Source organism: Aegilops tauschii, chromosome 6, assembly GCF_002575655.3.
Source record: "Aegilops tauschii subsp. strangulata cultivar AL8/78 chromosome 6, Aet v6.0, whole genome shotgun sequence".
NCBI lineage: Eukaryota > Viridiplantae > Streptophyta > Magnoliopsida > Poales > Poaceae > Aegilops > Aegilops tauschii.
This window is the reverse complement of record NC_053040.3, coordinates 440,980,184-442,133,616: the sequence shown is the minus strand read 5'-3', so window position 1 is coordinate 442,133,616 and position 1,153,433 is coordinate 440,980,184. Positions and strand designations below refer to the sequence as shown.

Genomic DNA, 1,153,433 nt, shown 5'->3' with positions numbered 1-1,153,433 from the left:
AATGTATCAAGTCACGTTTTAGTATTAGATACATCCGTATCTGGACAAATCTAAGACAAGAATTTTAAGACGGAGGGAGTATATTTTAGTTAGCGTATAATTCTTTTTCTCACCCGTTGCAACGCACGGGCATGTTTGCTATAATATAAAAAGCGGGGAACCCTTTATTGTGGTCGTCGATTATCGAGCCTGTTGCAATACGCTGGCTACGTGTATGTGTTCCTTCGAGAGTAGATCAATCAACGTCCCCTCACAAAAAAGATCAATCAACGTCGTGTTAGCTAGCTACAGAAGTCAGCTTTCTACGTTTTTTTCGAAAAGGGGGATCGCCCCGGCCTCTGCATCAGAGTGATGCATACGGCCATTTTATTAACGAAATAAAAGGTTCCAACAAGGTTCCAAAGTCTCCGACTAAAAAGTATTAAAAAGACAGCTCACACAGAGCTAAAGAGGCTAGAAACACAGACTAGCCAAGATAAGACGCCACAACCGGCTGGCTAAAGATAGATAGATAAACTAATTGCCTATCCTATTACATGACCGCCATCCAAACCGGTTGAAGATATCCCGAGCTACCATCTCCCAGCGGATAGATCCAGTAACCAAATGCTCCCTGGCCTCCATCGGAGTGAGTAGCGACCATGAACAGATCACGGCCGTGGCTCGGAAAATAACCTGCAAAAAGTGAATACGTGATGTTCTGTTAAAAACCAAATCATTTCTACAAGTCCAGATAGTCCACAACAAAGCGCAAACTCCAACACGAATATGTCTCACTAAGTCAGGCTCAGTCCCAGTGAGCCATGTCCCAAATAACGTAGTGACAGAATTCGGTGGAGTAATATTAAAGGCAATGTGAACCGTCCGCCAAAGGACTCTGGCAAACGGGCAATCAAGAAAGAGATGTTTGATCGTCTCGTCCTGATCACAGAAGCTACACCTCGTAGGTCCTGTCCAATTACGCTTAATCAAGTTATCCTTGGTTAAAATAACCTGTTTATGGACAAACCACATAAACACTTTTATTTTCAAAGGAACTTTGACAACCCAAACATGCTTGGAGGTAGGAATGGAGCTCGAATTAATTACATCAATGTAGATTGATTTAACCGTGAATACTCCAGACCTAGTCAGTTTCCAGCGTAATTCATCGGGTTGTTGAGAAAGATGTACATCCATTAGCCTCCGAACTAGAAGGAGCCAATCTTCCCAACGATTTCCCACTAACGACCGTCTGAACTGAATATTAAGGGGGATAGATTGAAACACCGTAGCAACGAACACCTCACGTCGTTGAGCAATGCGATATAAAGACGGATATTGAATGGCCAAGGGTGTCTCGCCGAGCCAAGTATCCTCCCAGAAGCGTGTACTAGCGCCGTTGCCAATAACAACCTTTGTCCTATTAAACAGAGATTGTTTGACTTTCATCAGTCCTTTCCAGAAAGGCGAGTCAGTTGGCCTGACTGTGACCTGGGACAAGGATTTTGTCTGTAGGTACTTGCTGCGAAGGATTTGGGCCCACATGGCATCAGTCTCAAAAGAAAGCTTCCACAGCCACTTGCTAAGAAGGCATCTGTTCTTAACTTCAAGATTTTCAATACCAAGACCCCCTTGGTCTTTCGGTCTACAGATGATATCCCATTTTGCAAGTCTGTATTTTCTTTTTAGATCATCACCCTGCCAAAAGAAACGCGATCGATAAGAGTCCAGTCTTTTCCTAACACCAACTGGGACTTGAAAGAACGATAAGAGAAACATAGGCATACTCGTGAGCACCGAATTAATCAGAATTAATCGGCCTCCGTATGACATGAGCTTGCCCTTCCAGCAACTCAGTTTCTTCTCAAACCGGTCTTCGATGCACTTCCATTCTCTATTAGTCAGCTTTCGATGGTGGATTGGAATACCTAGGTAAGAGAAAGGTAAATCCCCCAAGTCGCACCCAAACAATTGCCTATAAGCCTCCTGTTCGTCTTTGGCTCTACCAAAGCAGAACAACTCGCTCTTATGAAAGTTAATCTTTAACCCGGTCAATTGTTCGAAAAGGCATAACAGCTTCGCCCAAAGTGCATCGGCCAAATAGCAGATTGATCACGAGCGATTCTAGTCAGCTTTGCTTCGTCGTCCTTCGTCTTTGTTGGTCATCATGCGTGGTCGGAAAGTATTCGGCGTCAGCACTGGGCCAACACTGGTCTGCCGCTAGCGTGTCCCTCTCCCGAGAATCGAACAACAGTACCGCATCTGCTTTGGCAGCCACGATGGCACTGACCACATCACATTGACGGACCCCGCCCTTCTCCTCCTCGTCACCCAGCCGCGGGTGCTCGACCTGGGTACTCAGCTCGCCTCCCTGTCCCTCACCAATGGCTTGATCTCGTACCCGCTGATTCACGCTCCTCTCAGCCGCCGCTGCCCAAGGCCCTCACCGCCAATGGATCTTGGACGAGAAGATGACCATGAACGACCTCATCGCTTGCCAAATCTGCGTCACCCTCCAAGAGACACTGCTCTGCTCTGCTCTGTGGCATCCTTTGACGGCGACACCGCATCTCCCCCGAACGGCCACACGCTCGCTGGTGCTGACGACGGAGTTCAGGTGGGTTGGTGCTGCAGGGGGCCGATGGAGTGGACGCGGTGGCGCAGCGTGGTATAGTCAGAGGAGGCTGTGTGCGGATGTGCACGGGGGATCGAAGAGAGCGACACCCTTATATACCTTTTTTTTAAACCACCTCATATACTCCCTCTGTCCGAAAATACTTGTCATTCAAATGGATAAAAATAGATGTATTTAGGACTAAAATACGTCTAGATACATCCCTTTTATCCATTTTAATATATATCTTGTTTTAAACCACCTCATATAAGAGTATTAATTAACCTTAGCTATTACAATCAGTCATTACAAAATTCATCACGCAGGACCGAACACTTACTAACTAAGATACCATCTGATCTATTATCAAAACTAAATTTAGCAATCATATGGGCCACCAGATTGGCCGAGCGATTGATCTTGAAGATCTTAAAACTAGATATAAGCTTGGAGATACTCATTCGCTTCCTTCTTCAAAATCCATCAATGATGACTTGTCAAAATTTTCATTTTTCAGGATCGCTACCACCACTGCATAGTCAATCTTTAAGATTATAGGATTTTGTAGAGTAATATCTATATAAAGACCGGCAATGCAAGCACGGAGCTCCGCCTCCTCTACGCTTTTACAAAGTCCAATGAAATCCCAGGAGGAGACTATGACCCTCCCAGAAGAGTCCCCTGCCACCACCCCCACACTCGCCGCACTAATACTCTCCACAAAACTAACATCGACATTGATCTTTATATAATTCAAAGAAGGGAGTTGCCATATCACCTGAGCTTCTGAAGGATTAGGAGTAGAACTTGATCCGGCCACCTGCCTTTTACCTTTATTTTTCGAGTCGGCCTTTGGGTATGAATGACAAGAGACAAACGATGCCCAATAATTATGAACAAAACTTGCAGAGGCTGAGATGGATTCCTTCCCCTTACCAAAAATCATGTCGTTTCTCAAATGGAAGCTCTCCAGAAAATGAATATAATTTGGTCACGCATAGTAGGGCTTATTGATCCAAAAGAATAAGGAACCAATCAGCCCCAGTATACTTAAGAGCCTCCTCCGCAGGCAAGATCCAAATATCCCTCGTGGCCATACACAGCGCATATGCCTTAGCGCATGAAAGGTACTTTCATCTTCCACTCCACAAATAGAACATGTACGAAGAGTGGTTTGGTAGTGGAGAACTCTATTTACCTGGACAGCCAAACTATCGGTAGCGATACGCCATGCAAAAATATGGATTTTCTTAGGAACATTGGCCTTCCAAATAATATCCCAATTTTCTCTCTCCCAACATTGCACCACTATATTGGCCCTCGTTATCTTTACGGTCCTTTAGACTAAGCGCAAGCTTATACGCGCTTTTAGCCGAGAACAACCCATTCTTCTCATGGTGCCAGGCAACAAAATCACCGTCCCCATGCAACTGAATCAGCAGACTTAGGATCTCTTCAGCATCATATGGATAAAACAGGTGCCTAATCAAATTCTCATCCCATCTCCGTTGTCCACTCATCATTAGATCAGAAACACACTTGATCCTGGTCATATTCTTCTTGGCGGTAACATTAAGGCCCGAGGCTCTTGAAAACTAGTTATCTCTCCAAATATTTATATTAGACCCATCACACACTCTCAAACTAACACCAGATTTAAGCACGTCCAATCCATGTAATATACCTTGCCAAGTGAGCGATGCCGCTTGGGGAAAAGTTGTGTCAAGAATATGCCCCTGGGATAATATTTTGCCTTCATCACCTTAGCGCATAAGGAGTCTGGGTTAACCACCAATCTTCAAGCCTGCTTAGCCAGAAGGGCTTGGTTAAATAATCTTACATCACGAAAACCCATGCCCCCCGCACTTTTGGGCCTAGTCAATTTATCCCAAGCCAACCAGTGAGTTTTCCTCCTATCCTCCTCGTCGCCCCACCAAAAGTCCCTTATAATATGCGATATATCCTCACACAGTGATGCCGGGAATTAAAAAATACCCATGGCATATATCGGAAGAGCCTGAAGAACTGATTTGATCAAAGTTTCCTTCGCCCCACAACACACATATTTTTCTACCCAGTCCGATAGAATTTTAAGAGCCTTTTCTTTAGTTGATTGGAATTTACGTGCCTTCATTCTAGCTTGAGGTACCGAAAGCCCGAGATATTTATCCTCAAAACCATCGGAGGTAATACACAATATTACCATGGCGGCCACTTGATCTTCTATGCTACACTTCTTTTCGAACATAATAGAGCATTTAACCAGGCTTAGAAGCTGACCAGTCCCCTTCTCATAGGTTGCTAGAATATTTTTAATAGTGAACGCTTGATCAATAGACCCCTTGAAGAACAACAAGTAGTCATCGGCAAACAAAAGATGAGAAATACCCAGAGCATGACTATTCACCTTGAAATCTTGCAAAGTTCTTTTAGCACACGCATCCTGTAATAACAAAGAAAGAGCCTCCGCCACAAAAAGGAATTAATACGGGGATAAAGGGACTCCTTGCCTGATGCCACAAGAAGGGGAGAACGACTCTAGGAGCTGACCATTAAAACACACTAAAAATTTGTGGCGTCACACAAGCCATGATCCAGTTTATCCAACCTGCTGCAAAGCCCAAAGCCCCCAATATGCTTTTCAGGAACTGCCAATCTACCCGATCATACGCTTTGGCTAAATCCAATTTATAAGCACAGTAATCGCCCCGCCTATCCTTAAGCGTGCTCAAATAATGTATACACTCAAAGGCATCAGAGCATTATCATAAATTAGTCTCCTAGGAATAAAGGCACTTTGGGTTGGAGAGATCATACCATCCAGTAACGGTCTCAGCCTGTCCACGAGGCACTTACAAATAATTTTAAAAATAACATTGCACATGCTGATAGGCCAGAAATCTTTAACAGATTGTGGGTTCTTCACCTTTGGAATAAGAACAATAACCATATCATTTACCAGACACGGGTATATACTAGGCAGAAGCGCCTCTTACAAAGGCTGCAAATGTTAATTAATTCGATTTTTCACATTATCTCTATTGCTTTTATTAGAGTTGCTCTAACCTTTGCGTCGCCAAATTACACAAATCTCATGAGTATATACAAACGGAGCCTCGAAACATACACAAATGCCCGGGCGGCCTACCCGGTCACTGTCCGGGCAGAAAATGTCATCCAATCTGACCTCACATAGTTAGCCCAAACATTTAGGCTGACTCGCAGTCCCCAAACCTATCCATATGGAAAGGATACGGGATGGACCAGGTCGTCCGCCACAAAGGACCGACCCACGTCGGCCCATGCCGTCCCCACATTGTCCCCACAAATACCTCACCCGAACCAAACCCTAGTCAAAACCTCACCCCTCTTGACTATTCCGCTCCACTGCTCATCTCCTGCCCTTCCTCTCCCTTCCCCTCCACCATGGCCGATAGCGGATTTGGCAGCCGGATCTGACTCAATCAACTAGGCAGCGCTCGTCAAAGAGGACTCCAACTCGTCCGCTCCGAACGATGAGGAACTCGCGCTCCGCTGGTCACCAATGGACAAGGCGGGAGCTTGAGCTCTACGGCATCCCCAGTGGCCCGGAGGAGTAGCTACAGCTCCAAGCTAGCCCGTAGTTGCACGTCGTGGTCTGGGCCTTCCTCGTCAGGTAGAAGGGTGACCGGTGGTGCCCGACACCTCTAGCTCCTCCTAGGAGGTGTTGGGTGCTCGTGCCCGCATCGCCGAGACCTCGGTCATGGCTGCCAGAGCCAAAGGCTGGCCTATCACCGCGCAAGGGAGAGGGTGTTGCGGTCCACCTCTAGCTTGTCCGGATGCGGGTCCTGCATATCCACGTCTGAGCCGCTTCCACCCGTCGTCGCCACTGCTGAGGTCCTCCACAATGTCATCCGTTGTTCCTTCGCCTGGGAGGAGACGGACGCCTGCCACCGTGAAAATCGGTGGCTATCCGCATCGGAATCGAGGGATCTTAGCGGCTCGCAAGGAAGAAGATAGCCGCCACGGAGAAAAACGCACAACTCACGAGGGAGTAGGTCGTGCCGCCCAGCATACGGACAAGATCCACTCCTCCTTCGGGAACCATGTCTGCCAATGATGTCGGTGCCACGTACCGGGGTTGACTTCCATGGGGAGCCCGACGACCAACCTGGCTATGGGCCCCTAAGGCCCACCTAGTAGGTGAAGACAGGAGGGGGTCCAAGTCGACCCATAAGCGTCTCTGGGACCTTCGTGGACTCCAAGCCAAGGAGGGCGGTAGGATAGATTGCATCTCCTTCATGTAAATCCTAGCTCCCACGGTGTATATAGGGGGAGGGGCTGGTGCTCTCGTCCGGATCCAATCTCTGATAGGACAACTTTCGATAGCCATCTCTTTATACATCATTGTATTCCCCGCATGAGGTATCCTCCACCATGAATAACAATAAGAAAGCAGGACATTGGGTATTACTCTTTAGAGCCCCGAAGCTTGGTAACTGCGTGCAGGGTCCGTCTTGGTACTTTCGGCCATGCCAGGCACCCTACCGAGGGTATTGATGCCCCTCGGACGGCTGACGCCTATGCCGAGGACTACAACTTCCACTCCGGAGACCCAAAGGGGAAGCATCTGATGAGAAAGTGGTGAAGTGTGTTGATATTCTTACAACTAGACAAGGTATGGGCATACTGGATCTCCTTGGCTTAACTCCCCTGAGGGTTTGAATTGCTCTATTTTGCATCCACTGAGCAATACTAAGAAAGAATCTCTACTAGCCATGCCCATAATAGGAGATATCCATGAATGTGCAAAGCCCAATTTATTCACAATGGAATGCAAATATTGTTGGAAATATGCCCTAGAGGCAATAATAAATTGGTTATTATTATATTTCCTTGTTCATGATAATCGTTTATTGTCCATGCTAGAATTGTATTGATAGGAAACTCAGATACATGTGTGGATACATAGACAACACAATGTCCCTAGTAAGCCTCTAGTTGACTAGCTCGTTGATCAATAGATGGTTACGGTTTCCTGACCATGGACATTGGATGTCGTTGATAACGGGATCACATCATTAGGAGAATGATGTGATGGACAAGACCCAATCCTAAGCATAGCATAAAAGATCGTGTAGTTCGTTTGCTAGAGCTTTTCCAATGTCAAGTATCTTTTCCTTAGACCATGAGATCGTGTAACTCCCAGATACGGTAGGAGTGCTTTGGGTGTACCAAATGTCACAACGTAACTGGGTGACTATAAAGGTACACTATGGGTATCTCCGAAAGTGTCTGTTGGGTTGGCACGGATCGAGACTGGGATTTGTCACTCCGTATGACGGAGAGGTATCTCTGGGCCCACTCGGTAATGCATCATCATAATGAGCTCAATGTGACTAAGGAGTTAGCCACGGGATCATGCATTACGGTACGAGTAAAGTGACTTGCCGGTAACGAGATTGAACAAGGTATTGGGATACCAACGATCGAATCTCGGGCAAGTAACATACCGATTGACAAAGGGAATTGTATACGGGATTGATTGAATCCTCGACATCGTGGTTCATCCGATGAGATCATCGTGGAACATGTGGGAGCCAACATGGGTATCCAGATCCCGTTGTTGGTTATTGACCGGAGAGGCGTCTCGGTCATGTCTGCATGTCTCCCGAACCCGTAGGGTCTACACACTTAAGGTTCGGTGACGCTAGGGTTGTAGAGATATTAGTATGCGGAAACCCGAAAGTTGTTCGGAGTCCCGGATAAGATCCCGGACGTCACGAGGAGTTCCGGAATGGTCCGGAGGTGAAGAATTATATATAGGAAGTCAAGTTTCGGCCATCGGGAAAGTTTCGGGGGTCACCGGTATTGTACCGGGACCACCGGAAGGGTCCCGGGGGTCCACCGGGTGGGGCCACCTATCCCGGAGGGCCCCATGGGCTGAAGTGGGAAGGGAACCAGCCCTTAGTGGGCTAGGGCGCCTCCCATGGGCCTCCCCCCTGCGCCTAGGGTTGGAAACCCTAGGGTGGGGGGCGCCCCACTTGCCTTGGGGGTTAAGTATCCCCCTGGCCGCCCCCCCCCCTTGCAGATGGGATCCAGGCCGGCGCCCCCCCTCCCAGGGGGCCCATATATAGTGGGGGGGAGGGAGGGCAGCAGGATGACAGCCTTTGGCGCCTCCCTCCTCCCCTACAACACCTCTCCCTCTCGCAGAAGCTTGGCGAAGCCCTGCCGAGATCCCGCTACATCCACCACCACGCCGTCGTGCTGCTGGATCTCCATCAACCTCTCCTTCCCCCTTGCTGGATCAAGAAGGAGGAGACGTCGCTGCTCCGTACGTGTGTTGAACGCGGAGGTGCCGTCCGTTCGGCACTCGGTCATCGGTGATTTGGATCACGGCGAGTACGACTCCATCAACCTCGTTCATTGGAATGCTTCCGCTCGCGATCTACAAGGGTATGTAGATGCACTCCTTTCCCCTCGTTGCTAGTATACTCCATAGATGGATCTTGGTGAGCGTAGGAAAATTTTAAAATTCTGCTACGAACCCCAACAAATATGACCATTCTACTCCGTCGCAGGCCTTCATCATGCCCAATTTTAATGCACAAAATCTATTATTCTTGGATCTAGTACGCTTCATAAAATGTAGATACTCATAAGAAGTAATAATGTTATCTGCGATTAGTCTCCCGTGCACAAAGACCGACATGATATAATCTCCCCAAAATCTTCTTTAGACGGTTGGGGAGAACCTTCGATCTAGTCTTGTAGAAGATGCGACATAAGCTAATAAGGTGGAATTGGGACAATAAAGTAGGATTTGATGCCCTGGGGATCAACACTAGAACTGTATCATTTATACTCTCTGTGCCTTCCTCTCCCCAAACTATGATGAGTACCACCTTAGTTATATTAGGACCACATATACCCCAATGGCACTAGAAGAAATGTGTTGGATACCCATCCGACACCAGGGCTTTGGTAGGGAACACCTGGGATACCACTTTCTTCACTTCTCCTCGAAATACTCTTTTGTAAGAATGCCGTTCATTTCCAGCGTCACTTTCCTTTGGACATGTGAAGGAAATTCATGTACCCCCTCCACCCCCTCGGATGTGTAGAGGTTTGATAAAAATCAGAAGCAAGCATTTTCATTTCCTCTGGAACTTTTGTGACCTGCCCATTTGGTTTCTTCAAGCCTTTCATCATGTTCTTCTTCTTGCATATTGATGCTCTGAGATGAAAAATGGGTATTATTATCCCCGATCGAGAGGCACTCAATGTGCAAGTGTTGGTGCCACATGAGCTCTTCATGATTCTATCAGACCATCATTAATTCTGCATCTCCTCCAGATCGTTCTCGAGCTTCTTAATCTCCCGCCGCACCCTGTCCGAATGAGGAGTTACTCCAGCGTCCAGGTCGGAGGCAAAAGTGATGCCAGTTTTTCTTGCACTTCCTCCACCATTGATGTTGAGCCGTTGGACTTCCATGCAACATCTATGATTCCCTCCAACTTTGAATGTGTATCCCACATAATTTCATACCTGAACCATCACTATCCCTAGCTACTGCTGCTCAACGGGTCCAAGGTCGGTAAGATCGCCAAGTGATCTGATGTTGCATATATCAAGTGGCTTGTCGTCACTAGTTGGAATTATGTGCACCAATTAGCAGATCCCATCGTCGTGTCAAGATACACTCGAGAGTAGAAGCCACCTGCAAGTTTCTTTTCGAGCGTCTAAAACCGGCCTTGAAAGCCTAAATCAATCCAGTTGCATAAATCAACAATATAAAGAGTAATACCCAACGTCCTGCTTTCAGCATTGAAAGAACTACCAATGACATATGAATTCCCATGGCCTAAAGTGCCAGCTAAACCTTCTACACTAGTTTTGCTAATTTGAGTTTTGACGATACAAAGCACGATAGGGGCAACTTTTCCCGTGATCTTGCAGATCTGCCGAATTGTAGTGGACAACACCACGACAATTGAATATATGGTACTCATTTGATTCCGACAACGCTCCTCGAGTGTTCCCCTAATAAAAGGCAAAGAAATGGGAGACCGGACCGCCTTACAGACTGGTCTCAGCATTCGGGTCTGCGCTGAACTTGTTGCTGCTTGGGTCTATCTTATTTGTATCGATACACGGCCGGGCGCGACTATTTGTCGTGTTACGCGACCCAGAAGCATTCGCTCGCTGAAGGAATCGCCCGACCGGGCCACAGATAGCCGGCCCAGCCGCGCGGGAGCTGCAGCCTTTTTTTCTTTTTGTTTTCTATTCTCATTTTTGTCATGTTTGTACTTTTTTATATAATTTAATATATTCCATATATATATATGTATATATTACAAAAAAACGCTCTTTAAAATCACATTTGAAAAAAATGTTGAATAAGTATTAAAGAATTTGAACAAGAATTTAAAAAATGTTGAATAAATATTTAATAAAATGTTGAACGAGTATTTGAAAAATGTTGAATGGGTATATGAAAAATGTTGAACAAGAATTTGGAAAAAATGTTGAACAAGTATTTGAAAAATATTCAATAAATATTAAAATTGTTGAACAAGTATTTAAAAAATGTTGAATAGGTATTAGAAAATGTTGAATGGGTATTTGAAAATTGTTGAGTAAGTATTTGAAAATGTTGACCAAGTATTTGAGAAAATGTTGAACACGCATTTGAAAAATGTTGAAATAGCATCCGGACAATGTTAAACGTGTATACAAAAAAATGTTGATCACTTGTTACAAAATTTGTTTTTGAGATATACAAAAATGTGGAGTGAAAACAAAAAACCACAAAACGAAATGAAAAATGGAGAAGAAAAAAGATAACCAAAAGAAAAAATTGAGAAGAAAGAAAACCAAACAAAAATGGAGAAGAACAAAGAAAATGCAAAAAAGAATGGAAAATAATGACAGAAGAACGGAGAAGAAAAAATAAAAGAGACAACATAAAATAAAAAAGGAAAAAATCTGGAAGAAAACGGCTTGAGTCGCCTCAAGTAGGTGGTGCATGTGGTTATTACCACGAAAGTATGTCGGGCGGTGTAGCTGAAGCAGCGTGTGTTAAACCTGAAGACCAGGGATTGAGTCCCCCTTCCAGCATTTCCTTTTTGTGAACATATGCATATAAATGGGCCGGCCCAAGACAACGCAAGGGAGAAAAAGCTTCAGCGAGACTTCCCCCGCGTGATCGCTTAATGCGATAAATAGCGTTCGCTTACACGGCCTATCCCCCGCAAAAAAGGTACAAGGCCCATTAACATGGCAGGTTTGCAATGTAGGAGAAGGTCCACGTCAAATGCTTGCAATGGTACGCCCACGCCCGCGTCTTCTATTTACCGCGTAGGGAAAACCCTATTTGACGTGTTTTGCGTCAAAATGTCGAGGCACCGCACACCCCCTCGACTTGAGTGGGTCGGCCTTTTTATTTCCTCTTCGTTGTCCCCCTTCCTTTCCTCCCTTGCGTGACTCGTTCGTAGCTCCACAGAGAAGTGTTCCCTTCCTCCCTCGTGCTTGGATCCCCTTTTCCTCCACTTGCGACTGCTACTTCATCTGCTTCCTCCGCTGGGATCCTACTCCGGCAAGAGACTGCCGCCCTCGTAAGCAGCCGCCGGGCCTCTCTACTCCCTATTCATCCACGCCATCGCATCAGATCTGGCTGACCCCATCACGTTGGATGTTTATTTTGCAGGTGGTCTGTGCCTCCGGCATCGGCTAGGGTTCCATCAATCTCGGCGTCGTCCAGGTCCCGGTCAAGCTCGGCGTCGTCTAGGTCCCCGTCAAGCTTCGCAGCTCGGCATCCACAAGGTAATGCGCCCAATTCCTCCGTTGTGTTCCTTCCTCCCTGTGTGGTACCGCGCGATCTAGGCGTTTTTGTTCCATTTTAGCATGTCCAGTGTTGCTAGGGTTTTGTAGGGGGCCTTGGTTGTAGTGGTGGTGCATTTTTGTATTGCTTTGGATGTTTCTAAGATTAGACAAGGGGTTTGTGTTCATAGATTTGGATTCAGGGTATGATTCAGCATGATGATGTTAGGGGCTTGTGTTCAGAGATCTGGATTCAGGGTATGATTCAACATGATGATGTTAGGGGGTTGTGTCCAGAGATTTGGATACAGGGTATGATTTCAGCATGATGTTGTTAGGGGTTGTGTGTTCTGGCACTTGGCCTTGGGATTTTTGTTTGTTTGTTGATGATGATAGGGTGATTTGTGTAGCATGGTGCAGAAGTTCTTCTCTATTGTTTATATGTTCTGTTTTTCCTGAATAGTAGCATCATGCTTCTTTGTTGTTCATATGTTTTGTCGTGTTAGGATGCATCCATCAACATTCTGCAGTTATGTTGCATTTAAGTAATTTATAAGCGAAGTTTGATATATGCTTAGGCAAGCATGATAAGTTGGTTGCATAAGTCACCGGAGCATCTATCAAAATATATGTATGGATTTAGGTACTTTGGTCCTTTTTTGTTGATTGTGGTTTAATCTGAAGTTATATGTAATTTTTATTTAATATGATGCTTACTACAATGGCTTCTTTTATTGTGCCCTTTTTTTGCACGAGAGAGATGTTATAAGGAATTGAATAGGGAATAGATAATAACATTAATGCATTCCCGGGGTAAGAGTGCTTGCTGTTTTCAAGGTTGTTGAACTTGTGACATATTTTTTTATGCATGATACCTGTTAATTCACTGTTTTATATTTGATTGGAGAATCACTCTTCTTTTCTTAATTACAATAAACCATGAATAAGATGTGTTCTTCTCTGTTTGTTAGAAATAAATGATTCGAAAAACATTTAGCCATAGTTTGAGAATAACTTTTGTGTGCTACCTTTTTTCACATATGTATGGTTCTGGTGCTAGTTTTGTTTTTTTAGACGAGTGTTATTAGGTAATGTGATATTATTCATATAGGATGTGATTGTAGTTTTTCATATATGATGTTAACCCAGTAATACAAGATGATACTTGGAAGATGTGGAACTTTTTACTTTGATTGTTTTTTTTATATTTTCATTTGCTTTTTGTTGTTTTTATTATTTTTCAGATGTGTTTACATGTTTTTAATTGTCATACTTTCTTCTGTGTGTTTAATTAGTCTTTGTTTCACCACCTTACTTTTTAAATTATTATACAGCTCTCCCTTAACTCTAAACATGCCTAGACTTTACAAATATCCTGCTGGTACTATCAAGCACATAGGTTTTCTACCATCAGGTGGCATAAGGCAGTTTCTGATTTAAGTGAGAATCATAAGTCGTTTGTTTCAAAATATGAGCTCGATAATCTTCTCAATATTCATCCTCACTTAATGGTTCTAATTCCAATTCTTCAATGGGTTGCGAACCACTTAAATTGCAATGGGACTGGAGTTTTCAGAAAGGGTGAGAAAATAATTCATCACAAAAGACATATGGTAATTCAGGTTTTTGGTATCTGTTACGGTTCTGTGCCTTTTCCTCTGGACAGCATAGATCCAGTTGTCGTGGCTAGAGTGTTACAGCTTAGGTCCCAGTATCTCGGTAATGGCCAGAAGAACATTCAATTTGATAATATTGTCACTATCATGAAGAATGACGAGACCGAGGAAGGTTTCATCCGGAGCTTCTTGTTTCTGTTCATAAGTTCTGTTTTCAGCCCAACCTCTTGGAATTATGCAAATTGGAAAATTCTTTATGGGCTCCACGACATTAGCAAGCTGAAGACCTTTGATTTGGGCCAACTTTTGCATTGATCACTTGAACAAGGAAATTGATAATTTCAGCACCAATCTATTCAACAGAACTGAAACTCCATCGAACAATTCAATCTATGTTCGTGGATGCTTACCTTTAGCTGCTGTAAGTTTTATAATTTTCCCTCCTTTTCATTTTTAATGTATTGTTAAGTTCTGCATTCTTCATTTATAGTCACTGATTTGCTATTTCATCTTCTCTTATGATTCCCAACATTCTTAGATTGTCTATCTGGACTTTGTGGACTTCACAAAAACTTCCACCGCGTAGGTCGACAGTCGTCAACCAAGCACATACTTCCCGTGCTCCCTACGTGATTTTGGGCCGGCCCAAGTAGCGAAGGATCGCTCTTTCGATTTTGGGAAGGTTATTTTTTCACTTTTGTTTTTTCTTTTCTTTTCTGGTTCCCGTTTCCTTTTTCTTTTTTTTTCATATTTAGTTTTTATTTTCTTTTTCCATTTGTCATTTTCTTATTTTCTTTTTCTTTCTTATTCTTCCCTTACTTTTATTTTCCTTTTTTTTCATTTGGCGAACATTTTTTCAAATTCGTGAACAATTTCTAAATCATGATCAAGTTTGTTCATCAAATTCAAATATTGTTTAGTGAATTCAAAAAATGTTCACCAATTTTCAAAAAAATCATCAATTTAAATAATGTTTGTCAAATTCATTTCTCAACGAAATCAAATGTTTTCCATCAAATACAAAAAAATATTCATAATATGCTTTTTAAATATTCATCAATTTCAAAAAATTATCGAAATCAAATTGTGTTCATCAACTACAAAAAATATTCATAAAAATTCAAAAATAATATAATAAGTGTTTTTTATTAATTCATCAACAATTTTTTGGATTCAGCGAATATGTCGTGAAATTTATAAACATTATTTGAATTACGACCATTTTTCCTGGATTAGTGTACATTTTTAGAAATTTGTATCAATTATAATAAAAAAATGAATTTTTTTTCAAATTCCTGATTATTTTTTAATTCGGTGTCTTTTTGCCAGTAGGTGCAGGATGCGGTAAGCAATTCGATCTTCCTGCCGTGGTCCACCGTGGAGCTCATATGTAGCAATTGACAAGAACACAAAAGAAGACATAAGGACAGCTCTACTTCCCTTGTTATGTCAGAAGCAAAACCAGTTAATACCTTTGTGTAAGCGATCTCACATCTTTAGAACAAATTTCTGCTAGAAAGGAAATTTGTGTACATTTTTTAGAAATCATGAACATTTTTTAAATCCCAAATTTTATTAAAAAAGGACAAAAACAGAAAAAGGAAACATAGAAATGCAAACGGAAAAACCAAAGAGGAACTCAAAAAAAAGGGGGGCTGGCCAAAATGGCCAAAATGCATAGAACCATCACTTTCGCGCCATAGTTATGGGAAAACCATCACTTGACAAAACATGACACTTTGCACCGAACCGAACGTGACAATTTGCACTGAAGTGAAGAATTGACAGTGACAAAAAACACTAATAAAAATGCTAAGTGTTTTGCTGACGTCACTAATTGGCCGGGCCCATCCGTCAGGCAGAGTTGGAAAAAACCCTGCCATGTAGGCGGTTGTCTTCTCCTTCTTCCATCTCGTTTCCCTCTGGCATTCTGACGAGCACCTCGCATGCGACGACTTCGAGTTCCTGCCATACCACGCCCGATCCCGACCGCCACCACATGGCCGGACCGCCGTCACAACCGGCGTCGCCGAACAGCCCAGCGACTACTCCGGCTCTTCTCCCCTCCCTCTACTCCTCCCCGCCGCCCGCACGACCGTGTACGCCGCGCCTGGTTACCACGCGGGCCAGCCTGAGCAGGTTCGACGCCGCCGTCCGGGCGCGTGACCTCGCGACTTCCTCGTGCTAGAGGCATGCCCTGTCTGGCGCCGCCGCATCAAGACCTCGCGCGCTCCCGCTCGTCTCGGCGAGCTACCGCGACGGTGTCGGGCGATGCGAGGCAAGGAGGAGTCAGCGGAGACGATGTTGTGGAGCTCGACGAGGAAGGTGCCGGCGTCTTCGGGATGCCCGTGCAGAACCGTGTTGTACTCTAACAGAGCCGAGCTCGCCACGGACGGTGCGACCTGCGTGCGTGCGTGCGTGCGTGGTCTGGGGGTCCTGCTTGTGAGCCCGAGCTAGCTTGCGGCTGCTAGCTTGATGCATGGTGCTGCTGTTTGTGTGCTGCCGCTGCTACTTGCCGCCGCATCCGCTGCTGCATGTGTGCAGCCGCTGGCCGAGTGTGCGCGTGCGTGATTGCTGCTGACTTGCGGCGAGCAATGATGAGGCCGCGTCCGCAGCTTGTCACGATTCGGAGCGCGCCCCGCCTCCCGCTCGTCTATGCCTGAGCAGATCGAGAGCAAGTGGCTCGGACGCGAGGCCACTGCGGCATCCGTCCCCCGCCAGCTCCGGCGTCCCTAGCGTCCCCCGCCGCCATCTCCGGCTGAAGCCACGATGTGCGTCACCACCGTCCATACCTGACACGACCACCCGCCGTTCATTCCTGTGACCGCGCACCTCGCCGCGCCTCCACTCCTCGGTGCCGCCGCCGCTGCTCCTACGGTCCTTCCTGTGACCGGTGGGGGGATGGAGGTTGTGGAGAGCACGTTGTGACGAGGAAAGCGCCGCCATGGGGATCGAGACCGGGATCGCGCAAGGGAGGAAAGAGCAGAGGATGACCCATGCATGCAAGGTGCTTGTGAGAATGCCAAAAAGGGAAATGAGATGGAAGAAGAAGACAATCCCAAGTGCTTGCATGGCATCTTTTTCCAACTCAGCCCGACAAATGGGCCCGGCCGATTAGTGACGTCATCAAAACACTTAGCATTTTGGATCAGTATTTTTTGCCACTGTCAAACTTTCAGTTCTATGCGAAGTGTCACATTTTGCAAAGTGGTGATTTCCTAAGAGTTATGACGTGGAAGTAATGGTTTTGTGCATTTTACTCGCCAAAATGGCATGCTGGGAGAGCGGGTGCGCGCTTCATGGCCTCCGATAGCGCTGGTCGATAAATAGGAGCTCCCGCCCACACCGGTATCTTTTCCTCGTAGGTTTACATGGCACACCCACGCGCGCGGCTACCCCTAGAAAGAAAAAGGAAAACCCACGCGCGCAGCTGCACTCCACTCCATCCCGAGATCATGAGATAGGGTGTTTGCTCTGCTCCACCCGGATCGCTAGCCGTCCCATCCTTCTTTCGTCTCGGCGCCGTCGCCACACGCTGCCGCGCGGGGCCGAATTCACTGTTTCGACCCTTTTTGTAAACTTTAGCATGATTTGACCTCGGTTCGAAAAATATTCGCGATCTGACCCTTTCCCTAACGTCATCGTCTTTAGCGGTAGGGTAACACAGCCTACCGCCGAGGGCTACGGCGGTAGGACTTACTGTGCCATTATGATCGTTTGATGTTGAAAATAACCTACCGCCACAGTCTTTGGCACTGGGGTACAGAAGATATAAAAAATCGTCTGTCGTGTAGTACTACTGAATCTCTCTGTTGACAAGTTGGCTAGGGCATGCAAGTATGCTTTGGTTGGTCTTGGGTTTGAGCCTTCCTAAGGCGATTTTTTTGTTTATTTTTATTTTGCCCAGTAAAAGATAAACAGTTTGTCCAATTAATATTAGGATATGGATTGTTGGTAAAAACAATTTTTTACTTATCTGTAACTGTTTTATAAAATTTCCGCAAAGATATAAACATGACGATTACTACAAATAATTGAGAAAGTCTTGTCCATCAGATCTTTCAAAACAAACTCAAGCCTGTCAACAAACTTATACTAGATATCGGAGACAGTAGCAAGCTAGCACTCTGATAATCTTTATTTACATGTAGTTCCTATGCGTACAGCTAATAGAAACCAGCACCCCTCCCTTTTCTTAACGAGTAACAGTTTTTTATGAGTGGCATAACTATGAACTACATATATGTTGCCATGATTGCGCCTACGCACTGTTGCGGTAATTTTGTTCTCTGTTTGCAATTTAGCGTGGAAACTGGAAAGATTATTACCAAGTATATTGTTCCATAGAAAATTATAGATGTTTCTGGATGTATATTCTCTGAAGTGTAATGTGATGAACACTCTACTAATAGCCTTTTCTTCTCCCATTGTTTTCGTTGGGTTGGAATAAGTTACAACGGGCAAATGTGATGATGTGCCACTCTCTGCTTTGTTTTGCGCCTAGATTTAATAATAATATATAAAGTTCCATGTGACTGATTTTCAGTAGGATCAAACCAGCTTGAATTATAAGAATATGTCAGGGTTGTCTCTGTGCTCTGGCTCATTGTCCACCCTTTGTGAGGGATTCTCTTAGCCTCCTTCACTGCTAGTACCTCACATGCACTGGTGTGAATGGAATGGCTGTCAAGGATACATCACTGAAAAACAGTCCCGACTCCCAACCATGACTATGAATTTCAGTATAGTGTTAGCAAATTTTAATGTACATTCCCAAAAATAATATTTAATAAACCATGCTGCTTTTGAGCACATTTATTTCCTTCCTCCTGGCGCAGGCAGCACTGGAAATGCATCGAGTCCAACTCAGCAAATTTGCTTATATGGCAATGAATTAATGAGGAGAGAGGTAGTTTGAGTAACTTAGCTAGTTACTGTAACTGTTGGGGAACACAGTATTTCAAAAAATTTACCTACGATCACGCAAGATCTATCTAGGGGATGCATAGCAACGAGCGGGGAGAGTGTGTCCACGTACCCTCGTAGACCGAAAGCGGAAGCGTTTAGTAACGTAGTTGATGTAGTCGAACGTCTTCACGATTCAACCGATCCAAGTACCGAACGTACGGCACCTCCGTGTTCTGCACACGTTCAGCTCGATGACGTCCCTCAAGCTCTTGATCCAGTTGAGGCCGAGGGAGAGTTCCGTCAGCACGACGGCGTGGTGACGGTTATGATGAAGTTACCGGCGCAGGGCTTCGCCTAAGCACTACGACGATATGACCGAGGTGTTAAACTGTGGAGGGGGGCACCGCACACGGCTAAGAGATTGTCTATCGTGCCTTTGGGGTGCCCCTGCCCCCGTATATAAAGGAGGGGAGGAGGAGGCCGGCCAACAAGGGGTGCGCCAAGGAGAGGGGAGTCCTACTAGGACTCTAGTCCTAGTAGGATTCGGCCCCACCTTTTTTTTCCTTCTTCCGGAGGGGCAGAAGGGGAAGGAGAGGGAGTAGGAGAAGGAAAGGGGGTGGCGCCCCCTTCCCAAGTCCAACTCGGCCTCCTCCCTTATGGGGGGCGCACCAGCCCCTTGTGGGCTGGTTAGCCTCCCTCCTATGGCCCATAAGGCCCATATCTTTCCCCGGGGGGTTCCGGTAATCCCTCCAGTACTCCGGCATGTACCCGATGCACTCCGGAACCCTTCGGGTGTCCGAATACTACCTTCCAATATATCAATGTTTACCTCTCGACCATTTTGAGACTCCTCGTCATGTCCGTGATCTCATCCGGGACTCCGAACAGACTTCGGTCATCAAATCACATAACTCATAATACAAATCGTCATCGGACGTTAAGCGTGCGGACCCTACAGGTTCGAGAACTATGTAGACACATCTCCAGTCAATAACCAATAGCGGAACCTGGATGCTCATATTGGCTCCTACATATTCTACGAAGATCTTTATCGGTCAAACCGCATAACAACATACGTTGTTCTCTTTGTCATCGGTATGTTACTTGCCCGAGATTCGATCGTCGGTATCATCATACCTAGTTCAATCTCGTTACTGGAAAGTCTCTTTACTCGTTCCGAATGCATCATCCCGCAACTAACTCATTAGTCACATTGCTTGCAAGGCTTATAGTGATGAGTATTACCGAGAGGGCCCAGAGATACCTCTCCGATACATGGAGTGACAAATCCTAATCTCGATCTATGCCAACTCAACAAACATCATCGGAGACACCTGTAGAGCAACTTTATAATCACCCAGTTATGTTGTGACGTTTGATAGTGTTGGGAAACGCAGTAGTTTCAAAAAAAATCTACGCACACGCAAGATCCATCTAGGTGATGCATAGCAACGAGCGGGGAGAGTGTGTCCACGTACCCACATAGACCGAAAGCGGAAGTGTTAAGTAACGCGGTTGATGTAGTCGAACGTCTTCGCGATCCAACCAATCAAGTACCGAACGCACGACACCTCCGCGATCTGCACACGCTCAGCTCGGTGACGTCCCTCGTACTCTTGATCTAACTGAGGGCGAGGGAGAGTTTCGTCAGCACGACGGCGTAAAGACGGTGTTGATGAAGTTACCGACGTAGGGCTTCGCGTAAGCTCTGCAACAATATGACCGAGGTAGAAATCTGTGGAGGGGGGCACCGCACACGGCTAAGACAACTGTCAACTTGTGTGTCTATGGGTGCCCCCCTCCCCCGTATAAAGGAGTGGAGGGCCGACCCTCTCTATGGCGCGCCCCAAGGGGGATTCCTACTCCTAGTAGGAGTAGGTTTCCCCCCTTCCCTAGTTGGAGTAGGAGAAGAAGGAAGATGGAGAAGGAGAGAATGAAAGGGGGCCGGCCCCCTCCCCAATTCGGATTGGGCTTGGGGGGCGCCCCCCACTTGGTCGCCTCCTCCTCTCTCCCACCATGGCCCATTAAGGCCCATTGACTCCCCGGGGGGTTCCGGTAACCCCCCTGTACTCCAGTAATTGCCCGAACTTATCCGAAACCATTCCGGTGTCCAAACATAGCCTTCCAATATATCAATCTTTATGTCTCGACTGTTTCGAGACTCCTCGTCATGTCCATGATCACATCCGGGACTCCGAACTACCTTCGGTATATAAAAACACATAAACTCATAATACCGATTGTCATTGAAAGTTAAGCGTGCGGACCCTACGGGTTCGAGAACTATGTAGACATGACCGAGACTCATCTCCGGTCAATAACCAATAGCGGAACCTGGATGCTCATATTGGTTCCTACATATTCTACGAAGATCTTTATCGGTCAAACCGCATAACAACATACGTTGTTCCCTTTGTCATCGGTGTGTTACTTGCCTGAGATTCGATCGTCGGTATCTCAATACCTAGTTCAATCTCGTTACCAGCAACTCTCTTAACTCGTTCCGTAATGCATCATCCCGTAACTAACTCATTAGTCACATTGCTTGCAAGGCTTATAGTGATGTGCATTACCGAGAAGGCCCAGAGATACCTCTCCGACAATCGGAGTGACAAATCCTAATCTCGATCTATGCCAACTCAACAAACACCATCGGAGACACCTGTAGAGCATCTTTATAATCACCCAATTACGTTGTGATGTTTGATAGCACACTAAGTGTTCCTCTGGTATTCGGGAGTTGCATAATCTCATAGTCATAGGAACATGTATAAGTTATGAAGAAAGCAATAGCAATAAACTAAACGATCATAGTGCTAAGCTAACGGATGGGTCAAGTCAATCACATCATTCTCTAATGATGTGATCCTGTTCATCAAATGACAACTCATGTCTATGGCTAGGAAACTTAACCATCTTTGATTAACGAGCTAGTCAAGTAGAGGCATTCTTGTAAGTGCATCTAGTGCCCCTTAGTGATTTTGGTATATTGAATACTTATAGGTTAAGGGACTGATGCTTTTATGAGTGTACACAGGTCTATAAGTCTATGAGGAGTTTGATATTTACAGAGAAAGTCGACCCCTAAAAATGAACGTCTTCAACTGAAGAATTTGGATTTCTGAAGACTTTCTGAAGACTTCGAAGATGAAGAAATTGGTGTGCCCATGATGACTTGATATTCATGCGAGGAACATGAAGCATGAAGACTTTTGTTTTCATAGTTTCTTTTTCTCTTTCTTGAGTCATAGGAAACACCGTACAGTTAAAGGGGGTCGAGGAAAAACTAAGGAAAAGTTTGCAAGTGATGCTCATCTCAAAATCCTACACCTACCAATCCCTTCGAGTGAAGCCATTGGAAATCTCATGCAGTCCAGTCAATTTCTTCAGTGACAGAGACGAAGATCGTCTGGTCTCTGAGAATTTGTTCTGACTGAGGAGTTAGGAATTTGCCAGTGCGGATTGCCTACAAGTGAGGAACATGATAGCCCTGAGGAATTTGATAGTCAAACTTCTGACTGTTGTTGTGCTACGCGCCAGCTGTCCCAAAACATCTACACACCTAACGGTCATATCATTGAAGGGCATTTATGTCTTATCATGTCGGGCTGCTCCCTAGGCTATAAATAGCCGCCCCCCTACAACCACTAGCTGGTTGGCTGCTCCGAGAGAAACTGACACTTGTCATTTAGAGCATCCCATCCTCCGAGGACTTTGAGCGAAAATCATCAAGTGAGGAAAACCCAAACCCAAACACCTACAAACCCAAAGTGATTGAGCATCACTAAAGAGATTGATCCTGCGTGGATCCGACACTTGTTACCTTTGAAGACTGTGCATCTTCCAGACGGTTAGGCGTCGTGGTCTAGAGCATCCAAGAGGAAATTGTGGATTGCCGACACCTGAAGACTTACCACGAGTGATTGGGCGAGGTCTGTGTGACCTTAGCTCAAGGAGAATACGGTGAGGACTGTGTGTCCAGGATTGTGTGTCCTCAGGTTTAAATACCTAGCCACTCCAACTAGATGTACAACTGTCACAGCAGTTGGAACTGGTCTACCAAATCATTGTCTTCACCGAGCTAACTGGTTCTATTTCCTCAACCCTTCCATTCCTCATTATTGTGTTGTGTGCTTGTTCATATCTGTTTGAAGACATTGACTGAAGACTTTCTCAATTTCCTCAGTTCAATTTCTTCAGTCTGTTTGTCTTCATCCTGTTTTATCCTGTGCTTACGCTTCCTGTACTCTGTGTCTGTTTTCATTTCATCATGATGTCCATGTTTATGTTATGTCATGTATGCATCTGAGTACTTATTCCGCTGCAAGTAGTTCTTCGGTTAGGAATTTCCTCACCCTGAAAGTCCTCTATGAAGAATTTGTAAAAATTGCCTATTCACCCCCCTGTAGTCGACTTAACACACTATCAATTGGTATTAGAGCAAGGTACTCCCTTGTTCTATGTGATTTTGGTTTAACCGCCTGGAGTTTTAGTTATGTCGACCGCAGGTATGATCAAGGTCTCTACTGGGTGTCCTACCTTCGATGGGACGGACTACCCCTACTGGAAGAATAAGATGCACATGCATCTTGAGGCAATTGATAACGATCTCTGGTATGTTGTGGAGAATGGTGTCCCCTCTATCACTCCTACCATCAACGCTGCTGACGTAAAGAGATTCAAGCAACTCGACTCTCAAGCGAAGAATATCATATGTGGCCATCCAAGCAAAGGGCAGTATGGTAGAGTGAGTGCTTTGGAGTCAGCTAAGCTTATCTGGGATAGGCTGTCCAAGGTTAATGAAGGAGTCTCAACACAGCGTGACTCCCGAGTTGACGTTCTTCACAATCTTTTCAACCGCTTCAAAAGACTCGACAATGAAAATGTTCAGCAAACCTTCGATTACCTCACTGACATCTCAAATGAGCTTCAAGCACTTGGTGCCACTGACATCACCGACCATGAGGTGGTGAAGAAATTGCTGAGATCGCTTGATTCCTCATTTGATACTCTGGCATTGATGATACAAGAACGTGGAGACTATAAGTCACTTGATCCCGCTGATATCCTCGAGAGGCTAAATACTCATGAGTTCCAGCTTGCTGAGAAGAGAGATCTCTATGGACAGAGCTATGGCAGATCACGTGCTCTGAAGGCCAAGGCAGTGTCTGAATCTGAAGATGAAGATTCTGGTAGTAGCCTTTGTGATCCTGAAGAACTGAGCCAGGAGCTAGCAATGCTCGTGAAGATATTCCAAAAGTTCTCAAGACGTGGTCGCTTTGGAAAATCCTCAATAAGTGATGATTCCTCATCCTGTGACTACAAAAAGAGACTATGCCACAAATGCAAGAAACCCGGTCACTACATTCAAGACTGTCCTCAGTGGGAAAAGGAATCAAAGAAAAAGAAATACAAGGATTACAATTCTGATGACTCTAAGAAGAAGAAGAAATCTTCAAAGTCCTCATCATCAAAATCCTAGAAGTCTTCATCTCACAGGAAGAGCAGCTCCAAGAAGGCTCGGGCATTCATTGGCAAAGAAATGGACTCTGAGGCTGAGTATGAGGAACATGAGGAAGATGAGGCATCTGAGGAGTCAGAATCTGGAGTGGCGAGCCTAGCCCTCGCTACTGCGTTCGTCAGCAAGTCCATCTTCAACACTGAAGAAAATGGCTTCCACAACAAGGCTGATGACGACGATGATGACTATGCTCCCACCTATTGCTTCATGGCAAAGGGTGCCAAGGTACTCAAATATCCCTCCTCTGAATCAAGTGAGGATGAATCTGATGAAAACCTCAAGCCTAGCTACTCTAAACTTGCTAAGATTGCTGTAAAACAACAAAAGGCTTTTGAAAAGGTTCAAAACATGCTAGACAAGAGCGATGATATGTTGGGTGAAGAAATGGATCGCACTAAAACCTTGATTGAAAATCTTCAGAGATTCCAGTCCAAGTTTGACAATCTTCAGAGTCATCATAACACTCTCTTATCTGATCATGAGAAGCTTTCTTATGAATTTCTTCAAAGAAAGCAAGATCTTGAGAAGCTAAGGGTGAGTTATGAAGATCTTCAGAAGGAGCGTGATTCATTACTTGCTCAACAAATCAGCGCTGCTCAGGAAGAATTTATTCCTCCATGTTTGAAGTGCATTGAATGTGAATCTGTTAATTCTTCACCTGAAAATTCAAATGCTTCTATTTCTACAAATTCTTCACTTGTCTCTGCTATCACCAATTCCTCATCTAAGGATATTACTAGTATCACTGAAAATGCAGGGCTGAAGGAATTGTATATGAAAGGCATGTACAAAAGCCTCAAAGGGCATCAGGCTCTTTGTGATGTGCTTAAAAAGCAGATCCTCAACAGGAACCCTAGAAAAGAGAGTATTCCCTTTGAGAGGAAAGTCAATGCTGATGGAACATACTGGAAGCCTGAGCAGTATCCCAAAACCTCATGGGTTGCTGCAAAGGGACCTCCAGTTGATCCATCTACTTTATCTGGCTTTACATGTGAATCTCCTCATTCTTCTGATGAGTCATTTGACTCCAACTATAAGCTATTCAAAAATCAGAATGGTGAAGTATTTGCTAGATATGTTGGCACTAACTGCAGGAACGGTTCCCCTATGAAGAAAATATGGGTTCCCAAAAGGTGTCTTGAAAGTCTTTAGGTGAATGTCATCATGACACCACCTGTGCAGAAATGGATCCCCAGATGCAATTCTTCATACGGACCAAATTCTTCATATGGATCCAAGTCCTCATGCGGACCAAATTCCTCACGTGGATCAAATTCCTCAAAAGGATCAAAGTCCTCATATGAACCTCATCGTGCTAATACTTTTGTTTCGCAGGGAAGATTTAAGGGCTATGAATATGAGCATTACTCTTCTAACTATTATGTTCATAAGTCCTTGAAAAATTTCTCTGCTTATTCATATGCTTACCCTAACTCCTCTTATGTGAAATGAAGTGGACTGGCTTCTATACCACCTTTCTCTTATGGAGCTCGCAAAATGATGAACACTTTGCCACCCCTTCAGATGTGGGTGGTGAAGAAAATGAACTAATCTCTTATGCAGGGTCAGGTCTCCAGACGAACTTAAACGTCTGAAGAATATGCTAGAGACTTGAATATGCTTGAAAGGACGCAAGCTAATCATGAAGAAATGAATTTTCATTTCTCACGTCCTCATATTGCTTTATCTGTACTCCTGCTTGATGAAATTGATCTGATGAATTTGATATCATAATCTTCACTGATGAAGTATATGAGTTCGTAAGTGCACTAATTCATCTGCAGGATGATCAACCCAAAGCCACTGAGTGGGTCCTTGATAGTGGATATACAAATCACATGACTGGTGACAAGAACTTATTGATGGATGCTCCCTTATCTCCATCACATCTGAAGCATATCACCTACGCTGACAAAGGTAAAAGCAAGGTATTGGGTCTAGGTAAGGTTGCGATCTCAAAGGATCGACACATGGACAAAGTCATGCTTGTCGAGTCCTTAGGATTCAACCTCATGTCAGTCTCAATGTTTTGTGATCTTGATATGGTTGTTATCTTTGTCAAGTATCGTTGTGTTGTGATCATGGAAGCTGACCATTCCAAAGTCTTCGAAGGCTTTAGGAGAGGAGACCTGTATATTGTTGATTTCTCTACAGGACCACAGCCCGCTGTATGCCTACTTGCAAAAGCTTCAGAAGGCTGGTTATGGCATCGACGACTCAGTCATTCTGGCATGAGGAATTTGCACACGCTCGCGAAGAAGAAGCATGTCATTGGCATTGAAAATGTCAAATTCCTCAAGGATCACTTGCGCAGTGCTTGTGAAGCTGGAAAGATGACCAAGGCCAAGCATCCAGCGAAGACTATCATGACTACCACTCGTCCATTTGAATTGCTTCACATGGATCTATTTGGTCCTAACCATTATTCGCATTCACTAATGAAGCATATCTGTATGGCTTTGTTATTGTTGATGATTACTCTCGTTACACATGGGTACATATCGTCACTTACAAACGTGAAGTGCAGGAAGTCTTCAAACGATTTTCCTCGAGGGCTTCAACCAACTTTGGTGTGAAGATCAAGCACATCAGAAGTGACAATGGAACTGAGTTCAAGAATACTGGTCTTGATGACTATCTTGATGAACTCGGTATTACTCACGAGTTATCTGCTCCTTATACTCCTCAGCAGAATGGCGTCATGGAGCGCAAGAACAAGACTCTTGTTGAGATGGCTCGCACTATGCTTGATGAATACAAGACGCCTCGTCATTTCTGGATTGAGGCAATTGATACTGCGTGCCACATCATCAACAGGGTATATCTTCACAAATTCTTCAAGAAGACTGCCTATGAACTCCTCACTGACAAGAAACCTAATGTGAGTTATTTCAAAGTCTTTGGTGCAAAATGTTGGATTAGAGATCCTCATCACAATTCTAAATTTGCACTGAAAGCACATGAAGGTTTTATGCTTGGTTACGGGAAGGACTCGCACACCTACAGAGTCTTCAACAATGTTCACCACAAGGTTGTTGAAACTATAGATGTGCGGTTCGATGAAACTAATGGCTCGCAAAGAGAGCACCTACCTCCTGTGTTAGATGAATAGTCACCTGAGGAAACAATCAAGTTCAAGGCTACTGAGGATGTGATTCCTACCGAAGAATCTGCTGAAGAAGTCATTCCAGACCGTGAAGAACATCGTGCTGATGCACCTGAGGAAAATGGCTCTGAAGAAAATGCTGAGCAAATTCCTCATCGTCAACCAGCTCATCCTCGCATTGCAAATGAAGTGCAAATTGAGAAAATCATCAGCGACATCAACGCACCAGGTCCTCTCACACGCTCAAAAGCTTCACATTTGTCTAACTTTTGTGGGCACTTTGCTTTCGTCTCTATCACAGAGCCCAATAAGGTAGATGAAGCAATTCTGGAGCCTGAGTGGATTCAAGCTATGCAAGAGGAATTGCATCAATTTGAGCTCAACAACGTCTGGGAGCTTGTGAAGCGACCAGATCCTCGCAAGCACAATATCATCGGCACAAATTGGATCTACCGCAACAAGCAAGATGAAAATGGCGTTGTGGTGAGGAATAAGGCACGGCTTGTAGCTCAAGGCTACACATAGGTTGAAGGAATTGACTTCGATGAAACTTTTGCACCTGTTGCTAGACTTGAAGCTATTCGCATATTACTTGCTTATGCTAACCATCATAATATCATCTTATATCAAATGGATGTGAAAAGTGCATTCCTCAATGGTAAGCTTGAGGAATAAGTATATGTTGCTCAACCACCAGGTTTTGAAGATCCAAAACATCCTGACAAAGTCTTCAGACTCAATAAGGCCCTCTATGGCCTCAAGCAGGCCCCTTGGGCATGGTATGATACTTTGAAGGAATTCCTCATGAAGAAAGGCTTCAAACCCGGTTCACTTGACCCAACTCTTTTCACCAAAACCTATGATGATGAATTATTCGTGTGTCAAATATATGTTGATGATATTATCTTTGGCTGTACTGACCAATGTTATAGTGATGAATTTGCCTATATGATGAGTGAAGAACATCAAATGTCTATGATGGGAGAATTGAAATTTTTCTTAGGTCTTCAGATTCGTCAATAGCGCAATGGCATATTCATATCTCAGGTCAAATACCTCAAAGATGCACTGAGGAAATTCGACATGCAAGATTGCAAAGGCGTCAAAATCCCTATGCCCACAAATGGCCATCTATGCAGTGATGAGAATGGTATTGACTTTGATCAAAAGGTATACCGCTCCATGATTGGCTCTTTATTGTATTTATGTGCATCTAGGCCGGATATTATGCTTAGTGTTTGCATGTGTGCCCGCTTTCAAGCTACACCGAAGGAATCACACCATAAGGCTGTGAAGCATATTCTTCGATATCTAGCTCACACTCCAACACTTGGATTATGGTATCCCAAGGGGTTGGCTTTTGATCTCATTGGAATTTCAGACTCTGACTATGCTGGTGATCATGTGGACCGCAAGTAAACATCAGGCACATGTCATTTCCTCAGACGATCCTTAGTCCGTTGGTCCTCGAAGAAACAGAACTGTGTATCACTCTCTACTCCTGAAGCTGAGTACATTGCTGCTGGTTCGTGCTGTGCTCAATTGCTATGGATGAAGCAAACCCTCAAGGACTATGGCATCAATGTGAAGAATGTGCCACTCTATTGTGACAATGAGAGTGCCATCAAGATTGCTCATAACCCAGTTCAGCACTCAAAGACAAAGCACATTCAGATTCGTCATTATTTTCTTCGTGATCATGTGTTGAAGGGCGACATCTCTATCGAGCACGTGAAGACTGAAGAACAGCTAGCCGATATATTCACATAGCCCTTGGATGGAAGAGATTTAGCAAGTTGAGGTGTGAGCTAAATATCTTAGAATCTTCGAATGTCCTTTGAAAAAAACGCACATTCTAACACTTATGCAAAATTGATGACTTAGATGTGCAACACACGAAGTAACGTTTTTCTTCAATCAATGAAGACTAACACTCTAAGTGTGAAGAAATTAACGAAGAATTTGATTCTCAGAGCCCTACGACAATTGTACGCGGTATCTGAAATCAGCATTCTTATACGGTGGGTTACGCCACCAACAAAACTTGAAAATCTTCAATTTGAGTTTTTCTTCAATTTTGAAATTCCTCAGTTGCCCAATTTCTTCAACTTTGCATTGTCTTCACTCTTTCCGTCATTTTTCTTCATTGGCGTCACGGGATCAGAATAATATTCTTATCACAACCTGAACTGCCTGAGTGATGCGCCTGAACTTCGCTCTGTACGAACCCGACCTTCGGGCTATCTTCACAACCGTGGCTTCTCCCGTGAATTATTCTGGTTAGTCATGTTCTATATGATGTTAGTGTAATCTAGAAACATTTTTAGCAACTAAATACCGGTTTTAAATAGGAATCTCGCTCATAGGCGGATTTTGCACTCGGGTCGTGATGAACTCGCGTTTTCTGCAATTTTACTGCCTGAGTTGTTCGACCTGAACTTCTCCCTGTGCTAGGTTGAACTTCCGCCAACTTTGCCCAAATTGGGCTTGCTATATACCATTGGAAAGCTATGGACACCAGTATAATGACCCAAGTTAAATTTTTGGCAAAATGTAAGCGGTTTAAGAGCAGTTCTGAAAACCGTTTTTTCTTCATACAAAAAATGTGAATCTTATTTTCGATCACATTTCTAAACTGTTTATCGGAATGAGGCAATTAATATGGCGTTGGAAATCTGCTGTAAAACCCCTCCTTCCACATGTTGAAAGTTTTCTCTAATTCCCTACGGTTAAAGAGTAATTTGGAAAATCATAAAATTTCGCAAACCGAACAGCCGAGTTCGTATTTTCTATGTCATTTCTAAACGGCTAATCCAATTGAGGCAAATGATATGGCGTTCGAAAGCTTATGAAAATGCACTACTTGCTCTTGTTGAAAGTTTTTTCTAATTTGAATGGTTAAAAAGTAATTTAGAAAACGATACAAGTTCTACCGAGTTCGTATTTTCGAGCTATTTTTTTAACCGTATGTCCGAATGCAGCAAATGATATGGCGTTGGAAAGCTTAAGGAAATGCGAAACTTTTTGGCATATATTATTTCTCCCAATTTATTACGGTTTTATGTCAATTTTGAAAATGGCTAAAAATGTATTCTCACCGTAATTTCTACAAACTTTATCGGAATGGGGCAAATAATATACCGTTGAAAAGCTACAGAAAATGCAAAACTTTTTCATGTTGATGGTTTTCTCTGATTCCTAACCGTTTTCAATTAATTTCGAAAATGGCAGGATCATTCGTTCTGCCTTTATCGAGAAACAGATTCTTCGAAAATGCACCGCGTGAAGAACCTGAACTTCTCGGCAGGTCTACTTGAACTTCACTCTGTTTTTTCACGTGCTTTTTTTGCCCGTAGCTCTCGATCCACTCACCAGAACACTCATCAGAATTGAGCAAGTAATAAACCGGTGGAAAGCTGATGTAAACACGCAACTTTCCCATGTTGATCTTTTTTCATACTCGCGACTATTTTAAAAGTTTTTCATCTCAAATTAATTCACTATCATAGTCGAACTTCCTGCTGTTTTCACGTTGAACTTCTGTGATGTTTTTTCGTTTTGTAATTTTCCCATCCATTTCGTCAGTGTTACACAAATGATATTCTTTTTGTACAAACCTCTCTCACAATATATTTTTTAACTTTCTCCGGCGGCGGACTTGAACTTATAACAACAAAACTTTTGGCTTTTGCTTTTTTATTCTTTTTAATACAAAATGCACACCGTGTAGTACGTGATCTTCTGGCAGTTATCAATCTGAACTTCTCTCATTACGTGAATATATCCGAGTTTTTTTATGAATTTTTAATCTGATTTTCTTAATCTTTTTTTATGAATTTTAGCGCTCTATTTTTAAAAGTTGAACTTCTTATTATTTTATTTTTGAACTTCTTGTTTCCATAATAACGAGGAAAATCTGAGTTTTCTATAATCATTGAACTTCTCCATCTTTTTAATATGGACTTCCTGGTTTTATTTCTTAGTCCTTTTTATGAAATTTTGAAGCGCTCTATTTTTAAAAGTTGACCTTCTTGTTTTTAATTTTTGAACTTGTTGTTTCCATTCTTTAATAATGAGGAAAATCTGAGTTTTCTATAATCATCGAACTTCTCCATCTTTTTAATATGGACTTCCTGGTTTTATTTCTTAGTTATTTTTTTATGAAATTTTGAAGCGCTCTATTTTTAAAAGTTGAACTTCTTGTGTTTTATTTTTGAACTTCTTGTTTCCATTCTTTAATAACGAGGAAAATTTGAGTTTTCTATAATCATCGAACTTACCGCTGTTTTCCCTTTGAACTTCTACCACGTATTTTTGTTCGTAATTTCTCACCCGTTCATCGGAGTTGCACAAATGATATACCGTGTCGATTACGTCTCTCACAAGAAGTTTTGAACTTTCCTGTGCCGAGCACCTAAACTTCTTGCAACTAAATTTTATACTTAACTTTTTATTCCCTTTTCTCATATAAAAACACACACCATGCAGTTCGTGAACTTCTAGCAGTTATGAATTTGAACTTCTCTCTGTTTCACTTTAGGAACAAAAAAATCTAAGTTTTTTATAGACATCGAACCGCTCTAACTTTTTTACTCGACCTTCTTTGTGTTTATTTAGAAATGTGAAAATTGGAGGGTTTTTTAGAAACATCAAACTTCTTCGTTATTTCGAATAGAACTTACTAGTTGTATTCTTTAGTAATCGGAAAAAACTGAATTTTCATATAAATATCAAACTGCTCCACTTTTTAAAATTAAACTTCTTGGTTTTATTCTTCAGTAACGAGAAAAAAATTGAGTTTTTTATATGAATTGAACTACTCCATTTTTTAAAATTGAACTTCTTGGATTTAATCTTTAGTATTCGCGAAAATCTGATTTTTTTTGTAAACATCAAACAATTTCATTTCTTTAAGTTGGACTTCTTGTGTTATTCATCAGTAACGGGAAAAGTCCTAGTTATGTAATAAATATCAAACTGCTCAATTAATTAAATTTGAACTTCTAAGTCTTTTTTAAAAAGAGGGAAAATCCTTTTTTATAAACTTTTTGAACTACTCTTTTTTAATTTGACCTTCTTGGTATTGTAATAAACATTGAACTTCTCTGTTATTTAAATTTGTAGCTCTAGGTTTTTTTAGAAATGAGGGAAATCCATTTTTCTGAAAAAATTGAATTGCTCTATTTTTTTAATTTAACCTTCTTGGTTTATTATTTAGTAACAAGGAAAATCCTAATGTGGTAATAAACATCAAACGACTTCGTTATATAAATTTGAACTTTTAGTTCTTTTAGAAACAAGGAAAATGAGGCTGCACAATATTTTTCCGAATGAACATGCAAAGTAAGATTATTAGTTTGTAATAATTTTTTTGGAACGTACAAAGTAAGATTATCAAGAATGGTACTTAAATTGTTGCGTCTGTTATCTTAAATGATTTGATTAAAGATGGTACATCATCTTAATAAAATATAGTAACCAATGTGGCCAAATACTTCCCTAAAAAAATGAGGCCAAATACTAATGCGTGGAGTTGCCTCAACCACATATTTTTGTTATCCTTCTCACCTCCGTACATGTTGCTCTCGGTACATGTTGTTTCGCTCTCTCTCACTCACCCAGATTTGCTTTTTGCTCTCTCCTTGAATTCCAAATTCCATTGTAGCCATAGTAGTTAGGAACAAATACAAAATGCAGAGCATGAACTTTTTACTCTCTCAGTCGCTCACCCAATCACAAAACGAATACAAAATCCTGTGTGGCAGAACACACCTGCAGCAAAACATATAAATTTAGAGGCTGTTCTATTCCCTGTAAGTAGTAGCAAAAATTCACAAACCAAACAGGCACAAGAAAAGAATGCCTCACCGACAAAAATTAAGCTAGTGTTGCATCTGATGGCCAAGGTCATGGCAATCCCAGGGGGCTTGTCACGGCGGCAAATGGGGTGGCGGTGAGTGGAGGCTGCCACGAAGAAAAAGGAATGATGCTAGCGATGAAAGATAGTATAAATTAAGGTTTGTCACTCTAGGAAAATGAATGAAAGTTTGCTTTGCATAGTTGCTCTAACAAAATCAATTTCTTCATTTCTCGTACCTACTTTTTGTAACGCAGGTTGAGTTCTAAGTAAAGGTATGCAATCATCCAAGAAGCAAAGTAGTACCTCAATCATGTAGCTCAAGTTCCGCAAACCACCAGTCCTCTGTATTTCCAGTGCAAGTGCATATTTTCGATTAAGCCATAAATAACTCATCTTTTTACCTGAAAGTGGTGAGGGAAACAAGACAAAAGGTTTGTATATGAAGTCCAAACATAACTGGGCCACTACAGGCTAGTGACCGAGCATATGTCCATGAAGAATTAACAACTGATCAAACAGCCACAAGCTCTAACTTGCTCTAGTTTCACTCCTCTGATAGCAAGCAAGCAGTAGTTCAAGATGAACACAGAATGAAGAATAAGACATCAGTTCTAAATTCTAACTAGCAAGAAGTAATTCACATGCTCCTTCTATGTGGGATCGATGGTAATTTTTCGCAGCCAGTTTCTTCGATTTTTGGATGTGAGTTGTACTCCTCGAGACGCTTAGAGACGTTCATGCGTATTGTCGTACTATAACTTTACGGCTGCCGGCATATTGCTGTGCTAGAACCTGCCACACCAGAACTTCATGGAACGTCTCTAAGCAACTCGGAAATTAGCTCAATGGTCCTAAAAGGAAAATATAGGAATTTTACGACAAATGCCTCGAATCCGCAGAAATACATGCCAGGAGACACACTCTTGTACCAGTGGAACATGTGAAGAATATTTGATATATATTTTCGGTGGCACTTGAGACTCGAGCATTTAGACTAATAGTCCACACGTCACCTGCAGTTCAATCTGTCGAGAGTTTGAAGTTCAGTTAACAAAACTGCAGAAACACGAGGGAAAATGCATCAGTTCTGGATAGAAGAAACACAAGATCTGGCAACCACTACTTGAGGCCGGCAACATTCGTTGTCGGAAAGAGATGCCCATGGCTAGTGGCAGCTCTAGATGCGGGGTGGCCTCCAACCATACTAAATGAAATGACATTCATCGTTATTACTCAACTTTCTTTGTTAAGAAAAAAAGCATTTGCACGTTTATGAATTTAGACCTAACAATAACTAGAACAATACAACAATTGTTTGTCTATTTTTTTTGTATAAACCAGTGTACTTTTTGACATGGAATGATCAATTCAGAAAAAGAAATTGAAACAACAAATCAAGCTAGTTGGCTGCATCCACCGCTACCCGACATGGCAGATCGCTCTCTGAAAAGAAACTTGCAGTGGGGGTGTCGTTCTGCAGTTTGAGGTGGTGAATTTTGGGGAAAATTTAGTAGTAGATGTTAGCTGAAATTAGTGATCCTCAAACAACCTCACCTCCCATATACAGAAACATATGTTGCTGTTAATTTTCATGAAAATTCAAAGAAGTCCAGATCCTCCCGAAGAGAACGTTCAGAGAAGACAGGGAGGAGGCGCAAGGAGCCAAACTGTCGCTGGGGTGTGAGCGCAGGAGCTTGAGGTCAGCGGCTGCAATGGAGGTGTGAGGTGCCCCACCGGAGTTTGGGAGGGGGCGAGGTGTCGCCCATGGAGCAGAAGGCCGAGGAGAAGAAGTAGCACCGGGGGTGGCCCTCCTGGCGGAGCAGAGGGATGCGAGGGGAAGGAGCCGGCGAGCTGGACCAAGCGTGGCGGCCAGAATGGCGTCATGGTGGCAGGGGCCGAGGTTGCCCGTGGAATACGGGGAATAAGTGCCGCCGCCGCGGTGGAATCAAGGCGTAAGGGAGGCCGCTGTTGCCGATGAAGGAGGGGGAGGACACAGCGGCGGCGCGGTTGGAGTTGGGGGCCTGGCGGCGTCGTTGGTGGTCGAGGCCCGGCGGCAGCGCTATTGGTGGCAGTGGACGGAGGCGACGGGGAACTGCGGCGGCGGCGGGTGGAGGTCCTGGGGAGGCGCGGTGGCCGTGGAAGGTGGTTGGAGGCTGCGCTGGTGGGGGAAGGTGGCTGGAGGCACGGCGGCTGGCGAAGGTGCGTGGTGGCCGTGGCGGAGGACAGCCGTGGGGGCCGGGGTGGCCGCGCACCGGAGCCAAGGGAGGCGGCGGTTGTCCTGGGGGGGTGGGGGAGGCGCTAGATCGGGGGGGTTGGGATCAGGGAGGGGAAGTGGTGGGCGTGGGGCGTTGCTTTTTTTATCTGCAAGTTCGGGAAGTTCGGGAGGGAGCTGTTGGGCCCTTATAGGGCTGGCTGTGATCCAAATAACTGTTCTAATCCCAGGATTAGAATAGTGTTGTCCTATATATATGTATGTATGTATGTATATAAAATTTATGTCCTCTACAGCATTCACTTATTGCTAATTCCTCAAGTTGCTTCTTCTGCTAAGTGAATGTGACCGGACCCTTCCCCCTCTATGCTAAACTCAACCCAAGTTTGTTCATAAATTCTTCATGTGCGTTCTATTTGAAACCCGTTCAAAATCTTCACTATGTCCTTGTCAGCTGAAGACTTTGCGAACGAAACCTTAAAATATTCTAATCTGAATTGTTGGCTTTTGCCGCTCAAACCGTTCCACATTCCAGGATAAGACTTATCTATTCACCCACGATCTCACACAATCTCCATCTCTCTATACGTGGGTGACACATGTCGCACGAATGAGAAGGGTCAGGGGTACGTTCGTCCATTTTCCTCGGGCGAGCGGGTTTTCATCTCGGCTATAAATACCCCTCGCCCTCCTCAGACTTTTTTTACTCTGCTCGACCTCACTCCCTCGCTCAAGCTCTCAAAACCTAGCGCTGCCACTACTTCCATCATCGCCGGTGAGGAAGAGCTTCGCTGCCTCGACCTCGTCGCCGTCGTACTCGCGACGGCCGCAGATTTCTTCACTCCCCCGCTGTCGTAGCTGTCTTCCTCTGCCAAGTTAGGGCGTGGAAGATCTGGACCGACGAGCTTCTAAATCTACACCTCTCAGTTCGTCGTGTTCTTCGTCAAGGGTAATTAAAAGTCATTTTTACTGTCCTTGTTGATTCTTATGATCTCTACAAAATCTTCAAAAGGTGTTTTATTCTTCAATCTTTACACTCTAAACACCTCACACAAACATCTGTTCATGATTTGTTTCTCTAAGCAACATTTTTCTTCAAGATTCCTCAATTGTGTGGATTTTCAATCTATACAACTCTGGAACCTAAGACAAAGAACGCTTAGTGAAATTCCTCAAGACACATCTGGTCAAATTCCTCGAACTTGTCCTTTTTTGCAAAAATTTCTGAGAAAGCAAATGACCTCTCCAAATTCTTCGCACCCATACTCTGTTCACAGGTACACATGTCCGCTCCTAAATCACTAGGTTCTCATCAACTTAACTCATTTGCAGCGTTCCTCAAAGAAAAATTGCATACTTCTTGAGAGAACTCAATTGTTCAGAATCCTCAGCTGAAGAAAATGGCTGATGGCAAGAAACCTCAGAAGGGAGGTGTCGTGGAATTGTCACGGCAGATATCCTCAGGCTAGGACTTAGTCGTGGAGCCATCTCCGCTAGGAAGCTTGAAGGGGTTAAACGGGGCAAGGAACACGAGGGTTTATACTGGTTCGGCCCCTTACGGTGAAGGTAAAAGCCTACGTCCAGTTGAGGTGGTATTGATTAGGGTTTCGATGACCAGGGAGCTTAACTGCTATGCCTGGCTCTCGACAAGATCTTTCTTTTTCTCAACCGCTACCGGGTCGTCCCCTTATATAGAGAGGTTGACGCCCAGCAGCTCTCAGAGTCCCGGTCGGCTCATAAGAGTGTCCGGCTCGGACTCTCAACTATTCTTGCCTTACACTACAAGTTCTACCATAATGACGGTTATAACTACGGGCCCTAAGCCATCTCCGGGTCTTAAGCCCATCTTTGGCCCACCGTCTTCAAGCTTGGCGCCGGGCTTCAGGTGATGACCCTTATGAGTAACCCGGCCCCACCGGGCGGGTGACTCTAAGGTTTATATCCTCAACATTAGGCCCCAGATTGATTTGAGCCGGCTCAAGTCAATCTTCAATCCTTTCGACAGAAAATCTCCGGCTTACAATTGTGTGAAGGCCATAACCCGGCGTGACGTCATCCTCTGGATTCCGGGTAATCCGCCGTGACGTCATCTTCCATTAAGTCCATTTTTACTCCACCATATCCGCAACGGATCTTATCTTTACTGCCATCCCGAAAATCGAGGCGTTTTTATTGTGAGATAACCGCGCCGTGGCCTCCTCATTTCTCGCGCCCACTTATGAGCCTTGCCTTATAAATAGCCCGGCCCGTTGAACCTCCAGCCACTCGTCTTCCTCCTCTCGCCACTGTTCTCCCGCTCGAGCTCCATCGTCGCCGCCGCCGCGGGTCTCCTCCTCCTCACCAACTCCGGCCGCTGCATCAACCTGTTGTGTCCAGAGAAAACGGCGGCGACCTCCGCGACTCACCAGCACTTGTAAGTCCTTGCTGCCCCGTAGAACAGATCTGCAGTAGGGTTTCTTCCTGTTCTTCCCGTGTTCTTCACCGTTCTTCGCGGGTTCTCGGTAGATTTGATTTTTACCACCCTTCTTAATCTTAGACTTGTATAGAACTGCTGCGGTAGCTGTTTCACTTCCATTCCCAATGTACATAGATCCCTTTTTACTGCATAGAGGCTCCGTTCGAACCCGCGAACTTCTCCTGCGTCTGTTTTAGGTCTAGAAACTTTCCTTTTTAGCCGACCGTTTTGATCCAAATTAGTTACTGCGATGTGTGAAACCTGTTTTCACCACACTTAGTAAAAAACTGCACCTGCTGAGTCATGGCGGTTTACATTTCCGGCTTAAAGAAGCCATGCACCGTAAAACCTTCCGGCTCAAAAGAAACCATGCGCCGTAAAATTTTCCGGCTCATTTGCGTCAAGGCTGTAGACAATTGAATTACTCTCAATACCTCCAGCGGCTTAGATAACCCGATGCACTTAGATATATGTCATTAGGCCCCTCCATAAGCCGCCACTTTAAACATTGAACTGTAAATTTCCTCCGGCTTATAATTAAACCGGACATTTCCTTTTACCATAGGCTTCCGACTTTCACCATGCCTCAAGCTCCCAAAGCACCCATCACATGCAATTGGATGAGGTCCAACGTCACCGACGAGACCTTAGCAGATTTCGTGAAGTCGGGTTAACTGCCCAAGAAGGACGTCATGTCCTACCGTGCCCCCGACCCATCAGAGGAGAGACCATAGCCAAGGGATGGGGAGGTGGTAATTTTTGCTGATCACATGAGCCGGGGCTTCGCACCGCCCGGCTCAAAGTTCTTTAGAGATGTGCTGAATTTCTTTGATCTGCGGCCACAAGACATAGGACCCAACTCTGTGTCGAATATATGCAATTTCCAAGTATTCTGCGAGGTCTACCTTGGAGAAGAGCCCAGCCTCCTGCTCTTCAGAGAACTCTTTTATCTGAACTGCCAGAACGAGTGCGCCAACGGGCCAAGCTTGGAACTTGGTGGAATCTCCATTCAGCGACCGAGAGACTGCCTTTTTCCTTACGCTGAGCCGCCAAGCCACCCAAAGGACTGGAACCAGACGTGGTTCTACTGCCAAGACACATCGCCGGCTGACGAGAGCCCGCTGCCTGGCTTTCGTCCTTCGCGTCTGGAACCAACTCACCCTCTGTCAGACAAGTTATCTCAGGCGGAGCGCCAACCTCTGATCCCCACCATCAACAAAATCAAGGCTCTCCTGGGAAATGGCCTTAATGGCATTGATCTGGTCCGAGTCTGGATCTCGTGGCGGGTGATCCCCTTAAGCCGCCGCCCCGGCTTAATGTGTGAGTACACAGGCCGGAAAGATGACCCCCTGCGACACAGCCGCAACGATCTTCCTAAAGACGTTGCTGAAGACATGACCAAGGCCCTCTTGAACGAGAGCTTGGCAGACTACGGGAGGACCGGCTTAAGCCCCTTCTGCAAGACCAACCCGGCCCCAGCGGTAAGCCGCTGATCTCAACATCTTATTTTCTTCTGTAGATAGCTTTCATCTGAACCTTAAGAAATCGTCATTGTATTTTTCAGGCTGATGACAAATTCTGGAAGGTCAAATATGACCATGAGGCGGCCAAGAAGGCCAGGAAGGCTAAGAAAGCCGCCAAGAGAGCCGCTCCCCGCAAGAAGGGAAGCAGGCCCACTGCCTCAGAGCAGCTTGAACTGAGTGACAGCTCCGAGTCAGAGGTAACCCCTGAACCTGTGAGCTCTTGTTGCATTTCTTGTTTATTTCTGTCCACCTTATCAATACTGTTCATCAACAGGATGACACCGGAGCAAGTAACCCGGTGGTTGAAGAGGTAATGACACTTTCCTCCGACTCGGAGCCCTTGCCATGGCTGAAAGTCCGAAGGGTAACCCGGAAAGTAAGATTTTCACATCCATTAGCTTATCAAGATCCTCAATTTCTTTTGAAGCAACAGATTCATGAGAGCCGGCGGCACACCCGGACCAACAAGGATGCTGACCTCTCCTCCGGCTTACCTGAGGCATCAAGGAAGCGCCGGTCCGAGGTTATCTCCAACTTATATCCTTTTCATCCTCTAGCGGGTGTTATACATCAACCTCTCAATTCTTCTGATTCAAATTATCAGGAAACGTCTCCTTCCTCTGGTGACTCAATGCAGTCGAATCTGCCGGCTTTCAAGACCGTACCCGGGTAATGATGATCATCTCTTGCTGTGCTTTATCTTTACTCATACTTTTGTACTAACCTTTTGTCCTTTCAATGCTCAAGCAAAGCTCAGTAAAAGAGCAAAGAAGAATAAGCCGACGGAAGAGTCGGTCGTGACGGAACCGGAAGTTTCCGCTCAAGAGCCGCCAGCCGCCTCTACTCCTGAAGCCACCACTCCCACTGACGAGCCAGCCATGGAGACCTCCACCAACCCGGATATCTCCAGCCCGGCTCAGCCGGCCCATGACTCGGACGTGGTAATCACCCGGACGGAGTTTGTTGAGCCAGGGAGGCCCACTGTGCTGGCCAAGTGCTCCGCCAAGGAAGAGTTGCTAGAGCGTAGCCGGGCCAATCTGGACCTCACCAACTATACGAACTTGAGCGTCGGAGAGATCGTCTCCGGCTATGTGAGTTAGGTGCACAAGAGCCGGGATTTGGAGATCAACATGGTGAATCAGATACAGCAGAAGTCTGAGGTACCACTCTACTGCCTACTGCATAGTTACCTTTACCATACTAGCCCCAAAGTCGACGACTTATGGTTGAATATGTTGTAGACTTAAGTTCCGGCTTATTTCCATGAACCGGTAATTTGTAGATAGAAACGTTCGACATGCATTAGCCCCCAAGTGCCAAGTGTCTTTGCTTGGAAAGCGCTTGGGACTTTAAATTTGCATAGTAACTGTTCATATTATAACTCAGAAATTGCGCAGGCTGCTTGCAAGAAGCTTGAGGCTGACATCTCTGATCTGAAGACCCGCCTGAGGACACAGGAAACTGAGACCCGGAAGGCCAACGCCAAATTTGTGTCCAGTATTGCCGCTCAAGAGAAGCTGAAGAAGAACTTTGAAGCTGAACGGAAAACTTGGGCCGAAGAGAAGGCTACTCTGGTGAGCCGGGCTGAACAGGCGGAGAAGGCTCTGACGGAGAGAACCGCCGAACTCTCCGGCTTAAAGCGCCACACGTCACAGATGGTCGCCGCAATCTTCGGTAAGTTATTCCACCGGCTTGCATCAAGTTTATAATCTTTTATGTCTCGTAACCCCCATCATTGCCAGCGGCTTATCTTACTCTGTTAAACAGGTCCAAGAAGCGCCAACCTCAACCAAAGTGTGCTGACCAAGTTGAAGGCCATGTACACTCTGGTGGAACAACTCTACACCGGGTCACAGCGCGCCTTGGCCGTAGTGGCCCTATCCAATGAGGTGCTGACTCACCTGGCGGAAGTTCTTCGCCGGCTTGCCGTTCTTCCTCAGCGTGTCGACGAGCTGGGACGGGTCTCAGCAAGAGCCGGAGCCATAGCTGCTTTGAGCCGGGCCAAGGCGTTCCTTCCCGAACTAGACCCGGCGGACATTGCCCTTGGCTACCCCAGCTTGAAGGAAGACGGCACCCCCTTCGACCAAAGGGACTTTGCAGCCTGCGTGAAGATCGTGCGCCCGGTGGCCACCCTGATTGGAAATGACACGGATCTGACCAAGTACCAGCCGGATTATGATGCAGAGAATCAGAGGATCCCCACTCCGCGTTATGAAGCCATCAGCCTAGTCCCGCCGACTCGTAAGCACACCTTTGCCCCGGAAATTGACCCGGCTGGGTTAATTGACGAGGAAGCTCAATTTGAAGCTCTGAGCGGCATTGACTGGAAATCGTCAACCTTCCAGGTCTTGGGAACAGACGGAGGAGCGGAGAGGGATGAGCCGGAAGCTTCAACCCAGCAAGCATCTTAACTCTGTAGGCGGCTTATTCAAACAATGCTTCACCCTTTTGGACTCGATGAGTCTTGTAATAGAATAGGACCAACATTTTAACTTTGTCGTGCCATCGTGCAGGTGCTGAATGCTTAATTCCATTGAAGTTGTTTCCTTATATTCCTCCGGGTCATAAATGATCATTCATGTTCCTTAAGCTCAAATAGTTGTCTTTAACAATCTTGCATAGAAAAACAAATCACAAGTCTCTAGGCGGCTTACCGCACTGAGAATCATAGTCTCATACATATAACCCGGAATATGAATCTATGTCACAAAAGACTGGTCCTCAATTATGTCCTTGATATAACCGTAATAACACACTTACCGGCCTTCAAGCACACTTCCGGTTTATATAACCCGGGTAATAAGGTTGGTACCTTAATTCCGGTTTACCAGTCTTAATAACGCCGATTGTGTTCGACTATCACTGTGAATCAAAGTTAAGCCAGCAAAGTGAGACCCGTCGTGCACACTATTGAAACAATCAGAATAACTCGTTGTAAATCAGAAAGCTTAGGGGCTTCCGGTTCGAATACGACCAGAGACCCGTCCCAAAGGGGTTATGCTAAGATTCGAATGCGATCATATAGCCCCCAGTGGGTGTGGCGATGCCAATCAAGAGGGTACCGACAGCTATGTTCTCTTTGGTTCGAATACGACCCATGTTTGAACAGGAAGCCCCCAAATGACCTTAGGAGTTGTTTAACGACGCTGATTCGAATACGATCCACGTCGGTTCCCAAAGGGGGTTGAACTATGATTCAAATATGATCAAAGAAAACTCCCCAATGAGCTCGGCACTTTGCCAATCAAAAGGGTATCGACAGCTATGTTCTCTTTGGTTCGAATACGACCTATGTTTGAACAGGAAGCCCCCAAGTGATTATATTGCATACGGCTAGATTCGAATACGATCATAAGCCGGATCCTCCTTCAAGTTATCATGTGATCTTGCAATGAAAACAACACGTTCACCTTTGGAGGAGAAAAAAGGACAGAGGTCCTGCTTTATTGCTTATCATAATATATACATGGCTTAGAGAAATATGTACATTATGAGAGCCGGTGGCTCAAGGGTAATAAGGCCGAAGCTGAGCTATGTTCCACGGCTGACGGGTCTCTTCCTCCGACTTACGTGAATCTTTGCGCTCCCGAATGTCAATGAGGTAATATGACCCGTTGTGCAAATTCTTGCTGACCACAAAGGGCCCTTCCCAAGGCGGGGATAACTTGTGCGCATCTGTTTGATCTTGGATGAGCCGGAGCACCAGATCGCCTTCCTGGAAGACCCGGGATTTAACCCGGCGACTGTGATAACGGCGCAGGTCCTCTTGGTAAATCGCCGAGCAAGCTGCTGCCACATCACGCTGTTCGTCCAACAAGTCAAGAGCATCTTGGCGCGCCTGTTCATTATCCGCCTCAACATAAGCCGCCACTCGAGGTGAGTCATGACGGATGTCACTGGGGAGGACTGCTTCCGCTCCATAAACCATGAAAAAGGCGTGAAACCTGTAGACCTATTAGGAGTAGTGTTGATGCTCCACAACACGGAGGGTAACTCCTCCACCCAACAACCCGGCGTCCGTTGTAAAGGAACCAAAAGCCGGGGCTTGATGCCTTTCAGAATCTCCTGATTAGCCCTCTCAGCTTGACCATTGGATTGAGGGTGAGCCACTGACGAAACATCAAGTCGAATATGCTCTCGTTGACAAAACTCCTCCATGGCGCCTTTGGATAGATTGGTACCATTGTCAGTTATAATGCTGTGTGGAAAGCCAAAGCGAAAGATCACCTTTTTCATAAACTGAATTGCCGTGGCTGCGTCACACTTGCTAACTGGCTCTGCTTCAACCCACTTTGTGAATTTGTCAACTGCCACCAAAAGGTGGGTCTTCTTATCCTTGGACCTTTTAAAAGGCCCAACCATATCAAGCCCCCAGACCGCAAAGGGCCAAGTAATTGGGATCATCCTCAGCTCCTGAGCCGGCACATGAGCCCGTCGCGAGAACCTTTGGCAACCATCACATTTACTGACCAAGTCCTCCGCATCAGCGTGAGCCGTCAGCCAATAAAAACCATGACGAAAAGCCTTGGCCACAAGGGATTTTGAGCCGGCATGATGGCCACAATCCCCTTCATGAATCTCACGCAAGATCTCTTGACCTTCCTCATGGGAGACACAACGCTGGAATGCTCCCGTAACACTACGGCGATGCAGCTCACCATTGATAACAACCATTGACTTAGACCGCCGGGTTATTTGTCTGGCCAGAGTTTCATCCTCAGGCAAATCTCCCCGGGTCATGTAAGCCAGATAGGGCACTGTCCAGTCCGGGATGATGTGGAGAGCCGCCCCAGTCATGCCTCCGGGTCAGGGACAACCAAGTCTTCCTCTGTAGGCAACTTAACAGAAGGGTTATGCAGGACGTCCAGGAAAGTATTAGGTGGCACCGGTTTTCGCTGAGAGCCCAGCCGGCTTAAAGCATCAGCCGCCTCGTTCTTCCTGCGATCGATGTGCTCTACTTGGTAACCCTGAAAATGCCCAGCAATGGCATCAACTTCAGGGCGATAAGCCGCCATGAGAGGGTCCTTGGAGTCCCACTTTCCTGATACTTGTTGAGCCACCAAGTCTGAGTCGCTGAAGCACCTTACCCGGCTCAAGCACATCTCCTTAGCCATCCGGAGACCGTGGAGCAAGGCCTTGTACTCAGCCGCATTGTTAGTGCAGGGAAACATCAACTGTAGCACATAATGGAACTTTTCACCCTTAGGGGAAGCCAACACAACTCCAGCCCCCGAGCCCTCCAATTGCGTGGACCCATCGAAGTGAATAGTCCAATATGTGTTATCCGGCTTTTCTGTCCAATCGTTGATGAAATCCACCAAGGCTTGAGATTTAACAGCAGTGCGTGGTACGTATTTCAGACCATGAGGTCCGAGCTCTATAGCCCACTTAGCCACTCTCCCTGTGGCCTCTCTGTTTTGAATGATATCTCCAAGGGGGGCAGAACTGACCACAGTGATGGGGTGACCCTGGAAATAATTCTTAAGCTTCCGGCTTGCCATGAACACACCATAAACAAGCTTCTGCCAATGTGGATACCGCTGCTTGGACTCGATGAGCACTTCGCTGACATAATAAACCGGCCGCTGAACCGGATGCTCCTTACCCTCTTCCTTGCGCTCCACCACCACAGCTACACTGACGGCTCGTGTGTTAGCAGCCACATACAGCAATAAAGGCTCCTTGTCAACCGGAGCAGCAAGGACTGGGGGCTCTGCCAGCTGCTTCTTCAACTCCTCAAAAGCAGTATTAGCTGCATCATTCCAGACAAAGTCATCAGTTTTCTTCATCAACTGATATAATGGCATGGCCTTCTCACCCAAACGGCTTATAAACCGGCTTAAAGCGACGACGCGGCCCACCAAGCGCTGGACATCGTTTATACACGCCGGTTTAGCCAGGGAGGTGATGGCCTTGATCTTCTCCGGGTTAGCTTCAATGCCTCTGTTAGAAACCAAAAAACCCAAGAGCTTGCCTGCAGGAACACCAAAAACACACTTGGCCGGGTTAAGCATCATCTTGTAGACCCGGAGATTATCAAAGGTTTCCCTCAGATCATCTATCAAGGTTTCCTCCTTTCTGGATTTAACCACAATATCATCCACATAAGCATGAACATTGCGCCCAATCTGGTTATGAAGACAGTTCTGCACGCAACGCTGATAAGTCGCCTGTGCACTCTTGAGTCCAAAGGGCATAGACACATAGCAGAAGGCTCCAAAGGGAGTGATGAACGCCGTCTTCTCCTGGTCCTTAACTGCCATTTTAATCTGATGATATCCAGAATAAGCATCCAAGAAACTTAAGCGCTCACAACCCGCCGTAGCATCAATGATTTGATCAATACGGGGAAGGGAAAAGGATCAGCCGGACACGCCTTGTTTAAGTCTGTGTAGTCCACACACATCCGCCAGGTGTCGTTCTTCTTGAGCACGAGCACCGGGTTAGCTAACCACTCTGGGTGAAAGACTTCAACAATAAACCCGGCCGCCAAGAGCCGGGCCACCTCTTCACCAATAGCTTTCCGCCTCTCTTCATTAAACCGCCGAAGGAATTGCCTGACCGGCTTGAATTTCGGATCAACATTGAGAGTGTGCTCAACGAGTTCTCTAGGTACACCTGGCATGTCAGAAGGTTTCCATGCAAAAATGTCCCTATTCTCACAAATGAACTCAATGAGCGCGCTTTCCTATTTTGGATCCAGATTGGCACTGATGCTAAACTGCTGAGATGAATCACCTGGAACGAAATCAACAAGTTTAGTCTCATCAGCCGACTTAAATTTCATTGCCGGCTCATGCTCCGTAGTCGGCTTTTTCAGAGAGGTCATATCTGTTGGGTCAACATTGTCCTTGTAAAATTTTAACTCCTCTGTTGCACAAACAGATTCTGCATAAGCTGCATCGCCTTCCTCACACTCCAAGGCCACCTTCCGACTGCCATGAACCGTAATGGTCCCATGAGACCCGGCATCTTGAGCTGCAAATACACATAACACGGCCGTGCCATGAACTTGGCGTAAGCCGGCCACCCAAATATGGCATGATACGGGCTTCTTATCTTGACCACCTCAAAGGTCAATTTTTCCACCCTGTAGTTGTGCTCGTCTCCAAAGGCCACTTCCAACTCGATCTTGCCGACTGGATAAGCCGACTTACCAGGTACCACACCATGGAAAATAGTGTTTGACTGGCTGAGGTTCTTATCAATCAACCCCATACGACGGAAAGTCTCATAATAGAGGATGTTGATGCTGCTGCCTCCATCCATGAGCACCTTAGTGAACTTATATCCTCCCACTTGAGGAGCCACCACCAAGGCCAGGTGACACGGATTATCCACCCGGGGAGGGTGATCCTCCCTACTCCACACGATAGGCTGCTCAGACCATCTTAAATAGCGTGGAACCGCTAGCTCAACAGCATTCACAGCCCTCTTATGAAGCTTCTGATCTCGCTTACACAGACAGGTGGTAAATACATGATACTGTCCACCGCTAAGCTGCTTTGGATTGGTCTGATAACCCCCCTGCTGCTGTTGATGACCCTGGCCAGACTGCTGATTGAAGCCCCCTTGACCATTCTAAGGATTAGAATTTGAGCCGCCGCCCGGGCCATGAAAGCCGCCGGCGCCTGAGCCACCGCCCGGGCCATTGTTGCTGTTAAAGGCGTTGGAATTCTTAAAGGCCTTCATGATTGCACAATCCTTCCATAGATGAGTAGCTGGCTTCTCTCTAGAGCCATGCCTTGGACAGGGCTCATTCAACAGCTGCTCCAGCGTCGGGCCTGACCCGCCGGCTCGGGGAGGGGGCCTCCCCTTGCGTCTCTGGCTATTACCCTGTGAGCTGGCGTTGGCTACGAACTCTAGGCTGCCGTCGGCCTTACGCTTGCCACCTCCTTGGTTCCCCGGGTTATGCTGAGGACCCTTGCCATTGCCGTTCTTCTTTCCCTTCCCCGTCCTTTCATCATCTGAAGCAGGGTCCTTGGTACTATCAGAATCGGCGTACTTGACGAGAGCCGCCATCAGCGTACCCATATCATTGCAGTCGCGCTTAAGCCGCCCGAGTTTCATCTTCAGGGGCAGAAAACGACAATTTTGCTCCAACATTAAGACTGCAGAGCCGGCATCCATCTTATCCGATGAATGTATGATCTCTTTGACCCGGCGAACCCAATGTGTTGTAGACTCACCCTCCTGCTGTTTACAGTTAGTCAAATCCACTATTGACATAGACTGCCTACAGGTGTCTTTGAAGTTTTGTATGAACCGGGCCTTCAGCTCCACCCAAGATCCGATGGAATTCGGCGGTAGCCCTTTCAACCAAGTGCGGGCAGTCCCATCTAGCATCATGGTGAAGTACTTGGCCATCGCCGCTTCACTGACCTCCAGCAGTTCCATGGCCATCTCGTAACTTTTGATCCAGGCTCCGGGTTGTAAGTCAGCCATGTAATTAGGCACCTTCCTAGGGGCTTTGAAGTCCTTGGGTAGACGTTCATTGCGGAGAGCTGGCACTAAACAAGGGACACCTCTAGTCCTCGTAGGGATACCCACGTCGACAGAAGCCGTCGGATAAGCCGGGGGAGTCTGGCAAGCCGTCAACTGAGGCACCTGCTCCGCCTCTTGCCGCGCTCTGTCTTGGTTTGCTGCGTGAAAGGCTCCGTTATGAGCCGAGCCATGGCCAGGGGGCGGGTCATGGCGTCGGACATTACTTGAGCCGGTCACTGAGACCATGTGTCTGCTATAACTCGGGCTCCGGCCTGGACGAGGGTTCGAGTGGATCCTGTCCCGGCTGTAAGAGTACGCCTCTTGCTGCGCCAGCGCTGTCTGAAGGAGTTCCCTGACCCGGCGGGTTTCAATAGCCGTTGGAGAGTCACCGTCAATTGGGAGGGCCGCCAGCCGTGCTGCTGCGGCGACCATGTTCTCCAGCGGGTTAGCATAATGACCCGGTGGTATTGGCACATACTGAGGCGGGGCAGGGTTCACCCGGGGAGGCCCCATCACTTGTGGCTGAACAGGGGTCCCAGACCCGGGCACTATGATCCCTGGCGGGTTACTAGACCCTGCACCTGGCGTGTTGAAGAGGTTTCGAGGATCGTAGACCGGAGGGAGTCGAGATTGGGCCTTTTGATGCCTCCTTCTCATGACCTCATTGGACGCGTTCTGATCCATCGTGAGCCGGAAGGACTGCGCCTGAATCAGCTGAGTTTGGGCGTCGAGAGCCGCCCTCTCCGCAGCCATCCTGATCCCTTCCGCTGCCAGATCCTCTTTGGCTTTCACTAGATCTAACTTTAACTGTGCCACCTCCGCGTCATGCTGAGCTTGATCCGCCGGGTCAACCGCAGCGGTCAACAGGGTCGTCATCTTGTCCGTGAGATCCATCAGCACCTGAGCCGGCGAGGGCACCAGGTTTCCCGCCCCAGCAGCAGGGTTCTGAACAGGCTGCGCACCGGCCATGAAGATTCCAACCCGGCTCGGCGGCTCAAAAGGGTCCGGAATACGGTCACCATCGGAACAACCCATGAGCCTGCCATCTTGAAGTTGATACAACGAGTTTGACTCATCTGTGGATGATTCGCCGTCAGAGCCGGCGGCTGTCTCATCACCAAATCCAGATCCATCAGAGAGCCCTCCATGGATACATCCCACAAGAGCATGCTTCAAGGCAGGCAGGGCCCGGGCGGGTCGTGCGCGCTGAGCCGTCTTGATGAGATCGGCGCAGAGATCCGGCTCAGGGCCCGGCTCACCAATCTTGCTGATGAAAACATGAATTCCGCCGAAGGGGACCCGGTATCTGTACTCAATTGAGCCGGCGTCGGGGCCCCAGTTTGCATCGTCGATGTAGAGCTTGCCGCGATGACTCTTGGTCATCCGGCCCACAGCGTATCCCTTGAGCCCTTCGAAGCTGTCCTCCAAGAACTCAAATCCACCGTGCGCTGGCCCCACGGTGGGCGCCAACTATCGTGGAATTGTCACGGCAGATGTCCTCAGGCTAGGACTTAGTCGTGGAGCCATCGCCGCTAGGAAGCTTGAAGGGGTTAAACGGGGCAAGGAACACGAGGGTTTATACTGGTTCGGCCCCTTACGGTGAAGGTAAAAGCCTACGTCCAGTTGAGGTGGTATTGATTAGGGTTTCGATGACCAGGGAGCTTAACTGCTATGCCTGGCTCTCGACGAGAGCTTTCTTTTTCTCAACCGCTGCCGGGTCGTCCCCTTATATAGAGAGGTTGACGCCCAGCAGCTCTCAGAGTCCCGGCCCGCTCATAAGAGTGTCTGGCTCGGACTCTCAACTATTCTTGCCTTACACTATAAGTTCTACCATAATGACGGTTGTAACTACGGGCCGTAAGCCATCTCCGGGTCTTAACCCATCTTTGGCCCACCGTCTTCAAGCTTGGCGCCGGGCTTCAGGCGATGACCCTTATGAGTAACCCGGCCCCACCGGGCGGGTGACTCTAAGGTTTATATCCTCAACAGGAGGCAAGAAACTAGAAGTCAACACAGCGTTTGAGGTCCCTGAGGACATTTATGAAGAATATTGTACTCCTGATGAAGCCAAACATGGCAAGGAGAACAAAAATTAGCGCAAGGTGCGCATACAGAGGATAGAGAGGAGATGGGCCAGATAATGGAGGGAATACAAATATGTCACTCCTAAGTACATGAAGAAATTTGCTCTTCACCCTCCTTGCCCAAGACCTCCATTGGCACCTGGGCAAGTAGCTGATCCTAGCAGCCTCAAGCGCGGTGAGGACTATCCTGATGAATGGGCAAAGCGGCAAACCAAGTTAGCCAAAATGGCTAAGGAAGCAGTGATGAAATTTAATGAAGACTCTGCTGCTGCTGCTGAGGCCTCTGCTAGCAAGCCTAAGAAGGCCATGGCCAAGAAGGCCGCACACAAGCCCAGTGCTTCTGCTTTAATGCCCTCACGGCCAAGCACCTCAGCAATGCCCTCACGGCCCAGTTCTGCAAAGCCCTCATAGCCAATTCCTCATGCTGCTCCAGCTCCTTCCAAGTCCTCAGCTCCTCCGGCAAAGTCCTCAGCACCTGTGTATCTTGCCTCGTGTCAAAGGACCATAGGCAAATCAATTGCCTCAGGAGCCTCTCCAAGTTCTTCAGCTCCTCTGCATTCCTCAACAGGTCTCACTCTGCTGAAGACCAAGGCCACTGCTGGACGAGGCACTAGACCAAGTCCTCACAAGAAGCAGGTCGCCTTCCAAGTACTGTCCAGTGATGACGAATCTGATGATGAGGAACTCGCCGAAATCATCAGAGACAGACAGCAGAGGGCTGCTAGAGCCAAAGGCAGCAATGTGCCATTGATGTTGGATCCAAAGTTGACCCTCGACTTCATCGACCTATGGCATAAGGACGCCAACACACCTTTGCCTAAGATGAACCTCACTCTAGTCAAAGTCATATGTTGACTACCTTCATTGGTGAGGAAAAATGGAAATATGAGAAGGCCACGCAACTGAAGAAAACCCAATACAAGAAGGAGTGCCTTCTGAAGAAAAATGTTGTCCATATGACAACTGATGAACTTGTAGCTCTGCAATCAGAGATCAAAAATCTCAGTGATGAATTTGATCGCTACTATGTTGACTGGCTTGGAGCCAAAGTCATATTTGTGAAGTTAACTAAAAAATTCACTTCTTCACTGAATCTCCTCAAGGTGAAACATCTTCTCAGCCCACTGAAGAACATACCAGCACCGCTGATGAAAATCAGGCTGCTGATGAAACTGCTAGTACCAGGGCTGATGACTCCATTCTAGCTGCTGATGAAATTGCCAGGGCAACCACTAGTGTTGCGCCTGAGGAACAATCCAGGCAAGCTGAGCCATCAACCGCTGAGCCTGAAGAAACTGAAACAACCAGGCCAACTGCATCAGTTGTGCCTCAGGTAAATGTACCAATTTCCTCTGCTCCTCCTACACCAACACCAAGTCCAGTTCTTCCTTCTGCATCAGAAGCGAAGAAAACCAAGGTTGCGGAGTGAGCAGCAGTGAAGAAATTAGGTGAAGAAGATGAAGACGTGGACATTGGGAGCACCACGCCTGTGATGAATGATGACTTTTGGGAAAGTCGGCACCCCAACTCTCCTTTGTTCACGCCACTGCAACAAATTCCTCAGTCCCCAGTGCACACTGAAGTTCAAATGGGTTTTGAATAAAACCACACCACTCCTTCCATTCTTGAAGATATTCCAGCCACTAGTGTTGATGCTAATGTTAATGAAGAATTGAAGACCCAGACTGCTACTGATGCAGAAACTAAAATTCCTCAGCCTGTAGCTCCTGACAATGTGATTCCTGAGGCTGTGATGACTTTGACTGACACTCCTCTGCCCAAGCCGAAGAATACCTTCTCTAAGAAGCAAATATTCAAGGCTGATGATTTCTTCCATGAGCATGTATTCTTCACAGATTACAATCCTTATGACTTTGCATGTCTGCGAAGGAAGCGTTTCTGGACTGCCAGCCAAGCAAACTTCTATTCTTCACTACTCTTCAGTAAGGACAAAGTCTTCGACCATGAGCATATTCCTCACGTGGACATGGAATCACTGCCTTGCTTCACGCCAGTCCTCAGTGTTCTCCATGATGCTGGTCTGCTCAACCTCTGCACTGATATCTATGATTGGAATGAAGAACTAATTCTTCAGCTCTATGCAATGCTGCACATCACAGGAAATGCTGCCGATGTGAACTCTTGGGTGTTGGATTGGATGACAAAGAATACTCGCTTCAAAGCACCGGCCTCTGAATTGCTTCATGCCCTGCCTGTCAGTCCTCCCCTTGAAGGTGCTCATTGTATATATCATGAACCTGAACTTACTGACCACTATATGCAAGTGTTGATGAAGCCGCTGAAGCCCGGTCAAGCACCAAGGACCAAATTCCTCATGCAGGAATTGATGTATGTGCCACGGACTGTCTATCACATCTTGACCAAGACTTTGAGTCCAATCAAAGGCCATGACTCTAATGAAGAAGAGGTCGTTGGTATCCTGCAGAATCTGCTATTCAACATCATTCATGGCGTTCCTGTCAACTACCATGATTTCTTCATGAGGACTCTAGCCAATGTTGCATTGTCGCCTTTTGAATTGAAGCCTTATGCTCCCTGGATTATGAGATTCCTCAGATCAAGGTCTTCAATAAATTACAAGGCTGATACACTCAACCATGGCAGCTACTTGCCCCCCATTGAAGTCCTCAAGCGGACATTTTCCTCAGCTGATGAAAAGGGCAAGGCCACTTGTTGTGGAATTGTCACAGCAGATGTCCTCGTGCAAGGACTTAGTCGTGGAGCCATCGCAACAAGGAAGCTTAAAGGGGTTAAACGAGACAAAGGACACGAGAGTTATACTGGTTCGGCCCCTTATGGTGAAGGTAAAAGCCTACTCTAGTTGAGGTGGAATTACTTAGGGTTTCGATGACCAGGGAGCTAAACCGCTATGCCTGGTTATCGATCTGATGTTGCCTGTCCTGAACCGCCGTCGGGTCGTCCCTTTATGTAGAGAGGTTTACGCCCAGCGGCTCTCAGAGTCCCGGCCGGCTCATGAACAATGTCCGGCTCAGACTCTTAACTATTCTTGCCTTACACTACAAGTCACGCCATAACGGCGGTTTAACACTATAGGACTTAAGTCGCCTCTGGGCCTTAGGCTCATTACTAAACCGCCATCCTTAATCTGTCCTTGGGCTTCTGAACGAAGAGCTGTCGCAACGTAACCCGGCCCATCCTGGGCGGGTTACACCGGTAGCTATATCCTCAACATTAGGCCCCAGATTGATTTGAACTGGTTCATGTCAATCTTCAATACGTTAAGAAAAAATCTTCCGGCTTCTGTTTGCGCGAAGGTTATAACCCGCCATGATGTCATCTTCTGGATTCTTGGTAACCCGCCGTGACGTCATCCGCCATTAATGCACGTTCTGCCCAACGTATCTCAATGGATCCTTATCTTTAATAACTATCCCGAAAACCGAGGCGCCTCAGCAGGTGGATAATCATGTCTTCAGCCTCCTCATTTCTTGCGCCCACTTAACAGCCGTCCCTTATAAATAGGCCCGACCGGGTCCTCTCTCACTCCTCCCTTTCCCTCGTCTTCCTCCTCTCAACGCCTCAGAGCCCGAGCTCCGCCGCCACCGCCGCGCCTCCCGTCTTCCTCAGCCTCGGCCGCTACATCAACCTAAGCTAGTCCAGAGAACGGCGGCGACTCTCCGCAGTGAACCTGCAACTGTAAGTCCTCTTCTTCTCAAACGTCAGATCTGCATGAGGGTTCCACGTTCCTCCGTGTTCTTCGTAGTTCATCTCTGTCCTTTGATAGTTCTTCCACCACGACTTCTTTTGATTCGAAAAACAGTACAGAACTCCTGCGGTAGTGGTTTCGCACCCATTTCCAATACTAGCAGATCCCTTTTGCTTGCAAAAAGACCTCATTAGAACTTATGAACTTCTCTGTGCCAGTTTTTAGGTCTAGAAAATTTTCCTTTCTGGATGACCGTTTGATCCAAAATAATTACTGCAACTTGTGAAACTTGTTTGTGCAACACTTAGGCAAAAATTGCATCTGTTAGCTATGGCGGCTCATATCACCGGCTTAAAAAAGGCGATGCTTCATGAATATTCCGGGTCATCCATAACAAATTCAAATAACTTAATTGCTCTTGATATCCATAGCGGCTTAAATAACCTGACACAATTAGCTATATATCATTAGGCCCCTTCATAAGCCGCCACCTTAAATACTGAACCGAAATTTTCCTGCGGCTTAAATTTGAACCAGAAATTTTACTTTGTCATAGGCTTCCATCCTTCACAATGCCGCCCAAGGCTCCCAAGGTGCCCATTACATGCAACTGGATTAGATCCAACGTCACTGATAGCACTTTAGCTGACTTCGTGAAAACGGGTTACCTGCCCAAGAAAGAGGTCATGTCCTATCGCGCTCCTGACCCGTCCGAAGAGAGACCTCAACCCAAGGATGGAGAGGTTGTCATTTTTGTTGATCACATGAGCCGGGGCTTTGCTCCTCCCAGCTCAAAATTCTTCAGAGATGTCCTGCACTTTTTCGACCATAGAGAAGAACCCAGCTTGCTACTCTTTAGAGAGTTATTCCATCTGAACCGCCAAAATGAATGTGCCAATGGGCCCAGCCTGGAGCTCGGTGGAATCTCAATCCAACGACGGAGAGATTGCCTCTTTCCTTATGCTGAGCCGCCAAGCCACCCGAAAGATTGGAACCAGACATGGTTCTACTGCCAAGACACTTCTCCGGCTGATGAGAATCCTCTGCCCGGCTTTCGCGCCCTGCGTCTGGAATCAAATCACCCCTTACCAGATAAACTATCTCAAGCTGAACGTCAACCACTTACTCCCACTATTAACAAGATCAGAGCTCTTCTGGGGAACGGCCTGAATGGCATTGATCTGGTCCGGGTTTGGATTGCTTGGCGGGTGATTCCTTTAAGCCGCCGCCCCGGCTTGATGTGCGGTTACACGGGCTGGAAGGATGATCCTCTTCGGCACAGTGCCGACGACTTACCTGAGGACGTCATTGATGACATGACCAAGTCTCTTCTGAACGAGAGCCTGGCGGATTGCGGGAGAACAGGCTTAAGTCCTTTCTGCAAGGCTAACCCGGCCCCAGCGGTAAACTACTGACCTGAACACCTTACCTTCCATTTTAACGATTTCGTCTTAACTTCAAAAATCTTTGTTGTATTTTACAGGCTAATGATAAATTCTGGAAGGTCAGGTATGACCATGAAGCTGCCAAGAAAGCCAGAAAGGTTAAGAAAGCCGCCAGGAAAGCCACTCCCCGTAAGAAGGGGAGTAAACCTAGCGCCTCGGACCTGCTTCACCTGGAAGACACCTCCGAGTCAGAGGTAGCCCTTGACTCTTTAAGCTCCTTTTTAACCATCTTATTGACATGGATTATTAGCAGGAGGACACCGGAGCGAGTCATGAACCGGTTGAAGAGGTAACTACAATTTCCTCCGACTCCGAGGCTTTGCCGAGACAGAAAGTCCGAAGAGTAACCCGGAAAGTAAGATTTTCACATCCTTTAGCTTATCAAGATCCTCAATTTCTTTTGAAGCGACAGATTTATGAGAGTCAGAGGCAGACCCGGACCAGCAAGGATGCAAACCTCTCCTCCGGCTTACCCGAAGCATCAAGGAAGCGCCGGACTGAGGTTATCTCCGACTTATATCCTTTTCATCCTTTGGCGGGTGTCACTCGTCAACCACTCAATTCTTCTGACTCAAACTACCAGGGAACTTCACCTTCCTCCAGCGACTCAATGCAGTCCAGCTTGCCGGCTTTCAAAACCGCACCCGGGTAATGATGATCAGCTTATTTTGTGCTTATCTTACTCATGTTTTTGCACTAACCCTTTGACTTTCAGTGTACAAGTAAAGCCCAGCAAGATGGCAAAGAAAAATAAGCCGGCCGAAGAGCCGGTCCTGACTGAGCCTGATGCTTCTGCTCATGAGCCGCCGTCTGCACCAGCTCCTGATGCCGCCACTGCTCCATCTGATGAGCTAGTTATGGAAGGTTCTGATAACTCGGAGATCCCCAGCCTGGCTCATCCAGATGATCCGGACGTTATAATCACCCGGACCGAGTTTGTCGAACCGGGAAGGCCTACCGTATTGGCTAAGTGCTCTGCCAAGGAGGAACTTCTGGAACACCGCAGGGCCAAGCTGGACATCACTGATTATGCTCATCTGAACATTGGAGATATTGTCTCTGGCTATCTTAATCAAGTGCACAACAGCCGGGACCTGGAAATTGATATGGTGAAGCAAACACAGGAAAAGTCTGAGGTATGACTCTCTTGCTTACTCCATAGTTATCCTTATCATGCCAGCCCCCAAGTCTATTACTTATCATGAAATATGTTGTAGACTTAACACTGGCTTAATAATCACTGCAAGAAAACCGGCTTACCTGGTAACACCCGAGGGCCAGTTTAAATAGCATAGTTGAACCGGTCCTTACCTTATTTTAATCAAGTAGTTGAACAACTTTACGCATTAGCCCCCAAGTGCCAAGTACCTTTGCCTGCAAAGTGCTTGGGACTTATTTTCATGAACCGGCACTGTAAATAGAGCTTTTTAGCATACATTAGCCCCCAAGTACCAACTGTCTTTGCTTGCAAAGTGCTTGGGAATTAATGTTGCATTATAATCACCCTAACTGTAACCCGGAATTTGTACATGCCGCCTGTAAGAAATTTGAATCGGAAATCTCTGATCTAAAGAACCGCCTGAAGACTCAGGAAAGTTAAACCCAGAAGGCCAACTCCAAATTTGAATTCAGTGTATCTGCACAAGAGAAACTGAAGAAGAAGTTTGAGGCAGAAAGAAAAGCCTGGGCGGACGAAAAAACTGCTTTGCTCAGCCGGGCCGAAGATGCGGAGGCCACTCTTACTGAAAGAACCGCCGAGCTATCCGGCTTAAAACGCCATGTATCTCAGATGGTCTCCGCAATCTTTGGTAAGTTACTCTGTAAGTTTCTAACTAGTTTACATCGTTCATTTCCCATAAGTATCTCAATTGTCATCAGCTCACCTGACTTTGTAATGCAGGTCCCAGGAGTTCCAATCTCAACCAGAACGTGCTGACCAAGCTGAAGGCGGTTTATACCTTGGTAGAGCAACTTTACACCGGGTCACAACGTGCTTTAGCCGTTGTGGCTCTGTCAAACGAAGTTCCCACTCATCTGGCGGATGTACTCAGGCGGCTTGCCGTGCTTCCCCAACGCTAACAAGAGTTAAGACGAGCTTCTGCAAGAGCCGGAGCCATAGCCGCTCTAAGCCGGGCCAAGGCGTTTCTACCGGAGCTAGACCCGGCCGACATCGCCCTTGGGTATCCTAGCTTGAAGGAAGATGGCACTCCCTTTGACCAGAAAGACTTCGCCGCTTTCGTGAAGAGCATACGCCCTGTGGCCACTTTGATTGGTAATGACACAGACCTTACCAAATATCAACCGGGCTATAACGCGGAGAATCAGAGGATCCCAACACCACGTTATGAAGCAGTCAGCCTGATTCCTCCGACTCGTAAGCATACCTTCGCCCCTGAAGTTGACCCGGCCGGGTTAATTGATGATGAAGCTTAGTTTGAAGCCTTGAGTGGCATTGACTGGAAATCATCAACCTTCCAGGACATGGAAACAGCCGGAGGAGCGGAGAGGGATGAGCCGGAAGCTTCAGCCCAACAACACCTTTGATTTCTTAGGCGGCTCATGGTTATGTCTTAAAAACAATGCCTCACCTTTTGGACTCGGGGAATCCTGTAATAGAGTAGGACAAACACTTACTTCTGTCGTGCCATCGTGCACGTGTGTAGCGCTTAACTCTGTTTAAGCCGCCCTTTTATATTCTTCCGGGTTATGTTTGGTCCTCAGCTTTCCTTAAGTTTAAAGATCTGTCTTTAATTGTCCTGCATAGAAAACAAATCACAAGTCCCTAGGCGGCTTACTGCATGGAGAGTCATATATTTTCCATATAACCCGGAATATGAATCAAAGTCATAATAAACCGGCTCTCAATTATATCTTTCAGGTAACCATAACAGCATACCTGCGAACCTTCAAGTACACTTCCGACTTATGTAACCCAAATAATGAGGTTGAGAACTCAACTCCGGTTCATCAGCACATATAATGCTTATTATGTGCTATCAACGTTATTAATAAATGTTAAGCCAGTGGAATGAGAACCACCCTTGAACACTTGTGATATGATCACAAGAACTTGTTTGCAAACCAAGAGATCTAAAAAATTTAGGGGTTTCTGATTCGAATATGACCAGAGAACCGTCCCAAAGGGGTTAAGCTAAGATTCGAATGCGATCATATAGCCCCCAGTGGCTTCGGCGTTGCCGATCAAGAGGGTACCGACAGCTATGTTCTCTTTAGTTCGAATACGACCTATGTTTGAACAGGAAGCCCCCAAATGACCTTGATAGTTCTTTAACGACGCTAATTCGGATACGATCCACGTCGGTTCCCAAAGGGGGTTGAGCTATGATTCAAATATTGTGACACCCAAAATTTTATTTTTTTTGGCCTTGTTTTGTTTATTAAAATATTGCCAGGAAATAAAACTTTTCCCAATTGTCAAGTTTTGCCTTTGGTGATATTTGATTTTTGCCTCTAGTGGGAGAAACCCTCAAAGGTATTGTTGGACTTGATTTCTCTCTATAATAAAACAATTATTTTATCAGTGGATTTAAATGTTGCAAGATTTATTTATTCAAAAAGCTTTCTTTCTTTAAAATGATTTCCTTTTGCATTTGGGGCCTATTTGCACTACAACCACTTGACAAATGCTTTTAAAAATTCCACCAAAATTTGGGGATGTCATGTGATGGTTCCACATCACTTTTATGCAAAAATACCTCTTGGCCATTGGAGATTTTGAGCTCTACACCAACTTTTCCAATCTGGTCCAGTAGGCACTTTTGCACTGCAACCCATTTAAATATTTCTTCAAAAATTCTTCCAAGTGTTTGGAGATGACAGTGGATGCATACAATTCATCTTCAAGCAAAAACCCAATGATGTTCTTTGGAAAATTTGAGTGGATCAACCTCTTTTGCATTCTGGTCCAATTTGGTGATTTGTACTGCAACCATATTTTTCCATGCTCTAATGACCCTGAGCTTTTTCCTACTTGTAGCCCTCCCTACCAAACTCTTAAGTCCAGGAGATTGGGCTCATTGGAGGTATTGAAGTGCATGTTCTAAACCCCTTTTCTTTCTGCCCAAAACTGGAGTTTTGCAAAACTTGCACTATCAACTTTCTGTTTTTGCCAAGCTGACCCTACCACCATCTCCTGTGTCTAAGGAGGCACTGATCTGGAGTTTTTGGCCACTCCAGGAGTTTCCTATGTGCATCTGGCATTCTGTCGAACACCTGGTGTGCACAGTCATTTTTGGCAAGCTCCCTGGTTTGCATTGTGGACTTGTACCCCAGCCCTATCAACCTTGTCCACTGAGCTCCTAGCCACCCCTACCCTCGATCTGTGCTTTGCCAGCTCCACCCTCGTGCTCTAGACCACGCTGGCATTCCGTCGAGCACCTGCCGTGCGTGCTCTGGGCGCGCCCAGAGCGCACGTTTTGCACGCGCGCGCACTACGCCGACACGCCGCACTGCCGCGCTCGACGCGACCCGACCCTGGCTCCCTCTGCATCACTGAGCCACGCACTAGCCGCCCCCCTGCTCCACGATCCCTCTGGCGTCCTGCTGCACCGCTGGCCGCGCCCTTGGCGGCACGCCGGCGTCGGCAGTGGATTCCGCCGCGGACGGCGCCGCCCAAACCACCAGCGCACGCCAGCTGCCCCTGTGAATAGCTCATGCTTATCCCCCCGCTCGTCGGAACGCGTTCGTCGCCGCCACGATGCCCTGCAACTACAGGAAAGCGGTCGCCGGCGATCTTATCTGCTGCCACCGCGGAGCCAGCCTCGTCACGCTATATAAAGGGTCCCCGAGCCCCTCCGAGCACTCACGCGACTTCAGACTTCCCCCGTAGAGCTCCCCGCGCAGTAGATCGACCGGAGAGGACCGTTTCCCCCAACTCCGGCCAGCTCGGCCGCCGCCAAGCCCCAGCGCGATTCGTCGCCGCCGGCCACCCTTTTGCTAATCCAGCGCCACCAAGAACCTCCCCGTAGTCTTGCGGAGCTGCCCAGCTACCCAGCTTCGGTCGGAGGCCACCGGAGCAACATATTCACTTCACCACCGTAGCCTCCCTCCGCCGCGGAGCTCGCCGCCGGCGATTCCTGCCACCTCCGTCGACCCTTCAACCACCCAAAGGACCGCCTCGGTCTAGCCGTTCCATCCCCGCCCGCAGATGCCCTCGAGGAGCCGCCGTCCGTCGCCGGCGATCACCGGAGCCCCGCTCCCGTCGGGCAGAAGAGAAGAAAAGGAGGGAGAGGGAGAACGGTCAAACCTGACCAGTGGGCCCTCTGGACCCACTGTCAGTGACCCGCGCAGCGCCCTCTCTCTATTTAAGTGGAGGCGCAAACCCCCGAGTGCGTTTCCTCTGCTGCGAAAGCGTATTTCTGCTGAAGTGTTTTCCTTTTTTCTGGTTTTATTTAAAAACAGATTTGACCAAACTTTGACTGGCTATAACTTTTAAAATAAAACTCCAAATGAGTTGATTCTTTTTCCTAACTCTCTCAAATTTCATCTAGTTTATTTTAAGATTTATTTCAAAAATATTTGAGACAGGTTTTGGTACTGTGTTTGAAATATATGTATTTGTGTATTTTGCAAAATAGGATTTTGGAGGAAAAGGAAAGCTTCCAATAAGTGCATCCTTTGCATACTCTTGAAGGCAAGCATTTCTGAACTCTGGCATACTATTTGTTGTGGTGTTTGGATACGATCACATCACCTTTTGTCTTGGAGTATAAGTGACAGTTTATGTAACGATGTAGTCTCGTGCATGAGTGCACTTTGGAGTTGTTTGTGGCCAGCAATGGATACCCTGAGGATTTGGATCGCCCTCGTGAGCTTCTCTTGCACACCGGTAGGAAGCGGTAAAGTCGTGGTCTTGGGTAGACACGAGCTTGTCCCTAATCCCTCGTTGTGACGAGTATGCCCGGCATAGCATGGTGAGGCTCGAGGAGTGGTGATTTATTTCACTAGTGGTAATATTGTTGGTGGATACTTGGATCACCTGAGTCGGTTGTAGACCGAGTCTTGTTCAGTAGCTTCCTTTTGTCGGTACCACCACTTGTCCCTGCAGGGGACAGGGTATGGTTCAGTAGGTTGTCAACCCCTTTCCAAAGCACACACCGTACAGAGAGGCCGTGATGAAGGTCCCGTGGCCACGGATTAAAGCCTGTCATTCGGTCCGGGGGCATGGGTGTTTTCGGTTGTAGCCGAAGGGGATAGCTTCCCCAGTTTCCGCGCGGTATAAATTTTGTGATCCCATGCTACGTTGAGGTTGTAGCCTCCCCACTTAGAGTTTTGCTTGGCAGGTGTCGTGGGTGATTCCAGGCACTGGTGAGTTAAGCTGGTGTGTGCAGGTCAGGCGTGTTTTCAATCAAAAGACCGTAGACGGAATTAGTCCCGAGGGACTGAGTAATCCCGTTACTCGTGGAAAATGGTACTCCCTCTGCAGAGGATACATCCTGTTGGATAGTCATGTTCTTGAGTATAGGACCACAGTCTGGGTTAAATCTTGATAACGGTATTCGGATGGAGAACGATTTAACTAGAACTCTGTAATGGTATTCGGATGGAGAACGGTTTAACTAGAGCTCAGTAGCGGTATTCGGATGGAGATACGACTTGACTGAATTATCGGTTTTCGGATGGAGAAACGACTGTACTAAATATTGTTTATGATTATGGCACCTTTGGATTATGATCTTTATTATTATGGACTAACCATTTATTTTATGTATATTATTGAGTATCCCTGGGACGGTCCTACCTCCTGGATATTCACTGTGATTATTCTCTTATAAGCCCTTTAGGTGGTGTCGCCCCGACGCCCGACTGCGGCATTATTATTTCTGCATTTTCCGCTCGAGTCATTCAGACACTCGTTTGGCACCAGTATTATTATTTCTGCATTTTCCGCTCGAGGAGTCATTCAGACACTCGTTTGGCACCAGTATTATTATTTCTGCATTTTCCGCTCGAGGAGTCATTCAGACACTCGCTTGGCACCCAGTATTTTTCCTTTGAATTATTTTTACCACATGGGTGCATCTTGGTCTTTCGTATTCTTCGTGGCAGATGCGTGATCTTTTATTTAACCCGGAGCATGTTTGATATATTATACCCGTGTTCTTAATGTTTGCGAGTACATTCAAACGTACTCACTGGCTTGTCCCTGGCTATTGTCTTGGCCAGATTCCTTGCTTGGAGTTAAGCATCGCGGTGACAACCTCGGAACCCACGCTGTTGACGTTTGCAGCCTCGCGAAGATAGGAGTTATCCTGGTCAGCTGTTCTTGTGGGAAATGGAGTCCCATAGACGCAGATGTTTCCAACCGCTTCCGCCCTCAACTATTAGAAACCAAGTGTTGTACTCCCAGGCCTAAATGGTCTTGTACTACATATTTTTGTTCCTTGCTTGGAATTCTTGTATCAAGTTGGTACCTCATCAGCTAACAGTAATCCTGGGGCTGGTGAGCACACAGGCCGTTTTTCTGGGATTTTATATCCCAAAAATCCGGTCGTGACAGACTTGGTATCAGAGCCAGGCTGACCATTGGCTAATCCTATCTTAGCCAGGTCAATAAACCCAGGTTATCCCAAACCATCAGACCTTAGCCTGACCCCGGTCAAGCTTCCCGCGTAAGGTAGCTCCACAGTGACCCGACGCCTTTTCGGCGGACGGTGCCCAACCTATCAACCTAGCCCGTCGATCACGCGCCAGTGATCGACGTCCAACCCGTCTCTATCGCAAGCGTGCGGAGGAAGACTCCGTCCCCTTTTCCTATAAAAAGGGCACGCTAGCCACGGCACAACACAGCCTCTTTACGCAAACCCAGCCACGATGCCTGGCCCCATTGTTCACAATGAGACCACAGCGACCAACCTTGGAGGTTTTGTGACCGTGCTCGCAAACCTCACCCGCCGTGCCTACGCGTTAGAAGAACCTCCTGAGTATGTTGTGTACCAAGGACCCATGTACGGTGAAAGCCGTCAGTACTGGGCCACTGTGCACATCTACGGTAGGGGTCTGTCGCCAGAACGCCCCTACAGGTTCACTGGAAGGACAACTTCCTTTGAGCCACAAGCCATCCAACTGGCAGCCCGAGAAGCTATAGTTCAACTCCGGCACTTGTCGCCCAGAGTTAACTGTCGCTCGTTCTACTACTACCCCAGTGGTGACGGGTATGTTAGGCCGCCCCAAGTTGCCAACGGAGACCACGAGACGGATCCTGCGCTGCTGCATCTGGTGCGCTATGTAAGCGCACTAGAGCAACTGTTCGACCAGGTCACTCTGGACCTGATCGCAGCTCGTGGAGAGCTGGTTCGCCGAGCCCCGGCAAGGAGAGAAGCGGAGCCCGACACCGACAACCCAGTCGTGCTGTTCGGACACCCGATCGATCCCCCGAGGTCTGCTCCAGCCATCCACCAGAGCACTTTGGTGACCCCAGAAGCGCTTCGTCGCCTTTTGGAAACTCATTCCAACGGGATTTGGGCCAACAACCCTCGGGATGGTCATCACCATCTCCCCGACCCTGCAGCACCTCAGCCTCAACCAGCAAATCCCGACGGTGAGAACCGTGGAGAAGCATCGGCGTCCGCAAGGCCAGCCCATTTGGACATTAACGAAGTAGACTAAGTCGCTCAAAGTTATATCGAGCCTTAGTTTCCCTACGCTTTGTAATGTGTGGCCTTGTATCGCTTTTGTTGCATGCTGTCTGTTTGAGCGCTCTTTTTTTTGGAGTAGTAGCTATGCATGTGTACGTTGGCGTACAATTGCATTTTTTTTATTTTCTCGGGCGCAGCCACCTAGACCAACCCCGTCAACGCCCACAGTAATGCGTCACCTTTATGTGATATGTATATCTGTGGCTTTGACCCGAGTACAGGATCGTCAGCCAGTCGCCTTTCACCCCGGTAGATACCCCAGCCCCGGTGCTATATAAAGGCCGCTCCGTGACCTTGCCGAGCACCCCTCACCTTGTGCGCAGCACCCACAGCCATTCCTTGCCATGTCGACCCCCAGTATTTATCTGAGAACCCCAGACGCAACCCCCGGCAGTTTTGTCAAATTATTGTGGGACTTTACCTGCAGTACTATGAGCGCCACCCGTCCACCCCAGTACGAGTTGCTCAAATCGAGGATCACTCCATCCACCTCGAAATATTGGGCAGTGGTGCACATCCCTCCCGCCTACCCAAACCAAGATCCAACGGAAGTCTCCTTCGTGGGGAAATCCATGCCGACTCCACAGATGGCCATAGAAGCTGCTGCGTACGAGGCGCTCACCCGCCTTCGATTCGCGGTGCCCTACGCCAGTGAGCGAGGGTACTATTATTTTCCGAGCCGTGCAGCACCCGGAGAAGTTGCATCTTTCCCCGGTGGGCGCATTGAGAGAGATCCAGTACTGGCCAACCTTGCCCAGTACGTCATCGCCCAAGAGCGTTTAACTCAGCGGGTAATGGGTTATCTCCAGAGCCTCGCTGATTTAAATCCTCGGATCGCCATTGGCAGACCACTGAGGCCTGACCAAGAAGGGCGCATTCATCGTCTGGTCAACCCGCTTCCCCCGATAGAAGAGGAGTGTGCCCCAGTGCCAGAGGCGTTTTCTCAGGACCCTGTCGCTTTACCGTTTTCCATGTAAACGCCTCCGATATATTTATTTTCCAGTACTTGTATTTATGTGTTGCAGCATGTTCGTAAAATCCTCGTGCGACGGATCCGACTTTCTTTAGTTCCTGTTTTATGAGCAGTGTTACTGCTGTTAGCCTTGTTTTAATTACTTCTTCTCTCGCAACATATTTTCAAGGATATTTCTTTTCCCCGAGTTATTGCTGCGTATATATGCATTTTCCCGGCATAGACCTTTTATTCGCGCATCATCGTTACAACTTTTAACAAATCTCGAGGACGAGATTTTTTCTTAAGGGGGGTAGTGTTGTGACACCCAAATTTTTTTTTGGCCATGTTTTGTTTATTAAAATATTGCCAGGAAATAAATCTTTTCCCAATTGTCAAGTTTTGCCTTTTGTGATATTGGATTTTTGCCTCTAGTGGGAGAAACCCTCAAAGGTATTGTTGGACTTGATTTCTCTCTATAATAAAACAATTATTTTATCAGTGGATTTAAATGTTGCAAGATTTATTTATTCAAAAAGCTTTCTTTCCTTAAAATGATTTCCTTTTGCATTTGGGGCCTATTTGCACTACAACCACTTGACAAATGCTTTTAAAAATTCCACCAAAATTTGGGGATGTCATGTGATGGTTCCACATCACTTTTATGCAAAAATACCTCTTGGCCATTGGAGATTTTGAGCTCTACACCAACTTTTCCAATCTGGTCCAGTAGGCACTTTTGCACTGCAACCCATTTAAATATTTCTTCAAAAATTCTTCCAAGTGTTTGGAGATGACAGTGGATGCATACAATTCATCTTCAAGCAAAAACCCAATGATGTTCTTTGGAAAATTTGAGTGGATCAACCTCTTTTGCATTCTGGTCCAATTTGGTGATTTGTACTGCAACCATATTTTTCCTTGCTCTAATGACCCTGAGCTTTTTCCTACTTGTAGCCCTCCCTACCAAACTCTTAAGTCCAGGAGATTGGGCTCATTGGAGGTTTTGAAGTGCATGTTCTAAACCCCTTTTCTTTCTGCCCAAAACTGGAGTTTTGCAAAACTTGCACTATCAACTTTCTGTTTTTGCCAAGCTGACCCTACCACCATCTCCTGTGTCTAAGGAGGCACTGATCTGGAGTTTTTGGCCACTCCAGGAGTTTCCTATGTGCATCTGGCATTCTGTCGAACACCTGGTGTGCACAGTCATTTTTGGCAAGCTCCCTGGTTTGCATTGTGGACTTGTACCCCAGCCCTATCAACCTTGTCCACTGAGCTCCTAGCCACCCCTACCCTCGATCTGTGCTTTGCCAGCTCCACCCTCGCGCTCTAGACCATGCTAGCATTCCGTCGAGCACCTGCCGTGCGTGCTCTGGGCGCGCCCAGAGCGCACGTTTTGCACGCGCGCGCACTACGCCGACACGCCGCACTGCCGCGCTCGACGCGACCCGACCCTGGCTCCCTCTGCATCGCTGAGCCACGCACTAGCCGCCCCCCTGCTCCACGATCCCTCTGGCGTCCTGCTGCATCGCTGGCCGCGCCCTTGGCGGCACGCCGGCGTCGGCAGTGGATTCCGCGGCGGACGGCGCCGCCCAAACCACCAGCGCACGCCAGCTGCCCCTGTGAATAGCTCATGCTTATCCCCCCGCTCGTCGGAACGCGTTCGTCGCCGCCACGATGCCCTGCAACTACAGGAAAGCGGTCGCCGGCGATCTTATCTGCTGCCACCGCGGAGCCAGCCTCGTCACGCTATATAAAGGGTCCCCGAGCCCCTCCGAGCACTCACGCGACTTCAGACTTCCCCCGTAGAGCTCCCCGCGCAGTAGATCGACCGGAGAGGACCGTTTTCCCCAACTCCGGCCAGCTCGGCCGCCGCCAAGCCCCAGCGCGATTCGTCGCCGCCGGCCACCCTTTTGCCAATCCAGCGCCACCAAGAACCTCCCCGTAGTCTTGCGGAGCTGCCCAGCTACCCAGCTTCGGTCGGAGGCCACCGGAGCAACATAGTCACTTCACCACCGTAGCCTCCCTCCGCCGCGGAGCTCGCCGCCGGCGATTCCTGCCACCTCCGTCGACCCTTCAACCACCCAAAGGACCGCCTCGGTCTAGCCGTTCCATCCCCGCCCGCAGATGCCCTCGAGGAGCCACCGTCCGTCGCCGGCGATCGCCGGAGCCCCGCTCCTGTCGGGCAGAAGAGAAGAAAAGGAGGGAGAGGGAGAACGGTCAAACCTGACCAGTGGGCCCTCTGGACCCACTGTCAGTGACCCGCGCAGCGCCCTCTCTCTGTTTAAGTGGAGGCGCAAACCCCCGAGTGCGTTTCCTCTGCTGCGAAAGCGTATTTCTGCTGAAGCGTTTTCCTTTTTTCTGGTTTTATTTAAAAACAGATTTGACCAAACTTTGACTGGCTATAACTTTTAAAATAAAACTCCAAATGAGTTGATTCTTTTTCCTACCTCCCTCAAATTTCATCTAGTTTATTTTAAGATTTATTTCAAAAGTATTTGAGACAGGTTTTGGTACTGTGTTTGAAATATTTGTATTTGTGTATTTTGCAAAATAGGATTTTGGAGGAAAAGGAAAGCTTCCAATAAGTGCATCCTTTGCATACTCTTGAAGGCAAGCATTTCTGAACTCTGGCATAATATTTGTTGTGGTGTTTGGATACGATCACATCACCTTTTGTCTTGGAGTATAAGTGACAGTTTATGTATCGATGTAGTCTCGTGCATGAGTGCACTTTGGAGTTGTTTGTGGCCAGCAATGGATACCCTGAGGATTTGGATCGCCCTCGTGAGCTTCTCTTGCACACCGGTAGGAAGCGGGAAAGTCGTGGTCTTGGGTAGACACGAGCTTGTCCCTAATCCCTCGTTGTGATGAGTATGCCCGGCATAGCATGGTGAGGCTCGAGGAGTGGTTATTTATTTCACTAGTGGTAATATTGTTGGTGGATACTTGGATCACCTGAGTCGGTTGTAGACCGAGTCTTGTTCAGTAGCTTCCTTTTGTCGGTACCACCACTTGTCCCTGCAGGGGACAGGGTATGGTTCAGTAGGTTGTCAACCCCTTTCCAAAGCACACACCGTACAGAGAGGCCGTGATGAAGGTCCCGTGGCCACGGATTAAAGCCTGTCATTCGGTCCGGGGGCATGGGTGTTTTCGGTTGTAGCCGAAGGGGATAGCTTCCCCAGTTTGCGCGCGGTATAAATTTTGTGATCCCATGCTACGTCGAGGTTGTAGCCTCCCCACTTAGAGTTTTGCTTGGCAGGTGTCGTGGGTGATTCCAGGCACTGGTGAGTTAAGCTGGTGTGTGCAGGTCAGGCGTGTTTTCAATCAAAAGACCGTAGACGGAATTAGTCTCGAGGGACTGAGTAATCCCGTTACTCGTGGAAAATGGTACTCCCTCTGCAGAGGATACATCCTGTTGGATAGTCATGTTCTTGAGTATAGGACCACAGTCTGGGTTAAATCTTGATAACGGTATTCGGATGGAGAACGATTTAACTAGAACTCTGTAATGGTATTCGGATGGAGAACGGTTTAACTAGAGCTCAGTAGCGGTATTCGGATGGAGATACGACTTGACTGAATTATCGGTTTTCGGATGGAGAAACGACTGTACTAAATATTGTTTATGATTATGGCACCTTTGGATTATGATCTTTATTATTATGGACTAACCATTTATTTTATGTATATTATTGAGTATCCCTGGGACGGTCCTACCTCCTGGATATTCACTGTGATTATTCTCTTATAAGCCCTTTAGGTGGTGTCGCCCCGACGCCCGACTGCGGCATTATTATTTCTGCATTTTCCGCTCGAGTCATTCAGACACTCGTTTGGCACCAGTATTATTATTTCTGCATTTTCCGCTCGAGGAGTCATTCAGACACTCGTTTGGCACCAGTATTATTATTTCTGCATTTTCCGCTCGAGGAGTCATTCAGACACTCGCTTGGCACCCAGTATTTTTCCTTTGAATTATTTTTACCACATGGGTGCATCTTGGTCTTTCGTATTCTTCGTGGCAGATGCGTGATCTTTTATTTAACCCGGAGCATGTTTGATATATTATACCTGTGTTCTTAATGTTTGCGAGTACATTCAAACGTACTCACTGGCTTGTCCCTGGCTATTGTCTTGGCCAGATTCCTTGCTTGGAGTTAAGCATCGCGGTGACAACCTCGGAACCCACGCTGTTGACGTTTGCAGCCTCGCGAAGATAGGAGTTAACCTGGTCAGCTGTTCTTGTGGGAAATGGAGTCCCATAGACGCAGATGTTTCCAACCGCTTCCGCCCTCAACTATTAGAAACCAAGTGTTGTACTCCCAGGCCTAAATGGTCTTGTACTACATATTTTTGTTCCTTGCTTGGAATTCTTGTATCAAGTTGGTACCTCATCAGCTAACAGTAATCCTGGGGCTGGTGAGCACACAGGCCGTTTTTCTGGGATTTTATATCCCAAAAATCCGGTCGTGACAGACTTGGTATCAGAGCCAGGCTGACCATTGGCTAATCCTATCTTAGCCAGGTCAATAAACCCAGGTTATCCCAAACCATCAGACCTTAGCCTGACCCCGGTCAAGCTTCCCGCGTAAGGTAGCTCCACAGTGACCCGACGCCTTTTCGGCGGACGGTGCCCAACCTATCAACCTAGCCCGTCGATCACGTGCCAGTGACCGACGTCCAACCCATCTCTATCGCAAGCGTGCGGAGGAAGACTCCGTCCCCTTTTCCTATAAAAAGGGCACGCTAGCCACGGCACAGCACAGCCTCTTTACGCAAACCCAGCCACGATGCCTGGCCCCATTGTTCACAATGAGACCACAGCGACCAACCTTGGAGGTTTTGTGACCGTGCTCGCAAACCTCACCCGCCGTGCCTACACGTTAGAAGAACCTCCTGAGTATGTTGTGTACCAAGGACCCATGTACGGTGAAAGCCGTCAGTACTGGGCCACTGTGCACATCTACGGTAGGGGTCTGTCGCCAGAACGCCCCTACAGGTTCACTGGAAGGACAACTTCCTTTGAGCCACAAGCCATCCAACTGGCAGCCCGAGAAGCTATAGTTCAACTCCGGCACTTGTCGCCCAGAGTTAACTGTCGCTTGTTCTACTACTACCCCAGTCGTGACGGGTATGGTAGGCCGCCCCAAGTTGCCAACGGAGACCACGAGACGGATCCTGCGCTGCTGCATCTGGTGCGCTATGTAAGCGCACTAGAGCAACTGTTCGACCAGGTCACTCTGGACCTGATCGCAGCTCGTGGAGAGCTGGTTCGCCGAGCCCCGGCAAGGAGAGAAGCGGAGCCCGACACCGACAACCCAGTCGTGCTGTTCGGACACCCGATCGATCCCCCAAGGTCTGCTCCAGCCATCCACCAGAGCACTTTGGTGACCCCAGAAGCGCTTCATCGCCTTTTGGAAACTCATTCCAACGGGATTTGGGCCAACAACCCCCGGGATGGTCATCACCATCTCCCCGACCCTGCAGCACCTCAGCCTCAACCAGCAAATCCCGACGGTGAGAACCGTGGAGAAGCATCGGCGTCCGCAAGGCCAGCCCATTTGGACATTAACGAAGTAGACTAAGTCGCTCAAAGTTATATCGAGCCTTAGTTTCCCTACGCTTTCTAATGTGTGGCCTTGTATCGCTTTTGTTGCATGCTGTCTGTTTGAGCGCTCTTATTTTTTTTTTGGAGTAGTAGCTATGCATGTGTACGTTGGCGTACAATTGCATTTTTTATTTTCTTCGGCGCAGCCACCTAGACCAACCCCGTCAACGCCCACAGTAATGCGTCACCTTTATGTGATATGTATATCTGTGGCTTTGACCCGAGTACAGGATCGTCAGCCAGTCGCCTTTCACCCCGGTAGATACCCCAGCCCCGGTGCTATATAAAGGCCACTCCGTGACCTTGCCGAGCACCCCTCACCTTGTGCGCAGCACCCACAGCCATTCCTTGCCATGTCGACCCCCAGTATTTATCTGAGAACCCCAGACGCAACCCCCGGCAGTTTTGTCAAATTATTGTGGGACTTTACCTGCAGTACTATGAGCGCCACCCGTCCACCCCAGTACGAGTTGCTCAAATCGAAGATCACTCCATCCACCTCGAAATATTGGGCAGTGGTGCACATCCCTCCCGCCTACCCAAACCAAGATCCAACAGAAGTCTCCTTCGTGGGGAAATCCATGCCGACTCCACAGATGGCCATAGAAGCTGCTGCGTACGAGGCGCTCACCCGCCTTCGATTCGCGGTGCCCTACGCCAGTGAGCGAGGGTACTATTATTTTCCGAGCCGTGCAGCACCCGAAGAAGTTGCATCTTTCCCCGGTGGGCGCATTGAGAGAGATCCAGTACTGGCCAACCTTGCCCAGTATGTCATCGCCCAAGAGCGTTTAACTCAGCGGGTAATGGGTTATCTCCAGAGCCTCGCTGATTTAAATCCTCGGATCGCCATTGGCAGACCACTGAGGCCTGACCAAGAAGGGCGCATTCATCGTCTGGTCAACCCGCTTCCCCCGATAGAAGAGGAGTGTGCCCCAGTGCCAGAGGCGTTTTCCCCAATGAGCTCGGCAATATGCCAATCAAGCGGGCGTCGACAACTATGTTCTCTTTGGTTCGAATATGACCTATGTTTGAACAGGAAGCCCCCAAGTGATCATATTTTTAACGGCTAGATTCGAATACGATCATAAGCCGGATCAACCTCCAAGTGACCATGTAATATTACAATGAAAATAACAATGACACATTTAACTTTGAAGGAAAAAAGGACAGAGGTCCTGCTTTATTATTTATCACAATATATACATGGCTATAGAAATATGTACATTATGAGAGCCGGTGGCTCAAGTGTAATAAGGCCGAAGCTGAGCTATATTCCACGGCCGGCGGGTCTCCTCCTCCGACTTACGTGAATCTTTGTGCTCCCGAACATCGATGAGGTAGTATGACCCGTTGTGCAAGTTCTTGCTGACCACAAAGGGCCCTTCCCATGGTGGGGATAGCTTGTGTGCATCTGTTTGATCCTGGATGAGCCGGAGCACCAAGTCACCTTCCTGAAAGGCCATGGACTTAACCCGGCGGCTGTGATAGCGGCGCAGGTCTTGTTGGTAAATCGCCGAGCGAGCTGCTGCTACGTCACGCTGTTCGTCCAACAAGTCAAGAGCATCTTGACGGGCTTGCTCATTATCCGCCTCAACATAAGCCGCTACTCGAGGCGAATCATGACGGATGTCGCTAGGGAGAACCGCCTCAGCTCCGTAAACCATGAAGAAAGGCGTGTAACCCGTAGACCTGTTAGGAGTAGTATTGATGCTCCATAATACGGAGGGTAACTCCTCCACCCAACAACCCGGCGTCCGTTGCAAAGGAACCAAAAGCCGGGGCTTGATGCCCTTCAAGATTTCCTGATTGGCTCTCTCAGCTTGACCATTGGATTGAGGGTGAGCCACTGATGAAACATCAAGCCGAATATGCTCTCATTGACAAAATTCCTCCATGGCGCCTTTAGACAGATTGGTACCATTGTCAGTAATAATGTTGTGTGGAAAACGAAAGCGAAATATCACCTTTTTATAAACTGGACCGCCGTGGCTGCGTCACACTTACTAACTGGCTCTGCCTCAACCCACTTTGTGAACTTGTCAACCGCCATCAAGAGGTGGGTCTTCTTATCCTTGGACCTTTTGAAAGGCCCAACCATATCAAGCCCCCAGACTGCAAACAGCCAAGTGATTGGAATCATCCTCAACTCTTGAGCTGGCACGTGAGCCCGTCTTGAGAACTTCTGACAACCGTCACACTTACTGACCAAGTCCTCTGCATTAGCATGAGCCGTCAGCCAATAAAAACCATGACGAAAAGCTTTGGCCACAAGGGATTTTGAGCCGGCATGATGGCCACAATCCCCCTCGTGAATCTCATGTAGAATTTCTTGACCTTCCCCAGAGGAGACACAACGCTGAAAAACTCACGTGACACTGCGATGATGCATCTCGCCATTGACAATTACCATTGACTTAGATCGCCGGGTTATTTGTCTGGCTAAAGTTTCATCCTTAGGCAATTCTCCCCGGGTCATGTAAGCCAAGTACGACACTGTCCAATCTGGGATAACGTGGAGAGCCGCCACCAACTGTGCTTCTGGGTCAAGAATAGCCAAGTCTTCCTCTGTAGGAAACTTGACAGAAGGGTTATGCAGAGTATCCAAGAAAGTATTAGGCGGCACCGGCTTTCGCTGCGATCAATATGCTCTACTTGGTAACCCTGAAAATGTCCAGCAATGGCATCTACTTCGCGGCGATAAGCCGCCATGAGGGGATCCTTTTAATCCCACTTGCCTGATACTTGTTGGGCCACCAAATCTGAGTCACCAAAGCATCTTACCCGGCCTAAGCTCATCTCCTTAGCCATCCGAAGACCATGGAGCAAGGCCTCATACTTAGCTGCATTGTTAGTACAGGGAAACATCAACCGTAGGACATAACAAAATTTGTCACCTCGAGGGGAAGCTAGCACGACTCCAGCCCCCGAGCCCTCCAATTGCCTGGACCCATCGAAGTGAATAGTCCAGTATGTATTATCCGGTTTCTCTTCAGGCACCTGCAGCTCTGTCCAATCATTGATGAAATCCACCAATGCTTGAGATTTGATAGCAGTGCGTGGCACGTACTTTAGACCATGAGGCCCAAGTTCTATGGCCCACTTAGCAACTCTTCCTGTGGCTTCTCTGTTTTGGATGATATCTCCTAGGGGAGCCGAACTAACCACAGTGATAGGGTGGCCCTGGAAATAATGCTTAAGCTTCCGGCTTGCCATGAACACCCCATAAACAAGCTTCTGCCAATGTGGATACCATTGCTTGGACTCAATAAGTACTTCACTGACGTAGTAAACCGGCCGCTGAACCGGATGTTCCTTACCCGCCTCCTTACGCTCCACCACCACAGCCACACTGACGGCTCGTGTGTTAGCGGCTACATACAACAACAAGGGCTCCTTATCGATAGGAGCAGCAAGGACTGGCGGCTCAGCTAGCTATCTTTTCAAATCCTCAAAAGCAGCATTAGCAGCGTCATTCCAGACAAAGTCATCTGTTTTCTTCATCATTTGATATAGTGGCATGGCTTTTTCGCCCAACCGGATTATAAACCGACTCAAAGCAGCGATGCGACCCGCCAGACGCTGGACGTCATTTATGCACGCCGGCTTAGCCAGAGAGGTGATTGCCTTGATCTTTTCCGGGTTAGCCTCAATGCCTCTGTGAGAAACCAGAAAACCAAGAGCTTGCCTGCAGGAACACCAAAAACACACTTGGCCGGATTAAGCATCATCTTGTAGACCCGGAGATTATCAAAGGTTTTTTTCAGATCATCTACCAAGGTTCCTTCTCTCTGGATTTTACCACAATATCATCCACATAAGCATGAACGTTGTGCCCAATCTGATTATGGAGACAATTCTGCACGCACCGCTGGTAAGTCGCCTGTGCACTCTTGAGCCCAAAAGGCATAGACACATAACAGAAGGCTCCAAAGGGAGTGATGAACACCGTCTTCTCTTGGTCCTTAACTGCCATTTTGATCTGATGGTATCCAGAGTAAGCATCTGAAAAACTTAAATGCTCACAACCCGCCGTAGCATCAATAATTTGATCAATACGGGGGAGACCAAAAGGATCAGCCGGACAAGCCTTGTTTAAATCCGTATAGTCCACACACATACACCAGGTGCCGTTCTTCTTGAGCACTAGCACCGGGTTAGCTAACCATTCTGGATGAAAGACTTCAACGATAAACCCGGCCGCCAAGAGCCGGGCTACTTCCTCACCAATGGCTTTCCGCCTCTCCTCATTAAACCACTGGAGGAATTGCCTGACTGGCTTAAATTTTGGATCAATATTGAGAGTGTGCTCAGCGAGTTCTCTTGGTACACCCGGCATGTCAGAAGGTTTCCATGCAAAGATGTCCCGGTTCTCACGGATGAACTCGATGAGCGCGCCTTCCTATTTAGGATCCAGATTGGCACTGCTTCTGAACTGCTTAGATGAGTCACCTGGAACAAAGTCAACAAGTTTAGTCTCATCGGCCGACTTAAACTTCATTACCGACTCATGCTCCGTGGTTGGCTTTTTCAAATACGTCATATCTGCCGGGTCAACATTATCCTTGTAAAACTTCAACTCCTCTGTTGCACAAACAGATTCAGCGTAAGCAGCGTCACCTTCCTCGCACTCCAAGGCTATCTTTCGGCTGCCATGAACTGTAATGGTCCCATTGTGACCCAGCATCTTGAGCTGCAAGTATACGTAACACGGCCGTGCCATGAACTTGGCGTAAGCCGACCGCCCAAATAAAGCGTGGTACGGAATTCTTATTTTAACCACCTCAAAGGTCAGTTTTTCCACCCTGTAGTTGTACTCATCTCCAAAGGCTACTTCCAGTTCGATCTTACCAACTGGATACGCCGACTTACCGGGCACCACACCATGGAAAACAGTGTTGGACTGGTTGAGGTTTTTATCAGTCAACCCCATACGATGGAAGGTCTAATAATAGAGGATGTTGATGCTACTGCCTCCGTCCATGAGCACCTTAGTGGATTTATACCCCCCAACCTGAGGAGCCACCACCAAGGCCAGGTGACCCGGATTATCAATCCGGGGAGGGTGATCTTCCCTACTCCATACAATAGGCTGCTCAGACCATCTCAAATAACGTGAAACCGCCGGCTCAACAGCATTCACAGCCCTCTTATGAAGCTTCTGGTCTCGCTTGCACAGACTAGTAGTAAACACATGATACTGTCCACTATTGAGCTGCTTTGGATTGGTCTGGTATCCCCCCTGCTGCTGCTGATTACCCTGGCCAGATTGCTGATTAAAACCCCCTTGATTACCTTGAAAATTCTGAGAATTGGAATTTGAGCCGCCGCCCGGGCCATGAAAGCCGCCGGTGCCTGAGTCGCCGCCCTGCCCATTGTTGCCATTAAAAGCATTGGAATTTTTGAAGGCTTTCATGATTGCACAGTCTTTCCATAAATGAGTGGCCGGCTTCTCCCTAGAGCCATGCCATGGACAGGGCTCATTCAACAATTGCTCAAGCGTCGGGCCTGACCCGCCGGATCGGGGAGGTGGTCTCCCCTTACATCGGTGGCTGTTACCCTGCGCATTGGTGTTGGCCACAAACTCCATACTGCTATCAGCCTTATGTTTGTTACCTCCTTGGTTCGCCGGGTTATGCTGAGGGCCCTTGCCGTTGCCATTCTTTTTTCCCTTCCCTGTCCTTTCATCATCAGACGTGGGATCCTTGGTACTATCAGAGTCGGCGTACTTAACCAGAGCCGCCATCAGCGTACCCATATCATTGCAATCGCGCTTGAGCCGCCCGAGCTTCATCTTCAGGGGCGCAAAACGACAATTCTGCTCCAACATTCAGACTGCAGAGCCGACATCCATCTTATCAGACGAATGCATTATCTCTTTGACCCGGCGTACCCAATGGGTTGTAGACTCGCCCTCTTGTTGCTTGCAGTTAGTCAAATCCACAATTGACATAGATTGCCTGCATGTATCTTTGAAGTTTTGGATGAACCGGGCTTTTAGCTCTGCCCATGACCTGATCGAATTAGGTGGCAGTCCTTTCAACCAAGTGCGGGCAGTCCCATCCAACGTCATGGTGAAGTATTTGACCATTGCCGCTTCGCTGACCTCCAGCAATTCCATAGCCATCTCGTAGCTCTCGATCCATGCTCTGGGCTGTAAATCCGCCGTGTAATTAGGTACCTTCCTAGGTCCTTTGAAATCCTTGGGCAGACGTTCGTTATGGAGAGCCGGCACCAGACAGGGGACACCTCCGGTCCTCGTAGCTATGCCTGCCTCGATAGAGGCCGTTGGATAAACCGGGAGGGGTTGGTAAGCTGTCAGCTGAGCCGCCTGCTCCGCCTCTTGACATGCTCTGTCTTGGTCTACTGCGTTAAAGGCTCCATTATGCGCCGGGCCATGGCCAGCTGGCAAGTCATGGCGCCGTACGTTGCTTGAGCCGGTCGCTGAAACCATGTGTCTGCTATAACTTGGGCTCCGTCTTGGACGAGGGGTCGAATGAATCCTGCCCCGGCTATATGAATATGCCTCCTGTTGCGCCAGAGCCGTCTGAAGAAGTTCTCTGACCCGGCGGGTTTCGACCACCGTCGGAGAGTCGCCCTCAACTGGGAGAGCCGCCAGTCGCGCCGCCGCAGCGATCATGTTTTCCAATGGATTAGAATAATGACCCGGTGGTATTGGTACGTATTGAGGTGGGGCAGTATTCACTCGGGGGGCCCCATCACTTGCGGCTGAACCGGCATTCCAGCCCCGGGTGCCGTGATTTCTGGCGGGTTACTGGGCCCTGCACCAGGCGTGTGGAAGAGGTTTCGAGGATTGTAAACCGGAGGGAGTCGAGATTAAGCCTTCTGATGCGTCCTTCTCATGATCTCATTGGATGCGTTCTGATCCATCGTGAGCCGGAAAGACTGCACCTGAATCAGTTGAGTCTGGGCGTCTAGAGCCGCCCGTTCCGTAGCCATCCTGATCCCCTCCGCTGCTAGATCTTCCTTAGCTCGTGCTATATCCAGTTTCAACTGTGCCACCTTCGCATCATGTTGAGCTTGATCCGCCGGGACGACCGTGGCGGTTAGCAGGGCAGTCATCTTATCCGTAAGATCCATCAGCACCTGAGCCGGCGAGTGCGCAGGGCCTCCTGCCCCAGCGGCGGAGTTTTGCACAGGTTGCTGCCGGCCATGAAGATTCCAACCCGGCTTGGCGGCTCAAAGGGGTCTGGAATACTGTTGCCATCGGAACAACCCCCGAGCCTGCCGTCTTGAAGTTGATACAACGAGTCTGTCTCACCTGTGGATGATCCCTCATCAGAGCCGATGGCCGTCTCATTGCTAGATCTAGATCCTTCAGAGAGTCCTCCGTGGATGCATCCCACGAAAGCACATTTCAAGGCGGGCAGAGCCCGGGCAGGTCTCGCATGCTGAGCCGTCTCGATGAGGTCGGTGCCGACGTCCGGCTCAGGGCCCGGCTCACCGATCTTGCCGATGAACACGTGGATTCCGCCGAAGGGGACCCGGTACCCGTACTCGATTGAGCAGGCGTCGGGGCCCCAGCCTGCGTCGTTGATGTAGAGCTTGCCGCGACGACTCTTGGTCATCCGGCCCACGGCGTATCCCTTGAGCCCTTCGAAGCTGCCCTTCAAGAACTCAAATCCACCGTGCGCTGGCCCCACGGTGGGCGCCAACTGTCGTGGAATTGTCATGGCAGATGTCCTCATGCAAGGACTTAGTCGTGGAGCCATCGCAACAAGGAAGCTTAAAGGGGTTAAACGGGACAAAGGACACAAGAGTTATACTGGTTCGGCCCCTTACGGTGAAGGTAAAAGCCTACTCCAGTTGAGGTGGAATTACTTAGGGTTTCGATGACCAGGGAGCTAAACCGCTATGCCTGGTTATCGATCTGATGTTGCCTGTCTTGAACCGCCGCCGGGTCGTCCCTTTATATAGAGAGGTTTACGCCCAGCGGCTCTCAGAGTCCCGGCCGGTTCATGAACAATGTCCGGCTCAGACTCTTAACTATTCTTGCCTTACACTACAAGTCACGCCATAACGGCGGTTTAACACTATAGGCCTTAAGTCGCCTCTGGGCCTTAGGCTCATTACTAAACCGCCATCCTTAATTTGTCCTTGGGCTTCTGAATGAAGAGCTGTCGCAACGTAACCCGGCCCATCCTGGGCGGGTTACACCAGTAGCTATATCCTCAACACCACTGTTGTTATTGATGAAGGCATTCGTCCATTGGATGGTCAGTTCCGCAAAGCTGCATCTTACTCCACCAATGATGACTCTGCCACTCATGACTCTGCCGCCAATGCCTCAAAGCAAAATCCTCAAGGCACAGCTCCAAGGGTGATGACTGATCGTGAGCTTCTCCTCAGTCTTCACCAGAAGATTGATCATAACCACAAATGGGTTAAGCGCCAGTTTGGTTCCATTCTTCACAACATGACTGCTTCACATAATGCAGTGAAGAAGAACCACTTCTACCTCCATGAAGTATTCAATTGCGCCTAGGCTGTTCTGTCTCATCTTTATGGTGAAGAAGATCTGAAGCAAATGGGTCTCAAGCAGGACTTTGACTTGTCTCAACCACCAGCGAAGAAATTCAAGAAAGTCAAAGTTCCTTCCTTAGTGGCCAGCTCATATTCTTCACCGCGCGATACTGATGAGCATGAAGATTTGGACGACACTGCGGCAGGCCCTATGTAACGCCCCGGATCAGATGCGCCAGGTGTCTTCTAGTTATTCGTCGTTGTTGCCATGTCATCTGCTTGCGTGTTGCATTTTGCCATGTCATCATCTGCTTTTCTCTGCATGCTTTTCAAAACTTGCATCCGGTCCTTTTCCCCGTTGTCCGTTTCGCGATCCGACACTCTCGCCGCACCTGTTGCACCCCTCTGTTTTTCTTTTCGTGAGCGGGAGAAAAACGTTCTCGGAATAGGTCGAGATTTGCCGAGTGGCCTTGGTATAGCACCGACAGACCGCCCGTCAAATTTCGTTCCATTTGGAGGTCGTTTGATACCCCAACGGTTAACCGCGTAGCCCGAAACCCCTCTCTCTTTGCAGTCTTCACCACAGCCCTTGAGCCCATCCAAACCCCCTCCATGCTCTCGGTCGTTCGATCACGATCATGTGGGAAAAACCGCACCTCATTTGGACTCTCCTAGCTCCTCCTACCTATATATTTGTGCTCCCCCCGGATTTCGCGCATTCCAAACCCTAAAACTCCTCCCTCACCGCGCCGGACATGTCCGCCGCCCACCGGACGAACCGCGCCACCGCCCCCGCGCCAATCCCAGCGCGCCACATGGCGTTCCGCCGTCCTCCGCCGCCGCGGCCCGCGGAGCCCATCCGGGGCCCGCGCGGGCCCATCCGCCGCCGTCGCCCGAGGCGCCCCGTGCCGAGCGCCTCCCGCCGGCTCCCTCCGCCCGCCGCTGAAGCGCGCCCCGCCGCGTCGACCTCCAGCCGGCCGCGCCTCACCCGCCATCGCCCGCCGCCTCCACTCCGGCGAGCTCGCCTCCGCGTTGGAGCCCGCGCCCGTCCGCGCCACCGGCGGCCGCGCCTCGCCCCTGCCCGGATCCGGCCGGCCTCGACTCCCTCCGGCGCCTCCCCCCGACCACGCCGGCCGTTGTCTCCCTCTTCTCTGGCCATCCTCGGCGACCGCGCCGACGAACCCTCCAGATCCGGATCCCCGAAGGTTGACTTTCCCCTCCCTTTGATTTCTGCTAAGTCCCGAATTGTTGCATTATGTTGCCCTATTCATCATGCCATAACTTCGTGCTCGGTGCTCCGATTCATGCATATAATATGTCGAAATGTTCACTGTGAGATGCTCATCATTTTGTTCCATTGTACCATGCTTGTTTGAGATTATCTTGATGCCCTTATCATCATTGCAAGAGTGCTATATGATGTTAACTGCTGTCTGTTATCATAACTTGGTGATTTGTCTTTTTCATTGCATTTTATGTGTGCATCCTATGAGCATGATCTCTATAGGTGTTTTGAACTACGCCACGCCATCTATACAGTGGTGCTTGTCTTGTATTTTTGTGATCTATGTGGTGACTAGCACAAGCATGCAAATTAGCCTCCATGATGTTGCTGATTTCTGTGACTTGGTCATTTCTGCTAAGTCGGAGTCTATTGTGTTGTGATGCCATGTAAACCTGCTGCTACATGTCATTCTATGCATGATCTGGAGATGTTCACTAAGGGTGTTTTGTTATAAATGTTATGCTCTATCCATCCATACCCTTGTTTGCATTTATGGCATGTTGTAGCTTGTTGTTATCTTGCTCTACGTTTGCTATAAAATGTTCCTGGCAGATTGTTTACATGTTAATCAATTTTGCCATGGTGGTTACCAGTGATCGATGCACCCTATGACTATGCGATTGCCATGCTTAGCTTCATATTTATGCCTTCTTACTGCTGGTTACCTTGCCATGCCATGTAATGATCTGTAGTGAGTGGTTCGAGCTCACCAACATGCCTACTTATCGTTATTTCTGCCATGCTCTGTTTTTTTCTAAGTCTGAAGCTGTTAATAAAACTTGCTATGTTTACATGGGTGCCATCATATCTTATGTGCCTTTTTGGCTCGTGATCAGTAAGGGACTTTTGTTATATGCAATTAGTTGATTCATTCCATGCCTTTGTTTCCTATGATCTGTTCCTGTAGCATGTTGTTTGATAGCTCCAAACTTTGCAACCTGATGTTAGTTCTGCCATGTCCAGTGATTTCTGCCAAGTCTGTGAATCTGTTATTATTTGCAATCTCGCCATGTCCTTTTGAGCATGTTCTATTGATTTCTGGAGATAGCTCAGTGTTCATGTTTTGTCATGCTTTACCTGTACATCATGTACATGCCTTTTGTTTTCATGTTGAGTTGCTGTAGCATTTTTTTTGATGCTTGCTAGATGCCTAGTTGCTGTTTTGGACAGATTGTTGCTATATCTTGTTTGGAGTGTATGTGTTGCACCGTTGCTCTGTTTTGAGCATGCTCTATATGAAACTTGCTTAGTTTTGCATGTAGTTTCATATTCCCTTGTTGCATCCTTGTTTTGAGGTGTTTGCTTGATTTTCGAATGCATTTTGCATCAATGACATGTTTAACTTGTTTTGCTCATATCTTCTAGGCCATAGCTCCGAATCTAATGAACTTTATATGTAACTTGACTAGAATTTCGTGTAGATCATCTTGGTGCATTTTAACTTGCTGTTTAACAAATTGAACATAAGGTTATTCAGATCTGGACCAATTTCGAATTTTGCATATGAGGACTTACCGGAATTGTTATATGTTGTTTCCGGCCTCATTTAAACTTGCTTTGATGTGTTGCTCTTGTATGCATCATCTCTTGCCATGAGTAGCTTCATGTAGCTTTGTCATGCATCATGCTTGGTTGTGCATCATGCCTTGTTATGTGTTTACCTTGTTGTTGTACTTCTTCTCGATAGTTCCCGTGTCGTTGCGATCGTGAGGTTTCGTTCGTCTTCGTGGCTTCATCTTCTTCATGGACTCGTTCTTCTTCCTAGCGGGATTTCAGGCAAGATGACCATCACCTTGGATCTCATTATTATCATTGCTATGCTAGTTGCTTCGTTCTATCGCTATGCTGCGCTACCTATTCACTTGCTCTTCAAGCCTCCCAAATTGCCATGAAACCACCTCTAACCTTTGTCACCTTTCCTAGCAAACCATTGTTTGGCTATGTTACCTCTTTTGCTCAGCCCCTCTTATAGCGTTGCTAGTTGCAGGTGAAGATATAAGATTGCTCCATGTTGGTTTATGTTTATGTTGGGATATCACAATATCTCTTATATTATTAATGCATCTATATACTTGGTAAAGGGTGGAAGCCTCGGCCTTATGCCTGGTGTTTTGTTCCACTCTTGCCGCCCTAGTTTCCGACATACCGGTGTTATGTTCCTTGATTTTGCGTCCCTTACGCGGTTGGGTGATTTATGGGACCCCCTTGACAGTTCGCTTTGAATAAAACTCTTCCAGCAAGGCCCAACCTTGGTTTTACATTTGCCTCACCTAGCCTTTTTCCCTTGGGAGTCGCGCTCCCGAGGGTCATCTTTATTTTAACCCCCCCGGGCCAGTGCTTCTCTAAGTGCTGGTCTGAACTGAGTAGACTGCAGGGCCCCCTTGTGGAAACTCGAGGTCTGGTCTTACTCGTAGGATGTCTCATCCGGTGTTGCCCTGAGAACGAGATATGTGCAGCTCCTATCGGGATTGTCGGCACATCGGGCGGCTTTGCTGGTCTTGTTTTACCATTGTCGAAATGTCTTGTGACCGGGATTCCGAGACTGACCGGGTCTTCCCGGGAGAAGGAATATCCTTCGTTGACCGTGAGACCTTATAATGGGCTAAGTTGGGACACCCCTGCAGGGTACTATCTTTCGAAAGCCGTGCCCGCGGTTATGTGGCGGATGGGAATTTGTTAATGTCCGGTTGTAGAGAACTTGACACTTGACCTTAACTAAAACGCATCAACCGCGTGTGTAGCCATGATGGTCTCTTCTCGGCGGAGTCCGGGAAGTGAACACAGTTTATGGGTTATGTTTGACGTAAGTAGGAGTTCAGGATCACTTCTTGATCATTGCTAGTTTCACGTCCGTTCCTTTGCTTCTCTTCTCGCTCTTGTTTGCGTAAGTTAGCCACCATACTTTCTTAGTCGCTGCTGCAACCTCACCACTTTACCCCTTCCTTACCCATTAAGCTTTGCTAGTCTTGATACCCATGCTAATGGGATTGCTGAGTCCTCGTGGCTCACAGATTACTACAACACCAGTTGCAGGTACAGGTTTTGCGATGATCATGACGCAGGAGCGATGTTTCTCGTTTGGTGTTCTTCTTCTGCCTCTTCTTCGATCAAGGGATAGGTTCCAGGTCGGCAGCCTGGGCTAGCAGGGTGGATGTCGTTGGAGTTTCTGTTTGTGTTTCATCCATAGACGGATGTTGATCTTATGCTTGATGTATTGATGTATTCTTGCGGCATTTGTATGCCTTGTATGTATCCCATCTATTATGTAATGTTGATGTAATGATATCCACCTTGCAAAAGCATTTTCAAGATGCGCTTCTATCCTTGGTGGGACCTTCGAGTTCCTTTAGGATAGGGTCGCATCTTGGGTGTGACATTGCGGCAGGCCCTACTTCTACAACCGACCCCAACAACACTGGCGCTCCTCCATCAACTTCATGATGTTATTCTTCAGGGGCGTTAGTCCTCACTTTTCGTCCCTTTTGGTCATTTGATGACAAAGGGGGAGAAATTTGAGTTAGTCTTCAAGCGGGTCTCTATTTATGGGCATTTTTTTGCTAAGATACAACTCTCGTTCTTTTGAAGACTTTGTTGGATCGAGTTGTAAACTTAAACCCGATGGTGGTCTGATACTTTTGCTTTGTTTTTTTGCATGCTATTTCCTCATATATGTCAAATGCACGCATGCTGAATTACATCAGTCACCATTTTTCATCGTGCATTTCAAATTCTTCAATATCATATGTTAAATGCGTGTATGAATTACAAGATATAGGGGGAGATCTCCATGATTCTACTCTTCAAATGTGCATTGCTTCAAAAGCAAATTCCTCACTATGCACATCTTCAGGGGGAGTTCTTCTATATCTTGCAATCAAATTCCTCAATATCAGTATTTACACTTCATATGTTTATCCCCATTGAAAACTTAACCTATATTGTCATCTTACCAAAAAGGGGGAGATAGTAAGTGCATCTAGTGCCCCTTAGTGATTTTGGTGTATTGAAGACTTATAGGTTAAGGGACTGATGCGTTTGTGAGTGTACACATGTCTATAAGTCTATGAGGAGTTTGATATTTATAGAGAAAGTCGGCCCCTAAAAATGAACGTCTTCAACTGAAGACTTTGGATTTCTGAAGACTTTGAAGATGAAGAAATTGGTGTGCCCATGATGACTTGATATTCATGCGAGGAACATGAAGCGTGAAGACTTTTGTTTTCATAGTTTCTTTTACTCTTTCTTGAGTCATAGGGAAGACCGTACTGTTAAAGGGGGTCGAGGAAAAACTAAGGAAAAGTTTCCAAGTGATGCTCATCTCAAAATCCTACACCTACCAATCCCTTCGAGTGAAGCCATTGGAAATCTCATGCAGTTCAGTCAATATCTTCAGTGACACAGACGAAGATCTTCTGGTCTCTGAGGAATTTGTTCTGACTGAGGAGTTGGGAATTCGCCAGTGCGGATTGCCTACAAGTGAGGAACATGATAGCCCTGAGGAATTTGATAGTCAAATTTCCGACCGTTGCTGTGCTATGCTTCAGCTGTCCCAAAATATCTACCCACCTAACGGTCATATCATTGTAGGGCATTTATGTCTTATCATGTCGGGCTGCTCCCTAGGCTATAAATAGCTGCCCCCTACAACCACTAGCTGGTTGGCTGCTCCTAGAGAAACTGACACTTGTCATTTAGAGCATCCCATCCTCTGAGGACTTTGAGCGAAAATCATCAAGTGAGGAAAACCCAAACCCAAACACTTACAAACCCAAAGTGATTGAGCATCACTGAAGAGATTGATCCTACGTGGATCCGATGCTTGTTACCTTTGAAGACTGTGCATCTTCCAGATGGTTAGGCGTCATGGTCTAGAGCATCCAAGAGGATATTGTGGATTGCCGAGTGACCAAGTTTGTGAAGGTTTGGAAGTCACCTGAAGACTTACCACGAGTGATTGGGTGAGGTCTGTGTGACCTTAGCTCAAGGAGAATACGGTGAGGACTGTGTGTCCTTAGGTTTAAATACATAGCCGCTCCAACCAGACGTACAACTGTTAGAGCAGTTGGAACAGGTCTACATCATTTTCTTCACCGACCTAACTGGTTCTATTTCCTCAACCCTTCCATTCCTCAGTATTGTGTTGTGTGCTTGTTCATGTCTGTTTGAAGACATTGACTGAAGACTTTCTCAATTTCCTCAGTTCAATTTCTTCAGTCTGTTTGTCTTCATCCTGTTTTATCCTGTGCTTACGCTTCCTGTACTCTGTGTCTGTTTTCATTTCATCATGATGTCCATGTTTATGTTATGTCATGTATGCATCTGAGTACTTAGTCTGCTGCAAGTAGTTCTTTGCTTAGGAAATTACTCACCTTGAAATTCCTCTGTGAAGAATTCATAAAAATCGCCTATTCACCCACCTCTAGTCGACTTAACGCACTTTCAATACTAGTGACACTCTGTTTGTCTATGTATTCACACATGTACTAAGTTTCCAGTTAATAAAATTCTAGCATGAATAATAAACATTTATCACGATATAAGGAAATATAAATAACAACTTTATTATTGCCTCTAGGGCATATTTCCTTCAGTCTCCCACTTGCACTAGAGTCAGTAATCTAGATTACATTGTAATGATTCTAAACGCTGCTATCTCTTGAGCATGCGTTGGTTTTCCCTTGAAGAGGAAAGGGTGATGTAGCAAAGTAGCGTAAGTATTTCCCTCAGTTTTTTAGAACCAAGGTATCAATCCAGTAGGAGACTACACGCAAGTCCCTAGTACCTGCACAAACAATCAAGAACCTTGCAACCAACACGATAAAGGGGTTGTCAATCCCTTCACGGCTACTTGCAAAAGTGAGATCTGATAAAGATAATAAGATAAATATTTTTGGTATTTTTGTTGTATAGATTGGAAAGTAAAGATTGCAAAATAAACTGCGGCAGAAATATCAAATTGATAGGAAAATAATATGATGGAAGATAGACCCGGGGGCCATAGGTTTCACTAGTGGCTTCTCTCAAGATAGCATATTCTACGGTGGGTGAACAAATTACTGTCGAGCAATTGATAGAAAAGCGCATACTTATGAGAATATCTAAGCATGATCATGTATATAGGCATCACGTCCGTGACAAGTAGACCGAAACGATTCTGCATCTACTACTATTACTCCACACATCGACCGATATCCAGCATGCATCTAGAGTATTAAGTTCATAAGAACAAAGTAATGCATTAAGCAAGATGACATGATGTAGAGGGATAAACTCAAGCAATATGATATAAACCCCATCTTTTTATCCTCGGTGGCAACAATACAATACGTGCCTTGCTGCCCCTGTTGTCACTTGGAAAGGACACCGCAAGATTGAACCCAAAGCTAAGCACTTCTCCCATTGCAAGAAAGATAAATCTAGTAGGCCAAACTAAACCGATAATTCGAAGAGACTTGCAAAGATATTTAAATCATGCATAAAAGAATTCAGAGAAGAATCAAATATTGTTCATAGATAATCTTGATCATAAACCCACAATTCATCGGATCTCGCCAAACACACCGCAAAAAGAAGTACATCAAATAGATCTCCAAGAAGGTCGAGGAGAACTTTGTATTGAGATCCAAAAGAGAGAGAAGAAGCCATCTAGCTAATAACTATGGACCTGAAGGTCTATGGTAAACTACTCACACATCATCGGAGAGGCTATGATGTTGATGTAGAAGCCCTCCGTGATCTATTCCCCCTCCGGCGGAGCACCGGAAAAGGCCCCAAGATGGGATCTCACGGGTACAGAAGGTTGCGGTGGTGGAAATAGGGTTTCGTGGTGCTCCTGGATGTTTTCAGGGTATATGAGTATATATAGGCGAAAGAAGTAGGTCGGTGGAGCCACGAGGGGCCCACGAGGGTGGGGGCGCACCAACCCCCCTGGGCGCGCCCTCCTACCTCGTGGCCGCCTCGTTGCTTCCTTGATGTCCACTCCAAGTCTCCTGTATTGCGTTTGTTCCAAAAATGATCCTCGCGAAGGTTTCATTCTGTTTGGATTCCGTTTGATATTCCTTTTCTGCGAAACACTGAAATAGGCAAAAAAAACATCAATTTGCACTGGGCCTTCGGTTAATAGGTTAGTCCCAAAAATAATATAAAAGTGTATATAAAGCCCATTAAACATGCAAAAGAGATAATATAATAGCATGGAACAATCGAAAATTATAGATACGTTGGAGACGTATCAAGCATGGCCAAGCTTAATTCCTACTCGTCCTCGGGTAGGTAAATGATAAAAACAGAATTTTTGATGTGGAATGGTACCTAACATAATTTTCATAGTAATTCTCTTTGTTGTGGCATGAATGTTCAGATCCGAAAGATTCAAGATAAAAGTTTAATATTGACCTAAAAATAAGAATACTTCAAGCATACTAACTAAGCAATTATGTCTTCTCAAAATAACATGGCCAAAGAAAGCTTATCCCTACAAAATCATATAGTTTGGTTATGTTTCATTTTCGTCTCACAAAAATGCTCTCACCATGCACAACCCCGATGACAAGCCAAGAAATTGTTTCATACTTTACTAATCTCAAACTTTTTTCAACTTTCACGCAATACATGAGCGTGAGCCATGGACATAGCACTATGGGTGGAATAGAATATAATGTTGGGGGTTATGTGGAGAAGACAAAAAAGGAGAAAGTCTCACATTGACGCGACTAATCAACGGGCTAGGGAGATGCCCATCAATTGATGTCAATGCAAGGAGTAGGGATTGTCATGCAACGGATGCACTAGAGCTACAAATGTATGAAAGCTCAACAAAAGAAACTAAGTGGGTGTGTATCCAACTTTCTTGCTCACGAAGACCTAGGGCATTTGAGGAAGCCCATTGTTGGAATATACAAGCCAAGTTCTATAATGAAAAATTCCCACTAGTATATGAAAGTGACAAAATAAGAGACTCTCTATCATAAAGATCATGGTGCTACTTTGAAGCACAAGTGTGGAAAAAGGATAGTAGCACTATCCCTTTTATTTCTTTTTTGGGCCTTTTTTGGCCTTTCCTTTTTTTCTTTATTTTTTTATTTTTTTGGGACAATGCTCTATTAATGATGATCATCACACTTCTATTTATTTGCAACTCAACGATTACAACTCGATACTAGAAAAAAATATGACTCTATATGAATGCCTCCGGCGGTGTACCAGAATGGGAAATGGATCAAGAGTGACATGTATGATAAATTATGCATGGTGGCTTTGCCACAAATACGATGCCAACTACATGATCATGCAAGGCAATATGACAATGATGACGCTTGTCATAATAAATGAAACGGTGGAAAGTTGCATGGCAATATATCTTGGAATGGCTATCGAAATGCCATAATAGGTAGGTATGGTGGCTGTTTTGAGGAAGATATAAGGAGGTTTTTGTGTGATAGAGCATATCATATCACGAGGGTTGGATGTACCGACGAAGTTTGCACCAACTCTCAAGGTGAGAAAGGGCAATGCACGATACCGAAGAGGCTAGGAATGATGGAAAGGTGAGAGTGCGTATAATCCATGGACTCAACATTAGTCATAAAGAACTCACATAATTATTGCAAAAATCTACAAGTCATCAAAAACCAAGCATTACGCGCATGCTCCTAGGGGGATAGATTGGTAGGAAAAGACCATCACTCGTCCCCGACCGCCACTCATAAGGAGGACAATCAAAGAAACACCTCATCCTTCATATTTGTCACACAACGGTTACCATACGTGCATGCTACGGGACTTGCAAACTTCAACACAAGTATTTCTCAAATTCACAACTACCCAACTAACATGAATCTAATATTACCATGTTCATATCTCAAAACAATCATCAAGTATCAAACTTCTCATAGTATTCAATGCACTCTATATGAAAGTTTTTATTATACCCACCTTGGATGCCTATCATATTAGGACTAATTTTATAGCCAAAGCAAACTACCATGCTATTCTAAAGGACTCTCAAAATAATATAAGTGAAGCATGAGAGGTCAATAATTTCTATAAAATGAAACCACCACTGTGCTCTAAAAGATATAAGTGAAGCACTAGAGCAAAACTGTCTAGCTCAAAAGATATAAGTGAAGCACATAGAGTATTCTAATAAATTCTGACTCATGTGTGTCTCTCCAAAAGGTGTGTATAGCAAGGATGATTGTGGTAAACTAAAAAGCAAAGACTCAAATCATACAAGACGTTGTCGGTGTACAAAAGTAGGGGCACTCCTTTTTACCCCTTTACTTGTGCACGGGCAGTCAGAGACGCGCCCGCGGCCACACCTCGCGAGGCAGAGGAGGGGGGCCAAAGGCATAAGGCGACCAGAGGCAACGCCAGGACTAGAGAACGCAAAAGAGCAAGAGGGAGAGGTGGACTCCCTCGGCAAGACCCTTGCCGAGGCAGCCTCCGCAGCCCCGGCAAGAGCCTTGCCGGGGCAACTTGCCCGACGCCAGCAGAGCAAGCCACCCTTGAGCCCACGGGTTCCAACACCACCAACTAACCACATTAGAACCAAGGCTCGGGAGGCACCTCTATGGTGGCATGCAGATCTTCGTCAAGATAATAAGCATATGAGATCAGATGAGGACCAGAAGATGGCGATCGTCGGCGTGATCCTAGCCGAGGAAATCCACGAGACCCCCGACAAGATACTTGCCGGGGAAGACCATGGAACCGCGGCAAGACCCTTGCCGGGGCCCCGGCAAGGCCCTTGCTGGAGACACTTACAGGATGGCAGCAGGGCCCGCATCTGCCATAACTCCACCGCCATCCATGCAACTGCCAGCTCGACCAGCCGAGCAGGCACCTGCGTCGCAACGAGCGGCCTGCACAACCAACTCAGCAAGCACCTGCGTGGTGGCATGCAGGTCTTCGTGAAGGCTCCACCACCGCGCCAGCCCAGTAGCCGGCCAACATGGCGCCAGGACGCCTCATCAGCTCGAACACGTGTCAAGGCCAGGCGAGGCGACGATAGCTGGGACATGCTTCCTTGCCGTCCCCGATAAAGCAAGGGGGGCATGTCGGCAGCGCATTAAATGCATTTGTCCGACGGTCGCAAAGGATAGGCTTATCAATTGTAGACCTTTCCACCTCCTGTGTGCCACTGTGGCAACCCCCTTTGCCTATAAAAGGAGGCCCGAGGCGGCCAGGAGAGGGATTCGGCTCTTTTGGGCAAGTTGCACCCCGTAGCATGCTCAAGAACAGAAGAACACTCAAATACATGCACCAAAGCAGGACTAGGGTATTACGCATCTTCGTGGCCCGAACCTGGGTAAACGATCCGTGTGCTTCCTGTCAGACCCGCTCTTTACACAACCTCACGCCCGCCAACCGTAGAAGGGATCCCAGTGATTCCATAGGTGTCGTTCCCACCGACATCTTTGGCGCGCCAGGTAGGTGGCGCAGTTGTGGAATCTGGTCTAGCAGTTAGCCTAGCTGTTCTTCATCGCCATGGATCCCAAGAAGAAGACGATCATGGCGATCGGCTCATCGGGAGCCGAACGGCCCGTGCCAGTGCGGGCGAGCAGCGCGCCGGTCGCGGACAGAACCCAAGCCGCGGCCCGCGAGCACCAACATCGCTCTTGCAGTCAGAGCCTGGCGAGCGGCGTCGTTCGTGCGCCAGACGACGGGCTGCACACCGCAAAATCCAAAGACGGGGCTGGGCCCCCACAGGCGGTGCTGGGCCCTCCAGGGGTGTCGCTGTGCCACATACGGGCGGCGCAGCAACCTCTAAGATGCCTACACCGGCGCCCACGACACGCTCTTCCCAGCGTGTGCGCGACGAGCAGCGTCACCATGCTGGTGACCCTGGATGCCGCCGTGGGAAGAGTCCTGTGCATCACTCGCGGGATGGAGGAGGCCAACATGCCCACCAAAGTGCTGGCGAAAATGGCGCGCAGCCGCCGGGCCGTGATAGAGCTCCTTCTAACATGGTTAGAAGTTGGAGCACGTCACGGTCCACGCAGCTTTCGCTGCCACCCATGCCAGCAGAAGCTTTGGCGTGCGTGCAGCTGCTGCTCGACTTCCCTCCTGCCACGGAAAAGCTCGATGAATGGAGAGCCACCATCCGGAGCCTCGTCGCTGTCGCAAACAAAGATGAACCGTGACCGACGGGGCCCTCGGGCCGGCGCTCCGTCGAGCCACCGCATGCTAGCGGTGGAAGGACCGAGGGAGCTGTAGCCACGGTGCACTCTCCTCCCCCGCACCAGTTCCCGCTGGTGCCAGTCCGTCGTGACGACGCTCGTGATAACATATCCATAGCGTCGTCCGACCCACGGACCCACCACGATCAGCGCCCAGTTCTTTGAGAACGAGCCCATGAAGACGATCAAACCACCATCGAGCGCCGGCGCGACACACGCCACCAGTCAGATAAGCGAGCGGGGCCCGCTATGGACCACCCAGCAACGGGAGGCTCCGGCGGCCTACCTTACGAGGTGGGTTGCCCAGCCTTTACCCGTGAGCTGCGGCAGTTCCAGTGGCCGTCCCACCGCATGTTCAAGCCCGACGTCGGCGGGAAGTACAACGGCAAGACCCATCCGTCAGAGTTCCTCAGCATCTACACCATCACGATGCAAGCTGCTGGAGCTCGCGACGACAAGGTGCTTGCCAATTACTTCCCGTTGGCGCTGAAACCCAATGTCATGTCTTGTTTGATGCACTTGCCGACGGATTCCATTTCTTCTTGGTCGGATCTATGCCATGAGTTCATCGGTGCCTTCACTGGAGGCCACCAAGCTCATGGCCAGGCTAGTGATTTGCATAACATTCCCTAGAACGAAGGGGAAACCCTGCGCAAGTACATATAGAGGTTTAGCCGGGTGCAGTACAACATCCCAGATGTTCATCCCGCCGCCGTGATTAGCGCGTTCCATCAGAACGTGCGCAATCGCAAGATGCGTGAAGAGCTGGCGATGAACAAGGTTAAAGATGTGGCCGAACTTTATGTTCTGGCCGATAGGTGCGCCCGAGCTGAAGAGGGAAGGAAGTACCCCGGCGAGGATGCCGGCGCGGAAACCGACTCTACTGATGAAGACATCGCCGACCCGACGAAGAAGGGTCGGCGTCGCAACAGGAAACACAAGGGCAAGGCCGTGCTTGCCGTCGAGGGATCCGACGACACCGGCTCTGCCAAGAAGGCCAAGGCAGACGACCCCGACAAGGAGATTGCTGGGTGCGCCGCCTGCCGGGCCTTGGCAGCTGCCGACAAGCCAGAAGGCTCCGACAGGCAGTATTGCAAGATCCACCGCACCAAGGGCCACGACCTCTAGAACTGCCGACAGGTCGAGCTGCTTGCCGAAAAGCAAACGGCCGAGTATGAGAGGCGGGACAAGGAGAAGGGTCATGATGGTGCCGAAGGATCCGGCAAGAAGCGTGGCGGCCAAGGAGGCCACCGCGGCAAGGATAACCAGCAAGAGAGGCCCGCTCGGGGCCGTGACAAGAAGCAGGAAGACGATGATCATGACGAGGATGACGAGTCCGGCGAGCAAGAGTTTCAGAAGGCTACGGCGGCCATGTGCGTCGATGGTGGTGCCTCGCTGCACACTTCCCACCGCCAGCTCAAGCAGTGGGCGCGTGAGATCACAGCAGCGGAGCCATCGTTCGATGCTCAGAAGCCGCTGAAGTGGTCTAGCACGCCCATCATTTTTGACGCCGAGGATCACCCTGATCGCACAACTGCGGTCAGGTGTTTGCCGTTGTTGGTTTCACCAACGATACACAGCCTTAATGTGAAAAATATGCTGGTTGACGGCGGGGCCGGTCTGAACTTGATCTCACCCATTGTGATCAAAAGGCTGCAAATTCCCGACGGAGACCTCAAGGAGACGGGCACGTTTCAAGGGGTCAACCCAGGAAGGATCCAGCCGAAGGGGAAGGTCATGTTGCGTGTGACGATTGGAGGCGAGTTGAACTACAAGACGAAGAGGATTGTCTTTTATGTAGCCGAGATCCCCTTGCCCTACAATGGGATCCTCGGCCGCCCAGCACTAGCCAAGTTGATGGCGCGTCGCATTACACCTACAACACGCTGAAGATGCCTGGGCCGATGACCATCATCACCGTCCCCTGCGACAAGAAGGACACGCTGATCTGCGCTGACCTACTCTACCGGGAAGCAGTTGCAGCAGCTGCCGCCAAGGCACTTGCTCCTGCCGCTGAAGCCCCGGGAGGGAAGAAGAAGACCGGCAGGACCTCCCGCACCACTCCAGCAAGCGCACCTCTTTGGAGTGTTGCGCTACCGTCAAGGACGTGCCAGAGAGCTCCACCGGCAAGAGCAAGAAATCCAGAGCTGCACCGCCAGAGACCAAGAAGGTGTCCATCAAGGAGGATGGCACGAGAGGGGCTTTCACCATAAGCTCCACGCTCGACAGCAAATAGGAAGGCGCGCTCCTCACCTTCCTGCGGGCGAATGTCGATGTGTTTGCATGCCAAGCATCCGACAAGCCCGGCGTTCCCAGGGAGGTGATTGAGCACCACCTTGCTATCTGTCCTCATGCGCGGCCCGTCAAGTAGAAGGTCAGGAAGCAGGCTTTGGAAAGGTAAGAGTTCATCACAGAGGAGATCAGGAAGTTGGAAGCGGCAGGCTTGGTGAGAGGAGTGCTCCATCCGACGTGGTTGGCCAATCCAGTGGTGGTACGCAAGGCAAACGGGAAGTGGAGGCTGTGTATTGACTACACAGATATCAATAAGGCTTGTCCCAAGGACCCTTTCCCGTTGCCGCACATAGACCAGATTGTTGACTCCATGGCCGTGTGTGATCTGTTGTCATTCCTTGACGCCTACTCAGGGTACCATCAGATCTTCATGACAAGAGAGGACGAAGAGAAGACATCATTCATCCCCCCATGTGGTATGTATTGCTTTTTACGGATGCCTTTCGGGTTGAGGAGTGCTGGCTCAACGTTTGCAAGAGCAGTCCAAATTGGTTTTGAGCCCCAGCTACATAGAAATATGGAAGCATATATGGATGACATAGTGGTCAAGACCAAGGACAGGGCAACACTTGTGCAAGATCTGGAGGAGACGTTTGCAAATTTGCGCAAGATCAACCTTAAGTTGAACCCTGAGAAGTGTGTCTTCGGAGTTTCGTCCGACAAACTTCTCGGGTTCTTTGTGTCATAGCGTGGGATCGAGGCGAACCTAGACAAGATCAAGGCTATTGAGCAGATTGAGGCGCCCAAGCGGATCAAGGATGTGCCTCGGCTCACTAGCTGCGTTGCCGCCATGAGCCGATTCATCTCCAAGTCTGCCAACGCGCCCTTCCCTTTTTCAAGATTTTGAAAAAGGCGGGCCCAATGGAGTGGACCCCGGAGGCCGAAGCAGCACTGCAGGACCTGAAGAAATACCTCTCCTCTATGCCAGTATTGGTGGCGCCTAAACCACAAGAGCCGTTGCTGCTGTATCTGGCGGCAACGAATCAAGTGGTCAGCACCATGCTGGTGGCGCAGAGGGAGGTCGATGAAGAGGTAGTGGCAACGGCAGGACCGGCGAATGGCGAGTTAGAAATTCCCCCGACAGGGCCTGGTGCCGGCAAGGCGGGGCCCCCGGCAGGGTTTGACATTGACAGGACAGGGCCTGCGTGACCAAGAGAAGTGATGCAGAAGAAGAAGATGATGCAGCACCCGGTTTATCTTGTCAGCTCCATCTTGCAGGGGGCTAGGTCAAGGTACTCTGGTGTGCAGAAATTGCTCTTCGGCCTCCTCATGGCCTCGAGGAAGCTGCGTCATTACTTCCAAGCACACAAGATCACTGTCGTCACCCGCCTCCCGTTGCACGAATACTGCATAATCCAGACGCAACTGGGAGGATTGTGGTGTGGGCCTTGGAGCTGTCGAGCTTTGGTTTGAAGTTTGAAAGTACTTCGACGATCCAGAGCAGAGTACTGGCGGAGTTCATTGCGGAGTGGACCTCAACGCCCTATGAATAAATCTGGGAGACCGCTCTCCCCGACAAGGAAGCAAGTCGCAACTGGATCATGTACTTTGATGGGGCTTTTTCGCTGCAAGGCGCCGGTGTCGGTGTGCTGCTCGTCGCACCCACTGGAGAGCACCTCAAGTATGTAATCCAGATGCACTTTCCCACAGAGATGTCCACAAACAACACTGCCGAGTACGAGGGGTTGCTTGCCGGTCTCAGGATTGCAGCAGACCTCGGGGTTAAGAAGCTCGCCGTCAGGGCTGATTCACAGCTTGTCGTCAGGCAAGTCAACAAGGATTATCAGAGCCCGTTGATGGAGGCCTACGTAGATGAGGTGAGGAAGCTGGAAGAGCGCTTTGACGGTATACAAGCAGAGCACGTTCCCCGAGCGGAGAATGACATCGCCGATTACCTGTCAAAGCGCGCTGCCTTCAAGCTACCTGTGGAACCAGGTACTTTTGTGCTTCGGCTAACTCAACCATCCGTCGAACCATCAACGGAGCAGAACAAGCGGAGGAAGTCAGGCCCCGGCAAGTACTTTCCCGCCGAGCCCCCTGGGGCCGCCGGCAAAGGTGATACCGTGGGTACTGAGCCTGCCGAGGGGCAGCTGGCTCCGGCAGGGCACCAAGCCCTGGCCGTAGAGACGGCCGCTCCCATTGTCGGAGTAAATGGCCACGGGTAGCCTAACCGACACCCCCTGGCTCTTCGAAAAATTATCAGGCCATTCGAGCCTTCAAGCATCCAGAGCATAGGGCCGCCTTCCCCTGGCCGGCTATCCCCAGGGCCGACTACCAGAAGGCGACCCGGCCTCAGAAACCTTCCCAAAGAAAGCTACGAGATGGCCGACTCCAGGAAGCCGGCCCAAAGAGGACCGACTCCCAGAAGCCGGCCATGAAGAAAGCCAACTCCCAGATGCCGGCCAAGACTGCATCCACATAACGGTGATAAGATGGGGTGTGGCCGCAGTACAGCCCACTACCCCCAAATCCCGGAACAGGCATGGCCACAGGGCGCCGTACGGGTCAGCCATCTCCCGTCCGTCGCGGCACTATAGCCATGTTGACCTCGATGTCACCCACGACAGGCGCCAGTACTGCCCGCGGGCGGCGGGCCCCTTTAGCCAGAGAGACGCTCGAAGGCGACCCGGCCTCCCCTAGTCGGCCGAGGGCGTAGCCGGCTCCCAATAGCCGGCTACCTCCCTCCCTCGAAACATGTGCCTCATTAAGGAGACAAGACAAGGTGAGGCTACAGTGAGAGCCCGCAAGATGGCGGCACTGTAGCCACGCTTACCTCGACAAAGCCCTCGTCATCAGAGGCGAGGCGACAGTAACCAGCCGCCGACAAGGCCCCCAAGCGGTGGGGCCGGCCTGTCGGCCAAGAGGCCGGCAGCCGGCGGGACCCACTAGTCTGCGGGCCCCAATGGCCGGCGGAGAAGCCGGCGAGCACAGACACTGACGGCTGGGACCCGCGCCCAGCCGGATTACCATTGTACCCCTCGGGGTAGGCCTATATAAACCCCCCGGGACACCCATGCAAAGGGTTGATCTGATAGAGTTTCACACACCACATAGAGAGAAAAGGAGATCTAGCCTTGCCCTTCTTCTTCCCCTAGCCAAACAGCTCAAGGAGCACTTGTAGCTACTTGTATTGATCTAGTGATCATGCGGAGACCCTGCAGAGCAGGACTAGGGGTGTTATCTCCACGGGGAGCCCCGAACCTGGGTAAGATCCGCCGGCGTGCATGTCTTCGCCTTATCCCGTTTCCAGGCACCGGCGATGTCTTACTGGCTCCCACACTGATAAGCCACCCGTTGGCATATGTCGCACCTACCACCCGACATTTGGCGCCCACCGTGGGGCCAGGTGCACCGTCGTCCGGAGACCTGTTCTGGACGGGAACCCTTTTCCTCCCCCGCGAGCGTAGCCAGCCTGCTACGCCCGATGGCGCTTGCCCTGACGCGCTGCAAGGCGTCGACGATGCCTACGCGGCGAGCTGCCTCGCCGACCTTCTTGGCGAGTCTCGCATCTCTGACAAGCTCGCGTCCGACGCGGGCACAGACTACCCGAGAGTCGCCTCGTCAGCCTCCTCGACCAGCTTCACGTCTCCAGCGAGCTTGCTGTGCACCTGGAGTCGGTCGGCTCCACTGACCCGATGCTTGTCGACTACGACACGGCATCGCTTGACGCCTTCCTCACCGACGTGGTGATCTTCGACGACCCTCTCCCTCGAGCCGACAGTGGCAGCAGTGCTGTCACTGAGGTGCTGGTCATCAGCCACGGAGCCGACTCGGGCGAGAACGCCCACGACGCCCTAAAGCGGCGATGCACGACTTGTCCGTCCCCCATCCCGGCCGACGCCGACGCCGAGACTCTGGAGGCACGCCGCCTCGCCCTCATCGCGGAGGGCCAGAAGATAGCCTCCATGAGACGCCTCACTGAGGCTTACCAGCGCGAAGTCGACCGCGCTGCCTTTGGTACGCCGCCTCATGGCGGGCCGAGCCGAGCCGGCCTTGTTAAGAAGCGTGGCGCGGCCATCGCCAGCATGCTGGGGGCAGACCGCCCAGTCTACGCCACACTGCTCGAGAATCTGCGGGCCGCTCAGGCGGCCGCAGAAGAGCTGAACGGGCTGGGGGCTGATGAGCTCCCCTACATGACAAGGCGCATCCAGCAGCTGATCGACGCGGCCGTAGAACAGCATGAAGCCGGCGCCCGCGCTGAGAGTCCTCCCCCACGCCGAGAACACGCCGCGACATGCCGGTCGCCGACTGCGAGTGGCGCCCGCGCAAGGAAAGACAAGGAGCAGGCTGCTAGCCGCAGCTGGACTCGAATCACCATTGAGCGCGACGCAGAAGGCCGCCCCTGAGCGGTGGAGCACCAAGGCAATCCGCCTCCTCCCCCGCCTCGTGGGGAGAGATATCCCACCCCGCCGCCGGTCACGCTCCGACTCTCGATGGCCGACTAGGCCACCACGAAGGAGTCGGCAAGAACGACGCCCGCCACCGGATCGACCGCCTAGCACGATCCCTGGCGCTAGAAGAAGACGATGTTGGCCCGCCTTGCTTTGGCCCCCGCATCCGCGACGAGCCTTTCCCCAAAGGGTTCTCGCTCCCCAGAGACACGCCCAAGTACAAAGGCTCCGCTAAGCCGGAAGATTGGCTGACCGACTACTCTACCGCTGTCAGCATAGCGAACGGCAACAGGCGCGTAGCCGTGAAGTACGTCCCTCTCATGCTTCAAGGCACGGCACGCACCTGGCTGAGCTGCCTCAAGCCCTACAGCGTCAACAGCTGGCTGGACTTCACGGAAGTCTTCGTCCGCAACTTCACCAGCACGTACAAGCGGCCACCCAAGCCCCGCCAGCTCTCCTTATGCGTCCAAGGGCCCAGCGAATCGACTCGCGACTACCTCACGCGGTGGGCTGAGCTCCGCAACTCCTGCGAGCGGGTGCACGAGGTTCAAGCCATAGAATACTTCACCGCCGGGTGCCGAGAGGGCACCCTCCTCAAGCACTGACTCCTCTGCGATGAGCCGGCTACCCTCGACGAGCTGCTGGTCATAGCAGACAAGTACGCCACAGCCGACTCCTCGATGAAGACCGAGCTCCGAGTGGACGCTTCTGGAAAGGTGCTCGCTCCGGCTCCCAAGACGCCGGCTGGCGACTCCAACCGACGCCCCTACCAGAACGACCACAAGCGCAAGGCCCCTATGCTGCCTTCCACCAGTCGGCAGGTGGCCACTATCGAAGACGAGCAGCATGAAGAGCGGCCCGCTCCCAAGAAGAAGGGCGGCAGGCAGGCTTGGCAGCCAGCCTTCTCCTACGAGCAGACTCTCGATGCCCCCTGCAAGTTCCACAGTGGCGCGAAGCCGTCCAACCACACGACCCGGAAGTGCCACTGGCTCACACGGATCTCCAAGGGCGAGGGGTTGGTGCCGCCTCCACCTCCCGGCCCGCCGCCTCCAGCCCCTCAGCAGCCGGCTGCTCGACCAGCAGTCGGAGCCATTCAGGATGAGTTCCCAGAAGAGCACGCCGCCTACGTCGTCTTCATGATCCAGGTTGAGGACCAGCGCAGCCGGCGCCGACAGCACCAAGAGGTCAACGCAGTCGCCTCCAGCAACCCCGAGTTCATGCATTGGTCAGAAAGGCCTATCAGCTGGAGCCGGGTCGATCACCCAGAGGTGATGCCGTCTCCTGGCTCCTACGCATTGGTGTTGGGCGTCACCCTCGCGACGGAGAGGCGAGCTGCCCGATTCTCCCGCGTGCTGATTGATGGCGCAAGCAGTATCAACATACTGTACCGCGACACCATGGAGAAGTTGAACCTCAAGGCGAAGCAGCTCATGCCAAGCCGGACCGTGTTCCATGGCATCGTACCCGGCCTGTCCTGTTCCCCAATCGGCAAGATCAAGATGGATGTTCTCTTCGGAGACAAGGATCACTTTCGCCGAGAAGCAATCTGGTTTGAAGTAGTGGACCTAGAGAGCCCTTACGACGCCTTGCTTGGCCGACCTGCCCTGGCCAAGTTCATGGCTGTGCCCCACTATGCCTACCTCAAGATGAAGATGCCGAGCTCGAAGGGTCATCCTTGTAGCCGGCGACTACAAGAAGTCCATCGAGTGCGCTGCAGCCAACAGCCGACTGGCCGAGTCCCTTGTGGTTGCAGAAGAGAAGAAGATGCTGGAGCGAGTTGTGGCCATGGCCGGCAAGCAGCCGGCCCTGTGCCCCAACCCCAAGGAATATGATGCTCAGGGCTCCTTCCAGCCGGCCAAGGAGACGAAGAAGATACCTCTGCACCCGGAGAACCCGGAGAGGTTTGCTGTCATTGGTGCAAACCTGGACAGTAAATAGGAAGGCGAGCTCGTCGACTTCCTCCGTGAGAATCAAGACATCTTTGCATGGTCCCCAAAGGACATGCCGGGTGTTCCGAAGGATTTCGCCGAGCACAAGCTACACGTGCGAATGGACGCGAAACCAGTCAAGCAGCCTCTCCGCCGACTGTCGGAGGAGAAGAGAAGGATCGAGGAGAAGAGATAGCCCGGCTCCTGGCCGCCGGCTTCATTATGGAAGTGTTTTTCCCAGAGTGGCTTGCCAACCCGGTCTTGGTGTTGAAGAAGAACAACAAATGGTGTATGTGTATAGACTACACTAGCCTCAATAAAGCCTTCCCCAAAGATCCCATTGCCCTACCACGGATTGATCAAGTGATAGACTCCATAGCCGGATGCGAGCTGTTGAGTTTCTTGGATGCCTACTCAGGATACCACCAGATCAAGTTGGACCCAGCTGACCGTCTGAAGACCGCCTTCATCACACCATTCGGAGCTTTCTGTTACCTGACTATGACATTCGGCTTGAGGAATGCCGGTGCCACTTTTCAGCGTTGCATGCAGAAATGCCTCCTCAAGCAACTCGGCAGAAATGCCCACGTCTACGTAGACGATATTGTGGTGAAGACGAAGAAGCGCGGCACCCTGCTGGAAGACCTCAAAGAAACATTTGCCAACTTGCGCCGATTCCAGATCAAGCTCAACCCCGAGAAATGTGTGTTCGGAGTACCAGCCGGCTAGCTTCTAGGCTTTCTGGTCTCCGAACGCGGCATTGAGTGCAACCCTGTGAAGATCAAGGCCATTGAGAGAATGGAGATTCCCACCAAGTTGCGAGACATTCAAAAGTTCACCGGGTGCCTGGCCTCCCTAAACCGCTTCATCAGCCGGCTAAGAGAGAAGGCTCTCCCCCTGTACCGACTCATGAAGAAATCCACCCACTTCGAGTGGAACGACCAAGCAGACCAAGCCTTCCATGAGTTAAAGAAGATGCTGACCACTCCACCTGTCCTGGCGGCGCCGACTGAGAAGGAGCCCATGCTCCTCTACATTGCCGCGACTAGCCGAGTGGTCAGTACAGTCATCGTGGTCCAGCGCCCAGAAGAAGGCCGAGCCCAGTTAGTCCAGAGGCCGGTATATTACTTAAGCGAAGTACTATCCACCTCAAAGCAAAACTACCCGCACTACCAGAAGATGTGCTATGGAGTGTACTTCGCCGCCAAGAAGCTGAAGCCCTACTTTCAAGAGCATCCCATCACGGTCATATGCACTGCCCCGCTTGCCGAGATCATAGGCAGCCGGGATGCATCCGGCCGGGTGGCTAAGTGGGCCATTGCGCTGGCTCCTTACACGATCTTCTACCTGCCCCGCACCGCCATCAAGTCCTAAGCATTGGCCGACTTCCTCGTCGACTGGGCCGAGACCCAATACCTACCACCGGCTCCCGACTCCACTCATTGGCGGATGCACTTCGACGGGTCCAAGATGTGCACCGGCTTGGGAGCCGGCATCGTCCTCACCTCTCCCAAAGGCGACAAGCTCAGATACACATTGCAAATCCATTTTGCCGCCTCCAACAATGTGGCTGAGTACGAGGCGCTCATACACAGGCTCCGGCTAGCCAAAGAACTCGGCATACGCCGGATCCTGTGTTATGGCGACTCGGACTTGGTGGTCCAGCAGTCATCTGGCGACTGGGACGCCAAGGACGCAAACATGGCGAGCTATCGATTCCTCGTCCAGCAGATCAATGGATACTTTGAAGGGTGCGAGTTCCTCCACGTGCCACCGGCCGACACGACCAAGCAGATGCCCTGGCACGGATCGGCTCCACCCGACAGGCTATACCAACCGGTGTCTCTCTCCAGCGCCTCCTCAAACCGTCTATCAAGCCGTCTCCAGAATCAGACTCTATCTTCGTACCGCCTGCCCCTGATGTAGTCGGATCCGACTGGAGGAACCCAACAGGCGGCTCGGGGACTTTGACAAGCGGCCCGAGGACTGCCGTAGTCGCACCCGGCTCGGGGACTTCAGAACTCGGCCCGGGGACTGCAGCAGTCGGCCTAGGGACTGCAGCGACACAAGAGGCGGTGGCCGACTCCAACTCTCCACCACCCAACCCACCCACCCGGTTCACAATGGCCGTACTGACAATAGAAGAAGTCACAGCTCCATCATGGGCCCAGCCCATCCTCAACTTCCTAGTCAACAAAGAGCTGCCGACTGATGAGATCTCGGCAAGACTAGTGCAACGCCGAGCTGGAGCATACACAATAATAAACAGAGAACTTGTCAAGCATAGCATCACTGGTGTCTTCCAGCGCTGCATCGAGCCACAGAAGGGCATAGCAATCCTCAAGGATATCCACCAAGGCGAATGCGGCCACCACGCAGCCTCAAGATCACTTGTCGCCAAAGCTTTCCGCCATGGTTTCTTCTTGCCGACCGTAACACCCCAAAAATTTAACCATATTATGTTTATTAAAATTTTGCTAGGAATTAAATTTTTCTTTTCTGTATTTATCTTTTGATTTCAGAACCTCTCTTTTCTTTGATATTGTGAAGTTTTTACCCCAAGTGAAAACCTTCCAAAAATATTATTGGACTTGTATACCCTCTCAAGAAAACATTTCTTTTATCAGCGGGTTTATTTGCACAATTATTTTTCCTGAGCTTTATTCTTCTAAAAATAATTTTTCATAAGTTATGGAGCCTCTTTTGCACTGTAACCCTTTCGAATACTTCTTTAAGATTTCAACCAAAATTTGGGGATGTCATGTGATGTTTCCACATCACTTTTATGCAAAAATATCTTTTGGTCATTGGAGATTTTGAGCTTTACACCAAATTTTCAAATCTGGTCCAGTTGGTAATTTTGCACTACAACCTATTTAAATATTTCTTTAAAAATTCTTCCAAGTGTTTGGAGAGGTCAGTAGATGCATATAATTCAACTTTATGCAAAAACCCATTGGTGTTCTTTGAAAAATTTGAGCAAATCATCCTCTTTTGCTCTCTGGTCCAGTTTGGTATTTTCTACTGCAACCATATTTTATCTTGCCCTATTACCCATGATTTTTCTCCTGCTTATAGACAACTCTACCAAACCCTTAAGTCCAGGAGATTGGACCCATTCGAGTATTTTTGGTCCATGCAATAATGCCTTTCATTTTCTGTCCAGAACTGAAAATTTGCAAAACTTGCACTAACAAGTTTCTGGTCTTGCCAAACTAACCTTGCCACCCTCTTTATCATCCAAAGAGACTCTGATCTGGAGATTTTGGCCACCAGAAGAGATGCCCAGATGCCCATGGCATTCTGTCGAGCACCTTATGTGCATGGCCAGTTTTGGGCATAGTTTTTAGTTTACATTGTGGACTTGATCCCCTGACCCAGCAGCCATGTCCACTAATCTCCTAGCCACCTCTAACCTAAACCTGTTAATCCCCAGCCTCATCCAAGCCTCCGGGCATGCCTTGGCATTTCGCCGAACACTTGGCGTGCGTGCTCTGGACGTAGCCAGAGCGCGCGTTTTGCACGTGTGTGCGCCCAACATGTCGCGTCTCACTGCCGCCTCCCCGCGCCCGTTCTGATCCCTTCCCACCCATAGCCATCGCGCCCCGACCCCTCCCTCATCGCAGAGCCGCCCTGGCCACCTCTTGGCGCCCTACAGCACCGCTGTCAGAGCTCCCTTGGCGGCACGCCGGCGTCCGCAGCAGGCTCCTGCCATGGACGGTCCCGCCCGAGCCACTCCAGCGCGCCAACTCGCCCCTGAACAGCCCGAGCTTATCTGCGAGCCCGTCGCCGCCACTTCACCCTGCTAGCAATAGAACGGCGGTTCACCGGCGTTCTTATCCGCAGCCGCGGGGACCGACCTCCCCGGGCTATAAATAGCCCTTCCAATCACGCCTAGGCTCGTCAGCAACCTTGTTCGAGTAGTAGGAAGCCCCCCTCCTCCCCAGTTGGCCAGAGGCCATTCTCTCTCCCATCTCCGGCAGGTTCGGCCGCCGCCACGTTGCGGTAAAATCCGGCCAAGGCCGAGGCTTCTAACCCCCCCGTGCTCCCATTCTCCTCCCCTCGACCGTGCGGAGCCACCCAACACCTCAGCCTCGACCGGGAGCCACCGTCGCCCAAGCCCCCAATTGCTCCCGAAACCACCGTCCGCCGCGGAGCTCGCCGCCGGCGACCCCCGCCAGCCTATCAACCACTGGGAGGACCGCCCTGGACCAGCGGATCCATCCCTGCTCTCGGAATCCCGTGGGGAGCCGCCGTTCGTCGGCGGCAATCGCCGGAGCTCCGCCTCTGCTCGGCCAGAAGAGAAAGAAGGCGCGGGCGACTGGTCAAACCAGACCAGTGGGCCCGATGGACCCACTGTCAGTGACCCAGCGACGACCCACGCTGGCGTTAGTGGAAGCGTAAAACCCAGAGTACGTTTCCTCCTGTTCGAAAATGTATTACTCCCCGAACCGTTTTCTTTTTCTAATTTTTGTTAAAAACAGAATCTTGACTAAACTTTGACTGGCTATAACTTTTTAAATATAAGTCCAATTGACTTGATTCTTTTTCTGTTGTTTCTCCAATTCTGTCTAGTTTATTTTCATATTTATTTGAAAATTTGCCAAACAACTTTTTTGTACTGTTTTGAAACTATGTGTTAATTTGAATTTTCTCAAAATAGGATTTTTGAAGGAAGCAACTTTCAAAAAAATGCACCCCACTTGCATACTCTTGAAGGCAAGCATTATTATGTGTGTTGTTTGATACGGTTACAACACCACCTTAACACGAAGTATTCGTTATTTTATGTGATGATATGATCATACTCATGAGTGCATAATGAATTTTCCTTGTTGTTGGAATTTGATATGCTTGTGATAGTAATCACCCTCGTATGCCTTTCATGCCTACCGGAAGGAATCCGGGAAAGTCTCTGTCTTGGGTAGACACGAGCTTGTCTCCAGTCTTCGTCGAGACGGTTGTGTCCGGTACGGCATAGTGAGGTATGATGAGTGGTGATTTTGTCTGTTGGTTGAAACATATTTGTTATGCTAACCATGCAGGGAATACTTAAACCTCCTGAGTCGACCATAGATTGAGTCTTGTTCCAGTAACCCCCATACTTGTTTCGTACTACCACTTGTCCCTGCCACAGGTAGGGTACGGTTCAGTAAGTTGTCAACCCCTTCCTAGCACACACCGTACAGAGAGGCCATGGTGGAAGATACCGGAGGCCCCCGGTAGGCATGCCACCTGGTCCGGGGGCATGGGTGTTTTCGGTTGGAGCGGAAGGGGTAGCTCCCCTAGTTTGCGCGCGGTATAAATTTTGTGATCCCATGCTAATCGAGGTTGTAGCCTCCCCACTTAGAGTTTCGCTTAACGGGTGTCGTGGGTGATTCCCGACACCGGTAAGTTAGGCTGGTGTGTGCGGTTAGGTGTGTTTTCAATTAAAAGGCCGTAGACGGAATTAGTCCCGATGGACTAAAGAAATCCGTTACTCGTGGGTAAAGAGTACACCCTCTACAGAGATTATATCTATTCGAATAGCCGTGTCCATGGTTAAGGACTACAGTCTGGGATGGGTCAAGTGTCGGTCTTCGGAGGAAAAACTGCTAAACCAGAACATTGATTATGACCTATGACACATGAGGATTATGATTATTATTATTGTGGACTAACCATTTACATTATTTGAATTATTGAGTATCCCTAGGACGGTTCTACCTCCTGGATACTCACTGCGATTATTCTCTTATAAGCCCTTTATGTGGTGTCGCTCAGACGCCCGACTGTGGCATGCTTGTTATTTAAATTACTTATAAGCCCTTTATGTGGTGTCGCTCAGACGCTCGACTGTGGCATGCTTGTTATTTAAATTACTTATAAGCCCTTTATGTGGTGTCGCTCAGACGCCCGACTGTGGCATGCTTGTTATTTAAATTACTTATAAGATCTTTATGCGGTGTCGCTCAGACACCCGACTGTGGCACGCTTGTTATTTTAAATTATTTATAAGCCCTTTATGTGGTGTCGCTCAGACGCCCGACTGTGGCATGCTTGTTATTTAAATTACTTATAAGCCCTTTATGTGGTGTCGCTCAGACGCCCGACTGTGGCATGCTTGTTATTTAAATTACTTATAAGCTCTTTATGCGGTGTCGCTCAGACAGCCGACTGTGGCACGCTTGTTATTTTAAATTATTTATAAGCCCATTATGTGGTGTCGCTCAGACGCCCGACTGAGGCATGCTTTATATTATTATCCTTTCGAGGCATCGCTTCAGACACCCGATCGGTGCATTCTATTTCTGCTCCCTTATTGCATATTCATATGAACAACCTGCTTGCGTGCATCATGGATTTTTATTTCGTGGCTGACGTTGTGATCATAGAATATTTCAGAGCATGATCATCATTTGTTATATTATACCTGTGTTCATAATGTTTGCGAGTACATTCAAAGTACTCACTAGCTTGTCCTTGGCTATTGTCTTGGCCAGATTTCTTGCGTGGAGAGGAGCGTTGCGACGACAGCCCCGGAACCTACGCAATGATGATAGCAGCCTCGCGAAGATAGGAGTTATCCTGGTCAGCTGTTCCTATGGGAAATGGGGTCCCATGGCCACTGATGAACCACAAACCGCTTCCGCCATCAACCACTAGAAACCATTTGTTGTACTCATAGGCCAGAATGGTCTTGTACCACATATTTTGTATTTTGCTAGGAATTTCTGTATCAAGTTGGTGCCTCACCAGCTAACACTAATCCTAGGGCTGGTGAGCACAAGGACCATTTTTGGGAAATTGATACCCCGAAAATCCGGTCCTGACACCGACTGCTTTGGAAGATGCCAAGGAATTAGTCAAATGCTGCAAAGGATGCCAAGTCTTCAGTTCCAAGCAACACCTGTCTGCTTCTGCACTCAAGACCATCCCCTCACCTGGCCCTTTGCCGTTTGGGGGCTGGACATGGTGGGCCCATTCAAGACAGCCCGCGGCGGCATGACACATCTGCTTGTCGCCGTGGACAAATTTACCAAGTGGATTGAAGCGAAGCCGATCAAGAAGCTGAACGGGCCGACTGCCGTGACATTCATCGCAGACATCACTACTCGGTATGGTGTACCACACAGCATCATCACCGACAACGGCACAAATTTTGCCAAGGGAGCACTGGCACGTTTCTGCGCGACACAGGGCATCCGACTAGACTTAGCGTCCATTGCCCACCCGCAGTCAAACGGCTAGGTCGAGCGAGCAAACGGCCTCATCCTCTCCGGCATCAAGCCCCGACTGGTCGTACCACTGGAGCGTTCGGTCGGCTGCTGGCTCGATGAGCTACCGGCTGTCCTCTGGAGTCTGCTTACTACCCCAAACAAGTCAACCGGCTTCACTCCGTTCTTCCTTGTATATGGTGCCGAGGCTGTCATCCCAACTGGCATCGAGTTCGACTCGCCTCGGGTCACCATGTACACGGAGGCGGAGGCCAAGGAAGCGCGAGAAGACGGTGTCGACCTGCTGAAGAAGGCTGGCTGTTAGCACTCAGCCAGTCCGCCATCTACCAGCAAGGTTTGCGCCGTTACCACAACCAGAAGGTCAAGCCAAGATCCTTCCAAGAGGGCGATCTTGTGCTCCGGCTGATCCAGCGAACAGCCAGCCAGCACAAGCTCTCGGCCCCTTGGGAAGGCCCTTTCGTCGTCAGCAAGGCCCTAGGCAACGACTCCTACTACCTGATCGACGCACAGAAGCCAAGAGCACGCAAGAGGGATGATTCCGGCAAGGAGTCGGAACAACCATGGAACGCCAACCTCGTGAGAAGATTTTACAGTTAAAAGCAGTATGTATCATGCTACCTTTTTGTATTAAGTACGAGACAACGGCCCCCCCGAGGCGCAATCGGGGACTGCCCTCCTTTATCTATGAATGACGAGTGTCATACCCATGAATGTATTATTACATTTGATTTTCTATCTGGCACCGGGTTCGACTAGTCGGCCCGGGGACTTGTCACCTTAAGTTATATTAAAAAGTTCTACCTGAAGCCAGACAAGTAGTGTGCCAGCACCCGAGCCCTCTCTTGTTGTAAGTCGCAGCACGAAGAACCGACTGTCCGACTGGCAAGAGCCAAAGGCAGAAAGGATGCCCACACAAAAAACGGCTAAGGACTAACGAACTTATATAACACAAGCCGGCCTCCAACCACGCCTACCGGCTGTCAAAACAGCCGGTTGGCTGGCTTCCCAGTCACTTTGCTACAATCCAACAAATCTAGAGTACTTGCCCTCCCAACCGGCCAAGCACTTCTCCAGCCACAGACTGCAAAGCAGCTGTCCGGCTGGGAAGGTGGCAACCAAGGGAGGGCGGCAAAGGAAACAGCCGAAGGATGAAAAGCAAAGAACAAGGGAAAGCCAAATGCATGCATGATTATATTTACACATAAGGCCTTCAACAGGCCGGCAGTCAATATAGTTCGAATACACCCCCAATGGGTGGAACTGTGCAAACTTAACAAAATCCTGTTCCAAGAGTAATAAAACAGGAAAGTAGAGGCATCAGACTAGACTAAGGGCGCAGCAGGGGAGCCGGGCTGGTCGTGGAGATGGCAGCGCTGGCTGGAGGAGTGGCCGGCTGGCGAGTCTCGGCTTGATCATCGCCCGTTGCAGGCGGTGCACTCGCACGCACCTTGTTGCTGGAGGCACGGTCAAGCTGAGGCTGACCGGCTGCTCCACCATCTGGCGCGGCGCCTTCACCCTCCTCCTCCTCCTCGCCCTCGTCGCTGGAGTCGATCTCCTCTACCGAGTCCTCGCCATCTGCCGGGTTCAGCCCGAACCATTCCTCCGGCTGGGCAACACCGTTGTCGTCCACCTCAGGAGCAAAGGCGCTGGTGTCGGTGTAGTCGGCGATCGCCGAGGCTCGCTGGATGTTAGCCGGCCGCACCGGCTCCAGCTCCGTGTTGGCCTCCTGCCGCTAGGTGGCCAGCTGGTCCAAACTCAGCTCGGGATACCAGGCCTTGACGAACTCCAGCGCCCGCCTGGCGCCTGACCGAGCCGCAGAAGCCTTCCAGGCCTCGAAGCGGCCGGCCGCCACCTCCAGCCAGTCAGCAGTCCGACTGGGAGTGCGGGGAATCACCTCGCCGGGCCAGAGAGCGGCCAGCACCTGCGCCCCAACACACTGAAGCCGGCGGAGCATGCGGTGAGCCGGCTGAAGGCGGGCTTGAATCGCCAAGAGCTGTTCCTCCAGCGACCGGCGAGCGTTCGGCGCAATCTTGGTGCCAGCCTGCCTTTGCGCCTCGTGGTGGGCCTCGACGACCTGGTTGGCGGCAGTAGAGTAGCCAGGGAAGTACTCTACGCAAGAAAGAAAGAGAAAGAAGAGAAAAATACCAAGTCAGAAAATGAACCAAACGGCAAGCGACAAGCAAGGGACGAGGGCGGCCTACTCTGACACTGTGTGTCATATGCATGGGAGACTTGGTTATGTTATTCCTTTATGAATAATATCTGTAGAAACTGGAATGTCCTGTGCTGGAACGTCAGGGGTTTAAACTTTGAGGCTAGGCAACGAGCTATTAGACAAAAGATTGACGAAAGTCACTGTGCTATTGCTTGTCTGCAAGAAACGAAATGTGCTTCATTCGATTCCAGAATGCTTAAAAGTTTTTGCCCCAAGAGATTTGACTGCTTTGCTTTTTCTCCTTCCTTGGGGGCCTCTGGTGGAATTCTAGTTGTTTGGAACTCGTCTATTTTTGGTGGGACTTTATTGCAAGTCCAACAATTTGCAGTGGTGATCGAGTTTGTTTCCAGGCAAAACAATGAGCGGTGGACTCTTGTGGTGGTTTATGGTCCTTGTCAGGGGGAGGCTAGGGACAATTTTGTATCCTGGCTATATCACCTGAACATTCCTGTGGATGAGAATTGGCTGTTACTGGGGGATTTTAATTTCTTACGTTCTATGGATAACAGAAATCTACCTGGGGGTGATTTGAATGACATGTTCATCTTTAATGAGATTATTGGACACCTCGGCCTTTTGGAATTGCCCATCAAAGGCAGGTATTACACTTGGTCCAATATGCAGGATTCTCCCCTCCTTGAGCAGCTTGACTGGTTCTTTACTTCTGTCGATTGGATATCTGATTATCCCATGACTGAAGTGATACCTCTTGCCAGAACTGCTTCTGACCATGTGCCATGTATGGTTACAATTAAAACTTCTATTCCCAAGTCTAACATCTTTAGGTTTGAGAATTATTGGTTGGAGTTGGAGGGTTTTATGGACTGTGTTGATTCCGCATGGCAAAAACGCTCCAGAAAGGGCCATATTACTGCCAGGATAGCTGACAAATTTATGTCCTTGAGGATGTGTCTAAAGAGATGGCAGAAGAACATCTCCAAGCTGAAAACTCTAATTTGTAAATAATAGTGTTATCTTGCTCTTGGATGAGCTTGAGGAATATAGACCTCTCTACAGGCATGAATCTAATTTCAGGATTGTGGTCAAAACCCATGTTGAGAAATTACTTCACCTTCAATGTCTCTATTGGAAGAAAAGATGTACTATCAGATACATAAAAGTGGGTGGTGAGAACACCAAGTTCTTTCATGCTATGGCCACAGAGAGGTATCGAAGGAATTCTATTGCTAGCCTAAAATTGTCTGATGGTACAGTGGTGACAGATCATTCACAAATGGAGGGTATTATCTGGAATTGTTTTAAGAACAGAATGGGTTCTTCCAGGGGAATTAATATGGGTTTTGATCTTTCTTCCCTCATTGAACCAGTTGTGGGATTGGATACTCTCACTAAGCCTTTTGAGAAGGAGGAAATGGACATGATTGTCAAGCATATGCCAGTTGATAAAGCTCCAGGTCCAGATGGTTTTAATGGTCTTTTCTTCAAAAGGTGCTGGCACATTATTTCACATGATTTTTATGAACTGGCCCAGGCTTTCTTTGAGGGTACTGCTAATCTGGAAAATATCAATGACTCCTACATAACTCGGGTGCCTAAGAAGCCCTCCCCTGAGGAGGTGGGTGACTTCAGACCTATCTCCTTAACTGGAATGGGTCTTAAGTTCTTGTCTAAGATGGTTGCCAATAGGTTTCAGGAGGTGATTATGCAGTGTGTTCACAAGAACCAATATGGTTTCATTAAAACTAGAACAATTCAAGATTGTATTGGATGGACCTTTGAATATTTGCACCAATGCCATCAATCCAAGAGACCTATTGTGATTCTAAAGTTGAATTTTGAAAAGGCTTTTGACTCCCTTGAGCATGAGGCCATTGTGCAAATTTTGAAATATAAGGGCTTTAATGACAAGTGGATCCTCTGGATGAAGCAACTTCTATCCACAGGTACCTCATCAGTTTTGCTAAATGGAGTCCCTCGTAGGAAGTTCAGGTGCAAAAAGGGTGTCAGACAGGGTGACCCAGTCTCTCCCCTCCTTTTTGTCCTAGCTGCTGATCTCCTGCAGACTGTAATTAATGACATGTTCAGAAGGGGCATTCTTCAGTTACCAATTCCTTGTCATGATCAGGATTACCCTGTGATTCATTATGCTGATGACACTCTTATCATCTTGCCTGTGGACAAGGACCATCTCATAGCTCTCAAGGAAATGCTCAGGGTCTTTTCTGTGTCCACTGGTCTGGATGTGAACCATCATAAATCCTTCATTATTCCCATCAATGTGGACACTGTTGCCTTGACTGAATTAGCTTCTGCTTTTGGCTGCCAGATTGGGAAAATGCCTTTTACTAATCTTCGGTTGCCAGTGGGTACTACTAGGCCCAAAATGGTGGATTTTATGCCATTAGTTGATTGCATGGAGAGGAGAATGACAGCCAGCTCATCCTTTTTGAATCAGGGGGAAAGGCTACAGCTTCTTAACTCTGCTCTGTCATCTATGCCAATTTTCTTTCTGTGCAGTTTGGCTGTCCCAGCTGGAATCCTTAAGCAATTGGAGAGAATCCAGAGACAATGCCTCTGGAGGAGGAATAGAGGTCAGCCTGCCCCATCCCTAGCTGCGTGGGACCTTATATGCAGGCCAAAAAATAGGGGAGGTCTTGGTATTCTCAACCTTGGCTCTCAGAACGTTGCTCTTTTGATCAAACATGTGAATAACTTCCTTAATAAAAAGGAGGTCCCTTGGGTTTCTTTGATTTGGGATTCTTACTATCATAATAGGGTCCCCCAGGGAACTTCTGATTGTGGATCTTTCTGGTGGAAGGATATTTGCAAGGTCATGCATCATTTTAGGGAGTGTGCTTGGGTTCAGATTAATGCAGGGGACACTGCTCTTATGTGGTCAGATAATTTGCAATTGGATGGTCAGGTGTCTACCCTCCAACTTAGATTTCCCAGGCTCTATTCCTATGTTAAGGACCCCTGGATCACTATTCTTGAGTTCTTGGACTCTCAGGACATTTTCCAGCACTTCCACCTTCCTTTGTCCAGCCAGGCTTTCGATGATCTGAATATTCTCCAGTCCATGTTGGGTGGCCTTAATAGAACACCCGGGTCCAAGGATATTTGGTTTTGGAAGGGCACTGCAAAGGGATACTCACCAAAGTTGTTTTACTCTCACACTTTTGCTTCAGCATCTTTCAACCCTTTGACTGCTTGGATCTGGAAGTCCTCTTGTACAATGAAAATCAAAGTTTTTGCTTGGATGCTTATTATGGACAGGTTGAACACCAAGGACATGGTGGATAGGAGACACTGGCATTTGGAGGATGGAGTAAACTGTGTTCTTTGTCCTTTGCAGACTAGGGAAACCAGGGATCATCTGTTTTTCAATTGCAACTTTAGTGTCAGAGTTTGGAACTATCTGCAAATTGATTGGGCTTCTGGTGACTCCATGGCTCATCTGGCTCTGAATGCTAGCAGGAGTTTTAGGAAGCCCTTCTTCACTGAAGTGGTGTTCATTGCTTGATGGAATATCTGGATCATCAGGAATGCTAAGGTCTTCAGGCATGAGAGGGCTAGATTTAATAGATGGAGAACTGCTTTCATCCGTGACATCACTTTAATGCAATATAGAGTGAAAGCTGCCTTCAAAGATGATCTTCTTCGCTGGATTTCATTTCTGCCACCTTGAGGCCAATAATTTGTATCTTTTTAACTTGTACCTTTTAACTTGTTTTTTCTCCTTCTTCCCCTAGTTACTTTGATTACCTCTTGTAATCCTCCTTTGTACTTGTACTGTAACTCTTTTACTCAATAAAGTGATGATATGTTGTGGGGGTTTCCCCTACAGTTCCCAGTCAAAAAAAAGAAGAGGGCGGCCTAACGTCAACCAAGTCTTCGATCTGGCCGTAGCCGTTGATCAACAACTGCCTCGTCTCGGCCCAGCTCGCCGCCTCCGTCTCATATTCGGCTTGGAGGGCGGCCTCGCTGTCCTGCACCGCCTTCAGGGCCGCCTTGTGGCTCTCCTCCTGGTCGGCTAGCTTCTTGGCCAGGCGGTCACGCTCCTGGGCCAAGGCGTCAAACTCGGCTTCCTTAGCGCGAAGGGCGGCCTGAGTCCCACCCAGCTGCTCCCTCAGTTTGGCGTTGGCCGCTGCAGACATGGCAGAGAAGAAAGAAGCAATAAGAAAGAAGTCATCAAGAAAGATCCGACCCGACTGCTCAGCAGTCAGCCTGAATCTCGGGGACTACACCCAGTGGGTGCGCTGACGTGCCCCCACATGAGATAAAAGATGAAGCACTTACCCCGGCTCTTAGATAGATCAGCATTCTTCTGGGTCAGCTCCCGAGCCTGGGAGTTGAAGGCAGCCGTGCGGAGGTTGTGGTAGTCCTGCAAGACAGACGGAAAAGCGAATGAGAACAAGATAGCAAACAAAGCCCGCTAAGAAGTTCCAAGCCGTCTGCTCAGCAGCCGACTCAGAACTCGGGGACTACACCCAGTGGGTGCGCTGACGCGCCCCCACGGAAGAAACCAAGATCGAAAAGCAAAAACGGGAAGACTTACCTGAATAGCCGCCCGTGTTGCGAGGAACTCGTCATTGTATTGCCTCAGCACTGCGGCCTGGGACTGAAGCTGGTTCCGGACTTCTTGCGCCGCTAAATTCACCACGGCCGTCCCTCCACCCGGCGTCCACCCCGAGCTGGCGCTGGCCGCCTCCATGTCCTGGGCCGACGAGCTGGAGCCCGCGGCCTTCTGCGGGTCTGGAGCCGAAGTGGCCTTCCCCGCGCGCTGGCGCGACGCCGACTGGACCACCAGGTCCGTCCTCGCAGCCGGCTCGCCCCAGCCGATTGCGCAGGTGGCACATTAGGCCGGCTGCCTTGGGCCGCCCCAGTCGGCGAGGACGGTGCCGCCTCCCTCTCCGGGACGACGACGTCGTCCTCCCTCTCCAACCCCGGCAGGTCGCCGCCGGCTTCCTCCGGCGAGGGCTCCGGGACCTCGGGCGCCGCGATACGCAGAGGGGTGACAAGCAAGGCCCCCTCCGCTGTTGCCGCGGCCGCAGCCTCCACCTTGGCCTTGGCCTCCGTGTCGACATGCGCCTTCGCCGACTCCTCCTTCTCCTGTGCCGCCTTGGCGGCATCCGCCCTCAGCTCCTCCCCCTCCCGCTCCTCTCGCTCCTCCCGCGCATTTCGCTCCGTCGCCGCCTGAAGCTCGGCGCGGGGGTCCATACGGTGGGTGCTCCCGGAACCTCCCGGGGATCCAACCACGGAGACGGCAGCAACCCACTCAAGAGAAAGCGGAGCCCTGATTTTTGAGAAAAGACAAGGATTCAAAAATCAACAAGAAAAGATGAAAGAGTATGCAAAAGAATATACACTTACGCTAACACCGTCTGCGGCTGCTTCACCACCTTGCGGAAGCGGGCCGCCTTCGCGGCCGCCTCATCCCGCCTGGTCGCCGCCGCCCCGCCCTTGGGCTTCTTCGGCCGACTGCCAAACAAGTCCGACGCAGCCCGGCGCTTCTGCCTGCCGCCCCGAGCAGGCGGCGCGGCGGAGGAACCCGCGCCATGGCTGGACGCCGGCTGGCGGCGTGGGACGATTTCCGCCTCGTCGTCATCCGGCCAGTCGTCGAAGCTGGCTCCAAGCCCGGAGCCGCCTGCTTCGCCGCCGGCTTCGCCGCCTCCCGCCTCAGTGTTGTCGTCCATGGCGGCCGCCCCCAAGTCGTGGTCCTCCAAGTCATGCTCCGCCCGGTCGGGGAGAAATCGGCGATCCGCCCCTGACCCGGCTGCAGGTCAAAGGAGAGGGCTCTACCAAGACGTGCCGACTGGTCAGAGTCGGCCAAGAAAAACTCGACGACAAAACTAAGAGAAGAAAGGATAAAGAGAGCATACCGTAGGCGGGGGATGAGCACGGGAGTACGGCTCCTTGCCAAACCGCCACTCTGCGGAGAGCTTGCAGTTCGCAAGGTAATTCACCATATGGGCCACCTCGTCGTGAGGCATATCCTTGGTGCACATCCGACTCGGATTGAGTTGGCCGCTCATCTGACAGATCAGCTGAGGGCGGCTTTGAAGCGGAAGCACCCGGCGCGCAACGAAGGCCGCCAGCAAGTCGGACCCAGTCAGGCCCTCCGACTGGATCATCACCTGGAGTCGGGCGACGGCCGCGGCTCCAGCTGGCGACAGCGTCATGGCCCGATAGGATCACTGGGGCCGCCTCCCAGCCGGCGGGCCGGCTACGTAAGCCGGCAGGTTGACGTAGTCGCCTTGCGGGGTGACGTTCTTCATGTAGAAGTACGACTTTTGCCAGCGCTTCACCGACTGGATCAGCATGATGACGGGGAAGGGGTTGTCGGCTGCCGGGCTCCGCATCGCGATGAAGGCGCCGCTCTGAGCCGGCATGCCCTGCATGCGGGTGCCGAGCTTGGTTTGAAAGAATTCCCCCCAGAGCTCGAGGGTGGGGAGAACGCCAAGAAAGCCCTCGCACAGAGTGACGAAGGCAGACAGCAGCACCACCGTGTTCGGGGTGAGGTGGTGCGGCTGGAGTTGATAGAACTCAAGAAAGGAGCGGAAGAAGGCGCTCGCCGGCAGGCCGAGGCCGCGCATGAAGTGCGAGTGGAAGATTACCCGCTCGCCTTCCTCCGGCGCCGGCGTGATCTCCTTCTCCGGCGCGAGACGGACCCGCACCTGGTCCTTGCCGGGAAACCGCCGCATCTTGCGGAGGAAGTCGATGTGGTCCATATGGACGTTGGAGCCGTCCCAGTCCCCGCCGTACTGCATGATGGCGAGAAGCTGGTGAGAAAGGGTGCGGCAGCGGAGAGAGCACGGCCCCGCGGCGGCGAAGCTGCGGGGTGGTGCGAAGTTTGGTGGGACGATGCGGCACCGAGACGCTGCTGCGATGAAAAGGAGAAGGAAGAAGATGGCGGAGAGGAGAGGAGCATGCGAGCGTCTGCCGCTTCCCCTCCTCCCCTACTTATAGCCTCGTGCGTCGAAGCCGAGGAGGCGAGGCGTGGGGAGGAACGTGGGATTAACTGCGCCCCCTCCCCCACGTCCCACGATTATTGCGCCCTAACGGCGTGCGGAAACCGCCGCCGGAAGACGTGCGGACAGCTTTGGGCCACAGAGAATCAGCGCCTGGGCCTAGGCGTAGGAGTGGTGGGCCCCCGGCCTGCGGCGACGTCCTGTCGTGCGCGTGGGTTGCCAGGCTTTTTTCAGCCGGAGGATGCCACGTGGTTCGCGGGCGGCCCGCAGCCCGGCGCACGCGCCAACAGACTCCCGCCTTCCGACTTTAGAAATTTCGCCAAGACGGCGCGCCCAACCGAAGCCAGCTCCCAGCTGCTGGCTCGTCAAGATAAGAAGCTGACCGAGCTTCTCGACCTCCTCTCAGCCTCGAAGCCCAACCAGCTTCGGGGACTACTGTCGGAGTAAATGGCCACGGGTAGCCTAACCGACTCCCCCTGGCTCTTCGAAAAATTATCAGGCCATTCAAGCCTTCAAGCATCCTGAGCATAGGGCCGCCTTCCCCTGGCCGGCTATCCCCAGGGCCGACTACCAGAAGGCGACCCGGCCTCAGAAACCTTCCCAAAGAAAGCTACGAGATGGCCGACTCCAGGAAGCCGACCCCAAGAGGACCGACTCCCAGAAGCCGGCCGTGAAGAAAGCCGACTCCCAGAAGCCGGCCAAGATTGCACCCACCAAGACTGCACCCACCAAGACTGCATCCACATAACGGTGATAAGATGGGGCGTGGCCGTAGTACAGCCCACTACCCCCGAATCCCGGAACAGGCATGGCCATAGGGCGTCGTACGGGTCAGCCATCTCCCGTCCGACGTGGCACTGTAGCCATGTTGACCTCCATGTCACCCACGACAGGCGCCAGTACTGCCCGTGATCGGCGAGCCCCTTTAGCCAGAGAGACGCTCGAAGGCGGCCCGGCCTCCCCTAGTCGGCCGGGGGCGTAGCCGGCTCCCAATAGCCGGCTACCTCCCTCCCTCGAAACATGTGCCTAATTAAGGAGACAAGACGAGGTGAGGCTACAGTGAGAGCCCGCAAGATGGTGGCACTGTAGCCACGCTTACCTCGACAAAGCCATCATCATCAGAGGCGAGGCGATAGTAACCAGCCGCCGACAAGGCCCCCAAGCCGTGGGGCCGGCAGCCAGCGGGACCCACCAGTCGGCGGAGAAGCCGGCGAGCACAAACACTGAGGGCTGGGACCCGCGCCCAGCCGGATTACCATTGTAACCCTGGGGGGTAGGCCTATATAAACCCCCCGGGACACCCATGCAAAGGGTTGATCTGTTAGAGTTTCACACACCACATAGAGAGATAAGGAGAGCTAGCCTTGCCCTTCTTCTTCCCCTAGCCAAACAGCTCAAGGAGCACTTGTAGCTACTTGTATTGATCTATTGATCATGCGGAGACCCCGCAGAGCAGGACTAGGGGTGTTATCTCCACGGAGAGCCCCGGACCTGGGTAAGATCCGTCGGCGTGCATGTCTTCGCCTTATCCCGTTTCCAAGCACCGGCAATGTCTTACTGGCTCCCACACTGATAAGCCACCCGTTGGCATATGTCACACCTACCACCCGACACCCATGGCACAAGAAATGCCTTTGGTCCTTGTCGTCGAGCCCCAGGCTCCGGCATGGGCACAACATACCGTCTGTTTCCTCCAGACAGGGGAACTTCCTGAGGAGCAGGAAGAATCGGAAAGAGTAGCCCGTCGGTCTGCCTTGTACCAGTTCGTCGACGACGTCCTGTACAGAAAAAACCGAACGGTGTGAAATTGAAGTGCATCCCCCGGGAGGAAGGACTGGAGCCGTTGGCAGAGATACACGGAGGCATATGTGGCTCCCACATAGGGTCGAGGGCCCTTGCCGGCAAGGCACTCCGGCAAGGCTTCTTCTGGCCCACTACCCTCCAGGATGCGACGGCACTAGTAACCAGGTGTGAAGCGTGCCAGTTCCATTCGAAGAAGCTTCATCAACCAGCTCAAGCCCTTCAAACAATCCCTCTCTCCTAGCCGTTTTCGGTCTGGGGGCTCGACATACTGGGCCCTTTCCCTCGCGCCGTCGGGGGCTTTGAGTACTTGTACGTTGCGATCGACAAGTTCACAAAGTGGCCAGAGGTGGAGGCAGTGAGGAAGGTTCCTGCACAGTCAGCTGTCAAGTTCTTCAAAGTCCTAGTCTGTCGTTTTAGTGTGTGAAACAGGGTCATCACCGACAACGACATGCAGTTCACAAGCCACATCTTCATGCAATACATCCAAGACCTCGGCGCCAAGGTCTGTTTCGCTTCCGTGGCACACCCGCGGAGCAACGGCCAGGCGGAGAGGGCAAATGCCGAAGTTCTGCGAGGTCTGAGAACAAAGACTTTTGACAAGCTGCACAAGAGTGGAAGGCGCTGGATTGATGAGTTGCCGGTGGTTGTTTGGTCGATCAGAACGACGCCAAATCGAGCCACCGGCCAGACACCCTTTGCCCTGGTATACGGGGCAGAAGCAGTTCTCCCCACGGAACTCACATACGGGTCACCTCGAGTGCTCGCTTATGACGAGCTTGAGCAAGAGCAATTGCGGCAAGATGACGCAACACTCCAAAAGTGGGAAGGCCCTTATCGGGTAATACGAGTCACCAGGCCTGGCGCAGTCCGCCTGGAGACCAAAGATGCCATTCCAGTGAGCAACTCCTGGAACATTGAACATCTTTGCAAGTTTTACCCATACGGCGCGGTTGCCAGCCCCCCGGCAAACCACCTTCTGTACAAGCCTTGCCGACAAGGCATGTAACCCTCTATACAAAGCCAGGCGCAGACCCTGAGCATAAATAAATGAAGCGCACGGCGCCCTAAGTTATAGCATGCATGCTAGGTTGAGTCTCTCCCTCGGTTAGGGTTGATAGTGCTTAGCGGCGACTAACCCCTAGCATAGAGGTCGAGTCTGCGTTGCTCTGTTCCTTTCCATCCTCTTTGGTTCACATGGTACACAGACGCTCCTGCTGGGCTGTTTGGAAGAAAGAGAACGAGGCGGTGCTCTGGCCTCGGCAAGCCAAGGTTGCCGGGGGCTGCAGATACAAGAATCCAACCACGGCAAGCCAAGGCTGCCGGGGGCTGCAGATTCAGATAAGTCTTTCATCCTCTGCCGTGCGTTTCCGTATGAAGTTGGGGTGTATGAATCCTCGTTTTCCTCCTAGGCCACCGTGCTCCCCCTCTTTCCTGTACCCAAGTCCCTGGGTCGGAACCGGGTCGTAGTCGCATTGGCAAGGAAACAAACGAGGGGCCTCACTCTACTTCGCCCTTGCCTCCGCCAAGAGCGTGAGAATGGTAGGATGAAGTAAGGGGACGGCAAGGCCTGTTGCCGGGTGACAATGTTTATCGTGAAAAATAACAAGGATTTACTCCTTGGCGTGGGCCTCGCCCACGAACAAAGAACCCGTCAAGCACCCTTTTTCATTAAAAAATTGCCATCCAGGTACAGTTCATGCGGAATGAAAAACATGAGCAAGGGGATTACAAGTTTTAAATCTAAAAATTGCCCACAGGCTTACAAACTAAGAAGAGATAAGATGCCTGTGATCCCTTTCTTGTCCCTCTCCTCAGAAGGTGGAACAAGATAGCGGGAGGGCGAAAAGAGCGCCTAGGCGAGGTGCGAGGAGCAGAAGGCACCAAGAGAGCATCCCGGTGCCGGGAGAGGGAGGAAGAAGGGGACGGCAGTTCTGAGATTGGGGAAAGCACATAGGCTAAATGAGCAGCGCGCCCGCGGTTATTCCTTTTTACGGGGAAGGCACGGGCCGCCTCTTTTCCCATTAACTGCGATGTGACGCATGCGTGCGGAAACCGCCCCACGCATGCCCCCCATGTCACGCACGACCCTCCACGTCGCGCGTTCAACGCGGGTCGTGAAGAAGCACAGCGGACGAGAAGTTACCGCAGTAAAGATCCCGCCCCGCCTGCCCGCACACTGTTCTGGGCTTGGCCCAACAACGTGTCGCGCCTATGTGTGGCCCAAGCCTGGGGGCTCCTGTCGGTGTACAAAAGTAGGGGCACTCCTTTTTTACCCCTTTACTTGTGCACGGGTAGTCAGAGGAGGTGAGCCAAAGGCACAGGGCGACCAGAGGCAACGCCAAGACCAGAGAACGCAGAAGAGCAAGAGGGCAAGGTGGACTCCCTCGGCAAGACCCTTGCCGAGGCAGCCTCCACAGCCCCGGCAAGCGCCTTGCCGGGGCAACTTGCCCGATGCCAGCAGAGCAAGCCACCCTTGAGCCCACGGGTTCCAACACCACAAACTAACCACATTAGAACTAAGGCTCGGGAGGCACCTCTGTGGTGGCATGCAGATCTTCGTCAAGATCATAAGCATATGAGATCAGATGAGGACCAGAAGATGGCGATCCTCGGCGTGATCCTAGCCGAGGAAATCCACGAGACCCCCGACAAGATACTTGCGGGGGAAGACCATGGAACCGTGGCAAGACCCTTGCAGGGGCCCTGGCAAGGCCCTTGCCGGAGACACTTACAGGATGGCAGGAGGGCCCGCGTCTGCCATAACTCCACCGCCATCCATGCAGCTGCCAGCTCGACCAGCTGAGCAGGCACCTGCGTGGCGACGAGCAGCCTCCACAACCAACTCAGCAAGCACCTGCGTGGTGGCATGCAGGTCTTCGTGAAGGCTCCACCACCGCGCCAGCCCAGCAACCGGCCAACGTGGCGCCATGACGCCTCATCTACTCGAATGCGTGTCGAGGCCAGGCGAGGCGGCGACAGCTGGGACGTGCTTCCTTGCCGTCCCCGGTAAAGCAAGGGGGGCATGTCGGCAGCGCATTAAATGCGTTTGTCCGACGGTCCCAGAGGATAGGATTATCGACTGTAGACCTTTCCACCTCCGGTGTGCCACTGTGGCAACCCCTTTTGCCTATAAAAGGAGGCCCGAGGCGACCAGGAGAGGGATTTGGCTCTTTTGGGCAAGTTGCACCCCGTAGCTAGCTCAAGAACACAAGAACACTCAAATACATCCACCAAAGCAGGACTAGGATATTACGCATCTTCGCGGCCCGAACCTGGGTAAACGATCCGTGTACTTCCTAGCAGACCTGCTCTTTGCACAACCTCGCACCCGCCAACCGTAGAAGGGATCCCAATGATTCCATAGGTGTCGTTCCCACCAACAGACGCTCCAAGCAAAACACATATCATGTGGTGAATAAAAATATAGCCTCAAATAAAGTTACCGATGGACGAAGACGAAAGAGGGGATGCCTTCCGGGGCATCCCCAAACTTAGGCTTTTTTTGTCCTTGAATTTTATCCTGGGTGCCTTGGGAATCCCCAAGCTTAGGCTCTTGCCACTCCTTATTCCAAAATCCATGAAATCTGTACCCAAAAACTTGAAAACTTCACAACACAAAACTCAACAGAAAATCTCATGAGCTCCGTTAGTATAAGAAAACAAATCACCACCTTAAGGTACTGTAATGAACCCATTATTTATTTATATTGGTGTTAAAACTACTGTATTCCAACTTCTCTATGGTTCATACCCCACGATAGTAGCCATAGATTCATTAAAATAAGCAAACAACAGACGAAAAACAGAATCTGACAAAAACAGAACAGTCTGTAGTAATCGGTATCAAACATATACTTCTGTAACTCCAAAAATTCTGAAATAAATTGTTGTACGTGAGGAATTTGTCTATTAATCATCTTCAAAAATAATCAACCTAAAAGCACTTTCCAGTAAAAAAATGGCTGCTAATCTCGTGAGTGCTAATGTTTCTATTTTTCACAGCAAGATCATAAAGACTTCACCCAAGTCTTCCCAAAGGTTCTACTTGGCACAAACGCTAATTTAAAACATAAAACCACATCTAAACAGAAGCTAGATGAATTATTTATTACTAAACAGAAACAAAAATCAAGAAAGAAAAATAAAATTGGGTTGCCTCCCAACAGGCGCTATCGTTTAATGCCACTAGCTAGGCACCCAACACAAAGTTTCTGGAATCATGGAAATACTAGCACCCAAATCACACAAAGCATAGCATTCATGATCTTTAATTTTAATTTTAATAGTAGGTTCCCACTCATCATAAATTTTCTGGAATCGTGAAAATACTAGCACCCAAATCACACAAAGCATAGCATTCATGATAGAAACTTCTAATTCAAGCTTTTCTTCATAGGATTGCATTAAAGCATCAACGATATGTTTAGTAAAAGCTTTATTTTGATCATAAGCATGAGGAGAATTTAACACGGACTGCAACACGGAGCTACAATCTATCAAAGAGCAATTATCATAATTAAATTCATTGAAATCCAAAATAGTCGGTTCATTGCTATGTAAAGTTTTGACCTCTTCAATCCCACTTTTACCAATTTTCGCATCAAGATCTAAAAACTCCGAATCATTGGGATGCCTTTTAACTATAGTTGACTCATCAATAGTCCCATCTTTATCAAGATTCATATTGGAAAAAAAAGATTTAATAGGAGACACATCAATCACTTTTAGATCTTCATCCTTATTATCATGAAAACTAGAAGAACACGCTTTTACAAAGCAATTTATTTTAGCATGCATCCTAGCGGTTCTTTATTTGCACTCATCAATGGAAATTCTCATAGATTTGAGAGACTCATTGATATCATGCTTAGGTGGAATAGATCTAAGTTTCAAAGAATCAACATCAAGAGAAATCTTAGACAATTTTTCTTCAAGAAAGGCATTGAAATTCTTTTGCGAAATCATAAATTCTTTAACACTAGTCTCAAAATCAGAGGGCATCTTATTAAAATTTCCATAAGAGTTGTTGTAGGAATTACCATAATTGTTAGAGGAATTACGAGGGAACAGCCTAGAATTAAAGTTTCTCTATACGCATTGTTACCAAAATTGTTCCTACCAACAAAATTCACATCCATAGATTAATTGTTATTCTCAATCAAAGTAGACAAATACATATCATTAGGATCAGAATAAACACTCTTATTAGCAAACAATTTCATAAGTTCATCCATTTTTCCACTCAAAACATTAATATCTTGTGACACCCCAAAATTTTTGGCCTTATTTTGTTTATTAAAATTTTGCCAGGAAATAAAACTTTTCCAATTTGTCAAGTTTTACCTTTTGTGATTTTGGATTTTTGTCTCTAGTGGGAGAAAACTTCAAGGGTATTGTTGGACTTGATTTCTCTCCATAATAAAAACTTTATTTATCAGTGGATTTAAATGTTGCAAGATTTATTTATTCAAAAAGCTTTCTTTCTTTAAAATGATTTCCTTTTGCATTTGGAGCCCCTTTTTGCACTGCAACTATTTGATAAATGCTTTTAAAATTTCCACCAAAATTTGGGGATGTCATGTGATGTTTCCACATCACTTTTATGCAAAGATACCTTCTGGCCATTGGAGATTTTGAGCTCTACACCAACTTTTCCAATCTGGTCCAGTAGGCACTTTTGCACTGCAACCCATTTAAATATTTCTTCAAAAATTCTTCCAAGTGTTTGGAGATGACAGTGGATGCATACAATTCATCTTCAAGCAAAAACCCAATGATGTTCTTTGGAAAATTTGAGTGGATCAACCTCTTTTGCTTTCTGGTCCAAATTGGTGATTTGTACTGCAACCATATTTTTCCTTGCTCTAGTGACCCTGAGCTTTTTCCTACTTGTAGCCCTCTCTACCAAACTCTTAAGTCCAGGAGATTGGGCTCATTGGAGGTTTTGAAGTGCATGTTCTAAACCCCTTTTCTTTCTGCCCAAAACTGGAGTTTTGCAAAACTTGCACTATCAACTTTCTGTTTTTGCCAAACTAATCCCACCATCATCTCCTGCATCTAAAGAGACACTGGTCTAGAGATTTTGGCTACTCCAAGAGTTGCCTAGGTGCACTTGGCATTCTGTCGAACACCTAGTGTGCACAGCCACTTTTGGCAAGCTCTCTGGTTTGCATTGTGGACTGGAACCCCTGACCTATCCACCTTGTCCACTGAGTGCTTTGCTACCCCTACCTCCATCCTGTGCAGTGCCAGCTCCACCCTCGAGCTCTAGAGCGCGCTGGCATTGCGTCGAACAGGTGCCGTGCGTGCTCTGGGTGCGCCCAGAGCGCACGTTTTGCACGCGCGCGCACTACGCCGACACGCCGCACTGCCGCACGCGACGCGACCCGACCCTGGCTCCCTCTGCATCGCTGAGCTGCGCACTAGCCGCCCCCTGCTCCAGGATCCCTCTGGTGCCCGGCTGCGCCGCTGGCCGCGCCCTTGGAGGCACGCCGGCGTCGGCAGCGGCCTCTGCCATGTTCGGCACCGCCCAAACCACGCCAGCACGCCAGCTGCCCCGGAGCACAGGTCGTGCTTATCCTCCTGCCTGTCGGAACGCGTTCGTCGCCGCCAAGATGCCCTGCACCTACAGCAACGGCTGTCGCCGGCGATCCTATCCTCTGCCACCGCGGGAACCTGCCTCGAGCGCTATATAAAGGGTCCCCGAGCCCCTCCGAGCACTCACGTGACTTCAGACTTCCCCCGTAGAGCTCCCCGCGCAGTAGATCGACCGGAGAGGACCGTTTCCCCCAACTCCGGCCAGCTCGGCCGCCGCCAAGCCCCAGCGCGATTCGTCGCCGCCGGCCACCCTTTTGCCAATCCAGCGCCACCAGAAACTTCCCCGAAGTCTTGCGGAGCTGCCCAGCTACCCAACTGCGGTCAGAGACCACCGGAGCACCTAAGTCACTTCACCACCGTAGCTTTCCCCCGCCGCGGAGCTCGCCGCCGGTGATTCCTTCCACCTCCGACGACCCTTCAACCACCCAAAGGACCGCCTCGGTCTAGCCGTTCCAGCCCCGCCCGCAGATGCCCTCGAGGAGCCGCCGTCCGTCGCCGGCGATTGCCGGAGCCCCGCTCCCGTCGGGCAGAAGAGAAGAGAAGGAGGGAAGGAACGGTCAAACCTGACCAGTGGGCCCTCTGGACCCACTGTCAGCGACCAGCGCAGCGCCCTCTCTCTGTTTAAGTGGAGGCGCAAACCCCCGCGTACGTCTCTCTGCTGCGTAAGCGTATTTCTGCTGAAACGTTTTCCTTTTTCTGGTTTTATTTAAAAACAGATTTGACCAAACTTTGACTGGCTATAACTTTTAAAATAAAACTCCAAATGAGTTGATTCTTTTTCCTACCTCTCTCAAATTTCATCTAGTTTATTTTAAGATTTGTTTCAAAAATATTTGAGACAGGTTTTGGTACTGTGTTTGAAATATTTGTATTTGTGTATTTTGCAAAATAGGATTTTTGGAGGAAAAGGAAAGCTTCCAATAAGTGCATCCTTTGCATACTCTTGAAGGCAAGCATTTCTGAACTCTGGCATAATATTTGTTGTGGTGTTTGGATACGATCACAGCACCTTTTGTCTTGGAGTATAAGTGACAGTTTATGTATCGATGTAGTCTCGTGCATGAGTGCACTTTGGAGTTGTTTGTGGCCAGCAATGGATACCCTAAGGATTTGGATCGCCCTTGTGAGCTTCTCTTGCACACCGGTAGGAAGCGGGAAAGTCATGGTCTTGGGTAGACACGAGCTTGTCCCTAATCCCTCGTTGTGACGGGTATGCCCGGCATAGCATGGTGAGGCTCGAGGAGTGGTGATTTATTTCACTAGTGGTAATATTGTTGGTGGATACTTGGATCACCTGAGTCGGTTGTAGACCGGGTCTTGTTCAGTAGCTTCCTTTTGTCGGTACCACCACTTGTCCCTGCAGGGGACAGGGTATGGTTCAGTAGGTTGTCAACCCCTTTCCAAAGCACACACCGTACAGAGAGGCCGTGATGAAGGTCCCGTGGCCACGGATTAAAGCCTGTCATTCGGTCCGGGGGCATGGGTGTTTTCGGTTGTAGCCGAAGGGGATAGCTTCCCCAGTTTGTGCGCGGTATAAATTTTGTGATCCCATGCTACGTCGAGGTTGTAGCCTCCCCACTTAGAGTTTTGCTTGGCAGGTGTCGTGGGTGATTCCAGGCACTGGTGAGTTAAGCTGGTGTGTGCAGGTCAGGCGTGTTTTCAATCAAAAGACCGTAGACGGAATTAGTCCCGAGGGACTGAGTAATCCCGTTACTCGTGGAAAATGGTACTCCCTCTGCAGAGGATACATCCTGTCGGATTGTCATGTTCTTGAGTATAGGACCACAGTCTGGGTTAAATCTTGATAACAGTATTCGGATGGAGAACGATTTAACTAGAACTCTGTAACGGTATTCGGATGGAGAACGATTTAGCTAGAGCTCTGTGACGGTATTCAGATGGAGACACGGTTAACTGGATCGTAGTAACGGTATTCGGATGGAGATACGGCTTGAGTAAATTATCGGTTTTCGGATGGAGAAACGACTGTACTAAATTTTGTTTATGATTATGGCACCTTTGGATTATGATCTTTATTGTTTTGGACTAACCATGTATATCATGCATTTTTATTGAGTATCCCTGGGATGGTTCTACCTCCTGGATATTCACTGTGATTATTCTCGTATAAGCCCTTTCTGTGGTGTCGCTCAGATGCCTGACTGCGGCATGCTTGTTGTTCATTTATCTTTTATAAGCCCTTTATGTGGTGTCGCTCAGACGCTCGACTGCGGCATTATTGTTTCTGCATTTTTCGCTCGAGGAGTCATTCAGACACTCGTTTGGCACCCGTATTATTATTTCTGCATTTTCCGCTCGAGGAGTCATTCAGACACTCGTTTGGCACCCGTATTATTATTTCTGCATTTTCCGCTCGAGGAGTCATTCAGACACTCGTTTGGCACCAGTATTATTATTCCTACAATTACCGCTCGAGGAGTCATTCAGACACTCGTTTGGCACCAGTATTACTATTCTGCATTTTTCCGCTCGAGGAGTCATTCAGACACTCGTTTGGCACCCAGTAATTTATTTTGGTATATTTTTATCCATATGCGTGCATCATGGTTTCTCGTATATTTTCGTGACGGATGTATGATCGTCTATTAAACCCGGAGCATGTTTGATATATTATACCCGTGTTCTTAATGTTTGCGAGTACATTCAAACGTACTCACTGGCTTGTCCCTGGCTATTGTCTTGGCCAGATTGCCTTGCGTGGAGGTATGCATCGCGGTGACACCCTCGGAACCTACGCTGTTGACGTGTGCAGCCTCGCGAAGATAGGAGTTATCCTGGTCAGCTGTTCTTGTGGGAAATGGAGTCCCATAGACGCAGATGTTTCCAACCGCTTCCGCCCTCAACCCTTAGAAACCAAGTGTTGTACTCCCAGGCCTAAATGGTCTTGTACTACATATTTTTGTTCCTTGCTTGGAATTGTTGTATCAAGTTGGTGCCTCATCAGCTAACAGTAATCCCGGGGCTGGTGAGCACAAAGGCCGTTTTTCTGGGAATTTATATCCCAAAATCCGGTCGTGACAGACTTGGTATCAGAGCCAGGCTGACCATTGGCTAATCCTATCTTAGCCAGGTCAATAAACCCAGGTTATCCCAAACCATCAGACCTTAGCCTGACCCCGGTCAAGCTTCCCGCGTAAGGTAGCTCCACAGTGACCCGACGTCCTTTTCAGCGGACGGTGCCCAACCTATCAACCTAGCCCGTCGATCACGTGCCAGTGACCGACATCCAACCCGTCTCTATCGCAAGCGTGCGGAGGAAGACTCCGTCCCCTTTTCCTATAAAAAGGGCACGCTAGCCACGACACAGCACAGCCTCTTTCCCCCAAACCCAACCACGATGCCTGGCCCCATTGTTCACAACGAGACCACAGCAACCAACCTTGGAGGTTTTGTGACCGTGCTCGCAAACCTCACCCGCCGTGCCTATGCGTTGGAGGAGCCCCCTGAGTATGTTGTGTACCAAGGACCCATGTACGGTGAAAGCCGTCAGTACTAGGCCACTGTGCACATCTACGGTAGGGGTCTGTCGCCAGAACGCCCCTACAGGTTCACTGGGAGGACAGCTCCCTTCGAGCCACAAGCCATCCAACTGGCAGCCCGAGAAGCTATAGTTCAACTCCGGCACTTGTCGCCCAGAGTTAACTGTCGCTCGTTCTACTACTACCCCAGTCGTGACGGGTATGGTAGGCCGCCCCAAGTTGCCGACGGAGACCACGAGACGGATCCTGCGCTGCTGCATCTGGTGCGCTATGTAAGCGCACTAGAGCAACTGTTCGACCAGGTCACTCTGGATCTGATCGCAGCTCGTGGAGAGCTGGTTCGCCGAGCCCCGGCGAGGAGAGAAGCGGAGCCCGACACCGACAACCCAGTCGTGCTGTTCGGACACCCGATCGATCCCCCAAGGTCTGCTCCAGCCATCCACCAGAGCACTTTGGTGACCCCAGAAGCGCTTCGTCGCCTTTTGGAAACTCATTCCAACGGGATTTGGGCCAACAACCCCCGGGATGGTCATCACCATCTCCCCGACCCTGCAGCACCTCAGCCTCAACCAGCAAATCCCGACGGTGAGAACCGTGGAGAAGCATCGGCGTCCGCAAGGCCAGCCCACTTAGACATTAACGAAGTAGACTAAGTCGCTCAAAGTTATATCGAGCCTTAGTTTCCCTACGCTTTGTAATGTGTGGCCTTGTATCGCTTTTGTTGCATGCTCTCTGTTTGAGCGCTCTTATTTTTGGAGTAGTAGCTATGCATGTGTACGTTGGCGTACAGTTGCACTTTTATTTTTTCGGGCACAGCTACCTAGACCAACCCCGTCAACGCCCACAGTAATGCGTCACCTTTATGTGATATGTATATCTGTGGCTTTGACCCGAGTACAGGATCGTCAGCCAGTCGCCTTTCACCCCGGTAGATACCCCAGCCCCGGTGCTATATAAAGGCCACTCCGTGACCTTGCCGAGCACCCCTCACCTTTGTGCGCAGCACCCACAGCCATTCCTTGCCATGTCGGCCCCCAGCATTTATCAGAGAACCCCAGACGCAACCCCCGGCAGCTTTGTCAAATTACTGTGGGACTTTACCTGCAGTACTATGAGTGCCACCCGTCCACCCCAGTACGAGTTGCTCAAATCGAGGATCACTCCATCCACCTCGAAATATTGAGCAGTGGTGCACATCCCTCCCGCCTACCCAAACCAAGATCCCACGGAAGTCTCCTTCGTGGGGAAATCCATGCCGACTCCACAGATGGCCATAGAAGCTGCTGCGTACGAGGCGATCGCTCGTCTTCGATTCGCAGTACCCTATGCCAGCGAGCGAGGATACTATTATTTTCCGAGCCGTGCAGCACCCGGAGAAGTTGCATCTTTCCCCGGTGGGCGCATTGAGAGAGATCCAGTACTGGCCAACCTTGCCCAGTACGTCATCGCCCAAGAGCGTTTAACTCAGCGGGTAATGGGTTATCTCCAGAGCCTCGCTGATTTAAATCCTCGAATCGCCATTGGAAGACCACTGAGGCCTGACCAAGAAGGGCGCATTCATCGTCTGGTCAACCCGCTTCCCCCGATAGAAGAGGAGTGTGCCCCAGTGCCAGAGGCGTTTTCTCAGGACCCTGTCGCTTTACCGTTTTCCATGTAAACGTCTCCGATATATTTATTGTCCAGTACTTGTATTTGTGTGTTGCAGCATGTTCGTAAAATCTTTGTGCAACGGATCCAACTTTCTTTAGTTCCTGTTTTGTGAGCAGTGTTACTGCTGTTAGTGTTGTTTTAATTATTTCTTCTCTCGCAACATATTTTCAAGGATATTTCTTTTCCCCGAGTTATTGCTGCGTATATATGCATTTTCCCGGCATAGACCTTTTATTCGCGCATCATCGTTACAACTTTTAACAAATCTCGAGGACGAGATTTTTTCTTAAGGGGGGTAGTGTTGTGACACCCCAAAATTTTTGGCCTTATTTTGTTTATTAAAATTTTGCCAGGAAATAAAACTTTTCCAATTTGTCAAGTTTTACCTTTTGTGATTTTGGATTTTTGCCTCTAGTGGGAGAAACCTTCAAGGGTATTGTTGGACTTGATTTCTCTCCATAATAAAACCTTTATTTATCAGTGGATTTAAATGTTGCAAGATTTATTTATTCAAAAAGCTTTCTTTCTTTAAAATGATTTCCTTTTGCATTTGGAGCCACTTTTTGCACTGCAACTATTTGATAAATGCTTTTAAAAATTCCACCAAAATTTGGGGATGTCATGTGATGTTTCCACATCACTTTTATGCAAAGATACCTTCTGGCCATTGGAGATTTTGAGCTCTACACCAACTTTTCCAATCTGGTCCAGTAGGCACTTTTGCACTGCAACCCATTTAAATATTTCTTCAAAAATTCTTCCAAGTGTTTGGAGATGACAGTGGATGCATACAATTCATCTTCAAGCAAAAACCCAATGATGTTCTTTGGAAAATTTGAGTGGATCAACCTCTTTTGCTTTCTGGTCCAAATTGGTGATTTGTACTGCAACCATATTTTTCCTTGCTCTAGTGACCCTGAGCTTTTTCCTACTTGTAGCCCTCCCTACCAAACTCTTAAGTCCAGGAGATTGGGCTCATTGGAGGTTTTGAAGTGCATGTTCTAAACCCCTTTTCTTTCTGCCCAAAACTGGAGTTTTGCAAAACTTGCACTATCAACTTTCTGTTTTTGCCAAACTAATCCCACCATCATCTCCTGCATCTAAAGAGACACTGGTCTGGAGATTTTGGCCACTCCAAGAGTTGCCTAGGTGCACTTGGCATTCTGTCGAACACCTAGTGTGCACAGCCACTTCTGGCAAGCTCTCTGGTTTGCATTGTGGACTGGAACCCCTGACCTATCCACCTTGTCCACTGAGTGCTTTGCTACCCCTACCTCCATCCTGTGCAGTTCCAGCTCCACCCTCGAGCTCTAGAGCGCGCTGGCATTGCGTCGAACAGGTGCCGTGCGTGCTCTGGGCGCGCCCAGAGCGCACGTTTTGCACGCGCGCGCACTACACCGACACGCCGCACTGCCGCACGCGACGCGACCCGACCCTGGCTCCCTCTGCATCGCTGAGCTGCGCACTAGCCGCCCCCTGCTCCACGATCCCTCTGGTGCCCGGCTGCGCCGCTGGCCGCGCCCTTGGCGGCACGCCGGCGTCGGCAGCGGCCTCTGCCATGTTCGGCACCGCCCAAACCACGCCAGCACGCCAGCTGCCCCGGAGCACAGGTCGTGCTTATCCTCCTGCCTGTCGGAACGCGTTCGTCGCCGCCAAGATGCCCTGCACCTACAGCAACGGCTGTCGCCGGCGATCCTATCCTCTGCCACCGCGGGAACCTGCCTCGAGCGCTATATAAAGGGTCCCCGAGCCCCTCCGAGCACTCACGCAACTTCAGACTTCCCTCGTAGAGTTTCCCGCGTAGTGAATCGACCTGTGGTGGCCGTCTCCCTCAACTCCGGCCAGCTCGGCCGCCGCTAAGCCCCAGCGCGATTCATCGCCGCCGGCCACCCTTTTGCCAATCCAGCGCCACCAGAAACTTCCCTGAAGTCTTGCGGAGCTGCCCAGCTACCCAACTGCGGTCGGAGACCACTGGAGCACCTAAGTCACTTCACCACCGTAGCTTTCCCCCGCCGCGGAGCTCGCCGCCGGCGATTCCTTCCACCTCCGACGACCCTTCAACCACCCAAACGACCGCCTCGGTCTAGCCGTTCCATCCCCGCCCGCAGATGCCCTCGAGGAGCCGCCGTCCGTCGCCGGCGATCGCCGGAGCCCCGCTCCCGTCGGGCAGAAGAGAAGAGAAGGAGGGAAGGAATGGTCAAACCTGACTAGTGGGCCCTCTGGACCCACTGTCAGCGACCAGCGCAGCGCCCTCTCTTTGTTTAAGTGGAGGCGCAAACCCCCGCGTACGTCTCACTGCTGCGTAAGCGTATTTCTGCTGAAACGTTTTCCTTTTTCTGGTTTTATTTAAAAACAGATTTGACCAAACTTTGACTGGCTATAACTTTTAAAATAAAACTCCAAATGAGTTGATTCTTTTTCCTACCTCTCTCAAATTTCATCTAGTTTATTTTAAGATTCATTTCAAAAATATTTGAGACAGGTTTTGGTACTGTGTTTGAAATATTTGTATTTGTGTATTTTGCAAAATAGGATTTTTGGAGGAAAAGGAAAGCTTCCAATAAGTGCATCCTTTGCATACTCTTGAAGGCAAGCATTTCTGCACTCTGGCATAATATTTGTTGTGGTGTTTGGATACGATCACAGCACCTTTTGTCTTGGAGTATAAGTGACAGTTTATGTATCGATGTAGTCTCGTGCATGAGTGCACTTTGGAGTTGTTTGTGGCCAGCAATGGATACCCTAAGGATTTGGATCGCCCTCGTGAGCTTCTCTTGCACACCGGTAGGAAGCGGGAAAGTCGTGGTCTTGGGTAGACACGAGCTTGTCCCTAATCCCTCGTTGTGACGAGTATGCCCGGCATAGCATGGTGAGGCTCGAGGAGTGGTGATTTATTTCACTAGTGGTAATATTGTTGGTGGATACTTGGATCACCTGAGTCGGTTGTAGACCGGGTCTTGTTCAGTAGCTTCCTTTTGTCGGTACCACCACTTGTCCCTGCAGGGGACAGGGTATGGTTCAGTAGGTTGTCAACCCCTTTCCAAAGCACACACCGTACAGAGAGGCCGTGATGAAGGTCCCGTGGCCACGGATTAAAGCCTGTCATTCGGTCCGGGGGCATGGGTGTTTTCGGTTGTAGCCGAAGGGGATAGCTTCCCCAGTTTGCGCGCGGTATAAATTTTGTGATCCCATGCTATGTCGAGGTTGTAGCCTCCCCACTTAGAGTTTTGCTTGGCAGGTGTCGTGGGTGATTCCAGGCACTGGTGAGTTAAGCTGGTGTGTGCAGGTCAGGCGTGTTTTCAATCAAAAGACCGTAGACGGAATTAGTCCCGAGGGACTGAGTAATCCCGTTACTCGTGGAAAATGGTACTCCCTCTGCAGAGGATACATCCTGTCGGATTGTCATGTTCTTGAGTATAGGACCACAGTCTGGGTTAAATCTTGATAACGGTATTCGGATGGAGAACGATTTAACTAGAACTCTGTAACGGTATTCGGATGGAGAACGATTTAGCTAGAGCTCTGTAACGGTATTCGGATGGAGACACGGTTAACTGGATCGTAGTAACGGTATTCGGATGGAGATACGGCTTGAGTAAATTATCGGTTTTCGGATGGAGAAACGACTGTACTAAATTTTGTTTATGATTATGGCACCTTTGGATTATGATCTTTATTGTTTTGGACTAACCATGTATATCATGCATTTTTATTGAGTATCCCTGGGATGGTTCTACCTCCTGGATATTCACTGTGATTATTCTCGTATAAGCCCTTTCTGTGGTGTCGCTCAGACGCCCGACTGCGGCATGCTTGTTGTTCATTTATCTTTTATAAGCCCTTTATGTGGTGTCGCTCAGACGCCCGACTGCGGCATTATTGTTTCTGCATTTTCCGCTCGAGGAGTCATTCAGACACTCGTTTGGCACCCGTATTATTATTTCTGCATTTTCCGCTCGAGGAGTCATTCAGACACTCGTTTGGCACCAGTATTATTATTCCTGCATTTACCGCTCGAGGAGTCATTCAGACACTCGTTTAGCACCAGTATTACTATTCTGCATTTTTCCGCTCGAGGAGTCATTCAGACACTCGTTTGGCACCGAGTAATTTATTTTGGCATATTTTTATCCATATGCGTGCATCATGGTTTCTCGTATATTTTCGTGACGGATGTATGATCGTCTATTAAACCCGGAGCATGTTTGATATATTATACCCGTGTTCTTAATGTTTGCGAGTACATTCAAACGTACTCACTGGCTTGTCCCTGGCTATTGTCTTGGCCAGATTGCCTTGCGTGGAGGTATGCATCGCGGTGACACCCTCGGAACCTACGCTGTTGACGTGTGCAGCCTCGCGAAGATAGGAGTTATCCTGGTCAGCTGTTCTTGTGGGAAATGGAGTCCCATAGACGCCGATGTTTCCAACCGCTTCCGCCCTCAACCCTTAGAAACCAAGTGTTGTACTCCCAGGCCTAAATGGTCTTGTACTACATATTTTTGTTCCTTGCTTGGAATTCTTGTATCAAGTTGGTGCCTCATCAGCTAACAGTAATCCTGGGGCTGGTGAGCACAAAGGCCGTTTTTCTGGGAATTTATATCCCAAAATCCGGTCGTGACATCTCTTCTATCGCACGAACCTTTTTACTAGTAGATCTTTCGGTGTGGCATTGAGAATAATTAACCATAATATTATCTAGGAGTTTAGTAGTTTCTCCTCAAGTGATTTCCATAAAAGTGCCTCCTACGGCCGAATATAAAAGATTTCTATAAGCAAAATTCAATCCGGCATAAATTTTTTGTATAATCATCCATAAATTCAAACCATGTGTAGGGCAATTACGTATCATTAATTTCACCCTCTCCCAAGATTGTGCAACATGCTCATGATCAAGTTGCTTAAAATTCATAATATCGTTTCTAAGAGAGATGATCTTAGCGGGAGGAAAATACTTAGAGATAAAAGCATCTTTGCACTTATTCTATGAATCAATACTATTTTTAGGCAAAGAAGAAAACCAAGTTTTAACACGATCTCTAAATGAAAACGGAAATAGCTTCAATTTAACAATATCATTATCCACGTCTTTCTTCTTTTGCATATTGCAAAAATCAACAAAGTTATTTAGATGGGTAGCGGCATCTTCACTAGGAAGGCCGGAAAATTGATCTTTCATGACAAGATTCAACAAAGCAGCATTAATTTCACAAGATTCAGCATCGGTAATAGGAGCAATCGAAGTGCTGATAAAATCATTGTTGTTGGTATTGGAAAAGTCACACAATTTAGTATTGTCTTGAGCCATCATGACAAACAATCAATCCAACACACAAGCAAACAAGAAGCAAACAAAATGGGATGAACAGAAAAAGGGAGAATAAAATGGCAAAGGTGAAGTGGGGGAGAGGAAAACGAGAGGCAAATGGCAAATAATGTAATGCGAGGGAGAAGAATTTGTGATGGGTACTTGGTATGTCTTGACATGTGCGTAGATCTCCCTGGCAACGACGCGAGATATCCTTCTTGCTACCTCTTGAGCATGCGTTGGTTTTCCCTTGAAGAGGAAAGGGTGATGCAGCAAAGTAGCGTAAGTATTTCCCTCAGGTTTTGAGAACCAAGGTATCAATCCAGTAGGAGACTACACGCAAGTCCCTAGTACCTGCACAAAGAATCAAGAACCTTGCAACCAACGCGATAAAGGGGTTGTCAATCCCTTCACGGCCACTTGCAAAACTGAGATATGATAAAGATAATAAGATAAATATTTTTGGTATTTTTGTTGTATAGATTGGAAAGTAAAGATTGCAAAATAAACGGCGACAGAAATAGCAAATTCATAGGAAAATAGTATGATGGAAGATAGACCCGGGGGCCATAGGTTTCACTAGTGGCTTCTCTCAAGATAGCATATTCTACGGTGGGTGAACAAATTACTGTCGAGCAATTGATAGAAAAGTGCATAGTTACGAGAATATCTAAGCATGATCATGTATATAGGCATCACATCCGTGAGAAGTAGACCGAAACGATTCTGCATCTACTACTATTACTCCACACATTGACCGCTATCCAGCATGCATCTAGAGTATTAAGTTCATAAAAACAGAGTAATGCATTAAGCAAGATGACATGATGTAGAGGGATAAACTCAAGCAATATGATATAAACCGGATCTTTGTATCCTCGATGGCAACAATACAATACTTGCCTTGCTGCCCCTGCTGTCACTGGGAAAGGACACCACAAGATTGAACCCAAAGCTAAGCATTTCTCCCATTGCAAGAAAGATCAATCTAGTAGGCCAAACTAAACCGATAATTCGAAGAGACTTGCAAAGATATTTAAATCATGCATAAAAGAATTCAGAGAAGAATCAAATATTGTTCATATATAATCTTGATCATAGACCCACAATTCATCAGATCTCGACAAACACACCGCAAAAAGAATTATATCGAATATATCTCCAAGAAGATCGAGGAGAACTTTGTACTGAGATCCAAAGAGAGAGAAGAAGCTATCTAGCTAATAACTATGGACCCGAAGGTCTGTGGTAAACTACTCAGACATCATCGGAGAGGCTAAGTTGATGTAGAAGCCCTCCGTGATCGATTCCCCCTCCGGCGGAGCGCCGGAAAAGGCCCCAAGATGGGATCCCATGGGTACAGAAGGTTGCGGCGGTGGAAATAGGGTTCCGTGGTGCTCCTGGATGTTTTCAGGGTATATGGGTATATATAGGAGGAAGAAGTACGTCCGTGGAGCTGCGAGGGCCCCACGAGGGTGGGGGGCGCGCCTCCTTGCCTCGTGGCCTCCTCGCTTCTTTCTTGACGTCCACTCCAAGTCCCCTGGATCATGTTTGTTCCAAAAATAACTCTCCCGAAGGTTTCATTCCGTTTGATATTCCTTTTCCGCGAAACACTGAAATAGGCAAAAAACAACAATTTGCACTGGGCCTTCGGTTAGTAGGTTAGTCCCAAAAATAATATAAAAGTGTATAATAAAGCCCGTTAAACATCCAAAATAGATAATATAATAGCATGGAACAATCAAAAATTATAGATACATTGGAGACGTATCAAGCATCCCCAAGCTTAATTCCTGCTCGTCCTCGAGTAGGTAAATGATAAAAAGAGAATTTTTGATGTGGAATGCTACCTAACATAATTCTTAATGTAATTCTCTTTATTGTGGCATGAATGTTCAGATCCGAAAGATTCAAGACAAAAGTTTAATCTTGACATAAAAATAATAATACTTCAAGCATACTAACTAAGCAATCATGTCTTCTCAAAATAACATGGCCACAGAAAGTTCATCCCTACAAAATCATATAGTTTGGTCATGCTCCATTTTCATCACACAAGAATGCTCTCATCATGCACAACCCCGATGACAAGCCAAGCAATTGTTTCATACTTGAGTAATCTCAAACTTTTTTCAACTTTCACGCAATACATGAGCGTGAGCCATGGATATAGCACTGTGGGTGGAATAGAATATAATGATGGAGGTTGTGTGGAGAAGACAAAAAAGGAGAAAGTCTCACATTGACGCAGCTAATCAACGGGCTAGGGAGATGCCCATTAATTGATGTCGATGCAAGGAGTAGGGATTGCCATGCAACGGATGCACTAGAGCTATAAATGTATGAAAGCTCAACAAAAGAAACTAAATGGGTGTGCATCCAACTTGCTTGCTCACGAAGACCTAGGGCATTTGAGGAAGCCATTGTTGGAATATACAAGCCAAGTTCTATAATGAAAAATTCCCACTAGTATATGAGAGTGACAAAACAAGAGACTCTCTATCATAAAGATCATGGTGCTACTTTGAAGCACAAGTGTGGAAAAAGGGCAGTAGCATTGTCCCTTTTTATTTCTTTTCCTTTTTTTAATTTGGCCTTTTTTTGTCATTTTTTGGGACAATGCTCTATTGATGAAGATCATCACATTTACAACTCAATGATTATAACTCGATACTAGAACAAAATATGACTCTATATGAATGCCTCCGGCGGTGTACCGGGATGGGCAATGAATCAAGAGTGACATGTAGATAAATTATGCATGGTGGCTTTGCCACATATACGATGTCAACTACATGATCATGCAAGGCAATATGACAATGATGAAGCGTGTCATAATAAATGAAACAGTGGAAAGTTGCATGACAATATATCTCGGAATGGCTATGGAAATGCCATAATAGGTAGGTATGGTGGCTGTTTTGAGGAAGATATAAGGAGGTTTATGTGTGATAGAGCGTATCGTATCACGGGGTTTGGATGCACCGGCGAAGTTTGCACCAACTCTCAAGGTGAGAAAGGGCAATGCACGGTACCGAAGAGGCTAGCAATGATGGAAGGGTGAGAGTGCGTATAATCCATGGACTCAACATTAGTCATAAAGAACTCACATACTTATTGCAAAAATCTACAAGTCATCAAAAACCAAGCACTACGCGCATGCTCCTAGGGGGATAGATTGGTAGGAAAAGACCATCGCTCGTCCCCAACCGCCACTCATAAGGAAGACAATCAAAGAACACCTCATGTTTCAAATTTGTTACACAACGTTTACCATACGTGCATGCTACGGGACCTGCAAACTTCAACACAAGTATCTCTCAAATTCACAACTACTCAACTAGCACGACTCTAATATTACCATCTTCATATCTCAAAACAATCATCAAGTATCAAACTTCTCATAGTATTCAATGCACTTTTTATGAAAGTTTTTATTATACCGATCTTGGATGCCTATCATATTAGGACTAGTTTTATAGCCAAAGCAAACTACCATGCTGTTCTAAAGGACTCTCAAAATAATATAAGTGAAGCATGAGAGATCAATAATTTCTACAAAATAAAACCACCACAATGCTCTAAAAGATATAAGTGAAGCACTAGAGCAAAATTATCTAGCTCAAAAGATATAAGTAAAGCACATAGAGTATTCTAATAAATTCCGATTCATGTGTGTCTCTCCCAAAAGGTTTGTACAGCAAGGATGATTTTGGTAAACTAAAAAGCAAAGACTCAAATCATACAAGACGCTCCAAGCAAAACACATATCATGTGGTGAATAAAAATATAGCATCAAGTAAAGTTACCGATGGATGAAGACGAAAGAGGGAATGCCTTCCGGGGCATCCCCAAGATTAGGCTTTTGGTTGTCCTTGAATTTTACCTTGGGGTGCCTTGGGCATCCCCAATCTTAGGCTCTTGCCACTCCTTATTCCAAAACCCATCAAATCTTTACCCAAAACTTGAAAACTTCACAACACAAAACTCAACAGAAAATCTCGTGAGCTCCGTTAGTATAAGAAAACAAATCACCATCATAAGTTACTGTTATGAACTCATTCTTTCTTCATATTGGTGTTAAACCTACTGTATTCCAACTTCTCTATGGTTCATACCCTCCGATACTAGCCATAGATTCATCAAAATAAGCAAACAACACACGAAAAACAGAATCTGTCAAAAACAGAACAGTCTGTAATAATCTGGATCAAACGTATATTTCTGTAACGCCAAAAATTCTAAAATAATTTGGTGGATGTGAGGAATTTGTCTATTAATCATATGCAAAAAGAATCAACCTAAAAGCTGTAACAGACTGATTTTTGGCCCTTTCTTTTTCTTTTGATTTTCTGAGGTTTTTGCCTGGGTTTTCTTTTTCCGTGGCTATGTGGTGTAGAAACTGAAGAAGATGAACTCTCCTTTGCTTCCAGAGTGGCTTGTCATACCCAAATCCTTCCCTAGACCTTTCCATTTTCATCCTAGCCCAAATCCCAATATTCTTTTTATTGGGAATATTCCTTTTCTATTAAAGGAATAACTCAATTTGCCCTAGGTTGTGAAGCAACCTATATTTGCATCACTCCTTAAATTCCCAAATAATTCTCATAAATTGTTTGGGTCATATCTTCCTCAAATATTTCAAAATATTTCATTGGCCATGTTTCCCATCATGCTCAATAAATTCATTTCCTATTCTGTCCTGGATGGCAGATTGTGAAGCAAGTGCCATTTATCTTTGCCCAATTGACTCCAAACTTCTTGGACATCTTTTCATGTCCAAATAATTGCCTCATGACAAATTTCAACTTAATTTGCCTAGTAAATATTCCTGAGCAATTTTTCAAAGTTCCTATCTGAGGGAATTGGTTGTGAAGGAAGTACTAGCTAGGTTAATCCAATTGAGTTGAATTTTTGCATGGTCTTTCATATCATCAAATAAAAGCTCTCCACAAGATTTGAGCTCATGCAATGCATCCATGTGAGCACGGCTTCAAATCTTTGTTTCTGTCCAAATTTTCAGCTAGTGAAGCAAGTATATTTTATCTTGCTCCATTATGGCTGTAAATTTTCCTAGGCCTTCTCTTATCCATATAACCTATCTCCACCCAATTTGGGCATATTCCATCTAGCCAATTTTCCTCTAGAATTTTTGCGAGTTTCTGGTCAGTGGAAATGCTTGTGAAGCAAGTACCATTTTGGCTTGTCCATATGGTATGAAACTTTTACAGCATCTTCATATGGCCAAATAACCCTGCCTTGCCAAATTTTAGATCAAGTTGATACTCCACATGAGTGCATCATCATGATCAAGTTTCTGGACCTAATCTGAGGTTACAAAGCAACCCTGTTGTTTTGTGATCCATTTCCCCTCAAACTTAACAGGATCGTAGTCCTTCCTTATCTAAACAACCCAGACAACACCATTTGACTCAATCAAGTTCCTGTTGATCAGCAGTGCACGTCCATGTTTGATGCAGCAAACTTGCAGCGATGCCACACTCCTCTCCTTGGCTCCTTTTGTCGATCCATCAACTCCCTCAGCCTCAGTGATGCAAGGACTCATCACTAGAAAACTCGCAGCAGTCTCTTGCGTCCCCTCCTTGCCGGGCACAGTGGTGATCGCGTGTATTTTTGCCCGTAAACGCGCTCTGGCTCCATCTTGGCGTTGTGCTCATCCGTTCTCCCCTCGTCTCGACCCGCAGCCTTGTCCATTAGCCTCCTCGTGATCGACTGCGTCGCCCTGAGCCCTTGCCTCCTCCGTCTTCTTCCCCGGTGAGCCGTCCCCGTCGCCGAACAGTGAGTGTCCACGGGAGCGTTGTAGCCGACCGGCTCTGTCCACGCCTCGGCCGCTTCCTCCCCGTGCTCCCTTGGCCGCCTCTGCCCTCGTGAGCTCTCCCCTCTGCCTATTTAAGGCCACCCCGAGCGCGTTCCTCTTCACCAATCTCCCTCACGCACCCTAGCTGCCTCCCCGACCACCCGAACGAGCTCGAGGAGCTCTCAGTGTCCACCATCGCCACCATGGCCGCCGGACTCTTTCGCCTAAATTCGCTCATAGTCGAGCTCTTCCCACCCTCCTTCCACCACCAGTAGTCCACCCAGACCCCGGCGCATCTCCCCAACCCCTCAGTTCGGCGCCGGAGTACTCATGGCTGCGTGTCCCCCAAGATGGGCCGCCATCGTCGCTCTCTGCTTCCGGTGCGCCGCCGTTCCGCCCCTCCAGCGCCGGCCCTGGCCTCTGTCCCGCGCGAGTGCCGGCCCTGGCCTCTGTCCCGCGCGGGCGAGCGAGAGGAAGCAAGGAAGACGACGACACCCTTCCCCTTGCCAGTGGGTCACGCGCGTCAGCCTCACACGTTCACTGGGCCAGCCCGCTGACGTGGTTAAGTGGAGACGTACTCCACGGAGTACACTTTCCCTTAACCGAAAGCGCATTCCGTTTCTACTTTGGGCGTAAGTACGTTTTCATCTCTGGAAAGCGTATTTACTCAAAACCCGCTTCTGCATTATCCACTCAGGGACTTGTTTGTGATGTTATTTTTGCAGAAAAGTCCCCGATCTTCATCTCTTCACAACTTTTTACCCGTAACTCCGATTGAGGTGAATCCAACGCCCACTTCTTCGTCTCGTCAAACCCGTTCTGTTGGAACCATTTTCACGTCTTTCTTCTTTTCCATACACAAATCAACAAAGTTGTTTAGATGTGTAGCGGCATCTTCACTAGGAAGGCCAGATAATTGATCTTTCATGACAAGATTCAAAAAAGCAGCATTAATTTCACAAGATTCAACATCGGTAATAGGAGCAATCAGAGTGCTAAGAAAATCATTGTTGTTGGTATTGGAAAAATCACACAATTTAGTATTATCTTGAGCCACCGTGACAAACAACCCAACACATAAGCACACAAGAAGCAAGCGAAAAGAGGCGAACGGAAAAAGAGGGCGAATAAAACGGCAAAGGTGAAGTGGGGGAGAGGAAAACGAGAGGCAAATGGAAAATAATGTAATGCGAGGGATAAGAGTTGTGATGGCTACTTGGTATGTATTGACTTGACTTGACTTGGCGTAGATCTCCCCGGCAACGGCGCCAGAAATCCCTCTTGCTACCTCTTGAGCATGCGTTGGTTTTCCCTTGAAGAGGAAAGGGTGATGCAGCAAAGTAGCGTAAGTATTTCCCTCAGTTTTTGAGAACCAAGGTATCAATCCAGTAGGAGACTACACACAAGTCGCCTCGTACCTACACAAAGAAATAAGAACCTTGCAACCAACGCGATAAAGGGGTTGTCAATCCCTTCACGGCCACTTGCAAAAGTGAGATCTGATAGAGATAATAAGATAAATAAATATTTTTGGTATTTTTATGATGTAGATTCGAAAGTAAAGATTGCAAAGTAAAATAGATTGGATACTTATATGATGGAAAATAGACCCGGGGGCCATAGGTTTTACTAGTGGCTTCTCTCAAGATAGCATAAGTATTACGGTGGGTGAACAAATTACTGTCGAGCAATTGATAGAAAAGTACATAATTATGAGAATATCTAGGCATGATCATGTATATAGGCATCACGTCCGCGACAAGTAGACTGAAACGATTCTGCATCTACTACTATTACTCCACACATCGACCGCTATCCAGCATGCATCTAGAGTATTAAGTTCATAAGAACAGAGTAACCCATTAGGCAAGATGACATGATGTAGAGGGATAAACTCAAGCAATATGATATAAACCCCATCTTTTTATCCTTGATACGTCTCCAACGTATCTATAATTTTTGATTGTTCCATGCTATTATATATTCTGTTTTGGATGTTTAATAGGCTTATTTATACACTTTTATATTATTTTTGGGACTACCTATTAACCGGAGGCCCATCCCAAATTGCTGTTTTTTTGCCTATTTCTGTTTTTTGCAGAAAAAGGATATCAAACGGAGTCCAAACGGAATGAAACCTTCGGGAACGTGATTTTTGGAACAAACGTGATCCAGAGGAGTTGGAGTGGACGTCAAGCAACCAACGAGGCGGCCACGAGGCAGGGGGCGCGCCTACCCCCTAGGCGCGCCCTCCACCCTCATGGGCCCCTCGTGGCTCCACCGACCTACTTCTTCCTCCTATATATACCTACGTACCCCCAAACCATCAGAAGCAGCCACGAAAACCTAATTCCACCGCCGCAACCTTCTGTACCCATGAGATCTCATCTTGGGGCCTTTTCCGGCATCCTGCCAGAGGGGGCATCGATCACGAAGGGCTTCTACATCAACACCATAGCCTCTCCGATGATGTGTGAGTAGTTTACCTCAGACCTTCGGGTCCATAGTTATTAGATAGATGCCTTCTTCTCTCTCTTTGGATCTCAATACAAAGTTCTCCTCGATTCTCTTGGAGATCTATTCTATGTAATCTTCTTTTGCGGTGTGTTTGTCGAGATCCGATGACTTGTGGGTTTATGATCAAGATTATCTATGAACAATATTTGAATCTTCTCTGAATTCTTTTATGTATGATTGGTTATCTTTGCAAGTCTCTTCGAATTATCAGTTTGGTTTGGCCTACTAGATTGATCTTTCTTTCAATGTGAGAATTGCTTAGCTTTGGGTTCAATCTTGCGGTGCTCGATCCCAGTGACAGTAGGGGAAACAACACGTATTGTATTGTTTCCATCGAGGATAAAAAGATGGGGTTTATATCATATTGCATGAGTTTATCCCTCTACATCATGCCATCTTGCTTAAAGCATTACTCTGTTCTTATGAACTTAATACTCTAGATGCATGCTGGATAGCGGTCGATGTGTGGAGTTATAGTAGTAGATGCAGGCAGGAGTCGGTCTACTTGTCACGGACGTGATGCCTATATACATGATCATACCTAGATATTCTCATAACTATGCTCAATTCTATCAATTGCTCGACAGTAATTCGTTCACCCACCATAATACTTATGCTCTTGAGAGAAGCCACTAGTGAAACCTATGGCCCACGGGTCTATTTTCCGTCATATTAATCTCCCGTTATTTCCATTACTGTTTACTTGCTTTCTTTACTTTTACTCCTTACCATAAAAATACCAAAAATATTAACTTATCATCTCTATCAGACTCACTCTCGTAAGTGACCGTGAAGGGATCGACAACCCCTTTATCGCGTTGGTTGCGAGGTTCTTATTTGTTTGTGTATGTGCAAGGGACTTGAGCGTGACCTCCTACTGGATTGATACCTTGGTTCTCAAAAACTGAGGGAAATACTTACGCTACTTTACTGCATCACCCTTTCCTCTTCAAGGGAAAACCAACGCAGTGCTCAAGAGGTAGCAAGAAGGATTTTTGGCGCCGTTGCCGGGGAGGTGTGTGCCAAGTCAAGTCAAGACATACCAAGTACCCATCACGAACCCTTATCCCTCGCATTACATTATTTGCCATTTGCCTCTCGTTTTCCTCTCCCCCACTTCACCCTTGCTGTTTTATTTGCCCTCTCTTTTTCGTTCGCCCTTTTTTTCGCTTGCTTCTTGTTTGCTCGTGTGTTGGATTGCTTGCTTGTCACGATGGCTCGAGATAATACTAAATTGTGTGACTTTGCCAATACCAACAACAATGATTTTCTTAGAACTCCGATTCCTCCTCTTACCGAAGCTGAATCTTGTGAAATTAATGCTGCTTTGCTGAATCTTGTCATGAAAGATCAATTCGCCGGCCTTCCTAGTGAAGATGTCGCTACCCATCTAAATAGCTTTGTTGATTTGTGTGATATGCAAAAGAAGAAAGATGTGGATAATGATATTGTTAAATTGAAGTTATTTCTGTTTTCTCTTAGAGATCGTGCTAAAACTTGGTTTTCGTCTTTGCCTAAAAATAGTATTGATTCTTGGAATAAGTGCAAAGATACCTTTATCTCTAAGTATTTTCCTCCCGCTAAAATCATCTCTCTTAGAAACGATATTATGAATATTAAGCAACTTGATCATGAACATGTTGCACAAGCTTGGGAGAGAAGGAAATTAATGATACGTAATTGCCCTACTCATGGTTTGAACTTATGGACGATTATAAAAAAATTTATGCCGGATTGAATTTTGCTTCTAGAAATCTTCTAGATTCGGCCGCAGGAGGCACTTTTATGAAAATCACTTTAGGAGAAGCTACTAAACTCCTAGATAATATTATGGTTAATTATTCTCAATGGCACACTGAAAGATCTACTAGTAAAAAGGTGCATCGATAGAAGAAATTAATGTTTTGAGTGGAAAGATGGATGAACTCATGAAATTGTTTGCTAATAAGAGTGTTTCTTCTGATCCAAATGATGTGCCTTTGTCTACTTTGATTGAAAATAATAATGAATCTATGGATGTGAATTTTGTTGGTAGGAAGAATTTTGGTAACAACGCTTATAGAGGAAACTTTAATCCTAGGTCGTATCCTAGCAATTCCTCTAATAATTATGGTAATTTCTACAACAACTCTTATAGAAATTTTAATAAGTTGCCCTCTGATTTTGAGACTAGTGTTAAAGAGTTTATGAATTCGCAAAAGAATTTCAATGCCTTGCTTGAAGAAAAATTGCCTAAGATTGATGAATTGGCTAGGAACGTGGATAGAATTTCTCTTGATGTTGATTCTTTGAAACTTAGATCTATTCCACCTAAGCATGATATCAATGAGTCTCTCAAAGCCATGAGAATTTCCATTGATGAGTGCAAAGAAAGAACCGCTAGGATGCGTGCTAAGAAAGATTGCTTTGTGAAAGCGTGTACTTCTAGTTTTTATGAGAATAAAGATGAAGATCTAAAAGTTATTGATGTGTCCCCTATTAGATCCTTGTTTTCAATATGAATCTTGATAATGATGGGACTGGAGATGAGTCAACTTTAGTTAGAAGGCGTCCCAAAAATTCGGAGTTTTTAGATCTTGATGCAAAAATTGGTAAAAGTGGGATTGAAGAGGTTAAAACTTTAGATAGCAATGAACTCACTATTTTGGATTTCAAGGAATTTAATTATGATAATTGTTCTTTGATAGATTTTATTTCCTTGTTGCAATCCGTGCTAAATTCTCCTCATGCTTATAGTCAAAATAAAGCTTTTACTAAACATATCGTTGATGCTTTGATGCAATCCTATGAAGAAAAATTTGAGTTGGAAGTTTCTATACCTAGAAAACTTTATGATGAATGGGAACCTACAATTACAATTAAAATTAACAATCATGAATGCTATGCTTTGTGTTAGTTGGGTGCTAGTGTTTCCTCGATTCCAAAAACTTTGTGTGATTTGTTAGGTTTTCATGAATTTGATGATTGCTCGTTAAACTTGCATCTTGCGGATTCCACTATCAAGAAACCTATGGGAAGAATTAATGATGTTCTTATTGTTGCAAATAGGAATTAAGTTCCCGTAGATTTCATTGTTCTTGATATAGATTGCAATCCTGCATGTCCTATTATTCTTGGTAGACCTTTCCTTAGATCGATTGGTGCAATCATTGATATGAAGGAAGGGAATATTAAATTCCAATTTCCGTTAAGGAAAGGCATGGAACACTTCCCTAGAAAGAAAATTAAATTACCATATGCATCTATTATGAGAGCCACTTATTGATTGCCTACCAAAGATGGCAATACCTAGATCTATCCTTGTTTTTATGCCTAGCTAGGGGCGTTAAACGATAGCGCTTGTTGGGAGGCAACCCAATTTTATTTTTAGTTTTTTTGCTTTTTGGTTCTGTTTAGGAACAAATCCTTGATCTAGCCTCTGGTTATATTTGTTTTTGTGTTTTAATTAGTGTTTGTGCCAAGTTAAACCTATAGGATCCTCTTGGATGATAGTTATTTGACCTTGCTGAAAATTCCAGAAACTTTCTGTTCACGAAAACAATTGTTAAACATTACCAGAACGTGATATAATATTGATTCCAATTGCAGCAGATCAATAAACAAATTATTTAGGTCATCCTATTTTGGAAGAATTTTTAGAGTTCCAGAAGTTTGCGTTAGTTACAGATTACTACAGACTGTTCTGTTTTTGACAGATTCTGTTTTTCGTGTGTTGTTTGCTTATTTTGATGAATCTATGGCTAGTAAAAGAGCTTATAAACCATAGAGAAGTTGGAATACAGTAGGTTTAACACCAATATAAACAAAGAATGAGTTAAATACAGTACCTTGAAGTGGTGTTTTGTTTTCTTTCGCTAATGGAGTTCATGAGATTTTCTGTTAAGTTTTGTGTTGTGAAGTTTTCAAGTTTTGGGTAAAAGATTTGATGGAGTATGGAACAAGGAGTGTCAAGAGCCAAACTTGGGGATGCCCAAGGCACCCCAAGGTAAATCCAAGGACACCAAAAAGCCAAAGCCTAGGGATGCCCCGTAAGGCATCCCCTCTTTCGTCCTCATCCATCGGTAAATTTACTTGAAGCTATATTTTTATTCACCACATGATATGTGTTTTGCTTGGAGCGTCTTGTATGATTTGAGTCTTTGTTTTTTAGTTTGCCACAATCATCCTTGCTGTACACACCTTTTGAGAGAGACACACATGATTCGGAATTTGTTAGAATACTCTATGTGCTTCACTTATATCTTTTTAGCTATATAGTTTTTGCTCTAGTGCTTCACTTATATCTTTTAGAGCACGGCGGTGGTCGTATTTTATAGAAATTATTGATCTCTCATGATTCACTTATATTATTTTGAGAGTCTTAAACAGCATGGTAATTTGATTTAATTGTTAAATTAATCTTCCATATTGAGTTCATTAAATATCATGAGAAGTTAGATACTTGATAAGTGTTTTGAGATATAAAGGTGGTAATATTAGAGTGTGCTAGTTGAGTAATTGTGAAATTGAGAAATACTTGTGTTAAAGTTGGCAAGTCCCGTAGCATGCATGTATGGTAAAAGTTGGGTAACAATTTTGACAGATAGGTGTTCTTTTATTGCTTTCCTTATGAGTGGCATTCGGGGACGAGCGACGGTCTTTTCCTACCAATCTATCCCTCTAGGGGCATGCGTAGTAGTACTTTGCTTCGAGGGCTAATAAACTTTTGCAACAAGTATATGAGTTCTTTATGACTAATGTGAGTCAATGGATTATACGCACTCTCAACCTTCCACAATTTTCTAGCCTCTATGGTACCGTGCATTGCCCTTTCTCACCTTGAGAGTTGGTGCAAACTTCGCCGGTGCATCCAAACCCCGTGATATGACAAACTCTATCACACATAAGCCTCCTTATATCTTCCTCAAAACAGACACCATACCTACCTATCATGGCATTTCCATAGCAATTTCGAGATATATTGCCATGCAACTTTGCACCGTTCCATTTATTACGACACGCTTCATCATTGTCATATTGCTTTGCATGATCATGTAGTTGACATCGTATTTTGCGGCGAAGCCACCATTCATAATTTTTTCATACATGTCACTCTTGATTCATTGCATATCCTTTTTCCACACTTGTGCTTCAAAGTAGCACCATGAACTTCATGATAAAGAGTCTCCTACGTTATCACTTTTATATACTAGTGGGAATTTTTCATTATAGAACTTGGTTTGTATATTCCATGATGGGCTTCCTCAAAATGCCCTAGGTCTTCGTGAGCAAGCAAGTTGGATGTACACCCACTTAGTTTCTTTTGTTGAGCTTTCATATATTTATAGCTCTAGTGCATCCGTTGCATGGCAATCCCTACTCCTCTCATTGACATCAATCGATGGGCATCTCCATAGCCTATTGATTAGCTGCGTCAATGTGAGACTTTCTACCTTTTTTTTCTTCTCTCATAACCCCCATCATTATACTTTACTCCACCCATAGTGCTATATGCATGGCTTGCGCTCATGTATTGCGTAAGAGTTGAAAAGGCTGAAGCGCGTTAAAATTATGAACCAATTGCTCGGCTTGTCATCGGGGTTATGCATGATGAGAACGTTTGTGTGACAATATTGAAACATGGCCTAACTATATGATTTTGTAGGGATAAGCTTTCTTTGGCTATGTTATTTTGATAAGACATAATTGCTTGGGTAGCATGTTTGAAGTATTATTGTTTTTATGCAACATTAAACTTTTATCTTGAATCTTTCGGATCTAAATATTCATGCCACAATAAAAAGATTTACATTGAGAATTATGCTAAGAAGCATTCCACATCAAAAATTCTGTTTTTATCATTTACCTACTTGAGGACGAGCAGGAATTAAGCTTGGGGATGCTTGATACGTCTTCAACGTATCTCTAATTTCTTATTGTTCCATGCTATTATATATTCTATTTTGGATGTTTAATGGGCTTATTTATACACTTTTATATTATTTTTGGGACTAACCTATTAACCGGAGGCCCATCCCAAATTGCTGTTTTTTTGCCTATTTCAGTGTTTCGCAGAAAAAGGATATCAAACAGAGTCCAAACGGAATGAAACCTTCGGGAACATGATTTTTGGAACAAACGTGATCCAGAGGACTTGGAGTGGACGTCAAGCAACCAACGAGGCGGCCACGAGGCAGGGGGCGCGCCTACCCCCCTAGGCGCGCCCTCCACCCTCGTGGGCCCCTCGTGGCTCCACCGACCTACTTCTTCCTCCTATATATACCTACATACCCCCAAACCATCAGAAGCAGCCATGAAAACCTAATTCCACCGCCGCAACCTTCTGTACCCGTGAGATCCCATCTTGGGGCCTTTTGCGGCGTCCTCCGGAGGGGGCATCGATCACGGAGGGTTTCTACATCAACACCATAGCCTCTTCGATGATGTGTGAGTAGTTTACCTCAGACCTTCGGGTCCATAGTTATGAGCTAGATGGCTTCTTCTCTATCTTTGGATCTCAATACAAAGATCTCCTCGATTCTCTTGGAGATCTATTCGATGTAATCTTGTTTTGCGGTGTGTTTGTCGAGATCCGATGAATTGTGGGTTTATGATCAAGATTATCTATGAACAATATTTGAATCTTCTCTGAATTTTTTTATGTATGATTGGTTATCTTTGCAAGTCTCTTCAAATTATCAGTTTGGTTTGGCCTACTAGATTGATCTTTCTTGCAATGGGAGAAGTGCTTAGCTTTGGGTTCAATCTTGCGGTGCTCGATCCCAGTGACAGTAGGGGAAATGACATGTATTGTATTGTTGCCATCGAGGATAAAAAGATGGGGTTTATATCATATTGCATGAGTTTATTGTCATGACCGGCTTTTCAATAAAAATATTTATTGAGAAACCGATCCCTTTTACGGACCAGTAGAGAAGAAATTCCTCCTCACTGGTAGACAATGTCTTGATCACAGAAAAAAAACCAGGAGTACTAAATATAATACAAGGTTGAGCGAAGACTGCTCAACAATTTATTACAAGCATGCCAATAATACATAAAGGCGGATAGGGTGGCCTAACTACTAACTCACACTAAGAAGCGGTGATGGGTATATCACAGCGAAGCGGGTGACATGACTCCTGAAACTAACAGCTCTTCGAGCGTCGGAATGAGGCTCGAGGATACTTATTGTGGGTGGCGGAAGCGTATATAATACAAGTGACCAATATCAAGGATCGCAAGGGACTGACTGGGATTCCTCTACGCGTCGGACTCACTATCGAACTCTTCATCCATGAGATCGCCTTCATCAATATCTGGCCAAATCAACAAGCCAGGTGAGTACTATGAAAGTACTCGCAAGACAGTTCAGACATAAGATATAATAAATGTAAACATGATGCATATGAACAGATTAGCAAAGCGCACTCAAATAATAAAATAGCAATGCATGAAAGTAAAAAAAAGGAAGTCGGGCAGTAGTCCTCCCGAAATCCCAAAGTAATACTGATGGCCAATCGAGTGTCTAAAAGACTCCTCGGAAGGGTAGAAATGAAATAACAATGCCGCAGTCGGGCATCAAGGCGACACCACATAAAGGGCTTATAATGGAAAATAAATGACAGTGCATGCCACAGTCGGACGTCTGAAGCGACATCACATAAAGGGCTTATATTGAAAGTAAATGACAAGAGTGCCACAGTCGGACATCTGAGCGACATCACATAAAGGGGTTATATCAAAAGTAAATAACGGACATGCCACAGTCGGACGTCTGACCGACATCACATAAAGGGCTTATATTGAAAGTAAATGACAAGAGTGCCACAGTCGGACGTCTGAGCGACATCACATAAAGGGCTTATATCAAAAGTAAATAACAAGAGTGCCACAGTCGGACGTCTGGGCGACATGACATAAAGGGCTTATATTTCACAACTTAATAATTCAGTAGTTCATGAATTTAATTCACTTCACGGGAATATTCAAGATACGTGATAAAAATAAAGGTTAGTCCATCCACAGGAATAACAATTCAAACGAGTATACCACTCAAGCTGGTTCACCGGGGATTTACCATGGAGACTGACATAGATATGGATATACTGGCCATGGTCCTTTATCGCGGACACGATGACTCGGAAGGATTTGACTCTGCAGAGTTTGTACTTTAACCATAGCCAACGGATTTCAGTAGTCACAAGGACTAGTTCCATTTTTGGTGTTTTGGAAGAAACACATCTAACCAGTAGACACCCATTCAACATTCCGATGCCAGGAATCACCCTCGGCAGCGTTCAAGAAAAACTTTGAGACGGGGAGGCTACAACCTCGCGTAGCATGGGATCAAATTTATATACGCGCGCTCTAAGGGGTGCCCCCCTCTCGGTCCCAACCGGAAACACCCATGCCCCTGACCGGATGACTGGCTTTAATCCAGGGCCATGGAACCCTCATCCCGGCCCCTCTATTTGGTGTGTACAAGGAAAGAGGTTAACAACTTACTAAACCGTATTCTTTTCAAAAAACATGTGGCAGCACGGAAGGGGAAGAACGATAACGTGACTCAGTCCAGTTAACGTCGGAGTTTATCGGATGTCGTAAGGTTGGCATGCTACAATAATACCACCTTACTGCCTTTCATGTCACCACATGACAAGGCCATCTCCCATCAGAGATCACAGTAACTTCGGAACACACGGATAGTTGCCTTACATGCAACGAGATACTCACCGATGCTCATATGCCATGCACAAACCATTCAAGCAAACATGCAAAACACCTATCATATCAAAGGTTCAAACATGCTTGCCTAGTTCGGAGAAGTCGGAGTCTAGCTCGGCGAAGTTCGCGGCTCCGTCACCTCCTCCGGAACCTACGGTACAACGAAACCGCACACTAACGTAAAAATCATCGCGTGCATAACAATTGTTCCAAAAATATTCCAAATAAATACTATAAATAACTAGACAAAAATATAAAACTGACAGAAAAAGAATCAATCAAAAATCATCTTTTATTAAAAAGATATAAGGGTTTTAGTCCAGGGACTAATCTGTGATGAAACAGAAAAGAACCAGGGACTTAACTGAGAAAACAGAAAACGATTCGGAAAGAAATGCGCCAGCCCAAAGAGAAAGTGCATTTTGCCCGAAAGCGCTTTCAGAAAACGGTTCGAGGGAAATAAAAGAGAGGCTGACGGGGGGGTCCACACGTCAGGTTTAAAAACGGCCAACGGAGCTCACCGGCGCCCGAAGGCTGTGGCGGTCGCCGGCGTTGAACCACGGAGAGACAGAGAGATCGGAGGGTACCAAGAGGTTCAGTGTGTTCTTCCGCGTCGGTGGGTGGTGGACTTGGCCGTCGGAGAGCACCACGTCGACGACGACACTTTCTCCGGCGAATGGTGGTTCGGGCGATGGTGGAGAACTCCGGTGGGTGCTGCAAACTCCAAATTGAAGCGCAGGTCAGCAGAGTGGATGCACTAGAAAGCTACTGGCAAGAGCTGAGGGGCAGAGGTGCACGCACGGGAGCGAATCGAACTGGGTCCCGTGGCGGGCGGCCGGAGTTGGGGAAGAAGGCTCCCTCGGGGCTCTTCCAGTGGCTTGGCGTGGTATTGGTGGTGTGTAGAGGTGGTGTGGGTTCGAGTTCGAGCTCGGGGCCTCCTTTTATAGGCGATCCGAGGGGGTGGCCGTGAACGGGATTTCTCCGGCGAGCGATTACGGCGAGGCAGAGGTTGGGCAGGGGGTTCAGGGGGCTAGGCACCATCAGGGAAGATCACTGGTGCCGTTCCGCCGCTAAACCTCGGCCGGGCAAGGCGTAATGCGCCGATCCTTGACGGGGCGGCCGTACGGGCACGACGGCGGCAGAGAGCGCGCTCCACGCCTAGCAGTTCACGACGAAGGATGGCAGCGCGCACGAGTGAGTGGATGGCCACGCGGCGGTCTCCGGTGGCTTGGGCGGCGCAGGACGGCGCCGTCCACGCTGCGCCTCTCTCTGGCAGCCGCAAAGCCGCTGTTGCCATCGCTCACGGGGTGGCGCACCTCCTCCTGCTCGTCGCCGACGCCCGCAAACCTCCAGGCGATCGTGCGGCGCAGGGATAAGAAGGACGGGACAGGGAGCAAGGCGCCACCGCGGTACTGGCGAGATCGACGTCGGGCTCTGAAGAAAACGACAGCAGTTCCTGAAACTGTTTAACTGAACTCTGAACATTGACAGCAACAGTGTCCATCAGGTGTTCGACGAAATGATTTGGCATGAAGAAAAAAATTTCTGGAGCTGGGACTTGGTGAGGTGACCTCTCAATGCATCCAGAGGCTGCCTGAATTTTCTCAGATTTTTAGGAGGAGAAAACAAATGAATTTCATCAAATTTGGCAAATAAGGCCCAAACTTGCAGCAAGTACAATTTGAAATATTTGAACTGGAGACCAGTGGATCTTCATGGATCCTGGTTGAGGGCTCAAAGGACTAGCTAGGGAAATTGGTTTGGAGGCAAAACTCAAAGCAGAAAGGGTAGCTCCTTTGTAAATCCCCAAGAGCTAGAATAGAGGGTAGAAAATATTTTTGATAAGAATTAAATGGAAGAAAAATTATGGGGAGGTTCCACTTGCTGGATTTGAAGTATATCATGATCCAAAGATGGAGAAAGGCTTTTGGGAGAGGATTTCTACTTGGGTCATGGCAAGAGGGATTTTTTTGAAAGGGGCAAAGATCACTCCAAATGCCATAGGATTATTTAAAAGATTTTCAAAAATATTTTTCCAAGTGAAAACCCTTGAGCCAACATGGGATGAAAAACCTCCAAGACCAACAATCAAGTCTAGGGTGAAACCAAACAAACACTTGTCATAAAAAAGGAAATTTTTGAGAGGGAGAGTTCTTTAGAAGAAAATTTAAATACCCTCCTCAAATCAAATAAAAGATTTTGATAAAACCAAAAATAAAATTTTGGGTGTCATAACACCTACCCCCTTAGAAAAAATCTCGTCCCCGAGATTTCTGCTGATCCTCAAATAGATATGGATACTCTGCCTGGAGGAAAATCTTCCCTTTCCCATGTAGCTTCATCCTCGGTGTGGTTGCTCCACTGAACCTTGAAAAATTTAGTTGTTTTCTGACGGGTCCTCCGTTCAGACTCTTCCAATATCTTTACTGGCCGTTCTCTGTAGGTGAGATCTGGTTGCACATCAATGCTCTCATGAGATACATGTTTTTCCGGGTTACTCACACATTTCCTCAACTGTGAGACGTGGAACACGTCGTGGACGTCTGACAGCTCCTTGGGTAGGTCTAGTTTGTAGGCTACTGTGCCTCTTCGTGCAATCACACCGAATGGTCCAATAAATCTTGGGGCTAGCTTCCCCTTAATTTTGAACCGTTGTAGGCCCCTCATAGGAGATACTCGTAGGTATACGTAATCACCGGGTTCAAAGCTGACCTCACGATGTCTTCGATCGTAGTAGCTCTTCTGTCGGCTTTGAGCTGTCTTGAGTCTGTCCCTGATCTGTTTAACCTTCTCCTCGGCCTCCTTGAGTATGTCTGGGCCGAAGATACGACTATCACCTGTTTCTGACCAATTCAGTGGTGTACGACACCTCCGTCCGTACAATGCTTCAAAGTGTGCCATTTGTAAGCTGGCTTGGTAACTATTGTTGTAAGCAAACTCGGCATATGGCAAACTTTCTTCCCAACTGGATCCATAGGTGAGCACACAGGCTCTCAGCATGTCCTCTAGGATTTGGTTTACGCGTTCCGTTTGTCCATCCGTCTGAGGGTGGTATGCTGTACTGAATGCTAGTTGCGTGCCCAGAGCTTGTTGTAAGTGATCCCAGAATTTAGAGACAAATTGAGTGCCTCGGTCGGATATTATAGTCTTTGGGACTCCATGCAGACAAACTATACGGGATAGATAAAGCTTGGCAAGCCTTTGAGTGGAGTAGGTCGTCTTCACGGGAATGAAATGAGCAACCTTGGTTAGCCTATCTGTGATGACCCATATGGCGTCATTTCCACGTTGAGATCGAGGTAGTCCGACGATGAAGTCCATTCCAATTTCATCCCATTTCCATTCAGGTATCCTGTTTGGCTGTAGCAGCCCTACTGGCTTCTAATGCTCGGCTTTAATGCGCTGACATGAATCGCAACAAGCAATGAATGCGGCTATATCCCTTTTCATACCGTGCCACCAAAATCTCTCCTGAATGTCTTTGTACATTTTGGTTCCTCCAGGGTGGATCGAGTATGGAGCGGTGTGGCTTTCGGTTAGGATTTGTTGCTTGAGTTCCTCAATGTTTGGTACGCAAAGTCTGTCCCCGTACCATAATATTCCTTCATTGTCTGTGACGAACTCTGAAGCCTTGCCTAGGCTCATTTTTCTCTTTATACCTTCGATGCTGGGATGTCCCTGCTGAGCCTTCTTAATTTGTTCCATTAGGGTGGGATGTATCTCCAGATTTGATACGGTGTCCTCAGAGATTAACACCATGTTGAGTCTAGCGAACTCCTGCTGAAACTCGGGTCTCAAGTTCTGTGGACTGTCGTTGCCCGGGCTGGGGTTCCGACTAAGAGCATCTGCCACTACATTGGCCTTCCCTGGATGATAGTGAATGCCGACATCATAGTCCTTGACCAATTCCAATCAGCGTCGCTGCTGTAAATTTAGCTCTGGTTGTGTGAAGATATATTTAAGGCTCTTATGGTCCGTATATATTTCACAACGGTTTCCCAACAGAAAGTGCCTCCATTCTTTGAGTGCATGGATGACGGCTGCTAGCTCCAAGTCATGAGTAGGATAATTTTCCTCATGCTTCCGTAGTTGCCTGGAAGCATACGCGACAACTTTGCCATCTTGCATCAGTACGCATCCGAGGCCCTTCCGGGATGCGTCACAATACACTTCAAAACTCTTGTGTATGTCTGGCATGGTCAAAACTGGTGCTGTTGTTAGTTTCTTCTTGAGTTCTTGGAAGCTTTTCTCGCATGCTTCCATCCATACAAATTTCTTGTCTTTCTTGAGCAACTGGGTCATTGGTTTTGCCACAGTGGAGAATCCTTCAATAAACCTCCGGTAATATCCAGCCATTCCAAGGAAACTTCGCACATCTGTCACGTTGGCTGGTGGTTTCCAGTCAAGTATGGCTTTGACCTTTTCTGGGTCTACGGCCACGCCTTCTTGGGTCAATATATGGCCTAGAAAACCAACTTGTCTTAGCCAAAATTCACACTTGCTAAATTTGGCGTACAATTGATGTTTCCTTAATTCTCCCAAAACAATTTTGAGATGTTCGGCATGTTCTTCTGGTGTCATTGAGTATACCAGAATATCGTCAATGAACACCACTACAAATTTGTCCATGAATTTCATAAACACTTTGTTCATGAGGTGGACAAAATATGCGGGGGCGTTCGTCAGTCCAAAAGGCATCACTGTGAACTCATATAATCCGTATCTGGAGGTGAATGCTGTCTTAGGGATATCTTCTGTCCGTACTTTCAATTGATGATATCCCGATCTTAAATCAATTTTTGAGAACACCTTGGCTTGTGCGAGCTGGTCAAACAAATCATTTATCCGTGGCATCGGATATTTGTTTTTGATGGTGACCATATTGAGAGCTCGATAATCTATACACAGTCTCAGTGTCCCATCCTTTTTCTTGGCGAATAATACTGGCGAACCCCATGGTGAGGAGCTGGCTCGAATAAATCCTTTGTCTAGTAACTCCTTTATTTGCTTCTTCAATTCTACCAACTCTGAGGGTGCCATTCTATAAGGTTTCTTATAGATGGGAGTGGTGCCAGGTGCTAGTTCAATGCTGAACTCTATCTCTCGGTCTGGTGGCATGCCTGGTAGTTCTTCAGGGAATACGTCGGGAAATTCGCACACCACTGGAATTTTTCTCAATTCTGAAATGTCCACTTTGTTCAGCTTTGGTTGTCGTGACCGTGGTCTCTCTTGAGCTGTAACCTTTATTGTCTTGCCATGATGATGAGTGAGAATCACAGTCTGATTGAAACAATCAATAAATCCCTTGTTGGTGGTCAACCAGTCCATCCCTAAGATGACATCCAGTCCTTTATTTTCCAACACGATGAGATTAGCTTGAAACTTTAGTCCTTCGAACTCAATGATCACTCCTTGGCAGTAACTCTGAGCGGTCTGCTTATTCCCGGGGGACTTGATGATCATAGATTTTTCCAAGGGAAGTATCGGAAAACCATGTTGTAAAACAAAACTCTTCGAAACGAACGAGTGAGAAGCTCCAGAATCAAACAAAACCGTGGTAGGTACTATGTTGACAGGGAACGTACCGAGTATGATGTCTGGGGCATTCTGGGCTCCTTCCCCGGTCACATGGTTTAGGTGACCCTTCCTGTGATTGTTGCTGGGATTGAAATTGTTGCGCTTGGGGCCTGGATTGTTCCCACCATTGTTCGGCTTGGGGGCCGAGTTCCTTGGTTTTGGGCACTGTTTGGCATAGTTCCCTTCTTCACCACAAGCATAGCAAGTGACCCCTGGACGGTACGTGAAGTCCTTGTCCCCGGAATGAAACTGTCTGGTTGGCCTTAGATCAGTAGTCGTGGATTTTCTTGCTTCAATCCTCTGAACATCAGTCTTTCTTCGATTGTTGCGAGCAAGGGTCGTCTTGTCCCTTTCCCGCTTACGGATATCCTCCAGACTGCGGCGCTCATTCTCCAAGGTAATGGCCTTGTCAACCAGAGTTTTGAAATCCGGGAAAGTGTGTACGACCAGTTGGCATCTTAATGCTGGCGCCAGGCCGTCCAGAAATTTTTCCATCCTTTTGTTCTCAGTCATATGCTCATCGTAGGCATAACGAGATAGCTGGGTAAACTGACCGTTGTATTCCATCACGGACATGCTTCTTTGCTTAAGGTCATCAAATTCTCTTTTCTTGATTTTTATGATGCTCCTGGGGATGTGTGCCCCACGAAAGCCTTCCTTAAACTCTTCCCAGGTGATGTTGTGCTCACTGGGATGCATGTGTAGGAAGTTCTCCCACCATGCTGCAGCTGCTCCAGTAAGGTAGTGGGGTGCATAAAGCACCTTCTCATGATCTGAACACTGAGCAATAATCAGCTTTCTTTCGATGTCACGAAGCCAATCATCGGCTTCAAGCGGCCTATCAGTGTGAGCAAACGTTGGAGGGCGGGTCTTCTGTAATTCAGACAACTTGGAGTGGGGTTGATATGGCTCACGGTGGTTTCCCATATTGATGACGTGATTCATCATCTCTTGGTGCTGTTGCTGGCTTTGTTCGAAGAGGCGGCATACTTGAGATAAGGCTGCCTCACTGTCCTGTTGACTAGACTGTCCCTGAGTGAAATTGTTGCTGGTCTATGTTCCATAAACTTTTTCGGTTGGATTTGGCATGGAGCGGGTCCAAGGACGAGACATTTTCCACTCTGGGGTATTATTTTGCAAAAATCATGAGAAGAACTGTGTGGCACAAGGAAAATCTTGCAAAGACAAATTTAAACGACCTCAAGATTTTTCAAGAAAACATAAACGATTTCGCACGGAGAAGGACTGCTTAGTACATATCTTACACGCGATACGCAAACATACGATACATCACTCAGGATGTGCGTACACATTCCTGACATGTTATTAAGGCTAGCACACTCCTCCGGACTGCAGCGCACACAACTACTACAAACTTAAGTACACATAAAACATAACATACATGCAGGCACAACGCGCGGCTACTAAGCGCACTCAGTCGGAGATGGTGAAGATGTCCTTCCCCATGCCGAGGGCAAGACCCAGCGGTGCAGGAGACTCAACCTCCACCTCCTCCCTAGTAGGCTCCAGGCGCGTAGCACTGCGCTGAGGTGATGGCGCGGGAGCGACAGGCGGCAGTGCGGGTGCGGCAGGCGGTGCAGCTCTGACTGGAGTAGCAGCGATGACTCGGTCGAACTCCTCAGTGGTAGGCAGACGGCGAGCAGTGGCCAAAATGGCCGGTGAATAAGATGCCGAGGACGAGACGAATGTCAGTGGCGGTGCCATGTAGAGAAGCTCCTTCCTGCTGGCAGGACCGCCCCGAACTAAGTCCACGCGGGCAGCCACAAGATCGTCCACGAGGTTGTCGAAAGATTCCTCCAGAGCTTTGAGGTACTCGATAAGCATCTCGATAGCTTCATCCCGCTCTCCCCTATGGCAGGCGAATGCATAGTGACAAGTATATGGCACATGGCATGGGAGGTAGCGGTAGCGACGAGTCTTCATCATAGGAAGGATATCCCGAAGGCGAGCTATCGCCTCACGGGCAGCCATCTGCATGGCATGCCTCTCCGTAGGCATGGCCCTTCCCACAAAACGGAAGTGGCGTGACGCAGAACGTCCTCCCTTGAATTGCACCACGGCTTGGTGCATAGACACGTCGTTGCTGAGCTTGTGCTGGTAAAGCGTGAACTCCGGACGCGTCGCTGGCCCGATCACGAGCTTGGTGATGGAGACGAGGAGTTTGACAAACCCCTCGGGCATGTTAGTGAACACCCGAGTCTCGCAGTCGTTGCCAGCCATCTACAAAAGTAGGCAAAAATTCTGAGTAGTCAAATCATAAATTTATGATGACCAACAGAAAATAGCTACATTTGCAAAATGCTGAAAAGGCACCAAAGACGCTAATAACCGATTAGCGATCGCACCTAGTGGCTTCCTACAGTCAGCCTGGCTCTGATACCAAGCTTGTCACGACCGGCTTTACAATAAAAATATTTATTGAGAAACCGATCCCTTTTACGGACCAGTAGAGAAGAAATTCCTCCTCGCTAGTAGACAATGTCTTGATCACAGAAGCAAAACCAGGAGTACTAAATATAATACAAGGTTGAGCGGAGACTGCTCAACAATTTATTACAAGCATGCCAATAATACATAAAGGCGGATAGGGTGGCCTAACTACTAACTCACACTAAGAAGCGGTGATGGGTATATCACAGCGAAGCGGGTGACATGACTCCTGAAACTAACAGCTCTTCGAGCGTCGGAATGAGGCTCGAGGATACTTATTGTGGGTGGCGGAAGCGTATATAATACAAGTGACCAATATCCAGGATCGCACGGGACTGACTGGGATTCCTCTAGGTGTCGGACTCACTATCGAACTCTTCATCCATGAGATCGCCTTCATCAATATCTGGCCAAATCAACAAGCCAGGTGAGTACTATGAAAGTACTCGCAAGACAGTTCAGACATAAGATATAATAAATGTAAACATGATGCATATGAACAGATTAGCAAAGCGCACTCAGATAATAAAATAGCAATGCATGAAAGTAAAAAAAAGGAAGTCGGACGGTAGTCCTCCCGAAATCCCAAAGTAATACTGATGGCCAATCGAGTGTCTGAAAGAACCCTCGGAAGGGTAAAAATGAAATAACAATGCCGCAGTCGGGCGTCAAGGCGACACCACATAAAGGGCTTATAATGGAAAATAAATGACAGTGCGTGCCACAGTCGGACGTCTGAAGCGACATCACATAAAGGGCTTATATTGAAAGTAAATGACAAGAGTGCCACAGTCGGACGTCTAAGCGACATCACATAAAGGGCTCATATCAAAAGTAAATAATGGACATGCCACAGTCGGACGTCTGAGCGACATCACATAAAGACAAACGGATGTAGTCGAACGAATCCTCACAACTCCGGACGATACCAAAGCTAACGAGAGAAGCAACCCGGAAAGAAACAAACAACATAGTAAACAACCATCACATACACATGGCATGATGCCCAAACATGTATGATGCATGTCCGTTTTAAAGAGCATGGCATGGAAAAGTGCAACAAACAACACTACAAATTAAGTGGAGCTCAATATGCAACGAGTTGCATATTGACGAAACACCACATCAATTATTTAGTTCTCTCTCGGTTATGTACCCAACAATATTAAATGTTATTAACCATGGCAAGACGTGAAGCATATGGAAACTACCTATTTAGGCAAGTTTAAATGAGGCCGGAACAACAAACAACAATTCCGGAAAATCCTCAGATGCATATTTTGGATTTGGTACTGTTCTGCCCTAAACACAATTTTAATGTTGTTAAACAGCAAAATAAAGTGCACCAAGTTAATCTATGCATTTTTCTACCCCATTTACATAAGAAGTTTATTAAAATCCGAGTTACGGTTATTTAGTTATGGAATAAATCATTTTAGCATGTTATTTGAGCAAATTTAATCAAACAGCATTTTAAACATTTTAAACAAGGATGTAAGCAGCATATTATGAAACTAGATGAAATTCTGAGCATTTTACATGTTTGAATCATTCTAATCCGATGCACGGTTAAAGAGTTATTATATGCATGAACAAAGAGGGTGCAATCTGTAAAACTGTAAATCCTGGGATAATTGATTAAATTCGTCCGGAGGAAAAAAAACACTATAGGGGCCGAAAATGGCTGGCCCAAACTGCACAGGAGAGGGACGGGTGCTGCTCACTCATGGGCTTCGCCCCGGTTTGGTGGAGAGGCCAAGGCAGGTCGGATCTGGCTTGGGCCTTGAGAGGTTGCGGTGGCCCAGGCGGGCAGGTCTGGGCTTCGGGCGAGCTTGCGGCCCAGGAGGCTGGCCACGCTGGCGCTGCGCTCGGTCAACGCGCGAGCGAGACGAGCGGGCGAGCTGCTACTGCTCGTTTCTGAAGAACAGAAACAGCAGCACACCCATGGCGATGCAGAAGACGACAGCAGCGAGACTTGGGGCTTCGGTAGTGCCGGGAACATGAAGACGGGTCAGCTGTCGCCGAATCCGGGCAAACGGCGGCGCCGACGGTGGAGCTTGGGCGCGGCGGACGAGTAGCCCGACGGCTCTGTTACAGAGGAGACAGAGAGAGTCCGGTGAGAGAGAGAGAGAGATAGGAAGGAGGGGACGGAGAAGAGGTACGGCGACCTGCTGGTGGTGGGGAAACCCAGCGACGACGAAATGCAGAAGGCGGCCTCGTAGCGCTGGAGCTCAAGGCGAGGGGCATCTCCTCGAGGAGGAGGAGGAAGCAGGGCGCGGCGGTGGTCCTGGAGGTCGCTGTCGAGGCGGTTGACCGCGTGAGTAGATGAGGACGGCGGGGTTCGGACCTGCACTCGCAGGTGTGCTCGGGAGGACGGGGCCTCGGGTGCTCGCGGACGAAGGCAGCTGCAGGGCCGAAGGCCAGCGGGGATGCATGCACTGGTGCTGCTCGCGGCGGCGCGCGGGAAGCACGAGAGGATGCGGGGTTGCAGAGACGAGGCAGGTGCGGGCGACGGGGATCCGGGCGAGGATGGCGGCGGCGGAGCTTGGCGTACATGGCCGGGGCGACGAGGAAGGGGAGCAGCGCGGCTGCCGGCAGGGACGAACGGGCGATGGCGCGCACGTCGAAGACGCGACCATCGATGTGGTTCCTGCCCAGCGTAGAGAGAGCAGAGAGATGAATCGCAGAAAGAAGAAAAGGAAGTGAAGAGAGAACGAGGGAGACGGGGCGCGGCACGAGCCTACTGGAGGTGGTCGTCGGCTGAGACGGCGCAAGGGAACAAGGCCGAGCGCTCCTGCTCGGGGCCTCGAGCAGCTTCACGATCCATTCGGGATCGAGGGGAGAAGAGGTAGGCTTCGGGCGCCTGGGCAAGAAGCAGAGGAGGTCGGGGCGAATACGGGAGGCTGGTGCCTTGGAGGTGCTGGGTACGGGCGAGGATGGTGGTTCGCTGCTGCGATTTGGGCGGCGCTGAAAAACAGGGAGGGGGTCGGAGAGGATTTGGATCGGGAGGAGACGGGGAGTGGAGGCAGCCGGTTGGTTGGGAGAGAGATCGGGAGGGATCCCGAGGAAGAAGGTAGGTAGGTGGCGGCTGAGAGGAATCGATGGGACATCTCCCTAGATTCTAGGGTTGGGCTAGTTTATATAGGTAGGGGATTCGGGTAGGGTTTAACGTGATCCGTCCGATCGTAATCGGGCGGTCGAGAATAAGTAGGCTAAGGCGTCCAAATAACAAAACGGAGATATTTTGTAGATGTTAGGGGATGATCCGGACCCATAGGTAACAACAACCCGGGTCGGGTTCGGGACAGCTTCGGACACGGGTGAGGGGGCGATGCACTGTGCAAAGAGGGACTTCGGTTTAAGCAAGAGGGAGAACGATGAACAAGGTTGGTCTCGGAACGGTCACGAAAGCAAGGAGGAACGCGGCAACTACGAGCGGATGCAATGCAGATGATGCGATGATGAATGCAACACACAAATAAAACACAGCTGACTCGCAAAACAAGGAAGGCAATCGGAGCGTCGGTCTCAGGGCGTTACAACACTACACCACTACAAGAGGATCTCGTCCCGAGATCTAGGATGACACCGGAGAGAAACGGAAGAGGAAGAGGTAAAACAAAGTTGCTTCTTTTGACAAAAGAGTGAAACCAACGAACCTTAAGAGGTTGCAAACTTGAAAGAAGAATACGACAGAGTTGAACAAAATTGAGAAGACTCCGGTAGAAAAGAGAGACAAGGAACACCATGTGAACTTTGGAGTTTGCAAGGCTATGAATGACGAGAACAATGGACGAGAAGTATATGCAAGCACTCCGGTTGAAACGAGATGTACAAGGAACGATAAAGATCAATTACGGCAACACTCCGGTTAAACAAGATACACAAGGAATAAGAGTGATATAATTTGGGCAGCATTCCGACTGAAAATGGAAGGAATTGAACATGATCTTGACAAGAAGAGATGGCACTCGATGAATTTTAACAACACACTGCCTCCGGAACTATTGAAAGAATGGCACAATGGGTCAGAAAGATTTCAGACAGCACTCCGGTTGAGAAAGGAGGCAAAACTTGACAGAATGGGAAGAACTTAAAAAGAGGGCACGACACTCCGGTTGGAATGGATAAGAAAGGAAAAATTACATGATCTTGACAAAACAAGATGATTGGTCGAAGAGAGCAACATCACAAAGCCTCCTGAAACAATGCATGATAGTTAGATAGTTGGAGTGAATAGACCGAAGAATGAAACCAACATCTCCTACCATAAATGAATTTTAAAGAGCATCCTTACGAAGTAGGATTGAACGGAGTTGTTGTAAAAATCACCAACGAAAAGAACAAGCTTGTTGTGGGCATAAGGAAAACATCTCAAAAACTTGAGGTGAAATTCTGCTAACGGAAAAACAATAGATTGGATTGATATGAACAAGGAGACGAGAAACTTATTTCACCAGGAGGATAAATGAAGAACTTGGGTCATTTATAAGCACCATTAATAGCAACAATCGTTAGGGAAAGCTTTAGGTGAAAAATAACCCAAGATAACTTCAATGAAAAGATTGATGGGTTGAAAAGATCTCGTGAACGAATTGAAAATGATTGTTTTAAAATATGTCATTCCGGACAACTTGTGAATCGTGAACCAAAGGGAAATTTTCCAGAATGACATAGCACCACCTCAAAAGATAAGGTAGAAAGAATTGCACTTCAGAATGCAAGATGAAGAATGCTTGAACTCCTCAAGACAAACATGTGTTGAGCACCATGTTTATTTTAAAGTATAGCTTGGCGGATCATAACTTAGAGAGAATTCTTGAAGAACAATTGAAGAATGAAAAGAATCCTTGACGAAGCACCATGTAGAGCCTCCATGAAGAACTCCGGTAATAAAAGAATGATCCAACGAAAGGGAAAATTGAAAAGAACTCCGGGAGAAGCCTTGCAATGATTAGATGAAGCTTTGAAATGATATGACCTAGAAAAACTTGGAACTCCAGAAAGAAAAATGAACAAATGAGATCAAGCATTTGATGAATCTCCGGATAAGGAATTGAATTTACTCGATGAAACAAGAATAAGAATTACATTATGCTCATCCTTCATCAATTAAATTGATGACAAGCAATGGATTTGGCATACTACGTATTCTCGTAGAAAGGATTAAGATAGATATGGCGCAAACTTGGGAAGGTCTTCATCGAACCACCGGTAGGATTGAAACAACGAATAAATTGATATGATAACGAAGGAAGAGAAAATCTTGAACGAACCACCGCGAGAATTGAAAACAATTGAAGAAAAGAGGACGAAACACCGTAAGAATTAAAGAACGCGCGAAAATACTCGAGGGAAATTAGATACATGAGAACGAATAGATCACGAGCTGACTAGAGGATACTTGAACGATGCACCGGGAGAATATGGAGATGAACGAAGACACATCAATTTAGAATAATTGGAGAACAAAGCTGAAAACTTAGAACGAAGAAATCTTCTAAGATGATGGCCTTTGGATGATCAAGAAATGAAGATAACTCTGAAATGCTCCGGGTGGGTATGAGAAGAATTCTCACAATCGAAAACAATTATGAGAGGATGGCATAAGTTAGAACTATGAATCTTCAAGAGAACGGACCAAGATTTAGGAGAAATTCTTCTTCGGTCTTCAAATCTTGAGAATGACGATGAGAAACACCATGAATTGTTGAGGCACTCTGGAATGAAGAATATAAAGGTTGAACCAACGATGAAAAGAATTTGAAAAATCTTGGAGAAAGACATATGACTGATGACAATTCATTCTTACGTCAAACTTTGCAATGAATTTGAGAATAACTCCGGAAAGAATTAGAAGAGTTAGGTAAGATCCTGGGAAAAGACCTGTGGGTTAGGGCCCACTCAAAAGAAACACCGTTGAAATGATTACTTGAAATGGAGATTTCACCGGTTGAATTAAATGGCTTGAATGAGGTAACAACCTCGAAATAGTTAGAATTGATGCGGAGTGGAAACACGAATCTTCAAAGATATCTTCAGCACTCCGAAACAATTGAATAGCAAGCGGGGAATGATTAAGAGATATACCGGCATGAGAAAGCATTTGAAACAAGGAAAGGAATGTGACCAACATTGAAGGCTTGAATTTAGGCCACCGGAGGAGAAAAAGAATGAAGAATGATAAACTTGAAGAACATCTTCATGAGAACCACCGGGTAAGAACATTGATTGAAAAGAATGAAGGGACTTCACATGAATAAAATGGATACTTATTAAGAAATCTGAGTCCTTGAAGAAAGAGGGTGGGAGGGCAGGAAAAACAAAGGCACCTTGGGTCGGATGAAACGAACACCGTTGAGAAAAAGCTTAGAATTGATCTTGCGGATGGGGAGAATGATGGGATCATCTTGAAGAGAAACGCACCGGTTGGAAATAGAATTAAGATGGCAATCTTGATGGTTAAGAAGGATTAGTATCCACATAGGAATATGAGAACACCGCTTAGAATAAGGTATGGAATCAACACTTGTCATTGAAGCAACTCGAATACCACAAAACAAAACAAAACAAAGGATTGGCTTGCAGAATAAGACGGAACAAACATATGATAGAGATTTCGTCCGAAGTTTTCGTGGTGGGGCCCACACGGGCTCGATCGTACAGCACCATCATGTACAAGGCAGTGCACATGACATACGAAGCGTCCCCGAGTTGGCATAGCCAAGGACTCTTTCAGACACTACAAGACCACTGTAAAACCAACCGTGGAAAGGCGGACCACTAGACGTCGAACCCCAATCTCATATCATGCATCTGTCGGAAAGATATCCTAGGAGCTACTTGAATTCCCACTTATAAACTCCCAAAACTTTCTGGTTATGCAATCAGGTGTTGGGGATACAGGGGACACAAAATATCTCACCTAAACTAACAATACCTAGATCCAGCTGTATCCATCCTTCAACACATAACCAAGAAACCTTCGGAAATCATTTACCTCAACCTTCGAAAAGTATCCGTTATACCAGTTATGGCAATACTCCCGAACTCCCGCCCTAGTACTGGGTGGCGTCGAGGTGATCTCACCAACAACTGCATAAAAGAGTTTTTCGATGTCGGCGAAACTCGGGTATTCTAGAACTGCAACGATAAAATTGTGACGAGAACACCTCGGAGCTCAACTCCCCGGGACACTGCCACAACCCCTAAATGTCAGGAGGCACCAAGAACAATGTTCTCGTCACAAAACCATCGGAACGATTCCAAGATACCCGCGTGATCCTAAATTTTTTTTAGTGAAATTTGAGGGGAGAAGAGTCAAAACTTCTACGTCAGGAGGCCTCACCAGAGCGACGAAGGGACTGAGGAGTAAAAAGAATTCCTACTCTCCGATATATATAATCCTAAGACTCAAAACATTTTTGTTCTAGACTCAACAACGTCAGCGATTCGATCAAGCAGGGGGCTCCTAAGTCGGGGATGGCTCTGATTACCAAGTTGTAACGCCCACGATGCGGCTATATCTCCCACGTGTCGAGGCACGACTTAGAGGCATAACCGCATTGTGGTTTTGTCGCAAGAAGGGTCATCTTCACACAGTCCCATGTAATTAACAAGAATGGGATAAAGAGTTGGCTTACAATCGCCACTTCACACAATACATAAATAAATCATACATCATGCAAGATACACATAGGTCCGACTACGGAACCAAAATGAGAGAAGACAACCCAACTGCTAGATCCCCGATCGCCCCAAGTGGGCTCCACTACTGATCAACAGGAAAAGAAAACAACACAACAAACAAGACCTTCATCGAGCTCCCACTTGAGCTCAGTTGCGTCACCTGCACTGGTATCCTCGACACCTGCAACTGTTTGGAAGTATCTATGAGCCACGAGGACTTAGCAATCTCACACCCGCGAGATCAAGACTATTTAATCTTATAGGAAAAGATGGGGTAGTGAGGTGGAGCTGCAGCAAGCACTAAGCATATATGGTGGCTAACATACGCAAATAAGAGCGAGAAGAGAAGCAACGGAACGGTCGTCATCTAGTAGTGATCAAGAAGTGATCCTGAACCTCCTACTTACGTCAAACATAACCCAGAACCGTGTTCACTTCCCGGACTCCGCCGAAAAGAGACCATCACGGCTACACACGCGGTTGATGCGTTTTAATTAAGTCAAGTGTCAAGTTCTCTACAACCGGATGTTAACAAATTCCCATCTGCCACATAACCGCGGGCACGACTCTCAAAAGTTTATACCCTGCAGGGGTGTCCCAACTTAGCCCATTATAAGCTCTCACGGTCAACGAAGGATAAACCTTCTCCCGGGAAGACCCGATCAGTCTCGGAATCCCTGTTTACAAGACATTTCGACAATGGTAAAACAAGACCAGCAAAGCCGCCCGATGTGCCGACAAATCCCGATAGGAGCTGCACATATCTCATTCTCAGGGCACACCGGATTGTCCAAGCTTCCGATAGGCGAGCCCAGAGTTGCCCCTGGTGGCCACCGGCGACTGACGGGTTGGACCAACACTCAGAGGAGCACTGGCCCGGGGGTTTAAAATAAAGATGACCCTTGAGTCTGCAGAACCCAAGGGAAAAAGGCTTAGGTAGGCAAATGGTAAAACCAAGGTTGGGCCTTGCTGGAGGAGTTTTATTCAAAGCGAACTGTCAAGGGGGTCCCATAAATCACCCAACCGCATAAGGAACGCAAAATCAAGGAACATAACACCGGTATGACGGAAACTAGGGCGGCAAGAGTGGAAAAAAACACCAGGCATAAGGCCGAGCCTTCCACCCTGTACCAAGTATGTAGATGCATTAAAGAGATATTGTGATATCCCAACATCTCCATGTTCCAACAAGGAACAAACTTCATCTTCACCTGCATCTAGCAACGCTATAAGAGGGGCTGAGCAAAAGCGGTAACATAGCCAAACAACGGTTTGCTAGGAAGGGTGACAAAGGTTAGAGGTTCATGGCAATTTGGGAGGCTTGAAAAGCAAGTGGTAGGTAGCGCGGCATAGCAATAGAGTGAACAACTAGCAAGCAAAGATAGAAGTGATTTTGAGGGTATGGTCATCTTGCCTGAGATCCCGCTAGGAAGAAGAACGAGTCCATGAAGAAGACAAACGGATGTAGTCGAACGAATCCTCACAACTCCGGACGAAACCGAAGCTAACGAGAGAAGCAACCCGGAAAGAAACAAACAACATAGTAAACAACCATCACATACACATGGCATGCTGCGCAAACAAGTATGATGCATGTCCGTTTTAAAGAGCATGGCATGGCAAAATGCAACAAACAACACTACAAATTAAGTGGAGCTCAATATGCAACGAGTTGCATATTGACGAAACACCACATCAATTATTTAGTTCTCTCTCGGTTATGTACCCAACAATATTAAATGTTATTAACCATGGCAAGAGGTGAAGCATATGGAAACTACCTATTTAGGCAAGTTTAAATGAGGCCGGAACAACAAACAACAATTCCGGAAAATCCTCATATGCATATTTTGGATTTGGTACTGTTCTGCCCTAAACACAATTTTAATGTTGTTAAACAGCAAAATGAAGTGCACCAAGTTAATCTATGCATTTTTCTACCCCATTTACATAAGAAGTTTATTAAAATCCGAGTTACGGTTATTTAGTTATGGAATAAATCATTTTAGCATGTTATTTGAGCAAATTTAATCAAACAGCATTTTAAACATTTTAAGCAACGATGTAAGCAGCATATTATGAAACTAGATGAAATTCTGAGCATTTTACATGTTTGAATCATTTTAATCCGATGCACGGTTAAAGAGTTATTATATGCATGAACAAAGAGGGTGCAATCTGTAAAACTGTAAATCCTGGGATAATTGATTAAATTCGTCCAGAGGAAAAAACACTATAGGAGCCGAAAATGGCTGGCCCAAAGTGCACAGGAGAGGGACGGGTGCTGCTCACTCATGGGTTCGGCCCGGTTTGGTGGAGAGGCCAAGGCAGGCCGGATCTGGCTTGGGCCTTGAGAGGCTGCGGTGGCCCAGGCGGGCAGGTCTGGGCTTTGGGCGAGCATGCGGCCCAGGAGGCTGGCCACGCTGGCGCTGCGCTCGGTCCATGCGCGAGCGAGACGAGCGGGCGAGCTGCTACTGCTCGTTTCTGAAGAACAGAAACAGCAGCACACCCATGGCGATGCAGAAGACGTCGGCAGCGAGACTTGGGGCTTCGGCAGCGCCGGGAACACGTAGACGGGTCAGCTGTCGCCGGATCCGGGCAAACGGCGGCGCGGACGGTGGAGCTTGGGCGCGGCGGACGAGGAGCCTCTCTGGCGACGACTCTGTTACAGAGGAGACAGAGGGAGTCCGGTGAGAGAGAGAGATAGGAAGGAGGGGACGGAGAAGAGGTACGACGACCTGCTGGTGGTGGGGAAACCCGGCGACGACGAACTGCAGAAGGCAGCCTCGTAGCGCTGGTGCTCAAGGTGAGGGGCATCTCCTCGAGGAGGAGGAAGAAGCAGGGCGCGGCGATGGTCCTGGAGGTCGCTGTCGAGGCGGTTGACCATGCGAGAAGACGAGGACGGCGGGGTTCGGACCTGCACTCGCAGGTGTGCTCGGGAGGACGGGGCCTCGGGTGCTCGCGGACGAAGGCAGCTGCAGGGACGAAGGCCGGTGGGGATGCAGGCGCTGTTGCTGCTCGCGACGAAGCGCGGGAAGCACGAGAGGATGCAGGGTTGCAGCAACGAGGCAGGTGCGGGCGACGGGGATCCGGGCGAGGACGGCGGCGGCGGAGCTTGGCGTACATGGCCGGGGCGACGAGGAAGGGGAGCAGCGCGGCTGCCGGCAGGGATGAACGGGCGACGGCGCGCACGTCGAAGACGCGACCATCGATGGGGTTCTTGCTGTCAGGACCGGATTTTCGGGATAATAATTCTCCAGAAAATGGCCCTTGTGCTCACCAGCCCCAGGATTACTGTTAGCTGATGAGGCACCAACTTGATACAAGAATTCCAAGCAAGGTACAAAAATATGTAGTACAAGACCATTGTGGCCTACGAGTAGAACACTTTGGTTTCTAGTGGTTGATGGCGGAAGCGGTTTGAGGTTCATTTGCGTCTATGGGACTCCATTTCCCACAAGAACAGCTGACCAGGATAACTCCTATCTTCGCGAGGCTGCTATCACCTTTACATGGGTTCCGGGGCTGTCGTCATAACGCTCTTCTCCACGCAAGAAATCTGGCCAAGATAATAGCCAGGGACAAGCCAGTGAGTACGTTTGAATGTACTCGCAAACATTTAGAACAGGGGTATAATATAACAAGGGTAATCATGCTCCGAATATTCTATGATCATAACGTTCGTCACGAAATATACGAAATCCATGAGGTACGCATGCGGGTAAAATATGAATATGCAATATAGAAATAGAGTGTAGTGATCGAGTGTCTGAAATGACTCCTCGAAAAGGGTGCAAATAAATTAACAATGCCGCAGTCGGGCGTCTGAGCGACACCACATAAAGGGCTTATAAATAAAAGAAATAACAAACATGCCACAGTCGGGCGTCTATGCGACACCACATAAAGGGCTCATAAATAAAAGAATTAACAAGCATGCCACAGTCGGGCGTCTAAGCGACACCACATAAAGGGCTTATAAATAAAAGAAATAACAAACATGCCACAGTCAGGCGTCTAAGCGACACCACATAAAGGGCTTATAAATAAAAGAAATAACAAGCATGCCATAGTCGGGCGTCTAAGCGACACCACATAAAGGGCTTATAATGGATAATCACAGTGAATATCCAGGAGGTAGAACCGTCCCAGGGATACTCAATAGTTCAAATAAAGTAACTGGTTAGTCCACAATAATAATGATCATAATTCACAGTTCATAATCATTGTTCTTGTTTAGTAGTTTTTCCTCCGAAGACCGACACTAAGACTGACACTTGACCCATCCCAGACTGTAGTCCTTAACCATGGGCACGGCTATTCGAATAGATGTATAATCTCTGCAGAGGGTATACTCTTTACCCACGGGTAACGGATTTCTTTAGTCCATTGGGACTAATTCCGTCTACGGTCTTTTAATTAAAAACACGCCTGACCTGCACACACCAGCTTAACTTACCGGTGTCTGGAATCACCCACGACACATGTCAAGCGAAACTCTAAGTGGGGAGGCTACAACCTCGACGTAGCATGGGATCACAAAATTTATACCGCGCGCAAACTAGGGGAGCTACCCCTTTGGCTACAACCGAAACACCCATGCCCCCGGACCGGATGACTGGCTTTAATCCATGGCCATGGGACCCTCATCACGGCCTCTCTGTACGGTGTGTGCTAGAAAGGGGTTGACAACTTACTGAACCGTACCCTACCTATGGCAGGGACAAGTGGTAGTATGAAGCAAGTGTGGGGGTTACTGGACAAGACTCGATCTAAGGCCGACTCAGGAGGTTCAAGTGTTCCCTGCATGATTACAATAACAAAAATATTGCCAATAACAGATAAGCTCAACACTCATCAAGCCCCACCATGCCATACCGGACATACTCGTCTCAACGAGGAACTAGGGACAAGCTCGCGTCTACCCAAGACCGCGACTTTCCCGACTTCCTTCCGGCATGCATGAGAAGCTTACGAGGATGATCACTATCACCAGCATATCCATTTATAACAGCAAGGAAAACTCCATTTTTCACTCATGCGTATGATCTTACCGTCACATAAAATAGCGTATGCTCCAAGTCAAGGTGATGTTGTAACCATATCAACAACATCCAAAAATATTAAGCCAGGGTTCAGAATGCTTGCCTTGAAGTGTATGCATGTGGGGGTGCATTTTTTGAAGGTTGCCTTTTCTCCAAAATCCTATTTTGAGAAATATTCAAATAACACACATTTCAAATACAGTACAAAAATTTGTCCCAAATATTTTTGAAATAAATCTTAAAATAAACTAGATGAAATTTGAGGGAGGTAGGAAAAAGAATCAACTCATTTGGAGTTTTATTTTAAAAGATATAGCCAGTCAAAGATCAATCAAAGTTCTGTTTTTAAATAAAACCAGAAAAGAAAACGTTTCGGGGAAAATACGCTTTCGAAGCAGAGGAGACGTACTCAGGACTTTGTGCTTTCACTTAACCAGAGAGGACGGTCGCGCGGGTCACTGACAGTGGGTCCAGGGGGCCCACTGGTCAGGTTTGACTTGTCTTCCCTCCCTCCTCTCTCTCTGCCCGAACGGTGGCGGGCCTCCGGCGATCGCCGTCGACGAACGGCGGCTCTTCGAGGGCACCTGAGGGCAGGGATGGACCCGCCAGACCGGGGCGGTCCTCCCGATGGTCGCTGGGTCGATGATGGTGGAAGGAGTCGCCGGCGGCGAGCTCCGCGGCGGAGGGGGCTTCTGGTGGTTTGGGGTTTACGAGCTATGGTGGTCCTTGGTCGAGTCTGAGGCGCTGGGCAGCTCCGCAAGACCATGGGGAGACGGTTGGTGGTGCTGGATGGACGGGGGAGGGCCTGGCTGCGACGTATTGTGCTGGATTGCGGCGGCGACTGAACTGGCCGGAGGCGGGGAAGAAAGCTTCTTCCGGTCAATCCGCGGCTAGGGGAGCACTAGTGGGAAGGTCTGAGGTTGCTTGAGTGCTAGGCTGAGCTTGGAGTCCCCTTATATAGGCGCTCGAGGTCGGTCCCGCGGCGGCCGTGGATAAGATCGCCGGCGACCGCTGTGCTATAGTCGCAGGACTACGTGGCGGCGACGAGCGCGTGCCGACGGCTTGCGGATAAGCTCGGACTGTTCCCAGGGGGCAGCTGGCGCGCGCGGGTGGCTTGGGCGGCACCGTCCACGGCAGAGCCCGCTGCCGACGCCGGCGTGCCGCCAAGGAAGCTCTGACGGCGGCGCTATAGGGCGCCAGGGAGGCTTGGAGGTTTCTGGCGAGTGGGTGAGTGCATGGCGCGGCTCTGCAGGCGAGCAAGGGCCAGGGGTGCGACGCGGCGACCCGTGCGCACGCACGTGCAAAACGCGCGCTCTGGCCGCGCCTAGAGCATGCACACCAGGTGTTCGACGAAAAGCCAGCACGCTCTAGAGAGCTTGGGTGATGCGGGTAGTCAACAGGCCAGGGTTAGGGATAGCTAGGAGGTTAGTGGACATGCTGGATGGGTCAGGGGCTCAAGCCCACAATGCAAACTAGAAGACCTGCCAAAACTGTTCCTGCACACAGGGTGTTCGACAGAATGCCATGGTCATCTAGGCAACTCTTGGGGTGGCCAAACTCTCCAGATCCTAGTCTCTTTAGGAGCTAAAGAAGGTGGTAAGGTTAGTTTGGCAAAAACAGAAATTTGTTAGTGCAAGTTTTTGAGAAAATCAGTTTTGGGCAGAAACTAAAGGCTATCATTGCATGCACTATAAATACTCCAATGGGTCCAATCTCCTGGACTTAAGGGTTTGGTAAGGAGAACTATAAGTAGGAAAAAGCTCATGGGTACTAGAGCAAAATAAAATAGGGTTGCAGTACAAATCACCAAACTGGACCAGAATGGAAATGAAGATGATTCACTCAAATCTTTCAAAGAACATCACTGGGTTTTTGCATGAAGTTGCATTATAAGCATCCACTGACATCTCCAAACACTTGGAAGAATTTTTTGAAGAATATTTAAATAGGTTGTAGTGCAAAAATACCTACTGGACCAGATTTGAAAAATTGATGTAGAGCTCAAAATCTCCAATGCCCAAAGAATATTTTTGCACAAAAGTGATGGGGAAACATCACATGACATCCCCAAATTTTGGTGGAAATTTTAAGTGCATTTATCAAATGGTTGCAGTGCAAAAGAGGCTCCAAATTTATGAAAGATCATTTTAAAAGAATAAAGCTCATGAAAGATAATTATGCAAATAAATCCACTGATAAAGAATTGTTTTTATAAAGAGGGCATACAACTCCAATAATACTTTTGGAAAGTTTCCACTTGAGGTAAAAACCCACAATATTAAAGAGAAGAGGGGTTCTGAAATGAAAGGAGAAATCCAGAAAAATAAAAATTTAATCTCCTGGCAAAATTTTAATTAGCAAAACAAGGTCAAATTTTTGGGGTGTTACAACACTACCGCCCTTAAGAAAAATCTCGTCCTCGAGATTTGCTAAGGGTTGAATTTTAAAAATAATACCCCCATTAGTTGAAAACAAGAGTTTGCGCATAACACGAATTTAGGGTACAAACATAAGCTGCAACACACAAATAAACATAGCTATGATGTTTATAATGAAAACGGCAAAAGGACAGGGTCCTGAGAAAATGTCTCTGGTACTGGGGCGCACAAGCAGACATCCTCTAATAATGGTGATACAGAATCACACAATTACAAGGCGTAGAAAATAATAAGGCTCGTTACTACTCGAGTGACTTAGTCTACTCCGTTAATATCTAAGCGGGCTTGCCTAGTGGACGATGAAGCTTCTCCACGGGTTTCACCGTCGGGATTAGCCGGATGAGGTTGAGTGGCTGCAGGGTCGGGGTAGCGATGATGACCATCGCGGGGGTTGTTGGCCACAATCCCGTTGGAGCGTGCTCCCAAAAGGCGGCGAAGCACTTCTGGGGACATCAAAGTATTTTGGTCGATGGCTGGGGCAGACCTCAAGGGCTCGATTGGGTGTCCGAACAGCACGACTGGGTTGTCGGCGTCGGGCTCCACTTCTCCTCTCGCCGGGGCTCGGCGAAACAGTTCTCCACGAGCTGCGATCAGATCAAGGGTGATTTGATCGAACAGTTCCTCTAGTGCAATTATATAGCGCACCAGATGCAATAGTGCAGGATCCGTCTCGTGATCTCCGTTGGAAACTTGGGGCGGCCTACCATACCCGTTACGACTGGGGTAGTAGTAGAACGAGCGACAGTTAACTCTGGGCGACAAGTGCCGGAGTTGAACTATAGCTTCTCGAGCTGCCAGTTGGATGGCTTGTGGCTCAAAGGAAGTGGTCCTTCCAGTGAACCTGTAGGGGCGTTCTGGCGATAGACCCCTACCATAAATGTGTACAGTGGCCCAGAACTGACGGCTCTCACTGCACAACATATTCTGGGGGCTCTTCTAATGCATAAGCACGGCGGGTGAGGTTTGCGAGCACGGTCACAAAACCTCCAAGGTTGGTTGCTGTGGTCTCATTGTGAACAATGGGGCCAGGCATCGTGACTTGGTTTGGAAAAGAGGCTGTGCTGTGCTGGGTTGAGGCTAGCGTGCCCTTTTTTATAGAAAAAGGGGCGGAGTCTTCCTTCGCACGCTTGCGAATGAGACAAGTTAGGTGTCGGTCACTGGCGCGTGATCGACAGGCTAAGCTGATAGGTTGGGCACCGACTGCCAAAAGCGTCGGGGTCACTGTGTGGTTATCTTACACGAGAAGCTTGGCCGGGGTTAGGTTAAGGTCTGGTGGGTTGGTTAACCTAGGTTTATTGACCTGGCTAAGATAGGGTTAGCCAATGGTCAGCCTGGCTCTGATACCAAGTCTGTCAGGACCGGATTTTCGGGATAATAATTCTCCAGAAAATGGCCCTTGTGCTCACCAGCCCCAGGATTACTGTTAGCTGATGAGGCACCAACTTGATACAAGAATTCCAAGCAAGGTACAAAAATATGTAGTACAAGACCATTGTGGCCTACGAGTAAAACACTTGGTTTCTAGTGGTTGATGGCGGAAGCGGTTTGAGGTTCATCTGCGTCTATGGGACTCCATTTCCCACAAGAACAGCTGACCAGCATAACTCCTATCTTCGCGAGGCTGCTATCACCTTTACATGGGTTCCGGGGCTGTCGTCGTAACGCTCTTCTCCACGCAAGAAATCTGGCCAAGACAATAGCCAGGGACAAGCCAGTGAGTACGTTTGAATGTACTCGCAAGCATTTAGAACAGGGGTATAATATAACAAGGGTAATCATGCTCCGAATATTCTATGATCATAACGTTCGTCACGAAATATACGAAATCCATGAGGTACGCATGCGGGTAAAATATGAATATGCAATATAGAAATAGAGTGTAGTGATCGAGTGTCTGAAATGACTCCTCGAAAAGGGTGCAAATAAATTAACAATGCCGCAGTCGGGCGTCTGAGCGACACCACATAAAGGGCTTATAAATAAAAGAAATAACAAACATGCCACAGTCGGGCGTCTATGCGACACCACATAAAGGGCTCATAAATAAAAGAATTAACAAGCATGCCACTGTCGGGCGTCTAAGCGACACCACATAAAGGGCTTATAAATAAAAGAAATAACAAACATGCCACAGTCGGGCTTCTAAGCGACACCACATAAAGGGCTTATAAATAAAAGAAATAACAAGCATGCCACAGTCGGGCGTCTAAGCGACACCACATAAAGGGCTTATAATGGATAATCACAGTGAATATCCAGGAGGTAGAACCGTCCCAGGGATACTCAATAGTTGAAATAAAGTAAATGGTTAGTCCACAATAATAATGATCATAATTCACAGTTCATAATCAATGTTCTGGTTTAGTAGTTTTTCCTCCGAAGACCGACACTAAGACCGACACTTGACCCATCCCAGACTATAGTCCTTAACCATGGGCACGGCTATTCGAATAGATGTATAATCTCTGCGGAGGGTGTACTCTTTACCCACGGGTAACGGATTTCTTTAGTCCATCGGGACTAATTCCGTCTACGGTCTTTTAATTGAAAACACGCCTGACCTGCACACACCAGCTTAACTTACCGGTGTCTGGAATCACCCACGACACCTGTCAAGCGAAACTCTAAGTGGGGAGGCTACAACCTCGACGTAGCATGGGATCACAAAATTTATACCGCGCGCAAACTAGGGGAGCTACCCCTTCGGCTACAACCGAAACACCCATGCCCCCGGACCGGATGACTGGCTTTAATCCATGGCCATGGGACCCTCATCACGGCCTCTCTGTACGGTGTGTGCTAGAAAGGGGTTGACAACTTACTGAACCGTACCCTACCTATGGCAGGGACAAGTGGTAGTACGAAGCAAGTGTGGGGGTTACTGGACAAGACTCGATCTAAGGCCGACTCAGGAGGTTCAAGTGTTCCCTGCATGATTAGCATAACAAAAATATTGCCAATAACAGATAAGCTTAACACTCATCAAGCCCCAACATGCCATACCGGACATACTCGTCTCAACGAGGAACTAGGGACAAGCTCGCGTCTACCCAAGACCGTGACTTTCCCGACTTCCTTCCGGCATGCATGAGAAGCTTACGAGGATGATCACTATCACCAGCATATCCATTTATAACAGCAAGGAAAACTCCATTTTTCACTCATGCGTATGATCTTACCGTCACATAAAATGGCGTATGCTCCAAGTCAAGGTGATGTTGTAACCGTATCAACAACATCCAAAAAAATAAAGCCAGGGTTTAGAATGCTTGCCTTCAAGTGTATGCATGTGGGGGTGCATTTTTTGAAGGTTGCCTTTTCTCCAAAATCCTATTTTGAGAAATATTCAAATAACACACATTTCAAATACAGTACAAAAAGTTGTCCCAAATATTTTTTAAATAAATCTTAAAATAAACTAGATGAAATTTGAGGGAGGTAGGAAAAAGAATCAACTCATTTGGAGTTTTATTTTAAAAGATATAGCCAGTCAAAGACCAGTCAAAGTTCTGTTTTTAAATAAAACCAGAAAAGAAAACGTTTCGGGGAAAATACGCTTTCGAAGCAGAGGAGACGTACTTAGGACTTTGCGCTTTCACTTAACCAGAGAGGACGGTCACGCGGGTCACTAACAGTGGGTCCAGGGGGCCCACTGGTCAGGTTTGACTTGTCTTCCCTCCCTCCTCTCTCTCTGCCCGAACGGTGGCGGGCCTCCGGCGATCGCTGTCGACGAACGGCGGCTCTTCGAGTGCACCTGAGGGCAGGGATGGACCCGCCAGACCGGGGCGGTCCTCCCGGTGGTCGTTGGGTCGACGGTGTTGGAAGGAGTCGCCGGCAACGAGCTCCGCGGCGGAGGGGGCTTCGGGTGGTTTGGGGTTTACGAGCTATGGTGGTCCTTGGTCGAGTCTGAGGCGCTGGGCAGCTCCGCCAGACCATGGGGAGACGGTTGGTGGTGCTGGATGGACGAGGGAGGGCCTGGCTGCGACGTATTGTGATGGATTGCGGCGGCGACCGAACTGGCCGGAGGCGGGGAAGAAAGCTTCTTCCGGTCAATCCGCGGCTAGGGGAGCACTAGTGGGAAGGTCTGAGGTTGCTTGAGTGCTAGGCTGAGCTTGGAGTCCCCTTATATAGGTGCTCGAGGTCGGTCCCGCGGCGGCCGTGGATAAGATCGCCGGCGACCGTTGTGCTATAGTCGCAGGACTACGTGGCGGCGACGAGCGCGTGCCGACGGCTTGCGGATAAGCTCGGACTGTTCCCAGGGGGCAGCTGGTGCGCGCGGGTGGCTTGGGCGGCGCCGTCCACGGCAGAGCCCGCTGCCGACGCCGGCGTGCCGCCAAGGAAGTTCTGACGGCGGCGCTGTAGGGCGCCAGGGAGGCTTGGAGGTTTCTGGCGAGTGGGCGAGTGCATGGCGCGGCTTTGCAGGCGAGCAATTGCCAGGGGTGCGATGCGGCGACCCATGCGCACGCACGTGCAAAACGCGCGCTCTGGCCGCGCCCAGAGCACGCACACCAGGTGTTCGACGAAAAGCCAGCGCGCTCTAGAGAGCTTGGGTGATGCGGGTAGTCAACAGGCCTGGGTTAGGGATAGCTAGGAGGTTAGTGGACATGCTGGATGAGTCAGGGGCTCAAGTCCACAATGCAAACTAGAAGACCTGCCAAAACTGTTCTTGCACACAGGGTGTTTGACAGAATGCCATGGTCATCTAGGCAACTCTTGGGGTGGCCAAACTCTCCAGATCCTAATCTCTTTGGGAGCTAAAGAAGGTGGTAAGGTTAGTTTGGCAAAAACAGAAATTTGTTAGTGCAAGTTTTTGAGAAAATCAGTTTTGGGCAGAAACTAAAGGCTATCATTGCATGCACTATAAATACTCCAATGGGTCCAATCTCCTGGACTTAAGGGTTTGGTAGGGAGAACTATAAGTAGGAAAAAGCTCGTGGGTACTAGAGCAAAATAAAATAGGGTTTCAGTAAAAATCACCAAACTGGACCAGAATGGAAATGAAGATGATTCACTCAAATCTTTCAAAGAACATCACTGGGTTTTTGCATGAAGTTGCATTATAAGCATGCACTGACATCTCCAAACACTTGGAAGAATTTTTTGAAGAATATTTAAATAGGTTGTAGTGCAAAAATACCTACTGGACCAGATTTGAAAAATTGATGTAGAGCTCAAAATCTCCAATGCCCAAAGAATATTTTTGCATAAAAGTGATGGGGAAACATCACATGACATCCCCAAATTTTGGTGGAAATTTTAAGTGCATTTATCAAATGGTTGCAGTGCAAAAGAGGCTCCAAATTTATGAAAGATCATTTTAAAAGAATAAAGCTCATGAAAGATAATTATGCAAATAAACCCACTGATAAAGAATTGTTTTTATAAAGAGGGCATACAACTCCAATAATACTTTTAGAAAGTTTCCACTTGAGGTAAAAACCCACAATATTAAAGAGAAGAGGGGTTCTGAAATCAAAGGAGAAATCCAGAAAAATAAAAATTTAATCTCCTGGCAAAATTTTAATTAGCAAAACAAGGTCAAATTTTTGGGGTGTTACACCTGCCCAGCGAAGAGAGAGCAGAGAGATGAATTGCAGAAAGAAGAAAAGGAAGTGAAGAGAGAACGAGGGAGACGGGGCGCGGCACGGGCCTACTGGAGGTGGTCGTCGGCTGCGACGACGCAAGGGATCGATGCCGAGCTCTCCTGCTCGGGGCTTCAACCAGTTTCACGATCCATTCGGGATCGAGGGGAGAAGAGGTAGGCTTCGGGCGCCTGGGCAAGAAGCAGAGGAGGTCGGGGCGAAGACGGGAGGCTGGTGCCTTGGAGGTGCTGGGTACGGGCAAGGATGGTGGTTCGCTGCTGCGATTTGGGCGGCGCTAAAAAACAGGGAGGGGGTCAGAGAGGATTTGGATCGGGAGGAGACGGGGAGTGGAAGCAGCCGGTTGGTTGGGAGAGAGATCGGGAGGGATCTCGAGGAAGAAGGTAGGTAGGTGGCAGCTGAGAGGAATCGATGGGACATCTCCCTAGATTCTAGGGTTGGGCTAGTTTATATAGGTAGGTTATTCGGGTAGGGTTTAACGTGATCCGTCCGATCGTAATCGGGCGGTCGAGAATAAGTAGGCTAAGGCGTCCAAATAACAAAACGGAGATATTTTGTAGATGTTACGGGATGATCCGGACCCATCGGTAACAACAACCCGGGTCGGGTTCAGGACAGCTTCAGACACGGGCGAGGGGGCGATGCACTGTGCAAAGAGGGACTTCAGTTTAAGCAAGAGGGAAAACGAAGAACAAGGTTGGTCTCGGAACGGTCACGAAAGCAAGGAGGAACGCGGCAACTACGAGCGGATGCAATGCAGATGATGCGATGATGAATGCAACACACAAATAAAACACAGCTGACTCGCAAAACAAGGAAGGCAATCGGAGCGTCGGTCTCGGGGCGTTAAACCCGAATCATGAGCTCTCAAGAGAAATGATTATTCAAAAATTTTATGCTCGGCTTTCTGACAACAATCGCTCCATGCTCGATATTTCTTGTACTGGTTCTTTTATGATGAAGACTATTGAATTTAGATGGGATTTATTGGAAATAATTAAACGCAACTCTGAAGATTGGGATCTCGACGAAGGTAAGGAGTCAGGTATAACACCTAAGTTTGATTGTGTTAAATCTTTTATGGATACCGATGTTTTCCGTAAATTTAGCACTAAATATGGACTTGACTCTGAGATAGTAGCTTCTTTTTGTGAATCTTTTGCTGCTCATGTTGATCTCCCTAAGGAGAAGTGGTTTAAATATCATCCTCCCATAGAAGTAAAAGTAGTTGAACCTATTAAAGTTGAAGAAAAGACTATCACTTATAATGATCCTATTGTTCCTACTTCTTATGTAGAAACCACATTTCCCTGTTAGAATAAAGGATCATGCTAAAGCTTCAACCGTGGTTCGTAAAAGTAATATTAGAACTTATACACCCCCTGAGCAAGTTAAAGTTGAACCTAATATTGCTATTGTTAAAGATCTCTTGGCTGATAATATTGATGGGCATGTTATTTACTTTTGTGAGGAAACTGCTAGAATTGCTAAACCTGGTGCTAAAGATAAACATAGACCTGTGGTAGGCATGCCTGTTATTTCCGTTAAAATAGGAGATCATTGTTATCATGGTTTGTGTGATATGGGTGCTAGTGCTAGTGCAATACCTACTTCTTTATATCAAGAAATTATGCATGATATTGCACCTGCTGAGATAGAAGATACACTACAAAAAAATACACTTCCGTGATGATACGTGTTTGTCACAGTAGGTCACGTTTTCTGTCATGCATGTACATCCATAACAAATTTATGACAGAATCAAGATAGTCATACCTGTGCTGTCGTAGAAGTGTTCCATGACATTACCAAAATTATCAGCACGGATGTGTCCACTTCCATGACGATAAATCGCGCGTCACAGAAGTGCTTTCGTCAAGGGTGACCGACATGTGGCATCCACCGTAACGGAACGCGTTAAGCTATCGGGTCCGGTTTTGGATCCGATAACCCGTTAACAGCCCTGACCAATGGGGATTTTCCATGTGTAAAATCATCATTGGCTAGAGGAAACACGTGTCGGCTCACCGTTGGACAGATGTCATCCAGTCATTGGACCCAAAGCGCCTATGATACGTCGACACGTGGCACGGCCCAACAGAGGCCCATTCCTGTGAAAAGGCCGGCCCGTTTGACTTGGTCAAACAGTGGCGGGCCGGCCCACAGCAAGCCTGTTAACGGCCTGTTCGCATATAGCCCATTTACAGCCCGCTATCCCAAGGCCCGTTTACGGCCTATCCGAATTAGGCCCAGTAGCATCATCTGGGCCGTCCAATATAATTCCAGCCCGTTTTAACTTCTGGCCCATGTATGGCCCATGGCGTCTTTCGGCCCATATGAGGCCCTTAGTAACCCTCGACCCCTTAACGGCCCGTGGTAAAACTGGCCCGTAATGAACAGTGTATCACTTTATACCCATTAACGGCCCATTAATCCGTTGGGCCGTTTCCAGCCCATGATATCTTTCGTCCTTCTCAGGGCCCATTTATTCTTGGGCTCATTTCCAGCATTCGGTTACTTACAACCCGTTACTGTCATTTTCTGCTTGTGGGCCAAATTCAGCCCGTGGTTACAATCGGCCCATTTGTGGCCCGTTAATACGTTGGGCCGTTTTCATGTCAAAAAAAACCCGTTGGGCTGTTTTCATAGAGTTATCAAATACGGCCGATAAACGGCCCATTATTGTCCATGAATAGTACGACCCATGATTGGCGAAATGATGATACGCCCCGTAGAAGGCCCATGGATCCTACGGCCCGTAAAAGGCCCATGGATCGTACGGCCCGTAGAAGGCCCATGGATCGTACCTCCCGTATAGAAGGCCAATGGATCCTACGGCCCGTAGAAGGCCCATGGATCCTACGGCCCGTAGAAGGCCCATGGATCATACGGCCCGCAGGAGGCCCATGGTTACAACAGTTCGTGTGTTCCCATGATTATTTTGGCCTAGTTTCCAAAAATAGGTTATTGTGGCCACTAGAAAAACACAAAAAAAGAACTGCGGTGACTACAAGCAAACAACTAAACAAGACAATAAGGAAATAAATAAGCAAGCAATTAACACTAGCCTATTACCGCTATTACACATATTACATCCACTGGGCATCAAAGTTCGCCACCAGTGCAAATATAGGGAACAAAGCAGCATATTACATACACTGGCCGTCAAAATTGCCCACCAGTGCAAATAAACGCGGCAGCAAACAAGTGCATAACTGAAACAACTTCAGAAGAGCTCAAGAAATGTGGTATCCACCATGCTGGCAATAAGCTTAGCAAGCTTATTAGCTTTGTCCTGTTTGGTGCTAAAATCCTCCAACGCTTGCTGTTGCACCAGAAAGTATGCATCTGAATGCTCCAGGGACTTCCGCAGTCCTTCCGCTTCTTGTCGCAGCACGACTGATCGATGTCTTTCAGCTTGTAGTTGAGACTCAAGAAACCGAACTGATTCAGACAGTGAGTTTGAATAGCTTGTGCAAGCGGTAGTGGCCAGTAACTCCAACACTAAACCAAGACAGGACTTTGGGGTTGTCTCACTGTCTTCGAGATAGTCTTCCTTAGCTGTTTTATCATCTTTGTTGGAGACCAACAAGGATGCGTCACTATCCTGCACCTTATCTGCATTACTTCCTTTACCATTGCTTAATAAGGCACTCTTCCCCAATATTCTGTCAGCATTCTAAAAGAAGAAACAAGCAGACACATAACAGTTTAGCATGTACTAGTATATGAAACTCATTTCGGTGAACCAGTTCATTAGTAAGGTGGACAGGATTAAACTACCAAGTCTTCTATTGCCAAGTACTAGTACATAATAAAAGCATCAAACAAACATATATCTATGTCCTATGGTCACTGCATTGTCTTGCCAAATCAAAATAGAGACACGGTTCAAATCATATCAGTTCAAGACAAAGCAGCAGTGAAAGAATACAAAGCGTGGGAAACTACACGGCACAACAAGATTTCAGATGGGTACCACAGGTCTACATGCACAACAACACTATTGGCTCTGTTGTGATGCTAGTAATGTGCATGATATGAAAGTCAACTGTATACACAATTGAAATTGAAATCAACAGAGCTATTGATAAGAGCAAGCCTGTTAAAGAAACATGCTTGAACATACCTGCTGTGCCATTTCAGTTTCGATTGGATCCTTCAATTTAAAAATAAGTTTGTATGAGTAAATACAGTGATACAAGAGCAAAGCAGTATGCACGATAGCAATAATAGTTAAAAAGGCGTGCCTAAGTGAGTGCTTAAGCGTGCCTAGGCTCTAGGCATTGGCGAAATGCATTGTGCATAACTACGCTTAATCTGTGCATAACTGCGCATAAGCATGCGCTTTGGTCAGTAAAGCGCAAGGCGGTGGCAAAATGCACAATTAATGCCTAGCGCTTTTTTGAACTATGATAGCAATGGAATCTTAAACTAGGATAGTTGTTCTTCAAGTTTAGGCACTTGTTCTACATGAACAGAGTACAGTAAGACGCAAGAATATAGTACTTAAAACAGAAAATGAGCTCATAAACCTTACCACATTCTTGGTTCGGGACCAGTACAGAACAATGCGTTCCCAGTCATCGTCCAGTAAATGTGTCTCAGGAGAACGTAAGGGAATTTGATGAGTTTCTTTGCCGGTGAAGTAGGTTTTCTTCAGGTAATTCCGATACTGCCACCAAGCATTCTTGAAGATAGCAGAGGTATTAGCACAGGTTACCTCATCCTGAGTTTCCAAATCGGTCCTTCTCTATAGAGAAAAATGGGAAAATTTGTTGTATTATAACCATCATGGAGGTAGGATGTATGGGACAAAGCAAAGTAATTGCCATGAATAACATTACTTACACATAACTCCTGGACAAACACCTGAACTGACATTTTCCGTCATCTTCAGTATAATATTTCCAAGATGGGAAGATACGCACATATGATTTAACAACATCAAATGCGATAGATGCTAAACTACGACTAGCTGGTTGTGCTTCCTCCACAGGAATAGGCGTACTAACTGGTGGAGTTGGGGTTCGCCGTGGTAGTACTGGCCCTTTGGGCACTGGAGTTGCCTTACTAACTGCTCTTGTTTGGGAGCTCTGTGGTGGAGATGGTGCTGTGTCAACAGGAACTGGGTTACTATCTGCTGGGGTTGGGGTTAGATTGGGTGAAGCTGGTTCTCTGTCCATCGCAGTAGGGGTACAATCTGCGAGAGTTTGGGTTATGTGTGGTAGGGTTGGTTCTCATGCATGTACAACCGGGGTGCTATCTCCACCAAGAGGTAGCACTGTTTTATTTGAAGACCGTGTTTTTAGTCCGCTAGATGCTGGCATCACCCGCTCCAATTCAAATGGCTGATAAACAGGAAACATAGTTGAATGTACAGACATTGTATGAGAGACAGATGCAATAGATAGTGTGGAAAAAAGAGGGCATGAAATAGTTGACATGTATATTTTTTAACCAAAACGGATAGCATGACATAATTTCACATATATGATGTCTATCTAAACTGGATAGCATAGCATAACATAATTCAAAGATATGATGAATAACTAAACAGGATCACATGACATAATTCACCTACATGTTATGTAAGTAATCAGGATCGCATCATTTAATTCACATATGTGATTTTTATGCTAAACAGAGGGCATTAGATATGATGTCTGCACTAAGAACATGGTGTTGAATATTGTGTATATGATGTCTAATCTATGCAATGCAAGACACCATATGCATGATATGAGCAGTATAACCGTGTCAAGTTAGAGTATACACCTCGGTGGGGGAATAGGACTGGTCATCTGTCTCTGAATCCATCTCTAAGGAGCTATCGTGACCCAACAAGAGATCTGCTTCGATAGGTAGCACTGTCTACTCTGAAGGCCTTGTTTTCACTCCAGATTTTTCAATCTCCCACCCAAATGGCTGATTCACAGGAAGAGTAGTTTAATGTACAAACATTGTCGACAAATGGAAATGTAATGAAGAAAAGGATGGGCAAGATATCATTCAAATATATGATGCCTGGTTAAACAGGATGGCATTGCACATTTCACGTATATTATGGCTGGCTAAAAGACATGAGACTGCACAATTCCCATATATGATATAGAAACTAAATAGGTGGCATTACAAAACATGTCTAAACTAAGCAGATGACATATATGATGTCAAAAGTAGGCACTGCAAGGCAACATTTGCATGATATGACTAACATCGTCATGCCAAGGTAGAGCAAACACCTTGGGGGTAAATAGGAGTGGTCAGCGGCGTCTGAATCCGCCACAGAACAGATATCTTCCTCTGGATTACAATCTGGAGAGGGGTGGGGAGGGTTTGCCATTGAACCCACCATGGAGCGATGTCTGCATGACATTGTATTGCCGCGCAAAACTCTTCTCTTTTTCTCTACATGTTCAGTATGACTGTGTACAATATCTGACATGCATACGAAAAAATTATGGTGAGATTATGTAAGGAGAGCATGCAGAAATTTAGAGTGATAGTAACAACCAGTGGATGGATCCAAAAATAATGATAGCAAGTTGATGATTGCTTTAATTTAATAAAAAGAAAGATGATGCTTGCTTTACTATTTGTTTCCCACCCAAGATTTACTGTGGAATCTGAATGTTACTGTCGAAACTGAACGCAATGGTAGCAGAGAGGCACTTGACATGTAGTTTAGGGAGGGCCCGCGGTTCATCTTCAACCTGCACCCCCCTGAGCCGCCAGCCACCACCGGCCGAACTGCCGGCCCCAGCGCCGCCTCGCCGCCCCGAAACAACTCCCCACCGCCGGTCCGCCGCCGTCCCGGCCAGCCCTATAGGCCCCCCGCCCCCCACCCTGAACCCTAAGATAGATAGTGGGGTACCTCTCCGGCGAGCCCCCGTCCCCGCTGCGGGTGGTTCTTCCTTAACTCCGGCGAGCCCCCCCCCCACCCCCAAAAAGTCGACTGACCCAAAAGTCAATTCAGTCGACTGAAGTGTAGCTAAATCGGAGCAGGGCAGCAGCACGAGCGCGGGGGAGAGTAGCAGCAGCAGCGCGAGCAAGCGAGAGCCGGAGCAGCAGCAGCAGATCCGGCTGGTATGGACGCCGCCGCTGAAGGGGCCTCGCGCTGGGGGAGAGCCGCCGTGGAGATGTCGCCCGCGGCGCCGGCTTCAAGGTAGCTGCTCCATGGGGGTGCGGGATGGAGCACCGTCGTCGCCGGGAGGTCGGGCTAAGGAGAAGGTGTGATGCGATGAGTGTACAACCTCTTTGGTGGCGCCGAGTAGGCCTCGGCTTCGTCCGAGGAGTCGGTGAGGATGTTGTGGTTCCGGTGGAGCAGGTTAAGGTGGCGCTGTGGGGATGGAGCAGCCGCGATAGACGAGGCGATCATCGGAGCAGCTCCTTGGAGGTGGAGGACAGGGCAGCTGAACCTTCGGGACGACGAGATGGACGACGGATCCTCATCCGGGGAGGTGGACGAGGGACGTCGAGCTATTGCGGTGGACGATGTCGTCGGGGAAGAGGCTCCGGTTGGGCAGCGGTGAGGTGGCGGACAGAGGAGGGTGGGGTTTCGCGGATGGAGCGGAGAGGTTATGGCGGCCTGGGATTTCGAATGGCAAAAAGGAGGCGATGGGAGGGGGTGAACCATGACTTAGGGACGCGCTTGTCCAAAATGTAGGGTGTGTTACAAAAGTACCCCGCACCGATTTGAACTAGCGGCCCTTTCGGCTCAGGGTTAGAAGGGGGATTTCGCGTGTCGGGATTTGGCAGCTGGAGGGAGTTTTCGCGTGCGTTGTAATTTCGGGATAGCAAGGCGCGGGTTGTGAAGGCGCCAGTTTTGGGAGCATGATATCTGAATTTTTGGGATATAACAAGGCGCGGGTTGAATTTTAGGGACAAGCCTAACGTGTAATATTGTACTTGTACATACCAAATCAATTCGCACTTCCCTCAACCAAAAAGAAAACAAAAAAATAAAACTATTCACACCACACAAAGAGAGAGTCTTGCCCCGTTTTACTATAAAAATGCTATTTAAAGCTAATCATACCAACAATTTAGTGCAATTAAATGCTATTCGGTAGTATGAATCCATGTTATGTCCAATTAAATTTTTTCGCTTGCTGTATAATGCATGTAACCTACTAATACCAACATTTTAGTGCATTCCGAATGTCTATACTACTGCTGCCATTCGAACTGAATTTGAATCCGTTTCTCGATTTCAATAACAAATCTAGAATCATGATTGTTGCCAACTTCAACCATCATTCGTGTATTACCTTAATAACACACCACATGATTACTATAGAGATAGATATGAACTATGTGTACTACATGCACTCGAATTCTATTTTTTGAATACACTTGATGTTGATTCCAAATAATAGTACATTTGATGTACTGACTATATATTCATAATCTAAACCATGTTCCATACGTGTACACCGTTTTTATCACACATAGTATAGTGCCCCGCCCCCTACATTATGACAAGTATTTAGACCTGAGCTGCAAAAGCCACACATTAGCCCAAATTATGATCAATGTTCTATATGTTTTACGTAGTACTAGCAAGATGCCCATGCATTCCACAGAACATCAACATGATCAAGGGGAGGCCTAATTTGCAAATATGGAGAGGGGGTGGGTATATTTTTTCAAAATTGCCATAGTTTCCTTCCTTTCTGTCAGATATAAATCGGACGGCCTATATTGCAGGATGGCACCATCATCAACAACTCCATTTTTTAATAAGAGTAGAGATAAAATATATTATATGTAGTATAACATGTTCATAACCACACCATGTGTATCACCGTTATATATATTCACACGTGCGTCGGTTTAAAACACTATGATAAATTCTTCAAATATCTGAATTCGCTTTTCATAATGAAGTATGATCTCTATTCGTCTTTTACACCCACACAATCCTCTTATCTTTGTAGCTAGCTAGCGCTAACTTTCTCTCGTGCATGCAGACGCCCGCATCCCTCTCACCCTCCCTCAGCATTCTCTAGCTCCATCGCACAAATTCATCTTTTCACTTTAGGTCGTTCACCCATGATGTGTGTAGGCCCCCCCAGCTCCTTCTTTACGGCACACATCGATCGATATGCCTCTCTAGCCAGGTGTGCCTAGCACAAACACAAGCTTCCCCTCTTCTCTTATCACCGTCCATGCCTCACTCCCACCACTCTTTTCATCGATCTCGTACTCTCACACTCCTTCCCCCTCGATATAGTACGACTCTCGCACCACCTCCTAGATGCATCCCTCTCTCTCTATCCTTCTCCCCGTGCCTCATTTGCTTCTAACACACACATGCATGTATACCGATCGATCTCCCAACATATACCTAGGTCGAATTTAACTATCCCCCGCCCATCGATCGACGTACCTCACAAGTTATGTCTCTCCTTTCTCTGACAAAGGACGATTGATCTTCCTATGTAGTTATGTCTGCTTACCACAGCCATATCTTTCCCCCCTCATCATTCTTGTATGCCTCCTGACCCGTATCTCACACGCACGTGCACAGACAGGCAGCCATCCCCTCTCTATTGATATTGCAGGCGTGCCCTCCGGTTGTCTAGCAAGCCTATCCCACCATTTGTTAGAAGCAACTCCACTACCACCCCCTCCAACACTCTAGCTCTGTCTCTCTCGCAACCTTATTCCTCTTCTACACATATGCATGGATGCCGATCGATCTCCCTTAATACATGAGGTAGATCGATCTCCCTTAATACATGAGGTAGGCCTCTCTCCTCCTCCACACATATACCAGCCATTGTACCTCTATAGTTAATTAGGCCTCCCTCACCCCCACCACACACTGATAGTCGAGCGCTGTAGGTATGTATCCATGCCACAGAGACAAACCGCACATGTCCCCTCTCTCGTTCTAGTAGGCCAGCCACTCTATATCTTTGACGTGGGCACACACAAATTCGATGGCACTCTTTATCGACCGCGCGCGCACACACACACACATCATCCCTCTCTTCGATTCTATGGACACCTCAAGTCGATGATACCTCCACTCTCTTCTCGTGGATCGACCCTCTATATATATGATATATCCAGCACTCTATTTCACACACATTGCATATGTTACATTTTTTCATTGACCCCCCCCCCCCTAAAAAAATCTCACGAACCCACACACTATATCTCTCTACGTTTGGATCGAGCCGCTTGAGCCGGCGGTCTCCGCCGTCCCGTATTGAGTCATCGAGTGGCCTCGTTTTTTTTGCTCCTGAAAGTTGCTCTGAGCCGCCCCGATGATATTGCTTCCATTTTAAACCGCCTCTGCTGCAGCCTCTGAGATGGGCTACCATCCCGGTGTTGAACCGCCGCCGGGTCGAGTTGACCCGGCCTCTCCGTCGCCATCACTACCGAACCTGGAGTCGCCCCGCGACCCTGCCGCGGCCCACCTTACCTAGTGTTGCGCCGAACCAGCCTCGCCACCTCCGTCTCCAACCGGGCAGTGCCCCCGTCATCGCCATGACCCGCCGCTCTGATTCGAGTCGCCGTCTCCGAAGTCACCACCGAGACCTGCTGGAGTCGGCATCGCCGTTTGTCGCTCCACGACCGCTTTTCCTCCGCTGCCGTATTGAGCCGCCCCGACGCGAGCGGTGCGGCGCCTCTACCACCGCGGGCTGCCTTCACCTCGCCTTGTCGCCGCTTTAAACCGCCCGGCCCTCTGCTATCGCTGCCGCTGACTCGCCGTGGTTCGCCCTTCCACCGCGGACTCGCTGAGCCGCCCCTCGCTCAGCTACACCTGTTGTTGTTCCTCTACACCGTGCCTAGCCGCACGCGTCGTTCCGCTAGTTTTCTTCAATACGGGGAGCGGTTTTAGGATCTTGTTTGAACACCTCAACGAGTGCTTGACTACTGCAGGAATTTTGATAGGTCGTCTGAGGATTAGGGAAAATGGAGAGGCTCCAGATAAACCACTTAACGTCACTGTTATTAGTCGAATGAAACAGCTTTGTAGTAATGAAATTCAGTATAGCAAAGTTTGTAGGATGGTAATTTAGAGAGTCCAAACAGATGAGCCAAGAAACCTGCACAGGAGAAAACAGAGTCCATCATGACATGATAGTAGCTGAATGAAGTTTGGTCAGATATCCCGACGGCACCGTTTAAAGTGCACTGCAACTCTTATCTCAGCATATCAAGCATTGTTGGCATACATCATACATCTGATTATAGAAACAACGGCGAGGCGAAACACTGCAGAAGCATCTAGTGGCACAGGCCTACAGTAACACTAAACGAGCAACTTTAGCATTCTGATTGTTTTTGCAGTGGCTCCTTTGACAGACTCTCAAGGGTAAATGCTCCTAAACCCGTATCGCCCAACCATTACGGCGCCAGGCGGTGAGATAGAATAAAAAGAGAAAGGAAAAAGAGGGCAGTGGCCGTTGGTTCTGTCAGGTGTGTGCGTGCCTGCTGCCATTATGGCATTAACTGAGGCAAAACGGCACGTCTCCTAAAGAAAAATAGCATAAGATCAAGGCTACTAGCGTGGCACGCCATGTAGTACTACTTTGGATTTGCTAAGAAGAAAAAAAAGTGGGGATTGCATCCTCACGTGGAGACCTCAATCATCCTACACATTTGAAGACAAGAGGACCAGTATTACTACTCCTCTCAACATGGCATGATTTTTCAGATCAAATCTATTGCCAAAAGCCAACGCAGGATTATGCAGTATCCAGCACCAGCATCTGCGTTCATCCGACAAAACAAAATCAGGTGTTATCCCTCCTATATATTTTATCAGGACATTTTAATTCCTCTGAGCACCATTACACTGCCCTATTGGTGTTTTTATATACAGGAAATATTATTGTTATACTGCGGGTATAAAGCACGCACTGGCAATGGACATTTTATTCCGTGTCACATTGCCTGATGAACGGACGGCCGGTTCACGCATTCGCACCGGTTTACAATGCGGAGGACAACTTGCCCGTCTGCACCGGCCTATAATACCGCGGCTGACTCATCTGTCTGCTCCTACTGCGGACTCACCCATGATTAATTTCAGTTTCACCTAGTGATCATCAACTTCATGGCGGATTATTTTTGGCCTAAACACGTCAGGTGATATCCATCTAAAATATATTTTATTAGCACATATTATTTTTGTCAAAGAGCAGTTTATCTTTGCCTTGGTCTGCAATATTGTTTATGCAGGACAATTGTTCATTACAAATGAGGCGTTATGTTACGTGCATGGAGCACGCGCTAGCAACGTTCTGCACTGGCGTTTTGTCCGTGTCCTACCACCCGGTGAATGAACGTGAGCAAGTCGCCGTCCCTGTGGCCCGGTTTACATCAGCTTGCCGGGACCGCGCCCGCGATTAACTCGCCCGTCCGAGCCGGTTTACAACACTGGTGCCGATCTTCCCCGTCCGCAACGGCTTACAATGTCGCGGCCGAATCATCTGTCCGAGCTGCCTCTGATGTTGCGGTCATCCTTGTCGTCTGTCTCTCGCGGCCTGGTCTACATCAACATACCGGGCCGCACCTGTCTGCATGAGTTGTTTATTAAGTATGAGCAAGTCACAGCTTGGGTAGCCCGGTTTTCTTTCAAACAAAATGGAGGCAAATTATCATATACTATCAACCACCGTCTGCACTGGGTGGCTCAATGGGCAGGCGCACAAGTCACCGCCACTACAGTTTGGTTAACTTCAAATCACCAGTTGGAAGGAACCATTGGCCGAGTTGCTGACACGGCTCGTACGGGATCATTTACAACCCGCCGCAGTCACCTCAACCTTCTGTGGATTCACATCGTGCTATCAACACCAATGATGTACAAGTTATGCCGGTTTATATCATGGTCAAATATGGAGAGTTTCAAGCCAACTCCTCGAGTCACCTTTGAGACTCAGGGGCTACGATGACATGACTCAGCAAATTTTGCCAGTTTCAGCAAATCTAAGAACCCCAGGACGATGGAGGGAAGGATAACCCGGTCCCGGAGGTTACTATTATATTGATGAAAATTTAAAGGCCGTCAGAAAATTTCCGGCTTAGAAAGTATATGACAGTTTCAAAATCCCGGCTCAATGAAGAAGTTCCGGGTCATTAGAAAGGATTCCGGTTTAAAATCCGGCTCAAGCGAAGTCAGTCCCACTGAAGCTCTCAAATATCCGGTTTACAATCCGGTTCAAGGGAAATCTGTCCTCCCACAAAGCTCTGAAGCTCTCAAATCCTGTTTAAAAATGTCCGGTTCAAAAAGGAATTAACTTCTCACAAGTTCGAGTTTAAAGGCCGTCAAAAAAATTCCTGCTGAAAATGAAGATTCTGGTTTAAAATCCGGTTCAAGGGAAAGATGTCTCCCACAAAGCTTTAAAGCTCTCAATATCCGGTTCAAAATCCCGGTTCAAGAATAATTTATCTCTTGCAAAAGTTAAAGGTTGCCGAAGAGGACCTGCTCCCATGATGCGCGGTTGAAACATGGATATCCTGCCTTATTTTCTTATCATATTATTTATCATGTGGGGGCTTCTGTTCATAAAGCGGAGTCTGGTTTACCCCTTGATCCAGCTTATAAAGCTTTATATAAAAATCACTTGGGGGCTTGGTTGTATTCAAACCATAGCTACACCTCTTGATCGGCGCAATACCACAAAATCACTTGGGGGCTTGGTCGTGTCCGAACCATAGCTACACCAGAAAACTACTCCGGGGCCAAAGAGAGTGTTGCAAAACAACAACTCAAACATAGGCACCCACTGAGCACAGCTCAAAATGTTACTTGGGGATTCTTTGCTGTCGCAATGAACAAAGAATCTACACTTGTAATAGGCTATCAAGCCGCGGCTTGGAAGCCTGGTGTATACACCTAAAACCCCGGGTTAGCCTGCCTTCTTAAGTAAGTCTCTCCGCCCAGGTAAATCTGGTATGACCCGTCGAACTTTGACAAGTTACTCTGATAAGACCCTGAACTTGTCAAGTTAAAACGGCGATTGGTTAAGGATTCAGGACCATCTTAAAAGGCTTTGTGAAATGGTTTAACTCAGTGGCCTGCCAGCCCATGAAAAGCCTCGAATTTGGGGCCTGGCAGCCTGTGAAAAGCCTCGACTACAAGTTTTCATATGCTTTTATTTGCCAAGTTTTTCTCCTTTGATGAGATTTATGATGTTTTTGATAAACCGGCGTTCATTAACCCGGTTCAGCTTTCAACTACAAAGTTGTCAGTGCATAATCAATTATAATCCGGCGTTTATTAACCTGGTCTGGTTTCGACTATAAGTCGCCAGTATTATATATGGTTAATCCGGTGTTTATCACAACCCGGTACGGTTTTATCATAAACCGGCACAGTATGAAAGGAGTTATCATTACTCAAGATTGAGGTTATCACTCTTACTACAAAAAGTTGGTAAACCAACGATGTGATTCAATGTCACAGGTATGATATATTACATATTTGATTATTCTTAAGTGCAGCCTTGGTTATAAACCCGGGTTATATGTTGGGCATTATGACCCGTCCGGCGGTAAACCGCCAGGACACTTTAAATTTGTTGTATGCAGAAACAGGTTGAATAAAGCATGATTATAAATCACTGATGTTTATTAACCCGGCCTGGCTTTTTACTATAAGTCGCCAGTATGATGATAAATTATCCAGTGTTTATTAACCCGGACTGGCTTGGGATTATAAGTCGTCAGTATATATTGGATTGCGCCATTGGAATCATGCGCTCATAAATCATTGGATTATATTATTCAAATCTTCAAATAGCCAGCATGGCTGGATTTTATTATGGTTATCAGTAACCAGTATTATGATTAAGGTTTTCAAAGTCGCTTTAGCGCAATGGCTATTATATTATCAATGGATATGATTTATTCTACAATTGAAGGAATAGTCCCAAGTCGCTGCAGGCTTACGACCCGGCACTTGGGGGCTACATTATTCAAAGTTGAGATTACATCAAATATGCAAGTCCCATGTCACTGCCAGCATGCACCATGGCACTTGGGGGCTAATGCAAAGTCATTTTTGGATCACCTTATTGAAGACCCGACTCATCACATTGTAATGAGCCGACCCTTGAGGGCTACCAAATGCTCTTGTCAAAAAAAATCAAGGTACACAAGTCTTAATCTATTGTATTGAAGGGTTCATTGCTCAGAGGACAAGGCTCTTAACCTTGTGGGTGTGGGTTCAAGCCCTACGATGGCGGCTACATTATAAGATGTTATTTGTATATATCAAGTCCCAGCTCAGTATTACCTTAATGACCCGGCCCTTGGGGGCTACACGTTGTTGTTCAAATCTACATGATCATATCTACGAAGTCCCTGCTCATTATTGCATAATGACCCGGCCCTTGGGGATTACATTGGTTGAAGTTTTTATGAGTATAAGGCAATTACAAGTCTCAGGTTGCTGCAAGCATAACAACCCAACACTTGGGGGCTACATATGTGGAATATATAGTTGTGACTAGTGACTGAGTGAACAATATGGATTTCTTCAAGGTTGCAATATTTATATTGAAACAAGTCTTAAGCTATCATTATGTTCTCCTCTTAAGATTTGGGGGCTACAAGTAATATGCATATAAAGGAGGAACATCTTCAAATTCTCAGTTTTGGGCAAATCAGCAAGATTAATTGTGTGACCCGGCGTTGGCAACAATCATAACCCGGCGTCTATAAACGGTCATGACCCGGGATCATAAATTTTTATAACCTGGCAATTTTGGCAATGATAAACCGGCAAGTTCTACATTTTCAAACCGGCTGATATCAGTTGAATATTTGAAGACCAATATTTTTGTCAAATCGGAGCATTGAAGGCCGATTCAAATGGATGCTTTATTTACAAAATACCTTCTGCAAGAAAATTGATTATGAAGCTGGTCTATTGACTCGGATTTTTCAGAAGGAAGAAATGACAAGGACTTAAGGATGATCAAGTGCCGGTTTATAAGAATATTTAAACCGAAGCACAACCCGCCAAATTTGTTCTTGTGTTTATGTTGCAGATCAGTTTAACATGGATAAATCCAAATTAAACTCGGGGCTAATGTCGGGGATATACCCCGCGGCGTAACCCGGTCGGAAGTATAACCCCGCTGGACTGGATGACTCATGAATGACCCGCCCGAACTTGGCGAATCACTGGTAACCCGGCGGGCGGGACAGACGGATGACAAGGCCCAAGGCCCAGAAGGCCGGTTCATACTATGGTGGTCCGGTTTACAAGGAAAGGCATAAGGAATATTCCCTTATAAAGGAACCAAGACTAGGACTCCACTTGTAATAGAGTAATCCTAATCCAACTAGGACTAGTCATGTAACCCGCCCCTTCAACATATATAAGGAGGGGCAGGGCTCCCCAAAGAGGGACAAGCAAGAAGAAACAATCTTAGGGCTAGACATAACTGGGAGAGCCGGTTTACGGCGACTCCCTCGAGATGATAATGAGACCTAGCCACAAACAGCATGTAGGGTTGTTACCGGATGATGTTTCCCAGGGCCCGAAGCTGTCTAAATCCTTGTCTTGTGTTGCGTCTCTCGATTCGGCTCAACCCCTCTCAAGCTACCACATAGATGCGTTGGCCTCACGACTAAGTCCTCACACTAGGACATCTGCCGTGACAATTCCACGACACATGCCGTGACTTTCCTTTTGATACTTGCATGTGTTGATTTGATGCACCTTGCCAAATTTTGACTATAAATTTAGCTAACCAAATTTTCATGCATGTCACAAAAAATTACGGGGCCGTCTGGATTGTGACTATGTTTGTCTTATGTTGCCACATTATTTTTCCCACACTTGCCTAACTTGAGTTGCTCAAATTTTTTGACACACTTTGGCTTTCCTAAGGGAATCTTGCCACACTTTTTGTGTCTATAACATGTGGGGTTCACTGCTAATAAAAAAATTCTTGTCTTACGAGTGGCTAATAAAAAAGACTTATATTTAGGAACGGAGGGAGCAGAAAATGTAAATAATAATGCATGTTGGGGCAACCCACGTTTCCGATAATTTTAGCCGTGGGCTTGTTTACAATTTTGACGAGGGGGTGGTTGTTCATTTAATGGAGGGACTTCTACCAGACTTAAACAATACAAAGTGCGACCTCGCACATCGTAACACCACTTGGAACAAGCGGGTAGCTATCTCAAAACACAATCAACAACTAAAAACACGGCGACCTGGCACATAGTACACAATTTTAAAAGATTGTTTTGATGGAGTGAAAAAGGAAAACTACCCCACTACGTATATATAGGCCGGAGCCTCCGCGCTTGCGTGCTAGGGTTGCTCTATTCACACACTCTCGTCCTCTCCAGATCTAAACAAGATAGGGGTGGTAACACTGTATTTCTCCCTTCAAAAAACACTGTCTTTCTATCCTCACCGCTGGTTACAGATCCGGACGTATCCCCCTCCGCTGGTGAAGGGGAGGAGGGGCAGCGTTTAGGCCGTCGTCGACAGCGAGGGAGGAGACCCACTTCCGGCCGCACTGTTATCTTTGGTCGAGCGCAGGCGTGGGAGGTCCTCCGATCCCTTCGTCGTTGCCCTAGTGTGGGCGGATCCGGCCTCCCGCCGCCCACCTATCCACATCCCGACGACCTTCAGGTATATCTTCCTTCGAAACCGCCTTAGCTCTACTTCCCCAGCTCGCTACGTCGCTGCATGTGCATCATTTTCTACCTCTCAGCCCCTCTCGATCGGATGGTCCAACGTCACCTTTTTTTCTTCTATTGTTAGAGGTAAAGCTACTTCATGGAGTCAAATCTTGTACTTGGTTCAAACAAGAAATAAAGTGGGGGTGGGGGAATTTAGTATGTAGTACATCGGACTTGGTACAAACAGGAAGGAAAGGGGGTGAAAGTAGTACAGACTGGTCATCCAACCGGTCTCTTGGTCGAAAAGGGAAATATAGGGGTAACTCTGAACACAGTGATATGACCAGGACTAGATTTGCTATCCACACATAGGAGTAGGTGGCTAGAGTGAACAAAAATGGGACCAACCCAGATATGTTTCTTGGATGTTTGTTTCTCGGGGCAACAAACTATGAATCACCACTTTATGCCCCTGTTTAGGTACATGGTGCTGGACTGCTGGTGCACCCACTGTCCCATGCCCTTATACCAAATATTTGGATGTTCATAATCTAATGCCCCTGGTAAAAATAAAGCCATGCCACTGTTATAAGCCATGACTAGTTTAGCCAAATGTTTTTGCCTGTAATTGTTTGAGACTTTGACTGTTTCCTTTGTAGCTTTTTGTGTAAACAGGGATATCCATTTCACCTGGTTGCTATTGTGACCTTTTGGTACACTGCACAAAACTCTTCTTAAAAGATGTGAATTTTGTGCTGTTTAACTGGAATGTCAGAATGGAACAATTGGTTCATTTCGGTGGAACTGCACAAAGGGATATCTGTGTTCCAATCCTCATCATCCATATTGGCACCATAACCTTCCTTTAGGTAAGAATTATATTTAATGCATGTGTTCATCTCTATTTTGCGACTGCCATGAGAAAATAATGCTATTTTTTACTAGTACACTTGTACTCCCTCACTGACAAAACCAATTCTGAAATAGAAGGCCAATCATGTACTTGGTTTCACCAACTGGTGAGGAGAATGAGAAACAGAGCATGAAGAGGAGGAAGAAGAATAAATAGTGCCAAAGCGATCTTGCTGAAGCCAGAGGCCTCAGTCGAGGCCATTCACGGGCTCCGGCAATGACTACATTACATGTGAGACGATCCTCCAGGGAGCCCTTCCACTTCTGTTGTCTCACTTAATTAATTAGGAGTACTTAAGTACCACTAATTTATTGCTGCCTAATTTTCCTATCGGAGTTAAACAAATCTTTAGTAGCACCCTATCATGAATCATGTTCGTGTGTATGTTTGTCTATGGAGGTGAATCATGTGGTGGAGCAGGGAGGGAATATTATTAGTGTCATGACATCATAGTGCTATTGTTTTGCATGTCAATTTATTGTCATTGGTTCAATGAGGCAATGTTTTGCGTATTGTCCATCATGAATTTGATGCTACTGTTAGAGTAATATGTTAATGTCTTTCTATCCTTTCCCACTAAGCTAATGAAGGTTTCACCTTGTTCCTACTTGTGCAAACAGGGATCATGTTGTGCCAATCATACATTTTAGTGGAACTACACAAGACAATACAATGAACTGTATCCCAGCCTGTGCTTTAATTCTGCTGGAAGTTCTTGATAATCTTTCGATATAATCTCATCACTGGTAAACAAGAGTGATTTCAACCATACATTTGAATATACTATTGAGTGATTCCAGTGAGTGCTTTATCATCACTTATGGGACTACATGAATAAGCTTTTTTCCTCAGGTTGGTATGGGCCTAAGGCCTTCATCCATATTAGTTTGTTGTCATCTCTATTTGTATCGTGCTACTGTCATGAGAAACTCCTTTATCTTTGCACGTTAAAGTTTTGCAACCTATGATACATGGCAATGCTTTGAGTGTTGAACTAATTGGCACTGATTAAATAAACTAATACCTCTCTTTAAGCAAGACTACTATGTTGCTAACTTTACCCATTAAGATAATGAGGGTGCTTCTATTTGTTAGTGTATGTTTCATCAACTAGCCCCACTATTACAGTAATCTCACTCTCTCTCAATATATGTGCCAACAGGGATGCTCGATTTTGGTGGAACTGCACAAAAACTTTGGGTGCTTCATTGCCTCGACAGCTTCCGTCCTTCCTGTCAGTCGCTAATCTAGGCCTGCTTTCTTCCTTTGCTGTCAGTCGCTTCGCTTATCTCAGCTTCCAGTCAAAGGAAAAAGTAATTGATATGCTACCTCACACAGGTTGGTACTGGTCTTTATCCTGATTATTGTGCTTGTCATGTATTGGTAATTTGGTATTGTGCGACTATTTGCCGATTTTATAAAGGAGTAACTTGGAGCCTGAACTCGCAGGCAAATCATTGCATTGGGTGATTTCAGTAGAACTGCACAAAAAGATCAGATGGACAGATACTTATGCTGCTGCTATGTACTCCAAAGTTCACTCAGACAAGCATCAATGTTGTCAAGAAGTGCCTATATTCATTAGAGTATCAACCGGCGTCAACCAGTTGTTAAACTCCAAGTATTAGGAGAGTGAACACTAAAAATATTGCTTGGCGCATAGCCCAGAAAAACACAGTCCAGTCTTTGGTCCCAACTTGTGCCTTTTGGTTATCGGCAGATATGGTAGCGAACGGTATGGCATGGAGTCTAAACATTCCAGACAAGTTGGTTGACGCGTATATTCAACTGGCACTTAATCACTCTGCACGCTAGGGATGCTCCATTTCAGTTGAACTGCACAAAAAATTTGGGTGGTTCATTTTCTCAACCGCCTCCTTTCTCGTCTGCAATGTAGAATTTTGGCGAGCTACACGACCAAGATGTGCCAGTAAACTAGTTGGATGAAAGTAGTGGCCAAGTTGCTCAAACCTCCCTCGGCACGAGGCCACTATTTGAGGATAAACCTACAAGCAAAGTTCAGATTGTCTGTGCTGCCTCTTATGTACTCGAAAGTTTACTCGTACAAGCATTAATTTTAGCAAGAAGTACCTCCGACTGAACACAATTTACCAGTCTGCAATGTAGACTTTTGGCGAGCTACAGGACCAAGATGAGCCAGTAAACTAGTTGGATGAAAGTAGTGGCCAAGTTGCTCAAACCTCCCTCGGCACGAGGCCACTATTTGAGGATAAACCTACAAGCAAAGTTCAGATTGTCTGTGCTGCATCTTATGTACTCGAAAGGTTACTCGTACAAGCATTAATTTTAGGAAGAAGTACCTCCGGCTGAACACCATTTACCAGTCTATACCCTAGGTAATTAAAGTTCGTCCATGGATCATATTGGCTGTGATCTCAATCATTTGGATGCATAAACATACTGAACATGTGTATATCTGAATCTTTTTGTGAATTATCTATGAATATTGTTGTGTGATCTATCAATCATTTGGATCTTTTCAGTTGTTGATAGTGAATGTTGGCTATGAATATGAACGTGTCCTGTGAACCTGAGTTTGATATGATTGTTTACCTTTTCTGTTGTGCTTGTGTGTGAACTTGTTAGTATGCCTACTGTGGGGTATGTGACGTGTGGGTGTCAACATACACGATCTTCCCGAGAAGAATTGCACCTACTTTTTTAGGGTAGCAACGGCGCATCAGCTCTTTTTAATCTTTTTGCTCTGTCTTGCCCCCTCCACCGCTCAACCCCTGCCGTAATGTTTTCGGCCTCAAAACAAACATAGTACTGCGTTGTTTTGGGGGCTTGATGAAAAATCGAGTGCTGGTTTCTGTAGGTTGGCCTGCCCAGCAAATGGGCTGTTGGTCCACCACGGACCGGGAGGCTAAAAATACAAGTTGTATGGTCTAGAGGCAAGTAAAAATACGCCATCGAGAGCCATCCACTGAAGAAGAAAAAATCGCTCCTGATGTGCTTCTTCAGTCGTGCCGCCGGCCCCCTCTATAATATAGTTCGCTCGGGGATCTGGTATCATTTTTTCCAGAGGGCGAACAAGTATCAGCTAGGCCTAGGTTTTTTATTTTAACATGCGTAGCCCACGACATACGGTGACGGTGGTTTCAACTTATTTTTTGAGGTCCATACCGGCCTATGGGCTTTTTCTAAAAGATCGGCAACCCAATGTATTATTTTAACCACATTATATATATTTATATTATTACAATTATCGTATATTTTATAGAGACTTATATATACATTATAAAAACATCCCACGTGTTATTAACTTATAAAAGTAAATGTTTAACAGAAGTTGGCAAGGAAAATCCTGGTTGTTTTTGACTCACAGGCAAGGAAAATCCTGGTGATTGCGTACAAAAGCTTGCGAAGATTTTAAGGACCAATGTAATAATAACTCGCTAATTTGTTAATTATGTATATAAAAAATATGCCTCTCCGGTTTATTTTTGATATTAATTGCTCCTTCTAACATAACATTATATATATAACGAGCCCAGCTAATTCGTGTATTTGAAGGAAGTGAAAATGGGTTGGGATTTCTTAGATACAATAAATGGGCCGCATTGACGCGAAATTATTTATTCACCCAGCCCAGCAAATGGACTGTACATTCTAGAAAACATGGGTTAAATATATGCCACATTTTTGCAGGCTGACATATGGGCCAATAGGTCGAAGCCTACGCAGGGCATTGTCAACTTGGTCGGCATGCACCTTCAATCTCTCGTCTTCTTCCTCCAGCGTCGCCGGGACCACCTGGTCCGGCCTCCGGTGGCTAGCGGCTCTGCTTAGCACGCATCGTTGCGAAGCGCTACCCCACCGTCGGCCAGGCTATCCCTCCACCCCTTCACACCTCCTGTTATTCTCCACCGACTACAGCCCACGCCGCACTAGAACCAGTTATAACCCTTCTCCTTCACTCAATCTGTGACTCCACTGCCGCGTCTTCCCATCTCCGAGTCGTTCCCGTCCGGGGCCTCGCCGTCGTCCACCGCCTTGCTGCTCTCGGTGCGGCGTGGTCAACAAACGAGAGTCATCGGAAGAGGACTGTACGTGGAGAGCCTGACGGCTGGGACCCACGAGGTCCATGGTCGCACGCAAGGAAAGTTCCTCCTTATTAAGCTGAAAAAAATGTTTCCTCCACCTGACAGTTGGGACCCACCGGCTCTATCTTCGCACGGAAGGAAGTGCCTCCTTGTTATGCGATAAAAATTATTCCTCCCGTTGACAGCTGGGACCCGTCAGATTTGGTGGCTAACTTGTGGGCCTACTAAGCGGACGTGTACCCAGGGCTTTGTCAACTCAACAAATCATTCTAGCAGCTGGACCGTTGGATGTTAATCCAACAGCCATGCTCCTTCTTCAACCTCTGTTCTTGCTCCTGTCTCCCGTGGGCGGCACCACGGCTGTGCTGCCGCGCACCCGAACCAGTCAAGTTTCCCACTCCTCTCCATCTGTGACTCCACTGCCCCGTCTTCCCCATCTCTGGCTCATTCCAATCTGGGGCCTCATCATCATCCACCGGCCTTTGGTGCGCTCGGCACGGTGTGGTCAACGTGGTCAACAACCGAGAGTCGTCGGAAGATGACTGTATGTGAGAGGCTGACAGTGGGGACGCACCACGCCCATGGACGCATGCATGCACCGGAACACGGCGTGGTCAACGTGGTCAAGGAACAGCTTCCATCAGACGTGGACTGTATGTGGAGAGGCTGACAGCTGGGTCCATGATGGCAGCAAGGAAGTGCCTCCTTATTACGCGAAAAATAATGAGTCCTCCACCTGACAGCAGGGACCCACCGGACGGGCCACCGTATTTTGTGAAAAAAAAACGTTTCCACCTGACTGCAGGGACCCACCGGACGGGCCACAGTATTGCGCGAAAAAAATGTTCCCCCTGCTGTCGGCTCGGACCCACCGGAAGTGCCTCCTTATTACGCACAAAAAATGAATACTCCCCCCTGCTGGTTGGGACCCACCTTGGTGGGAGGCTGACTTGTGGGCCTACTAAGTTGATGGGGACGGAGTGCTTTGTCAACTTAGTCAATATGAAAGATTCTAGCTCCAGTGACCGTACGATGTCCATCCAACGGCCGTAGTGCTTCTTCAACCTCTGGTCTTGTTGCTCCAGCCACCCAAAAGCAGCGTCGGTCGTGCCGCATGCTCCTGCCTCCCGTGGCCGGCTGTGCTGCCGCGGAGGCCTCACCGCCCCCTACTATTCCCACCGCTGGCCAGGCTCTGAGGCGACGGCAGCCTCACACCGCAGCCGAACCAGTGAACCCTCGTACTCCTCTCCGCGCGGGCTTCCACTGTCGCGTCTTCCCCGGCTCCGCGTCGTCCCCTTCATAGGCCTCGCCGCCGTCCACCGCCCTGGTGCTCTCGGCGCGGTGTGGTCAACGTGGTCAAGGAACGACTTCCATCGGAAGAGTACTGTACATGGAGAGGCTGACAGCTGGGTCCATGGTGGCCGCAAGGAAGTGCCTCCTTATTACCCGCAACATAATTATTCCTCCACCTGATAGCAGGGTCCCACCGGACGGGCCACCGTATTTGGCGAAAAAAAGTTTCCCCCTGACTACTGGGACCCACCGGACAGGCCACCATATTTCGCGAAAAAACGTTCCCCCCGCTGTCAGCTCGGACCCACCAGAAGTGCCTCCTTGTTACGCACAAAAAAAATGAATACTTCCCCTGCTGGTTGGGACCCACCTTGGTGGGAGGCTGACTTGTGGGCCTACTAAGTTGACGGGGACGGAGTGCTTTGTCAACTTAGTCAGTATGAACGATTCTAGCTCCAGTGACCGTACGATGTCCATCCAATGGCCGTAGTGCTTCTTCAACCTCTGGTCTTCTTGCTCCAGCCACCCAAACCAGCGCCGGTCGTGCCTCGTGCTCCTGCCTCTCGTGGCCGGCTGCGATGCGGCAGAGGCCTCACTGCCCCCTACTACTCCCACCGTTGGCCAGGCCATCCCTCTACTCACCCACACCCCCTGTTATTCTGCAGCGACGGCAGCCTCACACCGCAGCGAACCAGTGAACACTCATACTCCTCTACGCGTGGGCATCCACTGCCGCGTCTTCCCCGGCTCCGCGTCGTCCCCTTCGTAGGCCTCACCGTCGTCCACCGCCCTAGTGCTCTCGGCGCGGCGTGGTCAACATGGTCAAGGAACGGCTTCCATTGGACGTGGACTATACGTGGAGAGGCTGACAACTAGGTCCACGGCCGCAGCAAGGAAGTGCCTCCTTATTACGCGCAAAATAATTATTCCTCCACCTGACAGCGGGGACCCATCGGACGGGCCACCGTATTTCATGAAAAAAATGTTTCCCCCTGACTGCTGGGACCCGCCAGCTACATCTTCGCACGCAAGGAAGTGCGTCCGGGCAAAAAAATTGGTTCGCCCCCTGACTGCTGGGACCCACCAACTACATCTTCGCACTCAAGGAAGTGCCTGACAGTCGGGACCCACCTGGCCGAAGCGTACGTAGCATTGTCATTCTGGTCGCGAACGTGTACGTAAATACTGGTCGATGTATAGGCGCGCACGTGTCGTAGTAGAGGCGCGCACGTAGCATGTACACGTACGTACAGCGGCCAGTCTGCAAGAAAGAAAATACGGCCACGTGCGTACATACGGGCAGGGTCTCAAACGCCTACTCGCGCATACATACGGCCAGGGCTCGTGTACATGGCTGGGTCGGAACGGCGAAACAGCGTCGTCGTCGTGTTCATGGGGAGCCAACCGGCTGGGTCGGAACGGAATGCGTCATCATGTTCATCGGGAGGGCTTGGACGGAACAGCCGATGGAAACGAGGCCTGGCGTACCGCGGAACGGAGGAAACGGCCTTGTGTTCGACCGGCCACATTCAAAACAGGATCCTGTTCATCGGGAGGGGTCTGGCGTACCGCAAAACGGAGGAAACGGACCTCCTACGGTCGAAACAGGGGTCCTGTTGATTGGGAGGGGTGTGGCGTACCGCAAAACGGAGGAAACGGACTTGTGTTGGAGCGCTACGGTCGAAACGGGGGTCCTGTTCATCGGGAGGGGTGTGGTGTACCACAAAACAGGACTCCACAGGATACTGTTCATCTCCACCGTCGACCCCCTCCAGCCTGCACGGGCTATTGTTCATCCACCGTCGACCTCCTCCAGCCTCCACCTGCAACAATTCATCCATGGGCTCCTGTTCATCCAGCCTCCACCGCGCGCTACTCCACCGGCTACTGTTCAACCAGCCCTCTCCACGGGCTCCTATTCAACCACCCCTCCACGGGCTGCTGTTCATCCTGCCCTCCACCGTCTACTGTTCATCCTGCCCTCCACGGGGTGGTCCTATTCATCCTGCCTTCCACGGGGTCCTGTTCATCCAGCCCCAACCGGCTCGATCGATCGGGGTCCTGTTCATCCAGAGGCAACACCACGGGGACCTGTTCATCCACCCCCATCGGGAACTATTCATCCAAACCCCCCGGCAACGCTCACTGTTCATCCAGAGGCAGCATCGATCGGCTTCAGTTAGCAGCAGTAGCAAAGGAATCGCTCGATCGGGTTCAGTTAACAGCCATCGATCGATCACTCGGGTTCAGTAATGCGTAGCCTACAGTGCAATCGCTCAGTTTCAGTTAGAGCCCGTACGCCTCGCTCGGGTTTAGTTAGAGCCCAACGCTTCGCACCCACACCCGTGCGTGTACAAGAGAAACGCGCGTCGCTCGGCCCCGACCACCCACCCTAACCGGGAACACCCCGATATTTTCCTCGCCATCGCTTCTACCACGGTTTTTTCCGTCATGGACGGCCCAAAGAATGTCATGCAGCTGCGTCTTCGGCCCACCCAGGACGAAAAGCCCATTATCTGACATGATTTTTTGTCATAGAAGTAGGACCCCACCACATCTATGCTGATACCGTGTTTTGTCACAATTATTGTCATAAAAGTGTCATAAGTATGACAGAAAAAAATTTGTTCGGCCCAAAATGTCATGGATGTGTCTTTTTTTTGTAGTGATTCCATGGTAAATCTCATCCAACCCATCACTGTCCAGCAAGCCTACGATGGAATTACTCAAGCACGGTGGTGAGCATCATGAAATTGTTGATGGAGGAAGGTTGATGATGACGATGGGGACAGATTCCCCTCTCCGGAGCCCCGAACGAACTCCAGATCAGCCCTCCCGAGAGAGTTTAGGGCTTGGCGGCGGCTCCATATCGTAAAACGTGATGAGTCCTTCTCCCTGATTTTTTCTCCCCAAAAGTGAATATATGGAGTTGGAGTTGAGGTCGGTGGAGCACCAGGGGGCCCACGAGGCAGGGGGGTGCGCCCAGGTGGTAGGCTTCCCCCACCCTCGTGGATAGGGTGTGGGCCCCCTGGCCTTGATTCTTTCGCCAGTACTTTTTATATATTCCAAAAATATTCTCCGTGAAGTTTCAGGTCATTCCGAGAACTTTTATTTCTGCACAAAAATAACACCATGGCAATTCTGCTGAAAACAGCGTCCGTCCGGGTTAGTTCCATGCAAATCATGCAAGTTAGAGTCCAAAACAAGGGCAAAGTGTTTGGAAAAGTAGATACGATGGAGACGTATCACTAAGCAAAATAAGATGCATAAAAGATAAACATCACATGCAATCAAAATATGTGACATGCTATGGCCATCATCTTCTTGTGCCTTTGATCTCCATCTCCAAATCACCGTCATGATTTCCGTCGTCACCGGCTTCACACCTTGATATCCATCGTAGCGTCGTTGTCGTCTCGCCAACTATTGCTTCTACAACTATCGCTAATGCATAGTGATAAAGTAAAGCAATTACATGGCGATTGCATTTCATACAATAAAGCGACAACCATAAGGCTCCTGCCAGTTGCCGATAACTTTTACAAAAAATGATCATCTCATACAATAACGTATATCACATCATGTCTTGACCATATCACATCACAACACGCCATACAAAAACAAGTTAGACGTCCTCTACTTTGTTGTTGCAAGTTTTACATGGCTGCTACGGGCTTCTAATAAGAACCGTTCTTACCTACGCATCAAAACCACACTGATGTTTCGTCAAGTTTGTTGTTTTAACCTTCAACAAGGACCGGCCATGGTCAAATTTGATTCAATTAAAGTCGGAGAAACAGACACCCGCCAGCCACCTTTATGCAAAACAAGTTGCATGTCTGTCGATGGAACCGGTCTTATGAACGTGGTCGTGTAAGATTGGTCCGGCCTGCTTCATCCAACAATACCGCCGAATCAAAATAAGACGTTGGTGGTAAGCAGTATGACTATGATCACCCACAAGTCTTTGTGTTCTACTCGTGCATATCATCTACGCATAGACCTGGCGCGAATGCCACTGTTGGGGAACGAAGCATGCAATTTCAAAAAAAATCCTACGCTCACGCAAGATCTATCTAGGAGATGCATAGCAACGAGAAGGGGAGAGTGTGTACACGTACCCTCGTAGACCGAAAGCGGAAGCATTTGACAACGCAGTTGATGTAGTCGAACTTCTTCTCGTTCCGACCGATCAAGCACCGAACGTACGACACCTCCGAGTTCTGCACACGTTCAGCTCGATGACGTCCCACGAACTCTTGATCCAGCAAAGTGTTTAGGAGAGTTCCGTCAGCATGACAGCACGGTGACGGTGATGGTGAAGTGATCCGCGCAGGGCTTCGCCTAAGCACTACGAAGATATGACCGGAGGCGTAAACCGTGGAGGGGGGCACCGCACATGGCTAACAATTGTTGGTGTGTGTTCTAGCGGTGCCCCCCTTCATATATATAGGTTGGAGGGGAGGAGAGTCAGCCAAGGGGCGCCCCAAGTAGGAGGAATCCTACTTGTGGTCCTCCCAATTCGGCCTCCCCCCTTTCCTATTCCTATTCGGAGTAGGAAGGGAAGAGGGGGAAGGGGGAATCCTATTCCCTTTTTCCTTTCCTCCTTCCCCTTTTCTACTCCAATTTGGCCAGCCCATATGGGAGGGGCTCACTAGCCCCTTAGGGGCTGGTCTATCCCCCTCTTGGCCCATTAAGGCCCATATAGTTGCCGGGGGGATGCCTGGAACCCTTCTGGTGACCCGATATGCACCCGGTACCCCCGGAACACTTCCGCTGTCCGAATATCATCGTCCAATATATGAATATTTACCTCTCGACCATTTCGAGACTCCTCATCATGTCTGTGATCTCATCCGGGACTCCGAACAATATTCAGTCACCAAATCACGTAACTCATATAATACAAAATCATCATCTAACGTTAAGCGTGCGGACCCTACGGGTTCGAGAACTATATAGACACGACCGAGACACCGCTCTGGTCAATAACAAACAGCGGAACTTGGATGCTCATATTGGTTCCGACATATTCTACGAAGATCTTTATCGGCCGTACCGTAATGACAACATATGTTATTCCCTTTGTCATCGGTATTTTATTTGCCCGAGATTCGATCGTCGGTATCTTCATACCTAGTTCAATCTCGTTACCGGCAAGTCTCTTTACTCGTTCCGTAATGCATCATCCTGCAACTAACTCATTAGTCACATTGCTTGCAAGGCTTATTATGATGTGCATTACCGAGAGGGCCCGGAGATACCTCTCCAATACTCGGAGTGACAAATCCTAATCTCGATCTATGCCAACCCAACAAACACCTTTGGAGATACCTGTAGAGCATATTTATAATCACCCAGTTATGTTCTGACGTTTGATAGCACACAAGGTATTCCTTCGGTATCCGGGAGTTGCATAATCTCGTAGTCAAATGAATATGTATAAGTCATGAAGAAAGCAATAACAATAAAACTTAACGATCATTATGCTAAGCTAACGGATGGGTCTTGTCCATCACATCATTCTTCTAATGATGTGATCCCGTTAATCAAATGACAACACATGTCTATGGTTAGGAAACTTAACCATCTTTGATAAACGAGCTAGTCTAGTAGAGGCTTACTAGGGACACGGTGTTTTGTCTATGTATCCACACATGCATCAAGTTTCCGGTTAATACAATTCTAGCATGAATAATAAACATTTATCATGATATAAGGAAATATAAATAACAACTTTATTATTGCCTCTAGGGCATATTTCCTTCAGTAACACCCCTTCTCCCTGCTGTAATCTCTACTTAAATATGGTGCTCACTCCATACATTATTTCCCAATGATCTATGGTTATCCTATGATGTTTGATTAGATCCATTTTGTCCCATGGGTTAATCATGATCTTTGTTGGTATGAATATATATTTTGTTTATGGTGCTGCCCTACGGTGCCCTCCGTCCCGCACAAACGTGAGGGGTCCCTGTTGTGGGGTGTTGCAATGCGTTCATGATTTGCTTATGGTGGGTTGTGAGAGTGACAGAAGTTTAAATCCGAGTATGTGGGTTGTTGCGTATGGAATAAAGACGACTTGATACTTAATGCTATGGTTGGGTTTCATGACCTTAATGATCTTTAATAGTTGCGGATGCTTGCTAGGGGTCCAATCATAAGTGCATATGATCCAAGTAGAGAAAGTATGTTAGCTCATGCCTCTCCCTCATATAAAATTACAAGAATGATTACCGGTACTTGTTATCGATTGCCTAGGGACAAATGACTTTCTTGTTGACAAAAGCTATCTACTTTTATTACCTTGCAATCTATTCATAGTTTTATTCTTGCAAAGTACACATAGTTTTATTCTTGCAGAATAGTATCATGTTTGTTTTAGGTAAATCAAACGTCAAGTGTGCGTAGAGTTGTATCGGTGGTCGATAGAACTTGAGGGAATATTTGTTCTACCTTTAGCTCCTCGTTGGGTTCGACACTCTTATTTATCGAAGAAGTCTAAAAACGATAACCTATACTTGTGGGTTATCAGGCAGTCGCCTGTTCTGCGTCTTCCACAACGTTCACAGCCACAACACCAACGACGGCCAAGAGCTTAGGGCGATCTGTGACGGGCGCCTTGGCCGCCGCCCTGAGTGCAATGACCGTGGCTACGGCCACGGAGGGGGCCTCGGTGGAGGACACTAGGAAAACTGCGACCCCCGCCAGGACTGGCGCGATCAGCCTCGTGAGGACCGCTGATAGGGCCAGCCTCGCGATGGCCCCTGGAGGGACCAGCCTTGTGAGGATCATCCTTAGGGCACCGCCGGTCTTCATCCGCTGTCGCCACCGCCAAGGAGGAACGATGAGCACCATCAAGACAATGGGGCTGGGGGCTTCCAAGAGCCTCGCGCCATTACCTGCATCCTGGGTGGCGCTCAGGCCTCCGCCTCTCATCGGATCTTCAAACTGCTCGTGAGGTGAACGCGGCCCTCCCCAAGCCCGAGGCGTCGGGACCCTCAGGTGGTCCAAGTACTCCATCACTTTCGACTCGACAGTTCAGCTCAAGTGTGCGGCCACCGCAGGCGCACTCCCGATGCTCTGTGGGCCGACCATCAGCAACATGGAGAGCTTTAGGAGGCGCAAGCCATGCACAGAGAGCGCCGCCCGCATCGCTCAGTGCAGCTGCTTCCCCTGACATGGGTGGCGAGCTGCGCGTCTGCGTCAACATCCCAGGGCTCAACAGGGCCACTTCTCAGGAGCGCTTCTGGCCGTCCCGCACTGGTCGGAGTGGGGGCTGCCCCCGCAGCTATGTCCACATGCCGTTCGGCCTGCTGAACATGGCTGCCATGCACCAGGGCTACATGCAGGGCATCCTGGCGGCTGACAAGGCCAGGTGCCAGGCAATCCTGACGAAGGAGGCGCTGCACCCTCGCGAGCCTCCTGGACCTCCGGAGCCCCCCGAGACTTAGGAGGTGGATGACTCGTGAGGAACGACCTCTTCGGCGTGCATCTCCGGCTACTCCAACACTTCTACAACAACGGTGCCAGGTCGCTTTTTGGTTTGTTCAATTGAGGGCGCCCCTCAGGCTGCATTATCCTTAAGCTGTTAGGGCCAGTCCCGCAGCCACACCATTTTGATTCATGTACTCCAGACCAGTATGCATGCTTGTGTTATCATGGTTACTAATGTTACCCCTGCTATCTCGTTACCAATGAAGTCGCCCCTCGCGGCCTCTACGCGTTGCTAACCCGCCTCTTGCTCATCCCGCAACGGGGGCTGCTGGCACGACGCTTGTGCTCGGATCCGTCCCTGCAGTGCTGATAAATCTGAGAGACCGAGCTCTGTCTCGCGGCCGGCCCCGCGCACATCACCTCACTGGGTCCTCAGTGCCTTCGTCTTCTTGCGGAAAGATCACCAGTAGGACAACAAGCATAGCTATGTGCTATGTTTTCTTTCTTCGGCTAACTCGCAGGAGCCTCCGGAGCTAGGACCACGAGCGGCCCCGCCAGCACCTCCGCCAGCACCTCGAGCCGTGACCCCTCCAAGGTACCCTCTCGAGGCCAACCACTCTTTTTTCATGCAAATCACTTGCACGTTAAAGAGGGGAGCCCTAAGCACCGCACCTCATGGGCTCCTACTGGCTCTCGAGCCCTCACCCCCTGGCCTTGACCACGGCACCGCGACCTGGCATACCAGCGGATGCTGAGCTGACGATGACATGCACCTAGGGTAGGGTCATAGGCCTGACCTAGAAGCCCTCCTTAAGGACATTACCCTAAAGTCAGAAGTATTCACGGCATAACATCAACCACTCGACCAAAAGCATTCCACTCGGAAGGTTCAATGTCACTCGACCATAGCATCAGTCACTCGACAACCAGAAGGACTAAAGCCGCTCTGAACAGCAACGGTCAGGCATTTACTTTGTAGACTTAATGGTCATTCATGTATCTTTATTGCTGGCGTTACCAGTAACGCCCTCTCTTTATGTACCTTAAACCCTATGTGACTGAGGGCCGGAGGGGTCTGGCACATTCTATATAAGCCACCCCCCTCCTCAGGGACAAGGGTTAGCATCCCCTGTAACTCCACACACATAATCCAGTCGACCGCCTCCGGGCATCGAGACGTAGGGCTGTTACTTCCACCGTGAAGGGCCTGAACTTGTAAACCTTGTGTGTACAACTTCATCATAGCTAGGATTTTGCCTCCTCATACCTACCCCCCATTCTACTTTCAGTCTTAGAACCACAACAGTTGGCGCCCACCGTGGGGCAGGTGTCTTAGCGACTTTTTGGTGAGGTTGCGATTTTTCCGATTCCCATCATCATGGTTTCCGGCGGTGGATTGGCTAAGGGCCGCGAGATCCATCTCGGCACGCTCGTCTTCGTTGCTGACGACTCCGCCTGGCTTCAGGAAGCTCCCCTTGACGTTGAGAGGCTCCCCATCCGCAGGGCGACGAAATTTTGCGCTTGCATTCACGGCGTCCTCCTCCGGCAGCCGTCGACCCAGTATCGGTCGGCTCCCGTGGTGTCCTCGCTCCCTGCTGTTCGCCAACGCAAGCGATCTGGTCGGTCGCGGCTTCAGCGGTGGGTGAAACACGCGGTGGCTCGTCAGTCGGCCACCCCACAAGTCGCGGCAATCGAGCCTGATGGAACTCTCTACGGCCTCTTCGACCTGTCGACTGGCTCTGTCGAGACCGCATCCGAGTGCGATAGCAGCGACCCTGCGGCTGAAGTCTTGATGGTCGACGGACCACGTAGTCCGCCTGGCTTCCGCCATGACGACGGCGGTGATGGTGGTGGCGATCCATCACACGTTCACGAGGAGTACCTCCCCGAGCCTCTTTCTTCGCAACAGAGAAAAGAGCTTCGCCGCGGCAACATGGATGCGCTCCACAGGCCCATCGTTGGGGAAACCTCTAAGGCTCGGGCATTGGAGGAGGCGCGCCTGGCCAATTTGGCTGAGCGCACTCGGCTGGAGAACCTTCAGCATGCACTCGACGAGCATGCTCAGCAGCGGATTCCCGAGTCCAGTCGACGACAGCTTTTTCCGCCTCAACCTCAGGTATACCGCACTACGATTCAGAATCTCACAGCTACGGCCCGTATAGCGGAGTCGATTCAACCTTCCCAGTGGGAGGCTGGTAGGGGTTTGATGCAGATCCGGGCCTTACTCCGGGCAGCGGGAGAGCAGAACTCAGCGGTGTCTCAGTCGTGGAATAGGATTCATAGGAGATCTATGATGGCAGATACGGTTCAGTCGGCCCACAGCCCAAGATCGCCTCCGCGGCGTGGGGGACGTGGGCACTGGCAGGATCAGTACATGGGACGGAACCACGAGCAGCACGATCACTGACTTGGTCGTGATGACCGGCGTCGAGTGCCCACACCTCCTCTGAGGAGTGGGGCATATGTGCCCCGGCAGTATGATGACAGACGCCCGCACAGTGGCGAACGAAGGATGCCAGTCGACCCAAGAGAGCCAGGCTTTGATGCGAGATCTATTCTCGTTCAAGGTTTGGTCGACAGGAACAGAGCACACGGAGAGGGCCATGACAGAGATCGCCCGACTGGTAGCAGAGTCCATGTTTCAGGTCCAGAGTGTTTCAGCAGATCCATCAGGGCTGCATAGATTCCTCCCAACTTCAGGTTGCCGACTGGAGTTAGTAAGTTCACTGGTGAGTCCAAGCTCGACACTTGGCTTGAGGATTACCGAGTGGTTGTGCAGATTGGTGGCGGCAATGATGAGATGGCCATGAAGCATCTTCCTCTGATGCTGGAAGGTTCGGCCAGAGCATGGCTAAATCAATTGACCCCAGGCAGTATATTCAGTTGGGAGGAACTTGCCCGAGTGTTTGTCAGAACTTTTGAGGGTACTTGCAAGCGGCCAGCAGGATTAACAGAATTGCAGCATTGCGTGCAAAAACCGAATGAGACTCTGAGAGATTACATTCAGAGGTGGACCACTTTGCATCACAGAGTGGAAAATGTGTCCCAGCATCAAGCAGTTTGCGCCTTCCAAGAAGGCGTTAAGTATCGAGAGTTGGTCCTAAAATTCGGTCAGACGGGAGATATGTCTCTGACTCAGATGATGGAAATAGCCACTCGGTACGCTAACAGAGAAGAAGAGGATCGACTCCGTAGTGGAAAGAGCAAACCAGTCGGTCAGGACACCGGTGGACGCAATTCCAATTGGAAACAGAAGCGTAAAGCCGAGCCGGCAGGGCCTGGTGAAACTGCGGTAGTGATTCAAGGAAAGTTTAAAGGGAAACCTAAGGGGCCCTGGACCCCCAAGAAATTGAAAGATCAAGCCGGAAATGATGTGTTGGATTTGCCATGTCACAATCACACCAAGAAGGATAAGAGGGTAATCTGACTTATCCTAAACATACCACTCGACAGTGTCGAGTTCTGATCCAGCAGTTCCGAGAGAAGCAACCCAATGAGAAGGAAAAGGAGTCGGACAAGGATGAGGACAAAGAGGAAGATGATGGTTTTCCCAACGTCAATTCCACCCTGGTGATTTTTGCTGATGTTGAGAACAAAAGTCGACTGAAAGTGATAGACAGAGAAGTGAATATGGTTGCTCCGGCAACGACAACATACCTGAAGTGGTCACAAACAGCTATCACATTCGACCCGTCTGATCATCCTGCTCGCATAGCCACTCCAGGTAGGCAAGCGTTGGTGGTCGACCCAGTCGTTGGGGGCACTCGACTGACCAAAGTGCTGATGGATGGTGGTAGCGGTTTGAATATCCTTTACGCTGAAACCTTGAAGGGGATGGGCATTCCGATGTCCAAGCTTAGTGAGAGCAACATGAGCTTTCACGGCGTCATCCCTGACAAGAAGGCTGAATCACTCGGCCGGATAACCCTTGACGTGGTTTTCGGTGATTCAAAGAATTACCATAAGGAAAAGTTGACATTTGAAGTAGTGGATTTCCAGAGTGCTTATCATGCTATTTTGGGGAGGCCTGCATACGCACGTTTTATGGCTCGACCATGTTATGTGTATCTCAAATTGAAAATGCCTGGTCCCAGAGGAGTGATCACGGTCACTGGCAATCGGCAGAAGGCAGAGGAATGCTTCCAGAAAGGTTCTAAAATTGCCGATGCACAAATGGCAGCAGTTGAAATGCAAGAGTATCAGAAAGATGCAGTTCCGAGTGATTTGTTGCGAGCCAAGAAGCCTGCCACAGATTCTGCATTTCAGTCATCCGGTGAAACAAAGCCGATTCATATTCACCCGACCGATCCTAATGCTACTCCTACTCATATCTCAACATCACTCGACAGCAAATAGGAAGAAGCGCTCATCCAGTTCCTCCGTGAGAACTGGGACATCTTTGCATGGAAGCCTTCTGACATGCCGGGTGTACCCAGGGAACTGGCTGAGCACCGTTTGGGAGTCGACCCGAAAGTGAAACCAGTCAAGGACCATCTTCGACGGTCCGCCGTACAGAAGAGAAAGGCAATTGGCGAGGAAGTGGCTCGGCTTCTGGCAGCTGAGTTCATCCGAGAGATTTACCACTCCGAGTGGCTCGCCAATGTTGTCATGGTCCCCAAGAAGGACGACTCACTTCGTATGTGCATTGACTTTAAGCATATCAATCGGGCCTGCCCGAAAGATCATTTCCCTTTCCCCCGTATCGACCAAACCGTCGACTCAACTAAGGGGTGTGAGCGTTTGTCTTTTCTGGACGGCTATTCCGGGTATCATCAGATCCGACTGTATGGACCCGATGAGATAAAAACAACTTTCATCACCCCATTCGGGTGCTTTTGCTATGTCACCATGCCATTCGGTCTCAAGAACGCTGGTGCCACATTTATGAGGATGATTCAGAAGTGCCTGCTCGCTCAAATCAGTCGGAATGTGGAAGCATATATGGATGACATTGTGGTCAAGTCGCGTCAAAGTTTCGACCTGCTGACTGACCTCACTGAAACCTTTGCCAACTTGAGAAGGTATGATATCAAGCTTAATCCGTCGAAATGTACATTCGGAGTTCCGGGAGGAAAGTTACTCGGTTTCCTCGTTTCCAAACGAGGGATCGACGCGAACCCAGAGAAAGTTGGGGCCATACTCCGGATGAAACGCCCTATGCGTGTGCATGACCTTCAGAAGCTTACTGGTTGTTTGGCCGCCTTGAGTCGGTTCATCTCTCGCCTCGGTGAAAAGGCATTGCCTCTTTACCGACTGATGAAGAAATCTGATAAGTTCGAGTGGACTCCTAAAGCTGATGCAGCATTTGCAGAGCTCAAAACCCTGCTTTCCACCCAGCCGGTGCTTGCTGCCCCAATCAGCAAAGAGCCTTTACTGCTTTATATTGCAGCCACTGGACAAGTTGTCAGTACAGTACTCACGGTCGAGCGGGAAGAAGAAGGAAAAGCCTATAAAGTTCAGCGCCCAGTGTACTATATTTCTGAAGTCTTGACTCCGTCCAAGCAGAGATATCCACATTCTCATAAGCTTGTTTATGGAATTTACATGACCACGAAGAAGGTTGCACATTACTTTTCAGATCATTCCATTACAGTCGTCAGCGATGCACCATTGTCAGAAATTCTGAACAACAGAGATGCAACTGGTCGAGTGGCAAAGTGGGCGATTGAACTCCTTCCATTGGATATCAAGTTTGAGGCAAAGAAAGCTATCAAGTCCCAAGCAATAGCAGATTTCCTCGCCGAGTGGTTGAGCAGCAACAACCGACTCAAATTCACTCGAAGCATTGGACCATGTTCTTTGATGGATCCAAGATGTTGAGTGGTTCTGGTGCTGGGGTGGTATTGGTATCCCCCCGAGGAGACAGGCTCAACTATGTTCTTTGGATTCATTTTGATACATCTAACAATGAGGTTGAATATGAAGCACTTTTGTATGGGTTGCGAATGGCCATTTCACTCGGCGTCCGTCGCCTAATGGTCTACGACAACTCAGAGTTGGTGGTTAATCAAGTGATGAAGGAGTGGGATGTCAGGAGCCTGGCTATGACTGGCTATTGTAATGCAGTGAGAAAGTTAGAGAAGAAGTTTGAGGGGTTAGAGCTCCATCATATACCCCAACTGAAAAATCAAGCAGCTGATGACTTGGCAAAGATAGGCTCCAAGCGTAAGCCTATTCCTAGTAATGTGTTCTTGGAGCATCTTCACACGCCGTCTGTCCAAGAGGATCCCTTCACGGAGGAGCCGCCACAACCTAAGAGCCCTACTGATCCGACTGAAGTTGAAATCCCAGCCGTGGTCGACTTGGTCATGGAAGTTTTGGTCGTCATACCCGATTGGATAGTGTCGTACATTGCATATATTCTCAGGAAAGAGCTCCCAGAGGATGAAGAAGAGGCCTGTCAGATTGTCCGTCGGTCTAAAGCCTTCACAGTAATGGGTGGACAGCTTTACAGAGAAAGTGTTACCAAAGTCGCTCAGAAGTGCATAACACCATAAGAAGGTCGAGTGATCCTCAACGACATCCACTCGGGGACCTATGGTCACCATGCGTCCTCTCAGACCATTGTGGCCAAAGCATACCGAGCGGGGTTTTATTGGCCATGAGCGAATGAAATGGCAAAATATATAGTCAACAAATGTGAAGGTTGCCAGTTCTACTCCAACATGTCTCACAAGGCTGCATCTGCCCTGAAGACCATTCCGCTCGTCTGGCCTTTTACGGTCTGGGGATTAGATATGGTTGGACCTCTGAGGACTGGCAGGAGTGGCTTCACTCATGTGCTCGTAGCAGTCAACAAGTTCACAAAATGGATTGAAGCCAAACCTATCAATAACCTCGAAGCAAGTACTGTTGTCAGCTTCATCAGAGAGTTAACATTCAGATATGGTGTCCCGTGCAGCATCATCACAGATAATGGGTCGAACTTCGATTCTGACGAGTTCAGAGCTTTTTGCGCTTCCCAAGGCACTCGGTCGACTATGCTTCAGTCGCCCATCCCCAGTCGGATGGACAAGCTGAAAGAGCAAGATTGATTCTCAAAGGACTGAAACCCCGATTGATGCGTGACCTCAAGCATGCAGCAGGCTCCTGGGTCGATGAACTTCCATCAGTGCTTTGGGGACTAAGGACAACTCCTAATCGGTAGACTAGCCGAACTCCATTCTTCATAGTCTATGGGGCTCAAGCTGGGCTTTCGAGTGACTTGCTTCACAATGCACCCCGAGTCAAACTTTTCTTAGAAGATGAAGCGGAACAGGCTCGGCAAGATGCAGTTCATCTCCTGGAAGAGGAAAGACAGATGGCCCTGACCCGGTCGACCATTTATCAGCAAGACCTACATCGATTCCACGCCAGAAACGTGAGGGGTCGAGCATTTCAAGAGGGAGACTTGGTTCTTCGGGTGGATCAGCAGAAACCACACAAGCTCGCTCCTGCTTGGGAAGGGCCCTTCAGTGTCACAAAAGTGCTCTACAACGGAGCATATCACCTCTACAATGTCGAGCACAATAAAGAAGAGCCATGCACTTGGAATGCGGAGCTGCTCCGCCCCTTTTATACTTAAGCATTCAGACTGTTGAGATGTAATAAGAAATATCTTCTAGTTTGATTATCAAAGACACAGTTTTACAGTCTCCTAAATGACTGTTGTTCCTTTTCCATGTGTTCTAAATTCCCTGGTGGGTGCCTTAGCTTAGCTGCGAATCCGTTTCGCCTAAGTTCCAAAAAAAATCCTGCCGAGTGAAGAGCAAGCCTCTCACTCGGAGGCTTAGCTGCGAATCCGTCTCGTCTAAGTTTGAAAAATCCCACTGAGTGGTGAGCAACCCTCTCACTCGGGGGCTTAGCTGCAGTCCAGTACTCGCCTAAGTTTGAAAAATCCCACCGACTGGTGAGCAACCCTCTCACTTGGGGGCTTAGCTGCAGTCCAGTACTCGCCTAAGTTTGAAAAATCCTTGTCGGTTCAATATCCGGTGTATCTCGTAGTAGGGGTCCTAAGCTAGGCATCTTGGAGCGATGGTAACATGGACACGGGGTTTTACCCAGCTTCGGGCTCTCTTGATGAGGTAATACTCTACATGCTGCTTTTGATTGTATTCGTATGGGTGTAGTACAGAGTACATGTATCTACCACGAGATTGTACTAATGAATATGAGATTGTCTATTGACTAGCCTGGCCTCGGTTTATATATGCACCGTAGGCCTAGGGTTTAGAGGAGCCCTTGTCTTGGGCGCCACGTCTTGTGGAAACCTCCTTGTATGCGGCATGGGCTGTCCGAACTGGCCCAATAGTGAACCGCCATGGGGGTCCTCGGCCCAATCCAGCTGGTCGGGAGACGACGTGGTGAGTACCCCCTAGTCCAGGACACCGTCAGTAGCCCCCTGAACCAGTCTTCAAGTTGGGGACGCTCCTCGATTCTTCCGAACTATTCTTCATCTTCGGGTCGTCGGTCTTGAAAACTGGTTCAACAAATCTTCCCATCTTCGATCTTGAGGATCGCCAAAGTGCATCCGAAGAGTTTACACGTCGGGTATCCGAGGAGCCCCTTTAAGTTTCCGGCCTTTATCAATGCCTTGTTATTTTCACGCCCACCTTGGGTTTGCAGTTGTCCCTGTGCGACGGTGTCCTCTTGCATCCAAGCTCCAACGCCGGACTACATTTGAGGCATCTTTTGCAGCCAAGCACCAACGCCGGACTGTATCCGAGCTCCAACGCCGGACTGAATCCAAACTCCAACGCCGGAGAGTATCCGAGCTCCAACGCCGGACTATATCCGAGGTGTCATAGATCACCTTGGCTCAAAAAAGACGAAGGAGTTTAGCCGAGCTTAATGCCAGAAATGCCCTCTAGAGAGCCAACCACTGGCATCCGAGCTTTATGCCGGACTGCTTCCGGGGTGTCTATTGTAGTCGAGCACCAACGACGAACTGTATCCGAGGTAGTACACCACCTCGTCCATGGGCTGATTTTTATGAATTTAATCTTGAATTATGCAATGTAATCTCTGCTGAGATGTATAGCCAGTAGCCCTCAAGGTGCGTGTTGGCCTAATATCCGGGATGCACCTGAAGGAAAAAAATCAAACCGCTGACCCTAGTAGCCCCTGAGACTCAGGTCGATTCATAAAATCAGCCTGAGGATCAATTCCCAGCTCAGCATCATATTTAGGAATAGAAACACGGTGTGCAAAGTCCTCGAGACTCAGGTTGGGTGCGGCCGACCAACCTGAGGATAATAATCTCCTCAAAAACATTATTGCACTTTAAATTTTCTGCATTGGATTGTCAATGCAGTAGCCCCCAAGACACTGGTCGGGTGGCAACAGCAGATCAGGGGATCGATGTACCCCTTTAATATTTGTAAATAATAAGCATGAAGCCCAGTAGCCCCCGAGCCTTAATGTGGGCACGAGTGACCGAATTAAGGATCGATATCCAAAGTAAAATCACAAATTATGTGTAATGATTCTATGTATCCAAATACTTTTCATCATCAATGCTGGGATCCGCATTGTACAAAACTTTGTTGACCAACCATTGGCTTCCACCTCCTTGGCCAGTAGCCGAGGAGTGTTTGTCCTACTTTATAAAGCCTTTACAAGGGCAAAGATTTACGACCAACAAGGCAATCCGGCCATACGGTTTTATAAACAAAGGTACACAGAGAGATATGTTGTATTACTGTTTAATGTAAGAAACATCTTCCAAAGAAAATAGTCCCGCTATCGGTTGCTTCCTTTGTGTTGTCATGCCAACCATGATCACGAAACCTCACCTCCGATCAATGCAGGGGAAAAATATTGAGGATTTAGTTCGGGGAATGTTCCCGAATTCTATGGTATTAATGAACCAAAAAATTTCACTTCCGTCATTGCCGACCAATGTGATACTTTAAGATTGCTAGCTTTCGGCTTCACCCAGTCTCAGGTACTAACTTGGATGACCCGGCAGTAACAATCACAGAGGTGCTCCCTTTACCGCCTAGCCGAACAATCGGGAACGTAGGGGTAAGCACAGGAGCCAGGCAACCCAGCTTGGCCAAAATCTTAAGTCAAATTGATGGCTTTATAACGATGATTGTGGAAGGCAACCCTCGTATATTAAATACAAACGTCAATGATATGTTTATTTTGACTCCGTTGCGATCGTTTATCAGTTGAAAGTGGCCCATCGTCGGCTTCTACCCCTTTGTAGATACTACGCGGGGTGTTTCCACAATAACAAGACAACCCTTAGCCGACGTCTCGGTGCCCGAAGGCGGTTGTGTTAGCGGAAACGAGGCAATTAGATATGCGGGCTTTATAACTTTCACTTAGTCATAGGAGCTTAAAGTTGGGAGGCCAATTACTAGCCCCCGGTTAGTGTTCGGCGACAGCCTAGGTCAAGCCGTAAACACTTCGGCCAATGTTATGAACGGCCCGTCATTTAACACAGTCATCGGACCGCTGACCAGTTTACGCTTATTGTGACAGTCAGTTTTCGGCTTTCTCCCCTGAGGTGCTTAACCATGCGAGCTGGAAGCACAATCGTAGTGGTTCTCCTTTTGCACACCTAGCCGAACAAAGTGGAACGTTGGCGGCAAGCATAGGAGCTGGGCAACCCAACTATTGACCGAAGACACAATTTGAAACCAATGCATATATAGCAATATCCGAGAATGTTTTTGCCGAATCTCTAAAGGTGTCCGGCGTTGCACTACGAGACTTATGCTGGAAACACACAAATTGTTTAAAAGTGCCATAGGCTTGGAAAACCAAAAAACCTCAGGAAAAACTTGACGTCTGAACTAGATCAAGTGTTCGGTGCCAATCCAAAAAATTGGTCTTAGAGAAAAAAAGTGCTTCTGTCATGTTTTAACATGACGCGTCCTATCTAAAGATGCCAAGCGGGTCAGCCTTTGGTTTCAACCTCCCTATCCCGAAGGCGGGGTGTTTCTCGTTAGGCCAGTTCAGCGAACTAAAACTCGAGCGGTTTGAGAGAAAAAAATCGGGCTACCCGGCTATTGACCACACACTCGCGTCGAAAAAGGAGTGATAGAAAAAGACTTTGCAGTGACTGAGAAGAAAAATTTATTGTAAAACGGCTCATGCAAATTTAAGAGCCCCCAAGTGACTTGGGTAAAAGAATTTTATGTATAATGATTGTATGTACCAAAGTACTTATATCATATCTGTGTTCACCCGAACTTTATACGCGTCTTAACCGACCGTCGGGCTTCTCCCTCTTCGGTCAAGGGCCAAAAAGTGTTATGTACTCCACCTGTCGAGAATATCGATGGTGTTTCCGATAACCAGGCAATCAGGCCATAAGGCTGTAACAGACAAAGCGCGCTCAGGGAACTTATGCTATATTACTGACGAAGTGTAAGAAGCATCTTCGAAGAAAATAGTACCCCCACCGATACCTTTCTTCGGTGCTCATTGTTACTATGAGACTTGTGCAATAGATTTTTTTGTACTCATGGGTTCCGTTGTGTGCCGACCATAATTGAAAACAATAAGAGCGCTAGCGTTCGGCTTCACCCAGTCTGAGGTCCGGCTCGGATGACCCGATCGTGACAATCGCAGAGGTGCTCCCTTTACTCCCTAGCCGAACAATCAGGAACGTAGGGGTAAACACAGAAGCAAGGCAACCCAGCTTGCGAAACACTTAAGTCAATATGGTGCATATTGTGGCGTAATACACGAACAAGGAATGAAGCCATACAAGGATAATCATTTGCAAGAGGAAATGCTTCATGAAGGAAAACCCCAAGTAAACGGGGTATTGAAATTTGTGTGTCACAAACAAAGTTTTGACAAGGAAGTTTTTCGCAAACAACTTTTTGCATAAAAGGTATAATGCTTGGCCGAACCGAACAAAATTTAAAATTGAAAGTTTTTGAGCATGAAAGCGACTTAGCTGGTTAATGTGCTCGGTGTTGATGACGCGGTCCGAGCTTGATGCGGGATAAGGTCCCAGCCCCCGAGCCGGTCCCGAGGTGGAGGAGCGAAGAGCTCGGCTCTCTGAAGTGGCGACGTAGCCCGGCCAATGTGGCGAGATGGAACCCCCAGTCTGACCGAGGCGACGGAGCAAGCCGGCAGCATGACGCCGAAGTCCCCGGCATGGGTTAATGAAGTGATGACGAAGCCCCGGTCCAGCCGAGTTGAGGTGGTACGTCGGTACGCCGAGGTGACAGCGCTGCGGGACCCGGATCTTTTATCTGTGCACGGAAAATAGTGCAAGCCGGAGATAATAGAAATAATAAATTTAAAAAAATTGCATAATTAATAGTTTATGCAAAGTGAGTAATAAAAGAAATATGGCCCGTGTGCCGAACACTCGATGAGGTAGAGCTCTCTCAACGATGCCAAAGTCCCCGAGGCAACCGAACATGTCGGTACGGCAGTTCGACCAACAAGATGATCACGCGGGCTGATTTATGCCGATTGGGACGACGACGTCGGCTTGCCGAAGTGACCGCGTGACGCAGTCGAAGTCGATTACCTACACATGTAAAATAGTGTAGTCCAAAAATATAAAATCTTCTATTTAATTGACATAAGTGAAGTAAAAAATTGAATATATATGGCCTAGGCGACAAGGTCAGCCTGGTGGAGCGGCAATGCGGAAAAGTTGACACAGGGACACGCGTTGACGCGACGCAATGACTTGGTCGACACAGGCGGGACGATGACATCGGCTTGCCGAGGTGTTGGCGCAGCCCAACCTAAATAGATTTCCTGCACGCACAACATAGTGCAACCAATAAATAATAATAATGAAAAAAGGTGCATAATTAATTTATGCGATGTAAAAAAAGTTTGGTAAATATGGCCTGAGCGTTGAGGCTAGCTCGATGGTATGACGGCGTTGTGGCGCGGCGATGTCGACACAGGTCGGCCAACCTCAGTGACGGCCAGATGACGGCTAGACCGACGTCGTGCACAAGTGTCGACAAAATACCCCTGCAAAAATAATGCATTGCGAAACAACAGAAAATATTTTGTGTGCAATAATTTTGGGAGCTAACCGAATAGTTAGGAAAAATAAAACCTGGCGTTGGTGCTCGGCGGGGTGGTAATGTGGCGCGGTCGAGGTCGATTCAACGCGGACCATCGGCGGGGGACAATGAAGGCATGACAAAGTCCCAACTGGTATAGCAGTGCAGATTCCAAACACGGTGTTCATCAGACCGTGAACAGAAAATAGGTTGGACCATGACATTAGCCGAACTGTGACCTGCGTATACAAAAGACAGTACAAACAACAGGGAAAATAATGGAACAAGCAATTTGCACAGTACAAATTGAGCAACAGGAACAATGTCACCTATTTTTATTTTGGCGTGTGCGTAGCTTGGTCTTCACAAGAAACTACTAGTAAAGTAGTAGTACAGCTTCAAGTGCTACTATAGTACTACTTTTCACACAGGTATCAAATCAATCTCCCGTGAAAAAAGTGCATCGGGAGACACCAAAGGTTAGATGTGTAGCTGACCTCCATACTTAATAAAATCATAAAGGAAAAAGGGAAGGATTGATCTCCCTGTGGTTGCTGCATAGATGAGTTCCTGTTGACCTTGGTGTATCGGGCGTAGGCGTGCGTGATCTCCGCGGCCACAGCGCCGAACTCGGATCCATACTGCCAGACACGGACACGGTCGTCGCTAATTTTTTGATTCGGATCTAACTGCAGGCAAAGTAGTACGACACGGCCGTAATGATTTTTGCAAAAAAGATCATCTATATGAAACCGATCTTACTGAAAAAACATCACCTGATCACCCCATCGATCCACGATGAACACCCAGCAGGCTCTCAATGAAAGCACCAATGTCGGTTCAATATCGGCATATCTCGTAGTAGGGGTCCTAAGCTAGGCATCTTGGAGCGATGGTAATATGGACACGGGGTTTTACCCAGCTTCGGGCTCTCTTGATGAGATAATACCCTACATGCTGCTTTTGATTGTATTCGTACGGGTGTAGTACAGAGTACATGTATCTACCACGAGATTGTAGTAATGAATATGAGATTGTCTATTGACTAGCCTGGCCTCGGTTTATATATGCATCGTAGACCTAGGGTTTAGAGGAGCCCTTGTCTTGGGCGCCAAGTCTTGTAGAAACCTCCTTGTATGCGGCATGGGCTGTCCGAACAGGCCCAATAGTGAACCTCCATGGGGGTCCTCGGCCCGATCTAGCTTGTCGGGAGACGACGTGGTGAGTACCCCCTAGTCCAGGACACCATCAATCCTGCCAAGTGAAGAGCAAGCCTCTCACTCGGAGGCTTAGCTGCGAATCCGTTTCGCCTAAGTTTGAAAAATCCCACCGAGTGGTGAGCAACCCTCTCACTCGGGGGCTTAGCTGCAGTCCAGTACTCGCCTAAGTTTGAAAAATCCCACCGAGTGGTGAGCAACCCTCTCACTCGGGGGCTTAGCTGCAGTCCAGTACTCGCCTAACTTTGAAAAATCCCACCGAGTGGTGAGCAACCCTCTCACTCCGAGGCTTAGCTGCGAATCCATCTCGCCTAAGTTTGAAAAATCCCACCGAGTGGTGAGCAACCCTCTCACTCGGGGGCTTAGCTGCAGTCCAGTACTCACCTAAGTTTGAAAAATCCCACCGAGTGGTGAGCAACCCTCTCATTCGGGGGCTTAGCTGCAGTCCAATACTAGCCTAAGTTTGAAAAATCCCACCGAGTGGTGAGCAACCCTCTCACTCGGGGGCTTAGCTGAAGTCCAGTACTCGCCTAAGTTTGAAAAATCCCACCGAGTGGTGAGCAACTCTCTCACTCGGGGGCTTAGCTGCAGTCCAGTACTCGCCTAAGTTTGAAAAATCCTACCGAGTGGTGAGCAACCCTCTCACTCGGAGGCTTAGCTGCAGTCCAGTACTCGCCTAAGTTTGAAAAATCCTACCGAGTGGTGAGCAACCCTCTCACTCGGGGGCTTAGCTGTAGTCCAGTACTCGCCTAAGTTTGAAAAAACCTACCGAGTGGTGAGCAACCCTCTCACTCAGGGGCTTAGCTGCAGTCCAGTACTCGCCTAAGTTGAAAAATCCCACCGAGTGAAGAGCAACCCTCTCACTCGGGGGTTAGCTGCAGTCCAGTACTTGCCCAAGTTTGAAACATGATCTGCAAGGACGACGAGTTGTAGGTCGACTGCAACCTTCTCCTCCAAGCTGCGCCATAAGTACAATGTGCGCTCCATCCTGATCCGCAAGGACGATGAGGTGTAGGTTGACTGCAACCTTCTCCTCAGAGCTGCGCCATAAGTACAATGTGCGCTCCATCCTGATCCACAAGGACGACGAGGTGTAGGTTGATTGCGACCTTCTCCTCAGAGCTGCGCCATAAATACATCCGATCCGCAAGGACGACGAGGTGCAGGTCGACCGCGACCTTCTCCTCAGAGCTGCGCCACAAATACAATGTGCGCTCCATCCTGATCCGCAAGGACCATGAGGTGTAGGTCGACTGCCACCTTCTCCTAGGAGCTGCATCACAGATACAAACACTATTCCGAGTGAAGAAACAAGTTCCACTCGAAGGCGAACACCAGCATATTCAGAGAAAAACCAAGTTTAGATAAATCCTAAGGTTCCAGACCACTGATTAAAGTACTCAGGCATCAGGCCCGAAGGAGTTTTATGGTTACAAAATCACTCGGCATTCTGAGTCAAATTTAAGGCAAGGCATAAAGTTTGTTCACTCCGCAGGAGGAGGGGTAGCTGGCTCGACAAACTCATCCAGGTCAATTCCGTCGGCGATCCGAGTGGCTGCAGCAATGAAAGTTTCCATGAAGGATTGGAAGTCGTGCTTCTTGGTATTGGCGACCTTGATTGCTGCTAGCTTCTCTTCTCGCGCTTCCTTGCAGTGGACACGAACCAGAGACAGAGCCACGTCAGCACCGCAGCGAGCAGAAGACTTCTTCCATTCCTGCACCCGACCGGGAACCTCGTTGAGTCGAGCCATCAAAGACTCAAGGTCATTTTGGAGCGTCACCCTTGGCCAGAGTGCTGTGTCGATTCACGACACCGCAACTTTCAGGCGAGCAAGGTAGTCGACAACACCAGCGACACGGGATTCCAGTCGGAGCACGTTCATGGCAGCTTCGTCCTTCACAGGAGAAGGGATGGGGTCCAAGCTTGTCTCGACTCGCCCAGTTTCTTCCTCGAAATTCTGGCAAAATTCTGCACACGCAATATAGCGATGAGTCAATGGTTATATATCGAGTCGACAGCAGCAAGACAGTCGGACAAAGGAAATCACCTTCAAGCATGACGAATAGCTTCTTGGCAAGCCCTCCCAGATAATTCTCCAAGTCATCTCTCTTGCGGGCGATGTCTTCCACTTTGTCGGTCAGGGCCCCCTTGTCCTTCTTCAGACGAGTCGCCTCCTTGTTGGCTTCATCAAGGGCAGTTTTCAGCTTGGCGATCTCTTCCTCCAATTTGCCGACTGAAGCCAGCTTCTGGTCGGCGAGTGCAGTTTTCTCCTTGGCTGCTTTCTGCGCGGCTGCAAGGTCCAGATCCTTCTTCACCAGAGCCTGGTTCATTGTTTTTGAAAGAAATAACACTCGGTTCACAAAAAGCAAAGAACACACAGTTCAAAAACTCAGTCGACAAGTTTTTCGTACCAACAGCTTCATCCTTGGCCTTCTGCAAGTTTGTCTTGGCTAGCTCCAGGTCGAGATTGAGCTGAATCTATTTCTGCTCCAGGTCAGCAAGACGAGCTCCAAGTTCACAAGATTTCTGTAACCAAAGGACAGTCAGTCGACAGATGAAAAGATTTGTTACTTCAGAGCAATAGAATGATAAAGTCAACAAGTTCTAAGACTACTGCCGAATCAAAACATCTAACAGTAGTCTCGGGGACTACACCCAATGGGTGCACTTAGCGTGCCCTCACTGGTCCAGTTTCCACTCGACATGGTCTGCCCAGGCCGAGTGTAAAAAAAGAAGAGGAAAGTTGTTCTCAGACCATAGCCGACTGCCCGCAGTCGACTACTGTCTCGGGGACTACACCCAGTGGGTGCACTTAGCATGCCCCCACTGGTCCAGTTTCCACTCCACATGGTCTGCCAGGCCGAGTGAGAAAATTCCGATTCTCAGACCATAGCCGACTGCCCACAGTCAACTATGGTCTCGGAGACTCCACCCAGTTGGTGCACTCAGCGTGCCCCCACTGGTTCAAAAACTTAGTCGACACAACCTAGTCGACCCAAGAAACAAAACTATTTTAGCAGTAAGTTAAAACACCCAGTGGGTGTACAAATGCAAAACGCAGACTGATGGAAAGATCCCTCAAGGAAAGTTTTCAGGTAGCATATCCTAACAGAACAAGCGACAAGCTAAAGGGTCAATCGGCGATCAACCAACCTAGATGTTGCTCTAGAGAGCTGAGCTGGCATTGTAAGCAGCTTGACTGGCCTCCCGGACCACCTTCATCTGCTCCATCATGATGCCCGCCTAGCGTATAGCCTCCTTGGCAGCACCCACTTGGTCCTCTGGGACGTGATGTGCAGTCAAGAGTGAAGATGGATCGGTCGGAGTCTGCGCAGTCGATGCTGAAGGATGGGCACTCGACAATGGTACGGCGAAAGTCACAGAAGTCCGATTGGCGTCGCCGGTCTCCTGGATTACCGGTCCCGTCACCGTCGCCGACTGAGGTGCCTTGCCAGCTGATGTCTTCCTGCTTCTCCTTCCCATAGGCCTCAGCGGCACATCCTTGTCGTCATCTGGAAGATCAATGACATTGGGAGGAGCTGCAAAAAGATTCAATCGCCAGAATTCAGTCGACCAGCAAAACGGCTGAGAAAGTAAAGACAAGATTACAAGAGTCATACCCGGATCAGAGGTGACTGCATCCTCCATTTCCTCGTCTTCATCCCTGTAAACAGAATTCCCAGAGGTGGCAGCACTGCAAATCTCAAGATTCAGTCGGTCAGACCTTCCGAAATGAGTCGACTAAAGTTCAATTCATGCCAAACCAAGAAATCAAGTCCAACTATTACCCGGAAGCAATGGGAACGGCCACTTTGATCTTGGGAAAAGACTTCCGCGACTTTGACGGCATAGCCTTAGACTCCTTCGGGGCCTTCTCAGTCGGCGCTGGAGAAGACATCCGAGGGCGCTTTGAGGTCTGTCCAGTCTACGCAGTCGCCTTGCCATGGATACTTGCCGAGTTGTGCTTATTCTTGGAACGCCTTTCATTGCGAGGTGGTGACTCGACCTCTTCGCCACTGCTTGAGTCCTCGCTTTCCTCCTCCTCTTCTCCTCCATCAGACTGATAATCCATGCTTTCGCCTCCGCTTTCTTCTCCTTCCTGGTACTGCTCTTGCTCCCCGTTCGGCATTGAGTATGTATCCGTATAGATGTGCGAAGCAAAAGAGGTGAACAAAGGATGGTCGACTCAGTAAACAATTGCAAGTCAGAATGAAAAACACTCGGAAATAAAAGATGGACCTTGTCTGGCTGGTTGTTGGTGTCGAATGTAAGAACTCTTCGGGACCCCCTGGGGTTGTCCTTTGTTTCCTGTGATGCCTTGCACCCACTGCGCCACCGTCTTCTCATCAACGTCCTCCGGGTGGATCCGAGTGGAATCCTCAATCACCGAGTACATCCACATCGAGTGATCACGAGCCTGGAGGGGCTGGATACGTCGACTGAGAAAAACTTTGAGCAAATCCATTCCAGTCACACCCTCATGAATCCGCTGAACCACTCGCTCCATCAATATGGCTACCTCCACCTTCTCTGTTGGAGTCACTTTCAAGGTGGTGGGTTTCTGGACTCGCGCCAAAGAAAAGGGAGGGAGACCTGTCGAGTGGCCAGGAGTCAACTTGTCTTTGAAATAAAACCAAGTCGACTGCCACCCTCTAACTGAGTCAGGGAGAGTCATCGCAGGAAAAGCGCTCTTCCCCCACATCTGGATGCCTAAGCCCCCACACATCTGGATTACCTGGGTTTTCTCGTCGCTCGGGCTAGCTTTTTTCATAGTCTGCGAGCGACATGTGAAGATGTGCTTGAACAGACCCCAGTGCGATCGGCAGCCCAGGAAATTCTCACACAGTGAGACAAAGGCAGCGACGTACGTGATAGTATTGGGAGAGAAATGGTGGAGTTGAGCTCCGAAGAAGTTTAGAAAGGCACGAAAAAAGGGATGTGGGGGCAAGGAAAAACCGCGGTCGACATGGGTGGCGAGCAAGACGCATTCGCCCTCCTGGGGCTATGGCTCAGTTTCGTCCCCTGGGAGCCTCCAAGAACCATGCTCGATCAGCCCACTCTCGGCCAGATCCCGCAGGTCATCTAGCTCGATGGTGGACTGGATCCAGTTGCCCTGAACCCAGCCGCGCGGCAAGCCGGATCTCGACGATGACCCGCTCCTGCCGGTCTTCTTCCCCTTCCCCTTTGCTGCTCCCTTCTTCGCGCATTCCAGCGCCGCCGTCTTGTCCTTTTCCATCGAAGCAAGAGGAGCTCGAGGAGGAGGTGGCATCGAGAACGGAAGCGGCAGCGGTGGAGAAGCAGAGGAGGAAGAAAGGGGAATTGGGCCGCACTGTGCAGAATTCCCCAATCCGATGCCTTATATGGAATCGTTTCCATGTGACTGACCACTGGGCTCGGGCGATCCTGTCAAATCCCACAACCGGCGCTCGCTCGGTACATGGCAAAAAAGGTGGCACGGATATCGAGGCGTCCCTGCCTAATCCATCCCGATTACCGTGGCTTCCTCCGTCCCGCGCACTTCCCAAAATTTCGAATCCCGCAAGTACCGGGGGCAGCAGAACAGTCCGTCAGACCGAAGATTTTTCCCATATCGACACCCGAAGCTTAGCACCAAAGTTCACTCGACAAACTAAGAATGGATCAAGGCAACTGAAAAAGAAGTTGAAGTCATCATGTTGTTCATTGATCCCAGCAAGACGCTTCCGAAGCGCAAAAATTGAGTCGGAATTATTTTAAACTCCTTCTCCACTCAAACCCTGAACCATTCGGGGGCTAATGACGATGACATGTACCTAGGGTAGAGCCATAGGCCTGACCTAGACGCCCTCCCCAAGGACATTACCCTAAAGTCAGAAGTATTCAAGGCATAACATCATCAACTCGACCAGAAGCATTCCACTCGGAAGGTTCAATGTCACTCGACCATAGCATCAGTCACTAGACAACCAGAAGGTCTAAAGCCTCTCTGAACAGCAACGGTCGGGCATTTACTTTGTAGACTTAATGGTCATTCATGTATCTTTATTGTTGGCGTTACTAGTAATGCCCTCTTTTTATGTACCTTAAACCCCGTGTAACTGAGGGCCGGAGGGATCTGGCGCATTCTATATAAGCCAACCCCCTCCTTAGGGACAAGGGTTCGCACCCCCTGTAACTCCACAGACATAATCCAGTCGACCGCCTCCGGGCACCGAGACGTAGGGCTGTTACTTCCACTGTGAAGGGCTTGGACTCGTAAACCTTGTGTGTACAACTTCATCATAGCTAGGATCTTGCCTCCTCATACCTACCCTCCATTCTACAGTCAGTCGAGGGTCGGGACCCGAGGATGTAGAGCATCCAGATGAGCGGGAAAGAGGGGGTCAGCGCGAGTCCTACCTAGAAGCGCCACCAAAAGAAGGACATGGCCTGACGTCGCACAAGAAGCCGCCCTCGCAGCGAAAGAATCACCGCAGGATAACCAAGATAAGTCACCTTACACGCGCAGGCGTGAACCTTGCGATCAATGCTTTGCCTCTAGCAATCTCGCTCGGGCAAGCATGTTTCCCTTTCAGTCCTTCGGAAGCCGCTTGCGCGCCAAAGGGACCCCCTGAGCATCGCGCCCAGGGGCTCTTACCGGACCTCGGGCCGCTCGCCTCTTGGCACTACAAAAAAAGACACATCTGTGACATTTTGGGCCGAACGAAAAAAATTCTGTCATACTTATGATACTTCTATGACAATAATTATGACAAAACACGGTATCATCATAGATGTGGTGGGGTCCTACTTCTATGACAAAAAATCATGACTGAAAATGGGCTTTTCGTCCTGGGCGGGCCGGAGACGCAGCTGCATGACATTCTTTGGGCCGTCCATGATGGAAAAAACCGTGGTAGAAGCGAGGGCGAGGAAAATATCGGGGTGTTCCCGGTTACGGTGGGTGGTCGGGACCGAGCGATGCGTGTTTCTCTCGTACACGCACGCGCGTGGGTGCGAGGCGTTGGGCTCTAACTGAACCCGAGCGATTGCACTGCAGGCTACGCGTTACTGAACCCGAGCGATCGATCGATGGCTGTTAACTGAACCCAATCGCGTGACTCCTTCGCTACTGCTGCTAACTGAAGCTGATCGATGCTGCCTCTAGATGAACAGTGAGCATTGCTGGGGGGTTTGGATGAACAGTTCCCGGTGGGGGTGGATGAACAGGACCCCGTGTGTTGCCTCTGGATGAACAGGACCCCGATCGATCGAGCCGGTTGGGGCTGGATGAACAGGACCCCGTGGAGGGCAGGATGAACAGGACCACCCCGTGGAGGGCAGGATGAACAGTAGACGATGGAGGGCTAGATGAACAGTAGCCCGTGGAGGGGTGGTTGAACAGGAGCCCATGGAGAGGGCTGGTTGAACAGTAGCCGGTGGAGTAGCGCGCGTGGAGGCTTGATGAACAGGAGCCCGTGGATGAACAGTCGCAGGTGGAGGCTGGAGGAGTTCGACGGTGGATGAACAGTAGCCCGTGGAGGCTGGAGGGGGTCGATGGTGGAGATGAACAGTATCTCATGGAGTCCCGTTTTGCGGTACGCCACACCCCTCCTGATGAACATGGCCCCGTTTCGACCGTAGCGCTCCAACACAAGTCAGTTTCCTCCGTTTTGCGGTACGCCACACCCCTCCCGATCAATAGGACCATCGTTTCGACCATAGGAGGTCCGTTTCCTCCGTTTTGCGGTACGCCAGACCCCTCCCAATGAACAGGATCCTGTTTCGAATGTGGCCGGTCGAACACAAGGCCGTTTCCTCCGTTCTGCGGTACGCCAGGCCTTGTTTCCATCGGTTGTTCCGTCCAAGCCGGTGGGCTCCCACGCGTTCCGTTGCCTCTCGATGAACACGATGCATTCTGGTGCCTCCCCATGAACACGACGATGACGTTGTTTCTCCGTTCCGACCTAGCCATGTACACGAGCCCTGGCCGTACGTACGCGCAAGTAGGCGTTCGAGACCCCGCCCGTATGTACGTACGTGGCCATATTTACTTTCTTGCACCCTGGCCGTTGTATGTACGTGTACATGCTACGTGCGCGCCTCTACTACGACACGTGTGCGCCTCTACATCGACCAGTATGTGCGTACACGTTCGCGACCAGAATGACAACGCTACGTATGCTTCGACCAGGTGGGTCCCGACTGTCAGGCACTTCCTTGCCTGCGAAGATTTAGCTGGTGGGTCCCAGCAGTCGGGGGTGAATCGTTTTTTTGCCCGGACGCACTTCCTTGCGTGCGAAGATGTAGCTGGTGGGTCCCAGTAGTCATGGGGAAACATTTTTTTCGCGAAATACGGTGGCCCGTCCGGTGGGTCCCCGCTGTCAGGTGGAGGAATAATTATTTTGCACGTAATAAGGAGGCACTTCCTTGCTGCGGCCGTGGACCCAGCTGTCAGCCTCTCCACGTATAGTCCACGTCCGATGGAAGCCGTTCCTTGACCACGTTGACCACGCCGCATCGAGAGCACCAGGGCGGTGGACGACAGCGAGGCCTAGGAAGGGGACGACGCGGAGTCGGGGAAGACGCGGCAGTGGAAACCCGCGCGGAGAGGAGTACGAGGGTACACTGGTTCGGCTGCGCTGTGAGGCTGCCGTCGTCGCAGGGCCTGGCCAGCGGTGGGAATAGTGGGGGCGGTGAGGCCTCCGCGGCAGCACAGCCGGCCACGGGAGGCAGGAGCATGCGGCACGACCGGCGCTGCTTTGGGCGACTGGAGCAACAAGACCAGAGGTTGAAGAAGCACTACTGCCGTTGGATGGACATCGTACGGTCACTGGAGCTAGAATCGTTCATATTGACTAAGTTGACAAAGCACTCCGTCCCCATCAACTTAGTATGCCCACAAGTCAGCCACCCACCAAGGTGGGTCCCAACCAGCAGGGGGAGTATTCATTTTTTTATGCGTAATAAGGAGGCACTTCCGGTGGGTCCGAGCTGACAGCGGGGGAACTTTTTTTCACGCAATACGGTGGCCCGTCCAGTGGGTCCCAGCAGTCAGGGGGAAACATTTTTTCACGAAATACGATGGCCCGTCTGGTGGGTCCCTGCTGTCAGGTGGAGGAATCATTATTTTCCGCGTAATAAGGAGGCACTTCCTTGCTACCGTCGTGGACCCAATTGTTAGCCTCTCCAGGTAAAGTCCACATCCGATGGAAGCCGGTCCTTGACCATGTTGACCACGCCGCACCGAGAGCACCAGGGCGGTGGATGACGGCGAGGCCTAGGAAGGGGACGACGCAGAGCCGAGGAAGACCCGGCAGTGGAAGCCCGCACGGAGAGGAGTATGAGGGTTCACTGGTTCGGCAATGGTGTGAGGATGCCGTCGCCGCAGGGCCTGGCCAGCGGTGGGAATAGTAGGGGACGGTGAGGCCTCTACGGCAGCACAGCCGGCCACGGGAGGCAGGAGCATGCAGCACGACCGACGCTGCTTTGGGCGGCTGGAGCAAGAAGGCCAGAGGTTGAAGAAGCACTACTGCCGTTGGATGGACATCGTACGGTCACTTCAGCTAGAATCGTTTATATTGACTAAGTTGACAAAGCCCTTGGTACGCGTCAACTTAGAAGGCCCACAGGTCAGCTTCCGAAATGGTGCGCCCCAGATGTCAGGGGGAGGAATCATTCTTTGGGCGGGTGAAGCTAGAATATCCCAGATTGAAGAAGAAGCACGGCATCCGTTGGATGGACATCCAACGGCCACTGCTGCTAGAACCGTGTGTTGACTATAAGTTGACAAAGCCTTGCATAAGCGTCAACTCTCATTTTTTTGAGGGGACGTGTCAACTTAGTAAGGCCACAAGTGTGTGGCAGAGAACTTATAGCCCATTTGTGATTTGTAAGAATGTGCAGCCAATTTTTGAATTCTAAGGGAATTTACTATAGCCCATTTACAGTTTGTCAAAAGTACAGCCCATTTCAACCAACCGTTCAAAACAGAATTCAATAAAATTTCCCACATTTTGATGGGATCCAAAATATTTTTATCCCGAAATTTCTAGTCAAATTAAATACAATTTCAATATAAATTTATATTACGTAAAAATCCAACAAAACATTGCGTTTGCAACAATTAATGAAATTAAAATTTTCAATATCAAAAAATAATATTTTATAAAGTAATTACGTGTTTGGTGCATTTTTTATAGTTATTGCCCAGTTTTTATAATTACATCCCATTTATTATTTCTTAAAGCCCATTTTCTTGTTAAGCCTAATGCATCCCTCCTAGGAAAGATTTGCAGCCGAGTGGGGTGGAGAATAACAACTTGACCTTGCCTGGGTATTCCTAAAAAAAATATAGTTGGGCTAGCCATTTTCAGCTTGAAATAAATTAATATCTGGGCTGGGTATCTGGCCTAGGCTAGACGGGCCACCGCCCGCCCAGTTAATAGCTGCAGCGATGTTTCGTTGTTGTTCAGAGGAGAAAAATTAATATCTGGGCTAAACATCGCTCAAGAAAAACTCCGCAGTGCTCACACCTCAAAAACACAAATACTGCTAGAGCTGCTTGGTCCCAGCTGTCGGCCGCTTCTTGTGCAATTCTCTCGTTTATTGACTACATAGGTTGACAATGGTGTGGGACTGTGATTTTAGGAAACCAGGAGGAAGCAAAAATTTTTATAGTTTTATATACTAATAAGGAGGCACTTGTTGTCATCCTCTCCTAGTAATGTCATCTCCTCATCCTCATGTCTGTTGACCATGTTGACAATGCGAGACGGCGGCGCCACGGCGAGCGCAACAACTCGAAGGACGACGGAGAGGGCCTCGCGGGCCCTACGGATGGTCTGATACATTGCCCGCTGCTCATTCAGGAAGCCAGGATCATAGGGCCACATGTCTGCGATGGAATTGTCGTTCGCTTGTTCACCGGTGCTCGTTGAGGAGACGGAGGTTGCAGCACAGGTCCTCCTGCGCTCATAGCTGATACGTCTCCAACGTATCTATAATTTTTTATTGTTCCATGCTATATTATATTTTGTTTTGGACATTAATGGGCTTTATTATACACTTTTATATTATTTTTGGGACTAACCTATTAACCGGAGGCCCAGCCCAGAATTGCTGTTTTTTGCCTATTTCAGAGTTTCGCAGAAAAAGAATATCAAACAGAGTCCAAACGGTATGAAACCTTCGGGAACGTGATTTTCGGAACGAACGTGATCCAGAAGACTTGGAACCTACGTCAAGACATCAACCAGGAGGGCACGAGGTAGGGGCGCGCCTACCCCCCCCCCCCCCCAAGGCGCGCCCTCCACCCTCGTGGGTCCCACGTTGCTCCACCGACGTACTCCTTCCTCCTATATATATACCTACGTACCCCCAAACTACCAGATATGGAGCCAAAAACCTAATTCCACCGCCGCAACCTTCTGTACTCGTGAGATCCCATCTTGGGGCCTTTTTTGATGCTCCGCCGGAGGGGGCATCGATCACGGAGGGCTTCTACATCAACACCATAGCCTCTCTGATGATGTGTGAGTAGTTTATCTCAGACGTTCGGGTCCATAGTTATTAGCTAGATGGCTTCTTCTCTCTTTTTGGATCTCAATACAATGTTCCCCCCTCTCTCGTGGAGATCTATTCGATGTAATCTTCTTTTTGCGGTGTGTTTGTTGAGACCGATGAATTGTGGGTTTATGATCAAGTTTATTTATGAACAATATTTGAATCTCCTCTGAATTCTTTTATGTATGATTGGTTATCCTTGCAAGTCTCTTCGAATTATCAGTTTGGTTTGGCCTACTAGATTGATCTTTCTTGCAATGGGAGAAGTGCTTAGCTTTGGGTTCAATCTTGCGGTGTCCTTTCCCAATGACAGTAGGGGCAGCAAGGCACGTATTGTATTGTTGCCATCGAGGATAACAAGATGGGGTTTGTATCATATTGCATGAATTTATCCCTCTACATCATGTCATCTTGCTTAAAGCCTTACTCTGTTCTTATGAACTAAATACTCTAGATGCATGCTGGATAGCGGTCGATGTGTGGAGTAATAGTAGTAGATGATGCTACCTCTTGAGCACTGCGTTGGTTTTCCCTTGAAGGGGAAAGGGTGATGCAGCAAAGTAGTTTAAGTATTTCCCTCAGTTTTTGAGAACCAAGGTATCAATCCAGTTGGAGGCTACACGCGAGTCCCTCGCACCTACACAAACAAATAAATCCTCGCAACCAACGCGATAAAGGGTTGTCAATCCCTACACGGTCACTTACGAGAGTGAGATCTGATAGATATGATAGGATAATATTTTTCGTATTTTTATGATAAAGATGCAAAGTAAAATAAAAACAACGGAAATAACTAAGTGTTGGAAGATTAATATGATGGAGAATAGACCCCTGGGGCCATAGGTTTCACTAGTGGCTTCTCTCAAGAGCATAAGTATTTACGGTGGGTGAACAAATTACTGTTGAGCAATTGATAGAATTGAGCATAGTTATGAGAATATCTAGGTATGATCATGTATATAGGCATCACGTCCGAGACAAGTAGACCGACTCCTGCCTGCATCTACTACTATTACTCCACACATCGACCGCTATCCAGCATGCATCTAGAGTATTAAGTTCATAAGAACAGAGTAATGCTTTAAGCAAGATGACATGATGTAGAGGGATAAATTCATGCAATATGATAAAAAAAACCATCTTGTTATCCTCGATGGCAACAATACAATACCTGCCTTGCTGGCCCTACTGTCACTGGGAAAGGACACCACAAGATTGAACCCAAAGCTAAGCACTTCCCCCATTGCAAGAAAGATCAATCTAGTAGGCCAAACCAAACTGATAATTCAAAGAGACTTGCAAAGATAACCAATCATACATAAAAGAATTCAGAAGATTCAAATATGGTTCATAGATAAACTTGATCATAAACCCACAATTCATCGATGTCAACAAACACACCGCAAAAGAAGATTACATCGCATAGATCTCCACAAGAGAGGGGGAGAACATTGTATTGAGATCCAAAAAGAGAGAGGAAGCCATCTAGCTAATAACTATGGACCCGAAGGTCTGAAGTAAACTACTCACACTTTATCGGAGAGGCTATGGTCTTGATGTAGAAGCCCTCCATGATCGATGCCCCCTCCGGCGAAGCTCCGGAACAGGCCCCAAGATGGGATCTCGTGGGTACAGAAGGTTGCGGCGGTGGAATTAGGTTTTTGGCTCTGTCTCTGATCGTTTGGGGGTACGTTGGTATATATATAGGAGGAAGGAGTACGTCGGTGGAGCAACGTGGGGCCCATGAGGGTGGAGGACGCGCCTGGGGGGTAGGCGCGCCCCCTACCTTGTGGCTTCCTGGTAGCTTTCTTGACGTAGGGTCCAAGTCCTCTGGATCATGTTTATTCCGAAAATCACGTTCCCGAAGGTTTCATTTCTTTTGGACTCTGTTTGATATTCTTTTTCTGCGAAACTCTGAAATAGGCAAAAAAAACAGCAATTCTGGGCTGGGCCTCCGGTTAATAGGTTAGTCCAAAAAATAATATAAAAGTGAATAATAAAGCCCAATAATGTCCAAAACATAAGATAATATAGCATGGAGCAATCGAAAATTATAGATACGTTGGAGACGTATCAAGCATCCCTAAGCTTAATTCCTGCTCGTCCTCGAGTAGGTAAATGATAAAAATAGAATTTTTGATGTGGAATGGTACTTGGCATAATTTCAATGTAATTCTTCTTAATTGTGGTATGAATATTTATATCCGAAAGATTCAAGATAAAAGTTCAATATTGACATAAAAATAATAATACTTCAAGCATACTAACTAAGCAATTATGTCCTCTCAAAATAACATGGCCAAAGAAAGTTCATCCCTACAAAATCATATAGTTTAGTCATGCTCCATTTTAGTCAGACAAGAATGCTCTCATCATGCACAACCCCGATGAAAAGCCAAGTAATTGTTTCATACTTTAGTAATCTCAAACTTTTTCAACCTTCACGCAATACATGAGCGTGAGCCATGGATATAGCACTATGGGTGGAATAGAATATGGTGATGGGGGTTATGTGGAGAAGAAAAAAAAGGAGAAAGTCTCACATCAACGAGGCTAATCAATGAGCTATGGAGATGCCCATCGATTGATGTTAATGCAAGGAGTAGGGATTTCCATGCAACGGATGCACTAGAGCTATAAATATATGAAAGCTCAACAAAAGAAACTAAGTGGGTGTGCATCCAACTTGCTTGCTCACGAAGACCTAGGGCACTTGAGGAGGACCATTGTTGGAATATACAAGCCAAGTTCTATAATGAAAAAAAACCCACTAGTATATGAAAGTGACAAAACAAGAGACTCTCTATCATGAAGATTATGGTGCTACTTTGAAGCACAAGTGTGGTAAAAGGATAGTAACATTGTTCCTTCCCTCTTTTTCTCTCATTTGTTTTGGGCCTTCTCTTTTTTATGGCCTTTCTCTCTTTTTTTATTCCTCACTTGGGACAATGCTCTAGAAAATGATGATCATCACACTTCTATTTATTTACAACTCGATACTAAACAAAGTATGACTCTATATGAATGCCTCCGGTGGTGTACCGGGATATGCAATGAACCAAGAGTGACATGTATGAAAGAATTATGAACGGTGGCTTTGCCACAAATACTATGTCAACTACATGATCATGCAAAGCAATATGACAATGATGAACGTGTCATGATAAACGGAATGGTGGAAAGTTGCATGGCAATATATCTCGGAATGGCTATGGAAATGCCATAATAAGTAGGTATGGTGGCTGTTTTAAGGAAGATATAAGGAGGTTTATGTGTGAAAGAGAGTATCATATCACGGGGTTTGGATGCACCGGCGAAGTTTGCACCAACTCTCAATGTGAGAAAGGGCAATGCACGGTACCGAAGAGGCTAGCAATGATGGAAAGTTGAGAGTGCGTATAATCCATGGACTCAACATTAGTCATAAAGAACTCACATACTTATTGCAAAAATCTACAAGTCATCAAAAACCAAGCACTACGCGCATGCTCCTAGGGGGATAGATTGGTAGGAAAATACCATCGCTCATCCCCGACCGCCACTCATAAGGAGGACAATCAAACAACACCTCATGTCTCAAATTTGTTACATAACGTTTACCATACGTGCATGCTACGAGACTTGCAAACTTCAACACAAGTATTTATGAAATTCACAACTACTCAACTAGCACAACTTTTATATCACTACCTCCATGTCTCAAAACAATCATCAAGCATCAAACTTCTCTTAGTATTCAACACACTCATAAGAAAGTTTTTACTAATCTTGAATACCTAGCATATTAGGATTATTTAAGCAAATTACCATGCTATTTAAGACTCTCAAAATAATCTAAGTGAAGCATGAGAGATCAATAGTTTCTATTAAAAAAATCCACCACCGTGCTCTAAAAGATATAAGTGAAGTACTAGAGCAAAACTATATAACTCAAAAGATATAAGTGAAGCACATAGAGTATTCTAATAATTTCCGAATCATGTGTGTCTCTCTCAAAAGGTGTGTACAGCAAGGATGATTGTGGTAAACCAAAAAGCAAAGACTCAAATCATACAAGACGCTCCAAGCAAAACACATAGCATGTGGTGAATAAAAATATAGCTCCAAGTAAAGTTACCGATGGAAGTAGACAAAAGAGGGGATGCCTTCCAGGCCATCCCCAAGCTTTGGATTTTAGGTGTCCTTAGATTATCTTGGGGGTTCCATGGGCATCCCCAAGCTTAGGCTCTTTCCACTCCTTGTTCCATAATCCATCAAATCTTTCACCCAAAACTTGAAAACTTCACAACACAAAACTTAGCAGAAAATCTCGTGAGCTCCGTTAGCGAAAGAAAACAAAAGACCACTTCAAGGTACTGTAATGAACTCATTATTTATTTATATTGGTGTTAAACCTACTGTATTCCAACTTCTCTATGGTTTATAAACTATTTTACTAGCCATAGATTCATCAAAATAAGCAAACAACAGACGAAAAACAGAATCTGTCAAAAACAGAACAGTCTGTAGTAATCTATAACTAACGCAAACTTCTGGAACTCCAAAAAATCAACCAAAATAGGAAGACCTAGGAAATTTGTCTATTGATCAGCAGCAATTGGAATCAATATTTTATCACGTTCTGGTGATTTTTAACAATTATTTTCGTGAACAGAAACTTTCTGGAATTTTCTGCAAGATCAAATAACTATCATCCAAGAAGATCCTATAGGTTTAACTTGGCACAAACACTAATTAAAAGATAAAAACACATCCAACCAGAGGCTAGATCAAAAATTTATTCCTAAACAGAAGCAAAAAGCAAAAAAACTAAAAATAAAATTGGGTTGCCTCCCAACAAGCGCTATCGTTTAACGCCCCTAGCTAGGCATAAAAGCAAGGATAGATCTAGGTATTGCCATCTTTGGTGGGCAATCCATAAGTGGCTCTCATAATAGATTCATATGGTAGTTTTATTTTCTTCCTAGGGAAGTGTTATATGACTTTTTTTAATGGAAATTGGAATCTAATATTCCCTTCCTTCATATCAATAATTGCACCAATCGTTCTAAGGAAAGGTCTACCAAGAATAATAGGACATGAAGGATTGCAATCTATATCAAGAACGATAAAATATACGGGCACATAGTTCCTATTTGCAACAATAAGAACATCATTAATTCTTCCCATAGGTTTCTTAATGGTGGAATCCGCAAGGTGCAAGTTTAAAGAGCAATCATCAAAATCACGGAAACCTAACAAATCGCACAAAGTTTTGGGAATAGTGGAAACACTAGCACCCAAATCACACAAAGCATAGCATTCATGATCTTTAATCTTAATTTTAATAGTAGGTTCCCACTCATCATAAAGTTTTCTAGGGATAGAAACTTCCAACTCAAGCTTTTCTTCATAAGATTGCATTAAAGCATCAACGATATGTTTGGTAAAAGCTTTATTTTCACTATAAGCATGAGGAGAATTTAGCACGGATTGCAACAAGGAAATACAATCTATCAAAGAGCAATTATCATAATTAAATTCCTTGAAATCCAAAATCGTGGGTTTATTAACATCTAGAGTTTTGATCTCTTCAATCCCACTTTTATTAATTTTAGCATCAAGATCTAAAAACTCCGAATTCTTGGAACGCCTTCTAGGTAAAGGTGGGTCATATTCAGTCCCATCAAGATTCATATTGCAAAACAAAGATTTAATAGGGGACACATCAATAACTTTTAGATCTTCATCTTTATTTCCATAGGAACTAGAAGAACACGCTTTTATAAAGCAATCTTTCTTAGCACGCATCCTAGCGGTTCTTTCTTTGCACTCATCAATGGAAATTCTCATGGTTTTGAGAGACTCATTGATATCATGCTTAGGAGGAATAGATATAAGTTTTAAAGAATCAACATCAAGAGAAATTCTATCAACGTTCCTAGCCAATTCATCAACTTTAAGCAATTTCTCTTCAAGCAAAGCATTGAAATTCTTTTGCGAATTCATAAACTCTTTAACACTAGTCTCAAATTCAGAGGGCATCTTATTAAAATTTCCATAAGAGTTGTTGTAGGAATTACCATAATTATTAGAGGAATTGCTAGGATAAGGCCTAGGATTAAAGTTTCCTCTATACGCGTTGTTACCAAAATTATTCCTACCAACAAAATTCACATCCAAAGATTCATTATTATTCTCAATCAAATTAGACAAAGGCATATCATTAGGATCAGAAGAAACACTCTTACTAGCAAATAATTTCATAAGTTCATCCATCTTTTCACTCAAAACATTAATTTCTTCTATCGCATGCACTTTTTTATTAGTAGATCTTTCAGTGTGCCATTGAGAATAATTAACCATAATATAATATTATCTAGGAGTTTAGTAGCTTCTCCTAAAGTGATTTCCATAAAAGTGCCTCCCGCAGCCAAATCTAAAAGATTTCTAGAAGCAAAATTCAATCCGGCATAAAAAATTTGTATAATCATCCACAAATTCAAACCATGCGTGAAGCAATTACGTATCATTAATTTCATCCTCTCCCAAGCTTGTGCAACATGTTCATGATCAAGTTGCTTAAAATTCATAATATAGTTTCTAAGGGAGATAATCTTAGCGGGAGGAAAATACTTAGAGATAAAAGCATCTTTGCACTTATTCCAAGAATCAATACTATTTTTAGGCAAAGATGAAAACCAAGCTTTAGCATGATCTCTAAGCGGAAAAGGAAATAGCTTCAATTTAAAAATATCATTGTTAACATCTTTCTTCTTTTGCATATCACATAAATCAATGAAGCTATTTAGATGAGTAGCGGCATCTTCACTAGGAAGGTCGGCGAATTAATCTTTCATAACAAGATTCAACAAAGCAGCATTGATTTCACAAGATTCAGTATCGGTAAGAGGAGCAATCGGAGTGCTAAGGAAATCATTATTGTTGGTATTGGTAAAGTCACATAATTTGGAATTATCTTGAGCCATCGTGACAAACAAGCAATCCAACACACGAGCAAACAAAAAGCAAGCGAAAAAGAGGCGAACGAAAAAGAGAGCGCGAATAAAACGGTAAGGGTGAAGTGGGGGAGAGGAAAACGAGAGGCAAATGGCAAATAATGTAATGCAGGAGATAAGGGTTTGTGATGGGTACTTGGTATGTTGACTTTTGCGTAGACCTCCCCGGCAACGGCGCCAGAAATGGCTCGTTGTCGGGAGTCCAAATCTTGACTGGACCTTGCGTAAGCCTCCCCGGCAACGGCGCCAGAAATCCTTCTTGCTACCTCTTGAGCACTGCGTTGGTTCTCCCTTGAAGAGGAAAGGGTGATGCAGCAAAGTAGCGTAAGTATTTCCCTCAGTTTTTGAGAACCAATGTATCAATCCAGTAGGAGGCTACGTGCGAGTCCCTCGCACCTACACAAAAAAATAAATCCTCGCAACCAACGCGATAAGGGGTTATCAATCCCTACACGGTCACTTACGAGAGTGAGATCTGATAGATATGATAGGATAATATTTTTGGTATTTTTATGATAAAGATGCAAAGTAAAATAAAAGCAACGGAAATAACTAAGAAGTGTTGGAAGACTAATATGATGGAGAATAGACCCGGGGGCCATAGGTTTCACTAGTGGCTTCTCTCAGGAGCATAAGTATTTACGGTGGATGAACAACTTACTGTTGAGCAATTGACAAAATTGAGCATAGTTATGAGAATATCTAGGTATGATCATGTATATAGGCATCACGTCCGAGACAAGTAAACCGACTCCTGCCTGCATCTACTACTATTACTCCACACATCGACCGCTATCCAGCATGCATCTAGAGTATTAAGTTCATAAGAACAGAGTAACGCTTTAAGCAAGATGACATGATGTAGAGGGATAAATCCATGCAATATGATAAGAAACCCCATCTTGTTATCCTCGATGGCAACAATACAATACGTGCCTTGCTGCCCCTACTGTCACTGGGAAAGGACACCGCAAGATTGAACCCAAAGCTAAGCACTTCCCCCATTGCAAGAAAGATCAATCTAGTAGGCCAAACCAAACTGATAATTCGAAGAGACTTGCAAAGATAACCAATCATACATAAAAAAATTCAGAAGATTCAAATATTGTTCATAGATAAACTTGATCATAAACCCACAATTCATCGATCTCAACAAACACACCGCAAAAGAAGATTACATCGAATAGATCTCCACAAGAGAGGGGGAGAACATTGTATTGAGATCCAAAAAGAGAGAGGAAGCCATCTAGCTAATAACTATGGACCCGAAGGTCTGAGGTAAACTACTCACACTTCATCGGAGAGGCTATGGTGTTGATGTAGAAGCCCTCCATGATCAATGCCCGCTCCGGCGGAGCTCCGGAACAGGCCCCAAGATGGGATCTCGTGGGTACAAAAGGTTGTGGCGGTGGAATTAGGATTTTGGCTCCGTCTCTGATCGTTTGGGGTACGTAGGTATATATAGGAGGAAGGAGTACGTCGGTGGAGCAACGTGGGGCCCACGAGGGTGGTGGGCGCGCCTGGGGGGTAGGCGCACCCCCTACCTCGTGGCTTCCTGGTAGCTTTCTTGACGTAGGGTCCAAGTCCTCTGGATCATGTTTGTTCCGAAAATCACGTTCCCGAAGGTTTTATTCCGTTTGGACTCCGTTTGATATTCTTTTTCTGCGAAACTCTGAAATAGGCAAAAAAACAGCAATTCTGGGCTGGGCCTCCGGTTAATAGGTTAGTCCAAAAAATAATATAAAAGTGAATAATAAAGCCCAATAATGTCCAAATAGAAGATAATACAGCATGGAGCAATCAAAAATTATAGATACGTTGGAGACGTATCAGATGTAGGCAGGAGTCGGTCTACTTGTCTCGGACGTGATGCCTATATACATGATCATACCTAGATATTCTCATAACTATGCTCAATTCTATCAATTGCTCAACAGTAATTTGTTCACCCACCGTAATACTTATGCTCTTGAGAGAAGCCACTAGTGAAACCTATGGCCCCCGGGTCTATTTTCCATCATATTAATCTTCCAACACATAGCTATTTTATTACCTTTTATTTTACTTTGCATCTTTATCATAAAAATACCAAAAATATTATCTTATCATGTCTATCAGATCTCACTCTCGTAAGTGACCGTGAATGGATTGACAACCCCTTTATTGCGTTGGTTGGGAGGATTTATTTGTTTGTGTAGGTGCGAGGGACTCGTGCGTGGCCTCCTACTGGAACCTTGGTTCTCAAAAACTGAGGGAAATACTTACGCTGCTTTACTACATCACCCTTTCCTCTTCAAGGGAAAACCAACGCAGTGCTCAAGAGGTAGCAAGAAGGATTTCTGGCGCCGTTGCTGGGAAGTCTACGCAAAAGTCAACATACCAAGTACCCATCACAAACCCTTATCTCCCGCATTACATTATTTGCCATTTTCTTCTTGTTTTCCTCTCCCCCACTTCACCCTTGCCATTTTATTCGCCCTCCTTCCGTTCGATCTTGTGTTACCTTGTACCTTCTTTTTGCTTGCATCTTCGCTTGCTAAAAGTTTATGGATCCTCATCCACTTGCTAATCTCTTTAAGATATCCAATTATGATGAACCTATTGCTAGTGAGTTGAGTGCACTAGATTATCTTTATGAGGTTTTGCTTGAAATTCGTGAATCTGAAAATTGTGATGAAGTACTTTATGAAGTGATTCATGATAGATCTTTGAATAAAAAGCATGATTGCAATGATTCTACTATAAATTCTATTGATTTCAATTGTGCTAATAATATTCAAAAACCTAAGCTTGGGGATGCTAGTTTTGCTATGTCCACTATTTGTTGCAATGATCATGATTGGGCTGATTCTTCTTATGATCTTGAAAATTTACTTACTCCACAGGATGAATATGAGATTGATAATAGTGTTTGCAATAATATTGAAAGTGGGCTTTGAAGAGTGTCAATTTTAGATCCCACATGTTTGGAGAATGTTCAATCTTATGAAGTTTTTGATAAAAGTGGGTTTGGAGAGGTCATGACTTTAGTTAATGTTAATCCCACTATTTTGGAAGAGTGTCAACTTTGCATACATGTGGATCGTGTTAAGAATATGTTTTGTGATAGCTATATTGTTGAATTTTCTTATGATACTACATGTAATTATTATGAGAGAGGAAAATATGGTTGTAGAAATTTTCATGTTACTAAATTACCTCTTGTTATGTTGAGATTGCTATTGTTTCCTTCCGCTTCCTCGCATATGCTAGTTTTTGCTTGCCTTGATAATTTGTTTGCCTATAAGATGCCTATGCATAGGAAGTATGTTAGACTTAGATGTGTTTGTCACGTATTCTATGATGCTCTCTTTGTGCTTCAATTCTTGTCTTTCATGTGAGATCGTTGAAATCCCAATGCCTAGCTAGGGGCGTTAAACGATAGCGCTTGTTGGGCGGCAACCCAATTTTATTTTTAGTTTTTTGATTTTTGCTTCTGTTTAGGAATAAATCTTTGATCTAGCCTATGGTTAGATGTATTTTTATGTTTTAATTAGTGTTTGTGCCAAGTTTAACCTATAGGATCTTCTTGGATGATAGTTATTTGATCTTGCTGAAAATTCCAGAAACTTTCTGTTCACGCAAATAATTCTTAAAAATCACCAGAACGTGATAAAATATTGATTCCAATTGTTGCTGATCAATAAACAAATTTTATAGGTCTTCATATTTTGGTAGATTTTTTGGAGTTCCAGAAGTTTGCGTTAGTTACAGATTACTACAGACTGTTCTGTTTTTGACAGATTCTGTTTTTCGTGTGTATTTTGCTTATTTTGATGAATCTATGGCTAGTAAAAGAGTTTATAAACCATAGAGAAGTTGGATACAGTAGGTATAACACCAATATAAATAAATAATGAGTTCATTACAGTACCTTGAAGTGGTCTTTTGTTTTCTTTCGCTAACGGAGCTCACGAGATTTTCTGCTGAGTTTTGTGTTGTGAAGTTTTCAAGTTTTGGGTGGAAGATTTGATGGATTATGGAACAAGGAGTGGCAAGAGCCTAATCTTGGGGATGCCCATGGCACCCCAATATAATCTAAGGACACCTAAAAGCCAAAGCTTGGGGATGCCCCGGAAGGCATCCCCTCTTTCGTCTACTTCCATCGGTAACTTTACTTGGAGCTATATTTTTATTCACCACATGATATGTGTTTTGCTTGGAGCGTCTTGTACTATTTGAGTCTTTATTTGTTAAGTTTACCACAATCATCCTTGCTGTACACACCTTTTAAGAGTGTTACACTTGATTCGGAATTTATTAGAATACTCTATGTGCTTCACTTATATTTTTTTTGAGCTATATAGTTTTCCTCTAGTGCTTCACTTACATCTTTTAGAGCACGGTGGTGGATTTGTTTTATAGAAACTATTGATCTCTCATGTTTCACTTATATTATTTTGAGGATCTTAAAATAGCATGGCAATTTTCTTTAATTATTATCATGAGAAATTTGATGCTTGATAATTGTTTTGATATATAAAGGTGGTAATATCATAGTTGTGCTAGTTGAGTAATTGTGGAATTAAAAATACATGTGTTGGAGTTTGTGATTCCCGTAGCATGCACGTATGGTGAACCGTTATGTAACTAAGTCGGAGCATGATGTATTTGTTGATTGTCTTCCTTTGTGTGGCGGTCGGGATCGCGCGATGGTTAACTCCTACCAACCCTTCCCCTAGGAGCATGCGTAGTAGTACTTTGCTTCGAGGGCTAATAAATTTTTGCAATAAGTGTATGAGTTCTTTATGACTAATGTGATTCCATGGATTATACGCACACTTACCTTTCTGCAATTTTCTAGCCTCTTCGGTACCGTGCATTGCCCTTTCTCACCTTGAGAGTTGATGCAAACTTCGCCGGTGCATCCAAACCCTGTGTCATCATACGCTCTATCACACATAAACCTCCTTATATCTTCCTCAAAACAGCCACCATACCTACCTATCATGGCATTTCCATAGCCATTCCGAGATATATTGCCATGCAAATTTCCACCGTTTCGTTTATCATCACACGCTCCATTATTGTCATATTGCTTTGCATGATCATGTAGTTGACATTGTATTTGTGGCAAAGCCACCGTTCATAATTCCTTCATACATGTCGCTCTTGATTCATTGCATATCCCGGTACACCGTCGGAGGCATTCATATAGAGTCATATATTGTTCTAAGTATTGAGTTGTAATTCATGAGTTGTAAGTAAATAAAAGTGTGATGGTCATCATTAGAGCATTGTCCCAAGTGAGGAAAGGATGATGGAGACTATGATTCCCCCACAAGTCGGGATGAGACTCCGGACTAAAAAAAAAGAGGCCATAAAAAAAGAGAAAATGCCCAAATAAAAAAATATGAGAGAAAAAGAGAGAAGGGACAATGTTACTATCCTTTTACCACACTTGTGCTTCAAAGTAGCACCGTGATCTTCATAATGGAGAGTCTCTTATTTTGTCACTTTCATATACTAGTGGGAAATTTCATTATAGAACTTGGCTTGTATATTCCAATGATGGGCTTCCTCAAATGCCCGAGTTCTTCATGAGCAAGCAAGTTGGATGCACACCCACTTAGTTTCTTTTCGAGCTTTCCTACACTTATAGCTCTAGTGCATCCGTTGCATGGCAATCCCTACTCCTCGCATTAACATCGATTGATGGGCATCTCCATATCCCGTTGATTAGCCTCGTTGATGTGAGACTTTCTTCTTTTCTGTCTTCCCACATAACCCCTACCATTATACCTTATTCCACCATAGTGCTATATCCATGGCTTGCACTCATGTATTGCGTAAGAGTTGAAAAGGCTGAAGCGCGTTAAAAGTATGAACCAATTGCTTGGCTAAAACCAGGGTCGTACATCATATGAATATTTTGTGTGGGGAAGATGGAGCATAGCCAGACTATATGATTTTGTAGGGATAACTTGCTTTGGCTATGTTATTTTGATAAGACATAATTGCTTAGTTAGTATGCTTGAAGTATTATTGTTTTTATGTCAACATTAAACTTTTATCTTGAATCATATCAAAATCTGAACTTTCATGCCGCAATAAGAAGAATTATATTGAAATTATGCTACGTAGCATTCCACATCAAAAATTATGTTTTTATCATTTACTTACTCGAGGACGAGCAGGAATTAAGCTTGGGGATGATTGATACGTCTCCAACGTATCTAAAAATTTTTATTGTTCCATGCTATATTATATTCTGTTTTGGACATTAATGGGCTTTATTAGACACTTTTATATTATTTTTGGGACTAACCTGTTAATCGGAGGCCCAGCCCAGAATTGCAGTTTTTTGCCTATTTCAGAGTTTCGCAGAAAAAGAATATCAAACGGAGTCCAAACGGAATGAAACCTTTGGGAACGTGATTTTCGGAGCGAACATGATCCAGAAGACTTGGACCCTACGTCAAGACATCAACCAGGAGGGCACAAGGTAAGGGGGCGTGCCTACTCCCCCCAGGCGCGCCCTCCACCCTCGTGGGTCCCACGTTGCTCCACCGACGTACTCCTTCCTCCTATATATACCTACGTACCCCCAAACTACCAGATACGGAGCCAAAAACCTAATTCCACCACCGCAACCTTCTGTACCCATGAGATCCCATCTTGGGGCCTTTTCCGGAGCTCCGCCGGAGGGGGCATCGATCACGGAGGGCTTCTACATCAACACCATAGCCTCTCCGATGATGTGTGAGTAGTTTATCTCAGACCTTCGGGTCCATAGTTATTAGCTAGATGGCTTCTTCTCTCTTTTTGGATCTCAATACAATGCCCCCCTCTCTCATGGGATCTATTCTATGTAATCTTCTTTTTGCGGTGTGCTTGTCGAGACCGATGAATTGTGGGTTTATGATCAAGTTTATCTATGAACAATATTTGAATCTCCTCTGAATTCTTTTATGTATGATTGGTTATCTTTGCAAGTCTCATTGAATTATCAGTTTGATGTGGCCTACTAGATTGATCTTTCTTGCAATGGGAGAAGTGCTTAGCTTTGGGTTCAATCTTGCGGTGTCCTTTCCCAGTGACAGTAGGGGCAGCAAGGCACGTATTGTATTGTTGCCATCGAGGATAACAAGATGGGGTTTATATCATATTGCATGAGTTTATCCCTCTACATCATGTCATCTTGCTTAAAGCGTTACTCTATTCTTATGAACTTAATACTCTAGATGCATGCTGGATAGCGGTCCATGTGTGGAGTAATAGTAGTAGATGCAGGCGGGAGTCGGTCTACTTGTCTCGGATGTGATGCCTATATACATGATCATACCTAGATATTCTCATAACTATGCTCAATTCTATCAATTGCTCAACAGTAATTTGCTCACCCACCGTAATACTTATGCTCTTGAGAGAAGCCACTAGTGAAACCTATGGCCCCGGGGTCTATTTTCCGTCATATTAATCTTCCAACACTTAGCTATTTTTATTACCTTTTATTTTCCTTTGCATCTTTATCATAAAAATACCAAAAATATTATCTTATCATATCTATCAGATCTCACTCTCGTAAGTGACCGTGAAGGGATTGACAACCCCTTTATTGCGTTGGTTGCGAGGATTTATTTGTTTGTGTAGGTGCGAGGGACTCGTGTGTGGCCTCCTACTGGATTGATACCTTGGTTCTCAAAAACTGAGGGACATACTTACGCTACTTTACTGCATCACCCTTTCCTCTCCAAGGGAAAACCAACGCACTGCTCAAGAGGTAGCAGTAGCTCTTCCGCCATTAGGGCATCGAAGTGTGGACACACCTTCTCTATGGTGAACACAGCATGAACCGGCTTGGACAGTGGCGCCGGCTCCTGGTCGGAAGCTACGTCCATCGTCTGATTGTCGTTGCTCAGCTCGGCGAGGTAGCTGGTGAGCCAGCATGTCCGGCTGCTGGACCGACCCGCTGCCAAGCACGAGTCTGACTGCCGTGGCCCACCCAGACCGCCTCTCTCACCCGCGCGCGCTTTCCGCCCGAAACGGTCAGCGCCGCCCCCCCCCCACTTTCTGGTGCATGCGATTGCTCCGCCTTCAAACGACACAAGTGTCATCCATCCGTCCTTCTGCCGCCCACATTAATGATACGCGGTTGCCGAGGCAGCTACTCCGGCGCCACACGTCCGTCCCTCCGCCGCCCACCATTGCTATATAAACTGCTGCGCCGGCATAGCCGCAGTCATCCGCATACGTTCCTATTCTCCTGTCCACACCACTACTGCCCACCATGGCTTCCTCGCGCTCCAGCGCTCTTCAGGATAGGCGGACGATGGATCACAAGGAGATGGCATCCATTGTTGCCGACTGGCTGGCCGGCAGGCAGCCGGAGGACGACGACGGCCCAATGGAGAACATGGTAGTCGACGATCCGGCCCCAACCCCCTCCTCCGCACCATCCTTGCCGGTGCCTTGCACCATGACCATCGGCGAGGCTCGTGCCCAATATATGGACACAGTAAGGCAGAAGCGTGAGGAGCAGTTCTGGGAGGCGCAGGCCGACGCCGCCTACAACCACCATCTCCTCCAGGAGCACCTGCAGGCGGAGGACCAGGTCACCGCGGAGCGGGCGGAGCAGGAGGCGCTGCTCGACTCGTACCGCTCCGCCCGCGAGGGCCGCCTCGAGCGCTGGCGGTAGGCATGCGGGTGGAGGAGGCTGCGGCCGCCTACAAAGAGGGCGACGAAGCGGGCGAGGCGTTGTTTGGCGAGACCGAGGACGAGGCAGAGGACAATGCCGGCTCCGACGAGTCCCCGCTCCACTGGCGTCGATGAGGCCCTGCTCCGCCGAGGCCCCGCGGCGCCAACAACGAGGCAGAGGACACCGCCGGCTCTGCCGAGGCCCCACCCTGCCGGCAACGAGGGGGAGGATTTTCCCCCGCTCCGCCGAGGCGCCACCCACCGGCAACGAGATAGAGGACATCGCCGGCTCCGCCGAGGCCCTGCCCCGCTGCCAACGAGGCAGCGCCACACAGAAAATGAGGAAGAGTAGAACACGGTAGGTCGCCGCCGCTCGGGTCCAAGTAAGGCCACCGCTGCTACCCTCCGGTTGCTGGCACTGAGCTGTACATCATGGAGCAATTCTATGATTATAGGATGATTGAAGAGCGCTCCATGGTTGAGCAAGCTCATGAGATATAGTCATTTGCTAGAGAACTTGAGCACTTCAGTTGTATGCTACCGGACAAGTTTGTTGCCGGAGGTATCATCACTAAGCTTCCTCCTTCGTGGATCTCATTGGCACTCTTGATGTGGAAGAAAAGGCGAGAGCAAAGGACTCACGTGCTCGAGGAATTGAGGGAGGATCTAGTGCCAAATTTGTACAGAAGAAGAACTTCCAGCCCCACAAGTTCAAGAACAAGGGCAAGTTTGATGGTAAAGCAAAGTTTGATGGGAAGAACAAGGATGTGAAACACACGAACTTCAAGAAGAAGAAAGGTGTTTGTCATGTGGGGATCCTGATCATTGGGCTCCTAGTTACCCTAATCGCTATGACAAGCTAGGAGGGTTGACCACTGACGGCCGGTTAGCTTCTTGGCGGCGACGTGGAGTTGGAGAGCTATGTTGGAGAAGGACGCTGCTTCTACTTAACTGCTGGTGCAGTTGGCTGACTGACACGTGGGCCCAACAGGCATCTGGGCCACATGTCAGTTATGCAACTGCACCTAAAGTTAAGTCACCGAAGCTTCTGTTCGGCTCAGCCGGACACAGGTGGGTAGCTTCGGTTAATTAATTATACCTCCAGCGCACCCCTTTTTAGTTGAAGAATGTATGAAATGTAATGAAATCCGGCATGTTTATATGAAATCCAACCGTGTATGAATGAATTTATTTCGATTAGTTCGAATTCTTGTATCACTCGCATTGGATGAACATGCAAAACAATACGTACTAGCATTATTCCCAGGGTGATCACCTCGTTTGCAGCAGTTTCACATGTACTCCCTCCGGTCCTTTCTAGTCTGCATACAAGTTTTGTCTGCAGTCAAAGTATCTCTACTTTGACCAATCTTATAGAAAAAAGTATGCACTTTCACAATGTGCGAAGTAAAAAGGAACAGAAGGAGTACAAAGAGTTTGAGCAGCTTTTTAGCGTTCTTGTACATTGCAATCACAGCGATTCACATGTCATAGAGAACATTCAAAACAATCGATGATTATGCATCTCAGCAATTCACATGTCAGAGCCAATATTTACTTCACAACTAAAGAATAAAGAAAAAATGGATCGACGCTGCTGACAGCAAAGGGCGTCCCATTCGAAAATATCAAACGCATGTCTTCTTGCTAAAATTAATGAGCAAAATTTGACAAGGTTTTCCCATTCCAAAATATCAAATGCCTACGATTGTGGAATGGGCGGGGTTTGCCATCGGTTCGGACATTGACATGGCACCTCGTGCTAAATAAACAAGCTGTTCTTTTTGTGCAGTTCCACCAAAATCAACCAAATTCACGCATAGCTTGTATGATTTCGCCCTTATATGTTGCAACGCCTTGAACTTATCGGCACCTCCTTTCTTGTGGTGGAAATGAATGATTCGATGTATTCATGAACATTTTGTGCAGTTCCCATTGAAATCAAGCTGAGCACCCCTGTTTGCACAAATACAAAAAATTGATTAGTATAAAGCAAACTGTACTATGAATTGACAGTTTAAACAGGCACCTACACTACAAAAAAAAGACACATCCGTGACATTTTGGGCCGAACGAAAATCTTTTCTGTCATACTTATGACACTTCTATGACAATAATTATGACAAAACACGGTATCATCATAGATGTGGTGGGGTCCTACTTCTATGACAAAAAATCATGACAGAAAATGGGTTTTCGTCCTGGGCGGGCCGGAGACGCAGCTGCATGACATTCTTTGGGCCGTCCATGACGGAAAAAACCGTGGTAGAAGCAAGGGCGAGGAAAATATCGGGGTGTTCCCAGTTATGGTGGGTGGTCGGGGCCGAGCGATGCGCGTTTCTCTCGTACACGCACGCGCGTGGGTGCGAGGCGTTGGGCTCTAACTGAACCCGAGCGAGGCGTTGGGCTCTAACTGAACCTGAGTGATTGCACTGCAGGCTACGCGTTACCGAACCCGAGCGATCGATCGATGGCTGATAACTGAACCCGATCGAGCGATTCCTTCGCTACTACTGCTAACTGAAGCCGATCGATGCTGCCTCTGGATGAACAGTGAGCGTTGCTGGGGGCGTTTGGATGAACAGTTCCCGGTGGTGGTGGATGAATAGGACCTCGTGGCGTTGCCTCTGGATGAATAGTGAGCGTTGCTGGGGGGTTTGGATGAACAGTTCCCGGTGGGGGTTGTCGGGTGGTAGGTGCGACATATGCCAATGGGTGGCTTATCATTGTGGTAGCCAGTAAGACATCGCCGGTGCCTGGAAACGGGATAAGGCAAAGACATGCACGCCAGTGAATCTTACCCAGGTTCGGGGCTCTCCATCGGGATAACAACCCTAGTCCTGCTCTGCGGGGTCTCCGCATGATCACTAGATCAACACAAGTAGCTACAAGTGCTCCTAGAGCTGTTTGGCTAGAGGAGGAAGAAAGGCAAGGCTAGCTCTCCTCTTCCCACTACGTGGTGGCTAAAACTATCTTAGAGATCAACCCTTTGCATGGGTGCCCTAGGGGGTTTATATAGGCCTACCCACCAGGGATACTGGGTGCGGGTCCCAGCCGTCAGTGTCTGTGCTCGCCGGCTTCTCTGCCGGCCGTTGCGGCCCGCCGACTGGTGGGTCCCGCCGGCTACCGGCCTCTTGGTCGACAGGCCGGTCCCACCGCCTGGGGGCCTTGTCGGCGGCTGGTTACTGTTGCCTCGCCCCTGATGACGAGGGCTTTGTCAAGGTAAGCGTGGCTACAGTGCCGCCGCCTGGCAGGCTCTCACTGTAGCCTCACCTCGTCTTGTCTCCTTAATGATGCACATACTTCGAGGGAGGGAGGTAGCCGGCTATTGGGAGCCGGCTACGCCTCAGGCCGACTAGGGGAGGCCTGGCCGCCTTTGAGCGTCTCTCTGGCTGAAGGGGCCCGCCGCCCGTGGGCCGTACTGGCACCTGTCGTGGGTGACATCACGGTCAACATGGCAACAGTGCCGCACCTGACGGGGGATGGCTGACCCGTACGGCGCATTGTGGCCATGCATGCTCCGGGATTCGGGGGTGGCAGGCTGTACTGTAGCCACGCCCTGTCTCATCACCGTTATGCGGGTGCAGCCCTTGAGGGTGCTGCCTTGGCCGGCTTCTAGGGGTCGGCCTTCTTCATGGCCGGCTTCTGGGAGTCGGTCCTCTTGGAGCCGGCTTCCTGGAGTCGGCCATCTTGTAGCTCTCTTCGGGAAGGTTTTTGAGGCCGGGTCGCCTTCTGGTAGTCGGCCTTGATGATAGCCGGCCAGAGGAAGGCGGCCCCGTGCTCTGGATGCTTGAAGGCTCGATTGGCCTGGTAATTTTTTGAAGAGCCAGGGGGAGTCGGTTAGGCTACCCGTGGCCATTTACTCCAACAGTAGTCCCCGAAGCTGGTTGGGCTTCGAGGCTGAGAGGAGGTCGAGAAGCTCGGTCAGTTTCTTATCTTGACGAGCCAGCAGCTAGGAGCCGGCTTCGGCTGGGTGCGCCATCTTGGCGAAATTTTTGAAGTCTGGACGTGGGAGTCGGTTGGTGCGCACGCCGGGTTGCGGGCCGGCCGCTCGCCGCACGCGTACCACGTGGCACCCTCCGGCTGAAAAAATCCTGCCAACCCACGCGCGCGACGGACGTCGCCGCAGGCCGGGGGCCCATCACTCCCATGCCTAGGCCCAGGCGTGGATTCTCTATGGCCCAAAGCGGGCCGCACGCCTTCCGACGGCAGTTTCTGCACGTCGTTAGGGCACAATAATCGCGGGACGTGGGGGAGTGGGCGCAGTTAATCCCACGTTCCCTCCCACGCCTCGCCTCCTCGGCTTCACCGCACGAGGCTATAAGTAGGGGGAGGAGGGGGAGCGGCAGACGCTCGCACGCTTACCCTCGCTCCTCCATCTTCTTCTTCCTTCTCTCCATCGCAGCAGCCCTTCGCCGCCGCGCCGTCCCTCTAATCTTCGCACAACCCCGCAGCTTCGCCGCCGCGGGGCCGTGTTTTCGCCGTTGTCGCGCCCTTTCTCGTCAGCTTCTTGCCATCATGCAGTACGGCGGAGACTGGGACGGCTCCAACGTCCACGCGGACCACACCGACTTCCTCCGCAGACGCGGCGGATGCCCGGCGAGGACCAGGTGCGGGTCCGTCTCACGCCGAAGAAGGAGATCACGCCGGAGCCGGAGGAAGGCGAGCGGGTAATCTTCCGCTCGCATTTCCTGCGCGGTCTTGGCCTGCCCGCTAGCTCCTTCTTCCGCTCCTTCCTTGAATTCTATCAGCTCCAGCCGCACCACCTCACACCCAACACGGTGGTGCTGCTGTCCGCCTTCGTCACTCTGTGCGAGGGCTTTCTTGGTGTTCTTCCCACCCTCGAGCTCTGGGGGGCATTCTTCCAATCCAAGCTCGGCACCCGCATGCAGGGCGTGCCGGCTCAGAGCGGCGCCTTCATCGCGATGTGGAGGCCGGCAGCCGACAACCCCTTCCCTGTCATCACGCTGATCCAGTCGGTGAAGCGCTGGCAGAAATTGTACTTCTACGTGAAGAACGTCCCCCCGCAAGGCGACTACGTCAACTTGTCGGCTTACGTAGCCGGCCCGCCAGCTGGGAGGCGGCCCCAGTGGTCCTATCGAGCCAGGACGCTGTCGCCGGCTGGAGCCGCTGCCGTCGCCCGACTCCGGGTAATGATCCAGTCGGAGGGCCTGACTGGGTCCGACCTGCTGGCCGCCTTCGTGGTGCGCCGGGTGCTCCCGCTTCAAAGCCGCCCTCATTTGATCAGTCAAATGAGCGGCCAACTCGATCCGAGTCGGATGTGCACCAAGGAGATGCCTCATGACGAGGTGGCTCAGATGGTGAACTATCTCGCGAACTGCAAGCTCTCCGCAGAGTGGCAGTTTGGCAAGGAGCCGTACTCCCGTGCCAATCCCCCGCCTATGGTATGCTTTCTTTATCTTCTCTTCTTTTAGTTTTGTCACCAAGTTTTTCTTGGCCGACTCTGACCAGTCGGCACGTCTTGGAAGAGCCCTCTCCTTCGACCTGCGGCCGAGACAGCGGGGATGGATCACCAATTTCTCCCCGACCGGGTGGATCATGACTTGGAGGACCCCGACTTGGGGGCGGCCGCCATGGACGATAACACCGAGGTAGGAGGCAGCGAAGCAGGCGGCTCCGGGCTTGGAGCCAGCTTCGACGACTGGCCGGATGACGACGAGGTGGAAATCATCTCGCGCCGCCAGCCGGCGTCTGATCAAGGTGTGGGCTCATCTGCCGCGCCGGCTGCCCGAGGCGGCGCGCAGAAGCGCTGGGCCGCATCGGGCCTATTCGGCAGTCGGCCGAAGAAGCCCAAGGGTGGGGCGGCGGCGACCAGGGTCGATGAGGCGGCCATGAAGGTGGCCCGCTTCCGCAAAGTGGTGGAGCAGCCGCAAAAGGTTTCAGCGTAAGTGTCGATTCCCTCGCGTATTCCTTCTTCTTTTCTACTCGGTTTCTGAATCCTTGTCTTGATTCAAAAAACAGGGCTCCGCTTTCTCTTGAGCGGGTCGCTCCCGCCTCCGTGGTTGGAACGCCGGGAGGATCCGGGAGCACCCGCTGCGTGGGCCCCCGCGCCGAGCTTCAAGCGGTGATGGAGCGAAATCCGCGGGAGGCGCGGGAGGAGCGGGAGGCGGAAGAGCTGAGGGCAGCTGCCGCCAAGGCAGCACAGGAGGAGGCGGAGGAGTCGGCGAAGGCACAAGCCGACGCGGTGGCCAAGGCTCAGGCGGAGGCTGCAGCCGGAGCGGCCGGGGCCTTGCTTGTCACCCCCCCTGCGTGCCGTGGCGCCCGAGATCCCGGAGCCCCCACCGGAGGAAGCCGGTGGCGACCTGCCGGGGTTGGAGAGGGAGGAGGACGACGTCGTCGTCCAGGAGAGGGAGGCGGCACCGCCATCGCCGACTGGGGCGGCCCAAGGCAGCCGGCCTAACACGCCGCCTGTGCAATCGGCTGGAGGCGAGCCGGCTGTGAGGACGGACCTGGTGGTCCGGTCGCCATCGCGCCAGCGCGCGGGGAAGGCAACTTCGGCCCCGGACCCGCAGAAGGCCGCGGGCTCCAGCTCGTCGGCCCAGGATGTGGAGACGGCCAGCGCCAGCTCGGGGTGGACGCCGGGTGGTGGGACGACCATGGTGAATGTGGCGGCGCAAGAAGTCCGGAACTGGCTTCAGTCCCAGGCCGCAGTGCTAAGGCAGTATAATGACGAGTTCCTCGCGACACGGGCGGCCATTCGGGTGAGTCTTCCCTTTTTTGCTTCCTGATCTTGGTTTCTTCCGTGGGGGCGCGTCAGCGCACCCACTGGGTGTAGTCCCCGAGTTCCGAGTCGGCTGCTAAGCAGGCGGCTTGGAACTTCTTGGTAGACTTTGTTTGCTATCTTGTTCTCGTTCGCTTCTCTGTCCGACTTGCAGGACTACCACAACCTCCGTGCGGCTGCCTTCAACTCCCAGGCTCGGGAGCCGACCCAGAAGACTGCTGATCTAACTGAGAGCCGGAGTACGTGCTTCATCTTTTATCTCATGTGGGGGCGCGTCAGCGCACCCACTGGGTGTAGTCCCCGAGATTCGGGCCGACTGCTGAGCAGTCGGGTCGGATCTTTCCAGACGACTTCTTTCTTATTGCTTTTTCTTCTTTGCCATATCTGCAGAGGCCAATGCCAGCCTGAGGGAGCAGCTGGGTGGGACCCAGACCGCCCTTCGCGCCAAGGAAGCCGAGTTTGACGCCTTGATTCAGGAGCGTGACCGCCTGGTCAAGAAGCTGGCCGACCAGGAGGAGAGTCACAAGGCGGCCCTGAAGGCGGTGCAGGACAGCGAGGCCGCCCTCCAAGCTGAGTACGAGACCGAGGCGGCGAGCTGGGCTGAGGCGAGGCAGTCGTTGATCAACGGCTACGGCCAGATCGAAGACTTGGTTGACGGTAGGCCGCCTTCTTCTTCGTTCCTTGCTTGCCGCTTGCCGTTTGGTTCATTCTCTAACTTTGTATTTTTCTCTTATTTCTCTTTCTTTCTTTCTTGTGCAGAGTACTTCCCTGGTTACTCTACTGCTGCCAACCAGGTCGTCGAGGCGCAAAAGCAGGCTGGCGCTGAGATCGCGCCGAACGCTCGCTGGTCGCTTGAGGAACAGCTCCTGGCGATTCAAGCCCGCCTCCAGCCGGCTCACCGCATGCTCCGCCGGCTTCAACGTGTTGGGGCGCAGGTGCTGGCCGCTCTCTGGCTCGGTGAGGTGATTCCCCGCACCCCCAGTCGGACTGTCGACTGGCTGGAGGTAGCGGCCGGCCACTTTGAGGCCTGGAAGGCTTCTGCAGCTCGGTCAAGCGCCAGGCGGGCGCTGGAGTTCGTCAAAGCCTGGTATCCTGAGCTGAGCTTGGACCAGCTAGCCACCTGGCGGCAGGAGGCCGACACGGAGCTGGAGCCGGCGCGGCCAGCTATCATCCAGCGTGCCTCGGCGATCGCCGACTACACCGACACCAGCGCCTTTGCTCCTGAGGTGGATGATAACGGCGTTGCTCAGCCGCAGGAGTGGTTCAGGCTGATCTCCCACGATGCGGCTATATCTCCCACGTGTCGAGGCACGACTTAGAGGCATAACCGCATAGTGGTTTTGTCGCAAGAAGGGTCATCTTCACACAATCCCATGTAATGAACAAGAATGGGATAAAGAGTTGGCTTACAATCGCCACTTCACACAATACATAAATATCATCATACATCATCCAAAATACAACCATATAGACCGACTACGGTCAAAATCCAGATGAAAATAAGACAACCCCAAATGCTAGATCCCCGATCGTCCCAACTGGGCTCCACTACTGATCATCAGGAAAAGACACATAGTAACGACCACGTTCCTCGTCGAACTCCCACTTGAGATCGACGCCATCATCTGCACTGGCATCGTCGGCACCTGCAACTGGTGTTGGAAGTATCTGTGAGTCACGGGGACTCAGCAATCTCACACCCGCGAGATCAAGACTATTTAAGCTTGTAGGACAAGAGGTGCAAAGAGGTGGAGCTGCAGCGGCAAAACATATATGGTGGCTAACTTGCGCAAATGAGAGCGAGAAGAGAAACAAAGGAACGGACGTCATCTAGCAATGACCAAGAAGAGGTCCTGAACACCTACTTACGTCAAACATAACACAGACCGTGTTCACTTCCCGGATTCCGCCGAGAAGAGACCATCACGGCTACACACGCACTTGGTGTATTTTAATTGGTTCAAGTGACAAGTTATCTAAAACCGGACATTAACAAATTCCCATCTGCCTCATAACCGCGGGCACGGCTTTCGAAAGATATTACCCTGCAGGGGTGTCCCAACTTAGCCCATCATAAGCTCTCACGGTCAACGAAGGATAAACCTTCTCCCGGAAAGACCCGATCAGTCTCGGAATCCCGGTTTTCAAGACATCTCGACAGTGGTAAAACAAGACCAGCAAAGCCGCCCGAATGTGCCGACAAATCCCGATCGGAGCTGCACATATCTCGTTCTCAGGGCACACCGGATAAGTCAAGCTACGAGTAAAACCAGACCTCGAGTTTCCCCGAGGTGGCCCCGTAGGCTGCTCGGTTCGGACCAACATTCGAAGGAGCACTGGCCCGGGGGGGTTTAAAATAAGATGACCCTCGGGCTCGCGAAAACCCGGGGGAAAAAGGCTTAGGTAGCAACTGGTAAAACCAAGGTTGGGCCATGCTGGAGGAGTTTTATTCAAGGCGAACTGTCAAGGGGGTCCCATAAATCACCCGACCGTGTAAGGAACGCAAACTCAAGGAACATAATCCCGGTATAACAGTAACTAGGGCGGCAAGAGTGGAACAAAACACCAGGCATAAGGCCGAGCCTTCCACCCTTTACCAAAAATATATAGATGCATTAATTAAATAAGAGGTATTGTGATATCCCAACATATCCATGTTCCGACATGGAACAAACTTCAACTTCACCTGCAACTAGCAACGCTATAAGAGGGGCTGAGCAAAAGCGGTAACATAGCCAAACAACGGTTTGCTAGGAAAGGATGGTTAGGGACTGACATGGCTAAAATAGGAGACATGATATAGCAAGTGATAGGTAGCGGAGCATGGCAATAGAGCGAACAACTAGCATAGCAAAGATAGAAGTGATTTCGAGGGGTGGTCATCTTGCCTGCAAGATTCTCAGAGTTGTCGAAAGCTTGATCCTCGTAAGTGTACTCGACAGGTTCCTCGTTCACGAACTCGTCTCCCGGCTCTACCCAAGACAAGAACACAAATAAACGGAACCACAATCAACAACGAGAAATGCGCAAGCAACATGATGCAAGACATGTATGATATGCAAGTTATGATATGCGATGCATATGCGTGCTCCGGAAGGAAAATGATGAACATGGCAGTAACTTGACAAACCAAGCATGCCACTGGAAAGATGAGATGATTTCGGTCGAAATCGATATAAAGATCACCGGAATCGGATGCACGGTTTGCAAATGGCAAGCAAAACAAGAATGACAATAATCTGCGATAAACAGCAAGATAGCACTTAAAATGCAACAAGCAACAATGCTACAGCACCCCAACATAGCAACAAAGCACATTGCAGTAATCTACAGGAGATGCTTGACAAAAGATGAACACTGAGCTACTGCTAGTTCATAACATATCAAGCTCAAACAAGCATGGCAAAAGTGCAAAAGATTACAGGTTCACAGACAGTGGAAAACTGGACATGGCAGAAATCAGCATCAGGTAGCAATGTTCAGAGCACGAAATCAACATGCTACAGGAACTTAACATAGCAAAACAAGGCATGGTAGTGTTCTACTAAATGCACATGACAAAAGTCCCTTACTGACCATAAGCCAAAAAGGACCAGAAGAAATGATGGCAAGCATGTAAACATAGCAAGTTTCGTTATCAGGTTTCAGACTTAGCAGAAAAACAGAGCATGGCAGAAATGTTAATATGTAGGCCTCTTTGTGAGCTTGATGCACTCACTACAGAGCAATGCATGAAAAACCAAGCATACCTACAGCAAGATGGCATGTTTATGAAGCTATCCATGGTAAGAACAATTGCATAGCATATATGGATCAACCACAATAAGCTTGACAAGATTGAAAATCATGTTAAGAATCTGCCAGAAATATTTTATAGCACAAGTAGAGCAAGATTGAGTCATGCTATGGTACTCTAACATTGCAAACAATTGCAGGAATGGATCAACTACAACTATAGATACAAAACATCCTTACTGAACATCTCCAAAATATGCATGGATCTCTCTCTAGTATCAAGTTTACATGGCAACAAAATTACAGCAGACAAGGACTTGGAGAAATCACTAAGTCCCTGAAATCAGAAATATTACGGGGCCTAATTTGCATGCTTGTGCTAGTCACCACAAAGATCACAAAAATACATGGACTATACCACTGCAAATATGGCATGGCATACTTCAAAACACATGTAGAGCTCATGCTCAAAAGGTACACAGAATAAATGATACAAAAATGACAAATCTTCAAGTTCTGATAAGAACCAGAGATTAACAGCAACTAGCCCTCTTCCAACGAAGATTTGGGCATCACGATGACCTCTAATGAACATGGTGCAATTGAACAAAATGAAGAGCATCATGAGACGAACAAAATGACATATTATACGCACGAATCGGAGCTACATGCACAAAGTTATCGCATCGGGAACAGAAGCATATGCTGAGAAAAATCGGGCGAGAGAAAGTCAACGGGAGGGTTTCTACCAGATCCAATCGGGTCTCGAGGAGCTCGGGCCGCCGGCGGGAAGAAGAGGAGCCGGCGGTGGCGGGCGGCGCCGGTGGAGGAGGGGCCCGGAGGGCGGCGGCGGGCGGCGTCGGAGGGCGGCGGGGAGGCCGGAGCCGGTGGCCGGAGGGGAGGCCGGCGGCGGGCGGCGGCGGGCCCGCGGCGGGCGGCGGCGGAGGCGGCTGGGCCGGCCGGCGGCGGCGGACGTGTCCGGCGGGTACGGACGCGTCCGGCGGCGCGGAGGGAGAGGGTTAGGGTTTCGTCTGAGATTTCGTTTTTCGGGATGCCCACTCATTTATAGGTAGAGGGAGCTAGGAGACTCCAAATGAGGTGCGGTTTTCGCCCACACAATCGTGATCGAACGACCTAGAGCATGGAAGAGAGTTTGGTGGGCTTTGGGCTGGTTTTGGAGGGGGTTTTTGCTGGATACTCAAATGGACATTGCGGAGGCCCGGTTAACCGTTGGATTACCAAACGACCTCCGAATGGAACGAAACTTGACCGGTAGTCTCCGGGTGGTATAATAAAACCACTTGACAAGCCTCGGTCCATTCCGAGAAAGTTTGACACACGCATACGAAAGAAAACAAGAAGGGTGCACTGGAGGAGATAGGAGCGCCGGATTGGAAAACGGACAACGGGGAAAATGCTCGGATGCATGAGACGAACACGTATGCGAATGCAATGCACATGATGACATGATATGAAAATGCATGACATGACAAAATACAAAACGAAAGACAAAAACCCGACAACGGAGGGAAAAACAAAACACATAGCCGGAAATGGCAAGAGTCGGAGTTACAAATATGGCAAGTTACATGCGGGGTGTTACAACACTCCACCACTACGAGAGGATCTCGTCCCGAGATCTAGGACTGAAAGAACTCCGGATATTCGGAACGGAGATGGTCCTCGCGTTCCCAGGTGGCTTCCCGGTCGGAATGGTGCGACCACTTCACTTTCAGGAATTTGATAGACTTGTTGCGAGTCTTGCGCTCAGTTTCTTCAAGAATAGCAACGGGGTGCTCATGATAAGACAAATCTTCTTGAAGGTCAATCTCTTCGAAGTTGATAGTGCGCTCAGGCGTCTTGAAGCACTTGCGGAGCTGTGACACGTGGAACACATCGTGCACGTTCGCAAAGTTGGAAGGAAGTTCAAGTTGATAGGCGAGGTCGCCTCTTTTGCCAATGATCTTGAAAGGACCCACGTATCTAGGGGCAAGCTTCCCTTTGATACCGAAACGACGAGTGCCTTTCATTGGAGAGACGCGGAGGTAGACATGGTCTCCGATCTCGAAAGCCAAATCACGATGCTTACTATCATAGTGACTCTTCTGACGCGATTGCGCGGCTTTGAGATTATCACGGATGACTTTACACATTTCTTCAGCTTCAGTGATTAAGTCATTGCCAAGAAGTTGGCGTTCACCAGTCTCTGACCAATTGAGAGGAGTACGGCACTTTCTGCCATATAGAATCTCGAATGGGGCCTTGCCCGAACTCGCTTGGAAGCTGTTGTTGTAGGAGAATTCAGCATAAGGAAGACAATCTTCCCATTTCATGCCAAAAGAAATGACACAAGCCCTGAGCATATCTTCAAGAATTTGATTGACTCGCTCGACTTGGCCACTAGTTTGAGGATGGAAAGCTGTGCTGAAGCGAATGTTTGTGCCCATGGCCTTCTGGAAGGAATCCCAGAACTTAGAGGTGAAGATGCTTCCACGATCCGAAGAAATCAATTGTGGAATGCCGTGCAAGGAGACAATTCTGGAGGTGTAGAGCTCTGCCAGCTGAGCTGCTGTGATGGATTCTTTGATAGGAAGGAAATGAGCCACTTTAGAGAGCTTGTCAATGACAACGAAGATAGCGTCATTTCCGCGCTTGGACTTTGGAAACCCAGTCACGAAGTCCATTTCGATATGATCAAACTTCCATTCTGGGATAGCGAGAGGTTGGAGGAGACCAGCTGGTCGTTGGTGTTCTGCTTTCACTCTTCGGCAGACATCACATTCATTCACGAATTGAGCAATTTGTCGCTTCATTCGAGTCCACCAATACGACTGCTTGAGGTCATGATACATCTTCGTACTTCCAGGATGAATGGAAAGGAGGGAATTGTGCGCTTCGTTCATTATGACTTTCCTTAGATCACCTTTCGGAACCACAATCCGGTCCTCGAAGAACAAAGTGTCTCTGTCATCAATGCGATAGCACTTGTATTTGGAAAGACCCTTGTCGATACCACGTTTCACCTTCTTCACCATGGCATCAAGGAGTTGTGCCTCACGAATTTGATCTTCCAAAGTAGGAGATACTATGAGGTTGGCAAGAACGCCTTGAGGAACAACTTGGAGATTCAGCTTGCGGAAAGCTTCACAAAGCTCCGGTTGGAACGGCTTGAGAATTAAGCTGTTGCAATACACTTTCCTGCTTAAAGCATCTGCAATGACATTTGCCTTGCCTGGAGTATATTCAATACTCGGATTGTACTCTTGAATCATTTCGACCCATCGAGTCTGCCTGAGATTGAGGTTGGGCTGAGTGAAGATATACTTGAGACTCTTGTGATCAGTGAAAATGTCCACTTGTCTTCCCAACAAGAGATGTCTCCATGTAACCAATGCATGGACAACTGCCGCCAACTCAAGATCGTGAGTGGGGTAGTTCTTTTCGTTGGGCTTCAACTGCCGAGAGGTATAGGCCACAACTTTCTTCTCTTGCATTAACACAGCACCGAGACCTTGGAGAGAAGCATCACAGAAAACTTCAAACGGCTTGGATTCATCAGGAGGAGTCAAGACAGGAGCTGTGACTAGTTTCTGTTTGAGAGTGTTGAAAGCAACTTCACACTCAGGAGACCAGACATATTTCACATGCTTCTGTAGGAGGTTGGAAAGAGGCTTTGCAATCTTGGAAAAATTCTCAACGAATCTTCGGCAATAACTTGCAAGACCCAGGAAACTGCGGAGCTGCTTGACATTTTGAGGAGGTTCCCAATCCAGAACTACGGACACCTTCTCGGGGTTAACAGCGATGCCTTTGGCGGAGATGATGTGACCAAGGAAAAGAACTTCATCGAGCCAAAACTCACATTTGGAGAACTTCGCATAGAATTGATACTCTCTGAGCTTGTCGAGCACCAATCACAAATGTTTGGCATGATCCTGCTTATTCTTGGAGAAGACCAAGATATCATCGAGATACACCAGAACGAATTCATTGGTATAGGGGTTGAAGATGAAATTCATCATCCGAGAGAACACTGGAGGAGCATTGACAAGGCCGAAAGACACGACAGTATATTCATAAGAACCAAAGCTTGTTCTGAATGCTGTCTTGGGAATATCTTCTTCACGAATGCGAATCTGATGATAACCCATACGAAGGTCAAGCTTCGAGAATACTTTAGCACCTTTGAGTTGCTCGAATAGCTCATTGATGTTGGGAAGTGGATACTTGTTCTTGATTGTCCTCTTGTTCAATGGACGGTAGTCGACACAAAGTCGGTCCGTGCCATCCTTCTTCTTGACAAAAAGAACACCACAACCCCATGGAGAAGAACTCGGTCTGATCAAACCCAGACGTTCTTGTTCATCGAGCTGCTTCTTCAATTCCTTCAGCTCGTTAGGTCCAAGCTTGTATGGATGCTTGCAAACGGGTACAGTACCAGGCTCTAGTTCGATAACGAACTCTACTGGCCGGTGCGGAGGCATACCCGGAAGCTCTTCTGGAAAGACATCTTGATACTCGCAAACGACTGGAATTTGAGATATGGCATCCAATTCGCCCTTCTCATTGAGAGAGAAAAACCGAATGGTTTCGTCACGAGCGGCAAAAATAATCACATCCTCAGACGAGTGTGTCAATTGAATTTCTCTGGCAGCACAATCAAGTTGAGCCTTGTGCTTAGAAAGCCAGTCCATCCCGAGAATAAGATCAATATCCGAGTCACCAAGGACAATTGGAGAAGACTGAAATCTATAGTCGCCCATCTTGATGGAAACATCGGGAGCCATCATGCTAGAACTCAAACGTTTACCCGGAGAAACGACATCCATGGGTTTACTCAGATGAGAACAAGTGAATTCATGCTTGGCGAAGAACGGTCTTGACATGAAACAAAGCGATGCACCAGTATCAAAAAGAACTTTTGCAGGAATATCATTAACTGAGAGATTACCCATTATCACATCAGTAGATTCCTCCGCTTGAGCTGCATTCATCATGTTCACCTTGGCAGACTTTGGATTATGCTTGACCACTGCATTGCTGGAAGATCTGACAGGAGGAGGAGGAGGAAGACGCCTCTGGTTGAAGCACTTGTTAGCATAGTGACCTTTCTGCTGACATTTGTTGCAAGTCACCTCTGAGAGAGGACGGTGATAAGGAGCATTGGACTTGGGAGCTTGATTCTGAGACTTGTTCTGATAGCCAGAGTTGGAAGAGTTGGAAGAACTATGGCCACCTTTGTTCTTCTGCTGGTAAGGCTGACGAAACGGAGGAGGAGGCAACCAGAACTTCTGTTGCTTAGCTGACACAAGTGAGGAAGAAGAAGACTGAACTGCATCCCTGACTCTCTTCTTAGAAGCCTCACACTTGAGCTGAGCAGCCTCTTGCTTCAGTGCCATATTGTAGAATTGATCAAACTGAGTAGGCTCAACAAGAACGAGAGCTAACTGCAGATCCTCTTTAAGGCCACCTCGGAAGTGATAGATCATGCTCTTCTCATCAGGAACGTCTTGTTTAGCGAAGCGAGCAAGTTTCTGAAACTGAATGTTGTATTGATACACAGACATGTTTCCTTGCTTGAGATTGCGGAACTCCTCACGCTTGCTCTCAACAACACTTTGTGGAATGTGGTGCGCTTTGAAGTCCCGACAGAAGTCAGTCCAAGTGATCACATGACCTCCTCTGGAATCTTTGTATTGTTGAAACCAATCAGCAGCTTGGTCCTTGAGCTGGAAAGAAGCGAACTTGACAAAGTCCTCAGGCCTGACATTGCTACATTCAAAATGCTTGTTGATGTCCACGAGCCAATCATCGGCATCCGTGGCCTTGGCACAGTAGCTGAAAGACTTGGGCTGATTTGCGAGAAACTGGTTGAGAGTGGCAAAGTGAAACTGATTGTTGCCTTGACCTTGATTGCCTTGATTGCCTTGCCCTTGAGCACGTTCTTGCAAGAGTTGCAGAATCATCTGAGCATTGGCGTTGGTGGCTGCCATGATTGATTGCCATGCCTCCGGAGGTGGAGGTGGTGGCGGAGGGATCGCTTGACTCCCTTCATTGTGATCCGGATTCTGACGCGTTGGCGGAGCCATCCTGAAGAGGGTGACATCCGTTAGCATCTCGATAGACCAAAGATAAGTAGAATCAACGGATAGAAATTGCAACATATAGTCTTCACAATAAACATTCGCACGAAGATTAACGAATGAATTCCGTAGTAAAACATCACACTTCCATAAGTTGAGAAGCCACTTGCAAAAGATATGGAATGAACATATGAATTCGAAGGGAACTCGAATACCACAAAACAAAATAAAACCAAGTATTGGCTTGCAGAATAAGCCGGAACAAACATATGATAGAAATTTCGTACGAAGTTTTCGTGGTGGGGCCCACACGGGCTCAATCGTACAGCACCATCATGTACAAGGCTGTGCACATGACATACGAAGCGTCCCCGAGTCGGCAAAGCCATGGACTCTTTAAGACACAACGAGACCACTGTAAAATCAACCGTATACAGGCGGACCACTAGACGTCGAACCCCAATCTCATATCATGCGTCTGTCGGAAAGAAATCCTAAGGCTACTTGAATTCCCACTTATAAACTCCCGAAACTTTCTGGTTATGCAATCTGGTGTAGGGGATACAGGGGACACAAATATATATCACCCAAACTAACAATCCCTAGATCCAGCTGTATCCATCCGTCAACACATAACCAAGAAACCTTCGGAAATCGTTTACCTCAACCTTCGAAAAACATCCGTTATACAAGTTATGGCAATACTCCCGAACTCCCGCCCCAGTACTGGGTGGCGTCGAGGTGATCTCACCAACAACTGCATAAAAGAGATTTCGATGTCGGCGAAACTCAGGTATTCCAGAACTGCAACGATAAAATTGTGACGACAACACCTCGGAGCTCAACTCCCCGGGACACTGCCACAACCCCTAAATGACAGGAGGCACCAAGAACAATGTTCTCGTCACAAATCGATCGGAACGATTCCAAGATACCCGCGTGATCCTAAAAAAAAATTAGTGAAATTTGAGGAGAGAGTAGTCAAAACTTCTACGTCAGGAGACCTCACCAGAGCGACGAAGGGACTGAGGAGTAAAAAGAATCCTACTCTCCGATATATATAATCCTAAGACTCAAAACATTTTTGTTCTAGACTCAACAACGCCAGCGATTCGATCAAGCAGGGGGCTCCTAAGTCGGGGATGGCTCTGATTACCAACTTGTAACGCCCACGATGCGGCTATATCTCCCACGTGTCGAGGCACGACTTAGAGGCATAACCGCATAGTGGTTTTGTCGCAAGAAGGGTCATCTTCACACAATCCCATGTAATGAACAAGAATGGGATAAAGAGTTGGCTTACAATCGCCACTTCACACAATACATAAATATCATCATACATCATCCAAAATACAAACATATAGACCGACTACGGTCAAAATCCAGATGAAAATAAGACAACCCCAAATGCTAGATCCCCGATCGTCCCAACTGGGCTCCACTACTGATCATCAGGAAAAGACACATAGTAACGACCACGTTCCTCGTCGAACTCCCACTTGAGATCGACGCCATCGTCTGCACTGGCATCGTCGGCACCTGCAACTGGTGTTGGAAGTATCTATGAGTCACGGGGACTCAGCAATCTCACACCCGCGAGATCAAGACTATTTAAGCTTGTAGGACAAGAGGTGCAAAGAGGTGGAGCTGCAGCGGCAAAACATATATGGTGGCTAACTTGCGCAAATGAGAGCGAGAAGAGAAGCAAAGGAACGGACGTCATCTAGCAATGACCAAGAAGAGGTCCTGAACACCTACTTACGTCAAACATAACACAGACCGTGTTCACTTCCCGGATTCCGCCGAGAAGAGACCATCACGGCTACACACGCACTTGGTGTATTTTAGTTGGTTCAAGTGACAAGTTATCTAAAACCGGACATTAACAAATTCCCATCTGCCTCATAACCGCGGGCACGGCTTTCGAAAGATATTACCCTGCAGGGGTGTCCCAACTTAGCCCATCATAAGCTCTCACGGTCAACGAAGGATAAACCTTCTCCCGGAAAGACCCGATCAGTCTCGGAATCCCGGTTTTCAAGACATCTCGACAGTGGTAAAACAAGACCAGCAAAGCCGCCCGAATGTGCCGACAAATCCCGATCGGAGCTGCACATATCTCGTTCTCAGGGCACACCGGATAAGTCAAGCTACGAGTAAAACCAGACCTCGAGTTTCCCCGAGGTGGCCCCGCAGGCTGCTCGGTTCGGACCAACACTCGAAGGAGCACTGGCCCGGGGGGGTTTAAAATAAGATGACCCTCGGGCTCGCGAAAACCCGGGGGAAAAAGGCTTAGGTAGCAACTGGTAAAACCAAAGTTGGGCCATGCTGGAGGAGTTTTATTAAAGGCGAACTGTCAAGGGGGTCCCATAAATCACCCGACCGTGTAAGGAACGCAAACTCAAGGAACATAATCCCGGTATAACAGTAACTAGGGCGGCAAGAGTGGAACAAAACACCAGGCATAAGGCCGAGCCTTCCACCCTTTACCAAAAATACATAGATGCATTAATTAAATAAGAGGTATTGTGATATCCCAACATATCCATGTTCCGACATGGAACAAACTTCAACTTCACCTGCAACTAGCAACGCTATAAGAGGGGCTGAGCAAAAGCGGTAACATAGCCAAACAACGGTTTGCTAGGAAAGGATGGTTAGGGGCTGACATGGCTAAAATAGGAGACATGATATAGCAAGTGATAGGTAGCGGAGCATGGCAATAGAGCGAACAACTAGCATAGCAAAGATAGAAGTGATTTCGAGGGGTGGTCATCTTGCCTGCAAGATTCTCAGAGTTGTCGAAAGCTTGATCCTCGTAAGTGTACTCGACAGGTTCCTCGTTCACGAACTCGTCTCCCGGCTCTACCCAAGACAAGAACACAAATAAACGGAACCACAATCAACAACGAGAAATGCGCAAGCAACATGATGCAAGACATGTATGATATGCAAGTTATGATATGCGATGCATATGCGTGCTCCGGAAGGAAAATGATGAACATGGCAGTAACTTGACAAACCAAGCATGCCACTGGAAAGATGAGATGATTTCGGTCGAAATCGATATAAAGATCACCGGAATCGGATGCACGGTTTGCAAATGGCAAGCAAAACAAGAATGACAATAATCTGCGATAAACAGCAAGATAGCACTTAAAATGCAACAAGCAACAATGCTACAGCACCCCAACATAGCAACAAAGCACATTGCAGTAATCTACAGGAGATGCTTGACAAAAGATGAACACTGAGCTACTGCTAGTTCATAACATATCAAGCTCAAACAAGCATGGAAAAAGTGCAAAAGATTACAGGTTCACAGACTTAGTGGAAAACTGGACATGGCAGAAATCAGCATCAGATAGCAATGTTCAGAGCACGAAATCAACATGCTACAGGAACTTAATATAGCAAACCCAGGCATGGTAGTGTTCTACTAAATGCACATGACAAAAGTCCCTTACTGACCATAAGCCAAAAAGGACCAGAAGAAATGATGGCAAGCATGTAAACATAGCAAGTTTCGTTATCAGGTTTCAGACTTGGCAGAAAAACAGAGCATGGCAGAAATGTTAATATGTAGGCCTCTTTTAGAGCTTGATGCACTCACTACAGAGCAATGCATGAACAACCAAGCATACCTACAGCAAGATGGCATGTTTATGAAGCTATCTATGGTAAGAACAATTGCATAGCATATATGGATCAACCACAATAAGCTTGGCAAGATTGAAAATCATGTTAAGAATCTGCCAGAAATATTTTATAGCAAAAGTAGAGCAAGATTTAGTTATGCTATGTTACTCTAAAATTGCAAACAATTGCAGGAATGGATCAATTACAACTATAGCTACAAAACATCCTTACTGAACATCTCCAAAATATGCATGGATCTCTCTCTAGCGTCAAGTTTACATGGCAACAAAATTACAGCAGACAAGGACTTTGAGAAATCACTAAGTCCCTGAAATCAGAAATATTACGGGGCCTACTTTGCATGCTTGTGTTAGTCACCACAAAGATCACAAAAATACATGGACTATACCACTGGAAAGATGGCATGGCATACTTCAAAACACATGTAGAGCTCATGCTCAAAAGGTACACAGAATAAATGATACAAAAATGACAAATCTCCAAGTTCTGATAAGAACCAGAGATTAACAGCAACTAGCCCTCTTCCAACGAAGATTTGGGCATCAAGATGACCTCTAATGAACATCGTGCAATTGAACAAAATGAAGAGCATCACGAGGCGAACAAAATGACATATTATACGCACGAATCGGACCTACATGCACAAAGTTATCGCATCGGGAACAGGAGCATATGCTGAGAAAAATCTGGGACTTAGAAAATATTAGGGCGAGAGGAAGTCAACGGGAGGGTTTCTACCAGATCCGATCGGGTCTCGAGGAGCTCAGGCCGCCGGCGGGAAGAAGAGGAGCCGGCGGTGGCGGGCGGCGCCGGTGGAGGAGGGGCCCGGAGGGCGGCGGCGGGCGGCGCCGGAGGGCGGCGGGGAGGCCGGCGCCGGTGGCCGTAGGGGAGGCCGGCGGCGGGCGGCGGCGGGCCCGCGTCGGGCGACGGCGGAGGCGGCTGGGCCGGCCGGCGGCAGGGCTGGCGGCGGCGGCGGCGGCGGCGGACGTGTCCGGCGGGTACGGACGCGTCCGGCGGCGCGGAGGGAGAGGGTTAGGGTTTCGTCTGAGATTTCGTTTTTCGGGATGCCCACTCATTTATAGGTAGAGGGAGCTAGGAGACTCCAAATGAGGTGCGGTTTTCGCCCACACGATCGTGATCGAACGACCTAGAGCATGGAAGAGAGTTTGGTGGGCTTTGGGCTGGTTTTGGAGGGGGGTTTTGCTGGATACTCAAATGGACATTGCGGAGGCCCGGTTAACCGTTGGAGTACCAAACGACCTCCGAATGGAACGAAACTTGACCGGTAGTCTCCAGGTGGTATAATAAAACCACTTGACAAGCCTCGGTCCAGTCCGAGAAAGTTTGACACACGCATACGAAAGAAAACAAGAAGGGTGCACCGGAGGAGATAGGAGCGCCGGATTGGAAAACGGACAACGGGGAAAATGCTCGGATGCATGAGACGAACACGTAGTGCGAATGCAATGCACATGATGACATGATATGAAAATGCATGACATGACAAAATACAAAACGAAAGACAAAAACCCGACAACGGAGGGAAAAACAAAACACATAGCCGGAAATGGCAAGAGTCGGAGTTACAAATATGGCAAGTTACATGCGGGGTGTTACAACCCAGCAGATGGCGAGGACTCGGCGGAGGAGATCGACTCCAGCGACGAGGGCGAGGAGGAGGAGGAGGAGGAGGATGGTGAAGACGCCGTGCCAGATGGTGGAGCAGCCGGCCAGCCTCAGCTTGACCGTGCCTCCAGCAACAAGGCGCGTGCGAGCGCACCGCCTGCAGCCGGCGATGATCAAGCCGAGACTCGCCAGCCGGCCACTCCTCCAACCGGTGCTGCCGTCTCCACCGACCAGCCCGGCTCGCCTGTTGCGCCCTTAGCCTAATCTGCTGCCTTACTTTCCTGTTTTATTACTCTTTGAACAATATTTAGTTAAATTTGCGTAGTTCCACCCACTGGGGGTGTGTTCAAACTATGTTAAGTGCCGGCCTTTCAAAGGCTTTTTGTGTAAATATAATCATGCATGTGTTTGGCTTCCCACTGTTCTTGCTTTTCATCCTTTGGCTGTTTCCTTTGCCGCCCTCCCTTGGTCGCCGCCTACCCAGCCAGACAGCTGCTCTGCAGCCTGTGGCTAGAGAAGTGCTTGGCCGGTTGGGAGGGCAAGTACTCTAGCTTTCTTGGATTGTAGCAAAGTGAATGGGTAGCCGGCCAGCCGGCTGTTCGGACAGCCGGTTGGCGTGCTGGGAGGCCGGCTTGTCTTATATAGGTTCATTAGTCCTTAGCCATTTTTTGTGTGGGCATCCTTTCCTGCCTTTGGCTCTTGCCAGTCGGTCAGTCGGTTCTTCGAGCTGCGACTTTCAACAAGAGAGGGCTCAGGTGCTGGCACACTACTTGTCTGACTGCAGGTAGAACTTTAATATAACTCAAGGCGGCAAGTCCCCGGGCCGACTAGTCGAACCCGGTGCCAGATAGAAAATCAAATGTAATAGTACATTCATGGGTATGACACTCGTCATTCATAGATAAAAAGAGGGTAGTCCCCGAGTGCGCCTCGGGGGGGCCGTTGTCTTGTACTTAATACAAAAAGGTAGCGTGATACATACTGCTTTTAACTGTAAAATCTTCTCACGAGATTGGCATTCCATGGTCGTTCCGACTCCTTGCCGGAATCATAACTCTTGCATGCCTTCGGCTTCTGTGCGTCGATCAGGTAGTAGGAGTCGTTGCCTAGGGCCTTGCTGATGGCGAATGGGCCTTCCCAAGGGGCCGAGAGCTTGTGCTGACCGGCTGTTCGCTGGATCAGCCGGAGCACAAGATCGCCTTCTTGGAAGGATCTTGGCTTGACCTTCCAGTTGTGGTAACGGTGCAAACCCTGCTGGTAGATGGCGGACCGGCTGAGTGCTAACAGCCGGCCCTCTTCCAGCAGGTCGACACCGTCTTTTCGTACTTCCTTGGGCTCCGCCTCCGTGTACATGGTGATCCGAGGCGAGTCGAACTCGATGTCAGTTGGGATGACAACCTCGGCACCATATACAAGGAAGAAAGGAGTGAAGCCGATTGACTTGTTCGGGCTAGTACGCAGACTCCAGAGGACAGCCGGCAGCTCATCGAGCCAGCAGCCGGCCGAACGCTCCAGTGGTATGACCAGTCGGGGCTTGATGCCGGAGAGGATGAGGCCGTTTGCTCGCTCGACCTGGCCGTTTGACTGCGGGTGGGCAATGGACACTAAGTCCAGTCGGATGCCCTGTGTCGCGCAGAAACGTGCCAGTGCTCCCTTGGCAAAATTCGTGCCGTTGTCGGTGATGATGCTGTGTGGTATACCATACCGAGTGGTGATATAATGCGATGAATGTCACGGCAGTCGGCCCGTTCAGCTTCTTGATTGGCTTCGCTTCAATCCACTTGGTGAATTTGTCCACGGCGACAAGCAGATGTGTCATGCCGCCGCGGGCTGTCTTGAATGGGCCCACCATGTCTAGCCCCCAAACGGCAAAGGGATAGGTGAGGGGGATGGTCTTGAGTGCAGAAGTCGGCAGGTGTTGCTTGGAGCTGAAGACTTGGCATCCTTTGCAGCATTTGACTAATTCCTTGGCGTCTTCCAAAGCAGTCGGCCAGAAGAAACCATGGCGGAAGGCTTTGGCGACAAGCGATCTTGAGGCCGCGTTGTGGCCGCATTCGCCTTGGTGGATATCCTTGAGGATTGCTATGCCCTTCTCTGGCTCGACGCAGCGCTGGAAGACTCCAGTGACGCTACGCTTAACAAGTTCTCTGTTTATTATTGTGTATGCTCTGGCTCGGCGTTGAACTAATCTTGCCGAGATCTCATCAGTCGGCAGCTCTCTGTTTACTAGGAAGTTGAGGATGGGCTAGGCCCATGATGGAGCTGTGACTTCTTCTGTTGTCAGTACGGCTACTGTGACCCGGGTGGGTGGGTTGGGTGGTGAAGAGTTGGAGTCGGCCACCGTCTGTTGTGTCGTTGCCATCCCCGGGCGGACTGCTGTAGTCCCCGGGCCGACTGCTGCAGTCCCCCGGCCGGGTTCTGAAGTCCCCGAGCCAGGTGCGACTACGGCAGTCCCCGGGCCGCTTATCGAAGTCCCCGAGCCGCCTGCTGGGTTCCCCAAGTCGGATCCGACTGCATCAGGGGCAGGCGGTACGAAGATGGAGTCCGATTGTGGAGACGGCTTGACAGACGGTTTGAGGAGGCGCTGGAGAGAGACGCTGGTTGGTATAGCTTGTCAGGTGGAGCCGATCTGTGCCAGGGCATCTGCTTGCTCGTTGTCGGCCCGTGGCACGTGGAGGAGCTCGCACCCTTCAAAGTATCCGCTGATTTGCTGGACGAGGGATCGATAGCTCACCATGTTTGCGTCCTTGGCATCCCAGTCGCTAGATGACTGCTGGACCACCAAATCTGAGTCGCCATAACACAGGATCCGGCGTATGCCGAGTTCTTTGGCTAGCCAGAGCCCGTGTATGAGAGCCTCGTACTCGGTCACATTGTTGGATGTGGCAAAATGAATTTGCAATGTGTATCTGAGCTTGTCGCCCTTGGGAGAGGTGAGGACGATGCCGGCTCCCAAGCCGGTGCACATCTTGGATCTGTCGAAGTGCATCCGCCAATGAGTGGAGTCGGGAGCCGGCGGTAGGTACTGGGTCTCGGCCCAGTCGACAAGGAAGTCGGCCAATGCTTGGGACTTGATGGCGGTGCGGGGCGGGTAGAAGATTGTGTAAGGAGCCAGCGCAATGGCCCACTTAGCCACCCGGCCGGATGCATCCCGGCTGCCTATGATCTCGGCAAGCGGGGCAGTGCATACGACCGTGATGGGATGCTCTTGAAAGTAGGGCTTCAGCTTCTTGGCGGCGAAGTACACTCCATAGCACATCTTCTGGTAATGCGGGTAGTTTTGCTTCGAGGTGGACAGTACTTCGCTCAAATAATATACCGGCCTCTGGACTAACTGAGCTCGGCCTTCTTCTGGGTGTTGGACCACGATGACTGTACTGACCACTCGGCTAGTCGCAGCAATGTAAAGGAGCATGGGCTCTTTCTCAGTCAGCGCTGCCAGGACAGGCGGTGTGGTCAGCATCTTCTTCAACTCGTGGAAAGCTTGGTCGTTCCACTCGAAGTGGGTGGACTTCTTCATGAGTCGGTACAGGGGGAGGGCCTTCTCCCCTAGCCGGCTGATAAAGCGGTTTAGGGAGGCCAGGCACCCGGTAAACTTCTGAATGTCTCGCAGCTTGGTAGGAATCTCCATTCTCTCTATGGCCTTGATCTTCACTGGGTTGCACTGAATGCCGCGTTCGGAGACGAAAAAGCCTAGAAGCTGGCCAGCTGGTACTCCGAACACGCATTTCTCAGGGTTGAGCTTCATTTGAAATTGGCGCAAGTTGGCAAATGTTTCTCTGAGGTCTTCCCAGCAGGGTGCCGCGCTTCTCCGTCTTCACCACAATATCGTCTACATAGACGTGGGCATTTCTGCAGAGTTGCTTGAGGAGGCATTTCTGCATGCAACACTGAAAAGTGGCACCGGCATTTCTCAAGCCGAATGTCATAGTCAGGTAGCAGAAAGCTCCGAATGGTGTGATGAAGGCGGTCTTCAGGCGGTCGGTTGGGTCCAACTTGATCTGGTGGTAGTCTGAGTAAGCATCCAAGAAACTCAACAGCTTGCATCCGGCTGTGGAGTCTATCACTTGATCGATCCGTGGTAGGGCAAACGGATCTTTCGGGCAGGCTTTGTTGAGGCTGGTGTAATCTATACACATATGCCATTTATTGTTCTTCTTCAACACCAAGACCGGGTTGGCAAGCCACTCCGGAAAAAAAAAACACCTCCATAATGAAGCCGGCTACCAGGAGCCGGGCTATCTCTTCTCCTACGATCCTTCTCTTCTCCTCCGACAATCGGCGGAGAGGCTGCTTGACTAGTTTTGCGTCCGCTCGGACGTGTAGCTTGTGCTCGGCGAAATCCTTCAGAACACCCGGCATGTCCTTTGGGGACCATGCAAAGATGTCCCGATTCTCACGGAGGAAGTCGACGAGCTCGCCTTCCTATTTGCTGTCCAGGTTTGCACCAATGACAGCAAACCTCTCCGGGTTCTCCGGGTCCAGAGGTATCTTCTTTGTTTCCTTGGCCGGCTGGAAGGAGCCCTGAGCATCATATTCCTTGGGGTTGGGGGACAGGGCCGGCTGCTTGCCGGCCATGGCCATGACTCGGTCCACCATCTTCTTCTCTTCAGCAATCACGAGGGACTCGGCCAGCCGGCTGCTGGCCGCAGCGCACTCGGTGGACTTCTTGTAGTCTCCGGCTATGGTGATGATCCCCTTTGAACTCGGCATCTTCATCTTGAGGTAGGCGTAGTGGGGCACAGCCATGAACTTGGCCAGGGCAGGTCGGCCAAGCAAGGCGTGGTAAGGGCTCTCTAGATCCACTACTTCAAACCAGATCACTTCTCGGCAAAAGTGATCCTTGTCTCTGAAGAGAACATCCATCTTGATCTTGCCGATTGGGGAACAGGACAAGCCGGGTACGATGCCATGGAACACAGTCCGGCTTGGCATGAGTTGCTTCGCCTTGATGTTCAACTTCTCCATGGTGTCGCGGTACAGTATGTTGATGCTGCTTCCACCATCAATCAGCACACGGGAGAAACGGGCAGCTCACCTTTCTGTCGCGAGGGTGGCGTCCAACACCAATGCATAAGAGCTGGGAGACGGCATCACCTCTGAGTGATCGGCCCAGCTCCAGCTGATAGGCCTCTCAGACCAATGCATGAACTCGGGGTTGCTGGAGGCGACCGTGTTGACTTCTTAGTGTTGTCGGCGCCGACTGCGCTTGTCTTCAATTTGGCTTGTGAAGACGACATAGGCGGCATGCTCATCTGGGAACTCATCTTGAATGGCTCTGACTGCTGGTCGAACAGCCGACTGCTGAGGGGCTGGAGGCAGCGGGCCAGGAGGTGGAGGCGGCAGCAGCCCCTCGCCCTTGGAGATCCGCATGAGCCAATGGCACTTCCGGGTCGTGTGGTTGGACGGCTTCGCGCCGCTGTGGAACTTGCAGGGGGCATCAAGAGTTTGCTCGTAGGAGAAGGCCGGCTGCCAAGCCGGCCTACCGCCCTTCTTCTTGGGCGCGGGCCGCTCTTCGGGCTGTTCGTCTTCGACGGTGGCTACTTGCCGACTGGTGGAAGGCGGTATAGGGGCCTTGCGCTTGTGGTCGTTCTGGTAGGGGCTTCGGTTGGAGTCACCAGCCGGCGTCTTGGGAGCCGGAGCGAGCATCTTTCCAGAGGCGTCCACTCGAAGCTCGATCTTCATTGAGGAGTCGGCCGTGGCGTACTTGTCTGCTATGATCAGCAGCTCGTCGAGGGTAGTCCGCTCGTCGCAGAGGAGTCGGTGCTTGAGGAGGGTGCCCTCTCGGCACCCGGCGGTGAAGTACTCTATGGCTTGAACCTCGTGCACCCCCTCGCAGGAGTTGCGGAGCTCGGCCCAACGCGTGAGGTAGTCGCGACTCGATTCGCTGGGCCCTTGGACGCATAAGGAGAGCTGGCGGGGCTTGGGAGGCCGCTTGTATGTGCTGGTGAAGTTGCGGACGAAGACTTCCGTGAAGTCTAGCCAGCTGTTGACGCTGTAGGGCTTGAGGCTGTTCAGCCAGGTGCGTGTCGTGCCTTGAAGCATGAGAGGGACGTACTTCACGGCAACGCGCCTGTTGCCGTTTGCTATGCTGACTGCGGTAGAGTAGTCGATCAACCAATCTTCCCGCTTCACGGAGCCATTGTATTTTGGCGTGTCTCTTGGGAGTGAGAACCCTTTGGGGAAGGGCTCGTCGCGGATGCGGGGGCAAAGCAAGGCGGGCCGACATCATCTTCTTCTTCTAGCGCCAGGGATCGCGCTAGGCGGTTGATCCGGTGGCGGGCATCATTCTCGCCGACTCCTTCGCGGTGGCCTAGTCGGCCGCCGAGAGTCGGATGCGTGACAGGCGGCGGGGTGGGATATCTCTCCCCACGAGGGGGGGAGGCAGATTGCCTTGTCGTTCCGCCGCCCGGGGGCGGCCTTCTGCGTCGCGCTCAATGGTGACCCGAGTCCGGCTGCGGCTAGCAGCCGACTCCTTGTCTTTTCTTGCACGGGCGCCGCTTGTAGTCGGCGTCCGGGATGTCGCGGCGTGCTCTCGGCGTGGGGGAGGACTTTGGCGCGGGCGCCGGCTTCATGCCGTTCTGCGGCCGCGTCGATCAGATGCTGGATGCGTCTAGTCATGTAGGGGAGCTCATCAGCCCCCAGCCCATTCAGCTCGTCTACGGCCGCCTGAGCGGCACGCAGGTTCTCGAGTGGCATGGCGTAGACTGGGCAGTCTGCTCCCAGCATGCTGGCGATGGCCGCGCCGCGCTTCTTGACCAGGCCGGCTTGGCTCGGCCCGCCAGGAGGCGGCGTACCAAAGGCGGCGCGGTCGACTTCGCGCTGGTGAGCCTCAGTGAGGCGTCTCATGGATGCTATCTTCTGGCCCTCCGCGATGAGGGCGAGGCGGCGTGCCTCCAGAGTCTCGGCGTCGGCGTCGGCCGGGATGGGGACGGACAAGTCGTGCAGCGCCGCTTGTAGGGTGTCATGGGCGTTCTCGCCCGAGATGGCGCCGTGGCTGATGACTAGCACCTCAGTGACAGCGCTGCTGCCACTATCGGCTCGAGGGAGAGGGTCGTCGATGATCACCACGTTGGTGGGGAAGGCCTCAAGCGATGCCGTGTCGGAGTCGACAAGCATCGGGTCGGTGGAGCCGACCGACTCCAAGTCCACAGCAAGCTCGCTGGAGACGTGAAGCTGGTCGAGGAGGCTGACGAGGCGGCTCTCGGGCCAGTCTGTGCCCGCGTCGGACACAGGCTCATCGGAGATGCGAGCCTCGCCAAGAAGATCGGCGAGGCAGCTCGCCGCTCGTCGACGCCTTGCAGCGCGTCAGGGCAAGCGCCATCGGGCGTAGCGGGCTGGCTACGCTCGCGGGGAAGGAAAAGGGTTCCCGTCCAGAACAGGTCTCCGGATGACGGTGCACCTGGCCCCATGGTGGGCGCCAAATGTCGGGTGGTAGGTGCGACATATGCCAACGGGTGGCTTATCATTGTGGGAGCCAGTAAGACATCGCCGATGCCTGGAAACGGGATAAGGCGAAGACATGCACGCCGGCGAATCTTACCCAGGTTCGGGGCTCTCCGTGGAGATAACACCCTTAGTCCTGCTCTGCGGGGTCTCCGCATGATCACTAGATCAACACAAGTAGCTACAAGTGCTCCTTGAGGTGTTTGGCAAGAGGAGGAAGAAAGGCAAGGCTAGCTCTCCTCTTCCCTCTACGTGGTGGCTAAAACTTTCTTAGAGATCAACCCTTTGCATGGGTGCCCTGGGGGTTTATATAGGCCTACCCCCTAGGGATACAATGGTAATCCGACTGGGTGCGGGTCCCAGCCGTCAGTGTCTATGCTCGCTGGCTTCTCCGCCGGCTGTTGGGGCCCGCTGACTGGTGAGTCCCGCCGACTGTCGGCCTCTTGGTCGACAGGCCGGTCCCACCGCCTGGGGGCCTTGTCGGCGGCTGGTTACTGTTGGCTCGCCCCTGATGACGAGGGCTTTGTTGAGGTAAGCGTGGCTATAGTGCCGCCGCCTGGCGGGCTCTCACTGTAGCCTCACCTCGTCTTGTCTCCTTAATGATGCACATACTTCGAGGGAGGGAGGTAGCCGGCTATTGGGAGCCGGCTACGCCTCAGGCTGACTAGGGGAGGCCTGGCCGCCTTCGAGCGTCTCTCTGGCTTAAGGGGCCCGCCACCCGCGGGCCGTACTGGCGCCTGTCGTGGGTGACGTCACAGTCAACATGGCAACAGTGCCATGCCGGACGGGGGATGGCTGACACGTACAGCGCACTATGGCCATGCATGCTCCGGGATTTAGGGGTGGCAGGCTGTACTGTAGCCACGCCCTGTCTCATCACCGTTATGTGGGTGCAGCCCTTGAGGGTGCTGCCTTGGCCGGCTTCTGGGAGTCGGCATTCTTCATGGCCAGCTTCTGGGAGTCGGTCCTCTTGGGGCCGGCTTCCTGGAGTCGGCCATCTCGTAGCTCTCTTCGGGAAGGTTTTTGAGGCCGGGTCGCCTTCTGGTAGTCGGCCTTGGTGATAGCCGGCCAGAGGAAGGCGGCCCCGTGCTCTGGATGCTTGAAGGCTCGATTGGCCTGGTAAGTTTTTGAAGAGCCAGGGGAGTCGGTTAGGCTACTCGTGGCCATTTACTCCGACAAGGGTGGATGAACAGGACCCCGTTCGTTCGAGCTGGTTGGGGCTGGATGAACAAGACCCCGTGGAGGGCAGGATGAACAGGACCACCCCGTGGAGGGCAGGATGAACAGTAGATGGTGGAGGGCAGGATGAACAGTAGCCCATGGAGGGGTGGTTGAACATGAGCCCGTGGAGAGGGCTGGTTGAACAGTAGCCGGTGGAGTAGCGCGTGGTGGAGGCTGGATGAACAGGAGCCCGTGGATGAACAGTCGCAGGTGGAGGCTGGAGGAGGTCGACGGTGGATGAACAGTATCCCGTGGAGGCTGGAGGGGGGCGACGGTGGAGATGAACAGTACCCCGTGGAGTCCCATTTTGCGGTACGCCACAACCCTCCCGATGAACAAGACCCCTGTTTCGACCGTAGCGCTCCAACACAAGTCTGTTTCCTCCGTTTTGCGGTACGCCACACCCCTCCGATGAACAGGACCCCCGTTTCGACCGTAGCGCTCCAACACAAGTCCGTTTCCTCCGTTTTGCGGTACGCCACACCCCTCCCGATCAACAGTACCACCGTTTCGACCGTAGGAGGTCCGTTTCCTCCGTTTTGCGGTACGCCAGACCCCTCCGATGAACAGGATCCCGTTTCGAACGTGGCCAGTCGAACACAAGGCTGTTTCCTCCGTTTTGCGGTACGCCAGGCCTCGTTTCCATCGGCTGTTCCGTCCAAGCCCTCCCGATGAACACGACGACGCATTTCGTTCCGACCCAGGCGGTTGGCTCCCCATGAACACGACGATGACACTATTTCTCTGTTCCGACCCAGCCATGTACACGAGCCCTAGCCGTACGTATGCGCGAGTAGGCGTACGAGACCCTGCCCGTATGTATGTACGTGGCCGTATTTTCTTTCTTGCACACTAGCCGCTGTACGTACGTGTACATGCTACGTGCACGCCTCTACTACGACACGTGTGGCCTCTACATCGACCAGTATGTACGTACACGTTCGCGACCAAAATGACAACGCTACGTACGCTTCGACCAAGTGGGTCCCACTGTCAGGCAGTTCCTTGCGTACGAAGATGTAGCTGGTGGGTCCCAGCAGTCAGGGAGCGAATCATTTTTTTGCCCGGACGCACTTCCTTGCATGCGAAGATTAGCTGGTAGGTCCCAGCAGTCAGGGGGAAACGTTTTTTCGCGAAATACAATTGCTCATCTGGTGGGTCCCTGCTGTCAGGTGGAGGAATAATTATTTTGCGTGTAATAAGGAGGCACTTCCTTGCGGCCGTCATGGACCCAGCTGTCAGCCTCTCCACGTACAGTACTCTTCCGATGGAAGTCGTTCCTTGACCATGTTGACCACGCCGCGCCAAGAGCACCAGGGCGGTGGACGACGGCGAGGCCTAGGAAGGGGACGACGCGGAGCCGTGGAAGACGCGGCAGTGAAAGCCCGCGCGGAGAGGAGTACGAGGGTTCACTGGTTCGGCTGCGGTGTGAGGCTGCCGTCGCCGCAGGGCCTGGCCAGCGGTGGGAATAGTAGGGGGCGGTGAGGCCTCCGCGGCCGCACAGCCGGCCACGGGAGGCAGGAGCATGCGGCACAACCGGCGCTGCTTTGGGCGGCTGGAGCAACAAGACCAGAGGTTGAAGAAGCACTACGGCCGTTGGATGGACATCATACGGTCACTGGAGCTAGAATCGTTCATATTGACTAAGTTGACAAAGCACTCCGTCCCCGTCAACTTAGTAGGCCCACAGGCCAGCTTCCGAAACGGTGCGCCCCAGATGTTAGGGGGAGGAATAATTTTTTGGGCGGCTGAAGCTAGAATATCCGAGATTGAAGAAGAAGCACGGCATCCGTTGGGTGGACATCCAATGGCCACTGCTGCTAGAACCGTGTGCTGACTATAAGTTGACAAAGCCTTGCATACGCGTCAACTCTCTTTTTTTGAGGGGACGCGTCATCTTAGTAAGGCCACAGGTGTGTGGCAGAGAACTTATAGCCCATTTGTGATTTGTAAGAATGTGAAGCCAATTTTTGAATTCTAATGGAATTTACTATAGCCCATTTACAGTTTGTTAAAAGTACAGCCCATTTCAACCAAACGTTCAAAATAGAATTCAATAAAATTTCCCACATATTGATGGGATCCGAAATATTTTTATCACGAAATTTCTAGTCAGATTAAATACAATTTCAATATAAATTTATATTACATAAAAATCCAACGAAACATTGCGCATGCAACAATTAATGAAATTAAAATTTTCAATATCCAAAAATAATATTTTATAAAGTAATTACGTGTTTGGTGCATTTTTTATAGTTACTGCCCAGTTTTTATAGTTACATCCCATTTATTATTTCTTAATGCCCATTTTCTTGTTAAGCCTAATGCATCCCTCCTAGGAAAGATTTGCAGCCCAGCGGGGCGGAGAATAACAACTTGACCTTGCCTGGGTATTCCTGAAAAAAAAGTATAGCTGGGCTAGCCATTTTCAGCTTGAAAAAAATTAATATCTGGGCTGGATATCTGGCCTGGGTTAGACGGGCCACAGCCCGCCCAGTTAATAGCTGCAGCAATGTTTTCGTTGTTGTTCAGAGGAGAAAAATTAATATCTAGGCTAAACATCGCTCAAGAAAAACCCTGCAGTGCTCACACCTCAAAAACACAAATACTGCTCGAGATGCTTGGTCCCAGCTGTCAGCCGCTTCTTGTGCAATTCTCTCGTTTATTGACTACATAGGTTCACAATGGTGTGGGACCGTGATGTCAGGAAACCAGGAGGAAGCAAAAAAATTATAGTTTTATATACTAATAAGGAGGCACTTGCTGTCATCCTCTCCAAGTAAAGTCATCTCCTCATCCTCATGTCCGTTGACCATGTTGACAACGTGAGACGGCGGCGCCACGGCGAGTGCAACAACTCGAAGGACGACGGAGAGGGCCTAACGTCCCTACGGATGGTCTAATACAGCGCCCGTTGCTCATTCGGGAAGCCAGGATCATAGGGCCACATGTCCACGACGGCATTGTCGTTCGCTTGTTCACCGGTGCTCGTTGAGGAGACGGAGGTTGCAGCACAGGTCCTCCTGCGCTGGTAGCTCTTCCACCATTAGGGCGTCGAAGTGCGGCCGCACCTGCTCTATGGTGAACACGGCATGAACCGGCTTGGACAGTGGCGCCTGCTCCTGGTCGGAAGCTACGTCCATCGTCTGATTGTCGTCGCTTAGCTCGGCGAGGTAGCTGGCGAGCCAACATGTCCGGCTGCTGGACTGACCCGCTGCCAAGCACGAGTCTGACTGCCCTGGCCCACCTAGACCGCCTCCCTCGCCCGCGCACGCTTTCTGCCCGAAACGGTTAGCGCCGCCCGCCCCGCTTCCCGTGCATGCGATTGCTCCGCCTTCAAATGACACAAGTGTCGTCCGTCCTTCTGCCACCCACATTAATGATATGCGGTTGCCGAGGCGGCTACTCCGGCGCCACAAGTCCATCCCTCCACCGCCCACCATTGCTATATAAACTGCTGCGCCGGCCATAGCCGCAGTCATCCGCATACGTTCCTATTCTCCTGTCCACACCACTACTGCCCACCATGGCTTCCTCGCGCTCCAGCGCTCTTCGGGACAGGCGTACGATGGACCACAAGGAGATGGCAGCCATTGCTGCCGACTGGTAGTCGACGATCCGGCGCCAACCCCCTCCTCCGCGCCATCCCCGCCGGTGCATTGCACCATGACCATCGGCGAGGCCCGTGCCCAATATATGGACACGGTGAGGCAGAAGCGTGAGGAGCAGTTCCGGGAGGCGCAGGCCGACGCCGCCTACAACCACCATCTCCTGCAGGAGCACCTGCAGGCGGTGGAGCAGATCGCCGCGGAGCGAGCGGAGCAGGAGGCGCTGCTCGACTTGTACCGCTCCGCCCGCGAGGGCCGCCTCGAGCGCTGGCGGTACCGCATGTGGGTGGCGGAGGCTGCGGCCGCCTACAAAGAGGGCGATGAAGCGGCCGAGGCGCTGTTTGGCGAGACCAAGGACGAGGCAGAGGACAATGCCGGCTCCGACGAGTCCCCGCTCCGCTGGCATCAACGTGGCCCTGCTACGCTGAGGCCCCGCGGCACCAACAACGAGGCAGAGGTCACCGCCGGCTCCGCCGAGGCCCCACCCTGCCGGCAACGAGGGGGAGGATTTCCCCCCGCTCCACCGAGGCGCCGCCCGCCGGCAACGAGATAGAGGACATCGCCGGCTCCGCCGAGGCCCCGCCCCGCTGCCAACGAGGTCACGCCACACAGAAAACGAGGAAGAGTAGAACACGGTAGGTCACCACCGCTCGGGTCGAAGTAAGGCCACCGCTGCTACCCTCCGGTTGCTGGCACTGAGTTGTACATCATGGAGCAATTCTATGATTACAGGCTGATTGAAGAGCGCTCCGTGGTTGAGCAAGCTCATGAGATACAGTCATTTGCTAGAGAACTTGAGCACTTCAGTTGTATGCTACCGGACAATGTGCGAAGTAAAAAGGAACAGAAGGAGTACAAAGAGTTTGAGCAGCTTTTTAGCGTTCCTGTACATTGCAATCACAGCGATTCACATGTCATAGAGAACATTCAAAACAATCGATGATTATGCATCTCAGCGATTCACATCTTAGAGCCAATATTTACTTCTCAACTAAAGAATAAAGAAAAAATGGATCGACGCTGCTGTAGCAAAGGGCGTCCCATTCGAAAATATCAAACGCATGTCTTCTTGCTAAAATCAATGAGCAAAATTTGACAAGGTTTTCCCATTCCAAAATATCAAATGCCTACGATTGTGGAATGGGCAGGGTTTGCCATCAGTTCGGACATTGACATGGCACCTCGTGCTAAATAAACCAGTTGTTCTTTTTGTGCAGTTCCACTAAAATCAACCAAATTCACGCGTAGCTTGTATGATTTTGCCCTTATATGTTGCAACGCCTTGAACTTATCGGCACCTACTTTCTTGTGGTGGAAATGAATCATTCGATGTATTCATGAACATTTGTGCAGTTCCCATTGAAATCAAGTTGAGCACCCCTGTTTGCACAAATACAAAAAAGTGATTAGTATAAAGCAAACTGTACTATGAATTGATAGTTTAAACAGGCACCAACATGGTCCATGTAGAGCACACTTTTACAAAAATGGAACTCGTCGGAAAGAATCCTAGAACAACATTGTACTCGCGCATCACAGCAAGAAAATGGAGATTTGTCAGTCCTTCTGAGCTGAAGTTAGTTTGGTCTTGTGGGGGGTAATGTAACCATCCTTCAACTTCTCCTTCTGATGAGAAGATAGACAGGGCTTCTTCATCCTAGCATAATCGGAACTAGTCACTTCACGTACTCCATATTCTTCTTCAGAGGAGGATGATCCTGTTGTGCAAAGACAAAAGGATAACTAAATGCTAGCATCCATGTTTGCTCGAAAAAAAGGAAAGGAAATATTTAAAACAGCACAGATGAAGCACTTCTCAAGGACAATACCACTTTTTGATGACAGTATCTAAACAGCAGCACAACACCAACAGAGATGACAAAGCTCAATCATATGGATGAAATTAGTGGGCGAGTACCAACCTTTGTCAGGAGGCTTATTGTGTAGAGCATACAGATGAAGCACTTCTCTGGAACCATCTGTTGCTATCTACTATGGTGGCCATGCTTACTATATACTCCTCGAATAGATTAATGTTTCCAGCATCTTCTTGTGCAGTTCCACTAAAATATATGGTATCTTCAAAGAAGATCCCTATTTGCACAAGTAGAGATAATTACGTATTACATTAAGAGTGGCATCAAATCAGTGGCAAAACAATTGCTCGTTCCAGCCATAGCAATAAATTAAGATGCAAAACTATATCATTACTTGTGTCATCACAGTTCTAGTGCTTCATTACAGCACCAAGATTTGATTTTTGTTTTTCTTCCGCTTGTTCTTCCCCTTCATCACTTGGTTCAACAACAGACAAGCTTCGCCTTCAATGTAAGATTTGGCATGTCAATTAGGTTGCACAAGTATAGCACTAAACAATGACATTAATTTTCTGATGAAAGTGGCAAAATACAGGCCAACAGTTGTGAAATACCCTTATCTTACCTCAATGGGATATTACGGTGCACATACAGATTGGAAGTCTTGTCTCCGTTTGTGCAGTTCACTAAAATCAAGCAACATTACCGTACAAGTAGCACAACATATGAAAGCACACTACAGAATCATGTGAAAGAAGCATAGGACTGACCTCTCATGACGCGGAATTCAAACAACTCACAAGAAGAAGATCTGAACCAAATTTGCCAACACGGATAGGAAGTAAGATCTCCTCTTGTGTAGTTCCACTAAGATCAAGCAACGTTGTCGGTGTGACGTTTTGGTTGAACTGCACAAAACACTCTTAAAAAAAGTGTTTTGAGCACTGCAACAAAAGGTCACAATGGCAACGAGGTGAAGTAGATAACCCTGTTTACACAAAGGTGCAAAGGAAACAACTAGTGGTCAATAACGGTGGATGACACAGAAGCCAACAAAAAGAAGCATCTACCTTATCTAAATGGGAAAGAAAGCAAGACAATAGCATTTCTCAAACGGTGGCATTGATTTATATTAACAGAGAGATTATATTAACAATAAAATTTGTTAAAGATGTAATTTGCTTTTAATTGTGGCATTGCATCAATTTTCCAGCGGCATTATTAGAGGGTGTTTGTTTACAGGGATAGCCAGTCTGTACTAGTACTTTCCCCACTTCCTTTCCTCTGTGAACCACGTCCTAGATTTATGCTATACAACTTTCCCCACTACTTTCCCCCATTCCTGTCCTCTTTGAACCACGTCTTAGATTCATGCGATACAACTTTCCCCACTACTTTCCCCCTTCCTTTCCTTTCTGAACCACGTCCTAGATTCATGCTATACAACTTTTCCCACTATTTCCACCATTCCTTTCCTCTTTGAACCACGTCCTAGATTCATGGTATACAACTTTCCCCACTACTTTCCTGTTTGATCCAACACCTAGATTCGAGTGCAGAAGCGGGAAAAGCCCACATGCAGCTAGAGCAATGCGTGTGGAATAAGTAAATTATACCTTAAGGTTCTTGGGGTGTGGTTCGGTGGGCGACCGGAGGCCGTTCGACCCACACTATGTACGGTGGCGAAGAAGAAGGGGTCGGAGGCCCTCCCGCGCCGCCGCTGGGTGAAAGTGAACAGCTGCGCCGTAGTGGATTCCCTCCCTCGCCGACGGCGACAGCGTTAAGCCTCCTTCCCTTCCCGGCGAACGGATCCTGTCGGCTCTTTGACCAGCAGTGAGGGGAGAGAGAGAGGCCAGCGAAGTCTTGTTTAGATCTGGAGAGGGTGAGAGAGTGTGAAGAGAGCAACTACAAGCAGACCAGCAGTGAGGGGAGAGAGAGAGGCCAACGAAGTCTTGTTTAGATCTGGAGAGGGTGAGAGAGTGTGAAGAGAGCAACTACAAGCGCTGAGACTCCAATGTGTATATATATACTAGAGAGAGTGTGAAGAGTGCAAACCCTAGAAAACAAGCGCCGAGGCTGCAGCTTATACGTGATGAGGTGATTATACGGTCACTACGAGATCGTATAACTCCGTATCCATCCATTTTGACCAGTCAAAGAATCCTCCTGGCACGAATTATGCTCAAGTGTAGTTATCGAACCCGAGACCTCAAGTTTGATGAGCGAACAGGCTAACCAGCTACACAACCCTCCCGTTATGTTCAATGAGAGGAAAATAACCTTTTATACATTCCTGCATTCGTGCGACAAGCATGCCATGTTTTTTTTTTGTGTGTGGGAGTCATTGGAATTTAAATCATAATCGTGTCATGTGGCTTTGGTGGTAAGACTATCCACAGTGGTGCAGAAATAATGCAGCCTTAGTCACCTTACGTCTCTCCACGTAGTACGTTGGGTCCCACCAGTCAGAGGGTGAAACAAACAAATTAATAAGAAAAATTACTAGCGCCAGCGATGTATCTTACCTCACACATCTCGCTACTACTCGGGAACACTGTCCAATTGATCCCTCTGTTCGCTCACGTACTATTTTAAGTGAGTCCTTATTATAACATGCACACAATTTTGGGCACTTGTATTCGACCTAAGTCAGCGTGCCACCGTATCTCGTACGACTCCCTCCGTCTAGGTGTAATAAGTCATGTTAGAAGGTGCAGCGGGACCAAGGTGCAAGCAGATTGGAGGAGAAGGAGAAACTTGACCAGTCATTCCTCCAATCAAAGCCCTGATTTCTGTCTCTAAACGCAACAATTAATCCAAACAACTAAGAGATGCCATTTTAGCTACCATGCAGGGCCACGTATTAACCCGCATGCAAGTCGACTTTGATTTCTTGACTGATCAACGCGTAGTTGCGCTCCATGCATTGGGTTTCCGGGGGAGATAACAAGGCAGAGTAATTAAGGAGCGTTTGGTTACATTGCTTAGGCTGGTCATAGTGGTGAGTAACTTGGACTAGTACAACATGCATATGTTACTAGTCTATGTTACTACTATGTGAAGTTTGCCATCGGAAGTGAGCCGATCTGGCTCTCCTGAGCCAGCAAGGTTTTTCTAGCCCACCCAAGCTAGCTGGCACACAAAAGCTAACATATTTTAACAGTTCCAAACGTCTAACCTTGCCCGGCTATGCTATAAGCTATTCTTGCTAAGGATCCAAATGCTCCCTAAGTAACAACACTCGCTAGCAACGAGGCCAGGAGGGGATTGAGATGCGAAGTTAATGGACGACGCCTAAACATTTTGGGAATATCTGATTTCCGTAGGATGACTTAACACCTAGACGGAGGGAGTACTACTCCTCAGTCCAGGTTTGATGGAATATTCGTCACCTCTTCTCTTCTTGTACGTACTCCATTTGTATCTCACTTCCTGTGGCTTCGCACTCGCACGATTTTCCTATTCTATGAACCTGTGTGTGCGTGTGCGTGTGTGTGTTTAACATCATGTGTGTGTTAGAGAGAGCGACAGATTGGCCTACTCCTACAGAGAGATGGTGTGTAGCGTATGATTTTAGCCGCGAGAGTCGGTGCATCCTCTCGTTTCCGAGCGACAGATCTCTACAAAGACTTATATTTAGGAACGGAGGAAGTACTTGTATAGTATGTACTGTAATTTATCAGCGACATAGTACAACGCTATGAAGCTTCTAGCTTCTGTTACATGTATCTTGCGTCCAAGGTTGCCCGTTGCAACATTTCATCAAATACAAAGGAGACTAACATGCATGCTATTGCATCTCAATAATTGACAGATCATTGCAAATATGTACTCCCTCCGTTCCAAAATAAGTGTCTCAACTTTATGCTACATACAGAGCAAAATGAGTGAATCTACACTCTAAAATACGTCTATATACATCAGTGTTTGGAGTATGTACTAGTAGTTCATATTGAAATCTACTAAAGGACATATATATTCCAAACAATATGATAATCTCTCTAACCAAGGTAGTAGGGACGAGGAGTAAACGGAGGGAGTAGTAAAATTTTCTCCTCGTCCTGCGAGCCACCGCGCGCGTGGGCGAGGGGGCGGGCGTAAGGCGTACAGTACTACTACTACTCATGCAGTCCCTAGCCATTGAAACAGAGACAGCTAAAGAAAAAAATGATCCATGCAGTCCCTAGCCCTTGAACCGTAAACCCTAACCAGGCTTTAATTTGCTAGCAACGTCGGCGCTTCCTAAGAAATGAAGTTTGCAACCCTTCGACCATCGGATCATTTTTGTGCAGTTTCACCAAAATCGAGATGAGCATCCCTGTGGCAAAGAAATTGAAGAAGCGTGATTAGAATAAGATTACTGGGACTAGTTGATGAGACATAAACTCATCACAAATACAGTACGTAGAAGCCAGTAGAGGTATGTGCGGGGCAAAGAAGTAGAGAAATATCCACATGGAGTGATGTGGGCAGCTGGAGCAGTGGTGCAAGCCGGCTGTAAAGGAAGTTGTACCTGAGGGATGTCGGGACGTAGCTCAACCTAGAGGAGGGCGGCGGGAGGAGGCAACTACCCACGTTGTGGCAGTGAGCAATGGACGAAGGCAACCTCACCGGCTTTGTGAGAGAGAATGGCGGGGACCCCTGATCGGGACGTGCTGACCGTGGGCTTTCGCCGTCAGGGACGACGACCGCATCTACACTAAGCATCCACCCCTTCCCCCGGCAGACGTGATCCGCCGGGATGTTAGAGATGTGGCCACAGTGGTTTTGTGCGAGAGAGTGTGAAAACTGAAGAGAGCAACCCCAGCAAGCAACCGTGTAGGCTCGTCCTGCCTATGTATATAGTGGAGCGGTTTCCTTTTCTCTCCATATGAACCTATTTATATTGCGTACGTGCCACTGAAGAAAAAAAACTTTGTTTATAAATGACGCGACACCTACTACTCGTTCTCCTATAAACCTTGCGTTTGGCATCTCCAAACTATTAACCTTGCGATTGGCTCTTCGCCTCTTCGGGAAGTCGAGCAATAATGGTACTGCAGTATATATCATTCTGGCTATATGAGACCGAATGAATTGCTGCACGTCCACCACGTGGCGAGGGTCGAGGGGCGAGGGAGAGTGCGTACTATTACGTCCGTTTCAATATGGACTACACACTGAGCAAAATGAGTGAATCAACATTCTAAAATATGTCCATATACATCAGTGTTTGGAGTATGTACTAGTAGTTCATATTGAAATCTACTAAAGGACATATATTCCAAACAATATGATAATCTCCCTAACCAAGGTAGGGACGAGGAGTAAACGGAGGGAGTACTAGTAAAATTTTCTCCTCGTCCTGCGAGCCACCGCGCGCGTGGGCGAGGGAGCGGGCGTAAGGCGTAGTAAGCAAGCTTCACCTCATCCTGCGAGCCACCGCGCCCGTGGGCGGGGGAGATGGCGTACTAAGCAAGCTTCTCCTCGTTCTGCGAGTTCACGGGACACATCAAAAGTACTCCAGTGTATAGAGCCTTGCCTCTAAGGTAGGCCCCACATGGTTTGCCTCTTTTTTAACATAACGCGTCAAGTCGCAATTTGTTTGTTCACCCGTGGTAGACATTCCTCCCTCCATCTAGTGGACAACCAGTACACGTGTCAAGTTACCACGTGGGCTGCCTTTTCGTACAGAAATGAGCTCCACCGTGTACCCGTGCGGGTGTGGTTGGGAAAGAGACGGGAGTACGTGCACCGTGCGTGCACCTCTTCTCTTCGTGCACGTCCCCCACCTACGTGGGTGTGTGTGAGAGATACAAACCTAGACAAATGGCTTGTGCATTCATGAGTGTTTTTTGTTTTGGGGGAGGTTGATTTCGTGAATGTATTTGTGGGAATATGTGTCGATGACATCTCAAACAAAATTTTGCATGCAATGTGTGTGAAATGGAGGCCTATCCATATCATATATAGAGGGTCGGGCGATCCACGAGAAGAGAGGGAGGGGTCATAGATATCGATAGAGTCGAAGAGAGGATCAAGTGGGTGGGTGCGAGATCGATGAAGAGAGCCATCGAAATTGTGTGTGTGCAAGTCAAAGATATAGGGCGACTGACCTAGGTACCGGAACGTCAGAGGGCACAGGTCAAGTTTGTGTGTGGCAGGGAGACATGACTAGAGCGCTCGATGTATCAGGGTGTGTGTGTGTGTGAGGGGGTGGGGGAGGGGTAGGCAGAGGCCTAACTATAGAGGTAGAACGACTCGTATATGTGTTGAGAAGGAGAGACCCAGCTATGTCTTGAGGGAGATCGGTCGACATCCATACATAACTGAAGGTCGGGAAATGGGATGGGACAGAGAGAGAGAGAGGGAGGGAGAGGGGTAGAGTGCTAGATGGGTGATGGAGTTGCTTCTCGAAGATGGTGGGAGAGGCCTACTAGACAAACTGAGGGTGGAACTGCAATATTATCAATAAGAGTGGGGATGTGTTTCTATGTGTGCCTGTGCGTGATAGATCTGTCGGGACACATCCATGGATGATGAAGGGGAACCATGTGTTTGGTAAGCAAACCTAACTAGATTGGTAGATCAATTGTTGTTTGTCGGAGGAAGGGAGAGACATAACTAATGAGGTAGATCGATCGACGCGTGGGGGAAAACGAGTTATAAGAACCTAGCTAGCTATATGTATAGCGGGAGATCGGTCGGTGTACGTCCATTTGTTAGAGGCAAATAAGGCCCGGCGAGACGGATAGACAGAGAGAATGGAGCTAGGAGGTGGTGCGAGAGGCCCAGCTACTAGCTAGATAGGGGGAGGAGTGTGCGGTTGTGAGATCGATGAAAAGAGGGGCGAGAGTTTACATGTGTGTGGGACCGTATGAGAGACACGAGGCAAGGACACATAAAGGAGGATATTGAAGGTGCGTGTGTATGTTGTAGGCAGACATCGCTGGAGAGGTTTATCGATCGGTGTGTGTCGAAAAGGAGTTGTGGACACTATGGGAGAATGACCTAAAGAAAAAAATGAATGTGCGCGATGGATAGAATGCTGAGGGAGGGGAGGGCGAGGAGGGCGTGTGCATGCACGAGAGAAAGTTAGTGGTAGCTACAAAGGTTAGAGGATTGTGTGGGTGTAAGAGACTAACAAAGATCATAATTTGATATGAAAGTGGATTCATATATTTGAATAGGAGATCATAGTGTTTTAAACACATGCATGCATGAATATAGCGGTGATACGCGTGTTGTGGTTTTGCACATGTTATACCATAATGTGATAATGCATGGCGTTTGCAACTCACAGCTAAATGTCGAACAATCTAAACCATACTGTACATTGAACAATCTTACATTTTATTTGAATTTGTGATGATGTGTGGCGTTTGCAGGTTACAACTAAATATAGAACAATCTAAACAATACTATATATCGAACATTCTCACATTTTATTTGAATTTGTGGTAATGTGTGGTGTTTGCAACTCACATCTAAATACTTGTAGGCGTAGGGGGTGGGGCACCATACATAGTGTGATAAACACATTATACATATGAGACATGGTTTAGTTTGTGAAGATCTAGCTAGAGCTTGAAATGTACTATGATTTAAAATCAACATAAAGTGGATTCAAAAAATCGAGTTCAAGTTCATATAGTACACATAGTTCATATGTAACTCGAGACTAATCATGTGGTGTGCTGTGAAGATAATACACAAACGATGGTTTAACTTGACAATAATGACGATTGTAGATCTTATTAAAACAGAGAAACGAATTCAAACGCTTTGACTTCACAATAATCATTATTGTAGATCTTATTCAAATAGAGAAACGAATTCAAATTTGGTTCATATTGAAGCGGTAGTATATACGTTTGGAATGCACTAAAACGTTCATTTGAGTACTAGGTTGCATGCATTATACACGTAGCGAAATATTTTAATTGAACATAACATGAATTCAAAGTTTTGAATGACATTTGTAGTATGAACTGATTTGGTATAGTACACGTTAGGCTTGTCCGGAAATTTCAACCCACGCCTTGTTAGCCTGAAATATTTAAGATATATCTTTGTCTCGTTGTGCTCCGACAACTCCCTCCATCTCAACCCGCGCCTTGCTATTCCAAAATACAACGCGCGCGGAAACTCCCACCTCTTGTGAAATCCCGACACGCGAAATGCCTGTGATACCCCTGAACCGAAAGAACCGCCTCAAATCGGTGGGGGTACTTTCGTAACTTACCCCACATTTCAGACAAGCGTGTCCCTAAGCCATGGTTCCCCACTCCCATCCCATCCGCCCACCCATTCGTACACCGAGGCCGGGAAAACCCGCAAAGCACCACACCCTCCTCCGTCCGCCACCCAGTCGGAGCCTCTTCCCCGACGACGTCGTCCACAGCAACACCTCGACGTCCCTCATCCATCGTACCGGATGAGGATCCGCCGTCGATCTGGTCATCCCGCCGGTTCAGCCACCCCGTCCTCCACCTCCAAGGAGCTGCCCCGACGTTCCCCTCGTCTTTCGCGCCACCTCCATTCCCACACCGCCGTCTTCACCTGCACCACCGGAAGAGCATCAGCATCACCGTTTCCTCGGATGAAGCTGCGGCCTAATCGTCGCCACCAAAGAGGTTGTACACTAATCGCCACATTTTCTTCTTGATTCGATCTCATGGTGCTGCCGGCGCTCGGTCCCGAGCCAACACGGCGCAGCTCCATCTACCGCGGCGTCGCCGGCCACTTCCTCCATGGCGTCGCTCCCTCAGCGGCGACGTCCACATCAGTAGGAGCTGCTGCTGCTTTAGCTCTCGCTCGCGCTGCTGCTCTGCTCTTGCTCTCGGTTCCCTGCCTGGTCTGCTCTTGCTCTTGCTCTTGCTTGCACTGCTGCTCTCGCTCTTGCTCTTGCTTGCGATGCTGCTCCGATTTAGCTACACTTCAGTCGACTGAATCGACTTTTGGGTCTGTCGATTTTCAAGGGGTGGGGGGGCTCGCTGGAGTTAAGGAAGAACCAGCCGCAGCGGGGAGGGGGACTCGCCGGAGAAGTACCCCACTATCTATCTTAGGGTTTAGGGTGGGGGCGGTGGTCGCCAGCGGTGGTGGGGCAGTGGCGTGGGGATCGCCGGAGAAAAAGCTCGGCACGGGGGGCCTAGAGGGATGGCCGGGGCGGCAGCGGACCGGCGGTGGGGAGTGTTTTTGGGGCGGGCGGGGCGGCGCACCACCGGCCGCGGGCGGCGGGGGGCGGCTGTTTGGCCGGTGGTGGCTGGCGGCTCAGGGGGTGGAGGTTGAAGATGAACTGCAGGCCCTTGATTTCGTATCCAACGGCTGCAAAATCGACTGACCAGAGATGAAAAAGTCAGTCGACTGACGTGTAGCCTCACCTCTAGTGCGTTCAGTTTCGACAGTAAAATCCAGTTTCGACAGCAAAATTCAGTTTCAACAGTTTAGTTCAGTTTCGACAGTTAAATTCAGTTTCGACAGTTAAGTTCAGAGATGAGCGGCTGATGTATACATCTAGCACTTTGTGGTTATGTATTTTACGTCATCTATTGGAGATGCTATTAGAATTCCACTCAGGTTAACGTTGTCTCTCTTGTCCTACTTCAGCCTCGGCGTCGTACCGGAGCTGCTCCAACGACGAAACCCTCCATCACAGCGGAGCAGTACCTCGGGCTCCATCTCCAGACGCCTAAGATCTTCTTCCCCTCCTCCAACAGCCAAGTCAGCCGGAGCATCCTCACAGGCCAACCCAATCATGCTGAGATCGACATGGCTTCGCCAAAGAGGTTGTACACTTCTTGTGGTTTGACTTAATCTCACGATGCATCTTTGCATCATGTGATCTTCAAATTCTTGTGAACCAAACACCCAGGTTGGCAGAAATCCTGTGTTTTTAAATTCTCTGTTTTGCACGTGCATTCCTATCCTATTCCTGTCTATCTCCTGTCCCTGCATTGTTAGAATCCTCAAATTCAAACAAGCCCTTACACAATTACTTCTGTTACAGATATGTGTCAAAGAAAACCTTGTGTGGTTTGTCCTGCTCTTGCGGTGATGTGTTCCACCCCAGCTCAGCTGCCCCAACGACGGAAGGGTTCACCACAGCAGGGATCCGCTCTCCAGACTGTCTTTCACCGCCTCATATCTTCTTCCCCACCACCGGTAGCCACGACAACTGCATTACCATCATCAACTGAGCAGATGACCTTGAGGACTACACGGGTCCGCAAGAGAGGTCGCACTCTTCCGTGTCTGCTTACGTTATGCATCGCTTAATATGATGACATGCTACTTTATCGTCGTGTTCACCTATTAGACTCCGACTCAGGTCCAAACTTATGCTGAAACTTGAGTTTTTAAATGGTTGTGGGGTACATATTGGGGCAGCAATCAGTACTATTTGTCTACTATCTGGTTAATCTCGGGTGTCTACTATGAGTTTCATGTTGGGTGCAAACAAACATTAAAGGAGCCATTATCTGTATTTTTTAACTAAAGCTATTATCTGCCTGCTATCATTGGTTTTGGGTCTATCCACAGTTTGCTACCATCACTCTGGATTTTTGCATGCACTCCTTACATAATCTCACTATGTTTTATTCCTATGCATGTCAGTTATTGTACACAATGGAACTGAACATGTAGAGCAAAAGAGACGAACCTTGCATGGCAATAAAATTTCATGCAGACGTCGCTCCATGGTGGGCGCAAAGGCAGCCCCCCCTCCACCCATTTTGATCGTAATCAAGAGGAAGATAACTGTTCTGAGGGGGATTCAGAAGCAGAAGACCACTCCTATTTACCCCATGAGGTCTTCGCTCTAACTTGGCATGCTGATGTTGGTTATATCATGCATATGGTGCCTTGCATTCCTTACTTTATACATCAAATATGTCGACTGCTTAGTTTAGACATGCTTTGTGTGAATGCCATCTGTTTAGTTTATTCATTGTTTATGTGAATTATGCAATGCCATCTTGTTTAGCCAGGCATCATATATGTGAATTTTGCAATGCCATCCTGCTTAGCCATTCATCTTATATGTGAATTATATCAGGCCATCCTTTTTTTTCGTTACGTATTACATTTGTCAACAATGTTAGTACATTCAACTACTCATCGTGTGCATCAGCCATTTGACACGGTGATGGAAAATTCTGGAGTGAAAACAAGGTCTTCAGAGTAGACTATGCTATCTGACGAAGCGCATATCTCGCTGGTTACGGATAGCTCCTCAGAGGAGGATTCAGAGACAGATGACCAGTCCTATTCCCCCCACCCCCCCCCCCCCCGAGGTGCATGCTCTAACTTCGCAGGGTTATGTTGCTCATATCGTGCGTATGGTATCTTGCATTGCTATGTCATTTGCTTAGTTTAGACATGATTTGTGTGAATGCCACCTGTTTAGTGTCTAATTACCATATATGTGAATTATGCAATGCCATCTTTTTGCAAGACATTATATATGTGAATTATGCAATGCTATCTTGTTGCAAGGCATTATATATGTGAATTATGCAATGCCATGCTGTTTAGCCAAGCGTCATATATGTGAATTATATCATGCCATCCTTTTTTTGTATTTCTCATTGCTTTTGTTGACAATGTTTATATATTCAACTGCTCTTCATGTGCATCAGCCATTTGAATTGGTGATTGTGACACCCAAAAAATTTTATTTGGCTTTTTCAAACTTTTATTTGATTTGAGGGATGTTATTTAAAAAATTTCTTCTAAAGAACTCTCCCTCTCAAAGATTTTCTTTTATGACAAGTGTTTTGTTTGGATTCACCCAAGACTTGATTTTTGGTCTTGGAGGTTTTCCATCTTATGTGGACTCAACACCAAATGTTTTTCATTTGGGAAGTTTCTTTTGAAAAATCTTGTAAATAGCCCTATGGCATTTGGAGTGATCTTTTCCCCTTTTCAAAATCTCCTCTTGCCATGACCTAAGTGGAAATCCCCTCCCAAAAGCCTTTCCCCATCTTTGTGTCAAGATATACTTCAAATCCAGCAAGTTGAACCTCCCCATGAATTTTCTTCCATTTAATTCTTATCAAAAATATTTTCTGCCTTCTACTTTAGCTCTTGGAGATTTACAAAGGAGCTACCATTTCTACTTTGAGTTTGGCCTCCAAACAAATTTCCCTGGCTAGTCCTTAGAGCCCTCAACCAAGATCCATGAAGATCCACTGGTCTCCAGTTCAAATATTTCAAATTGTGCTTGCTGCAAGTTTGGACCATATTTGTCAAATTTGATGAAATTCGTTTGTTTTCTCCTCCTAAAAAAATCTGAGAAAATTCAGACAGCCTCTGGATATATTGAGAGGTCACCTCACCAAGTCCCAGCTCCAGAAAAAAAAATTCATGCCAAATCATTTCGTCGAACACCTGAAGGGCACTGTTACTGTCAATTTCAGAAAGTTCAGTAAACAGTTTCAGAAGCTGCTGTCGTTTTCTTCAGAACCTTTCCTCGATCTCGCCAGTAGCCACGATGGCGCCTTGCCCCCTGTCCCCTCCTTCTTATCCCTGCGCCGCACGATCACCTGGAATCTTGCGGGCGTCGGCGACGAGCTGGTGGAGGTGCGCCACCCCGTGAGCGACGGCAGCAGCGCCCTTTGCGGCTGCCAGAGAGGCGCAGCATTGGACGGCGCCATCCAGCGCCGCCCAAGCCACCAAAGGCCACCGCGTGGCCATCCACTCACCCGTGCACGCTGCAGTCCGTCGTCGTGAACTGGTAGGCGCGGAGCGCGCTCCCTGCCGCCGTCGTGCCCGTACGGCCGTTCCGTCGAGGACCGGCGTATTACACCAAGCCCGACCGAGGTTTAGCGGAGGAATGGCACCAGTGATCCTCCACGGTGATGCCTAGCCCCCTAAACCCCCTGCCCAACCTCGGCCTCGTCGTAATCGCTCGCCGGAGCTATCCCGTTCATGGCCACCCCCTCGGATCACCTATAAAAGGAGGCCCCGAGCTCGAACTCGAACCCGCACCACCTCTGCACACCACCAGTACCACGCCAAGCCACTGAGCAGCCCCCGAGGGAGTCTTCTGCCCCAACTCCGGCCGCCTCGACCCGCCTCGGGACCCAGCTCGATTCACCCCCGTGCGTGCACCCCTACCCCTCAGCTCTTGCCAGTAGCCTCCTAGTACATCCACTCTTCTGACCCGCGCATCAATTTGGAGTTTGCAGCACCCACCGGAGTACTCCACCATCGCCCGAAGCACCGTCCGTCGGAGATAGTGTCGCCGTCGACGTGGTGCTCTCCGACGGCCAAGTCCACCACCCACCGACGCGGAAGATCACCCTGAACCTGTTGGTACGCTCCGATCTCTCTGCCTCGTCGTGGTTCAACGCCGGCGACCACCGCAGCCTTCGGGCGCCGGCGAGCTCCGTTGGGAGTTTTAAACCTGACGGGTGGGACCCCCCCCCCCCCCGTCAGCCTCTCTTCTTCCCCCCCCCCCCTCGAACCGTTTTCTGATAGAGCCTTCGGGCAAAATGCGTTTTCTCTTTGGGCTGGCGCATTTCATTCCGAACCGTTTTCTGTTTTCTCAAACAAGTCCCTGGATCTTTTCTGTTTCATCACATATCAGCCCTTGACTAAAACCCTTGTATCTTTTTAATAAAATATGGTTTTTGATTGATTCTTTTTCTGTCAGTCTTATATTTTTGTCTAGTTTTTTATAGTATTTATTTGGAAAAAATTTGGAACAATTGTTATGCACGCATCGATTTTCACGTTAGTATACGGTTTCGTTATACCGTAGGTTCCGGAGGAGGGGACGGAGCCGCAAACTTCGCCGAGCTAGACTCCGACTTCTCCGAACCAGGCAAGCATGTTTGAACCTTTGATATGATAGGTGTTTTGCATGTTTGCTTGAATGGTTTGTGCATGGCATATGAGCATCGGTGAGTTTTACGTTGCATGCAAGGCAACTAACCGTGTGTTTCGAAGTTACTGTGATCTTTGATGAGAGATGACCTGATCATGTGGTGACATGAAAGGTAGTAAGATGGTATTGTTGTAGCATGCCAGTCTTACATCATCCGATAAACTCTGACGTTAACGTGGACTGAGCCACGTTATCGTTCTTCCCCTTTCGTGCTACCACATGTTTTCTGCAAAGAATACGGTTTAGTAAGTTGCTAACCTCTTTCCTTGTACACACCAAATAGAGGGGCCGGGATGAGGGTTCCATGGCCCTGGATTAAAGCCGGTCATCCGGTCAGGGGGCATGGGTGTTTCAGGTTGGGACCGAGAGGGGGGCACCCCTTAGAGCGCGCGGTATAAATTTGATCCCATGCTACGCGAGGTTGTAGCCTCCCCGTCTCAAAGTTTTTCTTGAACGTTGCCGAGGGTGATTTCCTGGCATCGGAATGTTGAATGGGTGTGTACTGGTTTGATGTGTTTCTCCTAAAACACCGTAAACGAAACTAGTCCCTTGTGACTACTGAAATCCGTTGGCTGTGGTTAAATAGTACAAACTCTGCAGATTCAAATCCTTCCGAGTCATCGTGTCCATGATCAAGGACCATGGCCAGTATATCCATATCCATGTCAGTCCCTATGTCAGTCTCCGTGGTAAATCCCCGTGAACAAGTTTGAGCGGTAAACCCGGTTGAATTATTATTCCTGTGGATGGACTAACCTGAATATTCCCTTGAAATGATTTAAATTCATGAGCTGCCGAAATATCAAGTTATGAAATATAAGCCCTTTATGTGATGTCGCTCAGACGTCCGACTGTGGCACGCTCGTTATTTACTTTTGATATAAGCCCTTTATGTGATGTCGCTCAGACGTCCGACTGTGGCACGCTCGTTATTTACTTTTGATATAAGCCCTTTATGTGATGTCGCTCAGACATCCGACTGTGGCACGCTCGTTATTTACTTTTGATACAAGCCCTTTACGCGATGTCGCTCAGACGTCCGACTGTGGCACGCACTGTCATTTATTTTCCATTATAAGCCCTTTATGTGGTGTCGCCTTGACGCCCGACTGCGGCATTGTTATTTCATTTGTATCCTTTCGAGGAGTCATTCAGACACTCGATTGGCCTTCAGTATTACTTTGGGATTTCGGGAGGACTACCGCCCGACTTCCCTTTTATTTCCCATGCGTTGCTATCTCATTGTCTGAGTGCGCTCTATTAATCTGTTCATATGCATCATGTTTACATTTGTTATATCTTATGTTCGAACTGTCTTGCGAGTACTTTCATAGTACTCACCTGGCTTGTTGATTTGGCCAGATGTTGACGAAGGCGATCTCATGGATGAAGAGTTTGATAGTGATTCCGACGCCTAGAGGAGTCCCAGTCAGTCCCGTGCGATCCTGGATATTGGTCACTTGTACTATATACGCTTCCGCCACCCACATTAAGAACCCTCGAGCCTCACTCCGACGCTCGAAGAGCTGTTAGATTCAGGAGTCATGTCACCCACTTCACTGTGACATATCCACCACCGCTTTTATTGTGAGTCAGTAGTTATGCCACCCCATCCGCCTTTATGTGTAATATCGGCGTGTTTGTAATAAATTGTTGAGCAGTCTCCGCTCAACCTTGTATTATATTTAGTACTCCTGGTTTTTCTTCTGTGATCAAGAAATTGTCTACCAGTGAGGAGGATTCTTCTCTACTGGTCCATAAAAGGGATCGGTTTCTCAATAAATATTTTTATTGGAAAACCGGTCGTGACAAGCTTGGCATCAGAGCCAGGCTGACTGTAGGAAGTCACTAGGTGCGATCGCTAATCGGTTATTAGCGTTTTTAGTTCTTTTTCAGCATTTTGCAAATGTAGCTATTTTCTGTTGGTCATCATAAATTTCTGATTTGACTACTCAGAATTTTTGCCTACTTTTGTAGATGGCTGGCAGCAACTGCGAGACTCGGGTGTTCACTAATGTGCCCGAGGGGTTTGTCAAACTCCTTGTCTCCATCACCAAGCTCGCGATCGGGCCAGCGACTCGTCCGAAGTTCACGCTTTACCAGCAGAAGCTCGGCGACGACGTGTCTATGCACCAAGCCGTGGTGCAATTCAAGGGAGGACGTTCTGCGTCTCGCCACTTCCGTTTTGTGGGAAGGGCCATGCCTACGGAGAGGCATGCCATGCAGATGGCTGCCCGTGAGGCGATAGCTCGCCTTCGGGACATTCTTCCTTCGATGAAGACTCGTCGCTACCGCTACCTCCCATGCCATGTGCCATATACTTGTCACTATGCATTCGCCTGCCATAGGGGAGAGCGAGATGAAGCTATCGAGATGCTTGTTGAGTATCTCAAAGCTCTGGAGGGAGCTTTCGACAACCTCGTGGACGATCTTGTGGCTGCCCGCATGGACTTAGTTCGGGGCTGTTCTGCCAACAGGAGGGAGCTTCTCCACATGGCACCGCCACTGACGTTCGTCTCGTCCTCAGCATCCTATTCACCTGCCATTTTGGTCACCGCTCGCCGTCTGCCTACCACTGAGGAGTTCGACCAGGTCATTGCTCCTACTCCAGTCAGAGTTGCACCGCCTGCCGCACCCACACTACCGCCTGTCGCACCCGCGCCATCTCCTCAGCGCAGTGCTACGCGCCTGGAGCCTATTAGGGAGGAGGTGGAGGTTGAGTCTCCTGCACCACTGGGTCTTACCCTCAGCAGGGGGAAGACATCTTCACCATCTCCGACTGAGTGCGCCTAGTAGCCGCACGATGTGTCTGCTTGTATGATATGTTTTATATGTACATAAGTTTGTGGTTGTTGTGTGCGCATCATGTAGGGTCCCGGAGGAGTGTGCTAGCCTAATAGCATGTCAGGAGTGTGTACGCACATCCTGAGTGATGTATCGTATGTTTGCGTATCGCGTGTAAGATTTGTGCTAAGCAGTCCTTCTCCGTGTGCAATCAAATATTTTCTCGAAAAATCTTGAGGTCTTTTAAATTTTTGCCTTTACAAAATTTTCCTTGTGCCACACAGTTCTTCTCATGAGTTTTGCAAAATAATACCCCAGAGTGGAAAATGTCTCGTCCGTGGACTCGTTCCATGCCAAATCCACCCGAAGAAGTTTATGGAACACAGACAAGCAACAACTTCACACAGGGGCAGTCTAGTCAACAGGACAGCGAGGCAGCCTTATCTCAAGTATGCCGCCTTTTCGAACAAAGCCAACAGCAACACCAAGAAATGATGAATCACGTCATCAATATGGGAAATCACTGTGAGCCATACCAACCACACTCCAAGTTGTCTGAACTATAGAAGACACGCCGTCCAACGTTTGCTCACACTGATAGGCCGCTTGAAGCCGATGATTGGCTTCGGGACATCGAAAGAAAGTTGATTATTGCTCAATGTTCTGATCATGAGAAGGTGCTTTATGCACCTCACTACCTCACTGGAGCAGCTGCAGCATGGTGGGAGAACTTCCTACACATGCATCCCAGTGAACATAACATCACCTGGGAAGAGTTTAAGGAAGGTTTTCGTGGGGCACACATCCCCAGGAGCATCATAAAAATCAAGAAAAGAGAATTTGATGACCTCAAGCAGAGAGGCATGACAGTGACGGAATACAACAGTCAGTTTACCCAGCTATCTCGTTACGCCTACGACGAGCATATGACTGAGAACAAAAGGATGGAAAAGTTTTTGGACGGCCTGGCGCCGGCACTAAAATGCCAACTGGTCATACACACTTTCCCAGATTTCAAAACTCTGGTTGACAAAGCCATTATGTTGGAGAATGAGCGCCGCAGTCTGGAGGATATTCGTAAGCGAAAAAGGGACAAGACGACTCTTGCTCGCAACAACCGAAGCAAGACTGATGTTCAGAGGAATGAAGCAAGAAAATCCCCGACTACTGCTCTAAGGCCAACCAGATAGTTTCATTCAAGGGACAAGGACTTTACTTACCGTCCAGGGGTCACTTGCTATGCTTGTGGAGAGGAAGGGCACTATGCCAAACAGTGCCCAAAACCAAGGAACTCGGCCCCCAAGCCGAACAATGGTGGGAACAATCCAGCCCCCAAGCGTAACAATTTCAATCCCAACAACAATCACAGGAAGGGTCACCTGAACCATGTGACCAGGGAAGAAGCACAGAATGCCCCAGACATCGTACTCGGTACGTTCCATGTCAACACAATACCTGCCACGGTTTTGTTTGATTCTGGAGCTTCTCACTCGTTCATTTCGAAGAGTTTTGTTTTGCAACATGGTTTTCCGATACTTCCTTTGGAAAAATCTATGATTATCAAGTCCCCCGGGAATAAGCAGATCACTCAGAGTTACTGCCAAGGAGTGACTATTGAATTCGAAGGACTAAAGTTTCAAGCTAATCTCATCGTGTTGGAAAATAAAGGACTGGATGTTATCCTAGGGATGGACTGGTTGACCACCAACAAGGGATTTATTGACTGTTTCAATCGGACTGTGATTCTCACTCATCATCACGGCAAGACAATAAAAGTTACAGCTCAAGAGCGACCACGGTCACGGCAACCAAAGCTGAACAAAGTGGACATTTCAGAATTGAGAAAAGTTCCAGTGGTGTGCGAATTTCCCGACGTATTTCCAGAAGAACTACCAGGCATGCCACCAGACCGAGAGATAGAGTTCAGCATCGAACTAGCACCTGGCACCACCCCCATCTACAAGAAACCTTATAGAATGGCACCATCCGAGTTGGTAGAATTGAAGAAGCAAATAAAGGAATTACTGGACAAAGGATTTATTCGAGCCAGCTCCTCACCTTGGGGTTCGCCAGTATTATTCGCCAAGAAAAAGGATGGGACACTGAGATTGTGTATAGACTATCGAGCTCTCAATATGGTCACCATCAAAAACAAATATCCGATGCCACGGATAAATGATTTGTTTGACCAGCTCGCACAAGCCAAGGTGTTCTCAAAAATTGATTTAAGACCGGGATATCATCAATTAAAAGTACGGACAGAAGATATCCCTAAGACAGCATTCACCTCCAGATACGGATTATATGAGTTCACAGTAATGCCGTTTGGACTAACGAACGCCCCCGCATATTTCGTCCACCTCATGAACAAAGTGTTTATGAAATTTATGGACAAATTTGTTGTGGTGTTCATTGATGATATTCTGGTATACTCAAGGACACCAGAAGAACATACTGAACATCTCAGAATTGTTTTGGGAGAATTAAGGAAACATCAATTGTACGCCAAATTTAGCAAGTGTGAATTTTGGCTAACACAAGTTGGTTTTCTAGGCCATATATTGACCCAAGAAGGCATGGCCGTAGACCCAGAAAAAGTCAAAGCCATACTTGACTGGAAACCACCAGCCAACGTAACTGATGTACGGAGTTTCCTAGGAATGGCTGGATATTACCGAAGATTTATTGAAGGATTCTCCACTGTGGCAAAACCAATGACACAATTGCTCAAGAAAGACAAGAAATTTGTATGGACTGAAGCGTGCGAGAAAAGCTTCCAAGAACTCAAAAAGAAACTAACAACAGCACCCGTTTTGATTGTGCCAGACATACACAAGAGTTTTGAAGTGTTTTGTGACGCACCCCGGAAGGGCCTCGGGTGCGTATTGATGCAGGACGGCAAAGTTGTCGCGTATGCTTCCAGGCAACTACGGAAGCATGAGGAAAATTATCCTACTCATGACTTGGAGCTAGCAGCAGTCATCCATGCACTCAAAGAGTGGAGGCACTTTCTACTAGGAAATCATTGTGAAATATATACGGACCATAAGAGCCTTAAATATATTTTCACGCAACCAGAGCTAAATTTACGACAACGACGCTGGTTGGAATTGGTCAAGGACTATGATGTCGGCATTCACTACCATCCAGGGAAAGCAAATGTAGTGGCAGATGCTCTTAGTCGGAACCCCAGCCCAGGCAACGACAGTCCACAGAACTTGAGGCCTGAGTTTCAGCAGGAGTTCGCTAGACTCAACATGGTGTTGGTCTCTCAGGGCAACGTATCAAATCTGGAGATACAACCCACCCTAATGGAACAAATTAAGAAGGCTCAGCAAGGACATCCCAGCATCGAAGGTATAAAGAGAAAAATGAGCCTTGGCAAGGCTTCAGAGTTCGTCACGGACAATGAGGGAATATTATGGTACGGGGACAGACTTTGCGTACCTAACATTGAGGAACTCAAGCATCAAATCCTAACCGAAAGCCACACCGCCCCATATTCGATCCACCCTGGAGGAACCAAAATGTACAAAGACATTCAGGAAAGATTTTGGTGGCATGGTATGAAAAGGGATATAGCCGCATTCATTGCTTGTTGCGATTCATGTCAGCGCATTAAAGCCGAGCATCAAAAGCCGGCAGGGCTGCTACAGCCAAACCGGATACCTGAGTGGAAATGGGATGAAATTGGAATGGACTTCATCGTCGGACTACCTCGATCACAACGCGGAAATGACGCCATATGGGTCATCACAGATAGGCTAACCAAGGTAGCACATTTCATTCCCGTGAAGACGACCTACTCCACTCAAAGGCTAGCTAAGCTTTATCTCTCCCGTATAGTTTGTCTGCATGGAGTCCCAAAGACTATAATATCCGACCGAGGCACTCAGTTTGTCTCTAAATTCTAGGATCACTTACAACAAGCTCTGGGCACTCAACTAGCATTCAGTACGGCGTACCACCCCCAGACTGATGGACAAACTGAACGCGTGAACCAAATCCTAGAGGACATGCTGCGAGCCTGTGTTCTCACCTATGGATCCAGTTGGGAAGAAAGTTTGCCGTATGCCGAGTTCGCATACAACAACAGTTACCAAGCCAGCTTACAAATGGCACCTTTTGAAGCATTGTACGGGCGGAGGTGTCGTACCCCACTAAATTGGTCAGAGACAGGTGACAGTCGTATCTTCGGCCCAGACATGCTCAAGGAAGCCGAGGAGAAAGTTAAACAGATCAGGAACAGACTCAAGACAGCTCAAAGCCGACAAAAGAGCTATTACGATCGAAAACATCGTGAGGTCAGCTTTGAACCCGGTGAATATGTATACAGACGAGTGTCTCCTATGAGAGGCCTGCAACGGTTCAAAATTAAAGGGAAGCTAGCCCCAAGATTTATTGGACCCTTCTGTATAGTTGCACGAAGAGGCACAGTAGCCTACCAGCTAGACCTACCCAAAGAGCTGTCAGATGTCCACGACGTGTTCCACGTCTCACAATTGAGGAAATGTGTGAGCAACCCGAAAAAGCATGTATCTCATGAGAGCATTGATGTGCAACCAGACCTCACCTACAGAGAGCGGCCAGTGAAGTTATTGGAAGAGTCTGAAAGGAGGACCCGTCAGAAAACGATAAAAAATTTCAAGGTTCAGTGGAGCAATCACACCGAGGATGAAGCTACATGGGAAAGAGAAGATTTTCTTCAGGCAGAGTACCCACATCTATTTGAGGATCAGCTGAAATCTCGGGGATGAGATTTTTCCTAAGGGGGTAGGTGTTGTGACACCCAAAAAATTTTATTTGGCTTTTTCAAACTTTTATTTGATTTGAGGGATGTTATTTAAAAAAATTCTTCTAAAGAACTCTCCCTCTCAAAGATTTTCTTTTATGACAAGTGTTTTGTTTGGATTCACCCAAGACTTGATTTTTGGTCTTGGAGGTTTTTCCATCTTATGTGGACTCAACACCAAATGTTTTTCATTTGGGAAGTTTCTTTTGAAAAATCTTGTAAATAGCCCTATGGCATTTGGAGTGATCTTTTCCCCTTTTCAAAATCTCCTCTTGCCATGACCTAAGTGGAAATCCCCTCCCAAAAGCCTTTCCCCATCTTTGTGTCAAGATATACTTCAAATCCAGCAAGTTGAACCTCCCCATGAATTTTCTTCCATTTAATTCTTATCAAAAATATTTTCTGCCTTCTACTTTAGCTCTTGGAGATTTACAAAGGAGCTACCATTTCTACTTTGAGTTTGGCCTCCAAACAAATTTCCCTGGCTAGTCCTTAGAGCCCTCAACCAAGATCCATGAAGATCCACTGGTCTCCAGTTCAAATATTTCAAATTGTGCTTGCTGCATGTTGGGTGGTTGGTGCGACATATGCCAAGGGATGGCTTATCATTGTGGGAGCCAATAAAACGTCGCCGGTGCCTGGAAACGGGATGAGGCGAAGACATGCACGCCGGCGGATCTTACCCAGGTTCGGGGCTCTCCGAGGAGATAACACCCCTAGTCCTGCTCTACGGGGTCTCCGCATGATCACTAGATCGAGGAAAGGTAGCTACAATCGCTCCTAGATCTGTTGAGGTCAAGGGAGAAGAAGAACAAGGCTAGCTCTTGCTTCTATCTATCTATGGTGTGTGTGCTATGCTTAGAAGCCAACCCTTTGCATGGGTGCTCCGGGGGGTTTATATAGGCCTACCCCCCGGGGGTACAATGGTAATCCGGCTGGGCTCTGGTCCCAGCCGTCAGTGTCTACGCTCGCCGGCTTCTCCGCCGACTGTTGGGTCCCGCCGACTGGTGGGTCCCGCCGGCTGCCGGCCTCTTGGTCGACAGGCCGGCCCCACCGCATAGGGTCTTGTCGGCGGCTGCTTACTGTAGCCTTGCCTCTGATGACGAGGGCTTTGTCGAGGTAAGCGTGGCTACAGTGGGCCGCCTCCGGGGGCTCTCACTGTAGCCTTACCTCGTCTTGTCTCCTTAATGGGGCTCCTGCTTCGAGGAAGGGGGTAGCCGGCTTCTGGGGGCCGGCTATGCCCTTGGCCGACTGGGAGAGGCCGAGCCGCCTTCACGCCTCTCTCTGGCCGAAGGGGCCCGCCGCCCGTGGGCCGTACGGGAGTCTGTCGTGGATGACGTTGAGACTAGCATGGCTACAGTGTCGGGCCGCACGGGAAACGGCCGCCCCGTACGGCCTCCTGTAGCCATGCCCGCCTCGGGCTTCGGGGGTAGTGGGCCGCACTGTGGCCACACCCCGTCTTGTCGCCGTTATGTGGGAGTAGCTTTGGTGGTTGTGGTCTCGGCCGGCTTCTTGGAGTCGGCGTCCTTCTTGGCCGGCTTCTTGGAGTCGGCCACCCCGTAGTCGTCCTGGGGAGAGGTTGCGCTGGGTCGCCTTCCGGAAGTCGGCTTCAGAGGTAGCCGGCCAGGGAAGGCGGCCCAATGCTTGGAGTGCTTGGAGGCCCGAAGGCCTGATAATTTTTTCAGAAGAACCAGGGGCAGTCGGTTAGGCTACCCGTGGCCATTTACTCCGACACTGCAAGTTTGGACCATATTTGTCAAATTTGATGAAATTCGTTTGTTTTCTCCTCCTAAAAAAATCTGAGAAAATTCAGACAGCCTCTGGATGCATTGAGAGGTCACCTCACCAAGTCCCAGCTCCAGAAAAAAAAATTCTTCATGCCAAATCATTTCGTCGAACACCTGAAGGGCACTGTTACTGTCAATTTCAGAAAGTTCAGTAAACAGTTTCAGAAGCTGCTGTCGTTTTCTTCAGAACCTTTCCTCGATCTCGCCAGTAGCCACGATGGCGCCTTGCCCCCTGTCCCCTCCTTCTTATCCCTGCGCCGCACGATCACCTGGAAGCTTGCGGGCGTCGGCGACGAGCTGGTGGAGGTGCGCCACCCCGTGAGCGACGGCAGCAGCGCCCTTTGCGGCTGCCAGAGAGGCGCAGCGTTGGAAGCCGCCGTCCAGCGCCGCCCAAGCCACTAGAGGCCACCGCGTGGCCATCCACTCACCCGTGCACGCTGCAGTCCGTCGTCGTGAACTGGTAGGCGCGGAGCGCGCTCCCTACCGCCGTCGTGCCCGTACGGTCGTTCCGTCGAGGACCGGCGTATTACACCAAGCCCGACCGAGGTTTAGCGGAGGAATGGCACCAGTGATCCTCCATGGTGATGCCTAGCCCCCTAAACCCCCTGCCCAACCTCTGCCTCGCCGTAATCGCTCGCCGGAGCTATCCCGTTCATGGCCACCCCCTCGGATCACCTATAAAAGGAGGCCCCGAGCTCAAACTCGAACCCGCACCACCTCTGCACACCACCAATACCACGCCAAGCCACTGAGCAGCCCCCGAGGGAGTCTTCTGCCCCAACTCTGGCCGCCTCGACCCGCCTCGGGACCCAGCTCGATTCACCCCCGTGTGTGCACCCCTACCCCTCAGCTCTTGCCAGTAGCCTCCTAGTACATCCACTCATCTGACCCGCGCATTAATTTGGAGTTTGCAGCACCCACCGGAGTACTCCACCATCGCCCGAACCACCGTCCGCCGGAGATAGTGTTGCCGTCGACGTGTTGCCCTCCGACGGCCAAGTCCACCACCCACCGACGCGGAAGATCACCCTGAACCTGTTGGTACCCTCCGATCTCTCTGCCTCGCCGTGGTTCAACGCCGGCGACCACCGCAGCCTTCGGGCGGCGGCGAGCTCCGTTGGGAGTTTTAAACCTGACGGGTGGGACCCCCCCCCCCCCCCGGTCAGCCTCTCTTCTTTCCCGCCCCCCTCGAACCGTTTTCTGATAGTGCCTTCGAGCAAAATGTGTTTTCTCTTTGGGCTGGCGCATTTCATTCTGAACCGTTTTCTGTTTTCTCAAACAAGTCCCTGGATCTTTTCTGTTTCATCACAGATCAGTCCTTGGACTAAAACCCTTATATCTTTTTAATAAAATATGGTTTTTGATTGATTCTTTTTCTGTCAGTCTTATATTTTTGTCTAGTTTTTTATAGTATTTATTTGGAAAAAATTTGGAACAATTGTTATGCACGCATTGATTTTCACGTTAGTATACGGTTTCGTTATACCGTAGGTTCCGGAGGAGGGGATGGAGCCGCAAACTTCGCCGAGCTAGACTCCGACTTCTCCGAACCAGGCAAGCATGTTTGAACCTTTGATATGATAGGTGTTTTGCATGTTTGCTTGAATGGTTTGTGCATGGCATATGAGCATCGGTGAGTTTTACGTTGCATGCAAGGCAACTAACCGTGTGTTTCGAAGTTACTGTGATCTTTAATGAGAGATGACCTGATCATGTGGTGACATGAAAGGTAGTAAGATGGTATTGTTGTAGCATGCCAGTCTTACGTCATCCGGTAAACTCCGACGTTAACGTGGACTGAGCCACATTATCGTTCTTCCCCTTTCGTGCTACCACATGTTTTCTGCAAAGAATATGGTTTAGTAAGTTGCTAACCTCTTTCCTTGTACACACCAAATAGAGGGGCCGGGATGAGGGTTCCATGGCCCTGGATTAAAGCCGGTCATCCGGTCAGGGGGCATGGGTGTTTCAGGTTGGGACCGACAGGGGGGCACCCCTTAGAGCGCGCGGTATAAATTTGATCCCATGCTACGCGAGGTTGTAGCCTCCCCGTCTCAAAGTTTTTCTTGAACGTTGCCGAGGGTGATTTCCTGGCATCGGAATGTTGAATGGGTGTGTACTGGTTAGATGTGTTTCTCCTAAAACACCGTAAACGAAACTAGTCCCTTGTGACTACTGAAATCCGTTGGCTGTGGTTAAATAGTACAAACTCTGCAGAGTCAAATCCTTCCGAGTCATCGTGTCCATGATCAAGGACCATGGCCAGTATATCCATATCCATGTCAGTCCCTATGTCAGTCTCCATGGTAAATCCCCGTGAACAAGTTTGAGCGGTAAACCCGGTTGAATTATTATTCCTGTGGATGGACTAACCTTTTATTTATCTCGTACCTGAATATTCCCTTGAAATGATTTAAATTCATGAGCTGCCGAAATATCAAGTTATGAAATATAAGCCCTTTATGTGATGTCGCTCAGACGTCCGACTGTGGCACGCTCGTTATTTACTTTTGATATAAGCCCTTTATGTGATGTCGCTCAGACGTCCGACTGTGGCACGCTCGTTATTTACTTTTGATATAAGCCCTTTATGTGATGTCGCTCAGACGTCCGACTGTGGCACGCTCGTTATTTACTTTTGATATAAGCCCTTTACGCGATGTCGCTCAGACGTCCGACTGTGGCACGCACTGTCATTTATTTTCCATTATAAGCCCTTTATGTGGTGTCGCCTTGACGCCCGACTGCGGCATTGTTATTTCATTTGTATCCTTTCGAGGAGTCATTCAGACACTCGATTGGCCTTCAGTATTACTTTGGGATTTCGGGAGGACTACCGCCCGACTTCCCTTTTATTTCCCATGCGTTGCTATCTCATTGTCTGAGTGCGCTCTATTAATCTGTTCATATGCATCATGTTTACATTTGTTATATCTTATGTTCGAACTGTCTTGCGAGTACTTTCATAGTACTCACCTGGCTTGTTGATTTGGCCAGATGTTGACGAAGGCGATCTCATGGATGAAGAGTTTGATAGTGAGTCCGACGCCTAGAGGAGTCCCAGTCAGTCCCGTGCGATCCTGGATATTGGTCACTTGTACTATATACGCTTCCGCCACCCACATTAAGAACCCTCGAGCCTCACTCCGACGCTCGAAGAGCTGTTAGATTCAGGAGTCATGTCACCCACTTCACTGTGACATATCCACCACCGCTTTTATTGTGAGTCAGTAGTTATGCCACCCCATCCGCCTTTATGTGTAATATCGGCGTGTTTGTAATAAATTCTTGAGCAGTCTCCGCTCAACCTTGTAGTATATTTAGTACTCCTGGTTTTTCTTCTGTGATCAAGAAATTGTCTACCAGTGAGGAGGATTCTTCTCTACTGGTCCGTAAAAGGGATCGGTTTCTCAATAAATATTTTTATTGGAAAACCGGTCGTGACAGTGATGGAGAAATCTGGAGTGAAAACAAGGTCTTCATAGCAGACAATGCTACCTGGTGAAGCAGATATGTTGCTGGTTACAGATAGCTCTTCAGAGGAGGATTCAGAGGCAGATGACCAGTCCTATTATCCCCCTGAGGTGTATGCTCAAACTTGGCAGGGTTATATTACTCATATCATGCATATGTTGTATTGCAATGCTTAGTTTTTACATCATATACACGATATTGAATGCCATCTCCTTAGTTGACACATCCTATATGCGATTGCCCTCTGCTCACTTCCTTAGTATATAAATCATATATTTGAATTATATCATGCCATGATGTTTACATAGACAGCATGTATCTGAATTATGGCATGCCAACCCATTTTCTAAAGACATAATATAGTTATATCATCTCATCTTGTTCACATAGTCATCATATTTTGAATTATGTCATTCTATCCGTGAATTATATCATGCCATCATGTTTCCATCGATGGCATGTTTGTGATTTATGGCATGCCAACCACTTTAATAGACACATCGTATAGTTATATCATGTCATCCTGTTTACATAGTCATCATATTTTGAAGTATGTCATTCTATCCTATTTAGTTAGCCATCATACATGTGAAATTGTGTCATGCTATCCTGTTTAATTAGCCATCATATATTTGAAATTATGTCCTGCTATTCTGTTTGGTTAGACAACATAAATGTGAATTATTTCATGCCCTGTTTTCTTCCCTACTATCCATTGCACTTGTCTATCTTATAATGTCTGTACATCCAATTACTTTTCTTATTTATCAGCCATTTCAATTGGAGGGGGTGATGGCAGTATCTGTGGGAGTAAAAACACGGTCTTCAGAAAAGATCGTGCTACCTATCGATGGAGATAGAACCACGGTTGTACTTGCCCAAGAACCAGCCCCACCACACATAACCCAGACTCACGCAGATTGTACCCCTACCCAGTTGGACAGAGAACCAGCTACACCCCTTCTAACCCCAACCCCAGCAGATAGTAACCCAGTTCCCGTTGACACAGCACCGTCTCCACCACAGAGCACCCAAACACGAGCAGTTAGTAAGGCAACTACAGTGCCCAAAGCACGAGGACCACCACTCCGAACCCCAAGTCAACGCTTAAAGCAGAAGAAGAATTGTTCTCAGCTCAGGTTCCGTAGCTATGGTTCATACTACTTTGCTCTTGCATCACTGTATTTACTCATACCAACTAATTTCAAATTTGAAGGATGCAATTGAAACTCCAATGGTGCAACAGGTATGTTTTAAACCTGTTTCTTTAACGTGATTGCTGTTGTAACTTGCTCTATGTTGATTTTAGTTTCAATTGAATAAACAATTATGTTCTCATGCCATGCACATTACAAGTGTTGTTATTGCTGTGTAGTTTCCCACACTTATATTCTGTCTATGCTGCTTTGTCTTAAATAATATGATTCGAACTATATCTATCTTGATTTGGCAACATAAACTAGAATGATATAGACCATACTGTGACCATACTACATAGATATATGTTTGTTTCATGCTGTTATCCTGTCCACCTTACTACTGAACTGGTTTACCAAAATGAGTTTCATATACTACATTGTAAACCTGTGATCTGTTTGTTTGTTTCTCCTTTAGAACGCGGATAAAATATTGGAGAAGAGTACCCCGTTATGCAATGGTAAAGGAAGTAATGCATATCATGTTCAAGATAGTGAGACATCCCTGTTGTTCTCCAAGAAAGCTGATAAAAACTATATTGAAGACACTGAGCCAGCCCCAAAGTCCTGTCTTTGATGTAGTGTTCGAGTTACTGGCTACTACTGCTGGCACCAGCTCTTCGTACTTTCTGCCTGAATCAGTTCGGCTTCTTGAGTCTCAACTTCAAGTTGAAAGAATCGATTAGATGTTATGTGACAGGAAGCCGAAGGACTGAGGAAGTCCTTGCAGAATTCAGATGCATACTTTCTGGTGCAACAGCAAGTGCTGGAGGATTTAAGCGCCAAACAAGAGAAAGTTAATAAGCTTGCTAAGCATCTTGCCAACATTATGGGTACCCAGGATATTGTTTCTTGACCTCTTCTAAAGTGGTTTCAGTTCTGGACTTGTTTTGCTGCGGCGTTTATATGCTGCTTTGTTCCCTATATTTGCAGTTGTGGCGAACTTTGATGCCCAGTGGATGTAATATGTGTAATAGCCGTGATAGCCTAGCGTAAGTTGCTTGCTTATTTATTTCCGTTGTCTTGTTTATTTGTTTTCTTGTAGTCACTTCAGTTCTTTTTCCGCGGTTTGCTAGTGGCCAGAATAACCTATTTTTTAAAACTAGGCCACATTAACAATGGGCTACATATTTACTGTAGGCCTCCTACGGGCCGTAGAAACAATGGGCCTTCTAAGGGCCGTAGAAACAATGGGCCTTCTATGGGGCGTAGACACAATGGGCCTTCTACGGGGCGTAGACACAATGGGCCTTCTACGGGTCGTATCATCAATGGGCCTTCTACGGGCCGTATGATCGGTTGGCCAAACATGGGCCAATAACAGACCACATTATGGCCGTAAATGGGCTAGAGTTGAAATCGTCCGTTCATGGGCCGACCATAATGGGCCGTCGTTAATAGGTTGTATTTGATGACGCTATGAAAACGACTCAACGTATTAACGGGCCATAAACGGGCTGACTGTAACCACGGGTTGTATTTGCCCCACAAGCAGAAAATGACAGTAACGGGCCAAAAGTAAACGAATGCTGGAAATGAGCCCAAGAATAAATGGGCCCTAAGAAGGCCGAAAGATAACATGGGCTGGAAACGGCCCGACGGAATAATGGGCTGTTAATGGGTATAAAGTGATACACTGTTCATTACGGGCCAGTTTTACCACGGGCCGTTAATGGGCCGAGGGTTACTAAGGGCGTCATATGGGCCAAAAGACGTCATGGGCCATACATGGGCCGGAAGTTAAAACGGGCTGGAATTATAATGGACGGCCCAGATGACGCTACTGGGCCTAATTCGGATAGGTCGTAAACGGGCCCTGGGTTAGCGGGCTGTAAATGGGCTATATGCGAACAGGCCGTTAACAGGCTTGACGTGGGCTGGCCCGCCACCTTTTTACCAAGTCAAACGGGCCGGCCTTTTCACAGGAATGGGCCTCTGTTGGGCCGTGCCACGTGTCGACGTATCATGGGCGCTTTTGGTCCAATGAGTGGATGACGTCTGTCCCAACGGTGAGCCGACACGTGTTTCCTCCAGCCAATGATGATTTTACACGTGGAAAATCCCCATTGGTCGGGGCTGTTAACGGGTTATCGGATCCAAAATCGGACTCGATAGCTTAACGGCGTTCCATTACGGTGGATGCCACGTGTCGGTCACCCTTGACGAAAGCACTTCTATGATGCGCGATTTATCGTCATGGAAGTGGACACTTCCGTGATGATAATTATGGTAATGTCATGGAACACTTCTACGACAGCACAGGTATGACTATCTTGATTCTGTCATAAATTTGTCATGGATGTACATGCATGACAGAAAACGTGACCTACTGTGGCAAACACGTATCATCATGGAAGTGTATATTTTTTTGTAGTGTGGCCTTGACCACGGCACCGCTACCTGGCATACCAGCGACGGCCGAAGCTTTCCTGGGGACTAGGTCCTACCGGCGTAGAACACTAAGCTACCGCAAGAGTGAAAGGGGGAACCATGCCACAACAAGAAGCGTAAACGCGGCATTGATTGGAAATAATAGCATTAAGACAAAAGCATTACAATTTTTACATACCCCTGCGGGGCCCTGCATGGTTTTCCACAGCAACGAAGCAAAATGGAAAGGGCCCCTCGAGGACCGTGGCCCAAAGCAATGTCGCCCACGGTGTCAGGCTGGCACCTTGCCTCCACTAGGCATGGCAATGGCGGCGCGGCGGCTCGTAGCCGTCGTCGTCGCTTGAGCCATGCCCGAAGGAGGCGCTGCTGCTGTCGGAAGAATCACGGACAAGGCCAAGGGCAAGTTTGCCACCGGCGGCCTCGCCGCCTCGACCGCCTCCCCTGGGGCAGCATTCCAGGCGCCAGCCATCCTCGCCGAAGACCTTAAAGAAGAGCGTCGATGCCCCATCGTACTCGAAGTAGATGGCGTGATCTCCCTCCGGGCGGCAGGCGCGGGCGATCGCGCCCCATCCTCGAGTCATGAAGACGTCACAGGAGTTGATGACCTCAACTTCCGCTTCTGAAGCCTAGCCGCAGCATCCATCATGCTGCAACCACAACTTGATGGGCCCCGTCGGCGGTATCTCCCTCGCGAGGGACCGCGGGAGCCGGATCCACGTGTGCGGCGGCATTGCCACCCACACTACAAACTCGTGGGCCATGCCTTCGGCGTGGGTGCGCGAGTGGGGTGGCCGCACAGCCACCGCTGGTTCTCCTCCGCGATCCCACTCCTCGCGGCGTTGGCCGCCACTTCCATGAACGGGGTGCTACCTCTTGAGCACTGCGTTGGTTTTCCCTTGAAGAGAAAAGAGTGATGCAGTAAAGTAGCGTAAGTATTTCCCTCAGTTTTTGAGAACCAAGGTATCAATCTAGTAGGAGACCACACGCGAGTCCCACGCACTTACACAAACAAATAAGAACCTCTCAACCAACGCGATAAAGGGGTTGTCAATCCTTTCACGGTCACTTACGAGAGTGAGATCTGATAGATATGATAAGATAATATTTTTGGTATTTTTATGATAAAGAGTAAATAAAGATGCAAAGTAAAATAAACGGCGCCAAAAATAGCTTGTTGTCAGGAGATTAATATGATAGAAAATAGACCCGGGGCCATAGGTTTCACTAGTGGCTTCTCTCAAGATAGCATAAGTATTACGGTGGGTAAACAAATTACTGTCGAGCAATTGATAGAATTGAGCATAGTTATGAGAATATCTAGGTATGATCATGTATATAGGCATCACGTCCGTGACAAGTAGACCGAAACGATTCTGCATCTACTACTATTACTCCACACATCGACCGCTATCCAACATGCATCTAGAGTATTAAGTTCATAAGAACAGAGTAATGCTTTAAGTAAGATGACATGATGTAGAGGGATAAACTCATGCAATATGATATAAACCCCATCTTTTTATCCTCGATGGCAACAATACAATACGTGCCTTGCTGCCCCTGCTATCACTGGGAAAGGACACCGCAAGATTGAACCCAAAGCTAAGCACTTCTCCCATTGCAAGAAAGATTAATCTAGTAGGCCAAACCAAACTGATAATTCGAAGAGACTTGCAAATATAATCAATCATACATAAAATAATTCAGAGGAGATTCAAATATTGTTCATAGATAAACTTGATCATAAACCCACAATTCATCGGATCTCGACAAACACACCGCAAAAGAAGATTACATCGAATAGATCTCCAAGAAGATCAAGGAGAACTTTGTATTGAGATCCAAAGAGAGAGAAGAAGCCATCTAGCTAATAACTATGGACCCGAAGGTCTGAGGTCAACTACTCACACATCATCGGAGAGGCTATGGTGTTGATGTAGAAGCCCTCCGTGATCAATGCCCCCTCCGACGGAGTGCCGGAAAAGGCCCCAAGATGGGATCTCATGGGTACAGAAGGTTGCGGCGGTGGAAATAGGCTTTTGGCTCCGTATATGATGTTTCCAGGGTATATGGGTATATATAGGAGGAAGAAGTACATCGGTGGAGCAACAAGGGGCCCACGAGGGTGGAGGGCGCGCCCAGGGGGTAGGCGCGCCCCCTGCCTCGTGCCTTCCTCGTTGATTGCTTTACGTAGACTCCAAGTCCTCTGGATCACGTTTTTTCCAAAAATCACGTTCCCGAAGGTTTCATTCCATTTGGACTCCGTTTGATATTCTTTTCCTTCGAAACACTGAAATAGGCAAAAAAAACAGCAATTGGGGCTGGGCCTCTGGTTAATAGGTTAGTCCCAAAAATAATATAAAAGTGTATAATAAAGCCCATTAAACATCCAAAACAGAATATAATATAGCATGGAACAATCAAAAATTATAGATACGTTGGAGACGTATCAAGCATCCCCAAGCTTAATTCCTGCTCGTCCTCGAGTAGGTAAAATGATAAAAACAGAATTTTTGATGTGGAATGCTACTTAGCATAATTTTCAATGTAATTCTCTTATTTTTGGTATGAATATTCAGATCCGAAAGATTCAAGATAAAAGTTTAATATTGACATAAAAATAATAATACTTCAAGCATACTAACTAAGCAATTATGTCTTCTCAAAATAACATGGCCAAAGAAAGTTATCCCTACAAAATCATATAGTCTGCCTATGCTCTATCTTCACCACACAAAATATTTAAATCATGCACAACCCCGATGACAAGCCAAGCAATTGTTTCATACTTTTGGTGTTCTTAAACTTTTTCAATCTTCACGCAATACATGAGCATGAGCCATGGACATAGCACTATATGTGGAATAGAATGGTGGTTGTGGAGAAGACAAAAAAGGAGAAGATAGTCTCACATCAACTAGGCGTATCAACGGGCTATGGAGATGCCCATTAATAGATATCAATGCGAGTGAGTAGGGATTGCCATGCAACGGATGCACTAGAGCTATAAGTATATGAAAGCTCAACAAAAGGAACTAAGTGGGTGTGCATCCAACTCGTTTGCTCATGAAGACCTAGGGCATTTTGAGGAAGCCCATCATTGGAATATACAAGCCAAGTTCTATAATGAAAAATCCCACTAGTATATGAAAGTGATATCATAGGAGACTCTCTATCATGAAGATCATGGTGCTACTTTGAAGCACAAGTGTGGAAAAAGGATACTAGAATTGTCCCTTCTCTCTTTTTCTCTCATTTTTTTGGGCCTTCTCTTTTTTTGGCCTTTCTCTTTTTTTGTCCGAAGTCTCATCCCGACTTGTGGGGGAATCATAGTCTCCATCATCCTTTCCTCACTTGGGACAATGCTCTAATAATGATGATCATCACACTTTTATTTACTTACAACTCAAGAATTACAACTCAATATTTAGAACAAAATATGACTCTATGTGAATGCCTCCGGTGGTGTACCGGGATATGCAATGAATCAAGAGTGACATGTACGAAAGAATCATGAACAGTGGCTTTGCCACAAATACGATGTCAACTACATGATCACGCAAAGCAATTATGGCAATGATGAAGCGTGTCATAGTAAACGAAACGGTGGTAAGTTGCATGGCAATATATCTCGGAATGGCTATGGAAATGCCATGATAGGTAGGTATGGTGGCTGTTTTGAGGAAGGTATATGGTGGGTGTATGATACCGGCGAAAAGTGCGCGGTATTAGAGAGGCTAGCAATGGTGGAAGGATGAGAGTGCGTATAATCCATGGACTAAACATTAGTCATAAAGAACTCATATACTTGTTGCAAAAATCTACAAGTTATCAAAGCAAAGTATTACATGCATGCTCCTAGGGGGATAGATTGGTAGGAAAAGACCATCGCTCGTCCCCGACCGCCACTCATAAGGAAGACAATCAATAAATAAATCATGCTCCGACTTCATCACATAACGGTTCACCATACGTGCATGCTACGGGAATCACAAACTTTAACACAAGTATTTCTCAAATTCATAACAAATCAACTAGCATGACTCTAATATCACCATCTTCATATCTCAAAACAATTATCAAGCATCAAACTTCTCATAGTATTCAACACACTCATAAGAAAAAAAATACTAATCTTGGATGCCTATCATATTAGGACCAATTTTTATGATTAAAGCAAATTACCATGCTGTTTTGTAGGACTCTCAAAATAATATAAGTGAAGCATGAGAGAACAATAGTTTCTATAAAACAAATCCACCATCGTGCTCTAAAAGATATAAGTGAAGCACTAGAGCAAAAACTATATAGCTCAAAAGATATGAGTGAAGCACATAGAGTATTCTAATAAATTCCGAATCATGTGTGTCTCTCACAAAAGGTGTGTACAGAAAGGATGATTGTGGTAAACTAAAAATCAAAGACTCAAATCATACAAGACGCTCCAAGCAAAACACATATCATGTGGTGAATAAAAATATAGCTCCAAGTAAAGTTACCGATGGACGAAGACGAAAGAGGGGATGCCTTCCGGGGCATCCCCAAGCTTTGGCTTTTTGGTGTCCTTGGATTACCTTGGGGTGCCATGGGCATCCCCAAGCTTAGGCTCTTGCCACTCCTTGTTCCATAATCTATCAAATCTTTACCCAAAACTTGAAAACTTCACAACACAAAACTCAACAGAAAATCTCGTGAGCTCCGTTAGCGAAAGAAAAAAAACACCAGTTCAAGGTACTGTATTGAACTCATTCTTTATTTATATTGGTGTTAAACCTAATTTATTCCAACTTCTCTATGGTTTATAAACTATTTTACTAGCCATAGATTCATCAAAATAAGCAAACAACAAGCGAAAAACAGAATCTGTCAAAAACAGAACAGTCTGTAGTAATCTGTAACTAAATCAAACTAATGGAACTCAAAAAATTCTACCAAAATAGGTAGACCTAGACAATTTGTTTATTGATCTACTTCAATTGGAATCAGTATTTTATCACGTTCTGGTGATTTTAAACAATTGTTTACGTGAACAGAAAGTTTCTGGAACTTTCAGCAAGATCAAATAACTATCATCTAAGAAGATCCTATAGGTTTAACTTGGCACAAACACTAAATAAAACATAAAAACAAATCTAAACAGAGGCTAGATCAAATATTTATTCCTAAACAGAAGCAAAAAGCAAAAAACTAAAATAAAATTGGGTTGCCTCCCAACAAGCGCTATCGTTTAACGCCCTTAGCTAGGCATAAAAGCAAGGATAGATCTAAGTATTGCCATCTTTGGTAGGCAATCCATAAGTAGCTCTCATAATAGATTCATATGGTAATTTTATTTTCTTTCTAAAGTGTTCCATACCTTTCCTTAATGGAAATTGGAATGTAATATTCCCTTCCTTCATATCAATAATTGCACCAATCGTTCTAAGGAAAGGTCTACCAAGAATAATTGGACATGAAGGATTGCAATCTATGTCAAGAACAATGAAATCTACGGGCACATAGTTCCTATTTGCAACAATAAGAACATCATTAATTCTTCCCATAGGTTTCTTAATAGTAGAATCCGCAAGGTGCAAGTTTAAAGAACAATCATCAAATTCAAGGAATCCTAGCAAATCACACAAGGTTTTTGGAATCGTGGAAACACTAGCACCCAAATCACACAAAGCATAGCATTCATGATCTTTAATTATAATTTTAATAGTAGGTTCCCACTCATGGGATGGAAAATTCCAACTCAAGTTTTTCTTCATAAGATTGCATCAAAGCATCAATGATATGTTTAGTAAAAGCTTTATTTTGACTATAAGCATGAGGAGAATTTAGCACGGATTGCAACAAGGAAATACAATCTATCAAAGAGCAATTATCATAATTAAATTCCTTTAAATCCAAAATAGTGGGTTCATTAATATCTAAAGTTTTGATCTCTTCAATCGCACTTTTACCAATTTTTGCATCAAGATCTAAAAACCCTGAATTTTTGGGACGCCTTCTAGGTAAAGGTGACTCATCTCCAGTCCCATCATTATCAAGATTCATATTGAAAAACAAAGATTTAATAGGAGACACATCAATAACTTTTAGATCTTCATCTTTATTTTCATAGAAATTTTTCGGCTTAGCGGCCATCTTATTAACTAAGGTGGCCTGCTTATCCGAAACTTCAGCTATTAATTTTCTGAGGTGAGCAATCTGAGATTTCAAACCATAAAATTCTTTAGACATATCATCGAGCTCTTTATTCATATAACCCATAAAGATTTTTTGTTCCTTAAGCTCGTTCCTAGAGAAATTATTATGCTCAAACTGTAAAGTCATAAAACTCCTGACGTTGCTTTCGATCTCTTCTAACCTTTTAAGCTGAAGATCACCAAATCTAGGTAGATCCATCGTGACAAGCAAGCAATCCAACACACGAGCAAACAAGAAGCAAGCGAAAAAGAGGCGAACGAAAAAAAGGGCGAATAAAATGGCAAGGGTGAAGTGGGGCAGAGGAAAACGAGAGGCAAATGGCAAATAATGTAGTGCGAGGGGTAAGAGTTTGTGATGGGTAATTGGTATGTCTTGACTTGTGCGTAGACTCCCCGACAACGGCGCCAGAAATGGCTCGTTGCTGGGATTCAAATCTTGACTTGACTTGGCGCGAATCTCCCCGACAACGGCGCCAGAAATCCTTCTTGCTACCTCTTGAGCACTGTGTTGGTTTTCCCTTGAAGAGAAAAGGGTGATGCAGTAAAGTAGCATAAGTATTTTCCTCAGTTTATGAGAACCAAGGTATCATCCAGTAGGAGACCACGCGCGAGTCCCACGCACCTACACAAACAAATAAGAACCTCACAACCAACGCGATAAAGGGGTTGCCAATCCCTTCACGGTCACTTACGAGAGTGAGATCTGATAGATATGATATGATAATATTTTTGGTATTTTTATGATAAAGATTAAATAAAGATGCAAAATAAAATAAACGGCGCCAGAAATAGCTTGTTGTCGGGAGATTAATATGATAGAAAATAGACCCCGGGGCCATAGGTTTCACTAGTGGCTTCTCTCAAGATAGCATAAGTATTACGGTGGGTAAACGAATTACTGTCGAGCAATTGATAGAATTGAGCATAGTTATGAGAATATCTAGGTATGATCATGTATATAGGCATCACGTCCGTGACAAGTAGACCGAAACGATTCTGCATCTACTACTATTACTCCATACATCGACCGCTATCCAGCATGCATCTAGAGTATTAAGTTCATAAGAACAGAGTAATGCTTTAAGTAAGATGACATGATGTAGAGGGATAAACTCATGCAATATGATATAAACCCCATCTTTTTATCCTCAATGGCAACAATACAATACGTGCCTTGCTGCCCCTGCTGTCACTGGGAAAGGACACCGCAAGATTGAACCCAAAGCTAAGCACTTCTCCCATTGCAAGAAAGGTCAATCTAGTAGGCCAAACCAAACTGATAATTCGAAGAGACTTGCAAAGATAATCAATCATACATAAAAGAATTCAGAGGAGATTCAAATATTGTTCATAGATAAACTTGATCATAAACCCACAATTCATCAAATCTCGACAAACACACCGCAAAAGAAGATTACATCAAATAGATCTCCAAGAAGATCAAGGAGAACTTTGTATTGAGATCCAAAGAGAGAGAAGAAGCCATCTAGCTAATAACTATGGACCCGAAGGTCTGAGGTAAACTACTCACACATCATCGGAGAGGCTATGGTGTTGATGTAGAAGCCCTCCGTGATCAATGCCCCCTCCGGCGGAGCGCCGGAAAAGGCCCCAAGATGGGATCTCACGGGTACAGAAGGTTGCGGCGGTGGAAATAGGGTTTTGGCTCTGTATATGATGTTTCCAGGGTATATGGGTATATATAGGAGGAAGAAGTACGTCGGTGGAGCAACGAGGGGCCCACGAGGGTGGAGGGCACGCCAGGGGGGTAGGCGCGCCCCCTGCCTCGTGCCTTCCTCGTTGATTGCTTTACGTAGACTCCAAGTCCTCTGGATCACGTTTGTTCCAAAAATCACGTTCCCGAAGGTTTCATTCCGTTTGGACTCCGTTTGATATTCTTTTCCTTTGAAACACTGAAATAGGCAAAAAAAACAGCAATTGTGGCTGGTCCTCTGGTTAATAGGTTAGTCCCAAAAATAATATAAAAGTGTATAATAAAGCCCATTAAACATCCAAAACAGAATATAATATAGCATGGAACAATAAAAAATTATAGATACATTGGAGACGTATCACGGGGCTCTACGCACGAGCATACACGAGGATTGGGAAGCCCGGAGGAGCCCGTTCATGCCAAGGTCGCATCGCCATGGGCTCTGCGATGGCGTCACGAGAGCAATCAGGCCTCTTCTTCGGTGGGAGAAGCTCAGGTTCCACCTGAGGGGTTTTTCCCTTCTCCGCAGCGGAAAACCTTCTCACTAGCGCCATAGATGCTTTGGCAAGACGACGGAACAAAGAGGAAGAAGGAGGAGCAAGCAACGAGAATACGGAGACGAGCTTGGGGCTCCGCCCCCTCTCCCATTTATAGCCGGGGGGATGCCAACCGCCGGCCTCCCACGATTCCGAGTAATGATGGTTTTTCTGCATGCAATAGGCAGTTGTCAAGTCGGACAGTTGCCGAGGCAGCGTGGGGAAGTGGAGACGCCCACGTCCCATCAAGCGCCACACGTCGACTCGGTCCGCAGGAGATTGGGGACCGCGGCGCTTCTCCCTTGCCCTTTGGCTTCGCCTCGAAGCCAAGTCCGAGCGCTCCTTGTCCCGGGGGCTACTATCAGCGTTCTAGGAAACGGGGTACCTAGACTTGCCTGCCTGCGGCCCACGGCATGGCTCCATCAACGTCCTGGTACGGCCCATCTTCAGCACCAGCAAGACAAGACCCTCACGAGGCAGACAACACCAAGACCTCTGGAGGGAGCGGCCTTCCTAGGCTGGCTCCCGAGGAGCAGAGATTCCTATGCAGGCACCCATCTCATGAGGTTAAGGTGACGCCAGCCATGACAATCAAGGCCAGGCGGGCGCCAGCAGGCGCAGAGCAGCAGGTTTCCTCTTTGGTGCTAAGGAGGCAAGCGCAGGTGCGGGGTCCCGAGGAATCACCCAAAGGTTTCCATTCCCGTGCAACAAGACCAAGACCGCCAGGACGGATGTCATTGCCGAGCCCACCACGGCGTCACGACCAGAAGCTTTACAGGCGAAGACCACTTTTCTTCATAATAGGATGTACTTCTTGTCCCCCTTTAAAATTGGCCACTGTGGGATCCCTTCCCGCCTTCGTTTGGAGGAAGAGGACCAAGGGCACTATAAATATAGGCTAGCCACTACCGTAGAGGGGGGATCGAATCCTTAGCTCACACCCACACAAGAATAGACCTCAGGAGGTTGTTCTTCCTCTGTACTAGTTCATCCTCAGCCCCTCGCGAGGCTAATCCACCCCAAAGAAGGAGTAGGGTCTTACACCGCAAGGTGGCCCGAACTTGGGTAAACTGATGTGTCCCTTTCCTTTCCTGTTCATCGAGCTAGGCCGTGGGGGCGATGAACCGGTTGGCTGGTGAGGTTGAGCTCTTCGCACGTGCCCCAAAGTTTGAACCTTCCTTTGGGTCTGCGGAGCCCTTAATCCGACAGTGACTCCGTGAAGATGGAATAAGATTCTCCCCGCCTAGCACCGTTCTGGTGACGCGTCTTGCATCGTTTGAGGGCGTGTGAAGGTGTGTGTCCGGCGGGTCACACAAGATTCGGTCGGTGGTTATCTTTGATGGATCTACTCGGATTTGGTCTTCTTTCATCTACGTTTATGTGTCTTCAGGTTGGATCCTTCTAATATACGTGTCTCTTCATCGGTGGCGGTTACTGTTCTAGTGTGATGGTCCTATCGGGCTTTAGCACGACAACTTCCTGTTTGTCTACTACAACAAGTTTTGCCTGGCTAAGGTGAGGGAGTGGCAATAACGGCGGCGCGCCTTCGACTCACTTCAGTGCTTGTAGTCGTTGCTAAATGGTATACAGATAAGGATTTAATGTTTATTATTTCTAGTCTTTGTTATACTGCCATGATTGCAGATGGATAGATCGAAAGTTTTCCTGCCAGAAAAATATACAAAGAAAGCGGGATGAATAGAAAATAAAACATTTAAAGGAAATAGGCCCAATACCCATAAGGAGGGACGAGAAAACAAAAAGGGAAAGGAGTACTCCTTCGGGTGTCCCCGCAAAGGTCACTTGGGGTGGGTTGGGAGCACGCCACTTGACGCGCTCTCAGCCGCCGCCACGCACGCTCTGGACGCTTCCTCTAGATTCTATTTTATTTTATTTTCTGTACGCGTTTTGGTTTTTTCCGGTTTTTCTTAGGTTTTGGACCCCCCCAAAAATCGGGGTTTTAGTGAAAAACATTTTTTCCTTCCACGAGAGGCACAGGTTTACTTATCATCGAGGCAAGGATTTTCTTCTGCGAGAGGCACGAATTTACTTCTCGTGGAGGCATGGATTTACTTCTCGTGGAGGCGCGAATTTGCTTTCACGAGAGGCACGGTCGTACCTCACGGAAAAGGAAAAACGTGTTTTTTCTTTCGCGAGAGGAACGGATTTACTTCTCGTGGAGGCATGGATTTGCTTCCGCGAGAGGCACAACAAAAGATAAAATAACATGTTTTTTTTCTTACCACGAGAGGCACAGATGTACTTCTTGTGGAGGCACGGCTTTACTTCCACGAGAGGAAAAGTGTTTTTCCCTTCCGGGTGAGGCACCATTTACTTCTCGTGTACGCACGGATTAGCTTACGCGAGAGGCACGTCCGTGGCTCCCACAAAAGGGCAAAACATGTTTTTCCTTCAGTGAGAGGCACAAATTTACTGCTCATGGAGGCACAGTCGTGCCTCTCGAAAAGAGAAAACCATGTTCTGGTTCAGTTTTTTGTCTGTTTTTTTTTTTGTGAAATCATGAGTTGGTTGAAACCTATCAACATGGTATCTAGTTTTGAAGATCTCGATGCAAGGAATCCAGCGATGAAAATGTTTTCAAGATTTGGACGCACGGTTTGAGAGGTAAAACTTTTTGAATAAAGGAACCTACGGAAAAAGGGAAAACTCCCAGGTTGCAGCAAGTGTCGCACATGCAGTGTGACAGAGTGACTTTTGCAAGGAATACTCCTTAGTTAGTGATTTCGGGAAAGGATTCTTTAATAGGGAAATCCCGATTTGTTGCGTAATGCGGCAAATTGTCGGCCACTCACACAACGTACGTTTCATAAATGGGTCGGCCCAAATAGAACTTTGTGTACATGCAAGGCAGTTTGGTAGGTTCATGACCTGCTTTGGGAAACTTTAGAAGGTTCCTAATCTTGGATTTTTCTGTTTTTATTCGTTTCCCTCTTTTTTTCTCATAAATACAATATTATTAGAAAAAAAATCAGAATTTTAAAATTTGTTCAAATTTCAAAAAAATGTCAGAATTTGAATTTTTTGCTCGCATTTTGGAAAAATGTTCAACTATTTTTCTCGTTCCAAATTTGTTCAAAATTCATAAAATGCTCCGTTTTTTCAATTTTTAAGGAATTTCATAAACTGTTTGCGTTTAAAAAAAAGTTTAAAACAGGAAAAATGTTTGTGCTTTTAAAAGAAATGTTAACAAATTCAATGATAAAAATCCCTACAGTACCTCCTAGATTTCAAAAAATATTCATATTTTTTCAATAACTGTTTGTGTTTTTCAAAGAAAAAAATGGCTATAGTACCTCCTAGTTTTTCAAAAAATGTTTGTGTATAGAAAATGTTCAAAATTCAGAAAAATATTTGTTATTTTTAAAGGATCGAGATTTTCAAAAAAATGTTCGAGCTTAATTGTTTTAACACAACTTTGCAAAACATTAGTGTTCTAAAAAATATTTTATCCCAAAATATATTTCATGTTTGTTATCAAGATATGCTGCTGCTATTAGCTTAAATGATTCCCGTCGGGCGACTAGTTAGGAATTGGGTCCATCTATGCTTCTATTTTGGAAGCAGGGTTGAGAGGGGGGGGGAGAGGGGCTGATGACGACGCGTCTAGAAGCTGGATGCTGCCATGGCATCCATCAGCGGATGGAAAACGACGACCACCGGTGATGGGAAATGGTGTTGTGCATTGCTACAGTGCTACCTACGGCGATGGCAGAGAAGCTGCAACGGCGGTGACCACGAGCTGAACGTTTTTCATGCGCGTGTGTGGTAAGGGAATGGTGGTAGCAATGTCCTAGTCCACGTCTAGCTGGGTTGTTGATGCGTGCATGATCTGACACTCGGCTGGCGACCGCCCGACGCCTAGCGTTGCCTACCCTTCTTTTAGTATGGAGCACTACCAAAGTAGACACCAACACGCGTTCGCTTCTAGCGGATGATACATCATCCGCCAATGGGCCGACCCATCGGGACCCCGTTCATGCGAAACGATAACAATTTGTCGCAAAGAGCGACACATAGGAGCCCCCGTCAAATAGTACCCCTCGTACCCAGCTGGCTACCACCAAAAGTTTACTATCCAAAATACGGTATATGAAATCTGAAATACGGCCAAGACACCATACGTTTCATAAATGGGTTGGCCCAAGTAGAGCTTTTGTACGTGCAAGGCAGTTCGGTCGGTTCCTGTCCTGCTTTGGGAACCTTTTACAGGCCCCTTTTCTTTTTTTTAAGAGTCAAAATTATCAAAAAATATTGAGAATTACAAAAATTGTTGAAATTTTCAAAAATTGTTTAAAAATTGAAATTTTTGTTTGCGTTTCAAAAAATATTCAGAACATTCAACTATTGTTCTTAGTCCAAATTTTTCAAAATTTGAAAAATGTTCCCATTTGTTTTGAAATTTCTAGGATTCCAAAAAATGTTTGCATTAAATAAATATCTAGATTTTTTTAAACAAATGTAAAAAAGTTCAAAAAAAAAGTTCGCTACAACACCTCCCAGTTTTTTTCTTCATATTTTCAAAAAAAAAATCTATTTGAAAAAAAGATAGAAAATTCGAAAATTGTTGGCTAGAGTACCTTCTAGTTTTTGTGAAAAATGTTTGTCTAAAAGATGTTGAAAATTCAAAAAAATATTCTTTCCCTTAAAAGGTTTGAAATTCTCGAAAAATGTTCGAGTATTTTTTTCACAACTTTGCAAAACATTAGCATTCTAAAAATATTCACTATTTTCCAAAACAATATGTTTTGTGTTTCTTATCAAGATATGATGCTGCTATTAGCTAAAATGATTGCCACTGGGCGACTGGCTAGGAATTGCGTCGGTCTCCATGGTACAAAATGATGCATGCGAGCCCATGCCACTGCTTGCCCTATCCACGAGCGCCATGTCGCAACGGGAGGGGGGCGGGGTCCACGCAATCGTCCTCTCCCCCGCGACCTTATCCTCTCCAGCCGCACTGCTCCCATTTTTTCCTCTCCTTCCCGCACCATCGACGCTGGTATCTCATTCATTGGCGCTGCTGTTTTCGAAGCGGGATTGCGGGGGGAGACGAAGACGCGCCTGGAAGCTAGATGTTGCCACCAGCATCCTTCAGTGGCTGGAAAACGACGACCATGGGTGTTGGAAAATGGTGTTGCGCATTGCTGCGGTGCTACTACCGTCGATAGCAGAGAAGCTATGATGGCGGCGACCACGAGCTGAACATTTTTCGTGCGCGTGTGTGGTAAAGGGAAGGTGGCAGCAATAAGCTAGTCCGGGTCTATCTAAGCCATCGATGCGTGCACGATCTGATGCTGGGTGGGCGTCGCCTACCCTTCTTTTAATATGGCGCGCCGCCGAAGCAAACACGAATGGTCATTCCCTTCGAGTGAGTGGATGATACAACATCCGCCAATGGACCGGCCCATCGGGCTTTGTTCGTGTGAAACAACAACAATTAGTCGCAAAGAGCACCACATAGGAGCTCCCGTTAAATAGACCCCCCGGTACTCGGCCGGCTACCACCAAAAGTTCACTGCCGGATTATGGTGTGCGGTAAATTGTAAACGACTCGCACACCGTACGTTTCATAAATGGGCCGGCCCAAGTAGAGCTTTTGTACTTGCAAGGCAGTTTGTAGGTTGCTAGCTTGCTTTGGGAATCTTTTAGAAGGTTCCTAAACCAGGTTTTTTATTTTCACTTTTATTTTTTATGTTTCTTTTTCTTTTTCGTTTTTGGTTTTTCCCTTTTGTTTTTTTCATAAAGTCAAAATTTTCAAAAATTATTCAGAATCGCAAATGTTCAAATTTTCAAAAAATGTTCAAAAGTCAAAATTTTTGTTTGCATTTGGAAAAAATATTCAGAGTATTCAACTATTGTTCTCATTCCATTTTTCTTCAAAATTTGAAAAATGTTCACATTTGTTTAAAAACTTCTAGTATTTCAAAAACTGTTCGCATTTAAAAATATATTAAGAATTTGTGTTTTTAAAATAAATGTTAATAAATTCAAAAAAATGTTCGCTACAACGCCTCCCAGTTTAAAAAACCATATTTATTTTTTTATTTTTTCAAAAGGGTAGAAAATTCAAAAAAATGTCGGCTACAATACCTCCTAGTTTTTGAATAAATGTTCAAACTTTGAAAAGAATTTATTTCCTTTCGAAGGTTTTAAATTTTTTGAAAAATGTTTGAGTTTATTTTTTTGTTTACAGCTTTGCAAAATATTAGCATTCTAAGAAATATTCACTTTTTCCAAAAAATGTTCCTTGTTTGTTATCAAGATCTGATGTTGCTATTAGCTTAAATGATTCCTACCTGGCGACTGGCTAGGAATTACGTCGGTCTCCTTAGCACACAATGCTGCATCCGGGCCCATGCCGCCACTCTCCCTATCCACGAGCGCCATGTGGCGGCGGTGGCGGGGGGGGGGGGGGGGGGGTCGGGGTCCAGGCAACCGTCCTCACCCCCGCGACCTGGCGTGGCCTGCTTTGGAAACCTTTTAGAAGGCCCCTTTTCTTTTTTTCAAAAGTCGAAATTTTCAAAAAATACTGCAAAATTACAAAATTTGTTGTAATTTTCAAAAATTGTTTTAAAATTGAAAATTCCTTTGCGTTTCAAAAAATATTCAGAACATTCAACTATTGTTCTTAGTCCAAAGTTTTCAAAATTTGAAAAATGTTCCCGTTTGTTTTGAAATTTCTAGGATTCCAAAAAATGTTTTCATTTAAAAAATATCAAGATTTTGTGTTTTTAAAATAAATGTAAACAATTTTAAAAAAAGTTCGTTAAAACACCTCCCAGTTTTTTTCTTCATATTTTAAAAAAAGATAGCAAATTCGAAAACTGTTGGCTATAGTACCTCCTAGTTTTTGTGAAAAATGTTCGTCTAAAAGATGTTCAAAATTTGAAAAAATGTTCTTTCCTTTAAAAGGTTTGAAATTCTCGAAAAATGTTCGAGTTTTTTTTCACAACTTTGCAAAATATTAGCATTCTAAAAAATATTCACTTTTTTCCAAAAAAAATGTTTTGTGTTTGCTATCAAGATATGATGTGTTCATGCTGCTATTAGCTTAAATGATTGCCACCAGGCGATTGGCTAGGAATTGCGTCGGACTCCTTGGGAGACAACGATGCATGCGAGCCCATGCCACTGCTTGCCTTATCCATGAGCGCCATGTCGCAGCCTGAGGGAGGGGGGGTCCACGCAACTGTCCTCTCCCCCGCGACCTTATCCTCTCTAGCCGCACTGCTCCCATTTTTTTCCTCTCCTTCCCGCACCATCGACGCTGGTATCTCATCCATTGGCGCTGCTGTTTTCGAAGCGGGGTTGCGGGGGGAGACGAAGACACACCTGGAAGCTGGATGTTGCCACCAGCATCCGTCAGCGGCTGGAACCGGTGCTGGAAAATAGTGTAGTGCTTCGTTGCGGTGCTGCTACCGGTAATGGCAGAGAAACTACGACGGCGGCGCCCACGAGTTGAACGTTTTTCGTGCGCGTGTGTGGTAAGGGAAGGTGGCAGTAATAACATAGTTCGTGCATGATCTAACACTTGGCTGGCGTTGCCTACCCTTATTTTAATACAACACACTGCCCAAGTAGACACCAACGCTCGTTCGCTTCGAGTGAGTGGATGATACAACAGCCGCCAATTGGCCGGCCCATCGGGACTCCGTTCATGCAAAACAACAACAATTTGTCGCAGAGTGACACATAGGAGCTCCCGTTAAATAGAAGCCTCACACCCGGTCGGCTACCACCAAAAGTTCACTAGCCGAATTACGGCATGCGGTAATTGTCGACGACTCGCACACCGTATGTTTCATAAATGGGCCGGCCCAAGTAGAGCTTTTGTAGTGCAAGGTAGTTCGTAGGTTCCTGGCCTACTTTGGAAATCTTTTAGAAGGTTCCTAAACCAGGTTTATTATTTTCACTTATTTTTTATGTTTCGTTTTCATATTCATTTTTGGTTTTTCCCTTTTCATTTTTTATAAAGTAAAAAATTTCAAAAAAATATTCAGAACCACAAAAATTGTTTAATTTTTCGAAAATGTTCAAAATTCAAAAAATTGGGAATTGCATCGGCTTAAATGATTTCTACCAGATGACTGGCTAGGAATTGCATCGGTCTCCTTGGCACGCAATGCTGCATGCGGGCCCATATGCCATCGGTCTCCTTGGCGTTGCTGTTTTGGAAGCAGGGTTAGGGGGAGACAACGACACACCTAGAAGCTAGATGTTGCCACCGGCAGCGGCTAGAAAACAACGATCACCGGTGCTGGAAAACGGTGTAGCGCTACGACGACGACCACCATGAGCTGAACGTTTTTAGTGCGCATATGTGGTAAGGGGAAGGTGGCAGCAATAAGCTAGTCTGCGTCTGTTTTTAAAATAAATGTTAAGAAATTCAAAAAAATGTTTGCTACAACGCCTCCCAGTTTAAGAAAAAACCATATTTAATTTTTTATTTTTTCAAAAGGATAGAAAATTCTAAAAAGTCGGCTACAATACCTCCTGTTTTTGAAAAAATGTTCAAAATTTGAAAAGAATTTATTTCCTTTTGAAGGTTTAAATTTTTTGAAAAATGTTTGACTTTATTTTTTTGTTTACAGCTTTGCAAATTATTAGCATTCTAAGAAATATTCACTTTTTTCCAAAAAATGTTCCTTGTTTGTTATCAAGATCTGATGTTGCTATTAGCTTAAATGATTCCTACTAGGCGACTGGCTAGGAATTACGTCGGTCTCCTTGGCACACAATGCTGCATCCGGGCCCATGCCGCCACTCTCCCTATCCACGAGCGCCATGTGGCGGCGGTGGGCGGGGTGTGGGGCGGGGGTCCAGGCAACCATCCTCTCCCCCGCGACCTTATCCTCTCTAGCCACAACACTCCCATTTTTTCCTCTGCTACCCGCACCATTGACACCGATATCTCATCCACGACACACCTAGAAGCTAGATTCTGTCACCGGCATCCATCAGCAACTGGAAAATGGTGTAGCGCTATGACGGCGACGACCACGAGCTGAACGCTTTTCGTGCGCGCGTGTGGTAAGAGGAAGGTGGTAGCAATAAGCTAGTCTGCGTCTATCTAGGCCATCGATGCGTGGACGATCTGATGCTGGGCGGGAGTCGCCTACCCTTCTTTTAATATGGCGCGCTGCAGGAGCAGACACCAACGGTCGTTCCTTCGAGTGAGTGGATGATAGAGCATCCGGGCAAGGGGCCGGCCCATCGGGCTCCGTTTGTGCGAAACGACAGCCGTTAAATAGAACCCCCCGTACCCGGCCGGCTACCACAAAAGTTCCCGAAGCCCCTCACCCGAAGCCCCGTCCACCACCCCAAAATTTCCCCTTCCTTCGTTCCTTCCCGCTTGTGCGCTCGGCGAAATGCTGCAATGGCGCACCTGCCTCTTAATCCTCCTTGCACTTCTTGGTTTCATGAGTTCCCACCCACTCCTTATCATGTTCCCTCCTCCGGACCTCCTCTTCGCAGAGGTTTTCCTGATGCTCGTCCTCGCCGCAGCCGGAGACATGCTGCGGGCGCTGCGTCGCCGATAGGCGGCGGAAGCGGCGGCGCGCGCGACACACTCCAGCGCGCGCCTCCGCTACAGGCCCTGGACGCCCACCAGCGGGTCCAGGGCAACCGGCTCGATCCTCTACTGGGGATGGTCGCCGTCTCCTCCTGCGGCTGCATCAACACGCGCCGCATCGACGACCTCCTCCGGCTCCTGCTCCCCTGCGTGGGCGAGCAAACCTCCGACCCCCGAATCTCTTCGGCTTCCTCCCGCGCCCGCTCCGACGGCGCAGCCGCGGACGCGGAGGAGAACGAGCCCGAGGCGTCCGCGGGGAGGAGCACGCAGGTGCTGCTCGCCGCGGCAGCAAGTGGCGGGCGCGGCGGCCCCTACGGCCGCCGCCCGTCCTCCTCCCACGGAAGCTGCGCCCCCTGGAACGCTGCCCCCCTCATCGCGCACCCCCCGGCGACCCCGTCGCCCGTATGCTGCCCCATCGTCGCGTCACGGCAGGTCTGTTTCCGTGTTCTTGGTGCTCTTTCGCGTCATTCTTGACAGGTTCTTGGCTGAGAAGTAGGTAATCGAAGGTCCTAGGTTCTTAATTTTCCGTGCAGTTGTTGAACTCTGCTATGATACATCGAATTTGGCGTGTTATTCCTGACAGGTTATCGGTTGAGAAGTAGATATTCGAAGGTCCTAGGTTCTTGATTTTCAGTGCAGTTATACATCGAATCTGTTGAGTTAAGTCTGGGAGCAGATGTGTTCGGTTTCTTGTATTGCTCCCAGGAACGAAGGCCCCATTGTGTTAAATTTTAACTGAATTCTTGATTGATAATTGTTCCAGGAATCGATTGGAAATCCCTAATTGTTATTAACTACCGAGCAGTAAAAGCTTGCTGCTAAATTTCTGCTTGCTGAATCTTGAGTTGGACAAAAAAACTGGTGTAATCTCATCCCAGTCGTACCATTGTTGCATTTATTTGATCAAGCAACCAGATTAGGATGATTTGGTGTCTGGTTCCATCCAATTATTACATGTTAGCTCTGCTAGATACTGATGTAAACTCTGCTAGATACTGAGATACATCGAGATTGTTGTGTTAAGTCTAGGAGCAGACGTAGTTTCTTGGATGGAACTGTTCGGTTTCTTTTATTGCTCCCAGGAATGAAGTCCTCAATTTCTGAACATTGGATTGAAGTTTAACTGGATTCTTGATTGATAATTGTTCCAGGAATCGATTGGAAATTCTTAACTGCTGTTAACTACCCAGCAGAAAAGGCTTCTTGCTAAATTTCTGCTTGCTGGATCTTGATTGAACAAAAAACTGAAGTAATCTCGTCTCAATCATATACCATCGTTGCATTTATTTGATCAACCAACCAGATTAGGATGATTGGGTGTCTGGTTCCTTCCATTTTTACATGTTGCTTCCTGTTTTGTATCCACCTACTTATGCTTTCTGCTCATTTGATCTTTCATAAGTAAATGGGAGGTGCTAATAAGCCAAACTACCTCAGGAACAAGAGCAAGGGAGGTTACCAACGAGAGAGGACTTGGTCAAGTGTTTCTCTATGCCACGAAACATCCGACTACAGACTCCCAGGCACCCTTCTCTGCCGGATATGAGAGGTTCTGCCTTTTGTCTGCCTACCCCTTTCATAAATCAGCCTGACATTTTTCTTGCATGTCATGTTTAATTGATTTACTTGACTTGAATTATGCAGTTGACGGATCCAATAGAGGGCCTCCAAAATTCGTCCACAAGGCCACGCCAGCTAGATTGATGCGCCAAGCTCGCTCCTCACATAATTACCATGGGAAGCGCATGGAAGCAATTGATGCTGTCAATGAATGGAGATTGCCTAAAGTAAGTGCAGAGGAAGATGGGGCAGTGGATCAGAAAGCCTGGCAGGATGATACCATGTCATGTCGTGTATCCTCAGGTATTGGCTTAAATCTCTTGAGACCTGTCAGTTTTTCAGCAGAACATGGATTTGAGACAAATTCTGTATTGTTTCAGCTCGTGATTGGAACTTCGGGTCTGATAGTGTCTATGAGGGCCCTGCGATGAAACATAAGGAAAATGCTGTCCACGCCAAGTTGGTTGCCTGGAAGGATGCACAGGTTTCAAAGCTCATTGACAAGTAATCCCTCTTATCTCATCTTTTATCATAACCTCTTAACATGCATTTGTTAGCAGTTAACTAGGGAGTTGCTCAGAATCAAGAATTGTTTATCTAAGATACTAGTTTTTGTAACTTATCTGGACAGAGCACTTGTGATAGTACTTCAATCAACTAGGCTGAATCAGAAAGATCAATGGCAGAAGAATAGTTAACTAGCAGTTGCTCAGCATCAAAATTGACATATAACAAGAATAGTTGTATTAAGCCAATGATGACTAGGAATTAAATGGCTTGGGAAACGATCATATGTAGCATGATATTATCATAAAGGAACACTCTGCGCTAAACTCTATCTTACATTGGAATTAAACAGAAGAGCATGGTCCTGATTGTTGGTACAGACATGACTGTTCGTGACTTGTGGCTGTCTAGTTTGTTGAAATGAAAAATCGAGCTGACCCATGATGTTAACAAAATTAGATTTGTGTGTTACAAAAGGATAACTCTTTGTAATTTCTCTGGACAGAGCACTTATGATGTTACTTGAATCAACTAGGCTGAAAGCCCAGATCGATGAATGGCAGAAGAATAAGTTTACATGGGCCAGGGATAAACTGGCAAAAACTGAGGTATACTTCAGTTCACGCATTGAATATTTGCATTTGGTAGCATGGCACCCGCAGTTTCACATTTTTGTTGTGTCTGAACTAAATGCAGAAGAAGTTGGAGAAGCAGAGAACTGAAACCGTAGTGAAGATGCAAAAGGCGATAGAAGATGCAGAGAGGAAAGATGATATGAAGAGTCAAGAAGAGGCAGCCGCCAAGAGTAAGATAGCTAGTTTCGAGAGAGCCCTTCAGGTGATGCCTAGGGCAGGAAGGCAGGCCGATTGTCAAATACTAATGAAGGGACCGTATACTGTATAGAATGGCGGTTGCCATATAGTACTAACCAAAGGATGATAGAAGTTTCAGGTCATGGAACGCTTGGTCAGGATTTTAACACACACTGTTGTAGTTCTCCCCATTGGAGAACTTGTAATACTACTCCCCATTGGAGAATTTGTAATACTACTCCCAAGTAACCTGATGTTGTTGGTACATCTACCGAAAAGGACAGACAACATTTTGTTTTCCTCATTGACAGCATTCAGGTCATGCCATACATAGTCAGCATTCCTTTTCTCCCCATTGGACAACATGTATATACTAGTACGCTCTTGTTGTGGACAAATCATTCTTTTTCTCCCATTGGAGAACATGTATATACATTGGCTTAATCCTAATTGCATCTCCTTTATCTTTTTCCCTAGGAGTGCTCCTTTTCTTTTCCTTTTTAGTGTGGCAGTAGTAACAGGCAATTTGATTGTGTCCACTTTTTTTGAAGGGAAAGCCCCATGGCTTAGTCAATCTGTGGCAGAGTTGTAGCGAGTATTACAAGCAATAATAAAAACCCGGGAGCTTCATCTACCCAAACATAGCTGGTTTTAGAGTCGTAACAATGCGTAGCAAGGAAGTGTGCCAAACCATTCGCTTCCCTGGGACAGTGCGTAAATGAGATTGCGGGAATACCGTGTGCTAGGTGAAAGCAATCTATTAAGACATCCGCATAAGGATATTTCATTCAATTTTCCAAAGTCTCAGCCGAATGAGATATAAAGAAGTCTCAGTCGATATTGTCTTCCTTTGATTTTGCATGAAGATTCATGCAAGAAATTTCTTTTCAGTTTATCTTTTTTCTTCTTACATACTACATCACTTGACTGAGACTTGGTTAAGTCTCAGTCAACTAAGACCTAGCCACACCCTATGTCATTTTTCTCGCTGCACGCTTCAACCAACTCAAGACAATCCGAGTCCACCACTACCTTGGTACAACCGACCTCATCGAGTAATTTAAGACTTCGCCGAAGAGCCAAAGATTCTACAATTTGGGCATTGGAGTATGATCGATCAATTCCGACGCCCCGGCCACAGCTTCTCCCCGAGAATTCCACAGAATTACAACAATCGCCCCACTTCCATCTTCAAAGAAACAGAAGCATCAATGCTCAATTTATAAGCTCCCGGTGCAGGTTTTTGCCATCTCGCTACAGGCACTTGGTGCAGATTGTAGAAAGATATTGGATGCAACTCAATTGTATTCATCGAAGTCGTTTACAATATATACAGGAGGTGTCTTGGGTGACAAGCCAATTAATCCTACCAAATCTCCAGAAGTTAAAATATACATGGCTAGAGATAAGAGAGATCAATTGGGAGATATACACAGATACGTCATGTTCAACACCCCCCCATTCTTAGCGTCGGCATCAACGATGCAAAGACTGGAACGAAACTCTTGGAATGCAGCAGTTGGCAACGCTTTACCGAAAAAGCCTTCTGCCCCGCTATATAAATAAAAGCAACATAGCCGAACCGATACATGGTGATGAGGAGATCCTCTTACAAAGCAGATCAATGAAAAATACACAGGAATACGGGAGAATCCGCATCCTGCCACAAAGCAACCTAGACTACGAACACGGAAAGAGACTCGCTGCCAAAGGAAACTGTCGGACCTCGTTTCGCCGCTAACACCAAGTTTCCACCGGAGAGGACCCCATGACCCCCCCGCTCCGGATCGTGGAGCCCGAGCTTGCCTGTGGAAAACGAGGACTGCGAGTGGAACCAATGAGGACCCGTGTAAAAGAATAGGAAGCAAGTGAACCCGCCCACGCCCAAGTTGAGGGAGCTTCAAGGCAAGATCCAAAAATGCCCGCCGATGACGATGCTGCACACCATAGGTAACTGGGCTTCATGGCAACACCCTCAAAAGGGAAGCGACACAATGTGTGATCGTCATCGAGACCGAGGCATCGGTCAAGGGTTTTCATCCGAAGGCCCGGCTCAGCAAGATGGACCTCAACAATGCCCCCAAGAGGGATGTGACAAAGCTTTCGCCTGGAACCTCTCAACCTTGCCATACCAAGCACCATCCCACCCCGAGGGAAGAGATGCCACCACCAAATAGGGCCTCCAAAGAACGATCTGGGAGTTGTCATACCGAGGCAACACCAACACCAGGATCACCCGCGTTACATCTTCTGCCGCCCACACAGCCAAAACATGCACCCAACACTACCACCAAGACACCTGCTGCAAGGGCCAATCCGACGGACCACCACCCTGAGCCTGAGCCGCCGCCCCGGCTCCAAGAGATATCGCACCGCCGCTGGCCAGCATGAATACACCCATAAGAGATGGCACACTACAACCCCGTCCAGAGCCTTATGTCCGTTCACACGAGACCGAGCAAGAAGGCAACCCGACGACGGGCACATGAAACACAAGCGGAGGACGGCGACCCCGACCCCCTGGCCATGACCCCGTGACCAGCTCAACAGCCCCAACTCTGCCCCAGATCTGGGCAGGCATGGGCTCCTCGGGCATCACACCTTTGGCCCAAGGCCGGGCGAGGTGGTCGCCGGCGCCCTGATACGTCTCCGTCGTATCTATAATTTTTTATTGTTTCATGCCAATATTCTACAACTTTCATATACGTTTGGCAACATTCTATATTATTTTGGGGACTAACATATTGATCCAGTGCCTAGTGCCAGGTCCTGTTTGTTGCATGTTTCATGTTTCACAGAATATCCATATCAAACAAAGTCCAAACGCAATAAAAATTTACCGAGATTTATTTTGGAATATATGTGATTTTTGGAAAGAAGAATCAACACAAGACGGTGCTCGAGGGCCCCACAAGGCAACAGGGCGCGCCCAGGGGGTATGGGAGCGCTCAGGTGTGTTGTGGGCACCTCGTAAGTTGGTTGACCCCCTTCTTGCGCCGCAAGTAAGATAATATCCGAAAAAACTCGTGTTAAAATTTCAGCCCGATCGGAGTTACGGATCTCCAGGAATTAAAAAAACCGGTGAAGGGCCAGAAAATAGGAACGCGAAATAGAAGAGAACAGAGAAAGAGCTCCAATCTCGGAGGGCCTCCTGCCCCTCCGCCACCATGGAGACCATGGACCAGAGGGGAAACTCTCCTCCCATATTGGGGAGAGGCCTGATACGTCTCCAACGTATCTATAATTTATAAAGTATTCATGCTATTATATTATCATTCTTGGATGTTTTACAATCATTTTATAGCAACTTTATATCAATTTTTGGGACTAACCTATTGACTCAGTGCCTAGTGCCAGTTGCTATTTTTTTGCTTGTTTTTTACATCACAGGAAATCAATATCAAACGAAGTCCAAACAACGCGAAACTTTTTGTGGATTTTTTATGGACCAGAAGACATCCAGTGGGCCAGAGAAGCACTTGGGGGTGCCCCGAGGGGGGCACAACCCACCAGGGCACGCCTAGGGGCCCAGGCGCGCCCAGGTGGGTTGTGCTCACTTCGGTGGCCTCCTGCACCCCTCTTTGCCCTATAAATTCCCAAATATTCCAAAAACCCTCAGCGTTAACCTAGATCAGAAGTTCCGCCGCCACAGGCCTCTATAGCCACCAAAAACCAATCTAGACCCCTTTCCGGCACTCCGCCGGAGGGGGAATCATCACCGGTGGCCATCTTCATCATCTCGGCGGCCACCACAATGAGGAGGGAGTAGTCCACCCTCAGGGTTGAGGGTTTGCACCAGTAGCTATGTGTTTAATCTCTCTCTCTCTCTCTCTCTCGTGTTCTTGAGATGTTACGATCTTGATGTATTGTAACGCCCACGATGCGGCTATATCTCCCACGTGTCGAGGCACGACTTAGAGGCATAACCGCATTGTGGTTTTGTCGCAAGAAGGGTCATCTTCACACAATCCCATGTAATGAACAAGAATGGGATAAAGAGTTGGCTTACAATCGCCACTTCACACAATACATAAATATAATTCATACATCATCCAAAATACACACATAGACCGACTACGGTCAAGATCCAAATGAAAATAAGATAACCCCAATTGCTAGATCCCCGATCGTCCCAACTGGGCTCCTCTACTGATCATCAGGAAAAGACACATAGTAACGACCACGTTCCTCATCGAACTCCCACTTGAGGTCGATCTCATCAACTGCACTAGCATCGTCGGCACCTGCAACTGTTCGGTAGAATCTGTGAGTCACGAGGACTCAGCAATCTCACACCTGCGAGATCAAGACTATTTAAGCTTATAGGAAAGGATGGTGTAATGAGGTGGAACTGCAGCATGCACTAAGCATATATGGTGGCTAACATACGCAAAAGAGAGCGAGAAGAGAAGCAACGGAACGGTCGTCAACTAGTAATGACCAAGAAGTGATCCTGAACTCCTACTTACGTCATTCATAACTCAAACCGTGTTCAATTCCCGGACTCCGCCGAGAAGAGACCATCACGGCTACACACACGGTTGATGTATTTTAATTAAGTCAAGTGACGAGTACTCTACAACCGGACATTAACAAATTCCCATCTGCCTCATAACCGCGGGCACGACTTTCGAAAGATATTACCCTGCAGGGGTGTCCCAACTTAGCCCATCATAAGCTCTCACGGTCAACGAAGGATAAACCTTCTCCCAGGAAGACCCGATCAGTCTCGGAATCCCGGTTTACAAGACATTTCGACAATGGTAAAATAAGACCAGCAAAGCCACCCGAATGTGCCGAAAAATCCCGATAGGAGCTGCACATATCTCGTTCTCAGGGCACACCGGATGAGCAGTCCGTACAACTAAAACCAATCCTCGAGTTTCCCCAAGGTGGCGCTGCAAAGGGCTCTAGTTTGGACCAGCACTCAGAGGAACACTGGCCCGGGGGTTTAAAATAAAGATGACCCTCGGGCTCTAGAAAACCCGGGGGAAAAAGGCTTAGGTGGCAAATGGTAAAACCAAGGTTGGGCCTTGCTGGAGGAGTTTTATTCAAGGCGAACTGTCAAGGGGGTCCCATAAATCACCCAACCGCGTAAGGAACGCAAACTCAAGGAACATAATACCGGTATGACGGAAACTAGGGCGGCAAGAGTGGAACAAAACACCAGGCATAAGGCCGAGCCTTCCACCCTTTACCAAAATATATAGATGCAGTAATATAATAAGAGATATTGTGATATCCCAAAATATCCATGTTCCAACATGGAACCAACTTCATCTTCACCTGCAACTAGCAATGCTATAAGAAGGGCTGAGCAAAAGCGGTAACTAAGCCAAACAACGGTTTGCTAGGAAAAGGATGGTTAGAGGCTGACATGGAAATATGGGAGACATGATATAGCAAGTGGTAGGTAGCGCAGCATGGCAAAGAACGAACAACTAGCAAAGCAAAGATAGAAGTGATTTCGAGGGTATGGTCATCTTGCCTGCAAGGTTCTCAGAGTTGTTGAAAGCTTGATCCTCGTAAGCGTACTCAACAGGTTCCTCGTTCACGAACTCGTCTCCCGGCTCTACCCAAGACAAGAACACAAGCAAAGGAACCACAATCAATCACGGGAAATGCACAAGCAACATGATGCAAAACATGTATGATATGCGATGCATATGCGTGCTCCGGAAGGAAAAAGATGAACAAGGCAGTAACTTGGCAAACCAAGCATGCCACTAGAAAGATGAGATGATTTCGGTCGAAATCGATATAAAGATCACCGGAAACGGATGCACGGTTTGCAAATGGCAAGCAAAACAAGAATGACACGAATCTGCGATTAACAACATGATAGCACTTAGAATGCAATAAGTAACAATGCTACAGCACCCCAACATAGCAAGAAAGCATATGACAGTAATCTACAGGAGATGCTTGACAAAATATGAACACTGAGCTACAGCTAGATCACAACATAACAGGCTCAAACAAGCATGGCAATAGTGCAAAAGATAACAGGTTCACAGACTTAGTGAAATTACTGGACATGACTGAAACAACATCAGGTAGCAATGTTCAGAGCACAAAATCAACATACTACAGGAACTTAACATAGCAAACCAAGGCATGGAAGTATTCTACTAAATGCATATGACAAAAGTCCCTTACTGACCATAAGCCAAAAAGGAACAGAAGATATGATGGCAACCACGTAAACATAGCAAGTTTCATTATCAGGTTTCAGACTTAGCAGAAAACAGAGCATGGCAGAAACAATAATATGAAGGCATCTTGGTGAGCTTGATGCACTCACCACAAAGCAATGCATGACAAAAAAGCATACCTACAGCAATATGGCATGTTTATGAAGCTATCCATGGCAATAAAAAAGCATAGCATGTATGAAACAACTACAACAAGCTTGGCAAAATTGAATAACACGTAAACAATCTGCCAGAAATATTTTATAGCAAAAGTAGAGCAAGATTGAGTCATTCTATGACACTCCATAATTGCAAACAAGGAAAGGAATGGATCAATTACAACAATATCTACCAAACGTCCTTACTGAACATCTCCAAAATATGCATGGATCTCTCTGTAGCATCAAGTTTACATGGCAACAAAATAACAGCAGACAAACTTGGAGAAAATACTGTCCCTGAAATCAGAAACATTACGGGGCCTAGTTTGCATGCTTGTGCTAGTCACCACAGAGTTCACAAAAATATATGGAATACACCAGTGTAAAGATGGAATGGTATACGACAAAACACATGTAGAGCTTATGCCCATAAGATGCACAGATTAAATGATACAAAAATAACAAATCCTCAAGTTCTGCTAAGTAACAGCAGATAACAGCAACTAGCACTCTTGCATCAGAGATTTGGGCACCAAGATGTCCTCTAATGAACATGGTGCAATGGAACAAAATGTAGAGCATCACGAGACGAACATTTCGATATATTACACGCGCGAAACGGAGCTATATGCAGAGAGTTATGATGCTATGAACAGGTACACATATTGTGAAAATAAAAGACGGAAATTTCAGGGGGGGAGAAAAGTCAACCCGTTCGATCGATCCAGATCTGGTCGGGGCTCGGGCTCTGCTCGCCGGCGACGGGAGAGGAGAGGGCGACGCGGTGGAGAGGACGGCGGCCGGGCGGCGGAGGAAGACACGGGCCCGGCGGCGGGAACCTCGGGAGGCGCGGGCGGCAGGGGAGCCGCGGCGCCGGGCGGCGATGGCGGCGGCGGCGGCCGGTGCCGGGCGCGGCGGGGCCGGCAGGAGGTGAAGGTGGCGGGGGCGCTGGAGGGGATAGGCGGCGGGCGGCGGCGCGGGATCTGGCCCGGGGCGCGGCTCGGGCGGGCTCCCCGTGGGCCTGCGGGCCTGCGGCGGCGGACGGCGAGATGACGGCGAGCCGGCGGCGGCGGGGCACGGTGAGGCGACGGCGAGGCGGCGGCGCGCGGGCCGGCGGCGGGGAGGCGCGCGGGGCGCGGCCCGGGTCGGGCACGGGAGTGCCCGCGGCGGGCCTGGCGGGCCGGCGCGTTGGAGGCGGCCGGGGCGCTGACGTGGCGGCCTCCGGTTCGCCGGGCGCGGCGGCGGGGAGGTGTCCGGCGCGGACCGGACACGTCCGGCGGTGGAGAGGGAGCGGGGCTAGGGTTGGACTGCGAATGTTTTCGGGAAGGGATGCAAATATATAGGTAGAGGGAGCTAGGAGGCTCCAAATGAGGTGCGGTTTTCGCCCACACGATCGTGATCGAATGACCTAGAGCATGGAAGAGAGTTTGGTGGGTTTTGGGCTGTTTAGAGAGGGGTTTTTGCTGCAACACACATAAGGCATCTGCGGTTACCCGGTTAACCGTTGGAGTACCAAACGACCTCCAAATGGAACGAAACTTGACCGGTGGTCTACCGGTGGTATACCAAGGCCACTTGACAAGCCTCGGTCCATTCCGAGAATGTTTGACACCCGCTCACGAAATAAAAACAAGAGGGGTGCGCCGGAGGAGATAGGAGTGCCGGATTGCAAAACGGACAACGGGGAAAATGCTCGGACGCATGAGACGAACACGTATGCAAATGCAATGCACATGATGACATGGTAATGAGATGCATGACAAGAACAAAATGCAAAACGAAAGACAAAACCCGACCACGAAGGGAATATCATAACACATAGCCGAAAATGGCAAGAGTTGGAGTTACAAATATGGAAAGTTACATCCGGGGTGTTACATGTATCGCGGGCTTTGTTAATATAGTCGGATCATATGGTGTTTTCCCCTCTCCATCTTGTTGTGAATTGAGTTTTCCCTTTGAGATTTCGTTTTATCGGATTGAATACTTTTATGGATTTGAGGGCACTTGATATATGTCTTGCATATGAATACTCGTGGTGACAATGGGGTATCGTATTGATTCACTTGATATATGTTTTGGCACTCAACTCGTGGATTCCCGAGGTGACATTGGGGTAATCTACGCATTGGGGTTGATGCACGTTCTTGTCTTTGTTTCTCTGGTAGAAATCTTGGGGCACTCTTTGAGGTTCTTTGTGTTGGATTGAGTATTATGAATCTGAAATTATTTGGTGTTATTTTAGTACAAACTCTTGGATAGATCGATCGGAAAGAATAGCTTTGATGTGGTTCCATACCCTACAAATAATTTCTTCTTATATTCTCCGCTAGATAGGAACTTTGGAGTGATTCTTTATCGCACGTTGAGGGATGGTTATATGATCCAATTATATTAGCATTGTTGGGAGATTGCACTAGCGAAAGTACGAGCCCTAGGCCTTGTTTCTAAGCATTGCAATACCGTTTGTGCTCCGTTTTATCAATTTCTACCTTGCTGTTTTTTTATTTTTAGATTACAAAAATATATTTCTACCATCCATATTACACTTTTATCACCATTTCTTCGCCGAACTAGTGCACCTATATAATTTGCCATTGTATTGGGTGTGTTGGGGACACAAGAGACATTTTGTTATTTGGTTGCAGGGTTGTTTGAGAGAGACCATCTTCATCCTACGCCTCCCACCGATTGATAAGCCTTAGCTCATCCACTTGAGGGAAAATTGCTACTATCCTACAAAACTCTACGCTTGGAGGCCCAACATGTGTCTACAAGAATAAAGTTGCGTAGTAGACATCAAGCTCTTTTCTGGCGCCGTTGCCGAGGAGGTGAGTGCTTGAAGATATATCTTTAGATCTTGCAATCAAATCTTTTAGTTTCTTGTTTTATCACTAATTTGGTTTATAAAATAAAACTACATAAAAATGGAATTGAGGTTGCATCATATTATTGATCATCTTTATAATGTCTTTCTTGAAAATGATGGTTCAGAAAATTGTGCTCAATTGTTAGAAGAAGAAGTCAATAAATTTATGTTTGGCACAAAATATTTGAATGATGAGCATGACTGCAATGTTGTTTGCATGAATTCTTTGAATAACCAAAATGCTAATGACGATTGCATAAGTCATGACAAAAATGTTTCTTATAAGCATGTCAATTTTTGTGGAGTGCATAAAGTTTGTGAAGACGTGCCTTATAGGGAAGATAGATTTTGTAAGAAGCATAAACATGATAGAACGAATTCTTTGCTCAAAGTGATAGATGAACTTGCTCCCAATGCAAACTCTTTCATGATCGAATCGTGTCCAAATATTGTAATAACTTGATCACCCTAGAACTTTAATGAACTTTATTTATTTTTGGGGAGTGAAGAATTGACACATAAAAATAGTGGGTTAGAAGTATTCATTCTCACGGACGACATTGAAATTAAACTAAAAACTATCTATATGTTTTGCATGGTAAATTGCAATGAGAATGCTTATATTTCCAACTATAGAAAGATGGGAAAACCAATAGAATATAGAAGGAATACTAATGAAAGGGTAATGATTTCCACCTTCCCTCCTAGTGTCTCTCATGATGAAATAGGTGAAGGAAATATGCCCTAGAGGCAATAATAATGTTACTATTTATTTCCTTATATCATGATAAATGTTTATTATTCATGCTAGAATTGTATTAACCGGAAACATAATACTTGTGTGAATACATAGACAAACAGAGTGTCACTAGTATGCCTCTACTTGACTAGCTCGTTGATCAAAGATGGTTATGTTTCCTAGCCATTGACATGAGTTGTCATTTGATTAACGGGATCACATCATTAGGAGAATGATGTGATTGACTTGACCCATTCCGTTAGCTTAGCACTCGATCGTTTAGTATTCTGCTATTGCTTTCTTCATGACTTATACATGTTCCTACGACTATGAGATTATGCAACTCCCGTTTACCGGAGGAACACTTTGTGTGCTACCAAACGTCACAACGTAACTGGGTGATTATAAAGGTGCTCTACAGGTGTCTCCAAAGGTACTTGTTGGGTTGGCGTCTTTCGAGATTATGATTTGTCACTCCGATTGTCGGAGAGTTATCTCTGGGCCCACTCGGTAATGCACATCACTTAAGCCTTGCAAGCATTGCAACTAATGAGTTAGTTGCCGGATGATGTATTACGGAACGAGTAAAGAGACTTGCCAGAAACGAGATTGAACTAGGTATTGAGATACCGACGATCGAATCTCGGGCAAGTAACATACCGATGATAAAGGGAACAACGTATGTTGTTATGTGGTTTGACCGATAAAGATCTTCGTAGAATATGTGGGAGCCAATATGAGCATCCAGGTTCCGCTATTGGTTATTGACCGGAGACGTGTCTCGGTCATGTCTACATTGTTCTCGAACCCGTAGGGTCCGCACGCTTAAAGTTCGATGATGGTTATATTATGAGTTTATGAGTTTTGATGTACCGAAGGTTGTTCGGAGTCCCGGATGTGATCACGGACATGACGAGGAGTCTCGAAATGGTCGATACATGAAGATTGATATATTGGACGACTATATTCGGACACCGGAATGGTTCCGGGGGTTATCGGATATTTATCGGAGTACCGGGGGTTACCGGAACCCCCCGGGAAGCTATTGGGCCTTATGGGCCTTAGTGGAAAGGGGAGAGGGAGGCCAAGAGGTGGCGTGCGGCCCCCTTGCCCCAATCCGAATTGGGAAAGGGAAGGGGGCGGCGGCCCCCCTTCTCCTTCCTTCTCTCCACCTCCTCCTTCCCCCTTCTCCTAGTTGGAATAGGAAAGGGGGGGGGGGGCAAACGTACTTGGAGTAGGATTGCCCCCCTTAGGGCGCGCCTCTCCCCTTGGCCGACCCTCTCCTCCTTCCCCCCTTTATATACGGAGGAGGGGGGCACCCCATAGACACAACAATTGATCTCTTGATCTCTTAGCCGTGTGCGGTGCCCCCCTCCACCATAATCCACCTCGATAATATCATAGCGGTGCTTAGGCGAAGCCCTGCGTCGGTAGAACATCATCATCATCACCACGCCATTGTGCTGACGGAACTCTCCCTCAAAGCTCGACTGGATCAGAGTTCGAGGGACGTCATCGAGCTGAACGTGTGCTGAACTCGGAGGTGCCGTACGTTCGGTACTTGATCGGTCGGATCGTGAAGACGTACGACTACATCAACCGCGTTGTGCTAACGCTTCCGCTTTTGGTCTACGAGGGTACGTGGACAACACTCTCCCCTCTCGTTGCTATGCATCACCATGATCTTGCGTGTGCGTAGGATTTTTTTTTGAAATTACTACGTTCGTCAACAATAGGTGACGAGGAGGAGCTCCCTATTCAACCAATCTCATCAATAAGAAGCTTGAAAAAATTAATTAAACCCACACATGATGTGGTGAAGAAGAAGAAAATAGGAAGAAAGAATAGAGGTAAAAAGGTATCTCTCCCAAATAGTGTTGTTCCTATTATTGTTGTGCCTCATGAAAATGAATCAAAAATAATTGTGGAGGATGATGCACTTGATGATGATATTGCTTCTATGTCTTATGGCACAATGTCCGAGAGCACTATTGATGATGATTTTGTTATGCCCATTGCTTGTTGTGATGATTATGATTGGGAAGATAATGATACTTCTTATAATCTTGGAAATCTTTTTGGCACCAACTTGGGAAATTATGATGATAGCAATTGTTATACCGTTGGTGCTATTCATACTATTAATGATGAGGTGATTATGCTTATATTATGCCAAGCCACAAGCTTGGGGATGCTATGCTTGATGATAATGACATGCTTGAGAATTTATTTGCTGCAATTATTATTTGTCCCAAGCTTGGGGATGCTATGCTTAATGAAGATGATCTTTTTAGTCCCCTTACTTTGAATGATCAAATTTGCTATGATGATTGCATGCCTCCCACTTATGATGATCATTGTGATGATACTTATGTTATAAAAAGTAGTGATAATTATTGTCATAATTTTGAATATACTTTTACTGAACATTACTCTTTTAATGTGGGAACAATTTATAGTATTCGAGTTTCCTATGATACTCCCACTATTATGAATGAGAATAAAATTGCTTATATAGAGAGTAATAAATTTTCTATGCTTTTGGATCATGAAAAGAATGCTTTATGTGATGGTTATATTGATGAATCTAATCATGATGTTACTGAAAATTATTATGAGAGAGGAACTTATGATTAATGATGATCTCTTTATATGTTTCAATTCTTATCTTTTATGCGAGCATCATTGAAACATCATGCCTAGCTAAAATGCATTAAAGAAAAGTGCTTGTTGGGAGACAACCCAACACTTTTACCTACTGTTTTTATGTGTTCACATTATTAAGCTACTGTAGTAATCATGTTTTATAGCTTTTGTTTCACATAAAGTGCCAAGTAAAGCCTTTGGGATAGTGTGGATGATAGTTGACTTGAATCTGTGCAAAATTAGAAACTTTTGCGTCCAGTGCAGAAACTCTTATATTTTGCAGGAACGTGGAAAAATTCTGATTTTTTTACAGGTGATAGATATACAAATTATCTATGTTTTCATAATTTTTCAGAATTTTTGAAGTAGCAGAAATATGGCCGGAGTACAGATTACTACAGACTATTCTGTTTTTGACAGATTCTGTTTTCAATGCATAGTTTGCTTGTTTTCTAATTTCTATGGCTTATATTGCTTACTATAAATTGTGGAAATGATATGCACAGTAGGCATTGTGTGGAAACAATTATGAATCTTGTCTTTGGTAGTATCAAAGTGGAAAGGTTTGCTCTTTATCATACTAACCTATCCCACAAAGTTCCGTTGAGTTTTGTGTGATTGAAGTTTTTCAAGTTTTGGGTAAGATATCGATATGAGGAGAATAAGGAGTGACGAGACCCTAAGCTTGGGGATGCCCAAGGCACCCCAAGGTAATATTCAAGGAAGATCCAAGCTTCTAAGCTTGGGGATGCCCCGGAAGGCATCCCCTCTCTTTCGTCTTCAACATTATCGGTAACCTCACTTGGAGCTATGTTTTCATCCGTCACATGATATGAGTTTTACTTGGAGCGTCATTTTATTTTGTTAGGATTTGTTTGATGTTCTTTAGAATAATGTTTTGCATCTTTATTTTCAATAAAAATGTCAAGTATAGCCTTTACCATGCTTATTTTGCAAGCCTACATGTTGCTGTTTCAAAACAGAAAGTTTATCACTATTGCAAAAATTCCCTAGAAAAGTAAGAATGTGATAAAATGTTGAAACTTTTTGCAAATAAAGCTCTGATAAATTTTCTACAGTGTGTTAACTTTTCATAATTTTTGGAGTTGAAGAAGTATTGATACTCTTGCATTCTTTACAGACTGTACTAGTTTGGCAGATTGCTGTTATGTTTGCATATGTTTGCTTGTTTAATGATTCTATTTGAGGATAGGAGTATTAAATATGCAGAGGCATTTAGTATGCAATGTTGAATAATAATTTTAGTGATTTGCTACAGTATAGAATGATAAGGTTTTTGCATTGGTTTATACTAACTTATCTCACAGTTCTCGTTGAGTTTTGTGTGGATGAAGTTTTTAAGATTTAGGGAAACCGTGATATAAAAGGAATTAAGGAGACACAAAAGATCAAGCTTGGGGATGCCCAAGGCATCCCAAGATAATATTTCAAGAAGTCTCAAGCATCTAAGCTTGGGGATGCCCCGGTAGGCATCCCACCTTTCTTCACCAATAATTATCGGTTAGTATCGGTTGATCCTAAGTTTTTGCTTCTTCACATGATGTGTGCTATTGTTGGAATGTCATTTTATTTTGTTTTGCTTGCTATTTTAATAAAATTCTTAGATCTGAATTTTTTTAATAAGAGAGAGTCCTCAATTAGCAACCCATTTACTTAACTACTCGCATGATCTTCACCTATATCTTTTTGGAGTAGCTTGTCATTTACTCTTGTGCTTCACTTATATCCTATGAGTAAATCGTTGAATGAATTGAAAATCATGAAGTTGAAATTATATCATGCCTAGTGGTAGCTTCACATTGGGTTTAGAAAGTGAAATCTTTTGAAGCTTAACAATCACAATATTGGTCATACAAGCAATTCCTGAATGATTACTATAAGGAAGAGAACTTTCACATGCAAATACACTATCTTGGAAATCTTTTGTGATTGTGAGCCCCCATCAAAATATTATATGCCAAAGTTGTTGACATTGGACAAGGAAGACAACATAATGATTTATGTTTGTTCATATTCACATAGAAGTTATATTGTCATAGATCCTTCAACATGTGGTGCTTGCCCCCCATCTTTGCTAGACAAAAATTCTGCACCAAGTAGAGATACTACTTGTGCATCCAAAAACCCTTAAACCCAAATCTTATCTTCAAGAGTCCATCATACCTACCTAAGGATTGAGCAAGATCCTTCAAGTAAGTTGTCATCGGTGCAATAAGGCAATAAAAATTTCTTCTAAAAGTGTTAGATCATTTAGTGTAAGAGAAAATTGAGCGTTGTACAAACTTGTAATGGCAAAGAATAAAAGAGACAGACTGCATAATAAAGGTTGCCATATAAGGGGCAATATAATGTGACGTTATTTTGCACTAAGGGGTTGAGCATACAAACAAAAAGCGCATGGCAACCTCTGCTTCCCTCTGCGATGGGTGTTGGGGATATCATGCGACATATGCCAGGGGGTGGCTTATCATGGATGGGGACAAGAGTACGTCGCCGGGCTCTAGAAGCGGGAGTGAGTGAGGCCGCATACACCTGCGGATCTTACCCAGGTTCGGGGCTCTCCGTGGAGATAACACCCCTAGTCCTGCTCTGCGGGGTCTTCGCATGATCACTATGTCAATAGAGTGGCTACAAGGTTGCTCCTTGAGCTGCTTTGGCTGGAGGAGGAAGAAGAACCAGGCTAGCTCTACTCCACTCTCTCTATGTGGTGTATGTGACTTCTAAGGTTCTCAACCCTTTGCATGGGGTGGCCTGGGGGGTTTATATAGGCCTACCCCCAGGGGTACAATGGTAATCTGGCCGGGTGTAGGACCCGGCCGTCAGTGTCGCCGGACGCCGGCTTCTCCGCCGGCTGCTGGGGCCCGCCGCCTGGTGGGTCCCGCCGGCTGCCGGGAACTCGGCCGACAGGTAGGGCCCGCCGCCTGCGGGCCATGCCGACCGCTTCGTACTTTTGCCTTGCCCCCGATGACGGAAGCTTGGTTGGGGAGAGTGTGGCTACAGTCACGCCGCTTGGTGGGCGCTCACTGTAGCCACTCCCCGTCTCATCTGGTTAATGGCACACATATTCTTAGGAGGGAGGGGGCGGCCTACTCCCGCTGCCGCCTGCTGGGGTGTCGCCGCCTTCTGGGGCTCGCCGACAGGTAAGGCCCGTCGCCTGCGGGCCGTACCGACCGGCCATCGTGGGAGCATGGCTCCTCCTGATGTGGGTGACGTCACGGGCAGCGTAGCTACAGTGCCACACCGGGCGAGGGGTGTCCGCTTGGTACACCGCACTATGGCCACGATTCACCCTGGATTCGGGGGTCGCAGGTCGCACTGTTGCCACGCCCCGTCCCATCGGTTATGTGGGTGCAAACTTTGAGGGAACGAGGGGCCGCCTGCTAGGAGTCGGCCCTACTGTGGCTGCCTTCTATGGTCTTGCCGCCTTCTAGCAGCCGGTCTCTTAGACCAACCGGCCTAGGAAGTCAGCCGTTCATCCAGGAGATGTGAGGGCGCAGCCAGCCCCGATGTCTTGAAATACCATGGGGGGCTGATGAGGCTACCCGTGGTCATTTACTCCGACAGTAGTCCCCGAAGTTGGTGGGGCACCGCGGCCAAAAAAACGAGGAGCCTCAGCAGCTTCCTACTCTGAATGGTTTGGTAGCCTTGCTACGTCCGCCTTCTGGAGGCGCCGACTGCTAGGAGCCGGCCGTGGCCAGGGTGGCCGTCTGGTGAATTCGAATAGTCGTGGTGCGGGCCGGGTGGCGTGCCAGCCGGGCGACAGGCTTGCTGCCCGTTGCTCGCCCGCCATGCGGCACCAGCAGGCCAGGCCGGCCTGCCAGCGCACGCGCGCGAGGGTATGTCGCCGCAGGCCGGGGCCCGCCACTACAGTGCCTCGGCACGCGCACGGATCCGCTGCGGCCGAGGCAGACGGTTGCGCTTCCAGGCGCAATTAATACATGCCTTTACGGTGCGGTAAACACGGGGTCGTGGGGGGAGTGGGCATAGTTAATCCCACGACCCCCTACGTCTCACCCCCTCAGCTCCGCCACCGGGGGGCTATAAGTAGGGGGAGGAGGGGGCGGTAGAACGCACACGCGCCCTCCTCTCCCTTCGTCTTTGCCTTTCTCCTTCCTCTTCTCCTTGCTGCCGCCACACCCCTTCCTCTTGTCGAGGCTCCGCTCGTCGCTGGAGCCCTCCCGCATCCACTGCCGCATGGTTTGTCCGCCCCACTGTGGCTCCGCCCCCGTTCATCACTGCGCCGCGCCACTGTCGAGCTCTCGCGTCCATGCACTACAAAAAAAAGACACATCCGTGACATTTTGGGCCGAACAAATTTTTTCTGTCATACATATGACACTTCTATGACGATAATTGTGACAAACCCGGTATCATCATAGATGTGGTGGGCTCCTACTTCTATGACGAAAAATCATGACAGAAAATGGGCTTTTCGTCCTGGGCGGGCCGGAGACGCAGCTGCATGACATTCTTTGGGCCGTCCATGACGGAAAAAACCGTGGTAGAAGCGAGGGGGAGGAAAATTTTGGGTAGTTCCTGGTTACGGTGGGAGGTCGGGGGCCGAGCGATGCGCGTTTCTCTCGGACACGTACGCGCGTGTGTGCGAGGCGTTGGCTCTAACTGAACCCGAGCGAGGCGTTGGGCTCTAACTGAACCCGAGTGATTGCACTGCAGGCTATGCGTTACTGAACCCGAGCGATCGATCGATGGCTGTTAACTGAACCCGATCGAGCGATTCCTTCGCTACTGCTGCTAACTGAAGCCGATCGATTGGATGAACAGTGAGCGTTGCGGGGGGGGGGGGGGTTGGATGAACAGTGAGCGGTAGTGTTGCCTCTGGATGAACAGGACCCCGTGGTGTGGTGGAGGGCTGGATGAACAGTAGACGGTGGAGGGGTGCCCGTGGAGGGGTGGTTGAACAGGACCCTGTGGTGTGGAGGGCTGGATAAACAGTAGATGGTGGAGGGGTGCCCGTGGAGGGGTGGTTGAACAGTAGCCGGTGGAGTAGCGCGCGGTGGAGGCTGGATGAACAGGAGCCCGTGGAGGCGGGAGGAGGTCGACGGTGGAGATGAACAGTATCCCGTGGAGTCCCGTTTTGCAGTACGCCACACCCCTCCCGATGAACAGGACCCCCGTTTCGACCGTAGGAGGTCCGTTTCGTCCGTTTTGCGGTATGCCACACCCCTCCCGATCAACAGGACCCTCGTTTCGACCGTAGGAGGTCCGTTTCGTCCGTTTTGCGGTACGCCACACCCCTCCCGATCAACAGGACCCCCGTTCCGAACGTAGGAGGTCCGTTTCCTCCGTTTTGCGGTACGCCACACCCCTCCCCATGAACACGACGCATTCCGTTGCCTCCCCATGAACACGACGCATTCCGTTGCCTCCCCCTGAACACGACGACGACGCTGTTTCTCCGTTCTGACCCAGCCATGTACACGAGCCCTCGCCGTACGTATGCGCGAGTAGGCGTTCGAGACCCTGCCCGTATGTACGTACGTGGCTGTATTTTCTTTCTTGCACCCTGGCCGCTGTACATACGTGTACATGCCACGTGCGCGCCTCTACTACAACACGTACACGCCTCTACTACGACACGTGCGCGCCTCTACATCGACCAGTATATATGTACGTACACGTTCGCGACCAGAATGACAACGCTACGTACGCTTCGACCAGGTGGGTCCCGATTGTCAGGCACTTCCTTGCCTGCGAAGATGTAGCTGGTGGGTCCCAGCAGTCAGGGGGGCAAATCGTTTTGGTTTTTTTTGCCCGGTCGCACTTCCTTGCGTGCGAAGATGTAGCTGGTGGGTCCCAGCAGTCAGGGGGAAACGTTTTTCCATGAAATACGGTGGCCCCTCTGGTGGGTCCCTGCTGTCAGGTGGAGGAATCATTATTTTCCGCGTAATAAGGAGGCACTTCCTTGCTGCCGCCGTGGACCCAGCTGTCAGCCTCTCCACGTACAGTCCATGTCCGATGGAAGTCGTTCCTTGACCACGTTGACCACGCCGCGCCGAGAGCACCAGGGCGGTGGACGACGGCGAGGCCTAGGAAGGGGACGACGCGGAGCCGGTGAAGACGCGGCAGTGGATGCCCACGCGGAGAGGAGTATGAGGGTTCACTCATTCGGCTACGGTGTGAGGCTGCCGTTGGCGCAGGGCCTGGCCAGCGGTGGGAATAGTAGGGGGCGGTGAGGCCTCTGCGGCAACACAGCCGGCCACGGGAGGCAGGAGCAGGCGGCACGACCGGCGCTGCTTTGGGCGGCTGGAGCAAGAAGACCAGAGGTTGAAGAAGCACTACGACCGTTGGATGGACATCGTACGGTCACTGGAGCTAGAATCGTTCATATTGACTAAGTTGACAAAGCCTTCCGTCCCCGTCAACTTAGTAGGCCCACAAGTCAGCCTCCCACCAAGGTGGGTCCCAGCTAGCAGGGGGAGTATTCATTTTTTTGTGCGTAATAAGGAGGCACTTCCGGTGGGTCCGAGCTGACAGCAGGGGGAACGTTTTTTTCACGAAATACGGTGGCCCGTCCGATGGGTCCCAGCAGTCAGGGGGGAAACGTTTTTTCGCGAAATAAGGTGGCCTGTCCGGTGGGTCCCCGCTGTCAGGTGGAGGAATAATTATTTTGCGCGTAATAAGGAGGCACTTCCTTGCGGCCACCGTGGACCCAGCTGTCAGCCTCTCCACGTACAGTACTCTTCCGATGGAAGACGGTCGTTCACCACGTTGACCACGCCGCGCCGAGAGCACCAGGGCGGTGGACGACGGCGAGGCCTAGGAAGGGGACGACGCAGAGCCGGGGAAGACGCAGCAGTGGAAGCCCGCGCGGAGAGGAGTACGAGGGTTCACTAGTTCGGCTGCGGTGTGAGGCTGCCGTCGCCGCAGAATAACAGGGGGTGTGGGTGAGTGGAGGGATGGCCTGGCCAACGGTGGGAGTAGTATGGGGGCGGTGAGGCCTCCGCGGCAGCACAGCCGGCCACGGGAGGCAGGAGCAGGCGGCACGACCGGCGCTGCTTTGGGCGGCTGGACCAAGAAGACCAGAGGTTGAAGAAGCACTACGGCCATTGGATGGACATCGTACGGTCACTAAAGCTAGAATCGTTTATATTGACTAAGTTGACAAAGCCCTTGGTACACTCCAACTTAGTAGCCCCACAGGTCAGCCTCCGAAATGGTGCGCCCCAGATGTCAGGGGGAGGAATCATTTTTTGGACGGCCGAAGATAATATCCGAGATTGAAGAAGAAGCACGACATCCGTTGGATAGACATCCAACGGCCACTGCTGCTAGAACCATGTGTTGACTATAATAAGTTGACAAAGCCTTGCATACGCGTCAACTTATTTTTTTTAGGGGACGCGTCACTTAGTAGGCCCACAAGTGTGTGGCAGAGAACTTATAGCCCATTTGCGTTTTGTAAGAATGTACAACCCATTTTTGAATTCTAATGGAATTTACAACAGCCCATTTACAGTTTGTTAAAAGTACAACCCATTTTCTAGCTAGGACAACTATTAATAATTTCAACCAACCGTTGAAGACAGAATTCAATAAAATTTCCCACATTTTGATGGGATCCGAAATATTTTATCCCAAAATTTCTAGTCAGATTAAATATAAATTTGTATTACGTAAAAATCCAATGAAACATTGCGCGCGCAACAATGAAAATTTAAGATTTTCAAAATCCATAAATAATATTTTATAAACTAATTTCATGTTTGGTGCATTTTTTTATAGTTACTGCCCAGTTTTTATAATTACATTCCATTTATTATTTTTTAAAGCCCATTTTCCTGTTAAGCCTAATGCATCCCTCCTAGGAAAGATTTGCAGCCCAGCGGGGCGGAGAATAACAAGTTGACCTTGCCTGGGTATTCCTCAAAAAGACGTATAGCTGGGCTAGCCATTTTCATCTTGAAAAAATTAGTATCTGGGCTGGATATCTGGCCTGGGCTAGACGGGCCACAGCCCGCCCAGTTAATACCCTGCTCTCCTCTGAACAACAACGAAATCATCACCAAGAAAAACTCTGCAGTGCTCACGCCTCAAAAACACAAATACTGCTCGAGCTACTTGGTCCCAGCTGTCGGCCGTACCTTGCGCAATTCTCTCGTTTATATTGACTACATAGGTTGACAATGGTGTGGGACCGTGATGTCAGGAAACTAGGAGAAAGAAAAAAAAATAGTTGTACATAATAAGGAGGCACTTGCGTACGTACGGCTATGGCCCTAGTGGGTCCCTAGTGTCATCCAGTCAAAATAAAGTCATCTCCTGAATCCTCATGTTCGTTGACGATGTTAACAATGCTCGGCGCCACGGCGAGCGCAACAACTCGAAGGACCCTCGCGAGCCCTACGGATGGTCTGATACAGCGCCCGCTGCTCATTCAGGAAGCCAGGATCATCGGACACCTATGAGCACCTTCGAGAAACTGAGACGGCATGAAACGGTAAGGCCGCGCTTGGGAGCTCTGGTTTATTTCAAACCTATATTAACATACAAGTGTAATTTACTCGTCATCGAAAACAAGGCATAAAATACAGGCGTAATGAAACCGAGGGCCCGAGGTCTGTAAGTAAAACCAGCGGGTTACGCGTGTAATTTGAGAGACCAGTGTATATTTTACGAGCACTGCTATATGGACGACATTACCAGACGATACATGCACGACGTGCGTATCATGCCATCCATGGGCAAGGCTGAAACAACAGCTAACGGCTGGATTAGCAATCGTCTGAGTGTCATTCAGCATTTTTATCGTGTGTGAAGTACTTCCGATATTTTACTAGTCGAAATCGACCAACCAAGTGCCTTCGCCCGAGACCATCTGCTTTCATTTACAAGCATCAGTTTTACAAGCGGTTTTGGTTGGAAAACGACGATCCAATCATGGCCTAATATCATGAGTTGGTCGGAAGATCATATGGTTTCACGTCTAACCTACCCGACTTGTCGTATAGGCTATGAATGAAACATCAGACGATGAACATCTTAAGCACTGAAAAAACAAAAGAGGATGATCTTCTTAACAAGCAAATCACTGGCATTAGATCGACATGCAAAACAATACGAAGCATTATTCTTAGGAGGCACGGTGAACAGCTCATGATGCCGCATGCCACAACATTCCAAGCTCAACTTTGCAATCAAAATTAAGGCCTGGCATTACATAGACAATATTCAGAACAAACTCTTAACACAGGAATATCTCAGCAGAGTAACTATTTACTTCTAAACTAAACACAGGAATAGGAAAAAACACTCGACGCTGCTCACAGCAAGGGCGTCCCACTCAAAAATATCAAATGCATGTCTTCTGGCTAACATCAATGAGCAAATTTTGACAAGGTTCTCCAATTCCAATATATTAAACTAACGTCTTCTTGCTAACATCAATGATTAAACTTTGACAAGCTTTTCCCATTCAAAATATGTAATGCCTATGATCGTGGAGTCCTGTCGTAGCTTCTTGTACTTGTTTGGGCACTTTTTGCCCAGGGCACTCCACGTGTTGTTAAATTGCCAATGGTCTCTGCAGATTAGTCATGTCACTAGTGTCTAATAATACTCTGTAAAGCTTCTCGGTCATTCCTTCTGTAATGTAGCGCAAACAGTGACTGCTTCTTTTTGCAAAGTGGAACGACCAACTGGACCCAGTAATGCAGTAGTTTGCCTTGGACACATTGCTCCTTTTGTGCAGTTCAACTAAAATCGAAGTCGGAATAAAACCGAGCTTTAATTTTGATATCCCTGTAAGCAACAATAGGTATAAGGGAAACAATTACTGAGAAATAACGGTTGATGACTTGTACTCCCAGAAGAAAAGCATCTACTGATCTACTTTATCTTAATGGGAAACACAGCAGGAGAGTAGCAATTCTCCATCAGTGTGATTCATTCATATTGACTGAGACATTATCTTAACAATGCCTTGTTTCAACATGTATAAGGAACGACAAAGCAGAAAAGTACCATTCCTAAAACAATGCAACTAATTCATTTTAACAGAGACATTATCTTAACAATACCTTGGTTAAACATGTAGAAAGAACTACAAAGCAGGATAGTACCATTCCTAACAAGTGTTGTAGTTTTGAACTAAGATTCAGTAGTTAATTAATTCTGAGAGTGGAATTGCTTAATTTTACCAGCGGCATTAGATTAACGAAAAGCATAAACAGTTCCAGGGGAGAGTGGGCGCAACAACAGTATGTGCTTCAATCTACTTATAAAGGGGGTGATGCAGAGTTTGTTGTAACATAGCAACAAGCATCATGTCTGGGTTGGTCCCATTTTTGTTCACTACTTAATGGGAAAAGACAGCAATACAATAGCTTCAATTCAACATTTATTTAAAACAGTACCAATACAAGTAGCACAACATCTCAAAGCACACTGCACAATCATGTGGATGAAGGCCTGTAGTGACCTTTCATGAGACGGACAAGATAAAATACGAATCTGCCAACACGAATAGGAAGTCCAATCTCGTTTTGTGCAGTTGCACTGAAATCAAGCAAAGTGTTTCGCGTAGCGAAGCAAAATGTCGCAATAGCAACAAGTTGAATAGATATCCCTGTTTAAACAGAGGCAAAAAGGGAATCAATTACTGGCTAATAAAGGAGGATGAAACATGCGGCCACAAAAATGGTAATCCCGCCAATTCCTAACAAGTGTTGCAGTTTTGAAATAAGATTCAGTAGTTAATTCAGAGAGTGGCATCAATTACTGGCTTATAAAGGGGGTGATGCTGAATTTGTTGTAACAAAGCAACAAGCATCATGTCTGGGTTGGTCCCATTTTTGTTCACTACTTAATGGGAAAAGACAGCAATACAATAGCTTCAATTCAACATTTATTTAAAACAGTACCAAAACAAGTAGCACAACATCTCAAAGCACACTGCACATCATGTGGTTGAGACCAAGATTTGAAACAACTCGCCACGAAGACTGGAAACTAATCTCGATCTCCTTTTGTGCAGTTCCACCAAAATTAAGCAAAGTCACCGGTGTGACATTCAAGTTGAACTGCACAAAACACTCTTAAAACATAAGTGTTTCGAGTAGCGAAGCAAAATGTCGCAATAGCAACAAGTTGAATCGATAGCCCTGTTTTAACAGAGGCAAAAAAGGAAACAATTACTTGCCGATAAAGGAGGATGAAACAAACGGTGACAGAAAGAAGCATCTAACTTATCTTGGATGGAAAACAAAGTAGGACAGTAGCATTTCTAAAACGATTGCATTGATTCATATTAACAGAGACATTCTCTTGAAACAACATTCGTTAAAGAATATAATTTACTTTTAACAGTGGCATTGCTTCAATTTTCCGGCGGCATTCTTAGATTAACAACAGCAAAATAGCTGTATGGGACATGCGAGCACCATGTGCGTCCACACGTATAAATGGGTGATGCAGAGTATGTAGCCAAGCAGCATATATGCGCTGGTCCCATAGTTGTTCGCTTTGAACCTTCTTCCTATGTGAGGGCAGCAAATCTAGTCCTGCACAAACTGCCCGACCCCCCAGTTTCTTTCCCTTTTCAACAAAGAGATCGGTTCCTTACAGATGTGTGTACTGGGTTACCCCCTTTTTCCCTTTTCGACCTACAAAGCGGCTGGATAGCTAGTCTATACTACTTTCCGCCCCTCCTTTCCTCATTGAACCACGTCCTAGATTCTTACTCTAGCCCACCGCACCCTTCTTTCCTCTTTGAACCAAGACCTAGATTCGACTACAGATCGAAAAAGATCCACATGCAGCTAGAGCAACGACGGTTTCAAAGAAACTTATACCTTAGGGTCGTCGGGATGTGGCAAGGCGTGCGGCGGGAGGCCGGACCTGCCCACACTACGTACGGCAGCGAGGAAGAAGGGGTCGGTGGCCCTCCCGCACAGGCGCTGGGTGAAAGAGAATAGCGTAGCCGGCAGTGGATTGCCTCCCTCGCCGAAGGCGATAGAGTGAACGCTGCACCTCCTCCCCTTCCCGGTGCGACGGGATACGGACGCCTCCTTCACCAGCTGTGAGGGGGGAGAGAGAGACAAGAGGCCAACTCAGTCTTGTTTAGATCTGGTGAAGAGAGGGTGAGAGACTGTGAATATAGCAAACCCTAGCAAATGAACGCTGAGCCTCCAGCATGTATATGGAGAGGGTGAGAGAGCGAGACGTGAGAAACTCTATCAAACAAGAGGCTATAATGGAGTAAAAAAATCTCTCCATAGCAGTGGTTTTAAATAGAATACGCGCATTCCCGGAAAAAAGAAACGAAAACTGGCGGACAATTTTTTAAGGGTCTGTCTAGGACACATCTAGATGTGACATAGTTATGTCACATCTAAGTTGATGTCCACTCTGTTTGTGGTCTATTTTTTTCCTAGTTTTTTTGTTTCTTGTTGCTACATTATATACTTGTGGGAGCTTAGATGTGATATCCTTAAATAACATCTGGATGTGAATTAGACAAACTGATTTTATAACGTACCAAGAAAGAAAACTCGATCAAAAACACGCCCCCGCTTCCAGGTCGCGAGAGTCATCGCGCACACACACATAGACATAGACATGCATATCCGTGTTTACGTAAAATTCCATTTCCATCTCCAATCATATTTGTCCAACTGGCACATTATTTACGTTGTTAATTATATATGCAGCAATATTAACGTACAACATCTCTTGTTTGCGCACGTCCGGACCGCTGCCACGGCCGGTCCTGACCAACCCGAACCCTCTTCATCACCCGCGCGTGCTTCCCGCCCGAAACGGTCAGTGCCGCATTCATGCCCGGCCAGAGCGGACGCGACCTCTCACTGGCGCCGGCATTGAAGCAGCACGCCGACCGAGAGAGCATCGCCCGCGCCGCTTCCGGGTGCACGCGGCTGCTCCGCATTCAAAGGTCGCAATAGCCGGCTACAACATGCATGTAAAAAGTTCTTGGGAGTCCGTGCTACAGCTAGCTGTCCTCCCCCAACTCGCCAATCTCTTCCAGTAGTGCTAGTACTCCATGGCGCGATCCATCGACAAGCAGGCGGGAAAGTTATCGTATACTCGGTTTGCAGTGAGTGGCATGCCGAGCGACCGTGTGGGGTCGAGCCGTGGAGGAGGGTGAGACACGAACACGACAGACGTGATTTAAACGTTGGTTTTGCTCGATGGCGTGATCCAACGAAACAAAACGTTGGTTTCTCTCCGTTTCCATTTTTTCTCCGGAAAAACGGAAACTTTCCACTCCATTTTCATTCCTATTCCAAGGTTGCCCAGTTACAACATTCCATCAAATACAAAGGAAAACTAACACGTGTGCTGATGCTTGATTCACAGATCATAACCAATATTTACTTCACAACTAAAGAAAAAAGTTGTGAGAGCGTGTACGAAAGAAAAACTACTGATGGGGTCACTAAGACTTAAACCCTAAACCCTAAACATGATTTAATTTCCTGGCCAGGTAGAACCTGTCGAAGGAAAGACGGCTGGCACCCTCGGATCATACGATGCTTTTGTGCAGTTGCACTAAAATCGACCTGAGCATCCCTGATGGCAAAGATATTGAAGAAGTGTGATAAGAATAACAGTATTGGCACTAGTTCATGAGACATAAACTCATCACAAGTAGAAGCCGGTAGAAGTAGAGAAAGATCGACATGGAGATGGAGCTACGGCAGTGGAGCAAGCCGGCTCCAAAAGGAAGATGGACTACCTAGGACGTCGGGCTGTAGCTAGAAGGGCAGTTGGGACGCGGCATCGGCCCATACCGCGGTGACCCCCGATTGGGACGCACCGACTGTGGGTTTTCTCCCTCGCCGATGTCGACCGCGTCTACGCAGAACATTGTTCCCTTCCCCCAGCTGAGGGATCAGGCCCGTCGTTCTATGCTTGTGAAGAGAGCAACCTAAGCAAGCAGGCTTGTAGCTTAGGCTCCTGCTAGTGTATATATAGTGGTTTTCTTTTTCTCTCCATATCAACCATTTTATATTGCGTACGTGTCATTCAAGAGTGAAATGACGGTTGCTTCTTCCGACTAACTTACTGTGTGATTTGACTGCTCCTTAGTGGCCCCTATGTGACACCCAAGTTTTTATTGGATTTTTCAAAAGATTTTTATTTGACTTGAAGGGAGTGATTTAAAAAAATTTCTTCAAGAGAACTCTCCCTCTCAAATGTTTTCTTTATGGCAAAATTTTTTATTTGAATTCACCCAAGATCTGCCTTTGACCTTGGGGGTTCTTGCTTTTCATTTGGGCTCAAGACAAAATGTTTTTCATTTGAGAAAATAACCTTTGAAATATTTTTGAAAATGCACTATGGCTTTTGGAAAGTCCTTTGCCACTTTCAACTATTCCTTCTTGCCATGGCATTAGTGCAAATCCTCTCTCCTAACCCTTCCCTCACCTTTGGATCATGAATTGCATCAAATCCAGCAAGTTGAACCTCCTCATGTGATCTTTTCCATTCAAATTTCATTCAAATATTTTTCTGCCTTCTATTCTACCTCTTGGAGATTTACAAAGGAACTCCATTTTCTGTTTGGACTTTTACCACCAAACTTCTTTCCCCTCCTAGTCCTTTGAACCCTCAACCTAGAACCATGAAGATCCACTGGTCTCCAGTTCAAAATTTTCAAACTACATCAGCTGCAAGTTTGGACCAGATTTGGCAAAATTGGTGAAATTCATTCAAAACTTTCTCCAAAAATTCCAAGTAAATTCATGCAGCCCCTGGGTGCTTTGAGTGATCATCTCACCAAGTTACAGCTCCAGAAAAATTTATCTCTTTACCAAAACCTACTGTCGAACACCTGCAATGCTTGGTCACTGTCAAGTTTCAGTTAACTTCAGAGTTTAGTCAGTGCTCACTGTCGTTTTCTTCAGAGACGGGCATCGATCTCGCCAGTGCATCGCGTCGCCTTGCTCCTCGTCCTCGCCCTCTTGTTCCTGCACCGCACGAGTGCCTGGCATCTTGCGGGCGTCGGCGACGAGCAGCAGAAGGTGCGCCGCCCCGTGACCGACGCCGCCGGCGGCTTTGCGGGCGCCAGCGGGAGACACGGCGCCGCCGACTCCACCCAGCGCCGCCCAAACCACCGGAGCCCGCCGCGTGGCCGTCCACTCCCCCAAATGCGCTGCCGCTCTCGTCGTGAACCCCAGGGTGCGGAGCGCGCTCTCTGCCACCGTTGAGCCCGTGCGGTCACCTCACCGTGGGCAGACACCATTACGCCAGGGCCAGCTCCGTTTAGCTGCAAAACGAGTCCCATAACACCCACTGATTCTGCTCGACCGCTCCAACCCTCTGCCAACCCACTGCTCCGCCGTAATCGCTCGCCGGAGATTCTCCGTTCACGGCCACCCCGTCGATCTGCCTATAAATAGGGGTCCCGAGCTTCAACTCGAGCACCCACCAGCCCTACACTTCCCCTAGAGCACGCCTAGCCACTGGAAGAGCCCCGAGGAGGTCTTCTTCCTCGACTCCGGCCGCCGCGATCCGCCACGGGATCCAGCCCGATTTGGCCCCGTGTGTGCTCCACAGCCCCCATTCTCTTGCCAGTAGCTTCTCCTTGCATCACCCGTTCTGACCCGCGCCTCAATTCATACTTTGCAGCCCTCCACCGGAGTTCCCCAACCTCACCCGAACCGCCGTCCGCCGGAGATAGTGTCGCCGTCGACGTGGTGCTCCCCGTTGGACGAGTCCACCACCCACCGACGCGGAAGAAGGCACTGAAGCTCTTGGTACCCTCCGTTTCCCCTAACTCGCCGTGGTTCGACGCCGGCGTCCACCGCCGTCTTCGGGCGCCGGCGAGCTTTCAAACCTGACATGCGGGCCCCGCGTGTTAGCCTCTGTTTTATTTCCCCGAACCGTTTTCTGTTGGCGCCTTCGGGCAAAGTACGTTTTCTCTTTGCGCTTGCGCATTCCCAGCCGAAGTGTTTTCTGTTTTCTCAGTTAAAACCCTGGAAATTTTCTGTTTCATTACAGAAAGGTCCCTGGACAGAAACCCTTATAACTTTTTAATGAAAAGGTATTTTTGAGTGATTCTTTTTCTGTCAATCTCCAAATTTTGTCTAGTTTTTTTATGGGATTTATTTGAAAAATATTTGGCAAAGTTTCTGTGCATGTGTTGGTTTTCACGTTAGTACCCCGTTTCGTGATTGCCGTAGGTTCCGGGAGAGGGGACGGAGCCGCGAACTTCGCCGAGCTAGACTCCGACTTCTCCGAACCAGGCAAGCATGTTTGAACATTTGATATGGCAGATGTTTTGCATGTTCATGTGAAAGTTTGTGCGTGGCATGTAAGTGTCGATAAGTACCTCGTTGCTTGTAAGGCAACGACCCGGTTGTTCCGAAGTTGCGATGACCTCTGATGAGAGGTGGCCTAATCATGTAGTGACATGAAGGGAAGCAAGGTGGTACTGTTGTAGCATGCCAGCCTTGCGTCATCCGACTTTCTTCGACGTTAACGTGGTTGGAGCCACGTTATCAATCTTTTCCCGCATGTTCCAAAGTTGCGATGACCTCTGATGAGAGGTGGCCTAATCATGTGGTGACATGAAGGGCAGCAAGGTGGTACTGTTGTAGCATGCCAGCCTTGTGTCATCCGACTTTCCCGACGTTAACATGGTTGGAGCCGTGTTATCGTCCCTTCCCCTTTCCGTGCTACCACATGTCTCATTGCCAGGATACGGTTTAGTAAGTTGGTAACCTCTTTCCGTGTACACACCTAACAGAGAGGCCGGGATGATGGTACCTTGGCCCAGGATTAAAGCCAGTCATTCGGTCAGGGGGCATGGGTGTTTCCGGTTGGGACCGAGAGGGGGGGCACCCCCTTATAGCGCGCGTATAGAAATTTGATCCCATGCTACGCGAGGTTGTAGCCTCCCCGACTCAGGGTTTTTCCTGAATGTTGCCGAGGGTGATCCCTGGCTTCAGATGGTTAAATTGGGTGTGTACTGGTTAGACGTGTTCCTTCCAGAACACCGTAGACGGAACTAGTCCCCGTGACTACTGAAATCCGTTGGCTGTGGTTAAGTACAAACTCTGCAGAGTCAATTCTTTCCAAATCATCGTGTCCATGATCAGAATGTAGACTTTACATCCAAATCTATCCGTGTGAAAATCTTGCCCCCGGTGAACAAGCTCAAGCGGTAAAATCTCAGATTTATTGTTATTCCAGTTGATGGACTAACTTTATTTTGTGTCTCATGCTTGTGATAATTTATGTCTCCGAGCTATTGTATTAATGAGTTGTGACATAAGCCCTTTATGTGACGTCGCGCAGACGTCCGACTGTGGCGTGTACTCATTTCTCACTTTAAATATAAGCCCTTTATGCGATGTCGCTCAGACGTCCGACTGTGGCATGTACTGTCTTTATTTTCTGTTATAAGCCCTTTATGTGGTGTCGCCCCGACGCCCGACTGTGGCATTATTATTCCGCATTTTCCTCTCGAGGAGTCTTTCAGACACTCGTTTGGCACCTGTATTATTATTCCGCATTTTCCTCTCGAGGAGTCTTTCAGACACTCGTTTGGCACCTGTATTATTATTCCGCATTTTCCGCTCGAGGAGTCTTTCAGACACTCGTTTGGCACCTGTATTATTATTATTATTCCGCATTTTCCGCTCGAGGAGTCTTTCAGACACTCGTTTGGCACCCGCATTACTATTCTGCAGTTTCCGCTCGAGGCGTCATTCAGACCCTCGCTTGGCACCCAGTATTTATTATCTCTATGTCTGATCGCACTGGTTAACTTATTCATGTGCTTCATGTTTGCATTTGTTATACCTTATGTCCGAACTGTCTTGCGAGTACTTTCATAGTACTCACCTGGCTTGTTGATTTGGCCAGATGTTGACGAAGGCGATCTCTTGGATGAAGAGTTTGATAGCGCGTCCGACGCCTAGAGGAGTCCCAGTCAGTCCTGCGCGATCCCGGATTTTGGTCACTTGTATCGTTTACGCTTCCGCCACCCGCAATAAGTATTCTCGAGCCTCACTCCGACGCTCGAAGAGTTGTAGTACTCTGGAGTCATGTCACTCGCTTTGCAGTGATATTTCCACCACCGTTATTATCGTGAGTTAGTAGTTTGCCACCCTATCCGCCGTGTTGTTTTATCGGCGTGCATGTAATAAATTGTTGGGCAGCCTCTGCTCAACTTTGTATTATATTTAGTACTCCTGGTATTTTTCTTCTGTGACCAATGTATTGTCTATCAGTGAGAAGGAATTCTTCCTCGCTGGTCCGTAACAGGGATTGGTTTCTCAATAATTATTTTATTGAAAAACCGGTCGTGACACCCTACACGTACTCCCCCTACGTGTATGCAATAGTCACATGTACACATGGATGCAAAAGGCGCGCGGCGCCCTAATGCATGCATGTTCGAGCACATGACGGAACACACACGGTCACGGTCAAGTACTCAACCTACACGTGCATGCACACACATACTCAGTCAGGGTGAGCTAGTGACCGTATAAACACCGGAAAATATATATATTGAGCGCAATGAGCATATTATGAAGTCCACTGACCGTATTTTTACAAATATACAGTGACAGACAGTGTATTTATCTCGTTTGAAATTAAGCCATATTAACCGGAGAGGAGGCAGTATGGACTAGCATTACTTTGCTGTGTCCCGTCAACTTGCCGAACGAGGAGAAGGTTGCAGGACGGGAGAAGCTTGCGTGCGGTGGCTCGCAGGACAAGGAGAAACTTTTGACTAATGCAAGCTCTCCCTCGCTCAGGCGGTGGACGTGCAACAGTTAATTCGGTGTCAGATTGCCAGAAGCATACACTATACTACTAGTGATATTATTGTTCGACTTCCCGAATAAGCGAACAGCCAAGCGCAAAGTTTACTAGTACTACTACTATAGTCTATAAAGGTACGTACTATACTAGTACTAGGAACCGGATGGAGGAGCGTCTGCACTCTTATTATAATTTTAAAATGTGATAAAGCAATCTTCAACATATTTGGTTCTCTTCGAGGGTTCTCGCATGTGATAATGGAAGTTGATTGCATGGAACACTCGCCCCAATTCTCGTATAATTCTGGCTCATATCCTGTTACAAATAGTAGTGCTCGGTAATATTTCCTCTTTTTTTGTTATTCAGCATGTAAATAGGTCAGCAAACCTTGCGGCGCATCTTCGTGCGAACCGTGCTTGCTGCACTTTGAATGTGGCCGAGAGCTGGCTTGATGAAACACCTCGCTTCCTACTTCTTTTTTTGCGGGGTACCTCACTTCCTAGTGACCAGTGTCTTGGCTGATCGTCCTAAGAATGCTTATATATGAATAAAGCTCTCTCATTTACCCGCAAAAAAGATTAAGCCATATTAACCGGAAAGGAGGGAGTATGGACTAGCACTACTTTTTGGTGTGTCCCGTCAACTCGCAGAACGAGGAGAAGCTTGCAGGACAAGGCGAAGCTCGCTTACGCCTTTTGACTAATGCAACCTACTCTCGGTGGACATGCATCAGTCCATTCGTTGTCAGATTGTCAGAGGCATACACTGTAGTACCCAACATGCGGAGTACCATCATTGTTCGACTTCATGAAGAGGCGAAGAGCCAAGCGCAGTAGTACGAGTAGTACTACTACTAGAACCGCATGGTGGAGCGTTTGTACTCTTATTTTTTATCTCTGATAAAGTACACGTTTATTCTGGAGAAGGGCGGAAAACGGCAGCCCAACATGTAATGAATGTTATCGATCAACCAACCATGCTCGAATATATCTTGGCCTCCGTGCGATCCCGTCTATGTGTTCTCGCTCCTCGTCTCTCTCAAGGAACGGCGGGTTGGCTCTTTGCCGTCAATTGAGACCGGTTTGCTCACACTCCTATCCCACATGTCAGTGATATGCCAAGAGGAGGTGCGTTGACCGACTGGCCATATGCATACTTGGTTTTGCACCTTCATACTACTCCTCTATCCGTCACAGTTTACAGGGTGCGCTTCATTATGATGCATTTCTCTCAATGCATTTCCACCACCAGAGAAACTTTAGACACGTTTGGTTTAATTCTCAATTAATTAGGGCGTGGTAACCGCAATCAAGTCCACAATTTTCTCTCTATGTATTGTACTACTACGGAGTGGAGTAAGTGCATGCATGTGTGTACCCCGGGTGGAAGCACTGCATGCATGTGTGTACACATTATTCCCTCTAGTAATAGACGCCGTGCTATAACTACCAATGCTATTTTTCAGGCTGATCGCTAGTCGCCTTGGTCCCACAGATTTTTTTTCTTTTTTCTGAAGCGCGCTGTATAAACAGTGACGGATGGAGTAGTATGAGCGGATTCAAAGAAGAGCATATTGATGGTTGCTTCTTCAGAGCAACTTACAGTGGGAAATGTGGGGCTTATGATTTGACTGCTCATTACTCACTATTAATGCGGCGCAACGACCGGGCTGAGTCTCCCATGCGGTTGTGCACTACCCCCTCGGTTCTTAAATATACTCCGGAGTATTTGTCTTTCTAGAGATTTCAATGAGTGACTACTCAAATATTTGTCTTTTTAGAGATTTCAAATGGACTGGCACATACGGATGTATATAGACATATTTTAGAGTGTAGATTCACTCATTTTGCTCCGTATGTACTCACTTGTTGAAATATCTAGAAAGACGAATAGAATATTTAGGAACGGAGGGAGTACATATACGAAGCAAAATGAGTGAATCTACACTCTAAAATATGCCCGTTTGAAATATGTAAAAAGACAAATATTTAGGAACGAAGGAGTATAATTTTGTGCATGGCACATGGACCCGGATGATGAAGAGGCTTCTGGCAATGCTATGAAGCTTCCATCATTTGTTTACATAATTGACGTACTATGCAAATAATTTTCCAGCGACATGAAACTGTACAATGGTGTGAGCTTTCAGCTTTTGTTTCGCGTGTCTTGCCATCGATGCTCTTTCGGAAACAATAAAAAACTAACTTCCTTGCTAATGCATGTCAATTATTAGCAGATCAGAGCTAATAATTACATCACAACTGAAGACAGAGTTGTGAGAAGGTGTTAAATTAAAATTGATCCATGCTTTCATTGGCAGCAACGTCCCCCCATCTCTGTCTAAATCAACAAGGCATGTTGGGAAAAAAGTAGCTGTCTGGAGCATGCAACATGTCGATCATTTTGTGCAGTTCCACTAAAATAGAGCCGAGCGTCCCTGTTCCAAAGATATTAAGTGTGATTATGATAATAGAGGACTGCTGATGAAACAATAAACACACAAATAGAAGCCGGTCACCTTTGCAGTCTCTCTTAAGACTAACTAGTTGGAGAAGATTAGGCTCGGAGTTGGATGAGGAGGATAGAGCAAAACCAATCTCCCTTTGTGCAGTCGCACTCAAATGTAGAGACGTTGCCCGTGTGACATTTTAGTACAACTGCACAAAACACTCTTAAGAAAAAAGTGATTTGTGCAGTTCACCAAAAGGTCGCACTAGCAACAAGTAGAAAGGAAACAATTACTGGCCAATAACAGTTGATGACATATGCGACGACAAAAAAGAAGCATATTCCTTGTCCTAAGGGAAGATAACAACATGGTTGTGTTTGTCTAAAACGGTGTGAGGACGAGAATGCAATATGGAAAGTACGTCGGACGAGCTACGTTTTGGGCAAAGAACTATGGAAGATCCACATGCAGCGACGTGGGAAGACGGGCAGTGGAGCAAGGCCGGAGGGGATACCTGGAGGTCGTCGGGATGTAACTAGGTGAGCGGAGGCGGGCGGAATCTGCGAGCAGGTGGCGTAGGCCCTGCCGCGCCGGAGCTTGGTCAGAGAGAATGACGTGTACCGCAGATCGGGACGTGCTGCCTTGGCGCCGTCAAACGGAGAAACGATGCACTTCCTCCCTTTCTCCCGGCGGACGGGATGCGGCCGGATCAGTGACCAATGGTGAGAGAGAGAGAGAGGCCACCGCACTCCCTTTCCCCCGGCGGACGGGATGCGGCCGGATCAGTGACCAACGATGAGAAAGAGAGAGGCCACCGCAGCCTTGTGTGAGATACTCTGAAGAGCGACAAACCAGGCAGGCAGGCTCCATTGTATATAGTGAGCGGACTACCTTTTTTTTCCATAAAAATCATTTTATATTCTGTGTACGTGCCATTGAGCGCTATAACTTTATTTAAAAATAATGCGGCAACGCGTCAAGTCGAACTTTGTTTCGTGCACGCGTGGTACACGACCTCCCTAGGTAAACAACCGCTACATGCGTTCAAATTAGCACGTGGGCTGCCATTTCGTAAAGAAATGAGCTCCACCGTGTACCCGCGCGGGTATGGGTGGGCACGAAGCGTGAGTACGTGCACGGTGCACCTATTCTCTTCTTGTATACATACACCACCTACGTGGGGTTGTGTGAGAGAGATACAAACCTAGAGATATATAGTGTGTGGGTTCTTGAGAGTTTTTTTTGGGGGGGGGGTCAATCAAAAAATGTAACATATGCAATGTGTGTGAAATAGAGTCCTGGATATAACATATATATAGAGGGGGCAATCCACGAGAAGAGAGTGGAGGTATCATCGGCTTGAGGTGTCCATAGAATCGAAGAGAGGGATGATGTGTGTGTGTGTGCGCGCGCGATTGATAAAGAGTGCCATCGAATTTGTGTGTGCCCACGTCAAAGATATAGAGTGGATGGCCTACTGGAACGTGAGATGAGACATGTGTAGTTTGTCTCTGTGGCATGGATACCTACCTGCAGTGCTCGACTATCGGTGTGTGGTGGGGGAAGAGGGAGGCCCAATTAACTATAGAGGTACAATGGCTGGTATATGTGTGGAGGAGGAGAGAGGCCTACCTCATGTATTAAGGAGATCGATCTGCCTCATGTATTAAGGGAGATCGATCGGCATCCATGCATATGTGCAGGAGAGGAATAAGGTTGGGAGAGAGACAGAGCTAGAGTGTTGGAGGGGGTGGTAGTGGAGTTGCTTCTAACAAATGGTGGGATAGGCTTGCTAGACAAACGAAGGGCACGCCCGCAATATCAATAAGAGAGGAGATGGCTGCTTGTTGTCTGTGCACGTGCGTGTGAGAGACGGGTCAGGAGGCATGCACGAATGATGGGGGGGACGATGTGGCTGTGGTAAGCAGACGTAACTACATAGGAAGATCAATCGCCCTTTGTTAGAGAAAGGAGAGACATAGCTTGTGAGGTACGTCGATCGATGGGGGGGGTAGTTAAAGTCGATCTAGGTATATGTTGGGAGATCGATCGGTATACATGCATGTGTGTGTTAGAAGCAAATGAGGCACAAGGAGAAGGATCGAGAGAGAGGGATGCATGTAGGAGGTGGTACGAGAGTCATACTATATCGAGGGGGGAGGAGTGTGCGAGTACGAGAACGATGAAAAGAGTGGTGGGAGTGAGGCATGGACAGTGACAAGAGAAGAGGGGATGCTTGTGTTTGTGCTAGGCACACCTGGCTAGAGAGGCATATCGATCGATGTGTGTCGTAAAGAAGGAGCTGGGGGGCCTACACACACCGTGGGTGGACGACCTAAAGTGAAAAGACGAATTTGCGCGATGGAGCTAGAGAATGCCGAGGGAGGGTGAGAGGGATGCGGGCGTGTGCATGCACAAGAGAAAGTTAGCGCTAGCTACAAAGATAAGAGGGTTGTGTGGGTGTAAAAGACGAATAGAGATCATATATACTTCATTATAAAAAGCGAATTCGGATATTTGAAGAATTTATCATAGTGTTTCAAACCGACGCATGTGTGAATATATATAACGGTGATACACATGGTGTGGTTATGAACATGTTATACTACATTAAATATATTTTATCTCTACTCTTATAAAAAAACGTAGTTATTGATGATGGTGTGCCTGCCATCCTGCATTATAGGCCGTCCGATTTATATCTGGCGGATAGCAAGGAAACTATGATGGTTGAAGTTGGCAACAATCATGATTGTAGATTCTTATTGAAATAGAGAAACGAATTCAAATTTAGTTCGAATTGCAGCGGTAGTATAGACATTTGGAATGCACTAAAATGTTGGTATGAGTAGGTTACCTGCATTATACAGCAAGCGAAAAAAATTAATCGGACATAACATGGATTCATACTCCCTCCTTCCATCTATATAGGGCGTAATGAGATTTTTAAGACCGCCTTTGACTATTCACAAGATTAATAGTACATGACATGCACAATGTGAAAATTATATCATTGAAAGAACCTTCCACAGACGAATTTAACGGTGTGCTTTGTGTAAGTTGCATGTCATATATCATTGCTCTAATATTTGGTCAAAGTTAGCATCGAAAAACGCATTAGGCCCTATATAGATGGAAGGAGGGAGTAGCTTTGAATAGCATTTGTATAGTAAAACGGGGCAAGACTCTCTCTTTGTGTGGTGTGAATAGTTTTATTTTTTTCGTTTTCTTTTTGGTTGAGGGAAGTGCGAATTGATTTGGTACGTACAAGTACAATATTACTACACGTTAGGCTTGTCCCTAAAATTCAACCCGCGTCTTGTTATATCCCGAAAATTCAGATATCGTGCTCCCAAAACTGGCGCCTTCACAACCCGCGCCTTGCTATCCCAAAATTACAACGCGCGCGAAAACTCCCTCCAGCTGCCAAATCCCGACACGCGAAATCCCCCTTCTAACCCTGAGCCAAAAGGGCCGCTAGTTCAAATTGGTGGGGGGTACTTTTGTAACACACCCTACATTTTGGACAAGCGCGTCCCTAAGTCATGCTTTACCCCCTCCCATCGCCCCCTTCTCGCCATTCGAAATCCCAGGCCGCCATAACCTCTCCGCTCCAGCCGCGAAACCCCACCCTCCTCCGTCCGCCACGTCACCGCTGCCCAGCCGGAGCCTCTTCCCCGACGACGTCGTCCACCGCAACAGCTCGACGTCCCTCGTCCACCTCCCCGGTTGAGGATCTGTCGTCCATCTCGCCGTCCCGCCGGTTCAGCCGCCCCGTCCTCCACCTCCAAGGAGCTGCTCCAACGATCGCCTCATCTATTGCGGCTGCTCCATCCCCACAGCGCCGCCTTAACCTGCTCCACCGGAACCGCAACATCCTCACCGACTCCTCGGACGAAGCTGAGGCCTACTCGGCGCCACCAAAGAGGTTGTACACTCATCGCATCGCACCTTCTACTTAACTCGATCTCCCGGCACCGATGGTGCTCCATCCCGCACCCCCATGGAGCGGCTACTTTGAAGCCGGCGCCGCGGGAGACATCTCCACAGCGGCTCTCCCCCAGTGCGAGGCCCCTTCGGCGGCGGCGTCCATACCAGCCGGATCTGCTGCTGCTGCTCCGGCTCTCGCTCGCTCGCTCGTGCTGCTGCTGCTGCTCCGGCTCTCGCTCGATCGCTCGCTCGCTCAGCTGCTGCTCCTGCTGCTCTCCCCCTCGCTCGTGCTGCTGCTCTGCTCTGATTAAGCCACACTTCAGTCGACTGAATCAACTTTTGGGTCAGCCGATTTTCAGGGGTTGGGGGGCTCACCAGAGTTAAGGAAGAACCACCCGCAGCGGGGACGGGGGCTCGCCGGAGAGGTACCTCACTATCTATCTTAGGGTTCAGGGTGGGAGGCGGGGGGCCTAGAGGGCTGGCCGGGGCGGTGGTGGCGAGGCTAGGCTAGCTCTCCTCTTCCCTCTATGTGGTGGCTAAAACTTTCTTAGAGATCAACCCTTTGCATGGGTGCCCTGGGGGTTTATATAGGCCTACCCCCCAGGGATACAATGGTAATCCGACTGGGTGCGGGTCCCAGCCGTCAGTGTCTATGCTCGCTAGCTTCTCCGCCGGCTGTTGGGGCCCGCTGACTGGTGAGTCCCGCCGACTGTCGGCCTCTTGGTCGACAGGCCGGTCCCACCGCCTGGGGGCCTTGTCGGCGGCTGGTTACTGTTGGCTCGCCCCTGATGACGAGGGCTTTGTTGAGGTAAGTGTGGCTATAGTGCCGCCGCCTGGCGGGCTCTCACTGTAGCCTCACCTCGTCTTGTCTCCTTAATGATGCACATACTTCGAGGGAGGGAGGTAGCCGGCTATTGGGAGCCGGCTACGCCTCAGGCCGACTAGGGGAGGCCTGGCCGCCTTCGAGCGTCTCTCTGGCTTAAGGGGCCCGCCACCCGCGGGCCGTACTGGCGCCTGTCGTGGGTGACGTCACGGTCAACATGGCAACAGTGCCATGCCGGACGGGGGATGGCTGACCCGTACGGCGCACTGTGGCCATGCATGCTCCGGGATTTAGGGGTGGCAGGCTGTACTGTAGCCACGCCCTGTCTCATCACCGTTATGTGGGTGCAACCCTTGAGGGTGTTGCCTTGGCCGGCTTCTGGGAGTCGGCCTTCTTCATGGCCAGCTTCTGGGAGTCGGTCCTCTTGGGGCCGGCTTCCTGGAGTCGGCCATCTCGTAGCTCTCTTCGGGAAGGTTTTTGAGGCCGGGTCGCCTTCTGGTAGTCGGCCTTGGTGATAGCCGGCCAGAGGAAGGCGGCCCCGTGCTCTGGATGCTTGAAGGCTCGATTGGCCTGGTAAGTTTTTGAAGAGCCAGGGGAGTCGGTTAGGCTACTCGTGGCCATTTACTCCGACAAGGGTGGATGAACAGGACCCCATTCGTTCGAGCTGGTTGGGGCTGGATGAACAAGACCCCATGGAGGGCAGGATGAACAGTAGACGGTGGAGGGCAGGATGAACAGTAGCCCGTGGAGGGGTGGTTGAACATGAGCCCGTGGAGAGGGCTGGTTGAACAGTAGCCGGTGGAGTAGCGCGTGGTGGAGGCTGGATGAACAGGAGCCCGTGGATGAACAGTCGCAGGTGGAGGCTGGAGGAGGTCGACGGTGGATGAACAGTATCCCGTGGAGGCTGGAGGGGGTCGACGGTGGAGATGAACAGTACCCCGTGGAGTCCCATTTTGCGGTACGCCACAACCCTCCCATGAACAAGACCCCTGTTTCGACCGTAGCGCTCCAACACAAGTCTGTTTCCTCCGTTTTGCGGTACGCCACACCCCTCCGATGAACAGGACCCCCGTTTCGACCGTAGCGCTCCAACACAAGTCCGTTTCCTCCGTTTTGCGGTACGCCACACCCCTCCCGATCAACAGTACCACCGTTTCGACCGTAGGAGGTCCGTTTCCTCCGTTTTGCGGTACGCCAGACCCCTCCGATGAACAGGATCCCGTTTCGAACGCGGCCAGTCGAACACAAGGCTGTTTCCTCCGTTTTGCGGTACGCCAGGCCTCGTTTCCATCGGCTGTTCCGTCCAAGCCCTCCCGATGAACACGACGACGCATTTCGTTCCGACCCAGGCGGTTGGCTCCCCATGAACACGACGATGACACTATTTCTCTGTTCTGACCCAGCCATGTACACGAGCCCTAGCCGTACGTATGCGCGAGTAGGCGTACGAGACCCTGCCCGTATGTATGTACGTGGCCGTATTTTCTTTCTTGCACACTAGCCGCTGTACGTACGTGTACATGCTACGTGCGCGCCTCTACTACGACACGTGTGGCCTCTACATCGACCAGTATGTACGTACACATTCGCGACCAAAATGACAACGCTACGTACGCTTCGACCAAGTGGGTCCCACTGTCAGGCAGTTCCTTGCGTACGAAGATGTAGCTGGTGGGTCCCAGCAGTCAGGGAACGAATCATTTTTTTGCCCGGACGCACTTCCTTGCGTGCGAAGATGTAGCTGGTAGGTCCCAGCAGTCAGGGGGAATTGTTTTTTCGCGAAATACAATTGCTCATCCGGTGGGTCCCTGCTGTCAGGTGGAGGAATAATTATTTTGCGTGTAATAAGGAGGCACTTCCTTGCGGCCGTCATGGACCCAGCTGTCAGCCTCTCCACGTACAGTACTCTTCCGATGGAAGTCGTTCCTTGACCACGTTGACCACGCCGCGCCAAGAGCACCAGGGCGGTGGACGACGGCGAGGCCTAGGAAGGGGACGACGCGGAGCCGTGGAAGACGCGGCAGTGAAAGCCCGCGCGGAGAGGAGTACGAGGGTTCACTGGTTCGGCTGCGGTGTGAGGCTGCCGTCGCCGCAGGGCCTGGCCAGCGGTGGGAATAGTAGGGGGCGGTGAGGCCTCCGCGGCAGCACAGCCGGCCACGGGAGGCAGGAGCATGCGGCACGACCGGCGCTGCTTTGGGCGGCTGGAGCAACAAGACCAGAGGTTGAAGAAGCACTACGGCCGTTGGATGGACATCATACGGTCACTGGAGCTAGAATCGTTCATATTGACTAAGTTGACAAAGCACTCTGTCCCCGTCAACTTAGTAGGCCCACAGGCCAGCTTCCGAAACGGTGCGCCCCAGATGTTAGGGGGAGGAATAATTTTTTGGGCGGCTGAAGCTAGAATATCCGAGATTGAAGAAGAAGCACGGCATCCGTTGGGTGGACATCCAATGGCCACTGCTGCTAGAACCGTGTGCTAACTATAAGTTGACAAAGCCTTGCATACGCGTCAACTCTCTTTTTTTTGAGGGGACGCGTCATCTTAGTAAGGCCACAGGTGTGTGGCAGAGAACTTATAGCCCATTTGTGATTTGTAAGAATGTGAAGCCAATTTTTGAATTCTAATGGAATTTACTATAGCCCATTTACAGTTTGTTAAAAGTACAGCCCATTTCAACCAACCGTTCAAAATAGAATTCAATAAAATTTCCCACATATTGATGGGATCCGAAATATTTTTATCCCGAAATTTCTAGTCAGATTAAATACAATTTCAATATAAATTTATATTACATAAAAATCCAACGAAACATTGCGCATGCAACAATTAATGAAATTAAAATTTTCAATATCCAAAAATAATATTTTATAAAGTAATTACGTGTTTGGTGCATTTTTTATAGTTACTGCCCAGTTTTTATAGTTACATCCCATTTATTATTTCTTAATGCCCATTTTCTTGTTAAGCCTAATGCATCCCTCCTAGGAAAGATTTGCAGCCCAGCGGGGCGGAGAATAACAACTTGACCTTGCCTGGGTATTCCTGAAAAAAAAGTATAGCTGGGCTAGCCATTTTCAGCTTGAAAAAAATTAATATCTGGGCTGGATATCTGGCCTGGGTTAGACGGGCCACAGCCCGCCCAGTTAATAGCTGCAGCGATGTTTTCGTTGTTGTTCAGAGGAGAAAAATTAATATCTAGGCTAAACATCGCTCAAGAAAAACCCTGCAGTGCTCACACCTCAAAAACACAAATACTGCTCGAGATGCTTGGTCCCAGCTGTCGGCCGCTTCTTGTGCAATTCTCTCGTTTATTGACTACATAGGTTCACAATGGTGTGGGACCGTGATGTCAGGAAACCAGGAGGAAGCAAAAAAATTATAGTTTTATATACTAATAAGGAGGCACTTGCTGTCATCCTCTCCAAGTAAAGTCATCTCCTCATCCTCATGTCCGTTGACCATGTTGACAACGTGAGACGGCGGCGCCACGGCGAGTGCAACAACTCGAAGGACGACGGAGAGGGCCTAACGTCCCTACGGATGGTCTAATACAGCGCCCGTTGCTCATTCGGGAAGCCAGGATCATAGGGCCACATGTCCACGACGGCATTGTCGTTCGCTTGTTCACCGGTGCTCGTTGAGGAGACGGAGGTTGCAGCACAGGTCCTCCTGCGCTGGTAGCTCTTCCACCATTAGGGCGTCGAAGTGCGGCCGCACCTGCTCTATGGTGAACACGGCATGAACCGGCTTGGACAGTGGCGCCTGCTCCTGGTCGGAAGCTACGTCCATCGTCTGATTGTCGTCGCTTAGCTCGGCGAGGTAGCTGGCGAGCCAACATGTCCGGCTGCTGGACTGACCCACTGCCAAGCACGAGTCTGACTGCCCTGGCCCACCTAGACCGCCTCCCTCGCCCGCGCACGCTTTCTGCCCGAAACGGTTAGCGCCGCCCGCCCCGCTTCCCGGTGCATGCGATTGCTCCGCCTTCAAACGACACAAGTGTCGTCCGTCCTTCTGCCACCCACATTAATGATACGCGGTTGCCGAGGCGGCTACTCCGGCGCCACACGTCCATCCCTCCACCGCCCACCATTGCTATATAAATTGCTGCGCCGGCCATAGCCGCAGTCATCCGCATACGTTCCTATTCTCCTGTCCACACCACTACTGCCCACCATGGCTTCCTCGCGCTCCAGCGCTCTTCGGGACAGGCGTACGATGGACCACAAGGAGATGGCAGCCATTGCTGCCGACTGGTAGTCGACGATCCGGCGCCAACCCCCTCCTCCGCGCCATCCCCGCCGGTGCATTGCACCATGACCATCGGCGAGGCCCGTGCCCAATATATGGACACGGTGAGGCAGAAGCGTGAGGAGCAGTTCCGGGAGGCGCAGGCCGACGCCGCCTACAACCACCATCTCCTGCAGGAGCACCTGCAGGCGGTGGAGCAGATCGCCGCGGAGCGAGCGGAGCAGGAGGCGCTGCTCGACTTGTACCGCTCCGCCCGCGAGGGCCGCCTCGAGCGCTGGCGGTACCGCATGTGGGTGGCGGAGGCTGCGGCCGCCTACAAAGAGGGCGATGAAGCGGCCGAGGCGCTGTTTGGCGAGACCAAGGACGAGGCAGAGGACAATGCCGGCTCCGACGAGTCCCCGCTCCGCTGGCATCGACGTGGCCCTGCTACGCCGAGGCCCCGTGGCGCCAACAACGAGGCAGAGGTCACCGCCGGCTCCGCCGAGGCCCCACCCTGCCGGCAACGAGGGGGAGGATTTCCCCCCTCTCCACCGAGGCGCCGCCCGCCGGCAACGAGATAGAGGACATCGCCGGCTCCGCCGAGGCCCCGCCCCGCTGCCAACGAGGTCGCGCCACACAGAAAACGAGGAAGAGTAGAACACGGTAGGTCGCCACCGCTCGGGTCGAAGTAAGGCCACCGCTGCTACCCTCCGGTTGCTGGCACTGAGTTGTACATCATGGAGCAATTCTATGATTACAGGCTGATTGAAGAGCGCTCCGTGGTTGAGCAAGCTCATGAGATACAGTCATTTGCTAGAGAACTTGAGCACTTCAGTTGTATGCTACCGGACAATGTGCGAAGTAAAAAGGAACAGAAGGAGTACAAAGAGTTTGAGCAGCTTTTTAGCGTTCCTGTACATTGCAATCACAGCGATTCACATGTCATAGAGAACATTCAAAACAATCGATGATTATGCATCTCAGCGATTCACATCTTAGAGCCAATATTTACTTCTCAACTAAAGAATAAAGAAAAAATGGATCGACGCTGCTGTAGCAAAGGGCGTCCCATTCGAAAATATCAAACGCATGTCTTCTTGCTAAAATCAATGAGCAAAATTTGACAAGGTTTTCCCATTCCAAAATATCAAATGCCTACGATTGTGGAATGGGCAGGGTTTGCCATCAGTTCGGACATTGACATGGCACCTCGTGCTAAATAAACCAGTTGTTCTTTTTGTGCAGTTCCACCAAAATCAACCAAATTCACGCGTAGCTTGTATGATTTTGCCCTTATATGTTGCAACGCCTTGAACTTATCGGCACCTACTTTCTTGTGGTGGAAATGAATGATTCGATGTATTCATGAACATTTGTGCAGTTCCCATTGAAATCAAGTTGAGCACCCCTGTTTGCACAAATACAAAAAAGTGATTAGTATAAAGCAAACTGTACTATGAATTGATAGTTTAAACAGGCACCAACATGGTCCATGTAGAGAACACTTTTACAAAAATGGAACTCGTCGGAAAGAATCCTAGAACAACATTGTACTCGCGCATCACAGCAAGAAAATGGAGATTTGTCAGTCCTTCTGAGCTGAGTTTGGTCTTGTGGGGGGTAATGTAACCATCCTTCAACTGCTCCTTCTGATGAGAAGATAGACAGGGCTTCTTCATCCTAGCATAATTGGAACTAGTCACTTCACATACTCCATATTCTTCTTCAGAGGAGGATGATCCTGTTGTGCAAAGACAAAAGGATAACTAAATGCTAGCATCCATGTTTGCTCGAAAAAAAGGAAAGGAAATATTTAAAACAGCACAGATGAAGCACTTCTCAAGGACAATACCACTTTTTGATGACAGTATCTAAACAGCAGCACAACACCAACAGAGATGACAAAGCTCAATCATATGGATGAAATTAGTGGGCGAGTACCAACCTTTGTCAGGAGGCTTATTGTGTAGAGCATACAGATGAAGCACTTCTCCGGAACCATCTGTTGCTATCTACTATGGTGGCCATGCTTACTATATACTCCTCGATTAGATTAATGTTTCCAGCATCTTCTTGTGCAGTTCCACTAAAATATATGGTATCTTCAAAGAAGATCCCTATTTGCACAAGTAGAGATAATTACGTATTACATTAAGAGTGGCATCAAATCAGTGGCAAAACAATTGCTCGTTCCAGCCATAGCAATAAATTAAGATGCAAAACTATATCATTACTTGTGTCATCACAGTTCTAGTGCTTCATTACAGCACCAAGATTTGATTTTTGTTTTTCTTCCGCTTGTTCTTCCCCTTCATCACTTGGTTCAACAACAGACAAGCTTCGCCTTCAACGTAAGATTTGGCATGTCAATTAGGTTGCACAAGTATAGCACTAAACAATGACATTAATTTTCTGATGAAAGTGGCAAAATACAGGCCAACAGTTGTGAAATACCCTTATCTTACCTCAATGGGATATTACGGTGCACATACAGATTGGAAGTCTTGTCTCCATTTGTGCAGTTCACTAAAATCAAGCAACATTACCGTACAAGTAGCACAACATATGAAAGCACACTGCAGAATCATGTGAAAGAAGGATAGGACTGACCTCTCATGACGCGGAATTCAAACAACTCACAAGAAGAAGATCTGAACCAAATTTGCCAACACGGATAGGAAGTAAGATCTCCTCTTGTGTAGTTCCACTAAGATCAAGCAACGTTGTCGGTGTGACGTTTTGGTTGAACTGCACAAAACACTCTTAAAACAAAAGTGTTTTGAGCACTGCAACAAAAGGTCACAATGGCAACGAGGTGAAGTAGATAACCCTGTTTACACAAAGGTGCAAAGGAAACAACTAGTGGTCAATAACGGTGGATGACACAAAAGCCAACAAAAAGAAGCATCTACCTTATCTAAATGGGAAAGAAAGCAAGACAATAGCATTTCTCAAACGGTGGCATTGATTTATATTAACAGAGAGATTATATTAACAATAAATTTTGTTAAAGATGTAATTTGCTTTTAACTGTGGCATTGCATCAATTTTCCAGCGGCATTATTAGAGGGTGTTTGTTTACAGGGATAGCCAGTCTGTACTAGTACTTCCCCCACTTCCTTTCCTCTGTGAACCACGTCCTAGATTTATGCTATACAACTTTCCCCACTACTTTCCCCCATTCCTGTCCTCTTTGAACCACGTCTTAGATTCATGCGATACAACTTTCCCCACTACTTTCCCCCTTCCTTTCCTTTTTGAACCACGTCCTAGATTCATGCTATACAACTTTTCCCACTATTTCCACCATTCCTTTCCTCTTTGAACCACGTCCTAGATTCATGGTATACAACTTTCCCCACTACTTTCCTGTTTGATCCAACATCTAGATTCGAGTGCAGAAGCGGGAAAAGCCCACATGCAGCTAGAGCAATGCGTGTGGAATAAGTAAATTATACCTTAAGGTTCTTGGGGTGTGGTTCGGTGGGCGACCGGAGGCCGTTCGACCCACACTATGTACGGTGGCGAAGAAGAAGGGGTCGGAGGCCCTCCCGCGCCGCCGCTGGGTGAAAGTGAACAGCTGCGCCGTAGTGGATTCCCTCCCTCGCCGACGGCGACAGCGTTAAGCCTCCTTCCCTTCCCGGCGAACGGATCCTGTCGGCTCTTTGACCAGCAGTGAGGGGAGAGAGAGAGGCCAGCGAAGTCTTGTTTAGATCTGGAGAGGGTGAGAGAGTGTGAAGAGAGCAACTACAAGCAGACCAGCAGTGAGGGGAGAGAGAGAGGCCAACGAAGTCTTGTTTAGATCTGGAGAGGGTGAGAGAGTGTGAAGAGAGCAACTACAAGCACTGAGACTCCAATGTGTATATATATACTAGAGAGTGTGAAGAGTGCAAACCCTAGAAAACAAGCGCCGAGGCTGCAGCTTATACGTGATGAGGTGATTATACGGTCACTACGAGATCGTATAACTCCGTATCCATCCATTTTGACCAGTCAAAGAATCCTCCTGGCACGAATTATGCTCAAGTGTAGTTATCGAACCCGAGACCTCAAGTTTGATGAGCGAACAGGCTAACCAGCTACACAACCCCCCCGTTATGTTCAACGAGAGGAAAATAACCTTTTATACATTCCTGCATTCGTGTGACAAGCATGCCATGTTTTTTGTGTGTGTGGGAGTCATTGGAATTTAAATCATAATCGTGTCATGTGGCTTTGGTGGTAAGACTATCCACAGTGGTGCAGAAATAATGCAGCCTTAGTCACCTTACGTCTCTCCACGTAGTACGTTGGGTCCCACCAGTCAGAGGGTGAAACAAACAAATTAATAAGAAAAATTACTAGCGCCAGCGATGTATCTTACCTCACACATCTCGCTACTACTCGGGAACACTGTCCAATTGATCCCTCTGTTCGCTCACGTACTATTTTAAGTGAGTCCTTATTATAACATGCACACAATTTTGGGCACTTGTATTCGACCTAAGTCAGCGTGCCACCGTATCTCGTACGACTCCCTCCGTCTAGGTGTAATAAGTCATGTTAGAAGGTGCAGCGGGACCAAGGTGCAAGCAGATTGGAGGAGAAGGAGAAACTTGACCAGTCATTCCTCCAATCAAAGCCCTGATTTCTGTCTCTAAACGCAACAATTAATCCAAACAACTAAGAGATGCCATTTTAGCTACCATGCAGGGCCACGTATTAACTCGCATGCAAGTCGACTTTGATTTCTTGACTGATCAACGCGTAGTTGCGCTCCATGCATTGGGTTTCCGGGGGAGATAACAAGGCAGAGTAATTAAGGAGCGTTTGGTTACATTGCTTAGGCTGGTCATAGTGGTGAGTAACTTGGACTAGTACAACATGCATATGTTACTAGTCTATGTTACTACTATGTGAAGTTTGCCGTCGGAAGTGAGCCGATCTAGCTCTCCTGAGCCAGCAAGGTTTTTCTAGCCCACCCAAGCTAGCTGGCACACAAAAGCTAACATATTTTAACAGTTCCAAACGTCTAACCTTGCCCGGCTATGCTATAAGCTATTCTTGCTAAGGATCCAAATGCTCCCTAAGTAACAACGCTCTCTAGCAACGAGGCCAGGAGGGGATTGAGATGCGAAGTTAATGGACGACGCCTAAACATTTTGGGAATATCTGATTTCCGTAGGATGACTTAACACCTAGACGGAGGGAGTACTACTCCTCAGTCCAGGTTTGATGGAATATTCGTCACCTCTTCTCTTCTTGTACGTACTCCATTTGTATCTCACTTCCTGTGGCTTCGCACTCGCACGATTTTCCTATTCTATGAACCTGTGTGTGCGTGTGCGTGTGTGTGTTTAACATCATGTGTGTGTTAGAGAGAGCGACAGATTGGCCTACTCCTACAGAGAGATGGTGTGTAGTGTATGATTTTAGCCGCGAGAGTCGGTGCATCCTCTCGTTTCCGAGCGACAGATCTCTACAAAGACTTATATTTAGGAACGGAGGAAGTACTTGTATAGTATGTACTGTAATTTATCAGCGACATAGTACAACGCTATGAAGCTTCTAGCTTCTGTTACATGTAACTTGCGTCCAAGGTTGCCCGTTGCAACATTTCATCAAATACAAAGGAGACTAACATGCATGCTATTGCATCTCAATGATTGACAGATCATTGCAAATATGTACTCCCTCCGTTCCAAAATAAGTGTCTCAACTTTATGCTACATACAGAGCAAAATGAGTGAATCTACACTCTAAAATACGTCTATATACATCAGTGTTTGGAGTATGTACTAGTAGTTCATATTGAAATCTACTAAAGGACATATATATTCCAAACAATATGATAATCTCTCTAACCAAGGTAGTAGGGACGAGGAGTAAACGGAGGGAGTAGTAAAATTTTCTCCTCGTCCTGCGAGCCACCGCGCGCGTGGGCGAGGGGGCAGGCGTAAGGCGTACAGTACTACTACTACTCATGCAGTCCCTAGCCATTGAAACAGAGACAGCTAAAGAAAAAAATGATCCATGCAGTCCCTAGCCCTTGAACCGTAAACCCTAACCAGGCTTTAATTTGCTAGCAACGTCGGCGCTTCCTAAGAAATGAAGTTTGCAACCCTTCGACCATCGGATCATTTTGTGCAGTTTCACCAAAATCGAGATGAGCATCCCTGTGGCAAAGAAATTGAAGAAGCGTGATTAGAATAAGATTACTGGGACTAGTTGATGAGACATAAACTCATCACAAATACAGTACGTAGAAGCCAGTAGAGGTATGTGCGGGGCAAAGAAGTAGAGAAATATCCACATGGAGTGATGTGGGCAGCTGGAGCAGTGGTGCAAGCCGGCTGTAAAGGAAGTTGTACCTGAGGGATGTCGGGACGTAGCTCAACCTAGAGGAGGGCGGCGGCAGGAGGCAACTACCCACGTCGTGGTAGTGAGCAATGGACGAAGGCAACCTCACCGGCTTTGTGAGAGACAATGGCGGGGACCCCTGATCGGAACGTGCCGACCGTGGGCTTTCGCCGTCGGGGACGACGACCGCATCTACACTAAGCATCCACCCCTTCTTATTTTGATCGTTTAGAGGGCGATCGCGGAGTCACTGAATGAAGTCCTCCCTCCCTGTCCTCATTGGTCATTCATCTTTCCCGATCTAGTGCCATCGTTCTTCAAGGTGCCGGAGGGTTTGAAGCATACCTACTACCCCTCCCCGGCGGACGTGATCCGCCGGGATGTTAGAGATGTGGCCACAGTGGTTTTGTGCGAGAGAGTGTGAAAACTGAAGAGAGCAACCCCAGCAAGCAACCGTGTAGGCTCGTCCTGCCTATGTATATAGTGGAGCGGTTTCCTTTTCTCTCCATATGAACCTATTTATATTGCGTACGTGCCACTGAAGAAAAAAAACTTTGTTTATAAATGACGCGACACCTACTACTCGTTCTCCTATAAACCTTGCGTTTGGCATCTCCAAACTATTAACCTTGCGATTGGCTCTTCGCCTCTTCGGGAAGTCGAGCAATAATGGTACTGCAGTATATATCATTCTGGCTATATGAGACCGAATGAATTGCTGCACGTCCACCACGTGGCGAGGGTCGAGGGGCGAGGGAGAGTGCGTACTATTACGTCTGTTTCAATATGGACTACACACTGAGCAAAATGAGTGAATCAACATTCTAAAATATGTCCATATACATCAGTGTTTGGAGTATGTACTAGTAGTTCATATTGAAATCTACTAAAGGACATATATTCCAAACAATATGATAATCTCCCTAACCAAGGTAGGGACGAGGAGTAAACGGAGGGAGTACTAGTAAAATTTTCTCCTCGTCCTGCGAGCCACCGCGCGCGTGGGCGAGGGAGCGGGCGTAAGGCGTAGTAAGCAAGCTTCACCTCATCCTACGAGCCACCGCGCCCGTGGGCGGGGGAGATGGCGTACTAAGCAAGCTTCTCCTCGTTCTGCGAGTTCACGGGACACATCAAAAGCACTCCAGTGTATAGAGCCTTGCCTCTAAGGTAGGCCCCACATGGTTTGCCTCTTTTTTAACATAACGCGTCAAGTCGCAATTTGTTTGTTCACCCGTGGTAGACATTCCTCCCTCCATCTAGTGGACAACCAGTACACGTGTCAAGTTACCACGTGGGCTGCCTTTTCGTACAGAAATGAGCTCCACCGTGTACCCGCGCGGGTGTGGTTGGGAAAGAGACGGGAGTACGTGCACCGTGCGTGCACCTCTTCTCTTCGTGCACGTCCCCCACCTACGTGGGTGTGTGTGAGAGATACAAACCTAGACAAATGGCTTGTGCATTCGTGAGTGTTTTTTGTTTTGGGGGGAGGTTGATTTCGTGAATGTATTTGTGGGAATATGTGTCGATGACATCTCAAACAAAATTTTGCATGCAATGTGTGTGAAATGGAGGCCTATCCATATCATATATAGAGGGTCGGGCGATCCACGAGAAGAGAGGGAGGGGTCATAGATATCGATAGAGTCGAAGAGAGGATCAAGTGGGTGGGTGCGAGATCGATGAAGAGAGCCATCGAAATTGTGTGTGTGCAAGTCAAAGATATAGGGCGACTGACCTAGGTACCGGAACGTCAGAGGGCACAGGTCAAGTTTGTGTGTGGCAGGGAGACATGACTAGAGCGCTCGATGTATCAGGGTGTGTGTGTGTGTGAGGGGGTGGGGGAGGGGTAGGCAGAGGCCTAACTATAGAGGTAGAACGACTCGTATATGTGTTGAGAAGGAGAGACCCAGCTATGTCTTGAGGGAGATCGGTCGACATCCATACATAACTGAAGGTCGGGAAATGGGATGGGACAGAGAGAGAGAGGGAGGGAGAGGGGTAGAGTGCTAGATGGGTGATGGAGTTGCTTCTCGAAGATGGTGGGAGAGGCCTACTAGACAAACTGAGGGTGGAACTGCAATATTATCAATAAGAGTGGGGATGTGTTTCTATGTGTGCCTGTGCGTGATAGATCTGTCGGGACACATCCATGGATGATGAAGGGGAACCATGTGTTTGGTAAGCAAACCTAACTAGATTGGTAGATCAATTGTTGTTTGTCGGAGGAAGGGAGAGACATAACTAATGAGGTAGATCGATCGACGCGTGGGGGAAAACGAGTTATAAGAACCTAGCTAGCTATATGTATAGCGGGAGATCAGTCGGTGTACGTCCATTTGTTAGAGGCAAATAAGGCCCGGCGAGACGGATAGACAGAGAGAATGGAGCTAGGAGGTGGTGCGAGAGGCCCAGCTACTAGCTAGATAGGGGGAGGAGTGTGCGGTTGTGAGATCGATGAAAAGAGGGGCGAGAGTTTACATGTGTGTGGGACTGTATGAGAGACACGAGGCAAGGACACATAAAGGAGGATATTGAAGGTGCGTGTGTATGTTGTAGGCAGACATCGCTGGAGAGGTTTATCGATCGGTGTGTGTCGAAAAGGAGTTGTGGACACTGTGGGAGAATGACCTAAAGAAAAAAATGAATGTGCGCGATGGATAGAATGCTGAGGGAGGGGGAGGGTGAGGAGGGCGTGTGCATGCACGAGAGAAAGTTAGTGGTAGCTACAAAGGTTAGAGGATTGTGTGGGTGTAAGAGACTAACAAAGATCATAATTTGATATGAAAGTGGATTCATATATTTGAATAGGAGATCATAGTGTTTTAAACACATGCATGCATGAATATAGCGGTGATACGCGTGTTGTGGTTTTGCACATGTTATACCATAATGTGATAATGCATGGCGTTTGCAACTCACAGCTAAATGTCGAACAATCTAAACCATACTATACATTGAACAATCTTACATTTTATTTGAATTTGTGATGATGTGTGGCGTTTGCAGGTTACAACTAAATATAGAACAATCTAAACAATGCTATATATCGAACATTCTCACATTTTATTTGAATTTGTGGTAATGTGTGGTGTTTGCAACTCACATCTAAATACTTGTAGGCGTAGGGGGTGGGGCACCATACATAATGTGATAAACACATTATACATATGAGACATGGTTTAGTTTGTGAAGATCTAGCTAGAGCTTGAAATGTACTATGATTTAAAATCAACATAAAGTGGATTCAAAAAATCGAGTTCAAGTTCATATAGTACACATAGTTCATATGTAACTCGAGACTAATCATGTGGTGTGCTGTGAAGATAATACACAAACGATGGTTTAACTTGACAATAATGACGATTGTAGATCTTATTAAAACAGAGAAACGAATTCAAACGCTTTGACTTCACAATAATCATTATTGTAGATCTTATTCAAATAGAGAAACGAATTCAAATTTGGTTCATATTGAAGCGGTAGTATATACGTTTGGAATGCACTAAAACGTTCATTTGAGTACTAGGTTGCATGCATTATACACGTAGCGAAATATTTTAATTGAACATAACATGAATTCAAAGTTTTGAATGACATTTGTAGTATGAACTGATTTGGTATAGTACACGTTAGGCTTGTCCGGAAATTTCAACCCACGCCTTGTTAGCCTGAAATATTTAAGATATATCTTTGTCTCGTTGTGCTCCGACAACTCCCTCCATCTCAACCCGCGCCTTGCTATTCCAAAATACAACGCGCGCGGAAACTCCCACCTCTTGTGAAATCCCGACACGCGAAATGCCTGTGATACCCCTGAACCGAAAGAACCGCCTCAAATCGGTGGGGGTACTTTCGTAACTTACCCCACATTTCGGACAAGCGCGTCCCTAAGCCATGGTTCCCCACTCCCATCCCATCCGCCCACCCATTCGTACACCGAGGCCGGGAAAACCCGCAAAGCCCCACACCCTCCTCCGTCCGCCACCCAGTCGGAGCCTCTTCCCCGACGACGTCGTCCACAGCAACACCTCGACGTCCCTCATCCATCGTACTGGATGAGGATCCGCCGTCGATCTGGTCATCCCGCCGGTTCAGCCACCCCGTCCTCCACCTCCAAGGAGCTGCCCCGACGTTCCCCTCGTCTTTCGCGCCACCTCCATTCCCACACCGCCGTCTTCACCTGCACCACCGGAAGAGCATCAGCATCACCGTTTCCTCGGATGAAGCTGCGGCCTAATCGTCGCCACCAAAGAGGTTGTACACTAATCGCCACATTTTCTTCTTGATTCGATCTCATGGCGCTGCCGGCGCTCGGTCCCGAGCCGACACGGCGTAGCTCCATCTACCGCGGCGTCGCCGGCCACTTCCTCCATGGCGTCGCTCCCTCGGCGGCGACGTCCACATAAGTAGGAGTTGCTGCTGCTTTAGCTCTCGCTCGCGCTGCTGCTCTGCTCTTGCTCTCGGTTCCCTGCCTGGTCTGCTCTTGCTCTTGCTCTTGCTTGCACTGCTGCTCTCGCTCTTGCTCTTGCTTGCGATGCTGCTCCGATTTAGCTACACTTCAGTCGACTGAGTCGACTTTTGGGTCTGTCGATTTTCAAGGGGTGGGGGGGCTCGCTGGAGTTAAGGAAGAACCAGCCGCAGCGGGGAGGGGGACTCGCCGGAGAAGTACCCCACTATCTATCTTAGGGTTTAGGGTGGGGGCGGTGGTCGCCAGCGGTGGTGGGGCAGTGGCGTGGGGATCGCTGGAGAAAAAGCTCGGCACGGGGGGGGGCTAGAGGGATGGCCGGGGCGGCAGCGGACCGGCGGTGGGGAGTGTTTTTGGGGCGGGCGGGGCGGCGCACCACCGGCCGCGGGCGGCGGGGGGCGGCTGTTTGGCCGGTGGTGGCTGGCGGCTCAGGGGGTGGAGGTTGAAGATGAACTGCAGGCCCTTGATTTCGTATCCAACGGCTGCAAAATCGACTGACCAGAGATGAAAAAGTCAGTCGACTGACGTGTAGCCTCACCTCTAGTGCGTTCAGTTTCGACAGTAAAATCCAGTTTCGACAGCAAAATTCAGTTTCAACAGTTTAGTTCAGTTTCGACAGTTAAATTCAGTTTCGACAGTTAAGTTCAGAGATGAGCGGCTGATGTATACATCTAGCACTTTGTGGTTATGTATTTTACGTCATCTATTGGAGATGCTATTAGAATTCCACTCAGGTTAACGTTGTCTCTCTTGTCCTGCTTCAGCCTCGGCGTCGTACCGGAGCTGCTCCAACGACGAAACCCTCCATCACAGCGGAGCAGTACCTCGGGCTCCATCTCCAGACGCCTAAGATCTTCTTCCCCTCCTCCAACAGCCAAGTCAGCCGGAGCATCCTCACAGGCCAACCCAATCATGTTGAGATCGACATGGCTTCGCCAAAGAGGTTGTACACTTCTTGTGGTTTGACTTAATCTCACGATGCATCTTTGCATCATGTGATCTTCAAATTCTTGTGAACCAAACACCTAGGTTGGCAGAAATCCTGTGTTTTTAAATTCTCTATTTTGCACGTGCATTCCTATCCTATTCCTGTCTATTTCATGTCCCTGCATTGTTAGAATCCTCAAATTCAAACAAGCCCTTACACAATTACTTCTGTTACAGATATGTGTCAAAGAAAACCTTGTGTGGTTTGTCCTGCTCTTGCGGTGATGTGTTCCACCCCAGCTCAGCTGCTCCAACGACGGAAGGGTTCACCACAGCAGGGATCCGCTCTCCAGACTGTCTTTCGCCGCCTCAGATCTTCTTCCCCACCACCGGTAGCCACGACAACTGCATTACCATCATCAACTGAGCAGATGACCTTGAGGACTACATGGGTCCGCAAGAGAGGTCGCACTCTTCCGTGTCTGCTTACGTTATGCATCGCTTAATATGATGGCATGCTACTTTATCGTCGTGTTCACCTATTAGACTCCGACTCAGGTCCAAACTTATGCTGAAACTTGAGTTTTTAAATGGTTGTGGGGTACATATTGGGGCAGCAATCAGTACTATTTGTCTACTATCTGGTTAATCTCGGGTGTCTACTATGAGTTTCATGTTGGGTGCAAACAAACATTAAAGGAGCCATTATCTGTATTTTTTAACTAAAGCTATTATCTGCCTGCTATCATTGGTTTTGGGTCTATCCACAGTTTGCTACCATCACTCTGGATTTTTGCATGCACTCCTTACATAATCTCACTATGTTTTATTCCTATGCATGTCAGTTATTGTACACAATGGAACTGAACATGTAGAGCAAAAGAGACGAACCTTGCGTGGCAATAAAATTTCATGCAGACGTCGCTCCATGGTGGGCGCAAAGGCAGCCCCCCCCTCCACCCATTTTGATCGTAATCAAGAGGAAGATAACTGTTCTGAGGGGGATTCAGAAGCAGAAGACCACTCCTATTTACCCCATGAGGTCTTCGCTCTAACTTGGCATGCTGATGTTGGTTATATCATGCATATGGTGCCTTGCATTCCTTACTTTATACATCAAATATGTCGACTGCTTAGTTCAGACATGCTTTGTGTGAATGCCATCTGTTTAGTTTATTCATTGTTTATGTGAATTATGCAATGCCATCTTGTTTAGCCAGGCATCATATATGTGAATTTTGCAATGCCATCCTGCTTAGCCAGTCATCTTATATGTGAATTATATCAGGCCATCCTTTTTTTCCGTTACGTATTACATTTGTCAACAATGTTAGTACATTCAACTACTCATCGTGTGCATCAGCCATTTGACACGGTGATGGAAAATTCTGGAGTGAAAACAAGGTCTTCAGAGTAGACTATGCTATCTGACGAAGCGCATATCTCGCTGGTTACGGATAGCTCCTCAGAGGAGGATTCAGAGACAGATGACCAATCCTATTCCCCCCACCCCCCCCCCCCGAGGTGCATGCTCTAACTTCGCAGGGTTATGTTGCTCATATCGTGCGTATGGTATCTTGCATTGCTATGTCATTTGCTTAGTTTAGACATGATTTGTGTGAATGCCACCTGTTTAGTGTCTAATTACCATATATGTGAATTATGCAATGCCATCTTTTTGCAAGACATTATATATGTGAATTATGCAATGCTATCTTGTTGCAAGGCATTATATATGTGAATTATGCAATGCCATGCTGTTTAGCCAAGCGTCATATATGTGAATTATATCATGCCATCCTTTTTTTGTATTTCTCATTGCTTTTGTTGACAATGTTTGTATATTCAACTGCTCTTCATGTGCATCAGCCATTTGAATTGGTGATTGTGACACCCAAAAAACTTTATTTGGCTTTTTCAAACTTTTATTTGATTTGAGGGATGTTATTTAAAAAATTTCTTCTAAAGAACTCTCCCTCTCAAAGATTTTCTTTAATGACAACTGTTTTGTTTGGATTCACCCAAGACTTGATTTTTGGTCTTGGAGGTTTTTCCATCTTATGTGGACTCAACACCAAATGTTTTTCATTTGGGAAGTTTCTTTTGAAAAATCTTGTAAATAGCCCTATGGCATTTGGAGTGATCTTTTCCCCTTTTCAAAATCTCCTCTTGCCATGACCTAAGTGGAAATCCCCTCCCAAAAGCCTTTCCCCATCTTTGTGTCAAGATATACTTCAAATCCAGCAAGTTGAACCTCCCCATGAATTTTCTTCCATTTAATTCTTATCAAAAATATTTTCTGCCTTCTACTTTAGCTCTTGGAGATTTACAAAGGAGCTACCATTTCTACTTTGAGTTTGGCCTCCAAACAAATTTCCCTGGCTAGTCCTTAGAGCCCTCAACCAAGATCCATGAAGATCCACTGGTCTCCAGTTCAAATATTTCAAATTGTGCTTGCTGCAAGTTTGGACCATATTTGTCAAATTTGATGAAATTCGTTTGTTTTCTCCTCCTAAAAAAATCTGAGAAAATTCAGACAGCCTCTGGATATATTGAGAGGTCACCTCACCAAGTCCCAGCTCCAGAAAAAAAATCATGCCAAATCATTTCGTCGAACACCTGAAGGGCACTGTTACTGTCAATTTCAGAAAGTTCAGTAAACAGTTTCAGAAGTTGCTGTCGTTTTCTTCAGAACCTTTCCTCGATCTCGCCAGTAGCCACGATGGCGCCTTGCCCCCTGTCCCCTCCTTCTTATCCCTGCGCCGCACGATCACCTGGAAGCTTGCGGGCGTCGGCGACGAGCTGGTGGAGGTGCGCCACCCCGTGAGCGACAGCAGCAGCGCCCTTTGCGGCTGCCAGAGAGGCGCAGCGTTGGACGGCGCCATCCAGCGCCGCCCAAGCCACCAGAGGCCACCGCGTGGCCATCCACTCACCCGTGCACGCTGCAGTCCGTCGTCGTGAACTGGTAGGCGCGGAGCGCGCTCCCTGCCGCCGCCGTGCCCGTACGGCCGTTCCGTCGAGGACCGGCGTATTACACCAAGCCCGACCGAGGTTTAGCGGAGGAATGGCACCAGTGATCCTCCACGGTCATGCCTAGCCCCCTAAACCCCCTGCCCAACCTCTGCCACGCCGTAATCGCTCGCCGGAGCTATCCCGTTCATGGCCACCCCCTCGGATCACCTATAAAAGGAGGCCCCGAGCTCGAACTCGAACCCGCACCACCTCTGCACACCACCAGTACCACGCCAAGCCACTGAGCAGCCCCCGAGGGAGTCTTCTGCCCCAACTCCGGCCGCCTCGACCCGCCTCGGGACCCAGCTCGATTCACCCCCGTGCGTGCACCCCTACCCCTCAGCTCTTGCCAGTAGCCTCCTAGTACATCCACTCTTCTGACCCGCGCATCAATTTGGAGTCTGCAGCACCCACCGGAGTACTCCACCATCGCCCGAACCACCGTCCGTCGGAGATAGTGTCGCCGTCGACGTGGTGCTCTCCGACGGCCAAGTCCACCACCCACCGACGCGGAAGATCACCCTGAACCTGTTGGTACCCTCCGATCTCTCTGCCTCGCCGTGGTTCAACGCCGGCGACCACCGCAGCCTTCGGGCGACGGCGAGCTCCGTTGGGAGTTTTAAACCTGACGGGTGGGACCCCCCCCCCCCCCCGTCAGCCTCTCTTCTTCCCCCCCCCCTCGAACCGTTTTCTGATAGAGCCTTCGGGCAAAATGCGTTTTCTCTTTGGGCTGGCGCATTTCATTCCGAACCGTTTTCTGTTTTCTCAAACAAGTCCCTGGATCTTTTCTGTTTCATCACAGATCAGTCCTTGACTAAAACCCTTGTATCTTTTTAATAAAATATGGTTTTTGATTGATTCTTTTTCTGTCAGTCTTGTATTTTTGTCTAGTTTTTTATAGTATTTATTTGGAAAAAATTTGGAACAATTGTTATGCACGCATTGATTTTCACGTTAGTATACGGTTTCGTTATACCGTAGGTTCTGGAGGAGGGGACGGAGCCGCAAACTTCGCCGAGCTAGACTCCGACTTCTCCGAACCAGGCAAGCATGTTTGAACCTTTGATATGATAGGTGTTTTGCATGTTTGCTTGAATGGTTTGTGCATGGCATATGAGCATCGGTGAGTTTTACGTTGCATGCAAGGCAACTAACCGTGTGTTTCGAAGTTACTGTGATCTTTGATGAGAGATGACCTGATCATGTGGTGACATGAAAGGTAGTAAGATGGTATTGTTGTAGCATGCCTGTCTTATGTCATCCGATAAACTCCGACGTTAACGTGGACTGAGCCACGTTATCGTTCTTCCCCTTTCGTGCTACCACATGTTTTCTGCAAAGAATACGGTTTAGTAAGTTGCTAACCTCTTTCCTTGTACACACCAAATAGAGGGGCCGGGATGAGGGTTCCATGGCCCTGGATTAAATCCGGTCATCCGGTCAGGGGGCATGGGTGTTTCCGGTTGGGACCGAGAGAGGGCCACCCCTTAGAGCGCGCGGTATAAATTTGATCCCATGCTACGCGAGGTTGTAGCCTCCCCGTCTCAAAGTTTTTCTTGAACGTTGCCGACGGTGATTTCCTGGCATCGGAATGTTGAATGGGTGTGTACTAGTTAGATGTGTTTCTCCTAAAACACCGTAAACGGAACTAGTCCCTTGTGACTACTGAAATCCGTTGGCTGTGGTTAAATAGTACAAACTCTGCAGAGTCAAATCCTTCCGAGTCATCGTGTCCATGATCAAGGACCATGGCCAGTATATCCATATCCATGTTAGTCCCTATGTCAGTCTCCGTGGTAAATCCCCGTGAACAAGTTTGAGCGGTAAACCCGGTTGAATTATTATTCCTGTGGATGGACTAACCTGAATATTCCCTTGAAATGATTTAAATTCATGAGCTGCCGAAATATCAAGTTATGAAATATAAGCCCTTTATGTGATGTCGCTCAGACGTCCGACTGTGGCACGCTCGTTATTTACTTTTGATATAAGCCCTTTATGTGATGTCGCTCAGACGTCCGACTGTGGCACGCTCGTTATTTACTTTTGATATAAGCCCTTTATGTGATGTCGCTCAGACATCCGACTGTGGCACGCTCGTTATTTACTTTTGATACAAGCCCTTTACGCGATGTCGCTCAGACGTCCGACTGTGGCACGCACTGTCATTTATTTTCCATTATAAGCCCTTTATGTGGTGTCGCCTTGATGCCCGACTGCGGCATTGTTATTTCATTTGTATCCTTTCGAGGAGTCATTCAGACACTCGATTGGCCTTCAGTATTACTTTGGGATTTCGGGAGGACTACCGCCCGACTTCCCTTTTATTTCCCATGCGTTGCTATCTCATTGTCTGAGTGCGCTCTATTAATCTGTTCATATGCATCATGTTTACATTTGTTATATCTTATGTTCGAACTGTCTTGCGAGTACTTTCATAGTACTCACCTGGCTTGTTGATTTGGCCAGATGTTGGCGAAGGCGATCTCATGGATGAAGAGTTTGATAGTGAGTCCTACGCCTAGAGGAGTCCCAGTCAGTCCCGTGCGATCCTGGATATTGGTCACTTGTACTATATACGCTTCCGCCACCCACATTAAGAACCCTCGAGCCTCACTCCGACGCTCGAGGAGCTGTTAGATTCAGGAGTCATGTCACCCACTTCACTGTGACATATCCACCACCGCTTTTATTGTGAGTCAGTAGTTATGCCACCCCATCCGCCTTTATGTGTAATATCGGCGTGTTTGTAATAAATTGTTGAGCAGTCTCCGCTCAACCTTGTATTATATTTAGTACTCCTGGTTTTTCTTCTGTGATCAAGAAATTGTCTACCAGTGAGGAGGATTCTTCTCTACTGGTCCGTAAAAGGGATCGGTTTCTCAATAAATATTTTTATTGGAAAACCGGTCGTGACAAGCTTGGCATCAGAGCCAGGCTGACTGTAGGAAGCCACTAGGTGCGATCGCTAATCGGTTATTAGCGTTTTTAGTGCTTTTTCAGCATTTTGCAAATGTAGCTATTTTCTGTTGGTCATCATAAATTTCTGATTTGACTACTCAGAATTTTTGCCTACTTTTGTAGATGGCTGGCAGCAACTGCGAGACTCGGGTGTTCACTAATGTGCCCGAGGGGTTTGTCAAACTCCTCGTCTCCATCACCAAGCTCGCGATCGGGCCAGCGACTCGTCCGAAGTTCACGCTTTACCAGCACAAGCTCAGCGACGACGTGTCTATGCACCAAGCCGTGGTGCAATTCAAGGGAGGACGTTCTGCGTCTCGCCACTTCCGTTTTGTGGGAAGGGCCATGCCTACGGAGAGGCATTCCATGCAGATGGCTGCCCGTGAGGCGATAGCTCGCCTTCGGGACATTCTTCCTTCGATAAAGACTCGTCGCTACCGCTACCTCCCATGCCATGTGCCATATACTTGTCACTATGCATTCGCCTGCCATAGGGGAGAGCGAGATGAAGCTATCGAGATGCTTGTTGAGTATCTCAAAGCTCTGGAGGGAGCTTTCGACAACCTCGTGGACGATCTTGTGGCTGCCCGCATGGACTTAGTTCGGGGCTGTTCTGCCAACAGGAGGGAGCTTCTCCACATGGCACCGCCACTAACGTTCGTCTCATCCTTAGCATCCTATTCACCTGCCATTTTGGCCACCGCTCGCCGTCTGCCTACCACTGAGGAGTTCGACCAGGTCATTGCTCCTACTCCAGTCAGAGCTGCACCGCCTGCCGCACCCACACTACCGCCTGTCGCACCCGCGCCATCTCCTCAGCGCAGTGCTACGCGCCTGGAGCCTATTAGGGAGGAGGTGGAGGTTGAGTCTCCTGCACCACTGGGTCTTACCCTCAGCAGGGGGAAAGACATCTTCACCATCTCCGACTGAGTGCGCCTAGTAGCCGCACGATGTGTCTGCTTGTATGATATGTTTTATATGTACATAAGTTTGTGGTTGTTGTGTGCGCATCATGTAGGGTCCCGGAGGAGTGTGCTAGCCTAATAGCATGTCAAGAGTGTGTACGCACATCCTGAGTGATGTATCGTATGTTTGCGTATCGCGTGTAAGATTTGTGCTAAGCAGTCCTTCTCCGTGCGCAATCAAATATTTTCTCGAAAAATCTTGAGGTCTTTTAAATTTTTGCCTTTACAAAATTTTCCTTGTGCCACACAGTTCTTCTCATGAGTTTTGCAAAATAATACCCTAGAGTGGAAAATGTCTCGTCCGTGGACTCGTTCCATGCCAAATCCACCCGAAGAAGTTTATGGAACACAGACAAGCAACAACTTCACACAGGGGCAGTCTAGTCAACAGGACAGCGAGGCAGCCTTATCTCAAGTATGCCGCCTTTTCGAACAAAGCCAACAGCAACACCAAGAAATGATGAATCACGTCATCAATATGGGAAATCACTGTGAGCCATACCAACCACACTCCAAGTTGTCTGAACTATAGAAGACACGCCCTCCAACGTTTGCTCACACTGATAGGCCGCTTGAAGCCGATGATGGGCTTCGGGACATCGAAAGAAAGTTGATTATTGCTCAATGTTCTGATCATGAGAAGGTGCTTTATGCACCTCACTACCTCACTGGAGCAGCTGCAGCATGGTGGGAGAACTTCCTACACATGCATCCCAGTGAACATAACATCACCTGGGAAGAGTTTAAGGAAGGTTTTCGTGGGGCACACATCCCCAGGAGCATCATAAAAATCAAGAAAAGAGAATTTGATGACCTCAAGCAGAGAGGCATGACAGTGACGGAATACAACAGTCAGTTTACCCAGCTATCTCGTTACGCCTACGACGAGCATATGACTGAGAACAAAAGGATGGAAAAGTTTTTGGACGGCCTGGCGCCGGCACTAAAATGCCAACTGGTCATACACACTTTCCCAGATTTCAAAACTCTGGTTGACAAAGCCATTACGTTGGAGAATGAGCGCCGCAGTCTGGAGGATATTCGTAAGCGAAAAAGGGACAAGACGACTCTTGCTCGCAACAACCGAAGCAAGACTGATGTTCAGAGGAATGAAGCAAGAAAATCCCCGACTACTGCTCTAAGGCCAACCAGATAGTTTCATTCAAGGGACAAGGACTTTACTTACCGTCCAGGGGTCACTTGCTATGCTTGTGGAGAGGAAGGGCACTATGCCAAACAGTGCCCAAAACCAAGGAACTCGGCCCCCAAGCTGAACAATGGTGGGAACAATCCAGCCCCCAAGCGTAACAATTTCAATCCCAACAACAATCACAGGAAGGGTCACCTGAACCATGTGACCAGGGAAGAAGCACAGAATGCCCCAAACATCGTACTCGGTACGTTCCATGTCAACACAATACCTGCCACGGTTTTGTTTGATTCTGGAGCTTCTCACTCGTTCATTTCGAAGAGTTTTGTTTTGCAACATGGTTTTCCGATACTTCCTTTGGAAAAATCTATGATTATCAAGTCCCCCGGGAATAAGCAGATCACTCAGAGTTACTGCCAAGGAGTGACTATTGAATTCGAAGGACTAAAGTTTCAAGCTAATCTCATCGTGTTGGAAAATAAAGGACTGGATGTTATCCTAGGGATGGACTGGTTGACCACCAACAAGGGATTTATTGACTGTTTCAATCGGACTGTGATTCTCACTCATCATCACGGCAAGACAATAAAAGTTACAGCTCAAGAGCGACCACGGTCACGGCAACCAAAGCTGAACAAAGTGGACATTTCAGAATTGAGAAAAGTTCCAGTGGTGTGCGAATTTCCCGACGTATTTCCAGAAGAACTACCAGGCATGCCACCAGACCGAGAGATAGAGTTCAGCATCGAACTAGCACCTGGCACCACCCCATCTACAAGAAACCTTATAGAATGGCACCATCCGAGTTGGTAGAATTGAAGAAGCAAATAAAGGAATTACTGGACAAAGGATTTATTCGAGCCAGCTCCTCACCTTGGGGTTCGCCAGTATTATTCGCCAAGAAAAAGGATGGGACACTGAGATTGTGTATAGACTATCGAGCTCTCAATATGGTCACCATCAAAAACAAATATCCGATGCCACGGATAAATGATTTGTTTGACCAGCTCGCACAAGCCAAGGTGTTCTCAAAAATTGATTTAAGACCGGGATATCATCAATTAAAAGTACGGACAGAAGATATCCCTAAGACAGCATTCACCTCCAGATACGGATTATATGAGTTCACAGTAATGCCGTTTGGACTAACGAACGCCCCCGCATATTTCGTCCACCTCATGAACAAAGTGTTTATGAAATTTATGGACAAATTTGTTGTGGTGTTCATTGATGATATTCTGGTATACTCAAGGACACCAGAAGAACATACTGAACATCTCAGAATTGTTTTGGGAGAATTAAGGAAACATCAATTGTACGCCAAATTTAGCAAGTGTGAATTTTGGCTAAGACAAGTTGGTTTTCTAGGCCATATATTGACCCAAGAAGGCACGGCCGTAGACCCAGAAAAAGTCAAAGCCATACTTGACTGGAAACCACCAGCCAACGTAACTGATGTACGGAGTTTCCTAGGAATGGCTGGATATTACCGAAGATTTATTGAAGGATTCTCCACTGTGGCAAAACCAATGACACAATTGCTCAAGAAAGACAAGAAATTTGTATGGACTGAAGCGTGCGAGAAAAGCTTCCAAGAACTCAAAAAGAAACTAACAACAGCACCGGTTTTGATTGTGCCAGACATACACAAGAGTTTTGAAGTGTTTTGTGACGCACCCCGGAAGGGCCTCGGGTGCGTATTGATGCAGGACGGCAAAGTTGTCGCGTATGCTTCCAGGCAACTACGGAAGCATGAGGAAAATTATCCTACTCATGACTTGGAGCTAGCAGCAGTCATCCATGCACTCAAAGAGTGGAGGCACTTTCTACTAGGAAATCATTGTGAAATATATACGGACCATAAGAGCCTTAAATATATTTTCACGCAACCAGAGCTAAATTTACGACAACGACGCTGGTTGGAATTGGTCAAGGACTATGATGTCGGCATTCACTACCATCCAGGGGAAGCAAATGTAGTGGCAGATGCTCTTAGTCGGAACCCCAGCCCAGGCAACGACAGTCCACAGAACTTGAGGCCTGAGTTTCAGCAGGAGTTCGCTAGACTCAACATGGTGTTGGTCTCTCAGGGCAACGTATCAAATCTGGAGATACAACCCACCCTAATGGAACAAATTAAGAAGGCTCAGCAAGGACATCCCAGCATCGAAGGTATAAAGAGAAAAATGAGCCTTGGCAAGGCTTCAGAGTTCGTCACGGACAATGAGGGAATATTATGGTACGGGGACAGACTTTGCGTACCTAACATTGAGGAACTCAAGCATCAAATCCTAACCGAAAGCCACACCGCCCCATATTCGATCCACCCTGGAGGAACCAAAATGTACAAAGACATTCAGGAAAGATTTTGGTGGCACGGTATGAAAAGGGATATAGCCGCATTCATTGCTTGTTGCGATTCATGTCAGCGCATTAAAGCCGAGCATCAAAAGCCAGCAGGGCTGCTACAGCCAAACCGGATACCTGAGTGGAAATGGGATGAAATTGGAATGGACTTCATCGTCGGACTACCTCGATCACAACGCGGAAATGACGCCATATGGGTCATCACAGATAGGCTAACCAAGGTAGCACATTTCATTCCCGTGAAGACGACCTACTCCACTCAAAGGCTAGCTAAGCTTTATCTCTCCCGTATAGTTTGTCTGCATGGAGTCCCAAAGACTATAATATCCGACCGAGGCACTCAGTTTGTCTCTAAATTCTGGGATCACTTACAACAAGCTCTGGGCACTCAACTAGCATTCAGTACGGCGTACCACCCCCAGACTGATGGACAAACTGAACGCGTGAACCAAATCCTAGAGGACATGCTGCGAGCCTGTGTTCTCACCTATGGATCCAGTTGGGAAGAAAGTTTGCCGTATGCCGAGTTCGCATACAACAACAGTTACCAAGCCAGCTTACAAATGGCACCTTTTGAAGCATTGTACGGGCGGAGGTGTCGTACCCCACTAAATTGGTCAGAGACAGGTGACAGTCGTATCTTCGGCCCAGACATGCTCAAGGAAGCCGAGGAGAAAGTTAAACAGATCAGGAACAGACTCAAGACAGCTCAAAGCCGACAAAAGAGCTATTACGATCGAAAACATCGTGAGGTCAGCTTTGAACCCGGTGAATATGTATACAGACGAGTGTCTCCTATGAGAGGCCTGCAACGGTTCAAAATTAAAAGGAAGCTAGCCCCAAGATTTATTGGACCCTTCTGTATAGTTGCACGAAGAGGCACAGTAGCCTACCAGCTAGACCTACCCAAAGAGCTGTCAGATGTCCACGACGTGTTCCACGTCTCACAATTGAGGAAATGTGTGAGCAACCCGAAAAAGCATGTATCTCATGAGAGCATTGATGTGCAACCAGACCTCACCTACAGAGAGCGGCCAGTGAAGTTATTGGAAGAGTCTGAAAGGAGGACCCGTCAGAAAACGATAAAAAATTTCAAGGTTCAGTGGAGCAATCACACCGAGGATGAAGCTACATGGGAAAGAGAAGATTTTCTTCAGGCAGAGTACCCACATCTATTTGAGGATCAGCTGAAATCTCGGGGATGAGATTTTTCCTAAGGGGGTAGGTGTTGTGACACCCAAAAAATTTTATTTGGCTTTTTCAAACTTTTATTTTATTTGAGGGATGTTATTTAAAAAATTTCTTCTAAAGAACTCTCCCTCTCAAAGATTTTCTTTTATGACAAGTGGTTTGTTTGGATTCACCCAAGACTTGATTTTTGGTCTTGGAGGTTTTTCCATCTTATGTGGACTCAACACCAAATGTTTTTCATTTGGGAAGTTTCTTTTGAAAAATCTTGTAAATAGCCCTATGGCATTTGGAGTGATCTTTTCCCCTTTTCAAAATCTCCTCTTGCCATGACCTAAGTGGAAATCCCCTCCCAAAAGCCTTTCCCCATCTTTGTGTCAAGATATACTTCAAATCCAGCAAGTTGAACCTCCCCATGAATTTTCTTCCATTTAATTCTTATCAAAAATATTTTCTGCCTTCTACTTTAGCTCTTGGAGATTTACAAAGGAGCTACCATTTCTACTTTGAGTTTGGCCTCCAAACAAATTTCCCTGGCTAGTCCTTAGAGCCCTCAACCAAGATCCATGAAGATCCACTGGTCTCCAGTTCAAATATTTCAAATTGTGCTTGCTGCATGTCGGGTGGTTGGTGCGACATATGCCAAGGGATGGCTTATCATTGTGGGAGCCAATAAAACGTCGCCGGTGCCTGGAAACGGGATGAGGCGAAGACATGCACGCCGGCGGATCTTACCCAGGTTCGGGTCTCTCCGAGGAGATAACACCCCTAGTCCTGCTCTACGGGGTCTCCGCATGATCACTAGATCAAGGAAAGGTAGCTACAATCGCTCCTAGAGCTGTTGAGGTCAAGGGAGAAGAAGAACAAGGCTAGCTCTTGCTTCTCTCTATCTATGGTGTGTGTGCTATGCTTAGAAGCCAACCCTTTGCATGGGTGCTCCGGGGGGTTTATATAGGCCTACCCCCCGGGGGTACAATGGTAATCCGGCTGGGCTCTGGTCCCAGCCGTCAGTGTCTACGCTCGCCGGCTTCTCCGCCGGCTGTTGGGTCCTGCCGACTGGTGGGTCCCGCCGGCTGCCGGCCTCTTGGTCGACAGGCCGGCCCCACCGCATAGGGTCTTGTCGGCGGCTGCTTACTGTAGCCTTGCCTCTGATGACGAGGGCTTTGTCGAGGTAAGCGTGGCTACAGTGGGCCGCCTCCGGGGGCTCTCACTGTAGCCTTACCTCGTCTTGTCTCCTTAATGGGGCTCCTGCTTCGAGGAAGGGGGTAGCCGGCTTCTGGGGGCCGGCTATGCCCTTGGCCGACTGGGAGAGGCCGGGCCGCCTTCACGCCTCTCTCTGGCTGAAGGGGCCCGCCGCCTGTGGGCCGTACGGGAATCTGTCGTGGATGACGTTGAGGCTAGCATGGCTACAGTGTCGGGCCGCACGGGAAACGGCCGCCCCGTACGGCCTCCTGTAGCCATGCCCTCCTCGGGCTTCGGGGGTAGTGGGCCGCACTGTGGCCACACCCCGTCTTGTCGCCGTTATGTGGGAGTAGCTTTGGTGGTTGTGGTCTCGGCCGGCTTCTTGGAGTCGGCGTCCTTCTTGGCCGGCTTCTTGGAGTCGGCGTCCTTCTTGGCCGGCTTCTTGGAGTCGGCGTCCTTCTTGGCCGGCTTCTTGGAGTCGGCCACCCCGTAGTCGTCCTGGGGAGAGGTTGCGCTGGGTCGCCTTCCGGAAGTCGGCTTCAGAGGTAGCCGGCCAGGGAAGGCGGCCCAATGCTTGGAGTGCTTGGAGGCCCGAAGGCCTGATAATTTTTTCAGAAGAACCAGGGGCAGTCGGTTAGGCTACCCGTGGCCATTTACTCCGACACTGCAAGTTTGGACCATATTTGTCAAATTTGATGAAATTCGTTTGTTTTCTCCTCCTAAAAAAATATGAGAAAATTCAGACAGCCTCTGGATGCATTGAGAGGTCACCTCACCAAGTCCCAGCTCCAGAAAAAAATTTCTTCATGCCAAATCATTTCGTCGAACACCTGAAGGGCACTGTTACTGTCAATTTCAGAAAGTTCAGTAAACAGTTTCAGAAGCTGCTGTCGTTTTCTTCAGAACCTTTCCTCGATCTCGCCAGTAGCCACGATGGCGCCTTGCCCCCTGTCCCCTCCTTCTTATCCCTGCGCCGCACGATCACCTGGAAGCTTGCGGGCGTCGGCGACGAGCTGGTGGAGGTGCGCCACCCCGTGAGCGACGGCAGCAGCGCCCTTTGCGGCTGCCAGAGAGGCGCAGCGTTGGACGGCGCCGTCCAGCGCCGCCCAACCCACTAGAGGCCACTGCGTGGCCATCCACTCACCCGTGCACGCTGCAGTCCGTCGTCGTGAACTGGTAGGCGCGGAGCGCGCTCCCTACCGCCGCCGTGCCCGTACGGTCGTTCCGTCGAGGACCGGCGTATCACACCAAGCCCGACCGAGGTTTAGCGGAGGAATGGCACCAGTGATCCTCCACGGTGATGCCTAGCCCCCTAAACCCCCTGCCCAACCTCTGCCTCGCCGTAATCGCTCGCCGGAGCTATCCCGTTCATGGCCACCCCCTCGGATCACCTATAAAAGGAGGCCCCGAGCTCGAACTCGAACCCGCACCACCTCTGCACACCACCAGTACCACGCCAAGCCACTGAGCAACCCCCGAGGGAGTCTTCTGCCCCAACTCTGGCCGCCTCGACCCGCCTCGGGACCTAGCTCGATTCACCCCCGTGTGTGCACCCCTACCCCTCAGCTCTTGCCAGTAGCCTCCTAGTACATCCACTCTTCTGACCCGCGCATTAATTTGGAGTTTGCAGCACCCACCGGAGTACTCCACCATCGCCCGAACCACCGTCCGCCGGAGATAGTGTTGCCGTCGACGTGGTGCCCTCCGACGGCCAAGTCCACCACCCACCGACGCGGAAGATCACCCTAAACCTGTTGGTACCCTCCGATCTCTCTGCCTCGCCGTGGTTCAACGCCGGCGACCACCGCAGCCTTCGGGCGCCGGCGAGCTCCGTTGGGAGTTTTAAACCTGACGGGTGGGACCCCCCCCTCCCCCGGTCAGCCTCTCTTCTTCCCCCCCCCCCTCGAACCGTTTTCTGATAGTGCCTTCGGGCAAAATGTGTTTTCTCTTTGGGCTGGCGCATTTCATTCCGAACCGTTTTCTGTTTTCTCAAACAAGTCCCTGGATCTTTTCTGTTTCATCACAGATCAGTCCTTGGACTAAAACCCTTATATCTTTTTAATAAAATATGGTTTTTGATTGATTCTTTTTCTGTCAGTCTTATATTTTTGTCTAGTTTTTTATAGTATTTATTTGGAAAAAAATTGGAACAATTGTTATGCACGCATCGACTTTCACGTTAGTATACGGTTTCGTTATATCGTAGGTTCCGGAGGAGGGGACGGAGCCGCAAACTTCACCGAGCTAGACTCCGACTTCTCCGAACCAGGCAAGCATGTTTGAACCTTTGATATGATAGGTGTTTTGCATGTTTGCTTGAATGATTTGTGCATGGCATATGAGCATCGGTGAGTTTTACGTTGCATGCAAGGCAACTAACCGTGTGTTTCGAAGTTACCGTGATCTTTAATGAGAGATGACCTGATCATGTGGTGACATGAAAGGTAGTAAGATGGTATTGTTGTAGCATGCCAGTCTTACGTCATCCGATAAACTCCGACGTTAACGTGGACTGAGCCACATTATCGTTCTTCCCCTTTCGTGCTACCACATGTTTTCTGCAAAGAATACGGTTTAGTAAGTTGCTAACCTCTTTCCTTGTACACACCAAATAGAGGGGCCGGGATGAGGGTTCCATGGCCCTGGATTAAAGCCGGTCATCCGGTCAGGGGGCATGGGTGTTTCAGGTTGGGACCGAGAGGGGGGCACCCCTTAGAGCGCGCGGTATAAATTTGATCCCATGCTACGCGAGGTTGTAGCCTCCCCGTCTCAAAGTTTTTCTTGAACGTTGCCGAGGGTGATTTTTCCTGGCATCGGAATGTTGAATGGGTGTGTACTGGTTAGATGTGTTTCTCCTAAAACACCGTAAACGAAACTAGTCCCTTGTGACTACTGAAATCCGTTGGCTGTGGTTAAATAGTACAAACTCTGCAGAGTCAAATCCTTCCGAGTCATCGTGTCCATGATCAAGGACCATGGCCAGTATATCCATATCCATGTCAGTCCCTATGTCAGTCTCCGTGGTAAATCCCCGTGAACAAGTTTGAGCGGTAAACCCGGTTGAATTATTATTCCTGTGGATGGACTAACCTTTTATTTATCTCGTACCTGAATATTCCCTTGAAATGATTTAAATTCATGAGCTGCCGAAATATCAAGTTATGAAATATAAGCCCTTTATGTGATGTCGCTCAGACGTCCGACTGTGGCACGCTCGTTATTTACTTTTGATATAAGCCCTTTATGTGATGTCGCTCAGACGTCCGACTGTGGCACGCTCGTTATTTACTTTTGATATAAGCCCTTTATGTGATGTCGCTCAGACGTCCGACTGTGGCACGCTCGTTATTTACTTTTGATATAAGCCCTTTACGTGATGTCGCTCAGACGTCCGACTGTGGCACGCACTGTCATTTATTTTCCATTATAAGCCCTTTATGTGGTGTCGCCTTGACGCCCGACTGCGGCATTGTTATTTCATTTGTATCCTTTCGAGGAGTCATTCAGACACTCGATTGGCCTTCAGTATTACTTTGGGATTTCGGGAGGACTACCGCCCGACTTCCCTTTTATTTCCCATGCATTGCTATCTCATTGTCTGAGTGCGCTCTATTAATCTGTTCATATGCATCATGTTTACATTTGTTATATCTTATGTTCGAACTGTCTTGCGAGTACTTTCATAGTACTCACCTGGCTTGTTGATTTGGCCAGATGTTGACGAAGGCGATCTCATGGATGAAGAGTTTGATAGTGAGTCCGACGCCTAGAGGAGTCCCAGTCAGTCCCGTGCGATCCTGGATATTGGTCACTTGTATTATATACGCTTCCGCCACCCACATTAAGAACCCTCGAGCCTCACTCCGATGCTCGAAGAGCTGTTAGATTCAGGAGTCATGTCACCCACTTCACTGTGACATATCCACCACCGCTTTTATTGTGAGTCAGTAGTTATGCCACCCCATCCGCCTTTATGTGTAATATCGGCGTGTTTGTAGTAAATTCTTGAGCAGTCTCCGCTCAACCTTGTAGTATATTTAGTACTCCTGGTTTTTCTTCTGTGATCAAGAAATTGTCTACCAGTGAGGAGGATTCTTCTCTACTGGTCCGTAAAAGGGATCGGTTTCTCAATAAATATTTTTATTGGAAAACCGGTCGTGACAGTGATGGAGAAATCTGGAGTGAAAACAAGGTCTTCATAGCAGACAATGCTACCTGGTGAAGCAGATATGTTGCTGGTTACAGATAGCTCTTCAGAGGAGGATTCAGAGGCAGATGACCAGTCCTATTATCCCCCTGAGGTGTATGCTCAAACTTGGCAGGGTTATATTACTCATATCATGCATATGTTGTATTGCAATGCTTAGTTTTTACATCATATACACGATATTGAATGCCATCTCCTTAGTTGACACATCCTATATGCGATTGCCCTCTGCTCACTTCCTTAGTATATAAATCATATATTTGAATTATATCATGCCATGATGTTTACATAGATAGCATGTATCTGAATTATGGCATGCCAACCCATTTTCTAAAGACATAATATAGTTATATCATCTCATCTTGTTCACATAGTCATCATATTTTGAATTATGTTATTCTATCCGTGAATTATATCATGCCATCATGTTTCCATCGATGGCATGTTTGTGATTTATGGCATGCCAACCACTTTAATAGACACATCGTATAGTTATATCATGTCATCCTGTTTACATAGTCATCATATTTTGAAGTATGTCATTCTATCCTATTTAGTTAGCCATCATACATGTGAAATTGTGTCATGCTATCCTGTTTAATTAGCCATCATATATTTGAAATTATGTCCTGCTATTCTGTTTGGTTAGACAACATAAATGTGAATTATTTCATGCCCTGTTTTCTTCCCTACTATCCATTGCACTTGTCTATCTTATAATGTCTGTACATCCAATTACTTTTCTTGTTTATCAGCCATTTCAATTGGAGGGGGTGATGGCAGTATCTGTGGGAGTAAAAACATGGTCTTCAGAAAAGATCGTGCTACCTATCGATGGAGATAGAACCACGGTTGTACTTGCCCAAGAACCAGCCCCACCACACATAACCCAGACTCACGCAGATTGTACCCCTACCCAGTTGGACAGAGAACCAGCTACACCCCTTCTAACCCCAACCCCAGCAGATAGTAACCCAGTTCCCGTTGACACAGCACCGTCTCCACCACAGAGCACCCAAACACGAGCAGTTAGTAAGGCAACTACAGTGCCCAAAGCACGAGGACCACCACTCCGAACCCCAAGTCAACGCTTAAAGCAGAAGAAGAATTGTTCTCAGCTCAGGTTCCGTAGCTATGGTTCATACTACTTTGCTCTTGCATCACTGTATTTACTCATACCAACTAATTTCAAATTTGAAGGATGCAATTGAAACTCCAATGGTGCAACAGGTATGTTTTAAACATGTTTCTTTAACGTGATTGCTGTTGTAACTTGCTCTATGTTGATTTTAGTTTCAATTGAATAAACAGTTATGTTCTCATGCCATGCACATTACAAGTGTTGTTATTGTTGTGTAGTTTCCCACACTTATATTCTGTCTATGCTGCTTTGTCTTAAATAATATGATTCGAACTGTATCTATCTTGATTTGGCAACATAAACTAGAATGATATAGACCATACTGTGACCATACTACATAGATATATGTTTGTTTCATGCTGTTATCCTGTCCACCTTACTACTGAACTGGTTTACCAAAATGAGTTTCATATACTACATTGTAAACCTGTGATCTGTTTGCTTGTTTCTCCTTTAGAACGCGGATAAAATATTGGAGAAGAGTACCCCGTTATGCAATGGTAAAGGAAGTAATGCATATCATGTTCAAGATAGTGAGACATCCCTGTTGTTCTCCAAGAAAGCTGATAAAAACTATATTGAAGACACTGAGCCAGCCCCAAAGCCTGTCTTTGATGTAGTGTTCGAGTTACTGGCTACTACTGCTGGCACCAGCTCTTCGTACTTTCTGCCTGAATCAGTTCGGCTTCTTGAGTCTCAACTTCAAGTTGAAAGACATCGATCAGATGTTATGTGACAGGAAGCCGAAGGACTGAGGAAGTCCTTGCAGAATTCAGATGCATACTTTCTGGTGCAACAGCAAGTGCTGGAGGATTTAAGCGCCAAACAAGAGAAAGTTAATAAGCTTGCTAAGCATCTTGCCAACATTATGGGTACCCAGGATATTGTTTCTTGACCTCTTCTAAAGTGGTTTCAGTTCTGGACTTGTTTCGCTGCGGCGTTTATATGCTGCTTTGTTCCCTATATTTGCAGTTGTGGCGAACTTTGATGCCCAGTGGATGTAATATGTGTAATAGCCGTGATAGCCTAGCGTAAGTTGCTTGCTTATTTATTTCCGTTGTCTTGTTTATTTGTTTTCTTGTAGTCACTTCAGTTCTTTTTCCGCAGTTTGCTAGTAGCCAGAATAACCTATTTTTTAAAACTAGGCCACATTAACAATGGGCTACATATTTACTGTAGGCCTCCTACGGGCCGTAGAAACAATGGGCCTTCTAAGGGCCGTAGAAACAATGGGCCTTCTATGGGGCGTAGACACAATGGGCCTTCTACGGGGCGTAGACACAATGGGCCTTCTACGGGTCGTATCATCAATGGGCCTTCTACGGGCCGTATGATCGGTTGGCCAAACATGGGCCAATAACAGACCACATTATGGCCGTAAATGGGCTAGAGTTGAAATCGTCCATTCATGGGCCGACCATAATGGGCCGTCGTTAATAGGTTGTATTTGATGACGCTATGAAAACGACCCAACGTATTAACGGGCCATAAACGGGCTGACTGTAACCACGGGTTGTATTTGCCCCACAAGCAGAAAATGACAGTAACGGGCCGAAAGTAAACGAATGCTGGAAATGAGCCCAAGAATAAATGGGCCCTAAGAAGGCCGAAAGATAACATGGGCTGGAAACGGCCCGACGGAATAATGGGCTGTTAATGGGTATAAAGTGATACACTGTTCATTACGGGCCAGTTTTACCACGGGCCGTTAATGGGCCGAGGGTTACTAAGGGCGTCATATGGGCCAAAAGACGTCATGGGCCATACATGGGCCGGAAGTTAAAACGGGCTAGAATTATAATGGACGGCCCAGATGACGCTACTGGGCCTAATTCGGATAGGCCGTAAACGGGCCCTAGGTTAGCGGGCTGTAAATGGGCTATATGCGAACAGGCCGTTAACAGGCTTGACGTGGGCTGGCCCGCCACCTTTTTACCAAGTCAAACGGGCCGGCCTTTTCACAGGAATGGGCCTCTGTTGGGCCGTGCCACGTGTCGACGTATCATGGGCGCTTTTGGTCCAATGAGTGGATGACGTCTGTCCCAACGGTGAGCCGACACGTGTTTCCTCCAGCCAATGATGATTTTACACGTGGAAAATCCCCATTGGTCGGGGCTGTTAACGGGTTATCGGATCCAAAATCGGACTCGATAGCTTAACGGCGTTCCATTACGGTGGATGCCACGTGTCGGTCACCCTTGACGAAAGCACTTCTATGATGCGCGATTTATCGTCATGGAAGTGGACACTTCCGTGATGATAATTTTGGTAATGTCATGGAACACTTCTACGACAGCACAGGTATGACTATCTTGATTCTGTCATAAATTTGTCATGGATGTACATGCATGACAGAAAACGTGACCTACTGTGGCAAACACGTATCATCATGGAAGTGTATATTTTTTTGTAGTGTGGCCTTGACCACGGCACCGCTACCTGGCATACCAGCGACGGCCGAAGCTTTCCTGGGGACTAGGTCCTACCGGCGTAGAACACTAAGCTACCGCAAGAGTGAAAGGGGGAACCATGCCACAACAAGAAGCGTAAACGCGGCATTGATTGGAAATAATAGCATTAAGACAAAAGCATTACAATTTTTACATACCCCTGCGGGGCCCTGCATGGTTTTCCACAGCAACGAAGCAAAATGGAAAGGGCCCCTCGAGGACCGTGGCCCAAAGCAATGTCGCCCACGGTGTCAGGCTGGCACCTTGCCTCCACTAGGCATGGCAATGGCGGCGCGGCGGCTCGTAGCCGTCGTCGTCGCTTGAGCCATGCCCGAAGGAGGCGCTGCTGCTGTCGGAAGAATCACGGACAAGGCCAAGGGCAAGTTTGCCACCGGCGGCCTCGCCGCCTCGACCGCCTCCCCTGGGGCAGCATTCCAGGCGCCAGCCATCCTCGCCGAAGAACTTAAAGAAGAGCGTCGATGCCCCATCGTACTCGAAGTAGATGGCGTGATCTCCCTCCGGGCGGCAGGCGCGGGCGATCGCGCCCCATCCTCGAGTCATGAAGACGTCGCAGGAGTTGATGACCTCAACTTCCGCTTCTGAAGCCTAGCCGCAGCATCCATCATGCTGCAACCACAACTTGATGGGCCCCGTCGGCGGTATCTCCCTCGCGAGGGACCGCGGGAGCCGGATCCACGTGTGCGGCGGCATTGCCACCCACACTACAAACTCGTGGGCCATGCCTTCGGCGTGGGTGCGCGAGTGGGGTGGCCGTACAGCCACCGCTGGTTCTCCTCCGCGATCCCACTCCTCGCGGCGTTGGCCGCCGCTTCCATGAACGGGGTGCTACCTCTTGAGCACTGCGTTGGTTTTCCCTTGAAGAGAAAAGAGTGATGCAGTAAAGTAGCGTAAGTATTTCCCTCAGTTTTCGAGAACCAAGGTATCAATCTAGTAGGAGACCACACGCGAGTCCCACGCACCTACACAAACAAATAAGAACCTCTCAACCGACGCGATAAAGGGGTTGGTAATCCTTTCATGGTCACTTACGAGAGTGAGATCTGATAGATATGATAAGATAATATTTTTGGTATTTTTATGATAAAGAGTAAATAAAGATGCAAAGTAAAATAAACGGCGCCAAAAATAGCTTGTTGTCAGGAGATTAATATGATAGAAAATAGACCCGGGGCCATAGGTTTCACTAGTGGCTTCTCTCAAGATAGCATAAGTATTACGGTGGGTAAACAAATTACTGTCGAGCAATTGATAGAATTGAGCATAGTTATGAGAATATCTAGGTATGATCATGTATATAGGCATCACGTCCGTGACAAGTAGACCGAAACGATTCTGCATCTACTACTATTACTCCACACATCGACCGCTATCCAACATGCATCTAGAGTATTAAGTTCATAAGAACAGAGTAATGCTTTAAGTAAGATGACATGATGTAGAGGGATAAACTCATGCAATATGATATAAACCCCATCTTTTTATCCTCGATGGCAACAATACAATACGTGCCTTGCTGCCCCTGCTATCACTGGGAAAGGACACCGCAAGATTGAACCCAAAGCTAAGCACTTCTCCCATTGCAAGAAAGATTAATCTAGTAGGCCTTCCTAGGCTGGCTCCCGAGGAGCAGAGATTCCTATGCAGGCACCCATCTCATGAGGTTAAGGTGACGCCAGCCATGACAATCAAGGCCAGGCGGGCGCCAGCAGGCGCAGAGCAGCAGGTTTCCTCTTTGGTGCTAAGGAGGCAAGCGCAGGTGCGGGGTCCCGAGGAATCACCCAAAGGTTTCCATTCCCGGGCAACAAGACCAAGACCGCCAGGACGGATGTCATTGCCGAGCCCACCACGGCGTCACGACCAGAAGCTTTACAGGCGAAGACCACTTTTCTTCATAATAGGATGTACTTCTTGTCCCCCTTTAAAATTGGCCACTGTGGGATCCCTTCCCGCCTTCGTTTGGAGGAAGAGGACCAAGGGCACTATAAATATAGGCTAGCCACTACCGTAGAGGGGGGATCGAATCCTTAGCTCACACCCACACAAGAATAGACCTCAGGAGGTTGTTCTTCCTCTGTACTAGTTCATCCTCAGCCCCTCGCGAGGCTAATCCACCCCAAAGAAGGAGTAGGGTCTTACACCGCAAGGTGGCCCGAACTTGGGTAAACTGATGTGTCCCTTTCCTTTCCTGTTCATCGAGCTAGGCCGTGGGGGCGATGAACCGGTTGGCTGGTGAGGTTGAGCTCTTCGCACGTGCCCCAAAGTTTGAACCTTCCTTTGGGTCTGCGGAGCCCTTAATCCGACAGTGACTCCGTGAAGATGGAATAAGATTCTCCCCGCCTAGCACCGTTCTGGTGACGCGTCTTGCATCGTTTGAGGGCGTGTGAAGGTGTGTGTCCGGCGGGTCACACAAGATTCGGTCGGTGGTTATCTTTGATGGATCTACTCGGATTTGGTCTTCTTTCATCTACGTTTATGTGTCTTCAGGTTGGATCCTTCTAATATACGTGTCTCTTCATCGGTGGCGGTTACTGTTCTAGTGTGATGGTCCTATCGGGCTTTAGCACGACAACTTCCTGTTTGTCTACTACAACAAGTTTTGCCTGGCTAAGGTGAGGGAGTGGCAATAACGGCGGCGCGCCTTCGACTCACTTCAGTGCTTGTAGTCGTTGCTAAATGGTATACAGATAAGGATTTAATGTTTATTATTTCTAGTCTTTGTTATACTGCCATGATTGCAGATGGATAGATCGAAAGTTTTCCTGCCAGAAAAATATACAAAGAAAGCGGGATGAATAGAAAATAAAACATTTAAAGGAAATAGGCCCAATACCCATAAGGAGGGACGAGAAAACAAAAAGGGAAAGGAGTACTCCTTCGGGTGTCCCCGCAAAGGTCACTTGGGGTGGGTTGGGAGCACGCCACTTGACGCGCTCTCAGCCGCCGCCACGCACGCTCTGGACGCTTCCTCTAGATTCTATTTTATTTTATTTTCTGTACGCGTTTTGGTTTTTTCCGGTTTTTCTTAGGTTTTGGACCCCCCCAAAAATCGGGGTTTTAGTGAAAAACATTTTTTCCTTCCACGAGAGGCACAGGTTTACTTATCATCGAGGCAAGGATTTTCTTCTGCGAGAGGCACGAATTTACTTCTCGTGGAGGCATGGATTTACTTCTCGTGGAGGCGCGAATTTGCTTTCACGAGAGGCACGGTCGTACCTCACGGAAAAGGAAAAACGTGTTTTTTCTTTCGCGAGAGGAACGGATTTACTTCTCGTGGAGGCATGGATTTGCTTCCGCGAGAGGCACAACAAAAGATAAAATAACATGTTTTTTTTCTTACCACGAGAGGCACGGATGTACTTCTTGTGGAGGCACGGCTTTACTTCCACGAGAGGAAAAGTGTTTTTCCCTTCCGGGTGAGGCACCATTTACTTCTCGTGTACGCACGGATTAGCTTACGCGAGAGGCACGTCCGTGGCTCCCGCAAAAGGGCAAAACATGTTTTTCCTTCAGTGAGAGGCACAAATTTACTGCTCATGGAGGCACAGTCGTGCCTCTCGAAAAGAGAAAACCATGTTCTGGTTCAGTTTTTTGTCTGTTTTTTTTTTGTGAAATCATGAGTTGGTTGAAACCTATCAACATGGTATCTAGTTTTGAAGATCTCGATGCAAGGAATCCAGCGATGAAAATGTTTTCAAGATTTGGACGCACGGTTTGAGAGGTAAAACTTTTTGAATAAAGGAACCTACGGAAAAAGGGAAAACTCCCAGGTTGCAGCAAGTGTCGCACATGCAGTGTGACAGAGTGACTTTTGCAAGGAATACTCCTTAGTTAGTGATTTCGGGAAAGGATTCTTTAATAGGGAAATCCCGATTTGTTGCGTAATGCGGCAAATTGTCGGCCACTCACACAACGTACGTTTCATAAATGGGTCGGCCCAAATAGAACTTTGTGTACATGCAAGGCAGTTTGGTAGGTTCATGACCTGCTTTGGGAAACTTTAGAAGGTTCCTAATCTTGGATTTTTCTGTTTTTATTCGTTTCCCTCTTTTTTTCTCATAAATACAATATTATTAGAAAAAAAATCAGAATTTTAAAATTTGTTCAAATTTCAAAAAAATGTCAGAATTTGAATTTTTTGCTCGCATTTTGGAAAAATGTTCAACTATTTTTCTCGTTCCAAATTTGTTCAAAATTCATAAAATGCTCCGTTTTTTCAATTTTTAAGGAATTTCATAAACTGTTTGCGTTTAAAAAAAAGTTTAAAACAGGAAAAATGTTTGTGCTTTTAAAAGAAATGTTAACAAATTCAATGATAAAAATCCCTACAGTACCTCCTAGATTTCAAAAAATATTCATATTTTTTCAATAACTGTTTGTGTTTTTCAAAGAAAAAAATGGCTATAGTACCTCCTAGTTTTTCAAAAAATGTTTGTGTATAGAAAATGTTCAAAATTCAGAAAAATATTTGTTATTTTTAAAGGATCGAGATTTTCAAAAAAATGTTCGAGCTTAATTGTTTTAACACAACTTTGCAAAACATTAGTGTTCTAAAAAATATTTTATCCCAAAATATATTTCATGTTTGTTATCAAGATATGCTGCTGCTATTAGCTTAAATGATTCCCGTCGGGCGACTAGTTAGGAATTGGGTCCATCTATGCTTCTATTTTGGAAGCAGGGTTGAGAGGGGGGGGGGGAGAGGGGCTGATGACGACGCGTCTAGAAGCTGGATGCTGCCATGGCATCCATCAGCGGATGGAAAACGACGACCACCGGTGATGGGAAATGGTGTTGTGCATTGCTACAGTGCTACCTACGGCGATGGCAGAGAAGCTGCAACGGCGGTGACCACGAGCTGAACGTTTTTCATGCGCGTGTGTGGTAAGGGAATGGTGGTAGCAATGTCCTAGTCCACGTCTAGCTGGGTTGTTGATGCGTGCATGATCTGACACTCGGCTGGCGACCGCCCGACGCCTAGCGTTGCCTACCCTTCTTTTAGTATGGAGCACTACCAAAGTAGACACCAACACGCGTTCGCTTCTAGCGGATGATACATCATCCGCCAATGGGCCGACCCATCGGGACCCCGTTCATGCGAAACGATAACAATTTGTCGCAAAGAGCGACACATAGGAGCCCCCGTCAAATAGTACCCCTCGTACCCAGCTGGCTACCACCAAAAGTTTACTATCCAAAATACGGTATATGAAATCTGAAATACGGCCAAGACACCATACGTTTCATAAATGGGTTGGCCCAAGTAGAGCTTTTGTACGTGCAAGGCAGTTCGGTCGGTTCCTGTCCTGCTTTGGGAACCTTTTACAGGCCCCTTTTCTTTTTTTTAAGAGTCAAAATTATCAAAAAATATTGAGAATTACAAAAATTGTTGAAATTTTCAAAAATTGTTTAAAAATTGAAATTTTTGTTTGCGTTTCAAAAAATATTCAGAACATTCAACTATTGTTCTTAGTCCAAATTTTTCAAAATTTGAAAAATGTTCCCATTTGTTTTGAAATTTCTAGGATTCCAAAAAATGTTTGCATTAAATAAATATCTAGATTTTTTTAAACAAATGTAAAAAAGTTCAAAAAAAAAGTTCGCTACAACACCTCCCAGTTTTTTTCTTCATATTTTCAAAAAAAAAATCTATTTGAAAAAAAGATAGAAAATTCGAAAATTGTTGGCTAGAGTACCTTCTAGTTTTTGTGAAAAATGTTTGTCTAAAAGATGTTGAAAATTCAAAAAAATATTCTTTCCCTTAAAAGGTTTGAAATTCTCGAAAAATGTTCGAGTATTTTTTTCACAACTTTGCAAAACATTAGCATTCTAAAAATATTCACTATTTTCCAAAACAATATGTTTTGTGTTTCTTATCAAGATATGATGCTGCTATTAGCTAAAATGATTGCCACTGGGCGACTGGCTAGGAATTGCGTCGGTCTCCATGGTACAAAATGATGCATGCGAGCCCATGCCACTGCTTGCCCTATCCACGAGCGCCATGTCGCAACGGGAGGGGGGCGGGGTCCACGCAATCGTCCTCTCCCCCGCGACCTTATCCTCTCCAGCCGCACTGCTCCCATTTTTTCCTCTCCTTCCCGCACCATCGACGCTGGTATCTCATTCATTGGCGCTGCTGTTTTCGAAGCGGGATTGCGGGGGGAGACGAAGACGCGCCTGGAAGCTAGATGTTGCCACCAGCATCCTTCAGTGGCTGGAAAACGACGACCATGGGTGTTGGAAAATGGTGTTGCGCATTGCTGCGGTGCTACTACCGTCGATAGCAGAGAAGCTATGATGGCGGCGACCACGAGCTGAACATTTTTCGTGCGCGTGTGTGGTAAAGGGAAGGTGGCAGCAATAAGCTAGTCCGGGTCTATCTAAGCCATCGATGCGTGCATGATCTGATGCTGGGTGGGCGTCGCCTACCCTTCTTTTAATATGGCGCGCCGCCGAAGCAAACACGAATGGTCATTCCCTTCGAGTGAGTGGATGATACAACATCCGCCAATGGACCGGCCCATCGGGCTTTGTTCGTGTGAAACAACAACAATTAGTCGCAAAGAGCACCACATAAGAGCTCCCGTTAAATAGACCCCCCAGTACTCGGCCGGCTACCACCAAAAGTTCACTGCCGGATTATGGTGTGCGGTAAATTGTAAACGACTCGCACACCGTACGTTTCATAAATGGGCCGGTCCAAGTAGAGCTTTTGTACTTGCAAGGCAGTTTGTAGGTTGCTAGCTTGCTTTGGGAATCTTTTAGAAGGTTCCTAAACCAGGTTTTTTATTTTCACTTTTATTTTTTATGTTTCTTTTTCTTTTTCGTTTTTGGTTTTTCCCTTTTGTTTTTTTCATAAAGTCAAAATTTTCAAAAATTATTCAGAATCGCAAATGTTCAAATTTTCAAAAAATGTTCAAAAGTCAAAAATTTTGTTTGCATTTGGAAAAAATATTCAGAGTATTCAACTATTGTTCTCATTCCATTTTTCTTCAAAATTTGAAAAATGTTCACATTTGTTTAAAAACTTCTAGTATTTCAAAAACTGTTCGCATTTAAAAATATATTAAGAATTTGTGTTTTTAAAATAAATGTTAATAAATTCAAAAAAATGTTCGCTACAACGCCTCCCAGTTTAAAAAAACCATATTTATTTTTTTATTTTTTCAAAAGGGTAGAAAATTCAAAAAAATGTCGGCTACAATACCTCCTAGTTTTTGAATAAATGTTCAAACTTTGAAAAGAATTTATTTCCTTTTGAAGGTTTTAAATTTTTTGAAAAATGTTTGAGTTTATTTTTTTGTTTACAGCTTTGCAAAATATTAGCATTCTAAGAAATATTCACTTTTTCCAAAAAATGTTCCTTGTTTGTTATCAAGATCTGATGTTGCTATTAGCTTAAATGATTCCTACCTGGCGACTGGCTAGGAATTACGTCGGTCTCCTTAGCACACAATGCTGCATCCGGGCCCATGCCGCCACTCTCCCTATCCATGAGCGCCATGTGGCGGCGGTGGCCGGGGGGGGGGGGGGGTCGGGGTCCAGGCAACCGTCCTCACCCCCGCGACCTGGCCTGGCCTGCTTTGGAAACCTTTTAGAAGGCCCCTTTTCTTTTTTTCAAAAGTCGAAATTTTCAAAAAATACTGCAAAATTACAAAATTTGTTGTAATTTTCAAAAATTGTTTTAAAATTGAAAATTCCTTTGCGTTTCAAAAAATATTCAGAACATTCAACTATTATTCTTAGTCCAAAGTTTTCAAAATTTGAAAAATGTTCCCGTTTGTTTTGAAATTTCTAGGATTCCAAAAAATGTTTTCATTTAAAAAATATCAAGATTTTGTGTTTTTAAAATAAATGTAAACAATTTTAAAAAAAGTTCGTTAAAACACCTCCCAGTTTTTTTCTTCATATTTTAAAAAAAGATAGCAAATTCGAAAACTGTTGGCTATAGTACCTCCTAGTTTTTGTGAAAAATGTTCGTCTAAAAGATGTTCAAAATTTGAAAAAATGTTCTTTCCTTTAAAAGGTTTGAAATTCTCGAAAAATGTTCGAGTTTTTTTCACAACTTTGCAAAATATTAGCATTCTAAAAAATATTCACTTTTTTCCAAAAAAAATGTTTTGTGTTTGCTATCAAGATATGATGTGTTCATGCTGCTATTAGCTTAAATGATTGCCACCAGGCGATTGGCTAGGAATTGCGTCGGTCTCCTTGGGAGACAATGATGCATGCGAGCCCATGCCACTGCTTGCCTTATCCATGAGCGCCATGTCGCAGCCTGAGGGAGGGGGGGTCCACGCAACTGTCCTCTCCCCCGCGACCTTATCCTCTCTAGCCGCACTGCTCCCATTTTTTTCCTCTCCTTCCCGCACCATCGACGCTGGTATCTCATCCATTGGCGCTGCTGTTTTCGAAGCGGGGTTGCGGGGGGAGACGAAGACACACCTGGAAGCTGGATGTTGCCACCAGCATCCGTCAGCGGCTGGAACCGGTGCTGGAAAATAGTGTAGTGCTTCGTTGCGGTGCTGCTACCGGTAATGGCAGAGAAACTACGACGGCGGCGCCCACGAGTTGAACGTTTTTCGTGCGCGTGTGTGGTAAGGGAAGGTGGCAGTAATAACATAGTTCGTGCATGATCTAACACTTGGCTGGCGTTGCCTACCCTTATTTTAATACAACACACTGCCCAAGTAGACACCAACGCTCGTTCGCTTCGAGTGAGTGGATGATACAACAGCCGCCAATTGGCCGGCCCATCGGGACTCCGTTCATGCAAAACAACAACAATTTGTCGCAGAGTGACACATAGGAGCTCCCGTTAAATAGAACCCTCACACCCGGCCGGCTACCACCAAAAGTTCACTAGCCGAATTACGGCATGCGGTAATTGTCGACGACTCGCACACCGTATGTTTCATAAATGGGCCGGCCCAAGTAGAGCTTTTGTAGTGCAAGGTAGTTCGTAGGTTCCTGGCCTACTTTGGAAATCTTTTAGAAGGTTCCTAAACCAGGTTTATTATTTTCACTTATTTTTTATGTTTCGTTTTCATATTCATTTTTGGTTTTTCCCTTTTCATTTTTTATAAAGTAAAAATTTCAAAAAAATATTCAGAACCACAAAAATTGTTTAATTTTTCGAAAATGTTCAAAATTCAAAAAATTGGGAATTGCATCGGCTTAAATGATTTCTACCAGATGACTGGCTAGGAATTGCATCGGTCTCCTTGGCACGCAATGCTGCATGCGGGCCCATATGCCATCGGTCTCCTTGGCGTTGCTGTTTTGGAAGCAGGGTTAGGGGGAGACGACGACACACCTAGAAGCTAGATGTTGCCACCGGCAGCGGCTAGAAAACAACGATCACCGGTGCTGGAAAACGGTGTAGCGCTACGACGACGACCACCATGAGCTGAACGTTTTTAGTGCGCATATGTGGTAAGGGGAACGTGGCAGCAATAAGCTAGTCTGCGTCTGTTTTTAAAATAAATGTTAAGAAATTCAAAAAAATGTTTGCTACAACGCCTCCCAGTTTAAGAAAAAACCATATTTAATTTTTTATTTTTTCAAAAGGATAGAAAATTCGAAAAAGTCGGCTACAATACCTCCTGTTTTTGAAAAAATGTTCAAAATTTGAAAAGAATTTATTTCCTTTTGAAGGTTTAATTTTTTTGAAAAATGTTTGACTTTATTTTTTTGTTTACAGCTTTGCAAATTATTAGCATTCTAAGAAATATTCACTTTTTTCCAAAAAATGTTCCTTGTTTGTTATCAAGATCTGATGTTGCTATTAGCTTAAATGATTCCTACTAGGCGACTGGCTAGGAATTACGTTGGTCTCCTTGGCACACAATGCTGCATCCGGGCCCATGCCGCCACTCTCCCTATCCACTAGCGCCATGTGGCGGCGGTGGGCGGGGTGTGGGGGGGGGGGGTCCAGGCAACCATCCTCTCCCCCGCGACCTTATCCTCTCTAGCCACAACACTACCATTTTTTCCTCTGCTACCCGCACCATTGACACCGATATCTCATCCACGACACACCTAGAAGCTAGATTCTGTCACCGGCATCCATCAGCAACTGGAAAATGGTGTAGCGCTATGACGGCGACGACCACGAGCTGAACGCTTTTCGTGCGCGCGTGTGGTAAGAGGAAGGTGGTAGCAATAAGCTAGTCTGCGTCTATCTAGGCCATCGATGCGTGGACGATCTGATGCTGGGCGGGAGTCGCCTACCCTTCTTTTAATATGGCGCGCTGCAGGAGCAGACACCAACGGTCGTTCCTTCGAGTGAGTGGATGATAGAGCATCCGGGCAATGGGCCGGCCCATCGGGCTCCGTTTGTGCGAAACGACAGCCGTTAAATAGAACCCCCCGTACCCGGCCGGCTACCACAAAAGTTCCCGAAGCCCCTCACCCGAAGCCCCGTCCACCACCCCAAAATTTCCCCTTCCTTCGTTCCTTCCCGCTTGTGCGCTCGGCGAAATGCTGCAATGGCGCACCTGCCTCTTAATCCTCCTTGCACTTCTTGGTTTCATGAGTTCCCACCCACTCCTTATCATGTTCCCTCCTCCGGACCTCCTCTTCGCAGAGGTTTTCCTGATGCTCGTCCTCGCCGCAGCCGGAGACATGCTGCGGGCGCTGCGTCGCCGATAGGCGGCGGAAGCGGCGGCGCGCGCGACACACTCCAGCGCGCGCCTCCGCTACAGGCCCTGGACGCCCACCAGCGGGTCCAGGGCAACCGGCTCGATCCTCTACTGGGGATGGTCGCCGTCTCCTCCTGCGGCTGCATCAACACGCGCCGCATCGACGACCTCCTCCGGCTCCTGCTCCCCTGCGTGGGCGAGCAAACCTCCGACCCCCGAATCTCTTCGGCTTCCTCCCGCGCCCGCTCCGACGGCGCAGCCGCGGACGCGGAGGAGAACGAGCCCGAGGCGTCCGCGGGGAGGAGCACGCAGGTGCTGCTCGCCGCGGCAGCAAGTGGCGGGCGCGGCGGCCCCTACGGCCGCCGCCCGTCGTCCTCCCACGGAAGCTGCGCCCCCTGGAACTCTGCCCCCCTCATCGCGCACCCCCCGGCGACCCCGTCGCCCGTATGCTGCCCCATCGTCGCGTTACGGCAGGTCTGTTTCCGTGTTCTTGGTGCTCTTTCGCGTCATTCTTGACAGGTTCTTGGCTGAGAAGTAGGTAATCGAAGGTCCTAGGTTCTTAATTTTCCGTGCAGTTGTTGAACTCTGCTATGATACATCGAATTTGGCGTGTTATGCCTGACAGGTTATCGGTTGAGAAGTAGATATTCGAAGGTCCTAGGTTCTTGATTTTCAGTGCAGTTATACATCGAATCTGTTGAGTTAAGTCTGGGAGCAGATGTGTTCGGTTTCTTGTATTGCTCCCAGGAACGAAGGCCCCATTGTGTTAAATTTTAACTGAATTCTTGATTGATAATTGTTCCAGGAATCGATTGGAAATCCCTAATTGTTATTAACTACCGAGCAGTAAAAGCTTGCTGCTAAATTTCTGCTTGCTGAATCTTGAGTTGGACAAAAAAACTGGTGTAATCTCATCCCAGTCGTACCATTGTTGCATTTATTTGATCAAGCAACCAGATTAGGATGATTTGGTGTCTGGTTCCATCCAATTATTACATGTTAGCTCTGCTAGATACTGATGTAAACTCTGCTAGATACTGAGATACATCGAGATTGTTGTGTTAAGTCTAGGAGCAGACGTAGTTTCTTGGATGGAACTGTTCGGTTTCTTTTATTGCTCCCAGGAATGAAGTCCTCAATTTCTGAACATTGGATTGAAGTTTAACTGGATTCTTGATTGATAATTGTTCCAGGAATCGATTGGAAATTCTTAACTGCTGTTAACTACCCAGCAGAAAAGGCTTCTTGCTAAATTTCTGCTTGCTGGATCTTGATTGAACAAAAAACTGAAGTAATCTCGTCTCAATCATATACCATCGTTGCATTTATTTGATCAACCAACCAGATTAGGATGATTGGGTGTCTGGTTCCTTCCATTTTTACATGTTGCTTCCTGTTTTGTATCCACCTACTTATGCTTTCTGCTCATTTGATCTTTCATAAGTAAATGGGAGGTGCTAATAAGCCAAACTACCTCAGGAACAAGAGCAAGGGAGGTTACCAACGAGAGAGGACTTGGTCAAGTGTTTCTCTATGCCACGAAACATCCGACTACAGACTCCCAGGCACCCTTCTCTGCCGGATATGAGAGGTTCTGCCTTTTGTCTGCCTACCCCTTTCATAAATCAGCCTGACATTTTTCTTGCATGTCATGTTTAATTGATTTACTTGACTTGAATTATGCAGTTGACGGATCCAATAGAGGGCCTCCAAAATTCGTCCACAAGGCCACGCCAGCTAGATTGATGCGCCGAGCTCGCTCCTCACATAATTACCATGGGAAGCGCATGGAAGCAATTGATGCTGTCAATGAATGGAGATTGCCTAAAGTAAGTGCAGAGGAAGATGGGGCAGTGGATCAGAAAGCCTGGCAGGATGATACCATGTCATGTCGTGTATCCTCAGGTATTGGCTTAAATCTCTTGAGACCTGTCAGTTTTTCAGCAGAACATGGATTTGAGACAAATTCTGTATTGTTTCAGCTCGTGATTGGAACTTCGGGTCTGATAGTGTCTATGAGGGCCCTGCGATGAAACATAAGGAAAATGCTGTCCACGCCAAGTTGGTTGCCTGGAAGGATGCACAGGTTTCAAAGCTCATTGACAAGTAATCCCTCTTATCTCATCTTTTATCATAACCTCTTAACATGCATTTGTTAGCAGTTAACTAGGGAGTTGCTCAGAATCAAGAATTGTTTATCTAAGATACTAGTTTTTGTAACTTATCTGGACAGAGCACTTGTGATAGTACTTCAATCAACTAGGCTGAATCAGAAAGATCAATGGCAGAAGAATAGTTAACTAGCAGTTGCTCAGCATCAAAATTGACATATAACAAGAATAGTTGTATTAAGCCAATGATGACTAGGAATTAAATGGCTTGGGAAACGATCATATGTAGCATGATATTATCATAAAGGAACACTCTGCGCTAAACTCTATCTTACATTGGAATTAAACAGAAGAGCATGGTCCTGATTGTTGGTACAGACATGACTGTTCGTGACTTGTGGCTGTCTAGTTTGTTGAAATGAAAAATCGAGCTGACCCATGATGTTAACAAAATTAGATTTGTGTGTTACAAAAGGATAACTCTTTGTAATTTCTCTGGACAGAGCACTTATGATGTTACTTGAATCAACTAGGCTGAAAGCCCAGATCGATGAATGGCAGAAGAATAAGTTTACATGGGCCAGGGATAAACTGGCAAAAACTGAGGTATACTTCAGTTCACTGCATTGAATATTTGCATTTGGTAGCATGGCACCCGCAGTTTCACATTTTTGTTGTGTCTGAACTAAATGCAGAAGAAGTTGGAGAAGCAGAGAACTGAAACCGTAGTGAAGATGCAAAAGGCGATAGAAGATGCAGAGAGGAAAGATGATATGAAGAGTCAAGAAGAGGCAGCCGCCAAGAGTAAGATAGCTAGTTTCGAGAGAGCCCTTCAGGTGATGTCTAGGGCAGGAAGGCAGGCCGATTGTCAAATACTAATGAAGGGACCGTATACTGTACAGAATGGCGGTTGCCATATAGTACTAACCAAAGGATGATAGAAGTTTCAGGTCATGGAACGCTTGGTCAGGATTTTAACACACACTGTTGTAGTTCTCCCCATTGGAGAACTTGTAATACTACTCCCCATTGGAGAATTTGTAATACTACTCCCAAGTAACCTGATGTTGTTGGTACAGCTACCGAAAAGGACAGACAACATTTTGTTTTCCTCATTGACAGCATTCAGGTCATGCCATACATAGTCAGCATTCCTTTTCTCCCCATTGGACAACATGTATATACTAGTACGCTCTTGTTGTGGACAAATCATTCTTTTTCTCCCATTGGAGAACATGTATATACATTGGCTTAATCCTAATTGCATCTCCTTTATCTTTTTCCCTAGGAGTGCTCCTTTTCTTTTCCTTTTTAGTGTGGCAGTAGTAACAGGCAATTTGATTGTGTCCACTTTTTTTGAAGGGAAAGCCCCATGGCTTAGTCAATCTGTGGCAGAGTTGCAGCGAGTATTACAAGCAATAATAAAAACCCGGGAGCTTCATCTACCCAAACATAGCTGGTTTTAGAGTCGTAACAATGCGTAGCAAGGAAGTGTGCCAAACCATTCGCTTCCCTGGGACAGTGCGTAAATGAGATTGCGGGAATACCGTGTGCTAGGTGAAAGCAATCTGTTAAGACATCCGCATAAGGATATTTCATTCAATTTTCCGAAGTCTCAGCCGAATGAGACATAAAGAAGTCTCAGTCGATATTGTCTTCCTTTGATTTTGCATGAAGATTCATGCAAGAAATTTCTTTTCAGTTTATCTTTTTTCTTCTTACATACTACATCACTTGACTGAGACTTGGTTAAGTCTCAGTCAACTGAGACCTAGCCACACCCTATTTCATTTTTCCCGCTGCACGCTTCAACCAACTCAAGGCAATCCGAGTCCAGCACTACCTTGGTACAACCGACCTCATCGAGTAATTTAAGACTTCGCCGAAGAGCCAAGGATTCTACAATTTGGGCATTGGAGTATGATCGATCAATTCCGAAGCCCCGGCCACAGCTTCTCCCCGAGAATTCCATAAAATTACAACAATCGCCCCACTTCCATCTTCAAAGAAATAGAAGCATCAATGCTCAATTATAAGCTCCCGGTGCAGGTTTTTTCCATCTCGCTACAGGCACTTGGTGCAGATTGTAGAAAGATATTGGATGCAACTCAATTGTATTCATCGAAGTTGTTTACAATATATACAGGAGGTGTCTTGGGTGACAAGCCAATTAATCCTACCAAATCTCCAGAAGTTAAAATATACATGGCTAGAGATAAGAGAGATCAATTGGGAGATATACACAGATATGTCATGTTCAACACCCCCCCTTCTTAGCGTCGGCATCAACGATGCAAAGACTGGAACGAAACTCTTGGAATGCAGCAGTTGGCAACGCTTTACCGAAAAAGCCTTCTGCCCCGATTTATAAATAAAAGCAACATAGTCGAACCGATACATGGTGATGAGGAGACCCTCTTACAAAGCAGATCAATGAAAAATACAGAGGAATACGAGAGAATCCGCATCCTGCCACAAAGCAACCTAGACTACGAACACGGAAAGAGACTCGCTGCCAAAGGAAACTGTCGGACCTCGTTTCGCCGCTAACACCAAGTTTCCACCGGAGAGGACCCCATGACCCCCCCGCTCCGGATCGTGGAGCCCGAGCTTGCCTGCGGAAAACGAGGACTGCGAGTGGAACCAATGAGGACCCGTGTAAAAGAATAGGAAGCAAGTGAACCCGCCCACGCCCAAGTTGAGGGAGCTTCAAGGCAAGATCCAAAAATGCCCGCCGATGACGATGCTGCACACCATAGGTAACTGGGCTTCATGGCAACACCCTCAAAAGGGAAGCGACACAATGTGTGATCGTCATCGAGACCGAGGCATCGGTCAAGGGTTTTCATCCGAAGGCCCGGCTCAGCAAGATGGACCTCAACAATGCCCCCAAGAGGGATGTGACAAAGCTTTCGCCTGGAACCTCTCAACCTTGCCATACCAAGCACCATCCCACCCCGAGGGAAGAGATGCCACCACCAAACAGGGCCTCCAAAGAACGATCTGGGAGTTGTCATACCGAGGCAACACCAACACCAGGATCACCCGCGTTACATCTTCTGCCGCCCACACAGCCAAAACATGCACCCAACACTGCCACCAAGACACCTGCTGCAAGGGCCAATCCGACGGACCACCACCCTGAGCTTGAGCCGCCGCCCCGGCTCCAAGAGATATCGCACCGCCGCTGGCCAGCATGAATACACCCATAAGAGATGGCACACTACAACCCCGTCCAGAGCCTTATGTCCGTTCACACGAGACCGAGCAAGAAGGCAACCCGACGACGGGCACATGAAACACAAGCGGAGGACGGCGACCCCGACCCCCTGGCCATGACCCCGTGACCAGCTCAACAGCCCCAACTCTGCCCCAGATCTGGGCAGGCATGGGCTCCTCGGGCATCACACCTCTGGCCCAAGGCCGGGCGAGGTGGTCGCCGGCGCCCTGATACGTCTCCGTCGTATCTATAATTTTTTATTGTTTCATGCCAATATTCTACAACTTTCATATACGTTTGGCAACATTCTATATTATTTTGGGGACTAACATATTGATCCAGTGCCTAGTGCCAGGTCCTGTTTGTTGCATGTTTCATGTTTCACAGAATATCCATATCAAACAAAGTCCAAACGCAATAAAAATTTACCGAGATTTATTTTGGAATATATGTGATTTTTGGAAATAAGAATCAACACAAGACGGTGCTCGAGGGCCCCACAAGGCAACAGGGCGCGCCCAGGGGGTATGGGAGCGCTCAGGTGTGTTGTGGGCACCTCGTAAGTTGGTTGACCCCCTTCTTGCGCCGCAAGTAAGATAATATCCGAAAAAACTCGTGTTAAAATTTCAGCCCGATCGGAGTTACGGATCTCCAGGAATTAAAAAAACCGGTGAAGGGCCAGAAAATAGGAACGCGAAATAGAAGAGAACAGAGAAAGAGCTCCAATCTCGGAGGGCCTCCTGCCCCTCCGCCACCATGGAGACCATGGACCAGAGGGGAAACTCTCCTCCCATATTGGGGAGAGGCCTGATACGTCTCCAACGTATCTATAATTTATAAAGTATTCATGCTATTATATTATCATTCTTGGATGTTTTACAATCATTTTATAGCAACTTTATATCAATTTTTGGGACTAACCTATTGACTCAGTGCCTAGTGCCAGTTGCTATTTTTTTGCTTGTTTTTTACATCACAGGAAATCAATATCAAACGAAGTCCAAACAACGCGAAACTTTTTGTGGATTTTTTATGGACCAGAAGACATCCAGTGGGCCAGAGAAGCACTTGGGGGTGCCCCGAGGGGGGCACAACCCACCAGGGCACGCCTAGGGGCCCAGGCGCGCCCAGGTGGGTTGTGCTCACTTCGGTGGCCTCCTGCACCCCTCTTTGCCCTATAAATTCCCAAATATTCCAAAAACCCTCAGCGTTAACCTAGATCAGAAGTTCCGCCGCCACAGGCCTCTATAGCCACCAAAAACCAATCTAGACCCCTTTCCGGCACTCCGCCGGAGGGGGAATCATCACCGGTGGCCATCTTCATCATCTCGACGGCCACCACAATGAGGAGGGAGTAGTCCACCCTCAGGGCTGAGGGTTTGCACCAGTAGCTATGTGTTTAATCTCTCTCTCTCTCTCTCTCTCTCGTGTTCTTGAGATGTTACGATCTTGATGTATTGTAACGCCCACGATGCGGCTATATCTCCCACGTGTCGAGGCACGACTTAGAGGCATAACCGCATTGTGGTTTTGTCGCAAGAAGGGTCATCTTCACACAATCCCATGTAATGAACAAGAATGGGATAAAGAGTTGGCTTACAATCGCCACTTCACACAATACATAAATATAATTCATACACCATCCAAAATACACACATAGACCGACTACGGTCAAGATCCAAATGAAAATAAGATAACCCCAAATGCTAGATCCCCGATCGTCCCAACTGGGCTCCTCTACTGATCATCAGGAAAAGACACATAGTAACGACCACGTTCCTCATCGAACTCCCACTTGAGGTCGATCTCATCAACTGCACTGGCATCGTCGGCACCTGCAACTGTTCGGTAGAATCTGTGAGTCACGAGGACTCAGCAATCTCACACCCGCGAGATCAAGACTATTTAAGCTTATAGGAAAGGATGGTGTAATGAGGTGGAACTGCAGCATGCACTAAGCATATATGGTGGCTAACATACGCAAAAGAGAGCGAGAAGAGAAGCAACGGAACGGTCGTCAACTAGTAATGACCAAGAAGTGATCCTGAACTCCTACTTACGTCATTCATAACTCAAACCGTGTTCAATTCCCGGACTCCGCCGAGAAGAGACCATCACGGCTACACACACGGTTGATGTATTTTAATTAAGTCAAGTGACGAGTACTCTACAACCGGACATTAACAAATTCCCATCTGCCTCATAACCGCGGGCACGACTTTCGAAAGATATTACCCTGCAGGGGTGTCCCAACTTAGCCCATCATAAGCTCTCACGGTCAACGAAGGATAAACCTTCTCCCAGGAAGACCCGACCAGTCTCGGAATCCCGGTTTACAAGACATTTCGACAATGGTAAAACAAGACCAGCAAAGCCACCCGAATGTGCCGAAAAATCCCGATAGGAGCTGCACATATCTCGTTCTCAGGGCACACCGGATGAGCAGTCCGTACAACTAAAACCAATCCTCGAGTTTCCCCAAGGTGGCGCTGCAAAGGGCTCTAGTTTGGACCAGCACTCAGAGGAACACTGGCCCGGGGGTTTAAAATAAAGATGACCCTCGGGCTCTAGAAAACCCGGGGGAAAAAGGCTTAGGTGGCAAATGGTAAAACCAAGGTTGGGCCTTGCTGGAGGAGTTTTATTCAAGGCGAACTGTCAAGGGGGTCCCATAAATCACCCAACCGCGTAAGGAACGCAAACTCAAGGAACATAATACCGGTATGACGGAAACTAGGGCGGCAAGAGTGGAACAAAACACCAGGCATAAGGCCGAGCCTTCCACCCTTTACCAAAATATATAGATGCAGTGATATAATAAGAGATATTGTGATATCCCAAAATATCCATGTTCCAACATGGAACCAACTTCATCTTCACCTGCAACTAGCAACGCTATAAGAAGGGCTGAGCAAAAGCGGTAACTAAGCCAAACAACGGTTTGCTAGGAAAAGGATGGTTAGAGGCTGACATGGAAATATGGGAGACATGATATAGCAAGTGGTAGGTAGCGCAGCATGGCAAAGAACGAACAACTAGCAAAGCAAAGATAGAAGTGATTTCGAGGGTATGGTCATCTTGCCTGCAAGGTTCTCAGAGTTGTTGAAAGCTTGATCCTCGTAAGCGTACTCAACAGGTTCCTCATTCACGAACTCGTCTCCCGGCTCTACCCAAGACAAGAACACAAGCAAAGGAACCACAATCAATCACGGGAAATGCACAAGCAACATGATGCAAAACATGTATGATATGCGATGCATATGCGTGCTCCGGAAGGAAAAAGATGAACAAGGCAGTAACTTGGCAAACCAAGCATGCCACTGGAAAGATGAGATGATTTCGGTCGAAATCGATATAAAGATCACCGGAAACGGATGCACGGTTTGCAAATGGCAAGCAAAACAAGAATGACACGAATCTGCGATTAACAACATGATAGCACTTAGAATGCAATAAGTAACAATGCTACAGCACCCCAACATAGCAACAAAGCATATGATAGTAATCTACAGGAGATGCTTGACAAAAGATGAACACTGAGCTACAGCTAGATCACAACATAACAGGCTCAAACAAGCATGGCAATAGTGCAAAAGATAACAGGTTCACAGACTTGGTGAAATTACTGGACATGACTGAAACAGTATCAGGTAGCAATGTTCAGAGCACAAAATCAACATGCTATAGGAACTTAACATAGCAAACCAAGGCATGGAAGTATTCTACTAAATGCATATGACAAAAGTCCCTTACTGACCATAAGCCAAAAAGGAACAGAAGATATGATGGCAACCACGTAAACATAGCAAGTTTCGTTATCAGGTTTCAGACTTAGCAGAAAACAGAGCATGGCAGAAACAATAATATGAAGGCATCTTGGTGAGCTTGATGCACTCACCACAAAGCAATGCATGACAAAACAAGCATACCTACAGCAATATGGCATGTTTATGAAGCTATCCATGGCAATAACAAAAGCATAGCATGTATGAAACAACTACAACAAGCTTGGCAAAATTGAATAACACGTAAACAATCTGCCAGAAATATTTTATAGCAAAAGTAGAGCAAGATTGGGTCATGCTATGGCACTCCATAATTGCAAACAATGAAAGTAATGGATCAATTACAACAATATCTACCAAACGTCCTTACTGAACATCTCCAAAATATGCATGGATCTCTCTGTAGCATCAAGTTTACATGGCAACAAAATAACAGCAGACAGACTTGGAGAAAATACTGTCCCTGAAATCAGAAACATTACGGGGCCTAGTTTGCATGCTTGTGCTAGTCACCACAGAGTTCACAAAAATATATGGAATACACCAGTGTAAAGATGGAATGGTATACAACAAAACACATGTAGAGCTTATGCCCATAAGATGCACAGATTAAATGATACAAAAATAACAAATCCTCAAGTTCTGCTAAGTAACAGCAGATAACAGCAACTAGCACTCTTGCATCAGAGATTTGGGCACCAAGATGTCCTCTAATGAACATGGTGCAATGGAACAAAATGTAGAGCATCACGAGACAAACATTTCGATATATTACACGCGCGAAACGGAGCTATATGCAGAGAGTTATGATGCTATGAACAGGTACACATATTGTGAAAATAAAAGACGGAAATTTCGGGGGGGGGGGGGAAAGTCAACCCGTTCGATCGATCCAGATCTGGTCGGGGCTCGGGCTCTGCTCGCCGGCGACGGGAGAGGAGAGGGCGACGCGGTGGAGAGGACGGCGGCCGGGCGGCGGAGGAAGACACGGGCCCGGCGGCGGGAACCTCGGGAGGCGCGGGCGGCAGGGGAGCCGCGGCGCCGGGCGGCGATGGCGGCCGGTGCCGGGCGCGGCGGGGCCGGCAGGAGGTGAAGGCGGCGGGGGCGCTGGAGGAGATAGGCGGCGGGCGGCGGCGCGGGATCTGGCCCGGGGCGCGGCTCGGGCGGGCTCCTCGTGGGCCTGCGGGCCTGCGGCGGCGGACGGCGAGATGACGGCGAGCCGGCGGCGGCGGGGCACGGTGAGGCGACGGCGAGGCGGCGGCGCGCGGGCCGGCGGCGGGGAGGCGCGCGGGGCGCGGCCCGGGTCGGGCACGGGAGTGCCCGCGGCGGGCCTGGCGGGCCGGCGCGATGGAGGCGGCCGGGGCGCTGACGTGGCGGCCTCCGGTTCGCCGGGCGCGGCGGCGGGGAGGTGTCCGGCGCGGACCGGACACGTCCGGCGGTGGAGAGGGAGCGGGGCTAGGGTTGGACTGCGAATGTTTTCGGGAAGGGATGCAAATATATAGGTAGAGGGAGCTAGGAGGCTCCAAATGAGGTGCGGTTTTCGCCCACACGATCGTGATCGAATGACCTAGAGCATGGAAGAGAGTTTGGTGGGTTTTGGGCTGTTTAGAGAGGGGGTTTTGCTGCAAGACACATAAGGCATTTGCGGTTACCCGGTTAACCGTTGGAGTACCAAACGACCTCCAAATGGAACGAAACTTGACCGGTGGTCTACCGGTGGTATACCAAGGCCACTTGACAAGCCTCGGTCCATTCCGAGAACGTTTGACACCCGCTCACGAAAGAAAAACAAGAGGGGTGCACCGGAGGAGATAGGAGTGCCGGATTGCAAAACGGACAACGGGGAAAATGCTCGGACGCATGAGATGAACACGTATGCAAATGCAATGCACATGATGACATGGTAATGAGATGCATGACAAGAACAAAATGCAAAACGAAAGACAAAACCCGACCACGAAGGGAATATCATAACACATAGCCGAAAATGGCAAGAGTTGGAGTTACAAATATGGAAAGTTACATCCGGGGTGTTACATGTATCGCGGGCTTTGTTAATATAGTCGGATCATATGGTGTTTTCCCCTCTCCATCTTGTTGTGAATTGAGTTTTCCCTTTGAGATTTCGTTTTATCGGATTGAATACTTTTATGGATTTGAGGGCACTTGATATATGTCTTGCATATGAATACTCGTGGTGACAATGGGGTATCGTATTGATTCACTTGATATATGTTTTGGCACTCAACTCGTGGATTCCCGAGGTGACATTGGGGTAATCTACGCATTGGGGTTGATGCACGTTCTTGTCTTTGTTTCTCCGGTAGAAATCTTGGGGCACTCTTTGAGGTTCTTTGTGTTGGATTGAGTATTATGAATCTGAAATTATTTGGTGTTATTTTAGTACAAACTCTTGGATAGATCGATCGGAAAGAATAGCTTTGATGTGGTTCCATACCCTACAAATAATTTCTTCTTATATTCTCCGCTAGATAGGAACTTTGGAGTGATTCTTTATCGCACGTTGAGGGATGGTTATATGATCCAATTATATTAGCATTGTTGGGAGATTGCACTAGCGAAAGTACGAGCCCTAGGCCTTGTTTCTAAGCATTGCAATACCGTTTGTGCTCCGTATTATCAATTTCTACCTTGCTGTTTTTTTATTTTTAGATTACAAAAATATATTTCTACCATCCATATTACACTTTTATCACCATTTCTTCGCCGAACTAGTGCACCTATATAATTTGCCATTGTATTGGGTGTGTTGGGGACACAAGAGACATTTTGTTATTTGGTTGCAGGGTTGTTTGAGAGAGACCATCTTCATCCTATGCCTCCCACCGATTGATAAGCCTTAGCTCATCCACTTGAGGGAAAATTGCTACTATCCTACAAAACTCTATGCTTGGAGGCCCAACATGTGTCTACAAGAATAAAGTTGCGTAGTAGACATCAAGCTCTTTTCTGGCGCCGTTGCCGAGGAGGTGAGTGCTTGAAGATATATCTTTAGATCTTGCAATCAAATCTTTTAGTTTCTTGTTTTATCACTAATTTGGTTTATAAAATAAAACTACATAAAAATGGAATTGAGGTTGCATCATATTATTGATCATCTTTATAATGTCTTTCTTGAAAATGATGGTTCAGAAAATTGTGCTCAATTGTTAGAAGAAGAAGTCAATAAATTTATGTTTGGCACAAAATATTTGAATGATGAGCATGACTGCAATGTTGTTTGCATGAATTCTTTGAATAACCAAAATGCTAATGACGATTGCATAAGTCATGACAAAAATGTTTCTTATAAGCATGTCAATTTTTGTGGAGTGCATAAAGTTTGTGAAGACGTGCCTTATAGGGAAGATAGATTTTGTAAGAAGCATAAACATGATAGAACGAATTCTTTGCTCAAAGTGATAGATGAACTTGCTCCCAATGCAAACTCTTTCATGATCGAATCGTGTCCAAATATTGCAATAACTTGATCACCCTAGAACTTTAATGAACTTTATTTATTTTTGGGGAGTGAAGAATTGACACATAAAAATAGTGGGTTAGAAGTATTCATTCTCACGGACGACATTGAAATTAAACTAAAAACTATCTATATGTTTTGCATGGTAAATTGCAATGAGAATGCTTATATTTCCAACTATAGAAAGATGGGAAAACCAATAGAATATAGAAGGAATACTAATGAAAGGGTAATGATTTCCACCTTCCCTCCTAGTGTCTCTCATGATGAAATAGGTGAAGGAAATATGCCCTAGAGGCAATAATAATGTTACTATTTATTTCCTTATATCATGATAAATGTTTATTATTCATGCTAGAATTGTATTAACCGGAAACATAATACTTGTGTGAATACATAGACAAACAGAGTGTCACTAGTATGCCTCTACTTGACTAGCTCGTTGATCAAAGATGGTTATGTTTCCTAGCCATTGACATGAGTTGTCATTTGATTAACGGGATCACATCATTAGGAGAATGATGTGATTGACTTGACCCATTCCGTTAGCTTAGCACTCGATCGTTTAGTATTCTGCTATTGCTTTCTTCATGACTTATACATGTTCCTACGACTATGAGATTATGCAACTCCCGTTTACCGGAGGAACACTTTGTGTGCTACCAAACGTCACAACGTAACTGGGTGATTATAAAGGTGCTCTACAGGTGTCTCCAAAGGTACTTGTTGGGTTGGCGTCTTTCGAGATTATGATTTGTCACTCCGATTGTTGGAGAGTTATCTCTGGGCCCACTCGGTAATGCACATCACTTAAGCCTTGCAAGCATTGCAACTAATGAGTTAGTTGCCGGATGGTGTATTACGGAACGAGTAAAGAGACTTGCCAGAAACGAGATTGAACTAGGTATTGAGATACCGACGATCGAATCTCGGGCAAGTAACATACCGATGATAAAGGGAACAACGTATGTTGTTATGCGGTTTGACCGATAAAGATCTTCGTAGAATATGTGGGAGCCAATATGAGCATCCAGGTTCCGCTATTGGTTATTGACCGGAGACGTGTCTCGGTCATGTCTACATTGTTCTCGAACCCGTAGGGTCCGCACGCTTAAAGTTCGATGATGGTTATATTATGAGTTTATGAGTTTTGATGTACCGAAGGTTGTTCGGAGTCCCGGATGTGATCACGGACATAACGAGGAGTCTCGAAATGGTCGATACATGAAGATTGATATATTGGACGACTATATTCGGACACCGGAATGGTTCCGGGGGTTATCGGATATTTATCGGAGTACCGGGGGTTACCGGAACCCCCCGGGAAGCTATTGGGCCTTATGGGCCTTAGTGGAAAGGGGAGAGGGAGGCCAAGAGGTGGCGTGCGGCCCCCTTGCCCCAATCCGAATTGGGAAAGGGAAGGGGGCGGCGGCCCCCCTTCTCCTTCCTTCTCTCCCCCTCCTCCTTCCCCCTTCTCCTAGTTGGAATAGGAAAGGGGGGGGGGGCAAACCTACTTGGAGTAGGATTGCCCCCCTTAGGGCGCGCCTCTCCCCTTGACCGACCCTCTCCTCCTTCCCCCCTTTATATACGGAGGAGGGGGCACCCCATAGACACAACAATTGATCTCTTGATCTCTTAGCCGTGTGCGGTGCCCCCCTCCACCATAATCCACCTCGATAATATCGTAGCGGTGCTTAGGCGAAGCCCTGCGTCGGTAGAACATCATCATCATCACCACGCCGTCGTGCTGACGGAACTCTCCCTCAAAGCTCGACTGGATTAGAGTTCGAGGGACGTCATCGAGCTGAACGTGTGCTGAACTCGGAGGTGCCGTACGTTCGGTACTTGATCGGTCAGATCGTGAAGACGTACGACTACATCAACCGCGTTGTGCTAACGCTTCCGCTTTTGGTCTACGAGGGTACGTGGACAACACTCTCCCCTCTCGTTGCTATGCATCACCATGATCTTGCGTGTGCGTAGGAATTTTTTTGAAATTACTACGTTCGTCAACAATAGGTGACGAGGAGGAGCTCCCTATTCAACCAATCTCATCAATAAGAAGCTTGAAAAAATTAATTAAACCCACACATGATGTGGTGAAGAAGAAGAAAAGAGGAAGAAATAATAGAGGTAAAAAGGTATCTCTCCCAAATAGTGTTGTTCCTATTATTGTTGTGCCTCATGAAAATGAATCAAAAATAATTGTGGAGGATGATGCACTTGATGATGATATTGCTTCTATGTCTTATGGCACAATGTCCCATTGCTTGTTGTGATGATTATGATTGGGAAGATAATGATACTTCTTATAATCTTGGAAATCTTTTTGGCACCAACTTGGGAAATTATGATGATAGCAATTGTTATACCGTTGGTGCTATTCATACTATTAATGATGAGGTGATTATGCTTATATTATGCCAAGCCACAAGCTTGGGGATGCTATGCTTGATGATAATGACATGCTTGAGAATTTATTTGCTGCAATTATTGTTTGTCCCAAGCTTGGGGATGCTATGCTTAATGAAGATGATCTTTTTAGTCCCCTTACTTTGAATGATCAAATTTGCTATGATGATTGCATGCCTCCCACTTATGATGATCATTGTGATGATACTTATGTTATAAAAAGTAGTGATAATTATTGTCATAATTTTGAATATACTTTTACTGAACATTACTCTTTTAATGTGGGAACAATTTATAGTATTCAAGTTTCCTATGATACTCCCACTATTATGAATGAGAATAAAATTGCTTATATAGAGAGTAATAAATTTTCTATGCTTTTGGATCATGAAAAGAATGCTTTATGTGATGGTTATATTGATGAATCTAATCATGATGTTACTGAAAATTATTATGAGAGAGGAACTTATGATTAATGATGATCTCTTTATATGTCTCAATTCTTATCTTTTATGCGAGCATCATTGAAACATCATGCCTAGCTAAAATGCATTAAAGAAAAGTGCTTGTTGGGAGACAACCCAACACTTTTACCTACTGTTTTTATGTGTTCACATTATTAAGCTACTGTAGTAATCATGTTTTATAGCTTTTGTTTCACATAAAGTGCCAAGTAAAGCCTTTGGGATAGTGTGGATGATAGTTGACTTGAATCTGTGCAAAAATAGAAACTTTTGCGTCTAGTGCAGAAACTCTTATATTTTGCAGGAATGTGGAAAATTCTGATTTTTTTAAAGGTGATAGATATACAAATTATCTATGTTTTCATAAATTTTCAGAATTTTTGAAGTAGCAGAAATATGGCCGGAGTACAGATTACTACAGACTATTCTGTTTTTGACAGATTCTGTTTTCAATGCATAGTTTGCTTGTTTTCTAATTTCTATGGCTTATATTGCTTACTATAAATTGTGGAAATGATATGCACAGTAGGCATTGTGTGGAAACAATTATGAATCTTGTCTTTGGTAGTATCAAAGTGGAAAGGTTTGCTCTTTATCATACTAACCTATCCCACAAAGTTCCGTTGAGTTTTGTGTGATTGAAGTTTTTCAAGTTTTGGGTAAGATATCGATATGAGGAGAATAAGGAGTGATGAGACCCTAAGCTTGGGGATGCCCAAGGCACCCCAAGGTAATATTCAAGGAAGATCCAAGCTTCTAAGCTTGGGGATGCCCCGGAAGGCATCCCCTCTCTTTCGTCTTCAACATTATCGGTAACCTCACTTGGAGCTATGTTTTCATCCGTCACATGAAATGAGTTTTACTTGGAGCGTCATTTTATTTTGTTAGGATTTGTTTGATGTTCTTTAGAATAATGTTTTGCATCTTTATTTTCAATAAAAATGTCAAGTATAGCCTTTACCATGCTTATTTTGCAAGCCTACATGTTGCTGTTTCAAAACAGAAAGTTTATCACTATTGCAAAAATTCCCTAGAAAAGTAAGAATGTGCTAAAATGTTGAAACTTTTTGCAAATAAAGCTCTGATAAATTTTCTACAGTGTGTTAACTTTTCATAAATTTTGGAGTTGAAGAAGTATTGATACTCTTGCATTCTTTACAGACTATACTAGTTTGGCAGATTGCTGTTATGTTTGCATATGTTTGCTTGTTTAATGATTCTATTTGAGGATAGGAGTATTAAATATGCAGAGGCATTTAGTATGCAATGTTTAATAATAATTTTAGTGATTTGCTACAGTATAGAATGATAAGGTTTTTGCATTGGTTTATACTAACTTATCTCACAGTTCTCGTTGAGTTTTGTGTGGATGAAGTTTTTAAGATTTAGGGAAACCGTGATATAAAAGGAATTAAGGAGACACAAAAGATCAAGCTTGGGGATGCCCAAGGCATCCCAAGATAATATTTCAAGAAGTCTCAAGCATCTAAGCTTGGGGATGCCCCGGTAGGCATCCCACCTTTCTTCACCAACAATTATCGGTTAGTATCGGTTGATCCTAAGTTTTTGCTTCTTCACATGATGTGTGCTATTGTTGGAATGTCATTTTATTTTGTTTTGCTTGCTATTTTAATAAAATTCTTAGATCTGAATTTTTTTAATAAGAGAGAGTCCTCAATTAGCAACCCATTTACTTAACTACTCGCATGATCTTCACCTATATCTTTTTGGAGTAGCTTGTCATTTACTCTTGTGCTTCACTTATATCCTATGAGTAAATTGTTGAATGAATTGAAAATCATGAAGTTGAAATTATATCATGCCTAGTGGTAGCTTCACATTGGGTTTAGAAAGTGAAATCTTTTGAAGCTTAACAATCACAATATTGGTCATACAAGCAATTCCTGAATGATTACTATAAGGAAGAGAACTTTCACATGCAAATACACTATCTTGGAAATCTTTTGTGATTGTGAGCCCCCATCAAAATATTATATGCCAAAGTTGTTGACATTGGACAAGGAAGACAACATAATGATTTATGTTTGTTCATATTCACATAGAAGTTATATTGTCATAGATCCTTCAACATGTGGTGCTTGCCCCCCATCTTTGCTAGACAAAAATTCTGCACCAAGTAGAGATACTACTTGTGCATCCAAAAATCCTTAAACCCAAATCTTATCTTCAAGAGTCCATCATACCTACCTAAGGATTGAGCAAGATCCTTCAAGTAAGTTGTCATCGGTGCAATAAGGCAATAAAAATTGCTTCTAAAAGTGTTAGATCATTTAGTGTAAGAGAAAATTGAGCGTTGTACAAACTTGTAATGGCAAAGAATAAAAGAGACAGACTGCATAATAAAGGTTGCCATATAAGGGGCAATATAATGTGACGTTCTTTTGCACTAAGGGGTTGAGCATACAAACAAAAAGCGCATGGCAACCTCTGCTTCCCTCTGCGATGGGTGTTGGGGATATCATGCGACATATGCCAGGGGGTGGCTTATCATGGATGGGGACAAGAGTACGTCGCCGGGCTCTAGAAGCGGGAGTGAGTGAGGCCGCATACACCTGCGGATCTTACCCAGGTTCGGGGCTCTCCGTGGAGGTAACACCCCTAGTCCTGCTCTGCGGGGTCTTCGCATGATCACTATGTCAATAGAGTGGCTACAAGGTTGCTCCTTGAGCTGCTTTGGCTGGAGGAGGAAGAAGAACCAGGCTAGCTCTACTCCACTCTCTCTATGTGGTGTATGTGACTTCTAAGGTTCTCAACCCTTTGCATGGGGTGGCCTGGGGGGTTTATATAGGCCTACCCCCAGGGGTACAATGGTAATCTGGCCGGGTGTAGGACCCGGCCGTCAGTGTCGCCGGACGCCGGCTTCTCCGCCGGCTGCTGGGGCCCGCCGCCTGGTGGGTCCCGCCGGCTGCCGGGAACTCGGCCGACAGGTAGGGCCCGCCGCCTGCGGGCCATGCCGACCGCTTCGTACTTTTGCCTTGCCCCCGATGACGGAAGCTTGGTTGGGGAGGGTGTGGCTACAGTCACGCCGCTTGGTGGGCGCTCACTGTAGCCACTCCCCGTCTCATCTGGTTAATGGCACACATATTCTTAAGAGGGAGGGGGCGGCCTGCTGGGAGGCGGCCTGCTCCCGCTGCCGCCTGCTGGGGTGTCGCCGCCTTCTGGGGCTCGCCGACAGGTAAGGCCCGTCGCCTGCGGGCCGTACCGACCGGCCATCGTGGGAGCATGGCTCCTCCTGATGTGGGTGACATCACGGGCAGCGTAGCTACAGTGCCACACAGGGCGAGGGGTGTCCGCTTGGTACACCGCACTATGGCCACGATTCACCCTGGATTCGGGGGTCGCAGGTCGCACTGTTGCCACGCCCCGTCCCATCGGTTATGTGGGTGCAAACTTTGAGGGAACGAGGGGCTGCCTGCTAGGAGTCGGCCCTACTGTGGCTGCCTTCTATGGTCTTGCCGCCTTCTAGCAGCCGGTCTCTTAGACCAACCGGCCTAGGAAGTCAGCCGTTCGTCCAGGAGATGTGAGGGCGCAGCCAGCCCCGATGTCTTGAAATACCATGGGGGGCTGATGAGGCTACCCGTGGTCATTTACTCCGACAGTAGTCCCCGAAGTTGGTGGGGCACCGCGGCCAAAAAAACGAGGAGCCTCAGCAGCTTCCTACTCTGAATGGTTTGGTAGCCTTGCTACGTCCGCTTTCTGGAGGCGCCGACTGCTAGGAGCCGTCCGTGGCCAGGGTGGCCGTCTGGTGAATTCGAATAGTCGTGGTGCGGGCCGGGTGGCGTGCCAGCCGGGCGACAGGCTTGCTACCCGTTGCTCGCCCGCCATGCGGCACCAGCAGGCCAGGCCGGCCTGCCAGCGCACGCGCGCGAGGGGATGTCGCCGCAGGCCGGGGCCCGCCACTACAGTGCCTCGGCACGCGCACGGATCCGCTGCGGCCGAGGCGGACGGTTGCGCTTCCAGGCGCAATTAATACATGCCTTTACATTGCGGTAAACACGGGGTCGTGGGGGGAGTGGGCATAGTTAATCCCACGACCCCCTACGTCTCACCCCCTCAGCTCCGCCACCGGGGGGCTATAAGTAGGGGGAGGAGGGGGCGGTAGAACGCACACGCGCCCTCCTCTCCCTTCGTCTTTGCCTTTCTCCTTCCTCTTCTCCTTGCTGCCGCCACACCCCTTCCTCTTGTCGAGGCTCCGCTCGTCGATGGAGCCCTCCCGCATCCACCGCCGCATGGTTTGTCCGCCCCACTGCGGCTCCGCCCCCGTTCATCACCGCGCCGCGCCACTGTCGAGCTCTCGCATCCATGCACTACAAAAAAAAAGACACATCCGTGACATTTTGGGCCGAACAATTTTTTTTCTGTCATACATATGACACTTCTATGACGATAATTGTGACAAAACCCGGTATCATCATAGATGTGGTGGGCTCCTACTTCTATGACGAAAAATCATGACAGAAAATGGGCTTTTCGTCCTGGGCGGGCCGGAGACGCAGCTGCATGACATTCTTTGGGCCGTCCATGACGGAAAAAACCGTGGTAGAAGCGAGGGGGAGGAAAATTTTGGGTAGTTCCTGGTTACGGTGGGAGGTCGGGGGCCGAGCGATGCGCGTTTCTCTCGGACACGTACGCGCGTGTGTGCGAGGCGTTGGCTCTAACTGAACTCGAGCGAGGCGTTGGGCTCTAACTGAACCCGAGTGATTGCACTGCAGGCTATGCGTTACTGAACCCGAGCGATCGATCGATGGCTGTTAACTGAACCCGATCGAGCGATTCCTTCGCTACTGCTGCTAACTGAAGCCGATCGATTGGATGAACAGTGAGCGTTGCGGGGGGGGGGGGGTTGGATGAACAGTGAGCGGTAGTGTTGCCTCTGGATGAACAGGACCCCGTGGTGTGGTGGAGGGCTGGATGAACAGTAGACGGTGGAGGGGTGCCCGTGGAGGGGTGGTTGAACAGGACCCTGTGGTGTGGAGGGCTGGATGAACAGTAGATGGTGGAGGGGTGCCCGTGGAGGGGTGGTTGAACAGTAGCCGGTGGAGTAGCGCGCGGTGGAGGCTGGATGAACAGGAGCCCGTGGAGGCTGGAGGAGGTCGACGGTGGAGATGAACAGTATCCCGTGGAGTCCCATTTTGCAGTACGCCACACCCCTCCCGATGAACAGGACCCCCGTTTCGACCGTAGGAGGTCCGTTTCGTCCGTTTTGCGGTACGCCACACCCCTCCCGATCAACAGGACCCTCGTTTCGACCATAGGAGGTCCGTTTCGTCCGTTTTGCGGTACGCCACACCCCTCCCGATCAACAGGACCCCCGTTCCGAACGTAGGAGGTCCGTTTCCTCCGTTTTGCGGTACGCCACACCCCTCCCCATGAACACGACGCATTCCGTTGCCTCCCCATGAACACGACGCATTCCGTTGCCTCCCCCTGAACACGACGACGACGCTGTTTCTCCGTTCCGACCCAGCCATGTACACGAGCCCTCGCCGTACGTATGCGCGAGTAGGCGTTCGAGACCCTGCCCGTATGTACGTACGTGGCTGTATTTTCTTTCTTGCACCCTGGCCGCTGTACATACGTGTACATGCTACGTGCGCGCCTCTACTACAACACGTACACGCCTCTACTACGACACGTGCGCGCCTCTACATCGACCAGTATATATGTACGTACACGTTCGCGACCAGAATGACAACGCTACGTACGCTTCGACCAGGTGGGTCCCGATTGTCAGGCACTTCCTTGCCTGCGAAGATGTAGCTGGTGGGTCCCAGCAGTCAGGGGGGCAAATCATTTTGGTTTTTTTTGCCCGGTCGCACTTCCTTGCGTGCGAAGATGTAGCTGGTGGGTCCCAGCAGTCAGGGGGAAACGTTTTTCCATGAAATACGGTGGCCCCTCCGGTGGGTCCCTGCTGTCAAGTGGAGGAATCATTATTTTCCGCATAATAAGGAGGCACTTCCTTGCTGCCGCCGTGGACCCAGCTGTCAGCCTCTCCACGTACAGTCCATGTCCGATGGAAGTCGTTCCTTGACCACGTTGACCACGCCGCGCCGAGAGCACCAGGGTGGTGGACGACGGCGAGGCCTAGGAAGGGGACGACGCGGAGCCGGTGAAGACGTGACAGTGGATGCCCACGCGGAGAGGAGTATGAGGGTTCACTCGTTCGGCTACGGTGTGAGGCTGCCGTTGGCGCAGGGCCTGGCCAGCGGTGGGAATAGTAGGGGGTAGTGAGGCCTCTGCGGCAACACAGCCGGCCACGGGAGGCAGGAGCAGGCGGCACGACCGGCGCTGCTTTGGGCGGCTGGAGCAAGAAGACCAGAGGTTGAAGAAGCACTACGACCGTTGGATGGACATCGTACGGTCACTGGAGCTAGAATCGTTCATATTGACTAAGTTGACAAAGCCCTCCGTCCCCGTCAACTTAGTAGGCCCACAAGTCAGCCTCCCACCAAGGTGGGTCCCAGCTAGCAGGGGGAGTATTCATTTTTTTGTGCGTAATAAGGAGGCACTTCCGGTGGGTCCGAGCTGACAGCGGGGGGAACGTTTTTTTCACGAAATACGGTGGCCCGTCCGATGGGTCCCAGCAGTCAGGGGGGAAACGTTTTTTTCGCGAAATAAGGTGGCCTGTCCGGTGGGTCCCCGCTGTCAGGTGGAGGAATAATTATTTTGCGCGTAATAAGGAGGCACTTCCTTGCGGCCGCCGTGGACCCAGCTGTCAGCCTCTCCACGTACAGTACTCTTCCGATGGAAGACGGTCGTTCACCACGTTGACCACGCCGCGCCGAGAGCACCAGGGCGGTGGACGACGGCGAGGCCTAGGAAGGGGACGACGCGGAGCCGGGGAAGACGCAGCAGTGGAAGCCCGCGCGGAGAGGAGGACGAGGGTTCACTAGTTCGGCTGCGGTGTGAGGCTGCCGTCGCCGCAGAATAACAGGGGGTGTGGGTGAGTGGAGGGATGGCCTGGCCAGCGGTGGGAGTAGTATGGGGGCGGTGAGGCCTCCGCGGCAGCACAGCCGGCCACGGGAGGCAGGAGCAGGCGGCACGACCGGCGCTGCTTTGGGCGGCTGGACCAAGAAGACCAGAGGTTGAAGAAGCACTACGGCCGTTGGATGGACATCGTACGGTCATTGAAGCTAGAATCGTTTATATTGACTAAGTTGACAAAGCCCTTGGTACACTCCAACTTAGTAGCCCCACAGGTCAGCCTCCGAAATGGTGCGCCCCAGATGTCAGGGGGAGGAATCATTTTTTGGACGGCCGAAGATAATATCCGAGATTGAAGAAGAAGCACGACATCCGTTGGATAGACATCCAACGGCCACTGCTGCTAGAACCATGTGTTGACTATAATAAGTTGACAAAGCCTTGCATACGCGTCAACTTATTTTTTTTAGGGGACGCGTCACTTAGTAGGCCCACAAGTGTGTGGCAGAGAACTTATAGCCCATTTGCGTTTTGTAAGAATGTACAACCCATTTTTGAATTCTAATGGAATTTACAACAGCCCATTTACAGTTTGTTAAAAGTACAGCCCATTTTCTAGCTAGGACAACTATTAATAATTTCAACCAACCGTTGAAGACAGAATTCAATAAAATTTCCCACATTTTGATGGGATCCGAAATATTTTTATCCCGAAATTTCTAGTCAGATTAAATATAAATTTGTATTACGTAAAAATCCAATGAAACATTGCGCGCGCAACAATGAAAATTTAAGATTTTCAAAATCCATAAATAATATTTTATAAACTAATTTCATGTTTGGTGCATTTTTTATAGTTACTGCCCAGTTTTTATAATTACATCCCATTTATTATTTTCTAAAGCCCATTTTCCTGTTAAGCCTAATGCATCCCTCCTAGGAAAGATTTGCAGCCCAGCGGGGCGGAGAATAACAAGTTGACCTTGCCTGGGTATTCCTCAAAAAGACATATAGCTGGGCTAGCCATTTTCATCTTGAAAAAATTAGTATCTGGGCTGGATATCTGGCCTGGGCTAGACGGGCCACAGCCCGCCCAGTTAATACCCTGCTCTCCTCTGAACAACAACGAAATCATCACCAAGAAAAACTCTGCAGTGCTCACGCCTCAAAAACACAAATACTGCTCGAGCTACTTGGTCCCAGCTGTCGGCCGTACCTTGCGCAATTCTCTTGTTTATATTGACTACATAGGTTGACAATGGTGTGGGACCGTGATGTCAGGAAACTAGGAGAAAGCAAAAAAAATAGTTGTACATAATAAGGAGGCACTTGCGTACGTACGGCTATGGCCCTAGTGGGTCCCTAGTGTCATCCAGTCAAAATAAAGTCATCTCCTGAATCCTCATGTTCGTTGACGATGTTAACAATGCTCGGCGCCACGGCGAGCGCAACAACTCGAAGGACCCTCGCGAGCCCTAGGGATGGTCTGATACAGCGCCCGCTGCTCATTCAGGAAGCCAGGATCATCGGACACCTATGAGCACCTTCGAGAAACTGAGACGACATGAAACGGTAAGGCCGCGCTTGGGAGCTCTGGTTTATTTCAAACCTGTATTAACATACAAGTGTAATTTACTCGTCATCGGAAACAACACATAAAATACAGGCGTAATGAAACCGAGGGCCCGAGGTCTGTAAGTAAAACCAGCGGGTTACGCGTGTAATTTGAGAGACCAGTGTATATTTTACGAGCACTGCTATATGGACGACATTACCAGACGATACATGCACGACGTGCGTATCATGCCATCCATGGGCAAGGCTGAAACAACGGCTAACGGCTGGATTAGCAATCGTCTGAGTGTCGTTCAGCATTTTTATCGTGTGTGAAGTACTTCCGATATTTTACTAGTCGAAATCGACCAACCAAGTGCCTTCGCCCGAGACCATCTGCTTTCATTTACAAGCATCAGTTTTACAAGCGGTTTTGGTTGGAAAACGACGATCCAATCACGGCCTAATATCATGAGTTGGTCGGAAGATCATATGGTTTCACGTCTAACCTACCCGACTTGTCGTATAGGCTATGAATGAAACATCAGACGATGAACATCTTAAGCACGGAAAAAACAAAAGAGGATGATCTTCTTAACAAGCAAATCACTGGCATTAGATCGACATGCAAAACAATACGAAGCATTATTCTTAGGAGGCACGGTGAACAGCTCGTGATGCCGCATGCCACAACATTCCAAGCTCAACTTTGCAATCAAAATTAAGGCCTGGCATTACATAGACAATATTCAGAACAAACTCTTAACACAGGAATATCTCAGCAGAGTAACTATTTACTTCTAAACTAAACACAGGAATAGGAAAAAACACTCGACGCTGCTCACAGCAAGGGCGTCCCACTCAAAAATATCAAATGCATGTCTTCTGGCTAACATCAATGAGCAAATTTTGACAAGGTTCTCCAATTCCAATATATTAAACTAACGTCTTCTTGCTAACATCAATGATTAAACTTTGACAAGCTTTTCCCATTCAAAATATGTAATGCCTATGATCGTGGAGTCCTGTCGTAGCTTCTTGTACTTGTTTGGGCACTTTTTGCCCAGGGCACTCCACGTGTTGTTAAATTGCCAATGGTCTCTGCAGATTAGTCATGTCACTAGTGTCTAATAATACTCTGTAAAGCTTCTCGGTCATTCCTTCTGTAATGTAGCGCAAACAGTGACTGCTTCTTTTTGCAAAGTGGAACGACCAACTGGACCCAGTAATGCAGTAGTTTGCCTTGGACACATTGCTCCTTTTGTGCAGTTCAACTAAAATCGAAGTCGGAATAAAACCGAGCTTTAATTTTGATATCCCTGTAAGCAACAATAGGTATAAGGGAAACAATTACTGAGAAATAACGGTTGATGACTTGTACTCCCAGAAGAAAAGCATCTAGTGATCTACTTTATCTTAATGGGAAACACAGCAGGAGAGTAGCAATTCTCCATCAGTGTGATTCATTCATATTGACTGAGACATTATCTTAACAATGCCTTGTTTCAACATGTATAAAGAACGACAAAGCAGAAAAGTACCATTCCTAAAACAATGCAACTGATTCATTTTAACAGAGACATTATCTTAACAATACCTTGGTTAAACATGTAGAAAGAACTACAAAGCAGGATAGTACCATTCCTAACAAGTGTTGTAGTTTTGAACTAAGATTCAGTAGTTAATTAATTCTGAGAGTGGAATTGCTTAATTTTACCAGCGGCATTAGATTAACGAAAAGCATAAACAGTTCCAGGGGAGAGTGGGCGCAACAACAGTATGTGCTTCAATCTACTTATAAAGGGGGTGATGCAGAGTTTGTTGTAACATAGCAACAAGCATCATGTCTGGGTTGGTCCCATTTTTGTTCACTACTTAATGGGAAAAGACAGCAATAAAATAGCTTCAATTCAACATTTATTTAAAACAGTACCAATACAAGTAGCACAACATCTCAAAGCACACTGCACAATCATGTGGATGAAGGCCTGTAGTGACCTTTCATGAGACGGACAAGATAAAATACGAATCTGCCAACACGAATAGGAAGTCCAATCTCGTTTTGTGCAGTTGCACTGAAATCAAGCAAAGTGTTTCGCGTAGCGAAGCAAAATGTCGCAATAGCAACAAGTTGAATAGACATCCCTGTTTAAACAGAGGCAAAAAGGGAATCAATTACTGGCTAATAAAGGAGGATGAAACATGCGGCCACAAAAATGGTAATCCCGCCAATTCCTAACAAGTGTTGCAGTTTTGAAATAAGATTCAGTAGTTAATTCTGAGAGTGGCATCAATTACTGGCTTATAAAGGGGGTGATGCTGAATTTGTTGTAACAAAGCAACAAGCATCATGTCTGGGTTGGTCCCATTTTTGTTCACTACTTAATGGGAAAAGACAGCAATACAATAGCTTCAATTCAACATTTATTTAAAACAGTACCAAAACAAGTAGCACAACATCTCAAAGCACACTGCACATCATGTGGTTGAGACCCAGATTTGAAACAACTCGCCACGAAGACTGGAAACTAATCTCGATCTCCTTTTGTGCAGTTCCACCAAAATTAAGCAAAGTCACCGGTGTGACATTCAAGTTGAACTGCACAAAACACTCTTAAAACATAAGTGTTTCGAGTAGCGAAGCAAAATGTCGCAATAGCAACAAGTTGAATCGATAGCCCTCTTTTAACAGAGGCAAAAAAGGAAACAATTACTTGCCGATAAAGGAGGATGAAACAAACGGTGACAGAAAGAAGCATCTAACTTATCTTGGATGGAAAACAAAGTAGGATAGTAGCATTTCTAAAACGATTGCATTGATTCATATTAACAGAGACATTCTCTTGAAACAACATTCGTTAAAGAATGTAATTTACTTTTAACAGTGGCATTGCTTCAATTTTCCGGCGGCATTCTTAGATTAACAACAGCAAAATAGCTGTATGGGACATGCGAGCACCATGTGCGTCCACACGTATAAATGGGTGATGCAGAGTATGTAGCCAAGCAGCATATATGCGCTGGTCCCATAGTTGTTCGATTTGAACCTTCTTCCTATGTGAGGGCAGCAAATCTAGTCCTGCACAAACTGCCCGACCCCCTAGTTTCTTTCCCTTTTCAACAAAGAGATCGGTTCCTTACAGATGTGTGTACTGGGTTACCCCCTTTTTCCCTTTTCGACCTACAAAGCGGCTGGATAGCTAGTCTATACTACTTTCCGCCCCTCCTTTCCTCATTGAACCACGTCCTAGATTCTTACTCCAGCCCACCGCACCCTTCTTTCCTCTTTGAACCAAGACCTAGATTCGACTATAGATCGAAAAAGATCCACATGCAGCTAGAGCAACGACGGTTTCAAAGAAACTTATACCTTAGGGTCGTCGGGATGTGGCAAGGCGTGCGGCGGGAGGCCGGACCTGCCCACACTACGTACGGCAGCGAGGAAGAAGGGGTCGGTGGCCCTCCCGCACAGGCGCTGGGTGAAAGAGAATAGCGTAGCCGGCAGTGGATTGCCTCCCTCGCCGAAGGCGATAGAGTGAACGTTGCACCTCCTCCCCTTCCCGGTGCGACGGGATACGGACGCCTCCTTCACCAGCTGTGAGGGGGGAGAGAGAGACAAGAGGCCAACGCAGTCTTGTTTAGATTTGGTGAAGAGAGGGTGAGAGACTGTGAATATAGCAAACCCTAGCAAATGAACGCTGAGCCTCCAGCGTGTATATGGAGAGGGTGAGAGAGCGAGACGTGAGAAACTCTGTCAAACAAGAGGCTATAATGGAGTAAAAAAATCTCTCCATAGCAGTGGTTTTAAATAGAATACGCGCATTCCCGGAAAAAAGAAACGAAACTGGCGGACAATTTTTTAAGGGTCTGTCTAGGACACATCTAGATGTGACATAGTTATGTCACATCTAAGTTGATGTCCACTCTGTTTGTGGTCTATTTTTTTCCTAGTTTTTTTGTTTCTTGTTGCTACATTATATACTTGTGGGAGCTTAGATGTGATATCCTTAAATAACATCTGGATGTGAATTAGACAAACTGATTTTATAACGTACCAAGAAAGAAAACTCGATCAAAAACACGCCCCCGCTTCCAGGTCGCGAGAGTCGTCGCGCACACACACATAGACATAGACATGCATATCCGTGTTTACGTAAAATTCCATTTCCATCTCCAATCATATTTGTCCAACTGGCACATTATTTACGTTGTTAATTATATATGCAGCAATATTAACGTACAACATCTCTTGTTTGCGCACGTCCGGACCGCTGCCACGGCCGGTCCTGACCAACCCGAACCCTCTTCATCACCCGCGCGTGCTTCCCGCCCGAAACGGTCAGTGCCGCATTCATGCCCGGCCAGAGCGGACGCGACCTCTCACTGGCGCCGGCATTGAAGCAGCACGCCGACCGAGAGAGCATCGCCCGCGCCGCTTCCGGGTGCACGCGGCTGCTCCGCATTCAAAGGTCGCAATAGCCGGCTACAACATACATGTAAAAAGTTCTTGGGAGTCCGTGCTACAGCTAGCTGTCCTCCCCCAACTCGCCAATCTCTTCCAGTAGTGCTAGTACTCCATGGCGCGATCCATCGACAAGCAGGCGGGAAAGTTATCGTATACTCGGTTTGCAGTGAGTGGCATGCCGAGCGACCGTGTGGGGTCGAGCCGTGGAGGAGGGTGAGACACGAACACGACAGACGTGATTTAAACGTTGGTTTTGCTCGATGGCGTGATCCAACGAAACAAAACATTGGTTTCTCTCCGTTTCCATTTTTTCTCCGGAAAAAAGGAAACTTTCCACTCCATTTTCATTCCTATTCCAAGGTTGCCCCGTTACAACATTCCATCAAATACAAAGGAAAACTAACACGCGTGCTGATGCATCTCAATGATTCACAGATCATAACCAATATTTACTTCACAACTAAAGAAAAAAGTTGTGAGAGCGTGTACGAAAGAAAAACTACTGATGGGGTCACTAAGACTTAAACCCTAAACCCTAAACATGATTTAATTTCCTGGCCAGGTAGAACCTGTCGAAGGAAAGACGGCTGGCACCCTCGGATCATACGATGCTTTTGTGCAGTTGCACTAAAATCGACCTGAGCATCCCTGATGGCAAAGATATTGAAGAAGTGTGATAAGAATAACAGTATTGGCACTAGTTCATGAGACATAAACTCATCACAAGTAGAAGCCGGTAGAAGTAGAGAAAGATCGACATGGAGATGGAGCTACGGCAGTGGAGCAAGCCGGCTCCAAAAGGAAGATGGACTACCTAGGACGTCGAGCTGTAGCTAGAAGGGCAGTTGGGACGCGGCATCGGCCCATACCGCGGTGACCCCCGATTGGGACGCACCGACTGTGGGTTTTCTCCCTCGCCGATGTCGACCGCGTCTACGCAGAACATTGTTCCCTTCCCCCAGCTGCGGGATCAGGCCCGTCGTTCTATGCTTGTGAAGAGAGCAACCTAAGCAAGCAGGCTTGTAGCTTAGGCTCCTGCTAGTGTATATATAGTGGTTTTCTTTTTCTCTCCATATCAACCATTTTATATTGCGTACGTGTCATTCAAGAGTGAAATGACGGTTGCTTCTTCCGACTAACTTACTGTGTGATTTGACTGCTCCTTAGTGGCCCCTACACGTACTCCCCCTACGTGTATGCAATAGTCACACGTACACATGGACGCAAAAGGCGCGCGGCGCCCTAATGCATGCATGTTCGAGCACACGACAGAACACACATGGTCACGGTCAAGTACTCAACCTACACGTGCATGCACACACATACTCAGTCAGGGTGAGCTAGTGACCGTATAAACACCGGAAAATATATATATTGAGCGCAATGAGCATATTATGAAGTCCACTGACCGTATTTTTACAAATATACAGTGACAGACAGTGTATTTATCTCGTTTGAAATTAAGCCATATTAACCGGAGAGGAGGCAGTATGGACTAGCATTACTTTGCTGTGTCCCGTCAACTTGCCGAACGAGGAGAAGGTTGCAGGATGGGAGAAGCTTGCGTGCGGTGGCTCGTAGGACAAGGAGAAACTTTTGACTAATGCAAGCTCTCCCTCGCTCAGGCGGTGGACGTGCAACAGTTAATTCGGTGTCAGATTGCCAGAAGCATACACTATACTACTAGTGATATTATTGTTCGACTTCCCGAATAAGCGAACAGCCAAGTGCAAAGTTTACTAGTACTACTACTATAGTCTATAAAGGTACGTACTATACTAGTACTAGGAACCGGATGGAGGAGCGTCTGCACTCTTATTATAATTTTAAAATGTGATAAAGCAATCTTCAACACATTTGGTTCTCTTCGAGGGTTCTCGCATGTGATAATGGAAGTTGATTGCATGGAACACTCGCCCCAATTCTCGTATAATTCTGGCTCATATCCTGTTACAAATAGTAGTGCTCGGTAATATTTCCTCTTTTTTTGTTATTCAGCATGTAAATAGGTCAGCAAACCTTGCGGCGCATCTTCGTGCGAACCGTGCTTGCTGCACTTTGAATGTGGCCGAGAGCTGGCTTGATGAAACACCTCGCTTCCTACTTCTTTTTTTGCGGGGTACCTCACTTCCTAGTGACCAGTGTCTTGGCTGATCGTCCTAAGAATGCTTATATATGAATAAAGCTCTCTCATTTACCCGCAAAAAAGATTAAGCCATATTAACCGGAAAGGAGGGAGTATGGACTAGCACTACTTTTTGGTGTGTCCCGTCAACTCGCAGAACGAGGAAAAGCTTGCAGGACAAGGTGAAGCTCGCTTACGCCTTTTGACTAATGCAACCTACTCTCGGTGGACATGCATCAGTCCATTCGGTGTCAGATTGTCAGAGGCATACAGTGTAGTACCCAACATGTGGAGTACCATCATTGTTCGACTTCATGAAGAGGCGAAGAGCCAAGCGCAGTAGTACGAGTAGTACTACTACTAGAACCGCATGGTGGAGCGTTTGTACTCTTATTTTTTATCTCTGATAAAGTACACGTTTATTCCGGAGAAGGGCGGAAAATGGCAGCCCAACATGTAATGAATGTTATCGATCAACCAACCATGCTCGAATATATCTTGGCCTCCGTGCGATCCCGTCTATGTGTTCTCGCTCCTCGTCTCTCTCAAGGAACGGCGGGTTGGCTCTTTGCCGTCAATTGAGACCGGTTTGCTCACACTCCTATCCCACATGTCAGTGATATGCCAAGAGGAGGTGCGTTGACCGACTGGCCATATGCATACTTGGTTTTGCACCTTCATACTACTCCTCCATCCGTCACAGTTTACAGGGTGCGCTTCATTATGATGCATTTCTCTCAATGCATTTCCACCACCAGAGAGACTTTAGACACGTTTGGTTTAATTCTCAATTAATTAGGGCGTGGTAACCGCAATCAAGTCCACAATTTTCTCTCTATGTATTGTACTACTACGGAGTGGAGTAAGTGCATGCATGTGTGTACCCGGGGTGGAAGCACTGCATGCATGTGTGTACACATTATTCCCTCTAGTAATAGACGCCGTGCTATAACTACCAATGCTATTTTTCAGGCCGATCGCTAGTCGCCTTGGTCCCACAGATTTTTTTTCTTTTTTCTGAAGCGCGTTGTATAAACAGTGACGGATGGAGTAGTATGAGCGGATTCAAAGAAGAGCATATTGATGGTTGCTTCTTCAGAGCAACTTCAGTGGGAAATGTGGGGCTTATGATTTGACTGCTCATTACTCACTATTAATGCGGCGCAACGACCGGGCTGAGTCTCCCATGCGGTTGTGCACTACCCCCTCGGTTCTTAAATATACTCCGGAGTATTTGTCTTTCTAGAGATTTCAACGAGTGACTACTAAAATATTTGTCTTTTTAGAGATTTCAAATGGACTGGCACATACGGATGTATATAGACATATTTTAGAGTGTAGATTCACTCATTTTGCTCCGTATGTACTCACTTGTTGAAATATCTATAAAGACGAATAGAATATTTAGGAACGGAGGGAGTACATATACGAAGCAAAATGAGTGAATCTACACTCTAAAATATGCCCGTTTGAAATATGTAAAAAGACAAATATTTAGGAACGAAGGAGTATAATTTTGTGCATGGCACATGGACCCGGATGATGAAGAGGCTTCTGGCAATGCTATGAAGCTTCCATCATTTGTTTACATAATTGACGTATTATGCAAATAATTTTCCAGCGACATGAAACTGTACAATGGTGTGAGCTTTCAGCTTTTGTTTCGCGTGTCTTGCCATCGATGCTCTTTCGGAAACAATAAAAAACTAACTTCCTTGCTAATGCATGTCAATTATTAGCAGATCAGAGCTAATAATTACATCACAACTGAAGACAGAGTTGTGAGAAGGTGTTAAATTAAAATTGATCCATGCTTTCATTGGCAGCAACGTCCCCCCAGCTCTGTCTAAATCAACAAGGCATGTTGGGAAAAAAGTAGCTGTCTGGAGCATGCAACATGTCGATCATTTTGTGCAGTTCCACTAAAATAGAGCCGAGCGTCCCTGTTCCAAAGATATTAAGTGTGATTACGATAATAGAGGACTGCTGATGAAACAATAAACACACAAATAGAAGCCGGTCACCTTTGCAGTCTCTCTTAAGACTAACTAGTTGGAGAAGATTAGGCTCGGAGTTGGATGAGGAGGATAGAGCAAAACCAATCTCCCTTTGTGCAGTCGCTCTCAAATGTAGAGATGTTGCCGGTGTGACATTTTAGTACAACTGCACAAAACACTCTTAAGAAAAAAGTGATTTGTGCAGTTCACCAAAAGGTCGCACTAGCAACGAGTAGAAAGGAAACAATTACTGGCCAATAACAGTTGATGACATATGCGACGACAAAAAAGAAGCATATTCCTTGTCCTAAGGGAAGATAACAACATGGTTGTGTTTGTCTAAAACGGTGTGAGGACGAGAATGCAATATGGAAAGTACGTCGGACGAGCTACGTTTTGGGCAAAGAACTATGGAAGATCCACATGCAGCGACGTGGGAAGACGGGCAGTGGAGCAAGGCCGGAGGGGATACCTGGAGGTCGTCGGGATGTAACTAGGTGAGCGGAGGCGGGCGGAATCTGCGAGCAGGTGGCGTAGGCCCTGCCGCGCCGGAGCTTGGTCAGAGAGAATGACGTGTACCGCAGATCGGGACGTGCTGCCTTGGCGCCGTCAAACGGAGAAACGATGCACTTCCTCCCTTTCTCCCGGCGGACGGGATGCGGCCGGATCAGTGACCAATGGTGAGAGAGAGAGAGAGAGGCCACCGCACTCCCTTTCCCCCGGCGGACGGGATGCGGCCGGATCAGTGACCAACGATGAGAAAGAGAGAGGCCACCACAGCCTTGTGTGAGATACTTTGAAGAGCGACAAACCAGGCAGGCAGGCTCCATTGTATATAGTGAGCGGACTACCTTTTTTTTCCATAAAAATCATTTTATATTCTGTGTACGTGCCATTGAGCGCTATAACTTTATTTAAAAATAATGCGGCAACGCGTCAAGTCGAACTTTGTTTCGTGCACGCGTGGTACACGACCTCCCTAGGTAAACAACCGCTACATGCGTTCAAATTAGCACGTGGGCTGCCATTTCGTAAAGAAATGAGCTCCACCGTGTACCCGCGCGGGTGTGGCTGGGCACGAAGCGTGAGTACGTGCACGGTGCACCTATTCTCTTCTTGTATACATACACCACCTACGTGGGGTTGTGTGAGAGAGATACAAACCTAGAGATATATAGTGTGTGGGTTCTTGAGATTTTTGGGGGGGGGGGGGTCAATCAAAAAATGTAACATATGCAATGTGTGTGAAATAGAGTCCTGGATATAACATATATATAGAGGGGGCGATCCACGAGAAGAGAGTGGAGGTATCATCGGCTTGAGGTGTCCATAGAATCGAAGAGAGGGATGATGTGTGTGTGTGTGCGCGCGCGATCGATAAAGAGTGCCATCGAATTTGTGTGTGCCCACGTCAAAGATATAGAGTGGCTGGCCTACTGGAACGTGAGATGAGACATGTGTAGTTTGTCTCTGTGGCATGGATACCTACCTGCAGTGCTCGACTATCGGTGTGTGGTGGGAGAAGAGGGAGGCCCAATTAACTATAGAGGTACAATGGCTGGTATATGTGTGGAGGAGGAGAGAGGCCTACCTCATGTATTAAGGAGATCGATCTGCCTCATGTATTAAGGGAGATCGATCGACATCCATGCATATGTGCAGGAGAGGAATAAGGTTGGGAGAGAGACAGAGCTGGAGTGTTGGAGGGGGTGGTAGTGGAGTTGCTTCTAACAAATGGTGGGATAGGCTTGCTAGACAAACGAAGGGCACGCCCGCAATATCAATAAGAGAGGAGATGGCTGCTTGTTGTCTGTGCACGTGCGTGTGAGAGACGGGTCAGGAGGCATGCACGAATGATGGGGGGGGACGATGTGGCTGTGGTAAGCAGACGTAACTACATAGGAAGATCAATCGCCCTTTGTTAGAGAAAGGAGAGACATAACTTGTGAGGTACGTCGATCGATGGGGGGGGGGTAGTTAAAGTCGATCTAGGTATATGTTGGGAGATCGATCGGTATACATGCATGTGTGTGTTAGAAGCAAATGTGGCACAAGGAGAAGGATCGAGAGAGAGGGATGCATGTAGGAGGTGGTACGAGAGGCATACTATATCGAGGGGGAGGAGTGTGCGAGTACGAGAACGATGAAAAGAGTGGTGGGAGTGAGGCATGGACAGTGACAAGAGAAGAGGGGATGCTTGTGTTTGTGCTAGGCACACCTGGCTAGAGAGGCATATCGATCGATGTGTGTCGTAAAGAAGGAGCTGGGGGGCCTACACACACCGTGGGTGGACGACCTAAAGTGAAAAGACAAATTTGCGCGATGGAGCTAGAGAATGCCGAGGGAGGGTGAGAGGGATGCGGGCGTGTGCATGCACAAGAGAAAGTTAGCGCTAGCTACAAAGATAAGAGGGTTGTGTGGGTGTAAAAGACGAATAGAGATCATATATACTTCATTATAAAAAGCGAATTCGGATATTTGAAGAATTTATCATAGTGTTTCAAACCGACGCATGTGTGAATATATATAACGGTGATACACATGGTGTGGTTATGAACATGTTATACTACATTTAATATATTTTATCTCTACTCTTATAAAAAAACGTAGTTATTGATGATGGTGTGCCTGCCATCCTGCATTATAGGCCGTCCGATTTATATCTGGCGGATAGCAAGGAAACTATGATGGTTGAAGTTGGCAACAATCATGATTGTAGATTCTTATTGAAATAGAGAAACGAATTCAAATTTAGTTCGAATTGCAGCGGTAGTATAGACATTTGGAATGCACTAAAATGTTGGTATGAGTAGGTTACCTGCATTATACAGCAAGCGAAAAAATTTAATCGGACATAACATGGATTCATACTCCCTCCTTCCATCTATACAGGGCGTAATGAGATTTTTAAGACCGCCTTTGACTATTCACAAGATTAATAGTACATGACATGCACAATGTGAAAATTATATCATTGAAAGAACCTTCCACAGACGAATTTAACGGTGTGCTTTGTGTAAGTTGCATGTCATATATCATTGCTCTAATATTTGGTCAAAGTTAGCATCGAAAAACGCATTAGGCCCTATATAGATGGAAGGAGGGAGTAGCTTTGAATAGCATTTGTATAGTAAAACAGGGCAAGACTCTCTCTTTGTGTGGTGTGAATAGTTTTATTTTTTTCGTTTTCTTTTTGGTTGAGGGAAGTGCGAATTGATTTGGTACGTACAAGTACAATATTACTACACGTTAGGCTTGTCCCTAAAATTCAACCCGCGTCTTGTTATATCCCGAAAATTCAGATATCGTGCTCCCAAAACTGGCGCCTTCACAACCCGCGCCTTGCTATCCCAAAATTACAACGCGCGCGAAAACTCCCTCCAGCTGCCAAATCCCGACACGCGAAATCCCCCTTCTAACCCTGAGCCAAAAGGGCCGCTAGTTCAAATTGGTGGGGGGTACTTTTGTAACACACCCTACATTTTGGACAAGCGCGTCCCTAAGTCATGCTTTACCCCCTCCCATCGCCCCCTTCTCGCCATTCGAAATCCCAGGCCGCCATAACCTCTCCGCTCCAGCCGCGAAACCCCACCCTCCTCCGTCCGCCACGTCACCGCTGCCCAGCCGGAGCCTCTTCCCCGACGACGTCGTCCACCGAAACAGCTCGACGTCCCTCGTCCACCTCCCCGGATGAGGATCTGTCGTCCATCTCGCCGTCCCGCCGGTTCAGCCGCCCCGTCCTCCACCTCCAAGGAGCTGCTCCAACGATCGCCTCATCTATTGCGGCTGCTCCATCCCCACAGTGCCGCCTTAACCTGCTCCACCGGAACCGCAACATCCTCACCGACTCCTCGGACGAAGCTGAGGCCTACTCGGCGCCACCAAAGAGGTTGTACACTCATCGCATCGCACCTTCTCCTTAACTCGATCTCCCGGCACCGATGGTGCTCCATCCCGCACCCCCATGGAGCGGCTACTTTGAAGCCGGCGCCGCGGGAGACATCTCCACGGCGACTCTCCCCCAGTGCGAGGCCCCTTCGGCGGCGGCGTCCATACCAGCCGGATCTGCTGCTGCTGCTCCGGCTCTCGCTCGCTCGCTCGCGCTGCTGCTGCTGCTGCGGCTCTCGCTCGATCGCTCGCTCGCTCAGCTGCTGCTCCTGCTGCTCTCCCCCTCGCTCGTGCTGCTGCTCTGCTCTGATTAAGCCACACTTCAGTCGACTGAATCAACTTTTGGGTCAGCCGATTTTCAGGGGTTGGGGGGCTCACCAGAGTTAAGGAAGAACCACCCGCAGCGGGGACGGGGGCTCGCCGGAGAAGTACCTCACTATCTATCTTAGGGTTCAGGGTGGGAGGCGGGGGGCCTAGAGGGCTGGCCGGGGCGGTGGTGGCGAGTTGTTTCGGGGCGGCGAGGCGGCGCTGGGGCCGGCGGTTCGGCCGGTGGTGGCTAGCGGCTCAGGGGGGTGCAGGTTGAAGATGAACTGCAGGCCCTCCCTAAACTACATGTCAAGTGCCTCTCTGCTACCATTGCGTTCAGTTTCGACAGTAGCATTCAGATTCCACAGTAAATTTCAGTTTCGACAGTTAAGTTCAGAGTCAACAGTTTTTACCTCATCTGTTGTAGTCAGGTGGTTTTTGGTGATGTTAATTTTACATCCATTTTACATCATCTATTGGAGATGCTATTAGAATCCCACTTGAGATTGACGATGACTGTCTTGTGCTGCTTCAGCCTTGACGTCTTATGGCTCACCGGAGCTGCTCCAACGACATAACGATCCATCACAACAGGGCAGTGCCCTGGACGCCATCTACAGATTCCTCAGATCTTCTGTAGCAACCAGACCTCAAATGGTCTGTGCTGCTGTGCACCAGTGTCATCCCTGGATCAGTAATGCTGACACGCACAGTACAAATGGAGGATTTATAACAGAGTGGCAATCACACACTTATTACATCGAATATCTCCAAAGAGAATAAGTATGATAAACATGGCTTAAGGCCATCTAATAACGATAACAGCGGAAGACTTGGAAGATAAGTGAGTCCATCAACTCCAGCGGCATCACTGAGTATAAGACCACGACCTAAGGCACCTTACTCGTCGTCTGAAAAGTCTGCAACATGAAACGTTGCAGCCCGAAAACGGGTCAGCACATAGGATATGCTGGCAAAATAACACATAGAGAGCAATGAACAATAATAATGCTATACTACATGCATATATGGCTGGTGGAAAGCTCTATGGTTACAGTTTTTGCGAAAAGCCAATTTTATCCTACTTCAAAGGAATAAATTTTTATTTAACTATCATGGTGGTTGTGAAACATTGAGAAGGTACCTCCAACTCAATCCCAATTAAGTGTCATCATTAACCCAACAAAATTAATTAAAAGTAACATAGTGATGAGATTCAAATGATAATCCAGGTACTAGATACTCAAGTTGTCCATAACCGGGGACACGGCTAATCATGATTAGTTTGTACACTCTGCAGAGGTTTGCGCACTTTTCCCCACAAGACTCGATCGCCTCCGCTTGATTCTCGCACTGCATGATGTTTGAGAAACGGATGACCGAGACACAGTCTTTCAGAAACAATCACTCTTTACTCTGGATGGACTGGTACACCTACTTTCCCCTACATCTGCTAGTCCACCTCTTCAAGAGATCTTGTAACCTACTCAGCTATGCAAGAGCCCATAATAGCTTGTGGCTGCACACGGAAGTTTCTGGCATGAACAATCTTATGATCCCTTTGAGCCTGGGTGGCGGACCTTATACAAACAGACAACACTGGGTTCTCCAGGTGCCTCAATCCACCCAGATGTGAGTTTTAGTTGCCTCCTTAAGTTGAACCATTAATAAACATCTCACATCTGTCATGAATATCTCTCAAACCCATCCACGTCTATGAGCATAGCATGGCAATAGTAATAGCAACGCAGAAGTAACTCCCAAGGGTTTGATAATAAAACAAGGCAATAGGTACTACCACATCTACTTCCCAATACCCACAATTTAATTAGATCCTAATCATGCAATTGTTTGAGGAAAAGATCTAATGCAATAAAACTGGGTATGAAAAGTATGATCAAAGTGTTACTTGCCTTGCTGATGATCCGCAAAACCTAACGAGTCGAAGTAACAAGCGGCACACTCCGGGTTCTATCGCAAACAAACAAGCATACAATCAGTACTCATCTAATGCACAGGTAAAACTCGAATGAAAGATCCAACCAGGAAGTTCAACTTAAGAACTCCGGTTTGCAAAAAGAATCAACTCGAAAGAAGCAACGAAAGTCAAACGGCGAAAGAAAATAGCTTCGTTTACTAATCTGGATCTAGGTCAAATTTTACTGTAGCAAAAACTTTTTGAGTAGGTTAAACAGAAAGAGAATTTCGAGACGAAACTCTAGGCGCTTGAATCGCCTGATTCCGATAAATGAGCGAGAAGTTAAACAGAATCAAAAATTCGATCAGAAATCGAATCTGAGATAATCACAGAAAAATCCGACGAAAAAGAAAAACGGACGAACGGTTAAAGAACGGATGTTCGTTAACAGAGAAAAACCGACGAACGCGTTCGTTAAAACGAACGGTTCGGTGAACGCTCGCAAAATAATAAAACCGAAAAAAACCGATCTAGGGTTTTTTTTAAACTAAGGTTTTTTTTAAAACGAAAACCGGGAACGACGAACGGGGCAGCGGCAGTACCTCGTCGGGGCGGCTCCGGCGAGGGCTCCGGCGGGCTCCGGCGTGCGGGGGTGCGGGCGAGGCGAGGGGCGGCCGCTCCCGGCGGCGGCGGCGGCTTCCCGTGCGGCGGCGGCGGCGGGCAAGTGCGGCGGCGGCGGGATGAGGGCGGCGGCGGCGGGTTGAGGAGAAGAGAGAGAGGGAGGGGGGTATATATGAGGGGGGGGGGGGCGGCGGCTTGGAGGAGGGGCAAAGGCGGCGGGGCTCCCGTGCCCGTGCTGGACACGGCGCGGCGGCGGCGTCGTGCGCGGAGAGGAGAGCGCGGGGTGGGCCGGCGGCCTGGGCTCGGCCCAGCGCGGCGCGCATTTTTTTTAAATAAGTTCCGCGGAAAATAATTCGTAGAAAAAGAATAAAAATCGGAAAAATATAAAATAATTTTCCCCATCTAGTTAGAAAATCTAGAATAGGGTGAACATTTTTTAAATCAAAATAAATATTTTGAAAACATGCAATATTTTTAATGCAATAAAAATTGCAAATAAAATCCGAATAAATTCCAATAAATGATTTTAACACTTTTGCTCCAGTATTTCAATTGTTTTGGAGAAGTCATATTTTCTCCTCTCATTTATTTTTAAAATGAAATATTTTTCCGGAGAGAAAATAATTAAAACCAAAATCCTCGTTTTATAATTTGATGAAAATCAAATATGAAAATTCAAGAAAATCCCCAACTCTCTCCGAGGGTCCTTGAGTTGCTTAGGATTTATCGAGGATTTATCAAAATGCAATAAAATATGTTATGCAATGATGATCTATGTATAACATACCAAATTGAAAATTTGGGATGTTACATCTTCCTCCACACCTTCGACAGCCACCTCTGCCTCACCTGCTTCAGTGACCAACCCAATGATGCTGAGGTCGACATGGCTACGGCAAAGAGGTTGTACACTTGTTGCATCACTTATTACTATACATTCACGTTGATCCATTAGGGTATTTTGGTTCAACGGAAAAACGTCGATCCACTGATTGTTACCATCACTCTAAATTTCTGCATGCTCTCCTTACATAATCTCACCATATTTTTTTCGTATGCATGTCAGATATTGTACACAGTCATGCTGAACATGTAGAGAAAAAGAGAAGAGTTTTGCGCGGCAATACAATGTCATGCAGACATCGCTCCATGGTGGGTTCAATGGCAAACCCTCCCCACCCCTCTCTAGATTGTAATCCAGAGGAAGATATCTGTTCTGAGGCGGATTCAGACGCCGCTGACCACTCCTATTTACCCCCCAAGGTGTTTGCTCTACCTTGGCATGATGATGTTAGTCATATCATGCATATGTTGCCTTGCAGTGCCTACTTTTGACATCATATATGTCATCTGCTTAGTTTAGACATGTTATGTAATGCCACCTGTTTAGTTTCTATATCATATATGGGAATTATGCAGTCTCATGTCTTTTAGCCAGCCATAATATATGTGAAATGTGCAATGCCATCCTGTTTAACCAGGCATCATATATTTGAATGATATCTTGCCCATCCTTTTCTTCATTACATTTCCATTTGTCGACAATGTTTGTACATTAAACTACTCTTCCTATGAATCAGCCATTTGGGTGGGAGATGGAAAAATCTGGAGTGAAAACAAGGCCTTCAGAGCAGACAGTGCTACCTGTCGAAGCAGATCTCTTGTTGGGTCCCGATAGCTCCTCAGAGATGGATTCAGAGACAGATGACCAGTCCTATTCCCCCACTGAGGTGTATGCTCTAACTTGGCACGGTTATACTGCTCATATCATGCATACGGTGTCTTGCATTGCATAGTTTAGACATCATATACACAATATTCAACACCATGTTCTTAGTTCAGACATCATATCAAATGCCCTCTGTTTAGCATATAAATCACATATGTGAATTAAATGATGCGATCCTGATTACGTAGATAACATGTAGGTGAATTATGTCATGCGATCCTGTTTAGTTATTCATCATATCTTTGAATTATGTTATGCTATGCTATCCAGTTTAGATAGACATCATATATGTGAAATTATCTCATGCTATCCGTTTTAGTTAAACAATACACATGTCAACTATTTCATGCCCTCTTTTTTCCACACTATCTATTGCATCTATCTCTCATACAATGTCTGTACATTCAACTATGTTTCCTGTTTATCAGCCATTTGAATTGGAGCGGGTGATGCCAATATCTAGCGGACTAAAAACACGGTCTTCAAATAAAATAGTGCTACCTCTTGGTGGAGATAGCACCCCGGTTGTACATGCACAAGAACCAGCCCTACCACACATAACCCAAACTCTCGCAGATTGTACCCCTACTGCGATGGACAGAGAACCAGCTTCACCCAATCTAACCCCAACCCCAGCCGATAGTAACCCAGTTCCTGTTGACACAGCACCATCTCCACCACAGAGCTCCCAAACAAGAGCAGTTAGTAAGGCAGCTCCAGTGCCCAAAGGGCCAGTACTATCACGGCGAACCCCAACTCCACCAGTTAGTACGCCTATTCCTGTGGAGGAAGCACAACCAGCTAGTCGTAGTTTAGCATCTATCGCATTTGATGTTGTTAAATCTTATGTGCGTATCTTCCCATCTTGGAAATATTATACTGAAGATGAAGGAAAATGCCAGTTGCAGGTGTTTGTCCAGGAATTATGTGTAAGTAATGTTATTCATGGCAATTACTTTGCTTCGTCCCATACATCCTACCTCCATGATGGTTATAATACAGCAAATTTTCGCATTTTTCTCTATAGAGAAGGACCGATTTGCAAACTCAGGATGAGGTAACCTGTGCTAATACCTCTGCTATCTTCAAGAATGCTTGGTGGCAGTATCGGAATTAGCTGAAGAAAACGTACTTCACCGGCAAAGAAACTCATCAAATTCCCTTACGTTCTCCTGAGACACATTTACTGGACGATGACTGGGAACGCCTTGTTCTGTACTGGTCCCGAACCAAGAATGTGGTAAGGTCTATGAGCTCATTTTCTATTTTTAAGTATTATATTCTTGCGTCTTACTGTACTCTGTTCATGTAGAACAAGTGCCTAAACCTGAAGAACAACTGTTCTAATTTAAGATTCCATTGCTATCATAGTTCAAAAAAGCGCTAGGCGTTAATTGTGCGTTTTGCCACCGCCTTGCGCTTTACTGACCAAAGCGCATGCTTATGCGCAGTTATGCACAGATTATGTGTAGTTATGCGCAATGCGTTTTGCCAACGCCTAGAGCCTAGGCGCGCTTAAGAGCTCGCTTAGGCGCGCCTTTTTTAACTATGATTGCTTTGCTCTTGTATCACTGTATTTACTCATACAAACTTATTTTTAAATTGAAGGATCCAATCGAAACTCCAATGGCACAGCAGGTATGTTCACGCATGTTTCTTTAACAGGTTTGCTCTTATCAATAGCTCTGTTGATTTCAATTTCAATTGTGTATACAGTTGACTTTCATATCATGCACATTACTAGCATCACAACAGAGCCAATAGTGTTGTTGTACATGTAGACCTGTGGTACCCATCTGAAATCTTGTTGTGCCGTGTAGTTTCCCATGCTTTGTATTCTTTCACTGCTGCTTTGTCTTGAACTGATATGATTTGAACCGTGTCTCTATTTTGATTTGGCAAGACAATGCAGTGACCATAGGACATAGATATATGTTTGTTTGATGCTTTCATTATGTACTAGTACTTGGCAATAGAAGACTTGGTAGTTTAATCCTGTCCACCTTACTAATGAACTGGTTCACCGAAATGAGTTTCATATACTAGTACATGCTAAACTTGTTATGTGTCTCCTTGTTTCTTCTTTTAGAATGCTGACAGAATATTGGGGAAGAGTGCCTTATTAAGCATTGGTAAAGAAAGTAATGCAGATAAGGTTCAGGATAGTGAGACATCCTTGTTGGTCTCCAACAAAGCTGATAAAACAGCTAAGGATGACTATCTTGAAGACAACGAGACAACCCCAAAGTCCTGTCTTGGTTTAGTGTTCGAGTTACTGGCCACTACCGCTTGCACAAGCTATTCAAACTCACTGTCTGAATCAGTTCGGTTTCTTGAGTCTCAACTACAAGCTGAAAGACATCGATCAGCTGTGCTGCGACAAGAAGCGGAAGGACTGCGGAAGTCCCTGGAGCATTCAGATGCATACTTTCTGGTGCAACAACAAGCGTTGGAGGATTTTAGTGCCAAACAGGACAAAGCTAATCAGCTTGCTAAGCTTATTGCCAGCATGGTGGATACCCAGGATAACGTTTCCTGAGCTCTTCTGAAGTTGTTTCAGTTATGCTCTTGTTTTGCTGCCGCGTTTATTTGCACTGGTGGCCAATTTTGACGGCCAGTGTATGTAATGTGCTGCTTTGTTCCCTATATTTGCACTGGTGGCGAACTTTGATGCCCAGTGGATGTAATATGTGTAATAGCGGTAATAGGCTAGCGTTAATTGCTTGCTTATTTATTTCCTTATTGTCTTGTTTAGTTGTTTGCCTGTAGTCACTGCAGTTCTTTTTCTGTTTTTTTCTAGTGGCCACAATAGGCTATTTTTGGTAACTAGGCCAAAATAATCCTGGCAACACACGGACTGTTGTAACCATGGGCCTCCTGCAGGCCGTATGATCCATGGGCCTTCGTCCGGCCGTAGGATCCATCAGCCTTCTATACGGGCCTTAGGGTCCATGGGCCTTCTACGGGCCGTAGGGTCCATGGGCCTTCTACGGGCCGTACGATCCATGGGCCTTCTACGGGCCGTACTATCCATGGGCCTCATACGGGCCATAGGATCCATGGGCCTTCTACGGGGCGTATCATCATTTCGCCAATCATGGGCCGTACTATTCGTGGACCATAACTGGCCGTTAATAGGCCGTATTTGATAACTCTATGAAAACAGCCCAACGGGTTTTTTTGACATGAAAATGGCCCAACGTATTAACGGTCCGCAAATGGGCCGACTGTAACGACGGGCTGAATTTGGCCCACAAGCAGAAAATGACAGTAACGGGCCGTATGTAACCGAATTCTGAAAATGAGCCCAAGAATCAATGGGCCCTGAGAAGGCCGAAAGATAACTTGGGCTGGAAACGGCCCAATGGAATAACGGACCGTTAATGGGTATAAAGTGATACACTGTTCATTACGGGCCAATTTCACCACGGGCCGTTAATGGGCCAAGAGTTACAAAGGTCCTCATATGGGCCAAAGAAGTCATGGGCCACACATGGGCCGGAAGTTAAAATGGGCTGAATCATATTGGACGGCCCAGATGACGCTACTGGGCCTAATTCGGATAGGGCGTAACGGGCCCTGGATTAGCGGGCTGTAAATGGGCTATATGCGAACATGCTGTTAATAGGCTTTCTGTGGGCCGGCCCGCCACCTTTTGACCAAGTCAAACGGGCCGGCCTTTTCACAGGAATGGGCCTCTGTTGGGCCGTGCCACGTGTCGCCGTATCATAGGCGCCTTCGGTCCAATGAGCGGATGACATCTGTCCCAACGGTGAGCCGACACGTGTTTCCTCCAGCCAATGATGATTTTACACGTGGAAAATCCCCATTGGTCGGGGCTGTTAACGGGTTATCGGATCCAAAACCCGACCCGATAGCTTAACGGCGTTCCGTTACGGTGTGACGCGCGATTTATCGTCATGGAAGTGGACACTTCCGTGATGATAATTTTGGTAATGTCATGGAACACTTCTATGACAGCACATGTATGACTATCTTGATTCTATCATAAAATCGTCATAGATGTACATGCATGACAAAAAACGCGACCTACTGTGACAAACACGTATCATCACGGAAGTGTATTTTTTTGTAGTGATGGCGCGTGGCAGCAGGAGTTCCGGGGATTGGGACGGCTCCAACGTCCACGACAACCACCTCACCTTCCTTGGTCAGACAAGGCGGCTACCTCACGCGACACATGTAAAGGTGTGCGTTCCTCCCGAGGCAGAGATCTCACCGGCGGACGGCGAACGTGTCATCTTCCGGTCACACTTCCTCCGTGGCTTCGGCCTGCCGGTGAGCAGCTTCCTCCGCTCGTTCCTCACCTTCTACAAGGTACAACCCCACCATCTCACGCCGAACATGATGGTACTCCTCTCCACCTTCGTTACCCTCTGCGAGGGCTACCTCGGCATGCTCCCCACCCTCGAGCTCTGGGGGAGCCCTTCTACATCAAACTCGGCACCGCCACCAAGGACGAGACGGCCCACTGCGGGGCCTGTGTCGTGGTGCAGCGCTCGGGTACTGGGGTCCGCTTCCCGGCCCTCGCCTTGCTGCAGTTGGCCAAGCTGTGGCAGAAGTCGTATTTCTATGTTGAAAACAATTACCCGACGGCGCACTACGTCAACCTGCCGTCCTACGTAGCCGCCCCGCCTTCCGAGCCCCGCACCAACTGGCAGTTTCGGCCAAAGAAGCTGTCGGCCGCCTCCTCCGCTGCCCTCGCCCGGCTCCAGGAGATGACGCAGGAGGAGGGCCTCAGAGCCTTAGATCTGCTGGCCGCCTTCGTGGCACGCCGGGTGCTGCCCCTCCAAGCCCGGCCCCACATCATCAGCAATATGAGTGGGTGCCGGCACCCATGCCGGACGTGCACCAAGGAGCCGCCGGACATGGAGGTGATCCGGCTGGTCAACTTCTTCTCCAACTACAAGTTGTTGGAGATGGATTGGCAGTTCGGCAAGGAGCCGTACAGCTGCGCCAACCCGCTGCCCGCGGTAAGTCTTCTAGATCCTTTGTCTTCATTAATTCAAACTTCTTCTCGCTGCCTGACCACCCAGCCGCTTGCAGTGCTTCCTGGGCCAGATGGCAAACGGCGCGCCGGCCCCAGGTCATAAATACCTGGCGGACCGGGCGGAGAGCGACGTGGATGACCCTGAGCTGGGGGCGGCCGCTGTGGAGGAGGATGACGCCGCTGGAGGCGGTGGTGAGGGAGCAGACAACTCCGGGGGAGGCGACCTCGAAGGGTGGCATGATGACGACGAGGAAGTCAACGAGCCGTGCCGGGCCCAAGGCGCCGACAGGACGGGCGCCGGCTCCTTGGCTGTGCCGACTGCACCTGGCCGCGCACCGAAGCATCGGGCCGACACCAGGTTGTACGACAGTCGGCCCAAGAAGCCCAACTCCGGTCGCCGTGACCAGATGGCAAGAGGCCGCGCGAAAGCGGCCCTCCATCAGAAGGCCCCAAAGCAGCTCCCGCTGGTGTCTGCGTAAGTACTTTGACTCTTCTTACATTTGCTTCTTCTTTTCTTGCAAACTTCTTATTTTCTTCTTTCTCTGGGGTACAACGCCCCACTTTCCTTGTCGTGAGCTTCGTGCGGCTCGGTGGTCGGGGCGGCAGACGGCTCCGCAGTCCCCCGCCGTGTGGATCCACTCGCCGATCTCCAGGAGGCGACGGAGAGGAACGCGCGGGAGGCGCGGGAAGAGCGGGAGAAGGCGGAGCTGGAGAAGTTGGAGGCGGCCAAGGCGGCACAAGCGGAGGCCGATGCCTCGGCCAAGGCTCAGGCGGACGTGGCGGCCAGGGAGCAGGCGAATGCGACCACCAAGGCGCAGGCGGAGGAAGCATCCTGCAGACGGGCTCCGGAGTCCACCGGCCCGCAGCACATGGAGCCACACGTGCCGGAGGGCCAAGCGCCAACAGGAGGGCCCGACGCTGATCAGCCGGTCTTGGAGAGGGGAGAGGGCGACCCTGTCATCTTGGGGATGGAGGTGCCCATGCACACGCCGACTGCCGACGCCCAAGGCAGTCGACCTGATGCGCCGTTGGTGCCACCAGCCAGTGGCGAGTTGGTGGTGGGGCCGATTCCTACGACCCATTCTCCGGTGCGCCGACGTCCGGAGAATGCGGCCTCAGCACCGCGGCCATTGGAGACCAGGGCCGCCAACACGTCGGCCCCTGACACCGAGGCCACCAGTGCCGCCCCACCGGGTTGGACGTCTGGGGGTGGCACGGGTGTCTTGAACGTAGCCGCGCAAGATGTCCGGGCCTGGTTCAACGCCCAAGGTGCCGTCCTCCAGCAATATATGCAGGAGTTCTTGGTGACACGGGCGGCCGTCCGTGTTGGTTTCTTGCTTCTTGCTTTTGTTCCTTGCAATCTTCCGTGGGGGCGCGCCAATGCACCCACTGGGTGTAGCCCCCAAGTTCCAGGCCGGCTGCTGAGCAGGCGGCTCGGAACTTCAAGTTAGTTCCGAGTGCTGACTTGTCTTTCCCTTTTGTTGCTTTCATTGCAGGATTATCACAACGTCCGTGTGGCCGCCTACAACTCCCAAGTCTAGGAGCTGGCCAAGCGGACCGCCGACCTGACCCAGAGCTGGAGGAAGTATTCAATTTTTTTTCTCGCGGGGGCGCGTCAGCGCACCACTGGGTGCAGCCCCCGAGATTCGGGCCGACTGCTGAGCAGTCGGGCTGGATCTCCCGACAACTACTTATTTTTTGGTATTGACTTTTTCCTTTGTTTTTGTAGAAGCCGCCGCAGATCTGCGGCAGCGCCTGGGCGAGGTCCAAACCGAGCTGCACGCCAAGGAGAAGGAGCGCAGCAAGGCGGCTAAGGAGTGCGAGCGCCTGACCAAGGAGCTGGCGGACCAGGCGGAGCGGCACAAGGCGGAGCTCTAGAAGCTGAAGGACAGCGAGGCTCACCTCCAGGCCGAGTTCGAGACTCAACGCTCGAACTGGGCAGAAGGAGAAGATTCTGACCGACGGCTACGGCGAGATCGAGGACATGATCGACGGTAAGCTACTTCTTCTTCTAAGTAACCGCCGACTACTGATGAGCCGGCTTCTGTCTTCTGATTTTTTGACGTTTCTTTTTGCGCAGAGTTCTTTCCTAGCCAATCTGTCGCCGTTAGCCAGGCCATTGAGGCATGCTACCTCTTGAGCATGCGTTGGTTTTCCCTTGAAGAGGAAAGGGTGATGCAGCAAAGTAGCGTAAGTATTTCCCTCAGTTTTTTAGAACCAAGGTATCAATCCAGTAGGAGACTACACGCAAGTCCCTCGTACCTGCACAAACAAATAAGAACCTTGCAACCAACGCGATAAAGGGGTTGTCAATCCCTTCACGACCACTTGCAAAAGTGAGATCTGATAGAGATAATAAGATAAATATTTTTGGTATTTTTATGATATAGATTGGAAAGTAAAGATTACAAAATAAACGGGGACAGAAATTGGCAAGTTGACGAGAAACTAATATGATGGAAGATAGACCCGGGGGCCATAGGTTTCACTAGTGGCTTCTCTTAAGATAACATAATTTACGGTGGGTGAACGAATTACTGTCGAGCAATTGATAGAAAAGCGCATAGTTATGAGAATATCTAGGCATGATCATGTATATAGGCATCACGTCCGTGACAAGTAGACCGAAACGATTCTGCATCTACTAATATTACTCCACACATCGACCGCTATCCAGCATGCATCTAGAGTATTAAGTTCATAAGAACAGAGTAACGCATTAGGCAAGATAACATGATGTAGAGGGATAAAATTAAGCAATATGATATAAACCCCATATTTTTATCCTCGATGGCAACAATACAATACGTGCCTTGCTGCCCTTGCTGTCACTGGGAAAGGACACCGCAAGATTGAACCCCAAGCTAAGCACTTCTCCCATTGCAAGAAAGATCAATCTAGTAGGCCAAACCAAACTGATAATTCGAAGAGACTTGCAACGATAATTAAATCATGCATAAAAGAATTCAGAGAAGAATCAAATATTGTTCATAGATAATCTTGATCATAAACCCACAATTCATCGGATCTCGACAAACACACCGCAAAAAGAATTACATCGAATAGATCTCCAAGAGAATCGAGGAGAACTTTGTATTGAGATCCAAAGAGAGAGAATAAGCCATCTAGCTAATAACTATGGACCCGAAGGTCTGTGGTAAACTACTCACACATCATCGGAGAGGCTATGGTGTTGATGTAGAAGCCCTCCGTGATCGATTCACCCTCCGGCGGAGCGCCGGAAAAGGCCCCAAGATGGGATCTCACGGGTACAGAAGGTTGTGGCGGTGGAAATAGGGTTTCGTGGTGCTCCTGGATGTTTTTGGGGTATATGAGTATATATAGGCGAAAGAAGTAGGTCGGTGGAGCCATGAGGGGCCCACGAGGGTGGGGGGCGCGCCTACCCCCTGGGCACGCCCTCCTGCCTCGTGGTTTCCTCGTTGCTTCCTTGACGTCCACTCCAAGTCTCCTAGATTGCGTTTGTTCCAAAAATAACTCTTCCGAAGGTTTCATTCCGTTTGGACTCCGTTTGATATTCCTTTTCTACGAAACACTGAAATAGGCAAAAAACAACAATTTGCACTGGGCCTTTGGTTAGTAGGTTAGTCCCAAAAATAATATAAAAGTGCATAATAAAGCCCATTAAACATCCAAAACAGATAATATAATAGCATGGAACAATCAAAAATTATAGATACGTTGGAGATGTATCAAGGCACGGTGCGAGGCGCGGAGGAGGGTGGGCGCGGAGATCACGCCCAAAGTGCCCCGAACTCTCGGCGAGCAACTTCTTGCCATCCAAGCGTGCCTGCAGCCGGCTCATCGGATGCTCTGACGCCTGTAGCGCGCCGGGGCTCAGGTGCTGTCCGCCCTCTGACCAGATGCCCAGGTTCCACGCACCCCCAGCCGGACTGCCGACTGGCTGGTGGTAGCAGCCGAACGCTTCGAGGCTTGGAAGGGCGCCGCAGCTCGGGCTGGCTCTCGGACGGCCTTGGAGTTTGTCAAGGCGTGGTACCCGGGCCTGGACTTGGCCCAGCTGTCCACCTTTTGGCAGGAGGCCGCACCGGAGCTGGCGGCGGCGAGCAGGGCGCTTACTCAACACACGGCGGCGATCGCCGAGTACGCCAACACCACCGTGTTCATCCCCAAGCTAGATGAGGAAGGCGCTGAGGTGCCGCCCAACTGGTTCAGGCTGAACCCGGAGGGCGAGGAGGACTTGGCGGAGGAGATCGCCTCCAGCTATGAGGGTGAGGACGGAGAGGACGAGGTCGGCGAAGACGGCGCACCGGACGACGGAGCGGACGGCTGGCCTCAGCCTGACCAACTCTCAACCAACGAGCCGCGTTTCAGCGTGCCGACTACTGCTGGTGCTGACCAGGCCGAGACCCACTAGTCGGCTGCTCCACCACCCGTCGCCTCAGCCTCTGCTGACCCGTCAGCTCCGCCTGCTACCTCTCTGGCCTAGGCGGCCAACTTATCTTGTCTTTTCCTGTTCTTATAATCTTTTGAACAAGTACGTTAAATTCTCGCAATTCCACCCACTGGGGGTGTATTCAAACTCTGTTAAATTCTGGCTATGAGCCTTGCTATGTAAATTAACTTATTCGCACAAGTTTGTGCTCTGCTGGGTTCTACTTTGTCTTGCTTTTCTGCTCTTTTTTTGCTTTTTCCGTTGCCGCCTTCCTTTGGCTGCCGCCCTGCCAGCCGGGCAGCCGCTCTGCGGTCTGTGGCTGGGTCAGGTACTTGGCCGTTTAGGAAGACAAGTACTTTGGCCGCGTAGAACATAGCAAGTCAAATGAGAAGGCGGCCGGCCGGCTGCTCAGCAGCTGGACGATAAGGCGAGGAGCTGGCTTGGCCTATGCTGGCGCATTTTTCCTTAGTCATTTTTCGTGTGGACACCGTTTCCTGCTTTTAGCTCTTGCCAGCCGGACAGTCTCTCTGCGAGCTGCGGCTTAAGGCAAGAGAGGGCTTTAGATGTCGGCACACTACTTGTCCGACTGCAGGTAGCATTAGCATAGGACAAGGCGGCGAGCCCCCGGGCCGACTGGTCGGACCCAGTGCCAGGCGGAGGAAAGGAATAATAACACATTCATAGGCAGAAACTTATCATATAGATAAAAAGGGTAGCCCCCGAGTGACGGTGTCATGGACTAGGGGGTACCCACCACGTCGTCCCCCGACCAGCTGGATCGGGCCGAGGACCCCCACGGCGGTTCATTCATGGGCCACTTCGGGCAGCCCATGCCGCATACAAGGAGGTTTCCACAAGACTTGGCGCCCAGGCCAAGGACTCTCCAAAACCCTAGGCCTCTGGTGCATATATAAACCGAGGCTAGGCTAGTCAATGGACAATCTGATATTCATTACTACAATCTCGTGGTAGACACATGTACTCTGTACTACACTCATATCAATACAATCAAAAGCAGCATGTAGGGTATTATCTCTTTGAGAGAGCCCGAAGCTAGGTAAAATCCCGTGTCCATGTTACCATCGCTCCAAGACGCCTAGCTTAGGACCAGGGGCGGAGCCAGCGTTGAGCCGTTGGTTTCAGCTGAACCCAACAGTTCTTCCGCGGCACTACATGCGTATGAGTATTTGTTTGGTATGAACCCAACAGAAAATCGTCGCTGAACCCATCAAACCAGGATCACACGTATAGGAAAGGAAAGAAACAAAAACAGGATCCCACGTACTAGCCAATCGAAAGCCCAAAAGCCCACGTAGAGTGCATAGGTCAATTCGTTCGCCAATTCTCTGTACGAATACTCGGCAGCCACATCTTGCCTTTCCTATTCGCGCAATCACTTCCTAAAATAACTCAACAATCTCGTCTCTCTTGCTCGGCGTTCCGTCGTTGATTGGTCGCCAGATGCCAGCTATTGAGCGATAGGCCAAGAACTAATCCAAATTCGTGGTAATGAATCATAGTCTCCACATCTCCTCTCTAGTCTCGTATGTCATTATAGTATTGATTTTTGCCCTAGTTTTTGAATTGCTTATCCCCTATACTTTTATATTGATCTAGAGTGTGGAATGATATTTCTCAACTAAAAATCAATTTCCAGATATAGATAATGATACAGACACTTCAAGTCCAGTTGTTAGACCCAGGCAAAGTGCATCAAATTAATATCGATGCTGCAAGTAATCTGGCTGATAGAAAGAGAATTTCAGAGTACATAAAAAATTCTAAGAAGCAATATGAGATTAGGTGAACATATCTATAACAATAGGACCTTACAGGATACCACTTAATTTTGATTAGTCCTAGAGGTTCATCGGAATTGGAGATGCTTCACCAAGATTTAATCTAAAATGATATTATGAATATGGTGGTTGACTTAGTATAGTGATAAGATGCATACGACCTTTTGTTATTGCTGCTATCTTTTTATAGGGATAACAATAAGGACAAGACTGAGAGTGAGGCATTAGAAATTACTGGTAGTTATTTTGAACATTTCAAACTAGTCATTTTCTTCAATGCTTACAGGAAGATGAGAACCTTTATCTGAAGCTATGAAATCCTATAATCATGTAACAGGTATGTCGTGCACTCTTCGGTATTTATGTAACACAATATATGATATCATATTTCAATAAGTTATTTTAGAGTGGTATAATCTTTGTTGTAAGATTATCTGAAGTTAGATTTTACACTTCCACTTGTGACCTCAAGATCCTGAGTTCCAACTAGCTTCCTGGCAGAATTATTATGCTAGGGTAGCCTATCTAGAAATTCCCTTGCCTAGATCCTACTTTGTGTGGGTATTTTCAACACTGGGTACACCTGTTTTTACTTAATTAATTTATATCAAAACTTTTCACAGCAAAGTCAATAAATGAACCTAATGGCTAAATTTTCTGACTCCGCCCCTGCTTAGGACCCCTACTACGAGATACGCCGGATATAGAACGGACATTGGTGTTTTCATTGAGAGCCTGCTGGGTGATCATCACGGGTCGATGGGATGATCAGGTGATATTTTTCAGTTAGATCTGTCTTGTATAAATTATTCCTTTTTTTATTACAAAATTATTGCTCCCGGCTTGCAACTTTGCAGAACTAAAATTAGGTCAGAACTCTCCGGGTGACAGTTCTTGACGAGATGTCGGATCGCTGTGCTTGAAGACAAATCACCTCGGCCGGTGAACACAGGCGCATGTGCAGATCCGTGTTCTATTGAAATCCCAAAAGCAACTGTAGACCAAACTAATGGTGTCCAAACCGATCCCGCCGACTGTAGATGGCCGGCTGTGGGACAGGCCTTTTGGGCTGCAATGCTGGCCGACCAAGCAACCTTTTGAGGCACTCAAACACACGTGAAGCAGGATTGCATGCATGAGGGAGGATCTTGTCTTTCTCTATCTTTTTTAAACCCAGATACTTGTGCTGCCGCTAGTCCCCTTCTAGTACTACTTGTTGAAAAGTGCATAGGCCTAAGTATTAATGCAAAAGTGCTAGTTTTTGCAGCACGGTTTTCAAGGTCTAATTAATGAACAGTGCAACCTAGCTTTGCACTAGTGTTCTATAAGCGATTCAGCACCCGCATGTGGATTTTTTGTCCGCGGTCTGACGGACGCCGTATCTGCAATTGGATATGCCCTATAAATACACCATCACTCCTCCGTCTTTGTCGACCTTGGCGACAGGCTATGTTTATTTTATTTACTTTGAGTAAACTTAATTATGCAAAGAATTTTTTTCAACTATTATTATTTCCTTGTGCACTCCTTTACGTGTGCAGGTAATCTTAGATCAAATCAAGAGAATTTATGTGCCAGCCACCGTTGAACATTAGAATGTCCACATGGCCGAGGACCGTGCGGAGGCAGCGTCCGAACCAGAGCAAGACGCACTGGCCTCAAGCTACGTGCAATCCCCTGTCTCGAACAACCCGTAAAGCATGGATTGCCTTGTTTGGGCAGCGGGCATGCTTGGATGATCTTCTGCTTTTTTCTTTTTATCATTATTCAAGTAGCGATGTTGCCGCCAGTCGGTTGTTACCTGATGCTTAGGCGAATATTACTAATATATGAATGCTAGTTTGCAGCAATGTTCAATTAGTGCAAGGCTTCCATCTTCAATCTGGGCTAGCACATGAAGCACTGAAGCTCCTCGTGGAGCCGAAGATACATTGAGACCATATGAGTACTCCTACAATTCCACCAGGAAGTCCATGTTGAGAACACTATTCAAGGATTGGTCATCACATCTTTCGAGGATTGATCGCTCTTCATACAAGGCAATACTAGTCCTGCCTTTTTAGCTCGGATTTTCACACCTCGTCGTCCGAACAAAGAACATTAGGTTTTATTTTTCTAGTTACATGTATTGTATATATTAAATACGCATCGAGCATTGTTTTGCTGGTTTGCATAATTTTTTCTGTGTAGACCTTTAGCGACTGGTCTAAAATTCGGTCTGTCCACGCGATGGTCCGGCCGCTTCCAATCCGAACAATTTCTCACTAGCCAGTTTTCAACGGATGAGAGAACAGAGCATGCTGGTACTAATGCTATTACTAGATGTAAATCCATGAACTCCCACATATGCCTCTTTGGATTGCTACAACAAATAAACCAGGTGCTGTTAATCCTAGTAATTTTTGCTTGGATGGGTTTATTTTTCCCGAGGAATTATTACTCTGGTTGTTATCTGTACACAGGTCTGTCAAATGGTGGTCGCATTAACGATGGTTGCGTGATGGTTCAGTCGGTTTTCCGTCCGCAGTTCGGCAAACGCCACATCGGGGACTCTGACCACCCTACGAATTCAGGCTTTGTCACGTTGACACCCCGTATCGACATTGGCTTTGACGCCAGGCCACATCTATTTTAAAAAATATTTCACGTAAATTAATTATGCGAGGATTTCTTATATATTTATATAATTATTTTTTTGGACTGCACTATTTTACATGTATAGGTAATCGACTTCGACTGCGTCACGCGGTCACTTCGGCAAGCCGACGTTGTCGTCCCAGTTGGTCGAATTGCCATACCGACAGGTTCGGTTGCCTTGGAGACTTCGGCATCGCTGAGCGAACTCTACCTCGTCGGGTGTTCGGCGCACGGGCCATATTTCTTTTATCACTCACTTTGCATAAATTACTAATTATGCAATGATTTTTTTAATTTATTATTATTGCTATTGTCTCCGGCTTGCACTATTTTCTGTGCACAGGTAAATGGTCTGGGTTGAACAACATTGTCAACTCGGCATACCGACGTACCACGTCACCTCGGCTGGACCGGGGGCTTTGTCATCACTTCATTAACCCACGCCGGGGGCTTCGGCGTCATACTGCCGGCCTGCTCCGTCGCTTTGGTCAGACTGGGGGTTTCACCTCGCCACATTGGCCGTGCTATGTCGCCACTTCGGAATGCCGAGCTCTTCGCTCCGCTACCTCGAGACCGGCTTGGGGGCTGGGACCTCGTCCCGCCATAAGCTCGGGCCGCACATCGACACCGAGCACATTAACCAGCTAAGTCGCTTCCATGCTCAGTTTGTTTCTCTAATTCTTGTTCGGTTTGACCAAGCATTATATTTATGTTAAAATCTGTTTGTTTAAAACGAGGTTCATCAGAAACTGCCTTTCTTTTCCCATGTTAACTGGGGGCTCTTAAATTTATATGAGCCATTTTATAATAAGTGTTCTTCTTCTAAGTTGTTGCAAAGTCTTTTTCTACCACTCCTTTCTCTACTCGAGTGTGTGGTCAATCGCCAGACGGCCCAGTTTCTCTCTAAAGCCACTCGAGTTTGGTTCGCTAAACTGGCCTAATGAGAAGTACTCCGCCTTTGGGATAAGAGGTTGAAGCCGTAGACTGACCCGCTTGAAGTCTTGAGATCGGATGTGTCATGTTAAAGCACGACAGAAGCACAAAATTTTTTAAGACCAATTTCGGATTGACACAAAAAACTTGATTTAGTTCGGTTGTAAGGTTTTTACTTAAGTTTTTTTGGTTTTCCAAGCCAATGTACTTTCTACCTATTTGTGTGTTTCCAGCATTAGTCTCGCAGTGCAACACTGGACACCTTTAGAGATTCGGCAAAAACATTCTCGGATATTGCTATATATGCATTGGTTTCGAATTGTGTCTTCGGTCAATAGTTGGGTTGCCCGACTCCTATGCTTGCCTCCTATGTTCCGCTTTGTTCGGCTAGGTGTGCAAAGGGAGAACCACTGCGATTGTGCTTCCAGCTCGCATGGTTAAGCACCTAAGTGGAGAAAGCCGAAAACTGACTATCACAATAAGCGTAAACTGGTCAGCGATCCGATGACTTTGTTAAACTATAACATCGATGGAGGTCACCCCATGTTAAACGATGGGCTGTTCATAACATTGGCCGAAGTGTTAACGGCTTGACCTTGGCTGTCACCGAACACTAACCGGGGGCTAGTAGCTGGCCTCCCAACTTTAAGCTCCTATGACTAAGTGAAAGTTATAAAGCCCGCATATCTGATTGCCTCGTTTCTGCTAACACAACCGCCTTCGGGCACCGAGACGTCGGCTAAGGGTTGTTTTGTTATTACGGAAACACCCTGCGTAGCATCTACAAGGGGGTGGAAGCCGACGATGGGCCACTTTCAATTGATAAACGGTCGCAACAGAGTCAAAATAAACATGTCATCAGCGTTTGTATTTAATGTACGAGGGCTGCCTTCCGTAATCATCGTTATAAAGCCATAAATATGCATCAATTTGACTTAAGATTTTGGCCAAGCTGGGTTGCCTGGCTCCTGTGCTTACCCCTACGTTCCCGATTGTTCGGCTAGGTGGTAAAGCGAGCACCTCTGTGATTGTTACTACCGGGTCATCCGAGTTAGTGCCTCAGACTGGGTGAAGCCGAAAGCTAGCGATCTTAAAGGATATAATTGGTCGGCAACGACGGAAGTGAAAATTTAGGTTTGCTAAAGACCACATAGTTCGGGAACTTTCCCCAAACTAAATCCTCAATATTTTTATCCTGTATTGATCGGAGGTGAGGTTTCATGATCATGGTCGGCATGACAACCCAAAGAAAGGAACCAATAGCGGGACTATTTTCTTTGGAAGATGTTGTTTATATTACATAATAATATAACATTCTCTCCGCATACCTTTGTTTATAAAACCGTATGGCCGGATTGCCTTGTTCGTCATAAATCTTTGCCCTCATACAGGCTTTATAAAGTGGGACAAACACTCCCCGGCTACTGGCCAAGGAGGTTGAAGCCGATGGTCGGTCAACAAAGTTTTGTACAGTGCGGATCCGAGCATTAAGGATGTAGAGTACTTGGATACATAGAATAATTACACATAATTTGTGATTTTACTTTGATATATCGATCCTTAATTCGGCCACCCGTTCCCGCATTAAGGCTCGGGGGCTACTGGGCTTCGGGCTTATCATTTACTAATATTAAGGGGCACATCGATCCAGTGATCTGGTGTTGCCAGCCGACCAGTGTCTCGGGGGCTATTGCATTACCTATTCAATGCAGAAAATTCAAAGTGCTTAGTGCTTGGCTTGACCGAACTATGGGCAAACGCGTCTTCGGACAACAATAGGTACCAACTGGGACTTATCTGGCATCAAGCTAATATATTACGGCGACTTCTCAAAACCCTCTTTCAAGGGCCCGTCCACCGATCACTATCTCCTCTAATGTGCATCTCAGATTTTTGGCTGACACACACCTTGGGGGCTATTGGCTATACATCTCGGCAGAGAATACATTGCACAAATCAGAATTAAATTCATAGAGGGCATATCCGACATTAAGCTTGGTTGAACCCTTTTTTAACTTTTTCAAGACCAAGGTAATCTATGATACCTCATATACAGTCCGGCGCTGGAGCTCGGCTGTAAAAAGACTCTTCGGATACAGTCCGACGTTGGAGCTCGGATACAGTTCGGCGTTGGAGCTCGAATATAGTCCGGCGTTGGAGCTTGGATGCAGTTCGGCGTTGGATCTCGGCTGCAAAAAGACACCTCGAATGCAGTCCGACATTGGAGCTCGGACGCAAGAGGACACCGCCGCACGGGAACAACTTCAAACCCGAGGTGTGGTGTAAAAAATAACAAGGCATTGATAAAGGCCGAAAACTTAAAGGTCTCCTCGGATGTCCGACGTGTGCATTCTTCGGATTCAGCTCGACGATCCTCAATTAAAGATGGGAGAGATTTGTTGAACCAGTTTTCAAGACCGGCGTCCGAAGACGAAGAACAGTTTCGAAGAACCGAGGAGTGTCCCCAACTTGAAGACCAGTTCCGGGGGCTACTGACGGTGTGATGGACCAGGGGGTACTCACCACGTCGTCCCTCGACCAGCTGGATCGGGCCAAGGACCCCCGCGGTGGTTCATTCATGGGCCACTTCGGGAAGCCCATGCCGCATACAAGGAGGTTTCCACAAGACTTGGCGCCCAAGCCAAGGACTCTCCAAAACCCTAGGCCTCTGGTGCATATATAAACCGAGGCCAGGCTAGTCAATGGACAATCTGATATTCATTACTACAATCTCGTGGTAGATACATGTACTCTGTACTACACCCATATCAATACAATCAAAAGCAGCATGTAGGGTATTATCTCTTCGAGAGAGCCTGAAGCTGGGTAAAATCCCGTGTCCATGTTACCATCGCTCCAAGATGCCTAGCTTAGGACCCCTACTACAAGATACGCCGGATATAGAACCGACACCAAGTGCTCCTCGAGGGACCCGATGTCTTAGCTTCTTAATACAAAAGGTAGCGTGGTACATACTGCGTTAACTGTAAAATCTTCAGAGGAGATTTGCATTCCATGGGCGCTCTGTTTCTTTGCCGGAACCGTCCCTCCTGTGTGCCCTGGGCTTCTGCGCGTCGATGAGGTAGTAGGAGTCGTTGCCCAAAGCTTTGCTGATGATGAAGGGCCCTTCCCATGGGGCCGAGAGCTTGTGCTGGCCGGCTGTTCCCTGGATCAGTCGGAGCACAAGGTCCCCCTCCCGGAAGGATCGAGGCCTGACCTTCCGGCTGTGGTAACGGCGCAGGCCCTGCTAGTAGATGGCGGACCGGCTGAGTGCCAACAGCCGGCCTTCTTCCAGCAGGTCAACGCCATCTTCTCGCGCCTCCTTCGCTTCCGCCTCTGTGTACAAGGTGATGCGAGGTGAGTCAAACTCGATATCAGTTGTGGTGACAACCTCGGCCCCGTACATGAGGAAGAAGGGAGTGAAGCCGGTTGATTTGTTCGGCGTGGTCCGGAGACTCCAGAGGACGGCCGACAGCTCGTCGATCCAGCAGTCGGCCGAACGCTCCAGCGGCTCGATTAGTCGGGGCTTGATGCCGGACAAGATGAGGCTGTTTGCTTGCTCGATGATACGTCTCCAACGTATCTATAATTTTTGATTGTTCCATGCTATTATATATATATTCTGTTTTGGATGTTTAATGGGATTTATTATACACTTTTATATTATTTTTGGGACTAACCTAGTAACCCAAGGCCCAGTGCAAATTGTTGTTTTTTTTGCCTATTTCAGTGTTTCGCAGAAAAGGAATATCAAATGGAGTCCAAACGGAATGAAACCTTCGGGAGAGTTATTTTTGGAAAAAACGTGATCCAGAGGACTTGGAGTGGACGTCAAGAAACGAACGAGGAGGCCGCGAGGCAGGGAGGCGCGCCTGCCCCCCTGAGCGCGCCCCCACCCTCATGGGCCCCTCGTGGCTCCACCAACCTACTTATTCCTCCTATATATACCTATGTACCCCTAAACCAACCAGGAGCACCACAAAACCCTATTTCCACTGCCGCAACCTTCTGTATCCGTGAGATCCCATCTTGGGGCCTTTTCCCGCGCTCCACCGGAGGGGGCATCGATCACGGAGGGCTTCTACATCAACACCATAGCCTCTCCGATGATGTGTGAGTAGTTACCACAGACCTTCGGGTCCATAGTTATTAGCTAGATGGCTTCTTCTCTCTCTTTGGATCTCAATACAAAGTTCTCCTCGATCTTCTTGGAGATCTATTCGATGTAACTCTTTTTGCGGTGTGTTTGTCGAGATCCGATGAATTGTGGGTTTATGATCAAGATTATCTATGAACAATATTTGAATCTTCTCTGAATTCTTTTATGTATGATTGGTTATCTTTGCGAGTCTCTTCAAATTATCAGTTTGGTTTGGCCTACTAGATTGATCTTTCTTGTAATGGGAGAAGTGCTTAGCTTTGGGTTCAATCTTGCGTTGCTCGATCCCAGTGACAAAAAGGGAAACGACACGTATTGTATTGTTGCCATCGAGGATAAAAAGATGGGGTTTATATCATATTGCTTGAGTTCATCCCTCTACATCATGTCATCTTACCTAATGCGTTACTCTGTTCTTATGAACTTAATACTCTAGATGCATGCTGGATAACAGTCGATGTGTGGAGTAATAGTAGTAGATGCAGGCAGGAGTCGGTCTACTTGTTGCAGACGTGATGCCTATATACATGATCATACCTAGATATTCTCATAATTATGCACTTTTTTATCAATTGCTCGACAGTAATTTGTTCACCCACCGTATTAGTTATGCTATCTTGAGAGAAGCCACTAGTGAAACCTATGGCCCCCGGGTCTATTTTCCATCATATTAATCTCCCGTCAACGAGCTATTTCTGTCGCCATTTATTTTGCAATCTTTACTTTCAATCTTTATCATAAAAATACCAAAAATATTATCTTATCATCTCTATCAGATCTCACTTTTGCAAGTGGCGGTGAAGGGATTGACAACCCCTTTTCGCATTGGTTGCAAGGTTCTTATTTGTTTGTGTAGGTACGAGGGACTTGCGTGTGGCCTCCTACTGGATTGATACCTTGGTTCTCAAAAACTGAGGGAAATACTTACGCTACTTTGCGGCATCACCCTTTCCTCTTCAAGGGAAAACCAATGCATGCTCAAGAGGTAGCAAGAAGGATTTCTGGCGCCGTTGCCAGGGAGTCTACGCACAAGTCAAGACATACCAAGTACCCATCACAAACTCTTATCCCTCGCATTACATTATTTGCCATTTGCCTATCTTTTTCCACTACCCCACTTCACCCTTGCCGTTTTATTCGCCCTCTCTTTCCGTTCGCCTCTTTCCCGTTGTTTTTCTTGTGCCATGGCCTAATAAAAAAGGGCCAAGGGTTCTCTCCATGGTTTTAATACTTTGGATAGTCCGTCTGTCCTCTCTAAGCTCATAAGTAATGATGTTATGGAAAGACCTAACGGGGTTATCAATGAGGGTTTGAATAATTTCGATGAAGATGATCCTGGAATTTTTCGTTATTTACTTGATGAGTCTTTGAAAGATGCTTGGGATAGGCTTTTAAGGATCTGAGCTAGCTATGTGCCCCAATATCAAATTGAGATATACCTAAAAAGCTTTTATGTTGGGTTGCCCGCTTCGTTCAAGCAAGTTCTAGATTCTATTTTTGAAGAGGGTTTTCTTGAAGGGGATCCCATAGATACCTATGAAAATATGAAAACTATATTTGGGCACCCTATGAGTGAGAAAGTTGAATCCACCTCTCGTTTGTGCTTTTACCAAAACGAAATTATCAAAGAGATGAAAGCTAGCTTAGATGCAAATTTCCGTAGCGTGCTTAATCTTTCTTCCACCATTAATGGCCACGTGCTTTCTCAAAATAGAAAGATAAATGCTATAGATAATAATTTTTCTCTTTTCTTTCCCAACACCAAAGATGGCAAGACCTAGATCTATCCTTGCCTTTATGCCTAGCTAGGGGCGTTAAACGATAGCGCTTGTTGGGAGGCAACCCAATTTTATTTTAGTTTATTGCTTTTTGGTTCTGTTTAGTAATAAATAATCAATATAGCTTCTGGTTAGATGTGTTTTTGTGTTTTAATTAGTGTTTATGCCAAGTAGAACCTTTGGGAAGACTTGGGTGAAGTCTTTTTGATCTTGCTGTAAAAAACAGAAACTTTAGCGCTCACGAGATTAGCTACAACTTTTTGCTGGAGAGAGCTATTTAGTTGATTCTTTTTGCAGATGATTAATAGATACATCCTCACGTCCAGAAATTTATTTTAGAATTTTTGCATTTCCAGAAGTTTGCGTTAGATACAGATTACTACAGACTGTTCTGTTTTTGACAGATTCTGTTTTTCGTGTGTTGTTTGCTTATTTTGATGAATCTATGGCTAGTATCGGAGGTTATGAACCATAGAGAAGTTGGAATACAGTAGGTTTAACACCAATATAAATAAAGAATGAGTTCATTACAGTACCTTGAAGTGGTGTTTTGTTTTCTTTCGCTAACGGAGCTCACGAGATTTTCTGTTAAGTTTTGTGTTGTGAAGTTTTCAAGTTTTGGGTAAAGATTTGATGGATTATGGAACAAGGAGTGGCAAGAGCCTAAGCTTGGGGATGACCAAGGCACCCCAAGGTAAAATCCAAGGACAACCAAAAAACCTAAGCTTGGGGATGCCCCGGAAGGCATCCCCTCTTTTGTCTTCGTCCATCGGTAACTTTACTTGGAGCTATATTTTTATTCACCACATGATATGTGTTTTGCTTGGAGCGTCTTGTATGATTTGAGTCTTTAGTTTTAGTTCACCACAATCATCCTTGCTGTACACACCTTTTTAGAGAGACACACATTAATCGGAATTTATTAGAAAATACTCTATGTGCTTCACTTATATCTTTTGAGCTAATTTTTTTGCTCTAGTGCTTCACTTATATCTTTTAGAGCACGGTGGTGGTTTTTTTTTATAGAAAGTATTGATCTCTCATGCTTCACTTACATTATTTTGAGAGTCCTTTAGAACAGCATGGTAGTTTTCCTTGGTTAAAAATTTAGTCCTAATATCATAGGCATCCAATATGGATATAATAAAAACTTCCATATAAGTGCATTGAATACTAAGAGAAGTTTGATACTTGATAATTGTTTTTGAGATATGAAGATGGTGATATTAGAGTCATGCTAGTTGAGTAGTTGTGAATTTGAGAAATACTTGTTCTAAAGTTTGTGATTCCCGTAGCATGCACATATGATGAACCGTTATGTGATGAAGTCGGAGCATGATTTATTTATTGATTGTCTTCCTTATGAGTGGCGGTCGGGGACGAGCGATGGTCTTTTCTTACCAATCTACCCCCCTAGGAGCATGCACATAGTACTTTGTTTCAATAACTAATAGATTTTTGCAACAAGTATGTGAGTTCTTTATGACTAATGTTGAGTCCATGGATTATACGCACTCTCACCCTTCCACCATTTCTAGCCTCTCTAATACCGCGCACCTTTCGCCGGTATCATATACCCACCATATACCTTCCTCAAAACAGCCACCATACCTACCTATTATGGCATTTCCATAGCCATTCCGAGATATATTGCCATGCAACTTACCACCATTCCATTTATTATGACACGTTTCATCATTGTCATATTGCTTTGCATGATCATGTAGTTGACATCGTATTTGTGGCAAAGCCACCTTTATAATTCTTTCATACATGTCGCTCTTGATTCATTGCATATCCCGGTACACCGCCGGAGGCATTCACATAGGGTCATGTTTTGTTCTAAGTATCGAGCTGTAATTATTGAGTTGTAAGTAAATAAAAGTGTGATGATCATCATTAGAGCATTGTCCCATGTGAGGAAAGGATGATGGAGACTATGATTCCCCCATAAGTCGGGATGAGATTCCGGACGAAAGAAAAAAAGGAAAAAAGGAAAAAAAAGAAGCCAAAAAAAAAGAGAAGGCCCAAAAAAGAAAAGAAAAAGAGAGAAGGGACAATGTTACTATCCTTTTTCCACACTTGTGCTTCAAAGTAGCACCATGATCTTCATGATAGAGAGTCTCCTATGTTGTCACTTTCATATACTAGTGGGAATTTTGCATTATAGAACTTGGCTTGTATATTCCAATGATGGGCTTCCTCAAAATGCCCTAGGTCTTCGTGAGCAAGCGAGTTGGATGCACACACACTTAGTTTCTTTTGTTGAGCTTTCATACACTTATAGCTCTAGTGCATCCGTTGTATGGCAATCCCTACTCACTCACATTGATATCTATTAATGGGCATCTCCATAGCCCGTTGATACGCCTAGTTGATGTGAGACTATCTTCCCCTTTTTTTGTCTTCTCCACAACCACCATTCTATTCCACATATAGTGCTATATCCATGGCTCACGCTCATGTATTGCGTGAAGATTGAAAAAGTTTGAGAACATCAAAAGTATGAAACAATTTCTTGGCTTGTGATCGGGGTTGTGCATGATTAAATACTTTGTGTGATGAAGATAGAGCATAGCCAGACTATATGATTTTGTAGGGATAACTTTCTTTAGCCATGTTATTTTGAGAAGACATGATTGCTTTGTTAGTATGCTTGAAGTATTATTATTTTCATGTCAATGTTAAACTTTCATCTTGAATCTTTTGGATCTGAACATTCATGCTACAATAAAGAAAATTACATTGAGAAATATGCTAGGTAGCATTCCACATCAAAAATTCTGTTTTTATCATCTACCTACTCGAGGAGGAGCAGGAATTATGCATGGGGATGCTTGATACGTCTCCAACGTATCTATAATTTTTTATTGTTCCATGCTATTATATATTTTCTTTTGGATGTTTAATGGGATTTATTATACACTTTTATATTATTTTTGGGACTAACCTACTAACCCAAGGCCCAGTGCAAATTGTTGTTTTTTTGTCTATTTCAGTGTTTCGCAAAAAAGGAATATCAAACGGAGTCCAAGCGGAATGAAACCTTCGGGAGAGTTATTTCTGGAACAAACGTGATCCAGAGGACATAGAGTGGATGTCAAGAAACGAACGAGGATACCACGAGGCTGTAGCGACCAAACCTCAGACGGTCAAGTCTCTGCTTAAGTGTCATCCCTGGATCGGTATGCTGACACACACAGTACTAGAGGATTTATAACAGAGGTAAATCACGTGTATAAAGTAACGTAAATACTATTACCTCAATCAAAATAGCGGAAGTAACAACAAGGTTGTGGATTCCCATCAACACCAACGGCAAAGTTGAGTGTAGAAATCGTAACCCTAACGTATCACTTACTCGTCGTAAGAATCCTGCAACATGAGACGTTGCAGCCCGAAATGGGTCAGTACATTGAATGTACTGGCAAGATAACACAGTAGAGCAATGAGCAAAATAAATGCTATCACTACATGCATATATGGCTTGTGGAAAGCTCTACGGTTATAATGTTTTTGCGAAAAGCCAATTTTTCCCTACTTCAAAGGAATATATTTATTTAACTACAAAGTTGGTTGAAAATATTGAGAAGGTTCCTCCAACTCAATCCCAAATTAACATCAATAACCCAAAAAATTATTTAAGTAACGTGATGAGATCAATATGATAATCCAAGTACCAGAGACTCAAGATTGTCCATAACCGGGGACATAGCTAACCATGATTAGTTTGTACACTTTCCAGAGGTTTGCGCACTTTTCCCCACAAGACTCGATCTCCTCCGTTTGATTTCTCACACTAGATGGTGTTTGAGAAACGGATGACCGAGACACAGTCTTTCAGAAACAATAACTCTTTACTCCGGGTGGACAGTTACACCTAATTTCCCCTACATCTGCTAGCCCACCTCTTCAAGAGGTCATGTAACCTACTCAACTATGCTAGAGCCCATAATAGCTTGTGGCTGCACACGGAAGTTTCTAGCATGAAAGTAGCCACCATAAGTTAAACCTTAAATTAACAATCTCACATCTGTCATGGATACACTCAAACCCAATCCACGTCTACGAGCACAGCATGGCAATATAAGCATAACGTAATAGTAACTCCCAAGGTTTGAATGCAGGGCAATAGGTTCGTACCTCATCAACTACTTCCCAATACCCACATGTTATCAATCCTACTCATGCAATGTTTGAGGGTGAAACTAATGCATAAAAACTGGGTAGTAAAAGGGGTATGATCAAAGTGTTACTTGCCTGTACTGTTGATGAAGATGATTCGCACTCAAAACTCTTGATAGATCTACTCGTCACACTCCGGTAAATCTATCGTAAGCAAGCAATGGTAACCACACATAAGCAATCACTCAAAAGATCGGAAAGAACGAAGAAGACACTTCGGAAAACATCAAAACCAAGCAAATAACTCTTGCAACATAAAACAATTTCTAACAGTACCAAAATTATGTCAATTTGGCCTTATCAGAAAGTTTAGGTCAAGATCTTTAATTTGCAAAAAGAATCAACTCAAACGGAGCTAGGAAACTCAAGTTATGAACAAAAGAAGTTTGAATATGAATCTGAACAAATTTTGAAATTTTGAAATTTCAAAAAGTTGACGTCATAGGTTAACGGGATAGGTGAAAACAAGACGAAACTATAGGCGCTGGTTTTATCTAATTTGGATGAACGAGTAAAAAGTTATGGCTATTTGAAAGATCAGCGCCAAGCTGTTTTATGGAAGAAAAATAGTTACGGCTAAAGGAATTCTAGGTCTATACATAGACTAATTGATAATCTAATTATTTTACCATATTAATCTAGATGTAATAAACTACAAAAGTATAAAAAAACAAAGAAAAATACCTTTATAAGGCAGAGAAAAGACAACTTCACAGAGAGGAGACAACTTCCAGAAGTCCCGCCGGAAAGGAGCTCTATGGGTCTATATTTATTGATGGAAAAGACGCTTAGGGGTCAAAGGCTAGGCAATGTGGGACTAAACATATACGTACGTAGATGAAAAGAAAACGAAACAGACAAGGCGCGTCGCACGGGCCTAAACGCGTAAGGCGGCCGGCAGCTGATGTTTTTTTTTAACAGAATTCGGCCTAAGTAAAAAAATAAAAAAGGCTGGCTGGGCCTGGCCCATTTAGGAAAAAATGATGCGCCTGCTGCCACTATGCTACGCGTGTAGGCGATAAATAAATATGGGCCGCACATACAATTTTTTTAAATAAAAACAGAAGGAAAACCGAATAAAGAAACTAAAGCAAAATTTTATATAGGCATATTATATACCAAAATTCTCAGAAAAAGATTTCCTACAAGTTGAACATTTTCCTAGACTCAAATAAAATACACACAAATTCAAATAAAGCAAAGAGTGCTTCTGCTCTAGTAAAATCCAGTAAAAATCATTTTAAAAATACCAAAATTAATTCAAATTTATTTCTCCCCAATTTTCTGATGTAGGGAATCATGTTACCCTATTTTCCATATATTTTATTTTTGGAGAAAAATAATTTGGATAAAACTCAAATAACTCCAAATTGAAAATAAATTCAAAAGAACTTTGAATTTAATTCTTTGAAACTCCCAACTCATATTTCATAATTTGAAGAAGTCATTTATCTTCTCTCGTGAAAATCATTGAGTTGCATAAAGTTTCTGAATTGGAAAATATTTCCAAATAAAATTCAAATCCTTTCAAATCCCTTTCATTTAATTAAATGGAAGAAGTCATATCATCTTCGCTCAAGGGTTTTGTATTTGAAAAGAATTTGAATTCATGGAGATCAGCAAGCAAAGATGAAAGTTTGGGAAAGTCCTTTTATTCCATCTCATTTAACTTACAGAAAGTTTCAAATTTCACTCAGTTTCAAACAATCAATCAAACAATCAAAAAATCAATCAAAGCTATCTCTTCATTATAACATTCCAAAATTTAGAATTTTGGGATGTTACAAACCTATCACCCTTAAAATGAATCTCGTCCTCGAGATTCGGAGACGCTAGAAAGAAATAGGTTCGGTTTGGGGGTCTTCTCAAAATCCATCGATCATCACAAGGGGTCTGGGGTGCTACCACCCTTAGAAGCATGGTTACGGTTCCATCAAAACTCATATACTCCATCCTTATTGTTGACAGTGTCGGTCTTCTCAGATTCTCGGGAAAATTCCTTCTCTGGGCTCTTCCGGTAGTGGCATAACCTTTACTGCAGTTCTTCTGTCCTTTCATCTTGGTAAGGTTATTCTGAGACTGGGTCTTCTTAGCTGACAGGTCTGGCGCCAATACTAAACAACTATCGATATCTCATGGTGGTCAACAATTTATGGTTTGTCCTGCAGGAAATGGGTCTGGTTTGAACCTCACCGTTTATCCTACGATTGGCAACAACAGCCTTGTACCAGGGAAAATTGTCCTACCATTCTAAGGCTGAAACAAGGTTTTGATCGTCGTCTCTCTACTATAGGTAAGTCACTCAGATTTACCATCCCATATAGCAGGGCGAATAATAAGAGTAAATCGGCATGGTGATCAGTCCATCCCGCATCCAAATCATTACCCTGTATATGTTTTAGCGAATCTCGCATTCTAACACTCGGTCATCGTCACAAGCATTGCAGAATTTCTCTTGTCGACAAACTAAGTTCGGATAAATCCATGTATTCTGCAAGCCAAACGATGTAGCGACCCGACCTCAGACGGAAGTCTCTGTGCTTAAGTGTCATCCCTGGATCGGTATGCTGACACACACAATACTAGAGGATTTATAACAGAGGTAAATCACATGTATAAAGTAACGTAAATACTATTACCTCAATCCAAATAGCGGAAGTAACAACAAGGTTGTGGATTCCCATCAACACCAACGGTAAAGTTGAGTGTAGAAATCGTAACCCTAACATATCACTTACTCGTCGTAAGAATCCTGCAACATGAGACGTTGCTGCCCGAAATGGGTCAGTACATTGAATGTACTGGCAAGATAACACAGTAGAGCAATGAGCAAAATAAATGCTATCACTACATGCATATATGGCTGGTGGAAAGCTCTACGGTTATAATGTTTTTGTGAAAAGCCAATTTTTCCCTACTTCAAAGGAATATATTTATTTAACTACAAAGTTGGTTGAAAATATTGAGAAGGTTCCTCCAACTCAATCCCAAATTAACATCAATAACCCAACAAATTATTTAAGTAACGTGATGAGATCAATATGATAATCCAAGTACCAGAGACTCAAGATTGTCCATAACCGGGGACACGGCTAACCATGATTAGTTTGTACACTCTGCAGAGGTTTGCGCACTTTTCCCCACAAGACTCGATCTCCTCCGTTTGATTTCTCGCACTACATGGTGTTTGAGAAACGGATGACCGAGACACAGTCTTTCAGAAACAATAACTCTTCACTCCGGGTAGATAGTTACACCTACTTTCCCCTACATCTGCTAGCCCACCTCTTCAAGAGGTCATGTAACCTACTCAACTATGCTAGAGCCCATAATAGCTTGTGGTTGCACACAGAAGTTTCTAGCATGAAAGTAGCCACCTTAAGTTAAACCTTAAATTAACAATCTCACATCTGTCATGGATACACTCAAACCCAATCCACGTCTACGAGCATAGCATGGCAATATAAGCATAACGTAATAGTAACTCCCAAGGTTTGAATGCAGGGCAATATGTTCCTACCTCACGAACTACTTCCCAATACCCACATGTTATCAATCCTACTAATGCAATGTTTGAGGGTGAAACTAATGCATAAAAACTGGGTAGTAAAAGGGGTATGATCAAAGTGTTACTTGCCCGTACTGTTGATGAAGATGATTCGCACTCAAAACTCTTGATAGATCTACTCGTCACACTCAGGTAAATCTATCGTAAGCAAGCAATGTTAACCACACATAAGCAATCACTCAAAAGATTGGAAAGAACGAAGAAGACACTTCGGAAAACATCAAAACCAAGCAAATAACTCTTGCAACATAAAATAATTTCTAACAATACCAAAATTATGTCAATTTGGCCTTATCAGAAAGTTTAGGTCAAGATCTTTAATTTGCAAAAAGAATCAACTCAAACGGAGCTAGGAAACTCAAGTTATGAACAAAAGAAGTTTGAATATGAATCTGAACAAATTTCGAAATTTGAAAATTTCAAAAAGTTGACGTGACAGGTTAACGGGATAGGTGAAAACAAGACGAAACTATAGATGCTGGTTTTATCTAATTTGGATGAACGAGTAAAATGTTATGGCTATTTGAAAGATCAAGGCCAAGCTATTTTACAGAAGAAAAATAGTTACGGCTAAAGGAATTCTAGGTCTATACATAGACTAATTGATAATCTAATTATTTTACCATATTAATCTAGAAATAGTAAACTATGAAAGTATAAAAAAACAAAGAAAAATACCTTTATAAGTGAGAGAAAAGACAACTTCAGAGAGAGGAGACAACTTCTAGAAGTCCCGCCGGATAGGAGAAATATATTTTTCTTTAGTGAATCTAGTCAAACCAAAATATTGATTTAATCTGAATCAGATGATTTTTGAAGGCTCTATGGGTCTATATTTATTGGTGGAAAAGACGCTTAGGGAGTTAAAGGCTAGGCAATGTGGGAGTAAACATATACGTATGTAGATGAAAAAAAAACGAAACGGATAAGGCGCGTCGCATGGCCTAAACGCAAGGCGGTTCGGCCGGCCGTGCAGCTGATGTTTTTTTTAACAGAATTCGGCCTAAGTAAAAAAATAAAAAGGCTGAATGGGCCTGGCCCATTTAGGAAAAAAATGATGCGCCTGCTGCCACTATGATACGCGTGTAGGCGATAAATAAATATGGGCCGCACGTACAATTTTTTTAAATAGAAACAGAAGGAAAACCGAATAAAGAAAATAAAACAAAATTTTATATAGGCATATTATATACCAGCATTTTGAGAAAAAGATTTTCTACAAGCTGAACATTTTCCTAGAGTAAAATAAAATACACGCAAATTCAAATAAAGCAAAGAGTGCTTCTGCTCTAGTAAAATCCAGTAAAAATCATTTTAAAAATACCAAAATTAATTCAAATTTATTTCTCTCCAATTTTATGATGTAGGGAATCATGTCACCCTATTTTCCATATATTTTATTTTTGGAGAAAAATAATTTGAATAAAACTCAAATAACTCCAAATTGAAAAAAAATTCAAAAGAACTTTGAATTTAATTCTTTGAAACTCTCAACTCATATTTCATAATTTGAAGAAGTCATTTTATCTTCTCTCGTGAAAATCATTGAGTTGCATAAAGTTTCTGAATGGGAAAATATTTCCAAATAAAATTCAAATCCTTTCAAATCCCTTTCATTTAATTAAATGGAAGAAGTCATATCATCTTCGCTCAAGGGTTTTGTATTTGAAAAGAATTTGAATTCATGGAAATCAGCAAGCAAAGATGAAAGTTTGGGAAAGTCCTTTTACTCCCTGTCATTTAACTTTCAGAAAGTTTCGAATTTCACTCAATTTCACACAATCAATCAAACAATCAATCAAAGCTATCTATTCATTATAACATTCCAAAATTTAGAATTTTGGGATGTTACAGAGGCAGGGAGGCGCGCCTGCCCCCCTCGGCGCGCCCCCACCCTCGTGGGCCCCTCGTGGCTCCACCGACCTACTTCTTCCTCCTATATACACCTACATACCCTGAAACCAACCAGGAGCACCACGAAACCCTATTTCCACCGCCGCAACCTTCTGTACCCGTGAGATCCCATCTTGGGGCCTTTTCTGATGCTCCGCCAGAGGGGGCATCGATCGCGGAGGGCTTCTACATCAACACCATAGCCTCTCCGATGATGTGTGAGTAGTTACCACAGACCTTTGGGTCCATAATTATTAGCTAGATGGCTTCTTCTCTCTCTTTGGATCTCAATACAAAGTTGTCCTCGATCTTCTTGGAGATCTATTCGATGTAACTCTTTTTGCGGTGTGTTTGCCGAGATCCGATGAATTGTGGGTTTTTGGTCAAGATTATCTATGAACGATATTTGAATCTTCTCTGAATTCTTTTATGTATGATTGGTTATCTTTGCAAGTCTCTTTGAATTATCAGTTTGGTTTGGCCCACTAGATTGATCTTTCTTGCAATGGGAGAAGTGCTTAGCTCTGGGTTCAATCTTGCGTTGCTCGATCCTAGTGACAGAAAGGGAAACGACACGCATTTTATTGTTGCCATCGAGGATAAAAAGATGGGGTTTATATCATATTGCTTGAGTTTATCCCTCTACATCATGTCATCTTACCTAATGTGTTACTCTGTTCTTATGAACTTAATACTCTAGATGCATGTTGGATAGTGGTCGATGTGTGGAGTAATAGTAGTAGATGCAGGCAGGAGTCGGTCTACTTGTTGCGGACGTGATGCCTATATACATGATCATACCTAGATATTCTCATAATTATGCACTTTTCTATCAATTGCTCGACAGTAATTTGTTCACCCACCGTAATACTTATGCTATCTTGAGAGAAGCCACTAGTGAAACTTATGGCCCCCGGGTCTATTTTCCATCATATTAATCTCCCGTCAACGAGCTATTTCTGCCGCCGTTTAGTTTGCAATCTTTACTTTCAATCTTTATCATAAAAATACCAAAAATATTATCTTATCATCTATATCAGATCTCACTTTTGCAAGTGGTCGTGAAGGGATTGACAACCCCTTTTTCGCGTTGGTTGCAAGGTTCTTATTTGTTTGTGTAGGTACGAGGGACTTGCGTGTGGCCTCCTACTGGATTGATACCTTGGTTCTCAAAAACTGAGGGAAATACTTACGCTACTTTGCTACATCACCCTTTTCTCTTCAAGGGAAAACCAACGCATGCTCAAGAGGTGGCACTCGACTTGGCTGTTTGACTGCGGATGGGCAACGGATGCTAAGTCCAGTCGGATGCCCTGTGTCGCGCAGAAACGGGCCAAGGCGCCTTTGGCAAAGTTTGTGCCATTGTCGGTGATGATGCTATGTGGTATGCCATACCGGACGGTGATATCTGTGATGAAGGTCACAACAGTCGGCCCGTTCAGCTTCTTGATTGGCTTCGCTTCAATCCACTTGGTAAATTTGTCCACGGCGACCAGCAGATGGGTCATGCTGCCGCGTGCTATCTTGAATGGGCCCACCATGTCCAGCCCCCAGACGGCGAATGACCAAGTGAGGAGGATGGTGTTGAGTGCAGAAGCCGGCAGGTGTTGCTTGGATCCAAATTTCTGGCACCCTTTGCACTTCTTGACCAAGTCCTTGGCGTCGTCCAAAGCAATCGGCCAGAAGAATCCATGGTGGAAAGCTTTGGCGACAAGGGATCTGGAGGCCGCGTGGTGGCCACACTCGCCTTGGTGGATGTCTCTGAGGATCGCCTTGCCTTTCTCTGGCTCAAAGCAGCGCTGGAAAACGCCAGTCACGCTGCGCCTGACAAGCTCTCTGTTTACTATCGTGTATGCAGCTGCCCGGTGTTGCACTTGCCGGGCCGAGATCTCGTCAGCTGGTAGCTCTCCGCTCACCAGGAAGTTGAGAATGGGCTGCGCCCATGATGGTGCTTCAACCACTGTCATCACGGCCACTGGAACCAGGGCGGTTGGGTTGGGAGGAGGCGGGTAGGAGTCGGCTGCCGCTTGCTGTGTCGTTGAAGTCCCCGGGCCGGCCGCTGTAGCCCCCGGGCCAGGTTCTGAAGTCCCCTAGCCGGGTGTGACTGCTGCAGTCCCCATGCCGGCTGCCGAAGTCCCCGGGCCGACTGCTGCAGCCTCGGGCCGGGTTCTGGAGTCCCCGGGCCGGGTGCGACTATTGCAGTGCCCGAGCCGCCTGCCGAAGTCCCCGGGCTGGCTGTTGCAGCCCCGAGTCAGATCCGACTGCTCCGAGAGCAGCCGACACAAAGATGGACTCGAATTCCGGCCAGGGCTTGATAGACGGCTTGCGGAGGCACTGGAGGGAGACGTCGGCTGGTATTGCTTGGTGGGTGGAGCCAATCCGTGCCGGTGCATCAGCTTGCTCGTTGTCGGCTCATGTCACGTGAAGGAACTCGCACCCGTCAAAGTATCCACTGATCTACTGGACGAGGAAGCGGTAGCTCGCCATGTTTGCATCCTTGGCGTCCCAGTCGCCTGACGATTGCTGGACCACCAAGTCCGAGTCGCCATAGCACAGAATCCGGCGAATGCCAATCTCCTTGGCCAGTCGGAGTCCGTGTACGAGCGCCTCGTACTCGGCCACATTGTTGGAGGCGGCAAAGTGAATTTGCAGCGTGTATCTGAGCTTGTCGCCTTTGGGAGAGGTGAGGACGATGCCGTCTCCCAGGCGGGAGCGCATCTTCGAGCCATCAAAGTGCATCTACAAATGGGTAGAATCCGGCGCTGGCGGCAGGTACTGGGTCTCGGCCTAGTCGACGAGGAAGTCGGCCAGCACTTGGGACTTGATGGCGGTGCAAGTGTCGGTGTCAAAACCGGCGGATCTCGGGTAGGGGGTCCCGAACTGTGCATCTAGGATCGATGGTAACAACAGACGGGGGACACAATGTTTATCCATGTTCGGGCCCTCTCTATGGAAGTAATACCCTACTTCCTGCTTGATTGATCTTGATGAATATGAGTATTACAAGAGTTGATCTACCACGAGATCGTAATGGCTAAACCCTAGAAGTCTAGCTTATGAGTATATGGTAATGAATCTGTCCTATCCGGACTATGCCCTCCGGTTTATATAGACACCGGAGAGATCTAGGGTTACATGGAGTCGGTTACATAAGAGGGAATCTTCATAATCGGTCGCCTAGCTTGCCTTCCACGCCAAGTAGAGTCCAATCCGGACACAGGTGTAGACTTCGGCCTTCATGTCTTCATAGCCCATTAGTCCGGCCCAACAGATAACAGGCCGGACGCCCGAGGACCCCTTAGTCCAAGACTCCCTCAGTAGCCCCTGAACCTGGCTTCAATGACGAGGAGTCTGGCGCGCAGATTGTCTTCGACATTGCAAGGCGGGTTCCCCTTCTTACGAACTCCAAGATAGTCTTCGGATGTGTCGATTGTATCCGGACCTGTGTACATAATTGTAGAAAATACAATACTCCACGAGTCCAATCTGTTGACAACTGTTTATGACATTGTATCACGCCTGCCCGGTTATTATTTCCAACCGTTGGCTAGCCCGTCGCCCCACGTCTCGGGAAGCGGTTTTATTGGCACGTCTTGTCAAAGCAGAGATCGTGTCCCCTTATTCACGGGATTTTCAATAATGTAAGTATGGGTAACCCAACTGTCCCCTAGGTACAACTCTTTGAGGGTAGGTAAGTTTCAAGACCCAGGAGGGGACGCTCGATATTCTGGGCCTTTATATAGGGACCCAGACTTGTACTTCTCTTCTGCGCTTGCTTCCTCCTCAACCCCAGCCACCTCGAGTTCCAATCACGACCAGCCCCAATCATGTCCGGGTCCAGCCATTCAGGCCGGTGGGTGGCCTCTTCTGTCACGGAGGAGGATATTGCGAAGCTCCGCGTAGCGAGGTACCTAACCCCAGAAATCCTTCATTAGCTTCCTGCTGAGGGGCAGATTATTCCCACCCCCAAATCCGGCAAGAGGGTTGTATTTGTGTCCCACTTCCTCCATGGTTTAGGGTTCGCGCTTAACCCCTTTGTCCGGGGGCTCATGTTCTACTATGGGCTAGATTTTCACGATCTAGCCCCGGACTCTTTTCTTCTCATCTCGGCATTCATCGTCACGTGCGAGGCCTTCCTCCGGACTCCTCCGCACTTTGGTTGTGGCTCAAGACTTTCGATGTGAGACCGCGGGTGACGGAGGAGGAGCAGGCGGAGTGCGGCAGCATTGTAATAAGCAAGCTTGCCAGCGCGGTTTGGTTTGAAGGATCCTTCTCTGAGTCTTCCGAATTATGGCAGCAGGGGTGGTTTTATGTCAACGAGCCGCGGGGCTCCAAGTGGGTGGCTACGCCTGCGTTCCGACCCGGCCCTCCAACTCAGCTTGCTTCATGTATCAACAAGGGATCGGACTGGGGATCCATTAATGAGGCGCAGACTCTGCAAGGCCGCATCCGAAGCCTTACCGAGAAGGGCATCGATCTTGTGAACGTCGTTCAAGTAATGCTGGTCCGCCGGATCCTGCGTCTCAACGGCGGCCTCTCCGTATGTGGGAGTTCAATCCAGAAGGGCGGCGGACTCTTCAGCACTTCTTCGGCACTACGCACGAAGGAATGTGGAAGTTATATTTTGGGGAGCGAGGGCAATGGCCGGACACCACCGAAGACGTCGGCCTCGACTGCAATCATCCGGACACTCCGGTAAGTATTCAATCGTCGTACACCTTTCATTCAAGCATCTCTTGACAAGACACTGAACAACTCGTCCTTATACAGGACTGGATAAAGAAAGCGGTGTTAATCTGGTGTGCGGCGCCCCTTCCCGAAGACCCTGCGTCCGCCCTACTGACGCGGATGTTGACTCTGACACCGTACCTGGTGTCTGTAGAGGGGGGCGAGAGTAGGGAGCCCAAGGGCGATGCCCATCCTGAGGGCGATTTAGGCTCTGTGTTCGGGGAAACCGAAACCCTTTTGCACAGGGGCAAAGGTGTGGAGGGGGCACTTCATGGCAAGAAGAGGGCTGCTTCTGGAGGTCAAGAGGGGAAACCTTCCAAGAAAGGGAAAATGCCATCGTCGGGCCGCTTGGGCCGAGCAAGCGATGTCGTCGTAGAGCTTGATGATGAGGACGAACCTCCGACCAGACCGTAAGTGAAGCAGGGCACTTTAACCATACCTCATTCTTTTCCTTATTACTGAGATAATCCTCTGACATGCGTGCATCCTCGCAGGTTAACACCTGGTGTTTCTCAATCGTCCTCCTCCTCGGGAGACCTTCTTCTGGAGATGATGGAGAGTGACACGCCTTCTCCGGCCTCTTCGCCTAACAGGGCGGATAATCTCGAGGTGTCGTCCCGGAGGGCTCCTCCCAACCAGCAAGTAGCGCAGGAAACGAGGAAGGAGGTACCCGAAGGTGGTGCCTCTGTCACTCAGGGTTCGGGGATCAAGAATGACGACCCCAAACTGTCCGGTTTACAGCCAGAGACAATGCTGGAGGCGGGTAAGCGAATTCCTTCAAAGGAATGTCGTGCTCCGGCAGCGGTGTCCGAAGACCCAGGAGTGCCGGACACGCTGACGGACATGCTGCGACGAGCGTCCGTTTTAGAGGAGCACCGTGCCTTAATGGTTACGGTGGTCGAAAAGGTTTTATCCGCTAAGAGCGGGTTGAACGAGGCCTTTACGAGCCTTCTGAGGGGTTTGAGGTTTGTGATGTAATGTTGCCAATTGAATAATATTGACAGAATGCACCTGTTGTGTATGCAGTAGCCCCTGAGACTCGGATTGCCTTCCAAAGGAAGCGATTGGAGGATCGAAAAGATATTTTCAGGTGCTAACCTTGGTTTAATTTGGAATGCAGGCTGTCTCCCCTCCTGCCATTGCCCGAAATTCGGAGGTGACCGAACTGCAGTGAAAGCTAGATATTGCGGAGGATGACATTGCTTTGATCAACAGGCGTCTTGACGACTCGCAAGGTATATATTTCGAGTATTCCTTACACCAATGTGCTTGTAATTTAAGCTTGACTCTGAAAAGAGTTTGATATGAAATGTGCATGAATGCAGATGGTGCTACCGCCATGGAAGCCCTTCGGGCGGAGCTAGCCCAGGCCAAGGAGTAGGCCCAGTTTAGTAATGCGGCTGCCGAAAAGGCATCGGATGAATTGAAGGCCGAACAAGCCGCGCGGCGTCAAGACAAGGAGACAATGTCCACCATGGCGCGCGAGTTAGAGAATGCGGCTAGCCGCTATAAACTTCTTGAGAAGGAAAATGAAGCCAAAACGGCTAAACTTGACAAGGCCTTACGAGAGGCGAGAGAAACGCGGTCAGAATCCAGAGCAGCCCGTGAGGAGATCTGGCAAGCTGGGGAGATTGTTGCTGGCAAGCCCTTTTTGCTACAGGCTAGGTTCAGCGATCCGAACTATGCTCAGCTTAACCAAGTATGGAGTTCTCCGGACAATTTTTTAGATTTGTCGATGAGTTCTTCCGATGCGGCACAGTTTTATCAGGCGCAAGAGGGGTATGCAACAGAGAAGCTTTTTTGGTCACAATTTGGCGCGTCGAAGCGCCCTCTGTTGCTGAATGAACAAACGTCCCAGTGGGCCGAGCTGCATAGGATATCCGGCGCTGCCATGAAGGACGTCATAGTCCGGTTGTGGCTGACTGAACCTGTTTTGAGTAGCTACTTCGGCCTGGTGCAGCGGCTTGCTGACGTGGTGCCGCGTATCGACGCTATGAAGCGGTCGGCGTGCATTGAAGGTGCACGGATGGCCTTCGCCCGTGTCAAGACATTCTGGGGGAAGATGAAGGCCATCGACGTTGCGACAAAGAGTCCACCCAAAGGCAAGGACCGTCCGGAACTGGAGCATTATTTTGAAGACGTCCTGGAGGCCGCCCGCTTGATAGAGGGTCAGTGCTCGAAAAACATAATATTCGAGTGATGTGTACAAGGGTTGTAACAGACAACTTTATAGTTAATCTATTTTTATGTTTTGCTCGAGAGCTTGTATTCCTCCTGTGCGGCCGTTTTAATATAATTTGAAAGTTTTCCAGTCGTTGGCTTCAGCCCCCTCGTAGGAAATACGGGGTGTTCGGAAAAGCATTGAATCACTCTTTATCCAACGTCTTGGTCCATAAAGGAGGTGATAATGCGGCGAACCAGGCAATCGGACTATAGGGCGTTAACACTTTCACTTAGCCATAGGAGTTTTATGGTGGGGCTACGACATAGCCCCTGGTATGTATGCGGCGTATCCTAATATTGTGCCTTACATGTTTTGATCTGAAAAAGATCCTTCGTGTAACACGGAGAATCGCTAAAGATTCGAATAAGTCGTCAAGTGGTTGACCAGCTCTCGCCGCATCATGACAGTCAGTTTTCGGCTTTCTCTACTGAGGTGCTCATCCGGTCGAAGCCAGGGCACAATCGCAGCAGTTCTCCCTGTACTACCCTAGCCGATAGAGCGGAACGTAGGGTAGAAAGCACAGGAGCCGGGCAACCCAACTATTGACCAAAGACAATGATTCGGAGCTGATGCATATAAGGCCAAACTTGCGACGCCGAAGTATGCTATAGAGATGTTCAGACTTTTATTGGCGACTCATTTGTTCCCTTACCGAGCCCCTGGCAAGTTATGCCGAGGTGTGTCTTGTAACACAGCCGTTACGGCCGTACTCATTGTATGAAGAGTATTTAAGATTAGCTCGGATAAAGTTTGCTGGGAGTGGAGCAATATGCCAATGATAAATTCATTAAAAAAAGAAGAACCACAACCCGGCTATTTGACATGCTCGGGGTCGGGAACGGAGGAAAAGGGCATAGTACAGGCTCAAAATAACGAGTGCGGTCTACAAAAAGCTATTTTGGACCTCCTGTCGCACGTCTGTGCCGCCCGTCCTCTGGGAGGGGAGTTCTTAACGAAAGTAGCCCCTTAGGTGAGTGTACGGGTCCGAACTCCGATAGAGTCCGTTGTAGATGCTGTCCTGTTGGTCACCTGTTTATAATAAAGAAAATGAAGAAAAGGGATAAAAAATGTTACAGGAATGCTTGCAGGGTTGTCCGTATTGTGCTTCCGCCGATGCCCATGGTATCTTGAGCGCGTAGTGATGTACGCGTGGTGTAAATCCTGTTAGCATAGTGGGTGGGTGGCGGAAGCCGAACTGCTATTTCCGCTTCGGTAGTGGTCGAACGTCGGAGGGAAACTGTTTCTGGCCCTTGGTATTCGGCTGGCGAGCCGCTCCATCGTCTTTATCGCTTGGTGGCCTCCTCCCCTTGTATTCGGCGTTGAGCTTGCCTGCCTACTTAAAGACCCAACGGTTTCTGTTGGTGTGATTGGCTGGCTTATCAGGGTGACCGTGAATCTGACAAGGTCGGTCCAGTATCCTGTCGAGGGCGGATGGTCCATCTTGGCTGGCCTTAAATGGCATCTTCCGTTGACCGGGTTTCAGATTATGGAATCCGGCGTTGACCGCTATGTTGCGTAATCTTTCATTATTGTTGCGACTGTTGTGTGCGGTTAGTCATGGCTTGCCATTGCCGTCTCGGATTTCAGAAGTGCCCGGGTCGCTGGCGCTGTTGCTTTTACGAGCAAGGCAGTTGTCTTCCCCCGCAAAAAAGCGAGTCATTAGAGCGGTAAGGGATGTCATAGATTTAGGTCCTTCCTGGCCGAGGTGGCGTGCTAGCCATTCATCCCGGACGCTATGTTTGAAGGCTGCGAGAGCTTCCGCGTCCGAACAGTCGACAATTTGGTTCTTTTTGACTAAGAAGCTGGTCCAGAGCTCCCTGGCTGACTCGCCGGGCTGTTGAACAATATGACTTAAATCATCGGCATCTGGTGGCCGAACATATATTTCTTGGAAGTTGTTACGAAAGGCGTCTTCCAAATCTTCCCAGCTGCCAATAGAATTTTCTGGCAAACTGTTTAGCCAGTACTGTGCTGGCCCTTAAGCTTGAGAGGCAGGTATTTAATGGCATGAAGGTCGTCTCTGCGAGCCAGGTGGATATGGAGGAGGTAGTCCTCAATCCACACTGCGGGGTCTGTTGTTCCATCATATGATTTGATGTTGATGGGTTTAAACCCGTCGGGGAATTCATGCTCCATTACCTTGTCGGTGAAGCAGAGCGGGTGCGCGGCTCCTCTATGTTGGGACACACTGTGAAGCACCTCCGTTGGATGCCGTTGGCGGCTTCGGGTGTGGTTGGCTCGGTTAAGTCCGGTTGATTGACCATCATCACCGGTCGGGGCATATCCCCTTGATCTGTACGTCGACCTTGTCTGTCCTGCTCCACCCACTAAGCTTTGGCGCATGTCTGGCAAACTGGTTTCCTGAACCGTTTTGTTCTTATGGCCGTATTGGTTAGTACGTTGTTCTGCTTGGGCTGCTGCTTTATCCGGACCGAACTGTGGTCGACCTACCGCATTGTTCGATGGTGGAATGGGCTCCAACGCCTTGCCATCATGTGGAGGGAGCCACCTGTACTTGGGGTGGCTTTTGTCCGGGCCACTAGGGCCGTATTCTATGGCGGCTAGGACCTTGGTCCATTTATCATTGAGCAGATCTTGGCTTGCCTGAAGCTGAAGCTGTTTTATTCTTGGATTCCTTGCTGTGGCTATTAGTCGGCGTTTAAAGCGCTCCTGCTCGAGAGGTTCCTCCGGCATGATGAATTCTTCATTGTCGAGGCTCTCCTCCTCCTCCTCGGAGAGGGGAAGCTAATTACTATCCTCCGAGTCTCCGTACATGACCTGTTCATCGGGGCTATCTTACCCGCTTTCCTGGTCCTCCTGTTCGGATCCTGCCTCCACAGGGTCTTCGTTGTCCGGAGTAGTATCACCTCTGGTGCTAGTATTGTTTTCTCTTGAGCGACGTGACTGAGAGCGGTGCCAGAGGCGCCGGTGTTCGGATTGTATACCAGGAGTTTTATCCTCAACTGGATCTTCCTTGTCATCGTCGATATCGTCGTTGGGTGTGTCTACCATACACACGTCATACCAGGAAGTGGTCGTCCCGCGTCTAGCGGGTAGTAAGCTCTGGCCTTGCCCCTCATCGCCGTCCATGCCGTCGATGTCTTCGGGGCAGGGGTCAAGCATGTTTGTTGGGTCTTCGACAGTGGCTATGGAGTGGGTGGCGGGTGGGAAGCAAAATTCTCCGTCATCCGCCGTAAGGTCGAACCGGACATAGTTCGGCGACGGGCCATCTGCCAGGGGTAGGTTTTTTAGTGAGCTTGGTAGGTCGCCCATGGGCGAGTGCTGGAAGATATCTGCGGCGTGCTACCTCTTGAGCACTGCATTGGTTTTCCCTTGAAGAGGAAAGGGTGATGCAGCAAAGTAGCGTAAGTATTTCCCTCAGTTTTTGAGAACCAAGGTATCAATCCAGTAGGAGGCCACGCACGAGTCCCTTGCACCTACACAAACAAATAAATCCTCGCAACCAACACAATAAAGGGGTTGTCAATCCCTTCACGGTCACTTACGAGAGTGAGATCTGATAGATATGATAAGATAATATTTTTGGTATTTTTTAGGATAAAGATGCAAAGTAAAATAAAAGGCAATGAAAATAGCTAAGTGTTGGAAGATTAATATGATGGAAAATAGACCGGGGGACATAGGTTTCACTAGTGGCTTCTCTCAAGAGGATAAATATTACGGTGGGTGAACAAATTACTGTTGAGCAATTGACAGAATTGAGCATAGTTCTGAGAATATCTAGGTATGATCATGTATATAGGCATCACGTCCGAGACAAGTAGACCGACTCCTGCCTGCATCTACTACCATTACTCCACACATCGACCGCTGTCCAGCATGCATCTAGAGTATTAAGTTCATAAGAACAGAGTAACGCTTTAAGTAAGATGACATGATGTAAAGGGATAAACTCATGCAATATACATGCCTCATATAAACCCCATCTTGTTATCCTCGATGGCAACAATACAATACGTGCCTTGCTGCCCCTACTGTCACTGGGAAAGGACACCGCAAGATTGAACCCAAAACTAAGCACTTCTCCTATTGCAAGAAATATCAATCTAGTAGGCCAAACCAAACTGATAATTCGAAGAGACTTGCAAAGATAACCAATCATACATAAAAAAATTCAGAGAAGATTCAAATATTGTTCATAGATAAACTTGATCATAAACCCACAATTCATCGGTCTCAACAAACACACCGCAAAAGAAGATTACATCGAATATATCTCCACAAGAGAGGGGGAGAATATTGTATTGAGATCCAAAAAGAGAGAAGAAGCCATCTAGCTAATAACTATGGACCCGAAGGTCTGAGGTAAACTACTCACATATCATCGGAGAGGCTATGGTGTTGATGTAGAAGCCCTCCGTGATCGATGCCCCCTCGGGCGGAGCTCCGGAAAAGGCCCCAAGATGGGATCTCATAGGTACAGAAGGTTGCGGCGGTGGAATTACGTTTTTGGCTCCGTATCTGGTAGTTTGAGGGTACGTAGGTATATATAGGAGGAAAAAGTACGTCGGTGGAGCAACATGGGGCCCACGAGGGTGGAGGGCGCGCCCAGGGGGGTAGGCGCGCCCCCTACCTCGTGCCTTCCTGGTTGATGTCTTGACGTAGGGTCCAAGTCCTCTGGATCACGTTCGTTCCGAAAATCACGTTCCCGAAGGTTTCATTCCGTTTGGACTCCGTTTGATATTCTTTTTCCGCGAAACTCTGAAATAGGCAAAAAATAGCAATTCTGGGCTGGGCCTCCGGTTAATAGGCTAGTCCCAAAAATAATATAAAAGTGTATAATAAAGCCCATTAATGTCCAAAACAGAATATAATATAGCATGGAACAATAAAAAATTATAGATACGTTGGAGACGTATCAAGCATCCCCAAGCTTAATTTCTGCTCGTCCTCGAGTAGGTAAATGATAAAACAGAATTTTTGATGTGGAATGATACTTGGCATAATTTCAATGTCATTCTCCTAATTGTGGTATGAATATTCAGATCTGAAAGATTCAAGATAAAGGTTTAATATTTACATAAAAGTAATAATACTTCATGCATACTAACTAAGCAATTATGTCCTCTCAAAATAACATGGCCAAAGAAAGTTCATCCCTACAAAATCATATAGTTTAGTCATGCTCCATTTTCGTCACACAAGAATGCTCTCATCATGCACAACCCCGATGACAAGCCAAGCAATTGTTTCATACTTTAGTAATCTCAACCTTCACGCAATACATGAGCGTGAACCATGGATATAGCACTATGGGTGGAATAGAATATAATGATGGGGGTTATGCGGAGAAGACAAAAAAGGAGAAAGTATCACATCAACGCGGCTAATCAATGAGCTATGGAGATGCCCATCAATTGATGTTAATGCAAGGAGTAGGGATTGCCATGCAACGGATGCACTAGAGCTATAAATGCATGAAAGCTGAACAAAAGAAACTAAGTGGGTGTGCATCCAACTTCCTTGCTCACGAAGACCTAGGGCATTTGAGGAAGCCCATTGTTGGAATATACAAGCCAATTTCTATAATGAAAAATTCCCACTAGTATATGAAAGTGACAAAACAAGAGACTCTCTATCATGAAGAACATGGTACTACTTTGAAGCACAAGTGTGGAAAAAAGGATAGTAGCATTACCCCTTTTTATTATTTTTTTAATTTTTTGGGCCTTCTCTTTTTTTGGCCTTTCTCTTTTTTTTTATTGGGACAATGCTCTATGAATGATGATCATCACACTTCTATTTATTTACAACTCAATGATTACAACTCGATACTAGAACAAAGTATGACTCTATATGAATGCCTCCGGCGGTATACTGGGATAGAAATGAATCAAGAGTGACATGTATGAAAAAATTATGAACGGTGGCTTTGCCACAAATACGATGTCAACTACATGATCATGCAAAGCAATATGACAATGATGAGCGTGTCATAATAAACGGAACGGTGGAAAGTTGCATGGCAATATATCTCGGAATGGCTATGGAAATGCCATAATAGGTAGGTATGGTGGCTGTTTTGAGGAAGATATAAGGAGGTTTATGTGTGAAAGAGCGTATCATACCACGGGGTTTGGATGCACCGGCGAAGTTTGCACCAACTCTCAATGTGAGAAAGGGCAATGCACGGTACCAAAGAGGCTAGCAATGATGGAAGGGTAAGAGTGCGTATAATCGATGGACTCAACATTAGTCATAAAGAACTCACATACTTATTGCAAAAATCTACAAGTCATCAAAAACCAAGCACCACGCGCATGCTCCTAGGGGGATAGATTGATAGGAAAAGACCATCGCTCGTCCCCGACCGCCACTCATAAGGAGGGCAATCAAAGAACACCTCATGTTTCAAATTTGTTACATAACGTTTACCATACGTGCATGCTACGGGACTTGCAAACCTCAACACAAGTATTTCTCAAATTCACAACTACTCAAATAGCACAACTTTAATATCACTACCTCCATATCTCAAAACAATCATCAAGCATCAAACTTCTCTTAGTATTCAGCACACTCATAAGAAAGTTTTTTACTAGTCTTGAATACTTAGCATATTAGGATTAATTTCCCAATTTAAGCAAATTACCATGCTGTTTAAGACTCTCAAAATAATATAAGTGAAGCATGAGAGAATAATAGTTTCTATAAAACAAAACCACCACCGTGCTCTAAAAGATATAAGTGAAGCAGTAGAGCAAACACTATATAGCTCAAAAGATTTAAGCAAAGCGCATAGAGTATTCTAATAAATTCCGAATCATGTGTGTTTCTCTCAAAAGGTGTGTACAGCAAAGATGATTGTGGTAAACTAAAAAGCAAAGACTCAAATCATACAAGACGCTCCAAGCAAAACACATATCATGTGGTGAATAAAATATAGCTCCAAGTAAAGTTACTGATGGAAGTAGACGAAAGAGGGGATGCCTTCCGGGGAATCCCCAAGCTTTGGCTTTTTGGTGTCCTTAGATTACCTTGGGGTGCCATGGCATCCCCAATCTTAGGCTCTTGCCACTCCTTGTTCCATAATCCATCAAATCTTTTACCCAAAACTTGAAAACTTCACAACACAAAACTTAACAGAAAATCTCGTGAGCTCCGTTAGCGACAGAAAACAAAACACCACTTCAAGGTACTGTAATGAACTCATTGTTTATTTATATTGGTGTTAAACCTAATGCATTCCAACTTCTCTATGGTTTATAAACTATTTTACTAGCCATAGATTCATCAAAATAAGCAAACAACACACGAAAAACAGAATCTGTCAAAAACAGAACAGTCTGTAGTAATCTGTAACTAATGCAAACTTCTGGAACTCAAAAAATTCAGCCAACATAGGACGACCTAGAAAATTTGTTTGTTGATCAGCAGCAATTGGAATCAATATTTTATCACGTTCTGGTGATTTTTAACAATTGTTTTCGTGAACAGAAAGTTTCTGGAATTTTCAGCAAGATCAAATAACTATCATCCAAGAAGATCCTATAGGTTTAACTTGGCACAAACACTAATTAAAACATAAAAACAAATCTAACCAGAGGCTAGATCAAATATTTATTCCTAAAAAGAAGCAAAAAGCAAAAAACTAAAAATAAAATTGGGTTGCCTCCCAACAAGCGCTATCGTTTAACGCCCCTAGCTAGGCATTGATAATTTTAATGATGCTCACATCAAAGACAAGAATTAAAGCACAAAGAGAGCATCATAGAACACGTGATAAACACATCTAAGTCTAATATACTTCCTATGCATAGGCATCTTATAGGAAACCAAATGATCATAGCAAGCAAAAACTAGCATATGCAAGGAAGTGGAAATAAACAATAGCAATCTCAACATGACGAGAGGTAATTTAGTAAGATAAAAATTTCTACAAACATATTTTCCTCTCTCATAATAATTAAATGTGGGATCATATGCAAATTCAACAATATATCTATCACAAAACATATGCTTAACACGATCCACATGTATGCAAAGTTGACACTCTTCCAAAATAGTGGGATTAACATTAGCTAAAGTTATGACCTCTCCAAACCCACTTTTATCAAAAACTTCATAAGATTGATCAAAATCCAAATATGTGGGATCTAAAGTTGACACTCTTCCAAACCCACTTTCAATACTATTGCAAACATTCATCAATCTCATATTCATCATGGGGCTTAAATAAATTTTCAAGATCATAAGAAGAATCACCCCAATCATGATCATTGCAACAAGTAGTAGACATAGCAAAACTAGCATCCCCAAGCTTAGGGTTTTGCATATTATTAGCACAATTGACATTAAGAAAATTTATAGTAAAATTATTGCAATCATGCTTTTCATCGAAGGAACTACCAAGTATGGGTGCAATAGCAACGATCTCATGTTTAACGTAAGGAACTATAGCAAATTCATCTTCATAAATATTGGCATCATGGCCACAAGGATAGCAAGCATCATGTTCATCAAGGGATATTTCAATCAAATCATCAGAATCATAATTATCTATAGTTTCGTGCATATCATTATTTTCTTTAGAAGCAACGGTCATTCTTTCAATAAATTCTTTGACATAGACATTATGAGCATAGTTTTCATAGCAATATTCAAGTATGTGAAGATTTTCAGATTCGTAAAGAGTAGTATCATACTTTTCAAACAAAGAAGCAACTTCATAAGAACCCTTAAAAGCAACAAATTCTTCTATTTGTTCGATATCATAGTAGCTATAAACACCCTTTGCATAAGAAGATAAGATTTTATTTTCGTTAAACTCACATAGGTAGGGAAGGTGTTTTTTAGGGTTCTTAGAGCAACAAGTAATATCACAAATTTCACAAAGATTCCAAGCATAACACATCAATTTGTTTATTTGATTCCATAAGATTTTCCCTTTTTCAGACAAACGGTGACGCACAAAATGAGCATGCTCATCTAAAGATTTCCCATCAACTAGGCTAGTTGGGGTTTCAGCACGAGCGCATAAGGATCGAAGATGATCCAAATAAAACACTTTAAGTGGATCCATATCAATAGATTTCTAGCAAGCAAAGATGCAAGCAAATAGAAGGCACATGGAAACACAAACAAAAAGGCATACGGGAATAAGGCGAATAAAACGGCAAGGGTGAAGTGGGGGAGAGGAAAATGGCAAATGATGTAATGCGGGAGATAAGAGTTTGTGATGGGTACTTGGTGTGTTGACTTTTGCGTAGACTCCCCGGCAACGGCGCCAGAAATCCTTCTTGCTACCTCTTGAGCACTGCGTTGGTTTTCCCTTGAAGAGGAAAGGGTGATGCAGCAAAGTAGCGTAAGTATTTCCCTCAGTTTTTGAGAACCAAGGTATCAATCCAGTAGGAGGCCACGCACGAGTCCCTCGCACCTACACAAACAAATAAATCCTTGCAACCAACGCAATGGGGTTGTCAATCCCTTCACAGTCACTTACGAGAGTGAGATTTAATAGATATGATAAGATAATATTTTTGGTATTTTTAGGATAAAATGCAAAGTAAAATAAAAGGCAATGAAAATAGCTAAGTGTTGGAAGATTAATATGATGGAAAATAGACCCGGGGGCCATAGGTTTCACTAGTGGCTTCTCTCAAGAGCATAAATATTACGGTGGGCGAACAAATTACTGTTGAGCATTGACAGAATTGAGCATAGTTATGAGAATATCTAGGTATGATCATGTATATATGCATCACGTCCGAGACAAGTAGACCGACTCCTGCCTGCATCTACTACTATTACTCCACACATTGACCGCTGTCCAGCATGCATCTAGAGTATTAAGTTCATAAGAACAGAGTAACGCTTTAAGTAAGATGACATGATGTAGAGGGATAAACTCATGCAATATGATATAAACCAATCTTGTTATCCTCGATGGCAACAATACAATACGTGCCTTGCTGCCCCTACTGCCACTGGGAAAGGACACCGCAAGATTAAACCCAAAGCTAAGCACTTCTCCTATTGCAAGAAAGATCAATCTAGTAGGCCAAACCAAACTGATAATTCGAAGAGACTTGCAAAGATAACCAATCATACATAAAAGAATTCAGAGAAGATTCAAATGTTGTTCATAGATAAACTTGATCATAAACCCACAATTCATCGGTCTCAACAAACACACCGCAAAAGAAGATTACATCAAATAGATCTCCACAAGAGAGGGGGAGAACATTGTATTGAGATCCAAAAAGAGAGAAGAAGCCATCTAGGTAATAACTATGGACCCGAAGGTCTGAGGTAAACTACTCACACATCATCAGAGAGGCTATGGTGTTGATGTAGAAGCCCTCTGATCGATGCCCCCTCCGGCGGAGCTCTGGAAAAGGCCCCAAGATGGGATCTCACGGGTACAGAAGGTTGCAGTGGTGGAATTAGGTTTTTGGCTCCATATCTGGTAGTTTGGGGGTACGTAGGTATATATAGGAGGAAGAAGTACGTCGGTGGAGCAACGTGGGGCCCACGAGGGTGGAGGGCGCGCCCCTACCTCGTGCCTTCCTGGTTGATGTCTTGACGTAGGGTCCAAGTCCTCTGGATCACGTTCGTTCCGAAAATCATGTTCCCGAAGGTTTCATTCCGTTTGGACTCCGTTTGATATTCTTTTTCCACGAAACTCTAAAATAGGCAAAAAACAGCAATTCTGGGCTGGGCCTCCAGTTAATAGGTTAGTCCCAAATATAATATAAAAGTGTATAATAAAGCCCATTAATGTCCAAAACAGAATATAATATAGCATGGAACAATCAAAAATTATAGATACGTTGGAGACGTATCAAGCATCCCCAAGCTTAATTCCTACTCGTCCTCGAGTAGGTAAATGACAAAAACAGAATTTTTGATGTGGAATGCTACTTGGCATAATTTCAATGTAATTCTCCTAATTGTGGTATGAATATTCAGATCCGAAAGATTCAAGATAAAGGTTTAATTGTGGTATGAATATTCAGGTATCGTATGAAGAGGGATCTGCGCACGGCTCCAACGCCACGGACTCGGTGGCCCCGATGATGGGGTTGAGTCTCCCACCTTCGGACGTCTTGATTTGCTCCGGAACTAAGGCCAGAGTTGTTACAGGAGCTATCTCCTGGATGCGGCCCGATGACAGGTTTAAGCCATGTTCAATGGGGCGAAGGGGAGAGGTTGCCGCGGTCTCAAATCCATCGAATATCAAGTCCCACGGATGTCCGCGACGTAGTTCAAACTTCCGAATCTGACCTGATGGCCAGGGGCGTAGCTATCGATCTTCTCCAGATGGCCGAGCGAGTTGGCCCGCAGTACGAAGCCGCCGAATACGAAGATCTTTCCGGGGAGGAAGGTTTCTCCCTGGACTACGTCATGACTAACGATCAAAGGAGTCATCGAACCTTTCGTCAACGGCACAGTGGAACTCTCAATGAAAGCACCAATGTCGGTGTCAAAACCGGCGGATCTCGAGTAGGGGGTCCCGAACTGTGCGTCAAGGATCGATGGTAACAGGAGACGGGGGACACAATGTTTACCCAGGTTTGGGCCCTCTCTATGGAGGTAATACCCTACTTCCTGCTTGATTGATCTTGATGAATATGAGTATTACAAGAGTTGATCTACCACGAGATCGTAATTGCTAAACCCTAGAAGTCTAGCCTATGAGTATATGGTAATGAATCTGTCCTATCCAGACTATGCCCTCCAGTTTATATAGACCCCGGAGAGATCTAGGGTTACATGGAGTCGGTTAGATAAGAGGGAATCTTCATAATCGGTCACCTAGCTTGCCTTCCACGCCAAGTAGAGTCCAATCCGGACACAGGTGTAGTCTTCGGCCTTCATGTCTTCATAGCCCATCAGTCCGGCCCAACGGATAACAGGCCAGATGCCCGAGGACCCCTTAGTCCAGGACTCCCTCAGCGAGGCTGGTAGAAGATGGTGTAGGGAGCCAGCTCGATGGCCCATTTGGCCACCCGGCCTGAAGCATCTCTGTTGCCTATGATCTCAGCAAGCGGGGCGGTGCAGACAACCGTGAGTAGTCGCCGATGCACTCAGTCGGGCCTTGGACACACAGACAAGTAGTCGCCGGTGGGCGCCTGGTGGAGTGGCTGAGGTAGTCCTCGACTAAGGGGTCCTCAGGCATCCGGCCTGTTAGCCATGGGCCGGACAGATGGGCCGCGAGGATACGAAGACCGAAGACTGCACCCGTGTCCGGATGGGACTCTCCTTGGCGTGGAAGGCAAGCTTGGCAACCGAATATGTAGATCCCTTTCCTTTGTAACTGACCTTGTGTAACCCTAGATCCTCCTGGTGTCTATATAAACCGGAAGACTTGGTCCAGAAAGGGAGATATTCATTACCATAGTCATACATGCTAGACTTCTAGGGTTTAGCCATTACGATCTTGTGGTAGATCAACTCTTGTAATACTCATATCCATCAAGATCAATCAAGCAGGAAGTAGGGTATTACCTCCATAGAGAGGGCCCGAACCTGGGTAAACATCGTGTCCCCTGTCTCCTATTACCATCGACCTTGGACGCACAGTTCGGGATCCCCTACCCGAGATCCGCCGGTTTTGACACCGACATTGGTGCTTTCATTGAGAGTTCCACTGTGCCGTCGGCGAAAGGTTCGATGGCCCCTTCAATCTGTTGGGGAACGTAGTAATTTAAAAAAAATTCCTATGCACACGCAAGATCATGGTGATGCATAGCAACGAGAGGGGAGAGTGTTGTCCACGTACCGTCGTAGACTGAAAGCGGAAGCGTTAACACAACGCGGTTGATGTAGTCGTACGTCTTCACGATCCGACCGATCAAGTACCGAACGCACGACACCTCCGAGTTCAGCACACGTTCAGCTTGATGAAGTCCCTCGAACTCCGATCCGGCCGAGTGTTGAGGGAGAGTTTCGTCAGCACGACGGCGTGGTGAAGATGATGATGTTCTACCGACGCAGGGCTTCGCCTAAGCACCGCTACAATATTATCGAGGTGTAATATGGTGGAGGGGGGCACCGCACACGGCTAAAAGATCGTTGATCAATTGTGTGTGTATGGGGTGCCCCCCTGCCCCCGTATATAAAGGAGCAAGGGGGAGGCCGCTGGCCAAGGAGGAGGGCGCGCCAAGGGGGGAGTCCTACTCCCACCGGGAGTAGGACTCCTCCTTTCCTTGTTGGAATAGGAGAAGGGAAGGGAGAAGGAGAAAGAAGGAAGGGGGCGCCCCCCTCCCTAGTCCAATTCGGACTAGTGCATGGGGAGGGGTGCGGCCACCCTTTGGGGCCTTTCTCTTCTTTCCCGTATGGCCCATTAAGGCCCAATACGAATTCCCGTAACTCTCCGGTACTCCGAAAAATACCCGAATCACTCGGAACCTTTCCGAAGTCCGAATATAGTCGTCCAATATATCGATCTTTACGTCTCGGCCATTTCGAGACTCCTCCTCATGTCCCCGATCTCATCCGGGACTCCGAACTTCTTCGGTACATCAAAACACATAAACTCATAATATAACCGTCATCGTAACGTTAAGCGTGCGGACCCTACGGGTTCGAGAACTATGTAGACATGACCGAGACACCTCTCCGGTCAAAAACCAATAGCGGAACCTGGATGCTCATATTGGCTCCTACATATTCTACGAAGATCTTTATCGGTCAGACCGCATAACAACATACGTTGTTTCCTTTGTCATTGGTATGTTACTTGCCCGAGATTCGATCGTCGGTATCTCGATACCTAATTCAATCTCGTTACCGGCAAGTCTCTTTACTCGTTCCGTAATACATCATCCCGCAACTAAATCATTAGTTACAATGCTTGCAAGGCTTATAGTGATGTGTATTACTGAGTGGGCCCAGAGATACTTCTCCGACAATCGGAGTGACAAATCCTAATCTCGAAATACGCCAACCCAACAAGTACCTTTGGAAGCACCTGTAGAGCACCTTTATAATCACCCAGTTACGTTGTGACGTTTGGTAGCAAACAAAGTGTTCCTCCGGTAAACGGGAGTTGCATAATCTCATAGTCATAGGAACATGTATAAGTCATGAAGAAAGCAATAGCAACATACTAAACGATCGAGTGCTAAGCTAACGGAATGGGTCAAGTCAATCACATCATTTCTATGTCTACAATGCTCTGCACGGAGCTACTCTAGCTATTGTTCCCACTTTCAATATGTATCTAGACTGAGACTTAGAGTCATCTAAATTAGTGTCAAAACTTGCATCGACGTAAACCTTTACGACGAACCTTTTGTCACTTCCATAATCGAGAAACATATCCTTATTCCAGTAAGGATAATTTTGACCGCTGTCCAGTGATCTACTCCTAGATCACTATTGTACTCCCTTGCCAAAATCAGTGTACGGTATACAATAGATCTGGTACACAGCATGGCATACTTTATAGAACCTATGGTAAAGGCATAGGGAATGACTTTCATTCTCTTTCTATCTTCTGCCATGGTCAGGCTTTGAGTCTTACTCAATTTCACACCTTGTAACACAGGCAAGAAACTCTTTCTTTGATTGTTCCATTTTGAACCACTTCAAAATCTTATTAAGGTATGTACTCATTGAAAAAACTTATCAAGCGTCTTGATCTATCTCTATAGATCTTGATGCTCAATATGTAAGCAGCTTCACCGAGGTATTTCTTTGAAAAACTTCTTTCAAACACTCCTTTATGCTTTGCAGAATAATTCTACATTATTTCCGATCAACAATATGTCATTCACATATACTTATCAGAAATGATGTAGTGCTCCCACTCACTTTCTTGTAAATACAGGCTTCACCGCAAGTCTGTATAAAACTATATCCTTTGATCAACTTATCAAAGTGTATATTCCAACTCCGAGATGCTTGCACCAGTCCATAGATGGATCGCTGGAGCTTGCATATTTTCTTAGCACCTTTAGGATTGACAAAACCATCTGGTTGCATCATATACAACCCTTCTTTAATAAATCCATTAAGGAATGCAGTTTTGTTTATCCATTTGCCAGATTTCATAAAATGCGGCAATTGCTAACATGATTCGGACAGACTTAAGCATAGATATGAGTGAGAAACTCTCATCGTAGTCAACACCTTAAACTTGTCGAAAACCTTTTGCGACAATTCTAGATTTGTAGATAGTAACACTACTAACCAGAGTTCGTCTTCCTCTTGAAGATCCATTAAATCTCAATGGCTCACCGATCATTGGGCAAGTCAATCAAAGTCCATACTTTGTTCTCATACATGGATCTCATCTCAGATTTCATGGCCTCAAGCCATTTTGCGGAATCTGGGCTCACCATCGCTTCTTCATAGTTCGTAGGTTCGTCATGGTCTAGTAACATAACCTCCAGAACAGGATTACCGTACCACTCTGGTGCGGATCTTAATCTGGTTGACCTACGAGGTTCAGTAATAACTTGATCTGAAGTTTCATGATCATTATCATTAACTTCCTCACTAATTGGTGTAGGTGTCGCAGAAACTGGTTTCTGTGATGATCTACTTTTCGATAAGGGAGCAGGTACAGTTACCTCATCAAGTTCTACTTTCCTCCCACTCACTTCTTTTGAGAGAAACTCCTTCTCTAGAAAGGATCCATACTTAGCAACGAATGTCTTGCCTTCGGATCTGTGATAGAAGGTGTACCCAACTGTCTCCTTTGGGTATCCTATGAAGACACATTTCTCCAATTTGGGTTTGAGCTTATCAGGATGAAACTTTTTCACATAAGCATCGCAATCCCAAACTTTAAGAAACGACAACTTTGGTTTCTTGCCAAACCACAGTTCATAAGATGTCGTCTCAACGGATTTAGATGGTACCCTATTTAACGTGAATGCAGCTGTCTCTAATGCATAACCCCAAAATGATAGGGGTAGATCGGTAAGAGACATCATATATCGCACCATATCTAATAAAGTACGGTTACGATGTTCGGACACACCATTACACCGTGGTGTTCCAGGTGGCGTGAGTAGTGAAACTATTTCACATTGTTTTAACTGAAGGCCAAACTCGTAACTCAAACACTCTTCTCCACGATCAGATCGTAGAAACTTTATTTTCTTGTTACGATGATTTTCCGCTTCACTCTGAAATTACATGAACTTTTCAAATGTTTCAGACGTCTGTTTCATTAAGTAGATATACCCATATCTGCTCAAATCATCTGTGAAGGTCAAAAAATAATGATGCCTGCTATGAGCCTCAATATTCATCGGACCACATACATCTGTATGTATGATTTCCAACAAATCTGTTGCTATCTCTATAGTTCCGGAGAACGGCGTTTTAGTCATCTTGCCCATGAGGCATGGTTCGCAAGCATCAAGTGATTCATAATCAAGTGATTCCAAAATCCCATCAGTATGGAGTTTCTTCATGCGCTTTACACCAATATGACCTAAACGGCAGTGCCACAAATAAGTTGCACTATCATTATTAACTTTGCATCTTTTGGCTTCATTATTATGAATATGTGTATCACTACGATCGAGATCCAACAAACCATTTTATTGTGTGTATGACCATAGAAGGTTTTATTCATGTAAATAGAACAACAATTATTCTCTAATTTAAATGAATAACCGTATTGCAACAAACATGATCAAATCATATTCATGCTCAACGCAAACACCAAATAACACTTATTTAGTACACTAATCCCGAAAGTATAGGGAGTGTGCGATGATGATCATATCAATCTTGGAACTACTTCCAACACACATCGTCACCTCGCCTTTTACTAGTCTCTGTTTATTCTGCAACTCCTATTTCGAGTTACTACTCTTAGCAACTGAACCAGTATCAAATACCGAGGGGTTGCTATAAACACTAGTAAAGTACACATCAATAACATGTATATCCAATATACCTTTGTTCACTTTGCCATCCTTCTTATCCACCAAATAGTTGGGGTAGTTCCGCTTCCAGTGACCAGTCCCTTTGCAGTAGAAGCACTTAGTCTCAGGCTTAGGACCAGACTTAGGCTTCTTCACTTGAGCAGCAACTTGCTTGCCGTTCTTCTTGAAGTTCCCCTTCTTCCCTTTGCCCTTTTCTTGAAACTAGTGGTCTCGTCAACCATCAACACTTGATGTTTTTCTTGATTTCTACCTTCGTCGATTTCAGCATCACGAAGAGCTCGGGAATTACTTTCGTCATCCCTTGCATACTATAGTTCATCACAAAGTTCTACTAACTTGGTGATGGTGACTAGAGAATTCTGTCAATCACTATTTTATCTGGAAGATTAACTCCCACTTGATTCAAGCGATTGTAGTACCCAGACAATCTGAGCACATGCTCACTGCTTGAGCTATTCTCCTCCATCTTTTAGCTATAGAACTTGTTGGAGACTTCATATCTCTCAACTCGGGTATTTTCTTGAAATATTAACTTCAACTCCTGGAACATCTCATATGGTCCATGACGTTCAAAACATATTTGAAGTCCCGATTCTAAGCCGTTAAGCATGGTGCACTAAACTATCAAGTAGTCATCATATTGAGCTAGCCAAACGTTCATAACGTCTGCATCTGCTCCTGTAATAGGTCTGTCACCTAGCGGTGCATCAAGGACATAATTCTTCTGTGCAGCAATGAGGATAATCCTCAGATCACGGATCCAATCCGCATCTTTGCTACTAACATCTTTCAACATAATTTTTCTCTAGGAACATATCAAAAATAAACACAGGGAAGCAACAACGTGAGCTATTGATCTACAACATAATTTGCAAAATACTATCAGGACTAAGTTCATGATAAATTTAAGTTCCATTAATCATATTACTTAAGAACTCCCACTTAGATAGACATCCCTCTAATCCTCTAAGTGATCACGTGATCCATATCAACTAAACCATGTCTGATCATCACGTGAGATGGAGTAGTTTCAATGGTGAACATCACTATGTTGATCATATCTACTATATGATTCACGCTCGACCTTTCGGTCTCCGTGTTCCGAGGCCATATCTGCATATGCTAGGCTCGTCAAGTTTAACCTGAGTATTCTACGTGTGCAACTGTTTTGTACCCATTGTATTTGAACGTAGAGCCTATCACACCCGATCACGTGGTGTCTCAGCACGAAGAACTTTCGCAACGGTGCATACTCAGGGAGAACACTTTTATCTTGAAATTTTAGTGAGAGATCATCTTATAATGCTACCGTCAATCAAAGCAAGATAAGATGCATAAAATATAAACATCACATGCAATCAATATAAGTGATATGATATGGCCATCATCATCTTGTGCTTGTGATCTCCATCTCCGAAGCACCGTCATGATCACCATCGTCACCGGCACGACACCTTGATCTCCATCGTAGCATCGTTGTCGTCTCGCCAACTATTGCTTTTACGACTATCGCTACCGCTTAGTGATAAAGTAAAACAATTACATGGCGATTGCATTTCATACAATAAAGCGACAACCATATGGCTCCTGCCAGTTGCCGATAACTCGGTTACAAAACATGATCATCTCATACAATAAAATATAGCATCATGTCTTGACCATATCACATCACAACATGCCCTGCAAAAACAAGTTAGACGTCCTCTACTTTGTTGTTGCAAGTTTTATGTGGCCGCTACGGGCTTAGCAAGAACTGTTCTTACCTACGCATCAAAACCACAACGATAGTTTGTCAAGTTGGTGCTGTTTTAACCTTCGCAAGGACCGGGCGTAGCCACACTCGGTTCAACTAAAGTGAGAGAGACAGACACCCGCCAGTCACCTTTAAGCAACGAGTTCTCGCAACGGTGAAACAAGTCTCGCGTAAGCGTACGCGTAATGTCGGTCCGGGCCGCTTCATCTCACAATACCGTTGAACCAAAATATGACATGCTGGTAAGCAGTATGACTTATATCACCCACAACTCACTTGTGTTCTACTCGTGCATATAACATCAACGCATAAAACCAGGATTGGATGCCACTGTTGGGGAACGTAGTAATTCAAAAAATTTCCTACGCACACGCAAAATCATGGTGATGCATTGCAGCGAGAGGGGAGAGTGTTGTCCACGTACCCTCGTAGACTGAAAGCGGAAGCGTTAACACAACGCGGTTGATGTAGTCGTACGTCTTCACGATCCGACCGATCAAGTACCGAACGCACGGCACCTCCGAGATCAGCACACGTTCAGCTCGATGACGTCCCTCGAACTCCGATCCGGCCGAGTGTTGAGGGAGAGTTTCGTCAGCACGACGGCGTGGTGACGATGATGATGTTCTACCGATGGAGGGCTTCGCCTAAGCACCGCTACGATATTATCGAGGTGTAATATGGTGGAGGGGGGCACCGCACACGTTTAAAAGATCGTTGATCAATTGTGTGTCTATGGGGTGCCCCCTGCCCCCGTATATAAAGGAGCATGGGGGAGGCCGCCGGCCAAGGAGGAGGGCGCGCCAAGGGGGGAGTCCTACTCCCACCGGGAGTAGGACTCCTCCTTTCCTTGTTGGAATAGGAGAAGGGAAGGGAGAAGGAGAAAGAAGGAAGGGGGCGCCCCCCTCCCTAGTCCAATTCGGACTAGTCCATGGGGAGGGGTGCGGCCACCCTTTGGGGCCTTTCTCTCCTTTCCCGTATGGCCCATTAAGGCCCAATACGAATTCCCGTAACTCTCCGGTACTCCAAAAAATACCCGAATCACTCGGAACCTTTCCGAAGTCCGAATATAGTCGTCCAATATATCGATCTTTACGTCTCGGCCATTTCGAGACTCCTCGTCATGTCCCCGATCTCATCCGGGACTCCGAACTCCTTCGGTACATCAAAACACATAAACTCATAATATAACCGTCATCGTAACGTTAAGCGTGCGGACCCTACGGGTTCGAGAACTATGTAGACATGACCGAGACACCTCTCCGGTCAATAACCAATAGCGGAACCTGGATGCTCATATTGGCTCCCACATATTCTACGAAGATCTTTATCGGTCAGACCGCATAACAACATACGTTGTTCCCTTTGTCATCAGTATGTTACTTGCCCGAGATTCGATCGTCGGTATCTTGATACCTTGTTCAATCTCGTTACCGGCAAGTCTCTTTACTAGTTCCGTAATATATCATCCCGGAACTAATTCATTAGTTACAATGCTGGCAAGGCTTATAGTGATGTGTATTACTGAGTGGGCCCAGAGATACCTCTCCGACAATCGGAGTGACAAATCCTAATCTCGAAATACGCCAACCCAACAAGTACCTTTGGAAGCACCTGTAGAGCACCTTTATAATCACCCAGTTACGTTGTGACGTTTGGTAGCACACAAAGTGTTCCTCCGGTAAATGGGAGTTGCATAATCTCATAGTCATAGGAACATGTATAAGTCATGAAGAAAGCAATAGCAACATACTAAACGATCGAGTGCTAAGCTAACGGAATGGGTCAAGTCAATCACATCATTCTCCTAATGATATGATCCCGTTAATCAAATGACAACTCATGTCTATGGCTAGGAAACATAACCATCTTTGATCAACGAGCTAGTCAAGTAGAGGCATACTAGTGACACTCTGTTTGTCTATGTATTCACACATGTATCATGTTTCCGGTTAATACAATTCTAGCATGAATAATAAACATTTATCATGATATAAGGAAATAAATAATAACTTTATTATTGCCTCTAGGGCATATTTCCTTCACAATCGTCGATAGTGATGCTGTCCAAGGAGAAACCTTCCTCCCCGGACAGATCTTCGTGTTCGGCGGCTTCGCACTGCGGGCCAACTCGTTTGGCCACCTGGAGCAGATCGATAGCTACGCCCCTGGCCATCAGATCAGATTCAGGAGTTTGAACTACGTTGCGGACATCCGTGGTGATTTGATCTTCGCCGGATTCAAGACCGCGGCGACCGCTCCCGTCACTTTGACGAACATGACCTAAATCTATCGTCAGACCGCATCCAGGAGATAGCTCCTGTGACCACTCCGGCCTTAGATCCAGAGCATATTGCGGCATCCAAGGTTTGGAGGTTCAACCCCACCACGGAAGCCACAGATTCCCCGGCGTTGGATCCGCACATAGACTTAACCTCACGCGATACTCGTGTCACCGGAACTCCGGACTCTTCTCCGGGTATGAGTTCCGAACCATGTGAGTCCGCGGATACCGAACTTGATCGCTTATCGATCTTCGAGTTCAGCGCCGCAGACATCTTCCAGCCCTCGCCCTTGGGCGATGTGCTGAACTCATTAAAGAACTTGTCCTTGGCGGGGGACTCATGTCCGAACTATGTACGGTTCGAACTAGAGCCTAAGGATGGGGAATTTTGCTTCCCACCCGCCACCCACTTCATAGCCAGTGTCGAGGACTCAACCGACACGCTTGGCTACGTCTCCGAAGACATCATCAATACGGACGATGATGCTGACAAGGAGCAAGGCCAAAACCCGCCACTCACTGGACGACGGACGACCACTCCTTCCTACGACGTATACATGGTGGACACGCCTGAAAAAACTAACGACGATGACAAAGAGGATCCAGTTGAGGATAAGCCTCCTGAGAGACAGCCTAAGCGCCAGCTTCCTCGACACCGCTCTAAGTCACGTCGTCCCAAGGACTGCAATACGGGCACCGAAAAAATTAATATTCCGGACGATGCCGAAAAGAATGAAGACCCCGTCAAGGTAGCCTCCGAACAGGAGGAACGGGAAAATGGGCAAGTTAGCCCTGATGAACAAGCCATACACGGAGACTCGGAGGACAATAATTATCTTCCGCTCTCCGAGGAAGAGGAGAGCCTCGGCAACGAGGATTTCATCGTGCCTGAGGAACCTCTCGAGCAGGAGCGCTTCAAACGCCGGCTAATAGCCACTGCAAGAAGCCTGAAAAAGAAGTAGCTGCAGCTTCAACGGACCAAGATCTACTCAACGATAGATGGACCGAAGTCCTGGCCGCCGAAGAATACGACCTTAGTGGCCTAGCCAAAAGCTACCCGAAGCATAGATTGCTACCTCAGTTCGATGACGAGGTGCTGGAGCCCATACCATCATCGCACAATGCGGCAGGACGACCACAACTTGGTCCGGATAAAGCGGCAACTCAAGCCGAACAATAGTCCGCCCCACCTCGCAATAAAGGCAAGAATAAAAAAGCTCGGGGTTGTACATATAACCCTCGACAGGACTAGGACAGTAGAGTAGGACACGCAGGATCGATCTACGGATCGTGAGGACGTGCCTCGACAGGCGACGACGACTACCTATTCGGACGCGCCAAACCTAGCCACACCCGGGCCAGAAACCGCAAATGGGCTCCATCGGAGGTACGTCACAGTGTGGCCAACATAGAGGTGCTGCACACCCTCTTTGCTTCACAGATGAAGTAATGGAGCATGAATTCCCAGATGAGTTCAAACCCATGAATATCGAATCATACGACGGAACAACGGATCCCGCAGTATGGATCGAGGACTTCCTCCTCCATATCCACATGGCCCGCGGAGATGACCTTCATGACATCAAATACCTACCACTAAAACTCAAAGGACCAGCTCGGTACTGGTTAAACAGTCTGCCGGAAAATTCTATTGGCAGCTGGGAAGATTTGGAAGACGCCTTTCACGACAACTTCCAGGGAACATATGTCCGGCCACCGGATGCCGATGGCTTAATTCACATAGTCCGGCAGCCCGTAGAGTCAGCCAGGAAGCTCTGGACTAGGTTCTTAGTTAAAGAGAACCAAATCGTCGACTTTCCGGACGCGGAAGCCCTCGCGGCCTTCAAACACAGCGTCCGGGATGAATGGTTTGCACGCCACCTCGGTCAAGAAGGACCTAAATCCATGACGGCCCTTACCACTCTAATGACCCGCTTTTGCATGGGAGAAGACATCTGGCTCGCTCGTAGAAGCAACAGCGCCAGCGACTCGGGCACTTCCGAAATCCGAGACGGCAATGGCAAACCACGACGAAGCAAACACAACAGTCGCAATGATAATGAAAGATCGCGCGACACTGCGGTCAACGCCGGATTCAGCAATCCCAAACCCGGTCAGCGGAAAAAGCCATTCAAGGCGAACCGAGATGGACCATCCAACCTAGACAGGATATTGGACTGACCCTGCCAGATTCACGGCCACCCCGATAAACCAGCCAATCACACCAACAGAAGCTGTTGGGTCTTCAAGCAGGCCGGCAAGCTCAACGCCGAACACAAAGGGAGGAGGCCGCCAGGCGATAGGGATGACGGGGAGGTTCACCAACCAAATACCCGGGGTCAGAAGCAATTTCCCCCCGAGGATTGATCAATCCCGGAGCGGAAATAGCAGCTCAGCTTCTGCCGCCCACCTCATCTACCCGCAAAATTTGTATCGCGCATACATCACTACGCACTTAAGATACCAAGGGCATTGGCGGAAGCATAATACAGATAGGCCTGCAAGCATTCCCGTAACTTTTTATCTACTTTCCTTTTTCTTTCTTTATTATCTCTTAAAAACAGGTGACGCAAAGGACAAACATCTACAACTGACTCTATCGGAGTTCGGATCCGTACACTCACCTGCGGGGCTACTTCCGTCAAGGATTCCCCTCGTCGAGGACAGGCGGCACGGACGTGCGACAGGAGGTCTAAAATAACTTTTTGTAGAACGCACTCTCTATTTCGAGCCTGTAATATGCCTTTTTCCTCCGCCTTCGACCCCCGACATGTCAAATACCCGGGGTTATGGTATTCATATATATAAAGTAATCATTGGCATATCGCTCAGGTCCCAGTAAATACAATCCGCATTAATCATTCGTTTCTTTTTTTACAAATGAATTTGGCCCGTATAGCTGTTTTACAGCCATACCTCGGCACAACCTGCCAGGGGCTCGGTATGGGAACAAATGAGTTGCCAACAAAGTTCGAACAGCTTTATAAGCGTACTTCGGCGTTGCAAGTTTGGCCTTATATGCATCAGCTCCGAATCATGTCTTGGGTCAATGGTTGGTTGCCCGGCTGCTGTGCTTGCTACCTTACGTTCCGCTCTATCGGCTAGGGTAGTAAAGGGAGAACTACTGCGATTGTGCTTCTGGTTCATCTGGTCAAGCACCTTAGTAGAGAAAGCCGAAAACCGACTGTCATGATGCTGCGAGAGCTGGTCAATCACTCGATGACTTATCAGAATCTATCGTGATTCCCCCCGTGTCACAGAAGGACCTTTTTTTCAGGTCATATATGTAACGCACCATATTGGAATAAGCCGTACACATACTAGGGGCTATGTCGTAGCCCCCCTATAAAACTCCTATGGCTAAGTGAAAGTGTTAACGCCCTATAGTCTGATTGCCTGGTTCGCCACATTGTCACCTCCTTCATGGACCAAGACGTTGGGTCAAGAGTGATCAAATGCTTTTCCGAACACTCCCGTACTTCCTACAAGGGGCTGAAGCCGACGACTGGAAAACTTTCAGATTATATAAAAACGGCCGCACAGGAGGAAGACAAGCTTTCCAGCAAAACATAAAAATAGATTAACTATAAAATTGTCTTTTACAATTCTCATACACCTCACTCGAACATTATATCTTTCGAGAATTGACCCTCTATCAAGCGGGCGGCCTCTAGGACGTCTTCAAAATAATGCTTCGGTTCATAACGGTCCTTGCCTTTGGGTGGACTCTTCGCCGCAACATCGATGGCCTTCATCTTCCCCCAGAACGTCTTGACTCGGGTAAGGGCCATCCGTGCCCCCTCAATGCACACCGACCACTTCACAGCGTCGATACGTGGCACCGCATCAACAAGCCGCTGCACCAAGCCGAAGTAGCTATTTGGAATAGGCTTAGTTGGCCATAATCGGATTATGACGTTCTTCATGGCAGTGCCGGATATCCTATGAAGCTCGACCCATTAGGACATCTGTTCATTCAGCAACAGAGGGCGCTTCGACACGCCAAATTGTGACCATAAAAGCTTCTCCGTTGCATACCCCTCTTGCACCTGGTAAAACTGCGCCGCATCGGAAGAACTCTTCGGCAAGTCTAAAAACTTGTCCGAAGAACTTCACACCTGGTTCAGCTGAGCATAGTTCGGATCCCCGAACTTCGTCCGTAGCAAAAAGGGCTTACCAGCCACAATCTCCCCAGCTTGCCGGATCTCCTCACGGGCTGCTCTGGATTCAGACCACGCTTCTCTCACCTCTCGTAAGGCCTTGTCAAGTTCAGCCGTTTTGGCTTCATTCTCCTTCTCAAGAAGGCCACAGCGGCTAGCAGCATTTTTTAGTTCGAGCACCATCATGGATATCTTCCCCTCGTCTTGGCGCCGAGTAGCTTGTTTGGCTTTTAACTCAGCCGATGCCTTTTCGGCAGCCGCATTGCTCAACCGGGCCTGCTCCTTGGCCCGGGCCAGCTCCGCCCGAAGAACCTCAACGGCGGTAGCACCATCTGCAGTCATGCATATCTCAATATATAACTTTCAGCGTCATGCTTCTATCACAAAATGTATGTGAAAGGACTGCTCCGAATACATACCTTGCGACTCGTCAAGACGCATATTGATTGACGCAATGTCATCCCCGGCCACATCAAGCTTCCGCTGGAGCTCGGCACTATCCATAGTCTGGGAAGTAGCCAGGGGGAAGCAGCGTGTGGTCAAGTTAATCAGATTAGTCCTTGAATACCTCTTCTTGATCCTCTGGTCGCCTCCCATGGGAAGCCAACCTGAGTCTCAGAGGCTACTACCTATACTCAGGTGCATATTTGCAAATAAAATATAGTTGAAAATATTACATCACAAACCTCGAAGCCTTTTAGCAGGCTCATGAAGGCTTCATTCAATCCGCTTTTCACGGACATAATGTTCTCGACCACCGTACCCATCAAGGTACGCTGTTCCCCCAAGACAGATGCTTTTCGCAGCATATCCCTCAATATGTCCAGCACTGCCGGGTCTCCGGAAGCCGCTGTAGGAGCACTACCATCCTTTGAAGGAACCCGTTCGCCCATCTCCAGAATCATCCTTGGCTGAAAACCGGACAGTCAGGGGCCTTCATTATTGGCCCCCGAATCCCAAACGATCTGAGGTCCGCCTTCGGGTGCTGCCTCTTTCATCCCCTGCACAGCTTGTTGATCAAGAAAAAGCTTCCGAGATGACACTTCGGAGTCGTCCACCTTATTGGGCGAGGAGGTCGGGGGAGGCGTCTCGCTTTCCATCATCTCTGGGAGGAGATCTCCCAAAGAAGAGGATTGCCCAGAAAAACTCTATGCCGAACTATAAAAATACACAGGCACGTTACTTATCTCTTCGGAAACAGGAAAGGAGCGGTACGCTATCAAAGCACCCCAGATTCACTTACGGTTTGTTTGAGGGATTGTCCTCATGACAGAGCTGTTCAACGGCGTCGCCTTCCAATTCCAAGCCGATCGACGGTGGCATCTTGCCCCTCTTAGGAGACTGCCCCTCCCAACCTTCAGAGGCGGCCCTTTTCCTCCTGAATGGAGAAGGGATACTGGCTTCTCTTTTGCCTTTGTCCTCAGGTGAGGAAATTTCGATTTCTCCGGACTCTGTATCCGACTTACCTCCGGAACGAAGGTCATCCTAGGTCTTCTCTCTCTCCTCTTTGCCCTCCTTTGCCGGCGCCTGGTACGGTGCCGGCGCCAGCATCCTTGTTAACACGGAGTTAGCTGAGTCTTCGGGAAGATGGGCCGGACACCTAATCCGTTCCACTTTCTTTATCCAGCAATGAAAAAGGATGGTTTGATCAGTGCCTTGCCACTGGATACCTGATTATGAGGTGTTCGGCGGATGAGTACTTACCGGGGTGTCCAGATGGTTGCAGTCTAGGCCGGTATCTTCGGTGGTGCCTGGCCATTGTTTTCGTTTCCCGAAGAATAAATTCCACATTCCTTCGTGCGTAGTGCCGAAGAAGTGCTGAAGAGTCTGTGGCCCTTCTGGGTTAAACTCCCACAAGCAAAGAGGCCGTCGCTGACATGGCAGGGTTCGGCGGACTAGCATTACCTGAATAACATTGACAATATTGATATCCTTCTCAATGAGGCTTCAGATGCGACTTTGCAGAGTCCGCACCTCGTCAACTGATCCCCAGTCCAACCCCTTATAAATCCATGATGCAAGCTGAATTGGGGGGCTGGATCGAAACGCGGGCGCATCTGCCCACTTGGAACCACGGGGCTCGGTGATATAAAACCACTCCTGCTGCCATAAGTCGGAAGATTCCTTGAAAGATCCTTTTAGCCAGATAGCGCTGGTAAGCTTGCTCACCGAGGCAGCACCGCACTCCGCCTACTCCCCCTCTATCATTAGCGGTTTCACATTGAAGGTCTTAAGCCACAAGCTGAAGTGTGGAGGAGTTCGGAGGAAGGCCTCACACGTGACGATAAACGCCGAGATGAGAAGAACAGAGTTCGGGGCGAGATCGTGAAAATCTAGTCCATAATAGAACATGAGCCCCTGGACGAAGGGATTAAGAGCGAACCCTAATCCTTGGAGGAAGTGGGAAACGAACACAACCCTCTCACCAGATCTGGGGGTAGGGATAACCTGCCCCCCCGCGGGAAGCCGATGGAGGATTTTTGCGGTAAGATATCTCGCCGCCCGAAGCTTCGTGATATCCTCCTCTGTGACAGAAGAAGCCACCCACCGGCCTTGACGGCTGGATCCGGACATGACGGAGGCTTGCGGAGGGTGAAACCTGGGTGCTGGAACTCGAGGTAGTAAGAGTCGAGGAAGAAGCAAGTGTGGAGAGGAAAGGCGGGTCCGTGCCCCTTTATAAAGGCCGAGAATATCGAACGCCTCCTCCCGGGCCTTAAAATTCGCCTATTCCCAAGGAGTTGTACCCTAAGGACGGTTAGGTTACCCACGTCTATGTTGATAAAAGAATCCCTTAATAAGGAGACACGATCTCTGCTGAGATAAAACGTGTCAATAACAACCACGTTTCGGAACGTGGGGCCACGGGCGAAAACAATGGTTCGAAATAACAACGGACTGACATAATGTCGTATTGTAAAAAGTAGCCAGAGGATTGGATTCATAAATTATTATGCTCTCTGTGGAAGTATGTGCTGCTCGCCGAACTCGATCATTCGAAGACCATTGTGGAGTATCCAGAAAGAAGGGAACCCGTCTTGCAATGCCGAAGACAAATCTGCGCGCCGGACTCCTCGTCATTGAAGCCAGGTCTAGGGGCTACTGAGGGGGTCATGGACTAAGGGGTCCTCAGGCGTCTGGCCTGTTAGCCATGGGCCGGACTGATGGGCTGCGATGATACGAAGACCGAAGACTGCACCCGTGTCCGGATGGGACTCTCCTTGGCGTGGAAGGCAAGCTTGGCGACCGAATATGTAGATCCCTTTCCTTTGTAACCGACCTTGTGTAACCCTAGATCCTCCCGGTGTCTATATAAACCGGAAGACTTAGTCCGGAAAGGGAGATATTCATTACCATAGTCATACAGGCTAGACTTCTAGGGTTTAGCCATTACGATCTCATGGTAGATCAACTCTTGTAATACTCATATCCATCAAGATCAATCAAGCAGGAAGTAGGGTATTACCTCCATAGAGAGGGACCGAACCTGGGTAAACATCATGTCCCCTGTCTCCTGTTACCATCGACCTTAGACGCACAGTTCGGGACCCCCTACCCGAGATCCACCGGTTTTGACACCGACAGCGGCCGCTTGTAGGTGTTGGTGAAGTTGCGGACAAAGCCATCAGAGAAATCCAGCCAACTGTTGATGCTATGGGGCTTGAGGCTGTTTAGCCATGTCCGGGCCGTGCCCTGGAGCATGAGCGGAACGTACTTCACGGCAACGTGCTTGTTGCCGCTTGCTATGTTGACGGCCGTAGAGTAGTCCACCAGCCAATCCTTCGGCTTCACGGAGCCGTTGTATTTGGGCGTATCTCGAGGGAGCGAGAACCTTTTGGGGAAGGGCTCATCGTGGATGCGGGGGTCGAAGCAGGCCGGTCCGAACGTATCTTCTTCTTCTAGCGCCAGGGATCGGGCCAGTCGGTCGATCCGGTGGGGGCGTCATTCTCTCCGACTCCTTCACGGGGGCCCAGCCGGCCTCCGAGAGTCGGGTGCTCAACAGGCGGCGGGGAGGCGCGCCTCTCCCTGCGTGGGGGAGGCGGACGATCATCCCGTCATTCCGCTGCTCTTGGGCGGCTGTCTTGGTCGCGCTCGATGGTGATGTGGGTGCGCCACATCCGACTGCGGCTAGCAGCCGGTCTTGGTCTCGTCGTTCGCGGGCACCGCCTGGCGGGGACCGGGAGGTCGCACCATGTTCTCGGCGGGGTGGGGGGGGGGAGGAGGTTCTCAGCCTATAGGCCGGGTTCCTCCACGCGGCGGCCGGCTTCTTGCTGCGCAGCGGCCGCGTCGATGAGCTGTTGGACGTGCTCTATCATGCAGCGGCACTCATCGCCCTCCAGGTGATCCAACTCGTCTGCCCCTGCCTGGGCGGCGCACATGTTCTCCATAGGCGTGGTGTAGACTGGGCGGTCAACCCCCAACATGCTGGCGATGGCCGCACCACGCTGCCTGACCGTGCCCACGCGGCTGGGTTCGCCAGCAGCCGGCATGCCGCAGACGGCGCGGTCGATCTCGCGCTGGTAGGCCTCGGTGAGGCATCGCATGGTCGCCAACTTGTTGGCACTGTCGAGGAGCGCGACACGGCTTGCTTCCAACGCCACGCCATCGGCGCCAGGTAGTACTATAGGCGTAGACAGGTCCCCCATGGCTGCCTGCAGCGGGTCCTGTCCGGCCTCGTCAGAGGCTCTGTCGTGGCTGATGACCAGCACCTCTGTGACGGTGCTGGCGTTGGCGCTGCTGTCAGCGGAGGGGAGCGGATCGTTGATGATCACCACGTCGCCAGGGAAGGCATCAGAGGGCGCAGTGTCGGCGTTGATGACCATGTCGACGGGCGGGTCGGTGCAGCCGACGGACTCCAGGTCGGAGGCCGGCTCGTTGGCGATGTGAAGCTTGCCGAGGAGGTCGACAAGGTAGCTCTCGGAGCTGGCTGCCCCCGCGTCTGGCGCGGGCTCGTCGGAGAGGCGGATTCTGCTGATGAGGTCAGCGAGGCAGCTCGCAGTGCAGGCGGCTTCCACGCCACGTAGTGCGTCGACGCAAACGCCGTCGGGCGTGCCGGGCTGGCTGCGCTCGCCAGGGAGGAAGATGGTTCCCGTCCAGAACGTGTTTCCGGACGACGGTGCACCTAGCCCCATGGTGGGCGCCAAATCTCGGGGATATCGTGAGACATATGCTAAGGGTTGGCTTATCATGGATGGGGACAAGAGTACGTCGCCGAGCCCTAGAAGTGGGAGTGAGCGAGACTGCATACGCCTGTGAATCTTACCTTGGTTCGGGGCTCTCCATGGAGATAACACCCCTAGTCCTGCTCTGCGGGGTCTCCGCATGATCACTATGTCAATAGAGTGGCTACAAGGTTGCTCCTTGAGTTGCTTTGGCTGGAGGAGGAAGAAGAACCAGGCTAGCTCTACTCCACTCTCTCTATGTGGTGTATGTGACTTCTAAGGTTCTCAACCCTTTGCATGGGGTGGCCCGGGGGTTTATATAGGCCTACCACCCAGGGGTACAATGGTAATCTGGCCGGTTGTATGACCCGGCCATCAGTGTCTCTAGACGCCGGCTTCTTCACCGGCTGCTGGGGCCCGCCGCCTGGTGGGTCCCGTCGGCTGCCGGGAACTCGGCTGACAGGTAGGACCCGCCGCCTGCGGCGACCGCTTCGTACTGTTGCCTTGCCCCCAATTACAGAAGCTTGGCTGGGGAGAGCGTGGCTACAGTAACGCCGCTTGGTAGGCGCTCACTGTAGCCACTTCCCGTCTCATCTGGTTAATGGCGCACATATTCTGAGGAGGGAGGGGGCCGCCTGCTGGGAGGCGGCCTGCTCCCGCTGCCGCCTGCTGGGGCATCTCCGCCTTCTGGGGCTCGCTCACAGGTAGGGCCCGCCGCCTGTGGGCCGTACCGACCGACCGTCGTGGGAGCATGGCTCCTCCTGATGTGGGTGATGTCACGGGCCGCGTGGATACAGTGCCCCGCCGGGCGAGGGGTGTCCGCTTGGTACACCGCACCGTGGCCACAATCCCCCTAGATTCGGGGGTGGCAGGTCGCACTGTTGCCATGCCCCGTCCCATCGAGGTTATGTGGGTGCAAACTTTGAGGGAACGAGGGGCCGCCTGCTAGGAGTCGGCCCCACCGTGGCCTCCTTCTATGGTCTTGCCGCCTTCTAGCAGCCGGCCTCCTAGACTAGCCGACCCAGGAAGTCGGCCGTTCGTCCAGGAGATGTGAGGGGCGCAGCCAGCCCCGATGTCTTGAAATACCATGGGGGGCTGATGAGGCTACCTGTGGTCATTTACTCCGACAAAGGGCATATCTTTTACTTTTCAGTATTTACTTTTATGCAAAGAGTCAAAGTTTTTCTCTCTATTCCTTTTTTTTCTCTTTTGGCAAGCATCATGTGGTGAGAAAAGATCTAGGTACATATATCCAGTTGGATACGGGTAGCATGAGTTATTATTGTTGACATCACCCTTGAGGTGAATACATTGGGAGGAAAAACAATCAGCCCCTATCTTTCTATGTGTCTGGTTGAAACATTTTGCTCATGTGTATGCGGTGAGTGTTAGCAATCATTTAGTGAGTTGCTCCGGTTTATGAGGGGTGTGTGTCCAAACTTTCGTCAAACAGGTCAATTTTTTTACCACATCATCTTGGTGGCATGATATTACGTCAAGTAAGGTTTCATGTTTTTCTGATCATTTTTTATTTTTTTGGAATCTAAATGCCATGGCACTCCATGCATGTCTCCAGGCCGTGACACCAATACGTTCGAAAATTCCTTCTAATTTACTGCACATGGAATTAACTCACACACAAATACACAAATATGATTTTTCAAACCGTTATGGTTAGCCGTTGCATGTAGATGTAGTTCAAATTTGATTTATGGTCATTAAATGGCTAGAAAATCACTTAAATGTCTTTAAAAGGTCAAATGACCCCTAGAATTTTCCAAATTTTCACATGATAGTTGTATTAGTGCACGTAATTTTTTTTGAAGGCCGTAAGAGGAAGCTATCTCCCATTCGTCATCAAACATGCATTGTTCCCTCTTGGAACCACGAGCTTTCTAGTGAGTTGCTCCGGTTTGTGAGGGGTGTGTGTTCAAATTTTCGTCAAGCATGCCAATTTTTTTACCACATCATCTTGGTGGCATGACATTACATCAAGCAAGGTTTCATGTGTTTCTGATCTTTTATAATTTTTGGAATTTAATGCCATGGTACTCCATGCATGCACTACTACAGGATGCTGCTAATGCGACATTACGATCAGAGACCCATCGAGGAAACTGTGTGTGATGCATTAATCGCAAACGGTGATGTAAAAAAACTGTCAAAAAAGATGCAAAACGTTTGCGATGAAGGATACATCAAACATGGTTGAAATTTTAGTTGTGTGTGTGACGCGGGGCATACGGTTCAGTTCAATTAACTGTTTGCGATGAGGCAAAACAAAAGAAACGGGCAGCTAGATGAAGGCGTGTGCGATATACGACATACAGTTCACTCGGATAAACTGTTTGTGATGAGGCGGAACAACATAAACGGGCAACCAGATGAAGGTGTGTGCGATATACGACATACAATTCACTCGGATGAACTGTTTGTGATTAGGAAACATAAAAGAGATGGTCAACCAGATCAAGGTGTGTGCGATATACGGCATACGGGTTCACTCGGATGAATTGTTTTCGATTAGGCAACGCAACAGAAATGGTTCGGCCAGATCAAGGTGTGTGCAATGGAGGGCATATAGTTCATTCCGATAAACTATTTGTGTTGGGCCAAGAGAACAGAAATGTTTCACATAAACAAGATGTGTGTAATACGCAACAAACATCCAATTACATAGGTGGCTAGTACACACATGACCTTTCCACACACCAAAGTAAACTAGTACATGCATAATTAACTAGGATAAACGATCATCTGATCATCATCTACTTCTTGTGCTAGCTCGATGTTCCTACTATGCTAAGTTTCCATTAATTGATGGCATTTTATGAACACGCCACCCTTTCATGCCATTTCATCACTGGTTTCCCGCCACCCAGCGATATTGCGCGTAAACCTAGGCGGCGTGCGACGCACGGATGCAACAAGCGCAGCCTGTAGCACATACACCTTTTCCAAGCATGCCAACCCACCAAAGCGCCACCTCTGCCATCAACCTCATCGACGAGGAAAACAAGAAGGTGCCACAGACTGTCGAGGCCGAGGCGCTCCCCGGTAACGTGATGGACGGCGCCATGATGCGCGTCATCACCAGGGTTGAGCAGACCCTTGACGCATGGCGCTTCAGCGCCACGGATCAAGATAGTCATGTCAGCGTCGAGAGGCTACAGCTCGCCGCACAACATGATCGATGGCGCGCCACAGAGCAAGCTAGGCGCGTCCGTGCCGATAGGCTGCGTCTCGTCGCATGGCGAGACCGTTGGAGCACCGCAGAGCGAGAGGCACGGCGTGCCGCACAGCAAGAGCGGATCTGTCGTGGACTTAACACGGCTGATGTCCTAGCAAGAGGACTTAGGTGTGGAGCCATCGTGACATAGTTAGCTTGAAGGGGTTAAACGGGACAAAGGAGACAGAGAGTTTACCCAGGTTTGGCCCCTCTCAATGAGGTAAAGGCCTACTCCTGCTTTATGTTTGTATTGCTGGGGTTTCGATTACCAGGGAGCGAATACGCTTGACCTAGCTCTCGCTTGTTTGTTACTTGAGTTAACCCGCCGCCGGGTCACCCCTTTATATACACAGGTTGATGCCCGACGGCTTACAGAGTCCCGGCCGGCTCATACACAACGTGTCCGGCCCGATGACTAATAAAGCTTACCTTACAATACAAGTTACATATATGGCGGTCCATCCTCTTGGCCTCAAGTCGCCTCCAGGTCCCTTAATGGGCTTCCTTCATGACCCGCCATCTTCATCTTTAAGTTGTGAAGGGTATGACCCGGCCCCTCCTGGGCGGGTTATATCTAATAATTATATCCCCAACATTAGGCCCCAGGTTGATTTGAACTTGTTCACATCAATCTTCAATACTTGACTTGTCAAAAAATCTTACACTGCCCATTTTATGAAATTGCTGTAACCCGCCATGACGTCAGCTCACAGAATTATATTATCCCTCCATGCCGTCATCTCACATTAATTTCGCACGAGGCCCAAAATATGTTAATAGATCCTTATCTTTTAATGATCCTCCCGAAAATCGAGGCATCCACATAGCTACATGATGATTTCGGCCTCCTAGATTCCCGCGCATGCCTTGTATCCATCCTCTTATAAATAGGGAGGGGGGTCCTGGCCTTCATTTCCCCCCTCACCTCATTGTCTTCGTCTTCCTCCTCGCGACACCGTCGCAGACCCAAGCTCTGCCATCGCCGACCTCCATCCGCGGCATCAGCTCAAGCCGCTGCATCAACCTGATTAGACCAGAGAACACCGACGCGCCACCGCTGTTCATCCGCATCTATAAGTGCTCCACTGCTCATGCCTCAGATCTTTACTAGGGTTTGGGTAGTTCATCGGTGTTCTTGCCGTTCTTCATCATTCATCTGTAGCGCACTCATTTCAATCTGAAAATAGTATTAGAAGCGCGCAGAAGTTGTTTGACACACCCTCTCAATCATAGGAAACATCCTGTTTACACAGAGAATCTTCAAGCAAATAAGTTCCTCCGCTGTCACAACCTTTAGGTTTAGAATTTATTTTCCTTTTCCAAACTGTGGCAGATCCAAAATTGTAGAATCAATCTGCAGAATCTTGTTTGTCCAGCACTTAGCCAAATATTTACTGATAGATTAGAAGTAGCATAATTGCTATGGCGGCTTATACCATAAACCGTGGCTCGCCGTATAACATTAGGCCCCATTAAGCCGCCATCACATGCTTCATAACCTGTATAACCCGGCAATATTCTCCGGCTTAACCACGCTTGCTTATTCATCCTCATAATTCGGTTCTCCGGTTTTAGAAATTACTTCATTTTCTAAACTGTAGATCCATAGCCATTAGCCCTTCATGGCGGTTTAAACAATAATTTGTAACCCGCGAGGTGCCCACCGGTTTAATCATGTCTTAAATCATCTTGTTTAGGTCGTGCACCTCAATCATGACTAAGACAGTTACGTCTTGCAACTGGGTCCCTTTTGTCGTCACAGAAGAAATGGTTCAGGAATATGTCAACATCGGTTTCTTACCAGCAAAAAATGTCATTCACTGGCGTGTTCCGAAACCAGATGAAGTCAGACCTCAGCGATCACATGAACTGGGGTTTCTCACCACCCGGGTCAAAAAATTTCCATGATGTTCTGCATTTCTTTCAACTTCACCCTCAAGACATCGGACCTAATTCCGTCTCAAATATCTGCCATTTCCAAGTCTTCTGTGAAGTATATCTTCAAGAGGAGCCCAACATTGAACTCTTCAGAGAGTATTTTTATCCGAACCACTAGAATGAGTTCACTGAATGACCCAGCTTAGAGCTTGGCGGAGTCTCAATTCAGCGGCGGAGAGATGCCATTTTTCCTTATGCTCAGCTTCCAAGTCATCCCAAGGATTGGAATCAGACCTGGTTCTACTGTCAAGACACTTCCCCTGCAAATGAGAACCCCTTGTCGGGTTTACGTGACCAACGTATCAACCCAAGGCACCCTCTCCCCGATCGACTCACCACTGCTGAGCGAGCAAAGCTTATGCCTACCTTTTCAAAGGTACGAGCGTTGTTGGGAAACAGGTTGACTGGTGTTGATTTGGTCCACTGCTGGGTAGCTTGGAGGATTATACCTTTGAGCCACTAGCCCGGCTTAATGTGTACCTACACGGGCGATGCCAAAGATCCACTACGCTACTGCAAAACGCGTTTAACTGACTGCGTGATCAATGAGATGACGAAAACCCTTCTCAACGAGAGCTTGGAGAGCTACAGCAAAGTAGGGTTGAATTCCTTCTGCACACTCAACCTGGCACCAGATGTAAGTCTGTCCGGTTCATTTATTTCACTTTATTGTTCATATATCTTGCAAATCTCCAACCTTATTGTAACTTGTGCAGGCTGGATCCGCCTTTTGGAAAAAGAGGTATGACGAGAAGACAGCCAAGAAAGCCAGGGCTAAGACGAAAGCCGTGAGAAGAATAAAAAGAAATCAACCGCCACTGACATGCTGAACTTGGATGAGGATGACGAGTCCGAGGTAGTCCTTGATTCTCTTGGCTCTTTATTCAATTACCTTGTTGACACTGATTACCATCAGGATGATGCGGAATCCAGTCAGGCGGGTGATGAAGAGGTAACTATTATTTCCTCCGACTCAGAGCCTTTGCCAAGACAGAAAATTCGGCAAGTGACCCGGAAAGTAAGGTTTTCTCACCCTTTAGCTTACTTGGATCCCAACTTTATTTTGAAGCAACAACGGCATGAGAACCAGCGTAGAACTCGGACCAGTGGAGGTGAAGAGCTTTCCTCCGGGTTACCCAACACACCAGCCCCACGCAAACGCCGGAACGAGGTGCTTCATAATTCCAACTCTTTTTATCCCATGCAAAGGCCGGTCTTATTTGCCAACCACTGAATCCTTTCGACTTAAATTATCACGGGAATTCTCACTGTTCTGGCGATTCATCTCAGACCCAGCTACCGGCTTTCAAGACTGCCCCTGGGTAAAGAGTTATTTTTGTTATTTCACATTCTGCATATATACTGACTTTTTCAATCCTCTTGCAGTGGAACAGCAAAGCCTAGCAAAAAGGCTAAAATAAACAAACCAGCCGAAGACCCCAAGACTCATGAACTGGAGAGGCAAGCACCAATATCTGAAGCCTCCGTGCAACACCCAGAGGAGCTTGCCGATGACCTGCCACCAGAGAATCCTGGCGCCTCCACTGAACATACAATTGTCGATCCTTTGGGCGCTGAACCGCCAAGCCGAGTCAAGCCTTCAGAACCAAATACTGAAGAAGTTCTAATCACCGGCACTGGTTTCCGCGAACCAGGGAATCCCACTGCCCTAGCGAAACACTCTGCCAAAGAAGAATTGATTGAGAACGCAAAGTCAAGTTTGACATGGCCAATTATTCCCATCTAAGCATCAGCGAAGTACTCTCTGGTTATCTCAGCCAAGTGCACGCCAGCCGCGATCTGGAGATTGACATGGTCAAACACATGCAGCAGAAATATGAGATATCAACTTCTACCTTGTCTGTTTAGATATACTAATCGTCGACCCGTGCATTCGCACGGCTAGTTTAATAACATATTACTATATCTTTACCTAAATAATAAAATATGGGATGAAGCCTTGAAACCATATGTCATTCACAGGGAGTAAGGAAATTGAGAGGTCCCAAATTTCTAGTGGACAGATCTTGTCCTCTGACCACATAGGTTAAATATTCATCGTTGTGAACAAATATGTTTAATATTCAAGTCTTATTACAGTTTAAATTTAATACCTCAAATAGTAGAATATGAAATGAAGCATATACTCAAATTTTCGATATACATATGAAAATATAATTAATTAATCACTTATAATCTTGGTATATAATGCCTTCAACACATCGAAAATAAATTTTACTGATTTTTCGTTCACCTGACAACTATTCCAATCAGTTTTGAGAATAATTAAGAAGTTTAGTTTAGATATATGCCTAAAAACCGTTAAAAAATTTAAACATAAGAGGAATAGATGCACACATCTGCATACCATTTATTATTATTATTTTTCCTGTTCCATAATTTTCTCACCAAAAGATTTTAGTCTCCAACTGATATATTGAAAGCAACAAAAGATGCCTAAAGAAAATAGTAATGGAGTCGAGCTTCTGTACATGTTTCGATGGTTGCACTTTAATGCGTCATCTTTGCTTTCGTCATATCATATCGTACTGCATTAATCTAGACATGTCCTATCTTATTACATTAGTCATTTCCTAATAGTACAATGATAATATATATTTTGAACATATTTATATTATATACCAAATTATTGAAGTACAGTTTTTGTATATAACAAACCCATACTGAAACAATTTGTTATATAATGAGACTTAAGCATATTTTGAACCCATGTATTTACTGAAATACTGATATATTATATAATGAAACCGAAACAACTAAACTGAATGCACATGGCTCGTATCCATTATCTGACATCCTATATATGTGGTTCCTACAAATTTACATGCATATTATTCTGCAAAACTTTGAAGCTTCTTCTAAGACTCTAGCTCAACATGGGATTAACAAAAATACTTAATCACGTCCAAAAACCCACCAGATTGACACACTGAAAAAAAAGAAGTAAATATCTTTCTTGAATGCAGATTATTCTCATATCTTACATGTTTTATTTTGTTGCTTGTATGTAAGATTGACCTTTATAACTTGGTACACTGGAATCTTGCTGCATCCAGTTGGGGTACCTGTGGTAAATTGGGTCTGACTGCCACGGAGTTCATTCATATGTGTACTTAGGTTTGGGTTACTACGCAAATAGTATCTCCCATTTCGTCTACTCTATAAACCGAACTTATTTCATCAGATTTTTATCCTAGATTAACTTATTAAAGTTACAATGCATGGACTGATGTGACATCTAATTCTTACTTATTAGCAATGCAAATTCAGTACCCGAACAATCAGAAAAACGAATCGAGAGAAGATAGGAAAATCTAACCTGCGCCTCTGATGCATTACACGATGTAAAGTTCGGCAACACGGTGACCTAATGACATATATGATTCATGGGAAGGTTAATTATAATCCATCCAATTTCGTGACCTGGTGGCTTGTGTGGATAAAGTCAAAAATCTCTGCGTACATGCAATAGCATGGAACATGAGCATTTGCAGTCTTGCAGACAATAACCTATGACCAACAATGATGCTAGCCTATCTGCAAAGAAAATTATGCTAGCTTGCCCGGGACTGGTCATCCTTCAAAGAACTTACACAAAAATAGAGAACATACCTGATCAAAATTAAAATCCATTGAGAAATCAACTGCATACTGATAATTAGAACATGTATAAGACATCACAAAAACGAACTGGACTGAAAGATAACCTTTTTTTACTCGTATGATGGGCATCAGTGGTTCCTCGATCGACAACTTCATTGGCTGGATTGTATAATTGCAGATTTAGCAGTGCATGTGGTCAACGCAGACAATGATCTTATTAATAGAATAGCAAAAAAAGAATTGGATGTTGTACGTTACATGGCAGGGATGAGGAATGGGGCAGGGAGGATCACTGAAGATTTGTGTAGAAGAAAAAGTTGTCATGATAACGTATAACATAAAAACTGAGACAAATAAATAGAGATGAAATCTGAGATAAAAATATTAAGCTTCTTTGCCTGACTGAATATCCATGCTGCAAACAATAATAAATCTGGTAGCGTGATGGATTTGAGAGGATATAATATACATCTGTGCTTTTTTGGTCATCACGGACTAATACGTGCAAGCTGTCTTGTCTATGTAATTAGTTAAACTAAACCCACAATCTTACATTGATGAACTTATATTACCTCAGGCAGTGCACACAAATAGCATACAGAGGTGAATGCCAAAGAGAAATTGTAATTTATATAAGAAAATTAGTATACCACCTCTGATCAAAACTGCATAGTGGAAGCTCCTGCATGGCAGTTCGTCGTACAATTTTGTATAACGTGTGTAGGAGTGGGTTATATATCAGCCGATGATCTTCATCACCTGGATGCAAATCTCGCTTTTCCAAGATAAAAGCAACATACAATGAGAGGCTGGTGGCACCGGGAGGCAGAGTCCAAAGCCTATCCGCCATGCCCTGGTGCAGTTAGATTCAGGTGGGAGATGTAATTTGCCGCTGGATCTAACTCGCCGCCAATGAAAAGAAATCAATTGGAGATATATTTCTTGAGTAGTGAACAGAGGAGGAAGGCAATGCGCGAGCGAGAGGAGATGTCTGGGAGCAAGAGAACACACGGAGGTTATGGCCAATGGGAGGAAGACTCTATCTACAACAGTACAATGCCACCCTCGCCACGTCCTCCACCTTAAGCACAACCCATCTTGGTCAGCCCATCGAATCCTTCTTTTCCATCTGCCTCAGCGCATCCTCGCTAGCCCAGGCACTCATCGGTGATTGCGCTCGCCGGCAGCATCTTTGCGACGGCACACCGGATGGCGAGCCAGAGGGCATGGAGCTGTAAACATCACGGTAATGACGGCGGCCTTTGTTATCATGTATGCTAGGACGCCTATGTGCTTGCCGTGAAGTAGATGCATGCGACGGACGACTAAGGATGCAAGCACAGGTGTGGGGACATGCCAGCCGTGAGCCCGTGACTACGGTGAGATATCGGGTAGCAGGACACAGCGGCGGAAAGTTTGCGTGCATGCGCTGGGAAAGGAAGTTTATGGCTTTGCATGTTCTAGGAGATAAGCAAGGAATGATTATCTTTAAACAAAGAGATATACTGAGATATACTTCGTTTCCTCATTTGCACGTTTCTAGCAAGGCGTGATTATTATCTTTAAACAAAGAGATATAGTTGGTTTCCTTTTCTATTCTGCGTGCACGCAGATGTGTACACCTTTTTTACCAGTTGGAAAAGTATCTTGTCTTCCGTACATTTTCATATTATGGGCTGGCTAATCTCTCTTTTCTTAAAAAAAATGAGCTAATCAATGTAAAAAAAATTATGGGTTAATCTACACCATAATAACTCGGTCCCACCAAATGAACAGCTCGTAAAATCTAATTAACGTGGTAATTTCCTGGGAGTCTGTAATTAGTATAGGTAGGTATAGATATAGATAGATAGATAGATAGATAGATAGATATAGATCCCCCAGCCCCCTAGTCTACTGAATATGAGAGGATCGAATATGCTGTAGACTTTTAGATAGCGCAAAATATGTATCAAAGTCAAAACCAGTAGCCCCCAAGGGCCGACTTAAACTGATTTAAGTTAAGCCGGGACTTCTGATAGTAATGATCAACTTTGCACCTATAGCCCCCAAGGGCCGGTTTAATCATCATGAATAAGCCGGGACTTATCACCACAGTTGTGAATAAAAATCTCATCTTAGAACCCTCATAGGCTGGGTTATATGTGAAAAATTATGAACCGGATTTGTCTGTCACTGCTTCATAAAAGAAACATTCAACACCCATTAGCCCCCAAGTGCCAAGTGCTATTGCTTGCAAAGGGCTTGGGACTTTTCCTTGTATTAAACTGTAGCATAACTATGAATATTTGTTTTAATCTGCTACTTGCAGGAGGCCTTCAGTCAATTTCAATCTCAACTGACCGATTTAAAAACGCGGCTCGAAGCACAAGAAGCTGAGACCCAGAAGGCTGATTCCAAATTCAAGTTTAGCTTGGATGAAACGGAAAAGCTTAAAACTAGGTTTAATGCTGAGAGAACCGCCTGGGCTGAAGAAAAGGCTGCCTTGATACAGAGGGCAGAAAGTTTCGAAACTTCTTTGCAAGAGGTCACCATCAAGCTTAGCGGATTAAAACGTCATATTACACAGATGACTGCCGCTATCTTTGGTAAGTAACATTGAAATATCATGATCAATTGTGATTTTTGATGCTGTAAACCACCTGATGACTTACTCACATATTGTGTTGAACATGTCCCAGGAGCAACAATCTTGGCCAAGAAATGCTGATCAAGCTCAAGGCGGTTTGTACCCTGGTGGAACAACTATACACGGGTGCTCAGTGCATAATAGCCACCATCTCACCAACCAATCAAGCACCATCCCTTCTCAGTGATGTGTTAAGCAAACTTTCCATCCTGCCCGCAAGAATTGACGAAATCAAGCGGTCAGCTGCAAGAGCCAGTGCCATTACGGCTTGAAGCCGGGCTAAGGCGTGGCAGGCAGAACTAGACCCGGCCGAGCTGGCCACTGGTTGCCCCAGCTTCAAAGAGGACGTGTCTGCCTTTGATAAGAAGGATTTTGCTGCTTGTGTGAAAGAGATGCATCCGCCGGCGAGCCTTATTGCCGAGGAAACAGATCTGTCAAAGTACCAGGCAGCTTATAACCGGGACAATCAGAAAATGCCAACACCGGCTTACAAAATTGTGGACCTCATCCTGCCAATCCGTAAGCATACTTTCGCCCCCGAAATCGATCCGTCTGAGCTGATCGATGACGAAGCTGAATTTCAAGCCTTGACTGGCATCAATTGGTCGTCGTCTAACTTCCAGACGATGGAGGAAGAAGAAGAACCAGTGCGGGATGACCCGGAGGCCTCAAATCGTCATGACCAGGAGAATTGATCCACAGGGCGGTTCTTAATCTGCATCGTCATATATTGCTTGAAAACCCTTAATCAATTGGGCCGCTTGATGCCTTGTAATAGGCTAGCTTGAAAACAATGATCTGCCATGCCATCGTGCATGTTGATTTGCATAATACTTTCTTAAGCCGCCGATCCGATGTGAAAGATCTGGCACTTATGCTTATAATCATTATCCACTTTGCTGATCGTGTTGTCATAAGCCCTGCATACAAACAGAGAGCAAGTGCCCTGTGATATTTTTCTATACTGCCGGCTTATCATGCCCTATGCAGTAAGGGTAACAGCCCAAATATTTAGAGCACAGTGCTCCGTTCAACTTATTCATACTACCGGCTTACAATGCGAGGCACAACAAACGGTAACAGCCCAAAACTTAGAGCACATAACTCCAAGCCCATAATCATCACACTAGCGACTTAGCGTCCAAAGCCAGGCCGGGTTAACAAAACTCCGGATAGATTCAAATAGGAATCATAAGGCACCATGGCCTTAATAATTTTTAACCATATATCCATATGGCACAAAGGATGAATTTCAAAAAGTATTCAAAGCAAATATAAATTAGAAAAAAAGGCATTCATAGGCTGCCAAGCCTCAATATCAAGTGCTATTCAAGGGCCGCACAGCCGCTGAGTTAACCCTTAATTCAAACCCGTAAGCCGGACCTCACATGACCAATCGCTGTTTTAACTTTGACAAATTCAGGGTCTTTAGAAGATTGATTGTCAAAAGTAAGGCGAGTCGTTCCAGGATTACGTGGTTGGAGTGGTAGGCAAACAAAGGTAGGATAACCCGGATTTTTGGTGAATACACCTGGCGTCCAAGCCTATTACAAGGGACAACAAAGCTCTGTTCAATAACAAGGAGCCCTCCGACATGCGTGAGTCCTTGTGGTCTCGAACATCGATAAGGTAGTATGACCCATTCTTCCGGTTTTTGCTGACCACAAAGGGCCCTTCCCAAGGTGGGGATAACTTGTGCATGTCAGTTTGATCTTGGATGAGCCGGGGCACCAAATCTCCTTCTTGAAAGGTCCTGGTTTTAACCCGACGACTATGATAGCGGCACAAATCTTGCTGGTAAATCGCCGAATGAGCCGCCGCAAGGTCACACACTTCATCCAACTGGTCAAGAGCATCCTGACATGCTTGTTCATTATCAGTTTCAACATAAGCCGCCACACGGGACAAGTCGTGACGGATGTCACTAGGGAGAACCGCCTCTGCTCCGTAAACCATGAAGAAAGGCATGTAACCCGTAGATCTGTTGGGGGTAGTATTGATACTCCATAACACTGAGGGCAATTCCTCCACCCAACAACCCGGTGTCCTCTGCAAAGGGACCATAAGCTGGGGTTTTATGCCTCTCAAGATTTCTTGATTGGCTCGTTCAGCTTGACCATTGGACTGGGGGTGAGCCACAGAGGACACATCAAGACGAATATGTTCACGTTGACAAAACTCTTTCATAGCACCTTTGGACAAATTAGTGCCATTATCAGTGATAATGTTGTGAGGGTAGCCAAAACGAAAAATCACCTTTTTGATGAATTGAACCGATGTTCCCGCATCACACCAGCTGACCGGCTTTGCCTCAACCCACTTTGTAAACTTGTCAACCACCATAAATAAGTGAGTCTTTTTGTCCTTGGATCTTTTAAAAGGCCCAACTATATATAGCCCCCAGACTGCAAATGGCCAAGTATAATGGAATCATCCTCAATTCTTGAGCCGGCACATAAGCTCGTCTTGAAATTTTTTGACAGCCATCACATTTACTGACCAAATCCTCTGCATCAGTATGAGCCGTCAGCCAATAAAACCTATGACGAAAAGCCTTATGTCGGCGTTCTGGGACCGGGGATGCCCAGACTTGCCTGCCTGCGGGCTTGTGCGTGGCTCCACCAATGGCCTGGTGCGGCCCATCTTCAGCAGCAACCACTCAAGACCCTTGTGAGGCGGACGACACCAAGACCTCCTGGGGGGCAGCCTCGCTAGGCTGGCTCCCGAGGAGCGGAGATCTCTATGCAAGGGGCACCTCGTGAGGTTCACGTGATGTGAGCCATGACGATCAAGGCCAGGAGGGCGCCAGCGGGCGCAGTGTACCAGTTCCCTCTTTGGTGCTAAAGAGGCAAGCGCAGGCGAGGAGTCCCGAGGCGTCAGGCAAAGGTTTCCATATCGGTGCAACAAGACCAAGGCCAGTAGGACGGCAGGATGGAGGTCATCATGGAGCCCACGACAGCGTCACCACCGGAGCCTTTGGCAGGCGAAGACCACCTTTTGTCAGCATAGCTTGTACTAGTTGTCCCCCTTCAAACTTGGTCGTTGTGGGATCCCTTCCCACCTAAACATTTGGGAAGAGGACCAGGACCTCTATAAATAGGACTAGCCACCTCCATAGGCAGAGGGGAGATCGATTCGACCGCTGCCTAACTTCACCAGCTCATCGAGCTAAAGAACACCTCTCCTTAGGAGGATGTTCATCCATTGTACAAGTTCATCCTCAGCCCACGAGGCAATCCACCACCACCACACTGGAGTAGGGTATTACACCGCAATGGTGGCCCGAACCAGTAAAAACCCTTGTGTCTCTTGTTCCTTGGGTTCGTCGAGCTAGGCCGTGAGATTGTTGAGCGAGCGGGCTAGGAAGAGAGTGTTCTTCATGCGCACCCTAGAGTTCAAACCTCAAGGGTTTGCCGGAACCAACGATCCGACATTTGGCGTGCCAGCTACGGGTGCGCTGAAGCCTTTCTTTCGTCGATCATTGCACCACTGCTCCGCCGCATTCATGACTGACGCTCGCCGAGCCCGTGCTGAGCGCCGGGCTGCCCTTTTCGCTCGCGTCGCTCAGAAGGCGCCCGTCGGCGGACCTCCCCACCGCTCTCCATCACCCGCTGCCAACGATGCTACCGGCCCGGCTGGAAACGAGCAACAAGCCTCATCGCTGCACCCCTCCGTGCGGCGGGACGGACGCACCGCCACCCCGTCGCTGACTCCGGCAGGCTCGTCGTCCCACGCTCGTCGCGCGCCCACGGACACGCAGGCCGCGCTGCTCATGGCACGTGAGCTCCTGCATTACCGCCCGGTCGACGACCTCTACGAAGACTGGCTGGACCGTATTGTCGAGCTCATCAGCGCCGCTGGGGGCTCTCCTGCACCGTCTCTCTCGCTGCCTCACCCACCTCTAGTTGCGGGCGATGTACCCATGGAGCACCTCCACCACCTCCGCATCAAGACGCCGCCCTAGCCCCAAGACGCGTGGCCCCGTGGCGCGACCCGCCGCGCAGGGCGCCCGCGCGTGAAGAAGGAAGCTGCCAAGAGATCCCGCGGCCGCAAGAAGGCGCTCATGTGCTCCCTGCACCACCATGTCAGGATCACATGCCACTCGCAGCGGCGGCGCGAGAGTACCAAGACCGGGCTCTGCCTCCACGACGGGCCCCAGTGACCACAGCGGGCTGCTGCGCCTTCAACCCCGAGCTGCGCAGCGTCGTCTCGCCCGGCAAGTTCAAGCCCGACTTACCTCCGCGCTATGACGGCACCCCCGACCCTGCTGAGTTCTTGCAGATCTATGAGCTGAGCGTCGAGGCGGCTAATGGCGACGTGAAGGTCATGGCAAACTGGTTTCCCATGGCCCTCAAGGACAGCGCGCGCTCGTGGCTCCTGAACCTGACCGTGGGATCGACCTCCTCTTGGGGCGAGATGCGCGAGCGCTTGGTCGCGAACTTCCAAGGCACTCGCGGCTGCCCACCTATTGCTGGTGACCTGCGGCGCATCAAGTAGCAGCCAGGGGAGACCCTGTAGAAGTACATCCAGCGTTTCAACAGCGTCCGCCTCAAGATTCCTAAGGTAACGGACGAGGCAATCATCTCAGCATTCTCTGATGGCGTCTGCGATGTCAAGATGAAGGAGGAGCTCGCCATACACGAGGACCTGTGCATAACTCTAGAGATGTTCAACATGGCGACCAAGTGCGCAAAGGCTGAGGAGGGACGCCTCTCCCTCCTCGAGCTCCCAGCTTTCGACTAGGAAGACAAGAAGGCCAAGACCAAGGACGTGAAGCGCAAGGGGGCTGCCGTGCTCGCGGCGAAGCCAGAGATGAAGCGCGGCTGTGACCACCCCGAGTCATCCAAGGCCAACCGCCCGTTCTGTACCTTCCACAACGTCCACAGCCACAATACCAACTGCTGCCAGGAGCTCAGGGCCATCCACAATGGGCGCTCCGGTCAATGCCCTAAGCACAACGACCGAGGCTACGGCCGCGGGGGAGGACGCTGGGACGACCGCGGCCTCCGTCAGGAGTACCGCGACCGACCTCGTGAGGATTGCTGGTAGGACCAGCCTCGCGAGGGCGCCTGGAGGGACCAGCCTCATGAGGACCGCCCCCAGGGCAATGCTGGTCTCCCTCTGCTGCCGCCGCCACCAAGAAGGAATGATGACCATCATCAGGATGAGGGGGCTGGGGGCTTCCAGGAGCCTCGCGCCATCGCTTGCATCTTGGGTGGCGCTCAGGCCCCAGCCTCTCAGCGTATCTTCAAGCAGTTTGCTCGCGAGGTGAACGCGGCCCTTCCCAGGCTTGAGGCCACGCACCCGCTCAGGTGGTCCAAGTGCGTCATCACCTTCAGCTCCTCTGACCAACTCAAGTGCGCGGTAACTGCTGGCGCCCTCCCGATGCTCTGCTCACCCATCATCAGCAATGTCCAAGTCACAAAGACCCTCATCGACGGTGGCGCGGGGCTCAATGTCCTGTCCGTCAAGACGTTCGACCGCCTCCAAGTGCCATACGATCAGCTACAGCCTACCAAGCCCTTCTTAGGAGTGACCGACGGCTCCACCACCCCGATCGGGCAGGTCAGCCTTCCTGTCACCTTCGGCAGGCGCGACAACTACCGCACCGAGCTCATCGACTTCGACGTCGCCCACATCCGTCTGTCGTACAACGCCATCCTCGGGTACCCGGCCCTGGCCAAGTTTATGGCAGTGACCCATCACGGCTACAACGTCCTCAAGATTCCCGGGAGCTGCGGTGTCATCACGATCGCCTGTGAGGAGAAGGACGCGGTGTGCTCTCTCGAGCGCGCCTACCAGGCCGCAGCGACCGAAGACCCGGAAAACGAAGGCGCCCTGTACCCTCCTGAGGCCATCCCCAAGAAGAAGAAACAGCTCCTCCACCAAGGGCTTCAGGAGAGCGGCGTCTCCAGCGGCACCACCTCAGGACCTGCGCCCGAAGATGGGGCGCCTCCCTCCCTCGCATAGGGAGGCGCGCTAGGCGCCCTCCTCAGGCTGGGCTCGGGGGCTCTCTTCTGGAGGGCCTCAGACCTAGACAACGTCACAAGGGAGGTGCTCGGGCAGCACGTGGAGGCATGCTTCGCCGCATGCTTCCCTCATCAGGCCACAAGGCATGAGGTGCCCGGTGCTCAGGAGTTCATCGCTGTCGGTGTCAAAAACGGCGGATCTCGGGTAGGGGGTCCCGAACTGTGCGTCTAAGGTCGATGGTAACAGGAAACAGGGGACACGATGTTTACCCAGGTTTGGGCCCTCTCTATGGAGGTAATACCCTACTTCCTGCTTGATTGATCTTGATGGATATGAGTATTACAAGAGTTGATCTACCACGAGATCGTAATGGCTAAACCCTAGAAGTCTAGCATGTATGACTATGGTAATGAGTATATCTTTCCGGACTAAGTCCTCCGGTTTATATAGACACCGGGAGGATCTAGGGTTACACAAGGTCGGTTACAAAGAAAGGAATCTGCATATTCGGTCGTCAAGCTTGCTTTCCACGCCAAGGAGAGTCCTATCCGGACACGGGGCGGTCTTCGGTCTTCGTATCTTCACAGCCCATCAGTCCGGCCCACGGCTAACAGGCCGGACGCCCGAGGACCCCTTAATCCAGGACTCCCTCAGTAGCCCCCGAACCATGCTTCAATGACGAGATGTTCGGCGCGTAGATAGTCTTCGGCATTGCAAGGCGGGTTCCTCCTCCGACAACTTCCAAGTAATGTATTCAGCTTATAATTCGATGCTGCACCCCTCGGCTTCTGTGCATCTATGACTTTAGCTTCCACGTGTCGGGCGAATGCGGACGGTCAGGGTATTTTTTGCAAACAACACCCCGGCGATGCAAGAAAGAGCGTCTATTTAAAGAGATTGGGTTTCAGATCCATTCGGCACCACGCGGAGAAAATCCTCAGAGATTGCCAGGAATGACCATTCCAACATGGCTAACATTCCCAGCTCCTCCTCCCGTTCTGACCCAGAGAAAGGCGAGTGGGAGAGGTGCTTTGTGTCCCACATTCAATTGGAGAAGTTGCAAACGCAGGGATTTCTCCCTCCTGCAGATCTGGTCCCTGTTCGAGCGGGGTTGGCCTCCTTCAACGGCAAAACCCAGGCAGAGGATTTCCCCAATCCATCTACGGGAGAACGAGTGTGTCTCGTCCCCTATGTGCTAAGGGGCGTGGGATTTCCAATTCCACCCATTCCTCCAAGGGCTTCTGGAATATTATGGCCTCCAGCTACACAATTTTACCCCAGCCTCCATCCTGCATATCGCAGGGTACGTCGCCTTATGCGAACTATTCCTGGGTTGTGAGGCCCATTTTGATCTGTGGATAAGGTTATTTTGTCTTGTCCCGCGCAACCATGAGGGGTCGATTTTTTAAGTGGGCGGAGCCGAAATATGGCGTATTGTTGAGACGGATACCTATCCGGCACGCCAAAGAAAGCTTCCGAAGAGTGGACCTCTGAATGGTTTTACATCGAGGACGTGGTACTTCCAGATCCAGTCCGAAGGGGTCTCCGCGAGTTTGCAAGTGTTCCTCTGAAGAAACACCACAGCTGACACCCTCGGAGCCTCGAGGAGGAAGATAGTGTGGAAGTCCGTCAACTCCTGATCAAGATCAGGACGCTTGCCCAGTCCGGATACACAATAGTCGAAGTGACGGCGACCTCCATAATGCGGGGGGTTCAGCCACTTCAATATAGAGGACTTCCCATGTGGAACTACAATGGAGAAGATGACGCCTCCCGCTGCAGCAGGAAAGATCTGGACACCCCTGCCGCCCTAGCCAAAATATTGGCCGAACTGTTCAAGGGTGAGGAAGAGGAGTTCCTGCGCATCACGCGCAAAGAAGGATATTCCATGTACAGTCCTCCGAGCTGGGTAAGCCCCCAACTCTTTTGCTCTACTCACCCTACTCCCTGAGCTTTGCTTCAATGAATATTAACCCGTCCATTTGTAACAGCATTGGCGAAAGATTTCCGAGGGGCTTCACAGCCCCGCCCCGCAGCCCGAGGGCCACAATCGGGACCGTGACCCTGGATTCGAAGAGGATCCGGATATATTCGTGGTGCTCGAGAATGGCGTGTTTTACCAGGCGAGCTACGATGGCACCGAAGTGCCCATCAGCGCCGATTACCCTGGTCTTCTCCCTGCTTCGCACGTAAGTAGTCAGGAGACATCTCCCCCGAAAGGGTTCCCTCGTTCTACCTCACCCACCGCACAGTCTCATGCTTCGAAGGGGAGGCGTTCTACATACCGTGCTACTCCAGGAGCGACTCCGAAGAGAGCGGCTCCCGCACCGGGCAAGCCTTCGAAGAGGAAGGAAAACTAAGACACGGTCGGGCCCTCATCAAGGAGGTATGGGTTTGCAAATACGTTTTCTTAATAGTCGCATCCAACCGTGACTTTCATGTTCGTCCTGTATCAGGAAAAGAGTCCGCCGGACTGCGTCCATGGGTCCGGTCAGTAATACTCCCAACAGCCAGGATCCATCCTCAGCCGAGGGGACGGGGGCCGATATGGGAGTGACGTCGGACTGTCCTTCGGCCGAGGGCTCGGAAAATATGTCCGTCACCAACTCGGAAGTGGAGAGCGCCATGAATCATTGGCATCGGTGGGCCAATTTACGAGACCCCCGCTTTTCGGAAGAGGCGTTTAATGCCTTCAGCTCGGCTGATGCATACATCCGAGCTGCTCGAGATGGGCTTAGCAGAGCCACAAAGCAGCATTTAAAAGATGTGCATGTAAGTTTACTGTGTCTCAGTATGATAACCGTATGCCAGTAGCCCCCAAGACTTAAAGTAGTTAGAACAACTGATTTGAGGATCGCGGCATGATCAGGTTCTGTCGGAGAAGAACGATGTGCTAGCCCGAGAGCTAGAAAACTGCCGGACGCAGTTAAACGCAGTGACCGCCGAACTGGAAAAATCCAAGGCGGTGTCTTCAGGTGATATTTACCTCCATCGAGAAACAGTTATTGCATAGCGACCATGTTAACACTGCGGCTTTATCTCATAACAGGATCATCGGATCAATTGGAGGAAAAAGAGTCGAAAAGACTGCATGTCGCAGGCGAGCGGGTTTTGACCCGTGTCAGACAGGAGAAAAACAAACTCCAACATGCAAATACCCAACTTGGCGAAGAGCTGAAGGATGTGCGGGCCCAGCTAGCCGACTCCGTGAAAGAGAACAAAAAACTGCGAGGCGGCATATTCAGTATGTGGCCGTATTGACCCTATAACAGTTTGGAAGTAAAAGTAGCTGATATAGCTGTGATTGCAGGTATATTGACGGGCCGTCCCGAAGAGGAGGTGTCCGGATCATCAAGTGATCTTCTGCAAGGGCTGTCGCAGTTGCATGAGCAAGCTCGGCAGGAAATGTGGAGTGTGGCCAAGTCCTTATGGCCATCCGACTCCCCTCCAGGGAGTATGGAGAAGCTTGTGGAGCTGTTCAAGGGAGCGCGGCGGCGTATCCAACTATGGAAGATATCGGCCTACCGAGAGGGTGCGCGAGAGGCCTGGGCCATGGTAAAAATGCGGTATACCAAGCTGGATCTGAATCACATGGCTCGGGTCGGACCGCTAGGGTCAAATGGGGAAGAGATTCCCGTTAGTTTAGCATATGACCAAGTAGAGGTGGCTGCTAGATATTCCCAACAGGATTGTAAATTAGACCGCCTGTTGGATGGTATAGAGGAGGAAGTTTTTAAGTCCTAAGTGACTATGTACTTTCCTTCGAGCTGGATTGTAAAACGATTGTCATGGCCGACCTTTTCGCTTCGACCTCTCGACCTGAAGGTGCGGAGTGTTTCCGAATACCTGAGCGGCAAAATAAACCGGGGTATGCGTGGAAACCAGGCGTAGGGGTCATAGTTGCTTGAACAGACAAGTTGTATCCGGCTAGTTATGTTATATTACATTAAAATTGTAAGAAACATCTTCCAGAGAGAATAGTTCCGTTAAGGGTTCCTTTCCCAGGGGTGCATGCATTTATGTGCATGTCCGGACCGTGATGAAAAAATCGCAGTGTGTATAACTTCTGGGGGTTCACAATGGAACGAGTGCAAAAACATCTTTTAGTTCATCGACCGAATATTCCCTTAAGAACGCTAGCTTTCGGCTTCACCCAGTCTGAGGTACACATCCGGATGACCCGGCAGTAACAATCACATAGGTGCTCCCTTTATGCCCTAGCCGAACTAACGGGAACGTAGGGCATAAGCATAGGAGCGAGGCAACCCAGCTTGGCCAAAACTTAAGTCATATCAATGAATATAATGGCAAAGAAAAGGTACATGTGGGAGAAAACGCATATGTGATGAGCTTGATGCTCGGGAAATAGTAATAGCAAGCTTCTGTCCAAGAAGCCCCCAGCTATGATGGACGTACGTACTTGGAGATGTATGCGTCGGGGTGCATGGTCTAACCGCAATAAGAGGAAGGCTAAAGAGAAAAAACGAAAAGAGAGAAAAAATGATGAAAACAATAAGAGGAAGGAGACGAACAAAGAGTTCGACGCTAGGCATAGAATCTTCGGAGTCTGGCCGCGTTCCAGGGGTTCGGCTCTAGTCGATTGTCTGACGCATCACGCAAGCGGTACGCCCCTCCGGTGAGAACTTCGTCGATGATGAAGGGACCCTCCCACTTGGGCTTGAGTTTGTACTTTTTCTTCTCAGGTAGGCGTAGAACGAGTTCCCTGACGTTGTAAGTTTTGGCCCGCACTTCTCTGCTTTGATACCTGCGAGCCCGCTGTTGATAAAATGCGAAACGGGCTTTTGCGACGTTGCGCTCCTCCTCCAGGGCATCTAAGCTATCCTGCCGATCGAGCTCGGCCTCTCTTTCTTCATACATGCGCACTCGAGGTGAGTCATGAATAATGTCGCAGGGCAATACTGCCTCGGCGCCGTACACCATGAATAAAGGTGTGTATCCGGTAGTGCGATTGGGCGTGGTCCGCAGCCCCCAAAGTACGGAGTCGAGCTCCTCAACCCAGTGCTTGTCTGATTCCTTCAAAGACCGCACTAGTCTGGGCTTAATGCCGCTCATAATGAGACCATTGGCTCTTTCGACTTGACCGTTTGTCTATGGGTGATAGACAGAGGCGTAATCGAGCTTGATGCCCAGATTGGCGCACCAGGTTTTCACTTCGTCGTCTGTGAAGTTGGAGCCGTTATCGGTGATGATACTGTGCGGAACACCATAACGGTGTACAACACCGGATATGAATTCTATCACCGGCCCGGATTCGGCCGTTTTAACTGGTTTGGCTTCTATCCACTTAGTGAATTTCTCCACCATGACCAGCAAATATTTTTTCTTATGGCTTCCTCCTTTAAGGGGTCCAACCATATCCAGTCCCCAGACCGCAAAAGGCCAAGTGATGGGGATTGTTTGTAGGGCAGTGGGGGTATATGGCTTTGGTTGGCATCCGACGCAACGTTGGACAAGGTCCTGTGCATCTGCTTGGGCCGTCGGCCAATAAAACCCTGTACGGAAGGCCTTGGTAACAAGGGCCCGAGCTGCGGCATGGTGCCTACCAAGACCGGCATGAATCTCAGCCAGGAGCTGCCGCCCCTCCTCCTCGGAGATACATCTTTGAAGGACTCCGGTAGCGCTTTTCTTATAGAGTTCTCCGTCGTGAACCTTATATGCCTTCGAACGCTGGACAATGTGGCGGGCTTCACTCTGATCCTCAGGAAGTTCCTTCCTATTAATGTAGGCCAAGAAGGGTTCCGTCCATGGGGCGATGACCGCCATAATGAGATGGGCCGATGGTGTTATTTCAGTGGCTGAGCCGCCGATGATATCTATGTGTTCGGAATCTGGAGTTGTCTTCGAATCCGGACTAGTGTTGACACTTTCCCCCTGCAACACCACGGACGGCTTAGAAAGTCTTTCCAAAAAGATATTGGTGTTGGGGATCATTGCAGAAATTAAAAAATTTCTACGCATCACCAAGATCAATCTATGGAGAGACTAGCAACGAGAGAGAGGGGAGTGCATCTTCATACCCATGAAGATCGCGATGCGGAAGCGTTACAAGAACGCGGATGAAGGAGTCGTACTCGCAGCGATTCAGATCGCGGTTGATTCCGATCTAAGCGCCGAACAACGGCGCCTCCGCGTTCAATACACGTACAGCCCGGGGACGTCTCCTCCTTCTTGATCCAGCAAGGCGAGAGGAGAAGTTGAGGGAGAGCTCCGGCAGCATGACGGCGTGGCGGTGGAGCTTGCAGTTCTCCGGCAGGGCTTCGCCAAGCACTACGGAGGAGGAGGAGGTGTTGGGGAGGGAGAGGGCCGCGCCAGCGGAAGGGTTGCGGCTCCCATGCGCTTCCACACTATATATAGGGGTGGAGGGGGCTGGTTTCTTGCCCTCCAAGTCCATTGGGGCGTTGGCAAAGGTGGGGGAAAGAAATCCCATCATTTCCCTTCCCCACCGATTGTTATCCCCCTTTTTTAGGGATCTTGATCTTATCCCTTCGAGATATGATCTTATTCCTTCTAAGGGGGGATCTTGGTGCGCCTTGACCAGGGGTGTGGGGCCTTGCCCCCACTACCCACGTTCATGTGGGTCCCCCCATGCAGGTGGGCCCCACTCCAGAACCTTCCCGGTACAATACCGAAAAATCCCGAACATTTTCCGGTGGCCAAAATAGGACTTCCCATATATAAATCTTTACCTCAGGACCATTCCCGAACTCCTCGTGACGTCCGGGATCTCATCCGGTACTCCGAACAACATTCAGTAACTGCACACTAATTCCCATAACAACTCTAGCGTCACCGGACCTTAAGTGTGTAGACCCTACGGGTTCCGGAATCATGCAGACATGACCGAGACAGCTCTCTGGCCAATAACCAACAGCGGGATCTGGATACCCATGTTGGCTCCCACATGTTCCACGATGATCTCATCAGATGAACCAGGATGTCGGGGATTCAATCAATCCTGTATACAATTCCCTTTGTCAATCGGTATGTTACTTGCCTGAGATTCGATCGTCGGTATCCCAATACCTTGTTCAATCTCGTTAGCGGCAAGTCACTTTACTCGTTTCGTAATGCATGATCCCGCAACTAACTACTTAGTCACATTGAGCTCATTATGATGATGCATTACCGAGTGGGCCCAGAGATACCTCTCCGTCATAAGGAGTGACAAATCCTAGTCTCGATTCATGCCAACCCAACAGACACTTTCGGAGATACCTGTAGTGCACCTTTACAGCCACCCAGTTACGTTGTGACGTTTGGTACACCCAATTCATTCCTACGGTATCCGGGAGTTGCACAATCTCATTGTCTAAGGAAATGATACTTGACATTAGAAAAGCTTCTAGCAAACGAACTACACGATTTTTTGCTATGCTTAGGATTGGGTCTTGCCCATCACATCATTCTCCTAATGATGTGATCCCGTTATCAATGAAATCTAATGTCCATGGTCAGGAAACCATAACCGTCTATTGATCAACGAGCTAGTCAACTAGAGGCTCACTAGGGACATGTTGTGGTCTATGTATTCACACATGTATTACGGTTTCCAGTTAATACAATTATAGCATGAACAATAGACAATTATCATGAACAAGGAAATACAATAATAACCATTTTATTATTGCCTCTAGGGCATATTTCCAACAGTCTCCCACTTGCACTAGAGTCAATAATCTAGTTCACATCACTATGTGATTGTAATGAATCCAACACCGATGGGTTTTGATCATATCTCGCTTGTGAGAGAGGTTATTAGTCAACGGGTCTGAACCTTTTAGATCCGTGTGTGCTTTACAAATCTCTATGTCATCTTGTAGATGCAGCTACCATGCGCTACTTGGAGCTATTCCAAATAACTTCTCTACCATACGAATCCGGTTTACTACTCAGAGTCATCCGGATTAGTGTCAAAGTTTGCATCGACGTAACCCTTTACGACGAACTCTTTTACCACCTCCATAATCGAGAAAATTCCTTAGTCCACTAGTTACTAAGGATAAGTTTGACCGTTGTCATGTGATCCATTCCTGGATCACTCTTGTACCCCTTGATTGACTCATGGCAAGGCACACTTCAGGTGCGGTACACAACATAGCATACTATAGAGCCTACGTCTAAAGCATAGGCGACGACCTTCGTCCTTTCTCTCTCTTCTGCCGTGGTCAGATCTTGAGTCTTACTCAATGCTCACACCTTATAACACAGCCAAGAACTCCTTCTTTGCTGATCTATTTGAACTCCTTCAAAATCTTGTGCGGTATGTATTCATTTGAAAGTACTATTAAGCGTTTTTGATCTATCCTTATAGATCTTGATGCTCAATGTTCAAGTAGCTTAATCCAGGTTTTCCATTGAAAAACACTTTTCAAATAACCCTATATGCTTTCCAGAAATTCTACATCATTTCTGATCAAGAATATGTCAACAACATATACTCATCAGAAATTCTATAGTGCTCCCACTCACTTCTTTGGAAATACAAGTTTCTCATAAACTTTGTATAAACCCAAAATCTTTGATCATTTCATCAAAGCGTATATTCCAACTCCGAGATGCTTACTCCAGTCCTTAGAAGGATTGCTGGAGCTTTGCATACTTGTTAGCATCTTTTAGGATTGACAAAAACCTTCTAGTTGTATCACATACAATCTTTCCTCAAGAAAATTGTCGAGGAAACAATGTTTTGACATCCTATCTGCAAGATTTCATAAATAATGCAGTAACTGCTAATACAATTCCAACAGACTCTTAGCATCGCTATGAGTGAGAAAGTCTCACCGTAGTCAACTCCTTGAACTTGTCGGAAAACATCTTAACGACAAGTCGAGCTTTCTTAATGGTGATACTTACCATCATTGTCCGTCTTCCTTTTAAAATCCATCTGTACCTAATAGCCTTACGACCATCAAGTAGTTCTTCCAAAGTCTATACTTTGTTTTCACACATGGATCCTCTCAGATTTTATGGCCTCGAGCCATTTGTCGGAATCCGGGCCCACCATCGCTTCTCCATAGCTCATAGGTTCATTGTTTTCTAGCAACATGACCTCCAAGACAGGATTACGTACCACTCTGAAATAGTACGCATCCTTGTCGACCTACGAGGGTTGGTAGTGACTTGATCCGATGTTTCATGATCACTATCATCAGCTTCCACTTCAATTGGTGTAGGCGCTACAGGAACAACTTCCTGTGCCCTGCTACACACTGGTTGAAGTGACGGTTCAATAACCTCATCAAGTCTCCACCATCCTCCCACCCAATTCTTTCGAGAGAAAATTTTCCTCGAGAAAGGACCCATTTCTAGAAACAATCACTTTTGCTTCCGGATCCGAAATATGAGGTATACCCAACTGTTTTGGGTGTCCTATGAAGATGCATTTATCCACTTTGGGTTCGAGCTTATCAGGATAAACCTTTTTCACATAAGCGTCGCAGCCCCAAACTTTTATGAAATGACAGCTTAGGTTTCTCTAAACCATAGTTCATACGGTGTCATCTCAACGGAATTACGTGGTGCCCTATTTAAAGTGAATGCGGTTGTCTCTAATGACTAACCCATAAACGATAGTGGTAATTCGATAAGAGACATCATGGTATGCACCACATCCAATAGGGTGCAACTATGATGTTCGGACACACCATCACACTATGGTGTTCCAGGCGGCATTAGTTGTGAAACAATTTCCACAATGTCTTAATTGTGTACCAAACACATAACTCAGATATTCATCTCTATGATCATATCATAGACATTTTATCCTCTTGTCACGACGATCTTCAACTTCACTCTGAAATTACTTGAACCTTTCAATAATTCAGACTTGTGTTTCATCAAGTAAATATACTTAGAATCTACTCAAATCATCTGTGAAATAAGAGCATAACGATATTCACTGCGTGCCTCAGCACTCATTGGATTGCACACATCAAATGTATACTTCCAACAAGTTGCTCTCTTGTTTCATCTCACTGAAAATGAGGCCTTTCAGTCATCTTGCCCATGTGGTATGATTTGCATGTCTCAAGTGATTCAAAATCAAGTGAGTCCAAATGTTCCATCTGCATGGAGTTTCTTCATGCGTATAAACCAACAGACATTGTTCGCATGTCTCAAACTTTCAAAAAATGAGTGAGTCCAAAGATCCATCAACATGGAGCTTCTTCATGCGTTTTATACCAATATGACTCACATGGCAGTGCCACAAGTATGTGGTACTATCATTACTATCTTATATCTTTTGGCATGAACATGTGTATCACTACGATCGAGATTCAATAAACCATTCATTTTAGGTGCAAGACCATTGAAGGTATTATTCAAATAAACAGAGTAACCATTATTCTCCTTAAATGAATAACCGTATTGCGATAAACATAATCCAATCATGTCTACGCTCAATGCAAACACCAAATAACAATTATTTAGGTTTAACACCAATCTCGATGGTAGAGGGAGCATGCGATGCTTGATCACATCAACCTTGGAAACACTTCCAACACATATCGTCATCTCACCTTCAGCTAGTCTCCGTTTATTCCGTAGCTTTTTATTTCGAGTTACTAACACTTAGCAACCGAACCGGTATTTTAATACCCTGGTGCTACTACGAGTACTAGTAAAGTGCACATTATAATGTATATCCAATATACTTCTGTCGGCCTTGCCAGCCTTCTCATCTACCAAGTATCTAGGGTAGTTCTACTTCAGTGACCGTTCCCCTTATTTCAGAAGCACTTAGTCTCGAGTTTGGGTTCAACCTTGGGTTTCTTCACTAGAGCAGCAACTGATTTGCCGTTTCATGAAGTATCCCTTTCTTGCCCTTGCCCTTCTTGAAACTAGTGGTTTTACTAACCATCAACAATTGATTCTCCTATTTGATTTCTACTTTCGCGGTGTCGCGAATAGCTCAAGGATCATCATATCTATCTGTGATATGTTATAGTTCATCACGAAGATCTAGTAGCTTGGTGGCAGTGACTTTGGAGAACCATCACTATCTCATCTGGAAGATTAACTCCCACTCGATTCAAGTGATTGTAGTACTCATACAATCTGAGCACATGCTCAACGATTGAGCTTTTCTCCTTAGTTTGCAGGCTTAAGAAACTTGTCAGAGGTCTCATACCTCTTGACGTGGGCACTAGCCTGAAATCCCAATTTCAGTCCTTGGAACAACTCATATTGTGGCACCCCGGCTCAGAGAAACCGGAACGCCCCGTATTCCAGCCCAGAGATCGAGGAGAAGTCTCTGGAATACGGCACAGCTTGACATAGAACAAATCAGCTCTTATTACAAGAATAATAATTACACGGGTCTGATGTTACAATGATCACATCAGCATGGCGACACTACGCCTGCGATACTACACTTGCTCTATGCTAGCAGCGGAACAACTCGTAGCAGCGGAAAACTTATAGCAGCGGAACAACGACGAAGGTGGTGAACACCACTCCGCAGGGACTCTGGCTGGGACACGATCTAGCTCGCACGAACAGACACCTCAACAAACAATCAAGCAATCACGGCAGCACCTGCAATCTGGCATGACAAGCCAGGTCAGTACATTGAATGTATTTGCAAGCTCACAACAACCATAAACATCAAGGCAAGACAATAACATAGCAATAACAGGTTAATTAATTAACAACTACCATGATGAAGCAACTGCTAACCATGAGATGAAACTACTACAATACTGATAAATAACCATCTGAGATCTCCATAACCATCTCTCTCTTGGCAAACCGACCAAGCAATAAACCATCTCGATCACCTCGTGGTCAAAACCAAACGGTGATCATTCAGGCGATCACAACCATGACCAACACTTTGGTCTCAAACGGTGATCTTTCCGGCGATCACTACCATGACCAACACTTGGTCTCTAACATCATCATCAACATCCTGCCAATCTGTACTGCTCAAAATATCAACATATATATATTATCTATAAGTCATTCCGTCATGTGAGTGTTGCTCGAATGGTGGGACCTAGTACGAACCCATGCCCATGACCGAGGACGCGGCTATCGATAGATTTAATTACACACACTCTGCAGAGGTAGCGCACTTTACCCACACCACGGAACCCATGGCCTCGCACTCCCATTCGGGTGGACCAACGGCGTTCCGACAAAACCGATCTACTGCCATGACACTCTCCCGGCCACTCCGACTCACTCCCCACTGGGCTAGTCCTGGGTGGCCCCGTGTCTACCAAAGACACAACGACCACCGTCGTGGCCAAAACGTCCCTCATGGGGACCGGATCCATAACAACAACAACAACAACGGGCACACAAGGTTATGTCTGCTTACCGGGCCAGGGTAAGCATGCCCATAACCTTCCCTAGTTGGAGGCACCGACGAGAGGCACGACAATAGACCGCATTAGGGCCTTCCCATAAAAGGAAAATTTGGTTGCACTGGAAAAAGCCCGGTTCAGTGGCACCTGACCAACTTAATGACGGAATTTAACCCCAAAATATAATAGTAATTACTGATACTCCGATATCATCTATCAACCTATAATCCAAGTCATAGCAATATCCAACAAATAATCCAAGCATAATCTCATCATCTCAAAATACTCCAAGGGTAGCACAACACTACTATCATGACGAATAGGAAAAGAATAGTCCTACTACTGCAATAACAAGAATAAAGCTATTCGGCTAAGATCCACATGTACACATCATCTCCGAAAATAATACTCCAAGTAACCGAACATCAACTAGCATCATGAAAATAAGCATACTAACCACTAATAATCCAAAGGCAGCATGATATCCAAAGTAATACTCCAAAATAATACCAGATACCATCATGAGGAATAAACATAATAGCCACTAAGAATCCAAAGGCACATGTCATCCACATAATCATCAAAATATTAATCCTAGAACTCCAAGCAATATCATGGCAATATCAAGATCAAACAATACTCCGAGAAATGCCATGAACAAATCATACATAGCTAACACAATATTTTAAACAAGTTCAAATGAATAAACCATGTCACTGCATTGCAATCATGCAAATGGAGGGTGTGGCTTGCCTGGGGTGGAAGAAATCACCGGGAGAAAGTGTGAGAAGCTCACGGAACGAATCGCGGCAAACAGAACTCTCTCGGAAGGGGCTGATTAAAGGCAAGGGAAAAATGGGCATTTTTGGAATGTCAAGGCATGGTGAAAATGATACCAACAGAACGGGCTCGACGAAACGAAGAAGTGGGCTTTGGAATCACCTCATTCGGAGTTACGGTTGCGGAGTTATAAGGTGTGGAAGAAGAAGGACCAATCTGTGAATATTTCTTGGCAAACAGGTCCCTGAGTGGATAAGGCAGAGGCGCAAAATCAGAAATATGCTTTCTGAACAGGAAAACGCACTCCCGATAACAGAAGAAGGAAATACGCTTTCAGAAAAGGGAAACGTACTTTGGCCGAAGTAGAGGGAAAATATGCTTTCTGGAAACGAAAACGTACTCAAGTGTTTACGCCTCCACTTAATCCAGTCAGCAGGGGCGGGGCCGGGCTCCAGGGTCACTGATGGGCGGGTCCCACGCGGGTGGGTCCCGTCACTTATCCATGTGGAACGGGCGGGTCAACGGGCAGAGGAGGACATGGGGGGCCCGCCTTATCCTTCTCTCTCCTCCCTCCTTCTCCGTCTCATCCCCGACGCGCATGCAGAGCAGAGGAGGGGCGAGGCAGCAGCGAGGCCAGCGCCGGCCCGGCCAACTCCGGCCACCTCCCGCTGGAGTGAAGACACCGGCGAGAGCGGGGAGAAGTGCTGCATCCTCCTGGACCCCGCAGCAGCGCCAGGATGGAGCGGGACGAGGGCGCTAGCTGCGGCCGAGGACGAAGGCGGCGGCCGGGACTTGGGCGCGTGGCCACGGTAGCTCCGGCGAGGAAAAGAGGAGAGGGAGAGATTCGCCAGGGTCTGGGCGTGCTTCTGGGGATGGAGAGGTGGAGGGATGGGCGTTGACTCGCTCGAATTTGAGCGGAGCCGAACGGCGGCCATGGCGGGCAGGGGAGGGCAGGAGAGCTCCTTGAGCTCAAACGAGGGGCTGGGGAGGCGTAGTGGAGCGAGTGGAGGCTGGTGAGGTGCTCGGGAGGGCTCGGGGATGGCTATTTATAGTCGGGCGAGGGAGATGGGCTCAGGTGCTGCCGGGCATGCCCGGCCATGCTTCTGGCAACGGCCAGCGAGCACGGGAGGGCGCGGGAACACGACGAGCTATTGATTCAGAGCTCACAGGGGGGTAGGCGATGCCGGAGAGCAGAGGAAGAGGCCGAGCACCATTAAAACATGTCGGGGCACTGTGCTCCCGTGGGCGTTCGGCGGCGAGCGTCGGTGAGGAAGCTGCTGGAGGGGAGAGGGGTCCAGGGGGACGGCGATGATGCAGGCTAGCTGTTGGACACGCTCACATGCGCGAAGACGACGAGAGGAGGAGGGGGCGAAGCACAAACAGCCACAGGGCGCGGCCACTGCACACAGAGCACGTGCACAGTGATGCCATTAACGCGGTCACCGCATGCACTGGCATGTAGGGGGGTGAGAGGCTTGAACATGTTGTCTAGTGGTAAGTTCATCCAGTGTAGGTTTCAACTCCGGTGGTAGCTCGGTTAAAAGTGATCTAGTTAAACGGTAAGAACCCACTGACGTTTACTGCAGTAAACTTGGGTGAGCACTAGTGATAAACAGGAAGGGTTTTGGATCCAATGGAGTTGTCTGCGAGGTTGAGGTAAAGAAGGACTTTCATCCTGGTAACTTGGAGAAGAATTGGATCAAGATAAATCATAGTTGCTTTGCAACTAACCAAAATGGTCCAGAAATGAGATTTGGATGATGCACTCAAATGGTGTGGCCACTTGAGCTCAAGTTTGGCAAGGCTTCATGATTTGATCATATAAAGATGCTGTATAAGTTTCATACCAATTGGATTCACCAAAATGGTACTTGCTTCACAAACATCCTTGCTGACCAGAAACTTGCACAAATTCTAGAGGAAGAATGGCTTGATGAACCATGCCCAAAATGGGTGGAGGTAGGTTATATGGATAATAGAAAGCCTAGAAAAATTGGCAGCCATAATGGAGCAAGATAAAATATACTTGCTTCACAAACTAAAATTTTGGGCAGAATCAAAGAATTGAAGATGAGCTCACATGGAGGCATTACATGAGCTTTACTTTGGTGGAGGGCTATGATATGATGATATGAGGGATCATGCAAAATGGCAACTCATTTGGATATGCCTAGCTTGCACCTCCTTCACAAAGCTTCTTTCTGGGAAGAAACTTTGGAAAATCATAATTAAATAATTACTAGGCAAATGAGGTTGCATTTTGGCATGTGGGAATGATATGGACAGGAAAAGGTGTCCAAGGAGTTGGAGATCAATTGGGAAAAGGAAAATAGCACTTGCTTCACAATGTGCCATTTAGGGCAGAATAGGAAATGAATTATTTGAGCATGATGATAAACATGACAAATGAAATATTTTGCCATATTTGAGAAAGATATGATCCAAACAGTTTATGAGAATTATTTGGGAATTTTAGGAGTGATGGAAATAAAGGTTGCTTCACAACCTAGGGCAGACAGGGTTATTCCTTTAATAGAAAGAGGAATATTCCTGAGAAAAAGAAATTAGGGTTTGGTCAAGAAGTGGAGTGACATGATCTTGGCAAGTTTTTGAGAATGATGAGCCACTTGGGAGGGAAAAAGAGGATGATTTCCCAGGTGATAAGGCCACAGAACCACTCCAAAAAGAAAAACAGAGCAAAAACCAATTAAATTAAAAGAAAAAGAAAAAGGCCAAAATCCAGCCTGTTACAACTCTTACCCCCTTAAAGAAATCTTGTCCTCGAGATTTAGTTGCTCTGGGAACAAGTATGACTTGAGGATACCGTTTCCAACTCGGGCATCCTTTTTCCTTTATTTATTGTTACCCCAAGATTCAGATGATCAACTTACCTTGCTCTGGGGTGGCTTTTCCCCAAATTTTGATGGGTCTTTGCTCATATACCGAATCCTTTTGCTGACGTTGATTTTCTCATATCTGCGGTGATGTCCGATGGATCTGATCATAAATTTCCTTTTGGTCATGAGAACCTTTTTATTTCTGTCATGGGGTTGCTGCAAGCCTTCTGGGTTCAATAAATGCTTAGATTTAATCATGGCCATCTTCTGACGGGATCTGAGTGCTCATAGGTGCACTGATTTATCTTGATTTATTTCCTTTGGCTCGAGCCTCAAATATTTATATCTTGAGACTTTGCCCGACAGGGGCTGACGGACAAATGCTTTTCCTGACAAACTGACCGTGTACTTGATTCCGTCGGCGAGTATACCGGGTCTGAGCTGATTATTCGGCTTTTGACTTTCTCATTTTGTCGGTATACCCATTTTTGGTAATACGCTGTGATATGTTTTAACTCTGCCGTTGAGGTCAAACTGTTGAGGTTGCAAAGGAATCTTGAATCTGACAGAACAGACTTGGATATTCCGCACTAACCATATCAAGCGGTCAGCGAGATATGAAAATCCTTGTAAATAGAGTAGGCCGCTGAAGGTGTATGTCTTTGTGGATCCATATGGAATTATGGCCTCCAACTGACTTGGGGTATCAGGACCCTGATGGTCGTGCAAAATCATCATACCTTTGTTGTCAGTCTCACCCTTTAACGGTCATGATTTTCTTTGTCAGGATACCTTCTGAAATACTTGACCACACATGTCCTTGATTCTTCATATGACCATGACTGTGGCTAGTGCAATATTGTTGGCATTATTCCTTCTGCTTATTTTCTGACCTGTGTTCGCACATATATGACATATACTCGGGGTTTGTAGCTGTACGGAGCTCATTGCTTTCTTAGGTATATCTGCTGGATCAGTGCCGTATCCCGTATAAGTGACCGATCTGACCCGGGATACATGTGTACCATATGTATAATAATCATATGCAACTGAATACCCTATTATTGTGGCAGGCATATGTTTTGACTGAATTGTTCCTCTGAAAAAATTATTGCGAATCTGATCCTTGAGATGTACTGCCATATACTGCCAACTCATCATATAATCTCTGAGAACGGTGCATAGTGTGGTACTAACGCGGACTGGGTGGCTTACGAGGGAAGTCATCTGAGTAGCTTGCTGAGGAAGACTCTTAGATTCTGCTCGAGGCTTTTGTTTGGGTAGCGTGCAGAAGAAATCTCGATAACTTACACACGAAGCTTGGTCGGATTATTGTGCTGGAGAAAATTGAGTTCCGTAATTGAGAAGCTTCTCCTCGGGTTTGCTTGTTGAGAAAAATTCATTTCCGTCTGTCAGAAGCTTTTACCGAGGTACCTTGTTGAGAAAGACCGGGTACCGTGGGCCGGAAATAGTTCACATATCATGCTGAGGAAAAATCGAGGAGCCCTTCCTCATACATTTCTTCCGATAGCGTGTGGAATAATGCTGGGTTTCTTATATCCAAAACTTCATACTGATATGCAGACTGAAATCCATGCACACGTCCATAATATTTTGCGGCTGATCATTTGCATGAGAAAATTTGTTTGAATGTCTTCCTTGAGCATATCACATCCTGACTTTCTCTTGGAGTATAACATATTTCAAGTATCATTTATTGCTGAGCCAAAACCTTGCCTATGATCCATACCTTTGACTGAAAAATATACCGTTGGTCTTGCATCTGACTTGTCTTTCTGCTGGCTGGATCATTACTGTTGTAGAATTGATGCGGATAATCAACCCAGGACACAATTGGTATTCTGAGCAGATATTCCTTATATCATGCGGTTGACTGAGAAGGCCATAATGTTTAGCTGAGCTTCTTCCAAATATTTGGAATACTTATTACTTCTTCGAGTCCGGTGTCAGTTGATGAGCAACTCTTTATAGGGGGAAATAATGTAACACCGGGGCCCAAAAAGAAAGAAGCAAAAGAAAACTCAACTAAAAAAACACACAACAACAATCAATTCACACACAATCACATATTACTGCTAGTCACACAATATGCATGCCTACTTAAGCACAGAAATCTCGCGGGATCTCCGGCTCTACGATCTAGCATGCTATGACGTTGTGCACGAGGACGAATAAATGTGTGGAAGAATTGGTGTAAACAACGCTACACCAAGTGCTAGCTTAGCCAGGTACCAACCTGGACTAGCTCGGAGGTGAGGACGCACTCGGTAATCATGTAGCGGGACACGAAGGTCGCAACCACATTATTATCAAGCGGACGGAAAAAGATCCGTACTCGTCCAAGAAATAAGGATAGCGGGGAAAAACTGAGTGTCGGGACCCCGATTCCAAGTCACACCGATCTAGCCTGTAACACCTCATATCACTTTGCGGCCTCACGCACGGTACTCCCACGGGTGTCGCCTTACCATGGCCCGGGACCGTTTGCGCCTTTTGGCTCACGTATATGACAATGTCGCTAGCATCCATATGACAGAGAACCCGGGCCGACATGGCTAGTCGCAAACCCAAAGCGGCGCTAACGTATGGGGACAGGCATACATGAATCAACATCGAACGTGTCGGTCAGCAGCGTGCGAATCCGGGCTGTAGCACTGGGCTAACAGGACTCCGGGAACCCGGGCTGTAGCAGGCTAGGCAGGACTCCGGATGTCACCGCGTGACATTTCCCCGAAGGGACAGACACAGGAACGATATGAAACACATGCCGGCCAGTCAAGTGTCCAGAGCAGTAGTGCGGGGCTAGCAGGACTCCGGTGAACCGGGCTGTAGCGGACTACCATGGCTCAAGGTGGCACTAGACTACATTTCCCCATAAGAGAGGCTGCTAAGGATAGACAACTAGATTGTCGGATCCCACACATACCAAGCATTTCAATCATACACACAATATGCTCGATATGTGCAAATACAACATGGCATCACAACAAGACTCTACGACTCAGAGTATTTATTCATTAGGCTCCGAAGAGCCAGATATTACAAACAAGGGTCTCATGACCCAACATTCAGAGCATACAAGTCAAAGCACATGCGGAAGCTTAACATGTCTGAGTACAGACATCTACAAATGAAAAGGGCTGAGAAGCCTGACTATCTACCAGATCCTGCCGAGGGCACAAGATCGTAGCTGAGGTAACAAGCTAAACGTCGAAGTCCACACGGAACTACTAGCGAGACTGACGTCTCTCTGCAAAACATAAAATAAGCAAACGTGAGTACAAATGTACCCAGCAAGACTTACATCAGAACTATCTACATATGCATCGGTATCAACAAAAGGGGTGGTGGAGTTTAACTGCAGCAAGCCAGCTTTGACTCGGTGGCTATCCTGAACTATGACTGCAAATAACTCTTTTGAGGTGGCGCACACGAGTCCACATATTCACCATATCAATACACCACTATGGATCCGCTCCCGTCCCCCTACGAGAACGCCATCCATAGCACTCACGCTTATCTTGCGCATTTTAGAGTATCCACTTTCACTTGTCTATGAACTGTTATAGGCAACCCAGAAGTCCTTTACCGCGGACACGGCTATTCGAATAGATCATATTAACCCTGCAGGGGTGTACTTCGTCACACACGCTCTCGCCACTTACCACCATGTACACGTCGTGTACCTCGGCAACCTTCAAGCGGAAGCCTGGCGAGGGAGTCGGCCACGACCTGACTAACCACACAAGTCTCTAGTCCAGGTTTATCGCCTATTCGGGTTCCATCCGCAAGAAGATCCGGCCGGGGTGTCGCTCACGGCCCCAAACGATGTGTGCAGGGTTCCCAAGCCCACCATCCGGGTGCCACTCGGTACACCAGGCCACGTGTGCCTAGTCTGTCCCAAGCCCACCTGTACCGGGTGCCACTTGGTAGACTACTAACACTACCTACAAACACCAGAGACTAGTTGCAACTCCTGGACAGAGATCGAGGCGGTTAATAAGCCGAGAGGGGTCGAGTTACCGGAACCCAATGTGTGGTAGTAACTGTTCATGGATCACAAACACAGAACTCAGTTCCTGAGGACGGTTTCAATGAGACAACCCACCATGTACTCCTACATGGCCTCTCACCGCTACCTTTACCAAATCGTGTTCACACACTTAGCTCTCACACAGTAGGACATGTTCACAACTTTCCAATTCATTCCCGATGAATCAGACCTGACACAACTCTAAGCAATAGCAGGCATGACAAACAAGCATGAATGAGTTGGCACATCAGGGCTCAAACAACTCCTACTCATGCTAGTGGGTTTCATCTATTTACTGTGACAATGACAGGTCATGCAGAGGAAAGGGGTTCAACTACCGCAACAAGTAACAGTTGAAGCGTTGTTGTCCTAATGCAGTAAAAGAGAGCAGGAGCGAGAGAGTGGGATTGTATCGGAATGAACAAGAGGGTTTTGCTTGCCTGACACTTCCGAAGATAGCATAACTCTTCATCGGTGTCATCGATCGCATCGTCGAAGCAACGTCTACTGGGAGGGGACAATACCGGCAAACAGAGAAGAAACACGATCAATGCAATGCACAATATGATGCATGCTATGACATGGCAATATGAATGTGTTTTAAGCTAATGCAACTAGCAACAGGTTAAATGAAGTTGGTTTGAATCCAAGATTCAAATTCAAACTCCATATGTGGAAATTCAAATGCCATTTACATGATTTGTCCTAAACAGTAGCTATAAGTTGTTCTAACATGCATGGAAATGGGACAGATGGATAGATTGGATTTTTCTGATCATTTTTCATATATAAATTATTTCATTTGGAGTTACGGTTGATTTCCTATGATTTTTAGAAGTTTATAGGATTTTCTGGAATTTCCTGAATTATTTTAAATCCAGAAAATGATTTATAGCGTCAGCATTACGTCACAGTGACGTCAGCAGGTCAACTGGGCGGGCCAGGTCAAACCTGACCAGTGGGTCCCGCGTGTCAGTCTCTCAGTGCCTAATTAAGTTTAGATTTAAACTAAACTAACTTTTAACAGAGGCTGGCCCCACACATCAGTGGGTCAGGGGGGAGTCAAACAGGGTCAACCCGCCGGACTTGGTCCACGGCTTGTCGCCGGTGAAGCCCGGGACGGCGGAGGGGATCGGAATTTGCCCACGGTCGACCAAATCGACCGCGGTTTGGTCCTACGCGTAGCTGGGGCTCGCGCGCGTCTAGTAGGCCAAGCGGGAGGAGCTGGGGTGGTCTGAGTCGACGGCGGCGAGCACGAATGCGGCGGCCGGAGTTCGGACGGGGCTGGGTTCGGCGCTACGGTGCACGGGAGGAGGAGCTGGTGGTGTCTACGGGCTCCTGGTGCTGCGTTGAGCACAGCGGTGAGCTTGGCTTCGAGCCACTGTGGCTCTAGCCACGTCGGCGACGAGGCACGGCGGCGGTGAGGTTCGGCCGCGGTGGTTAGTGGGGCTAGAGGAAGGAATCGACGGCGGGGAGAGAGGGGTTGGGGTGAGGGGCTCACGACGGTTGCAGCGGTGGCCTCTTCGAGCTCGGGGAAGGCCGGACGGCGACGAGTCGACGATGGGGATCCGCGGCGGCCGACGATGAAGAAGAGGTCGGGGACGGTGTTTTGAGGCGTCTGGCGTCGAGTGGGTCGACGGGGAGGATGAGGGCGTCGAGGCGGAGGTCGTGGACTCATCGGCAGGGCGAGGGGTGGCCGGTGGCCATGGCTACGGCGAGCGGCGGCTGCGGCTGCGCTCGGGTGAGTGTGCGCGAGAGGGAGCAGAGGAGGGGAAGGGGGTCCAGGGAGAGAGCGAGGGGGTCGAGCGGGCGACGTGGGCGTCGTCCGGATCCTCCAGAGGCGCGGGCGGCAAGCAGGTGACGCCGTGGCGTGCGCGGCGGCGTCGCGGTGTCCCTCCTCTGCCTACTGGCAGAGGTAGGCGATGACTGGCACCAGGCCAGTGGGCTGGGCCGTGCTGGGCCTGGCCAGGTAAGCGCCAGGTAAGACTCCTTTCTCTCTCTTTTCTTTAATTGTTTCTGTTTTCTATTTTTGCTATTATGTTTTGATTTAGTAGAAATACTAAATCACTTCCAAAACTCCTGAAAATATTTATGGGCACCTTTTGAATTATTTCCAACAGCCCTCAAATGCTTTCAAGATTATTTGGACAGTTTAAATATTTTATAGAATTTAAATGTCCAAATTCAAATACTTATGATTTAATTCAAAAATCCAGAATTTCCTAGGAAAAGTGTGCACCATTTTGCCATGGGTTTTAGCCCAATCCAGAAATGATGAACATTTTATGAAGGCATTTTGGGATCATTGAAAATATCTCATTGTGACCCTAGTTGGATTTCATTTGGTGCTAGGGTTTGAACATCCCCATTTCAAGTTTAGGCAAAATTTAAACATGATGCACACATGAAGCTAGCCTAGTGCATAGCAAGGCTAGGGATGTGACAACTCACCCCCACTAAAACAAGAATCTCGTCCCGAGATTCAAGCGTAGGGTAAGATGAAAGGGGAACACAAACTAACATAATCTTCACGATCCAATTGTTCTCCTCGAAGATGTTGATTCATTGCATCATCTTGATCTTGACATCTTTTCTTTCGAGAGCTTCATCCAACTATGATGACGGGAGAGAGGGAAACTCTACAGGATTGATCTTCTCGAAGATCGAGCTATACAAGATCAACTTGCGGAATGAGATGCTGAAACATCTCGAGTTGAGACACAAAACACATCGAGAGGGATGGAAGAACAAACGATGAGGTTTGATTTGGTGGGCAACAATCCCACGCTTAGATAATAAGGTGCATGGGTTCCAAAGCAGCGAGGAGTTAATTGCCATGACTCCATAACGGGGCACCTTAGGAAAGGTGACTCGTAGAATTCTTCCCTTAAGTGGCAAAAAGAATTACTTTTGATACAAAGATCATTGAAACTCTTTATACCAGCGTAAGGCAATTTACAAATGATCGTTTGAAAGAATCCAAAAGAATGGTACACTCAATTTGGAAAGGAAACTATGGTTATAGAACAACTCGGCAAATGGAAGGCACATTCCAGTTGATACCAAGGACATAACCTAGTGACTGCGCGTGCTGTCAAGAACTTGAGCATTTCCATATTCATCAAGGTTTTACCAACATCCGTGCCGAGGATCCTGGAAACACATCATACAACCATGATGAACGGTGATGGAGGATGCAGGTGCAAAGGAGGACATCACTTTCTCAGATTTTTCCTTAGCAATGCCAAAGAAGCAAATCTGGATGATCGACCGAGAGACATTTAGCACTCCGCTTCTAATGTTCTCCTTGATGCACTAGCATATCCCGATCATAGGTATGGTTTGATATCTAGAACATCAAGTAAAAGGTCGGACTTCGGAAATATAAAAATCCATAAGGAACAACTAGGGAGCAAATCCTACGAAATCCTTATGGGGAGGTGGCCAACTTTCTCAATCAAGATACTACAATAATAGGTCTTCCGGCTGGGTGTGTTGGCCATGACATCCACTTACCGGTAACAGAGAGATCATTAGTATAGTTCTTGGGAAACGTTCAACCATCACATCTGCCTGAGATTCAAATCTGGTTGGTAACAGGATATTCCAGACTCATCAAGCCTAGAAGAAAATGAAGGTTTGCAACACAAATCGACGAGATGACGTTGCGAGATTCTCGGGAAATGAGCTACGGTAGCAAGCTCCCAAACATGAGCTAGTTCTGCTACATACATGTGAACACACTGTCCCAGACAAGCATGACCACATAGTAGTCTTATGATAAAACACTACCGAGTTCAGGTGGGGAACCATCATCGAGGATATTGGAGTCTTGTGCATGATCTACAATTAGCACAACAAGCTCCTTTTCCTTGAACAAATCAATCAGTGGCTTGGTGTGCTAGGAACACATATAGAATGGAGGTAGCGAGCCTATCAAACCATAGCATACTTCGCACATGCATGACTGACTTGGGATGGTTCCAGAGAAAACAAAACAATCTTTCTCGGATCCACGGCGACACCTTACATCAAGTGCACGTGAATTAAAGAAAGTCACTTCTTTCATCCAAACATATCCTTCATGAGATAGCATGAAGAAAATGCTAGCACAAGTTTCCAACACTAACTTAATGTTCAACACGAGTCATGGAGAAGATAAGAATGTTGCCGATGGGCTCAGCAACAATTTATCAAAATTCCAATGGAGATGGACTTCCATAATTATGTGAACAAGTGATAGCATTGGTCAGACCCAAAAGATATAATGGTGTATGCTCGAGGGATCAACCGCGAGTAAGACAACATTACGAACATCGTTGGTTCTGATTTGATTTGACGATAGCCTATGTTCAAATCAAAGTCTTGATACGACAATAGGTCCAACAACTAATCACAAGGACCAATCGATGAAGATATCACCTTTCTTTGACACACACACACACACACAAGGATATATCCCTTAGGGATGAGAGTGGTCGGACAAGCTTTTATCTTCCAACTCTCCAAGTTGTTGCTAAGCTTAACCAACTAGCTCAGGGGTATCCAACACAGATTCTTGGAGAAGGGGTGGTTTACAAGAATACCAACATGATCACGAACTCAACATAGCGGTCAGGTGACGACCTGGTGATACTTCCGAGAAGATAATCGGAAAATCACATACCACCGATATGTTGCTAAGCTCGAGAACAATCTTGCCTTTCAGGGCAAGACGGTATGATCAAGGAGCGAGGGATTGATACAATCCTAACTCGTTGACTGAAGAGTGCACCAGGAAAAATGGACTAGGTAACACGATCGATCTCAGGATGATGATTGAATAACCGGCACGCTAAGGATGAGAGTATTGTCATTAACTACCAAGCAACGAGTTGCTCAGAGTATTGATTTCACACATCACGATTCACTTGTCGGTATTCCGGTTGTGACAACACGGAACCGAGGAATGAATAATGATGGCGAGAAGTATCACTGCGTCAAGAATTCATAAGAGGTGGTGCAATTCTCATGACACTCTTGACATAAAGATGGTAACGCTCCAAGGTAGAGCAGAGCAAAAGCTGGATTGGCAGTTTGGTCTGCGGGATACAATTGCTTTGACCCAATCCTAGATATGGACGAGGTTCTGGAGTTTGTTTCTCCTAGTCATTCTGAAATAGAACGGCTTGACAGGCCACAAGGATAGTACGCATCGATGACACGATCGCACACATACCCTTGACTATCAATTGATAGATGAAGGTCGGAATACAGCTAAAGAGGGACAACCCAAAAGAACATATGATTTTCTGAGTTGCGGATGCATGGATTAGTATGTCGAACAAGTTCACCATATTTCTTCCGGATAATCCATGCAGAGGAGGAAGGACTGGCAGAGTCACAATATGAATGGAGTACTCCTCAAGAGCGCCCTGGTTGTGATCTTTTGGTTAAAAAAAAACTTCTGCCATAATGGTTCATGGTATTGGAAGAATGAGATACCACGGACCTCGAAGACTATCACAAAGGTTACTAATATCCTAAAGGAACTAGCAACACTATCAACATGAAGTAAGTAGGGTGAATCTCGAGTTCAGAAACCCGGGAATAGAATGCCTACTAACTAGGTGGCATCACGGGATGCTTTCGAGAGTAATGGCCAGAATCATCACACTGGGAACACAAAACATGGCTAGATTACTAGGTGACTCCCTAAAACACCTAGGGTCATAACAATAGCTCCAACATATATACTGAGGCAATAGAGTACCTCAACGCACCGGTAGTGTGCTTAATCTGGTCCAAAGGGACGCAAAACAGAGGGAAAGGATTTTGCAAATGCATCAGATTTTTTAGAAGCCTGGGATGACTCGGACAGCATAACGGCTGTAAATGCTCAAAGGATTTGAGACATCCTGCAAAAATGGTGGCATAACCACTTAGAAGCACAATATCATATCATGGTTCTGGGATGAACTGTCAACACATGGAAGTAGTAGAAACTGAACTGAGGCTTCAGACCAACAATCCTACGAGTCTACGGATTAGTAACACGTGATCCTGATAGAAAGATGAGAAGCCTAGTTCTTAGTCCCCGTAGAAGAGAAGAGGGTGACTCAGATCAGAAGGGCATAAGGTAAAGGAGTAAAAAGAGCCTTACGTTCCCTTCCACAATCAATTCCCTTATGTAACTAAAGCATTTCTAGACTCAACTTCGACCAGTTTGGCTTCGTAAACCTACAGGCAGTCAGGCTCTGATACCAAAGCTGTCGGGACCCCGATTCCAAGCCACACCGATCTAGCCTGTAACACCTCATATCACTTTGCGGCCTCACGCACGGCACTCCCACGGGTGTCGCCTTACCATGGCCCGGGACCGTTTGCGCCTTTTGGCTCACGTATATGACAATGTCGCTAGCATCCATATGACAGAGAACCCGGGCCGACATGGCTAGTCGCAAACCCAAAGCGGCGCTAACGTATGGGGACAGGCATACATGAATCAACATCGAACATGTCGGTCAGCAGCGTGCGAATCCGGGCTGTAGCACTGGGCTAACAGGACTCCGGGAACCCGGGCTGTAGCAGGCTAGGCAGGACTCCGGATGTCACCGCGTGACATTTCCCCGAAGGGACAGACACAGGAACGATATGAAACACATGCCGGCCAGTCAAGTGTCCAGAGCAGTAGTGCGGGGCTAGCAGGACTCCGGTGAACCCGCCTGTAGCGGACAACCATGGCTCAAGGGGGCACTAGACTACATTTCCCCATAAGAGAGGCTGCTAAGGATAGACAACTAGATTGTCGGATCCCACACATACCAAGCATTTCAATCATACACACAATATGCTCGATATGTGCAAATACAACATGGCATCACAACAAGACTCTACGACTCAGAGTATTTATTCATTAGGCTCCGAAGAGCCAGATATTACAAACAAGGGTCTCATGACCCAACATTCAGAGCATACAAGTCAAAGCACATGCGGAAGCTTAACATGTCTGAGTACAGACATCTACAAATGAAAAGGGCTGAGAAGCCTGACTATCTACCAGATCCTGCCGAGGGCACAAGATCGTAGCTGAGGTAACAAGCTAAACGTCGAAGTCCACACGGAACTACTAGCGAGACTGACGTCTCTCTGCAAAACATAAAATAAGCAAACGTGAGTACAAATGTACCCAGCAAGACTTACATCAGAACTATCTACATATGCATCGGTATCAACAAAAGGGGTGGTGGAGTTTAACTGCAGCAAGCCAGCTTTGACTCGGTGGCTATCCTGAACTATGACTGCAAATAACTCTTTTGAGGTGGCGCACACGAGTCCACATATTCACCATATCAATACACCACTATGGATCCGCTCCCGTCCCCCTACGAGAACGCCATCCATAGCACTCACGCTTATCTTGCGCATTTTAGAGTATCCACTTTCACTTGTCTATGAACTGTTATAGGCAACCCAGAAGTCCTTTACCGCGGACACGGCTATTCGAATAGATCATATTAACCCTGCAGGGGTGTACTTCGTCACACACGCTCTCGCCACTTACCACCATGTACACGTCGTGTACCTCGGCAACCTTCAAGCGGAAGCCTGGCGAGGGAGTCGGCCACGACCTGACTAACCACACAAGTCTCTAGTCCAGGTTTATCGCCTATTCGGGTTCCATCCGCAAGGAGATCCGGCCGGGGTGTCGCTCACGGCCCCAAACGATGTGTGCAGGGTTCCCAAGCCCACCATCCGGGTGCCACTCGGTACACCAGGCCACGTGTGCCTAGTCTGTCCCAAGCCCACCTGTACCGGGTGCCACTTGGTAGACTACTAACACTACCTACAAACACCAGAGACTAGTTGCAACTCCTGGACAGAGATCGAGGCGGTTAATAAGCCGAGAGGGGTCGAGTTACCGGAACCCAATGTGTGGTAGTAACTGTTCATGGATCACAAACACAGAACTCAGTTCCTGAGGACGGTTTCAATGAGACAACCCACCATGTACTCCTACATGGCCTCTCACCGCTACCTTTACCAAATCGTGTTCACACACTTAGCTCTCACACAGTAGGACATGTTCACAACTTTCCAATTCATTCCCGATGAATCAGACCTGACACAACTCTAAGCAATAGCAGGCATGACAAACAAGCATGAATGAGTAGGCACATCAGGGCTCAAACAACTCCTACTCATGCTAGTGGGTTTCATCTATTAACTGTGACAATGACAGGTCATGCAGAGGAAAGGGGTTCAACTACCGCAACAAGTAACAGTTGAAGCGTTGTTGTCCTAATGCAGTAAAAGAGAGCAGGAGCGAGAGAGTGGGATTGTATCGGAATGAACAAGGGGGTTTTGCTTGCCTGACACTTCCGAAGATAGCATAACTCTTCATCGGTGTCATCGATCGCATCGTCGAAGCAACGTCTACTGGGAGGGGACAATACCGGCAAACAGAGAAGAAACACGATCAATGCAATTCACAATATGATGCATGCTATGACATGGCAATATGAATGTGTTTTAAGCTAATGCAACTAGCAACAGGTTAAATGAAGTTGGTTTGAATCCGAGATTCAAATTCAAACTCCATATGTGGAAATTCAAATGCCATTTACATGATTTGTCCTAAACAGTAGCTATAAGTTGTTCTAACATGCATGGAAATGGGACAGATGGATAGATTGGATTTTTTTGATCATTTTTCATATATAAATTATTTCATTTGGAGTTACGGTTGATTTCCTATGATTTTTAGAAGTTTATAGGATTTTCTGGAATTTCCTGAATTATTTTAAATCCAGAAAATGATTTATAGCGTCAGCATTACGTCACAGTGACGTCAGCAGGTCAACTGGGCGGTCCAGGTCAAACCTGACCAGTGGGTCCCGCGTGTCAGTCTCTCAGTGCCTAATTAAGTTTAGATTTAAACTAAACTAACTTTTAACAGAGGCTGGCCCCACACTTCAGTGGGTCAGGGGGGAGTCAAACAGGGTCAACCCGCCGGACTTGGTTCACGGCTTGTCGCCGGTGAAGCCCGGGACGGCGGAGGGGATCGGAATTTGCCCACGGTCGACCAAATCGACCGCGGTTTGGTCCTACGCGTAGCTGGGGCTCGCGCGCGTCTAGTAGGCCAAGCGGGAGGAGCTGGGGTGGTCTGAGTCGACGGCGGCGAGCACGAATGCGGCGGCCGGAGTTCGGACGGGGCTGGGTTCGGCGCTACGGTGCACGGGAGGAGGAGCTGGTGGTGTCTACGGGCTCCTGGTGCTGCGTTGAGCACAGCGGTGAGCTTGGCTTCGAGCCACTGTGGCTCTAGCCACGTCGGCGACGAGGCACGGCGGCGGTGAGGTTCGGCCGCGGTGGTTAGTGGGGCTAGAGGAAGGAATCGACGGCGGGGAGAGAGGGGTTGGGGTGAGGGGCTCACGGCGGTTGCAGCGGTGGCCTCTTCGAGCTCGGGGAAGGCCGGACGGCGACGAGTCGACGATGGGGATCCGCGGCGGCCGACGATGAAGAAGAGGTCGGGGACGGCGTTTTGAGGCGTCTGGCGTCGAGTGGGTCGACGGGGAGGATGAGGGCGTCGAGGCGGAGGTCGTGGACTCATCGGCAGGGCGAGGGGTGGCCGGTGGCCATGGCTACGGCGAGCGGCGGCTGCGGCTGCGCTCGGGTGAGTGTGCGCGAGAGGGAGCAGAGGAGGGGAAGGGGGTCCAGGGAGAGAGCGAGGGGGTCGAGCGGGCGACGTGGGCGTCGTCCGGATCCTCCAGAGGCGCGGGCGGCAAGCAGGTGACGCCGTGGCGCGCGCGGCGGCGTCGCGGTGTCCCTCCTCTGCCTACTGGCAGAGGTAGGCGATGACTGGCACCAGGCCAGTGGGCTGGGCCGTGCTGGGCCTGGCCAGGTAAGCGCCAGGTAAGACTCCTTTCTCTCTCTTTTCTTTAATTGTTTCTGTTTTCTATTTTTGCTATTATGTTTTGATTTAGTAGAAATACTAAATCACTTCCAAAACTCCTGAAAATATTTATGGGCACCTTTTGAATTATTTCCAACAGCCCTCAAATGCTTTCAAGATTATTTGGACAGTTTAAATATTTTATAGAATTTAAATGTCCAAATTCAAATACTTATGATTTAATTCAAAAATCCAGAATGTCCTAGGAAAAGTGTGCACCATTTTGCCAGGGGTTTTAGCCCAATCCAGAAATGATGAACATTTTATGAAGGCATTTTGGGATCATTGAAAATATCTCATTGTGACCCTAGTTGGATTTCATTTGGTGCTAGGGTTTGAACATCCCCATTTCAAGTTTACGCAAAATTTAAACATGATGCACACATGAAGCTAGCCTAGTGCATAGCAAGGCTAGGGATGTGACACTGAGTTTGCCGGCATTGCCCTTTCGTGATGACTAAGATCATTAAGGGTTGCCAACACGGCAAGAAAAAGGACAATCCGGGGTAGAAGCATGTCTACCACCGAAACAAAAGGTGGGCTGAAGGAAATAATTCGGTGCGATACTGGAGCGCCATTTTTTCAAACAGTGTCAGGATCACTTGGCATCACTCTGCTGGGATAGAAATGATGCTAAACACCAAAGAATGAGCAAGAAAAGAAAACTGATAAATGCAAAGGCTGAGCTGTAGTGGATCTGGACCGATGCCACCTACACTCACCAGATTAAACCATTAGTAACAAAATAACAAGGCTACATGCATGCTAGGCAACAAAAAAATGCAGCAACCAAATGAAATAAACACGACCACCTCTGAACTACCGATTTATACCGGTTTCTACCGCTCGCGCTAACTAGGGCGTCCTACACCCAGACCTGCTCTGATACCAAGCCCGTGGCACCCCGACTCAGAGAAACCGGAACGCCCCGTATTCTAGCCCACAGATCGAGGAGAAGTCTATGGAATATGGCATTGCTTGACATAGAAAAAAATCAGCTCTTATTGAAATGAATAATAATTACACGGGTCTGATGATACAATGATCACATCAGCATGGCGACACTATGCCTGCGATACTACACTTGCTCTATGCCAGCAGTGGAACAACACGTAGCAGTGGAAAACTTCTGGCAGCGGAACAACGACGAAGGTGGTGAACTCCACTCCGTAGGGACTCTGGCTGGGACACGATCTAGCTCGCACGAACAGACACCTCAACAAACAATCAAGCAATCACGGCAGCACCTGCAATCTGGCATGACACGTCAGGTCAGTACATTGAATGTACTTGCAAGCTCACAACAACCATAAACATCAAGGCAAGACAATAACATAGCATTAACACGTTAATTAATTAACAACTACCATGATGAAGCAACTACTAAGCATGAGATGAAACTAATACGATACTGATAAATAACCATCTTAGATCTCCATAACCATCTCTCTCTCTTGACTAACCGACCAAGCAATAAACCATCTCGATCACCTCGTGATCAAAACAAAACGGTGATCATTCCGGCGATCACAACCATGACCAACACTTGGTCTCAAACGGTGATCTTTCCGGCGATCACTACCATGACCAACACTTGGTCTCCAACATCATCATCAACATCCTGCCAATCTGTACTCCTCAAAACATCAACATATATATATATATATCACCTATAAGTCATTCCGTCATGTGAGTGTTGATCGAACGGTGGGACCTAGTACGAACCCATGCCCATGACCGAGGACGCGGCTATCGATAGATTTAATTACACACACTCTGCAAAGGTAGCGCACTTTACCCACACTACGGAACCCATGGCCTCACACTCCCATTCGGGTGGACCAACAGCGTTCCGACAAAACCGATCTACTGCCATGACACTCACCCAGCCACTCCGACTCACTCCCCACTGGGCTAGTCTTGGGTGGCCCCGTGTCTACCAAAGACACAACGACCACCGTCGCGGCCAAAACGTCCCTCACGGGGACCGGATCCATAACAACAACAACGGGCACACAAGGTTATGTCTGCTTACTGGGCCAGGGTAAGCATGCCCATAACCTTCCCTAGTTGGAGGCACCGACGAGAGGCACGACAATAGACCGCATTAGGGCCTTCCCATAAAAGGCAAATGTGGTTACACTGGAAAAAGCCCGGTTCGGTGGCACCTGACCAACTTAATGACGGAATTTAACCCCAAAATATAATAGTAATTACTGATACTCCGATATCATCTATCAACCTATAATCCAAGTCATAGCAATATCCAACAAATAATCCAAGCATAATCTCATCATCTCAAAGTACTCCAAGGGTAGCACAACAATACTATCATGATGAATAGGAAAACAATAGTCCTACTACTCCAATAACAAGAATAAAGCTATTCGGCTAAGATCCACATGTACACATCATCTCCGAAAATAATACTCCATGTAACCGAACATCAACTAGCATCATGAAAATAAGCATACTAACCACTAATAATCCAAAGGCAGCAAGATATCCAAAGTAATACTCCAAAATAATACCAAATACCATCATGAGGAATAAACATAATAGCCACTAAGAATCCAAAGGCACATGTCATCCACATAATCATCAAAATATTAATCCTAGAACTCCAAGCAATATCATGGCAATATCAAGATCAAACAATACTCCGAGAAATGCGATGAACAAATCATACATAGCTAACACAATATTTTAAACAAGTTCAAATGAATAAAGCTTGTCACTGCATTGCAATCATGCAAATGGAGGGTGTGGCTTGCCTGGGGTGGAAGAAATCACCGGGAGAAAGTGCGAGAAGCTCGCGGAACGAATCGCGGGAAATAGATCTCTCTCGAAAGGGGCTGATTAAGGGCAAGGGCAAAATGGGCAATTTCAGAATGTCAAAACATGGTGAAAATGATACCAATAGAAAGAAGGACCAATCTGTGAATATTTCTTCAGCAAACAGGTCCCTGAGTGGATAAGGCAGAGGCGCAAATGAGAAATATCCTTTCTGAACAGGAAAACGCAATCCCGATAACAGAAGAAGGAAATACGCTTTCAGAAAAGGGAAACGTACTTTGGCCGAAGCAGAGGGAAAATACGCTTTCTGGAAACGAAAACGTACTCATGTGTTTACGCCTCCACTTAATCCAGTCAGCAGGGGCGGGGCCGGGCTCCAGGGTCGCTGACGGGCGGGTCCCACGCGGGTGGTGCCCGTCACTTATCCACGTGGACCGGGCGGGTCAACGGGCAGAGGATGACATGCGGGGCCCGCCTTATCCTTCTCTCTCCTCCCTCCTTCTCCGTCTCTTCCCCGACGCGCACGCAGAGCAGAGGAGGGGCGAGGCAGCAGCGAGGCCAGCGCCGGTCCGGCCAACTCCGGCCACCTCCCGCCAGAGTGAAGACACCGGCGAGAGCGGGGAGAAGTGTCGCATCCTCCTAGACCCCACAGCAGCGCCATGGTGGAGCGGGACAAGGGCGGCTAGCTGGGGCCGAGGACGAAGGCGGCGGCCGAGACTTGGGCGCATGGCCACGGTAGCTCCGGCGAGGAAATGAGGAGAGGGAGAGGTTCGCCGGGGTCTGGGCGTGCTTCTGGGGGTGGAGAGGTGGAGGGAGAGGCGTCGACTCGCTCGAATTTGAGCGGAGCCGAACGGCGGCCATGGCGGGGAGGGGAGGGCAGGAGAGCTCCTCGAGCTCAAAACGAGGGGCTGGGGAGGCGTAGTGGAGCGAGTGGAGGCTGGTGAGGTGCTCGGGAGGGCTCGGGGATGGCTATTTATAGCCGGGCGAGGGAGATGGGATCGGGTGCCGCTGGCACGTTCGGCCGAGGCTCTGGCAACGGGCAGCGAGCACGGGATGTCGCGGGAACACGACGAGCTATTGATTCAGAGCTCACGGGGGGGGGGGGGGGGGTAGGCGACGCCGGAGAGCAGAGGAAGAGGCCGAGCACCATTAAAACATGTCGGGGCACTGTGCTCCCGTGGGCGTTCGGCGGCGAGCGTCGGTGGGCGTCGGTGAGGAAGCTGCCGTAGGGGGAGAGGGGTCCAGGGGGACGGCGATGATGCAGGCTAGCTGTTGGACACGCTCACGCGCGCGAAGACGACGAGAGGAGGAGGGGCCGAAGCACAAACAGCCACTGGGCGCGGCCACTGCACACGGAGCGCGTGCACAGTGATGCCATTAACGCGGTCACCGCATGCACTGGCATGTAGCAGGGGAGAGAGGCTTGAACATGTTGTCTAGTGGTAAGTTCATCCAGTGTAGGTTTCAACTCCGGTGGTAGCTCGGTTAACAGTGATCTGGTTAGACGGTAAGAACCCTCTGAAGTTTACTGTAGTAAACTTGGGTGAGCACTAGTGATCAACAGGAAGGGTTTTGGATCCAATGGATTTGTCTGCAAGGTTGAGGTAAAGAAGGACTTTCATCCTGGTAACTTGAAGAAGAATTGGATAAAGATAAATCATAGTTGCTTTGCAACTGACCAAAATGGTCCAGAAATGAGATTTGGATGATGCATTTAAATGCTGTGGCCACTTGAGCTCAAGTTTGGCAAGGCTTCATGATTTGATCATATAAAGATGCTGTATAAGTTTCATACCAATTGGATTCACCAAAATGGTACTTGCTTCACAAACATCCTTGCTGACCAGAAACTTGCACAAATTCTAGAGGAAGAATGGCTTGATGAACCATGCCCAAAATGGGTGGAGGTAGGTTATATGGATAATAGAAGGCCTAGAAAAATTGGCAGACAAAATGGAGCAAGATGAAATATACTTGCTTCACAAACTGAAATTTGGGGCAGAATCAAAGAATTGAAGATGAGCTCACATGGAGGCATGACATGAGCTCTACTTTGGTGGAGGGCTATGATATGATGATATGAGGGATCATGCAAAATTGCAACTCATTTGGATATGCCTAGCTTGCACCTCCTTCACAAAGCTTCTTTCTGGGAAGAAACTTTGGAAAATCATAATTAAATACGTACTAGGCAAATGAGGTTGCAGTTTGGCATGTGGGAATGATATGGACAGGAAAAGGTGTCCAAGGAGTTGGAGATCAATTGGGAAAAGGAAAATAGCACTTGCTTCACAATGTGCCATTTAGGGCAGAATAGGAAATGAATTATTTGAGCATGATGATAAACATAAAAATGAAATATTTTGCCATATTTGAGAAAGGTATTACCCAAACAATTTATGAGAATTATTTGGGAATTTTAGGATTGATGGAAATAAAGGTTGCTTCACAACCTAGGGCAGACAGGGTTATTCCTTTAATAGAAAAAGGAATATTCCTGAGAAAAAGAAATTAGGGTTTGGTTAAGCAGTGGAGTGACATGATCTTGGCAAGGTTTTGAGAATGATGAGCCACTTGGGAGGGAAAAAGAGGATGATTTCCCAGGTGACAAGGCCACAGAACCACTCCAAAAAGAAAAATAGAGCAAAAACCAATTAAATTAAAAGAAAAAGAAAAGGGCCAAAATCCAGGCTGTTACACATATGTTCTGCGATGTTTCAAAAACGTCTTTGGTGCCTCAATTCTAAACCATTTAGCATTACTCACTGAACTATCATGTAGTCATCAAAACGTGTATGTCAGATGTTCGCAACATCCACAACCGACGCTCGAGGTTCAGCACACTGAGTGGTGCATTAAGGACATAATCTTTCTGCGCAGCAATGAGGACAATCCTCAGTTTATGGACCCAGTCCGCATAATTGCTACTGTCAACTCTCAACTAAATTCTCTCTAGGAACGTATCTAAAACAGTAGAACCAAAGCGTGAGCTACGACATAATTTGCAAAGACCTTTTGACTATGTTCATCATAATTAAGTTCATCTAATCAAATTATTTAATGAACTCCTACTCAGATAGGAATCCCTCTAGTCATCTAAGTGATACATGATCCGAGTCAACTAGGCCGTGTCCGATCATCACGTGAGAGAGACTAGTCATGATCGGTGAATATCTTCATGTTGATCGTATCCACTATACGACTCATGTTCGACCTTTCGGTCTCTTGTGTTCCGAGGCCATGTCTGTACATGCTAGGCTCGTCAAGTCAACCTAAGTGTTTTGCATGTGTAAATCTGGCTTACACCCGTTGTATGCGAACGTTAGAATCTATCACACCCGATCATCACGTGGTGCTTCGAAACAACAAACTTTCGCAATGGTGCACGGTTAGGGGGAACACTTTCTTGAAATTTTATGAGGGATCATCTTATTTATGCTACCGTCGTTCTAAGCAAACAAGATGTAAACATGACAAACATCACATGCAAATCATAGAGTGACATGATATGGCCAATATCATCTCGCGCCTTTGATCTTCATCTTTGAGGCGCGACATGATCACCTTCGTCACCGGCATGACACCATGATCTCCATCATCATGATCTCCATCATCGTGTCTTCATGAAGTTGTCTCGCACACTATTACTTCTACTACTATGGCTAACGGTTAGCAATAAAGTAAAGTAATTACATGGCGTTTTCAATGACACGCAGGTCATACAATAAATTAAGGCAACTCCTATGGCTCCTGCCGGTTTTCATACTCATCGACATGCAAGTCGTGATTCCTATTACAAGAACATGATCAATCTCATACATCACATATATATAATTCATCACATCCTTTTGGCCATATCACATCACATAGTATACCCTGCCAAACAAGTTAGACGTCCTCTAATTGTTGTTGCATGTGCTTACGTGGCTGCTATGGGTTTCTAGCAAGAACGTTTCTTACCTACGCAAAAGCCACAATGGTGTATGCCAATTGCTATTTACCCTTCATAAGGACCCTTTTCATTGAATCCGATCCGACTAAAGTGGGAGAGACTGGCACCCGCTAGCCACCTTATGCAACAAGTGCATGTCAGTCGGTGGAACCTGTCTCACGTAAGCGTACGTGTAAGGTCGGTCTGGGCCGCTTCATCCCACGATGCCGCCGAATCAAGATAAGCTAGTAACGGTAAGCAAATTGAACAAATCGCCCACAACTACTTTGTGTTCTACTCGTGCATAGAATCTACGCATAGACCTAGCTCATGATGCCACTGTTGGGGATCATTGCAGAAATTAAAAAATTTCTACGCATCACCAAGATCAATCTATGGAGAGACTAGCAACGAGAGAGAGGGGAGTGCATCTTCATACCATTGAAGATCGCGATGCGGAAGCATTACAAGAACGCGGATGAAGGAGTTGTACTCGCAGCGATTCAGATCACGGTTGATTCCGATCTAAGCGCCGAACAATGGTGCCTCCGCATTCAACACACGTACAGCCCGGGGACATCTCCTCCTTCTTGATCCAGCAAGGGGAGAGGAGAAGTTGAGGGAGAGCTCCGGCAGCACGACAGCGTGGTGGTGGAGCTTGCAGTTCTCCGGCAGGGCTTCGCCAAGCACTACGGAGGAGGAGGAGGTGTTGGGGAGGGAGAGGGCTGCGCCAGCGAAAGGGTTGCGGCTCCCATGCGCCTCCCCACTATATATAGGGGTGGAGGGGGCTGGTTTCTTGCCCTCCAAGTCCATTGGGGCGTTGGCAAAGGTGGGGGAAAGAAATCCCATCATTCCCTTCCCCACTGATTGGTATCCCCCTTTTTTAGGGATCTTGATCTTATCCCTGCGGGATATGATCTTATTCCTTCTAAGGGGGGATCTTGGTGCGCATTGACCAGGGTGTGGGGCCTTGCCCCCACTACCCACGTTCATGTGGGTCCCCCCATGTAGGTGGGCCCCACTCCGGAACCTTCTAGAACCTTCCCGGTACAATACCAAAAAATCCCGAACATTTTCCGGTGGCCAAAATAGGACGACTTCCCATATATAAGTCTTTACCTCTGGACCATTCCGGAACTCCTCGTGACGTCCGGGATCTCATCCGGGACTCTGAACAACATTCGGTAACTGCACACTAATTCCCATAACAATTCTAGTGTCACCGAACGTTAAGTGTGTAGACCCTACGGGTTCGGGAATCATGCAGACATGACCGAGAAAGCTCTCTGGCCAATAACCAACAGCGGGATCTGGATACCCATGTTGGCTCCCACATGTTCCATGATGATCTCATCGGGTGAACCACGATGTCGGGGATTCAATCAATCCTGTATACAATTCCCTTTGTCAATCGGTACGTTACTTGCCTGAGATTCGATCGTCCGTAACCCAATACCTCGTTCAATCTCGTTACTGGCAAGTCACTTTACTCGTTTCGTAATGCATGATCCCGCAACTAACTACTTAGTCACATTGAGCTCATTATGATGATGCATTATCGAGTGGGCCCAGAGATACCTCTCCGTCATACGGAGTGACAAATCCCAATCTCGATTCATGCCAACCCAACAGACACTTTCGGAGATACCTGTAGTGCACCTTTATAGCCACCCAGTTATGTTGTGACGTTTGGTACACCCAAAGCATTCCTACGGTATCCGGGAGTCTCACAATCACATGGTCTAAGGAAATGATACTTGACATTAGAAAAGCTTCTAGGAAACGAACTACACAATTTTGTGCTATGCTTAGGATTGGGTCTTGTCCATCACATCATTCTCCTAATGATGTGATCCCGTTATCAATGACATCTAATGTCCATGGTCAGGAAACCATAACCATCTATTGATCAACGAGCTAGTCAACTAGAGGCTCACTAGGGACATGTTGTGGTCTATGTATTCACACATGTATTACGGTTTCTAGTTAATACAATTATAGCATGAACAATAGACAATTATCATGAACAAGGAAATACAATAATAACCATTTTATTATTGCCTCTAGGGCATATTTCCAACAATTGGATGGGACGGGGTCGCGCTTGGCGCCAATACGAGCGAGAACGTCCGCCGCTTGATTACTCTCTCGGGCCACAAGATGAAACTCGAGCCCCTTGAACCGAGCTGACATCTTTAAGACGGCATTACGATAAGCTACCATCTTTGGATCCTTGGCATCGAAATCTCCATTTATTTGAGATATTGCCAGGTTTGAGTCCCCGCGCACCTCCAGGCGTTGTATGCCCATGGAGACAGCCATCCGGAGACCATGCAATAAGGCCTCGTATTCGGCTGCATTGTTGGAATCTGTGTATAGTATTTGGAGTACGTACTGGACAGTAGTGGACGTTAAAACAACGCCCGCTCCTAGCCCCGCCAGCATTTTGGAGCCATCGAAATACATAACCCAATTGGAATATGTGTCGTACTCTTTAGGGAGTTCGGCCTCCGTCCATTCGGCGACGGAGTCAGCCAATACTTGGGATTTAATAGCTCGACGTGGTTTGTATGTAATATCAAATGGAAGGAGTTCAATGGCCCATTTGGCAATCCGGCCCATGGCATCGCGGTTGTTTATAATGTCGTTAACTGGTACTTCGGAAGCCACCGTGATCGAACACTCCTGGAAGTAGTGTCGGAGCTTTCAGGATGCCATGAAGACTGCGTATGCTATCTTTTGATAATGGGGGTACCGGGATTTGCATGGTGTAAGTACAGTGGATACGTAGTATACTGGCTTCTGAAGCGGGAATTTGTGTCCGTCCTGTTCTCCTTCAACGACGAGCACGGCGCTCACCACCTGATGTGTTGCCGATATGTATAATAACATAGGTTCGCCGACGTTTGGCGCGGCCAGGATTGGGTTGCTTGCTAGAAGGGGTTTTATCTCCTCCAGTCCGGCTGTTGCCGCATCCGTCCACTCGAAGTGATCGGTTCGCCGTAGAAGGCGATAGAGTGGCAGTGCCTTTTCTCCTAATCTGGAGATAAAGCGGCTTAGAGCTGCCACGCAACCTACGAGTTTTTGGACTTGTTTGAGGTCCGTTGGCGTGGCCAGTTGAGACAGAGCTTGAATTTTGGCTGGATTTGCTTCAATTCCTCTATTGGAAACGATGAAGCCCAGCAGTTTTCCAGCGGGGATGCCGAAAACACATTTTTCCGGATTGAGCTTAATGTCATACGCGCGGAGATTGTCGAATGTGAGATGTAAATCGTCTATTAGTGTTTCGACGTGCCTACTTTGGACGACGACGTCATCCACAAAAGCTTCAACTGTCTTGCCGATCTATTTCTCCAGGCATGTTTGAATCATGCGTTGGTATGTGGCGCCGGCGTTCTTGAGCCCGAAGGGCATGGTGTTGAAGCAGAATGGCCCATATGGGGTAATAAATGCCGTTACAGCTTGATCGGACTCCTTCATTTTGATTTGATGGTATCCGGAATATGCATCAAGGAAACACAGTGAGTCGTGTCCTGCGGTAACATCGATGATTTGATCAATGCGGGGGAGGGGAAGGGATCCTTGGGCCAAGCCTTATTGAGGTCTTTAAAGTCGACGCACAGGCGCCAGGATTTGTCCTTCTTTGGTACCATCACCAGGTTTGCCAGCCAGTCCGGATGTTTTATTTCTCTGATGAATCCGGCCTCGATTAGCTTGGCCAGCTCCTCCCGCATAGCTTGGCGTTTGGGTTCGAAAAAGCGCCGCAGTGCTTGTTTGACTGGTTTGTATTCCTTTAATATATTGAGGCTATGTTCGGCCAGCTCGCGTGGGATTCCAGGCATGTCAGAAGGGTGCCAGGCGAATATATCCCAGTTTTCACAAAGGAAATCCCGTAGTGTGGCGTCGACCGCGGGGTCTAGCTGTGCTCCAATGGATGTTGTCTTCTTGGGGTCCGTTGGGTGGACCTGGAATTTAACTATTTCTTCTGCTGGTTTGAAGGAGGTGGATTTGGGTCGTTTGTCTAAGATCACATCGTCCCTATCCACCGTAGAGCACAATGTGGTTAATTCTTCGGCCGCGAGGGCTTCAGATAATGCCTCGAGGGCTAGGGATGCGGTTTTGTTTTTGGCGTGGAGTGCTATGTCCGGATCACTGACAAGTGTAATTATGCCGTTTGGTCCGAGCATTTTGAGCTTCATGTACCCGTAATGAGGTATAGCTTGGAAGCGTGTAAAAGCGTCTCGCCCCAACAGGGCGTGGTATCCGCTGCTAAAAGGAGCCACTTGGAAGGTGATTTCTTCAGACCGATAATTCTCCGGCGTGCCGAATACCACGTCAAGTGTGATTTTTCCCGCGCACCGCGCCTCTCGACTGGGAATGATTCCTCAGAAGGTCGTGCTACTTTGCTCGATGCGGCTTCTGTTTATTTCCATCTTGTGGAGTGTATCCTCATATATGAGGTTTAGTCCGCTGCCGCCGTCCATGAGGACCTTGGTGAGTCGAAAGCCGTCCACGATGGGACTGAGGACTAATGCGGCTGGTGCTCGGACTGTCCTGTATTTTGGTTCGTCACCGGCATTAAAGGTTATAGCCGTGTCGTTCCATGGGTTTATCGCGGTGATTTGACAGACTTCGGCGAGGTCGCGTAGTGCCCTTTTGCGCTTATTGTTTGAGGCGAATGTCTCGAAGATCGTCAGTACTCTGGGGTCGTCGTCTTCTGGAGGGTGTTGCTCTGTGGTGTTTTTGGTAAGGATGTCCTCGCTGCTCTTGGCTACCTGCTGGAGTATCCAACATGCTCTAAGGCTGTGGGTTGGTATGGTGTTCGGTGTTGTGCGTATTTTGCATGGGCCATCGAGCCATCCCTCCAGAACGGTTCCATGCCGCATAATGGGTTTATATTTCTTGGCTATTGCACTGGGCACGTCATGGGGATGCACCCTTTTCGCCTGGACCAGCGGTTGAGTTGGGACCGATGGCGCCCAACAAGCTGCTTGATCCTTCCAGGCGCTTTCCATTGCGTTGTACTTATGTATAATAGTTGCCAAATCAGCGAAGTGTAGTATGCGGCGCCGACTAATGGCGTTGAGGATTCCTTTGTTCGTGCAACTGTTGCAGAATGCTGATATCGCGTCCTCGTCGCGGCAATCTTTAACCTTGTCCTTGACAAGGAGGAATCTGGCCTAGAAGTGGTGGAGCATTTCCTGAGACTGATGTTGTATGCTCATGAGAGTGCTTATGTCTGGGTGGGTGGGTGGAATTGGATCCGGACCCTGACCCGATCGATGATCCGGACACTGAAGGTTTTCCAGACTTAACAGTCCGGGGCCCAGAGTATCTTCTGATTGCTTATGCCCGCCGTCCGATCCTATGTTCGGAAGGCCGGTCACCTCCTTTTGCTGATGGTTATCCGGCTCTGCAGGGTCGGCAATCCGAACATAGTCCGTCTTCAGTATAGGGGAAGATTCGTCGTCTTGCTCCTCGACTACCGCTATCTAGTGGGTGACCGATGGAGATTTGATTTCTCTTTGGTCGGGTTTAAGCCCGATCTGATCGTAATCTGTGGCGATTCCCAAGGCGGCTATACGATCGAGGAGCTCGTTTAAAGATGAAAACTCCACCGGATCCATCTGCTTGGAGTGTTTGGGGTCGATACGAAGAGGATTTTTGATGGCCCAAGAAGTCATGGTCGGCTTAACAGCCGAACGGGCGGTCATGGTAAAGCCGCCCAGCCAGAGGGTTTGGCCTGGGGCCAGTTCTCCTTCGGCAGTGATATTGTCTTTAAGGACGAGGCGAGTCATCGATCCTGTCATCGACGGCACAGTGGAACTCTCAATGAAAGCACCAATTTCGGTGTCAAAACCGGCGGATCTCGGGTAGGGGGTCCCGAACTGTGCGTCTAAGGTCGATGGTAATAGGAGACAGGGAACACGATGTTTACCCAGGTTCGGGCCCTCTCTATGGAGGTAATACCCTACTTTCTGCTTGATTGATCTTGATGGATATGAGTATTACAAGAGTTGATCTACCACGAGATCGTAATGGCAAAACCCTAGAAGTCTAGCCTGTATGACTATGGTAATGAGTATATCTTTCTGGACTAAGTCCTCCGGTTTATATAGACACCGGGAGGATCTAGGGTTACACAAGGTCGGTTACAAAGAATGGAATCTACATATTCGGTCGCCAAGCTTGCTTTCCACGCCAAGGAGAGTCCTATCCGGACACGGGGCAGTCTTCGGTCTTCGTATCTTCACAACCCATCAGTCCGGCCCATGGCTAACATGCCGGATGCCCGAGGACCCCTTAATCCAAGACTCCCTCAATCGCCAAGACCACCAAGGAGCTACAAGAAGCAAGGACCATGCGCGGGGACCGCCGCCCACCACCTGGCGCAGCTCCACGTCTTGGCGAGGACAACGAGCTGCGCGTCTGTGTCGACATCCCAGAACTCAACAGGGCAGCATCTCAAGCGCGTTTCTGGCCTTCGCGTGTTGGACGGTGCAAGGGTCCACCTCACAGCTATGTTTGCATGCCCTTTGGCTTGCCGAACGCGGCTGTCACCTTCCAGCGCCACTTGCGGAGTGTTCTGGCAGCTCAGGAGGCCAGCCATCACGCAGCCTTGGCAGATATGGCGACGGTTCTTCAGGAGCCACCCGGGCCCCAAGAGCCTGCTGAGGCTTAGGACCCCGGCGGCTCGTGAGGAGCGACCTCTTCAGCACGCATCTTCAGCTACTCCAACACCTCGTCGACAACGGTACCAGGTGACACTTTCTGGTTTATTCAGCTGGGGGCGCCCCTCGAGCTGCATCATCCCCAGGTCGCATGGGCCCGTCCCAGTGACATGTATCGTTCTTGCATTTTTAGTTTACTCTGTTGGGGGCGCCCCTCGGGCTGCATCATCCCCAGGCCGCATGGGTCCGTCCCTGTGGCATGTATCGTTCTTGCATCTATCTGAACTAGCTTGCCTCCTTGCATGATTTACCTTATGATCACCCACCTGCTTGCCTGCTCCCTTCGTGGCCATCCGAGTTGCTGACCAGCCACCTGCTCATCCCGCAACGGGGGCTACACATGCTAGCACGACGCTTGTGCTCGGGTCCGTCCCTGCAGCGCTGACAAACCTGAGTGCTCAAGCTCTGGCTCACGGCACGCCCCGCGCATGTCACCTCACCAGGCCCTCAGTGCCTTCATCTTCTTGCAGAAAGATCAGCGGCAGGACAACAAATTTGATTGGAGCTATATCACCCTCTCGGACTAACCCGCAGGAACCTCCGGAGCTTAGCTACGGGTTACCCTGTCAGCTACTCCTTTTCATGCGATTCGCTTGCGCGTTAAAGGGGGGCTCCTGAGCATCGCGCCTCAGGGGCCCTTACTGACTCTCCGGCCCTCACCCCTGGCCTTGACCAAGGCATCGCGACCTGGCATACCATCGGCGGCTGAGCCTCGCTCGAGGGTCAGGACCCGAGGATGCAGAGCACCTAGAAGAGCGTGAAAGGGGGAAGCTAGCGTAGATCTAACCTAGCAGAACCACATCGTTGACGCATAAACTGGGCGCTGCACAAGGAATCGCTTCAGGCTCGCTAAGATAAGTCATGCATTCAAGCCAGTCTGGCACCACAGCTCAGGATTTTTGACGCTTGCATCCTTGCTTCGGCAATGCCGCCTTCCTTTTCTGCCTTTAGGAAGCTGGTTGCACGCCAAGGGGGACCTCTTGAGCATAGCGCCTCGGGAGCTCTTACTGGACCTTGGGCCGCTCACCTCCTGGCCTTGACCACGGCATCGCGACCTAGCATACCAGCGATGGCTGAAGCCTGCCTGGGGACTGGGACCTATCGGCATAGAGCACAAAGCTACCGCAAGGACGAAAAGGGGGGACAATGCCAAAGCAAGACGCGCGATCACGAATTTCATAATAGGAATAACATTGATGCAAAAGCACTAAAGATTCTTTACACACCCCACGGGGTTCATCCCAATTCCTTGTAGGGAACAAAAGAAGGAGGTTTCTAGGAGTCATATCTACAGATATCGCCACCGACGCCATCATCAACAGTGGTCCACGAGGGGCCGGCGCCAACCCCATCCAGATCAGTGGCGACGACGAGCGGACGCTGCTGCTGTGCCCCGGGCACGGCGAGAGCTTGGGGGCATGTAGCTGTTGTCGCTCGCCTCCGGAGCATCGTCAGGCTCAGGAGAGTCACTGGACTCCCAGGCGCTGTCGCTGCTGCTGGAGGAGCTGTCAGCAGGGCCAAGGGCGGGCCAAACGCCAGTTGCTGTGCCTTCCTGGTGACCCCCTCTAAGGTAGCACTCTAGGCGACGACCTTCCTCATCGAAGACCTTGAAGAACAGCGTGGAGGCGCCGTCATACTCGAAATGGATGGCGAGGGCCCCCTCCACGCGGCAGACGCGGCCAACCTCACCCCATCCGTGGGTCATGAAGATCTTGCACGGGGATACGACCTCGACCTCCGCTCCCATCTCCATGGTGCTGCACTCGACATGCTGCAGCCATAGCTCGAGCGGCCCCCTCGGCCGCATCTCTTTGGCGAAGTGATACGTCTTCAACATATCTATAATTTTTATTGTTCCATGCTATTATGTTACCTGTTTTGGATGTTTAATGGGCTTTATTATACACTTTTATATTATTTTTGGGACTAACCTACTAACCGAAGGCCCAGTGCAAATTGCTGTTTTTTTGCCTATTTCAGTGTTTCGCAGAAAAGGAATATCAAATGGAATCCAAACGGAATGAAACCTTCGGGAGAGTTATTTTAGGAACAAACGTGATCCAGGGGACTTGGAGCGGACGTCAAGAAAGAAGCAAGGAGGCCACGAGGCAGGGAGGCATGCCTGCCCCCCTAGGCGCGCCCCCACCCTCGTGGGCCCCTCGCAGCTCCACCGACCTACTTCTTCCTCCTATATATACCCATATACCCTGAAAACATCCAGGAGCACCACAAAACCCTATTTCCACCGCCGCAACCTTCTGTAGCCGTGAGATCCCATCTTGGGGCCTTTTCCGGCGCTCCGTCGAAGGGGGAATCGATCACGGAGGGCTTCTACATCAACACCATAGCCTCTCCGATGATGTGTGAGTAGTTTACCACAGACCTTCGGGTCCATAGTTATTAGCTAGATGGATTCTTCTCTCTCTTTGGATCACAATACAAAGTTCTCCTTGATCTTCTTGGAGATCTATTCGATGTAATTCTTTTTGCGGTGTGTTTGTCGAGATCCGATGAATTGTGGGTTTATGATCAAGATTATCTATGAACAATATTTGAATATCCTATTAATTTTTTATGTATGATTTGTTATCTTTGCAAGTCTCTTCGAATTATCAGTTTGGTTTGGCCTACTAGATTGATCTTTCTTGCAATGGGAGAAGTGCTTAGCTTTGGGTTCAATCTTGCGAGGTCCTTTCCGAGTGACAGCAGGTGCAGCAAGGCACGTATTGTATTGTTTCCATCGAGGATAAATAGATGGGGTTTATATCATATTGCTTGAGTTTATCCCTCTACATCATGTCATCTTGCCTAATGCGTTACTCTGTTCTTATGAACTTAATACTCTAGATGCATGCTGGATAGCGGTCGATGTGTGGAGTAATAGTAGTAGATGAAGAATCGTTTCGGTCTACTTGTCGCGGACGTGATGCCTATATACATGATCATGCCTAGATATTCTCATAACTATGCACTTTTCTATCAATTGCTCGACAGTAATTTGTTCACCCACTATAATACTTATGTTATCTTGAGAGAAGCCACTAGTGAAACCTATGGCCCCGGGTCTATTTTCCATCATATAAGTTTCCAATCTATTTTACTTTGCAATCTTTACTTCCAATTTATATCATAAAAAATACCCAAAATATTTATCTTATTATCTCTATCAGACTCACTTTTGCAAGTGGCCGTGAAGGGATTGACAACCCCTTTATCGCGTTGGTTGCAAGGTTCTTATTTGTTTGTGTAGGTACGAGGCGACTTGCGTGTAGTCTCCTACTAGATTGATACCTTGGTTCTCAAAAACTGAAAGAAATACTTACACTACTTTGCTGCATCACCCTTTTCTCTTCAAGGGAAAACCAACGCAGTGCTCAAGACGTAGCAAGAAGGATTTCTGGCGCCGTTGCCAGGGAGATCTATGCCAAGTCAAGACATACCAAGTACCGATCACAACTCTTATCCCTCGCATTACATTATTTGCCATTTGCTTCTCGTTTTCCTCTCCCCTACTTCACCTTTGCCGTTTTATTCACCCTCTTTTTTGTTTGCCTTTTTTTGCTTCTTGTGTGCTTGTGTGTTGGATTGTTTGTCACGATGGCTCAAGATAATACTAAATTGTGTGATTTTTCCAATACCAACAACAATGATTTTCTTAGCACTCCGATTGCTCCTATCACCGATGCTGAATCTTGTGAAATTAATGCTGCTCTGTTGAATCTTGTCATGAAAGATCAATTCTCTGGCCTTCCTAGCGAAGATGCCGCTACACATCTAAACAACTTTATTGATTTGTGTGATATGCAAAAAAAGAAAGACGCGGATAATGATATTGTTCAATTGAAGCTATTTCTGTTTTCGCTTAGAGATCATGCTAAAACTTGGTTTTCGTCTTTGCCTAAAAATAGTATTGATTCATGGAATAAGTGCAAAGATGCTTTTATCTCTAAGTATTTTCCTCCCGCTAAGATCATCTCTCTTAGAAATGATATTATGAATTTTAAGCAACTTGATCATGAACATGTTGCACAATCTTGGGAGAGGATGAAATTAATGATACGTAATTTCCCTACACATGGTTTGAATTTATGGATGATTATACAATTTTTTTATGCCAGATTGAATTTTGTGTCTAGAAATCTTTTAGATTCGGCTGCGGGAGGCACCTTTACGGAAATCAATTTAGGAGAATCTACTAAACTCCTAGATAATATTATGGTTAATTATTCTCAATGGCACACCGAAAGATCTACTAGTAAAAAGGATCATGCGATAGAAGAGATTAATGTTTTGAGTGGAAAGATGGATGAACTTATGAAATTGTTTGCTAATAAGAGTGCTTCTTCTGATCCTAATGATATGCCTTTGTCGGCTTTGATTGAGGATAATAATGAATCTATGGATGTGAATTTTGTTGGTAGGAACAATTTTGGTAACAACGCTTATAGAGGAAACTTTAATCCTAGGCCGTTTCCTAGTAATTCCTCTAATAATTATGGTAATTCCTACAATAACTCTTATGGAAATTTTAATAAGGTGCCCTCTGATTTTGAGGCTAGTGTTAAAGAATTTATGATTTCTCAAAAGAATTTCAATGCTTTGCTTGAAGAAAAATTGCCTAAGATTGATGAGTTGGCTAGGAACGTGGATAGAATTTCTCTTTATGTTGATTCTTTGAAACTTAGATCTATTCCACCTAAGCATGATATCAATGAGTCTCTCAAATCTTTGAGAATTTCCATTGATGAGTGCAAGGAAAGAACCGCTAGGATGCGTGCCAAGAAAGATTGCTTTGTAAAAGCGTGTTCTTATAGTTTTCATGATAATAGGGATGAAGATCTAAAATTGATTGATGTGTCTCATATTAAATCTTTGTTTTTCAATATGAATCTTGATAATGATGGGACCGGAGATGAGTCAACTTTAGTTAAAAGGCGTCCCAATGATTCGGAGTTTTTAGATCTAGATGCAAAAATTGGTAAAAGTGGGATTGAAGAGGTCAAAACTTAACATAGCAATGAACCCAATATTTTGGATTTCAAGGAATTTAATTATTATAATGGTTCTTTAATAGATTGTATTCCCTTGTTGCAATCCGTGTTAAATTCTCCTCATGCTTATAGTCAAAATAAAGCTTTTACCAGACATAGTTGATGCTTTAATGCAATCTTATGAAGAAAAACTTGAATTAGAAGTTTCTATCCCTAGAAAACTTTATGATGGGTGGGAACCTACTATTAAAATTAAAATTAAATATCACGAATGCTATGCTTTATGTGATTTGGGTGCTAGTGTTTCCACAATTCCAAAAACTTTGTGTGATGTGTTAGGTTTCCGTGAATTTGATGATTGTTCTTTAAATTTGCATCTTGCGGATTCCACCATTAAGAAACCTATGGGAAGGATTAATGATGTTCTTATTGTTGCAAATAGGAATTATGTGCCCGTAGATTTCATTGTTCTTGACATAGATTGCAATCCTACATGTCCTATTATTCTTAGTAGACCTTTCCTTAGAACGATTGGTGCAATTATTGATATGAAAGAAGGAAATATTAGATTCCAATTTCCGTTAAGGAAAGGCATGGAACACTTTCCTAGGAAGAAAATTAAATTACCTTATGAATCTATTATGAGAGCCACTTATGGATTGCATACCAAAGATGATAATACCTAGATCTATTCTTGCTTTTATGCCTAGCTAGGGGCCTTAAATGATAGCGCTTGTTGGGAGGCAACCCAATTTTATTTTTGGTTCTTGCTTTTTGGTTATGTTTAGTAATAAATAATTCATCTATATTCTGTTAAGATGTGTTTTTATGTTTTAATTAGTGTTTGTGCCAAGTAGAACCTTTGGGAAGACTTGGGTGAAGTCTTTATGATCTTGCTGTAAAAAACAGAAACTTTAGCGCTCACGAGATTAGCTACAATTCTTTTACTGGATAGTGCTTTTAGGTTGATTATTTTTTCATATGATTAATATACAAATTCCTCACGTCCACCAATTTATTTTAGAATTTTTGGAGTTACATAAGTATACGTTTGATCTAGATTACCACAGACTGTTCTGTTTTTGACAGATTCTGTTTTTCGTGTGTTGTTTGCTTATTTTGATGAATCTATGGCTAGTATCAGAGGGTATGAACCATAAAGAAGTTGGAATACAGTAGGTTTCACACCAATATAAATAAAGAATGAGTTCATTACAGTACCTTATGATGGTGATTTGCTTTCTTATACTAATGGAGCTCATGAGAATTTCTGTTGAGTTTTGTGTTGTGAAGTTTTCAAGTTTTGGGTAAAGATTTGATGGAATTTGGAATAAGGAGTGGCAAGAGCCTAAGCTTGGGATGCCCAAGGCACCCCAAGGTAAAATTCAAGGACAACCAAAAGCCTAAGCTTGGGGATGCCCTGGAAGGCATCCCCTCTTTCGTCTTCGTCTATCGGTAACTTTACTTGAGGCTATATTTTTATTCACCACATGATATGTGTTTTGCTTGGAGCGTCTTGTATGATTTGACTCTTTGCTTTTTAGTTTACCACAATCATCCTTGCTGTACACACCTTTTGTGAGAGACACACATGCATCGGAATTTATTAGAATACTCTATGTGCTTCACTTATATCTTTTGAGCTAGATAATATTGCTCTAGTGCTTCACTTATATCTTTTAGAGCACGGTGGTGGTTTTATTTTATAGAAATTATTGATCTCTCATGCTTCACTTATATTATTTTGAGAGTCCTTTAGAACAGCATGGTAGTTTGCTTTGGATATAAAATTAGTCCTAATATGATAGGCATCCAAGATGGGTATAATAAAAACTTTCATAAAAGTGCATTGAATACTATGAGAAGTTTGATACTTGATGATTGTTTTGAGATATGAAGATGGTAATATTAGAGTCGTGCTAGTTGAGTAATTGTGAATTTGAGAAATATTTGTGTTGAAGTTTGCAAGTCCCGTAGCATGCACGTATGGTAAACGTTATGTGACAAATTTGAAACATGAGGTGTTCTTTGATTGTCCTCCTTATGAGTGGTGGTCGGGGACGAGCGATGGTCTTTTGTTACCAATCTATCTCCCTAGGAGCATGCGCATAGTGCTTGGTTTTTGATGACTTGTAGATTTTTGCAATAAGCATGTGAGTTCCTTATGACTAATGTTGAGTCCATGGATTATACGCACTCTCACCTTTCCATCATTGCTAGCCTCTTCGGTACCGTGCATTTGCCTTTCTCACCTTGAGAGTTGGTGCAAATTTCGCCGGTGCATCCAACCCCCGTCATATGATATATCACACATAAACCTCCTTATATATTCCTCAAAACAGCCACCATACCCGTCACAAAAGTTCGAGATTACTAAAGTATGAAACAATTGCTTGGCTTGTCATCGGGGTTGTGCATGATGAGAGCTTTCTTGTGTGATGAAAATGGAGCATGACCAAACTATATGATTTTGTAGGGATGAACTTTATTTGGCCATGTTATTTTGAGAAGACATGATTGCTTAGTTAGTATGCTTTAAGTATTATTATTTTTATGTCAACATTAAACTTTTATCTTGAATCTTTCGGATTTGAACATTCATGCCACAATAAAGAGAATTACTTTGAAAATATGCTAGGTAGCATTCCACATCAAAAGTTCTGTTTATCATTTCCCTACTCGAGGACGAGCAGGAATTAAGCTTGGGGATGCTTGATACGTCTTCAACGTATCTATAATTTTTTATTGTTCCATGCTATTATATTATCTGTTTTGGATGTTTAATGGGATTTATTATACACTTTTATATTATTTTTGGGACTAACCTACTAACCGAAGGCCCAGTGCAAATTGTTGTTTTTTGCCTATTTCAATGTTTCGCAGAAAAGGAATATCAAACGGAATCCAAACGGAATGAAACCTTCGGGAAAGTTATTTTTGGAACGAACGTGATCCAGGGGACTTGGAGTGGACGTCAATAAATAAGCGAGGAGGCCTCGTGGGCCCCTCGCAGCTCACCGACCTACTTCTTCCTCCTATATATACCCATATACCCTGAAAACATCCAGGAGCACCACGAAACCCTATTTCGACCGCTGCAACCTTATGTACCCGTGAGATCCCATCTTGGGGCCTTTTCCGGCGCTCCGCCGGATGGGGAATCGATCACGGAGGGCTTCTACATCAACACCATAGCCTCTCCGATGATGTGTGAGTAGTTTACCACAGACTTTCGGGTCCATAGTTATTAGCTAGATGGCTTCTTCTCTCTCTTTGGATCTCAATACAAAGTTCTCCTTGATCTTCTTGGAGATCTATTCGATGTAATTCTTTTTGTGGTGTGTTTGTTGAGATCCGATGAATTGTGGGTTTATGATCAAGATTATCTATGAATAATATTTGAATCTCCTCTGAATTCTTTTATGTATGATTTGTTATCTTTGCAAGTCTCTTCGAATTATCAGTTTGGTTTGGCCTACTAGATTGATCTTTCTTGCAATAGGAGAAGTGCTTAGCTTTAAGTTCAATCTTGCGGTGTCCTTTCCCAGTGACAGCAGGGGCAGCAAGGTGTTGGGGAATGTAGTAATTTCTAAAAAATTCCTACGCACACGCAAGATCATGGTGATGCATAGCAACGAGAGGGCAGAGTGTTGTCCACGTACCCTCGTAGACTGACAGCGAAAGCGTTATCACAACGCGGTAGATGTAGTCGTACGTCTTCACGATCCGACCGATCAAGTACCGAATGCACGGCACCTCCGAGTTCAGCACATGTTCAGCTCGATGACATCCCTTGAACTCCGATCCCGCCGAGTGTTGAGGGAGAGTTTCGTCAGCACGACGGCGTGGTGACGATGATGATGTTCCACCGACGCAGGGCTTCGCCTAAGCTCCGCAACGGTATTATCGAGGTTTAATATGGTGGAGGGGGGCACCGCACACGGCTAAAATATCGTATATCAAGTGTGTCTAGAGGTGCCCCCCTGCCCCCGTATATAAAGGAGCAAGGGGGAGGCCGGCTGCCTTTGGGCGCGCCAAGGAGAGGGGGGGAGTCCTCCTCCTAGTAGGAGTAGGACTCCCCTTTCCTAGTCCAACAAGGAAGAGGGGGGGGGGGAAGGAAAGAGAGGGAGAGGGAGAGGGAAAGAGGGGTTGCGCCCCCCTCCCTTAGTCCAATTCGGACTCCTCATGGGAGGGGGCGCGCTACCTCCTGGCTGCTGCCCTCTCTCTCCCCTCAAGGCCCACTAAGGCCCAATACTTCCCTGGGGGGTTCCGGTAACCCCTCCGACACTCCGGTTTTATCCGAAACTTCTCCGGTACACTTCCGGTGTCCGAATATAGTCGTCCAATATATCAATCTTTATGTCTCAACCATTTCGAGACTCCTCGTCATGTCCGTGATCACATCCGGGACTCCGAACAACCTTCGGTACATCAAAACATATAAACTCATAATATAACTGTCATCGTAACTTTAAGCGTGCGGACCCTACAGGTTCGAGAACTATGTAGACATGACCGAGACACCTCTCCGGTCAATAACCAATAGTGGAACCTGGATGCTCATATTGGTTCCCACATATGCTACGAAGATCTTTATCGGTCAGACCGCATAACAACATACGTTGTTCCCTTTGACATCGGTATGTTACTTGCCCGAGATTCGATCGTCGGTATCTCGATACCTAGTTCAATCTCGTTACCGGCAAGTCTCTTTACTCGTTCCGTAATACATTATCCAGCAACTAACTCATTAGTCACAATGCTTGCAAGGCTTATAGTGATGTGCATTACTGAGTGGGCCCAGAGATACCTCTCCGACAATCGGAGTGACAAATCCTAATCTCGAAATACGCCAACCCAACAAGTACCTTTGGAGACACCTGTAGAGCACCTTTATAATCACCCATTTACGTTGTGACGTTTGGTAGCACACAAAGTGTTCCTCCGATAAACGGGAGTTGCATAATCTCATAGTCATAGGAACATGTATAAGTCATGAAGAAGGCAATAGCAACATACTAAACGATCGGGTGCTAAGCTAGTGGAATGGGTCAAGTCAATCACGTCATTCTCCTAATGAGGTGATCCCGTTAATCAAATGACAACTCATGTCTATGGCTAGGAAACATAACCATCTTTGATTAACGAGCTAGTCAAGTAGAGGCATACTAGTGACACACTGTTTGTCTATGTATTCACACATGTATTATGTTTCCGGTTAATACAATTCTAGCATGAATAATAAACATTTATCATGATATAAGGAAATAAATAATACTTTATTATTGCCTCTAGGGCATATTTCCTTCAGTCTCCCACTTGCACTAGAGTCAATAATCTAGATTACACAGTAATGATTCTTACACCCATGGAGTCTTGGTGCTGATCATGTTTTGCTCGTGGAAGAGGCTTAGTCAACGGGTCTGCAACATTCAGATCCGTATGTATCTTGCAAATTTCTATGTCTCCCACCTGGACTAAATCCCGGATGGAATTGAAGCGTCTTTTGATGTGCTTGGTTCTCTTGTGAAATCTGGATTCCTTTGCTAAGGCAATTGCACCAGTATTGTCACAAAAGATTTTCATTGGTCCCGATGCACTAGCTATGTCACCTAGATCGGATATGAACTCCTTCATCCAGACTCCTTCATTTGCTGCTTCCGAAGCATCTATGTACTCCGCTTCACACGTAGATCCCGCCATGACACTTTGCTTAGAACTGCACCAACTGACAGCTCCACCGTTCAATGTAAATACGTATCCGGTTTGCGATTTAGAATCGTCCGGATCAGTGTCAAAGCTTGCATCAACGTAACCACTTACGATGAGCTCTTTGTCACCTCCATAAACGAGAAACATATCCTTAGTCCTTTTCAGGTATTTCAGGATGTTCTTGACTGCTGTCCAGTGATCCACTCCTGGATTACTTTGGTACCTCCCTGCTAAACTTATAGCAAGGCACACATCAGGTCTGGTACACAGCATTGCATACATGATAGAGCCTATGGCTGAAGCATAGGGAACATCTTTCATCTTCTCTCTATCTTCTGCAGTGGTCGGGCATTGAGTCTTACTCAATCTCACACCTTGTAGTACAGGCAAGAACCCTTTCTTTGCTTGATCCATTTTGAACTTCTTCAAAACTTTGTCAAGGTATGTGCTTTGTGAAAGTCCAATTAAGCGTCTTGATCTATCTCTATAGATCTTAATGCCTAATATATATACAGCTTCACCGAGGTCTTTCATTGAAAAACTCTTATTCAAGTATCCCTTTATGCTATCCAGAATTTCTATATCATTTCCAATCAGCAATATGTCATCCACATATAATATCAGAAATGCTACTGAGCTCCCACTCACTTTCTTGTAAATACAGGCTTCTCCAAAAGTCTGTATAAAACCAAATGCTTTGATCACACTATCAAAGCATTTATTCCAACTCTGAGAGGCTTGCACCAGTCCATAAATGGATCGCTGGAGCTTGCACACTTTGTTAGCTCCCTTTGGATCGACAAAACCTTCCGGTTGCATCATATACAACTCTTCTTCCAAAAATCCATTCAGGAATGCAGTTTTGACATCCATTTGCCAAATTTCATAATCATAAAATGCGGCAATTGCTAACATGATTCGGACAGACTTAAGCATCGCTACGGGTGAGAAGGTCTCATCGTAGTCAATCCCTTGAACTTGTCGAAAACCTTTCGCAACAAGTCGAGCTTTATAGACAGTAACATTACCATCAGCGTCAGTCTTCTTCTTGAAGATCCATTTATTTTCAATGGCTTGCCGACCATCGGGCAAGTCAACCAAAGTCCATACTTTGTTCTCATACATGGATCCCATCTCGGATTTCATGGCTTCAAGCCATTTTGCGGAATCTGGGCTCACCATCGCTTCTTCATAGTTCATAGGTTCGTCATGGTCTAGTAACATAACCTCCAGAACAGGATTACCGTACCACTCTGGTGCGGATCTTGATCTAGTTGACCTACGAGGTTCAGTAATAACTTGATCTGAAGTTTCATGATCATTATCATTAACTTCCTCACTAATTGGTGTAGGTGTCGCAGAAACTGATTTTTGCGATGATCTACCTTCCAATAAGGGAGCAGGTACAGTTACCTCATCAAGTTCTACTTTCCTCCCACTCACTTCTTTCGAGAGAAACTCCTTCTCTAGAAAGGATCCATTCTTAGCAACGAATATCTTGCCTTCGGATCTGTGATAGAAGGTGTACCCAACAGTCTCCTTTGGGTATCCTATGAAGACACATTTCTCCGATTTAGGTTCGAGCTTATCAGGTTGAAGTTTCTTCACATAAGCATCGCAACCCCAAACTTTAAGATACGACAACTTTGGTTTCTTGCCAAACCATAGTTCATAAGGCGTCGTCTCAACGGATTTCGATGGTGTCCTATTTAGAGTGAATGCAGCCGTCTCTAAAGCATAACCCCAAAACGATAGCGGTAAATCAGTAAGAGACATCATAGATCGCACCATATCTAATAAAGTACGATTACGACGTTCGGACACACCATTACGCTGTGGTGTTCCGGGTGGCGTGAGTTGCGAAACTATTCCGCATTGTTTCAAATATAGGCCAAACTCGTAACTCAAATATTCTCCTCCACGATCTGATCGTAGAAACTTTATTTTCTTGTTACGATGATTTTCAACTTCACTCTAAAATTCTTTGAACTTTTCAAATGTTTCAGACTTATGTTTCATTAAGTAGATATACCCATATCTACTCAAATCATCTGTGAAGGTGAGAAAATAACGATATCCGCCACGAGCCTCAATATTCATCGGACCACATACATCTGTATGTATGATTTCCAATAAATCTGTTGCTCTCTCCATAGTTCCAGAGAACGGTGTTTTAGTCATCTTGCCCATGAGGCACGGTTCGCAAGTACCAAGTGATTCATAATCAAGTGATTCCAAAAGTCCATCAGTATGGAGTTTCTTCATGCGCTTTACACCGATATGACCTAAACGGCAGTGCCACAAATAAGTTGCACTGTCATTATCAACTCTGCATCTTTTGGCTTCTACATTATGAATATGTGTGTCACTACTATCGAGATTCATTAAAAATAGACCACTATTCAAGGGTGCATGACCATAAAAGATATTATTCATATAAATAGAACAACCATTATTCTTTGATTTAAATGAATAACCGTCTCGCATCAAACAAGATCCAGATATAATGTTCATGCTCAACGCTGTCACCAAATAACAATTATTTAGGTCTAATACTAATCCCGAAGGTAGATGCAGAGGTAGCGTGCCGACAGCGATCACATCGACTTTGGAACCATTTCCCACGCGCATCGTCACCTCGTCCTTAGCCAATCTTCGCTCAATCTGTAGCCCCTGTTTCGAGTTGCAAATATTAGCAACAGAACCAGTATCAAATACCCAGGTGCTACTGCGAGCATTAGTAAGGTACACATCAATAACATGTATATCACATATACCTTTGTTAACCTTGCCATCCTTCTTATCCGCCAAATACTTGGGGCAGTTCCGCTTCCAGTGACCAGTCTGCTTGCAGTAGAAGCACTCAGTTTCAGGCTTAGGTCCAGACTTGGGTTTCTTCTCCTGAACAGCAACTTGCTTGCTGTTCTTCTTGAAGTTCCCCTTCTTCTTCCCTTTGCCCATTTTCTTGAAACTAGTGGTTTTACTGACCATCAACACTTGATGCTCCTTTTTGATTTCTACCTCCGCTGCTTTTAGCATTGCGAAGAGCTCGGGAATTGTCTTATTCATCCCTTGCATGTTATAGTTCATCACGAAGCTCTTGTAGCTTGCTGGCAGTGATTGAAGAATTCTGTCAATGACGCTATCATCCGGAAGATTAACTCCCAGTTGAATCAAGTGATTATTATACCCAGACATTTTGAGTATATGCTCACTGACAGAACTATTCTCTTCCATCTTGCAGCTATAGAACTTATTGGAGACTTCATATCTCTCAATCCGGGCATTTGCTTGAAATATTAACTTCAACTCCTGGAACATCTCATATGCTCCATGACGTTCAAAACGTCGTTGAAGACCCGGTTCTAAGCCGTAAAGCATGGCACACTGAACTATTGAGTAGTCATTAGCTTTGCTCTGCAGACATTCATAACTTCTGGTGTTGCTCTTGCAGGAGGCCTGGCACCTAGCTGTGCTTCCAGGACGTAATTCTTCTGTGCAGCAATGAGGATAATCCTCAAGTTACGGACCCAGTCCGTGTAATTGCTACCATCATCTTTCAACTTTGCTTTCTCAAGGAACGCATTAAAATTCAACGGAACAACAGCACGGGCCATTTATCTACAATTAACATAGACAAGCAAGATACTATCAGGTACTAAGTTCATGAGAAATTCAAGTTCAATTAATCATATTACTTAAGAACTCCCACTTAGATAGACATCCCTCTCATCATCTAAGTGATTACGTGATCCAAATCAACTAAACCATGTCCGATCATCACGTGAGATGGAGTAGTTTCAATGGTGAACATCACTATGTTGATCATATCTACTATATGATTCACGCTCGACCTTTCGGTCTCCGTGTCCCGAGGCCATATCTGCATATGCTAGGCTCGTCAAGTTTAACCTGAGTATTCCGCATGTGCAACTGTTTTGCACCCGTTGTATTTGAACGTAGAGCCTATCACACCCGATCATCACGTGGTGTCTCAGCATGAAGAACTTTTGCAACGGTGCATACTCAGGGAGAACACTTTTATCTTGAAATTTTAGTGAGAGATCATCTTATAATGCTACCGTCAATCAAAGCAAGATAAGATGCATAACAGATTAACATCACACGCAATCAATATAAGTGATATGATATGGCCATCATGATCTTGTGCTTGTGATCTCCATCTCCGAAGCACCGTCATGATCACCATCGTCACCGGCTCGACACCTTGATCTCCATCGTAGTATCGTTGTCGTCTCGCCAACTTATTGCTTTTACGACTATCGCTACCGCTTAGTGATAAAGTAAAACAATTACATGGCGATTGCATTTCATACAATAAAGCGACAACCATATGGCTTCTGGCAGTTGCCGATAACTCGGTTACAAAACATGATCATCTCATACAATAAAATATAGCATCATGTCTTGACCATATCACATCACAACATGCCCTGCAAAAACAAGTTAGACGTCCTCTACTTTGTTGTTGCAAGTTTTACGTGGCTGCTACGGGCTTAGCAAGAACCGTTCTTACCTGCGCATCAAAACCACAACGATAGTTTGTCAAGTTGGTGATGTTTTAACCTTCGCAAGGACCGGGCGTAGCCACACTCGGTTCAACTAAAGTGAGAGAGACAGACACCCGCCAGTCACCTTTAAGCAACGAGTGCTCGCAACGGTGAAACCAGTCTCGCGTAAGCGTACGCGTAATGTCGGTTCGGGCCGCTTCATCTCACAATACCGCTGAACCAAAGTATGACATGCTGATAAGCAGTATGACTTATATCGCCCACAACTCACTTGTGTTCTACTCGTGCATAGCATCAACGCATAAAACCAGGCTCGGATGCCACTGTTGGGGAACGTAGTAATTTCAAAAAAATTCCTACGCACACGCAAGATCATGGTGATGCATAGCAACGAGAGGGGAGAGTGTTGTCCACGTACCCTCGTAGACCGACAGCGGAAGCGTTATCACAACGCGGTTGATGTAGTCGTACGTCTTCACGATCCGATCGATCAAGTACCGAACGCACGGCACCTCCAAGTTCAGCACACGTTCAGCTCGATGACATCCCTCGAACTCCGATCCAGCCGAGTGTTGAGGGAGAGTTTTGTCAGCACGACGGTGTGGTGACGATGATGATGTTCCACCGACGCAGGGCTTCGCCTAAGCTCCGCAACGGTATTATCGAGGTGTAATATGGTGGAGGTGGGCACCGCACACGGCTAAAATATCATATATCAAGTGTGTCTAGAGGTGCCCCCCTGCCCCCGTATATAAAGGAGCAAGGGGGAGGCCAGCTGCCTTTGGGCGCGCCAAGGAGAGGGGGGGAGTCCTCCTAGTAGGAGTAGGACTCCCCTTTCCTAGTCCAACTAGGAAGAGAGGGGGGGAAGGAAAGAGAGGGAGAGGGAGAGGGAAAGAGGGGCTGCGCCCCCTCCCTTAGTCCAATTCGGACTCCTCATGGGAGGGGGCGCGCCACCTCCTGGCTGCTACCCTCTCTCTCCCCTCAAGGCCCACTAAGGCCCAAAACTTCCCCGGGGGGTTCCGGTAACCCCTCCGGCACTCCGGTTTTATCCGAAACTTCTCCAGTACACTTCTGGTGTCCGAATATAGTCGTCCAATATATCAATCTTTATGTCTCGACCATTTCGAGACTCCTCGTCATGTCCGTGATCACATCCGGTACTCCGAACAACCTTCGGTACATCAAAACATATAAACTCATAATATAACTGTCATCGTAACTTTAAGCGTGCGGACCCTACGGGTTCGAGAACTATGTAGACATGACCGAGACACCTCTCCGGTCAATAACAAATAGCGGAACCTGGATGCTCATATTGGTTCCCACATATTCTACGAAGATCTTTATCGGTCAGACCGCATAACAACATACGTTGTTCCCTTTGTCATCGGTATGTTACTTGCCCGAGATTCGATCGTCGGTATCTCGATACCTAGTTCAATCTCGTTACCGGCAAGTCTCTTTACTCGTTCCGTAATACATCATCCAGCAACTAACTCATTAGTCACAATGCTTGCAAGGCTTATAGTGATGTGCATTACTGAGTGGGCCCAGAGATACCTCTCCGACAATCGGAGTGACAAATCCTAATCTCGAAATACGCCAACCCAACAAGTACCTTTGGAGACACCTGTAGAGCACCTTTATAATCACCCATTTACGTTGTGACGTTTGGTAGCACACAAAGTGTTCCTCCGATAAACGGGAGTTGCATAATCTCATAGTCATAGGAACATGTATAAGTCATGAAGAAGGCAATAGCAACATACTAAACGATCGGGTGCTAAGCTAGTGGAATGGGTCAAGTCAATCACGTCATTCTCCTAATGAGGTGATCCCGTTAATCAAATGACAACTCATGTCTATGGCTAGGAAACATAACCATCTTTGATTAACGAGCTAGTCAAGTAGAGGATACTAGTGACACACTGTTTGTCTATGTATTCACACATGTATTATGTTTCCGGTTAATACAATTCTAGCATGAATAATAAACATTTATCATGATATAAGGAAATAAATAATACTTTATTATTCCCTCTAGGGCATATTTCCTTCACAAGGCACGTATTGTATTGTTGCCATCGAGGATAAAATATGGGGTTTATATCATATTGCTTGAGTTTATCCCTCTACATCATGTCATCTTGCCTAATGCGTTACTCTGTTCTTATGAACTTAATACTCTAGATGCATGCTGGATAGCGGTCGATGTGTGGAGTAATAGTAGTAGATGCAGAATCGTTTCGGTCTACTTGTCGCGGACGTGATGCCTATATACATGATCATGCCTAGATATTCTCATAACTATGCACTTTTCTATCAATTGCTCGACAGTAATTTGTTCAGCCACCGTAATACTTATGCTATCTTGAGAGAAGCCACTAGTGAAACCTATGGCCCCTGGGTCTATTTTCCATCATATAAGTTTCCAATCTATTTTACTTTGCATTCTTTACTTTCAATTTATATCATAAAAAATACCAAAAATATTTATCTTATTATCTCTATCAGATCTCACTTTTGCAAGTGGCCGTGAAGGGATTGACAACCCCTTTATCGCGTTGGTTGCAAGGTTCTTATTTGTTTGTGTAGGTACGAGGCGACTTCCGTGTAGTCTCCTACTGGATTGATACCTTGGTTCTCAATAACTGAGGGAAATACTTACGCTATTTGCTGCATCGCCCTTTTCTCTTCAAGGGAAAACCAACGCAGTGCTCAAGAGGTAGCATGAAGAACTGTGGGAATTGGATCCACGTACGCGGTGGCATCGCCGCCCACACCACGAGCTCACACGAGGAGCCCTCGGCGTGAGTTCGTGGGCCGGCGGCGCGTGCCACCACGGCCGTGGCGAGAGCGGCGCGAGCCGCTGCCTCCTCTTCCGGAGCCTTGTCCCTGGGCGTACAAGGGCAGCGGGTAGCCAGGGGAGGCCGCTCATGCCAGGGCCTCGTCACGTCCTGCCTCACGACGACATCGCGAGAGCGGGCCAGCCTCTTCTTCGGCGGAAGTGGCCCCTGCTCTTCAAGGGGGGTCTTTCCTTTCTCAGCGGCGGAGAATCTCCTTATCGGCGCCATGGATGTCGTAGCAGGACGGCGGAGCAAGGAGGAAGAAGAAGAAACAGACGGAGTGGAGGAGGAGATGAGCAATGGGGGCTCCGCCCCTCTCCTCATTTATAGTCAGAGGGAGGCCGACCGCCAGCCTCCACGATCACAGGTAATGATTGTTTTTCCTCTGCATGCAGCAGGGTCTCGTCAAGTCAAACGGTTGCTGAGGCAGCATGGGGAAGCGGAGACGCCCACGTCCCATTAGTCGCCACGCGTCAATCAACGCCGGAGGCGGTTGGGGCCCGCGGTGCTCCGCACTTGCCCCTTAGCTTCCCCTCGAAGCCAAGTCTAAGTGCGCCTTGGGCCCGGGGGCTACTGTAGGCATTCTGGGACCGGGGGTGCCCAGACTTGCCTGCCTACGGGCTTGTGCGTGGCTCCACCAACGGCCTGGTACGTCCCATCTTCAGCAGCAACCACTCAAGACTCTCATGAGGTGGACGACACCAAGACCTCCTGGGGGCAGCCTCGCTAGGCTGGCTCCTGAGGAGCGGAGATCTCTATGCAAGGGGCACCTCGCGAGGTTCACGTGACGTGAGCCATGACGATCAAGGCCAGGCGGGTGCCAGCGGGCGCAGTGTACCAGTTCCCTCTTTGGTGCTAAAGAGGCAAGCGCAGGCGAGGAGTCCCGAGGCGTCAGGCGAAGGTTTCCATATCGGTGCAACAAGACCAAGGCCAGCAGGACAGCAGGACCGAGGTCATCGCGGAGCCCACGGCGGCGTCACCACCAGAGCCTTTGGCAGGCGAAGACCACCTTTTGTCAGGATAGCTTGTACTAGTTTTGCCCCTTCAAACTTGGCTATTCTGGGATCCCTTCCCGCCTAAACATTTGGGAAGAGGACCAGGGCCTCTATAAATAGGACTAGCCACCTCCATAGGCAGAGGGGAGATTGATTGGACCGCTGCCTAACTTCACCAGCTCATCGAGCTCAAGAACACCTCGCCTCAGGAGGCTGTTCATCCATTGTACTAGTTCATCCTCAGCCCACGAGGCAATCCACCACCACCACACTAGAGTAGGGTATTACACCGCAACGATGGCCCGAACCAGTAAAAACCCTTGTGTCTCTTGTTCCTTGGGTTTGTCAAGCTAGGCCGTGAGATCGTTGAGCGAGCGGGCTAGGAAGAGAGTGTTCTTCGTGCGCACCCCAGAGTTCGAACCTCGAGGGTTTGCCGAAACCCATGATCCAAAACCTTAGCCACGAGAGATTTAGAGCCGGCATGATGGCCGCAATCTCCTTCATGAATCTCTCGTAGAATCTCATGACCCTCTTCAGGAGAAACACAACGTTGAAACGCCCATGTAACACTGCATCGATGCAATTCTCCATTGACAATAGTCATTGACTTAGACTGCCAGGTTATCTGCCTAGCCAAAACTTCATAGTCAGGTAACTCACCCCGGGTCATATAAGCCAAATATGGAACTGTCCAATCAGGAATAGCGCGAAGAGCCGCCACCGGTTGTGCCTCCGGGTCAGGAATTGTGACACCCAAGTTTTTAATTGGATTTTTCAAAAGATTTTATTTGACTTGAGGGAGGTGATTTAAATTTTTCTTCAAAAGAACTCTCCCTTTCAAATATTTTTTTATGGCAAAATTTTTATTTGGATTCACCCAAGATCTGTCTTTGGTCTTGGAGGTTCTTGCTTTTCATTTGGACTCAAGACAAAATACTTTTCACTTGGGAAAATGCTTTTTGAAAACCTCTTTGAAATTTGCACTATGGCTTTTGGAATAATCCTTTGCCACTTTCAACAATTCCTTCTTGCCATGGCCTTAGTGCAAATCTCCTCTCCTAACCCTCCCCTCATCTTTGGATCATGTTTGGCATCTAATCCAGCAAGTTGAACCTCCCCTATGATTATTTTCCATTTAAGTCTTATCCAAATAAATTTCTGTCTTCTATTCTATCCATTGGTGATTTACAAAGGAACTCTACTTTCTGTTTTGATTTTTACCCCCAAACCAACTCTCCTCCCTAGGCCTTTGAACCCTCAACCAAGATCCATGAAGATCCACTGGTCTTCAGTTCAAATTTTTCAAACTACACTTGCTGCAAGTTTGGACCAGATTCGTCAAATTTGGTGAAATTCATTCAAATCCTTCTCCAAAAATTCCAAGTAAAATCAGGCAGCCTCTGGGTGCATTGAGTGGTCACCTCACCAAGTTACAGCCCCAGAAAAATTTATCTCATAGCCAAATCATTCTGTCGAGCACCTGCAGTGCATGGTCATTGTCAAATTCAGAAAAAATCAGAGAACAGTTCAGTGGCTTACTGTCGTTTTCTTCAGAGATGGTTGTCGATCTCGCCAGTGCCACTGTGTCGCCTTGCTCCTCGTCCCCTCCCCCTTGTTCCTGCACCGCACGAGCATCTGGCACCTTGCGGGCGTCGGCGACGAGCTGCAGAAGGTGCGCCGCCACGTGACCGACGCCAGCGGCGGCTTTGCGGCCGCCAGCGGGAGGCACGGCGCCGACAACGCCACCCAGCGCCGCCCAAACCACCGGAGCTCGCCGCGTGGCCTTCCCCTCCCCCGAACGCGCTGCCGCTCTCGTCGTGAACCGCAGGGCGTGGAGCGCGCTCTCTGCCGCCGTCGAGCCCGTGCGGTCACCTCACCGTGGACCGATGCCATTACGCCAAGACCAACTCCGTTTAGCTGTGGGATGACACCAGTAACCTCCACTGATGCTGCCTGGCCACTCAAACCTCCTGCCAATCCACTGCATCGCCGTAATCGCTCGCCGGAGATTCTCCGTCCACGGCCACCCCGTCGATCCGCCTATAAATAGAGGCCCCGAGCTTCAACTCGAGCACCCACCATCCCTGCACTCCACCTAGAGCACGCCTAGCCACTGGAAGAGCCCCGAGGAGGTCTCCTTCCTCGACTCCGGCCGCCGCGACCCGCCACGGGATCCAGCTCGATTCGCCCCCGTGTGTGCACCTCCGCCTCCCTTCTCTTGCCAGTAGCTTCACTATGCATCCCTCCTTCTGACCCACGCTTCAATTCGAAGTTTCCAGCCCTCCACCAGAGTTCCCCATCCTCACCCGAGCCGCCGTCCGCCGGAGATAGTGTCGCCGTCGATGTAGTGCTCCCCGTTGGTCGAGTCCACCACCCACCGACGCGGAAGAACAAGCTGGAGCTCTTGGTACCCTCCGATCCTCCTAACTCGCCGTGGTTCGACGCCGGCGTCCACCGCAGTCTTCGGGCGCCGGCGAGCTTTTCAAACCTGACATGTGGACCCCGCTTGTCAGCCTCTATTCTATTCTTTCGCGAACCGTTTTCTGTTGGCGCCTTCAGGCAAATACGTTTTCTCTATTGAGCTTGCGCATTTCCAATCGAACCGTTTTCTGTTTTCTCAGTTAAAACCCTGGAACTTTTCTGTTTCATTACAGATAAGTCCCTGGACAGAAACCTTTATAACTTTTTAATAAAAAGGGATTTTTGAGTGATTCTTTTTCAGGCAATCTTCAAATTTTGTCTAGTTTTTTATGGGATTTATTTGAAAAATATTTGGAGAAGTTTCTGTACACGCGTTGGTTTTCACGTTAGTGCCCGTTTTCGTGATTGCCATAGGTTCCGGAAGAGGTGACGGAGCCGCGAACTTCGCCGAGCTAGACTCCGACTTCTCCGAACCAGGCAAGCATGTTTGAACATTTGATATGATAAGTGTTTTGCATGTTTGCTTGAAAGTTTGTGCGTGGCATATGAGTGTCGGTAAATACCTCGTTGCTTGTAAGGAAACTACCCGCATGTTCCAAAGTCGCGATGATCTCTGATGAGAGATGGCCTAATCATGTGGTGACATGAAGGGCAGCAAGGTGGTACTATTGTAGCATACCAGCCTTGCGTCATCCGAATTTCTCCGACGTTAACGTGGACGGAGTCACGTTATCGTTCTTTTCCCCGCATGTTCCAAAGTTGCGATGATCTCTGATGAGAGATGGCCTAATCATGTGGTGACATGAAGGGCAGCAAGGTGGTACTGTTGTAGCATACCAGCCTTGCGTCATCCGACTTTCTCCGACGTTAACGTGGACGGAGTCACGTTATCGTTCCTTCCCCCTTCCGTGCTACCACATGTTTCATTTGCCAGGATGCGGTTTAGTAAGTTGGTAACCTCTTTCCGTGTACACACCAAACAGAGAGGCCGGGATGATGGTACCTTGGCCCAGGATTAAAGCCAGTCATCCGGTCAGGGGGCATGGGTGTTTCCGGTTGGGACCGAGAGGGGGGGCACCCCCTTAGAGCGCGCGTATAGAAATTTGATCCCATGCTACGCGAGGTTGTAGCCTCCCCGTCCCAAGGTTTTTCTTGAACGTTGCCGAGGGTGATCCCTGGCTTCGGAAGGTTGAATTGGGTGTGTACTGCTTAGACGTGTTTCTTCCAAAACACCGTAGACGGAACTAGTCCCCGTGACTACTAAAATCCATTGGCTGTGGTTAAGTACAAACTCTGCAGAGTCAATTCCTTCCAAGTCACCGTACCCATGATCAATTAGTGAGATCAGTATATCCATATCTATCCGCGTGGAAACTTGTCCCCGGTGAACAAGCTCAAGTGGTAAATCCAGTTTAATTTCTATTCCTGTGGATGGACTAACTTTATATTTGTCTCGTACTTGTGATAATTTATGTTCCCGAACTATTGTATTTTTGAGCTACAATATAAGCCCTTTATGTGACGTCGCGCAGACGTCCGACTGTGGCATGTTCGTCTTTTATTTTCTGTTATAAGCCCTTTATGTGATGTCGCTCAGACGTCCGACTATGGCATTATTATTATTCTCGCAGTTTCCTCTCGAGGAGTCATTCAGACACTCGTTTGGCACCAGTATTATTATTCTTGCATTTTCCGCTCGAGGAGTCATTCAGACACTCGTTTGGCACCAGCATTATTATTCTCGCAGTTTCCTCTCGAGGAGTCATTCAGACCCTCGTTTGGCACCAGTATTACTATTCTGCAGTTTCCGCTCGAGGCGTCATTCAGACCCTTGCTTGGCACCCAGTATTTATTATCTCTATGTCTGAACGCACTGGATAAATTGTTCATATGCTTCATGTTTACATTTGTTATATCTTATGTCCGAACTGTCTTGCGAGTACTTTCATAGTACTCACCTGGCTTGTTGATTTGGCCAGATGTCGACGAAGGCGATCTCTTGGATGAAGAGTTTGATAGCGCGTCCGATGCCTAGAGGAGTCCCAGTCAGTCCTGCGCGATCCCGGATTTTGGTCACTTGTATTATATACACTTCCGCCACCCGCAATAAGTCTCCTCGAGCCTCGCTCCGACACTCGAAGAGCTGTAGTCTTCAGGAACCATATCACTCGCTTCGCGGTGATATTTCCACCACCGTTATTATCGTGAGTTAGTAGTATGCCACCCTATCCGCCGTCTTGTTTTATCGGCGTGCATGTAATAAATTGTTGGGCAGTCTCCGCTCAACCTTGTATTATATTTAGTACTCCTGGTATTTTTCTTCTGTGACCAAGATATTGTCTACCAGTGAGAAGGAATTCTTCCTTACTGGTCCGTAAAAGGGATTGGTCTCTCAATAATTATTTTATTGAAAAACCGGTCATGACAAGCTTGGTATCAGAGCCAGGCTGACTGTAGGAAGCCATTAGGTGCGATCGCTAATCGGTTATTAGCATTTTTTTGTGCTTTTTCAGCTTTTTGCAATTGTAGCTATTTTCTGTTGGTCATCATAAATTTATGACATGACTACTCAAATTTTTGCCTACTTTTGTAGATGGCTGGCAGCAGCTGTGAGAATCGAGTGTTCACGAACGTGCCCGAGGGGTTTGTCAAGCTCCTCGTCTCCATCACCAAGCTCGCGATCAGGCCAGCAGCTCGCCCGGAGTTCACGCTCTACCAGCACAAACTCAGTGACGACGTGTCTATGCACCAAGCTGTGGTGCAATTCAAGGGAGGACGTTCTGCAGCTCGCCACTTCCATTTTGTGGGAAGGGCCATGCCTACGGAGAGGCATGCCATGCAGATGGCTGCCCGTGAGGCGATAGCTCGCCTTCGGGACATCCTTCCTACGATGAAGACTCGTTGCTACCGCTACCTCCCATGCCATGTGCCATACACCAGCCACTATGCGTTCGCCTGCCATCGGGGAGAGCGAGATGAAGCCGTCGAGATGGTTGTTGAGTATCTCAAGGCTCTGGAGGAGTCTTTCGACAACCTCGTGGACGATCTTGTGGCTGCCCGCATGGACTTAGTCCGGGGCGGTCCTGCCAGCAGGAAGGATCTTCTCAACACGGCGCCGCCTCTGACATTCGTCTCGTCTTCAGCCTCGTATGCACCGGCCGTTTTGGCCACTGCTCGCCGTCTGCCTACCACTGAGGAGTTCGACCGAGTCATCGCTCCTACTCCAGTCAGAGCCGCACCGCCTGCCGCACCCGCTCTACCACCAGTCGCCCCCGCACCATCACCGCAACGCAGCGTTGCGCGCCAGGAGCCAGCTAGAGAGGAGGTGGAGGTTGATTCTTCCGGACCACTGAGCCTTGCCATCGGCAAGGGAAAGGAAATCTTCACCATCTCCGACTGAGAGCACCGAGTAGCCGCGCGTTATGTCTGCTTGTATGATGTGCTGTTTTATCTGTACGCTAGTTTGTATTGGTGTGTTTGCTGCCTTCCGGAGTAGTACGCTAGCCTAAATAACATGTCAGGATGTGTACGCGCCTCCTGAGTGCTGTATCGTGTGTTTGCTTTCCGCATGTAAGGTAGTTGCTAAGCAGTTCTTCTCCATGCAAAATCGCTTATGTTTCTGGAAAACCTTGAGATCTTTTAAATTTGTTGCCTTTGCAAGATTTTCCTTGTGCTGCACAGTTTTCTCATGGGTTTTGCACAATAATACCCCAGACTGGAAAAATGTCTCGCCCGTGGACTCGCTCCATGCCCAATCAGCCAGAAGAGGTTTATGGGACACAGACTAGCAACAATTTCACTCAAGGTCAGTCCAGTCAACTCGACAGCGAAGCAACCCTGTCTCAAGTATGCCGTCTCTTCGAGCAAAGTCAGCAACAACACCAAGAGATGATGAATCATGTCATCAATATGGGAAACCATCGTGAACCCTATCAACCACATTCCAAGTTATCCGAATTACAGAAGACTCGCCCCTCAACTTTTGCTCACACCGATAGGCCGCTGGAAGCCGATGATTGGCTTCGTGACATTGAAAGGAAACTGATTATTGCTCAGTGCTCAGATCATGAGAAGGTGCTTTATGCACCACACTACCTTACTGGAGCAGCTGCAGCATGGTGAGAAAACTTCCTACACATGCATCCCAGGGAACACAACATCACCTGGGAAGAGTTCAAGGAAGGTTTCCGTGGGGCACACATCCCCAGGAGCATCCTAAAGATCAAGAAGAGGGAGTTTGATGACCTGAAGCAGAGAGGCATGTCAGTAACAGAATACAATGGTCAGTTTACCCAGCTGTCTCGTTATGCCTACGACGAGCACTTGACAGAAAGCAAGAAGATGGAAAAATTCCTGGACGGCCTGGCACCAGCACTAAGATGCCAACTAATTGTGCACACCTTTCCGGATTTCAAGACTCTGGTGGACAAGGCCATCACCTTGGAAAATGAGCGCCGTAGCTTGGAAGATATCCGTAAATGAAAGAGGGACAAGACGACTCTTGCTCGCAACAACCGAGGCAAGACTGAGGTCCCACGGACAGACGCAAGGAGATCCACGACTACTGATCCAAAGCCCGTCAGACAGTTTCATGCCAGGGACAAGGAGTACACGTACCGTCCAGGGGTCACCTGCTATACTTGTGGTCAAGAAGGGCATTATGCTAAACAGTGCCCAAAGCCAAAGAACCCGGCACCCAAGCCAAACAATGGTGGAAACAATCCAGCCCCCAAGCGCAACAATTTCAACCCCAACAACAACCACAGGAAGGGTCACCTGAACCATGTGACCAGGGAAGAGGCGCAGAATTCCCCAGACATCATGCTCGGTACGTTCCCTGTCAACACAGTACCTGCCACGGTTTTGTTTGATTCTGGAGCTTCCCATTCGTTCGTTTCGAAGAGTTTTGTTTTGCAACATGGTTTTCCGATACTTCCCTTGGACATTACAGAACTAAGAAAAGTTCCAGTGGTATGCGAGTTCCCTGATGTGTTCCCTGAAGAACTACCATGCATGCCACCAGACCGAGAGATAGAATTCAGCATCGAACTAGCACCTGGCACCACTCCCATCTATAAGAAGCCATATAGAATGGCACCCTCAGAATTGGTGGAGTTGAAGAAGCAAATAAAAGAATTATTGGACAAAGGATTTATTCGGGCCAGCTCCTCACCTTGGGGTTCGCCTGTGTTGTTCGCAAAGAAAAAGGATGGGACACTGAGACTGTGTATAGACTATCGAGCCCTCAATATGGTCACCATCAAAAACAAATATCCGATGCCACGGATAAATGATTTGTTTGACCAGCTCGCACAAGCCAAGGCATTCTCAAAGATTGATTTGAGATCGGGATATCACCAATTGAAAGTACGGACAGAAGATATCCCCAAGACAGCATTCACTTCCAGATATGGGTTATACGAGTTTACAGTGATGCCTTTTGGACTAACGAACGCCCCCGCATATTTCGTCCACCTCATGAACAAAGTGTTCATGAAATTCATGGACAAATTTGTGGTGGTATTCATTGACGATATTCTGGTTTACTCAAGGACACCAGAAGAGCATGCTGAGCACCTCAGAATTGTTTTGGGAGAATTGAGGAAACATCAGTTGTACGCCAAATTTAGCAAGTGCGAATTTTGGCTAAGACAAGTTGGTTTCTTGGGCCATATACTGAACCAAGAAGGCGTGGCCATAGACCCAGAAAAGGTCAAGGCCATACTTGACTGGAAGCCACCTGCCAACGTTACTGATGTGCGGAGTTTCCTAGGAATGGCCGGATATTACAGAAGATTTATTGAAGGATTCTCCACTGTGGCAAAACCTATGACACAGTTGCTCAAGAAGGACAAGAAATTTGTATGGACGGAAGCATGCGAGCAGAGCTTCCAAGAACTAAAGAAGAAGCTGACAACCACACCGGTCTTAACTGTGCCAGACATACACAAGAGCTTTGAAGTGTATTGTGACGCGTCCCGAAAAGGTCTCAGATGTGTACTAATGCAGGATGGCAAAGTAGTCGCATATGCCTCATGGCAGATGCGAAAACATGAGGAAAATTACCCAACACATGATTTGGAGCTAGCAGCAGTTATTCATGCACTCAAGGAGTGGAGGCACTTTCTGTTGGGGAATCGCTGTGAAATATACACAAACCATAAGAGCCTCAAATATATCTTCACACAACCAGAGATAAATTTACGCCAACGACGCTGGTTGGAATTGGTCAAGGACTATGATGTCGGCATTCACTACCATCCAGGGAAAGCAAATGTAGTGGCAGATGCCCTTAGTCGAAACCCCAGCCCGGACAATGACGGTCCGTAGAACTTGAGGCCTGAGTTTCAGCAAGAGTTCACTAGGCTCAACATGATGTTAGTCTCTGAGGGCACCGTATCAAATCTGGAGATACAACCCACCCTGGTGGAACAAATTAAGAAGGCTCAACAGGGGCATCCCAGCATCGAGGGTATAAAGAAGAAAATGAACCTGGGTAAGGCTTCAGAGTTCGTCATAGACAGTGAAGGAACACTATGGTACGGAGACAGACTTTGCGTACCTAACATTGAGGAACTCAAGCAACAAATCTTAACCGAAAGCCACACCGCTCCATACTCGATCCATCCTGGAGGAACCAAAATGTACAAGGACATTCAGGAAAGATTTTGGTGGCACGGTATGAAAAGAGATATAGCCACATTTATTGCTTGTTGTGATTCATGTCAGCGCATCAAGGCCGAGCATCAAAAGCCAGCAGGGCTACTCCGGCCAAACAGAATACCGGAGTGGAAATGGGATGAAATAGGAATGGACTTCATTGTCGGATTACCCCGATCACAACGCGGGAATGACGCCATTTGGGTCATCACAGACCGACTAACCAAGGTTGCCCATTTCATTCCTGTGAAGACTACCTACTCCACACAAAGACTGGCCAAACTTTATCTCTCCCATATAGTTTGCTTACATGGAGTCCCAAAGACTATAATATCAGACCGAGGCACCCAATTCGTCTCCAAATTTTGGGATCACCTACAGCAAGCCCTGGGCACGCAACTAGCTTTCAGTACAGCATACCACCCTCAGACTGACGGACAAACGGAACGTGTAAACCAAATACTAGAGGATATGCTAAGAGCCTGTGTGCTCACCTATGGATCCAGTTGGGAAGAGAGTTTGCCGTATGCCGAATTCGCTTACAACAACAGTTACCAAGCCAGCTTGCAAATGGCACCTTTTGAAGCATTGTACGAACGGAGGTGTCGTACCCCACTGAATTGGTCCGAAACAGGTGACAGCCGTACCTTCGGCCCAGACATGCTTAAAGAGGCCGAGGAGAAAGTTAAACAAATTAGGGACAGACTCAAGACAGCACAGAGCCGACAAAAGAGCTACTATGATCAGAAGCATCGTGAGGTCAGCTTTGAACCCGGTGATTCCGTATACCTCCGAGTATCTCCTATGAGGGGTCTGCAACGGTTCAAAATTAAGGGGAAGCTAGCCCCAAGATTTATTGGACCATTTTGTGTAAAGGCACGAAGAGGCAAGGTAGCCTACCAACTAGACCTACCCAAGGAGCTGTCAGACGTCCATGACGTATTCCACGTCTCACAGTTGAGGAAATGTGTGAGTAACTCGGAGAAGCATGTACCTCATGAGAACATTGATATGCAACCAGATCTCACCTACAGAGAAAGACCAGTAAAGATTTTAGAAGAGTCTGAACGGAGGACCCGTCAGAAAACGACAAGATTTTTCAGGGTTCAGTGGAGCAACCACAATGAGGATGAAGCCACATGGGAAAGGGAAGATTTTCTCCGGGCAGAATATCCATATCTATTTGAGGATCAGCAGAAATCTCGAGGACGAGATTTTTCCTAAGGGGGTAGGTGTTGTGACACCCAAGTTTTTAATTGGATTTTTCAAAAGATTTTATTTGACTTGAGGGAGGTGATTTAAATTTTTCTTCAAAATAACTCTCCCTTTCAAATATATTTTTTATGGCAAAAGTTTTATTTGGATTCACCCAAGATCTGTCTTTGGTCTTGGAGGTTCTTGCTTTTCATTTGGACTCAAGACAAAATACTTTTCACTTGGGAAAATGCTTTTTGAAAACCTCTTTGAAATTTGCACTATGGCTTTTGGAATAATCCTTTGCCACTTTCAACAATTCCTTCTTGCCATGGCCTTAGTGCAAATCTCCTCTCCTAACCCTCCCCTCATCTTTGGATCATGTTTGGCATCTAATCCAGCAAGTTGAACCTCCCCTATGATTATTTTCCATTTAAGTCTTATCCAAATAAATTTCTGTCTTCTATTCTATCCATTGGTGATTTACAAAGGAACTCTACTTTCTGTTTTGATTTTTACCCCCAAACCAACTCTCCTCCCTAGGCCTTTGAACCCTCAACCAAGATCCATGAAGATCCACTGGTCTTCAGTTCAAATTTTTCAAACTACACTTGCTGCAAGTTTGGACCAGATTTGTCAAATTTGGTGAAATTCATTCAAATCCTTCTCCAAAAATTCCAAGTAAAATCAGGCAGCCTCTGGGTGCATTGAGTGGTCACCTCACCAAGTTACAGCTCCAGAAAAAGTTATCTAATAGCCAAATCATTCTGTCGAGCACCTGCAGTGCATGGTCATTGTCAAATTCAGAAAAATTCAGAGAACAGTTCAGTGGCTTACTGTCGTTTTCTTCAGAGATGGTTGTCGATCTCGCCAGTGCCACTGTGTCGCCTTGCTCCTCGTCCCCTCCCCCTTGTTCCTGCACCGCACGAGCGTCTGGCACCTTGCGGGCGTCGGCGACGAGCTGCAGAAGGTGCGCCGCCCCGTGACCGACGCCAGCGGCGGCTTTGCGGCCGCCAGCGGGAGGCACGGCGCCGACAACGCCACCCAGCGCCGCCCAAACCACCGGAGCTCGCCGCGTGGCCTTCCACTCCCCCGAACGCGCTGCCGCTCTCGTCGTGAACCGCAGGGCGCGGAGCGCGCTCTCTGCCGCCGTCGAGCCCGTGCGGTCACCTCACCGTGGACCGACGCCATTACGCTAAGACCAACTCCGTTTAGCTGTGGGATGACACCAGTAACCTCCACTGATGCTGCCTGGCCACTCAAACCTCCTGCCAATCCACTGCATCGCCGTAATCGCTCGCCGGAGATTCTCCGTCCACGGCCACCCCGTCGATCCGCCTATAAATAGAGGCCCCGAGCTTCAACTCGAGCACCCACCATCCCTGCACTCCACCTAGAGCACGCCTAGCCACTGGAAGAGCCCCGAGGAGGTCTCCTTCCTCGACTCCGGCCGCCGCGACCCGCCACGGGATCCAGCTCGATTCGCCCCATGTGTGCACCTCCGCCTCCCTTCTCTTGCCAGTAGCTTCACTATGCATCCCTCCTTCTGACCCACGCTTCAATTCGAAGTTTGCAGCCCTCCACCGGAGTTCCCCATCCTCACCCGAGCCGCCGTCCGCCAGAGATAGTGTCGCCGTCGACGTAGTGCTCCCCGTTGGTCGAGTCCACCACCCACCGACGCGGAAGAACAAGCTGAAGCTCTTGGTACCCTCCGATCCTCCTAACTCGCCATGGTTCGACGCCGGCGTCCACCGCAGTCTTCGGGCACCGGCGAGCTTTTCAAACCTGACATGTGGACCCCGCTTGTCAGCCTCTATTCTATTCTTTCGCGAACCGTTTTCTGTTGGCGCCTTCGGGCAAATACGTTTTCTCTCTTGAGCTTGCGCATTTCCAATCGAACCGTTTTCTGTTTTCTCAGTTAAAACCCTAGAACTTTTCTGTTTCATTACAGATAAGTCCCTGGACAGAAACCTTTATAACTTTTTAATAAAAAGGGATTTTTGAGTGATTCTTTTTCTGGCAATCTTCAAATTTTGTCTAGTTTTTTATGGGATTTATTTGAAAAATATTTGGAGAAGTTTCTGTACACGTGTTGGTTATCACGTTAGTGCCCGTTTTCGTGATTGACGTAGGTTCCGGAAGAGGTGACGGAGCCGCGAACTTCGCCGAGCTAGACTCCGACTTCTCCGAACCAGGCAAGCATGTTTGAACATTTGATATGATAAGTGTTTTGCATGTTTGCTTGAAAGTTTGTGCGTGGCATATGAGTGTCGGTAAATACCTCGTTGCTTGTAAGGCAACTACCCGCATGTTCCAAAGTCGCGATGATCTCTGATGAGAGATGGCCTAATCATGTGGTGACATGAAGGGCAGCAAGGTGGTACTGTTGTAGCATACCAGCCTTGCGTCATCCGAATTTCTCCGACGTTAACGTGGACGGAGTCACGTTATCGTTCTTTTCCCCGCATGTTCCAAAGTTGCGATGATCTCTGATGAGAGATGGCCTAATCATGTGGTGACATGAAGGGCAGCAAGGTGGTACTGTTGTAGCATACCAGCCTTGCGTCATCCGACTTTCTCCGACGTTAACGTGGACGGAGTCACGTTATCGTTCCTTCCCCCTTCCGTGCTACCACATGTTTCATTTGCCAGGATGCGGTTTAGTAAGTTGGTAACCTCTTTCCGTGTACACACCAAACAGAGAGGCCGGGATGATGGTACCTTGGCCCAGGATTAAAGCCAGTCATCCGGTCAGGGGGCATGGGTGTTTCCGGTTGGGACCGAGAGGGGGGCACCCCCTTAGAGCGCCGTATAGAAATTTGATCCCATGCTACGCGAGGTTGTAGCCTCCCCGTCTCAAGGTTTTTCTTGAACGTTGCCGAGGGTGATCCCTGGCTTCGGAAGGTTGAATTGGGTGTGTACTGGTTAGACGTGTTTCTTCCAAAACACCGTAGACAGAACTAGTCCCCGTGACTACTGAAATCCGTTGGCTGTGGTTAAGTACAAACTCTGCAGAGTCAATTCCTTCCAAGTCACCGTACCCATGATCAATTAGTGAGATCAGTATATCCATATCTATCCGCGTGGAAACTTGTCCCCGGTGAACAAGCTCAAGTGGTAAATCCAGTTTAATTGTTATTCTTGTGGATGGACTAACTTTATATTTGTCTCGTACTTGTGATAATTTATGTTCCCGAACTGTTGTATTTTTGAGCTACAATATAAGCCCTTTATGTGACGTCGCGCAGACGTCCGACTGTGGCATGTTCGTCTTTTATTTTCTGTTATAAGCCCTTTATGTGATGTCGCTCAGACGTCCGACTGTGACATTATTATTATTCTCGCAGTTTCCTCTCGAGGAGTCATTCAGACACTCGTTTGGCACCAGTATTATTATTCTTGCATTTTCCGCTCGAGGAGTCATTCAGACACTCGTTTGGCACCAGCATTATTATTCTCGCAGTTTCCTCTCGAGGAGTCATTCAGACCCTCGTTTGGCACTAGTATTACTATTCTGCAGTTTCCGCTCGAGGCGTCATTCAGACCCTCGCTTGGCACCCAGTATTTATTATCTCTATGTCTGAACGCACTGGATAAATTGTTCATATGCTTCATGTTTACATTTGTTATATCTTATGTCCGAACTGTCTTGCGAGTACTTTCATAGTACTCACCTGGCTTGTTGATTTGGCCAGATGTCGACGAAGGCGATCTCTTGGATGAAGAGTTTGATAGCGCGTCCGACACCTAGAGGAGTCCCAGTTAGTCCTGCGTGATCCTGGATTTTGGTCACTTGTATTATATACGCTTCCGCCACCCGCAATAAGTCTCCTCGAGCCTCGCTCCGACGCTCGAAGAGCTGTAGTCTTCAGGAACCATATCACTCACTTCGCGGTGATATTTCCACCACCGTTATTATCGTGAGTTAGTAGTATGCCACCCTATCCGCCGTCTTGTTTTATCGGCGTGCATGTAATAAATTGTTGGGCAGTCTTCGCTCAACCTTGTATTATATTTAGTACTCCTGGTATTTTTCTTCTGTGACCAAGATATTGTCTACCAGTGAGAAGGAATTCTTCCTTACTGGTCCGTAAAAGGGATTGGTCTCTCAATAATTATTTTATTGAAAAACCGGTCGTGACAGGAATAGCGAGATCTTCCTCCATGGGCAGTATAACCGAAGGATTATGCAAAATGTCAAAGAAAACATTAGGTGGTACCGGCTTACGCTGGGATTCCATTCGGCTCAAAGCATCAGCCACCTCATTTTTCCTGCGATCAATATGTTCCACCTGATAACCTTTGAAATGACCAGCAATAGCATCAACCTCTCGGCGATAAGCCGCCATGAGTGGGTCTTTGGAATTCCAAGTTCCTGAAACTTGCCAAGCCACCAAATCTGAGTCGCCAAAGCACCTCACCCGGCTTAGATTCATCTCCTTAGCCATCCGAAGACCATGGAGCAAGGCTTCATACTCAGCTGCATTGTTAGTACAAGGGAATATCAACCTTAAAAAATAACCAAACTTATCACCTCGTTGGGAAGTCAAAATAACTCTAGCCCCCGAGCCTTCCAACTGCCTGGATCCATCAAAGTGAATAGTCCAATATGTGCTATCCGACTTATCCTCAGGCATCTGCAATTCTATCCAATCATTGATGAAATCCACAAGTGCTTGAGGCTTGATGGTTGTGCGAGGCATATATTTCAAATCATGGGGTCCAAGCTCAATGGCCCACTTGGCTACACGACCTGTGGCCTCTCTGTTTTGAATAATATCCCCTAAAGGAGCAGAACTAGCCACAGTGATGGGATGACCAAGCAAATATTGCTTGAGATTTCGACTAGCCATGAACACCCCATATACCAGCTTCTGCCAATGAGGATACCTCTGCTTGGATTCAATGAGCACCTCACTTGTAACACCCCCAGTGTCATGCTACAGTAATCCCCTGTTAATAGTGCAATGTCATCACATTACTGTTGCCAATCTTCACTTGATCCAATTCACAATTCAAATTCAAATCCAATCCAAAGTCAAAAATTCATATTTGTCAGACAGGAAAAATAAATGTTCATCATGACAAATAATCATTTGTTAATATTGGTGGTAATCCAACTTTTTTTGCAAGGTGGTTTAATGCCCTAATATAAATAAAACAAAAATATAAAAAGTACAAAAAGACCGAAAAGGCCTCCCCTGACCCCCTGGGCCTCGGCCCATCTCACCGAGCCGGCCCGACCCAACTCCCCCCTCGGACGCCTTCCACCTAGCTACAGGGGAAGCCGACCTAGGCGCGCGCGCCGTCCTCGCCGAACCCACTCGCCGCCCCCGCGTCGGCCGCGCCGAGGGGATAAGGCCGAGTCCCCTCGCTTCGTCAGCTCCCCCACCAGATTTTTTTCCCCGCTCCTTCGCCCCTCCCTCTCTTTCCCCAGATCCACCTCTCTCCCCTCCTCTCGCTCGATCCCGAGCTGTCACGCGAGCTCGTCGCCACCGATCGCAGTCGACGTAGCCCCGACCCCCACTCGGCTCGCCGATGCGCTCACAAGCCTCGCCATCGTCCCCTACGTCAGCTATGCCGAGCCAATCGAGCTGAGGAGCCCCGACGCCGACGCCCGCATCGTCTTCAACCTCGGGACCCACCGTCGACCTTCACCGAATCCCTCACCATTGCAACTCCTAACCTCTCGACGGGCCTTCATGTGCCTCCTCGGTGAGCACCGCGTCCAAATTCCTCCTTCCCTCTTCGATCAGTCGCCGTACCCGTCACCTCTGCATCTCCCGCGCTTCGTCCGCGTGCCTCGCCCGCTCACCGCCCATCCCTGCAGCCGCTGGTCTGCTCGTCGCTACTGCCAGCTACTACTCTGCAGCACTGCTGCTTGCTGCTACCGCCTAGCGCCGCCGTTGTTCCGCACGTCCGCGCAGCCGTTCCCGACGGAGCCACCTCCACCGGCCAACCCCGCGCCCGCCTTGACATCCCTGGCCCTCTGCCGCACCCGTCAACCCACTCGCGTCGCCGGCTCGCCCGCAGCCTGCTCGCTCCTCGCCCAGCACCCGTGCCCGCCTTCTGCCCGCTCGCGAGTCGCGACTGCCCCTCCTGATGGTTCTGCGAGGCCCCGCCTGCTATGCCCCACTCGTCGCTGCGCTCGCTAGCGCTTTCAGCCGTCCCGACGCCCGCTGGCCCGCGCGTGAACCATCGTTGCCCCGCCGCGCCGTTCCGGCCCGCCTCCTCTGCGCCTGCTGCTCGCCCGCCCCTGGCGGCGCCTCGCCACGACCGCCCCGGCTGCTACCCGCTCGGCCCTTCCACTTGCTGGCAGCCCGCGCCCTGCTACCCCGCCGCCGTCCCGGGCCATTGCTCGCCGTGGCCGCCGGCGCCCTCCTGCGCCGTGCTGGTCCAGGCCAGCGGGGGTGCCCCGCCCGCTGGCCGTGCCCGGGTGCAGCGGCCGCGTGCCCGCTATGGCCTTGTGCCGCTGAGCAGTGGGGCCCGCCCCCATAAAACGTGTTTTTTTAAAATAAAATAAATTTAATTAATTAATCAATTAATTACTTAAATAACTTAATTAATCTTGTTTAGTCAACTAATTAAGTTTGGGACATTTACATCTATGCCCTTAACTCGAACCCACTACTCAGTTTTCCCCTAATTTTTAGGTATGCTCAGTTTTGCCCCTCCGCCGTTAGTTTCACTTATAGAAATGCCCATCTCTGCTATTACCGTCCGGTCAAAGGTCTTTGACCGTCCTGGAAAAATAGCAAAAAAATCAAAAAAAAAAAGAAACTTTGTGGGATCGAAGATACCCTGGGAGCTCGTGGCAAAGGAAAACATAAATTTTGTACGCATGCAAACAGTAAATTCAAAAAAATAGAAAAAAATCAAAGAAATATGAAATTTCGTGGGACTGAAGATATTCAGGTGCGCAAGATGTGTGCGCATTTTTGTTGTGTTTGGACATCGTAGGAGCTCGTGGAGAAAAAACCAAATTTTAGCTAAAAAAACTTTGAAAAAATGCACTATTCTGTTTTTTTCTCTAGAGCGCCTCGTACGTCATTTGGTCACCAAAACTTGCAAGCACCTTGTGCACTCAAGCCTCTTTAACGCCAAATAAATTCAATTTTTTTGAACTTTTTTGCTATTTTTTTCGAATTTACTGTTCATAGGCATAAATTATTTTTGTTTTCCTTTTCCACGAGCTCCCGGAGTGTCCAACCAACACAAAAATGTCCACGCGCCTTGCGGACATGACTATCTTCGATCCCACCAAATTTCATATTTTTTGAATTTTTTTTTCCTATTTTTTTCTGGATGGTCAAAGTACTTTGACCGGCCGCCCTCGCAACGTGTAGGAGTTCCCGGGGAGATGACCCATGACCCCTGGGGGCATAGGTTTAGTCCGGCGTGCTGACCTCTTTATTAAGCCTAGATCGGGTTGCAGCATATTGTTTGGCCGAGGCCGGGCATGACCCAGGAAAGTGCGTCCGGCCGGAGTTAATCGAGCGTGGTGGGTAAGTTGGTGCACCCCTGCAGGGAAGAAAACATCTATCGATAGCCTGTCCTACGGTAACGGACACTTGGAGTTGTATCCCGATCGATACAACTAGAACTGGATACTTGTGATGAGAAATGGATTGTGATGAGAAATGGATAGTATGGCTCTGGGATTGCTTTCTCGCACGGAGTCGAGAAAGGATCTCTGGCCGAGGTTGATAACGCTTCTACTACTTTACTTTATGCTACTCTTATCTCTTCTGATGCTGGAAGATGCTTGGAGCTGCTTGAAGATGCTAGTCTTCGATAGGCTAGGCTTGCCCCTTCTCTTCTGCCATTCTGCAGTTGAGTCCACATATACAGCCCATTTCATTGATACCGATGCATATGTAGTGTAGATCCTTGCTTGCGAGTACTTTGGATGAGTACTCACTGTTGCTTTGCTCCCCCTTTTCCCCCTTTCTTCTTCTTTCCGGTTGATGCAACCAGATGTCGGAGCCCAGGAGCCAGATGCCACCGCCGATGCTTACTACTACGTGGAGGCCGCCGCTGACTAGGAGTAGTTAGGAGGCTCCCAGGCAGGAGGCCTTGCCTTTTCGATCGATGTTGCTTTTGTGCTAGCCTTCTTAAGGCAAACTTGTCTAACTTATGTCTGTACTCAGATATTGTTGCTTCCGCTGACTCTTGTGTATTCGAGCTTATGTATTCGAGCCCTCGAGGCCCCTGGCTTGTAATATAAAGCTTGTATTATTTTAATTTGTCTCTAGAGTTGTGTTGTGATATCTTCCCGTGATTCCTTGATCTTGATCGTACACATTTGCATGTATGATTAGTGTACGATTGAATCGAGGGCGTCACAAGTTGGTATCAGAGCTGACTGCCTGTAGGTAGCCCCCCTTGTAACTCCTTGGCCGAAGTTGAGTCTAGTACTTGAAAACGGTTTTTCTAACATGGCTGTGTGTCTTACAGGCTCACGTCGCCATTGGGTGGTATTAGGATCTTTTACTCCTTAATCTTATTCTGGGACTCTTATCTCTCTTCTATTCGGGTTAAATGATTTTGCTAACACTAACTCTAGGTTCTCGTAACTACTTCCTCCCGGAGAGCCCTTCTTTCCAGATGATCGTCTGCTTCACCAGAAGACCTCGAAGATACTCTCCGATGTTCTCCCGAGAACATGTGCTCATCGCTTTTGCAACCCCCTTCCACCGTCAACCCCTATGGTTAACTACATGCACTTGCCATTTATATAATCTTTCCTCGTTGCTTTTGTTATTACAAGTTACCCCAAAATACTCTCCGTTATCCCGAAAATCCTTTGAGCTTACTGCCTTGCAGTTCCTTGCCGCACGAATACTCCTACGAACAATTATTCCAACTTCGAGTATTTTTCATTCCTAATTGTTCTTGTGATTCGCAAGACACTTTGAAATGCTATTCGATCTTTCGATAATCCTTTGCCAACTTTTGCTCTGCAAATACTTGCTTGCTCGCATTATGGTTACTTTCCATATGTCTAGCAATATTCATTAGTATCCTTTGTCATCGTCATCTTGAGCCTTTGATTCGATTTGTTTGTGAATTGTCTCAAACTTCAGTCGAAACTATAATTCGTCCCTTCGGCTCAGACGTCACTCCGAACATGAGCTGGTTCTCGGGAAACCAACCTTAATTGACTGTCGATCTATATCTATTCAACTTACTTGTATTTTGATAAGAGTGTCTGCTTCTGATCTTCTAATTTGGAAATCATAATTTCCTTGCATTAAGCATCGAATTATTCAGATGTTTCTCTAATCCAATGCCTTTGCATTCTTTCCTTCTTCTGGTTGAGTACTGATACTCAAATCAGATCCATTGAGGATCATTGAATCCTTTGTTGGATTATTATCCGGCAATTTCCTTCATATTCAAAATCTTGTGCGCTCTTCCCCTGATACATATTGTCTTTGGTAAATTGTATTCTCTGCTTTGTCAACCATGCTTTGCTTCCGAGCTTGAGTTAATTACCTCTAAAGTTTTTGCTAATGTTCCTAAGATGCCCCGATGGGTTGAACTAATGCTTTCCCTAATTTGTGTGAACCCGGAAATTTCTATGGGTCATACTCTACTGGTGTTACGCTGGATAAAAAGTTCAACACTACAACTTTATCGAAAGCGAGAAGTGAATGGAAGGTTGTGCATTGGAGAAGTGGGAGTCGACCTTGACTTTATGTTCATGCCCATGGAAATGATGTAGATCTTATCATGTAAGCTTCTTGTAATAATAACTTCCTTGATATAATATCATCCGGTCTCTGGGATTTGATATTTTGCAATCATGGTTCTGGCCATATTGTTCTTCTTTGATCCCATTTCTCGAACAAGTTAAAGTACTTGTCTTTCGCAGATCGTTTCACCTGTCAAGCATCTATTCTACTCTACCTTCGAGTATTACCCTCTGGTATCTTGAGAATATCAAACATCTATGTTGCTTCCTGTGAGTCTTCTTCTAGTATTGCTTCTCACCGATTCCAATTTTCCGCGGGTTCTGAGTTATTAGTCACTCGAGAACACCGATAAGTGAATCGATTCCGCACTCTGATTCTATAACTATGTAATTTTCATTGCTTACGAGTTTAATGATCCTTCAAGTCATTCCTAGCCTGGCCGGCTATGTCAATATCGTGCCAAATTTTAACGGTGCTACCTGATCCTTCTTCCCGGAGCAAAGTTTTCGACGATGAGCTAAGCTTACGTCGATCTTCGTCGTCATATCATTTTTCCTTGAACAACAAGCTTGATTTCAAGTTTGTGTCGTACCCGTGGTTCGAATAACCTTTTGCTTCATCATTCCTTTGACTTGATGTCATCGCCAATCGATTACATCTTCATGAAATCTCTCGACAAATGTGTCGTGATCATCATCAACATTCTGATGCTCTTTCAGGTTAACAATTGAATTCATGATGAGAAATACCATCCTTGCTCCTCGATGATTTGTGTTATCATCGACAACATTCTTGCCTCCCCCAACACGAATTTGTTCATTTAAATTTTGGAAATACATCATTTTTGACACGTCGATGGATTTTTGTTGAAACCATCGGCCACCTCCTCATCTTCCCTAATAAAATTGCATGAGGTGTTCAAGAAATTCCCGATGGATCCTTTCTGTTCCCAAGGTCCGGCCTTTACCTGATGACCATGTCAATGCTATCCAAAAGTATGACTGTGTTACTCCAAACATCATTAAGAACATTGGAGGCGCAATGCTAAATGTTTCTTGATCAATTATCCAAACACCGTTGTATGGGTAAACATCATGATTCTCCTTGCCCCATTAACTAAATGGATAAGTACTTGATGTCCTGTCATGTATATCATGCTCTGTTTGTTCTTGGGAAGCATATACTCTAATACTTTTGTATAAGCACCTTTTCCTTTCCATTGGTCTGGTTAAACTAATAACCACATTTTCCTTTTCGTTGTTTTGTTTAACCTTTCTTGTGATCTATATGATCTAAGCAGTAATAGTTCCCTGCTTATGAAAACACCTCGGTGTACAATTTGTCACTAAGACCTTGTTATTGTTGCTGTTGACATTCCGGTAACCACCGATGGACGAGAACTTTGCCTATTGTTCCGCCTCGTTCAACGAGCAGGAAAATAGTTCTCTCCATCCCTCGCCCTTGGTACCAACGTTGTTGACAACATAACTGACAGTCTATCATCTGACATGCCTTGCTACCGGCCCCTTTCTACTTTTAACCCACATGGTGGGCCCATAACCCACAGTTCCACAGGATCGAAACCTGACTCTCCTGTATATCCTTTATTCCGAAGTATCATTTGCTTTTGGCTTTGTATGTTGTCACGAGCCACCGTCCGAGAGATGATCTATTCCTGGTGGTCTAAACCCCCTTCTCACACTCTGTTCAGGTATCGATCATTTGTCCATTCGCTTGAAACTTCCGATTGTACCTTCATATTTTGCTCTCGATGTTTTCTTAAGTTTCAACTCGAGAGATACTTCTGCCACATTCCCTGAATTGTTCACCAGATAATTAACCCTATAAGGGTCAGTTCTCCCGAAGTTACTCTTTACTAGCACATAGGCCCGTGCGTTGCAACGGGGAGATAGTTTTTTTGCAAGAAGAAGCGGGAGAGATAATTGATGCGTTCATCAAAAACAGTCTCCACGGCGGTGGGCGACAGAGCGAGGAGCTGTGGTCTTCTCACGGGGGTCATCTTTGGCGTGCCAGATCTTGATAGTGGTGGGGCTGGTCAGCATGGCGGCAACCACCCAACTGGTACCCTTTTTTTCATAGTCCAATCCCCTTGTGCCATTTGGTTTTTGCTGCTCGTCCGTCCAACAGAAAAAGAAATACGTGGTAGGTCCAGTTTGGCCCACTCGGGGGATATCCAAAAAAATGGGCAACTATGTACGGAATGGATGGAACGAAATATATACGTATATGTTTTTCTTTTATTAGGGTAGCTGCGTGGGAGCTACTATATGATGCTTGTTGCGTCAAATAGCGTGTGAGACGCCTAACAGTTCGTGTCTGGGCCAGCCCACTGGCTGGCACCGAAATAAGTTGTGTTTGCAAGGCACGAGTACTAATCCAAAAAACCACGTGTTGAAAGATTGAACACATGACCTTAACCGATCATGTGCCGCTAGCCACGGCAACAAACGCCTACTGCTAAGCAATGGCTGGCGCGAATAATTAAGAAGACAGTGCAACGTTGGATTTAAAAAAAATTGAACTTTTTAAAAATATGAATTACCAAATATTCTTGGAAACTTGTTTTTTTAAATTGCAAACAATGTTTATAATATACCGTACATTTTGCAAAAAAAAGACCAAAATTTGAAATAACATAATTTTCTGAAGACATGAAACTTTTATCAAAACCCGAACATTTTATTATTTGTGACCGACTTTTGAAAATGGAACATGTTTTGAACATTCAAACAAATTTATGAAATATGTTTCCAAACGCAGACATTATTTTGAACCTGTAAACAATTTACTAAAACAATAATATATTTCAAAAATTGAATATTTTTTAAAATACATGTTGTTTAAACCCAATTTGTTTTGAATATTTATAAATTTGAAAAGAAATCGGAACGAGAAAATAAATTAATGTTCCAAACATTTTTAAAAAGGGGAAGACAATATTGTAACTAAAAAAACGGAAATTTGACCAAATTCAAGATCTGAAGTTTTCTGAAAATTTTGAAATGTGAAACAAAGTAAAAATACAAATAAATTTCGACGGAAATCTAAAACGGGCCGGCCCAGTCTTCGGCCCCATGTGCGATGGCCGACTATCTACCACCCAGCGCGAGAAAATGGGCTTTCGCGGCAACATGAGCGGCCAAAGAAGTGGGCTGGCTTTGCTGGGTCACAGTGTGTGCGGACCAAGTATAAAATTATGAATTGCTAAAAAAATAGACGTACGCACAAAAATTTAGTCCACCTCGGATAGAAAAATAAATTTCAAAAATATAGTACGAAAATAAATAGACGTCCGCAAACATTATTTTGAATCTGTGAACATTTTACTAAAACAATAATATATTTAAAGAACAGAATATTTTTCTAAATATATATTTTTAAATCCCAAACATTTGTTTGAATAATTATGAATTCGGAGAAAAATTGGAACGAGAAAATATATTAATGTTCCAAACATTTTTAAAAAGGGGAAGTCAACATTGTAACTAAACAAATCGGAAATTTGGCAAAAATTCAAGTTCTGAACTTTTTTTAAAATATGAAATTACGAAATAAAGTACAAATAAAAATAAATTTGGACGAAAAAACAAAACGGGGCGGCCCAGTCTGGGGCGCCCTGTGCGATCACCGAGTATCTACCGTACTGGGTGAGAAAAAGGCTTTTCGCATCTACATGGGCTGGCTTTGCTGGGCCACAGCGTGTGCAGGCCGAGTACAAAATTCTGGATTGCTAAAAAATAGACGTACGCACGAAAATTTAGTAGCACCTCGGATAAAAAAATAATATTCAAAAATATATTACTAAAAATAAATAGACGTACGCAGACATTATTTTGAATCTGTGAACATTTTACTGAAACAACAATATATTTGATTAATTGAATATTTTTTTAATACATGTTTTTTAAAGCTCTAACATTTTTCTGAATATTTATGAATTTATAAAAGAATAGGAACAAGAAAACAAATTAACGTTCCAATTTTTTTTTAAAAGCGGAAGACAATATTGCCACTCAAAAAAGAAATCCGAAATTTGACAAAAATTCAAGTTCTGAATTTTTTTGAAAAGTTTGAATTACCAAATAAAGTAGAAATACAAAAAAATTTGCTTGGAAAAACAAAACGGGCCGGCCCAGTCTTGGGCGCCCTGAGCGATCGCAGACTATCGATCGCACTGGGTGAGTAAACGGCTTTTCTCAGCTACATGGGCAGGCAAATAAGTGGGCTGGCTTTGCCGGGCCACAGCATGTGCGGGCCAACTATAGAATTCTGGATTGCTAAAAAATAGACGCGCGCACAGAAAATTAGTATCACCTCGGATAGAAAAATAAATTTCGACGGTGAACGGATGAAAAAATTGAAAAAACGCACCTTATTTTATTAGTAGGTATAGACTTCCGCGCTTAAATCTCGAGACGAGATTTCTTGTAGTGGAGGAGATTTGTAACACCCCCAGTGTCATGCTACAGTAATCCCCTGTTAATGGTGCAATGTCATCACATTACTGTTGCTAATCTTCACTTGATCCAATTCACAATTCAAATTCAAATCCAATCTGAAGTCAAAAACTTATATTTGTGAGATATGAAAACTAAAATGTTCATCATGTGACAAATAATCATTTGTTAATATTGGGGGTAATCCAACTTTTTTTTTGCAAGGTGGTTTAATGCCCTAATCTAAATAAAACAGAAATATAAAAAGTACAAAAAGACCGAAAAGGCCTCCCCTGACCCCTGGGCCTCAGCCCATCTCACCGAGCCGGCCCGACCCAACTCCCCCCTCGGTCACCTTCCACCTCGCTACAAGGGAAGCCGACCGAGGTGCGCCCGCCGTCCTCGCCGAACCCAATCGCCGCCCCCTCGTCGGCTGCGCCGAGGGGATAAGGCCTGGTCCCCTCGGCTTCGTCAGCTCCCCCACCAGATTTTTTCCCCGCTCCTTCGCCCCTCCCTCTCTTTCCCCAAGTCCACCTCTCTCCTCTCCTCTCGCTCGATCCCGAGCTGTCACGTGAGCTCGTCGCCACCGATCGCAGTCGACGCAACCCCGACCCCTACTCGCCTCGCCGACGCGCTCACAAGCCTCGCCATCGTGCCCTACGTCAGCTACGCCGAGCCAATCGAGCTGAGGAGCCCCGACGCCGACGCCCGCATCGTCTTCAACCTCGGGACCCACCGGCGAGCTTCACCGAATCCCTCACCACTGCAGCTCCTAACCTCTCGACGGGCCTTCGTGTGCCTCCTCGGTGAGCACCGCATCCAAATTCCTCCTTCCCTCTTCGATCAGTCGCCGTGCCCGTCACCTCTGCATCTCCCGCGCTTCGTCCGCGTGCCTCGCCCGCTCACCGCCCGTCCCTGCAGCCGCTGGTGTACTTGTCGCTACTGCTTGCTACTACTCTGCAGCACTGCTGCTTGCTGCTACCGCCTAGCGCCGCCGTTGTTCCGCACGTCCGAGCAGCCGTTCCCGACCGAGCCACGTCCACCAGCCAACCCCGCGCCCGCCTTGACATCCCTGGCCCTCTGCCGCACCCGTCAACCCACTCGCGTCACCGGCTCGCCCGCAGCCTGCTCGCTCCTCGCCCAGCACCCGTGCCCGCCTTCTGCCCGCTCGTGAGTCGCGACTCCCCCTCCTGATGGTTCTGCGAGGCCCCGCCTGCTACGCCCCGCTCGTCGCTGCGCTCGCCAGCGCCCGCTGGCCCGCGCGCGAACCACCGCTGCCCCGTCGTGCTGTTTTGGCCCGCCTCCTCTGCGCCTGCTGCTCGCCCGCCCCTGGCGGCGCCTCGCCACGACCGCCCCGGCTGCTACCCGCTCGGCCCCTCCGCTTGCTGGCAGCCCGCGCCCGCGCCCTGCTACCCCGCCGCCGTCCCGGGCCGTTGCTCGCCGTGGCCGCCGGCGCCCTCCTGCGCCGTACTGGTCCAGGCCAGCGGGGGTGCCCCACCCGCTGGCCGTGCCCAGGTGCAGCGCCCGCGTGCCCGCTATGGCCTTGTGCCGCTGAGCAGTGGGGCCCGCCCCCATAAAACGAGTTTTTTTAAAATAAAATAAAATTAATTAATTAATCAATTAATTACTTAATTAACTTAATTAATCCTGTTTAGTCAACTAATTAAGTTTAGTTAACCTACTAACTAAACTAGGTTAACTTGGTAATCAACAGATCAGTGTATGACAGGGGCCCCACCCCTCTGTTGACCAGTCAACGTTGACTAGTCAACTAGGACCGCCTGCGCCCACTGTCAGCCTCTGGTGGCCCTGGTGTGTACACTCTACCGGGTGCACATAGCAATTTCACCTTTTTCGAATTTATAATAATTTCAGAATATTATTAAAACTTTAGAAATTCGTAGAAAATAATCTGTAACTCGGATGAAAAAGTTCTATATATGAAAGTTGCTCAGAACGACGAGACGAATCTGAACACGCAGTCCGCTTAGCTGTCAGATGCCTCTAAATATCTGAACATGGAACTTTCCCTCTCCGGTCATCTGTCTGACACAGGCCCGGAACCGGGAAAACATTCCCGGTTGACTTCCCCCTTCACCGGTATCGTGTAGCACCACGTTAGAACACGTCTAGCTCTGCCTGTTGTCCTGTCATGCACTTGCTTGCTATGTATTTACTGTTTCTCCCCCCTCTTCTCTTCGGTAGACCCCGTGATGATGCTGATGCCCTTGTGATCGACTACGTCGTCGACGACACTTCTTCCTTTACAGCAGAGCTTCCAGGCAAGCCCCCCCTTTGATCATTTCGATATCGCCCATTCCATTCTCTCATGCTTGCATTAGATTTTGCTACTGTTATTGTTTGCTCCTATTCTGATGCATAGCCTGTTTTTATAACCTGCTCATTGTACCTTACCTGCTTATCCTAAACTGCTTAGTATAGGTTGGTTAGTGATCCATAGTATGGGCGTTCTGCATCGTATGCATCAGCTGAAGCTTAATAGACGTCAGCGACTGAGCGGCGCGCGCCGGGTAGGACTGGTAAGCACTTGCCTTTTTGAAGGAGGTAGCTAGGTCTGCTCACCGCCCGCCCTCGCAACATGCAGGAGTTCCCGGGGAGATGGCCCATGACCCCTGGGGGCATAGGTTTAGTCCGGCGTGCTGACCTCTCTATTAAGCCTAGGTCAGGTTGCGGCGTATTGTTTGGCCGAGGCCGGGCATGACCCAGGAAAGTGTGTCCGACCGGAGTTAATCGAGCGTGGTGGGTAAGTTGGTGCACCTCTGCAGGGAAGAACATCTATCGATAGCCTGTCATACGGTAATGGACACTTGGAGTTGTATCCCGATCGATACAACTAGAACTGGATACTTGTGATGAGAAATGGATTGTGATGAGAAATGGATAGTATGGCTCTGGGATTGCTTTCTCGCACGGAGTCGAGAAAGGATCTCTGGCCGAGGTTGATAACGCTTCTACTACTTTACTTTATGCTACTCTTATCTCTTCTGATGCTGGAAGATGCTTGGAGCTGCTTGAAGATGCTAGTCTTCGATAGGCTAGGCTTGCCCCTTCTCTTCTGCCATTCTGCAGTTGAGTCCACATATACAGCCCATTTCATTGATACTGATGCATATGTAGTGTAGATCCTTGCTTGCGAGTACTTTGGATGAGTACTCACGGTTGCTTTGCTCCCCCTTTTCCCCCTTTCTTCTTCTTTCCGGTTGAGGCAACCAGATGTCGGAGCCCAGGAGCCAGATGCCACCGCCGATGCTTACTACTACGTGGAGGCCGCCGACGACTAGGAGTAGTTAGGAGGCTCCCAGGCAGGAGGCCTTGCCTTTTCGATTGATGTTGCTTTTGTGCTAGCCTTCTTAAGGCAAACTTTTCTAACTTATGTCTGTACTCAGATATTGTTGCTTCCGCTGACTCTTGTGTATTCGAGCTTATGTATTCGAGCCCTCGAGGCCCCTGGCTTGTAATATAAAGCTTGTATTATTTTAATTTGTGTCTAGAGTTGTGTTGTGATATCTTCCCGTGAGTCCTTGATCTTGATCGTACACATTTGCGTGTATGATTAGTGTACGATTGAATCGAGGGCGTCACATCACTGATATAATAAACCGGCCACTGAACCGGATGTTCCTTGCCTGCTTCCTTCCGTTCCACCACAATCGCCACACTCACGGCTCGGCCATTAGCAGCCAAATATGACAATAACGGCTCCTTATCAATAGGAGCTGCAAGGATCGGCGGCTCAGCCAACTGCTTTTTCAATGCCTCAAATGCCTGACCAGCAGCATCACTCCAGACAAAGCGGTCTATTTTCTTCATCATCTGATACAGAGGGATATCTTTTTCTCCCAACTGGCTTATGAACCGGCTTAAGGCTGCAATATGACCCGCCAGACGCTGAACATCATTCATACACACCGGATTAGCCAAGGAAGTAATAACCTTGATTTTCTCCGGGTTTGCTTCAATGCCTCTTTTAGAAACCAAAAAACCCAAGAGCTTGCCTGTTGGCACACCAAAAACACACTTGGCCGGGTTAAGCATCATCTTGTAGACGCAGAGATTGTCAAAGGTCTCTTTCAAATCATCTATCAAGGTATCCTTCTTCCTGGATTTCACAACAATATCATCCACATAAGCATGAACATTGCGTCCAATCTGATCATGAAGGCAATTTTGAACACACCGTTGGTAAGTCGCCTGGGCACTCTTGTGCCCAACAGGCACAGACACATAGCAGAAGGCTCCAAAGGGAGTGATGAAGGTTGTCTTCTCCTGGTCCTTAACTGCCATCTTGATATGATGATACACGGAATAAGCATCGAAAAAACTCAAATGCTCACAACCCGCCGTAGCATCAATAATCTGATCAATACAAGGGAGAGCAAAAGGATCAGCCGGGCAGGCTTTATTAAGGTCTGTGTAATCCACACACATGCGCCAAGTGCCATTTTTCTTAAGCACCACTGGGTTAGCCAACCATTCAGGATGAAAAACTTCAACAATGAACCCAGCTGCCAAGAGCCGGGCCACTTCTTCACCAATGGCCTTGCGCCTCTCTTCATTAAAGCGACGAAGGAATTGCTTGACCGGTTTAAACTTTGGATAAATATTGAGAGTGTGCTCAGTGAGTTCCCTCGGTACACCTGGCATGTCTGAAGGCTTCCATGCAAAGATGTCCCGGTTCTCACGGATGAACTCGATGAGCGCGCTTTCCTATTTGGGATCCAGATTAGCACGGATAATGAACTGCTTGGATGAGTCGCCAGGAACAAAATCAACCAACTTTGTGTCATCTACTGATTTAAACTTCAACAGAGGGTCATGCTGCGTGGTTAGTTTCTTTAAAGGTGTCATATCTGTCGGGTCAACATTATCCTTGTAAAACTTCAACTCTTCTGTTGCACAAATAGACTCAGCATAAGCAGCATCGCCCTCTTCACACTCCAAGCCTATCTTCCTGTTCCCATGTACCGTGATGGTGCCCTTGTGACCCGGCATCTTAAGCTGCAGATAAACATAACAAGGCCTTGCCATAAACTTAGTGTAAGCCGGCCGCCTGAACAATGCATGATAAGGGCTCTGGATCTTGACCACCTCGAAAGTCAATGTCTCAGCTTGATAATCATGATCATCACCAAAGGCCACTTCCAAAGCTATCTTAACCACTGGATACGTCGACTTACCAGGCACCACTCCATGAAAAACTGTATTAGATGGCTTAAGATCTTTAACAGTCAAATTCATACGATGAAAAGTGTCATAGTAAAGGGTATTGATGCTACTGCCTCCATCCATAAGCACCTTAGTAAACTTGTACCCCCCAACCTGAGGCGCAACCACCAAAGCCAACTGCCCCGAATTGTCAACCCGGGGCGGGTGATCCTCACGGCTCCAAAGAATAGGATGTTCAGACCATTGCAGATAACGAGGAATCGCCGGCTCAACTGCGTTCACTGCCCTTTTGTGAATCTTCTTGTCTCGTTTGCATAAACTCGTGGTGAACACATGATATTGTCCACTATTCAACTATTTCGGGTTGCTCTGATACCCTGACTGCTGCTGCTGATTACTCTGGTTGGACTGTTGGTTAAAGCCACCTTGATTGCCTTGGCCCTGAAAACCGGAGTTTGAGCCGCCACCTCCAAAGCCAGGCCCGTGAGAGCCGGATCCTGAGCCACCATTTGGCCCATGGTTATTATGAAAAAAGTGGAGTTTCTGTACTCCCTCATGATGAAGAAATCCTTCCATGCATGATTGGCCGGCTTCTCTTTAAGGCTGGTTCATCATCGCCTCAAGGTTGAACTTTGGCATGCCAAGCCAGGGCGGCTTTCCCTTCTGACGCTGACTATTATTCTATGCATTGGTGTTAGCCATGAAGTCCAAACCGCCCTCAGCCTTGCATTTACCATTGCCACCGTGACCCGCCGTGTAATGTTGTTGTCCCTTCGCACTACCACTCTTCTTCCCCTTACCAGCCTTCTCATCATCAGACTCAGGGCCTTTAGTATTATCAGGGTCGGCGTATTTGACGAGAGCCGCCATGAGATCTCCCATATCATTGTAGTGATGTTTAAGCCGCCCCAATTTCTGCTTAAGGGGAAGGAAACGATAGTTTCTCTCCAACATCAGGGCCGCTGAACCGGCATTGATACTGTCTGATGAGTGTATAACGGCCGAGATCCGGCGCACCCAATTGGTTGCTTATTCACCCTCACCCTGGACGCAAGAATCCAGATCAAGAATCGACATAGGCTGCTTGCATGTGTCTTTGAAATTTTGAATAAAACATGCCTTCAACTCAGCCCATGATCTGACTAAATTAGCGGGCAACCCTTTCAGCCAAGTACGTGCCGGTCCATCCAAGATCATGGTGAAGTACTTGGCACATGCCGCATCATTAACACCCAATATCTCCATCGCCATCTCGTAACTCTCGATCCAGGCCTCTGGGGGCTGATCTGCAGTGTAATTAGGCACCTTACGAGGGCCCTTGAAATCCTTTGGCAAACTCTCATTGCGCAGAGCCGGCACTAAACATGGCACACCCAAGGTTCTAGAGGTCACTCCTGCCTCCACAGACGTTGACGGATAAACCGAAGATTGCTGTTGAGCCGCTAGCTGAGCCGCCAGCTCAACGTCCCGACTCGCCCTGCCCTGATCCACCAAAGTCTGAGCATCAAGACCACCACACACCGGGTCATTCCTACGAGGCTGGTTATGATGTTGCTCACTGCTTGAAACTGCTGGCGAGTCAATATGTATGCTATAACTCCGGCTTGGACGAGGGGTCGAGTGAATCCTTTCACGGCTGTATGAATAAGCCGCCTGCTAAGCCACTGCTGTCTGAAGAAGTTCTTGAAAGTGCGTTATATCGACTAGAGGGGGGTGAATAGGCAATTTTTATGAATTCTTCACTGAGGAATTTGCCGGTGAGGAAATTCCTTAGCGAAGAACTAATTGCAGCGGAATAAGTACTCAGAAGTATGCATAGCAGAACACAAGCATGGTCATCATGATGAAATGAAGACAAGCACAGAGTACAGAAAGCGTAAACACAGGATAACACATGATGAAGACAAACAGACTGAAGAAATTGAACTCAGGAAATTGAGAAAGTCTTCACTCAAAGTCTTCAAACACAGATATGAACAAGTGCACAACACAATAATGAGGAAATGAAAGAGTTGAGGAAATAGAACTAGTAGGCTTGGTGAAGATAATGATTTGGTAGACCAGTTCCAACTGCAGTCTCAGTTGTACGTCTGGTTGGAGCGGCTAGGTATTTAAACCTGAGGACACACAGTCCCGGACACACAGTCCTCACCGTATTCTCCTTGAGCTAAGGTCACACAGACCTCGCCCAATCACTCGTGGTAAGTCTTCAGGTGACTTCCAAACCTTCACAAACTCGGTCACTCGGCGATCCACAATTTCCTCTTGGATGCTCTAGACCATGACGCCTAACCGTCTGGAAGAAGCACACTCTTCAAAGGTAACAAGCGTCGGATCCACGCCGGATCAATCTCTTCGGTGATGCTCAATCACTTGGGGTTTGTAGGTGTTTGGGTTTGGGTTTTCCTCACTTGATGATTTTCGCTCAAAGTCCTCGGAGGATGGGATGCTCTCAATTGACAAGTGTCAGTTTCTCTCGGAGCAGCCAACCAGCTAGTGGTTGTAGGGGGCGGCTATTTATAGCCTAGGGAGCAGCCCGACATGATAAGACATAAATGCCCTTCAATGATATGACCGTTAGGTGGGTAGATATTTCGGGACAGCTGGCGCATAGCACAGCAACGGTCGGAAATTTGAGTATCAAATTCCTCAGGGCTATCATGTTCCTCACTGTGTAGGCAATCCGCACTGGCGAATTCCTAACTCCTCAGTCAGAACAAATTCCTCAGCGACCAGAAGAACTTCGTCTCCGTCACTGAAGAATATGACTGAACTGTATGAGATTACCAATGGCTTCACTCGAAGGGATTGGTAGGTGTAGGATTTTGAGTTGAGCATCACATGGAAAATTTTCCTTAGTATTTCCTCGACCCCCTTTAACAGTATGGTGTTTCCTATGACTCAAGAAAGAGAAAATGAAACTACGAAAACAAAAGTCTTCACGCTTCATGTTCCTCAAATGAATACCAAGTCTTCAAGGTCACACCAATTTCTTCACTTTCAAAGTCTTCAGAAATCCAAAGTCTTCAGTCGAAGAACTTCATTTTTAGGGGTCGACTTTCTCTGTAAATATCAAACTCCTCATAGACTTATAAACCTGTGTACACTCATAAACACATTAGTCCCTTAACACTACTGGAATCAGCTAATTTGCCATCTGCCAGCTCTTTGCCGTCCGCTAGCTGACGGCAAAGAAGCTCTTTGCCTTCAGCTACCCAGAAGCTGACGGCAAGGAAGTGGCAGACGGCAAAGAAGCTCTTTGCCATCCGCGGGCTCTTTGCCGTCCGCCAGCGGACGGCAAAGATTCTTTGCCGTCCGCTGGCGGACGGCAAAGAGAGAGGTGGCCCCCACCCCCCGCCCGTTTGGGGAAAACTTAACGCCCCACCTCTTTGCCGTCTGCCAGCGGACGGCAAAGAGGCAAAAGGGCGGACGGCAAATAGTGGCGGACGGCAAAGAGGAGACTACCTAACGGCCCGTATCCCCCCGCCCGTTACTCTCTATTCTCTCCCTCTCTCTCCTCGCTGACGCGCACTACATCCCACACCACACATCCCACCCCACATCCCACCCCATCGCCGCCGCCCGCCGCGCTCCGCGCGCCGCCGCCCCCAGCACTCGCCGCCGCCCGGCGCCCCGGCCCCACCGCCCCGCCGCCCCCCGCCCCGTGGCCCCGTCGCCCCGGCCCCCCGCCGCCCCCCCCCGCGCCCCACCGCCTCGAGCCCGGCGCCGCCGCCCCAGGCCGCCCCGCACCTCTCCTCCACCGGCCACCTCCTCCACCGCCCCGCCCCCCTCCTCCACCGGCGACCTCCTCCACCGGCCCTGCCTCAGGTGAGCTCTACCCCTTTTTTTCCTTTTTTTCTTTCTGTTTTTTTAGTTTTAGGTTTAATTTTAGTTTAGTTTTAGGGCGGCAAACAACACACTAAAAAAATTCATAAATAAAGTAGTTCGTACATAAATAGTAAAAAAACTACTCGGCGTCGCTATCTAGGTCAATCACGGCCGGGCCGTTGCCGCCGTCATCGTCGCTGCTGGACCGGTTCGCGACGTCGTCCCAGTCCACCGGGACGTCGTCCGAATCCTCTTCCTCCTCCGCCGCCGGCGCCTGCTGCCACTCCTGCTGCCACTCCGGCGGCACCTGCTGCCACTCCGGCGGCGCCATCGCCGCCTGCTGCGCCGCCTCCTCCTGGGCCTCCAGCGCTGCCTGCTGCGTCGCCATCGCCGCCTGCAGCGCCGCCTCCTCCTGGGCCTCCAGTGCCGCCGCCGCCGCGGCCTCCTCCGCTGACTGCGCCAGGATCGCGAGGAGCCCGGGCGTGTCCTCCGGGTCGCCGTCCTGCTGGAGCGCCGCCTGCTCCGGCGGGATCACAACCTCGGCCGGGGCTGCTGGGGCGGGGGTGGGAGCGGGTGCCCTGCGCGGCTGGGAGGGCCCGGCTCCACGAGAGAGATCACCGACAGGGAGCCCTCAGGCGGCGCTTGAAGGCGCCGATGACGTCGTTGAACCGCTTGCCCTTCCAAAAATGGCGGCGGCCCTTCCGGTTGTAGCGTCCCCCGGGGTGCGCGCGAAGCTCTGCCGGCGTCGCCGGTACGCCCTGCGTGGGGAATCCGTCCGCGGAGATCCTCCACGGCCGCGGCAGCTTCGCCGCCGGTGGCACGTAGAGGCCGAACCGAGCGAGGTCCTCCGTCTGCCCCAACGTGAGGCTCGACGGCCAGTGGCCGCCCGGTGCCGCGCTGTCGGAGTGGTGGAGGAGATGAGGGGGGCGGGGCGCTGGAGGAGGTGGCCGGTGTGACCAAACTCGCCGCGCAGTGCGGGTTTTATAGCGCCGGGATTTAATGCGGCAGGGAGGCGCCGGGCCGCGGAAGACAAGATGGCGGCGTGCGGAAGACGAGATGGCCGCGCGGAAGACGAGATGGCGGCGCGCGGAAGACGAGATGTCGGCGTTGACCGCGAGGCATCGGGGCACGCGGGGCAGGCGAGGCGGCAGCCGGCAGCGCGGTAGGCGTGCAGTGCGGCAGCGGGAAGCGGGGGGCAGGAGGCGTCGGGGCACGCGGGGCAGGCGAGGCGGCAGCGGGCAGGGGGGGCAGGCGGCAGCGCCTCAGCGGGGGCGGCCGACGCGACGCGACGCGGCGGCCGAGGCGGAAGTGGCGCCGCAGGCCGAGGCGGAAGCGGGGGCGGCCGATGCGGCGGGCGAGGCGGAAGCGGGCGAGGCGGAAGCGGACGGCAAAGGAACTAGAAAGTTTGCCGTCCGCGGCGGACGGCAAAGGCCTGCCGTTAGCCACTTAACGGACTGAGAGCACAAATATTGCCGTCTGCTCTCGATGCCGTCCGCGGCAGACGGCAAAGGTCCTTTGCCGTCAGCCGCCAGGAAGCAGACGGCAAAGCAGCTGTTTACCGTAGCCTACTTTGCCGGAGCCTTTTGCCGTCCGCGGCTGACGACAAAGGCCTTTGCCGTCCGCCGTTCATGCCTTTGCCGTCCGCCATGGCAGACGGCAAAATAGCTGATTCCTGTAGTGTAACCTATAAGTCTTCAATACACCAAAATCACTAAGGGGCACTAGATGCACTTACAATCTCCCCCTTTTTGGTGATTGATGACAATATAGGTTAAGTTTTCAACGGGGATAAACATATGAAGTGTAAATACTGATATTGAGGAATTTGATTGCAAGATATAGAAGAACTCCCCCTGAAGACGTGCATAGTGAGGAATTTGCTTTTGAAGCAATGCACACTTGAAGAGTTGAATCATGGAGATCTCCCCCTATATCTTGTAATTCATACACGCATTTGACATAATATATGAAGAATTTGAAATGCATGATGAAATATGGTGACTGATGTAATTCAGCATGCGTGCAATAACATTAACGAGGAATAAGCATGCAGAAGAAATAGCAAAAGTATCAGGCCACCATAGAGTTTTAAGTTTACAACTCGATCCAACAAAGCCATCAGAAGAACAAGAGTTGTAACTTAGAAAAAAAATGCCCATATAGATAGACCCGCTTGAAGACTAACTCAAATTTCTCCCCCTTTGTCATCGAATGACCAAAAGGATCAAAAATGAGGACTAACGCCCCTGAAGAATATCAAGTTGATGAAGGAGCGCCAGCGTTGTTGGGGTCGTTTGTTGATGTAGGGCCTGCCGCAGTGTCATCCAAGTCTTCATGTTCATCAGTGTCACGAGATGAAGAATATGAGCTGGTCACCAAGGAAGGAACCTTGACCTTCTTGTACTTCTTCGGAGGAGGTGCAGTCCAGTCAAAATCTTCCTGGAGACCCATTTTCTTCAGATCTTCTTCACCATATATGTGCGACAGAACAGCCCAGGTGCGGTTGAGGGTTTCATGAAGGTGGTAATGGTTTTTCTTCACTGCATTGTGGGTAGCAGTCATGTTGTGAAGAATTGAACCAAACTGACGCTTGACCCATTTATGATTGCGATCAACCTTCTGGTGAAGACTGAGGAGAAGCTCACGGTCAGTCATCACCCTGGGAGCTGTGCCTTGAGGATTTTGCTTGGGTGCATTGGCGGTAGAGTCATGGGTGGCAGAGTCATCATTGGTGGAGTAGGATGCAGCCTTGCGAAATTGACCATCCAATGGACGAATGCCTTCATCAATTACAGCAGTAGCCTTGCCCTTTTCATCAGCTGAGGAAAATGTCCATTTGAGGACTTCAATCGGGGGCAAGTAGCTGCAATGGTTCAATGTATCAGCTTTGTAGTTGAGTGAAGACCTTGTTCTGATGAATCTCATAATCCACGGTGCATAAGGCTTCAACTCAAATGGTGACATTGCGACATTTGCCAGAGTCCTCATGAAGAAATCATGGAAGTTGACGGGAACGCCATGAATGATATTGAAAAGCAGATTCTTCATGATGCCAACGACTTCTTCTTCATTTGAGTCGTGGCCCTTGATAGGACTCAATGTCTTCGTCAGAATGCGATAGACAGTCCGAGGCACATATAACAATTCCTACACAAGGAATTTAGTTCTTGGGGCCTGACCTGGCTTCAATGGCTTCATCAGCACTTGCATATAGTGATCTGTAAGCTCAGGTTCACTGTAGACGCAACAAGCAACTTCAAGGGGAGGACTGAGAGGTAAAGCACGAAGCAATTCAGTAGCTGGTGCTTTGTAGTGAGTATTTTCAGACATCCAGTCCAGCACTCATGAATTCACATCTTCAGAATCTCCGGTGATGTGCAGAGTTGCATAAAATTGAAGAATGAGCTCCTCATTCCAATCACATATATTAGTGCAGAAATTTAACAGTCCAGCGTCGTAAAGAACACTGAGGACTGGCGCGAAGCAAGGCAGAGATTCCATATCCACGTGAGGAATGTGCTCATGATTGAAGACTTTGTCTTTGTTGAACAGCACTGAGGAATAAAAATTTGCCTGGCTGGCAGTCCAGAAACGCCTCTTCCTAATGCGAGCAGAGTCATAAGGGTTGTAATCAGTGAAGAATACGTGCTCGCCGAAGAAATCATCAGCCTTGAATTTTTGCTTCCTTGAGAATGGATCCTTTGGCTTGGGCAGAGGAGTGTCAGTCAGTTGCATGATGACCTCAGGAATCGCAATCTCAGGTTCGTCAGGCTGAGGGATTTCTGGTTCCTCTTCAGTGGCAACCTAGTTCTTCAAATCTTCATTTTCATTTTCTTCAGCACTAGCGGCTGGAATGTCTTCATGAGCTTCATCAGATCCCATTTGAACTGTAGTTGCTGGGGACTGAGGAATTTGCTGCAGTGGAGTGAAGAATGGAGAATTGGGGTGCTGACTTTCCCAAAAGTCATCATTCATCACTGGTGTGGTACAACCAATGTCCACATCTTCAACGCCAGCCTCTTCAGCAGTAAACTGAGGCATAGGCGAGGAAACTGTGGGGGTTGAAGGGATTTTATCCACTTCAATTTCTTCATCCATCTGCTCTGACGAAGCAACAGAAGGATTTTCTTCATCAGATCCGCTAGGGATCACATATTCTTCATCAAAAGGGACGATTTCCTTTGATGGCATGGAGGAAACTGGAACAACATCAATTGGATTAGCAAATGAGCTTGTCTATTTCTTCATCTTCTTCGATGCTGAAGAATCTGAAGGAGCTGATGCTTTCCTTTTCTTCACTGCTGCATGTTCTGCAGCCTTGGTCTTCTTCACATCTGATGTAGATGGAAGGATTGGAGTTGGAGTAGGCGCATGAGGTGCAGAGGAATGTGGTCGGTTTTCTTCAGGCACAACTGGTGCAGTTGCCCTGACCTTTTCATTTTCTTCAGGCGCACCACTAGTGGGTGCCCTGGCAAATTCATCAGCGGCTAGAATGCCGTCATCAGCCCTGGAACTCACATTTTCTTTAGCAGCCTGATTGTCATCAGCGGTGCTGGCATGTTCTTCAGTTGGCTGAGCAGATGCTTCAGCCTGAGGAATTTCTTATTGCGATGGGGCTGCAACATTTGAGGTGAACATCTTAGTCAGTTTGACAAACCTGACCTTGGCTCCTTTCCAATCAGCATAGTAAGCATTGAAATCATCGTTGATGACTTTGATTTCAGACTGGATCTTCACAAGTTCATCAGTTGTCATAGAGAAAACGTTGTTCTTTAGGAACTTCTCCTTCCTGTACTGTGCTTTCTTGAGCTGCCTGGCCTTCTCAAATTTCCATTTTTCTTCTTGGATGAAGGCAGTCAGCATATGACTTTGACCAGGAGTCAGCTTGAAGTCAGGCATAGGAGTGTTTGGGTCCTTGTGCCAGAGATCAATATAGTCGAGGATCAACTTTGGATCCAAAAGGAGAGGCACGTTTGTGCCCTGGGCTCTAGCGGCCCTGACTTGCCTATCTCTGATGATTTCAGCAAGTTCTTCATCATCAGCTTCGTCTTCTTCAGACGGTACTTGGAAGGCGACCTACTTCTTATGAGGACTTGGGCGAGAGCCTCGTCCAGCAGTGGTCTTTGTCTTCAGCTGAGGAACTAGCTGAAGCTCCTGAGGCAATAGAGATGCCTGTAGTCCTTTGGCACGTGGAGAGATGCACAAGTGCTGAGGATTTTGTGGGAGCAGATGAGGACTTTGGAGGAGCAGGAGCAGCATGAGGAATTGGCCGTGAGGGCTTAGCTGAGGAAATTGGCCGTGAGGGCATTGAAGAAGAGGCACTTGGCTTGTGCGCAGGCTTCTTTGCCATGGATTTCTTCGGCCTTACAAAGGCCTCAGCAGCAGCAGCAGTAGAGTCTTCGTTGAATTTCTTCACTGCTTCCTTAGCCTGTTTGGCCAACTTGGCCTGGCGCTTGGCCCATTCTTCAGGAAAATCCTCACCGCGCTTGATGCTAGTGCGATCTGCTTCTTGGCCAGGTGCCAATGGTGGTCTTGAGCATGGAGGAGTAATAGCGAATTTCTTCATGTATTTTGGAGTCACATACCTGTACTCCCTCCACTCTTTTGCCCATCTCCTTTCTATCCTCTGAATGCGCACCTTGCACTGATTCTTATCATCCTCAGGGGGTGTGCAGTACCCAGCATAAATGTCCTCAGGGATTTCAAAGGCAGTATTGATTTCAGGCCTCTTTCCTCCTTTCTGTGGCTTCTTTCCATCAGCCATTTTCTTCAGTTGAGAAATTTGAACAATTGAACTCTCTGAAGAAGTATGCAACTTTTCTTCGAGGAACGCTGCAAATGAGTTAAGTTGATGAGAACCTAGTGATTCAGCAGCGGACATGAGTGCCTGTGAACAGAGTATAGTTGCGAGGAATTTGGAGAGGTCATATGCGTTCTCAGAAGGTTTTTCAAAAAGAACAAGTTTGAGGAATTTGACCAGATGAGTCTTGAAAAATTTCACTAAGCGTTCTTTGTCTTAGGTTCCAGAGTTGTATAGATCGAAGATCCACACAATTGAGGAATCTTGAAGAAAAATGATTGCTTAGAGAAACGAATCAAGAACAGATGACATGTGAGGTGTTTAGTGTGTGAAAAATTTGAAGAATAAACACCTTTGAAGATTTTGTAGAAATCATTCGAATCAAAGAGGGCAGTAAAAGTAACTTTTAATTACCCTGGACGAAGAACACGACGAACTGTGAGGTGGAGAAGTGAAGTTCGTCTGTGCAGATCTTCCACGCCCTAACTCGGTGGAGGAAGATGGCTACGGCGGCGGCGGAGTGAAGATTTCCGCGGCCGGCGCGAGTACGGCGGCGACGAGGTCGAGGCAGTGAAGCTCTTCCTCACCGGCGACGATGAAGTAGCGGCGGCGCTAGGGTTTGAGAAGCTCGAGCGGGAGAGAGGTCGAGCGGAGTAAAGTAAGTGAGGAAGGGAAGAGGGGGTATTTATAGCCACGGTGAAAAACTGTTCGCCCGAAGAAATTGGATGAACGTGCCCCTGACCCTTCTCATTCACTTGACATGTGTCACCCACGTACTGAGAAGTGGATATCGTGTTAGATCGTGGGTGAATAGATAAGTATTTCATGGGAAGCAGAACGGTTTGAGCGGCAAAGCCAAAAATTTGGAAGCGGAACAGAGTACAGAAAGCGTGAACACAGGATGAAGACAAACAGACTGAAGAAATTGAACTGAGGAAATTGAGAAAGTCTTCAGTCAAAGTCTTCAAACACAGATATGAACAAGTGCACAACACAGTAATGAGGAAATGAAAGATTTGAGGAAATAGAACCAGTAGGCTTGGTGAAGACAATGATTTGGTAGACCAGTTCCAACTGCAGTCTCAGTTGTACGTCTGGTTGGAGCGGGTAGGTATTTAAACCCGAGGACACACGGTCCTCACCGTATTCTCCTTGAGCTAAGGTCACACAGACCTCGCCCAATCACTCGTGGTAAGTCTTCAGGTGACTTCCAAACCTTCAAAAACTCGGTCACTCGGCGATCCACAATTTCCTCTTGGATGCTCTAGACCATGACGCGTAACCGTCTGGAAGAAGCACGGTCTTCAAAGGTAACAAGCGTCGGATCCATGCAGGATCAATCTCTTCAGTGATGCTCAATCACTTGGGGTTTGTAGGTGTTTGGGTTTGGGTTTTCCTCACTTGATGATTTTCGCTCAAAGTCCTCGGAGGATGGGATGCTCTCAATTGACAAGTGTCAGTTTTTCTCGGAGCAGCCAACCAGCTAGTGGTTGTAGGGGGCGGCTATTTATAGCCTAGGGAGCAGCCCAGCATGATAAGACATAAATGCCCTTCAATGATATGACCGTTAGGTGGGTAGATATTTTGGGACAGCTGGCGCATAGCACAACAACGGTCGGAAATTTGAGTATCAAATTCCTCAGGGCTATCATGTTCCTCATTGTGTAGGCAATCCGCACTGGCGAATTCCTAACTCCTCAGTTAGAACAAATTCCTCAGCGACCAGAAGAACTTCGTCTCTTTCACTGAAGAATATGACTGAACTGTATGAGATTTCCAATGGCTTCACTCGAAGGGATTGGTAGGTGTAGGATTTTGAGTTGAGCATCACATGGAAATTTTTCCTTAGTATTTCCTCGACCCCCTTTAACAGTACGGTGTTTCCTATGACTCAAGAAAGAGAAAATGAAACTATGAAAACAAAAGTCTTCACGCTTCATGTTCCTCAAATGAATACCAAGTCTTCAAGGTCACACCAATTTCTTCACTTTCAAAGTCTTCAGAAATCCAAAGTCTTCAGTCAAAGAACTTCATTTTTAGGGGTCGACTTTCTCTGTAAATATCAAACTCCTCATAGACTTATAGACCTGTGTACACTCATAAACACATTAGTCCCTTAACCTATAAGTCTTCAATACACCAAAATCACTAAGGGGCACTAGATGCACTTACAGTTCTCTACCCCCCCCCCCCCCCGCGTCTCTATCGTAGCCTGAGACTCACCTTCAATCGGGAGAGACGCCAATCATGTCGCCGCTGCAATCATGTTGTCCAGAGGGTTATAATAATGACCCGGTGGTGTCGGAACATGCTGAGGCGGAGCCATATCCAAACGAGGCGGATCCACAGCACGCGGCTGAACCGGCGCTCCGGTCACGGGCGTCTCAACCGCCCGGTTCACCACGGGCGGGTCATTGGTCCCTTCCCCAGTTGTGTTGAGGAGGTTCCTCGCATCGTACTCCGGAGGTAAACAACTCTGGTGCCTCCTTCTTATGATGGCATTCGAAGTGTTTTGATCCAAGGTAAGCCGGGAAGATTCTGCATGAATCCGTTGTGCCTGAGCGTCCAAAGCAGCTCGCTCCATGGCCATCCTAGCGTTCTCAGCCGCAAGCTCTTCCTTGGCTTGAGCTATCTCATCTCGTAGCTTTGCAACATCCACTTTATGCTGTTCTTGAGTCTCTAGGGTTACCTCTACCCCCATTAAAGCCGCCAGTGCATCCAAGAGCTCAGTCAGAATCTGAGCCGGCGGGCGAGCAGAGCCGCTAGCACCGGTCGTCGCCGCAGCTGTGGAACTGGACGTCATAGCCGCAACGGCCATTGAACCGAGCGCCGGATGTGTGCCATACATGAAGATTGCAACCCTGTTCGGCAGCTCACAGGGGTCCGGAATACTGTCTCCATCGGAACAGCCCCCAAGCCTACCGTCCTGCAGTTGATACATTGAATCGGTCTCACCAGTTGACCAGTCACCATCAGAGTAAATCACCGTCTCTCCGTGGAAACAGATCCTTCCTCAAGACCCGTCCCATGGATGAAACCAACAAAAGCCCGCTTCGCGGCGGTTTGAACTTTGGCGGGTCGTGTACACTGAGCCGTCTCGACGAGGTCGGTGCAGGTGTCTGGCTCAGGCCCAGACTCGCCGATCTTGCCGATGAAGACGCGAATTCCACCGAAGGGCACCCGGTACCCGTACTCAATTGAGCCGGCCTCGGGGCCCCAGCCAGCATCGTCGATGTAGAGCTTGCCGCGACGACTCTTGGTCATTCGGCCCACAGCGTATCCCTAGATCCCTGCGAAGCTGCCCTTCAAGAACTCGAAACCACTGTGCGCTGGTCCCACGGTGGGCGCCAACGGTCGTGGACTTAACACGGCAGATGTCCTAGCAAGCGGACTTAGGTGTGGAGCCATCGCGACATAGTTAGCTTGAAGGGGTTAACGGGACAAAGGACACAGAGAGTTTACCCAGGTTCGGCCCCTCTCAACGAGGTAAAAGCCTACTCCTACTTTGTGTTTGTATTGCTAGGGTTTCGATTACCAGGGAGCGAATATGCTTGAAGTAGCTCTCAATTGTTTGTTACTTGAGTTAACCGCCACCGGGTCACCCCTTTATATGCACAGGTTGATGCCCGGCGGCATACAGAGTCCCGGCTGTCTCATACACAACGTGTCCGGCCCGGTGACTAATAAAGCTTGCCTTACAATACAAGTTACATATATGGCGGTTCATCCTATTAGGCCTCAAGTCGCCTCCAGGTCTTGGGCCCTTAATGGGCTACCTTCATGACCCACCATCTTCATCTTTAAGTCATGAAGGGTATGACCCGGCCCTCCTGGGCGGGTTATATCTAATAATTATATCCCCAACAGGATCCATCGGCGCTTGCCTGCCGTCAACAGGGCGTCGCAGCTGGGTACACGTCCCTTCAGTACCCCCATTCCTCGCCAGGAGTGGGCAGAGGCCCACTGCACCGTACTTACACCAGAGGCCGGCCGCGCCATACTTGCACAGACGCCCGCCGCGATGTTCGCATGGGCCGCGTCGTTCGCCTTGTCCGTGGCCCGCTCGATACCACCATGCTGGTCGCTAGGCTCGACCGCCTGCTTGGCCCATGTGTCCACCTGCACGCAATAGAGGAACATGGCCATCGCATCCTTGAGCTGGTGATCTCCGATGAAATAGCCAACTTGGAGCTCGAGATCGCGCTCCAGATGTACCGCGGGCGTGTCGATCGCTTGGACGAACGGCTACACGAGTTCAGGTAGATCCAAGAGCTACCATAGGCAAGGGCTGCTGGTCATGGTCTCATGGACGCGTTTTATTTTGTTGAGTCGTTTTGACGTGGATCGCTATGTATTCACAGCAATCATAATATTGCTCTGCTTATTGCTCTGTTTCAATGTGTGTGCTCCATTTTCCGTTCTTATATGTTCTGTTTCAATGTGTGTATATATGCTTTCCATTATGTATATGTGGATGATAACAGATAGATACAAATTAGTATACACAAACAGATAGAAAATGGAATTCATAATATATATTAATTGTTCATTAGTTCATCACATAATATATATAATATCATCACATATACGTGATGATACTTAACTACTAGGTACAATGCATAAAAATAAAAACAAACAATAATAAAACTAATAATCCCTCCTGGGGGCAGTATTCCGGCAGCCCCTCGCCAGCAGCTCCCTGGTGCGTGGAGGCAGTACTCTGCCTCCGCCTCGCAGCGCTTGACGTACCGATCTGCCTCTTGCTGGCGGACGAGCGGGAACGATCTTGCCATTTCATTGGGCGCCCACCGGAGCTCCTCGTCGGTGGCACGCTGGAGCTTATTGGCCCACCTCCACGCAGCGATGAGGTGCATAGCGCCTTTAACCTTCCCCGCGAAGTACCCGTCTTCGTACACCTCCTCCGCACGACGACGCACCCGCCCCCAAAGCTCCACTACCTCCTTTTTCCAGGCGGCATCACGAGCTTCACAGGCCGCCTAGTACCTGGCTTCCTCCTCCACCATCTCCTTCTTGAACGCCACTTGCCTGGCTTTCTCAGCCGGCGGCAACGACTTCCTCGGACAATGATTGTACTGGACCCAAAGCCACTCCAAAGTTGGGGGGTCCGGCGCAACCTCGTCCGGCGGTGCGTAGGGGTCCTCCTCGTCGCTGCTCTTCGACTTCTTCGACTAAGCATCCTCAGGGGATGGCGCCTCCTCGTCGCCGTGTGGGTAGATCGGCGGCGCCATGGCCGAGATTAGAGAGAGAGAGAGAGGGCGAGCGAGGGAAGGATGTAGATGAGAATGCAGGCAAGACGACGTGAGCAAGGTAGTATTTATTGGCGGCCGGAATCTAGATCGACGGGAACAGTACACACGCCGGTCGCCGGAATTTATGAGTACTGTAGTTTGAATTACACATGATTCCCGCAGCAAAATCCGTTTGTGAACTTAATTGCTGACGGTTTCCAATACAGAGTCGTGTCTGATTAATAACCCACGCCACTCACCTTCCAAACATACAGGCATGAAATAGAGTACCAATCGTGTGGGGGCGGTTGTCATGCCAGGTATTTACATTTTCTTTTTTGAACACAAGTTATTTACATCATCTGATGATTTTTTAATCTTTTGGAATTTAAATGCCATGGCACTCCATGCATGTGTCCAAGCCGTGACACCAATATGTTTGAAAATTCGTTCCAATTTACTGCACATGGAACTAACTCGCACACAAGTACACAAATATTTTTTTAAACCGTTATGGTTAGCCGCTGCATGTAGATGTAGTTCAAATTTGGATTACGGTCATTAAATCGCTAGAAAATCACTTAAATGTCTTAAAAAGGTCAAATGACCCTTGAAATTTTCCAAATTTTGACATGACAGTTGTATTAGTGCGCGTTAACTGTAGAATTTTTTTGAAGCCCATAATAGGAAGCTATCGCCCATTCGTCATCAAACATGCATCGTTCCCTCTTGAAACCACGAGCCTTCTAGTGAGTTGCTCCGGTTTGTGAGGAGTGTGTGTACAAACTTTCATCAAACAAGCCAATTATTTTACCACATCATCTTGGTGGCATGACATTACGTCAAGCAAGGATTCATGTGTTTCTGATCATTTTTTTGGAATTTGAATGGCATGGCGCTCCATGCATGGGTGTCCAGACTGTGGCACCAATATGTTTGAAAATTTCTTCCATTTTACTGCACATGGAATTAATCCGCACACAAGTACACAAAAATATGATTTTTCAAACCGTTATGGTTAGCCGTTGCATGTAGATGTAGTTCAAATTTGAATTACGGTCATTAAATGGCTAGAAAATCTTTTAAATATCTTTAAAATGTCAAATGACCCCTAGAATTTTCCAAATTTTCACATGACAGTTGTATTAGTGCATGTTATACGTAGATAAAATTTAATGGCCATAAGAGGAAGCTATCTCATGTTCGTCATCAAACATACACTGTTCGCTCTGGGAACCACGAGCCTTCTAGTAAGTTGCTACGATTTGTGAGGGGTCTATGTCCAAACTTTCATCAAATAGGCCAATTTTTTACCACATCATCTTGGTGGCATGACATTACATCAAGCAAGGTTTCATGTTTTTCTAATCATTTTCTAATTTTTTGGAATTTAAATGCCATGGAACTCCATGCATGTGTCCATACCGTGACAGTAGTATGTTTGAAAACTCCTTCTAATTTACTGCACATGGAATTAACTCGCACACAAGTACACAAATATGATTTTTCAAACCATTATGGTTAGTGGTTGCATGTAGATGTAGTTCAAATTTGAATTACGGTCATTAAATGGCTAGAAAATCACTTAAATGTCTTTAAAAAGTCAAATGACTCCTAGAATTTTCCAAATTTTCACATGACAGTTGTATTAGTGCATGTTAAATGGAGAAAAAAATTGAAGGCCGTAAGAGGAAGCTATCTCCCGTTCATCTTCAAACATGCATTGTTCCCTCTCGGAACCACGAGCCTTCTAGTGAGTTGCTCCGGTTTGTGAGGGGTGTGTGTCCAAACTTTTGTCAAACATGCCAATTTTTTTTACCACATCATCTTGGTGGCATGACATTACATCAAGCAAGGTTTCATGTATTTCTGATTTTTTTTATTTTTTGGAATTTAAATGCCATGGCACTCCATGCATGTGTCCCGGGCGTGAGACCAATATGTTTGAAAATTCTTTCCGATTTACTGCACAAGGAATTAATTCGCAGATAAGTACACAAATATGATTTTTCAAACAGTTATGGTTAGCCATTGCATGTAGATGTAGTTCAAATTTGGATTACTGTCTTTAAATGACATGAAATTCACTTAAATGTCTTAAAAGGTTAAATGACCACTGAAATTTTCCAAATTTTGACACGACAGTTGTATTAGCGCACGTTAACTGTAGAATTTTTTTGAAGCCCGTAAGAGGAAGCTATCGCCCATTCGTCATCAAACATGATTTGTTCCCTCTCGGAACCACGAGTGTTCTAGTGAGTTGCTTCGGTTTGTGAGGGGTGTGTGTCCAAACTTTTGTCAAACATGCCTAATGTTTTACCACATCATCTTGGTGGCATGCCATTAAATCAAGCAAGGTTTCATGTGTTTCTGATCTTTTTTTAATTTTTTGGAATTTAAATGTCATGGCACTCCATGCTTAATTGTGTCATAGCCGTGAGACCAATATGTTTGAAAATTCCTTCCAATTTACTGCACATGGAATTAACTCACACACAAGTACACAAAATATGACTTTTCAAACCGTTATGGTTAGCTGTTGCATGTACATATAGTTCAAATTTGAATTATGGTCATTAAATGGCTAGAAAATCACTTAAATATCTTAAAAGGTCAAATGACCCCTGAAATTTTCCAAATTTTGACATGACAGTTGTATTAGTACTACAAATTTTCTCATACATTTAAAACACCATCTGTTGCCACTTTACTCCAAATTCGTCTTTCACAGCTAATAAAAAATATCAACAACATCACACACAGTTTTTTGTAGGAATCGTTTGCTATGAAAATTTGTGGGTCTATTTAAGTCTTACTCCCTAAGCTTCGCTGATAATCCCCAAGTGCAGGGAATCATCGTAGCAATTCCCAATGGTGGAAGTGATAAGTATGGAGTGTCGAACCCACAAGGAGCTAAAGGTAAGATCAATATTCTCTCAAGTCCTATCTGCCACTGATACGACTCTACGTACACCGAACGTTTGCTTCCAACTAGAAACGAGAAATAAAACTATGTTGTGGGTATGAAGAGGATAACTTTGCATGATATCAGAGAGCTAAAATATAAAAGTAGGTGCTTTTATCATAAAGTTAGAATATATTACTAAATATTATAAATAGCGAGTGTGGAATAATGATGGGTCGGTGTGCGGAATTGTCCTAGGCAATTGTTAACAAGACCGGTAATCACTATTGCAATTTCATATGAGGGAGAGGCATAAGCTAACATACTTTCCCTTCTTGGATCATATGCACTTATGACTGGAACTCTAGCAAGCATCCGCAACTAGTAAAGATCATTAAGGTAAAACCCAACCATAGCATTAAAGTATCAAGTCCCCTTTATCCCATACGCCGTGACCCACTTATCGTGTTTATGCTTCTATCACTCAAGTAACACAGACAATAAGTAAACCATGGACATATTGCAACACCTTACAGCGGGAATCCCTCACGCTTGCGCGACACTGAGGGCACAATAGGATAGCACCAAAATAAAACATACAACTCATACCAATCTAGATCATCAATCAACCCAAAGACAAAGGATATCTACTCAAAACATCATAGGATGGCAACACATCATTGGATCATAATATGTGGCATAAAGCACCATGTTCAAGTAGGGATTACAGCGGGTTGCGGGAGAGTGGACCGCGTAAAAGAGATGAGGATGGTGATGATGATGGTGATGTTGATGAAGACGATCACCGCGGCGATGATTCCCCTCCCGATGGCACTCCGGCGCCACCGAGAGAGAGGAGGAGAGGTTCTCCCCCTTGTGATTCCTCCTCCATGGCCTCCCCCCTAGATGGAAGAGGTTCCCCCAACTGGTCCTTGGCCTTCATGGCGATGATGGCCCCTCCGGGATCCTCCTCCATGGCCTCCGGTGGTGATGGCCCCCTCCGGCAGGGTGCCAGAGAGGGCCTAGATTGATTTCTCGTGGCTACAGAGGCTTGCGGCAGAGGAACTTCCGATCTAGGTCAAGTTCTGGTAGTTTGGGGATTTATAGGAGAGGTTGGCGTCGAGAACAAGTCAGGGGGCCCACAGGGAGTCCACGAGGCAGGGGGCGCGCCCTCCACCCTCGTGGGGCCCACGGGAGTCCCCTATGGTAACTCTTTGTTCCAGTATTTTTTATATTTTCCAGAAAAAATCTCCGTTGATTTTCAGCCCATTCCGAGAACTTTTATTTCTGCACAAAAACAACACCACGGTAGTTCTGCTGAAAACAGCGTCAGTCCGGGTTAGTTCTAATCAAATCATACCAAAATCATATAAAACTACTGTAAACATGGCATGAATACTTCATAAATTATAGATACGTTGGAGACGTATCAGCATCCCCAAGCTTAATTACTGCTTGTCCTCGAGCAGGTAAATGATAAAAGAAATAATTTATGAAGTGTGAATGCTAGCAAGTTCTTAAGTTTGATCAATGATAGTTTCAAACACTTTTTATAGCATCATTATATATCATAACAGTAGCTCAACACATAAAACTTCTCATGATCAAGGAACAAGCTAGTCACATGTTAAAGTATGGATAATAAACTTTCTTGAAAACTAACAAACCGTGCTTTTAGTCATCAAACAATTGCAATTCATCTTATTTGTGGGAAGGGTCTATGTAAGAGCTTTGATTCAGCAAACTCCACATACTCAACTCTCATTTAATCTTTCACAATTGCTAACACTCATGTGATATTTATGGGTTCAAAGTTTTAACCGGACACAGAGAAAGATAGGGGCTTATAGTTTCGCCTCCCAACCTTTTACCTCAAGCGTAATGTCAACAATAATAATTTATGAAAACCTACATCCAAGTGGATATATATATATATATATATATATATATATATATATATATATATATATATATATATATCAGGATCTTTCCAACACAATGTGCTTGCCAAAGGATAAAATGTAAAAAGGAAGGTGAAGATCACCATGACTCTTGTATAAGGTATAAGACAAGAATAAAAGATAGGCCCTTCGCAGAGGGAAGCAGAGGTTGTCATGTGCTTTTATAGTTGGATGCACAAAATCTTAATGCGAAAGAACGTCACTTTATATTGCAACTTGTGATAGGGACCTTTATTATGCAGTCCGTCGCTTTTATTGCTTCCATATCAAAAGATCGTATAAAGCTTATTTTCTCCACACTAATAGATCATACATATTTAGAGAGCAATTTTTTTATTGCATGCAACAATGACAACTTACTTGAAGGACATTACTCAATCCATAGGTAGATATGGTGGACCCTCATGGGAAAACCGGGTTTAAGGATATTCGGAAGCACAAGTAGTATCTCTACTTGGTGCAAATAATTTGCCTAGCATGAGGGGGAAAGGCAAGCTCAGCATGTTGGATGATCCATGACAATATACTTTATTTCGGATATAAGAAAACATAACCCATTACGTTGTCTTCCTTGTCCAACATCAACCTTTTAGCATGTCATATTTTAACGAGTGCTCACAATTACAAAAGATGTCCAAGATAGTATATTTATATGTGAAATCTCTCTTCCTTCAATATTCTTTCATGAATTGTTCAAGTGACCAATTCTGCATTTGCTAACTTTCAAATAAGTTTACTACCTATACTTATTTTATGTGAAGTCATTACTCCCCATGGTAAAGCATATGAAACATATATATAAATTCAGATTTATGATATTCAATTCATTCAACCATTTACTCATAGGATACACATGAAGCGCATGAGTAAATGACAAACTACTCCAAAGATATAAGTGAAGAACACTGAGTAGTCAAATAATTAACTAGCCATGGGAGGATTATTTTTCATTCAGGATATCAGATCCAATGATTTTATTCAAACATAAAGTAAAATTGAGAGCACGCTCCAAGGAAAACACATATCATGTGACGAATAAAAATATAGCTCCGAGTAAGGTATACCGATATTTTGAAGACGAAAGAGGGGATGCCTTCCAGGGCATCCCCAAGCTTTGGCGCTTGAGTCTTCCTTGAATATTACATTGGGGTGCCTTGGGAATCGCCAAGCTTAGGGTCTTTCCACTCCTTATTCTCCTCATATCGATATCTCACCCAATGCTTGAAAACTTCAATCACAGAAAACTTAACGGAACTTCGTGAGATAGGTTAGTATGATAAAGAGTAAACCATTCACTTTGGTACTGTCAAAGACAAGGCTCATAATTTTTCTCACACATGCCTACTGTACCATATCATTTCTACAATTTATATTGAGAAATATAAGCAATAGAAACTAGAAAACAAGCAAACTATGCAATGAAAACAGAATCTGTCAGAAACAGAACAGTCTGTAATGATCTGAACAGCAACCATACTTCTGCTACTCCAACAATTATAAAATAAATTGGTGGACGTGAGGATTTTTTCTATTAATCTTCTTCAAAAAGAATCAACTCAAAAGCACTCTTCTATAAAAAAAGACAGCTAATCTCGTGAGCGCAAAGTTTCTGTTTTTTACAGCAAGATCACATTAACTTTCACCCAAGTCTTCCCAAAGGTCTTACTTGGCACTTTATTGAAACAAAAGCTATAAACATGATTACTACAGTAGATTAATCATGTAAACACACAAAAACAGTAAGGGTAAATATTGGGCTGTCTCCCAACAAGCGCTTTTCTTTAGTGCCTTTTAGCTAGGCATGATGATTTCAATGATGCTCACATAAAAGAAAAGAATTGAAACATAAAGAGAGCATCATGAAGAATATGACTAGCACATTTAAATATAACCCATTTCCTATGCCTAGGGATTTTGTGATCACATAATCTATAGGAACAAGAATCAACTAGCATAGGAAGGCAAAACAAGTATAACTTCAAAACTTTAAGCACATAGAGAGGGAACTTGATATTATTGCAACTCCTACAAGCATATATTGCTCCCTCATAATAATTTTCAGTAGCATCATGAATGAATTTAACAATATAACCATCACGTAAAGCATCCCTTTCATGATCTACAAGCATAGAAAATTTTCTATTCTCCACATAAGCAAAATTCTTCTCATTCGGAATAGTGGGATCACTAATTCCTAAAGTTGACACTCTTCCAACCCCACTTTAGATTATAGTATTATTCATACTCCAAAAGATATAACTGAAGTTCATGGATAATTCTACAATTAATATAGACTAACCAATATCCAAGCTCAAAATATATAAGTGAAGCACACAAAGCATTCTATAAAACCATACTCAAAAGATTTAAGTGAAGCACAAAGAGCAATTCTATATGATCATACTCAAAAGATATAAGTGAATCACATGAATCATTCTATAAATTGATTAAGGGACATATCATAATAGCATGGTTCTTAAAGAAAAATAAAAACACAAAGGACATAAATCATGTGAACAAAACAAAAACCGAGGTATACCGATAATTGTTGAAGAAGAAAGATGGGATGCCAACCGGGGCATCCCCAAGCTTATATGCTTGAGTATACTTGGAATATTTACTTGGGGTGCCTTGGGAATCCCCAAGCTTGAACTCTTGCCTCTCTTTATTCTTCTCATATTGATAGCTCCTCGATCTTCGAACACTTCATCCACACAAAACTTTAACAAAAACTTTGTGAGATCCGTTAGTATAATAAAGCAAATCACTACCTTAAGTTAATCAAAAGAAGTCATTCTTTATTTATATTGGTGTTAAACCTACTGTATTCCAACTTCTCTATGGTTGATACCCCCCGATACTAGCCATAGATTCATCAAAATAAGCAAACAACACACGAAAAACAGAATCTGTCAAAAACAGGACAGTCTGTAGTAATCTGGAAGTTTAGTATACTTCTGTAACTCCTAAAATTCTAGAAAAAATATGAAAATTTAAAAATTTTATACATAAGTAATGTGAAAAAAGTTTCAGACCCATTTTACTTTCCAGTAAAAAACGTAAAATCACGCGCTACAGCCAAAGTTTCTGTTTTTGTTCTGCACAAAGGAAACAAGCAATCTAATCATCCTAAAACCAAAGCTTGGCACATTATTTTTATAATACAATGGATATATACAAGGGGATAATTATTTACAGAGAAACTTCCATGAAAAATTCTACATTGTTTCCATGAGCATGAACACAAGTGCTCAAGGTCGACCCTCACTTCTTCAATGCATAACTTTCCAATCACTTCTCTTTTTGAAAAACTTTTTAGGCATGAGAGGCAAGTAAATTTTTTTGTATTTTCATTCTTGTAATTTTTTTTGTATGTTTCACCCACAACTAAACAGAAACAAAAAGGAAAAGAATCTACTTAGTGAAGAAAGCAAACAAGCACACACGAGAATATCAACCACACGCTATTGCTCCCCGGCAACGGCGCCAGAAAAGAGCTTGGTAATCCCCAAGTGTAGGGAATCATCGTAGCAATTCCCAATGGTAGAAGTGATAAGTATGAAGTGTCGAACCCACAAGGAGCTAAAGGTAAGATCAATATTCTCTCAAGTCCTATCTGCCACTGATACGACTCTACGTACACCGAACGTTTGCTTCCAACTAGAAACGAGAAATAAAACTACGTTGTGGGTATGAAGAGGATAACTTTGCATGATATCAGAGAGCTAAAATATAAAAGTAGGTGCTGTTGTCATAAAGTTAGAACATATTACTAAATATTATAAAATAGCGAGTGTGGAATAATGATGGGTCGGTGTGCGGAATTGTCCTAGGCAATTGTTAACAAGACCGGTAATCACTATTGCAATTTCATATGAGGGAGAGGCATAAGCTAACATACTTTCCCTTCTTGGATCATATGTACTTATGATTGGAACTCTAGCAAGCATTCGAAACTACTAAATATCATTAAGGTAAAACCCAACCATAGCATTAAAGTATCAACTCCCCTTTATCCCATACGCCGTGACCCACTTATCCGTGTTTACGCTTCTGTCACTCAAGCAACGCAGACAATAAGTAAACCATGGACATATTGCAACACCCTACAGCGGGAATCCCTCACGCTTGGGTGACACGGAGGGCACAATAGGATAGTGATGACCCACAAGTGTAGGGGATATTGTAGTCCTTTCGACAAGTAAGAGTGTCGAACCCAACGAGGAGCAGAAGGAAATGATAAGCGGTTTTCAGCAAGGTATTCTCTGCAAGCACTGAAATTATAGGTAACAGATAGTTTTGTGATAAGGTAATTTGTAATGAGGGACAAGCAACAAAAGTAAATAAAGTGCAGCAAAGTGTCCCAATCCTTTTTGTAGCAAAGGACAAGCCTGGACAAACTCTTATATAGATAAAAGCGCTCCCGAGGACACATGGGAATTATCGTCAAGCTAGTTTTCATCACGTTCATATGATTCGCGTTCGGTACTTTGATAATTTGATATGTGGATGGACCGGTGCTTGGGTGCTGCCCTTACTTGGACAAGCATACCAATTATGATTAACCCCTATTGCAAGCATCCGCAACTACAAAAGAAGTATTAAGGTAAACCTAACCATAGCATGAAACATGTGGATCCAAATCAGCCCCTTACGAAGCAACACATAAACTAGGGTTTAAGCTTCTGTCACTCTAGCAACCCATCATCTACTTATTACTTCCCAATGCCTCCCTCTAGGCCCAAATAATGGTGAATTTTCATGTAGTCGACGTTCACATAACACCACTAGAGGAGAGACAACATACATCTCATCAAAATATCGAACGAATACCAAATTCACATGACTACTAATAGCAAGACTTCTCTCATGTCCTCAGGAACAAACGTAACTACTCACAAAGCATATTCATGTTCATAATCAGAGGAGAATTAATATGCATAAAGGATCTGAACATATGATCTTCCACCAAATAAACCAACTAGCATCAACTACAAGGAGTAATCAACACTACTAGCAACCTACAGGTACCAATCCCAGACTTAGAGACAAGAATTGGATACAAGAGATGAACTAGGGTTTGAGAGGAGATGGTGCTGGTGAAGATGTTGATGAAGATTGGCCCCCTCCCGATGAGAGGAGCGTTGGTGATGACGATGATTTCCCCCTCCCGGAGGGAGCCCTAGATTGGTTCCGCCAAGGTTCCGCCTCGTGGCGGTGGAGTCTCATCCCGAAAGCTTGCTTCTGATTTTTCTTCGGACGAAGGACTTCATATAGCAGAAGATGGGCACCGGAGGGCCAACAGGGGGCCCACGAGGCAGGGGGCACACCCAGGGGGTAGGGCGTGCCCCCACCCTCGTGGCCAGGGTGTGGGCCCCCTCTGGTATTTCTTTCGCTCAATATTTTTTATTATTTCCAAAAATAACTTTCGTGGAGTTTCAGGACTTTTGGAGTTGTGCAGAATAGGTCTCTAATATTTGCTCCTTTTCCAGCCCAGAATTCCAGCTGCCGGCATTCTCCCTCGTTATGTAAACCTTGTAAAATAAGAGAGAATAGGCATAAGTATTGTGACATAATGTGTAATAACAGCCCATAATGCGATAAGTATCGATATAAAAGCATGATGCAAAATGGACGTATCAGATAGCACCAAAATAAAACATACAACTCATACCAATCTAGATCATCAATCAACCCAAAGACAAAGGATATCTACTCAAAACATCATAGGATGGCAACACATCATTGGATCATAATATGTGGCATATAGCACCATGTTCAAGTAGGGATTACAGCGGGTTGCAGGAGAGTGGACCGTGTAAAAGAGATGCGGATGGTGATGTTGATGAAGACGATCACCGCGGCGTTGATTCCCCTCCCGATGGCACTCCGGCGCCACCGAGAGAGAGGAGGAGAGGTTCTCCCCCTTGTGCTTCCTCATCCATGGCCTCCCCCCTAGATGGGGAGAGGTTCCCCCTCTAGTCCTTCGGGATCCTCCTCCATGGCCTCCGGTGATGATGGCCCCCTCCGGCAGGGTGCCAGAGAGGGCCTAGATTGATTTCTCAAGGCTACAGAGGCTTGCGCGGCGGAACTTCCGATCTAGGTCAAGTTCTGGAAGTTTGGGGATTTATAGGAGAGGTTGGCGTCGAGAACACGTCAGGGGGGCCCACATGGAGTCCACGAGGCAGGGGGCGCGCCCTCCACCCTCGTGGGGCCCACGGGACTCCCCTCCGGTAACTCTTTGCTCCAGTATTTTTTATATTTTCCAGAAAAAATCTCCGTTGATTTTTAGCCCATTCCGAGAACTTTTATTTCTGTACAAAAACAACACCACAGTAGTTCTCCTGAAAACAACGTCAGTCCGGGTTAGTTCTAATCAAATCATACCAAAATCATATAAAACTATTCTAAACATGCATGAATACTTCATAAATTATAGATACGTTGGAGACGTATCATTCGCTGGCTCGTCTGTTCCAGTGCCGACAACTCCCGAATTACCGAATCCCGATCCCCATTACCGCAACCCCTTATTGCAAAGATGAAGCTGTGGAAACGCTTCGTGAAGGCCCGTACAGTGGCCGCGTCCTCCTCGAGCGCCATCGCCTGCGCTGAGAGCGCGGCCGCCTACTTCGAGAGTGCCAAGAACGCGTCCGCCTACTCCGAGAGTGCCGCCGCATCCGCATTGAGAGCGGCTGCATCCACCGAGAGATCCTCTGTGGAAGCCGACAGGGCAGCTACAATAGCCGAGACGGCTGCAGCAGCTGCTGCGACGGCGGCTGCAAACGCCGAGAGCGCTCGAGCTGCCATTCGTGCCGCCAATGTCGCCCTGGCACGGGTCGAGGCCATCCACGCCAAGATCGAGGATGCACATGCCAAGATATTCCAGGCCACCTCGGAATCCAGCATGCAACCCATGTCCGAAAAGGCGATAGTGGCCAAAGAGCACCTGCTTCCTCATGAGATTGCCGAGTGGGAGCTGGAGCTGCAGGAGGCGACAGAGATTGAGGAGCGCCAGGAGGAGGAGTTGCGTGTGGCCGATGTCGAGGTAGAGAAGCGTCTGTTCGTCGAGGAAACAAACGGTGGATTACCAACGCGAGCTCTGGTGAGCCACTACTACGAGTACTACAACCTTGAGGGACGCGGAGTCCAGCAACGACGGCACGTCGCCAGGACAAGTCGTCGACGTCTCATCTCACACCGGCGATGCGTGGGCCAGCGCGACGGCGGCTTTGTTAAAATTATGCGTACTTAGGCTTTTTTAATGCTGGTCTTTTGTTAGAGCAATGTTTAGGTCAACTGGCTCTGTTTAATTACAAAAATTGCTCGATTCAGTAAGTGTGGTCTGTGTGTTGTACGCTCTTTTGTGTGCCCAAATTAGCAAGCGATGTTAAATGATGCAATGACGTCGATGAGGACAGTACCGAGGGAAATTTCCACCAAAATTGGACTTATCAAACTCATCACATGCACGTAAAGCAGAAGAATCATTTGCGATGCACACAATCGCTCAAAGTGAATGGTGTCCGGCGGCACCGCGCTCAAAGTTTCCCTCCATATTTTGAAATTTTTGGCCTACCGCCGAAATATCTACCCCCTTCCCCACCCCCCTTTTCACCCCGACCACAAGTCACATTCCCCCTGTTTCCTCCTTCCTTCCTTCCTAAGCTATAGCAGCTTCCTCGCTTGCTTCCTCACTCTCGCCGTCTCGCATCCTACCGCCGGGATCGCCATGGTCTTCTTCAATGTCCTCTCCAGCAGTTCCTCCTCCGACGATGACTCCTTCACCACCCGAGTATGCCTCTCTTCTCTCTCTCGGGCTATGACTTGGAATGAAGGATTTTAACCCGACAATCAATTTGAGTCATTTCTTCGTCTTGTAGCTCCCTAGGGCCATCAGTTGCAACAAATGGAGCGGGTGGCTGAAGATCTGTCTGCTCATTGTCACCATCAATCTCCATGCATGAAGTTAGTTGCGTTTGAACCTATGGACAGTGGGAGGAAGTTTCTGGCATGTGCAGAGAAGGTTAGCCCCACTTTCGTTGTTACAAATCATTTGTTAGATGTGATTCAGTCACTGTCACGGTCCCAACCCATTCATACCACACCTTCAACCAAACGCATCCTAAGACAGTGTAATAGTTTGTACCTAGTATCTAAAAATGTTGCAATCTCATCAGTGGTGCCATTAGAAAATTATTTGGCACCACTTCAGCAGTTTGTGCAGCCAACTTTTGTCCACACATCCGAGCAATGAAGCAGTAAAGTACTAAATCTTTGTGGCACGAAGGAACTGGAAATCAGAGCAACTAGGTGCTCTGGAGTTCGGGTCCCTGATTTTTTCCCGCTGCATCGGCTCGCCAGTGCAGGGCACCGGTGCAAAATATAGCAATAGTTGTCTTTACACCGGTTTTGGCACACATAGTGGACGGCCTTAGTGCTATTAGTTCTATGTTACCAAATTTGTGCATGTACACACCTGTTAGTATCAATTTGCTGTCATCCAAACACTGTCGCTATGCTGTTGCAGTTATATTTAGCTTCCTCATAAAAGTTTCAGTTTGTTATTTATAGTACATGACTAAGAACTTGTAGCGTTGTTGTAGTTAATTATAGCTTCTGATGTTTCAGAATTTGGTTGTCGTCTCAGTAGAAATTAATTCATTTGCACATTGATCTTTTTGAGAAGATATGTCATAATTAACCTATTTCTTCAGTTTTTTTTCAAAATAAGTATTGATGATTTTCTATGTTTCTATAAACCCATTTCCCCTACAATTGTTACTGATCTACTTTTAAATATTACAGGATGAACAAAAGTGTTCTTACCTGGAGTGGGTTGATGTCTACTACACAACCTTTTTCTTGTAGACGTTGTTGGGCCCCCAAGTGTAGAGGTTTGTAGGACAGTAGCAAATTTCCCTCAAGTGGAGGACCTAAGGTTTATTAATCCGTGGGAGGCGTAGGATGAAGATGGTCTCTCTCAAACAACCCTGCAACCAAATAACAAAGAGTCTCTTGTGTCCCCAACACACCCAATACAATGGTAAATTGTATAGGTGCACTAGTTCGGCGAAGAGATGGTGATACAAGTGCAATATGGATAGTAAATATAGGTTTTTGTAATCTGAAAATATAAAAACAGCAAGGTAACAAGTAATAAAAGTGAGCACAAACGGTATTGCAATGCGTTGAAACAAGGCCTAGGGTTCATACTTTCACTAATGCAAGTTCTCCAACAATAATAACATAACTGGATCATATAACTATCCCTCAACATGCAACAAAGAGTCACTCCAAAGTCACTAATAGCGGAGAACAAATGAAGAGATTATGGTAGGGTATGAAACCACCTCAAAGTTATGCTTTCTGATTGATCTATTCAAGAGTCCGTAGTAAAATAACATGAAGCTATTCTTTCTGTTCGATCTATCCTAGAGTTCGTACTAGAATAACACCTTAAGACACAAATCAACCAAACCCTAATGTCACCTAGATATTCCAATGTCACCTCAAGTATCTGTGGGCATGATTACGATATGCATCACACAATCTCAGATTCATCTATTCAAACCAACACAAAGTACTTCAAAGAGTGCCCCAAAGTTTCTACCGGAGAGTCAAGACGAAAACGTGTGCCAACCCCTATGCATAAGTTCACAAGGTCATTGAACCCGCAAGTTGATCACCAAAACATACATCCAGTGAATCACGTGATATCCCATTGTCACCACAGATAAGCACATGAAAGACGTACATCAAGTGTTCTCAAATCCTTAAAGCACTACAAAAAAATACACTTCCGTGATGATACGTGTTTGTCATAGTAGGTCACGTTTTCTGTCATGCATGTACATCCATGACAAATTTATGATAGAATGAAGATAGTCATACATGTGCTGTCGTAGAAGTGTTCCATGACATTACCAAAATTATCATCACGGAAGTGTCCACTTCCATGACGATAAATCGCGTGTCACAGAAGTGCTTTCGTCAAGGGTGACCGACACGTGGCATCCACTGTAACAGAACGCCGTTACGCTATCGGGTCCGGTTTTGGATCCGATAACCCGTTAACAGCCCAGACCAATGGGGATTTTCCACGTGTAAAATTCTGATTGGCTGACGGAAACACGTGTCATCTCCGCGTTGGCACAGGTGTCACTCATCCAATGGGCGAGATGCACCTATGATATGTTGACACGTGGACCGGCCCAAAAGTGGCGCATAAAGTTTAAATGGGCCAGGCCAACTAAAGGCCCACAAGATTTTGCGGTCCATAATGGGCCAGCCCAACAAAAGGCCCACGAGATTTTGCCTATCATAATGGGCCGACCCAGCTAAAGGCCCATGAGATTTTGCGGGCCATAATGGGCAGGCCCAGCTAAAGGCCCGCGAGATTTTGCGGATCATAATGGGCTGGCCCAGCTAAAGGCCCAACATTTGCAGTTAAGGCCCATACGGCTAGTGTCAAATCGGCATGTCAACGGCCTGTCCTAAACTTGTCATCATCGCGGCCCATGGTCACTTCTGTCCCGTTAACAGTCCGCTAAGTATATGGGCCGAATTACGGCCCGGTGTATTTCCGGCCTGTTAAAGGTCCTGCTTCATTTGGTCCCATTTACAGGCCATTGAAACTTTCGACCCATAAACGACCGTGAAGGATTTGGGTCATATTCGGCCATGTCTGACATTAGGCCTGTTAGAGGCCCACTATAGATTTGGGCCACTTTCGGACTGTTGTGATTTTTGGCCTGTTAACGTCGGATGAAACCCATGGGCCATATGTGGCCCAACGTCACATCGGGCCCATTAACGGCCCGTATAAAAATGACGATAATCTAGCCCAACCGAACTTCCGGCCTATTAAAGGCCCATGTATTAGGTCGGCGCATTTACGGCCCGTCCGAATTTCGGCCTGTGAAAGATCCGCATCGTAAATGGGCCCAATCTCACTTTCGGTCTTTTAAAGGCCCATGTTTTTTATGGGCTCGAGATATTTACACCTATAAACGGCCTATTGTTACTCAGGGCCCAAATTATGTTTAGGCCTGTTAAAGGCCCACTATGGGCACAAGCCTACCAGAAAAATATGAAATCTTATGCTAATTTAGGCCCAGATATTTTTAGTGGGCTACATGCAAATTTCGGCCCATAATCGTTTTTAGCCCAATTGGAATGGGCCCGACGAATATTGGCATGTTGGGCTCCTATGAAGCTTTCGGCCGAATACATTACTAAGATAAACCTACACTATACAAAAATAGCGTCGTAATTATTGCAGCCTTTGGCAGCATCATAATGTTGTATCACAACAAAAGGCCTGTTGGCATAAATTTTACAGTCCTTGCAGATAAAAGCACCATCAGATGTATAGAAGCACAGATCATTTGACCCGAGTGCTAATGTTTCAGGCTGTAGAATCTGATGGAGCAGCACGATCTTCACCTTTTTCCGCCATTGCTCTTGAACAACGAAGCGAATGTCTGATAGTCTGGTTTCAAAACCATTCATATCTTGACGACATTTGTCAACCACTATTCTTGTTTCCAAAACGACGTCCATTAGGGATTGGACTTGTGTCTGGAGCACATATATATCACTCTGTCTAGAAGGAAGATTTTGTTTAGTAGGCGATTTGGACGAGGTTACCTTGACAACCAACCCAGAATTACGCAGGAAGGTGCTTTTTGCACTGTTAGTGGAGAGATACTGACGCACTGCAGCAAGAGGTGACATTGTGCCTGTGGTAGCCTCGTCACCTTCAGGTGGTTGTGGCTGTTCAATCATTTTTTCCATAGCTTCCTGAAAGTTTGAACTTGTAGATTAGTGTACCAGATAAGTTACTAATGAGACAAAAACAAACAAAGTAGGTTACACGTTTATACATAACTTATTTTGGTGAACTACTGTAATACATTAGCATGTATTATAGTCCTAACTACATAATAAAATCACTTTCGGAACATATGTCCATGTAGCATGCCTACTGTATTGTCTATTTCCTCACATTCGTTGACATCTAAGGATAAAGAGACATGGTTTAAAGTAGGATGAACATAGTATGACATCATTCATATCATGGGCAAACAGATATAAAACAAACAGGCTATTTTATCATTGTGTGCGCACGTGAACATAACAACTAGAATACAGATCAAGACCAAAAGAATATCCTTCATCTCTTTTAAACAATGTAAGGTGAAATAATACGTTAAGACAACTGTGTATAAAAGTGAACAGAGTAACTAACATTGGTTGCAAACCAAGTAGTTAAATGAACACATCACACTACCAATCAGTTCAAAGGCAGGAGGAGTAAGGACTTACAACAGCGGCTTGAACTGGTGTGCTCATGCCCTTCATCTTGCTGGTGTGGCAATCCTTGAAGATTTGCACTGCATTCGGTTCAGGTTCTTTTTGGTCCGCACAGGCTTTCCTTTGTATTTGGAACAAGTCAATATAGATACGATAATATGGCACAGAAAAAAGAAGGAAGTAGCAGCTATTTACAAGAGCCTCGCAGTGTGCAATATAGCTATGAGATCCTGTTGTCTGTTGGAATTTCACTTTAGAACGGTTGGTCATGTTCTTCAAACAGTTAGCCTAGAAGAAGATACACTTGTAAGGAACATACATAAATACAAGTTCAATATGTGGTCTGATCAAATACATGTAGCCTACCTGATACTTTGGATCAGACCAGTGTTTAACAAGGGCTGCCCAGTCTTCATCTGTAATATATTCCACTGGAGATGTTTGGGCGATTTCATTGTTAGCCTTGCCTTCAAAGTGAGATTTTCTAAGGTGGTACCGATACTGTCGCAGAGCAGACTAAAAAACAAGAGTGCATGCTTGTTTAGTTGCATCATCTTTCGGATCCAACTTGAACCTCATCTGTTGAAAAAAGAATGTGAGTCTTATTAGGAGGAAGCTAGAAAGTATGGGACAGAGCAAGACAATATTACTAATTGCGATGAATAACATTACTTATGGATAAATGGTCAAGGAAGGTGTTAAACTGGGTATTGTCTTTCTCATTCCTGTACTGGATCCACGTTGGGAGGATACGTGCATGACACCTAACGGCAACAGCTGCCTTTGATACTAACTTGGCTAACTCTGTAGCATCACGTGGCCTTTTTAAACCTGCCAAAATGGATCTCCATTCTTCCTCCTTTAGATTTTGTTAATCTGTCAAAAATTATCCCTGATGTCTGTTTTCGCTTGCGTCGTGGTGCTAGTTCAACAACGAATATGAAAAGTGTTAGTGTACATCAAACTGTGAGAGTACATATAGAGGAGCATGCTGATACGTCTCCAACGTATCCATAATTTTTGATTGCTCCATGCTATATTATCTTCTGTTTTGGACATTATTGGGCTTTATTATTCACTTTTATATTATTTTTGGGACTAACCTATTAACCGGAGGCCCAGCCCAGAATTGCTATTTTTTTTGCCTATTTCAGAGTTTCGCAGAAAAAGAATATCAAACGGAGTCCAAACGGAATGAAACCTTCGGGAACGTGATTTTCGGAACGAACATGATCCAGAGGACTTGGACCCTACATCAACAAAGCTACCAGGAAGCCACGAGGTAGGGGGGCACGCCTACCCCCCTCCCCAGGCGCGCCCTCCACCCTCGTGGGCCCCATGTTGCTCCACCAACATACTCCTTCCTCCTATATATACCTACGTACCCCCAAACGATCAGATACGGAGACAAAAACCTAATTCCACCACCGCAACCTTCTGTACCCATGAGATCCCATCTTGGGGCCTGTTCCGGAGCTCCGCCGGAGGGGGCATCGATCACGGAGGGCTTCTACATCAACACCATAGCCTCTACGATGAAGTGTGAGTAGTTTGCCTCAGACCTTCTGGTCCATAGTTATTAGGTAGATGGCTTCCTCTCTCTTTTTGGATCTCAATACAATGTTCTCCCCCTCTCTTGTGGAGATCTATTCGATGTAATCTTCTTTTGCGGTGTGTTTGTTGAGACCGATGAATTGTGGGTTTATGATGAAGTTTATCTATGAACAATATTTGAATCTTCTGAATTCTTTTATGTATGATTGGTTATCTTTGCAAGTCTCTTCGAATTATCAGTTTGGTTTGGCCTACTAGATTGATCTTTCTTGCAATGGGAGAAGTGCTTAGCTTTGGGTTCAATCTTGCGGTGTCCTTTCCCAGTGACAGTAGGGGCAGCAAGGCACGTATTGTATTGTTGCCATCGAGGATAACAAGATGGGGTTTTTTATCATATTGCATGAATTTATCCCTCTACATCATGTCATCTTGCTTAAAGCGTTACTCTGTTCTTATGAACTTAATACTCTAGATGCATGCTGGATAGCGGTCGATGTGTGGAGTAATAGTAGTAGATGCAGGCAGGAGTCGGTCTACTTGTTTTGGACGTGATGCCTATATACATGATCATACCTAGATATTCTCATAACTATGCTCAATTCTGTCAAGTGCTCAACAGTAATTTGTTCACCCACCGTAAAATACTTATGCTCTTGAGAGAAGCCACTAGTGAAACCTATGGCCCCCGGGTCTATTCTCCATCATATTAATCTTCCAACACTTAGTTATTTCCGTTGATTTTATTTTACTTTGCATCTTTATCATAAAAATACAAAAAATATTATCCTATCATATCTATCAGATCTCGCTCTCGTAAGTGACCGTGTAGGGATTGACAACCCCTTATCGCGTTGGTTGCGAGGATTTATTTGTTTGTGTAGGTGCGAGGGACTCGCGCGTAGCCTCCTACTGGATTGATACCTTGGTTCTCGAAAACTGAGGGAAATACTTACGCTACTTTGCTGCATCACCCTTTCCTCTTCAAGGGAAAACCAACGCAGGCTCAAGAGGTAGCAAGAAGGATTTCTGGCGCCGTTGCCGGGGAGGTATACGCAAAAGTCAACATACCAAGTACCCGTCACAAACCCTTATCTCCCGCATTACATTATTTGCCATTTGCCTCTCGTTTTCCTCTCCCCCACTTCACCCTTGCCGTTTTATTCACCCTCTCTTTTTCGTTCGCCTCTTTTTCGCTTGCTTTTTGTTTGCTCGTGTGTTGGATTGCTTGTTTGTCATGATGGCTCAAGATAATACCAAATTATGTGACTTTACCAATACCAACAATAATGATTTCCTTAGCACTCCGATTGCTCCTCTTACCGATACTGAATCTTGTGAAATCAATGCTGCTTTGTTGAATCTTGTTATGAAAGATCAATTCGCCGGCCTTCCTAGTGAAGATGTCGCTACTCATCTACATAGCTTCGCTGATTTATGTGATATGCAAAAGAAGAAAGATGTTGACAATGATATTGTTAAATTGAAGCTATTTCCTTTTTCGCTTAGAGATCGTGCTAAAGCTTGGTTTTCGTCTTTACCTAAAAATAGTATTGATTCTTGGAATAAGTGCAAAGATGCTTTTATCTCTAAGTATTTTCCTCCCGCTAAGATTGTCTCCCTTAGAAACGATATTATGAATTTTAAGCAACTTGATCATGAACATGTTGCACAAGCTTGGGAGAGGATGAAATTAATGATACGTAATTGCCCCACGCATGGTTTGAATTTGTGGATGATTATACAAATTTTTTATGCCAGATTGAATTTTGCTTCTAGAAATCTTTTAGATTCGGCTGCAGGAGGCACTTTTATGGAAATCACTTTAGGAGAAGCTACTAAACTCCTAGATAATATTATGGTTAATTATTCTCAATGGCACACTGAAAGATCTACTAATAAAAAAGTGCATGCGATAGAAGAAATTAATGTTTTGAGTGAAAAGATGGATGAACTTATGAAATTATTTGCTAGTAAGAGTGTTTCTTCTGATCCTAATGATATGTCTTTGTCTACTTTGATTGAGAATAATAATGAATCTTTGGATGTGAATTTTGTTGGTAGGAATAATTTTGGTAACAACGCGTATAGAGGAAACCTTAATCCTAGGCCTTATCCTAGCAATTACTCTAATAATTATGGTAATTCCTACAACAACTATTATGTAAATTTTAATAAGACGCCCTCTCAATTTGAGACTAGTGTTAAAGAGTTTATGAATTCGCAAAATAATTTCAATGCTTTGCTTGAAGAGAAATTGCTTAAAGTTGATGAATTGGGTAGGAACGTTGATAGAATTTCTCTTGATGTTGATTCTTTAAAACTTAGATCTATTCCTCCTAAGCATGATATCAATGAGTCTCTCAAAACCATGAGAATTTCCATTGATGAGTGCAAAGAAAGAACCGCTAGGATGCGTGCTAAGAAAGATTGCTTTATGAAAGCGTGTTCTTCTAGTTCCTATGAAAATAAAGATGAAGATCTAAAAGTTATTGAAGTGTCCCCTATTAAATCTTCGTTTTGCAATATGAATCTTGATAATGATGGGACTGAATATGATCCACCTTTACCTGGAAGGCATTCCAAGAATTCGGAGTTCTTAGATCTTGATGCTAAAATTAATAAAAGTGGGATTGAAGAGATCAAAACTCTAGATGTTAATAAACCCACTATTTTGGATTTCAAGGAATTTAATTATGATAATTGCTCTTTGATAGATTGTATTTCCTTGTTGCAATCCGTGCTAAATTCTCCTCATGCTTATAGTCAAAATAAAGCTATTACCAAACATATCGTTGATGCTTTGATGCAATCTTATGAAGAAAAGCTTGAGTTGGAAGTCTCTATCCCTAGAAAACTTTATGATGAGTGGGAACCTACTATTAAAATTAAGATTAGAGATCATGAATGCTATGCTTTGTGTGATTTGGGTGGTAGTGTTTCCACTATTCCCAAAACTTTGTGCGATTTGTTAGGTTTCCGTGATTTTGATGATTGCCCTTTAAACTTGCACCTTGCGGATTCCACCATTAAGAAACCTATGGGAAGAATTAATGATGTTCTTATTGTTGCAAATAGGAACTATGTGCCCGTAGATTTTATCGTTCTTCATATAGATTGCAATCCTTCATCTCCTATTATTCTTGGTAGGCCTTTCCTTAGAACGATTGGTGCAATTATTGATATGAAGGAAGGGAATATTAGATTCCAATTTCCATTAAAGAAAGGCATGGAACACTTCCCTAGGAAGAAAATAAAACTGCCATATGAATCTATTATGAGAGCCACTTATGGATTGCCCACCAAAGATGGCAATACCTAGATCTATCCTTGCTTTTATGCCTAGCTAGGGGCGTTAAACGATAGCGCTTGTTGGGAGGCAACCCAATTTTATTTTTAGTTTTTTTTTTCTTTTTGCTTCTGCTTAGGAATAAATATTTGTTCTAGCCTCTGGTTAGATGTGTTTTTATGTTTTAATTAGTGTTTGTGCCAAGCTAAACCTATAGGATCTTCTTGGATGATAGTTATTTGATCTTGCAGAAAATTCCAGAAACTTTCTGTTCACGAAAATAATTGTTAAAAATCACCAGAACGTGATAAAATATCAATAAACAAAGTTCCTAGGTCGTCCTATTTTCGCTGATGTTTTGGATTTCCAGAAGTTTGCGTTAGTTACAGATTACTACAGATTGTTCTGTTTTTGACAGATTCTGTTTTTCGTGTGTTGTTTGCTTATTTTGATGAATCTATGGCTAGTAAAATAGTTTATAAACCATAGAGAAGTTGGAATAAAGTAGGTTTAACACCCATATAAATAAAGAATGAGTTCATTACAGTACCTTGAAGTGGTCTTTTGTTTTCTTTCGCTAGCGGAGCTCACGAGATTTTCTGCTAAGTTTTGTGTTGTGAAGTTTTCAAGTTTTGGGTGAAAGATTTGATGGATTATGGAACAAGGAGTGGCAAGAGCCTAATCTTGGGGTTGCCCATGGCACCCCCAAGATAATCTAAGGACACCTAAAAGCCAAAGCTTGGGGATGCCCCGGAAGGCATCCCCTCTTTCGTCTACTTCCATCGGTAACTTTACTTGGAGCTATATGTTTATTCACCACATGATATGTGTTTTGCTTGGAGCGTCTTGTATGATTTGAGTCTTTTCCTTTTAGTTTACCACAATCATCTTTGCTGTACACACCTTTTGAGAGAGACACACATGATTCGGAAATTATTAGAATACTCTATGTGCTTCACTTATATCTTTTGAGTTATATAGTTTTTGCTCTAGTACTTCACTTATATCTTTTAGAGCACGGTGGTGGATTTGTTTTCCAGAAACTATTGATCTCTCATGCTTCACTTAGATTATTTTGAGAGTCTTAAATAGCATGGTAATTTACTTAAATAATCCTAATATGATAGGTATTCAAGATTAGTAAAAACTTTCTTATGAGTGTGTTGAATACTAAGAGAAGTTTGATGCTTGATGATTATTTTGAGATATGGAGGTAGTGATATCAAAATTGTGCTAGTTGAGTAGTTGTGAATTTGAGAAATACTTGTGTTGAAGTTTGCAAGTCCCGTAGCATGCACTTATGGTAAACGTTATGTAACAAATTTGAAACATGAGGTGTTCTTTGATTGTCCTCCTTATGAGTGGCGGTCGGGGACGAGCGATGGTCTTTTCCTACCAATCTATCCCCCTAGGAGCATGCGCGTAGTGCTTGGTTTTTGATGACTTTTAGTTTTTTGCAATAAGTATGTGAGTTCTTTATTACTAATGTTGAGTCCATGGATTATACGCACTCTTACCTTTCCATCATTGCTAGCCTCTTCGGTACCGTGCATTGCCCTTTCTCACATTGAGAGTTGGTGCAAACTTCGCCGGTGCATCCAAACCCCGTGATATGATACGCTCTTTCACACATAAACCTCCTTATATCTTCCTCAAAACAGCCACCATACCTACCTATTATGGCATTTCCATAGCCATTCCGAGATATATTGCCATGCAACTTTCCACCATTCCGTTTATCATGACACGTTCATCATTGTCATATTGCTTTGTATGATCATGTAGTTGACATAGTATTTGTGGCAAAGCCACCGTTCATAATTCTTTCATACATGTCACTCTTGGTTCATTGCATATCCTGGTACACCGCCGGAGGATTCATATAGAGTCATACTTTGTTCTAGTATCGAGTTGTAATCATTGAGTTGTAAATAAATAGAATTGTGATGATCATCATTTTCTAGAGCATTGTCCCAAGTGAGGAATAAAAAAGGAGAGAAAGGCCATAAAAAAAGAGAAGGCCCAAAAAAGAGAGAAGGGACAATGTTACTATCCTTTTACCACACTTGTGCTTCAAAGTAGCACCATAATCTTCATGATAGAGAGTCTCTTGTTTTGTCACTTTCATATACTAGTGGGAATTTTTCATTATAGAACTTGGCTTGTATATTCCAACAATGGGCCTCCTCAAGTGCCCTAGGTCTTCGTGAGCAAGCAAGTTGGATGCACACCCACTTAGTTTCTTTTGTTGAGCTTTCATATATTTATAGCTCTAGTGCATCCATTGCATGGCAATCCCTACTCCTTGCATTAACATCAATTGATGGGCATCTCCATAGCTCATTGATTAGCCTCGTTGATGTGAGACTTTCTCCTTTTTTGTCTTCTCCACATAACCCCCGTCATCATATTCTATTCCACCCATAGTGCTATATCCATGGCTCACGCTCATGTATTGCGTGAAGGTTGAAAAAGTTTGAGATTACTAAAGTATGAAACAATTGCTTGGCTTGTCATCAGGGTTGTGCATGATGAGAGCATTCTTGTGTGACGAAAATGGAGCATGACTAAACTATATGATTTTGTAGGGATGAACTTTCTTTGGCCATGTTATTTTGAGAGGACATGATTGCTTAGTTAGTACGCTTGAAGTATTATTATTTTTATGTCAATATTGAACTTTTTTCTTGAATCTTTCGGATCTGAATATTCATACCACAATTAAGAAGAATTACATTGAAATTATGCCAAGTAGCATTCCACATCAAAAATTCTATTTTTATCACTTACCTACTCAAGGACGAGCAGGAATTAAGCTTGGGGATGCTTGATACGTCTCCAACGTATCTATAATTTTTGATTGCTCCATGCTATATTATCTTCTGTTTTGGACATTATTGGGCTTTATTATTCACTTTTATATTATTTTTGGGACTAACCTATTAACCGGAGGCCCAGCCCAGAATTGCTGTTTTTTTGCCTATTTCAGAGTTTCGCAGAAAAAGAATATCAAACGGAGTCCAAACGGAATGAAACCTTCAGGAACGTGATTTTCGGAACGAACATGATCCAGAGGACTTGGACCCTACGTCAAGAAAGCTACCAGGAAGCCACGAGGTAGGGGGCGCGCCTACCCCCCAGGCGCGCCCTCCACCCTCGTGGGCCCCACGTTGCTCCATCGACGTACTCCTTCCTCCTATATATACCTACGTACCCCCAAACGATCAGATACGGAGCCAAAAACCTAATTCCACCGCCGCAACCTTCTGTACCCATGAGATCCCATCTTGGGGCCTGTTCCGGAGCTCCGCCGGAGGGGGCATCGATCAAGGAGGGCTTCTACATCAACACCATAGCCTCTCCGATGAAGTGTGAGTAGTTTACCTCAGACCTTCGGGTCCATAGTTATTAGCTAGATGGCTTCCTCTCTCTTTTTGGACCTCAATACAATGTTCTCCCCTTCTCTTGTGGAGATCTATTCGATTTAATCTTCTTTTGCGGTGTGTTTGTTGAGACTGATGAATTGTGGGTTTATGATGAAGTTTATCTATGAACAATATTTGAATCTTCTGAATTCTTTTATGTATGATTGGTTATCTTTGCAAGTCTCTTCGAATTATCAGTTTGGTTTGGCCTACTAGATTGATCTTTCTTGCAATGGGAGAAGTGCTTAGTTTTGGGTTCAATCTTGCGGTGTCCTTTCCCAGTGACAGTAGGGGCAGCAAGGCACGTATTGTATTGTTGCCATCGAGGATAACAAGATGGGGTCTTTATCATATTGCATGAATTTATCCATCTACATCATGTCATCTTGCTTAGAGCATTACTCTGTTCTTATCTATACCTATACTAATTCTTGACTCCCTAGGAATTACCACGTTAATCAGATTTTACCTATACTAATTCTTGACTCCCTAGAAATTACCACGTTAATCAGATTTTACAAGCCGTTAATCACGCGGGACCGAATTATAACGGTGTAGATTAATACATGTAATCCACGGCCATCTAACCATCAATCAGCCAATGCAAAAAAAAAACATCAAAAAAGAGACTCCTCCATGGCTCCACGTCTCTCCACCAATGTTTGTTGTGGACCGATCTCTCCTCTTTCCCTCAAGTGTCTAGCGATTTAAGATAAAAGGCCCCAGCGATCCCAAAATAGAAAACCCAATCTATCACACTCCTATATAAAAAACCTAAAGATCCTGTAAATGAAAATCCCCTCAAGATCGTCCTTCCTCAAAGGAGTGTCCATCCACACGTTTCCAGTACCTATCTTCCTCATCCTCCATCTTGCCGCATCTTTTCTTCGGGACGTCAGTGACTTTGGTGATCCATCCAAGTTTGAATCAGTGTAAAAGAATTGGGTACGATCAGCTCGAATCTGATCCTCTCCTGCAGCCTATGATTCTGTTCCTCTCCAATCTAGAAATCTCGCCCTCGCAAAAAAAATCTAGAAATCTCGATTCTAATCTGTTTTCAAGTTCTTGCGACGGAGTAATCTAACATCTATTTTAAATCCAGCAGATGAATTTGTCCCAGCATAGTTGATGCAGCGGAGTTGTACCAAAGACTGTTTGAGGCATGTGCATGTTTCCTGCAGGACTCTCCGCCTTAATTTCATAGAAGAAAAACGTATCCCTAAAACGCCCATCGTCACGCCGGCAGGCTATGGTTTCCTTCTGGTCGCCGCCTCTCCCGACCAGATCATCATCGCGCCCCCTACGGCCGCTCTTTATTCCATCCATGCTGAAATTGATTTAAAAGACAGTGGTATGATCCAATTCATCCTCTCCTGCAGCCTAGCTCTAACTTATATACATCTAATCACCTACCATGAATTTGTACCACCATGATTTGAAGCAATCAACCCATCGTTTTTGCATGCGTGCCAGTTCTGTTCTAGGCGGAATCGATCAAGAAAGGTATCGGTTGGCTGATGTGTACATGTGTGTACTAGCTTCTGGATGTCAACTTGCTTCATCGTCGCCTCTGTAAGCACTCGAGCTGGCATTGACTTGCACGTGCACCAACACTGCACGTGATTCTGTTCCTCTGCAATCATTGAAATCTGGAATCTCATTAGCTTTTAAATTCTTGACATGCAGAAATTAATCAGACACCTACTTTTAGGCTGCTAATGATTTTATCCAATGAAGGCTGATATAGAGAAGTAAGTATCCATCCAATCTTTGAAACAGATTGGACGTCCATCACAGTCGACAAGGATGCCAAGCTAAGAACTATTTCAGACTGGTGGTGGAGCCGTTTACTTGCTCGACACTGTTCGATTTTGTTGCTGCATCCACTTGGCAAGTAACTCAGAACCCTTGAATCTCCTGCTCACAATTTTACTCATATAGTTTATCCTTAATACCCCGTCCACAGGGTTGACGCTATTTGTGGCAAGTGCAATGCATATGTAGGTAAGTTGGCTAGACTAATATTGATTTCTTCCATCTATTTTGTTTTGAAAACAGAAAAATTGTGCCGGTGCACATTATGGGCAAGCATTGACAGCTCATATAGTTGGTGTGTGATAACAGTACTTCAGGGTATTTATGTTAACATTTTTCCACATTTTACATACATCTAATATAATGAGTTCTCGACTGGTAGAGAAAGTGGATTGAGATACATCATGGTCTTGGGTACAGAAACTTCGACTTGATTCAAGGACTAAGCATTCAACGTGATTCAGTTTTTAGTCCATGCATATTGTTCACTTGAGAAGTTACTAGATGAAATCAAAGAACATTCTATAGTAAGCGAGCAAGCATGCCGAAGCACACAAATCATGGAATTATTAAGCTACTTTACAACTGCATTACAGTGGACTATATCGTGCATTAGTTTTTCTTTACCTTGAGAATATTATCTTGGATTTTAATTAAATGGCAGTCTAGAATTTTTTATCTCATTCATGTGTTTACCGTTTCTTATAATTGTGACGAGCTAATTCAGCAAATTTCACTGGTGGTGAATTCAATCAAGTGTGAGGCCGCTATCTAATATCTTCTTTGCAGGTCCGATATGAAAGGAGGCGTCTTGGTTTTCCAAGATCGAGAATGGAGTTCCATGAAGATACAGTAATGATATCAATCAAGTCTCACTTTTTTATTTTTACGTTTACTATTTTCATCACACATTTATACATAATTTATATTTGTGTTGAAGGCAAACTGTCTAAAGTGTTCCCTTTACATTGTTGATATATGAAGTTTTTGATTAGATTTCATAAATCATCTGCCATTGGTTCATGAATATTATATGAAAATCTTTTATAGGCTAAACGTGAACACACCTGGATTCTATGGAATTGATTGCTAAAAACAGATTTAGCGTTTAACTTCATATGATACATTGATCCTTCTGTACTAGATTCTAACTATTGTAAAATGGATTCTTTAGCGTACCTATTACAAACATATTAATTCAGCCAACATTCTGAACAATTTCTAGATATTGTGCTGCTTCATGCAGTTGTTTGCCCGCAACAAACATCCTATGACCAAGGCAATATATTCTACCATGTCTAACCGACCTGATTGTTTCCAAAAATAGACAATCGAGTTTCAGTTTTACACACGTTTGTTTCTGCACCTACCTGACTGCCTAACATCTTTCTGATATAGGAACAAACTGCAAATGATAAAAAACACTTTCCTTAATCTATGAAGGACAGTTTTTCTTCCTAATTCATATCACGTGACTACCTTCTATAAACAGAGAAATCTATGTGTTCTTGGTAGTTCAGTTATCTTGAGGATTTTGATTATTTGTACAGAACAATTACATTTAAGTTGGTTGTGCCCTGTGTTGCCAGGAAGAATGAAATCCATCATGGAATGGATTATAGAGGAATACATTGATTATATACATTCCCAAACTACTTTGTTGTTCAGAATCAAGGATATGAAAAAAAATATGATACATACTTTTGTACCACGTTAGTCGATCGATATGAACCCTCAAATTCTATAGTACAAACTTATAAGATCAGATAGGTACATACCGTATTTCGTTAGAACAAACTATTAAAGCTCTAATGTTAATTGTACGTACATCCATATTTCCATGCTCTAAATTTAAAAACCAGGAATCTTACCTTTACCTATACCATATGACCTTATTAGGCTTTTTACATATAAACCAAACTTGGTCTCATTATTTTGATCATTTATATCTATACCTTTCTTGGGAACTATAGTAAGCTCCCATTGCAAGTCCAAAATTGCGATCTATATATTGTTGGTCAATACAGATTTTAATCTATGTTCTATCTCCTATAGAATTTTGTCTTGGCAGACAGAATGACTACAATTTTCATGACAATGTGCTTTCTTGCATACTATTCTGTAATTTTTTCCCGGAGAAGAACAAGGCAGAAGTTATGTTCTACAGATTTTATATTTTAGATAGGATACTATGAGGGACAACTCAGTTTTCATGCCAATCTGATCCTCTCCTGCAGCATGTGATTCTGTTCCTCTCCAATCTAGAAATCTCGCCCGCGCAAAAAAAAAAAATCTAGAAATCTCGATTCTAATCTGTTTTCAAGCTCTTGCGACGGAGTAATCTAACATCTATTTTCAATCCAGCAGATGAATTTGTCCCAGCATAGTTGATGCAGCGGAGGAGTTGTACCAAAGACTGTTTGAGGCATGCGCATGTTTCCTGCAGGACTCTCCGCCTTAATTTCATAGGAGAAAAACTTATCCCTAAAAGGCCCATCGTCACGCCGACAGGCTACGGTTTCCTTCTGGTCGCCGCCTCTCCCGACCAGATCATCATCGCGCCCCCTACGGCTGCTCTTGATTCCATCCATGCTGAAATTGATTTAAAAGACAGGGGTATGATCCAATTCATCCTCTCCTGCAGCCTAGCTCTAACTTATATACATCTAATCACCTACCATGAATTTGTACCACCATGATTTGAAGCAATCAACCCATCGTTTTTGCGTGCGTGCCAGTTCTGTTCTAGGCGGAATCGATCAAGAAAGGTATCGATTGGCTGATGTGTACATGTGTGTACTAGCTTCTGGATGTCAACTTGCTTTGTCGTCGCCTCTGTAAGCACTCGAGCTGGCATTGACTTGCACGTGCACCAACACTGCACGTGATTCTGTTCCTCTGCAATCATTGAAATCTGGAATCTCATTAGCTTTTAAATTCTTGACATGCAGAAATTAATCAGACACCTACTTTTAGGCTGCTAATGATTTTATCCAATGAAGGCTGATATAGCGAAGTAACTATACCATCCAATCTTTGAAACAGATTGGACGTCCATCACAGTCGACAAGGCTGCCAAGCTAAGAACTGTTTCAGACTGGTGGTGGAGCCGTTTACTTGCTCGACACTGTTCGATTTTGTTGCTGCATCCACTTGGCAAGTAACTCAGAACCCTTGAATCTCCTGCTCACAATTTTACTCATATAGTTTATCATTAATACCCTGTCCACAGGGTTGACGCTATTTGTGGCAAGTGCAATGCATATGTAGGTAAGTTGGCTAGACTAATATTGATTTCTTCCATCTATTTTGTTTTGAAATCAAAAAAATTGTGCCAGTGCACATTATGGGCAAGCATTGACAGCTCATATAGTTGGTGTGTGATAACAGTACTTCAGGGTATTTATGTTAACATTTTTCCACATTTTACATACATCTAATATTATGAGTTCTCGGCTGGTAGAGAAAGTGGATTGATATACATCATGGTCTTGGGTACAGAAACTTCGACTTGATTCAAGGACTAAGCATTCAACGTGATTCAGTTTTTAGTCCATGCATATTGTTCACTTGAGAAGTTACTAGATGAAATCAAAGAACATTCTATAGTAAGCGAGCAAGCATGCCGAAGCACGCAAATCATGGAATTATTAAGCTACTTTACAACTGCATTTCAGTGGACTATATCGTGCATTAGTTTTTCTTTACCTTGAGAATATTATCTTGGATTTTAATTAAATGGCAGTCTAGAATTTTTATCTCATTCATGTGTTTACTTTTCTTATAGTTGTGACGAGCAAATTCAGCAAATTTAACTCGTGGTGAATTCAATCAAGTGTGAGGCCGCTATCTAATATCTTCTTTGCAAGTCCGATATGAAAGGAGGCGTCTTGGTTTTCCAAGATCGAGAATGGAGTTCCATGAAGATACAGTAATGATATCAATCAAGTCTAACTTTTTTATTTTTACGTTTACTATTTTCATCACACATTTATACATAATTTATATTTGTGTTGAAGGCAAACTGTCTAAAGTGTTCCCTTTACATTGTTGATATATGAAGTTTCTGATTAGATTTCTTAAATCTCTGCCATTGGTTCATGAATATTATATGAAAATCTTTTATAGGCTAAACGTGAACATACCTGGATTCTATGGAATTGATTGCTAAAAACAGATTTAGCGTTTAACTTCATATGATACATTGATCCTTCTGTACTAGATTCTAACTATTGTAAAATGGATTCTTTAGCGTACCTATTACAAACATATTAATTCAGCCAACATTCTGAACAATTTCTAGATATTGTGCTGCTTCATGCAGTTGTTTGCCCGCAACAAACATCCTATGACCAAGGCAATATATTCTACCATGTCTAACCGACCTGATTGTTTCCAAAAATAGACAATCGAGTTTTAGTTTTACACATGTTTGTTTCTGCACCTACCTGACTGCCTAACATCTTTCTGATATAGGAACAAACTGCAACTGATAAAAAACACTTTCCTTAATCTATGAAGGACAGTTTTTCTTCCTAATTCATATCACGTGACTACCTTCTATAAACAGAGAAATCTATGTGTTCTTGGTACTTCAGTTATCTTGAGGATTTTGATTATTTGTACAGAACAATTACATTTAAGTTGATTGTGCCCTCTGTTGCCAGGAAGAATGAAATCCATCATGGAATGGATTATAGAGGAATACATTGATTATATACATTCCCAAACTACTTTGTTGTTCAGAATCAAGGATATGAAAAAAAATATGATACATACTTTTGTACCACCTTAGTCGATCGATATGAACCCTCAAATTCTATAGTACAAACTTATAAGATCAGATGGGTACATACCGTATTTCTTTAGAACAAACTATTAAAGCTCTAATGTTAATTGTACGTACATCCATATTTCCATGCTCTAAATTTAAAAACCAGAATGCTTACCTTTACCTATACCATATGATCTTATTAGGCTTTTTACATATAAACCAAACTTGGTCTCATTATTTTGATCATTTATATCTATACCTTTCTTGGGAACTATAGTAAGCTCCCATTACAAGTCCAAAATTGCGATCTATATATTGTTGGTCAATACAGATTTTAATCTATGTTCTATCTCGATATAGAATTTTGTCTTGGCAGACAGAATGACTACAATTATCATGACAATGTGCTTTCTTGCATACTATTCTGTAATTTTTTCCCGGAGAAGAACAAGGCAGAAGTTATGTTCTACAGATTTTATATTTTAGATAGGATACTATGAGGGACATCTCAGTTTTCATGTCTTTCGGGCATCCACATCTCCAATATTAGAAATGAAATATGCAGCTACTACAAGTTTGATATTACACAGTTATCATGGTTTTATAACAGTGTGCCTATGTTTAGTTGCAGCCATGCTTTTCTGAGACCAAGCTTCATATCCTCCACTCTTCTCGCACGATAGAATATGCTAATTTTGTCTAGATAAACAAATGAAGATGTCTCTTTATGTCTATTCCTCCGATAGGACAGCATATAAGCAACACATACGTATCAGCTAGAGGCACTTCTCTTTCTGCCAAAGAGATAACCTACTTCTCTTTCTATCAAAGATTGACCTACAGTTACGACACCTCCCGGCCCTAGGGTTATTGCACATATTAAACTATATTATTAGAAATAGACAGCTTACTAATTATAACCAATCACTCCATGCTTTCTTTTGCATGTTTGTTGCATTATTTTATTTACAAAGCTTTAGCTTTACAGTATTGTCTTATTACTGATATTTTGTGTTTTTGTTATTCAAGACTCACTAAGTACACATATATTAACATTTATGATAAGAATAAAAAATTTAATAATTGAGTGTTACATCTTTTACTTATATTTCCCTGGAAATGTGTAAATTAAGGGTTTCTATCACAAATGTACATTTATATATGTTGTTCATAATATATCTCTTTTATTGAACTATGATCATAATATATCTGATTTCGCACAAATAGTTGTAAAAACATAAATACAAATGTATATATAGCTAGCCCGTGCGAATGCACGGGTTGACTACTAGTGAACTTAATACTCTAGATGCATGCTGGATAGCGGTCGATGTGTGGAGTAATAGTAGTAGATGCAGGCAGGAGTCGATCTACTTGTCTCGGACGTGATGCCTATATACATGATCATACCTAGATATTCTCATAACTATGCTCAATTCTGTCAATTGCTCAACAATAATTTGTTCACCTATCGTAAAATACTTATGCTCTTGAGAGAAGCCACTAGTGAAACCTATGGCCCCCGGGTCTATTCTCCATCATATTAATCTTCCAACACTTAGTTATTTCCGTTGCTTTTATTTTACTTTGCATCTTTATCATAAAAATACAAAAATATTATCCTATCATATCTATCAGATCTCACTCTCATAAGTGACCGTGTAGGGATTGACAACCCCTTATCACATTGGTTGTGAGGATTTATTTGTTTGTGTAGGTGCGAGGGACTCGCGCGTAGCCTCTTACTAGATTGATACCTTGGTTCTCAAAAACTGAGGGAAATACTTACGCTACTTTGCTGCATTACCCTTTCCTCTTCAAGGGAAAACCAACGCAGTGCTCAAGAGGTAGCACATGCAACTGCAACTTGACTCGGTCAGGTACCATCTTGGTGTTGATGCTCATGAGGTTCATCTGATCTTGCCAAGTCCTGTTGTGTCAGCAGTGCTTCGGAAGTAGTGTTAGGTGTGAAGGCAGCTTGGGAATTGGCCAGTTCCGGAGCAAACGAACGAGTAACTCGTTGAGATGCTGGTACAGTTGAAGCGGATGCAGCAGCTAGTGGAGCAGGTGATACTGTGGTTGTAGATTTAGCCGGTGGACTTGGACCTTCTACTGCACTATAAGTACCAGCAGAATCTAATGAGTGACTGATGCAAGATGCAATACAACGTAGAAATCAATGCAAGATGCAACCACTATGAAACTGCCATGTTAAAAGTGTCTAATCATGAGTGACTGATGCGGGATACAGAACAGCAGTACTTTGATGTAAGAACATGGTATGATAGATAGATGCAGTGTATTCTAGACACAGAACGCCATGGCATATGCACATGTATAATGTATGAACTCAGCAGGTGCAATTTAATCAAAATAGAAGAAATACAGGCTAGACAACATATGCAACATGAAACCAATTATCACACTGTCAACTTAGAGCAAGCACCTGCGATGGTGGAGTACGGGAGATGAACTCATCATGTAGACTTGGGACTTCAACTTCATTAGCAGTAGCAGTCGCAAATCTAGAGAGTCTCTGTTTGCGTCGGTGCGAAGGACCACCAACATCCCCTAACTTACCCTTTTCCTTCCTATTTTTTGATATTGCCTTATGAAGTCAAAACCACAAGAAGATGAATAAAATTAACTCTGCATAACTGGTTGATGCATGATACAGACGAACACTACTTTGATGTAAGGCAAGCGCATGATAGGAGGGTGGAATATTGTAGCGACCAGACCTCAAATGGTCTGTGCTGCTGTGCACCAGTGTCATCCCTGGATCAGTAATGCTGACACGCACAGTACAAATGGAGGATTTATAACAGAGTAGCAATCACACACTTATTACATCGAATATCTCCGAAGAGATTAAGTATGATAAACATGGCTTAAGGCCATCTAACAACGATAACAGCGGAAGACTTGGAAGATAAGTGAGTCCATCAACTCCAGCGGCATCACTGAGTATAAGACCACGACCTAAGGCACCTTACTCGTCATCTGAAAAGTCTGCAACATGAAACGTTGCAGCCCGAAAACGGGTCAGCACATAGGATATGCTGGCAAAATAACACATAGAGAGCAATGAACAATAATAATGCTATACTACATGCATATATGGCTGGTGGAAAGCTCTATGGTTACAGTTTTGCGAAAAGCCAATTTTATCCTACCTCAAAGGAATAAATTTTATTTAACTATCATGGTGGTTGTGAAACATTGAGATGGTTGACAGCATCTCAATCCCAATTAAATGTCATCAATAACCCAACAAAATTAATTAGTAGTAACATAGTGATGAGATTCACATGATAATCCAAGTACTAGATACTCAAGTTGTCCATAACCGGGGACACGGCTAATCATGATTAGTTTATACACTCTGCAAAGGTTTGCGCACCTTTCCCCACAAGACTCGATCGCCTCCGCTTGATTCTCGCACTACATGATGTTTGAGAAACGGATGACCGAGACACAGTCTTTCAGAAGTGTTTGCACCTTACGTATGGGTAGACAGTTACACCTACTTTCCCCTACATCTGCTAGTCTACCACTGTAAGAGTTCACACAACTTAGTCAACTATGCTAGAGCCCATAATTGCTTGCGGCTGCACACGGAAGTTTCTAGCATGAATAATCTCATGATCCCTTTGAACCTGGGTGGCGGTCCAAAAGAAAAACAGGCAATCCTGGAATACCCAGGTACCTCAATCCACCCAGATGTGAGTTTTAGTTGCCACCTTAAGTAAACCATTAATTAACAATCTCACATCTGTCATGGAAATCTCTCAAACCCAATCCACGTCTACGAGCATAGCATGGCAATAGTAATAGCAACGTAGAAGTAACTCCCAAGGGTTTGATAATAAAACAAGGCAATAGGTACTACCACATCTACTTCCCAATACCCACAATTTAATCAGATCCTAATCATGCAATTGTTTGAGGAAAAGATCTAATGCAATAAAACTGGGTATGAAAAGTATGATCAAAGTGTTACTTGCCTTGCTGATGATCCGCGAAACCTAGCGATTCGAAGTAACAAGCAGCACACTCCGGGTACTCTATCGCAAACAAACAAGCATACAATCAGTACTCATCTAATGCACAGGTAAAACTCGAATGAAAGATCCAACCAGAAAGTTCAACTTAAGAACTCCGGTTTGCAAAGAGAATCAACTCAAAAGAAGCAACGAAAGTCAAACGGCGAAAGAAAGAAACTTCATTTACTAATCTGGATCTAGGTCAAATTTTACTGTAGCAAAAACTTGTTTGAGTAGGTTAAACGGAAAGAGAATTTCGAGACGAAACTCTAGGCGCTTGAATCGCCTGATTCCGATAAACGAGCGAGAAGTTAAACAGAATCGAAGATTCGATCAGAAATCGGATCTGAGATAATCGTAGAAAAATCCGACGAAAAAGAAAAACGGACGAACGGTTAAAGAACGGACGTTCGTTAACAGAGAAAAACCGACGAACGCGTTCGTTAAAACGAACGGTTCGGTGAACGCTCGCAAAATAATAAAACCGAAAAAAAACCGATCTAGGTTTTTTTTAACAAAAACCGGCAACGACGAACGGGGCAGCGAGGCAGTACCTCGTCGGGCGGCTCCGGCGAGGGCTCCGGCGGGGCTCCGGCGGTGCGGGGGTGAGGGGGTGCGGGCGAGGCGAGGGGCGGCGGCGGCGGCTTCCCGTGCGGCGGCGGCGGCGGGCAAGTGCGGCGGCGGCGGCGGGGTGAGGGCGGCGGCGGCGGCGGGTTGAGGAGAAGAGAGAGAGGGGGGGTATATATGAGGGGGGCCGAAGGTGGCTTGGGGAAGGGGGCGGGGCTCCCGTGCCCGAGCTGGACACGGCGCGGCGGCGGCGGCGTCGTGCGCGAGGAGGAGAGGGCGACGGGGTGGGCCGGCGCTCGGCTGGGCTTCGGACCGGTCGGGCGTCGCGCAGTTTTTTTTAAAATAAGTTCCGCGGAAAATAATTCGTAGAAAAATAAATAAAAATCAGAAAAATATAAAACAAATTTTCCCCGTCTAGTTAGAAAATCTAGAATAGGGTGAACATTTTTTTAACACAAAATAAATATTTTGAAAACATGCAATATTTTTAATGCAATAAAAATTGCAAATAAAATTCAAATAAATCCAATAAATGATTTTAACATTTTTCCTCCAGTATTTCAATTGTTTTGGAGAAGTCATATTTTCTCCTCTCGTTATTTTTAAAAATGAAATATTTTTCCGGAGAGAAAATAATTAAAACCCAAAATCCTCGTCTTATTATTTGGTGAAAATCAAATGCGAAAATTCGAGAAAAATCCCCAACTCTCTCCGAGGGTCCTTGAGTTGCTTAGGATTTATCGAGGATTTGTCAAAATGCAAGAAAATATGATATGCAATGATGATCTATGTATAACATTCCAAATTGGAAATTTGGGATGTTACAAACCTACCCCCCTTAAGATGAATCCCGCCCTCGAGATTCGGGTTGGCTAGAAAACAGGTGGGAGTGGTCTTTCCGTAGATCCTCCTCTCGCTCCCACGTGGCTTCATCCTCCGTGTGGTGACTCCACTGGACTTTGCAAAACTTGATAACCTTGTTGCGGGTAACTCGGCTGGCATATTCGAGAATCTTAACTGGTTTCTCCTCATAGGTCAAATCACTTTCCAGCTGAATCGCTTCCAGCGGCACAGTATCTCTCAGCGGTATCTCAGCCATCTCCGCGTGGCACTTCTTCAACTGGGAAACGTGAAATACATCATGAACTCCAGACAATCCTTCGGGCAATTCCAGCTTGTAAGCAACTTCTCCCATACGTTCCAACACTCTGTATGGTCCGATAAAACGGGGCGCTAACTTTCCCTTAACTCCAAAGCGCTTTACCCCACGAAGTGGTGATACTCGAAGATACACTCTGTCTCCGACTTCGTGAACTGTCTCCTTTCATTTAGAATCAGCATAACTCTTCTGCCTGGACTGGGCTACCTTGAGCCTATCGCGAATCAACCTCACTTTCAGTTCAGACTCCTTAATCAAATCTGGTCCAAACAACTGACGGTCTCCAACTTCGTCCCATAACAACGGTGTTCTACACCTCCTTCCGTACAAGGCTTCGAAAGGGGCCATCTTCAAACTGGTTTGATAACTGTTGTTATAAGAAAACTCCGCATATGGCAAATTGTCGTCCCAACTGGATCCATAATCTAGTGCACATGCTCTCAACATGTCCTCCAAAATCTGGTTGACTCTCTCGGTCTGTCCATCTGTCTGTGGGTGAAATGCTGTACTAAATTCCAGCCTGGTTCCTAACGTTTCATGTAACTGCTTCCAAAACTTCGAGGTAAACTGGGTTCCTCTGTCTGATACAATGGTCCTCGGAACTCCATGCAAGCATACGATCCTGGTCATGTATATCTTTGCCAACTTAGCACTGGTGTAAGTGGTCTTTACTGGAATGAAATGAGCCACTTTCGTCAATCGGTCAACTACAACCCATATTGAGTCATAGCCTGAACGAGTCCTGGGTAATCCTGTGATAAAATCCATGCCTATTTTATCCCACTTCCATTCGGGTATCGGCAATGGTTGTAGCAATCCTGCTGGCTTCTGATGCTCTGCCTTCACTCTCTGACACACATCACAAACTGCTACATACTCCGCAATATCCTTCTTCATTCCGGTCCACCAGAAAGTATTCTTCAAATCCAAATACATCTTGGTATTCCCTGGGTGAATCGAGTACGGTGAATCATGGGCTTCTTGCAAAATCGACTTCCTGATCTCCGGATCATTGGCACATATACGCGGTCCTCAAACCATAAGGTATCGTGCTCATCCTCACGAAATCCCTTGGCTTTTCCTTTGCTCATCTTCTCCTTTATCTCTTCAATCTCCTTGTCTGTCTTCTGAGCTTCTCTGATCCTTTCCATCAAGGTAGACTGAATCTCCAATGTCGCTAAATAGCCTCTTGGGACTATCTCCAAACATAGCTCGCGAAGGTCCTCGGCTAACTCCTAAGGTAACTCTCCTGTCATGTGGGTGTTGACATGACTCTTGCGGCTCAACGCGTCTGCTACTACGTTAGCCTTTCCAGGGTGATAATGCAATCTCATATCATAATCTTTAATGAGCTCCAGCCATCTCCTCTGTCTGAGATTTAACTCCTTCTGCGTGAAAATATACTTCAAACTCTTGTGATCCGTATACACCTCACAATGGTTTCCGATGAGAAAATGTCTCCATGTCTTCAATGCATGCACCACGGCTGCTAATTCCAAATCGTGCGTAGCATAATTCTTCTCATGGGGTTTAAGTTGTTGTGAAGCATATGACACAACTCTTCCTTCCTGCATAAGCACTGCTCCAAGTCCTCGACGAGAAGCGTCGCAATAAACTTCATAATCCTTGCGTTGATCTGGCAGAATCAACACTGGTGATGTAACCAATCGTTTCTTCAACTCTTGGAAACTAGCTTCACATTCCTCAGTCCAATTGAATTTGGTGTCCTTCTTCAATAGCTCAGTCATGGGCTTAGCAATCTTTGAGAAATTCTCGATGAATCTCCGGTAGTATCCTGCAAGTCCAAGAAAACTCCGGATTTCTCCAACTGTCGTGGGTGATTCCCAACTTGTCACTGTGTCAACCTTGGCAGGGTCTACTGCTATTCCTTCTCCAGAAATAACATGTCCAAGGAATCCAACTTCCTTCAGCCAAAACTCACATTTGCTGAACTTGGTGTATAATTGATGTTCTATGAGCTTCTCAAGTACCAATCGTAAATGCTCCTCATGCTCTTCCTCATCCTTGGAAAAGATTAAAATATCGTCAATGAACACTACGACGAACTTATCCAAAAACTCCATAAACACTTTGTTCATCAGGTTCATGAAATAGGCAGGTGCGTTAGTCAGTCCAAATGACATAACGGTATACTCATACAATCCATATCTGGTGGTAAAAGCCGTCTTGGGTATATCCTGCTCTCGAATCTTTAACTGATGGTATCCTAACACTACTAGAAAAAGGGCTATAGATGGGATTGACACTAATGGCGCACCAGACAAGCGGTGCGCCATTAGTATATACTAATGGCGCACCACCTTCTGATACGCCATTAGAGTTGAAACTACTAATGGCGCACCTGGCCCAGGGTGCGCCATTAGTATCAATTTTTTTAACTAGTGCGCCTGTCCAAACATACTAATGGCGCATCCAGACACAGTGCGCCATTACTAGTTGTAACTAGTAATGGCGCACCTGCCGGAAAGTGCGCCACTAATGTTGTTTTTTCTATTATATTTTTTATTCCCTTTTTTGCAAAACTACTAATGGCGCACTTTTCCACCGTGCGCCATTACTAGTTTAAACTAGTAATGGCGCACTGTGGAACAGTGCGCCATTAGTATGTTTTTTTTGCAAAACTACTAATGGCGCACCACCAGAAGGTGCGCCATTAGTAACCAGGATTACTAATGGCGCATTTAGAGTTGGTGCGCCATTAGTAAGTGGGCAGCAACAAGATATTTTGGACAGCCTCTCCTACCCACACTCACTTTCTCCCCACTTCATTCTCTCCACCTCCTCCTTGTCTCGGGTGCCTCCTCTTTTTCACCTCATTTCCACCATAGATTCATTCAATTTAAGTGGTTAAATTACCTTGTTTTGATAGGTAAGTAAGGGGGGAAGCTATATTTATGTTGTTCTCCCTACAACAATGTGCACACGCACTTTTTATGGCCTAGTGTCACGCCCAATATGCGACCCTATCCTAAAGGAACTCGAAGGTCCCACCAAGGATAGACCCGCATATTGAAACGCTTTTGCAAGGTGGATATCATTACATCAACATTACATAATATTTGGGGATACATACAAGGCATACAAATGCCGCAAGAATACATCAATACCACATACATAAGATCAACATCCGACTACGGATGAAACATAAACAGAAACTCAACGACAACCACCCTGCTAGCCCAGGCTGCCGACCTGGAACCTATCCCCTGATTGAAGAAGAAGCAGAAGAAGAACTCCAAAACAAGTAACATCGCTCTCGCGTCATGATCATCGCAAAACCTGTACCTGCAACTGTTGGTGTAGTAATCTGTGAGCCACGAGGACTCAGCAATCCCATTACCATGGGTATCAAGACTAGCAAAGCTTAATGGGAAAGGAAGGGGTAAAGTGGTGAGGTTGCAGCAGCGACTAAGCATGTATGGTGGCTAACTTACGCAAATAAGCGCGAGAAGAGAAGCAAAGGAACGGTCGTGAAACTAGCAATGATCAAGAAGTGATCCTGAACTCCTACTTACGTCAAACATAACCCAGAAACCGTGTTCACTTCCCGGACTCCGCCGAGAAGAGACCATCACGGCTACACACGCGGTTGATGCGTTTTAATTAAGGTCAAGTGTCAGGTTATCTACAACCGGATATTAACAAATTCCCATCTGCCACATAACCGCGGGCACGGCTTCTGAAAGATAATACCCTGCAGGGGTGTCCCAACTTAGCCCATGATAAGCTCTCACGGTCAACGAAGGATATTCCTTCTCTCGGGAAGACCCGATCAGTCTCGGAATCCCGGTTACAAGACATTTCGACAATGGTAAAACAAAACCAGCAAAGCCGCCCGATGCGCCGACATCCCGATAGGAGCTGCACATATCTCGTTCTCAGGGCAACACCGGATAAGTCAAGCTACGAGTAAAACCAGACCTCGAGTTTCCCCGAGGTGGCCCCGCAGGCTGCTCGGTTCGGACCAACACTTAGAGAAGCACTGGCCCCGGGGGGGGGGTTTAAAATAAGATGACCCTCGATAGAGCGACTCCCTAGGGAAAAGAAATAGGCTAGGCAAATGGTAAAACCAAGGTTGGGCCTTGCTGGAAGAGTTTTATTCAAGGCGAACTGTCAAGGGGGTCCCATAAATCACCCAACCGTGTAAGGAACGCAAAATCCGGGAACATAACACCGATATATCAGAAACTAGGGCGGCAAGAGTGGAACAAAACACCAGGCATAAGGCCGAGCCTTCCACCCTTTACCAAAATATATAGATGCATTAATAATATAAGAGATATTGTGATATCCCAACGTAAACATAATCCAACATGGAGCAATCTTCATCTTCACCTGCAGCTAGCAACGCTATAAGAGGGGCTGAGCAAAGCGGTAACATAGCCAAACAATGGTTGCTAGGAAGGGTGACAAAGGTTAGAGGTTCATGGCAATTTGGGAGGCTTGAGGAGCAAGTGAATAGGTAGCGCAGCAAAGTGATAGAACGAAGCAACTAGCATAGCAATGATAGTAATGAGATCCAAGGTGACGGTCATCTTGCCTGAAATCCTGCTAGGAAGAAGAACGAGTCCATGAAGAAGATGAAGCCACGAAGACGAACGAATCCTCACGATCGCAACGACACGGGAACTATCGAGAAGCACACAACAAGGTAAACACAACACACATGAACAAGGCATGATTCTCAACCAAGTATGATGCATGACAAGGCTATATGAAGCTACTCGTGACAAGAGAGGATGCATACAAGAACAACACATCAAGGCAAGTTTAAATGAGGCCGGAAACAACATATAACAATTCCGGTAAGTCCTCATATGCAAATTTCGAAATTGGTCCAGAACTGAATAAGCATTAAGTTGAAGTTGTTAAACAGCAAGTTAATGAGCACCATGATGACCTACACAAAATTCTAGTCAAGTTACATATAAAGTTCATTAGATTCGGAGCTACGGCCTAGAAGATATGAGCAAAACAAGTTAAACATGGCATTGATGCAAAATGCATACAAACATCAAGCAAACACCTCAAAACAAGGATGCAACATAATAATATGAGACTACATGCAAAACTAAGCAAGTTTCATAAAGAGCACGCTCGAAACGGAGCAACGGTGCAACACATACAATCCAAACAAGACATAGCAACAATCTGACCAAAACAGCAACTAGACATATGGCAAACATCAAAACAATATGCTACAGCAACTCAACATGAAAACAAAAGGCATGGACATGATGTACAGGTAAAGCACAACAAAACATGAACACTGAGCTATCTCCAGAGATCACTAGAACATGCTCAAAAGGACATGGCAAGATTGCAAATAATAACAGGTTCCCAGACTTGGTGAAATTACTGGACATGACAGAGATAACATCAGGTTGCAATGTTCAGAGCACGATATCAACATGCTACAGGAACTTAACATGGCAAAACAAGGCATGGCATGAATCTACTCAAAGCATAAAACAAAAGTCCCTTACTGACCATAAGCCAAAAAGGACCAGAAAATATGATGGCAAGCATGTAAACATAGCAAGTTTCGTTATCAGGTTTCAGACAGCAGAAAACAGAGCATGGCAGAAATAATAATATGTAGGCCTCTTTGTGAGCTTGATGCACTCACTACAGAGCAATGCATGACAAACCAAGCATACCTACAGCAAGATGGCATGTATATGAAGCTAACCATGGCAAGAACAATAGCATAGCATGAAGGGAACAACTACAATAAGCTTGGCAAAATTGCATATCATGTTAAGAATCTGCCAGAAATATTTTATAGTAAAAGTAGAGCAAGATTGAGTCATGCTGTGGCACTCCATAATTGCAAACAAGGGCAGGAATGGATCAATTACAACAATAGCTACAAAACATCCTTACGGAACATCTCCAAAATATGCATGGATCTCTCCGTAGCATCAAGTTTACATGGCAACAAAATTACAGCAGACGAGGACTTGGAGAAATCACCAAGTCTCTGAAATCAGAAACATTACGGGACCTACTTTGCATGCTTGTGCTAGTCACCACAGATATCACAAAAATACATGGACTACACCACTGGAAATATGGCATGGCATACTTCAAAACACATGTAGAACTCATGCTCAAAAGATGCACAGATTAAACGATACAAAAATGACAAATCACCAAGTTCTGATAAGAACCAGAGAATAACAGCAACTAGCCCTCTTCCAACAGAGATTTGGGCATCAAGATGACCTCTAATGAACATGGTGCAATTGAACAAAATGTAGAGCATCATGAGACGAACAATTTGACATATTACACGTGCGAATTGGAGCTACATGCAAGAAGTTACACACAGTTGAACATGCACACATATGAATAAAAACTGGGGACTTGATTTCGAGGGGGAGGGGAAAAGTCAACGTACGGGCAACCGGATCCAGATCGGCCGAACTCGGGCCGGCTCGGGCCGGAGGACGGCGGCAGAGGCTCGCCGGCGGGGAGAGAGGGAGGAGGCCGGAGGGGCGGCGCCCGGAGGGAGGAAAGGGGGCGGCGGCCATGGCGCGGGGCGGCGCTCCGGCGAGGGGAGGTGCCGGCGGCGGAGGTCGGAGGGAGGAGCTGTGGCGGAGGGGCCCACGGCGGAGCACGGGGCGGCCGGCGGCGGGGCCGGCCGGGCGGAGGCGCGAGGCGGGCGCCTCGGGGCGGCGGCGACGGCTCGGGCCCGCGCGGGCCCCGGATGGGCTCCGCGGGCCGCGGCGGCGGGAAGCTCCGGCGGTGACACATGGCGCTCGTGGAGTGGAGGGGCGGCGGCTGGACGTGTCCGACGGCGGCGCGGACATGTCCGGCGGCGCGAGGGGAGCGGAGCTAGGGTTAGGGTGGAATTCATCCACAAATTTCGGGGGAGGGGGTGTTTATATAGGTAGAGGGAGCTAGGAGAGTCCAAATGAGGTGCGGTTTTCGCCCACGCGATCGTGATCGAACGACCGAGAGCATGGCGGAGACTTAGAGGGGTTTTGGGGCTGTTTGAAAGGGGGTTTTGCTGCAATGCCAAAACGGACTTCGCGGTTACCCGGTTAACCGTTGGAGTACCAAACGGCCTCCAAATGGAACGAAACTTGACCGGTGGTCTCCGGGTGGTATACCGAGACCACTTGACAAGACTCGGTCCATTCCGAGAAAGTTTGACACACGCACACGAAAGACAACAAGAGGGGTGCACCGGAGGAGATAGGAGCGCCGGATTGCAAAACGGACAACGGGGAAAATGCTCGGATGCTCGAGACGAACACGTATGCAAGTGCAAAGCACATGATGGCATGATATGAAATGCAGATGATGACATGGCAAAGTGCAACACGCAAGCAAATGACATGGCAACGATAGCGAATAACTGGCAGACACCTGGCGCATCGGATCCGGGGCGTTACACCTAGCTAGATCTATGTATGTTCGTGGTGTTGCATATGTTTGTGGTGTTGCATATGTGTTTGTGTTTGGAGGTGTACCGGTATTTGAAATGCGATAGTTGCCAATATTTTGCCGGAATGTTGATTCATTTCCGTTTCGGCGAGAATTTTGGCATTAAGCATTCTTTTTGGTCCTATTTTTAGGGAAAGTCATGCCAAATTTTTTCTTGGTTCTAAAATATCGTTTTGCTCTACCCCGCAGGCGACCATGGTCCGCATGATGACCGAAGGCATCGTGAATAGGTTTTTGAGGTCCGCGAAGGCCGAGATGCTTCAAAAGAACGAGACGGAGATAAGATGTCCGTGTCGAAGATGCAAGCTGAAGAGCCTTATTGCGGACCCGGAATCCGGGCAGGTGCGGGACCACCTGCTCTTGCGTGGTTTCATGGATGGCTATCGGTGGCAAGGTGATGAAGATGACTACGAAGTCGTCCATGGGGGCCGGGCAAGAAATGAGGAAGGGCAGCAAGACAACCACCGCGGCTCGGGCGGGCGAGAAGACGAAGAATCCCCAGGAGATGATCACGACGGTGATGCTGTACACAGTCATCATGTAGAAGATGCAGGACATGATGATGAGGAAGATGCCGGAGCAGACGACGGGCATGATCATGAAGATGATGATGCCGGAGGAGCAGACGACGCTGGACCATCGATGGGCTGGGTGCAGGACCCTCATATTCAAGAGCTGCTTCTCAAGCAGACGGATAACGCAAGAGCTGCCGCCCGAGAGAAAGCCAAGATGGATCAACTTGAGTTAGACGCGGTTACTCCATTGTATGAAGGATGCAGGCCCGAGGATACCCGCCTGAAAGTAATGCTCATGGCTCTAGAGATGAAGGTAAAACACAAAATGACCGACGCATGCTTCGACGAGAACATGTCATTCTGGCACGAACGTCTTCCCATGGGGAACAAGTGCCCGACCAGTTTGGAGGAGGCGAAGAAAATCGTGTGTCCTCTGGATTTACCGCACGTGAAATACCATGTGTGCATGAACAATTGCATCATTTATCGGGACGAGCACGCGGAGTCTACCATATGTCCGGTGTGCGGCGTCACTCGATACAAGAAGAGGAAGAAAGCTCCTCGAAAAGTGGTGTGGTACTTTCCGATCACTCCTCGTCTGCAGCGGTATTTCGCGGACCCTAAGGTAGCAAAGCTCCTGCGTTGGCACGCGGATAGGGAGGAGAAGAAGCGAGAAGATGACGCAAATGATCCGGAGATAGATGAAAAAGACAAGATGCTGAGTCACCCTAAGGATGCGAGCCAGTGGCAAGCGTTGAACTTCGAAGACCTAGAATTTGGGAACGATCCAAGGAACATCGTGCTGGGCGCGAGCACCGATGGAGTCAATCCGTTTGGCAGCCAGAGAAGCACACATAGCACCTGGCCTGTGTTTGTGTGGATGTACAACCTTCTCCCCTGGTTGTGCATGAAGAGGAAGTACATTCACATGAGTATGCTAATTGAAGGACCGAAACAACCAGGGAACGACATCAATCTGTATCTGGGGCTGCTGAAAGAGGAGCTTGACACGCTGTGGAAAACGCCAGCCAATACGTGGGACGCCGCAGAGAAAGAATATTTCCCTATGAGAGCCGCGCTGCTCACGACGGTGCACGACTATCTCGGTTACGGATATGTCGCGGGGCAGGTGGTCCACGGATTTTCTGGATGCGTCAGGTGCATGGATGACACAACGTATCGCCAGTTAGATAGAGATCCCGGGTCTTCGAAAACCGTGTTCATGGGACATCGAAGGTGGCTTCGCGACGATGACCCGTGGAGAAAACGCAAGGATCTATTCGATGGTGAAACCGAACCCCGAGGACGCCCGCGTACGAGGAGCGGCGAGGAAATAGACGAGCTGTTGAAAAATTGGAAAGACTGCCCACTGCTGGGAAAGAAGCAAAAGGCGCCAGAGCCGGGAAAGAAGCGAAAGGCGCCACAGCCGCTGCTGAAGGTATTGAAAACGAGGTCTGTCTTCTGGGACTTGCCGTACTGGAAGATCCACCGTGTGCCTCACAGCCTTGATGTCATGCATATCACGAAGAACGTGTGCGAGAGTCTGCTTGGTACCCTGCTCAACATGCCAGAGAGGACCAAAGATGGGCCGAAAGCAAGGGCAGACTTGAAATCAATGGGCATCAGGCAGGAGCTTCACGCTATATATGATGATGATGATGATGATGATGAGGCAAAGCAGGACACGGAAAGTCGTCGCAAAGGCAAAAAGGCCAAGAAGACCGGAAATGACTACCCTCCCGCGTGCTTCACTCTAACTCAGGAGGAGATCGAGCAGTTTTTCACCTGCCTCGTAGGAGTAAAACTTCCTTACGGTTACGCGGGGAAGATAAGCAGATACCTAGACCTAGCGAAGCTGAAGTTCAGCGGGATGAAGTCTCACGACTGTCACGTGCTGATGACGCAGATACTTCCAGTTGCAATCCGTGGGATCATGGACGCGCATGTCCATGAAACACTATTTGGCCTATGCAACTTTCTCGACGTCATCTCTCGGAAGTCTGTTGGCGTGAGGCAACTCAGAAGGCTACAGGAAGAGATCGTGGTGATACTATGCGAGCTTGAGATGTACTTCCCGCCCGCATTCTTCGACGTTATGGTGCATCTGCTGGTCCATATCGTGGACGATATCATCCAACTCGGGCCGACGTTCCTGCACAGCATGATGCCGTTCGAAAGGATGAATGGTGTCATCAAAGGATACGTTCGCAACATGTCACGTCCAGAGGGAAGCATAGCCAGGGGCTTTCTGACCGAAGAGTGCATCTCCTACTGCACGAATTATCTAGGCATCGAGAACCCCGTTGGTCTGCCCGTCAACAGGCACCTCGGCAGGCTCGCTGGATGGGGTCACCATGAGGGTCGCCGCGAAATGCATGTCGACTTCGAGGGTCGACTCGCCGACTTTGAAAGAGCAAACCTAGTCGCGCTACAACACATAGACGTGGTCGATCCTTGGGTGGTAGAGCACAAAACCTTTATTAAGAAGACGTACAATGACCGAGGCCAACAGAGGACGGACGGAGATATACTCAAAGAGCACAACTCATGTTTCACGCGTTGGTTCAAGCAGAAGCTTCTGTCGTACCCTTTACATGAGGATTCTTCCGCGGAAGAACAACTCATATTCGCCTTGTCACAGGGTGCCGAGCACAACCTGATGACCTATGAGGCGTACGATATCAACGGCTACACATTCTACACCGAGGCCAAGGACATGAAGAGCGATGGTTATCAGAACTCCGGGGTAACGATGGAATCCTACACCGGTAACGACAAGAACAGATACTACGGAAGGATCGAGGAGATCCGGGAGCTGAGCTACGCTGGAGAGAATGTCCCGATGTTCCGTGTCAGATGGGCCAAGAGCGTCCTAAAAGAAGACCGGTATTTCACCACCATGGTTATACCCGAAGCCAAATCCAAGACCGCAGGCGCAAACGTCACCGCGAAAAATGAGCCATGGGTACTGGCTTCCCAAGTGGACCAATGCTTCTTCATTACCGACCCGTCAAAGCCCAGCCGTGTTGTCGTGAGGAGAGGCAAAAGGAAGATCATCGGAATGGATGGAGTAGCCAATGAGCAAGACTTCGACAAGTACGGCGACCCGAGAATCGAACATGACGACGATGATGAAGTAGCAGCATACACCACAAGAAGAAGCAGGACCACCCTACCTAAAGGACGTCCGTTCCACAGAAGAACTCCATTTGCGAAAAAGAAGGGCAAGAAGATTGTGAACAGATAGCTAGCTAAGATCGATTGTATTTAAATCGTAGCCTTCATTTCTCGATTGTATTTCATGGGCACTTTTTGAACTATCATGAATATTTTTAAATTTCATGGACACTCGATCTCGATCCCCCTCCATCTCGATCGCTATCCCACCTCGCCAGATCCGGTCCCCCTCGCCGCCGAGCACCCCCCGGTCCATCGGGCCCCCGCACCCCGCGCACCCTCCCCCGCTCCACCGGCATTACTGTTTGATGATATTTTTAAAAAAATTATTACTGTCTTATAAAAAAATATTACTGTTATGATTTAAACAAGTTTGAACATATTTAAACACAAATAAATATCAAACAGCATTTTAAATGTATAAAAAAAAATTGTGGAGCCTGGGAGTCGAACCCAAGACCTCCTGGTGTGAGAACTGGCTGCTGACCAGTCGAGCTAGTAGAGGGAACTTGGTGTGGATCAGGTCAGGTGGAAGATAACCTATTGGCTCGAGCAGAAAAAAAAATACTAATGGCGCACCAGGGTGAGGTGCGCCATTAGTATGGATGTACTTATGGCGCACCGAGGGGTGGTGTGCCATTAGTATTATGCCCTCGCCCTCGATCCCCTTCCCGTCTCCTATCCCCGGCCCAAACCTATCCCCTCTCTCTCCCTCGCCCTCGCCCTCGATCCCCTTCCCCTCTCCTCTCCCGACGCCGCTGCCCCGCCGCCTCGACGCCGCCCCGTCGTCCTCGCCTCCGCCCCGACGCCCCGACGCCGCGACGCCGCCCTCTCCTCTCCCGACGCCGCCGCCCCGTCGTCCTCGTCTCCTCGGCGCCGCTCTCCTCGTCTCCTCGGAGCACCACCACCACCCGGACCTCGTCGCCTCCCGGACCTCGTCGCACCCCCACCACCCAGACCTCGTCGCCCCACCTCGTCGCCCCGTCCACACCACCGCCCCCGTGAGCTCCACCACCACCCGGACTTGTCTATTGCTTCATGTTCATTATGACAATTGCTAATTCTTGTTTGATTTAGTAGCGTCTCATTTCTTGTGCTCATGCAATTATTTAAGGGTTTATCTTCTCTCTCTTTTTGCGGGATTTTATTAGTTCATTTTAACTTGGAAGGAATGATTAGATTCCAACAGCCTCTTTGTGCAAGACTTGTAAAAAAAATATACCCCCTGTCAAGTCTTACATTATGTATGCACTCCAGTTTTACTTTTAATATGTTCGTGTATGTCAGTTCTTATTAGGTGTGTCATGTGTGTTATTTGCTCTCCCTGGGGCCTATGAGCTGACAAATTTGCAGTTGGCATGTGCCTTATATTTTTTTGGGGGTGGAACAAAAATGTGATTACACAAGGTTTTTGGATTCTTCCCACAAGACCTGCATCCTAAATTTACTGCCATTAAAAATTTAGTGGTATACAGCAGCAGTGCTCATTCATTCATTGCCTGCCAAAATGGACAGTTTTTTCATGTCACCCACCCTTCCGCGTGTGTCGGTGTGCAACTGAAAAATCATTAGAAGGAAGTTCTATCTTGTGATTGGGTTGGGATATTCATGCATTTTATTCAGCGCCCCTATCGTTACAAGTGTGTGTGTGTTCTTGGTGGTTTGAGGTTCTTTCAGTTGCTTTTTTTCTTCCTATTTTTGCGGAGATTTCGGTTGTTTACTAGCAACATCTTGCCCAGTTGCAATCAGAGGGGGTTTGCATCTTAAAGGGATTGCAACTGGCATCCCAAGCCCGTCTGCATCAGGAAGGGATAAAGCAGCAAATCCTGGCACGAAAGAAGAATTAGCAATTGTCGGTGCGCCCCTATCTTTTACCTTGGATTGTTTTACCTTGAGAAAATGCATCCCACTCAAAGACAGCCCATTTTGTACACTTTTTCGTTTGATAGATCTAAGGAGGCAGAAAAGTTCTCTTTTAGTCATCTTTATTGCAGTCAATGTCTCCACCACTCTGATATCCTCAGTATCATGGTTGTGCTCTGAATCTCCAAGCAAATCATATTGGTTGTGATGATTGACTGAAACATAAGAAGTTTTCAGGTGGTTGCATTGTTTCTTGCTACCAACACCCGTAGTTTCTTTCTTTGTTTAGTTGGAAGTTTGTTATACTGATAGAGTGTGCATAGGGAGTAAACGAATTCCTGCAAAACGAATTTTGTATGAGTTTTTTAGATCTGAATTCATTTATGTTCATGTGCGTCTGTCTGGCTGTGTATCCCAACTTGTGTTGATGCTGTAAAGTAGGTTTTCACTAAGAGAATTCAAAACTAAGACATGTTCTTAAACTGAAGCAGTATTTGTATCACAGAAAAAGTTCTGAAGCTGTTGAACCTTACCTTATGTATCACAAAAAAAGGCAAGGAACATCATGAACAACTCTCCATGACTTAATTTTCCTATATGCATTGGCCTGTACAGCAGGTTCACTTTTCCTATATGCATTGGCCAGTACAACAGGTTCACTTTTCAAAACAAATTAGAGCAGACCTCATACACCCAAGAAAACCTGAAAAAAATGAAGTTCAACCCCTCACTTTTCCTATATGCATTGGCCTGTACAGTTGGATTTGTTTCTGATTTTAGTGTTTTCAGTCTATTTTTCTATTTCTGCTTTAACATAACGGAATAACTAATGGTGGCTGCCTAATGATGACAGACTAAGTTTCTGGTAGCAATTGTTTTCAGTGTCTCATGTTGCTTGTAGTGTTTTGTCCAAAATGTTGAATGATACTGCTTGGAGATGCATATATTGTCTCACCTCTTCACATGCCAATGTATTTTCCATGTTGTGATGGAGGCCTTTTTTGCCTTGTCCACCCGAGAGGCCCTTGAGTTTGCCGGAATGTCGATTAACTTCCGTTCCGGCAAATTCGGGTACTCCATATGTCCTATTTTCAGCAAAGGTCATGCTGAAATTTTCCGTGAATTTTAGCATGACTTTGCTAAAAATAGGACATATGGGGTACTTGTGACTAATGCATGGGCCGGGGTATCTTAGTAGTTAATTAAGTAGGATCAAGTGCCCCGGAGTACTTGTGAATAATGCATGGCTTTTAGGGTGCCTCGGTGTCGATAAAAAACGAAATGATGAAAGCTTAGGCTTTTAGGGTGCCTCGGCGTCGAAAAACCGTCAATGATAAAAGCTTAGCTTTTAGGATGCCTCGGTGTCGACAAACCCTAAATGATGAGACCATGATCTTGTTCCTTGACAATAACCAACTTTTTGACCAAACTTTGTTCCTATTTAGAGAGAAACATGGCCAACAACGATGAGGCCGGGGGTTCGGGCGTCAAGGCATTCTGGAAGCTGTCCCAGGAGATGGAGGAACAACCTCACTTGTATGAGGACGCCGCCTTCCCCACCGATCCTGAGGCCACTGATGGTACCGCCGAGGATGACCCCACTGATGCCACCACTGATGGTGCCACCGAGGATGCCACCACTGATGATGGCGGCGCACGCACAGATGGCAGCCAACCGAAGAGGCAACGGAAGGACCGGCGCCCGACCGTGCTCCGCACCCTCAAGGAGGAAGTTACTGAAGTGGACTCCGACGGGAATCCAACGGCGCCCGAACGAATAGTCAAGGGGTACTCGCTTCAGCTCGGGTGCATTCTCCGGAGCACCGTCTCGATCAACACCGAGAACCTGAGGCATCCTGACCGAGGGAATTTGCGCAACCTCCTCTTCATGGAGCTGCACGAACGATACAAGTTCCCCGCTGAATTTGAAAACACAAGCCTCAAAGGGAATAAAGTGAACAATGCTGCCCTCACGAAGATGAGCAAGGCCCTGTCTACTTGGAAAAGCAATGTGAAGAGAATGATCGAGAAAGGTGAGAGTTATGAGAAGATCAAGGAGAAAAATCCTTCGATCACCGAAGATGACTACAACGACTTCAAGATCAATTGCTCGAGCACCGCAAACTCCGAATCAAGTAAGTGGGGGAAAGAAATGCGGGAGCTAAACTTAGGGGAACACACACTCGGTCCCGGCGGTTACAGAGTGGCGGAGCCTATATGGGACAAGGAGGAGGCAGACCGTGCCGAGCAAGGCCTACCGCCCCTCTTCGATAAATACGGTGAAAAGCAGACCAGGAACTTTGTCAGGGCCCGGTACAAGAAGGACCCGAAAGCAAAGGAGCTTACCACGGATCTGAAGACCAGGGCGCTTGAGCTTGTTCTGGTAAGGAATACACCCCCGCGTAATTAGCTCCATATGGTTGCATTCTAATTAATGAAGCCAAATTTCTAAATGGTTCACATTCCTTCTGCAGGCGACTGAAAGCAGTAGCGCGGGGTCGACTAAGAGCAACCCTTGGGACACCACTCTAAATAGGGCGTTGAATGTAATGAAGAACAAGGATAAGCTCAGTAAGACGACGTCAGCTGGTCGTGTGGCCGGCAAAGGCTTGTCGACAAAATGGTCGTCATACTATAACACTGGTGGGCGAAAGGAGAAAAAGACCAGCTCGGAAAGCCAGGCGCGCGAGGTTCAAGAACTCAGGGCACAGGTGGAACGGATTCCGGAGATTGTCCAAGAGCAAGTGCAACAACAACTCGGAGTGACGATCACCGCCATTGTGCCTACCTTGATCCAGGGGATTAGTGCGTGGATTGCGGGCGGCCAACAGGGGCCGCCCCCGATTCCTAGCTTCACGGCCAGCAACTCGCAGAACGCGATGGCGGGGCCATTGGTGTCTCCGGCGGAGGCGGCATTGGTGTCTCCAACGCCGGCACGGGAGCTTAATGCACCCGGGTGTACGCCGGCCGGCACCTCTGCAGCAAGCGGCCCCTCCGTCAACTGCACGCCCGCCGTTGGCGGTGCCTCGACATTAGCCGAGCTCGACGCCATCATGACGGTAACTAATTAAGCCTCTCTCGGCCGAGGACTTCATCTCCTTGCCTTTGACTGGGCATCCCTAACGCCCTACATGTTTTCGCAGGGCGCCGCCGACGTTCCATGCACTCTCCTGCACTTCGTGAACAACGAGTTGGTCGATGTCGCCAAGGGCAAAATCGTTCAACCGGGCAACCCCTTGTTCCACGGTACCCAGATGCCACCCAAGTTGTTTAGGGTTCAACTGGTTCGGGTGCTGCCAGGCTGCGACGAGTTGTTACCTCCGATTCGACCCATCGGGGCCGACGATGATGACGTGATGACCCTCAGCGCGTGCCTGAGCTGGCCCCTGCTTTGGCCGAAGAGCCATATTCGTTTGGGGGCGGGGGACACCACCCCAAAGACAAGACCGCCAGTCGTGCCGGCGCCAAGTCGGCCCCATGGCAAGACCGCCGCAACGGTGCCGGACATCCCTATGCCACTGGATCCAAACATGCATATGGCACAGGATAAGAACAACGACAACGACGATACATTAGCCAACGTCGATCAGTACTTTGCCGATCATGGGTACGGTGGCGACTTCATGGGGCCTCCTTCTCAAGAACCCAACCCAACAAAAGACGTGCGCGATCTAGCTGGTACCGCGGAGAAGCCAAGTTGCAACAGGCGTCGTCTGCAGTTCAGCTCTCAGGAGACGCCTTCAGCTGTCGACTTCACCGAGCCTCAGATAGGCGAGGTGCGAAATATGATCAGCCCCAACACACTCAAGAAGGCGGTCTGTGAGCAGAACTCGGTCCCATTACAGGAGAAGAAGAAGGCACGCAAAAGAAAGACTAACAAGGGTGCGGGCCAGCCGGCACCGAGTACGATCCGTGCTCAGGACGGGCCACCTTCAACTGAGGATATCTCGAGGAGGGTGCATGTGGCGGGTAGGCCGATGCTACCGAGAAATATGCTCGATGCTGCAACCGGTGCTATGCGGAGTCTGCATGATAGTGTTCTTTCTTTGGAGAAGCGGCGTCTCGGAGAGAAGGATGTGGCATACCCGGTTTTCGCGGCCAAGGTGCCAGAGGGCAAGGGCTTTGTGGATACTCCATCGGGGGTACGATCGTCCTGCGGTTTGATGACATCCACGCTATGTTGAACCTTCATCCGCTGCACTACACCTTCGTTCGGCTATTTTCGCTGAGTATGGAGATGCGGATCATTCGCGACAAGACCCCGGACATCGTGATAGTCGACCCCTTCTACATGCGTGCCAAGATCTTGGGCAGCACTGGGGACCGGCAAGTCGCGAGTTCTTACCTCGAAGGTGTCATTCTGGCAAACCAAGATAAGGATAACTTCCTCGTGCCTTACTTTCCCGAGTAAGTCCTCCCCTCAACCGCCTCGTAACATATGAATTCTTAGATTTCGATCGTTTTTCTTTTAACATTCCGTGTTTTCTGCAGTGACACACATTGCACGCTCATCCTCCTAAGCCCCAAATATTCCATGGCCACGTATTTCGACCCGGACCGTCAGTCGAACGTAGACTACACAAATGTCAAGAAGGTTCTTGATGATGTTCTCCCCGGCTACGTCAAATCTGGAGGCACCTTCACCAGGCCTATTCGTAAGTACGGCAAGAACGTGTTCTCCCACAATACGACGTTCTGCTGCGTCAAGCAGCCGCCTGGCGGTCAGAAGGGTGCCTACTACGCCATCCATCACATGCGGGCGATCGTACGGGACCATCATCAACTTCTGCTAGCGAGTAGACTCAAAGATTGGGCCGCGAGCGTGTCGGCAATCCAGGACGCGGACATCAGACAAGAATCCTTTCGCATCCAGTCGGAGTTTGCGGAAATTATCCATCAAGATGTCCTTTGTACCTCGGGGCAGTTCTACCTCAGAAATCAACCGTCCAACAGTGACATCGACACAATCCTACAAATGCAGGCTGACAACGCCCGTTGTTTCATGACTCCCACGATAGACGGCGGCTTCATCCACGCTCCGGTCCCTTGAGTCGAGTCGAAAGCAGTGATGCTGTGTCTAGTTCTGAAACATCGATTGGCTCATGTTGTAATTAAACTTTAATGAACTTGTAGTATGTCTCTTTGGTTTCAAGAGTCGTTCAACTTAGATGTAATCGATGCTATTAATGTCTTGCTTTTCTCTTCCGATTGTTCTGTTGCATACTTATATATTGCTTATGTATTGTCTCTGAATTGGTACTAACGTTTCGTTTGGCTACTGCATAGCGATGCCGTGGTATGTCGTGTACAAGGGTAAGGTTCCCGGAGTCTACGACGACTGGGAGGAGTGTCGGAGACAGGTTCACCGATTCAGCGGTAACAGTTACAAAGGGTACGCCACTAGGGCCGAGGCCGAATCTAGATACGCCCGCTATCTAGCGGGAGAGGGGAGGGAGCGTTGGAGGAACCGGATGAAGACGAGTTTCATTGTGATGATGCTCATCGTGATGACCGCAGCTCTCTTCTATGTGATGGTAGTTTAGATGATCGATATCGACTTGTAATGTGAAGACAAACTCGCGGTCTTGAGACTTGAAATATAATGTTCTATCTTTGTTCGGTCTTTTCAATTCGGAGACTAATATGATGAATTGTATTCGGAGACTAAAATGATGAATTGTATTCAGAGACTAATCTTCTATTGTATTCGATGAATCTGTTGTTGATGTGTGCTGTCTATATTTTGTCCAATTATACATTTTGTAACCTGTGCAAAAAACAGAAAATAAAAAAATAAAAAAAACCTAATATTCATACTAATGGCGCATCACATCATAGTGCGCCATTAGTATGCCAAAGGATACTAATGGCGCATCACTAAACAGTGCGCCATTAGTATGCCGAAGTTACTAATGGCGCATCCTATTGTTGTGCGCCATTAGTATGCCAAAGCACCTGGGTATAGATGGCCCCCTGGGAGGCATACTAATGGCGCACTGTTGTATATACTAATGGCGCATCTGGGGTGCGCCATTAGTAAAATATACTAATGGCGTGGCACTAATGGCGCACCACTAATGCGCCATTAATGGCCAAATTAGGTGCGCCATTAGTAGGCCTTTTCCTAGTAGTGTGATCATAGATCAATCTTGGAAAATACTTTAGCTCCTTGTAGGCGGTCAAACAAATTGTTGATCATCGGTAGTGGGTACTTGTTTTTGATGGTCACTTCATTCAATCCTCGGTAATCAACAACCATCCTCAGTGATCCATCTTTCTTCTCCACTAGAAGTACTGGTGATCCCCAAGGTGACGAACTTGGGCGAATATAGCCTTTATCCAGTAACTCCTTGATCTGCTTCTTAATTTCCTCCAAATCCGTTGCGGCATCCTGTACGGTCTCTTAGATATTGGCCCTGTGCCTGGCAAAAGTTCAATCAAGAACTCAATGTCTCTATCCGGTAGCATGCCTGGCAATTCTTCTGGAAATACATCCGGATAATCTTTCACCACTGGTACTTCCTCCTGTACAACTCCTGATAAGGAATTTACTTGAGTCCTCTTCGGCATATGCCGGGATACATACTTGATCCTTTTTCCTTCTGGGGTGGTAAGCAAAATCGTCTTGCTGGCACAATCGATGTTTACTCCATACAATGATAGCCAATCCATTCCCAAAATCACATCCAAACCTTGCGATTCCAAAACAATGAGGTCTGAGGGGAAAACATGCCTACCAATGGCCAATGGTATCTGAAAACATCCTTGGGTGGCCATATACTCTACTCCTGGCGAGGTTACTAACATAGGGTTTCTGAGAACTTTGGTGGACATCTTAAACTTATTCACGAATCCCCTTGATATGTATGAATGCGATGCACCAGTATCGAAAAGAACGGTTGCAGTAAATGACTTAACCAAAAACTTACCTATTACTGCATCAGGCTGAGCTTCAACCTCCTCCACGGTCACGTGGTTCACGTGTCCTTTGTTGAACGGGTTCGGCTTCTTCCCAGAGCTTCCATTGCCATTTCCATTTTGGGCTTCAGGACATTCATTGGCATAATGTCCATTCTTCTGGCACTTAAAGCAAGTGACTTGGCTCAGGTCCCTCTTGGCTGGGGTAGATGGGTTGGTGCGGTTCTGTCCGTTGCTTCCTCCATTCCCATTACCATTTTTAGAGCCATTATGGTTGTGCGAACTACCTCCTCCATGGGTATGCTGAAACTGTCCTCCCGGCTTTGGGGTAAATCGAGGCTTCTGCTGAGCTCCTGAGTTATACTTCCCTTGTCCATACTTCCTCTTACGGTTTTCAATCTGCTGTTGCTTCCCTTCAATCATGAGAGCTCTATCTACCAGCTCCTGGTAGTTGTTGAAAGTTGCTACCATCAACTGCATACTCAGCTCATCATTCAGTCCTTCCAAAAACTTTTCCTGCTTGGCTGCATCTGTAGCAACGTCATCTAGTGCATAACGTGCTAACTTACTGAATTCCTCCACATACTGGCCCACGGTGCGTCCTCCTTGGCGTAGGTTGCGAAACTCACGCTTCTTCATAGCCATAGCTCCTGCTGAAACATGAGCTGTACGGAAAGCTTGCTGAAATTGGTCCCATGTGACAGTGTCAATAGGGTGCGTGGCTGTATAATTCTCCCACCATGATGCTGCTGGTCCATCAAGCTGATGTGCGGCAAAACGCACTCTTTCCGCATCTGTGCATCCTGCAGTGGTCAACTCCCTTCCAACTTTGCGGAGCCAATCATCTGCAACAATCGGCTCGGTGCTACTGGAAAACACCGGCGGGTTTAGCCTCAGGAAACGGGCTAGGTGATCAACAGGTGGTGGTGGCGGTGGGTTGTTGTTGTTGTTGTTGTTGTTGCCTTGGTTCTGCACTAACACTTGCATCAGGGCATTCTGTTGCTGAATCAACTGGGTGATCTCTGGCGGGAAAACAAATCCGGTGTCGCGTCTCGGAGGCATCTGATAGGTTTAGAAAAGATGAGAGTTAAGAATAGAATGAGGTCTAGATAGAAAACACTACCCATATGCTCATGAGACAAATTCAATCAATATCACTCAATCAATTCAAACAAGGCAAAACAATCGATCTAACTAGCGTTACAAAGTGCTTGAACTATACTATTAAATGGGGGAAAACTACTACTGATATGGTGGTCTACTAGAAATTCTGATCCGTTGAAGACTCCATGATGTCTGCTCCAGCTTCATCAACCCAGTCGTCTTCACATGGTTCTGAGTCGGTGTCGTCGATGATGATGTAGTTATCCGGACAAGTGCATTCGTCGACTTCTGCTTTTGGCATTGGATTTCCCACGAATACTCCAATCTTCTTCTCCAGGTCGTCATTCTTCCCTACTAGTGCATTGATTTCCTCCAAATAATCTTCGCGTGTAGCCTTGAGTTCTTCTTGGAGCTCCTTGATCTTCGTTAATGCCTTCTTCAGTTCTTCCTTGTCCGTGCACATCTGATTCTCCTGGCGACGAATATGTTGGTTTTGCTCTTGGATGTAAGCTGCAATTGATCCATCCTTCTTGGTTCTGATCATCTCCCATTGCGCGTCTCGGCGTCCACAAATTTGGTAAATTGTATCCTTAAGCTCCTGGTGATAGACTTCTCCAATGCGTCCCATGGCGATGTGTGCGGCCATGCTCTTCCCTAAACTCCAAGTTGGTGCTTCGAAAACCAATCTTATGGCACTAAACATCCTTCCTGGAATGATAACTTGAATCTTCCAGCTCTCCTCTTCAGGTAATGTGGCGTTGTAGGTTCCGGTGATGCTTGGTATTCCTATGTTCAAGTACTTGGTGACTTCCTTCAAGTGTCGACCAAACGGCGTGTCTTCATCTGGCTGCATGAACTTGCTCCTTGCATTTGCCATTCCTAAAAGAGTAGAAAAAGAAGAGGGGTCAGAAATGAGAAGAGAGAAGCTTTCTAGGGCTTAAGCTTAGTGGTCGTGTCCTACAGTCAGCGTGTGCTCTGATACCAACTTTGTAGCGACCAGACCTCAAATGGTCTGTGCTGCTGTGCACCAGTGTCATCCCTGGATCAGTAATGCTGACACGCACAGTACAAATGGAGGATTTATAACAGAGTAGCAATCACACACTTATTACATCGAATATCTCCGAAGAGATTAAGTATGATAAACATGGCTTAAGGCCATCTAACAACGATAACAGCGGAAGACTTGGAAGATAAGTGAGTCCATCAACTCCAGCGGCATCACTGAGTATAAGACCACGACCTAAGGCACCTTACTCGTCATCTGAAAAGTCTGCAACATGCAACGTTGCAGCCCGAAAACGGGTCAGCACATAGGATATGCTGGCAAAATAACACATAGAGAGCAATGAACAATAATAATGCTATACTACATGCATATATGGCTGGTGGAAAGCTCTATGGTTACAGTTTTGCGAAAAGCCAATTTTATCCTACCTCAAAGGAATAAATTTTATTTAACTATCATGGTGGTTGTGAAACATTGAGATGGTTGACAGCATCTCAATCCCAATTAAATGTCATCAATAACCCAACAAAATTAATTAGTAGTAACATAGTGATGAGATTCACATGATAATCCAAGTACTAGATACTCAAGTTGTCCATAACTGGGGACACGGCTAATCATGAATAGTTTATACACTCTGCAGAGGTTTGCGCACCTTTCCCCACAAGACTCGATCACCTCCGCTTGATTCTCGCACTACATGATGTTTGAGAAACGGATGACCGAGACACAGTCTTTCAGAAGTGTTTGCACCTTACGTATGGGTAGACAGTTACACCTACTTTCCCCTACATCTGCTAGTCTACCACTGTAAGAGTTCACACAACTTAGTCAACTATGCTAGAGCCCATAATAGCTTGCGGCTGCACACGGAAGTTTCTAGCATGAATAATCTCATGATCCCTTTGAACCTGGGTGGCGGTCCAAAAGAAAAACAGGCAATCCTGGAATACCCAGGTACCTCAATCCACCCAGATGTGAGTTTTAGTTGCCACCTTAAGTAAACCAGTAATTAACAATCTCACATCTGTCATGGAAATCTCTCAAACCCAATCCACGTCTACGAGCATAGCATGGCAATAGTAATAGCAACGTAGAAGTAACTCCCAAGGGTTTGATAATAAAACAAGGCAATAGGTACTACCACATCTACTTCCCAATACCCACAATTTAATCAGATCCTAATCATGCAATTGTTTGAGGAAAAGATCTAATGCAATAAAACTGGGTATGAAAAGTATGATCAAAGTGTTACTTGCCTTGCTGATGATCCGCGAAACCTAGCGATTCGAAGTAACAAGCGGCACACTCCGGGTACTCTATCGCAAAATAACCAACCATACAATCAGTACTCATCTAATGCATAGGTAAAACTCGAATGAAAGATCCAACCAGAAAGTTCAACTTAAGAACTCCGGTTTGCAAAGAGAATCAACTCGAAAGAAGCAACGAAAGTCAAACTGCGAAAGAAAGAAACTTCGTTTACTAATCTGGATCTAGGTCAAATTTTACTGTAGCAAAAACTTGTTTGAGTAGGTTAAACGGAAAGAGAATTTCGAGACGAAACTCTAGGCGCTTGAATCGCCTGATTCCGATAAATGAGCGAGAAGTTAAACAGAATCGAAGATTCGATCAGAAATCGGATCTGAGATAATCGCAGAAAAATCCGACGAAAAAGAAAAACGGACGAACGGTTAAAGAACGGACGTTCATTAACAGAGAAAAACCGACGAACGCGTTCGTTAAAACGAACAGTTCGGTGAACGCTCGCAAAATAATAAAACCGAAAAAAAACCGATCTAGGTTTTTTTTAAACGAAGGGTTTTTTTTAACAAAAACCGGCAACGACGAACGGGGCAGCGAGGCAGTACCTCGTCGGGCGGCTCCGGCGAGGGCTCCGGCGGGGCTCCGGAGGTGCGAGGGTACGGGCGAGGCGAGGGGCGGCGGCTCCCGGCGGCGGCGGCGGGCAAGTGCGGCGGCGGCGGCGGGATGAGGGCGGCGGCGGCGGCGGGTTGAGGAGAAGAGAGAGAGGGGGGGTATATATGAGGGGGGGCGAAGGTGGCTTGGGGAAGGGGGCGGGGCTCCCGTGCCCGAGCTGGACACGGCGCGGCGGCGGCGGCGTCGTGCGCGAGGAGGAGAGGGCGACGGGGTGGGCCGGCGCTCGGCTGGGCTTCGGCCCGGTCGGGCGTCGCGCAGTTTTTTTTAAATAAGTTCCGCGGAAAATAATTCGTAGAAAAATAAATAAAAATCAGAAAACTATAAAATAAAATTTCCCTGTCTAGTTAGAAAATCTAGAATAGGGTGAACATTTTTTTAACACAAAATAAATAATTTGAAAACATGCAATATTTTTAATGCAATAAAAATTGCAAATAAATCCAATAAATGATTTTAACATTTTTCCTCCAGTATTTCAATTGTTTTAGAGAAGTCATATTTTCTCCTCTCGTTATTTTTAAAAATGAAATATTTTTACGGAGAGAAAATAATTAAAACCCAAAATCCTCGTCTTATTATTTGGTGAAAATCAAATGCGAAAATTCGAGAAAATCCCCAACTCTCTCCGAGGGTCCTTGAGTTGCTTAGGATTTATCGAGGATTTGTCAAAATGCAAGAAAATATGATATGCAATGATGATCTATGTATAATATTCCAAATTGGAAATTTGGGATGTTACAAATATATACAAAAAAAGACAGCGTTTCATATTCACACGTACGATAGGAGGATGGAATATGTATGAAAAAACAGTAAGCGGAAGGCATTTCAACAAAATTAGAAGAAATGAAAGCTAGGCACCATATGAACATGCAACCAATATCACTTTATCATGTAAAAAGTGTCTCGTCGTAAGTGCCATTTCAAGAAATTAGAAGCAGTACAAGCTAGAAGACAATGCAAGATGCAATCTACATCACAGTCCCAAGTTAAATGTGTCTTATGGGTAAGTGATCGTTGCAGGTATAAGTTGTAAGCTACGCAGATGCAATTCAACATAATCAGAAGCAATACAAACTAGACATCATACGGAAAACGCAACCACATATAACAGTTCCAAGTTAGAGCAAGCACCTGTGATGGTGGAGTAGGGGAGATGTGCTCATCATGTACACGTACGTTCTAGAAACAGGAACAAGTGTCATATTCACATGCATTATGTGTAAAGTAAGCAGATGCAATTCAACAAAGTTAGAACCAATACAAGCTAGACATCATACGCAACATGCAACCACATATAATAGTGCCAAGTTAGAGCAAGCACCTGTGATGGTGGAGTAGGGAGATGTGCTCATCATGTACACGTATGTTCTAGAAACAGGAATACGTGTCATATTCAGAGGCATTATATGTAAAGTAAGCAGATGCAATTCAACAAAGTTAGAAGCAATACAAGCTAGACATCATACACAACATGCAACCACATATAATAGTGCCAAGTTAGAGCAAGCACCTGTGATGGTGGAGTAGGGGAGATGTGCTCATCATCTACACAGCGACGTTGACTGTCTAGCCTTGTGTTGTCTTGCGAATCTTGTTGGGAGGATGGCGGAGTAGAATCTGTAGAGAACCTCCGTTTTAGTTGCTCGGAAGGACCACCATCATCCGATGCCTTGCCAATTTCCTTCAGCTTTATTGATTTTGCATTGTGAGGTCAAACCGACAAGAAAAAGGAATATAATTCGCTCTTCAGAACTCATTCATGCATGATACTGATGAACACTACTCTGATGAAAGGCAAATTCATGATACGAGGATGGAATATGTACAAAAAATGGACGGCTTGACATATTCACACCTATGATGTGGTAACTAAGCAGAAGGCACTTCAACAAATTAGAAGCACTTCAAACTAGACACCATATGAAAGGTGCAATCAATATATTTCTGCCAAGTTAAAACTGTCTCGTCATAGGTGGCGTTCATAAAACTAGAAGCAATACATGCTAGAAATCATATTCAAGACGCAAACCAATATCACACTGCTAACTTAAAGGTGTTCCATCATAAGTGACTGATGCAGGATACACAAGAAGAGTAGTTTCATGTAAGAACATGGTGTGATAGACAGATATAGTATGTACCAAAAACAGGAAAGCGTGTCATATTCCCACGTATCATGTGTAAGCTAAGCAGATGCAATTTACACTAATTAGGAGCAATACAAGCTAGACACCATATGCAACATGCAACCAGATATCACACTGCCAAGTTAGAGCAAGCACCTTGGATGGTGGAGTAGGGGAGCGGAGACTTGGACCTTGTAATGCACTATGAGTACAAGGAGAATCGGTATAGATGCTCTGTTTACGTTGCTGCAGAGGACCACCATCATCGCCTTCCTTACTCTTTTCCTTCCTCTTTCTTGATTTTGCCTTGTCAAGTCAAACCCACAAGAAAAAGGAATAACATTTGCTCTTTAGAACTCATTGATCCATGATACTGACGAACACTACTCTGATGAAAGGCAAATTCATGATATGAGGATGGAATATGTACGAAAAAATGGACGGCTTGACATATTCACACCTGTGATGTGGTAACTAAGCAGAAGGCACTTCAACAAATTAGAAGCACTGCAAACTAGACACCATATGAAAGGTGCAATCAATATCACTCTGCCAAGTTAAAACTGTCTCGTCATAGGTGGCGTTCATAAAACTAGAAGCAATACATGCTAGAAATCATATTCAAGACGCAAACCAATATCACACTGCTAACTTAAAGGTGTTCCATCATAAGTGACTGATGCAGGATACACAAGAATAGTTTCATGTAAGAACATGGTGTGATAGACAGATATAGTATGTACCAAAAACAGGAAAGCGTGCCATATTCACACGTATCATGTGTAAGCTAAGCAGATGCAGTTTACACTAATTAGGAGCAATACAAGCTAGACACCATATGCAACATGCAACCAGATATCACACTGCCAAGTGAGAGCAAGCACCTTGGATGGTGGAGTAGGGCAGCGGAGGCTTGGACCTTGTAATGCACTATCAGTACAAGGATAATCGGTATAGTTGCTCCGTTTACGTTGCTGCAGAGGACCACCATCATCGCCTTCCTTACTCTTTTCCTTCCTCTTTCTTGATTTTGCCTTGTCAAGTCAAACCCACAAGAAAAAGGAATAAAATTTGCTCTTCAGAACTCATTGATGCATGATACTGACGAACACTACTCTGATGAAAGGCAAAGTCATGATACGAGGATGGAATATGTACGAAAAAATGGACGGCTTGACATATTCACACCTATGATGTGGTAACTAAGCAGAAGGCCCTTCAACAAATTAGAAGCACTGCAAACTAGACACCATATGAAAGGTGCAATCAATATCACTCTGCCAAGTTAAAACTGTCTCGTCATAGGTGGCGTTCATAAAACTAGAAGCAATACATGCTAGAAGTCATATTCAAGACGCAAACCAATATCACACTGCTAACTTAAAGGTGTTCCATCATAAGTGACTGATGCAGGATACACAAGAAGAGTAGTTTCATGTAAGACCATGGTGTGATAGACAGATATAGTATGTAACAAAAATAGGAAAGCGTGCCATATTCACACGTATCATGTGTAAGCTAAGCAGATGCAGTTTACACTAATTAGGAGCAATACAAGCTAGACACCATATGCAACATGCAACCAGATATCACACTGCCAAGTGAGAGCAAGGACCTTGGATGGTGGAGTAGGGGAGCGGAGACATGGACCTTGTAATGCACTATGAGTACAAGGAGAATCGGTATAGATGCTCTGTTTACGTTGCTGCAGAGGACCACCATCATCGCCTTCCTTACTCTTTTCCTTCTCTTTCTTGATTTTGCCTTGTCAAGTCAAACCCACAAGAAAAAGGAATAACATTTTCTCTTTAGAACTCATTGATCCATGATAGTGACGAACACTACTCTGATGAAAGGCAAATTCATGATACGAGGATGGAATATGTACGAAAAAATGGACGGCTTGACATATTCACACCTATGATGTGGTAACTAAGCAGAAGGCACTTCAACAAATTAGAAGCACTGCAAACTAGACACCATATGAAAGGTGCAATCAATATCACTCTGCCAAGTTAAAACTGTCTCGTCATAGGTGGCGTTCATAAAACTAGAAGCAATACATGCTAGAAATCATATTCAAGACGCAAACCAATATCACACTGCTAACTTAAAGGTGTTCCATCATAAGTGACTGATGCAGGATACACAAGAATAGTTTCATGTAAGAACATGGTGTGATAGACAGATATAGTATGTACCAAAAACAGGAAAGCGTGCCATATTCACACGTATCATGTGTAAGCTAAGCAGATGCAGTTTACATTAATTAGGAGCAATACAAGCTAGACACCATATGCAACATGCAACCAGATATCACACTGCCAAGTGAGAGCAAGCACCTTGGATGGTGGAGTAGGGCAGCGGAGGCTTGGACCTTGTAATGCACTATCAGTACAAGGATAATCGGTATAGTTGCTCCGTTTACGTTGCTGCAGAGGACCACCATCATCGCCTTCCTTACTCTTTTCCTTCCTCTTTCTTGATTTTGCCTTGTCAAGTCAAACCCACAAGAAAAAGGAATAAAATTTGCTCTTCAGAACTCATTGATGCATGATACTGACGAACACTACTCTGATGAAAGGCAAAGTCATGATACGAGGATGGAATATGTATGAAAAAAATGGACGGCTTGACATATTCATACCTATGATGTGGTAACTAAGCAGAAGGTGTCGCGGTTTTGTCACGGCAGATGTCCTAGTGTGAGGACTTAGTCGTGGAGCCATCGCCACAGGTTAGCTTAAAGGGGTTAAAGCGGGACAAAGGACGCAAGGAGTTTATACTGGTTCGGCCCCTTGCGGTGAAGGTAAAGGCCTAATCCAATTGATGTGGAATTGCTAGGGTTTCGATGACCAGGGAGCGAATCCTCTATGCCTGGCTCTCGAGTTGTTGTTTTCTGTCCCTAAACCGTCGCCGGGTCGTCCCCTTATATACATGGGTTGACGCCCTGCGGTCTACAGAGTCCCGGCCGGCTCATACAACGTGTCCGGCTCGGTGACTCATCTCATATTCCTTACAATACAAGTCTTACATCATATGGCGGTTTACGTCTACGGGCCTTAATCCGTCCTTGGGCCTTGGGCCTTCTTGTCCAATCTCCTCTGTAAAGCACCATCTTCCATGTCTTCATGGGCTTCAATATAAATAATTCATTATGGGTATAACCTGGACCCTCCTGACCGGTTTATACTCAGTAGTAATATCCCCAACATTAGGCCCCAGATTGATTTGAACCTGTTCATGTCATTCTTCCATACTTAGGAAAAAATCCTCCTTCAACACCTTCGTGTAAATCTTGTAATCCATCATGACGTCATCTTCCAGGATTATAGTAAACCGCCATGACGTCATCTGTTATTAAAAATAGTATATATCTCCCCTTCATTAATGAGCCTCTGACAATCGAGGCGACAGCTGTGTCATCTATCCAATTTTTGGGCTCCTCGATTTTCGCGCCTGTCACTTATCCCCTCACCTTATAAATAAGGTCGAGGGTCATTTTTCTTTCCCCCTCGTGCCTCCACTTCATCTTCTTCCTCGCATCGTCCTATCGTTCAAGCTCAGCCGCCGCCGAGCCTTCGTCCTCGTCCTCAACTCCGGCCGCTGCATCAACCTGATCGAACCAGAGAACCGCGGCGCCTCTCCACTGCTTCTGTGACACTGGTAAGTCCTCTTTCCTTCCACCCTAGATCTGTTATTAGGGTTTCGGTGTTCATCGGAGTTCATCGGTGTTCATCACTGTGTCATGGCTTCTTAGATTCAAACCTTAACTCTTTTCCTCCGTTTAGTGATATCTGTAGTCCTTTTTCATTAGTGCATCTCTCTATAACAGAAAAAATCCCATCTGGATCCCTCGACTTTTCAAGTATCATAATTTTAGGTCTGAATATATTCTGATTTGCTGACACGCTGCAGATCTGAAATTATCAATCAATCTGTGAAAACCTGTTTTTCCGTCACTTAGTTACTTCCAATCTGTACCTTCTATCCCAAAGCAGGCGGTTTAACTTTTGGAAATTTATAATCCGCCAGGTACCATTAGCCCTCTATTAAACCGCCAATTCATCATTTTTGTAGCCCTGCTAATGTCAGAATCCGGTTTAACATGTATATATGTTTCAATGTCTTCTCCTTCTGACCTTGCGACGCTTTATACTTGTCAGTCATGAATCTTACACCGGCATTGATCTTTTTCCAGCTTTTGATTGAAATGGCCAAACAATTTTATGCTTGTAACTGGGTCCCCTCCTGGCTCACTGAAGAGAAACTAAACGGATGTGTCGCCACCAGCGCTTTAGAAAAGAAGGAAGTCATCCACTGGAGGGCCCCTGGTCCAGAAAATCCTCCTGGGCCCAAGGATGGAGAAGTAGTCGTGTTCGTTGACCATCTGGGTCGAGGGTTTAGCCCTCCCGAATCAAAAAATTTCCGTGATGTGCTTGCTAGCTTCCAACTCCATCCTCAAGATATTGGACCAAACTCTGTGCCCAATGTTTGCAATTTTCAAGTATTTTGCGAGGCTTATCTGCAAGAGGAGCCCACAGTTGAACTGTTTAGGGATTTCTTCTATTTGAACGGCCATCCAGAATTTACAGACGGACCCAATACTGAACTTGGTGGGATGGCAATCCAGAAGAGGAAAGATGTCAGCTTCCCTCATGCCAAGCATCATAGTTACCCCAAGGACTGGAATCAGACTTGGTTTTATTGCCGAGAAACGTCTCCAACTGATGAAAATCCTCTGCGGGGTTATCGTCCTCACCGGCTTACCAACACACATCCATTTCCCCAACGACTTAGCGCCAAAGAATGATCCAAGTATGCACCACAGCTTTCAAAGCTTTGGGCCTTCATCGCGAACGGTTTAACAGGGGTTGATTTCGTCCGTTGCTGGATCTCCTGGAGCATTCTGCCTTTAAGCCAACGCCCCGGTTTAATGTGCGAGTACACAGGAGACTTGAAAGACCCTCAACGGCATGTTAACATTCAACTAACAGACGCTGAAATTACTGAGGCTGTCAAGAAAATATTGAATGAACCGGAGGCTGTCTGCAGCAAGACAGGGCTAAGCCCTTTCTACGCTTCGAATAAACCGCCAGCTGTAAGAATCATATAACTTTTGTTTTAGCTTGATCCTTTTAAATATTCCCTCAAAATTTTGTCCACCTTTGACAGGGTGATGATCCGTTCTGGAAGAAGAAACCACAGGATAAACCGGCAAAGACACCTCGCCCCAAGACTAAGTTTGTCAAAAAACCTGCCAAGAAGAGAACCGCTGAATCCTTTGAACCAAATGTTGATGAGATCTGGATAATCCGGAATCAGAGGTAGAACTTGATTCTCTTGGTTCTGTTTTCATACACCTCATTGACAATGACTATTATCAGGATGACACTGAAGGCAGCCAAGCTGACGATGTAGAGGTAATTATTCTTTCCTCCGGTTCAGATCCTGTGCCAACACAGAAAATCCGTCAAGCAAACCGGAAAGTAAGATTTTCTCACCCTAGCTCACTTGGACCCAAACTTTCTTTTGAATAAGCAGCAACATGAAGCTTGCCGCACAACCCGGCGCAGCGGCCAGGTAGTTACCTCGGCCGGTTAACCGAATACTCCGGTCCGGAAGCGTCAATCAGAGGTCTCTTATATTTCCGACACTTCCTATCCCAAGGTGGGTCATTTCCGATACCCACTTAATCCGTCTGATTCAAACTATCAGGGAACACCTCATTCATCAACCGGCGAGTCAACGGCGACACAACTTCCAACCCTCAAGACGGTTCCTAGGTGAGTTATGCTTTAAATTTACCTTTTACACCTTATGCTCGCCCGACATACTAACCTTGATATTTGTTCTTCTCAGTGCCAAGCCTAGACCCAGCAAAAAGGCCAAATTAAATAAACCGACTGATGATAATGTGGTCACTGAACCGGAAAGAACTCCATAACCGGAAGAAACAAATGCTGACGCCATGCTTGATGACTCGCCACCGCAAGATCATGACTTTTTTGCTGAACAAGTGGAAGTTGATCCAACGGGCCATGCTGAGAAGTCGACAAGCCCGGTCCGAGCTGCCGATAAACCGTCAAGTCCAGTTAAGGCTGCTGATAAACTGTCGAGTCCAGTCAAAGCTGCTGATGATAAGACAGATGATATTATGATTACCGGCTTTGGCCACAGCGCCCCTGGCAATCCTGTCGCTCTATCAAAGCATAGTGCCAAGGGAGAATTCTCTGCTATGGACAAAGGCAAGTGGAATACATATTTGTCAAGTTATGCCCATCTCAATGCCCAAGACATTCATTCTGGCTTTTTGAACCGTCTATATACAAGCCGCGACTATGAAGCCGGTTTAGTGAACCTGATGAAAGAGCGATATGAGGTAACTGCTACTTAACTCTGCATAACTGTTTCTCTCTTGTGCCCAAATATCAACTCCAGTAGCCCCCAATGGCCGGTTTATGATATCAATCTAAACCGAGACTTTGTAATACCTCAACTGTGTTTGCGTAGCCCCCAAGGGCCGGTTTATCTTTCCAAGATGAACCGGGACTTTTAGAATATTAATCTTGCAACTTTCGCCTGTGTAGCCCCCAAGGGCCGGTTTATCTTTTCAAGATGAACCGGGACTTTTATCCTGCCAAATTTCTTTGCTGAGTACCGTTGAGCGAATATACATTAGCCCCCAAGTGCCAAGAATAATACTTGTATTGAGCTTGGGACTTGTAAAAACTTTCTGATAACAAGCAAATAGGCATTAGCCCCCAAGTATCAAGTGCATAACTTGTTATGTGCTTGGTACTTCAAATATGTGCTGCCAACTCATGATATGCATGTCTCTTATAGGCTGAGCTGAGCAAAAAGGAATCCCAAACCGCTGATCTTCAAGAAATCATCAAATCCCAACAAGCAGAAACCTCTAAAGCCAAAGATGAGCTGGCTAGTACCTTAGCAGCCATGGAGAAGCTGAAGGAGAGTTTCAAGAAGGAACGGGCGGATTGGGATATAGAGAAATCCACGTTGCAAAAGAGAGCTGAGGATGCAGAAGCAGCTCTTAATCCGGTGGTAGAAGAGCTGACTGGTTTAAAGTGGCAAATAAATGCCATAACCACTGCTATGTTTGGTAAGTAACCTTACTATAAGCTTTGAGCATGTATTATCCCATAAATTTCCGGTTTATCAACATGCGTAATGATGCAGGATCTCGTATTGCCCATCTTGGATCTGATATGCAAAAGAAATTGAAGGCTGCCTATACTCTTATAGAGCAGTTATATACCGGCGCACAACGGATCATCTGCACTGCCTCTCATAAAAAACCACCCCCAACCTTGATCAAGGAGACATTACAAAGGCTGTCAATGCTGCCCGCCCGGTTTGAGGAGTTAAAAAGATCAGCTGCAAGGGCAGGTGCTCTGACCGCGCTAACCCGGGCTAAGGCATGGGTGCCAGATCTTGACCCGGCTGACATATGGAATGGCTATCCAAGCTTAAGGGAGGACGGATCAGATTTTGATAATAATGATCTCCGAGCTTTGACGAGGGAAATGTGCCCCTTGGCTAGCAAATTGGCTGAAGAGACTGATCTTTCTCATTACCAGTCGATTTACCATGCCAACAACAGAAGGGTTAATGCGCCAATTTATGATGTGCAGAATCTTATCCCGCCAATCCGTAAGCATACTTATGCCCCTGATGCTGAACCGTCCACCCTTATAAGTGATGAAGCAGTCTTCCAAGCCTTAACTGGGATTGACTGGACAACCATTGACTTCCAGTCGCTGGGTGGAGAGGAGGAGGATGAACCGGCGCATGATGATCCACAACCTTCAAGTCAGCCTGGTGAAGATTCATGATCCGGAGGCCGGTTTAGCTTCTGCATACTGCCATGTTTGTGATAAACAATTATCCTTTTGGGCATCAAAGCGCCTTGTAATAGGCTAGTTGAAACACTTGGTCTACTATGCCATCGTGTATATTTACTTTGCATAATACTGTTAATCTTTCATAATGATGCTATATCTGCTAATGATCCTTAATGGCTTTATTCAACCTGTTTCTACATACAACAAGTTTAAAGTGTCCTGGCGGTTTACCGCCGAACGGGTCATAATGCCCAACATACAACCCGGTTTATAACCAAGTTTGTGCTTAAAAATAATCAAATATGAAACATGTCATACCTGTGACATTGCATCACATCATTGGTCTACCAACTTTTTGTAGTAAGGGTGAGAACCCCAATCTTGAGTACTGATAACTCCTCCCATGTTTTGCCGGTTTATAATAAAACCGTATCGGGTTGTAATAAACACCGGATTATCCATACATAATACTGGCGACTTGTAGTCGAAACCAGGCCGGGTTAATAAACACCGGTTTATTTTATACTGGAGACTTATAGTCAAAACCAGGCCGGGTCAATAAACACCCGTTTATCATAAAATGTTGTAAACCTCATCAAAAGAGAAAATTTGTCAAATAAAATCATGGGAAGATACGAGGCTTTTCATGGGCTGCCAGGCCCAAAATCGAGGCTTTTCATGGGCTTCCAGGCCACTGAGTTTAACCATTTTACAAAGCCTTTTAAGATGGACCTCACATTAACCAATCGTCGTTTTAACTTTGACAAGTTCAGGGTCTGTATAAGATTAACTTGCCAAACGTTCGGCGGGTCATACCAGGATTACTTGGATGCAGTGGCTTACTTAAAAAAGGCAGGATAACCCGGGGTTTTAGGTGAATACACCTGGCTTACAAGCCTGGCTTGATAGCCCATTACAAGGGTGTAGCCTCTTTGTTCTTTGAGAAGCAAAGAGCCCCCGAGCAATATTTTGAGTTGTGCTCAGTGGGTGCCTATGTTTGAGTTGTGCTTTTGCAACACTCTCTTTGGCCCCCAAGAGATTTCCCTGGTGGCCTTACGCCGATCAAGAGGTGTAGCTATGGTTCGAATACGACAAAGCCCCCAAGTGATTTCCCTGGTGGCCTTACGCCGATCAAGAGGTGTAGCTATGGTTCGAATACGACCAAGCCCCCAAGTGATTTTCCTGGTGGCCTTACGCCGATCAAGATGTGTAGCTATGGTTCAAATACGACCAAGACCCCAAGTGATTTTATATATATATATATATATATATATGGCTTTATAAGCCGGATCAATGGGTAAACAGAACTCCTCTTTATAAATGGAAGCCCCCATGTAACCACACATGATGTAAGAAAAACAACATAGACCCCGCTTTAGTTGAGGCTCCGGTTTATTATATTGATCATAATAATCATAATATACACATTGTCATAACTATGTACATAAGAAGAGCATGTGGCTCAAGTATAGTAAGGCCGAAGATGAGCGATATTCCACGGCCGATGGGTCTCCTCCTCCGATTTACGTGAGTCTTTGTGCTCTCGAACATCGATAAGGTAGTATGACCTGTTATGCAGATTCTTGCTGACCACAAAGGGTCCTTCCCAAGGGGGGATAACTTGTGCATATCAGTCTGATCCTGGATGAGTCGGAGCACCAGATCGCCTTCTTGAAAAGTTCTGGTTCTAACCCGGCGGCTGTGATAGCGACGCAGATCTTGCTGGTAAATCACCGAACGAGCTGCTACAATGTCACGCTCCTCATCTAACAGGTCAAGTGCTTCCTGTCATGCCTTCTCATTGTCAGCTTCGACATAAGCCGCCACACGAGGCGAGTCATGACGGATGTCACTAGGGAGAACCGCCTTTGCTCCGTAAACCATGAAAAAAGGCGTGTAACCCGTAGATCTGTTGGGCGTGGTATTGATGCTCCATAACACAGAAGGTAACTCCTCCACCCAACAACCTGGCGTCCATTGTAAAGGAACCATGAGCCGGGGCTTGACGCCTCTTAGGACATCTTGATTGGCTCTCTCCGCTTGACCATTAGAGTGGGGGTGAGCCACTGATGACACGTCAAGCTGGATGTGCTCACGTTGACAAAGTTCTTCCATAGCACCCTTGGACAGATTAGTGCCATTATCGGTTATGATGCTGTGTGGAAAACCAAACCAGAAAATCACCCTTTTGATGAATTGAACCGCCGTGGCTGCATCACACTTACTGACTGGCTCTGCCTCTACCCACTTAGTGAACTTATCAACCGCCACCAAAAGGCGGGTCTTCTTATCCTGGGATCTCTTAAAGGGCCCAACCATATCCAGCCCCCAAGTTGCAAACGGCCAAGTGATTGGAATCATCCTCAATTCTTGAGCCGGAACATGAGCTTGGCGTGAAAACTTCTGACAACCATCACATTTTTTCACCAAGTCCTCAGCGTCAGCATGAGCCGTCAGCCAATAGAAACCATGACAAAAAGCTTTAGCTACCAACGACTTTGAACCGGCGTGGTGGCCACAATCTCCTTCGTGGATCTCATGTAAAATCTCACGACCTTCTTCAGGAGATACGCAATGCTGAAATGCCCCTGTTACACTGCAATGATGCAATTCTCCATTGACAATGGTCATTGAATTGGATCGCCGGATTATCTGCCTAGCCAAAGTTTCATCCTCCGGTAACTCGCCCCGGTTCATATATGCCAAATATGGTACCGTCCAGTCCGGGATAACGTGAAGAGTCGCCACCAACTGAGCCTCTGGGTCAGGAACAGCCAAATCCTCCTCTGTAGGTAGCTTGACCGGCGAGTTATGCAAAACATCCAGAAAAACATTAGGTGGCACCGGTTTATGTTGGGAACCCAAATGGCTTAAAGAGTCCGTCGCTTCGTTCTTTCGTCGGTCCACATGATCAACCTGATAACCTTTGAAGTGACCAGCAACAATGTCCACCTCTCGATGATATGCTGCCATGAGCGGGTCCATGGAATCCCAAGTACCAGACACTTGTTGAGCTACCAGGTCCGAGTCACCGAAGCACTTAACCCGGCTTAAATTCATCTCCTTAGCCATCCGAAGGCCATGGAGTAAAGCCTCATATTCAGCTGCATTGTTAGCATATGGGAACATTAAGTGGAGAACATAACAAAACTTATCACCTCTTGGGGAAGTTAACACGACTCCAGCCCCTGAGCCCTCCAATTGCCTGGATCCATCAAAATGAATAGTCCAATAAGTATGATCCGGCTTTTCTTCCGGTGCTTATAACTCTATCCAGTCATTGATGAAATCCACAAGCGCTTGGGACTTGATTGCCGTACGAGGCACATATTTTAACCCGTGCGGTCCAAGCTCAATGGCCCACTTGGCAACCCGGCCAGTTGCTTCCCTGTTTTGGATTATATCTCCCAAAGGGCAGAGCTGACCATGGTGATGGGATGACCCTGAAAATACTGCTTAAGCTTCCGGCTTGCCATGAAAACTCCATACACCAGTTTTTGCCAATGTGGATACCTCTGTTTGGACTCAATAAGCACATCGCTGATATAATAAACCGGCCACTGAACCGGATATTCTTTCCTAGCCTCCTTGCGTTCCACCACAATGGCCACACTGACAGCCCGGGCATTAGCAGCCACATATAACAACAGCGGCTCTTTATCGACCGGAGCAGCAAGGACAGGTGGCTCAGCTAACTGTTTCTTCAAGTCCTCAAACACCGCATTGGCAACATCACTCCAGACAAAATTGTCTGTCTTTTTCATCATCTGATATAGAGGGATAGCTTCCTCCCCCAATCGGCTGATAAACTGGCTCAGCGCTGCAATACGACCCGCCAGACGTTGAACATCATTGATGCATGCCGGTTTAGCCAGAGACGTAATAGCTTTGATCTTTTCCGGATTAGCTTCAATGCCCCTGTTGGACACTAGAAACCCCAAAAGCTTGCCTGCCGGTACACCCAAAACACATTTGGCTGGATTAAGCATCATCTTATAAACCCGGAGATTATCAAAAGTTTCCTTCAAATCATCTATCAACGTTCCCTCCTTTCTAGAATTCACCACAATATCATCCACATAAGCATGAACATTACGCCCAATCTGATTATGAAGACAATTCTGCACACAGCGCTGATAAGTCGCCTGGGCACTCTTGAGCCCAAAAGGCATAGATACATAGCAGAAGGCTCCAAAGGGAGTTATAAAAGCTGTCTTCTCCTGGTCCTTAACTGACATTTTGATCTGATGATAACCAGAATAAGCATCCAGAAAACTCAAACGCTCACAACCCACCGTAGCATCAATAATTTGATCAATACGAGGGAGAGCAAAAGGATCCGCCGGACAAGCCTTGTTCAAATCTGTGTAGTCCACACACATACGCCAAGTGTCGTTCTTCTTAAGTACTACCACCGGATTAGCCAACCACTCAGGATGAAATACTTCAATGATAAACCCAGCCGTCAAGAGCCTGGCTACCTCCTCACCAATGGCCTTGCGTCTTTCTTCATTGAAGCGGCGGAGAAACTGCTTGACCGGTTTAAACTTGGGATCGATATGAAGAGTGTGCTCAGCGAGTTCCCTCGGTACACCTGGCATGTCAGAAGGTTTCCATGCAAAGATGTCCCGGTTCTCACGGATGAACTCGATGAGTGCGCTTTCCTATTTTGGATCCAAGTTAGCGCTGATGCTAAACTGCTTGGATGAATCGCCAGGAACAAAATCGACCAACTTAGTCTCATCAACCGATTTAAACTTCAAGGCCGGATCATGCTCTGTAGTTGGCTTTTTCAAAGAAGTCATATCTGCCGGATGAACATTGTCCTTGTAGAACTTCAACTCCTCTGTTGCACAAACCGACTCAGCGTAAGCCGCATCACCTTCTTCACATTCCAAAGTGATCTTACGGCTCCCATGTACCGTGATGCTCCCCTTATGACCCGGCATCTTGAGCTCCAGATAAACATAACAGGGCCTTGCCATGAACTTGGCATAAGCCGGCCGTCCAAACAGGGCATTATATGGGCTCTTGATTTTCACCACTTCAAAAGTCAATGCTTTGACCTTGAATCATGATCATCTCCAAAAGAAACCTCCAGAGCTATCTTACCAACTGTGTACGCCGATTTACCAGGCACCACACCATGAAAAACGGTGTTTGACAGTTTAAGTTTTTTATCTATCAACCCCATGCGACGGAAGGTTTCATAATAAAGAATATTGATACTACTCCCTCCATCCATGAGCACCTTGGTGAACTTATACCCTCCAACCTGAGGCGCCACCACCAATGCCAAATGACCCGGATTATCAACCCAGGGCAGATGATCCTCTCGACTCCACACAATGGGCTGTTTAGACCAGCGCAAGTAATGGGGCACCGCCGGTTCAACGGAGTTCATTGCCCTTTTATGAAGCTTATGATTGCGCTTGCACAGGCTAGTGGTGAAGACATGATAGTGCCCACTATTCAACTGCTTTAGGTTGCTCTAGTAACCCGACTGCTGCTGCTGCTGACTCCCCTGATGATTATAACTGTCGGATGTGGGGTTCCGGCAAACCCTTAAGGTTCGAACACTGGGGTGCGCGCGAAGTCTTTCCCTCCTACCGATCTACGCCCTAGCTCGCTAAGATCTTGTGGACGAACTCGACGAACTTGCAACACAAAGAGACACGAGATTTGTACTGGTTCGGGCAACCGTTGTGGTGTAATACCCTACTCAAGTGTGGTGGTGGTGGATTGCCTCTTGGGCTGATGATGAACAGTACAGAGGGAAGAACAGCCTCCTGAGGTGTTCTTGTGGCTAGGGTAGGCTCTCGATCAGATTGGACCAAGCTAAGATGAGATGCCTCTACTATGGTGGCTAGCTCTGCTTATATAGGCCCTGGTGCTCTTCCCAAATATTGAGCGGGGAAGGGAGACAACAACGGCGGGCAAATTTGAAGGGGGGCAGCTAGTACAAGCTATCCTGACAAAAGTGGTCTTCGCCTGCGAAAGGCTCTGGTGGTGACGCCGTCCTGGGCTCCACGATGACCTCCGCCTTGCCGTCCTTCTGGTCTTGGTCTCGTTGCACTGATATGGCAAGCTTTGCCTGATGCCTCGGTACTCCTCGCCTGTGCTGGCCTCCTTAGCACCAAAGAGGAAACAAGGACGCTGCGCGTGCTGGCGCCCGCCTGGTACCGATCGTCATGGCTCACGTCACGAGAGCCTCGTGAGGTTTGCCCCGCCTTGATATCTCCGCTCCTCGTGAGCCTGTCTGACTAGGCCACTCCTGAGGAGGTCTTGCATCGTCCGCCTCGCGAGGCTTGGCCCCTCGCGAGGGTCTTGGATGCTTTGTTGATGAAGATGGGCCGTACGGCCTGCTGGCTTAGCCACGCCGTGGGCTGCAGGCAGGCAAGTCTGGGGACCCCCGTTCCCAGAATGCCGACAGTAGCCCCCGGGCCCAAGGTGCGCTTGGGACTGGCTTCGCGGTGAAGCCAAGGGTCAAGTACAGAGCACCGCGATCCCCAAAAGCACGAGGCCTTAGTTGACGCGTGGCGGTTGATTGGACGTGGGCGTCTCCGCTTCCCCACGCCGCTCTTGAATCCGCCTGGCTACGCGGCCCCCGCATCTCACATAGTTATTCTTCCTCCTCCCACGCCCGGCTCTTCCAATCTCGCTGCTTCCTCGAGGCCCTACTCTGCCCTGCCAATCTGGCTTACGCTTCGCCTGCTTCATCCCCATGGCGCCAAAACAAACTGAAAAGGCGAAGAAACCCCTGTCGTTGCCAACTACGCCTCCGTCTTTCGAGCCGGCACTCGGCCGGCCTCGGGTGCTCAACGACGAGGTAATGGACAAGGTGGGCCCCACGCTTGCCTCCAGTTTCAATGAGTGGGGAGAGACGGCGGCTTGGCCTGCGTCCCGTACTCGCATGGCTCGGGCAGCCACTGAGGTCCCGATCTTCATAGAGGCCCTCTGGGCTGGCCTGATTCCTCCCTTCTCCGCCTTCTTCAACGCAGTGCGCGAGCATTACGAGATCCACATGCTTCATCTCGACCCTCAATCTGTGACCCTTCTGGCCGTCTTCGCCTTCTTGTGCGAGGCCATGGTGGGCATCGCTCCTTCCGTGGCCCTCCTCCGCCATTTCTTCTTGTTGCATCTGACCAGTCCTTGGCAGAGCTCGGGGTGCATGGGCTTCCAAGCCATGGCCGCAATATCGGGCGAGGGGGTTGACTTCGAGCTTCCTTCGTCCACGAGCGAGTTCCGCATACGATGGGTGTTTGTTGACGCCGGCGTGCTCAACCCTCTGCTCCATGATCCGGCGGGGCCCGCTGTTCTGAACTCCGGCTGGGGCCATCAGAAGCTCACGAGCCCCTGCCTTGCCCCCGTCTGGGCCAGGCTGAGGTGGTTGAAGGACCTCGGCGTGACTGCGCCCATGGTGGTGAATGAGTTCGTGAAGCGTCGAGTTGCTCCACTTCAGCGCCACTCCCGACCGATGTGGGACTTGCTCCGCAGCCAGGACCACATGAGGTTTCAGGAGAAGGGCTTCCTCTTGCGACGCGGCAAACGGTGCTCACGGTCCTGTCGGGTGTCCCTCTGCCGGATGAGATGCCCCGGAATAGCTGCCTGTTGTACCGCTGTGAGAACAAAGCCGCATTTGCCGCGAGCATGCCTTCCTTTGATGAGTGGGGGCTGCGCCCAATTGGCCTGGTGAGATCCCGCGACAACCCTGTCATCGTGGTTCCCTTCTTCGCCACCGGTGCCGAGCTCGCCCCAGGTGACGGTGCGGGAGAGCGAGCTCCGACGGGGGCCGGTGACTCGAGTGCCGAGGAGCACATGCCGAGTGGTGATCCTGAGGCGTCTTCCTCAGGGGCCTACGACCCCCCTCCTGAGGCGTCGGTCACCGAGGAGACACAGCATGCGGCTCCCAAGGCCAAGGCTCCGGGAGCCTCGGGAGGTTGTGGTGAGACGGTGCCCGGCTGTTCGCCGCAGCCGGGCGCCCCTGAAGGCATCCTTCCAAGCTCTTCTTCATCCCCGCCGCGCACCGGCCGCCACGTCCAGCGCTTTGGTCGTCTTTGTGTGGACTTCGAGGAGCTCCGCAAGAGGAAGGGATCCCCCAGCGGCTGCAATATCTTTGGACCGTTAAAGCGACGAAAGTACATCGCCATTGATGCGTAAGTATCTTATTATCATGGCTCCTTGTATGTAGCCTTCTTATCCTGACATCAGTCCTTCAGGGTTCCTTCCGTTGATGCTGTTGCATCCTCTGAGAAGCGGCCTCCTCCTTCACCAGCTCCCCCATCGGCCTTGAGCGTTCCTGGTCTGCCTGCCGCCCCTCGAGCAGGGTCGGTTGGGGGAGCGTCGCCGCCCTCGTGGTGCGCTGAGCCCGCGGCTGGGCCACCGCTCCCCCACGGTCTGGCGTGGAGCTTGACAGGCATGCCCAAGACTCCTCCTTTGCTCATGGACAGCCGCCGGTTGGCCTCGATCTTCGGCTCCTCTTCGAGAGCGAGCCCCGATCGGCTCGGGCTTCTCGCGAGGACTGGCTGACGTTAGGTACGGCGTCAGCCCCCAGCCCCCTACCGGGAGGTGGCGTGCCACTTGGCGCCCCGCCCGCTGCCCCGGAGGTGGAGGACGAGGTGGGCCGAGCGTTCAAGCTCGAGCACGGGCGGAGCGTAGTTCGTCACGAGCTCTTCCAGGAGGCGATGGGCGCGATGAGTCGACTGGGTGAAGAGCTCGCTGGTGTCGACTCGCGCCTTGAGGCTGAAGGTCACCGGCTGGTGGAGGAGCGGTGCAAGCTGAAGGTGGCCATCAACCTCGGTCGCTATCAGCGCGACCTTGAGAATGCGAAGGCCGAGGCGTCCCTCAAGATCGCCCATGAAGCCCGCTCGCGAGCCTTGGAAGAGGCTCGCGAGGCTGACCGCCGTCGCGAGGCTGCGGAGGAGCGCGCATGGGAGCTCCAGGCCTGGAGCGCGCCCCTTGAGCAGTAGGTGGAGGCGCGCAGGGCCGCTCTTGCATTACTGAGGGGGACGCCCGCGGAGGAAGAGGAGGTCCGGAAGCGCGATGAGGCGCTGGCCCTGGAAGCCGTGGAGCGCAACCTCGAGCTCGAGCAACTGGAGACGAGGGAACATCAAGTTGCTCAAGCAGAAGATGTCGTCGGGGCTCGCGAGGCCAGAGTCGAGGAGGAGGTCAATCGCCGGGTGGCCGAGATGCGCGCAGACCTGGAGGGTAGGTACAACCTGAAGCTGAAGCTCGCGGGTGCGGAGGATGTGGGCAGGGCCGCTGCCCTCAGGCCCAGGTTGGATGAGGCTGAGAGGCGCGCGGAAGCCACAGCCGCCGCCCTGGTTACGGCGCAGGTGGACTTGGCCTCTGCCCGCGCCGAGCTGCGTTCTCTTCGGAGGCGGGTTGATGACGCTGAGGTCATTGCATGGCAAAACACGGAGGAAGTGCTCCAACGACGAACGCTGGAGCGTGAGCACACCCCTATGCTTCAGGATCTCGGGAATAGGGCCAATACCGCTCTGGGCCATATTTGCGATGTGGATGCACCGGCCCCTCACTCGAATGGCTACGCCAGCCACCTGACCTTCTTCACCGAGGTGGTGATGCGCCTGGAGGCTCGGTCCGCCAGAGCTCGCCAGCTTGTGGAGGAAAGGGGTCGTGGCCTACTTGAGTGCGCTTTCTCCCGTGTCTTCAGCCACCTTCTGAATGCCGTCCCCAACTTCGATTTCACCGCCGCCATTGCCCCCGTACCCACGACCGTCCGAGGCAACTGTGACACCCAAAAATTTTATTTTGGTTTTATCAAAACTTTTATTTGATTTGAGGGAGGTTATTTAAAAATTTTCTTCTAAAGAACTCTCCCTCTCAAATTTTTTCCTTTATGACAAGTATTTTGTTTGGATTCACCCAAAACTTGATCTTTGGTCTTGGAGGTTTTTCCATCTTTTGTTGACTCAACACAGATGTTTTCTTTAGGAAAAGTTTTTGAAAATCTTTTTAAATAGCCTATGGCATTTGGAGTGATCCTTTTCCCTTTCAAAAAAAAACTCCTCTTGCCATGACATGAGTGGAAATCCCCTCCCAAAAGCCATTCCCCATCTTTGTATCAAGGTATACTTCAAATCCAGCAAGTTGAACTCCCCCATGTTTTTGTTTCCATTTATTCCTTATCAAAATTATTTTCTGCCTTCTATTTTGATCCTTGGAGGTTTACAAAGGAACTACCATTTCTACTTTGAGTTTGGCCTCCAAACAATCCCTGGCTAGTCCTTAGAGCCCTCAACCAAGATCCATGATGATCTACTAGTCTCCAGTTCAAATATTTCAAATTGTGCTTGCTGCAAGTTTGGGCCACATTTGTCAAATTTGATGAAATTCATTGGTTTCTCCTCCTAAAAATCTGAGAAAATTCAGGCAGCCCCTTGATGCATTGAGAGGTCACCTCACCAAGTCCCAGCTCCAGAAATTTTTTTCTTCATGCCAAATCATTTCGTCGAACACCTGAAGGGCACTGTTACTGTCAAGCTCAGAAGTTCAGAGATATAGTTTCAGTGGCCGATGTCGTTTTCTTCAGAACCCCTTCTCGATCTCGCCAGTAGCCGCGGTGGCGCCGTGCGCCCTGTGCCTCATTCTTATCCCTGCGCCGCACGATCGCCTGGAAGCTTGCGGGCGTCGGCGACGAGCAGGTGGAGGTGCGCCGCCCCGTGAGCGACGGCAGCAGCACCCTTTGCGGCTGCCAGAGAGGCGCAGCGTTGGACGGCGCCGTCCAGCACCGCCCAAGCCACCAGAGGCCACCGCGTGGCCATCCACTCACCCGTGCACACCGCAGGTCCGTCGTCGTGAACTGGTAGGCGCGGAGCGCGCTCTCTGCCGCCGCCGTGCCCGTACGGCCGTTCCATCGAGGGCCAGTGCATTACGCAAGCCCGACCGAGGTTTGAGCAGAGAAACGGCGCCAGTGATCCTCCCTGATGATGCCTAGCCTCCTAAACCCCCTACCCAACCTCTGCCTCGCCGTAATTGCTCGCCGGAGCTATCCCGTTCACGGCCACCCCCTCGGATCGCCTATAAAAGGAGGTCCCAAGCTCGAACTCGAACCCGCACCACCTCTACACACCACCAGTACCACGCCAAGCCACTGGGAGAGCCCCGAGGGAGTCTTCTTCCCCAACTCCGGCCGCCTCAACCCGTTTCGGGATCCAGCGCGATTCACTCCCGTGCGTGTACCCCTACCTGACGGGTGGGACCCCCCGTCAGCCTCTCTTCTTTTCCCCTTCGAACCATTTTCTGAAAGCGCCTTCGGGAAAACATGTTTTCCCTCTGGGCTGGCGTATTTCCTACCGAACCGTTTTCTGTTTTCTCAAACAAGCCCCTAGATCTTTTCTGTTTCATCACAGATTAGTCCTTGGACTAAAACCCTTATATCTTTTTAATAAAAGATGTTTTTTGATTGATTCTTTTTCTGTCAGTCTTGTATTTTTGTCTAGTTTTTTATAGTATTTATTTGGAATTTTTTTGGAACAAGTTTTATGCACGCAACGATTTTTCACGTTAGTATACGGTTTCGTTATACCGTAGGTTCCGGAGGAGGTGACGGAGCCGCGAACTTCGCCAAGCTGGACTCCGACTTCTCCGAACCAGGCAAGCATGTTTGAACCTTTGATATGATGAGTGTTTTGCATGTTTGCTTGAATGGTTTGTGCATGGCATATGAGCACCGGTGAGTATTACGTTGCATGCAAGGCAACTAACCGTGTGTTTCGAAGTTACTGTGATCTTTGATGAGAGATGACCTGATCATGTGGTGACATGAAAGGTAGTAAGATGGTATTGTTGTAGCATGCCAGTCTTACGTCATCCGATAAACTCCGACGTTAACGTGGACTGAGCCACGTTACCGTTCTTCCCCTTTCGTGCTGCCACATGTTTTCTGCAAAGAATACGGTTTAGTAAGTTGCTAACCTCTTTCCTTGTACACACCAAATAGAGGGGCCGGGATGAGGGTTCCATGGCCCTGGATTAAAGCCAGTCATCCGGTCAGGGGGCATGGGTGTTTCCGGTTGGGACCGAGAGGGGGGCACCCCTTAGAGCGCGCGGTATAAATTTGATCCCATGCTACGCGAGGTTGTAGCCTCCCCGTCTCAAAGTTTTTCTTGAACGTTGCCGAGGGTGATTCCTGGCATCGGAATGTTGAATGGGTGTGTACTGGTTAGATGTGTTTCTCCTAAAATACCGTAAACGGAACTAGTCCCTTGTGGCTACTGAAATCCGTTGGCTGTGGTTAAGACTACAAACTCTGCAGAGTCAAATCCTTCCGAGTCATCGTGTCCATGGTCAAGGACCATGGCCAGCATATCCATATCCATGTCAGTCCCTGTGTCAGTTTTCGTGGAAATCCCCGGTGAACAGGCTTGAGTGGTAAACCCGGTTGAACGTTATTCCTGTGGATGGACTAACCTTTCATTTATCTCGTAATTGAATATTCCCTTGGAATGATTTAAATTCATGAGCTACTGAAATATCAAGTTATGAAATATAAGCCCTTTATGTGATGTCGCTCAGACGTCCGACTGTGGCACTCTTGTCATTTACTTTCAATATAAGCCCTTTATGTGATGTCACTCAGACGTCCGACTGTGGCACTCTTGTCATTTACTTTTGATATAAGCCCTTTATGTGATGTCGCTCAGACGTCCGACTGTGGCACGCTCGTCATTTACTTTTGATATAAGCCCTTTATGTGATGTCGCTCAGACGTCCGACTATGGCACTCTTGTCATTTACTTTCGATATAAGCCCTTTATGTGATGTCGCTCATACGTCTGACTGTGGCACGCACTGTCATTTATATTCCATTGTAAGCCCTTTATGTGGTGTCGCCTTGACGCCCGGCTGCGGCATTGTTATTTCATTTGTATCCTTTCGAGGAGTCATTCAGACACTCGATTGGCCTTCAGTATTACATTGGGATTTCGGGAGGACTACCGCCCGACTTCCCTTTTATTTCCCATGCATTGCTATCTCATTGTCTGAGTGTGCTCTATTAATCTATTCATATGTATCATGTTTGCATTTTTTATATCTTATGTCCGAACTGTCTTGCGAGTACTTTCATAGTGCTCACCTGGCTTGTTGATTTGGCCAGATGTGGATGAAGGCGATCTCATGGATGAAGAGTTTGATAGTGAGTCCGACGCCTAGAGGAGTCCCAGTCAGTCCCGTGCGATCCTGGATATTGGTCACTTGTATTATATACGCTTCCGCCACCCTCAATAAGAATCCTCGAGCCTCACTCCGACGCTCGATGAGCTGTTAGATTCAGGAGTCATGTCACCCACTTCACTGTGACATATTCACCACCACTTTTATTGTGAGTCAGTAGTTATGCCACCATATCCGCCTTTATGTGTAATATCGGCGTGCTTGTAATAAATTGTTGAGCAGTCTCCGCTCAACCTTGTATTATATTTAGTACTCCTGGTTTTTCTTCTTGATCAAGAAATTGTCTACCAGTGAGAAGGATTCTTCTCCACTGGTCCGTAAAAGGGATCGGTTTCTCAATAAACATTTTTATTGGAAATCCGGTCGTGACAGCGACCTGGCGCGTTGGGTCGACGACAATGTGGACACGTTGGTCAGGGCCTTCACCTTGGAGGATGACGCGGTGGTGGTTGTCACAGACGAAGGCGACGTGGTTGACGACGACGATGGGGGCATCGCCGACGGCGGCAATGATGCCGACGAAGATGATGACGACGCGAGTGACGCGTCCGCGGGTGATGTAGCGAGTGACATTTATGGCTGATCCTACGCTCTCCTGTCGTTTTACCCTGCACACAAGCCTCGGGCGTGGCCCTTGGAAAACTCGTAAGAGCATTTGAGAGGGGGAGCCCCTCATGTAAGTAAATTGCAGTTTTTACTTTCCTATGCGATGCGAGCATGTGTCCTCATGAACCCGCGAATTCAGGGGCGAGCTTTCCGTCGTGGTTTACCTTAGTCTGCGCCAGCTTCCAGCCGGGTCGTGAAGTGGCGAGTTTCTGAGAATCCTGCGGAGCTTATCGCCCCGTCTGAAGGGGCCCCGCAAGGGGTGAGCACCAGCCATAGTGCTGGCGAGCGCCTGACGAGCGTGCGCTTCGTGCGGTCCAGCTTGTGAGGGAAAGACGACGGACATGAGTCCCAGGAAAAATGAGATCCAGAAGGCAAGAAATTGCTCAAACGAGAAAAGGCTCCCCCCGCGTGCATCGATAAAAATTCGGCCTCAACTGAAATCCAGATCCAGAATGCAAAGCTACAGAAAGAGAGATCCAAAGCAAAAGGCCGCGTCCGGCAGCTAGTCTAGTCTTCCGGTCTTCATGTCTTCTCACCTGCGCCGAGCTAAGTGCTGCCACTAGGCGTGGGAGGGAGCCCCAGGGCCTGAGGCCGGCGCTCCTGAGACTCCGGGGCGTGTACAGCCCCAACTCATTATTACGTGAGAGTGTCACGGGCGGCGAGCTTCACAGGCACTGAGCCTTCTTCACAGGTACCGGCCTTGCTTCATATCACCAGACGAGGGCCCCGCCTTGCGCCACCCTCGACCTCCCTTGAGCCGACCGGTTACCAGGATGACACAAAAGAGGGAAAGTGGACGCCAGCGGTGCCCTCGGCGACCAAAAGTCCTCTGCCGGGGGAAGGGTCGTCGAAGCCTCCCCGGCAGAGGGCCTACCTCCGGGTGTCCCCTGGCTTCGCGCGCCTTGGGGAGGGGCCTGGCTCCCGTTCCCTCTCCTGCAGCCCCAAGCGCGACCCTCCAGCCGGCAGGGCGGCCGTCGAGCTGGGGCCACCGGCCGTTGCGGTGATCTGTTCCTCCTGTGACTCATGGTTAGTGTAAGCTTGCTCCTGAGGGATTAGGGGTATCCTGTAGCGGTCGTTGCACACGCGGTCGTGTTGGTTCCCCGGCGGCTCTTGGAAGGCTTCGACCCCTAGCGCCCCTTCTTCCCAATCTTCTTCAACGAACAAGTCGGGGTCGTCCTCCGGTGCGTATTCCTGGTCCATCATGCGGGGCACGTAGGCTTCCGGGGCTGTTACCTCCAACACCTTGCCGTAGTGCCCCACACTCCATGTTGCCCAACCCAGCGCGGCGTCCTGAGGGTGATAGCGCGGCATCCCACTTGGGCAATGGGAGGCGACGCTTGTGCACATGCTTGTTGCGGGCGGTATGGGGGCGGCAGAGCCCCCGGCGCCGCCGGCCATGCTGGTGTTGACGAAGCCCCCTGGCGCACCGGGCGGCGCGTGGTGGCGGCGGGACCCGCCGTGAATCCCTGTAGCAGCCTGAGGAGGGAGCTGATGACAGAAAGGCGGCGCTTCCGAGGCCGCCGCGTCTAGTAGCTCGGCAACACGTTCCAACAGCGCGTCCCCGCCGCTTTCCATCAGCCGGCACCGTAGCAGCTCCCTTGCCACGGTGAGTGCTGCCCGCATGTTTGCCTGTTCGCGCCGCGAGTGCGGCGCCGTCGCCGCGGCGTGGCTTGCTGCTCAGGCAGCGGCTCGCACTTACCGTGGAGTGAGGGTAGACGACGCCTGGCCGCGTCGCCCGCGCCCCGCAGGATTGGACGGCGCTCGTGCCGCCTAGAGCGCAGGGTTGAGGTCGTCATGGGCGGGCGGCGCCGACCGGGCTGGCCAGGCTGCCCAGCAGTCGGAGTCAGCTCTTGGGTCATCGGACATCGTGGCCGCGGAGCGTCGGCAAGTCGATTGGCGGAGAAGAAGCTCCGGCGCACCCCTACCTTGCATGCCAAATGTCGGATGTGGGGTTCCGGCAAACCCTTAAGGTTCGAACACTGGGGTGCGCGCGAAGTCTTTCCCTCCTACCGATCTACGCCCTAGCTCGCTAAGATCTCGCAGACGAACTCGACGAACTCGCAACACAAAGAGACACGAGATTTATACTGGTTCGGGCCACCGTTGTGGTGTAATACCCTACTCCAGTGTGGTGGTGGTGGATTGCCTCTTGGGCTGATGATGAACAGTACAGAGGGAAGAATAGCCTCCTGAGGTGTTCTTGTGGCTAGGGTAGGCTCTCGATCAGATTGGATCAAGCTAAGATGAGATGCCTCTACTATGGTGGCTAGCTCTACTTATATAGGCCCTGGTCCTCTTCCCAAATATTGAGCGGGGAAGGGAGCCAACAACAGCGGGAAAATTTGAAGGGGGACAGCTAGTACAAGCTATCCTGACAAAAGTGGTCTTCTCCTGCGAAAGGCTCTGGTGGTGACGCCGTCTTGGGCTCCACGATGACCTCCGCCTTGCCGTCCTTCTGGTCTTGGTCTCGTTGCATCAATATGGCAACCTTTGCCTGATGCCTCGGTACTCCTCGCCTGCGGTGGCCTCCTTAGCACAAAAGAGGAAACAAGGACACTGCACGCGCTGGCGCCCGCCTGGCACCCACCTGGTGCCGATTGTCATGGCTCACGTCATGAGAGCCTCGTGAGGTTTGCCCCGCCTTGATATCTCCGCTCCTCGTGAGCCTGTCTGACTAGGCCACTCCTGAGGAGGTCTTGCGTCATCCGCCTCGTGAGGCTTGGCCCCTCGCGAGGGTCTTGGATGCTTTGTTGATGAAGATGGGCCGTACAGCCTGCTGGCTTAGCCACGCCGTGGGCCGCAGGCAGGCAAGTCTGGGGCCCCCGTTCCCAGAACACTGACAATAACCACCCTGGTTGCCCTGACTGCCTTGATTGCCATGTCCGCTTTGATTACCTTGAAATCCTGAGCCAGAACTGCCTCCACCATAACCCGGCCCATGAGAACCGGGCCCTAAATTGCCGGACGGTCCATGATCATATCGCGAATTTTTGAACTGCCGCATAATAAAGCAATCCTTCCGGAGGTGCGTGGCTGGCCTTTCTCGCGACCCGTGCTTTGGGCAAGGCTGGTTTAACAGGCGCTCGAGATTGGGACCTGATCCTCCACTCGGCGGGGGCGGTTTACCCTTACGACGCTGACCATTATCCTGCGTGTTGGTGTTAGCCACAAAATCCAAACTGTTATCCGCTTTTCGCTTACCGATGTTTCCATGACCCGCCAGGTTATGCTGCTGCCCTTTGGTGCTGCCACTCTTCTTTCCCTTTCCCGGCTTTTCATCGTTAGACTCAGGGTCCTTGGTACTATCAGAGTCGGCATACTTAACCAGAGCTGCCATAAGCGTCCCCATGTCATTGCAATGACGCTTGAGCCGTCCCAACTTCAGCTTCAGCGGCGCGAACCGGCAATTGCCTTCCAACGTTAAAACTGTTGTATCAGCGTTGATGCGGTCCGATGAATGCAAGATTTCTGAAACCCGGCGCACCCAATGGGTTGTCGATTCTCCTTCCTCTTGGACACAGGCAGCTAAGTCCACAATTGACATGGGCTGCTTGCACGTGTCCTTGAAATTCTGGATAAACCGGGCCCTTAACTCGGCCCATGACCCAATGAAGTTAGCTGGCAAGTTTTTCAACCAAGTGCGAGTTGTTCCCTCCAACATCATGGTGAAATATTTAGCACATGCCGCATCATCCACATCCAGCATCTCCATCGCCATCTCATAGCTTTCGACCCATGACTCGGGGGATAAGTCGGCAGTGTAATTGGGCACTTTACGTGGACCCTTGAAATCCTTGGGCAGCCATACATTACGTAAAGCCGGCGTGAGACACGGCACCCCTAAAGAACTGGAGGCAACTCCTGGCTCCACCGAAGTTGTCGGATGAAACGGAGTAAGCTGACGGGCCGCGTGCTGCGCTGCTAACTCGGCTTCTCGACGTGCTCTTCCTTGGTCCACCATGTTCTGAGCATCAACACCACCACCCACTGGGTTATGGCCACGAGGCGGATTACGATTCCGCGCACTGCTCGACACGGTCGGTTCATCCATATGCCTGCTGTAACTCCGGCTTGGGCGAGGGGTGGAATGAATCCTCTCGTGGCTGTATGAATAAGCCTCCTACTGAGTCAAAGCTGTCTGAAGGAGCTCTCTAGCCCGTCGTGTTTCAACTGCTACTGGAGACTCACCTTCGATCGGGAGAGCTGCCAATCGTGAAGCGGCGGCAACGATGTTATCCAACGGGTTAGAGTAATGACCCGGAGGCGTTGAAACGTGCTGCGACATGACATTGTTCTGACGAGGCGGATCCATCATGCGTGGCTGAACCGGCGCCCCCATTCTAGGTCCCTCCACCCGGTTTACTACTGGCTGGTTGCTGGTTCCTGCCCCTGGCGTGTTAAAGAGATTCCTTACCTCATAAACCGGAAGCAGGTGAGACCGGTACCTTCTCCTCATGACATCATTTGACGCACTCTGATCCAACATAAGCCGGTAAGCCTGTGCATCCAACTCAGCCCGCTCTGCAGCCATCCTGGCGTCCTCAGCTACCAGGTCTGCCTTGGCTTGAGTTATCTGATCCTTCACCATCACGATTTCCGCATTATGGTCATCCTGATTCGCCGGGTTAACTTCTGCTGCCAGCAGCGTTGCTAAAGCATCGAATAAGTCAGATAAAACCTGAGCCGGTGGTCGCACAGGGCCTCCTGCCCCGGCTGCCGTCACCGCTGCTGACCCGGAGATCATCGCCGCTACAGTCGAAGAGTGCTGCGCAGGCTGTGTACCGGCCATGAAGATCGCAACCCGGCTCGGCGGATCGAAGGGGTCCGGAATACTGTCACCATCGGAACAGCCCCCAAACCGGCCATCTTGCAGTTGGTACAATGACTCGGTCTCTCCGGTAGATGACTCATGCTACCTCTTGAGCACTACATTGGTTTTCCCTTGAAGAGGAAAGGGTGATGCAGTAAAGTAGCGTAAGTATTTCCCTCAGTTTTTGAGAACCAAGGTATCAATCCAGTAGGAGGCCACACTCAAGTCCCTCGCACCTACACAAACAAATAAAAACCTCACAACCAACGCAATAAAGGGGTTGTCAATCCCTTCACAGTCAGTTACGAAAGTGAGATCTGATAGATATGATAAGATAATATTTTTGGTATTTTTATAATAAAGGTGCAAAGTAAAATAAAAGGAAATAAAAATAGCTAAGTGTTGGAAGATTAATATGATGGAAAGTAGACCCGGGGGCCATAGGTTTCACTAGTGGCTTCTCTCAAGAGCATAAGTATTACAGTGGGTGAACAAATTACTGTTGAGCAATTGATAGAATCGAGCATAGTTATGAGAATATCTAGGTATGATCATGTATATAAGCATCACGTTCATGACAAGTAGACCGACTCCTGCCTGCATCTACTACTATTACTCCACACATCGACCGCTATCCAGCATGCATCTAGAGTATTAAGTTCAAAAGAACAGAGTAATGCTTTAAGTAAGATGACATGATGTAGAGGGATAAACTAATGCAATATGATATAAACCCCATCTTGTTATCCTCGATGGCAACAATACAATACGTGCCTTGCTGCCCCTGCTGTCATTGGGAAAGGACACTGCAAGATTGAACCCAAAGCTAAGCACTTCTCCTATTGCAAGAAAGATCAGTCTAGTAGGCCAAACCGAACTGATAATTTGAAGATACTTGCAAAGATAACCAATCATACATAAAAGAATTCAGAGAAGATTCAAATATTGTTCATAGATAAACTTGATCATAAACCCACAATTCATCGGTCTCAACAAACACACCGCAAAAGAAGATTACATCGAATAGATCTCCACGAGAATCATGGAGAACTTTGTATTAAGATCCAAAGAGAGAGAAGAAGCCATCTAGCTAATAACTATGGATCCGAAGGTCTGAGGTAAACTACTCACACATCACCGGAGAGGCCATGGTGTTGATGTAGAAGGCCTCCGTGATCAATGCCCCCTCCGGCGGAGCACCGGAAAAGGCCCCAAAATGGGATCTCACGGGTACATAAGGTTGCGGCGGTGGAATTAGGTTTTCGTGGATACCTCCATTGGTTTGGGGGTACGTAGGTATATATAGGAGGAAGAAGTACATCGATGGAGCAATGTGGGCCCCACGAGGGTGGAGGGCGCGCCCAGGGGGGTGGGCCCGCCCCCTGCCTCGTGCTCTCCTGGTTGATTTCTTCACGTAGACTCCAAGTCCTCTGGATCACGTTTGTTCCGAAAATCACGTTCCCGAAGGTTTCATTCCGTTTGGACTCCGTTTGATATTCTTTTTCTGCGAAACTCTGAAATAGGCAAAAAACAGCAATTTGGGCTAGGCCTCCGGTTAATAGGTTAGTCCCAAAAATAATATAAAAGTGTATAACAAAGCCCATTAATCATCCAAAACAGAATATAATATAGCATGAAGCAATCAAAAATTATAGATACGTTGGATACGTATCAAGCATCCCCAAGCTTAATTCCTGGTCGTCTTTGAGTAGGCAAATGATAAAAACAGATTTTTTGATGCGGAATGCTACTTGGCATAATTTTTTAATGTAACCCTCTTAATTGCGGTATGAATATTCAGATCCGAAAGATTCAAGATAAAAATTTAATGTTGACATAAAAGAAATAATACTTCAAGCATACTAACTAAGCAATTATGTCTTCTCAAAATAACATGGCCAAAGAAAGTTCATCCCTACAAAATCATATAGTTTAGTCATGCTCCATTTTCGTCACACAAGAATGCTCTCATCATGCACAACCCCAATGACAAACCAAGCAATTGTTTCATACTTTAGTAATCTCAAACGTTTTCAACCTTCATGCAATACATGAGCGTGAGCCATGGATATAACACTATGGGTGGAATAGAATATAATGATGGGGGTTATGTGGAGAAGACAAAAAAGGAGAAAGTCTCACATCAACGCGGCTAATCAACGGGCTATGGAGATGCCCATCGATTGATGTTAATGCAAGGAGTAGGGATTGCCATGCAACGGATGCACTAGAGCTATAAATGCATAAAATCTCAACAAAAGAAACTAAGTGGGTGTGCATCCAACTTGCTTGCTCACGAAGATCTAGGGCATTTGAGAAAGCCCATTGTTGGAATATACAAGCCAAGTTCTATAATGAAAAATTCCCACTAGTATATGAAGGTGACAAAACAAGAGACTCTCTATCATGAAAATCATGGTGCTACTTTGAAGCACAAGTGTGGAGAAAAAGGATAGTAGCATTGTCCCTTTTTCCCCTTTTTTTGGGCCTCCCCTTTTTTTATTTGGCCTTTCTTTTTTTTATATTGGGACAATGCTCTATGAATGATGATCATCACACTTCTATTTATTTACAACTCGATACTAGAACAAGGTATGACTCTATATGAATGCCTCCGGCGGTATACCGGGATAGGCAATGAACACTACAAAAAAAAGACACATACGTGAAATTTTGGGCCGAACGAAAATCTTTTCTTTCATACTTATGACACTTCTATGACGATAATTGTGACAAAACCCGGTATCATCATAGATGTGGTGGGGTCCTACTTCTATGACAAAAAATCATGACAGAAAATGGGCTTTTCGTCCTAAGCGGGCCGGAGACGCAGCTGGATGACATTCTTTGGGCCGTCCATGACGGAAAAACAGTGGTAGAAGCGAGGGCACGGAAAATATCAGGGAGTCCCCGGTTACGGTGGGTGGTCGGGGCCGAGTGATGTGCGTTTCTCTGGTACGTACGCGCGTGTGTGCGAGGCGTTGGGCTCTAACTGAACCCGAGTGAGGCGTTGGGCTCTAACTGAACCCGAGCGATTGCACTGCAGGCTACGCATTACTGAACCCGAGCGATTGCACTGCAGGCTACGCATTACTGAACCCAAGCGATCGATCTATGGCTGTTAAATGAACCCGATCGAGCGATTCCTTCGATACTGCTGCTAACTGAAGCCGATCGATGCTGCCTCTGGATGAACAGTGAGCGTTGCGGGGGGGGGGGGTGGATGAACAGTTCCCGGTGGGGGTGGATGAACCGGACCCCATGGCGTTGCCTATGGATGAACAGGACCCCAATCGATCGAGCCGGTTGGGGCTGGATGAACAGGACACCGTGGAGGGCAGGATGAACAGGACCACCCCGTGGAGGGCAGGATGAACAGTAGAGGGTGGAGGGCAGGATGAACAGTAGCCCGTGGAGGGGTGGTTGAACAGGAGCCCGTGGAGAGGGCTGGTTGAAGAGTAGCCGGTGGAGTAGCGCGCAGTGGAGGCTGGATGAACAGGAGCCCGTGGATGAACAGTCGCAGGTGGAGGCTGGAGGAGGTCGACAGTGGATGAACAGTCGCCCGTGGAGGCTAGAGGGGGTCGACGGTGGAGATGAACAGTATCCCATGGAGTCCCGTTTTGCGGTACGCCATACCCTCCCGATGAACAGGACCCCTGTTTCGACCGTAGCGCTCCAACACAAGTCCATTTCCTCCGTTTTGCGGTACGCCACACCCCTCCCGATCAATAGGACCCCCATTTCGACCGTAGGAGGTCCGTTTCCTCCGTTTTGCGGTACGCCAGAACCCTCCGGATGAACAGGATCCCGTTTCGAACGTGGCTGGTCGAACACATGGCCGTTTCCTCCGTTCCGTGGTACGCCAGGCCTCGTTTCCATCGGCTATCCCGTCTAAGCCCTCCCGATGAACATGACGACGCATTCCATTCTAACCCAGCCGGTTGGCTCCCCATGAACACGACGACGACGTTGTTTCACCGTTTCGACCCAGCCATGTACACGAGCCCTGGCCGTACGTACGCGCGAGTAGGCGTTCGAGACCCCACCCGTATGTATGTACGTGGCCATATTTACTTTCTTGCACCCTGGCCGCTATACGTACGTATACATGCTACCTGCGCGCCTCTACTACGACACGTGCGCGCCTCTACATCGACCAGTATGTACGTACACGTTCGTGACCAGAATGACAATGCTACGTACGCTTCGACCAGGTGGGTCCCAACTGTCAGGCACTTCCTTGCGTGCGAAGATGTAGCTGGTGGGTCCCAGCAGTCAGGGGGGCGAATCGTTTTTTTTTGCCCGGACGTACTTCCTTGCGTGTGAAGATGTAGCTGGTGGGTCCCAGCAGTCAGGGGGGAATGTTTTTTCGTGAAATACGGTGGCCCGTCTGGTGGGTCCCCGCAGTTAGGTGGAGGAATAATTATTTTGCGCGTAATAAGGAGGCACTTCCTTGCTGCGGCCGTGGACCCAGCTGTCAGCCTCTCCATGTACAGTACTCTTCCGATGGAAGTCATTCCTTGACCACGTTGACCACGCCGCGCCGAGAGCACCAGGGCGGTGGACGACGGCGAGGCCTAGGAAGGGGACGACGCGGAGCCGGGGAAGACGTGGCAGTGGAAGCCCGCGCGAAGAGGAGTACGAGGGTTCACTGGTTCGGCTGCAGGTGAGGCTGCCGTCGCTGCAGGGCCTGGCCAGTGGTGGGAATAGTAGGGGGCGGTGAGGTCTCCGCGGCAGCACAGCCGGCCATGAGAGGCAGGAGCATGCGGCACGACCGGCGCTGCTTTGGGCGGCTGGAGCAAGAAGACCAGAGGTTGAAGAAGCACTACGATCGTTGGATGGACATTGTACGGTCACTGGAGCTAGAATCGTTCATATTGACTAAGTTAACAAAGCACTCCGTCCCCGTCAACTTAGTAGGCCCACAAGTCAGCCACCCACCAAGGTGGGTCCCAACTAGCAGGGGAGTATTCATTTTTTGTGCGTAATAAGGAGGCACATCCGGTGGGTCCGAGCTGACAGCGGGGGGAACGTTTTTTCCGCAAAATACGGTGACCCGTCCGGTGGGTCCCAGCAGTCAGGGCGGAAACGTTTTCTGCGCAAAATACGGTGGCCCGTCCAGTGGGTCCCTGCTGTTAGTTGGAGGAATCATTATTTTCCGCGTAATAAGGAGGCACTTCTTTGCTGCGGCTGTGGACCCAACTGTCGGCCTCTCCACGTACAGTACACTTTCGATGGAAGTCGTTCCTTGACCACGTCGACCACGCCGCGTTCCTTTGCATGCATGCGTCCATGGGCGTGGTGCGTCCCCAGTGTCAGCCTCAAACGTACAGTCATGTTCCAATGACTCTCGGTTGTTGACCATGTTGACCATACCGTGCCGAGCGCACCAAAGGCCGGTGGACGAAGGCGAGGCCCCAGACTGGAACAACCCGGAGATGGGGAAGACGGGGCAGTGGAGTCGCAGATGGAGAGGAGTGGGAAACTTGACTGGTTCGGGTGCGCGGCATCACAGCCGCGCTGCCGCCCACGGGAGACAAGATCAAGCACAGAGGTTGAAGAAGGAGCACGGCTGTTGGATTAACATCCAATGGTCCAGGTGCTAGAATCATTTGTTGATTAAGTTGACAAAGCCCTGCGTACACGTCCGCTTAGTAGGCCCACAAGTCAGCCACCAAATCTGATGGGTCCCAGCTGTCAACGGGAGGAATAATTTTTTTCGCATAACAAGGAGGCACTTCCTTCCGTGCGAAGATACAGCCGGTGGGTCCCAGCCGTCAGGTGGAGGAAACATTTTTTTAGCTTAATAAGGTGGAACTTTCCTTGCGTGCGACCATGGACCTCATGGGTCCCAGCCGTCAGGCTCTCCACGTACAGTCCTCTTCCGATGACTCTCGTTTGTTGACCACGCCGCACCGAGCGCAGCGAGGCGGTGGACGACGGCGAGGCCCCGGACGGGAACGACTCGGAGATGGGAAGACGCGGCAGTGGAGTCGCAGATTGAGTGGAGGAGAAGGGTTATAACTGGTTCTGGTCCGGCGTGGGGCTGCAGTCGGTGGAGAATAACAGGAGGTGTGGAGGGGTAGAGGGATAGCCTGGCCGGCGGTGGGGTAGCGCTTCGCAGCGATGCGTGCTAAGCAGAGCCGCTAGTCGCCGGAGGCCAGACCAGGCGGTCCCGGCGACGCTGGAGGAAGAAGACGAGAGATTGAAGGTGCATGCCGACCAAGTTGACAACGCCCTGCGTAGGCTTCGACCTATTGGCCCACATGTCAGCCTACAAAAATGTGGCATATATTTAACCCATGTTTTCTAGAATGTACAGTCCATTTGCTGGGCTGGGTGAACAAATAATTTCGCGTCAACGCGGCCCATTTATATTATCTAATAAATCCCAGCCCATTTGCAGTTCCTTCAAATACACGAATTAGTTGGGCTCGTTATATATATATATATATATATATATATATATATATATATATATATATATATATATATATATATAATGTTATGTTAGAAGGAGCAATTAATATCAAAAATAAACCGGAGAGGCACAGTTTTATATACATAATTAACAAATTAGCGAGTTATTGCTCAAAATAAAAATGAGCGCGTTATTAACAAATTAACAAATTAGCAAGCTTTTGTACGCAATCACAAGGATTTTCCTTGCGTGTGAGTCAAAAACAACCAGGATTTTCCTTGCCAACTTATGTTAAACATTTACTTTTATAAGTTAATAACACGTGGGATGTTTTCATAATGTATATATAAGTCTCTATAAAATATACGATAATAGTAATAATATAAATATATATAATGTGGTTAAAAAATACATTGGGCTGCCGATCTTTAAGAAAAAGCCCATAGGCTGGTATGGACGTCAAAAAATAAGTTGAAACCACTGTCACCCGTATGTCGTGGGCTACTCATGTTAAAATACAAAACCTAGGCCTAGCTGATACTTGTTCGCCCTCTGGAAAAAAATGATACCAGATCCCCGAGCGAACTGGATTATAGAGGGGGCCGGTGGCACGACTGAAGAAGCACATTAGGACAGATTATTTTTTCTTCAGTGGTTGGCTCTCGATGGCGTTTTTTACTTGCCTCTGCACCATACAACTTGTATTTTTAGCCTCCAAGTCCGTGGTCGACCAGCAGCCCATTTGCTGGGCGGGCCAACCTACAGAAACCAGCACTCGATTTTTCATCAAGCCCCAAAAACAACACAGTACTATGTTTCTTTTGAGGCCGAAAACATTACGACAAGGGTTGAGCGGGGGAGGGGGCAAGACAGAGCAAAAAGATGAAAAAGAGTTGATGCATCGTTGCTACCCTAACAAAGCAGGTGCAATTCTTCTCGGGAAGAAGGTGTGCCGTTGACACCCACACGTCACATACCCACAGTAGGCATACTAACAAGTTCACAAACAAGCACAACAAAAAAGGTAAACATTCGTATCAAACTCAGGTTCACAGGACACGTTCATATTCATAATCAAAATTCACTATCAACAACTCAAAAGATTCATATATACACAAGTTCAACATGTCTATGGATCCAAATGATTTATAGATCACACAACAATATTCATATATAATTCACAAAAAGATTCAGATATACACATGTTCAGTATGTTTATGCATCCAAATGATTGAGATCACAGCCAATATGATCCATGGACGAACTTTAATTACCTAGGGTATAGACTGGTAAATGGTGTTCAGTCGGAGGTACTTCTTGCTAAAATTAATGCTTGCACGAGTAAACTTTCGAGTACATAAGAGGCAGCACAGATAATCTGAACTTTGCTTGTAGTTTTATCCTCAAATAGTGGCCTCGTGCCGAGGGAGGTTTGAGCAACTTGGCCACTACTTTCATCAAACTAGTTTGCTGGCTCATCTTGGTCCTATAGCTTGCATAATTCTACATTGCAGACTGGTAAATGATGACTCTGCCACTCATGATTCGCAAAGCTGCATCTTATTCCACCAATGATGACTCTGCCACTCATGATTCTGCTGCCCATGCCTCCAAGCCAAATCCTCAAGCCACTGCACCTCGTGTGATGACTGACCGTGAGCTTCTGCTAAGTCTTCACCAGAAGTTAGATCGAAACCATAAATGGGTTAAGCGTCAGTTTGGTTCAATTGTTCACAACATGACTGCTACACATAATGCCGTGAAGAAAAACCATTACTACCTCCATGAAGTCTTCGGTCGCACCTGGGCTATTCTGTCACATGTATATGGTGAAGAAGATCTGAAGAACATGGGTCTCAAGGAAGATTTTGACTGGTCTGCTCCTCCGACGAAGAAATACAAGAAGGTCAAGGTTCCTTCTTTGGTGGCCAACTCATATTCTTCGTCGCGTGACACCGATGTGCATGAAGACTTGGACGACACTGCGGCAGGCCCTACTACGACAAACGACCCAAACAACGCTGGTGCTCCTTCATAGACTTGATATTCTTCAGGGGCGTTAGTCCTCACTTTCGATCCTTTTGGTCATTCGATGACAAAGGGGGAGAAATTTGAGTTAGTCTTCAAGCGGGTCTATCTTATATGGGCTTTTTTTGCTAAGTTACAACTCTTGTTTTTTTTGAAGACTTTGCTGGATCGAGTTGTAAATTTAAACTCTATGGTGGCCTGATACTTTTGCTGTGCTTTTTTGCATGCTTATTTCTCATTAATGTTTATGCACGCATGCTGAATTACATCAGTCACCATATTTCATCATGCATTTCAAATTCTTCATATCATATGTCAAATGCGTGTATGAATTACAAGATATAGGGGGAGATCTCCATGATTCAACTCTTCAAGTGTGCATTGCTTCAAAAGAAAATTCCTCACTATGCACATCTTCAGGGGGAGTTCTTCTATATCTTGCAATCAAATTCCTCAATATTAGTATTTACACTTCATATGTTTATCCCCGTTGAAAACTTAACCTATATTGTCATCAATCACCAAAAAGGGGGAGATTGTAAGTGCATCTAGTTCCCCTTACTGATTTTGGTGTATTGAAGATTTATAGGTTAAGGGACTAATGTGCTTATGAGTGTACACAGGTATATAAGTCTATGAGGAGTTTGATATCTACAGAGAAAGTCGACCCCTAAAAATGAAGTTCTTCGACTGAAGACTTCGGATTTCTGAAGACTTTCTGAAGACTTTGAAAGTGAAGAAATTGGTGTGACCTTGAAGACTTGGTATTCATTCGAGGAACATGAAGCGTGAAGACTTTTGTTTTCGTAGTTTCATTTTCTCTTTCTTGAGTCCTAGGAAACACCGTACTATTAAAGGGGGTCGAGGAAATACTAAGGAAAATTTTCCATGTGATGCTCAACCCAAAATCCTACACCTACCAATCCCTTCGAGTGAAGCCATTGGAAATCTCATATAGTTCAGTCATATTCTTCAGTGAAAGAGACGAAGTTCTTATGGTCTCTGAGGAATTTGTTCTGACTGAGGATTTAGGAATTCGCCAGTGCGGATTGCCTACAAAGCGAGGAACATGATAGCCCTGAGGAATTTGAGCCTCAAATTTCCGACCGTTGCTGTGCTACGCGCAAGCTGTCCCAAAATATCTTATCCACCTAACGGTCATATCATTGAAGGGCATTTATGTATTATCATGTCGGGCTGCTCCCGAGGCTATAAATAGCCGCCCCCTACAACCACTAGCTGGTTGGCTGCTCCGAGAGAAACTAACACTTGTCATTTCAGAGCATCCCATCCTCCGAGGACTTTGAGCGAAAATCATCGAGTGAGGAAAAACCCAAACCCAAACACCTACAAACCCAAAGTGATTGAGCATCACTGAAGAGATTGATCCTGCGTGGATCCGACGCTTGTTACCTTTGAAGACTGTGCTTCTTCCAGACGGTTAGCCGTCATGGTCTAGAGCATCCAAGAGTAATTGTGGATCGCCGAGTGACCGAGTTTGTGAAGGTTCGGAAGTCACCTGAAGACTTACCACGAGTGATTGGGCGAGGTCTGTGTGACCTTAGCTCAAGGAGAATACGGTGAGGACTGTGTGTCCTCAGGTTTAAATACCTAGCCGCTCCAACTAGATGTACAACTGAGACAGCAGTTGGAACTGGTCTACCAAATCATTATCTTCACCAAGCATACTGGTTCTATTTCCTCAACTCTTTCATTTCCTCATAATTGTGTTGTGCACTTGTTCATATCTGTGTTTGAAGACTTTGTCTGAAGACTTTCCCAATTTCCTCAGTTCAATTTGTTCAGTCTGTTGGTCTTCATCATGTGTTATCCTGTGATTACGCTTTCTGTACTCTGTGCTTGTCATCATTTCATCATGGTGACCATGCTTGTGTTCTGTTATGTTTACTTTTGAGTACTTATTCCGCTGCTAGTAGTTCTTCGCTAAGGAATTTCCTCACCGGAAAATTCCTCAGTGAAGAATTCATAAAAATCGCCTATTCACCCCCCCTCTAGTCGACATAACACACTTTCAAATTCTACATTGCAGACGAGAAAGGAGGCGGTTGAGAAAATGAACCACCCAAATTTTTTGTGCAGTTCAACTGAAATGGAGCATCCCTGGCGTGCAGATTGATTAAGTGCCAGATGAATATACGCGTCAACCAACTTGTCTGGAATCTTTAGACTCCATGCCATACAGTTCGCTACCATATGTGCAGATAACCAAAAGGCACAAGTTGGGACCAAAGACTGGACTGCGTTTTTCTGGGCTATGCGCCAAGCAATATTTTTGGCGTTCACTCTCCTAATACTTGGAGTTTGAAAATTGGTTGACGCCGGTTGATACTTGAATGAATATCGGCACTTCTTCTTGCCAACATCGATGCTTGTTTGAGTGAACTTTGGAGTACATAGCAGCAGCATAAGTACCTGTCCATCTGATCTTTTTGTGCAGTTCTACTGAAATCACCCGATGTAATGATTTGCCTGCGAGTTCGGGCTCCAAGTTACTCCTTTATGAAATCGGCAAACAGCAGCACAATACCAAATTACCAATACATAGGACAGGCACAATAATTAGGATAAAGACCAGTACCAACCTGTGTAAGGTAGCATATCAATTACTATTTCCTTTGACTGGAAGCCGAGATAAGCCAAGCGATTGACAGCAAAGGAAGAATGCAAGCCGAGATTAGCGACTAACAGGAAAGGAAGGAAGCTGTCGAGGTAATGAAGCACCCAAAGTTTTTGTGCAGTTCCACAAAAATCGAGCATCCCTGTTGGCACATATATTGAGAGAGTGAGATTACTGTAATAGTGGGACTAGTTGATGAAACATACACTAACAAATAGAAGCACCCTCATTATCTTAATGGGTAAAGTTAGCATTCCCTCCCTGCTCCACCACATGATTCACCTCATAGACAAACATACACACGTACATGATTCAACATAGGGTGCTACTAAAGATTTGTTTAACTCTGAGAGGAAAATTAGGCAGCAATAATTAGTGGTACTTAAGTACTCCTAATTAATTAGGTGAGACAGCAGAAGTGGAAGGGCTCCCTGGAGGATCGTCTCACATGTAAGGTAGTCGTTGCCGGAGCCCTTGAATGGCCTCGACTGAGGCCTCTGGCTTCAGCAAGATCGCCTTGGCACTGTTTACTCTACTTCTTCTTCCTCTTCATGCTCTGTTTCTCAGTCTCCTCACCAGTTGGTGAAACCAAGTACATGATTGGCCTTCTATTTCAGAATTGGTTTTGTCAGTGAGGGAGTAAAAGTGTACTAGTAAAAAATAGCATTATTTTCTCATGGCAGTCGCAAAATAGAGATGAACACATGCATTAAATATCATTCTTACCTAAAGGAAAGTTATGGTGCCAATATGGATGATGAGGATTTGAACACAGATCTCCCTTTGTGCAGTTCCACCGAAATGAACCAACTGTTCCATTCTGACATTCCAGTTAAACAGCACAAAAGTCACTTCTTTTAAGAAGAGTATTGTGCAGTGCACCAAAAAGTCACAACAGCAACCAGGTGAAATGGATATCCCTGTTTGCACAAAAAGCTACATGGGAAACAACCAGAGTATCAAACAATTACAGGCAAAAACATTTGGCTAAACTTGTCATGGCTTATAACAGTAGCATGGCTTCATTTTTACCAGGGGCATTAGATTAAGAACAGCTAAATATTGGGTATAAGGGCATGGGACAGTGGGTGCACCAGCAGTCCAGCACCATGTACCTAAACAGGGTATAAAGTGGTGATTCATAGTTTGTTGCCCCGAGAAACAAACATCCAAGAAACATATCTGGGTTGGTCCCATTTTTGTTCACTCTAGCCACCTACTACTATGTGTGGATAGCAAATCTAGTCCTGGTCATACCACTGTGTACAGCGTTACCCCTACATTTCCCTTTTCGACCAAGAGACCGGTTGGATGACCAGTCCGTACTACTTTCACCCCCTTTCCTTCCTGTTTGTACCAAGTCCGATGTACTACATACTAAATTCCCCCACCCCCACTTTATTTCTTGTTTGAACCAAGTACAAGATTCGACTCCATGAAGTAGCTTTACCTCTAACAATAGAAGAAAAAAATAGGTGACGTTGGACCATCCGATCGAGAGGGGCTGAGAGGTAGAAAATGATGCACATGCAGCGACGTAGTGAGCTGGGGAAGTAGAGCTAAGGCAGTTTCGAAGGAAGATATACCTGAAGGTCGTCGGGATATGGATAGGTGGGCGGCGGGAGGCCGGATCCGCCCACACTAGGGCAATGACGAAGGGATCGGAGGACCTCTCGCGCCGGCGCTCGGCCAGAGATAACGGTGCGGCCGGCAGTGGGTCTCCTCCCTCACTCTCAAAGACGGCCTAAACGCTGCCCCTCCTCCCCTTCACCGACGGAGGGGGATACGTCCGGATCTGTAACCAGCGGTGAGGATAGAAAGACGACGTTTTTTGAAGGGAGAAAGACAGTGTTACCACCCCTATCTTGTTTAGATCTGGAGAGGATGAGAGTGTGTGAATAAAGCAACCCTAGCAAGCAAGCGCGGAGGCTCCGGCCTATATATACGTAGTGGGGTAGTTTTCCTTTTTCACTCCATCAAAACAATCGTTTAAAATTGTGTACTATACGTGCCAGGTCGCCGTTTTTTTGGTTGTTGATTGTTTTTTGAGATAGCTACCCGCTTGTTCCAAGTGGTGTTACGGTGTGCCAGGTCGCACTTTTTTTAGGGTGCCAGGTCGCACTTTGTATCGTTCAAGTCTGGTACAAGTCCCTCCATTAAATGAACAACCACCCCCTCATAAAATTGTGAACAAGCCCACGGCTAAAATTATCGGAAACGTGGGTTGCCCCAACATGCATTATTATTTATATTTTCTACTCCCTCCATTCCTAAATATAAGTCTTTTTTTATTCGCCACACCTAAGACAAGAATTTTTTTTATTAGCAGTGAACCCCACATGTCATAGACACAAAAAGTGTGGCAAGATTCCCTTAGGCAAGCCAAGGTGTGTCTAACAATTTGAGCAACTCAAGTTAGGCAAGTGTGGCAAGTGTGGGGAAAATAATGTGGCAACATAAGACAAACATAGTCACAATCCAAACGAGCACCGTAATTTTTTGTGACATGCATGAAAATTTGGTTAGTTAAATGTATAGTCAAAATTTGGCAAGGTGCATCAAATCAACACATGCAAGTATCAAAAGGGAGGTCATGGCATGCATGCATGCGTTGTACTCCCTCCGTTTCCAAATGTAAGTCTTTTTAGAGATTGCAGCAAGTGACTACATACGAAGCAAAATATGTCTACATACATCCGTATGTAGTAGTCCATTTGAAATGTGTAAAAAGACTTATATCGAGTGCAGTGCTTTGATGTGTCGCGTCAACTCGTACAAGACCGAGAAGTTTGATTACTACAATGCCCCCTCCCTCGCGCATGAGCGTGGTCGCTGGCAGGACTAGTAGGAGCTTTCGCTACACGGTTCTTGACGGCACCGAACTTGCGGATGGAGTTGACCATCATGTTGTCCATGCGAGAGGCGAAGCCGGCGTCGGCGAGGGCTACGACACCGGCGGTCGCCAGCACCGTCTGGAAATGCTGCGTGGTGCGGTGCCGCAGGTCGGCGCCTTGGATGATTTGGCACAGCCGACTTCCGCTCGCGACCATCGCCTCCATAGGTGCTTCTGGCTTCTGGTCACTTGGTCTTGGATTGGAGTGAGCAGTGTTGCGCAGTGATTGAGAAAGAACATTTATTGTCAATCTAACCCTGCCATCCATAGACCTCTTTGGTTTAGAGTTAGTTCAGGGTTAGAATCTAACTCTAACCTCTAACTGAGTTAGTAGAGTTCTCCTCGTCTCGGTTCATCGCCATCATACTTTCCCCATTTCTATGTTTTCAGTATCCTACAAATCAAAGACGCCCTTAGACTGGTTTAGGTCCGGTAGTTTTATATAAACGTGTTATGTCCAAAATTTAATGAACGTGCTCCGGTTTCTATGAAAATAATCTGGTTTCATGTAGTAATTCATTCATTTATTTATTCTTCCGCGGGGGGTTTGCATGTAATTCGTGAGGTCTGAAATGTAAAGTACCCCGACATATGCTCCGAGTCGTGCATGCACTACAACCCAGATGCTCTATGTCCCACATGTCGGCGAAAAGGTGCTCGTGGAAATAGCCTAGGAGTACATATAGGAGGATAAATGCATGAAAAAATATGTACGGTGAAGCGTAGCTGCGGTTCGAAAAGGAGACCTAAAGTGATGACAGGTATAGGTCGCACGCACCCAACTAGTGGTAGTACTAGACATACGACTGCTTTTTCCCTAAAAAAAAGAGGCACGAGTGCTCAATACTCCTATTCCATCAACGCGAGTCCCATCTGACAATAGCATCAGTGCTACAGCTAGCTCTTCTCCCTCATTTCTCTCGTCTAATTCTAAACTCAGCCGGCGCCCGGTGGGCGGGATGGGGACTTGCCGATGGTCGGTTTGCTCAACTGCGGCCCCACCTCACAGTGAAAACATTACTACTGGAATAAAAATGCCATATACTCCTATACTAATAAAACATTAAGGCCACGAGGCGATGCTGGTTACAGGAGGCAAGAAGAAGAGATGCATCGAACGACGGCTAAGTAGCAGCGGCTTTTGTGGCCAGGTAGACGTGCTTCTGAACAATGGCGTCCAAAGATTCCAGCCGCTGGAAGAAGGCCAACGTCTTTCTGTCCTCACTGGCCTTGTAGTGGCCTATGTAGACGATTTCCTCGTAGACGTGGATGTGCAGGTCGACGGTTTCTTGGATGGCGAGGCGCTGCGCGACGAGCGTGGCCTCGTGGTGCACATTCTTCATCGCGACCTCCGACAACTGCAGGGCCACCAGGGCTTGAAATAGTTCATCACCATGGAGGCCGATGAGGGTGGCAGGCAATGAGGAGCCTGGGCGCGCGGGCTGGAGCAGTACGGCAAGGTCGTCTGCGCGCTTCTTGACAGCAGCGAACTTGCGGATGGAGTTGACCATCATGTCGTCCATGCGAGAGGCGAAGCCGGCATCGGCGAGGGCTACGACGCCGGCGGTCGCCAGCACCGTCTGGAAATGCTGCGCGGCGCGGAGCCGCAGGCCGGCGCCTTGCATGATTTGGCACAGCCGACTGCCGCTCGCGTCCATCGCCTCCATAGGTGCTTCTGGCTTCTAGTCACTTGGTCTTGGATGGGAGTGAGCAGTGTTGCGCAGAGACTAAGGAGTAGAAGGATTGGAGTGGTGGGGCGCCTTTATATGAGAATCCAAACTCTGTTGCATTCACATCGTGCTGGCTCTATTCTGCTTCTCCAATTAATTCCCTCTGCATGTAGAGTAATTTGAGGATGCATCATTGACCGTTCAACGTCTCGGGAACCGCTACCCTCTCCCTCCTTGGCATTCAAGCACCTATGGAGGCGACTGCCGCTCGCGTCTTTCGCGTGTGAGGAGACGTTCCCGTCGACGATGAGGTGCCTATGGTGACTTTGTAAATTTCAAGATGATAGTACTAGTATACTCAATATTGTGCACCGCGACCAAAGCCGAGAGGAAAACGAGAGAACTAGTACGTATTTATTTACGGTGTAGATTCACTCATTTTGCTCCATATGTACTCCATCTCGGTGTAGTCTAGTCACTTGTTGAAATCTCTAGAAAGGCAAATACTCCTTTCTGGTTTACAGGGCTATACTAGCAAGTACTTACTACAATAGTGGGCTCACATAGCAATTTTGTCTCATGCAAGAGCCTGGCTATATGCGTGCTCCAAGGTTCGCAACTGCCACGTTTGGGTTGCACTTGGCTCTTCGCCTCTTCGAGAAGACGAACAATGATGTTACTACTACTGCCTCTACAGTATCGAATCCACTGCTGCATGTCCGTCCACCGCGAGCGGGAGGGATAGCTTGTTGTAGTACTATACTCCCTCCTTACCGGTTTATATGGCTCAACTCAAAATCTTCAGATTTCCGTTTTATAAGGCTTGTTTTGAGAGTAGCTTGGTTAAAGCTCTGAGGTCTTTTCGATTGCTGCATTGCATTTAATTCCCTGGTACCATTTTCAAACGAAAATTAATCACACAGCCAAGTCATTGCTCCTTTCTTCCCTCAGCTGCATGCATGCAGCAAACTGGACATTAAAACGAGATAAAAAATGAAGACTGACCAGTGCATGCGCCATCTGGATGAGAGAGAGAGTGGGACGCATGCGGGCTTGGGGCCCTATAGTTAATTGCATTGGCAATTGAACAGGCTGAGATTTAACACCAGGATGTTGTAATTGGGCATTTTTCACATAAGCTCAATTCACCTCACCCAATAGACATTTACCTTGGTTGGTGGGATTTCAGATATGAGCCCTATAAACAGGTAAGGAGGGAGTATAAGCAAAAGCCTGTCCTCGTCTGCGAGCCACCGTGCGCATGGGCGAGGGAGAAGGCGTCTAGTAGTAAAATCAAGCTTCTCCTCGTTGTACGAGTTGACGCAACACATCATAGCACTGGCCCCACATGGTTGCCTCTAAACTTGGCTGAAAGACCCGCAGTGTACAATACTCCATTTGCTGCAACCTCTAACATTTACCCCACCACAAATTTAAATATATATTCCTGTCTTGACCAGATGAGCGTGCAAACTAGAATCACCAGGATGACAGGTAGGTCCAGAAGATAATTTTAATCAAAAAATATAGCATGGAGCCGACCCCAACGATTTTAAGCTTACAGTCACGGTACACGCTATCCTAGACTACTCTACACATGAAACTGCCACACGAGCGTCCGGGCTGCGCTTGGCTCTTCGCCTCTTCGGGAGTCGAACAAAATGATGGAGTCTTACTGCAGTGGAGGAGTACTACAGTATGCTTCTGGCCATCTGACACCGATTGAACTGCTGCATGTCCACCGTGTACGGGAGGGAGAGCATGTAGCGAACGAAAGCTTCTCCTAGTCCTGCCAACCACCATGCTCATGGGCGAGGGAGGGACGCAGCTTCATTGACTTACTGCTCTTGCCTTTGCATCCATTGCCGGTGGGCCCAACAGGTCGGTGGCCCACCTGTCATGCAGCCAAAGGCAGGTGCGGTTAAGGCGAGAGGGCGTTGTAGTAAACAAACTTCTCGGTCTTGTACGAGTTGACACGGCACATCAAAGCACTGCACTCGAGATATTTCAATAATTTGCGTTTACCGTTGCATTAATTACAATGCATGCATGCATGCCGTGACTCTCCTTTTGATACTTGCATGTGTTGATTTAATGCACGTTGAAGTAGTATGAATATGTGACGGTAAAGCTTTGTAATGCCCTGGCCCTAATAAAGCGAGAGATGGTTGTGCACGAGGAGGGCGAGATCATGCAGACGGAACAGGACCTGACGATGGAGCTCTCTATGGTCTCGATGGACCTCACCTTGCTCCACTGCCCCTTGTGCCTCCGCCCCTTGAAGCCTCCAGTGTATGAGGTTCGAATACACCTCGTCCGTTCGGCTGATCGAGCAAGGTGCAGGTTTCTTGATCGATGTGTTGTTCGATTGATTTGTGCAGTGCATGGGAGGGCACCTGGCTTGCGTGGACTGCCACGTCGATTGCCCTGGGAACCAGCGGTAGTGCCAGAAGTGTGAGCGCGGCTGTGGCTTCGATGTGCGGAACATGGCGGTGGACGCCGTCCTCTCCTCGGTGAGAGTGGAGTGCCCGCACGAAGGCTGTGGGCTCTACGTCACTTACCACAAGCTCGCCGATCACCAGAGCGTGTGTCCGCTCGCGCCCTGCAAATTCCCTGTGCCCGTCTGCGGCTTCGAAGGCCCGCTGCCGTGGCTCTCCCACCACATCAGCACCGTGCATCCCATGCCCGTGCACAGGATCCAGTACAGCAAGGCGCTCCAGCTACAAGTGCCACTGTCGGAGCCACGGCTCTTGCTGCTCGCGGAGGAGGACGGCCGCGCGTTTTTCTTGGTCGGCGGCGTGCTCGACATCGGCGCGCCTATCGCCATGTCGGTCGTCTGCATCAGAGCGGGGGCATCCCCACTGTCATACTACGTGGCCAAGCTGTGGGCAAACGGCCCGCCGGGGGACCCCAAAGGTAGGACCGACGCCGTCAAGGTGGAAATGGAGGTGACAAGCAGCAGGGATCCCGGCGATGTCGCCATGCAGGAGCTGACCTTCTTCACAGTTCCGCCCAAGCTGCTGGCCAGGGCTAAGCTGGTGTCCCTCCACATTCAGATTGACAAGCTCACATCCTAAATGATTCTACAGTGCCTTCTGTTTATCTTAGTAATATGCTAATATAGGGGTTAGCTCGGTCTACTTTAGCTTAAGAGATGGTGGGTTTTGGTGGCGATGCAGCAATTACCTCGACATCAGATCAGCAGTGAAAGTAATTTCGAACAGTCGAATGGATATTTTGTGTCTGTTGGATATAAATATCCTTTGGGTAAGAAGTAACAGCTTATATGCTTTTTTTTCAAAACGGAACAGAGATACTAGTATAATTTTTGTTGACACGCACTAATATTTTTGAAACGGATGTCGGGCTGTAGCTAGAAGGGTGGCTGGGATGCAGCATCGGTCCATACCGCGTTGACCCCCGATTGGGACGCACCGACTATGGACTTTCTCCCTCGCCGATGTCGACCGCGTCTACGCAGAACATTGTTCCCTTCCCCCAGCAGCGGGATCAGGCCGGATATGTGACCAGCGGTGTGGCCACCGTCGTTCTATGCTTGTGAAGAGAGCAACCCAAGCAAGCAGGCTTGTAGCTTAGGCTCCTGCTAGTGTATATATAGTGGTTTTCTTTTTCTCTTGATATCAACCATTTTATATTGTGTACGTGTCATTGAAGAGTGAAATGATGGTTGCTTCTTCCGACTAACTTACTGTGTGATTTGACTGCTCCTTTAGTGGCCCCTACACGTACTCCCCCTACGTGTATGCAACAGTCACACGTACACATGGACGCAAAAACGCGCGCGACGCCCTAATGCATGCATGTCCGAGCACACGACGGAACACACACGGTCACGCTCAAGTGCTCAACCTACACGTGCATGCACACACATACTCAGCCAGGGTGAGCTAGTGGCCGTATAAACACCGAAAATGTATATATTGAGCGCAATGAGCGTATTATGAAGTCCACTGACCGTAATTTTACAAATATATAGTGACAGACAGTGTATTTATCTCGTTTGAAATTAAGCCATATTAACCGGAGAGGAGGTAGTATGGACTACCATTACTTTGTTGTGTCCCGTCAACTTACCGAAAGAGGAGAAGCTTGCAGGACGGGTGAAGCTTGCGCGCGGTGGCTCGCAAGACAAGGAGAAACTTTTGACTAATGCAAACTGTCCTTCGCTCAGGCGGCGGACGTGCAACAGTTAATTCGGTGTCAGATTGCCAGAAGCATACACTATACTAGTACTATTATTGTTGCACTTCCCGAAGAGGCGAACAACCAAGCGCAAAGTTTAATAGTACTAGGAACCGGATGGAGGAGCGTCTGCACTCTTATTATATTTTTAAAATGTGATAAAGCAATCTTCAACACATTTGGTTCTCCTCGAGGGTTCTCGCATGTGATAATGGAAGTTGATTGCATGGAACACTCGCCACAATTCTCGCTTAATTCTGGCTCATATCCTGTTACAAATAGGAGCGCTCGGTAATATTTCCTCTCTTTTTTGTTATTCAGCCTCTAAACAGGTCAGCAAACCTTGCGGCGCATCTTTGTGCGAACCGTGCTTGCTGCACTTTGATGTGGCCGAGAGCTGGCTTGATGAAACACCTCGCTTCCTACTTCTTTTTTTGCGGGGTACCTCGCTTCCTAGTGACCAGTGTCTTGGCTAGTCGTCCTAAGAATGCTTATATACGAATAAAGCTCTCTCATTTACCCGCAAAAAAGATTAAGCCATATTAACCGGAAAGGAGGGAGTATGGACTAGCACTACTTGTTGGTGTGTCCCATCAACTCGCAGAACGAGGAGAAGCTTGCAGTACAAGGTGAAGCTCGCTTACGCCTTTTGACTAATGCAACGTACCTCGCCCAGGCGGTGGACATGCATCAGTTCATTTGCTGTCACATTGCCAGAGGCATACACTGTAGTACCGAACATGCGGAGTACCATCATTGTTCGACTTCACGAAGAGGCGAAGAGCCAAGAGCAAGGTTTAGTAGTACGAGTAGTACTACTAGTAGAACCGCATGGTGGAGCCTCTGTACTCTTATTTTTCTTAATCTTTGATAAAGTACACATTTATTCCGGAAAAGGGCGGAAAACGGCAGCCCAACATGTAATGATGATATCGATCAACCATGCTCGAATATATCTTGGCCTCCGTGCGAGCCCGTCTGTGTGTTCTCGCTCCTCATCTCTCTCAAGGAACGGCGGGTTGGCCATTTTGCCGTCAATTGAGATCGGTTTGCTCACACTCCGGTCCCACATGTCAGTGATATGCCAAGACGAGGTGCATTGACCGACTGGCCATACGCGTACTTGGTTTTGCACCTTCATACTACTCCTCCCTCCATCACAGTTTACAGGACGCGCTTCATTATGATGCATTTCCACCACCAGAGAGACTTTAGGCGCGTTTGGTTTAATGCTCAATTAATTAGGGTGTGGTAACCGCAATTTTCTCTCGATGTAGTACTACGGAGTGGAGTACGTGCATGCATGTGTCTACCCGGGGTGGAAGCACTGCATGCATGTGTGTACGCATTATTTCCTCTAGTAATAGACGCCGTGCTATAACAACCAATGCTATTTTTCAGGCCGACCGCTAGTCGCCTTGGTCCCAGAGATTTTCTCTTTTTCTGAAGCGCGCTCTATAAACAGTGACGGATGGAGTATTATGAGCGGATTCAAAGAAGAGCGTATTGATGGTTGCTTCTTCCGAGCAACTTACAGTGGGAAAGGTGAGGCTTATGATTTGACTGCTCATTACTCACTATTAATGCGGCGCAACGACCGGTCTGAGTCTCCCATGCGGCTGTGCACTACCCCCTCGGTTCTTAAATATACTCTGGAGTATTTGTCTTTCTAGAGATTTCAACGAGTGACTACTCAAATATTTGTCTTTTTAGAGATTCAAATGGACTACTACATACGGATGTATATAGACATATTTTAGAGTGTAGATTCACTCATTTTGCTCCGTGTGTAGTCACTTGTTGAAATCTCTAGAAAGACAAATATTTAGGAACGGAGGGAGTACACATACGAAGCAAAATGAGTGAATCTACACTCTAAAATATGCCCATTTGAAATTTCTAAAAAGACAAATGTTGTTGATAACAGTTGCGACGACAAAAAAGAAGCATATTCCTTCTCCTAAGGGAAGATAACAACACGGTTGTGTTTGTCTGAAACGGTGTGAGGACGAGATTGCAATATGGAAAGTACGCCGGACGAGCTATGTTTTGTGCAAAAAACTATGGAAGATCCACATGCAGCGACGTGGGAAGATGGGCAGTGGAGCAAAAGGCCGAGGATACCTGGATGTCGTCGGGATGTAACTAGGTGAGCGGCGGCGGGCGGAATCTGCCCATACTGCGGCAGCGAGCAGGTGGCATAGGCCCTACCGCGCCGGAGCTTGATCAGAGAGAACGGCGTGTACCGCAGATCGGGACGTGCTGCCTCGGCGCCATCGATCGGAGAAACGATGCACGTCCTCCCTTTCCGCCGGCGGACGGGATGCAGCCGGATTAGTGACCAACGGTGAGAGAGAGAGGCCACCGTAGCCTTGTGTGAGATACTCTGAAGAGAGACAAACCAGGCAGGGAGGCTCCGTTGTATATAGTGGAGCGGACTACCTTTTTCTCCATAAATATCGGTTTATATTCTGTGTACGTGCCATTGAGCGATATAACTTTATTCAAAAATAACGCGCCAACGCATCAAGTCGAACTTTGTTTCGTGCACGCGTGGTACACGACCTCCGTAGGTAAACAACCGCTACACGCGTTCAAATTAGCACGTGGGCTGCCATTTCGTACAGAAATGAGCTCCACCGTGTACCCGTGCGGGTGTGGCTGGGCACGAAGTGTGAGTACGTGCACGGCGCACCTATTCTCCTCTTGTATACGTACACCACCTACGTGGGGTTGTGTGAGAGAGATACAAACATAGAGAGATATAGCGTGTGGGTTCGTGAGAGATTTTTTTAGGGGGGGTCAATCAAAAAATGTAACATATGCAATGTGTGTGAAATAGAGTCCTGGATATATCATATATATAGAGGGGGCGATCCATGAGAAGAGAGTGGAGGTATCATCGACTTGAGGTGTCCATAGAATCGAAGAGAGGGATGATGTGTGTGTGTGTGTGCTCGCGCGGTCGATAAAGAGTGCCATCGAATTTGTGTGTGCCCACGTCAAACATACAGAGTGGCTGGCCTACTAGAACGAGAGAGGGGACAGGTGAGGTTTGTCTCTGTGGCATGGATACCTACTTACAGCGCTCGACTATCGGTGTGTGTCGGGGGAGGGAGGCCTAATTAACTATAGAGGTACAATGGCTGGTATATGTGTGGAGGAGGAGAGAGGCCTACCTCATGTATTAAGGGAGATCGATCTACCTCATGTATTAAGGGAGATCGATCAGCATCCATGCATATTGCAGGAGAGGAATAAGGTTGGGAGAGAGACAGAGCTGAGTGTTGGAGGGGTGGTAGTGGAGTTGCTTCTAACAAATGGTGGGATAGGATTGCTAGACAACCGGAGGGCACGCCTGCAATATAGGATAAGAGAGGGGATGGCTGTCTGTCTGTGCACGTGCGTGTGAGAGACGGGTCAGGAGGCATGCATGAATGATGAGGGGGGGCGATATGGCTGTGGTAAGCAGACATAACTACATAGGAAGATCAATCGTCCTTTGTCAGAGAAAGGAGAGACATAACTTGTGAGGTACGTCGATCGATGGGGGGGAATAGTTAAAATCAGCCTAGGTATATGTTGGGAGATCGATCGGTATACATGCATGTGTGTGTTAGAAGCAAATGAGGCACGGGGAAAAGGATAGAGAGAGAGGGATGCGTCTAGGAGGTGGTGCGAGAGTCATACTATATCGAGGGGGAAGGAGTGTGCGAGTACGAGATCGATGAAAAGAGTGGTGGGAGTGAGGCATGGACAGTGATAAGAGAAGAGGGGAAGCTTGTGTTTGTGCTAGGCACACCTGGCTAGAGAGGCATATCGATCGATGTGTGCCGTAAAGAAGGAGCTGGGGGCCTACACACACCGTGGGTGAACGACCTAAAGTGAAAAGACGAATTTGCGCGTTGGAGCTAGAGAATGCTGAGGGAGGGTTAGAGGGATGCGGGCGTCTGCATGCACGAGAGAAAGTTAGCGCTAGCTAGCTACAAAGATAAGATGATTGTGTGGGTGTAAAAGACGAATAGAGATCATACTTCATTATAAAAGGCGAATTCGGATATTTGAAGAATTTATCATAGTGTTTTAAACCGACGCATGTGTGAATATATATAACGGTGATGCACATCGTGTGCTTATGAACATGTTATACTACATATAATATATTTTATCTCTACTCTTATAAAAAAACGGAGTTGTTCATGACGGTGCCATCCTGCAATATAGGTCGTCCGATTAATATCTGACGGATAGGAAGGAAACTATGGCAATTTTGAAGAAAGATACCCACACCCCTCTCCATATTTGCAAATTAGGCCTCCCTTGATCATGTTGATGTTCTGTGGAACGCATCGGCATCTTGCTAGTACTACGTATAACATATAGAACATTGATCATAATTTGGGCTAATGTGTGGCTTTTGCAGCTCAGGTCTAAATACTTGTCATAATGTAGGGGGCGGGGCACTATACTATGTGTGATAAACACGGTGTACACGTATGGAACATGGTTTAGATTATGAATATATAGTTAGTACATCAAATGTACTATTATTTGGAATCATCATCAACTGTATTCAAAAAATAGAATTCGAGTTCATGTAGTACACATAGTTCATATCTATCTCTATAGTAATCATGTGGTGTGTTATTAAGGTAATACACGAATGATGGTTGAAGCTCGCACCAATCATGATTGTAGATTTGTTATTGAAATAGAGAAACGATTTCAAATTCAGTTCGAATTGCAGCGGTAGTATAGACATTTGGAATGCACTAAAATGTTGCTAGGAGTAGGTTACATGCATTATACAGCAAGCGAAAAAATTTAATTGGACATAACATGGATTCATACTACCGAATAGCATTTAATTGCACTAAATTGTTGGTATGAGTAGCTTTAAATAGCATTTTTATAGTAAAACATGGCAAGACTCTCTCTTTGTGTGGTGTGAATAGTTTTATTTTTTTCGTTTTCTTTTTGGTTGAGGGAAGTGCAAATTGATTTGGTATGTACAAGTACAATATTACATGTTAGGCTTGTCCCTAAAATTCAACCCGCACCTTGTTATATCCCGAAAATTCAGATATTGTGCTCCCAAAACTGGCGCCTTCACAACCCGTGCCTTGCTATCCCGAAATTACAACGCGCGCGAAAACTCCCTTCAGCTGCCAAATCCCGACACGTGAAATCCCCCTTCTAACCCTGAGCCGAAAGGGCCGCTAGTTCAAATCGGTGTGGGGTACTTTTGTAACACACCCTACATTTTGGACAAGTGCGTCCCTAAGTCATGGTTCACCCCCTCCCATCGCCTCCTTTTTGCCATTCGAAATCCCAGGCCGCCATAACCTCTCCACTCCAGCCGTGAAACCCCACCCTCCTCCGTCCGCCACCTCACCACTGCCCAGCCGGAGCCTCTTCCCCGACGACATCGTCCACCGCAACAGCTCGACGTCCCTCGTCCACCACCCCGGATGAGGATCCGTCGTCCATCTCGTCGTCCTGCCGGTTCAGCCGCCCCGTCCTCCACCTCCAAGGAGCTACTTCGACGATCGCCTCGTCTATCTCGGCTGCTCCATCCCCACAGCGCCGCCTTAACCTGCTCCACCCGAACCGCAGCATCCTCACCGACTCCTGGGACGAAGCCGTGGCCTACTCGGCGCCACCAAAGAGGTTGTACACTCATCGCATCACACCTTCTCCTTAGCTCGACCTCCCGGCACCGATGGTGCTCCATCCCGCACTCCCATGGAGCGGCTACCTTGAAGCCGGCGCCGCGGGCGACATCTCCATGGTGGCTCTCCCCCAGTGCGAGGCCCCTTCGACGGTGGTGTCCATACCAGCCGGATCTGCTGCTGCTGCTCCGGCCCTCGCTCGCTTGCACTGCTGCTGCTGCTCTGGCTCTCGCTCGATCGATCGCTCGCCCAGCTGCTGCTGCTCCGGCTCTCGCTTGCTCGCTCGCGCTGCTGCTGCTCTGGCTCTCGCTCGATCGCTCGCTCGCCCAGCTGCTGCTGCTCTGGCTTTGGCTCGCTCGCGCTGCTGCTGCTGCTCTCCCCCTCGCTCGTGCTGCTCCTTTGCTCCGATTTAGCTACACTTCAGTCGACTGAATCGACTTTTGGGTCAGTCGATTTTCAGGGGGTGTGGGGCTCGCCGGAGTTAAGGAAGAACCACCCGCAGCGGGGACGGGGGATCGCCGGAGAGGTACCCCCACTATCTATCTTAGGGTTTAGGGTGGGGGCGGGGGGCCTATAGGGCTGGCCGGGGCGGCGGCGGACCGGCGGTGGGGAGTTGTTTCGGGGCGGCGAGGCGGTGCTGGGGCCGGCGGTTCGGCCGGTGGTGGCTGGCGGCTCAGGGGGGTGCAGGTTGAAGATGAACTGCAGGCCCTCCCTAAACTACATGTCAAGTGCCTCTCTGCTACCATTGCGTTCAGCTTTGAGAGTAACATTCAGATTCCACAATAAATTTCAGTTTCGACAGATAAGTTCAGAGTCAACAGTTTTTACCTCATCTGTTGTAGTCAGGTGGTTTTTGGTGATGTAAATTTTACATCTATTTTACATCATCTATTGGACATGCTATTAGAATCCCACTTGAGTTGATGATGTCTGTCTTGTGCTGCTTCAGCCTTGACGTCTTACGGCTCACCGGGGCTGCTCCAACAACAGAACGATCCATCACAACAGAGCAGTGCCCTGGACGCCGTCTACAGATTCCTCAGATCTTCCTCCACACCTCCGACAGCCACCTCTGCCTCAACTGCTTCAGCGACCAACCCAATGATGCTGAGGTCGACACGGCTACGGCAAAGAGGTTGTACACTTGTTGCATCACTTATTACTATACATTCATGTCGATCCATTAGGGCTATTTTGGTTCGACGGAAAAACATAGCAGTAGGGAATTTTTCAATGGCACTCTACTATTCAATTATTCATGCATTTTGTTGAAAGGAATGAAGCAAAACATCCACCTGGACCTACTTTTCAAAATCCTATGCATGAAAACAGGACCAAGTGCATTAGTGGCAGAATAACATTCTAACTCTACACGCTTTCATATGGTTTCACTTTATTTTGGCCATGTTTCTTTGCATTCCTCTGCTCTTCCAATTCCTGTAAACCAAAAGACCCAAGTTGACAGAAATCCTGTGTTTACAAATGCTCTGTTTACCATGTGCATTCCTATCCTATTCCGGTGTTTTTCTTATCCCTGCGTTTTTAGAATCATGCAAGCCAAATGAGCCCTTACATAATTACTTCAGTTACAGGTAGGTGTCGAAGGGAACTTTGTGTGGTTTGTCCTGCTCCTGCCGCGACGTCGTCCACCTCACCTGAGGTGCTCCATCGACAGAAACATCCACCAAACCAGACATCACGACTCCTGACCGTCTTTCGCCGCCTCAGATCTCCTTCCCTGCCGCCGGCACCCACCGCAACGGCATCACCATCATCGACTCAGCAGATGAACCTGAGGAGTACACGGGTCCACAAGAGAGGTCGCACTCTTTTGATTCTGCTTATGTTATGCATTGCTTAAAATTACCTGCTATTTTATCATCCTATTCACCTCTTGGACTCCAACTCAGGTCCAAATTAATGTTCAAACTTGAGTTCTAAATTAGTTATGGGGCACATATCGAGGAAGCAATGAATAGTATCTCCGTCTAATATCTGCTTCACCTAGGGTATGCCTATGTTGTTCATCTTGGGTGGGAAACAAATAGTAAAGCAATCATCATCTGTCTTTTTTATTAAATTAAAGCAATCATCAGCCTGCTATCATTATTTTTAGATCCATCCACTGGTTGTTACCATCACTCTAAATTTCTGCATGCTCTCCTTACATAATCTCACCATATTTTTTTGTATGCATCTCAGATATTGTACACAGTCATGCTGAACATGTAGAGAAAAAGAGAAGAGTTTTGCGCGGCAATACAATGTCATGCAGACATCGCTCCATGGTGGGTTCAATGGCAAACCCTCCCCACCCCTCTCCAGATTGTAATCCAGATGAAGCTATCTGTTCAAAGGTGGATTCAGACGCCGCTGACCACTCCTATTTATCCCCCAAGGTGTTTACTCTACCTTGGCATGATGATGTTAGTCATATCATGCATATGTTGCCTTGCAGTGCCTACTTTGGAAATCATATATGTCATCTGCTTAGTTTAGACAAGTTCTGTAATGCCACCTGTTTAGTTTATATGTCATATATGGGAATTGTGCAGTCTCATGTCTTTTAGCCAGCCATAATATACGTGAAATGTGCAATGCCATCCTGTTTAACCAGGCATCATATATTTGAATGATATCTTGCCCATCATTTTCTTCATTACATTTCCATTTGTCGACAATGTTTGTACATTAAACTACTCTTCTTGTGAATCAGCCATTTGGGTGGGAGATTGAAAAATCTGGAGTGAAAACAAGGCCTTCTGAGCAGACAGTGCTACCTGTCGAAGCAGATCTCTTGTTGGGTCCCGATAGCTCCTCGGAGATGGATTCAGAGACAGATGACCAGTCATATTCCCCCACCGAGGTGTATGCTCTAACTTGACACGGTTATACTGCTCATATCATGCATATGGTGTCTTGCATTGCATAGATTAGACATCATATACACAATATTCAACACCATGTTCTTAGTTTAGACATCATATCTAATGCCCTCTGTTTAGCATATAAATCACATATGTGAATTAAATGATGCGATCCTGATACTTAGATAACATGTAGGTGAATTATGTCATGCGATCCTGTTTAGTTATTTATCATATCTTTAAATTATGTTATGCTATGCTATCCAGTTTAGATAGACATCATATATGTGAAATTATGTCATGCTATCCGTTTTAGTTAAACAACTAGCACACATGCCCGTGTGTTGCAACGGGATGATAAAATTACATGCCTCTAGCTCAATATAAGAATGGAACAAGACCCTCACATGACCGTATTCTCACGTACCAATAATTTCTTTCAATTATAATTAACCTGCATATTCTTTTTTATTGGCACATGGAAGCTATCACCGTTAAAATTTATGGTGTCCCTTGTTCTGAACAAGCTGACTTAGCTCGATGTACCAGATACGGAGTATGGGAGTGATCGAACTCACGACCTCAAAAACCCGACCACATGTTGCTAGCCACTCAATCAAACGCATCCTGTTAACCAATGGTCAGCGTGAACATTAAAGAACATAATGCAACGTGAACTTCAAAACATTTTTTTGAACTTTTCAGAAACTGATAGCTGTGAACTGCCAAATATACTTGGCAACGTGAACAATTTTCCAAATTACGAACATTTTTTTGGAAAATTCCATACGTTTAGAAAAACAAGAATTTTTTTTGAGGGGAACATTTGTTGAAATTCACAAACATTTCTTAAAAGCATGCGGATATTTTTTAATTTGTTTACAATTTTAGGAAAAGGGAACATATTTTGAACAAATAGAAGAAATTTAGAAAATGAGTCATTTAATGCAAACATTATTTTCAACTTTTTCAATATATCACAAAAAAAAGAATATTTTTCAAATTTGCAACATTTTTAAAATCTTCATCAAATTCAAAAAAACTAAATAGTTTCCAAAAAATTGGAATACATTTTAAAATTCAGAAAAAAAAATCAGAATGACAAAAAAAATTAAATTGCAAACATTTTATAGAATGAACGCAATTTTGGAATTCATAACATGAACTACCGAATATTCTTGGTAACGTCAATTTTTTTTTGAAAATTCCATAGATTTTAAAACAAAGCAAGAACAAAAAATTTGAACGGAACATTTCCTGAAATTCATATAAATTTCTTAAAAACATGAACCTTTATAGAAAATATGAACAGGTTTTAAGTTGTGAACAATTTTTCAAAATTAAAATATGTTTTGAATATTCAGGAGAATTTTAGAAAATGTGTTTCTCTAATGCTAACATTACTTTGAATTTTTGAACATATCACTAAAACAAAATATTTTTCAAATTTGGAACATTTGTCAAATGCATTTTTTTAATCTAGATTTTTCGGAAAATAACAACATTTGTTTTTGTAAAAATGGGAATATTTTTATAATTTTGAACAATTATTGGCATGAGAAAAAAAGCCAAACATTTTTTTGAACAGGAACACATTTTTTAATTCGTAACTTTTTACGAAATTGAAAAAAAAATTGAAATTGCAAACATTTTTTGAAAATTTCGAATTTCAGAAGAAAAGTAAAAAAATAGACTTAGAATGTGAAAAATAAAAAAGAAACAGAAATTACAAAGAGAAAGAAACAGAAAAAGAAAAACTGAAACAGAACACGAGCAAAAATGGGCCGCCGAGTCTTGGGTGCCCTGTGGGTAGCAGAAACTATTTCTCGCATTTTGCGGGAAATATAATTTTTTAGTGCTGTGTGGGCAGGGAAAACTGGGCTGAATTTACTGGGCCATAGAGCGCACGACCCACGCACGTAATTCTGCAGAAATCGTTTTTCCTTTGCTAAGAGACAACGACAAAAGTTTAGTACCACCTCAAATACAAAAAAAATCTTTTGATGGTGAACAGATGAAAAAATTGGAGAAACGCACCTTGCTTTATTAGTAGATATAGATATACATGTCAACTATTTCATGCCCTCTTTTTTCCACACTATCTATTGCATATGTCTCTCATACAATGTATGTACATTCAACTATGTTTCCTGTTTATCAGCCATTTGAATTGGAGCGGGTGATGCTAGCATCTAGCGGACTAAAAACATGGTCTTCAAATAAAACAGTGCTACCTCTTGGTGGAGATAGTACCCCGGTTGTAAATGCACGAGAACCAGCCCTACCACACATAACCCAAACTCTCGCAGATTGTACCCCTACTGTGATGGACAGAGAACCAGCTTCACCCAATCTAACCCCAACCTCAGCAGATAGTAACCCAGTTCCTGTTGACACAGCACCATCTCCACCACAGAGCTCCCAAACAAGAGCAGTTAGTAAGGCAGCTCCAGTGCCCAAAGGGCCAGTACTACCACGGCGAACCCCAACTCCACCAGTTAGGACGCCTATTCCTGTGGAGGAAGCACAACCAGCTAGTCATAGTTTAGCATCTATCGCATTTGATTTTGTTAAATCATATGTGCGTATCTTCCCATCTTGGAAATATTATACTGAAGATGAAGGAAAATGCCAGTTGCATGTGTTTGTCAAGGAGTTATGTGTAAGTAATGTTATTCGTGGCAATTACTTTGCTTTGTCCCATACATCCTACCTCCATGATGGTTATAATACAACAAATTTTCCCATTTTTCTCTATAGAGAAGGACCGATTTGGAAACTCAGGATGAGGTAACCTATGCTAATACCTCTGCTATCTTCAAGAATGCTTGGTGGCAGTATCGGAATTACCTGAAGAAAACGTACTTCAGTGGCAAAGAAACTCATCAAATTCCCTTACGTTCTCCTGAGACACATTTACTGGACGATGACTGGGAACGCCTTGTTCTGTACTGGTCCCGAACCAAGAATGTGGTAAGGTCTATGAGCTCATTTACTATTTTAAGTACTATATTCTTGCGTCTTATTGTACTCTGTTCATGTAGAACAGGTGCCTAAACCTGAAGAACGACTGTTCTAATTTAAGATTCCATTGCTATCATAGTTCAAAAAAGCGCTAGGCGTTAATTGTGCGTTTTGCCACCGCCTTGCGCTTTACTGACCAAAGCGCATGCTTATGCGCAGTTATGCACAGATTAAGCATAGTTATGCGCAATGCGTTTCGCCAACGGAAGCGGAAGGACTGCGGAAGTCCCTGGAGCATTCAGATGCATACTTTTTGGTGCAACAGCAAGCGTTGGAGGATTTTAGCGCCAAATAGGAGAAAGCTAATAAGCTTGCTAAGCTTATTACCAGCATGGTGGATACCAAGTTTCTTGAGCTCTTATGAAGTTGTTTCAGTTATGCTCTTGTTTTGCTGCCGCGTTTATTTGCACTGGTGGCCAATTTTGACGGCCAGTGTATGTAATATGCTGCTTTGTTCCCTATATTTGCACTGGTGGCGAACTTTGATGCCCAGTGGATGTAATATGTGTAATAGCAGTAATAGTCTAGTGTTAATTGCTTGCTTATTTATTTCCTTATTGTCTTGTTTAGTTGTTTGCTTGTAGTCACTGCAGTTCTTTTTCTGTGTTTTTCTAATAATCATGGCAACACACGGACTGTTGTAACCATGGGCCTCCTGCGGGCCGTATGATCCATGGGGCTTCTACGGGTCGTAGGATCCATTGGCCTTCTATACGGGCCGTAGGATCCATGGGCCTTCTACAGGCCGTACGATCCATGGGCCTTTTACGGGCCGTACGATCCATGGGCCTTCTACGGGGCGTATCATCATTTCGCCAATCATGGGTCGTACTATTCGTGGACAATAACGGGCCATTTATTGGTCGTATTTGATAACTATATGAAAACAGCCCAACGGGTTTTTTTCGACATGAAAACGGCCAAACGTATTAACGGGCCGCAAACGGGCCGACTGTAACCAAGGGCTGAATTTGGCCCACAAGCAGAAAATGACAGTAACGGTCCGTAAGTAACCGAATGCTGGAAATGAGCCCAAGATTAAATGGGCCTTGAGAAGGCCGAAAGATATCATGGGCTGGAAACGGCCCAACAGAATAATGGGCCGTTAATGGGTATAAAGTGATACACTGTTCATTACGGGCCAGTTTTACCACGGGTCGTTAAAGGGCTGAGGGTTACTAAGGGCCTCATATGGGCCGATAGACGTCATGGGCCATACATGGGCCAGAAGTTAAAATTGGCTGGAATTATATTGGACGGCCCAGATGAAGCTACGGGGCCTAATTCGGATAGGCCGTAAACGGGCCCTGGGATAGCGGGTTGTAAATGGGCTATATGCGAACATGCCATTAATAGGCTTGCCGTGGGCCGGCCCGCCACCTTTTGACCAAGTCAAACGGGCCGGCCTTTTCACATGAATGGGCCTCTGTTGGGCCATGCAAAGTGTCGACGTATCATAGGCGCTTTGTGTCCAATGAGTGGATGACATATGTCCCAACGGTGAGCCGACACGTGTTACCTCCAGCCAATGATGATTTTACACGTGGAAAATCCCCATTGGTCGGGGCTGTTAACGGGTTATCGGATCCAAAACCGGACCCGATAGCTTAACGGTGTTCCGTTACGGTGGATGCCACGTGTCAGTCACCCTTGACGAAAGCACTTTTGTGACGCGTGATTTATCGTCATGGAAGTGGACACTTCCGTGATGATAATTTTGGTAATGTCATGGAACACTTCTACGACAGCACAGGTATGACTATCTTGATTCTGTCATGGATGTACATGCATGACAAGAAATGCGACCTACTGTGACAAACAAGTATCATCACGGAAGTGTATTTTTTGTAGTGGAATCAAGAGTGACATGTATGAAAAATTATGAACGGTGGCTTTGGCACAAATACGATGTCAACTACATGATCATGCATAGCAATATGACAATGATGAACGTGTCATGATAAACGGAACGGTGGAGAGTTGCATGGCAATATATCTCGAAATGGCTATGGAAATGCCATAATAGGTAGGTATGGTGGCTGTTTTGAGGAAGATATAAGGAGGTTTATGTGTGACAGAGCGTATCATATCACAGGGTTTGGATGCACCGGCGAAGTTTGCACCAACTCTCAATGTGAGAAAGGGCAATGCACGGTACCGAAGAGGCTACCAATGATGGAAGGGTAAGAGTGCGTATAATCCATGGACTCAACATTAGTCATAAAGAACTCACATACTTATTGCAAAAATCTACAAGTCATCAAAAACCAAGCACTACGCGCATGCTCCTAGTGGGATAGATTGGTAGGAAAAGACCATCGCTCGTCCCCGACCGCCACTCATAAGGAAGACAATCAAAGAACACCTCATGTTTCAAATTTGTTACATAACGCTTACCATACGTGCATGCTACGGGACTTGCAAACTTCAACTCAAGTATTTCTCAATTTCACAACTACTCAACTAGCACAACTTTAATATCACTACCTCCATATCTCAAAACAATCATCAAGCATCAAACTTCTCTTAGTATTCAGCACACTCATAAGAAATTTTTTACTAGTCTTGAATACTTAGCATATTAGGATTAATTTTCCTATTTAAGAAAATTACCATGCTGTTTAAGACTCTCAAAATAATATAAGTGAAGCATGAGAGAAGAATAGTTTCTATAAAACAAAACCACCGCCGTGCCCTAAAAGATATAAGTGAAGCACTAGGGCAAAAACTATATAGCTCAAAAATTATAAGCGAAGCGCATAGAGTATTCTAATAAATTCCGAATCATGTGTGTATCTCTCAAAAGGTGTGTACAGAAAAGATGATTGTGGTAAACTAAAAAGCAAAGACTCAAATCATACAAGACGCTCCAAGCAAAACACATATCATGTTGTGAATAAAAATATAGCTCCAAATAAAGTTACCGATGGAAGTAGACGAAAGAGGGGATGCCTTCCGGGGCATCCCAAGCTTTGGATTTTTGGTGTCCTTAGATTATGTTGGGGTGCCATGGGCATCCCAGAGCTTAGGCTCTTGCCACTCCTTGTTCCATAATCCATCAAATCTTTTACCCAACACTTGAAAACTTCACAACACAAAACTTAACAGAAAATCTCGTGAGCTCCGTTAGCGAAAGAAAACAAAAAACCACTTCAGGGTACTGTAATGAACTCATTATTTATTTATATTGGTGTTAAACCTACTGTATTCCAACTTCTCTATGGTTTATAAACTATTTTACTAGCCATAGATTCATCAAAATAAGCAAACAACACACGAAAAACAGAATCTATCAAAAACAGAACAGTCTGTAGTAATCTGTAACTAACGCAAACTTCTGGAACTCACAAAATTCAGAAAAAATAGGACGACCTAGACAATTTATTTATTGATCAGCAGCCATTGGAATCAATATTTTATCACGTTCTGGTGATTTTTAACAATTGTTTTCGTGAACAGAAAGTTTCTGGAATTTTCAGCAAGATCAAATAACTATCATCCAAGAAGATACTATAGGTTTAACTTGGCACAAACACTAATTAAAACATAAAAATAAATATAACCAGAGGCTAGATCAAAGATTTATTCCTAAACAGAAGCAAAAAATAAAAAAACTAAAATAAAATTGGGTTTCCTCCCAACAAGCGCTATCGTTTAACGCCCCTAGCTAGGCATAAAAGCAAGGATAGATCTAGGTATTGCCATCATTGGTAGGTAATTCTTCAATAGGACACCTACAACCCCTAGGAGTTTCTTTCTTTTTATTAATTATCAAACTTCTAGGCACAAAATCAAGAAAATCATTTGCAACAAATGGTTCCTTAATGATAGCAAAAAGATTGGGATGAACACTTACTGATTTTAGATCCGCAGTTTCCTTACTAGAGGATTCACCCTTATTTTTAGGAACATAAACAAGCTTGGCAATTTTGGTAGGAGATTTGGAGTGTTTTTAAAGGAAGAAAAAGAGGTCCCCAAGTTGGTGATAATTCCCTCAAGTTTATCAATTCTAGTAGAATCTTGATCTATTCTTTCATTGACTATAGGTTCATTTTCCATAAAAAAATCAGAAGAACTCCCACCTTAGATCCATATTGGGTAATTTGGTTGTGGATCTTTTTATCCAAATTCTCAATCAACTCTACTGTAGCAACTTTATTTTCAACAATTTCAAGCCTTTGCATCACATGTTCCAAAGTTAACATAGTTCCATTAACCAAAAGAGGTGGTGAGCCAAACAAATCTATCATAGCATTATAAGAATCAAAAGTATGGCTACCCAAGAAATTCCCTCCAGTAATGGTATCAAGAATATATCTGTACCAAGGAGTAGTGCCTACATAGAAATTGCGGAGAAGAACGGAAGTAGATTGCTTCCTGGTAGATCTATTTTGAACATTGCAAATTCTATACCAAGCGTCTTTTAGATTTTCTCCCTCCCTTTGCATAAAATTAAGAACTTCATTCTCGGGAGACAACGGAGAAGATAGAGGACTATCCATAACGACAAAGCAAGCAAAAAGAGGCGAGCGGAAAAGAGAGGGTGAATAAAACGGCAAGGGTGAAGTGGGGGAGAGGAAAACGAGAGGCAAATGGCAAATAATGTAATGCGGGAGATAGGAGTTTGTGATGGGTACTTGGTATGTTGACTTTTGCGTAGACTCCCCGGCAACGGCGCCAGAAATCCTTCTTGCTACCTCTTGAGCACTGCATTGGTTTTCCCTTGAAGAGGAAAGGGTGATGCAGTAAAGTAGCGTAAGTATTTCCCTCAGTTTTTGAGAACCAAGGTATCAATCCAGTAGGAGGGCACGCTCAAGTCCCTCGCACCTACACAAACAAATAAAAACCTCGCAACCAACGCAATAAAGGGGTTGTCAATCCCTTCTCGGTCACTTACGAAAGTGAGATCTGATAGATATGATAAGATAATATTTTTGGTATTTTGTTGGAAATATGCCCTAGAGGCAATAATAAATTGGTTATTATTATATTTCCTTGTTCATGATAATCGTTTATTATCCATGCTAGAATTGTATTGATAGGAAACTCAGCTACATGTGTGGATACATAGACAACACCATGTCCCTAGTAAGCCTCTAGTTGACTAGCTCGTTGATCAATAGATGGTTACGGTTTCCTGACCATGGACATTGGATGTCGTTGATAACGGGATCACATCATTAGGAGAATGATGTGATGGACAAGACCCAATCCTAAGCCTAGCACAAGATCGTGTAGTTCGTTTGCTAAGAGCTTTTCTAATGTCAAGTATCATTTCCTTAGACCATGAGATTGTGCAACTCCCGGATACCGTATGAATGCTTTGGGTGTACCAAACGTCACAACGTAACTGGGTGGCTATAAAGGTGCACTACAGGTATCTCCGAAAGTGTCTGTTGGGTTGGCACGAATCGAGACTGGGATTTGTCACTCCGTGTAAACAGAGAGGTATCTCTGGGCCCACTTGGTAGGACATCATCATAATGTGCACCATGTGACCAAGGAGTGATCACGGGATGATGTGTTATGCAATGAGTAAAGAGACTTGCCGGTAACGAGATTGAACAAGGTATCGGGATACCGACGATCGAATCTCGGGCAAGTACTATACCGGTAGACAAAGGGAATTGTATACGGGATTGATTGAATCCTCGACATCATGGTTCATCTGATGAGATCATCGAGGAGCATGTGGGAGCCAACATGGGTATCCAGATCCCGCTGTTGGTTATTGACCGGAGAGTCGTCTCGGTCATGTCTGCGTGTCTCCCGAACCCGTAGGGTCTACACACTTAAGGTTCGGTGACGCTAGGGTTGTAGAGATATTAGTATGCGGTAACCCGAAAGTTGTTCGGAGTCCCGGATGAGATCTTGGACGTCGCGAGGAGTTCCAGAATGGTCCGGAGGTAAAGATTCATATATGGGAAGTCTTGTTTTGGTCGCCGGAAAGGTTTCGCGCATTATCGGTATTGTACCGGGAGTGCCGAAAGGGGTCCGGGGGTCCACCAAGGGGTCCACATGCCCCGGGGGGGCCACATGGGCTGTGGGGTGTGCGCCTTGGCCTATATGGGCCATGGGAACCAGCCCCAAGAGGCCCATGCGCCAAGAGATAAGATAAAGGGAGAGTCCTAAAGGGGGAAGGCACCTCCTAGGTGCCTTGGGGAGGATGGACTCCTCCCTGGCCGCACCCTTCCTTGGAGGAAGGGCCAAGGCTGGGCCCCCCTCTCCCTTGGCCCTATATATAGTGGGGGGAAGGGAGGGCAGCAAACCCTAAGCCCTGGCGCCTCCCTCTCCCTCCCGTGACACATCTCCCTCCTCCCGCAGCGCTTGGCGAAGCCCTGTTGGAATCCCGCTACTTCCACCACCACGCCGTCGTGCTGCTGGGTCTCCATCAACCTCTCCTCCCCCCTTGCTGGATCAAGAAGGAGGAGACGTCGCTGCTCTGTACGTGTGTTGAACGCGGAGGTGCCGTCCGTTCGGCGCTAGGATCATCGGTGATTTGGATCACGTCGAGTACGACTCCATCAACCCCGTTCTCCTGAACGCTTCCGCTCGCGATCTACAAGGGTATGTAGATGCACTCCTTCCCTCTCGTTGCTAGTAAACTCCATAGATTGATCTTGGTGATGCATAGAAAATTTTGAATTTCTGCTACGTTCCCCAACCGCGGCATCATGAGCTAGGTCTATGCGTAGTTTCTATGCACTAGTAGAACACAAAGTAGTTGTGGCCGTCGATTTTGTCAATTTACTTGCCGTTACTAGTCTTATCTTGATTCGGCGGCATCGTGGGATGAAGCGGCCCGGACCGACCTTACACGTACACTTACGTGAGACAGGTTCCACCGACTGACATGCACTAGTTGCATAAGGTGGCTAGCGGGTGTCTGTCTCTCCCACTTTAGTCGGATCGGATTCGATGAAAAGGGTCCTTATGAAGGGTAAATAGAAATTGGCATATCACGTTGTGGTTTTGCGTAGGTAAGAAACGTTCTTGCTAGAATCCCATAGCAGCCACATAAAACATGCAACAACAATTAGAGGACGTCTAACTTGTTTTTGCAGGGTATGCTATGTGATGTGATATGGCCAAAAGGATGTGATGAATGATATATGTGATGTATGAGATTGATCATTTTCTTGTATAGGAATCACGACTTGCATGTCGATGAGTATGACAACCGGCAGGAGCCATAGGAGTTGTCTTAATTTATTGTACGACCTGTGTGTCAATGAAAACGCCATGTAATTACTTTACTTTATTGCTAACCGTTAGCCATAGTAGTAGAAGTAATAGTTGGCGAGACAACTTCATGAAGACACGATCATGGAGATCATGATGATGGAGATCATGGTGTCATGCCGGTGACGAAGGTGATCATGCCGCGCCTCGAAGATGGAGATCAGAGGCGCAAGATGATATTGGCCATATCACGTCACTTTATGATTTGCATGTGATGTTTATCATGTTTACATCTTATTTGCTTAGAACGACGGTAGCATAAATAAGATGATCCCTCACTAAAATTTCAAGAGACGTGTTCCCCCTAACTGTGCACCGTTGCGAAGGTTCGTTGTTTCGAAGCACCACGTGATGATCGGGTGTGATAGATTCTAACGTTCGCATACAACGGGTGTTGACGAGCCTAGCATGTACAGACATGGCCTCGGAACACATGCGAAACACTTAGGTTGACTTGACGAGCCTAGCATGTACAGACATGGCCTCGGAACACAAGAGATCGAAAGGTCGAACATGAGTCGTATAGTAGATGCGATCAACATGGAGATGTTCACCGATGATGACTAGTCCGTCTCACGTGATGATCGGACACGGCCTAGTTTGACTCGGATCATGTATCACTTAGATGACTAGAGGGATGTCTATCTGAGTGGGAGTTCATTAATCAGATGAACTTCATTATCATGAACATAGTCAAAAGGTCTTTGCAAATTATGTCATAGCTCTATTGTTTAAGAGATGTTCCTAGAGAAAATTTAGTTGAAAGTTGATAGTAGCAATTATGCGGACTGGGTCCGTAAACTGAGCATTGTCCTCATTGCTGCACAGAAGGCTTATGTCCATAATGCACCGCTCGGTGTGCTGAACCTCAGCGTCGTCTGTAGATGTTGCGAAACATCTGGCATACACGTTTTGATGACTACGTGATAGTTCAGTGCGTAATGCTAACGGTTTAGAATTGTGGCACCAAAGACATTTTGAAACGTCACAGAACATATGAGATGTTCCGAAGACTGAAATTGGGATTTCAGACTAGTGCCCACGTCAAGAGGTATGAGACCTCTGACAAGTTTCTTAAGCCTGCAAACTAAGGGAGAAAAGCTCAATCGTTGAGCATGTGCTCAGATTGTCTGAGTACTACAATCACTTGAATCGAGTGGGAGTTAATCTTCCAGATGAGATAGTGATGGTTCTCCATAGTCACTGCCACCAAGCTATTAGAGCTTCGCGATGAACTATACCATATCAAGGATAGACATGATGATCCTTGAGCAACTCGCGATGTTTGACACCGCGAAAGTAGAAATCAAGAAGGAGCATCAATTGTTGATGGTTAGTAAAACCACTAGTTTCTAGAAGGGCAAGGGAAAAAGGGATACTTCATGAAACAGCAAATCATTTGCTGCTCTAGTGGAGAATCCCAAGGTTGAACCCAAACCCGAGACTAAGTGCTTCTGTAATGAGGGGAACGGTCACTGAAGCAGAACTAACCTAGATACTTGGTAGATGAGAAGGCAGGCAAGGTCGACAGAAGTATATTGGATATACATTATATGAATGTGTACTTTACTAGTACTCCTAGCAGCACCAGGGTATTAGATACCGGTTCGGTTGCTAAGTGTTAGTAACTCGAAATAAAAGCTGCGGAATAAACGGAGACTAGCTAAAGGTGAGATGACGATATGTGTTGGAAGTGTTTCCAAGGTTGATGTGATCAAGCATCGCATGCTCCCTCTACCATCGAGATTTGGTGTTTGCGTTGAGCATAAACATGATTGGATTATGTTTATCACAATACGGTTATTCATTTAAGGAGAATAATGGTTACTCTGTTTATTTGAATAATACCTTCAATGGTCTTGCACCTAAAATGAATCTCGATTGCAGTGATACACATGTTCGTGCCACATACTTGTGGCACTGCCATTTGAGTCATATTGGTATAGAACGCATGAAGAAGCTCCATGTAGATGGATCTTTGGACTCACTCGTTTTTGAAAAGATTGAGACATGCGAACCATGTCTATTGGTATATATGCATGAAGAAACTCCATGCAGATGGATCGTTTGGACTCACTTGATTTTGAATCACTTGAGACATGCAAATCATACCACATGGGCAAGATGACTGAAAGGCCTCGTTTTCAGTAAGATGGAACAAGAGAGCAACTTGTTGGAAGTAATACATTTGGATGTGTGCAGTCCAATGAGTGCTGAGGCACACAGTGGATATCGTTATGTTCTTACTTCACAGATGATTTGAGTAGATGTTGAGTATATTTACTTGATGAAACACAAGTCTGAATTATTGAAAGGTTCAAGTAATTTCAGAGTGAAGTTGAAGATCGTCGTGACAAGAGGATAAAATGTCTGTGATATGATCACAGAGATGAATATCTGAGTTACGAGTTTGGCACACAATTAAGAAATTGTGGAAATTGTTTCACGACTAATACCGCTTGGAGCACCATAGTGTGATGGTGTGTCCGAACATCATAACTGCACCCTATTGGATATGGTGCATACCATGATGTCTCTTATCGAATTACCACTATCGTTTATGGGTTAGGCATTAGAGATAACCGCATTCACTTTAAAAGGGGCACCACGCAATTCCGTTGAGATGACACTATTTAGAGAAACCTAAGTTGTCGTTTCTTAAAAGTTTGGGGCTGCGATGCTTATGTGAAAAGTTTCAGGCTGATAAGCTCAAACCCAAAGCAGATAAATGCATCTTCATAGAATACCCAAAACAGTTGGGTATACCTCCTATTTCAGATCTGGAAGCAAAAGTAATTGCTTCTAGAAACAAGTCCTTTCTCGAGGAAAAGTTTCTCTCGAAAGAATTGAGTGGGAGGATGGTGGAGACTTGATAAGGTTATTGAACCGTCACTTCAACTAGTGTGTAGCAGGGCACAGGAAGTTGTTCCCGTGGCACCTACACCAATTGAAGTGGAAGCTTATGATAGTGATCATGAAACTTCGGATGAAGTCACTACCAAACCTCGTAGGACGATGAGGATGCGTGCTACTTCAGAGTGGTACATGATCCTGTCTTAGATATCATGTTGTTAGACAATACTGAACCTACGAGCTATGGAGAAGCGATGGTGGGCCCATATTCCGACAAATGGTTAGAAGCCATGAAATCCGAGATAGGATCCATGTATCAGAACAAAGCATGGACTTTGGTGAACTTGCCCGATGATCGGCAAGCCATTGAGATAAATGGATCTTTAAGAAGAAGACGGACATGGACGGTAATGTTAACGTCTATGAAGCTCGACTTGTGGCAAAGAGAATTTTCACAAGTTCAAGGAGTTGACTACGATGAGATTTTCTCATCCGTAGCGATGCTTAAGTCCGTCGGAATCATGTTAGCATTAGCTGCATTTATGAAATCTGGCAGATGGATGTCAAAAACAAGTTTCCTTACCAGTTTTCGTAAGGAAAGGTTGTATGTGATACAATCAGAAAGGTTTTGTCAATCCTAAGGATGCTAAAAGGTATGCTAGCTCCAGCGATCCTTCCATGGACTAGAGCAAGCATCTCGGAGTCAGAATATACGCTTTGATGGAGTGATCAAAGTTTTTGGGTTTATACAAAGTTTGTTAGAAACTTGTATTTACAATAAAGTGAGTGGGAGCGCTACAACATTTCTGATAAGTATATGTGAATGACATATTGTTGATCCGAAATGATGTAAAATTTCTGGAAAGCATAAAGGGTTGTTTGAAAGGAGTTTTTCAAGGGAAGACCTGGATAAAGCTGCTTACATATTGGGCATCAAGATCTATAGAGATAGATCAAGACACCTGATGATACTTTCAAAGAACGCACACCTTGACATGATTTTGAAGGAGTTCAAAATAGATCAGCAAAGAAGGAGTTCTTGGCTGTGTTACAAGGTGTGAGTATTGAGTAAGACTCAAGACCTGACCACAGCAGAAGAGAGAGAAAGGACGAAGGTCGCCCCCTATGCTTTAGACATAGGCTCTACAGTATGCTATGCTGTGTACCACACATGAAGTGTGCCTTGCCATGAGTTGGTCAAGGGGTACAATAGTGATCCGGGAATGGATCACATGACAACGGTCGAACTTATCCTTAGTATCTAGTGGACTAAGGAATTTTCTCGATTATGGAGGTGAAAAGGAGTTCGTCATAAAGGGTTACGTCGATGCGAACTTTGACACTAATCCGGATGACTCTGAGTAGTTAACCGGATTCGTATAGTAGAGCAGTTATTTGAAATGGCTCCAAGTAGCGCGTGGTAGCATCCACAAGATGACATAGATATTCGTAAAGCACACACGGATCTGAAAGGTTCAGACCCGTTGACTAATAACCTCTCTCACAAGCATAACATGATCAAACCAAAACTCATTGAGTGTTAATCACATAGTGATGTGAACTAGATTGTTGACTCTAGTAAACTCTTTGGATGTTGGTCACATGGTGATGTGACCTATGAGTGTTAATCACATGGTGATGTGAACTAGATTATTGACTCTAGTGCAAGTGGGAGACTGTTGGAAATATGCCCTAGAGGAAATAATAAATTGGTTATTATTATATTTCCTTGTTCATGATAATCGTTTATTATCCATGCTAGAATTGTATTGATAGGAAACTCAGATAGATGTGTGGATACATAGACAACACCATGTCCCTAGTAAGCCTCTAGTTGACTAGCTCGTTGATCAATAGATGGTTACGGTTTCCTGACCATGGACATTGGATGTCGTTGATAACGGGATCACATCATTAGGAGAATGATGTGATGGACAAGACCCAATCCTAAGCCTAGCACAAGATCGTGTAGTTCATTTGCTAAGAGCTTTTCTAATGTCAAGTATCATTTCCTTAGATCGTGAGATTGTGCAACTCCCGGATACCGTAGGAATGCTTTGGGTGTACCAAACGTCACAACGTAACTGGGTGGCTATAAAGGTGCACTACAGGTATCTCCGAAAGTGTCTGTTGGGTTGGCACGAATCGAGACTGGGATTTGTCACTCCGTGTAAACGAAGAGGTATCTCTGGGCCCACTCGGTAGGACATCATCATAATGTGCACAATGTGACCAAGGAGTTGATCACGGGATGATGTGTTACGGAACGAGTAAAGAGACTTGCCGGTAACGAGATTGAACAAGGTATCGGGATACCGACGATCGAATCTCGGGCAAGTACTATACTGGTAGACAAAGAGAAGTGTATATGGGATTGATTGAATCCTCGACATCGTGGTTCATCCGATGAGATCATCGAGGAGCATGTGGGAGCCAACATGGGTATCCAGATCCCGCTGTTGGTTATTGAACGGAGAGTCGTCTCGGTCATGTCTGCGTGTCTCCCGAACCCGTAGGGTCTACACACTTAAGGTTCGGTGACGCTAGGGTTGTAGAGATATTAGTATGCGGTAACCCGAAAGTTGTTTGGAGTCCCGGATGGGATCCCGGACGTCACGAGGAGTTCTGGAATGGTCCGGAGGTAAAGATTCATATATGGGAAGTCTTGTTTTGGTCGCCGGAAAGGTTTCGCGCATTATCGGTATTGTACCGGGAGGGCCGAAAGGGGTCCGGGGGTCCACCAAGGGGTCCACATGCCCCGGGGGCCACATGGGCGGTGGGGTCTGCGCCTTGGCCTATATGGGCCAAGGGAACCAGCCCCAAGAGGCCCATGCGCCAAGAGATAAGATAAAGGGAGAGTCCTAAAGGGGGAAGGCACCTCCTTGGTGCATTGGGGAGGATGGACTCCTCCCTGGCCGCACCCTTCCTTGGAGGAAGGGCCAAGGCTGTGCTCCCCCTCTCCCTTGGCCCTATATATAGTGGGGGGAAGGGAGGGCAGCAAACCCTAAGCCCTGGCGCCTCCCTCTCCCTCCCGTGACACATCTCCCTCCTCCCGCAGCGCTTGGCGAAGCCCTGTTGGAATCCCGCTACTTCCACCACCACGCCGTCGTGCTGCTGGATCTCCATCAACCTCTCCTCCCCCCTTACTGGATCAAGAAGGAGGAGACATCGCTGCTCTATACGTGTGTTGAACGCGGAGGTGCCGTCCGTTCGGCGCTAGGATCATCGGTGATTTGGATCACGACGAGTACGACTCCATCAACCCCGTTCTCTTGAACGCTTCTGCTCGCGATCTACAAGGGTATGTAGATGCACTCCTTCCCTCTCGTTGCTAGTAAACTCCATAGATTGATCTTGGTGATGCGGAGAAAATTTTGAATTTCTGCTACGTTCCCCAACATATTTTACAATAAAGATGCAAAGTAAAATAAAAGGCAATAAAAATAGCTAAGTGTTGGAAGATTAATATGATGGAAAATAGACCCGGGGGCCATAGGTTTCACTAGTGGCTTCTCTGAAGAGCATAAGTATTACGGTGGGTGAACAAATTACTGTTGAGCAATTGATAGAATTGAGCATAGTTATGAGAATATCTAGGTATGATCATGTATATAGGCATCACGTCCGTGACAAGTAGACCGACTCATGCCTGCATCTACTACTATTACTCCACACATCGACCGCTATCCAGCATGCATTAGAGTATTAAGTTCAAAAGAACAGAGTAATGCTTTAAGTAAGATGACATGATGTTGAGGGATAAACTCATGCAATATGATATAAACCCCATCTTGTTATACTCGATGGCAACAATACAATACGTGCCTTGCTGCCCCTGCTATCACTGGGAAAGGACACCGCAAGATTGAACCCAAAGCTAAGCACTTCTCCTATTGCAAGAAAGATCAATCTAGGAGGCCAAACCAAACTGATAATTCGAAGAGACTTGCAAAGATAACCAATCATACATAAAAGAATTCAGAGAAGATTCAAATATTGTTCATAGATAAACTTGATCATAAACCCACAATTCATCGGCCTCAACAAACACACCACAAAAGAAGATTACATCAAATAGATCTCCACGAGAATCATGGAGAACTTTGTATTGAGATCCAAAGAGAGAGAAGAAGCCATCTAGCTAATAACTATGGACCCAAAGGTCTGAGGTAGAAGCCCTCCATGATCAATGCCCCCTCCGGCGGAGCGCCGGAAAAGGCCCCAAGATGGGATCTCACGGGTACAAAAGGTTGCGGCGGTCGAATTAGGTTTTCGTGGATGCCTTCGTTGGTTTGGGTGTACGTAGGTATATATAGGAGGAAGAAGTACGTCGGTGGAGCAACATGGGCCCCACGAGGGTGGAGGGCGCGCCCAGGGGGGTAGGCACGCCCCCTACCTCGTGCTCTCCTGGTTGATTTCTTGACGTAGACTCCAAGTCCTCTGTATCACGTTTGTTCCGAAAATCACGTTCCCAAAGGTTTCATTCCGTTTGGACTCCGTTTGATATTCTTTTTCTGTGAAACTCTGAAATAGGCAAAAAAAGGCAATTTGGGCTGGGCCTCCGGTTAATAGGTTAGTCCCAAAAATAATATAAAAGTGTATAACAAAGCCCATTAATCATCCAAAACAGAATATAATATAGCATGAAGCAATAAAAAATTATAGATACGTTGGAGACGTATAACCTCGTCATAAGAGTAAACGACGGTTTCACCCCCAGATGCCGATCTAACCTCAGATTCTGCTCCGTGGATGACTCCCACGAAGGTACGCTTCATAGCAGGCTGAACCCGGGTGGGTCTCGCACACTGAGCCGTTTCGACGATGTCGGTGCAGATGTCTGGCTGAGGGCCCGGTTCGCCAATCTTGCCGATGAAGACGTGAATGCCGCTGAAGGGGACCCGGTACCCGTACTCAATTGAGTCGGCCTCGGGGGCCCAGCCTGCGTTGTCGATGTAGAGCTTGCCGCGACGACTCTTGGTCATTCGGCCGACAGCGTATCCCTTGATATTTTTAGTGGGCTACATGCAAATTTCGGCCCATAATCGTTTTTAGCCCAATTGGAATGGGCCCGACGAATGTTGGCATGTTGGTCTCCTACGAGGCTTTCGGCCGAATACATTACCAAAATAAACCTACACTATACAAAAATAGCGTCGTAATTATTGCAGCCTATGGCAGCATCTTAAATGTTGTATCACAACAAAAGGCCTGTTGGCATAAAGTTTACAGTCTTTGCAGATAAAAGCACCATCAGATGTATAGAAGCACAGATCATTTGACCTGAGTGCTAATGTTTCAGGCTGTAGAATCTGATGGAGCAGCACGATCTTCACCTTTTTTCCGCCATTGCTCTTGAACAACGAAGCGAATGTATGATAGTCTGGTTTCAAAACCATTCATATCTTGACGACATTTGTCAACCACTATTCTTGTTTCTAAAACGACGTCCATTAGGGATTGGACTTGTGTCTGGAGCACATATATATCACTCTGTCTAGCAGGAAGATTTTGTTTAGTAGGCGATTGGACGAGGTTACCTTGACAACCAACCCAGAATTATGCAGGAAGGTGCTTTTGCACTGTTAGTGGAGAGATACTGACACACTGCAGCAAGAGGTGACATTGTGCCTGTGGTAGCCTCGTCACCTTCAGGTGGTTGTGGCTGTTCAATCATTTTTTCCATAGCTTCCTGAAAGTATGAACTTGTAGATTAGTGTACCAGATAAGTTACTAATGAGACAAAAACAAATAAAGTAGGTTACACGTTTATACATAACTTATTTTGGTGAACTACTGTAATACATTAGCATGTATTGCAGTGCTAACTACATAATAAAATCACTTTCGGAACATATGTCCATGTAGCATGCCTACTGTATTGTCTATTTCCTCACATTCGTTGACATCTAAGGATAAAGAGACATGGTTTAAGTAGGATGAACATAGTACGACATCATTCATATCATGGGAAAACAGATATAAAACAAACAGGCTATTTTATCATTGTGTGCGCATGTGAACATAACAACTAGAATACAGATCAAGACCAAAAGAATATCCTTCATCTCTTTTAAACCATGTAAGGTGAAATGATACGTTAAGACAATTGTGTATAAAAGTGAACAGAGTAACTGACATTGCCGGCAAACCAAGTAGTTAAATGAACACATCACAGTACCAATCAGTTCAAAGGCAGGAGGAGTAAGGACTTACAACAGCGGCTTGAACTGGTGTGCTCATGCCCTTCATCTTGCTGGTGTGGCAATCCTTGAAGATTTGCACTGCATTCGGTTCAAGTTCTTTTTGGTCCACACAGGCTTTCCTTTGTATTTGGAACAAGTCAATATAGATATGATAATATGGCACAGAAAAAAGAAGGAAGTAGCAGCTATTTACAAGAGTCTCACAGTGTGCAATATAGCTACGAGATCCTGTTGTCTGTTGGAATTTCACTTTAGAACGGCTGGTCTTGTTCTTCAAACAGTTAGCCTAGAACAAGATACACTTGTAAGTCACATACATAAATACAAGTTCAATATGTGGTCTGATCAAATACATATAGCCTACCTGATACTTTGGATCAGACCAGTGTTTAACGAGGGTTGTCCAGTCTTCATCTGTAATATATTCCATTGGAGATGTTTGGGCGATTTAATTGTTAGCCTTGCCTTCAAAGTGAGATTTTCTAAGGTGGTACCGATACTGTCGCAGAGCAGACTAAAAAACATGAGTGCATGCTTGTTTAGTTGCATCATCTTTCGGATCCAACTTGAACATCATCTGTTGAAGAAAGAATCTGAGTCTTATTAGGAGGAAGCTAGAAAGTATGGGACAGAGCAAGACAATATTACTAATTGCGATGAATAACATTACTTACGGATAAATGGTCAAGGAAGGTGTTAAACTGGGTATTGTCTTTCTCATTCCTGTACTGGATCCACGTTGGGAGGATACGTGCATGACACCTAACGGCAACGGCTTCCTTTGATACTAACTTGGCTAACTCTGTAGCATCACGTGGCCTTTTTAAACCTGCCTCAAAATGGATCTCCATTCATCCTCCTTTAGATTTTGTTAATCTGTCAACCATTATCCCTGATGTCTGTTTCCGCTTGCGTCGTGGTGCTAGTTCAACAACGAATATGGAAAGTGTTAGTGTACATCAAACTGTGAGAGTACATATAAAGGAGCATGCAACTGCAACTTGACCCGGTCAGGTACCGTCTTGGTGTTGATGCTCATGAGGTTCATCTGATCTTGCCAAGTCCTGTTGTGTCAGCAGTGCTTCGGAAGTAGTGTTAGGTGTGAAGGCAGCTTGGGAACTGGCCAGTTCCGGAGCAAACGAACGAGTAACTCGTTGAGATGCTGGTACAGTTGAAGCGGATGCTGCAGCTAGTGGAGCAGGTGATACTGTGGTTGTAGATTTAGCCGGTGGACTTGGACCTTCTACTGCACTATAAGTACCAGCAGAATCTGGACGGCAGATCCTTTTCCATTTCACCCGACGAGTAACACCACTCCCTACTATATTATTTTCCTTGCTCTTTTTTGACTTTGCCATGTCAAGCCGTACCAACAACACAAATGAATAAAATCACTCTTCAGAACTCATTGATGCATGATACAGACAAGCAATACTTTGATGTAAGACAACCGTATGAGGATGGAATATGTAAGAAAAACAGGACGACATGACATATTCACAGCTACGATGTGTAAACTAAGCAGAAGGATTTTCAAGAAAATAGAAGTAATGCAAGCTAGACACCATATGAAAGATGCAACCAATATTACTCTGCCAAGTTAAAAGTGTCTTGTCATAAGTGGCAATTCGAAAAATTAGAAGCAGTACAACGTAGAAATCAATGCAAGATGCAACCACTATCAAACTGGCATGTTAAAAGTGTCTAATCATGAGTGACTGATGCGGGATACACAAAAGCAGTACTTTGATGTAAGAACATGGTATGATAGATAGATGCAGTGTATTCTAGACACAGAACGCCATGTCGTATGCACATGTATAACGTATGAACTCAGCAGGTGCAATTTAATCAAAATAGAAGAAATACAGGCTAGACAACATATGCAACATCAAACCATTTATCACACTATCAACTTAGAGCAAGCACCTGCGATGGTGGAGTACGGGAGATGAACTCATCATGTAGACATGGGACTTCAACTTCATTAGCAGTAGCAGTGGCAAATCTAGAGAGTCTCTGTTTGCGTCGGTGCAGAGGACCGCCAACATCCCCTAACTTACTCTTTTCCTTCCTATTTTCTAATATTGCCTTATGAAGTCAAAACCACAAGAAGATGAATAAAATTAGCTCTGCATAACTGGTTGATGCATGATACAGACGAACACTACTTTGATGTAAGGCGAGCGCAGGATAGGAGGATGGAATATATACAAAAAAGACAGTGTTTCATATTCACACGTACGATAGGAGGAAGTAATATATATGAAAAAACAGTAAGCGGAAGGCATTTCAACAAAATTAGAAGAAATGAAAGCTAGGCACCATATGAACATGCAACCAATATCACTCTATCAGGTAAAAAGTGCCTCGTCGTAAGTGCCATTTCAAGAAATTAGAAGCAGTACAAGCTAGAAGACAATGCAAGATGCAACGTACATCACAGTCCCAAGTTAAATGTGTCTTATGGGTAAGTGATCGTTGCAGGTATAAGTTGTAAGCTACGCAGATGCAATTCAACATAATCAGAAGCAATACAAACTAGACATCATACGGAAAACACAACCACATATAACAGTTCCAAGTTAGAGCAAGCACCTGTGATGGTGGAGTAGGGGACATGTGCTCATCATGTACACGTATGTTCTAGAAACATGAACACGTGTCATATTCACAGGCATTATGTGTAAAGTAAGCAGATGCAATTCAAGAAAGTTAGAAGCAATACAAGCTAGACATCATACGCAACATGCAACCACATATAATAGTGCCAAGTTAGAGCAAGCACCTGTGATGGTGGAGTAGGGGAGATGTGCTCATCATGTACACGTATGTTCTAGAAACAGGAATACGTCACTACTAGAAAAAGGCCTACTAGTGGCGCACCAGTTTTGCCTACTAATGGCGCACTACTGGTGCGCCACTAGCATCACGCCACTAGATTTTTTTACTAATGGCGCACTGCTGGTGCGCCATTAGTATCTGGTATACTAATGGCGCCGCCATTACTATCGGACTTAGTAATGGCGCACCACATAGAAGTGCGCCATTAGTAACAATTTTTTTTCAAATATTTTTTCATAAATATTTTAAAATAAAAAATTTCAATTTTTTTTTATTTTTTTTCAGAAATATTTTTTTCAAAAAAATTTCAAATTTTTTTTCCAATTTTTTCTTAATCTCTGGTCACTATGGCTTAATCTTAGGTCAATATGCTTAATTTCAAGTCAAATTGCACTAAGCGGTCAAACTTCCCGGAAGGTCACCCATCCTCACACTACCCCAGCCCGAGCACGCTTAACTTCGCGGCTCTATCCAACCCCAGCACCACCTCACTTAACAGCCACTTGTTGATATATCTATCATATCAATCCTATTAAACCTTGTTGATGTCTAGGACTTTGTTCATATTCATGAGTATGATGAAATTTTGAAAAATATTTCAAACTTCCCTGTCATATTACGAATCATTTTTTGAAAAAAAAAATCCAAAAAAACCAATATTTTTTTTCTGTTACTAGTGGCGCACCTAGCAACCGGTGCGCCACTAGTAAGTTTGAAATTTTTTGAATTTTTTTGCCTCTAGATCTTGAAAGCCCTGTATCTTTTTTTCTGTTAGGTTTTTGAGGATTTTGAAAATGTTTAACGGGGTTCCCCCCGTTAAATTCGGGCATAACTTTTCGAGTAGATGATTTTTCATATAAAAAACTTTTTCATCCGAGTTCGTATGCAAAAGTTATGCCCATTTTAAGAAATTCCAGAGAGATTTTGCAAATAAAGTCGAAATTCATATTTGTTAATTTTCCCAACAACTAGACCACATATCACATGGGAAACTTATTTTATTTTATTTTTTTGACATTTCCATCATTTTCTTTTATTTATTTTTAACTGAAAAGGAGGTCCACGGGGGGGGGGGGGGTGCATTCGGTGGAATGGGCCAAGTTACTAGTGGCGCACCGTTGGGGTGGTGCGCCATTAGTAGTTCAACTAGTAATGGCGCACCACCCCAACCGTGCGCCATTAGTAGTTTAAAAAAAATTGAAACAAAATTTGTAACAAAATTACTAATGGCGCACCTGTGAGTGGTGCGCCATTAGTAGTTCAACTAGTAATGGCGCACCGTGGGAGTGGTGCGCCATTAGTAGTTGAACTAGTAATGGCGCACCGTCCCACGGTGCGCCATTAGTAGTTTAAAAAATAAAAATAAAAAAAATTGAATTTTTTTTTTGAAACATAATTACTAATGGCGCACCGTGGGATGGTGCGCCATTACTAGTTGAACTACTAATGGCGCACCATCCCACGGTGCGCCATTAGTAGTTTTGAAAAAAAAAATTTACTAATGGCGCACCGTGGATGTGGTCCGCCATTAGTATTTTCACACTAATGGCGCACCGACACATGGTGCGCCATTAGTATTTAGTAATGGCGCACCACATGTACCGTGCGCCATTAGTGGCCATTCCATCTATAGTCCTTTTCCTAGTAGTGCGTGTCATATTCACAGGCATTATGTGTAAAGTAAGCAGATGCAATTCAACAAAGTTAGAAGCAATACAAGATAGACATCATACGCAACATGCAACCACATATAATAGTGCCAAGTTAGAGCAAGCACCTGTGATGGTGGAGTAGGGGAGATGTGCTCATCATCTACATAGCTACGTTGACTGTCTAGCCTTGCGTTGTCTTGCGAATCTTGTTGGGAGGATGGCGGAGTAGAATCTGTAGAGAACCTCCATTTTAGTTGCTCGGAAGGACCACCATCATCCAATGCCTTGCCAATTTCCTTCAGCTTTATTGATTTTGCATTGTGAGGTCAAACCGACAAGAAAAAGGAATATGATTCGCTCTTCAGAACTCATTCATGCATGATATTGACGAACACTACTCTGATGAAAGGCAAAGTCATGATACGAGGGTGGAATATGTACGAAAAAATGGACGGCTTGACATATTCACACCTATGATGTGGTAACTAAGCAGAAGGCACTTCAACAAATTAGAAGCACTGCAAACTAGACACCATATGAAAGGTGCAATCAATATCAATCTGCCAAGTTAAAACTGTCTCGCCATAGGTGGCGTTCATCAAACTAGAAGCAATACATGCTAGAAATCATATTCAAGATACAAACCAATATCATACTGCCAACTTAAAGGTGTTCCATCATAAGTGACTGATGCAGGATACACAAGAAGAGTAGTTTCATGTAAGAACATGGTGTGACAGACAGATATAGTATGTACTAAAAATAGGAAAGCGTGTCATATTCACACGTATCATGTGTAAGCTAAGCAGATGCAGTTTACACTAATTAGGAGCAATACAAGCTAGACACCATATGCAACATGCAACCAGATATCACACTGCCAAGTTAGAGCAAGCACCTTGGATGGTGGAGTAGGGGAGCGGAGACTTGGACCTTGTAATGCACTATCAGTACAAGGAGAATCGGTACAGATGCTCCGTTTATGTTGCTGCAGAGGGCCACCATCATCGCCTTCCTTACTCTTTTCCTTCCTCTTTCTTGGTTTTGCCTTGTCAAGTCAAACCCACAAGAAAAAAGAATAAAATTTGCTCTTCAGAACTCATTGATGCATGATACTGACGAACACTACTTTCATGTAAGGCAGCCGCATGATAGGAGGATGGAATATGTATGAAAAATAGGATGGCGTGACATATTGACATGTATGATGTATAAAGTGTAAACTAAGCACAAGGGGATTGAACTTGTTAGAATCAAAGCAAGCTAGAAACCATATGAAAGATGAAACCAATATCACTCTGCCAAATTAAAAGGGTGCCCTGACAAATGTATTTGACCAAATTAGAAGCAATACATGGCAACATGCTAGAAATAATATGCAATATGCAATGAATAAAGGTGACTCGTCGTAAGTGATTGATGCAGGATACAGAAGAGAGGTAGTTTCATGTAAGAACAAGGTTAACACATAGATGTAGTGTGTACCAAAAATAGGAAGGCATGTCATATTCACAGGTATAATGTGTAAACTAAGCAGATGCAATTTACCCTAATTAGAAGCATTACAAGCTAGACACCGTATGCAACATGCAACCACATATCACACTGCGAAGTTAGAGCAAGCACCTGTGATGGTGGTGTGGGGGAATTGCGGTCATCAACTAGAGAGCTACGTTGACTATCTTAATTTAGCCTTGCTGTTTCTTGAGAATCATGTGGGGAGGATGACACTGCAGTCTTTAAACGAGTATGGCGTCTCACAGTAACCCACCCGGGTGACTGTCTCATCATAAGTGATTGACGAGGGATACAGAAGAGAATTAGTTTGATGTACGAACATGGTTAATAGACATATGTAGTATGTATCAAAAATAGGAAGGCATGTCATTATCAAAGGTATAATGTGTAAAGTAAGCAGATGCATTTAACCAAATTGGAAGCAATACAAGCTAGACACCATATGCAACATGCAACCACATTTGACAGCACGAAGTTAAAGTAAGCACCTGGGATGGTTGTGTGTGGCAATTGAGATCATCAACTTCAGAGCTACGTTTACTGTCTCCAACTGCTGACACTGCATCCTTTAGAGCGCTGAAACTCTTAGTGCTTATCTTCGAATTACACTGGAGTGACTTCAGTCTTTTCTTTTCAGCATTCATCAACACTGCGTCGGAGTCTGAAATACCCATGCATAAAAAACAATAGTGTGAGTATGGGTGAAGTGTGTGCACAATTAAACGGTGTAAAGGTAGCAGGTAGCAGGTCGGTGAGAAAAAAATGACGGGAGACATATGATAGCTCTACAACATGCATGGCACACTAAATTACTACAGGATTCTATGAAAATAACATTCGACTAAAAAAAATAGGTCAGTCCATTTTTCTGCACCGTCCGATGTATAAAGAACGGGCAGATCGCCTTCATCTACCTCTAGCCAGTCAGTGTTGACGATCTTCCTCGAAACGGCAGCGACCACCAGCCCAGTCCCCTGCCTGCGCCCTCCCCTCGACCTCACCGCACCACCGTGCTTGGCACCGCCCCCCGGCAATCCATTCAAGCCCCGCCGACCTCCAAATCGGGTGCAAGCAACTCCTGCGCCCCACACCCCTATGATAGACACCGATGCGCCGCTTCCCTGGCGAACAGGCGGACTAGGTGCTCCGCGCGCCTAAGCGGGTGCTGCTTCTTTTAATTGCGGTTCGACTGGCCCTGAATTGAAATCCAGGCGGGCTACTGACCTCTAGCAAAGGTGAAATAGTATAGGGAGGAAACCTTGTGCATTTAGTATCATGAAGAAGATGCAGTAAGAAGCGCTCAACTAGTTTCTTTCGTGGGATGAATACGGTGTGAGCAGAGACGTAAGGTTTGCACGAATAAGGGAAGAGGAGTACCTCTTTCTACTGGCAGTGTTATGTCCTCCTTCTGTTTTTCCAATGATCTTCTTGTGGTTCGCTGGAAACGAGAAGTTGTGGAGGACGGTGCAGCCTTGGACGAACCCATGGCCAAGTTGTTGAGTGTGGTGCGGTGGCCGTCTGTCGGCGGCGGGGAAGCAGATCCGAGGCGGTGAGCGACGGCGTAGCGGGAACAGCTCCGGTGCAGTGGACGGTTGCGACAGTGGAGCGGCAGCAGTGAGGCGCAGGACGGCATGGTCAGAGTGGTTCTGGTACGGCGCACGTCAGCGTCGGCATCGTGGAGGCAGCTCTACCTCGGCTTCAGCTGCTAAGTCCTTGAGGGCGTTGCGGTTGCGGTTGCGTTGGACGACGACGTCGGGGTACTGGCTCCGGCGTGATGGAGTTGGGCGGCGGTGGATTGGGCGCTATGGGGTGGAGGACGGAGGAGGCTGGGGTTTCGCGGCTGGTGGAGAGGGTGTTTTGGCGCCCATGGAGTATGAATGGGGAAACGGAGGGAGGCGGGGAACTAAGGGGGAACAATGTTTCGGTTTGGGACGCGCTTGTTTGAAATTTTGGGAAAGTTACAAACTTTGCCCCCATCTAAAATTTCAGACATATTGCGGGTTGGGGGTAGGACAGTAATCTCAGGTGTCCCAAATGTGGACGGGATAGATTTCGGCTGAGCGCATGGGTGTTTAGGCGCCCATGGCGTATGTATGCTTCTCGGAGGCGGTTGAGACTGGCGTCTTGGTGAAGTTACAAACCTACCCCGGTTTAGACCTTTGGACATCGGGCGGATAGGCTACACGGGCCAGAGTCAGGACAGTAATTTCCTACCACCAAACATTAGTCTCACGCGGTTTCGGGTGACCAGAGGCCTATTTGGCGCTTTGTTCAATATTTGGGAGCAGAAGCATTAACGTTTTCGGTTCTCTTGAATTGAACATTCAGGATTTGTCAAACATCACAAATCTTTACTCTTGAAAATCCTAAAGCTACGATTATTTTGGAATGGAGGTGGTACATTTGAATATACATTGTACACGAGTATATATTAAAAAATAAGAAACTTACCTCAGTTCATGCATGGTTCCAGATATAATCTCCTTGGTTGCAAAAAAAAGTTAGACATGCGTATGAATATATATAGCATGTTCAAACGCACAACAAAGATTGATGCCCCCTTTTACATCTGATTTACAAATGCCATTATCTCAGGTTCAAATAGATGAATGCACTTCCTATGAATTCGAATCTTCGAAACCCCCTTTATGTTGAATTCGACATGTATTCTATTTCGTAGCTAGCAATTTGGAATGTATCCATGCAAGTGACAAATGTATAAAGTGCTTCACACTAACAACATGGAGTGCACTAATTAATGTTTATATATGAATTGCAAAAGCATCCATTGCCTGTATTTCAAACCGCTCTCACTCTATGGATCGATAATATGAAATAAACACATGCACATGCTAGAATTCAATAGAGTATGGGTGTCTGATAGACCGATTTTCGTCCATACGCAATTTGCAAAATTCATGATCTCATCCAAAAATAATAATGCCATTTATATTTTAATTTAATGCGTAGAACCGCCTTTTACACGTAGATGCACTATGCCTCGGCCCGTTCTCACAAACGCGCTATATATCTCTCTATCTACCGCATAAGTGCACACACTTTATATGTATCGGCATTTCTCTTTCACACATGCTCACAATCTCTCTCAGGGTGTCGGGGAGTCTCACGCACATGCTCTCTCTGTATCTCTCTCTCTTTCTGACTACAATGTACCACTCTTTTCACTAATCTCAGTTGGAAAACACTATTTCTCTCACATGCATATATACACACGCACGGTCTCTACTAGCCCTCTATACGCACATATATGTGCCTACGTGTCTTCCGCACGCACATTATCTTTAGGTCTCTCTCGCACACATTGTTCCCCCAGACACACCTCTCTCTTAGTAGTTGGCAGATATGATTCCATCATATCATTTGGTAGGATATCCCTGACTGTTAGGCTGGATGGTAATACGAGGAAAAGTTTTACCCTAGTTCGGACCCTTGCAGTTGAGGACAAAGCCTACTCCTGGCATTGTATATTAGTGATAGGGGTGTGTACAAAGTACACGTGAATACCATGCATTGTGCGTGTGTGTATACTATCGACGAACTAGCCCCCAAGCTTCTATAACATACTGGGGCCTAGGGTTACAAATCATATATAGTCGGCTTATCACCAGTGGGGATAGAGTCCTCCGCGACTCTGTTAGCTAGCTTCGTGTTGTACGCCGAATCCTCCACATGGGTCTTCGTATAACGCATCTCGATCCAACCTATGTGGTGCATGATGGAACCGACCCATGAGTCCTCATGTTGACCCACCACAACTAGAAATGATGTGCCCACCACACCACACACGCAATCGGCCACTAAGAAAATAAGCATATACAATAGTACAATGTTATACATGAAAGGTAATTGCATGGTGCATCCAAAAATATTTGTTCTGCATTGTGAATGTTTATATATTCTCCTAAAATATTAGTCATGGGAAAGAGAAATGAAGGGCATATCTCTCCTTGTCTCCACCGGACATCCCCTCTTTCTACACCACTTTCACGTACGCACACAAACTATCTCTCGGCCCTCTAAAAGTATGCATGCCCACGACACATTCACGCATGACGGTCACTGTATTTCAAGCTAATGCACTATACGGTCACTAGAGTTCAGAATATGCTCATTACGGTCACCGTATACATTCTCGTGGTGATCATACGGTATCTAGCTCATGATACGTCTCCATATTTTCTTGATGACACTGACGGACTTTGCATTTGATGCGTGCTCCGTATTTTGTTGATGACACTTACGGTCATTGTATTTGAAGCGAAAGCACGATATGGTCACTGGACTTCAGAATAAGCTCATCACGGTCACCACATACATTTTGTCGTGCTAACCAACATGTGGTTGGATGGTTAGGAGGATAGTGGTTTCTCGAGCCCACCAGGGTTGAAGTCCCGGTGCTCGCATTTATCCAGGGTTAATTTCAGTATTTTCCTGCGATGTGCGTTCAATGGGAGGAGAGGTTCCACTCGACTACGAGGCACCTATGGTGACTTCGTAAAATCTCAAGATCATATGCTGGCCCACTCTCTCGAAGGTGCTCATAGGGGTAGGGTCTGCGTGTGTGCGCTTATAGCGGTGAGTGCTTGCGCGTATATATGAGCCCTTGCGTTTGTACCGTGTTCAAAAATACATGTCATGATTATACGGTCACTGGCTCACCCGTACAACTCCGTATTTTGTTGATGACACAATCAATTGACCAGTCAAACGTTCCACGTGGCGCAACTAGTGTTGCACCATCGGGGCGCGTAACCGTGGGCCCACCTGTCAGCCCGTATATGAAAGAAAGAAATGGTAGTTTGAGTCTGTACTGTGTTAATAAAATACATTTTAGGGTGATCATATGGTCACTGGCTCACCATACAGCTCCGTAATTTGTTGATGACACGATCAATTGACCAGTCAAACGGTCCACATTCAGCAGTGCACATTACCATAGGGCCCACCCGTCAGCGCGTATATGAAGGACAGAAATGGTAATAAATTAGTGGTCGGTGGGTACTCGAAGTCGTGAGACCTCTGGTTGGCAGTCGCCGGCGGTGGGGGCGCGTTGATTGGGCAGTGGGGTGGGGATCGCCGAAGAAAAAGCTCGGCGCGGGGGGGCCTAGAGGGATGGCCGGTGCGGCGGCGGACCGGTAGTGAGGAGTGGTTTCGGGGCGGGCGGGGCGGCGTGGAGGCGCGGGCCGGCCGCGGGCGGCGGGGGCTGACAGTTCGGCCGGTGGTGGCTAGCGGCTCAGGGGGGTGGAGTTTGACGATAAACTGCCGGCCCTTGATTTCGTATCCAACGGCTGGAAAATCTAATGACCAGAGATGAGAAAGTCAGTCGACTGACGGGTAGCCTGACCCCGCATGTACACATGCTTGCACGCAAGACACGCACGCATGCAGGCGTGCAACACTGTCACGTACACATAACGAACACACGCACGCATGCAGGCGTGCAACATTGACGCGTACACATGCACTCACGAACACACGCACGTACGCACACATGCATGCAACACTGAAACGTACCCTTGCACGCACGCAACACTCGCACGCCTGCATGCACACAGCACACGACGCAAGACATACGCTCAACCTATACGTGCATGCACCCTTTGTTAAGGACATGGATTGTTACGGGTATTAATCAATCTTATCTGTGATAAGCAGAACATTGATGTTTGTAGCGGTCTTTATGAATCACAACGTATCGAACGGGCTATCAACATTGTAGGCTTATCTACAAGAAAATGATGACGTCACACTCAATGAACAATCATCGGTTTATGAAATGCCCGCTTCTGACCGCCCTGGCCCACCAAAGGTTCCTCTGCTGTGCGCTGCCTGCGTTGTCTCACTAACATGCAGGACATGTACCCAAAGAGCCCACATGTCAGTGGAAGAACGGTGCGCTGTCCTACGTGAGAGTCGAGGGCACCACTCACTGCACGCCCGGCTGAACACGCCTCCTTGCCGCATTCAAACGCGTCCATGAAACCCGCCCGTGTGGAAGCCGAGAAACCCACTCTGGACACACGTCCGTTCATGACCAGGCCGGCATTAAATGCAACGCCGGCCGAGCTCCTCCCGTCCACCGTCTATTTAATCTCCTATTTAAACGAGGCCAAACGCCGGCCAAGAATCGCACACCTCCGCCGCTCCCGTATCTCCTCCTTCACCATTTTGTCCACTCTTACAATGGCTTACAAAGAGTAGTTATTCCGCATCCAAGCCGGCTGGGTGGCCCGCCGAGCCTGCCGGATACGAGCTATGCAGCTCGCTGATCCACCTCCCCTCGCCCGACGGAGCCAGTTGCCGCCCCAAGCCGGTGCGCGGTTCAGCAACTCGCCACTCCAGGCCAGCTCGACGAGGAGCGGCGCACGGGCGTCATTGTTGCCGTCCACGCCCCCCTCGTACCGCGTCTCCCATTTCTATGGCCGAGACTCCCATGCCGGCGGCCGCGCCATGCAAGCAGCGACAAAAGCCGGGTGCGTGGAGAGCGACGAGTCGGTGGCCATCATCGAGGAGAAGTAGAAGACGGGAGGCCGCCGCCGCTTGGGTCCCATGAAGGCCACCACTGAGGCGATGCCGGCGTACACAGCAGGTGTCTTGCCGGATCCTTTTGTTGCGAGGACCTTCGTCGACCCCGCATATACCTCCGGGGCTCCCGGCAGTCCGGCGATCGTGCTGCCGGACATGAGGAACACAAATCGATCGGCGGGCGACCATTTAGGCCAGGTATTATATACCTGTGCTGTCTAGAACTAGCACTATGTAGTTCATTTGAATGTAATGAAATCCGTCATGTTTGTATGAAAATCCGGTATCTTATATGATTTCTGTCGTTGTTTAAATATCGTCGTGTTTGTGTGAATTTCGTCCGGTTGGTTGACTTGCTGTCATAATGTGTGCGGCTACGGTTGGATGGCGTAATTTGCGGGTCGCCGGTCGGTCTGCGGGCGGCTCGGGCGGCATGGTGGGACAAAAAGAACACAGCTCGTGCGAGCTCGTCTCCAACGTGCGCGCTGGAGGATACATGAGAACCCGAGCCATTCCTCGTTCATCGGTGGCAAAGGCACCAGTGGACAAAAGGGTCGCCAATAGTTTGGCTACCCCGGGCAAGATCCAAACAGCCCCTCCCAACAGATTCAAATCCCTCGTTCGCCGTGGAATTTTGCCATGTGTTGTTTTCATGGACTAGCAAGATGCCCGTGCATTGCACGTAACATCAAGATGCTTTTTTTTATAAAACACCTGTTGTGATTGACCCATGCAGGAGTAATCCCATTTTGTAAAAACTAATGATTGCTCGAGAATTTTATCGGATAAATGGTATCTCAAGAATTTTATCGGACTCCATTTTTGTATACAAGGCCACAAACCCATATTACAGGTACCAAGGCAAAAATTAATGTCTTCTAACTCAATGTTGCAAGCCACCTTGTTTCCTTGTTTGCCGTGTAAATTAATGTGTATTCTTCTCTTTCATGCACATCAAGCCAATGCTCACACTCCTGCATGCATGCAAGGGATAATTAATGTCCTCCTTTGCTAGTAGTACTACGAGGCAAACACCATTAATATTGCATCGATTAGTGTTAGTGGCCTTGTATATCTGCAAATTGTAATTTTGATAGTGGCCTTGTATATAAAAATGGAGGGAGAAAGATGAGAGATAACGTGAGGAGGAGTGGGGCATGGTGGTGACTGGTGGTCGGACTGGGCGAAGGCATGGGGATGGACGGCACATTATGTCTAGGTTTGTATCTCTATAGTCGCTCTCACACACACCCACGTAGGTGGGGGACGTGCACGAAGAGAAGAGGTGCACGCACGGCGCACGTACTCCCGTCTCTTTCCCAACCACACCCGCGTGGGTACACGGTGGAGCTCATTTCTGTACGAAAAGGCAGCCCACGTGGTAACTTGACACGCGTACTAGTTGTCCACTAGATGGAGGGAGGATCGTCTACCATGGGTGAACAAACAAATTGCGACTTGACGCGTTCTGTTAAAAAAGAGGCAAACCATGTGGGGCCTACCTTAGAGGAAGGCTCTATACACTAAAGTACTTTTGATGTGTCCCGTCAACTCGCAGAAGGAGGAGAAGCTTGCTTAGTATGCCGTCTCCCCCGCCCACGGGTGCGGTGGCTCGCAGGATGAGGTGAAGCTTGCTTACTACGCCTTACGCCCACTCCCTCGCCCACGCGCGCGGTGGCTCGCAGGACGAGGAGAAAAATTTACTAGTACTCCCTCCGTTTACTCCTCGTCCCTACTACCTTGGTTAGAGAGATTATCATATTGTTTGGAATATATATGTCCTTTAGTACTCCCTCCATTTACTTATACAAGGCCACTATAAAAAAGTACATTTTGCATCTATACAAGGCCACAAATAGTAATCGAGACAAAAGTTACTACTCCCTCCTTTCCAGTTTATGGCTCAATTTCAAAATCTCTCCAACCAAGGTAGTCGGTGAGTAGTCGAATTAATTTCGTACTCCTAGTTTGCACAAGTAATTAGTACACTCGTTTTTCTCAAGAAGTTATGTTTACCGAGGCATTAATTAGAATGAATGCATGAATGACCAGTAAATTTCCATGAACTTCTACATGCATTGGTGAGTTTTCTCTCGACACTACTTGCACCGGGTGATCTAACACACCTTGAAATCCAACATGTGATGGTACTACTACTAGTAGCAGAATTGAGCCCTATAAAACGGAAAAACGAATGGTTTTAAGATGAGCCCTATAAACCCTAGTGGGTACGTACTCCGTAAAATAAGATTTTCCCAAAACTAAGTCGCTCAACCTTTATTTGCTTGTTTCCCTTCCTGCCTCCTTGCCTCGAACAGACTATGCCAAACTCCCCTGCCTGCCGTGCGGGAAAAGACCCGCCCTCACCTTTTTTAGTCCGAGTTCATATCGATGGATCGCGCGAAGCAGCAAAAACCCAAGCCGTGTCGTGTACTCCTCCGTCGACGCTCGCTTTCACGAATTCTGTACTTCCTGTCGCCGACATGTGGGACATATAGCAACCGGGTCGACATGTCAAGCACCAAATAACAGTGCAGAACAGCAGGGGGGACGCACCCCAGTCGTACCGCCCCAGTAGTAGTAGTAATGAGCAATGAGACGTCAAATCACAATGCCGCACCTTCCCAGACGGACGAAGCAACCATTATTTCACACTTCGGTTCGCCATCATCTCAAACCACGTAGTATTGCTTCTGCCTCAAGAGGGACACGCGCATCGCCTTGGTACATCATGACACGTGGGACCGCATGACAGGCCATGCTCCCCCGCCGATCGCTCGGTAAAATCACCTCATTTTTACTACTATACTTCCTCCGTATCGGTTTACATGGCATGCACGTCGTTCTAGGTTGAGAATTTAGCTGGCTATATATGTGAGGAACAGTATATGTTTAAAACTACATCCGCTTAATAATCCAATGATATACTTTTTCTGACATAGTAACTCAGCTTTAGTTAGTCAAATGGATGACCTAGAACTACGTGCACGCCCTATAAAACGAGACGTCTAAAAAACGACATGGAGAGGGTAGTTTAGTATGTATCTTTTTAGATCAATATAGTCAGGATTCACTAAGGAGCAAAACCAAGTGGTAGGCTGCACCTGTCGTGTTGGCGTAGCGACTCAAGCAGGGTCAGTCCACACAAGAAATGGCGACACACTTAACAGGACCCGTTTTGCCGACATGTGGCTCATCCACCGTCTTGTTCCACGTGCGATGCACAAAATTACAGTTCGGAGCAGCGGTTGGAATTAGAGGCACCCCGGTCGTAGCACCGCAGTAGTAGAAAATGAGCGATGAGGGGTCAAATCACAAAGCCCCACCTTTCCCGCATTAAGCTGGACGGACGAAGCAACCATCATTTCACTCTAGGGCACAAGAGCATAAAGAAAAGAGAAAACCAATGATGCGTGCGGCAGCTACCTAGGGCACCCTAGGGTAGGGGTCTCCACTACATATCATTTGTTTTGAAAGCGCCTCCACTACAAATAGGCTTCTCCCTCGTCCTCTTGAAGAAAACCGATGATGCGTGCGGCGGTAGGGTTTGTAGGAGTACTACTAGGGCGTGCGGGGCCACGTCATAGTAAACGGGAGAGGGATTGAGTTCGATTCGACGCCTTAAATATGTGTGGGCCGCTTGGTTTTAGGGGAACGAGGCAGCATTTTGGGTTCGGGGACCAGTGGAGATATTGTACGTACAAAAAATTGTGGACGTAGGTTCGACCGAAAGGCAATGATGCATGGGCCCTCCATTTTGATATACCCGGGGCCGCGTGAAATTTTCTACTCTACTCAAAACTAGTAAGGTACACATGCATTGAACGCATGAGATTTTGAAACCAAATTATGAATAAATACACAATATAGCATGTAAAGCTTTGAGTCATATATGCATGATGTAGATGTTCGTTTAGTTCTTATAGTTCATCTCATTCAAAATCAATTAGTTTTATAAAAATGTTAAGATTCATGGGGTTGTGCATTGTAAAGCATAAAGTAAAAAACAAATAATGGCAATCCATTTAAAAAAAATCAATTATGATACGGAAGATTCTAGAACAAAGAAGAAGTGCTTGTGTTTTGAGGTTTGTGCATTATGCTTAAGTTCAACCATGGAGTCTTCTAAATTGTACATGTGGCAGATCTGGTGGAATGTTGATGATATCCAACGGCCAGTAGTTCTCGGATTTGCCATCTTTGCACTGTCGGATTAGCTTCATCCAGCGACCATCATTCAAGTTATTCGCACACTATATAGTTCTTGTGCCATAGTTGCATGTCTTGGAAAAAATCTACTAGTGGGTTGTACTAGCTATTTACGAATAGAAGATGTATACACGGAAGTTGTAGGGAAAGAGATGACATGGAGTATCTCAATTCCTATGAGTAGGGATTGGAAAAGAGATGTCATTTGGTTGACATCATAGGAACTTTTCTATTGAATCTAGAGATGACATGTATCTCAATTCCTATGAGGAGGGATTAGAAAAGAGATGTAATTTGGTTCATATCATCGGAACTTTTCTATTGAATATACGCTAATGTTTATTTTCCTTTGAAATTATGGGAGTATAGGAATCCATTCACATGAACCAAGTGGCTCTAAAGCTATAGAAATGATATCATGTTTATTTCCTTTGAAATGTGGAGTATATGAATCTATTCCTATGAACCAGTTGGCTCTAAAGGAAAAAATCCTGTAAAAATAATATCATATAGTGTTCCTATGATATTCCTCCACACCAAAGGATGGTTGAAATTGCTGCAGGTGATATGATGGTCTTTCTTTGTAGACTCCTCCCCCATCTTTATAGTTACCTCTCGAAGATGACTGAAATGATGTATATATATAGGGTATTCTACATGTACAATTTGGTACACGAAAACTCGGTAAAAGTTTGCGAGGTTCGAATTTTCAATAAAGCTATATGCACTGCGTTTTGGAACGGAGGGAGCATACGGCAATTGCTAACACTCACGTGGAAGATTTGTGTGTAGGAGGAGTGGCTGTTCTGTTAAATGACATGGCAAAACTGACACAGTCGGATGCCGATCTAACGGTTCTTACGGCGTTCATCAGGAAAAGGCTTGTGGCAAATGTTTGTCGGATAATGATTTACGGACACATGCATTGCATTGATACGTGTCCCCCTCTCTCTCACGCACACGCACCCTCTAAAAAACAAAAGACGTCGCGCACATTTTATTTTAGCTCACACGTCACACACTTATACTATTACTCTTGTGGCGAACGTTCTTTGGGCATAGTATACTGTACTCTCACGAAGAGAAGCGGTGCACACACGCACTAGTTCTCTCACACCCACTCGCGGGTACATGTAGGAGCGCATTTTTTTGAAGCTGGTACAACAAAATCACTCTACTATATATATAAGCAGGAGCCTTAGCGCTTGCTTTACTAGGGTTCCTCTCGTTCACTCTCTCATGCTCTCCAGATCTAAGCAAGACATAGGTGGCCACACTCTCTCTCAGCTCACGGCTGGTCACAAATCCGGCCGGACAACCTCGACCGGAGCAGGGGTGTAGGTGCATCGTTCACGCTATCGTCGGCGACGAGGGAGGAGACCAATGGCTGCCCGCGCGTCCTGATCGGCGGCCGTGCAGTTCTCTCCGAGAGAGCGCCGGCTCCGGAGGGCCTCAGACCCCTTCTTCCTCCCTGCGGCATTGTGGCCAAGATGCGGCCTCCCGACGCCGTCTTTGCCACATGCCGACGAGCCTCAGGTATATATTCCTTCGAAACCTGCCTTGCTCTACTGCCCCAGCTCCCCACTTGGCTTCGTGTGGATCTTTTTCTACTTCCGTCCGCTGTTCCAAAGCCACTTTAACATCCCAAATTTTCAATTTGGAATGTTATACAATATATCATCATTGCATATCATATTTTTATTTGCATCTTAGCTAGATCCTAGAAACTCTATACAACTCAAGGACCCACGGAGAGAGTTGGGGATTTCGTTCTTTTCATATTTGGGTTTTCTCAAATTTTGAAAATAGGATCATTTGATTTTATTTATTTTATCTTCAATTATTTCAATAATAAAAATAAGACAGAGGGAATAAAATGACTTTCCCAAAATAAAGAAATATTGAGGATTTAATAATAAAATTGAATAAGATTTTATTTCGGATTTTATCACATTTTTATTTGAATTTAGGAAAAATGCGCGTTTTTCAAAATTTCATTTAGGCCCCAAATAAATGTTCATCTTGTCCGGCTTGATTTTAGAGGACGGGGAAATTTTATTTCGGGATTTTTGGAGTCTGTTTAGTATTTCATTTAATTGTTTTTCTGCATGAAACTATTTAGGAAAAAAACGAACCGACCTAACCGGGCAGTGTCCGCCTGGGACACCGATCCGACTGGGCCTTTAAAGCCCGAGGCGCCCCAGCCCGAGCCGCCCCAGCCCCGCCAAACGCTAGCGCCGCCGCTGGATCCCGCCGCAGCCGCCGACGTAGTGCCCCGCCGCCGCCGCCTCGTCGACTGCCACGGCCGCCCCGCCCGCCGGACCTCGCCGGAGGTAACCGCCCCGCCGCCGGCGGTTTTCTTCAGAAAAACCGCCCGGTTTTTTTAAAACCGTGGTTGTATTTTTAGATCGGTTTTTTTGGTTTAGTTTATTTAGCGAACGCCCATTCGTACGTTCGTTTTAACGAACGGTTTTCGTCGTTTAGCCGCAGACAGCGAACGTTCGTTCGTTAGCCTGTTCGTCAGTTTTTTCTTTTTCTCGGAATTTTTGCGATTATTTTCGATCGCGATTTCCGATGTGTTTTTCGTTTTACTATAACTTTTCGCTCGTTTATCGAAATCCGGCGATTCAAGCGCCTAGAGTTTCGTCTCGAAACTCTCTTTCCGTTTAACCAACTTAAACAAGTTTTTGCTACTCTAAAATTTGACTTAGGTCCTGATTAGTAAACGGAGATTGTTTCTTTCGCCGTTTGAGTTTCATTGCTTTGTTCGATTTGATTCTTTTTGCAAACCGGAATTCTTAAGTTGAACTTTCTGGTTAGATCTCTTATTTTAGTTTTACCCGTGCACCCTTGCGTCATTGCTTATGTATGTATTGTTTGTTTGCGATAGAGTACCCGGAGTGCGAAGCGTGCTACTACGAGTCTCTAGGTTTCACGGATCTTCGGCAAGGCAAGTAACACTTTGATCATACCTCTTTACCACCCAATTTTATTGCATTAGATCAACCCTCAAACTATTGCATGGTTAGGAACTGTTTAATATGTGGGTTTTGGGAAGTAGATGAGGTAGTACCTATTGCCCTGTTTATTATCAAACCGTTGGGAGTTACTTCTACGTTTGCTTATATTTCTATGCTATGCTCGTAGATGTGGATTGGGTTTGAGCGAATTTCCATGAAAGATGTGAGGATGTTAATTAATGGTTCAACTTAAGGTGGTTACTTTAATTCACATCTGGGTGGATTGAGGCACCTGGGGAACCCAGTATTGCCTGTATTTTTGGATATCCCGGAGTACCCGTGAGATTATCCTATGGACCGCCACCCAGGCCAAAGGGATCATGTAACGCCCCGAGACCGACGCTTCAGAAGACTTCCATATTTTTCGTGATCTACCGCGTGTTTCTTTTGGTGCTTGCTCTTTTATTTTTGCATTGCATCATGTCATCATGCCATCATGTCTTTAATTTTTTAAAAACTCAACTAAATAAATTGCATGGATCTTCGATCTATTTAAATCAAGGGAAGGGTGACTTCTCTTTATAACATATCCTCCTAATATTTATGGAGCTATTATAAATATTCCATTCGATGGAGTTCACCATAACACACTTGCAAAATAATTCCCATGCCTATTTCCACTTCAAGTTTCACCTCCAAGCTTTGCCAACAATTCTTTTTCCTCTTAATCGAGGCCCTTCCTAAATGTTCAACATGTTGGACACTTTGTAATCCTACTCCTTCTTCTCATCTTCTTTTCTGTTTCATCTTGCCCTTTCCATCTAAAACATCATCTAGTGCAACACCCCATCACAAGCGTCTTCCTTTCTATTCTCACCCATTTATTGCAAGTGGTATTTTTCTGTTCCAGTTAAATGTTCACTTACTTTCTGTAAATCTTAAACCATGCCAACTACCTCTTTGTCAAATCTCATCTCTTTTAAAGTTGTTTTGGTTGGGTTAAGAAATGGCTCAAGTTTGAATTCAATTCAAACTTGAATTATTTTTCTTCCTCTAAAAATTGCCAAACCAATTTATTCAAATTGTGTATATTATCAAGACTTCAGAGTTATTTTCTTTTCTGAAATATTCCACCTCTAGCACCTCCTTCTTTTCTCTAAAGTTCTGGTTGAGGAAATAAAGAAAAGAAGGAAGAAAGGGAGAAAGCCCAGCTGGTCAATTGGGCCTCCCAGCAGGCCGGCCCACCTAAACCCTCCTCTTAACCCTAGCCCGCACCCAGCGCTCGATCCCCATCTCTCCCAATCTCCTCCCTCACGCCGCCACCCACGCGCAGCCCTCGATCCCCCTCGCTCCCTCGCCTCGTCCCTCCAGCGCCATCGTCGCCCCGCCTCCGTTCGGCTCCCACGCCGAAGTCCACCGCCGCGGCGCTGCCGGACGTTGGTGACCCCGACGCGCCCGCGCCCGATCTGCTCCGGCCCGCCTAGCTCATCATCTCCGCCCCGCGCCTCGACTTAGCGCCGCCCCGCCATGGATGCCACCATCCCGCTTCGAGCTTCGCCATCACCGCGTCCTCCCTCTGCCTCGTCGCGAGCTTCCTCCCATGGCGCCGCCTTGCCTCCATGGCCACCGGAGCCATGCCCCTTCGCCGTCGTGTCGCCTTGCCTCGCCTCCTGCCTCCCGCGTGCCCCGCTGGGCGCGTGTGTGCCCGCGTCCAGCGCCTCCCGCTCGCTCCACCACGGCCTCCTCGACGTGGTCGAGCCCGACCAGCACCCTCTCGTCGGTGAACCTCCGCCGCACGCTTCCCTCCATCCTGGCCATCACCTCCCCGACGCCCTTGCTGCTGCTGCTAGACCACCGTCGCCTCCTTGCTGCTGGCATCCCGAGGCCTTGTGATGTTTGTGTTTGCTTCGTTTTGGTTGCCCCAAGATTCTCTCTGACAAGTGTACAGCTATCCGGTGATGCGCCAAGTACCCCTTGGATCGTCAAGTTCGACTACACGAAACCGCCAAGTACCACTACGATTGCCGTGTACATCTACGGACGCCAAGCCCGAAACAACAAGTACCCCGACAACGTGGGTAACTCTAGCGTCGACCCCGTGGACGTCAAGTACCTCTACCGACGACCCCGAACATTTACGAAAACGTGTACCACTACCGTCGCCGTGTACCACTACTTCCCTCGGCGACCCGTGAACAACTACTCCCACTACCGTCAAACCCGAGCCACTCCGAAAATGCACGCTTCGAAGGTATAACCGCCGAGGCGACGCCCGTGAACGAATGCATGTGTTGTATGAGATGCTCGTGTTTGCACCATGTCCGAATTGGTCCTTGCACGTTCCTCGTTGTCCTTGCCACCGTCATGTGGGAACCCGGTATCCGGGATCACCCCACCATCTTTTGCATGTTCCGCACATCCGCACAATTCTCTTTTGCGCTCCACGAGCTACCGGAACCGATATGTTGCCGTGACACCATTTTCGGATTCGTTGCCGTGGTACCCCTTTCTTCCACCACGGCGACAAATGCTCCATAACATGCTCATATCAACATTTTCATAAGATTGCTATAACTTACTTCTGTCATTCGCATCATGATAACAACATTTAAATGTCTAAAATTGATGTTTGCATTAAAATTGCTAAATGACATATGGGATTTTTTTCGGAATTGTTGTTTATTATTTCCGGCCTCATTTAACTTGCTTAAACAGATAGTTTATTATGCTTCACCTCTTGCCATGGTAATCAACATTTAATATTGTTGGGTACATAACGAGAGAGAACTAAATAATTGATGTGGTGTTTCGTCAATATGCAACTCGTTGCATATTGAACTCCACTTAATTTGTAGTATTGTTTGTTGCACTTTGCCATGCATATTTAAACCGGACATGCATCATATTTGTTTTTGCATCATGCCATGTGTATGTGGTGGTTGTTTACTTTGTTGTTTGTTTGTTTCCGGGTTGCTTCTCTCGTTAGCTTCGATTTCATTCCGGAGTTGTGAGGATTCGTTCGACTACGTCCGTTTGTCTTCTTCATGGACTCGTTCTTCTTCCTTGCGGGATCTCAGGCAAGATGACCACCCCTCGAAATCACTTCTATCTTTGCTTTGCTAGTTGCTCGTTCTATTGCCATGCTGCGCTACCTACCACTTGCTATATCATGCCTCCCATACTACCATGTCAGCCCTAACCTTGTCACCCTTCCTAGCAAACCATTGTTTGGCTATGTTACCGCTTTGCTCAGCCCCTCTTATAGCATTGCTAGATGCAGGTGAAGATGAAGATTGCTCCATGTTGGATTATGTTTATGTTGGGATATCACAATATCTCTTATTTATTTAATGCATCTATATAATTGGTAAAGGGTGGAAGGCTCGGCCTTATGCGTGGTGTTTTGTTCCACTCTTGCCGCCCTAGTTTCCGTTATACCGGTGTTATGTTCCTTGATTTCGCGTTCCTTACGCGGTTGGGTGATTTATGGGACCCCCTTGACAGTTCGCTTTGAATAAAACTCCTCCAGCAAGGCCCAACCTTGGTTTTACCATTTGCCTACCTAAGCCTTTTTCCCTTGGGTTCTGCAAACTCAAGGGTCATCTTTATTTTAAACCCCCGGGCCAGTGCTCCTCTGAGTGTTGGTCCAACCTGTCAGTCGTCGGTGGCCACCAGGGGCAACTCTGGGCTGGCCTACCGGAAGCTTGGACAATCCGGTGTGCCCTGAGAACGAGATATGTGCAGCTCCTATCGGGATTTGTCGGCACATTCGGGCGGCTTTGCTGGTCTTGTTTTACCATTGTCGAAATGTCTTGTAACCGGGATTCCGAGACTGATCGGGTCTTCCCGGGAGAAGGAATATCCTTCGTTGACCGTGAGAGCTTTTAATGGGCTAAGTTGGGACACCCCTGCAGGGTATTATCTTTCGGAAGCCGTGCCCGCGGATATGTGGCAGATGGGAATTTGTTAATATCCGGTTGTAGAGAACTTGACACTTGACCTTAATTAAAACGCATCAACCGCGTGCGTAGCCGTGATGGTCTCTTCTCGGCGGAGTCCGGGAAGTGAACACGGTTTTTGAGTTATGTTTGACGTAAGAAGGAGTTCAGGATCATTTCTTGATCATTGCTAGTTCACGACCGTTCCGTTGCTTCTCTTCTCGCTCTTAATTGCGTTTGTTAGCCACCATATATGCTTAGTCGCTGCTGCAAACTCACCACCTTACCCTTGCCTCCCCTTAAGCTTAAATAGTCTTGATCTCGCGGGTGTGAGATTGCTGAGTCCTCGTGACTCACAGATACTTCCAAACAGTTGCAGGTGCCGATGAGACCAGTGCAGGTGACGCTACTGAGCTCAAGTGGGAGCTCGATGAAGATCTTGTCCGTTGTGTTGTTTCTTTTCTTATTGATCAGTAGTGGAGCCCAGTTGGGACGATAAGGGATCTAGCAGTTGGGTTGTCTTCTTTTATTTTGGTTCCGTAGTCGGACCTATGTGTGTATCTCTGAATGATGTATGAATTTATTTATGTATGGTGTGAAGTGGCGATTGTAAGCCAACTCTTTATCCCATTCTTGTTCATTACATGGGATTGTGTGAAGATGACCCTTCTTGCGACAAAACCACAATGCGGTTATGCCTCTAAGTCATGCCTCGACACGTGGGAGATATAGCCGCATCGTGGGCGTTACAAGTTGGTATCAGAGCCATCCCCGACTTAGGAGCCCCCTGCTTGATCGAATCGCTGGCGTTGTTGAGTCTAGAACAAAAATGTTTTGAGTCTTAGGATTATATATATCGGAGAGTAGGATTCTTTTTACTCCTCAGTCTCTTCGTCGCTCTGGTGAGGTCTCCTGACGTAGAAGTTTTGACTATTCTCTCCTCAAATTTCACAAAAAAAAATTTAGGATCACGCGGGTATCTTGGAATCATTCCGATCGATTTGTGACGAGAACATTGTTCTTGGTGCCTCCTGACATTTAGGGGTTGTGGCAGTGTCCCGGGGAGTTGAGCTCCGAGGTGTTGTCGTCACAATTTTATCGTTGCAGTTCTGGAATACCTGAGTTTCGCCGACATCGAAATCTCTTTTATGCAGTTGTTGGTGAGATCACCTCGACGCCACCCCAGTACTGGGGCGGGAGTTCGGGAGTATTGCCATAACTTGTATAATGGATGTTTTTCGAAGGTTGAGGTAAACGATTTCCGAAGGTTTCTTGGTTATGTGTTGACGGATGGATACAGCTGGATCTAGGGATTGTTAGTTTGGGTGATATATTTTGTGTCCCCTGTATCCGCAACACCAGATTGCATAACCAGAAAGTTTCGGGAGTTTATAAGTGGGAATTCAAGTAGCTCTTAGGATATCTTTCCGACAGATGCATGATATGAGATTGGGGTTCGACGTCTAGTGGTCCGCCTTTCTACGGTTGGTTTTACAGTGGTCTCGTAGTGTCTTAAAGAGTCCTTGGCTATGCCGACTCGGGGACGCTTCGTATGTCATGTGCACTGCCTTGCACATGATGGTGCTGTACGATCGAGCCAGTGTGGGCCCCACCACGAAAACTTCGGACGGAATCTCTATCATATGTTTGTTCCAGCTTATTTTGCAAGCCAAATCCTTTGTTTTGTTTTATTTGTGGTATTCGAGTTGCTTCGGAGTCAAATGTTGAATCCATACCTTCCCTAAACGGTGTTCTCATATTTCTATGTGTATATTAATCCTTCTTGATCATCGAGATTGCCATCTTAATTCTATTTCCAACTGGTGTGTTTCTCTTCAAGATGATCCCATCATTCTCCCCATCCGAAAGATCAACTCTAAGTTTTCTCAACGGTGTTCGTTTCATCCGACCCAAGTTGCCTTTGTTTTTTTTTCCGCCCTCCCACCCTTTTTCTTCAAGGAATCAGATGTCTTAACCAAGTATCCATTTTATTGATGCATAGTCTCTTCATTCTTTTCTTTCAATGTTCTTATCCGGTGATTTTCCATGAAGATGCTCACGAAACTTCAAGTTTTTCATTCTTCATTCTTTTTCTTCTCCGGTGGATTCAATTCAAGCTTTCGGTGTTGATCATATTCCCTTCCTCGTTTGAAGTGTTTTCGTATGTTGGTTCATCTCTTAATCGTTCCCCGTTTTCTATTCAATTGTTCCGGAGTGCTGAAGTTATCCCAGAGGATTCAAGTTCCCATTCTCAATTCACTCAAGTTCTTTTGAGGATGCTATCTCATTCAAGCCAATTAATTCAACCGGTGCTATCTCCTTTTCAAGTAATCATTTCAACGGTGTTTCTTTTGAGTGGGCCCTAACCCACAGGTTTTTCCCAGGATCTTACCTGACTCTTCTAATTTTTCCGGAGTTATTCTCAAATTCTTTGCAAAGTTTGACGTAAGAATGATTATCATCAGTCATATTTCTTTCTCCGATATCTTTCAAATTCTTTTCGTCGTTGGTTCAACATTTCTAATTTTCATTCATGAGTGCCTCAATAATTCTTGATGGTGTTTCTCATCGTCATTCTCAACTTTTGAAGACCGAAGAAGAATTTCTCTTGAATCTTGGTCCATTCTCTTGAAGATTCATAGTTCTAGCTTGATGCCATCCTCTCATAATTGTTTTTGATTGTGAGAATTCTTTTCAACCATCCGGAGCATTTCAGGAGTCTTTTCAGTTTGATTCTCTGAAGGCCATCATTTCAGAAATTTTCTTTGTTCTAAGTTTTCAGCCTTATTCTCCAATTATTCTAAATTGATGTCTCTTCGTTCATCTCCATATTCTCCCTCTGCATCGTTCAAGTATCCTCTAGTCAGCTCGTGATCTATTCGTTCTCATGTATCTAATTTCCCTCGAGTATTTTCGCGCGTTCTTTAATTCTTACGGTGTTTCGTCCTCTTTTCTTCAATTGTTTTCAATTCTTACGGTGATTCGTTCTCTTTTCTTCATTCATTTTAAATTCTTAAGGTGGTTCGTTCAAGATTTCAATTCTTTCGTTATCATATCAATTCATTCGTTGTTTAAATCCTACCGGTGGTTCGATGAAGACCATCCCAAGTTTGCGCAATATCTATGTTAATCCTTTCTACGAGAATAAGTAGTATGCAAGATCCGTTGCTTGTCATCAATTTAAATTGGCGAAGGATACGCATAACGTAATTCTTATTTTTGTTTCATCCAAGTGTTTAATCCCTTCTTTTGGAGTTCGTTCATGATATCAAATTCTCGGCTCCAAGTTGTTCATATTTTCTTTCCGGAGCTCCAAGTTATTTCAATTATACCATTTCAAAGCTTCATCTAATCATTGCAAGGCTTCTCCTGGAGTTCTTTTTAAGTTTCCATTTCGTTTGATCATTCTTATATCACCGGAGTTCTTCATGGAGGCTCTACATGGTGGTTCGTCAAGGATTCCTTTCATTTTTCAATTGTTCTTCAAGATTTCTCTCGGAGTCAAGATCCGTCAAGCTATACTCTAAAATAAACAAGGTGCTCAACACATGTTTGTTTTGAGAAGTTCAAGCATTCTGCATCTTGCATTCTAAAGTGCAATTCGTTCTACCTTATCATTTGAGGTGGTGTTATGTCATTCTTGACAATTTGAGTTCGCGTTTCATGTTTCACATGTTGTCAGAACGAGATATTTTAAATCCACCAATCTCTTCGTTGGATTTATCTTGTGTCATGTTTCACCTAAAGCCTTCCCTAAGGAATGTTGCTATTATGGTGCTTATAAATGACCCAAGTTCTTCATTTGTCCTCCCGGTGAAAAAAGTTTCTCGTCTCCTTGTTGATATCAATCCAATCATTTGTTTCCGTTAGTGGCGGGTTGTCACCTCATAATTTTGAGACGTCTCCATAAGCCCACGAGGATTATATCCTTTTGTTGTTGTTTTTTTTCCAACAACTCCGTTTTAACCTTCTTGGAAGGGTGCTTTCCAAGCTCATTTGTGGCAGAAGTTGGCATTTCCTTCTCCGTTCTCTTATTCCGACGATCTATCTTCTATTCGTTCGTCCCGGAGGCTTGGTGATGTTGCTCTCTTCGACCAATCATCTTGTTTTGTCAAGATCATGTAATTTTTCCTTTCTTATCCGTTTAGCCGGAGTGTCGTGTTTTCATTCGAGTTCTCTCATATTATCAAGTTTTGTCTCCTTCCTCAACCAGAGTGCTGCCTGAAATTTTTTCTTACCCCTAGTGTCATTCTTTCATTAGTTTCGGAGGCAACATGTTGTTAATTTCATCGAGTATCCTCTCATCTTGTCAAGATCATGTTCAATTCTTTCCATTTACAGTCGGAGTGCTGCCCAAATTATATCGTTCTTATTCCTTCCCTATCTTGTTTTAACCGGAGTGGTTAGATATCTATCGTGTCAATTAACCTCAAGGTTCACATGGTGTTCCTTGTTTCTCTTTTCTACCGGTGTGCTTTCATACTCCTTTTGATCCGTTAAGCACTTGTTTCATGTCCTTCAACCTACAAGGTTCTTGCAATGTTCCTTGTTTCTCTTTTACAACGGAGTGTTTGCAATCGCGTTCATCTCCATTGTATTCTTCTTTAAATTATTAACCACTCAAGGTTCGTGGTTTCACTCGTTTGCCAAAGAAGCAATTTGTTTTACCTCTTCCTCTTCCGCTTTTCTCCGGTGCCATCCTAGATCTCGGGACGAGATCCTCTCGTAGTGGTGGAGTGTTGTAACGCCCAGAGACCGACGCTTCGGAAGACATCCATATTTTTCGTGATCTACCGCGTGTTTCTTTTGGTGCTTGCTCTTTTATTTTTGCATTGCATCATGTCATCATGCCATCATGTCTTTAATTTTTTAAAAACTCAACTAAATAAATTGCATGGATCTTCGATCTATTTAAATCGAGGGAAGGGTGACTTCTCTTTATAACATATCCTCCTAATATTTATGGAGCTATTATAAATATTCCATTCGTTGAAGTTCACCATAACACACTTGCAAAATAATTCCCATGCCTATTTCCACTTCAAGTTTCACGTCCAAGCTTTGCCAACAATTCTTTTTCCTCTTAATCGAGGCCCTTCCTAAATGTTCAACATGTTGGACACTTTGTAATCCTACTCCTTCTTCTCATCTTCTTTTCTGTTTCATCTTGCCCTTTCCATCTAAAACATCATCTAGTGCAACACCCCATCACAAGCGTCTTCCTTTCTATTCTCACCCATTTATTGCAAGTGGTATTTTTCTGTTCCAGTTAAATGTTCACTTACTTTCTGTAAATCTTAAACCATGCCAACTACCTCTTTGTCAAATCTCATCTCTTTTAAAGTTGTTTTGGTTGGGTTAAGAAATGGCTCAAGTTTGAATTCAATTCAAACTTGAATTATTTTTCTTCCTCTAAAAATTGCCAAACCAATTTATTCAAATTGTGTATATTATCAAGACTTCAGAGTTATTTTCTTTTCTGAAATATTCCACCTCTAGCACCTCCTTCTTTTCTCTAAAGTTCTGGTTGAGGAAATAAAGAAAAGAAGGAAGAAAGGGAGAAAGCCCAGCTGGTCAATTGGGCCTCCCAGCAGGCCGGCCCACCTAAACCCTCCTCTTAACCCTAGCCCGCACCCAGCGCTCGATCCCCATCTCTCCCAATCTCCTCCCTCACGCCGCCACCCACGCGCAGCCCTCGATCCCCCTCGCTCCCTCGCCTCGTCCCTCCAGCGCCATCGTCGCCCCGCCTCCGTTCGGCTCCCACGCCGAAGTCCACCGCCGCGGCGCTGCCGGACGTTGGTGACCCCGACGCGCCCGCGCCCGATCTGCTCCGGCCCGCCTAGCTCATCATCTCCGCCCCGCGCCTCGACTTAGCGCCGCCCCGCCATGGATGCCACCATCCCGCTTCGAGCTTCGCCATCACCGCGTCCTCCCTCTGCCTCGTCGCGAGCTTCCTCCCATGGCGCCGCCTTGCCTCCATGGCCACCGGAGCCATGCCCCTTCGCCGTCGTGTCGCCTTGCCTCGCCTCCTGCCTCCCGCGTGCCCCGCTGGGCGCGTGTGTGCCCGCGTCCAGCGCCTCCCGCTCGCTCCACCACGGCCTCCTCGACGTGGTCGAGCCCGACCAGCACCCTCTCGTCGGTGAACCTCCGCCGCACGCTTCCCTCCATCCTGGCCATCACCTCCCCGACGCCCTTGCTGCTGCTGCTAGACCACCGTCGCCTCCTTGCTGCTGGCATCCCGAGGCCTTGTGATGTTTGTGTTTGCTTCGTTTTGGTTGCCCCAAGATTCTCTCCGACAAGTGTACAGCTATCCGGTGATGCGCCAAGTACCCCTTGGATCGTCAAGTTCGACTACACGAAACCGCCAAGTACCACTACGATTGCCGTGTACATCTACGGACGCCAAGCCCGAAACAACAAGTACCCCGACAACGTGGGTAACTCTAGCGTCGACCCCGTGGACGTCAAGTACCTCTACCGACGACCCCGAACATTTACGAAAACGTGTACCACTACCGTCGCCGTGTACCACTACTTCCCTCGGCGACCCGTGAACAACTACTCCCACTACCGTCAAACCCGAGCCACTCCGAAAATGCACGCTTCGAAGGTATAACCGCCGAGGCGACGCCCGTGAACGAATGCATGTGTTGTATGAGATGCTCGTGTTTGCACCATGTCCGAATTGGTCCTTGCACGTTCCTCGTTGTCCTTGCCACCGTCATGTGGGAACCCGGTATCCGGGATCACCCCACCATCTTTTGCATGTTCCGCACATCCGCACAATTCTCTTTTGCGCTCCACGAGCTACCGGAACCGATATGTTGCCGTGACACCATTTTCGGATTCGTTGCCGTGGTACCCCTTTCTTCCACCACGGCGACAAATGCTCCATAACATGCTCATATCAACATTTTCATAAGATTGCTATAACTTACTTCTGTCATTCGCATCATGATAACAACATTTAAATGTCTAAAATTGATGTTTGCATTAAAATTGCTAAATGACATATGGGATTTTTTTCGGAATTGTTGTTTATTATTTCCGGCCTCATTTAACTTGCTTAAACAGATAGTTTATTATGCTTCACCTCTTGCCATGGTAATCAACATTTAATATTGTTGGGTACATAACGAGAGAGAACTAAATAATTGATGTGGTGTTTCGTCAATATGCAACTCGTTGCATATTGAACTCCACTTAATTTGTAGTATTGTTTGTTGCACTTTGCCATGCATATTTAAACCGGACATGCATCATATTTGTTTTTGCATCATGCCATGTGTATGTGGTGGTTGTTTACTTTTTTGTTTGTTTGTTTCCGGGTTGCTTCTCTCGTTAGCTTCGATTTCATTCCGGAGTTGTGAGGATTCGTTCGACTACGTCCGTTTGTCTTCTTCATGGACTCGTTCTTCTTCCTTGCGGGATCTCAGGCAAGATGACCACCCCTCGAAATCACTTCTATCTTTGCTTTGCTAGTTGCTCGTTCTATTGCCATGCTGCGCTACCTACCACTTGCTATATCATGCCTCCCATACTACCATGCCAGCCCTAACCTTGTCACCCTTCCTAGCAAACCATTGTTTGGCTATGTTACCGCTTTGCTCAGCCCCTCTTATAGCATTGCTAGATGCAGGTGAAGATGAAGATTGCTCCATGTTGGATTATGTTTATGTTGGGATATCACAATATCTCTTATTTATTTAATGCATCTATATAATTGGTAAAGGGTGGAAGGCTCGGCCTTATGCGTGGTGTTTTGTTCCACTCTTGCCGCCCTAGTTTCCGTTATACCGGTGTTATGTTCCTTGATTTCGCGTTCCTTACGCGATTGGGTGATTTATGGGACCCCCTTCACAGTTCGCTTTGAATAAAACTCCTCCAGCAAGGCCCAACCTTGGTTTTACCATTTGCCTACCTAAGCCTTTTTTCCCTTGGGTTCTGCAAACTCAAGGGTCATCTTTATTTTAAACCCCCGGGCCAGTGCTCCTCTGAGTGTTGGTCCAACCTGTCAGTCGTCGGTGGCCACCAGGGGCAACTCTGGGCTGGCCTACCGGAAGCTTGGACAATCCGGTGTGCCCTGAGAACGAGATATGTGCAGCTCCTATCGGGATTTGTCGGCACATTCGGGCGGCTTTGCTGGTCTTGTTTTACCATTGTCGAAATGTCTTGTAACCGGGATTCCGAGACTGATCGGGTCTTCCCGGGAGAAGGAATATCCTACGTTGACCGTGAGAGCTTTTAATGGGCTAAGTTGGGACACCCCTGCAGGGTATTATCTTTCGGAAGCCGTGCCCGCGGATATGTGGCAGATGGGAATTTGTTAATATCCGGTTGTAGAGAACTTGACACTTGACCTTAATTAAAACGCATCAACCGCGTGCGTAGCCGTGATGGTCTCTTCTCGGCGGAGTCCGGGAAGTGAACACGGTTTCTGAGTTATGTTTGACGTAAGAAGGAGTTCAGGATCATTTCTTGATCATTCCTAGTTCACGACCGTTCCGTTGCTTCTCTTCTCGCTCTTAATTGCGTTTGTTAGCCACCATATATGCTTAGTCGCTGCTGCAAACTCACCACCTTACCCTTGCCTCCCCTTAAGCTTAAATAGTCTTGATCTCGCGGGTGTGAGATTGCTGAGTCCTCGTGACTCACAGATACTTCCAAACAGTTGCAGGTGCCATTGAGACCAGTGCAGGTGACGCTACTGAGTTCAAGTGGGAGCTCGATGAAGATCTTCTCCGTTGTGTTGTTTCTTTTCTTATTGATCAGTAGTGGAGCCCAGTTGGGACGATCAGGGATCTAGCAGTTGGGTTGTCTTTTTTATTTTGGTTCCGTAGTCGGACCTATGTGTGTATCTCTGAATGATGTATGAATTTATTTATGTATTGTGTGAAGTGGCGATTGTAAGCCAACTTTTTATCCCATTCTTGTTCATTACATGGGATTGTGTGAAGATGACCCTTCTTGCGACAAAACCACAATGCGGTTATGCCTCTAAGTCGTGCCTCGACACGTGGGAGATATAGCCGCATCGTGGGCGTTACAGATCATGAGATTATTCATGCTAGAAACTTCCGTGTGCAGCCACAAGCTATTATGGGCTCTAGCATAGTTGAGTAGGTTACATGACCTCTTGAAGAGGTGGGCTAGCAGATGTAGGGGAAAGTAGGTGTAACTGTCCACCCGAAGTAAAGATTTATTGTTTCTGAAAGACTGTGTCTCGGTCATCCGTTTCTCAAACACCATGTAGTGCGAGAAATCAAACGGAGGAGATCGAGTCTTGTGGGGAAAAGTGCGCAAACCTCTGCAGAGTGTACAAACTAATCATGATTAGCCGTGTCCCCGGTTATGCACATCTTGAGTATCTAGTTCTTGGATTATCATGTGAATCTCAGCATCATGTTACTTAATTTTATTTGATTGGATTAATCACGATCTTAATTGGGATTGAGTTGGAGGTACCTTCTCAATGTTTAACAACCACCATGATAGTTAAATAAAATTTATTCCTTTGTTGTAGGGAAAAATTGGCTTTTCGCAAACTGTAACCATAGAGCTTTCCACCAGCCATATGTGCATGTAGTGATAGCATTATTCTGTTCATTACTCTCTATGTGTTACTTTGCCAGCATATTCCATGTGCTGACCCGTTTTCGGGCTGCAACATATCATGTTGCAGACTTTTTAGACGACGAGTAAGGAGCCTTAGGTCGTGGTCTTATACTCAGTGATGCCGTTGGAGTTGATGGACTCACTTTCTATTCCAAGCCTTCCGCTGTTATCATGTTTAGATGGCCTTAAGCCATATTTATTGTAATAAGTTCTCTCTTGAGACTATTCGATGTAATAAGTGTGTGATTGCTAGTCTGTTATAAATCCTTCAAGTACTGTGCGTGTCAGCATTACCGATCCAGGGATGACACTGATGCACAGAACTAGACTGTTTGAGGTCTGGTCGCTACAGCCACCTAGACTTTTACTATTATTAGAGGTAAAGCTAGTTCATACAGTCGACTCTATGAGTTGGTTGAAACAGGGAAGAAAGTGGGAATGTTGTAGCATGAATCTAGGACTTGGTTCTAAGAGGAAATAGGGGAAAGTAGTAGATACTGGCTACCCAACCGGTCTCTTGGTTGAAAATACGAAGAAAGCATGGTGGATGGCGAAGGGTGGGGGGAAGTGGACCTATCTCTTGGGTGGATGTTAATTAATGGTTCAACTTAAGGTGGTTACATTAATTCACATCTGGGTGGATTGAGGCACCTGGGGAACCCAGTGTTGCCTGTATTTTAGGATATCCCGGAGTACCCCTGAGATTATCCTATGGACCGCCACCTAGGCTCAAAGGGATCATGAGATTATTCATGCTAGAAACTTCCGTGTGCAGCCACAAGCTATTATGGGCTCTAGCATAGTTGAGTAGGTTACATGACCTCTTGAAGAGGTGGGCTAGCAGATGTAGGGGAAAGTAGGTGTAACTGTCCACCCGGAGTAAAGAGTTATTGTTTCTGAAAGACTATGTCTCGGTCATCCGTTTCTCAAACACCATGTAGTGCGAGAAATCAAACGGAGGAGATCGAGTCTTGTGGGGAAAAGTGCGCAAACCTCTGCAGAGTGTACAAACTAATCATGGTTAGCCGTGTCCCCGGTTATGGACATCTTGAGTATCTAGTTCTTGGATTATCATGTGAATCTCATCATCATGTTACTTAATTTAATTTGATTGGGTTAATCATGATCATAATTGGGATTGAGTTGGAGGTACCTTCTCAATGTTTAACAACCACCATGATAGTTAAATAAAATTTATTCCTTTGTTGTAGGGAAAAATTGGGTTTTCGCAAACTGTAACCATAGAGCTTTCCACCAGCCATATGTGCATGTAGTGATAGCATTATTCTGTTCATTACTCTCTATGTGTTACTTTGCCAGCATATTCCATGTGTTGACCCATTTTCGGGCTGCAACGTATCATGTTGCAGACTTTTCAGACGACGAGTAAGGAGCCTTAGGTCGTGGTCTTATACTCAGTGATGCCGTTGGAGTTGATGGACTCACTTTCTATTCCAAGCCTTCCGCTGTTATCATGTTTAGATGGCCTTAAGCCATATTTATTGTAATAAGTTCTGTCTTGAGACTATTCGATGTAATAAGTGTGTGATTGCTAGTCTGTTATAAATCCTTCAAGTACTGTGCGTGTCAGCATTACCGATCCAGGGATGACACTGATGCACAGAACTAGACTGTTTGAGGTCTGGTCGCTACAGCCACCTAGACTTTTACTATTATTAGAGGTAAAGCTAGTTCATACAGTCGACTCTATGAGTTGGTTGAAACAGGGAAGAAAGTGGGAATGTTGTAGCATGAATCTAGGACTTGGTTCTAAGAGGAAATAGGGGAAAGTAGTAGATACTGGCTACCCAACCGGTCTCTTGGTTGAAAATACGAAGAAAGCATGGTGGATGGCGAAGGGTGGGGGGAAGTGGACCTATCTCTTGGGTGGATGTTAATTAATGGTTCAACTTAAGGTGGTTACATTAATTCACATCTGGGTGGATTGAGGCACCTGGGGAACCCAGTGTTGCCTGTATTTTTGGATATCCCGGAGTACCCGTGAGATTATCCTATGGACCGCCACCCAGGCTCAAAGGGATCATGAGATTATTCATGCTAGAAACTTCCGTGTGCAACCACAAGCTATTATGGGCTCTAGCATAGTTGAGTAGGTTACATGACCTCTTGAAGAGGTGGGCTAGCAGATGTAGGGGAAAGTAGGTGTAACTGTCCACCCGGAGTAAAGAGTTATTGTTTCTGAAAGACTATGTCTCGGTCATCCGTTTCTCAAACACCATGTAGTGCGAGAAATCAAACGGAGGAGATCGAGTCTTGTGGGGAAAAGTGCGCAAACCTCTGCAGAGTGTACAAACTAATCATGGTTAGCCGTGTCCCCGGTTATGGACATCTTGAGTATCTAGTTCTTGGATTATCATGTGAATCTCAGCATCATGTTACTTAATTTAATTTGATTGGGTTAATCATGATCATAATTGGGATTGAGTTGGAGGTACCTTCTCAATGTTTAACAACCACCATGATAGTTAAATAAAATTTATTCCTTTGTTGTAGGGAAAAATTGGGTTTTCGCAAACTGTAACCATAGAGCTTTCCACCAGCCATATGTGCATGTAGTGATAGCATTATTCTGTTCATTACTCTCTATGTGTTACTTTGCCAGCATATTCCATGTGTTGACCCATTTTCGGGCTGCAACGTATCATGTTGCAGACTTTTCAGACGACGAGTAAGGAGCCTTAGGTCGTGGTCTTATACTCAGTGATGCCGTTGGAGTTGATGGACTCACTTTCTATTCCAAGCCTTCCACTGTTATCATGTTTAGATGGCCTTAAGCCATATTTATTGTAATATGTTCTCTCTTGAGACTATTCGATGTAATAAGTGTGTGATTGCTACTCTGTTATAAATCCTTCAAGTACTGTGCGTGTCAGCATTACCGATCCAGGGATGACACTGATGCACAGAGACTAGACTGTTTGAGGTATGGTCGCTACAAAGATGGTATCAGAGCACACGCTGACTGTAGGACGCGACCACTAAGCTAAAGCCCTAGATTAATACTCTCTTCTCATTTCTGACTCCTCTCCTTTCTTCCACTCTTTTAGGATGGCGGATGCAAGGAACAAGTTCGCGCAACCGGACGAGGATATACCTTTTGGACGACACTTGAAGGAAGTTACTAGGTACCTGAACATCGGAATACCAAGCTTCACCGGGACCTACAATGCCAAACTACGAGAAGAGGAGCGTTGGATGATTCAAGTTCAAGTTCCAGGAAGGACGTTCATGCCAGTCACTGAGCCCATAGAGTTTTCCTTTGATGCACCAACCTGGAGTCTAGGAAAGAGCATGGCAGCCCACATCACCATGGGACGCATTGGAGAAGTGTACCACAATGATCTCAAGGATACTATCTATCAGATTTGTGGGCGCCGAGACGAGCAATGGGAGATGATCAGCACCAGGAAGGATAGATCTATTGCAGCTTGCATTCAGGAGTTAAACCAGCACATTCGTCGCCAGGAGAACCAGATGTGTGCAGGCATGATAGATTTGAAGAAGGCAATGACAAGGATCACGGAGCTGGAGGAAGAACTCAAGGCTACACGCAAAGATTATATGTAGGAAATCGTCGCACTAGTAGAGAAGAATGGCGACCTGACAAAGAAGCTAGGAGTTTTCATGGGAGACCCTGCGCCAGGAGGAGAAGATGACAGTTCCACTTGCCCGGAGAGCTATATCATCATCGACGACACCGACTCGGACCCCAGTGATGATGATTTGGAGGATGAAGCCGGAGCAGATATCATGGAGTCTTCGACCGATCAAAATTTCTAGTAGACCACAATATCAGTAGTAGTATTTTCCCCATGTATATAGTATAGTCCAAGAACTTTGTAACGATAGTTAGATCGATTGTATGCCTTGTTTGAATTGATTGGAGTGATATGATTGTGTTTGTCTCATGTGCATATGTGTAGTGTTTTCCCTCTAGATCTCATTCTATCCTATTTTCTCATCTTTTCTAAACCCATCAGATGCCTCCGAGACGCGACATCGGATTTGTTTTCCCACCGGAGATCACTCAGTTGATTCAGCAGCAGAATGCCCTGATGCAAGTGCTAGTTCAGAACCAAGGCAACAACAACAACAACAACAACAACAACAACAACCACCACCACCACCACCTGTTGATCACTTAGCTCATTTCTTGAGGCTGAATCCGCCGGTGTTTTCCAGCAGCACCGAGCCGATTGTTGTAGATGATTGGCTCCGCAAGATTGGAAGGAAATTGACCACTGCGGGATGCACAGATGCGGAGAGAGTGCATTTTGCCGCACACCATCTTGATGGACCCGCAACATCATGGTGGGAGAATTACACAGCCACTCACCCCATTGACACTGTCAAATGGGACAAGTTTCGGCAAGCTTTCCGTACTGCCCATGTTTTAGCAGGAGCTATGGCCATGAAGAAGCATGAGTTTCGCAACTTACGCCAAGGAGGACGTACCATTGGCCAATACGTGGAGGATTTTAGTAAGTTAGCACGTTATGCCCCCGATGACGTTGTTACGGATGCAGCTAAGCAGGAGAAGTTTCTGGAAGGACTGAATAGCTGAGCATGCAGTTGATGGTGGCAACTTTTAACAGCTACCAGGAGTTGGTAGACAGAGCTCTCATGATTGAAGGGAAGCAGCAGCAGATTGAGAGCCGTAAGAGGAAGTATGGACAAGGAAAGTACAGTACAGGAGCTCATCAGAAGCCTCGTTTTACCCCGAACTCAGGAGGACACCTTCAGCATAACCACGGAGGTCACAATCACAATGGAGGGAGCTCGCACAATCATAGTGGCCCCAAGAATGGCAATTGGAACGGAGGAAGCAACGGATAGAACCGTACCAACCCATCAACCCCAGCCAACAGGGATATGAGCCACATTACTTGTTTCAAGTGCCAGAAGACTGGACATTATGCAACTGAATGTCCGGAAGCTAAGAATGGAAATGGCAATGGAAGCTCGGGGAAGAAGCCGAACCCTTTCAACAGGGGACAGGTGAACCACGTTAACGTGGAGGAGGTTGAAGCACAGCCTGGTGCAGTAATAGGTAAGTTTTTGGTTAAGTCATTTACTGCAATCGTTCTTTTTGATACTGGTGCATCACATTCATACATATCAAGGGGATTTGTGGATAAGTATAAGTTGCCCACCAAAGTTCTTAGAACACCTATGTTAGTAGCCTCGCTAGGAGCAGAGTATATGGCAAGCCAAGGATGTTTTCAGATGCCATTGGCCATAGGTAGGCATGTTTTCCCCTCAGACCTAATAGTTTTGGATTCGCAAGGTTTGGATGTGATTTTGGGAATGGATTGGCTATCAATGTATGGAGGAAACATCGATTGCGCCAGTAAGACGATCTTGCTTACTACCCCAGAAGGAAGAAGGATTAAGTATGTATCCCGGCATGTGCCGAAGAGGACTCAAGTGAATTCCTTATCATGAGTTGTACAGGAGGAAGTACCAGTGGTGAAGGATTTCCCTAACGTATTTCCAGAGGAGTTGCCAGGCATGCCACCGGATAGAGACATTGAGTTTTTGATTGAGCTTTTGCCAGGCACAGGGCCGATATCTAAGAGACCGTACATGATGCCCGCTAAGGATTTGGAAGAAATTAAGAAGAAGATTAAGGAGTTACTAGATAAAGGATATATTCGCCCAAGTTCGTCACCTTGGGGATCACCAGTACTTCTAGTGGAGAAGAAAGATGGATCGTTGAGGATGGTTGTTCATTATCGTGGATTAATGAACAATCAAGAACAAGTACCCACTGCTGATGATCAATGATCTTTTTGACCGACTACAAGGAGCTAAAGTATTTTCCAAGATTGATTTGCGATCAGGATACCAATAGTTGAAGATTCGAGAGCAGGATATACCCAAGACAGCTTTTACCACAAGGTATGGGCTATATGAGTACACCGTTATGTCATTTGGCCTGACTAACGCACCTGCCTATTTCATGAACATGATGAACAAAGTGTTTATGGAGTTTTTAGATAAGTTCGTCGTAGTGTTCATTGATGATATTCTGGTCTATTCGAAGAATGAAGAAGAGCATAAGGAGCATTTGCGTTTGGTACTTGGAAAGCTCAGAGAACATCAGTTATATGCCAAGTTCAGCAAGTGCGAGTTTTGGTTAAAGGAAGTTGGATTCCTTGGACATGTTATATCCGGAGAAGGAATAGCAGTAGATCCCACCAAGGTTAACACTGTGACAAATTGGGAATCACCCACGTCAGTTGGAGAGATCCGGAGTTTTCTTGGACTCGCAGGATACTACCGGAGATTCATTGAGAATTTCTCGAAGATTGCAAAACCTATGACCGAGTTGTTGAAGAAGGACACCAAGTTCAATTGGACGAAGGAATGTGAGGCTAGTCTCCAGGAGTCGAAGAAACATTTAGTTACAGCGCCAGTGTTGATTCTGCCAGATCAACGCAAGTATTATGAAGTATATTGCGACGCTTCTCGTCGAGTACTTGGAGCAGTGCTTATGCAGGAGGGAAGAGTTGTTTCATATGCCTCACGACAGCTTAGACCCCATGGGTTAAATTATGCTACGCATGATTCGGAGTTAGCAGCCGTAGTGCATGCGTTGAAGACATGGAGACATTTTCTCATCGGAAACCATTGTGAGGTGTAGACGGATCACAAGAGTTTGAAGTACATTTTCACGCAGAAGGAGATGGTTGGAGCTCATTAAGGATTATGATATGAGATTGCATTATCATCCAGGAAAGGCTAACATAGTAGCTGATGCGTTGAGCCGCAAGAGTCATGTAAATACACTCATGACCGAAGAGTTACCCAAGGAGTTAGCCGAAGATCTTCGTGAACTATGTTTGGAAATAGTTCCAAGAGGCTTTGTAGCAGCATTAGAGATTCAGTCTACTTTGATGGATAAGATCAGAGAAGCTCAGAAGACAAACAAGGAGATTGCCGAGATAAAGGAAAGGATGAGTAAAGGAAAAGCCAAGGGATTTCGTGAGGATGAGCACGATACCATATGGTTTGAGGACTGCGTTTATGTGCCCAATGATCCGGAGATCAGGAAGTTGATCTTGCAAGAGGCCCATGATTCGCCGTATTCAATTCACCCAGGAAATACCAAGATGTACCTGGATTTAAAGGACAGTTTCTGGTGGACCGGAATGAAGAAGGATATTGCGGAGTATGTAGCAGTTTGTGATGTATGTTAGAGAGTGAAGGTAGAGCATCAGAACCCAGCAGGATTGCTACAACCATTGCCGATACCCGAATGGAAGTGGGATAAGCTAGGCATGGATTTCATCACGGAATTACCCGAAGGATTGTCGGGAGTTCACGATGTGTTCCACGTATCCCAGTTGAAGAAGTGCCACGCGGAGATGGCTGATATTCCTCTAAGAGATACAGTGCCGCTAGAAGCGATACAGTTGGATAGTGATTTGACATATGAGGAGAAACCAGTCAAGATTCTCGAATATGCCCGCCGAGTCACCCGCAGCAAGGTTATCAAGTTTTGCAAAGTTCAGTGGAGCCACCATACCGAGGATCAAGCCACCTGGGAGCAAGAGGAAGATCTACGGAAGGGCCACCCTCACCTATTTTCTAGCCAACCCGAATCTCGAGGGCGAGATTCATCTTAAGGGGGGTAGGTTTGTAACATCCCAAATTTTCAATTTGGAATGTTATATTTAGATTCATCATTGCATATCATATTTTTATTTGCATCTTGGCTAGATCCTAGAAATTCTATGCAATTCAAGGACCCACGGAGAGAGTTGGGGATTTCGTTATTTTCATATTTGGGTTTTCTCAAATTTTGAAAATAGGATCATTTGATTTTATTTATTTTATCTTCAATTATTTCAATAATAAAGATAAGAGAGAGGGAATAAAATGACTTTCCCAAAATAAAGAAATATTGAGGATTTAACAATAAAATCAAATAAGATTTTATTTCGGATTTTATCGCTATTTTATTTGAATTTAGGAAAAATGCGCGTTTTTCAAATTTCATTTAGGCCCCAAATAAATGTTCATCTTCTCCGTCTTGATTTTAGAGGACGGGGGAAATTTATTTCGGGTTTTTTGGAGTCCGTTTAGTATTTCTTTTAATTGTTTTTCTACGCGAAACTATTTAAGAAAAAACCCTAGCGCCGCCGCGGATCACGCCGCCGCCCGTCCCGACCGCCGCCGCCTCGTCGACCACCGCCGCCGCCGCCCCACCCGCCGGAGCCCGACGCCGGACCTCGCCGGAGGTAGCCGCCTCGCCGCCGGCGGTTTTCTTCAAAAAAACCGCCCGGTTTTTTTAAAACCGTGGTTGTTTTTTAGATCGGTTTTATTTTTTTCCTAGCGAACGCCCGTTCGTACGTTCATCTTAACAAACGGTTTTCGTTGTTTAGCCACAGAAAGCGAATGTTCGTTCGTTAGCCTGTTCGTCAGTTTTTCTTTTTCTCAGAATTTTTGCGATTATTTTCGATCGCGATTTCCGATTTGTTTTTCGTTTTAGTATAACTTTTCGCTCGTTTATCGGAATCAGGCGATTCAAGCGCCTAGAGTTTCGTCTCGAAACCCTCTTTCCATTTAACCAACTTAAACAAGTTTTTGCCTGGATGGTGGCAACAAGAAAAAACCAGAGTGAACTCCAGGAAATTTAAGCCTGCCGGGAGGCCCTTCGCTCAGAGAAGCCTTGCTTGTTTTTCCTGATGTGTAAACCTTCTCACAACTTTGTCTTTTGCTTTGAACTAGTATATGTTTGTTATGTTCTATGAATCATTGAGCTGTATAAAATTGCTTAACTTATGCTTTTCAAGTTCTTTATGAAGCCGAGTTTAATGTGAGTGTTCCACATGAACGCTGGACTAGCGTGTGAACGTTTGGAATTTACATTGTGGCCTCAGTTAACTGCATGAACCACTATAACAAGATACATAGTTGCTTATATGTCAAACAGCAGATTGTTCATTGTTAGCTGGTCGATAGCCTAGTGTTGAAGCGAGCTGAGCCAATATGCCGTGTTTTGCACAACTGCTTACAAGTGGGGTAGCACCAACAGTGTTTACAAGTACTTATGTATACATCGGCGCACAGTTCTCAAACGAGTACTCTATTTCATCAAAACACACACTGCTCGTATGATAAAACTAGTGAGGACGCATCTGTTTCGGCAACAATTACGATGATTCACGGGCACACAAAAGTAGCAACAGTTCCCATAGACGGATTCAAACAGAGTACTAGCCCCAGAGGGCTCGATAACAGGCAAGGTTCGGATAATTAGACAGAATCCAAACTACTATTAAACACTAGCTGGGGCAAGTATTTCATGCATCGATCTAATTTGGGTTGGACACAAGACGGACCTTGCATTGAACATCATCGAGGACGTCCGGCAGCAGCTCAATCCTGTGAACCTTCATGAAGACAACCTTGTGGCCTTGCAACTCAGAAACTTGTTTATGGAGGCATGCCACGTCATCTTCCTGCGTAAGCTTGACAAGAACAGTATGCCTCACAAATGAAGGAGTAGCTTTGAACTTCTTGTGCTTTAGTACACCCTGGACAACACGCCTGACAACAGTGAGGCTGGAATACAACTCTTCATTGGTATAAGTGCAAATGGCTTCCAGGATCCAACAGCCTAAAAACTCTGTTTTCCCAGTGCGTATATTCAGGTCATCCGCCTCATAGCGAGTGACATGTACAACCACACAATACTTGTCCGCATCAGGGCTCTAATTGAAACAAAAACAAATTCTGAATTACTTTCCAGTATAAGAAACACAAGTTATTTAAACCACTATGTATAGCATGGCATTGAAGCTAATAAAATTTTGCATTATTCATCACCACATACTTAGATGAAAAACCACAATCGAGATCGGCAAAGAAGAAAATCACCTTGGGCAGCTCAGCGGGGGGGGGGGGGGGGCACATCCTCGAAGGGGGAAAACTGCTCCTGCAGTGCCACGGGGGCTGTAACCTCAAACGGGGCATTGACCATCTCAGTATTGGCCGTGAGCGTATCTGGGGTCGGCTCGGTGGCTGCCTCCATCTTCTTGGAGCTCTCTGTCTCGTGGGGATCAGCCTCCCACGTCTGCTCCAATATCGACAGATCTTTGCCTGGTTCTCCTTGGTCCATCATGAAACTGACGAATACTAGGAGACCACTGAAAGGAAAACACAATCGCAATGACAATGAAACAAAAAAAGAGAGTGAGGATCGGTTATTGCATTGCAAAAGTTCTTTTTTTTCTCTGAACGAAAATATACCAACATCACGGATCCGCTTACCTTCCCTTCGTTGAGAGAGAAGAACAGTGGAAAATGCGAGTGTTGCCTTTCTTGAAGACGGTGAGGGAGAAGGGGATTCAGTGAAGAGTGAAATGATGGTTGCTTCGTCCATCAAACTTAGACTGCGGGGAGGTGGGGTTTTGTGATACGACGGCTCGTTATTGCTACGCTACGACCGGGGTGACTCTCCGCCTGGATACTGCCTTCTAATTTGGTGGATGGCATTTGGGCCCGCGCGCTGCATGGCCCACATGTCGGTGAAGAAAAGTATAACGACATTCAGTAGAGGGAGACGTTCGATGACCTAGGAGGAGCCAGAAGCGGTATTGTATCCACTGTACTAGTAGTAATTGTTTTTCTGGGTAGCTGTAGAGTGTCTCCACTGTACTAGTAGTAATTGTTTCTCTTGGCCCAAGACAAAACAGCCCATCTGTAAGGGCATTTTTATCCCTTAGTTGGTTTTGGTGATTGATGACAATGCTTTTGCGGACTAATCATGTGCATCAAATATTTCAGATATATTGACTAGGCACAAGATGTTTGGGTTCCCCTCGAAGGCTATAGAAGACGGCATTTCTCTTCGGTTCTTTTCGGTGGTATTGAGTCATAGGGAAGCCGTACTATTAAGAGGGGCTCCGCTTTGGAAAGGTTGGGTGGATTCATCACGTACACATCGTCCCTTGCACCTCCTTTCCTCTTGCCTTTGGAGCATCCTAAGTTTTCCTTGTCTATGCAATTATAGCTCTTGTCTGCCGAACTAGGAAGTGCGGTAGTACTGCTCGTCAGAGCGGTAGCACCGCAGGACCTTGCGGTAGTACCGCCCGCTGGTGCGGTAGTACCGCAAGGCCCCACGGTAGTACCGCTTCTGGTAAGCGGTAGTACCGTGGTTCCTGCTTAGTTCCGCAACTACGCGGTTGTAAGGGGCGGATGTAATTTTTTACATCCGCACCTCGCGCGGTAGTACCGCGGCTGGCTCACGGTACTACCGCGTCAGGTTTTTGCATCGACTCCAACTCTGCGGAAGTAGCCACGGATGTAATTTTTTATATCCGTGCCTTCCCATCCCTGGACAGCCCCTGCCTTGCGATAGTACCGCAAGGGGGAGCGGTAGTATCGCGCCAGCAGTACTACCGCCCTCTGCAGTAGTGCTGTGTGGCAGTTCTGGTCTCTGCTGCGTGGGCGGTAGTACCGCGGGGCTCTCCGGTAGTACCGCGTACCCCTGCGGTAGTACCGCGCCTCAAGTGTGGTAGTACCGCGTGCCCCGGCGGTAGTACCGCGTCTGAGGTGCGGTAGTACCGCGCTGCGCAGGCTGAGTTGGTGGATAACAGTTGGATTTGTTCTCCCACTATATAAGGGGTGTCTTCCTCTTCTAGTGGACTACCTCTTCCACCTCCAAGCTCCATTGTTGCTCTAAGCTCCATTTTCGCCCGATCTCCTTCCCTAGCCAATCAAACTTGTTGATTCTCTAGGGATTGGTTGAGGAGGCCCCGATCTACACTTCCACCAAGAGATATTTGAATCCCCCCACTAATCCCTTGTGGATCTTGTTACTCTTGGGTGTTGAGCACCCTAGACGGTTGAGGTCACCGTGGAGCCATAGTCCATTGTGGTGAAGCTTCGTGGTGTCGTTGGGAGCCTCCAATTAAGTTGTGGAGATTGCCCCAACCTTGCTTGTAAAGGTTCGGTCACCGCCTTCAAGGGCACCAATAGTGGAATCACGGCATCTCGCATTGTGTGAGGGCGTGAGGAGAATACGGTGGCCCTAGTGGCTTCTTGGGGAGCATTGTGCCTCCACACCGCTCCAACGGAGACGTACTTCCTCTCAAAGGGAAGGAACTTCGGTAACACATCCTCGTCTTCACTGGCTCCACTCTTGGTTATCTCATGCCTTTACTTGTGCAAGTTTATTTGTGCCTTATCTCTTGCTTGCGTGTATGCTTATTGTTGTTGCATCATATAGGTTGCTCACCTAGTTGCATATCTAGACAACCTACTTTGATGCAAAGTTTAAATTGGTAAAGAAAAGCTAAAAATTGTTAGTTGCCTATTCACCCCCCCTCTAGTCAACTATATCGATCCTTTCAATTGGTATCAGAGCCTCGTCTCTTTATTAAGGACTTTGCCGTCCAAAGAGTATGGTTGACGTCGTAGACGGTGTGGAGGAGCACTCCGGTGCGAATCCGGTCTCGTCTATGGGAGATGGGGGAACCGCGGTCTCTCGTGTGGAATTAAATGTGGCGTTGGACATATTGAAAACCTCCATGACTACCAAGGTCGAAAGCATGTTTAATAAATACTTAGAAGGGCTTAAACTTTCCACCGCACCGTTGAAAGTGGGTGATCCCGCCAACAAGGTGACGGATGCTACCTCCAACAAAGGGGAAGCTACGAGCGAGAAAGCTCCTTCTTCTAGTGGTAAAAATGGCACCGACATCTTTGCCCATGTGGAACCTCCACCTGTCTATGGTGGACCGCTCCCTTCCACTCATTTGAATCATGCCGGTCCGGCTCCGAAGATTGAGAAGAATGTAGATTTTGATTCTTGGGTCTATCGTTTTAAGCGTAATTAAATCATGTGAACACTAACCTTTGGAGAATCATTGAAGAAGGTTTTTATCCGCATGACCGAAGTAACTTCACTCCTAGAGAAGTTGTGGATCATCAATTCAATGAGAATGCTCTCTTCATCATCCAAGAAGCAATCCCACCCGAAGATCTTCCTCATCTCCGGCCCTACACCGTGGCCAAAGATGCTTGGCTCAAAGTTGTTTCCCTCTATCGGGGAAGCGCAAGCATTCAACACTCCAACTATGAATTGGTGCAAGATGAAGCCGATGAGTTTGCAATGAAAGAAGATGAAGAACCTCATGAGCTTTTTCGGAGAGTAACCAAACTCACGGTGTCTCTCCAAGATCATGGAAGTAAAGACACGGATGACAATTGGATCAAGCGCAAATTCCTCAAGGCAATGATGCCCTACCACAAAGCCATGTCCTCCGTCATTCGTCAAAGGCCGGACTTCCACACCTTGTCCTCAAGTGAAGTGTTGGATGAGTTTGTTGCTATGAGCATCTTGGACAAGACCGCCGACAATGCGGTTCTTCGCGGTCAAAGAGTAAAGAAGCCCAACCTTGCTCTAAAGGCCAAGGTTAGTATGGAGGAAGAGGATGAAGAGGAAGAAGAGGAGGGCAACCTCGAAGATACGAAGTATGCCTATCATGAACAAATGGCTCTTGCTTCAAGGCAATTTTGGAGCAAGAAGAACTCAAGGCCAAACTTCAACAAGAACAATTCAAGTGGCGCAAAGGGCAAGCAACTGGTGAGGACTTGCTTCAATTGTGTCAATGTGAGCCACTTTGTTGCGGAGTGCCCTTACGAGAAGAGGGAAGACAATGGTGGCAAACTCATCCGAAAGGACAAGGCCAAGTCGTTCCCCAACAAGAGCAACTTCACCAAGAAGACTCCTCCCAAGGCATTAGTCGTACAAGAAGAGTACAACGAGGATGATGACGATGATGAAGATGGTGAGTCGGTTGCCATGGCCTCTGTGGTCATTGCGATGACTCCACGGATGTCTCTCTTCGACTCACCCAATGAGAACATCGCCGCCAAGTGCCTCATGGCTAAAGCCACCAACAAGGTAACCCCCAACATCAAAAATACCATCATTAATCATCCTTCTTCGACGGATAGCATTGATGAACATGAGGGGACAAATGTGGAGGAAAATGAGTTTGAGACCTTTATGGGTAAACTCAAGGGCAAATCCAAGAAGCACTTCGTTGCTCTCTTGGAACAACTTGGTAAAGCCAATGACATGATCGAGGCTCACGAAGACACCATCTCTAAGATGGAGGGGCATAGTCGTGACTATGCCGATGAGATTTCGGATCTCTCCAATGCTCTTGACGAAGAGCATGCTCTTCGTTTGGCTCTTGAGGAGTCATACAACGATGATCATGCTAAGTTAACGAAAGATCTTGATCATGCTCTTGTTGTGTCTCGTGTGCTAAACTCCGAGAAGGCAAAGCTTGGGGTTGATCTTGCTAGACTCAAAGAGGAGTTTGACATTCTTGACAAGGCTCACAAATTCTTGAAGGGTGTTCATGCTAGCCTCAAGGAGTCTCATGATCAACTTCAAGTGAAGCTAACTAAGGAGAAAGCCACCTTTCCTCATATGGTGTTAATTGATAATGCAAATGCTACTAATCCTTGTTGTGAGCATGTGCATCTTGTTGAGGAGAATGCTAAGTTGAAGGAGCAACTTGAGAAAGGCCTTGTGTCATGCATACAAGGTGAGAAGAACCTCAATGACCTTTTGAGCAATCAAAAGGAAGCTATGGCCAAGGAGGGGATTGGGTTCGCACCCAAGCCCAAGAACAAGAACAAGAATGACAAGACCAAACGACCTCCTCCTCTCAAGCAAACTTTTGTGAAGGAGGGAGAGGGTGCTTCCAAGGAGAAGAAGAACAATGCGAAGGGTGGCGGTGTCAAGAAGGGCAATGCCACCCCTTCCAACAAAGCCGGCGACTTTAATCCATCTTATGTGCTATGCCATGCTAGTGATGGGCATGTTTATGCCAAATTTGTTGGTTCTCCTCATGAGTATATTGAATGGTATATTTGGGTTCCTAAGACCCTTGTTACTAACATCAAAGGACCCATTACAAAATGGGTACCTAAAACCAAGCATTGATCTCTTGTAGGTGTTTGCTTCCGGTGGGGGATCATGGTTGCTCGATAGTGGAGCTACAAATCATATGACCGGAAGCAAGGACTTGGTGATGGACGTGCACAAGATTCCATCTATGCCTAGCAATGTCGAGTGGGGTGATGCCTCATCCTCTAAGGTATTGGGACTCGGCAAAGTTGTCATTTCTCATGATCTCATGATCGAGAAGGTCATGCTAGTTGAGTCCCTTGCATACAATTTACTTTTCGTTCGTCAACTTGCAATCATGGGCTTTGCCACTTTCTTTGATATTGATACCGTGGCCCTCTTGTGGAGCAAGACTCTTAAAGTAGCCTTTGTTGGGCATGTCGAAAACGGTCTCTATGTGATTAACTTTTCGGAGCGACCCACTAAGACCGCGACATGCCTAATGGCTAAAGTTGACGTGGGATGGCTTTGGCATCGCCGGTTAGCCCATGTCAATATGAGATCTTTGCAAAGTCTTCTCAAGGGGGACCATGTCCGTGGACTAACAAATGTTTGTTTTGCTAAAGATCGTGCTTGCAGTGCTTGTATCGAAGGAAAGCTACATGAGACGGCTCACCCTCCCCCAACTATCATTTACTCGAAGAGGCCTTTGGAGCTCCTTCATTTGGATCTCTTTGGGCCTCCATCCTTTGATAGTCTTGGGGGTAGGAAGTATTTCTTGGTGATTGTGGATGACTATTCAAGATACACTTGGGTGTATTTCTTCAAGAGGAAGAGCGAGACCCAACAAACCGTCATTGACTTTGCGAATGAAGCCCAATGTCAACACAATACAAAGATCTTGACAATAAGAAGTGATAATGGCACCGAGTTCAAGAACTACACCTTGGATGAGTTTCTTAGTGATGAGGGGATCAAGCATCAATATTCCGCACCTTACACCCCTCAACAAAACGGTGTTGCGGAGAGGAAGAACTGGACGTGGATGGATGCGGCAAGGACTATGATGGCGGAGTTCAAGTCTCCATACAACTTTTGGGCCGAAGCCATCAACACCGCGTGTCATGCATCCAATCGGCTCTACCTCCGCAAGGGCTTGAAGAAGACTCCATATGAGATAATCACCGGTAACAAGCCCAACCTCAAGTACTTTCGGGTGTTCGGGTGTAAGTGTTTCATTCTCAAGAAAGGTGTTCGGTTGCCTAAATTTGAGGCTAGAGCTTATGAGGGCATATTTGTTGGTTATGCTACAAACTCTCATACTTACCGTGTCCTCAATAAATCTACGGGACTTATTGAGGAGACGTGTAACATGGAGTTTGATGAGAATAACGGCTCCCAATTGGAGCAAAGTGGCACTTGTGATGTAGGTAATGAAATTCCTCCTCAAGCCATAAGAAGAATGGGTGTTGGTTTTATACTACCCATTGAGGAACCCCTTGTGGCCGAAGGAGAAGGACAATGCTCCACCCAAGTGGAGCCATCACCATCCCAAGGCCCACACGCTTCCGAAGAACATAATGAAGACCCTCAACCTCATGAACAAGACCAAGGTCAAGATCATGATCAAGACGGTGGTGACACACCAAGTGATGCCCAAGGTCAAGTTCTCTCCTCCGAGCAAGTTCAAGATCAAGAACAAGCTCAAGACGGTGCTCAAGATGATCAAGTGACCGCTCCTCGACTCACCACCGAGGAGGAATTGGAGCGTCGTGCCACCAAGATTGCATCCAAGCTCTCCACCAAGGGTCATCTCATGAAGAATGTGCTTGGAAGCATTCAAAAGGGGGTAAGCACTCGTAGACAATTGGCAAACTATTGTGAACATCACTTGTTTGTCTCTTGTGTTGAACCCCATAAGGTATATGAAGCACTCGAAGATCCGGATTGGCTTAATGCCATGCATGATGAACTCAACAATTTCGAGTACAACAAGGTGTGGAGATTAGTGCCGAGGCCAACGAGGAACCAAAATGTCATTGGAACCAAGTGGATATTCAAGAACAAGCAAGATGCTCATGGGACCATCATTCGCAACAAGGCACGATTGGTGGCACAAGGCTACTCCCAAGTCGAGGGTATCGACTACGGTGAAACCTTTGCTCCCGTTGCTCGCCTTGAATCTATTCGTTTGTTGATTGCTTATGCCTCTCATCACAACTTTAAGTTGCAACAAATGGATGTGAAGAGTGCTTTTCTTAATGGTCCCATTAATGAGTTGGTTTATGTCAAGTAACCCCCCGGGTTCGAGGATCCCTACTTTCCCGATCATGTGTATCAACTCGATAAGGCACTCTATGGCCTTAAACAAGCCCCACGTGCGTGGTATGACCACCTTACCGAGTTGTTACAAGATCGTGGGTTTGAAGTTGGGCTAATCGACCCCACACTTTTTACTAAGAAGGTCAAAGGGGAGTTGTTTGTATGCCAACTATATGTTGATGACATTATCTTTGGTTCCCCTAACAAAGCTTTCAATGAGGAATTTGCCGCACTCATGACCTCAAAGTTCAAGATGTCTTCCATGGGAGAGTTGAAGTTCTTTCTCGGTTTCGAAGTAAAGAAAAGAAGAGAAGGAACCTTCATCAACCAATCCAAATACACTTAAGACATGCTCAAGAGATTCAAACTAAGTGATGTCAAGCCGGCGTCCACTCCAATGCCCACCAAGTGCCAACTTGACATCGATCCCAATGGTAAAGCGGTGGATCAAAAGGTATATCGCTCCATGATTGGTTCCTTGCTTTATCTTTGTGCATCTAGACCGGATATCATGTTGAGTGTGGGAATTTCTGCACGGTTTCAAGCCGCACCTAAGGAAAGCCACTTTGTGGCGGTCAAGCGAATCTTTCGATATTTGGATCATACCCCAAACTTTGGCTTATGGTACCCAAGAGGAGCAAACTTCAAGCTTGTAGGATATTCGGACTCCGATTGGGCGGGAGACAAAGTGGATAGGAAGTCCACTTCCGGAGGGTGCCAATTCCTTGGTTGCTCTTTGGTAAGTTGGTCTTCTAAAAAGCAAAGTTGTATGTCTCTCTCGTCCACCGAAGCGGAGTATGTGGCGGCCGGGAGTTGTTGTGCACAACTCTTATGGATGAGACAAACTTTAAAGGATTATGGTGTCATTTGTGACAAAGTGCCTCTTTGGTGTGATAATGAAAGTGCCATCAAGATTTCTCTCAACCCCGTGCAACACTTCAAGACGAAGCATATTGAGATTCGGTATCACTTCATCCGAGATCACATTAGGTGAGGGGAGATCGAGCTCAAGTACGTCAACACCCATGATAACCTTCCAGATATTTTCACGAAGCCTTTGGATGAAGCAAGATTTCGCGAGTTAAGGCATGAGCTAAATATCATTGATTCGAGCAATGTTGCTTGACCCCTTGCACACCCCACCACACTCAACTTGTTGTCTATTCCAGGTGTAGGCATGGACATAGGGGGAGTGTTGTTCTCTCAATGAACTCTCCCTCCCCCCATTATGCATAAAGTGATCAACTCTTTCACATTAGCCATTTTTGATGGTACTTGTGCTTCAAAGACGAGTTTTGGTCATGGGCCCAAGGATAATTCTTCGCGGTGCCATACCAATTGACTCAAACATAGGTGGCTCCGGCCACTGCCCTCTCCTTGGAGAGGTTGTGTCTCGTTTTTGGTTTGTGTTGGTTCTTGCCTCTCCTTCTTCGTGGCGTGCTTGTGCTTGTGGTGTACAGTGTGTTAGTTCCTTTTTGTAGTCTCTTGCTTGAAGGTTCCGTGCTTAGGAGTTTTCTTTGGTTGAAACTTTTTTGAGCCCACGGTACTACCGTGGCCTGCCACGGTACTACCGCAAGGGGGGCGCGCGGTACTTCCGCACCCAGCGCGGCAGTAATTTTTTACTGCTGCCTGGGGGAGCGGTACTATGGCCTCGGTGCGGTACTTCCGCCCGGGCGGTACTACCGCGAGAGGAGTGAGCGGTACTTCCGCACCCAGCGCGGCAGTAATTTTTTTACTGCCGCCTGGGGGAGCGGTACTAAGGCCCCGGTGCGGTACTTCCGCCCGGGCGGTAGTACCGCGATGACGTGCGGTACTACAATGCGGTCACGGGCGCGTGGGGGTTAAACACGGGCAGGGGGAGTTCTAACTCCCCCATACCCATTCGTCTCTCTCCCCACTTCGTCTCTCTCTCTCTCTCTCTCTCTCTCTCGCTCAAGAACGGCGCCGGAGGCCCTCGCCGGATCTCTGTCTCCGGCCGCTCTCCTCGGATTCCGACCGGTGGGATCATTCCCCCCACTCCCTCTTGCCATGGAACAAGGTTTCTCCCGAATCCCTCTCGTTTTCTTGTTCATCTTGTTGCTTTTAGGTTTTGGGGAGATGCAAGTTGTTCTTGAGATTTTAAGTCAAATCTATGCAAGAGTAGGATGTAGGAGAGTAGTTTTGTGTAGTGTTGGTACTTGCTATAGTTGTCCCGTGATGGATTTGATCGACCATAGTACCGCGTGTTGACACGGTTGTGCTCAGATCTCCATGGCTATTTCGGATCTGCAACCGTGCGGTACTACCGCTCCTCAGGTGCGGTACTACCGCCCGTCCGGTACTACCGCCCTACTGGCGCGGTACTACCGCACGTCCGGTACTACCGCCCTACGAGCGCGGTACTACCGCACGTCCGGTACTACCACTCCTTGGAGCGGTACTACCGCACGTGGCACAACACGCGTTACTACCGTTGTCTCAAATCCCTCTTGTGGCACTTCTTACGTGCCATGTCTACTTGTTTCACCTGCTTTGCTGTGGTCTTTGCATTGATCCTTCTCGTGTTTCGTGCGTGTTTGTTTTGTGGTGTGTGTTTTAGGTGGTGGCTCAGGTGCTCCAGCTCGCCGCTTCAATCCACCCCGTGACACGGGGTCCAAGCGTATGCGCAACACAGAGGAAGCAGAGGGCTCCAATTCCACCCAACGCAGAACCAAGACCACTGTCAGCAAAGAGAAGGAACACGCCAAGGGCATGGATGAGATACCGCTTGCTGAGTTCATCGCTCGGAGGAAGGTCAATCCGTATGGAAACCCTCGTGCCAACTTTCGAGGGAATGATCTATTCTGGACCAAGCAGCAGAATCTCATTTATCTGGATGTCATCAAGGCCAAGCAAAATACCCATGTGGAGGTAAAGTGGATCAACATGCATCACATGTGCAAAGAGGCGCACCGGGAATACTTTGGTGAGGCTTTGGACCTCGTGGAGCAATTTGGCATTAAGCATATCATCTCATTCCACAAAGACTATGATCCTGAGATCCTTGCCCAGTTCTTTGCCTCCGTGCATTTTCATCCCAATGAGGAAAGGACCATGACTTGGATGACCAATGGCCGACAGCTGACTGCTACCTAGAAGGAATTCATGACCCTGCTTGGGGTTCCAGATGAGGGGCTCACCACTCCCCAAGGTGTTCGCCCTCATGCCAATTCCGAGTCTGCCAACAAGAACAAGCGCATGCCCTACCTTGTGGAGAAGAAGCTTTCCAATGGCAAGTCAACTTGGGTACTCAACTCCTTTCTTGACATCATGCACCAGATCTTCCGCAACACTCTCTTCCCACGCATTGGGGACAAGGACAAGGTGCATGCCTATCTGGTGGATATGATGCTCTTGTGTGAAGATGCTTGCAACTCTCAGACACAGCCACTTGATGTCTCACATATCATGTGGACTGAACTTCGGTTTGCAGTCTACAACCGCAAGGTCCCCATCTATGGACCTTATCTGTTTCAGTTGATCTCGGCTACTTGGGAGCGGGTCTACCCTCAGGATGAGTTTGAGGCCCCTGGTTGGATCCGGCATGAGCCCATCAACCTCCGTATCAAGTCTCAGTGGGCCAACACTACCTCTCGTGCTGATACTGCGGCTGCCGTGGACATGGATGCAGATGAGGAGGAGGAGGCAGCAGACGAGGACAGCTCTGAGGGTTACATCCCTCCCACCTATGAGCCTTCTTGGGCTAAGCGACTGAAGAACAAGATGAAGATGCTGTTCTGTATGCAAGCCAAGGGGCAGTACCAGACCCATGTGGCTTCCAAGGAGACTCGCTGCCGCGACAAGCGGATTTTCAGGACTTTTGGCGAGAACATATCTAGCGGGTCAGAGGTGAACATCACCCCAGAGGCAGAATGGCTGCACAAGCAGGGCTATCGGTGGACCGAGTCTGAGGAGGAGTCCGTCCCAGCTGCAGAGTCTGACGAGGAGCGTGCCAGTGACTACTCCACTTGAGCCACCACTATTGCTGTAGGTGTCTTCTCTGCCTTTTTGGCGTCTCGATGCCAAAGGGGGAGAGAGTGTAGGATTTGCTGCGAGTTATGTCGTGTTTGGGTCGTCGTGTTTGGGTCAGTTGAACTTCGTTTGCTTTGGTTTGCTTTGGTTTGTGCTCGTGAGACCTTCTATCATATGGTGTAAGACATATGCACTCTATCGTACCGTAGTAAGCTTATTCTATCGTGTGCTTATTACATTATGCTCCTGTCTATCTTGCTTAGCTTTAGCCTTATTGCAAGATTTGCCATGTCTATAAAATATAGGGGGAGTGTTGATCCTAGTATGTGTGCCGTGCAGTCCAAAGCACTCATCGAGATAGCACACATCTAGGGGGAGCCCGTCTATATTTTAGAGACTTGGGGTTTTCCCTTGCTCTTTGCGTTATACCCTCGTGCAAATCCTGTGTTGTCATCAACCCACCAAAAAGGAGGAGATTGTAAGGGCATTTTTATCCCTTAGATGGTTTTGGTGATTGATGACAATGCTTTTGCGGACTAATCATGTGCATCAAATATTTTAGATATATTGACTAGGCACAAGATGTTTGGGTTCCCCTCGAAGGCTATAGAAGACGGCGTTTCTCTTCGGTTCTTTTCGGTGGTATTGAGTCGTAGGGAAGCCGTACTATTAAGAGGGGGTCCGCTTTGGAAAGGTTGGGTGGATTCATCACGTACACATCGTCCCTTGCACCTCCTTTCCTCTTGCCTTTGGAGCATCCTAAGTTTTCCTTGTCTATGCAATTATAGCTCTTGTCTGCCGAACTAGGAAGTGCGGTAGTACTGCTCGTCAGAGCGGTAGTACCGCCCGCTGGTGCGGTAGTACCGCCCGCTGGTGCGGTAGTACCGCCCGCTGGTGCGGTAGTACCGCAACGCCCCATGGTAGTACCGCTTCTGGTAAGCGGTAGTACCGTGGTCCCTGCTTAGTTCTGCAACTACGCGGCTGTAAGGGGCGGATGTAATTTTTTACATCCGCACCTCGCGCGGTAGTACCGCGGCTGGCTCACGGTACTACTGCGTCGGATTTTTGCATCGACTCCAACTCTACGGAAGTAGCCACAGATGTAATTTTTTATATCCGTGCCTTCCCATCCCTGGACAGCCCCTTCCTTGCGGTAGTACCGCAAGGGGGAGCGGTAGTACCGCGCCAGCAGTACTACCGCCCTCTGCAGTAGTGTTGTGTGGCTGTTCTGGTCTCTGCTGCGTGGGCGGTAGTACCGCGGGGATCTGCGGTAGTACCACGCCTCAGGTGCGGTAGTACCGCGTGCCCCGGCGGTAGTACCGCGTCTGAGGTGCGGTAGTACCGCGCTGCGCAGGCTGAGTTGGTGGATAACGGTTGGATTTGTTCTCCCACTATATAAGGGGTGTCTTCCTCTTCTAGTAGACTACCTCTTCCACCTCCAAGCTCCATTGTTGCTCTAAGCTCCATTTTCGCCCAATCTCCTTCCCTAGCCAATCAAACTTGTTGATTCTCTAGGGATTGGTTGAGGAGGCCCCGATCTACACTTCCACCAAGAGATATTTGAATCCCCCCACTAATCCCTTGTGGATCTTGTTACTCTTGGGTGTTGAGCACCCAAGACGGTTGAGGTCACCGTGGAGCCATAGTCCATTGTGGTGAAGCTTCGTGGTGTCGTTGGGAGCCTCCAATTAAGTTGTGGAGATTGCCCCAACCTTGTTTGTAAAGGTTCGGTCGCCGCCTTCAAGGGCACCAATAGTGGAATCACGGCATCTCGCATTGTTTGAGGGCGTGAGGAGAATACGGTGGCCCTAGTGGCTTCTTGGGGAGCATTGTGCCTCCACACCGCTCCAATGGAGATGTACTTCCTCTCAAAGGGAAGGAACTTCGGTAACACATCCTCGTCTTCACCGGCTCCACTCTTGGTTATCTCGTGCCTTTACTTGTGCAAGTTTATTTGTGCCTTATCTCTTGCTTGCGTGTATGCTTATTGTTGTTGCATCATATAGGTTGCTCACCTAGTTGCATATCTAGACAACCTACTTTGATGCAAAGTTTAAATTGGTAAAGAAAAGCTAAAAATTGTTAGTTGCCTATTCACCCCCCCTCTAGTCAACTATATCGATCCTTTCACCATCCACCCTAGTAAATAGTAAAATCAATTCAAAAGTCCATATATTTACTGAATGAGAGGCGCTACCCACACCCAGCACACCGCCCCCAAAAAAACCTGGGTGTTCTTCTTCCTCCTCACTCCCACCCACCTCACGTCAGCTCGCTCCACTCGTACCCCCAAATTCCTCGCCTCACTCCTACAAAAAACCCCAGCTCCCCTTCTTCCTCACTACTACAGAAAAACCCCAGCTCCCCTTCTTCTTCACTCACACTACAACTAGGCTCGTCATTCGTTACTCTGCTCAAATCCGTGAGCGCGACGCGACGCCCTCGAGAAAAATGGAGTCGGCTGACCCCAGCGCCAAGAAGATGAGGCTCCCGCCAGCGGCGACGCCTGTTGTACATCCCGCACCCGGCAGCGCAGGGAGAAGCAGCGACCCCACGCCCATCGGATCCCAGGAACCCGTAGAATCTCGGGTGGACCGCATCAGCGATCTCCTGGACGCCGTCCTTGGGGAGATCATCTCGCTTCTCCCCACCAAGGATTACTGCCGCACCCAGGTCCTCTCAATTCGGTGGCACCCTCTATGGCGTGCCGTGCCCCTTAATCTCGACTGTTGTCAGCTATCTCTCTTCAATGAATTTGAAATCCCCAGAGCCATCATCTCCTCCCAAATGGGCTCCGTTCAAAGCCTCTGCATCCCGTCATGCTACCTGAGCAAGCATACCATGCCCTGCACGGCGGACGCCTGGCTGAAATCCCCTGAATTCACAGAACTACAACTGCTTGAGTTCTACTATTCCCCTGGAAATCACCTACCAGATACCGAACGCCATCTACATGTGCCCTCAGCACCGATGTCCAGCTCGCGGTTTTCCTCCTCTCAACACACCGCCACCTTTGCGCTGTGCGACCTACCAGACAATCTGGTACTAAACCTTCGACTCCCATTTCTCAAGAAACTTTCACTTGTGCGGGTTCGTATATCGGAGGCCTCATTGCACAACTTCATCCACTCCAGTTGCCCTGCCCTGGAGTGCTTGGTGCTTGTTTTCACAGTTAGAATTGGTTGTCTCCAAATAAAGTCGCCTAACCTTGTAAGAATTGGAATTTGTTTTGATGGAAGGCAGCTCATCATCCAAGATGCCCCTTCACTTCAAAGGTTGATCCTTGATTCTAGTTATTCACCGTTGCAAATAACCGTCCTCTCTGCGCCTAAACTAGAGACCTTGGGTGTAATGCATGATCTCTGTGCTCATTTCAATATGCTGTTTGGCTCCACAGTTCTTTAGGTACTTTACATTGTCATCTACACTTGTAACCATAAGCTGCATTTTAAATTTCTGCGCATAAGTTATATGTCATCTTGGAGTACACATTTTGTACTAATATTATGTTCTATGCTCAATGAAGAGTTTCTCCATGGATGGCCTATCAATGGTGTTGGCTTCTGTCAAGATCTTATATATCCAAATGAATAGTTTTGATCTGAACAAGATTATTGGCTTGCTGCAATGCTTTCCATGTCTGGAGAAGTTGTATATAAAGGTGATAATTTCATGCACATTTGTGGCACCCCGACTCAGAGAAACCGGAACGCCCCGTATTCCAGCCCAGAGATCGAAGAGAAGTCTCTGGAATACGACACTGCTTGACATAGAACAAATCAGCTCTTATTACAAGAATAATAATACAAGGGTCTGATGTTACAAAGAAGCACATCAGCACGGCGACATTACGCCTGCGATACTACACTTGCTCTATGCTAGCAGTGGAACAACTCGTAGCAGCGGAAAACTTCTTGCAGCGGAATAACGACGAAGGTGGTGAACTCCACTCCGCAGGGACTCTGGCTGGGACACGATCTAGCTCGCACGAACGGAAACCCCGACAAGCAATCAAGCAATCACAGCATCACCTGCAATCTCGCATGACACGCCAGGTTAGTACATTGAATGTACTTGCAAGCTCACAACAACCATAAACATCAAGGCAAGACAACAACATAGCATTAAGCAGGTTAATTAATTAACAACTACCATGATGAAGCAACTACTAAGCATGGGATGAAACTAATACAATGCTGATAAATCACCATCTCAAATCTCCATAACCATATCTCTCTTGGCTAACCGACCAAGCAATATACCATCTCGATCAACTCATGATCAAAACCACATGGTGATCTTTCCGGCGATTGCTACCATGACCAACACTTGGTCTCAAACTGTGATCTTTCCGGCGATCACAACCACGACCAACACTTGGTCTCCAACATCATCATCAACATCCTGCCAAACTGTACTGCTCAACATATCAACATATAAATCACCTATAAGTCATTCCGTCATGTGAGTGTTGATCCAACGGTGGGACCTAGTACGAACCCATGCCCATGACCGAGGACGCGGCTATCGATAGATTAAACACACACACTCTGCAGAGGTAGCGCACTTTACCCACACCACGGAACCCATGGCCTCGCACTCCCATTCGGGTGGACCAACGGCGTTCCGACAAAACCGATCTACTGCCATGACACTCTCCTGGCCACTCCGACCCACTCCCAACTAGGCTAGTCCTGGGTGGCCCCGTGTCTACCAAAGACACAACGACCACCGTCGTGGCCAAAACGTCCGTCACGGGGACCGGATCCATAACAACAACAACGGGCCCACAAGGTTATGTCTGCTTACTGGGCCAGGGTAAGCATGCCCATAACCTTCCCTAGTTGGAGGCACCGATGAGAGGCATGACAATAGACCACATTAGGGCCTTCCCATAAAAGGCAAATGTGGTTGCACTAGAAAAAGCCCGGTTCGGTGGCACCTGAGCAACTTAATGACGGAATTTAACCCCAAAATATAGTAGTAAAGACTGATACTCCGATATCATCTATCAACCTATAATCCAAGTCATAACAATATCCAACAAATAATCCAAACATAATCTCATCATCTCAAAATACTCCAAGGGTAGCACAACACTACTGTCATGATGAATCCGAAAACAATAATCCTACTACTCCAATAACAAGAATAAAACTATTCGGCTAAGATCCACATGTAAACATCATCTCCGAAAATAATACTCAACAGAACATCAACTAGCATCATGAAAATAATCATATTAACCACTAATAGTCCAAAGGCAGCATGATATCCAAAGTAATACTCCCAAAATATAATAACAGATACCATCATGGAAATAATCATAATACCAACCACTAATACTCTAAAATAATACCAGATACCATCATGAAAAATAAACATAATAGCCACCAAGAATCCAAAGGCACATGTCAACCACATAATCATAAAAATATTAATCCAAGAACTCCAAGCAATATCATGGCAATATCAAGATCAAACAATACTCCGAGAAATGCCATGAACAAATCATACATAGCTATCACAATATTTTAAACAAGTTCAAATGAATAAACCATGTCACTGCATTGCAATCATGCAAATGGAGGGTGTGGCTTGCCTGGGGTGACGGAGACTCCAGGAAGAAGTGCGGTGAAGCCGCGGAACAAAACGTCGGACGGTACGTTCTCGGAGGGGGCTGATTAGAGGCAAGGGAAAAATGGTCATTTTTATTGTGAGAACACCTAGTGAAAAATGTTACCAAAAGATAGAGCTCGCGATACGAAGAAGTGAGCATTCGTTTCACCTCAATCGGAGTTATGGTTGAAAAGTTGTGAAGGTTGGAAGAACAGGGACTAATCTGTGAAAAAATTATCACCAACGGGTCCTTGAGTGGATAAGGCAGAAACATATTTGAGAAAATACGCTTTCTTACTTTGAAAACGCACTTCAGGCCGAAGTAGAAATAGAATACGCTTTCAGGAAAGAGGAGACGTGCTCGGGGAAATACGCTTCCACTTGCCACGTGGGCAGAGGCGCCTGGGCCACTGGCGCGTGGGGCCCAGGGGCCATCTCCGGCCAGATGGAGACCACCGGCGGGACCGCGAGGCAGAGGCGCCTCCGTTCAGAGGAGAAGCGGCTCCCGGGGAGGCGCATGGAGGAGGGGAGGTCGCGGCGACGGGAGACGCCAGGAGCTTCGGGCGGCGGCAGCTCTCGGCGATGCGGGCTCTCCGGCGACGAACAGAGGGGATGGGGAGGCTGGTAGAGGTGTGGGGAGTGTCGTGGTGGAGACGGGAGAGAGGAAGGAGCTCCGGATGGGCTCGGTCGAGGTGGTGGCCGAGACAACGGCGACGGCCAAGCTCCGGGAGGTGCGGCCAGAGGGACTCCGGGGTCGAACGAGTGGGGTGGGGAGGCTATCTGGGAGGAGGGGAACACGGTGGAGGGGTCAGGAGGTGGAGAGGATGACTAGGCTCACCGGAAACAAGAAGACCGGCGATGGCCGAGGCGAACTCCGGTGAAAAGAGGACGGGGCCGAGGACTCCGGTGGGCGAGGGAGGCAAGTGAGGAGTGGATGAGCTGCGGGAGGGCTCGGGTCGTGTTTATATAGCCGAGGGGGGATTCTTGAGCTCACGGGCGAGCTCCCAACCAAACTTTAATGGCGGGCAAAGGCAGGGCATGACACGGGCATGGCGTTTGCGACGCATTGATGGCAAACCGCGACGAAGCACCGATGCAGGGCGACGCAGTCGAGCATGGGCGAGCTCCTGGACAAGGTTTGAGGTCGAGACTAGGAGGGAGGAGACGAGCATAGTGGCCGGAACAAGCCAGAGCACGCCTGCAGCCATGACGCAAGCGTGACCACCACGCTCACCGGCGCAAGCGGCACTATTTGGCGTGGCCAACCATGTCCAGTGGATGGACCTTGGTGCCCTTAGTCGAACTGAAGAAATAAATCGGTCCAGGGGCAAAGAAGAGATTTGCACTTAGCTCCAAAAGTAAATCAGTAAGAAGGTGTTTGTAACTTTCTGTGGTTAAACCAGCTTGGTAACGTGGTAAAGAGTTTGTCTGGTGATTATCATACACTAAGGTGATGCTGATAACCAAAATCCAGACTAAGAGGAGGAGTTTAGATGAGGGTTGCTGTAGAAAGTGCAAAACTGGCCAGAATTAGGGATTTGGATGATACACTCACATACTTGATCTCTGTGAGCTGAAGTCTGGCATAGAGGAGTTATATGATGGTATGAAGCTTCTGTAAAGATTTCATGCCATTTGGAAATACCAAAGTGGCACTTGCTTCACAAAGCTTCATTTTGGACAGAAACTTGGAAAAATTCTAGAGGAATAATGGATTGATGAACCATCCCCAAAATTGGTGGAGGTAGGTTATATGGGTAATAGAAGTCCTAGAAAAATTGGCAGCCAAAATGGAGCAAGACAAAATACACTTTCTTCACAAACTGAAATTTTGGACAGAATCAAAGAATTGAAGATGAGCTCACATGGAGGCATGACATGAGCTCTACTTTGGTGGAGGGCTATGATATGATGATATGAATGATAATGAAAAATGGAAACTCATTTGGATATGCCTAGCTTGCACCTCCTTAACAAAGATTCTTTCTGGATAGAAACTTTGGAAAATCATAATTAGATAATTACTAGGCAAATGAGGTTGCATTTTGGCATGTGGCAACGATATGGACAGGAAAAGATGTCCAAGGAGTTTGAGGTCAATTGGGAAAAGTAAAATAGCACTTGCTTCACAATGTGCCATTTAGGGCAGAAAAGGAAATGAATTATTTGAGCATAATGATAAACATGACAAATGAAATATTTTGCCATATTTGAGAAATATATGACCCAAAAAATTTATGAGAATTATTTGGGAATTTTAGGAGTGATGGAAATAAAGGTTGCTTCACAACCTAGGCAGACAGGGTCATTCCTTTAATAGAAAAAGGAATATTCCCAAAAAAGATTTTAGGGTTTGGTCAAGCAGTGAAGTGACAATATCTTGTCAGGGTTTTGAGAATGATGAGCCACTTGGGAAGGACAAAGAGGATGATTTCCCAGGTGACAAGGCCACAGAACCACTCCAAAAAGAAAAACACAGCAAAAACCAATAAATCAAAAAGAAAAAGAAAAGGGCCAAAATCCAGGCTGTTACAACATTGGAAGCCCGCATATAGTGTACTAGAATTAACCGTTCAGCCGTTGCTCTTTTGACACTCTTTTTTTAGACCTTAACTATTTTCAATCTTCATGTCTATTTAGGTAACACGACGGGGTAAGAAAGTTATAACCAATCGGTGGATTCGTAAGCATCAGGATTTTCTCACTTCTCATGAGATTCGATTGAAGACAATAACGCTAGAATGATATGTAGCCAACCGTGCAAACACTAGATTTGTCACATTCTTCCTGCTGAATGCGAGGTTACTATTGTCCATCAGGCTTAAGTTTATCAGCAGCATGGTTTTGACGGATGGGTATCTGGAAGACCAAAAAAGGAGTTTCAGGTGGGCAAAAGAGCTTCTGAACATGCCGGGCTTCTATTTATAACATATTGTGGTCATAATCCAGTAAATTTTACGACCCAGGATGTTCATTCTATGGACCTGACCGATCCATTTGACTGTGACTGCCAAAAACGGTGCTGGAGTTAGATGTTGTTGCCCTTTTCAACCTGGGTTTTTTTGTAAACCTGATGAACAATTAACCCTTGTGCTTTTGTACAGTTTGTAAGCTGGAGTTAGATTTTCTTGCCCATTTCAACTCGGCTGTGACTGTCATATTTTCTTTGAAGCAAGGCAAATGGCTTGCCAGTCGTTTAATTTAGAGTGAAATATTGTAACAACTAACAAATTCCAATCAAGGGAAATAACATCACTCTCACTGGCTGCTTGAGCTCACTGTGCATTACAGAAGCCAAGTGATTAGCCCCCACTAGCACCCACAAACTTATTTCCAACTAGCACATCAAATGGGCTGTAAATTTTCATAGGAAGGGCTGCATGACCGTGACAGATTTGGATTTTGACATTTGGGACCCATGAGGAAATAGCCTATCCAAGGTGGTGTCGACTTACTAGCCAGTCAACAAACGATTCTACCTACCAGCCGTTGGATTGACATCCAACATCTGTCGTGTATCTTCTATCTCTTGTCTTCTTCTTCCTCCGGCCTATTGGGAATATGCCCTAGAGGCAAGAATAAATGGTTATTATTATATTTCTTTGTTCATGATAATTGTCTATTGTTCATGCTATAATTGTGTTATCCGGAAATCTTAATACATGTGTGAATATATAGACCACAACGTGTCCCTAGTAAGCCTCTAGTTGACTAGCTCGTTGATCAACAGATAGTCATGGTTTCCTGACTATGGACATTGGATGTCATTGATAACGGGATCACATCATTAGGAGAATGATGTGATGGACAAGACCCAATCCTAATCATAGCACAAAAGATCGTGTAGTTTGTTTGCTAGAGCTTTTCCAATGTCAAGTATCATTTCCTTAGACCATGAGATCGTGCAACTCCCGGATACCGTAGGAGTACTTTGGGTGTGCCAAACGTCACAACGTAACTGGGTGACTATAAAGGTGCACTACGGGTATCTCCGAAAGTGTCTGTTGAGTTGGCACGGATCGAGACTGGGATTTGTCACTCCATATGATGGAGAGGTATGTCTGGGCCCACTCGGTAATGCATCATCATAATGAGCTCAATGTGACTAAGGAGTTAGCCACGGGATCATGCATTACGGTACGAGTAAAGTGACTTGCCGGTAACGAGATTGAACAAGGTATTGGGATACCGACGATCGAATCTCGGGCAAGTAACGTACCGATTGACAAAGGGAATTGTATACGGGATTGATTGAATCCTTGACATCGTGGTCCATCGGATGAGATCATCATGGAACATGTGGGAGCCAACATGGGTATCCAGATCCCGCTGTTGGTTATTGACCGGAGAGGCGTCTCGGTCATGTCTGCATGTCTCCCGAACCCGTAGGGTCTACACACTTAAGGTTCGGTGACGCTAGGGTTGTAGAGATATTAGTATACGACACCGTACGAATTATGGTTTGGGAAGAAACCTAAGCTGCCGTTTCTAAAAGTTTGGGGATGCGATGCTTATGTCAAGAAACTGCAACCTGAAAAGCTCGAACCCAAGTCAGAAAAATGCGTCTTCATAGGATACCCTAAGGAAACCATTGGGTATACCTTCTACCTCAGATCCGAAGGCAAGATCTTTGTTGCCAAGAACGGGTCCTTTCTGGAGAAAGAGTTTCTCTCGAAAGAATTGAGTGGGAGGAAAGTGGAACTTGATGAGGTGATAGTCACCCCTTCCGAACCGGAAAGTAGCGCAGCGCGGGAAGATGTTCCTATGGTGCCTACACCGACGGGGGAGGAAGTTAATGATGATGATCATGAAGCTTCGGATCATGTTACTGCTGAACTTCGTAGGTCCACAAGGACACGTTCCGCACCAGAGTGGTACGGCAACCCTGTCCTGGAAATCATGTTGTTAGACAACGGTGAACCTTCGAACTATGAAGAAGCGATGGCGGGCCCGGATTTCGACAAATGGCTAGAAGCCATGAAATCCGAGATAGGATCCATGTATGAAAACGAAGTATGGACTTTGAATGACTTGCCCGATGATCAGCGAGCCATAGAAAATAAATGGATCTTTAAGAAGAAGACAGACGCGGATGGTAATGTGACCATCTATAAGGCTCGACTTGTCGCTAAGGGTTATCGACAAGTTTAAGGGGTTGACTACGATGAGACTTCCTCACCCATAGCGAAGCTGAAGTCCGTCCGAATCATGTTAGCAATTGCCGCATTCTATGATTATGAGATTTGGCAAATGGACGTCAAAATGGCATTCCTTAACGGCTTCCTTAAGGAAGAATTGTATATGATGCAGCCGGAAGGTTTTGTCGATCCTAAGAATGCTGACAAAGTATGCAAGCTCCAGCGCTCAATCTATGGGCTGGTGCAAGCATCTCGGAGTTGGAACATTCGCTTTGATGAGATGATCAAAGCGTTTGGGTTTACACAGACTTATGGAGAAGCCTGTGTTTACAAGAAAGTGAGTGGGAGCTCTGTAGCATTTCTCTTATTATATGTGGATGGCATACTATTGATGGGAAATGATATAGAATTCTTGGAAAGTATAAAGGCCTATTTGAATAATTTCTCCAATGAAGGACCTTGCAGAAGCTGCTTATATATTAGGCATCAAGATCTATAGAGATAGATCAAGACGCCTCATCGGTCTTTCACAGAGTACGTACCTTGACAAGATATTGAAGAAGTTCAATATGGATCAGTCCAAGAAGGGGTTCTTGCCTGTATTGCAAGGTGTGCAATTGAGCACGGCTCAATGCCCGACCACGGCAGAAGATAGAGAAAAGATGAGTGTCATCCCCTATGCCTCGGCCATAGGGTCTATTATGTATGCCATGCTGTGTACCAGACCTGATGTAAACCTTGCTGTAAGTTTGGTAGGAAGGTACCAAAGTAATCCCGGCATGGAACACTGGACAGCGGTGAAGAATATCCGGAAGTACCTGAAGAGGACTAAGGATATGTTTCTCGTTTATGGAGGTGACGAAGAGCTCGTCGTAAAGGGTTACGTCGACGCTAGCTTCGACACAGATCTGGATGACTCGAAGTCACAAACCGGGTACGTGTATATTTTGAATGGAGGGGCAGTAAGCTGGTGCAGTTGCAAGCAAAGCGTCGTGGCGGGATCTACATGTGAAGCGGAGTACATGGCAGCCTCAGAGGCAGCGCAAGAAGCAATCTGGATGAAGGAGTTCATTACTGACCTAGGGGTGATTCCCAATGCGTCGGGCCCGATGACTCCCTTCTGTGACAACACTGGAGCTATTGCCCTTGCCAAGGAGCCCAGGTTTCACAGCAAGACCAGGCATATCAAGCGTCGCTTCAACTCCATTCGTGAAAGTGTTCAAAATGGAGACATAGATATTTGTAAAGTACATACAGACCTGAATGTAGTAGATCCGCTGACTAAACCTCTCCCTAGAGCAAAACATGATCAACACCAGAACGCTATGGGTGTTCGATTCATCGCAATGTAACTAGATTATTGACTCTAGTGCAAGTGGGAGACTGTTGGAAATATGCCCTAGAGGCAATAATAAATGGTTATTATTATATTTCTTTGTTCATGATAATTGTCTATTGTTCATGCTATAATTGTGTTATCCGTAAATCGTAATACATGTGTGAATATATAGACCACAACGTGTCCCTAGTAAGCCTCTAGTTGACTAGCTCGTTGATCAACAGATAGTCATGGTTTCCTGACTATGGACATTGGATGTCATTGATAACAGGATCACATCATTAGGAGAATGATGTGATGGACAAGACCCAATCCTAAGCATAGCACAAAAGATCGTGTAGTTCGTTTGCTAGAGCTTTTCCAATGTCAAGTATCATTTCCTTAGACCATGAGATCGTGCAACTCCCGGATACCGTAGGAGTACTTTGGGTGTGCCAAACATCACAACGTAACTGGGTGACTATAAAGGTGCACTACGGGTATCTCCGAAAGTGTCTGTTGAGTTGGCACGGATCGAGACTGGGATTTGTCACTCCGTATGACGGAGAGGTATGTCTGGGCCCACTCGGTAATGCATCATCATAATGAGCTCAATGTGACTAAGGAGTTAGCCACGGGATCATGCATTACGTTACGAGTAAGTGACTTGCCGGTAACGAGATTGAACAAGGTATTGGGATACCGACGATCGAATCTCGGGCACGTAACGTACCGATTGACAAAGGGAATTGTATACAGGATTGATTGAATCCTCCACATCGTGGTTCATCGGATGAGATCATCGTGGAACATGTGGGAGCCAACATGGGTATCCAGATCCCGCTGTTGGTTATTGACCGGAGAGGCGTCTCGGTCCTGTCTGCATGTCTCCCGAACCCGTAGGGTCTACACACTTAAGGTTCGGTGACGCTAGGGTTGTAGAGATATTAGTATGCGGAAACCCGAAAGTTGTTCGGAGTCCCGGATGAGATCCCGGACGTCACGAGGAGTTCCGGAATGGTCCGGAGGTGAATAATTATATATAGGAAGTCCAGTTTCGGCCACCGGGAAAGTTTCGAGGGTTATCGGTATTGTACCGGGACCACCGGAAGGGTCCCGGGGGTCCACCGGGTGGGGCCACCTATCCCTGAGGGCCCCATGGGCTGAAGTGGGAAGGTAACCAGCCCTTAGTGGGCTGGGGCGCCCCCCATGGGCCCCCCATTGCGCCTAGGGTTGGAAACCCTGGGGGTGGGGGGCGCCCCACTTGACTTGGGGGGGAAGTTTCCCCCTGGCCGCCGCCCCCCTTGTTTATGGGTTCCAGGGCCGGCGCCCCCCCTCTAGGGGGCCTATATAAAGGGGGGGGGGGGAAGGGAGGGCTGCTGTACCCTAGCCCTTGGCGCCTCCCTCTCCCCCTGCAACACCTCTCCCTCCCGCTTGTGCTTGGCGAAGCCCTGCCGGGATCCCGCTACTTCCACCACCACGCCGTTGTGCTGCTAGATATCCATCAACCTCTCCTTCCCCCTTGCTGGATCAAGAAGGAGGAGACGTCGCTGCTCCATACGTGTGTTGAACACGGAGGTGCCGTCCGTTCAGCACTCGGTCATCGGTGATTTGGATCACGGCGAGTACGACTCCATCAACCCCGTTCATTAGAACGCTTCCGCTCGCGATCTACAAGGGTATGTAGATGCACTCCTTTCCCCTCGTTGCTAGTATACTCGATAGATGGATCTTGGTGATGCGTAGGAAATTTTAAAATTCTGCTACGATCCCCAACATAGCCACCCAAACCAAACCACCCCGTCGGCTCCGCCTGCTCCCACCTCCCATGGCTGGCTGCGCCTCCGCCGCCCTACCGTACGTACCCTCCAACGTTGGTCAGTCCCTCCCTCTATTCCCCCACACATCCTGTTATTCTCCGGCGACATCAGCCCCAACACGCACCCGCACCCGAACCAGTCAACCCTCTTACTCCCCTCCGCCTGCGACTGGACCGGCGCATCTTTCACGGCTCCTGTTCGTTCCGTTCGAGGCCTCGCCGTCGTCCTCCGCCTTGCGGCCTTGGTTCGCTCGCCGTGCGCGGTGCGACGCCCTCTTGCATTGTCAACATCGTCAACAACTGAGAGGAACAAGGAGATGACTGTACGTGGAGAGGATGACAGTAGGGACCCACCAGCGTCATGGCAGTACGCAAGCAAGTGCCTCTATATTACAAGCCCAAAAATATGGTTCCTCCTAATGGTTGGACATCTGGGGCTCACGCCATTGTCAACGTAGTCAATAAACGAGAGAATTACACTACGAGCGGCTGACACCAGGGACCTAGCAGGTAGCGCAGTTTTTTTTGAGGAACTAGCAGTTGTTATTTATACTAGTTTTAGCGACAGATCAGGGTAACAATGGGGCTGTGCGGGGGCTGTAGCCCGTCCAGCCAGGGTTTTATTTATGTTTACCACATCATGAGCCCAGTTGTGTTTGTTTGTTGCTGAAAATGGTTAGCCCAGTTCTATTTTTTGAAGAAATACCCAAATGAGGCCTACTTGCTTTATCAGCCCTGCTGGGCTGCAAATCTTTCAAGACGAGGATAGTTTCATTTGGTTTGCCCAGAAATGGGTTGTACATTTTAAAAACACACCAAACCGGGAATTAGTTTCAATTTTTTTCATTACAAGATTTTAAATTCCATTGATTTTTATGCGTGGACAATTATTTGGATTTTATATTTATATAAATTATTTTTCAAAATTGTTTGAATGTGAATCGATATTTTGGGATTGAAAACAGTTGACTGCACCGAAATATGCAAAAAATTCGTATACTTTTTAATCATGGCCACAAAAAGAAGATGGGCTCCAAAAAAATTCTTAAGAATTAGCAAATGGGCTGTACATTATTAGAAATAATGCACACGAGAGCAGTGACTGTTGGATGTCCATCCAACGGCTGTCGTGCTTATTCAATCTCTGCTTTTCTGACTCCAACCGCTCAAACAAGCGCCGGCAGGACTGCCTGCTCCCTCCTCCCGCAGCCGGCTATGCTGCCGCGCAGGCCTCACCGCCCCACCGTACTCCCATCGCTGGCCTAGCCATCCCTCTACTCACCCACACCTGTTGTTATTCTCCGGGGATGGCAGACGAACTAGTAAACCCTCGTAATCCTCCGCGTGGGAAACAACTGCCGAGTCTTCCCTGGCTCCGTGTCGTTCCCTTCCTAGGCCTCGCCTTCGTCCACCGGCCTGGTGCTCTCGGCGCGCCCTGGTCAACGTGGTCAATGGACGACATCCATCAGAAGTGGACTGTACATGGAGAGGCTGACAGCTGGGACCACGGCCGCACGCAAGGAAATGCCTCCTTGTTACGTGCAAAATAATGATTCCTCCACATGACAGCTAGGACCCACGGGAAGGGCTTCTGTATTTCGCGAAAAAAACGTTCCCCCTGCTGACAGGTCGGACCCACCAGCTATATCTCGCACGCAAGGAAGTGCCTCCTTATGACGGACAAAAAAATGAATACCCCCTGCTAGCTGGGACCCACCATATTGGGTGGCTGACTTGTGGGCCTACTAAGTTGACGGGGATAGAGGGCTTTGTCAACTTAGTCAATATGAACGATTCTAGCTCCAGTGACCGTACGATGTCCATCCAACGGCCATAGTGCTTCTTCAACCTCTGGTCTTCTTGCTCCAGCCGCCCAAAGCAGCGCCGGTCGTGCCGCCTGCTCCTGCTTCCCGTGGCCGGCTCTGCTGCCGCGGAGGCCTCACCGCCCCCATACTACTCCCACCGCTGGCCAGGCCATCCCTCCACTCACCCACACCCCCTGTTATTCTGCGGCGACGGCAGCCTCACACCGCAGCCGAACCAGTGAACCCTCATACTCCTCTCCGTGTGGGCATCCACTGCCGTGTCTTCCCCGGCTCCGTGTCGTCCCCTTCCTAGGCCTCGCCGTCGTCCACCGCCTTGGTGCTCTCGGCGCGGCGTGGTCAATGTGGTCAACGACCGACTTCCATCAGAAGAGTAATGTACGTGGAGAGGCTAACAGTTGGGTCCACGGCCACAGCCCTGTTTTTTTGTGATTTGCCAAGTAAGTCGCTTTGTCAGGCCTGTTGGGCTGCAAATCTTTCAAGACGAGGAGAGCTTCAGTCGGCTAGCCGAGAAAATGGCCTATCAGTAATGAGAAATGGGCTGTACATTTTTAAAACACATCAAACCGGCAATTAGTTTCAAATTTCTTTTTTTTTCATTTCGAGATTTTAAATTGCATTTATTTTTATGCATGGACAATTTGTTGGATTTTATATTGATATACATTTATTTTTTAAATCAGTTTGAATGTGACTCGAAATTTCGGGATTAAAAACAGTTCGGACCGCACCGAAATATGCAAAATTTCGTATAATTTTTTAACCGTGGCAACAATATGAGCTGTAATGCTAACAAAAAGAATATGGGCTCCAAAAAAACCTTAAGAATTAGCAAATGGGCTGTAAATTATTAGAAATAATGGCAGATGGGTTGTATGATGTTTTCCACAGATTTGAGGCTTTCCTAAAAAAAAGGTTGATGCACAAGCAGTGATTGTTGGATGTCCATCCAACGGCCGTCGTGCTTCTTCAATCTCTGCTCTTCGTGCTCCAGCCGCTCAAACAAGTGCCGGCGGGACTGCCTGCTCTCTCCTTCCCGCGGCCGGTTGTGCTGCCGCGCAGGCCTCACCGCCCCACCATACTCCCATCGCTGGCCTAGCCATCCCTCTACTCACCCACACCTGCTGTTATTCTCCGGCGACGGTAGACGAACCAGTAAACCCTCGTACAGTCGTACTCCCCTCCACGTGGGAAACAATTGCCGAGTCTTCCCTGACTCCGTGTCGTTCCCTTCCTAGGCCTCGCCATCGTCCACTGCCCTGGTGCTCTCGGCGCGGCCTGGTCAACGTGGTCAACGACCGACATGCATCTGAAGTGGACTGTACGTGGAGACGCTGACAGCTGGGTCCACGGCCGCACGCAAGGAAATGCCTACTTATTACGCGCAAAATAATGATTCCTCCACCTGATATCTGGGACCCACCAAAAGGGCCTTTGTATTTTGCGAAAGAAACCTTACCGCCGCTGACAACTCGGACCCACCAGCTATATCTTCGCACGCAAGGAAGTGCCTCCTTATTACGCACACAAAAATGAATACTCCCCCTGTTAGCTGGGACCCAGTAAAGTGGCAGGTTGACTTGTGGGCCTACTAAGTTGACGGGGATGGAGGGCTTTGTCAACTTAGTCAATATGCACGATTCTAGCTCCAGTGACCGTATGATGTCCATCCAATGGCCGTAGTGCTTCTTCAACCTCTGGTCTTCTTGCTCCAGCCGCCCAAACCAGCGCCGGTCGTGCCTCGTGCTCCTGACTCCCGTGGCCGGCTGTGCTGCCGCGGAGGCCTCACCGCCCCCATACTACTCCCACCGCTGGCCAGGCCATCCCTCCACTCACCCACACCCCCTGTTATTCTGCGGCGACGGCAGCCTCACACCGCAGCCGAACCAGTGAACCCTCATACTCCTCTCCGTGTGGGCATCCACTGCCGTGTCTTCCCCGGCTCCGTGTCGTCCCCTTCCTAGGCCTCGCCGTCGTCCACCGCCTTGGTGCTCTCGGCGCGGCGTGGTCAATGTGGTCAACGACCGACTTCCATCAGAAGAGTAATGTACGTGGAGAGGCTAACAGTTGGGTCCACGGCCACAGCCCTGTTTTTTTGTGATTTGCCAAGTAAGTCGCTTTGTCAGGCCTGTTGGGCTGCAAATCTTTCAAGACGAGGAGAGCTTCAGTCGGCTAGCCGAGAAAATGGCCTATCAGTAATGAGAAATGGGCTGTACATTTTTAAAACACATCAAACCGGCAATTAGTTTCAAATTTCTTTTTTTTTCATTTCGAGATTTTAAATTGCATTTATTTTTATGCATGGACAATTTGTTGGATTTTATATTGATATACATTTATTTTTTAAATCAGTTTGAATGTGACTCGAAATTTCGGGATTAAAAACAGTTCGGACCGCACCGAAATATGCAAAATTTTGTATAATTTTTTAACCGTGGCAACAATATGAGCTGTAATGCTAACAAAAAGAATATGGGCTCCAAAAAAACCTTAAGAATTAGCAAATGGGCTGTAAATTATTAGAAATAATGGCAGATGGGTTGTATGATGTTTTCCACAGATTTGAGGCTTTCCTAAAAAAAAGGTTGATGCACAAGCAGTGATTGTTGGATGTCCATCCAACGGCCGTCGTGCTTCTTCAATCTCTGCTCTTCGTGCTCCAGCCGCTCAAACAAGTGCCGGCGGGACTGCCTGCTCTCTCCTTCCCGCGGCCGGTTGTGCTGCCGCGCAGGCCTCACCACCCCACCATACTCCCATCGCTGGCCTAGCCATCCCTCTACTCACCCACACCTGCTGTTATTCTCCGGCGACGGTAGACGAACCAGTAAACCCTCGTACAGTCGTACTCCCCTCCACGTGGGAAACAACTGCCGAGTCTTCCCTGACTCCGTGTCGTTCCCTTCCTAGGCCTCGCCATCGTCCACTGCCCTGGTGCTCTCGGCGCGGCCTGGTCAACGTGGTCAACGACCGACATGCATCTGAAGTGGACTGTACGTGGAGACGCTGACAGCTGGGTCCACGGCCGCACGCAAGGAAATGCCTACTTATTACGCGCAAAATAATGATTCCTCCACCTGATATCTGGGACCCACCAAAAGGGCCTTTGTATTTTGCGAAAGAAACGTTACCGCCGCTGACAACTCGGACCCACCAGCTATATCTTCACACGCAAGGAAGTGCCTCCTTATTACGCACACAAAAATGAATACTCCCCCTGTTAGCTGGGACCCAGTAAAGTGGCAGGTTGACTTGTGGGCCTACTAAGTTGACGGGGATGGAGGGCTTTGTCAACTTAGTCAATATGCACGATTCTAGCTCCAGTGACCGTATGATGTCCATCCAATGGCCGTAGTGCTTCTTCAACCTCTGGTCTTCTTGCTCCAGCCGCCCAAACCAACGCCGGTCGTGCCTCGTGCTCCTGACTCCCGTGGCCGGCTGTGCTGCCGCGGAGGCCTCACCGCCCCCTACTACTCCCACCGCTGGCCAGGCCATCCCTCCACTTACCCACACCCCCTGTTATTCTGCGGCGACGGCAGCCTCACACCGCAGCCGAGCCAGTGAACCCTCGTACTCCTCTCCGCGCGGGCTTCCACTGCCGCGTCTTCCCCGACTCCGCGTCGTCCCCTTCCTAGGCCTCGCCGTCGTCCACTGCACTGGTGCTCTCGGCGCGACGTGGTCAACGTGGTCAAGGAACGGCTTCCATCGGACGTGGACTGTACGTGGAGAGGCTGACAGCTGGGTCCATGGCAGCGGGGACCCACCGGACAGGCCACCGTATTTCGCGAAAAAACGTTTCCCCCTGACTGCCGGGACCCACCAGCTACATCTTCGCACGCAAGGAAGTGCGTGCGGGCAAAAAAAACCGATTCACCCCCCTGACTGCTGGGACCCACCAGCCACATCTTCGCACGCAAGGAAGTGCCTGGCCGTCGGGACCCACCTGGTCAAAGCATACGTAGCGTTGTCATTCTGGTCGCGAACGTGTACGCACATACTGGTCGATGTAGAGGCACGCACATGTCGTAGTATAGGCGCGCACGTAGCATGTACACGTACGTACAGCGGACAGTGTGCAAGAAAGAAAATACGACCACGTACGTACATACGGGCAGGGTCTCGAACGCCTACTCATGCATACGTACGGCCAGGGCTCGTGTACATGGCTGGGTCGGAACAGAGAAACAGTGTCGTCGTCGTGTTCATGGGGAGCTAACCGGCTGGGTCGGAATGGAATGCGTCGTCGTGTTCATCGGGAGGGCTTGGACGGAACATCCGATGGACACGAGGCCTGGCGTACCACAGAACGGAGGAAACGGCCTTGTGTTCGACCGGCCACGTTCAAAACGGGATCCTGTTCGTCGGGAGGGGTCTAGCGTACCGCAAAATGGAGGAAACGGACCTCCTACGGTCGAAACAGGGGTCCTGTTGATCGGGAGGGGTGTGGCGTACCGGAAAACGGAGGAAACGGACTTGTGTTGGAGCGCTACGGTTGAAACGGGGGTCCTGTTCATCGGGAGGGGTGTGGCGTACCGCAAAACGGGACTCCACGGGATACTGTTCATCTCCAGCGTCGACCCCCTCCAGCCTCCACGGTCTACTGTTCATCCACCGTCGACCTCCTCCAGCCTCCACCTGCGACTGTTCATCCACGGGCTCCTGTTCATCCAGCCACCACCGCGCGCTACTCCGCTGGCTACTGTTCAACCAGCCCTCTCCACGGGCTCCTGTTCAACCACCCCTCCACGGGCTACTGTTCATCCAGCCCTCCACCGTCTACTGTTCATCCTGCCCTCCACGGGGTGGTCTTGTTCATCCAGCCCTCCACGGGATCCTGTTCATCCAGCCCCAACTGGATCGATCGATCGAGGTCCTGTTCATCCAGAGGCAACACCACGGAGTCCTGTTCATCCACCCCCACCGGGAACTGTTCATCCAAACCCCCCCCCAGCAACACTCACTGTTCATCCAGAGGCAGCATCGATCGGCTTCAGTTAGCAGCAGTAGCGAAGGAATCGCTCGATCGGGTTCAGTTAACAGCCATCAATCGATCGCTCGGGTTTAGTAATGCGTAGCCTACAGTGCAATCGCTCGGGTTCAGTTAGAGCCCAACGCCTCGCACCCACGCGCGTGCGTGTACAAGAGAAACGCGCATCGCTCGGCCCCGACCACCCATCGTAACCGGGAACACCCCATTATTTTCCTCGCCCTCGCTTCTACCATGGTTTTTTCCGTCATGGACGGCCCAAAGAATGTCATGCAGCTGCGTGTCCGGACCGCCCAGGACGAAAAGCCCATTTTCTGTCATGATTTTTTGTCATAGAAGTAGGACGCCACCACATCTATGATGATACCGGGTTTTGTCACAATTATCGTCATAGAAGTGTCATAAGTATGATAGAAACAATTTTCGTTCGGCCCAAAATGTCACGGATGTGTATTTTTTTTGTAGTGAAGACTCCATCCGATAACATGTGCCAACCCCTATGCATAAGTTCACGAGCGGAACCCGCAAGTTGATCACCAAAACATACATCAAGTGGATCACGTGATATCCCATTGTCACCACAGATAAGCACATGCAAGACATACATCAAGTGTTCTCAAATCCATAAAGACTCAATCCGATAAGATAACTTTGAAGGGAAAACTCAATCCATTACAAGAGAGTAGAGGGGGAGAAACATCATAAGATCCAACTATAATAGTAAAGCTCGCGATACATCAAGATCGTAACACCTCAAGAACACGAGAGAGAGAGAGAGAGAGATCAAACACATAGCTACTAGTACATACCCTCAGCCCCAAGGGTGAACTACTCCCTCCTCGTCATGGAGAGCGCCGGGATGATGAAGATGGCCACCGGTGAGGGTTCCCCCCTCCGTCAGGGTGCCGGAACAGGGCCCCAATTGGTTTTTGGTGGCTACAGAGGCTTGCGACGGCGGAACTCCCGATCTAGGTTATGTTCTGGAAGTTTGGGTATATATAAGAGGTTTTGGCTCGCCCAGGGGGTAGGGCGCGCCCCCACCCTCGTGGTGGCCTCGGGACTCTTCTGGTCCATCTCCGGTACTCCGTGTGCTTCTTCTGGTCCAAAAACGATCTCCATGAAATTTCAGGTCAATTGGACTCCATTTGGTTTTCCTTTTCTGCGATACTCAAAAACAAGGAAAAAAATAGGAACTGGCACTGGGCTCTAGGTGAACAGGTTAGTCCCAAAAATCATATAAAATAACATATAAATGCATATAAAACATCCTAGATGGAGAATATAATAGCATGGAACAATCAAAAATTATAGATACGCTGGAGACGTATCAAGGATCCCAAGTTTAATTCATGCTCGTCCTCGAGTAGGTAAATGATAAAAACAGAATTTTGATGTGGAATGCTACCTAACATAATTATCAATGTAATCTTCTTTGTTGTGGAAAGAATATTCAGATCCATAAGATTCAAGACAAAAGTTTAATATTGACATAAAAATAATAATACTTCAAGCATACTAACCAAGCAATTATGTCTTCTCAAAATAACATAGCCAAAGAAAGCTCATCCCTACAAAATCATATAGTTTGGCAAGGCTTCATTTTTGTCACACAAAAAATTCTCTCATCATGCACAACCCCGGTGACAAGCTAAGCAATTGTTACATACTTTAGTATTCTCAAACTTTTTCAACTTTCACGCAATACATGAGCGTGAGCCATGGACATAGCACTATGGGTGGAATAGAATATGAAGATGGAGGTTGTGTGGAGAAGACAAAAAAGGGGAAAGTCTCACATCGACGTGGCTAATCAATGGTCTATGGAGATGCCCATCAATTGATGTCAATGCGAGGAGTAGGGATTGCCATGCAACTGATGCACTAGAGGTATAAATGTATGAAAGCTCAACAAAAGAAACTAAGTGGGTGTGTATCAAACTTGCTTGCCAATGAAGACCTAGGGCATTTTAGGAAGCCCATTGTTGGAATATACAATCCAAGTTCTATAATGAAAAATTCCCACTAGTATATGAAAGTGACAATATAAGAGACTCTCTATCATGAAGATCATGGTGCTACTTTGAAGCACAAGTGTGGAAAATGGATAGTAGCATTGTCCCTTTTATTTCTTTTTATTTCCTTTTTTGGTTTTTTTGGGCCTTTTTTTGGCCTTTCCCCTTTTTTCTATTTTTCTTGGGGACAATGCTCTATTAATGATGATCATCACACTTCTATTTATTTACAACTCAAAGATTACAACTCGATACTAGAACAAAGTATGACTCTATATGAATGCCTCCGGCGGTGTACCGGGATGGGCAATGACTCAAGAGCGACATGTATGAAAAATTATGCATGGTGGCTTTGCCACAAATACGATGTCAACTACATGATCATACAAGGCAATATGACAATGATGAAGCGTGTCATAATAAACGGAACAGTGGAAAGTTGCATGGCAATATATCTCGGAATGGCTATGGAAATGCCATAATAGGTAGGTATGGTGGCTGTTTTGAGGAAGATATAAGGAGGCTTATGTGTGATAGAGCGTATCGTATCACGGGGTTTGGATGCACCGGTGAAGTTTGCACCAACTCTCAAGGTGAGAAAGGGCAATGCACGGTACCGAAAAGGCTAGCAATGATGGAAGGGTGAGAGTGCGTATAATCCCTGGACTCAACATTAGTCATAATGAACTCACATACTTATTGCAAAAATCTACAAGTCATTGAAGCCAAGCACTACGCGCATGCTCCTAGGGGGATAGATTGCTAGGAGAAGACCATCGCTCATCCCCGACCGCCACTCATAAGGAGGACAATCAAAGAAACACCTCATGCTTCAAATTTGTTACACAACGGTTACCATAGGTGCATGCTACGGGACTTGCAAACCTCAACACAAGTATTTATCAATTTCACAATTACTCAACTAGCACGACTCTAATATCACCATCTTCATATCTCAGAACAATCATCAAGTATCAAACTTCTCATAGTATTCAATGCACTCTATATGAAAGTTTTTATTATACCCATCCTGGATGCTCATCATATTAGGACTAATTTCATAACCAAAGAAAATTACCATGCTGTTTAGGACTCTCAAAATAGTATAAGTGAAGCATGAGATTTCATCAATTTTTTCAAAATAAAACCACCGTTGTGCACTAAAAAGATATAAGTGAAGCACCAGAGCAAATGACAAACTACTCCGAAAGATATAAGTGAAGATCAATGAGTAGTCGAATAATTATTCAACTATGTGAAGACTCTCTAACATTTAAGAAATTCAGATCTTGGTATTTTATTCAAACAGCAAGCAAAACAAAAGAAAATAAAATGATGTTCCAAGCAAAACACATATCATGTGGTGAATAAAAATATAGCTCCAAGTAAAGTTACTGATGAACGAAGACGAAAGAGGGGATGCCATCCGGGGCATCCCCAAGCTTAGGCTCTTTGTTGTCCTTGAATATTACCTTGGGGTGCCTTGGGAATCCCCAAGCTTAGGCACTTGCCACTCCTTATTCCATAGTCCATCAAATCTTTACCCAAAACTTGAAAACTAAACAACACAAAACTCAACAGAAAACTCGTAAGCTCCGTTAGTATAAGAAAGAAAATCACCACCATAAGGTACTGCAATTAAATCATTCTTTATTTATATTGGTGTTAAACCTAATGTATTCCAACTTCTCTATGGTTCATACCCTCCAATCCTACTCGTAGATTCATCAAAATAAGCAAACAACACATAGAAAACAGAATCTGTCAAAAACAGAACAGTCTGTAGTAATCTGTATCATTCGCATACTTCTGTACGTCCAAAAATTCTGAAATAAATTGGTGGACCTGAGGAATTTGTCTATTAATCATCTGCAAAAAGAATAAACCTAAAATCACTCTCCAGTAAATAATTGTAGCTAATCTCGTGAGCGCTAAAGTTTCTGCTTTTTGCAGCAAGATCGCAAAGACTTCACCCAAGTCTTCCCAAAGGTTCTACTTGGCACAAACACTAAGTAAACATAAAATAAAATATAAACAGAAGCTAGATGAATTTTTTATTACTAAACAGGAGCAAAAATTAAAGAACAAAAATAAAATAGGGTTGCATCCCAACAAGCGCTAACGTTTAACGCCACTAGCTAGGCATGATGATTTCAATGATGCTCACATAAAAGATAAGAATTGAAACATAAAGAGACCATCATGAAGAATATTACTAACACATTTAAGTGTAACCCACTTCCTATGGACTCACATTAGTCATAAAGAACTCAGATACTTATGGAAAAAGTTTATTAGCCCTCGAAGCAAAGTACTACTACGCATGCCCCTAGAGGTATATATTGGTAGGAAAAGACCATCGCTCGTCCCCGACCGCCACTCATAAGGAAAGCAATAAAAGAACACCTTATGTGTCAAAATTGTCACACAACTTTTACCATACGTGCATGCTACGGGACTTGCCAACCTTAACACAAGTATTTCTCAATTTCACAATTACTCAACTAGCACACTCTAATATTACGACCTTTATATCTCAAAACACTTATCAAGTATCAAACTTCTCATGATATTCAATGAACTCAATATGGAAGTTTTATTATGCTCATCTTCGATGCCTATCACATTCGGATTAATTTCACAATTAAAGCAAATTACCATGCTGTTTAAGACTCTCAAAATAATATAAGTGAAACATAAGAGATCAATAATTTATATAAAATAAGACCACCACCGTTCTCTAAAAGATATAAGTGAAGCACTAGAGCAAAACCTATATGGCTCAGAAGATATAAGTGAAGCACATAGAGTATTCTAACAAATTCCGAATCATGTGTGTCTCTCTCAAAAGGTGTGTACAGCGAGTATGATTGTGATAAACTAAAAAGCAATGACTCAAATCATACAAGACGCTCCAAGCAAAACACATATCATGTGGTGAATAAAAATATAGCCCCAAGTAAAGTTACCCAATAGACGAAGACGAAAGAGGGGATGCCTTCCGGGGCATCCCCAAGCTTAAGATTTTGGTTGTCCTTGAATTTTACCTTGGGGTGCCTTGGGCATCCCCAAGCTTAGGCTCTTGCCAACACGCGAAAAACAGAATCTAGCAAAAACAGAACAGTCTGTAGTAATCTGTAACTAATGCAAACTTCTGGAACTCCAAAATTCTAAAATAAATTTCTGGACGTGAGGAATTTATCTATTAATCATCTGCAAAAAGAATCAACTAAATAGCACTCTCCAGTAAAAAGTTGTAGCTAATCTCGTGAGCGCTAAAGTTTCTGTTTTTACAGCAAGATCGCAAAGACTTTCCCCAAGTCTTCCGAAAGGTCCTACTTGGCACAAACACTAAATTAAACACAAAACCACATCTAAACAGGATCATAAGCAAATTCAACAATATAGCTATCACAGAGCATATTCTCAACACGATCCACATGCATGCGAAGTTGACACTCTTCCAAAACAAGGGGATTATCATTAACTAAAGTCATGACCACTCCAAACCCACTTTTATCAAAAATACCATAAGATTGAACATTCTCCAAATATGTGGGATCTAAATTTGACACTCTTCCAAACCCACTTTCAATATTATCGCAAACATTATTATCAATCTCATATTCATCATGGGGCTTAAATAATTCAAGATCATAAGAAGAATCACCCCAATCATGATCATTGAAACAAGTAGTAGACATAGCAAAACAAGCATCCCAAAGCTTAGGGTTTTGCACATTATTAGCACGATTGACATTAATAGAATTTATAATAACATCATTGCAATCATGCTTTTTATTCAAAGATCTATCGTGAATCACTTCATAAATTTCTTCATCACAATTTTCAGATTCACGAATTTCAAGCAAAACTTCATAAAGATAATCTAGTGCACAAAACTCACTAGCAATTGGTTCATCCTAATTGGATCTCTTAAAAAGATTAGCAAGCAGATGAGGATCCAAAGATCTTAGGTTCTTTGTTTAGCAATAAATAAATAACTATTCCAAACAAACGAGCAAATGAGCCAAGTAAGACATCAAAGCAAACGAAAAAGACGAACAAAAAAGGGCGAATAAAACGGCAAGGGTGAAGTGGGGGAGGAAAACGAGAGGTAAATGGCAAATAATGTAATGCGAGGGATAAGAGTTTGTGATGGGTACTTGGTATGTCTTGACTTGTGCGTAGACTCCCCGGCAACGGTGCCAGAAATCCTTCTTGCTACCTCTTGAGCACTGCGTTGGTTTTCCCGAGAAGAGGAAAGGGTGATGCAACAAAGTAGCGTAAGTATTTCCCTCAGTTTTTGAGAACCAAGGTATCAATCCAGTAGGAGGCAACGCTCAAGTCCCTTGTACCTACACAAACAAATAAGAACCTTGCAACCAACGCGATAAAGGGGTTGTCAATCCCTTCACGCCATTTGCAAATGTGAGATCTGATAGAGATGATAAGATAATATTTTTGGTATTTTATGATAAAGATTAAAAGTAAAGATTGCAAAATAAACGGCAAAAGAAACAACTTGTTGACAGGAGATTAATATGATGGAAAATAGACCCGGGGGCCATAGGTTTCACTAGTGGATTCTCTCAAGATAGCATAAGTATTACGGTGGGTGAACAAATTAGTGTCGAGCAATTGACAGAATTGAGGATAGTTATGAGAATATCTAGGTATGATCATGTATATAGGCATCACGTCTGTGACAAGTAGACCGACTCCTGCCTGCATCTACTACTATTACTCCACACATCGACCGCTATCCAGCATGCATCTAGAGTATTAAGTTCATAAGAACGGAGTAACGCTTTAAGCAAGATGACATGATGTAGAGGGATAAACTCATGCAATATGATATAAACCCCATCTTTTTATCCTCGATGGCAACAATACATTACGTGTCATTTCCCCTACTGTCACTGGGATCGAGCACCGCAAGATTGAACCCAAAGCTAAGCACTTCTCCCATTGCAAGAAAGATCAATCTAGTAGGCCAAACCAAACTGATAATTCAAAGAGACTTGCAAAGATAACCAATCATACATAAAAGAATTCAGAGAAGATTCAAATATTGTTCATAGATAATCTTCATCATAAACCCACAATTCATCGGATCTTGACAAACACACCGCAAAAGAAGATTACATCGAATAGATCTCCAAGAGAATCGAGGAGAACTTTGTATTGAGATCCAAAGAGAGAGAAGAAGCCATCTAGCTAATAACTATGGACCCGAAGGTTTGAGGTAAACTACTCACACATCATCGGAGAGGCTATGGTGTTGATGTAGAAGCCCTCTGTGATCAATGCCCCCTCCGGTGGACTGCTGGAAAAGGCCCCAAGATGGGATCACACGGGTACAGAAGGTTGCGACAGTGGAATTAGGTTTTCGTGGTGCTATTCGATGGTTTGGTGGTACGTAGGTATATATAGGAGGAAGAAGTAGGTCGGTGGAGCCACGAGGGGCCCACGAGGGCGCGCCCAGGGGGGGTAGGCGCGCCCCCTGCCTCGTGGCCTCCTCGTTGATTGCTTGACATCCACTCCAAGTCCTCTGGATCACGTTTGTTCCAAAAATCACGCTCCCGAAGGTTTCATTCCGTTTGGACTCCGTTTGATACTTTTTCTGTGAAACACTGAAATAGGCAAAAAAACAGCAATTTTGGCCGGGCCTCCGGTTAATAGGTTAGTCCCAAAAATAATATAGAAGTGTATAAATAAGCCCATTAAACATCCAAAACAGAATATATAATAGCATGGAACATTCAAAAATTATAGATATGTTGGAGACGTATCAAGCATCCCCAAGCTTAATTCCTGCTCGTCCTCGAGTAGGTAAATGATAAAAACAGAATTTTTGATGTGGAATGCTTCTTAGCATAATTTTCAATGTAATTCTTTTTATTGTGGCATGAATATTTAGATCCGAAAGATTCAAGATAAAAGTTTAATGTTGACATAAAAACAATAATACTTCAAACATGCTAACCAAGCAATTATGTCTTATCAAAATAACATAGCCAAAGAAAGCTTATCCCTACAAAATCATATAGTTAGGCCATGTTTCAATTTCGTCACACAAAACGTTCTCATCATGCATAACCCCGATGACAAGCCGAGGAATTGGTTCATACTTTTTAATGCGCTTCAGCCTTTTCAACCCTTATGCAATACATGAGCGCAAGCCATGGATATAGCACTATGGGTGGAATAAAGTATAATGATGGGGGTTATGTGAGAAGACAAAAAGGTAGAAAGTCTCACATTGATGCGGCTAATCAATAGGCTATGGAGATGCCCATCAATTGATGTCAATGAGAGGAGTAGGGATTGCCATGCAACGGATGCACTAGAGCTATAAATGTATGAAAGCTCAACAAAAGAAACTAAGTGGGTGTGCATCCAACTTGCTTGCTCACGAAGACCTAGGGCATTTTGAGGAAGCCCATCATTGGAATATACAAGCCAAGTTCTATAATGAAAAATTCCCACTAGTATATGAAAGTGACAACATAGGAGACTCTCTATCATGAAGATCACGGTGCTACTTTGAAGCACAAGTGTGGAAAAAGGATAGTAACATTGTCCCTTCACTCTTTTTCTCTCATTTTTTTCTCTTTTTTTCTCCCTTTTTTTGGGCCTTCTCATTTTTTTCTTTGGCATCTTTTTTTTAGTCCGGAATCTCATCCCGACTTGTGGGGAATCATAGTCTCCATCATCCTTTCCTCACATGGGACAATGCTCTAATAATGATGATCATCACACTTTTATTACTTACAACTCAAGAATTACAACTCAATACTTAGAACAAAATATGACTCTATGTGAATGCCTCCGGCAGTGTACCGGGATATGCAATGAATCAAGAGTGACATGTATGAAAAAATTATGAATGGTGGCTTTGCCACAAATATGATGTCAACTACATGATCATGGAAAGAAATATGACATTGATGGAGCGTGTCATAATAAACTGAACGGTGGAAAGTTGCATGGCAATATATCTCAGCCCATGGAAATGCCATGATAGGTAGGTATGGTGGCTGTTTTGAGGAAGATATAAGGAGGTTTATGTGTGATAGAGCGTATCATATCACGAGGTTTGGATGCACCAGCGAAGTTTGCACCAACTCTCAAGGCGAGAAAGGGCAATGCACGTTACCGTAGAGGCTAGAAAATTGTGGAAGGTTGAGAGTGCGTATAATCCATGGACTCATATTAGTCATAAAGAACTCATATACTTTTTGCAAAAGTTTATTAGCCCTCGAAGCAAAGTACTACTATGCATGCCCCTAGAGGGATAGATTGGTAGGAAAAGACCATCGCTAGTCCCCGACCGCCACTCATAAGGAAAGCAATAAAAGAACACCTTATGTGTCAAAACTGTCACACAACTTTTACCATACGTGCATGCTACGGGACTTGCCAACCTTAACACAAGTATTTCTCAATTTCACAATTACTCAACTAGCACACTCTAATATTACCACCTTTATATCTCAAAACACTTATCAAGTATCAAACTTCTCATGATATTGAATGAACTCAATATGGAAGTTTTTATTATGATCATCTTGGATGCTTATCAAACTCGGATTAATTTCACAATTAAATAAAATTACCATGTTGTTTAAGACTCTCAAAATAATATAAGTGAAGCATGAGAGATCAATAATTTCTATAAAATAAGACCACCACCGTGCTCTAAAAGATATAAGTGAAGCACTAGAGCAAAAACTATATGGCTCAAAAGATATAAGTGAAGCCCATAGAGTATTCTAACAAATTCCGAATCATGTGTGTCTCTCTCAAAAGGTGAGTACAGCGAGGATGATTGTGATAAAATAAAAAGCAATGACTCAAATCATACAAGACGCTCCAAGCAAAACACATATCATGTGGTGAATAAAAATATAGCCCCAAGTAAAGTTACCCGATAGATGAAACGAAAGAGGGGATGCCTTCCGGGGCATCCCCAAGCTTAAGCTTTTGGTTGTCCTTGAATTTTACCTTGGGGTGCCTTGGGCATCCCCAATCTTAGGCTCTTGCCAATCCTTGTTCCATAATCCATCAAAGCTTTACCCAAAACTTGAAAATTTCACAACACAAAACATAATAGAAAATCTCATGAGCTCCGTTAGCGAAAGAAAACAAAACACCACTTCAAGGTACTGTAATGAACTCATTATTTATTTATATTGGTGTTAAACCTACTGTATTCCAACTTTTCTATGGTTCATAAACTCTATTACTAGCCATAGATTCATTAAAATAAGCAAACAACACGCGAAAAAACAGAATCTGTCAAAAACAGAACAGTCTGTAGTAATCTGTAACTAATGCAAACTTCTGGAACTCCAAAATTCTAAAATAAATTGCTGGACGTGAGGAATTTATCTATTAATCATCTTCAAAAAGAATCAACTAAATAGCACTCTCCAGTAAAAAGTTGTACCTAATCTTGTGAGAGCTAAAGTTTGTGTTTTTAACAGCAAGATCGCAAAGACTTTCCCCAAGTCTTCCCAAAGGTTCTACTTGGCAGAAACACTAATTAAAACACAAAACCACATCTAAAAAGAAGATATATTGATTATTTATTCCGAAACAGAACCAAAAAGCAAGAAAGTAAAATAAAATTGGGTTGCCTCCCAACAAGCGCAATCGTTAAACGCCCCTAGCTAGGCATAAAGATTTCAATGATGCTCACATGAAAGACAAGAATTGAAGCACAAAGAGAGCATCATAAAACACGTAACAAACACATCAAAGTCCAACATACTTCCTATGCATAGGCATCTTATAGACAAACAAATTATCAAGGCAAGCAAAAACTAGCATATGCAAGGAAGCGGAAAGAAATAATAGCAATCTCAACATAACGAGAGGTAATTTGGTAACATGAAAATTTCTACGACCATATTTTCCTCTCTAATAATAATTACATGTAGGATCATAAGCAAATTAAACAATATAGCTATCACATAGCATATTCTCAACACGATCCACATGCATGCGAAGTTGACACTCTTCCAAAATAGTGGGATTATCATTAACTAAAGTCATGACCTCTCCAAATCCACTTTTATCAAAAATACCATAAGATTGAACATTCTCCAAATATGTGGGATCTAAACTTGACACTCTTCCAAACCCACTTTCGATATTACTGCAAACATTATTATCAATCTCATATTCATCATGGGGCTTAAATAATTCAAGATCATAAGAAGAATCACCCCAATCATGATCATTGCAACAAGTAGTAGACATAGCAAAACTAGCAACCCAAAGCTTAGGGTTTTGCATATTATTAGCACGATTGACATTAATAGAATTTATAATAACATCATTGCAATCATGCTTTTTATTCAAAGATCTATCGTGAATCACTTCATAAATTTCTTCATCACAGTTTTCAGATTCACGAATTTCAAGCAAAACTTCATAAAGATAATCTAGTGCACAAAACTCACTAGCAATTGGTTCATCATAATTGGATCTCTTAAAAAGATTAGCAAGAGGATGAGGATCCATAGATCTTAGGTTCTCTGTTTAGCAATAAATAAACAACTATTCCAGACAAACGAGCAAATGAGCCAAGTAAGACATCAAAGCAAACGAAAAAGACGAACAGAAAAGGGCGTATAAAACAGCAAGGGTGAAGTGGGGGAGAGGAAAACGAGAGGCAAATGGAAAATAAAGTAATGCGAGGGATAAGAGTTTGTGATGGGTACTTGGTATGTCTTGACTTGTGCGTAGGCTCCCCGGCAACGGCGCCAGAAATCCTTCTTGCTTCCTCTTGAGCACTGCGTTGGTTTTCCCTTGAATAGGAAAGGGTGATGCAGCAAAGTAGCGTAAGTATTTCGCTCAATTTTTGAGAACCAAGGTATCAATCCAGTAGGAGGCAACGCTCAAGTCCCTTGTACCTACACAAACAAATAAGAACCTTGCAACCAACGCGATAAAGGGGTTGTCAATCCCTTCACGGCCACTTGCAAAAGTGAGATCTGATAGAGATGATAAGATAATATTTTTGGTATTTTTATGATAAAGATTAAAAGTAAAAATTTCAAAATAAACGGCAAAAGAAATAGCTTATTGACGGGATATTAATATGATGGAAATACACCCGGGGCGATAGGTTTCACTAGTGGCTTCTCTCAAGATAACATAAGTATTACGGTGGGTGAACAAATTACTGTCGAGCAATTGATAGAATTGAGCATAGTTATGAGAATATCTAGGTATGATCATGTATATAGGCATCACGTCTGTGACAAGTAGACCGACACCTGCCTGCATTTACTACTATTACTCCACACATCGACCGCTATCCAGCATGCATCTAGAGTATTAAGTTCATAAGAACGGAGTAACGCTTTAAGCAAGATGACATGATGTAGAGGGATAAACTCATGCAATATGATATAAACCCCATCTTTTTATCCTCGATGGCAACAATACAATACGTGTCGTTTCCCCTACTGTCACTGGGATCGAGCACCGCAAGATTGAACCCAAAGCTAAGCACTTCTCCCATTGCAAGAAAGATCAATCTAGTAGGCCAAACCAAACTGATAATTCGAAGAGACTTGCAAAGATAACCAATCATACATAAAAGAATTCAGAGACGATTCAAATATTGTTCATAGATAATCTTGATCATAAACCCACAATTCATCGGATCTTGACAAACACACCGCAAAAGAAGATTACATCAAATAGATCTCCACGAGAATCGAGGAGAACTTTGTATTGAGATCCAAAGAGAGAGAAGAAGCAATCTAGCTAATAACTATGGACCCGAAGGTCTGAGGTAAACTACTCACACATCATCGGAGAGGCTATGGTGTTGATGTAGAAGCCCTCCGTGATCAATGCCCCCTCCGACGGAGTGCCGGAAAAGGCCCCAAGATGGGATCTCACGGGTACAGAAGGTTGCGGCGGTGGAATTACGTTTTCGTGGTGCTCTTCGATGGTTTGGGGGTACGTAGGTATATATAGGATGAAGAAGTAGGTCGGTGGAGCCACGAGGGGCCCACGAGGGTGGAGGGCGCGCCCCCTGCCTCGTGGCCTCCTCGTTGATTGCTTGACGTCCACTCCAAGTCCTCTGGCTCACGTTTTTTCCAAAAATCATGCTACTGAAGGTTTCATTCCGTTTGGACTCCATTTGATATTCATTTTCTGCGAAACACTGAAATAGGCAAAAAAAACAGCAATTTGGGCTGGGCCTGCGGTTAATAGGTTAGTCCCAAAAATAATATAAAAGTGTATAAATAAGCCCATTAAACATCCAAAACAAAATATATAATAGCATGAATCGCGTGATATCCCATTGTCACCACAGATAAGCACATGCAAGACATACATCAAGTGTTCTCAAATCCTTAAAGACACAATCCGATAAGATAACTTCAAAGGGAAAACCCAATCCATCACAAGAGAGTAGAGGGGGAGAAACATCATAAGATCCAACTATAATAGGAAAGCTCGCGATACATCAAGATCGTAACACCTCAAGAACACGAGAGAAAGAGAGATCAAACACATAGCTACTGGTACATACCCTCAGCCCCGAGGGTTAACTACTCCCTCCTCGTCATGGAGAGCGCCGAGATGAGGATGATGGCCACCGGTGAGGGTTCCCCCCTCCGGCAGGGTGCCGGAACAGGGTCCCGATTGGTTTTTGGTGGCTACAGAGGCTTGCGGCAGCGCAAGTCCCGATCTAGGTTATGTTCTGGAAGTTTGGGTATATATAAGAGGTCTTGGCATCGGGAACAAGTCAGGGGGGTCTCCGAGGCGGCCATGAGGTAGGGGGCGTGCCCAGGGGGGTAGGGCGCGCCCCCCACCCTCATGGTGGCCTCGGGACTCTTGTGGTCCATCTCTGTTTCTCCGTGGGCTTCTTCTGGTCCAAGAACGATCTTCGTGAAATTTCAGGTCAATTGGACTCTGTTTGGTTTTCCTTTTCTTCGATACTCAAAAACAAGGAAAAATAGGAACTGGCACTAGGCTCTAGGTTAATAGGTTAGTCCCAAAAATCATATAAAATAGCATATAAATGCATATAAAACATCCTAGATGGATAATATAATAGCATGGAACTATCAAAAATTTTAGATACGTTGTAGACGTATCATGGGTTGATCAAGAATTGCCACAGTCTTTGAAGATGTGCCTAGCAAAGCTGTGGAGCATGTATGAGGAACAGAACAGAGGTAGGCTTAGTGAAACAGTTGTCAACGCTGATGAATATTTGAAGATGCGGGATAAAAAGAGGAAGGTGGAGAATGAGCTCAGATTTTTTTAAATCAGACTTTGCTAAGATGGTGTTGGTGAAGGAGGAGGCACTTTCCTAGTTGGCTAGTGCAAAACAGGTTCTTACTGAACTGAAAGCAGATGTTGATAAGACGAGCCTGGATGATCTTGATTAGGGAAATGAATATATTGTTCTTATGAAGCTGAACTAGCTATATGTTGTACTGTGTTGTTTTCAGGTAGCTATCGTACTGTGATGTTAAAATATTTTTACGTGCCTGATATGAAATTGGCAAACAGCTGTTCGATATGAAATGTAAATTTGCGTAATACTGGAATTATTAATTGTAAACTAATAAACCTGCTAAGTGGGTCATGGAACTTTGCAAACGGTTATAGCAGTAAAAGCGCTTGTGATGGATAGCCCAATGCCATACCGTTTTCTTCATCTAATCGTGTGTGATGTAGTTGAATAAAAGCAAACAGTTAACCGAGGCAGAGCATGTGTGATAGTTACACCTATCAGACACAAGCCTATACATAAAACTATGTGGGATGTATATACGAATGAAAACATTTCCCTTGATTAACTGTGTGGGATATACATACGAATGGAAATGTTTTCCCTGGATTGACTGTGTGGGATGTACATAAGAACGGAAACGTATTCCTTGGATTGACTGTGTGGAATGTACATAACAAACGGAAACGTTTGTTTGGGCCTGACTGTGTGGGATGTACTTACGACCGGAACCGATTGGGCCTGTATAATCAAATTTAATCACCCGACCGTTGCACACAACCTCATTTTGCCGAGCGTGTGTGCCAGGAGGTCCTATCCCCGACATTTTCTGAGTTGTGTGGGAAGGACCCCCTATCACAATCACTCACTAGGCGACGGTTCGGAACACCGTCGCGGAAAGGGGTTAAAACCGTTTGTATAGCACCTCGCTGTACCAGTGATGTGTCCAAGCCGTGACACCAATATGTTTAAAAATTCCTTCCAATTTACTGCACATGGAATTAACTCGCACACAAGTACACAAATATGAATTTTCAAACCGTTATGGTTAGCCGTTGCATGTCGATGTAGTTCAAATTTGAATTACAGTCATTAAATGGCTAGAAAATCACTTAAATGTCTCTAAAAGGTCAAATGACCCCTAGAATTTTCAAAATTTTCACATGACAGTTGTATTAGTGCATGTTAAATGTAGAATTTTTTTGAAGCCCATAAGAGGAAGCTATCGTTGATTCGTCGTCAAACATGCATCCTTCCCTCTCGGAACCACGAGCCTTCTAGTGCGTTTCTCCGATTTGTGAGGGGTGTGTGTCCAAACTTTCGTCAAACATACCAATTTTTTACCACATCATCTTGGTGGCATGACATTACATCAAGCAAGGTTTCATGTGTTTCTGATCTTTTTTTAATTTTTTGGAATTTAAATGCCATGGCATTCCATGCTTTGTGTCATAGCCGTGAGACCAATATGTTTGAAAATTCCTTCCAATTTACTGCACATGGAATTAACTCGCACACAAGTACACACATATGACTTTTCAAACCGTTATGGTTAGCTGTTGCATGTACATGTGGTTCAAATTTGAATTGCGGTCATTAAATGGCTAGAAAATCAATTAAATGTCTTAAAAGGTCAAATGACCCCTGAAATTTTCCAAATTTTTACATGACTGTTGTATTAGTACTAGAAATTTTCTCGTACATTTAAAACACCGTCGGTTACATTTAAAACACCATCCGTTGCCACTTTACTCCAAATTCGTCTTTCACAGCTAATAAAAAGTATCAACAACATCACACATAATTTTTTTGTAGGAACCGTTTGCGATGAAAATTCGTGGGTATATTTAAGTTTTCCTCGTTAAGCTTTGCTGGCTCTTCTGCTCCAGTGCTGGCAACTCCCGAATCCACGAAACCCGATCCCCATTCCGGCAACCCCTTCTTGCAAAGATGACGCCATGGAAACGCTTCGTGAGGGCCCGTACAGTGGCCGCGTCCTCCCCGACACTACTAGGAAAAGGGCTATAGATGGAATGGCCACTAATGGCGCACCAGACATGTGGTGCGCCATTGCTATATAGCAATGGCGCACCATGTGCTGGTGCGCCATTAGTGTGAAAGACACTAATGGCGCACCAGACACTAATGGCGCACCAGACAAACGGTGCGCCATTAGAAACAAATTTTATTTTTTTTATTTTGCCAGACATACTAATGGCGCACCAGGACATGGTGCGCCATTACTAGTTGTAACTAGTAATGGCGCACCAGCAACATAGTGCGCCACTAACATAATTTTTTTATTTTTTACTTTTTTACAAAACTACTAATGGCGCACCACCAGCAGGTGCGCCATTAGTAACCAGGGTTACTAATGGCGCATTGTGTGGTGGTGCGCCATTAGTAACCTGGGACGAGCGAGATATTTTGGACAGCCACACCTACTCACTTTCCCCACTTCATTCTCTCCTCCCTCCTCCAAGCTTGTCTCGGCTGCCTCCTCCTCCTGACCTCATTTGCACCATAAATTCATCCAAATTACGTGGTTAAAGCCCCTTTTTTTGATAGGTAAGTAAGGGGGAAGCTATCTTTATGTTGTTCTCCCTCCAACAACGTGCACATGCACTTTTTATGTCCTAGCTAGATCTATGTATGTTTGTGGTGTTGCATATGTTTGTGGTGTTGCATATATGTTTGTGTTTGCAGGTACCGGTATTTGAAATGCGATAGTTGCCAATATTTTGCCGGAATGTTGATTCATTTCCGTTTCGGCGAGAATTTTGGCACTATGCATTCTTTTTGGTCCTATTTTTAGGGAAAGTCATGCCAAATTTTTTCTTGGTTCTAAAATATCGTTTTGCTCTACCCAACAGGTGACCATGGTCCGCACGATGACCGAAAGCATCGTGAATAGGTTTTTGAGCTCCGCGAAGGCCGAGATGCTTGAAAAGAACGAGACGGAGATAAGATGTCCGTGTCGAAGATGCAAGCTGAAGAGCCTTATTGCGGACCCGGATTCCGGGCAGGTGCGGGACCACCTGCTCTTGCGTGGTTTCATGGATGGCTATCGGTGGCAAGGTGATGAAGATGACTATGAAGTCGTCCATGGTGGTCGGGCAAGAAATGAGGATGGGCAGCAAGACAACCACCGCGGCTCGGGCGGGCGAGAAGACGAAGAATCTCCAGGACATGATCACGACGGTGATGCTGTACACAGTCATCATGTAGAAGATGCCGGACATGATGATGAGGAAGATGCGGGAGCAGACGAAGGGCATGATCATGAAGATGAAGATGCCGGCGGAGCAGACGACGATGGACCATCGATGGGCTGGGTGCAGGACCCTCATATTCAAGAGCTGCTTCTCAAGCAGACGGATAACGCAAGAGCTACCGCCCGAGAGAAAGCCAAGCTGGATCAACTGGAGATAGACGCGGTTACTCCATTGTATGAAGGATGCAGGCCCGAGGATACCCGCCTGAAAGTAACGCTCATGGCTCTGGAGATGAAAGTAAAGCACAAAATGACCGACGCATGCTTCGACGAGAACATGTCATTCTGGCACGAACATCTTCCCAAGGGGAACAAGTGCCCGACCAGTTTCGAGGAGGCGAAGAAAATCATGTGTCCTCTGGATTTACCGCACGTGAAATACCATGTGTGCATGAACAATTGCATCATTTATCGGGACGAGCACGCGGAGTCTACCATATGTCCGGTGTGCGGCGTCACTCGATACAAGAAGAGGAAGAAAGCTCCTCGAAAAGTGGTGTGGTACTTTTCGATCACTCCTCGTCTGCAGCGGTATTTCGCGGACCGTAAGGTAGCAAAGCTCCTGCGTTGGCACGCGGATAGGGAGGAGAAGAAGCGAGAAGATGACGCAAATGATCCGGAGATAAATAAAAAAGACAAGATGCTAAGTCACCCTAAGGATGGGAGCCAGTGGCAAGCGTTGAACTTCGAACACCCAGAATTTGGGAACGATCCAAGGAACATTGTGCTGGGCGCGAGCACCGATGGAGTCAATCCGTTTGGCAGCCAGAGAAGCACACATAGCACCTGGCCTGTGTTTGTGTGGATGTACAACCTTCCCCCCTGGTATGCTAATTGAAGGGCCGAAACAACCAGGGAACGACATCAATCTGTATCTGGGGCTGCTGGAAGAGGAGCTAGACACGCTGTGGAAAATGCCAGCCAATACGTGGGACGCCGCAGAGAAAGAATATTTCCCTATGAGAGCCGCACTGCTCACGACGGTGCACGACTATCTCGGTTTCGGATATCTCGCGGGGCAGGTGGTCCACGGATTTTCTGGATGTGTCAGGTGCATGGATGACACAACGTATCGCCAGCTAGATAGAGATCCCGGGTCTTCGAAAACCGTGTTCATGGGACATCGAAGGTGGCTTCGCGACGATGACCCGTGGAGGAAACGCAAGGATCTGTTCGATGGTGAAACCGAACCCCGAAGATGCCCGCGTACGAGGAGCGGCGAGGAAGTAGACGAGCTGTTGAAAAATTGGAAAGATTTCCCACTGCCGGGAAAGAAGCAAAAGGCGCCAGAGCCGGGAAAGAAGCGAAAGGCGCCAGAGCCACTGCTGAAGGTATGGAAAACGAGGTCTGTTTTCTGGGACTTGCCGTACTGGAAGATCCACCGTGTGCCTCACAGCCTTGATGTCATGCATATCACGAAGAACGTGTGCGAGAGTCTGCTTGGTACCCTGCTCAACATGCCAGAGAGGACCAAAGATGGGCCGAAAGCAAGGGCAGACTTGAAATCAATGGGCATCAGGGAGGAGCTTCACGCTAATGATGATGATGATGATGAGGCGAAGCAGGACACGGAAAGTCGTCGCAAAGGCAAAAAGGCCAAGAAGACCGGAAATGACTTCCCTCCCGTGTGCTTCACTCTAAGTCAGGAGGAGATCGATTAGTTTTTCACCTGCCTCGTAGGAGTAAAACTTCCTTACGGTTACGCGGGGAAGATAAGCAGATACCTAGACTCAGTGAAGCAGAAGTTCAGCGGGATGAAGTCTCACGACTGTCACGTGCTGATGACGCAGATACTTCCAGTTGCAATCCGTGGGATCATGGACGCGCACGTCCGTGAAACGCTATTTGGCCTATGCAACTTTTTCGACGTCATCTCTCGGAAGTCGGTTGGCGTGAGGCAACTCAGAAGGCTACAGGAAGAGATCGTGGTGATACTATGCGAGCTTGAGATGTACTTCCCTCCCGCATTCTTCGACGTTATGGTGCATCTGCTGGTCCATATCGTGGAGGATATCATCCAACTCGGGCCGACGTTCCTGCACAGCATGATTCCGTTCGAAAGGATGAATGGTGTCATCAAAGGATACGTTCGCAACATGTCACGTCCAGAGGGAAGCATAGCCAGGGGCTTTCTGACCGAAGAGTGCATCTCCTACTGCACGAATTATCTAGGCATCGAGAACCCTGTTGGTCTGCCCGTCAACAGGCACCTCGGCAGGCTCGCTGGATGGGGTCACCGTGAGGGTCGCCGCGAAATGCATGTCGACTTCGATGGTCGACTCGCCGACTTTGAAAGAGCAAACCTAGTCGCGCTACAACACATAGATGTGGTCGATCCTTGGGTGGTAGAGCACAAAACGTTTATTGAGAAGACGTACAATGACCGAGGCCAACAGAGGACAGACGGAGATATAATCAAAGAGCACAACTCATGTTTCACGCGTTGGTTCAAGCAGAAGCTTCTATCGTACCCTTTACATGAGGATTCTTCCGCGGAAGAACAACTCATATTCGCCTTGTCACAGGGCGTCGAGCACAACCTGATGACGTATGAGGTGTACGATATCAACGGCTACACATTCTACACCGAGGACAAGGACATGAAGAGCGATGGTTATCAGAACTCCGGGGTAACGATGGAATCCTACACCGGTAACGACAAGGATAGATACTACGGAAGGATCGAGGAGATCTGGGAGCTGAGCTACGCTGGAGAGAAGGTCCCGATGTTCCGTGTCAGATGGGCCAAGAGCGTCATAAAAGAAGACCGGTATTTCACCACCATGGTTATACCCGAAGCCAAATCCAAGACCGCAGGCGCGAACGTCACCGCGAAAAATGAGCCATGGGTACTGGCTTCCCAAGTGGACCAATGCTTCTTCATTACCGACCCATCAAAGCCCAGTCGTGTTGTCGTGACGAGAGGCAAAAGGAAGATCATCGGAATGGATGGAGTCGCCAATGAGCAAGACTTCGACAAGTACGGCGACCCGAAGATGGAACATGACGACGACGATGAAGTATTAGCATACACCACAAGAAGAAGCAGGACCACCCTACCTAAAGGACGTCCGTTCAAGAGAAGAACTCCATTTACGAAAAATAAGGGCAAGAAGATTGTGAACAGATAGCTAGCTAAGATCGATTGTATTTAAATTGTAGCCTTCATTTCTCGATTGTATTTCATGGGCACTTTTTGAACTCATGAATGTTTTTAAATTTCATGGACACTCGATTGTAGCCGACCCCCCACACCCTCCCCCGCTCCACCGGCCGCCGCCGCCGACCCCCGGCCCGCACCCTCCCCCACTCCACACCGTCGCCGACGACCCACCCCGGCCCGCTCCACCGTCACAAATGAATGCAACTAAATTTGCAAAAAAAAAGCATAAAAAATTATTACTGTTATGATTTAAACAAGTTTGAACATATTTAAACACAAATAAATATCAAACAGCATTTTAAATGCATAAAAATAAAAATTGGGGAGCCTGGGAATCGAACCCAAGACCTCCTAGTGTGTGTGCTGCGTGCTGACCAATCGGGCTAGTGGGCGTGTTCTGATGGAGATAGGGTTAGGTGGAATATAACCTGACCAGTCGGGCTAGTAAGTAAAATCAAATTCTAATGGCGCACCAGGGGGAGGTGTGCCATTAGAGTTGACGTACTTATGGCTCACCCGGGGGAGGTGCGCCATTAGAATAGACATACTTGTTCCCCTCGCACTGTCGCCTCTCTCGATCCCTCCCTCGCTCGCCAGATCCCCCACTCCTCGATCGACCCCAACCGTGCGCCACCGCCCCCTTGCTCCGCCCCCTCCGTCCGCCGCGCCTGCACACCGTCCGCCGCTGTGCTCTTGTGCTGCCTCAATGCCGCCGCCCCGACCCCCGCGGGACTCCATCCCCGCCGCCCCTGCGCCCCCCGAACGGGATCGGCCGAGCGCGCGCCGCCCGCTCCTCTCCTCTCCTCCTCCCTCCGACGAGCGAGGGCCTCCTCCGCCCCCTGCAGCAGCCGGCGAGCGCGGCCCCGACGCACCCATCCCGCCTGCCCCTGCCGTCCTCCGCCACCGGCCCCTGCTCTCCTTCGACCGTGGCCCCGACCCCGACCCCGACCCCTCCGGCGACCAGGTACCTCTCCACCTTCCTCCTTCCTCTGTGCTACTGCTATGAACTAATGGAAGTGTCATGTGAACTCTAGAGCTCTGTCACCATCATTCAACACTCTGCTTGCTTGATGTAGTATTAGCCTAGAAAACAATTGTTGGTGTAGTATTAGCAAATCTGGGTCACTAGATGAAAAAAATAAACGGTCCAAAATAACTTGTTGTACTGTAAAAGGTCTCTTTTTTATGCCTAGAAAACAATTTTTCTTTCCTTTTCTTTTACAAGATGGAACATACTGCTAGGAGAATATACTTTACACTACTCTGTCATCATCACTGTTATAGGAAGTAACTCCAAATTTAGCAAAAAGTGTATACTGTTATTTTCTTGTCATATTCTTTAGTTTGTATGCAATTTTTTTAGCAAAATTACTGCCAACTTATACTCTAGTTATTTTCTTGTCATATTCTTTAGTTGTATTGGCAAGGGTCACCGAAATTATTATTTTTCTGTCTTAAAATTAATTTTCATTTATATTATATCCTATAACACTATCAAGTAGCTGAGCACTTAGATCTTCATCTCATATGTTGGAAAATGAACTAGACATTCACAGAGGCCAGTTGGTCTAGAATTATCCAAATTATGTCAGTTTTTAGATGCCAAAGGAAAATTCAGTTATGGCATCTAGAATTATGTCAGTTTTGTTTTGTAACTAGAAGACCAAAGTGTTAGGAATTCTGTCCAAACTGTAGTTTTCAGTATTCTGTCCAAACTGAAAACTGTTAAAAAGACCATGTGTTTTTTGGTCAAAATCTGCATGTAAAACTGAAACAATCAGTCATAAAGAATATCCTCAAGACCATGTGTTTCTTGGATTTCTGTAATGATGATGGAACATTATAAAGCATTGTACTCCAGTGTGTATGAAGGATACAAAAAATTTAGCAACTTCTCTTATTTTATAAAGTTGTTCTTATATGGGTGAAACTTCACTTGTTTTTAGGCTAGTGCAGGGTGTTGCTTTATTGTGATGCCTCTGAATTACTTGTGACATGAGTATTTGGCCTGCCCATCATGTTTTGTCTCCGACCATTGTGTCGTGATGAATTTGCAGGTACCCCGAGAGGCCCTTGAGTTTGCTGGAATGTCGATTAACTTCCGTTCCGGCAAATTCGGGTACTCCATATGTCCTATTTTCAGCAAAGGTCATGCTGAAATTTTCCCTATGAGATTTAGCATGACTTTGCTAAAAATAGGACATATGGGGTACTTGCGACTAATGCATGGGCCGGGGTATCTTAGTACTTAGTTAAGTAGGATCGACTGCCCCGCCATTCTTGCTGCATTAAACCATAGGTGGCAATAGAGCCAAGTGATTACGCCCAACTTAGAATTCTCCTTAGCATCGATAAACCCTAGATGATAAACCCAACATAGGTGGCAATAGAGCCAAGTGATTAGTGCCAGGTGATTAGCCCCAACCTAGGGTGCCTCGGCATCGATAAACCCTAAATGATGAAAACTTAACTTAGCATTTAGGGTGCCTCGGCGTCGACAAACCCTAAATGATGAAACCTTGGCTTCTATAGGGTGCCTCGGTGTCGATGAGAACCTAAATGATGTACGCTTAGGCTTTTAGGGTGCCTCGGCGTCGACAAACCCTAAATGATAAAAGATTAGCTTTTAGGATGCCTCGGTGTCGACAAACCCTAAATGATGAGACCATGATCTTGTTCCTTGACAATAACCAACTTTTTGACCAAACTTTTTTCCTATTTAGAGCGAAACATGGCCCACAACAATGAGGCCGGCGGTTCGGGCGGCAAGCAATTCTGGGAGCTGTCCCAGGAGATGGAGGAAGAACCTCACCGCTATCGGGACGATGCTGCGGAAGACACCGATCCTGACTACACAACCCCTAGTGGGGTCGGGGATGACACCACTGATGGTGCCGCCGAGGATGCCACCACTGATGATGGCGGCGCACGCACAGATGGCAGCCAACCGAAGAGGCAACGGAACGACCGGCGCCCGAACATGCTCGGCACCGTCAAGGAGGAATTTACTGAAGTGAACTCCGACGGGCATCCAACGGCGCCCAAACATGTAGTCAAGGGGTACTCGGTTCAGCTCGGGTGCATTCTCCGGAGCACCGTCTCGATCAACACCGAGAACCTAAGGCATAAGGACCGAGGGAATTTGCGCTGCCTCCTCTTCACGAAGCTTCATGAACGATACAAGTTCCCCAATGAGTTTGCAAACACACGCCTCTCAGGGAATAAAGTGAACAGTGCCGCCCTCACGAGGATGAGCACGGCCCTGTCTACATGGAGAAGCACGGTGAAGGCAATGATTGAAAAAGGTGATAGTTATGAGAAGATCAAGGCGAAATATCCTTTGATGAGCGAAGATGACTACAAGGAGTTCAAGATCAAGTGCGAGAGCAGCGCAACCTCCGAATCAAGTCAGTGGGGGAAAGAAATGCGGCAGTTGAACTTAGGGGTCCACCAACTCGGTCCCGGCGGTTATAGAGTGGCGGAGCCTATATGGGACAAGGAGGACGCGGAGCGTGCCGAGCAAGGCCTACCGCCCCGCTTCGAGAAATTCCCTGACAAGCAGACCAGGAACTTTGTCAGGGCCTGGTACAAGGAGGACCCGGTAACAAAGGAGCTTACCACGGATCCGAAGACCAAGGCGCTTGAGAAAGTTCTGGTAAGGAATACACCCCCGCGTAATTAGCTACATATATGGTTGCATTCTAGTTAATGAAGCCAAATTTCTAAATGGTTCACATTCCTTCCGCAGGAGGCTGAAAGCAGTAGCGCGGGGTCATCTCAGAGCTCCCCTTTTGACACCCCTTTAAATAGGGCGTTGAACGTAATGAAAAACAAGGATAAGCTCAGTAAGCCGTCGTCAGCTGGTCGTGTGGCCGGTAAAGGCTTGTCCACAAAATGGTCGTCATACTATACCGCTGGTGGGCGAAAGGAGAAAAAGACCAGCTCGGAAAGCCAGTCGCGCGAGGTTCAAGAACTCAAGGCACAAGTGGCGCGGATTACGGAGATTGTCCAAGAGCAAGTGCAACAACAACTGGGAACGACGCTCACTGCCATTGTGCCTACCTTGATTCAGGGGCTGACGACGTGGATTGCGGGCGGCCAACAGGGGCCTCCCCCGGTTCCCAGCTTCATGGCCAGCAACTCGCACAACGCGCAGGCGGCGCCATTGGTGTCTCCGGCGGAGGCGGTATTCGTGTCTCCGACGCCGGCACGGGCATTGGAGCTTAATGCACCTGGGTGTACGCCGGCCGGCACCTCGCCAGCAAGCGGCCCCTCCGTCAGTTGCACGCGCACGCCCGCCGTTGGCGGTGCCTCGACATTAGCCGAGCTCGACGGCATCACGGTAACTAAGCCTCTCGGCCGATGACTTCATCTCCTTGCCTTTGACTGGGCATCCCTGACGCCCTACATGTTTTCGCAGGGCGCCACCGATGTTCCTTGCACTCTCCTGCACTTCGTGGGCGGCGTGTTGGTCGATGTCGCCAAGGGCAGAATCGTTCAACCGGGCAACCGCGTGTTCCACGGTAATCCGATGCCACCCACCTTCTATAGGGTTGAACTGGTTCGGGTACTGCCAGGCTGAGACGAGTTGTTACCTCCGATTCGACCCGCTGGGGCCGACGAAGATGATGTGATGACCCTCAGCGCCTGTGTAAGCTGGCCCCTGCTTTGGCCGAAGAGCCAGATTCGTTTGGGGGCGGGGGACACCACCCCACAGACAAGACCGCCAGTCGTGCCAGCGCCAAGCCATGGCAAGAACGCCGCAACGCTACCGGACCTGCCGGACATCCCTATGGCACAGGATCCGAACATGCATATGGCACGGGATCCGGACGACGACGACAACGACGACAGTACATTTACCAACGTCGATAAGTACTTTGCCGAGCATGGGTACGGTGACGAGTTCTGCGGGCCTCCTTCTCAAGAACCCAACCCTCAAAAAGACGACCGCGATCTAGCTGGTACGGCGGAGAAACCCAATTGCAACAGGCGTCGTCTGGCGTTCAGTTCTCAGGAGACGCCTCCAGCTGCCGCCTTCACCGAGCCTCAGATAGCTGAGGTGACAAATATTATCAGCCCCAACACGCTCAAGAAGGCGGTCTGTGAGCAGAACTCGATCCCATTATAGCAGATCAAGAAGATGGGACGGAAACGAAAGACTAACAAGGGCGCCAGTGCGAGCCAACCGGCACCGAGTACGATCCGTGCTCAGGACGGACCACCTTCACCTAAGGATATCTCGAGGAGGGTGCATGTGGCGGGTAGGCCGATGCTACCCGACAAATATGCTCAATGCTGCAACCGGTGCTATGCGGAGTCTGCATGACAGTGTTCTTTCTTTGGAGAAGCGGCGTCTCAGAGAGAATGATGTGGCATACCCGGTTTTCGTGGCCAAGGTGCCAGAGGGCAAGGGCTTTGTGGATAGCGCCGTCGGGGGTACGATCGTCCTGCGATTTGATGACATCTTTGCTATGCTTAACCTTCATCCGCTGCACTACACCTTCGTTCAGCTGTTTTCGCTGAGTATGGAGATGCGGATCATTAGAGACAAGACCCCGGACATTGTGATAGTCGACCCCTTCTACATGCGTGCCAAGATCTTGGGCAGCGCTGGGGACCGGCAAGTCGCGAGTTCACACCTCGAAGGCGTCATTCTGGCAAACCCAGATAAGGATAACTTCCTCGTGCCTTACTTTCCCGAGTAAGTCATCTACTAACCGCCCCGTAACATATGATTTCTTAGATTTCGATCGTTCTTTTTTTTCTAACATTCCGTGTTCTGTGCAGTGACACACATTGCACACTCATCCTCTTAAGCCCGAAATATTCCATGGCCACGTATCTCGACCCGGACCGTGACTCCAAGATAGACTACACAAATATCAAGAAAGTTCTTGATGATGCTCTCCCCGGCTACGACGCATCTGGAGGCACCTTTAAGAGGCCAGTTCGTAGGTACGGCGGGCACGTGTTCACCCACAATACGACGTTCCCCTGCGTCAAGCAGCCGCCTGGCGGTCAGAAGGATGCCTACTACGCCCTCCATCACATGCGGGCGATCATGCGGGACCATAATCACCTTCTCCTACCAAATAATCTCAAAGATTGGGCCGCAAGCTTGGGGGCAATCCAGGATGCGGACATCCGACAAGAATTCTTTCGCATCCAGTCGGAGTTTGCAGAAATCATCCATCAAGATGTCCTTCGTACCTCGGGGCAGTTCTACCTCAAATTTCAACCGTCCAACAGCGAGATAGACACAACGCTAGAAATTCAGGCTGACAACGCCCGCGACTTCATGACCATCACGACAGACGGCGGCTTCATCCATGCTCCGGTCCCATGAGTCGAGTCGAAATTTGTGATGCTATGTGTAGTTCTAAAACATTCATTAGCTCATGTTGTAATTAAACTGTAGTGAACTTGTATGTCTCTTTGGTTTGGACAGTCGTTCAACTTAGATGTAATCGATGCTATTTGTTAGTAGGACCATGAATCGTGCTATGGATGTCTTGCTTTTCTCTTCCGATCCTTTTGTTGCATACTTATATATTGCTTATGTATTGTCTGTTGTTTGCCTAGTGCATAGAGATGTCGTCGTATGTCGTGTACAAGGGTAAGGTTCCCGGAGTCTACGACGACTGGGAGGAGTGTCGGAGACAGGTTCACCGTTTCAGCGGTAACAGTTACAAAGGGTACACCACTAGGGCGGAGGCGGAATCTAGATACGCGCGCTATCTAGCGGGAGAGAGGAGGGAGCGTTGGAGGAACCGGATGAAGACCAGTTTCATCGCGATGATGCTCATCGTGATGACCGCATCTCTCTTCTATGTGATGGTAGTTTAGATGATCGATATCGACTTGTAATGTGAAGACAAACTTGCTACTCGCGGTCTCGAGACCTGTAATGTTCTATCTTCGTTCGGTCTTTTGAATTCGGAGACTAATATGATGAATTGTATTTGGAGACTAATCTTCTATTGTATTCGATGAATTTGCTGTTGCTGTCTCCTGCTGCTTATTTTCTGTCCAATAATATATTTTGTAATCTGTGCAAAAATCAGAAAAGAAAAAAATAATAATCCCTAATATACATACTAATGGCGCATCACGCCAACGTGCGCCATTAGTATGCCAAAGGATACTAATGGCGCATCCCAGAGCAGTGTGCCATTAGTATGCCAGAGGGTACTAATGGCGCATCACCCAGCAGTGCGCCATTAGTATGCCGAAGGATACTAATGGTGCATCACACTGCAGTGCGCCATTAGTATGGCAAAGCACATGGGTATATATGGCCCCCTGGGAGGCATACTAATGGCGCACCGTGGCCTATACTAATGGCGCACTGCTCGGTGCGCCATTAGAGTACCAGATACTAATGGCGCACCAACGGTGTGCCATTAGTAAAAATTACTAGTGGCGTGATGCTAGTGGCGCACCAGTAGTGCGCCATTAGTAGGCAAAACTGGTGCGCCACTAGTAAGCCTTTTTCTAGTAGTGCGAGCACGGCCGCCAACGCCAAGAGTGCCGCCGGATCCACATTGAGCGCAGCCGCATCCGGCGATAGGGCGTCTGCAGCAGTAGCTGCGACGGTGGCTGCAAACATCAAGAGCGCTCGAGCTGCCGTCCGTGGCGCCGATGTCGCCCTGGCCCGGGTCGAGGCCATCCACGCTAAGATCGAGGACACACACGCCAAGATATTTCAGACCACCTCGGAATCCAGCATGCAACCCATGTCTTAAGAGGCGGCGGTGGCCATGGAGCACCTGCTTACTCATGAGATCGCTGAGCGGGAGTTGGAGAGGCTGGAGGCGGTGGAGATTGAGGAGCGCAGGGAGGAGGAGTTGCGCGTGGCCGAGGTCATGGTACAGAAGAGTCTTCTCATCGAGGAATCGGCGGTGGAGTACCAACGCAAGCTCTAGCGTAACCACTACTACGATTGCTACAACCTTGAGGGCAGCATCGAGGACGAGGACGTGGTCGACTTCAGCAGGGGGACGCGGAGTCCACCAACCGCGGTATGTCGCCAGGACGAGGCATCGACGTCTCATCTCACACCGGCAATGCATAGGCCGGCGCGGTGGGGGCTCCATTAAAATTATGCGTACTTAGGCTTTGTTTTTAATGCTGGTCTTTTGTTAGAGCAATGTTTAGGTCAACTAGCTCTGTTTACTTACCAAAATTGCTCGATTCAGTAAGTGTGGTATGTGTGTTGTACGCTCTTTTGTGTGCCCAAATTAGCAAGCGGTGTTAAAGTATGCTATGACGTGGATGAGGATAGTACCCAGGGAAATTTCCACCAAAATTCGAATTATCAAACTCACCCCATGCCCGTAAAGCAGAAGAATCATTTGCAATGCACACAATCATTCAATCTGAATGGTGTCTGGCGGCACCGCGCGCAAAGTTTCCCTCCACATTTCAAAATTTTTGGCCTGCCGCCGAAATATCTACCCCCGCCACCCCCTTTTCTCCCTGGTCACAATTCACATTTCCCCTGTTTCCTGCTTCCTTCCTTCCGAAGCTATAGCCGCTTCCTTGCTCTCGCTGTCTCGCATCCTACCGCTGGGGTCTCCATGGTCTTCTTCAATGACCACTCCAGCGGTTCCTCCTCTGATGATGATGCCTTCACCACCCGGGTATGCCTCTCTTCTCTCTCTCGGGTTATGACTTTTTAACCCGGCGGTCGATTTGAGTCATTTCTTCCTCTTGTAGCTCCCTAGGACCATCAGTTGTAATGAATGGAACAGGGTGGCTGAAGATCTGCCTGCTCGTTGTCACCATCAATCTCCATGCGTGTAGTTAGTTGTGTTTGAATCTGTGGACAGTGGGAGTAAGTTTCTGGCATGTGCAGAGAAGGTTAGCCCCACTTTCGTTGTTACAAATCATTTGTTAGATGTGATTCAGACACTGTCACTGTGCTATGTTATTCTGATGTTAAGACAATGTCACAATTCATACCTAGTATCTAGAACTGTTGCCATCTCATCAGCGGTGCCATTAGAAAATTATTTGGCACCGCTTCGGCAGTTTGTGCAGCCAAATTTGGTCCACACATCCGAGTAGCCAAGTTGTAAAATTCTAAATCTTTATGGCACGAAGGAACTAGGCATCGGAGCAACTAGGTGCTCCAGAGTTTGGGTCCCTGATTTTTTTTCGCTGCATCGGCTCGCCAGTGCAGGGCACCAGTGCCAAATGTAGCAATAGTTTTCTTTACACCGGTTTTGGCATACATAGTGGACGGCCTTAGTGCTATTAGTTCAATTTTACTAAATTTGTGAATGTACACACCTATTAGTATTATTTGATGTACCCAAACACCATTGCTATGCTGTTGCAGTTATATTTAGCTTCCTCATAAAATGTTGAATTTGTTATTTATAGTACATGACTAAGAACTTGTAGCGTTGTTGCAGTTTTAATTATATCTTCTGATGATCCATAATTCGGTTGTTGTCTCAATAGCAATTAATTCATTTGCACATTGATCTTTTTGAGAAGATATGTCATAATTAACCTGTTTCTTCAGTTTTTCAAAATATGTATTTGGTTATTTTCTATGTTGCTACAAACTCATTTCCCCTACAATTGTTACTAATCTAGTTTTAAATATTATAGGATGAACGGAAGTGTTCTTACCTGGAGTGGGTTGATCAAGAGTGGCCACAGTCTTTGAAGATGTGCCTAGAAAAGCTCTAGAGCGTGTATGAGGAAGAGAACAGAGGTAGGCTTAGAGAAAGTGTTGTCAATGCTGATGAATATTTGAAGATGCGGGATAAAAGGAGGAGATGGAGAATGAGCTCAGATTTTTTAAATTAGACTTTGCTAAGATGGTGTTGGCGAAGGAGGAGGCACTTTCCCAGTTGGCCAGTGCAAAACAGGTTCTTACTGAACTGAAAGCAGAGGTGGATAAGACGAGCATGGATGATCTTGATTAGGGAAATGAATATATTGTTCTAATATTGTTCTTATGAAGGTGAACTAGCTATATGATGTAGTGTTGTTTTCAGTTAGCTATCGTACTGTGATGTTAAAATATATTTATGTGCCTGATATGAAATTGGCAAACAGCTGTTCGATATGAAATTTGAATTTGCATAATACTGGAATTATTAATTGTAAACTAATAAACCTGCTAAATGGGTCATGGAACTTTGCAAACGGTTCTAGCAGTAAAAGCGCTTGTGATGGATAGCCCAATGCTATACAGTTTTCTTCATCAAATTGTGTGTGATGTAGTTGAATAAAAGCAAATGGTTAACCGAGGCAGAGCATGTGTGATAGTTACACCTATCACACACGAGGCTATACCTAAAACTGTGTGGGATGTATATACGAACGGAAATGTTTTCCCTGGCTTGACTGTGTGGGATGTACATACGAACGGAAACGTTTTCCTCGGATTGACTGTGTGGGATGTACATAAGAACGGAAACGTATTACTTGGATTGGCTGTGTGGAATGTACATAACAAATGGAAACATGATTCTGGGACTGACTGTGTGGGATGTACTTACGACCAAAACCGATTGGGCCTGTATAACCGTATTTCATCGCTCGCCCGTCACACACGACCTCATTTGCTGAGCGTGTGTGACCAGAGGGCCTACCCCCGACGGTTTTTGGGTCGTGTGGGAAGGACCCCCCTATAGCACACACTCACTTGGCGACGGTTCAAAACGACGTCGCGGAAAGGAGTTAAAAACCATTTGTATAGCACCTCATTGTACCAGTGTATAGTGGATTTGCATGAACTCATCTATGTCAAAGAAATTTCTTTGAAGTTTGTTAGACTCCCTAATACTCCTTCGAAGCACACCACACAATTTTCCAACTAGTTTATATGAGGTACAAATGCTTAACTACTTTTTCAGTTATACACAAGATATATCCAATGTATAATAGCTGCATGTGGTCCCAATCTGTAACCCGCCAGTGCTTTAGATTTGGCCCCAATATCATGCTCCTTATGGTGAGCGAAGAGATATCTGTACGCGTTCTACATAGGCTACCATTTCTATATATTTTACAATATCCCCTGCTAATGCTTGATGACGTGTACATTATTGTTAGTCATGTTTTCCATGTGAAAGTAAGTGTGTCTTGTTTGCTTCACTGTTGTAACTATTTTGCTTCTGGAGTTGGAAAGTGCAGATGTTCTAGAGGATCTACTGCTTGCCGAAAGACAACGTATAGATGTGCTCAGAGATGTAATTGACATGTTGATAATAAAGACGCACGAATAAGATGCATTACGTACTCATCAAAATCAAACAAGAAACTAAGGAAGTGAGAAAGAAGCGAGTGGAGATGGAGCAAACTGCAGTTTATGCTATGTGATACCTAGCAATCCCATTTTTAGAAGAAATAATAGTTCAATGGTAAGTTATGTGATTTGTGTCCATGAACTACAAAGATGTATGTGTGATGTCTTAAGATTTACCACTTTTAGTAGAGGATTTTGACATGGTTTTCACCTGGTTTTCAATATTTCTCGCATATTTCTAGCGCTAATCCTTCGGGAGAGAAGAAAACTCATTTTTCCTTTATTGTGCAGGAAAATATATTTTTGGAAGGAAACCAATCAACATCTTATTAAATGGAGCCAAAAGGAGCAACTTTCATTTTGGGCAATTGTTCACCAGCGCATCCATAGCGCAAGACGGCCTCTAGTATGAGCGCGCTTGTACCAATGGTCGCACCAGGCGCCGATGGCTTCCCCTCATTTAGAAAAACTTTTGTAAAGGGCAACAAAACATTATGGAGACCTCACCGCTGCCACACCATCTAGAACTGGGGAGAAGAGATACGAATAAGAAGAAGCCCCAAAGATCCTTTTCTTCTCGTTTTCCCGTCTCATTTCCCATTCATCGCATAATCACCAAGGGTGTGGAGTTCCAAGTTATAAGACCATGGTGCATAACTCTATTCATACTCATCTAGAGATTGATACTTGCTTAATCACTCATCTTATTGTGGATCTTCACAATATTATCGATAAGATTTTCCACTTTTGACCCAGTCAAGTGGGCCTTAAGTGGGCTTTAGATTGGGACGACCTTGTTTACCTAAATGGGCCACTATTGGGCCATGCCACATGTCGATGTTTCATAGGTGTGTCTTGTGGGAGACACCTGTCACAACGTACATCCGATGCATGGCTCCGTTGGCGGATGAGATTGCGACACATGGGAAATTGTCATTGGTCGGGGCTATTAGTGGGTATCATATTCAAAACCTGCACGGGATATTCTAACGGTGACTCGTTGCGATGGTTGCCACGTGTTGGTTACTCTTGACCATGACACACCATTTATCGCCATGGAAGTGGTCACTTCTGTGATGAAAAAGTGATTATTGTCATGGAACACATCCTCGACAACACATGTATGACTATCTTGATTCTCTCATAAAATCGTCACAGACATACATGCGTGACAGAAAACATGACTTGCTGTGACAAACGTGTATCCTCACGGATGTGTCTTCGTTTTGTGGTGCTGTAAGTCACACTATTCGATCATTGTCGAACTTGGAGGTTCAAATATAAATAAATGTTGATAAACTAAATTGAGAAACAAAGTGTGGAGCAGGTGAAACAGATACGGTGTGTGATGTTGAGAAATACAGGTGTGAGCCCTGGAATGGCTATGGAAAGATTGTTCTAGTAGATCATGAGCATATTGTTATGGTTTTGGAATGATTAAGATAAATTGTTGAGACATTTTATGTTTATATCTAATTTATCTTTATATTTTCTAGACAAAGGTAATTGATTAACTTGTTTATGGCATGGTTTGCTTTAGTTAGTGATATTTGTTATTTGAGTCTTGTGAGTACATCAAAACACTCGTTGGCTCGTTGTTTTGGCCAGACCCAAGCTGAGGTGTCGTCTTCCACTAGCATGAAATCAAAGTGTTCATTTGCTAGGAGAGTTTCCCAGCCAATTCTCCATGAAGTGATGTCCAACCTGTATCCATTGGAACATCAACTTAGTCTTACATCGTAAACTCAATTTGTCATGCCTTTATTGTGACAATGCTTTTAGTCACTTTATTAAGACCTTCCATACCCTGGTGTATATTTTGGTTATGTGTGTATGCTACCAAGTTTGTTAAGGTGTGTGCTAGTGTGATTCTTGGGCTGACACATGCGACACATCAATTGTATGAACTGGTGTGTGATAGCTGCATGTGGGGTTTGTTTCACCCCAACAATCACAAGATAGTAGGGAGAATGCTATATAAGGAAATGCAGTCGGACGATACTCTCCCGCCTCTTCTCTCTTGAGCAACAAACCACGATTTAATTTCACATAATTGTGGGGGGGGGGGGGGCTTGTTGGCGCCTGGAACGAGTCACCTTACCAAAAGCTCCTGGATCCCATGATTCAATGTGCTCGGATAGTCACTAGGAGGGGACGAAGACAATTGTGCTAAGCAAGGGATTTCTCTTTTTTTAGTTTATAGCTATGTTAAACCAAAGATCAATTAGAGTGTATATGCCCACACATAGAAGAAATAGGGGAGGAAAGACAGTAAAGGTTGTCGCTTGTAGGGAATCTGACTTTTTACACTAGCTTTAGAGCCTTTATATCTTTTAGATTAGAAGATTACCTTTTGAAGGAATATGATAGAATTGCTCTAACCTTGTGACAAAGGATTGTTAAAGTAGATGAATTTCAAGATGCACTTGACAAGTTCGTCGAGCCTCGATAATGGGCTTTATTTCTTGCTCTTCCAATATTCGTCGTGACACCTGTTTTTCCTACCAATTTTAACATTTTTTGCTTATTTTTCCATTTCATCTTTTCACTTCTTTTTCCCATTCTAAAATTTATGCCTTTTTAAAATTTTCTTTTTTTCATATTTATGAACATTTCTAAAAAATGTCTAAAGTAAAAAAAAGTGGCAGGAAATTTAAAAGCCTGAAAACCAAAGCATGTGCGCAAAATTGGCCGAAATCGATTCGGGAAGCCCGAGCTTGAGGTGCGCGTTTCGGGGAATTTTCCCGCTTAAAGAAATCTCCTGACACCTCCACTCACCAGAATCCTCCATCCCGAGTGGCCAAGCCCACACCCCCTTCTCTTCTTGGTCTACCGCGCACCATTCTTCCTCATGCGAAGAATACAACTATGTCGTCGTGCTGCCGATGCCTTTTGTGTACATCAGGGTCACACTGTGTATCCTAACCCTCCTCGCCCCTGGTCGTGTTATGTACCCTACTCCTAGACATCTTCCTCCTCATGTACTAATACTTCTTCCACATGGTCCTCCACATGGTCTACAACTTCTTTCACTCGTTCCTTCGCAGGTTCTATAGATACTCTTTGAGCGATCCTTTTCTCTTCCTGTTGCTCGCAGGGTAGATAGAATGGATGTTGCAAATCTTTCGGACCTATCACGTGCTAAAACCTCCTGCGACGGCTTCATCGCACCTGACAAAATCGTTGCCCTGGGCCAGATCTTTTCAGTCCTTCTTACAGCGGTGGGAGCGATCCTGCTACTCGTTTCCCATCGTCGTCGCCTATAAATGGCGGACGCGACGGCGTGCGCGACACCCCCCAACATGCACCACCTTTCTGGCCCTGGACTCTGAGGAAGGGGTCTAGGGCGGATTACTATCGCAAGTGAGTTTGATTTCTAGATGGGGTTCCCTGATGAGCATTAGGTTTCTTACCGGGGGGAGAAGTACCGGTCCAACCAATACCGGGGCCTGGTGCGAGTCAAATAAATATCAATATTTATACTAAATCATAATACTTGTTTATATATCATTTCTTCCCAATCATAATGATATCTAATTATTATGGTAAGATGTACACACATTTTTGTAATAAAAATACATGTCCGGTAAAATATGCCTCAAAACATGTTTAAATACATTCAACTTAAATGTGATCAAATAAGAAATGACAAAATTGCACGTCTTCTTGGATTAGTGTGTGAATCATCTATTATTGTAGTGTATATGTATGTGTGTGTTGTTAACTATCATAATAAGTGTGTGTGGCATACAAATATATCTTGACAGTGAACTTTACGATTAGATCTATGCAACTAAAAAATCTGGAGTACACGAGATGTCTACGAGGAGTTTGGTACCTAATAATTGGCATGCATGCTGCTTTATTTTTCTTCTTCAAATATGTGGAACAAGTTGCAGTGGGTTCAATAATATGTTGATGATGTGCACATGATAGATATTTGGTACTGAAATAATATTACTCTCATTAGTACAACTTGTAAAACATTCGCCTAAGAGCTAGACTCGCATTCTAAATAAAATTTCTTTATAGTGTAAACTTGCTATTACAAATTGGGTCTCTTAGTTTATTTAGATATTAAATGATTTTAATATATTTAATAGGATCTTGGAGGTAACATTTTTCACTAATAATATGGTGATTAATATGCGATAGATGTCTAAGTTCTTCATTCCCATCATCATGGATCATTGCTTCTTAAAGTTCTAGGCTATAATTTACATTGCTAGATATTACACCGCTTGCTATGTTGCATTAGTAACTTCTTCTTTAATATTGAGTATTCATTGTATGTACCTACAAAGTATTTGTTGTACGTGCCTAAAAAGGGGCCCTAGGACATTAGCAACCTTGTGCAACCGCAAAAAAAGCAACCTTGTGCAACCGCACATGCCTAGGGCCAGTCCTAGGGGAGGCTTTCGTGGTTGGTTAATTTTTCTTGCAGATTTTGGTTAGTGATGCTAAGAGCATTTCCAAAAGAAACCATAAAATGGGCACTAGCAGTTTGTTGAGCATTTAGGGACAAAAACCAGCCTCCAACACCTTCCCTATCATAAAATTTGGGCAAAAACTTCTTGGGCGGCCTAAAAAGAACGCATCAAGTATTGCAAATATACAACACTTGCCCGGTTGCCGTGAAACCAAATCAAGCCGTGGGCGACCCACCAACTGCCTGCTTTCCTTCCCGCCCCAACCAGACCTCCCACCAGCGACCGATGTTGCCAAATTTACGGCCACAAAGGCCACAACTGCTGCTCTGCCATGCACTACTGACTCCGCCCCAACCCCGCCCAGCTGCCTCGAACAACATCTGAAGCCCTCTCCACCACACCGATTTCTAATCCACCACCGCCGATTTGAACAATTTTGGCCAACTGTCGAGTAGCCACTACCCATACGGCTGTTGCAGTTCCACCGTGACATCTGGAGGTGACTAATGGCCACTGGTGCTCCATTGTTGGCCACTCGACCGCCGCAACCGAGCCTTTCCGGCCAACTTCCGGCCAGCACCCACGGTGCAGCATCGCCTACCCCACTGACAACCGACTCTCCGGCTACTCACAAAGGCCCTTCCTACCATTCTTCACCTCGGCCTAGCTACCATCTAGCTACTATCGAGCCACCGACTGGTTTGCTCCCTGTCACACATAGAGGCCTTCTCTACCGGATAGGAGAGGTGGTGCCTTTTTCTGCCTTCCCCTTCCATAGTTTCCTAATAATTTTACTTGAGTGTCATCTTCAATTAATTTGCTCGAATTATGGGAGCTTGGGCCTCCAAAATTCTTCAACAAGGCCACGCCAGCTAGATTGATGCATTGAACTCGCTCCTCTCATAATTACCATGGGAAGCGCATGGGAGTAATTGATGTTGTCAATAAATGGAGATTGCCTAAAGTAAGTGAAGAGGAAGATGGGGCAGTGGATTAGAAGGACTTTCAGGATGATACTTTGTCATCTCGTGTATCGTCAGGCATTGGCTTAAATCTCTTGAGACCTGCTAGCTTTTCAGCAAAACATGAATATGTGGCAATTATGTATTGTTTCAGCTCGTGGTTGGAACTTCAATTCTGATAGTGCCCATGATAAAAGAAATCATGATGGTCATGCTTTTGACCATTCAGGGGTCGAGGATTGTGCAACTGCAATGCAAAAGGATGGGGAGACGACTCCGGAGCTCTGCAATGAAACATAAAGAGAATATCATCCAAGACAAGTTGGTTGCCTGGAAGGGTCCACAGATTGCAAAGCTCATATACAAGTAATCCCTCTTATATAAACTTTTATCATTACCTATTAACACACATTTATTAGCAGTTAACTAAGAATTTCTCAGAATCAAAATTGTCATATAACAAGGATACTTGTATTAAGCCAATGATGACTAGGACTCAAATGGCTTGGGATATGATCATATGCAGCATAGTATGTTGTCATAAAGGAATACTTTGTGCTAAACCCTATCTTACATTCGAATAAAACAGAAGAGCATGATCTGTTAGTGATACAGACCTGGATGTTTGTGACTTGTGACTGTCTAGTCTGTTGAAATGAATATTCAAGCTAACCCATTATCTAATTTGGATCAGTTTGTTCCAAATTTATAGTTCTTTGTATCTTATCTAGACAGAGCACTTATGTTGTTACTTCAATCTACTACTAGGTTGAATGAAAAAGAAGCCCATCTTGATCACTTGTATAATATGATTGCATATAGGCCACGAATAAAACGATCAAAACTATGGTATACCTCACTTCACTGCATTGAACAACTGCATTTGAAAGCATTGGACCAACAATTTCATATTTCTGTTTGTGTTTGAACTGAACACAAAAGAAGTTGGAGAAAAAGAGAGCTGAAGCTCCAGAGAAGATTGTAATTAAGTTCAAGACATCTAAATTTCCAGGAGTCGCAAAGTAAGCTCTCATGTTCTCCATATTTTTTTCTCTAACATATTTTCTTCAAGTTACAATGCTGCTAATCACTTTAAGATGGATCTGCCGTGTTATTATTTTTGCTTGGTCATTTGCAGGAGATGCGCACCTGCTTAATAGTAGTGCCATGCCATTGAAGATTTACACCTTCCTGATATAACTAAATAACATACAGTATAATTTTATTGTAAATTTAAGCAAGCAACACTAACAGAAGTGCACCTTAAGAAAAATAAAATAGTAACACTGTGAAGAGACATCACATGGAAATATAGCAAGGACCAATGGTTATTCACATTTCCATTTTGTTTACCAATTCATTTGTTCACTGCATTTGATATTTCCATTTGACAGCATGGACCATTGGTTATTCACGTTTCTGTTTTGGTGTCTCAACTAAAAACGGATGAAATTGGAGAAGTGAGCCAAAGTTGTCGTAGAGATAAAAGATGAAGTGGATAGATGATAAGAAAGTCCAACAGTTAAATAACTGGTGTCAAGAGAGCCCTGGCGGGGATGTATAGATAGGAGATTTTTTGAAGGGCCATTCTAACATATATTGGGCCTGGTGCGATTCAAATAAATATCAATATTTATACTAAATTATAATACTTTTTTACAAGTCAATTCTTCCAACTCACAATGATAACTAATCATTGTCGTAAATTTACACACATTTTTATAGCAAAAAGACATTTCTCGATAAAATATGCCTCTAAACATGTTTAAATCAATTCAACTTAAATGTGATAGAATAAGGAATGAGAAAATTTCATGTCTTCTTGGATTAACATTTGAAACTTTTATTAGTGTATGGTATATGTATGTGTGTGTTGTTAACTATCATGATAAGTGTGTGTGCGTGTGTGTGTGTGTGTGATATACAAATATATCTTGACAATGAACTTTACTGTTAGATATATGCAACTAAAAATCTGGAGTACACGAGATGTCTACGAGGAGTTTGGTACCTAATTGGCATGCATGCTGCATTATTCATTTTTTCGTCAAATATGTGGAACATTGATAGTCTCCAACGTATATATAATTTATGAAGTATTCATGCCATGTTTACAAGAATTTTATATGGTTTTGGTATTATTTGAATGGAACTAATCCGAACTGACGTTGTTTTCAGTAGAACTACCGTGGTGTTGTTTTTCGTGCAGAAATAAAAATTCTCCAAATGTAGCGAAACTTTTTGACGTTTTCTTGGAACAAAGACACACCGCTAAAGTGCAACTAATCCGGGGTGGTTTTGGTAACTCATAACAACATATATCTCATTGAATTAATATCCATTCAAGATGAATATTTCAGGATGTTCAATGTATGGCATGGCATGACATAGAGATGTGGACCCCTCAAAATGCTAAGGACAAGGATTGGTAAAAGCTCAAGACTCTACATTTTTGTTTAAGTGATTGTGACACCCAAAATTTTTAATTGGATTTTTCAAAAAAAATTATTTGACTTGAGGGAGGTGATTTAAATTTTTCTTCAAAAGAACCCTCCCTTTCAAAATATTTTTTTATGGCAAGAGTTTTATTTGGATTCACCCAAGACTTGTTTTTGGTCTTGGAGGTTCTTGCTTTTTATTTGGACTCAAACCAAAATACTTTTCACTTGGGAAAAATGTCTTTTGAAAATCTCTTTGAAAATACTCTATAGCTTTTGGAATAATCCTTTACCATTCAACAATTCTCTCTTGCCATGGCCTTCGTACAAATCCACTCTCCTAAACCTCCCCTCATCTTTGGATCATGTTTTGCATCAAATCCAGCAAGTTGGACCTCCCCATATGATTATTTTCCATTAAATCTTATCAAAACAATTTCTGCCTTCTATTCTAGCCCTTGGAGAATTACAAAGGAGCTACCATTTCTATTTTGATTTTTGCTCCCAAACCAATTCTCCTTCCTAGTCCTTTGAACCCTCAACCAAGATCCATGAAGATCCACTGGTCTTCAGTTCAAATTTTTCAAACTATACTTGTTGCAAGTTTGGACCAGATTTGCCAAACTTGATGAAATTCATTCAAATCTTTCTCCAAAAATTCTGAGAAAAAGCAGGCAGCCTCTGGGTGCATTGAGAGGTCACCTCACCAAGTCCCAGCCCCAGGAAAAACTTTCTTCACACCAAATCATTCTGTCGAACACCTGCAGAGCATTGTCAATATCAGGTTCAGTAAATTCAGAGAACAGTTCAGTGTTCTACTGTCGTTTTCTTCAGAACTTGTTGTCGATCTCGACAGTGCCGCGGTGTCACCTTGCTCCCCGTCCCCTCCCCCTTGTTCCTGCGCCGAACGATCCCGTGGAGCCTTGCGGACGTCAGCGACGAGCAGGAGGAGGTACGCCGCCCCGTGACCGACGCCAGCGGCGGCTTTGCGGCCGCCAGAGAGAGGCGCAGCGTAGACGGCGGCACCCAGCGCCGCCCAAGCCTTTGGAGGCCGCCGCATGGCCACCCACTCCCCCGTGCGCGCTGCCACCCTCGTCGTGAACCGCTGGGCGCGGAGCGCGCTCTCTGCCGCCGTCGTGCCCGTGCGGCCACCCCACCGTGGACCGACGCCGTTACGCCAAGACCGACTAGGATTAGCGGGGGAACGGCACCAGTACACCTCACTGGTGCTGCCTGGCCACCTAAACCTCCTGCCAAGCCACTGCCTCGCCGTAATTGCTCGCCGGAGCAATCCCGTTCACGGCCACCCCCTCGATCCTCCTATAAATAGAGGCCCCGAGCTTCAACTCGAACCCACACCACCTCTGCACTCCACCAAGACCCTGCCTAGCCACTAGAAGAGCCCCGAGGGAGCTTTCTTCCCCGACTCCGGCCGCCGCGACCCGCCACGGGATCCAGCTCGATTCGCTCCCGTGCGTGCACCTCTGCCTCCCATCTCTTGCCAGTGACTCTCTAGTGCATCCCTCCTTCTGACCCGCGCTTCAATTCGAAGTTTGCAGCACACCACCGGAGTTCCCCACCATCGCCCGAGCCGCCGTCCGCCGGAGAAAGTGTCACCGTCGACGTGGTGCTCCCCGACACCCAAGTCCACCACCCACCAACGCGGAAGGACATGCTGAAGCTCTTGGTACACTCCGATCTCCCTGACTCGCCGTGGTTCGACGCCGGCGACCTCCGCAGTCTTCGGGCGCCGGCGAGGTTTTCAAACCTGACATGTGGACCCCCCTGTCAGCCTCTATTCTCTTCTCCCTCGAATCATTTTCTGTTGGCGCCTTCGGGCAGAGTACGTTTTGTCTATGGGCTTGCGCATTTCTATTCGAAGCGTTTTCTGTTTTCTCAGTTAAACCCCTGGAACTTTTCTGTTTCATTACAGATGAGTGCCTGGACAAAAACCTTTATAACTTTTTAATAAAAAGTGATTTTTGAGTGATTCTTTTTCTGACAGTCTTAAAATTTTGTCTAGTTTTTTATGGGATTTATTTGGAAAAATTTTGGAACTACTTTTATGCACGCATTGGTTTCACGTTAGTATGCCTTTCGCTATACCGTAGGTTCCGGAAGAGGTGACGGAGCCGCGAACTTCGCCGAGCTAGACTCCGACTTCTCCGAACCAGGCAAGCATGTTTGAACCTTTGATATGATAGGTGTTTTGCATGTTTGCGTGAAAGTTTGTGCGTGGCATATGAGTGTCGGTGAGTACCCCGTTGCTTGTGAGGCAACTACTCGCACGTTCCAAAGTTGCGATGATCTCTAGTGAGAGATGGCCTAATCATGTGGTGACATGAAGGGCAGCAAGGTGGTACTGTTGTAGCATATCAGCCTTGCGTCATCCGACAAATTCCGACGTTAACGTGGACGGAATCACGTTATCGTTCTTTTCCCTTCCGTGCTACCACATGTTTCTTTTGCCAGGATGCGGTTTAGTAAGTTGGTAACCTCTTTCCGTGTGCACACCAAACAGAGGGGCCGGGATGATGGTTCCATGGCCCTGGATTAAAGCCAGTCATCCGGTCAGGGGGCATGGGTGTTTCCGGTTGGGACCGAGAGGGGGGCCACCCCCTTAGAGCGCGCGTATAGAAATTTGATCCCATGCTACGCGAGGTTGTAGCCTCCCCGTCTCAAGGTTTTTCTTGAACGTTGCCGAGGGTGATCCCTGGCTTCGGAATGTTGAATGGGTGTGTACTGGTAAGACGTGTTTCTTCCAAAACACCGTAAACGGAACTAGTCCCCGTGACTACTGAAATCCGTTGGCTGTGGTTAAGTACAAACTCTGCAGAGTCAAATCCTTCCAAATCATCGTATCCATGAATCAAGTAGGGTGATCAGTATATCCTTATCCATCCTCGTGGAAATTTATCCCCGGTGAACAAACTCAAGTGGTAAACCCAGTTTGATTGTTATTCCTGCGGATGGTCTAACCTTATACTTGTCTCGTACTTGTAATAATTTATATTCTCGAGCTACTGAATTATTGAGTTACAATATAAGCCCTTTATGTGATGTCGCTCAGACGTCCGACTGTGGCCTGTTTGCCTTTTACTTTCAATATAAGCCCTTTATGTGATGTCGCTCAGACGTTCGACTGTGGCATGTTCGTCTTTTATTTTCTGTTATAAGCCCTTTATGTGGTGTCGCCCTGACGCCCGACTGCGGCATTATTATTCTTGCAGTTTCCTCTCTAGGAGTCATTCAGACCCTCGTTTGGCACCGGTATTACTATTCTTGCAGTTTCCTCTCGAGGAGTCATTCAGACCCTCGTTTGGCACCGGTATTACTATTCTTGCAGTTTCCGCTCGAGGAGTCATTCAGACCCTCGTTTGGCACCCAGGATTTATTTTGGGATTTCGGGAGGACTACCGCCCGACTTCTCTGTTATTTCCCCATGCATTATCACCTCTATGTGTGAACGCGCTAGTCAATCTGTTCATATGCTTCATGTTTACATTTGTTATATCTTATGTCCGAACTGTCTTGCGAGTACTTTCATAGTACTCACCTGGCTTGTTGATTTGGCCAGATGTTGACGAAGGCGATATCTTGGATGAAGAGTTTGATAGTGCGTCCGACGCCTTGAGGAGTCCCAGTCAGTCCTGTGCGATCCTGGATATTGGTCACTTGTGTTATAAACGCTTCCGCCACCCGCAATAAGTCTCCTCGAGCCTCACTCCGACGCTCGAAGAGCTGTAGTTTTCAGGAGTCATATCACCCTCTCCGCTGTGATATTTCCACCACCGTTGTTATCGTGAGTTAGTAGTTATGCCACCCTATCCGCCGTTATGTTTTATCAGCGTGTTTGTAATAAACTGTTGAGCAGTCTCCGCTCAACCTTGTATTATATTCTGTACTCCTGGTATTTTTCTTCTGTGACCAAGATATTGTCTAACAGTGGGAAGGAATTCTTCTTTACTGGTCCGTAAAAGGGATTGGTCTCTCAATAAATATTTTATTGAAAAACCGGTCGTGACAAGCTTGGTATCAGAGCCAGGCTGACTGTAGGAAGCCACTAGGTGCGATCGCTAATCGGTTATTAGCGTCTTTTGTGCTTTTTCAGCATTTTTGCAAATGTAGCTATTTTTTGTTGGTCATCATAAATTTATGACATGACTACTCAGAATTTTTGCCTACTTTTGTAGATGGCTGGCAGCAGCAGTGAGACTCGAGTGTTCACGAACGTGCCCGAGGGGTTTGTCAAACTCCTCGTCTCCATCACCAAGCTCGCGATCGGGCCAGCGACTCGTCCGGAGTTCACGCTTTATCAGCACAAGCTCAACGACGACGTGTCTATGCACCAGGCCGTGGTGCAATTCAAGGGAGGACGTTCTGCGTCTCGCCACTTCCGTTTTGTGGGGAGGGCCATGCCTACGGAGAGGCATGCCATGCAGATGGCCGCCCGTGAGTCGATAGCTCGCCTTCGAGACATCCTTCCGATGATGAAGACTCGTCGCTACCACTACCTCCCATGCCATGTGCCATACACTTGTCACTATGCATTCGCCTGCCATCGGGGAGAGCGAGATGAAGCCATCGAGATGGTTGTTGAGTACCTCAAGGCTCTGGAGGAATCTTTCGACAACCTCGTAGACGATCTTGTGGCTGCCCGCATGGACTTAGTCCGGGGCGGTCCTGCCAGCAGGAAGGAGCTTCTCCACACGGCACCGCCTCTGACATTCGTCTCATCCTCAGCCTCTTATGCACCGGCCATTTTGGCTACTGCTCGCCGTCTGCCTACCACTGAGGAGTTCGACCGAGTCATCGCCCCTACTCTAGTCAGAGCTGCACCGCCTGCCGCACCCGCTCTGCCACCTGTCATCCCCGCACCATCACCGCAGCGCAGTGTTACGCGCCAGGAGCCAGCTAGAGAGGAGGTGGAGGTTGATTCTCCTGCACCGCTGAGTCTTGCCCTCGGCAAGGGGAAGGACATCGTCACCATCTTCGACTGAGAGCGCCGAGTAGCCGCGCGTTTATGTCTGCTTGTATGAGGTGTTTTCTCTGTATGCTAGTCTAAATAACATGTCAGGATTGTGTACGCACATCCTGAGTGCTGTATCATGTGTTTGTAATTCGCGTGTAAGGTTTGTGTTAAGCAGTCATTTCTCCGTGCAAAATCATTTATGTCTTTTTTTTGAAAAACCTTGAGGTCTTTTAAATTGTTGCCTTTGCAAGATTTTCCTTGTGCCACACAGTTCTTCTCATGAGTTTTTGCTAAATAATACCCCCAGACTGGAAAAATGTCTCGCCCGTGGACTCGCTCCATGCCCAATCAGCCAGAAGAAGTTTATGGGACACAGACTAGCAACAATTTCACTCAGGGTCAGTCCAGTCAGCAGGAAAGCGAAGCAGCCCTGTCTCAAGTATGCCGTCTCTTCGAACAAAGCCAGCAACAGCACCAAGAGATGATGAATCACGTCATCAATATGGGGAACCACCGTGAACCCTATCAGCCTCATTCCAAGTTATCTGAGTTACAGAAAACTCGCCCTTCAACGTTTGCTCACACCGATAGGCCGCTAGAAGCCGACGATTGGCTTCGCGACATCGAAAGGAAGCTGATCATTGCTCAGTGTTCAGATCATGAGAAGGTGCTTTATGCACCACACTACCTTACTGGAGCAGCTGCAGCATGGTGGGAAAACTTCCTACACATGCACCCCAGTGAACACAACATCACCTGGGAGGAGTTCAAGGAAGGCTTCCGTGGGGCACACATCCCCAGGAGCATCATAAAAATCAAGAAGAGAGAATTTGACGATCTGAAGCAGAGAGGCATGACAGTGACAGAATACAACGGTCAGTTTACCCAGCTATCTCGTTATGCCTACGACGAGCATATGACAGAAAACAAGAAGATGGAAAAATTCCTGGACGGCCTGGCACCAGCACTAAGATGCCAACTGATTGTACACACCTTTCTGGATTTTAAAACTCTGGTGGACAAGGCCATTACCTTGGAGAATGAGCGCCGTAGTCTGGAAGATATCCGTCAGCGAAAGAGGGACAAGACGAGTCTTGCTCGCAACAACCGAAGCAAGACTGAGGTTCCAAGGACAGAAGCAAGGAGATCCACGACTACTGACCCAAGGCCCGTCAGACAGTTTCACGCCAGGGACAAAGAGTTCACGTACCGTCCAGGAGTCACATGCTATGCTTGTGGAGAAGAAGGGCACTATGCTAAACAGTGCCCAAAACCAAGGAACTCGGTACCCAAGCCGAACAATGGTGGAAACAATCCAGCCCCCAAGCGCAACAATTTCAATCCCAACAACAACCACAGGAAGGGTCACCTGAACCATGTGACCAGGGAAGAAGCGCAGAATGCCCCAGACATCGTGCTCGGTACGTTCCCTGTCAACATAGTACCTGCCACGTTTTTTTATTCTGGAGCTTCCCATTCGTTCGTTTCGAAGAGTTTTGTTTTGCAACATGGTTTTCCGATACTTCCCTTGGAAAAATCTATGATCATCAAGTCCCCCGGAAGTAAGAAAATCGCTCAGAGTTACTGCCAAGGAGTAATCATTGAGTTCGAAGGACTACAGTTCCAAGCAAATCTCATCGTGTTGGAAAATAAAGGACTGGATGTCATTTTAGGGATGGACTGGTTGACCACCAACAAGGGATTTATTAACTGTTTCAATCGGACTGTGATCCTCACTCATCATCACGGCAAGACAATAAAGGTCACCGCTCAAGAAAGACCACGGTCACGGCAACCAAAGCTGAACAAAGTGGACATGTCGGAACTGAGAAAAGTTCCAGCGGTATGCGAGTTTCCTGACGTATTTCCTGAAGAACTGCCAGGCATGCCACCAGACCGAGAAATAGAATTCAGCATCGAACTAGCACCTGGCACCGCTCCCATCTATAAGAAACCTTATAGAATGGCACCCTCAGAATTGGTAGAGTTGAAGAAGCAGATAAAGGAATTCTTGGACAAAGGATTTATTCGAGCCAGCTCCTCACCATGGGGTTCGCCCGTGTTGTTCGCCAAGAAAAAAAGATGGGACACTGAGACTGTGTATAGATTATCGAGCTCTCAATATGGTCACCATCAAAAACAAATATCCGATGCCACGGATAAATGATTTGTTTGACCAGCTCGGACAGGCCAAGGTGTTCTCAAAAATTGATTTGAGATCGGGATATCACCAATTGAAAGTACGAACAGAAGATATCCCCAAGACAGCATTCACTTCCAGATATGGGTTATATGAGTTCACAGTGATGCCTTTTGGACTAACGAACACCCCCGCATATATCATCCACCTCATGAACAAAGTGTTTATGAAATTCATGGACAAATTTGTTGTGGTATTCAGTGACGATATTCTGGTTTACTCAAGGACACCAGAAGAGCATGCTGAGCATCTCAGAATTGTTTTGGGAGAATTAAGGAAACATCAGTTGTACGCCAAATTTAGCAAGTGTGAATTTTGGCTAAGGCAAGTTGGTTTCCTAGGCCATGTATTGAACCAAGAAGGCGTGGCCGTAGACCCAGAAAAAGTCAAAGCCATACTTGACTGGAAGCCACCCGCCAACGTTACAGATGTGCGGACTTTCCTAGGAATGGCCGGATATTACAGAAGATTTATTGAAGGATTCTCCACTGTGGCAAAACCAATAACACAGTTGCTCAAGAAAGACAAGAAATTTGTATGGACGGAAGCATGCGAGAAAAGCTTCCAAGAACTCAAGAAAAAACTAACAACCGCACCGGTCTTAACCGTGCCAGACATACACAAGAGTTTTGAAGTATATTGTGACGCGTCCCCAAAAGGCCTCGGATGTGTACTAATGCAGGATGGCAAATTTGTCGCGTATGCCTCCAGGCAGCTGCGAAAGCATGAGGAAAATTACCCAACACATGACTTGGAGCTAGCAGCAGTCATACATGCACTCAAGGAGTGGAGGCACTTTCTGTTGGGAAATCGCTGTGAAATATATACGGACCATAAGAGCCTCAAATATATTTTCACACAGCCAGAACTAAATTTGCGCCAACGACGCTGGTTGGAATTGGTCAAGGACTATGATGTCGGCATTCACTACCATCCAGGGAAAGCAAATGTAGTGGCTGATGCCCTTAGTCGAAACCCCAGCCCGGACAATGACGGTCCGCAAAACTTGAGACCTGAGTTTCAGCAAGAGTTCGCCAGGCTCAACATGATGTTAGTCTCGGAGGGCACCGTATCAAATCTGGAGATACAACCCACCCTAATAGAGCAAATCAAGAAGGCTCAACAGGGACATCCAAGCATCGAAGGTATAAAGAAGAAAATGAACCTTGGTAAGGCTTCAGAGTTCATCACAAACAGTGAAGGAATATTATGGTACGGAGACAGACTTTGCGTACCTAACATTGAGGAACTCAAGCAACAAATCTTAACCGAAAGCCACACCCCTCCATACTCGATCCACCCTGGAGGAACCAAAATGTACAAAGACATTCAGGAAAGATTTTGGTGGCACGGTATGAAAAGAGATATAGCCACATTCATTGCTTGTTGCGATTCCTGTCAGCGCATCAAGGCCGAGCATCAAAAGCCAGCAGGGCCACTCCAGCCAAACAGGATACCGGAGTGGAAATGGGATGAAATAGGAATGGACTTCATTGTCGGATTACCTCGATTGCAATGCGGAAATGACGCCATATGGGTCATCACAGACCGACTAACCAAGGTTGCTCATTTCATTCACGTGAAGACTACCTACTCCACACAAAGACTGGCCAAACTTTATCTCTCCCGTATAGTTTGTTTGCATGGAGTCCCAAAGACTATAATATCCGACCGAGGCACTCAATTTGTCTCTAAATTCTGGGATCACCTGCAACAAGCTCTGGGCACGCAGCTAGCTTTCAGTACAGCGTACCACCCTCAGACTGATGGACAAACGGAATGCGTAAACCAAATCTTAGAGGACATGCTGAGAGCCTGCGTGCTCACCTACGGATCCAGTTGGGAAGAGAGTTTGCCGTATGCCGAGTTTGCTTACAACAACAGTTACCAAGCCAGCTTGCAAATGGCACCCTTTGAAGCATTGTACGGGCGGAGGTGCCGTACCCCACTGAATTGGTCAGAGACAGGAGACAGTCGTATCTTCGGCCCAGACATGCTTAAAGAGGCCGAGGAGAAAGTGAAGCAGATCAGGGACAGACTCAAGACGGCGCAGAGCCGACAAAAGAGCTACTATGATCAAAAGCATCGTGAGGTCAGCTTTGAACCCGGTGACTCTGTATACCTACGAGTGTCTCCTATGAGGGGCCTGCAACGGTTCAAAATTAATGGGAAGCTAGCCCCGAGATTTATTGGACCATTCCATGTGATTGCACGAAGAGGCACAGTGGCCTACAAACTAGACTTACCCAAGGAGCTGTCAGACGTCCATGACGTATTCCACGTCTCGCAATTGAGAAAATGTATGAGTAACCCGGAAAAGCATGTGTCACATGAAAGCATTGATGTGCAACCAGATCTCACCTACAGATAGCGGCCAGTAAAGATTTTGGAAGAGTCTAAATGGAGGACCCAACAGAAAACAACAAAAATTTTCAAAGTTCAGTGGAGCAACCACACTGAGGATGAAGCGACATGGGAAAGGGAAGATTTTCTCCAGGCAGAGTATCCATATCTATTCGAGGATTAGCTGAAATCTCGAGGACGAGATTTTTCCTAAGGGGGTAGGTGTTGTGACACCCAAAATTTTTAATTGGATTTTTCAAAAAAAAATATTTGACTTGAGGGAGGTGATTTAAATTTTTCTTCAAAAGAACCCTCCCTTTCAAAATATTTTTTTATGGCAAGAGTTTTATCTGGATTCACCCAAGACTTGTTTTTGGTCTTGGAGGTTCTTGCTTTTTATTTGGACTCAAACCAAAATACTTTTCACTTGGGAAAAATGTCTATTGAAAATCTCTTTGAAAATACTCTATAGCTTTTGGAATAATCCTTTACCACTTTCAACAATTCTCTCTTGCCATGGCCTTAGTACAAATCCACTCTCCTAAACCTCCCCTCATCTTTGGATCATGTTTTGCATCAAATCCAGCAAGTTGGACCTCCCCATATGATTATTTTCCATTAAATCTTATCAAAACAATTTCTGCCTTCTATTCTAGCCCTTGGAGATTTACAAAGGAGCTACCATTTCTATTTTGATTTTTGCCCCCAAACCAATTCTCCTTCCTAGTCCTTTGAACCCTCAACCAAGATCCATGAAGATCCACTGGTCTTCAGTTCAAATTTTTCAAACTATACTTGCTGCAAGTTTGGACCAGATTTGCCAAACTTGATGAAATTCATTCAAATCTTTCTCCAAAAATTCTGAGAAAAATTAGGCCGCCTCTGGGTGCATTGAGAGGTCACCTCACCAAGTCCCAGCCCCAGGAAAATTTTTCTTCACACCAAATCATTCTGTCGAACACCTGCAAAGCATTGTCAATATCAGGTTCAGTAAATTCAGAGAACAGTTCAGTGTTCTACTGTCATTTTCTTCAGAACTTGTTGTCGATCTCGACAGTGCCGCGGTGTCGCCTTGCTCCCTGTCCCCTCCCCCTTGTTCCTGCGCCGCACGATCCCCTGGAGCCTTGCGGACGTCGGCGACGAGCAGGAGGAGGTACGCCACCCCGTGACCGACGCCAGCGGCGGCTTTGCGGCCGCCAGAGAGAGGCGCAGCGTAGACGGCGCCACCCAGCGCCGCCCAAGCCTCCGGAGGCCGCCGCGTGGCCACCCACTCCCCCGTGCGCGCTGCCACCCTCGTCGTGAACCGCTGGGCGCGGAGCGCCCTCTCTGCCGCCGTCGTGCCCGTGCGGCCACCCCACCGTGGACCGACGCCGTTACGCCAAGACCGACCAGGATTAGCGGGGGAACGGCACCAGTACACCTCACTGGTGCTGCCTGACCACCTAAACCTCCTGCCAAGCCACTGCCTCGCCGTAATTGCTCGCCGGAGCAATCCTGTTCACGGCCACCCCCTCGATCCTCCTATAAATAGAGGCCCCGAGCTTCAACTCGAACCCACACCACCTCTGCACTCCACCAAGACCCTGCCTAGCCACTGGAAGAGCCCCGAGGGAGCTTTCTTCCCCGACTCCGGCCGCCGCGACCCGCCATGGGATCCAGCTCGATTCGCTCCCGTGCGTGGACCTCTGCCTCCCATCTCTTGCCAGTGACTCTCTAGTGCATCCCTCCTTCTGACCCGCGCTTCAATTCGAAGTTTGCAGCACACCACCGGAGTTCCCCACCATCGCCCGAGCCGCCGTCCGCCGGAGAAAGTGTCGCCGTCGACGTGGTGCTCCCCGACACCCAAGTCCACCACCCACCGACGCGGAAGGACATGCTGAAGCTCTTGGTACACTCCGATCTCCCTGACTCGCTGTGGTTCGACGCCGGCGACCTCCGCAGTCTTCGAGCGCCGGCGAGGTTTTCAAACCTGACATGTGGACCCCCGTGTCAGCCTCTATTCTCTTCTCCCTCGAATCATTTTCTGTTGGCGCCTTCGGGCAGAGTACGTTTTCTCTGTGGGCTTGCGCATTTCTATTCGAAGCGTTTTCTGTTTTCTCAGTTAAACCCCTGGAACTTTTCTGTTTCATTACAGATGAGTCCCTGGACAGAAACCTTTATAACTTTTTCATAAAAAGTGATTTTTGAGTGATTCTTTTTCTGACAGTCTTAAAATTTTGTCTAGTTTTTTATGGGATTTATTTCGAAAATTTTTGGAACTACTTTCATGCACGCGTTGGTTTCACGTTAGTATGCCTTTCGCTATACCGTAGGTTCCGGAAGAGGTGACGGAGCCGCGAACTTCGCCGAGCTAGACTCCGACTTCTCCGAACCAGGCAAGCATGTTTGAACCTTTGATATGATAGGTGTTTTGCATGTTTGCGTGAAAGTTTGTGCGTGGCATATGAGTGTCGGTGAGTACCCCGTTGCTTGTGAGGCAACTACTCGCACGTTCCAAAGTTGCGATGATCTCTAGTGAGAGATGGCCTAATCATGTGGTGACATGAAGGGCAGCAAGGTGGTACTGTTGTAGCATACCAGCCTTGCGTCGTCCGACAAATTCCGACGGTAACGTGGACGGAATCACGTTATCGTTCTTTTCCCTTCCGTGCTACCACATGTTTCTTTTGCCAGGATGCGGTTTAGTAAGTTGGTAACCTCTTTCCGTGTGCACACCAAACAGAGGGGCCGGGATGATGGTTCCATGGCCCTGGATTAAAGCCAGTCATCCGGTCAGGGGCATGGGTGTTTCCGGTTGGGACCGAGAGGGGGGGGCACCCCCTTAGAGCGCGCGTATAGAAATTTGATCCCATGCTACGCGAGGTTGTAGCCTCCCCGTCTCAAGGTTTTTCTTGAAAGTTGCCGAGGGTGATCCCTGGCTTCGGAATGTTGAATGGGTGTGTACTGGTAAGACGTGTTTCTTCCAAAACACCGTAAACGGAACTAGTCCCCGTGACTACTGAAATCCGTTGGCTGTGGTTAAGTACAAACTCTGCAGAGTCAAATCCTTCCAAATCATCGTATCCATGAATCAAGTAGGGTGATCAGTATATCCTTATCCATCCTCGTGGAAATTTATCCCCGGTGAACAAACTCAAGTGGTAAACCCAGTTTGAATGTTATTCCTGCGGATGGTCTAACCTTATACTTGTCTCGTACTTGTAATAATTTATATTCTCGAGCTACTGAATTATTGAGTTACAATATAAGCCCTTTATGTGATGTCGCTCAGACGTCCGACTGTGGCCTGTTTGCCTTTTACTTTCAATATAAGCCCTTTATGTGATGTCGCTCAGACGTCCGACTGTGGCATGTTCGTCTTTTATTTTCTGTTATAAGCCCTTTATGTGGTGTCGCCCTGACGCCCGACTGCGGCATTATTGTTCTTGCAGTTTCCTCTCGAGGAGTCATTCAGACCCTCGTTTGGCACCAGTATTACTATTCTTGCAGTTTCCACTCGAGGAGTCATTCAGACCCTCGTTTGGCACCGGTATTACTATTCTTGCAGTTTCCGCTCGAGGAGTCATTCAGACCCTCGTTTGGCACCCAGGATTTATTTTGGGATTTCGGGAGGACTACCGCCCGACTTCTCTGTTATTTCCCCATGCATTATCACCTTTATGTTTGAACGCGCTGGTCAATCTGTTCATATGCTTCATGTTTACATTTCTTATATCTTTTGTCCGAACTGTCTTGCGAGTACTTTCATAGTACTCACCTGGCTTGTTGATTTGGCCAGATGTTGACGAAGGCGATCTCTTGGATGAAGAGTTTGATAGTGCGTCCGACGCCTAGAGGAGTCCCAGTCAGTCCTGTGCGATCCTGGATATTGGTCACTTGTGTTATAAACGCTTCCGCCACCCGCAATAAGTCTCCTCGAGCCTCACTCCGACGCTCGAAGAGCTGTAGTTTTCAGGAGTCATATCACCCTCTCCCCTGTGATATTTCCACCACCGTTGTTATCGTGAGTTAGTAGTTATGCCACCCTATCCGCCGTTATGTTTTATCGGCGAGTTTGTAATAAACTGTTGAGCAGTCTCCGCTCAACCTTGTATTATATTCAGTACTCCTGGTATTTTTCTTCTGTGACCAAGATATTGTCTATCAGTGGGAAGGAATTCTTCTTTACTGGTCCGTAAAAGGGATTGGTCTCTCAATAAATATTTTATTGAAAAACCGGTCGTGACAGTGATCCAAGATCACATTGAGTCCATAGGAAAGCCAATACTATTAAAAGGGGATGAGGTGTTGCTTAATGGTCTACTTGCTCAAAGTGCTTAGTGATATTGCCCCAAAACCCTCAGCCATTCTCTCTATCCAAATATGTCCAAAACCTAAACTCCAACTCGGTCCCACCGATATCTTTCATCCGGCGCCACCAAGTTCATGTTGACATAGCCACTGCCAGAAACCTTAACAGTTCGGTCACACTGATACGGATCTCGGTCCCATCGAGATGGCCTTGCCAACACTCTGTGACTAGTTGCATTCACTTCGGTCTCAGCGAGATGTTGCAATCGGTCCCACCGAGTTGGCTTGACAGATTCTCTGTTTCCCATTGCACTCACTTCGGTCTCACCGAGATGATGCAATTGGTACCATCGAGATGAAGTTTGCACTAAGCCCTAGCACATCGGTCCCACCAAGTTGCTCCAGTCGGTCCCACCGAGATTCCTAACGTTCATATTTTTGAACAGATCAGTGCCACCGAGTTTCCTAATCGGTGCCACCAAGATAAGTCAAAAGTGTGTAACGGTTGGATTTTGTGTGGAGGCTATATATACCCCTCCACCCCCTTCTCCTCATTGAGGAGATCCATCAGAACATGCCTACACTTCCACCATTCATTTTCTGAGAGAGAACCACGTACTCATGTGTTGAGATCAAGAGATTCCATTCCTACCATTTGAACCTTGATTTCTAGCTTTCCCCAAGTTGCTTTCCATTCAAATCCTTCTTCCACCAAAGCCAAATCTATGTGAGAGAGAGTTGAGTGTTGGGGAGACTATCATTTGAAGCACAAGAGCAAGGAGTTCATCATCAACACACCGTTTATTACCTTTATGAGAGTGGTGTCTCCTAGATTGGCTAGTTATCGCTTGGGAGCCTCCGTCGTGATGTGGAGTTCAACCAAGAAGTTTGTAAGGGCAAGGAGATCGCCTACTTCATGAAGATCTACCCGAGTGAGGAAAGTCCTTCATGGATGATGGCCATGGTGGGATAGACAAGGTTGCTTCTTCATGGACCCTTCGTGGGTGGAGCCCTCCGTGGACTCGCGCAACCGTTACCCTTCATGGGTTGAAGTCTCCATCAACGTGGACGTACGATAGCACCACCTATCGGAACCACGCCAAAAATCTCCGTGTATCCACTGAGTTTACCTTCTCCAAATCCTTCCCTTTACCTTCATATGCAATGTTCTACTTTCCGCTGATATACTCTTAGAAATGCACGTGTAGGTTGATTGCTTGACTTGTCATAATTACTACAATCTTGCCACAACTAAAATTGGGAAAAGGAAAGATTTTTATTTGGTCAAGTAGTCTAATCACCCACCCTCTAGACATACTTTCGATCCTACACACTAGAAACTTTGTGGGAGGACCAGAGGAGCCACGGTGGCCCCACAAGCCACTAGGGCACGCCAGGGGGTGGCTGCGCCCTGGTGCCTCGTGGGCCCCTCGTAGCCCATCTTGACGTGAGACCGACGCAAAAAATCCTATAAATAGAGAAACCCCCAGAAATAACCTAGAACTTCTACTCCGCTGCCGCACGCCTCCGTACCTACGAAATACCATCTGGAGCACTATTTCGGCACCCAACCGGAGGGGGAAATCATCACCGGAGGCCATCTTCATCATCCTGGCGGCCACCATGACGAGGAGGGAGTAGTTCACCCTCGAGGCTAGGGGTATGTACTAGCAGCTATGTGTTTGATCTCTCTGTCTCTCTCTCTCTCTCTTGTGTTCTTGATTCGTCATGATCTTGATGTACCGCGAGTTTTGTTATTATATTTGGATCATATGGTGTTTTTTCCCTCTCTATCTTGTTGTGATGAAATGAGTTTTGAACTTTGAGGTTTCACTATTATCAGATTGGATACTTGTTGGATTTGAGAACACTTGATGTATGTCTTGCATACCAATACCCGTGGTGACAATGGGGTATTATATTGATTCACTTGATATATGTTTTGGCACTCAACTCACGGATTCCCGAGGTGACATTGGAGTAATCTATGCATAGGGGTCGATGCACGTTTTCGTCCTACTTTCTCTGGTAGAAATCTTGGGGCACTCTTTGAAGTTCTTTGTGTTGGATTGAATATTATGAATCTGAAGTTGTTTGATGCGTATTGTATAATTGACTCGTGGATACTTGTGGTAACATTGGAGTATCTAGGTGACATTAGAGTTGGTTGATGTGTATCATATGGTGTTATTTTAGTACGAACTCTAGGGTTGTTCGTGACATTTATCGTAATAGCTCAATAGATTGATCAGATGGGATAACTTTGAGGTGGTTCGTACCCTAGAAACAATTTCATCTTATGTTCTCTGCTAGATAAGAACTTTGGAGTGATTCTTTGTCGCACTTTGAGGGATTGTTATATGATTCAATTATGTTAGCACTATTGAGAGACTGCGCTAGTGAAAGTATGAACCCTAAGCCTTGTTTTCAAGCATTGCAATACTATTTGTGCTCTATTTTATCACTTGCTACCTTGCTGTTTTTATATTTTCAGATTACAAAAACCTATATCTACTATCCATACTACACTTGTATCACCATCTCTTCGCCGAACTAGTGCACCTATACAATTTGCCATTGTATTGGGTGTGTTGGGGACACAAGAGATTTCTTATATTTGGTTGCATGGTTGTTTGAGAGAGACCATCTTCATCCTACATCTCCCACGGATTGATAAACCTTAGGTCATCCACTTGAGCGAAAATTGCTACTGTCCTACAAAATTCTGTGCTTGGAGGCCCAACACGAGTCTACAAGAATAAGTTGTGTAGTAGACATCAAACATATTGCAGTTGCTTCAACAGTATATTGATGATGTGCATATGATATGTATTTGGCACTGAAATAATATTACTCATGTTAGTACATTTTGTAAAGCGTTCTCCAAAGAGAGGGACTTGCATTCCATGTAAAATTTCCTTATAGTATGAAGTTGCGATCACAAAATGGGTCTCTTAGCTTGTTTACATATTCATTGATTTTTATATATTTAGTAGGATCTTGGAGGTAACATTTTCACTAATAATGTGGTGATTGATATGCGATAGGTGTCCAAGTTACTCATTCCTATCATCATGGATCATTGCTTCTTCACGGTTTAGGTTGTAATTTACATTATTGGATATACCGCTTGCTATGTTGCATTGGTAACTTCTTGTTCAATATTAAGTATTCATTGTATGTACCTACAATGTATTTGTTGTATGTACCTAAATAGGGGCCTTAGGATATTAGCGACCCTGTGTAGCCGCACATGTTACACATGCCCAGGGTCGGCCCTGCTTTTCTGTGATGTCTATGACATACTAAAGAAAGGGCCATATACTCATGTAAGAGCATATCCAATATATGATGTAAAATGCATCACCAAAAAGTGGTTGGAGTAAAATTTACATCATCAAAAAGTGGTTGGAGTACAATTTCATCACTAAAAACGTCCAACTCCAGCAGATAATGTACAAAATAGCTAGTGCTCCAATAGGTGATGTAAAGTTGGAGATGGTGGCGGTGGGCATCGACGGCTTCTCCTCCAAGTCCAGCGATGGGATAGGAGGTGGGGGAGGAAGCATGGAAGGAGCAGCAGCCGCGGGTGACAACAGTGATGAAGTAGTAGCATTCGCGGCCGCCTTTGACTTCTTCGCCTGGAGCAAAGCCGCGATGAGGTTGGAGGAGGCGTCCATGGGGATCCAGCAACGGCATGCAGCATGGGGGCAGCCTTCTGTGATGCACGGATAATCAAGCTACAGTAACCTCTGCTAATGATGCCACGTCACCTCGATTACTGTTGCTAATCTCGCGTTAGTTCGAAACCAATTCAAATTCAAATTCGAAATCAGGCACACATCAAAAGTTTTCAAATATTAAAACCAAAATGTTCGGGTTGTGCCAGTTAATGCATAGATGATTATGATGAAGAATCCACATTTTTATATAATGTATTAATGCACTAAAATGATTTAAACGGTAGCAAAAACATTATTTAAATGCCTTTGGCATTTTATAAAACACTAAACTATTTTATTTTGGGTTAAAACCTTTTGTGGCTGAGGGTTATTTTGAAACCTCATTTTAGGAGCTGTTATCATATTTTACTAAGTAAAAATAATGTGGAACTAAAATTAAAACCGAAAAGAAAAGTAAAAAGAATAATAATAATAAAAGAAAACCATTGAAAACAAAAGCCCCCCCCCAGCTGGGTTGTGGCCCAGCCCAAAACCCCCGTTGGGTTATAACCCTCCTTCCCACTCCCCCAAACCCTAGCCCACGTTCCCACTCCCCCCACTCCTCGCTCTCCCTCCCCGATCTAGATCGGGATCGGGGCGCTCAACCTCGCGCCTCGCCGGAGACGCCCGGTCGCCCCTCCTGCCGCCTCGACCCGTCGCACGCCTCCACAACCTTTCCCCTCACCGGTCTCCAACGAGCCTCGCCGCCCCCTGGACGTCGCCGCCACCGGAACCCCGCCGTTCGCTGGACCTCCCCGCCGGACTGCACGCCGTCCTCTCCGTCGTCGACTCGTCCCCATCATTGCTCGCCGTCGTCCCCGTCCACCTCCCCGAGCTCACTGCCATTTTCCCTGTAATGTTGGTGAGGCTCGGCCTCCCCCTCTGCCCTCTGCCCTCGCGTGTCGTTAGCCGCGGGCACGGCGCCCGACCCGACCTCCGCCTTCCCTCGCGACACCGCACCCCGACCTTGCACGCCGCGTCCATTCGCCCGCTGCCTCCCGCTCGCTGCTAGTGCCGTCCGAGCTCCGCACCGTCGGTCGCCTACCTTGCCGCGGCACGTACGGGCGCCGCCCTGCTCCCCTCGCTGCTCCGACCGCGCAGGCCTCGCCGCGGCTGCGCAGCCCGTCCCCTGCTGCCGGCCGAAGCCCGTGGCCTCGCCCTGCCGCTGCCCCCTCCCCTGCGGCTGCGGCCGCTCGTCGATGTGGCCGCCGGCGCCCCGCTGTCGCCCTGTTTGCCTCACCCCGTCGTGTGCCCGGGTCCAGTCACCCAGCGCCCGTCCCAGCCCGCTTACGGCCGACTGCGGCCACCCCGCAGTGGCCATCGGCGCACAAGCGCCCAACCGGGTGTGCCCCCGTCGCCAGCGCCCGTTCGGGCTTCACCCGCTAACACTCGCCCCCCCACTATGGCCTATGGGCCACTGACTGCCGGGGCCCCACGTCCCTGTTTTATTAAAAAAGAGTTAAAAATAAATAAATAAATAAATAAATGATTAATAAGTTAAATAATTAATTAACTTAATTAATCTAGTTAATTAAACCTAATTAACCCGCTAATAAAACTAACTACTGTTAATTAGTTAACGACCTATGACATGCAGGACCCACCCATCAGTTGACTAGTCAAAGGTCGACTTTGACCGCTTGCGTCATGCTGGCATAATGATGACGTCATAAATGCTTTTTCATTTAATTAATTCTGTTAAACCTAAAAATGATTTAAATCTTTAAAAATTAATATAAAATAATCCTAACTCGGATGAAAAAACTTTGTACATGAAAGTTGCTCAGAACGACGAGACAAATCCGAATACGCGGCCCGTTCATCCGCCACACATTCCTAGCATAGCAGACACGCAACTTTGCCCCTCCGATTCATCTGTCCGAAAACGTGAAACACCGGGGATACTTTCCCGGATGTTTCCCCCCTTCGCCGGTAGCACCTAGCACTGCGTTAGGTCACCCCTAGCACCGCGTATTGCCATGTTATGTTTGTGGTGCTTTGATTGCTCTGTTATTTATTGGTTCCCTCCCCATTACTTCTTTCCAGTAGATCCCGAGACCGCGGTTGAACCAGTGATTGACTACTTCACCTTTGAGGGTCCGTTTCTGTCTGCAGGGCAATCAGGCAACCCCCCCTGATCACAAGATATCGCCTATTCCTTCTCTCTACGGCTTGCATTAGAGTAGTGTAGTATGTTACTGCTTTCGATTAATCCTATTCTGCTACATAGCCTGGCATTGTTGCTATAGTTGTTACCCTTACCTGCAATCCTAAATGCTTAGTATAGGATGCTAGTATTCCATCTGTGGTCCTACGTTCTTGTCCGTCTGCTATGCTATACTATTGGGTCGTGATCACTCGGGAGGTGATCACGGGTATATATTTATATACATAATATATGATACATGTGGTGACTAAAGACGGGTCGGCTCATAGAGTACCTGCAAGTGATTTCGATGTGGGGGCTGAAAGGACAGGTGGTTCCATCCCGGTAGTGGTGGGCCTGGGTTCCCGACGGCCCCTAACTATTACTTATTGGCGGAGCGACAGGGCAGGTTGAGACCACCTAGGAGAGAGGTGGGCCTGGCCCTGGTTGGCGTCCGCGGTTACATCAATTAACACGCTTAATGAGATCTTGGTATTTGATATAAGTCTGGCCACTGGCCTATACGCACTAACCAACTACGCGGGAACAGTTATGGGCTCTCGACGTCGTGGTATCAGCCGAAGCCTTCGTGACGTCAGCGACTGAGCGGCGCGCGCCGAATTGGACTAGAACGCCTGCTCTTGTATTAGGGAGGCTAGCTCTGCTTCTAGCCGCCCTCGCAACATGCAGGTGTGCAATGGGCAATGGGCCCAGACCCCTGCGCCATAGGATTTAGACCGGCGTGCTGACCTCTCTATTGTGCCTAGGTGGGGCTGCGACATGTTAATCTTCCGAGGCCGGGCATGACCAAGGAAAGTGTGTCCGGCCAAAGGGGATCGAGCGTGTTGGGTTATGTGGTGCACCCCTGCAGGGAAGTTTATCTATTCGAATAGCGGTGATCCTTAGTAACAGGACGACCCGGAGTTGTACCTTGACCTTATGACAACTAGAACCGGATACTTAATAAAACACACCCTTCCAAGTGCCAGATATAACCCGGTGATCGCTCTCACACAGGGAGACGAGGGGAGGATTGTCGGGTAGGTTTAAGCTATACGATGCTACTTGGCGAACTTACCATCTACTCTCTTCTACATGCTGCAAGATGGAGGCTGCCAGAAGCGTAGTCTTCGACAGAACTAGCTATCCCCCACTTATTCTGGCATTCTGCAGTTCAGTCCAATGATATTGCCCCTTTACACAGATACCCATGCATATGTAGTGTAGATCCTTGCTTGCGAGTACTTTGGATGAGTACTCACGGTTGCTTTTCTCCCTCTTTTCCCCCTTTCCTTTTTACCCGGTTGTCGCAACCAGAGGTTGGAGCCCCGGAGCTAGACGCCACCGTCGACGATGACCCCTACTACACCGAGGGTGCCTACTACTACGTGCATGCCGCCGACGACGACCAGGAGTAGTTTAGGAGGATCCCAGGCAGGAGGCTTGCGCCTCTTTCGATCTGTATCCCAGTTTGTGCTAGCCATCTTATGGCAACTTGTTTAACTTATGTCTGTACTCGGATATTGTTGCTTCCGCTGACTCGTCTATGATCGAGTACTTGTATTCGAGCCCTCGAGGCCCCTGGCTTGTATTATGATGCTTGTATGACTTATTTATGTTTTTAGAGTTGTGTTGTGATATCTTCCCGTGAGTCCCTGATCTTGATCGTACACGTTTGCATGCATGATTAGTGTACGATTGAATCGGGGGCGTCACAAGTTGGTATCAGAGCCGACTACCTGTAGGAATCCCCTCCCAACTCCTTGGCCGAAGTTGAGTCTAGTAATTGCAAAAACTTTTACTAACATAGCTGCGTGGCTTATGGGCCCACGTCGCCATTGGGTGGTATTAGGATCTTTTATTCCTCATCTATACTCTGGGACTCTGATCTCTCTTCTATTAAGGATAAATGAATTTTGCTAACTCTGACATTAGGATCTCACTACTGGAATCAGCTTCTTTGCCGTCCGCCATGGCGGATGGCAAAGGCATAGATCACGGACGGCAAACTGTCCGGATGAACGCCTACCAACAAAGGCCATCTTTGTCGTCCTTCTTAGAAACGGACGGCAAAGGATTACGCTATACGCCATCCGAGGCCAGCAGACGGCAAAGACAGCTGACGGCAGTGCAGTGGCATGAGAGCCGTTAGGGGGTTAATGGCACTCTTTGCCATCTGCCAGCGGACGACAAAGAGTCAAAGATCTTTGCCGTCCACCGGCGGACGGCAAAGAGCCCAGCTAGGCAGCACTGGGAAGCTGCCACGTGTCCAGATATGCCGTCCGCCAGCAGACGGCAAAGAGGTTTGAATCATTGCCGTCTGCTGGCAGACGGCATAGCTAGTCACTTTGCCATCCGCCAGCAGACGGCAAAATGACCAAATAGGCAGCCAGTGTTCCCAGTTTGCACAGGTGACTGCCACGTGTCCTCTTTGTCGTCCGCTAGCGGATGGCAAAGAGGCTATATATCCCCTATTTTTATTTAAATCCCATTAATTCGACATGGTTTCAAACACAGATATACATGCATACATATCCAACATATCCAACAACATATTTCATCCAATCCAACAACATAGTTCAACAAAGTCCAACATATCCATATATACATAACCAGAAACAAGTTTCCAACAACATATCCAAACAAGTTTTCATAAACAACAAGGAAGCACCACAAGAATAGTACACTCCACGAATCCAAGCTTCCTCATGTAAAGCAAATCTGCAAATTGGGAAAGATGAAAGTTAGAAGAAGAAGAAGAAGAAGAAGAAGATTTTTTTTCTTCTCTTTCTTTTTCTCCTCTCCTCTTCTTTATCTTCTTCTTCTTCTAACTAAGGTAGGTAAAAATGTCATTTTATTGCTAAGCTAGGTAAAAATGCTAAGTGTAGGTCATTTTAGAGCTAAGGTAGGTAAATAGGTCATTTTGGAGCTTAGTAAGGTTATTATGTCATTTTCGAGGAAAATAAGCTAAGTCTATATCATTTTGGAGCTAACAAAGATTATCATGCCATTTTTTACCTAAGTATGCTAAGTATGTCATAAATGAACTAAATAAGCTAAGTATAGCTTATTTTTTATCTAACTTAGGTAATTATGTCATTTAGGAGGAAAATAAGCTAAATATCCATTTGTAAAGCAAAACACTAGAGAAAACTTACCCTCATCACAACAAATGTGATGAAGATCGCAACTAAGGTAACAATTGATCCAACGGCATAATGATACCAAGCCTCATTATCAATGGCATATTTTCTAATCTTCTTAAGCTACAGGCGCATTGCATCCATCTTCAAGCGCATTGCATTCATCTTCATCTTGTGATCATCGATGGCATCGGCAACATACAACTCCAATGTCATCTTCTCTTCTTCAATTCTTTTAATTTTTTCTTTCAAATACTCATTTTCTTTTTTAACTAAATTTAACTTCTCGACAAGAGGGTCCGTTTCGAATTCCGGTTCACATACCTCCTAGATTAAAATATCTCTATGTCAACTTGATGGCCGTAATTTGCATAAATGTGAAATGCAACAAATAGTTATGAAAGAGAATTTACCCCATCCGAATCATAAAGCGGGCGGGGGCCGACCGGGACGGAAATCAAGACCATGGCACTATGTATAATAAACAATCATACAAAGTAAGAAAATTATGAATACCAACTATATAAATCATACAATCATACAAATAACTATATAAATCAAGTACAACATAAAAAAATTTAATACCTAATAATCATTATCGGTAATGACGTGCTCGTCATCATCATTAATAAAAGCATCATCATCATCACTATCGGTAATGACGTGCTCATCATCATCATCATTAATAAATGCATCATCATGTGGAAGGCCACCTTTACATAATCATTCAAGCATTGACAGGTCATCTGCAGCAGTAACTTCTTCTTCTTCTGGCTCTTCTTGTTCCACTCAGGGGTGAAGTTGGATTCACTATCGTTGTCTACTTCAATGTTCTGGGGTGGACTGGAGCGGTTCTTGAAACGCTTTTTGGAAAGATGTGTTTCTTGCAAGAATTCTCCTTCGTCATATGTGTCTTGGTTAATGTGAGGTTCATAATCCTTTTCATTGGGGGGAGGTGGTCTAACACGTGGCGGCACTTCATAAACGACGTCCCAACCACTGAGATTTGGATCACTTTGACAGGCCCACGGTAGATAGAAAACTTGGGTTTCCTGTTGAGTCGTAATATAGACATCGGGAACATCCAAATGGGTCCTTTGTTTGATTTCGACTAGCCCTATATGTTCATGAGTCCTTCTAGTCTCCCTCGGTTGGAACCAATAATATCTCAAGACTACGACGTTTGGTGGGTTTTCACCATAGAATTCAAGTTCATAAATTGCTTCAACTCTTCCATAATACTCGATACCTCCTGCGCCGATAGCAGGGACACAACAATTTGTAGACTTTCGGCCGGCCATAGATAGCTCTTTGCCATAGGTATGAAAGCGATACCCGTTGATGTCGTATTTCTAAAATGAACGGACCTTATAGTCAAAACCATTAGCTACTTGTCTCAATTCGGCATCCATAATCTCGGAATTAGCCTACAAGTTTAATACAAAAGGATTGTTGCATTAGTCGAAAATTAGCCAAAGAAAAAAAAGGGTCTAATGGAAATTACCCTTTTTTGAACCAAGAGATGAAACCGGCAAATTCGGCTCCTTGTTTTGCCAGAAGCTCATACTCTTTAACGGAATCCTTTTGGATCACCACTCCATACGAGAATATGGCGATGTATCGACTGCATCAAAAATCCAGGAATAAGAGAAGTTCAAAGGAATTAGAAGTTGTGAAACAATGTACCGAGATCTTACTCGATGTACAGTCGCACTTCTGTTAGGTTGTTGAAGAGATACAGCGAAATGGTCCGCCATTCTTTAACATCCAACCTTACTGGTTTCCAACCACCGGCTGGTGCGAGATTCCCTTTGAATAGGCTGAGGTTGGATTGACCCTTTTGTGGTTCGTCAGCATTGTACCGAGGCTTCGGATTATGCAAATGACGATTTTTGGCTTCGTAGTGTGCGGTCACGAAGTTTGCCGCCTCCTCAGTGATGAATGCCTCCACCACCGATGCTTCTATTCTACATTTATTTTTACATTTTTCTCGAAGTGTCTTCTGCATCCTCTCAGTTGAGTAGCACCAACGATTTTGCACGGGCCCTCCCAATCATGCCTTGGTCGGGAGATGCAAAATCAAGTGTTGCATTGGATTAAAGAAGCTTGGCGGAAAGATCTTCTCTAACTTGTAGATCAACTCCGGCGCCAACTGTTCCATTTCTTCTAGGAGGCCAGGCGATAGTTCTTTCGCACAAAGAACACGGAAGAAATAGCTCAGCTCTACCAGTACTAGCCATTCATCCTCAGGGATGAAGCCACGCAACATCACCGGCATTATCCGCTCAATCCATATGTGCCAATCATGACTTTTTAGACCAAATATTTTCAATTTTTGAAGACTCGCTCCCCTCTTTAGATTTGCTGCATACCCATCGGGGAACATCAACTGCATTTTCACCCACAAAATAATTTCCTTCATAGCTGGCCTTCCAAGATTGAACCATGCCTTGTGCTTCGTCCAGTTGATCCCCTTTCCTTTCGGTTCTTTCATGTTTTGTAACGGTCTATCACATAGCTCCTCTTGATCGACTCTAGCCTTAGTATTATCCTTTGATTTCCCCTCTAGGCCAAAAAATGTACCAAAAATGGCTTCGGCGATATTCTTTTCAGTGTGCATCACGTCGATGTTGTGTGGGCAAAGGAGGTCTTTGAAGTAAGGCAGATCCCAGAAGCATGTCTTGTGAGTCCAGGCGTGTTCCTTATTATACCCCTTGAAATACCCAGGACACTCTGGATCTGGCTCGAGAGCGTTTAACTGATCTAGGGTTTGTTGGCCTGTCAACGCAGGTGGTGCAGAGTGTTTGACAACTCTACCTTTGATGAAGTTCTTCTTGTCATTCCTGAACTTATGGCCAGGATGTAGAAACGGTCTATGCAAGTCGAAGCAACTATACTTGCACCCTGCCGTCAGCCAACGAAAGTCAAGAGCTCCCTTGCATGTGGGGCACGGGAACCTTCCATGCACACACCAGCCAACGAATAGCGCATACGCCAGCAAGTCATGCGTCGAGTACATGTACTAGGCACGCATTATGAAGTTCTATTTGCCAAAGGCGTCGTATGTCTTGAACCCATTATCCCAAGCTTCTTGCAATTCGTCCTTAAGCGGCTGCATGTACACATTCATATTCTTCCCCGGATAGTTGGGCCCTGGAATTATCAATGTCAGGAAAATATTCTTTCGTTGCATAATCTGCCTGGGGGGGAGATTGAGTGGAATGACAAACACGGGCCAACATCTGTATGGGGCTGCCATCTGACAAAACACACTGAACCCATCTGTGCTGACGGCGACTCGAGGATGCCTTGGATCTGCCTTTTTTCCTTATGTGATGCATCGAAGCGCTTCCACGCTTCACCATCCAATGTGTGCACCATCATCACATTCCCATCTGCATCTAGTTCGGTTCTTTTGCCCGTTTTGTGCCATGTCATCTGTCTGGCCGTCTCTTCAACCATGAAAATACGTTGAAGTCTTGGTACGATTGGCATATACCGGAGAACATTAACGGGTATTTTGGTCTGCGTCTTCTCACCCATACCGTTGTCTACCACAACATACCTGGAAGAATTGCAAATGGGACAATAGTTCAAGTCCTCATACTGAAGCCTAAATAACACACATCCTTTCTCACAGGCATGTATCTTCTCATAGGGCATCTTAAGAGCATGGAGGATTTTGTCTGACTGGTACAGGTTTGGAGGTAGCACATGGCCTTTGGGTCGAAATCGTCTGAAAATACTGTCATCATCGCGTCGTAGCATTCTGTGCCCAAGTTGAATTGAGCCTTCAAAGCCATTATTTGTGAGATGGCATCCAGCTGAGAAAGCTCAATGTGCTCATGGAGAGGACGTTTTGAGGACTCCAACATTTCAGTGAAGGCCTTTGCAGATTCCTCCATCTCCTCGCCCGAGTCCCGAGCATCGTCAAAGTCTTGCACCATGTCTGCGGTCCCAGTACCATGCTCGTCGGTGCGACGACGAACCTCGGCTCTGGCACGTTGGGAAGACTCACCATGTAATGTCCAGACCGTGTAACCAGGCGTAAAACCAAACTTATGCAGGTCTTTACTCATTTCAAGATCGTCCCTCTTTTTATAGTTGTCGCAATGGGCACAGGGGCACCAGCTAAATTCCTGGCCATTTGCAAATGCGGCTCTAACAAACCCCTTGGTTTTTGTTGACCATTCCTCGGTCCAAACTTTCTGACTAGTGTAACCGGTGTACATCCATGCACGATCACTCATATTGACTTCCTACTGGACACACAAGAAATATATACATAATTAAGCAAACCATATCCATCAGTTAATGGAGTTTGTCAGTTTTATTACGTCCATGCAATCTGCACGCTAACAGGTAAAGATAGGTCCTAATCCCACCCGAGTATGTGTAGATCGGGTTCGTTTTCCCATACTCTGCTCCACATCCGACGCAAAATTTCGGCAGCACCTCCCCGATGTTCTCCTGATACACGTCTCGGCAATAAGAAGAGAGAATTTGTACCCGGAGAACAACAGGGAGGCACTGACGAAATTCTGCATCGGATCCGGAGCTGAGCATATGGGAAAACGAACCCGATCTACACATACTCAGGTTGTCCATGGATAACGTTGGACAATTTGAAAGAATCACAATTATAAATTTGCAAATGCATGCATATTTATAGATGTAACCCTTTCGAATGGGAGACGCATAGTGGTTACACATAGTGGTTACGCATACTGATGATTGACACCTATAGCTAACAAATTTCATCGGGAGATGTCATTTGTGCTCACCAACGAACGCAGGGGCGGAGCTCGTCGAACACTAGACCCTCGCATCGACGAAATAACTACACATTTAAATCCAAAGATGAGTAACATAGCGACCCCCTAACCCGCTCGTCCCCGGGTAAACTAAATAGCAACTACCATCGGTGCAAATTACATGAGGTGGTCGGCGTTGAACACTAGATCCACATCCCACAAGTGAAGCCGGCGCCCGGCGTCCCGCAACAATAGTTCTGGTGGCCGATGATGGTCGAACACCTTGGCGAATTTGTCTGGCAGCCTCTGTGATGAGGATTAAAGCCAAGTTTTGAAATTTCAAACAACCAAACCGACTTGAGTCACTTTGGGTGTTTCAAGTTTCAACACTTGCCTTTTAATCGTCATCGTAGAGGCTGCCAGACAAATTTGCAATGGTGTTCGACCGCCATCAACGCCGAGAACAGTTGCTTTGAGACGCCGGACGTCGGTGTCACTTGTGGGACGTGGATGTAGTATTCGACACCGACGGCCACATGTACCTCGCACCGACGATACTTGCTATTTAGGGTTCCATCGACACGGAGGAACCCCCGAACCCGCTCGTCCCCGGGCGCCCTCTTTTCCTACTTCTTTTTTTCATCTTCTACTTCTTTTTTTCATCTTCTTCTTCTACTACTACTTATTGTTCTTTTTTCTTCTTCTTCTTCCTCTTCTTTTTTTTCTTTTTTTCATCTTTCTTGATTATTCTTAAAAATAAGAAGAAAAAAAACTAAACAAAACTATAAACTAAATGTAACCTAAAATAAACTAAATTAACCTAAACTAACCTAAACTAAACAAATATAAACTAAATCGAAAAAAACAGAAAAAAAACTCACCATGATGAGGGGCGGGGCGGCGGCGGGGCAGGGCCAGGCAGTGCGGCCAGGTGGCGCGGTGCGGCCGGGCGGCGGCGGCGACGGACGGGTGCGGGGCGGTGCGGGGCGGCCGGCAACTCGGGACGGGGGCGGCGCGGCCGGGCGAGCGGGGCGTAGCGGCCGCCGCCGGCGGCTCGACTGGGCGACAACGGCTCGGGACGGGCGGGGTGGGGCGGCCGACGACGTGGGTGGTGCGGGACGGGGCGGCCGACAACGTGGGTGGCGCGGGGCGGGGGCGGCTCAGGCGCGGTCGGGTGGGCGGGGCGGCGCGGCCGGCGGCGGCAACTTGGCTGGGCGGGGCGGGCGGCGGCGCGGCCGGTTGGCAGCAAGGGTGAGGGGTCGGGGCGGCTCGGGCAGTGAGAGAGAGGGAATGGACAGATCGGGCGCGGGCGCTGCCCCTTATCTGCTAGGTCACAGCTCTTTGTGGGGGGAAACGGACGAACTAACGGCCATCTTCTTTGTCGTCCGCTGACGGACGGCAAAGATGTTTTGCCGTCAGCCAGCAGACGGCAAAGAAGATGGCCGTTAGGTCGCCCTCGTACGCCCGCCACCCACCCTCTTTGCCGTCAGCTAGCGGACGACAAAGCTTCTTTGCCGTCCGCTAGCGGACCGCAAAGATATGCTGATGGCAAAGCCATCCGTTGCCGTCCGCTGCCTCTTTGCCATCAGTTTTCTGGTGGCTGATGGCAAAGCCTTTCTTTGCCGTCCGCTAGCTGATGGCAAAGAAGTGGCAGACGGCAAAGAAGTGGATTCCAGTAGTGTCTCGTGATCACTTCCATCCGGAGAGCCCCTTATTACAGATGATCGCCAGCTGCGCCAGAAGATTCCGAAGATATTCTCCGATGTTTTCCCGAGACCCTTGTGCCCTTCGCTGTTTCAATCCCTACCATCGATAAATCATTATGGATAACTACCTACAATTGTCGTTCATATCTCCATCCCCAATTACTCTTGTTATTACAAGATTCCCTGAAACATTCCAATATCCCGAGAATCCATTATGCATGTTGCCTTGCAGCTCCATTTCCGCTTTAATACATCTGCGGATAATTCCTCACACTCATCGAGGATTTGTTCATCCCTAGTTGATCATGTGATCCACAAGATACTTTTAAATACTATCCGGTCTTCCGATAATCCATTGCCAACTATTGTTCTGCAAATACTTCTCTGCTTGCATTATGGATACTTTCATATGTCTAGCAATATTCACGAGCATCCTTTGTCACCGTCATTTTGAGTCTTTGATCCAATATGTTTGCGAATGCTCGCAATCATCAATCCAACCCAGAATTTATCATTCCGGCTCAGACGTCATTTTAAACATGAACTGGATCTCGACCAATCAAATTATCATCGATTGTATCCCTAAGCCTACGCAACTTATCCATCCTTAATCAGAGTGTTTGCCTCTGATCCCTTGATTTGGAAATTATAATTCTTGGCCTTTGAGCTTTGAATTAGTCAGTTGTTTCTATAATTCAATGACTTTGCATTGTTTCTTCTATTGGTTGTGTGCCAATGCTCACATCAGCTCCATTATGGACCGTCAGATCCTTTGTTGAATTTTCATCCGGCAGTGTCCTTTGTATACAAAAACCCAAGAAGTTCTTCCCCTGATACATTATGCCATTGGTAAATCCTATCCTCTGCTTTGATAACCATACTCTACTTTCGAGCTTGTATTATTTACTCTGAAGTTTGTGGTATATGTTCCTAAGATGCCCCGATGGGTTGAACCAACGCCTTCCCTAATCTGTGTGAACCCGAAAGATTTCACGGGCCATACTTCTTTGGTATTGCACCAGGTAAAACTTTCAACAACTAATGTCATTTTCGAATTACGAGAGGTGAATGGAAGGTTATGCATTGAGGAAGTGGGAGTCGACCTTGAACCTTTGTGTTCATGCCCATGGACATGATGTAGATCCTATCAAGGAAGCTTCTTGTAATAATAGCTATTTCCTTGATATAATATCCTTTGGTATCGGTGAATTGATCCTTTACAATTGTGGTTCCGACCATATTTTCTTCTTGATTCCATTTCTCGGACAAGTTAGAGTACTTGCCTTCGGCAGATCAATATGCATGCCCAACCTCTATTTTGATATGCCTTCTTGTATTACCCCGATGGTATCTCGAGGATATATCTTATAAATTTCTGATGAAGTAGTACCTTCCATGTCATAGTGACTCCACGGGTTCTGGGTTGTCGTCAACCGAGAACATCGATAAGTGAATCGATTTCGCGCTCCGATACGATAACTCTTAAGTATTTTTCGTTGCTTATGAGTTTAATAATCCTTCAAGTCATTCCTAGCCTGATTGGCTATATCCTTATCGTGCTAAATTTTAACTCTGCTACCTGGTCTTCTTCCCGGAGCACAATTTTCGATGATGAGCTAAGCTTACGTCGATCTTCCTCATATCATTTCACCTTGAACCGCAAGCTTGGTTTCGAGTTTGTGTCGTATCCGTGGTTCCAATAACCTTTCGCTTCATCATTCCTTTGACTTGATGTCATCGCCGATCGATTACATCTCCAGGTAATGTCTCGACAAATGTGTCGTGATCATATTCAACATTCTGAGCTCTTCTAGAATATCAATCAAATTCATGATGAGAAATACCATCCTTTCCCCTCGATGATTTGTGTTATCATCGGCAACATTCTTGCCTTCCCCCCAACACAAACTTGTTCATGTTTTGTGTTGTACCTTGATTTCCTTGCTATCTAGCTTAGGTTATGTTCTACCTTGTAGTATTACTGTCTTCTATATCAAGTATGTTGTGAGGATTGATCCACCTCTTAGTAATTATTGGTATAGTGATATTTCTCCCCATCATCATTCTTTCTTAGTCCCTGTGTTGGTTCTAACCGGGGTACTGATACGTCCATTTTGCATCATGCTTTTATATCATTATTTATTGCATTATGGGCCGTTATTACATGTTATGTCACAATACTTATGTCTATTCTCTCTTATTTTACAAGGTTTACATGAAGAGGGAGAATGCCGGCAGCTGGAGTTCTGAGCTGGAAAAGGAGCAAATATTAGAGACCTATTTTAAACAAATCCAAAAGTCCTGAAACTCCATGAAAGTTATTTTTGGAATTAATAAAAAATACTGGCGAAAGAATCCACTAGAGGGGGCCCACACCCTGGCACGGGGGTGGGGGGCGCGCCCTACCCCCCTAGGCGCGCCCCCTGCCTTGTGTGCCCCCGGGCAGGCCTCCGATGCCCATCTTCTGCTATATGAAGTCTTTTACCCTGGAAAAATCATAAGCAAGCTCTCGGGACGAAACACCGCTGCCACGAGGCGGAACCAATCTAGGGCTCCGGCAGAGCTGTTCTGCCGGGGAAGCATCCCTCCGGGAGGGGGAAATCATTGCCATCATCATCACCAACGATCCTCTCATCGGGAGGGGGTCAATCTCCATCAACATCTTCACCAACACCATCTCCTCTCAAACCCTAGTTCATCTCTTGTATCCAATCTTTGTCCCAAAACCTTAGATTGCTACCTGTGGGTTGCTAGTAGTGTTGATTACTCCCTGTAGTTGATGCTAGTTGGTTTATTTGGTGGAAGATCATATGTTCAGATCCTTTATGCATATTAATACCCCTCTGATTATGAACATGAACATGATTTGTGAGTAGTTACGTTTGTTCCTGAGGACATGGGAGAAGTCTTGCTATAAGTAGTCATGTGAATTTGGTATTCGTTCGATATTTTGATGAGATGTATGTTGTCTTTCCTCTAGTGGTGTTATGTGAACGTCGACTACATGACACTTCACCATTATTTGGGCCTAGAGGAAGGCATTGGGAAGTAATAAGTAGATGATGGGTTGCTAGAGTGACAGAAGCTTAAACCCTAGTTTATGAGTTGCTTCGTAAGGGGCTGATTTGGATCCATATGTTTCATGGTATGGTTAGGTTTGCCTTAATACTTCTTTTGTAGTTGCGGATGCTTGCAATAGGGGTTAATCATAAGTGGGCTGCTTGTCCAAGGAAGGGCAGCACCCAAGCACCGGTCCACCCACATACCAAATTATCAAAGTAATGAACGCGAATCATATGAGCGTGATGAAAACTAGCTTGACGATAATTCCCATGTGTCCTCGGGAGCGCTTTTCTATATATAAGAGTTTGTCCAGGCTTGTCCTTTGCTACAAAAAGGATTGGGTCATCTTGCTGCACCTTATTTACTTTTGTTACTTGTTACCCATTACAAATTACCTTATCACAAAACTATCTGTTACCGATAATTTCAGTGCTTGCAGAGAATACCTTACTGAAAACCGCTTGTCATTTCCTTCTGCTCCTCGTTGGGTTCGACACTCTTACTTATCGAAAGGACTACGATAGATCCCCTATACTTGTGGGTCATCAAGAATCTTTTCTGGCGCCGTTGCTGGGGAGTGAAGCGCCTTTGGTAGGTGGAATTTGGTAAGGAAAAATTTATATAGTGTGCTGAAATTTACTGTCACTTGTTACTATGGAACATAATCCTTTGAGGGGCTTGTTTGGGGTATCTTCACCCCGACCAGTAGAGCAAAGAGTTGCTCCTCAACCTACTGAACCTACTGAATGTTTACTTTGAAATTCCTTCGGGTATGATAGAGAAACTGCTAGCTAATCCTTTCGCAGGTGATGGAACATTACATCCCGATTTGATCCTAATCTATGCTGATGAAGTTTGTGGATTATTTAAGCTTGCAGATATGCCCGAGGATGTTATCAAGAACAAGGTATTCCCTTTATCTTTGAAGGGAAAGGCATTGACATGGTTTAGGCTATGTGATGATATGGGATCATGGAACTACAACCGATTGAAATAGGAATTTCGTCAGAAGTTTTATCCTATGCATCTTGTTCATCGTGATCGCAATTATACATATAATTTTTGGCCTCGCAAAGGAGAAAGCATCGCTCAAGCTTGGGGGAGGCTTAAGTCAATGTTATATTCATGCCCCAATCATGAGCTCTCAAGAGAAATTATTATTCAAAATTTTTATGCTCGGCTTTCTCTCAACAATCGCTCCATGCTCGATACTTCTTGTACTGGCTCTTTTATGATGAAGGCTATTGAATTCAAATGGGATTTATTGGAAAGAATTAAACGCAACTCTGAAGATTGGGACCTCGACGAAGGTAAGGAGTCAGGTATAACACCTAAGTTTGATTGTGTTAAATCCTTTATGGATACCGATGTTTTTCGTGAATTTAGCACTAAATATGGACTTGACTCTGAGATAGTAGCTTCTTTCTGTGAATCCTTTGCTACTCATGTTGACCTCCTAAGGAGAAGTGGTTTAAATATAATCCTCCCATTGAACTAAAAGTAGTTGCACCTATTAAAGTTGAAGAAAATACTATCACTTATAATGTTGATCCTGTTGTTCCTACTGCTTATATTGAGAAACCACCTTTCCCTGTTAGAATAAAGGATCATGCTAAAGCTTCAACTGTGGTTCGTAAGAGTAATACTAGAACATCTACACCCCCTGAGCAAATTAAAGTTGAACCTAGTATTGCTATGGTTAAAGATCTCTTGGATGATAATATTGATGGGCATGTTATTTACTTCTGTGATGAAGCTGCTATAATTGCTAGACCTGATACTAAAAATAAACATAAACCTATTGTAGGCATGCCTATTATTTCCGTTAAAATAGGAGATCGTTGTTATCATGGCTTATGTGATATGGGTGCTGGTGCAAGTGCAATACCTCATTCCTTATACAAAGAAATTATGCACGATATTGCACCTGCTGAGATAGAGGAAATTGATGTTACAATTAAGCTTGCCAATAGAGACACTATTTCACCGGTTGGGATTGTTAGAGATGTTGAAGTCTTGTGTGGGAAAGTTAAATATCCTGCTGATTTTCTTGTTCTTGGTTCCCCACAAGATAACTTTTGTCCCATTATATTTGGTAGACCCTTCTTGAAAACTGTTAATGCTAGGATAGACTGCAAAAAGGATGTTGTTACTATTGGTTTGGGGGATATGTCTCATGAGTTTAATTTTGCTAAATTTTGTAGACAACCTCATCATAAAGAATTACCTAGTAAAGATGAAATTATTGGTCTTGCCTCTATTGCCGTGCCTCCTAATGATCCGTTAGAACAATATTTGCTCGACCATGAAAATGATATGTTTATGAATGAAAGAAGGGAAATAGATGAAGTATTCTTTAAACAAGGACCTATCTTGAAACACAACTTGTCTGTCTAAATTCTAGGGGATCCTCCTCCACCCAAGGGTGATCCCGTGTTTGAGCTTAAACCATTAACTGATACTCTTAAATATTCTTATCTTGATGAGAAGAAGATATATCATGTTATTATTAGTGCTAACCTTTCAGAGCATGAAGACAATAAATTATTGAAAACTCTAAAGAAGCACCGTGCTGCTATTGGATATACTCTTGATGATCTTAAGGGCATTAGTCCCACTCTATGTCAGCACAAAATAAAATTGGAGAAAGACGCTAAACCGGTTGTTGATCACCAACGATGGTTAAATCCTAAGATGAAAAAAGTGGTAAGGAAAGAAATACTAAAGCTTCTGGAGGCAGGTATAATTTATCCCGTTGCTGATAGTCAGTGGGTAAGTCATGTCCATTGTGTCCCTAAGAAGGGAGGTATTACTGTTGTTCCTAATGACAAAGATGAATTGATCCCACAAAGAATTATTACAGGTTATAGAATGGTAATTGATTTCCGCAAATTAAATAAAGCTACTAAAAAGGATCATTACCCTTTACCTTTTATTGATGAAATGCTAGAAAGATTATCCAAACATACACATTTTTGCTTTCTAGATGGTTATTCTGGTTTCTCTCAAATACCTGTGTCAAAAGAGGATCAAGAAAAGACCACTTTTACTTGCCCTTTCGGTACCTTTGCTTATAGATGTATGCCTTTTGGTTTATGTAATGCACCTTCTACCTTTCAAAGATGCATGATGGCTATATTCTCTGATTTTTGTGAAAAGATTGTTGAGGTTTTCATGGATGATTTCTCCGTATATGGAACTTCTGTTGATGATTGCTTGAGCAACCTTGATCGAGTTTTGTAGAGATGTGAAGAAACTAATCTTGTCTTGAATTTGGGAGAAGTGCCACTTTATGGTTAATGAAGGTATTCTCTTGGGGCATAAAATTTCTGAAAGAGGTATTGAAGTTGATAAAGCTAAAGTTGATGCTATTGAAAAGATGCCGTGTCCTAAGGACATTAAAGGTATAAGAAGTTTCCTTGGTCATGCCGGTTTTTATAGGAGGTTCATTAAGGACTTCTCAAAAATCTCCAGGCCTCTGACTAATCTCTTACAAAAAGATATTCCTTTTGTTTTTGATGATGATTGTGTAGAAGCATTTGAAATACTTAAGAAAGCCTTGATTTCTGCACCTATTGTTTAGCCACGTGATTGGAATTTACCCTTTGAAATTATGTGTGATGCTAGTGATTATGCTGTAGGGGCTGTTATAGGACAAAGAGCTGATAAGAAATTAAATGTTATCCAATATACTAGTAAAACTCTAGACAGTGCGCAGAGAAATTATGCTACTACTGAAAAAGAATTTTTAGCAGTTGTATTTGCTTGTGATAAGTTCAGACCCTATATTGTTGATTCTAAAGTAACTGTTCACACTAATCATGCTGCTATCAAATACCTTATGGAAAAGAAAGGTGCTAAACCTAGACTTATTATATGGGTTCTCTTGCTATAAGAATTTGATTTGCATATTATTGATAGAAAGGGAGCTGAGAACCCCGTTGCAGACAACTTGTCTAGGTTAGAGAATGTTCTTGATGACCCACTGCCTATTGATGATAGCTTTCCTGAGGAACAATTAAATGTCATCAATGCTTCTCGTACTGCTCCATGGTATGCTGATTATGCTAATTACATTGTTGCTAAATTTATACCACCTAGTTTCACATACCAGCAAAAGAAAAAGTTTTTCTATGATTTAAGACATTACTTCTGGGATGACCCACACCTTTATAAAGAAGGAGTAGATGGTGTTATTAGGCATTGTGTACCTGAGTATGAACAGGAACAGATCCTACGCAAGTGTCACTCCGAAGCTTATGGAGGACACTATGCAGGAGATAGAACTGCGCATAAGGTATTGCAATCCGGTTTTTATTGGCCTACTCTCTTCAAAGATGTCCGTAAGTTTGTCTTGTCTTGTGATGAATGTCAAAGAATTGGTAATATTAGTAGACGTCAAGAAATGCCTATGAATTATTCACTTGGAGGAATAACTGACAAATTTAAGTCCTTGAGAATGTGTCTCAAAAGGTGGCAGAAGAGCATTTCTAAACTGAAAACTCTCATTTGTAAATGCAATAGTGTTATCCTGCTCTTGGATGAGCTTGAGGAATATAGAACACTCTACAGACAGGAATCAAATTTCAGGATTGTGGTTAAATGCCATGTTGAGAAATTGCTCCACCTTCAATGTCTTTATTGGAGGAAACGATGTACTATCAGATACATCAAAGTGGGTGGTGAGAACACCAAGTTCTTTCATGCTATGGCCACGGAGAGATACCGAAGAAATTCTATTGCTAGCTTAAAACTGCATGATGGTACGGTGGTGACTGATCATTCCCAAATGGAGGGTATTATCTGGGATTGTTTCAAGAACAGAATGGGTTCTTCCAGGGGAATTAAAATGGGCTTTGATCTTTCTTCCCTTATTGAACCCGTTGTGGGACTGGATGTTCTCACTAAGCCTTTTGAGAAGGAGGAAATGGACTTGATTATCAAGCACATGCCAGTTGATAAAGCTCCAGGTCCAGATGGTTTTAATGGTCTTTTCTTCAAAAGATGCTGGCACATAATTTCTCAGGATTTCTATGAACTGGCCCAGGCTTTCTTTCAGGGTACTGCCCATCTGGAGAATATCAATGACTCTTACATAACTTTGGTGCCCAAGAAGCCCTCCCCTGAGGAGGTGGGTGACTACAGACCTATATCTTTAACAGGAATGGGTCTTAAGATTCTGTCTAAGATGGCAGCCAATAGGTTTCAAGAGGTGATTATGCAGTGTGTTCACAAGAACCAATATGGTTTCATAAAAAGTAGAACAATTCAGGATTGTATTGGGTGGACCTTTGAATATTTGCACCAGTGTCATCAGTCCAAGAAACCTATTGTGATTCTAAAGTTGGATTTTGAAAAGGCTTTTGACTCCCTCGAGCATGAGGCCATTGTGCAAATTCTGAGACATAAGGGCTTTAATGAGAAGTGGATCCTTTGGATGAAGCAACTTCTCTCCATAGGTACCTCCTATGTTCTGCTTAATGGTGTCCCTGGTAGGAAGTTCAGGTGCAAAAAGGGTGTCAGACAGGGTGATCCAGTCTCTCCTCTCTTGTTTGTCCTAGCTGCTGATCTTCTGCAGACTGTAATTAATGATATGTTCAGAAGGGGCATTCTTCAGTTACCTATTCCTTGTCATGATCAGGATTACCCTGTAGTTCAGTATGCTGATGATACTCTTATTATCTTGCCTGCTGACAAGGTTCAACTCTTAGCTCTAAAGAATATGCTCAGGATCTTCTCTGAGTCCACTGGTCAGGATGTGAACTATCATAAATCCTTTATTATTCCCATCAATGTGGACACTGCTGTCATGGCTGAATTAGCTTCTGCTTTTGGATGCCAGATTGGGAAAATGCCTTTTACCTACCTTGGGTTGCCAGTGGGAACTACAAGGCCTAAAATGCTGGATTTTATGCCTCTGGTTGATTGCATGGAGAGGAGAATGACAGCTAGTTCATCTTTTCTGAATCAGGGGGAAAGGCTGCAGTTCCTTAATTCTGCTTTGTCATCTATGCCCATTTTCTTCTTGTGCAGTTTGGCTGTCCCAGCTGGAATTCTTAAACAATTGGAAAGAATCCAGAGGCAATGTCTCTGGAGGAGGAATAGGGGTCAACCTGCACCCTCCCTAGCTGCTTGGGACCTTATTCGCAGGCCAAAAAACAGGGGAGGTCTTGGCATCCTCAACCTTGGTTCCCAGAATGTTGCACTTTTGATCAAACATGCCAATAATTTCCTTAATAAAAAGGATCTTCCTTGGGTTACTTTAATTTGGGATACTTACTACCATAATAGGGTCCCTCAGGGAACTTCTGATTGTGGCTCATTCTAGTGGAAGGATATTTGCAAGGTCATGCATCATTTTAGGGAGTGTGCTTGGGTTCAGATTAATGCAGGGAACACTGCCCTCATGTGGTCAGATAACTTGCAGTTTGATGGTCAGGTGTCTAGCCTTCAGCTCAGATTTCCCAGGCTATACTCTTATGTTAAGGACCCCTGGGTTACTGATATGGAATTCTTGGGCTCTCAGGACATTTTCCAGCATTTCCACCTTCCTTTGTCCAGCCAGGCTTTTGATGAACTGACTATTCTCCCGTCTATGTTGGGTGGCCTTATTAGAGCACCTGGGTCCAAGGATATTTGGTTTTGGAAGGGCACTGCCAAGGGATACTCACCAAAGCTGTTTTACTCACATACTTTTGTCTCTGCATCTTTCAACCCTTTGACAGCTTGGATCTGGAAGTTCTCTTGTATAATGAAAATCAAAGTTTTTGCTTGGATGCTTATTATGGACAGGTTGAACACCAAGGACATGGTGGAGAGGAGGCATTGGCACTTGGAGGATGGAGTGATCTGTGTCCTTTTCCCTTTGCAGACTAGGGAGACAAGAGATCATTTGTTCTTCAATTGCAACTTTAGTGTCAGAATTTGGAACTATCTGCAAATTGATTGGTCTTCTGGTGACTCCATGGCTCATTTGGTCCTTAATGCTAGCAGGAGTTTTAGGAAGCCCTTCTTCACTGAAGTGGTGTTCATTGCTTGCTGGAATATCTGGATCATCAGGAATGCTAAGGTCTTCAGGCATGAGAGGGCTAGATTTAATAAATGGAGGTCTGCTTTTATACATGACATCAGCTTAATGCAATATAGAGTGAAAGCTGCCTACAAAGATGATCTTCTACGCTGGATTTCATTCCTGCCACCTTGAGGCCTTTAATATGTATCTTCTACCCTGTTTTTCTACTTCTTCCCCTAGATTCTTTGATTACCTCTTGTAATCCCCCCTTTTTCTATACCTGTACTGTATATATTTTCTCAATAAAGTTTTGATATGCTGTGGGGGTTTCCCCTACATTTCCCAGTCAAAAAAATAAAATTATTCACTTGTTATTGAACCATTTGATGTTTGGGGCTTTGATTATATGGGACCGTTTCCTTCCTCTAACGGGTATACACATATTTTAGTTGTTGTTGATTATGTTACTAAGTGGGTAGAAGCTATTCCAACTAGTAGTGCTAATCATAACACCTCTATTAAGATGCTTAAAGAAGTTATTTTTCCGAGGTTTGGAGTCCCTAGATATTTAATGACTGATGGTGGTTCACACTTTATTCATGGTGCCTTTCGTAAAATGCTTGCTAAGTATGATGTTAATCATAGAATTGCATCTCCATACCACCCCCAGTCTAGTGGTCAAGTAGAATTGAATAATAGAGAGATCAAATTAATTTTGCAAAAGACTGTTAATAGATCTAGAAAGAATTGGTCCAAGAAAGTTGATGATGCATTATGGGCCTATAGAACTGCATATAAAAATCCAATGGGTGTGTCTCCATATAAAATGGTTTATGGAAAAGCATGTCACTTACCTCTCGAACTAGAACATAAGGCATATTGGGCCATTAAAGATCTCAATTATGATTTCAAACTTACCGGTGAGAAGAGGTTATTTGACATTAGCTCACTTGATGAATGGAGAACCCAGGCATATGAGAATGCCAAACTGTTTAAAGAAAAAGTTAAAAGATGGCATGACAAAAGGATACAAAAGCGTGAGTTTAATGTAGGTGATTACTTGTTGCTATTGAACTCTCGTTTAAGATTTTTTGCAGGAAAACTTCTCTCGAAATGGGAAGGTCCTTACGTTATCGAGGAGATCTATTGTTCCGGTGCCATAAAAATCAACAACTTCGAAGGCACAAATCCGAAGGTGGTGAACGGTCAAAGAATCAAACATTATATCTCAGGTAATCCCATAAATGTTGAAACCAATGTTATTGAAACCGTAACCCAGAGGAATATATAAGGGACACTTTCCAGAACGCTTCAGACTCCGAAAAGGAACAGGTATGCGGTACGGTAAGTAAACCAACTCCAAAACAGTTCTAATGGTAATTTTTCTCTGCTTTGGAATATTTAAGAAAATAGGAAAATAAGAAGTAGTCCGGGAAGGACACGAGGCGTCCACAAGGGTGGAGGGCGCGCCCCCTGCCTAGTGGGCACCTCGTGTGCCCTTCGGACTCCGTTTTCTTGCATGATACTTCCTTTGGTCGGCAAAAAATCATTATATAATCTCCCGAAGGTTTTGACCACCGTACCACGCAAATATCCTCTGTTTTTGTTTCGAGTTGTTTCTGCTGCAGATTAGAGCAAGATGTCTTCTCAAGTTTCAGTCGGGGAGAGCCGGGTGTCGAATCCGACACCGGGACCAAGAGCAAACAGTGATGCTGACCACTTTGGGCCATCAACGGAGGAAGAGATGGAGGCCGACTTGAAAAGGATAGATGCCATGGAGGAGGATCAAGAAGTTACTTCCCGTTTTCGAGCCGGATTCACGATGGGGGAACCACAGAGCTCAGCTATTCCAAACTCGGTCGTCCCTTCCAATGTTAAATTTCTCTCTTGTGAAAATATGAAAAAGAGTGTTACTTGTTCTCCCGTAGCTATGCAACATCCTTGGGTGAAAGGAGCTTTAGCCGTCACGGGTAAGCTCCGTAAGGAAATAATGGACCTCACGCAGCAAGTCAATAAGCTCGAGGAGGAGAATCGTATCCTGAGGGGCATCATCGCCAAGAATATCACCTCACCACCTCCAAAGAAAGAGATATAAACACATGGGTATGGGCACTCCCCTTGGCAACTACCAAGCTTGGGGGAGGTACCCCGGTATCGCATCACCATCACACTCCTATCTTTACCGTTTTTCTTAGTTTGATCCTTTTAGTAATATCTTGATCTAGTAGAATAAAGTTTTAGTATGATTTAGTTTTGAGTTTTGCTTTATGATCTTTCTATGTAATCGAGTCCGTGAGCTATATATAATAAAGATTAGTGTTGAGTCAAGGGCTTGATTATCTTGGTATGATCTTGAGAGAATAAAAGAACGAATAAAAAGAAGTAAAGAGATCATATTGATCTTATGGAGAGTAATGACTTCACATATAAAAGAGTATGATGAATAAAAGTTGTTGAGAGTTGACAAACATAGTTTTGGTCATCGTTGCAATTAATGGGAAGTAATAAAGAAAGAGAGGTTTTCACATATAAATACACTATCTTAGACATCTTTTATGATTGTGAGCACTCATTAAAATATGACATGCTCAAGAGTTGATGTTGGACAAGGAAGACAACGTAATGAGTTATGTTCTCTTATATCTGAAATAAAGTATATTGTCATGGATCATCAAACATGTTGATCTTGCCTTTCCCTCTCATGCTAGCCAAATTCTTTGCACCAAGTAGAGATACTACTTGTGCTTCCAAATATCCTTAAACCTGGTTTTGCCATGAGAGTCCACCATACCTACCTATGGATTGAGTAAGATCCTTCAAGTAAATTGTCATTGTTGTATGCAATAAAAATTGCTCTCTAAATATGTATGACTTAGTAATGTGGAGAAAATAAACTTTATACGATCTTGTGATATGGAAGCAATAAAAGCGACGGACTGCATAATAAAGGTCCATATCACAAGTGGCAATATAAAGTGACATTCTTTTGCATTAAGATTTCATGCATCCAACCATAAAAGCACATGACAACCTCTGCTTCCCTCTGTGAAGGGCCTATCTTTTATTCTTGTCTTATACCTTATACAAGAGTCATGGTGATCTTCACCTTTCCTTTTTACATTTTACCCTTTGGCAAGCACATTGTGTTGGAAAGTTCCTGATATATATATCCAATTGGATGTAAGTTAGCATGAATTATTATTGTTGACATTACCCTTGAGGTAAAAGGTTGGGTGGCAACACTATAAGCCCCTATCTTTCTCTGTGTCCGATTAAAACTCCATACCCAAAAGTATTGCATGAGTGTTAGCAATTATGAAAGACTAAATGATAGTTGAGTATGTGGACTTGCTGAAAAGCTCTTATATTGACTTTTTCCGATGTTATGATAAATTGCAATTGCTTCAATGACTGAGATTATAGTTTGTTAGTTCTCAATGAAGTTTCTGATACATACTTGACATTGTGAATAGATTATTACTTGAGCATAAGAAATCATATGACAATTTATATATATGTTGATGTTATAAGAATGATCATGATGCCCTCATGTCCGTATTTTATTTTATCGACACCTCTATCTCTAAACATGTGGACATATTTTTCGATATCGGCTTCCGCTTGAGGACAAGCGAGGTCTAAGCTTGGGGGAGGTGATACGTCCATTTTGCATCATGCTTTTATATCGTTATTTATTGCATTATGGGCTGTTATTACACGTCATGTCACAATACTTATGGCTATTCTCTCTTATTTTACAAGGTTTACATGAAGAGGGAGAATGCCGGCAGCTGGAGTTCTAGGCTGGAAAAGGAGCAAATATTAGAGACCTATTCTGCACAACTCCAAAAGTCCTGAAACTCCACGCAAGTTATTTTTGGAATTTATAAAAAATATTGGCGAAAGAATCCACCAGAGGGGGCCCACACCCTGGGCACGAGGGTGGAGGCGCGCCCCCTGCCTCGTGGGCCCCCTGGCAGGCCTCCGGTGCCCATCTTCTGCTATATGAAGTCTTTTACCCTGGAAAAAATCATAAGCAAGCTCTCGGGACGAAACACCGCCGCCACGAGGCGGAACCAATCTAGGGCTCCGGCGGAGCTGTTCTGCCGGGGAAACATCCCTCCGGGCGGGGGAAATCATCGCCATCATCATCACCAACGATCCTCTCATCGGGAGGGGGTCAATCTCCATCAACATCTTCACCAGCACCATCTCCTCTCAAACCCTAGTTCATCTCTTGTATCCAGTCTTTGTCCCAAAACCACAGATTGGTACCTGTGGGTTGCTAGTAGTGTTGATTACTCCTCGCAGTTGATGCTAGTTGGTTTATTTGGTGGAAGATCATATGTTCAGATACTTTATGCATATTGATACCCCTCTGATTATGAACATGAACATGATTTGTGAGTAGTTACGTTTGTTCCCGAGGACATGGGAGATGTCTTGCTATAAGTAGTCATGTGAATTTGGTATTCGTTCGATATTTTGATGAGATGTATGTTGTCTTTCCTCTAGTGGTGTTATGTGAACGTCGACTACATGACACTTCACCATTATTTGGGCCTAGAGGAAGGCATTGGGAAGTAATAAGTAGATGATGGGTTGCTAGAGTGACAGAAGCTTAAACCCTAGTTTATGAGTTGCTTCGTAAGGGGCTGATTTGGATCCATATGTTTCATGCTATGGTTAGGTTTACCTTAATACTTCTTTTGTAGTTGCGGATGCTTGCAATAGGGGTTAATCATAAGTGGGATGCTTGTCCAAGGAAGGGCAGCACCCAAGCACCGGTCCACCCACATACCAAATTATCAAAGTAATGAACGTGAATCATATGAGCGTGATGAAAACTAGCTTGACGATAATTCCCATGTGTCCTCGGGAGCGCTTTTCTTTATATAAGAGTTTGTCCAGGCTTGTCCTTTGCTACAAAAAGGATTGGGACATCTTGCTTCACCTTATTTACTTTTGTTACTTGTTACCCGTTATGAATTACCTTATCACAAAACTATATGTTACCGATAATTTCAGTGCTTGCAGAGAATACCTTACTGAAAACCGCGTGTCATTTCCTTCTGCTCCTCGTTGGGTTCGACACTCTTACTTATCGAAAGGACTAGGATAGATCCCCTATACTTGTGGGTCATCAGGTACCAACAAGTGAATGGTACTGTTTGGATTCTGCCCTTCTAGCCACCCTATTATGTTGAAGTTAATGATTGATAGTTCCATTCTAAGACTTTGGTTGTCGATTCGCCATTCTAACATTGATCTTGCTACCTATGCCCATATTTCAGGCGCACCTTCTCAACCAATGTTTAATTGTGTATGATTTCCTGAGCATACCTCGGTATATCATTTGATCTAACAAATGTTATCTCCTTGTTCACATAGTTGTGGAAATCCATCTTTTAGAAATCTCGTTGAATTGTCGCTTCAGCCACCTCCTCATCCTCTCCTTGGTTTACTGATGAACTCTTGTTTCGGAAGTCGCTTCCATGGTTCATTTCCCGAGAATCTTTTAATGTCTTCTCATCAAATTGTCGCACCGTTTCTTCTTATGCATCCTGAGCCCGAGGTATCCTGATCCCAATCAGATCTGAATCTCGGTCAGATATGATGGTTGGAACATATTTTCAAGAGTTATAACATTGGTCTTATATGACCCGGTAAGTGATGGCATGCCTAGCACACCTAGCCGGACGACTTATAGTTTCCTTTTTAGCAAGGTTATCCATACTTCCATGAGGAACTTGTAAGACTTATTCCACAAGTTGTTCCTGATGGATCCTTCATGCATCCAGAGTTTGAACTTTGCTTGAAGATCATGTCAATGCTATCTCGAAGCGTGTCTCTGGTACTCCGATTTTACAATAAGCACATTTGTAGCACAATGCTAAATGTTTCTTGATCAATTACCCAAACACCGTTGTATGGGTAATGCCATGAAATTTCTCTCCCATTTTCTGAAGGGTTTTCTAATTTATATCCTGCCATGGATATCATGTTGTACTTGTCCTTGGGAAGGGTATACCCCTGGTATATGTGTCAAACACATTTCCTTTCCATTGTTCTGTTTGATCTGGTGATCACATTTTCCTTTCCATTCATTTGTTTAACCTTCCTTGTGATCCATATGATCTAAGCAGTATTGTTCTTCTGCTTATATAAACACCTTGGTGTACAACCGTGTTATTAAGACCCTATTGCATTTGTCGATAGCATTCCGGTAACCACTGATGGACGAGAACTTTGCCTATTGGTCCGCCTCGTTCAACGAGTAGGAAAATGGTTCTCTTCGTCCCTCGCCCAGGGTATCGATGTTGTTGTCAACATAACTGACAGGCTGCCCTCTGACATGCCTTGCTATCGTGACCGTGCAAGATGTCAGCCCCCTTTCTACTTTAAATCACATGGTGGGCCCATAACCCACAGGTCCCAGGATCGAAATCCGACTCTCCTGTACTCCCCTGTTTCTAAAGTTATTCCCCACGCTTGGCTTCATATGAAAAATCACGAGCCACCTTCCTAGTGCTCTATTCTGGTATCAGGCACAATACTTATTCCATTGCTCTGAACCCCTTTCACCCTCTGTTTCAAGCAATGGACGGTTGCCTACCCGCTTGGAGCTTCTTGTTGCCCATCCTTACCTTGCTCTTGATAACTTTTCTTGAATTTCAACTCGAGAGATGCCTCTATGCCACGTTCACTGAGGTAGCCCCCAGCTACCTAACATATGTTGAGCTCCGTCCTTCCTGAGTTTTCCCCCTTTAGCTTTCCGTAAGTACAATGGAGATCCTGAAGGAAGAATGGCGACTTCATCTGGATGACCTGAAGCAGACAAATGAAGATGTCAATGTAATGGATCGACCTCTTCGAGAAGAGCAACCAACACCGAGAAAACCAGCTAGAATTTCGTAACCAGAACTTTCCCCCTTTTTCCACCTCTTAAATCTCGGGACGAGATTTCTTGTAGTGGAGGAGAATTGTGACGCTTGGATAATCAAGCTACAGTAACCTCTGCTAATGATGCCATGTCACCTAGATTACTATTGCTAATCTCGCGTTAGTTCGAAACCGATTCAAATTCAAATTCGAAATCAGGCAAACATCAAAAGTTTTCAAATATTAAAACCAAAATGTTCGGTCACTGGCGCGCCCTTTTTATAGAAAAAGGGGCGGAGTCTTCCTTCGCACGCTTGCGATTGAGACGGGTTGGGTGTCGGTCACTGGCGCGTGATCGGCGGGCTAGGCTGATAGGTTGGGCACCGTCCGCCGAAAGGCGTCGGGTCACTGTGGGGCTATCTTACGCGGAAAGCTTGACCGGGGTTAGGTTAAGGTCTGGTGGCTTGGTTAACCTAGGTCTATTGACCTGGCTAGGATAGGATTAGCCAATGGTCAGCCTGGCTCTGATACCAAGTCTGTCAGGACCGGATTTTCGGGATATTAATTCTCCAGAAAATGGCCCTTATGCTCACCAGCCCCAGGACTACTCTTAGCTGATGAGGCACCAACTTGATACAAGAATTCCAAGCAAAGTACAAAAATATGTAGTACAAGACCATTGTGGCCTAGGAGTACAACATTTGGTTTCTAGTGGAAGATGGCGGAAGCGGTCTGGTGTATCTGCGTCTATGGGACTCCATTTCCCACAAGAACAGCTGACCAGGATAACTCCTATCTTCGCGAGGCTGCTATCCACACTGCCTAGGTTCCGGGATTGTCACCGCGATACTTATCTCCATGAGCGAAATCAGGCCAAGACAATAGCCAGGGACAAGCCAGTGAGTACGTTTGAATGTACTCGCAAACATCGAGAACACGGGTATAATATATCAAACATGCTCCGGATTATTTTATGATCACAACGTGTGTCATGAAATATACAAAAAACATGATGCACACATGTGGGTAAAATATGAATATGTAATATAGAAATAGAATGCAGTGATCGAGTGTCTGAAATGACTCCTCGAAAAGGGTGCAAATAAATTAACAATGCCGCAGTCGGGCGTCTGGGCGACACCACATAAAGGGCTTATATATAAAAGAAATAACAAGCATGCCACAGTCGGGCGTCTATGCGACACCACATAAAGGGCTTATAATAGAATAGTTGTAATGGGTATCCAGGAGGTAGAACCATCCCATACTCAATAATACAAATAAAGTAAATGGTTAGTCCACAATAATAATGATCATAATCCACATATGTCACAGTCCATAATCAAGGTTCTGGTTTAGCCGTTTTTCCTCCGAAGACCGACACTAAGACCGACACTTGACCTATCCCAGACTGTAGTCCTTAACCATGGACACGGCTATTCGAATAGATGTATAATCTCTGCAGAGGGTGTACTCTTTACCCACGGGTAACGGATTTCTTTAGTCCATCGGGACTAATTCCGTCTACGGTCTTTTGATTGAAAACACGCCTGACCTGCACACACCAGCTTAACTTACCGGTGTCTGGAATCACCCACAACACCTGTCAAGCCAAACTCTAAGTGGGGAGGCTACAACCTCGACGTAGCATGGGATCAAATTTATATATGCACGCTCTAAGGGGTGGCCCCCCTCTCGGTCCCAACCGGAAACACCCATGCCCCCGGACCGGATGACAGGCTTTAATCCATGGCCATGGGACCCTCATCACGGCCTCTCTGTACGGTGTGTGCTAGACAGGGGTTGACAACTTACTGAATCGTACCCTACGTATGGCAGGGACAAGCGGTAGTACGGAACAAGTATGGGGGTTACTGGACAAGACTCGATCTACGACCGACTCAGGAGGTTCAAGTATTCTCTGCATGATTAGCATAACAAAAGTATTTCCGTTAACAGGTAAACTTACCACTCGTCAAGCCTCACCATGCCATACCGGACATACTCGTCCCGACGAGGTACTAGGGACAAGCCCGTGTCTACCCAAGACCACGACTTTCCCGGCTTCCTTCCGGTATGCAAGGGAAGCTTACGAGGATGAATACCATCACCAGCATATCCATTTATTACAGCAAAGAAAACTCCAATATGCACTCATGCATATGATTTTTATCGTCACATAAAATAGCGTATGCTCCAAGTCAAGGTGATGTTGTAGCCGCATCACAACATCCAAAATATTAAGCCAGGGTTCAGGATGCTTGCCTTCAAGTGTATGCATGTGGGGGTGCACTTTTGAAGGTTGCCTTATCCTCCAAAATCCTATTTTGAGAAATATTCAAACAACACACATTTCAAAAACAGTACAAAAAGTTGTCCCAAATATTTTTGAAATAAATCTTAAAATAAACTAGATGAAATTTGAGAGAGGTAGGAAAAAGAATCAACTCATTTGGAATTTTATTTTAAAAGTTATAGCCAGTCAAACATCAGTCAAAGTTCTGTTTTAATAAATCAGAAAAAGGAAAACGCTTCAGGGGAGAATACGCTTTCAAAGCAGAGGTGACGAACTCCGGTCTTTGTGCTTTCACTTAAACAGAGAGGACGGGGGAGCGGGTCACTGACAGTGGGTCCAGGGGGGCCACTGGTCAGGTTTGACTGGTCTCCCTCTCCCTCCTTTCTCTCTGCCCGAACGGTGCGGGGCTCCGGCGATCGCCGTCGGCGAACGGAAGCTCCCCACGGGGTCCCGAGGGCAGGGATGGATCCGCCAGACTGGGGCGGTCCTCCCGGTGGGTGCTAGGCAGGTGGGGACGGAGGAAGTCACCAGCGGCGAGCTCCGCGGCGGACGGTGGTTCGGGAGCAGAGTGGGTTTTGGGCTCCGGGGGTCCTTGGTCGAGGCCGAGGTGCTAGGCAGCTCCGCACGACCATGGGGAACTCTTGGTGGCGTTGGATTGGCGGGGGAGGGCCTGGCTGCGGCGTATTGCACCGGAGCTCGGTGGCGGCCGAACTGGCCGGAGACGAGGAAGAAGGACTCTCCCCGATGATTGTTGGCTAAGGGGAAACCATGGGGGTGGCCTGGGGTTGCCTGAGTGCTCGGAGGAGCACGGGGCCTCCTTTTATAGTGCGACGGGGCTGGCTCCACGGCGGGGGATAAGATCAACGACGAGTCGCCGTTGCTGTAGCTGCAGGGCGTCGTGGCGGCAACGAGCGCGTGCCGACGAGCATGTGGATAAGCACGGGCTGTTCCCCGGGGCAGCTGGCGCGCGCGGGTGGCTTGGGCGGCGCCGTCCACCGCAGAGCCCGCTGCCGACACCGGCGTGCCGCCAAGGGAGCTCTGCCGGCGACGCTGTAGGGCGCCAGTGCGGCTTGGAGGTTTGCTGTCAGGGGGCGAGTGTATGGCGCGGCTCTGCAGGCGAGCTGGGACCAGTGACGGGACGCGTCGACCCGAGCGCACGCACGTGCAAAACGCGCGCTCTGGCCGCGCCCAGAGCACGCACAGCAGGTGTTCGACGAAATGCCAGTGCGCGCTAGAGAGCTTGGGTGAGGCTGGCAGTCAACAGGCCAGGGTTAGGGACATCTGGGAGGTTAGTGGACATGCTGGATGGGTCAGGGGCTCAAGTCCACAATGCAAACCAGAGGACATGCCAAAATTGTTCCTGCACACAGGGTGTTCGACAGAATGCCATGGGCAACTAGGCAATTCTTGGGGTGGCCAAACTCTCCAGATCCTAGTCTCTTTAGGAGCTAAAGAAGGTGGTAAGGCTAGCTTGGCAAAAACAGAAACTTGATAGTGCAAGATTTTGAGAAAACCAGTTTTGGGCAGAAATAAAGGCTAACATTGCATGCACCAAAAATACTCCAATGGGTCCAAAACTCCTGGACTTAAGAGTTTGGTAGGGAGGACTATAAGTAGGAAAAGGCTCAAGGGCACTAGAGAAAAATAAAATGGGGTTGCAGTACAAATCACCAAACTGGACCAGAATGAAGATGAGGTTGACACACTCAAATTTTTCAAAGAACATCACTGGGTTTTTGCATGAGGTTACATTATAAGCATCCACTGACATCTCCAAACACTTGGAAGAATTTTTAGAAGAATATTTAAATAGGTTGTAGTGCAAAAATACCTACAGGACCAGATTTGAAAAATTGATGTGGAGCTCAAAATCTCCAATAACCAAAAGATGTTTTTGCATAAAAGTGATGTGGAAACCTCACATGTCATCCCCAAATTTTGGTGAAAATTTTAAAAGCATTTATCAAATAGTTGCAGTGCAAAAAGGGGCTCCAAATTTATGGAAGATCATTTTAAAAGAATAAAGATCATGAAAGCAATTATGCAAATAAATCCACTGATAAAGAATCTGTTTTTATAAAGAGGGCATACAAGTCCAAAAATATTTTTGGAAAGTTTCCACTTGAGGTAAAAACCCACAAAAATAAAGATAAGAGGGGTTCTGAAATCAAAGGAGAAATCCAGAAAAACAAAAATTTAATTTCCTGGCAAATTTTCAATTAATAAAACAAGGTCAAATTTTTGGGGTGTTACAGCTAGTTAATGCATAGATGATTGTGATGAAGAATCCACATTTTTATATAATGTATAAATGCACTAAAATGATTTAAACGGTAGCAAAAACATTATTTAAATGCCTTTGGTATTTCATAAAACACTAAACTATTTTATTTTGGGTTAAAACCTTTTGTGGCAGAGGGTTATTTTGAAACGTTATTTTAGGAGATGTTATCATATTTTACTAAGTAAAAATAATGTGGAACTAAAATTAAAACAGAAAAGAAAAGTAAAAAGAATAATAATAAAAGAAAACCATTGAAAAAAAAAGCCCCCGCCCCCCAGCTGGGCCGTGGCCCAGCGGCCACTGCCAGCCAGGCCGGCCCAAAACCCCCATTGGGTTACAACCCTCCTTCCCACTCCCCCGAACCCTAGCCCACGTTGCCGCTCCCCCCCACTCCTCGCTCTCCCTCCCCGATCTAGATCGAGATCGGGGGCGCTCGACCTCGCACATCGCCGGCTCGCCGGAGACGCCCGGTCGCCCCTCCTGCCGCCTCGACCCGTCGCACGCCTCCACAACCTCCCCCCCACCGGTCTCCAACGAGCCTCGCTGCTCCCTGGACATCGCCGCCACCGGAGCCCCACCGTTCGCTAGACCTCCCCGCCGGACTGCACGCCGTCCTCTCCGTCGTCGACTCGTCCCCATCATCGCTCGCCGTCGTCCCCGTCCACCTCCCTGAGCTCGCTGCCATTTTCCATGCAACGTTGGTGAGGCCCGGCCTCCCCATCTGCACTCCGCCCTCGCGCGCCGTTAGCCGTGGCCACGGCGCCCGACCCGACCTCCGCCTTCCCTCGCGACACCGCACCCCGACCCTGCATGCCACGTCCATTCGCCCGCTGCCTCCCGCTTGCTGCTAGTGTCGTCTTAGCTCCGCGTCGTCTGTCGCCCGCCTTGCCGCAGCACGCACGGGTGCCGCCCTGCTTCCCTCGCTGCTGCGACCGCGCAGGCCTCGCCGCGGCTGCGCTGCCCATCCCCTGCTGCCGGCCGAAGCCCATCCCCTGCTGCCGGCCGAAGCCCGTGGCCTCGCCCTGCCGTTGCCGCCCTTCCCTACGGCTGCGGCCGCTTGTCGACGTGACCGCCGGCGCCCCGCTGCCGCCCTGTTTGCCTCGCCCCGTCGTGCGCTCGGATCCAGTCACCCAGCGCCCGTCCCAGCCCGCTTCAGGCCGACCGCGGCCACCCCGCCGCGGCCATCGGCGCGCAAGCACCCAACCGGGTGCGCCCCCGTCGCCAGCGCCCGTTCGGGCTTCACCCGCTAATGCCCCGCCCCGCTATGGCCTATGGGCCACTGACTGTCGGGGCCCCACGTCCCTGTTTTATTAAAAAAGAGTAAAAAATAAATAAATAAATGATTAATTAGTTAAATAATTAATTAACTTAATTAATCTAGTTAATTAAACCTAATTAACCTGCTAATAAAACTAACTACTGTTAATTAGTTAACATCCTATGACATGCGGGACCCACCCATCAGTTGACTGGTCAACGGTCAACTTTGACCGCTTGCATCATGCTAACGTCATAAGTGCTTTTTGATTTAATTAATTCTGTTAATCCTAAAAATGATTTAAATTTTTAAAAATTAATATAAAATAATCCGTAACTCGGATGAAAAATCTTTGTACATGAAAGTTGCTCAGAACGACGAGACAAATCCGAATACGCGTCCCGTTCGTCCGCCACACATCCCTAGCATAGCAGACACGCAACTTTCCCCCTCTGATTCATCTGTCTGAAAACGTGAAACACCGGGGATACTTTCCTGGATGTTTCCCCGTTCGTCGGTAGCACCTAGCACTGCGCTAGGTCACCCCTAGCACCGCGTATTGCCATGTTATGCTTTGTGATGCTTTGATTGCTCTATTATTTATTGGTTCCCTCCCCGTTACTTCTTTCCGGTAGACCCCGAGACCGCGGTTGAACCAGTGATCGACTACTTAACCTTCGAGGGTCCGTTTCTGTCTGCAGAGCAACCAGGCAAGCCCCCCCTTGATCACCAGATATCGCCTATTCCTTCTCTCTACTGCTTTCATTAGAGTAGTGTAGTATGTTACTGCTTTCGGTTAATCCTATTCTGCCGCATAGCCTGTCATTGTTGCTACAGTTGTTACCCTTACCTGCAATCCTAAAGGCTTAGTATAGGATGCTAGTATTCCATCCGTGGTCCTACATTCTTGTCCATCTGCCATGCAACACTATCAGGCCGTGATCACTCGGGAGGTGATCACGGGTATATACTTATATACATAATATATGATACATGTGGTGACTAAAGACGTGTCGGCTCGTAGAGTACCCGCAAGTGATTTCGATGTGGGGGCTGAAAGGACAGGTGGTTCCATCCCGGTAGTGGTGGGCCTGGGTTCCCGACGGCCCCCGACTGTTACTTGGTGGCGGAGCGACAGGGCAGGTTGAGACCACCTAGGAGAGAGGTGGGCCTGGCCCTGGTCGGCGTCCGCGGTGACATCAATTAACATGCTGAACGAGATCTTGGTATTTGATCTGAGTCTGGCCACTGGCCTATACACACTAATAAACTACGCGGGAACAGTTATGGGCACTCGACGTCGTGGTATCAGCCGAAGCCTTCGTGACGTCAGTGACTGAGCAGCGCACGCTGGATTGGACTGGAACGCCTGCTCTTGTATTAGGGAGGCTAGGTCTGCTTCCGGCCACCCTCGCAACATGCAGGTGTGCAATGGGCGATTTGCCCAGACCCCTGCGCCATAGGATTTAGACCGGCGTGCTGACCTCTTTGTTGTGCCTAGGTGGGGCTGCGACGTGTTGATCTTCCGAGGCCGGGCATGACCCAGGAAAGTGTGTCCGGCCAAAGGGGGTCGAGCTTGTTGGGTAATGTGGTGCACCCCTACAGGGAAGTTTATCTATTCGAATAGCCATGATCCTCTGTAACGGGACGACCCGGAATTGTACCTTGACCTTATGACAACTAGAACCGGATACTTAATAAAACACACCCTTCCAAGTGCCAAATATAACCCGGTGATCGCTCTCACACAGGGCGACGAGGGGAGGATAGCCGGGTAGGTTTATGCTATGCGATGCTACTTGGTGAACTTACCATCTACTCTCTTCTACATGCTGCAAGATGGAGACTGCCAGAAGCGTAGTCTTTGGCAGGACTAGCTATCCCCCTCTTATTCTGGCATTCTGCAGTTCAGTCCACCGATATTGCCCCTTTACACAGATACCCATGCATATGTAGTGTAAATCCTTACTTGCGAGTACTTTGGATGAGTACTCACGGTTGCTTTTCTCCCTCTTTTCCCCCTTTCGTTTTTACCTGGTTGTCGCAACTAGAGGTTGGAGCCCCGGAGCTAGACGCCACCGTCGACGATGACCCCTACTACACCGAGGGTGCCTACTACTACGTGCAGGCCGCCGCCGATGACCAGAAGTAGTTTAGGAGGATCCCAGGCAGGAGGCCTACGCCTCTTTCGATCTGTATCCCAGTTTGTGCTAGCCATCTTATGGCAAATTGTTTAACTTACGTCTATACTCAGATATTGTTGCTTCCGCTGACTCGTCTATGATCGAGTACTTGTATTCGAGCCCTCGAGGCCCCTGGCTTGTATTATGATGCTTGTATGACTTATTTATGTTTTTAGAGTTGTGTTGTGATATCTTCCCATGAGTCCCTGATCTTGATTGTACACGTTTGCGTGCATGATTAGTGTACGATTGAATCACGGGCGTCACACCTTCTTCCTCGCTGGTGGTTTCAATCTGGCGGCAGCCATGGGACGTGGGGCTACAAGTCCGCTGTGCCGATTTGTGGCAATCATGTTGGCGGCGGCGGCGGGAAGTCAAGCGCGGCGCAAGCATGTTTCATGCGGAAGTTGGGGCTACATGCATTTTGCTCGAGTTTTACTCGAGAGGCCCAAGTGATGTAAATTTGCATCACTTTGGTGATGTATTTCACATCTAGAGCAAAAGCTGAGTAATTTTTTTACATCTACATCGTCTATTGGAGCATTGTTGTTTGTGGGATTCGTGATGTAAGACTCGGTTATTTTTGCATCTACATCATCTATTGGAGATGCTCTAATGATGGCTTGTTGTCCTAGGATGATAGAAGTTTTAGGCATGCAACTCTTGGTCAGCATTTTTACACTCACTGAGTAACTAGCGGCTAGTTCTCAACATTTTAATTCTTTATCATGGAAGGCGAACACCTTCATGAGGATCGATGGGCAAGGCATCTTTCACAACACCATCGGCGACAAGCACAAGCTCCAGGAATGGGCTGGTTATTGGAATTAACCAAGACGTGGGTGACGTTGTATCCGGATCATACACAAAACTTACCTAGTAGGATAGGAAGTTGTGACCGTGTACGTGTAGATTAGCTTGCTTGCCAAGCTGCTTATAGCCCCTTGTAATCAACACCGCGACGAGAAGGAATAAAGAAGAAAAGAATCAGGCTCGATTATCAAGCCCGTTGGGGGGCGATTTCAAGATAACTCGAGACGCCCCTGCGCTCCCGTCGCATCACGCCGTGACGAAGCGCTGCCACCTCGTTCCCCGCCTCGGCCCCCTTCCTCACCCCTCCCTTTTGCCACCACTGGCGTAACCCAGGTGGTGCCGACGATGGTGGACTTCTCTTCCCCGCGCGCTTGGAGGCAGAGGTGGAGCTCTCTCCCTCACGGTTGTGGTGCTCCTAGGGCGGCTACATCTTGACACGGGCTGACCGAGGGCTGTTCGGTGCGGCGGCGCGAGCGTTGTCTGCAGGGCAGTGTAGTGGTGCAGCCTGATGTCTACTATGGAAGTTTCTTATTGTAGACTCTGTCAGGCCTCCAAGCGTAGTGTTTTCTTAAGACAGTAGCAAATTTCTCTCAAGCGGATGACCTAAGAGTTTATCAATCAGTGGGAGGTGTAGGATTAAGATGGTCTCTCTCGAACAACCCTGTAATCAAATAAAAGAAATTTCTTGTGTCCCAACACACCCAATACAATGGCAAATTGTGTACGTGCACTAGTTCGGCGAAGAGATGGTTATACAAGTGTAGTATGGATAGTAGATATAGGTTTTTGTAATCCGAAATAAAATAAACAACAAAGCAACAAGTAACAAAAGTGAGCACAAACAGTATATCAATGCTTAAAAACAAGGCCTAGGGTTCATGCTTTCACTATTCAGTAGTAGAAAAAGGGTCAAATGTCAAGCACATTAGTGCCGGTTTGCTTTTGAGCCGGCACTAATGTGTGCATTAGTGCCGGTTCCAACGGCTAGCCAGCCACTTTCATTAGTACCGGTTCGTGGCCTACCTTTAGCACCGGTTCGTGCCACGGACCGGTACTAAAGTGAGTGGTGGCAGGATGTTGTCAGTCCGAGGCCCCTCCCGCACCTTTAGTACCGGTTCATGGCACGAACCGGTGCTAAAGGTCGTCCTACATAAGCCCTTCGTCCACCCGAGCTCGCTCTGTTCTTCCCCTTTCCCCTCTCCTCTCTGTTCTTCCCCTCTTCCTCTCGAGCTCATCACACATTTTGCCCAAAATTTGTCAAGATTTGAAGGCCCCCATCCATTCAAATGATCACAAAGGTTAGCAACTTTGTCCTTTCATCTCTCATTGCTAGATTAGCTCTTGCAATGCTTTGTATAGTGATTAATTTATGAGTTTAGTAATTTGGTAGAAAATATATGTGCTAGTATTTGATTTATATGCAATTTGTGGTCAAAACTAACACTTAGTTTGCATATGTAGGTGTGGTTTACATAGTGCCTTCTAAATCTCCGTCGTAACCACAGTCGATCGCCCGCACCGTTCCGTCGCCGGCACCACCTTGTGGTGAGCCTCTTGTTCATGAATGTTTTACATTACCAAATTGATGTTTGTGTGATTTTGATATATAGTTACTCGTATAATTATCTTACCCGTACGTTGTTTGTTATACATAGTGCCATGGTTTTGATATCCGTCCCCGTCAGCCCTCATCCTTGTTATGATTCGGATGTGGTATATTCTCTTTTAAAACTAGTTGTCGCATTTCGTGTTTATGACAAATTATGCCCATCAAGTTGACATAGATATTTTTGTCTAGGAGGTTTGTGAACCGAAAATTCCAACCGACCCTATTATCGAGAGGTTAAATTTAGTTGCAAGAGAAAATGAGTATTTGAAAGAAAAATTGAAAAGAATTGAGGGGGAGAAGATGGAATTGTAGTTGCATGTTGCCGATGTCGTCGATGATCACAAGATCAAGATGGAGAAAATGCGCTTGAAGATTAGAAAGATTAGAAAATATGCCATTGATAGTGAGGCTTGGTATCATTATGCTGTTGGATCAATTGTTACCTTAGTTGCGATCTTGATCGCATTTGTTGTTGCATTTAAATTCTTTAGTTAGAGAGTTATTTGTTTGTTGCATTTAAGTCTTGTATGAACTTTATGTATGAACTTGTATTAATTTGGTCTATTCGGTGTTGTGTAATGAAGATGAGCCGGCAATGGATGTACGATGACCGATGCTCTCCCGAGTTCATTAATGGTGTGCAAACTTTTCTGCTTGCGGCTGAGGCAAACAAGCGGGCGGATGGTTTTATGCCTTGTCCATGTTTAGTCTGTAAGAATGATCACAATTACTCTACGTCAAGAACCATTCACGTCCACCTGTTTAAGTCCGGTTTCATGCCCCACTATAATGTTTGGACCAAGCACGGAGAAAGAGGGGTTATGATGGAAGACAATGAAGAAGAAGAGGACGACGACAGCTATCCAGGCCATGGGTTCCCTGAATACGATGATACAACAATGGGGGAAGAAGCTGAGCTGGCAATGCGGGAAGAAGCTGAAGAAGAGGCATCAGATGAGCCCGCTGATGATCTAGGTCGGGCCATTGCCAATGCAAAGAGAAACTGCGCAAGTTATTTGGAGAAGAAGAAGTTGCAGCGCATGTTAGAGGATCACAAGAAATTTTTGTACCCGAATTGCGAAGCTGACAAGAAAAAGTTGGGCACCACACTGGAATTGCTGCAATGGAAGGCAGAGAATGGTGTATCTGACAAGGGATTTGGAAAGTTGCTGGTAATGATAAAGAATATGCTTCCAAAGGACAACGAATTGCCCGAGAGTACGTACGAAGCAAAGAAGGTTGTCTGCCCTCTAGGATTAGAGGTGCAGAAGATACATGCATGCCCTAATGACTGCATCCTCTACCGCGGTGAGTACGAGGATTTGAACGCTTGCCCGGTATGAGGTGCATTGCGCTATAAGATCAGGCGCGATGACCCTGGTGATGTCGAGGGCGAGCGCCCCAGGAACAAGATTCCTGCCAAGGTGATGTGGTATGCTCCTATAATACCACGGCGATGCGATGGCACAGAGAAGACCGTAAGAAAGACGGAAAGTTGAGAGTACCCGCTGACGGGTCGCAGTGGAGAAAAATTGAGAGAAAGTACGGGAAGGAGTTTGCAGATGACGCAAGGAACGTATGGTTTGGTCTAAGCGCAGATGGCATTAATCCTTTTGGGGAGCAGAGCAGCAACCATAGCACCTGTCCTGTGACTCTATGTTTGTATATCCTTCCTCCTTGGTTGTGCATGAAGCGGAAGTTCATTATGATGCCAGTGCTCATCCAAGGCCCTAAGCAACCCGGCAATGACATTGATGTGTACCTAAGGCCATTAGTTGAATAACTCTTACAGCTGTGGAATGGAACAGGTGTACGTGCGTGGGATGAGCACATGGGGGAAGAATTTGACCTAAAGGCGTTGTTGTTCGTGACCATCAATGATTGGCCTGCTCTCAGTAACCTTTCAGGACAGACAAACAAGGGATACCGCGGATGCACGCACTGTTTGGATGATACCGACAGTATATATTTGGAGAATTGTAGGAAGAATGTGTACCTGGGACATCGTCGATTTCTTCTGAGCAGGCATCCCGTAAGAAAGAAAGGCAAGCATTTCAAAGGTGAGGCAGATCACCGGACAAAGCCTCGGCACCGTACTGGTGCTGATGTACATGATATGGTCAAGGATTTGAAGGTAATCTTTGGAAAGGGTCCTGGCGGACAACCTGTTCCAAAGGACACTTACGGACGCGCACCCATGTGGAAGAAGAAATCTATATTCTGGGACCTGCCCTATTGGAAAGACCTAGAGGTCCGCTCCACAATCGACGTGATGCACGTGACGAAGAATCTTTGCGTGACCTTGCTTGGCTTCTTGGGCGTGTATGTGAAGACAAAAGATACACCTGAGGCACGGGAGGACCAGCAACATATGCATGGAAAAGATGGCATACATCAGGGGCATGCCAGCTACGCTCTTACCAAAGAAGAGAAGGAAATCTTCTTTGAATGCCTGCTCAGTATTAATGTACCGTCTGGCTTCTCGTCGAATATAAAGGCAATAATAAACATGGCAGAGAAAAATTTCCAGAACCTAAAGTCTCATGACTGCCACATGATTATGACGCAATTGCTTCCGGTTGCATTGAGGGGGCTTCTACCGGATAACGTTCGATTAGCCATTGTGAAGCTATGTGCATTCCTCAATGCTATCTCTCAGAAGGTAACCGATCCAGAAATCATACCAAGGTTAGAGAATGATTTGGTGCAATGTCTTGTCAGTTTCGAGTTGGTGTTCCCACCATCCTTCTTCAACATCATGACTCACGTCCTAGTTCACCTATGCGAAGAGATTAGCGTTTTGGGTCCTGTATTTCTACACAATATGTTCCCATTTGAGAGGTTCATGGGAGTCTTAAAGAAATATGTTCATAACCGTGCTAGGCCAGAAGGAAGTATCTCCAAGGGCCATGAAAATGAGGAGGTCATTGAGTTTTGTATTGACTTTATTCCTGACCTTAAGCCGATTGGTGTTCCTGAATCGCGGCATAAGGGCAGACTGGATGGAAAAGGCACGCTAGGAGGGAATCAAAAAATATGTATGGACGGACATTCTCTCACTGAAGCACACTACACAGTTATACAGAATTCCGCCTTGGTGGCTCCGTATATGGATGAACACAAGAATTTTCTACGCTCCAAACACCCGGAGCGGTCTGATGACTGGATTACACGTGAACAAACCAGGAGTTTCGCCGGCTGGTTGCAGACACATACCATGCATGACGCCTCTATTGAAGATGACATGTACTCGCTGTCCCAGTTACCATCTTCGAATATAATGACTTTCAAAGGGTACGAGATAAATGGTAATACATTCTACACGATCGCCCAAGATAAGAAGAGCACCAACCAAAACAGTGGTGTCCGCTTTGATGCAACAACCAAGACGGGAAAGGAAACATATTATGGTTACATAGAGGAGATATGGGAACTTGACTATGGACTTGATTTGAAGGTCCCTTTGTTTCGGTGCAAATGGGTCAATATGACACGATATGGGGTAACGGAAGACCCGCAGTATGGAATGACAACAGTGGATCTCAACAATCTTGCGTATGCAGACAAACCATTCGTCCTAGCTAATGATGTGGCACAGGTTTTCTATGTGGAGGATATGTCTACCAAGCCGAGAAAAAGAAAAGATAAGGAAGCGAATGCATCATATGATGAGCCAAAGCGCCACGTAGTTCTTTCTGGGAAGAGAAACATCGTGGGAGTGGATGACAAGACAGACATGTCAGAAGATTATGAAAAGTCTGATGAAATTGCTCCATTCACAGTGAATATTGACCCGAGCATCCAGTTAAATGATGAAGATTTTCCATGGCTACGGCGCAAAGGGACATACGCGAAGAAAAACTTTCACACCCAAAGATCTGGGATGTGATCGGCTTCACTATCATCACTTTCTTCTGTGTTTCACACCCAGGAGGGAATCTCTGTAATAGTTAGGGTAGTTATGTGTTTTGGCATTTGAAACGCGAAGAAATTTTATGTGCAAACAAATTCTTTCATGCATTTACTGATTTTTTCAGCTAAATGACCCTGAAATTGAAAAGCATTTCAAATGAACTCAGAAAAGGTTGAAAGTTGGCATGGTATCATAATTTCACCCACATAGCATGTGCAAAAAAGTAGAGAGGGTTACCGCAAAAACTGGATGCACTTCGTGTATAAAATGGACAATCTCTTTCGAAGTATCAGGGTTTCGGACGAAAACTCATCCGTTACAAAGGGATTTCATTTTTTAAATAACCTAAGCATTACCAAATTGAATATAATGATAAAACACACTAATATTAAACATAAGAAAAAAATCACTGAAAATCTATATTCAAAGTTAAGTTATTCACAAACTAGTGATTCACACAAATTTCAAATAATTAAAAATGTAAACTATTCAAATTTGTAAACTACCGGCACTAACAGAAAGTTTGTAAATTTTTGTACCTAAAGCAAAAATATTCCCAAAGAAACTCTAAATACAGCAAAAAAACAACTCAAAAATAAATAAACCAAAAATAAATAAAGCAAAAAAATAAGAAAATAAAAAAGCCCACCTACTGGGCCAGAGCGGCCTGCATACTAGAAACCCAACCTGTAGTTGGGCCAGGATGCAGGCCCGCAAGCCTAGTAGGCCCACAGGCAGAGTAGGAGACGTAGGCCCAGAAGGCCTGCTATTGAGAGGAGCTCAATGCAGTGCCCACGTCAGGGCTTATAAACTGGTCCTGGCGCTCCTCAGCTAGCGAGGTGGGACTATATAAACTTCTGCGCCCCTCGCCTGGCAGCGCACACCCTTTAGTACCGGGTGGTGGCACCAACCGGTACTAAAGGGTGGGCCTTTAGTACCGGTTGGTGCCACCACCCGGTACTAAAGGTGGGCGCTTCCCGCCGCTTGGCCTGGCCAAAATCGACCTTTAGTACCGGTTGGTGGCTCCAACCGGTACTAAAGGACCATCCTATATAAGAAACACTTACGAAAATTTCGTCAGTTTCCTCCCACTTCTCTCTGCTTCATCGCCGCCGCCCCGTCCCGCGCCGTCGCCGCCGCCGTCACGCCGTCCCCGTCGACTCCGCACCGCCCCCGTCCTCGTGGCGCCGTCCGCGTCGCCGGCCCGTCCCCATCTCCGCACCGGCCTGCGTCCTCGTCCCCGCACCGGCCCGCGTCGTCGTCGTCGTCGCCTCGACCTCGCCCGTGCTGTGAGCCTCTGTCCCCCTCTCCTCTCCCTCCAATCGAAGCCGCCGCGCGCGCCGCCGGCGCCGTCGCCTTGGCTCGCCGTCGCCTGCACACACAACACATACACACACATACACACACACACATACACACACACCATACACACACATACACAATTTTTGTTCTGTTTTTAGTTTTTTGTTTTTCAGTTTTTCTGTTTTTAGTTTTTAGTTTTTCTGTTATTAGTTATTGGTTTTTTCATTTTTTTCAGTATTAATGTTATAGAAATGTTAGTTATATAGAAATGTTAGTTATATATAGAAATGTTAGTTTTTTCTGTATTAATGTTATAGAAATGTTAAAGAAAAATTAGTTATACAATTTTAGTTATAGAAATGTTAGAAATGTTAGTTTTAGATATGGTCGATGTTTTTTTAGTTTATTATATTTTTAGTTATAAAATTTAGAATTTGCATATAAGAAATCACAATCCAATCATTTAAAAAATGTTAATTTACTTTTGCGGCATATAGTATTTGTTGTCGACGATGCCCGGCCCGCATCCTCGCCGTCGACCCGTTCGCGACGACATCCTGCTTCAGAGGACCCATGTCCAGGATTGGGCTCCGCCGGGCTGGCACTGGGAGGTGCTACCTGGAGGGGCACGACGCTTGGTGAGGAACCCGGCCTCGGGTCCCATGGTCGACCCTGATCTCCTTTGGTGGCGTTCGCGTGGGCCACATTCGGTGCAGAGGGAGCCGGCCCCGCCGGAGGTGGTGCGTCGTCGTGTCAGGAAGGAGGACGAGCACGTCCATCGCTACATGCCTTCTATGGACGTCAGGTTCTCCAATACCTGGCAGGTTCTTTGGGCAGATGACCGGAGATATGATCCTGTGATGGTTCCTTGTCTTTGGGTGTCCACCGCCCGCGCCCCAGGAACCGCGAGTGGCCTAGATTCTTCTATAGTATTCGATCTTTATTAGCTACCTAGCCAGTGATGTATTCGAGATTATATATTATTTGAGACGATGTATTCGAGATTAATATTATTTGAGACGATGTATTCGAGATTATATATTATTCGAGACGATGTATTCGAGATTATATATTATTCGAGACAATGCATATTATGTACTATATGATTCAGTTTTTCCTTATTGATTGCATCCATGCATTGTAATTTGAATACTAAATTGTTTTATATTTCTTCTGTATTAGTTAAATAAAAGCTATGACGGACAATACCGGCAGAGAGGGAGAAGAGGCCCTGTTCGAGATCATACGCAGCCCTAGCAGGCCAGATGATCTGAATGAAGCAAATGACGGCTCCCAATATCTGAACAATACCGGGGAGGGTGATGATAAGATATTCGATCTCGACGACCGAGCTGATGAAGTCATGAACTATGATTATGATTATGATGACGCAGACAATGATTATGATGACGAATACAATGTTGATCTTGAAATAACAAAGACTACCGGTGAGGTATATTTATATAAGCAGGCATCTAGTGATCATCACATGTTTTTTTATTTGAAGATATATTAAAGAATCGATCTTTCTTCTTTCAGCCCTCCAGATCGAGCAAATCTGCTTCTTCAGACAGCAGGACAAAGCACGGCCCGAGCAGAAAGTTGAAGGAGGGTGTCAAGTACAACATTGATTCCATCAAAGCTAGTGGCGAATCCCTCACGCCTAAGAACATTGCGAGCAAGTTCGTTCGTCAGTGCGGAATTCTTGTGAAGGACCAACTCCCGATCTCCATTCAAGAATGGAAAGAGCCAAAAACTAAACGCCCAGATGTTACTTGGGTCGACGACAGAGCAAAACAAAAGCTTTGGGAATCTCTGATGGAACATTTCACCCTACCAGATTATTTCACTGATGCAGATGTGCAGAAAGTCAAGGACACTGCTCTTAAGAAGATGGCAATTGCATTCAACATCCACAAGAAAACTGTATGGGCCAACTACCTCGCTGCAGAAAGGAAGACTCTAGACTTCAAGGGAACACTGGAGAAGCAAAGAGAACACTGGCCCGCTTTCGTGAAATTCAAGGAATCAGAATTATCTAAGGAACGGTCGAGAAAAAAACAAGGCCAATGCCGCAAAAAAGACACAGTTCCATAGGCTGGGTCCAGGTGGCTACGCGGTGGCAATGCCTAAGTGGGATAAGTCTGAGCAAGAGATGGAGGATGCAGGGGTCACTCCGGTTACTAGGAGCTGGCCCCCCAGGTGCAGAACTTGGTTCTATGCGCATGGGGGGGGGCATTGGACCCGAAGACATGCCTGGTTTCGAAGAAGGCAAGTCTAAAAGGAGCAGAACAAAAGTTACTTGACGCAATAGAAGATGCTCGAAAGGGGGTGTTCACGCCCAACAGAGAGAACGACGAGCTTACGCGCACCCTGGGAAATCCTGGACACCCGGGAAGAATACGAGGCAAGGGCGTTATTCCCTGGTATGAGGGCTTTTCGGAATGGAACGACGACTACAGGACCCGTGCAAGAAAGAAGATGGAGGAGGAGAAGAAGAGGAAGCTGGAGGAGGAGCAGAGGAAGCAGGACGCGGAACGCCTTCAAGGCCTAGAAGCAAGGCACGCGGACTTGGCACTCAAATTCCAGCAGCAGCAGCAGCAGCAGATCGACTCACTTAGCCAGGAAAGGGGGTCTCAGCAGCGGCAGCAGCAAGCGGATGATCATCCAGCATTGGATAGCACCGTCCCATCCATGCCGAGAAGCAGCGTTGGTTCCGCCCCGGGCGACGCACTGCTGGATACATACCCTGTGGATGACATCATAGAGAACACTAACTGTGAGCTACACTTCAAAATGAAGAATATATCCATGAAGGTGGCGAACGCCGTTGCTTTCACAATTACCCCCGAAGCAACCTTCCATTGCGCCCCGATTCCAGCGGGCTATGCTCGTGTCTTGGTTGATGAGGTGGTGGGCCCATATTCGGGGCTAGAGCTTAACATTCCTGGAGGTGACGACGAGCAAACACTGGGAGAGGCCATACATCGTATCATCCTATGGAAAAATGATTGCATCATCTTTCGAAGTCCACCGACACCACGTCTGCCGACTCCTCCTCGAAGTCCGCCACCGTGTTAGCAGACTCCCGCTCCTCCAAGTCCACGAACGCGTGAGCAGACTCCTGCTTCAAGTCCGGCACACCGTCAGGCCACTCCTCCTGTTTCAAGTCTGACACCGTGTCAGGCCACACCTCCTGCTTCAAGTCCGGCATAGCGTCAGGCCACACCTCCTGCTTCAAATCCAACACCGTGTCAGGCCACACCTCCTGCTTCAAGTCCGGCACAGCGTCATGCCACTCCTCCTACTCCAACTAAGCCACGTCAGCCGTCTCCGCCACCTAAGAAATCACAGAAGAGACACGCCGCAGCTATGGTGCGTAGCGGTACGAGTCGAGGTAGTACAGAAAGTACAGGCGGAGACAAGTGATATAAATATGGTCCAAGCAGCCTCGCTCCTCTTCCTCAGAGGCCTTACGACATGACCGAGGAGCAAAATGATGCAATAGTGCGGGCCGAAGTGGACGCTCATTTTCGACCGAAACCGGCAACGCCACCGAGGGGAAAGCGCCTGAGGAAAAGATTGACCACTTCATTCGTATGGCTAGACCACCAGCTCCCAAGCCTGTTGACTCAGACTATGAGCGCCAAATCAGGAAGGCACATCGAGCACGACTACAGAAAGAAGCGAGCTCGAGCTCGAGCCAACAAGCAGCTGTTAAAAAATGCGGGAAAACCGTTCCCCAGCTGGGAGAACAGGCGGTGCAATCGACCCCCCCCCCCCCCGCTTGTTGTGCCAACAACACATGAGAGTACGCGCGCCCACTATTATTGTGGGCAAACCGTTTACGTTCCCGAGCTGGGCGATGTGGTAATAACCGAGGAGCATATAATGCAGGCTGAAATGCTCAAGATCACCGTTGGACAACTCCTCGATATCGAGCCCATGCCTCTGCTTAGAGAGGAGGAAATAAAACGGAAATATGTCCGCGGCGAACCTTTGGTCGAGCCCGAGGAGGTCAAGAACCTCCCAACGAGAATGTATGAATTGCATGATTGGTACATGAAAATTACCAAGATTTCCAATCGAGAGTCCCTCATGGTGCAAGTCGAGGAAGATCATTACTTCCAGAAGAAAGCTCTGACCGTTGAGTATTCAGAACTATTTCAGTTATTCAATCAAGATGCACTCGACAAATCTATCGTCAGTTGCTATTGTCTGTAAGTGATTTCTTTCTGTAATTTAAGTCTCAAGCTAGCTCTAGTGCTCATTGATTGATCATTAATTACCTGTAATTATATATCCTCACTATATATTCTTTTCTGTGGTATTATGCAGGATGAAGATGTATGAAATGAAAAAAGCTGGACGCTATGGCATTGGGTTCATTGACCCAAATACCGTTAATGAATACACATGGAAATTGGAATGGTGTAGACAAGATGTAGAGAAAAACATGGTAGAGTTCTTGAAGCGCCTCAATAGCAATGAAGATATACTACTTCCTTACAACTTCGAGTGAGTCACACTGTCTTGTACTACAAATTTTTTTTTTTGCTTACTAGCTACATGTTAATAAGTGTATAGGGTTTAGGGTTATAGTTGATTAGTGTTATGCAGATGCCCGCTTAATTTATACATGCAAAAGTATGCGCATGCAGCTTCCACTGGATCTTGTTAGACATTAAAGTTGACGAAGGAAAAGTTGAAGTACTGGACTCACTACTTAAAAAAATAGTGACTACAGCATCGTGAAGGGGATAGTCGACAGGTTATTTCAATCATTATTAACTATATCTCGGCCTATTTAGTTCGTCATTTCCTGATATGAACTATTTTGAATAACTCCTTTATTAATTTTCTTTGCCGGCGGGTAGGGCTTGGGCAAAGTACATCAAGGTGACTCCAGGAAAATGGCGACAAAAGCTATGTTGATATCGACCCAAGGTAAGTAATTAAGTAGTACTAGCTAGCTAGCTACCATCTCTTTAATTCTTGTTTCAATACCATTAATTAATTAACATGCTTGATTAATTATTATCTGATTAAATTCTATTGTCGTAAAGGCCCTGAAGCAGGCGTCGGGGACTGAAGTGTGTGCATACTACGTTTGCGAGAACATTCACATGATGGCGTCCGAAAGGAGCAGATCTGATAGACAGGACTGGGTACGTTTGCCAGAACACTATTCACAAATCTTACATGATTGTCGATATCTAGTCACACAACTAATACACATGCATATTGATCTCCTTCTTAACAGTTCAAAGAGGTGCGGGACAAGCTCCTATCAGAGGAGCGCATACGAGCACTTCAAGAAGAAATAGCGGGATTTTTGCTCGACCAGGTCATAGATCCCAAAGGAGAATACTATTACCCGCTACCGCCCCCATGAACCACTTGTCATCGTGCTCCAAAGGCACCAAGGCAACATGTAGGAGAAATTGTATATATATACATGTGTATTTGTGAATAATTAATGGTGGTTGTGAGACATTCGATTATATATATATGATCAGTTCTACGAGAAAATATATTTATATATATATGCATAACGTGTACAATATGTAGTATCGTAAAATACCAGCAAACAAAAAAGAATTAAATGGAAAACACAAAATTAATGGAAAAATTAAAATTAAAACCAAACCCCCCCCCCCCAAACATTTAGTACCGGTTGGTGCTACCAACTGGTACTAATGGTCTACCAGCACCCGGGCCTGGCTCGTGCCACATGGTGGCACTTTAGCGCCGGTTCGTGCCGAACCGGTACTAAAGGGGGGGCCTTTAGTCTCCACTCCATAGTGCCGGTTGCAGAACCGGCACTAAAGGCCCTTACGAACCTGTGACAAAGGCATGTTCTGCACTAGTGATTGCAACTCTCAACAGTGCTAACATAATTGAATCATATAACAATCCCTCAACGTGCAACAAAGAATCACTCCAAAGTTCTTATCGATAGTGGAGAACATAAGATGAAATTGTTGTAGGTAGAGAACCACCTCAAAGTTATCTTTCCGATCAATCTATTGAGCCATCCCTATAAGTGTCACAAACAACCCTGGAGTTTGTACTACAATAACACCAAATAATTTCAGATTCAGAATATTCACTCCAACACAAAGAACTTCAAAGAGTACCCCAAAGTTTCTACCAGAGAAAGTAGGAAAAAAACGTGTATCAACCCTTATGCCTAGATTACACCAATGTCACCACGGGAATCCGCAAGTTGATTACCAAAACATACATCAAGTGACTCACTTGAATACCCCATTGTCACCACGGGTATCCGCATGCAAGACATACATCAAGTGATTTCAAATCCAATACTCAATCATATAATAACGAAACCCCAAAGGGAAAGACTCAAGATAGAGAGCGAAGAACACCATATGATCCAACTATATTATCAAAGCTCATGATACATCAAGATCGTGCCAAATCAAGAACGAGAGAGAGAGAGAGAGAGAGAGAGAGATCAAACACATAACTACTAGGACATACCCTGAGCCTCGAGGATAAACTACTCACACACCACCATGAGAACAGAGGCGAAGTTGGTGGTGATGGTGATGGAGGAGATGTCCCCGCGACATCCTGGGGCCACCGGAGGAGAAGGGGAAGGGGCCCTCTCCTTCTTATTCTTCTTCCGTGGCCCTCTGGGGAGAGAGGGAGCTCTGCCTAGATTAGATCTCTCTGTTTCTCGCGACTGTTTTCGAAGCACTTCACCGTTTCTTCAATACCCAGAGAGCCGTAACTCCGATTGGGCTGGCATTTTGAGGGGATTTTCATCCAGAAAGTATCTTTCTTGCGGCCAAAGAAGGGCTCCAACCGACCTGCAAGGTCCCACAAAGCATCAGGGCGCAGCCTGGTGCCTTGTGGGGCCCTCGGGCACCATCTTGCGTTGATTTTTTCCCCAAAGATCACACATATTCCAAATATAATCTCCGTAAGATTTTATCGCGTTTGGACTTTCTTTGATATGGATTTCCGATAAACAAAAAACTTGCAAAAAACAGGAATTGTCACCGGGCACTGGATCAATATGTTAGTCCATAAAAACTATATAAAAGTGCACCAAACCCATATAAACTCATGTAATATAGCATGAATACTTTATAAATTATGATACGTTGGAGACGTATCACATCCATGGCCCGTGGTGCCCGTACGGCCCAGATCTAGGACCCATCTGGGTTGGTGCAGGCCGCCTGTCCTTCGCGTGGTGACGGCGCTCCCTCGCGGTGGAGGTGGGGCGTCAGCGGTCTCCGGGTGGTGGCGGTGCTGTCAGCCAACGTGCTGCAACGCGGTGATGGGGGATTCACGGGCCCGTTTGGGCCTAGCTCAGCCTGTAGGGGCCTGGTTTGCCCTAGTTGACGCGTACGATTGGTTGCCGCTGTGGTGGTGGAGGAAGTTCCCTCCCACTCGGATGTGTTGTTGTTACGCCTGATTCTGGTGTCCTCTCCTTCTTCCTCTTGGCCTCGTGTCGGTGACCTCATTGCGACGACAAGGATGGCAACGAGACCATGGTGGCGTATGCTGGTGGGCGGCAAGCTGGGTGGAGCTCGACGGAGCGTCCGGGGTGGCGGTAGTTGTTTTGGGTCGAGAGAAATCCCTAGAGGCTCGTCCGTCACCAATGCGGTGACGCCTGCGGGTGCCGCCATTCCTTCCTGAAGGGCGTCAGGTATACCCCTTCCACACTGCCGTCCTCGTACCGCGGGAAACCCTAGGACTATTCCGGACAGTAGCGGCGTTGTCATCGCATTCCTTCTTGAATGTGCTTCTCGGTACGCAATGCTTCAGAGTGCTAGGAGCGCGGTGGGACATCTCCAGAGGGCGTATCGGTTGTCGGTCATCTTCGTTTTGTTGTTTTGCCGGTGTCATCATTCGTTTTGTTTTTCTTTCTCTCTTGTTTTTTTCTTTTTGGGCTTCGTTGTGATGCAGCCCTGAGGAGCTTGCTGTATTGGGTGGTTGCTTTATCTCTACCTAATAATAAAGCAACTAATGCTTCTAGTGGTACGTCATATAATTTATTCTATAAGTTGACAAAAATTACCCACCATGCCACCCATAAGTCAAAAATTGATTCGTTTTTTTAAGTCACCGCCATGCTAAGTTGTTTTATACAGATGATACTCCATATATCTCACACACATAGAAACAACGTAGTGGCTACAGCCCGTCTATTCCACCGTAGACACCAGGGTTTGATCCCCAGGTTTCGCTAATTTCCCCCCTCTTTTTGTCACGCACCTCCCCTCCCCAACCCAGTGCATGTTCATGGGCCGACCCGCAGGGTGTGACGCCCCTATTTTTTTTGCATTTCATCTTTTGTCTTTTGTCTTTTATTTTCTTTTCTCATTTCTTTTTTTTGTTTTTTCCTTCTTTAAATTAATTTGAGATTTCCAAATTTCAAAACATTGCGAATTTTGAAAAACATGTTCGAGAAATCATAAAATGTTTGTGATTTCAAAAATGTGTGGGAAATCATAAAATTTTCGTAGTTTCAATAATATTAGTGATTTTACAACTGTTCTAAATTATAAAAATAGACACAATTTGGAAATGTCGGGAAATAAAACCATGTTCATGATTTTGAAAAAATAATCGTGTATTCAAAACAAATTCATGAATCTGACAAAAACGTCCTTGAAATTTTAGAAAATATTGAACAAACTCAAAAAATTGCGAGTTCATGGGCCTAAAAAAACCATGTTCCGCTGATTTTCCCCCTCTTTTTGTCACGCACCTCCCCTCTCCAACCCAGTGCACGTTCATGGGCCGGCCTGCAGGGCGTGACGCCCCTATTTTTTTCTGCATTTCGTCTTTCATCTTTTCTTTTCTTTTCTCATTACTTTTTTTCTTTTTTCCTTCTTTAAATTAACTTGAGATTTCCAAATTTCAAAACATTGTGAATTTTGAAAAACATGTTCGAGAAATCATAAAATGTTTGTGATTTCAAAAATGTGTGGGAAATCATAAAATTTTCGCAGTTTCAAAAATATTAGTGATCTTACAACTGTTCGCAAATTATAAAAATAAACATAATTTGGAAAGAAATGTCGGGAAATAAAACCATGTTCATGATTTTGAAAAAATAATCGTGTATTCAAAACAAATTCCTGAATCTGACAAAAATGTCCATAAAATTTTAGAAAATATAAAAAAACTCAAAAAATGCGAGTTTGTGGTTTATGAGATTTGTTTTAAAAGATTTTAAAGTGTGCCGTGCAGTGGCAAGCTCATTGCCTTGGGATTTACCATGTCGAATACATTGCAATCACGTGGACATCGCATCCATCATCAGCGAGGATGGGAAGAAAGATAAGTGGCAACATGGTGAGTTACGGTGTTAAAATGGAGGACGCTCATATGTGAGGGTATTGAGCCATACTTATTTTGTTAGAGTGTAATTTTGTATCCCCAAGTTCTGCAGATTTCTCCCCTCTTTTTGTCACGCACCTCCCCTCCCCCACCGCGCGTTCCTGGGCCGGCCCGTAGGACGTGATGCCCCTGTTTTTTCCATTTCGTCTTTTGTCTTTACTTTACTTTTCTTTTCTCATTTTTTTGTTTTTTCTTCTTTAAATTAATTCGAGATTTCCAAATTTCAAAACATTGTGAATTTTGAAAAACATGTTCAAGAAATCATAAAATGTTTGTGAATTCAAAAATGTGCAGATAAAATTTTCGCAGTTTCAAAAATATTAGTTCTTTTACAAAACTGTTCGCAACTTATAAAACATGTTCGCAATATGGAGAGTCACTGTGTTAAAATAGAGGACGCTCATATGTCAGCATATTGAGTCATACTCCCTCCGTCCCAAAATTCTTGTCTTAGATTTGTCTAAATACGAATGTATCAAGTCACGTTTTAGTATTAGATACATCCGTATCTAGACAAATCTAAGACAAGAATTTTAAGACGGAGGGAGTATATTTTAGTTAGCGTATAATTCTTTTTCTCACATGTTGCAACGCACGGGCATGTTTGCTATAATATAAAAAGCGGGGAACCCTTTATCGTGGTCGTCGATTATCGAGCCTGTTGCAATACGCCGGCTACGTGTATGAGTTCCTTCGAGAGTAGATCAGTCAACGTCCCCTCACAAAAAAAAGATCAATCAACGTCGTGTTAGCTAGCTACGGAAGTCAGCTTTCTACGTGAGTTAGCTTCGCCCAAAGTGCATCGGCCAAATAGCAGATTGATCACGAGCGATTCTAGTCATCTTTGCGTCGTCGTCCTTCGTCTTTGTTGGTCATCATGCGTGGTCGGAAAGTATTCGGCGTCAGCACTGGGCCAACACTGGTCTGCCGCTAGCGTGTCCCTCTCCCGAGAATCGAACAACAGTACCGCATCTGCTTTCGCAGCCACGATGGCACTGACCACATCACATTGACGGACCCCGCCCTTCTCCTCCTCGTCACCCAGCCGCGGCTGCTCGACCTGGGTACTCAGCTCGCCTCCCTGTCCCTCGCCAATGGCTCGATCTCGTACCCGCTGATTCACGCTCCTCTCAGCCGCCGCTGCCCAAGGCCCTCACCGCCAATGGCTCTTGGACGAGAAGATGACCATGAACGACCTCATCGCTTGCCAAATCTGCGTCACCCTCCAAGAGACGCTCCTCTGCTCTGCTCTGTGGCATCCTTTGACGGCGACACCGCATCTCCCCCGAACGGCCACGCGCTCGCTGGAGCTGACGACGGAGTTCAGGTGGGTTGGTGCTGCAGGGGGCCGGTGGAGTGGACGCGGTGGCGCAGCGTGGTATAGTCAGAGGAGGCTGTGTGCGGATGTGCACGGGGGATCGAAGAGAGCGACACCGGTATATACCTTGTTTTTTAAACCACCTAATATACTCTCTCTGTCTGAAAATACTTGTCATCTAAATAGATAAAAATAGATATATTGAGGACTAAAATACGTCTAGATACATCCCCTTTTATCCATTTTAATATATATCTTGTTTTAAACCACCTCATATAGGAGTATTAATTAACCAACTTAGCTATTACAATCAGTCATTACAAAATTCATCACGCGGGACCGAACACTTACTAACTAAGATACCGTCTGATCTATTATCAAAGCTAAATTTAGCAATCATATGGGCCACCATATTGGCCGAGCGATTGAGCTTGAAGATCTTAAAACTAGATATAAGCTTGGAGATACTCATTCGCTTCCTTCTTCAAAATCCATCAATGATGACCTGTCAAAATTTTCATTTTTCAGGATCGCTACCACCACTGCACAGTCAATCTTTAAGATTATAGGATTTTGTAGAGTAATACCTATATAAAGACAGGCAATGCAAGCACAGAGCTCCGCCTCCTCTACGCTTTTACAAAGTCCAATGAAATCCCAGGAGGAGACTATGACCCTCCCAGGAGAGTCCCCTGCCACCACCCCCACACTCGCCGCACTAATACTCTCCACAAAACTTACATCGACATTGATCTTTATATAATTCAAAGAAGGGAGTTGCCATATCACCTGAGCTTCTGAAGGATTAGGAGTAGAACTTGATCCGGCCACCTGCCTTTTACCTTTATTTTTCGAGTCGACCTTTGGGTATGAATGACAAGAGACAAATGATGCCCAATAATTATGAACAAAACTTGCAGAGGCTGAGATGGATTCCTTCCCCTTACCGGAAATCATGTCGTTTCTCAAATGGCAACTCTCCAGAAAATGAATATAATTTGGTCACGCATAGTAGGGCTTATTGATCCAAAAGAATAAGGAACCAATCAGCCCCAGTATACTTAAGAGCCTCCTCCGCAGGCAAGATCCAAATATCCCTCGTGGCCATACACAGCGCATATGCCTTAGCGCATGAAAGGTACTTTCATCTTCCACTCCACAAATAGAACATGTACGAAGAGTGGTTTGGTGGTGGAGAACTCTATTTACCTAGACAGCCAAACTATCGGTAGCGACACGCCATGCAAAAATATGAATTTTCTGAGGAACATTGGCCTTCCAAATAATATCCCAATTTTCTCTCTCCCAACATTGCACCACTATATTGGCCCTCGTTATCTTTACGGTCCTTTAGACTAAGCGCAAGCTTATACGCGCTTTTAACCGAGAACAACCCATTCTTCTCATGGTGCCAGGCAACAAAATCACCGTCCCCATGCAACTGAATCCGCAGACTTAGGATCTCTTCAGCATCATATGGATAAAACAGGTGCCTAATCAAATTCTCATCCCATATCCGTTGTCCACTCATCATTAGATCAGAAACACACTTGATCCTGGTCATATTCTTCTTGGCGGTAACATTAAGGCCCGAGGCTCTTGAAAACCAGTTATCTCTCCAAATATTTATATTAGACCCATCACACACTCTCAAAATAACACGAGATTTAAGCACGTCCAATCCATGTAATATACCTTGCCAAGTGAGTGATGTCGCTCGGGGAAAAGTTGTGTCAAGAATATGCCCCTGGGATAATATTTTGCCTTCATCACCTTAGCGCATAAGGAGTCTGGGTTAACCACCAATCTTCAAGCCAGCTTACCCAGAAGGGCTTGGTTAAATAATCTTACATCACGAAAACCCATGCCCCCTCACTTTTGGGCCTAGTCAATTTATCCCAAGCCAACCAGTGAGTTTTCCTCCTATCCTCCTCGTCGCCCCACCAAAAGTCCCTTATAATATGCGATAGATCCTCACAAAGTGATGCCGGGAATTAAAAATTACCCATGGCATATATCGGAAGAGCCTGAAGAACTGATTTGATCAAAGTTTCCTTCGCCCCACAACACACATATTTTTCTACCCAGTCCGATAGAATTTTAAGAGCCTTTTCTTTAGTTGATTGGAATTTACCTGCCTTCATTCTAGCTTGAGGTACCGGAAGCCCGAGATATTTATCCTCAAAACCATCGGAGGTAATACACAAGATTACCATGGCGGCCACTTGATCTTCTATGCTACACTTCTTTTCAAACATAATAGAGCATTTAACCAGGCTTAGAAGCTGACCAGTCCCCTTCTCATAGGTTGCTAGAATATTTTTAATAGTGAATGCTTGATCAATAGACCCCTTGAAGAACAACAAGTAGTCATCGGCAAACAAAAGATGAGAAATACCCAGAGCATGACTATTCACCTTGAAATCTTGCAAAGTTCTTTTAGCACACGCATCCTGTAATAACAAAGAAAGAGCCTCCGCCACAAAAAGGAATTAATACGGGGATAAAGGGACTCCTTGCCTGATGCCACAAGAAGGGGAGAACGACTCCAGGAGCTGACCATTAAAACACACTAAAAATTTGTGGCGTCACACAAGCCATGATCCAGTTTATCCAACCTGCTGCAAAGCCCAAAGCCCCCAATATGCTTTTCAGGAAGTGCCAATCTACCCGATCATACGCTTTGGCTAAATCCAATTTATAAGCACAGTAATCGCCCCGCCTATCCTTAAGCGTGCTCAAAGAATGTATACACTCAAAGGCATCAGAGCATTATCAGAAATTAGTCTCCTAGGAATAAAGGCACTTTGGGTTGGAGAGATCATACCATCCAGTAACGGTCTCAGCCTGTTCACGAGGCACTTACAAATAATTTTAAAAATAACATTGCACATGCTGATAGGCCAGAACTCTTTAACAGATTGTGGGTTCTGTTGGGGATCGTAGCAGAAATTTAAAATTTTCTACGCATCACCAAGATCAATCTATGGAGTCATCTAGCAACGAGAGAGAGGAGTGCATCTGCATACCCTTGTAGATCGCGAGCGAAAGCGTTCAAGAGAACGGGGTTGATGGAGTCGTACTCGTCGTGATCCAAATCACCGATGATCCTAGCGCCGAACGGACGGCACCTCCGCGTTCAACACACGTATGGTTGGGAGAGACATCTCCTCCTTCTTGATCCAGCAAGGGGAAGGAGAGGTTGATGGAGATCCAGCAGCACGACGACGTGGTGGTGGAAGTAGCAGGAATCTCGGCAGGGCTTCGCCAAGCTCAGCGAGAGGGAGAGGTGTTACGGGAGGGAGAGGGAGGCGCCAGGGCTTAGGGTGCGCAGCCCTCCCTCCCCCCCCTTATATAGGGGCCCTGGGGGGCGCCGGCCCCTGGAGATCCCATCTCAAGGGGGACGGCGGCCAAGGGGGGGACTTGCCCCCCAAGTCAGGTGGGGCGCCCCCCACCCCCAGGGTTTCCAACCCTAGGCGCAGGGGAGGCCCATGGGGGGCGCACCAGCCCACCAGGGGCTGGTTCCCTTCCCACTTCAGCCCATGGGGCCCTCCGGGATAGGTGGCCCCACCCGGTGGACCCCCGGGACCCTTCCGGTGGTCCCGGTACAATACCGGTGACCCCCGAAACTTTCCCGGTAGCCGAAACTGGACTTCCTATATACAAATCTTTACCTCCGAACCATTCCGGAACTCCTCGTGATGTCCGGATCTCATCCGGGACTCTGAACAACTTTCGGGTTACCGCATACTAATATCTCTACAACCCTAGCGTCACCGAACCTTAAGTGTGTAGACCCTACGGGTTCGGGAGACACGCAGACATGACCGAGACGACTCTCCGGTCAATAACCAACAGCGGGATCTGGATACCCATGTTGGCTCCCACATGCTCCTCGATGATCTCATCGGATGAACCACGATGTCGAGGATTCAATTAATCCCGTATACAATTCCCTTTGTCAATCGGTACATTACTTGCCCGAGATTCGATCGTCGGTATCCCAATACCTCGTTCAATCTCGTTACCGACAAGTCACTTTACTCGTTCCGTAATGCATGATCCCGTGACCAACCACTTGGTCACATTGAGCTCATTATGATGATGCATTGCCGAGTGGGCCCAGAGATACCTCTCCGTCATACGGAGTGACAAATCCCAGTCTCGATCTGTGCCAACTCAACAGATACTTTCGGAGATACCTGTAGTGCACCTTTATAGCCACCCAGTTACGTTGTGACGTTTGGTACACCCAAAGCATTCCTACGGTATCCGGGAGTTGCACGATCTCATGGTCTAAGGAAATGATACTTGACATTAGAAGAGCTTTAGCAAACGAACTACACAATCTAGTGCTATGCTTAGGATTGGGTCATGTCCATCACATCATTCTCCCAATGATGTGATCCCGTTATCAATGACATCCAATGTCCATGGTCAGGAAACCGTAACCATCTATTGATCAACGAGCTAGTCAACTAGAGGCTCACTAGGGACATGTTATGGTCTATGTGTTCACACATGTATTACGATTTCCGGATAACACAATTATAGCATGAACAACAGACAATTATCATGAACAAGGAAATATAATAATAACCATTTTATTATTGCCTCTAGGGCATATTTCCAACAGTCTCCCACTTGCACTAGAGTCAATAATCTAGTTACATTGTGATGAATCGTACACCCATAGAGTTCTGGTGTTGATCATGTTTCGCTCGCGGAAGAGGTTTAGTCAACGGATCTGCGACATTCAAATCCGTATGCACTTTACAAATATCTATGTCTCCATTTTGAACATTTTCACGAATGGAGTTGAAGCGACGCTTGATGTGCCTGGTCTTCTTGTGAAACCTGGGCTCCTTGGCAAGGGAAATAGCTCCAGTGTTGTCACAGAAGAGAGTCATCGGCCCCGATGCATTGGGAATAACTCCTAGGTCAGTAATGAACTCCTTCATCCAGATTGCTTCATGTGCTGCCTCCGAGGCTGCCATGTACTCCGCTTCACATGTAGATCCCGCCACGACGCTTTGCTTGCACCTGCACCAGCTGACTGCCCCACCATTCAAAATATACACGTATCCGGTTTGTGACTTAGAGTCATCCAGATCTGTGTCGAAGCTAGCATCGACGTAACCCTTTACGACGAGCTCTTCGTCACCTCCATAAACGAGAAACATATCCTTAGTCCTTTTCAGGTACTTTAGGATATTCTTGACCGCTGTCCAGTGTTCCATGCCGGGATTACTTTGGTACCTTCCTACCAAACTTACGGCAAGGTTTACATCTGATGGGGAACGTAACAGAAATTCAAAATTTTCTACGCATCACCAAGATCAATCTATGGAGTTTACTAGCAACGAGAGGGAAGGGGAGTGCATCTACATACCATTGTAGATCGCGATGCGGAAGCGTTGCAAGAACGCGGATGAAGGAGTCGTACTCGTAGCGATTCAGATCGCGGTTGATTCCGATCTAAGCACCGAAGAACGGTGCCTCCGCGTTCAACACACGTGCAGCCCGGTGACGTCTCCCACGTCTTGATCCAGCAAGGAGAGAGGGAGAGGTTGGGGAAGACTCCGTCCAGCAGCAGCACGACGGCGTGGTGGTGATGGAGGAGCGTGGCAATCCTGCAGGGCTTCGCCAAGCACCGCGGGAGAGGAGGAGGGAGAGAGGTAGGGCTGCGCCAAGAGAGAGATCAACTCGTGTGTTTGCAACCCCAAATACCTCAAGTATATATAGGGGAAGGGGAGGGGATGCGCCCCCATCTAGGGTTCCCTCCCCAGGGGTGGCGGCAGCCCCCAAAACCCATCTAGGGTGCGGCCAAGGGGAAAGGAGAGGGGGCGCCACTAGGGTGGGCCTTATGGCCCATCTGGACCTAGGGTTTGCCCCCTCCCACTCTCCCTGCGCCTTGGGCCTTGGTGGGAGGCACACCAGCCCACTTGGAGCTGGTCCCCTCCCACACTTGGCCCACGCAGCCTTCTGGGGCTGGTGGCCCCACCTGGTGGACCCCCGGGACCCTCCCGGTGGTCCCGGTACATTACCGATAGCACCCGAAACTTTTCCGGTGACCAAAACAGGACTTCCCATATATAAATCTTCACCTCCGGACCATTCCGAAACTCCTCGTGACGTTCGGGATCTCATCCGGGACTCCAAACAACATTCGGTAACCACGTATATCTATTCCCTATAACCCTAGCGTCATCGAACCTTAAGTGTGTAGACCCTACGGGTTCGGGAACCATGCAGACATGACCGAGACGTTCTCCGGCCAATAACCAACAGCGGGATCTGGATACCCATGTTGGTTCCCACATGTTCCACGATGATATCAAAGGATTGACCACGATGTCGGGGATTCAATCAATCCCGTATTCAATTCCCTTTGTCTATCGGTATGCTACTTGCCCGAGATTCGATCGTCGGTATCCCGATACCTTGTTCAATCTCGTTACCGGCAAGTCTCTTTACTCGTTCCGTAACTCACATCATCCCGTGATCAACTCCTTGATCACATTGTGCACATTATGATGATGTCCTACCGAGTGGGCCCAGAGATACCTCTCCGTTTACACGGAGTGACAAATCCCAGTCTCGATTCGTGCCAACCCAACAGACACTTTCGGAGATACCTGTAGTGCACCTTTATAGCCACCTAGTTACGTTGTGACGTTTGGTACACCCAAAGCATTCCTACGGTATCCGGGAGTTGCACAATCTCATGGTCTAAGGAAATGATACTTGACATTAGAAAAGCTTTAGCAGACGAACTACACGATCTTGTGCTAGGCTTAGGATTGGGTCTTGTCCATCACATCATTCTCCTAATGATGTGATCCCGTTGTCAACGACATCCAATGTCCATGGTCAAGAAACCGTAACCATCTATTGATCAACGAGCTAGTCAACTAGAGGCTTACTAGGGACATGGTGTTGTCTATGTATCCACACATGTATCTGAGTTTCCTATCAATACAATTCTAGCATGGATAATAAACGATTATCATGAACAAGGAAATATAATCATAACCAATTTATTATTGCCTCTAGGGCATATTTCCAACAGTCTCCCACTTGCACTAGAGTCAATAATCTAGTTCACATCACCATGTGATTAACACTCACAGGTCACATCACCATGTGACCAACATCCAAAGAGTTTTCTAGAGTCAACAATCTAGTTCACATCACTATGTGATTAACACTCAATGAGTTCTTGTTTGATCATGTTATGCTAGTGAGAGAGGTTATTAGTCAACGGGTCTGAACCTTTCAGATCCGTGTGTGCTTTACGAATATCTTTGTCATCTTGTGGATGCTACCACGCGCTACTTGGAGCCATTTCAAATAACTGCTCTACTATACGAATCCGGTCTACTACTCAGAGTCATCCGGATTAGTGTCAAAGTTCGCATCGACGTAACCCTTTACGACGAACTCCTTTTCACCTCCATAAACGAGAAAATTCCTTAGTCCACTAGATACTAAGGATAAGTTCGACCACTGTCATGTGATCCATTCCCGGATCACTATTGTACCCCTTGACCAACTCATGGCAAGGCACAATTCATGTGCGGTACACAGCATAGCATATTGTAGAGCCTACGTCTAAAGCATAGGGGACGACCTTCGACCAAGTCAGAAAACGAGCCAAAAGCGGCAGATGGCTAGAAAGGACGAAGAAGTAGGCGGCCTACTGTCAACCAGATCCTCGATCTGACCATAGCCAGTGATCAAAGTTTGCCTTGCTTCAGCCCAGCCAGCAGCCTCCGTCTCGTACTCGGCCTGGAGGGCGGCTTCGCGGTCCTGCACCGCCTTTAGAGCCGCCTTGTGGCCCTCCTCCTGGTCGGCCAACTGCTTGGCTAGGCGGTCGCGTTCCTGCACCAAGGCGGCGAGCTCGGCATCCTTGGCACGAAGGGCAGTCTGAGACTCTCCCAGCTGTGCCCTCAGACCGGCGTTGGCCGCAGCAGAGACGGCAGAAAAAGAAGGAACAGTAAGAGGAAGTCGTCAAGGAAGATCCGACCTGACTGCTCAGCAGTCGGCCCGAATCTCGGGGACTACACCCAGTGGGTGCGCTGACGCGCCCCCACGTGAGATAAAGAACAAAGCACGTACCCCGGCTCTCAGTAAGGTCGGCGGTCTTCTGGGTCAGCTCCCGAGCCTGGGAGTTGAAGGCGGCCGCACGAAGATTGTGGTAGTCCTGCAAGATAGACAGAAGATCGAAGTAAGAACAAGAATAGCAAAGGCAAATCCACTAAGAAGTTCCAAGCCGCCTGCTCAGCAGCCGACTCGGAACTCGGGGACTACACCCAGTGGGTGCGCTGACGCGCCCCCACGGAAGAAATCAAGATCAAGAAGAAGCAAGATAAGAAGACTAACCCGGATGGCCGCCCGCGTCGCAAGGAACTCGTCGGTATACTGCCTCAGCGCCGTAGCCTGGCCCTGGAGCCGGGTCCGGACGTCCTGCGCGGCCACGTTCATCACGGTCATCCCTTCGCCCGGCGTCCACCCCGAGGTAGCGCTGGCCACCTCCACGTCCTGGGCCGACGAGCTCGAACCCGCGGCCGGCTGCGGCTCCGACGCGGCTTTCTGTGGCTCTGACGCAGCCTTCCACGCGCGCCGGCTCGGCGGCATCCGGACCGCCAGCTCAGTCCTCGCGGCCGGCTCGCCCCCCGCCGAGTGCGCAGGCGGCACATCAAGCCGGCCGCCTTGAGCCGCCCCAGTCGGCGGGGTCGGCACCGGCGCCCTCTCCAGGACGACGACGTCGTCGTCCCTCTCCAGCCCTGGCTGGTCGCCGCCGGCTCTTTCTGGCGAGGGCTCCGGGGGCCCAGGCGCTGCGACGCGCAGTGGGGTGACCAACAAGGCCCCCTCTGCCGCCGCCGCAGCTGCAGCCTCCGCTTGGGCCTTGGCTGCGGCGTCGGCGCGCGCCTTCGCCGCCTCCTCCTCCTGCGCCGCCTGGGCGGCGGCCGCCTTCCGTGCCTCCGCCTCCCGCGCCTCCCGCTCCTCCCGCGCCACCCGCGCGTTCCGTTCTGTCGCCTCCTGAAGGTCGGCACGGGGGTCCACGCGGCGAGTGGTGCTCCATGACCCCCTCAGCGCCTCGACGACGGAGGCGGCAGCCGCCCGCTCAAGCGACAATGGAGCTCTGGTTGTTTGGAGAAAAAGACAAGGGTTCAGGTACCACCAGAGAAAAGAAAGAAAAACGAGTATACAAAAGAGTTCGAACTTACGCCGACACCGTCTGTGGTTGCTTCACCGTCTTGCGGAAGCGAGCCGCCTTCGCGGCCGCCTCTTCCCGCCTGGTCGCCGCCGCCCCGCCCCTGGGTTTTTTCGTTCGACTGCCGAACAAACCCTGGGCGGCGCGACACTCTTGCCCGCCGCCCCGAGCAGGCGGTGCAGCGGAGGAACCCGCGCCGCGTCCAGATGCCGGCCGGCGGCGCGGGACGATTTCGGCCTCATCGTCATCCGGCCAGTCGTCGAAGGTGACTCCATGCCCGAAGCCGCCTGCTTCGCCGCTGGCTTGGCCACCACCCGGCTCGGTGTTGTCGTCCATAGCGGCCGTCCCCAAGTCGGGGTCCTCCAGGTCGTGCTGCGTCCGGTCGGGGACGAATCGGCGCTCCACATCCGACCCGCTGGCAGGCCGAAGAAGAGGAATCTGTCGAAGACAAGCCGACTAGTCAAAGTCGGCCAAAGGAACTCGGCGACAAAGCTAAGAGAAAAAGAAGAGACAAGGGGAACATACCGTGGGCGGTGGATTGGCTCGGCTATATGGCTGGATCAGCGTGATGATGGGGAAGGGGTTGTCGGCAGCCACCCTCCGCCCCGCGATAAAGGCACCAGTCTGAGCCGGCACGCCCCGCGAGCGCGTGCCCAGCTTGGACTGGAAGAATTCCCCCCAGAGCTCGAGGGTGGGGAGGACGCCGAGGTAGCCTTCGCACTGGGTGACGAAGGCAGACAGCAGCACCACCACGTTCGGGGTGAGGTGGTGCGGCTGGAGCTGGTAGAACTCGAGCCAAGAGCAGAAGAAGGCGCTCACGGGCAGGCCGATTCCGTGCAAGAAATGCGAGCGGAAGACCACCCGCTCGCCCTCCCGCGGCTCCGGCGTAAGCTCCTTCGCCGGCGCGAGACGGACCTCCACCTTGTCCGCGCTGGGCAGCCGCCGCGTCTTGCGGAGGAATTCGACGTGATCTTCGTGGACGTTGGAGCCGTCCCAATCCCCGCCATATTGCTCCGTGGCGGGAGGCATGGTGAAAACGAGCGCGGCGGTGGAGGAATGAGTAGTGGAAGAGCGCGGCGGCGAGGCGCTGTTGCAAGAAACGGCAAGAGAAAGAAGATGGTGGAAGGGGGAGGAGCGTGCGAGAGCCTGCCGCTCTCCCTCTCCCCCTACTTATAGCCTCGCGAGGTGAAGCCGGGGAGGCCGGACGTGGGGTGGGACGTGGGATTAACTGCACCCACTCCCCCCACGCCTCGCGATTATTATGCCCTAAAGGCGTGCCGGAACTGCCGCAAGGAGACGTGCGGGCGGTTTCGGGCTGCAGAGAATCTGCGCCTGGGCCCGGGCGAGGACGTGGCGGGCCCCCGCCCTGCGGCGACGTCACGTCGCGCGCGTGGGCTGGCAGGCTTTTTGGCCGAGAGAGGCCACGTGGTTCGCAGACGGCAAGTGGCCAGCCCGCGGCCCGATGCACGCACTGGCGAGCTCCCGCCCTCCGACTCCGGAACTTTTGATCAAGGTGGCGTGTCTAACCAAAGCCGGCTCCCAGCTGCCGACTTGCCAAGATAGGAAGCTGATCGAGCTTCTCAACTCCTACCCAACCTCGAAGCCCAATCAGCTTCGGGGACTACTGTCGGAGTAAATGGCCACGGGTAGCCTAACCGACTGCCCCTGGCTCTTCCAAAAAATTATCAGGCCTTTGGGCCTTCAAGCACTCCAAGCATTGGACCACCTTCCCTGGCCGGCTACCTCTGAAGCCGACTCACGGAAGGCAATGCAGCCTCAGCAACCTCCCCCCCAGGATAACCACGGGGTGGCCGACTCCAGGAAGCCGGCCGTAAAGGATGCCGACTTCCCAGAAGCCGGCCTCGAAGAGCGCCGACTCCAAGAAGCCGGCCAAGACCGCAACCACCAAAGCTACGCCACATAACGGTGACAAGACGGGGTGTGGCCACAGTGCGGCCCACTATCCCCAAAGCCCGAGGCAGGCATGGCCACAGGACGCCGTATGGGACGGCCATCTCCCGTCCGGCTCGGCACTGTAGCCATGCTAGCCTCGACGTCACCCACGGCAGACGCCAGTACGGCCCACGGGCGGCGGGCCCCTTCAGCCAGAGAGAGGCGTGAAGGCGGCCCGGCCTCTCCCAGTCGGCCAAGGGCGCAGCCGGCCCCCAGAAGCCGGCTACCCCCTCCCTCGAAGCATGTGCCACATTAAGGAGACAAGACGAGGTAAGGCTACAGTGAGAGCCCTCGAGGCGGCCCACTGTAGCCACGCTTACCAAAACGAAGCCCTCGTCATCAGGGGCGAGGCTACAGTAAGCAGCCGGCGACAAGACCCTAGGCGGTGGGGCCGGCCTGTCGACCAAGAGGCCGGCAGCCGGCGGGACCCACCGGTCGGCGGGCCCCAACAGCCGGCGGAGAAGCCGGCGAGCATAGACACTGACGGCTGGGACCAGTGCCCAACGGGATTCCAATTGTACCCCCGGGGGGTAGGCCTATATAAACCCCCCGGGGCACCCATGCAAAGGGTTGGCTTCTGAGCATAGCACACACACCATAGAAAGAGAGAAGCAAGAGCTAGCCTTGTGCTTCTTCTCCCTTGAACCCAACAGCTCTAGGAGCGATTGTAGCTACTTTTCCTGATCTAGTGATCATGCGGAGACCCCGCAGAGCAGGACTAGGGGTGTTATCTCCTCGGAGAGCCCCGAACCTGGGTAAGATCCGCCGGGGTGCATGTCTTCGCCTCATCCCGTTTCCAGGCACCGGCGACGTCTTATTGGCACCCACAATGATAAGCCACCCGTTGGCATATGTCGTACCTACCACCCGACATTTGGCGCCCACCGTGGGGCCAAGTGCACCGTCGTTCGGAGACCTGTTCTGGACGGGAACCCTCTTCCTCCCCCGCGAGCGCAGCTAACCTGCTGCGCCCGATGGCGTTTGCCTCGACGCGCTGCAAGGCGTCAACGACGCTTGTGCAGCGAGCTGCCTCGCCGATCTTCTCGGCGAGACTCGCATCTCCGACGAGCCTGCGTCCGACGCAGGCACGGACTACCCCAAGAGCCGCCTCGTCAGCCTCCTCGACTAGCTTCACGTCTCCAGCGAGCCTGCCGCAGACTTGGAGTCGGTCGGCTCCACCGACCCGATGCTCGTCGACTCCGACACGGCATCGCTCGATGCCTACCCCTCCGACGTGGTGGTCTTCGACGACCCTCTCCCTCGAGCTGACAGTGGCAGCAGCACTGTCACCGAAGTGTTGGTCATTAGCCACGTCGCTAACTCGGGCGAGAACGCCCACGACGCCCTGCAAGCGGCGATGCATGGCCTCTCCGTCCCCATCCCGGCCGATGCCGACGCCGAGACCCTGGAGGCACGCCGCCTCGCCCTCATCGCGGAAGGCCAGAAGATACCTCCATGAGACGCCTCACCGAGGCCCACCAGCGCGAAGTCGACCGCGCCGCCTTCTGTACGCCGCCGCCTAGCGGCCCGAGCCGAGCCGGCTTCGTCCAGAAGCGCGGCGCGGCCATCGCCAGCATGCTGGGGGCAGATCGCCCCGTCTACGCCACCCCGCTCGAGAATCTGCGAGCCGCTCAGGCGGCCGCAGAAGAGCTCAATGGGCTGGGAGCCGATGAGCTCCCTTACATGACAAGACGGATCCAGCAGCTGATCGACGCGGCTGCAGAACGGCACGAAGGCGGCGCCCGTGCTGATAGTCATCCCCCGCGCCGGGAGCACGCCGCGACGTCCCGCTCGCCGACTGCGAGCGGCGGCCGCCAGAAGAAAGACAAGGAGCCGGCTGCTAGCCGCAGCCGAACTCGCATCACCATCGAGCGCGACGCGGAAGGCCGCCCGCAAGCGGTGGAGCACCAAGGAAATCTGCCTCCTCCCCCACCTCGAAGAGAAAGACGTCTCACCCCGCCGCCTATCACGCACCCGACTCTTGGTGACCGACTCGGCCGCCGGGAAGGAGTCGGCGAGAACAACGCCCGCCACCGGATCGACCGCCTTGCTCGATCCTTGGTGTTAGAAGAAGAAGACGATGTCAGCCCGCCATGCTTTGGCCCCCGCATCCGCGACGAGCCCTTCCCCAAAGGGTTCTCGCTCCCCAGAGACACACCCAAGTACAACGGCTCAGTGAAGCCGGAGGATTGGCTCATCGACTACTCCACGGCTGTCAGCATAGGCAACGGCAATCGGCGCGTCACCGTGAAGTACGTCCCCCTCATGCTGCAAGGCACGGCGCGCACATGGCTCAACAGCCTCAAGCCCTACAGCATCTACAGTTGGCTGGACTTCACGGAAGTCTTCTTCCGCAACTTCACCAGCACCTACAAGCGGCCTCCCAAGCCTCGCGAGCTCTCCCTCTGCGTCCAAGGGCCCAACGAGTCGACCCGCGACTACCTCACGCGGTGGGCCGAGCTCCGCAACTCCTGCGAGGGGGTGCACGAGGTTCAGGCCATCGAGTACTTCATCGCCGGGTGCCGAGAGGGCACCCTCCTCAAGCACCGGCTCCTCTGCGACGAGCCGGCTACCCTCGACGAGTTGCTGGTCATCGCGGACAAGTACGCCACGGCCGACTCCTCGATGAAGACCGAGCTTCGAGTAGACGCCTCGGGGAAGGTGATTGCTCCGGCTCCCAAGACGCCGGCTGGCGACCCTAATCGGCGCCCCTACCAGAATGATCACAAGCGCAAGGCCCCCATGCCGACTTCCACCAGTCGGCAGGTGGCCACCATTGAAGATGAGCAGCCCGAAGAACGGCTCGCTCCCAAGAAGAAGGGTGGCAGGCCGGCTTGGCAGCCGGCTTTCTCTTACGAACAGACTCTTGACGCCCCCTGCAAGTTCCACAGCGGCGCGAAGCCGTCTAACCACACGACCCGAAAATGCCACTGGCTCACGCGAATCACCAAGGGCGAGGGGTTGTTGCCGCCTCTGCCTCCTGGTCCGCCGCCTCTAGCCCCCCAGCAGCCGGCGGCTCGGCCGGCGGTCGGCGCCATCCAAGACGAATTCCCTGAAGAGCACGCCGCCTACGTCGTCTTCACCAGTCAAGCCGACGACAAGCGCAGTCGGCGCCGACAGCATCAAGAAGTTAATGCAGTCGCCTCTAGCGCCCCCGAGTTCATGCACTGGTCAGAGAAGCCAATCAGCTGGAGCCAGGCCGACCACCCAGAGGTGATGCCATCCCCTGGCTCCTATGCAATGGTCTTGGATGTCACCCTCGCGACGGAGAGGCGAGCTGCCCGATCCTCCCGCGTCCTGATAGACGGCGGAAGCAGTATCAACATACTGTACCGCGATACCATGGAGAAGCTGAACATCAAGGCGAAGCAGCTTATGCCAAGCCGGACTGTCTTCCATGGTTTCGTCCCCGGCTTGTCTTGCTCCCCAATCGGCAAGACTAAAATGGATGTTCTCTTCGGAGACAAAGATCATTTTTGCCGGGAAGCGATCTGGCTCGAGGTAGTGGACTTAGAGAGCCCCTATCATGCTTTGCTTGGCCGACCTGCTCTGGCCAAGTTTATGGCTGTGCCCCACTACGCCTACCTGAAGATGAAGATGCCGAGCTCAAAGGGGATCATCACGGTAGCCGGCGACTACAAGAAGTCCATCGAGTGTGCCATGGCTAGCAGCCGGCTGGCCGAGTCCCTCGTGGTGGCAGAAGAGAAGAAGATGCTGGAGCGGGTTGTGGCCATGGCCGGCAAGCAGCCGGCCCTGTCCCCTAACCCCAAAGATTGTGACGCGCAGGGCTCCTTCCAGCCAGCCAAAGAGACAAAGAAGATACCTCTGGACCCGGAGAACCCGGAGAGGTTTGCTGTCATTGGGGCGAACTTGGACAGTAAATAGGAAGGCGAGCTCGTCGACTTCCTCCGTGAGAATCGAGACATTTTTGCATGGTCCCCAAAGGACATGCCGGGTGTCCCGGAGGATTTCGCCGAGCACAAATTACATGTCCGCGCTGACGTGAAGCCGGTCAAGCAACCCCTCCGTTGACTGTCAGAAGAGAAGCAAAGAATTGTGGGAGAAGAGATAGCCCGGCTCCTTGCCGCTGGCTTTATCATGGAAGTGTTCTTTCCAGAGTGGCTTGCCAACCCAGTTCTGGTTCTGAAGAAGAATAACAAGTGGCGTATGTGTATAGACTACACCAGCCTGAACAAGGCCTGCCCAAAGGATCCGTTTGCTCTGCCACGGATTGACCAAGTGATAGACTCCACAGCCGGATGCGAGCTGTTGAGTTTTTTGGACGCCTATTCAGGGTACCATCAGATCAAGTTGGACCCAGCAGACCGCCTGAAGATTGCCTTCATCACACCATTTGGAGCTTTCTGCTACCTGACTATGACGTTCGGCTTGAGGAACGCCGGCGCCACTTTTCAGCGTTGCATGCAGAAATGCCTCTTGAAACAACTCGGCAGAAATGCCCACGTCTATGTAGACGACATTGTGGTGAAGACAGAGAAGCGCGGTACCCTGCTGGAAGATCTCAAAGAAACATTCGCCAACTTGCGCCGATTCCAAATCAAGCTCAACCCCGAGAAGTGCGTGTTCGGAGTACCAGCCGGCCAGCTGCTAGGCTTCCTGGTCTCCGAACGCGGCATCGAGTGCAACCCCGTCAAGATCAAGGCCATCGAGAGGATGGAGATTCCCACCAAACTGCGAGATGTGCAGAAGTTCACCGGCTGCTTGGCCTCCCTGAATCGTTTTATCAGCCGACTAGGAGAGAAGGCTCTCCCCCTGTACCGACTCATGAAGAAGTCCACTCACTTCGAGTGGAATGACCAAGCCGACCAAGCCTTCCATGAGTTGAAGAAAATGCTGACCACTCCGCCTGTCCTGGCAGCACCGACTGAAAAGGAGCCCATGCTCCTCTACATCGCTGCGACTAGCCGAGTAGTCAGTACTGTTGTTGTGGTCCAGCGCCCGGAAGAAGGCCGAGCCCAGCTAGTCCAGAGGCCGGTGTACTACCTAAGCGAAGTGCTATCCAGCTCAAAGCAGAACTACCCGCACTACCAGAAGATGCGCTATGGGGTATACTTCGCCGCCAAGAAACTGAAGCCCTACTTCCAAGAGCACCCCATCACGGTCGTGTGCACCGCCCCGCTCGCCGAGATCATAGGCAGCCGGCATGCATCCGGCCGGGTGGCTAAATGGGCCATTGCACTGGCGCCCTACACGATCTTTTACCAACCCCGCACCGCCGTCAAGTCCCAAGCATTGGCCGACTTCCTCGTCGACTGGGCCGAGACCCAGTACCTACCGCCGTCTCCCGACTCTACCCATTGGCGGATGCACTTTGACGGGTCCAAGATGCGCACCGGCTTGGGAGCCGGCATCGTCCTCACCTCTCCCAAAGGCGACAAGCTCAAGTACACGCTGCAGATCCACTTCGCCGCCTCCAACAACGTGGCCGAGTATGAGGCGCTCGTACATGGGCTCCGGCTAGCCAAAGAACTCGGCATACGCCGGATCCTGTGTTACGGCGACTCAGACTTAGTGGTCCAGGAGTCATCTGGTGACTGGGACGCCAAAGACGCGAACATGGCGAGCTATCGATTCCTTGTCCAACAGATCAGCGGATACTTCGAAGGGTGCGAGTTCCTTCACGTGCCAAGGGCCGACAACGACCAAGCAGATGCCCTAGCACGGATCGGCTCCACCCGACAAGCCATACCGACTGGCGTCTCCCTCCAGCGCCTCCTCAAGCCGTCCATCAAGCCGTCTCTAGAGTCGGACTCTATCTTCGTACCGCCTGCGCTAGATGCAGCCGGATCCGACTGGAGGAACCCCGCAGGCGGCACGGGGACTTCGACAACTGGCCGGGGACTGTGGTAGTCGCACCCGGCCCGGGGACTTCAGAACCCGGCCCGGGGACTGCAGCAGTCGGCCCGGGGACTGCAATGACCCAAGAAGCGGTGGCCAACTCCAATTCCACGCCACCCAACCCACCCGCCCGAGTCATGGTGGCTACACTAACAGAAGAAGAAGTCACAGCTCCATCATGGGCCCAACCCATCCTCAAGTTCCTAGGCAGCAGAGAGCTGCCGGCTGATGAGATCTCAGCAAGACTAGTGCAACGACGAGCCGCAGCATATGCAATAATCAACAGAGAGCTTGTGAAGCGCAGCGTCACTGGAGTCTTCCAGCGTTGTGTCGAGCCAGAGAAAGGAGTGGCAATCCTCAAGGATATCCACCAAGGCGAATGCGGCCACCACGCAGCCTCAAGATCACTTGTGGCCAAGGCTTTCCGCCATGGTTTCTTTTGGCCGACTGCCTTGGAAGATGCTAAAGAGATAGCCAAGAGCTGCAGAGGATGCCAAGTTTTTAGTTCTAAGAAACACCTGCCGGCTTCTGCACTCAAGACCATTCCCCTCACCTGGCCTTTTGCCGTCTGGGGACTGGACATGGTAGGCCCTTTCAAGACAGCCCGCGGCGGCTTGACGCATCTACTTGTCGTCGTGGACAAGTTCACAAAGTGGATCGAAGCAAAGCCGATCAAGAAGCTGAACGGGCCGACTGCCATGACATTCATCACTGACATCACTACTCGGTACGGCGTGCCGCACAGCATCATCACCGACAACGGCACGAACTTCGCCAAAGGAGCACTGGCACGTTTCTGCGTGACGCAGGGCATCCGACTGGACTTAGCGTCCGTTGCCCACCCGCAGTCAAACAGCCAGGTCGAGCGAGCAAATGGACTCATCCTCTCCGACATCAAGCCCCGACTGGTTGTACCACTGGAGCGATCAGCCGGCTGCTGGCTCGATGAGCTACCGGCTGTCCTCTGGAGTCTGCGCACTACACCCAACAAGTCAACCGGCTTTACTCCATTCTTCCTCGTGTATGGTGCCGAGGCTGTCATCCCAACAGACATCGAGTTCGACTCGCCTCGGATCACCATTTACACGGAGGAGGAGGCCAAGGAAGCAAGAGAAGACGACGTCGACCTACTGGAGGAAGGCCGGCTGTTAGCACTCAGCCGGTCCGCCATCTACCAGCAAGGGCTGCGCCGCTACCACAACCGCAAGGTCAAGCCAAGATCCTTCCAAGAGGGCGACCTTGTGCTCCGGCTGATCCAGCGAACAGCCGGCCAGCACAAGCTCTCGGCCCCTTGGGAAGGCCCCTTCATCATCAGCAAGGCACTAGGCAACGACTCCTACTACCTGATCGACGCGCAAAAACCAAGAGCACGCAAGAGAGACGACTCCGGCAAGGAGTCGGAGCGACCATGGAACGCGAACCTCCTGAGAAGATTTTACAGTTAAAAGCAGTATGTATCATGCTACCCTTTTGTATTAAGTACGAACCAATAGGCCCCCCGAACAGTACTCAGGGACTGCCTTTGTTTATCCATGAATGACGAGTGTCATACCCATGAATGTATTATTACATTTGATTTCTTGTTGGGCACCGGGTTCGACTAGTCGGCCCGGAGACTGGCCGCCTTGAGCAATATTAAAAGTTCTACCTGAAGTCAGACAAGTAGTGTGCCGGCTCCCGAGTCCTCTCTTGCTGAAAGTCGCAGCTCGAAGAACCGACTGTCCGACTAGCAAGAGGCAAGGCAGAAAGGATGCCCACACGAAAAACGGCTAAGGGCCAACGAACTTATATAGCAAAAAGACGGCCTCCAACCACGCTTACCGGCTGTCAGAACAGCCGGCTGGCCGGCTTCCTAAACACTTAGCTCTAGTCCAGCAAAGCTAGAGTACTTCCCCCCAATTGGCCAAGCACTCCTCCAGCTACAGATTGCAGAGCAACTGTTTGACTGGGGAGGCAGCAACCAAGGGAGGGTGGCAAAGGAAACAGCAGAAGGATGAAAAGCAAAGTATAAGGAAAAGCCAAATGCATGCATAAGTTATATACACATATAAAGCCCCCAACAGACTGGCAACGGACATAAGTTTGAATACACCCCCAGTGGGTGGAATTGTGCAGACTTAACAGAATATTGTTCCAAAAGTGACAAGACAGGAAAACAAAAGATGGCAGACTAGATTAGGGCGCGGTGCGGGAGCCGAGCTGGTCGGTGGAGACGGCACCGCCGGCTGAAGGAGTGGCCGCCTAGCGGTTCTCGGCTTGGTCACCACCAGTGGCGAGCGACGCACTTGCGCGTGACGTGGTGCTGGAGGCGCGGTCAGGCTGAGGCTGGTCGGCTGCTCCACCAGTCGGCTCGGCGTCCTCACCCTCCTCCTCCTCTTCGCCCTCGTCGCTGGAGTCGATCTCCTCCACCGAGTCTTCACCGTCTGCCGGGTTCAGCCCGAACCACTCCTCCGGCTGGGCGACACCGTTGTCATCTACCTCAAGGGCGAAGACGCTGGTGTCGGTGTAGTCGGCGATCGCCGAAGCCCGCCGGATGATAGCCGGCCGCGCCGGCTCCAGCTCCGTGTCGGCTTGCTGCCGCCAGGTAGCCAGCTGATCCAGGCTCAGGCCGGGATACCAGGCCTTGACGAACTCCAGCGCCCGCCTGGCGCCGGACCGAGCCGCCGAGGCCTTCCAGGCTTCGAAGCGGCCGACTGCCACCTCCAGCCAGTCGGCGGTCCGACTGGGGGTGCGAGGAACCACTTGGCCGGGCCAGAGGGCGGCCAGTACTTGCGCCCCGGCGCGCTGAAGACGGCGGAGCAGTCGGTGAGCCGGCTGGAGACGGGCCTGGATCGCCAAGAGCTGCTCCTCCAGCGAACGGCCGGCGGTTGGCGAAATCTCGAAGCCAGCCTGCCTTCGTGCTTGGCGGCGGGCCTCGTTGATCTGATTGGCGGCGGTAGAATAGCCAGGGAAGTACTCTGCGCAAGAAAGAAAAAAGAAAGAAGAGAAAACACCAAGTCATAAAACGAGCCAAAAGCGGCAGATGGCTAGAAAGGACGAAGAAGTAGGCGGCCTACCGTCAACCAGATCCTCGATCTGACCATAGCCAGTGATCAGAGTTTGCCTTGCTTCAGCCCAGCCAGCCGCCTCCGTCTCGTACTCGGCCTGGAGGGCGGCTTCGCGGTCCTGCACCGCCTTTAGAGCCGCCTTGTGGCCCTCCTCCTGGTCGGCCAACTGCTTGGCCAGGCGGTCGCGTTCCTGCACCAAGGCGGCGAGCTCGGCATCCTTGGCACGAAGGGCAGTCTGAGACTCTCCCAGCTGTGCCCTCAGACCGGCGTTGGCCGCTTCAGAGACAGCAGAAAAAGAAGGAACAGTAAGAGGAAGTCGTCAAGGAAGATCCGACCCGACTGCTCAACAGTCGGCCCGAATCTCGGGGACTACACCCAGTGGGAGCGCTGACGCGCCCCCACGTGAGATAAAGAACAAAGCACGTACCCCGGCTCTCAGTAAGGTCGGCGGTCTTCTGGGTCAGCTCCCGAGCCTGGGAGTTGAAGGCGGCCGCACGAAGATTGTGGTAGTCCTGCAAGATAGACAGAAGATCGAAGTAAGAACAAGAATAGCAAAGGCAAATCCACTAAGAAGTTCCAAGCCGCCTGCTCAGCAGCCGACTCGGAACTCGGGGACTACACCCAGTGGGGGCGCTGACGCGCCCCCACGGAAGAAATCAAGATCAAGAAGAAGCAAGATAAGAAGACTAACCCGGATGGCCGCCCGCGTCGCAAGGAACTCGTCGGTATACTGCCTCAGCGCCGTAGCCTGGCCCTGGAGCCGGGTCCGGACGTCCTGCGCGGCCACGTTCATCACGGCCGTCCCTCCGCCCGGCGTCCACCCCGAGGTAGCGCTGGCCACCTCCACGTCCTGGGCCGACGAGCTGGAGCCCGCGGCCGGCTGCGGCTCTAACGCGGCTTTCTGTGGCTCTGACGCAGCCTTCCCCGCGCGCCGGCTCGGCGGCATCCGGACCGCCAGCTCAGTCCTCGCGGCCGGCTCGCCCCCCACCGACTGCGCAGGCGGCAGATCAGGCCGGCCGCCTTGAGCCGCCCCAGTCGGCGGGGTCGGCACCGGCGCCCTCTCCAGGACGACGACGTCGTCGTCCCTCTCCAGCCTGGCTGGTCGCCGCCGGCTCTTTCTGGCGAGGGCTCCGAGGCCCCAGGCGCTGCGACGCGCAGTGGGGTGACCAACAAGGCCCCCTCTGCCGCCGCCGCAGCTGCAGCCTCCGCTTGGGCCTTGGCTGCGGCGTCAGCGCGCCTTCGCCGCCTCCTCCTCTTGCGTCGCCTGGGCGGCGCACGCCTTCCGTGCCTCCGCCTCCCGCGCCTCCCGCGCGTTCCGTTCTGTCGCCTCCTGAAGGTCGGCACGGGGGTCCACGCGGCGAGTGGTGCTCCCAGACCCCCTCGGCGACTCGACGACGGAGGCGGCAGCCGCCCGCTCAAGCGACAATGGAGCTCTGGTTGTTTGGAGAAAAAGACAAGGGTTCAGGTACCACCAGAGAAAAGTAAGAAAAAAGAGTATACAAAAGAGTTCGAACTTACGCCGACACCGTCTGTGGTTGCTTCTCCATCTTGCGGAAGCGAGCCGCCTTCGCGGCCGCCTCTTCCCGCCTGGTCGCCGCCGCCCCGCCCCTGGGTTTCTTCGTCCGACTGCCGAACAAATCCTGGGCGGCGCGACGCTTTTGCCCGCCGCCCCGAGCAGGCGGTGCAGCGGAGGAACCCGCGCCGCGTCCAGATGCCGGCCGGCGGCGCGGGACGACTTCGGCCTCGTCGTCGTCCGGCCAGTCGTCGAAGGTGACTCCATGCCCGAAGCCGCCTGCTTTGCCGCTGGCTTGGCCACCACCTGGCTCGGTGTTGTCGTCCATAGCGGCCGCCCCCAAGTCGGGGTCCTCCAGGTCATGCTGCGTCCGGTCAGGGACGAATCGGCGCTCCACATCCGACCCGCTGGCAGGCCGAAGAAGAGGAATCTGTCGAAGACAAGCCGACTAGTCAGAGTCGGCCAAAGGAACTCGACGACAAAGCTAAGAGAAAAAGAAGAGACAAGGAGAACATACCGTGGGCGGTGGATTGGCTCGGCTATATGGCTCCTTGCCGAACTGCCACTCTTCGGAGAGTTTGCAGTTCGCGAGGTTGTTCACCATATAGGCAACCTCCGCGTGCGCCATGTCCTTGGTGCACATCCGGCTCGGATCGAGCTGGCCGCTCATCTGACAGATCAAATGAGGGCGGCTCTGGAGCGGAAGTACCCGGCGCGTGAAGAAGGCGGCCAGCAGGTCGGGCCCCGTCAAGCCCTCCGACTGGGTCATCGCTCGCACTCGGGCGACGGCTGCGGATCCAGCCGGCGTCAGAGTCACGGCCCGGTAGGACCACTCGGGCCGCCTGCCCTCCGGTGGGCCGGCTACGTAAGCCGGCAGGTTGACGTAGTCGCCCTGCGGGGCGATGCTCCTGACGTAGAAATACGACTTTTGCCATAGCTTCACCGACTGGATCAGCGTGATGATGGGGAAGGGGTTGTCGGCAGCCACTCTCCGCCCCGCGATAAAGGCGCCAGTCTGAGCCGGCACGCCCCGCGAGCGCGTGCCCAGCTTGGACTGGAAGAACTCCCCCCAGAGCTCGAGGGTGGGGAGGACGCCGAGGTAGCCATCGCACAGGGTGACGAAGGCAGACAGCAGCACCACCACGTTCAGGGTGAGGTGGTGCGGCTGGAGCTGGTAGAACTCGAGCCAAGAGCGGAAGAAGGCGCTCACGGGCAGGCCGATTCCGCGCAAGAAATGCGAGCGGAAGACCACCCGCTCGCCCTCCCGCGGCTCCGGCGTAAGCTCCTTCGCCGGCGCGAGACGGACCTCCACCTTGTCCGCGCTGGGCAGCCGCCACGTCTTGCGGAGGAATTCGACGTGATCTTCGTGGACGTTGGAGCCGTCCCAATCCCCGCCATATTGCTCCGTGGCGGGAGGCATGGTGAAAACGAGCGCGGCGGTGGAGGAACGAGTAGTGGAAGAGCGCGGCGGCGAGGCGCTGTTGCAGGAAACGGCAAGAGAAAGAAGATGGTGGAAGGGGGAGGAGCGTGTGAGAGCCTGCCGCTCTCCCTCTCCCCCTACTTATAGCCTCGCGAGGTGAAGCCAGGGAGGCCGGACGTGGGGTGGGACGTGGGATTAACTGCGCCCACTCCCCCCACGCCTCGCGATTATTACGCCCTAAAGGCGTGCCGGAACTGCCGCAAGGAGACGTGCGGGCGGTTTCGGGCTGCAGAGAATCTGCGCCTGGGCCCGGGCGAGGACGTGGCGGGCCCCCGCCCTGCGGCGACGTCCCGTCGCGCGCGTGGGCTGGCAGGCTTTTTGGCCGAGAGAGGCCACGTGGTTCGCATACGGCAAGTGGCCAGCCCGCGGCCCGATGCACGCACTGGTGAGCTCCCGCCCTCCGACTCCGGAACTTTTGATCAAGGTGGCGTGTCTAACCAAAGCCGGCTCCCAGCTGCCGACTTGCCAAGATAGGAAGCTGATCGAGCTTCTCAACTCCTACCCAACCTCGAAGCCCAATCAGCTTCGGGGACTACTGTCGGAGTAAATGGCCACGGGTAGCCTAACCGACTGCCCCTGGCTCTTCCAAAAAATTATCAGGCCTTTGGGCCTTCAAGCACTCCAAGCATTGGACCACCTTCCCTGGCCGGCTACCTCTGAAGCCGACTCACGGAAGGCAACCCAGCCTCAGCAACCTCCCCCCCAGGATAACCACGGGGTGGCCGACTCCAGGAAGCCGGCCGTAAAGGTTGCCGACTTCCCAGAAGCCGGCCTCGAAGAGCGCCGACTCCAAGAAGCCGGCCAAGACCGCAACCACCAAAGCTACGCCACATAACGGTGAGAAGACGGGGTGTGGCCACAGTGCGGCCCACTATCCCCGAAGCCCGAGGCAGGCATGGCCACAGGACGCCGTACGGGGCGGCCATCTCCCGTCCGGCTCGGCACTGTAGCCATGCTAGCCTCGACGTCACCCACGGCAGACGCCAGTACGGCCCACGGGCGGCGGGCCCCTTCAGCCAGAGAGAGGCGCGAAGGCGGCCCGGCCTCCCCCAGTCGGCCAAGGGCGCAGCCGGCCCCTAGAAGCCGGCTACCCCCTCCCTCGAAGCATGTGCCACATTAAGGAGACAAGACGAGGTAAGGCTACAGTGAGAGCCCTCGAGGCGGCCCACTATAGCCATGCTTACCTCAATGAAGCCCTCGTCATCAGGGGCGAGGCTACAGTAAGCAGCCACCGACAAGACCCTAGGCGGTGGGGCCGGCCTGTCGACCAAGAGGCCGGCAGCCGGCAGGACCCACCAGTCGGCGGGCCCCAACAGCCGGCGGAGAAGCCGGCGAGCATAGACACTGACGGCTGGGACCAGTGCCCAGCCGGATTCCAATTGTACCCCCGGGGGGTAGGCCTATATAAACCCCCCGGGGCACCTATGCAAAGGGTTGGCTTCTGAGCATAGCACATACACCATAGAAAGAGAGAAGCAAGAGCTAGCCTTGTTCTTCTTCTCCCTTGAACCCAACAGCTCTAGGAGCGATTGTAGCTACTTTTCCTGATCTAGTGAACATGCGGAGACCCCGCAGAGCAGGACTAGGGGTGTTATCTCCTCGGAGAGCCCCGAACCTGGGTAAGATCTGCCAGCGTGCATGTCTTCGCCTCATCCCGTTTCCAGCCACCGGCGACGTCTTATTGGCACCCACAATGATAAGCCACCCGTTGGCATATGTCGCACCTACCACCCGACAAAGAGAGAGATCATCTCATGTGTTTGCAACCCCAAATACCTCAAGTATATATAGGGGAAGGGGAGGTGATGCGCCCCCATCTAGGGTTCCCTCCCCAGGGGTGGCGGCAGCCCCCAAAACCCATCTAGGGTGCGGCCAAGGGGAAAGGAGAGGGGGGCGCCACTAGGGTGGGCCTTAAGGCCCATCTGGACCTAGGGTTTGCCCCCTCCCACTCTCCCTGCGCCTTGGGCCTTGGTGGGGGGGCGCACCAGCCCACATGGAGCTGGTCCCCTCCCACACTTGGCCCACGCAGCCTTCTGGGTTGGTGGCCCCACCTGGTGTACCCCCGGGACCCTCCCGGTGGTCCCGGTACATTACCGATAGCACCAGAAACTTTTCCGGTGACCAAAACAGGACTTCCCATATATAAATCTTTACCTCCGGACCATTCTGGAAATCCTCGTGACGTCCGGGATCTCATCCGGGACTCCGAACAACATTCGGTAACCACGTATATCTATTCCCTATAACCCTAGCGTCATCGAACCTTAAGTGTGTAGACCCTACGGGTTCGGGAACCATGCAGACATGACCGAGACGTTCTCCGGCCAATAACCAACAGCGGGATCTGGATACCCATGTTGGTTACCACATGTTCCACGATGATCTCATCGGATGAACCACGATGTCGGGGATTCAATCAATCCTGTATTCAATTCCCTTTGTCTATCGCTATGCTACTTGCCTGAGATTCGATCGTCGGTATCCCGATACCTTGTTCAATCTCGTTACCGGCAAGTCTCTTTACTCGTTCCGTAACTCACATCATCCCGTGATCAACTCCTTGGTCACATTGTGCACATTATGATGATGTCCTACCGAGTGGGCCCAGAGATACCGCTCCGTTTACACGGAGTGACAAATCCCAGTCTCGATTCGTGCCAACACAACAGACACTTTCGGACATACCTGTAGTGCACCTTTATAGCCACCCAGTTACGTTGTGACGTTTGGTACACCCAAAGCATTCCTACGGTATCCGGGAGTTGCACAATCTCATGGTCTAAGGAAATGATACTTGACATTAGAAAAGTTTTAGCAGACGAACTACACGATCTTGTGCTAGGCTTAGGATTGGGTCTTGTCCATCACATCATTCTCCTAATGATGTGATCCCGTTATCAACGACATCCAATGTCCATGGTCAGGAAACCGTAACCATCTATTGATCAACGAGCTAGTCAACTAGAGGCTTACTAGGGACATGGTGTTGTCTATGTATCCACACATGTATCTGAGTTTCCTATCAATACAATTCTAGCATGGATAATAAACGATTATCATGAACAAGGAAATATAATCATAACCAATTTATTATTGCCTCTAGGGCATATTTCCAACAACATCAGGTCGGGTACACAGCATGGCATACATAATAGACCCTATGGCCGAGGCATAGGGGACGACACTCATCTTTTCTCTATCTTCTACCGTGGTCGGGCATTGAGCCGTGCTCAATCTCACACCTTGCAATACAGGCAAGAACCCCTTCTTGGACTGATCCATATTGAACTTTTTCAATATCTTGTCAAGGTATGTGCTTTGTGAAAGACCTACGAGACGTCTCGATCTATCTCTATAGATCTTGATGCCTAATATGTAAGCAGCTTCTCCAAGGTCCTTCATTGAAAAACACTTATTCAAGTAGGCCTCTATACTTTCCAAGAATTCTATATCATTTCCCATCACTAGTATGTCATCCACATATAATAAGAGAAATGCTACAGAGCTCCCACTCACTTTCTTGTAAACACAGGCTTCTCCATAAGTCTGCGTAAACCCAAACGCTTTGATCATCTCATCAAAGCGAATGTTCCAACTCCGAGATGCTTGCACCAGCCCATAGATTGAGCGCTGGAGCTTGCATACTTTGTCAGCATTCTTAGGATCGACAAAACCTTCCGGCTGCATCATATACAATTCTTCCTTAAGGAAGCCGTTAAGGAATGCCGTTTTGACGTCCATTTGCCATATTTCATAATCGTAGAATGCGGCAATTGCTAACATAATTCAAACGGACTTCAGCTTCGCTATGGGTGAGAAGGTCTCATCGTAGTCAACACCTTGAACTTGTCGATAACCCTTAGCGGCAAGTCGAGCTTTATAGATGGTAACATTTCCATCCGCGTCCGTCTTCTTCTTAAAGATCCATTTATTTTCTATCGCTCGCCGATCATCGGGCAAGTCTGTCAAAGTCCATACTTTGTTTTCATACATGGATCCTATCTCGGATTGCATGGCTTCAAGCCATTTGTTGGAATCTGGACCCGCTATTGCTTCTTCATAGTTCGAAGCTTCACCGTTGTCCAACAACATGATTTCCAGAACAGGGTTGTCGTACCACTCTGGTGCGGAACGTGTCCTTGTGGACCTACGAAGTTCAGTGGCAACTTGATCATGATCGTCATCATTAACTTCCTCTCTCGTCGGTGTAGGCATCACAGAAACATTTTCTTGTGCTGTGCTACTTTCTGGTTCGAGAGGGGTCATCTCATCAAGTTCCACTTTCCTCCCTGTCGTGGAATTGTCACGGCAGATGTCCTTAGTGTCAGGACTTAGTCGCGAGGCCAGCGCATTTATGTGGTAGCTTGAGAGGGGTTGATTGGGATGAGAGACGCAGGGCGGTTCATCGCACAAGACAAGGGTTTAGACAGCTTCGGGCCCCGGGAAACATCATCCGGTAATAACCCTACATGCTGTTTGTGGCTAGGTCTCATTATGCTCATGAGAGAGTCACCGGTAAGCCGACTCTTTGTGTCTAGCCTTAGAGATTGTTTCTTGTTGCTTGTTTTTCTTTGGGGTCCCCTGCCCCCCTCCTTATATAAGTTAGAGGGGCGGGTTACATGTGGAGTCCTAGTAGGACTAGGACTAGTCTATCTTCTCTTACAAGTTAATTACAAGTCCGGGTCTTGTTTCCTTGTAAAGGAAATATTCGTCATCCCTTTCCTCTTAATCCGGCCCATCATAACATGAGCCGGCCTTCTGGGCTTTGAGCCTTGTTGTCCATCTGACCCGCCCGCCGGGTTACTAATGAGTCGCCAAGATTGGGCAGGTTATCTGTGAATCGCCAAGCTCCGGGCGGGTCACCAGTGAGTCGCCAATTCCGGCCGGGTCATACCGCGGGATATATCCCCGACATTAGCCCCCGGTTTAATTTGGATTTATCCATGTTAAACTAATCCTGTAAAATAAACACAAGAACAAACTTGATAGGTTGTGCTCCGGGTTAAATTTTGTAAGCCGGCACCTGATCATCTTTAAATCCTTGTCATTTCTTTCTTGATACATGCCCATGAACTCATAGAAAATCTCCTTTAGTAGATATGCTCAAACTTTGTGAATGCAAAAAATCCAGATACTTCTTTTGAGAAATCCGGGTCAATAGGCCAGCTTCAGAGTCAATTTGCTGGCATTGGTCTCTTGTAGAGAAATATTGTAAGAAACAATCCACTTGAATCGGCTTTCAATGCTCTGACTTGACGAAAATATTGGTCTTCAAATATTCAACTTATATTCATCCGGCTTAAAGATATAAAACTTGCCGGTTTATAAGTACCAAAATTGCCGGGTTATAAATAGATGATGCCAAGTCATAATTGTCGCCGACGCCGGTTTATGATTGTTAATGACGCCGGTTTACAGACACAGGGTCATAATGATTGGTGACACCGGATCAATCTGGTTTTGCTCAAAACAGAGAAATTGAAGATATTTCTTTGATAATAATATAATACCTGTAGCCCCCAAGTCTTGAGCAGAACAAAGCGATGGCTTAAGACTTGCTTCAATATGAATACTGCCACTTTGAAGAAATCCATGTTGTTCATCCCAATCGCTAGTAAAAACTGAATATTCCATATTATGTAGCTCCCAAGTGCCGGGTTGTCATGCTTGCAGCAACCTGGGACTTGTAATTGCCTGATTCTCAAAAACTTCAACCAGTGTAGCCCCCAAGGGCCGGGTCATTATGCAATAATGAGCAGGGACTTTATAAATATGATCATGTAAATTTGAAAAGCAATGTGTAGCCCCCAAGGGCCGGCTTAGTAAGATAATACTGAGCTGGGACTTTTCATTGAAAATAATCATATGATGTAACCCTCACCATGGGGCTTGAACCCACGTCCACAAGGTTAAGAGCTTTGTGCTTTACCAACTAAACAGTGGATCCTTCAATATAATGGATTAAGACTTATGTACCTTGAATTGTTGACAGGAGCAATTGGTAGCCCCCAAGGGCCGGTTTTTCATAATATGATGAGTCGGGTCTTCAACAAGGCCAATAAAAAGTAATCTTGCATTAGCCCCCAAGTGCCATGGTGCATGCTGGCAGTGACATGGGACTTGCACATTTGATGTAATCTCAATTTAAATAATGTAGCCCCCAAGTGCCGGGTTGTAAGCCTGCAGCGACTCGAGACTATTTCTTCCATTGTAGAATAAATCATATCCATTGATAAAATAATAGCCATTGCGCTGAAGCGACTTTGAAAACCTCAATCATAATATTAGTTTCTGATAACCATAATAAAAATCCAGCCATGTTGGCTATTAAAGATTCCAAATACCTTATCTGTTGACAAGTAAATCCGGAGTTTAAATACCCGGCGGCTCTTGGCTGATGGCAATTTATTACGCCTCCATTGTAAGCCGGAATTTTTACAACCCGGCGGCTTATAGCCTTTGAGAAAACCAAGAATTGATAACCTTTTTGAGACACCAATTTCAATCTTTGATGATGGGCTTGAACTTAATCATTTATGTAAGTCATAGCCCTGTAAATCCTGCATAGAGTTCAAACAACATATGCCCTGGCGACTTAACGTTAAAAGCCAGGGCGGGTAACCACCCAAATGTAGTCTTATCCTGCACACAAGTAGATCACAAGATCCCTTGGCGGTCTACCGCAGGGCGGGTCATAATATCTCACATATAACCACTGTGATATTGAATTTGTACTGCCGGTTTACATGACCTGTGCAGTAAGGGTGATAACCCGATCCTTAGAAGCCAATGCTTCCACATAGATGATGATTGTCATAAGCTGGCGATTTATCATCAAAAATCAAGCCGGGTTAAATAGCAACCACTCATATACACTTCAGATATGAAAAAAGAGCTTCAAATAAAATCCAAAAATTGTTTGCAAAAAGAGACTTCGAAAATTTTTGAGGCTTTTGATTCAAATACGATCAGAAAACCATCCCAAAGGGGTTAAGCTAAGATTCAAATACGATCATATAGCCCCCAGTGGCTTTGGCGTTGCCGATCAAGAGGGTACCGACAGCTATGTTCTCTTTGGTTCGAATACGACCTATGTTTGAACAGGAAGCCCCCAAATGACCTTGAGAGTTGTTTAACGACGCTGATTCGAATACGATCCACGTCGGTTCCCAAAGGGGGTTGAGCTATGGTTCAAATATGACCAAGAAACTCCCCAATGAGCTCGGCAGTGTGCCGATCAAAAGGGTATCGACAGCTATGTTCTCTTTGGTTCGAATACGACCTATGTTTGAACAGGAAGCCCCCTGGTGATCATGAGAATATTTAACGACTCTGATACGAATACGATCAGGGTCACACCAAAAGGGTTAAGCTATATTCAAATACGATCAGCTCCCAATGGTCATTAAAGCAGGGTACCTATATTTGAGTTGTGCTTTGTAAAAGACTCTCTTTGGTCCCTTTAATTTTTACTGAGAACTCGAACTTTGCGAGAGATAACCTCTTTTTGAACCGGAAATTTGTAAACCGGATATTAAGAGCTTCAAAGCTTTATAAGATACAAATTTACCTTGAGCCGGACGATTGAACCGGATTTGAGAGCTTCAAAACTTTGCGGGAGAAAGATATCTCTTGAACCGGATTTTAAACCGGAATCTTTATTTGAACCGGCAATTTTCTGACGGCCTTTAAAGTTTCATCAATATGGTAGCAGCCTCCGGAACCGGGTTATCATTCCCTCCAACGACCCGGGGTTCCCGAGTCATGTCACTGTAGCCCCCGAGTCTCAAGATGACTCGAGGAGTTGGCTTGAGATTCTCCATATTTAACCGTGATATAAACCGGCATAACTTGTATATCATTGGTGTTGATAGCACGATGTGTATCCACAGAAGGTTGAGGTGACTGCGGCGGGTTATAAATGATCCCGTATGAGCCGTGTCAGCAACTCGGCCAATGGTTCCTTCCAACTGGCTGTTTGAAGTTTAACCAAACTGTAGTGACGGCGACTCGTGCACCTGCCCATTGAACCATCCAGTGCAGACGACGGCTGATAATATATGATAATTTGCCTCCAGTTTGTTGGAAGAAAACCGGGCTTCCCAAGCAGTGACTTGCTCATATTCAATAACAACTCATGCAGACAGATACGGCCCGGCGGGTTGATGTAGACCAGGCCGCGAGAGACGGACGGTAAAGACAACCGTAGCATCAGAGGCGGCATAGACAGATGAGCCGGCCGTGGCGTTGTAAGCCAGTGCGGATGAGCGAGTTAACCACATCGTTTTGATATAGTGAACAATTGTCCTGCATCAACAATATTGCAGACCAAGACAAAGATAAACTGCTCTTTGATAAAAAGAAAAATATGTATCAATAAAACATAATTTAGATGGATATCACCTGATGTGCCAGGCCGGAAATAATCCGCCATGAAATTAATGATTGCTAGGTGAAGTTGAAGTCGCTCACGGGTGAACCGGCCGCGGCGTGGTAAACCAGTGCAGACGGGTGAGTCGGCCGCGACGTTTGTAAGCCGGTGCCGACGGGAGATTCGGCCGCGGCATTGTAAACCGGCACGGATGAAAGAGTCGGCCGTGGTGTTGAAAACGGCACGGACGCGGGCAAGTCGGCCGCGACGTTGTAAGCCAGTGCGGACGAGTAAGTCGGCCACGGCGTTGTAAGCTGGCGCGGATGGGCGAGTCAGCGGGCGTGTTGATGTAAACCGGACCGTGTACTGCGACACGCCTGTCCGTGAGGCCGCGCAGCACAGCCGAACATGCATCTGTGGTATAACACCACTCCTTTTTTTTAATAGTCGTCCTGTGTAAAGATATTACAGGCCAGAGTAATTGTTTACATAAAAATTAATATGCGTTATTAAAACAGACTAGACGGATATCACCTGATTTCTTCGGACGAAGACAGATGACCCGTACGCAGATCCAAAATCATGTACGACGGCACCAGCAGTATGGACGTGCTATCTTTGATTCTCCGTGAAATACTTTTGTCCTTTTCTGTGTGAGCTGAAGTGATTCGGGGCCACCCTTGATCCGATGGCGAGTTGTGGCGATAGGGCCGGCCTAACCCGGAGGGGGAGGCGGCTGTCCAGGGCCGTGGCCACGGACGAGGACCGGCGACGCCGAGGAAACGGCGGCTCGTGGCCCACCCCGCAGTAGCAACTTAAAACGGAGGTGAGGCGGAGCGGCTTATAGCGGCGAGATGAGGAGGCGCAAGGCAGCGTGAAGCTGGCCATGCTCATGGAAGCAGTGGTAACCCGGCGGTGAAATCCTGTCAAAGCTCCCTTGCCGAAGAAATAAATCGATAAAGCGGCGGCCCTAACAGAGGCATGGGCGGCTTGTAGCAGAGGCGACTGCTCGCAGCAGCTCACGGACGACCCAGCAAAGAGCAACAGCGGCAGGCGATTCACGTGGCAGCTCAGGTCGAGCAGAGCTGCGCGGCGTGGAAGCGCATAAGAGGCGGCAGCGCAGTCCGGTATATGCGCAGCAGCAGTCAGCGGTGCAATGAGCCAGCAGGAAGCATAGTAGCAAGGCTCGGTGGCCGGTCCGGGACTTGGCACAGTGAGGTCAAGGCGGCGACAGCCCACCGGGGAAAGAGCAACCGGTTATTCGAAGGCAAGGATGCAAGTGTAAATGGTGGAGTCTGCCGGTGCTCGAGGCGAAATGAAACGGACGACGGCTCGAGGCTCCGATGGAGTTGTTCCCTTTTCCTTCCAGGACCCGGTTTCGATGAATATGGACGCCGCGGAGAAAATACGAAAACACCCTATAGGCGCAGAGTCCGTCAGATGGTCTGACACGGAGGCCGCCGAAAAAACCGGCCACGGACGTCCGCTGGTGATTCTGATTGTGATAACCTGAATACTAGCACGAGCATCAAGCACTATATTGATTTGGTACTATTAATGGATTGCCTTTATGACTTTATCCGTGATCTGGCAGGTGCCTTCGCGTCTGTAGATGTAATGATGTACTAGTACTCAATTAGTACTAGTCTTGGTCACGTACTGGTGCAAGTACTAGTTGTTTGTTTGGATCTGACTATTCTTCATGCCAAAGAAAAAGACAAAAAAAGTAGCAGCGGATGGTTGATTCCCGCAGCCAGAGACTTATGGACGTGGGACAATAGTAGAGCTCGGCGGATTAGGCTGTAGCCTCAGATGATTTGCGCGCTTTCCCGGCGAGATCTATCTCCAGTACTGCATATAGGACGCGAGGGCAGCAGAGCTTCTGTCTGTCTTGATTACTTGCAACGCCGTAGGTAAATCATCTATGCTGCAGTCCTTGTCTTGGACTCGGCGGAACACGCGATGCGGCGGTGCGCACAGTAACCCTCATTATTTCCTTGAACGCAAATCTCACAAATTGCGTGTCTTCCAAACCGGTTCTCTTCATCCAGAGATTCACGAACTTCTCGAAACCCTAGAAAAAGATCCCTCCAAGAACTCAACACCACCGTGCGCCCCGCCCCACGGTGGGCGCCAACTGTCGTGGAATTGTCACGGCAGATGTCCTTAGTGTCAGGACTTAGTCGCGAGGCCAGCGCATTTATGTGGTAGCTTGAGAGGGGTTGATTGGGATGAGAGACGCAGGGCGGTTCATCGCACAAGACAAGGGTTTAGACAGCTTCGGGCCCCGGGAAACATCATCCGGTAATAACCCTACATGCTGTTTGTGGCTAGGTCTCATTATGCTCATGAGAGAGTCGCCGGTAAGCCGGCTCTTTGTGTCTAGCCTTAGAGATTGTTTCTTGTTGCTTGTTTTTCTTTGGGGTCCCCTGCCCCTCCTTATATAAGTTAGAGGGGCGGGTTACATGTGGAGTCCTAGTAGGACTAGGATTAGTCTATCTTCTCTTACAAGTTAATTACAAGTCCGGGTCTTGTTTCCTTGTAAAGGAAATATTCGTCATCCCTTTCCTCTTAATCCGGCCCATCATAACATGAGCCGGCCTTCTGGGCTTTGAGCCTTGTTGTCCATCTGACCCGCCCGCCGGGTTACTAATGAGTCGCCAAGATCGGGCAGGTTATCTGTGAATCGCCAAGCTCCGGGCGGGTCACCAGTGAGTCGCCAATTCCGGCCGGGTCATACCGCGGGATATATCCCCGACACTCCCACTTACTTCTTTCGAGAGGAACTCTTTCTCCAGAAAGGACCCGTTCTTGGCAATGAAGATCTTGCCTTCGGATCTGAGGTAGAAGGTATACCCAATGGTTTCCTTAGTGTATCCAATGAAGACGCATTTTTCCGACTTGGGTTCGAGCTTTTCAGGTTGAAGTTTCTTGACATAAGCATCGCATCCCCAAACTTTAAGAAACGACAGCTTAGGTTTCTTTCCAAACCATAATTCATACGGTGTCGTCTCAACGGATTTCGACGGAGCCCTATTTAAAGTGAATGCGACAGTCTCTAAAGCATAACCCCAGAATGATAGCGGTAGATCGGTAAGAGACATCATAGATCGCACCATATCCAATAGAGTGCGATTACAACGTTCGGACACACCATTACGCTGAGGTGTTCCAGGCAGCGTGAGTTGTGAAACAATTTCACATTTCCTTAAGTGTGTACCAAATTCGTGACTCAAATATTCCCCTCCACGATCTGATCGTAAGAACTTTATTTTCCTGTCACGTTGATTCTCAACCTCACTCTGAAATTACTTGAACTTTTCAAAGGTCTCAGACTTGTGTTTCATTAAGTAGACATACCCATATCTACTCAAGTCATCAGTGAGGGTGAGAACATAACGATAGCCACCGCGAGCCTCAACGCTCATTGGACCGCACACATCAGTATGTATGATTTCCAATAAGTTGGTTGCTCGCTCCATTGTTCCGGAGAACGGAGTCTTGGTCATTTTTCCCATGAGGCATGGTTCGCACGTGTCAAATGATTCATAATCAAGAGACTCCAAAAGTCCATCTGCATGGAGTTTCTTCATGCGTTTGACACCAATGTGACCAAGGCGGCAGTGCCACAAGTATGTGGGACTATCATTATCAACCTTACATTTCTTGGCATTCACACTATGAATATGTGTAACATCACGTTCGAGATTCATCAAGAATAAACCATTGACCAGCGGGGCATGACCATAAAACATATCTCTCATATAAATAGAACAACCATTATTCTCGGATTTAAATGAGTAGCCATCTCGCATTAAACGAGATCCAGATACAATGTTCATGCTCAAAGCTGGCACTAAATAACAATTATTGAGGTTTAAAACTAATCCCGTAGGTAAATGTAGAGGTAGCGTGCCGACGGCGATCACGTCAACCTTGGAACCATTCCCGACGTGCATCGTCACCTCGTCCTTCGCCAGTCTCCGCTTATTCCGCAGCTCCTGCTTTGAGTTACAAACATGAGCAACCGCACCGGTATCAAATACCCAGGAGCTACTACGAGCGCTGGTTAGGTACACATCAATAACATGTATATCACATATACCTTTGGTATTGCCGGCCTTCTTATCCGCTAAGTACTTGGGGCAGTTCCGCTTCCAGTGACGTTTCCCTTGCAATAAAAGCACTCAGTCTCATGCTTAGGTCCATTCTTTGTCTTCTTCCCGGCAGCTTGCTTACCGGGCGCGGCAACTCCCTTGCCGTCTTTCTTGAAGTTCTTCTTACCCTTGCCTTTCTTGAACTTAGTGTTTTATTCACCATCAACACTTGATGTTCCTTTTTGATCTCCACCTCCGCTGATTTCAGCATTGAATATACCTCAGGAATGGTCTTTTCCATCCCCTGCATATTGAAGTTCATCACAAAGCTCTTGTAGCTAGGTGGGAGCGACTGAAGGATTCTGTCAACGACCGCGTCATCCGGGAGATTAACTCCCAGCTGAGACAAGCGGTTGTGCAACCCAGACATTTTGAGTATGTGTTCGCTGACGGAACTATTCTCCTCCATCTTACAACTGTAGAACTTGTCGGAGACTTCATATCTCTCGACCCGGGCATGAGCTTGGAAAACCATTTTCAGCTCTTGGAACATCTCATATGCTTCGTGCTGCTCAAAACGCTTTTGGAGCCCCGGTTCTAAGCTGTAAAGCATGCCGCACTGAACCAGGGAGTAATCATCACTACGCGACTGCCAGGCGTTCAGAACGTCTTGAGTTGCTCGGAAAACAGGTGCATCACCTAGCGGTGCTTCACGGACATATGCTTTCTTGGCAGCTATGAGGATAATCCTCAGGTTACGGACCCAGTCCGTGTAGTTGCTACCATCGTCTTTCAGCTTGGTTTTCTCTAGGAACGCGTTGAAGTTGAGGGCAACATTAGCGTGGGCCATTTGATCTACAAGACATATTGTAAAGATTTTCAGACTAAGTTCATGATAATTAAGTTCATCTAATCAAATTATTAATGAACTCCCACTCAAACAAACATCCCTGTAGTCATCTAAGTGATACATGATCCGAGTCAACTAGGCCGTGTCCGATCATCACGTGAGACGGACTAGTCATCATCGGTGAACATCTTCATGTTGATCGTATCTGCTATACGACTCATGTTCAACCTTTCGGTCTCTTGTGTTCCGAGGCCATGTCTGTACATGCTAGGCTCGTCAAGTCAACCTAAGTGTATTGCGTGTGTAAATCTGGCTTACACCCATTGTATGCGAACGTTAGAACCTATCACACCCGATCATCACGTGGTGCTTCGGAACAACGAACTTTCGCAACGGTCCACAGTTAGGGGGAACACTTTCTTGAAATTTTAGCGAGGGATCATCTTATTTATGCTACCGTCGTTCTAAGCAAATAAGATATAAAACATGATAAACATCACATGCAATCAAACAGTGACATGATATGGCCAATATCATTTTGCTCCTTTTGATCTCCATCTTCGGGGCGCCATGTTCATCATCGTCACCGGCATGACACCATGATCTCCATCATCGTGTCTTCACAAAGTTGTCTCGCCAACTATTACTTCTACTACTATGGCTAACGGTTAGCAATAAAGTAAAGTAATTACATGACGTTCCAGTTGACACGCAAGTCATAAATAAATTAAGACAACTCCTATGGCTCCTGCCGGTTGTCATACTCATCGACATGCAAGTCGTGATTCCTATTACAAGAACATGATCAATCTCATACATCACATATATCATTCATCACATCCTTCTGGCCATATCACATCACATCACTTGCTGCAAAAACAAGTTAGACGTCCTCTAATTGTTGTTGCAAATTTTTACGTGGCTGCTATAGGTTTCTAGCAAGAACGATTCTTACCTACGCCAAAACCACAACGTGATATGCCAATTTCTATTTACCCTTCATAAGGACCCTTTTCATCGCTTATGCAACTAGTGCATGTCAGTCGGTGGAACCTGTCTCACGTAAGCGTATGTGTAAGGTCGGTCCGGGCCGCTTCATCCCACGATGCTGCCGAATCAAGATAAGACTAGTAACGGCAAGTAAATTGACAAAATCGACGCCCACAACAACTTGTGTTCTACTCGTGCATAGAAACTACGCATAGACCTAGCTCATGATGCCACTGTTGGGGATCGTAGCAGAAATTTAAAATTTTCTATGCATCACCAAGATCAATCTATGGAGTCATCTAGCAATGAGAGAGAGGAGTGCATCTACATACCCTTGTAGATCGCGAGCGGAAGCGTTCAAGAGAACGCGGTTGATGGAGTCGTACTCGTCGTGATCCAAATCACCGGTGATCCTAGCGCCGAACGGACGGCACCTCTGCGTTCAACACACGTACGGTTGGGAGAGACGTCTCCTCCTTCTTGATACAGCAAGGGGAAGGAGAGGTTGATGGAGATCCAGCGGCACGACGGCGTGGTGGTGGAAGTAGCGAGGATCTCGGCACGGCTTCGCCAAGCTCAGCGAGAGGGAGAGGTGTTACGGGAGGGAGAGGGAGGCGCCAGGGCTTAGGGTGCGCAGCCCTCCCTCCCCCCCCCCCTTTATATAGGGGCCCTGGGGGGCGCCGGCCCCTGGAGATCCCATCTCAAGGGGGGCGGCGGCCAAGGGGGGGGACTTGCCCCCCAAGTCAGGTGGGGCGCCCCCCACCCCCAGGGTTTCCAACCCTAGGCGCAGGGGAGGCCCATGGGGGGCGCACCAGCCCACCAGGGGCTGGTCCCCTTCCCACTTCAGCCCATGGGGCCCTCCGGGATAGGTGGCCCCACCCGGTGGACCCCTGGGACCTTTCCGGTGGTCCCGGTACAATACCGGTGACCCCCAAAACTTTCCCGGTGGCCGAAACTAGACTTCCTATATACAAATCTTTACCTCCGGACCATTCCGGAACTCCTCGTGGTGTCCGGGATCTCATCCGGAACTCCAAACAACTTTCGGGTTACCGCATACTAATATCTCTACAACCCTAGCGTCACCGAACCTTAAGTGTGTAGACCCTACGGGTTCGGGAGACACGCGGACATGACCGAGACGACTCTCCGGTCAATAACCAACAGCGGGATCTGGATACCCATGTTGGCTCCCACATGCTCCTCGATGATCTCATCGGATGAACCACGATGTCGAGGATTCAAGTAATCCCGTATACAATTCCCTTTGTCAATCGGTACGTTACTTGCCCGAGATTCGATCGTCGGTATCCCAATACCTCGTTCAATCTCGTTACCGACAAGTCACTTTACTCGTACCGTAATGCATGATCCCGTGACCAACCACTTGGTCACATTGAGCTCATTATGATGATGCATTACCGAGTGCGCCCAAAGATACCTCTCCGTCATACGGAGTGACAAATCCCAGTCTCGATCTGTGCCAACTCAACAGATACTTTCGGAGATACCTGTAGTGCACCTTTATAGCCACCCAGTTACGTTGTGACGTTTGGTACACCCAAAGCATTCCTACGGTATCCGGGAGTTGCACGATCTCATGGTCTAAGGAAATGATACTTGACATTAGAAAAGCTTTAGCAAACGAACTACACGATCTAGTGCTATGCTTAGGATTGGGTCTTGTCCATCACATCATTCTCCCAATGATGTGATCCCGTTATCAATGACATCCAATGTCCATGGTCAGGAAACCATAACCATCTATTGATCAACGAGCTAGTCAACTAGAGGCTCACTAGGGACATGTTATGGTCTATGTGTTCACACATGTATTACAATTTCCGGAGAACACAATTATAGCATGAACAATAGACAATTATCATGGACAAGGAAATATAATAATAACCATTTTATTATTGCCTCTAGGGCATATTTCCAACAGGTTCTTCACCTTTGGAATAAGAACAATAACCGTATCATTTACCAGACACGGGTATATACTAGGCAGAAGCGCCTCTTACAAAGGCTGCAAATGTTAATTAATTCGATTTTTCGCATTATCTCTATTGCTTTTATTAGTGTTTCTCTAACCTTTTGTGTTGCCAAATCACACAAATCTCATGAGTATATACAAACGGAGCCTCGAAACATACCCAAATGCCCGGGCGGCCTACCCGGTCACTGTCCGGGCAGAAAATGTCATCCAATCTGACCTCACATAGTTAGCCCAAACATTTAGGCTGACTCGCAGTCCCCAAACCTAGCCATATGGAAAGGATACGGGATGGACCAAATCGTCCGCCACAAAGGACCGACCCACGTCGGCCCATGTCGTCCCCACATTGTCCCCACAAATACCTCACCCAAACCAAACCCTAGTCAAAACCTCACCCCTCTTGACTATGCCGCTCCACTGCTCGTCTCCTGCTCTTCCTCTCCCTTCCCCTCCACCATGGCCGATAGCGGATTTGGCAGCCGGATCTGACTCAATCAACTAGGCAGCGCTCGTCAAAGAGGACTCCAACTCGTCCGCTCCGAACGATGAGGAACTCGCGCTCCGCTGGTCACCAATGGACAAGGCGGGAGCTTGAGCTCTACGGCATCCCTATTGGCCCGGAGGAGTAGCTACAGCTCCAAGCTAGCCCATAGTTGCACGTCGTAGTCTGGGCCTTCCTCGTCAGGTAGAAGGGTGACCGGTGGTGCCCGACACCTCTAGCTCATCCTAGGAGGTGTTGGGTGCTCGTGCCCGCATCGCCAAGACCCTGGTCATGGCTGCCAGAGTCAGAGGCTGGCCTATCACCGCGCAAGGGAGAGGGTGTTGCGGTCCACCTCTAGCTTGTCTGGATGCGAGTCCTGCATATCCACGTCTGAGCCGCTTCCACCCGTCGTCGCCACTGCTGAGGTCCTCCACAATGTCATCTGTTGTTCCTTCGCCTGGGAGGAGACGGACGCCTGCTGCCGTGAAAATCGGTGGCTATCCGCATCAGAATCGAGGGATCTTAGCGGCTCGCAAGGAAGAAGGCAGCCGCCACGGAGAAAAACGCACAACTCACGAGGGAGTAGGTCGTGTCGCCCAGCATATGGAGAAGATCCACTCCTCCTTCGGGAACCACGTCTGACAATGATGTCGGTGCCACGTACCGGGGTTGACTTCCATGGGGAGCCCGACGACCAACCTGGCTACGGGCCCCTGATGCCCACCTAGTAGGTGAAGACAGGAGGGGGTCCAGGTCGACCCATAAGCGTCTCTGGGACCTTCGTGGACTCCAAGCCAAGGAGGGCGGTAGGATAGATTGCATCTCCTTCATGTAAATCCTAGCTCCCACCGTGTATATAGGGGGAGGGGCTGGTGCTCTCGTCCAGATCCAATCTCTGATAGGACAACTTTCGATAGCCATCTCTTTATACATCATTGTATTCCCCGCATGAGGTATCCTCCACCATGAATAACAATAAGAAAGCAGGACATTGGGTATTACTCTTTAGAGCCCTGAAGCTTGGTAACTGCGTGCAGGGTCCGTCTTGGTACTTTCGGCCATGCCAGGCACCCTACCAAGGGTATTGATGCCCCTCGGACGGCTGACGCCTATGCCGAGGACTACAACTTCCACTCCGGAGACCCGAAGGGGAAGCATCTGATGAGAAAGTGGTGAAGTGTGTTGATATTCTTACAACTAGACAAGGTATGGGCATACTGGATCTCCTTGGCTTAACTCCCCTGAGGGTTTGAATTGCTCTATTTTGCATCCACTAAGCAATACTAAGAAAGAATCTCTACTAGCCATGCCCATAATAGTAGATATCCATGAATGTGCAAAGCCCAATTTATCCATAATGGAATGCAAATATGACCATTCTACTCCGTCGCAGGCCTTCATCATGCCCAATTTTAATGCACAAAATCTATTATTCTTGGATCTAGTACGCTTCATAAAATGTAGATACTCATAAGAAGAGATAATGTTATCTGCGATTAGTCTCCCGCGCACAAAGACCGACATGATATAATCTCCCCAAAATCTTCTTTAGACAGTTGGGGAGAACCTTCGATCTAGTCTTGTAGAAGACGCGACATAAGCTAATAAGGTGGAACTGGGACAATAGAGTAGGATTTGATGCCCTGGGGATCAACACTAGAATTGTATCATTTATGCTCTCTGTGCCTTCCTCTCCCCAAACTATGATGAGTACCACCTTAGTTATAGTAGGACCACATATACCCCAATGGCACTAGAAGAAATGTGTTGTATACCCATCCGATACCAGGGCTTTGGTAGGGAACACCTGGGATACCACTTTCTTCACTTCTCCTCGAAATACTCTTTTGTAAGAATGTCGTTCATTGCCAGCGTCACTTTCCTTTGGACATGTGAAGGAAATTCATGTACCCCCTCCACCCCCTCGGATGTGTAGAGGTTTGATAAAAATCAGAAGCAAGCATTTTCATTTCCTCTGGAACTTTTGTGACCTGCCCATTTGGTTTCTTCAAGCCTTTCATCATGTTCTTCTTCTTGCATATTGATGCTCTGAGATGAAAAAATGGGTATTATTATCCCCGATCGAGAGGCACTCAATGTGCAAGCGTTGGTGCCACATGAGCTCTCTCACGATTCTATCAGACCATCATTAATTCTACATCTCCTCCAGATCGTTCTCAAGCTTCTTAATCTCCCGCCGCACCTTATCTGAATGAGGAGTTACTCCAGCGTCCAAGGTCGGAGGCAAAAGTGATGCCAGTTTTGCTTGAACTTCCTCCACCATTGATGTTGAGCCGTTGGACTTCCATGCAACATCTATGATTCCCTCCAACTTTGCATGCGTATCCCACATAATTTCATACCTGAACCATCACTATCCCTAGCTACTGGTGCTCAACGGGTCCAAGGTCGGTAAGATCGCCAAGTGATCTGATGTTGCATATATCAAGTGGCTTGTCGTCACTAGTTGGAATTATGTGCACCAATTAGCATATCCTATCGTCGTGTCAAGATACACTCGAGAGTAGAAGCCACCTGCAAGTTTCTTTTCGAGCGTCTAAAACTGGCCTTGAAAGCCTAACTATATCCAGTTGCATAAATCAACAATATAAAGAGTAATACCCAACGTCCTGCTTTCAGCATTGAAAGAACTACTAATGACATATGAATTCACGTGGCCTAAAGTGCCAGCTAAACCTTGTACACTAGTTTTGCTAATTAGAGTTTTGACGATACAAAGCACGATAGGGGCAACTTTTCCCGTGATCTTGCAGATCTGCCGAATTGTAGTGGACAACACCACGACAATTGAATATATGGTACTCATTTGATTCCGACAACGCTCCTCGAGTGTTCCCCTAATAAAACGCAAAGAAATGGGAGACCGGACCGCCTTACAGACTGGTCTCAGCATTCGGGTCTGCGCTGAACTTGTTGCTGCTTGGGTCTATCTTATTTGTATCGATACACGGCCGGGCGCGACTATTTGTCGTGTTACGCGACCCAGAAGCATTCGCTCGCTGAAGGAATTGCCCGACTGGGCCACAGACAGCCGGCCCAGCCACGCGGGAGCTGCAACCTTTTTTTTCTTTTTGTTTTATGTTCTCATTTTTTGTCATGTTTGTACTTTTTTATATAATTTAATATATTCCATATATATATGTATATATTACAAAAAAAAACGCTCTTTAAAATCACATTTGAAAAAAATGTTGAATAAGTATTAAAAAATTTGAACAAGAATTTAAAAAATGTTGAATAAATATTTAATAAAATGTTGAACGAGTATTTGAAAAATGTTGAATGGGTATATGAAAAATGTTGAACAAGAATTTGGAAAAAATGTTGAACAAGTATTTGAAAAATATTGAATAAATATTAAAAATGTTGAACAAGTATTCAAAAAATGTTGAATAGGTATTAGAAAATGTTGAATGGGTATTTGAAAATTGTTGAGTAAGTATTTGAAAATGTTGACCAAGTATTTGAGAAAATGTTGAACACGCATTTGAAAAATGTTGAAATAGCATCCGGACAATGTTAAACGTGTATACAAAAAATGTTGATCACTTGCTACAAAATTTGTTTTTGAGATGTACAAAAATGTGGAGTGAAAACAAAAAACCACAAAACGAAATGAAAAATGGAGAAGAAAAAAGAAAACCAAAAGAAAAAATTGAGAAGAAAGAAAACCAAACAAAAATGGAGAAGAACAAAGAAAATGCAAAAAAGAATGGAAAATAATGACAGAAGAACGGAGAAGAAAAAATAAAAGAGACAAAATAAAATAAAAAAGGAAAAAAATCTGGAAGAAAACGGCTTGAGTCGCCTCAAGTAGGTGGTGCACGTGGTTATTACCATGAAAGTATGTCGGGCGATGTAGCTGAAGCAGCGTGTGTTGAACCTGAAGAGACCAGGGATTGAGTCCCCCTTCAAGAATTTCCTTTTTGTGAACATATGCATATAAATGGGCCGGCCCAAGACAACGCAAGGGAGAAAAAGCTTCAGCGAGACTTCCCCCGCGTGATCGCTTAATGCGATAAATAGCGTTCGCTTACATGGCCTATTCCCCGCAAAAAGGTACAAGGCCCATTAACATGGCAGGTTTGCAATGTAGGAGAAGGTCCACGTCGAATGCTTGCAATGGTACGCCCACGCCCGCGTCTTCTATTTACCACGTAGGGAAAACCCTATTTGATGTGTTTTGCGTCAAAATGTCGAGGCACCGCACACCCCCTCGACTTGAGTGGGCCGGCCTTTTTATTTCCTCTTCGCTGTCCCCCTTCCTTTCCTCCCATGCGTGACTCGTTCGTAGCTCCACAGAGAAGTGTTCCCTTCCTCCCTCGTGCTTGGATCCCCTTTTCCTCCACTTGCGACTGCTACTTCATCTGCTTCCTCCGCTGGGATCCTACTTCGGCAAGAGACTGCCGCCCTCGTAAGCAGCCGCCGGGCCTCTCTACTCCCTATTCATCCATGCCATCGCATCAGATCTGGCTGGCCCCATCACGTTGGATGTTTATTTTGCAGGTGGTCTGTGCCTCCGGCGTCGGCTAGGGTTCCATCAATCTCGGCGTCGTCTAGGTCCCGGTCAAGCTCGGCGTCGTCTAGGTCCCCGTCAAGCTTCGTCAAGATCGGCATCCACAAGGTAACGCGCCCAATTCCTCCGTTGTGTTCCTTCCTCCCCGTGTGGTACCGCGCGATCTAGGCGTTTTTGTTTCATTTTAGCATTCTAGTGTTGCTAGGGTTTTGTAGGGGGCCTTGGTCGTAGTGGTGGTGCATTTTTGTATTACTTTGGATGTTTCTAAGATTAGACAAGGGGGTTGTGTTCATAGATTTGGATTCAGGGTATGATTCAGCATGATGATGTTAGGGGCTTGTATTCAGAGATCTGGATTCAGGGTGTGATTCAGCATGATGATGTTAGGGGGTTGTGTTCAGAGATTTGGATACAGGGTATGATTTTAGCATGATGTTGTTAGGGGTTGTGTGTTCTGGCACTTGGCCTTGGGATTTTTGTTTGTTTGTTGATGATGATAGGGTGATTTGTGTAGCATGGTGAAGAAGTTCTTCTCTATAGTTTATATGTTCTGTTTTTCCTGAATTTTGTAGTAGCATCATGCTTCTTTGTTGTTCATATGTTTTGTCGTGTTAGGATGCATCCATCAACATTCTGCTGTTATGTTGCATTTAAGTAATTTATAAGCGAAGTTTGATATATGCTTAGGCAAGCATGATAAGTTGGTTGCATAAGTCACTGGAGCATCTATCAAAATATATGTTTGGATTTAGGTACTTTGGTCCTTTTTTGTTGATTGTGGTTTAATCTGAAGTTATATGTAATTTTTATTTAATCTGATGCTTACTACAATGGCTTCTTTTATTGTGCCCTTTTTTTTGCCCGAGAGAGATGTTATAAGGAATTGAATAGGGAATAGATAATAACATTAATCCATTCCCGGGGTAAGAGTGCTTGCTATTTTCAAGGTTGTTGAACTTGTGACATATTTTTTATACATGATACCTGTTAATTCACTGTTTTATATTTGATTGGAGAATCACTTTTCTTTTCTTAATTACAATAAACCATGAATAAGATGTGTTCTTCTCTGTTTGTTAGAAATAAATGATTCGAAAAACATTTAGCCATAGTTTGAGAATAACTTTTGTGTGCTACCTTTTCACATATGTATGGTTCTGGTGCTAGTTTTGTTTTTTTAGATGAGTGTTATTAGGTAATGTGATATTATTCATATAGGATGTGATTGTAGTTTTTCATATACGATGTTAACCCAGTAATACAAGATGAAACTTGGAAGATGTGGAACTTTTTACTTTGAATGTTTTTTTTATATTTTCATTTGCTTTTTGTTGTTTTTATTATTTTTCAGATGTGTTTACATGTTTTTAATTGTCATACTTTCTTCTGTGTGTTTAATTAGTCTTTGTTTCACCACCTTACTTTTTTTAATTATTATACAGCTCTCCCTCAACTCTAAACATGCCTAGACTTTACAAATATCCTGCTGGTACTATCAAGCACATAGGTTTTCTACCATCAGGTGGCATAAGGCAGTTTCTGATTTAAGTGAGAATCATAAGTCGTTTGTTTCAAAATATGAGCTCGATAATCTTCTCAATATTCATCCTCACTTAATGGTTCCAATTCCAATTCTTCAATGGGTTGCGAACCACTTAAATTGCAATGGGACTGGAGTTTTCAGAAAGGGTGAGAAAATAATTCATCACAAAAGACATATGGTAATTCAGGTTTTTGGTATCCGTTCCGGCTCTGTGCCTTTTCCTCTGGACAACATAGATCCAGTTGTCGTGGCTAGAGTGTTACAGCTTAGGTCCCAGTATCTCGGTAATGGCCAGAAGAACATTCAATTTGATAATATTGTCACTATCATGAAGAATGACGAGACCGAGGAAGGTTTCATCCGGAGCTTCTTGTTTCTGTTCATAAGTTCTGTTTTCAGCCCAACCTCTTGGAGTTATGCAAATTGGAAAATTCTTTATGGGCTCCACGACATTAGCAAGCTGAGGACCTTTGATTTGGGTCAACTTTTGCATTGATCACTTGAACAAGGAAATTGATAATTTCAGCACCAATCTATTCAACAGAACTGAAACTCCATCGAACAATTCAATCTATGTTGGTGGATGCTTACCTTTAGCTGTTGTAAGTTTTATAATTTTCCCTCCTTTTCATTTTTTAATGTATTGTTAAGTTCTGCATTCTTCATTTATAGTCACTGATTTGCTGTTTCATCTTCTCTTATGATTCCCAACATTCTTAGATTGTCTATCTGGACTTCGTGGACTTCACAAAAACTTCCACCGCGTAGGTCGACAGTCGTCAACCAAGCACATACTTCCCGTGCTCCCTACGTGATTTTGGGCCAGCCCAAGTAGCGAAGGATCGCTCTTTCGATTTTGGGAAGGTTATCTTTTCACTTTTGTTTTTTCTTTTCTTTTCTGGTCCGTTTCCTTTTTCTTTTTTTTCATATTTACTTTTTATTTTCTTTTTCCATTTGTCATTTTCTTATTTTCTTTTTCTTTCTTATTCTTCCCTTACTTTTATTTTCCTTTTTTTTCATTTGGCGAACATTTTTTCAAATTCGTGAACAATTTCTAAATCGTGATCAAGTTTGTTCATCAAATTCAAATATTGTTTAGTGAATTCAAAAAATGTTCACCAATTTTCAAAAAATCATCAATTTAAATAATGTTTGTCAAATTCATTTCTCAACGAAATCAAATGTTTTCCATCAAATACAAAAAATATTCATCATATGCTTTTTAAATATTCATCAACTTAAAAAAAATATCGAATTCAAAATGTGTTCATCAAATACAAAAAAAATTCATAAAATTTCAAAAATAATATAATAAGTATTTTTATTAATTCATCGACAATTTTTTGGATTCAGCGAATATGTCGTGAAATTTATAAACATTATTTGAATTACGATCATTTTTCCTGGATTAGTGTACATTTTTAGAAATTTGTATCAATTATAATAGAGAAATGAACATTTTTTCAAATTCCTGCTTATTTTTTAAATCGGTGTCTTTTTGCCAGTAGGTGCAGGATGCGGTAAGCAATTCGATCTTCCTGCCGTGGTCCACCGTGGAGCTCATATGTAGCAATTAACAAGAACACAAAAGAAGACCTAAGGACAGCTCTACTTCCCTTGTTATGTCAGAAGCAAAACCAGTTAATACCTTTGTGTAAGCGATCTCACATCTTTAGAACAGATTCCTGCTAGAAAGGAAATTTGTGTACATTTTTTAGAAATCATGAACATTTTTTAAATCCCAAATTTTATTTAAAAAAGGAAAAACAAAAACAGAAAAAAGGAAACATAGAAATGCAAACGGAAAAACCAAAGAGGAACTCAAAAAAAAAGGGGCTGGCCAAAATGGCCAAAATGCATAGAACCATCACTTTCGCGCCATAGTTGTGGGAAAACCACCACTTGACAAAACATGACACTTTGCACCGAACCGAACGTGACAATTTGCACTGAAGTGAAGAATTGACAGTGACAAAAAACACTAATAAAAATGCTAAGTGTTTTGCTGACGTCACTAATTGGCCAGGCCCATCCGTCAGGCAGAGTTGGAAAAAACCCTGCCGTGTAGGCGGTTTTCTTCTCCTTCTTCCATCTCGTTTCCCTCTGGCATTCTGACGAGCACCTCGCATGCGACGACTTCGAGTTCCTGCCATACCACGCCCGATCCCGACCGCCACCACATGGCCGGACCGCCGTCACAACCGGCGTCGCCGAACAGCCCAGCGACCACTCCGGCTCTTCTCCCCTCCCTCTACTCCTCCCCGCCGCCCGCACGACCGTGTACGCCGCGCCTGGTTACCACGCGGGCCAGCCTGAGCAGGTTCGACGCCGCCGTCCGGGCGCGTGACCTCGCGACTTCCTCGTGCTAGAGGCATGCCCTGTCTGGCGCCGCCGCATCAAGACCTCGCGCGCTCCCGCTCGTCTCGGCGAGCTACCGCGACGGTGTCGGGCGATGCGAGGCAAGGAGGAGTCAGCGGAGACGATGTTGTGGAGCTCGACGAGGAAGGTGCCGGCGTCTTCGGGATGCCCGTGCAGAACCGTGTTGTACTCTAACAGAGCCGAGCTCGCCACGGACGGTGCGACCTGCGTGCGTGCGTGCGTGGTCTGGGGGTCCTGCTTGTGAGCCCGAGCTAGCTTGCGGCTGCTAGCTTGATGCATGGTGCTGCTGTTTGTGTGCTGCCGCTGCTCCTTGCCGCCACATCCGCTGCTGCATGTGTGCAGCCGCTGGCCAAGTGTGCGCGTGCGTGATTGCTGCTGACTTGCGGCGAGCAATGATGAGGCCGCGTCCCCAGCTTGTCACGATTCGGAGAGTTAATTGCACACAAGTACCACAATTGGGGCATCACATGCAGATTGGTACCACGATTGCTAATTTTTGCATGTCAGTACCAACATTGCTTTAAATTTTTGCAAATAGGTCTAAACTGCGTATAAACACGTATTGACGGTGTATCTGACTAGCGGGGCCCGCCCGTCAGGTGCCGACGTGGCATGTTTTTTGCAGAAAACCCCCGCCCTCGCCCTCGCCCTCTCGCTCCGCGCCCGCCTCGCCGCCCTCCGTCGCCGCTCGCCGCCGCCGTTGCCTCTCCTCCCCGTCCCCTTCCGGAGCGGCGCGGTGGCTGTGCGCATGGCTTCGTCGGACGCGGGGGCGGCGCCTCAGCTCGGCTCCACCGTGGAGGTGCCCGGCGCGGCGGGGCCCGTGCGGGTCGTGGCGGCGGCGGGCCTCCCCGAGGCGGACTTCAGGTGGACTCTGGCGGCCGGGATGGCACCGAGGTCGTCGTTGCCTGCGCATATCCCATGGCACAGGCCGGGATTACCCAAGAAGCTCTGTTGGTACGTGGCAGTGGCACTGAAGAACAGAGGCAGAGGTCCACTGAGCTTGTTATACGACAGGTTGAAAGCAGAGAGCACGAGGTTCCGCAGTTGCGCGGGCACCTCGCCGGAGAGCTCGTTCTCCGACAAATCCAGCGAGTTCATCTGGTGGATTTCCCCAAGCTCTGGAGGGATCATCCCGGCGAGGTGGTTGTGCGAAAGGTTCAGCACTGTCAGCTGCTTCAGCTGTCCAATCTCCCGTGGGATCTCCCAGAAGAGGGAATTGTTGCTCAGGTCGAGCTGGGAAAGCTCAGAAAGCTCGACGAGCGACGGCGGCACCGGACCGGAGAAGTTGTTGTCTGATGCAAGAAGCCTTCGCAGCAAGGACAAATTCCCCAGCTCGGCTGGCAGAACGCCGGTGAACTGGTTGCCCTGTATGAGCAGGTCGAACAGGTTCTTGGCACCGCCAATGGCAGGATCGACCGTGCCGGACACAGCGTTGGAACGAAGCTCGAGCATCTGGACAAGGGGCAGTGCCCAGAATTCCGGCGGCACGGAGCCAGAGAGGCGGTTGTTCTGCAGCCGGACCCTCGTCAGCGTCCGGCATTGCCCCAATTCCGCCGGAATGGCGCCCTTGAACTGGTTGTCCAGTAGCATGAGCTGCGTCAGCTTCCCTGAAGCGCACAGCCGCCTCGCCGCCTTCCTGAAGTCCGCCTCGGGGAGGCCCGCCGCCGCCACGACCCGCACGGGCCCGCCGCGCCGGGCACCTCCACGGTGGAGCCGAGCTGAGGCGCCGCCCCCGCGTCCGACGAAGCCACGCGCACAGCCACCGCGCCGCTCCGGAAGGGGACGGGGAGGAGAGGCAACGGCGGCGGCGAGCGGCGACGGAGGGCGGCGAGGCGGGCGCGGAGCGAGAGGGCGAGGGCGAGGGCGGGGGTTTTCTGCAAAAAACATGCCACGTCGGCACCTGACGGGCGGGCCCCGCTAGTCAGATACACCGTCAATACGTGTTTATACGCAGTTTAGACCTATTTGCAAAAATTTAAAGCAATGTTGGTACTGACACGCAAAAATTAGCAATCGTGGTACCAATCTGCATGTGATGCCCCAATTGTGGTACTTCTGTGCAATTAACTCCGATTCGGAGCGCGCCCCGCCTCCCGCTCGTCTATGCCTGAGCAGATCGAGAGCAAGTGGCTCGGACGCGAGGCCACTGCGGCATCCGTCCCGCGCCAGCTCCGGCGTCCCTAGCGTCCCCCGCCGCCATCTCCGGCTGAAGCCACGATGTGCGTCACCACCGTCCATACCTGACACGACCACCCGCCGTTCATTCCTGTGACCGCACACCTCGTCGCGCTGCTCTGCATCGAGGTAGCTACCGCCGGCGCCGTGCCTCCACTCCTCGGTGCCGCCGCCGCTGCTCCTACGGTCCTACCCCACGTCCAGATGCCCTCGCCGAGCTACACGTGCCATTTGGTGGTGAAAGTGGAGTGGGACAGGAGTGGGGGGAGCACGGAGGGGGGGTTGGGGATGGAGGTTAGAGCTCGTTGTGACGAGGAAAGAGCCGCCATGGGGATCCAGATGGGGTTCGCGCAAGGGAGGAAAGAGCAGAGGATGACCCATGCATGCAAGGTGCTTGTGAGAATGCCAAAAAGGGAAATGAGATGGAAGAAGAAGACAATCCCAAGTGCCTGCATAGCATTTTTTTCCAACTCAGCCCGACAAATGGGCCCGGCCAATTAGTGATGTCATCAAAACACTTAGCATTTTGAATCAGTGTTTTTTGCCACTGTCAAATTTTCAGTTCTATGCGAAGTGTCACATTTTGCAAAGTGGTGATTTCCTAAGAGTTATGACGTGGAAGTAATGGTTTTGTGCATTTTACTCGCCAAAATGGCATGCTGGGAGAGCGGGTGCGCGCTTCATGGCCTCCGATAGCGCTGGTCGGTAAATAGGAGCTCCCGCCCACACCGGTATCTTTTCCTCGTAGGTTTACATTGCACACCCACGCGCGCGGCTACCCCTAGAAAGAAAAAGGAAAACCCACGCGTGCAGCTGCACTCCACTCCATCCCGAGATCGTGAGATAGGGTGTTTGCTCTGCTCCACCCGGATCGCCAGCCGTCCCATCCTTCTTTCGTCTCGGCGCCGTTGCCACACGCTGCAGCGCGGGGCCGAATTCACTGTTTCGACCCTTTTTGTAAACTTTAGCATGATTTGACCTCGGTTCGAAAAATATTCGCGATCTGACCCTTTCCCTAACGTCATCGTCTTTAGCGGTAGGGTAACACAGCCTACCGCCGAGGGCTACGATCACAGTCTTGAAAATAACCTACCGCCACAGTCTTTGGCACTGGGGTACAGAAGATATAAATAATCATCTGTCGTGTAGTACTATTGAATCTCTCTGTTGACAAGTTGGCTAGGGCATGCAAGTATGCTTTGGTTGGTCTTGGGTTTGAGCCTTCCTAAGGCGATTTTTTTGTTTATTTTTATTTTGCCCAGTAAAAAATAAACAGTTTGTCCAATTAATATTAGGATATGGATTGTTGGTAAAAACAATTTTTTACTTATCTGTAACTGTTTTATAAAATTTCCGCAAAGATATAAACATGACGATTACTACAAATAATTGAGAAAGTCTTGTCCATCAGATCTTTCAAAACAAACTCAAACCTGTCAACAAACTTATACTAGATATCTGAGACAGTAGCAAGCTATGCTCATCATAGACAGTAGCACTCTGATAATCTTTATTTACATGTAGTTCCTATGCATACAGCTAATAGAAACCAGCAACCCCCCTCCCTTTTCTTAACGAGTAACAGTTTTTTCTGAGTGGCATAACTATGAACTACATACATGTTGCCATGATTGTGCCTACGCACTGTTGCGGTAATTTTGTTCTCTGTTTGCAATTTAGCGTGGAAACTGGAAAGATTATTACCAAGTATATTGTTCCATAGAAAATTATAGATGTTTCTGGGTGTATATTCTCTGAAGTGTAATGTGATGAACACTCTACTAATAGCCTTTTCTTCTCCCGTTGTTTTCGTTGGGTTGGAATAAGTTACAACGGGCAAATGTGATGATGTGCCACTCTCTGCTTTGTTTTGCGCCTAGATTTAATAATAATATATAAAGTTCCATGTGACTGATTTTCAGTAGGATCAAACCAGCTTGAATTATAAGAATATGTCAAGGTTGTCTCTGTGCTCTGGCTCATTGTCCACCCTTTGTGAGGGATTCTTTTAGCCTCCTTCACTGCCAGTACCTCACATGCACTGGTGTGAATGGAATGGCTGTCAAGGATACATCACTGAAAAACAGTCCCGACTCCCAACCATGACTATGAATTTCAGTATAGTGTTAGCAAGTTTTGATGTACATTCCCAAAAATAATATTTAATAAACCATGCTGCTTTTGAGCACATTTATTTCCTTCCTCCTGGCGCAGGCAGCACTGGAAATGCATCGAGTCCAACTCAGCAAATTTGCTTATATGGCAATGAGTTAATGAGGAGAGAGGTAGTTTGAGTAACTTATCTAGTTACTATAACTGCTGGGGAACACAGTATTTCAAAAAATTTACCTACGATCACGCAAGATCTATCTAGGGGATGCATAGCAACGATCGGGGCGAGTGTGGCCACGTACCCTCATAGACCGAAAGCGGAAGCGTTTAGTAACGCGGTTGATGTAGTCGAACGTCTTCACGATTCAACCGATCCAAGTACCGAACGTATGGCACCTCCGAGTTCTGCACACGTTCGGCTCGATGACGTCCCTCAAGCTCTTGATCCAGTTGAGGCCGAGGGAGAGTTCCGTCAGCACGACGGCGTGGTGACGGTGATGATGAAGTTACCGGCGCAGGGCTTCGCCTAAGCACTACGACGATATGACCAAGGTGTTAAACTATGGAGGGGGGCACCGCACACGGCTAAGAGATTGTCTATCATGCCTTTGGGGTGCCCCTGCCCCCGTATATAAAGGAGGGGAGGAGGAGGCCGGCCAACAAGGGGTGCGCCAAGGAGAGGGGAGTCCTACTAGGACTCTAGTCCTAGTAGGATTCGGCCCCACCTTTTTTTCCTTCTACCGGAGGGGGAAAAGGGGAAGGAGAGGGAGTAGGAGAAGGAAAGGGGGTGGCGCCCCCTTCCCAAGTCCAACTCGGCCTCCTCCATTGTGGGGGGCGCACCAGCCCCTTGTGGGCTAGTTAGCCTCCCTCCTATGGCCCATAAGGCCCATATCTTTCCCCGGGGGGTTCCGGTAATCCCTCCGATACTCCGGTACGTACCCGATGCACTCCGGAACCCTCCGGGTGTCCGAATACTACCTTCCAATATATCAATGTTTACCTCTCGACCATTTTGAGACTCCTCGTCATGTCCATGATCTCATCCGGGACTCCGAACAGACTTCGGTCATCAAATCACATAACTCATAATACAAATTGTCATCGGACGTTAAGCGTGCAGACCCTACAGGTTCGAGAACTATGTAGACACATCTCCAGTCAATAACCAATAGCGGAACCTGGATGCTCATATTGGCTCCTACATATTCTATGAAGATATTTATCGGTCAAACCGCATAACAACATACGTTGTTCTCTTTGTCATCGGTATGTTACTTGCCCGAGATTCGATCGTCGGTATCATCATACCTAGTTCAATCTCGTTACCGGAAAGTCTCTTTACTCGTTCCGAATGCATCATCCCGCAACTAACTCATTAGTCACATTGCTTGCAAGGCTTATAGTGATGAGTATTACCGAGAGGGCCCAGAGATACCTCTCCGATACATGGAGTGACAAATCCTAATCTCGATCTATGCCAACTCAACAAACATCATCGGAGACACCTGTAGAGCAACTTTATAATCACCCAGTTACGTTGTGACGTTTGATAGTGTTGGGAAACGCAGTAATTTCAAAAAAAAAATCTACGCACACGCAAGATCCATCTAGGTGATGCATAGCAAGGAGCGGGGAGAGTGTGTCCACATACCCACATAGACCGAAAGCGGAAGCGTTAAGTAACGCGGTTGATGTAGTCAAACGTCTTCGCGATCCAACCAATCAAGTACCGAACGCACGACACCTACGCGATCTGCACACGTTCAGCTCGGTGACGTCCCTCGTACTCTTGATCTAACTGAGGCCGAGGGAGAGTTTCGTCAGCATGACGGCGTGAAGACGGTGTTGATGAAGTTAAAGACGCAGGACTTCGCCTAAGCTCTTCAACAATATGACCGTAGAAATCTGTGGAGGGGGGCACCGCACACCGCTAAGACAACTGTCAACTTGTGTGTCTATGGGGTGCCCCCCTCTCCCGTATAAAGGAGTGGAGGGCCGGCCCTCTCTATGGCGCGCCCCAAGGGGGGTTCCTACTCCTAGTAGGAGTAGGTTTCCCCCCTTCCCTAGTTGGAGTAGGAGAAGAAGGAAGAGGGAGAAGGAGAGAAGGAAAGGGGGCCGGCCCCCTCCCCAATTCGGATTGGGCTTGGGGGGGCACCCCCCACTTGGTCGCCTCCTCCTCTCTCCCACCATGGCCCATTAAGGCCCATTGACTCCTCGGGGGGTTCCGGTAACCCCCCTGTACTCCAGTAATTGAACGAACTTATCCGAAACCATTCCGGTGTCCAAACATAGCCTTACAATATATCAATCTTTATGTCTCGACCGTTTCGAGACTCCTCGTCATGTCCATGATCACATCCGGGACTCCGAACTACCTTCGGTATATAAAAACACATAAACTCATAATACCGATCGTCATCGAAAGTTAAGTGTGCGGACCCTACGGGTTCGAGAACTATGTAGACATGACCGAGACTCATCTCCGGTCAATAACCAATAGCGGAACCTGGATGCTCATATTGGTTCCTACATATTCTACGAACATCTTTATCGGTCAAACCGCATAACAACATACGTTGTTCCCTTTGTCATCGGTATGTTACTTGCCCGAGATTCGATCATCGGTATCTCAATACCTAGTTCAATCTCGTTACCAGCAACTCTCTTAACTCGTTCCGTAATGCATCATCCCGTAACTAACTCATTAGTCACATTGCTTGCAAGGCTTATAGTGATGTGCATTACCGAGAAGGCCCAGAGATACCTCTCCGACAATCGGAGTGACAAATCCTAATCTCGATCTATGCCAACTCAACAAACACCATCGGAGACACCTGTAGAACATCTTTATAATCACCCAATTACGTTGTGATGTTTGATAGCACACTAAGTGTTCCTCTGGTATTCGGGAGTTGCATAATCTCATAGTCGTAGGAACATGTATCAGTTATGAAGAAAGCAATAGCAATAAACTAAACGATCATAGTGCTAAGCTAACGGATGGGTCAAGTCAATCACATCATTCTCTAATGATGTGATCCTGTTCATCAAATGACAACTCATGTCTATGGCTAGGAAACTTAACCATCTTTGATTAACGAGCTAGTCAAGTAGAGGCATACTTGTAAGTGCATCTAGTGCCCCTTAGTGATTTTGGTATATTGAAGACTTATAGGTTAAGGGACTCATGCTTTTATGAGTGTACACAGGTCTATAAGTCTATGAGGAGTTTGACATTTATAGAGAAAGTCGATCCCTAAAAATGAACGTCTTCAACTGAAGAATTTGGATTTCTGAAGACTTCCTGAAGACTTTGAAGATGAAGAAATTGGTGTGCCCATGATGACTTGATATTCATGCGAGGAACTTGAAGCGTGAAGACTTTTGTTTTCATAGTTTCTTTTTCTCTTTCTTGAGTCATAGGAAACACCGTACAGTTAAAGGGGGTCGAGGAAAAACTAAGGAAAAGTTTCCAAGTGATGCTCATCTCAAAATCCTACACCTACCAATCCCTTCGAGTGAAGCCATTGGAAATCTCATGCAGTCCAGTCAATTTCTTCAGTGAGAGAGATGAAGATCTTCTGGTCTCTGAGAATTTGTTCTGACTAAGGAGTTAGGAATTCGCCAGTGCGGATTGCCTACAAGTGAGGAACATGATAGCCTTGAGGAATTTGATAGTCAAACTTCCGACCGTTGCTGTGCTACGCGCCAGCTGTCCCAAAATAACTACACAACTAACGGTCATATCATTGAAGGGCATTATGTCTTATCATGTCGGGCTGCTCCCTAGGCTATAAATAGCCGCCCCTACAACCACTAGCTGGTTGGCTGCTCCGAGAGAAACTGACACTTGTCATTTAGAGCATCCCATCCTCTGAGAAATTTGAGCAAAAATCATCAAGTGAGGAAATCCAAACCCAAACACCTACAAACCCAAAGTGATTGAGCATCACTAAAGAGATTGATCCTGCGTGGATCCGACACTTGTTACCTTTGAAGACTGTGCATCTTCCAGACGGTTAGGCATCATGATCTAGAGCATCCAAGAGGAAATTGTGGATTGCCGACACCTGAAGACTTACCACGAGTGATTGGGCGAGGTCTGTGTGACCTTAGCTCAAGGAGAATACGGTGAGGACTGTGTGTCCTCAGGTTTAAATACCTAGCCACTCCAACCAGACGTACAACTGTCACAGCAGTTGGAACTGGTCTACCAAATCATTGTCTTCACTGAGCTAACTGGTTCTATTTCCTCAACCCTTCCATTCCTCATTATTGTGTTGTGTGCTTGTTCATATCTGTTTGAAGACATTGAGTGAAGACTTTCTCAATTTCTTCAGTCTGTTTGTCTTCATCCTGTTTTATCCTGTGCTTACACTTCCTGTACTCTGTGTCTGTTTTCATTTCATCATGATGTCCATGTTTATGTTATGTCATGTATGCATCTGAGTACTTATTCCCCTGCAAGTAGTTCTTTGCTTAGGAATTTCCTCACCCTGAAATTCCTTTGTGAAGAATTCATAAAAATCGCCTATTCACCCCCCTGTAGTCGACTTAACACACTATCAATTGGTATTAGAGCAAGGTACTCCCTTGTTCTGTGTGATTTTGGTTTAACCGCCTAGAGTTTTAGTTATGTCGTTCGCATGTATGATCAAGGTCTCTGCTGGGTGTCCTACCTTCAATGGGACGGACTACCCCTACTGGAAGAATAAGATGTGCATGCATCTTGAGGCAATTGATAATGATCTCTGGTATGTTGTGGAGAATGGTGTCCCCTCTGTCACTCCTACCATCAACGCTGCTGACATAAAGAGATTCAAGCAACTCGACTCTCAAGCGAAGAACATCATATGTGGCCATCTGAGCAAAGGGCAGTATGGTAGAGTGAGTGCTTTGGAGTCAGCTAAGCTTATCTGGGATAGGCTGTCCAAGGTTAATGAAGGAGTCTCAACACAGCGTGACTCCCGAGTTGACGTTCTTCGCAATCTCTTCAACCGCTTCAAAAGACTCGACAATGAAAATGTTCAGCAAACCTTCGATTGCCTCACTGACATCTCAAATGAGCTTCAAGCACTTGGTGCCACTGACATCACCGACCATGAGGTGGTGAAGAAATTGCTGAGATCGCTTGATTCCTCATTTGATACTCTGGCATTGATGATACAAGAACGTGGAGACTATAAGTCACTTGATCCCGCTGATATCCTCGAGAGGCTAAATACTCATGAGTTCCAGCTTGCTGAGAAGAGAGATCTCTATGGACAGAGCTATGGCAGATCATGTGCTCTGAAGGCCAAGGCAGTGTCTGAATCTGAAGATGAAGATTCTGGTAGTAGCCTTGGTGATCCTGAAGAACTGAGCCAGGAGCTAGCAATGCTCGTGAAGAAATTCCAAAAGTTCTCAAGATGTGGTCTCTTTGGAAAATCCTCAAGAAGTGATGATTCCTCATCCCGTGACTACAAAAAGAGACTATCCCACAAATGCAAGAAACCCGGTCACTACATTCAAGACTGTCCTCAGTGGGAAAAGGAATCAAAGAAGAAGAAATACAAGGATTACACTTCTGATGACTCTAAGAAGAAGAAGAAATCTTCAAAGTCCTCATCATCAAAATCCTAGAAGTCTTCATCTCACAAGAAGAGCAGCTCCAAGAAGGCTCGGGCATTCATTGGCAAAGAAATGGACTCTGAGGCTGAGTATGAGGAACATGAGGAAGAGGAGGCATCTGAGGAGTCAGAATCTGGAGTGGCGAGCCTAGCCCTCGCTACTGCGTTCGTCAGCAAGTCCATCTTCAACACTGAAGAAAATGGCTTCCATAACAAGGCTGATGACGACGATGATGACTATGCTCCCACCTATTGCTTCATGGCAAAGGGTGCCAAGGTACTCAAATATCCCTCCTCTGAATCAAGTGAGGATGAATCTGATGAAAACCTCAAGCCTAGCTACTCTAAACTTGCTAAGATTGCTATAAAACAACAAAAGGCTTTGAAAAGGTTCAAAACATGCTAGACAAGAGAAATGATATGTTGGGTGAAGAAATGGATCGCACTAAAACCTTGACTGAAAATCTTCAGAGACTTCAGTCCAAGTTTGACAATCTTCAGAGTCATCATAACACTCTCTTATCTGATCATGAGAAGCTTTCTTATGAATTTCTTCAAAGAAAGCAAGATCTTGAGAAGCTAAGGGTGAGTTATGAAGATCTTCAGAAGGAGTGTGATTGATTACTTGCTCAACAAATCAGCGCTGCTCAGGAAGAATTTATTCCTCCATGTTTGAAGTGCATTGAACGTGAATCTGCTAATTCTTCACCTGAAAGTTCAAATGCTTCTATTGCTACAAATTCTTCACCTGTCTCTGCTATCACCAATTCCTCATCTAAGGATATTGCTAGTATCACTGACAATGCAGGGCTGAAGGAATTGTATATGACAGGCATGTACAAAAGCCTCAAAGGGTATCAGGCTCTTTGTGATGTGCTTAAAAAGCAGATCCTCAACAGGAACCCTAGAAAAGAGAGTATTGCCTTTGAGAGGAAAGTCAATGCTGATGGAACATACTGGAAGCCTGAGCAGTATCCCAAAACCTCATGCGTTGCTGCAAAGGGACCTCTAGTTGATCCATCTACTTTATCTGGCTTTACATGTGAATCTCCTCATTCTTCTGATGAGTCATTTGACTCCAACTATAAGCTATTCAAAAATCAGAATGGTGAAGTATTTGCTAGATATGTTGGCACTAACTGCAGGAACGGTTCCCTATGAAGAAAATATGGGTAAGGTGTCTTAAAAGTCTTTAGGTGAATGTCATCATGACACCACCTGTGCAGAACAGGATCCCCAGATGCAATTCTTCATATGGACCAAATTCTTCATATGGATCCAAGTCCTCATGCGGACCAAATTCCTCACGTGGATCAAATTCCTCAAAAGGATCAAAGTCCTCATATGAACCTCATCGTGCTAATACTTTTGTTTCGCAGGGAAGATTTAAGGGCTATGAATATGAGCATTACTCTTCTAACCATTATGTTCATAAGTCCTCGAAAAATTTCTGTACTTATTCATATGCTTACCCTAACTCCTCTTATGTGAAATGAACAGAACTGGCTTCTATACCACCTTTCTCTTATGGAGCTCGCAGAATGATGAACTCTTTGCCACCCCTTTAGATGTGGGTGGTGAAGAAAATGAACTAATCTCTTATGCAGGGTCAGGTCTCCAGACGAACTTAAACGTCTGAAGAATATGCTGGAGACCTGAATATGCTTGAAAGGACGCAAGCTAATCATGAAGAAATGAATTTTCATTTCTCACGTCCTCATACTGCTTTATCTGTACTCCTACTTGATGAAATTGATCTGATGAATTTGATATCATAATCTTCACTGATGAAGTATATGAGTTCGTAAGTTGCACTAATTCATCTGCAGGATGATCAACCCAAAGCCACTGAGTGGGTCCTTGATAGTGGATATACAAATCACATGACTGGTGACAAGAACTTATTGATGGATGCTCCCTTATCTCCATCACATCTGAAGCATATCACCTACGCTGACAAAGGTAAAAGCAAGGTATTGGGTCTAGGTAAGGTTGCGATCTCAAAGGATCGACACATGGACAAAGTCATGCTTGTCGAGTCCTTAGGATTCAACCTCATGTCAGTCTCAATGTTTTGTGATCTTGATATGGTTGTTATCTTTGGCAAGTATCATTGTGTTGTGATCATGGAAGCTGACCATTCCAAAGTCTTCGAAGGCTTTAGGAGAGGAGACCTGTATATTGTTGATTTCTCTACAGGACCACAGCCCGCTGTATGCCTACTTGCAAAAGCTTCAGAAGGCTGGCTATGGTATCGACGACTCAGTCATTCTGGCATGAGGAGTTTGCACACGCTCGCGAAGAAGAAGCATGTCATTGGCATTGAAAATGTCAAATTCCTCAAGGGTCACTTGTACGGTGCTTGTGAAGCTGGAAAGATGACCAAGGCCAAGCATCCAGTGAAGACTATCATGACTACCACTCGTCCATTTGAATTGCTTCACATGGATCTCTTTGGTCCTAACCATTATTCCGCATTCACTAATGAAGCATCTCTGTATGGCTTTGTTATTGTTGATGATTACTCTCGTTACACATGGGTACATATCGTCACTTACAAACGTGAAGTGCAGGAAGTCTTCAAATGATTTTCCTCGAGGGCTTCAACCAACTTTGGTGTGAAGGTCAAGCACATCAGATGTGACAATGGAACTGAGTTCAAGAATACTGGTCTTGATGACTATCTTGATGAACTTGGTATTACTCATGAGTTATCTGCTCCTTATACTCCTTAGCAGAATGGCGTCGTGGAGCGCAAGAACAAGACTCTTGTTGAGATGGCTCGCACTATGCTTGATGAATACAAGACGCCTCGTCATTTCTGGATTGAGGCAATTGATACTACGTGCCACATCATCAACAGGGTATATCTTCACAAATTCTTCAAGAAGACTGCCTATGAACTCCTCACTGACAAGAAACCCAATGTGAGTTATTTCAAAGTCTTTGGTGCAAAATGTTGGATTAGAGATCCTCATCACAATTCTAAATTTGCACCGAAAGCACATGAAGGTTTTATGCTTGGTTACGGGAAGGACTCGCACACCTACAGAGTCTTCAACAATGTTCACCACAAGGTTGTTGAAACTGTAGATGTGCGGTTCAATGAAACTAATGGCTCGCAAAGAGAGCACCTACCTCCTGTGTTAGATGAACAGTCACCTAAGGAAACAATCAAGTTCAAGGCTACTGAGGATGTGATTCCTACCGAAGAATCTGCTGAAGAAGTCATTCCAGACCGTGAAGAACATCGTGCTGGTGCACCTGAGGAAAATGGCTCTGAAGAAAATGCTGAGCAAATTCCTCGTCGTCAACCAGCTCATACTCACATTGCAAATGAAGTGCAAATTGAGAAAATCATCAGCGACATCAACGCACCAGGTGCTCTCACACGCTCAAAAGCTTCACATTTGTCTAACTTTTGTGGGCACTTTGCTTTCGTCTCTATCACAGAGCCCAATAAGGTAGATGAAGCATTTCTGGAGCCTGAGTGGATTCAAGCTATGCAAGAGGAATTGCATCAATTCGAGCTCAACAATGTCTGGGAGCTTGTGAAGCGACCAGATCCTCACAAGCACAATATCATCGGCACAAATTGGATCTACCGCAACAAGCAAGATGAAAATGGCATTGTGGTGAGGAATAAGGCACGGCTTGTAGCTCAAGGCTACACACAGGTTGAAGGAATTGACTTCGATGAAACTTTTGCACCTGTTGCTAGACTTGAAGCTATTCGCATATTACTTGCTTATGCTAACTATCATAATATCATCTTATATCAAATGGATGTGAAAAGTGCATTCCTCAATGGTAAGCTTGAGGAAGAAGTATATGTTGCTCAACCACCAGGTTTTTAAGATCCAAAACATCCTGCCAAAGTCTTCAGACTCAATAAGGCCCTCTATGGCCTCAAGCAGGCCCCTTGGGCGTGGTGTGATACTTTGAAGGAATTCCTCATGAAGAAAGGCTTCAAACCGGTTCACTTGACCCAACTCTTTTCACCAAAACCTATGATGAAGAATTATTCATGTGTCAAATATATGTTGATGATATTATCTTTGGCTGTACTGACCAATGTTACAGTGATGAATTTGCCTATATGATGAGTGAAGAATATCAAATGTCTATGATGGGAGAATTGAAATTTTTTCTTAGGTCTTCAGATTTGTCAACAGCGCAATGGCATATTCATATCTCAGGAGAAATACCTCAAAGATGTACTAAGGAAATTCGGCATGCAAGATTGCAAAGGCGTCAAAATCCCTATGCCCACAAATGGCCATCTATGCAGTGATGAAAATGGTATTGACTTTGATCAAAAGGTATACCGCTCCATGATTGGCTCTTTATTGTATTTATGTGCATCTAGGCCGGATATTATGCTTAGTGTTTGCATGTGTGCCCGCTTTCAAGCTACACCGAAGGAATCACACCATAAGGCTGTGAAGCATATTCTTCGATATCTAGCTCACACTCCAACACTTGGATTATTGTATCCCAAGGGCTCGGCTTTTGGTCTCATTGGATATTCAGACTCTGACTATGCTGGTGATCATGTGGACCGCAAGTAAACATCAGGCACATGCCATTTCCTGAGACGATCCTTAGTCTGTTGGTCCTCGAAGAAACATAACTGTGTATCACTCTCTACTCCTGAAGTTGAGTACATTGCTGCTGGTTCGTGCTGTGCTCAATTGCTATGGATGAAGCAAACCCTCAAGGACTACAGCATCAATGTGAAGAATGTGCCACTCTATTGTGACAATGATAGTGCCATCAAGATTGCTCATAACCCAGTTCAGCACTCAAAGACAAAGCACATTCAGATTCGTCATTATTTTCTTCCTGATCATGTGTTGAAGGGCGACATCTCTATCGAGCATGTGAAGGCTGAAGAACAGCTAGCCGATATATTCACATAGCCCTTGGATGGAAGATATTTAGCAAGTTGAGGTGTGAGCTAAATATCTTAGAATCTTCGAATTTCCTTTGAAAAAAACGCACATTCTAACACTTATGCAAAATTTATGACTTAGATGTGCACGAAGTAACGTTTTTCTTCAATCAATGAAGACTAACACTCTAAGTGTGAAGAAATTAACGAAGAATTTGATTCTCAGAGCCCTACGATAATTGTACGCGGCATCTGAAATCAGCATTCTTATACGGTGGGTTACGCCACCAACAAAAGTTGAAAATCTTCAATTTGAGTTTTTCTTCAATTTTGAAATTCCTCAGTTGCTCAATTTTTTCAACTTTGCATTGTCTTCACTCTTTCCGTCGTTTTTCTTCATTGGGGTCACGGGATCAGAATAATATTCTGATCACAACCTGAACTGCCTGAGTGATGCGCCTGAACTTCCCTCTGTACGAACTCGACCTTCGGGCTATCTTCGCAACCGTGGCTTCTCCTGCGAATTATTCTGGTTAGTCATGTTCTATATGATGTTAGTGTAATCTAGAAATGTTTTTAGCAACTAAATACCGGTTTTAAAAAGGAATCTCGCTCATAGGCGGATTTTGCACTCAGGTCGTGATGAACTCGCGTTTTCTACAATTTTACTGCCTGAGTTGTTCGACCTGAAATTCTCCGTGTGCTAGGTTGAACTTCCACCAACTTTGCCCAAATGGGGCTTGCTATATACCGTTGGAAAGCTATGGACACCAGTATCATGACCGAAGTTCAATTTTTGGCAAAATGTAAGCGGTTTAAGAGCAGTTTTGAAAACCGTTTTTTCTTCATACAAAAAATGTGAATCGTATTTTCGATCGCATTTCTAAACTGTTTATCGGAATGAGGCAAATAATATGACATTGGAAAGCTGCTGTAAAACCCCTCCTTCCACATGTTGAAAGTTTTCTCTAATTCCCTACGGTTAAAGAGTAATTTAGAAAATCGTAAAATTTCACAAACCGAATAGCCGAGTTCGTATTTTCGATGTCATTTCTAAACGGCTAATCCAATTGAGGAAAATGATATGGCGTTGGAAAGCTTATGAAAATGCACTACTTTATTTTGTTGAATGTTTTTTCTAATTTTGGACGGTTTAAAAGTAATTTAGAAAACGGTACAAGTTCTACCGAGTTCGTATTTTCGAGCTATTTTTTTAACCGTACGTCCGAATGCAGCAAATGATATGGCGTTGGAAAGCTTAAGGAAATGCGAAACTTTATGGTATATATTATTTCTCCAAATTCATTACGGTTTTATGTCAATTTTGAAAATGTCTAAAAACGTATTCTCGCCATAATTTTTACAAACTTTATCGGAATGGGGCAAATAATATACCTTTGAAAAGCTACAAAAAATGTGAAACTTTTTCATGTTGATGGTTTTCTCTGATTCCTAACCGTTTTCAATTAATTTCAAAAATGGCAGGATCATTCGTTCTGCCTTTATCGCGAAACAGATGCTTCGAAAATGCACCGCGTGAAGAACCTGAACTTCTCGGCATGTCTACTTGAACTTCACTCTGTTTTTCAGTGCTTTTTTTGCCCGTAGCTCTCCATCCACTCACCGGAATACTCATCGGAATTGAGCAAGTAATATACCGGTGGGAAGCTGATGTAAACACGCAACTTTCCCGTGTTGATCGTTTTTTCATACACGCGACTATTTTAAAAGTTTTTATCTCAAATTCATTCACTATCATAGTCGAACTTCCTGCTGTTTTCACGTTGAACTTCTGTAACGTAGTTTCGTTTTGTAATTTTCCCACCCATTTCGTCAGTGTTACACAAATGATATTCTTTTTCTACAAACCTCTCTCACAATATTTTTTTAACTTTCTCCGGCGGAGGACTTGAACTTATCACAACAAAACTTATGGCTTTTTCTTTTTTATTCTTTTTAATACAAAATGCACACCGTGTAGTACGTGATCTTCTGGGAGTTATCAATCTGAACTTCTCTCATTACGTGAATATATCCGAGTTTTTTTATGAATTTTTAATCTGATTTTCTTAATATTTTTTTTATGAATTTTAGCGCTTGATTTTTAAAAGTTGAACTTCTTATTATTTTATTTTTGAACTTCTTGTTTCCATAATAACAAGGAAAATCTGAGTTTTCTATAATCATTGAACCTCTCCATCTTTTTAATATGGACTTCCTGGTTTTATTTCTTAGTCCTTATTTATGAAATTTTGAAGCACTCTATTTTTAAAAGTTGAACTTCTTGTTTTTTATTTTTGAACTTTTTGTTTCCATTCTTTAATAATGAGGAAAATCTGAGTTTTCTATAATCATCGAAATTCTCCATCTTTTTAATATGGACTTCCTGGTTTTATTTCTTAATTATTTTTTATGAAATTTTGAAGAGCTCTATTTTTTAAAGTTGAACTTCTTGTTTTTTATTTTTGAACTTCTTATTTCCATTCTTTAATAATGAGGAAAATCTGAGTTTTCTATAATCATCAAACTTCTCCATCTTTTTAATATGGACTTTCTGGTTTTATTTCTTAATCTTTTTTACAAAATTTTGAAGCGCTCTATTATTAAAAGTTGAACTTCTTGTTATTTTATTTTTGAACTTATTGTTTACATTCTTTAATAACAAGGAAAATTTGAGTTTTCTATAATCATCGAACTTACCGCTGTTTTCACTTTGAACTTCTACCACGTATTTTTGTTCGTAATTTCTCACCCGTTCATCGGAGTTGCAGAAATGATATACCGTGTCGATTACGTCTCTCACAAGAAGTTTTGAACTTTCCCGTGCCGAGCACCTAAACTTCTTGCAACTAAATTTTATACTTTAACTTTTTATTCTATTTTCTCATATAAAAACACACACCATGCAGTACGTGAACTTCTGCAGTTATGAATTTCAACTTCTCTCTATTTCGCTTTAGTAACAAAAAAATCTAAGTTTTTTATAGACATCGAACCGCTCTAACTTTTTTATTCGACCTTCTTTGTGTTTATTTAGAAATGTGAAAATTGGAGGGTTTTTTAGAAACATCAAACTTCTTCGTTATTTCGAATAGAACTTACTAGTTGTATTCTTTAGTAATCGGAAAAAACTGAGTTTTCATATAAATATCAAACTGCTCCACTTTTTAAAATTAAACTTCTTGGTTTTATTCTTCAGTAACGAGAAAAAAATGAGTTTTTTATATGCATTGAACTACTCCATTTTTTAAAATTGAACTTCTTGGATTTAATCTTTAGTATCCGCGAAAATCTGATTTTTTTTTGTAAACATCAAACAATTTCATTTCTTTAAGTCGGACTTCTTGTGTTATTCATCAGTAACGGAAAAAGTTCTAGTTATGTAATAAATATCAAACTGCTCAATTATTTAAATTTCAACTTCTAAGTCTTTTTTAAAAAGAGGGAAAATCCTTTTTTATAAACTTTTTGAACTGCTCTTTTTTAATTTGACCTTCTTGGTATTGTAATAAACATTGAACTTCTCTGTTATTTAAATTTGAAGCTCTAGGTTTTTTTAGAAATGAGGAAAATCCATTTTCTCTGAAAAATTGAACTGCTCTATTTTTTTAATTTAAGCTTCTTGGTTTATTATTTAGTAATAAGGAAAATCCTAATGTCGTAATAAACATCAAACGGCTTCGTTATATAAATTTGAACTTTTAGTTCTTTTAGAAACAAGGAAAATGACGCTGCACAATATTTTTCCGAATGAACATGCAAAGTAAGATTATTAGTTTGTAATAATTTTTTTGGAACGTACAAAGTAAGATTATCAAGAATGGTACTTAAATCTTTGCGTCCGTTATCTTAAATGATTTGATCAAAGATGGTACATCATCTTAATAAAATATAGTAACCAATGTGGCCAAATACTTCCCTGAAAAAAAAATGAGGCCAAATACTAATGCGTGGAGTTGCCTGAACCACATATTTTTGTTATCCTTCTCACCTCCGTACATGTTGCTCTCGGTACATGTTGTTTCGCTCTCTCTCACTCACCCATATTTGCTTTTTGCTCTCTCCTTGAATTCCAAATTCCAGTGTAGCCATAGTAGCTAGGAACAAATACAAAATGCAGAGCATGAACTTTTTACTCTCTCACTCGCTCACTCAATCACAAAACGAATACAAAATCCTGTGTGGTAGAACACACCTGCAGCAAAACATATAAATTTAGAGGCTGTTCTATTCCCTGTAAGTAGTAGCATAAATTCACAAACCAAACAGGCACAAGAAAAGAATGCCTCACCGACAAAAATTAAGCTAGCGTTGCATATGATGGCCAAGGTCATGGCAATCCCAGGGGGCTTGTCACGGCGGCAAATGGGGCGGCGGTGAGTGGAGGCTGCCACGAAGAAAAAGGAATGATGCTAGCGATGAAAGATAGTATAAATTAAGGTATGTCACTCTAGGAAAATGAATGAAAGTTTGCTTTGCATAGTTGCTCTAACAAAATCAATTTCTTCATTTCTGGTACCTACTTTTTGTAACGCAGGTTGAGTTCTAAGTAAAAGTATGCAATCATCCAAGAAGCAAAGTAGTACCTCAATCATGTAGCTCAAGTTCCGCAAACCACCAGTCCTTTGTATTTCCAGTGCATATTTTCGATTAAGCCATAAATAACTCATCTTTTTACCTGAAAGTGGTGAGGGGAACAAGACAAAAGGTTTGTATATGAAGTCCAAACATAACTGGACCACTACTGGCTAGTGACCGAGCATATGTCCATGAAGAATTAACAACTGATCAAACAGCCACAAGCTCTAACTTGCTCTAGTTTCACTCCTCTGATAGCAAGCAAGCAGTAGTTCAAGATGAACACAGAATGAAGAATAAGACATCAGTTCTAAATTCTAACTAGCAAGAAGTAATTCACCTGCTCCTTCTATGTGGGATCGATGGTAATAGTTCGCAGCCATTTTCTTCGATTTTTGGATGTGAGTTGTACTGCTCGAGACGCTTAGAGACATTCATGCGTATTGTCGTACTATAACTTTACGGCTGCCGGCATATTGCTGTGCTAGAACCTGGCGTATACCCACACCAGAACTTCATGGAACGTCTCTAAGCAACTCGGAAATTAGCTCAATGGTCCTAAAAGGAAAAGATAGGAATTTTACGACAAATGCCTCGAATCCGCAGAAACACATGCCTGGAGACACACTCTTGTACCAGTGGAACATGTGAAGAATATTTGATATATATTTTCAGTGGCACTTCAGACCGAGCATTTAGACTAATAGTCCACACGTCACCTGCAGTTCAATCTGTCGAGAGTTTGAAGTTCAGTTAACAAAACTGCAGAAACACGAGGGAAAATGCATCAGTTCTGGACAGAAGAAACACAAGATCTGGCAACCACTACTTGAGGTCGGCAACATTCGTTGTGCGGAAAGAGATGCCCATGGCTAGTGGCAGCTCGGGATGCTGGGTGTCCTCCAACCATACTAAATGAAATGACATTCATCGTTATTACTCAACTTTCTTTGTTAAGAAAAAAACCATTTGCACGTTTATGAATTTAGACCTAACAATAACTAGAACAATACAACAATTGTTTGTCTATTTTTTTGTATAAACCAGTGTACTTTTTGACATGGAATGATCAATTCAGAAAAAGAAATTGAAACAACAAATCAAGCTAGTTGGATGCATCCCCCGCTACCCGACATGGCAGATCGCTCTCTGAAAAGAAACTTACAGTGGGGGTGTCGTTTTGCAGTTTGAGGTGGTGAATTTTGGGGAAAATTTAGTAGTAGATGCTAGCTGAAATTAGTGATCCTCAAACAACCTCACCTCCCATATACAGAAACATATGTTGCTGTTAATTTTCATGCAAATTAAAAGAAGTCCATATCCTCCCGAAGAGAAAGTTCATAGAAGACAGGGAGGAGGCGCAAGGAGCCAAACCGTCGCTGGGGTGTGAGCGCAGGAGCTTGAGGTCAGCGGCTGCAATGGAGGTGTGAGGTGCCCCACCGGAGTTTGGGAGGGGGCGAGGTGTCGCCCATGGAGCAGAAGGCCGAGGAGAAGAAGTAGCACTGGGGGTGGCCCTCCTGGCGGAGCAAAGGGATGCGAGGGGAAGGAGCCGGCGAGCTGGACCAAGCGTGGCGGCCAGAATGGCGTCATGGCGGCAGGGGCCGAGGTTGCCAGCGGAATACGGGGAGGAAGAGCCACCGCCGCGGTGGAATCAAGGCGGAAGGGAGGCCGCTGCTGCCGATGAAGGAGGGGGAGGATGCAGCGGCGACGCGGTTGGAGTTGGGGGCCCGGTGGCGTCATTGGTGGTCGAGGCCCGGCGGCAGCGCTATTGGTGGCAGTGGACGGAGGAGACGGGGAACTGCGGTGAGGGCGGGTGGAGGTCCTGGGGAGGCACGGTGGTCGTGGAAGGTGGTGGGAGGCTGCGCTGGTGGGGGAAGGTGGCCGGAGGCGCGGTGGCTGGCGAAGGTGCGTGGTGGCCGTGGCGGAGGACAGCCGTGGGGGCCGGGGTGGCCGCGCGCCGGAGCCAAGGGCGGCGGCAGTTGTCCCGGGGGGGTGGGGGAGGCGCTGTATCGGGGAGGGGAAGTGGTGGGCGTGGGGCGTTGCTTTTTTTTATCTGCAAGTTCGGGAAGTTCGGGAGGGAGCTGTTGGGCCCTTATAGGGCTGGCTGTGATCCAAATAACTATTCTAATCCCAGGATTAGAATAGTGTTGTCCTATATATATATATATGTGTGTGTGTGTATATAAAATTTATGTCCTCTACAGCATTCACTTATTGCTAATCCTCAAGTTGCTTCTTCTGCTAAGTGAATGTGACCGGACCCTTCCCCCTCTATTCTAAACTCAACCCAAGTTTGTTCACAAATTCTTCATGTGCGTTCTATTTGAAACCCGTTCAAAATCTTCACTATGTCCTTGTCAGCTGAAGACTTTGCGAACGAAACCTTAAAATATTCTAATATGAATTTTTGGCTTTTGCCGCTCAAACCGTTCCACATTCCATGATAAGACTTATCTATTCACCCACGATCTCACACGATCTCCATCTCTCTGTACGTGGGTGACACATGTCGCACGAATGAGAAGGGTCAGGGGTACGTTCGTCCATTTTCCTCACGCGAGCCGGTTTTCATCTCGGCTATAAATACCCCTCACCCTCCTTAGACTGTTTTTACTCTGCTCGACCTCACTCCCTCGCTCAAGCTCTCAAAACCTAGCGCTGCCGCTACTTCCATCATCGCCGGTGAGGAAGAGGTTCGCTGCCTCGACCTCGTCGCCGTCGTACTCGCGCCGGCCGCGGATTTCTTCACTCCGCCGCCGTCGTAGCTGTCTTCCTCTACCAAGTTAGGGCGTGGAAGATCTGGACCGACGAGCTTCTAAATCTACACCTCTCAGTTCGTCGTGTTCTTCGTCAAGGGTAATTAAAAGTCATTTTTACTGCCCTTGTTGATTCTTATGATCTCTATAAAATCTTCAAAAGGTGTTTTATTCTTCAATCTTAACACTCTAAACACCTCACACAAACATCTGTTCATGATCTGTTTCTCTAAGCAACATTTTTCTTCAAGATTCCTCAATTGTGTGGATTTTCAATCTATACAACTCTGCAACCTAAGACAAAGAACGCTTAGTGAAATTCCTCAAGACACATCTGGTCAAATTCCTCAAACTTGTCCTTTTTTGCAAAAACTTCTGAGAACGCATATGACCTCTCCAAATTCTTCGCACCTATACTCTGTTCACAGGTACACATGTCCGCTGCTAAATCACTAGGTTCTCATCAACTTAACTCATTTGTAGCGTTCCTCGAAGAAAAATTGCATACATCTTCAGAGAACTCAATTGTTTAGAATCCTCAACTAAAGAAAATGGCAGATGGCAAGAAACCTCAGAAGGGAGGCAAGAAACTAGAAGTCAACACAGCGTTTGAGGCCCCTGATGACATTTATGAACAATATTGTACTCCTGATGAAGCCAAACATGGCAAGGAGAACAAAAATCAGCGCAAGGTGCGCATACAGAGGATAGAGAGGAGATGGGCCAGATAATGGAGGGAATACAAATATGTCACTCCTAAGTACATGAAGAAATTTGCTCTTCACCCTCCTTGCCCAAGACCTCCATTGGCACCTGGCCAAGTAGCTGATCCTACCAGCCTCAAGCGCGGTGAGGACTATCCTGATGAATGGGCAAAGCGGCAAACCAAGTTAGCCAAAATGGCTAAGGAAGCAGTGAGGAAATTTAATGAAGACTCTGCTGCTGCTGCTGAGGCCTCTGCTAGCAAGCCTAAGAAGGCCATGGCCAAGAAGCCCGCACACAAGCCCAGTGCTTCTGCTTTAATGCCCTCACGGCCAAGCACCTCAGCAATGCCCTCAGTTCTGCAAAGCCCTCACGGCCAATTCCTCATGCTGCTCCAGCTCCTTCCAAGTCCTCAGCTCCTCCGGCAAAGTCCTCACCACCTGTGCATCTTGCCTCGTGTCCAAGGACCATAGGCAAATCAATTGCCTCAGGAGCCTCTGCAAGTTCTTCAGCTCCTCCGCATTCCTCAACAGGTCCCACTCTGCTGAAGACCAAGGCCACTGCTGGACGAGGCACTAGACCAAGTCCTCACAAGAAGCAGGTCGCCTTCCAAGTACCGTCCAGTGATGATGAATCTGATGATGAGGAACTCGCCGAAATCATCAGAGACAGACAGCAGAGGGCCGCTAGAGCCAAAGGCAGCAATGTGCCATTGATGTTGGATCCAAAGTTGACCCTCGACTTCATCGACCTATGGCATAAGGATGCCAACACACCTTTGCCTAAGATGAACCTCGCTCCTGGTCAAAGTCATATGTTGACTACCTTCATTAGTGAGGAAAAATGGAAATATGAGAAGGCCATGCAACTGAAGAAAACCCAATACAAGACGGAGTGCCTTTCGAAGAAAAATGTTGTCCATAAGACAACTGATGAACTTGTAGCTCTGCAATCAGAGATCAAAAATCTCAGTGATGAATTTGATCGCTACTATGCTGACTGGCTTGGAGCCAAAGTCATATTTGTGAAGTTAACTAAAAATTCACTTCTTCACTGAATCTCCTCAAGGTGAAACATCTTCTCAGCCCACTGAAGAACATACCAGCACCGCTGATGAAAATCAGGCTACTGATGAAACTGCTAGTACCAGGGCTGATGACTCCATTCTAGCTGCTGATGAAATTGCTAGGGAAACCACTAGTGTTGCGCCTGAGGAACAATGCAGGCCAGCTGAGCCATCAACCGCTGAGCCTGAAGAAACTAAAACAACCAGGCCAACTGCATCAGTTGTGCCTGAGGTAAATGTACCAATTTCCTCTGCTCCTCCTGCACCAACACCAAGTCCAGTTCTTCCTTCTTCATCAGAAGCGAAGAAAACCAAGGTTGCGGAGCGAGCAGTAGTGAAGAAAAGGAAAGCATCAACTTCATCAGATTATTCAGCCCCGAAGAAGATGAAGACATTGACAAGCTCTTTTGAGAATCCCATTGATGTTGTTCCTGTCTCTAGTATGCCATCAAAGGAAATCATTCCTTTTGGTGAAGATTATGTGATCCCAAGCGGATCTGGTGAAGATGTTCTTTCTGCTACTTCTTCAGAGTAGTTGGATGAAGACATTGAAGTGGATAATATCCCTTCAACTCCAGTTGTTTCATCGCCAGTGCCTTAGTTTATAGCTGAAGAGGCATGCGTTGAAGAATTAGGTGAAGAAGATGAAGACGTGGACATTGGGAGCACCATGCCTGTGATGAATGATGACTTTTGGGAAAGTCGGCACCCCAACTCTCCTTTGTTCACGCCACTGCAACAAATTCCTCAGTCCCCTGTGCACACTGAAGTTCAAATGGGTTCTGAAGAAAATCACACCACTCCTTCCATTCCTGAAGATATTCCAGCCACTAGTGCTGATGCTAATGTTAATGAAGAATTGAAGACCCAGGCTGCTACTGATGCAGAAACTGAAATTCCTCAGCCTGTAGCTCCTGACAATGTGATTCCTGAGGCTGTGATGACTTTGACTGACACTCCTCTGCCCAAGCCGAAGAATACCTTCTCTAAGAAGCAAATCTTCAAGGCTGATGATTTCTTCCATGAGCATGTATTCTTCACAGATTACAATCCTTATGACTCTGCACGTCTGCGAAGGAAGCGTTTCTGGACTGCCAGCCAAGCAAACTTCTATTCTTCACTACTCTTCAGTAAGGACAAAGTCTTTGACCATGAGCATATTCCTCACGTGGACATGGAATCACTGCCTTGCTTCACGCCAGTCCTCAGTGTTCTCCATGATGCTGGTCTGCTCAACCTCTGCACTGATATCTGTGATTGGAATGAAGAACTAATTCTTCAGTTCTATGCAATGCTGCACATCACAGGAAATGCCGCCGATGTGAACTCTTGGGAGTTGGATTGGATGACAAAGAATACTCGCTTCAAAGCACCGGCCTCTGAATTGCTTCATGCCCTGCCTGTCAGTCCTCCCCTTGAAGGTGCTCATTGTATATATCATGAACCTGAACTTACTGACCACTATATGCAAGTGTTGATGAAGCCGCTGAAGCCCGGTCAAGTCCCAAGGACCAAATTCCTCATGCAGGAATTGTTGTATGTGCCACGGACTGTCTATCGCATCTTTTTGAGTCCAATCAAAGGCCACAACTCTAATGAAGAAGAGGTCGTTGGTATCATGAAGAATCTGCTATTCAACATCATTCATGGCGTTCCTGTCAACTACCATGATTTCTTCATGAGGACTTTGGCCAATGTTGCATTGTCGCCTTTTGAATTGAAGCCTTATGCTCCCTGGATTATGAGATTCCTCAGATCAAGGTCTTCAATCAATTACAAGGCTGATACACTCAACCATGGCAGCTACTTGCCCCCCATTGAAGTCCTCAAGCGGTCATTTCCTCAGCTGATGAAAAGGGCAAGGCCACTGTTGTTATTGATGAAGGCATTCGTCCATTGGATGGTCAGTTCCGCAAAGCTGCATCTTACTCCACCAATGATGACTCTGCCACTCATGACTCTGCCGCCAATGCCTCAAAGCAAAATCCTCAAGGCATAGCTCTAAGGGTGATGACTGATCGTGAGCTTCTCCTCAGTCTTCACCAGAAGATCGATCATAACCACAAATGGGTTAAGCGCCAGTTTGGCTCCATTCTTCACAACATGACTGCTTCACACAATGCAGTGAAGAAGAACCACTTCTACCTCCATGAAGTATTCAATCGCGCCTAGGCTGTTCTGTCTCATCTTTATGGTGAAGAAGATCTGAAGCAAATGGGTCTCAAGCAGGACTTTGACTGGTCTCAACCACCAGCGAAGAAATTCAAGAAAGTCAAAGTTCCTTCCTTAGTGGCCAGCTCATATTCTTCATCGCGCGATACTGATGAGCATGAAGATTTGGACGACATTGCGGCAGGCCCTACTTCTACAACCGACCCCAACAACGCTGGCGCTCCTCCATCGACTTCATGATGTTATTCTTCAGGGGCGTTAGTCCTCACTTTTCGTCCCTTTTGGTCATTTGATGACAAAGGGAGAGAAATTTGAGTTAGTCTTCAAGCGGGTCTCTATTTATGGGCGTTTTTTTGCTAAGATACAACTCTCGTTCTTTTGAAGACTTTGTCGGATCGAGTTGTAAACTTAAACCCGATGGTGGTCTGATACTTTTGCTTTCTTTTTTTTGCATGCTATTTCCTCATATATGTCAAATGCACGCATGCTGAATTACATCAGTCACCATATTTCATCATGCATTTCAAATTCTTCAATATCATATGTTAAATGCGTGTATGAATTACAAGATATAGGGGGAGATCTCCATGATTCTACTCTTCAAATGTGCATTGCTTCAAAAGAAAATTCCTCACTATGCACATCTTCAGGGGGAGTTCTTCTATATCTTGTAATCAAATTCCTCAATATCAGTATTTACACTTCATATGTTTATCCCCGTTGAAAACTTAACCTATATTGTCATCAATCACCAAAAAGGGGGAGATTGTAAGTGCATCTAGTGCCCCTTAGTGATTTTGGTGTATTGAAGACTTATAGGTTAAGGGACTGATGCGTTTGTGAGTGTACACATGTCTATAAGTCTATGAGGAGTTTGATATTTATAGAGAAAGTCGGCCCCTAAAAATGAACGTCTTCAATTGAAGACTTTGGATTTGTGATGACTTTGAAGATGAAGAAATTGGTGTGCCCATGATGACTTGATATTCATGCGAGGAACATGAAGCGTGAAGACTTTTGTTTTCATAGTTTCTTTTTCTCTTTCTTGAGTCATAGGGAACACCGTACTGTTAAAGGGGGTCGAGGAAAAACTAAGGAAAAGTTTCCAAGTGATGCTCATCTCAAAATCCTACACCTACCAATCCCTTCGAGTGAAGCCATTGGAAATCTCATGCAGTTCAGTCAATTTCTACAATGACAGAGACGAAGATCTTCTGGTCTCTGAGGAATTTTTTCTGATTGAGGAGTTAGGAATTCGAGTGCTGATTGCCTACAAGTGAGGAACATGATAGCCCTGAGGAATTTGATAGTCAAATTTCCGACCGTTGTTGTGCTACGCGCCAGCTGTCCCAAAATATCTACCCACCTAACGGTCATATCATTGAAGGACATTTATGTCTTATCATGTTGGGCTGCTCCCTAGTCTATAAATAGCCGACCCCTACAACCACTAGATGGTTGGCTGCTCCTAGAGAAATTGACACTTGTCATTTAGAGCATCCCATCCTCCGAGGACTTTGAGCGAAAATCATCAAGTGAGGAAAACCCAAACCCAAACACTTACAAACCCAAAGTGATTGAGCATCACTGAAGAGATTGATCCTGCGTGGATCCGACACTTGTTACCTTTGAAGATTGTGCATCTTCCAGACGGTTAGGCGTCATGGTCTAGAGCATCCAAGAGGAAATTGTGGATTGCCGAGTGACCAAGTTTGTGAAGGTTTGGAAGTCACCTGAAGACTTACCACGAGTGATTGGGTGAGGTCTGTGTGACCTTAGCTCAAGGAGAATACGGTGAGGACTGTGTGTCCTCAGGTTTAAATACCTAGCTGCTCCAACCAGACGTACAACTGTCAGAGCAGTTGGAACAGGTCTACCAAATCATTGTCTTCACCGAGCTAACTGGTTCTATTTCCTCAACCCTTCCATTCCTCATTATTGTGTTGTGTGCTTGTTAATATCTATTTGAAGACATTGACTGAAGATTTTCTCAATTTCCTCAGTTCAATTTCTTCAGTCTGTATGTCTTCATCCTGTTTTATCCTGTGCTTACGCTTTCTGTACTCTGTGTCTGTTTTCATTTCATCATGATGTCCATGTTTATGTTATGTCATGTATGCATCTGAGTACTTAGTCTGCTGCAAGTAGTTCTTCGCTTAGGAATTTCAATACTAGTGACACTCTGTTTGTCTATGTATTCACACATGTACTAAGTTTCCAGTTAATACAATTCTAGCATGAATAATAAACATTTATCATGATATAAGGAAATATAAATAACAACTTTATTATTGCCTCTAGGGCATATTTCCTTCAGTCTCCCACTTGCACTAGAGTCAGTAATCTAGATTACACTGTAATGATTCTAAGCGCTGCTATCTCTTGAGCATGCGTTGGTTTTCCCTTGAAGATGAAAGGGTGATGTAGCAAAGTAGCGTAAGTATTTCCCTCAGTTTTTGAGAACCAATGTATCAATCCAGTAGGAGACTACACGCAAGTCCCTAGTACCTGCACAAACAATCAAGAACCTTGCAACCAACGCGATAAAGGGGTTGTCAATCCCTTCACGGCTACTTGCAAAAGTGAGATCTGATAAAGATAATAAGATAAATATTTTTGGTATTTTTGTTGTATAGATTGGAAAGTAAAGATTGCCAAATAAACTGCGGCAGAAATATCAAATTGATAGGAAAATAATATGATGGAAGATAGACCCAGGGGCCATAGGTTTCACTAGTGGCTTCTCTCAAGATAGCATATTCTACGGTGGGTGAACAAATTACTGTCGAGCAATTGATAGAAAAGCGCATAGTTATGAGAATATCTAAGCATGATCATGTATATAGGCATCACGTCCGTGACAAGTAGACCGAAACGATTCTACATCTACTACTATTACTCCACACATCGACCGCTATCCAGCATATATCTAGAGTATTAAGTTCATAAGAACAGAGTAATGCATTAAGCAAGATGACATGATGTAGAGGGATAAACTCAAGCACTATGATATAAACCCCATCTTTTTATCCTCGGTGGCAACAATACAATACGTGCCTTGTTGCCCCTGCTGTCACTGGGAAAGGACACTGCAAGATTGAACTCAAAGCTAAGCACTTCTCCCATTGCAAGAAAGATCAATCTAGTAGGCCAAACTAAACCGATAATTCGAAGAGACTTGCAAAGATATATAAATCATGCATAAAAGAATTCAGAGAAGAATCAAATATTGTTCATAGATAATCTTGATCATAAACCCACAATTCATCGGATCTCGCCAAACACAACGCAAAAAGAAGTACATCAAATAGATCTCCAAGAAGATCGAGGAGAACTATGTATTAAGATCCAAAGAGAGAGAAGAAGCCATCTAGCTAATAACTATGGACCCGAAGGTCTATGGTAAACTACTCACACATCATCAGAGAGGCTATGATGTTGATGTAGAAGCCCTCCGTGATCGATTCCCCCTCCGGCGGAGCACCGGAAAAGGCCCCAAGATGGGATCTCACGGGTACAGAAGGTTGCGGTTGTGGAAATAGGGTTTCCTGGTGCTCCTGGATGTTTTCGGGGTATATGAGTATATATAGGCGAAAGAAGTAGGTCGGTGGAGCCACGAGGGGCCCACGAGGGTGGGGGGCACGCCTACCCCCCTGGGCGCGCCCTCCTGCCTCGTGGCTGCCTCGTTGCTTCCTTGATGTCCACTCCAAGTCTCCTAGACTGTGTTTGTTCCAAAAACGATCCTCGCGAAGGTTTCATTCTGTTTGGATTCCGTTTGATATTCCTTTTCTGTGAAACACTGAAATAGGCAAAAAACATCAATTTGCACTGGGCCTTCGGTTAATAGGTTAGTCCCAAAAATAATATAAAAGTGTATAATAAAACCCATTAAACATCCAAAGCAGATAATATAATAGCATGGAACAATAAAAAATTATAGATACGTTGGAGACGTATCAAGCATGGCCAAGCTTAATTCCTGCTCGTCCTCGAGTAGGTAAATGAAAAAAAAACAGAATTTTTGATGTGGGATGCTACCTAACATAATTTTCACAGTAATTCTCTTTGTTGTGGCATGAATATTCAGATCCGAAAGATTCAAGATAAAAGTTTAATATTGACATAAAAATAAGAATACTTCAAGCATACTAACTAAGCAATTATGTCTTCTCAAAATAACATGGCCAAAGAAAGCTTATCCCTACAAAATCATATAGTTTGGCTATGTTTCATTTTCGTCACACAAAAATGCTCTCATCATGCACAACCCCAATGACAAGCCAAGAAATTTGTTCATACTTTACTAATCTCAAACTTTTTTCAACTTTCACGCAATACATGAGCGTGAGCCATGGACATAGCTATATGGGTGGAATAGAATATAATGTTGGGGGTTATGTGGAGAAGACAAAAAAGGAGAAAGTCTCACATTGACGCGGCTAATTAACGGGCTAGGGAGATGCCCATCAATTGATGTCAATGCAAGGAGTAGGGATTGCCATGCAACGGATGCACTAGAGCTACAAATGTATGAAAGCTCAACAAAAGAAACTAAGTGGGTGTGTATCCAACTTGCTTGCTCACGAAGACCTAGGGCATTTGAGGAAGCCCATTGTTGGAATATACAAGCCAAGTTCTATAATGAAAAATTCCCACTAGTATATGAAAGTGACAAAATAAGAGACACTCTATCATAAAGATCATGGTGCTACTTGGAAGCACAAGTGTGGAAATAGGATAGTAGCACTGTCCCTTTTATTTCTTTTTTTGGGCCTTTTTTTGGCCTTTCCTTTTTTATTTTTTTTATTTTTTTGGGACAATGCTCTATTAATGATGATCATCACACTTCTATTTATTTACAACTCAATGATTACAACTCGATACTAGAACAAAATATGACTCTATATGAGTGCCTCCGGCGGTGTACCGGGATGGGCAATGAATCAAGAGTGACATGTATGATAAATTATGCATGGTGGCTTTGCCACAAATACGATGTCAACTACATGATCATGCAAGGCAATATGACAATGATGAAGCTTGTCATAATAAATGAAACGGTGGAAAGTTGCATGGCAATATATCTCGGAATGGCTATGGAAATGCCATAATAGGTAGGTATGGTGGCTGTTTTGAGGAAGATATAAGGAGGTTTTTGTGTGATAGAGCATATCATATCACGGGGGTTGGATGTACCGACGAAGTTTGCACCAACTCTCAAGGTGAGAAAGGGCAATGCACGATACCGAAGAGGCTAGGAATGATGGAAAGGTGAGAGTGCGTATAATCCATGGACTCAACATTAGTCATAAAGAACTCACATACTTATTGCAAAAATCTACAAGTCATCAAAAATCAAGCATTACGCGCATGCTCCTAGGGGGATAGATTGGTAGGAAAAGACCATCGCTCGTCCCCGACCGCCACTCATAAGGAGGACAATCAGAGAAACATCTCATGCTTCATATTTTTCGCACAACGGTTACCATACGTGCATGCTACGGGACTTGCAAACTTCAACACAAGTATTTCTCAAATTCACAACTACTCAACTAGCATGACTCTAATATTACCATCTTCATATCTCACAACAATCATCAAGTATCAAACTTCTCATAGTATTCAATGCACTCTATATGAAAGTTTTTATTATAGCCACCTTGGATGCCTATCATATTAGGACTAATTTTATAGCCAAAGCAAACTACCATGCTGTTCTAAAGGACTCTCAAAATAATATAAGTGAAGCATGAGAGGTCAATAATTTCTATAAAATGAAACCACCACCGTGCTCTAAAAGATATAAGTGAAGCACTAGAGCAAAACTGTCTAGCTGAAAAGATATAAGTGAAGCACATAGAGTATTCTAATAAATTCCAACTCATGTGTGTCTCTCCAAAACGTGTGTACATCAAGGATGATTGTGGTAAACTAAAAAGCAAAGACTCAAATCATACAAGACGCTGTCGGTGTACAAAAGTAGGGGCACTCCTTTTTTAGCCCTTTCCTTGTGCACGGGCAGTCAGAGCCGCGCCCGCGGCCACGCCAAGCGAGGGAGAGGAGAGGAGCCAAAGGCACAAGGTGACCAGAGGCAACGCCAAGACCAGAGAATGCAGAAGAGCAAGAGGGTGAGGTGGACTCCCTCGGCAAGACCCTTGCCTCCGCAGCCTCCGCAGCCCCAGCAAGAGCCTTGCTGGGGCAACTTGCCCGATGCCAGCAGAGCAAGCCACCCTTGAGCCCACGGGTTCCAACACCACCAACTAACCACATTAGAACCAAGGCTCGGGAGGCACCTCTATGGTGGCATGCAGATCTTCGTCAAGATAATAATAATATGAGATCAGATGAGGACCAGAAGATGGTGATCCTCGGTGTGATCCTAGCCGAGGAAATCCACGAGACCCCGACAAGATACTTGCCGGGGAAGACCATGGAACCGCGGCAAGACCCTTGCCGGAGACACTTACAGGATGGCAGCAGGGCCCGCGTCGGCCATAACTCCACCGCCATCCATGCAACTGCCAGCTCGACCAGCCGAGCAGGCACCTGCGTCGCGACGAGCGGCCTCCACAACCAACTCAGCAAGCACCTGCGTGGTGGCATGCAGGTCTTCGTGAAGGCTCCACCTGTTGGGGAACGTAGTAATTTCAAAAAAATTCCTACGCACACGCAAGATCATGGTGATGCATAGCAATGAGAGGGGAGAGTGTTGTCCACGTACCCTCGTAGACCGAAAGCGGAAGCGTTAACACAACGCGCTTGATGTAGTCGTACGTCTTCACGATCCGACCGATCAAGTACCGAACGCACGGCATCTCCGAGTTTAGCACACGTTCAGCTCGATGACGTCCCTCGAACTCCGATCCAGCCGAGTGTTGAGGGAGAGTTTTGTCAGCACGACGGCGTGGTGACGATGATGATGTTCTACCGACGCAGGGCTTCGCCTAACACTACTAGAAAAAGGCCTACTAGTGGCGCACCAGTTTTGCCTACTAATGGCGCACTACTGGTGCGCCACTAGTACCACGCCACTAGTATTTTTTACTAATGGCGCACCAGTGGTGCGCCATTAGTATAGGCCACGGTGCGCCATTACTATCTGACTTAGTAATGGCGCACCACATAGAAGTGCGCCATTAGTAACAATTTTTTTTCAAATATTTTTTCATAAATATTTTTTTGAAAAAAAATTTCAAACATTTTTTTCAATTGTTTTTCAGAAATATTTTTTAAAAAAAATTTCAAAAAAAAATTCAAATTTTTTTGTTTTTTTCTTAATCTCGGGTCACTATGGCTTAATCTCAGGTCAATATGCTTAATCTCAAGTCAAATCGAATAAGTGGTCAAACTTCCCGGAAGGTCACCCATCCTCACACTACTCCAGCCCAAGCAAGCTTAACTTCGCAGTTCTATCCAACCCTAGCACCACCTCACTTAACAGCCACTTGTTGATATATCTATCATATCAATCCTATTAAACCTTGTTCATGTCTAGGACTTTGTTCATATTCATGAGTATGATGAAATTTTGAAAAATATTTCAAACTTCCCTGTCATATTACGAATCATTTTTTGAACAGAAATTCCAATTTTTTTTTCAAAACCAATATTTTTTCTGTTACTAGTGGCGCACCTAGCAAACGGTGCGCCACTAGTAAGTTTGAAATTTTTTGAATTTTTTTGCGTCTAGATCTTGAAAGCCCCGTATCTTTTTTCTGTTAGGTTTTTGAGGATTTTGAAAATGTTTAACGGGGTTCCCCCCGTTAAATTCGGATGTAACTTTTCGAGTAGATGATTTTTCATATAAAAAACTTTTTCATCCGAGTTCGTATGCAAAAGTTATGCCCATTTTAAGAAATTCTAGAGAGATTTTGCAAATAAAGTCGAAATTCATATTTGTTAATTTCCCAACATCTAGACCACATATCACATGGGAAACTTATTTTATTTTATTTTTTTGACATTTCCATCATTTTCTTTTATTTTTTAAAACTGAAAACGCGGTCCACAGGGGGGGTGCATTCGGTGGAATGGGCCAAGTTACTAATGGCGCACCGTGGGGGTGGTGCGCCATTAGTAGTTCACAACCGTGCACCATTAGTAGTTTTTAAAAAAAATTGAAACAAAATTTGTAACAAAATTACTAATGGCGCACCTGTGAGTGGTGCGCCATTACTAGTTCAACTAGTAATGGCGCACCGTGGGACGGTGCGCCATTACTAGTTGAACTAGTAATGGCGCACCGTCCCACGGTGCGCCATTAGTAGTTTAAAAAATTGAAACATAATTACTAATGGCGCACCGTGGGATGGTGCGCCATTACTAGTTCAACTAGTAATGGCGCACCATCCCACGATTCGCCATTACTAGTTTTAAAAAAATTACTAATGGCGCACTGTGGATGTGGTGCGCCATTAGTATTTGCACACTAATGGCGCACCAACACATGGTGCGCCATTAGTATTTAGTAATGGCGCACCACATGTACAGTGCGCCATTAGTGTCCATATTGGCTATAGCTGTTTTTGTAGTAGTGTAAGCACCGCTACGATATTATCGAGGTGTAATATGGTGGAGGGGGGCACCGCACACGACTAAAAGATCGTAGATCAATTGTGTGTCTAAGGGGTGCCCCCTGCCCCCGTATATAAAGGAGCAAGGGGGAGGCCGCCGGCCAAGGAGGAGGGCGCGCCAAGGGGGGAGTCCTACTCCCACCGGGAGTAGTACTCCTCCTTTCCTTGTTGGAATAGGAGAAGGGAAGGGAGAAGGAGAAAGAAGGAAGGGGGCGCCCCCCTCCCTAGTCCAATTCGGACTAGTCCATGGGGAAGGGTGCGGCCACCCTTTGGGGCCTTTCTCTCCTTTCCCGTATGACCCATTAAGGCCCAATACGAATTCCCGTAATTCTCCGGTACTCCGAAAAATACTCGAATCACTCGGAACCTATCCGATGTCCGAATATAGTCGTCCAATATATCGACCTTTACGTCTCGGCCATTTCGAGACTCCTCATCATGTCCCCGGTCTCATCCGGGACTCCGGACTCCTTCGGTACATCAAAACACATAAACTCATAATATAACCGTCATCGTAACGTTAAGCGTGCGGACCCTACGGGTTCGAGAACTATGTAAACATGATCGAGACACCTCTCCGGTCAATAACCAATAGCGGAACCTGGATGCTCATATTGGCTCCCACATATTCTACGAAGATCTTTATCGGTCAGACCGCATAACAACATACGTTGTTCCCTTTGTCATCGGTATGTTACTTGCCCGAGATTCGATCGTCGGTATCTCGATACCTAGTTCAATCTCGTTACGGGCAAGTCTCTTTACTCGTTCCGTAATACATCATCCCGCAACTAACTCATTAGTTACAATGCTTGCAAGGCTTATAGTGATGTGTATTACTGAGTGGGCCCAGAGATACCTCTCCGACAATCGGAGTGACAAATCCTAATCTCGAAATACGCCAACCCAACAAGTACCTTTGGAGACACCTGTAGAGCATCTTTATAATCACCTAGTTACGTTGTGACGTTTGGTAGCACACAAAGTGTTCCTCCGGTAAACGGGAGTTGCATAATCTCATAGTCATAGGAACATGTATAAGTCATGAAGAAAGCAATAGCAGCATACTAAACGATCGAGTGCTAAGCTAACGGAATGGGTCAAGTCAATCACATCATTCTCCTAATGATGTGATCCCGTTAATCGAATGACAACTCATGTCTATGGCTAGGAAACATAACCATCTTTGATCAACGAGCTAGTCAAGTAGAGGCATACTAGTGACACTCTGTTTGTCTATGTATTCACACATGTATTATGTTTCCGGTTAATACAATTCTAGCATGAATAATAAACATTTATCATGATATAAGGAAATAAATAATAACTTTATTATTGCCTCTAGGGCATATTTCCTTCAGTCTCCCACTTGCACTAGAGTCAATAATCTAGTTCACATCGCCATGTGATTTAACATCAATAGTTCACATCACCATGTGATTAACACCCATAGTTCACATGGTCATGTGATCAACACCCAAAGGGTTTACTAGAGTCAGTAATCTAGTTCACATCGCTATGTGATTAACACCCAAAGAGTACTAATGTGTGATCATGTTTTGCTTGTGAGATAATTTTAGTCAACGGGTCTGTCACATTCAGATTCGTAAGTATTTTGCAAATTTCTATGTCTACAATGCTCTGCACGGAGCTACTCTAGCTAATTGCTTCCACTTTCAATATGTATCTACACCGAGACTTAGAGTCATCCAGATCTGTGTCAAAACTTGCATCGACGTAACCCTTTACGACGAACCTTTTGCCACTTCCATAATCGAGAAGCATATCCTTATTCTACTAAGGATAATTTTGACCGCTGTCCAGTGATCTACTCCTAGATCACAATTGTACTCCCTTGCCAAAATTAGTGTAGGGTATACAATAGATCTGGTACACAGCATGCCATACTTTATAGAACCTATGGCCGAGGCATAGGTAATGACTTTCATTCTTTTTCTATCTTCTGCCGTGGTCGGGCTTTGAGTCTTACTCAATTTCACACCTTGTAACACAGGCAAGAAACTCTTTCTTTGACTGTTCCATTTTGAACCACTTCAAAATCTTGTTAAGGTATGTACTCATTGAAAAAACTTATCAAGCGTCTTGATCTATCTCTATAGATCTTGATGCTCAATATGTAAGCAGCTTCACCGAGGTCTTTCTTTGAAAAACTCCTTTCAAACACTCCTTTATGCTTTGCAGAATAATTCTACATTATTTCCGATCAACAATATGTCATTCACATATACTTATCAGAAATGTTGTAGTGCTCCCACTCACTTTCTTGTAAATACAGGCTTCACCGCAAGTCTGTATAAAACTATATCCTTTGATCAACTTATCAAAGCGTATATTCCAACTCCGAGATGCTTGCACCAGTCAATAGATGGATTGCTGGAGCTTGCATATTTTGTTAGCACCTTTAGGATTGACAAAACCTTCTGGTTGCATCATATACAACTCTTCTTTAATAAATCCATTAAGGAATGCAGTTTTGTTTATCCATTTGCCAGATTTCAAAAAATGCGGCAATTGCTAACATGATTCGGACATACTTAAGCATAGATACGAGTGAGAAACTCTCATCGTAGTCAACACCTTAAACTTGTCGAAAACCGTTTGCGACAATTCTAGCTTTGTAGAAAATAACACTACTATCAGCGTCCGTCTTCCTCTTGAAGATCCATTTAATCTCAATGGCTCGCCGATCATCGGGAAAGTCAATCAAAGTCCATACTTTGTTCTCATACATGGATCTCATCTCAGATTTCATGGCCTCAAGCCATTTTGCGGAATCTGGGCTCACCATCGCTTCTTCATAGTTCGTATGTTCGTCATGGTCTAGTAACATGACCTCTAGAATAGGATTACCGTACCACTCTGGTGCGGATCTCACTCTGGTTTACCTACGAGGTTCGGTAATAACTTGATCTGAAGTTCCATGATCATCATCATTAACTTCCTCACTAATTGGTATAGGCGTCACAGAAACTGGTTTCTGCGATGAACTACTTTCCAATAAGGGAGCAGGTACAATTACCTCATCAAGTTCTACTTTCCTCCCACTCACTTCTTTCGAGAGAAACTCCTTCTCTAGAAAGGATCCATTCTTAGCAACGAATGTCTTGCCTTCGGATCTGTGATAGAAGGTGTACCCAACTGTCTCCTTTGGGTATCCTATGAAGACACATTTCTCCGATTTGGTTTTGAGCTTATCAGGATGAAACCTTTTCACATAAGCATCGCAACCCCAAACTTTAAGAAACGACAACTTTGGTTTCTTGCCAAACCACAATTCATAAGATGTCGTCTCAACGGATTTAGATGGTAGCCTATTTAACGTGAATGCAGCTGTCTCTAATGCATAACCCCAAAACGATAGTGGTAGATCGGTAAGAGACATCATATATTGCACCATATCTAATAAAGTACGGTTATGACGTCCGGACACACCATTATGCTGTGGTGTTCCAGGTGGCGTGAGTTGCGAAACTATTCTACATTGTTTGAAATGAAGACCAAACTCGTAACTCAAATATTCTCCTACATGATCAGATCGTAGAAACTTTATTTTCTTGTTACGATGATTTTCTACTTCACTCTGAAATTATATGAACTTTTCAAATGTTTCAGACTTTATGTTTCATCAAGTAGATATACCCATATCTGCTCAAATCATCTGTGAAGGTCAGAAAATAATGATACCTGCTACGAGCCTCAATATTCATCGGACCACATACATCTGTATGTATGATTTCCAACAAATCTGTTGCTCTCTCCATAGTTCTGGAGAACGGCGTTTTAGTCATCTTGCCCATGAGGCACGGTTCGCAAGCATCAAGTGATTCATAATCAAGTGATTCCAAAATCCGATCAGTATGGAGTTTCTTCATGCGCTTTACACCAATATGACCTAAACGGCAGTGCCACAAATAAGTTGCACTATCATTATTAACTTTGCATCTTTTTGGCTTCAATATTATGAATATGTGTATCACTACGATCGAGATCCAACAAACCATTTTCGTTGGTGTGTATGACCATAGAAGGTTTTTATTCATGTAGACAGAACAACAATTGTTCTCTAACTTAAATGAATAACCGTATTGTAATAAACATGATCAAATCATATTCATGCTCAATGCAAACACCAAATAACACTTATTTAGTTTCAACACTAATCCCGAAAGTTTAGGGAGTGTGCGATGATGATCATATCAATCTTGGAACTACTTCCAACACACATCGTCACCTCGCCTTTTACTAGTCTCTGTTTATTCTGCAACTCCCGTTTCGAGTTACTACTCTTAGCAACTGAACCAGTATCAAATACCGAGGGGTTGCTATAAACACTTGTAAAGTACACATCAATAATATGTATATCCAATATACCTTTGTTCACTTTGCCATCCTTCTTATCCACCAAATAGTTGGGGTAGTTCCGCTTCCAGTGACCAGTCCCATTGTAGTAGAAGCACTTAGTCTCAGGCTTAGGACCAGACTTAGGCTTCTTCACTTGAGCAGCAACTTGCTTGCCGTTCTTCTTGAAGTTCCCCTTCTTCCCTTTGCCCTTTACTTGAAACTAGTGGTCTCGTCAACCATCAACACTTGATGTTTTACTTGATTTCTACCTTCGTCGATTTCAGCATCATGAAGAGCTCGGGAATTACTTTCGTCATCCCTTGCATACTATAGTTCATCACAAAGTTCTACTAACTTGGTGATGGTGACTAGAGAATTCTGTCAATCACTATTTTATCTGGAAGATTAACTCCCACTTGATTCAAGTGATTGTAGTACCCAGACAATCTGAGCACATGCTCACTGCTTGAGCTATTCTCCTCCATCTTTTAGCTATAGAACTTGTTGGAGACTTCATATCTCTCAACTCGGGTATTTTCTTGAAATATTAACTTCAGCTCCTAGAACATCTCATATGGTCCATGACGTTCAAAACGTCTTTGAAGTCCCGATTCTAAGCCGTTAAGCATGGTGCACTAAACTATCAAGTAGTCATCATATTGAGCTAGCCAAACGTTCATAACGTCTGCATCTGCTCCTGTAATAGGTCTGTCACCTAGCGGTGCATCAAGGACATAATTCTTCTGTGCAGCAATGAGGATAATCCTCAGATCACGGATCCAATCCGCATCTTTGCTACTAACATCTTTCAACATAATTTTTCTCTAGGAACATATCAAAAATAAACACAAGGAAGCAACAACGCGAGCTATTGATCTACAACATAATTTGCAAAATACTATCAGGACTAAGTTCATGATAAATTTAAGTTCAATTAATCATATTACTTAAGAACTCCCACTTAGATAGACATCCCTCTAATCATCTAAGTGATTACGTGATCCAAATCAACTCAACCATAACTGATCATCACGTGAAATGGAGTAGCTTTCAATGGTGAACATCACTATGTTGATCATGTCTACTATATGATTCACGCTCGACCTTTCGGTCTCAGTGTTCCGAGTCCATATCTGCATATGCTAGGCTCGTCAAGTTTAACCTAAGTATTCCGCGTGTGCAACTGTTTTGCACCCGTTGTATTTGAATGTAGATCCTATCACACCCGATCATCACGTGGTGTCTCAGCATGAAGAACTTTCGCAATGGTGCATACTCAGGGAGAACACTTTTATCTTGAAATTTTAGTGAGAGATCATCTTATAATGCTACCGTCAATCAAAGCAAGATAAGATGCATAAAAGATAAACATCACATGCAATCAATATAAGTCAAATGATATGGCCATCATCATCTTGTGCTTGTGATCTCCATCTCCGAAGCACCGTCATGATCACCATCGTCACCGGCGCGACACCTTGATCTCCATCGTAGCATCATTGTCGTCTCGCCAACTATTGCTTTTACGACTATCGCTACCGCTTAGTGATAAAGTAAAACAATTACATGGCGATTGCATTGCATACAATAAAGCGACAACCATATGGCTCCTGCCAGTTGCCTATAACTCGGTTACAAAACATGATCATCTCATACAATAAAATATAGCATCATGTCTTGACCATATCACATCACAACATGCCCTGCAAAAACAAGTTAGACGTCCTCTACTTTGTTGTTGCAAGTTTTACGTGGCTGCTACGGGCTTAACAAGAACCGTTCTTACCTACGCATCAAAACCACAACGATAGTTTGTCAAGTTGGTGCTGTTTTAACCTTCGCAAGGACCGGGCGTAGCCGCACTTGGTTCAACTAAAGTGAGAGAGACAGACACCCGCCAGTCACCTTTAAGCAACGAGTGCTCGCAATGGTGAAACCAGTCTCGCGTAAGCGTACGCGTACTGTCGGTCCGGGACACTTCATCTCACAATACCGCTGAACCAAAATATGACATGATGGTAAGCAGTATGACTTATATCGCCCACAACTCACTTGTGTTCTACTCGTGCATATAACATCAACGCATAAAACCTGGCTCGGATGCCACTGTTGGGGAACGTAGTAATTTCAAAAAATATCCTACGCACACGCAAGATCATGGTGATGCATAGCAACGAGAGGGGAGAGTGTTGTCCACGTACCCTCGTAGACCGAAAGCGGAAGCGTTAACACAACGCGCTTGATGTAGTCGTACGTCTTCACGATCCGACCGATCAAGTATCGAACGCATGGCACCTCCGAGTTCAGCACACGTTCAGCTCGAAGGCGTCCCTCGAACTCCGATCCAGCCGAGTGTTGAGGGAGAGTTTCGTCAGCACGATGGCGTGGTGACGATGATGATGTTCTACCAACGCAGGGCTTCGCCAAAGCGCCGCTACGATATTATCGAGGTGTAATATGGTGGAGGGGGGCACTGCACACGGCTAAAAGATCGTAGATCAATTGTGTGTCTAAGGGGTGCCCCCCTGCCCCCGTATATAAAGGACCAAGGGGGAGGCCGCCGGCCAAGGAGGAGGGCGCGCCAAGGGGGGAGTCCTACTCCCACCGGGAGTAGGACTCCTCCTTTCCTTGTTGGAATAGGAGAAGGGAAGGGAGAAGGAGAAAGAAGGAAGGGGCGCCCCCCTCCCTAGTCCAATTCGGAGTAGTCCATGGGGAGGGGTGCGGCCACCCTTTGGGGCCTTTCTCTCCTTTCCAGTATGGCCCATTAAGGCCCAATACGAATTCCCGTAACTCTCCGGTACTCCAAAAAATACCCGAATCACTCGGAACCTTTCCGATGTCCGAATATAGTCGTCCAATATATCGATCTTTACGTATCGGCCATTTTGAGACTCCTCGTCATGTCCCCGATCTCATCCGGGACTCCGAACTCCTTTGGTACATCAAAACACATAAACTCATAATATAACCGTCATCGTAACGTTAAGCGTGCGGACCCTACGGGTTCGAGAACTATGTAGACATGAACGAGACACCTCTCCGGTCAATAACCAATAGTGGAACCTGGATGCTCATATTGGCTCCCACATATTCTACGAAGATCTTTATCGGTCAGACCGCATAACAACATACGTTGTTCCCTTTGTCATCGGTATGTTACTTGCCCGGGATTGGATCGTCGGTATCTCGATACCTAGTTCAATCTCGTTACCGGCAAGTCTCTTTACTCGTTCCGTAATACATCATCCCGCAACTAACTCATTAGTTACAATGCTTGCAAGGCTTATAGTGATGTGTATTACTGAGTGGGCCCAGAGATACCTCTCCGACAATCGGAGTGACAAATCCTAATCTCGAAATACGCCAACCCAACAAGTACCTTTGGAGACACTTGTAGAGCACCTTTATAATCACCTAGTTACGTTGTGACGTTTGGTAGCACACAAAGTGTTCCTCCGGTAAACGGGAGTTGCATAATCTCATAGTCATAGGAACATGTATAAGTCATGAAGAAAGCAATAGCAGCATACTAAACGATCGAGTGCTAAGCTAACAGAATGGGTCAGGTCAATCACATCATTCTCCTAATGATGTGATCCCGTTAATCAAATGACAACTCATGTCTATGGCTAGGAAACATAACCATCTTTGATCAATGAGCTAGTCAAGTAGAGGCATACTAGTGACACTCTGTTTGTCTATGTATTCACACATGTATTATGTTTCCGGTTAATACAATTCTAGCATGAATAATAAACATTTATCATGATATAAGGAAATAAATAATAACTTTATTATTGCCTCTAGGGCATATTTCCTTCACCACCATTGCGCCAGCCCAGTAGCCGGCCAACGTGGCGCCATGACGCCTCATCAGCTCGAACACGTGTCGAGGCCAGGCGAGGCGGCGACAGCTGGGACGTGCTTCCTTGCCGTCCCCGATAAAGCAAGGGGGGCATGTCGGCAGTGCATTAAATGCGTTTGTCCGACGGTCCCAAAGGATAGGCTTATCGACTGTAGACCTTTCCACCTCCTGTGTGCCACTGTGGCAACCCCTTTTGCCTATAAAAGGAGGCCCGAGGCGACCAGGAGAGGGATTCGGCTCTTTTGGGCAAGTTGCACCCCGTAGCAAGCTCAAGAATAGAAGAACACTCAAATACATCCACCAAAGCAGGACTAGGGTATTATGCATCTTCGCGTCCTGAACCTCGGTAAACGATCTGTGTGCTTCCTGTCAGACCCGCTCTTTGCACCACCTCGTGCCCACCAACCGTAGAAGGGATTCTAGTGATTCCATTGGTGTCGTTCCCACCGACATCTTTGGCGCGCCAGGTAGGTGGCGCAGTTCTGGAATCTGGTCTAGCAATTAGCCTAGCAGTTCTTCATTGCCATGGATCCCAAGAAGAATATGATCACGACGATTGGCTCGTCGGGAGCCGAACGGCCCGTGCCAGTGCGGGCGAGCAGCGGGCCGGTCGCGGACAGAACCCGAACAGCGGCCCGCGAGCACCAACATCGCTCTTGCAGTCAGAGCCTGGCGAGCGGCATCTGTGACACCCAAGTTTTTATTGGATTTTTCAAAAGATTTTTATTTGACTTGAAGGGAGTGATTTAAAAAATTTTCTTCAAGAGAACTCTCCCTCTCAAATGTTTTCTTTATGGCAAAAAAAATTTATTTGAATTCACCCAAGATCTGCCTTTGACCTTGGGGGTTCTTGCTTTTCATTTGGGCTCAAGACAAAATGTTTTTCATCTGAGAAAATAACCTTTGAAATATTTTTGAAAATGCACTATGGCTTTTGGAAAGTCCTTTGCCACTTTCAACTATTCCTTCTTGCCATGGCATTAGTGCAAATCCTCTCTCCTAACCCTTCCCTCACCTTTGGATCATGAATTGCATCAAATCCAGCAAGTTGAACCTCCTCATGTGATCTTTTCCATTCAAATTTCATTCAAATATTTTTCTGCCTTCTATTCTACCTCTTGGAGATTTACAAAGGAACTCCATTTTCTGTTTGGACTTTTACCACCAAACTTCTTTCCCCTCCTAGTCCTTTGAACCCTCAACCTAGAACCATGAAGATCCACTGGTCTCCAGTTCAAAATTTTCAAACTACATCAGCTGCAAGTTTGGACCAGATTTGCCAAATTTGGTGAAATTCATTCAAAACTTTCTCCAAAAATTCCAAGTAAATTCATGCAGCTCCTGGGTGCTTTGAGTGATCATCTCACCAAGTTACAGCTCCAGAAAAATTTATCTCTTTACCAAAACCTACTGTCGAACACCTGCAATGCTTGGTCACTGTCAAGTTTCAGTTAACTTCAGAGTTCAGTCAGTGCTCACTGTCGTTTTCTTCAGAGACGGGCATCGATCTCGCCAGTGCATCGCGTCGCCTTGCTCCTCGTCCTCGCCCTCTTGTTCCTGCACCGCACGAGTGCCTGGCATCTTGCGGGCGTCGGCGACGAGCAGCAGAAGGTGCGCCGCCCCGTGACCGACGCCGGCGGGAGACACGGCGCCGCCGACTCCACCCAGCACCGTCCAAACCACCGGAGCCCGCCGCGTGGCCGTCCACTCCCCCGAATGCGCTGCCGCTCTCGTCGTGAACCCCAGGGCGCGGAGCGCGCTCTCTGCCGCCGTTGAGCCCGTGCGGTCACCTCACCGTGGGCAGACGCCATTACGCCAAGACCAGCTCCGTTTAGCTGCAAAACGAGTCCCGTAGCATCCACTGATGCTGCTCGACCGCTCAAACCCCCTGCCAACCCACTGCTCCGCCGTAATCGCTCGCCGGAGATTCTCCGTTCACGGCCACCCCATCGATCTGCCTATAAATAGGGGCCCCGAGCTTCAACTCGAGCACCCACCAGCCCTACACTTCCCCTAGAGCACGCCTAGCCACTGGAAGAGCCCCGAGGAGGTCTTCTTCCTCGACTCCGGCCGCCGCGATCCGCCACGGGATCCAGCCCGATTCGCCCCCGTGTGTGCTCTGCAGCCCCCATTCTCTTGCCAGTAGCTTCACCTTGCATCACCCGTTCTGACCCGCGCCTCAATTCGTACTTTGCAGCCCTCCACCGGAGTTCCCCAACCTCACCCGAACCGCCGTCCGCCAGAGATAGTGTCGCCGTCGACGTGGTGCTCCCCGTTGGACGAGTCCACCACCCACCGACGCGGAAGAAGACACCGAAGCTCTTGGTACCCTCCGTTTCTCCTAACTCGCCGTGGTTCGACGCCGGCGTCCACCGCCGTCTTCGGGCGCCGGCGAGCTTTCAAACCTGACATGCGGGCCCCGCGTGTCAGCCTCTGTTTTATTTCCCCGAACCGTTTTCTGTTGGCGCCTTCGGGCAAAATACGTTTTCCCCTTTGCGCTTGCGCATTCCCAGCCGAAGCGTTTTCTGTTTTCTCAGTTAAAACCCTGGAACTTTTCTGTTTCATTACAGAAAGGTCCCTGGACAGAAACCTTTATAACTTTTTAATGAAAAGGTATTTTTGAGTGATTCTTTTTCTGTCAATCTCCAAATTTTGTCTAGTTTTTTATGGGATTTATTTGAAAAATATTTGGCAAAGTTTCTGTGCATGTGTTGGTTTTCACGTTAGTACCCCGTTTCGTGATTGCCGTAGGTTCCGGGAGAGGGGACGGAGCCGCGAACTTCGCCGAGCTAGACTCCGACTTCTCCGAGCCAGGCAAGCATGTTTGAACATTTGATATGGCAGATGTTTTGCATGTTCATGTGAAAGTTTGTGCGTGGCATGTAAGTGTCGATAAGTACCTCGTTGCTTGTAAGGCAACGACCCGGTTGTTTCGAAGTTGCGATGACCTCTGATGAGAGGTGGCCTAATCATGTAGTGACATGAAGGGCAGCAAGGTGGTACTGTTGTAGCATGACAGCCTTGCGTCATCCGACTTTCTTCGACGTTAACGCGGTTGGAGCCACGTTATCGATCTTTTCCCGCATGTTCCAAAGTTGCGATGACCTCTGATGAGAGGTGGCCTAATCATGTAGTGACATGAAGGGCAGCAAGGTGGTACTGTTGTAGCATGCCAGCCTTGCGTCATCCGACTTTCTTCGACGTTAACGTGGTTGGAGCCACGTTATCGATCTTTTCCCGCATGTTCCAAAGTTGCGATGACCTCTGATGAGAGGTGGCCTAATCATGAGGTGACATGAAGGGCAGCAAGGTGGTACTGTTGTAGCATGCCAGCCTTGTGACATCCGACTTTCCCGACGTTAACATGGTTGGAGCCGTGTTATCGTCCCTTCCCCTTTCCGTGCTACCACATGTCTCATGGCCAGGATACGGTTTAGTAAGTTGGTAACCTCTTTCCGTGTACACACCAAACAGAGAGGCCGGGATGATGGTACCTTGGCCCAGGATTAAAGCCAGTCATTCGGTTAGGGGGCATGGGTGTTTTCGGTTGGGACCGAGAGGGGGGGCACCCCCTTATAGCGTGCGTATAGAAATTTGATCCCATGCTACGCGAGGTTGTAGCCTCCCCGACTCAGGGTTTTTCCTGAATGTTGCCGAGGGTGATCCCTGGCTTCGGATGGTTAAATTGGGTGTCTACTGGTTAGACGTGTTCCTTCCAGAACACCGTAGACGGAACTAGTCCCCGTGACTACTGAAATCCGTTGGCTGTGGTTAAGTACAAACTCTGCAGAGTCAATTCTTTCCAAATCATCGTGTCCATGATCAGAATGTAGACCTTACATCCAAATCTATCCGTGTGAAAATCTTGCCCCCGGTGAACAAGCTCAAGCGGTAAAATCTCAGATTTATTGTTATTCCAGTTGATGGACTAACTTTATTTTGTGTCTCATGCTTGTGATAATTTATGTCTCCGAGCTATTGTATTAATGAGTTGTGACATAAGCCCTTTATGTGACGTCGCGCAGACGTCCGACTGTGGCGTGTACTCATTTCTCACTTTAAATATAAGCCCTTTAGGCGATGTCGCTCAGACGTCCGACTGTGGCATGTACTGTCTTTATTTTCTGTTATAAGCCCTTTATGTGGTGTCGCCCCGACGCCCGACTGTGGCATTATTATTCCGCATTTTCCTCTCGAGGAGTCTTTCAGACACTCGTTTGGCACCTGTATTATTATTCCGCATTTTCCGCTCGAGGAGTCTTTCAGACACTCGTTTGGCACCTGTATTATTATTCCGCATTTTCCGCTCGAGGAGTCTTTCAGACACTCGTTTGGCACCCGCATTACTATTCTGCAGTTTCCGCTCGAGGCGTCATTCAGACCCTCGCTTGGTACCCAGTATTTATTATCTCTATGTCTGATCGCACTGGTTAACTTATTCATGTGCTTCATGTTTGCATTTGTTATACCTTATGTCCGAACTGTCTTGCGAGTACTTTCATAGTACTCACCTGGCTTGTTGATTTGGCCAGATGTTGACGAAGGCGATCTCTTGGATGAAGAGTTTGATAGCGCGTCCGACGCCTAGAGGAGTCCCAGTCAGTCCTGCGCGATCCCGGATATTGGTCACTTGTATCGTTTACGCTTCCGCCACCCGCAATAAGTCATCTCGAGCCTCACTCCGACGCTCGAAGAGTTGTAGTATTCTGGAATCATGTCACTCGCTTCGCGATGATATTTCCACCACCGTTACTATCGTGAGTTAGTAGTTTGCTACCCTATCCGCCGTGTTGTTTTATCGGCGTGCTTGTAATAAATTGTTGGGCAGTCTCTGCTCAACTTTGTATTATATTTAGTACTCCTGGTATTTTTCTTCTGTGACCAATGTATTGTCTATCAGTGAGAAGGAATTCTTCCTCGCTGGTCCGTAACAGGGATTGGTTTCTCAATAATTATTTTATTGAAAAACCGGTCGTGACAGCATCGTTCGTGCGCCAGACGACGGGCCACACACCGCAAAATCCAAAGACAGGGCTGGGCTCCCCGCAGGCGGTGCGGGGCCCTCCAGGGGTGTCGCTGTGCCACCTACGGGCGGCGCAGCAACCTCTAAGACGCCTACATCGGCGCCCACGACACGCTCTTCCCAGCGTGTGCGCGACGAGCAGCGTCACCATGCTGGTGACCCCGGACGCCGCTGTGGGAAGAGTCCCGTGCATCACTCGCGGGACGGAGGAGGCCAACATGCCCACCGAAGTGCTGGCGAAAATGGCACGCAGCCGCCGGGCCGTGATAGAGCTCCTTCTAACGTGATTAGAAGTCGGAGCGCGTCACGGTCCACGCAGCTTTCGCTGCCACCCATGCCAGCAGAAGCTTTGGCGCGCGTGCAGCTGCTCCTCGACTTCCCTCCTGCCGCGGAAAAGCTCAACGAATGGAGAGCCACCATCCGGAGCCTCGTCGCTGTCGCAAACAAAGATGAACCGCGACCGGCGGGGCCCTCGGGCCGGCGCTCCGTCGAGCCACCACATGCTAGCGGTGGAAGGACCGAGGGAGCTGCAGCCACGGTGCACTCTCCTCCCCCACGCCAGTTGCCGCCGGTGCCAGTCCGTCATGACGACGCTTGTGATAACATTTCCATAGCGTCGTCCGCCCCACGGACCCACCGCGATCAGCGCCAAGTTCTTCGAGAGCGAGCCCATGAAGACGCTCAAACCACCATCGAGCGCTGGCGCGACACACGCCACCAGTCAGATAAGCAGGCGGGGCCCGCTATGGACCACCCAGCACCGGGAGGCTCCGGCGGCCTACCTTACGAGGTGGGTTGCCCAGCCTTTACCTGTGAGCTGCGGCAGTTCCAGTGGCCGTCCCACTGCATGTTCAAGCCCGACGTCGGCGAGAAGTACAACGGCAAGACCCATCCATCAGAGTTCCTCAGCATCTACACCATCGCGATGCAAGCTGCTGGAGCTCGCAACGACAAGGGGCTTGCCAATTACTTCCCGTTAGCGCTGAAACCCAACGTCATGTCTTGTTTGATGTACTTGCCGGCGGATTCCATTTCTTCTTGGTCGGATCTGTGCCATGAGTTCGTCGGTGCCTTCACTGGAGGCCACCAAGCTCATGGTCAGGCCAGTGATTTGCGTATCATTCCCCAGAAGGAAGGGGAAACCCTGCGCAAGTACATATGGAGGTTCAACCAGGTGCAGTACAACATCCCCGATGTTCATCCCGCCGCCGTGATTAGCGCGTTCCATCAGAACGTGTGCAATCGCAAGATGCGTGAAGAGCTGACGATGAACAAGGTTAAAGATGTGGCCGAACTTTATGTTCTGGCCGATAGGTGCGCCCGTGCTGAAGAGGGAAGGAAGTACCCCGGTGAGGATGCCGGCGCGGAAACCGATTCTACTGATGAAGACATCGCCGGCCCGACGAAGAAGGGTCGGCGTCGCAACAGGAAACACAAGGGCAAGGCTGTGCTTGCCGTCGAGGGATCCGACGACACCGGCTCTGCCAAGAAGGCCAAGGCAGACGACCCCGACAAGGAGATTGCCGGGTGCGCCGCCTACCGGGCCTTGGCAGCTGCCGACAAGCCAGGAGGCTCTGACAACCAGTATTGCAAGATCCACCGCACCAAGGGCCACGACCTCTAGAACTGCCGACAGGTCGAGCCGCTTGCCGAAAAGCAAAAGGCCGAGTATGAGAGGCGGGACAAGGAGAAGAGTCAGGATGGTGCCGAAGGATCCGGCAAGAAGCGTGGCGGCCAAGGAGGCCGCCGCGGCAAGGATAACCAGCAAGAGAGGCCCGCTCGGGGCCGTGACAAGAAGCAGGAAGACGGTGATCATGACGAGGATGACGAGTCCGGCGAGCAAGAGTTTCAGAAGGCTACGGAGGCCATGTGCGTCGATGGTGGCGCCTCGCTGCACACTTCCCACCGCCAGCTCAAGCAGTGTGCGCGTGAGATCACAGCAGCGGAGCCATCATTCGACACTCAGAAGCCGCTGAAGTGGTCCAGCACGCCCATCATTTTTTACGCCAAGGATCACCCTGATCGCACAACTGCGGTCGGGTGTTTAGGCAACCACAAGGTGAACAAGATGCTGGTTGACAGCGGGGCCGGTCTGAACTTGATCTCATCCATTGTGATCAAAAGGCTGCAAATTCCCAACGGAGACCTCGAGGAGACGGGCACGTTTCAAGGGGTCAACCGGGAAGGAGCCAGCCGAAGGGGAAGGTCATGTTGCCTGTGACGATTGGAGGCGAGTTGAACTACAGGACGAAGAGGATTGTCTTCGATGTAGCCGAGATCCCCTTGCCCTACAATGGGATCCTCGGCCGCCCGACACTAGCCAAGTTCATAGCGCGTCGCATTATGCCTACAACACGCTGAAGATGCCTGGGCCGATGACCATCATCACCGTCCCCTGCGACAAGAAGGACATGCTGATCTGCGCCGACCTACTCTACCGGGAAGCAGTTGCAGCAGCTGCCGCCAAGGCACTTGCTCCTGCCGCTGAAGCCCCGGGAGGGAAGAAGAAGACCGGCAGGACCTCCCGCACCACTCCAGCAAGCGCACCTCTTCGGAGTGTTGCGCTACCGTCAAGGACGTGCCAGAGAGCTCCACCGGCAAGAGCAAGAAATCCAGAGCTGCACCGCCAGTGACCAAGAAGGTGTCCATCAAGGAGGATGGCACGGGAGGGGCTTTCACCATAAGCTCCACCCTCGACAGCAAATAGGAAGGCGCGCTCATCACCTTCCTACGGGCGAATGTCGATGTGTTTGCATGGCAAGCATCCGACAAGCACAGCGTTCCTAGGGAGGTGATTGAGCACCACCTTGCTGTCTGTCCTCATGCGCGGCCCGTCAAGTAGAAGGTTAGGAAGCAGGCTTTGGAAAGGCAAGAGTTCATCATAGAGGAGATCAGGAAGTTGGAAGCGGCAGGCTTGGTGAGAGGAGTGCTCCATTCGACGTGGTTGGCCAATCCGATGGTGGTACGCAAGGCAAACGGGAAGTGGAGGCTGTGTATTGACTACACAGATATCAATAAGGCTTGTCCCAAGGACCCTTTCCCATTGCCGCACATAGACCAGATTGTTGACTCCACGGCCGGGTGTGATCTGTTGTCATTCCTTGACGCCTACTCAGGGTACCATCAGATCTTCATGACAAGACAGGACGAAGAGAAGACAACATCCATCACCCCATGTGGTACGTATTGCTTTTTACGGATGCCTTTCGGGTTGAAGAGTGCTGGCTCAACGTTTGCAAGAGCAGTCCAAATTGGTTTTGAGCCCCAGCTACATAGAAATATGGAAGCATATATGGATGACATAGTGGTCAAGACCAAGGACAGGGCAACACTTGTGCAAGATCTGGAGGAGACGTTTGCAAATTTGCGCAAGATCAACCTCAAGTTGAACCCTGAGAAGTGTGTCTTCGGAGTTCCGTCCGGAAAACTTCTCGGGTTCTTTGTGTCATAGCGTGGGATCGAGGCGAACCCAGACAAGATCAAGGCTATCGAGCAGATTGAGGCACCCAAGCGGATCAAGGATGTGCCTCGGCTCACTGGCTGCGTTGCCGCCATGAGCCGATTCATCTCCGAGTCTGCCGAGCGCGCCCTCCCCCTTTTCAAGATTTTGAAAAAGGTGGGCCCAATGGAGTGGACCCCGGAGGCCGAAGTAGCACTGCAGGACCTGAAGAAATACCTCTCCTCTATGCTAGTACTGGTGGTGCCTAAACCACAAGAGCCGTTGCTGCTATATCTGGCGGCGACGAATCAAGTGGTCAGCACCGTGCTGGTGGCGTAGAGGGAGGCCGATGAAGAGGTAGTGGCAATGGCAGGACCGGCAGATGGCGAGTCAGAGATTCCCCCGACAGGGCCTGGTGCCGGCAAGGCGGGGACCCCGGCAGGGTTTGACATTGACAGGACAGGGCCTGCGCGACCGAGAGAAGTGATGTAGAAAAAGAAGATGATGCAGCACCCGGTTTATTTTGTCAGCTCCCTCTTGCAGGGGGCTAGGTCAAGGTACTCCGGTGTGCAGAAATTGCTCTTCGGCCTCCTCATGGCCTCGAGGAAGCTGCGTCATTACTTCCAAGCACACAAGATCACTGTCGTCACCTGCCTCCCGTTGCACGAATACTGCATAATCCAGACGCAACTGGGAGGATTGTGGAGTGGGCCTTGGAGCTGTCGAGCTTTGGTTTGAAGTTTGAACGTACTTCGACGATCTAGAGCAGAGTACTGGCGGAGTTCATTGCGGAGTGGACCTCAATGCCCTAGGAAGAAATCTGGGAGACCGCTCTCCCCAGCAAGGAAGCAAGTCGCAACTGGATCATGTACTTTGATGGGGCTTTTTCGCTGCAAGGTGCCGGTGCCGGTGTGCTGCTCATCGCACCCACTGGAGAGCACCTCAAGTATGTAATCCAGATGCACTTTCCCACAGAGATGTCCACAAACAACACTGCCGAGTACGAGGGGTTGCTTGCCGGTCTCAGGATCGCAACAGACCTCAGGGTTAAGAAGCTCATCATCAGGGGTGATTCACAGCTTGTCGTCAGGTAAGTCAACAAGGATTATCAGAGCCCGTTGATGGAGGCCTACGTAGATGAGGTGAGGAAGTTGGAAGAGCGCTTTGACGGTATACAAGTAGAGCACGTTCCCCGAGCGGAGAATGACATCGCCGATTACCTGTCAAAGCGCGCTGCCTTCAAGCTACCTGTGGAACCAGGTACTTTTGTGCTTCGGCTAACTCAACCATCCGTCGAACCATCAACGGAGCAGAACAAGCGGAGGAAGTCAGGCCCCGGCAAGTACTTTCCTGCCGAGCCCCCTGGGGCCGCCGGCAAAGGTGATACCGTGGGTACTGAGCCTGCCGAGGGGCAGCTGGCTCCGGCAGGGCACCAAGCCCTGGCCGTAGAGACGGCCGCTCCCATGGCAGAAGAAATGCCTTTGGTCCTTGTCGTCGAGCCCCAGGCTCCGGCATGGGCACAACATACCGTCCGTTTCCTCCAGACAGGGGAACTTCCTGAGGAGCAGGAAGAAGCGGAAAAAGTAGCCCGTCGGTCTGCCTTGTACCAGTTCGTCGACAACGTCCTGTACAGAAAAAGACCGAACGGTGTGAAATTGAAGTGCATCCCCCGGGAGGAAGGACTGGAGCTGTTGGCAGAGATACACGGAGGCATATGTGGCTCCCACATAGGGTAGAGGGCCCTTGCCGGCAAGGCTTTCCGGCAAGGCTTCTTCTGGCCCACTGCCCTCCAGGATGCGACGGCACTAGTAACCAGGTGTGAAGCGTGCCAGTTCCATTCGAAGAAGCTTCATCAACCAGCTCAAGCCCTTCAAACAATCCCTCTCTCCTGGCCGTTTTCGGTCTGGGGGCTCGACATACTGGGCCCTTTCCCTCGCGCTGTCGGGGGCTTTGAGTACTTGTACGTTGCGATCGACAAGTTCACAAAGTGGCCAGAGGTGGAGGCAGTGAGGAAGGTTACTGCACAGTCAGCCGTCAAGTTCTTCAAAGGGCTAGTCTGCCGTTTCAGTGTGTGAAACAGGGTCATTACCGACAACGACATGCAGTTCACAAGCCACATCTTCATGCAATACATCCAAGACCTCGCCGCCAAGGTCTGTTTCGCTTCCGTGGCACACCCGCGGAGCAACGGCCAGGCGGAGAGGGCAAATGCTGAAGTTCTGCGAGGCCTGAGAACAAAGACTTTTGACAAGCTGCACAAGAGTGGAAGGCGCTGGATTGATGAGTTGCTGGTGGTTCTTTGGTCGATCGGAACGACGCCAAATCGAGCCACTGGCCAGACACCCTTTGCCTTGGTATACGGGGCAGAAGCAGTTCTCCCCACGGAACTCACATACGGGTCACCTCGAGTGCTCGCTTATGACGAGCTTGAGCAAGAGAAATTGCGGCAAGATGACGCAACACTCCTTGAGGAAGATCGTCCTCGGGCGGCTATGAGAGTAGCACGCTACCAGCAAGCCTTGCGCCGCTACCATAGCCACAAGGTTCATGCCTGAAGCTTTGAGGAAGGCGACCTTGTTCTTCAGCGTGTTCAATCGGCCAAGAATTCCACCAAGTTGATGCCGAAGTGGGAAGGCCCTTATCGGGTAATACGAGTCACCAGGCCTGGCGCCGTCCGCCTGGAGACCAAAGATGCTATTCCAGTGAGCAACTCCTGGAACATTGAACATCTTCGCAAGTTTTACCCATACGGGGCGGTTGCCGGCCCCCCGGCAAACTACCTTTTGTACAAGCCTTGCCGACAAGGCATGTAACCCTCTGTACAAAGCCAGACGCAGACCCTAAGCATAAATAAATGAAGCGCTGGCGCCCTAAGTTATAGCATGCATGCTAGGTTGAGTCTCTCCCTTGGTTAGGGTTGATAGTGCTTAGCGGCGACTAACCCCTAGCATAGAGGTCGAGTTTGCGTTGCTCTGTTCCTTTCCATCCTCTTTGGTTCACAGGGTACACGGACGCTCCTGCTGGGCTGTTTGGAAGAAAGAGAACGAGGCGGCGCTCCGGCCTCGGCAAGCCAAGGTTGCGGGGGGCTGTAGATACAAGAATCCAACCACGGCAAGCCAAGGCTGCCGGGGGCTGCAGATTCAGATAAGTCTTTCATCCTCTGTCGTGCATTTCCGTATGAAGTTGGGGTGTATGAAGCCTCGTTTTGCTCCTAGGCCACCGTGCTCCCCCTCTTTCCTGTACCCAAGTCCTTGGGTCGGAACCGGGTCGTAGTCGCATTGGCAAGGAAATAAACGAGGGGCCTGACTCTACTTCGCCCTTGCCTCCGCCAAGAGCGTGAGAATGGTAGGATGAAGTAAGGGGACGGCAAGGCCTGTTGCCGGGTGACAATGTTTATCCTGAAAAATAACAAGGATTCACTCCTTGGCGTGGGCCTCGCCCACGAACAAAGAACCCGGCAAGCACCCTTTTTCATTAAAAATATCCCATCCAGGTACAGTTCATGCGGAATGAAAAACATGAGCAAGGGGATTACAAGTTTTAAATCTAACAACTGCCCGCAGGCTTACAAACTAAGAAGAGATAAGATGCCTGTGATCCCTTTCTTGTCCCTCTCCACAGAAGGTGGAACAAGATAGCGGGATGGCGAAAAGAGCGCCTAGGCGAGGTGCGAGGAGCAGAAGGCACCAAGAGAGCATCCTGGTGCCGGGAGAGGGAGGAAGAAGGGGACGGCGGTTCCGAGATTGGGGAAAGCATGGAGGCTAAATGAGCACCGAGCCCGTGGTTATTCCTTTTTACGGGGAAGGCGCGGGCCGCCTCTTTTCCCATTAACTGCGATGTGACGCATGCGTGCGGAAACCGCCCCACGCATGCCCCCCATGTCACGCACGACCCTCCATGTCGTGCATTCAACGCGGGTCGTGAAGAAGCGCAGTGGACGAGAAGTTACCGCAGTAAAGATCCCGCCCCGCCTGCCCGTGCACCGTTCTGGGCTTGGCCCAACAACGTGTCGCGCCTATGTGTGGCCCAGGCCCGGGGGCTCCTGTCGGTGTACAAAAGTAGGGGCACTCCTTTTTTACCCCTTTACTTGTGCACGGGCAGTCAGAGCCGCGCCTGCGGCCACACCAAGCGAGGCAGAGGAGGTGAGCCAAAGGCACAAGGCGACCAGAGGCAACGCCAAGACCAGAGAATGCAGAAGAGCAAGAGGGCAAGGTGGACTCCCTCAGCAAGACCCTTCCCGAGGCAGCCTCTGCAGCCCCGGCAAGAGCCTTGCCGGGGCAACTTGCCCGATGCCAGCAGAGCAAGCCACCCTTGAGCCCACGGGTTCCAACACCACCAACTAACCACATTAGAACCAAGGCTCGGGAGCCACCTCTGTGGTGGCATGCAGATCTTCATCAAGATCATAAGCATATGAGATCAGATGAGGACCAGAAGATGGCGATCCTCGGTGTGATCCTAGCCGAGGAAATCCACGAGACCCCCGACAAGATACTTGCCGGGGAAGACCATGGAACCGCGGCAAGACCCTTACTGGGGCCCTGGCAAGGCCCTTGCCGGAGACACTTACAGGATGGCAGCAGGGCCTGCGTCTTCCATAACTCCACCGCCATCCATGCACCTGCCAGCTCGACCAGCTGAGCAGGCACCTGCGTGGCGACGAGCGGCCTCCACAACCAACTCAGCAAGCACCTGCGTGTGGCGTGCAGGTCTTCGTGAAGGCTCCACCACCGCACCAACCCAGCAGCCGGCCAACGTGGCGCCATGACGCCTCATCAGCTCGAACGCGTGTCGAGGCGAGGCGGCGACTGCTGGGATGTGCTTCCTTGTCGTCCCCGGTAAAGCAAGGGGGGCATGTCGGCAGCGCATTAAATGCATTTGTCCGACGGTCCCAGAGGATAGGATTATCGACTGTAGACCTTTCCACCTCCTGTGTGCCACTGTGGCAACCCCTTTTGCCTATAAAAGGAGGCCTGAGATGACCAGGAGAGGGATCCGGCTCTTTTGGGCAAGTTGCACCCCGTAGCTAGCTCAAGGACACAAGAACACTCAAATACATCCACCAAAGCAGGACTAGGGTATTACGCATCTTCGCGGCCCGAACCTGGGTAAACGATCCGTGTGCTTCCTGTCAGACCCGCACTTTGCACAACCTCGCACCCGCCAACCGTAGAAGGGATCCCAGTGATTCCATAGGTGTCGTTCCTACCAACAGATGCTCCAAGCAAAACACATATCATGTGGTGGATAAAAATATAGCCTCAAGTAAGTTACCGATGGACGAAGACGAAAGAGGGGATGCCTTCCGGGGCATCCCCAAGCTTAGGCTTTTTTTGTCCTTGAATTTTACCCTGGGGTGCCTTGGGCATCCCCAAGCTTAGGCTCTTGCCACTCCTTATTCCAAAATCCATGAAATCTTTACCCAAAAACTTGAAAACTTCACAACACAAAACTCAACAGAAAATCTCATGAGCTCCGTTAGTATAAGAAAAAAAATCACCACCTTAAGGTACTGTAATGAACTCATTCCTTATTTATATTGGTGTTCAAACTACTGTATTCCAACTTCTCTACGGTTCATACCCCCCGATACTAACCATAGATTCATTAAAATAAGCAAACAACCGACGAAAAACAGAATCTGTCAAAAACAGAACAGTCTATAGTAATCGATATCAAACATATACTTCTGTAACTCCAAAAATTCTGAAATAAATTATTGTACATGAGGAATTTTTCTATTAATCATCTTCAAAAATAATCAACGTAAAAGCACTCTCCAGTAAAAAAATGGCACCTAATCTCGTGAGCGCTAAAGTTTCTGTTTTTCACAGCAAGATCATAAAGACTTCACCCAAGTCTTCCCAAAGGTTCTACTTGGCACAAACAATAATTTAAAACATAAAACCACATCTAAATAGAAGCTAGATGAATTATTTATTACTAAACAGAAACAAGAGGCAAGAAACAAAAATAAAATTGGGTTGCCTCCCAACAGGCGCTCTCGTTTAACGCCACTAGCTAGGCATAAAAACAAGAATAGATCTAGGTATTATCATCTTCGGTATGCAATCCATAAGTGGCTCTCATAATAGATTCATAAGGTAATTTAATTTTATTCCTAGGAAAGTGTTCCATGCCTTTCCTTAATGTAAATTGGAATCTAATATTTCCTTCTTTCATATCAATAATTGCACCAATCGTTCTAAGGAAAGGTCTACCAAGAATAATAGGACATGTAGGATTGCAATCTATATCAAGAACAATGAAATCTACGGGCACATAATTCCTATTTGCAACAATAAGAACATCATTAATCCTTCCCATAGGTTTCTTAATGGTGGAATCTGCAAGATCCAAATTTAAAGAACAATTATCAAATTCACGGAAACCCAACACATCACACAAAGTTTCTGGAATCGTGGAAATACTAGCACCCAAATCACACAAAGCATAGCATTCATGATCTTTAATTTTAATTTTAATAGTAGGTTCCCACTCATCATAAAGTTTCTGGAATCGTGGAAATACTAGCACCCAAATCACACAAAGCATAGCATTCATGATAGAAACTTCTAATTCAAGCTTTTCTTCATAGGATTGCATTAAAGCATCAACGATATGTTTAGTAAAAGCTTTATTTTGATCATAAGCATGAGGAGAATTTAACACGGATTGCAACAAGGAGCTACAATCTATCAAAGAGCAATTATCATAATTAAATTCATTGAAATCCAAAATAGTCGGTTCATTGCTATGTAAAGTTTTGACCTCTTCAATCCCACTTTTACCAATTTTCGCATCAAGATCTAAAAACTCCGAATCATTGGGACACCTTTTAACTATAGTTGACTCATCTCCAGTCCCATCTTTATCAAGATTCATATTGGAAAACAAAGATTTAATAGGAGACACATCAATCACTTTTAGATCTTCATCCTTATTATCATGAAAACTAGAAGAACATGCTTTTACAAAGCAATCTTTTTTTAGCACGCATCCTAGCGGTTCTTTATTTGCACTCATCAATGGAAATTCTCATAGATTTGAGAGACTCATTGATATCATGCTTAGGTGGAATAGATCTAAGTTTTAAAGAATCAACATCAAGAGAAATTCTATCCATGCTCCTAGCCAACTCATCAATCTTAGACAATTTTTCTTCAAGCAAGGCATTGAAATTCTTTTGCGAAATCATAAATTCTTTAACACTAGTCTCAAAATCAGAGGGCATCTTATTAAAATTTCCATAAGAGTTGTTGTAGGAATTACCATAATTGTTAGAGGAATTACGAGGGAACGGCCTAGAATTAAAGTTTCTCTATACGCGTTGTTACCAAAATTGTTCCTACCAACAAAATTCACATCCATAGATTCATTATTGTTCTCAATCAAAGTAGACAAATACATATCATTAGGATCAGAATAAACAATCTTATTAGCAAACAATTTCATAAGTTCATCCATCTTTCCACTCAAAACATTAATCTCTTCTATCGCATGAACCTTTTTACTAGTAGATCTTTCGGTGTGCCATTGAGAATAATTAACCATAATATTATCTAGGAGTTTAGTAGCTTCTCCTAAAGTGATTTCCATAAAAGTGCCTCCCGCGGCCGAATGTAAAAGATTTCCAGAAGAAAATTTCAATCCGGCATAAAAAATTTGTATAATCATCCATAAATTCAAACCATGTGTAGGGCAATTACGTATCATTAATTTCATCCTCTCCCAAGATTGTGCAACATGCTCATGATCAAGTTGCTTAAAATTCATAATATCGTTTCTAAGAGAGATGATCTTAGCGGGAGGAAAATACTTAGAGATAAAAGCATCTTTGCACTTATTCCATGAATCAATACTATTTTTAGGCAAAGAACAAAACCAAGTTTTAACACGATCTCTAAATGAAAACGGAAATAGCTTCAATTTAAGAATATCATTATCCACGTCTTTCTTCTTTTGCATATTGCACAAATCAACAAAGTTGTTTAGATGGGTAGTGACATCTTGACTAGGAAGGCCGGAAAATTGATCTTTCATGACAAGATTCAACAAAGCAGCATTAATTTCACAAGATTCAGCATCGGTAATAGGAGCAATCGAAGTGCTAATAAAATCATTGTTGTTGGTATTGGAAAAGTCACACAATTTAGTATTGTCTTGAGCCATCATGACAAACAATCAATCCAACACACAAGCAAACAAGAAGCAAACAAAATGGGATGAACAAAAAAAGGGCGAATAAAACGGCAAAGGTGAAGTGGGGGAGAGGAAAACGCGAGGCAAATGGCAAATAATGTAATGCGAGGGAGAAGAATTTGGGATGGGTACTTGGTATGTCTTGACTTGTGCGTAGATCTCCCTGGCAACGGTGCGAGAAATCCTTCTTGCTACCTCTTGAGCATGCGTTGGTTTTCCCTTGAAGAGGAAAGGGTGATGCAGCAAAGTAGCGTAAGTATTTCCCTCAGGTTTTGAGAACCAAGGTATCAATCCAGTAGGAGACTACACGCAAGTCCCTAGTACCTGCACAAACAATCAAGAACCTTGCAACCAACGCGATAAAGGGGTTGTCAATCCCTTCATGGCCACTTGCAAAACTGAGATCTGATAAAGATAATAAGATAAATATTTTTGGTATTTTTGTTGTATAGATTGGAAAATAAAGATTGCAAAATAAACGGCGGCAGAAATAGCAAATTGATAGGAAAATAGTATGATGGAAGATAGACCCGGGGGCCATAGGTTTCACTAGTGGCTTCTCTCAAGATAGCATATTCTACGGTGGGTGAACAAATTACTGTGGAGCAATTGATAGAAAAGTGCATAGTTATGAGAATATCTAAGCATGATTATGTATATAGGCATCACGTCCGTGACAAGTAGACGAAAACGATTCTACATCTACTACTATTACTCCACACATTGACCGCTATCCAGCATGCATCTAGAGTATTAAGTTCATAAGAACAGAGTAATGCATTAAGCAAGATGACATGATGTAGAGGGATAAACTCAAGCAATATGATATAAACCCGATCTTTTTATCCTCGATGGCAACAATACAATACGTGCCTTGCTGCCCCTGCTGTCAGTGGGAAAGGACACCACAAGATTGAACTCAAAGCTAAGCACTTTTCCCATTGCAAGAAAGATAAATCTAGTAGGCCAAACTAAACCGATAATTCGAAGAGACTTGCAAAGATATTTAAATCATGCATAAAAGAAATTCAGAGAAGAATCAAATATTGTTCATATATAATCTTGATCATAGACCCACAATTCATCGGATCTCGACAAACACACCGCAAAAAGAATTACATCGAATAGATCTCCAAGAAGATTGAGGAGAACTTTGTATTGAGATCCAAAGAGAGAGAAGAAGCCATCTCGCTAGTAACTATGGACCCGAAGGTCTGTGGTAAACTACTCACACATCATCGGAGAGGCTATGGAGTTGATGTAGAAGCCCTCCGTGATCGATTCCCCCTCCGGCGGAGCGCCGGAAAAGGCCCAAGATGGGATCTCACGGGTACAGAAGGTTGCGGCGGTGGAAATAGGGTTCCGTGGTGCTCCTGGATGTTTTCAGGGTATATGGGTATATATAGGAGGAAGAAGTACGTCGGTGGAGCTGCGAGGGGCCCACGAGGGTGGGGGCGCGCCCTGGGGGGCAGGCGCGCCTCCTTGCCTCGTGGCCTCCTCGCTTCTTTCTTGACGTCCACTCCAAGTCCCCTGGATCATGTTTGTTCCAAAAATAACTCTTCCGAAGGTTTCATTCCGTTTGATATTCCTTTTCTGTGAAACACTGAAATAGGCAAAAAACAGCAATTTGCACTGGGCCTTCGGTTAGTAGGTTAGTCCCAAAAATAATATAAAAGTGTATAATAAAGCCTGTTAAACATCCAAAATAGATAATATAATAGCATGGAACAATAAAAAATTATAGATACGTTGGAGACGTATCAAGCATCCCCAAGCTTAATTCCTGCTCGTCCTCGAGTAGGTAAATGATAAAAACAGAAATTTTTGATGTGGAATGGTACCTAGCATAATTCTTAATGTAATTTTCTTTATTGTGGCATGAATGTTCAGATCCAAAAGATTCAAGACAAAAGTTTAATCTTGACATAAAAATAATAATACTTCAACCATACTAACTAAGCAATCATGTCTTCTCAAAATAACATGGCCACAGAAAGTTCATCCCTACAAAATCATATAGTTTGGTCATGCTCCATTTTCGTCACACAAGAATGCTCTCATCATGCACAACCCCGATGACAAGCCAAGCAATTGTTTCATACTTTAGTAATCTCTAACTTTTTTCAACTTTCACGCAATACATGAGCGTGAGCCATGGATATAGCACTATGGGTGGAATAGAATATAATGATGGAGGTTGTGTGGAGAAGACAAAAAAGGAGAAAGTCTCACATTGACGCGGCTAATCAACGGGCTAGGGAGATGCCCATTAATTGATGCCAATGCAAGGAGTAGGGATTGCCATGCAACGGATGCACTAGAGCTATAAATGTCTGAAAGCTCAACAAAAGAAACTAAGTGGGTGTGCATCCAACTTGCTTGCTCAGGAAGACCTAGGGCATTTGAGGAAGCCCATTGTTGGAATATACAAGCCAAGTTCTATAATGAAAAATTCCCACTAGTATATGAAAGTGACAAAACAAGAGACTCTCTATCATAAAGATCATGGTGCTACTTTGAAGCACAAGTGTGGAAAAAGGATAGTAGCATTGTCCCTTTTTATTTCTTTTCCTTTTTTTAATTTGGCCTTTTTTGGCATTTTGTGGGACAATGCTCTATTGATGAAGATCATCACACTTCTATTTATTTACAACTCAATGATTACAACTCGATAGTAGAACAAAATATGACTCTATATGAATGCCTCCGGCGGTGTACCGGGATGGGCAATGAATCAAGAGTGACATGTATGATAAATTATGCATGGAGGCTTTGCCACATATACGATGTCAACTACATGATCATGCAAGGCAATTTGACAATGACGAAGCGTGTCATAATAAATGAAATAGTGGAAAGTTGCATGGCAATATATCTCGGAATGGCTATGGAAATGCCATAATAGGTAGGTATGGTGGCTGTTTTGAGGAAGATATAAGGAGGTTTATGTGTGATAAAGCATATCGTATCATGGGGTTTGGATGCACCGGCGAAGTTTGCACCAACTCTCAAGGTGAGAAAGGGCAATGCACGGTACCGAAGAGGCTAGAAAATTGTGGACTCAATATTAGTCATAAAGAACTCACATACTTATTGCAAAAATCTACAAGTCATCAAAAACCAAGCACTATGCGCATGCTCCTAGGGGGATAGATTGGTAGGAAAAGACCATCGCTCGTCCCCGACCGCCACTCATAAGGAAGACAATCAAAGAACACCTCATGTTTCAAATTTGTTACACAACGTTTACCATACGTGCATGCTAAAGGACTTGCAAACTTCAACACAAGTATTTCTCAAATTCACAACTACTCAACTACCATGAATCTAATATTACCATCTTCATATCTCAAAAAAATCATCAAGTATCAAACATCTCATAGTATTCAATGCACTTTTTATGAACGTTTTTATTATACCGATCTTGGACGCCTATCATATTAGGACTAGTTTTATAGCCAAAGCAAACTACCATGCTGTTCTAAAGGACTCTCAAAATAATATAAGTGAAGCATGAGAGATCAATAATTTCTACAAAATAAAACCACCACCGTGCTCTAAAAGATATAAGTGAAGCACTAGAGCAAAATTATCTAGCTCAAAAGATATAAGTGAAGCACATAGAGTATACTAATAAATTCCGATTCATGTGTGTCTCTCCCAAAAGGTGTGTATAGCAAGGATGATTGCGGTAAACTAAAAAGCAAAGACTCAAATCATACAAGACGCTCCAAGCAAAACACATATCATGTGGTGAATAAAAATATAGCATCAAGTAAAGTTACCGATGGATGAAGACGAAAGAGGGGATGCCTTCCGGGGCATCCCCAAGATTAGGCTTTTGGTTGTCCTTGAATTTTACCTTGGGGTGCCTTGGGCATCCCCAATCTTAGGCTCTTGCCACTCCTTATTCCAAAACCCATCAAATCTTTACCCAAAACTTGAAAACTTCACAACACAAAACTCAACAGAAAATCTCATGAGCTCCGTTAGTATAAGAAAACAAATCACCATCATAAGTTACTGTAAGGAACTCATTCTTTATTTATATTGGTGTTAAACCTACTGTATTCCAACTTCTCTATGGTTCATACCCTCCGATGCTAGCCATAGATTCATCAAAATAAGCAAACAACACACGAGAAACAGAATCTGTCAAAAACAGAACAGTCTGTAATAATCTGGATCAAACGTATATTTCTGTAACTCCAAAAATTCTAAAATAAATTGGTGGATGTGAGGAATTTGTCTATTAATTATATGCAAAAAGAATTAACCTAAAAGCTGTAACAGCCTGATTTTTGGCCCTTTCTTTTTCTTTTGATTTTCTGAGGTTTTTGCCTGGGTTTTCTTTTTCCGTGGCTATGTGGTGTGGAAACTGAAGAAGATGAACTCTTCTTTGCTTCCAGAGTGGCTTGTCATACCCAAATCCTTCGCTAGACCTTTCCATTTTCACCCTAGCCCAAATCCCAATATTCTTTTTATTGGGAATATTCCTTTTCTATTAAAGGAATAACTCAATTTGCCCTAGGTTGTGAAGCAACCTGTATTTCCATCACTCCTTAAATTCCCAAATAATTCTCATAAATTGTTTGGGTCATATATTCCTCAAATATTGCAAAATATTTCATTGGCCATGTTTCCCATCATGCTCAATAAATTCATTTCCTATTCTGTCCTGGATGGCAGATTGTGAAGCAAGTGCCATTTATCTTTGCCCAATTGACTCCAAACTTCTTGGACATCTTTTCATGTCCAAATAATTGCCTCATGACAAATTTCAACTTAATTTGCCTAGTAAATATTCCTGAGCAATTTTTCAAAGTTCCTATCTGAGGGAATTGGTTGTGAAGGAAGTACTAGCTAGGTTAATCCAATTGAGTTGAATTTTTGCATGGTCTTTCATATCATCAAATAAAAGCTCTCCACAAGATTTGAGCTCATGCAATGCATCCATGTGAGCACGGCTTCAAATCTTTGTTTCTGTCCAAATTTTTAGCTAGTGAAGCAAGTATATTTTATCTTGCTCCATTATGGCTGTAAATTTTCCTAGGCCTTCTCTTATCCATATAACCTATCTCCACCCAATTTGGGCATATTCCATCTAGCCAATTTTCCTCTAGAATTTTTGCGAGTTTTTGGTCAGTGGAAATGCTTGTGAAGCAAGTACCATTTTGGCTTGTCAATATGGTATGAAACTTTTACAGCATCTTATTATGGCCAAATAACCCTGCCTTGCCAAATTTTAGATCAAGTTGATACTCCACATGAGTGCATCATCATGATCAAGTTTCTGGACCTAATCCGAGGTTACAAAGTAACCCTGTTGTTTTGTGATCCATTTCCCCTAAAACTTAACAAGATCGTAGTCCTTTCTTATCTAAACACCCCAGACAACACCATTTGACTCAATCAAGTTCCTGTTGATCAGCAGTGCACGTCCAAGTTTGATGCAGCAAACTTGCAGCGATGCCACACTCCTCTCCTTGGCTCCTTTTGTCGATCCATCAACTCCCTCAGCCTCTGTGATGCAAGGACCCATCACTAGACAACTCGCAGCAGTCTCTTGCGTCCCCTCCTTGCCGGGCACATTGTGACCGCGTGTATTTTTGCCCGTAAACGCGCTCCGGATGCACAAACGCGCTCTGGCTCCATCTTGGCGTTGTGCTCGTCCGTTCTCCCCTCGTCTCGACCCGCAGCCTTGTCCAGTAGCCTCCTCGTGATCGACTGTGTCGCCCTAAGCCCTTGCCCCCTCCGTCTTCTTCCCCGGTGAGCCGTCCCCGTCGCCGAACAGTGAGCGTCCACGGGAGCGTTGTAGCCGACCGGCTCTGTCCACGCCTCGGCCGCTTCCTCCCCGTGCTCCCTTGGCCGCCTCTGCCCTCGTGAGCTCTCCCCTCTGCCTATTTAAGGCCACCCCGAGCGTGTTCCTCTTCACCAATCGACCTCACGCACCCCTAGCTGCCTCCCCGACCACCCGAACGAGCTCGAGGAGCTCTCTGTGTCCACCATCGCCACCATGGCCGCCGGACTCTTTCGCCTAAATTCGCTCGTAGTCGAGCTCTTCCCTCCCTCCTTCCACCACCAGTAGTCCACCCAGACCCCGGCGCATCTCCCCAACCCCTCAGTTCGGCGCCGGAGTACTCATGGCCGCGTGTCCCCCAAGATCGGCCGCCGTCGTTGCTCTCTGCTTCCGTGGTGCGCCGCCGTTCCGCCCCTCCTCGGCGTTCGTTCTGCATCAGGATGGGTGTGCGGTGTTCTCCCGGTCGCATAGGTGGTCCGGGCGCCACGAACGGTGGCCGGAGCCGCCCGAACGACCACCAACGCCGGCCCTGCCCTTTGTCCCGCACGGGCGAGCGAGAGGAAGTGAGGAAGACGATGACACCCTTCCCCCTGTCAGTGGGTCCCGCGCGTTAGCCTCATGCATTGACCGGGCCAGCCCGCTGACGTGGTTAAGTGGAGACGTACTCCACGGAGTACGCTTTCCCTTAACCGAAAGCGCATTCCGTTTCTACTTTGGGCTTAAGTACGTTTTCATCTCTGGAAAGCGTATTTACTCAAAACCCGCTTCTGCATTATCCACTCAGGGACTTGTTTGTGATGATATTTTTGCAGAAAAGTCCCTTATCTTCATCTCTCCACAACTTTTTACCCGTAACTCCGATTGAGGTGAATCCAACGCCCACTTCTTCGTCTCGTCAAACCCGTTATCTCGGAACCATTTTCACATCTTTCTTCTTTTCATACACAAATCAACAAAGTTGTTTAGATGTGTAGCGGCATCTTCACTAGGAAGGCCAGAGAATTGATCTTTCATGACAAGATTCAGCAAAGCAGCATTAATTTCACAAGATTCAACATCGGTAATAGGAGCAATCGGAGTGCTAAGAAAATCGTTGTTGTTGGTATTGGAAAAATCACACAATTTAGTATTATCTTGAGCCACCGTGACAAACAATCCAACACATAAGCACACAAGAAGCAAGCGAAAAGAGGCAAACGGAAAAAGAGGGCGAATAAAATGGCAAAGGTGAAGTGGGGGAGAGGAAAACGAGAGGCAAATGGAAAATAATGTAATGCGAGGGATAAGAGTTGTGATGGCTACTTGGTATGTATTGACTTGACTTGACTTGACTTGGCGTAGATCTCCCCGGCAACGGCGCCAGAAATCCCTCTTGCTACCTCTTGAGCATGCGTTGGTTTTCCCTTAAAGAGGAAAGGGTGATGCAGCAAAGTAGCGCAAGTATTTCCCTCAGTTTTTTAGAACCAAGGTATCAATCCAGTAGGAGACTACACGCAAGTCGCCTCGTACCTACACAAACAAATAAGAACCTTGCAACCAACGCGATAAAGGGGTTGTCAATCCCTACACGTCCACTTGCAAAAGTGACATCTGATAGAGATAATAAGATAAATAAATATTTTTGGTATTTTTATTATGTAGATTGGAAAGTAAAGATTGCAAAGTAAATAGATTGGATACTTATATGATGGAAAATAGACCCGGGGGCCATAGGTTTCACTAGTGGCTTCTCTCAAGATAGCATAAGTATTACGGTGGGTTAACAAATTACTGTTGAGCAATTGATAGAAAAGTGCATAATTATGAGAATATCTAGGCATGATCATGTATATAGGCATCACGTCCGCGACAAGTAGACCGAAACGATTCTGCATCTACTACTATTACTCCACACATCGACCGCTATCCAACATGCATCTAGAGTATTAAGTTCATAAGAACAGAGTAACCCATTAGGCAATATGACATGATGTAGAGAGATAAACTCGAGCAATATGATAAACCCCATCTTTTTATCCTTGATACGTCTCCAACGTATCTATAATTTTTGATTGTTCCATGCTATTATATATTCTGTTTTGGATGTTTAATGGGCTTATTTATACACTTTTATATTATTTTTGGGACTAACCTATTAACCGGAGGCCCAGCCCAAATTGCTGTTTTTTGCCTATTTCAGTGTTTCGCAGAAAAAGGATATCAAACGGAGTCCAAACGGAATGAAACCTTCGGGAACGTGATTTTTGTAACAAACATGATCCAGAGAACTTGGAGTGGACGTCAAGCAACCAACGAGGCGGCCATGAGGCAGGGGGCGCGCCTACCCCCCTAGGCACATCCTCCACCCTCGTGGGCCCCTCGTGGCTCCACCGACCTACTTCTTCCTCCTATATATACCTACGTACCCCCAAACCATCAGAAGCAGCCACGAAAACCTAATTCCACCGCCGCAACGTTCTGTACCCGTGAGATCCCATCTTGGGGCCTTTCCCGGCGTCCTGCCGGAGGGGGCATCGATCACAGAGGGCTTCTACATCAACACCATAGCCTCTCCGATGATGTGTGAGTAGTTTACCTCAGACCTTCGGGTCCATAGTTATTAGCTAGATGCCTTCTTCTCTCTCTTTGGATCTCAATAAAAAGTTCTCCTCGATTCTCTTGCAGATCTATTCTATGTAATCTTCTTTTGCGGTGTGTTTGTCGAGATCCGATGAATTGTGGGTTTATGATCAAGATTATCTATGAACAATATTTGAATCTTCTCTGAATTCTTTTATGTATGATTGGTTATCTTTGCAAGTCTCTTCGAATTATCATTTTGGTTTGGCCTACTAGATTGATCTTTCTTGCAATGGGAGAAGTGCTTAGCTTTGGGTTCAATCTTGCGGTGCTCGATCTCAGTGACAGTAGGGGAAACGACACGTATTATATTGTTGCCATCGAGGATAAAAAGATGGGGTTTATATCATATTGCATGAGTTTATCCCTCTACATCATGCCATCTTGCTTAAAGCGTTACTCCGTTCTTATGAACTTAATACTCTTGATGCATGCTGCATAGCGGTCGATGTGTGGAGTTATAGTAGTAGATGCAGGCAGGAGTCGGTCTACTTGTCACGGACGTGATGCCTATATACATGATCATACCTAGATATTCTCATAACTATGCTCAATTCTATCAATTGCTCGACAGTAATTCGTTCACCCACCGTAATACTTATGCTCTTGAGAGAAGCCACTAGTGAAACCTATGGCCCCCGGGTCTATTTTCCATCATATTAATCTCCCGTTATTTCCATTACAGTTTACTTGCTTTCTTTACTTTTACTCCTTACCATAAAAATACCAAAAATATTATCTTATCATCTCTATCAGACTCACTCTCGTAAGTGACCGTGAAGGGATTGACAACCCCTTTACCGCGTTGGTTGCGAGGTTCTTATTTGTTTGTGTAGGCGCAAGGGACTTGAGCGTGTCCTCCTACTGGATTGATAACTTTGTTCTCAAAAACTGAGGGAAATACTTATGCTACTTTACTGCATCACCCTTTCTTCTTCAAGGGAAAACCAACGCAGTGCTCAAGAGGTAGCAAGAAGGATTTCTGGCGCCATGGCCGGGGAGGTGTGCGCCAAGTCAAGTCAAGACATACCAAGTACCCATCACGAACCCTTATCCCTCACATTACATTATTTGCCATTTGCCTCTCGTTTTCCTCTCCCCCACTTCACCCTTGCTGTTTTATTCGCCCTCTCTTTTTCGTTCGCCCTTTTTTTCGCTTGCTTCTTGTTTGCTCGTGTGTTGGATTGCTTGCTTGTCACGATGGCTCGAGATAATACTAAATTGTGTGACTTTGCCAATACCAACAACAATGATTTTCTTAGCACTCCGATTGCTCCTCTTACCGAAGCTGATCTTGTGAAATTAATGCTGCTTTGCTGAATCTTGTCATGAAAGATCAATTCGCCGGCCTTCCTAGTGAAGATGCCGCTACCCATCTAAATAGCTTTGTTGATTTGTGTGATATGCAAAAGAAGAAAGATGTGGATAATGATATTGTTAAATTGAAGCTATTTCCGTTTTCTCTTAGAGATCATGCTAAAATTTGGTTTTCATCTTTGCCTAAAAATAGTATTGATTCTTGGGATAAGTGCAAAGATACCTTTATCTCTAAGTATTTTCCTCCCGCTAAAATCATCTCTCTTAGAAACGATATTATGAATTTTAAGCAACTTGATCATGAACATGTTGCACAAGCTTGGGAGAGAAGGAAATTAATGATACGTAATTGCCCTACTCCTGGTTTGAACTTATGGACGATTATACAAAAAAATTATGCCGGATTGAATTTTCCTTCTAGAAATCTTCTAGATTCGGCCGCGGGAGGCACTTTTATGGAAATAACTTTAGGAGAAGCTACTAAATTCCTAGATAATATTATGGTTAATTATTCTCAATGGCACACTGAAAGATCTACTAGTAAAAAGGTGCACGCGATAGAAGAAATTAATGTTTTGAGTGGAAAGATGAATGAACTCATGAAATTATTTGCTAATAAGAGTGTTTCTTCTGATCCCAATGATATGCCTTTGTCTACTTTGATTGAAAATAATAATGAATCTATGGATGTGAATTTTGTTGGTAGGAATAATTTTGGTAACAACGCTTATAGAGGAAACTTTAATCCTAGGCCGTATCCTAGCAATTCCTCTAATAATTATGGTAATTCCTACAACAACTCTTATGGAAATTTTAATAAGTTGCCCTCTGATTTTGAGACTAGTGTTAAAGAGTTTATGAATTCGCAAAAGAATTTCAATGCCTTGCTTGAAGAAAAATTGCCTATGATTGATGAATTGGCTAGGAACGTGGATAGAATTTCTCTTGATGTTGATTCTTTGAAACTTAGATCTATTCCACCTAAGCATGATATCAATGAGTCTCTCAAAGTCATGAGAATTTCCATTGATGAGTGCAAAGAAAAACCGCTAGGATGCGTGCTAAGAAAGATTGCTTTGTGAAAGCGTGTTCTTCTAGTTTTTATGAGAATAAAGATGAAGATCTAAAAGTTATTGATGTGTCCCCTATTAAATCTTTGTTTTGCAATATGAATATTGATAATGATGGGACTAGAGATGAGTCAAATTTAGTTAGAAGGCGTCCCAAAAATTCGGAGTTTTTAGATCTTGATGGAAAAATTGGTAAAAGTGGGATTGAAGAGGTTAAAACTTTAGATAGCAATGAACCCACTATTTTGGATTTCAAGGAATTTAATTATGATAATTGTTCTTTGATAGATTGTATTTGCTTGTTGCAATCCGTGCTAAATTCTCCTCATGCTTATAGTCAAAATAAAGCTTTTACTAAACATATCGTTGATGCTTTGATGCAATCCTATGAAGAAAAACTTGAGTTGGAAGTTTCTATCCCTAGAAAACTTTATGATGAATGGGAACCTACAATTAAAATTAAAATTAACAATCATGAATGCTATGCTTTGTGTGATTTGGGTGCTAGTGTTTCCACGATTCCAAAAACTTTGTGTGATTTGTTAGGTTTTCATGAATTTGATGATTGCTCGTTAAACTTGCATCTTGCGGATTCCACTATCAAGAAACCTATGGGAAGAATTAATGATGTTCTTATTGTTGCAAATAGGAATTATGTGCCCGTAGATTTCATTGTTCTTGATATAGATTGCAATCCTTCATGTCCTATTATTCTTGGTAGACCTTTCCTTAGATCGATTGGTGCAATCATTGATATGAAGGAAGGGAATATTAGATTCCAATTTCCGTTAAGGAAAGGCATGGAACACTTCCCTAGAAAGAAAATTAAATTACCATATGAATCTATTATGAGAGCCACTTATGGATTGCCTACCAAATATGGCAATACCTAGATCTATCCTTGTTTTTATGCCTAGCTAGGGGCGTTAAACGATAGCGCTTGTTGGGAGGCAACCCAATTTTATTTTTACTTTTTTTGCTTTTTGGTTCTGTTTAGGAATAAATTCTTGATCTAGCCTCTGGTTAGATTTGTTTTTGTGTTTTAATTAGTGTTTGTGCCAAGTTAAACCTATAGGATCCTCTTGGATGATAGTTATTTGACCTTGCTGAAAATTCCAGAAACTTTCTGTTCACGAAAACAATTGTGAAAAATTACCAGAACGTGATATAATATTGATTCCAATTGCAGCAGATCAATAAACAAATTATTTAGATCATCCTATTTTGGAAGAATTTTTAGAGTTACATAAGTTTGCGTTAGTTACAGATTACTACAGACTGTTCTGTTTTTGACAGATTCTGTTTTTCGTGTGTTGTTTGCTTATTTTGATGAATCTATGGCTTGTAAAAGAGCTTATAAACCATAGAGAAGTTGGAATACAGTAGTTTTAACACCTATATAAATAAAGAATGAGTTCAATACAGTACCTTGAAGTGGTGTTTTGTTTTCTTTCGCTAATGGAGCTCACGAGATTTTCTGTTAAGTTTTGTGTTGTGAAGTTTTCAAGTTTTGGGTAAAAGATTTGATGGAGTATGGAACAAGGAGTGGCAAGAGCCAAACTTGGGGACGCCCAAGGCACCCCAAGGTAAATCCAAGGACACCAAAAAGCCAAAGCCTAGGGATGCCCCGGAAGGCATCCCCTCTTTCGTCCTCATCCATCGGTAAATTTACTTGGAGCTATATTTTTATTCACCACATGATATGTGTTTTGCTTGGAGCGTCTTGTATGATTTGAGTCTTTGTTTGTTAGTTTTCCACAATCATCCTTGCTGTACACACCTTTTGAGAGAGACACACATGATTCGGAATTTGTTAGAATACTCTATGTGCTTCACTTATATCTTTTTAGCTATATAGTTTTTGCTCTAGTGCTTCACTTATATCTTTTAGAGCACGGCGGTGGTCGTATTTTATAGAAATTATTGATATCTCATGCTTCACTTATATTATTTTGAGAGTCTTAAACAGCATGGTAATTTTATTTAATTGTGAAATTAATCTTCCATATTGAGTTCATTAAATATCATGAGAAGTTAGATACTTGATAAGTGTTTTGAGATATAAACGTGGTAATATTAGAGTGTGATAGTTGAGTAATTGTGAAATTGAGAAATACTTGTGTTAAAGTTGGCAAGTCCCGTAGCATGCACGTATGGTAAAAGTTGTGTAACAATTTTGACACATAGGTGTTCTTTTATTGCTTTCCTTATGAGTGGCGGCCGGGGACGAGCGATGGTCTTTTCCTACCAATCTATCCCTCTAGGGGCATGCGTAGTAGTACTTTGCTTCGAGGGCTAATAAACTTTTGCAACAAGTATATGAGTTCTTTATGACTACTGTGAGTCCATGGATTATACGCACTCTCAACCTTCCACAATTTTCTAGCCTCTACGGTACCGTGCATTGCCCTTTCTCACCTTGAGTGTTGGTGCAAACTTCGCCGGTGCATCCAAACCCCGTGATATGACAAGCTCTATCACACATAAGCCTCCTTATATCTTCCTCAAAACAGCCACCATACCTACCTATCATGGCATTTCCATAGCCATTTTGAGATATATTGCCATGCAACTTTGCACCGTTCCATTTATTACGACATGCTTCATCATTGTCATATTGCTTTGCATGATCATGTAGTTGACATCGTATTTTGTGGCAAAGCCACCATTCATAATTTTTTCATACATGTCACTCTTGATTCATTGCATATCCCGGTACACCGCCGGAGGCATTCACATAGAGTCATATTTCATTCTAAGTATTGAGTTGTAATTGTTGAGTTGTAAATAATAAAAGTGTGATGATCATCATTATTAGAGCATTGTCCCATGTGAGGAAAGAATGATGGAGACTATGATTCCCCCACAAGTTGGGATGAGATTCCGGACTAAATAAAAAAAGAGAAGAGGCCAAGAAAAAAAAGAGAAAAAATAAATGAGAGAAAAAGAGAGAAGGGACAATGTTACTATCCTTTTTCCACACTTGTGCTTCAAAGTAGCACCATGAACTTCATGATAGAGAGTCTCCTACGTTATCACTTTTATATACTAGTGGGAATTTTTCATTATAGAACTTGGCTTGTATATTCCAATGAAGGGCTTCCTCAAAATGCCCTAGGTCTTCGTGAGCAAGCAAGTTGGATGTACACCCACTGAGTTTCTTTTGTTGAGCTTTCATATATTTATAGCTCTAGTGCATCCGTTGCATGGCAATCCCTACTCCTCACATTGACATCAATCGATGGGCATCTCCATAGACTATTGATTAGCCGCGTCAATGTGAGACATTCTACCTTTTTTTTGTCTTCTCTCATAACCCCCATCATTATACTTTACTCCACCCATAGTGCTATATCCATGGCTTGCGCTCATGTATTGCGTAAGAGTTGAAAAGGCTGAAGCGCGTTAAAAGTATGAACCAATTGCTCGGCTTGTCATCGGGGTTATGCATGATGAGAACGTTTGTGTGACAATATTGAAACATGGCCTAAGTATATGATTTTGTAGGGATAAGCTTTCTTTGGCTATGTTATTTTGATAAGACATAATTGCTTGGTTAGCATGTTTGAAGTATTATTGTTTTTATGCAACATTAAACTTTTATCTTGAATCTTTCGGATCTAAATATTCATGCCACAATAAAAAGATTTACATTGAGAATATGCTAAGAAGCATTCCACATCAAAAATTCTGTTTTTATCATTTACCTACTCGAGGACGAGCAGGAATTAAGCTTGGGGATGCTTGATACGTCTTCAACGTATCTCTAATTTTTTATTGTTCCGTGCTATTATATATTCTGCTTTGGATGTTTAATGGGCATATTTATACACTTTTATATTATTTTTGGGACTAACCTATTAACCGGAGGCCCATCCCAAATTGCTGTTTTTTCCTATTTCAGTGTTTCGCAGAAAAAGGATATCAAACGAAGTCCAAACGGAATGAAACCTCCGGGAACGTGATTTTTGGAACAAACGTGATCCAGAGGACTTGGAGTGGACGTCAAGCAACCAACGAGGCGGCCATGAGGCAGGGGCGCGCCTACCCCCCCCCCCCCCCCAGGCGCGCCCCCCACCCTCGTGGGCCCCTCGTGGCTCCACCGACCTACTTCTTCCTCCTATATATACCTACGTACCCCCAAACCATCAGAAGCAGCCACGAAAACCTAATTCCACCGCCGCAACCTTCTGTACCCGTGAGACCCCATCTTGGGGCCTTTTTCGGCATCCTCCGGAGGGGGCATCGATCACGGTGGGCTTCTACATCAACACCATAGCCTCTCCGATGATGTGTGAGTAGTTTACCTCAGACCTTCGGGTCCATAGTTATTAGCTAGATGGCTTCTTCTCTCTCTTTGGATCTCAATACAAAGATCTCCTCGATTCTCTTGGAGATCTATTCGATGTAATCTTGTTTTGCGGTGTGTTTGTCGAGATCCGATGAATTGTGGGTTTATGATCAAGATTATCTATGAACAATATTTGAATCTTCTCTGTATTCTTTTATGTATGATTGGTTATCTTTGCAAGTCTCTTCGAATTATCAGTTTGGTTTGGCCTACTAGATTGATCTTTCTTGCAATGGGAGAAGTGCTTAGCTTTGGGTTCAATCTTGCGGTGCTCGATCCCAGTGACAGTAGGGGAAATGACACGTATTGTATTGTTGCCATCGAGGATAAAAAGATGGGGTTTATATCATATTGCATGAGTTTATCCCTCTACATCATGCCATCTTGCTTAAAGCGTTACTCCGTTCTTATGAACTTAATACTCTAGATGCATGCTGGATAGCGGTCGATGTGTGCAGTAATAGTAGTAGATGCAGGCAGGAGTCGGTCTACTTGTCACGGACGTGATGCCTATATACATGATTATACCTAGATATTCTCATAACTATGCTCAATTCTATCAATTGCTCGACAGTAATTCGTTCACCCACCGTAATACTTATGCTCTTGAGAGAAGCCACTAGTGAAACCTATGGCCCCCGGGTCTATTTTCCATCATATTAATCTCCCGTTATTTCCATTACAGTTTACTTGCTTTCTTTACTTTTACTCCTTATCATACAAAATACCAAAAATATTATCTTATCATCTCTATCAGATCTCACTCTCGTAAGTGACCGTGAAGGGATTGACAACCCCTTTATCACATTGGTTGCGAGGTTCTTATTTGTTTGTGTAGGTGCAAGGGACTTGAGCGTGACCTCCTACTGGATTGATACCTTGGTTCCCAAAAACTGAGGGAAATACTTACGCTACTTTACTGCATCACCCTTTCCTCTTCAAGGGAAAACCAACACAGTGCTCAAGAGGTACCAATCCTCGATGGAAACAATACAATACGTGCCTTGCTGCCCCTGCTGTCACTGGGAAAGGACACCGCAAGATTGAACCCAAAGCTAAGCACTTCTCCCATTGCAACAAAGATCAATCTAGTAGGCCAAACCAAACTGATAATTCGAAGAGACTTGCAAAGATAACCAATCATACATAAAAGAATTCAGAGGAGATTCAAATATTGTTCATAGATAATCTTGATCATAAACCCACAATTCATTGGATCTCGAAAAACACACCGCAAAAAGAATTACCTCGAATAGATCTCCAAGAAGATCGAGGAGAACTTTCTATTGAGATCCAAAGAGAGAGAAGAAGCCATCTAGCTAATAACTATGGACCCCGAAGGTCTGTGGTAAACTTTTCACACATCATCGGAGAGGCTATGGTGTTGATGTAGAAGCCCTCCGTGATCGATTCCCCCTCCGGCGGAGCGCCGGAAAAGGCCCCAAGATGGGATCTCACGGGTACAGAAGGTTGCGGCGGTGGAAATAGGGTTTCGTGGTGCTCTTGGATGTTTTCAGGGTATATGGGTATATATAGTGGGAAGAAGTACGTCGGTGGAGTTGCGAGGGGCCCACGAGGGTGGGGGCGCGCCCAGGGGGGCAGGCGTACCTGCCTGCCTCGAGGCCTCCTTGCTTCTTTCTTGACGCCCACTCCAAGTCCCCTGTTTCACGTTTGTTCCAAAAATAACTCTCCCGAAGGTTTCATTCCGTTTGGATTCCGTTTGATATTTCTTTTCTGCGAAACACTGAAATAGGAAAAAAACAGCAATTTGCACTGGGCCTTCGGTTAGTAGGCTAGTCCCTAAAATAATATAAAAGTGTATAATAAAGCCCGTTAAACATCCAAAACAGATACTATAATACCATGGAACAATAAAAAATTATAGATACGTTGGAGACGTATCAAGCAGCTATGTACTCCGCTTCACACGTAGATCCCGCCATGACGCTCTGCTTGGAACTGCACCAACTGACAACTCCACCATTCAATAAAAATACGTATCCGGTTTGTGACTTAGAGTCATTCGGATCAGTGTCAAAGCTTGCATCGGCGTAACCATTTACGACGAGCTCTTTGTGACCTCCATAAACGAGAAACATATCCTTAGTACTTTTCAGGTACTTCAGGATGTTCTTGACCACTGTCCAGTGATCCACTCCTGGATTACTTTGGTACCTCCCTACTAAACTAATAGCAAGGCACACATCAGGTCTGGTACACAGCATTGCATACATGATAGAACCTATGGTTGAAGCATAGGGAATGACTTTCATTTTCTCTCTATCTTCTGCAGTGGTCGGGCATTGAGTCTGACTCAACTTCAGACCTTGTAACACAGGCAAGAACCCTTTCTTTGCTTGATCCATTTTGAACTTCTTCAAAACTTTATCAAGGTATGTGTTTTTTGAAAGTCCAATTAAGCATCTTGATCTATCTCTATAGATCTTGATGCCCAATATATATGCAGCTTCACCCAGGTCTTTCATTGAAAAATTCTTATTCAAGTATACTTTTATGCTATTTAGAAATTCAGTATCATTTCCGATCAACGATAAGGCATCCACATATTATATCAGAAATGCTACAGAGCTCCCACTCACTTTCTTGTAAATACAGGCTTCTTCAAAAGTCTATATAAAACCATATGCTTTGATCACACTATCTCTTGGGGATATTACTACTAAGTATAAACCGGCCAGGAGGGGCCGGGTTATACCCATAATGAGTTATTCATATTGAAGCCCATGAAGACAAGGAGTATGGCGCTTTATGGAGGAGATCTAACACGAAAGCCCAGGGCCCAAAGGCGGTTTAGGGCCCATAGACATAAACCTCCATATGATATGTAACTTGTGTTGTAAGATAGGAAAAGGTAGAAACCGAGCCGGACACGTTTATGAGCCGGCCAGGATTCTGTAAACCACCGGGCATTAACCTGTGTATATAAAGGGACGACCCGGCGGCGGTTTAGGGACAACAACAACTCGAGAGCCAGGTCAAGCGGATTCGCTCCCTGGTCATCGAAACCCTAGCAATTCCACATCAACTGGATTAGGCCTTTACCTTCACCGCAAGGGGCCGAACTAGTATAAACTCCTTGCGTCCTTTGTCCCGCTTTAACCCCTTTAAGCTAACCTGTCGCGATGGCTCCACGACTAAGTCCTCACATTAGGACATCTGCCGTGACAAAACCACGACAGTTGGCGCCCACGAATATGGCGGTTTTGGTGGCAGTTGATAAGTTCACCAAGTGGGTGGAAGCAGAGCCAGTTGGTAAGTGTGATGCAGCCACGGCAGTTCAATTCATCAAGAAGGTTATTTTCCGGTTTGGTTTTCCACACAGCATTATAACTGATAATGGCACTAATCTGTCCAAGGGTGCCATGAAAGACTTTTGTCAACGTGAGCACATCCGGCTTGACGTGTCATCAGTGGCTCATCCTCAATCTAATGGTCAAGCTGGGAGAGCCAATCAAGAGATCCTGAGAGGCATCAAGCCCCGGCTTATGGTTCCCCTGCAGAGGACGCCGGGTTGTTGGGTGGAAGAATTACCTTCTGTGTTATGGAGCATAAATACCACGCCCAATAGATCTACGGGTTACACACCTTTTTTCATGGTTTACGGAGCAGAGGCAGTTCTCCCTAGTGACATCCGTCATGACTCGCCTCGTGTGGTGGCTTATGTAGAAGTTGACAATGAGAAGGCACGACAGGAAGCACTTGACCTGTGATACGTCCATTTTGCATCATGCTTTTATATCGTTATTTATTGCATTATGGGCTGTTATTACACGTTATGTCACAATACTTATGCCTATTCTCTCTTATTTTATAAGGTTTACATGAGGAGGGAGAATGCCGGCAGCTGGAATTCTGGGCTGGAAAAGGAGCAAATATTAGAGACCTATTCTGCACAGCTCCAAAAGTCCTGAAACTTCACGGAAGTCATTTTTGGAATTAATAAAAAATATTGGACGAAGAAAATACCAGAGGGGGGCCACACCCTGGCCACGAGGGTGGGAGGTGCACCCAACCCCCTGGGCGCGCCCCCTGCCTCGTGGGCCCCCTGGTGGCCCTCCGGTGCCCATCTTCTGCTATATGAAGTCTTTCGTCCGAGAAAAAATCATAAGAAAGCTTTCGGGAAGAAACTCCGCCGCCACGAGGCAGAACCTTGGCGGAACCAATCTAGGGCTCCGGCAGAGCTGTTCTGCCGGGGAAACTTCCCTCCGGGAGGGGGAAATCATCGCCATCGTCATCACCAACGCTCCTCTCATCAGGAAGGGGCCAATCTCCATCAACATCTTCACCAGCACCATCTCCTCTCAAACCCTAGTTCATCTCTTGTATCCAATCTTTGTCCCAAAGCCTCAGATTGGTACCTGTGGGTTGCTAGTAGTGTTGATTACTCCTTGTAGTTGATGCTAGTTGGTTTATTTGGTGTAAGATCATATGTTCAGATCCTATATGCATATCAATACCCCTCTGATTATGAACATGAATATGATTTGTGAGTAGTTACGTTTGTTCCTGAGGACATGGGAGAAGTCTTGCTATTAGCAATCATGTGAATTTGGTATTCGTTCGATATTTTGATGAGATGTATGTTGTCTTTCCTCTAGTGGTGTTATGTGAACGTCGACTACATGACACTTCACCATTATTTGGGCCTAGAGGAAGGCATTGGGAAGTAATAAGTAGATGATGGGTTGCTAGAGTGACAGAAGCTTAAACCCTAGTTTATGCGTTGCTTCATAAGGGGCTGTTTGGATCCATATGTTTCATGCTATGGTTTGGTTTACCTTAATACTTCTTTTGTAGTTGCAGATGATTGCAATAGGAGTTAATCATAAGTGGGATGCTTGTTCAAGTAAGGACAGCACCCAAGCACCGGTCCACCCACATATCAAATTATCAATGTACCGAACGCGAATCATATGAGCGTGATGAAAACTAGCTTGACGATAATTCCCATGTGTCCTTGGGGGCGCTTTTCTCTATATAAGAGTTTGTCCAGGCTTGTCCTTTGCTACAAAAAGGATTGGGCCATCTTGCTGCACTTTATTTACACTTGTTACTCGTTACCCGTTACAAATTACCTTATCACAAAACTATCTGTTACCGATAATTTCAGTGTTTGCAGAGAATACCTTGCTGAAAACCGCTTATCATTTCCTTCTGCTCCTCGTTGGGTTCGACACTCTTACTTATCGAAAGGACTACGATAGATCCCCTATACTTGTGGGTCATCAAGACTCTTTTCTGGCGCCGTTGCCGTGGAGTGAAGCGCCTTTGGTAGGTGGAATTTGGTAAGGAAAAAATTATATAGTGTGCTGAAATTTACTGTCACTTGTTACTATGGAAAGTAATCCTCTGAGGGGCTTGTTCAGGGTATCTTCACCCCGACCAGTAGAGCAAAGAGTTGCTCCTCAACCTACTAAACCTACTGAAAATGTTTACTTTGAAATTCCTTCGTGTATGATAGAGAAACTGCTAGCTAATCCTTTTGCAGGAGACGGAACATTGCATCCCGATTTACATTTAATCTATGTGGATGAAGTGTGTGGATTATTTAAGCTTGCAGGTATGCCCGATGATGTTATCAAGAAGAAGGTCTTCCCTTTATCTTTGAAGGGAGATGCATTGACATGGTACAGGCTATGTGATGATATGGGATCATGGTACTACAAATGATTGAAATTGGAATTTCATCAGAAGTTTTATCCTATGCATCTTGTTCATCGTGATCGTAATTATATATATATATATATATATAATTTTTGGGCTCGCGAAGGAGAAAGCATCGCTCAATCTTGAGGGAGGCTTAAGTCAATGTTATATTCATGCCCCAATCATGAGCTCTGAAGAGAAATGATTATTCAAAAATTTCATGCTCGGCTTTCTGACAACAATAGCTCCATGCTCGATACTTCTTGTACTGGTTCTTTTATGATGAAGACTATTGAATTCAGATGGGATTTATTGGAAAGAATTAAATGCAACTCTGAAGATTGGGATCTCGACGAAGGTAAGGAGTTAGGTATAACACCTAAGTTTGATTGTGTTAAATCTTTTATGGATACCGATGTTTTCCGTAAATTTAGCACTAAATATGGACTTGACTCTGAGATAGTAGCTTCTTTTTGTGAATCTTTTGCTGCTCATGTTGATCTCCCTAAGGAGAAGTGGTTTAAATATCATCCTCCCATAGAAGTAAAAGTAGTTGAACCTATTAAAGTTGAAGAAAAGACTATCACTTATAATGATCCTATTGTTCCTACTGCTTATGTTGAGAAACCACCTTTCCCTGTTAGAATAAAGGATCATGCTAAAGCTTCAACTGTGGTTCGTAAAAGTAATATTAGAACTTATACACCCCCTGAGCAAGTTAAAGTTGAACCTAATATTTCTATTGTTAAAGATCTCTTGGCTGATAATATTGATGGGCATGTTAGTTACTTTTGTGAGGAAACTGGTAGAATTGCTAAACCTGGTGCTAAAGATAAACATAGACCTGTGGTGGGCATGCCTGTTATTTCTGTTAAAATAGGAGATCATTGTTATCATGACTTGTGTGATATGAGTGCTAGTGCTAGTGCAATACCTACTTCTTTATATCAAGAAATTATGCATGATATTGCACCTGCTAAGATAGAAGATACACTACAAAAAAATACACTTCCGTGATGATACATGTTTGTCACAGTAGGTCACGTTTTCTGTCACGCATGTACATCCATGACAAATTTATGACACAATCAAGATAGTCATACCTGTGCTGTCATAGAAGTGTTCCATGACATTACCAAAATTATCATCACGGATGTGTCCACTTCCATGACGATAAATCGTGCGTCACAGAAGTGCTTTCATCAAGGGTGACCGACATGTGGCATCCACCGTAACGGAACGCGTTAAGCTATCGGGTCTGGTTTTGGATCCGATAACCCGTTAACAGCCCCGGCCAATGGGGATTTTCCACGTGTAAAATCATCATTGGCTAGAGGAAACACGTGTCGGCTCACCGTTGGGACAGATGTCATCCACTCATTGGACCCAAAGCGCCTATGATACGTCGACACGTGGCACGGCCCAACAGAGGCCCATTCCTGTGAAAAGGCCGGCCCGTTTGACTTGGTCAAATGGTGGCGGGCCGGCCCACGGCAAGCCTGTTAACGGCCTGTTCGCATATAGCCCATTTACAGCCCGCTATCCCAGGGCCCGTTTACGGCCTATCCGAATTAGGCCCAGTAGCGTCATCTGGGCCGTCCAATATAATTCCAGCCCATTTTAACTTTCGGCCCATGTATGGCCCATGGCGTCTTTCGGCCCATATGAGGCCCTTAGTAACCCTCGACCCCTTAACGGCCCGTGGTAAAACTGGCCCGTAATGAACAGTGTATCACTTTATACCCATTAACGGCCCATTAATCCGTTGGGCCGTTTCCAGCCCATGATATCTTTCGGCCTTCTTAGGGCCCATTTATTCTTGGGCTCATTTCCAGCATTCGGTTACTTACGGCCCGTTACTGTCATTTTCTGCTTGTGGGCCAAATTCAGCCCGTGGTTACAGTCGGCCCGTTTGTGGCCCGTTAATACGTTGGGCCGTTTTCATGTCGAAAAAAACCCGTTGGGTTGTTTTCATAGAGTTATCAAATACGGCCGATAAATGGCCCGTTATTGTCCACGAATAGTATGACCCATGATTGGCGAAATGATGATACGCCCCGTAGAAGGCCCATGGATCCTACGGCCCGTAAAAGGCCCATGGATCGTACGGCCCGTAGAAGGCCCATGGATCGTACCTCCCGTATAGAAGGCCAATGGATCCTACGGCCCGTAGAAGGCCCATGGATCCTATGGCCCGTAGAAGGCCCATGGATCATACGGCCCGCAGGAGGCCCATGGTTACAACAGTCCGTGTGTTCCCATGATTATTTTGGCCTAGTTTCCAAAAATAGGTTATTGTTGCCACTAGAAAAACACTGAAAAAGAACTGCAGTGACTACAAGCAAACAACTAAACAAGACAATAAGGAAATAAATAAGCAAGCAATTAATGCTAGCCTATTACCGCTATTACACATATTACATCCACTGGGCATCAAAGTTCGCCACCAGTGCAAATATAGGGAACAAAGCAGCATATTACATACATTGGCCGTCAAAATTGCCCACCAGTGCAAATAAACGCGGCAGCAAACAAGAGCATAACTGAAACAACTTCAGAAGAGCTCAAGAAACGTGGTATCCACCATGCTGGCAATAAGCTTAGCAAGCTTATTAGCTTTGTCCTGTTTGGCGCTAAAATCCTCCAACTCTTGCTGTTGCACCAAAAAGTATGCATCTGAATGCTCCAGGGACTTCCGCAGTCCTTCCGCTTCCTGTCACAGCAAGGCTGATCGATGTCTTTCAGCTTGTAGTTTAGACTCAAGAAACCGAACTGATTCAGACAGTGAGTTTGAATAGCTTGTGCAAGCGGTAGTGGCCAGTAACTCCAACACTAAACCAAGACAGGACTTTGGGGTTGTCTCACTGTCTTTGAGATAGTCTTCCTTAGCAGTTTTATTAGCTTTGTTGGAGACCAACAAGGATGTGTCACTATCCTGAACCTTATCTGCATTACTTCCTTTACCATTGCTTAATAAGGCACTCTTCCCCAATATTCTGTCAGCATTCTAAAAGAAGAAACAAGCAGACACATAACAGTTTAGCATGTACTAGTATATGAAACTCATTTCGGTGAACCAGTTCATTAGTAAGGTGGACATGATTAAACTACCAAGTCTTCTATTGCCAAGTACTAGTACATAATAAAAGCATCAAACAAACATATATCTATGTCCTATGGTCACTGCATTGTCTTGCCAAATCAAAATAGAGACACGGTTCAAATCATATCAGTTCAAGACAAAGCAGGAGTGAAAGAATACAAAGCATGGGAAACTACACGGCACAACAAGATTTCAGATGGGTGCCACGGGTCTACATGTACAACAACACTATTGGCTCTGTTGTGATGCTAGTAATGTGCATGATATGAGAAGTCAACTGTATACACAATTGAAATTGAAATCAATAGAGCTATTGATAAGAGCAAGCGTGTTAAAGAAACACGCGTGAACATACCCGCTGTGCCATTGCAGTTTTGATTGGATCCTTCAATTTAAAAATAAGTTTGTATGAGTAAATACAGTGATACAAGAGCAAAGCAGTATGCACGATAGCAATCATAGTTATAAAAGGTGTGCCTAAGTGAGCGCTTAAGCGCGCCTAGGCTCTAGGCGTTGGCGAAACGCATTGCGCATAACTACGCTTAATCTGTGCATAACTGCGCATAAGCATGCGCTTTGGTCAGTAAAGCACAAGGCGGTGGCAAAACGCACAATTAATGCCTAGCGCTTTTTTGAACTATGATAGCAATGGAATCTTAAATTAGAACAGTTGTTCTTCAAGTTTAGGCACTTGTTCTACATGAACAGAGTACAGTAAGACGCAAGAATATAGTACTTAAAAATAGAAAATGAGCTCATAGACCTTACCACATTCTTGGTTCGGGACTAGTACAGAACAAGGCATTCCCAGTCATCGTCCAGTAAATGTGTCTCAGGAGAACGTAAGGGAATTTGATGAGTTTCTTTGCCGGTGAAGTACGTTTTCTTCAGGTAATTCCGATACTGCCACCAAGCATTCTTGAAGATAGCAGAGGTATTAGCACAGGTTACCTCATTCTGAGTTTCCAAATCGGTCCTTCTCTATAGAGAAAAATGGGAAAATTTGTTGTATTATAACCATCATGGAGGTAGGATGTATGGGACAAAGCAAAGTAATTTCCATGAATAACATTACTTACACATAACTCCTAGACAAACACCTACAACTAGCATTTTCCTTCATCTTCAGTATAATATTTCCAAGATGGGAAGATACGCACATACGATTTAACAACATCAAATGCGAAAGATGCTAAACTACGACTAGCTGGTTGTGCTTCCTCCACAGGAATAGGCATACTATGGTGGAGTTGGGGTTCGCCGTGGTAGTACTGGCCCTTTGGGCACTGGAGCTGCCTTACTAACTGCTCTTGTTTGGGAGCTCTGTGGTGGAGATGGTGTTGTGTCAACAGGAACTGGGTTACTATCTGCTGGGGTTGGGGTTAGATTGGGTGAAGCTGGTTCTCTGTCCATTGCAGTAGGGGTACAATCTGCGAGAGTTTGGGTTATGTGTGGTAGGGTTGGTTCTCATGCATGTACAACCGGGGTGCTATCTCCACCAACAGTAGCACTGTTTTATTTGAAGACCATGTTTTTAGTCCGCTAGATGCTGGCATCACCCGCCCCAATTCAAATGGCTGATAAACAGGAAACATAGTTGAATGTACAGACATTGTATGAGAGACAGATGCAATAGATAGTGTGGAAAAAGAGGGCATGAAATAGTTGACATGTATATTGTTTAACTAAAACGGATAGCATGACATAATTTCACATATATGATGTCTATCTAAACTGGATAGCATAGCATAACATAATTCAAAGATATGATGAATAACTAAATAGGATCGCATGACATAATTCACCTACATGTTATCTAAGTAATCAGGATCGCATCATTTAATTCACATATGTGATTTATATGCTAAACAGAGGGCATTAGATATGATGTCTGCACTAAGAACATGGTGTTGAATATTGTGTATATGATGTCTAATCTATGCAATGCAAGACACCATATGCATGATATGAGCAGTATAACCGTGTCAAGTTAGAGCATAGAGCTCGGTGGGGGAATAGGACTGGTCATCTGTCTCTGAATCCATCTCTGAGGAGCTATCGGGACCCAACAAGAGATCTGCTTCGACAGGTAGCACTGTCTGCTCTGAAGGCCTTGTTTTCACTCCAGATTTTTCAATCTCCCACCCAAATGGCTGATTCACAGGGAGAGTAGTTTAATGTACAAACATTGTCGACAAATGGAAATGTAATGAAGAAAAGGATGGGCAAGATATCATTCAAATATATGATGCCTGGTTAAACAGGATGGCATTGCACATTTCACGTATATTATGGCTGGCTAAAAGACATGAGACTGCACAATTCCCATATATGATATAGAAACTAAACAGGTGGCATTACAGAACATGTCTAAACTAAGCAGATGACATATATGATGTCAAAAGTAGACACTGCAAGGCAACATATGCATGATATGACTAACATCATCATGCCAAGGTAGAGCAAACACCTTGGGGGTAAATAGGAGTGGTCAGCGGCGTCTGAATCCGCCTTAGAACAGATATCTTCCTCTGGATTACAATCTGGAGAGGGGTGGGGAGGGTTTGCCATTGAACCCAGCATGGAGCGATGTCTGCATGACATTGTATTGCCGCACAAAAATATTCTCTTTTTCTCTACATGTTCAGCATGACTGCGTACAATATCTGACATGCATACGAAAAAATATGGTGAGATTATGTAAGGAGAGCATGCAGAAATTTAGAGTGATGGTAACAACCAGTGGATGGATCCAAAAATAATGATAGCAGGCTGATGATTGCTTTAATTTAATAAAAAGACAGATGATGATTGCTTTACTATTTGTTTCCCACCCAAGATTTACTGTGGAATCTGAATGTTACTGTCGAAACTGAACGCAATGGTAGCAGAGAGGCACTTGACATGTAGTTTAGGGAGGGCCTGCAGTCCATCTTCAACTTGCACCCCCCCTGAGCCGCCAGCCACCACCGGCCGAACCGCCGGCCCCAGCGCCGCCTCGCCGCCCCGAAACAACTCCCCACCACCGGTCGACCGCCGCCCCGGCCAACCCAATAGGCCCTCGCCCCCACCCTGAAACCTAGGAAGATAGTGGGGTACCTCTCCGGCGAGCCCCCATCCCCGCTGCGGGTGGTTCTTCCTTACCTCCGGCGAGCCCCCCTCCCCTCACCCCCTAAAAGTCGACTGACCCAAAAGTCGATTCAGTCGACTGAAGTGTAGCTAAATCAGAGCAGAGCAGCATCACGAGCGAGGGGGGGAGCAGCAGCAGCAGCGCGAGCGAGCGAGCGAGAGCCGGAGCAGCAGCAGCTGGGCGAGCGAGCGATCCAGCGAGAGCCGGAGCAGCAGCAGCAGCGCGAGCGAGGGAGCGAGAGCCGGAGCAGCAGCAGCAGATCCGGCTGGTATGGATGCCGCCGCTGAAGGGGCCTCACACTGGGGGAGAGCCGCCGTGGAGATGTCGCCCGCGGCGCCGGCTTCAAGGTAGCCGCTCCATGGGGGTGCGGGATGGAGCACCGTCGGCGCCAGGAGGTCGAGCTAAGGAGAAGGTGTGATGCGATGAGTGTACAACCTCTTTGGTGGCGCCGAGTAGGCCTCGGCTTCGTCCGAGGAGTCGGTGAGGATGTTGTGGTTCCGGTGGAGCAGGTTAAGGCGGCACTGTGGGGATGGAGCAGTCGCGATAGACGAGGCGATCGTCGGAGCAGCTCCTTGGATGTGGAGGACGGGGCGGCTGAACCGGCGGGTTGACGAGATGGACGACAGATCCTCATCCGGGGAGGTGGACGAGGGACGTCGAGCTGTTGCGGTGGACGACATCGTCGGGGAAGAGGCTCCGGTTGGGCAGCAGTGAGGTGTCGGACAGAGGAGGGTGGGGTTTCGCGGCTGGAGCGGAGAGGTTATGGCGGCCTGGGATTTCGAATGGCAAAAAGGAGGCGATGGGAGGGGGTGAACCATGACTTAGGGACGCGCTTGTCCAAAATGTAGGGTGTGTTACAAAAGTACCCCGCACCGATTTGAACTAGCGGCCCTTTCGGCTCAGGGTTAGAAGGGGGATTTCGCGTGTCGGGATTTGGCAGCTGGAGGGAGTTTTCGCGCGCGTTGTAATTTCGGGATAGCAAGGCGCGGTTGTGAAGGCGCCAGTTTTGGGAGCACGATATCTGAATTTTTGGGATATAACAAGGCGCGGGTTGAATTTTAGGGACAAGCCTAACGTGTAATATTGTACTTGTACGTACCAAATCAATTCGCACTTCCCTCAACCAAAAAGAAAACAAAAAAATAAAACTATTCACACCACACAAAGAGAGAGTCTTGCCCCGTTTTACTATAAAAATGCTATTTAAAGCTACTCATACCAACAATTTAGTGCAATTAAATGGTATTCGGTAGTATGAATCCATGTTATGTCCAATTAAATTTTTTCGCTTGCTGTATAATGCATGTAACCTACTCATACCAACATTTTAGTGCATTCCGAATGTCTATACTACCGCTGCAATTCGAACTGAATTTGAATTCGTTTCTCTATTTCAATAACAAATCTACAATCATGATTGTTGCCAACTTCAACCATCATTCGTGTATTACCTTAATAACACACCACATGATTACTATAGAGATAGATATGAACTATGTGTACTACATGAACTCGAATTCTATTTTTTGAATACACTTGATGTTGATTCCAAATAATAGTACATTTGATGTACTAACTATATATTCATAATCTAAACCATGTTCCATACGTGTACACCGTGTTTATCACACATAGGATAGTGCCCCGCCCCCTACATTACGACAAGTATTTAGACCTGAGCTGCAAAAGCCACACATTAGCCCAAATTATGATCAATGTTCTATATGTTATACGTAGTACTAGAAAGATGCCCATGCATTCCACAGAACATCAACATGATCAAGGGGAGGCCTAATTTGCAAATATGGAGAGGGGGTGGGTATCTTTTTTCAAAATTTCCATAGTTTCCTTCCTATCCGTCAGATATAAATCGGACGACCTATATTGCAGGATGGCACCATCATCAACAACTCCATTTTTTATAAGAGTAGAGATAAAATATATTATATGTAGTATAACATGTTCATAACCACACCATGTGTTTCACCATTATATATATTCACACGTGCGTCGGTTTAAAACACTATGATAAATTCTTCAAATATCTGAATTCGCTTTTTATAATGAAGTATGATCTCTATTCGTCTTTTACACCCACACAATCCTCTTATCTTCGTAGCTAGCTAGCGCTAACTTTCTCTCGTGCATGTAGACGCCCGCATCCCTCTCACCCTCCCTCAGCATTCTCTAGCTCCATTGCGCAAATTCGTCTTTTCACTTTAGGTCGTTCACCCACGGTGTGTGTAGGCCCCCCCAGCTCCTTCTTTACGGCACACATCGATCGATATGCCTCTCTAGCCAGGTGTGCCTAGCACAAACACAAGCTTCCCCTCTTCTCTTATCACCGTCCATGCCTCACTCCCACCACTCTTTTCATCGATCTCGTACTCTCACACTCCTTCCCCCTCGATATAGTACGACTCACGCACCACCTCCTAGATGCATCCCTCTCTCTTTATCCTTCTCCACGTGCCTCATTTGCTTCTAACACACACATGCATGTATACCGATCGATCTCCCAACATATACCTAGGTCGACTTTAACTATTCCCCCCCCCATCGATCGACATACCTCACAAGTTATGTCTCTCCTTTCTCTGACAAAGGACGATTGATCTTCCTATGCAGTTATGTCTGCTTACCACAGCCATATCTTTCCCCCCTCATCATTTGTGCATGCCTCCTAACCCGTATCTCACACGCACGTGCACAGACAGGCAGCCATCCCCTCTCTTATTGATATTGCAGGCGTGCCCTCCGGTTGTCTAGCAAGCCTATCCCACCATTTGTTAGAAGCAAGTCCACTACCACCCCTCCAACACTCTAGCTCTGTCTCTCTCCCAACCTTATTCCTCTTCTACACATATGCATGGATGCCGATCGATCTCCCTTAATACATGAGGTAGATCGATCTCCCTTAATACATGAGGTAGGCCTCTCTCCTCCTCCACACATATACCAGCCATTGTACCTCTGTAGTTAATTAGGCCTCCCTCACCCCCCACCACACACCGATAGTCGAGCGCTGTAGGTAGGTATCCATGCCACAGAGACAAACCGCACCTGTCCCCTCTCTCGTTCTAGTAGGCCAACCACTCTATATCTTTGACGTGGGCACACACAAATTCGATGGCACTCTTTATCGACCGCGCGCGCACACACACACACATCATCCCTCTCTTCGATTCTATGGACACCTCAAGTCGATGATACCTCCACTCTCTTCTCGTGGATCGCCCCCTCTATATATATGATATATCCAGGACTCTATTTCACACACATTGCATATGTTACATTTTTTTATTGACCCCCCCCCTAAAAAAACTCTCACGAACCCACACACTATATCTCTCTATGTTTGGATCGAGCCGCTTGAGCCGACGGTCTCCGCCATCCCGTATTGAGTCATCGAGTGGCCTCATTTTTTTTGTTCCTGAAAGTTGCTCTGAGCCGCCCCGACGACCTTGCTTCCGTTTTAAACCGCCTCTACTGCAGCCTCTGAGATGGGCTGCCATCCCGGTGTTGAACCGCCGCCGGGTCGAGTTGACCCGGCCTCTCCGTCGCAATCACTACCGAACCTGGAGTCGCCCCGCGACCCTGTCGCGGCCCACCTTACCTAGCGCTGCGCCGAACCGGCCTCGCCACCTCCGTCTCCAACCGGGCCGCGCCCCCGTCATCGCCATGACCCGCCGCTCTGATTCGAGACGCCGTCTCCGAAGTCACCACCGAGACCTGCTGGAGTCGGCATCGCCGTTTGTCGCTCCACGGCCGCTTTTCCTCCGCTGCCGTATTGAGCCGCCCCGACGCGAGCGGTGCGGCGCCTCTACCACCGCGGGCTGCCTTCACCTCGCCTTGTCGCTGCTTTAAACTGCCCGGCCCTCTGTTGTCGCTGCCGCTGACTCGCCGTGGTTCGCCCTTCCACCGCGGACTCGCTGAGCCGCCCCTCGCTCAGCTACACCTGTTGCTGTTCCTTTACACCATGCCTAGCCGCACGCGTCGTTCCGCTGGTTTTCTTCAATACGGGGAGCAGTTTTAGGATCTTGTTTGAAGACCTCAACGAGTGCTTGACTACTGCAAGAATTTTGATAGGTCGTCTGAGGATTAGGGAAAATGGAGAGGCTCCAGATAAGCCACTTGACGTCACTGTTATTAGTCGAATGAAGCAGCTTTGCAGTAATGAAATTCAGTATAGCAAAGTTTGCAGGATGGTAATTTAGAGAGTCCAAACAGATGAGCCAAGAAACCTGCACAGGAGAAAACAGAGTCCATCATGACATGATAGTAGCTGAATGAAGTTTGGTCAGATATCCCGACGGCACCGTTTAAAGCGCACTGCAACTCTTATCTTAGCATATCAAGCATTGTTGGCATACATCATACGTCTGATTACAGAAACAACGGCGAGGCGAAACACTGCAGAGCATCTAGTGGCACAGGCCTATAGTAACACTAAACAAGCAACTTTAGCATTCTGATTGTTTTCGCAGTGGCTCCTTTGACAGACTCTCAAGGGTAAATGCTCCTAAACACGTATCGCCCAACCATTATGGCGCCAGGCGGTGAGACAGAATAAAAAGAGAAAGGAAAAAGAGGGCAGTGGCCGTTGGTTCTGTCAGGTGTGCGCGTGCATGCTGCCAGTATGGCGTTAACTGAGGCAAAACGTCACGTCTCCTAAAGAAAAATAGCATAAGATCAAGGCTACTAGCGTGGCACACCATGTAGTACTACTTTGGATTTGCTAAGAAGAAGAAAAAGTGGGGATTGCATCCTCACGTGGAGACCTCAATCATCCTACACATTTGAAGACAAGAGGACCAGTATTACTACTCCTCTCAACATGGCAAGATTTTTCAGATCAAATCTTTTGTCAAAAGCCAAAGCAGCATTATGCAGTATCCAGCACTAGCATCTGCGTTCATCCGACAAAAATAAAATCAGGTGTTATCCCTCCTATATATTTTATTAGGACATTTTAATTCCTCTGAGCACCATTACACTGCCCTATTGGGGTTTTTATATACAGGAAAAATTATTGTCATACTGCGGGTATAAAGCACGCACTTGCAACGGACACTTTATTCCGTGTCACATTGCCTGATGAACGGATGGCCGGTTCACGCATTCGCACCGGTTTACAACGCGGAGGACAACTTGCCCGTCTGCACCGGCCTATAATATCGCGGCTGACTCATCTGTCTGCTCCTACAGCGGACTCACCCATGATTAATTTCAGTTTCACCTAGTGATCATCAACTTCATGGCGGATTATTTTCGACCTAAACACATCAAGTGATATCCATCTAAAATATATTTTATTAGCACATATTATTTTTGTCAAAGAGCAGTTTATCTTTGCCTTGGTCTGGAATATTGTTTATGCAGGACAATTGTTCATTACAAATGAGGCGTTATGTTACGGGCACGGAGCACGCGCTAGCAACGTTCTGCACTGGCGTTTCGTCTGTGTCCTACCACCCGGTGAATGAACGTGAGCAAGTCGCCGTCCCTGTGGCCCGGTTTACATCAGCTTGTCGAGACCGCGCCCATGATTAACTCGCCCATCCGAGCCGGTTTACGACACCGGTGCCGATCTTCCCCGTCCGCAACGGCTTACAATGCCGCGGCCGACTCATCTGTCCGATCTGCCTCTGATGTTGCGGTCATCCTTGTCGTCCGTCTCTCGCGGCCTGGTCTACATCAACATACCGGGCCGCACCTGTCTGCATGAGCTGTTTATTAAGTATGAGCAAGTCACAGCTTGGGTAGCCCGGTTTTCTTTCAAACAAAATGGAGGCAAATTATCATATACTATCAATCGTCGTCTGCACTGGGTGGCTCAATGGGCAGGCGCACAAGTCGCCGCCACTACAGTTTGGTTAACTTCAAATCACCAGTTGGAAGGAACCATTGGCCGAGTTGCTGACACGGCTCGTACGGGATCATTTACAACCCGCCGCAGTCACCTCAACCTTCTTTGGATTCACATCGTGCTATCAACACCAATGATGTACAAGTTATGCCGGTTTATATCATGGTCAAATATGGAGAGTTTCAAGCCAACTCCTCGAGTCACCTTTGAGACTTGGGGGCTACGATGACATGACTTAGCAAATTTTGCTAGTTTCAGCAAATCTAAGAACCCTAGGACAATGGAGGGAAAGATAACCCGGTCCCGGAGGCTACTGTTATATTGATGAAAATTTGAAGGCCGTTAGAAAATTTCCGGCTTAGAAAGTATATGACAGTTACAAAATCCCGGCTCAATGAAGAAGTTCCGGGTCATCCGAAAGGATTCCGGTTTAAAATCCGGCTCAAGGGAAGTCAGTCTCACTGAAGCTCTCAAATATCCGGTTTACAATCCGGTCCAAGGGAAATCTGTTCTCCCACAAAGCTCTGAAGCTCTCAAATCCGGTTTAAAAATGTCCGGTTCAAAAAGGAATTAACTTCTCGCAAGTTCGTGTTTAAAGGCCGTCAGAAAATTTCCTGCTGAAAATGAAGATTCCGGTTTAAAATCCGGTTCAAGGGAAAGATGTCTCCCACAAAGCTTTAAAGCTCTCAATATCCGGCTCAAAATCCCGGTTCAAGAAGAATTTATCTCTTGCAAAAGTTAAAGGTTGCCGAAGAGGACCTGCTGCCATGATGCGCGGTTGAAACATGGATATCCTGCCTTATTGGCTTATCATATTATTTATCATGTGGGGGCTTCTGTTCATAAAGCGGAGTCCGGTTTACCCCTTGATCCAGCTTATAAAGCTTTATATAAAAATCACTTGGGAGCTTGGTTGTATTCAAACCATAGCTACACCTCTTGATCGGTGCAATACCACAAAATCACTTGGGGGCTTCGTCGTGTCCGAACCATAGCTACACCAGAAAACTAATCCGGGGCCAAAGAGAGTGTTGCAAAACAACAACTCAAACATAGGCACCCACTGAGCACAACTCAAAATGTTACTTGGGGATTCTTTGTTGTCGCAATGAACAAAGAATCTACACTTGTAATAGGCTATCAAGCCGCAGCTTGGAATCCTGGTGTATACACCTAAAACCCCGGGTTAGCCTGCCTTCTTAAGTAAGTCTCTCCGCCCAGGTAAACCTGGTATGACCCGTCGAACTTTGACAAGTTACTCTGATAAGACCCTGAACTTGTCAAGTTAAAACGACGATTGGTTAAGGATTGAGGACCATCTTAAAAGGCTTTGTGAAATGGTTTAACTCAGTGGACTGGCAGCCCATGAAAAGCCTCGAATTTGGGGCCTGGCAGCCCGTGAAAAGCCTCGACTACAAGTTTTCATATGCTTTTATTTGCCAAGTCTTTCTCCTTTGATGAGATTTATGATGTTTTTGATAAACCGGCGTTCATTAACCCGGTTCGGCTTTCAACTACAAAGTTGTCAGTGCATGATCAATTATAATCTGGCGTTTATTAACCCGGTCTGGTTTCGACTGTAAGTCGCCAGTATTATATATGGTTAATCCGGTGTTTATCACAACCCGGTACGGTTTTATCATAAACCGGCACAGTATGAAAGGAGTTATCATTACTCAAGATTGAGGTTATCACTCTTACTACAAAAAGTTGGTAAACCAACGATGTGATTCAGTATCACAGGTATGATATATTACATATTTGATTATTCTTAAGTGCAGCCTTGGTTATAAACCCAGGTTATATGTTGGGCATTATGACCCGTCCGGCGGTAAACCGCCAGGACACTTTAAATTTGCTGTATGCAGAAACAGGTTGAATAAAGCATGATTATAAATCACTGACGTTTATTAACCCGGCCTGGCTTTCCACTATAAGTCGCCAGTATGATGATAAATTATCCAGTGTTTATTAACCCGGGCTGGCTTGGGATTATAAGTCGTCAATATATATATTTGATTGCGCCATTGGAATCATGCGCTCATAAATCATTGGATTATATTATTCAAATCTTCAAATAGCCAGCATGGCTGGATTTTATTATGGTTATCAGTAACCAGTATTATGATTAAGGTTTTCAAAGTCGCTTTAGCGCAATGGCTATTATATTATCAATGGATATGATTTATTCTACAATTGAAGGAATAGTCCGAAGTTGCTGCAGGCTTACGACCCGGCACTTGGGGGCTACATTATTCAAAATTGAGATTACATCAAATATGCAAGTACCATGTCACTGCCAACATGCACCATGGCACTTGGGGGCTAATGCAAAGTCATTTTTGGATCACCTAATTGAAGACCCGACTCATCACATTGTAATGAGCCGGCCCTTGAGGGCTACCAATTGCTCCTGTCAAAAAAATTCAAGGTACACAAGTCTTAATCTATTGTATTGAAGGGTTCATTGCTCAGAGGACAAGACTCTTAACCTTGTGGACGTGGGTTCAAGCCCTACGATGGAGGCTACATTATAAGATGTTATTTTCATTGAAGTATATATCAAGTCCCAGCTCAGTATTACCTTAATGACCCGGCCCTTGGGGGCTACACGTTGATGTTCAAATCTACATGATCATATCTACGAAGTCCCTGCTCATTATTGCATAATGACCCGGCCCTTGGGGGTTACATTGGTTGAAGTTTTTATGAGTATAAGGCAATTACAAGTCCGAGGTTGCTGCAAGCATAACAACCCGACACTTGGGGGCTACATATGTGGAATATATAGTTGTGACTAGTGACTGAGATGAACAATCTGGATTTCTTGAAGGTTGCAATATTTATATTGAAACAAGTCTTAAGCTATCATTATGTTTTCCTCTTAAGACTTGGGGGCTACAGGTAATATGCATATAAAGGAGGAACATCTTCAAATTCACAGTTTTTGGCAAATCAGGAAGATTAATTGTGTGACCCGGCGTTGGCAACAATCATAACCCGGCGTCTATAAACGGTCATGACCCGGGATCATCAATTTTTATAACCCGGCAATTTTGGCAATGATAAACCGGCAAGTTCTACATTTTCAAACCGGCTGATATCAGTTGAATATTTGAAGACCAATATTTTTGTCAAATCAGAGCATTGAAGGCCGATTCAAATGGATTCTTTATTTACAAAATATCTTCTGCAAGCAAATTGATTATGAAGCTGGTCTATTGACTCAGATTTTTCAGAAGGAAGAAATGACAAGGACTTAAGGATGATCAAGTGCCGGTTTATAAGAATATTTAAACCGGAGCACAACCTGCCAAATTTGTTCTTGTGTTTATGTTGCAGATCAGTTTAACATGGATAAATCCAAATTAAACTCGGGACTAATGTCGGGTATATACCCCGCGGCGTAACCCGGCCGGAAGTATAACCCGGCCGGACTGGATGACTCATGAATGACCCGCCCGAACTTGGCGAATCACTGGTAACCCGGCGGGCGGGACAGACGGATGACAAGGCCCAAGGCCCAGAAGGCCGGTTCATACTATGGTGGGCCGGTTTACAAGGAAAGGCATAAGGAATATTCCCTCATAAAGGAAGCAAGACTAGGACTCCACTTGTAATAGAGTAATCCTAATCCAACTAGGACTAGTCATGTAACCCGCCCCTTCAACATATATAAGGAGGGGCAGGGCTCCCCAAAGAAGGACAAGAAAGAAGAAACAATCTTAGGGCTAGACATAACTGGGAGAGCCGGTTTACGGCGACTCCCTCGAGATGATAATGAGACCTAGCCACAAACAGCATGTAGGGTTGTTACCGAATGATGTTTCCCGGGGCCCGAAGCTGTCTAAATCCTTGTCTTGTGTTGCGCCTCTCGATTCCGCTCAACCCCTCTCAAGCTACCACATAGATGCATTGGCCTCACGACTAAGTCCTCACACTAGGACATCTGTCGTGACAATTCCACGACACATGCCGTGACTTCCCTTTTGATACTTGCATGTGTTGATTTGATGCACCTTGCCAAATTTTGACTATAAATTTAACTAACCAAATTTTCATGCATGTCAAAAAAAATTACGGGCCTGTTTGGATTGTGACTATCTTTGTCTTATGTTGCCACATTATTTTTCCCACACTTGCACACTTGCCTAACTTGAGTTGCTCAAATTGTTAGACACACTTTGGCTTGCCTAAGGGAATCTTGCCACACTTTTTGTGTCTATGACATGTGGGGTTCACTGCTAATAAAAAATTCTTGTCTTAGGAGTGGCTAATAAAAAGACTTATATTTAGGAACGGAGGGAGTAGAAAATGTAAATAATAATGCATGTTGGGGCAACCCACGTTTCCGATAATTTTAGCCGTGGGCTTGTTCACAATTTTGACGAGGGGGTGGTTGTTCATTTAATGGAGGGACTTGTACCAGATTGAATGATACAAAGTCCGACCTCGCACACCGTAACACCACTTGGAACAAGCGGGTAGCTATCTCAAAAGACAATCAACAACTAAAAAAACGCGACCTGGCACGTAGTACACAATTTTAAACGATTGTTTTGATGGAGTGAAAAAGGAAAACTAACCCACTACGTATATATAGGCCGGAGCCTCCGCGCTTGCGTGCTAGGGTTGCTCTATTCACACACTCTCATCCTCTCCAGATCTAAACAAGATAGGGGTGGTAACACTGTCTTTCTCCCTTCAAAAAACATTGTCTTTCTATCCTCACCGCTGGTTACAGATCCGGACGTATCCCCCTCCGCCGGTAAAGGGGAGGAGGGGCAGCATTTAGGCCATCATCGACAACGAGGGAGGAGACCTACTGCCGGCCGCACCGTTATCTCTGGCCGAGCGCCGGCGCGGGAGGTCCTCCGATCCCTTCGTCGTTGCCCTAGTGTGGGCGGATCCGGCCTCCCGCCGCCCACCTATCCACATCCCGACGACCTTCAGGTATATCTTCCTTTGAAACCGCCTTAGCTCTACTTCCCCAGCTCGCTACGTCGCTGCATGTGCATCATTTTCTACCTCTTAGCCCCTCTCGATCGGATGGTCCAACGTGACCTTTTTTTCTTCTATTGATAGAGGTAAAGCTACTTCATGGAGTCGAATCTTGTACTTGGTTCAAACAAGAAATAAAGTGGGGGTGAGGGAATTTAGTATGTAGTACATCGGACTTGGTACAAACAGGAAGGAAAGGGGGTGAAAGTAGTACAGACTGGTCATCCAACCGGTCTCTTGGTCGAAAAGGGAAATATAGGGGTAACTCTTAACACAGTGGTATGACCAGGACTAGATTTGCTATCCACACATAGGAGTAGGTGGCTAGAGTGAACAAAAATGGGACCAACCCAGATATGTTTCTTGGATGTTTGTTTCTCGAGGCAACAAACTATGAATCACCACTTTATGCCCCTGTTTAGGTACATGGTGTTGGACTGCTGGTGCACCCACTATCCCATGCCCTTATACCAAATATTTAGATATTCTTAATCTAATGCCCCTGGTAAAAATGAAGCCATGCCACTGTTATAAGCCATGACAAGTTTAGCCAAATGTTTTTGCCTGTAATTGTTTGAGACTCTGACTGTTTCCTTTGTAGCTTTTTGTGTAAACAGGGATATCCATTTCACCTGGTTGCTATTGTGACCTTTTGGTGCACTGCACAAAACTCTTCTTAAAAGAAGTGAATTTTGTGCTGTTTAACTGGAATGTCAGAATGGAACAGTTGGTTCATTTCGGTGGAACGGTACAAAGGGAGATCTGTGTTCCAATCCTCATCATCCATATTGGCACCATAACCTTCCTTTAGGTAAGAATTATATTTAATGCATGTGTTCATCTCTATTTTGCAACTGTCATGAGAAAATAATGCTATTTTTTACTAGTACACTTGTACTCCCTCACTGACAAAACCAATTCTGAAATAGAAGGCCAATCATGTACTTGGTTTCACCAACTGGTGAGGAGAATGAGAAACAGAGCATGAAGAGGAAGAAGAAGAATAAACAGTGCCAAAGCGATCTTGCTGAAGCCAGAAGCCTCAGTCGAGGCCATTCAAGGGCTCCGGCAATGACTACATTACATGTGAGACGATCCTCCAGGGAGCCCTTCCACTTCTGTTGTCTCACTTAATTAATTAGGAGTACTTAAGTACCACTAATTTATTGCTGCCTAATTTTCCTATCGGAGTTAAACAAATCTTTAGTAGCACCCTATGCTGAATCATGTTCGTGTGTATGTTTGTCTATGGAGGTGAATCATGTGGTGGAGCTGGGAGGGAATATTATTAGTGTCATGACATAATAGTGCTATTGATTTGCATGTCAATTTATTGCCATTGGTTCAATGAGGCAATGTTTTGCGTATTGTCCATCATGAATTTGATGCTACTGTTAGAGTAATATGCTAATGTCTTTCTATCCTTTCTCACTAAGCTAGTGAAGGTTTCACCTTATTCCTACTTGTGCAAACAGGGATCATGTTGTGCCAATCATACATTTTAGTGGAACTACACAAGACAATACAATGAACTGTATCCAAGCCTGTGCTTTAATTCTGCTGGAAGTTCTTGATAATCTTTCAATATAATCTCAGCACTGGTAAACAAGAGTGATTTCAACCATACATTTGAAGTGCACAAAAATATATACTATTGAGTGATTCCAGTGAGTGCTTTATCATCACTTATGGGACTACATGAATAAGCTTTTTTCCTCAGGTTGGTACGGGCCTAAGGCCTTCATCCATATTAGTTTGTTGTCATCTCTATTTGTATCGTGCTACTGTCATGAGAAACTCCTTTATCTTTGCACGTTAAAGTTTTGCAACCTATGATACATGGCAATGCTTTGAGTGTTGAGCTAATTGGCACTGATTAAATAAACTAATACCTCTCTTTAAGCAAGACTACTATGTTGCTAACTTTACCCATTAAGATAATGAGGGTGCTTCTATTTGTTAGTGTATGTTTCATCAACTAGCCCCACTATTACAATAATCTCACTCTCTCTCAATATATGTGCCAACAGGGATGCTCGATTTAGGTGGAACTGCACAAAAACTTTGGGTGCTTCATTGCCTCAATAGCTTCCGTCCTTTCATGTCAGTCGCTAATCTGGGCCTGCTTTCTTCCTTTGCTGTCAGTCGCTTTGCTTATCTCAGCTTCCAGTCAAAGGAAAAAGTAATTGATATGCTACCTCACACAGGTTGGTACTGGTCTTTATCCTGATTATTGTGCTTGTCATGTATTGGTAATTTGGTATTGTGCTACTGTTTGCTGATTCTATAAAGGAGTAACTTGGAGCCTGAACTCGCAGGCAAATCATTGCATTGGGTGATTTTAGTAGAACTGCACAAAAAGATCAAATGGACAGATACTTATGTTGCTGCTATGTACTCCAAAGTTCACTCAGACAAGCATCGATGTTGACAAGAAGTGCCTATATTCATTCGAGTATCAACCGGCGTCAACCAGTTGTCAAAATCCAAGTATTAGGAGAGTGAACACTAAAAATATTGCTTGGCGCATAGCCCAGAAAAACAAAGTCCAGTCTTTGGTCCCAACTTGTGCCTTTTGGTTATGGGCAGATATGGTAGCGAACGGTATGGCATGGGGTCTAAAGATTCCAGACAAGTTGGTTGACGCGTATATTTATCTGGCACTTAATTAGTCTGCACTCCAGGGATGCTCCATTTCAGTTGAACTGCACAAAAAATTTGGGTGGTTCATTTTCTCAACCGCCTCCTTTCTCGTCTACAATGTAGAATTTTGGCGAGCTACAGGACCAAGATGAGCTAGTAAACTAGTTGGATGAAAGTAGTGGCCAAGTTGCTCAAACCTCCCTCGGCACGAGGCCACTATTTGAGGATAAACCTACAAGCAAAGTTCAGATTGTCTGTGCTGCCTCTTATGTACTCGAAAGTTTACTCGTACAAGCATTAATTTTAGCAAGAAGTACCTCCGACTGAACACCATTTACCAGTCTGCAATGTAGACTTTTGGCGAGCTACAGGACCAAGATGAGTCAGTAAACTAGTTGGATGAAAGTAGTGGCCAAGTTGCTCAAACCTCCCTCGGCACGAGGCCACTATTTGAGGATAAACCTACAAGCAAAGTTCAGATTGTCTGTGCTGCATCTTATGTACTCGAAAGGTTACTCGTACAAGCATTAATTTCAGCAAGAAGTACCTCCGACTGAACACCATTTACCAGTCTGTACCCTAGGTAATTAAAGTTCGTCCATGGATCATATTGGCTGTGATCTCAATCATTTGGATGCATAAACATACTGAACATGTGTATATCTGAATCTTTTTGTGAATTATCTATGAATATTGTTGTGTGATCTATCAATCATTTGGATCCATAGACATGATGAACTTCTGTATATATGAATCTTTTGAGTTGTTGATAGTGAATGTTGGCTATGAATATGAACGTGTCCTGTGAACCTGAGTTTGATACGAATGTTTACCTTTTCTGTTGTGCTTGTGTGTGAACTTGTTAGTATGCCTACTGTGGGGTATGTGACGTGTGGGTGTCAACATACACGTTCTTCCCGAGAAGAATTGCACCTGCTTTTTTAGGGTAGCAACAGCGCATCAGCTCTTTTTAATCTTTTTGCTCTGTCTTGCCCCCTCCGCCGCTCAACCCCTGCCGTAATGTTTTCGGCCTCAAAACAAACATAGTACCGCGTTGTTTTGGGAGCTTGATGAAAAATCGAGTGCTGGTTTCTGTAGGTTGGCCCGCCCAGCAAATGGGCTGCTGGTCCACCACGGACTGGGAGGCTAAAAATACAAGTTGTATGGTGCAGAGGCAAGTAAAAATACGCCATCTAGAGCCATCCACTGAAGAAAAAAAATCACTCCTGATGTGCTTCTTCAGTCGTGCCGCTGGCCCCCTCTATAATCCAGTTCGCTCGGGGATCTGGTATCATTTTTTCCAGAGGGCGAACAAGTATCAGCTAGGCCTAGGTTTTGTATTTTAACATGCATAGCCCACGACATACGGTGACAGTGGTTTCAACTTATTATTTGAGGTCCATACCGGCCTGTGGGCTTTTTCTAAAAGATCGGCAGCCCAATGTATTTTTTTAACCACATTATATATATTTATATTATTAATATTATCGTATATTTATAGAGACTTATATATACATTATAAAAACATCCCACGTGTTATTAAGTTATAAAAGTAAATGTTTAACAGAAGTTGGCAAGGAAAATCCTGGTTGTTTTTTACTCATAGGCAAGGAAAATCCTGGTGATTGCGTACAAAAGCTTGCGAAGATTTTAAGGACCAATGTAATAATAACGCGCTCATTTTTATTTTGAGCAATGACTCGCTAATTTGTTAATTATGTATATAAAAAATGTGCATCTCCGGTTTATTTTTGATATTAATTACTCCTTCTAACATAAGATTATATATATATATATATAACGAGCGGAGCTAATTCCTGTATTTGAAGGAAGTGCAAATGGGCTGGGATTTCTTAGATAATATAAATGGGCCGCATTGACGTGAAATTATTTGTTCACCCAGCCCAGCAAATGGACTGTACATTCTAGAAAACATGGGTTAAATATATGCCACATTTTTGCAGGCTGACATGTGGGCCAATAGGTCGAAGCCTACGCAGGGCGTTGTCAACTTGGTCGGCATGCACCTTCAATCTCTCGTCTTCTTCCTCCAGCGTCGCCGGGACCGCCTGGTCCGGCCTCCGGCGGCTAGCAGCTCTGCTTGGCACGCATCATTGCGAAGTGCTACCCCACCATCGGCCAGGCTATCCCTCCACCCCTCCACACCTCCTGTTATTCTCCACCGACTGCAGCCCCACGCCACACCAGAACCAGTTATAACCCTTCTCCTCCACTCAATCTGCGACTCCAGTGCCGCGTCTTCCCATCTCCGAGTCGTTCCCGTCCGGGGCCTCACCATCGTCCACCGCCTTGCTGCGCTCGGTGCGGCGTGGTCAACAAACGAGAGTCATCGGAAGAGGATTGTACGTGGAGAGCCTAACGGCTGGGACCCACAAGGTCCATGGTCACACGCAAGGAAGGTTCCTCCTTATTAAGCTAAAAAAATGTTTCCTCCACCTGACAGCTGGGACCCACCGGCTGTATCTTCGCACGGAAGGAAGTGCATCCTTGTTATGCGAAAAAAATTATTCCTCCCGTTGACAGTTGGGACCCGTTAGATTTGGTGGCTGACTTGTGGGCCTAATAAGCGGACGTGTACGCAGGGCTTTGTCAACTCAACAAATGATTCTAGCAGCTGGACCGTTGGATGTGAATCCAATAGTCATGCTCCTTCTTCAACCTCTGTTCTTGCTCCTGTCTCCCGTGGGCGGCACCACGGCTGTGCTGCCGCGCACCCGAACTAGTCAAGTTTCCCACTCCTCTCCATCTGCGACTCCACTGCCCCGTCTTCCCCATCTCTGGGTCGTTCCAGTCTGGGGCATCGCCGTCGTCCACCGGCCTTTGGTGCGCTCAGCACGGTGTGGTCAACGTGGCCAACAACCGAGAGTCATCGGAAGATGACTGTACGTGAGAGGCTGACAGTGGGGACGCACCATGCCCATGGACGCATGCATGCAATGGAACGCGGTGTGGTCAACGTGGTCAAGGAACGGCTTCCATCGGACGTTGACTGTACGTGGAGAGGCTGACAGCTGGGTCCACGACGGCAGCAAGGAATTGCCTCCTTATTACGCGGAAAATAATGATTCCTCCACCTGACAGCAGGGACCCACCGGAGGGGCCACCGTATTTCGCGAAAAAAAACATTTCCTCCCTGACTGCAGGGACCCACCAGACGGGCCACCGTATTGTGCGAAAAAAATGTTCCCCTGCTGTCAGCTCGGGCCCACCGGAAGTGCCTCCTTATTACGCACAAAAAATGAATACTCCCCTGCTGGTTGGGACCCACCTTGGTGGGAGGCTGACTTGTGGGCCTACTAAGTTGACGGGGAACGAGTGCTTTGTCAACTTAGTCAATATGAACGATTCTAGCTCCAGTGACCGTACGATGTCCATCCAACGGCCGTAGTGCTTCTTCAACCTCTGGTCTTGTTGCTCCAGCCGCCCAAAAGCAGCGCCGGTCGTGCCGCATGCTCCTGCCTCCCATGGCCGGCTGTGCTGCCGTGGAGGCCTCACCGCCCCCTACTATTCCCACTGCTGGCCAGGCCCTGCGGCGATGGCAGCCTCACACCGCAGCCGAACCAGTGAACCCTCGTACTCCTCTCCGCGCGGGCTTCCACTGCCGCGTCATCCCCTTCCTAGGCCTCGCCGCCGTCCACCGCCCTGGTGCTCTCAGCGCGGCGTGGTCAACGTGGTCAAGGAACGACTTCCATCGGAAGAGTACTGTACGTGGAGAGGCTGACAGCTAGGTCCATGGTGGCCGCAAGGAAGTGCCTCCTTATTACTCGCAAAATAATTATTCCTCCACCTGACAGTAGGGACCCAACGGACGGGCCACCGTACTTGGCAAAAAAAAGTTTCCCCCTGACTGCTGGGACCCACCGGACGGGCCACCATATTTCGCGAAAAAAACGTTCCCCCGCTGTCAGCTCGGACCCACCGGAAGTGCCTCCTTGTTACGCACAAAAAAAATGAATACTCCCCCTGCTGGTTGGGACCCACCTGGTGGGAGGCTGACTTGTGGGCCTACTAAGTTGATGGGGATGGAGTGCTTTGTCAACTTAGTCAATATGAACGATTCTAGCTCCAGTGACCGTACGGTGTCCATCCAACGGCCGTAGTGCTTCTTCAACCTCTGGTCTTCTTGCTCCAGCCGCCCAAACCAGCGCCGGTCGTGCCTCGTGCTCCTGCCTCCCATGGCCGGCTGCGATGCGGCAGAGGCCTCACCGCCCCCTACTACTCCCACCGCTGGCCAGGCCATCCCTCTACTCACCCACACCCCCTGTTATTCTGCGGCGACGGCAGCCTCACACCGCAGCGAACCAGTGAACACTCATACTCCTCTACGCATGGGCATCCACTGCCGCGTCTTCCCCGGCTCCGCGTCGTTCCCTTCCTAGGCCTCGCCGTCGTCCACCGCCCTGGTGCTCTCGGCGCGGCGTGGTCAACGTGGTCAAGGAACGGCTTCCATCGGACGTGGACTATACCTGGAGAGGCTGACAACTAGGTCCACGGCCGCAGCAAGGAAGTGCCTCCTTATTACGCGCAAAATAATTATTCCTCCACCTGACAGCGGGGACCCACCGGACGGGCCACCGTATTTCATGAAAAAACGTTTCCCCCTGACTGTTGGGACCCACCAGCTACATCTTCGCACGCAAGGAAGTGCGTCCCGGCAAAAAAAACGATTCGCCCCCTGACTGCTGGGACCCACCAGCTACATCTTCGCACTCAAGGAAGTGCCTGACAGTTGGGACCCACCTGGTCGAAGCGTACGTAGCGTTTTCATTATGGTCGCGAACATGTACGTAAATACTGGTCGATGTATAGGCGCGCACGTGTCATAGTAGAGGCGCGCACGTAGCATGTACACGTACATACAGCGGCCAGTGTGCAAGAAAGAAAATACGGCCACGTACGTACATATGGGTAGGGTCTCGAATGCCTACTCGCGCATACGTACGGCCAGGGCTCGTGTACATGGCTGGGTCAGAACGGATAAACAGCGTCGTCCTCGTGTTCATGGGTTGCCAACCGGCTGGGTCAGAACGGAATGCGTCATCGTGTTCATCGGGAGGGCTTGGACGGAATAGCCGATGGAAACGAGGCCTGGCGTACCGCAGAACGGAGGAAACGGCCTTGTGTTCGACCGGCCACATTAAAAATGGGATCCTGTTCATCGGGAGGGGTCTGGTGTACCGCAAAACGGAGGAAACGGACCTCCTACGGTCGAAACAGGGGTCATGTTGATCGGGAGGGGTGTAGCGTACCGCAAAACGGAGGAAATGGACTTGTGTTGGAGCGCTACGGTCGAAATGGGGGTCCTGTTCATCGGGAGGGGTGTGGTGTACCGCAAAACAGGACTCCACAGGATACTGTTCATCTCCACCGTCGACCCCCTCTAGCCTCCACGGGCTATTGTTCATCCACCGTCGACCTCCTCCAGCCTCCACCTGCGACTGTTCATCCACGGGCTCCTGTTCATCCAGCCTCCACCGCGCGCTACTCCACCGGCTATTGTTCAACCAGCCCTCTCCACGGGCTCCTATTCAACCACCCCTCCATGGGCTACTGTTCATCCTACCCTCCATCGTCTACTGTTCATCCTGCCCTCCACGGGATGGTCCTGTTCATCCTGCCCTCCACGGGATCCTGTTCATCCAGCCCCAACCGGCTCGATCGATCGGGTTCCTGTTCATCCAGAGGCAACACCACGGGGTCCTGTTCATCCACCCCCACCGGGAACTATTCATCCAAACCCCCCAGCAAAGCTCACTGTTCATCCAGAGGCAGCATCGATCGGCTTCAGTTAGCAGCAGTAGCAAAGGAATCGCTCGATCGGGTTCAGTTAACAGCCATCGATCGATCGCTCGGGTTCAGTAACGCGTAGCCTGGAGTGCAATCGCTCGGGTTCAGTTAGAGCCCAACGCCTCGCTCGGGTTCAGTTAGAGCCCAACGCCTCGCACCCACGCCCATGCGTGTACGAGATAAACGTGCATCGCTCGGCCCCGACCACCCACCCTAACCGGGAACACTCCGATATTTTCCTCGCCCTCGCTTCTACCATGGTTTTTTCCGTCATGGACGGCCCAAAGAATGTCATGCAGCTGCGTCTTCGGCCCGCCTAGGACGAAAAGCCCATTTTCTGACATGATTTTTTGTCATAGAAGTAGGACCCCACCACATCTATGATGATACCGTGTTTTGTCACAATTATTGTCATAGAAGTGTCATAAGTATGACAGGAAAAAAATTCGTTCGGCCCAAAATGTCACGGATGTGTCTTTTTGTTGTAGTGATTCCATGGTAAATCTCATCCAACCCATCACCGTCCAGCAAGCCTACGATGGAATTACTCAAGCACGGTTGTGAGCATCATGAAATTGGTGATGGTGGAAGGTTGATGATGACGATGGCGACGGATTCCCCTCTCCGGAGCCCCGAACGGACTCCAGATCGGCCCTCCTGAGAGAGTTTAGGGCTTGGCGGCGGCTCCATATCGTAAAACGCGATGAGTCCTTCTCCCTGATTTTTTTCTCCCCGAACGTGAATATATGGAGTTGGAGTTGAGGTCGGTGAAGCACCAGGGGGCCCACGAGGCAGGGGCGCGCCCTGGGGGGTAGGCTTCCCCCCACCCTCGTGGATAGGCTGTGGGCCCCCTGGCCTTGATTCTTTCGCCAGTACTTTTTATATATTCCAAAAATATTCTCCGTGAAGTTTCAGGTCATTCCGAGAACTTTTAGTTTTGCACAAAAATAACACCATGGCAATTCTGCTGAAAACAGTGTCAGTCCGGGTTAGTTCCATTCAAATCATGCAAGTTAAAGTCCAAAACAAGGGCAAAAGTGTTTGGAAAAGTAGATACGATGGAGACGTATCACTAAGCAAAATAAGATGCATAAAAGATAAACATCACATGCAATCAAAATATGTGACATGATATGGCCATCATCATCTTGCGCCTTTGATCTCCATCTCCAAAGCACCGTCATGATTTCCATCGTCACCGGCTTGACACCTTGATATTCATCGTAGCGTCGTTGTCGTCTCGCCAACTATTGCTTCTACAACTATCGCTAATGCATAGTGATAAAGTAAAGCAATTACATGGCGATTGCATTTCATACAATAAAGCGACAACCATAAGGCTCCTGCCAGTTGCCGATAACTTTTACAAAACATGGTCATCTCATACAATAACGTATATCACATCATGTCTTGACCATATCCCATCACAACATGCCCTGCAAAAACAAGTTAGACGTCCTCTACTTTGTTGTTGCAAGTTTTACATGGCTGGTACGGGCTTCTAACACTACTAGGAAAAGGGCTATAGATGGAATGGCCACTAATGGCGCACTGTACATGTGGTGCGCCATTACTAAATACTAATGGCGCACCATGTGTTGGTGCGCCATTAGTGTGAAAATACTAATGGCGCACCACATCCACGGTGCGCCATTAGTAAAAAAATAAATTTAATTTTTTCAAAACTACTAATGGCGCACCGTGGGATGGTGCGCCATTAGTAGTTCAACTAGTAATGGCGCACCATCCCACGGTGCGCCATTAGTAATTATGTTTCAAATTTTTTTTTCAATTTTTTTTTATTTTTATTTTTTAAACTACTAATGGCGCACCACTCCCACGGTGCGCCATTACTAGTTGAACTACTAATGGCGCACCACTCACAGGTGCGCCATTAGTAATTTTGTTACAAATTTTGTTTCAATTTTTTTTTTGAAAAACTACTAATGGCGCACGGTTGGGGTGGTGCGCCATTACTAGTTGAACTACTAATGGCGCACCACCCCAACGGTGCGCCATTAGTAACTTGGCCCATTCCACCGAATGCACCCCCCCCCCCCCGTGGACCGCCTTTTCAGTTTAAAAAAATAAAAGAAAATGATGGAAATGTCAAAAAATAAAATAAAATAAGATTCCCATGTGATATGTGGTCTAGTTGTTGGGAAATTAACAAATATGAATTTCGACTTTATTTGCAAAATCTCTCTAGAATTTCTTAAAATGGGCATAACTTTTGCATACGAACTCGGATGAAAAAGTTTTTTATATGAAAAATCATCTACTCGAAAAGTTACATCCGAATTTAACCGGGGGGAACCCGTTAAACATTTTCAAAATCCTCAAAAACCTAACAGAAAAAAAGATACGGGGCTTTCAAGATCTGGAGGCAAAAAAATTCAAAAAATTTCAAACTTACTAGTGGCACACCGGTTGCTAGGTGCGCCACTAGTAAATGAAAAAAATATTGGTTTTGAATTTTTTTTGGATTTTTTTCAAAAAATGATTCGTAATATAACAGGGAAGTTTGAAATATTTTTCAAAATTTCATCATGCTCATGAATATGAACAAAGTCCTAGACATCAACAAGGTTTAATAGGATTGATATGATAGATATATCAACAAGTGGCTGTTAAGTGAGGTGGTGCTGGGGTTGGATAGAACCGCGAAGTTAGGCGTGCTCGGGCTGGAGTAGTGTGAGGATGGGTGACCTTCTGGGAAGTTTGACCACTTAGTGCGATTTGACTTGAAATTAAGCATATTGACCTGAGATTAAGCCATAGTGACCAGAGATTAAGAAAAAATTGGAAAAAAAAATTTGAACATTTTTTTGAAAAATATTTGAAAAAAATATTTCTGAAAAAAAATAAAAAAAATTTGAAATTTTTTTTAAAATATTTCTGAAAAAATATTTGAAAAAAAATTGTTACTAATGGCACACTTCTATGTGGTGCGCCATTACTAAGTCCGATAGTAATGGCGCACCGTGGCATATACTAATGGCGCACCACTAGTGCGCCATTAGTATACCAGATACTAATGGCGCACCAGCGGTGCGCCATTAGTAAAAAAATCTAGTGGCGTGATGCTAGTGGCGCACCAGTAGTGCGCCATTAGTAGGCAAAAAAATTGACCTGAGATTAAGCCATAGTGACCAGAGATTAAGAAAAAATTGGAAAAAAAAAATTTGAACATTTTTTTGAAAAATATTTGAAAAAAATATTTCTGAAAAAAAAATTGAAATTTTTTTAAAATATTTCTGAAAAAATATTTGAAAAAAAATTGTTACTAATGGCGCACTTCTATGTGGTGCGCCATTACTAAGTCCGATAGTAATGGCGCACCGTGGCATATACTAATGGCGCACACTGGTGCGCCATTAGTATACCAGATACTAATGGCGCACCAGCGGTGCGCCATTAGTAAAAAAATCTAGTGGCGTGATGCTAGTGGCGCACCAGTAGTGCGCCATTAGTAGGCAAAACTGGTGCGCCACTAGTAGGCCTTTTTCTAGTAGTGTAATAAGAACCGTTCTTACCTACGCATCAAAACCACAACGATGTTTCGTCAAGTTTGTTGTTTTAACCTTCAACAAGGACCGGCCATGGTCAAATTTGATTCAATTAAAGTTGGAGAAACAGACACCCGCCAGCCACCTTTATGCAAAACAAGTTGCATGTCTGTCGATGGAACCGGTCTCATGAACGTGGTCATGTAAGATTGGTCCGGCCCGCTTCATCCAACAATACCGCCGAATCAAAATAAGACGTTGGTGGTAAGCAGTATGACTATGATCGCCCACAAGTATTTGTGCTCTACTCGTGCATATCATCTACGCATAGACCTGGCTCAGATGCCACTGTTGGGGAACGAAGCATGCAATTTCAAAAAAATCCGTACGCTCACGCAAGATCTCTCTAGGAGATGCATAGCAACGAGAACGGGAGAGTGTGTCCACGTACCCTCGTAGACCGAAAGCGGAAGCATTTGACAACGCAGTTGATGTAGTCGAACTTCTTCTCGTTCCGACCGATCAAGCACCGAACGTACGACACCTCCGAGTTCTGCACATGTTCAGCTCGATGACGTCCCACGAACTCTTGATCCAGCAAAGTGTTGAGGAGAGTTCCGTCAGCATGACGGCACGGTGACGGTGATGGTGAAGTGATCCGCGCAGGGCTTCGCCTAAGCACTACGAAGATATGACCGGAGGCGTAAACCGTGGAGGGGGGCGCCACACATGGCTAACAATTGTTGGTGTGTGTTCTAGCGGTGGCCCCCCTTCATATATATAGGTTGGAGGGGAGGAGAGTCAGCCAAGGGGCGCCCCAAGTAGGAGGAATCCTACTTGTGGTCCTCCCAATTCGGCCTCCCCCCTTTCCTATTCCTATTCGGAGTAGGAAGGGAAGAGGGGGAAGGGGGAATCCTATTCCCTTTTTCCTTTCCTCCTTCCCCTTTTCTACTGCAATTTGGCCAGCCCATATGGGAGGGGCGCACTAGCCCCTTAGGGGCTGGTCTGTCCCCCTCTTGGCCCATTAAGGCCCATATAGTTGCCGGGGGGATGCCCGGAACCCCTTCTGGTGACCCGATATGCACCCGGTACCCCCAGAACACTTCCGGTATCCGAATATCATCGTCCAATATATGAATATTTACCTCTCGACCATTTCGAGACTCCTTGTCATGTCCGTGATCTCATCCGGGACTCCGAACAATATTCAGTCACCAAATCACATAACTCATATAATACAAAATCGTCATCTAACGTTAAGCGTGCGGACCCTACGGGTTCGAGAACTATATAGACATGACCGAGACACCTCTCCGGTCAATAACCAACAGTGGAACCTAGATGCTCATATTGGTTCCCACATATTCTACGAAGATCTTTATCGGTCGTACCGTAATGACAACATACGTTATTCCCTTTGTCATCGGTATGTTATTTGCCCGAGATTCGATCGTCGGTATCTTCATACCTAGTTCAATCTCGTTACCGGCAAGTCTCTTTACTCGTTCCGTAATGCATCATCCTGCAACTAACTCATTAGTCACATTGCTTGCAAGGCTTATTATGATGTGCATTACCGAGAGGGCCCAGAGATACCTCTCCGATACTCGGAGTGACAAATCCTAATCTCGATCTATGCCAACCCAACAAACGCCTTCGGAGATACCTGTAGAGCATATTTATAATCACCCAGTTACGTTGTGATGTTTGATAGCACACAAGGTATTCCTCTGGTATCCGGGAGTTGCATAATCTATAGTCAAAGGAATATGTATAAGTCATGAAGAAAGCAATAGCAATAAAACTTAACGATCATTATGCTAAGCTAACGGATGGGTCTTGTCCATCACATCATTCTCCTAATGATGTGATCCCCTTAATCAAATGACAACACATGTCTATGCTTAGGAAACTTAACCATCTTTGATCAACGAGCTAGTCTAGTAGAGGCTTACTAGGGACACGGTGTTTTGTCTATGTATCCACACATGCATCAAGTTTCCGGTTAATACAATTCTAGCATGAATAATAAACATTTATCATGATATAAGGAAATATAAATAACAACTTTATTATTGCCTCTAGGGCATATTTCCTTCAGTAACACCCCTTCTCCATGCTGTTATCTCTACTTAAACATGGTGCTAACTCCATACATTATTTCCCAATGATCTATGGTTATCCTATGATGTTTGATTAGATCCATTTTGTCCCACGGGTTAATCATGATCTTGGTTGGTATGATTGTATATTTTGTTTATGGTGCTGCCCTACGGTGCCCTCCGTCTCGCACAAACGTGAGGGGTCCCTGTTGTGGGGTGTTGCAATGCGTTCATGATTTGCTTATGGTGGGTTGTGAGAGTGATAGAAGTTTAAATCCGAGTAGGTGGGTTGTTGCGTATGGGATAAAGACAACTTGATACTTAATGCTATGGTTGGGTTTCACGACCTTAATGATCTTTAGTAGTTGTGGATGCTTGCTAGGGGTCCAATCATAAGTGCATATGATCCAAGTAGAGAAAGTATGTTAGCTCATGCCTCTCCCTCATATAAAATTACAAGAATGATTACCGGTACTTGTGATCGATTGCCTAGGGACAAATGACTTCCTTGTTGACAAAACCTATCCACTTTTATTACCTTGCAATCTATTCATAGTTTTATTCTTGCAAAGTACACGTAGTTTTATTCTTGCAGAATAGTATCATACTTCTTTTAGGTAAAGCAAACATCAAGTGTGCGTAGAGTTGTATCGGTGGTCGATAGAACTTGAGGGAATATTTGTTCTACCTTTAGCTCCTCGTTGGGTTCGACACTCTTATTTATCAAAGAAGTCTAAAAACGATCCCCTATACTTGTGGGTTATCAGGCAGTCGCCCGTTCTGCGTCTTCCACAACGTTCATAGCCACAACACCAATGACTGCCAAGAGCTTAGGGCGATCTGTGACAGGCGCCTTGGCCGCCGCCCTGAGTGCAACGACCGTGGCTACGGCCACGGAGGGGGCCTCGGTGGAGGACACTGGGACAACTGCGACCCCCGCCAGGACTGGCGCGATCAGCCTCGTGAGGACCGCTGGTAGGGCCAGCCTCGCGATGGCCCCTGGAGGGACCAGCCTTGTGAGGATCGTCCTTAGGGCACCGCCGGTCTCCATCCGCTGTCACCACCGCCAAGGAGGAACGACGAGCGCCATCAAGACAATGGGGCTGGGGGCTTCCAAGAGCCTCGCGCCATTACCTGCATCCTAGGTGGCGCTCAGGCCTCCGCCTCTCATCGGATCTTCAAACAATTCGCTCGTGAGGTGAACGCGGCCCTCCCCAAGCCCGAGGCGTCCGGTCCCCTCAGGTGGTCCAAGTACTCCATCACTTTCGACTCTACAGTTCAGCTCAAGTGTGCGGCCACCGCTGGCGCACTCCCGATGCTCTGTGTGCGACCATCAGCAACGTGGAGAGCTTCAGGAGGCGCGAGCTATGCGCAGAGAGCGTCGCCCCGCATCGCTCAGTGCAGCTGCTTCCCCTGACATGGGTGGCGAGCTGCACGTCTGCGTCAACATCCCAGGGCTCAACAGGGCCACTTCTCAGGAGCGCTTCTGGCCGTCCCGCATTGGTCGGAGTGGGGGCTGCCCCCGCAGCTATGTTCGCATGCCGTTCGGCCTGCTGAACATGGCTGCCATGCACCAGCGCTACATGCAGGGCATCCTGGTGGCTCACAGGGCCAGGCGCCAGGCAATCCTGACGAAGTAGGCGCTGGACCCTCGCGAGCCTCCTGGACCTCCGGAGCCCCCCGAGACTTAGGAGGCGGATGACTCGTGAGGAACGACCTCTTCGGCGTGCATCTCCGGCTACTCCAACACTTCTACAACAACGGTGCCAGGTGACTTTTTGGTTTGTTCAATTGAGGGCGCCCCTCAGGTTGCATTATCCTTAAGCTGTTAGGGCCAGTTCCGCAGCCACACCATTTTGATTCATGTACTCCGGACCAGTATGCATGCTTGTGTTATCATGGTTACTCATGTTACCCTTGCTGTCTCGTTACCTATGAAGTCGCCCCTCGCGGCCTCTGCGTGTTGCTAACCTGCCTCTTGCTCATCCCACAACGGGGGCTGCTGGCATGACGCTTGTGCTCGGATCCATCCCTGCAGTGCTGACAAACCTGAGAGACCGAGCTCTGTCTCGCGGCCGGCCCCGCGCACGTCACCTCACTGAGTCCTCAATACCTTCGTCTTCTTGCGGAAAGATCACCAGCAGGACAACAAGCACAGCTATGTGCTATGTTTTCTTTCTTCGGATAACTCGCAGGAGCCTCTGGAGCTAGGACCACGAGCGGCCCCGCCAGCACCTCCGCCAGCAAATTGAACCGTGACCCCTCCAATGCACCCTCTCGAGGCCAACCACTCTTTTTTCATGCAAATCACTTGCACGTTAAAGAGGGGAGCCGTAAGCACCGCACCTCAGGGGCTCCTACTGGCTCTCGAGCCCTCACCCCTGGCCTTGACCACGGCATCGCGACCTGGCATACCAGCGGAGGCTGAGCTGACGATGACATGTACCTAGGGTAGGGTCATAGGCCTGACCTAGACGCCCTCCCCAAGGACATTACCCTAAAGTCAGAAGTATTCATGGCGTAACATCAACCACTCGACCAAAAGCATTCCACTCGGAAGGTTCAATGTCACTCGACCATAGCATCAGTCACTCGACAACCTAAAGGTCTAAAGCCGCTCTGAACAGCAACGGTAGGGCATTTACTTTGTAGACTTAATGGTCATTCATGTATCTTTATTGCTGGCGTTACCAGTAACGCCCTCTCTTTATGTACCCTGTGTGACTGAGGGCCGGAGGGGTTTGGCGCATTCTATATAAGCCAACCCCCTCCTCAGGGGCAAGGGTTAGCACCCCCTATAACTCCACACACATAATCCAGTCGACCGCCTCCGGGCACCGAGACGTAGGGCTGTTACTTCCACCGTGAAGGGCCTGAACTCGTAAACCTTGTGTGTACAACTTCATCATAGCTAGGATCTTGCCTCCTCATACCTACCCCCATTCTACTGTCAGTCTTAGAACCACGACAGTTGGCGCCCACCGTGGGGCAGGTGTCTTAGCGACTTTTTGGTGAGGTTGTGATTTTTCTGATTCCCATCATCATGGTTTCTGGCGGTGGATTGGCTAAGGGCCGCGAGATCCATCTCGCGCGCTCGTCTTCGTTGCCGACGACTCCGCCTGGCTTCAGGAAGCTCCCCTTGACATCGAGATGCTCCCCGTCCGCAGGGCGCGAACTTTCGCGCGTGCGTTCGCGGCGTCCTTCTCCGGCAGCCGTCGACCCAGTATCGGTCGGCTCCCATGGTGTCCTCGCTCCCCGTTGTTCGCCGACGCAAGAGATCCGGTCGGTCGCGGCTTCAGCGGTGGGTGAAACACGCGGTGGCTCGTCAGTCGGCCACCCCACAAGTTGCGGCAATCGAGCCCGACGAAACTCTCTACGGCCTGTTCGACCTGTCGACTGGCTCCGTCGAGACCGCATCCGAGTGCGATAGCAGCGACCCTGCGGCTGAAGTCTTGATGGTCGACGGACCACGTAGTCCGCCTGGCTTCCGCCGCAACGACGGCGGTGATGGTGGCGGCGATCCATCACACGTTCACGAGGAGTACCTCCCCGAGCCTCTTTCTTCGCAGCTGAGAGAAGAGCTTCGCCACGGCAACATGGATGCGCTCCACACGCCCATCATTGGGGAAACCTCTAAGGCTCGGGCATTGGAGGAGGCGCCCCTAGCCAATTTGGCTGAGCGCACTCGGCTGGAGAACCTTCAGCATGCACTCGATGAGCATGCTCAGCAGCGGATTCCCGAGTCCAGTCGACGACAGCTTTTTCCGCCTCAACCTCAGGTATACCGCACTCCGATTCAGAATCTCACAGCTGCGGCCCGTATAGCGGAGTCAATTCAACCTTCCCAGTCGGAGGTTGGTAGGGGTTTGATGCAGATCCGGGCCTTACTCCGGGCAGCGGGAGAGCAGAACTCAGCGGTGTCTCAGTCGCGGAATAGGATTCATAGGAGATCTGTGATGGCAGATATGGTTCAGTCGGCCCACAACCGAAGATCGCCTCCGCGGCGTGGGGGATGTGGGCACCGGCAGGATCAGTACGTGGGACGGAACCACGAGCAGCACAATCACCGACTCGGTCGTGATGACCGGCGTCGAGTGCCCACACCTCCTCCGAGGAGTGGGTCATATGTGCCCCGGTAGTATGATGACAGACGCCCGCACAGTGGCGAGCGAAGGATACCAGTCGACCCAAGAGAGCCAGGCTTTGATGTGAGATCTATTCTCGTTCAAGGTTTGGTCGACAGGAACAGAGCACACAGAGAGGGCCATGACAGAGATCGCCCGACTGGTAGCAGAGTCCATGTTTCAGGTCCAGAGCATTTCAGTAGATCCATCAGGGCTGCAGAGATTCCTCCCAACTTCAGGTTGCCGACCTGAGTCAGTAAGTTCACTGGTGAGTCCAAGCCCGACACTTGGCTTGAGGATTACCGAGTGGCTGTGCAGATTGGTCGCGGCAATGATGAGGTGGCCATGAAGCATCTTCCTCTGATGCTGGAAGGTTCGGCCAAAGCATGGCTAAATCAATTGACCCCAGGCAGTATATTCAGTTGGGAGGAACTTGCCCAAGTGTTTGTCAGAACTTTTGAGGGTACTTGCAAGCGGCCAGCAGGATTAACAGAATTGCAGCATTGCGTGCAAAAACCGAATGAGACTCTAAGAGATTACATTCAGAGGTGGACCACTTTGCATCACACAGTGGAAAATGTGTCCCAGCATCAAGCAGTTTGCGCCTTCAAAGAAGGCATTAAGTATCGAGAGCTGGTCCTGAAATTCGGTCGGCCAGGAGACATGTCGCTGACTTGGACGATGGAAATAGCCACTCGGTACGCTAACGGAGAAGAAGAGGATCGACTCCGCAGTGGAAAGAGCAAACCAGTCGGTCAGGACACCGGTGGACGCAATTCCAATCGGAAACAGAAGCGTAAAGCCGAGACGGCAGGGCCTGGTGAAACTGTAGCAGTGATTCAAGGAAAGTTTAAAGGGAAACCTAAGGGGCCCTGGACCTCCAAGAAAGTGAAAGATCAAGCCGGAAATGATGTGTTGGATTTGCCATGTCACATTCACACCAAGAAGGATGAAGAGGGTAATCTGATTTATCCTAAACATACCACTCGACAGTGTCGAGTTCTGATCCAGCAGTTCTGAGAGAGGCAACCCAATCAGAAGGAAAAGGAGTCGGACAAGGATGAGGACAAAGAGGAAGATGATGGTTTTCCCAATGTCAATTCCACCCTGGTGATTTTTGCTGATGTTGAGAGCAAAAGTCGACTGAAAGTGATAAACAAAGAAGTGAATATGGTTGCTCCGGCAACGACAACATACCTGAAGTGGTCACAAACAGCTATCACATTTGACCAGTCTAATCATCCTGCTCGCATAGCCACTCCAGGGAGGCAAACGTTGGTGGTCGACCCAGTCGTTGGGGGCACTCGGCTGACCAAAGTGCTGATGGATGGTGGTAGCGGTTTGAATATCCTTTACGCTGAAACCTTGAAGGGGATGGGCATTCCGACGTCCAAGCTTAGTGAGAGCAACATGAGATTTCACGGCGTCATCCCTGACAAGAAGGCTGAATCACTCGGCCAGATAACCCTTGACGTGGTACACGCTGATTCAAAGAATTACCGTAAGGAAAAGTTGACATTTGAAGTAGTGGATTTCCAGAGTGCTTATCATGCTATTTTGGGGAGGCCTGCATATGCACGTTTTATGGCTCGACCATGTTACGTGTATCTCAAACTGAAAATGCCTGGTCCCAGAGGAGTGATCACGGTCACTGGCAATCGGCAGAAGGTAGAGGAATGCTTCCAGAAAGGTTCTAAAATTGCCGATGCACAAATGGCAGCAGTTGAAATGCAAGAGTATCAGAAAGATGCAGATCCGAGTGATTTGTTGCAAGCCAAGAAGCCTGCCACGGATTCTGCATTTCAGTCGTCCGGTGAAACAAAGTCGATTCATATTCACCCGACCGACCCTAATGCTGCTCCTACTCATATCTCAACATCACTCGACAGCAAATTGGAAGAAGCGCTCATCCAGTTCCTCCGTGAGAACTGGGACATCTTTGCATGGAAGCCTTCTGACATGCCGGGTGTACCCAGGGAACTGGCTAAGCACCGTTTGGGAGTCGACCCGAAAGTGAAACCAGTCAAGGAACATCTTCGACGGTCCACCGTATAGAAGAGAAAGGCAATTGGCGAGGAAGTGGCTCGGCTCCTCGCAGATGAGTTCATCCGAGAGATTTACCACTCCGAGTGGCTCGCCAATGTTGTCATGGTCCACAAGAAGGACGACTCACTTCGTATGTGCATTGACTTTAAGCATATCAATCGGGCCTGCCCGAAAGATCATTTCCCTCTCCCCCGTATCGACCAAACCGTCGACTCAACTGCGAGGTGTGAGCGTTTGTCTTTTCTGGACGGCTATTCCGAGTATCATCAGATCCGACTGTATGGACCCGATGAGATAAAAACAACTTTCATCACCCCATTCGGGTGCTTTTGCTATGTCACCATGACATTCGGTCTCAAGAACGCTGGTGCCACATTTATGAGGATGATTCAGAAGTGCCTGCTCGCTCAAATCAGTCGGAATGTGGAAGCATATATCGATGACATTGTGGTCAAGTCGCGTAAAAGTTCCGACCTGCTGACTGACCTCGCTGAAACCTTTGCCAACTTGAGAAGGTATGATATCAAGCTTAATCCATCAAAATGCACATTCGGAGTTCCGGGAGAAAAGTTACTCGGTTTCCTCGTTACCGAACGAGGGATCGACGCGAACCCAGAGAAAGTTGGGGCCATACTCCGGATGAAACGCCATGTGTGTGTGCATGACGTTCAGAAGCTTACTGGTTGTTTGGCCGCCTTGAGTCGGTTCATCTCTCGCCTCGGTGAAAAGGCATTGCCTCTTTACCGACTAATGAAGAAATCTGATAAGTTTGAGTGGACTCCTAAAGCTGATGCAGCGTTTGCAGAGCTCAAAACCCTGCTTTCCACCCAGCCGGTGCTTGCTGCCCCAATCAGCAAAGAGCCTTTACTGCTTTATATTGCAGCCACTGGACAAGTTGTCAGTACAGTACTCACGGCCGAGCGGGAAGAAGAAGGAAAAGCCTATAAAGTTTAGCGCCTAGTGTACTATATTTCTGAAGTCTTGACTCCGTCCAAGCAGAGATATCCACATTATCAGAAGCATGTTTATGGAATTTACATGACCACGAAGAAGGTTGCACATTACTTTTCAGATCATTCCATTACAGTCGTCAGTGACGCACCATTGTCAGAAATTCTAAACAACAGAGATGCAACTGGTCGAGTGGCAAAGTGGGCGATTGAACTCCTTCCATTGGATATCAAGTTTGAGGCAAAGAAAGCTATCAAGTCCCAAGATAGCAGATTTCCTCGCCGAGTGGGTTGAGCAGCAACAACCGACTCAGATTCACTCAGAGCATTGGACCATGTTCTTTGACGGATCCAAGATGTTGAATGGTTCTGGTGCTGGGGAGGTATTGGTATCCCCGAGGAGACAGGCTCAGCTATGTTCTTTGGATTCATTTTGATTCATCTAACAATGAGGCTGAATACGAAGCACTTTTGTACGGGTTGCGAATGGCCATTTCACTTGGCATCCGTCGCCTAATGGTCTACGACAACTCAGATTTGGTGGTTAATCAAGTGATGAAGGAGTGGGACGTTAGGAGCCCAGCTATGACTGGCTATTGTAATGCAGTGAGAAAGTTAGAGAAGAAGTTTGAGGGGTTAGAGCTCCATCATATACCCCGACTAAAAATTCAAGCAGCTGATGATTTGGCAAAGATAGGCTCCAAGCGTGAGCCTATTCCCAGTAATGTGTTCTTGGAGCATCTTCACACGCCGTCTGTCCAAGAGGATCCCTTCACGGAGGAGCCGCCACAACCTAAGAGCCCTACTGATCCGACTGAAGTTGAAATCCCAGCTGTGGTCGACTTGGTCATGGAAGTTTTGGTCGTCATACCCGATTGGATAGTGTCGTACATTGCATATATTCTCAGGAAAGAGCTCCCAGAGGATGAAGAAGAGG

General features: G+C 46.9%; 2 protein-coding genes and 2 long non-coding RNA genes across 7 annotated transcripts; 2 read left to right on the top strand and 2 right to left on the bottom strand.

The window, feature by feature from the left end:
- Positions 1-337,872: 337,872 nt before the first annotated feature.
- On the top strand, positions 337,873-341,348 carry LOC109762250 (uncharacterized). 2 transcript variants are annotated; one of them, XM_020321072.4, is made up of 6 exons: positions 337,873-338,572; positions 339,578-339,689; positions 339,785-340,003; positions 340,081-340,204; positions 340,743-340,815; positions 340,904-341,348. In XM_020321072.4, exons 1-6 carry the CDS (start codon positions 337,946-337,948, stop codon positions 341,108-341,110), a joined length of 1,362 nt encoding a protein of 453 aa, XP_020176661.4. In that variant the 5' UTR covers positions 337,873-337,945; the 3' UTR covers positions 341,111-341,348. The 2 variants fall into 2 exon arrangements, with proteins under 2 accessions (XP_020176661.4, XP_020176660.4); XM_020321071.4 differs by having other exon boundaries at positions 340,713-340,815.
- An 85,285-nt stretch (positions 341,349-426,633) lies between these two features.
- On the top strand, positions 426,634-430,250 carry LOC109776298 (uncharacterized). 2 transcript variants are annotated; one of them, XM_020334945.4, is made up of 6 exons: positions 426,634-427,333; positions 428,339-428,450; positions 428,546-428,764; positions 428,842-428,965; positions 429,504-429,576; positions 429,666-430,250. In XM_020334945.4, exons 1-6 carry the CDS (start codon positions 426,707-426,709, stop codon positions 429,906-429,908), a joined length of 1,398 nt encoding a protein of 465 aa, XP_020190534.4. In that variant the 5' UTR covers positions 426,634-426,706; the 3' UTR covers positions 429,909-430,250. The 2 variants fall into 2 exon arrangements, with proteins under 2 accessions (XP_020190534.4, XP_020190533.4); XM_020334944.4 differs by having other exon boundaries at positions 429,474-429,576.
- A 134,622-nt stretch (positions 430,251-564,872) lies between these two features.
- Positions 564,873-566,933, bottom strand: LOC120966592 (uncharacterized). The gene is made up of 3 exons (XR_005760637.2): positions 566,336-566,933; positions 566,098-566,179; positions 564,873-565,989 (listed from the first exon to the last, which is right to left on the bottom strand). It is a non-coding gene; the product is annotated as an uncharacterized lncRNA (long non-coding RNA).
- A 16,802-nt stretch (positions 566,934-583,735) lies between these two features.
- Positions 583,736-586,585, bottom strand: LOC120966591 (uncharacterized). Of its 2 annotated transcripts, none has more exons than XR_005760635.2 (2): positions 585,831-586,585; positions 583,736-584,011 (listed from the first exon to the last, which is right to left on the bottom strand). It is a non-coding gene; the product is annotated as an uncharacterized lncRNA (long non-coding RNA). The 2 variants fall into 2 exon arrangements; XR_012186884.1 differs by lacking the exon at positions 585,831-586,585 and adding an exon at positions 585,532-585,824.
- Between the last annotated feature and the right edge of the window lie 566,848 nt (positions 586,586-1,153,433).

What these genes read in the sequence shown, in the direction of transcription:
- LOC109762250 (XM_020321071.4), top strand. Translation starts at nt 337,946, where the DNA reads ATGGCGCACCTGCCTCTTAATCCTCCTTGCACTTCTTGGTTTCATGAG. An exon ending in GTCATGTCGTGTATCCTCAG is followed by an intron (nt 340,004 to 340,080) that starts GTATTGGCTTAA and finishes GTATTGTTTCAG; the next exon opens with CTCGTGATTGGAACTTCGGG. An exon ending in GTTTCAAAGCTCATTGACAA is followed by an intron (nt 340,205 to 340,712) that starts GTAATCCCTCTT and finishes TTCTCTGGACAG; the next exon opens with AGCACTTATGATGTTACTTG.
- LOC109776298 (XM_020334944.4), top strand. Translation starts at nt 426,707, where the DNA reads ATGGCGCACCTGCCTCTTAATCCTCCTTGCACTTCTTGGTTTCATGAG. An exon ending in TTCTCTGCCGGATATGAGAG is followed by an intron (nt 428,451 to 428,545) that starts GTTCTGCCTTTT and finishes TGAATTATGCAG; the next exon opens with TTGACGGATCCAATAGAGGG. An exon ending in GTTTCAAAGCTCATTGACAA is followed by an intron (nt 428,966 to 429,473) that starts GTAATCCCTCTT and finishes TTCTCTGGACAG; the next exon opens with AGCACTTATGATGTTACTTG.